Below are 1,153,433 nucleotides of genomic sequence, written 5' to 3' on the forward strand. Positions count from 1 at the left end.
TGGAGTACAAAGAGAAAGCACCTTGACTAATGGTAGTTAAAATTTCATTTTTACACTTTACAAACACAAATGACCTAGAAAGGGCCCATTTAAGTCAGGAACCCTGAGGCTTAACCTCCACTGGCTTCAGGTAAAGTTGCCTTTGGCTCCTTCCATGCTAAGCATTAGTTCAATTGATTTTTGTTTTAATTTTTTGTTAAGAATATTTTTCAACATACACAAAGTTGAGGAATGTGTAACAAATCCCATTCCTACCTCGTGTACCCATCACTTGGCTTCAATAATTATCAGTATTGGTTCATTATTTTAGTGTCCCCCATTGCCACCCCCAAGCTTATTACGCTCTAGAGGTAATGTCTCTGGCCCCTATCCTTCTTTCTCAGATCTCTGCAAGGTTCTTACCCTACCAGATTGCTTAAACAGGATAATATGTCTTTCCTAAAGTTCATATTTTTAAGTGTCCTTGGGGATAAACATGTACTTTTATTTTTGTTTTAGAGGCTGTGAATAAAAACAGATTTGACTACCTCAAACGAGGAACGCTGGATCCTTTTCTCTATTATATCCAGAAATATAGGAAATTAATAAAGCCTTATTTTAAATACACAAAAATTAGAAAACAGCTCTTGAAACCTATGAGTTAGTAATCTCATGAAGAAGCTCAACAAAACCACAGAAGTCCTGGTGAGAATGGGCATAGCTACGATTTCTTCAAGCAGAATCTGAAGGAAATTGAATCACCTCTTGTGGGAGGTCCTACTTTACTTAAAAGGCCACAAGGCCCGGGGCATTTTAATAAGGAGAACTACTCATATAGCAGTTCTTGGAATTATAATGAAGCTGGTGGAACATTTTCACATTATATGTATTAAATACATACTGGTTACAAGTCACTAACCCAGGTGCTGGGGGCACACAGCACTGACAAGATAACCAGGTCCCTGATCTCAAAGAGCTCACAGTCTATTCCTAAAGATGATGTTTTTTAAACTAGAGCACTAGAGGCTTTTCTAAGAGGGGACTTCCCACATGACCCTAGCACTGTTCCCTAAATAACAATAATACAAGCCCCCCTCCCTTTGATCAGTGGGCAGAAGTTCCCTCCCACCTTGAGAACCACTGAGGGAAAGGCAACAATAAGAAAGTAAATTCATGGAGAGCCTGGGGGCTTAGTTAAGCATCTGATTCTTGGTTTGGGCTCAGGTCATGGTCTCACAGTTTGTGGGACTGAGCCCAGAATAGGGCTCTGCGCTGACAGCATGGAGCCCGCTTGGGATTCTCTCCCTCTCTCTTTGCCCCTTCCCCACTTGCACTCTCTCTCTCCTCAAAATAGATGAACTTTAAAAAAATATTAAGAAAAAGAAAAGAATTCACAAACCCATAAAAATTGTGATATGGGCTGTGATGGAAACCGTCAGGTTGCTGTGCCAGTGGAATAGATTGGGAGGACACTCTAGTTTGGGCAGTCAGTGCAGGCCTCTTTGAGCAGGGGGCAAGTAGTCTAAATGTCCCAGAGGACAAGAAGGTGTAGCTGTGAGTGTTCTGGTAGGTAAGGAGCAACATGCATGGTAGGTAAGGGCCCTAAAGTGGGAAATGGCTTAGTGAACTTAAAAAAGTGGAAAGAAGAACATGGGGCTGAAGTAAGGTGGAGAGATAGGCAGAGGTCAGATCCTGTAAGGCCTTCAGAGTGTGATGAATTTGGGTTTTATTCTAAATGCTTCCTATTGGAAGCCACCAAAGAGTTTTAAGAAGAGAATTGATGTAATAACGGTAATAAGGAGAAGTAATTAATGCTACTGAACACCTGCTCTGGGCCAGCAAGGCTTTAAGCTCTTTATATATATTAACTCAATTTATCCTTATAACAGCCCTATGAGGTGAGTATATTTATATTCCCATCTTATAGAGGAGGAACTGAAGCACGGAGAACTTAAGTAACTTGCCTAAAGTCTAGTACAGTCTGGGAACCACTTGCTGAACCAAGTAAAGTGCTGAACTAGTAAAGTTTAGCACAGCTAGTAAAGCCTGTGTTAATACCTTAGTCCCCCAACTGTGAAGCGGCAGGAGTTGTATTTGCTGAAAGTAGTGCTATCTGGCAGGAAGGAGTTAGAGTGAAGAGTTGTGTTTGCTGCCCTACTTCAGAAGCATTTCTCTGACCCAGAAAGTTGCCCATATCTATTCTGATCCTATTGCAGGCATATGTATCCCATGATGGATTAACTGTTAATTAAGGCATGCACATGGTGAGGCTCACATATTAGCCACTTCTAACAACAAAAACAATGAATCCCTCGGAAAATTGGCCTGTTCTGGCTGGGAAAACGCAAAAGTCGCCTTAAAGACCCAGAAGCACGAAGAGAAGTAACTGGATGGAGTCACCAGAAAACCTCTGAAGAAGTGGCCATCCATTCCGTGCCTCTGCTCTGCCCGCCATGATAGCGGAAAAGAAGGTTCTGAGCTTTCAGACATCCCTGGTTAGGGGCGGGAACAGGTGCTCCAGGCAGCGGGGCGTGACTTGCGGGGACGAGGTGGGGCTGGGCTGGGCTTGTGGGGCGGGGCCACGTGGGGGCGTGCCCACGGGGCGTGGCGAGATGAGGAAGGACCTGTCTGAGGCGGGGCGCGCGCGTCAGGAAGATGGCGCTGCGTCTGCTGTGGAGAGCGCCACGCGGAACGGCGGCGGCGGCGCTGCCGAGGCTGTGAGTGCAGGTCCCTGGTCCCCCGCCACCCGGGCCGGCCTCCCCAGTTCCTGCCGGGAACCCCCGCCGGCTGGGAGCACCGTGCCCCTCTCGCGCGCCGGCTCGACCTCTGCCAAGGTCGCCGACGCCCAGCGAGGGTCGCCCGTCCTCCGCGTGCCTCCCTGTGGGAGGGTCATTGCTTGGGGGCCGGGAAAATGGGTACAAACATTCGATTAGCAGCCCCAGAACACAAAACCAGCCCCCCCCCCCCCCCCCCCCCACAAGTGGAAACCGCGAACGTGTGCTGTTTGATAAAAGGGGTTCTGGAATCAGCGTCCGCGAGGCGGCTCGCCTGCTGAGGGAGAACACCCTTCGCTCGTTGGTTCAGCACAGCGGTTCCCAAACTGGTCTCAGGACCCCTTTACGCGCCGAAAAACTATTGACCCCGACGAGCTCTTGCTTGTATCTAGTAATTTTTGCGGCGTGAGGAGTTAAAACAAGTTTAAAAAATCTTCATTTACGAATAACACACCCATTGCATTTTAACACACCCATATGTAGTGAAAGAGTGGTGTGGTTTTAGATTTTCGAAAGTCTCTTTGGTTTAATAGAGGACAGCTGGAGTCTCCTCTCCGCTGATTTGGAGGAGGTTTACAAAGCAGTTCCGGGCTCACGGAGGTGCTAGTTGGAAAAGGGAAGACCTCTCAGACCGTGTCGAAGCGGGTCGGGAACTCTCAGGTGTGCTGGGACCGCCCTTGGATAGCCGCTGGGCTAGCAGTTGCCAACTACATGCACACACGTTACCTTATCTGGCTCCCTGACCACCATGAGAAGAAGTCAGAACGAGGAAACTGAGGCCTGGAGAGGCTAAGTGACGCCAAGCAGAGAATGGCAGAGTTTGGTTTAGAAACCAAGCCTGTGGCTCTTGGTCTGGAACTTCTTCCATTTGCTTGCTCCCTGCTTCCTGACTCTCCAGTGTGTCCCGCGCCAGGCCCTACCCCGTCTTGTACATCCCGCCTTCCCCTTTCCCAGACCTGAGCCTGGTATGTGGCCCTGGGCTCAGGGGTTCACCCCTGGAACCAGAGATGGCTGCCAAGGCGGTAACACCCAGGCCCTTCCAGAAGGCCCCCTTTTCCTTCAGTAATGTGGTCCAGTGACCACATGCAGCCACCTATTTCTAAGGCACTTGGGGCTCATCTCAAAGTGCTCTTTGCCATCTTTAGCACCTGGGCTCATTCTCCACACACACATCCTGCGAAGGCCATGGCAGCAGGCTTTCGTGCTGGGTGCTTCAGGGAGCCTGCTTCCTGGGTTAAATCCTCTGTTTCCGCATCTTCAGAACACAGAATTGGGAGAAGTAAAGGTGCTAAACGTCAGCTTAGAAAGGTCTGCCTAGAGATGCCTTAATTTCTAGTTAGGTTGCATTTAAGCTTCAGGCCGGTAGACCTGCTTCTGGTGGCTTTTTCCTTCTCTTTTTAGAGTGTCAGGAGCATTGCTGCTAGGCGGGGACCATGCGAGTGCTGTCCTTGATGCCTCGTTTTCCACCCTGCCTCTGGCCCTGCTGCTTTCTGTAGCCACTGCTCAATTTATGTAAATACCTGCCCTCAGTCTCGGGGAGCATAACTCTCCACTCCTAGGGATGCTATTGGTTCAACTGTCTTTTAAGTCCTCCCTCCTGACAGAGAAAATTAAAAAAAAAAAAAAAGTGTGAATAGTAACCCATATATATATATATCTTCATCTATAAATATATATTTTTACAATAGGCTCTACACCCAAGGTGGGGCTAGAACTCACCAACCTGAGATCAAGAGTTACGTGCTCTACCGACTGAGCCAGATGCCCCCGGATACTTCTGTATAAAACCACTGTATCTATATTAACCTAAACCTGAGTTCATACTGCCTCCAATTGTAATTCATTACCACATGGATCATTCTAGCCTCCTCCCCTCTGCTTGATTAATAAATTTTCACTACAACAGTTAGAAACCTGGCTCCCATCATCCACCATCCACCATCCAGTTACTTAATTGTTCAGTTTTAGCATACCCATACAGCAGTATTTGAATTGTTAGGCCATACTCTGGGGAAAGAACTGTCAACGAAGTACAGTACTTGTGTGCAGTTCCTTTTCCTTTAGTCTTACAGGTGCCACTCATTTCCATAGTTACTTAGTTCAGGGCCTATTTCTCCCATCCCCTTCAGTGAGGTTGTTTCATACATTTGCAATACAGTTTGAGAGTCCCTTGTCATAATCTGCATTATTTCCTACCTCCCACATGAATTTTTTTAAATTGCATATATTAAGGTTCTTTTTGCTATAAAATTCTGTGGATTTTGACAAATGCATAATATCATGTATCTACCATAAGAGTATTATTACAGAATTGTTTTATTTCCCTGAAAATCCCCTGTGCTTCACCTGTTTGTCCATCCTGGCTTCTCCCAAACTCCTGATCATATTCCTGTCTCTATAGTTTTGCCTTTTCCAGAATGTCATAGAATTGGAATTACATAGTATGCAGTCTCATTAGACTGCATTCTTTCACTTGCAATGTTCATTAAGGTTCCTCCCATGTCTTTTTCATGGCTTCTTAACTCATTTTCTTTTACTGCTGAATATTCCATTGTAGAGATGTTTCACAGTCTGTTCACCTATTGAAGGACATTTTAGTTCTATAAAGGTTTAATAAAGCTACTATAAACATTCTCGTGCAGATTTTCTCTGGGTATAAGTTTTCAAATTAATTGGGTGAATACCTAGGAATATGATTGTATGGTAGCTTTGTAAGAAACTACAAACTATCTTCCAAAGTGCCTGTACCATTTTGCATTCCAATCATCAGTGGAAGGATGCTGTACATCCTTGCCAGCATTTAGTATTGTCAGTTGAAAAAACTTGTTTAGTCATGCTAACAGGTGGTATCTGTTGTTGGTCTAATGTTCGTTTGTTTTAACTTGAAATTCCCTGATGTCAGGTGATGTTGGACATCTTGTCATATGTTTATTTGCCATCTGTGTATCTTCTTTGGTAAGGTGTGTATTCTGATCTTCTGCCTACTTCTTAGATTGTTTTCTTATTGTTGAGTTTTAAGTATTTGTTGCATAGTTTAGATATAAGTCTTATAAAAGATATATGTTTGGCAAATATTTTCTCCCAGTCGTGACTTGTCTTTTCATTCTCTAATGGTATCTTTGACAGAGCAGAAGTTTTTTTATTTTAATGAAATCATGCTTACTTTTTTTTTCGTGGATCATGCTTTTGCTGTTATTTTTAAAAACTCATTGCCAAATCCAGAGTCACATAGATTTTCTCCTGTATTTCCTTCTAAAAGTTCTACAGTATTATGTTTTATACTTGGGCCTGTGATCCATTTTAAGTTAGTTTTTATAAGTAGAAGGTGTTTGTCTAATTTTTTTGGATGTTGATCCAATTGTTCCATCCCATTTGTTGAAAAAATTGTCCTTTCTCCATTAAATTGCTTTTGCTCCTTTGTCAAAGGTCAGTCGGCCCTATTTGTGTGGGTCTGTTTCTGGACTCTTAATTTTGTTATATTGACCTGTGTGTCTGTTCTTTTGCCAATATTATGCTGTCTTTATTACTGTAACTTCATAGTAAGTCTTGAAGTTGGGTAACATCAGTTCTCCAACTTCAGTTTTCTTTCATATTATGTTCACTGTTCTGAGTCTTTGCCTTTCTGTATAAACTTTAGAATCAGTTTGCTGATATCCACAAAATAGCTTGCTGAGATGCGATTGGAACTGCATTGAATCTATAGATTAAATTGGGAAGAATTGACATCTTAACAATATTGAGTCTTCCAATCCATGAATATGGACTATTTCCCCATTTATTTAAATGTTCTCGATTTCTTTCATCAGAGTTGTATAGTTCTCTGCATACAGGTCTTGTACATGTGTTGTTAGATTTATACCTAAATATTTCATTCTTTGGGTGCTGTTGCAAATGGTATCGTGTTTTAAATTTCAAATTCCAATTGTTCATTGCTAGTTTATAGGAAAGCAATTATCTTTTAAATAATTTTTGTATCCTGCAGCCTTGTCATAATCACTTATAATTTACATGAGTTATTTTTTGTGAGTTCTTTGGCATAGATGATCATGTAGTTCTCAAAAACTTTTTAAAAAATTAATTAATTTTAAGAGAGAGTGTGAGTGGGAGAAAGAGAGAATCCCAAGCAGGCTCCCTGTGCCAGGTGTGGAGCCTGATGCAGGGCTTGAAACCCACAAACTGTGAGATCATGACCTGAGCTGGAAACCAGAGTCAGACACTTAACCAACTGAGCCCCCCAGGCATCCCTCAAAGACATTTTTATTTCTTCTTTCTCAAGATGGTGCCTTTTTATTTCCTTTTCTTGTTTAATTGCACTAGCTAGTGGCTCTAATAAGATGTCAATAAGAGTGATGAGAGGTGTCATTCTTGCCTTGTTCCCAATCTTAGGGAAAGTGTCCAGTTTCCCATCATTAATTATGATATAAGCTGTATGTATTTTGTAGATGTCTTTATTCCCCATTGCTGATACTTTTTGTTTTTTATTGTGAAGGGGTGTTGGATTTTATCAGGTTCTTTTTCTGCATCAATTGAATATGGTTTTCCCTTGTTTAGCCTGTCAATGTGACAGATTACATTAATTGATTTTGGATGTTGACCAGCTTTGTATCCCTGGAATACATCCTCTTTGGTCATGGTGTATAATTCTTTTTATACAATTTTTGGATTTGATCTGCAGATATTTTGTTAGGGGTTTTCTATCTATGTTCATGAGAGATATTGGTCTGTATTTTCCTTTTTGTACTGTGTGTGTGTGTGTGTGTGTGTGGTGTGTGTGGGTGTGTGTGTGTTTTGGGGGGGTGGGGAGAGAATGCAGGTGTGAGTGGGGGAGAGGCAGAGGAAGAAAAGAGAGAGGAAATCTTTTTTTTTTTTTAATTTTTTTTTCAACGTTTATTTATTTTTGGGACAGAGAGAGACAGAGCTAGAACGGGGGAGGGGCAGAGAGAGAGGGAGACACAGAATCGAAACAGGCTCCAGGCTCTGAGCCATCAGCCCAGAGCCTGACGCGGGGCTCGAACTCACGTGACCGCGAGATCGTGACCTGGCTGAAGTCGGACGCTTAACCGACTGCGCCACCCAGGCGCCCCAAAAGAGAGAGGAAATCTTAAGCAGGCTCTATGCCCAGCATGGAGCCTGGCACAGAGCTTGATCTCACGACCTAGGCCAAAATCAAGAGTTGGTTGCTTAACCCAGTGAGCCACCCAGGCGCCCCTGTAGTGTGTTTATTGGTATTGGTTTCTGTGTATCTCATGACTTTTTGTTTCTCTATTCCTTCTTTACCTGCTTTCTTTTGCACTAAGTGAATACTTTGTAATGTTTTAATATTTTAAATTTCTTTATGATTTACTACTTTTTTACTTTTTAAATTGAGTATAGTTGGACACAGGTTGTTTTTTTTTTAATACTGTTTTAAAGAGATTTTTAGTGGTTACTCTAGGGCTTACCATGTCATTTTTGAAAAGAATTGTGGTAAAATAAAATACATGTAACATAAGCTTTGTCATTTTAACCATTCTAAGTATACAGTTTAGTGGCATTGCCACATTCACACTGTTGTGCAACCATTACCACTATCCACATTTTTTTCCTCACTCCAAACAGAAACTCTGTACTCATGAAGCAATAATTCCTTCTCTATCACCTGGTAGTCCCTAGTCTACTTTCTGTGTTTCTTTTTTTTTTTTTTTTTTAATTTTTTTTTTCAACGTTTTATTTATTTTGGGACAGAGAGAGACAGAGCATGAACGGGGGGAGGGGCAGAGAGAGAGGGAGACACAGAATCTGAAACAGGCTCCAGCTCTGAGCCATCAGCCCAGAGCCCGACGCGGGGCTCGAACTCACGGACCGCGAGATCGTGACCTGGCTGAAGTCGGACGCTTAACCGACTGCGCCACCCAGGCGCCCCTACTTTCTGTGTTTCTGAATTTGCTTATTTTAGATAGGTAAGTGGATCATATAATTACATTCTTTTGTTTCTGGCTTATCTCACTTTGCATAATGTTTTCAAGAATCATTCATGTTGTAGTATGTATGAGACTGCATTCCTTTTTATGGCTGGCTAATATCCATCGTAAGTATACACCATATACATATTAACTTATAAGAATCTACTTTTGATTTATACTAAATTCCAGAAGAGAATGTTACTTCTATATAGTTCTATTTCCTTTTCTTCTTTTTTGTGGTATTATAGTTATACATATTTATATTTATTTTTTCTTTTTTTTTTTTTTTAGTGTTTTTTATTTATTTTTGAGAGCGAGAGAGAGAGAGTGTGTGTGAGTGGAGGGGGGCAGAGAGAGAGGGAGACACAGAATCTGAAGCAGGTTCCAGGCTCTGAGCTATCTGCACAGAGCCTGATACGGGGCCATACTCACCAGACTGCAAGATCATGACCTGAGCCAAAGTTAGACGCTCAACCAACACCACCCAGGGGCCCCACATATTATGTTTATATGTTACAAACCCAGTATACATTGTTGGAGTTTTACTTATTTTATGTCTTTAATTGATTAAAAAAACTTTTTAAATGTTTTATGTTTGAGAGTGAGAGCGTGAGTAGGGGTGGGGCAGAGAGAGAGGGAGACACAGAATCTGAAGCAAGTTCCAGGCTCTGAGCTGTCAGTACAGAGCCCCACACAGGGCTCGAAACCCATGAACTGTGAGATCATGATCTGAGCCAAAATCGGATGCTCGACTGACTGAGCCACCCAGCCGTCCCTTAACTGATTAATTTTCAAAGAAACTCCATGCCCAATGTGGGCTTGAGCTCATGACCCTGAGGTAAAGGGTCGCATGCTCTACTGACTGAACCAGCCAAGCACCCCAATTTATGTCTTTCAAACTTAGAGAAGGAGACACAAATTCACAGACACAAGTTCACAGACACACACACACACACACACACACACACACACATTTTATAGTATTTGTTATACTTACTTTCTTATTTACTAGTTCTGGTTTTCATTTGTTCCTATAGAGTTGAGTCACCATCTGGTGCCATTTTTTAACACAGTACATCTTTGTTCTCACCTCCTTTGTGTTGTTATTGGTAAATATACTACATTTCTATATGTTACTGGCCTGACAACACATTATATAATATTCTTTTATATAGTTGCTTTTAAATTAGACAAGAGAAGAAAGGAGCAGGAATGTGCATTTATCCTTATTACTTTATTACTATTTGTGTATGTGTGTGTATGGATTTGATCTGTCTGGGATCACTTACTTTCAGCCTGAAGAACTCTCTTTAGTATGTCTTTAAAATTCTTTAAAAAAAATTTTTTTTAACATTTATTTATTTTTGAGACAGAGAGAGACAGAGCATGAACGGGGGAAGGTCAGAGAGAGGGAGACACAGAATCCGAAACAGGCTCCAGGCTCCGAGCTGTCAGCACAGAGCCCGACGCGGGGCTCGAACTCACAGACCGCGAGATCATGACCTGAGCCGAAGTCGGCCGCTCACCGACTGAGCCACCCAGGTGCCCCTAAAATTCTTTTAAGTTTATTTATTTATTTTGAGAGAGAGGAGCAAGTGGGGGTAGGGCAGAGAGACATCCCAAGCAGGCTCCGCACTGTCAGTGCAGAGCCCCATGCAGGGCTCAAACTCACAAACCGGGAGATCATGACCTGAGCCTAAATCAGGAGTCAGACTGACCACCCAGGTGCCCCTCTTTAATATTTCTTGTAAGGTGGGTCTGCTAGCAATAGCCCTACATGTGTGTGTGGCCTTTCAAACCCTCTCCTTTCTCCCTGTTTAGTTCAGTCCCTGCGGCTGTTTCCACTTTTCCACTTTCTCTCCAGCTGCTTTTGGGGGGGGGGGGGGGGCTTTTCCTCGTATTCTCCCCCCCCACCCTCATCCTGTCTCCCCACGCAAAAACAGCTCCCTGCCCTCCACAGCTTTTCTCTCCCCCAGTTCACCTCTCTGCCCTGCGTACCTGCTGAATTCTGTGGTTCTGGTTGTGCAGATTGTTGTGTTAATCCTGAGATCACTTGTCTAGGTGTGCAGGATGGTTTAGTGTTGGTCTGGCTGTATTTCATGGACGCAAGACACAAAGATAACTTCCATGCCATTCCACCATCTTGGCTCCTCCCTGTGTGTGGCCTTTCAGAAGCCCAGGGAAAAGGTCAGAGCTTTTCAAAGTTGATGGATATCTCATTTTCCAGCTTTTTCATTAAAGCTTTATTTAAGGTATACAAGTATACAGCTTTATTTAAGATTTTATTTTTAAGTCATCGCTACACCCAGCTTGGGGCTTGAACCCACAACCTCGAGATTAGAGTTGCGTGTTCTGCCGACTAAGCCAGCCAGGTGCCCAGGTGTACAGTTTTATAATTAACATCTGCGTACACTACAAAGTGATTACCACCACAAGTCTAGTTACCATCCTTCACCATACTGTTGACCCTCTTTACCCATTTTGCCCACCAGGCCCCAACCCTGTTAACCCTCTGGTAACCATTATTCTGTTCTCTGTATCTGAGATTATTTTTATTTTGTTTGTTCATTTCATTTTTTTTTTTTTAAGATTCTACATGTAACATCATATGGTATTTGTATGGTATTTGCTCTTCTCCATCTGACTTACTTTGCTTGAATACCCTCAAGATCCAAACATGTTGCAGATGGCAAGATTTCATTCTTTTTTGTGGCTGAGTAGTATTTCATTGTATAAATAATACCACATCTTTATCCATTCATCTGTTGATGGACATTTTGTTTCCGTATATTGGCTATTGTAAACAGTACTGCAGTGAACATAACATAAACAGGAGAGCATATATCTTTTAGTGAAGTTTTCCTATTACCTGGAGGTAGAAGAGTTGGGTCATAGGGTAGTTCTATTCTTAATTTTTTGAGGAAACTCCAAATTGTTTTACATAGTGGCTGCTCCAGTTTACAATCCCACGAACAGTGTGTGAGGGTTCCCTTTTCCTCTGCATCCTCTCCAACACTTGTTATTTTTGTCTTTTTGGTAATAGCCTTTTTACAGGGGTTAGGTAATATCTTATTTTGGTTTTTATTTGCATATCCCTAATAATTATTGATGTTGAGCATCTTTTTCATTTGCCTGTTGGCCATCTCTATGTATTCTTTGGAGAAATGTCTATTCAGATCTTCTCCCCATTTCATAATCAGGTTGTTGTTGAGTTGTATGAATTCCTTTGTATATTTTGGATATTCACCCCTTATTGGATATGTGGTTTGCAAATATTTTCTCCCATTCAGTGGGTTGACTTTTCATTTTCCTGTTAATTTCTTTAGCTGTGCAGAAGCTTTTAATTTTGATGAGGTCCCATTTGTTTATTCTTTACTTTTGTTTTTCTTGCCTTTGAAGTCAGATCCACAAAGACGTTGCTAAGACTGATGTCAAGGACTTTACTGCTTATGTTTCTTCTAGGAGTTTTATGGTTCAGGTCTTACATTCTAGTTTTTAATCATTTTGAGTTAATTTTTGTGTATGGTGTAATATAGTGGTCTGTATTCTTGTGCATGTAGCTATCCAGTTTCCCCAACACTATTTATTGAAGAGACTGTTCTTTCTCTCATTGTATATTCTTGGCTCCAGCTTTTCCTTTTAAGCTTTTGGTTAGCCTGTCGTTTGCCCTGTTATCCAGCATCTCAGGTAGCGATGATATTAATAATTGCTTCTGATTGTTTTGACAAACGCCCTCAGGGAGAATGCTGTTCCCACTGTTCAGGCTCTAAGCCAGGTGAGCCCTGCAAATGGAGTCTTCCAGGGAGCTACCAGGTGGCAGTTCTCTGTGTGTGGTGCTTTCAAAGACCTCCCACCCTAACCCTGTCCCCTCCAGTGGCTGCCAGGCTGCTGGTTTTCACAAGGATTATGACTGTTGGTTTTTAAGGCTACCACTGAACTGGGGAGAGGGCGTGGGTAAGTTAAAAAAACAACAACAACAAAACCCACATGGTTTGCTGTTCTTTTTTTTTTTTTTTTTAATTTTTTTTAACGTTATTTATTTTTGAGACAGAGAGAGACAGAGCATGAACGGGGGGAGGGGGCAGAGAGAGAGGGGAACACAGAATCAGAAACAGGCTCCAGGCTCTGAGCCATCAGCCCAGAGCCTGACGCGGGGCTCGAACTCACGGACCGCAAGATCGTGACCTGGCTGAAGTCGGACCGCTTAACCGACTGCGCCACCCAGGCGCCCCTGGTTTGCTGTTCTAACTGAGATTCATCCGTGTTTCTTGAATAAATGCTCCCAGATTGCTGCAGGCCTTTGGTTAATGTCTAGAATTCTAAAAAAGTTGATTCTGACTGCCAATATTCTCATTGTTACTGTAGAGGATTAGGTTTTGAAGTTCCTTTCTCTGCAATTTGCTGGTCACCCCTGCATAGAATTTTGATCAAGAATTTGAGTTGGGGTGCCCAGGTGGCTCAGTTAGTTGAGCATCTGGCTCTTGATTTCGGCTCAGGTCATGATCTCATGGTTATGGGATTGAGCCCCATGTTGAGCTCTGTGCTGACAGTGTGGAGCCTGCTTGGGATTCTCTGTATCCCTCTCTCTCTGCCCCTCCCCTGCATACACGCTCGCTCTCTCTCTCTCTCTCTCTCTCTCAAAATAAGTAAAATAAACTTAAAAAAAAAAAGAATGGATTTGAATTTATAAAATGTTTTTCAGTATCTGTTGTGATCATGTGGCTTTTCTTCTTAAGTATGTTAATATGATGAATCAGATTGATTAGTTAAAAAAATTTTTTTTAATGTTTATTTATTTTGAGAGAGAGAGACAGAGCATGAGTGGGGGAGGAGCAGACAGAGGGGAAACACAGAAGCTGAGGCAGGCTCCAGGCTCTGAGCCATCAGCCCAGAGCTGGATGTGGGGCTCAAACTCACAAACCATGAGATCATGATCTGAGCTGAAATAGAGTTGGACGCTTAACCAAATGAGCTCCCAGGTGCCCTGAAGTGTTATTTTGAAATATTTATTGGCATCATCAGAATTGACTTTACTTGCCCAGTGCATGGTGAGAAGCTAAAAGGAGATGCTGTAAACAAATATGTTTGGGTTGTAAGGCAGAAAGTAATGTTAAGTGGTCCGGAGGCAGGGGACCAACCATCTCAACTTTCCCAGGACATTCCTGGTTTTAGCACCAAAAGTCCCACATTCCAGGAAACCTGTTTCAGGCAAAGCAGGATAGTTATTCACTCTAGAGATAGAGAAGTGAAGGGCTGGGACACCTGTGTGTCTCAGTCGGTTGTGTCCGACTTTGGCTCAGGTCATGATCTCATGGTTCATGGGTTTGAACCCCACATTGGGCTCTGTGCTGACAGCTCAGGAGCCTGGGGCCTGCTTCAGATTCTGTGTCTCCATGTTTCTTTGCCCCTTCCCTGCTTGTGCTCTGTCTCTCTCTCTCTCTCTCTCAAAAATAAATAAACATAAAAAAAAGGGGGGGGTGAGGGAGAGAGAAGTGAAGGGCTGTAGGATGAAATGAAGATGACCTAAGATGGTAGACCAGGGTCTCTGTTAAGAGGCTGAAGAGAAGAGAAAGAGGGAGGAGACTCTGAGGATGTAGGAAATACCATGACGGGGTACATAGACCAGGAGTAGCCTGGGGGCAGGGAACATGTCCTCCGGCTGGACGGAGAAGTTGGTGGGAAATGAGGTATCCCAGAGAAAAACTAGTGGGCAACAGCCAAGCTGGTGGGTAAGAACTAAAAGTGGTAGCTGGGCCTGAATCGGAAGATGCACATGTCCATGGGTGGTACCTCCTGGAGAAGATACCCCTGCAAAGGGAAACTCCCAGCAAGGTACTGTTTGCCAAAACAAGGCTGTGCCACGTCTACTAAATAGCATAGCCTTTGCTTGTGGATCTGTCTATTCCAGCGTGTAGTGCTTCAGCTCTTATTGTACTGTTTCCCTGTCATAGAGTTTTGCTGTGAACTAGAACCATCTGTGTGGGTACAGGCCAGGAGGAAGAACATTGGGTAACCTAAATGGTTTCTGTGGGAAAGGCCAGCAGGTAGGTAGGAAAGGCCAGGACCTCAAGATGAATTCTGACTAAACAACCGTTACCCTATACCCCCATGGGCCCATAGCGGAGTTGAGGACAATTTTACCACATGTGCTTTTCTCTACTCCCCAGACTGTGGGCCACCAAAGTCTTTGCCCTCTCAAGGAACTGTTCTGAGTGCCCCTGTCCTTGCAGAATGTTTGAGTGACATATGCACTTTACTATTCTAGAAATACTCCATGTGGTGTGTTGAGGATAGAGTATTCTCTGAAGTTACTTACATATGAGACTTAGAAAGTGAACACATATGCTTGGTTGTGGATGAGCCTGGGGGAAGACATCATACATAGTGAAATCACATCCACAGAGTGGCTGACATGGCTCAGCATTGGTACTTCCTGAAGTGACTGTTTTTCTCCAGTTAGGGCTTTACAGCAGCCAATGTCTGATTGATGTAATTTCTGAGAACAGCCTTTGGTCAGTTTCCTTAACTGGGTGATGTGGTGGCTGCTCTATAGGAGCTGCTATTTTATGTGTGACTCCCTGTGAGGAAGTCCACTAAAATTTTAGGTACATGTGGCTAAAATTTTAGGAAGGCAGGGAGAAGAAAGCTGGGCTCCTTGGGGAGTGGTTATTGATGGGTTTGATGACTGTTCTTAAGATTGGAAAAGTTGTTAATTGTAAAAACAATATGCTTTCGTGCCCCTGAGTGCAACTGGAGCTGTGTTCCATTGATACATTTGGCTTCTTTATTCCTCTACACATTGCTCATGATGGCAACAGTTTCAGAATTTTATTAGTTAATAAAAAAATCAAAGAAATAACGTTTATGTTTTCATATAGGTCACTGGTATGAATTTAAATCCATTGCAATTCAAACAGGTTAATTTATTTCATGTTGTTAACTTGAATGTTTTATTGCATATCAATTAAATAACTCACTTGAATGATGTAGATAATAAATGGGCTCAAGAATTGAGATTTATTCCTTCCTTCCTTCTCTTCCCCTTTCTTTTCTTTCTCTCCTTTTCCACATCTTCCTTCCCTTCCTTCCATAAACCAAGTTTAAGGTGGCTTTTTATTTAGTTGCTTTGATTTTATATTTTGGTTAAGTTTTAGGATGTTAACTAATCTTGGAGCATTGATGTACGCTACTGTTCCATGACTCTGTCACATATATAGTTGGGTGTATATAATTCCAGCTATTCATTTAAACTATTTCCAAGTTTTCTGCCTCAGGAAATGCAGAGTAATGTCCCTATACCCGAATCTCTGTGGCAACTCTTACTCATGTACTTAGAGGTGAATTTCTGTATGTGAACTTGCTGGTTCAAAGACTATGGACATTTTAAGCTCTTTGATGCTTGTTTCAGGTCATCTCCAGAAAGGGTGAGATACCTGGATTGCAGTATGCCCTTTGGAGGCTCATCTTGCCCAATTTCCTCGGCATCTGCAGGCCTGGTGCACAGTAAAGTAAGCAAGGACTGTCACAGTCGTCAGCATCTGGCCTAGAAAGAACCCTATCCTCGGGTGTCATCAGGCCAGCTTTTCTCTCTGTGGCCTCAGCTGTCACACTGACCTTGCTTGTAGGTGGTTTCTGGAACAGCTATGGAATTTTACCCTTTTGCAAGTTCTCTTTGAACATATGTAATGGTTTTCCTCTTAGTTGGCCTTTTGAGATTGACAGAGGTGCCTGATTTATAATAAAGGATTCAAAGTAAATATCTGTGAGAAAGTAAAAATTCTGTTTTAATAGGATGCTAGTATGGGCATGTCTTACTTACCTGTTCCCCTTCACTGTGTTCTGGCCAAGAAGGTAGAGTGTTCTGTAGTATTTGCAGGACACTTTTCAAATATGAATATTCGGAACATGTAAATACTGGAAATTTTAGAAGACGCTTCCTAATTTATTGCCCTACTTGGCCACCTTCAGTAAAATTAGGGTCACAGTTCAGTGGTAGAATGTGTTCACTGTTTAACTGAGAGTTCTACATTGGTAAAAAATTGAATTAAAAAAGAGAGTCTGTGAACCTTTTGAAAGTTTATATGATTATTTAAAAATACCATTATACATGTATACATTGTACCACTTTACAAGTAGTGCAGGCTCATTTTAAGCACACTTGTATTCTTATTTAATGTCACAGTATTGTTTGTGAGAAAGATGATATGTCCTTAATATACATATCAAAGACAATATGTATTTATTTCTTGGCCAAATACAAAAGTTTAAGAAATAAAAAACAAAAAATCTGTGCCAAATGTGGTTTTCACACAGAGGCACTGGAGGGCGCTCTAGCAATGAGAGATATAATTGTCTCCTTACAAACATGCCTCTTTGGAAGAGATACGGAAGTTCGTTTTCCTGTCACTTTAAAAAACAATTGTTTTTATTTTTATTTTATTTACTTTAATATTTATTTGCTTTGAGCAAATAAGAGAAGACAGAGCGTGAGCCAGGGAGGGCAGAGAGTGAGACACAGAATCTGAAGCAGGCTCAAGGCTCCAAGCTGTCAGCACACAGGCCGACCAGGAGAGAACCATGAGATCGTGACCTGAGCCAAATTCGGACACTTAACCGACTGAGCCAGCAAGGCACCCCTTAATTAATTTTTTTTAATTAAGTAATCTCTGTGCCTAGCAAGGGACTCAAACTCCAACCCTGAGATCAAGAGTAATATGCTTTACCGCCTGAGTCAGCCAGGTCCTTTCTATCACTTTTTAAGTCAAATGAAAAACACATAGATGGCAGAGGAAATATTTCTATACTGACCTTTTCCCTTGAAAGGTTTATAAGGAACTTAAGAAGCGGATCTGTGCCCCGCGGCAACCTTATTACTTCCAGGCAGACTGGCCTCCTTACCACCTATACAACATAGCAACTTCTCCCCAACTATTTCCACGCTCTCATCCCTCTCACTCTACCTGATGTTTTTCCATTGCATTCATTTCCACTTGACATAATGTATGTTTGTCTGTTTATTGCCTGTCTTCACCCCTCCCCCATGCAGCTATTCATAAGAGCAGACACTTGTTCTGTTTATCCCATTGCTATGTACCCCAGCCCTAAAACAGTACTTAGCACATAGTAAGTGCCCAGTATAAGTTTGCCAAATAAAAAAAGAACATTTAGGAAGTGAAGTATTTGAGACAGTGTTTCTGGAAATTTGCGCCTTTTTTTTTTTTATTGTGGTAAAATATATAACATAAATTTATCATTTTAACCATTTTTAAGTTCATGGTTCAGTGGCATTAAGTTCACTCACATTTTTGTACAACCATCACTACTGTCTATCTCCGGAACTATATCATCATCTCGAACTGAAACTCGTACCCACTATAGAATAACTCTCCATTGTCTCCTGTCCCAAATCCCTATTCTCCATTTCTGGTTTCTATGAATTTGACTATTCTATATTCTCACATAAGTGGAGTCATGCAATATTTGTCTTTTGTGTCTGGCATATTTCACTTAGAATAATGTCAATATCCATGTTGTAGCATGTGTTAGAGTTTGCTTCCTTTTTCAGGCTGAATAATATTTTATTACATGTAAATACGACATTTCGTTTATTCATTCATCCATCAATGGACATTTGAATTGTTTTCATCCTTTAACTATTGCTAGTGCATATTTTATACAGAGCATAGAAATGTGATGTTTAGGTTTTGAGTCTTAAGTAGATTTCTTTGGAACAGTGATAGATTCTTTAGATTATACCAATGAGTCATAGTTCACCCTTGGATGATTTCTGCCTTCAGGAAAATACTCTTAGTTCAGATTAAAGTAGAAACTTATTTAAGACAAGCTCTGAAAGATCAGAAATGGTTTAATATCCCTACTGGTGCTACTCAAGTTTTTCTTACAAATGCCAAAAAAAAAAAAAAAAAAAGGTTCAAAACAAAATCAAATTACTAATTCTCTGGTATAAGCAAGAAGATCTTGGATAGATACTCTGGGGTTCTAGTCCAGTGCTGACCCTGCAGTTAGCCCTTGACCTTGTTCAAGGCTCTTGTCTAAATTGAGGCTTATTTTTCTCACAGTTAAAACAGGAGGTTGGACTAGATGCCTCTTATCGGTTGACATTCCATAATCTAGAAGGAATCTAGAAAGGAATTATTGACTTAAAGTAAGAGGACTTTAGAGAATTTAGAAATATAAAATATATGGCTTTTTGAGCTTTTAGTATTTTGGTCCATTTCAGCTCAATTTTTTTTTTAACGTTTATTTATTTTTGAGACAGAGAGAGACAGAGCATGAATGGGGAAGGGTGAGAGGGAGACACAGAATCTAAACAGGCTCCAGGCTCTGAGCTGTCAGCACAGAGCCTGACACGGGGCTTGAACTCACGGACCGTAAGATCATGACCTGAGCCGAAGTCGGATGCTTAACCAACTGAGCCACCCAGGTGTCCCTTTTTCAGCTCAGTTTGAACAGAGATTGAAGATAAAAGCTTTGCCTTCCCCAAATTTGTGGGTTCAGTAATTGATTGGAACTCTTCTTGCCACGTTGGGAGGTTGTTTTGTTCATGTATTGTCATTCTTATCCTTTAGAGCTCCCATACAGGAGGTGTCTTCGTTCTCTCTCTCTGCAGCAGGGACTGCTGCCAGCTGCTTGCTGTGTTTCAAGTCCTTAGTTTAAGTGGCTGCTGACTGCCACAGTACAGAGGGGCTCTGATTTCAAATAATTTGGCTGTACTGAAAATACAAAATCTAGAAGAGATCAGGAATAATTAGAGGTAGATACCCTAAATTTTAGTCTAATCTGCAAGATTGTCTCAGAGAAGTGGAGATGTGATTTTTGCCTGCATTTCCATCCTCTTCTAGTTATCTCCTGTGCTCCTAGAGCTTTCATACTGACCCACGAATGCTCCAGTGGGTGGAGCACAGAGCTCTTAGAGCCTGCCTATTCTAGCTCCCATAGTCCACGGTTCACCTAGAGATACCCAGTGACTATGAGAAAACCAGCTTGTGCTAATGTCATGTTTGTAATCCTCTCACATGCCTTACCTGCAAAGGAGGTGGGCCACTAAAGAGAATTTCTCTTCTACCAGGAAAGCAAGTATGGACATAGCTTGTGGGGCCCCTCCTATCCTCCAATCCCTGGACAAGGGTCCAGGCTGTGAATTTGGGTCATGAATGTCTCCCTGTGCTGTAGAAGAGCCAGGAATTTACCAGGTGACCTGGTAACATGCTTGAGACTGGGGAGAGGATTTACCCTTAGAAATCTCCCTGCTCCTCCCCACCCCCTACACTCACTTCTTACTGACCTTAAGCTTCAAAGTGGGCTCTGATCTCCCCCTTCCACAGCATAAATTCCATGATATCCTCTGTTGGCTGCATGAAGTCCAGACCCCTGAGTGTGGCATGCATGTGTCTCCTCACTTATCACCCACCTTTCCAACATTGCTCCCAGGGCTGCTTACCTTGCACCACTCAACCAGAAGGCTCACCATTCCACACACCACCCACCTCTCTCTCTGATTTGCTGACTCTCTTCCTCCCACCTCTCATCTTCAGGTTCTGCCTTTACTTATTAGCAGGCAGCCCTCTTCCACCAGCCCTTGGCAACTGTCAGCCTCCTTTCTGTCAATGCATCTACCTGTTCTGTATGTTTCATATAAATGGAGTCATACAATATATGGCCTTTTGTGACTGGCTTCTTTCACCTAGCATTTTTCGAGGTTCATCCATGTTATGGCATGTATCAGTCAGTATTTCATTACCTTTTGTGGCTGAATAGTACTCTCCTGTAGGTATATATTCTGTCTATCCATTCATCAGTTGATGGACATCTGGATTGTTCCACCTGTCGGTGATTGTGAATGGTGCTGTTACGAATATTTATGCATAACTATTTGAGCGCCCGTTTTCAGTTCTTTTGGGTATATACCTATCTATGGAATTGTTGGGTCATATGGCAATTCTGTGTTTAACTTTTTGAGTAGCCCACTGTTTCCCACAGAGGCTTCACCAGTTTACATTCCACTGGCGATACATAAGGGTTTCAGTTTGCATCCTTGCCAACTTTGGTTATTTTCTATTGTTTTTATGATAGCCATCCTAGTGGGTGTGAAGTGGTATCTCATTGTGGTTTCCTCCAAACAACTTTTAAATACACAGATCAGTTAAGTAACTGATTTTAAATAAGAATTTGAAAAGGAAAAAAAACACGCATCAATTCATTTCACTTCTCTGCTTAGCGTCCTTAGAGCTCCTTCTCTTGGCCCTTCAGGGCGAGTCTGGTCTTGTTCCTTCTACTCTTTGTAGCTCACCTGCTTCCACCCTTCTCACACATACTACCCCTTCCAGCATCATTGGCTGTCACTTACTTTTTTAAGCAAGGAAGGCAGACCATGGGCTTTGAGGCTTAGAGGAGTTCAGACACTTCCCCAAGGTCATACAGACCTGAGCCCGAGCCCTGGCCCTGCCACTTACTAGCCAGTTCCCTTTAGTTTTGTCATCTGTAAAAGCAGCTTGTGATCCTTAACCACAGAGAGCAGTTAGAATTAAATGAGCTCATGCACTGAATGCATGGTGCCTGGCTCATAAGGACATTGATAAACAATGGATATAAAAAGGAAACAAGATAATACATAAGCGCCACCTCCTTGGGGAAGGGGACGACCATCTGAATGAAGCATGTCCTCCCTCACATCCCCTTTTGCCTCCCTCAGAGCTTCCTGTTCTTCATTATGCTTACAGTTCAACATGATGTGAATGAATGGGTGCTTTCCTCTTGTTTGGTCTCACCACTCGACTGGAATCTCTGTTTACTCTTTATGCCTACACCCAGCATAGTGCCTGACACATAGTAGGCACTTATTAAATATTCCTGAATGAAAAAACCATCATAGGGTCACAGTAAACAGAATTTCTTACTCATTGTTCACTTGACATGAGAGGGTGGAAAGGCAAACTTTTTATGTGTGAGTGTGGGTGTATGTATGTTTTCCTAGATTATAGATTTGTCTAAACATTCCTGCTAATTTAATATGTCAAATCTGAAGGTTCTTTCTTGGCTTGAGTTTTTGAACACAGTCCAGGGCTGTTTTCAGATCCCTCAGTATTCTTCTTTTTGAAAGAGTTTTTGAAAACAAAGGGGTATCTTCTGTACATACTTTTCTACATTATTCATTTATGTAAATGAGTTGTGGATAGAGGGGCTATTTTAATGTCAAAATGTGGCTTTACCTTGGCATCGAGGTATCATTAGGAGAACCCAGTCTGTCTGAGTCTATGTGGTTGAAATATCCCTCCAGCCAGTGTTTCTGTCCCAGGTACATTCTGTTTATTTCAAAATTTCTCACTTGTGGAACACACTTCTTTCTTTCAACTTGGGATCAACTCAGCACCTGGAAGATGTGTTTAAACAAATAGTCACAGTCTTTCAGTTCATTGGAGAAATCTTAGGATCCAAAGCAATATTTACTTTTATTCTGCAATTTTCTTTTCTGCTTTTGTTTTTTCTTTCCCCATTCCACGCTGTTCTCCAACCCCCACCCCACATACCCTGGTTGATATTAGGGTGAGGTGTCCTAGAAGGCTTGGACTTCTGGCCTTGACTATAATCATGGATTAGTGACCACTGTTGGAGAAGAGCCCTGTATCCTTATGACTTCTCCATTGGGAATTAGTGAAATGAACCCACAGGCTGATAGGGGAAGAATTCTGTTGTTGATCTGATGCCTGGTGGGCTGGACGCTCCCTGAGGACAAGGCACCACATTCTTCATTTCTGTCTCTGTGCAGTGCCTGGGCAGGACTGCTCATCAGCAAGTGTCTGAAACCAACCAGATGGCTGTAAACATTCTGTTATGTGTGGGAACCTCTAAGTATTAGCAACTAGCCAGAGACCAGCAGTGATGAGCACTTTTTAGGCTCGACACACATTTGATTCCTAAAACGAGGACCCTAGGCATCAGCTGAAGAAATGACTTTTAAAGATAGAAACAGGACTGTTAACACATGTGCATTTTACTAATCAGTGTACTGTTTTTGAGGCATTAGTAAAAATATTAGTATTTCCAGCATTATTGTTAATGAGGGATAAGAAACTTACATTTATCTTCACAACCATATGGTTTACTGCTTGATGTGGTTTTCTTTTTTGATATTTTTAAATTTGACTTTTAGTAAGGACAAAACCATTTGCTTGTAGGAATTTATTCTGCAGGTAAATGAGAAAAGTATTTACTTCATAGAATATTTCTTTATAACAAGAAATTCTAGAACATATTGATGATTTTCTTAAGAGATACTTATATTTTATTATTCAGTCGTTCATTTATACATTCTCCCGAAAAGAATGAAAATTATGCCCCTACATAGTCCTAGGGAGCTCCTGAGAGCGAGGAAGGGAAGAAAATTTCTCATGGGTTTTTTTCCATGCCAGGCACCTGGACACACTTTAGTTGGCACATCTTTTGTAAGATACTGTGTAGTCTAAGGTGCTTGGGTCAGGAGATGAAACACTGAAAGGTAAGTCTGCCACTATCATATTTATTCCTTGAGTAGCCAGCATAGTGCTGTGGGCCATGGTAGTACTTAGTAAATGTTGACTAAACGGGATGTGTCATGGGAAGTGGTAAAGTAGAGGCAGGAGCGACTTGCAGAGGGCATGGTGACTATTCCCAGGGAAGCTGACCTCTGAGCAGGTTTGAGAGGATGAAAGGGGAGGGAACGGCATTCCTGGCTGAGGGAACTGCTTGTGCAAAGACACAGCAGGAGAATTAGGAGTGAGTGGTTGTGGAGTAGGGGTGCCTCGTGGCAGAGGGGCTGGGCATAGCTGAGCAGGTGGGTTGGGGCCGGCTGTTGGCAATGGGGAGGCAGTAGAGATGTTTACTGTCTCTCAGCCTCCATCAAGTGAGTGCTTCATTCTGCACTCTGGTTTAGGGGGTAGTCCCTCGTCATGTCAACCTCTTGCCTTTCTCTTTTCTTTTAATTACATTCAAAACGGGCTGGGAAACCTAATTGGAACAGAGAGAAAGTGATGAAACTGTAGCCTGGGGGGCAGGCCAGTTCATCCGTTCCTCCTAATGCACTTAACTATGTTTAAGCACTTCTAAGTTATTTGGACCCTTCAGATGACTTCATTTCTGTGACTACTGTACACTTAGCTTCCCACATCTGCAGTTAATTTCTTAAGCGACTTTAATGGGAAACTTCAAACAGTTTAAATGTCAATTACCAAAAAAGTGAGGTTTTCAATTCCAGTAATCTGTCCATATTGGTCAGTGGAACATAATCCCAGGTGGATGTATTTAAGACAGATGACATTCCAGAGCTTCCCTTACAAAGAGCTTATATACCTTTAGGACTAACAGGCAGGCCCTGTTGTTGCTACACTCACAGAGCTGCCTACAGTTCTGCACAGGCTCTGTGCTCAACGCTTTCAGTTCACGGCACTCATTCTGGCTGTGTTTTGGCTGGTGCTTTTGAAGCTGACAGACCCAAAACCTACTCTGTACATAAAATATGTTGAGAATATAGTAACTGTAATAATTCCCATTTTTAATCCTATACTTTTGAGAGGCATTAAGTATTTATGATGTACTTTATCATAGGTTTATTCTTTTTCTTCATAGATTTTTAAAAAAGATTTTAAGTAATCTCTACACCCAACATGGGGCTTGAACTCACAACCCTGAGACCAAGAGGTGCATACTCTGCTGTCTGAGCCAACTGGTTGCCCCTTCTTTTTTTTTTTTAATTTATTTTTTGATTTTACATCCAAGTTAGCATATAGTAGCTTCCAGTGATCCATCCCCTGTGTATAACACCCAGTGATCATCCCAACACGTGTCCTCCCTAATGCCTCTTACCCACTTAGCCCATCCCCACCCACAACCCCTCCAGCAACCTTAGTTCTCTGTATTTAAGAGTCTCTTATGTTTTGTCCCTCTCCTTGTTTTTATATTATTTTTGCTTCCCTTCCCTTATGTTCATCTGTTTTGTATCTTAAATTCCTCATAGGGGTAAAGTCACATGATATTTGTCTTTCTCTAACTTTGCTTCACATAATACCCTCTAGTTCTGTCCACATGGTTGCAAATGGCAAGATTTCATTCTTTTTGATTGCCAAGAAGTACTCCATTTTATGTATGTGTACACACACACCCCACATCTTCTTTACCCATTCATCCGTCGATGGACATTTGGGCTCTTTCCATACTTTGGCTATTGTCGATAGCGCTGTTATAAACATTGGGATGCATGTGCCCCTTTGAAACAGCACACCTGTAGCCCTTGGATAAATAGTAGTGCAGTTGCTTCCTTGTAGGGCCAGCTGCCCCTTCTCAACGCATGGGTTAATCTTACATTTCTGACCGAGAAATCCTGATTTGTTTGTTTCTTGCCACTCTCACCTTTTTTCCCCCTCCTGTGTTCCTTCCTTTGCCTTTATTTTTAAGATAAAATGCATGAAAAAAAAAGTTGAGTAGGGGATGAGTATTATTTTGACAGGAAGTAAAACCAAAAGCATGCAAAATAAATTAAGCTTGCATTTTCTCTGCAGGTCATTTAATGAATGTTATGTGCTACAGAGTAAACAGTTTTGGGCAGCTAGTTTAGTTTTTTCCACTTCTAAGCCTCTGACAAATGATTTTAGATGATCCTTTGGTCTGAAAAAGGAAAACTTTATATGTGTGACTTTTAAGTTGAGTTTTGTTATTCTTTGAAGACTTTTTTATGTAAGCCATTTTTGTGAAGTTGTTTTAGTTGAATTTGAAATTTAAAAAAAGCTTTAAAAGTAGAGTCTGCCGTATTGAACTGTTTTTCACATGTTTTACATTAAAAAGTTAATTTGCGGAGTGCCTGGGTGGCTCAGTCAGTTGAGTGACTTCGGCTCAGGTCATGATCTGGTGGTTCGTGAGTTCTAGCCCCATGTCAGGCTTTGTGCTTGCAGCCTGGAGCCTGCTTGGATTCTGTGTCCCCCTCTCTCTCTGCCCCTTCCCTGCTCATGCTCTGCTTCTCTCTCTCTCAAAAATAAACAACAACAACAAAAGTTAATTTGCCTTTTCTTTTTAATTTTTATTTACTTAAAACAATTTTTTAGTGTTTATTTATTTATTTTGGGAGAGAGAGAGAGTGAGCAGGGAAGGGAAGAGAGAGGGAGAGAGAGAATCCCAAGCAGTCTTCGTGCTGTCATCACAGAGCCCGATGTGAGACTCGATCTCACGAACCAGGAGGTCATGACTTGAGCTGATATCAAGAGTCGGATGCTTAATCAACTGAGCCACCCATGCATCCCTGATTTGCCTTTTCTATTTTTAAAAGATACCAAGAAAATAAAGTTCCCTCATTAAGCAGTCATTATTTGTCAGCTGCTTTTGAAAATTGAGAAATTATGTTTAGTGTGTATGGCTTTAGGTTATCTGACACCTCCTCCAGGAGAAATAATGTCCTACTAAGAAATATTCTTAGTCCTACTATCTGTCCATTTATCTATTTAGTCTGGCATAAATCACTTTCAAAGATAAGAAAATAGTCATACAAAGACATAGTGGAACATGTGAATTTTATGTATTTTCTGATAATGAGCCCTGTTTTAAAGGCTTCTAGAGTTCTTTCAAAAGCAGCTCACTGGTGCTGTGTTTGGCATGTTGTATGTTGTTAAAACTTCACAGAAATGTGGAGGTACTGAATTGTGCACTTTATAGAATCTGGTATGCTAACATGATCACTTTTCCATGTACCAGTAATCTTTGGATTGTGAGATACATATATCATGTTTACAAAACTTATGTCTGGCTTATCTGATTGGAATTGAAATGGACATTTTCCAGTAGTTACTTCTCAACATTCTAATTGAGTAATATCCACTAAATATCTATTTAAGTCAAAATGTAAAGGATCAGTGGCTTGCTTAATCAGCTTTAGAGGTATAAAGTTAGGATGTGAATTCACATCCCCTCTTTCTCCAGAGAGGTGACTTGATGACTTCTCTTTCTCTCAGTAATGTAGTAGAGCCTATTTGGCTTAATCAGCAGCCTTGGGAGTTGGAGCAATCATTTGAAATATTGAGTGGAAAAGTTCTTGCACTTGGAGAAGTCAGGAGGCCAGGAGTGAGAGACATATCCACATCCTTTCCCTGGTGGCCCCTCACCTGTGAATTCGCACCAGGGTGGTAATAAAATTGCAGGAGCTCATTTTATGTGAAACCATTAGCAGCCTGAGAATTTGGAGCTAGCTGCCTCTCATACTTTAAGACACTGGAAGGTGTCATTTATAAGCATGGAGAGCTTGAAGGAAGGCAGAACAGGCTTGTAAACCGTAGCTTTAGGCTCTGGACAGTAATCAGTTTGTAATATAGTTTAGTCTTAGGCTATCAGAATCACAAATGTGCCTTTAAGTGTTGCAGGCAAATCCCATGAAATACCTGACTATAAAAGGTAGAGACAATGGCTAGTTATTTCCCAGTTGTTATTGGGGATATGTTATTTTCTTTTTGTTCTTTCATGCATAAGGGTAGAGGGGAAGGGAGCCATGCTGCAAGTGGAACAAGTAAAACTGAATATTCGTGTAAGTTTTTGTTTTTTTTACATTGGCCATGATGAGAAGTCAAGTATCACAACTAATATGGAGGTTTTACTTTTTTTTTTAAGTTTTTATTTACTTATTTTGAGAGAGAGAGAGCTCAGAAAGGCAGAGAGAAAATTCCAAGTGGACTCTGCACTGTCATCACAGAGCCTGATGCAGGACTCAATCCCATGAACCTCAAGATCATGACCTGAACCTACATCAAGAGCCAGATGCTCAACTGACTAAGCCACCCAGGCACCCCTGGAGGTTTTACTTTGAAATAGCTACTCGTGCATGGTTCCTGCTTTTTTGTGTGGCTGACTCTGAGTTCCTAGGCTGGGGCAAGTGTGTGTGAGAGCCCTCGGGGCTGGGGAAATAGGGAAGCATTTCCAGCTTCTATTGGCTCATAAGGTGGAGGGTTCCCCAACATGAGGGCAGAATTCAGGTTCTTGGCCACCTGTGGAAATGACAAATGGCCCTCACTGTGGGCTAGCCCAGCTTCAGGATCTCTGCTGATGATCCCAAGAAATGATTCTTTAACTGAACCATGAAGAAAACCAGAAAATTAGGAGAGAATTCAAGAATGCAGTTTGCAGATCAAGAACAGTCTATAGAATCTACCTGGGCATAATGATGTGTATGTCAGGGTGCTCCAGGCTTTGCCTCCAGACCAGTACAAACGTGACTGTTCAAATCTCAGTACTCCAAGTCCCCACGGCTTGCCCTCTTCCAGGAGTTCGATAAGTTACCTGAAATGTCCCTGGTTGGCCCCTGTCTGAGCTGTCCCTGCTGCTTAGCGGTGGTCCTCCTGCTCCAGCCAGGATCCTGTGGCAGTGAGAGACCCAGGTTTATCTGCAGCCCTGTTGCTTGTCTCTTTATTTGGCCAGTAGAAAACAGCCTTTTCGATTCCCATGGGAGATCCAGAGGAATTTGTAGCCATTCAGTAATATTTCTGTCCTTCATATTAAAGTTCAGTTCTTTCCACAGGACCCAAATGGCATTGGGCAGGAGAGAGGTGGCCCTATGCCGAGAGATCAGTATTATCTTAGAGAAACCACTGCTCCCTCTAGATCCTAGGTTCCTGTTGCTCGGGATTCCTGTTTTTAGCCTGGTTCCTTTTTAAGACTTCTTTTTTTTCACAAGGAGATGTTACGCTAATTCTCTCTTAAGGATCTTCACTGTTTCAGTACATGTCTGTCGGCTCAGAGATGGTGTTTAAGCATTTGAAGGTAATCTCTGCTAACATACATGTTCAGAGTCACCAGGTAGAATTTTCTCTAGTGGTGTGGTCAGAAAGGCTCTGCTCATTCCCACAGGCTCTGAGAGGTGCTCAGAGTTGGGTCGGATATGGATTTTCTGCTAAGGCAGCCTTGCTTGCTGCCACTGTGTTCTGTACCCCTGCAAGTGTGGGACCTGGCTAGAAGTAGATTGTTGTCATCCAGCAGAAGTGTGCTTGGATACTGGCTGCCCATTCCCATCCTCTCCTGCAGAAGCAGCTCAGGGCATTCCTTGTTTAATGGTCATGTGGACTACATTAGCAATGCTTTTCTGAGAGGCAACATAGGGGATATTACCCTGATAAATTATGAATTGCTTCTTTCTGAGCCATCCTGTTCTTTTATGCTTCTTTGCTTTTCTTTACTCTGGAGCTCCTTGTAGTGCAGGTGTTAATGTTTTTATGAGGAGATCTTCCTGAGGTTGAGGGAGGCTTTGGGAAGGCTGCTGGCTAGTATAGTGTCCCCCCCCCCCCCCAAATTTTTAGTTATAACTCTGGCACCACACTGATAGGGCTCTAGAAGGTTCAGAGAAGTGCTAAAACTGCAAGACTTACGGGCAGGGACTTTGCCCATTTTACAAGTGTTGAGTAAAGTAGTTCTGAACAAGAAAAGCATTTGATGGAATCTTACCTTGTACAAAGACATACTATTTTTGGCCTCTTTCTCTCTCTTTTTTTTTTTTCCCCCTCTTTCACCTTTCCCTTGCAACCTTCTCCTCCATATCAGCTTTCTGATCCCCAGTTGCCCTGTACTATTCCTCTCAATCCCAGATCTGCCCTCTCCTGTATCTTGTTCTTATTCTCGGGGAGGATTACATTCTTTTGAGCCCTATGTGCCAAGCCCTGTGCTTGCGCATTTGTGTATTATCATGAGGAAATTCTTTGGCCCATTTTACATATGAGGCAAGTGAGATTCAGGGAAGTTATTGACTTATCCAAATTCATACACCTACTAAGGGATGGAGCAGAAGCCAACCCCCTGTTTCTGAAGACTCTTTACTGAATCACTACATTTTAGTCATCTAGTCTGGGAAAAGAGTATTCTTTTATTGTTACCCAAAGCGATGATAATATAAAACATCTGTAAATTGGAGGTTTGTTAAGTAAATTATGGTATAGTCATACCCTAGTAATGATGTAGGTGTTAAAAATAATAAGGTAGTTTCCATGAATGGTGAAGTAGCTTGATTGCACTAAACCTTCTGTAGATTACATTCTGTACTCTGTAAAAAAAATATTTTTAAAAACCACTATTTTAAGGCAGTGGAAAGCAAGCAAAGTCAGGCAAAAACTGAAACATATCTACCCTTGAAACAAACTACAATGGATAGTTTTTTGGTGGCTTTTTACCAGAAGGCACTTCAAATCAACCTTGTGTCTGTGGCAAAAAGCACAGCCGTACTGTACTGAGGTGTTAGAAGGAGAGGTAGAGACTGGCAAAGCAGCCAGAAAGTTAGGAGGGAAATCCCAGAGGGAAGGAGCTCAGAGGGAATAAACTTCAAAATTTACATATAAAATGGCATAAATCCTTGGCTAGCCACTAAGCTATGTGTGTGTGTGTGTGTGTGTGTGTGTGTGTGTGTGTGTGTGTAGAGAGAGCTTCCAGTGGAACTGATGGAAAAGCAGCAGCTGGAAGCTGAAAGACCTGAGTAGAGATCTTAGCTGCTGTTCACCACAGAGGAGACAGTGGTGTTTGTGTTCAGCCAAATTAACTGTCTGCTAGAACAAAAATCACTCTTCAGAGAAATATACAGAATCTAGAATCTTAATAACAATCATAATATCCAAAGTCCTATAAAAAATCACTATATCAAAGCATTATGATGAATACCCAAAATGAATTAAATGTTATATGTCAGTCATATCAATAAAATTGAGAAAAAAAAATAACTGTAGAGATGAAGAAACAAGGGGGAAAAAGCAGTTAATTGAGGCCAAACTCAAGATGATCTATACATACATTGCATTTAACAGACAAGGGCTTTAAAGCATCCATCATAAGTATGTTGAAGGACTTAATGGTAAATATATACACAATGAGCAGATAGAGAACATCTCCTTAGAAACAGACACACTAGGGACTCCTGGTTGGCTTAGTTGATTAACTATCTGATTTCGGCTCAGGTCATGATCACACAATTCATGGGTTCAAGCCCCACGTTGGGCTCTATGCAGCCTGGGACCTGCTTCAGATTCTGTGTCTCCCTCTCTGCCCCTCCCCCACTCATACTCTGTCTCCTCTCAAAATTAAAAGAAAAAATTAGACACACTATTAAAAAGAGATGAAAGATCAGTGATTGGCATTGGCTGGAGGAGAGGAGGGAGTGGGGAATGACCGATTAATGTGTATGGAGTTTCCTTTTGGGGTGATGAAAATGTTCTTGAACTAGATAATGGTGATGCTTTTACAACATTGTAAAAGTATAACTTTGTAAAAGTTATACTTTTACAACATTGTAAAAGTTAAAAGTATGCTTTTAACATGGTTAAAATTAATTTTATGAAAAGGGAACTTAAAAGTACATTCACTAAGTTTAAAAATATACTGGATCAGCTTAGTAGTGGATTGTAGACAGCACAAGAGTCAGTGAACTCAAAATAGATCAGTAGTAATTACTAATTTGATGAAGACAGGAAAAAGATTGAAGAGAAATGAATAGAGCCTCAGAGACCTGTGGGACAATATCAAGCAGTCTAATGTAGGTAATGAGAGTTCTAGAAGGAAAGAAAAAAGAGGCCCTAGAAATATTTGACAGAGTAAAGGATAGAAAGTTCCTCAACTTTTTTTCAGAAAGTTCCCAAATTTGATGAAATACACTAACCTGCAGATCACTCAGCAAACCCTCAGCAAGATAAATTTCTCTCTCTCTCTCTCTCTCTCTCTCTCTCTCTCTCACACACTCACACACACACACACACACACACGAAAGCCACACTGCTGAAATCCAAAAATAAAGTCTTGAAAGCATCCAGATGGAAAAAAGATAACATTACTTACAAGGGAACAGAGATGAATGGCAGCAGACTTCTCATCAGGAACAATGGAGAGTAGAAGGTAAATGCATTGATACCTTTCAAGTGCTAAAAGGAAAAAAATGTCATCTCAGAATTCTATGTTCAGCAAAACTATCCTTCAGAAATGAAGCTAAAATAAAGATGTTTACAGATAAGCAAAAACTGAGAGAATTTGTTACAAGGAAATCCACACTACAAGAAATGGTAAAGGAGGGGCACCTGGGTGGCTCAAGTCGTTTAAGTGTCTGACTCTTGATCTGACTCAGGTCATGATCTCACTGTGAGTTCAAGCCCTACACTGGACTCCATGCTGACAGTGCAGAGCCTGCTTGGGACTCTCTCTCTCCCTCTCTTTTTGCCCCTCCCCCACTCACTCTGTCTTTCTCTCAAATAAATAAACTTAAATTTTTTTTAAATAAAAAAATAAATTTAAAAAATGCTAAGGAAGTTCTTTAGGCTGAAGAGAAATAACCCCAGATAATTTGGATATATAAGAAGGAATGTAAATCACCAGAAATGATGAAGAAAAGAACGAGGTAGATCTCTATGTGTTCATATGAGCATGTCGTAATAACTAACAATAATAAATATTTGTATAGCAATTAGTGTTCCAAGTGTCTTAGATATGTTATTTAACCCTCACAGTAATCATATAAAATGGGTATTATTATTAACCTCATTTTACAGATGTGATAACTGAGGCACAGAGTAACTTGCCCAGTGCCACACAATGTGGCAGATGTAGGATTCAAATTCAGCATTCTGATTCTAGAAGCTATCTTCTCAACTGTTCAACTGAAGCCTCTTGATATATTATTACCTGAACCAAGCAGTGTGCATATAGTATGATCTTTGTGTAAATAAAAGTATGAAGATACTATTTTTAGGAAGAATATATAGCCTTTAATGGCGGTCACCTTTGGGGAAAGATTGAAGGCTTGGAGTATGGAAGGGGCGACTAAAGTTTTGAATGTTTTTTTTTAATGTACTTGTGTCACTTTTATTTTTGCGAAATAAAATTATAAGGTCACTAGCTGGGAAAAAATATAGGTACATAGTCTGGGGTGTGAGGATAATAATCTGTCTCTGCCTTATAAGGAATTTGACAGAAATGAAGAAAATGTGGACTGAGAATCAGGATTCTGGGTCAGCAAGATGCTGTCATTTGACAAAGGCTGTCATGGAGCTGTCAGGTAGTGTTCTTTGGTCTTTGACACTTTTATCCCTTTGCTGAATCTTCTCCATCCCCAGGCTTCCCCTGTCACTCAGGAGATGACTCTAGGGAAACACTTCTTGCTCTGAAGTTCTCTCCTCCACATTGCCATCTCAACATACAATCTGGCTTAGTTCTTACTCAGAGCTGCTGATGTTAGGGCCCCCTGGCTGGTTCTGTCCAAGGTTACTTAGCTACTAAGTGGTAGTGCCAGAATTTGAAGAGGGTGGTATGACTCATAGGCACCCTCTTAGTGCCTGTGAAGTGTGAAGTCATGTGCTGGTTAACATTACATCAGCTAACCTTATCCATTGCTAGATCAGGGAACCAAGGAGCAGAGGGGTGGGTACCTGCCCCAATATGAAACTAAGGCAGAGTTGGGATCCCAACCACCGGTTCTGTTCCAAAGCTGGGATTCTTTTGACAAGGCTGTGCTGGCCTAGTATCTTTTGTACACTCTTTCACCCAAGGCTGAATTTTAGGTCACAACCAATAGAATTTTGAAAAATCACCCACTTGAAGATCTTGAAGATGATAGAGATACATGCTGTTTCTAAACCAGCAATATACCAGTCTTCCCATTGATCAACAGTGTGGCCTTAGAATTTATCATCAAAATATGGCATTTTTGAGAGTGAAAGGGATGCTGTTAATATTGACACGGTGACGGGGGGGGCACCTGGGTGGCTCAGATGGTTAAGCATCCCACGTTTGATTTTGGCTCAGGTCATGATCTCACAGTTTGTGGGATTGAGCCCCATGTTGGGTTCTTCACTGATAGTGCAGAGACTGCTTGGTATTCTTTCTCCCTCTCTTTCTGTCCCTTTTCTGCTCACTCACACACACACACACACACACACACACTCTCTCTCTCTCTCTCTCTCTCTCTCTCTCTCTTTCTTTCTCTCCCAAAATAAATAGATGAACTTAAAAAAATAATTTTAATATTGACACTGGGACATTAGAAGTCAGCCAAGACTGTCCAGGCAAACCAGGGTTTGTGGTCACTCTATATAGACAACACGTTATTTAGTGCCCTCACATATTTATTGTTATTTGTGAATTCTATTACTTTTTGGAATGCAAGTTTCTGAAATGCAGAAATTAAAGCTACTAACCTTTAATCATACATTGTTTCATAAATATGGGCAACCATAACAGTAACTACTTGGCTAAATCCAATTCTAGAATATAAGCATTTGTAGTCATTCTTAAAGGAGTGAAGCAGTTATTTAAAATTTTTTTTAATGTTTTTATTTATTTTTGAGACAGGGAGAGACAGAACATGAGCAGAGGAGGGTCAGAGAGAGCGGGAGACACAGAATCCGAAGCAGGCTCCAGGCTCTGAGCTGTCAGCACAGAGCCTGACGTGGGGCTCAAACTCAAGCTGAAGTCAGATGCTCAACTGACTGAGCCACCCAGGCACCCCTTTAGTAGTTATTAAATGCATTTATATGTAACACATGAAAGCCAAAAACAAAAATTAAAATAAAGTATAAACCCATCCTTTTTGCCTATACAAGGTGACTATATTTTTAGAGCCACAGTTTGGTGTATGCACTGAGCACATGATTTGAGTACATTTGTGGAAATGGGTAATTGGACAAAATATTTGAGATTGAAATTATCTGGGAAAATGCCAGGCATGTGATTGCTCTACGTGTAGCTGAAAATGTATATTCTCTATGTAGTGTAGAGTTTAATTAAACAGAATGATCTGATTTTAATCTAACTTTTTATACTTATAAAATTAAGTTTTGGGGCACCTGACTGGCTCACTTGATAGAGCGTGTGACGCTTTTTTTTTTTAAGTTTATTTATTTTGAGAGACACAGCACAACCTGGGGAGGGGCAGAGAGAGAATCCTAAGCAGGCTGCACCCTGCCGGCATGAGCCTGATGCAGGGTTTGATCTCACCAACTGTGATATCATGATCTGAGCTGAGATCAAGAGCCAGATGCTTAACTGACTGAGCCACTCAGGCACCCTAAACTCTTGATCTCAGCTCAGGTCAATGATCTCATAGTTAGTGGGATTGAGCCCTGTATCAGGCTCTATGCTGAGTGTGGAACCTGCTTAGGATTCTTTCTTTCCCTCTCTCTCTGCCCTACCTGGCTAATGTGCATGCACACTCTCTCTCAAAATAAACTTTTAAAATAAAATTAAGTTTGATTCTTTTATTTTAGGTGTTTTTTAATCATGAAAACTGATGCTCAAAGTACCTATCAAAACAATTTTGTGTATTTTTCATATGAGGCAGTTTATTTATTTATTTTTTAGAGAGAGAGCATGAGCAGGGGAGGAGGCAGAGAGGGAGAGAGAATTTTTTTTGTAGTTTGAGAGAGAACAAGCACAAGTGGGGGAGGGGTAGAGAGCAAGGGAGACAGAGAATCCCAAGCAGGCTCCACACTGTCAGTGCAGAGCCCGATGTGGGGCTCAATCCCATGAACGGTGAGTTCATGACCTGAGCCGAGATCAAGAGCAGGACACTTAACTGACTGAGCCACCCAAGTGCCCTGAGAGAGAGAATCTTTTTTTTTTTTTTTCCAATATATGAAATTTATTGTCAAATGAGAGAGAATCTTAAGTAGGCTCCACACTCAGCACGGAGCCCAATGTGGGGCTCAATCCCATGACCCTGGGATTATGCCCTGAGCCAACGTGAAGAGTTGGATGCTCCACTGACTGAGCCACCCAGGTGCCTCTTTGTGAGGCAACTTAATAGACTGGACAGTTGCATACTTAACTATTTACTATGTTTGCTGATCTCATTATGGTTTTTAAAAATCATTTAGTTTGGAGCCAACTAAATGTCCCTATAGTTTTTGTATGTTAATTAACATAAAATGTCATCTTTAATGTTTCACCAACTTCACCATGTTAGGCTGAAGATATTTTTTTGTTGTATCAGATACCTTTTTGTATTTTACTTAAATCCATATATACTTGTTTTAAGTATTTGGAATTATTGCTAAGGCTAGTGGAAAATATTTAAGTGTAAAAATTTAGGGTTTTTTTCCACAGTGTTCTTTCAAGTAATTGATAGATGTGAAAAACATTTAGCAGGTTTTCTGCCTTTCTACCTTCTCTTAAGCTGTGCTTCTGAAGAAATATTCCTGCAGAACATACTTCAGTACTGCTGTATTATAGATGTAGCATCATCTAAAAGGAAAGGTTGAATGTGGGTTTGAAGTTGACAAGTGATGAAAAGTAGCCCTGAATTGTCAATTAGAAAGTGAAGGCCTGGAACCAATAACTTAATGGGCAATACCCCCTGCTATTTTACCTTAAGGACTGTAGGATTTTTCTGTTCTGGAAATATGTATGTGTGCACCCAGTTATAGACATCTGTATGTAAATACACACATGTATGAATATGAATATGAATATATGGGAGGAGGTGTAAATCTAAACTACTCACTGATACATCTCCTAAAAATACATTTCCTTTATGGGAGGACTTGCCAAAAAAATCAGTGCATAACGTTAACTTTGTTTCATGATTATTGCTTCTCTAACATAGAACTTTCATTGGTTTTATGAACCATATTGACAAATGACAAATGTGAAAAATATGTAATTTTTGTCCGTGGAGTTTTTTCTGAAAATTCTTGCCTTCAATCCTGTGGGAAGTCTTTTTTCCAGTCACCAATGCAAGCATATAATCCTGCGTTGTTTGCAGTTTATACAACCTCAGTTGATATATAGTATGCTTTTTGCTGATTTTAAAATATGAGAGGCACCTGGCTGGCTCAGTCAGTGGAGCGTACAAGTCTTGATATTAGGGTTGTAAGTTTGAGCCCCATGTAGGGCATAGAAATTACTTAAAAATAAAATCTTAAAAAATATATGAGTAGGGGTGCCTGGGTGGCTCAGTGGGTTAAGCATTGATGCTTGATTTCAGCTCAGGTCATGATCTCATGGTTTGTAGAATTGAGCCCCACATCTGGCTCCGTGATGACAGCATGGAGCCTACTTGAGATTCTCTCTCTCCTTCTTTCTCTGCCCCTCCCCTGCTCATGTGTGTGTGAACCCTCATTCCCTGCCCCTCTCTCTCTCAAAAACTTAAAAAAAATGAGTAATCATTTAAATGTTTATTTTGAGAGAGAGAGAGAGAGAGAGAGAGAGAGAGAGAGAGAGAATGAATGAATGAATGAATATCCCAAGCAGGCTCCACGCTCAGTGGAGAGCCCAACACAGGGCTTGATCCCATGATCTTGAGATCACAACCTGAGCCAATATCAGAAGTCACACACTTAACTGACTGAGCCACCCAGGCACCCCTGAGTAATTAATCATTTATAAACTAGGTTAAAATGAATTTTAAGTGGATAAGGTAGGAATCCAGATGAACCAAAGCTATTTATATTGCATTGGCACTATATACATCTTTCCATTATTTATTATGCCAATAAAAAATCACTTTATTAAAAATAGTCCTACAATAAAAGAAGGGATGAAAATACAGAAATAAAAAGTCCAAGATGAATTCAGTAGCGTTTGTTGTTTCTGAGATTGGTGTACGTCCTTTTCTTGAAATGTCAATTCAAATTAAACCTTTTAAAATTAAATCTGAGGAGTGCCTAGGTGGCTCAGTCAGTTAAGTATCTGACTTCAACCCAGGTCATGATCTCATGGTTCCTCGGTTTGAGCCTGGCGTTGGGCTCTGTGCTGACAGCTTGGAGCCTGGAGCATGCTTCAGATTCTCTGTCTCCCTCTCTCTCTGCCCCTCCCCTGCTCATACTCTCTCTCTCTCAAAAAATAAATGTTAAAATATTTTTTAAATTACATTTGAAAATAATGTTCCCCAATTTTTTGAATGGAATTTTAATTTTATTTATTTATTTTTAAGATTTTATTTTTAGGCGCACTTGCGTGGCTCAGTTGGTTTAGCAGTAGCTCTTTGTTTCAGCTCAGATCATGATCTTGCGGTTCATGAGTTTGAGCCCAGAGTTGGGCTCCGCAGCTGGCAGCACGAAGCCTTCTTGGGATTCTCTCTCTTTCTCTCCCTCTGTCTCTCTGCCCCATCCCCACTCACGCTGTCTCTCTCAAATAAGTAAATAAACTTAGAAAAGGGATATGTTAAAAAAATAGATGTCCAACGTGGGGCTCAAACTTATGACCCCAAGATCAAGAGTAAAATACTCTACTGACTGAGCCAGCCAGGTGACCCTGAATGGAATTTTTAAATACAATGTGACAGTATGCAAAAAAAATGCATACCTGTGCTGGTGAAAATCCTTAGGACACATATCAGAGATGACTCCCCCAGGAGGAACTTGTAGAAGGGTCCCAAGTTCTCAGACATAATGCAAGATTCTGAGAGATTGTTGGGAAAGATCCTCATTTCTGACCTCTGACTTTAGGTAGGTTTGGTTTAGAGGCGCACTCTCACTGGGGAGGGTAAGGGCCTCATCCTGTGGGCACTCTGACCCTTCAGTACTGCATCTTTGGCCAATGTGTACCTCCTGTGAGGATGGGAATATTCAGTCACTGTTAGCCAAAAGAGGCACGGGAGGGCTTGGCCAATGGTTGTAGGTGGATTGCTTGAATCTGCCAACAGCATGAAAACGAGAACATTGGCCCCTTTCTAATCTACTGAACTCAAGTGCTTATTGGGCATGATCTTCACGAGGACTTCACCCTGGGCTCATGAGGTTCCTGTCAGGCACTTACTTGTCTCTGGAGTCCCCAGAATCATCCATTCGTCCAGAGTCTTTGACTTTTGTCTGGAGAGAAAAAGCAGAAGGTCTGTATGAAGGGTCTACCAGGCTTGGGGTACTGTGCTTCTGCTTCCTGAGGCTGTGTGTGCCTAGTGGATAGCAATGACCTTGTGACTACTAGCTACCGTTTGCATGCTGCTCCAGTAGTGAAAGCCCAAACATTGATTAAATTATATCGATGTGTTCTGAATATCCAGGAACACTTTTTTTTAAAGCTTTACAGATGATCAGGCTTGTTGTCAGTATGATTTGTAGTCTCTGTTATATAGTGTCTGTAATTATCTAGATCCTCTCATGTTTTCTGCCCAAACCTATATCTTTGACCAAGTAGAGAAGGAAGAGAACCTACTGATAAAACAGGTTGGAGCCTGCACATGGATGCATGCATCTCTGACACATTTGCAGGAAATTGTCTCACTTTAATCTTTTTATTCATAATTACATCACAATTGAGGCATTTAGTATACAAGTTGAAGAAACACATGACCAGCTACTGCTTACTACCCTTTGCTCCTCAGTTTGGATTATCCAGGGCAATGGTGCTTTACACTGGGGATCCCAATAAATGAGCTGGAAACTAATTTATTAGATCATGAGAAGCATTTAAAAAGTGAATTGTAAGAAAAGTTATTCTAGTCAGAGTACATCACATGTTGAATTTCATTTTATAAAACTTTTGTTTCTTTTAATTTGTGAGGGGGGGTGTTTCTGGGCTCTCAGTATAAAATATGTTTCTTCCTATGAGTTGCAGTAAAAAAATTTTTTTTTTTTTTGGAAAATGCTGCATTGGAGGAATTTCTGATCCGGGGAGATGGCTTTCCTTCAGGGGGTATGGGGCACCCATAAGCTACTAGCAGTTTCCTGGTTATCTTTTTTTCCTGTAGCTGTGGAGTTCCCCAGTTTAAACTCAGCTTCTTTTCCCATGAACATGCTGTTATATAGTGTTTGGGAGATTGTGGAGTTAAATGGGTTTTTGTAGGCTCTCTTGGGGCCCTAACCGTCATTTGTAACATCTTTTCCATTGGGAAAAATTCATTTTCAGCTCCAAAGAAGCAAGTTCTTGGTGATTTTTTTTTAAAGCAGAACTCTGTCATTAATTGGGAACTATTTTTATACACTTTTCTGTATTATATAATAGTAAAATCTATTTGGACCTTAAGCATTCTGTCACACTCCTTTACCCCTTTTTCATTTCTGATGAAGAGTGATGTGTTTTAGGAGCTCTGGGTGGCCTGGGGTAAGTGGTGTCGCTGACAGCACTTCTGAAGAGGGAGGCTGACAAGCCCAAAGGTCAGAACATCTATGTGTCCGCACCCCTTAATGAGTCTCCGAAGAAAAGCATCTTCTTGCACGTGCAACAGTTGATAATCATCAGGTTCCTTTTACCATTGAAGCCAGTGTGGCCCTATGTTAATATAAGGTGCTCTTTACAAAGGCACACTCATACCAGATCTGCCTGGTGTTCATTCACTAGGCATTGATTGAGTGCCTTTTCTGTGCAAGGCACTCCTTAGGTCCTGGGATAAGGCAGTGGGTAATGTGGACAGGGACCCTACCCAGGAGCTTCCCCAACAGTGAGCCTGCTCTTGGTTGGTCTCACACTTTGGCCTTTTGTTCATTGGGCTTGTTGGAGACAAGCTGTACAACAGATTTATCCTTCCAAAGTAGTAGCTGGGCCCAAGGACTGCTCTGTCCTCACCTTAAGTGGGGCTAGGTGTCGAGCATGTTAAAGGCTTGTAAGAGAGAAGGGAGTTTGTTCTTGGGAAATGCTACAGATTCTTTGAAGAACAAAAACTTTAATAAGATTTTTGAGAGCTCAACAAAACAATAGGTGGGGCACAAGCTGTAGCCAGTAGTCAGAGAAGACAATGTGCATCAAATCAAGATTTATTGCTCTAGTCTCTGAAAAGCCTTCTTAGGGAAGCATCCCACCCCCATCTATAGCCTCCTGATTCCATAATATCTAACCCCTTACGAAATCTATCCACATTATTCTGCTACCCCCTCCCTACCAGCACAACTTCATGGTAGGAAGAACTTATTTCACTGCCTGTTTTTCCTGAGGTTTATAAAAACAAAACGTGTGAAGGGAATGTATGCTGATTCTCTTGGGACTAATTAAACAAACAGATTCAGGGAAAGAAAGCAGAGAAGATGTAGTATAGTTAAGATGTAAAAAATGTAATTTTCAGGATAACAGCCGTCAATTTTTCCACTCGAGTGTTTTTCCAAAGGGCAGAGGGCAAAAAGTGTCTTACGTCCTCTCAAAGCTGAGACACATTTCAACATGGAGATGTTAGAAGCAAATTTGGTGCCCAAGACAGGTGCCAGATTTTAATTACAGTTGGCATTTCTGAGCATGCTTTTGGCAGAGGTGGCCATCTTGTTGGAAAAGCCATAGATTTTGACACTAGCAGTATGGGTGCCCAGTTAAAAATGATTGAAAATAATTTCCCTCCTATTTTCATCATGTTGGTTGTGAGAGAAAACTTCAGTGGTTAATATTTAAACAAGATACTCTCTGTTCAGAGAAAACAGTTGTTCATTGGAATTGTCTTGGTGGTTTGGAGCGTTAGCTCTGGGGGTAATAATTTCTATCTCAGAGCCTTTGAAAAACCCCAGTTAAAACAATAAAATAGGATGTTTCATTATAAGAAATGAAGTTGGCATATACCAGGTTTTCCATTAAGTTCCAGGTCACAGACAAATAAAGTATGTTCGGGAGAAAAATCCTTTTTAAAAATAATTAGGGAGCTGTCTGTTTTGTTCACCAGATGGAAAATCCGTAGTTGTGGGTGGTCTGTGTTGGAGAGGGCATCTCACAATTGGCAGGACCATGCCTTTAACTTTTCAAGTCCTAGGACAAAAATCTAAATGCCACTGACTGTTCAGAAGGCTCCCAATATGTATTAGCCCTTGTAGGGCTCTGCTTCCTAAATTTTACCAGTTTTCTAAAAGAGTGTATAGGTAAAATGATTATGGAATGCCAAAATAAATGGCCTGTTGTTCTTCGAATTCTGAAATAGTTTTCCTGTCAGTCCTTGTTTTCTGTGACTTTTCTCGCTGTCAATACATTACGATGATAATGTGATTAGTGGAACCGCCTGCATTACTATTTAGAAGCCCCTTTTTATTACACTAATGTATTCCAGAGCAGATAGGATGGCCAAATGTGCCTGAAGCTTAAGAAATCATCCTAAGATTGTTGTTCATTGAAGAAAAATATCGTACCTTCATCAGTGTTTAAGGTCTTTTGTATTGTTTTGATAATCTGACGAAATTAATTCAGCAAAAAAATATGTATGCTTTTCTTACTGCTTGCTTGGACTGATAATAGAAAGTTAGCATCTAGCTTTGCTAGTAGTTTTTTTACATGTACCAAAATACCATTTTTTAGCCTGATTTTACATGTTACATGGCTTTCCATCTGCAAATCAGACTTTGAAATGAATGTTTTATGTTTGAACATAAGGTTGTGTATGTGTGTTTATGTTAATATAAAATTCATAAATTTAACCCTTCCCAAATCAAAAACTGTTCATGATTATAGGACAGTTAAATTGATAAAAATAATTTTGGATGCATAAATGCATAAACTCTCAAATTGAGTGAGGAAAAAAAGCCCTGGAGTGTAAATCATTTTTTTCGGACAGCAAATGTTTGGCTTTGGATGTACTATGATATTCTGCCTGTGTGTAGTAAAAATGGCAATGATTTATTAGTCCCATATCCCCCCAGCACAGATGCCGCACAGTCTGGCCCTTTTCTGGGCACTAAACACTGGGTTTTAAAAAACATAATTTCACTCAAGTTTTCTGCTTGTGTTCTGTGTTGTACTATTAATAGCAACCCTTTGTTGCTGGTGCCAGCTCTCTGCTAGCATAAGACAATGATGCGTAGGAACCAGTTTTAACTAAAATACTGTAATTGGCACCCACTTTTCATATATAGTCCAGGTGCAGTTCTGTGAAGACTACAAAGACCCTTAAAACTTATGTCATGAAGGTAGAGAAGCTAAACAAATGTAGCAGTTCAGTAGACTGCAGTGCACTTACCTTTGCAATGTCATCGTTGCTTTGGCAAATCTTACTCATTTGCTGTTAAAAGGGGATAAAGGGTGGGGAAAATTTGAAACATTGATGAAGAACTTAAATGGTCTGTGATTCTTCAGAAGAAAAACATTTTTTCTAGAGGGGAATTAATAAAGAACAATGTTGGAAACCTCAGGTTTTACCCTCTTTCCCCCTCACTGCTCAGGAATCAGAAACTGTATTGCTAATTCTCAGTCTGAGAGGAGGTTGAGTCTTGATTTGGTCAAAGGTAAATGTGTTTACTGAGGAGTAAGGCAAGCAGGGAAGCCTCTGTGTTTGGTGTGTTGTTCTGGTCATTGCACCACTCAAGGCAATGCCTCTGAGGCCACATTTCCGTATTTCATGGCTGAAATCTTTGGAGTTATTCTTGATTCCATCCAACTTCTCAGATTCTGTGTCTCTCTACCATGGCTCCTGGCCATCCCTTCCTCACTGCTATCCCAGCTCATCACTCTCTCCTCTTGCCTGGTCTCTCCTCCCTCCTGTCTTCCAGAAGGAGGTCTCTGAACACAAGTCTCATTGCTCTACTCTTTAAAAAGTTTCAGTAGTTCCCAACACTAAAGAATGAAGACCCTCCATGGCCATACAGTGATACAATGTCCTTTATTCCCTGACTCCAAATTACCTTTCCAGAATCGTCTTCCCATACCATGTACCTGAGTCACATTAAAATTGTTGCTTTTTTAAAAAAGTTTATTTATTTTGTTTTTTTTTTTTTTAATTTTTTTTTTCTTTTTTCAACGTTTATTTATTTTTGGGACAGAGAGAGACAGAGCATGAACGGGGGAGGGGCAGAGAGAGAGGGAGACACAGAATCGGAAACAGGCTCCAGGCTCCGGGCCATCAGCCCAGAGCCCGACGCGGGGCTCGAACTCACGGACCGCGAGATCGTGACCTGGCTGAAGTCGGACGCTTAACCAACTGCGCCACCCAGGCGCCCCAAAAGTTTATTTATTTTGAAAGAGAGAGGAGGGGAGGGGCAGAGAGAGAGAGCGCGAGCATCCCAAGCAGGTTCCACACTGGAGTGTGGAGCCTGATGCCAGGCTCAAACTCATTAACTGTGAGATCAGGACCTGAACTGAAATCAAGAGTTGGATGCTTAACCGACTGAGCCACCCAGGCACCCTTAAAATTCTTGCTTTTAATGAGCCCTCTGCTCCCCCAATCCCAGCTCTTGCCCATCTCCTTGCCATTGCTCATTCTGTTCCTACTCCTTATAGTGCCCTTCTTCCCATATTCTACTTGGTGAAATCCTGATCAAATATCACCTTCCTCTTATGGTATCTTATCAATCACCCACACTCACCCTGCTATCATGCACCCTTCCTCTGCATCTCTATAGTTTTGTTCATGTTTACTGTACTTTGTACCCTATTTTGTCTCCCATATTACATTAAATCCTCCTGAGGATAAGGCTAGTCCTTGTACCTGTTTGAAAGCCAGCACCTATCTTGGTGCTGAGTATGTGACAAGAAGAATAAATATATTTTTTTAATGTTTACTTATTTATTTTGAGAGAGAGAGTGTGGGCAGGGGAGGGATAGAGAAAGAGAGGGAGAGAGAGAATCCCAAGCAGGCTCCTTGCAGTCAGTGCAGAGTCTGACATGGGGCTTGATCTCACAAACCATAAGATCATGACCTGAGCTGAAATCAAGAGCCAGTTGCTTAACTGACTGAGCCACCCAGCCTCCCCAAGAATAAATGTTTTTTAATTTAATGGAATTCTAGGTTATGGCTTTCTATCAGTTAAGATTCTTGGTTAAGCAACAAATACTGAATCAGGCTCTTTTAAGGCAACAACTTTTTTTTTTTTTTTTTTTTTTTAAATAAGCTGTACACCCAGTTTGGGGCTTGAACTCATCATCCCGAGATCAAGAGTCACATGCTTTATGGACTGAGCCAAACAAATGAAGGCAACAAAGAAAGAATTTTTTTTTTTTTAAGAGACAGAGTAGGCACAGGAGAGGGGCAGAGGGAGAGAAAGAATCTTTTTAAATTTTTAAATTTATTTTTAGAGAGAGGGAGAAAAAGTACACACATGGGAGAGGTAGAGAGTGAAGGAGTGAGAGAATCCCAAGCAGGCTCTGCACTGTTAGTGTGGAGCCCAATGTGGGGCTCAAACTCACAAACCAGGAGGTCATGACCTGAGCTGAAATCAAGAGTCAGACACTTAACCAACTGAGCCAGCCAGGCATCCTGAGAGAGAGAATCTTGAGGCTCCATGCTCAGCAAGGAGCCCAACCGGGGGCTTGATTCCCCGACCCTGGGGTCATGACCTGAGCCAAAATCAAGAGTTGGATGCTCAATTGACTGAACCACCCATGTGCCCCAAAGGCAACAAAAATTCTTTTTTTTTTAATTTAATTTTTTATTTTTTAAAATTTGCATCCAAGTTAGTTAGCATATAGTGCAACAATGATTTCAGGAGTAGATTCCTTAGTGCCCCTTACCCATTTAGCCCATCCCGCCTCCCACAATCCCTCCAGTAACCCTCAGTTTGTTCTCCATATTTATGAATCTCTTCTGTTTTGTCCCTGTCCCTGTTTTTATATTATTTTTGTTTCCCTTCCCTTATGTTCATCTGTTTTGTCTCTTAAAGTCCTCATATGAGTGAAGTCATATGATTTTTTCTCTGATTAATTTCACTTTCTGATTAATTTCTCTGATTAATTTCACTTAGCATAATACCCTCCAGTTCCATCCACGTAGTTGCAAATGGCAAGATTTCATTCTTTTTGATGGCTGAGTAATACTCCATTGTGTGTGTGTGTGTATACACACACACACACACACCCCACATCCTCTTTATCCATTCATCCATTGATGGACATTTGGGCTCTTTCCATACTTTGGCTCTTGTTGATAGTGCTGCTATAAACATGGGGGTGCATGTGTCCTTTCGAAACAGCACACCTGTATCCTGTGGATAAATGCCTAGTAGTGCAATTGCTGGGTTGTAGTTCTGTTTTTAATTTTTTGAGGAACCTCCATGCTGTTTTCCAGAGTGGCTGCACCAGCTTGCATTCCCACCAGCAGTGCAAAAGAGATCTTTTTTTTCCACATCCTCACCAACATCTGTTGTTGCCTGAGTTGTTAACGTTAGCCATTCTGACAGGTATAAGGTGGTATCTCATGGTGGTTTTGATTTGTATTTCCCTGATGATGAGTGATGTTGAGCATTTTTTCATGTGTCTGTTGGCCATCTGGATGTAGGGCAACAAAAATTCTTAAGAGATACCAAATCTGGCTTTTTTAGGCAAAAAGGGATTTATTGGAAGGATGTGGGCACATTCACAAAATTGGTGGGAAGGCAGCCCCAGGCATCTTGGCATTAGCACCACTCCTTCGTGTTGTCCCAGCTCAGACAGCCAAATGGATGTACCGCCAGCATGTTCAATCTTTAACTCTGTTCAAGATGTTAACTGTTGGGGGCGGGGGCACCTTGGTGGCTCAGTCAGTTAAGCATCTGACTCTTGATTTGGCTCAGGTCTTGATCTCATGGTTCGTGAGATTGAACCCCTTGTCGGGCTCTGCGCTGACAGTGCAGAGCCTGCTTAGGATTCTCTCTCTCCCTTTCTCTCTCCTCCTCCCCTGCTTGTGCACACAAACACTTGCACTCTTTCTCTCTCAAATAAACGTTTAAAAAAGAAAAAAAAAAGATGTTAACTGTGGGGATGATGTGTTTGGTCTAAATTGGTCTACCCTTTGGCTCTGGGAGAACTATGCATCTTGATGATAATTTTGGAAGACCATAAGTTGTGGGTAGGATGAAGGAATTCCTTAAGAGGTGGGTGGACTTGGGGGCAGTCAGTAACCAATACGTGTTCACACAGGACTGAATATTCCGTTTCTAGCACTCAAGCACCCTGACTGGCCTGTCTGATGTGACTTGCTAGGGATTTGAGCAAGACTTTCTACCCAAATAAGAAGGAAGTGCTCTACACAAGTACAGATATCCCAGGGAAGAGATGATAACACAGCCCCTGCTGTTCACCAAAAGTGTGACCTGTGGCTGCAGGGTTCACAATAGGCACAGAGTAGGCTGAAGTGGGAAAGGTCGGTGTGCGTGCCAGCAGTACTAGTTACCCTGCTCAGTGGTGTCATGGCCCTGTACCACTTGTGGTGGAACCATGCAGAGGCCTCTGTGTGAGAATGGTTGGCTTCTTAGCTAGTCTCTGGGGGTGAGGGTGCCCCTGAAGGTTATTTCTCCTTATAAGTCAGATTGAAACAATGGATACCACTCTCCCAAGTGGAAAGGGCTGTGTCAGCCAAGTGTGGGAGGAGTTGCAGTGATGGGCTGGGAGAGACATGATGAATAAGTGGCAATAAAAGAATATTTCCACGATGAGTAGGCTTTGAACATGCATAGTAGAATGGGTGTGACACTGGGGAGGCAAGATGGTGCTCAGTGTGCTGAGAAGACAAGCCCAGTTGAAGGCAAGAGTTTGTGTTGGGGTGGCGGGAAATGAGATTGGAAAGTTGTGTTTGGATCAGATTGTGGAGAGCCTGGACTTCTAGGCTAAGGATTTTGGACCTCGCTTTCTAGGCAAGTAGGAGTGCCTATAGATTTCAGAATGGGAGTATGGTGATAGGTGTTTTTAAAAGAGTAGAGTTAAGGGGCGCCTGGGTGGCTCAGTCGGTTAAGCGGCGGACTTTGGCTCAGGTCATGATCTCGCGGTCCGTGGGTTCTAGTCCTGCGTCGGGCTCTGTGCTGACAGCTCAGAGCCTGGAGCCTGCTTCAGATTCTGTGTCTCCCTCTCTCTGACCCTCCTCCGTTCATGCTCTGTCTTTCCCTGTCTCAAAAATAAATAAAAGTTAAAAAAAAAAAATTAAGAAAAAAAAAGAGTAGAGTTAAGTAATTGGCCACAGAGGAGTCACGGTCATGAGGCTGATAACCTAGGGACAAAGATGGCTATCTGAAAAAAAAAAAAACCAAAAAACTTTGGGAGAGAGCATCTAGGATTCTAGACTTAAAGTTACTTGGTTGTACCTCCAGGGCAACTATCTGTGTCTCACTTTACGCATCTGGTGGTAATGGCACCATTATTGTTATGACCAAATGAAATAATGATGTTTCATTTTAAAATGTCTCCTTAATCACATACATCTGTTTGGAAATTTAAACTACTACACAAGAAGCTGTTATGATTATTTTCTCCTTGGCTTTCCATTTGTCCTCCAGTTTTTTTTTTCTTTTTTCCTCCTTGCTAGTTTTTTTTTTTTTTTTTAATGTTTACTTATTTATTTTGAGAATCTTAGAGCGTGAGCAGAGGAGGGGCAGAGAGAGCGAGAGGGAGAGAATCCCAAGTAGGCTCCACACTGCCAACACAGAGCCCAATGCTGGGGTCAGTCTCACAAACCATGAGATCATGACCTGAGCTGAAATCAAGAATCAGGTGCTTAACCAACTGAGCCACCCAAGTGTCCCCCTTGCTAGTTTTTCTTAACCTTCCCTTAGGAATTTCATAGTGGTCCATATGTCCTGGTGGACCAACTGTATAATTTTGGTTTATTTGTTCTTCTCAAAATTGGACTGATTCAAGTGCTATTATGCTAGGCACAGTGATCTAGGTACCCATTTCAAACACGTAGGGTAACTGAGATAAATGTTGGGTACAGGTTTGGATGTTGTAACAAAAAGGCCCCCAAATACAGTGCCATTATCAAAGACACTTTATCTCTCACTTTAAGTGTAGATTGGTGGCAGAGGGTGTATAGGATGGCTCTGGGAGGACCCAGGTTCCTTTCATCTTGTGGATCGTCCACCCTCAGCATCTTATCTAGGAAGGCTGCTCTGACCTGGCCTGTGACACAGGGAACCCGGAGGATGTGCTCTTCTTTTACGGACGTTTCATACTTCTGGTCACCCTGACCATACCCTGTCAACCAGAACTTTGTCTCATGAATACACCCAGACACAGGAGAGGCTGGGAAATGTCACTGTTAGCTGGGCATCCATGAATTTCACCCTGGGTCTGTCCTGGTGGGCAGACGGTACCACTGTAGCGGTTACACCCCAGACCTGAGGTGGTGGCTAAAGGGTGAGGTGTGCTGGGAAGTGAAACACTGAGCTTGGATGTGCAAGTTGGCATGTCCACACACATACAGGCCCGAACCAGGGCACAAAGAGGAAGGATTGGTTGGTGCTTGAGGCCTGGGGCCTCAGACCTTCACTTGAGCCCTGAGGCCCACATATGGAGGGGTGGGCCTGTTCAGCCAAATCTTCAGCTCTCCAGTCTTTTCTTGCCCACAGTATTATCGTGCTTCCATTGTCACCATAGTCTTGCTTTATATCAAGGTCTCCAAAACAATCACATCAGAACAGTGACTGAAAGTGGATAGAACACAGAGCCTCTGGCCTCAAAGCCGGGAGTGAGCCACATTGAGACAAGTCAGATTGTCTTAATTTTAAAATTAAGTAGTATTTTAACAAAACTTAGATGTCTGCCCAACTCCAGAACCTGTGTTCTTGAGCATTAAGCTGTGTGTTTTGCGTGCACAAGGGAAATGTGAACCGTGCTGTACACTCCTTACAGTGGAGTTCCCATGGTGATGCACACCGCCATCATCTCTTGGTGATCCCCCTCCTTTCTTTCTGTCATTCAATGAGTATACATTGAGCTCCCCTTCAAGGCTGGTGCAAAACTTTGTGACTACATCATTTCATTTAACTCTGGTTGGGACAGGTGTTGTGATCCTGTTTCATATTGGATGAGCACATGGGCCAGAGAGTTAAGAATCTTGCTAGGATCACATGGTGATGCTTGGCAGAACCAGGATTCAGGCCCAGACCCACTCTGAAGCCCATTCTTTCCATGCAGCGACTCAACTGTCTTAAGCACTCCTCTCCCTGCCAGACTGAAGTAGATAGATCTTAAATGTTCTCACTACACACACACACAAACACACACGGTAATTATGTGAACTGATGGATATGTTACCTAATGTTATTGTGGTAATTATTTTGCAATGTTATGTATATCAAATCATTACGTTGTATATCTTAAATTTTCACAATAATGTATGTCAATTATATCTCAGTAAAGCAGGGTTGGGGAAAGAATTCAGAGGAGTATGGCGGGTGCTGCAGTGCTGCATCTTGTTGCTGTCACTGTAGCTGTGCTCTGTCAGGTGTCTGCACACCAAGTGCAACTCAGAATGAAGCCGGGACAGTGGCTTCTAGTGGGTGGGACAGGCACGTGGGTCAGTCAGCTCTGGGCATCTGTCCTCCCTTATGGGCCACCACACTCACGTGAGTACTTCAGGATGCTGCCTCAGATGGCTGGAGAGGTGCTTCAAGGTATGCTTGAAATATTAACCACTGTGCTTGTTTTACTAGGATTAATAGCAGCATAATTATCTCTCATTATTATTCATAATTCACGGTTCCTAAATCCATTTTGCCTCTTGGGCCCTGGCATAATGTGGAGAGGGGAACGTCTTCTCATCCCAGTAATGACACACTGTGGGTCCCTGCTCCATGGAACTTACAATCAAAGTCAGTATTTGAAGAATGGAAACTGTCGGCCTCGCTTCTACCGTCTGTTGTCAGTTTGTTAGAGGCCCTCTGGATGTCGGGCAACAGGGATGGTCTCATGGGATGAAAATGAATACCACCTCTGTTTCATTGGACATGACTTTTTACAGAGCATATCCGCACAGATGATCTCATTGCATTTTCAGCAACCTATTCTGAGGTGGACAAGCAGATAACATAGCCCTATCTTACAGTCAGACAAACTGATGCTCTGACATGACATCCTTCCCCAAGGTCACATAGCTAGGGAACACTTACTACATGGCAGCCCTTGTCCTACATATCCAAGGACTGACCCTGTTAGCCCCAAACACCTTCTTTAACTGTTAAATGCTTTAAGTGTCCATGTTTTTTGTTTTTTTTTTTAATTTTTTTTTCAACGTTTATTTATTTTTGGGACAGAGAGAGACAGAGCATGAACGGGGGAGGGGCAGAGAGAGAGGGAGACACAGAATCGGAAACAGGCTCCAGGCTCTGAGCCATCAGGCCAGAGCCCGACGCGGGGCTCGAACTCCCGGACCGCGAGATCGTGACCTGGCTGAAGTCGGACGCTTAACCGACTGCGCCACCCAGGCGCCCCAAGTGTCCATGTTTTCATACAGAGGAGAAAGATGCTTTTGTGGAGGCAACCCAGGCTGGAGCCAGACTCCCACACTTGATCCCAGCACTGCCACTGTTGTGAGCTGGCTTTACCTCTGTAGCCTGGTTGCCCTATCTTTGAAATGTGGATGATAGTATCTACCTAAAGACTTTTTGTGAGGATTCGGTGAGATAAAATTGAAAGAGCTTAGAACAGTTGTGAGCTTAGAACAGTGTGATGTAACCATTTACTTTTGTTATTAAAGTGAAAAGGGAGGGGAGAAGGAGTGAGACAGGTAACAGGAAAATCAGTCTCCGTTACCACTGCGTAAGACACTAATGTGCCAGGGCTGGCTTTGACTAAGCTCTCTGAGTCGCCATGTACCCTGGCACAGGACTCTGCAGCACTGTCTATGGAGCATGTAGGTACCCCCCCCCCCCACATCCCCGCTCACTCTCAGAGCTGTTCACCCTCCTCTCAGTGACCCCTTCTCGGAGCAGGGGAAAATGATGAAATGAGTCCTCTTGTCTCCCCAGGTCACTGGGAACAAGCCTTCACCTTTCTGAGTCACTTCAGTTGGAAAGTGAGAGTTGGAGTAGGTACTTTTCAGGTGTAACAGACTACCTACCTCTTGTTTTCTACCTCTCAGTACCTACGGAGGAATATTGATGCCCAGTCACAGAGCTAATTATCTGCCCCCTAAAGCTTAACATCCTGACACGGGTGTAGATAGTAGGGCTCCCTATGTGTTTAGTCTGGTCCTTCAGGTGTGGTCATAACAACTTCTTATGTAGAAACTGCTTCTGCACATGGCTTGGAGGCAGCCCTCATTGAGAACACCTGTGATACACTTTGCTTCTGGGAGACCCACCCCAACCTTTGGGATCATCCCTCTTATCGTTTTGTTTTCGGAGGCATTTTGTATTTTTGGTTTATTTGGTAATTAGGACAGAAAAGCTACAATTATTGGATGGGAGCATTGGGAGTACTGAATGAGCCAAAATGGGGTGGAGATATGCAGTAAGGAGCCACAGGCCATAGCATAGAATGGAGTTTCCAGGTGTAGCTAGACCAGAGTGCAGTTCTAGGCAGACCACTAGATGGCACTCAGACATTAGCATTAGGACCAGTTCCTGACACTTTGCACTTTGGGTTTTTGTAGAATCTCTCTAGGGAGTAGCCAAAGCTTTGTATCTGTCATCTCCATCCATCCATTCATCCCTCTAACCTCTTTGGCTCTTCTACAGATAGGTAGATATGCCTGCCTCTCTCTCTCCCCCCCCCCCCCCCCCCGTCTGTCTGTCTGTCTCTCTCTCATCCCTTCAATTTAGTGACCTTAAAAACCTGCCAAAAATACCTTCAGAGGCTCCCACTTTTTCAGTGCTTTATTTTTACTGTTTTTCTAAGCAGATGTTTTCATGGCAGTAAATTCATTTTCAGAGTAGGGAGCAGGGAAACTTCTTTCTCTCTTCAGTCATTCTGAGGGTATCTTCAATAAAAGGAATAGAAATCAAAGGGAAAGATTATTTTAAAAAAATTGATAAATTTTAAAAAATATTTCCAGGGGCACCTGCATGGCTCAGTTGGTTGAGTGTCTGACTCCTTTTTTTTTTTTTTTAATGTTTTATTTATTTTTGAGAGAGAGAGAGCAAGAGCACAAGTGTGGGAGGGGCAGAGAGAAAAGGAGACAGGATCTAAAGCAGTCTCTGTGCTGACAGCAGCGAGTCTGATGTGGGGCTTGAACTCAGTAACTGTGAGATCATGAACTGAGCTGAAGTCAGATGCTCAATCAGCTGAGCCACCTAGGTATCCCTGAGTGTCTGACTTTTGATTTTGGCTCAGGTCATGGTCTCACAGTTTGTGGGATTGAGCCCCACATTAGGTTCTGTGATGGCAGCTTAGAGCCTGCTTAGGATTCTCTCCCTCCCCCCACTTCTCTGCCCCTCCCCCATTCTCTTTCTCAAAATAAATAAACTTTTTTTTAATTAAAAAATATTTCCATTCAAAATTATGGATTACTAACTTGTAATGAAATAAAAAATGACTTAAGATTAATGAGGTGTTTGTTTTTTTTATCAAATTATTTCCTATTAGAGGATTTTCCATAAAACAGAGTCAAATGCAGGATGTCTTATTACATACTACTGGGTATAGGAGGGAGAAGGGATAGGCAGGAAATCACAGTTGATATTATTATCTTTATCAGGATGCATGTTGTATAAAAGCAAAACCCCATCTTAAATTTATAATCTGATATTTCAGAGGAATTTAAAAATTAATTTTTCAGTATCAACTGAAATGGGTTCTGCTCCTGCCTGGTGCCGTTCTCTCTCAGCTGGGTGGGCATGTCGGGGAGCTGTTCAGAGCATACATGCAGACGTGCTTCATCTGCGCACTTCTTAGCGGAGATAACAGTGTGCCGAGCCCCACTGCTAAGGTTAACCTGTATGCTGCAGAAGGACAACAGATGGAAATTCTGGTTTGCAGCCACTGCAGAAAAATAAAAACATGTTCCAAAGGGAAAAGGATCTTGTATTTCTGCGTTTGAACCTTTGATCTGCATTCACATCTGAAGGGAAGCCTAGACCTTTTGGTGGAGACACATGGCTTTGCATCTGTGAAAACACAGCTGTATATAGCAAAACAAAACTAGTGGAAAATACAATGGTTTTGCTGTGTCAGGCTAGCTGCTAATGCTCAAATTCTATATAAATATTGTCTTTTGATAGTTCTTGCAAAAACCCTTCTTGACTTTCTATCTAATTGTTTAGGAAAGTTTTATTCTTTTAAATTCAGATTTTGAGCTCTTTAGGAATAAGGTACATGCATCTCTTTCGTCTTTTCTTTTAAAAAGGTAGCAAAATAAATGGCTTATAGTTAAATTGTAATAACATTACTTAAATTCTGACCTGATTGGGGGGTGATGGGAAAAAATTAAACCCTTAAAAAAAAGGAAAGATTAAGGTAAAGTTCTGAGTTGATTTTTGATCCTGAAAATCTTTTATTTTTCCAAGATAATATTGTGTGTGTTTTGTGCTGCAGGTTATATTCTGAAAGCCCTCTTAGGCATTCTTGAAATTTAGCTGCTTGGTTTTGAGCAATTAAGATTTGTTTTTGAGTGAATTAGTAGCTCTCCTCTCCTCCTTCTTTAAATAGTCCTCTTCAGCTAGTTTCTTTATCAGTGTTTCCCAGTAATGTAAGCCAAGTTTGTTTCATTGGGAGGCATTTGCCTTGAACCTCCATGTTTCCTCTCGATCCCAGACACAGAGCCCAAGTCTGTGTGCCTGCCTTATCCTGCCCCATTCGGTGGCTTCCTACTATTGAATTGGCGACCTTTTTCCGTCCCTCCCCTTCCTGATGGAGCTCTGGCCCCTATTCGCACTCCCCACTCCCAGCAGCAGGAGTCGGGTGCAGAGAGGACGAGAGTTTGGTGTGTTAGCAGAAGGCCGCCTGTGTGTCCCCACTCTGCAGAGGTGTGCCTTCCATTTTTCTGAAAGGAGCTGAGCTAATGCAAGGCCATTGTGCCTCCCCCCCACCTTCCAGAACACCAACATCTTCATCAGCAAGTGACTCAGGAGCTGTAAAGTGGTTTTCTTTAAGAGAGATGATTTTGTTTTTATCATTTAATAACAACCTTGGGTGCTAATCACGCTGATGGGAAGTGCAGAGCTAGCTAACAAGTCCTTCCAAGAAGTTTCCCCTTTGAAGTGTTGGTTCCCGCCTCACCCTTCCAGGAGCGAAGAGGGGGAAAGAAAACAAGTGCGAAGATCTGAGGCCACTGAGGAATGCTGAATTGATGTCTCTCCTCAGCATCCCTGCCCCTCTCACAGCTCTCCCCTCCTTTCAACTCCCTGCCCTTTGAAACTGCAGGGTTGGGGTGGCCAGGCCCTCCAGCCAGGCCCGGTGTAGCTACAGGCCTTCTCTGACAGGCGACAGGCGGTGGGGCAGTGGCAGTGGAGAGAGGAAAAAGAGAAAAGAAGCTGGAGGAAGTCCTCATGTAGATCCTCCAGTCGGGGCTGAAGGCTTTATCCATTGTGATGAAGGAAAAACAAACAACCCCCAAACAAACAAGCCCTCACCCAACCCCAATCCCTTCTTCACAGCTGCATTTTGTTCCTGAGACTGTGGGTGTCACTAGAACCTCTTTTTTTTGCGATTCTAGAAAATATTGTAAAGGACTTGTCAAGCCTATTAATTTTTCAGGCAGAACGGATCAAGCCTGCCTTTGATGCGGCTGCTTCCTAATTTAGTATTCAAAGGTAAAGAGTCCCACCTTCTCTTCGCTCTTTACATAATTAAAGATTTTTTTTCAGTAGCAAAAAACTAGTCATGTGTAGTATTTTTTGAAGTTAAAGGTCCAACTTTTTAAATAACATCTGCTCTTATCTCTTTCCTTAAATATAGCTAATATTTACTTTTTGCTGGTACTTAGATGCGTATCGTTTGCCCTGTATTTTAATTTTCGACAAATGGGGTTATAAACAGCATGTTCCCCCTCTACCTCATTCCCCTAATTTTAAATATATATATATATATATTTATATTTATATATGAATATATTGCTGTTCTAACAAAGTGATAGTGCACCTAAAGATAAAACTCTAGAATTGTCGATTGCCCTAATTTCTCCATTACTCTCAGATTTTATTTTATACTCCAGCATTCTAAATTCACTCAAGTGGACTTTCACATGTTTCCATCTGCTGTGTTTCATAGCAAATTGTGACCCTCAAAACCACTTTAGGGCCTTTTGTGTTCTTATCTGTGCATTTCAATACCTTCTGGGAGTGCCTTTGGTTTCACTACATATGCAAAAACCTCAGCTTGAATTTTTTTGACACCCGCTCTCCATTTGTTGGTGGAGTCCTGTTTTCCATTGTCTGGTTGTTGATGTTGGCAAAAGTCATTTGTTTAATGGTGCCAGGGTTACTGTGCCTTCTTTATTGGAATGAAATCCGAAAATATTGCTAAGTATTTAAAAAATTAATGTATGCTGTTGTAATATACTCGCATGGTTTTGTTTTCCTATCGTAAGGTGGATACTATTTTAAAGATACTAGTAATAATAGTCACTAGAAGCCAATTAAAACCACTAGGATTCTATCAAAAACCTGTTTGACAGTATAAATAATTGATATCTGGAAATAAAGCGGCTGCTCTGTGCACGGGGCCCTTCTGTACACGACTGGGCAGCGTTAGCAATCTCTGTACGTCATGAACCAGGGGACGATTCCTGGGCATTGTCGCCTAGGTTTTAAAAATTTGATGATAAGGCCACATGCAAACACATTTTTTAAAAACATCTTCTTTGCCTATAGAGAGGAATAGTGACATTATTTTCAGGTGTTTGAGCTTCTTAACGTAAGGGAACAAATACTCCAACTCCTCATGAGCCAGGTATGAACCAAATAAATTGGAGGCACTGTCCTGACCCATCCAGCTTTTTCAAAAAAAAAGGATGTGATTAAAAAGGACATCTGAGAACAAATTTATGAAGTTGTTATGGCAACTGAAACACTCAGGCTGAAATGTGTGTATCTGAAACATGAAAGATTGTAGGAAGCCGGAGAGATAAACCCGGCATCGTATTTGGGAAAGGCAATTGAACAGTGGTAGCCAAATGTTATTTCTTCGTCGGTCATCATTCAGAGTTCCTGCCTTGATTTCCACTTGTAAAAATGTGTGGTGATTGATGCTTTCCCAGAGTGTGTCACCCAAAGTCGTCATGCCTTGAACCCGCGTTTGCTCATTGGTCATTTGACCTGTTGAGAACTCACTCTTGTGTTGTGTTCAACGCGGAGATTGCATTTTGAGTTGTCTCAGCGTTTGCCCATGAGTTTACACTTCCGTGTTCTCACATTAATGTCCTGGTTCGTGAGTAGCCTCCACAGTGTTTTCATTCACCATCTCCCCTAACCCTAGGCCACCACCGGTCACCGATAAACAGCTGCACTCAAAGGAGTCAAAAGATTTAAATATCTCCTAGAATTCCCTGCTCTCTTCTGTAAGCTGTATATCCCTTCTACATAATTTGATTCCACCTTAATTTCTCATGCTTTTCATTTTTCACTCCAGTGCTAGCAAGAGCATTAAGTAACTGTTGTTTTAAATCACAGGCAAGGATGTTTAAAATTAACACCTACAAATTTGCATTATAGTGTGTTAGAAAATCAGTACTTTAAGCCATATCCCAAATGCTTCAAGTTTTTCCATTCGTTTCCGATATAGTGTCCAGAAAATTGTTTTTAAGCTGTTATTAAAAATTCTTTGTAATACATATTTTTGGTTTTACATGAAAATATAGTTAAGTGTCAATTATAGTAATTTTAGTAGATTATCCCATAAGAAATATGCTATTTTAATTGAAAAGAGTTTGACATCAAAAATACATTTACACCAAAAATTCAAATTCAAATTTCTTCTTTATAAACATTGTTGAATGTCAGTTATTGGTTATTTGGTCACCTTGATTTTAAGCATAGTACTTTTTACTTTGAATAATCTTAATTCTTAAAATTAAGCTAAGTAAAGCAAAGGAGAAAAAACAAAATAAAATTTAGAAAATTTTCTTTTTCTTAAGTCATGAATTGGAACTTTTTACTCTTGCTAAAATTACTTAGTAGTATTTTAGTTGGATGTGAGGGTATAATACAAAAACTTTCCTTATATAATGGAGTGTTTTCTTCTTTCTTTACAGACTGAGCTCAATATGTTATTCTATTGCAAAATTAAGTGCTGTTAATCTGCCAGACTAATTATTCATTTTAAATATTTAAACCTGTGCATTTGTTTTTAATCCCTTTTTGCATATGTACATGGAAGTAAAACTATTTTGATATGATTTCCTTATTTTGAAAATTCACAGGTCAAAGATGATGTCAAAATAAAAAAGAATGTTTCAAGAGTATTAAACGTAAGAATTTGGGGGTATTTGCACATGATTTACAGTAATAGATTTCCTTTTTCCTTTCTTTAGTCTTTCAGTTTTAAGGATTAAAAAAAGTATGATTTTGATGTTTCCAAAGTGGATACTATTTTATTTCAGGTGGATCGTTTAATAGTTTGTTGATGTTTTCAAGGTCTCTAAACAAAGTCTGATGTGTTAACAGTCTTATTAACGATGTTAAAATAGAATTAACAGCTTGTGGATGCCTCCAGAGCACAATAGCCTGTCAACCTTGCCTGCCCCCTTATAAATTGTACCCCTGCTGTCTTCCCTTTGTTTCATGCCCAATCAGCAAACTAAACTTTTGTGGAGAGAGAAGGCAGTTCAAGTGTTTCTCCTGCAGCTGAAGGGAGGAGCTAATGTGGAATTTACTGGGAGACCAATCAGTGCCGGAGGGAAGAATGACCCCAGATTGGGAAGAAGGACTTTGTTGACCTGCTTGGCTCCCTGACCTTTCCTTGCTATTTTGTCGCTTTAAAGAGGTTTACTCTGGTTGTCGAGTACTTTATGATGCTTTTGCTAAAGCCACAGAAGTTTTAGAAGTTTGAGATTATTTAAGATACATCTCAGCAGACATTTAATTGTACTGTGTGATCTTTAGTAATTTGACTATATGTTACACTCAAAATCATTTAAAAAGCTGACACAGAGATAATCACTTTTTTTTGGTTTTGTTTTTAAAGGGAGGAATAGAATTTTATCAATTATCTTGAGCCAAAGTAGATTTTCAGTCTTTTCTAGTGTCTCTTCCCCATGCTGCTTTTGTGGAGAGAGAATTGCATTAGCTACTGACATTAGACCATTGGTTCTATTTTGTTGAATTTATGCTTTGAAAAAATAGGTTTATATCTTCTTTTTGTTGTTGTTTGTTTTTTTTTTTTTTTTTTTTTTTTTTTTTTTTTTTTTTTTTTGTAATCTCTGCACCCATCTTGGGGCTTGAACACACGATCCCAAGATCAAGAGCCACATGCTTTTCTGACTGAGCCACCCAGGCGCCCCTATATCTTCTAAGTCCTTAAAAGATTTTTTCAGGTAATAGTTATGAGTTGAAAACTAAGATTTTTAGGAGAAGGTTTATTTTTTCATTAGTTTTGCTAACTTGACAAATTGTCACATATAAAGGTACAGATTTATGGGTTAACCTGACAAATGGGTGATACTGTCTTATACTTTGCCATTGTCCAGTTTAATAACTTATAAAGTTCAGAATATTTATAAATATATTTATAAAATATTTCCCAATTCTCACTGAGTTTTACACCAGTTTTGGTAAGGGATAATGAGACATTGAAGTTTTGGGGGGGGAAGGAGTTTCTTATTTACCTTTAAATGGGCCACTGTCCTGTGGCTCAAAATACAGTGCTGAGATCTGAGATGGTCACTGTTGGTACAAAGATAAAACATCTCATGCTAGATGCAGGATTGACAACGTTTTCTTTAAATCAATGTTTAATAAAATTACTCAAATGCATAAAGTCACAGGGAATGAGATATAGTTAAATGAACTATGGTTTCAAAGTATTATTTTGGCAAGGAATATACTGGAATGAAAATGGGGCAGTACAAGCTCATCACTTCTCTTAGCTCACATTGTGCTACTTAGGTGAAGCCCGCAGGGAAAATTTCTTCCTAACTTTATAAACCCTAGAGATAGGTATCCATTGATGGAATCATGTATGAAACTGGAGCAAACAGGACCTCGTTTGATAGTAGCCACATGCATGAGTATAAATAATAACATTTTCTGGTTGACAACTTTCTGCTTCAGTAGAGTCATTTTACCTAGCCAAGGGAAAATGCCTCCGTGGTAGCTCTCCCACAACTGTAACTACTTGTCATTTTTACCCAAGCACTCTTTGTTGCCCACCCATATCTCATGGTCTAGCATGTGTCTTCACATTCCACTGCTGGGCAGGAGAACCATCTTGCAGCCAAGTGCAACTGACCTCTTTTTTGGTGTGCATGCTGAACCAGTATTCAGGCTCTAGAGCTGGGGATATGCCTAAAGATGTGGGCATCATGCTGTTGTGGAGACCAAACATCAGTACTGTAGCCACCTGATGCAAGTGTCCCGTGCATGTCTGCACGAATTGGGGAGGATAAAAAGCCAAAGGGATTAACAACAAACAAAGAAACCTTGTTACCTTTGTGCAGAAGCCAGCTGGCATCTCACAGGGACAACTTGAGCTGCTCCATTGTCACTAAAGCTGGGTTCGGATGGATCTCATTTGCTACCGATATTCCAGGAGCATGCCACAGGCTTGGTCACCACAGGGAAAGGGGAAAGAATAAACTGGGAGCCTGAAGCTGGGACCTATTCCTTTTGTTTCAGGTGATGCTGAGAGGGATAAGACTGCAAATTTAATGAAATTTTAGTAGTGCAGTTTCTCTCCTTAAAGACTTTGTAAATAGTATTTATCCTTCAGAACTTCTCCCCCCCCTTTTTTTTTGCTCATTTATTTATACTCTTGAAGAAAAAAGAGAAGTTAGTGGTCCCAGTGTTTGCCTCAGCCGATGACCTAAATGGATTGTAACTCTTGACCACTGACATTTCCTGAGACGATCAGGGTCATAAACATAGAGGTATATCCTTATCCGCTCTGGGTAGACAGAAGTTTTCATGTGCTCTGAGAGCTCTGAATTGGCCACAGCAACTTTTAGGAAAGAAAAGGATCCAAGTAAAGTCTCTGGCAATTTGACTATTGGCTTCTGCATTTTAAAATTTGTCAAATGTAGAAATAATTTTTCTCTGAAATTTTGTAATTCCCTGAAGGGGATACTTTAAAACCAATTGTGAAATGCTGTTTAAGAAAGGATTCATATAAGTAAATGTGCGTCTTTATTTAATCATAAGGGAGATTGGGAGAAAGGGTATTTTATTTTTGGTAGTTTTTGTTCCATAAAGAATATGAAATTATTGTTATTAGGGTTAGTAATACCTTATATTTGCACAGTGCTTTAAAATTTTTAATGTACTTTTGCAAACATTGTTAAGTATAATCCTTGAAAGAATTTTACAGGAAGATATTATTATCCTGGTTTTATGGATGAGGAAATAATAAATACACATGCTCGTAACATGCTGCATAGGGCCAGCTTTGTATTTCCAGAGAATTCAGTTTTAGGAAATATATTTAGTATGTAAAATGGCTAGAAAACACAAATGTAGTACTGAAGAAGTTATTTTGGTTTCACATTAAGAGCTATAAAAGGCAACCAAAAAATGGAATAAACTCACGTGATAATGTGCAATCCCGCTTTTAATGCACAGTTACCTGAATGTTGGTTTTATGATTGCTTCGTTTTTATGTGTTTCATGTGTAAAATACTATAATATGCCTCATAATAACTAAATAGGATTATCTTCCACATTTTTAAAGATAGAAATTATAATCACAATATCATAGAATATTTTCCAGTTAAAAGATCATCTCATTTGTAGTTTATGATTTTTTAAAAATGAAATCTCAAAATATTTACTCTTAGAAATCATGTATTTTTTTCTCTTGCTTGTTAAAGACTAGGTAGCCAGGGTATTTGTTTTGGGGCAATTTAATGCTACTGTTCAGAAACAGAACTATATTATTGGGGACAGGAAAATCTGATTAGTGTTTCTAAGAATTATTATAGCACAGCAAGACAGGGAAGCAGTCCAAAGTACTAAAGGTTAAAAGCAATTTATAATAACTAGGAGAAGACTTGTTAAAAAAAAATGTTTCTTAAGAACCGTTAAAATTGTCTAAGTGAGATCTCTGACTGCTTTCCATTATAGTACTTTTATATTATTTTCATAAAAAATATTTTGTTGAGAGGACCAGAAGAGGAAGAATTAAAATGAGAAAGAAAACCAAAACAGTTTCCTGTTTTACAAGATCCAAAATCTTATCAATGTAGTTTTCAGTGAAAAAAATTATTAATATAAACTTTCATATGATAACCCTAAGAAAAGTCTCCACATATGGTCCCAAAGGTTTAAAAAAAATAAAACTGGGGAAATAATTATTTTATGAAAAGTCAATTTAGAATTCATCTAGGGCTGCTCTTAGCATCAAATCAAACTTCATTTCTATCTTTAATTCTTATAATCAAGCATATATTTTGTTTTCTAGAAGTTTAAAGAAGGAAAAACTATTGGTATTATATGTCCAGGGTTTTCTTTAAACAGCTCTAACATCAAAATGGCCAAACTGTTGGACTGATTCATGTTAGATAAAACAGATGGGATTCCCAGATCGTGCACCGTTCAGCCGTTTGATGGAATTCGCGCCACCCTGACCAGCGAGCCCAGATGGCGCTTAAATCTGTCACTCTTTAACGACCCTACTGTTTTTTAAAAATATTTTTATATTTGAGCCCATTCGGTTAATCTGAGAGATTAATCATTTCCAAGATATCAGTCTGGGGAGGGATTTACTGTGGGTTTCATTTGGAGAAGCTGAGGATAAGGAGAATGAAGAAGCCTCCCAGACACAGCTCTACCTGCTAGAAGGAACATGCAGAGGGAGGCCTGGTGGACTTGGGCTTTGGAACACTTTCTGGGCAGCAAGGCTGAAAAGGCCACACAGAGAGCAGTGGCACTGGGGGTTCAGGGAAGAGGAGAAGGACATTTGGGACGGTCTGGGGGTGGATGAGTGGGGATGCCTGAAGAAACTATTGCATTGCTGAGCTTAGACCCCAGCAAAGGGATCAAGTGCTAACTGATCAAGTGCGGTCTGACCCTCATTGCACTGGGATGACTCTGGTGGGTGTGCCACCTAAGCCAACCCCAGCGATCAAATCCAACATGATAAGCCTCTCTCAGATGGTTCTAGAAAGAACTTGTTCTGCAACAGAACATTGACAAAGTTCACTGGATTTTTCCCTGAAGGTTCCCCTCTCCCCCTCACCCTCCACCCCACTCTTCCTTACTATTTTAAGTCAGTCAGTCGTCTGAAGTGCTTCAGTGATTTGGGGCATGAGATGCTGGCTGGCTTCTCCCTCCAAAATCTCTAACCTTGGATACATTTGCAGAGTGGCTTGGAATTGCTTTCTGTTCCTGCTGGGATGGGAAAGGGAAAAATGAATGATTTTTCATTATGCAAACCCAATTTTTTATTTGCATTTGAATCAGATGTAGCAGGGTCAAAATGTGGTGCTGAATTTACACCATTAGTGTGAAAATTTGCACTGCCCCAAAAAGCCACCACAAATGGGCAAACCCACCTACATTAACAAAATTTAAAATGCTCTGCTCTCTCGTGGTGCCTGGGTGGCTCAGTCGGTTAAGCATCTGACTTTGGCTCTGGTCATGATCTCACAGTTCGTGAGTTTGAGCCCCATGTTGGACTCTGCACGAACAGTGCAGAGCCTGCTTTGGATCCTCTGTCTCCCTCTCTCTCTGCCCCTCCTCTGCTTGTGTGCTCTCTCTCTCTCCCGAAAGTAAATAAATATTAAAAAAATTTTTTTAAATGCCCCGCTCTCCTGAACGATGTTCTTGGTGGTATTCAGGTTTTCCTGTTTGTCACCTGATGCTGCCTATATAGGTAGATATCCCCTGCTTTTATGAAAGACCTATATTACTACCTGTTTTCACTAACTCAGAGAAATCCTTAGAGGACTTTTGCTTTTGTGAAAAAAGGCAAAAAGCAAAAATAGCATTCAGCATAGGTTTTATACCAAACCGTTATAGAGGCATTTTAAACCCACAGCAGCAAGAGTGGCCCCTCCAAACTCCTTCCCCGAGAACTACACTCAGCATCTCAGCATCAAGCCACCAGAGCTTTGAACTGTGTCTGTGAACATTTGTGCTTTATCTCCATTTATTTTGTGCATCTGTTAGCAAGATGTACTGTAAGGTATCAGAAAAGCCTAAGAGAGGGTATTTTTTGGATCTGGGAAGGCTAAAAAAATTTCCATATAAATTAATGATAATTACTTCTTCACTTTATGCCATTTCAGCTTACAGAAGGTTTCATAGGAATGCTTTACTTTCAGATAATGGGGAAAACCTGTACTTAGGGGTCTCATGGAAGGTATGCTGATGTGTCTTACTCTTGTGTGTGGCAGAGCACATGGGAAGGGAGGCCCGGTGTCCTGTGGCCCACCTGAGTATCTGCACACTGCTTGAGAGGGTTTCCAACAAAAGTTAAATAATCTTTATGTACACCCAAAAGTCAGCAGAGAAGCAAGTCGTGTGGGGAAGTTCTTTTTTTTTTTTTTTTTAATTTTTTTTTAACGTTTATTTATTTTTGAGACAGAGACAGAGCATGAACGGGGGAGGGTCAGAGAGAGGGGGACACAGAATCTGAAACAGGCTCCAGGCTCTGAGCTGTCAGCACAGAGCCCGACGTGGGGCTCGAACCCACGGACCGCGAGATCATGACCTGAGCCGAAGTCGGCCGCTCAACTGACTGAGCCACCCAGGCGCCCCGGGAAGTTCTTTTTGGAAGCTCTAGAGCTCTGGGGGGGTCTTGGACTCAGGGTCTGTTAGAAATCACTGCTGTACAGAATATGGTGGAAGCTGTCACTTGTAACTAACTACCCTTGTGTAAACATCCCATGGGGATGAAGCTAGGTGAGGTGTTTTTTTTTAATGTTTATTTATTTATTTTGAAAGCAAGAGGGAATATACATAAGTGGGAGAGGGGCAGAGAGTGAGGGAGAAAATCCCAAGCAGGCTCCATGCTTACTGCAGAGCCTGACTCAGAGCTCAATCCCATGATCGGGAGATCATGACCTGAGCCAATATCAAGAGTCAGACCCTGTACCTACTGAGCCACCCAGGCGCCCTGAAGCTAAGTCAGTTTTGAACAGAGTAGAAGAACTTCAAGCACAGAATATGTTTTTATATTAAATCTATAAGCATGCAACTTTCATGGTTCTTGTTTCCTCTCTTGTATGTGGGTGCTCGCTCACTCTCTGTCTCTCTGTCTCTCTCTCTCTCTCTCTCTCTCTCTCACACACACACACACACACACACACACACACACACACACAGCCAGATTATGGAAAGGATTGCCATATAGTCTTGCTTAAAGGATACTGCTTTTTACAGACAGTAAATAAACTGTCACTGGAAGAGTTGAGAGGCTGCCTTGCATCTAATTCTTTAACATACTTATGATTCAGTGATAATTAGTAAGACTCAATTTTGTGTGTATGTGTGTTGTGTGTTGCCTCAATTTCTTAGGTAGTCTTTGGGTATTTCTGGAATAAAATTGAACATTTTAATAGAAGCAACTAATACCCACATTAAAAATTGTTTTTATGAAGTCATATAATGTATTTGGTATTATTTAAACAACCAATTTCTTATCTTTTTAACTACAGTATATATTCCTAATAGTGCTAAGAAACATTTTCTCTTAAATTTTACTGGTCAACTCATTCCATATTCACCTGATTTCCTCTAAAGACCCTTAGAGATTTCTTCTAAAAATCTTTCAGGGCACTTGGCTAGCTCAGTCGGTAGAGCGTGTAACTCTTGATCTCAGAGCTGTAAGTGTGAAGCCTACATTGGGTGTAGAGATTACTTTAAAAATGAGGAACAAAAATAATACTTCACTATTAACAACCTGCTGGCCATTTGGACTAGATGACTGTTTTGCTAGATTAGAAGAAAGGAAAACTGCACTATCCATTACCTGTGTCTACACTCCTTGGCATGAGACTGGCACAGCAATCCCAGCCTGGCTTCTGAGGGTTGAACTGAGCATGGCCTGGCTGGATCCAAGGTGATGGAACCCAGCCAGGAAATAGGATTAATGGATAAACCCAAACCCAAAAGCCATGGTATGGTCAAATCAAGGTATTAATGTAGATGAAGAGTTACTGAGACAAGAGCCAGTTTCAAAGCACTCAGAGAGCGGGGCCAGCTGGTTCAGAGCAGAATGCAGGGTATGGAGCCCCCAGAGGTGTCCTCAGCTGTCAGAACCGCTGCTGCTCTTCTAGGGTCTTGGCTTTGAACAGGTAGTGAGGCATTAAGTACGCAAAGAACGTGTACATTGTCCATACTTTTCAAGAGCCTCTCCCATTGGCAAAAATTCCATAGGCTCTTTTCAAAGTATCTTTTAAGAATCAAAGGAAAAAATTCATAAGCCTTAAAAAAAGTTGGGTACGCCTAGGAACCCTAATTTTCCAAGTAGGAAATGTAAAGTTGGCTGATGGTTTCAAATTATTGTTTCATTCTCTTCATCTTTGAAAGATTTCCTAGTTCACTGAGAGCCTGCCTTCCACTGCATGGATATTATAAAGTTACTTTTTCATTCCCCATAAAGATCCCTATTTTTAGCTTTTAAGAGCTGTTACAACTGAGATATAAATGGTGTTCTGCACCCCACACAGTACATATCTCAGGATTACAGACAGAGTTCCTGAAACTACAAAACAAGTTTAGTCTTAGTCAATCAGTTAGGTTTCCTTATAGACATATTTTCTCATATTACTTAATTTTAGTGAAAGGCCTGTTGGAAATTTCCATGAATATAAGCAATGCTTATAAAGTTCTCCCTATCCAAATTATGTGGAATTTCTCATGGCAGTTTATGATTTCCTGAAACATAACTTGTTTGTAATTTCTAGACACATGCTCTCAAAACATCATCCATCAGACCCACCCTTAGCAAAGGATGGGATACTTAATGAAGGACTTTGGACTTAGTATGCCAAGAAATTGGAACTAAGCTGCGAGGAGCTTCTGAAAGTTTTCACACTGGGGAGGGACATGACTGTATTTTAGGCAGAGTAAATCCATAGCAGTGGGCAAGATAAATTCAAGGGCTCAGTGGGGACCAGGGAAAGACTGGAAGCCAAAAAACTAAAGTTAGGAAATGATTGCAAAAGTTCTATTAGGAGATGATAAGGACCCAAACTCATACATTGAAGACATGTGTGAGAGATTCCTCCCTTTAAAAAAAAAAAAAATTAACGTTTATTTACTATTGAGAGACAGACACAGAGCGTGAACAGGGGAGGGGTAGAGAGAGGGGGAGACACAGAATCAGAAGCAGGCTCCAGGCTCTGAGCTGTCAGCACAGAGCCTGACGTGGGGCTTGAAATCACCAACCGTGAGATCATGACCTGAGCCGAAGTCGGTTGCTTAACCAACTGAGCCACCCAGGCACCTGGAGAGATTCCCCTTTTATCTGGACTCCGGTAACAGACTTGTGTACCCCACTGCCAGCAGGCACTCCTGATCTCACCTCTCAATTCACCTGCAGTTCTCATCTCAGGCCCTCAGTCTCCCCAGTGCCCTTTGGGAGGCTCCCATATAGACCTGCAGCTTTGAGGCCAAGGACTGTGTCTTACTCTATTCTTGCTTTCAGTATCTAATAGAATAGATGTAGTAGGGGCTCAGTGAATTCTTCTGAATAAATGAATCAAATCTGAAAGGAACTCACTATGCAAACCTTTAATAAGTTGTGTTGTGACTTTGGAGCAGTTAATGCACATTCCTTTGCTTCCTGGTTTTAATTTGGTGGTAGGAGACAGTTACGGTTAAGAATGTAGGCCCTGAAAGTTAGAATACTGTCACCATATTTGTTGTGCTGACCCCAGGCAAGTTGGTTTTTCTGTCTCTGTTCTCTCCTTTGAAAACTGAGGATACTGTTTAAATGATGGAATCAGATCAAGTATCCAAACTTCTAAGATCATGGCCTGGCACAATGTTAGAACTCATCTAGTTATTAATTAAAATGTATTATAATTAGTATTGATAGCAATCATAATGGAAGCCATTTAATACATTTTGATTTGGGATTGAAAGTTTACTGCTAGTAAGAGGTGTTTTGAGATGATAAGCATGATTGTTTTATTCAGTCCTTCACAGTCTGTGGGGCTACTTTTTAAATGATATTTGTGTATAAATGAAACTTCTGGACAACCATTAACATTTACCGGAAAGTGTGTTATAAAGAATCACTTTGAATATATTAAGAGTTGTTTAGTGAGCTAGTACAGAACTCAAAAATATTTGTGTGTGTTTACACAGCATAAACTACAGTGGTTCCCAGGAAGCCTAATCAAATTCTGGTTCTCGTCTTGACTTAGTATTGGGACATGACATGGACTTGATGTAACAAAAGAAGAAAAAAAGATGGAAAAAAGAAAGAAAGATGCTAGACTCTAGTAATGCTGAAGCCCAGAGGTAAAGCTGTAATCTATCATTGATGTTTTTATTTTTAATTTTAACTCCAAGCACCACCTATGCTGGCTATAGTTGTGAATACGGGGATGGTGAGATTGCTTCCTGTTGGAAGCTGTCACCTCTGAAGCTGGCATTGCGGGCCTCCTGGGTGATGCTTGAGCACTGGATCTGTCTCATGTCTTTCAGAAGACAATATCGCTCTTCAATATAGACCTATATTATTAGCTGTTAGCTATTATTATTAATAACTATATTATTATTAGTGATTGTTAGCTATTTAAACTCTTCTCAGAGTGCCTGGGTGGCTCAGTCAGTTGAGTGTCCAACTCTTGATTTTGGCTCAGGTCATGATCCCAGGATCATGGGATCGAGCCCTGAGTCGGGCTCCACGCTGAGTGTGGAGCCTGCTTGAGATTCTCTCTCTCTCCCTCTGCACCTCTCCCCTCCTCACTCAGTCTCTCTCTCTCTCTCTAAATTTTTTTTTTAAAGGTCTTAAGTTATTCTCAATAAAAAGCAAATATATTGTAGGTGACTACTTTAGATATTTTTCTTTGGGAATTTCTTTAGTCTTAATCAGAAAATGCCATAAGAATACGTTTTTTAACATACAAAATTTTGACTTAGGATATGGTAATGCTTCCACAGTCTCATTGGAAAATGTGGTGCAACATTTCTAAAATTGCAAATTGTGGATAAGAGCAGTGTGTTCTCGTTTCTAAACTCAGCAATGCATTTTGCATACAAGAAGACCAGTGTTATATAAAGATAGGTCACTTTAACTCATCTTCTTTTGTAACACAAGATATTTTCAGACCTCTCCCTGTTTAAAGACCATCTCCACATGTCATTGCAGGGAGAAGCACCACCATAGAACTCTAAGCATCTCGAAGTTCACTTGAGTTAGATGGACATCTCTGCAATCTGCTCTTTCCTCTCTACTTCAAATGTTGGTACTGAGCTCTTGGGAAATCTAAAACACATTGTCCTCCTTTACCTGTGAATTTTCATTTGCCAGGAGAGTGTAAATTTCTCAACATCCATGGTTTTATTCTAAGACTCATGGAGTTGAATCTCCTCTGTGTCACCTAGAGTATTTCAAGGCCATAATAAATATTGAATAGCAGCAATAACCCTTTACATCAATTTTCAACACTGTTCATTTTTTTTAATGTTTATTTATTTTGAGAGAGAGAGGGTGAGCGGGGAAGGGGCAGAGAGAGAGAGAGAGAGAGAGAAGAGAGACTCCCAAGCAGGCTCCACACTGTCAGGACAGAGCCGGATGTGGGACTCAATCCCACAAACCATGAGATCACGACTTGAGCCAAAATACAGAGTTGGACACCCAAGTAACTGAGCCACCCAGATGCCCTTACACTGTTCATTTTGTGTAAAAATCTGTGTAGCAAAATTTTATACCCTTAGCTTGTAAAGTCACCATTACACAAATGTTGGCAGATGATGGGTCCAGTGGGATTTCAGTAGTCATTCATTTATCCAACCAATATATGTTGAGGAACTACCTTGTTCTAGGCACTTAAGATCCATCCGTGAACAAGAGCAAATACCTGCCCTTCTGGAGCTTAACATTTTAGCAGCCTGACAACAAACAGCAGAGATAATAAGTAGAGGATGCAGGGGTGCCTGGGTGGCTCAGTTAAGTGTCTGACTCTTGATTTTGGCTTGGGTCATGGTCTCACGGTTCGTGACTTCAAGCCCTGCATCGGGCTCTTTGCTGTCAGCATGGAGCCTGCTTTGAATCCTCTGTATTCCCCACTCTGCCCCTTCCCTGCTCTCTCTCTCTCTCTCAAAAATAAACATTAAAAATAATTTAAAAAAGTAAGTAGAGGATGCAGAATTTTAGAAGATGGTGAAAGAAGAGGTGCAGCAGGGCCAAGGAAATAGGTGGGGTGAGGAGAGGGAGGCAGATTCCTTCCCTCTGCCCCTCCCCTACTTGCACGCTTACACACTCTTTAAAAAATGTAATTTATATATCATACACTTTACCCATTAAAGTGTGCAATTCAGTGGTTTTTAGTCAATTTACAGGGCTGTGTAACCATCACCACAATTTTAAAACATTTTTATCACCCCAAAAAGAAATGTCATACTTATTAGCAGTCATTGCCCCTGAAACTCTCCAGCCCTAGGCATACACTAATCTATTTTCTTTTTCAATATATTTGCCTGTTCTGGATCTTTCATAAAAATGGAATCATAAAATGTGGTCTTTTGTGCCTGACTTCTTTCCCTTAGCAAATATTTTCAAGGTTCATCCATATTCTACCATACATCAATACTTTATTTCTTCTTATGGCTGAATAATATTTCATTTTATGGATACAACACACTTATCTGTTGAGCAGTTGATGGACATTTGGGTTTCTGCTTTTTAGATATTGTGAGTAATACTGTTATGAGCATTTGTATACAAGTTTTTTTGTGGGCATATATTTTCTGGGGTATATACTTAGGAGTGGAATTAGATTTCTACTTTCTTGTTAATATTACCAAATAGCCTATATCAATATTACCACAACTTCAGGCCTAGAGGTAAAAAATGAGACAAAGTTGAAAAGTGGGACCTAGAACACATGTTGTCCTTTTTTCTTTCCCAGGTCCCTATGTTTCTAGAGCTATTTTAGCCATAGTTACTGTTGAGTTACCACAGTACTAAGTGAATGGATATTTTTCTTTGTTCTGTTTTGGAGCATAATGCTGTATCATAAGCCGCATCAAAAAGGGCTGAGAGTGAGTGAGAGAATCCACCTGCATTGGCTTACTGAAAATACAAGGTTATTTCAAAACCTAGGTCATTGTTTACTTTTAGCTACATAAAAAATACTTTAAGTAGATTTTCTTACAGCATCTCCAAAATAAAGAAGCCAGGAAAGACAGCCAAAAACATTGACTTTGAGGGAAAAAAAACGACAACTTGTAATTGCCTATCAGTCTTTGGACTTACTTCTGGGGAGCACCAATTAAAAATCTTAAATGTAGCTTTTTCAGCATAATTTTATTAATATGAAAGAGTTTTATCAAATATGATCATGTGCGCATGCGTGTGTGTGTGTGTGTGATTTTAAACATTTTCATAATGAGTTCCCAAGTGCTTTTTTGGCCGTGGTTATTAAAGCTTGTGTGTTTGCAATTTATTTGGCAAAATGCCTTTAGTGAAGAAAGGATATAGTGTTCTCTTGGTTCATTGCCCAAAGTAATTTTGGAGAAGTCTGTGACTGTGTTTAGTTCATGTCATTCATTGGAGACAAGTCATTGTAATTACATCTGATCACAATCAGTTTACAGTTGTTTTATCATGTTTTCATGCTGAATATCTACTCAGACATCATAGCAAAACTTAATGGCTACTGTTTTATTTGTACATAAAATGTTTTATAGCTTTTTTTTTTTTTTTTTTTTTTAGTACACATCAGGTTTCAATCATCACTACTGCATAGTGTGAGGAAAGAGATGGATAAAGAACTATCAAAAATCCTTAACTATATAAAATTTTATTTCAGGTCACCTTGGCATAAAAGATACTGAATATATTCTGTGGCTTTTCCCCCCAACATGTTAACAGTTGTAGAAGAGTTACAATATTTGGAGCAAACCAGATGAAATGTGGAACTGAATTCACCCACAATGGATTACATTTGCCTTCCCTTTCCATTGGAAGTGGGTGTACCAGTATTTGGAATGGCTCTTAGGTAATGGTTAAAAGGCAGCATATTGTTTTTCTTGAGATTTAAAAGCAGGTTATCTTAACTGTAACGCTAAACAGTTTGTCATTGTTGTTTCAGAAAGCCTGCTCTAACATTCGCCCTATGTGGCAGAGTTACGGTACTGGGTGTTATTGACAGCTACCAAATGCTGGAGGCTCTCAAGGATGGGACAGTCCCCAATTTGCTAATTGTGGTAGCTTTGCTTCACCAGTGAATTTGGGTGAATTCACTAGTTATCTCTCAGGTGTCAATTCTCACCATTTCTTATTTTCCCCAAAAGGTTGGTCCGTAGCCCTTCTGAAAACTGCTTTTGTCTATATGTTTAATTCTCTGTGGTTGAAGAATCTCCTGTTAGAAAAGTGTAATTAATGGGAAACTTTGACGTCCAGCTGAGAAAATTAGTTTGCATCAAAAAAGGCAGGATAGAGGATTAAAGAAATTTTAGTCCTAATCTAATTAACACCAATTAAAAGATGCAGATGAATTTGCACCAAAAAATTGTTAATTATGCACCCATTTGCCTTTTCTGCGACAAAACCAAAATTAGGAAAGTATTGTTATCTTTTTTGTTTTAGGAGACTACCAGAGCGGGTTTGTTACAATCATCTTTTGTATAATTAGAGAAAAGGTAGGCGGTAGGAGTTAGTGTGAACTGTTTTACTCTCCTGATATTTTTATGTAGATTAACTCTTTAACAATGGAAAGTACAGGATAATTTCTTAGCATGTCTCTCTCAGACATCTGATGAGGACCTAGTACTTACAGGAATCCCTGTTCCATGCAGTGAAAGCCTGAGTATGTATACAGAGATTGCATTTTCTCATTCCGAATATTCTGGCTGTTTATATTGCTGATGTCTGTTCCTTAGAGAAAGCTTTGTGACCTAAATGGTACAGTTAATTGAACTCTGCCCTAGGTACATGTTAGAAAAGGAGAATTGAACTTTTTTTAGGCCTTAAGAAATGGTCTTACCGGGCACTTGGGTGGCTCAGTCGGTTAAGTCCCTGACTTTTTATTTTGGCTCAGATCATGATCTCACAGTTTGTGGGATCTGGCCCATGTCACAGTCTGCGCTGACAGTGTGGAGCCTGCTTGGTCTTCTCTCTCTGCCCCTCCTCTGCTCATGATCTCTCTCTCTCTAAGTAAATAAATAAATATTTTTTTAAAAAGAAAGAAAGAAAGAAATTGTCTTTTTGTCCCCATACTCCTGTTTAACACTGTGGTCTTGTAGGGAGTTCTGTGCATGCCTTCCTCACTTGGCAGATCTGCGCTTCTGTTTACAAGTGTCTACTGTGCTGGGACTTCGATTTTACCTTTTGAATCACTCTTATAGGTACTCAGATGGTGATCTGAATAATTATGTAGGGGGCAGTGACACATTATATCTGCAAATGACACATCTGTCCAAGTGTCATGTAATGAATAACTGCAACTCACTTTATAATAAACTGTATTTTTTCTTTTTCCAAAATGGAGGGGGAGAGAAGGGGAAATATCTGCTAGAAATGGGAAGAAAGTTATAACTATGGATTCCTCTGGCCATTATCCAGCAGCTACCCTTAGATTTCCAGGTGTTCATTGTTAAACTTCACTCAAAGAAAATGTTTGACCAACCAGGTCCTGGTATAAGAAACAGCATTTTGGGGCACCTGGGTGGCTCAGTCGGTTAAGCGGCCGACTTCGGCTCAGGTCATGATCTCGCGGTCTGTGGGTTCGTGCCCTGCGTCGGGCTCTGTGCTGATGGCTCAGAGCCTGGAGCCTGTTTCAGATTCTGTGTCTCCCTCTTTCTCTGACCCTCCCCTGTTCATGGTCTTTCTCTCTCTGTCTCAAAAATAAATAAATGTTAAAAAAAAAAAAATAAAAAAAAATAAAAAAGAAAGAAACAGCATTTTAAAGAGCAGTGTTATTGGGACGCCTGATTGGTTGAGCATTTGACTTCGGTTCAGGTCATGATCTCACAGTTTGTAGGTTCGAGCCCTGCGTCAGGCTCTGTGCTGACAGCTCGGAGCCTGGAGCCTGCTTTGGATTCTGTGCTTCCCTCTTTCTCTCTCCCCTCTTCAACTCCTGCTCTGTCTCTCTCTCTCAAAATTAAATAAACATTAAAAAAAAAAATTTAAAGAGCGGTGTTACTACTAACCAGTACGTGTGCTTAGAATTTAAATAACAATATCTAAATGGCCATGTTTTATTGATGCGGTGATAGTTAATATAAAAATTTAGGATGCCCGGTTTGTATTTTCAGGATTTGTGCTGGAAACTTTTGCATTCATGACTGGCTGAAAGCAGACTGCTATAAAGTAGTTTTTACTGGCTGGTGTTTTCATGGGTAATGGTGGTTTGATGTTGGCCTACTAATGGGAGAATTTCACTATGGCATCGCCTATGACGGCAAACGGAGGGGCATTCTGTAAAAACAGTGTCTTCCTCCACACTTTCACAAGAGAATATCTGATACCATTTTTGACTTCTAGAGCATCCATTGTACTTGTCTGCAAGTCTCTAAGGATGCAGTGCACCCTTCCATAAAAACATATTCCCATATCATAGATTCCATATGAAATATTTGGTGAATCAATTTAGAAGGTAAATAACATAGCCTGATGAAATGGCATTAGTGGGATTAGGATAGCAGTTGTTTGATATTCCTGTTGCACTAAAAATAAAAGAATGGTACCTAAGTTGACCAGGTCTTATAAAAGGCCATTTTGTATGAGGCCTCCAAAAATAATTGTCAAGGGCTAGTCAGCTAGCAGACCAAATCTCTCACCCTAATCCAACTTAGAGTTTGTTGTTATTAGTAGAAAAGCTTATTTGGTTTATATCTAAGTAAGATCTTGAATTATCCATTGTGTTTCCATCATTGGATGATGATGATCCCACCAGAGTAGAATAGGAGGTTGGAGTGTGTTTTCCGTTACTACTTACCATGCCTACAGAATGCCTTTGCCCCGTGCCTACCTAGTCTGTCCTCTGACCAGCAGCACAGATGTGATATGACCACTGAGATCAAGGGTCTGATCTGTGGCCTCATAACAGACTCCTTGTGTTTCTGTCCCTAGCCTGAAACCTTAGTTATACTAGCACCAGGCTTGAACCAAATAAACAGCACAGTTCTGAACATGCATCATGCTTTTCATGATGTTTTACTGTGCCCATTCTACATGCTCTTATCCCATTAAAGAAGGAAAAAAAATTACTTTTTTTAAACTAAATTTCAGTTTTTCCCTTGTGATTATTTTCGACCAGAGCCAGAACATCAGAAGATTATGAGAGGAGTCATTTGTGAACAATCTCTGTAAGAAATATGTAGTATTGGGTGTCCAACTGTCTCATGGCGGCTTGCGAGTTCGAGCCCCACATTGGGCTCTGTGAGAACAGCTCAGAGCCTAGAGCCTGCTTTGGATTCTGTGTCTCCCTCTCTCTCTGTTCCTACCCTGCTCGCACTCTCTCTTTCTCTTTCTCAAATATAAATAAAGATTTTTTTTAATTAAAAAAAAATATACAGAGGCATGAAAACTAAATGCAGTTAGTGATTTAGGATTGGGTCAAAGGCCAGAAAAAAAATGGACATAAATCACATTTATTGGCACAATTGATGAAATTTGAATAAGGTCTATAGAATAGACAACAGCATTGTATCAGTTCTATTTCCTGATTTTGATCATTGTAGTGCAGTTGTGTAGGAGAGTATCCTTGGTTTGGGGAAGTATTTAGGAGTAAAGGAGCACAATATAATTTACAAATGGTTCAGAAGAAAGAATATATACATAACTTATGAACATCAATCAGTCAATCAATAGAGGGCAGTAATGATAAAGCAAATGTGACAAAATGTTAACAATTGGCAAATCTGGGTAAGGGGTATTCAGGAATTTTTTGTGCTATCCTCTCAACTTTTCTGTTAGTTTGAAATTATTTAAAATTAAAAAAAATTAAAGTTGAAATTCTGGATTATTCCCACCCCACCCCAAATTAATAAACCTTTCTGTGCATGGTTCTAGAAAGAAATCAGAGGTTCTACTCTGACAGGGATTCTCAGACAAAGCCTGCCACTGGATCACCCACAGAGGGTCAGTAGTATTGACTCAGCTAGCCAAAATGGATTCTTGGGAAGAATATTCACCAGGGTGGATTGGTTATGTTCAACAGTTTAATGTATTTCTTCAAAATCTACCAGCCTGATGGAACAGAGAACTAAATGATCCCCTCTGAGTCTACAAATAACAAGATAAAATGTTCTCAAGTCCATTTATTTCTCACGTACACCTCCACTGTAAGATTGAGCCATGGCCTTCAGTGAACATTAGAACTGAAGTTCACTGTATTGTATGTTCCCTTTCAGACAGGACTTCACAAAGACCCTCTTTTATGAAGAAAACAACCAGCCAGTAAAACAGTATTAGAGTACATTATATATGTGACCAATCATTTTATAAAATCTGATGTAAGCCTTCAGGCATAATTGGAGTTCTTAGCAAAATACTTTGGTTTTTAATATTTCTATGACCCTCTAAGGGGGACTTAGCAATTACTCTTAAATTTTCAAAGTGGTGCATGGAGTTTTAGCTGTGTGACTTCCATTAAAGACCATAGGAGTCTTGTTGCTAAAACATCACACAACTCATGAAAATGTGCTCCTTCTTGTGAAATTGTTAGAAGTAATGGGTATGGAAGTGTAGCCTGGTATTTCTGGTACATTTACAGGCTTTCTGCACTTGTTTCAAATTTAATACTTTTATAAAAACTCAACAGTTCTATAGGAATTGGGGGGAAAAAAGCATATTATGTGTGTTTCAAAAGTGAAGGTGTAGAAAACTATAGAACCACTAAAAACTAAGTTCTAAAATGATTCCTTAAGAGAATCCAAATGTTTAAAAATATTTATCATCTTTATTTCAAAATTAATATATCAGCTCCCAGATTTTTAAAGTATGCCTTAAAGTAATACCATTAAAAAAAAAAAAAAGACTTACAAACTTTCAGTATAATCATATATAAGGATTTGGGTTTGCAACGACCCCTTCTGTTGAAACTTGTGTAACTTAAGCATCTTCTGAGCAAAACTTCCCTCCTTCAGATAGAAGGATCTTCCAGGGGATAAGCCTTAAGGTTTGCTGAGGTCCCCTCTCTGCTGTGAACTTTACACATATGCTCAGCTCACGAGCTGGCATGGCCTTGCTGGTGATCCAGCCAAGGATTCTCAGGGTATATACCCCAGTTCCCTCTTAGGGCAGAAACATCTCTGGAGTTCTGTTTCCTTGGTCCTTTGAGAGACCCGAGAGACCCGGGAGACCCGGAACTGGCCTCAGACATAGATACATTTGTTTCAACACGTTCAGAGGGGAGGGGGGTGAGAAGTAGAAGTAGAAGACTCAGTGACTACTTCTTGAGTTAATTATTGTTGGCTCCTCAGTTTCAGTGGTACTGTTTTGCTGTAGATCTTTTACTAAGCAGCATTGAATTATCATTTTTACTCATTATCTTGGGAAGATACTGTAGGCATTGTTTTTTCCTGCAATCTTTGCTATCTGAGTAGTAGGTTTTAGGGTAGATTTTAAAAATGGAGAACTTGACATAGAATCAATTTTTCAACATAGTATTGAACAAATAGCATCAGTTAGGTGTGAGCTATGCCATTGATTTGAAGTGTCCCAGCTGGGGTCAGAATTAGGGACTGTCTAAATCGGAATTTTCAGAAAGGCAGGGGAGAATATCAAGGTACAAATGGGAGGAAATAAGCCATTGTTCCTTTAAAAAGCATAGTAACCTCGATAATGAGAGGCTATGAAATCGTTCTTTTTATGACAGTAGCTTCTTAACTTCACAGCCCTAAGAACTCCTAGGGTCACTTGCAGAGAGCCCCAGGGCTACACCTGCCTTGCATAGATTAGGGCCTGCTGCAGCTGTCTTCATTTGCAAGACTAAGGTGTAGCTCGATGAGGCTGTGGGTCTCAGCAGGGAGCACTCCTTCCTGATCTCAATAGGCTGGCATTTCAGATTAAGATGGTCATTGCAAGTTAGGCTCAGAAATTGCAAGATGAAGCAGGTAACTATTTCCTGAGTTTTATGTATCAGACCTTATGAGGTATGAAGCAGGAACTCTTATATACGGCTGCCTTGAATTAGCCATGCCTTTTCCAATCAGCCCTACTGAAGGCAGCTGCCTAAATAAACCATCTAGCGTATTTAGGGGCCAAGCCTGCCTTTGGCTCACAAACATGTTTGTAAAGAGCGTGTGAATGTGTAGGATGATCTATTGACGAGGACAAAAGGGAATGCTCTTTGGAACCTATACCCGTCAGCATCGGTCTGTGGGTTGGATACGCTTTCTCTGTAATGTGCATTCATTTCACAGAAAATACAATTAGGATAATTCTTGTGTGTTCTCTACAGGAAGGAAGTAGTATACTGCTTGTGAATGGTAGGCTAAATGAGGGAATCATTAAAGGGTTTTTAATAGACTTTTGAACGAAAAGACATAAGGGATTACAGTTATGTTGCCTTAATTGAGAAATATTTTGCAGTGTAAGGAGACTTAATCAAATTTTCATTTCATACCTGGTCAGGGATTAGGCTGAATGTTTCTTTAAGCAATCTGATAAAATGCACATGGAAGACGTGGGTTATGTGAGAACGTGTATGAAGTGCTTAGCATCTCTCCTGTGGATGCCTGAGTATCAGATACTTGGTTTACTGTGTTGGGTTGAATGCTTCTGTTCTAATTTCTAATGAACTTTACCACCAGACTACTTGATCATGACTCAACCCAGGAACAATGCAAATGGAATTGCCCCCTGATGGGGAGGAATGGGCCCAGATGGCCCTTAAAAGGTGATAATTAGGAAATATAGCATATCTGAGTAGCTAGAAAGAGAGAAACTTGTTAAAGACAGTCAATCTGTTTGAAGCAATGGTCTTTCCCTTAATTATATGCATTTTCATTTAGAGTTGCTTTAAAGTACAATTTTCTCAGGAATTTTTTTTATTAGTAGTTGAAATCTAGAAACCATACACATTTTTTTTTTTTTTTTTGCTACTCTGTTTCGGATTATTTAAAGAATGCTTTCCTTCATACATTTTTTGTTTTCTAGATCTGTGTAACAGACTTGCTGTGTGTGTTTTAAGGGGCCGTTTTAGGTTATTTTAGCTCTTATGCTGAAACAGTGGGGGAGTGATTAAAAGTGAGAAAAATATTGGTATATATTTGTAAACTGAGCTTTTAAAATTAAAATAGTTACAGGATATGACAGTCTGTGATTTCATATACTTTGTAGGATTGCCTTAAATGTATCGCCGTCTTGGCAGCATAATCTCCAGATTCTTCTTGAATATGCCATTAATATAATTTTACATATGATATGACAAGTTGGACTTTTTAAGCATTATTTGTTTCTCTGAATTAGCATATTTGCATTCACTAATGATATCATCCCTTTGGCTTTTCTTTAGTCACAATTTTTTTTTTTTTTTTAGTGTACCAGTTTGGCATTGCTAGAAAAATAACACATGAGTGGAAGAAGATGAGAAGGTGGTGACTTAAAGAAGTGTGCTCAGTGTATCTCTTCCAGTTTCTACATGGCCATGAGTGTGGGGGAAATAGGAATTACAGCATAAAACAAAAGCTCTAATGGCCAGTAGTCAGCTGTTTCTTTATTTGTAAAATTAGAAAGTACACTTACATGAAATGCTAAATTAAATTATTCCAAATATCTTGGCCGTCCTATTTTGGTATATGAGTTGCTTTCCTGAAATTATCCAGCACCATTGTTCATCCTGACAAAAGCCAAGGGTATAGATGCACCTTTGGGACTATGGCCAAGGGAAGACCTGCATTTTCCTGGTCTGCCCATTCAGGTTTTGAAGAACTTTCCATAAAATAAGCCTCAAACCCCAGGTATTGCCCCTCCCATCCGTAGCAGTTACACTGTGGCTGAAATGTTGGGTTCCCAGGATCTAATCCTTGGGGCTTAATACACTTTGTAAAGTATCTTCTTCCACTCAAAAACCTCTTAGAGAGTCTTTGATATTTTAAGCGTAGTTGTTGAAAATGGATATAGCTCATAATCAATCAGTTTAGGATTCCAGAAGCACGTATGTCAAGACGGAATGGAGAAGCATCATGCTTCAGCAAGCTTCAGGGGGAAATAGGATGAAAATGAGCCTTGGGTCCGCTATTTGCAGGATCTTTTGAATTGTACCCTTGTAATCATTGACAGGTTGTCCCAGAGGAAATAATCTGGTTCAAACTTTTCTTGTTATCAGTGAAAAACAAAAATTATTTAGTGCAGGTAGGCTTAAGGGAAGAAAAAGTCAAGAGGAAAATTGGAGATAAAAATCACTACTATCTTTAATTCCATGACTCACAGCAAGGAAGGAGTATGTTTTACATCCCATGTGCCCAACTTTATCTGTAAATGAGAGTATGGTTTTTGAAGATTGTATTCAATTATTTCAACCTTAGTAATGGCAAAAAAGATCTAGCATTGTTTACTGAATAGTCGCATTTATTTATTCTTACTTTCTAGGTGTGACCTGACTTGAAATCTTTATAGTTGTTGACATTTTTTATCCATCACAGAACAAGCTCTGAGGAGAAAAGCAGATTCAACTTTTCAAGTGTTTTTAAAAGAGTCTTCAATTTGATAAAACCTAACTTCCCTTTTCTTGAGATTACTAAATCATAATTGCTATAACAATATTTGGAATTTTGTTTAGCACAACGTATAAAGAACAGAGTTGAAATAGACCAGTGGATGGATGGCAATTAACTCTGCATTCTTTTTTAGACTGTTTTATTAATTAGCTCTCTAGACTCAAATAGGTTACATCCTCTAAGCAGTAAATTGCATTTGTAAGCTCTGTGGATGAAATTTGCATGTGGCCTAAATGCTATTCACATTGTTGTGTTAAGTAGCATTTTATCTCTCTAGACCCTCCCCCTACACCCAGTGCAAAGTTTTATCCACTTTTCTTGCTGGAAGGGAAAGTCTCATGTAGTTTGGTCATTTGGCGCCATCTTCTTTTTTATTGTTAAATCCACTAAAGCCGGTCATGCCTGGCAGTACCAAGCAAGCTCTTTCCGGTGTTCTGGTCTGCTAAGCATTTGGAGTTCTTTGCTGTTTATTTACATGGAATGTTTTCAGCTTCTGTCTTTGCTTTAAGAGCCTATTAAAAGGAATCTTAAAAAAAAAAAAAAGAAAGAAAGAAAAAGAATGTATATTTTGGTGTAGGTTTTTCTTTCTGGAATCTTCCCTTACACCCCACCCCCCGCCCCCCGCCATCATCACCACCTTACCCTTATCCCCAACAGCATGTACTTTTTTTTTTTTTTTTTAATTTTAACACTATTTTAGGAAGCACATTAACACTGCACACAGCTTGGGGATGACTCCCCATCACCAGTTGGTCACATCATCAATGTTGCAATTCTATTCATCATTATGATTTAAGAATGTTACTGAACAGCTGCCTCTCAAGAGGATGTTGATACTTAGACCCTTCTGTCATTTATCTGACTCAAAAGCACAACTCCCTTGAAAGAATTAATATCAAACCTACATATGAAAATCTAATATTTAGTAGGGTGGGTTCCTTTTCAATACATACTTTTCAATTCAACAGGGAGGATCCATCTATTTTAAAAATCATTAATCACATGCTTCTGACATTTCCCTTTGACTTTCCTCAGGGGGAAAGTTATTTGAATAACAAACAAATAAACAAAAAACCCTGTCAGCCTCCCACTTCAACAAAAGCTTTCTGTCATACTGAGACCTACAGTGTCCTGTTTGGTTAGAGGCAGCAGGGTGGTATAGACACTATGCAGAAAATCTTGGGTTAATAAGTACTCTCTGGAGTTAGTGTTTTTCCTGACTAACTCTTGGATTACTGCTTTGAGTTTCTAACCCATTATCGCTGTCCCATGCAGAATTTCCAACATGGTAGCCACTTCTCTGAGCTGCCTCTCCTTGATGTCCTGATGGTCGATAGCATGAAAATTTGTGAGCAGTTTGGTTTTTGAATGAACTGGAAGTAAAACCTTGAGGCATTACTTGATTCTTTGGCCAAAGGACCATTTTCTTAATATCTAAGTTGATCTGGAGCTGAGAATAAGTCGTACAAATTTCTATTTATGTATGTATGTATGTATGTACATACATACATATATAATCTCTACGCGCAACGTGGGGCTCCAACTCATGACCCCAAGATCTAGAACTACCTCCTCTTCCATCCAAGACAGCAAGGCGGCAGCCCAGCCCAGTACAAACTAATTTTTACACACATGTCTTTGGGTCTTCAGTTCAAACCAACTCTTATATAGAAACTCTGACGTATTTTTTTTGGAGGACTTTGTTGCCTATCAGAAACCCTCCCCCTTGCCTTCCAAGTTGGTGGTCCCTGAAGATGTGGTCACAGCCCCAAGTTTAAAATGCACCTTGTGGGTCTCTTGACTGGCTCAGTCAGTGCAGCATGTGACTCTTGATATCAGGGTTGCGAGTTCAAGCCCCACGTTGGGTATAGAAATTACTTAAAAATATAAAATATTTAGGGGCGCCTGGGCAGCTCAGTCGGTTGAGTGTCCGACTTCGGCTCAGGTCATGATCTCACAGTTCATGAGTTCAAGTCCCGCATTGGGCTCTGTGCTGACAGCTCGGTGCCTGCTTCCGATTCTGTGTCTCCCTCTCTCTGTGCCCCTCTGCCACTCATGCTCTGTCTCTCTCTCTCTCTCAAAAATAAATAAACGTTAAAAAAAAATTAAAAAATATAAAATATTTTAAAAATAAATGCATCTTGTATAATGAAATAGGATCAAAATGATATTCTTTCTTGTGACTGTGTATTAGATTGAACCATTGGAAATTGCTACTGCTTGACCAGTTTTGACCTATAAAAGTGGCACTAGAGTACCAAAATTTTTTTAGTGTAATAACACCTTCTGATAAGAAAATTGAAGAAATAGGAAAGGGTAAAGAGGGTGCCTGTCTGGCTCAGTCGGTAGAGCATGTGACTCTTGATCTTGGGGTTGTGAGCTCAAGCACGTTGGGTGTACAGAAAAGTAAAGGAAGAAAGCAAGCAAGCAAGCAAGCTTGAAGAATTAGGCTATAAGCTCGTTATAAGCAAATAGTGACAAACTTCCTCCTTCCCTCTCTCCCTCCCCAGCTCCCTCTCTTCCTCCCTTCTTTCCTTCCACAGCCACCTGTTAAGTCCTTTCTGGGTGCTGCTGGTTCTTAGGGATATGGAGATAAAAGGTTTAGTCACTGCTCCCAAATTGTTTGAAGGATAAATAAATACAGGCACTTCAGGTGATGGTGAGAGAGGGCTCTGGGGGTTGGCGGCAACACAACAGGTGTTTCTAAAATTTTCAAAACCTGAAACCCACACGGCAAAGAGCTTTAAGCCCCTAAGTTTTCAGAATACTGTTTGTATGGACTGTATCAAAGTAGTCAGAAAGTAGGAACTTGGTGTCTTTCCTTCACGGCCAGGAGGTATTAAAGTGAGCAATGAATCCCATGATTTGTTTTCTTCATTCATTCTCTCGTTTTAAGAAAGTGCTTAGAGGGGCTCCTGGGTGGCCAGTCAGTTAAACGTCCAGATCTTGATTTTAGCTCAGGTCATGATCTTGTGGTTCGGGGGATCGAGCCCCACGTTGGGCTCTGCACTAACAGCGCAGAGCCTGCTTGGCATTCTCTCTCTCTGTCCCTCCCCGCCAAAATAAATAAAGAAACGTTTTTTTAAAAAGTGCTTAGAATCCTCAGCATGTAATACAAGTAGGGGTAACACAGATGACAGCCCTGTTCCTGAGTCACAGTTGCTCCCAACCCTATGCTCTCATGGCAGTTTTAAATAGTTTTATTGAGAGATCATTACGTTCAAATACTTTAACCTTCACCTTCTTAAAGTGTACGATTCACAGTTTTTGGTCTATTCATAAAGTTGTGCAATGATCACTACTGTCTAATTCCAGAACATTTTCCTTACGCCAGAAAAAAAAAAACCTACACTCATTAGCAGTTGCTACTCACGTTCCCCTCCTCCCTTCCCTTGACAACCCCAGTCTACTCTCTGAACCTATAGATTTGTCTGCTCTGGACATTTCATATAAATGCAGTTGTATAATTGTGCCCTTTTGTGTCTGGCTTCTTTCACTTAGCATGTTTTCAGGGTTTATCCCTGTTGTTGCATGGATCAGTGTTTCATTCCTATTTGTGACCAAATAATGACCTATTGCAGGAGTATACCACATTTTATTTATCCATTCATCCATCATGGACATTTGGGTTGTTTCTGGTTTTTGGGTATTGTGAATAATGCTATGAACTTTAGCATACATTGTGGATATGCGTTTTCATTTCTTTTGAGCATACCTGCGAGTGGAATTGCTGGGTCATAGGATAGCTGTGTGTTTCACATTACAAAGAACTGGGATAACACAGCGTTTCGTGCCTATGAAACTAATTATGAAGCCACTTATAGTCTGTTATCATTAGGCCTACTAGGTTTTAAGTTTCTTGAGACCAACGGTTGTCCTTTTTCATCTTTGAACCCCTTCCCCTCTCCAGCCCAGCACCCACCACAGCACATAGTATATTCTCAAAAAGTTGTTGAGAATGGAGCTGACCAATGCAATGTCCTATTGCGTATGAAATCCCCAACACGCCTAAGCCATACTTGCTCTGTCTCTCTCCCTCTTTTCCCGTAACAAGTGACAGCTTGTTAGGAATAGAAGCAGCTCCGTATTGTCCATCAAGCTTTCCAGCTGGTTGCTGACCTTCCTTATCTGCAACAGGGCCTTTACCCAGATCTTGGGATTTCTCCAAGCTGCCTCATCACCACAGCAGCAGTTAGGACCCATTCTGGTTTATGCAGATACTTTAAGAGAGATTATTTTAAGCACCACTAAAACCCAGGCAGAGGCAGGGCTGGTGGAAACCCCAGCATTTGGGGGCACACCCCCTGTTTGACATGGTTCACATACCTACTTTCAGGGGATTTGGACAAGGAGGCCCTAAAATGCCTATCTAGGCTTTGACTTAGGAGCATTGTGCAGGAGGTTTAAGAAAGCTTATTTTAAGACTTTCTCAGAAGGCTGGGAGCAGTATCTTTATGATTTATTCTGCTACCTTTCACTCAGAGCCTGTGATTTCTAATAACATCTATTTCAGGTTGGATTTAAGAGACAGATCGGCCTCTGCTGAATTGGCCACCTTTGATGTTACAGTACCGAGGAGGGGAGGGACAGATGGAACAAAAGTCGTAATTGCCCAAATTTACAATAGCTTCCCAGCAGCAGCCAGCACAAAAGAAATGTTAATGCAATAAACTGTAAATGGAAGGAAGTTAAGCAGGATTTATGGTTGGCGCAAACCTGCACCAAATCGCTGGAACCTCCTTCCTTCATCCGTGAGCATTTCCATACTCACAGTAGAATTGAACTCATTTGAAAGTCAGTGACTACTCCGCATTCTCTGTCCATTATAGGTCTTGAACCCCCTAAACAAACAGATTCCTGTAAGAACCTGGGATGTCCGGTAGAGCAGTCAGGGAGAAAAGATCAGTCATTGAGGGCTCAAACCTGAAATGCTGGCAGCATCAAGAACACACATCAGCTGGAAGCGTGTGCATTATAGCTGCAACCAAAGCAGGCATTTTTCTTCCCGCTCTGAGTTGGGATCTCTGCAGATACAACAGATGGCCAGAGTGTTTCCATGTTTCAGCCACGAAGTGAGAGGGCAGCGTGTCATTCGCCAGCCAGGCACTTACCCATCCGTCAGGGCCACTGCTATAAATGGCTACTTTTCACATTTGGGTTCCTGCAGCTTTCATTTCCATTTAGGCTCACACATACCTTTACCTGTGTTGTAACGTGTGGGGTGTTCATTGTCTCCTTGTCCAGATTGCTAGCCTGTTTGGTTTTTTAATTAGCTGAGGAGCACAGTCTAAATGGAAAATTGCTTTCTGAGATCCCTGTGCTCTGGCTCCATGCTGTGAGGGGCTCCCTGTAATTAAACACGTTTTAAGAGTTGTTCTCTTGCGTATGTGCTGTAGCCGTCAGTGCCCTTCCCACTAGCTGGAGAGTTCTGTTTCAGGCCTTGAGACTTCAATATCAATACTAGGTATAACTAAAAGGAAATTTATATATCAGTTAAGTATGGGGGATTTTTTTCCCCCTTTGGTAGTTGGGGAAAAGAACTCGGTGGGAAAGTAAATTTTACACTTTTTAGGTTCAGGAGGATGGCAGAGCATTATGGAGGCACTGAGAGGAACCTGGACAGGAAGTCAGGAGATGAGGGGCACGGATGTCAGCAAAATCCCGAAGTCATCAGTCTCAGGTCCTGGTCCCCATAGTGAGTATTCCCCAAGTCCCCTCAGAGATCTAGAATTCATTCTAGAATTCTAACTTTCAAAATAAAGTATCCATATTTAAAAGTTGCTGCTGCAGTTTTAGATGCTACACAGACAGCTCATTAGAGCTTGGACATGAAGGGTATGTCTTTGGGATCCCTGCCTTTGAGGGATCAGTTCACCAATAATTAACAAAGGAGAAAGGAAGCCTTTATGAAGTTTTTGCCTAGAGGCTAAAAATAAAAATTTAGAGTAATGGTCCCTAATGGTCCCTTTAGAGAAGGTCTGACATACTATGTAGAATGGTGTGCTCTTCTCTGTGTCTTTTCTGAAAAAGATTTGCAGTTCTTTTCTAATCAACATGTGGACAAAATCTGGGGGCATGTAGACGTCTGAGACCAAGACCATGTAATAGACATCATTCATTAGGAAAAACTAGTGGAATTAAAATCTACTGTTCAGGTCCTGTTATTACAAGACACACGGGCATGTGGTAAAGCTTGATTTAATCACTTCCTGCTAGGCTAGATCTGGCAGAGAAGGAAAAAGACTAGGATGAAAAGAAAGACAAGAAGAAAATCCCTATAGACAAAGAGCCACGCATACTCAGTCTCTATTTTTTGCACAAATGTCCATTCCTGTGTCCCATAACCTAGGTCTTCTTCTGACCCTGTCTTCTCTATGTTCTATAGGAGAGCTCATATTTTTTTTATGGATTTCTGCTGCCAGGACTCTCCCCAGACCTTGGGCCATCGCACTCTTAACGCCTTGCCCTGTTTGGCCAAGCTCTTGGAGCCACCCTCTTCTTTTAAGTCCTAATTTCTGTTTAGGGTGTGTGAGAATAGAAACCACATGGGATCTGGGCATAGCTTGGGAGAACTCCAGAGTTGCAGATGCGGTACTCTGGCTTCCTTCTCTGGACAGCGGGTACAACCAGAGTCTTGGAAGTCTGGCTGTAACGAGGTATGCGGACAGTGGGGCTGTTTGCAACAACCTTCACATGTTGTTTCCTCATAAGTTTGTAACTCACTGTCACCTGCATCCTGGTCTGTGCTGAGGTTACCTTTCCTTTATCCCACAGGCTTTTAAACCTTGAGGTCAGCAGGGCAGTGGGTCAGCAAGTGTATTTGGTAACATGCATTTGACTTCATGTGTAGTAGGAAATAGATTAATTAAAGATGTTGACGCCATCTAACACTAAATCTCATGAAGCCTCACAGGGCACCGAAGTACCAGTCCATACGGCATATAGACAGCCACGTGCTTCTGAGCATTTTGAAGGCAATTTGCTTGGCTATGTATTTTTAAATTGTTGTTATCAGAGCACCCAGGATTGTCATGCCTTCATGGAGTTTCTGCCAGAGGGATTAGTGTCATTTCTGGGCCCCCACCAGAATTCCGTTGAAGCTATAAGTAGTCATGCAAAGTCGTAGGTTAAATGATTTGGGAATAAAATGTCATTTGATGTGACAGAAATGAACCCTCGGAGGCCCACACTTCCTTTGGGACTCGCTCTCACAGTTCTTGTGTTAAGTAATTTTATTAACGGAGGCAAGGAGGGGCATGAGGTGACAAGAGAAATATTTTTTTGCTAACATTTTAATCCTAATCACAAAATTTATTGTGTGTGGCTTTATACGCATTTGTAGCTATGAAGCCATGCAAGAGGATGAAAGTAAAAATGAGAATGCCTTGTTTTTCTTCCCAGGTGTTATTTAAAGCATTGTATGAATTGTCAAAAAGATTAATTGTTGTTGCTTGCAGCTAAACAGATGATAAATTTTAAAATTATATTATTACTGTGTGTCAGCTTAAAAGCTCTGTGTCCCAAGTGTGTCACCTTTTTCTGTTGCTGTTGACAAGGTTCACATTTTATAGCACACCGCCAGAAGGTGTTGACATATATTCAGATCACTGATTAAATGTTTTTAAAACGTGCCACTCAGAAACTAACCCTGATGTTCTATGAAAGAGTCATTTTGGGGAGTAAGATTTTTTTTTCCCTCTTCTTCATTGATATGGAAGAGATTTTAAACATTGCCATTAAAAAAAAAAAAGCCTAATGTGGTTACATTTTCCTATTTTAAAGTGAAAAGAAAGAGAGAAAATGTTTTTCAGCATTCTCGTTTCTTCTCCTTCACAGGAGGGAAAGCAACAACAATGGTGTAAAACTACCTCGAGGAAGGTGCTAAATGGCTACTTGTAAACACTCCTTGTTGGGTTTGGGGACCCCTGATGTAGGAGAGTCAGGTTGGGTCTGAGATGGTGTGGGTGTGGTAAAGCCCAGTGTTGTGACTCCTTCGTGGTTCGATGCTGTGACAGTCCTAATGCTGCAAAGTCTACCTGCAGACGACTACTTACACAGCTGCTGAGCAGTGCCGAAGCCTGTCTGTTCCTTTCCATGCTGCAGTGCTGGAAGACACTGCTGGTCACTGCGTTTTGTGTTTTGTGGATGGAATGGGCTGCCCTTTGGACCAAAGGCTTCAGTGAATCCAAATGTATATTTGTTACAGTGATAAACATAAGTCCTCATGAATCAACATTTTAATGCTTTTTCTCTTCAGTGTTTGTGGGACACTGTCAGTAGGTGCTCTGGTTTCTGAGCACAGCACGAAAAACTTTAAAACAAATGATTTATTATTCATTATGGAAAAGTTGGATTTTTCCCCCTCCCTGATTGTCAAGGTTCCTTTGTCTAGGTCAGTTTTGGACTGTGACTTTTTCCCGCTCAGTACAGAGGAGGCTGACATTGCTTCAGTGATGTTGCAGAGGATGATGTAAGATGTAAAGCCCATGTCGATTGTCACTTCACCCCAGCATGGTGCAAGCTTAGAGATGTTTCTGTGACAGTTTTGGGTGCCCTCACGGGGACCAAATGATCCCTGTAACCAAAAGTATATAGGAGGTTGCAAATAGGGAACAGCTCATGGCTGTAAAGTTACACAGCTGCCAGTTACACAGCATCTAATGCATATCAGGGACCCTGACCACATCACACATATGGTGTCATTAAATTTCAACAACATAACAGCAGCTATGCGACGATGTATGTTTATCCCCATTTTAACAAAGGAGTAAAGCAAGACTCCATCATATTCCTGTAAGTGGCAGCCAGTGTCTGAACCCAGGTATGTCAGATCTTAGAGCCTCTTTCACATTCATCCAATAGCTGTTTACTGGTAATCTATTTAGTAGATACTGTTTTCATCACATCTGTCTTTTTAATCTTATTTATCTTAATTTACTTATTTTGGGCTTTAAAAAAAATTGGTTCATCATTAAAAAACAAAGCCTCATGCAGAATTCCCTGCAAGTTCAGGATAAAACAGTATTCTGAGAGAGGCACCTGGGTGGCTCATTGGTTGGTATCCAACTTCAACTCAGGTCATAATCTCATGGTTCATGGGTTCAAACCCCATGTCGGGCTTTGTGCTGACAGCACAGAGTCTGCTTCAGGTTCTCTGTCTCCCTCTCTCTCTGCCCTTCCCCCACTTTCATGCTCTCTCTCCCTCTCTCAAAAATAAACATTAAAAAATAAATAAATTAATTAAAAAACCCCACAGAAACAAAACAGAATTCTGAAAGCCTTAAGGCTTCCTACCTTAAAGAAGGGGTGAGGGGAAAAGATTGTAAGATGCTCCTGGAAAATAGCCCCTTGTGGCTCCATCTTGTTTACTTTGGGCACGTGGAGATGCCTCTAGAGCGTTTGAGTTTATGTGTAAAGACTTTGCTAGGTTACCCAAGTTGCTGATAATGTGGGTTGTCTTCTTAGAGGTGAAGTGAGGCCAGAGATGGAGGGTGGCTGAGAGGAATACTTTTCACCATTGAACTCTCTGGTACCTTTCTGGAACCTTGTGAATATACTATCTTTTCAAAAGAAAAGGACACTTTCTGTTAAGAAGCTATCTCAGGTAATTTAGTTGAAAATTTCACTGGACCTGCACTATCATTAAAATGTCACAAGTTCTAAATTTATTATCTTATTTTTGTGGGTTGCTGTAACACCCAGTTTCTGTTTGTACCCTCATCCTTCACTTCTCAGGGCACCGTCTCCATGGGGCATTCTCTTTAATTGACCATGGCCTCTTGGTATACAGTCAGGTGCTCTTTCATTTCTTCCCCTCACCTCTTGTTTTTTATTTACTGTGTGGATCTTTTTGGATGGCATTTGTTTCATGGGTTCTTTTCTCCATAAAGGAGATACGTTCACAAAGATATCTCTCTTGAGTGTGTGTGTGTGTGTGTGTGTGTGTGTGTGTGTGTGTATATACACATGTATATACATACACACATATATATGTGTATGTATATACATGCGTATATACGTATATATGTGTGTGTGTGTGTGTACACACACACACACGTATATATATATACACACATACTCTTTTATGTGAAGCATTTGTTTCTTCCTCAATAACTCATCTTCTGGGTTTAGAGTAGAATGGAGAATTTGGCATCCCACTGGTTGGGAACTTTCCTGCTTTTCCGTCAACAGGCATAAAACACTTGTGCATTTATGATAATGTGTAGCATGCATAAAGCTATGTGAAATAAAACCAAAGGTTATGTATGTAGAAATACTCCTGTGTTCATAATTATCAGTAACTTCCAGTGAAAGCAGTGGCTGTAAAGGATAAAAGCACCTGTGGACATTACTTATGTCAATACTCAAGCCATCACTAAGTAAGTAAGACATCTTTATGCTGTTGATGACATTCAGATCTTTTCTCTCCTTCTCTGGAAAATTCACAATGTGTCCCTGACAAATTATACCCAGAAAAGCAAAAATGTAAAAACCATTTCGGAACTTTGTGTAAATTCAGTGTACCATCCTCCAGGTCTCTTGCCTGGTCTGCATCTTGAGAGGCCCCTCATTGAATGGCTGCAGTGATTATGAGGTTGTGGGAGTTGAGTTATGACATAATTTTTGGATTCTGTAATTTTGGATTATCTGTGCCATGTTTTTCTGAGACAAAAACTTACCTATCAATGGAATTTCATTGTGTGGAGGGTGATGTGGAGGAACTGATTTTTCTTGGGCATTCAGCATAAAGACGGTTGACGAAGGCACAGTCTCATATAGTCAAGTTCAAATCTCTTATGATGTTATGTTAGATCAACACATCACTAAATTGATCACGGACTTATTTTCCCCTCCAGCACTGGAGAAGATAGATCTCCATTCCTTCATCTAAGTGTGAGAAGGAGAAGGTGGCTACATTTAGAGTCAGAGACTCCAGGAAAATGCATATTTTGAAATCTGGTTTTAAATACAGGCTTCGCACTAGCTCCCCACACAAGATGAGAGGCTCAGAAGACCTGAGAGACTTTTATAGACTGATTTACATCTTTCTTCTTAGGGAGTTAAGTGGCAGGCGGAGCCAAACATACTGTTTAAAGTGTTTCTGTTCCTCTTTAGATTTTTTTCTTCCAAGTGCACATAGTTGAATTTGAATTTGAGTACTTTAAAGTGCAAGCATGACATGATTTTTTTTTTTAATTTTTTTTATTTTCAACGTTTATTTATTTTTGGGACAGAGAGAGACAGAGCATGAACGGGGGAGGGGCAGAGAGAGAGGGAGACACAGAATCGGAAACAGGCTCCAGGCTCCGAGCCATCAGCCCAGAGCCCGACGCGGGGCTCGAACTCACGGACCGCGAGATTGTGACCTGGCTGAAGTCGGACGCTTAACCGACTGCGCCACCCAGGCGCCCCATGACATGATTTTTAAAGAGAGGTGTTGCCTTGATTTTTGGAGTAATGATTTTGAATACTCATTTACAGTGTTATATTTTATTTTTTTATTTTTTATTTATTTTGAGAGAGAAAGTACGAGCAGGGGAGGGGCAGAGAGAGGAAAGAGTGAGAATCCCACTACCAATGAGGAGCCCGATGCAGGGCTCAAACCCACAGACTGTGAGATCATGACCTGAGCCGAAGTCGGATGCTTAACTGACTGAGCCACCCAGGTACCCCTACAGTGATATGTTTTATAATAAGACCTTTAAATATTTAAACACTGGTTATTAAAAAACATTCCGTCTGTACTGGCAGTTTATCATGTTGCTGTTGAAGTAACAGTTGACCTTATATTAGGGAGTTGATAAAGCCTGATAATATGCATAGTTGCCCAAATTGTGTTTTTCCCAGGCTAGCTACTAAAATCTCATCTTTTCACTTACATTTGAAAATCATTTCGGAATTGTTTCGTTAGAATTGGACACACACAAATCATTAATGCATGTGTTTTCCGTTGCCAAACACATTCATTTGGACTCTGAAGCCTGCATTCTCTGTACAGGTTAAATTCACCCTAGATTTAAGGAAGCTCCTAGAAACCTGGGTGCTTTGGACAATAGCTCTACTTTACTATGGAGAAGTTCTCAACTACCACCAAGTTTGTTTATTCCCCATTCATGTACATTCATTCATTCATACATTCACTTGGCATTAATTTATTGCTATCTGAATAGGTGGGTAGAACCCTGTCTTTTTTTTTTTTTTTTTTTTTTTAATGCTCTACACCCAACGTGGGGTTTTAACTCAGGACCCTGAAGTCAAGAGTCACATACTCTACACACTGAATCTTCCTGGTGCCCCTAGAACGCTGTCTTTGTATATAAGGAGTAAAGGATAGTAGTCAGCATGTTGGTTTACCCTGCCTCAGTTTCAGATTTCTGGCCTCCAGAACTCCAGAACAACATTTTGTTGTTTCAGCCACTAAGTTTATGGTACCTTGTTAGGGCAGCCCTGGCAGATGAATACAGATGACAATATCATCCGTAGCCTTCTGTGTTTCTCATTGGCTTGAGAACCGACCTCTATTTCCTGGCCAATGGGAAATACATGTGCTCCTTTTCAGTTTGTGTTTCTTTTCCTTCTTTCCTTCTTTCTTCCTGAAATAGCATGGAAAAAAAAAAATTCCTAGCAAGAACAGGTATGCGGGAAAGTTTCCTGCCCTTTCATTCCTGTTTCTCTTCCTAAAAAGCTATAGTTGAAAAGTTTGTTTTCTGTCTTACCACGTTTCTTCTCACCTTCTTAGCTTGATTTTTCTTTCTTTATAAGATCATAACCCCTTGTAAATTGTTAACTCCTAGAGATTGCCTACCCCTCTCCTAAAGTCCTGACAAGAGGTGGGAGTTTATTTGGTAGGCTTATGTGTGACTTCTTTTGATAAAAAGGAAATGCAGCAGAGGCACGTGGAGGGGAAGTGCTGGGAGATATGATGGAGTGCGTGGTGGGCATGCTCAGAGTGTGATGAGGCACGTGAAGGGGACAGAGCGTGATGGGGCACGTGAGGGGCACACATAGGGTGTGATTGGGCACGTGGCAGGGACATACAGAACATAGGTGAACACGAGGGGGTGTGATGGGACACATGGGGAAGGTGCTCCAGTGGGCTGTGCAGGCGGTAAAGACTGGCATTGGGGCAGGTGATGGGATGCACCCAATGTGATGAGGCACATGGAAGGGTCGGGCCATGTGAGAGGCAGCAAGGGGTGGGGATGTGTGGAACGTGACGGGGCACATGGCCAGGAGGCCAGAGCATGGTGGAGCACATGACAATGACATGTGGAGCGTGCTGGGGCACCTAGACCACGTGAGTACATGATGAGGGTGTGTAGTAAGGCAGGTGGGGAAAGTGAAGGGAATGGGACAGGCAGGAATTGAGGATTGGCAGTGGGGCTCAGGATTAGGGGAAGGGCAGAAGCACCAGAGCATGTGTCTGGAGCAAACTGTTGAGGTCAAGTCCCCAGAAGCTGCCTGTTGCTGGAAGGGTCATGCCTGGCAGCAATGGGTTATTTCCACCGTCTTCTCCTTTTCCTTCCTGGGGAATTCACTATTATTTTTTTTAAGTAAGCTGTGCGCCCAAGGCAGGGCTTGAACTCAAGGCCCTGACATCAAGAGTCGTGTGCCCAACCGACTGAGCCAGCCAGGCACCCCTGCTCCTGAGAAATTTAGCCACAGAAAGACTTTGGGGTCAAACTGCCCAGTGTCTGAGAAAACAAGGTTGTGTCCTTCACTTTCCCGTCACCGAATCCAACATCTGCTGCCACGTTGTGCAGAGGCGAACGGCCTGGGATTCCACCCCCTTCTGCCGGTTCCCTGGGTCCTTACACTCTTTGCCCCCTCAAGGGCCTGACTCCTTTGAGAATATCCCGTCTCTTTGCATCGGTCTTGCTGTGACTACCGAATCCTTTCTTCAGCTTCTCTGTGTCCTAAAATTTCCCACCTAAAAACAAATATGCCTCCCTTTGTCCCACATCTTACTCCTGCTACAGGTAGTTCCATTACTACTCTCCACAGAAAAGCTCCTCAAAAGTTTTACAAACTGTAAACTCTTCAACTGTTCTGTTTCCAGCCCCTCACCCTCCATTTTCTCTTGAGCCCACTTCAATACCACTTTCTCCTTGCTCCATGCCACCAAGATTGCACTTGCTGCCAAACCCAGCAGACACCTTTGTCCTCAGATGACTGGATTCTTGTCAGCATTTGACAAATTTGGCTTCGGTGATCTTTAAACGCTTTCTTCTCTTGGCTTCTGTATCAGTTTCCTATCGTTGTGGTAATAGGTTCCCACAAAACTGGCTGTTTAGAGTTAACACCTATTTATTATCTCTCAGTTCTGTAGGTCAGAAGTCTGACCCCGGGCTCACTGGACTAAAATCGAGGCATCAGCCTTACTGGAGTCTCTGGGGAAGGATCCACTTCTAAGCTCATTAAGGTTGCTGGTAGTCCAAATCCTCACAGCTCTAGGCCCGAGGTCCCTATCCCCTTGCCACCTTAACCTTTAGAGACCTCTCTCCAGTCCTGGCACACAGGATCCCCACCTCTCAGAGTTAGCAACCTCGTGCTGAATCTGTCTCAGGCTGGGAATCTTCTTGTGTCCTTTGCTGCTGCTGTTTCTGTCTCTAGCCAGGGAAAGTTCTCTGCTATTAAGGGGTCATGTGATTAGGTTGGACCCATGGAGATAACTCAAATCCATGACCATAATTACACCTTCAAAGTCACTTTTGCCATGCAAAGTAACATTCACAGATTCTAGGAATTAGAGCATGGGAATCTCTGGGAAACCATTCTGCCTACCACATCTTCCTGGGCACCAATCTGATTTCCCTCTTACCTCACTGGCTGTCTCTCCTCAATCATCCTCCTCTTCCTGACTTCTACACAGGGCCCTGCCCTTCTCGGTTTTTAATCCCTAAAAGATCCCAACATTCCCACAGGTTTAAATATGTGGTGTACTTACACAGGTGGTATATTCCTGGCCAGCATAGATCCTCTCCAGGCTTCTGTGCCCAGTTGCCTTTAACAGCCCTTACCAAAGTGTAGTCCCTAGATACTAGAATCAGTATTGCCTGGGAATTTGTTAAAAATGAGAATTCTTAGGGCATCTGGGTGGCTCAGTTGGTTAAACGTCCTACTCTTGGTTTCGGCTCAGGTTATGATCTCATGATTTGCGAGTTCGAGCCCTGCATCTGTCTGCACTGACAGTGCAGAGCCTGCCTGGGATTCTCTCTCTCTGCCCCTCCCCGGCGCCCTCTCTCTCTCTCTCTCTCTCTCTCTGGTTTGCCCTCTCTTTCAAAATAAACTTTTTCTTTTTAGTTTGTTTTTTTTTTTTCTTAATGTGAGTTCTTGACCCCATCCCTGTACTCCTGAATCGGAAATTCTGGAAGCAGGGCCCAAAAGTCTGTGTTTTAACAAGCTCCCCAGGTGAATCTGTTGTTTGCTGAAGGCTCCGGATCACTGGCTACTCAGTCACTCCACCTGGATGTCAAGTACCTGACTTTGGATTCTCTCTCCTACCTTCTTTACCTTCTCTGTATCAGTCTTCACCATCCATCCACCCAGGTGCTGAAGCCACTGTGATCTGTTATCTGCACACTGGCCAGAGTGATGTTTTAAAAATATAAGTCAGGGGCGCCTGGGTGGCGCAGTCGGTTAAGCGTCCGACATCAGCCAGGTCACGATCTCGCGGTCCGTGAGTTCGAGCCCCGCGTCAGGCTCTGGGCTGATGGCTCGGAGCCTGGAGCCTGTTTCCGATTCTGTGTCTCCCTCTCTCTCTCTGCCCCTCCCCCGTTCATGCTCTGTCTCTCTCGGTCCCAAAAATAAATAAAAAACGTTGAAAAAAAAAATTTAAAAATATAAGTCAGATGACTCCCTTGCCTTAAAGCCCACTAATAGTGCCCACTGCCCTTGAAATTAAATCCAAACCTTTGCCCTGCTCTCCAGGGACCTCCCTGCCAACCCCTCTGGTTGCCTCTTCTGGTGTTCCCTCTCACTACCATCCAGGTATCCAGGTCTCCTCTATAGTGTATCTCATAAATACCGAGCTCTTTCCAGCCTTAGGGCCTTTGCACTTGGCTGTCCATTGCCATGTCTGCCCTCCCGCAGTCTTTCAGGTGCCTAGCTTTTTTGCATCCTTCAGGTCTCAATTCATCCATCCCTTCTCAAAGACATTGCCCTGCCCCTTTCCAATGTACCTTTCACACAGCCCACCGTTCCCATCCCTCTTTCTCCCACCATTCACTTTCTGCTTAGCATTTAATACTGTAATATTATCTTGTTTATTTATGGCCTTACTCTGCTCCTACCACCACTACACTATAAAGTGCAAAAGGACAGAAACTTGTCTGTCTTGTTCTCTAATGACTCCCTAATACCCAGCTGAGTGTTTGACACATCACAAGTGCTAGGTAAATATTTGTTGAATTAACAAATAAAATTAGCTTTCTACCTACCTTTGCCAGAACTTGGTCTTGTTTTCATAGGGTAGAGATGACCCCACTGGCAGACGTGAATGCCTAGGCCTGTGGGGGTCATGGCCTGCTGGTCTAGAGCTCCTTGTTTCTTAAAAAAAAATTTTTTTTTTTTAATGTTTGTTTCTGAGAGAGACAGAGAGAGACAGCGTGAGCAGGAGAGGGGCAGAGAGAGACACACAAAATCTGAAGCAGGCTCCAAGCTCTGAGCTGTCAGCACAGAGCCTGACACAGGGCTCGAACCCACAAACTATGAGATCATGACCTGAGCTGAAGTCGGATGCTTAACTGACTCAGCCACCCAGGCACACCAGCTTCTTGCTTCTTTTTTTTTTTTTTTTAATTTTTTTTAACGTTTATTTATTTTTGAGACAGAGAGAGACAGAGCATGAATGGGGGAAGGTCAGAGAGAGAGGGAGACACAGAATCCAAAACAGGCTCCAGACTCTGAGTTGTCAGCACAGAGCCCGACACGGGGCTCGAACTCACAGACCGTGAGATCATGACCTGAGCCGAAGTCAGACACCCAACCGACTGAGCCACCCAGGCACCCCGCTTCTTGCTTCTTAATACTCCTAGAGATCCTCTTCTACCTCTGTCTTTTCCAATCAGTAATTTTCACCACACTCCTGTGATGTGCATTGTATGTGACAACCATAATATTTATTAGCTGTATAACAAAATGTCATTGACCTTTGAAACATTTAAAAGACTTTATATTAAAAAGTTCATAATTTGGAGGCACCTGCATGGCTCAATCAGTTAAGCGTCTGACTCTTGGTTTTCTCTCAAGTCATGATCTCACAATTCATGAGATTGAGCCCTGAATAAGGCTCCAAGCTGACAGCATTGAGCCTGCTTGGGATTTTCTCTGCCTCTCTTTCTGCGCCTTTCCTGCTCATGCGCACGCATGCTGTCTCTCTCTCTCTCTCTCTCTCTCTCTCTCTCTCTCTCTCTTTCTTTCTCTCTCAAATAAATAAATAAAACTTAAAAAAAAAAAAAGAGTATTTTAAAAAAAGTTCAGGGGTGCCTGGGGGGCTCAGTCAGTTGAGTGTCAGACTTCAGTCTAGGTCATGATCTCACTATTCATGGGTTCAAGCCCTGCCCTCAGAGCCTGGAGCCTGCTTCAGATTCTGTGTCTCCCTTTCTTTCTGACCCTCCCCTGCTCATTCTCTCTTTCTCTCTCTCTTTCAAAAATAAGTAAACCTTAAAAAAAAAAAGTTCATAATTCAATAATACTGAGTAAAGGAAGTCAGACACAGAAGAGTACATACTATGTAATTCTGTTTATTTGAAATAAAAACTACACTTTATCAGATAATCTGTGATGGCATGAGTCAAGCTAGTGGCTGTTCCTGTTAGGGTGCTTTGGGGAGTACATGAGGGTGTCTTCTGGGTGCTGGAAATGTCCTGTATCTTTTTTTAAAGTTTATTTATTTAGAGAGAGAGAGAGCGAGAGCAAGCAGGGGAGGGGCAGAGAGGGAGGGAGAGAGAGAATCCCAAGCAGGCTCTGCACTGTCAGCATAGAGTCCAGCATGGGGCTCAAACTCACAAACTGTGAGATCATGACCTGAGCTGAAATCAGGAGTCGGATGCTCAACCGACTGCACCACCCAGGTGCCCCAAATGTTTTGTATCTTGATCTTGAGAGTATACATGTATAATGTGTACATCAAGTGTATGGTTAAGATTTGTGTTACCCTATGGATGTTTTACCTCAAAAAAATCTAAATAAGTAAATAAAAATACCTTCAAAAAAGGGCAGGGGGAGGAAGTGTAGATTGGCACTGTCTGAAGGAAGTGATGTGAAAGATCTGGGAGAGAGTCCCCTTACTGCACTGCAGTAGCTGACTTCACTCTGATCTACCTTTAAATTGGGAGCTTGGGTTTTTCTTTGTTTGTTTTTTAAAGAATCTGGAGATTGGACAGTGTTTCTCCTTCCCCTCCAGAGGCCCAGAGCAATGTGGCCGGGTGCATTCTGGACTGGGCAGCACTAACATTTGTTCTTCCTAGGGACCGTCTGCTACTTTTCTCTGCCCCAGTGGAGCTGGGGGAATAATAAAGCTGTTATTATTTATACTGCACAGCATTTTTGTCAGCGGTCTTTGTCATTGAGAGTTGTGAAGTTGGCGTAGGACATGAGGGAATTTGTGAGTTTTTAATCTGGGTAGAAGAGAGGTAAAGGGGGCTTATTTTCCAGGATGTTGCTTTTCCAAACACTTGCAGTTTTTCCCACCCCTTCTCTCGGCCCCTTCCTGAACTGTGTCCTTTCACATGCATTTTAGTGACCTCTGAACTCCCTGCCTCCAGCCCGTGTCTCCTGGCCACTGCTGCCACCCTTTTGATCTGCCTTTTCTTGTCAGTACTGTCACCGTGGCTCCCAACCAGTGTCCCTGCCACCGGGGAATATATGAAATCCTCCTGTTTACTTGTCACCTTTCTCTATGGTTAGTCTCTAATATCCCTCTGACTTAAACATCCTGTTGTTTGAGGAAAAAAGAGTAATTGTTGGTCTCCAGAAGTACAGGCCTTGACTCAGATATCACACCTGGCTCCATCTCTGACTGCTGCACTTGGAAAGGAACCTTCTTCCTGCCTCCCTAACTTCCTCAAATGAGGAGTTGTTCTTCCTCTCCAGTGTCGCTGCCTCCGCCTTCCTTCCTTCTCCTTGGGGACTCTTAGGACACCAGTTTAGCCCTTCTCTCTCCTGTTTTTTTTTTTTACTTCCTGCCCCAATGCCTACGAAGAGATTCTATACACATTTCTGTCAAAAATGAAGTGAAACATGGACTTTGCTTCATGTCCACTTCTTTAAGCCATTGGCATGTCTCTCAATTTCTCTTCATTCCTAATGTCTCTGAGGAGTTGTCTGTACTCACCTTCTCTATATCCCCGCTAAGTGGCATTGAATTCTCAGTCCATTAGAACATCTGTATCTCATCTAACGCTGCACCTGTCCCCTGGGGTTTTAAATGCTTTCAGAATTGCCAAATCCAAGGCCCCATTTTTATTAAAATTTTTTTTTATTTTTATAATTAAAAAAAATATTTATTTTTGAGAGAGAGAGCATGAGCAGGGGAAGGGAGGAGAGAGAGAGAGAGAGAGAGAGAGAGGGACAGAGAGGATCCAGGTGAGCTCCAGGCTGATAGCAGAGAGACCAGTGTGGGGCTTGAACTCAAGAACCATGAGATTATGACCTGAGCTGAAGTTGGATGCTCAACTGACTGAGCCACCCAGGCGCCCCAACCAAGACCCCATTTTTAATCCTAATACTCATTTTTTTTTAAATTTAAGTTTGTTTATTTTGAGAGAGAAACAGAGTCCATGAGCTGGGGAGGGGCAGAGAGAGAGAGGGAGAAAGAGAGGGTCCCAAGCAGGCTCTGTGCTATCAGCAAACTAAGATCATAACCTGAACCAAAGTCAAGAACCAGATGCTTAATTGACTGAGCCACCCAGGCACCCCAATCCTCAGTTGACTTGGATTCTTGATGTTGTAGATCGTGCCCACTTCTCTAAACTCTCTCCACCCTCTCCCCCATATTGAGGATGCTAATCTCTGTAGGTTTTTTTGTTTTCCAACATTCCTTCCTGGTTTTCTAAAAGGATTTGTTGTTCTTCATTGGACCCTAAAATCCTGATACTGCCCTTGATGATGACATTCTCTTCCTTTATGATGGTCTCAGAATCTTCTTTCAACCTGGATGTTTGTACAGCTCTTCAAATTTTGTATATACCAATCTGATTTCAGTATGTTTCTCAAAAAATCTCTTCCTAAATTTGGGTCTATAAAATGGTGCAGTTTTAGTGCTTACCATGTTGTGTTGTGATTTATCTCTTTGCATGTCTGTCAATCCAACTAAAATTTGAATGCCACAAAGGCGAGACTTACGTCTTTTTTACAAAATCTGTGCTTGATTGTTGCTAGTGTATGGGAATGCTGCTTGATTTTTTTTAATGTAAATTTGCATTTTCATGAAGTAATACAAGACTCAGAGTTTCTCTATTGAGTGCTCTGCCGGCTTGTTTTTGGTCTTTATCTTTCATGTTAGTGACTTCTCATCAAATGTCTAGTGATCTGTGGGTATTAGTCCATATTTAAGAATGAGGAACTTAAAAATTTATGGGGAGTTCTTTGTGGGTGCTAACGGATGGACTTCATGTAGAGTTATCAGATGGGGACCTGCCACCTTCACCAGGGGATTGCCTGTCATCAGTGTCTGTGAGGCCTCTGTTTCTCACAGAGGAATCTTCCAACCTCTGACTTGCAGGAGTAACCTGGCTGCCAGCATTGTGGGAGCCAAGGAGGAAGGGCCCTGAGGAATCCTCACCATTCCGTATGCTGACTTGCACTTGGTCCCAGTTTTTACCTCCATGACTGACTAACTCCTCATTGCTGGGTTTTACAGCCACAAGTTGGAAGCTGTTTTGGTTCAGTTTCTCCAGAGAGAGTTCCTTCCTCTCCTTTATTAGGATGGGAAAGTTAGTGGGGGCAGGGTCTTAGTGCTCTTATACAGATTTACAATCTGTTCAAGCTCACAACCCTGCCTCCAGAGGTTCCAGAAACCTCAGTTCCTAAGCATTTCCAGGGCTGTTATAGAAAGACACTTGATTTTTTTGGCCTGCCACCTACCCCTCTTTGGCCCTAGTACTTCAGGCAGTTGGTAGTTAGCTTTTCATCTGATGACTTACTTTCCATTTTCCACATTTGTTGACATCTCTTTTTTTTTTTTTTTAACATTTATTTATTGTTGAGAGATAGAGACAGAGTGCAAGCAGGGGAGGAGCAGAGAGAGGGAGACACAGAATCCGAAGCAGGCTCCAGGCTCTGAGCTGTCAGCATTGAGCCCGACATGGGGCTCGAACCCATGAACCGTGAGATCATGACCTGACCTGAAGTTGGACACTTAACCAACTGAGCTACCCACGTGCCCCTTGTTGACATCTTTTAAAAGTGGTTTCTTCCATTACATCTGGTCCTGTGGATTCATACTCCTCCCCTTCAGTGTGGGTTCTTGAAAGGAAGTAGAGATCTGGCATGTTTCTGCTTTTGATTTTAGTATTTTGATTTAGTAACCAGCCAACTTTATGAACATTTATTAGTTTTCAAAAAATTATGTTGTTTTATATTGTTGGATTTTAGGAGTTCTATATATATTCTGGATATTAATCCCTTATTAGATATATGATTTGCAAATATTTTCTCCCATTCTGTGGGTTGCCTTTTAACTGTTTATAGTATCTTTTCATGCACAAAACTCTTTACATTATTGAATTTGATAAATGATTTTCCTACATCTTTTGAGATGTTCAAAATATTTTTCTTTTCTAAATGAAGTGAGCTATACTAATATACTTGTTAATGTTAAGTCATTGTTGCATTACTGGTATGAAACAATTTTTTTTTTTAATTTTCTTGATTTGGTTTGCTAAAATTCAGGAATTTTGCATTTACGCTTTGAGACTGGTCTGTAATTTTCTTGTATTCACCTTCTTTGGTTTTTATACTCTCTTCAAATATGTTGGGAGGAATTATTGATGAACTTTCCCTTATTCTATTCTGTGAAATAGTTTATGTAAGATAAGAGTTTTCTGGGGATGCCTGGGTGGCTTAGTCGGTTGAGCACCCAACTCTTAGCTTTAGCTCAGGTCATGATCTCACAGTTTGTGAGTTCAAGCCTTATGTCAGTCTCTGTGCTGACAGTGCAGAGCCTACTTGTCCCTCCCCTGCTTGCTCTCTCTCTCTCTCTCTCTCAAATAACTTAAAACCTTAAAAATAAGATATGAATTTTCTGTTTCTTAAAGGCTTCTTAAAACTTGCTAGAAATTATCTGTACAACTTTTATATGTATCTTGACTATTAATTCAATATGTTTAATATGAATTTTTATTTAATTTTATTTATTTTTATTTATTATTAATTTTATTTAATTTATTTAATTCTATTTAATATGATTTTTTCAGGTTTTCCTAGTTCTTATTGAGTCCCTTTTGGTGCTTATATTTATCTAGGAAATTACTCATATTGTCTGTTTTCAAATTTACTGCCACAGAGTTGTTTCTAGCATACTCTTATTCTCTTCTGCACCTGTAGGTTTAGGTTTTGGTTTTTTTATTTCTAATATTATTTATGCCATCTTTTAAATAAATTTTTTTCTTTTTTTTAACGTTTATTTATTTTGAGAAAGACAGAGAGTGAGCATGAGCAGGAGAGGGACAGAGAGAGGAAGAGAGAGAATTCCAAGCAGGCTCCACACTGTGAGTGAGGAATCCGATGCGGGGCTCGATCCTACAAACCGTTGAGATCAGGACCTGAGGCAAAACCAAGAGTCAGATGCTTAACCAACTGAGCTCCCCTAGGCACCCTTGTGCCGTCTTTATTTTGATCTTGACAGAGGTTTGTTTATTTTATCTTTTCAAAGTATCAGTATTTTATTTTGGTGATCTTTGATTAATTTTCACTCTTATTTTTATTATCCTGTCTACTTTCTTTGAATTAAGTCTTTTGCTCTTTAAAAAAAAAAAAAAAAAAATTCCTGAATAGAAAAGCTAACTCATTGATATTTTACTCTTTCTTTTTTATTTATTTTGACTATTTACAAAAGTTTATTTAACAAAGAAGTTCAGTATGAAAATGCACATGATCTGATTTTTATATTGTAGTAAAACAGGTGCTATGCAGAGGGGACACGTGGAAACAGTTGATTTCTTCTGGTGAACACAGCTATTGTTTATACTCCATTCCAAGGCCAAGGTTTCTAACATGATGATAGTATTTCTTCGAATTATCACCATTCTGGTATTGTTCTGTTGCCCACTAGTTGCCATCTCCACACATTCATCTATCACAAGATTCATAAAGGGATTGAACTCCCACAGTATTTCCTGGACATGTTTGCCACCATTTAATTTCAATGATTATTTCTTGTCTATAAATTTTTTCAACTTGGGCGGGTGACTTTTTCTCATGGTGTCTACTCCACAAACTCAGAGGCACCTCCAAATGGAATTTGTGGCGTCCTTCACACTGCTACAGTGGGCCCCTATTCTCTCTCTCTCTTTTTTAAGTTTATTTATTCTGAGAGAAGGAGAGAGAGCATGAGCGCACACACACGATTGGTGGAGGGGCAGAGAGAGAGAAAGACAAAAATCCCAAGCAGGCTCTGTGCTGTCAGCGCAGAGCCCTCTGTGAGGCTCAATCTCACAAACTGTGAGATCATGACCTGAGCTGAGATCAAGAGTTGGATGCTTAAATGACTGAGCCACCCAGGCATCCCCTTTTTTACTTTCTTTCTTTTTTTCTTTTTCTTTCTTTCTTTCTTTCTTTCTTTCTTTCTTTCTTTCTTTCTTTCTTTCTTTCTTTCTTTCAGTTTATTTATTCTTGAGACAGAGCATGAACAGGGGAGGGGCAGAGAGAGAGAGGGAGACACACCATCTGAAACAGGCTCCAGGCTCTGAGTGGTCAGCAAAGAGCCCAACGTGGGGCTCGAACCCATGAACTGTGAGATCATGACCTGAGCTGAAGTGGATGCTTAACCGACTGAGCCACCCAGGCGCCCCTACTCTTTCTTTTTTAATACATTCATTTAAGCTTGTAAATTTCCCCCTAAGAACTACCTTAGGTGTGTTTTACAGGCTTAGTTATGTAATGTTTCATTTTTACTATATTTTAAATATTTCCCTTTAATTATAATTTTTCTGATTCATGGATTATTTAAAAGTATGTGTTTGAGTTTTCGGAATTACTGACTTCAGACTTCGTTGTACTGTGGTGAGAGAATTCAGTTTGTACAAGATTGGCTTGTATTTCCTGATACTTCTTTTCTGGCCTTGTAAGTCATCACATTTTGTAAATGTTCCATATGTACTTTAAAAGAATGTGTATTCTCTAATTATTGAGTGAAGAAATATTTGTATATTCATTAGTGCTTATTTCCTCTTCAAACACTCTCTATTCTTACTAAATTTTTGTCTTTTATTTTTTTCAAATATTTTATTTATTTATTTATTTTTATTAGAAGTAGGCTCCAAACCCACCATGGGACTTTGAACTCATGACCTTGAAATCAAGAGTCGCATGCTCCACTGACTGATCCCGCCAGGCGCCCTCTTTTACTATTTTTATGTACCATTCTGTTGGGTCTATTTTCCTTCATTTCCTGCTTTTAATTGGATTTACTAAGCTTTATTCCTTCAATTTTTGTTTTTTTGTTTCTTTATATTGATTTTCAAGTTGTATATTCTGGTTTTTTCTTTTGGTGATTACTTTTATAATTTTAATGTGTACGTATATATTTTAAAAAAAAAAAATATATATATATATATGTATTTTTTTTTTTTTTTGGGGGGGGGGTGCCTGGTTGGCTCAGTCGGTTAAGCATCTCACTTACGCTCGGGTCATGATCTCATGGTTTGTGAGTTCGGCCCCACATTGGGCTCTGTGCTGACAGCTCGGAGCCTGGAGCCTTCTTCGGATTCTGTGTCTCCCTCTCTCTCTGCCCCTCCCCTGCTCACGCTCTGTCTCTCTCTGTCTCTCAATAGTGAATAAACATTAAAAAAAATTTTTTTAATGTAAAAAATATATATGTATGTATATACTTTGTTTTGTTTGTTTTTTTTTTTTACATTTATTCACCTGAGAGAGAGAGAGACAGAGCATGAGCAGGGGAGGGACAGAGAGAGAGACACACACATACACACACACAGAATCCGAAGCAGGCTCCAGGCTCCCAGCTGTCAGCACAGAGCCGGATGCAGGGCTCGAACCCACAAACCACGAGATCATGACCCCAGCCAAAGTCGGACGTTTAACCGACTGAGCCACTCAGGCACCCCTAATGTGTATATTTGATTTAACAAAGTCTAAAGTTAACCGATAAATCTCTAATATCCTTCTGAACAAAGTGCTCTGATGTATTTTAGCCCTGATATAGTCTCCTAGTCTTTCATGTCCTCTGTCTATTCAGAGCCTGCTAATTGTCTTGTTTTTTAAGTCCTTTGTTTAAAATGAGAGGACATTATTATTGCTGCTGCTGTTCTTTTTATAGTAAAGGCCCTTTAAAAAAAATTTTTTTAATGGTTTTTATTTTTGAGAGAGACAAAGCACAAGTGAGCACAAGCATAAACAGTGAGCGGGGAGACACAGAATCTCAAGAAGGCTCCAAGCTGTCAGCACAGAGCCCAACATAGGGCTTGAACTCACGAACAGTGAGATCATGACCTGAGCCAAGGTCAGATGCTTAACTGATTGAGCCACCCAGGTGCCCCTATAGTGAGGGCTCTTTTAGATATAGTTACCTGTTTGCAACCTCTCGGCTCATCGTTGTTTCTTGGATCCCACTACCTTCTTCAGGATTCAGTCTCTTGTATTATGAAATATACCTTTGGTCACTTCAGTAAAAGTACAAGAGTAGCAACTTCTTTCAGACTTTGTCTGGAAAATGTATTTATTTTGTCCCAATTTTGAATGATAATAAATTCAAGACTAAATGTTATTTCTTTCAATACTTGGAAAACATTGTTCCTTTGTTTGGGGTTTATTTTGCTACTGGGGAACAGCAAAATTTTTCTTTCTTCATGAGTAATTATTTTTTCTGGGTTTTTGTTTTTGGTTTGTTGTTGTTGTTGTGTTTCTTAATGAGGTGTTCTGTAGGCTCACTGCCATATGTGTAGGTGTTGATCTGTGTTTATTTATCCAGCTCATGACTGTGCTTCTTCAATCTGAGAACTTAAATATTGCTTTCACTTCTGAAAATGTATAGTCATGAATCTTCATTCTTTCTGTTCTTAGACATTTATTGTAATGTCTCATTTTGCCCTTTTTGTTTCCTATCTTCATGACTTCTGTCACCTACTGTCTGTGCCGTGTTCTGTATGGTTTCCTTTCGTCCATCCTATAGTTTAGTAATTCTTTTGTCAGCTAATCTACTGTTTTACTTAGTTCCATAATTATATTTTTTTCTTTTTAAAAATGCTATTTGGGGGTGCCTGGGTGGCTCAGTTAAGCGTCCAACTCTTGATTTCAGCTCAGGTCATGCATGATCTTACTGTTTGTGAGATTAAGCCCCATTTTGGGCCTTGCACTGACAACACAGAGCCTGCTTGGGATTTTCTCTCTCCCCCTCTCTCTGTCCCTCCCCCGCTTGCACTTTCTCTCTTGTTCTCTCTAAATAAATAAACATTTTTAAAATGCTATTTGATTCTCTTTCAAATTAATTTTAATTTTTAATACTGTCCTTTTTTTTAATGCTTACTATTCCTTCTTGGGTCATGTTAATAACTTCAAATGTATACTTCAGACTCCTTCTTAGGTTTTCATTTATTTCTAGTTCCCAGGTAGCTGTTCACCCTTACATTGTACTTGCTCACTGTCCCACCTGCTGGTTTATTTCTTCACATGATTGGGACTCTTTATTGTAAGCTCCTCTTCAGCAGGGATTATTTTTGACTTTGGGAGTCCAAGTGCCCTGAATTGTGGATACATTTTTGCAGCACTACTTTGCATTTTTCTTCTACAAACCAAGACTCGGTTGTTTCAGGGTCTTGAACTCAAGTTAATTGTAATTTCTCTGTTTGTAACTTCCAACCCATCCAGGTGGTATTAACTTAATGCCTGCACTTGCTCTTAGCCTAGGTTCACAGTTTAGAGGACTCCTACACAAAGCTTTGTTTATTTTCACAGTGCCCACACAGTCTACTTTGCCATTTCTTTGGTGGGCAGAGTTCTTCTAGTTCCTTGTTCACGGATTAGATAGCTGTTTAAGGGGTCCCTCACCTTGCACAAGCCCAAGTTGGTGTCTTCTGTTCCAGCTGGGTGTTGATACTCCAGCCCCTAGCCCTTGTTCCAGGACCCTATCCCTCTGTGGATTCAGCATCAGCTCGAGGAGGTCCAACTCTGGAATTCCTGCTGTTTTAGCACTTAGAGATTTCCCTTTCCTTTTTCTTTCAATCTCACTTAACCTTCAAAAACTTTTTTTTTTTTTTTGCTTTAATTATCCAGTGCTTCTGTATATTTTAAGGAGTGGGGTCTGCATCAACTTAGGCTGCCATAAACCTATTCATCTTTGTCCTCCTCAGCCCAGAAGAGTAACTAGTCCATACCAGATGCTGGATGACTGACTGACTGACTGACTGAACAAATGACTCAGTGAATGAATGAATGAATTTTTCACCTCCAGAAGCAGGTGGAAGCAATGTGCCAGTGAATAACACCTCCTGTCTCTCCAGGGGCACTGGAACAAGCAGAATTTGCTTTTCTATGAGGATATGAGAGAGTTCCCAGTAAACAAAATGAAAAGAGAACAGGACTTCTTATGTGCTTTCACTGTAGTCCTGGAATAATGGAACATTTAACTGACTTCCAGTACTTGATATCCAAAGGCGGACAGAAGCGGACTGAGGAGTGAGTGCTGGTACCGTTTGCCGATGGCTCCATACAGCATGCTTACCAAGAGAAGAGATTGAAGAATTGCAGAGAACAGGACACTGGGCCTGTTTAGTTCTCCTTCTCTCCACTGTTTTTAAGAAAAGCGTGCCTTTGATGAGATATAGCTGTGGGGTCTTGTTTTCCATCTTATGTCAGCCACCTTTGTTAGAAGCTGGTTATTGATGCCATGCCCTGTTTTAATTCACACTTCTCTGCTAATCAATTACAGCGTTTATCCATTAATCAGGCATTCTGACAGAGTCAATAACTGCTTTTTTGGGTTTTGTCAGGGGCTGCATGTTATCAAGCAAGGAATAACATTCAGGAGCTCACTTTAAAACAGTGTGACTTTCCCAGGCCAGTGGACTTCCGGAGCAATAAACATCTAGTGGGGATTTTGCATGGTTTTTTAATATATTTGGTTGATGGGATTTTCTCACTGAACACTTCATTAGCAGGGCTCAACATTAGTGAAGTGTGGACAGGTGTACCTCTGTTTAAGAAAAACAGAAACATCAAAAGGTAATTATTCCCATCACATATAAATGACTGCATTCGCTTAAGAGTAGCCTTAAATCATGAACTTCTTTCATTCGTATTAAGTGTTTACAAACAATATCTTCTTGGCAGTGTGGTTTGAGAGCAAAGAAACTTAAAGCCACAATGTTTCCAGCTGCTACTAGTTGAAAGCCAATCAAAATTTAGAGCAAATATCTCTATAATTATAATGTGAGTCAAGAGGAAAATATTTTGTAAACAAAAGCTGAGTTGATACACACATTTCCTTAAGCCCATCTTTTACATTAGAGTGTTTTAAACCTTCATATCCATGTCCCCATACATGTGTTCACGCATTTAAGCACCCCTCAGGCTTTATAACTTGTTACAGCATATTCACCTATTATAAAGTGTCACAGAAATGAAAACTTTTCCTTTCAGAGACAGAGGTGGCAATGTTTAATTGGAGAGTTACAGTTTGGGTAGTTAAGTTTGCCGCACATAATGATGGTAACAGGTTTCAGTGATCTTTTTTTTTTATGACAGATGTACCAACATTTAATTGTTTTTCATCAAGGGTGGAGAGAAAAGACACTTCTGTAGATTTTTCAATTCTCCTACGTGTCACTTAGCTGTCCTCACCATTGTCTAAGCTCCTTTCTCTCATCCTTTTTGCTGCAATGCCTTGTGTCATTCCCTCATGATCAGCACTTTTGTTGTCTTTGTTTTTTGCTGTACCTCAGAAGTCCATCTTTTCTTTCATCTCCTTCCCATTCATGCATGAGGGAACAGTTGTGCCCTGTTGTGGGGATGTTCCGCTGGGTTTCAAACAGTAGGGTTTCTTTTTATTCTCTTCTAAGTAGTACAATGGGGCTGAATGTCTGTTGCAGAATGCACACACTAATATGCCAGGTTATTTGGTTTCTAAGAAGTCAATAAAAATACTACATTTAGGCTCAGTCCTTGGCTTGCTTTTTGCCTGTTTGCCTTTAATGTCTTCGGTTATAAATCTGTTTGTTTCTGATAGTAAAATATAATCTTCCATATTAGATTGAAGCGTGGAATCAACAAACAGAAAAATGTTCCTGGCGGTGGAGTATTTTCACACTAGCAGATTTGGCAGTCTGCACCCTCCCTCGATAAGAGCCTTGAAACAGCCGCCAGAGCTAATTAATGGCAGCTACAACTCAGAGAGGAGGGAAAAAGAGAGTGGATCCTAACTTGGTCTTGGCAAAACTTTCCAGTGTGAGAAAGTAGCACGTCTCTGCATTTAGAGGTGTGCGGCTTTGACTGTTTTCGCCCAGATCACCTTGCTTGATTGTTGTTTTGGGTGGGGAGGTAAGTGTGAGCATGAGTGTACCTAGTTATAGACACAGACCCAGAGGCCATCCCAGCAGTAAAAGGCTAAAGACATAAAAAGCCAGAGATGTCTTAAGACACTTTGTTCTCATATTCAGGAACAATCTTCAAAATCCTCCTTAATGAGGTCATAAAAGAAAAAATGGAACAAGTGTTCCTTGTGTATCTCACTAGGGCATGCAGTCAGGGTCACTTGCCACCAGTATCCTATTTAAAAAGGGATTGGGGTAGTTCAATCAAGCATTGCATTAAGAGAGAGACTTTGATTAATTCCTTCTCCTTTCTTTTGTGCCACAGATAATTTCAGTAAATTTGTGATACTTTCTGCTTAGCTATCACTGGGGCTTAAAGTTCTGGATGCGTCATGCTGAGTATTAGCATTTATCGGGCCTACTTGGTGATGGTGAAGAGGAGTGTATGCTACAGACAGCTGTCTAATCTTTGACAAGCAGGGCTGGTCTTTAAACATGACCATTATCTGAGATCTTAGCGTAGGGAAGTTTCTGCTCTCAGGTTAGTGGAAAGAAATCTTGGTGCAAAAGAAGGAAAGACTCAGCAGTAAGGAAGATGGCGATTTATCATGGCTAACTTTTTTAAAGGTACTGGATCTGCCTCTCAGCTTGGGTAAGTTTCAGGGATGGCTCTCAAAGGAAACAAAAGCAAGAAAGGGACAAGTGAGTGCTGGCAATGTGTGCTTTCACTGAGGCTGCAGCGGGGGAGTTGCAGATTGGCCCCCGGACGGTCAGGATCAGGTAGGAAATTGGATTCTATTGTCATTTGTTTTCTTTTATTTACCAGCTTTGTTTGTCGAGAGGCCCTCAGAGATATGAAGGGTCATTTTAGCACCATGCTGTAGAAACCTAGTGTCAAATGTCAAGTCTTCTGGTTGTTTAGACCTAGAAGCAAGTTAGGGTATATTTCAAGCACTTAGTTTTTAAAAACTCAGTCACATCCCTGTTGTATTTTATAAGCTGATTTTGAAAGGGTATATAATGTTTACTTTGTCAGCAATGCAAGGTCTGTTAGGTATCTGTACTTTTAGGTGTCACTGAAAAGTTGGATTTGGGTTCTGATGGACCAGAACAGCTCCCAGGGGGCATTGTGATGGTGTGTAAATCCCTTTCTGTTTGCGGTTTACTCACTGGATGCACTAAATCAGTTCTTCGGGCTGCTCCTTTCTGTTCAGTTAATTCAGCCACTGCACATGCGCATGAAGGCAACAGGTTAATACTCCTCACTTAAGATAGTTTTAGGTATGGATAGATAGAATCCCTTCTTTAACAGTTGAAGCATTTGTTTTTCTGTTGAAAGTGAGGTAGTTACGTTGGTTTTCGTGAATTTATACATCAGATATATTTATGTTAAGGCAACAAGTTAAAGCAGGATTTTAGAGTGAATTTTAAAGTATGTCTCATGAGGGGCGCCTGGGTGGCGCAGTCGGTTAAGCGTCCGACTTCAGCCAGGTCACGATCTCGCGGTCCGGGAGTTCGAGCCCCGCATCGGGCTCTGGGCTGATGGCTCAGAGCCTGGAGCCTGTTTCCGATTCTGTGTCTCCCTCTCTCTCTGCCCCTCCCCCGTTCATGCTCTGTCTCTCTCTGTCCCAAAAATAAATAAACGTTGAAAAAAAAAAAATTAAAAGTATGTCTCATGATAATTATTACTGTCCTGCTAAAGATTTAATAGCCAATCGTAAGGGTTTTTTAAATTATTAGTGTAAAATGAATAAGATGTTAGATTTCTCATAGATTCTGTTTGGGTGTATTTCCAGATTAAAGACCCAAAGATGAATTCATTCATTCAAATTATTTATTAAATTCCTACCTTATGCCAGGCTCATAGAATTATAGCACTATTGTTGTCGATGTAATTGGTTTTTAACTTGTATTTATAATGATTATTATAAATAGGGGAAACCTCTAAGTATGCTAGTTTTTGATAATCAGCTTTAATTGTGAGAGTGAACATGTTCTCTGTGAAGCATGTCTGTGAATAGATTACTCGAGCCTGACCATAGTTTTTGGAATGCTAACTGAAGTTGCATGATTGATCGATTTTTTTTTTTTTTTTCATATTTGAAACTGGAGAGAGCTATGGAGGCAGAGTAGTGTCATGAGAAGGATAAAGGCTTTCACTGACTTTTCCTCACCTGAAAGGGAAGAGCCCACAACTCAGGGCTTGGTATGAGAATCAAGTTCTGTGATTGTGGTGAAGGGAGCCAACACAGTGAGTCCTCCGTGAATGACCCTCCCCCCACTCCCTTGTTCTAAGAAATCGGTATCTACAGGGCATCAAGTATTTACATTCTGATTCCCGTCCTGCATGCTGAAGGCCAGGGAAGTTACCTGGTCACACTTTCTCTGTGCCACCAAAAAGTGTGTGAAGATGTGTATTCAGAACCTCACCACTGTGAAAAATACCTCAAAGATTTTTTAGGTCCAGGGATTGCCTGCTTCATTTGCTTATAGGAAACATAATCTCAGACATTTAAAAAAATTTTTTTTTATGTTTATTTGTTTTTGAGAGAGAGAGCACAAGCAGGGGAGGGGTAGAGAGAGAGGGAGACACAGGATCTGAAGCAGACTCCAGGCTCTGAGCTGTCAGCACAGAGCCTGACACGGGACTCAAACCCATGAACCATGAGATCATGACCTGAGCCAAAGTTGGACGCTCAACCAGCTGAGTCACCCAGGCGCCCCCATAATTGCAGACATTTTTAGTAGTTCCTACAGTGGAAATACTCCAAATGTTGCTTTTTTACACAAAATCAGCATGATGATTGCTGAGAAGAAAGAGGTCATGGCCTTTCTCAACAAAAATCCAGGGTTGCTGGTTCTTTTTTCAGATGAAGGTCTCAGAGAGCAGACAAGGTCTTCTCATAAAATCGGAGGACTGTGATCCTCTGGACACCTCACCTTCTGAAACCAAGTGGAAAAAAGGAATGAACATAAGCACATTTCAGCCTCCCCAAACCTCCTTATGGTCAGATATGGCATCCAGTAAGGCGCAAAAGTAGGCCACCAAGCAAACAAGTGATTTCCTTTGAAACATAGGTTAAGTAAGAGATCCGGCTTTTAAACATATACCTAGTTCTCTCTCCCATAGCAGATGTGTAATAATTGCTGGCTGAAGAAAATTGTCCTGTTTACCTTAGAATAGATATCATAGGAAATGACACCTTTGCCTTTATTTACAGAGGATATATTAGTATTAATTAATTACAGAGGATATATTAGTAATACAGATCCCATTATGCTACTTTTAATGTGTTTTATAATGAGAATTCCTCAAAATCCATTCAGTATAAATTGGGTCCTTCTCAATACTTAAACATAGTACTCTCTCTGTGTGTCTCAAAAATAAATAAATAGACTTAAAAAAAAAAGGAGGGGGACTCCTGTGGCTTAGTCGGTTAAGTGTCTGACTTTGGCTCAGGTCATGATTTCACAGTTCGTGAGTTTGAGCCCCGCATCAGGTTCCGTGCTGACAGTGCGGAGCCTGCTTGGGATTCTCTCTCTCTTCTTCTCTCTCTTCCCCTACCCTGTGCTCGTGCTCTGTCTCTCTCTTTCTAAAAAACAAACTTAAAAAAATAAATAAAAACAGCAGGTTTTTTTGAGATATCTAACACAGGTGTTGCTCCTGCTTTGGAATGCTGAAAATTTTCTGCATAATTCTGTTCTGGGAGTTCTGTGGGGACTTGCTGTTAGAGCTAGGGAAAAGCGTAATGGCAAGGACCATTTACTTGTCTTCTTGCAGATCAGGATGAAAGGCTCTGTTAAATGTTCTTGCTCATACTAAGTTGGAGGACAAGTAGCACTGGAAATAATGGTTTGTGCTGGGAGAAGGTGTCTTGTGTGCCGCACACATTGTGGGCAACCAGCAAATGCGCTCAGCCATTTCTGTGAGGATAATGTCTATGTGACCTTAGCCACAAGGTCCTCCACGTAGGTCGGTTACTAAACCTATCTTTAAATGGCCTTTTAAATTAAAAAAAATTTTTTTTTATTTTTTTTTTTGTTTATTTATTTTTTTGAGAGCAAGAGAGACAGAGTGCAAGTGGGGGAGGGCAGAGAGAGAGGGAGACACAGAATCTGAAGCAGGCTCCAGGTCCCGAGCTGTCAGCACTGAGCCTGATGAGGGGCTCGAACTCAAGGACCAAAGACCGTAAGATCATGACCTGAGCCGAAGTCGGATGCTTAACTGACTGAGCCACCCAGGTGCCAGGTGGCCTCTTAGATCGGACTCCTTTTTCAGCCATCTGCTTGAATACGAATTCTACTTAAGGAAAAGACTTAAGGGAGTGGTGGTTGGTGGAGATTGTTGTGTTTCTCTGAGGCACAGTTTCAAGCAGTGAGATGTGTGCTTTGGATACATGGCTCTGTTTGACACTGAATATCCTCAGAGTTTGATGAGTTCTGGCAATGTACATAAATGGGAGGATGGAAAAGAGATATCAGAAAGTACATCACCACCCCACCCCTCCCCTCCAGAGGGAACCGAAGAAAGTGCAGGTGGACATTGGCCCACTGGTGAGACACTCCAGAGTCATTGACGATTCTTTCTCTTTCTCTGTCAGTTAGCAAAGTGTGATTTTCTTCTGTTAATAAAGTTTAGGAAAAAGGAGAAAGAGGAGCAATGCATCCTTAACCACTTGTACTGGAGCATCTGGCATTTATGACTGTCCTGACTCCTAATTCCACCGCACCCCACCTCCCACCCCAATCAGTGCTTTGTTACTATTGTTAGTGTTGTTGCAAGACCAGCCTCTGTCTGGAGGGTGGGCAGGAGCTGGAGTGCTGTTGGGCCCCATCTTTCCAGGGGCTTGTCACCATAGCTGTGGACCTCAAGTAACACCACACTGAGGTGCTCAGGACACTGACCTCTTAGTCGGCAGTGAAGGTATCACATTCCTGCTTTATTGTATTGCATTCTGTATCTGTTGAAATTTGACTAGCAGATGTGGTAGAACTGGTCCATACCAGGCCTGCAAGTGCAAGGACAGTGTGGCAGGCCTGGTGGCAGGCAGGAGGCACAGCGAATGGGCCCTATGGGGGCAGCCCCAGTGCCAGCAAAGCCTGGGCAGAAAGCACTTGGCTGCATCGGTCTCTTTGTCAGTGAGGATTGAGGATTGCCACTTGAAGCTCTTGCCCTTCTGTCTTTCCTCAGGACAAGTGCTGTTAGGTCCAAGAGGAGAGGCAAGTGGTTCTCTACTCACTTGGAGATAGGGTGACACTGGGGACAGGGCAGCCTCTGAGCGGTGGCTTGCAGGGCGGGCTGGCCACACATGGCCTCAGAGCTGAGGGAGCAGCAAAGCAACCCAAGATGATTCTGTAGGGAAGCCAAGGTGCAGAGGCCACAGCCTGCAGTCCCCGTGTGAAAGACCACAACCTTCCCTGCACTGCACCAGCCTGAGAGGTGAGCCCCCAGGAGCCCCAGAGCAAGCTTCTCTGGGAGGTGTTCAGGGAGGAGGGGTGTGGCTATGCTGTGCTTTGTTAATATAGGCCAGATATTGGCAGGTTGCACTGCATTAAAAAATTAACACGGATGAAAAAGTTGTATGGATTAGTATAGTCAAAATAGGGCTGGCAAAGCCTGCTTTAAAAGTTGAGGATGACTTTAATTAAATAAAAGCCTAGCAGCAGAATAAATGTCTAGCTTGCTTTAAAAAAACAATAGGAGAGGGGTGCCTGGGTGGCTCAGTAGGTGGAGCATCTGACTTCGGCTCAGGTCATGATCTCACGGTTCATGAGTTTGAGGCCCCTTGTTGGGCTCTCTGCTGTCAGCACAGAGCCTTCTTCGGATCCTCTGTACTCCTCTTCCTCTGCTCCTCCGTGCTTGTACTCTCTGTGTCTCTCGAAATAAATAAATAAACTTAAAAAATGTTTTTAAATAAGAGAATACCTCAAAGCATTGAAATAATACTTAATGATGATTCCACCAGAAGAACAGGAACATTTGCTATTGATGAGGTTGTGATGGATGATGGAGAAGCCATACACTGGTTTCAGAAGTGTGAGAAGACAGAGGTTGTGGGCTGGGGGAGTGCTAGCAGGAGAGTGCTAGTGCACATGCTTTTTGTGTAGAGTGTGAGGCAAATGGACCGTGACAGCACCGGGTGATGGAGAGGGCACAGGGAGAAGGGAGCCTAGAAATCTCCTGACACAGAAAAGGTCTGTGCTGGCATGTCGCACTTCTTTGTTTTCTAGCTAAGAAGTAAACTGAATAACAAACTCCCCACCAACATGGTTTCACATTGCTTTAGCTTTTCAGGAACCAGTACTTCAGTTTTTTAGTGCGAACTGTCACTTACTTGCTTCTCCATTGGAGGCTATTGAGATGACATATATTCTTAAACATAAGAACTGTGGGTATACTTGCATGAATGGTACCAGAAGCTATGGATTTTTGCAGTATATTCTGCTGGGGCTTCATTTTTCTTGAGGATATTTCATTGTTTTCTTTCTTTCTGTCTCTCTTCCTCTTTTTTATCTCTCTCTCCCCCTCCTACTGCCTGCCTTCCTTCCTCCCTCCATCCCTCCCTCCTTTTCTCTGTATGCAATAATGTTATGTAAGGACTCTTGCATCGTTCAGACCACATTGTTTTAAGGATTTCAGCATTATATAGCAGCATTTTAAAGGTGTTTTCTTCTTTTTTTCTCTTTTCAGAGAGAAATCAGTTCCCGTGTCTCTTAAGCTATATCCACAGGAGGATTATGATAATGAGTCACTGTTTTGTCATTTTGCTATTTTAAGTGAGTTTTAAATAAAACCTGTAGCTGGTTCATGATCACTGGGAACATCTTCATAAACTTTAGCTGCTATAAATATCCTGAGAGCTTAAAATAGAGTTAAAATATGAAAATATAATGCTATAATAAAAAGTTTTCATTACTTTCACCCTACCTATCAACAGGACAACTATATATTTCACCCACAAATATTTAAAAATACAACGACTTCCTTAGAAATTTCTTGACTATGGGGCCCCTGGCTGGCTCAGTCATTGGAGTATGCCACTCTTGATCTTGGGGTTTTCAGTTCAAGCCCTGCATTGGGTGTAGAGATTACTTAAAAATGAAATCTTCGGGGTGCCTGGGTGGCTCGGTTGGGCGTCCGACTTCAGCTTAGGTCATGATCTCACAGTTTGTGGGTTTGGGCCCCGCATCGAGCTCTGTGCTGACAGCTCGGAGCCTGGAGCCTGCTTCAGATTCTGTATCTCTCTCTCTCTCTCTCTCTCCCCCCCCTCTGCCCCTACCCCACTCATGCTCGGTCTCTCACTCTCTCAGAAATAAATAAATATTTTTAAAAAACTTAAAAAAATAAAAATGAAATTTTTAAAGAAAAAGAAATTTCCTGACTCTCTGTCTCTCTGTCTCTGTCTCTGTCTCTCTACATATATCACTGTTTTCTATTTGAATGATTAACATATGCACATTAGTTAGTAGGTAAATAATGTAATTCTACTTGCTCTTCTAATTTGTCAAATCTTTACAGATAATTATTATCACTATCACGTGATTAAGGAGGGGACATTTATATAAAGCTAATTTAAGGTACTTGGTTTTTGCATGCATTAATTTCCTTATTTATATATTTAATTAGCATCTATTATATGCTAGGTACAGTGCCAGGGTCAGCAAAAAGAATGCCTCCTAGGGGCGCCTGGGTGGCACAGTCGGTTAAGCGTCTGACTTCAGCCAGGTCACGATCTCGCGGTCCGTGAGTTCGAGCCCCGCGTCAGGCTCTGGGGCTGACGGCTCGGAGCCTGGAGCCTGTTTCCGATTCTGTGTCTCCCTCTCTCTCTGCCCCTCCCCCATTCATGCTCTGTCTCTCTCTGTCCCAAAAATAAATAAACGTTGAAAAAAAAATTAAAAAAAAAAAAAAAAAAAGAATGCCTCCTAAAATCACAACCCCCTAAAATCATGGCTCTTAAAATCAGCTCTTTGTCTCTATTTTCCCCACTCAAATATTACCTTCTGTTCTGCCTTATCATTGTGATCAGAGCTTTGGATTAGTTTTTAAGATTTTGTAATCCCAGTGATGTGTAATACGCAGTAGGAATGCTCAGAGAAGAGAAATCTATAAGAAATTTTAATTACTGGGGAGCTGACTCTACCAGAAAAATCATCAGAGTTGTCCATGTAAGGATGGGGGACTGCTCAGACTGAACTGAACCCCTGTTATGATTGAAACTCTTTTCACTTTATTGTCCAAATTACTGCCTTAACTTCCTCCCACTCCTCATTTGCCTATTCCCCTTGCTTTTTATCTTCTGTATTACCAGTATTACAACATAGTGGTGTTTAACTACTTCCTGAAAGCATTAGTAGTCATCAGGAGCACCAGTTTGTTATAGATGTAGATAAAGGGGTGTCAACCCCTCAACTACGACTTGGACTAATTTGGAAAATACGGTGCCTTCCCTCAAAAGAAACTGCTCATGCATCTTTGGACGTTTCTATAAAATAGCTGTGTGCATTTCCTTATTCGTTATAAACAACTAGAATCGGTGTGTCCTGCTTTGATGCCAGAACTAGAATTTAATTCACAATGGCAAGGAAGCTTTACCTAGAATGTCTGTACACATGAAAGGCGAGGAAAAACCATACAAGTTCCGTCCCCCTTTCCGTTTTTGGTGAGCTTTCGACTTTTCTTCCCTGCAATTATTATTGAGTGGAATGTAACCCCCAAATCTTTCACCAGATGTTGCCTCACCATCTTAAAGGGAAGAAGAAAATTATAATGGATGTTTTGAATGTGCTCAACTTTTGTTTTGTTCAGAGCCAAACTGAATGAAGCAAAGAAGTTAAAATCTTTTCTTGTTCCATCTGAGTAAGCATGAAAACCTACAATCCTTAATCTTTTAAAAGAAAAATAACCCTCCTCTGTTTGTGGGATTTCTGATTCATTTCTTCCGCCCTGCTCCCCTGCTCTGCATTTTTGTAATCAAATTCTGTCTGGACTTTTGTGAGCCAATAACCTCCCTCTTCACCCCTCTCCCCTCTACCCCCCCCCCCACCTCTACCCTATGATGACACAAAGAGCAGAGAGTCCACAAAAGACTCAGTTTCTGGGTTTTGTATTGAAAAGGAGGATGAAATGCTGGATATACTTAGGAACACAAAACTGATCTGTTAAAACTTTATCAAAAAAGCAATTTATTAGCATCAGGATAGGGGGAATAAAAAGTGAGAGGAATAGAGATTTTTTAAAAATGCCATGAATAGAAGTGAATATAATGTACTTTTTTGTAATTCGCACTAAATTGACTTTTCTTTAGTGTCACACAAACTAGTTGGTGTGGCAGCTACTTCAACCGCCCTGCCCCCAAGTTAACAAGTAATGTAAAAACACAAGAGTCCCATGGGAGGGTAGTGGGGAGCCCTGGAAAGCTATTTGTTGATGTCCCTGAACAATAACCAGGGCTGGTATACTGGCCTGTAGTTTAGAGCTCAGGACCTGAGTCTTAACCATTTTTCCCTGTTGCCATGATTGTGATGACAGCACTTCTCTGTGAGGTGTGTCCTATGTCTGTGACTCTGGGTCTCCAGGGTGTCAAAGTTTGTGGCTAAACTCTTAAATAAATATTCTAAACCAAGGGTCCAAAGGCTAAATTCTGCTAACCACTTATTTTTATACAGCCTTTGAACTAATAATTTTTCCAGATGTGTGATTTGATGATAGGGAACATTACCTTTAACTCCAATTAAGCAAAATGCTAATCCCCCCACCAAAAAAAAAAAAAAAAAAAAAAAAAAAGAATGCCATTCTTCTCTCCATTAGAACTGTATTACCAAAAAGTTGTACTCAATTTTATTTTGAATTCCATCAGTAAAAAAAGGTGTGGAAAATTGTGTTTCTCTTGATGTATATAAGTCCCTGTATAATATCCCAGCATTTGTCTCCCAGCTCACAATCTGAAATAGTTACTATCTGTCCCTTTCAGACGTTTGGTGAGCCCTGTTTTAGACTGTCCATTATAGAGACAATTTTGAAGAGGGGAAAAGGCATTCTTGCTATCATTCCTTGTTTGAATCTTGTTTTGATTTTCTATTTTAATAGTGAAGCTTTTCTGATCAATATGGATATGAGTTACTATGCTTTGGCTTGTGCAGTGTCCTGAGAAAACTGGTGTCAGTTGTGAAGTGCAGCATAATATTGCCAGCAGCTGCCTCTTTGAAAATGTAAAGTCACTGAATAAAATATATCTGTGTTTCCTTATATAAAATAACTGGCAATAATAGTATCTATTTCATACAGTTGAGGGAATTATGACTAGAGTAAATTAAGGAATCAGTAGATGTTAAAAAGAACAGAGTCTACCATTGAGAACTTAAGTTTGTTTGCCTTAGAATGAGTACTGATACTTTGTGTTTTAACATTTTGAGTCTATGTACAGATACACTGTCGCCTGTACACTGGTAGGTACCTAAATAATGCTGCTGCTAAGCTTCAGGCAATACAAAATATAATCTCTTCCAACATGATTTTGTGGGAGATACTTGTTTAAAATAGAATTATTACTTAAGGCCTATATATTTCTTTTGTAGATTTTTTAAAAACATTTATTTATTCAAGGGTCGCTTGGGTGGCTCAGTCAGTTATGCATCCGTGATCTCACAGCTTATGGGTTCAAGCCCTGCATCAGGCTCTGTGCTGACGGCTCAGAGCCTGGAGCCCGCTTCAGATTCTGTGTCTCCCTCTCTCTCTGCCCCTCCCCTGCTCTCTCTCTCTCTCTCTCTCTTTCTCTCAAAAATAAACATTAAAAAATTTTTTAAAATTATTCATTTTGAGAGAGGGGGAGGGGCAGAGAGAGAGAGAGGGAGAGAATCCCAAGCAGGCCCCATGTTGTCAGTGCAGAGCCCGAGACAGGGCTCCATCCCACCAACCGTGAGCTCGTGACCCGAGCCAAAATCAAGAGCTGAAGTCCTGTGTATTTCTAAGATAATTTTAAAGCATAAATAAACCTTATCAAAGAGCAAAAAGAGGAGCTTTTCTGGTTCAGAAAATTTTAGGATATTGGGTTGTCATTGTTTTGCTCCCTGTCTGTGACAGACTACATGATTGGAAAAAGGATACCGGCTTGGTGTTTCACATAGCTAGTGTTTATGTCTGGGAACCCCTACATGCATGAAGGCAATGTATGACAGAGCTGGGCACAGCATTTGCAAAGAAAGAAAATCACTGGTGATAATTGAGATGAAAGCAATGAGGTCCCCTGTGCTCTTCCTCATTCTCCTGCACCCACGATGCACTTTTTGCCTCCAGGAGTTTGTCCTCCCCCTTCCAAGGTTGTCCCCACCTCTGAGAAACCTTCTGTGAATGTCCCCTCCCACTCCTGGGCTTCTGGCCTCTGTTTGCTTTAGAGACTCCTGTCTTGGGTCTGTCTCCCTAGCTGGACCTCAGCTTCCCAGATGGCTGATTCTCTCCTCATTAACATCCCCAGGGTTTGACTTAGGTGTCTGATATCTATTTGTGGAACTAATGAAAGAAAAATTTGTCTAACATTAAGAGAAAATGAATGGAAAAATCCTTCTGATTTTCCTTTAAAATTTTTTTTTAATGTTTACTTATTTATTTTGAGAGTGAGAGCATGAGCAGGGGAGGGGCAGAGAGAGGAGACAGAGGATCCAAAGCACACTCTGCACTGAGAACAGAGAGTCTGACGTGGGGCTCGAACTCACAAACCCTGAGATCATGACCTGAGCCGAAGTCAGACACTTAACCGACTAAGCCACCCAGGCTCTGCCTTGATTTTCTTCTTTTCAGATGAGATTAATGTGTGTAGATAATCATGAAACATTATTTTAGAGCTGATTAAAAATTCACAGAGAAGCCACAATTGATATCTAGTTTGTCCAGCTATTAAGTTCTGGAGACCTGGAGGGCATCAGAAGAGAAGATATAACCTAATGTTTCTATTTTCTGCACTGCTGACTCTTAGACTCTTAGCCTGGATGTGGGTTCCCATCCCCTTGGTAGGTGTGTTTCCCAGACGTGGCAGAGTGCCAATCACTGTGTGCGTGTGTGTGTGCACGCACGTGAGCACATGTGTACATGAACAGCACACCTGTGAAGTGTCCTAGGTGACAGTCTGTTTTAGACCCACATGTATAACTCACAGAGGTTAGAGAAGAGGAGGGGGAAGTGTCTCCTCTTTAATAATAGTAGCTATTATTGATTGGATTTTCTGCATGTGAAGCATTTTATCAGGTGTTACCTGCATCATTTCATTGATTTCTCACAGCAATCCTATTATATTGAACTCATAATAAACCTGAGATTTAGGGAGGCTAAGTAGCATGCTTTAGGTGCCACCAGAACCAGGCCTGCTGGATTCCGGAGCCCAATCCCTTAACTGCTCTGATTTCCTTATCACTCACCTGCTTTCCAGGGAAATGAGAGAGCAGCTCAGAGATGGCAGGTCTGGGGAATCATGACCATTTGTTTCTCCTCAAAGCATAGAACAGAGGAGTCATATGGACAAGTATATTATTTATCACTATCTTTCCTCCTTGGAGCTCAAGAAAAACTGAACTTTCAGAGTTAGGAATATGTCCTGGTTATTGTCCCCTTGTTCCTCTCATAACTCAGAGTAGAGCCATCACACACAGCTCTGGACTTAGTTGAGCTGCAAGTTGCAGGTGAAAAGTGAGGCAAACTGTACCACAAGTACAACCTCCAACTTTAAGGGAGGGCTAGTTCCCGTGGACTTCAAGTCTTGTAACTGTTTTTGATGGATTACGTGGAATTACATGTGAGTTAAATCCATTGAGTACCATGTGCTGAAATTCCAGGCAATGAGAAATGAGCTGCATGGTAATTGAGAATGAAGTTAAGGAAGAAAATTTTATTGTTAATCAAGGGCTTAATTGCCTCTGGGACATTTTAAATAAATGCCATGCCGTACTTAAGGAGCGATATTCTGTAAGTGAGATGCAAAAATTCTTTAATTAAACCATCATGGGTAGTCCCTGATTGAAATATCTGTCTTTATCTTCGTAGTTAAGCCTTCATGATTCATGTAACAACTCAATCAGGGATTGAGTAAATTAAGGGCCCCTTGAAAGAAGAGATCAATTGTATAAAATTGATTGAAATTATTTCTGGGACAGTCTTCATTGTCCTTATTTGTATTGACCAGAGCATATTTTTGGTGTATTTGCTATTTGCTGGTCTTGTAGAGAGTAAGCTGTTTTTCAGCCTGCAGGGGACAGATTGTGGCTATTGCATAGTATATAGCACAGACAGTTCTTAGAAGAATTCATCTGCAAAATGGAACAAATGTAAGGGTTTCTTGGCCGTGGAGAAACCCAATGATAATGACTTCGATGGTCCCTGTAATTTACAAGGAAGGAAGTTGGTAATGAAGTCAGTTAACAAACATGAGTGTGGCCACATGCAAGGACTTGTGCTAGATGCTGATAAACTGTGGCAGTATCCATGAACCGAAGGGCTGAGTTCTTGTTGCCAGCTGAACAGTTCCAAAGACTCCGATTCAGAAAGATGAAGGAGATTTGTTGACTCTCTCATTGTACATGGAAAAAAACAAAAAAAAAGAAAACTTAGGTATTCAAAAGTTTTGACTTATTGGATTGCTCACTTTGAGTGTCAGAAGCACTTGAAAGGAGCTTGGTAGAGTCTTGTGAAAAGAAGGGAGTGGGGGCCAGCACCTGCGATGGGTGTGGGAAATGTACCACCAGCACATCTGTCATTGTCCTACTCTGCATTCTCTTCTAATTGGACATCAGCTGTGATACTCATTGTGCCGTTAGCAGAAGTCTTTATGAAAACTAAGAAAGTACACAAGAGAATACATCAGGCCTTTTAAAAACTTTAGTAATGGTTTGTTTTGCCAAACTAAACACTATGATTTCATTTAATTCTTAAAAAGAGAAAAATTACCATCTGAAGTTACCAGTATCTTCAACATATGATCACTTGTATTTTTTTAAAGTTTTATTTATGTTGAGTAATCAGCAAATAACCTTAAATAAGTAATCAAATAAAGGTATTTTATAGCATAGGTTCATACTGAAATTATTACCTTCTTTTTTTAGGGTTCTTTTTAAAATTTATTTATTTTTAGAGAACGAGAACAGGTGAGGAGCAGAGAAGGAGGGAGAGAGAGAATCCCAAGCAGGATCTGTGCTATCAGCGCAGAGCTGATGCAGGGCTCACAGGACACTTAACCAGCTGAGCCTCCCAGGCCCCCTAGGGTTCTTGATACAAAACAACTGAGGCTTTTAAAAGTAATTTCAAGGGTGTCTGGGTGGCTCAGTCAGTTGGGCATCTGACTCTTGATTTCAGCTCAGGTCATGATCTCACGGTTGTAAGATGGAGCTCCCGGTCAGGTTCTGCACTGAGTGTGGATCCTGCTTAAGGTTCTCTCTCTGCCTCTTCCTCTGCCTCTTCCTTTCACTCTGCCCTTCCCCCCCCTCAAAAAAATAAAAAAAGAATAAAATAAAAGTGTTTTCATTTTCAAACAAACACATAGACACACTTTGTGAACTGAATACTTGAAAAAGAGGAGGAAAGAAAAATATTTGAGGTCATATTTTCATAAAGGCTCTGTGATGTTTGACATGTGTTGGCCAATTCTGGTCAGGTCAAAATGACAGGTCAGATTTTGCCTGCTGCCCTGGGACTACATTGGCCAGTGTGTCCCCCCTGAAGAGCTTCTCTTCCTCCAGAATCCTTGTAATGGGCACATAGAAGCCTATGTGGTATTCAACAGCTACAGAAGAGTCCTGTGATGGTTTAGATGTGAAATCACAACTTTTTGGCAGTGTCTGGAAACTTAGTGTTGTCATGTCACAGCAAGTATAGAAATTCCCGTAGGATTTTTACATGATGACTCAAAGGATTAATTCTGTTCTAAACAGTGTGCCCTGGGAAGAACTGTGTTTGTGTAACTTGGACAAAAACAAGCATATCTGCACATAGTCTGTGAAGAAAGGGAAATGAGCTGTGCACTCCAGAGCAAAACTAGCTGCCTTCACAAATAGCTAGAAATGCAGCTTGCTTGTCCCCTTCAACCTGTTCTCAAACGACTCAAACTTATTTTAAGAAATGTTTCTGAGCCCAGGAAAACAAAATGATCTCTTAAGCATTCCCTTGCATCAATATTTTTTTGATTTTTTTAATGTCCTATAAGATGCTTTTGTGAAATCACTTTTTCTGATTGCAGTATATCTACATTTGGGAGTGCTGTGGTAAATACACAGCTCACATGGATACTAAGGGGTTTGAAGTTCTCATGATAAATTTGCCCCTGCTATTTGCAGAGTGATGATGCCTATATAGGAGCATGTTTCTGTAAGTGCCCATTCACTCCCTGGTTGGGTTCAGAGGGTCTCAAGTCATCTCCAGAGAATTGCCATCTCAGCATGATATCACGTGGCCCTGGTATTTGTTAGTTGGGGGGCTGCATGGATTCTGTTTGATCATTTCCCTCATTGTCTTGTACATTCTAAATGTTGGGGCTGCCTTAGTTCATATGCTTCCAGAGAAGGTATCACGAACAACTTGATGCCTATATTATGACTTCACAAGCTGGAAAGTCGGTGTGTATAGATTCTTCATCTCTCAAACTGAGATTTTTGATTCAGAGACAGGTTGCCTGTGGACACTTCCCAGAGGCTTTGGCTGCTTGACACACAGATTGTAATCACAGTAATTAGCACTGAATTTTCAAGTCCTGCTCTCCAGCTTGACCTGGCAGCGTTTAGTCAGCATGCACACAGCTGGATCAATGGCAGGAACTGAAGGACCCAGTTGTGGTGGGCATCGTCCCTGGGGAGTTCCAGGGGAGCCACAGGGACAAGGGAGCAATGCTGAGACCTGAGACTCAAGAAGAAAAAAAATATATTGATAAAGGCACCTGTCAGTGGGAATTGTGTTAAAAATTATTGTAAGGGACGGATGACAGTACAGACTTTGCCAGAAATTCATTTTCAATGAATTTGTTTTTCTCCCTTTGGCTTAGTTCAGTTTTGGGTATTCCTAACATGTCCCCTGTTAAAAGTTTACACTTTCTTCCCCTAAGAGAAAGTACCTGCCTATCTTTTCTTTTTTTTAAAATATTTTTTATTTATTTATTTTTAATGTTTATTTTTGACAGAGACAGAGCATGAGTGGGGGAGGGGCAGACACACACACACACACACACACACACACACACACACACACACACACAGAATCTGAAGCAGGCTCCAGGCTCTGAGCTGTCAGCACAGAGCCCGATACGGGGCTCAAACTCACAAACTGCAAGATCATGACCTGAGCCAAGGTCAAATGCTTAACCGATGGAGCCACCCAGGCGAGTACCTACCTATCTTAATCCAAAAGCTAGTGAAAAAAAACTATAGGACATGAAATCGATGCTTTGGTGGATCAAAAATAAAGTTTTTTTTTTTTTTTTTTTTTTTTAGCACCCTGCCTTTAGGTAGCTTATCTTGAATAGCACAGTTGTGGCAAAGAAGCACCTATGCCTGATTTTGAAATAGATTATCTGAGAAGTTTGGTGGTAGAGGTACAGAGACAGGGATTCATGTTCAAATAAGCTTCAGGACACTTCTGTTATCTACTTGCTCATCTCAGTCCCACGGGGAGTGTGTTACCTAGAAGGTAAGGGTGATAAGAATATGGCAGCTGGAGGGGATTTCAGACCCTTGATTCTCACCCATTGAGGGTTAATGATTTTGAATGGACACTCGAAGACTGAACACCGAATAAAAATAAATAGGTTTAAACTTACAGAAAACGTTAAAAATAATTTTTAAAAAATGGAGGGCACCTGGGTGGCTCAGTCGGTTAAGCATCTGACTTTGGCTCAGGTCGTGATCTCACAGTTCATGGGTTCAAGCCCTGCGTTGGGCTCTGTGCTGACAGCTCAGAGCCTGGATCCTGCTTCCAATTGTGTATCTCCCTCTCGCTCCGCCCCCCTCCCACTCTCACCCTGTCTCTCTCTCTCTCTCTCTGTCAAAAATGAATAAACACTAACAAAAAGAAAATTTAACTTACAGAAAATACTTCACTCACAACACAAAACCATTTGAGTGTATACAGTATCTCTAATACTGTGATCATTATAGTTGGAAAGGCAAGGTAGGCAGATGTTTTTAAATGACAGGTTTTTAAAAGTTTGGTGCTTTTAGAGATGCAAACACAATTGGTTCCATTCTGCTGCTTTGCCCATCAGTACTTAATATAAAGTTAAGCTTTGAGGCACGACTTTTGCATTTTTCTGTTGTAAGCTTTTGCACTCACTTAAGTTGCTAAAATATTTGTGTGGAAAATGAGGGCAATTCTGTGTTTGAATGAACTGTTGTTGGATGTTGATAATCATTTTGTGATTTGAAAGTTAAATCCTATAACCCTCACATGCTCACATATAGTAGTTTTTAGGCCACAATTACATTTGCCACTAAGGTACCTTAGAAAGTATTTATAGATTCTGCTGTAAAATGCCCTGTTCAAGTGATGAGTGGAGCATTTCTACTCCTCATCCGCTTACAGAATGAAGTTTACCCTGAGAGTAACCTGGTGTCTTTTCTGAAAAGTTCCTTAATATCCAATAGCTCATTCAGGCATGAGCTTAGGATTTTTTCCAGAAATTCTTTCATAAATCAACAGGAAGCCTTCTTTTCCAGTTTTATTATAAAGGGGGAAATGATGGTAAAACTTAAACACACATTGTTATTTTAACATCTAGTCTTACATCTGTTGAGGAGTTGTGTTTTTACTTAAAAATAGTTTAGCCGAGAATCAAAACCAGAGAATTATGCCTGTTCCCAACCTTCTGTCAACGATGGCTCTTTGTTAAAAGCACACAGCAGAAAACACTATGTTAATACACTATGTTGGCTTAAAAAGCCAAATTAAGAAACTTGAAAGCTTCAACATTTAATTTTTTTTTAATGATTTAAGTAAATTGCGGTAGAAATCTGTGCCAGACTTTTAAAGGGCACTCACATCTTGCCTTTATAAGTAACTGTGGAATTAGACATACCATAAATTTACTTCATATTTTCTTAGTAAGTTTGAATTTCCAGATAGCCTCTACCTGTTATATTGTAGATTCTACAAAGCTATTCCGTTTCATGTTGAAGAGACCCAGTCAACATTAGTACACATTTTTCCCCCTTAAGTGCAAAAAGTAGATCGCAACAGGGACTATTGAATTCTGAATCCATCGCTTGTTTTCTCTTTTATCCTTCTTGCCCTTCTGTGTTGTTTATTTCATTTTGTTGCTGGGGACTGTGGGGCTTTTTCACCTCAGACTTTGGCTCTCCCTCTTCTTTTCTTTTGCTTTACAATTCACACAAGGACAGGGTGGTAGGCTTTTTTGTTCTTGTTTTGGGTTTTTGTTTTTGTGGGGTTTTTTTTGCATATTCCTCCCTTTCCTCCAGATCTTGTTGGTGACCAAATTTAAAACACTACAGTGTTTAGGATCCCTGCAGGGCCATTTTAAGTATTTGGACCCTCAGAGGGCCCCAAGCAATAACTACCTGAATTGCTTTTAATTACACAATATAGCTGCATCATTTTACTTCAGATTCTTTTTGATTGATGCTGCAAGGCAATTGTGACCGCGGATGATGGGATTAAGTGCCTCTTGAAGTGACTTTAGCTTCTTGTGGGAACAAAGGGAGAGAGGAGAACACTTAGTCCCTTTTTTCCTGAACTGCCTTTTTCTTCGCTTTCGTATAAAGAAATACAATTAACAAACATTATCCCCAGAGGTAAATTGAAATGTACATGCAGACAAGAACTGCTCTTGACTGCGATTAGACATATATGATCCGAGGTATTCTGACCATTCATTAGTGTTAATTATTTGAGAAACAAGCCTAGAACAAATGATTAAAATGTAGGCGCCATAACTGGGATTATTAGCATGTGTGATAAAATGTGTGCTCTGCAGCTGTACTAATAAAACGCTTTGGAAAGTGGCTTTGATTAGACAAATGCTTGGTTTAGCTCTGTGGTGAGCTCTTGGTGTTTGCTCAAGACCTGGTGGTGTTTATAACAAACAACTTATATCTTTCATTCTTAATTAGTGAGAATTACTATGCAAATGTTGGTATTTTGTAATTTAATATCCTATCGTTTTCCCTGCCCTTCGATTGTTGTTGCAGTCTACTCGTCTTGCTGGGAATGGGACAAACTGAGCTCTTAGGCTGTGCTGGATGCCAGGGAAAATGACTGCAAAGTTTGCTCTCTTATTTGGTTTATGAACTATTTAGTTGCTTAAATAGATCCTCTTGTATTCAGAACTTATATTACGGTCCCAGAGATCTGGCAGAGGTAACCTAATCAAACATAAACCAACCGGGAGCTGGTTGGCCCATGTGGGCAGTCAACATTCTGCTAAGTCCACCAGCCTAACCCAAGCTGAGTGAATGGAACCAGGGGGAAGGCAGAAATGGCCAGCAGAGTAAGGACCAATTCCCCTGGAAAATGAATCTAGGAGTTTGGGCTTAGCAAAGAAATGTGAGCTCAGCTAAATGTAGAGTTAGCAACAAAAACTTGAGGGGGCACAAGTGGGAGTGGAAAGAAGATATGAGAGGAAAGAATGGAACCACGGTGCCCAAGAGTTGTTGGGAAATATGCCAGGCAATCAGAAGCTGAACTCAGAGACTGGTCTAAGAGTGGGTGTTTTGTGTCTCCTGACTTGTAGCTTAAATGTTCCCCTGTACCTTGCTTGCATTTTTGAAACCAGAGTCAGAGGAAGAATCATTTGGAGATTGTCCATTTGGTGCCATGAAAACCTTCAACGGTTTGTCATTCTCAAGTGGTCTGTCCTTGTCATCCAATAGTCTTCTGAGTCACCTACTTCATAGCATATCATTAGCACTTTCCAAAGGAAGACAAATATCAGTGTTAGTCTAGATAGAATGTAAAATTAAATTAGCTTTTAAATTAGTTCATGCATTCCAAAGACAAACACAAAAAATTGTCTGGTTATCTTGCTCTCTGGCTAACCTATTTCATCTCTCTTGCTATTATCATAGAAAACTGTGAATCAAGTCACAAGTAAACCAAAATATAGCTTATGGAAAGATTCACCTCTTAATTTTTAATTTTATTCCCGTTGTATTTACACTAAAAATGTTACTGTCTGAATTTAATCTGCTCATTCCATCAAAAACGAAGTAACAATACGTATTCAATAAGAGTGGTTTTTTGCTTAACTATACTGGCATTAAAATTTAAAACTTAATAAAAAGAGTGGTATTGGGGGGAGAACTAAAAATAAGGAAAATAAAAGCTCTTTTGCACTTCAAGATGATACATGCTAAATGTGGCACTGAATTAAGAAAAACAAAAACAAAAACCTGAGCTCCCCTAAAATTAAAGCAATTTCTAGGAAGTCTTGCCTCAAATAGATATTTAAAGGAATTAATGCCTGTGGCACATTACACATACTTAAAAACAACAAAAAAAAACTATGTTAGAAAAGCTTCATGATCACATCCGTATGTTTAGTTTTAATTTTTATCACATTTAGCTCTGAATAATTAAGAAGAAAAAAAAAACAATCTTAATCTTATTGTGAGTCCGACACAATCAAAGCCACATACACGTGATTCGTGATCACAGCTTGTATTCACAGCTTTCGTGTGTGTGGTATGGGTCTGGCAATTAGACTCAGACTGTGTTTTTTTTCTAAAAATTATTCAGTGCTAGAGAGAAATCAATATTAAATCCTCCCAAAATCTACAAATCAGGATAATCAAAGGTCTATAGCTAACGAAATATCAAAATTCTAAGCTATGTAACATTTTGGCCTTATTTCATTGAGATTGACACTTGAAAGGAATTTTTGAGAGAATCTAGGAAGAAAATGGAGATTCCATTAACCCACATCATTTTCATGACAGTTACAAAAAAAATTTTAAGATATGGAAAGAACTATTTTCTCAAAATTGTAGAGCCATTTTCTGGAAGGAAAAAAATCTCCCATGATTACTTTCATATCAAAGAACCGGTCATGGGGGAAATGCATTAATTTGACACATTTAGCAGCCTTTGAGCTTTTGAAGAACTCTGTGAAAGAATCCATGGTTACATCTGTCAGGTTGACAGTCTTCTTTCGTGACCTTTAAAAAAAAAGTTAAGGAGAAATTGATCTTTCTAGTTCACAGTTGCTCAGTTACCTCTAAAGCTCTGTCGGGAAATAATCATCCCAGCTTTAAATTTATTATTTTTGAGGTAGAATAACCCAGTTACTAATGGAATCTCTAAATGGAGATATTTTGTGAATGGCCTTTTTTGTGAAATTTTCTGGTGGTCCTATGGGAATGTTTCCTAAACTATCCACGCTGGCTGTTTTAATACATTAACTACTCAATACTATCGTTTCTGCAACGTGTTTTAGAATCAGATCTTCTTAGGGATGCAAACAATGAACTATCTAAACAGAAGGCTGTTTGGTCAGGAATGGAACGAGTATGCACTTTATTGCTCACGCTCAGAGATTCATGATCCAGAATTCCAAATCGTCTCTACAGAGGCAAAGGGAAATCAGATGGTGTGCCCTTTAGGTTTTAATTACAATTCACCAAAACTCCCTGTTCTGTGCTTGACAGGTACTATCTATCTAGTTCCCGATGCTGGGATCACACATGGAAATTCATCTATCAAATCTCTGTGGGTCCTGAGTGTCATTCCTGGACCAAGTTCTCAGCAACATCAACAGTTAACTATTAATGGACAACATCCTTGGACTTCTTTGTGTTTCTAGGAGCCCTGGGTGGAAGCAGCCCAGAAACAGAAGAGATGCTAATCGCATTGTGTTCTTAAACGTGTTCAGTGAAGGAGTGCAGGTTTCCCTCTTGACCTCGGTGTCACTCCAAGAAAAAAATCCCTCCAGTTTTCTGTTCAGATAAAACTTCTGCTCCTCCTTCTCTCACCAAAAGTAGAGCAAGAAAGTGGGATTACTGCGAATGCCCAGTAACAGGCACATGCTCTATTGTCATCCCCTCCTCAACACAAAACAAGGAGCTTTGAGGAAAAACAAAGCTCTTCTCATCTTGCCTCCCCTCCCCCACTGTCCCTTTCTGCCCCTCACTTCCGCCTGCCTTCCTTCACTCCCACTTTTCTCATCCACCCCAACTTTCCCGCAGGTCCCAGCTTTCTCCACCTTCTTTTACTTTTCCTCATTCTCTTCCTCTCCCTCATCTCCTTTCAATAGCCTCCCCCCTCCTCTTCCTCCTTGTCTGCTGCTGGACTGGCTGGGCTTAGCCAGTACCGAGCTCTTATCTCCCCTCCTCTTCCTCTCAGAAAAATGGCAATGTTGGGGTACCTGGGTGGCTCAGTTGGTTAAGCATCCCATTTCGGCTCAGGTCATGATCTCCCGGTTTGTGGGTTCATGCCCTGCTTAGGACTCTGTGCTGACAGCTCGGAGCCTGGAGCCTGCTTCAGATTCTGTGTCTCCCTCTCTCTCTGCCCCTCCCCTGCTTGTGCTCTGTTTCTCTGTCTCTCTCTCTCACAAGGATAAACAAACATTAATTTTTTTTTTTTTTTTTTGAAAAATAGCAGTGTTTACCCTCGGAGGTACTGCCAGTTGCCTCAGCCTCACAGGCAGAGCAACTCTGCAAGGTGCCTGTGCCACAGTTAGAAATAAAGACTAATCCATAAGGCATGTAAAGGTGGGTCTCCATTCTCATGGAAAACTTGCCCTCTTCCTTGGGACCCATTTATGGTCACACCATTGTAGGTATTTCTCCTTGGGACTTTTCCCCATACAGGCTGTGAATGTGTGGAGAACCAGAGTTCTGCAGCCACGCCAGGCCCAAGATGCATGCGCAACTGAGGGTCTCCTGGACGCAGAGCTTCTTGTCCACATTTGCTCAGCCCACAACCCTTACCGAACAAGAGCCCACTGTGGTAGACTCGGTATTTATTGGATACATGATCAATACTGAATTTGATCAATGCATTTGTGTTTATGAAATGATAGCATGGATATGACAAGGAAAACAGATTTGGTAACTTTTGTTTTCATTGTGGTAAAATATACATAATATACAGTTCTCCATTTTAACTCCTTTAAAGTGGACTGTTCAGTTGCATTAAGGACATTCTCAGTGTTGTGCAGCCATCACCGTCATCTCCAGAACTTATCATCTTCCCAAACTGAAACTCTGTATCCATTAAAGAACTCCCCATCCCCCTTCCATCCCTATTCTACTTCCTGTCTCTGAATTTGACTACTCTAAGTACCTCTTATAGGTAGAATCATACAGTATTTGTGCTTTTGTGTCTGGCTTATGTCACTGAGCATAGTAAGAATCTTAAATTTTTGACATGGATGTTTGTTTTCTTGTTCTGTGTGAAAAAAGACACCTGTTGTAGGGGTCTCTTGCTTTGCCTTTTGGTTTTCTGATGGTCTGAGGAGGCAGAGATCTGCCCTGAAACAGCATGACACAAACTTTACCAAACTGGGCATAAATACAGACTTTTTCCTCCCTACCACTGCTTTAGGATAAAGTCTGCCCTTTATTCCATCTCCTCCCCTCTGTTTCTGGGGTTCCATAGCAAGGATAAGTTAAAAGGGAGTTCCCTCACTAGTCCCCCTCTTTGTACATGGCACCTCACAATGGCTGAAAGACTGGCCCACAGCCTCTGGGTTGCCCCATCAGTGCCCCCACAGTGGACCACAAACTGCTATCTTGTGTGTCTACTTTGGACACAAAAAACTATTTCTTCATTTCAGTACAAAATGGAGCACTTGATTCAGGTGCAATATAATTGCTTCATGAGAGTTTGCCCTGAAAATGTCTTCTCGGCTTTTCTGAAGTGGGCTGCACGCTTATTTGTATTAGCACCACATGCTAATCTCACGAATGGCCCTGTTCTGCCAATGGGAGAACAAATAGCTGTTCTTTTACTCTCGTGCCCGGGGAAAGCTCCCTCCTTCTCTGTACACTGTTGCCATAGTAACGGAAACAGTTCCTCAGAATAGGGAATCTTTCTGGGCAATTGGGAACTTAGCAAAGTAAGAACGTAAGTAGGCCTCAGTTATTATAGATGCTTGCATAAATACCTATTAAGTCATAAGTATAGTTGAAATTCATAGGTGAATTTTGCTGTCTTTTGTAGGGATGGGAAAATATCAGTTAATGGGCTCTTATCCTCATTCTAGTTGCAAGCATTCTTCCGTAAGCATCAGAATTGGCATGTGAGGTCAGACCCGTGGGCCATGCAACACGTAACTCAGTTTTTCCCAATGTATGAACTTAGAAGAGGAATGATATAGCTCAATTATACTCCTCCAACCCTTCATAGGATTGAAGATCCAGCCCCAAGTAGAAGAATCCATCAGGAATCTGTCATATACCTTGGATTTGTGCAGACTTTTCCGTAAGAATTTTTTATTTTACTTTTTTTTTTTTTTTTAAGTGAACTCTATGCCCAGTGTGGGGCTCAAACTCACAAGCCTGAGATCAAGAGTTGCATGCCCTGCTGACCAGCAAGACACCCAAGAAATTTTTATTTTTAGCCTTGGTCAGCTCTTAGAGTCAAAATCCCTTTATTTCTTGTTTTCTTTTTTAAAATATTCTATTTTTTAGTAATCTCTACACTAACATGGGGCTTGAACTTACAACCCTGAGATCAAGAGCCTCACAGTCTACTGACTGCGCCAGCCAGGTGTCCCGAGTCAAAAATCTCTTTAATTTTTTTTTTTGTGAATGTTTATTTATTTTTGAAGGAGAGAGGGAGCATGAGCGGGGGAGGAGCAGAGAGAAAGGGAGACACAGAATCTAAAGCAGGCTCCAGGTTTTGAGCTGTCAGCACAGAGCCCAATGCAGGGCCTGAACTCAATCCGTGAGATCATGACCTGAGCCGGAGTCGGACATTTAACTGACTGAGGCACCCAGGTGCCCCTCAAAATCTCTTTAAAAGAACTTAAAGGGCCATATCATTTCTGCACAATATCCTAAATAAGAATTTATTGATGTATAATTTTTAAATGATGCCTTGTTTTCTTATTATTTCTTATATTTATGAACAAATGAAAATTTACCATAACTTAAAATTTTTGGAAGGAAATTTCTAAAGGGCACATAAAAGTTCTTTTTCTGAACTGAAGTTATCCAAACTTCAGTAATTACTGGAATCAGTTGCAGCATAAAATGCTTTAAAGTAATATCTGAGTGGAGATGTAAAATTGGAAAGCAGTATGAGAGTTCCTTAAAAAAATTAAATATAGAATTAATATATGATCTAGCAATTCCACTTCTGGGTAAGTACCCAGAATCATTGAAGGCAGATACTCAAACAGATACTTGTGCACCAGTGTTCATAATAGCATTATTCACAGTAGTACAAAGGTAGAAATAACCCAAAGGTCCACCAACAGGTGAATAGATAAACAAAATGGTACCTCCATACAATGGACTATTATTCAGCCTTAAAAAGGAAGGAAATTCTGACACGTGCTACAACATGGATGACCCTTGAAGACATTATGCTCTGAAATAAGGCAGACACAAAAAGGCAAATGTATGATTACATTTCTAAGGAGGTACCCCGAGTAGTAAAATTCATGAAGACAGAACATAGAATGGTGGTCACCAGGGACTGGGGGAAGGGGAGTAGGGGAGTTAATGTCTAATGGGCATGGAGTTTCAGTTTGGAAAGATAAAATGTTCTGGAGATGGATGGTAGTGATGGCTGCACAATGTACTTCATGCCACTGAATTATATGGTTAAAAATGTTTAAAATGGTGACTCTGGTGTTTATATATTTTGCCTTAATAAAAAAAAATTGACATGGCAGGAGTATAAAATGTTAGAATATAGGTCAGCTCCAGGTGGGGAATGCCGATTTTAAAGGATTAATACAATCCATAGACTGTTTCATCATTGTTCAAATAAGGTCATTATAAACTTTCCCCCATGGCTTCACATATCCAGTACCCTTCTTTCTTTTCTTAAGATTTTATTTTTTTAAGTAATCTCTGCACCCACCATGGGGCTCAAACTCACAACCCTGAAATCAAGAGTCATATGCTCCACCAACTGAGCCAGTCAGGCGCCCCTCCAGTCCCTTTCCATGGCAGCCTTCACTCACAACATCACATCTCTTCTTGAATGTCCAAAACTGTGGTATAAAAAGTAAAAAGGGTTGTGCAGGAGCACATGGCAGGCTAGGCAGTCTGCTGCATTGCTGGTGGGAATAGAATTTAGTACCTTTTGGAAAGATAGTTTGGTGAAATCTGCAAAGAGCATTACAAGGGTCATGCCTGCTATCATTTTTAGCCTTCTGAGGACAGAAGCTAATGGAAATATGTGGCCTTTTCTCCTTGAACACTGGGTCCCCAGCCCACCACCCAGCTAGCCCTGAGCCTGTTCTTCCCTGCATTAGCTTACTTATCCTGAGTCCCTCTATATGCGACACACATTGCTGAGAGTACACATATAGGAGTGACACAGATCAGGTACCTGCTCCCCAGGATCCTATGCACTGGAGTGTAGAGTTGTATGTGCCCAACAGTAGCTGGGGCTGACTTTGGCAGAAAAAGAATTTCTGAGAGGGGTGTGGGCAGGCTGGAGAGCCGAGCTTAGAAAACAGGCAGTGACAAACACCTGAGAACACGGCCAAAGTCAGGCCAAGATACCCTCTCCTGCTGCCCTCAGCTCTGACATCTCTGGCCCCGCCATCCTTGGGCACTTGCTATGGCCACCTCCCTCCTTTGCCACTACCGGGATGGGAAAAGTCTTCCCTGTCCTCCATTTTGCCTCAGCCTCTCAAGGCTCCAGTGCCTGTCTGTAGCATCTCAGTGGCCACACTGTGCCATGCATCCTCACCCTTGCTTTTGAGCCCTTGGGTTGTCTACTCCTCATCCACCAAATAGGAAGGATGTTACTATATGGGATACCTGAAATGGAAAAATTCTGTTCTGTGGAAGAGACAATAAATAGGCAGTAAAAGAAAGACAATAAAAAGTCAACAGGCTGGGGCACCTGGGTGGCTCAGTCAGTTGAGCATCTGACTCTTGATTTCAGCTCAGGTCATGATCCCAGGGTTGTTGGAATTGAGCCCCGTGTTGAGTTCCACACTGAGCATGGAGCCTGCTTAAGATTCTCTCTCTCCCTCTCTTTCTGCCTCTCCTCTGCTCACCTGCTGTCTTGTGCTCTCTCTCTCAAAATAAATCTAAAAAAAAAAAAAAGTCAACAGGCCAATAATTCATTTCAAAAGGAGAAAGCCTGTGAAAGGAACAAACAGGAATATGGAGTTGAGAATCAGGAGTTTGATTTAGATAAAGGGGTTGGTGAAGCTTTTGCTGAGGAGGTAACATTTAGACTTGAAGGATGAGAAGGAAACATTCATGCTTGGATCCGGAAGAAGAACCTTCCAGAGAGGTGATAGCATGTGGGAAGGTTCTGAGACAGGCAGGAAAAGTATGGCTCAATCAGGGAACTGGGAACAGATCCCTGTGATGGATGGTAGTAGCAGAGGGGGATGGGTGGGCTGGCAGCCAGGGGCTTGTTGGCCAGGGTAAGGTATTTAGGTTTTAATGTGAGAACACCTGAAAGCCATTAAAGGATTTGGAGCAGAGGACTATCACAATCGTATTAACATTTGTAAAGGTCCACCCTGACTGTGGTGTGGGGGAGGAGGCTGGACAGGGGCAGAGAGGACCTGGGATGATGATGGGGTCTTGGGGCAAGATGGGGAGATACAGTGTGAAGGTGTGTGGAAGGCATGACTGGTTATGTAGGAATTGTTTTTGGGTTCTCCAGAGAAGCAGAGCCAATGGGATATATCTTTGATGTGTGTGTGTGTGTGTGTGTGTGTGTGTGTGTGTGTATAAGTTATACACGTATTATAAGGAATTGGCTCACACATTTATGAAGGCTGACAAGTCCCAAGATCTGCAGTCAGCAAGTGGGAGGCTCAGGACGGCCAATGTTATAGTTGCAGTCTGAAGGCCAGCAGGCTTGAGACCCACAAAGAATTGATGTCTCAGTCTGAGTCCAAAGGCAGGAAAAGAAATTCATGTCCCAGCTGGAAGACAGTCAGGTAGGAGGAATTCCTTGTATTTGGATTCAGTGCCAGCCTTTTTGTTCTTCAGACCGTTAACTGATTGGCTAGGGCTCACCCACCTTAGGGAAAGCAGTGTTGTTTTGCTCATTCTACCAATTCTGATGTTAATCTTGTGCAGAAACAATTTCACAGACACACCCAGAATGTTTGGCCAAATATCTGGGCACCCATAGGCCTGTTAAATTGACACGTAAAATTAACCATCTTAGTATTATTAAAGTCCTATTATAAAGGCACTGGTAAACAGCTTGAATACATCATTGAATGTATGGTCAATACTGAGGTTGATCAGTACACTAAAATTTTTTGTTTGATAAATTTACTTGAATTTAACAAAATGATTTAGAATTAATTATGTGACCTAAGTTATTATTATCTTTATAATAATTGCTTTTTAACTTGGTTTTGAATTTAAGAAGTGATGTAATGACTTTTAAAAGTCCTGAATCAAGTTCTTATCTTCACTTGGTCAAGTCTGGACTGCCATTTAGATGATTCAAAGAGAGTATTAGATTCTGAACTTAAGGGATCAAAACATTTGTGTTTATGAAATGACAGTAGGGATGTGACAAGGGAAACACTCAGAAGTCCTTGGCCTTCCATGTTTCCAGCTGAGCCTTCCAGCCTGTGGTGCTTGCTGAGGGTCACCCACGGGTAAGGCAAAGTCATCTTAGAGCCGTCTATCAGGGTCAAGGATAAGATGTGGAGTACTCAGAGAGGGTCTCTGGACCTTGGTCCCCATGTTTTGCCCAACATTGGCTTCAGAGAACTTCTGCTTGTGAAAAGAGATCTCTCCAGGCCTCATCCCTCTTCCTGCTCTGCCCACCCAACATGCTGGATTTGGACACTTGCCTGCTTTATCGTTGTGCTTTGTCCAGGGATCTGACCCCCTAGTGATAACTAGAAGCAGATCTTGGGTTGAAAGCAGCGTCCAGCCAACAGGCCCCAGTCCCTGACCTGTGTGTACTGACATAAACTCCTCCCTTCCCCAGGTCATCCATTTTCCCCAGGTCATCAACATTTTCTAACAAAATTTAAATATGATATAATAAAATCTAATTGCTATTTAAAAAACTCCAATTGCTCTATAAACACATTTCACATAAATAAAAATACATTTGTTAAATAGGCCAACAGTGAGTTGGCCCAGCGTTTGTAAAACTGTCTGATCTACAGGGCTCTTCCTGGAATATGAGTTCATTATAACTGCAGAAGCAAAACAGCATGAGTTTGGACGCTTTGTTAGAGCACTGGTGGGCTCTCAGGAAACGAGAGGCTGGGTGACTGGTATTTGTTAACTTGGGATTCTGTCTGTACTACGTTCAATTTAGTCCTTCTTTTTCAAGATTTGGGAGTTTCCCTTCAGATCTAGTTTGTTGAGTGTTTTTATCATAAAAAAATTGTCAATTGCTTTTTTCTGCATCTGTTGAGATGATCATGTGATTTTTATGAAAACTGTAAATTCGAGTTAAATTGGCTCCAAGTAAGGGGAAATGTGACTCCTTGGAAAATACAGAGTGGGTAAGATTCATCAGGATCCCCGGGGCGCCTGGGTGGCTCAATCAGTTAAGTGTCCGACTTGGGTTCAGGTCATGATCTTGCAGTTTGTGAGTTCGAGCCCTGTATCGGGCTCTGTGCTGACAGCTCAGAGCCTGGAGCCTGCCTCAGATTCTGTGTCTCCCTCTCTCTCTGGCCCTCCCCACTCCCTCTCAAAAATAAATAAACATTAAAAAAAAAAAAAAAAAGATTCAGCAGGATACCTGGGTCCAAGTCAGGGGCACTGTAGCAAAACTCAACTGATGCAACCGTTTGGTTGCCTCAGGGGTCATGGGTCATGAGAAACTACTAAGAGTACAGTGTCGCACGTCTTGGAGTACTCTTCCTCACTGCATTGCACTGAGGACGAGTAGAAGTTCCTAAAGAGTTGGAGGCCAGGCAGAATCTTCCCCCAGTTTCATCACTTGGACTCCCCCCATCAACTTCCCGGCCAGCAAACTGTGCTCAGCATCCAGAGTAGCTTTGAGTCCTATTGGTGGTGGAGATTTTGTTTACTTTAAACCCCCGTCCTCTCTCACTCCACTTCCTGGGAGCTCCAGATCCAGCCCCTCAAGCTATCGGAAATAAGAAAACTTCCTTCTCTGTTAACAAAGGCAAGCTTATCATTTCACTGCGGACTTGGTCCATACTTGGACTTCACACTTGGACTCTAATTTGAAGCTCCAAGTTGATCAGGGACTTCATGGCTGTTCACTTACCACCACCACCTTCAAGCCCCTTCAGGTGGTGGCCACTGATTTAGTGGGTGGGGGATGGTGTAGAACATCATGGTTTCCAAGCAAAGAAAACCACAATGCCTCTCAGCAGTATCATTCCCCAGTCACTTGGGTATTGGGAAATCACACAGTTGGTACTCAACTCGTGGCCTAAATATGGTAGGATTCAATTCTGGCAACCGTTGAAGTCCAACAACCTTCAGTCCTTTCTAGGATCAGTAAGACACTTTGGTTGTACTTGCAAACCCTGCTGCAGAGGTTCCCTCTCTTGACTGCACTTGGACTCTCCTTGGAAGCTTTCAAGAAACACTGATGCCTGAAACTCACTGTGAGGCTCTGATTTAATTGGGTTAGGGTGTGTGGACTGGGATTTTTTTCTTTTTCTAAGTTCCCCAGGTGATCATAATGTGCAGCCACAGTAGAGACCTCTGTACTAGCCATTAGCTACATAAAGAAACCACCAAGTTGGGTTCAGAAATAACATACCAAATTGTACATCTTAAAGTGGACATTGGCTTAGTTGATTATTACCATTATTTCAAATATTGTCAGCAGTTTGTGTGTTAATTTTCTTTTTAGAAACATTTTTCTTTAAATGTGGATTTTTTTTTCTGGTTTGATGGGTTTTCAGTTATGATCTTATTTTCATAGCATCTGCTTGTCTATAATGATAGCACATGACTCAAGAGAAATTTTTGTTGGAGCAAAATTTCCTGTATTAGGGCAGTGACTGCACGTTGGAATCATGTGGCGACGGTCGTCCTCCAACTGAGCTGCACGTCAGAATCACGTAGGGAGCTTTTAGAAGTCCAAGAGCCAGGCTTTATCTCAGACCAATGATGCCAAATTTTCTGTGGCTGGAGCTTTAATGTCAGCATATTTGAAAGTTCCCCAGATGATTTCAAGTAGTTACTACCATGAGGGACAGGAAATTCTCACATGAGGACGGGTAAGAGACCAGTAGTGCTGGTCTGTAGTCACACTCATGTAAGTGGCAAGGACTTAGCTCAAATATATGTATTTGAGAGACGCTGGCCATATTACCAGTGAATTGAATTTGATTACACTGGGTGAGGTCCAGAACTTGACCATTTTTAAAAGGTCCCTGAGTGATGGCTATATTGAATTCCAGGTGGAAAACCCCTGTAGCATTAGGGATACCTCTAGTTATATTAGTGGCTAATAAAAGTGTATCAGGTGGAGGAGGAAAGGGGGAAAACCAGAACAAGGCCAGGAGGACCCCCTTTCAGCCAGAAGAACCCCTGGACCTGCTGAAGGATATATTACCCCAAAAAAGGTCCTTCTGTAGAGAGAACTCACCATAAGGCTACCAGATTTTTTCAATTCATCTTAAGCCCCTATTTTGCATATTGTTTGAATACATTTACATGTTGACTATCAAGAGGCCCTAACTCCAAATATGTAAGATAAAATAAAAGAAGTTAGCTCTTGTCACCTACTGCAATTATATTCATACTCAGTAGTCAGTGCTGAGCACAACTCAAGTAGGGAACAGATTTTGAAACAGCCAGAGACGGGGAAGGAGAGGACATACCAGCAGTACGGGGAGGAAGGAGGCTTGGGGACAGATGCTGAGATGGGCTTTGGCCATCTTCCCAGTGCCAGCCCCCTCCTGGATCTGAGAGTCCATGATAGAACCTGAAGCCCAGACCCCCTCTACACCTTTATTCTTTTCATTATTCCAAACAGTTTTGCTGCCTTTGATCTTTTTCCCTTGAGCTTCATTATGTACAGCCTTTAGCCTTCCTGAGCTGCTTGCAGGCCATCCTGTGGGTGCTCTTCCCTGGACCTTCCGGGCATGTCCTTTTTCTTTTGTGGCACCTCCCCACAGTGCTCAGCACAATGTGAGTCAAGGCCACTGTGTACAGTTGTGTGGGGTATGCCCTGATCAGGGGCACTTACAGGGAGGCACGCATTGGGGCTGAGCTTCGACCTGTCTCCATGCACCGAAGCATGCTGCCTCGGGAGCAGAAGGCATCTTTTTACCCTTCCACCTGCTGGAAAGTGTGAGGAGGCACTTTTTTCATATTCGCACAAAGGAACCTGACGTGTGCTGGTGGAGGCCCAGTGCAGGTCCCTCAATGGGTGCTTACAAAGTGCTTACTGAAGGAGTGAGTGAATGAACAAACGAACAAATGAAGGAGCTCAGTCGAAGGCAGGATCGATAAGAGCCATCTAGGTCTAGGTTTATGAGGCCCTAAACTCAGATGTAAAAACTGTGTTTGTGGAAAGGATGGAATAAACACAGAGAAGCAGCAGCAGGCAGTGGGTTGGATTCAAGTTTCCAGGATGGCAAAGGAGAGAGGGAATAAAAATGACCTCCTACCTGTAATGACCACTAAAACGTGACTCTTCCACAAGAAGAATAAGGACAGTGTGTTTGCAAATCAGCCCTACATCCCCACCTCTAGATTGCCAACTGTTTTAGATGGTAAGGTAATGTGTGAGGCCCTTGCTGAGCAGGGTGGAGGAGACCTCATCCTGCCCTTCCCTCAGCTCAAGGTCTAGTTGAGGGTGCTGGAGACAAGACTCTCCTGGTGCACGGCTGTGCCGACCAGCATCACATATGGGTGACAAGCTTCAGATACTCGTAGTAGCTGTAAGTGCATGATGCTTTACTGCTTGTGGTGAGTTCTCCCCTGTACAAGGTAGCTTGTATATTGCTTCTTGCTGATGAGGAAATTAACACTCGGAGTGACATGGCAGCTTGCTTCTCATCCCATCTTCTGAATGCCAATCACAGCATTGGGTTGAACCATATAAAATTACCATTTTTGTAGGTCAAAAATGGCATTTAGTCCCCAAGTTGCATTTGGTCCATCTTAACACTTTTTTGAGACTTTTCGAATGGTTTTATTGATTTTTTTAAGCCAGTTATAAAAGGAATTTTTTTAAAAGGAGTGATGCTCTTTCTAGTAAATATGCAACATAGGAAAAAAGTGTGCAGAAGCAGAAAAATCTTAATCCCCAATTCTATAGTTCAGAGGCATCCCTAATAACACTTTAATGTATTTCCTTTCAGATATTTTTCTTGGCATTTTTTACAAAGTTGAGATGTTATTGCATATATAATGTTACATCTTCTGTTTAAAAATACAATAATTGGGGCACCTGGGTGGCTCAGCCAATTGAGCATCCAGCTTTAGCTCAGGTCGTGATCTCACAGTTCCTGGGTTGGAGCCCCGCTTTGGGTCCCCTGCTGTCAGTGTGGAGCCCACTTTGGATCCTCTGTCACCCTTTCTCTCTGCCCCTCCCCTGTTCATGCTCTTTCTCAAAAATAAACAAACATTAAACAAACCAATAGTTATTGTAACATTAAATATTTTTATAAACATAATTCTTAACAATAGCAGCATATTCCATTGAATATACATACTATAATTCATCCAACTTTTGGGCCTGAAGGTTTTCAGTTTCTTAATATTGTACATATCTAGTCTTATTTCTAGTTACTTTCTTAAGATAGATTCCTGTCTATTAGTTCGGTCGAGCAGCTACAGCAGGATATCATAGACTGGATGACATAAAAAACAGGACTTTATTTCTCACAGTTCTGGAGGCTAAGAAGTCCAAGATCAAAGCTCTGATAGATTTGGTGTCTGATGAGGACTCGCTTCCTTGTTGTTGGTTGTAGATGTCAGTCTTTTCGCCGTGTCCTCATGTGGCATCGGGGAAGGGAGCTCTCCGGGGCCTCTTTTCTAAGGGCAGAACCCTTAAGACTTAATCACCTCCCAAAGGCCCCACCTCCAAATACACTGGGGATTAGATTTCAGCATACGAATTTGGGGGAGACACATTCAATCTATAACAGTTCCCAAAAGGAATTTTGTCAAATAACTTGAAGTTACTGGCTCAAAAGGTAGGAAACTTTTAAAGTTTTTTGATTTGTATCATCAATTGCCTTTCCAGAAAGCTTTGTGCCACTTTGATTAACTTTGCCTTGATAGCAGAACCAGTCCTTTGCTGGTTCTGGTTTGGTTATGAGTGATAAATCCGATAAGAGTTTAAAGAAGAGAGAGTTTATGTTTATTTATTTATATTTGAGAGAGAGAGAGAGAGACAGAGTGAGCAGGGGAGGGGCAGAGAGAGAGGGAGAGAGAAAATCCCAGCAGGCTCCACACTGTCAGCATCGAGCCCAGTGCAGAGCTTGAATGCACAAACTGTGAGATCATGACCTGAGCCGAAACCAAGAGTTGGACGTTTAACTGACTGAGCCACTCAGGTGTCCCTTAAAGAAGAGAGAGTTTAAAGAATAGTTAAGAAAGGCTCAAGGTTGGAAGGGACCTTGAACTGAACGTGAAGGATCCTTAATGTTCAAATAAACTGAGAAGGAAGATTTTTCCATCAGAAGCACAGCAGAAGCAAAGGTATTCTGGAAACAATGATTGCAGCATGTTGTACAGTCAGTCATAATCTAAGTTTCCTAGGGTAGATACTTACTGAGTAGGAATAATGAGCTGTAAGTTGAGGAAAGGAATATCAGCTGAGAGTGAACTTAATCGTACAGGTAGTGAGGAGCTGTTGACAGTTTTTGAGCAGGGGAAGATATGAGCAAAACACTGTTTTAATGATTGTAAATACTATCCAAGAAACCAAAAACATCATTAACAGTGACAGGAGACTTTTTTTTAAGTTTATTTATTTTTGAGAGAGAGAGAGAGAGAGTACAAGCAGGGGAAGGACAGAGAGAGAGGGAGAGAGAGAATCCAAAGCAGGCTCCACACTGTCAGCACAGAGCCTGATGAGAGGCTCGAACCGACGAAGTATGAGATCATAACCTGAGCCAAAGTCTCACTTAACCAACTGAGCCACCCAGGTGCCCTGGCAGGAGATTTCTTAAGTGATCATTTGTTTTAAATTACACTTCAATGTGGTATACAATGGAATGTTAGCCATCAAAAAGAATAAAATCTTGCCATTTGCAATGATGTGGGTGGAGCTAGAGTGTGTTATGCTAAACGAAATCAGTCAGAGAAAGATAAATACCGTATGATTTCACCCATATGTGGAATTTAAGAAACAAAACGAGAACATATGGGAAGGTGGGGGGAAGAAGGAGGGGAGAGGGAAACAAATCATAAGAGACTCTTAATGATAGAGAAAAAAACAGGGTTGATGGAGGGAGGTGGGTGGGAGATGGGCTAGATGGGTGATGGGTACTAAGGAGGGCACTTGTGAGGAGCACTGGGTGTTGTATGTAAGTGATGATTCAATGAATTCTCCTGAAAAACCAATATTGCACCATTAACTAAAATATAAATAATTTTTTTAAATAAATCAGACTTCATATAAACATGTTAGGAATGATTTGCTCTAGAGCTAGCATATGATGATGGTATGATTTACAGCATGAGCTATGTCTGGGAGCTCAGTCTTGAGATTCAAATAGTGTAGCTTGGGGGCGCCTGGGTGGCTCAGTTGGTTAAGCATCCGACTTCAGCTCAGGTCATGATCTCACGGTTCTTGGTTCCAGTCCCACATCAGGCTCTGTGCTGACAGCTTGGAGCCTGGAGCCTGCCTCAGATTCTGGGTCTCCCTCTCTCTCTGCCTTTTCCCTACTCATGCTCTGTCTCTCTGTGTCACAAGAAAGAGAAAATGTTAAAAAAAAAAAAATTCAAATAGTGTAGCTTGGAGACCACAGTGGCTGAATCCAAAATGGCAGTCAGAAGCTATTTCCTATGAAGGAAATCTCAGTTTTCATGAAATGAAAGTCAGTTGCCAATGGGACAGAGAAGTCCAGATATTTACTCTGTCAGGTGAAGTGAGAGGTATAGGAAGGACCCATGAAGCTCTTTCCACTAGAGCCATTCTCATCCTCTTTTTGGGTTTTACACGTGTGGTTACAACAAATTATGGTGAAAAGTAATTTTTACTCCCCCCCCCCCAAGCATTTCCTGGTAAATAAAATTTCATCTCCTTTAATTGTGTTTTTACAAATTTTAAGGAAATGAATATGTTGCAATTTTTGGTTTCCAGTGTGAATAAGTAAAATGTGATTGTTACTGTTACATAGTTATATTTTCTCCCTTTTTAAAAGATAAACCAGGGGCCCTTGGGTGACTCAGTCAGTTGAGTGTCTGACTCTTGATTTCCACTCAGATCATGATTCCAGGGTCATGAAATTAAGCCCCACATCAGGCTCTTCACTGAGCCTGAAGCTTGCTTGAGATTCTCCCTCTCTACCTCTGCCCCTCTCCCCAACTTGCTCTCTCTCTCTCACTCTCTCTCAAAAAAAAAAAAAAAAAAGCTAGATATTTTCAGTCAATGCAAAATGATGACAGTTCAGTTGTTCTTCAGTTAACTGGCCATAATATATTTTTGTTCATTATATGTTTTATATTAAATAAAGTGTCTTGTAAGACATGTACACTTTTAAAATCCATCTGTATCTCACCATACCTCACATAGTATAGTGCTTTTGCTATGGAAAAATAAGACTAAGACTCAAGTTTTCTAGTGTATTAAGATTGGCTACAAGAAGGAATGGGGGGTCACACATAGAATTGGTTGGCCAAAGAGTGAATGATTTTTCTTGAGATTCATTGTCACAAGGCACAGTAATCATGACAGAATATTACAGCTTTGTAAAATACAGATGGCATTAACTTAGGATAAGTACTGCTGACACGTTTTCGGAAAGAATGATGCAGTTTACTCAGGGCAGAGTAAAACATAGGGCATTTCTGACTTGCTGTGGCTTTAACCTTAACTGGGTGCTTCATGACATATAGCTTGTCTATTATGGGGAGGACTGACTTCATGAATGTATGACCTGCACCATCACACATGGCTCTGTGCTTAGAAGGGTCTGGTGCTTGGTTTGAGGTTTTTCTGTCACCACCTAAAATTCTTAATAAATTTTGAACAAGGGTCTACATTCTCATTTTACTCTGGGACCAACAAGTTATATAGCTCGTCCTGAATGTGAAAACTGATTTCACCTTCCTTTACCACATATTATGGGCCAAACCATAGCACCTAATTATGGATCAGGTTAGGCGCGAGGGCTGCAGTGAGCCAAACAAGCTTCTGGCCAACAACTCTTATTTCCACAGGAGGCTAAACTGAATGCAGTAGGGAATGGAAGGAGAGAGAGAGCAGAGGTCAGAAGCAGGCAGGGGCTACTGATATCCAGACCTAGTTTTCTCATTAAGAACAACAGCATTCTCTATGCCCACCACCCACACCTGCCAGGCTCTCGCTAAGCACTTCATGTGCCTTATTTCCTTTCACTGAAGCCTCTCAATAGTCTGCAAAATTAGTATCGTTTTTATAGATGAAGCACCTGAAGTTTTCAGTGATGAAGTTGGCCACCATTCCAGAGCTAGTAATGATCTTTTCTCATTCGTTATCTATTCTGCTCACTTAAGAAGTGGCCAGCCATCCGTGTCTGTTGTTAACATTGAACTTGAATCACTTCTTTGCCTACTTTATACTCACTGGCAGAGAGAGGGCCATACACTAATGCTTAACATAGGTTGTTTATTTTCTGTTTTTAGTTTCATATAATTGAAGATAGTAATGTTATTTGGGACCTTCTGGATATAAATTTCCTTTCTTTTTGTCCATGGGCACTATCTAGATAATATACTAATATTGGAAGTGTTTTTCCAAGATGAAATTGGTACACACTTATTTTCTCTGAAGATCGTCTCAATAAACAGTGCTATATATTTTTTAAACTTCAGCCAAAATGACATTTTGTTTCTTGGTTATTTCTGTTGTTGTTCTCCTAGTTGTGCTGTGTGATTGTGATCTGCTGAAATTAGCTTATCATGTTTTCGGTTTTAATTTTGCATTAAAATAAGGTTTTGCAAAAATTCGTAAATAGATCCTATTTTAGACTAACACCAATTATGTCTCCTGCAGGAAACCACTTCTGGCAGCTGATGTGCCCAGGGTTGGATACAGTTCCTCCTCCAATCACAAGTACATTCCCCGGAGAGCAGTGCTCTATGTACCTGGAAATGATGAAAAGAAAATAAAGAAGATTCCCTCCTTGAATGTAGATTGTGCGGTGCTCGACTGTGAGGATGGTGTTGCTATGAACAAAAAGGTAATAGCATGATTTTTCCTTAAGATGGGAAAAAGCAATGGATTGCAATTTGGTGCTGTCTTGGTAGCATTGCTCATTAGTTGGAAAGATTCTACCATACTCACCTTTTGCTATTTACTAATATATTCTTGATCAAGCCCTCATAGGGGTTTTGAATGTGTCTCTTTTCTCCAAGACAAAGGAAGAACCCAACCAGTGTATACCTTCAGTATATGTGACTATGTGTATATATTGATAAAGAGATAGACACTGAATCCATTGTGGCTATGATATTTACCAGTTTGGGTAAATTATTTAATCTGAAATTTGTGTTGTAAATTTTTAGAGCAGTAAGACACAATGTGGAATTCATGTCTTTTTAATATTGAGTAATGGCCTTATGGCTTCTGGGATAAGTGCCAAGAAAATAAAAGATAGTCTTCTATGAATAAGTCACCATTTTCCCTACTTAATTTAAGGGAAGCTACACACAGAACCTTAGGGTTGCAGCTTTGGGCTGATTTCCTCATGGCCTGACCACAGAACTGAGCCTTAAAATATATCCAGTTGTAAACAGGTACAAAAGGTTCTTACTGGGTGGTAGCAGAGTGGGTGCTTTTTGCTTCATTTGGTTTACTTAACTTTATTTTCCAGCTTTTTATAACGAACATGGATTTATTCAGTAATTAGGTGAAATAATTAGGTGTAAATCATTATAACAATAATTTATGTTTGCATGGAACTTTTTAAGTTAAAAACATGTTTTTACTTGACCTTTGTCTGTCCCTAGACAGTGAGGCTGTCTGGGAATAGATTGTGGGGCTCGGGGACAGAGGGAGTTGGCCATCTGGATTCATGCCTATCTGGATACTTTCTTGTCTTAAATGATCTGAAATAGCATGGCCGTACTGTACAACTTTCTTGATTAATTGCTCTCCTTGGAGATTCTAGCAAATATTTGCCTTAATTAAAAAAAAAAAAGAAGTTAATTTCTAGCATCTTCCTAATGGTCAAAGCAAGACTTTCCAAGTATTTGGAAAAGGATTAGAATGAGCGTGTGGAATCTAAAGTCTCCTCAACATCTTTGGCATGCCCCAAGGAAAATACAATTAATCTTCTTTCTCCCAGAGATTAAGGTAAATAGGCCTTTTCTTGAAGGATATAATGTGCTTCCAGTATGCTCCCTTCCAAAACTCATGTAGTGCACTCTAAGATTAGATACTAAATTGTAATTTCAGTTCTGTGTGACCCAGGGCAATTCACTTTACTTCTTTGCCTCCATTTCTTATCTATACTGTGGGATGACAAAATCTTCTTTTGTCAGGGACAGGGATTATTATGAGGAAGAAGTTTGATAAAATGCCTGGGAGTAGCTTGATTTCCTTTAGGAAATAGATTAGATAAATCCTGTAGTAATCGTGATTAGAGGGGAATTTATTTTAGCATGTAGCACAGTGAGCCATTAGGTGCCCTGATAAACTTCTAATTATATTCTTCACAAATCTTGAGGCTATCTTCCCGTATCCACCAGAGGATGTTTCCTTCCACCCAGATAAGTTTGAAATATGGTCCATTATTGCCTCACATTTTCTTACTGTTCACTGGTGTTCTCAAGCTCATCCTTGTACCCAGAGCCACTTCTTAGGAGGAAACTAAGGGAAGGGGAGGGAAGAATTCATGATGGGTGAGATGTGCCCGCCATCTTTGTGTCTGTATCCAGACAGTGTCTTTATCAGGACGCTTCAGTTCTCTTAATGCAGTTAAACTTTCCATTAATTGCTACTGTTTTATGCATGCTGAGCTTGGGAGTCAGTTGAATTTCCCTTTCTTACCACAGAAAGTTCTGGCAAACCAGGCTAGTGCTTGTAAAAAATGTTTTCTTAAACTCTCTATCCAGGACTTAATTTTATCTCATATATGTTATTTCCTAGCCCTTGCCTATCAAGGTCTTTTTGGATTTCGATTTTATTATCCATCATTAATAGCATTTGAGAATTTGCCAGGCATTTAACAAGTTTCTGATGGAAATGTTGAAGAGGTTGGAGCCAAGTGTTGAACAAGCATGCAACTAGAAGCTTCTGATCATGTTTTATTTATTTATATAGTGCTGACTGATGTCCAGGCACTGTTCTAAGGGCTTTAGTTTCATAAACAACCCAGTGAGGTACTACTGTTATACTCCTTCTACAGATAAGGAAACTGAGGCATGGAGAGGTCAGTTTCATGGATCAATACTGTGAATATGGTCATTCGATCACCCAACTTTCCTAAAATCCAATCTTTTCATGAGGATATTATGAGAGATTTTTATCTAATGCTGTTTCAAAATGAAGATACCATCCCAATTTACCTGCCTAGAAATACCTTCTCCCCCTGAACCTTGCCAGAAAAATGAGGTTAAGTAGATGAGACTTGATCTTGAAGAACCTGTATCAGTACCTAGTTGTTACCATCTTCTTTTTGAAGTGCTGGAGATAGAAAAGTAGTTAATAGCCTGCTTAAGATTCTCTCTATCCCTCTCCCTCTGACCCTCCCTTACTCTCTTTCTCTTTCAAAAAAAATTCATTTCAGATATTTTTTTTTTTGTTCTAATTATAGTTTTGCTAAACTCAACTGTTACTGTCTAATCAATATTTTTCCAGTATTAGAACTTAGTTGCTTCATTTTATTTTATTTTATTTTATTATTTATTTATTTATTTATTTATTTAAATGTTTATTTATTTTTGAGACAGAGAGAGACAGAGCATGAGCAGGAAAGGGGCAGAGAGAGAGGGAGACACAGAATGTGAAACAGGCTCCAGGCTCTGAGCTGTCAGCACAGAGCCCGACGCGGGGCTCGAACTCACGAACTGCGAGATCATGACCTGAGCTGAAGTCGGACGCTTAACCGACTGAGCCACCCAGGCGCCCCAGTTGCTTCATTTTATATCTCAATTTATTTCTTTTTTATTAATAGGCTAATTCAATATTTCATTTGATTGACACTGTGGAGTATGGGCTTGTAATGAAAACAATAAGGGTTCTACAGAGCAGTTTATAAGTGTATAATACCTTCCAGCAGGCTCTAATCCTGTCCTGCTAATCCAATTTGTGTTTAAGTAGCTCCTTCATGTCAAGGATGGCACTACCAGCTCACCTTCCCAAGTATGGATGATGAAAAGACTGTCTCCACACCCCTCTTACCTTTTTCTTTTCATTGTTAAATGCATGAGGAGATATAGGACTGCATAAGCCACTGCTTGCTGGGACACAGTGAAAATAAGCCAAGTAAGGCACAAATTTCTGGTGAATCCCCATGACACTTGGGCAACACCAAGAAAGTAGGAGTGGAATAAAGAGAGACAGGATTCCAGGACTGCTATTTTAGTTGAGTAAATATTTAAGGAAATATTTAAATATATTTAATATGTAAGTTTAAATATGTAAATTTAGATACTCAATACTCAGGCACTGTGACAAGGAGAGGAACCAAGACGATTGCATGATCCCCAACATGGAGGACTCAAAGACTGGTGGTGAGACACGCAAAATGTAAATAATTATAATCTAACCAGATAGGTCTATAAGAACATATATTTTTTATTACCATTTGGTTCTAAGTATTTTTTTTAATGTTTATTTATTTTGAGAGAGAGAGACAAAGAGTACACACATGTGCAGTGGAGGGAGGGGCCGAGAGGGAGGCACAATCCTAAGTGGGTCCATGCTGTCAGCACAGAGGCCGACTTGGGGCTCAATCCCATGAACCCTGGGATCATGACTTGAGCCGAAACCAAGAGTTGGACACTTAAATGACTGAGCCCCAGGTTCTAAGTACTTTTTAATTTGCATTTTGATCTCTTGCTTGAGCCAGGAGATACTAAAGAGTGCTTCCCAAATTCCCTGTGGTGAAGAACCAATTTGGTTATTTTTATTTGTTGTTGTTACTTTATTTCATTTTTAAGCATTTGTAATCTATTGCAGATGGATACTTTTATAAAATACAAAAAAAATGAATTTCTAGAAAAATTAAATGTTGCTTGGGTGTCATAGCATTGTCAAGTACTATGGAAGTTTCTAAATTCGTACCCCCCCATTTCATACTTACCTCCTAGTGTCATGGTCATGATCAGAGTTTGTGGACCCAGAGTGGTCTGCAAACCACAGTTTGAGTAGCAGGGACTAAGAATTTTTAAATTTTCAAGCATATGAGAGATTTCTTATTTATTCTTCTATTGCTTACCTCTATTGCATGATGATTAGAGAAGGTGATTTGAATGGTGCTGATTTTTAAAAATTTGTTGAGTTCTGGGGTGCCTGGGTGGTTCACTTGGTTAAGCGTCTGACTCTTGGGTTTAGCTCAGGTCGTGATCTCATGATTCATGATTTCAAGCCCTGAGTCAGGCTCTGTGCTGACAGCACAGAGCCTACTTGCAATTCTCTCTCTCCCTCTTTCTTTCTGCCCCTCACCTGCTCACTCTCTCTGTCTCTCTAAAAAAGGAAGGAAGGAAGGAAGGAAGGAAGGAAGGAAGGAAGGAAGGAAGGAAGGAAGGAAGGAAGAAATTTGTTGAGTTCTGCTTTACATGAGCCATTTTTGTAACTGTTCCATGTGTGCTTAAGAAGAATGTGTTGTTTCTGTTTAGTAGACTAGAGTTCTATATATTTTTCCATTAGACCAAACTTGTTAATTATGTTGTTCAAATGTCCAAATCTTTACTGACTTTTATGTGCTTGATATATCAATAAGTGAGAAGCTAGTTGAAATTTAGCCTCCAGTAGAGAATTTACCAGTCTCCCCCTATAGTTCTATCAATTTTTGCTGCTGGTGGTTTGAGCCTATGTTATTGGGTATATAAAAATAAGAATTATTATATCTTCCCTTTATATTGAATCATTTATAATTATGCACTGACCTTCTTTATCCTCTAAAATGCTTTTGCTTCAAAGTTTCTGTGGTCTGGGGCACCTAGCCAGTTAAGCAACCCACTCTTGATTTTGGCCCAGGTCATGGCTCATGGTTGTGAGATTGAGCTCTGGGTCCACTTTGCACTGAGTATAGAGACTGCTCAGGATTCTCTCTCTCCCTTTCTCTCTGCCCCTCCCCCACTTGCACGTGCTTGTGTGCATATTCTCTCTCTCACTCTCTTTCTCTCAAAATAAATAAATAAACATTAAAAATAAATAACGTTTCTTGGTCTGATATGAATACACCATGTTTCTTTTGGTTAGCATCTGCCCAGTGTATTGTTTTTAGCCTTTTGCTTTCAACCTTTCCATATCGTTATGTTTTAAATATGTCTCCTATTGTTTTTAAAATTTTTATACCCATGTGGACAATCTGTGTCTTCTAACTGGAACATTAATCGACTTTTTTTTTTTTTTTTTTTTTTTTTTTTTTTAAGTAATCACTACACCCAACACAGGGCTCAAAGTCTCATGACCCCAAGATTAAGAGTCACATACTCTTCCAACTGAGCCAGCGATGCACCCCTTCACTTATGTTTAATGTAGTTACTGATAAATTTAGATTTTTTTTTTTTAACGTTTATTTATTTTTGAGGCAGAGACAGAGCATGAATGGGGGAGGGTCAGAGAGAGGGAGACACAGAATCTGAAACAGGCTCCAGGCTCTGAGCTGTCATCACAGAGCCCGACGTGGGGCTCAAACTCACAGACCACGAGATCATGACCTGAGCCAAAGTCGGCTGCCCAACCGACTGAGCCACCCAGGTGCCCCAATAAATTTAGATTTAAATATACCATTACTTTTTGCCCTATTTTTCTCATTTATTTTCTCATCTTCTCTGCCTTTTAAAGATAATTTGGGGCGCCTGGGTGGCACAGTCGGTTAAGCGTCCGACTTCAGCCAGGTCACGATCTCGCGGTCCGTGAGTTCGAGCCCCGCGTCGGGCTCTGGGCTGATGGCTCAGAGCCTGGAGCCTGTTTCCGATTCTGTGTCTCCCTCTCTCTCTGCTCCTCCCCCGTTCATGCTCTGTCTCTCTCTGTCCCAAAAATAAATAAACGTTGAAAAAAAAAAATTTAAAGATAATTTTACTTTTTTGGTTTGTTTTCTTACTCCATGTTCTTCTTTTCATTTAGAACTTATGACTATATTTCTAACTTTTATTGGTTACTCTTGAAATTTTACCAGGGTACTTAATGAAGCCTGAAATTTACCTGTTAATTCTTGTTCCTGGACAACACAAGAATTTTAGAAAGCTTTAAATTCAGTCATCTCCCTTACAATTGATGCTATTTTTGCTTAGTATTTCAATTATATCTTTTTAATCGCACAAATTTCATATTATTACTACCATTATTTTATATATACAATTTTTATTTAGATTAACCTATATGCATTTTTTTAATGTTTATTCATTTTTGAGAGAGAGAGTGTGCATACGCATGTGCACATGAGCAGGGGAGGGACAGAGAGGGGGGGACAGAGGATCTGAAGTGAGCTCTGCACTGACAGCAGAGAGTCCAATGTGGGGCTTGAACTCACCAACCAGGAAATCATGACCTGAGCAAAGTCAGATGCTTAATCGACTGAGCCACCCAGGCACCCTGAGATTAACCTGTGTGTATATATTATCACTTCTTTACCTCTCTCATTATTCCTTCTTTTACATCTCAGACCTTCTTTCCAGGTCATCTTTCTTTCTCCTGATGTGCCCCCTTCAGAATTTCCCTATAGCAAAGGTTTGTTGATGGTGAACTCACGGTTTTTATTTATTTTAAATGTCTTTGTTGTTTGGCTAAATAGAGAAATCTAGATTGACAGTTATTTTCTCTCAGAACTTTGAAGATATTATTTCATTATCTTCTCATTTCTCTTGTTGCTATTGGGAATGCCACTGCCAGTCTAAAAACGAGGTTACTTGCCTCTTCTTCTTTGGCTGCTTTTTTTTTTTTTTAATGTTTATTAATTTTTGAGAGGGAGACAGAGCACGAGCAGGAAGGGGCAGAGAGAGAGGGAGACCCAGAATCCGAAGCAGGCTCCAGGCTCTGAGCTGTCGGCACAGATCCCAACGCGGGGCTCAAACTCCCGAGCCGTGAGATCATGACCTGAGCTGAAGTCGGACACTCAACCGACTGAGTCACCCAGGTGCCCCTTCTTTGGCTGCTTTTAAGATCTTCTTGTCTTTGGTGTACTGAAGTTTACTAAAATAATGATGAGATGTTGGCTTATTCCTCCTTCCCTTCTTTCTCCTTTTCCTTCCTTTACTAAGTATAAGTTGTTTTTCCTATGTTTATGGATTCATGTCTTTTATCAGTTCTATAAAATTTCCACTGTTAACAATTCAGATGGTGCTTCTATTCCAGTCTTTCTATTCTTTCCTTCAGAGATGCCAAGTAGACCTATTTAAGAGCTTTTCATTCTATCCTCCTCGTTTCTTAGTGTCTTTTCACATTTTTGTCTTTGTATCTGTCTATGCTACACTGCTGGTTAGTTCTTCATATCTTACCAACACTACTAATTCTCTTCAGTGTGTTTTATCTATTTTACGTATCCTCTGAGTTTTTAATTTTAATTGTTATATTTTTCATATCTAGAAGTTCTATTTGATTTTTTTTCATACCTACTTGGTATATTCTGAATCTATTTCAATTATTTTGCCTTTAAATCATGTTTTGTTGTTCACTGATTCATACTCATGATATGAACCCATCCATATTGATAGGAATTATTCTTGGGAATCCTAACGGCCTAGAGTGGGAAGGTTTTCCTTCAAGGATAATTTGTGTTTGCTTTTGCTGGGAGTCAGGGATATTACTGATTTGAAGCCTCAGTTTGTTCTCCCCCACTTTACAGTGATTTCAGACTTAGTATCCTGATACTAGGTCTGATACAGGTATTTAGTTCCAAGCTTTCTTATTTTTCTGACGTTTCGTAAATCAGAAGTTAACTCCATTTTGTTGTTGTAGTTGTTTTACATTGGCCTCTGGAAAATTCCCTTAACGTTCTTATGAGCCCAGCAATGTATTAAAAAGTACTTTTATTGAAATGTATCCATTTTATGGTTGGATGGCTCTTTAGAGAATGTCGTTTGCCATATTACCAAAGTAAAGTACCCATCCTTTAAAAATTTTATCGGGGCCCTTGGGTGGCTCAGTCGGTTAGGCATCCAACTTCGGCTCAGGTTATGATCTCACAGTTTGTGAGTTTGAGCCCCACATCAGGCTCTGTGCTGACCACTCAGAGCCTGGAGCCTGCTCTGGATTCTGTGACTCCTTCTCTCTCTCCCCCTCCTCCACTTGTGCTCTGGCTGTCTCTCAAAACTAAATAAACATTTTTAAAAATTTAAAAAATGTTTAAATTATAAACTTGAAAAGAATCTAAGTCTAAACTTAAATTATAAACTTGAAAAGCCTAAAATTCATTTTTACACATAAAAAGTCAAATAGTTTTGAAATAAAGCAGCCCCTAAACATCATTCCATTTCTCCTCTCCAGAGGCAGTGCATTTTATCTCTTCTAGCTTATTCTTGTGGCATTTATTTCCCTATCTCTAAGTGATACACTTCTTGCCTTATTTTTTCAGTTTCAGGCATGATATTGACTCCTTGCTATAGGATTTACCCGCACCACCACCACCCTTACTACTATATGTGAATTTCCTCATCCCTCAATTATCCAATAAAATTATATATAACTTTGATAAGATTACTATCTAGTGTAAAAACTATTTGGAGTTTATGTAGCAGTAAGCTGATTACCTTTTTTCTCTGCCAACCTGTTGTTTACCCTGAAGTTTGTAATTATTTTTTTTTCCTCTGATTTTGTTTTGTATTCAGTTCTCACTAATTCAAAACTCACCTCTTCACTAATTATCTAAATTTTTTCTAAATATGTTCAGAAGCATTCAGTATTTTGTTTCATCTTTTTGGGGAAATGTCTCCTTGTGTCTTCTGATCCCTTATAGTTGTTCCTGAGAGAAAGTTCCCTTCTGAAGGACAAAAGCAACTTATATGAACATAATATCATTTTGTTTTTCTAATTTGATTTGTAAGTAGTGGAGATGTGTTAGGATTTTATGGTCATGTGGGGTCTTTACTTAGCCTTTAAGAAGCCAAAGAAGGCCTGAATTGTAATTTAAGGAAAGCCTTTCTGTGGGAACCTAAGGTAATAAAATCTGGGATGTCACTTGTGGGCGCCTTGATTTGATACCAGCAGCCCAGTTCAGTGGAAAGGGTAGGGGATTTGGCAACAGAAAACATATTGAAATGTCCTAATTTTAACACTATCTGACCAGGAAACTCGAGTCTCAAATTTCAAGAACCTCTGTGTCCTTATCTGGCCCATGAGATACGCGGTAATGAAACCTGCACCACATACCACAAGACCAGCTGTGAGGCTCAAATAGAAAAGCACTTTGTAAACTCTCGAGTGCTATATAAATATTTGTTTAAGTAGTGGTATCATTCTTAAAGGAATAAAATTTAGAAAATTTAGAATAGATAGCATATTCCTTAAGATGACTTTTTCACATAGAAGAATGTAATTTGACGGTTAAGAACACAGATATTAGAGTCATACTGCCTATATCTGGATTCTGGTAACATCTTGTCCTAATAGTGTGACCTTAAGCAAATTACTTCTCTGTGCCTCAATTTTCCCTCTGTAAGCACTGTATGAGTGTTTGGTAAATATCTAAAGAGCAATTGTCTTAACTATACTCCTGGCCAAGGGCCTGATGCATCAATTCAAGTTTCCTTATAATGCCAAGTTTCACTGATATTGATACACACCTTAGATTCCTGATTTTTGTAGGGTAATATAGGTCCCAGGTAGGTTTTTGCTCTAGATGTGATGGAGTTTGCTAATTTTGCTATTTTTTTAAACCTTCCTCTAAAAATGGTAGACAGGGCACCTGGGTGGCTCAGTCAGTTAAACAGCCAACTCTTGATTTTGGCTCAGGTTATGATCTCCCAGTTTGTGAAATTGAGCCCCACATGAGGCTCTGCAATGACCGTGTGGAGCCTGCTTGGAATTCTCTCTCTCTCCCTCCCTCTCTCTCTCTCCCTCTCTCTCTCTCCCTCTCCCTCTCTACTCCTCCCCTGCTCACCCTCACTTTCTCTCTGTCTTTTAAATAAATAAACATTTTAAAACGGCAGATAGTTAGGGGTGCCTGGGTGGCTCTGTTGGTTAAGCTTCCGACTCTTGATTTCAGCCCAGGTCATGATCTAGCATGAACTTGTGAGTTCGAGTCCCATGTCAGGCTGCTCACTGACAATGTGGAGCCTGCTTGGGATTCAAATCTTTCTTTTTCTCTCTGCCCCTTCTCTGCTCTCTCTCACGCTCTCAAAATAAATAAATAAACTTAAAAGAAATACAAAATAAATAAAAATGGTAGACAAAGAAAAGACTCTAGAGACAAAAATAACACGTTTTCTCTCTAGTTCCCTCACAGATTTCTTAACACTAGGTGGCTAGAGACAACTCTCCTAGGAATATCTCACTTATTTTTTTCTTAGGAAGCCAGAGAAGAGATTCTCTTTCTTGAGCAGCTAAGTAGTAAATTTTTACTTTGCATTTCTGTGCTGGGTACTTGAACAGTCTTTGGCAGCAAGGGAGTAGGAAAATGGTAAAGAAAGGTATCCGAATCTGCCTGTGAGGGCCTGGGCCCCGTGAGAATGGTTAGAGCAAGGGAGATCTAGGCTGTGGTCTGTGTCCAGAAAGACCCGTTTACAATGACATTCTCCATTATGGGAAACAGAAGGAGGAGGACTGTCACAGAGCCTCCCTCAGCAGACTGTCGAGGTGAGCCCCTGGTTGGGGATTGGAACAGAGGCCCCCTTCCCCACCACTTGCTCTGCTTGCCACAGGACCTAGGACTTACAGGAGGATCCTCCTGTCAAAGCTGCCCACCATCGCAAAAAGCAAGAGGAAGCCATTTGCCTTCTAAGCAATAGCCAGTGCCTCAGAAGCCCCATAGGATCATTCTATGAGGCCATCTTCTTTGAATGCTTCTGCTCTCTCTATCCACCTTGGGTATCAGGACACATGTGAGGCCTAAAGGAAGCTTAGTGGTTGTGATGGAGACAACAATTGGGGGCAACACTGCAAAGGCAAGAGGAGTGCAATTGTGTCCCCAGCAGCGAGCCACTTTCTAAGTTCTCTTCACAAGCAGTAATTTAAAAAGCACTCCTCATCACTTGTCAGACTGCAGAACCCGGGAGTCATTGCATTTGCCAGTATGAGTTGCTCATTAAGAAACCCCAAATATCAATCAAGGTCATTGGCTTATTATCATTTGAGAAATAGAAATGCGATTTCCTGACAGTCATTTAAAGCCAGTTAACTTTTGAGTTCCTCCGTAATGCCTTTAATTTTCATACGGATGGAAGATCCTTTTCTACCCCGAATGCACATATTCTGGCTAATTTGTGCTTTCTCATTTGGCTTCTTTTCGTGCACACATGTGTGTATGCACACGCACGCGCACGCGCACACACACACACACAAGTTCACAGACACCAAACTCCTATTTGTACTTACAGTAAGCACACACAAATCCACTTGGCTAAATTCTATACCTCCGTGCTGTTACTTCGGTTGAAATAAATTCGTAGAGTAGTGAGGTATATCCTCCCCACAGGGAGAAAGCTAACTGATGTGCAAAGAATGATTAAATGTATACAGGGGTGTGGGGAACTCACTCTTCTTCAATAGGGGTGGGAAATTGGGATGGAAGGCTCCTCTCCCAGGGGCTGTGCCTTTAGTAAAAGACTTGAGAGCTTGGGAGATTTCTTCAATAGGAATTGGGGTATCTGTGAGTCTTTTTGGAACAGTATGGAAAGCTGAACTGTGCTTAGGAACTCTGCAAGGTGTTTTTGATCCTTAAACGTTCTGATATAAAAACCTATCCAGGTTTTCATAAAAGTAGTAAAGTGTTTTCAGTCTTTTATCAATCCCTTCATGCCCTTAAATAACCTTTCCCCTTTTGTGGAGTAATTGCTCTAACCTCCCCCCAAAAAACCCTGACCTTCCCCCCCCACCCCTCATTGTTTATTCTTCAGAACAGGGTTCTTCATAATGCAAGGATTCAGATATCTCTATTAGGGTCATAATCATCAGCAATTTCCATTTAATGAACTCAACAAAATCTCTTTACAAAGAAATGTAGGCTTCAAATCACCAGTTACGTCTTTTCCTGCAATTCCTAGGAATCCAATTAAATAAGACAGTATCATCTATAATATGATATACCTGACTATGGAAAGCCCAAGCCTACAACAGATCTTTGAGCATAAAATTAAGATTGAAAGAAAGGAACCAAGTTTAAATGAGCTAAAACTTTATAAAAGTAGAAACTATAGTCATTTCCTCCAAAATGAAGTAAGATATAACTTGGAATCTATAGTGAAAATCATTAAACTTGCTTATTCCAAATTTAGCTACCAATTAAAATCTCTTCTTTTTTATCAAGGAACCACAGGTGATTTTCACAAAATAAACCCAGGAGGTTTCAGTTTGCTAAATCTCTGTGACTAAAGAACCAAGTACACATAGCTACCACCAAAATGAAGGGGATACAACATGAAATTTTGCAGCACAACATACTTGATATCAAAAAATCGTGTATTTTTCAAGTTTTCTTATTTCAGTGGCCACAATTTGTAAGTATTAAATACCACTATATATTTTTTTTAATTTTTAATATTTGTTTATTTTTGAGAGAGAGAGAGAGAGAGAGACAGATTGCAAGTGGGGAGAGGGGTGGAGAGAGAGGGAGACGCAGTATCTGAAGCAGGATCCATGCTCTGAACTGTCAGCACAGAACCTGATGCGGGGCTCAAACTCATGAACCGTGAGATCATGACCTGAGCTGAAGTCGATCAAGCCACCCAGGTGCCCCCCCCCCACCATATTTTCAATAATAAATTAGTGGGTATATTTTAAGGCATAATTTAACATTTTGATTTAGAGAGGTGATTAAGAATTAATATACTTTTGCCATGTATTTTTAAATGCACCAGAGCTTCTCAGGATGATGATAACTTAATTCTTATTCAATACCTGCTGTGTAGGTTCGGGAAGATGGTGTTTTAATGGGAAAAGAAAAGTAAAGTGTGGCTTGTCAGAGGCAAATGTCAAGTCAAAAATTAACCCAAGGCATTACCTGCCTCTCTAATAAAGATAGGCTGCCTGTTTCAAATATGTTTTTGCAACTTTTTCCCATTTGATGCAATTGTGCTAGCCATTCAGGGGTCATAAATTAACCTCCAAAAGTTAGCAGTTGTGCCCTGAATTTCCACCTAAATCTAGTCTAAAAAGCACATATTCTCGGGAAAAGTATTGATTAGCTCTAGATAACTACACTGAAAAGACCTTCCTAGACATGTGTCAGAAGAGCAAAAGCCTAGAGAGAAAGATGAGCCAGGGAGCTGGCCTAAGATGAAAGTAGGCTTTGCAAAGATGCCTCAAGTTTTTCCAGTAGAGGATGAATTCTTGGAGCCTCCCAGGATAGAAAAATGAAGCTAGGATTGAACCCCAGTAAGCTTTTCAACTAAGCCATTCATCCACATCATCTAATCACCTTTCCCTAGTAGCAGGGGAAGGCTGATGATCTGGCCCAACTGCTACAGGGTATGAGAATGTCAAGAGCTTCTCTTTCCTGGAGCTGTGGATGGCTAGATACATGGGGGGAAGGAACGTAGGAAAGTAGAGCCAATAAATGGAAGGAAGTTCCAAGTAGCCTGTCAAAGCAAAGGATCCTGAAGTGGGTATGAAGCACTCAAGTTTGGAGTCAAGATACGAGAGAACTCCCATTGGTCAGGAACTCCCACTGTCTAGGCTGGGAGCTATTCTCCACATTTCCCCTAGAGACATACTCCACATATCAGCCGTCAGTTCTGAGGGTCAGAGCAGGGATGGGAATTATCAGAAGTCCGTCCTGAGTTCTACTTGGATTCTGGATTTTGGCCCATTCCTGGGCCAAAGGCAGTTATCTACAATCATTCTTTCTGGTCTCTGCCCTAGGAGGAATGAGCCTTGGTGCTGGCCATGGTGCTGAAGGTGGTGTAGGAACAATACTAGAGAACATTTAGAACATTCCTGTGTGCCAACACTATTTCTAAGTCTTTGCATGGATTCCCTCATTTCAGGTTCACAGCACCTCTGTGGAAGTGGTGCTATTATTCGCATTGACAGATAAGGAGAGTGGAATACAGAGAGGTTAACAAACTTGCCCAATGTCACAAAGCCAGTAAGTGGGGAAGCCAGGTAGTCTACACCCTAGAGCTTCACTTGTGGCCACTACATTTGCTAATGAAAATTATTATCAGAGCCATGCAGAACTTACCAGATTTTCACTTGTCCAAGTCTTGTCCAAGCAGAAGCAAGCTATGGTTCCCTATCTCAAGTTGCCAGAGAGGCTGCTGTGGTTTGGCATCTTGGAGAGCCAGACACAGCAGTGAAGACTGGTTGGGTGCACAGAAAGAGTGGCTCACGTACTCCATCATAACGGTCATTACGCCTTAATGTAATGACTTGTTCCACACCTGCTTTCCTGGTAGACTCAACTATGTGCAGAGGGTGCCAGTGTATCCCAACAGCTTACCCCGGTGCTTGGTACATAGTAGGTACTCAGCAAACATTTGATGAATACATGCATTACATGTGATCAATATATATAATGATGACACATGCACCATTTCAACATTAATAGAAGCACCGTAAACTTGTTAAAATCTGAAAAAAAAAAAGATAGAAACACTGTGTTGTGGAAAATATAGTCTCTTTGTATTTTGTATTTGTCATGCTCCATCTTGGGAGTTATGTGAAGTTTGGAATGCGTCTTAATCTCTTATAGATGCATCTATACAGACAAATGAAACGAAGACCTAAGGTCATGATTTGGACAGTTTGAATGCTTAAACACATGTATGATTGAACTTTTGTTATATGTTAGATTTGGGATCTTGTGCTGTATTTGAGATTTGGGGTTTTATAGTATCTCAGGAAGGTAGTTCCTACTGACATGAAAATAACTCTGAAGTGTATGAGTGTTCTGTTGTAACAGTTTGTAGTGGCAGTTACAGCATATTCCAACCAAATTTCCCATTTTGAAGCCTGTTTGTTGTTTGATTTTTGTCAAACCATATTTTTGTCTTGTTGTATTAACATGCAGAAGATTTCCATATCTGTCATGGTAACTCTTTCCCAGCACGCGTGTGTTTTTAAACAACACTCCACAGCTGAGCTCTTGGAGGACCGGCCTATTTTGACAGCTCCCCTTAGTCCGTGTATCACCAAGCTCATTCTCTGCCAATATGTTTCACATGATTCTCTGGACATGTGTAGCGCACTTGTGCAACTTGCAAACACCCATACATTATTACAATAATAATTGGGTTTTGATGCAACTGGAACTCAGTACTACCAAGCTGCCAGCATTTCCTTTTGGCTACCAGTACTAGGCAGGAAAATTATAGTCTAACTGTCTTCCTGTTTATTGATAAACAAAGTGGCCAGCCCAGCAATGGAGCCTGATTAGCAGTTTGCACCCTTTGTGAAAGGATAAACAGAACCCTACTGTTTTCTGTGTTTGACTGCAATTTGCATCTTTAAAGAGGTTGGACTGCCCTGAGATTCATGTTCAACTTCCGAGTGCCTGAATATTCTTTGATATGTTACATGTCAGCCTCCTTGTTTTCTTCTCCTTCATCTTGAAACAATATTTGCCAGCATATCTTTGTTCCCATCTGGCCAACCATAAGCTTCCTGAGTCACCTGTCTGAAGGAGGAGGAAGGAGGGTGGTGGGAGAAATATGTCTCTGTTTCACCACACTTGAATTTTGCATTCCCAGAAGGTCCTTTAATGCCAACTCAACTCCATTTTTGAAGAGAGGATAATATAGGAATGAAGAGCCAAAGACAAAAGGAAATCTGATTACCACTCTTGCTGGCCCACAAGATCATTTTTTTTTTAATATATGAAATTTATTGTCAAATTAGTTTCCATACAACACCCAGTGCTCATCCCAAAAGATGCCCTCTTCAATACCCATTACCCACCCTCCCCTCCCCCCCACCCCCCATCAGCCCTCAGTTTCACAAGATCATTTTGAGGGTCCTTTGCCTTCCCTTATCTTCACCCACCCTCCAAAAAATGCCCTCCCCTTTGTAAAGTGAAATACGCTATTAGCCTCCACCTCAAATTTGGTGTAGTATACTATTCTGAAATTAATTTGAACCTAATTAGATTCTTTAAATATTAATAGAACAAATAGTTGGCTCCCCCATAACTATTTTCAAATGAAAGAAATGAAGATCATTTTAACTTGAATTTGCATGATGAAAAAGAGAGCATTAGTAAACATGGATTAATCTGTTTAAGTACATTTTTCCCATAGTCCTTACCATATATAAACATTTATTCTGCCTTAGAGATATTGCATGATTGGACCCATGAGACTGGTTCTCCACTGAACAGTTTCCTTTTAAAACTTCAAAAGAAATGTTATATATTTATTGGAGGTGTAGTATAGTTAGAAATGAATTGTACCTCAGCTATTTTGTTAATGCCAATAGGGATTAAATTCGATTTTATAGCTGTTGTAGAAGTCTATTTGGTAGCTAACAAGTGGGATTTTTAAATCCTGGAAAACATAATCCTATTATAAAACAGGCAGCTGAATTAACATTACCCAGGAAGGTTCTCTTCATGGATTAGCATTTTTTGACAATAACAAAGAAAATCATCAAATTCTATAGGGATATTACATGCTTTTCTCAAAAGTCAGAACAGCGAATTGGGGAAAAAGAGCAAGATAAATGACCAAACATGCTATTACTTAGATTGTTTCTTTTGAAGAAGAGCAGTGGATGCTGGGAAGTACAGCTGAGTGTGGCCTTGTCTGTAATAATGGCACATGCTCTGGAGTTGAAAACGTGGCCTTGCTGATTTATGTGTTGGTGCTGTACCTTCAGTTGTTCGTATTTACATCAGTAATTCTCTACTCCTGGTTTCCTTGTGTGGTCACCAAAGGGCAAAACAGTCACTATGAACCAGAGTCTGTGAATTAAAACACAAGTTGGTGATGGAATAAATACTACTTCCTGTGAAATTAAGAATACTCCTCCAGTTATTATTAGAGCCTAGAATCTGAGAATTCTAGAGCTGGAAATGACCTTGACATTTCTTTTCTTTCACTTTTATAGTTTTATTCTAAGTTTTAAACACCACAAAAAGATGAATCTCAATCTCTTTCATATACACTCGTACACACTGCATGCATACACATCTATACTTAGCGTGTATAGGTGGCCTTTTTTTCTGAAGAAGAACCTTTCTTCTTTGGTTTTGGCTTGTAGTGAGGCTTATTATTAGAGCTTACAGGACTTGCCAATTTTCATTTGCATGGCTATCATCTTAGCAGATAATCACATGGGTTTCAATCATGGCATATCATAGTGTTAGATAATTGCACAGGCATAGTCACATGTGGGTCTGGAGTAAGTCATCACATGCGCATCAATTCCATCTGTAGGGAGGAAGGTAAATTGCATTAGAAGCAGGAAAGGGCGTGCCTTCGTGGCAGATAATCGAACAGGTACCAATCACCTTACGTTTTGAGGTACATAATCCTGTGCATATCTACTGTCTGTACTAATGGTGATAATCACATGCATATCAATTACATTAACACCTTTGTCTTCTCATAAGGGTTTACACGTGAAGCAATCATGTCATGTGTTTGCTTATATTGGAGAAGAGGACTGGTGTCCGGGTGGCTTGGTGGGTTGAGGAAGCAGTGCCATCCACACCCAAACCCTGGAAAGTCCAGGATGAGAGCCATTTGAGACTCTTATTTTACGTCTTTATCTCCTGCAAGAGCAGAAATACTGGGAAGAATGTGAGTGGATATAGAGGACATTTGTGATTTGCTACTGAGCATCCATTTCTCCTTTTTCAGAGATTGGCTTCTGGTTTCTGTTCCCAGCCCATGTGGGCTGAGTGTGGCTTCAGCGCCCTCCCCGCCTCTTGGAGTCAGGGATTCAGGGATAACCAATCTGTGGGTTGCATTCTTCTTGCTGCAGAGATTGGTTCAGGCCAGGACACGTGATTTTTGCCAGTCAGAGTGAATCTAGGAACTTACGTGGAACAAAGGGGCAGGAGTTCTTTTTTGCTGGATATTACTGGGGCAGAGGCGAACCTGGTGCTGGAGCAGGCATCAGATCTGGGTAGCCCAGTGTGTCTAGGGTCCGCCACGTGGAGCCAGAAATGAAGCCTCTGTAGAGATATCAGGACTGAGAGGCGGAGAAGAACCCAGCCCTAAGGGCATTTTCTGATTCCAGAAATCCCTGACCTGAAAATACCTCTCTAAGCCGGTAAAGTCCCTCTGGGACTAAACCTGTGGGAGATGGTTTTCTGCCCCTTTTTTCAGAGATCCCTAACTGATAGAATAAATTTATCAGATCTTTTCCTGAGAACAAGTGTTCTTGGAGAAGAGCTGCTCGCAGGGAGCAAGTGAGGGCTGGGGAGGGGTTTGATTTAGCACCAGTCACTATGGCCTCAGCCTACATTGGAGGGCCACAGCCTGCTGGCCCTGAGCATCTGAGCTCAAGTTGTGAGGAAGGTTTATTAAAAACCTTTTAAATGCAGCCTGTTTCCACTTCTCCCCTTGCCCATTATTACTTTGATGTTTATCAAATACTCTTAAAATTTTTTTTTTTTTTCAACGTTTATTTATTTTTGGGACAGAGAGAGACAGAGCATGAACGGGGGAGGGGCAGAGAGAGAGGGAGACACAGAATCGGAAACAGGCTCCAGGCTCCGAGCCATCAGCCCAGAGCCTGACGCGGGGCTCGAACTCACGGACCGTGAGATCGTGACCTGGCTGAAGTCGGACGCCTAACCGACTGCGCCACCCAGGCGCCCCTATCAAATACTCTTAATGTGTGAGTTACACATCATGGTTGAAGTGCGGTTTCTACTACGAAAATAAATGAAAAAATATATATATAGGTGCCCTCATGGTAAGACCTGTACTGCTCTGAGCCATTCTTTTATTGACATTGACAGTTGGGTGTTTGTTTTGGTTTTTTTTTTTTTTTTTTTTTTTTTTTTTTTTAGTAGACTGAATGCTACATTGGCTGATTACTGATTGATTTAGGGAAAGCCAAAAGTTTTAGAAAAGAAGTAATAGAAAAAAATGTCCTTGAAGTACAATCTACTGCCATCCAGAATGAATGTTTCTTTTTTTTTAAACATTTTTTTAATGTTTATTTATTTTTGAGAGAGAGAGAGGGAGAGTGGTAGCAGGGCAGAGAGAGAGGGAGACACAGAATCTGAAGCAGGCTCCAGGTTCTGAGCTGTCAGCCCAGAGCCCAACATGGGGCTCAAACTATGATATCATGACCTGAGCTGAAGTCTGACGTGTATCTGACTGAGTCACCCAGGCCCCCCAGGAAAGAATGTTTCTTAGAAAAACTAAGTGGAATTTATATGCTTTGTTTACCAAATTCTGTGTGTCAGCCAGTTTGTTGTGCCTTTTTACCTTTGTTTGTTTTCTTATTGATACTATCATTTTCTGCATATGCTGAGATTTGAGATCAGCAGTGAATGGGCCTATCCACAGAAACATCTAATAAGAGAACACAAATAATTAATATTTACTGTAATCTTAAAACCTCATTTTAATAATTCCCAATTCTTTTTTAATGTTAATTTTTGCATGCATGCACCAGTGGGGGAGGGGCAGAGAGGCGGTGAGCAGACATAGGATGGGAAGCAGGCTCTGTCCTGACAGCAGAGAGCCCAAGCTCGAACTCTCAAACCATGAGATCATGTCCTGAGCGGAAGTCGGACACTCAACCGGCTGAGTGCTCCAAATTCTTTTTCTACAGGTGCTCCAAATTATTTTTCTTTTAATCAAACAAACATTAATGATAGCAGAATGTACCACCTGTGGTTTGAAATTCACCTTTTTGGGGTGGTTTAGACTGCAGTGGGAGTTCAAATATACAATAGGATGGCTAGCAAGAAAGAGAGATGAAGTGCAAGGCATGGCTCTTTCACAGACTAATCATCTCTTGAGCAGGTGTCTTTCACCAATGATGTGCACATGATCTCACCTGCTGCAGGTAGATATTTGTACAACAAGTGCATGCATGAATGAGTGACTAATCAGATGATTGGTCTCTGGCTGTTAGGTGTCCCAAGGAGTTAAGGTACAGTGTGAGAGTTCAATTCCTTCTCCACTCTAGTCTCCATGTACTCTTTCCTCTGCCCAGCATTGTCCAAGTCTCTCCAGGACCGTCATTCCTCTGGAGGCCTTCTAGAACCACAGAGACTCAGCGATTTTCCAGACTCTGTTCTATATGTGCTACATGTCCTTCCCTTCCCTAACACACATCACACCTCTAACAGTTGTGCAGTGCTTCCTGTCTTCCATACTAGATTAGAAGTCCCACTGGGGAAGGGATTGCCTCTGGATGCCCAGCACAGGCCTCCCCATGCCACTTTCTGTGGAGGTAGAGGTGACACAACTGTGGTGGACATACCCTTTTCTGACGTTGAACATCAGATGATGAGTTCCGGGAACCTAGTCTGACACAGGGCTATCTGACTAGGCCAATGCAGGGCAATTCCATTCTTATTGTCAGTGATCTCTTTTCACAGACAATGAGATGCAGAATGGCTTGCTGAGGGTTTCTAGTAAAGTTTTCCTTGCTTTTAAAAGAAAACCATGGCGGGGCGCCTGGGTGGCGCAGTCGGTTAAGCGTCCGACTTCAGCCAGGTCACGATCTCGCGGTCCGTGAGTTCGAGCCCCGCGTCAGGCTCTGGGCTGATGGCTCGGAGCCTGGAGCCTGTTTCCGATTCTGTGTCTCCCTCTCTCTCTGCCCCTCCCCCGTTCATGCTCTGTCTCTCTCTGTCCCAAAAATAAAAAAATAAACGTTGAAAAAAAAATTAAAAAAAAAAAAAATAAAAGAAAACCATGGCAACTCAGTTTTTCTTTCCTGCTAATAGTGACAAAGGGGCATATTTTACAGTTACTACAAAGGCAACATTGTGGGTGTAAAGTGGGTACAGAAGAAATGGGCATCCTTGACATTGCTGAGCTGAAAGGCTCCTCTACCACCGGACATTGTCACACAACTGTCCTTGGTGTTTAATTGAGCCAGTCTGAACTGAATTTTCTATTCTCTGCGGTCTAATGTATCCTAACTTATATGGAAAACAGAAGTGCTTTGGAGCCAGGTGCATTGACTTTGATTCTTCTTATAGGTGTGAACGTAGCCCTGATTTTCTTAACATAAGGTGGGGAAAGTAATACTTCTCACATGAGGGTTGATGTGTGACTTAAATTATGTCTGTAACACAGTGCTAAAACAGATTAAGTACTTGACAAATGTTCTTTCTTTTTCTTTTTTTAATTGAAGTGTATTTGACATACAGTGTTACATTAGTTTCAGGTGTACAACATAGTGATCTGACAATTTATATATTATGCAATGCTTACCATGCTAAGTGTAGTTACCATCTGTGACTACACTCAACAAATGTTACTTCTTCCATTTAGGAGATGTTTTACATGTTGATCTTGGGGGTCCAATAGGTTCAATTAATGAATAGTGAAACGAATAACCCCCAGGTCCTTTGCACGTGAAACGGCAAGTAGTTTCTAATCTAGCACAGCAGTCAGACATTCATAGTCATAATTACAGTGGGGTTCGACGGCAGTCCTAATTGGAGAACATGTCCTGCTAATGGAAGGTAAGAGTACCAGTCAGACCACATCTGATAGCTGGAGTTCAGGTCTTAAAGCCATAGACTAGAGTACGAGGACCAGTTGAAGATGCTGAGGATGTTGTTAAATCTGAATAAAGAAGATCCAAACCCAGAAAAGACTTCAAATAGAGGAGGGAATGAAATTGTTCTGTGCTGTTGCAGAGGGCAGAATAAGGACAGACTCCATCAGCAAATGACTCAGATACAGATTTTCCCTCAACGGGAGAGAGAACTGAGGAAGGATTGGCAGTGGATAAATGTGAGAGAGCAAGTGCCCATCAACAGGGCAGAGGCTTGCCTGGGTCCTCATCACAAGATGTCTCTGGCAGGAGCTTGGACCTCCTGGCCCACAAACGCTCTTGCAAAGATCTGGATTTGGTGTTCACCTGTTCAGTTAAACTCTTATTTGGACTCTGGCAGGTGGATTCAGAGGCCTTTTCTGTTGGTTTTGCAGTTAATATTGTTTAGCTGATTTCCCTCTAGCCTTTTTTAAAAATTTGCTCCTCTGCTGTCACCGTGACCACAACCCACTCCATTGTCCACACTGACATCTCACCTCTGATTGTTTTTTCCACACTCCCTTGATGACCAGGATCACTCTGTACCCACAGGCAGAGTGATGGGATTTGTGCAGCTGTAGTGCAGTTTGTGGGGAACTTAAAGGGCTACGTGCCCTATAGTCTTTCTGTCTTCCCAGCCACAATCCCTGAAATTTTCCCATTTTCTTTATCTTCACCTAAGGCATTACTTCTAGAAAGTACTTGGTAAATTATTAACACATAATCTGGGAGGTATACTAATGCCATATTCTTTTTTAGAATTATGGTAAAATATGCATAACGTAAAATTTACTGTTTTAGCCATTTTTTAGTACATTCAGTGGCATTGAACACATTCACAACATTAAGTGCAGCCATCACCACCATCAGTCTCTAGAACTTTGTCATCATCCCCAGAACTTTGTCATCATCCCCAGAACTTTGTCATCATCCCCAGAACTTTGTCATCATCCCCAACTGAAACTCTGTACTCATTAAACACTCTTTATTCTGTCTTCCCCCAGCCCTTGCTATCCACTGTTCTACTTTCTGTCTCCGTGAATTTGTCTAGTGTAGGTACCACATGTAAGTGGATTCATACAGTATCTGTCCTTTTATGACTGGCTTCAAGGTTCATCCATGTTGTATCATATCAGAATTTCCTGTTTTAAAAACTGAATAATATCCCATTGTGTGGATGTACCACATTTTGTTTATCTGTTGATGGACACGTGGATTGTTTCTCTATCTTTTGGCTATTGTGAATAATGCTTCTGGGAACATGGGTGTATGATATCTGTTCGAGTCCCTGCTTTCATTTTTGGATATTTACTCAGCAGGGGAATTGCTGGATCATATAATAGTAACTCTATGTTTAACTTGGGAACAAATTGGCAGACTGTTACTATTATATATTTTTCAAAAACCATATATTAACTAAGGAGAAAAGAACAAGTTCATTTGATGAGAGAATCAGAAAGTGTAAGTGCCCAGATCCTATTGAGCTCTGGAAGTCATAGATAAAAAAGAATAAAAAGTGCAGGAAACACTCTTACTGAGAAAGAGAGAGGTATGGAGGTACTCTGTGACCAGTGTTGATCCTTCAGCCGCTGGCGACTAAAGCTGGAAGGAAGGAGGGGTGAGGCAGAGGGGGCTGGGGGAGACACTGTAGAGTGCCTGCAGACTGTATATAGCTATTTTTGCATCCATTAACTTATTTAATCATCAAAGCAACCCAGCAAGTACCCTTATTTTTAATGGACAAGTTTTGTCAGCTACTTCAAATTGTAATTTTTATTGCTTTTACCAACAGCAAAGAATATTTTTTAAAGGGAAGAAATCATTTTGAATCCACCAATCTCTCACAAAATTCACTTTAGTACTTCCCTGTTCTTTTTCAGGCTTTGTCCATTTGCAGCCATAATTTTTACATGATTGCATAGTTATAATTTTATATTCTCCTTTTTTATTGCTACAGAATTTTTGTATTTATTATTTTAATGGATGTGTAATATGCTTCAAGTGGTTTCATTTCAGTTCAGTTAACCATTTCCCTATTGCTGAATATTTAGGTTGTCTCCAGTTTTTCACGACAGTTTTATAGCTATTATATAATTGTATTATATAATTAGTATATAACTTAAAATTTTATAACTTTAGCAGTAAAGAGCTTCATTTATATAAGTTTTTCCTCTGTAGATTATATTTCTTTAGAATACATTTTAGGACTAGGATTACCGGATCAATAGGTCGAAACATTTTTATGGCTTTGCTTATGCATTGTCAAAATATTTTACAGAAGGGATATACAAAAAATTATTTTTGAAAGATTGATAATACCTTTTCAGCAGCACTGTTGGAATGTACCAGTGTGTCTATGTTATTATTTATTTTAACTTTGTTTTACTCTTTGGTCCTGTAAAATTACACTTGGGTAGCATTAAGGTGTCTGTAAGAATTGGAACCCCGGGCACCCAGCAGCATTATTCACAAGAGCCAAAAAGTAAAAGTAACAATGTTCATGGGGGATAAATGAATTAAAAAAATGTAGTGTGTCCATACAATGAAACAGTGTTCAGCCTTTAAAAACGAAGGAAATTCTGACACATGCTACAACAGGTATGAATCTTAAAAGACATGCTAAGTGACGATGACCCAGTCACAAAAGGACAAATACTGTATGATCCCACCTAGAGTAGTCAAATTCGTAGAGACAGAAAGTAGAATGGTGGTTGCCAGGGCCCGCAGGGAAGGCGGAAGGGGAGTTACTGTTTAATGGGTATGAAGTGTCAATTTGAGAAAATAAAAAAAGCTCTGGGGATGGATGGTGGTGATGACTGCACAACTATGTGAATGTACTTAATGTACCACTAAAATGCATGCCAAAAAATAGCTGAAGTGGTAAATTTTATGTCAGGTATATTTTACCAAAATAAAATATTTTTTTAAAAATTGGGACCCAACCAAGAACATGAAGAACATGGAAAGAGATCAGTTTGAAAAACGTTAGCGGCAATGTGGGCAAGAAGGTTGCAACTCAAAGCAGAGGCAAGAATTAAGTTAGATTGTAATTTAGACTCAAGAAAACCAATTCTATCCAAAGGGCATGAACTTCAAGTTCCCTGTTGTCATGGCAACCATAAGAGGGCTCAGGATCCTCTTGGCAGAGGAAAAATCACCTGGGCCTGTGTACTTGAAGATCTTTGGCCTATAAGCAACCTCAGTTCCCAGAGTATCAGCAATTTATAGATTCACAAGCACTACTGAAGTATTTAGGGAGGTTTGGCTTGCTCAGTCAAGTATTTGAAGCACTTAAGAAAAAAAAGATATTAAATCGTAAATACAGTTTTCAAAGTTTAAGAGAATTTAATAAAGTTTTAAATGGCACCATTGCAATTTGAATTTATTTAAATCTATTCAATTTGAACTAATCCATTTTATTTATAAACAGGATAATAAGATTATAGGCTGAATTCAAAGGCCTAAGGAAAATAGATTTCTGAATTGATAATTTTTAAAACCAAAATAGCCGTCATGGTCTTTTCTGTGCACAAAAGCTGTCCTCAGACATTAGGGACACCTGATTGGCTCAGTCATAAGAGCATGCAATTCTTGATTTTGGAGTCGTGAGCTCGAGCCCCAGGTTGGGTGTAGAGATTACTTTAAAAAAAAAAAAAAGCTGCCCTCAGACATTAAAAGAAGCTCATATTGACACCTCCAATCCCATACTTCCTACTCCACAGCATAGTTACTGATTTATCTGTGGCTCTCTTTCATTAATGCATAAGCTCCTTGAGGCCACAACTGCATTTCTGTCCCAAGCACCTAGGACAGCTCCAGACACACAGAGGGCACTCTCCCAATGGTTGAAGGAGATGGGTTAGGGAGAAGAGATATGCTTGAATTTATCCAGGTGCTTGTTAATTTTGTAATCACACACCTCCCAGATACCTGCAACAACTTCTGTTTTGATATCTATGTGGAATTTTCTAGATGAAGCCATCCACTTATTTTAATAGATTACCATGACAATATAGTTAAAGAAAGAAATTATGAGAACGATTATTTATTTTATTTTACCCCTAGGAACCTTATGCAGTAGCGTCTACACAATGGGTGTCCAGTCCATATTTGCCCACATACTCTCCTAAAAGCAAAAGGTTACTTTTGTGATACATCCTTTTGCAAATGGCCAGTGTCACACAGAAGACCATCCTCTGCCATACTGGGCTTAAGATAACATCTCTGAAGTCCAGAGGCACTACATTTAGATAAAAGCGTCAAGATTTCAAGTTTGGTAACAAAGAGAGGCCTTCCAAAGCATCTTGTGCAAGTTGGAGAAGAAACACCCTTTTTCTGAGACAGGAGCCATGTCTTCACGCATGGCTTGCTCCTTTGGCACCTTTCCCCTCATGGTGGGACAGATCCTGAAGTGAAGAAAAGGACGGCTGTAGGCCCTTGGCTGTCATGCTGTTAGTGATTAGCTGTTTGCAGCAATTATGCCCTTCTATCCAGGGTGTGACGGCTGGCACCTCTGGTAATGAGATGGTTTCCAGGGCTTGCGTGTTTAAGGCTCTGCTGGCTTCCTCTTGGCCTTCGCTTGCTGCTCTCCTTGGCAGCTTCAGAGTTTACTGACATTATTACCAATGTGACATGTTCCTCTTGGCCAACAAGAAAACTCAGGAAAGACATGCCAGTCTGCTATCAGAGAGGGCTCTTGGAGCTTCAGGAGAGAAACGTCAAGCTGAATATAGCCTCCACAACCAACTCCAGGGAGTGGAGACACTGGCTCACTCTTCCAGACTCTCAAGAATACCCCATGCCTGAGTTTTTGCCAGCAAGTGGTATTTCTACACTGGAGTAACATAGGAGGTTTTTTTTCTTTTTCTTACATAGGAATAACAGTGAGGTTGTCATAGTAGCTACATAAGTGATTGAGTAACTCATCAATAATTATTGAGGAACTACTATCTGGGAATGCCAGGCTAGCACTGGAAATGATAACGGTGAGCAAACAGAAATTCAGCCCCTCCCCTCACAGAGCTAATGAGCCAATGAGATACAAGACATCAGCCCATCGGTTGCTGATGTAACAAGTTGTAGATTGTGATAGGTGATGAGAAGGCAAAATACAGAGCGCTGTGAGAATAGAAAACAGGACCCCAGGCTGGAGAAAAATGGTGTTTGAACTGGGATCTGAAGGGCTGAATGGGAGATAACTAGACTAAGGACAGAATCCAGGGGGAAATGGAGCAGAGAAAGAGCCTTTGGGGCAGGAAGAGAGAGGCCCAGGAGAAGCAGGAAGCCTCTGAGGTGGCCAGTGAGGCCAGAGTGCCCCAAGCCTGGGGGTTGTGCAGGATGAGGCTAGAAAGGGGACAGGGGCAGTTGATGCAGGACCAAGGGCCACGGTAAAGACTGTACATGTATTTTAAAAGTAATGGAAGGCCACCAGGGGTTCTAAACACAGAGATAGGTGTCTTATAAAATAGCATTCTGTTTGCAGTGGAGTGTATTGGAGCTGGGAAAGAGGGGATGGGGAGGCCATCCACTCGCTGTCACCATGGTTAGTGAGAAGAAATCAGGGTGCTGAGGAGCATAAAAGACATGGGAGACCAGCTTCTCTTTCCTTCCTTTCTTCCTTCCTCTCCAAACCTACCCACCCTGATTGCTCCAAAAGGCATAAATGGATTCTTTTTCTTAGAAGACCTTTATGGTTTTCTAAGTAAAATTCTATCCTCCTGTCCCTATGGGGAAATTCCTCAAAGAAACAGATGCATACAATTCTATGCCAGATGAAAAATTTTAGGAAAGCCATGTTCCAGTTCTAAAGGAGCAAAGGGCCTCCTCACAAACACAGCATACCTTCCTGTGTCACTCCAAAACTCCTCCATCCAGGCCCATTAGAACCCCCAAAGTGATCTGATTTCCATCAATCCCAAAGCCAGCCAAGCAAGGTCACGTTTATAGGACTCCCTCCCGGTGATAGTCCAGAAAACAATAAAAACAGATGCAAGCCCTGCTGTGGTACAGAAGCCCACTTTGGAAACCAGGGGGTCAAGTGCCCATTATCCAGGTAAGCAGGCTCTCCCTAGGAGACCAGAAGTGCACGTCGACATGCCAAGTGGAGAGGGGCTGGAAATCACAGGGGCCGCCTGGGAAAGGAGGCCTCAGCCAGGCAGTACTAATAAAACCGGACAATGCCACAGAGCTGGCGTGGCTAAGCCAGGAGTGAGGGAAGGATGGACTGGGGGAAGGGCCTCCCTTCCTCCAAAATCAATGTCCCTGTTAACTTGGGCAGAAGAAAATCTGACAGCCCTGGAAACCTGCCCATCCGATGAGAAGGAGGAAGCTGAGAAGCAGTTGGAGCCAGAGAAAGCCCAGAGATGCAGGCACGATCAGTTGCCCGTTGGGGACCTGGTGGCAAGCCCTCTCTGCTCAGCTTTTACTGAAGCCCAAGAGGACAGGTGCTGCTGCCAGTCCCCACCATGACCTCCCCAGCTGCCTCATAACGCACCTGCCCCTCCAGTGATCCCAGCGGGATCTGTTTCATAAAAAATCCAAGAAACAAACAGGGCAGCCAGCTTCTGAACTTAAGCTCCCTAAGGTCTGTCCAGTGTGGGACCATTCCATTTTGTTATCTGGGATGTAAGTGAGAGGCAGTGGGAATAACTAAAGTCTACCGAGAAAGTCTTGACAAGGAGAATCTAGTGAAAAACCAATCTTTTGCTGAGAAAGTGATTGATACTATCCAGCTGGTCCATGATATTTGTTTAAGGCTACCCACGTGAAAAGAGTAGTATGAGTCCACAGTCCTTTTTTCACGATTCCAAATCCAGAGAGCTCTGAAAACCAAAAGTTTTATCATAAATTTGCAACCAACGTACTCAGCAGCAAAACCTGACCTAAACTGATGTAACACAGTGTGTAGACTCCATCACCTTAACCTGACTAGCCCTACATTTTGCTCTAGGCTTTGGGGAGGAGCCAAATAGACTATCTGGATACTGTCCTACCTTTCTAAAGTCCAAAAAATGCTTCATTCCAAAATACCTCTATCTCCAAGATTTTCTAAGAAGGGATTATAAACTTGTATTGTTATGGGCTTGAGGCTCTGTGGTCCAGTAGACAAATGGGAAATCCAAGAGCAGACTCAGTCAAGACCTTTGCATTATAAATATTTCATATATAGATGTTTAGGTTGATGGAATTACAGAAATACCCTCTTGTGTAGCCTGAGTCCAGATTTCAGTAGAGACCGCATGAAGTGAAAAAAAGCAAGGATTTGGAAGTCAGAAGGAGTGTGGGTTATTGTTAATGATCCATGTGGCCTGGAAAAGAGTTTTCTCCTCCCTGTACCTCATCAATAAAATGAAGGAATTGGACAAGCTGATCCCTAAGGACGCTTTCTGTTTTTGGATTCCATAGCTCTATGAACTACCTGTGGAAGGGATAAGGTGCTGGGTAGCAAGAAGCTCAAAATAAGCTTCCAGGTGGGAAAAGCAAGAACACGGTTGCATGTTCCAGTACATCAAAAGGAATTGAAATAACACAAGCTGGTCAACTGGGGTTCAGCTAATCATGCCACCATTTATGGGACTATTCACATACCCTCGGTGACTGGGTGATCAATACACCCAGGACCCTGGATGGTAACAGGCCTGGCACTGAGTGAGGCTGAGAAGAATCCCTGTTGTGCCGAGGCTGTGACATTGCATTCTGCTGAAATCAATTTGGCTCCGTTTCATGCGTACCTAGCAGATTTACCAGATTGTGAAAATGAATGTTTTCTATGCGCGTGGCTGATTTTTGCATGCATCTGTTCACTCATCTAAACCTTAGTTACATGCTGCTAGGAGAATGAAAGGCTATAATTTCTTCTTTTTGAAGCAAGAGTGGTAAAGGCACCATGATTTCTGCTTTACAATTCTGAGCCAAAACGCTGAACCACTTTTCTTCTTTTTGTCTCAGGACAAAAAAAAAAAAAAAAAAAAGTGATATAGCTGTCTTTTCTTCTGGATTTGCAAATGATCCTGACCTTAATGGGAGTTCAGTGCCTGAGAACATGGTCTTCAGAATATAAATATCCAGTGGAATGCAAACATGAGTATTTAACTATATCATTTTCATGTGACATTAATAAGCCCTTGCTGGCTTGTCACGTTTCCATTTTAGATGACAGTGCTTCCTTCAGATGTCAGTGGTCAAGTGCAAGAACAGTAATACTAGTATTTACTTAGTACTTTGCATTTCTGGGATGCTTTTATCGCCCTTAATTAGTAAACCACAATAATTTCTGCTCCATAGCTTAGTACTATAGTCTTCAGTATTCATGAGGACAATATGCTCTAGCGACTAATGAATAGGATGGACTTTTCAATCAATCAGACTCAGATTTGGGCTCTCACTTACTGGGTGTCTGACCCTTGGCAAGCCTCTGTGTCCTCATCTGTAAAATCAGGATAGTCACAGGCTTATCACACAGAGTGGGTATGAGGATTAAATCAGAATGTGCATGTTAATTGCATAAGCTAGTGCCTGGCTTATAAGTGCTCAATATATCTCACCTGTAAATTAGACAATGGCCACTTTGCTGTCCCCATGTCCTCCAGCTTCTGGAAAGCACACCATAACACAATAAACTATTTAAAATAGAACAATCCATAGGCTACTGTCATCGACCAAAGTCCCACCACTTTTCTAACTCCCCACCCCCTCTCTTTCTCAAACTGGTAGAACCTCTTCATTCTTCTTACTTTATTTAGCAGAGAAGTTTGGTTTTCTTTGTTTCACTCCTAGTCCATCCCAGCCTCACCCTCAGGGCAGTCTTAACACTAGCAACTAACCCAAACAATTTATTTCTTTTTAACTGAACAGAAGTAGTTCTTTTTACCCTTAGTCTTTCTGTGCTAACTATATTGGTGGTTGTTAAAATAATACTTTTTAGAAAGATAATTTCCTTCCTGATAATTCTGACGCTGGCCTTTAAGTTGCCGGTTCCTCCCTCTTCATCATGTAGATATTATGGGTTACCGCAAGCCCTGATTCAAGGGCTACCAAAGCCCTGGCGAAAGTAAGGCAAAAGTCACAGAGTCAGAAACAGAGACTGAACTCAGAGAATATGAATTGAGCCTCCTAGATGTTTCTTTATCCCAAAGAATAAAGGTTTCCCCTTTCAAATGTTAAAATAAAAGGTAGCTAGCGAGAGAGTAAGCCAGGGTGGGCCTCCTGAGGCACAGGTTTCTCCAGTGGCCTCAGGGACAGCATCCTACCTGGATTAATCCACTCTGCCTTTTGGGGAGGCACTTCAGACCTGATTGCTTGCCAGATCATTTAGGGTTACCCCATGGAACAGCTGTGAGGAGCAGCATTCCCAAGAATAAAGATACAGCTCGTTTGTGTGTGCATGTATATGAATGTGTTGTGTGTGTGGATGGTGTGTGTGTGTGTGTGTGTGGATAGTGTGGATGTGTGGATGATATATGTGTGGGGGTGGGTTTATACGGGTGTGCGTGTGTGTGTGTGTGGTATGTGTATAGGTGTGTAGATGGCATGTGGGTTGGTGCATATAGGTGTGTGTGTGTGTGTGTGTGTGTGTGTGTATCTGTGTGTGTTGTGCATGTGAGGAAATGGGCAGGCCTATAAAAAGTTCAGAGCAGGCCTATAAACAGAGCAGCCTGACAGCATTTATTATAGGTACAGTTTTCCATACTTAATTCAATAGTTTCTGAATTATAGTCAAAGAACATAACATAATGATTAGCTCAGTATTGTTATACCAAGTGCCTAAATGTTCAAGGCATTATACTGGTAGTCTCGGCAGGGGACAAAGAAGTACAAAATAGCAATTTATTTTTCTCATTGTCCAATCTAAGCTCTGGCTATAACTTTGATATTTAGCATAAACAGCATTCACCAAGCCCCACCAAGGACCAATAAGATCTAATGATTTATTCTTATTTGAACTGATTTATTCATCAAGCAAGAACATTTGACATGAGAAATGCCAAATTTAGGACAGATAGTTGTTTTCCAGGATGCAACCCCCAAATAATATTTTAATGTGCTTTTAATGTCTTTTCTTGAAAATGGCTCTCAATGACTATATGCTTACTTTTGTTGGTCACAACCACAGTGGATTTGGGTCTGAAAAGTTGGGCGAGGGCCTAGTAAAACAGAAGATAAACATGCCAACTCTTTTCTAGTGCCTTCTGGCTGGGATTTCAGAAAAAGTGGTAGGGGGTCTTAATGTATACTACAGGTAGGATTCGATTTTCCTCCTACCCACTGATAATGGGACAGTGCCTAAGCAAAGATGTGAGTGATACCTGAAATATAAAGGCCATGGGATTATGTAGGCATTTGCTCATTCTTTTTCAGCTCTTAGCCAAATTCTCTTGTTCCAGAATCTGGATTTATCCCTGGTAAGTATTTCCTTCCCAGGGATGATGATTTTCATTGAGAATGTAATGAGTTTCCTAAAAAGAATCAGATTGTATTGGGAGTCCTTAGATATAGAACAACAGTCTTTTGTTTAGATTTCAACACATAAAGTCTTTATCTTTAGTGTGTGTGTGTGTGTGTGTGTGTGTGTGTGTGTGTGAGAGAGAGAGAGAGAGAGAGAGTGTGTGAGAGAGAGAGAGAGAAAGAGAAAGAGAAAAAGAATAAATGAATGAATGAGAAATGAAAATGTAAGTACAAAGCCAAGAAAGGAAGACTGGCTTCCAGTTCTTGCCCTATCTGGTTACATGTGAGAATTTGTGTAACAGATACCAGCCAGCTGTTCACCAAAACCCACTTCTACTTCTTCCTGGCACACAGATGATAATTCCCAGCCTCCTTTGCAGTTACATATTGCCATGTGATTAAGTTCTGACCCACAGAATGTGGGTGGGAGTGATGTTTACTACTTCCAGCCCTCACCCATAAAAACTTTTCACTATCCACCATGTTCTTTCTCCTTGTCAATTGTTAATAGCCAGAGAGACACCTTGAAAGTTGTGGGTTAAAGATGATAGGGCCACTGGGGCACCTGGGTGGCTCAGTCGGTTAAGCATCCGACTTCGGCTCAGGTCATGGAGTTTGAGCCCCAGTTTGTGAATTTGAGCCCTGCATCAGGCTCCATGCTGGCATTGTGGAGCCTGCTTGGGATTCTCAGCTCTCTCCTCTCTCTCTGCCCCTCCCCTGCTCACACTTTCTCTCTCTCTCTCTCTCTCTCTCTCTCTCTCTCTCAATTAATTAATTAATTAATTAATTTTTAAAAAAGATGATAGAGCTACTGGCAGCCTGGGTCCCTGAAGACTGGGTGGAGCAGAAGGCAACCCCTGCCCCCACTCACAGATTAGATTCAACATGAACAAGACAAGAGCTGCTACTGTGTTAAGCCTCTATGATTGTAGGTTTTCTGTTCTACCAGCTCATATCACTGTAGCTAAAATGTGAAGTCATTTACCCTCTTCGGTTTCTATAGCTGTAAGGTAGGATTTGCTTTGTGCAAAGCTCCACTTAATCCACTTGAAATGTGCCATGTGTAAAAATGCTTTCCTTACCCAGTGTTCTTTTCTAGTCATTCCCCATGCATATTTACTTCGTTGCAGTAATAGTTTGAATGTAATTTTGTAGTTAGATATTTTTTACTTAACACAGCACAAGAATTTTTCCACATCACCGCAGTCTTCATAATTATAAATGTTAATGACTTCTTAATATTCTACCAAGCTGATGCACAAAAATTGTCTAAAACAAGTATGAGATGCTACTGTTATACCCTGCTTTGAGACAATCCAACTTATCAAAACGCTTAAATCAGGATGGTGAATGGTAAAGTTAAAGCAATGTTTGCTCATCAAAAGAATTCTCTACCAGGGATTTTTAAATAGCAAGTTCTTCTTGTGTTTCTTTGGTATAATTTAAATTACAAAAATGTAATACATCCTCAGCTACCTACTATACAATGCATGGCATTTGTGTTTTATTTTTTAATGTTTATTTATTTATTTTGGGTGAGAGAGTCTGCAGGAAAGGGGCAGAGAGAAAGGAAGAGCGAGAATCCCAAGCAGGCTCTGCAACATCAGTGCAGAGCCCAATGTAGGACTCGATCCCACGAACCATGAGATCATGATCTGAGCTGAGATCAAGACACGCTTAACCAACTGAGCCACCCAGGTGCCCCAGCACTTGTATTTTATATATGTAAATTTTGATATGCGGGTTCGGTGGCTGCTGGTTGCAGAGAATGCCAGCTTCCATAAAGCAGACCTGATCCAGGTGATCTCTGCTGCACGTCCAGCCTTCTCCACTGGCAATGGTATAACCAGGCACTGAAGATCCTGCAGGGGTTGGGGTGGGAGGGTGTTGCATTCACACTTATATTTGCATCTATTGTTTTTGCACGTTTGTGTTTTAAATATCTTGTCTTAACTGCAGAAAAATAGAATAATAAAAATGGGGAAAAAATCACTCAGATACTTACCACAGTAACAGTAGACATGCTGTTTCAATATTCTTTGTTTACTTGCCCATATGCACACAGAATATATACCTGGTCATATTTGAATACACTTTTGTTTCCTCCTTCGGTCATGTAACTCTCTACAGAGATCATTGCCATGTTGCTTCATAGTCTCAATATTAGAAAAAAAAAAACCCTCTGCACTATCTAAACTCTCCCCATTGGAGTAATTACTATAATAACTTGAAGAAACTTTAAGCCCAGAATTCAACATTTAGATCAAAATACCAACACAGAGATGCATGTATGTGCTAGCAAAAACATTCAGGTTTCTCGTGTTATATTAAGTCTTCTAAGAAAGGTTCCTTAGCATGTTGTTCCATTGTTTATGTACATTACTATACATGTTAATATGGCATAGAAGGAGAACATGAGCTGTATTATCTGTTACTGTGCAGTATCATTTATTGTAAAAATATACCCATGAGTGCTCATTCACTGCTAAATAATTAGTGTTTTAAATCCTTGACATAATGTAGAAAATACTTGGTGAGTTGTTACATAGGCAATTAAACTTTAAGAAGAATTTTTGAAGTGGAGCACCTTGGTGACTCCGTCGGTTGAGTGTCCCACTCTTGGTTTCGGCTCAGGTCATGATCTCAGTTCATGAGTTTGAGCTCCACGTAGGGCTCTGTACTAGCAGTACAGAGCTTGCTTGGGAATCTTTCTCTCTCTCTCTCTCTTTCTCTCTCTCTGCCCCTACCCCGCTCTTGCTCTATCTCAAAATAAACAAACATTAAAAAAAATTTTTTTTGAGGGAATTGATCGGGGTTTTGAGGCTGGCTGGGAACACAATACTGTTGTTTCCATTTACAGTGAGGGAATGTAAGCTCTCACTATTCAAAAACTTTTTCAGTCCATTTTCATCCAGCCATTTTCACAAATTGACTAGGTTTGGATATCAAAGGATGTCTGTATTTATCTGTATCCCTTAATAGGTTCTGAGCAACTTAAAGACGGTAACTATGACACATCCATCTAACACAGTGCCTGGCACTTAGTTGGTTTAATTCACATTATTCTGTAAATAAATGAATGAACAGATAAGCATATCTCTAACTGTTATTAGATAAGCATATCTCTAACTTTCATTTGCTGTGGGAAATTAGGCTTATTGCTCTTTGTGAAAGGCATAGCCAAGGAATTCTGGTGTGTGTTGCAAGGCATCACCAAGGCACTGTATGTGTGTGGTCAAAAGTGCTGCTGCCTTCTCCCCAGGTCTCTTAGGTCTGGCCTAGCTCAGTGGTGTTGAGATCAGACTCAGGAGGACCTAGTTTCCCTCACAGAAAGCACACTGCCTTTTTTCTCTTTTATGAATGGGCAATAAAAGTGAAAAATAAATCCTCAGCGAGCTTATATTCTTCTTTGAGAGCAAAAATGGCACCTCCATTTCCTGGGAAGATATGTCTCCATTGAGGGTTGGTGCCCGGAAATCAAGCAGGGACCCACATCATAACCAGGGAAAGTGTCTGTGGTACACTCCAATGATTCATGCCTCCTATATCCACACCCTTGTGTAGTCCCCTCCCGCATTGATTCTGGTTTAGGCCAGGTGACTTGCATAGGCCTATAGATCACATTGGGGAATTGCCCTTCCGGAACTCTGCCATCTCATGCAGGATCCCTAGCTCTCCTGTTGGAGAGCCCACACTACAGTCCCACACTAACAGTGATACCCCACACTAACAGTCGGGTGAGTGGGGTCATCTTAGATCATTCAACCCCAGACAAGCTGCCAGATAACTGGGTGCACATAAGCAGCCCCCAGTGAGACCAGCAGAACCACCCAGGTGAGTCAGTGCAAATTCTGACCCATAGAACCATGAGCAAATAAAATGGTTATGGTTTTAAGCCACTAAGTTTTGTGGTAATATATCTCACTAATACAAGGTCCACACTGTCAAGTCCAAATGAGTAGATAAGAATGTAAACGGGGCGCCTGGGTGGCTCAGTTAAGTGTACCACTTTGGCTCAGGTCGTGATCTCACGGTTTGTGGGTTTGAGCCCCGTGTCAGGCTCTGTGCTGAGAGCTCAGAGCCTGAAGCCTGCTTTGGGTTCTGTGTCTCCCTCTCTCTCTGCCCCTCCCCCACTCATGCGCGCGCGCGCGCGCGCGCTCTCTCTCAAAAATAAACAAACATTAAAAACAATTTTTTTAAATAAACATTAAAAAAAGGTTTTTTAAAGAACGTAAACAGGAAGGCAAAGCAGCAGAACTAGTCCCTAGGTGGCTTAAAACTGGGACAGGATCAGGGGCATGAAAGAAGTCAAAGAAGTGGTTCAAAAGTAGGACTGAGACTTACTCATGACACCGGAAGATCCCTCCGGTTTGTGTTGGTCATTGGCAGGAGCAGGCATGGTGACTTAAGAGTCATGCTCAACAAGATCAAGTACAACACATCCACAAATGAGCCCAATGGGCCTTAGTAAGTGGTGATTGTGGCTTTGTGTTGATCGGCTCTATTTGCTGTAGTCCAGTTTCCATTCAGACAAATGGCACATGACTGCAGTGAAATGAGAAGTAAGGTACGGTCAGTGTGCTCAGAGAGCGAGGTCTTAGTTCTGACCTTATTAACATTATGCCCTGTGCCCTACCCACTACACAACTGTGGCCCAAAGTACTGAGGAGTCAGGAAAACATAGCTGATTTAGGGGTTTCCTTTCTGCTACAATAAAGCTCAGAAAGAAAATCCGCCATTCCTGCCCCTCCCCAGGCCTTACTCCCTAGAAAAAAATCACTTTCAAATTTTCTAACTTTCTTACTACTTCTAAATAGCATGTTTATACTGTGATTTCTTCATTTTTCAATTTTAAATATTATCAATTGACTTCTTTTTATGTAAGATGAGGATTGAGCTCTCTCACCTCTCTCTCTTATCCCCATCCTCCCAATATAAGTATATTTTAGGACTAGATCAATATTTAAGGTTTACCTAATATGGTTTACTGTGATTATATTTGCTTTCTTGTTCTTGAAATTAATAATTTCCTTGGTTCTACTTATTTATCAAAAAAATGTTTATTAACCCAAGTCCGTAGCTCACGTTAAGGATTCACTCTCAATCTTGTACAGTTTATGGGTTTTGACAACTGCTTAATGTCATATATCTACCATTACAGTATCATACAAAATAGTTTTATTACTCTAAAAATCCCCTCTGCTCTGCCTGTTTCAGTCTTTTCTAGTGATCCCCTGGGAACCACTGATCTTTTTACTGTCTCCATAATTTTGCCTTTTCCAGAATGTCAAATAGTCAGAATCATATAGTGTATAGACTTTTCAGACTGGCTTCTTTCACTTAGCGTTAATGCATTTAGGATTCCTTCATATCTTTTTTGTGGCTTGATCTTCTTTTTATTGCTGACTAGTATTCCATTGTATGAGTGCCACAGTTCATCTCTTCGCCTATTGAATTTGCTGTGTCTTCTAGATGTCTCTCGCTAATTCAGTCCCAAACTCCACCAGAGCCATCATCCCTTCTCCGATATGTGTTGGCTGCCTACTAACTTGTTATCTGGTAGCTGCCTTCCCTGTCATCCTGGGAAGTCCTTTGGCCTAATTTCTGAGTTGGATTTTATGTTTATTGGATCTCATGTCTTTTTTTTTTTTCTTGGTTTATTCCCTCATTTTAAGGGAGTACATCCTCTAGTAACTTCCTTAGGAAAGGATGCATGGGAGATAATTTACCAAAAAATGTTGACACGTCTGCAAGTGTTTATTATACTCTTATAGATCAGACTTTTCTAGACTTAAGTCCTAAGAGGAAAGCTAGTTGTTTTACTGATGGCTTAGTATAAGCATGCTATTAAGAGGTTCCTGAATAGTTAACATTTCAACTTTTATGTCTTTGGTCTAGGTTTTTTCTTTTCTTTTTTCTTTTTTCTTTTTTTTTTTTTTACTAGTTTGAAAACTATCTAATAGCCCCCACCTAATCCTGTTGTAAAATAGTTTACACTGGCCACACTTTGTTAATTGAACGTTAGAAATATTGACCTCTGTGAAGAGATCTATGTTCCATCATAAGAACGGTTATGTTCTCTTATTAATATTTCTCTCTCTGCTTTTGGATTGAAACAGTACAGAATAATTAGAGACTTTTTTGGCAAATAAAACAGTCAATAGTTGGAAAGGTATGTTTTAGTGAAGATTGTTTATAAACACACCTCTTACTGCCAAGAACTTAAAGTCTAATTAATGAGCATCGGCCTTTCCTCTTCTCTCACTTGCTTTCATTTTCTTTCATTTACACACACTTACACACTCCTTATTCTCTTGCTTTCCCTTTTCCTCTTTATCTCAGTCTGTACAAGTTTGTGTATAAAATTGGCTTCCCTTCTAGCTGTTTTGTCCCTGCGCTCCATCAAAAAATATTTTCTGCATCTCTAATTTCATCAAGATATGCCTGACTGAGAATGTCAAAACCACTGAGCAGAAGTGTTTAATCCAAAGTTGGCTCTGCCGGTGATGATCAGCTGAGGAAACAACCTCGAATTTTTTCTTAATTACTTGTTAGGACGTTAAGTTTTCACTTTATGGAATAGATCCACATCCTGCTTCTCATTCCCTGCTCTTTATTGTGCAGAGCCCTCCCACTGATTTCCAATAGAGAGAGCTCTCTGCACCCACGAAACACACATGGAAGGGAAAAGGGTACCTTGGCCATCTGTAGAAATAATAACTTCAATGGTTTTCCGTAAGCAGAGAGTCACTTGATTTGTTGGCCAGTCAGATTCTGGCCACCTTTATGTAATTCCATAAACTAGGGTTTGAGGTTGAACTGGTCACCAGCAAGCCCCAGAACAGCCCAGGGTGTAGCCAGGAGCAGAAGACTGCAGTTCCAGTCCCCGCTGAGCAGTCTGATGGCCATATCAGATCAGGAAGGGCTGCTAATCTTTCCAAGCCTTTTATGGCATCATCTGTAAAATGGGGGTGATGCCATCAACCTTTTAGTCTGAAGGATACAAAAATAAAATGAGTATATGTGAAAGCACTTTATAAATGATAAAGTGTCATGTGAATGTTACTTATCATCTGACCTCAGAGATAAGAATTAAAACGATATTATTTCTGTTGCAATTTTTTTTTCCTTTTGGTTTAGTCCTCTTTAGATGAAGGATGCTTCGTTGTTTAAACTATTTTATAAATATAAAATTTATGAAAAGAAGGATGCATAGTATAATTAGCAGGGAAGGAAGCTTATGTTTCTTTGGGATGAGAACCCCTGTGACTCACTGGTTGGCCCAATATAATACATTCATCATCACCTTTCATGTGGTTTACCCATGGGTTAGGAGCGCATCATGCTCAAAGGACACACTTAGTGGATATTTCAGAACAGCAGTCAGGGAAAGCATGTGCTAGGAACTGGTCAGGTGGGCAACACAGACAACCATTGCTATGTTGGCCATGGTTGGAACAACTGCTTTGGAGACACTGGTAGAACAGAACAGAAAGTATTAGAATAGGTGCTCTTCCTCCTCTCCATTTCAGCTTGTTTGCCATTCCCTTCTCTGTACGATATTTATACAAGGCTCAGAGTCTGCATCTTCTCCCAATGGATATCTGGTGAGGAAGACTTTAGAGCTGCAGATTGCTCGTGTATCATGCCTCATTTGATAAGGCGTGACTTGCAGGACCCTTCCAAAAGGAAGAAGGCAAATCTTTATGGGCTGAAGACATTGATTTTTTTTTTCACAGTTTAAAAGAAATCTGTGATGATCTGTTTTTTTGCATCAATTTGGTTAAGCTATAGTAAGTACCCAGTCATTTAATCAAACACAAATCTAGATGGTGCTGGGAAGATATTTTGTGGATATAGTTAACATCTCTAATCAGTTTACTTTATGTAAAGTAGATTACCCTGGGTAATGTAGATGGGTCCCATCCAATCAGTCGAAGGTCTCCTGGAGAAGAAATTCTGCCTTCAGGATTATAACATCAACTCTTGCCCAGGTTTCCAGTGTGCCAGCTTCCCTGGTGGATTTTGAATTTGTCAGTCCACAATCTTGTAAGCCAATTCCTTAAAATAAATCTGTCTGTCTATCTCTCTTCTGTTTCTCTGGAGATCCCTGACTGATACAGCTTTTCTCTATCCAGAGATTACCTTTCCTTTGACTCTGTTATAACCCAACTCTCAGCAATCCAGGATGTCAAATGTTTTATTTTCACTAGGAAAATCACTGCATTACTAGGACCACAAACCATGTAAATTAATTCCAAATTATAATCCAACTCTGATCTTAGAATCTACCGAACTTTGATATAGCTTAAGTACATACTTTTTCAATTCTTATTGATTTTACTTCATCAAAAGCCAGAAGTTCAAAACATCTGTATTCTAATCCCATATCTACTTTAGTTCTCATAACTCTACAGTCTCTGGTTATTCTCCAAATGGTCTCCCCAATGAACACATGCTCATCAGCAAAGACTCTCAACGTACTGGCAAGGTGGCAGCTGTGTCAGGGTGCCGAGGCAATAGATCTCAAGTTGTAAGCATTATGTTGCAAAGAAGTAGTCTTTCCTTTGACGCCAGACTTGAAAAGGTAGCGATCTCATAATTCAGGGTTTCAAGATCAGTCAGGAGTAAAAAATTCTTCCGTTTAAAGAGTTATTTTTATTTGCAGGGCCAGTCCCAGAATCCTTTACATACATTCTAGGCCCTTGATCTCCATGAATCACAAATGTTATGAACCTCACCTCTGGCCATTCCCAGGCAGACGAGTCGGGGTCTGGGTTCCGTGAGTCATTTATCACGGACTTCAGTTTTAAGCAGTTCCCAGTGGGATTACGTGTGAGCCTTTTCAATTGTCCGTGACTGTGTTCCGTATACACATATCGATCGCCCTCTCTAATTCCCAGACCTGGTGCCCTGCCCTTCTGTCTGGCTTGGGTGAAGCAGCATGGAGGCACCATGCTGGCCCCTGAGGGGTGGGGAAAGAACCTGGCGCCACTGAGCAGACGTCCCTTAATGGTAATCCTCCAGTGAGTCGGTGGCCTCCAAAGAGACCATGAGTGTGGCCTGTTGATGAGGAATGTAGTCATGGTCACACAAAAAAATCCCCAGTCTCTGCCTCAGGACCCCATGCATGGCCCATCATCCCTGCTGCAGAAAGAAACTGGACAGGACCTCCCCTTAGGAGCCTGTCAGCCCTCGTCACTAATCAGCCCAGGGGCTACTCAGAATGACTGGAGGCACTCACTTCCACCCCCCCGCCAATTGCACTGCCCGCTCTCAGCCCCTGCCACCTGGGGAGCCCCACACCAGGCCAGGGCAATCAAGCTTGGCTTCTGCATGGCCGTGCAAATCTCACCATCAGCCAGACTCCTAAAATATTTATATTTATACATGCAGGGCTCAGACTTTCTTTCTACCCTAACAGGTAAGGACTGAGTATGGTTTGGAAAAGTTTGTTCATACCATGCGAGCAGACCTATCAGCAGCGGCTCACCTGGCCAGAAGGGCAGGGATCTCACCTACCAAAAGAGCTGAAAAGTTGGTCATTGTCATAATCCAGGCACTGAGGAAAATCATGTTAGTCTCGCTTTCCCTTTTATTCAGAGATTTGATTTCATTCATGCACAGGCAAAAGTCAAAATGCCTCTCCTGATGGATGCCCCTCTAGGGACTCGTTGCTGGCACATTGAAGGGTAGGTGAGCACAATATATGTATTTATTTTCAAAGATAGCATGACATCTTACCATAGAGCTTTTGTGTCTACCCATTCTCTCGAAGGACTGTTAGAAAACTAGATGGTTGGCAAGAAAATCTAGAGAAAGGGAGGGAGGCAGGAAGGTCCATATTTTCAGCTAAGATGGATGGGTACATTCAAGCCTCAATTAGCAATTGTCCCCAAATATTCAGAAAATACCTTAGACTGGGGTTTTCTTTTCTTTTTTCTTTTCTATTCTTTTTTTTTTCTTTTTGACTGGAGTTTTCTGAGAGAAGATAGTGATAATTTGCCCATGTTAGTGATAGCTGTCCCCACAGAAAAAGTTCAGTTTATCTAAAAACTTAAGGTTTCACTAGCTTGTGCCTCTCATCAAATTGGCTTTGCATGCATGGGAATTATTTTAAGTACTCTTAAATGGTATCATTTCCTAGTTGCAAATTATTTGGGTGTATTTTGAAACTAATTAAAAGGGAAATGTCCTATTTTGTAAAGAGCAGCATTTCTACATTTAAAAAATCAGATGTTCTCAGTGGGGAGCAGGGTTTTATCTTTGTCTGTGTTGGCTATTGCTAAGTGCATCCCAGATTGAAAATCTAAATGAAATAACTACAAGGATTTACATGGGGGAAGTTTATATTGGAAAAGCAGGAGGGAGACACATATACATACATAATACATAGACGATTTATCTGTGATTTTAGAAAGCCTTTTCTTGTCACATTTTTTTTCTGTCTTGCTAGTTACTTGTTATTTCCCTGTGAGCATTACAAACATGGAGGGGTGCAGAGATGCCAGGCTCCATCATGGTGTCCAAAAATTGGCTTTGTACATATGCTAAATTAGAGACTGGCTGGCGGAAGCATTTCACAGATCCTGGATTGGCAGGGATTCCTCATGAAAGAAGACAGGGCCTCAAGCCCAAGGGACTCATTCTCCAGCCAGCAGTCATGCAACATGCTCCATCCAGCAATCCAAAACCCTTTTTAAAATAAATTCTGAATCTTCATCAGGAATCATGTCCAGCCCAGGTAACATAGCCCCCAAAAGTCTAGTCCCCTTTCCTGTTTCATGAGGAAGAGACTATATTGAATCTTGCATGGGCCAGAGCTGTGAGATTTATCACCAAAGGATCCAGATCATTTCAGTTGCCTCTAGCAGTGAATAGGCGCTACCCAGTGTTGAAGGAGGAAGGTAGGAATCTTATAGACAAACACCTTTCTGTTTTTGTCTTCCTTGGAAATAAACCGATGTGAAGGTTCTGATGGAGGAAGAGTTAACGCAGCGGAGAAATGTATTAGACAGCCGGAGCAGATAAGTCCATGCCAAAAGGCTCCACCATCTGGATCTTTCTCGCTTACTGTGTCAACCAGAAAATGCCTCTCTCACTTACAAGTAGCTGGTTGATAGTTTTAATGCTCCCAAGAGATATACTTTATTTTATGGACAACAATGAGTTTTAATTTAAAAAAACAGATTTTTTTTTTTTTATAGTTCTTGTCATGGACCTTGGGTTCCTGCTTAATATTAGAGCTGAGTACAGGAGAGGAAGTAAGGAGACTTATTTTCTAAGCCAAGAAGTGCTTCGGACTTAAATGATGACATGTGACAAGTTAAGGAACAGTTCTAAGTGGGGACATTAACTCCAGGTACTTTACCTTTCCTGTCAGGGTCCAGTGAAAAATTAAGAGTTGAACTCAGTGACCCTAGTCCCAATCAAGGCCCTAATGTGAAAGCTGGATCAGAGCCTTGCAGCCTTTTGGGTTCTGTCAATCCTTCACTGACCTGAGAGCAAGCTCTGTAAGCGCAAAGACCCTTGTCTGCCCATAGCACACTCAGTAAGCATCACTGAGTATATTCAGTGGGTTATATCTTAGTCAGTTCGAGCTGCTATAACAAGTACCATAGACTAGGTGGCTTGAACAGCAAACATTTATTTCTCATGGATCTGGGGACTCAGAAGTCCAAGATCAAGGGGTAAGACAGTTTGGTTCCTAGTAAGAGTCTATTTCCTAGTTCATAGATGTCTGTTTTCTTGACTTTTCCTCACATGACAGAGAGAAAGATAATCTCTCCTGGGTCTCTTCTTTTAAGGGCACGAATCCCATCCAAGGGATTCACCCTCATGACCTAATCACCTCCCAAAGGCTTTACCTCCAAATACCATCACATTGGAGGTTAGGGCTTCAATATACAGATTTGGGGGAGATACAAACATTCAGACCATAGGAGGTCGATTGTCTCATCAGATGGCACCAGTGAGGCCAACATCTCAAGAGGTGGAGCAAGCTTTGCATCACAACCTGTAGAGTGTGGGAAAGTGCTTAAATAGGCATCAGAAGACTTGGGCCGTAGTCCTAGCTCTGCCCCCATCATGTTGAGTGACCTCCAGTAATTTACTGATCACATTGTTTTATCTCATTTATTTCTATTTCTTTTATCTCATTATTTCTAAAGCAATTGGGTAATTGCTGAGCTTTCTTCAGCCCCAATATTGTATGATTTAAGCCTTAGCCAACTATCTAAAAAATACATTCTCTGGATGATGAAAGATATCTACTAGGCTTATGTGGAAAAAGCCAGCATTGTTGGTAGAAAGAATTTCTCCAGGCACACAGCCTAAAGACTGTGACTCAGAAGTACTATCTTGCTCTTTCCCTTAACCAGTGCTCTTTCAGTGGAGGTAGGCAGCAGAAAGGGAAAGAGTAGGCATGGATACACAGCATAAGTGGGGAGGCAGAATATGGCTCCAGACAGCACTATGGTCTACAATGTAGTATTTAGAGCTAGCCAAGGACAAAGAGATGGACTTTGAGGCATTCAAGCAGTTGTGGATGCCCCTCGGGCCAGAAATATTGCAGAGGGGAGTCGTAAGTGAGCTTAGAGTTGTCCCAGATCACCTCTGAGGTCTGTGCAACTCAACTACCCTGTGACTCTGACAGTACCAAGCCCTGTCCCCTGCCATACAATGGCACCCCAAGAGACCTTGCCAAGGACTTAAAGTAGTCCAGGCACTGTTCACCTCAACCGGGGTGGGGAGAGGAGGGAGGATGGAAAAGGGAGAAGTCACCTTTATTAACATATTTTCTAGTAGTACTTTTAAGGAATCATTCATTCTACTGTTCATGTTCATTTTCTTTGGTAGGTTTATTTTGGTTCAAAAAGTTGCTGTCTCAAGATATAAATAAATACACATCAGAAAACAGTATAATTAAGACAGTAGATTAGAGTAATATATCAAACATTTTTAGCTGATTGAAAACAAAGCTGTAAGAACTGACTTGACAAGGTACTGCTATCAAGAGTTTATCAACTTAGTTTTAACATCATATATCCAGTTCCCTCAGCAGTTCTAGTAAATGCAGTGGTGTGAAAAACAACACAGGCAATACTTGTGCACAGCATATCTGGTGTTGATGGCAAGTGTTAGACAAGTGTGGTTTCATTTGTTATTAACCGTGACTTAATAAAGTAATTGTACCGTGATCTCTTAGCTAACCTATAGTTCTTGGCTACCACAGCCCAATGCTTGTTGATTTCTGACTCTAAGAACTGGAAGTCTTTGGGGCATCTGACTGGCTCAGTCAGTAGAGCATGCAATTCTTGATCTCGGGGTTGTAGTTTCAAGCCCCATGATGGGTGTAGAGATTACTTAAAAACAAATAAATAAACTTAAAAATAAAGAACTGGAAGCCTTTTGGTGTTCACCCATCTGAAGATATTCATGCAAGTGTATTAAGGCATGTAATGATTAAAATAATATACCTCAGTTACCATAATGGAGTGAACTGTGCCTTCTCAAAAGCTACATCCATATCCTAATCCCCAGAACCCATAAATGGAACCTTATTTGGGAAAAGAGTCCTTAAGATGTAGTTAGGTTATTGAGATAAGATCCTCCTTGATCATCCAATGTCAAGAGTCCTTTCAAGTGACACACAGAGAAGGCCACATGGAGAGAGAGGCAGAGATGCAGCAACACACAGTGCAGCCAGCACAAGCTGGGAGCCGCCAGGAAGATTCTCCAGGGAGGGAAACTGTCCTGTTGACACCTCCAGTTCAAATATCTGCTTTCAGAACTGTGAGAGGGTAAACTCCTGTTGTTGGAAGCAACCAGAGTTTGTGGTAATTGGTTATGGCAGCCTTAGGAAACTAATACACCTCAGATGAGTATATTTCAAAGGATGGACATCATTAATTGGGAACTCTAATATCTCTTCTCCTATTAAATTCATAGTAGGTCTTACTGATAATAAAAAACAAAGAACACTGACTTACAACTTATTAGGGGCGCCTGGATGGCTCAGTTGGTTGAGCGTCCTGCTCTTGACTTTGGCTCAGGTCATGATCTCACAGTTGGTGGGTTTGAGCCCCACCTCAGGCTCTGCACTGACAGCATGGAGCCTGCTTGGGATTCTCTCACTCTCCTCTTTCTCTGCCTCTCCCCTGCTCATGATGTGCTCTCTCTCTCTCAAAATAAATAATTTGGTTCAAAAAGTTGCTGTCTCAAGACATAAATAAATACACATCAGAAAACAGTACAATTAAGACAGTAGATTAGGGTAATATATCAAACATTTTTAGCTGATTGAAAACAAAGCTGTAAGAACTGACTTGACAAAACCCTATTAATAATATTACTAATTAGGAATATTAGATCTCTTTTGAGATAAACATTTTTGCTCACGTAATAGCTGTCCATAAATTCCATCTTCTGAATGATCCACAGTTTTCTTAAGCTTTTTTAAAAATATTTTTAGTGGGGCGCCTGGGTGGCGCAGTCGGTTAAGCGTCCGACTTCAGCCAGGTCACGATCTCGCGGTCCGGGAGTTCGAGCCCCGCGTCGGGCTCTGGGCTGATGGCTCAGAGCCTGGAGCCTGTTTCCGATTCTGTGTCTCCCTCTCTCTCTCTGCCCCTCCCCCGTTCATGCTCTGTCTCTCTCTGTCCCAAAAATAAACGTTGAAAAAAAATTTTTTTAATAAAAAAAATATATACATATTTTTAGTGTTGGAGCACCTGGGTGGCTCAGTTGGTTAAGTGGCTGACTTTGACTCAGGGCCTGATCTTGCAGTTTGTGGGTTCGGAGCACCTGGGTGGCTCAGTTGGTTAAGTGGCTGACTTTGACTCAGGGCCTGATCTTGCAGTTTGTGGGTTCGAGCCCCACATTGGACTCTGTGCTGACAGCTCAGAGCCTGGAGCCTGCTTCAGATTCTGTATCTCCCCCTCTCTCTGCCCCTCCTTCACTCCTGCTCGCTCTCTCTCTCTCTCTCTCTCTCAAAAGTAAAAATATTTTTAATGTTTATTTATTTTTGAGAAAGTGTGAGTGGGGGAGGGGCAGAGAGACGGGTACAGAAGCTTTTAAACGGGCTCTGTGCTGACAACAGACTGCCCTATGCAGAGCTTGAACTCACAAGCTGTGAGATCATGACCTGAGCTAAAATCAAGAGTCAGACGCTTAACCAACTGAGCCACCCAGGCGCCCCTTAAGATTTTTTGTAGAAAGAAACACCCCATTATCAGACAAAGGGGCTTCATTTTGATATTCCTCCATCCTGGAGAAACCTGTTTCTGTGTCAGACACATACTCTTCAATAACCTCTCCATTTTAAACTGTTCCAGGCTCATAGAGTAATAGTACTAATAAAATTCTGCTGTTTTATTATACATTTATCAAATAGTCACCTATCTGGTCTTTTAGCCAGAATTCATTGGCCTTTTCTCAACAGCTATGTCTCAATACATCTTTTAACAACTATTCTCCAACATAAACTTCATTTCAAATTTAGAATATGATGTTAATCAGTTTACCAGTTCACAATTGAGGATGAACAATTTATAGTGTTTGTGACAATATTGGATTTATTAGCAAATGAGTGATTTTTTTAATAACAGCACATTGGTTTTTGCTTGCTTTTCACAATCCAGTTCAGTATCTGAGCAACTCTGCTTGATGATTCACTTCTGTTAGAAAAACTAGGAAAACATTCACCTTGTACTGGGTGTACTACCTATTTCTCCTTTCACATATTAAGATGATCTCTTGAAAGAACTTTAGACTCCACCGTTACCTTCAATTTCTTTTTCTTCTTATTTAAATACTTATTAAATACCTATACATGCTATCCAGGTAAAAGAAACCAACATTTGGAAGGGCCATTTCAGTAGATGGTAGTAAGGACTGACTTAGCTTAGGTGTGAGCCAGTATGTTCGGATTTATATAAAAACCAAGAGGGGCACCTGGGTGGCTCAGTCAGTTAAGTGTCTGACTTCAGCTCAGGTCATGATATCACATCTCATGAGTTCAAGTCCCACGTCAGGCTTTTGCTGACGGCTCAGAGCCTGGAGCCTGCTTCAGATTCTGTGTCTTTCCCTCTCTCTAGACCTCTCCCCCACTCACACCCTGTCTCTCTCTCTCCTCCAAAAACAAACATTAAAAAAAAAAAAAAACTGAAAAATATCCTGGAAAGGAAGTTTATTGTCAGACAGAATTCTCCAGTCCTGAAGTTACCTTCTAAGGGGAACCCAAGACTCATCCCTTAAGTGGATAGAGCAAGGTGGCTGTTTACTCCTTATCACAATGAAAATTAGGAGTGTAATTATAGAAAGAAAGCAGAATATCAGCAATGGCTCCATTTGATCACCAGTGGAGGTCAAGTAAATGTGAGATATGTCACCAAATCTATCAAAGAAAAGAGCTATGAGAGGGAAATTAAAAAATGAAAGAATTTCATTAAACAGTTTACATTTCTTTACTCCACCAGCTCCTATAGTTTAAAGGGAAAGGATTAAATAAGCCCCCAATGTTACATTGCATTAGAATCTTTGAGCTTCTGGGATGCCTGGGTGGCTCAGTCAGTTGAACATCTGACTTTGGCTCAGGTCATGATCTCATGGTTCATGGGTTCAAGCCCCATGTTAGGCTCTGTGCAGACAGCTCTAGAGCCTGGAGCCTGCTTGGGATTCTGTGTCTCCCTCTTCTGCCCCTCCCCTGCTCGTGTGCTCTCTCTCTCTCTCTCTCAAAAATAAACATTAATTTTTTAAAAATTTAGGCTCTTTGAGCTGCTACCGTAGCTACAAAATGGTCAGTCCAACTCCACAGTTCAGTATTAGAAAGTCAGTATGATCTTTCACTAAACTGTGTCCTCAGATCAGCATTTATCAAAAAAAAGGAAGTGTTTTTAATTTTCCTCGTGCTCTTTGTTCAGTTGTTTCAGAATTTTGATGGTCAAGAGGCATTATCTATTGAAATCCTAAACAAACACGTCTAAAATCAAATTAATCATCTATACTCTCTCTCTCTCTCTCTCTCTCTCTTTCTCTCTCTCCAAAATTCCACCTGTCGTTTCTGCTGGGTCTCCTCCCTCCATCTTTGGAACATGCCTCCCAACTCAACACACACACACACACAGCAATGAGAAAGGAATTTTCCAGTACCGGGAGAAGGACAGCCAGTCAATGCCCAGGGCTTAGAGGCTGGGAAGCCGGACTTTGTTGCAGAGCCTATCTTTATTGTTATGTCTTCCCAGACAGTCTGCCAGCTGCATGTGCAGGTGATTATTCTCCTGTGTAAACGTATAGGCTCAGCTACTGTAACAAAAAGACCCAAAGCTGCAGTGGCCCAAACCAAAAGAAGTTTATTTCTCTCTCACCTAACTGTTCAGAGGCAGGCAAGTGGTCCCGGTGGGTGGGCAGCCCTCTTCCTCCAGGCCATTGAGAGACCAAGTTGCTTCTGCCTTGTTGCTATGACACCTTAATCTATGAGGCTGAGACTCACTCCATACTGTGTTTGAGTTCCAGCCTATGAGATGGGAGAAGAGAAAGTAGAGGGCAGATGGCTTCCTTAAGGGATTAAACATTACACGCACCACTTCTGTTCCATTCACATTCTAGCTGTAAATGGGGCTGGGACATGTAGGATTTAAGACATAAAACTCAAAGGAAGAGGCAAGAATGGAAGCTGGGGCCAGGAGCAGTCTCTGCTACATCTGTACAGCCACCATGTGATGTCTGCCCTGTTGTATGTATGTGTCACCTTGTGTTGCAATTTTTCATATTCTGTTTTATTGCATTTTTTTTTTTTTTACTTAAGTCATGTCTATACCAGTGTGGGGCTCAGACTCATAATCCTGAGATCAAGAGTTGCATGCTCTTCCAGCTGAGCTAGTCAGGTACCCCAAGAAGGGTGCATTTTAAAATACTTTTAGTTGTGGTAAAAAAAAAAAATCACATAAAATATACCGTTGTAGCCATTTAAAGTGTACAGCTCAGTAGTTTTAAGTATATTCATATGGTTGTACAACCAATCTCCAGAATGTTTCATCTTGCAAAACTAGTTTTAAGTCCTCAAAATCCCAGTGCTTTAATATCCATTAATGCTTCTTTAATCTAGTTTATAGATGGTAGGCATTATCTGTTCTTTGATTATGCATAATTATATATTAGAAGTATGTGTAAAGGCTCATAATAAATTTCAGCTAACTTTTTAAAAACTTATCGTTCTGTACAAAATGACAAAGATTGAAATCTTACATATTTAAAACTACATAATACTTAAAATATTAGATATTTTTCATTTTTCTACCATAAAATACATACTAAGCTGAGACGTTAATCGAGCAGTATGTTTTTACTTCTACCCAAAAAGAAGTAATAAAGGTGTGTATTTCTATTATTTGAAAGAGGGGGTTCTCTTGAGGCAATTGACCAGAGGAGAGTTATGCAGAGAATGCTGAATGTCAAAGCCAGAAAGAAACTCAGAACCCATCTTGTCAGTTTAGAAACTGAGGCCCCGTACACCTCCCACTTTTATCTCAGGAATGCCTCCATCTGTGGTGTATTTTCCATGGCAGATAAAAATGAGTTGCCAAAAGAATAATTCTGAATATATATAATGTTATTTAGCTTTGGGAGAAAGTAAAGACTGACCTTTATGAGATGTGGTAATTTTTCCCATATTATTATAAGTTACTAAACATATAACATTTTTTTAATGTTTATTTTTTAGAGAGAGCATGTGTGTGTGCACAAGTGGGGGGAGGGGCAGAGAGCAAGAGAGACACAGAATCCAAAGCAGGCTCCAGGCTCTGAGCTGTCAGCATAGAGTCTGACATGGGGCTCGAACTCAAGAACAGTGAGATCATGCCCTGAGCTGAAGTCGGCCACTTAACCGACTGAGCCACCCGGGTGCCCTAAACATATAACATTCTTCAAACCCCTTTGAAAAACTGAAAAATTGGTATTCACAATGGCTGGATTTAAGAACACTATAATGTAAGCCATATTGTTAAGCAAATGGGTGAATATAAAGTTAGTGTAACATCCTAGCAAACCAACACTTTTTACCAACCTTCTTAGGAGTTAAATGTTTGGCCAGCCAGCCGGATGTCATACCCTCACAGGCTGGGCATATCATCCAGATGAAGAGCAGTGGGACCTCTATTTCGAGTTTAGAAAGAACGTTTGCCAAATCTGTCCAGAGGAGGGCAACTCAGCAGTGAGAGGAAGTTGAATCTGTATCATAGGCTTTCAGAGAGACAGCTATTAGAACTAGGAGTGTTAGAAGACCAAGCACTTAGGAAATACAGTAACCATCCTGAGACATTTATAGGACTGCCCCATGGCCATGCTTACACAAAAGCAGGGAAGTCACTTGCCAAGAGGATAGAAGGACATACTGCCCTGGACAGAGCTTCTTGGGGGTAACTTTGAAGACCCCTCCCAACTCTTTTTTTTTAACATTTTATTTATTTTTGAGAGACAGAGAGAGACAGTGTGAGCCAGGGAGGGGCACAGAGAGAGGGAGACAACTCTAAGACTGATTCTCTGTGATTCTTACTCTAGGACCTCAGTTACTGATCATGTTTACAAAATAGAAGAAAGAATCTGTCATACTTAAGAATGTGGCACCTGCTTCTTACTGCAAGAACCTAACAGACATGGAAAAAAAACAGCGTTGGTGTGTGTGCATGTGAGAGAGAGAGAGAGATAGATGGGGAGAGAGAGAGCATATGCAGGGCAAGCAGATTTCCCCATCTGACTCTCTAGGTAATCTTCCCAGATAGGGCAGCTGTTCTGTGCCCACCCTACCCTAGGAACTCTGAGGGCTTCAACTCATGGTTGGACTTGAATGAGTTTATCTCCTCTACCTGGTTATGGAGACAAGACTAATATGCCTAAGATGACAGAGAAACCAGGGGACATTCTGGAGCTCTTTTTCCTCACAGTCTTCCTTCTTTCATTTTCCTCCCTATCCCTTGCTCTCCTTTCTTTAAAATTAAAAAAAAAAATTAACTTACTATCTGTATGCCACTGCCTTAATCACAACCACTTCAAAAATGCACACAACCTGGTGTTCACTTCAGCAGCACATATACTAAAATTGGAATGATACAGAGAAGACTAGCAAGTCCCTGTATAAGGATGACACACAGATGTGTGAAGCACTCCCTATTTTTATGTCCTCAGTCCTGGCATGCCTCCGGAGCTGAAGGTCCACTCCAGTTCCTCCCATCAAGGCTGGGTGCCTCATGGCTACAAGGTTTCTCTTCCTCTATGGTACTCTCTATACTTTTCCCCTCCTCCCAATCAAAGCTCTGGCATGGGAACAAAAAATGCATACAACCCGAAAAAAGATCAAAACCTCTCGCTCCATCCTGCCTTCTTAGGCAAACAGCACCAAAGTAGCATTTGTTGCCAAAATACATTAAATGTGGCTTGAGAAATCAGCTTATACACAGTCCAAATTTAAATCTTTAAAATCATCCTCTTCCCTAGTCCAAAACAGCAACAGATGGGTAAAGGAAGAAACGGAATGTGGTCACATTTTATACCAGCAGTATAGACCTTTTCAGATTGCAGTAAGTCATTTGCCATCCACAACCTATGGTCTTCCATTCCTGCTGAGGCACGGATTCAAGATTCTGGGTTTGGGGTTTCTGAGTTGGAACAAAAACATTTAGCAGGTGGCTGTATATTTATTTTTTTTAAATCAGGCAGTGGTGAGTCTGGTACCCTGAAGACCACAGCACCCATAGGCAAGTAGACTCTAGATATTTAATATCTGATTTCATTCAAAATGAAAGTTCTAAGATTGGACAGGTGGACAGGCTGGCTCCCACTATCTGTGAGTAAATTTGGCCCCTTCGGGGATTCTCCTTAATGCCAGGAGACCAGCTCCCTGTGTTTTCTTTTCAGTTTGGCATTGTGGAACATAAGAACCACGAGACACGCTCCCTGTTACCATTTGGGTATAGTCCTGGTATGAGGACACTGGGTTATCGAAAACAGGTCAAGCTAGTATGAGCTCAGAACCAACCCCAAGTGAGTGGGCACCAGGAAATGGGAGTTTAAATTTGAATGGTCCTTTTTTAAAAAGTAGGTTTTGTATACACATTAAAATGAGCATATATTTTTTTTTAAATCTAACCTTTATTAACCATTTATATTACACCATTTTGAATCCTCACCAATCCCTGAGTCGGACATTATTATCATCCCCATTTTTCAGATGAGGAAACCGAGGCACAGTGAGGTTAAGGAACTGCCCGGTCTCTTACAGAGCCAGTTATTGGCACAGTTGGAACATAGACTTGCTGGATCCAGAGCTGGTTTAAAGGGAGACCATGAGAGTTGGAATTTCATGGCCAGTCCTTTGGAGCCTAAATGAGCGTGTAATTTGACCTAGCGTTTGCACTTCTAGGATGTATCCTAAGGGAATATTCAGACAAGTGCTCTGAAATGAATGTTCTGGGATATTCGTTACAGCTTTGTGTGTAATCTTTTCAGTATCAGGGCAAATGTCACCTCCTCAAAGAAGCTGTTTTGCTGCCCTACTCAAGTACCAATGCCCCCTAGCATGCTATCCTGGTACTAAATTCTGTCCTCTTGATAGCTCTTTCCACAGCCTGCAATTGTTTATTGGTTTACTCATTTATTAGTTGCTTTCCTAACTGGAATGTAAGTTCCATGTAGGCAGGGACCTGTTATCTCCATTACCTAAAATAGTACCTGGCACATAAACAGTATTCAGTAAATATGTGTTGGAAAAAATGAAAGAATTAATAGCAAAACATTGGGGAAATTTAAACTCTGAGCCATTAGGAGATTGATTAGGTAAATTATGGTATATCTATGCAATAGAATACTGTGCAGTCATAACAAATGATTGTGGAAATTTTCTCCTTCATAGAGATGTACTCTGCCTATTGTTGGGTGAAAAAAGCAGGGGAAGCATGTGTATTATGATCCCTGTACTGGTCAGGGCTCCTGGTAGCCAACCACAGAATCTACTCTATTAAGTTAGAGCAGAAAACAAAATAGTTTATTATGGGCTACTAGGTAAGTCACAGACCCTATGCGATGCAAGGAGGGATTCCACAGACAGGGCCCAGGATTGGGACCGTGACACTTGAGTTCTGCATCACCTCCACTGCTGACTCTCTGTGCAGTCTCTGAAAAAGTTAACTCTTGTAACCTCCATGTTCTTCAGGCAAACATGGATAATAAAACCTGCCCTGTCTACCCCTCAGGACTGCTGTGAGAGCAGATGAGATGCAGGCCCTTTGAAAAGTTAAAAAATGCACTCCATCAGGTGGAGCTGGCTGGCTCAGTTAAGAGCATGTGACTCTTGACTTCGGGGTCATGAGTTTGAGCCCCACATTGGGAATGGAGATTGTTTTTTTAAATAGATAAATGGAAAAAACCAATAGGGTATATAAAAAAAAAAGTTAAAAAAAAGAACTGTGTAACATTTACATCACTATTCCAAAAGACAAGAAATAACAAGTGTTGGCAAAGATGTGGAGAAAGAAACTCTTGTGCACTGTTGGTGGGAATGTAAATTGGTACAGCCACTGTGGAAACCAGTAAAGAGGGTCCTCAAAAAAATTAAAAATAGAAATACCATATAATCCAATAATTCCATTAATAAATTTGGGTATTTACCCAAAGAAAACAAAAACACTAATTTGAAAAGATACATACATTTCTGTTTATTGCAGCATTATTTACAATATAGAAACATGGAAACAACCTAAGTGTCCATTGATAGATGAATGGATAAAGAAGATAAGTGTGTGCATATGTGTGTGTATACACACACACACACACACACACACACACACACACACATACAATTGAATATTACACAGCCATAAAAAAGATGAGATCATGACATTTGTGACATGGATGGCCCCAGATGGTATTATGTGCTAAGTTAAATAAGTCAGACTGAGAAAGATAAATACCATATGACTTCACACATATGTGGAATCTGAGAAAAAATGAATAAACAAAAAGCAGAATCAGACCTGTAAATAGAACAAACTGATGGTTGCCAGAGGGAAGAGGAGTTGGGGATGGGCAAAATGGGTAAAGGGGAGTGGGAGATACAGGCTTCCAGTTCTGGAATGAATAAGTCACAGGAATAAAAGGCATAGCACAAGAAATACGGTCAATGATATTGTAATAGTGTTGTATGGGTGACAGGTGGCAGCCACACTGGTGGTGATAATGTATAGAGAAGCTGAATCACTATGTTGTACACCTGAAACTAATGTAGCATTACGTGTCAACTATGCTAAAATCTGAAGAAAAAAAGTTTACATCCTTGCTATCCAGTGATTCTGAATGTGTGAACATACATACTTCCTTCCAAAGCCATATTAGTCAGCACTGGGATGCCACTGGTCCTCTCCACTTACCAACGGCACATCACTCTAAGCATTAAATTGCACATGGCAGTGGTCTGGACAAGAAGTCTGGTAATTTTGGCAGTTTTTGCTAAGCTTGTCCTAAAACCACTTTCCACGTGCCTTCAGCCACTCTCCCCGTGGGCTGACCTCCGCTTCAGGCCTGTCCTTTTCTCAAGGCTCACTAAGCTTGCCATCTGCAGGGAGCATGCAGTTCTCATCTCTGAGATCTGCACTGTCTAGCATCAAAGCTCAGTCTTCCCTAAGCAGCATCCCAAGGGCTAACCTCTGGAGCACTGGTGTTCAAAGTCACTGTCAACCAACACTTCATGCATGATTTGGGCAACTGACTAAGTATATATTGAAGGCTGGATTCAATAAGTTTTTTAATTTCCTTATTCCATTGTTTGCATATTTTTATATTTTAAAAAATGGTTCTCATTGCCTCCCTATCATGTGGGAAAAACAGTATTGTGATATAACAGGGCATTTCAACAAGGTACTAACATTGTTAAGAAGGACTTTGATGTTCCTGAAACCAGGCATGTGTTGCAAGGTGGGACGATGTTCTCAGTTCCTGTATGTACGTCCAGAAGCTTTTCCTGGCAGAGCTTTTAGCCCCTGAGACTTTCATCTTCATCTAGCACGAAGGATACAATTTGATCCTGACGCATGGAGTATAGAAGCTGCAGAACGTCCACACAATCTGTTATGCTAAATCACACCTGGTGTCTGCACAGAGAAGGCTCTGGCAAGCTTCCTCGCCGCTGGGACCGAGGCCTCTGACTCTGACGCCAAAACATGGCAGTGTTGCAAGGAGCCTTCTGAGAGCCTGGCTCTCCGGCATGGTAAATTAACCTGCTTGTTCTCACGTTAAATACTTTATGAAAATTTACTGGGCGATAAAAGAGGGAAGAAAACCCAAGTGGCTCCACACTGAGCCTGCCTGGCAGGGGTGAAGGAATGAAGCTGCTGAGAAACTCCACGTGAAGAGCTGGCAAGAAGCAAGGTGGACAACACAATGAAAATGAAGTGTGGGCCGCTGCATTGTTTTAGTAGTATTTTCTCAAGGAAGACATTGAATCGTAGGAGAGCTGGTGTTGGTACGCTGGGTAAGAGGACCCTGGGCTCTGCCACTTTCTCCTTGGGACCCATTTTCAGAGGAATTATGGCATGCCCCCATAGACCGCAAAGAGAAACCTCCTCCTGTGTGGCTTGGTCCTTGAGAAGGGCCCTTTGCTGTAACCAAACCATGTTCTCAAAGGGCAGAATGTGCCTGTTTAAAAATAAAATGTTCTAATGGCCATTATCATCCTCCATTCCTCAATTTTCCACATTAGATTCTTCTTCTCTTTTCCTTGTTGATTTTAGAACAAAAATAAGATGATGAAGAGTAGAATGGAGAAGTTCTACTCCCTAAAATACCTAAAAATTTGGGGGCATGTGGCTGGCTCGGTTGGTGGAGCATATCACTCTTGAACTCGGGGTTGTGAGTTCGAGCCCTACATTGGGTGTAGAGATTACTTAAAAATAAATATAAGGGGTGGCTGGGTGGCTCAGTCAGTTAAGTGTCTGACTCTTGATTTTGGCTCAGGTCACCATCTTGTGGTTCTTGGGTTCAGGCCTCATGTTGGGCTCTGCACTGACACCATGGAGTCTGCTTCAGATCCTCTGTCTCCCTCTCTCCCTGCCCTCCCCCGCTCGTTCATTCTCTCCCTCTCTCTCAAAATAAATAACATTTAAATAAATAAATCTTAAAAATAATAATATTAAAATAAAATACCTGTAAATTTGCCACCTAAAAGAAACAAAGCCTTTTTAACTATCACTTTCTTTGAGAAACAATTAGGAAGCAAGACAAACAACAACAATGAACCATGAAAATGAAATGATTAGTTACTATAAAATGAAGTGTGACTGTGTATTTGAAGAACGGAAATCAAAATCCACAAAGATGGAACAAGCTGATAATACTAGGCAGGGGATTTTAAAATTCCTTTTCATTTTAAAGCCACACCGACATTAAAAGGAGTTTGTGAGAATAATGGTCCGGTTTAGCATACGGCAAGAAATATTTCCTTGTGTTTGATTTCTGCCATCACAGAGCTTATCTAGTTACCTGATTTCTTCATTCATGGCTGCCAGGAAGACTAATTAACACTACGGAAGCTAAAGAATCCTATTTGCTCTGCCACAGAGTAAAGCTTCTTCCCCCAAAATGTGAAGCCAAGGCCTTGCACCTGCTGAAATTCCCGTTAGTTTGGTTTGTTGAATTGCAAGGCTGTTTGTGCCTTATCATTAGACATTTATACTCTATCTGTAAGCTTTTATAACCTCCTACTTATGGAGACAAGATTCTTTGTGTCAGCACCTTAGAGAAGTGTTGCTGAAGCAGTTGGCACGCAGACAGGAATTTCCCAGCAGCACCGTCGGCATGGCGGAGCTCCTGTACAACCTACCTTAGTGCAGCCTCGCAGACAAGTGGGCCCCATTCACCTCCAAAATTGGTGACGGGTAGGAAAACACATGTTTTCCCACATAGAAGTGAAGCTTTCACTTTTTAAGAAAATTGATTCTTAATACTTAGAGGACAGTTTGGATTAGTTATACTAGAAGTGTATCTCAGGTGGGCTTGTAACCTGAAGGAAGTCATCAGCCAAAACAGTTGTGAGCATCACAGTAAAACTGCTCCGGCCTGGACAGGTGACATGGCTGTTACCTGATGTATCTGAAACCCTGGCAGGGCCGCCTCATTACATCATGAACCAATCACTCTCGACTTACCCTTAAAAAAGAATGAAAGGCCCGCAGACCCTGCCCCAGGTGGGTGGGTGGTCGGTCCATGGCACCTGTGGCAAATGGCAGTGTTTTCGTCCTTATAATGCAGAAAGGTAGGTGCAGAGTCCTTTGATGACACTGTTCCCTTTCGCTTGTTTGCTTTCATTCTCCCACGCAGACTGCAACCCAGCAGGAGGGCTTTTAAACCCAAACAGTTAATTACCTTCTCTAACCCAGAGAAGTGGGGAAACACAAATCCAGCGAGTTGAGAGGGAGAGGGCAGCTTTGCTTGGGGCTGTGTTTTACACCAGGTGGGAAGGGAGCCACCTTCGCCATCCACAGGGCAGAGGGAGACCAATTAGAAGGCAAAAGGGAGGGAGGCAGGCCTCATTCCCACTCCTTGTGTACTTTACATTTCCTTTTCAGACAAGAGAATGCACTGTACTGCACCTGCACTGCACTCTCCAGATCAGAGGCCTGTGTAAACACACCCACCCCAAAGACAAAATTGAGTAGCTTCAGGACTAGAGGCCCTCTGGAGATAAAAGCATGTGCTTCACGCTCAGGAGATGGAGACATAGCCCGTGGGCAGAGCAGGCTCGGGCAGGGAGCTTCTCCACGTAACACTCAAGGGGCGGCGGGGGTGGACCTTCCCTCAGTCCAGGCCTGAGCACTAGCAGCTTCCGCTATGGAGAGTGTTTTCTCAACTGAACTCCAAGTCTTGTCCCACCACCCCCAACACCCTTGCCTCCCTAAAAGGGGGACCAAATACAAGGACTTAGCCCTTGTATTCCTAAATTGGGGCTCACCCCTGCCCACCTGGGAATCTCTGGTCTTTCTGTCCATCTCCTGGTGCCAGCCCCTTCCCTACCTAACCTCATACGTACTGACCATCTGCCTCTGTATTTGCTCACTGTTCCTGCCTCTGCCTTCTGCCCTTTCCTGGCTCTCTGCTGGGTGCTGCCCTCTCTTCAGCACCTAATGAGATCCCCAACTCCCCTGCCCCCTGTCTGAGCCTGAAGCTCCCCCTCCTGCCTCTAATCCTTTCTAAGTCCTGTTGTCTGTTCCACTGACTTTAACTGTTTTACTTCTCATTCTGTGGGTCTTTCATTGCCACAACTAGATTACACATTCCTCTGTTGATTTATATATCAATATAAAGTTATTTATATACCTTTCCCTATCCCTCCACACCTGTTCCCAGCACCCAGCACAGTAGATAGCATTTGATTGATCCCTCTCCTACTAGTTAAAAAGTTTTAATGTACCAGACCAGAGACATCAGATAGAATCTGGGGATAGTATTCAGGAAATTTTCTTTTCAGAATCACAAACGATCTTAAAGAAGAGGACAAATCCTATCAGTTATCTAAATGTTTTCAAGTATCTAGATGTTTGGCCTTAAGTACATAAAACACCTAATGAGTGATGATGTCGTTCAGATTTCCTCTGGATCCTTTGCATCACGTAGACATGGGTAGTGGCCCCCTGAGGAGAAAGCATGTCGAAGCACCCTGTTCCTCCACTCACAGATTGTCCTGCCTAGAGCCAGTCTCATGGCTCCTGGTGCCTCTGCTGCCCTGCTAGAAAACAGAAATTATGACACTGCCCCTCTGAGGCTCTGAGACTAAGTGATGAGTGAGAACCAACGAAAGTAGTAAGAGTGGGAAGACTCCACAGCTCCACAGACAAATCTGAGCATGGCAGTTGTTATTCACAAGGAGAAAGGCAACACATGCCTTTAGTAGGTAAATTGTCTTTTTAAAAAGTTGTGTGCAGGGTTGCCTGGGGGGCTCAGTCAGTTGGGCATCCGACTTTGGCTCAGGTCATGATCTCACAGTTTCTGAGTTTGAGCCCCGCATTGGGCTCTGTGCTGACGGCTCAGAGCCTGGAGCCTGCCTCGGATTCTGGGTCTTCCTCTCTCTCTGCCCCTCCCCTGCTAGTGCTCTGTCTCTTGAAAATAAATAAATGTAAAAAAAATCTTTTTTTAAAGTTGTGTGCAAAGTGTACCTCAAAGCCACACTACCAGGGGTGCCTGGGTGGCATCCGACTCCTGATTTCTGCTCAGGTCATGATCTCACGGTTTGAGTTTGAGCCCCACATCAGGCTCTGTTCTGACAGCATGCTTGAGATTCTCTCTCTTCCTTCCTCTCTCTCTGCGCCTCTCCCACTCATGCTCTCTCTCTCAAAATAAATAAATAAACATTTTTTTGGAAAGATCATAGGGATGCCTGGGTGGCTTAGTTAAGCATCTGACTTCAGCTCAGGTCATGATCTCATGGTTTGTAGGTTCAAGCCCTACATCAGGCTTTCTGCTGTCAGCACAGAGCCCACTTTGGATGGGAGCTCTCTGTCCCTCCCCCGCTCACTGACTCTCTTTCTCAAAAAGAAATAAACATCTTTAATTAATTAATTTTTTAAAAGACCATAACAAGTGTTGGTAAGGATATAGAGCAATTGGAACCTTCATATACTTCTGATTGGAATGTAAATTGACACAGCCACTTTGGAAATAGTTACTAGTTCCTCAGAAGATTAGACATAGATAGAGTTGCCTTATAATCCAGTAGTTCTCCTATCTCCTAGGCATGTACCCAAGAGACATGAAAACAGATAACCACACAAAAACTTGTACATGAATGTTCATAGCAGCATTTCTCCTAATAGCCAAAAGCCAAAACCAAATGTTCATTAACTGATAATAGATACATTCTAAGTGGTATATCCATACAATGGAATATTATTTGGCAATAAGGAAGTACTGATACATGCTACAATATGATGAACCTTGAAACATTGTACTAGGCAAGGAAACTAGTCTCAAAAGATCACATATTGCATGATTCCATTCACATAAAATGCCCAGAATAAGCAAATCTACAGAGAAACAAGGTAGATTCATGGTTGCCTAGAGCTGGGAAGGTTGGGGGAATCTGGAAGTAACTGCTGAAGAGTATGGAGTTTCTTTTTGGGATGATAAAAAAAATTTTTTTTAGTTTATTTTTATTTATTTTGAGAGACAGCAAGCAGGGGAGGGACAGATAGAGAGGGAAAGACAATCTCAAGCAGGCTCCACACTGTCAGCACAGAGCCTGACTCAGGGCTCAGACTCACAAACCATGAGATCATGACCTGAGCTGAAGTTGGACGCTCAACCAAGTAAGCAACCCAGGCACCCCAATGATTCAGTTCTATACATTACATTACTCAGTGCTTATCAAAATGGACTCTTTCTTGATCCCCTTTATCTGGCTTCACCATCTACCTCCCTTCAGGCAACCACCAGTTTGTTCTCTGTATTTAAGAGTCTGCTTTTTCCAGCCGACACATGACAAAATGCTCAACATCACTCATCGTCAGGGAAATACAAATCAAAACCACACTGAGATACCACCTCACACCTGTCAGAATGGCTAACATTAACATAGACAACAACAGATGTTTACGAGGATGCGGAGAAAGAGGATCTCTTTTGCACTGCTGGTGGGAATGCAAACTGGTGCAACCACTCTGGGAAACAGTATGGAGGTTCCTCAAAAAATTAAATATAGAACTACCCTACGACCCAGCAATTGCACTACTAGGTATTTATCCAAGGGATACAGGTGTGCTGTTTCAAAGGGGCACATGCACCCCAATGTTTATAGCAGCACTACCGACAATAGCCAAAGTATGGAAAGAGCCCAAATGTCCATCGGTGGATGAATGGGTAAAGAAGATGTGGTATATATACACAATGGAGTACTACTTGGCAATCAAAAAAAAAAATAAAATCTGGCCATTTGCAACTATGTGGATGGAACTAGGGGGTATTATGCTAAGTGAAATTAGTCTGTCAGAGAAAGACAAATATCATGTGACTTCACTCAGGAGGACTGTAAGACGCAGAACAAATTAACACAAGGGAAGGGAAGCAAAAATAATATAAAGACAGGGAGAGGGACAAAACATAAGAGACCCTTAAATATGGAGAACAAACAGAGGGTACTGGAGGGGTTGTGGAAGGGGGGGTGGTCTAAATGGGTAAGGGGCATTAAGGAATCTACTGAAATCATTGTTGCACTATATGTTAACTAACTTGGATGTAAAATTTTAAAAATAATAAAATAATAAAAAATAAAGTAAAGTCTGCTTTTTGTCTCTCTTTTTGTTAATTTGTTTCTTAACTTCCACATAGGATCACTATACTATCATATAGTATAAATCATTAACTAGTTTTTAACATTTTATTGTGGAAATAGTCTAATACAGATGGTCTCCAACTTATGATGGTTTGATTTAGGATTTTTCTACTTTACAGTGGTGCAAAAGTGATACACCTTCAGTAGCAACTGCACTTTAAATTTTGAATTTGGATCTTCCCTGTGCCAGCAATAGGCAGTAAGATCCTCTGTCATGGGAGTGCCTGAGTGGCTCAGTCAGTTAATTGTCCGTCCAACTTTGGCTCAGGTCATGATCTCACGGTTGGTGAGTTTAAACCCTGCATCGGGCTGTCTGCTGTCAGCCAGGAGCCTGCTTCAGCTCCTCTGTCTCCCTCTCTCTCTACCTCTCCCCAGCTCATGCTCTCTCTCTCTCTCTCTCTCTCAAAGATAAACATTAAAAAAGAAAAAAGATCCTCTTTCATAATACTGGGCAGCAGCAGGGTGCCTCAGCTCCCAGTCAGCTACATGAGCCCAGGTAAACAACCAATAAATACACTGACCACCATTTGTACCATACAACCACTGTTAGGTGTTCCCTGGTGGTCTAGTGGTTAGGATTTGGCACTCTCTCCCACACAACCACTGTTTTTCACTTTCAGTACAATATTCAATAAATTACATGAGGGGCACCTAGGGGGTTCAGTCAGTTAAGTGTCCAACTCTTGGTTTCAGCTCAGGTCATGATCTCACGGTTCATGAGTTTGAGCCCTTCATCGGGCTCCATGCTGGCAGCACAAGCCTGCTTGGGATTCTCTGTCTCTCCCTCTCTCTCTGCCCCTCTCCCTCATGCACGCATGCATTCTCTCTTAAAGTAAATAAACTTAGTTCGTTCTTTGGATTTTGACAAACGTGTAGGCCTGTATGACTTAAAGCCATTGTTTTAATATTTTAAAAAATATTTTTAATTGTTCAGAGACCTTCAAAATAATGTGGGTCTCAAACTCATGACCCTGAAATGAAGAACTTCATATTCTACCAACTAAGCCAGTCAGGCGCCCCTCCTAAACTTGTGTTTTAATGCATCTTTCATAATTAACACATCAGAGACTTTGCTCTACGAAAATCTATATTTTCAGAATAAACAGAGTACCTACAATTGTAATAATCTGTGGGATAAGTCAATGAGTGAAAAATTTTTCACTTTTTTTTATTGTGGTAGTAGTATACATAACAAAATTTACCATCTTAACCATTTTTAAGTGTAGTATTCAGTTGTTACTGATGGATTCACATTGTTGTGCAGCCATTACCACCGTCCATCCCTATAACTGTTTTCATCTTGTAAAACTGAAACCCTGTACTCATTAAACACTAACTCCCATTCCCTCCTCCCCCCAGCACCTGGCAACCACTATTCTATTTTCTGACTAAGTACCTCATTTAAGTGGAATCACATAGTAGTTGTCTTTCTGTGACTGGCTTATTTCACTTACCCTAATGTCCTCAAGGTTCATCCATATTGTAGCATATGTCAGAATTTCCCCTGTTTTTAAAGTTGAATAATGTTCCATTGTGTGTGTATATGCACACCACATTTTGCTTATCCATTCTCTTGTCAATGGACATTTAGCTTGCTTCCACATTTTAGCAATTAAGAATGCTGCTGTACACATAGGTGTACAAATAATCTCTTTAAGACCCTGCCTTCAGTGCTTTGGGATATATACCCAGAAATGGAATTGTTGGATCATATGGTAATTCTATTTTTAATTTTTTGAGGAACGGCCATACTGTTTTCTATAGAGGCTGTACCATTTACATTCCCACCGAAAGCACACTAGGGTTCCAATTTATCCACATCCTCACCAACACTTGTTTTTTTCTGTTGTTGTTGTTTTTTTCTAGTAGCCATCCTAATGGGTATGAAGTGGTATTTCATTGTAGTTTTGATTTGCATTTCCCTAATTATCCATGGTGTTGAGCATTTTTTTCATGAGCTTATTGGCCATTTGTATATCTTCTTTGGAAAAATGTCTATTCAACTCCTTTGACCGCTTTTTGAATTGTGTTGATTTTTGTTGTTGTTGAGTTTTAGGAGATCTGTATATATTCTAGATATTGATCCTTTATCAGTTATATGATTTGCAAATATTTTCTCCCCTTCTGTGCATTGCCTTTTTTCTCTGTTTATATCAAGTGTCTCTATAATTTTCATGAAGTCAAATTTGCCTGGTTTTTTTTTTTTTTTGTTACCCCTGCCTTTGGCGTTGTCAGTGAATGAAATTTTAAACCAGTTATTTCGTGGTATATTCAATATTGTTGTAGATTTTCTTTTTTTCAAAAATAAGCAAACCAAGATTTCTTTTTCATGTGGAAAAAACAATGGGATAGAAAACACTATCACCTTCCTAAAGAAATGCTACCCAGGTTGTACTAATTAATGAGAATTTCTTTGCCTTTTGTCCAATGCAGTCACTACAACAGGCTCTGTGATCATAATAAATTTTTATGCATTTGTAAGAAAAATACAATACATAGTTTACTAATGACCTGTTTTAGTCAGAAGCACTTCCTTTTTAAAAGTATAAATGTATAGGGGCACCTGGGTGGCTCAGTTGGTTAAGCTTCTGACTTCGGCTCAGGTCATGGTCTCACGGTTTGTGTGTTCAAGCCCCATATCGGGCTCTGTGCTCACAGCTCAGAGCCCGGAGCCTGCTTCGGATTCTGTGTCTTCCTCTCTCTCTGCCCCTCCCTTGCTCACATGGTGTCTGTCTCTCTCTCTCTAAAAAATAAATAAACATTAAAAATATGTATATATAGGGGCGCATGGGTGGCGCAGTCGGTTGAGCGTCTGACTTCAGCCAGGTCACGATCTCACGGTCCGTGAGTTCGAGCCCTGCGTCAGGCTCTGGGCTGATGGCTCAGAGCCTGGAGCCTGTTTCCGATTCTGTGTCTCCCTCTCTCTCTGCCCCTACCCCGTTCATGCTCTGTCTCTCTCTGTCCCAAAAATAAATAAATAAAAACGTTGAAAAAAAAATTTTTTTTAAATATGTATATATAAATATATAATAGAAGTTATATGAAAAAGGAGATCCTTAAATGGAAAGTTCACTCTGAATTTGTATTTTAAACCAAACCTCAAAATTTTCAAAAAATTTTTCATGTACCTAGTGATATCAAGGCCCAAAGTTTGTTTCACTCCATGCCTGTGGCATCATTTTACAAATGAGATAAAATGGAAATCATATGGACAGATTCAGAAAAGATAGAATTCACTAGTGTTTTTGAATATGTGGCATGGCAGTGTGCCTTTTGTACAATTAAATAATGAAATATTAATTGCACATTTTTCAAAATCACAAAGGGTATATGTCTCCCTGGAATCTAGAAAGTATTTCTTTCTATTTCTTTATTTCTATTTCTTCGTATTTCTTAATTACCAAATCTGGGTTCGGCAGCACAGCTTTCTCACGGCTCCTGTTGCATCAAGGGTCATCTTTGTGATTTCCTCTGAAAACGACTATACATTAACATACAAGGTTTGAGTGGGGGATGGAAAAGGGAAAGGTGTTAATTCAGATGTTATGAAACTGTGATAATGCCATTATTTAAGGCACTTATTTGGGTATGTTTATACTTTGTAGTTTTATAAATAAACCCAAGGGGCTCCTCCTGGTTGTCACAATCCTCCTTGAATCTCGTATCCTGTCTGTCTCTTCCTATCCAACAGTAGAATTGATGCCGCTCTAATCCCTGGAAGTTTGGAACTAATGAACTGACTGCTGAGCTGCCGCCACGGAGCTTGGTCCCAAACTATACTGTACTTCACACTCGATTTATTCTCCAGATGGCGAGACTGTGCCGCCCTGCCGCGAGGGACCACCTCTTCCACTGGAGTGTAAAAGTGGACGGATGTTGTTTTCTTTGCAGATTTGATCATTCTGAGCTAGAAACTTGCGAGGATGATTAGTTATTAGCTTTAATGGGTGCCAATTGAACCAACTGCACGCATATTTTCTCCTTTAATTTTGGAGTCTGCAGGTCTTGGCGATGGTTGATTTATCCGCTTTCTTACGTCACTGGAGCGTGTCTCTTCCCCAGGTGATAAGAACCGAGTCTCTGAAATCATAGCACGCCTTGGTTCCTGGCCCAGACAGAGTCACATAATACGGTGGCTTATGTATAAGGACAAGTTTATTAGCCACTGGTCCACTGCACTGAGCAGCCCATGGCACGAAATATCGATTGAATGTGGGAAGTTTGGTGACACCACTTTTTATTTAGAACAGGGGCCGATGAAAATTCTGATCTGTGCCTACTTTCTTTGTGACCTCTGTGGAGTCCACCTCTGGAATCACATACTACAGAACACACTATGGTAATTAGTCTCTGCAAAGATCTGACGTAACTGTTGATAAAGGCTTTAATTCCATTCCTTATTCTGTTTTTTTTTTCCTCCAGGTTTTCAGATTTTAGAGGAACAAGTTCATCCTACATTAAGAAAAATCATACCAAGGCCATTCCGTACTGTTAACACTACTGCATTTAGAATGCAGTTCCTTCTCAACCTCATTTTGAACAACCCATTTTGCTACCAGAATGTAAGACACCCTTCCCCGCAAAAAAAAAGGTCTTTTTTGAGTGGCCTCTTTTTGCTTTAATTTCCTCTTCCTTCTTTTTTGCCAGGGAACATTACCTCCCAATCATGTCAGCAAATCACCTTCTGAGAAGGTGGTGTCTGCCAGGCCGTATCTTACTAATCCCCCGAATGAGATGGAAATTGGAAGGATGGTCAGGGCCAAATAGCAGGCAAAGAAAAAGAGAACCAAAGTGTGAGGGGAGTGAGGTGATGCAAAGGAGAGAGCTGTAACAGAAAGAGATTGGTATCAAGGGGAGAGAGAGAAGGAGGGAGAGAACAGAATGAACAAAATTTCTTTCTTTTCACAACTGGGTGGACTGTGGCTCTCTCTAACTGAGCACCCAGAACTAAACTTAATTGTTCTTAGAAACTGCCTTCCTCTCACCCAGCAGATGGCATGGGTGTGTTTGCTAGCACAGTAACATATTTCACCATTAAAGCACCAAAAAGAAAAAAAAAAATCAACATACTTGTTGGTTGGTATAAATTCAGTGAGGTTGTTGGATATTTTGGGATACATAGCAGAGGGATGCACACTCAGTTTATGTAAATTACAACAAGCAACAGCCTGTTAATAAGGATGTTGTGTGGCAATATACCTCCAAAGCCATCATCTTTTTCTGGAAAGGTACAGAATGATGAAGTGGAAAGCGCTTGTCTTAATTCTGAGCCAAAAAAAAAAAAAGTCTAATAAAATGCTGACTATTCACTATTCATTATTATAATGTGAAAAGTACTAATCAGATTATGCCTAAAATTGGAATTAGGTATTTCATTTGCAGCCAATTTCACAAGGGTTGAATTTTACTAAGTAAACCAGAATGTGCTGAAACCATGGCAATCTGACTTTAGATAAAAATCACGAACAGGTTTAGCACACGAGCTTTGAACAAACAGTCTCCTTCTAATCCAAATGAAACAACAAAACAGCTTAGAGGTCAGATTTTATTTGACACCTACATGAACAGTTTAGGAAGTTGATGTTGCCAGGCTTCCGTCACCTTGAGCACACATGCAGATTAAAGTAGAGAGTGTGGATGATGATTCAAGTAACTCACATTTTTAAATGCATTTCAGGCTAAATGATCTAGTTAGTTCCCTTCCATTTTCCATTCACTCGGTCCCAGTAGGCCCTTTAGAAGCCCAACCTGCTATTGAAAGAAACCCTGGAAATTGAAATATTTACAAGCTGCAGCAATCCTGAGTTTGTAGCTGTTCAGGCTACATGGAGCATAACACATTTTAGGTTCTCTGAGGCCATGGATCTAAACACACACACACTGCCAAAGAGCTGAAGGCATTTCTCCCGACAGCTCAAGATGTCCTTAGAACCATGATGCTGAGCTCACTTCCGCTCTTCACCTGCAGCATTTTCCTGTTTAATGAATAGGACTTCCTATTTAATGAATGGAACAAGGCATGGGGGGGGGGGGCAAGTGGATGAGTTTTATAGCTGTGGAACAGCCAAAGGCATGATGTGGAACCAGGCCACTGTTGGCTCCATCATCCCTCACTTTAGCTAGTGTGAGCTCTCTTGCTTTTGTCTAAGCTTGGCCTAATTATTAGCAGTCAGGGCTCTGTAAATCAGGGCTCCACAGAGCTGTCCTAAACTGGTCTCCGTACTCTGTTTCCAACTGACCTGACAACTCTAAGCCACTGTTTCCTCACACTGTTTAACTCAGACCACATTTGGAAGCCTTCCCTCCTCTTACTCGGTCATAGACCTACATCCGTCTGCTTTAAATCTACTGTCCTGGCTTGTCTTGTTGATTAGACTTAGACCCAATATTGACTCTAATAATTCTTTTTTTTTTTTTGTCTCCACTTTGGTTTGCTATTTTCCCAGATAAGTATTGCTGTTCAAATGGCTGTATATTGTTAAGACTTTTTTTTTTAACCACATTCATCAGCAGTGAGAAGCTTTAAAGTTTTATTAGTATCATAAAAACCCTTCCCAAATGAAACTACTTTTGATAAGTGTTCATTCTGACAATGAGAATTTGTTGAGGGCTGTTGGCAAGTTGGAGGAATTTGTTTTTGAAACTGAAATTGGCAGGAAGTAATGACCCCAAGTGCTTTCTTTCTCTTAACTCCAACCCCCAGCCCCTCAATGTGCTCCTTTCTCTCCCCACCCCCTTCCCCACCTTCAACACCCGAACTCAAAGGCAATAAATAACATGTTTGGTTTCGTACAGTTTTTCTAAGGACAATTCATACACTGAAACAGGCTTCAACCTTTCAGCTTTTCCTAACTATGGAGTATAGACTGTCAACTCAAAAAAATGTATTTGTCTTCCACTTCATGAGGGGATTTCTTGGTCATATTATTGCCTTACATCTGAGTAAGCTGGAGCTTTTTTGTACTGTGGAATGTCATTTTCCTATAAGTGCCTTCTTAATTGAATGTCAAAATTCAACTCAGTTGCAAAAAAATTTTGAGTTAAAAACATGATGCATATGGAAAGAGGAAAACAAATCCTTATTTTTTCCCTAATGTGACTATGCCAACAGATGAGACTACAGTTATCCAAATGTTATGTAGTTCCTTAATATTTATTAAACGAGAAAATGCAGGTAGAAAACTGAACCATGCCTAAGCTTAGTAAATGCTCAATAAATGTTATGTATTAATTATTTCACCTTTCAAGTTGGGGAGAAATGCTAATGAGAAAGAGGACAGTATTATTTAGAAGTGCACCAAGAGCACTTGGGTGGCTAGTCAGTTAAGCGTCCAACTTCAGCTCAGGTCATGATCTCACAGCTCATGGGTTCAAGCCCTGTGTCAAGCTTGCTGCTGTCAGTGCAGAGCCTGCTTTGGATCTTTTGTCCCCACACCCTTCTCTGCCCCTTTCCCGCTTGCACTCTCTCAAAAATAAATAAATCTTTAAAAAAAAAAAAAAAAAGAAGTGCACCAGTATGCATTACGGTGGCTGTCATCTCTGTTATAGTCATCTTGAATGAAGTCTGGAAATCAATCACTTGTCTGTCAGATCGGACAACTTGCTTCCAATACCATTTATGTGCTAGACAGGAAATGTGTAGATACAATCATGGTGCTCAGACTCTGAATCCATATAGCAGACCCACGGTCAGTAGGACTGTGTTTCCTCTCAGTGATAAACTTAAGAGATACATTTTATCGACACTTACAGAATGAAGCTCGATCGAGAATAGTAAAAACTCTTGAAGACTTTGATCTGGGCCCAACTGAAAAGTGTGTGAGGGTCAACTCGGTGTCCAGCGGTCTGGCCGAAGAAGACCTGGAGATCCTCCTGCAATCCCGGGTCCTTCCTTCTAGCCTGATGCTGCCAAAGGTCGAAGGTCCTGAAGAAATCCAGTGGGTGAGTAGCTAATGCTTTGCTTTAATTAAAGACTCAGGAGCAGCTATGAAGGAGTAGCAGAAAGGAAGGATTTGGGTGCTGCAGATTTTGAAAACACGTACACGGAACAGAGAAAAAGAGAGCTGAGGAAAAGAGGGGAGTGCAAGAGACTATTGCCTTCACACAAGGGGAGCCTGGCTTTACCCAGCGTGTTCAGAGGAACAACTCCGCTCTTAGGATGATGCACCCTACTCAGATTTGCGGCTTGGACAGGACAGCCTCCTCAGTCTTTGGAAACTAGCTTTTGCCTGAGAATTGGATCACACCTCACACCCTGCCAGGCCCTAACCTCCACCTGAAAGGGCAGGGAAATAAATGGCTGTTACCCAGGTTCATTTGAAGTCTTCATACACAGCGAAAGCACATTAGCCACGAATGAAAAAATGACCCTAGAGGAGGAGAGGGAAAGGTCACTCCTGAGGGCAACTAGAGGAATAAACAGGAAGCTTTTAACTAGTGGTTTTAATTAGCACAGATATTATTTCCTGAACAGCTCTCCAGTTCGTCCTTTTTTAAATTGCTGACAGGTGTGTTTGTGTTTCACGACAGACTTTTCAGCCAATAAAAACCTGGCATGTCAAATTACTTAAGAAAACTTTGAAATGGGCCTAATTATACTATGATTGTTTTAATTGTTAAAGTAGGGGGAGGCTAGATTTTATTTAGGAGTTGCTATGATTTTGCAGATCTCTGCTGAATAAAATAACTGTCCATTGTGCCCCTCCAGGGCAGACAGGCTGTGACTCATCAGTGCTGGAAGCTTGGTAAGGGCATGTGGACAGTGGTGATTTTAAAGCCACATCTGGGATTATCTCTAAGGCTGTGGTTGCAAATACAGCAATACAATGAATAGTTGTAACACCTGAGGAAACCATTCCCTTTTCTAATGCACGTAGATGCCTTGGATCTATACTTTCCAATGCTATAGCCACCTGCCACATGTGGCTACTGAGCGCTTGAAATGTGGCAAGTCCAAATTGAGATGTGCTATAAGTGTGAAATACACATGGGATTTTGAAGACTTAGGAGCCCTCTCCCCCCAAAAGACTGTAAATTATCTCAATAATTTTTATATTGATCACATGTTGAAATGACTGTATGTCAGATTGATTGGGTAATAAACATTATTTTCTTTAAGATTTTTTTTGTTTTACTCCTGAAACTCATATTACATTATATGTTAACTAACTAGAATTTAAATAAAAATTTGAAAAGAAAAAGAAAAGCAGGCTACAAAAAAAAATGAATAAATAAAAATAAAGAATAAAGTTTTTTTTTTAAGTATTCTCTACACCCATCATGGGGCTTGAACTCACAACCCTGAGATCAAGAGTTGCATGCTACACCAGACCAAGCCATCCAGGCGCCCCAGGTTGAATAGACATTATTAAAACCACATTCACCTGTTTCGTTTAACTCTTTTAATGTAGCTACTAGAAAATTTAGAATTACATGTGTAGCTGCCATTCGGTTTCTGTTGGACAGCTCCGTGTTGGAGTCTTCTTGAAGACCCACGTTCAAGGACCCTTATTTACTGTCTAAGCTGGAGTTCTTCTCTCCAAGGTCACCCCTCAGAAGCTGGGAGATACTGGTTATAGTAGGTTACACTCTCTGAGGCCTCCTACCCCATTTGAACATGTCTTAAATGGATTGAAACGGAATCTGAAGCCACTGTTCCCTTTTGGTTTCATAGTTAATGCCTGTTTATCACCGTTATTACCCTTCATTTAAGAGACGAGGACCCACCCCAGCCTTCAGCTACAGCTCCTGTTCGCTGTTTTAAATCCTTGGATAGAAATAGGATTTCTAGTTAATAGAAGTCTTTTGGGCTGTTTATTTTTTCCTCTCCGTTTGTATTTATGTGAAGCATAAAACCCAGAGCCTGATGCACAACTGAAAGATGGGCTTCCTTGTTTTCTTTTGTGTGAGAATCTCTTGCTGGTCTTTTGTCGCTAGTGTGGGTTCTTGTTTGACTGGCACGGCTTATTGGACTATAACAAGCGTGACTCTGCCTCCTTTGTCGCGGGACAATTCTCCCACAAATCCCGAACAGTGTGCATTCTTCCAACACACTATTGGGTGTGCACTGGAATTGAAAGAATTGCTGAGCCCTGCTACTTCATCTCCTCCCCAATCTCTTTGTGATTTTTTCCCCTTCTTTTCCTCCACCCCCCTCCCCCTTCCCCTCCACCTCACTGAAATGAACACTTTACCAGGCCGGAAACATTTAATCGTCTCCTTTTGAAAAAATTAATTGAAACTTCTCCACTAGTTACCTTTTGTGTCAGTACTTAATGCAATTTTTTAAGAAAGAAGGGGAGGAGGAGAAGGAGAATGGGCTAGAATATTTAATGTTCAAATGCCCCTATTGGCTTAAAAACAAAAAAGCATTAGAGATTTTTTTGTAAGAACAGGAAACATAAAGTATTTAACTAGTTTTAAACTTTATGATTTTTGTAGTTATAACTGTGATCACAAAGAATGGGGCAAGTAATGTTGCAAGTTTCTTCTTCTTCTTTTTTTTTTTTAATGAGGAAAAAAGTTCCTCCAGTGCATATATAACCCCAGAACCACTAATATTTCATTACCCATTTTCTAGCTTAAATGTGACATAAATTATGTTTTCTTTTCATTTACATGGAATATTATCCATTTTGTCTCCTTCAATTGTAGCCCTCTTTCTTGCTATTTTGGTTGAGTTATTCCTTCCCTTGAAAAGTTACTAAGGAGGTGACGATGATGGTGTCTGAGGAGGGGAGGAGCCGTGGAGCAACTGGGAATAATTCTTCATTACTGAAAGCTGTGATTTATTTTAGCCTAATTGTAAAGTTACTGCAAATTGCTCAAAAGCTTTTTAAAGATCCCAGTGATTAGATTTTTTAGAGGGGGGGGGGTGCTGCACAAGCAAGGAGGGGGCAGCTAAAAGGGGAAATAACACCTCTAATCCTGCTTCTGGTAAATAGGCTGCCAGCTTTTAAAATGAGTTTCCTTTCTATTAGTCAGAATATTATGCTAAGCCTTAAGCATTAGTTTTTTTATGTTGCCATAGCAGCCCTATTCCTGCAGGGTGGTGACCTCCGATGATTACAGTACAAAGCTTATAGGGTCTTGAAACCCCCTTTGAAGATGAAAAGTCTTTGATGGTTTATATTTATGCAAATCTCTTAGATATGATTTACCCAACTGAGACTGAATGGAGAGATGATTAAAATTCCCTTTTCCTTTGATATCCATTAATGGCTGAATATTCCTTAAATTTAAAATGGATATATATGTTTTCATCTTTATTTACAAAAATATCTTTGTCATACCTGTGTGTTTTTTTTTATCTCCCCACATCTTATTAGATCTAGATAGACATAATAGATTTACAATTTAGAGTGTGGTGGGTTTTTTTTTTTTTCCTTTTGAAAGGGGGGGGTGGTGGTGGTGGAGATCTGTGCAAGAGCTTTTGTATGTTTCCAGATGATAGATTTTGGAATTTGGGCTACCCCACTGGCAGCACAGAGCTAGCTGTGAACTGGTCTCATGGAAAAAATTGGCGAGCTTTGGTCTTCAAAGAATTAAACTTCCTTTTTAAGGTCTTCCTAGGTAAGCTAAAAAATTATGAAGAAAAACCTTCTGAACAAAGGATAATGGTGCTATAATGAATAATGTGGGTGCCACGCAGAAGGCTGCTGAACAGTTACACTGATGTCAGTGCCTGGTCCAAAACAAAAACAGAAAGGCAGGTAGAGCAACACTTTGCTGTTTTGGGGGCCTACCATTTGCATTTAACGAAGTGAAGGCTAGAGGTCTTAAGCAAATATGTTTTTAAGAAAAGCATTTAAACTCCAGAATCTCTCTTTCCACTTCTAACTCCTAGGCCTCAAATTACTCCTTTAGGGGGGAAAAAAATTAGAATGCTTGAAGTTTTACTATTCAGTTTGGTGGGAACTTTGTTACCTTTTTCCTTTGGTCTTTCCTCCTGTTTTTGTTTTGTTTTGTTCTGTTTTAATTCTTTTTTTGTGTACGAAATAAGCTGGGATATTACTTCCTTAGGCCAAAGACTTGAATACTACTTTTGTGACTAACATTTTAGTGATTGTACATTTTTTTCCCCTACTAATCACCTATGACACTTTTGGTTTTAGTTTTCAGACAAATTTTCATTCTACTTAAAAGGCCGAAAACTTGAACAACCTATGAATTTAATCCCTTTTGTGGAAACTGCAATGGGTTTGCTCAATTTTAAGGTAAGAAAACATAATGTGACTAATAAGTTAGTATTTTATTTACTACCTAAAGAGAACTTCTGTTCTCTTGACATCTACTTAAACTATTATTCTAGAAATATTTTTAAAGCAAAGTAAACCTTGAGCACCATTTATTGCCTATAATAATCCAAAATCAGGCTGTGAGCATCTTAGAAGACAAAGAGATTGGTCAAGTAGCAAGGGAAAACTTCCCAGACCTAAATATTTAAATGAAATGTCTATATATTCTTATTTTAATTAAATAAACATATATAAACATATGCTTTGAATTACTATATTTATACATAAAATGTACATGAAAATGTATTTTGTTGCCCTTATGAATTAACTTTCAATTATTCTTTTGTATACAATTGCCTTCTATTGGGAAATTTTCTGGCCTCTTTGTAGCAACGTTAGCCATAATGTCTAGCATATAAGATTGCTATTTGTAGGCTAGTATACACCAGTAAGTTGTAGTATATTATTTCAGTTTGCCACATTAGAACATAAAGAATTTCCCAGTACACATTCAGGAAGATTAGCTGAGCCAGGGGTTTTCCAGCATTGTTTAAGCTGCCTTAAACAATTTGCCTTAACAATTTCATGGCTACCTTGTTTCCTCCCTTTTATCACTGATCATTTAAACCGTTTTCCAAAATATGCCTCCCATTTCACCTGACTTGTTAACATCAATGTAGCACCCCGTTTCAGAGGGCAGGAGGGAAGAAGTCCCTAAAAACAAAGAAAAAAGATAGTTGAACTGCCTTAGATAATATGGGAGTAAACGCTCTGAGAGGAAACTTTGAGACCTACTGGACCTTGCAGGAGGGCCAAGGGGCACATGCTTGGGAGCCGCTTCCAGCCTCATGATCAGCGTGTTTACACCACTGACCACAGATTCTTCCAGCCTGCCCCACAGTTCTGAGATACAATCAAAGCATATCCCTTAGATGCAACTAGATTCATACAATGATTGAATTCTAAACTCTGTTGTACCATTATATGCCATAGTGTACTTAGAGCACTTACAGCCTCTGAAATTAATCAACAGTGTGCTCACCCCATTTTCATGTCTTCCCCACCCACATGCTGAATCTCCACCTTTGTTAATTCAGTTCCAGCTATGACAAATGTTATTAATCTTTATTTTCACATAGAAATATGGAAGTTGCTAATTAATACATCTTGGATGTCTTGTTGCATTTTTATTTTCCCCTTTGGAATTGTAGATTTTTGTATGTCTTTAGTCCTGAGGCCATTTACTAAGAAATCCTGATCCTAATGCAAATAATCCAGTGAATTTGATTTAAAAATTCTTGTTATGTTTTATGTTTATTGTTTGAGAGTCTCTTAAAGCAAGAATGAATTTTGGAAAAGCAGAAATAATTTATAGTACAATCAAAATGAGTTAATTCAAAGTTTCTCTAGAAATTAGATGAACTACGATTTGAATATTATATTAAAATACATTTATAACTATATTCCTACAGTCCATTAAGGAAAGCAAATCTATACAACATACTCATCTTGACAAATTAAATGCCTTTGAAAAGAAGTGAATTTGGACTACATTTTTAGGGCTGCTAGTTTGCTTTCAGCCAAACTGTGTGAAGAGTTGGATCTTTCTGTCACTTAAATACATCAGGCTGCTTCTCTCCAAACTGTTCACTTCTGTGAGATTTGGTTCTGTTATTTTCCTTCACAGACCGTGTGTGAAGAAGCACTAAAGACCGGACCTCAAGTGGGTCTTTTCCTAGATGCTGTTGTTTTTGGAGGAGAAGACTTTCGAGCCAGCATAGGTATCACATTTCTCTCTCTCTCTTTTTCAGTCTCTATATGTGCATGCATGTGTGCGTGCATGTGTGTGTGCGTGCGTGTGTGTATGGATGGATGTATTTTTTCTTTGCCCCTTCATGAATGGACATTTACATGACAATATATATTTACCAACCATGACAATGGTTGTTCAGCTGAATGGGCAATACTTTCTGATAATTTAGGGCCCCTCATAGCTGTCCTGCTTCCAGAACACTACATTATTACTTCTGTTCATGTATGAAATAATAAAAAGCCTGTTGCAACCTCAGATGTGGTTCAGGAACATATGACATCTACTTTGTACATAATAATATATGAACAACCTCTCCATTGCTTAAATATTTTATTTTCACATCAGTATGAGGGCTGTCTAGGCTTCTAACACAAATTTAAAGCAATTTCACATTTGCTTTAATGAATCATTTTCTACACTAAATGTAGTATGCAAATATTATTTAAAATAGATCCTAAATTCCTCCTAAAGTATATTTCGGAACTCTTCTTATTAAACATTTATTGAGATAGCATGCTAGTTTCCACTGATCTTCCCCATCCGTTGGGTAGTATGCCTCTGGTCTGGGTACAGGGATAACTAGAGACTGTGGACATACCTAGAAAAGAGGCCAAGGCCACAAAGCATTTGCAGAACCACAGTTCCAGTGGCCTCAATACTGGCGCTTTCCCTGAGCAGTGTCACGGTCCAAATAGAAACAGTGATACTCCATACACACCCGCTCCTAGGGTGAAAGAAAAGGAACTTATTTTAATACCAGCCTTTCCAGGAGACTTTTGTGTTTCCGACAGTTCAGCGGACACTTTCTGCCTCTTTCAAAATGAGTGCCCTTCCGTTTCCCCAAGTTCTTCGTCCAAACCCTGAAGCTGCTCTATTTGGCTCAGAACCTTAGTTATGGCAGGGCACTGCAACCACAGCACGCAAATTTCTGTGCTCGGTGAGAGAAGTTAACCATTTCCTTGCACAGCCACTCGGCCACCTTTTGTGGTGCGGTCTTTGGATTGATACTTTCCAAGCAATGGCAAGAAGGAAAAAATATATCAGAAGTAATTTGGGACCCATCATTTGTGATTCTATCTCCTGAGATACAAGAGGGGCCTTTTCTTACTCCACACACAAGTAATGACACTGAATGATGCCTTCCAAGAGAAATAGACACATATGAAATTTAATTCTGCATCCACATATCCCTTTCTTCGTCTATACTAGAATCATGGTTTTGCTGGGGAGCAATTCCCATGATGACATACATGCCTTTACAAAGGGAGTTTCTACAATAGATGGCTGGGTTTGGTTTCCAGAGTTAATGTCTCCCTTTGCTGTCAACATCCCATTTCAGGTGCAACAAGTGGTAAAGAAGCCCAAGATATTCTGTACGCCCGACAAAAGATTATTGTTATAGCGAAGGCCTTCAGTCTGCAGGCCATAGATCTGGTGTACATCGACTTTCGAGACGGAGAGGGGCTCCTCAGGCAGTCCAGGGAAGGAGCCGCAATGGGGTTTACCGGTATGACTCTTGATGACATCTTAGAAGCAGTATCTAAATTCACAAACACTCCATAAAGGTAGAACTATAACCAGAAAGTCATGTTTCTGTTGCAGCCACATGTCTCTTATACTTATTCTATCTGGCGTGTGAAAAAACCATCTAGGGCAAGATCCTGCTATATAAATGGTCATGGTTTCCTTTGGCTCCGCAAGTCAAAAAACAAAGCACTCGTTTTATTTTCTCTTTACATTAGTTACCACTTTTTCTCTTAAGTATTTTGTTTTTGCTGACCCTCAGGGAGGGATGAAGCTATTACAGAAGTGTTTTTAAGGGAATTGCCATAAGAACTTGGGTTGATGGATAGAAGAAAATTTTCCTCCAACGTTCAAAATATTAATTCATTTCTGAAAAACAACAGTGATATCTTCTTTGATTTTTTTTTTTTTTACTTTTATATTCTCCTGCCACTTCAAGCCCCTTCCTTCTGTCCCACCTCCCAGTACGTGTCTCTGCACCTGACGATACCTACAGGCATTGGCTGGCACTCAGATCAGTGGGTCCCCTGCAATCCCATCCTGGAGCGCAGGCAGATATCTCTTGATTGCTATGTCCGATCACTCAGATCCCCAGGAGTCTGGAGAGCAACCGAAAATTGTGTTTTTGCAATAGAAATCCATTTTTTTCAAAACCACAGTAGGATTCTACACACAAACACATGTCTGCAGTTGTGTTCACTCACACACACACACACACACGCAACTGCGGATAAGAAACACCGTAAGCTCTTTTATTCTTATTTCTTCTGCTGCTGCAAGTTATAAGACTATCATGATCTGAAATGAACCCAGATAAGAAGGAAAAGAGACAAACATCCTTACTATCCCTTTTGTAAATATTTTTGAAATGCAGCCAGTTAGGGATTATGGAGATAAATATTTCATACAGTGACCTTCAATGTAAAAGATCTCTTAATGGATGGTGGTTTAACCCCAAATAAAATTAAACAACTTAAGAAACAATGTTAATGTTACATTAGAATTAAATGAAGCTCTGACATTTGTTTTTGTTTTTAACATGAAGAGTCAAAATAAAATGTGATTCCACCACCAAATTTGTTTAATAAACGAATGTGATCTCTTCTAGAGAAATAGTTTCCAATCATCTGAACTATTAATAAATGAATTCTCCCTACATTTAATAGTGACTAAGAAAGAAAGAGTCCCTCTACCCCAGCCCTGAGGTTGTCCTTGTCTCTGTGGTGTGTTACACCTGCCTCTTTCCAATGACCAGTTAGGAATAGCCCAAATGGAAAAGTTGGAGAAACGCTCCATGAAATCTATCTAATAGACCTCGATGTTGTTGGTCTAAAATGTGTAGCACTGGCTGCCAAGCAGCCAGATGTTGCTGTGAAATGGGCACTAATTCAATAAAAAAAATTTTTTTTGAAAACACTGAATTGATGCTGGCCTGTGTTACCATCATTCCGTATAACCTGGGTGTCCTTAGCTACCTCTGGGGTAAATGTTTGCTCCAGAACTTGTAAAGGAGTTTGAGAATTTCTCCAAGAAACAGGACTGAATTAAATTGGTCCCTAATTCAATCGCAGAAGACAAGTTACTTCAAATCAGATTTAAATTTCTAGACTGTGCCCAACTCAGCGTGAGGAGCTTACGGGCTTGGCACTATTGTTTCTCAACAACAGGGAGTATTAAATCACACACACACACACAAATGGAAGCAGGGGGAGAATGGGGAGGCACAGAGGGTACAGTGCCCATTATATATGCAAGTGAACAAGTCAGTAAAGTGGGGAGCTACACTTCATAACCATTTTGCAATTTTTAGAAAGAAGGGCTTTGTTGTCCCAATTATATTTCTACATACCAATAAAAGGTAATTAGTCTGATTATAAGATATGAGATTACTTGTAGTATTTTTAAACAATAAGGGCTTTCTTTGAGTATTTTAGACCCAGTTCTGATCTGTTTGTCCTAATTATTTGTCATTTAATTGCCATAACTTGGGCTTTGCACAGCAAGGGAGGACAGTGAGGAAGGAAGGAGGGACAGAAGGAAGGGGAAATACTCTATCTGAAACAAGTGGCTGAAAGTTTTCAAATCAAGTGGAAGTATTGTGATATCTGTAACGCTGATAAGGGACAGTCTGTGCCATAAGGATTTTCTGTACTTTTCAAAATTATGTATTATTTTTAATGAGTTGTATTTTTTTAAAGTTAGCCACGCAGCAAACAGTAGGTTATAGTTTCTTTTCTGCAGTCATTATTTCACTGGGCCACAGTCCATGCAGATTGATTTTAAATCAATGCATTGGCTCTATAAGTGGCTATTACCATTAGGAATTATTTTTATAAAAAGAAGCCAAAAATAAATCTTGGAATAAAGCTTCAACAGCTGACTTAGTCATCACAGGTATTCCAGTCCTGCATGCTGAGAAGAAAGATTATAAATATGAAGCACGGTAGGTTTTCTTCTTTTTTGCAGTCTTTTGTAGAAGACAAAAATGACACCATCATACAGTCACCTAAAAGACTTGACAGGTATTGATTTAAAGCACGATATATCAAGTGGTACTGTAAAAAGGATTTCATGGTCATAAATTTTAATGTCTTCCAATTTTGCACCCTCAGTAACTTGCCAATAACAGCTCTTCTGTATAAAATATTTGCTTCACTCCCACATGACATTAAAGTCTGATGTCCTGTTGTTGGGATATGTAAGAATCGACAAAAGATAACTTCATACATGGATGTTCATAAATTTCTGAAACTTAACACATATCTGAAAATTACCCTCATTACCTAAAAGATGGATACTTGCAAGCCATCCATGGTTTCAGAGTATTTCTAGTTTGTTTTTCTCCTCAAGTCGTAGTGTCTGTACCAAGAAGTTCCCGTGAAATCTGGCTTTTAACACATCATTATAAATTATGTACATAAATTATAAAATTCAGGACTAACAATTAGTACAAAATGACTACCAGAACTGATATCCTTTATTAATAATATTGTAACAACAATTAGATTACTTAAATATAATTGCAATACCTACTATTAAAAAAAGCTCTCATTTATCATCACTGGTATTATTTGTTCCCTGAAATTATTCCTCAGTTTTAGTATATATGCTGCTGAAGCGAGCACAATTCCTCAAATAATTTAAAGCAGCTTTATTTGTATAGGGTTTTAATGTTGTATTAGTGTGCTGACAGATAAGAATGAAATAACAATGTGAAAGGGTTCTAATTCTGCTACTGTAAGAAAAGATACTGTTACATTTATTCATTTAAACTCTTTTCCTTGAAACACTAAGAAATTTTTTTTAAACAAATATTGGGTTTTTTCCTATTCAATAAAATAATGAGAGTAACAGGAATTGACCGTTTTTAAAAACATCAAGAGTATAATTTGTACTGCCTAAATGTTAAAACAACTATTTCAAAAGCAAAACAAATTGATATATGGACAAATAAATTTAGGAGAGCAAATTATCATTAAGTGCACATTCATTTTTAAAGAACCAAATATGTCCATAACTTTATAATGTATGTAATAAAATATAACCTTGTCATTATTATATCATTAAATTATGTTGTATTTTATTAATGACCTGATTCAATTGCATACTTCCCTGATTGTTGTTTCTTTTAATGACTTCATGATTTCATAGAACCCTGTGAGTCTTAGGTTTGTGTAATGTTTTTACTTAAGATCCTTAAACTTAAGAAAGAAGCAGAAAGCTTTTTTAAAGCTATCACTACAGAGATAAGATTTCTTCTGGGGTATCTAAATATTGATAAGGAAATATTGAGTCTTCATTCTATTAAAAAAAAAGGGAAAATCTGGTTATGTTTTTGGGTAGAGAAACTTTCTGTAACTTTTTTACTTAAACATTTTAAAACGGAGTAATCTAGAGACCGAACCACTGTTCAAATTTGCCTTCTGTGTCACTGTACTGAATAAAATATTTTCATTGACATCCAGTTTTCTGTTGGTGGTTAGAAATGGCACACTGTATTCATCTATAAGAAAGAAAATTAAATATGTTATTACAAGCCACTATTTGACATCTGCTTCTGGTAAGCTTTATGAAAACCAACAGACTGCTCCTAAAAGAAATCATGGCAGGTGGGATAAATGATACAAAATAAGCAAAAGACAACTTGTAAAATTTGAAAGAGTTATATCATTTTTTTATACTTTAACTCAAAATAATCACTCTAATTTGCAATTATTATCCTTTAAAGTTTCTGCCAAAGGATTAGCCAACGAGCTGCCAGTCTACCCACCTGTAACTAAAAATTAGAGATTATCTGCGCTAAGGTGGTATTTCTATAGGATAGGAAACACAATTATTCCCATTCTTCTAGGTTTCTTATGTGGTATTCTGGAAAAGCCTGCCAGATTGCAGTTCCTTTCTTTTTAAAAAGTTGTAAAATATTAGTTATTTTGCGTACAGTCTGTGAGGCATTAGGAGGCTTTCCTGGTTGAAACATTTTGTTTGAACATCTGTTTGTTGTTTTGTGTTTCTGGTGTTATTAATCTTCTTGTAGGTAAGCAGGTGATACACCCTAACCAAATTGCCGTGGTTCAGGAACAGTTTTCTCCTTCCCCTGAAAAGATTAAGTGGGCTGAAGAACTGATCGCTGCCTTTAAAGAACATCAACAATTAGGAAAGGTAAACGTTTTCTTAATACCTTGGGTGAAACTGGTGTTTAAAATACCGTGGGGAAAAATATAAAAAATATATTGTTTCATTTGTTTCAAAAACCATTGCATTGAGAGGGGTAAGTTATGGGGGCAGGGGGACAGCATTCACCAGTGAGAAATTCACTTCAGGTAAATTGGCCCTTCCATGTTTCTGAATATTTCACTAACTGGCCCTCAAGTCTCTCTATAGTTTATTCTGTTCATAAACTATATTGGCAGCCTTTGAGAAAATAGAAGTCTGTTTAGTTTTTCTCTACAGACTCAGATACAACCAACATTCATAGGAAAATAATTTTAGATCAAAGTGAGAGCAAGTTGTAATGAAATAAACACAGTTTGATCAAATGGTCCTTGTGGAGAGAAGAAATAAATTCCAAGTTATATTAATTTTGGGGCAAAAATGTACCAAAATCTCCTCCGGTTGAGTCATTTAAGAGTGGGAGGTTGTATATGTGCCTGTACCAATTTCTGGACCTGAGATTTGGATAGAATGGAGAGCAAATTAACGCCGGAGTACGGTTGTTCCTAATTTAGTGCATCATTGAGCCTCGCGTTTCCTGCTCTGTGGGTTTCTGCTATGTAAATATTGCAGTGGTGATGCGCAATCTGTCTCCACTTTGTGCCAGTAACACTTAAATTAGGTGTCGCCTGAAGGAAGATTTTATGCTACTCGCAGCATTGTCAGTTAATTATCTTAAAGGTTATTTGCAGTAATACCGTTTGACTCTTTTTAAGAGAATGGGGGGAAAGTTGCATTTATAAATCTATCCTAGAGGTAATATCTGAACTCGGCCTTGTTATTTACATAAGGAGTGGAGTTTTAATACCTATGATGCAAAAGTACTTAGGAGAGAAAGAATGTTGAAACATTACCAAGGTTCTAAATCTTAAACAGTCCCCTTTACAAAAAAAAAAAAAAAAAAAGACAAAACTGGCTCTGGGTGGTGAACTGGTGACATCAGTGTGAGAGGTACCACTTAACACTTTTCACTGGCAGTAAAAACACCTAAAAATCCCGGGACTTGGAAATGAGGGTAACAGTATTAAGTGGGTCACTCCCTCCGCTCATTATGGATACCTGCCTTCAGCTCTGACCTTGCACACACGTTCACCCTCACACACTCACAGGCTCATCTTTGCACAAACCTGCACTTAAAATCCAAAGGCAAAATATGTGATATTAGAAACATCCCATTTGGACTGACACCAATTTCAGGACAGTGTTCTTTGATTTCAAATCAGGAGTGGCTATTGGAAAAACACTGCAGTTTATAGAAAAATATTTTGAAGCTGACATTTGTGTTTTATGTTCATTTCTATATCTTGACTCCAAAACCCAGGTGCTCCATGAATACACATAAGTATTTACCTAAGAGAAGAGCCATGTACTTTTCCATTCATACATACCAATAACTCCATCCACTCCCCTCTCCTGCCTGTGCCTGTGCACACATTTACTAAATGTTCTACACCTCTCTGTGTGTACCTTCTGCCAGCTAAGAATATGCATGTGATAAATACTTCTTACTGAAATAATAAACTGAGGCAAGATATGGGTCATCAAAATGGCAGACCAAGCAGAGTTCCAGTCTGGGTCAACACTGTGTCCGTTAATGGTGTACCCTGGTTTTCACATTGGATTACATCAAAGGATGCCTCTTGGTATTGTAAGCAGCTAGGAGTATGGGAGAGGTTACCCTAAATTTCGGTAGCCAGCAAACAAAATTCAAACTAGAAACATACTCTTTTGCTGGCATTTCAGTTCTTGAATGAAAGCAAAAACACTTTTCCATCATATCTTAAAAGTATTGTTCCCAAACAAAATTGTCCCAAAGTGTCCTTGCCTTTTGATGATGGCAACTTAAATGTTAAATTCTGAACTGGCTTTTTTTTTTTTTTTAATAAGAAATGCTCTCTTGTTGGAGTATAAACTTCCACAACAGTGTGACAGGACAGCTTTTCTGAACACAGAACCTCAGAAATTAGAGCAGAAGGGAGACTTACTATTAGGTCATTTCCTCTCTGCCCCATTGCTGTTTGTTTCCTACAGCAAATTCTCCTGGTGCTTTGTCCAGCAAGGTTTAAATGATTCAAGTAATGGGGCTTCCAGTGGGGACATATGGTTATTTTATCCTGTTCGCATGTTTCTTTCACTTTGCCTATAAATTGGCTGGTCACAAAAATTGGGTCTGCAGGTAGGTGACTCTGGGTCTTGAAGGGTCTTGGGGTTTAAATAATGTGCGTTCTGTTTGTAAAGATTTAGTATAAATAGGTTGCTCAATTGTATAAAGTATTGCTTCCAACAAACATCTAATCTGTTTTATTTCAAATGTGAATCACTGGTGAAAACATCTACCCTCAGATATTTTGTCCAAAGCACAGGTGACTCTCTCAACTACAGGAAACTGATAGTTTGTGTCCTAGTGAGACAGTTACAAATTTCCAAAAGACCTTTTTTTCCCCACTCGGATGAAAATTTCATTCAAGTAATGTTTTTAAGTAGAAATGACCCAAGAAAGCAAAATTATATATTTTTGCCTTGCTTTACTTCTACTTAAATTGTATTTAAATTATATTCTGCCCTGAGACCAAAGCCATAGCTGAAGTCCACAGGTAATGCTGGTTCATTTGTGTTTTCTATAGTAATAATAATTATTCTTATTCCATAACTATAATAATTATTATCAAAAATAAAAGTTCTACCTTTTCTTCTGTCCCTTCCAAATAACAAAATTTGTGGGAATACTTAGATCACAAGTAGGTAACTTACTGGAGTTCAGTTTGGTGTCACAGAATTTTTTGTTGTTTTATTTTAATTAGAAGATGTCCCCTTAGTCTAATGTCAGGTAAAAAATACTTTACATTAGGGGCGCCTGGGTGGCGCAGTCGGTTAAGCGTCCGACTTCAGCCAGGTCACGATCTCGCGGTCCGTGAGTTCGAGCCCCGCGTCGGGCTCTGGGCTGATGGCTCAGAGCCTGGAGCCTGTTTCCGATTCTGTGTCCCCCTCTCTTTCTGCCCCTCGCCCGTTCATGCTCTGTCTCTCTCTGTCCCAAAAATAAATAAACGTTGAAAAAAAAAATACTTTACATTAAAAAAATAATAATCTGCTCATATAATCTGTCACCATTCAGCATAGTGGTACCATTTGGGATAATGATACTAGTGACTGCTTTGTTTCAGGAAACTATAGATATTTATAGGCTAAAGAATTTTGCCTGGCACAACAGTCCCCACGAATAGGAATTAGGCTATAGATTGACATTACAAGCTCAACTTTCTTGTAAAAATCTGTTGGAAAAGCTTAAAACATTTCACATACTCTATGCTCCTATTTTAATTCCCATAAGCTAAAATATGTCTAACTTGCAGACATGAGTCGTGAGATATATGTCCACAATATTAATCAAACTTGAGTCTTTCTCCAGTCCTTCCAGAAAAATATATTTTGAGATACAACCTTCATGTCATTAATTATTTTAGTTTCAAATTATTGGTAGAAACTTTAGCCAGGATAAATCACTTTCCATGTGATTTACTTTAAATTTATAAAGGATTTTCTTAAAGGCTGATTTTGTTTCTGTTATTTTTTCCATATTAGTGGCAATTCCACTATTTGAAAATTCTCTATTCAGAACTGAATTTAGAATTGCTTATTAAAAATATGATTTTGACAGTTCTTTTTTTATCAACTAAAAATTGTGCATAGTATGAATATTGGATAACTGAAATGAAAACATCTCAAGCAAGTATTTAGTTTATGTCATGATATGTAACTTACATGTTAAGTACATATAAATATTTATGCAATATGTATACATTCATATATTATGATATAGCATATTTTTTCATGTCTCTATTATAAACCCAGTGCTAAATGTTTTCTCTTTTCATATTCATTTCTTCTTGGGCAAAAAATGACAGCTAAAGGAAATGATTAATAGGTAATTCTAGATATCTTAATATAAGAATTTACCATTCGTTTATAAATGGAGACTCTAACAGAAAAAATGTGAAAGAATAGCAAAGTATATTACATGTGATAGATTTTAAAGATACTTTGCTAGAATATTCCTGTTTCTGCAGTATCCTACCACAAATACGGCTATGCGTCATTTTCAGTTTTACTCAGATCATTATTATAGGTGCTTCATTTGGTTTTGGAAGGATTTCGTCTAACTTTTTCGTTATTTTCATTTGTTACAGCTTCACAAGCTGGCTAAAAACCAAGGAAGAGGAAATGTTCCCCTTTAAAATCTAGGTTCAGTTAACAATTATAAAAGGTCAAAAATAAGGTCACTACTTGACATAATAACTGTAAACATCATCGAAACATTCTACTTTCACTCGCGAGAAAATAATGTAAATTAATAAGTTTACATTAATAAGCAAACCCTCTGCTGGAATATAAATTGGGAATTTATATCTTATTAAAGAAAGATTTTTTTTCCTCATGTGAGTCTTTTCATCTAGAGAATTACAAAGAATAATACCCACCCCCCTCCACATACTGAAAGCAAATTATTTTCGTAGGTATCTGATTGCAGCTTATACACCTTTCATTTGTGTTTCCAAATGCAGGGCTTTACAAAAGAAATACTGTTTGGGCCAGATGGCCTTCTAGAAGACTCCCTGAGAGAACTCAGAAGTCTCTCTAGCCAAAAATATTGTTTCCGCTTATTCAAGTGCCAGAAATCCCACTGCCACTCTTTCACGCAGATCAAATAAACCATCTAAAGATTTGGTTGTTGTCTTTGTCAGCTGAAAGGGTTGATTCCACTAATAGACAACAGTGTACCCTCCCACACCCATGCGTCCCACCACCCACAGCCTTTCCCCCTTTATTTGTAAGCAGGAATACGAAAATCAGAACCGAGTGATGTCTGGTGAAAATGAAAGATGAAGGAACATAACCTTACTTTTGAGATGCATAGTTATTACATTTCTCCCTTTATTTCCTTGTTCATTTAATATTTTTACAATTATATGCCATAGATTTGACTTTAAAAAGTCAAATTCTTTAAAAAGCTGATAGTCTACCAATGAGGACTTCAAGGCTGATATATGATTCACAACAAATTGCAGATCTAAACATGTATATCAAGGCAATACAGTTCTGGTGCTGATAGATCCTATTTCACAGTTTTAGTGGCAAATGGTTTAGTACTAGAGGATAAGAGATCGTATATGTAGGTTAAATCTGCTGATTTTTAAAGTTGTTTGCTTCGACCTTAATGTATAGCATGTTCTCAGGGATATTTTAATCAAAAATTTTCTATTCTGATTTATAGTCTCAAGAAATTTTTTTTGCTCAATTTCAATTAAAAATATAATTCTTTTAGTTGGATAAAATCTCAGAAATCTTCTAGTTAAATTATTTCAGTTTACAACTTAATACACTAAGACTCAACAAGGGTTTAGAAGCTACCCAAGGTCACTCACAGCCAAGGTGGTGATAGAGCCCCAACCAGAATTCAGGGCAAACTTTATAAATAAAGATATGAACATAGTTGGCATCATTGAGGTTTCACTTGGGTCCTGGTGACCCTAGGCTAATGACCAAAACCAGACAGAACCTTAAAAGTATTCAGTCACAAACAAAATGTGAATTTGGTTAGTTCACATTGGTATCTTTTTCTTAGTCATACGTTTTTTTTTTTTTTTTTTTTTTTTTTTTTGCCTGAGCAGAAACTGATGAGGAGGGAAAGAGCAAGAGTATCCGTGTGCCTTCCCAGCACTCCCTGCCATCATTCCCCACATGGTGCCCTCCTTCCCAATTCTGTCCTGCCCCAGAAAGACTTCTGCTCTGATCACCACACACCCCGTTCTGTTCTATTAGTCATCTTTCATTCTATCTCCCAGTGTAGATTGGAAACTCTCCGAGCTACACTGGGAGCCTTTGGCAAAGAGGCCGTATCTCGCCCTGAGCCTCGTTTCATCTCGCTCGAAGGACAGGTTCCCAATGTCCTGTTCTTACACCTGTGGTTGCACAAACACACCATGGCTTTCAGCGTCTTTAATTGCAAGATCCAAATACGGGCCATGAAAAGGATGGTTTTACTCCTTGGACATTTCTCTTTTTTTCCTCGTAGAGTATTTCTCTTTTTGTGTGTGTGGGTCCATATGTGTGTGATTCTATGTATGGCTTTCCTGTTCCTTCCTCGTTTTTCCTTTCCACGAATTCTTGCTTTTTTCTTCTTTTTCTTTATCTGTTTTTGATTCTCTCCCTTTTTTTCCTCTTTTTCTTTCTCTCTCTTTACCACATCATCTCCATACCCCACGACCATCTGTTGCCTTCTCTCCTTTACCTGATTATAGTAAAGAAGTTCAGAGCATTCTTTGAATTTTTTGTTGTACTTATTAAGGAATTTTATAAATCTTTTTATATTAAAAGCAGGGGAATTTTTATTTTATTAAAAAAAATCAAGAGTTTCTACAATTTTTTTTTCCATTTTAGGTTAGTGGACCTGAATGAAAAGAAAGTAGGGAACTTTCTCACCACCACCCTAGGGAGTAAGGAATTCTATTTGCTGAATCACATACCTCCCCACAGCATTTTGGACAGAAATAGGTATACAATATACATTTAGTAAATACTATTTAGCAAACTAGTTTCCAAGTTTCTGACAGTGCTAGAAAGAAATTATTCACTGTACTTTTAACAGTTTATATCATACTGACCTTTTGTTCACTTCTAGAATAATTGGAAGAAAATCTTTTCACCAGTTATTTCATCATTGTTCTTCAGTGATATTTTAATAAATCTTTGAAGTTTAAAGTGACTTTGAGTTAATGTTAGTTCATGTAGATGTGTTTTCCAAAGAAAGAATGAGCCCACAGGTTATAAAATAGAAGTGTAATATTACTGCTCTTAGATACAAGCTGCCTTAAAATGACTTCCACCCTCTGCTTTTCTCATAGGCAATACCAGCTTAAATATGGCATAAAATATTCTAAATTAAATAAAAATGTTTACATGTTTAACTCAGTGTTAAAAATAAAACTATTTTCAAGTAAGATTTCTGGTTTAAAAAAAATCTGAGAGGAAGATGATGGCTGCAGAGCTCTTCATAATTAACTAAAAATCAACCCATTATTCACTTAACAATGGGTGAATTTTATGGTATGCAAATTATACCTTGATAAAGCTATAAAAAAAAATCCAGAAAATTAAGTATGACCTCGAATGTGCTAGCAAATGTGGAAACTCCTTTAGATTGCAATATGCTTATAAATCCAACTTTCATTTCAGTAGGTAGCTTTCCATGTGGCATACCTGGCCAGGTTTTTCTAAATTTCCTTGTCAAAAGATAATTTAAAATAAAGACATGTCTGTCCCTATCTGATCATCCTGCCTGAATATTTTTAAAGATACATCTTGCAGCCTACATTTCGTGGGCTCTGAGAAGAATTTTCAAAACGAAGGCACCTTTGGTCTCCCCTTTCCGTTTGTGTAGTAAAAATGGCTCCAATCCACTGAGACCCTCCATCTGGGCAAATAGACAACTCGGGACCCGTGACATATTAAGATAATTGACCCAAACATTCACCTCTGCTCTCCTCCCTCCTGTCCAGTCACCTCTGTCTTCCCTGCCAAATTCATCTCGCAAGCCTTCCACTGTCTCTTCTTTTCTCCTCCAGCCTCCTAAAACTGTTGGTAAAGTCCCCAGATAACCTTACTGGAGTATAACACAAGTGTTTCCATTTTCCATGCAGGGCTAAAGCTAAGTGATTTCATGCTTCCTTTTTAAAAAGCAAAATGTTAATGATATCTATTCATTTTACATTCACTCAGTTTCCACATTCCGGGGAGTTTCCTCCTTTTTATATAAATGCATTGGGCCATTTGCCTTTGCCAGTATTCTTCCTTCTCCTGCTGTTGCTGGAAACCCTGTCCTGTTTTACCTCCTCCTCCAGTGTAAGTGATGCTCCCAATATCAGGTCACCTGCATTTCATTAGTATCTCCTCAGCTGATATTCTAAGCTTTTAAGTTCTTTTAAATGTACTTGTTTTCAAATACTGATGAGGTGTCAAATTCTGTCACACCCCTGAGTCTAGTTTCTTAAAGTGACAGTTCAGTCTCTGATTTATGTTTGGAGGGGGTGGGAAGCTTTAGGCATGAGTTGGCCTCTGCTCATTGCACCTTCCAGAATGTTGATGTCCCTCAGAATCCTCAAAGCTACTCTGAAGACGTAAAATCCTGTTATAATTCAAATACTGTACACTTCACTGAACCTGTGATAAATGGAATTAAATCATCTCCAGCCAACAATAGCAGTGGCAGGAGTAGCAGGGATTGTGGTGGTGGCAATAGCAATCAGGTAGAGGTGACAGCATTGGCTGTGGTAGTGGCAGCAGTCTCAGAGAGGACACAGTCACAGCAGCAGTGACAGGAATGGTAGTGGTGGCAGCAGTGGCAGCTCCCATGTACTGAGAGCCTGTTGCGTGACAGGCCATTGTATACATTATTTTATTTAATTCTCAAGACAATTTTCTAAGGGAGGTATTATCATCCCCATTTTACAGGTGAAGAAACTGAGGCTTAGAAAAGTAACAGTGTGTGCTGCAGATCACACACAGCTCGGAAAAGGCAAAGCTTGAGTTCAAGGTGTAGCTGATCCAAAAGCCCATATTCCTAACCTCTGCACCAAGGTGCCTTAAACAAGAGAAGCAAGACCCTTTCTCTGTATGTATCTGTGTGCACTTTTTGTTTCAGCTACAGAATACCACCGCAGAACACCCATCCTGGAGAGTTGTCTATTTCTGTTTGGTGGAAAGTCACAGAGGGGCTACCTGGACAGGTGATGCTTGGTGTCCTCTTGGGCCACTACTGACCTGGCCGGTAGAAGTGCCCTGGGGAGCACCAGGGGCACTGCCTTCCAGACCCCACTGATGGTTCTGTGCTCAGAGTTTGTACAGGTCGGAGAACTACAAGAGTTTGTACAAGTCGGGAAAAGATGGAGGAAAGGAGGCAGCTTCTCCAGGCTTTTTCACCTTTCAGAAATCGGAAAATAAATCTGATAGGCTGTCCAGCAGGCAGGATCCCCGACACCCCATGCCCCTTCTAAGGCCGTGTCTGAGACAGGAGCTGAGATGCCTTCCCAAGCAGTTGTTGCTGCATTCACCAGTTGGCTCAAAACTAACCCCTCTTCAGATATTCCAACTATTACATTCTTAGGAATCATTTAAAGGGCTTCCCCATCAAAGGCCATGGAATATCATCTGTCAGAATCTCAGCACTGGTAGTAATGACCCATCAGCCCAATGTGAATTGTCGACCGTGTTGAATGAATTCAGCTGAACTCTTAGAAATTCATGTAGACTATGTTAGCATCTAAAATTCTCTGGCTATTGCAGGAATTGGCTATTGAATTTTAATTCAAAATATTATTAAAATATCTACCAAATTATCACTACAATTTAGGTGTTAAAATAAGAAAAACATGTTCTCTATTTTCCAAGTCTTCAGAAATATTCTTTTACTACCTTAATGGCAACTTTAAAAGACGTGTTTCTATAAAGCAAAGGGTTACTGTTACTAAGAAGCACATACAAGGATCAAATGTCATCCCCTTTAATCTTTCTTACAAATGCTTTAGGTTTTTTGAGAACTTAAAATATCATTCACATATTTATTATTGAATTTTTTCTCACTGAAAATATTCTTCAGTATTTCTGATGTCATAATAATTATAGTAAAAACTGTCAAGTGGAAACTCAGGATGGAAGCATGTTATATTTCAGTTGTTCCTGAATTCAGTTATTAAATTTACATTTTCAGGGCACCTGGTGGCTCAGTTGGTTAAGCGTCTGTCTCTTGATTTCACCTCAGGTTTTGGTCTCATGGTTCTTGAATTGGAGCCCCGAGTTGGGTTCTGCACAGACAGCACAGAGACTGCTTGAGATTCTGTCTCTCCCTCTCTTTCTGCCCCTCCCCTGCTCATGTGTGCTCTCTCTCTCTCAAAATAAATAAACATTAAATACTTTTTTTAGCTTTTAATTACATTTTCACATATTTGCTTATTTGCACCTTACCTATATACCATTTTTTCAGCCTCATCCTGAGTAATAATATCTCTGAAATAAGCTTAGATATGATAGTTATTTTTTTATAAATCACATCAAAATAAAAAAATTAAATATATAATATATAAAACAAATATATATTAATTTTTTATATTTAAATATTTTTCTTTAATCATCTCAGGTACTGCTGTTACCAGTCATACTTTGGGGTACACCACTTAGAAGAGTTTGGGATTTCAGGTGGTAAGCCTTAGGCTCTAGTCCTATCCTTCCCATAAGTTTCTTTGAAAAGGTTAACTAAATCTGAACTGGCTTTTGCATCTCTAAAACAGAAAGTACCATGCCCTCCCTCCTGCAAGTGAGAAAATGTCTTTGAAATGTTTTGTAAAATCATAAAGTACTATTTGATGAAAATCTCTCTTTTTTTTTTGTAATGGGTCTTCCTGATAAGATTGCATGCCTCCAATTTTTAGTTTGGAAATGAATATTATAGGCTTTCTAAGGACTATGGTTAACTAGAGTATAGGCTACAGTTGCTGAAGGAATCTTCATATTTCCTCCTCAAGGGAGAATGAACATCCTTCCCCTAACTCCAGCACCCTCCTCTGGTGCCCAGGTCAATCCATCTACCATGGTCCCACTCAGAAACAAAGCTGGACCAGGCCAGCTCTTAGCTTTCCCATTGTTGGATCCCCAGATCACGCTTAGAGGGAAAATGCCCAGAATAAAGGAAAGGAACAGGTTGTTCAGCCTTTTCCCCTCAGAGTCCAAGAAGGAGCAAGTGTTGGGTCTACTAGGGCATGTGGCAAGAACAGAGGGATTCCAGTGGGTTCCAGTCCAGCTTCATCAAGCAGAGGCTGTCTTGTGCCTTGTCGTATGGAAAGTCAAGCAGCTAATGAGTAACAGAACCAGCAGTCATCCCTATTAATTTGGCTGGATTAGGCTTCCTTTTCCTAATGCTAGAGAATCCCATTCAGCCATAGACAGATGCAGTATCTCATACTGTGGTCCTCCATTTTGCTTGACTTGTTGAATCACTGGTGACCAGAAGCGTGCAAGGCTCTTGCAGAACAGAGAAAGCCAACCCCACTGGTTTGTCTCTACTTGCTATTCCCAGTCTCTCCTCGCGCCCCCCCCCCCCACACACACACACTCCTTGGTCCTTTGGCATACCTGACCTTCTAAACCTGACACTTTTTTTTCAGAGTGAGACAGGAAGTACATGTGCACAAACAGGACAGGGGCAGGGGGGTGGGAGAGAGAGAGGGAGAGAGAGAGAATCCCAAGCAGGCTCCATGCTGAGCATGGTCCCACTCGGGGCTCAATCCCACAACCCTGGGATCATGACTTGAGCCGAAATCAAGAGTTGGACACTCAACTGACTGAACCACCCAAGCACCCCAAAACCTCACTTTAAATGTACCTATTCCTTGAAGTCCTTTTCTGGCAAGACCACCTCCATTTTGATGGCTCCGTTTCTCTGTAGCCCCTCAGTCTTTAAGTGCTACAAATGTGACAGACTTACTTGCACTTTAACTGTTAAGACATATGCATGAGTTAACCTGACCCCAACCCAAGATCACATTTGTTGAGGTAAGTCACTGTGTCCTACTGGAGTCTAAGCAAGTGTTAGCCAACTTACCAGTGGTATTACCAGACCAGGAGAAGGTCATGTGGCATAGAAAGATGCTTGCAGATGAAGGAGAAGAAATGGTTAAGATAGATAGCATCTTCCCCTATCACCCTCCCCTCAGTCATCCAACTTGAGCCCCACCAAAGAGCCAAGCTCCACTTGAAACCATGTTTTGTGTACTGGGTTCTGGGGATTCAAAGATGTATGAGACATGGCCCCTTCCCTCAAGAGTCTCACAGCTTACTGAGAAAGATAGCAGTGTAAACAGATCATTACAATAGAGTGTGACAAGGGTTGTAATGAGAAGCTGTATAGAGAAAGGAAGGTGAGGGGTGTCTGGCTGGCTCAGTCAGTAGAGCATGTGACTCTTTTTGTTTTTTTTCTTTAAGTGAGCTCTATATCCAATATGGGGCTTGAGCTCATGACCCCAAGATCAAAAATTGCATGCTCTACTGACTGAGCCAGCCAGGTGCCTGGAGCCTTGAGTTTTGAACTCAGGTTGGTGGGTTTGAGCCCCAAGTTGGGTGTAGAGTTTATTTTAAAAAAAGGAAGGAGAGATCAGTCCTACCAGGGAAGTCTGGAAACGCTTCATAGACATGACATCTGACATTTTGAAAGATGAAGAGTGTACAGGACAGACAAGGAGAGGTGCTTCAGAGCAGAGAACAGAGCATATGGGAAAGGTACAGAAGAGTGTGAGTGTGTGGGTGGATAGGTGGGTAGACTGGCAGGAGACAAGGCTGAAAGCAGAGGTAGGGTCTAGTCTCCTCATGGGGAGCCCTGGTCAGGAGATTGCACTTGATTTTGTAAGTCCAAAGGGAACCACAGCCAGGTTTAAGCAAATGGATGATCCTGTCCAGTATTTTAGAAAGATAACAACATGATCCCAATTAGGAAGGTGCTCCTTCCCAGTAAGTATCCCAGCAGTCTCTCAGTAAGACCTCCCCATGGGGCTGTGGGTGCCTGGCAACCAAACTAACATCCTTAAAGGAATGTCATAACTGAGTCATGAGGAAACCAAGGCCATAATAGGGCCTGTCCAAGGACTCTCCAGGGTGATAGGTTGAAAAACTGGAAAGAAAGAAGAATGAAACAGTGTCCGTCAGAATACCTCAATGGAGCATCACCCTCTGCCTTTTTGAGGAGTAGGGAGGAGCAGCTGACTTTGTGAGGGAGGAAGAGCTAATCACAGGCCATGCTGGGCCTCCCAAGATTTAAGCAAATAGAGGGCACAACCAAGATCTTGAAGAAAAATTTCATAATGGCCAAGGCTGACAAAAGTTTTAGGAATTCACTGGAAACTGCCAAGGTAAGTGTTTCACTGGGCATTAGACTTAGAGTCATGCAGGAAGAAGGACTGTGACAGCTGTACTCAAATGTTCTCACTTGTGCCAGTGGAGCACCACCATCACTGGAATGTCAGAGGGAGCTCCCTGGATGCTCAGAGATGTGATTTGGAAATAAAGTCAGTAGGAAAAGAATTAGATCAATTTGTATTTCTAGTAAATTACCCTAGAGAAGATTCAATACTCTAGAGAAAACATTCTCGAGTGTTAAGTGCCAGAAATCAAAATGTCGGGGCGCCTGGGTGGCTCAGTCGGTTGGGCATCCGACTTCGGCTCAGGTCATGATCTCGCAGTCCGTGAGTTCAAGCCCCGCGTCAGGCTCTGTGCTGACAGCTCAGAGCCTGGAGCCTGTTTCAGATTCTGTGTCTCCCTCTCTCTCTGACCTTCCCCCCTTCATGCTCTGTCTCTCTCTGTCTCAAAAATGAATAAACGTTAAAAAAAATTTTTTTAATTAAAAAAAATCAAAATGGGGCGCCTGGGTGGCGCAGTCGGTTAAGCGTCCGACTTCAGCCAGGTCACGATCTCGCGGTCCGTGAGTTCGAGCCCCGCGTCAGGCTCTGGGCTGATGGCTCGGAGCCTGGAGCCTGTTTCCAATTCTGTGTCTCCCTCTCTCTCTGCCCCTCCCCGTTCATGCTCTGTCTCTCTCTGTCCCAAAATAAAAAAAAAACGTTGAAAAAAAAAAATCAAAATGAATATTTCCTATAAATGTGATCACTGTTGTCATCACACCACCATCATCATCAACACTTTTGCTTTCAAATTGTAAGTCAGATTCTCCCCCATGAAGAACTTCCAGGTCTGGTAAAGTTCATGTTATCTCAGTGCCTGCCTTACCAACAGGGAATGACTGAGTTGTTAGAAAAACTATAGCCCAGGGTGCCTGGGTATAGCAGTCAATTAGTTCAGCATCTGACTCTTGATCTCAGCTCAGGTCCTGATCTAATGGGTTCATGAGTTACAGCCCCGCACCGGTCTATGTGCTAACAGTGCAGACCCTGCTTGGGATTCCGTCTCTCCAACCCTCTCCCCCTCCCCCACTCATGCGTGTGCGCGTGCGCTCTCTCTGTCTCTCTCTGTCTCTCTCTCTCAAAATAAATAAGTAAAGTTAAAAAAAAAACAACTATAGCTAGCCCAATGGTTATTGTTTTCTGTGCTATGCAGATAACATGCATGCTAAGGTGATACTGTCCTTCACTTCCAGGAGCCTGAAACCCTAAACATGTGTATAGTAAAATGTGCCAAAGTGACTGACCAGTGATTTATTACAACAAATAATAGGTAATCGTTGACTAAAAGCCCACTGCATACAGCGCTCCATGGCAACTCTAACAGGAAATGCATGACGTGTGCTAGGTATACAATATCGTATCCGTGTGAATAGTGCAAACTGGCAAACATGATCCTGAATGGATAAGAAGGGCAGTCACTTCAGACCCAGAGATCTCTCTGTGCTCTTCACAGTGGCCTTTTCTCTAATTCTTGTTGCATTTTATGGCACCTGCTTCTTCTCTTTCCTGTCTCCCCCAGCACACTGCTCCTTGAGGGCACAGATCAGATCGTATCCATATCAAAGTGGGCCTGTTTCTTTTTTTATAACAATTTTTTTAAAGTTTATTTATTTATTTTTGAGAGAGAATCCCAAGCAGGCTCCACACTATCAGCACAGAGTCTGACTTGGGGCTCAAACCCACAACTGTGAATCATGACCTGAGCCAAAATCAAGAGTGGGACACTTAACTGAGCCACCCAGGTGTCTCAGCCTTGTTTCTTTTATATGTGTGTGTGTGTGTGTGTGACACACACACACACACACTTTTTTTTTAATTTTATTTTTGAGAGAGAAAACACAAGCGGGGGAAAGGCAGAGGGAGACAGAATCCAAAGTAGCCTCCAAGCTCTGAGCTGTTAGCGCAGAGCCCAACAGGGGGCTTGAACCCATGAACTGTGAGATCATGACCTGAGTGGAAGTTGGATGCTTAACTGACTGTGCCACCCAGGTGCCCCAGCCTGTTTTTAAGCAGGGGAACTAAAACACCGAACTTCTCTAACTTGAATGTGCGTCAGAACCATGAGAGGATTCCTGGCCAATCCTTCACCCACCAGCCTTCTGCATCAAACCATATAGGATCAGACCCTATATGCATTTTAACAAGCCACGTCCCCTACCATCCCTGTCAATGTATCTGATCCAGTTGGTCAGGAGAACTGGATAATTCTTTGCAATCGATAAGCTTAAGGTATAATCCTGGAGCACAGGCTTTGGACCAGCTACAGCTAGCTGTTATCCTAGTCCTATACTCACTGGCCACCGGGCAGGCATCTATAAGTTTTTTAAGTTCCTTGTGCCCCAGTTCCCTCAGTTATAAAATGAAGATAGATATGAAACTTAATAGAAATGAAATAGAACAGTGGCTGCTGGGGATGGGAGTAAGTTGTCAATGGGGACAGAGTTTCAGTTCTGCCGGATGGAAAATTTCTGGAGATCTGTTGCACAACAATGCAAATATACTTAACACTACTAAAGTGTATGTTTAAAAATGGTTAAGATGACAAATTTTATGTGTTTTTACCACAATTAAAAAGAGAAAGAAATTTTTAATGGGGTTGCATAATAGTATTCACTTCACACTGTTATGAGTGGTACCTGAATAAAGCATGTCAAGTCTCTGACATAGTCTCTGATCTAGCAACTGCTCAAAAAATTACAGCTATTATTATTGTTATAGTCGGTAAGGTAGTTCAAGTGGTTAACTATGAATAAGTTACTATTAAAGGCATTTTAAACCTAATGAGAGTCTGAATCTTCAAGCTGATGGAGGTTCTCTATACTTTTTGAAATAGTGTGCTAATTTCTCAGGAAAGCACCAGGCTGGGAAATGGAAATTTATCTATAATCACTCATTAAGGACTGTTTCAAACCCTCCCCACAGACCCAAGCAACTTTTGACAAACTGCATTTTTCCAAATCCTGACCAACAGACATTCACATTTCACATGTAGAGCCTTATGTTTTAAAAAAGCCAACCATATTATAGGTCAATATGTGAAAGCAGGACGGTATTCATTTTGGTAAACTAATTCTTAACACTAAAGTCCTCAATTTGCAGAGATAAAGAAAACAAAGCACAAAAATCTTGAACTTTGTTTTTCAGCTTAAGCTTAATGAAGTCAAGCAAAATCTGCCACTGTAAAAGAAAGGCTCTCCATGAAATACTTTGCGTCTTTGATGTGCATGTGGAACCCAAACAGATTTGGGAAACATGGCATAAGCCCAAGGCCGTCATTTTGATTCTGTGTGCATTGTTTTGATTTCATGTGCATCTATTCTAATTTCATCTCTCCAGCCTATTATTTAAACCTTAGCAGGACTGATGTGCTGTTTTACAGGGGCATAATCCACTTGGTGGTCAGATAACCAGGAGGCCTTCGGTCTTCATCACTTACTCCAATGAGAAAACTAGACTATTGCCTTGTAAAACAGCATGAGTCCCACACCCTGATTTCACATGCTATTCTAACCCACGGAACATCCCTGGAACTTCTAATTGAATTCATAAAATTCATCACGGTCACAGAGATGACCAAAATTAGCTCTAGGCTGAATGAAATTAGGCAAAAGTCAGTCTGGAGATATAAATAGTAAAAACGAGAGGGTTAGAAAATGACTTCAGATACAGGATTTTAGGCCAACACAGGTGTTCATAGGAATCAGATTCTAAGGCTGAGAAGGTTAGGTACTACTGGTTAAACCTCTAATCCCATTGGCTTTTAAATCTCTCTTGATTGAAAACTAAATTCCAAAGTCATTGCTAAGGATCCCCTGCCACTTTTTAAATCTCCATTCCGTGTATAACTCTTGTAATTATGGGAGATAAGGGTTTCCAGAGAGACCAGAAGAGCCATTCCAGAACTTCTGAATAATGACAACATTGACTGTTGAGAGGTGGTACTTGTGAAATCCAGCAATGGATGGCAGTATATGCAGATGGACCATCAGCAAGGATTATGACGGCTCCAGTCCACCAGCATCCTTGCCAACAGGTGGAAGGAAGGAGTCTTAAGAAGAGTTGTGATTGTAAATGGCAAAAAGAAGTGATTAAAAGAACACAAATAACCAGACATTAACTTCAGATTCTGGGCTTACTGCCTTCTGTCCATTTAATCTTTCTTTGGTGCAGTAAAGACACTTCCTCGTTACCTTAATATGGGGGTCTCTGATAAAGGCTTGAGGTTCTGATAACCCAGGTATTGGCTCCAGCTCTAACTTTTCCTAGTCACATGACCTTGGAAAATCACTTCCCTACTCTGGGCCTCAGTTTCCTCATGAGAACAGGACCAAGGACCTAGATCACATGACACATTCAATAAGTATTTGTAGAAGTTTAAAAGAAAATATATCTGAAAAATGGGGATAAATCAGGAGATCTCAGAGATTCTTTCCAGACTCACCATTCAACAGACCTGTGACTTCTTTGTTACAGGCTCATGTCCCTTGTCATTCTAGTCCTCCCCTACATGTGTGTACCAACAGAGGAGTCTCTTTTTATTCAGTGCAATCCTACCTTACATTTTCTCATCACATGATAGTGTTACCCCTCAATTATGTTACAAGAAGGAAGCATTTTGCCATTAACCTGATCATATAGTTATTTTTTCAAACAACGATTGGTTACCAGAGCATATTATTATTTTTAAAGTTCTAGGCAATATTTCAAAACTATATAAGGAAGTATTTGCATTTTCCTTCCATAGTTTTCTGCCTGATTTCAAGAGTTAAATGAACAGTTTCAAATACCTTGTGTGTGATGCTTTTCCCCTCCATTAAAATGCTGAAGGGCTTTTTCTCCCCCCTCTTTAGGAGGAAAAAAGAAATCTTTCCCCTGTAATTTACTTTGGCTTTCTCAAAAGTTGGGTGGGAAAGTCAATATAATTCAGGTGAAATCTAAAATGTTCTTGTTGTACAAGTGTGCACAGAAAGGAAGCCTATAATTTCTGAACATTCTTTTAGGAAGTTTGTATTCTCTGTTTTCCAGGGAGCCTTTACTTTCCAAGGGAGTATGATCGACATGCCATTACTGAAGCAAGCCCAGAACATTGTTACGCTTGCCACATCCATCAAGGAAAAATGATCTGTTAAATGAAGCTCTCATCAGGTGGGCTGAACATATACAGTGGGTTTCTTAAAGACAAACCATAATACTCAAGGCAACTTGTTAGTATGCCAGATTGGAACCTTTCTCCATTTACAGTTCATGGTAATCACAATTTTTTGTTGTTGTTATCTCACTGGCCAGTTGTTCCTCTAAAAATGAACTTTCTTCTTTTTGGTTCCAAGCTTATGATTTTATTGCTCATGAATGTGTTGCAAATATGCACTTACGATTTCACAGGGAGATAAAATCGTGGCGAGAGATGGGCTGAAGGGATGTTAGGTCTTTAATGAAACAGATCTTTTCCGAATACGTATGCTCCCTTCACATTTCTCACGTTAGATGTTTCCCCTGTCGTTCATTTGTTCACTCAACACTGTAAATAATTTTAAGGCCAGTCTTAAAAAAAAAATAGTAACTACCCAAAGGGGTTGCGTTTAGTCCTAGAAATCTGATAAAACAAGAGATGGCATAGAAAAGTTAAGTATCGTTTTTGTTCATACAGATACCTTGTAAAAATAAATCTTCAAAACCTTACTCTTAACCTCCACCTCCCCAAATGAAACACCCATACATATGGGCTCTAGGTAAGGACTATGAAAGCCTTCATCCTGGGTGAATGCTTTGGGTCAACAGTTACCAGCAATTAAAAAAAAATGTGCAGAAACACAAGACCATCTATTCTCTCCCTTAATTTCCCCATTTAACTGTTTGCCATTGAGGCCATTCCCCCCCTGCAAATGTATGGCTGGAACAGGCCCCCTCAGCAATAAACTTGTAGCCTCTAAGAAGACACAATGGGGCAGATCTGGTGCATATGGTCCCCTGCGAGATTTGCATCACATTAGAGATGCTGCTGCAGGTCATATGGGTGGTGTGGTTAACGGGCTTAGTAAAGCTGTTTTGAAGAGGTTAACCCAGCTTGTAGTAAGGGTAAATAAACATAACAACCAGCCATTCTTCCCTATTCAGCATGTGCTCTTATATTGAAGGCTAAAGGGTATTGAAGCTGGGAAGGATCAACTTGTGTTTGCCAGAGGACGCCAATGAAATTTGAAACACCAACAATCAGAGATTTTGTTTCTGCTCCTCATTAAATCATGCGCTTTTGTGTTGAGACTCTGGACGACCGTTCTTTAAGAAATTAACAGAATGGGAAGTTTTAAACTCTACACCAACCTTTTCATGACCTACACAGCAGCAAAGCTGCTACTCTTAGACAAACACCGCGGGGAAGGCTGTTCTGTTTATTTAAATTTGTAAATAGAAAACAGTTTTTGATTTTCATTTTTCACCTCCTCCTACCCCCTTGTTGTTTATTTCCTCCGTGGCCCCTACTGTATGCCCCAACCAGGGGTCTTCTTTGCCCCTGCCTCTTCCAGTTCCTACAGGAAGTCCGAGAGAGAAGTAGAGTTGAAGGATATATACAAGGAAGGGCACCGTGGAACCCAAGCAAAGCAAGAGAGGCCCACACACCATCTTGCATCACCCACCCACCCAGTGCATTGCAGGAAGGGGATGATTCGGTTCTGACAGGCATGCAGAAGGAACCTGACCCAGGCAGGACAGTTCTGGGGAAACACATTAAAACACCCAGCTAATAATCCCAAACTTGGGACCTGAGGAGAGAGCTCTTGAACTGAGTGAGATGGGATGTGTGTGCTAAGCTGGGGTTCTGACCTGCGATGGGCTGCGTGTCTCCTCTCCTTGGTGCACCCCTCCCCCCAGCCCCTCCTGGGAGCTTTGTTACCCTTCACCTTAGTCATTCTGTGCCGCCCCAGGGTTAGCTGGAAAGGAAGGGAGGCACAACCCCATCCTCACGTGGAGGAGCAGGAAGGAGGAAGGTGGCATCTCAGCCAAGGAGATGGGAGAGTGGGAGGTGGGAGATGACTGGCATGCAGCCAAACCAGGCTTCAGGCCTGCGGACAGAGGCAGTGGGCAGAGTGACCCCGGTGGCAGCACCCATCACCACCACCAGCGTTGCAGCTGTGCCGGCCTAGGCTGGTAGTCATGTGCGCACCGGGAGATCCGGGACCACCAGCCAGGTTCTGCCCCTCCCCTCAGAACACACAGACACAGGAGGACTGCTCAGAAGGCAGAAGGCAAGGGGAGACCTCCTCTCATCCTGACCTGTTGCACACACACACCTCCTCCTCCCGGTGTTAGAACTGCCTTAAACATAAGAGGGAAATAAAAGCCTTCCTTCAGACTTCCCTACAGGCAGCCCCCACTTCAACCCAATTGCCCTTCCCATCCTCCTGTGTTGGTGCAGATAACCAGTCCGGGCTTTGACAAGATGAAAGAGCAGACATTCTACTCTCCACCCCAGTTACACAGGCAACCCCCAAACCCTACAGGGGGGCCTCCTCAGGCGGGGGGCTCAGAGAGGCAAGCCCTCCCTCTCAGGGGACCTCAGATGCCATGGTGAAGGCATTCGGACCTTGGGAAAAGCAGTCCCCTCAGCAAGGTCTAGACGCGGCTAGGACTCCCCACCCCCATCACCAGCAGCCCCGTGGGTTCCTAGGTCCCCCAACCATGTTGGATTGACTGGTCACCACACCCTTTACCTGACACCCAAATGTCGCATTTATCATCTTACTCATAATCCCGTGGTCTGATTATGGTAGGATGGTGAGACTAGGACCCACTTGCGCCAGAAGTCTGGACCAAGGTCCTGCTCTGAGCAGAAACCCTAAGGAGAGCCCCGGAAGAGGCTCTAGTCAGGGTCAGGGACCTTGCGGGGGTTCCTCCAGCTAGGAATGGACTACAAGAGGACCTTGCAACCATCTGATTAATTAAAAACCATACCTGTTTATGTTTTGTATAGCTCATCACAGGCTGCTTTGCCATATCACCCCCTTGTTATTAATTCTTGGGGGCTAAATTATGGATAACACTATTAAAACATTATCAGAACTAATGAGAAACAATTACTTAGAAAATGAGCCAGGACAAGATTGAGTTGAGAACATCAGTGGTGATCACCGTAGATTAGTTTAATAAATCATCAGGTGCAAGGCAGGGCTGACTGTATGTATGCAAAGCCCTGTCACGGGAAAATGAAATTGAGATTTTTTTTTGCATAATTTTTTCATTAATCTCAATAGGACCCGTGTGGTGTAGATTGTTTTATTCCCCTAATACCTTGCCCGAGGGAGGGGGGTGCCCAATAATGTCTTCATTGTTTTACTGAGGTCTTAATGACAATCTGTGACAACCTCATTTTAATGTATAGAGGATTATATCAGTACAATCATGTTTTATTGAAATGGTGAGGGAGACTCCGGTGGGGTCAGGCACTGTCTGTTAGCACAGGATGGGAATTTCCTCGGGAATCTGGGTTCAGTTCCCTTAAAATTTCCAAGTATAGATCCGCTGGCTGCCCTTAGGTCCTCTCCTCCGGGGACAGGCTGGGAAAAGCTTCCTCAAGAAGACTTCACCGCCTCCTATTTGAATGTGAAAGTAGCTGCTTGCATGGCATATTTTGCGGGGTAAATGGAACACACCATGTAGGATTTTTTTTTCCTTTTCTAAAATATACCTGTTATTATTATCATTAACACATTAGCCCCTTAAGAGTTCTGCCCTAGTTCGGGAAAATGACCTTCACTGGAGACCTTAGATTTTCTAACGATGTCTTAAGAGGATAAAAAAGAATACATGCTTTTTTAACTTGAAGGATATTCTGGCCTTATGGTTTCCGTTAATCTTGAAAAGCTAAATGTCTTCCGTTTTTGTTTTTGTTTTGTTTTTTTTACTTCTAGTACTTGGAAGGCAATTGATGGTACAAAACAGGTTATAAGATTATCAGCAGGATGTTGTGCATATTAATACCGGCGAAGGGCACCGAACCGGTCTGTCACCGCAGAGTTTACGCCCCAGGCTCCGGGACACTGTCCTCCCAGCCCAGAGACCCTCCCCCCGCGAGGTTTCCACATTGCAGTTTAGGGGGAAAGTGGAGGAAAGTAATTAACAGAGCGCAACATTTCAATGTTAAAACTTCCATCTTCCTTTCTGCGCTTTATTTTAAATCGGGATAAGGGGTGGGGGGTGGGGGGAGGCGCTAACAGCGCACAAAATGGGAAATAAATTACATTAAAATACCTTAACTTAGTACCTGAAATCTTGCGCGGTGGTACCGGGCAGCTTTTTGCTGCCCTGTGACGGGGGATGGTGGCTGTTGTGGGTGGTAGTTTGTTTACATTCCAGCAATTATGCGGTAGCATATTTCCTTCCGAATCGATAAGAATTGCTAAACGACAAAAAGAAAGTGGTGTGTACGAAAGGAACCGAAATCGTCGTTGGCGCCTTTTATGGTCATTTGCTGCCGATCGGACCCCGTTCCAGCTAAGCAGACTGAAGCCTGCTGCATTTTTTTTATTCTAAAATTTTTTTTTCTTTTTTTACAAGTCTTGCAAAAGACCAGGGATTTGTCGCTCGCGCCCTTCTTTAATTTTTGTAAGTGAACGGCACGGTTTTAGTGTTTGCTTCTTCCGATGGGAAAGGCTCGGCGAGCCCGGGCAGCGCGCCCCGTCGGAAGGACGTGCGCCCGCAGGGCCGGGACACGCAGAGTCCGCGTCCCCCGCCGCCCGCGCTTCCCGAGGACCGAGGTCGGCGGGCGGCGAGCGAGGGCACCTGGACGCGGACACTGGCGGCCCCGGAGGCCCCTCGCGCGCCCTCGGGAGGCGCGCCGTCCCTTCCCCGCGGGGCGCAGCCTGGGCCAGGGGAGCCCAGTGGGCCGGGGCTGCGGGCCCCGCTCGTCCGCCCGCCCGCCGCGGGCTGCCCGGAGCCCGCGAGCCTGTCGCGCAGCCCCGCTGTAATGGTGGCAGATCAAAGGCTGCCCCGTGTCCCCGCGGAGCCCGGGACAATCCCGCGCCTTTGTGCGCTGTTGCTAGGAGCCGGAGAAACTAAGGGAAAGTGTCAGGAGCATGTTAATCAGACTCGTTACAGTGTAACAATAACGTCTCTCTCGGGTCTCTCAGGCCCCCAGCACCCCTGGCGCACCCCGCACGCAGGCCGGACACCTGCGCGGGGCCCTCGCGCCTGCCCTGGGGACCGGCCGGCCCCTGTGTCCCTCCAGCCCCGAAGTCCGCGGCTGAGCCGGGCGCGAGGACTAGTCCTAGGGGTCCTGCAAGCGCCTGGCACGTCTCCTGGGCCCGGATCCCCCTTGAGCAGAGCCCCTCGCCCTTAGTCTGTCAGGCTCAAATCCGATCCAAGGCCAGAGGGACCTGCGGAGAAATCGGGTCCTCCTGCTTTTCAGTCATTGAGTTGAATTTCCCAAGTTTGATTCAAACACGGTATAGAATCAAAAGGAAAATGAGCATTACATTTAGGTTGCTTTTTGGTTGAATTTCTTCAAAATACTCTAAAACCAACTTTGCTGATTTCCCTCTCAAACCCATAGAGGGTACTGTAAGCAATAATCCCGAATTTAACAAAACAAAACAAAACAAAAACCTTTCCTGAAAGTACAGATTTCTCTGAACTTTTTTGAGAGGATCACTTCATTCGTTTATTCATTCAACAAACATCTGTTGAGCCTGACTGGGTGCCAAACAGCCAGCTAGTGTATGAAAGTCCCAGGACTGGTTCCGGATGCACTTTTCTTTCAAAATTAAAACGCTCTTGTGTGAAGTCAAAGGAAGAGCAAAGGCGTAAAATAATGTCAAATGCCAAAACAGAAAGTGCTATTGACTACAGTAGTGATAGAAACAAGAGAGGTGCGGATTAAGAATTTAAAACATCTGAAAAACTACACACCCTGTGCTTGGAAAACCAGCCACTTTTTTCACCTGTTCCATCTCCTCCCCCTCTTTCAGTTTTTAGGAGCTCAGCCAGGCTGCGGTCCCGAAGCCTGGAGTCCTGCCTAACGTCTGAGGAGTGAAGTCACTTTGTAAACAGCCTGTCAGACTTGCTGAGGGAACACTCAATCTTGTCCCATTCTCCCCTTGCTGTCCGTGCCCAGGGAATTGGGAGGCTGTGCTCAGGCTTAGGACAGAATCTGGCCAACTGGAGGTGCCTTCCTCTGGTATCTGCTCTTGTGCAGGAACCAAGGAAGTTCCCTTGGTTTAACTGCTGAACCCTGAGTCAAAGACCAAAGCTTTCTATTTATCAGAAAGGGTAGAAAACTCACTCTCAAATCACCTGTGCCTATTGACCGAGGGGGAATCCTGTAACTATGTTAGACTTCTCCATTGGTCAAAATCAGTTTCTCACACTGTGTGTGTAACATGTAAGCATATAGAAAACTGGTCCCAGAGATTAGTCTAAGCCCTGGAAGGAAATTTCAAGATTCCCTTCATTACATATTATAAGAGAGTTGATATACTGAAAACTCCATCTTGTGAAAAACAAGGGAGACCAAACATCAACTATATTGTGATGTTAAAATATCTAGCTAAAGGGGGAGAAATTCAGTGACAAGAAACTGGATTTTTTGGACTACATAATGCCACATAACTGGTTTGGCTGGGTTCTGTTTTGTTTTTAAACAATGAATAAATTGCCTTAGTTATTCAGACACAATGAAAGAATCAAGAGAAAAATGAACGTTCCATTTCAGATAGTTTTGTGGTGGAGAGTTTCTTCAGAAGACTATATACTCTAGGCATCTGGCTTAATTTTTTGTTTTGTTTTGTTTTGTTTTGTTGTTGTTGTTAATGGGCTCTTTTGAGTTCCGTGGAAGGAAGAACATAAAAACCAACATGAATTTCTGGCTTAGATTCTCTGGAAAAACTGTGTTAATAACCTGAATTCCCAGATGCGGAGAAGAGCACATCCATTGCCTCAAGTGGATTTCTCGGGACTGGAATTCATGCAGCAACTTCCGGGGAGCTCTAGGATGCTTCTCCGGGTCTAGCTTGAGGGAGCTCCTGCCACCAGGAGCCCCAGGGGCACTTCAACACCAGTGACACATCACGTGTGTCCAGGGGCCCTGGCCATGTGCGGCAGGATACCACTGGCTGCAGCTCCTGACTTTGCAAAGTCTTTGCCTAAGCTGCAACCCCTCCCACTCCCCCACAACTCCTCACCATTCTTCAAGACACACCCGGAAGGTCTGTGAACTCTCCCCAACTCCCCACACACAACTTGCTGACGTGTCCCCCACACTGAGTGCTTCCAATGCATTGCATCAGATTTCTGCTGTAGTACTTATGCATGTGTGTCCCCCAGAGTGTGGATGCCCTGAATACTGGACATTCCATGCATCTCCACATCCCTGTCCTGCTCATCTGTTACCCCCAGCAAGAGTTCGATAAAAGTGTGTTTATTCGGATTGCGGACTGAGTGTTTCCTCCCTCCAATGTTTAGGTTCAAATCCTGCCTTTCCGATCACCAGGCTGTATTACATTCAGACAAGTCATTTATTCTCTCTGAGCCATCAGTTTCTTCGACTATAATAATAGCAGCTAACTCAAAGAGCTGCTATGAGGAGGCTGTGAGCATAGAAATGCACCACCAAAGTCCCCCTTCCAGCATCACTCATTCGGTGGGCCAGGGCTGGGGGGTCAGCAGACAGCCTCCAGCTGCCAGCTCCTCCTTCAACATCTGCCTCAGCTGCAGACTGCTGCCTTGCCCATGGTCTCAACCTTCTCAAGGCAGCCTGCATCCGGTAAATTTTATGTTGTGTATATATTAGCATGACTAAATAATCTTTAAAAATGAATGAATGTCAAGTAAATAAAAAAACAAACAAACAAAGTACTTTTTAAAAAGCTCTAAACAAATAAAAATAAAAAATAAAAAAGCTCTAGCATCATGCTTGATGCAAAGCAGGCGTTCAGGAAAGGTCAAATACTCTCCATCCCAGTGCTGAAACTGCGCTGTAGTCCAGGATGGAAGTCCCCCTGCAGCAAAACTGGCTGGAAAGTGAATTTCTATTAAGTGAACGCCATTTTCTCAATTACATGTGTTGGTAGGTGAAGGATAGGTCCTCCCAGGAGAACCTACTGGTGGGACCAATCCCTGGACATTTCTGGGTATGGCGGCAACTCCAATAGCCACGTGCATTCCAGGGGAGCTTTGTGGCTTTTGTTGTTGTTGTTCAGAATCTGCTAGTCCCATTCCTGAACTATGGAAATCTCTCACGACAGCGCTGTTCTGACTACAAATTCACGTTCTCATTCTGTCCAACCAACCTAATTTTGTAGAGGACCCTGAAGCTTGCTCAGGGGAGGATTATGCAGTACCGATTCCTGGCTGAAGAGGGCTCCATTCACATAGAAAAACTACAGTGTGAGTGTGCCTCTTGGAGTTGGGCAAATAATTGGCCCTTTTAGTGGACTTGCTCAAGGTCACACAGCTGGCAAAACTAGGACTACAACTAATGTCTCGAAATTAAACCACTAAACCACATGGCTGCACACCCAAGAAGTCCTCGGATTTCTGCTTTTACATTAAATTCCCCATTAAGGAAGCTGCAAGTTTTCTGAAACAATGAGAAAATAGCTGAAACCTATTTTTCAATAACTGCCTCCTTCAGACGCAGTGCCTGACCTGGCAAAGATCTTTGAACTCATCACAACTGAAACAGCTGGTCATCAAACGCAGTCAGGAAGCTCCACCACCAGGCAAACACTAGCTCGAAGTGGGCCTTCCTGGCTCATCTCCTAGACTGAATATTTGCATCACAGCCCACTGAGGACTGACTGGTCTAAGTGGCTGGAGAATGTCTGGAGTGGTGTAAAGAAAGGAGTCCCAGGGGCGCCTGGGTGGCTCGCTTGGTTGGGCGACTGACTTCGAATCAGGTCATGATCTCACAGTCCGTGAGTTCGAGCCCCGCATCGGGCTCTGTGCTGACAGCTCAGAGCCTGGAGCCTGTTTCGGATTCTGTGTCTCCCTCTCTCTCTGACCTTCCCCCATTCATGCTCAGTCTCTGTCTCTAAAATGAATAAACGTTAAAAAATTAAAAAAAAAAAAAAAAAAGAAAGGAGTCCCAGTGGAGGGATGAAGGAGCAGGGTGTAGACCTCAAGACTCACCAAGCTGTGTTAGCCTGGGTCCCCCCTTGGCTCTGGCCTCACTGCTTTGGCCCCTCCTCCATGGCCTTCATTCTGTCTCATCTTTCCTATCTAGTCTTTGTGTCCACTGTGGTTCTGCTTCCACGTCCCTCTTCCTTAGTTTTACCTTCCTTCCCCCGCTGGCAATTCCAAAAGCAAAATCAAGAAAATGAGGTAAAAAAAAAATTTTTTTTTTCCTCATTCTGTGTCCATATTTTGGAAGTAAATCTGGCGTCTTAAGTTGTGAGCTGCTTGCATGATGCTCCATAGTCCTTCATTTACTGTGAACTTGGCACAGGAAGTTTATTAGCCCATTTTACTGCAGGGAGCCCAAGTGCAGAGGACAGCTAATATTGTACTTTGGGAATCAAAGTAGAAATGCCAGTGAGGCTGCTAATTATTCAGTAAATTAAATATTGTTGCCAAAACTGCTATTCCTGATTTCCTGCATTTGATCGTGCTGTCTTACTGCAAAGGCAACATTCAGATTCTATTTAAACGACAAAGATGAGGGTCCTGCAAATTGGTTACTGGTTCCTTATGTTTTAGTAGAAATTATTTGAGTGTGCGGCCTGAAATTCATGATACTTACAAGTAACGAAGTCCAAGGGTATAAAATTTGATTTCCATCCTGTTTTTAATCTTATTCCTTTGGGGGTGGAGGGGTGAAGGGGACATTATCGGAAAGGTAGCAATAAGTGATTATGATTATTTATAAAAACAGATATTTGCAAATTATGGTAAACATTCCATTTTAGATAACTAAGGATGTGACCCCCCCCCCACCGAAATCATTTTTTACAACTCTGCTTTGTAAAAACCTTCTTAAAAAACAATTAGTCTTTGTGTTCACCTAAGGAATTTTAAATTGTGAGATATATTTATGAGAATATTTAAGGTAAATATTTCCAAAATAAGAAGCAAATGAAGGGACCATGAATTTGTACACACTGCCTCTGAAAATGAGCACATTTTTAAAATGGTTTGTTCAAACGGGGCCATTGGCCTTTTTCCTTCCTTCTCAAAGAGCATATGTGTTAGATTAGTACTCAGAAAAGAGTGTGTTTTCATAGCCTCCGGTGCTGCATTTATAAAAATCATGATGATTTTAGAACTGCACCTTCATTTTTTGAATTTTCAAAAACTTGTCCCTTTTTACTCTTTTATTTTCTTTCAACAAAACAAAGACCGAAGAACCCTTTAAGAAATTTTATACATTCCCACAGAGTCCCAGTTTGTTGACCTTCAGGCCACAGAGTAAAACCTTTCTTTTAAGTCAAGCATTCCCCATTGGGAAGCGCTCCAGCTTTTTCTTTTTATGAGGAATTTTAACTGCTGGACTTAATTTAATTATTGTATTTTGTACATACTCCCAGAAGCCCCAGGGCATGAGCTTTACTTTTTTCAAAACTTTCAAATGAATCTTTAGAAATGCACATCTCTGATGGTAATGTTACTTCTTTCACTTGTATTTCTAATCTAAATACCAAACTTGGATCTGTTTCTTGACTTATTCATGGAGAGGTTTCAGCTTGGCATTTCTTTGCCACAGATACACTTGTGAGACGACAAGCAAGGATGTGGTTATTTGAGCCCTTAGTGTGGGTGCCTAGGTTTTATAACAACAAAATAAAAACCATCTCCAGTTGAATTATGTTTTAAAACATAAGTATGTTTTTAAAATCTGATGGCTCTGGAAACATAGTCTCCAATAAGGACAGTTCCTACGTGGATATTGCCTTGACATCAGTAGCATGCTGGCCCCGTGGCTGCGGTCTGCCCCCATCTGCCTTTTAGTGTCTATGAGATCTCCCCCAACATCAGCTGCTCCTCCCTGATCCCAGCAGAGGTTCACGTGCGAACACACACTCACGCACAGGGACTTGTCAACTCAAGCTAACAGCAAAGATTCAATATCTTCATTTCTTCTCTACTTTATCCATAAACATTTCATTGGATCCCCCTTGATTTCCAAACCAAAAACTTCAACCACATCTTGACTCTCAAAGGTGGAAAAAAAAAAAAAAATATATATATATATATATATACACATATTTTGTAATTGCCTGAAAACTCATATACGACTGTGTAAGTGTAGGACAAACATAAATTTTCCAGATTCATAAGATATGCCCAAAATACCTCATGGGGTTGGGGTTGGGTCAGTTATGTGAAGTAAGTTTCATTGTAGGAATGCTGAGATCTTTGAATTTGGAAAGATGTTTTGTTTTTATTTTTAAATGTTTATTTTTGAGAGAGAGGGAGAGAGAACGAGTAGGGGAGGGGCAGAGAGCGAGGGAGACAGGATCTGAAGTGGGCTCTATGCTGACAGGAGAAAGCCCGACGTGGGGCTCAAACTCACAAACCGTGAGATCATGATCTCAGCAGAAGTCAGACAGACGCTTAACTGACTGAGACACCCAGGTGCCCCTGGGTGCCCCTGGAAAGATGTTTTTTAAGTAGAATTCTCTGTGAAGTGAATCTGATTTTCTTATTGACTTTGATTGAAAATTTAAAATTATAGAAATCACAGCCTTTAGGTGCCAGAGAAGGACTTGAGAGATCATCTAGGCCAATTGTTCTCAGCCTGGCTGCACATTAGGATTACCTGGTAGGTTTTTAATAAATACCTATGTCTGGCCCCCACCGAGACTCATTAAATCAGACTGTAGTCTGACCTGTCATTTTGCAGATTAAAAAGAAAAATAGCCAAGCGAAACCCTGAAAGATTAACTGTGGCTTTTACATTAAGGGTCTAAGTCTAATTATGCCGTAACATAGTTTGGGAACTCCTAGCCAGGCTAAACTTCAGAAGCAAAATTACTTATAAGTAAATAACAAGTAAGTTTCCATAATTCTGTTTGGGGCCACATTAATTATAAAATAGTTGACTGATTCCTCCCATGTGACATACTTTCTAACATTATATACATTCACATCCCTGGCTGATTCACAGAAGAGGTTGGTATAATCATAGTCTTAAAATGTCTTACACTTAATTTTTAAAATAAGGTACATTTACGTGGATGGCTGCCCTCCTGTACATTTTACTTAAAAGTTTGTCCTCTTCATACAGGGGTGCCTGGCTGGCTGGCTCGGTTTGATTAGGTGTAAATCTCTTGATTTCAGCCCAGGGCATTATCCCAGGATTTGTGGGATCGAGCCCCGAGTGGGGCTTTCCCTTGACACCACAGACCCTGCTTGGGAGTCTCTCTCTCTGCCCCTCCCCGGCTTGCACAAGTGTGTTCACTCTCTCTCTCAAAATAAATAAATAAACATTTTTAAAAAAGTTTGAGGGGTGCGTAGGTGGCTCAGTTGGTTAAGCATCTGACTCTTGGTTTGGGCTCAGGTCATGATCTCACGGTTTGTGAATTCAAGCCTCTGTGCTGACGGTGAGGAGCCTGCTTGGGATTCTGCTCACTCTCTCTCTGACCCTCCCCCTGCTCTCATTCACTCTCTCAAATAAAAATAAACTTTAAATAAATAAATAATTTTTTAAAAGTTTGACTTCACCATTGGCAGCGTCATACTTCATGACTAATATTCTGCAATTTTTTTTGACATTTAAAACTTACAGGCAAAAAGCAGTATTTGTCTGTGTCATCTGAAGACCTCAAACACCTAAATTTTACATTGTACAGTTTTTATAGAAATGGGGTCAGGGATGTCAAGTAATAGCTCATCTGAGTGAGTCCCACAGCCCCCCTGGAAAGGCAGGAGTGAGCTTAGCTATCACCCCTGATACCCCAAGAGAGCAGAAGAGACCATGCTGAGCAAGGGCTCCTTACAGGGAGAAGCCTCAGCTGGCCGGAGGGCTCCACAGGCCTGTGAGCCATCTTTGTAAACACTTGTCATCACCCAGCCTCCCCCAGGAACATCACCTCCCTCACCTTCCTCACTTCCCTAACCTGCCTCTTTTCCCACTTTTCCCATGAGGGATGGCATCAGGATTGGCAAGCTCACAGGTCACAAAGGGAAGAAGTCCTGGTCCTCTTCACAGGCAAGGACCTCCTGGGACAGATCCAAGAGGCTTTGATCTCAGTTCTTTGCCTTGGGCTAAAAGACCTCTGGTTGGCCACTCCTCTAGGATCCTAATAAGGCCAGGACCTGGGATCACAGATGCAAACCTTTTTTTTTTTTTTTTTTAAACCAAAGGGAGTGCTGACAGTGATTCAGGCTATAGAGTCGCTAGAGAGGGTAGGTTTGCGTATGGCAGACAGAAATAGAACAGTTCATTGATTCACTCCTCCAGCAGGCATTTATTGAGCTTCTATTACGTGCCTGTGGTGATGTCACTGTGTTCATGAAGGCTAAGAGGGTAATCCTAGAGTTGGCCCTAAGTCCTCTGTGGTCCAGGAGTTCTGTCAGGAGTGAAAGCAGGGTGGGCAGTTGAGACCTTTCTTATTCTGGTTCCCTCCACCCCCATTCTGTTCTAATTACTTTTTATTATCCCTTATAACAAACCCACAGATGAAGCAAGAACCTAGCTCCAGATCTGAGACCAAAAAAAAAAAAAAAAAAAAATAGGAAGAGACAGGAAGAAACTTACAAATACCTTACAGGTAAATTCTCACACAGCCGAGAAAACGAATGTTAAAAAAAGATTAAAAATTTTTCATGGCAAGGAAGAACTGCTGAAAACAATATGTTTTTGCCTATCAATCAATCAATCATTTTCTGTTCAGGTAACCTCCGGGGCCAGCACCCCCATGGCCAGTGTCTGTGTGACCAGATGCAGTCCTCTTGGAAAATATTGGGCAGCATGTCCCAACAAACTTATCGTCACTTTCTTGCAGCTTTTTAATCTAGATCTGGGAATTTATCCTCAGGAAATTTTGTGATCCTAAATGTGGAAAAAGCCTCATTCACAAAGACTTAATTCATGGTGGTATTATTTAGATTATTGAGGTGTGCTTAAGTAAATGATGGGACATTTATTTGATGGAATATTAGGCAGCCCCAAAAGCTGGTGTTTCTAAGGAAAATAAGAAAGTGCTTTTAATATAAAGTTAAGTTCAAAAACAGATACCAAGCTTCATATGCAGAGTCTGGAAATGGATGGCATGGTTCTACTGCTTATTATCTACTGCTGGTACTCACTTCCCTATGCCTCAGTTTTAATTTCTGTGAAATGGGAGTAAAAATAGTAGCTACCTCATAATTTGACAGGAAGCTTAAATGAGATAAGACATACAAAGAACAGTACCCAACACAGAGTAAGCCCTCAACAGATGTTAGCTGCTATTATTATTACAGTGTGATTCCAACTATATTAAAAAGCAATCAGAAGTAAGTACAGCAAAATGTTAGCAATTACTGTGCTTAAATGATGAGATTCTTCGTTTTACATTTTTATATTTTCAAATTTTTCATTAAATACATATCAAATTTTGGGGGAACCTGGCTGCCTCAGTCAGTGGAGCATGCAACTCTTGATCTCGGGGTTGTGAGTTCGGGCCCCACATCAGGTGGAGAGATTACTTAAAAATAAAATCTTAGGGGCACTTGGGTGGCTCCGTCGGTAAAGCATCTGACTCTTGATTTTGGGCTGGGTCATGATATCACGGTTCATGAGATAGAGTGTCGCTGTCAGAGCAGAGCCTGCTTGGGATTTTCTCTCTCCCTCTTTCTCTGTTCCTCCCCTACTCACGCGTGCGTGTGTGTGTGTGTGTGTGTGTGTGCATGCACACGCACAGACTGGCTCTCATAAATAAAACATTAAAAAGTATGTGAAATAAAATCTTAAAAATAAATACATATCGATTTTTTAAAAACTAAGTTTGGAGCTAATTACAAATAGGTCTATTGAAACACTGCTTTCGATCATTATATGGTCACACCCAGAAGACCCTGAAAAGAGAGGCCCCAGCAAGTAGTTTCCATATCATCTGAAACATCCTGCTGCCAAGACTGGCATGGGCTTCCAGGGGGACAGTGGGCTCAGCTGTATTCGGGAATGGAAAGCACCCAGGATTTGCAAGAAATCTGGCCCCCACTCCCTGTGGGTTCTTGGGAAGACCCTTTTCCTTCTCTATAAGGAAGGATCTCTGATGCACTTAATAGCCTCAGAGAATGGGAAAAGCAGTTTGAGGGAATTTTTGAGGTACTGCCTTGGGGGTAGAAGAAGGGACTCTGGAAACTGTAACGGTCCACGCCAGCTCTCCTTCCAGGGTGGAGCCCAACTGCACTGTTTCCACACCTTGACCTGGTGTGAAGGGCGGTTTAGGTGGCTCCCTGACCATTTGTGGAATCATTCCTGCTTCCAGGCAGCACGCTACAGGCCGGCCTTCAAAGAAATACCAGAAGCCAAGTATCCTGTCTGTCATCACTTAATAATGCTTGAAGCTTTTCCTATAACAAAAGGGGCAGAAACAACCCTACCTCGCATCGTGGGAGCCCGATAATTCTTCCACCAGCTCTACCTACACCAGAAGGGCTTTCTCTTAACTGTAAGTATTAGATCTGACTAATAGGGACGACCACTGCCTTTGGTAAGTAAAATTGGAATAAAGTGACTGTTTGCAACTTTACTTGGTCACACACGACAATAAGGAGGGACTCGATAGGTTGCAATGATATGTAACTTCCTGTTGTTTTTGGTAAAATAGACAAATGTGTCCCATTTCAAGAAAGTCAACATCATTTTTGTACACATTCTCTTGCGAGGTAGGAATCAAACCACAGAGACAGAAGGGCTGTCTACTTGTTCGTTCCTGGCATCCAGCATGGTGCTTGCCCTTAATACATTTTTGTTGAGTGAATCAATGAATCAGTTAATGAAGTAGGAAACAAAGGAAAGATGGTCTCCTCTCTATTGTGTTAGATGCTGGGGATATGAAGATATGTAACTCGGGTCCCCCCCCCCCGGGCAGCTCACCCTGGTGGTGGAGCCAGACCCACAAATAGAGAAAGACTCAAACACGATGTGACTGATTCCTACAGTCATCTTACTGATCGTCTGTTCTCATGTCTTAGTTCCTCCTGAAGTTCCTCCTGTTTCAGGTGCTTATACTCAGTAACACATAATCCCTTACTTTACAACTTCCCAATCTAGTCTGGAAAACCAGCATGAAGCACAGAAAGCACGATACCACATGGAAAGCAAAACAGAAATATGTACACTGCAGAGAGGCAACACCCTGTAATTTAATCACATAGACTCTGGCATTGGACTGCTTGAATTCACAAAGCTGTGTGACCTTGGACAAGATGCTTAGCCTCTCTGGGCTTTAATCATTCCATTTGTAAAATGAGGATAATACGGAGACCTATCTTATAGGCCTTTGATAAAGAATAATTGAGTTAATATCTGTAAAACACTTAGGAAAGTGCCAAGCTCATACTTCGTACCATCATAAACATATGCGAAATAAATCTTTCCTGTCTTCTTTGAATTTGACTCTCATTAAGAACTCTCTGACTTTCTCTGTGCATGCCTGAATATTCTCCCCAGATAAGATGCATGACCAAATGCAACTCCAAAGCTATGGGCTCAGGTTAATAGGGAAGGAGAGGTGAGATTCCTATCTGTGTATGGAAAATAATGAGCATTTGACAGAATGAAAAAAATCCTCAAAGCCAGGATACCTAAACCAGGATTGCAAATCCATTCTAAACAACCACTACTCCCTCCTCCCTGGTCGAGGGAGGACAGACGTTGCTAATCAACCTCAGTATCCTTTCCCACTGAGTCTAGATTCAGGCTCTACGTTATTTTCCAAACAGGGCCCCAGGCATTGACTACTAACCAGGGCCTATTGTATCTCTGGCCTAAAATTTATCTTAAGGTTAGCCTCGGGGTTAGTTTCCCCCTGGGAACACAGGACAGCCTTCCCTTCCAGGCACCCTGCTGAGGAGCCACAGTGGAACTGCCTGCTCCCAGGACTGAAGGCCAGCTCCTGAAATGCCCTGCCAGACCCCACTCCTGAGAGAACACTAATGGAGCTGGTCCTACTCTGCCCTCCCTTGTGTGTCCACGGCTCTCTGTGACCTCAGTTAAGCAAGTTACTTAACTTCTCTGAGTCTCAGAATCTGATTCTTCCTGGGAAAATGGGATATCTCTCTCTCTCTCTCTCTCTCTCTCTCTGCTGGTGTAACAGAGCAGCCTCCCAGTAAATGGCACATGCCATATTGCTAAGCCCAGCTCTGTCTTCCCACCAGCCCGTCACGGTGCCTTCATGACTTCATCCCCAGGTCCCAGCATAATATAAAACAGGGCTGGGATGCTCCTGTTTTTTTTTTTTTTTTTTTCAACGTTTATTTATTTTTGGGAGAGAGAGAGAGACAGAGCATGAACGGGGGAGGGGCAGAGAGAGAGGGAGACACAGAATCGGAAACAGGCTCCAGGCTCTGAGCCATCAGCCCAGAGCCTGACGCGGGGCTCGAACTCCCGAACCGCGAGATCGTGACCTGGCTGAAGTCGGACGCTTAACCGACTGCGCCACCCAGGCGCCCCTGGGATGCTCCTGTTTAAGCCACTGTTACCTCCCCCTCCCCCTAACACAGTCACTGTCTGTGAACTCAAGGTCACATAGGCTCCAACACTGGGGAAGAGGTGAAGACCAGTTTGGGGGATGGACAGTGAAGGGATTCCCCAAGGTGCATGCAAGGACTCCATCACAGACCCTATTAGGGAACAATGGAGGGGGCACTTTGCTCCCATAAGCGGAGAGGTGTCTTCTCCTGGCGGGGACCAGGGGTGAGACCAGGTGGATGGCATCCCACCCGTCCACCTTCTCCAGCTCCTCTTAATGAGGGGCTGACTTACCTAAGACTTTCCATTTCTGGAGCCACTCTCATTACCTCCTTCCACTGGACCTTGGTATGGAAGACTCAATTACTGCTTCCTGTCCCTTCCTCAAATGGGAGGGTTGTGCCCTGTAAAGCTTAGCCATGGCCTTCTCCCTCTGCCTGCCTCTCCCCTCCACCTCCTCTCTCTGACTCTTTGCCTGCTCTTACCAAGTATGTGAGTGATATCCCCCCACCCTCACAGAGAGGAGCAGGTCCTGCTGTCCTTCTAGAGAAAGCAGCCTGGCACCCTTTAGCCCCCGCTTCTGCTCAAGAACAGCAAATTAGTCAAGGGCTGGCATTTCTGGGTCATCTGCGGGACAGCGTGTGACCTTCCTCTCCTCCCTGTGTCCACTACTTCCTGGGCCAGGCCTGCGATTCAACTCCTCCAAATCCAGGGCCCTTCATGTAAAGGCCCTGTCAACATTATAGACTTCTCTTCTGAGAGTTTTACAAGTTAACTGGGAAAATGAAATGAGCCCGGGCGGAAAGTTGCCTTACAAGGGAGCAAATCTGGGCAGAGAGCGGACCGGGCGGTAGCAGTCTCACAGAGTCCGCGTTGAACCATCAGCCAATTTAATGTCTGCATTAAAAACGGATTTGTGTGGAATGTAGTGCTTCTTTTAATTGCTCCAAATAAATATCCTGGGTAATTTTAAGAAAGACTGCCGCAGTAGCTTCCTGAGCAGCAGCACGAGCCATATATTACCAGCAAGTGCTTTGGGGCATTGTTTGCTGAGAAAGGCGTTACATAAATTGAAACTCCTTTTGCTCAGAGCCGAGTCCCGAAAGTTCATGCAGTGAGAAACATTTCTCACCGTGCACAAACTGTGAATTGTATATAAAATTAAATTTTCTGATTAAAATCTGCATTGTTGGACCTCCCGCTGACTGCCACCATTTTGCTGAAATAAGATACTATTTGTGGTAATGGCAGCGCGGGAAACCTGTTATCATTGATTGTAAACTGGCCTCACTCCTACGGCTTAAAAAATCTGGAGAGCTTTATTGTGCAAACATTGCATTTTCCGTACAAATATTACCGAGCAAAGCTTTACCACCGATTCATCAGCTGGGGTGCACGCAGATTACAATCCGACCCATCAGCCCTAAATCTGCTGCACACCCAAGGCTGCAGGTAGGGTTCTGCGAGGTGCAGGATGCTGGCAGGAAAACGAGACAAGCATACACAACCATCTGCTGTTTTTTAATTTAAAAAATATTTTGCTTCACAAGGGCATTATTACTTGAGAGACTAAGGAAGATAAAAGGAAAAGCTGAGGCCTCAGAAGAGTTCAGATTCAACAGCCTGCCCCACCCCCCAACCGGTGCCCCAGGGAGCCGCCTAGCACCGCCCCATCCCCTCTCCCCAGACTGCCAACCTCCAAGCCCCCCCACCCCCGGGTCTGAGAATCAGCCTTAGGAAAGTCAGCTACGACTCCTCCCAGCAATGTTGACGGAAGACTCAAAGCTAACAACTCCGTCTGACAAATGCAGAATCTGAAACCAAAACAATGGAGATAATTTTTTTTCCTAAGAAAATCTGTGTTCAGAATTAGAACCCCAAAGGCTGCCTCTCCATCTTACATTTTCCCCCAGCTTTCGCTTTACAAGTGAACGCTCGCTCTCCAAAAGTCAACATCAGCCAGGCACACATAAATATTTTTTACTGCCTCTTAACCATTAGAATAGATTGTCCCTCTCTTTCATGCGTAAATCACTTTGTTGCTTGGGTGATACAAAATCGCTCTGACTTACAAAGAAAGATGGGGAGGGTGGGGGTGGGGTTGGAGAAAGGTTTCACAAAATGATTGCTCCATAGCGGCCTATCTCCTATTTTGACAAATAAAATGAGCCCAAACAAACCAACTTCTTAAGGAACAACCTAGTCTGAATGTAATAAAGCATCTTTTTCTAGAAGAGCGCACTAAGGTTACAGGCAAAGCCAGTGCTGGACGAATAAACTAAGCCACGACGTGCTCTGAGGGAGCAAATGCGAGGCAAGTGGTTTGAGGTGGATGGGTGCTCAAAGACCTGAAGTTCAAAAGCACATACTTCCTGGAAGGCACCTGTGTAAAATGGGTAGGATCACACACACACACACACACACACACACACACACACACACCACACCACATCACATCACATCACATCACATCACAGTGTCCTTTTGCACTTTCTTTGCCCTAAAAGCCAATCCCAGGTATTCATATGCATTAACTAAGCATTCTCACCTATGGGAAAGATATGTGGGGGTAGAAACAGGAAGTTCCCAGTGGGGTACCCGGCCCAATCCCCTGTGTATTGCCTTGCCTATAGAATTTGGGGAAATCACTATGCCGATTTGTGTTTCAATTGCATAATGACTAAATAAATTAAAATAATTTACACATTTATGAATTAGCTATTTTTGAAAATTATTCCACTGGTTTTCTTTTCTAGATTTCTCTTGTGATTTCCAGTCTTTCATAGTTTCTAAAACTCTTAACTAGCCTGAACCTGAGTTTCTTACTTGGATGTAGCTGGGGAGAGGGGGCGTAAGTAATCTGTTTTCCCTTTTTCTATTATTACCACCCATACACGTGCCTTCTGTTTGAAAACCAATAATAAAATCAGTCGCAGTATTACATTCATTCATTTCGATAATGTCTTGAATTTACCAGGTGCTAGGATCTAGAATTTTTTTTTTATGTTTATTTATTTTGAGAGAAAGAGAGCAAGACAGAGCTCTAGCAGGGGAGGGGCACAGAGAGGGAGACAGAATCTGAAGCAGGCTCCAGGCTCTGAGCTGTCAGCCCAGAGCTGGACATGGGGCTCGAACTAGCACTTAGGAGCCGTGAGATCCTGACTTGAGCCGAAGTCGGACACTCAACCGACAGAGCCACCCAGACGCCCCTAGCATCTAGATTTTTAATCCTCTTTCACTCAAGAGTTCTGCCAGCCTGAGGAATACATCAGAAGTCCCAACTTTACTGTCTTTTGAACTAAGATTTGAAGAAATCAAGAGAATCTACAATAAGAACTTGCACCTGATGGAGCCTTCTTCTCCCAACTTTACTTTTCTCCTTTGCCCTACCTCCTGCCTCTTTCCCGTTAACCAGACATCCTTGGTGTTCTCCTTTCCCCCACAGGGCTCTCTGCCCAAAGGATTCCTTTCCATGGCTCTGTTATCTCCTCTAGTCTTAACCAAAGATGGAATACTTGACCTTCCCATGCCTCTGCCCAAACTTTGCCCACATTTTTGCTCTAGGATTCCATTGATTCTTTTTCTTTTTTTTTTTTTTTTTTTTTAGATTTTATTTTTGAGTAATATCTACACCCAATGTGGGGCTCAAACTCACAACCCCAAGATCAAGAGTTGCATGCTCTACCACCTGAGCCAACCAGGCGCCCCCCTCATTAATTCTTTAAAGTCATTAATTGTTTGTTTCTGTAAAAAAAAAAAAGTCATTAATAATATTCCACTGACTTTCCACAGTTTGCAGCAAGAAGACATAATGCCTGCCCCTATACAGGACACCAAAAATCAGTGACAGGACAGACATCCAGAAATGACTCAAGATTAAATAGGTTGGACGAGCCAACCGTACTCTGTTCACGTGCTCTGGAAAGCACAGCCAAAGAGTGGACAAAGCTTGGTAATATGGCAAGAGGGGAAGGGCTGGGGTGAGGAGGAGCTCTAGGGGCCAGTGGTACAGCCACTACCCTTCTCCCCAAAAGACCCTCAAGCCCAGGCATATACTAAAGGGCTAGACAGTGAAGCCCTGCCTGCCTTGGGGATTACTGGTAGAATCCCTAAAAGGAATAGAAATCTAGGGTCGGTCTCCATCTCAAATAAGAGGTGGGTCAGGATAGGTATCTGCAATTCTGAAGGTTAGCCACCACCCGGTTCTCTTCCCCATTGGTTCCCCAAAGAGGAAAGGCCAAGTCCCATCCTTCCATGAACCTACTCTTCCTCATCACAGATCACAGAGACACCAGATTTATTCAATGAATAACCATGGTGGTATCATTCTCTTTCTCAGCCAAGGGGGAATTGAAATCCCATCATCCACCAGTGAGAAGAAGACCCAGGGGGAATGGATGCCATACTCATCTCCCATCTTCTCTCTCCATTTCCCTCCCTCTCCATGTCTCCATCTTTCTCCAGGTATGGAGTGTCTTCTTTTTATCTTCTGTCTACCTCTTATCCCCTTCCCGAGTTCTAGCTCTTTCTTTTGGGTTGGCTGACACCAGAGGGCAACATAATCTCACCTACTTGTCACTTTTTCATTTCACCAGTAGAGGGAAGAGTTTGAGAGCACCTATAGGAAGTAGGAAGTATGTGGAAATTATTTTGAAATATGGAATTAGCTAGCGCACTAGGACAGCTCTCTCAAAGGCATCTCGTGCCAAGGCATTCTGTTCCCGTTGGTAAATAATCTGTTATAAAACTGTTTAAATGCATATTAACTCACCAGAGCACGACACTGGCAAAATTTCCCTCCAGGCTGTATTTTGCAAAGAGACAACTTTCAAGTGATGTGAGACCTGAGAGTAAACTAGCAGAAGTCATACATTATTCAAGGTAACACTGCCGCTCTATCCCTTACTCACCATTTAGTCTTTTGAGATCTGGCTTTTTTGTTTCAGAAATAATTAGTAAGGCATTTAGCCCCAAATGTCTTGTTTTGAGTCCCCATCATCTCCCCACTCTAGGTGCTTTGAGGGTGCATATGGGCTTATTTGGGCAAGGACTGCTGAGTCCGTCAGAAAAACTGATTATGAACCAAGCAGTAGAGCCCTAGGGCCAAGGGCCCAAGCAGGCTCCATCAAGCTTGGAAGTCCGTGGAAGGGCTTTGCCACACCCTCCTGGTTCCACCACACATATTGAGGAATTAGAGAATGTTCCCTTTGAAAAATGTTGGGAAGGAAGAGATTCAGAAAGTAAACTGTACCAGTGAACTGACCATTTACCAAATAGTCATCCTGACCAAGTTAACATCAATGCCTTTAAAAAATAGGCAACGTGGAGCTCAGCGATCTGCTCAGCCACTGTGGTGCGGTCGGTTGTTTGGATCTAATTACCTGGATCTTTTCTGCTTGGTGTCCCCAGCCTTTGAACCATTTCCAAAGCCAGAGATTTATAGAAAGGGCCATGGAAAACCCCAAGAGTATGATTCTATCATTCTTTAGGTGGACTTTTGGTCCGAGTTGCTGAATTTATCCTTTGCCTTCATTTCTTCAGCAACACTCTTTCTCTGATCAATTATCTAAAGCAAGAGTTCTCGTTCTGAGGTCCCGAAGTGGACTTGAGTGATTTTATGAGTCTCTGGAAATTATGGGCAAAATTCTGTGTGTATGTACAATTGTGGTGTTTCTGGGGAGAGGAAATATAACTTGAATCAGATTCTCAGAGGGCTCTATGACCTCCATCTTGTCACTCTGTATATTCATGATGTTCACTAGATTAGGGTTTCCCCAATCAACATGCATGGATAGGGTGTGCCTGGGTCTCCGATCCCCTCAGCCCTCTGGTGGCTGGACAGGGCCAGGAATGGTTGGAACCTCTAAGCTGGTCATCTCCTGCCAAGAGCTTCCCAGTCACTGTAAAAACATTTTCTCGGTGTGCCACAGTGTATAACAAATTGGGAAGCACTGTATAAACTCTTCAATGTTTTGCTTTCTTTTGTTTTTTTAAGTAAGCTCCACGCCTAATGGGGGACTTGAACTCATGACCCCAAGATCAAGAGTCACATGCTCCACTGACTGAGCCAGCCAGACACCCCTAAATTCTTCACCTTTATCCCATTCTCCATCTTTGCTGTCTACATCTCTTTCCTCATCTCCATGGCCTTAAATTTCCAGAAAGAAGTGTGGCATTGATTTGGCCATCTGTGGTACAATCTGCACTTCAAGTACTCTGACAGGAAAGAAAGTGGTGTTGTAGTCGCCCCTTCCAGAAATGTGCCCTGGCTCCCATATCTGGGAATCTGCCTTGCTGGCCACATGGTAGTAAGTGAGACCAGCTCATATCCCCATTTTCCGGGAGATTCCCTTTGCTGATTCCCTGCATCTGCCCCTTTCCAGTAGTAGCTCTCTCTTGTCCAGAAGAAGCATCTAGAAGAATCTCTATGCCAGATAAATGGCTCCCAGCTTCATTTCAAGTACCCCTCCAAAGTGGTTTCATGCAGACATTCTTTCTTGCATTAAAATCTTACACAGAATCCATGGAGAACCAAATTCAAACTCAGACATAACAAACAGGAGGCAAATTCTCTTGACTCCTGGCTAACACAGAGCACCCTAAAAACAGTTACCTTCAAAGCCCTCCCCTGCTCCAACCCCAAAACACACAAAAGTCCTTATAGCCCATGACCAGATCGGTCATCTGAGATCAATCTCATTACCTAATGCTCAGATCACATCATTTTCCTAGCAACAACTTCATAATTTTGGTAAACTAAGAAGTATTCCATCCACTTAGTTCATTTATTTACTTATTTTTAATGATCTCTACACCCAACGTGGGACTCAAACCCACAACCCCAAGATCAAGAGTTGCATGCTCCCCTGACTGAGCCAGCCAGGTGCCCCAGTGTGCCATCCATTTCGAGTTAATATATGATTCAGATTTTTATATGAATGACTGCAACAAAATGTCGACAACTGTGCTTCAACTATCCATTTCAAAGTCTTGATCACCTAATTCTTAAATATTCTTCCAGCCCACACCATATTTCTATTAGAGAATAAAACTATTTTTCTCCACTTTACTAGTTCTCCGAGCTGACAGCCCAAGATGTCGACCACAGTTCTAACATCTTCAAAACTTTCTTTCTTCATCCTTACCTGAACCAGCTGATCCTAGGCACATCCCTGACCCATAACTTTCCAGTCAATAGACCATTTCAAAAATACCTTACTTCTGAGGGAAGGAAATTTCTGCTAAGCCATAAAGAACAAGAAGTACATGTTTCTTAAATATATAACTACAGTGCTACCAATTAGGTTTGGCATAAAATAAGGAATGTGAGGTCGAGAATATAGGTATTGTCTCCTTTCAGGGTGGCACTGAGAGTCTGCTAAACCTGTCACTGTCACAAAGCCCCCACCCAGCTCTACAGATTTCACTTTGCTATCCAAGAAAAAACACAGACACACAAAGAAGTCTTTTCTTAACACCTACCACTATTAACTCTAAAATAACAAATTAATTCATCTTAGACTATTTCCAGCTGTAGTTAGAAAGGTCCCCCGTCTGGGTGCTCCTAAAAAGCATGACTGTCAGCATCACAGGGCGTTGTTGAAGAATATTTATATGAGATGAGCTACTTCCTTCTTAATGAAACTGACAACCAAGCTGAATTCAGGATCACTTTACTTGAAGGGTATAATCTCTGGCAAATCCTTTAAGAAAGCCAACGTATCACTTTTCTGTGTATTTTAGAAATGGGATATATTTGAAAAAATGCCTGGAAACCACTAGCAGTCATCTTAAAACCTACTTTTTCAAGCCAACATCTGGAGTTAACAAAAAACTATGTGATGGAATCCCCAAAATATAGAAAACACTAGTTTTCTTTTTAGGATAAAATTATGTAGACTTGCAAGTTGCAAAAAAATATTAAATCTTGTTTTTATTTTAATTTTTTAAGTTCATTTATTTATTTTGAGAGAGAGAGGGAAAGAGAATCCTAAGCAGGTTTTGGACTGACAGCACAAAGCCCAACATGGGGCTCAAACTCACCACCAACACGATTATGATCTGAGCTGAAATCAAAATTCAGACACTTAACCAACTGAGCCACCCAGGTGCCCCTAAATCTTGTTTTAAAAATGTTTGCTGAGTTGACAGAAAATGAAATGCTACACTCCTATCTGCAGCCATTATAACAGAGGATTTGCTGGTTATTATTCACTAACTTGAAGTGTGCTCCAGCCTTCGAAGGGAGAAATGAATACAGTTGGGAGTGGGGACATACTGCAGGCATTTGCAGGGTGATTATAAATAAATGAAACATTAGGCACATCTCAAATTCAGCCTCTTACTCAAACCATATACAATGTAGATAGATCATGCTGATTTAACTTGATAGGGATATCCCGATATCCCAAGGACCTCAAATTTGTGCTCAAGGTGCTCAAAGACTTCAGAATTTGCGTGATACTGACGATGAACAGTATTCCTTATTTTGTCAATAGGAGCCACTTGAACTTCATTCATGGTGATGTTTGTTTCCATTTTCTCTTCCTCTTAGTCACTAAAGATGGAATGACAGTGAAACTTTCCTTTTGTATTTTTTCACATATTCAAGGGTTCAAAGTATGTTTTACTATCTTTTCATTTTCCTTTTGACCAATCTAAAAACTAAAGCTGCTTTCATATTTACTTCTTTTTTTTAAAAGATTTTGTTTTTTAAGGAATCTCTATACCCAGCGTGGGTCTCAAACTCACAACCCTGAGATCAAGAGTCACAAGCTCTACTGACTGAGCCAGCCAGGCATCCCTCATCTATACTTCTGTTGGGCCATCTCTAAGTAAACGCACACTTTCCACTTGATACTAACCTAATATGTTTATCAACACAGGGTTTTCTTTTTTTTTCTTTTTGGATTAATTTTTTTTAATGTTTATTTATTTTACGGAGACAGAGAGACAGAGTGGGGGAGGTGCAAAGAGAGAGGGAGACACAGAATCCGAAGCAGGCTGCAGGCTCTGACCTGTCAGCACAGAGCCCAACAGGGGCTTGAACCCACGAAGCATGGGATCATGACCTGGGCCAAAGTCGGACGCTCAACCAATTGAGCCATCCAGGCACCCCTTGACACAGGGTTTTCTTTAAGAAACAAAAAAGAAGTAAATATGAAAGCAGCTTTAGTTTTTAGATTGATCAAAAGGAAAATGAAAAGATAGTAAAACATACTTTGAACCCTTGAATATGTGAAAAAAAACAAAAGGAGAGCCTCAAGAACATCAATTTGCAAATCCCCAACAGTCTCATAGGGAAGAAGCGATAGGGAAACACATAATGTAACAGCTATAGCATGAGATCCAGCAATAATGGTCTGCCTGTAACCCTGGCTGATGGCCTTTCATTTTCTGATATGTCCTCTCTCTTAAAATATAAACGCACGGTAAGAAAAATATGTAGATAAACAATTCCATGTGTGTAATAGCACAGGGCGTTCTGGACGCAGGCATCTTGCAACCCCCAGTTATGTCATGCTGTACTAGTGTTGAGTGAGCTGTGTGTCACTTCCTCTTTGAAGCCTCCCTGACCCACACACCCCAAACTCCCCCCTCATACCCCCAATGGACCCTGTATGACCTTCATCATAGCAGCCATCACACTGAACCTGTCTACATCCATTGGCTTTTATATTCATGTCCCTGGAGGTATAACTGACTCAAGAGTGGAAGGAAGTGCCTCCATCACCTGTATCCCCATCAATGGCCACAGCCACTGTGACCGAGAATGTGCTCATAAATATGGAAAGAACAAACACTTGAGTTTTCTGGAATCCTTGCTGTATTCTCTAATTCCCACTTAGCACATTTAGCCTGGAGCTACTTGGCATCTAGAACAAGGATGAATCAAGCCTTTTCAATTTTCTAGTAAAGCCCCAGGTGGTGAGAAATACAGGTACTAATTCCCAAAGAAGTAGGAGGAAGCCAGAAGTAGAGATGTGTGCATGGGTGCATCCGGACAGAGAGAAGGTGAATGGGAGACAGAGACTCTGAAGAGGTCATGGAGTGAGTGGGAATCGGGCGACCAGGATGAACCACACAAGAATTCTGACACGAGTGGAGACACTTCCCCCTTCACATATATTTTACCACAACAAAATTTTAAAAAATCACCCCCCTTCCTGCCATCTCTAAAACCCAACCTCATCCATCCATGCACACCATAGAGAACTCATCCAGGACCCTAACCCCCCAACCCCCATTCTCCCCACCCCCACCCCCAGCCCAGCCCTGAACTTGCCTGCCTCACTTGGACCCTGCCCCTCCCTAGCAGCAAGCACAAGCTTGGGGTCAAGCTTGGAGTCTTCATCCCTGGCTCCCTAGTCCTGGTGGTATTCATCTCCCTAGTGTCCACACCTCGGATTTTAGTCACTGACCTCACAATGGCTCAGCCTTTGCCTGTCTGGGGCCCGTGCCTGTGCTCAAATGCCAGCGCCCCAAACCCCAGAAGTAAACTTTACACTCTCCCAAGAGGGATAAATGGACAAAGAGAAGCATTCAAAGACCATTTCCAGTCTTCATCTTTAGATACTACTCAAGTAATGTGTTAAATGTGTATTACGAGCCAGGTACTGTGCTGAGCATTTGATTATCTCATTTTAATTCACACCACAACCTAACAAGGGAGTTCTTGTTACCAGTAACCTCATTTTGTAGTGCGGAAGCTGCTTGAGGATGCTAAGTAATTTGCCCAACGTCCCAAAGCCAGAGAGGTACATGTTCAGGATATGAAGCCAGCACCGAGATCGACAGCCTGTGTTCAGCTACAAGGCCATGAGAAATCCTTTATAAGCGTCTGTCTTGGATGACCCCGTCTTGGTTCTCTCCCCCGTTAATATTAAATTTATTTATTTAGGGAAAGGAAAAATGGTTGCTACAATCTGACCGGTGCTCACAGCAAGCCAGGTGTCAGCTAAAGGTCCCACTGTATGTAAAAACAGCACAAAAAAAAAAAAAAAAAAAAAAAATCCCCATGTGACTGGATCATAATAGCCCAATCTAGGAAATTCTGAGGCCAGAGGTTCAAAACAGACTCTTCTGAGCTCCATTGGCCTGTTAGCTTTAAACCCCAGCATCTACTTCACAATCTTGGGAAAGCCTGTTAGGAGGGTTTCCATTAAAAAGCATCAAATACAATCAAATTCTGGTCTTTCCCAAATACAGATCCGTATGACCAGGCTGTTTCTCCAGCATGCCAGCAGCACCTAAGGTGTTTAATTTGGAATTTGATAGCTGCCTAAATTTCAACATTTCCCATAGGTGCTGCACACAAAGGGTCCTCAATGGCCACTGGCAGAAAGTCTTAGAAAAACAATCCTTCTGGTTGTTGGAATCACAACTACCACTTTTGCTCCCCGCCTCCCTGTCACTGAAGAGGCTGTTTTGACTTGAATTACAGGGGCCCATGCGGACTACCTGCGGTCCAAATGTGCATGTGACAATGGACACTCCTTTGCTGGCTGCCCGGTGTTATTTCAGACACTGTTGGACAGATGGGCTCTGTTCCGAGTGGGGAAGAACCACACCTCGCAGAGGAGATTTTTTATAAGGCTGTCTTCCCACTGCACACAAAATGTCTCATCAGTTTGCCAGGGTGGGGGCAGATCGCTTCTGTATGTCAGAACAGTGATTTCTCCCCCAGCATCTCTCTCTGGTCTCAGAGCTTGGACAGAATTTCAGGGATCCTAGTTGTCTGCTCCCACCACTGCCTGCCCAGCTCATTTCTGCCATGTGTGGGGCATGTGCTTGGAGCTGAGCAGCTGTTGGAACACAGTAAATCCATTCACATCCTGACATATCCCAATGACTAATATGGGCTTAGTGAGGAAACAGAAGCATTTGACAAGCAGAAACAACTGAATTACTTTTGGAGGGGTGAGGAAATGACACCCCCAATGGGCTTGATCTACCATTTGGTTTGGACTGGGGAGCTCACCATGGGAGGCCACCCAGATGTCATTGCAGTTATCCACCATCATTAATTCTGAGCAAAAGGGGAGCAGAGCTGGTGTTTGGGGAGCAGGAGTAAGAGAGATAAGGAGATGGTGGTCTTGGGACCATGTTGAACATGAAAATAAATCACTCAAACCCCAAAACTTGAAGTAAGAGGCAAGTCTCATTTGCAGGTGGGAATGGGGGCTTTGGAATCAGACACAACTGGATTCAAATCCTGCCTCTGCCACTTCTTCTGTGACCAAGCCATGTAACCTTAAGCCTGTTATCTCATTTGTAAAATGGGAATAATAATAGGATTCCTACCTGCTGGGTCTATTCCAGGAATGAATGAGACTACTGTATAAGGCGCTTAGCCTATGTATATATAAAGCCAGGCATACAGTAAGCACCTAAATAATGATAGCTATTAATCATAATAGTATATTTCCAACAGAAGATAATGAACTTGGTGTTTGTCCACATGTGCAGACAGGTAACCGAGAATTTGCCTTGCACTGACTAACCTAGCTCCTAAAAGACTGTGGAATAAAAATGAAACTCAACAATTCTTCAAAATAACACTTTCTCACCAAGATCCCTGCCACCTGCTTGCATCAGAACCATAAGGTGAGCTGGAGAACCATCTAAGGCTTGAAGATGTCAGGGCACCTCCAAACTTTGTATCCCCAACAGACCTCCACAAACTCTCTTGCTCAACGTGGAACACCATTAAGATCATGTTCCCACATCGTTCCATAAATTACGGGGCAGCAATATGCATGGATTGTCAGTCATGGTGTTTGGGATATTTCATCCTGTAGAACCTTCTAGACTGGATATTAACAAGTATTATACAAATAAAGTGTTATATGCTTCATCAAGTGCACACTATTTTATTCCCCTGCAATGGTGATTCCCATAATCTCCACTTATGAAGTGCACCCGCCGATGATGTTCCATTCCTCTTGGACATCTTTTTGTTGTTGTTGTTGTTGTTGTTGTTGTTGTTGTTGTTGTTGTTGTTTCAAGGTTTTATTGTTTTTTTCCCTTTTTTTTGTTGTTTGTTTATTTACTTTGAGAGAGAGAGAGAGAGAGCTATCAGCACAGAGCTGGATGCAGGGCTCAAACTCACAGACTGTGAGATCATGACCTGAGCAGAAATTAAGAGTAGGATGCCTAACCGACTGAACCACTCAAGTTCCCCCTAAAGATTTTATTGTTAAGCAAAGTCTACACCCACTGTGGCTCAAACCCACAACCCCGAGATCAAGAGTCACACGCTCCAAAGACTGAGCCAGCCAGGCACCCCCCCCCCCTTTTGGATATGTTAAATCTATCAATCAGAAACCACTGGAGCCTCCTCCCCAAGCCAGTAGAACAAGGGAGAATGAATGGCTTGTTCACACCTGCTATCTAACCCAGGAAGTGGGCTGGGAGGTCATGGATGTGTCCTTTTATAACAACGCTGATCAAATGAAAAGTGAATTACTGGACAAATCACAACTAATAACCTGGAGAGAATACGACAAGGAGAGAAACATGAATCTGATTTTGCAGAAGGGTGGAAGTGGAAAACTCTGGAAGAATTCAACTTCGTGGAGGACTTTCTACTGTGACCTACTGACCACAGCAGTGTGGGGCCATGACAAGCTGTCCACAGGTCCCCCACCACACCCCACTCCACCTCAGCTCCCACTGACTCTTCTTATCTTCTCCTGGCCTTCCCTTGGGCCTGTGGTTAGAGCATAATGTTGTTTTGGGTCTTTCTGCGAAGTTCATCACTAAAGAGCCTTCTCCCTCCCCATGCATATTTTACTGGTCTCCTCCATCCCATAATATCCCAGGAAACACTCGACCCTTGCTGTCTTTCCTGGGTCCCCATCTCCTCCTTCTCATTCTCCTCCACTGACATTCTTTATTTGCTCTGGCAGCTGTATACCCAGGGAACATTCGAGTCCTGCACTGACCCAGAGTAACTAGGAATATACTGAACCTGGTGTCTCCATATTTCCTCAAAGCCTTCCCCCTTCCCTCAGCTCCAGCCCCATCGACTATTTAAAGACACCAATCAACACCAAGCTGTTTGAAGACGCAGGACAGAAGAAATTCTGGGGGCCCTCCTTCATTATACCTCCCTCAGAGCTGTCTCCAAGAATTTAAAGCAAGAGACCTATTGAAACACATTTCATTGATTCATTTATTAAGTGTCCCTTAGGTGGGCACAGACAGTACCAAGCAGGGGAAGGGATGCATGACTTGTGGTCACTGAAAAACTTTTGAGTGTCTGCCCAGGTCCCGAAATTATGCCAACAACAGAGGAGCCAAAAGGAGGAAACAAAAGTTACAGAGACTGGACGGGAAGTAGAGAGGAAAAGGGAGGGGGGACCGGGAGCCTGATGATGACTGGGAACAAAACAGGGAAGCTTACTGGAGGGGGAGCTGAAGGAGGCTTTCCTGGAAGCGAAGCCAGAGTCAGGGTGTGGGATCCAGAAAACTCTAGCAGGTCAACGTGAGTGAGAGCCCACCAGCAGAAAGACAAACACCGCTCCTGGCCCCAGAAACACAGGCATGGATGGCCGAGGACGTCAGAACCGCCTCAAGTCATCTTGAGGACAAAGGCCCGGCGACCCACTAGCTCAGAAACATGTTATCGAGAAAGGGACACTGGAACAGCAAGAATGTTGTTACTGCCAGCTGAGCATCTCAGAAGCCCCCACCCATGGGAGAAAACAGGACACACACCTCACCATATGCACACATTCACACACACACAAACCATGAGGACACAAAATGGCACCACACTGCCTAACAAAGCCCAAGTAAGTCAGAGACTGTGACATACAACCAGATCCAAGAGGCGTCTTCCCTGAGACTCAACCGCTGTGGGCGGATTTCTATTTCCGGCAGTAATTTACGTGGGAAAAGGGGCCTTTTCTTGTTCATGTTTCTTGAATAGGCCAGAACCATACAGACAATAGTGAACAATAAAAACTTGATTTTGGAGAGTCTGAAAAACACCCCTTGGCTGTCACTCCTTAGGGTTCTCTCCTTCCTGCTTACCCAGAGTCGTTCTATCTTTTATTGATTAGCATAGCAGGCATGAGCCCCTTCTTAGGGCAAGGGACTCAGTCTAACAGAGATACCGTGTTGCTTTCATTCCCCAACGATTTCACGGGTATGCTTGGGAGGCATCAATCCCCCATGGTGTGCTGGGCAGGAGGTGTGACTCTTCACAAGGGTGGAAGACAGTCCAGATGCTCATGGTGTTCACTGATTCATACCCTTTCATCGCTGCATCATTCATTCATATTTTGCCTAATCAGTATGCCAAAGTCAGTAACGCACCTGTTGGGGAGCCTGTAAAACCGAGGGTCCTTTCAGATCACTGGGTGAACATGGGATAAATCAACTATTAGAATAAAAACAGTCTGGACGGTATGGGGCACCTGCCTGGCTCAGTCAGTAGAACATACAACTCTTGATCTTGGGGTCATGAGTTTCAGCCCCATGGTGGGAATAGAGCCTACTTTTAAAAAAAGATCTGGGGCACCTGGGTGGCTCAGTCGGTTGAGCATCCGACTTCAGCTCTGGTCATAATCTCATGGTCTGTAAGTTCGAGTCCCACGTAGGCTCTGTGCTGATAGCTCAGAGCCTGAAGTCTGCTTCAGATTCTGTGTCTCCCTCTCTCTCTGCCCCTCCCCTGATCATGCTCTGTCTCTCTCTCAAAAATAAGTAAACATTAAACACTGGAAAAAAAAAAAAAAAGATCTGGATGGCATGTGAAGTTTCTGTGTCTTCAAGTAGTTATCACCGGTCTTCATTGCCACTGAATACCAAATCTTTGTTAAAAGACACAGTAATTCTGACCAGACTGTAATGCCGGAGTGTTTAACCTCCTCATAATCCCAAAAGCAACCTGCTAGACTAGCAGGGCAGAATGTTTATCTTGCTAGGAAACTGAACTCTCTCCTGAAAAATTAAATGATGAAGGTGGTAATGTGAGTGTACTTAACACTAGTGAAATGTACACTTAAAAAATGGGGACAGTGGTGTCATAGTATATGTTTTTTTACTATAAAATAAATGCAGACATCTTTAAAATTAATGATGAAGATTACCACAGGGAAACAAATGTGGGGAAAAGTGGAAACTGCTGGAAGACAGCTCGGCTTGTTTCTTTTCATGGGCAGTTTTGACACCTGTGAACTTGTGCCAACAAAACTCAGGAGTACTTTCCTAAGAAGGGAGTTCTAAAGAAAGGGTGGTGTCACTAGCAATGTCCCTATAAATAAAGTGGCTTTCCTGGCAGATGGCTATTCCCTGGCTGTCCCCAAACCAGGGCCCTCCAGCATGGCATTGCTGTGATCCCCTCTGAGGAATATCCACACGGGAGGGACAGGAAGGAGGGACAGAGGCTGGCGTTTACTGAGGGGCAGCCCCAGCTACTTTATACAAACTCCTGCATTTAATACAGCAAATCTATGAGGTGCCTTTTCATCCTAGCTTTTTTAACCATAAGGAAACGGAGATGCAGGGCTAGCAAACACTTTGGCCAAGGTCACGTGACAAAGACCTGCTTTGTGTGTCTCTAGAGCCTATGCTTTTTTTCACAGTCCTTTTGCCCCATGGCCTACAAAACTGCAAAACAGAGGGGCGTCTGGGTGGCTCAGTCGGTTAAGAGTTCGACTTTGGCTCAGGTCATGATCTCACAGTTCATGAGTTCGAGCCCTGCGTCAGGCTCTGTGCTGACAGCTCAGAGCCTGGAGCCAGCCTCAGATTCTGGGTCTCTCTCTCTGCCCCTCCCCTGCTCGTGTGCTCTCTCTCTCTCTCTCTCAATCTCTCTCTCAACAATAAAATAAACATTAAAAAAAATTTAGGAGCACCTGGGTGGCTCAGTTGGTTGGGGTCTGACTTCGGCTCAGGTCATAATCTCACCATTTGTGGGTTCAAGCCCCGCATCAAGCTCTGTGCTGACAGCTTGGAGCCTGAAGCCTGCTTTGGATTCTGTGTCTCCCTCTCTCTCTCTGCTCCTCCCCTGCTTGTGCTCTTTATCTCTCTCAAAAATAAACAGTAAAAAAATATAGGGGCACCTGGGTGGCTCAGTTGGTTGGGTGTCCAATTTCAGCTCAGGTCATGATATCACCTTTTGTGGGTTCGAGCCCCAAGTTGGGTTCTGCACGGACCGTGCAGAGGCTGCTTCGGATTCCCTGTCTCCCTTTCTCGCTGCCCCTCCCCACTTGCACTCTCTCTCTCAAAAATAAATAAATAAACATTAAAAAAAAAATTTTTTTAAATAAAAAAAAAAAAAAAACCCAAACTACAAAACAAGAGAATCAACTCTCCAGGACCCTAAAGTAAGTAGGATTTTTTTCCTGCACCCCATTTGAGAGCTTAATTGTAATGTAACCAGAATTTAGCTGAAAAAGCGACTCCAAGCATATTCTCTAGAGCTGAGGTCCACCTGCCCCACAGGTGTGCTGTGGAAATGAGGCACAGGCGTGCCAAGACCCCGAGCACCCCCTCCGCCATCAGGGTGGCCAGGGTACAGCCTGGAACCCAGGAGTCCCTGGGCCGAGGCCCTTCAGATTGTGAGCAGCTGTGGCATTTACCCTAGTGTGTCATAAAAGGTCACTTCCTGTGAGTGCCATCTGTGACAAAGGTTGGGCTTGGAAGGCAAACTGCCTGGATAAATCCCAATCCCACCACTTCATAGCCATGCAGGCTAACCTCTGTGTGCTGCAGTTTCCTCATCTCAAGGGGAATGAAAACAGAATCTACCTCATGGAGTAGCTTAAGAATTAAATAACATAAAATACACAGTGCTGTGTACCTTCTAGAAGTAATCCTTCAACAACCACTAGCTGAGCCAGCAGATGCAGTCACGCAGGCCATGCATGCCATTACACCACGGCCCCATTCACTTAGGCTAGGCTGTGAACAGCGCCCCCCAGGGTTGTGCAACTGTGCATCCCTGACCTTAGTTTTGCAATTGAATCTGTAAGTGTCCTTCATAGTCGAGCTCCAATTTATTGCCTAGCCTCATTACCTCCACCAGCTCCCAACCTTCATCCCCACTAAACGTCCAACACAGCTGTCCACTTACGACCCCAAGGATTTTCATGGATGTTCCTACTGCCTGGAACATTCCCCCACTCCTGCCTGCTTCCACTCTTACTCATCCTTCAGGACCTAAGGTGCAGTCACCTCCTCCCTGACGCTGTCTCTGATGTCCTGCCTTCAGTGTTCCCAGAGCACTTTGCAAACACTGGGTTAGAAAAATCAGCTTGTTTTTGTGTGGTTCACCGTTCCTCTGCATACAGGCCTCCCCTCTGAACCTTCCTGTGATCAGAGTCCTACTTTTCTTGGCACGAACTTGAACTGTTTGCCCTGCTTGTGGGCCTGCCTCTCCACCCACCTCACTCATGTAGAAGACAAGTCTCGGTGGGACCTGAGGTTGTCAAAGAAAGTTGAGAATACCAGGCGCACAGACCAATTTCAGGGTACAGAAAATACCCTTGACCACATCTGAGTGAGGCTAAGTTCCCCTGACTAAGGGACTGAATACACCAAAAGGTAACGGGGCCTCCCACTGCCTCCTGGTGCCAGCGTGCACAGTCCCCTGGCAGAGCAGCACAGCAGACTGGCAGTGGTCTTCTAAGTTGGGCTTTGTTTGATATGTGAGAGTAAAACCCGGGCAATGTGGCCCACCTGCTCTTTTGAAATCCCTCCCTTTATTGTATTTGAATTTCATGTCTCTGTGCTTTGTTTCAAACTAAATATCAAAAGTCTCTCGTTTCTGTTATCTCCCTGACAGTTCTTCAATATACTGTATTAAAAACTCTCCAAGGACAAAAAAAAAAAAAAAAAGCACTTTTCAAGTGGTGTTCAGGAGCTTGCTACCCCCCACCTTTCTTCATTTCTGAATCTCTGGAATGCTTCATAAAACAAAAGAGAAGGTACCAAAATGTGCTTCTGTGCTATATGAAATACTTAGCGAGGTCTCCTCTGTCTTACAGAGAAAACAGTACAGACCCAGATATTTTGCAAGTCATATAATTCATCCCTAATGCTGCTGGACCACTAACCGGGTCCACACAAACTCTATCACACGTGGTACATGTATTCTGCATGCATGGTGATTAAAGAAAATGTCATTCTCCTTGTCAAAATGCCCTCTCCCTACCTTCCCACCCCACCAAACTGGGGAGCTACAGGACCTGAATTTTATTAGATGATGTTTTCTTTTGCTTTTTTTCTGTCTTATGTAAACTCAGGAGTAGTTCTCTCTGGTTTATTCAAATGCTTCTCTTGTAAATGTTCATTCATTTAATATTTATTGAGTATCTACTATGTACCCCCACAGAGTCATTGATCAAGGAAATTCAGGCTTGGCCTCTGCATCAGGATTTATCAACCTTGGTACCATTGACATTTTGAGCCAGGTAATTCTTTGTTATGGTGGCTATTCTGCCCCTTGTAGGACGTTTAGCAGCATCCCTGGCCTCTACCCATAAGATGCCAGTAGCATCCCAACCTCCCAGCTATGACAACCAAAACTGTCACCAGAAAATAGTGAAAAGAGTAGTGGTCACCAGGAGTTAGCGAGAATAGTGGGATGAAAAGGCAGGCACCAAGGATTTCTCAAACAGTGAAGCTATTCTGAATGATACCATAATGGTGGATACATGTCCTTATAGAATTGTCAAAGTCCACAGAATATACAACACCAAGAGTGAACCCTCTTATTTTTTTAAAGTAGGCTCTACACCCAAAGTGGGGCTCGAACTCACAACTCCAAGATCAAGAGTCACATGCTTTACTGACTGAGCCAGCCAGGTGTCCCTCTATTAATTTTTTTTAAGTGAAAAAAAAATGTTTCCATACATTGCCAAATGTCCCTAGAGAGCAAATTAATTTTCATACTGTCACAGACATTATTCTGCTCACAATAATACTTTAAAAAAAATTTTGTTTAACGTCTATTTATTTTTAAGACAGAGAGAGACAGAGCATGAACGCGGGAGGGGCAGAGAGAGAGGGAGACACAGAATCGGAAGCAGGCTCCAGGCTCTGAGCCATCAGCCCAGAGCCCGACACGGGGCTCGAACCCACGGACCGCGAGATCATGACCTGAGCTGACGTCAGACGATCAACCGACTGAGCCACCCAGGCGCCCCACAATAATACTTTTTTTAAAAAATTGTGGTAAAATATATATAATATAAAGTTTATCACTTTAAACCATTTATTTAATGTTTACTTACTTTTGAGAGAGACAAGACAGAGTGTGAGCGGGGGAAGGGCAGAGAGAGAGAGGGAGACACAGAATCCGAAGCAGGTTCCAGGCTGAGCTGTCAGCACAGAGCCCGACGTGGGGCTCAAACCCACAGACCATGAGATCGTGACCTGAGCTGAAGTCGGTCGCCCAACTAACTGAGCCACCCAGGCGCCCCCGTTTTAAACCATTTTCAAGTGTATGCTTCAGTGGCATTAAGTACATTGGCAATGCTGTACAACCATCACCACATCTATTTCCAGAACTGTCATCTCAAGCTGAAACTTTGTACCCATTAAACAATAACTCCCCTCTCCTTCCAGCCCCTGGTAACCACCATCCTTTCTGTCTCTATGAATTTGACCACTTTGATCCCTCATATACGTGGATTCAGACAATATTTGTCCTTTTGTGGCTGGTTTATTTCAGTCTGCGTATTGTCCTCAAGGTCCTTCCCCATTATGGCATTTACCAGAACTTCCTCCCTTGTAACGCCGGCATAATATCCCCTGGTATGGAGAGCCCCCACTGCGTTTGTCCGTTCATCTGCTGATGGTCATTTGGGCTGTTTGCACCTTTTGGCTGCTGTGAATAATGCTGCCGTGAACACGGGCAGGCAGACATCTGACTGAGTCCCTGCATTCAGCTCTGTGGGGATGGATCTAGCAGGGGAATTGTTAGGTGCTTTTAAATGTGATAGTTTGCAGATCACTTTTTACGAGAGAACGTGTGAGGTCATGGTGAAGTATTCAGCTGGTGGTGGCCAGGAGGCATCACCTGCATGTGGGGCCGGACGCTGGGCCACAGCAGCACATGGAGGGCTCACTCTGTCCTCTGCCACTCGCTGCCTTGGGCAAGTGACTCGGTGTCCTTACATTCGGTTTCCTGCTGTAAGAAAGAGGATGATGACAACGGGCACCCCCCTCCCTGGCCTGTAGGTAAGAAATGTGGCACAGGGTTCGCGTGGACCCTTTGCACAACTGCAGTGGCGGCTGTCCAATTAGCACAGGCCTGAAGCAGTCCCAACCACGGATGTTCACAGCCCGAGGGGTTTAGACCTGGCACACGGGCCGGTCTGGCAGACCCAGCATGCTGCCGCCCAAGGTCTTGTCCCCTCCCTTCTGCCTATTTTACTGACTGCTGCTTGGGCTCCAAAAGGCCACCTGCCCAGTAAAATACTCACCTCTTACACCCCCCGGTGTGGCCTTGCAACCCAAGTCTAACCAAGGCACCGAAAGAGAAAATGTCTAAGTGAGGCTTGTTTTTTCAAACACTTTTTTATGTTAGGTTTTGGAGACGCAAGCATTTACATGATTTGAAAGTCAAAAGTGTGAAACAAGGTACATTCAGAGCTGTCTCACCTCCTTCCCTGCCTCACCCTCTCTTTTCCCCTCTACTTCTCTAGTTGTTTCTTTTTTCTGTTTCCTTGCAAGTATAAGCGCCTGCGTGCGCCTGCGCGTGTTTGGGCGGCGGGGGGTCGGGGGGGGGGGGCGCGGAACGTGCGTGTATAAACAGATATATATCAGGACGCCTGCGTGGCTCAGCAGTTAAGCGCCAGACTGTTGATATCGGCTCAGGTCATGATCTCATGTTTTGTGAGAGCAAGTCCTGCATCAGGCTCTCCCAGTCGGGCTTGGGATTCTCTCTCTCTCCCTCACTCTCTGCCCCTTCTCTGCTCTCTCTTCTCTCTCTCAAAATAAATAAACTTAAAAAAAGGGTATATATCAACATATCTACATTGATATCTGCGCTATTCTCATTCTTTATTTCATATTCTGGAATCTTGGAGATCACCCCACATCTTCCTCTTTCTTTTTTACTGCACAGTATTTGATTGTGTGGCTATACTATGTCCGAACACTCCCCTACTGATGAACACCTGGGTGATTTCCAGGGTTGTTTTTTAATCACCAATAATTCCACAGTAAGTAATCTTATGCGTGAGTCCTTTTGTATTATGCCTTTTGTATGTATGGCTTGGGACAGAGTTCTAGAAGCGTGACTGCTGGTTGAAGGGCAACAACATGCATAATTGTGCTCAACTTGCAGCTTCTCTGCCCCAGGAGTTGTGCCATTTCGATTTGCAAAGCTTTTTGCTTGTCCTTTGCTCTTTTTCCATCTCCTTTCTTCCTGCCTAGGACCCAGAGCTGATTCTGGAAAGTACAACAGCCTTCTCAGAGGAGGACAGGCACACCCTAAGGGCAGCACAGCTGGAAGGCAAAAGAGCTCCCCAAGGCTGGTCCAACCCACCAGTGTGGCCCTCCACTGCCCACCACTGCCCTTCCTGCCATTCCTTCCTTCCTCACCTGTACAGACCTGGTTGTTCAGATTCCTATTACAGCCAAAGACGATCGTGATCACTTAGATACCGAGTAAATCTAATTAAAATAATGCTACGTTATTGGAAAAACTTGTAACTGGGGCACCTGGGTGGCTCAGTTGGTTGAGTGTCTGACTCTTTGATTTCAGCTCAGGTCATGATCCCAGAATCATGGGATCGAGCCCCGACTCAGGCTCTACATCTAGTGCGGAGCCTGCTTAAGATTCTCTCTCTCTCTCTCTCTCTCTCTCTCTCTCTCTCTCTCTCCCTCTCCCTCCCTCGTGCATGCTTGCTCTCTCTCAAATTTAAAAAAAAAAATGGGGGGGAGGGGTGGCGCCTGGGTGGCTCAGTTGGTTGAGCATCTAACTCTTGATTTCAGCTCAGGTCATGATCCCAGGGTCCTGGGATCAAGCCCCATGTCAGGCTCCACACCTAGTGCGGAGCCTGTTTAAGATTCTCTCTCCCTCTCTCCCTCTCTCTCACTGCCCCTCTCCTTCACTCATGCATGCGCTCTCTCTCTCTCTCTAAAATTAAAACAAATTTTGGGGGGCACCTGGGTGGCTCAGTCAGTTAAACGTCTGACTTAGGCTCAGGTCATGATCTCAAGGTTTCTGGGTTCGAGCCCTGTGTCAGGCTCTGTGCTGACAGCTCAGAGCCTGGAGCCTGCTTCAGATTCCATGTCTCCATCTCTCTCTCTCTCTGTCCATCCCTCACTCATGCTCTGTTTTTCTCTGTCTCTCAAAAATAAAAAATTAAAAAATAAGATTTAAAAAAATTTTTTAATTAAAAAAAAAGCTTGTAACTAATTAGTAAGTTAGTACTTACTACAAGCTCCACTGTCCAATATGGTAGCCATGTGGCCATTTAAATTCACATTAAATGAGATTTAAATGTCAGTGCCTCGGTTGCACTAGCCATGTTTCAAGAGTCCAGTAGGCACAGGACCCCAGTGGGTACCATACTGGACCAACATTGCTATCATCACAGAAAGTTCTGCATCCTTGATACGAAATTCAAGGTGGCACTGTGGGGTCACTCTGGTGCCATCCTGAAGCCCTCCTATGTCTTCTAAAACGTTCCTGAAAATACCATTCATGTGGGACTAGGTTTATCTATCAATGTCATGATATAAGGTGTGACCTCCTTCAGCTTCTCCCATATGTGGAAAAACCACCCCCTGTGTCTTTCTGCCTCCTCATCAAGGGCATCTGTGCTGTGGGAACAGCCCAGAACACTGTTCCCTTCTAAGATGTTGCCTTGTACACAGTGCAGTGCATCTTTCAGGAACAAAAGTTGGAGGCCAAATATATATATATATATATATATATATATATATATATATAGGCAAAATCAGAAAACTCATTGATCAGAAAGGATCATCGGTGTATTGCAAAGAAGAGATGATTTCATCAATGATGCAGAAAAGAGCCCAGGATGTGAAAAGCACCAAAGAGGTGAGGTCTGAGGGAGTCTCAGAGCAGAGAGTCCACAGCATCTGAGAAAGGGCCTTTCTACCTCCACTTCAGTCTTGAAGGGAGAAGCAAGGGCTGAGATAGATAAAAGCAAGGACGTTTGCAAGTTCCTGAAGCTTTGGGGGTTTTCACACCGTGTGGATGCCCATATTGTGTGATCAGATAAAGTGGAATCATCTGTCAGCCTGTCTGTTCACATAGCTATGCTATTCATAGAAAATGTACCTCTTTCCCCAAATAAACACCATATGCCTCTTCTCTTACCTAATTGGGTGCATGTATCCTAGGGACCTGTAGCATTTCGGGGGAGGGGGTAATGCCAGGTGCCTCAAGTGGCCACTGCGGGCTCTTGTGCAGAACATTCTTTAGGGATGTCAAGAGCAATAGGGAACCATATTAATTAATAAAGCCGAAATGAGGTTTGACTTATGCCATCCACGGCATCACAAGGGAGGAAAGGAGACAGCACCACCTTTTGGACTTCAAAGACAACAGTGGTCCCTCTTCTTGCCCTCCCATCCCCTGCTTGCCCTGCCTGAGTTACCTGGGCCACCGTCATGGCCTCTGCCTCACAAAATGCCTTTAACACCCTTGCTCCCCCTTCTGTCCTCCTCATCAGGCTGAGGTAACTCGGTTGTGTACCCAACCGTGTCTGTACCCCAACATGCTGGGTGAGAAGCACACCACCTATGGTTCCCAGGAGCTTTGGGGGATGGGGGGGGTTACCATTTATGGAGCAGAGCATCAGCTTGGGGTGATGGAAAGGTTCTGGAGAAGGACAGTGGTGAAAGTTGGAACAACATGAATGTGCTTAATGCCACCGAACTGCACACTTGAAAATGGCTAAAAGGGTAAATTTCATGTCATGTATATTTTACCACAATAACAAAAGAGTTTAAAAAAAAACTACTCAAGGCTGTTGGCTGGTGTCACTTTAATTCAAGGGAACAAACAGCAAGTGGACGTTTGACACAGGCCATCAACCCTAGAATACTCCCTGGTTTCACACTTTCCCCGCTCTTCACATGACTCTGCACACTTTCCCCCATCTCCTCCTACACTCTTACCCCCCTGCTCACTCTCAAGCCTCAGTGAGAAAATAGAGACTCCCTCCTCTTCCCGATGACAAAACCACCACCCCTACCCTGCGCTGTGCCTTCCCTCCTGTTATTAGGGATGAGTGTCCTGCTTTTACCAAAAAGTCTCTCACCGCCTGGCTCCCTGCATTTGAGAGAGCAAGATGGGTCACCAGCAGCTCTACTGGGGCCATCCGGGGACATCTGGCCAGGACTCTCGCTCTTGCCTCGTCTGCTGAATCCGCACAGGGTGATCCAGCAACATGGCCCCAATATGAGCCGCCAGTGTGTCCGTCAGGACAGAAGGATACAGGCTTGAGTGAGTTGGCTTAGGTCAACTTCCCTGCATGGGTCATTCAGGATACCCACCTCAACTGCAGATATCCAAGATACCTAGCTTAACGCTTTTTGTCAACAAAATAAAAATACTCCACTTAATAATAATAATAAAAACCCCACCTCTCTCTGGGGGAAGGGAGAATAGGGAATTAGTGCTTAATGGTTACAGTTTGGGGTGATGACAAAGTTTTGGAAATAGTACAATCTGGTTGAACAGTGTTATGAATCTAATAATATCACTGAATGGTACACTTAGAGGTAGAAAAAATAGCCAATGTTACAGACATTTTAACACAATAGTTTTGTTAAAAAATAACCCCGCTGGCCCCCACCCCGGCTTGGGTTCTGGATCCCACTCAAGGACTTTCTTCCTGCAGTATCCCTTCTTGCCCCTGCGTCCTTGGTCTTCCTCAGTCTCCCCCAACCCCCACTAGGCCAGTTGCACCAGCATGCAAGCACGTTGGGATGCCTCCTATCTTGAGAAAACTCCTGTGACCCTGGCCGCCACCTGCTACTGCCCCATACTCTGCTCCCTTCATGGCCATCCTCTTGGAAGGTTTCTGGATCACTCTATTCCTTCAGATCACCCGCCCAGTCAGCTGTCCTCCCTTACCTTCCCACACAGACTGTCCATATGAAAGTGATCAACGAGCCCCATGTCACCCATCAACCTTCTTGATAAACTTTTGACTTCCACGGCACCACCTTTGCCTCACTCACAAAGAGCTCTGTCTGGATCTTTCTCTGGCTCCTCCTCCACCTGCTAAAATGTCTTCAGGACTCCACTCTGGGCTCCCTTCTCTTGTCCATTCACACAGGACCCCTAGATGATCTCATTCAGTCACATAGTTTTAAATACCAATAAACATCAACGTGCCCCAGATTTCCAAACCCACAGCTGCAGCCTCTACGTTAATGACTTTCTGTCCCAAACCAGGTAAGGCCTTTCTAGTGGCACTGGTCCCCAGCCCGTTGCTGGACTGAAATCCTCGACGCTTCTCTCCCTCACCTCTTACTGTTGATTCAGCGAGTGCTGTCAGTTCGTCATCTGAGGCATACCCTGGAGACAGCCCTCTGTCTCCATTCCCATCACCTGGACCACCATGATAGCTTGCTCCCAGGACTTCCTGCTCTCCTCCTGCCCCCAGCATAACTACCTCCCCCAAAGTAAATTGTACCATTCCATGCCCCAGCTTAACCCCCTTCAATGAATCCCCAATAACATCTAAACTCCTCACATGATCTGAGCCCAGCCTCTCTCTTCAACTTCATCTTGAACCACAGCCACCTTACTCACTATATTCCAGACACTCCAGCCACTCCGGCCAGCTTCTAATTTAGTGGTTCTCAACTGGAGAGGACTTTGTCTTCCAGGGACATTTGGCAATAGTCTAGGAGACATTGTTTGATTTTAAACTTTAGAGGGGGAATGGATTCCTCCTGGCATCTAATGTTTAGAGGTGGTGAGGTGGGGAGCAGAGGGAACACTGCTAAATGTCCAATAAGGCAAAGGAGAGCCCCACCCCCACCCCAACAAAGCACTTATCTGGCCCAAATGCCAATAGTGGACTGAATATTTGCATGTCCCCAAATTCATAGGTTGAAGCCCTAATCCCCAAGGTGATATTTGGAGGTAGGGCCACTGGGAAATAATTAGATTTAAATGAGATCACAAAGGTGGGGCCCCCATGATGGAATTAATGCCCTTAAAAGAAAAGAAGGAGACTCTCTGCCGTGTGCAGACACAGCAAGAAGGCAACTATCTGCAAAATAGGAAGAGACTTTCACTCGACACCATCTCTGCTAGAGCCTTGATCTTAGACTTCTAAGCCTCCAGAACTGTGAGAAAGAAAGGTCTGTTGTTTAGGCCACCTAGTCCATACTAATTTGTTATAGTAGTTCAAGCTGACTAAGACAAGTACTGAGGTTGAGAAATCCTGCAAACTGCTAAAGGAATTGGTCAGCGATCTCCTTCCTGCCTCAGAGCCTTTGCACAAGCTATTCCCTTAGCCTCGAATGCTCTTTCTCTACTCTCTGCATGTCTCTTTCCTTCTAATCATTCACAGCCTGCCTTAGATCTTATTTACCCAGAGAAGTTCTTTCTGACCCCCTATTCTGAAGTAGTGCTTGCACCCTGTCACTCTCTATCATAGCCTATTTTAATTTTCCAAATGCACTACCTGGTAGTTCTCTTGTTTTATCTGTTCATCATGTTTCCCTCACTAAAATTAAGTTTCTTAACAGCAGAAATCTTATCTGACTAGCTCACCAGGGCCTAGTAAGTGCTTGTTGCATAGTTGGTACTCAAGGAATCCCTGGGAAACAAATGACTTTCAGTTGATTTAGCTCGATTCCAAAAATATGTGTGGGTACCTATTATTACATTGTATAAGCAATAGGTACCCAGAACATTTAAAGCTGATTACCACAGTCACCACTCTCAAGCAGCTTACAATTGCTTAAGAAGGATAAAACGTGTTTTTACACACTTTAGGCAGAACAGTCCACGTGCTGTAAGGAGATGGTGAGGCGTCATGTGGTGAAGGGCACTCTCTGAGTTGTGAGATAGTGTGTGTGAGATGCTCGGCAGGGTCAGGGCTGAAAGGCAGCATCGTGTAAGGGTGAGAGGCGTGGACTCCGGAGTCCAGACTAGCGGGACTCGAATCCCAGCTCAGCCACTTCTGGTTGTGTGACCTTGAACCAGCCTTTTCATCTCTCTGTGTTTCAGCTTCCTCATCTACAACATGGAGATAACAAAAGCATCTGCTCCGCAGCTTGCTGTGGATTTAAATGAGTTATATTATGGGAAGCGCACGGCCCTGGACGACACTACAGGTCTGGCCTCTGCTACCCAAAGGAAGGCGTGACCGCCCAGGACCAAATGGGGATGGTGGAAGGCTGACTTTTGAGATAAGGTGAAGTTCAATGAAAAGGACGATGAGGGCCTTCTCAATGGAAAGGTTATGTTATACGTCAAAGAAGATGCACTGTGGCCTGGAGTGCTGCTTAGGAGTAGGGTTGGACAAACATCCATTTTTTCCGGTTCACCCATCTGTGTAAAGAAAGATTTTTTTTTTTTTTTGAGAGCCGCTAATGGGGCCATGGTCATCTTCTCTGCTCAGCCTATTACATCAGAAAACATGAGAGGGGCGCCTGGGTGCCTCAGTCGGTTAAGCATCCGACTCTTGATTTTGGCTCAGACCATGATCTCATGGTTCGTGAGTTTGAGCCGCACATGGAGCCTGCTTAAGGTTCTCTCTCTCTCTCTCTCTCTCTCTCTCTCTCTCTCTCTCCCTCCCTCCCTCCCCTGCTCATGTGCACTCTCTCTCTCAAAAAAAAAAAAAAAAAAACTAAAGGAAAAAGAAAACTTGAGAGAGAGCTGGTCACCAAATCACAATATCACTTTCTGTCTAGTTGTTGTTATTTTTAATTCCTGTCCATTATGCTTTGGTTAGGGAAAAAAAAAAGGACTAGAACCCATCTGGTTCCACCCTTACTACGCTGTGAGTTCACCCCTGTCCCCTGGAAGGAGAGAACTAGAGCCTGCCCACTGTATTCTAGAGCGGTCTAACTAGGCTGAGTTAGAGCATGTGCAAGACTCCGGGGGTTAGGGACGTATCACAGAGATGTCAGATATCTCCATTACTGTGATTCTTTTCCTAAAAACACCATCCACTGTTCTAGTCACAGATATTACATGCAAAGCATTTTAATGTAGAGGAAAGGAAGTAAAGAACTTGAACTTTCTCTAGCTACATGTTTCAAAGCAGAGAGAAGGGAGACGCCTGGAGGCAGCCAGCACTGCTTCCCACCACGCTGGGAGTGTCCGTGTCCACTCTTTTCTACGGTGAAGCCGGACACAGGCTCTATCCCCAAAAGGAAATGCCAGCAAAACAGCCTCTCCTTGTTTCTTGAAAGGAAAAACTGATTTCCTTCTACTGTTTAGTCTAATAAGCAGGAACCTGGGAGCCTCCGGCTCCATCGTCTGCACTGTGATGCTGCTGAAAATTCTGCAGGACTTGCAAGCCATCGAAGTCAAACTTGAGAGGAGGCATGACTGAGCATTTCTTGAACTTGCAGACATTTCAAGACATGCCAATCCACATATTTTTAGCCTCCCTCTCCTTTCCTTTCTTTCACTCCAGTGACGGGACTGAACAGCAAGAACGATACTCTCCTAAAAGAATAGCTCCCTGGAGAACGAAGGAACTGAGCAGCTACCATAGGAAGAACTGCGTCCTAGCCCTGTAGTGCTCTAGGCCTTTGCTGTCCCCTCCCCACCAAAGGCTGCCAGAGCGTTTTGCAGGAGGAGGCAGGTTTCCAGCCCAAGCTTAGGCAGCTCCTTCCACCTGGGTGGGTTTGGGAGCCCCTTACACTCACTGACCTCTATTCCTGCCAGGTGTCGGGGACAGAGTTCCTAAGTAAAGGGCAGCCCCACAATGGCTGAGAGCAAAGGCCAAAGCCAGCCTTCTGGTGTCACAAGGAGACCAGAGCCAGTGGGAGAAGGTGGGCCCCAGGGTGGAATTAGTGACAGAGGCCAAAGCTTCTGGTATCTAATCGAGAACAAGATAAGAAAAAGGAAGAAGGTCCCATTGTCCCCACTCTAGGAGGTTGAGGGGAGTGGGAGATTGGAGGGGGGGGGGTCCTTTCAGGAAGCTCCTCAAAAAGATAGGGGGAGTTAGAAAAAGTGTTGCAAAACAAAAACAAAACCAAAAAAAAAAAAAATCCAAAAACCTAGAGCAGGGCCAAAGAGAAAAGCTGGGAGGGACGATTAGTGGGGGGCTGCAAATTGGGGGCAGGGGCTGGGGGACCAGCAGCTGGGCTGGTGGCTGGCCACAGCCCAGAAACCTTGACTCAAAGGACTCACTTGAGTTTAGTCCTCCCCCAGGACTGTGGAAGGGGGAAAAAGGAAGGGAGAAACAAGTCAAAAGTCTATGGAGGAAGGAGCTTTCTGTTGTAAAGGACTACCTCTTGGGTCTGTCCCCAATTTTCTGGGTTTTGTTCCTGGTTTAAAAGAAGTTTTATGTCACCCATGAGAGTCTGCATTTTTGTGGGATTCAAATATTCCTTAATTAGGTGTTGTCTCTTTACAGAAAGAAAAGACGCCTTTTATTTCATTTTACTTTGCCATTTTAATTTACTCCCTTTCGTGTTTAATAACTAGGTAGGGAAATGTTAAACAGCTGCTGTAAAATATTACAAACTCTGCTCCCTGGGAATGCTGAGAAGGAACTTTCTAGAGCTATCTCCCTCCCAAAGAAGAGCCCCATGGGAGGGGGCCCACAAATCCCAGCTTTGTGGTAAAGGTGGAAGGAGGGGAGATGTGCTCTTTCCCTCCAAGCCACTGTGGTCCCCTAGCACCCTGTCAACCTTCACTCCAGAATCTTCTTGGGTAGAGGTCTGAATGCAGAGGGAGTTTGAGGGAAGCTGAGAAACACATACTCAACCTGTTTGTTGCTCTCCTTAGGCACCACCTTCTGAGCCAGGCTGAGACTACCTTAACTACAACTAGGGAATCTGCCCTGTGAAGCTCTGGAAAATCAAGAAAGACCAAAAAAATCACAACAGAAAAGCAGAAGTGGCCAGGAAAATGTTTCTTTATGGCCTTGGTCTACTGGATACTGGCTCTCTTATTCCGTCTGAAGTTTGAGGGAAAGGACAGACAAGGGATGGAGCTATAGTTTTTTCTACAGCTAAAAAGTAAGGGGGGCACACTCCCCATCTAGATCGGGCCGACCGTCCAGCCAAAGGTCAATACTTGTCTGCACATTGCAGATGCTTCCCAAGGGATCTGGAACACAAATTCGCAGGGCAGCGCAGGGCACCAGTCTCCGTCTACTGAGCTGTGTATGATGCTTATACGCTCATTTTGCTGGTAAAAGAGCCTGTCATAAAATGTAATACTGACTATAAAACAAATCAGCGCTTTGAAACGACTGGCTTCAGATGTTTTCATAAATCCCTAATGGCTCAGGCACTGCCTGCTATTGATAATATTAATGTGTTAATAGTTCCTCTGAAGCAGCAGCGCTGGGTAGGGCTGGACACACACACACACACACACACACACACACACACACACACACACACACACGGGAATACCAGGGAATTGGAAAACAATGCTTTGGCTCTCCCTTGAATTCCGGCTACACTTGGTTGACCTCAGAAAGCCAGATCCAAGGGAGAAATCTGATATTTAAATTATTGGCTGGAACTCCCCTTTAAAGTGTTTTACGTTGGTTCATAAAAAGGTATATTATATAGGTATATGAACATATAAAAGCATGCAAGCATAGCGGTGCTCCCAGCAGCATTATTCACAGTAGCCAAGAGGCGAAACCAACCCACATGTCCACTGACAGAGGAACAGATAAACAAGATGTCATATGTGCACTCCCTGGAATATCACTCGGCCATAAAAAGGAACAGAGATCCTGACACCTGCTACAACACGGATGAAGCTTGAGGACATTATGTCAGTGAAATAAGCCAGCTACAGACCGACAAATACTGTAGGGTTCCACTTGCATGAGGCACGTAGAGCAGTTAGATTTCACAGAGACGGAAAGTAGAAGAGAGGCTATCGGCAGCTAGAGGAAGGGGGGGAAAGAGGAGTTAATGTTTTATGGGTATACAGTCTGTTGGGGAAGATGACAAAGTTCTGGAGATGGATGGTGATGGGTACACAACACTGTGAATGTACTTAATACCACAGAACGGTATACTTAAAAATGGCTCACATGGGGGCTCCTGGGTGGCTCTGTCAGTTGAGTGTCCAACTTTTATTTTACAAGAATTTTTTTAAATGGGAGCAGAAAAGCATGTGAATAATGGATAATGTCCCCAGAACTTGGAGCTCCCAACACTACCCACCCGAGGCTGAACCAGCCATGCTGGGCTTTCTCTACCCTTAAGAGAATGGAAAGTTTGGGGGCAGCCATCTGGCTCAGTCAATGGGGCTTATGACTCTTGATCTCTGGTTGTGAGTTTGAGCCACGTTGGGTGTGTAGAGATTACTTAAAAATACAATCTTTAAAGAAAAAGAAAATGGGAAGTTTTGTGTCTGCACTTCCCCAGACACCCAAGCAGCCCAGAGAAGCCTACCCATGAAAATCCCATTCCAACCTCAAAAGGGAACTTAAGGAACCAAGAATGACATTTTTCATGATGCAATTTCTCCACTCCTTCCTGGCCAGCATCATTCAAGTCGGAGGAACCTCAGAAAATCAACGTTCCAATCTCCCTGGCCACAGATACAAGTTTTTTTGAGGCGCATTTCTGTGGCTGGACCCGCCCCCCACCCCCCTGCCAGCCCTCTGATTCATGGGATGGAAAGAAAGGATCTAGAGAGTCAGAGTTACAAATAACAGAGGGAGTGGGGGGCGAGGGGGTGAGGGGTGGCTCTGGCTAGCTCACAATGTTTTTCCTGGACTCGCCTCTGTCTTTTGGGGTTCCTCTTTCCTGAGAACCACTTGCCTAGAATCTGTGATTTTGCCTCACACTGGTCCAAGAAAGAGAACCTGGGAACCACCAAAGCTGTTGCATCTGAAGGCAGAAAGAGGTGGCCCAGTCAGAGGCCAGCACCTACCCAGAAGCTTCTCTCAGTAACACAACAGACATTGGATGCATGCCACAGGTTTTGCTAATGCTTGTTCTTTGGGGTCAGTTTATTTAAGAAATGGCCAGAGCATGGGACACCTGGTTCACTCAGTTGGTAGGGCATGTGACTCTTGATCTCAGGGCTGCGAATTCGAGCCTAGAGTTGGGTGTAGAGATTACTTAAAAATAAAATCTTTTAAAAAAAAGTGGCCAGTGGGGCGCCTGGGTGGCGCAGTCGGTTAAGCGTCCGACTTCAGCCAGGTCACGATCTCACGGTCCGTGAGTTCGAGCCCCGCGTCGGGCTCTGGGCTGATGGCTCAGAGCCTGGAACCTGTTTCCGATTCTGTGTCTCCCTCTCTCTCTGCCCCTCCCCCGTTCATGCTCTGTCTCTCTCGGTCCCAAAAATAAATAAACGTTGAAAAAAAAAAAAAAAAAAGTGGCCAGAGCCTTCAAACCCCTGCCCTCTTCCCCTGCAAGGAGATAAACATTGGCATAATCTTTCCCATTCCAAGTCTCCCTGGGCCCTCCCCTCAATTTCCATTACACTTCATTACCCCAAGCCAGGCAGCCATGAGCTCCTGAGTCCCCTCACACAGACTTTGGCCCAGCTTTGCACCTACAACATGTCAGTGCCCATTCTTCTTCCTGCAGGTGGGGAAGATGAAACCCATAGCCAGTATGAGAAACCTGTTCGGATCCCTCCACAGAGAAAAGGACAGAAGAGAACATGGTGCCTATTAGCATGATGCCTAATAGTTTTCAGGCTGATGGGCCCAGTGGCAAAGACCCCAGGCAAAAGAGGGGAGCCAGCCAGGAGGATCCGACACAGCCTGTAAGGGGAGCCCCACTGGAAGAAGGTGGGGAGCACAGCACAAGGCTCACACTGCTGAGGTAAGGCCTTAGGTGGGATGACCCCAGGGTGCAGCCCAATAAAGGCAGTCAGAACAGAGCCTGAGATGTGAGCCAGTTAATGGGTTAAAAGCTGTTAGGCTGTTAAGACTTGGAGCAGGGAGAGAGATGCATAATCTGAATATCACTAAGAAAATTTTGCAGCCAGCATCCAGATTTTCTAAATCAACCACTTCACCAAATTCCCTGCCAGCTCATAAAATGCCTGTCTCCCTTTCCTTCCTTTTTCCAAATGATGCTATTTTATTAAATAGTGTTTAACCACCTGGGTGGTTCAGTTGGTTAAGAGTCCTACTTCAGCTCAGGTCATGATCTTGCAGTTCGTGGGTTCGAGCCCTGCATCAGGCTCTCTGCTGTCAGCATGGAGCCTGTTTCAGATTCTCTGCCCCTCCCTTGCTCTCGGGCTCTCTCTCTCTGTCTCTCAAAATAAATAAATAAATTTTAAAAAATAATAAAATAGGGGTGCCTGGGTGGTTCAGTTGGTTAAGCATCCAACTTTAGCTCGGGTCATGGTCTCATGGCTCATGGGTTCAAGCCCCGCATTGGGCTTTGTGCTGACAGCTCAGAGCCTGGAGACTGCTTTGGATTCTGTGTCTCCCTCTCTCTCTGCCCCTCCCCCGCTCACTCACTCTTTCTCTCTCAAAAATAAACACTAAAAAAATAATAATAAAACAAAAACAGTGTTGGAGGTTGGGGGGAGAAGTAGAGAACTGAGGGGAGAATTACATTTTAATTTTATTTTAAATGCAGTTTTGTTTCCTTCAAGGCTGTCCTAAATTTGGTTAGGACCAGAATGTGTAGGCCCTCATAATTTGCCAAGTTGGATTTAAATGTGCTATAATAGTGTGTGTGTGTGCGCGCGCGCATGTGTGTGTGTGTAGACTTATTCGATCAAATATACATTTAATATGCACAGGTATTCATTATATCACAGCAGAAACATGTTGACTCTGTGTTTACAGTCTTTGGAGATATATTTTTAAAAATCGTATTTTTGCTTTCTGTATACACATTTGCTGTTGCTTATAATTCTTCTGGAAGCCTGACCGGTTTAACTACTTCAGCTTGGACTCACTTGAGGGGCAGAGAGAGTATGCAAAGCTGCAGAGTGCTTTCATATTTAAAAGGGGCTTCTCCAGGATTGCAGACCTGTGGGTTGATGGTCTTTCTCTGGATCCATTTCCTGTTTTTCAGGCTGACCCAAGTTCTCAGACCACCCGGGCTGGGTCGGCTGCAGCTGGGGGTCTCAATGGGATCTCTGCAATTCAAGGGGGCCTATTCCAAAACAGGATTTGAGCTGCAAACTGCCTTTCTCATCCCTGTGTTTAGGGGGCACCGGGATGCATAGGACCCTGGGGTAGAGGGCCTAGTGACCAGTGAGTCAACTTTACAAAAAGGAGGCTGGAAAAAGGAACAGAATGAGTTTAGGATGGTGAGACCCTAGGACATAAGGAAGGAGGAAAATGGGGTAATGAGGAAGCTGGAGGCTTAAGACACCCTCCTGGGAAACCAAAGAACGAGTTGTCACTGGTTTTTGGTCAACAGACTGGAGGCCTCAGGAGAGCCCAGGTCTGGGTCTCTAGAAGCTAAGCTGCCACCCCCCAGGAGCACAACCACAACCAGCTGAATCCAGAGGCCTTGGGCCACTCCCCCAGGACAGACCCTGTCACCAAGCAGCCACCCACTGACGCACTCTTGGGGCCCACTAGAGCATAAACACTCCAAACACTGATTTAATCTGTTTGGAAACCACAGGTCAGAAGATACCAACAAGGCAAGAACCACGTTTAACACATTCAAGACTTCCAAACATTTAACTGAATCAAACACGCCTAGCCACAAAAACCAGTGGAGAAATTTAAGACCCTCTTGTCAAAAACACAGATACACAGGGCCCTCCCCAGGGACCACTCGCTTCTGGAAGCCCACGCGTGGTGTGTATCTCGTGGGCCTATTCCTAACCTCGCAGTTGTTCCCACTCGCCCGCTCCTAGGAGATCCGGATCCTCAGTGACCCTTCCTCTCCCCCCGCCCTCCCCGGCCTCGCCATTTCCTGAGCTGGGATCTCCCACAGAAGTCCAGCGTTTCCTGTGTTGCAGGGACTTCTCCAACTTGGAGCGGAAATCAGGTCCGGGCCAGGGACACAGGGGCCCGTCGCCCCGGTTTCTGGCCCGAGCCCCGAGACCCCTATGGTCCGCACAGTATTTGGCCGGTGCCGCGGCGTGTGGGGAAAGATGGTTACACCCGAAAGGAATCTCGACTCCTCGCGGAGCCACTGCTCGCGTCTCTCCGCACGCTCAGGTTCTGGCTCGGCTTTCAGCAACTCCCCCTCCTCTCTAACCACTCGCTCGTAATTCGTGGGCCGCCGCGGAGCTGCGCCCGGGGCTACAGTCCCCAAATTAAAGCGCTTTTGCAGCCTGGACTCCCAGCGAGCTGCCTTCGCGCGCCACGCCGGCACCTCCTGCCCGCGCTCGCCTCCCCGCCCCGCGTCCCGGCAGCTGAGATGGATGTGATTTCACGCACATCCTGCGCACACACACGTGCGCACACACGCAGTCGCCCTCAGCGCCGCCCGCACACACGTACGAGCCTGGACGCTTTCCTTTTGTGCTCGCTTTGCAGGACGTGCTTCTCTGCCCCTGGCTTCCGCTTTTCGCTCCTCGTCTCCTCCGCCTCGCCCCGGCGAGTCCCCCGGGCCTGGCTCACTCGTCCCGGCCCCTGTACCCCCGTGGGGTCCCTCTCCCGCTCCGCCCGGGAGGAGAGCGGCCGCGGAATCTCCAAGCGCGCCCAGCGACGGCCGGGGTCTGCGGGCAGCTGGGGCCGCAGGGCTGGCCTCGGGCCTGCGCCCTGTTTGTTTTCCCTTCGCCCCCTGAATGCTAGATTAAGATGTAAAGATTACCCGCGCCGAATAATGCCGGGAGTCAACACTCGAGCAAACAAAAGTGCTTGCACAACTCCGCCAACCCCGCTGGGACCCGGGCCTCGGGCTGGGGGAGAGAACGCGCTCCTCGCTGCTAATTACAAATAAATGATGATGTGCTCACTAAGTAATTGATTTAATGAAGTTCCTATGAAACTATTAAACCCGGGTGGAGGTCAGGCTGGAGGCGCCCCAGAGCGCCCATTGTGGGCTGTTTAACTCCACCAGGCTCCTCGCAAAGACATCGGGGCTAATAGGTGAAGTCACAGCTGTTCGCACTGACTTCTCGGAGCGCCCGGCCGGCCGCGGGCACCCTCGCGCCCTCCTCCTGTCGCGCCCTCGTGCCCCGCCGCCCGCGCCCCGCGCCGGCCAGCTTACCCACGCCACTCCCAGCCCCGCCGCCAGCTCCCGAGGGCCTCTCCAAAGGGATCCCGCGTCTCGTTAAGAGCGGGAAGTTGAGCGCTGAACTTGTGCGCACCGCCAGCAGTCGGCGGCGTCCACCGCCGCCCACCCCTCCCTCCTCACCCCACCCCCGCCACTTGGTGCAGGAACTGCAGCCAGTGTGCCACGCAGGGTGCTCGCGCGCTCTTGGCAAGGTGCCTGGAGCCCGAGCGTGTGCCCAGTGCACTGGCTAAGGCGGGGGCGGAGGGGGTTGAGTTGTACATAAGTGTGTGGGGGGGAGTGTGTGTGTTTGTGGTGTGTGTGTGTGTGTGTGTGTGTGAGCGCGTGCCGTACGTTTCCGGCCAAAAGGCCACGTTTTTACATGCCTTACCCTGGCCTGCGGCCTGTTCAGGCAAAAAAGTAATAAAGAAGGGGACCGAAGAACAAGGTGCAAAAAAGATCACCCAGGGGGACAGTGGGCATGGGAACCCTAGTCTTAGGTTTTGCAGACTTGCTGTGGGAGGAGGGAGTTGTACTGGCACAGCCCTCTCATCATCCCCACCTCCCACTTCTGCCAGCTCCCTGACCCGGCCAGGCGGTTCCGCCCCAGAGCGACACCTTCAGCTCCCAGTGGGGCGGATCCTGTAGGCCGCAGGCCCGGTCGCCCTGGCTGACAGATCCGAGCTACCTCCCTCCCCACCGTGCACAGAGCCTAGCCCCTGCAGGAAGGTGGGAACTGCTTCTCCTGCGGGATGGCTCTTGATGGGAAATGTAACCGCCTCTTATCCTGGAGGCTGGGGGACCCCTGAGGGGACACAGCCTTTAGATGGAGAAGCAATCATTGCAAACGGATCTGAAGTAAGGGATGCTAAACCCCTGCACTGGGCAGCAAGGGCAGGAGAGAGCGTTTGAGTGCATCTCCTCCTACCCTCTGGGAACTTTGTAATGAAAGAGAAGGCCCAAGTCCTTCTGGAACTCCACACCGGCAGACAGGGCCTCCCTTGGGGGTTCTGGCTGCAGAAGTCAATGGCCCAGGGTACCCTGCACCCCTATACCCCGCCAAGTCTTGTCTCTCCTTGTCAAGAACTGAGTTAACAAAGTTTCTTAAAGTACTCATTTCATCTATGCCAGTTTAATGTTAGTAATTTCCAGCTGCTGAAATCAACTTCCATTTGATTTTCAACCAAATGCTTGGAGTTGAGGAGGAGGGGATATTTTGCATGCTGTTGGCGCCCTTAAACAGAACTCCACTCTGTCTGGGTCTTAGGTCTTCCAATACCTGGAGGGAAAATTGACAAAAATCTTCCCTGAGTCTTGCTTGAGCCCTCAGTTTCACCGTCTGTAAAATTGGATCAGAGATCCTTGGCAAAACTCCTTTGGGCTTTGTGATCTTGGAAGGGGACCTTCAGGGGAAGGAGGAAGTCAGTAAAGACACCGGTTTGCACCAGGCTTTTGTCTTTCTTTGTACAAGCTAGCCCCTTTGTAAAATAACGCCTCACCAGACTGCCTAATGGATTTTTGCAGGGCTGGGGTTCTAATTTTCCCCACTCACAAGCAGATGAACGAGACTGAGTGTTCCATCCCAGCGAGTCCCGCGTGGCCCTTGTTTGCTAAACAGCACCTCTCCCAAATGTGCCCAAAGTGGTGCACGCCGCCGGCGCACTCTCCTCCCTGGCCGAGGGCAGATGTTCCCATTTTGTTCCCGCCTCTCCTCCCCTCACCCAGCTCCTCGTATTCCTTTAACGCCTGCTGAGGACTGCATCCCTGCTGCCCTTAATGTAGGATGGGCCCTTCTCTTCAGCCTCCAAATGAGAAGTGACATTTGCACTCGGCTCAGCCAACGCGTGAGCACACCGCAGGGACACAGGCCCATTGAGCGAGTGAGGCCGAGGGGCCGGCGGGCTCGGCGGCGTCCGAAGCTGCCTTAATTAATACCATCTTAAATAGTGCAGCAGCCACCGAAGACAAAGTTGAAGAAAGACTTTAAGGCTGAGTGCCCCTCGACAAGCTCTTTTTCCCCATGTCATTCAATATTTAATGCGCCCGCTTCTAATGCTACTACTGGTGTTCCTTTCTCAGCAAGGACATTATTTTTTCACGGTGCCCATAGCCAGGGAAAGCCCTTTAGGCAAAGAAAATCAAAATGTTTGTTGTTTTGGATGACTTATAACTCTTGTTTAACACAAGCACTTTCAGCAAAGTATAACAGGCGCAGCGTCCAAAGCAAACAACACAATCCTTGTGACAGAGTCGGACACAAAAAGCACATTGTCTTGCGGACTACCCCTTTTCTCTGGTGCTAGATGGGGGCCTGTCTCCGAGTGAACACCACGATGCCATTTCACTTTTGAACTATTGTTTTTGAGTTATGCCATGTGGTCAAAAGGAGCGAGAAGGGGGTTGTTTCCAGGCTCATAAGACAAACGAGTTGCCTTTTCATTGAAATCCCCCCGCGATCCTTGAAAACGGAGTTTAAATGTCACCTCCGCCTTTCTAATGGGCACAGGGCTGGAGGCGACCCTTCAAAGCGCCTGGGTGATAAACGACCCTTATTAAATATAGCCGGGACCGCTGGGAAAGTCCCGCGCCCGGCCAGCACGTGGAAGAGCGCCCCTCGCTGGAGGGCCCCGGAGAGGCCGGGCCTCCCCCTGCAGCCGACCGAGGCCTTGGCGGCCGGCCGCGGCCCGGCCCGGCCTCGGGGGTCGGGGTGGGGAGCCCGGGTGAGGGGGGCCAGTTGTAATACAACTTCTTATCTGCCGCCCCCAACACGCCCGTGCGCCCCCATCCCCAGAGTCTCGGCGTGAAAGCTTGGTGCATTTCCCCCTGACTTCTTTTTGTCCGTTGCCGAGTGGCGTCTGCAAGTCTGAGCTGCAAAGTTACTGATTTGCAGGCTGCATGTTAAGGCAGCCCATGTAAGTAATTTCTCCGGGCACCCCAGCAAAGGAGAACAAATCGCTGACAAAGGCGAGCGCTTTCGATTCAGCGGCGTCGTTAAGGCAACCCCGAAGTATTCCTCCTATAATAAGTTCCACTTCAAAGGGTTTCTCATTCAGCGGTGACTGCTTCGCACTTTTATTAAGTCCGGGCTTTTTCACTCGGAGGAATCATCTGTTTGGTTATTTTTCATCGTGTTTATTTTTCACCATTCACACAGTACTTGTATTAAATAAACAAAGAACAATCGCTCTGCAAATAAAAGTACTTAGGTGGGGAGAGAAGGAAGAGGCACTGGAGCTCCGGCGCCCCTGGCCCTGTCCCCTCCTCCAACTGCACCCACCCCACCCCCACCCGGCTTTCTCTCGTCCTCTCCTCGGTCCCCCTCTCTCCTTTCTGGAGAGCTAGGAGGTTGCATGGGAGATCGTAACAACAAGTGGGTGGAAAGACATACGTTATTATAGGTCGCGCATGTCATATTCTATGGGTAATACTATATGTAATACATATAGTTCCGATGAGGTGTAAATTGAGTGTGCTAAGTTGGCATGAAAGTACAGGTCACTGCAACTGTATCTTAATAGAGTGTCTCGAATCACTGTGGACCCTCTGCCAGCGACTCCCCTGGCCCAGCCCATTGCCATAGCAATCCTGACGCTTGGTGTGGGTGTACCATAAAAGCAGTAGTTTGAATTTCAAAGAACATGCCTTTGAACTTCTCCCTGCCTGATTAGGCACTTGTGCCCGCGTGTGAATGTGTGTGCCCCGGACTGTTTGGGCGTGGACGTGGCGGGGGGGGGGGGGGGTTGAATTTCTGTGAGTTTTTTATCACATAGGGAAAGTGTGCTGGCAACCCCAGGGCGGTTTGTCTGTGGGTCTCCTTAGCCATCCCTCCAGCCCTGGAACGGTGGGTTCCCCTGGCCATGTGTCTATTTTGGTAGATGATGGGGAGTGTGATCTGACAGGCTGAAAGTATTAGTAAGTGTCTGGATTCAGCTTTCCTTTCCTCTAACTTAGATGATCACTTGAGAAACCAGATTATCTCCCCCTCCAACGCCCCAGTCCTTTTTTCCAACCAAAGTGGGATAAAAAATACTTCTGGCGGGAACATCTCTCATTCCATTTCATAGAGAAAGAGATGATAGATAGATAGATAGATAGATAAGATGGTAGGTAGGTAGGTAGGTAGGTATGAATGGTAGGTAGGTAGGTAGAATGAACTACTATGGTCTCAAAAAACTTCCACAAAATGCAAGATGTAAATGACAAGAGTTTACAATGTAAACATGTAAATGACAAGACATGCAATACTAGCATGTCTACAGAGTTGGGCCTCGCTTTCAAGGACTTTGGGCCTCCTCCTTTCCTGTCCCCAGTGCTGTCCCTCTTGTGTGGCCATCTCCAACTCCTTAAAAGAATAGAATTCTCACCCTCGAGCTATTTCTCAGTGCTTTAGATTTTTGGAGCATTCTCTTTAGCAAAGAAAATCCTGAATGGGAAAAGATATACATAAAATACAAATAACCATGTGTTTGAAGATTCTCCTAGCCTGGAAAACAAAGGTAGATGATTTAAAATGTTTGCGAGGGCCACAAGGGCCACATTTTGCCTAGGAGAGATGAAGTCTTTGATGATAGCCAACTTAGTGTCAATAAGTGGCTTTCTTTGAGACATATTCAGATGGGAACGTCTTGCTTGCCAATTGCCATAGAAATCTTAACACACCATGAAGATTGTCCAAGCGCCAAGCCTTCCGTTCTGGACTAAATTACTTTGAAGTGGCGCAGGACGAGCAGTGGTCAATTTTAACTCTATAGACTGGACAGAGCTCTGGGAGCGGAGATTGTGCGTTTTAAAGCAGAAAATAAGAAGGGGAAACTTGTTTTATACACTCTATACAAGGTTCTGCTCATTGTCAGATATCTTTTATCTTTTATATTTCCCATGAATGATTCATGTCTTGGTGGCTTTGTGTCCTCCCTTTCACCAGAAACTTCATTAGAGAGCTATAAGTTTTCCCATTGATTGGGGCCCTTCGCTGAGTGTTTTTCTCCTTCGTGTGCTGGTTATTGTCATCTGACTTGAAACAAGTCTTTGCTTCGTGTTTCACCTTTAGTACATTTAACAAACCTGACTTTTCAAAACCACTGTAAGCTTATGGAGAACTGCTTATTGACGTTACTACCAATAATAATAATAATAATAAAACTATTTGCCTTTTATCAGTTTTGTATCGGCTAACATAAAAACAAGCAAATGTTCAGCCCTGTTCAAATGGATGGCCAATCACATTAGTTTAAGCCACTTGAACATTTTGTTGCCATGATTCTAATTTCTAACACCTGCCCTAAAATGCTGAGCTAGGTTACATAGATCAGCTCAACTTGTAAATAAACCACAAACTGGACGCTACCCGTCCCCTCCCCCCTCACCCCCCATTACCTGATGTGAGCAGTGTTTAATGTCCTATTCATTCAGCATGTAGTTAACTCAGTACCCATCTCAGCCCCTGATTTTACCCTTCTTTGTGCCTGGATGCCTCTCACTGTCCCTCCACCTTTTCCTCATACTTTTTACCCTTTTACTTTAGGGGGTAGGCACCAAAAAAATGCTAAAACTCACTTTTCAGATTTTCACTGATTAGGATCTCTAAGGACATTATTAACAAATGAGTGCAGTAACCCCTAAGATTTATGTTAGTGTTACATGCAACTTACAGGGCTTAGTCTTCATAAATATTGTATTTTCTAGATTAGATGGTAAGTTAAACCAAGCTGTAAAAATATTTTATTGCTAGGGAGAGGCAAAGAAATAAAGAGCTCAAGAAGACCCAATGTTCACCAGTCAGCAACCTGTTCTATTTGTAAAAGAATGGCAGAAATATGCCATTAGGCAAAACATGAGCAATACATAGGAAGAATACCTTTATTAAATTTTTTACTTCATAATCATTCTTGCTTTCTTTCTATTGGAGGTACACATTTTAAGTTTTTATTTTAGGTGTATCAGGAACCAATAAATCTGTGGCAGAGTAAACCTATGCATGGCAAAATACATAAAATACATATTCCTTTGTTTCAGAATAAATAAACCTGTAGCATAATAAAGAATAGTGCAAACTACCATTGAAAAAGTTGTATAAATAAAACAACTCATTATAAATCAGGAATATTTTGTTCTAATAAGTTTACGATACATAAATTATCCCCCCGAAGTTCATACCTTATTTTGTCTATTTGAAAGAGCTTTGAAAGTGAATAATACGAAAATCAAATAAACTTTAAAAATGTAGAATTATTTTATATTCAAGTTTTATGGTCTTTTTCTTTATAAAGGAGGGTCTGCATGTTTCATATTCACTGTAACAATCTGAAGACAACATTGAAAGGCTTTCAAAGTGACAGCACCATGCACTGTACTAGTAATAGAATATATCTATAAACTATATATAATCTCATCAACACAATGCAAAAAAAACATGCAGGAAGAGTCCTGGTTTTCACATTACGTTGTTCATTCAAGTAAGCTTAAAAATATATTCCCCCATTTTCTTTCCTTTTTTTTTTTTTTTAAATAAATCGTGGATCATAAACGACAATCTTTCACCAAAATGTATAATATAATTCTTTGGTGTGCTTTGAACTCTTCCAGGAAAACAAAGGATGATGTCTGAAAATAAATTAATTCAACTGTACAAATAATAGTGTTCACATACAAGTTATTAACAATGACAAGACTACATCAACCACTCACAGCACACAAAACAAATTTCTACAAACCCTGGGGAGGGGGTGTCTTCAGGGTCTCTGAGGATAAATTAGTGCTCTTTAGTATATTTGTATGATGTTTATGATGGACTATATTTTGCACAAGATGTGTTGCATGAAGTGAAAATAAATTGACTAAGAGTTATTGTCCTAGGTCCTTGACCTTTTTTATCCTAGCTTGACAGCTCTGGCAAAGGTCACACATTCATCAGTGTTTGGTGGTAACTAGAAACCTTTTAAAAATTTTAATATGTATAGCCACTCCCTCCCCTCTTTTCATGTAAATCATACACTTCGCACACTGTTTTCAAATGGGATAGAATTCAGTGTGCTTAGTGCTCAGGTGGGAAAAAATGCATGAAAATGCAGTTGCGGGCATTGAAAAATAAAGACTTTTTAAAAGGCTGATACAACAGTATAAAAGAGGGGTTGGCCTGTCTTAAAAACAACAGCTTTCCCAAAAAAGTAGGCATGTTGCCAACATCACACCTCCTTAGACTTGCCTGTTAATTTTGGCATCCCAAAAAACTTCTCTAAAACTTATCTTTTTATGACACAAGGAGTTTGGACACAGTAAAAAGGCAGCATCTGCGATTTCAGATTAAAAAAAAAAAACCGTAGAGAAAAAAGAAAGCACTTAAATTTCTTCTATTTTATAAAATATCACAGCTTCACAGTTGACTGTTGCAGCAGCGTGTTCTTGTCCCCACTTTTGCGGGAACAATCACAGTAGCACAATACGCGGAGACGTAATAAGGTTGCTGCATCTTTTTTCTTTTTAAATCCTACAAGCAGGGTACTGAAGAGATAATCCTGTATAAAAATACTGTGTTAAGATGAGAGCAGTAATAAAAGAGTGGAAAGTTAAAATCACAACTATTAGAACTCAAAGGATTTTTTTACAAATATTTTTGGACACAGGTACAGTCTAAGATCTGTTGGCAATGCAGCAAGTGTGTGGTTTACAATCAAGAGGCCTTTTCAGAAATAGGGCCCAAGGAGGAGGCAAAGAGGCTCCAGAGAAGCCCTCGTTATGGTGTTAAAGGCAATCTTGAGGCACTCCAGGAAATGCAGAGGGCCTTGGTGCTGTGTTGAGTTCCGACTTAATGCTTTTTCTTGCTCATTTCCAAATATACACATATTGAGTCAGCAGTGTGTATCTCCATTAACCCTTGGTACATTTTGCTCCTAGCCCTGTTCCCCTGTAACCTACAAGTCCAGCTTGGTTGGGTTTTGTTTGTTTGTTTGTTTGTTTTCTAAGGGGAAAAAAAAAAAGCCCAAATATCTTAATTAAATTAATTAAATGTACAAACACCATAGGGTTTCATACTGAATAAATAGGGCTAATTAGACCCGGTGGCAAGTCTGAGTCAAGGGTTTGTCTCAGGCTCGGCATTGTCTCAGGTTAGGATATGGTCCAAGGACTCCCACTTATTACTTATTATTATTACTAGTAAATTCTAAGGTATCGTCCGCGGGACTTCAGAGTTCCCATACATCTCTTCGTCTTCAGACTCCGAAGTGGTTCCGTTGCTGGAAGGTGTGTGAAGGTGGCTGGGGGCTCCACTGGCCTGGCAAACATACCACTCATTGAGGTTGGTCACCTGAGGAGACAGAGTGCTAGAACGACTCCTGGTTGGGTCCAGCACAGGGGACAAGGGGGCACCCACTGGAGTCCCCACTGAGGAGTAACCAAGGGCTCCTGGAGAAGGTGGTGGGGACTTGCAGTGAATCTTCATGTGCTTCCTCAGAGAGCTGGGGTGAGTGTAGGACTTGTCACAGCCTCGGATCTTGCAGTAGTAAGGCTTGTCGCTCGTGTGGACATGGGAATGTTTCTTCCGATCGCTGCTGTTGGCAAATTTCCTGTCACAGCCATCAAATTCACATTTGAAAGGCTTTTCCCCTGCAACAAAACAGAGGGCAGGTCAACAATTGCTTTTCAGAGACCCCTCACCTGAGAGAGAGAAATCTTGGAACAGAAATGAGGATGCATTTTCCCATTCTCTCGAAGACCAACCCCAGCCTGGTTTCTATTCCTAATTCCTACGTTCCAGAATGCAACAGGGAAGGGACACTGGGCCTGTGAGTGGCTAGATGTCAGTCCCTGCAGTACCAGAGGGTTCAGGGAGACGATGGCTAGAGCATGATCCAGGATGTAACACCAAAATCCAACAAGGACCCAGATACCCGTGTCCTCACTGCCCTCAAGGTCTGTACCTGCAAGGATACAAGCAGATCCCCTGTCAATATAAATGCTAATAAAATGATTCTTCCAAAGCCACAGCTTGGGGGAAGGATATAAAAAAAAAAGAGAAAAGTAAGCACATTACACTAAATTAAAAGTGAAGTGGGGGAGGTGCCATGCAATTATAATAACGGCATTTTGTTTCAGAGCGTCCCCAGGATTCCACCGATGGGAAAGGAAATAAGGCAAAACCCCGTTCTCTTTAGAAACAAAGGCACCTGTGAAACACACAGTCCCATCACTAGATTTCATATAAGCCTGGATGGGCAGAGGCGAGGCTGTTGGCCTCTTCTTTCTCCCAGCTTTCCTCACAACTTGCAGGGCAATTAGGAGCCTTTGGAACAGAACCTCGGAAACGTGAATAAAGACCACAAGCTGCAACCAGAACTTAGCTTGTACCTGATGCCCCACGGAAACGTATTCTGACAGCCTTCTACCCCACTTAATAGTCAGAAAAGGGACTGTTTACCACAGTCGTTGGCCCATCATCCCTTTCTTTAAGCTGCTCTAACCACCCCAGGAACACAATGCCTTTAAACACAAGGCCCCTAGTTCAGGGAGTGGACATGTTAATAACACAACTAGAAATTCAGCCACAACACCTCGGTATTAAAAAGCAAAAAAGGAAGACAGCAGGTAGCAGTAGGAATTTTCCTTCTCACCTAAGTATCTATGAACTTAATGTATTTGAGTCATAATTGAACCAGTTATCTCATACATACTATTGTTTAATAATATCTCCCTCATATTTAAATGATTTTTAAAAATTAAGTTGAGTTTCTCTACTGAATTTCAGCACCTACTCTGGTGGCTCACTAGGTACGGCTTTTTCCTTGGTTTTGGATATGTTTCTCAAAAAGCAACTATTTAAGACAGTTTAGTGTACATAAATTTTTGTAGTGAATTTTCATATACAACTATTTCAGTGTAGTTTTTTTTCTTTTTCTTTTTAATCTCACCAATGACAAAGGCTTGGATGCCAGAGTGTGTTAACACATCTGAAAGTATTCAGATGCCTGGACTATAACTTCCCCTACCTCTAAATACTGTTTAAAAATGAAATTAAATATTATTCAAATACACTTCCTACACTGATCTATAGAGGGGAAACACAACATAACACAACAACAAAAAAGTTAATCACTTTTCATAAAAATATCAGTTATCTATCCTGATCTGAGTTTTACTTTTAAGTTGGAGATAATTCTAATTTAATATGGCATTATTTAAAAATTTATAATGGGCCTTCCTTCCGTAGGGAGGCTTGAGTGGTTTTATTCACCCTATGCAAATGTGCAGTGTCGTTTGGAGTTGTTCCTGTCCTCGCTAAGAATCCCGGATTGTGAAGAATACAGTAGCTCTAAGCACTGTTGGTCCCACCACTGACCACGATGAAGAGAAACAATTACGCCCAGAGAAGGGAGATATGGAATGGGGTGGGGGGTGGGGGGAGTAGAAAAGTAGGGATTAAGGTAATATTAAGGACGAAAATAGAAGGAAAAAATAAGTAAAGGTGAAAGAATTGCTTGTTTTATTCAGGGGGCCTAGGCGGGGAACAGTGAGCAAATTCCAGCTAACTGGAAAGGGTGAGAAACCCCAGTGTTTACATTTCAGATTCCGACAGAGGAGTCTATCAGAATCTAACTACTTGCAGAATCTGAGAGAGTAAAGGAGGCTACGTGAGCTGCTCTCTGTTCTACCAGTTCCCTCTCCCAGAGAACTCGAGTCTGGCCCAAAGGAAGGTTATAAACCGAATGGGGGTGGGGATGGGAGGAACGTGGGTCAGGAAATGGGCCTTCGGGAGTGGCCGGGGGGATTATTCCCTTTGATCAATCTGTTCCGGGATTCCGAATAACCCCCAAAAGGGAGAGCGCCTTGGTAGGGAGGGGGTTCCGGAATGGTCCCTGTCCGCACCCAATCTCGACTGCTAAGCGGCCTAAGGACCGCCAAAACCCCCTGGGCACCGGTTTGAGCACTAACGTGAGGCGCCGGTACCCCTCCCTGAGGGCCTCGGCGAGAACCACTCCGCCACCCGCAGCCGGGCAGGAAACGCAACCCTGAGCACGCCGTGAAACTAGAAAACACTACTGCCCAGGGGCCCGCAGCGCTCGGGATCTCCGCCCCCGCCGTGCGCGCGCGCGCACGCCCCTCTCCCCCTGGACTGCCGTCGGAGGGAGCCGCGACCCGTGGCAGCTTCCGCGCCAGCAAGTTCCAGTTCCTTGCTCCACGGGGGAAGAAACTGTCCTCAGGTCCGGCGGCGGAGAAGGAAAGGTCCACTCTCTCTCCGAGGCCTGCAAAGGCGGGAAAGGCCCAAGGCCGCAGGTGCTGCTTTCAGGGTGCCCATAGGGGACGGGGTTGGGGGCGGCTTCACCTCCCGCGCCCCGCGAGCCCCCTTTACGGTTCCAGGCCCCTGTCCTGGCGGCAAGTGCCAGGCACAGGGGCAAACAGCTGGCTAAGCGGGCCAGGGAGTTTTTCCGAGAGCCTCGTGGGAAGTTTCCTTTTGGAAAATTCCTTAGGGTGGACCATCTCGATTAGAAAAGCAGGGGGCTGGCCAACGGAGTTCCCGGAAAGATGTGCTCCCAGCCCAGCATCGGTGCACAGGAGGCCTATCAGGTGATGGCCGGGAGGAGCCAGGCCCCGGGCCCAGCCCCAGGCCACCCTGACCCGGCTTGCACGCAGAACCCCCTGATGCCCCGGGCTCCGGCTGTTGGCCAGGCGTTGGGCCCACGCGCGGCGGCTGCCTCCTTGCCGCCCAGCGCCGATAAATCAGCCAAGTAATTACTAAATGTAAACTCCAGTTACTTAAGTGTCCTCCGAGGGGTAATATTGTCTATCCCTATAAATCCCGACTGCTCGCGCTCATCAGCGCTTCCGCCCAACGCGCTAGTACGTTCGATGGAGGCACACGACCCACAGGAAACACCCCACCGCCCCACGCCGCAGCCGCTTTTGGGATGGGAGGGGTCCCCACAGCGCTGGGGGCTTCCCCCAAGTTCTTACGGGGGGGCAGGTACCAAGGACCGCAGGAGACTGCAGCTCACCCTGCCCTCCTCCAAATAGAATCCTCTTTGAAAGGACAAAGCCAAGTTCTCTAGCACCTTGCAGGGTATGTGTGATAAAATGTGTGTGACAGCTGTATGATACTGTATGGGTATGTATGAAGGTGTGTAAATGGGGAAGTGTGCGTATGTGAGGGTGTATGTGGAAGATAAGCGTGTCAGGGCATATGGGTGTTCCAACTACCAGGAAGTGGGGGGGGGTAGTATGTGAGATACGGGTGTGTGAAGTTGTGTGCTGTGTGCACGTGAAGATGTATGTGTGGGAAACGTGAGTGTGTGTGTGTGTGTGTGTGTGTGTGTGTGTGTGTGTGTGGAGGGGGTCTTCAGGGCCCCAAGGGCGCATTTCTATGGCATTTTGCACCACGCCCCGGAGGGACAGGACCCCTCCCCTCCTGGAAGGGCCACATTGAGCTGGGCCTGGTCGCCTCAATATCGGAGTAAATCCCACGTGCCCCCTCGCACGCCCGCGCTTCGGAGCACGGTGCGGGCTTTGCCACCAGGTGGGGAGGGAAGAGCCACCAGGGCGGCTCCAGCTCCGGCCCCCCTTCCCCATCGCCCTCCCCAAGTTCCCGGGGCCGGGCGAATGGGGGCTGCCGACCGTCCTGGGCTCCTTCCTGCTCCGACTGCTGCTGCTTCTGTTCCGGGGCGGCGGCGGCGGCGGCGTCTGGAGCGCGTTGCCGGTCCCGGCGGAGGGGCTGCGAGCGCGCTGGAGACTCCACCGTGTGGGAACCCAGCGCGGGGCCTGTGTGTGCTATCGAATTACTTATTCATAGAAAAAAAGGGGGGGAGAGAAAAAAAAGAAGTCACATGTCCGGGTTATACGTATGCGAAGAGAAGCAGCAGAAGGAGGGAAAAATTAAGGCGAGCAGGAGGAGGAAGAGAAGCAGCGGCGGAAGCGGCGGCGGCGCGGGAGGCGGCGGCGGCGGCGCGGCCGGGGACAGACACCCACCTGTATGAGTGCGCTTGTGGATCTTGAGGTTTTCCGAGCGCGCGAAGACCTTGCCGCAGCCCGGGAACGGGCAGGGAAAGGGCTTCTCGCCCGTGTGCACGCGGATGTGGTTGATGAGCTTGTATTTGGCCTTGAAGGGCTTGCCCTCGCGCGGACAGTCCTCCCAGAAGCAGACGTGGTTGCTTTGCTCTGGGCCGCCCACGTGCTCCACCGTGACGTGGTTCACCAGCTCGTGCATGGTGCCGAAAGTTTTGGAGCAGGGCTTGGCGCCGCCGGCCGGGGGCGGTGGCGGTGGCGGTGGCGGCCCGGCCAGCTCCTCGGGGTCGATCCACTTGCAGATGAGCTCCTGCTTGATTGGCTGCCGCATGTAGCGCAGGAAGGCCCCGGCCGCCCCTGGGAGGTGGGGGTGGTGCTGGTGCGGGTGCTGCGCGGGCGCCGGCGGCGGCGGCGCCGGGGGCGGCGCGTGGTGCTGCAGGTGGGGCCCCGGTCCGGCTGCCGCGGCAGCAGCAGCCGCCGCCAGGTTCAGGTTTAAGTTCACGGCTCCGTAGCCGTGCAGGGCTGCGGCTGCAGCGGCCGCCACCGCCCCGTAGTGCGCATCCCCGGAGCGCGGCGCGAAGGGCGGCTCGGTACGTCCGTACAGCTCAGCCGCCGCGGCTGCCGCGGCCGCCGCCAGCCCCAAGCGCATCTGGCCGTTGAGCGGGTGCGGGTGGCCGCCGGGGGCTCCCGGAGCGTCGTGCAGCGCGGGGAAGAGCGCCGGGCCCCCGCCGCCGCTACCGTCCGGGCCCGCGTAGGTGCCGCTGGCCGAGATGAACATGCCAGCCGAGTGAGGAGGCGGGGCCGAGTGCTGGGGGGAGCCTGTGCCAGACCGCTGCTCCCCTCCAAGAGGGACCCCGTGCATGGCCGCCGCGGGGGCCGTGGCGGAAAGGTCCCTCCGGAGGACGAAGTCCCTGCTGTGGCCTTTGCCGCTGCTGCCGCCGCCGCCACTGTCGGTGGCGGTGTAGCCCGAGAGGGCAGGAGGAGGGGGAGGGGGAGGAGGAGGGGGTGAAGGGGAGGGAGGAAGAGGAGGGGCTGGGGGCGGGGGCGCGGAGGGCTGCGCGCGGCCGCTGCCCCCGCCACCGGGGTAGGTGCTGGCGCCGGGGTGCGCGACCGAGGCTGCAGCGCGGGCGGCGGCCGCCGGCGCCTCGGGATGTGCCGGGAGCGCCTTTGAGGGAGGGCTGAGGCCGAGCGCGCTCGCCTGGGCCATGTGCTCGGGTCCGAGCGGAGTGATGGCCACGCCGGGGTCAGAGCTCAGGTCCCGAGGGCGGAGGTGCGTGGCTGTGGCGCGGCGTTGGGAGTGGGCGGGCGGGCTGGCCAGCGCCGGGAAGCCTGTCATATTCTGAAGCGGCCTGGCCTGAGCCGTTGCCAAATCCGCTAATCTCAGCGCTGGCGGGTTCCTCTTGCTCAAAGGGGGCTCCATCAGAACTACACAATCAGACCCATAGACCCTCACTGGGGGGACTTTTTTTTTCCCTCTGCCCACCTTCAAAAACATGTATATATTAGGCTCTCTTTAACTTCTTTGTCCTGGCCTCCTAACTCTGCGTATTCCTGTTCCCACTCTGTCCTCCAGCGATTGGCAGAGAGAACACATTTCAGCTGCACAGTGGGACCGAGATTTTGGAAATGGCATGGGTGGGATTGGAGGGAACATCGTGATTGACAGCAGCCACGACTGCCGGATTGGCTCCCATTCAGGCCCTCGGCCCAGCGGGGATCCGCCCCCGTGCTCGCAGCATCCTTCGCTTTCGCTTCGCGCCCCCTCCTCCCCTGGAGCCCTACGTCCCCGCCTTCCAGGGGATGCCCAAGTTGCACTTGCAGAAAGTTTGTGCCGGGCCTGCGCGCGCAGCGCCCAGCGTTCCCATGACGCGCCTTTCGGAGAGCGTGCGCCGGCACGCGGCCGCAGGGCGCGGGGTGGGTAAGGGCTGAGGACCACCCCCCCCCCACCCCGGGACAAAGGGGGTTGGGGGATAGCCCCCAACTTCAAAAACCTCCGCCTCACCGCACGCAGCGACTCCCCCAGCAGCATCCAAACACTTTCTACCTCCTCCGTTGGAAGAGCCCTGGGCTGCTCTCCGGAAGAGGAAGGTGAACCGTGTGCCGGTCGTCATACTTGTAGAGGTGATGCTAGAAACTTCTTATTTGGGAAGGACATCCAGTCTGCCGGGCGCTCAAGTAGAGCGCAGAATGAGGGAAGATATTAAAGTCTTATTGGTTGCAAAACAACTTAAGTGATTTGGCTCCGCAAGACACCAGGTGAAGTCAAAATAAATCTTTCCCGAAAAGGAACCGTTTACCTCGACTTCTTAGCTCATGCAGTCCTTTTCAACGTGGTTCAAAGGAGTTGGCTTGAAGTGTAATCTCCCTGATCGTCAGTTCTAGATCTGCCAGTTCCAATTAGATGTACGGGGGTGGGGGTGAGGCAACACCCGGCAGCGATTCTAACTTTTGCCTTTCTGAGATACAGTGGCAGGGCAGGCCAAACAGCAGCTCTCCAGAGGGAAGCGGCTAAATAAACAACATCCTTCACGCAGAATTCCTCTTTTCGGCCCAGAGAGTACTCCTTATGTGCGCCTCAGTTTCTTTGAAAGGGCCATAAATTAAAACTGATCCAATAAAATGAATATTTTAAAATCAAGCAATACCTTTGCTATGTATTTACTATTAGAATAATCTCTTACCTTGTCATTGTTTTCTAATATACTGATCTAGGAGGCGAGATGTCTTATTTGAAAACTGTAAACTGGCCTTGGGGGGGGGGAGCGAGTCCCATCCTTTTCAAGGGATTTGTTGTCAAATCACTTGACAAAAGGAGATAGGTTCCTGCATCATTTTGGGGGGAGTAGAGAAATGTGGCATCCCCAAATTTCAGGGTTACTGCTGCCCAAAAGTGTCACTTCAGCTCTTAAAAAGAAAGCATCTTAAGATTTTGTGATGTTCCAAGATGTTCAAAAATTAAAGTCAGGGTTTTTAATTTTTATTTTGTTGCCTTGCATAAAATTATTCAAAAAAAAGTGTTATTGACTAAAATGTGAATTTTTTTCTTGGGGGGAGGTACAAAAAACAAGTTACCAGCTTGATTCATTTGCAGTCCAAGTAAAAATAGACTGCATAAAGACATCATCTTAATGGTCCCGAGAGATGGTCCGGGGAAGTTGTAAGAAATATTTTCAAAAGAACTGATTCGATGGCCCCATTTACATCGGTGTGAGCAATGTTTAACAGGCAACCTCACTGTAAGCCTTGGGAATGTCATTCCTCTTAGAAAACTGACAAGCAAACAAAGAAAACACTACAATCAAATTTCAAATAGTTTTTTTTCTTTCGGCTTCAATGAAGTTCAAATACGGGGAAATGAGAAAGGCATGAGTGCAAACACAATGAAAAAAATTAATAAACAACAGCGACAAAAATCCGCATCTGTGTTTGGAGAGGATGAGTCCTTTCACAATTTTCCTTTCAAAGACTCAAAACGTCTCAAGCCAACCAGGCAAAAGTGGAGAAAGGACTGCCATCTCTGTGGATGGGTAATGGGGAAAGCATCATATTTGGAATTGTCACTACTGTCTTCCCCCATTCTCAGGACATTTCAAATGAGTTTCCTTTATTTGAATTTCTTGGCAATGAGCATCACTACTTCCATAATGGCAGCATTGCATTCAGTCCTGCAGGTTATAAGTAAAAACAAACCAAAAAATGAACGAATAAAGAAAGAAGAAAATAAGCACAACCTACCTTTTAATATGGACTATTGAGCATTTTTATTGTGCAATAAAATGAGTACCTCCACCCCCTTCAAAATAGCTTTTCCTCAAAATTATAACTGCTTTGTTTTATTGAATTGCTGAAATTTAATGGTTTAATGGGTGAAGGCATGAAGGAAAGGCTGTAAAAATGTGAATAATGGTGCAGCAGAGCCGTGCGGAATCTGGAACCCGCCTCCTTGTACAACTCTTGTTAAACACAGCATGATATGTATCTGTCATCGATTTAATATGTCTTAATTCAAATATAGCTCCCTGATCAATTTCTTTTTATGGAAGCCTTAAAAAAGAAAAGACTTTCTTAGGAAATAATAGAGATTTGGATGATGATTAGAAAGAAAGATATTTAAGTACGCTTAATGAATATTTGCAAATTTATGGCCAAACCCAGAGTCTAAAAAGATAATTGACTCAGGTAAATCGACTTGAGATGCTAATTCTTAAAAGAAAGAACTGGGAGCAAAATTTCAATCAACACCAATAAGGCGCCAATAAACTGCCTGCCAATTAAACCTGAGAATAGGCCTAGCTAGATGGTCACCAGGAAGGCTCACAGTGGATTTCCCGGATTGCCTTTCTTTATAAAAGAGCTTTTTATTTTGTAGACGCGCTTTTTGTTATTGTGATGACCCGCCTGACCCCAGGTGCGCTGTTTCTTTTTCAAGCCGTTTGGGAGCCAAATCAACCCCCCTTAAACCTCCCGAGTTTCTAAGGACCCAATAACTGTGTAACACTTCCTAAATAAACACCAGCAATTTCTAGGGCGCTGAAGAAAATAATAATAATGGTGTTGTTGTGTTTTGTTTTAAACAGGGGGGTATAGAAGTCGTTATGCCAGTTTCCGTCGGTGGATTCAGCCCCATATTTCTGCGGTGGTGATGGTTGTCAGGGCCGACTCTAAAACTCATGCCCTTGTCTGCGCTTTTGCAGTGGAGATGCTTGTATGGAGACAGCAGCAACGTGGCCATCTATGGAAATGCCCTTTCTGGGGTCAACAGGTGCTCTTGGGGAGCATCGATTTTCAGAATTCCCCTGTTGCACCCCGAATCCCAACCTTCTCCCAGAGCCAAACAAAGGCATGAGGAGGCTGAGGAGGTACAGAAAATGCCGAGCTGGCCCGAACCCGGCGGCACCGCCGCGCTCAGCTGCCTTGAGGCAATAGGACCCGGTCGCGAAGATGCCTAGGCTGGCGCTTATGGCTACCCGCTGCGCAAAAGGGGGAGGGGGGCTGTGACTGAGGCTCCCCGGCGCCCTCCGTTCGTCACTGAGCACAGCCAAGTTTCCTTGTGATGGGTGTGGGCGATTAATAAACTTAAAGGAAGTGAATTGGACATTTCCTGGCTTTTGAGCCTTTGTTTGATTGTTTCTGCATGCGGGGGGAGGGGGAAAGCTAGGGACGGTGAGGTGGACAAGAAAGGATCTGGGGGACCCACCGAGCAGCCTTTCATTGCCCTTGCAATTGCTTTACCGCTCGCCAGCCCCGCGTGGTTTCAGCGAGGAAGTCCTCCTTGCTGAAGGACAGGGTGCCCGCCGGGTTTGGAGCGCCTAGTGCCATTTAGGCCGCACCAGAGCCAGGTTCAAGGGTGAACAGGGTGCCCCGAGTTACTCCGGGGTTCAGAACACTTTTGGAGCCCAGCCCAAGGGCGCCAGTAGGTGCTCAACCGGGAGGAGGAGGGTTACACCAGCAGATACTGGAGGAAGTGGAGAAGGAGTACACTCAGACCTCTCTAAAGCCCGCGCAAGGTGGGCAAAGGGACCCACAAAGGTTCCTTTTCATTGAGCTTTGTCATGCCCGAAGTGATGAGGACTTTGGGTTCAAGGCTTTTCTCAAATCAGGCTGGCTAGGCGTCTAGGCAGTGAGGTACCCTGCCACCTCTCTCGGCCCCAAGCCTGGCTTGCACTGGGCAGGTACCAGATCCCCACACTTCCGCCTTCACCACTCCAGATCTAACCCCGTGTGAGCTGCCAGCCAGCCCTGGGGGGTTGGGTGCTCCCAAGAGCTGGGCAATTTTCAGCCCTCTGAGCGTCCCTCCCAAGGTTGCCTCTCCTTCCTGCCCTTCTGAGCTCTCCCTGATTCCTCAGGCTTCACGGTTACCAGCCGGGCTAAGAGTAACCTAAAAATGTGCTTCTTGCTAAAGTTTATGATCCCTGTTCCATGTACATGGGCTTAATGAGAATTCTTTTTTTTTTTTTTTTTTTTTAGGGCACAAGATTGGGACTTTGTAGGCGTGACTGAAACGTTGGATTTGGGGGTTGTTTATTTTGGATAGTCAAGAATGGGACCCATCCCATGTCTACCTGACCTTGGTGCTTAAAAGCCCTTCAAAAATTATGGCTGTCTTTACTTCCCCATTACTAAAAAATAACTTGAGTAAAATTGGCCTGTCATCAAATATTCTCATTTGGTTATCAATCATTTTTACCCTCAGAGATGGGGGTTGTAGGAGAATGGCCTTTGACCCACATATGACCATTAGGATTGGTAATTTCTTGGGAAATGCCTAATTGTTGTGCTTTAAAATACACTTAGAAGGTCAAAGCAGGAACCACAAAACTCTCTTATGTGTTCACAGTCCATATAACCACCCAATATTTATTTATATTGGATCCCAGATGTGCTTCTCCTCCCCCCGCCCTTCATTCTTTATCTTTTAGGATGTTTTTGGATGAGAGGTAAAAGAGAGGCAGAGGTTGTGTGGGGTTTCTTTCTCAGATTTTGTGGGCACTTTCTGCCATTCCACACCCCTTCCAATACCTATACTTCAATATTTGAAGAAGCCATGGAGGCAAATCAAATACTGACACGTTGACGGATTTACTTGTGTAAGCAATATGGTTGACATATGGCATTGTTATTTATGAATGACAGCATAAATTGTATTACAAAGTCTATTGCAATAATACTGCAGTTTATTGGAAAACTGCTCTCCTGTCACCAGTATTCAGCCTCCCTGGATGTAGTTCATTTGGGAGCCCCAAGGATAACGGTCTTCAAAATAATTAAACACATTCATGTACGCTAATGCCTCCTGTTTGGGGTGTGTTTTTCTTTTGCTTTGTTTTGCAGTAGAAACACCTCCCATCAGGAAAGAGGGGACAAAGTCAGGACAATTAGTTCTCTTCCTTTTGCAAAACCACAACCACTGTCAGATAGAAATGGCGACTTTTTTTTTCTTTCTGAGTCCCTAATGACAAATAGACAAACATTTGCATCCCTATCACTAAACTGCCAGTGAGCATATATTTTATATAGAGAGTTTTTATAAGCCCAGTTACAGAACAGTAAATTTTAACTGTAGGAAGAAGTTCTTTTAGCAGACTGGAGAGGGCCTTATCCTATGGTACCTCCCCACCTCCACTCAACCTCCCCCTTCTTAAAAAATGGTATTTAAAAGTTACAACATTGGCTGAGATTTTCATGATTTCCCCTTCTTTCACATTGCAGATTCTCTCTCTCTCTCTCTCTCTCTCTCTCTTTTTACATTACACTTCTCTGAAGCTCTGACAAAGAACTTTTGTTCTAGGTGGGTTTCACAGAGGGAGCTCCCCCACCACACATGTGGTCCTTCATGGGTCAGGGGTCGCCCAGCCCAGGAGTGGCTGAGAGGGCTGAATCAAAGGTGCCCTGCAACTTAATATCCTGTTGATGATCTTGTTGAATTTATGAGTCTGTGATACTGAGGATGGTGCTAAAATCCTCTTTTTTTTTTTTTTTTGGCCTGGTGTATATAGACAGCTGATTCCACATTTGTTTCTCTCATCTTTACCCCTTCCCACCCCTTTCCTTAAGAGGAAATTAAAATTTTGAATAGTATGGACACGGAGTATTTATGTTTTCCAACTTAAAGGTCAGTTTTGTTTGCTTGTTTGTTTTGGCTTCTCCTGGCTGGCAAGATATACCTTTGTGTGTGTGTGAGAGTATGTTGTATTGTGTACATACACATTGTTTTTATGTATGTGTGCACACAAAATACTGGTCATGCTACAAAAGAAGTCAGTCAACCGTTCACAGAGGCCCACAAACCACAACGAGGTGCTCAGCGAATGAGTGCCTGGGTGTTTGATGGGATTTGCCGTTTTTGAAGACAAATTCTCTATGGCAGAGGAGAATGGACGCCAGACCCTGAGCCCATGGGCCGGCCGGCCGGGACCATCCACATGAAGCAAAGCCCCAACTCTGTCCAGCCCCAGGCACCCACCCCGCGGGGGGAACAATGAGATCGTCAAAGAACAATTTTGGAGAACTTACAAACGGGGAACATGTTTGCCCGATGGAAACAGTTGTGGATCCCGGGGGTCTGACACCGCCAAGGCGGGCCCTTCCTGAAACCTGTTGAAAAACTGATCACTTACAAGGTACAGAACGCAGCCTAGCCGCTTTTTTCCCTTCCGCCAAGGAACCCAAATCTACTTTTGAGGCAATGACTCTGAAAGCCTTTGCAGTTTTTTCCCCCTTGCTTTCTTGCTCTTCTTTTTCTTCCTTAAAAAAAAAAAAAAGTAATAATAATAAAAGAATAGTGTGTTATGAGGGAAAGGGGCTTTGCGGTTTGTAGAGAAATAAAGCACTTCTAAGAGGGTATGGCGACATGACTTTGAACTTGGCTCAGCTCCTCTGTGTCCTGCAGAGAGAGAACTGGAGCCGGGAAAGAATAGTCAGGAGGGCCCAGCCCGCGGGCTCTCCGGCGGGAATTAAGGAGTCTGCCCCACCACCCGGTTGCACGCGGCCCCTGGAATCTACCGTGAGCCAGCGCCCAGCCGCGCCAGCCCGAACCGCAGGCGCTGCAAAAAGGGAATCAAAGCGAAGGTAGAGAATGGGGAAATGAGGAGAGGGACAGAGGAGTGGGGAGGAGGCGAGAAAGTGGGAAAGGAGGAAAACTTGAAGTCTGATGGCTGGAGAAAAGGAGGGAAGGGAGGTTTTTAGATGTGCAGAACTGCAATTCTCATGCCCAATATCTAAGAAAATATTTTATTTTGTAAATATTTTTGGAGTAAGCTTTTCCAATATTCTCCCTCACTCCGACCCCCCATATAAATTGATGAATAGAGTAAACAAGTGTGCAAGGCTGTGCACTGGGCAATTTTTTTTATTGATTCAATGTAGCAAGGCAGCCTTTTCTCCCTGGAGATTTTCTCTCTCTCTCTCTCTCTCTCTCTCTCTCTCTCTCTCTTTCTGTCTCTCTCTATCTCTCTCTCAATGCCCTTTCTGCTTAGGGGGTTGGTATTTGCGGCCCATGCCCCCAACCCCCAACAGAGAGAGAGGTGTGTGGAAATGAGAAACATTTCCTCCTTTCAGGTAAGGCGAGAATCTCCAGCTTCCAGACAAAATCTCGGGCTTTCAGACAAGAAGACCCAGACTCCTTCCTTCTTGCCACCCTCCAACCGCAATGAGGGGTGGGCAGCGGGATGGCACAGGGCACCTTAAGCAAGGGGCTGCGGCCAGTTCTGACCTGCAGACACCCGCTTAAGCCAGGAGAGGCTGCCTGTGCCGGCGATAGAAAGCCCGGGTTCGTCCAGCAATAGCGAGCAAGAGTTGTCTTCCCGCGTTTTTGTTGATTCACTTCAACATGAACATTTTAAATGCGTATTGATTATTTTCTCTTACTTGAATTTTATTTCAACTCCCATAGACTTGTAAATAAAAGCAGTTCTCGGAGCCAGCTAGGCGAAGGAAGGCTCTGGCTTCAGGCCTTTCATTCACACCTCTGCAGCCTCCGGGCCCGCGGTAACCCTCTCCCGTTACCTCTGGGAGCACAAGCTTTCCGCAGCGGGATAGGGAAATGTCCCCAACGGCCAACCAGGAGCCGGGGTGGGAGGCCGGGAGAGGGGGGCGGTTGTAGCCCCAGAGCCGCGAGGAAGGCCTGGCGCAGCGAAGGGAGCAGCCACCCGGCCCCGCCACCGCCCGAAGGTGTGGAGGCATTCCCCGCTCCTGGAGAAGCAGTGATTAATATCTTCTAGCAGGTTTAAGCCCTACCGGTCTGGAGGTTTCTTCTCTGGAGGCCCTGAGCCTGACCCTCGGTCAAACTCCAGCCAGAGCCTTGCCTGGCCGCGCGCCTCCGCCGGCCCCATACTTCCCACCCCACGGTGGCAGCGGCTGGGGCATCTGGGCATCCACCCCGAGGATAACACTGTCTTTAAACGACTTCCAATCAACCCCCTCCCTCCCGGGGGCCGCTGCCCAGTGTTTACTGCTGTAATCGGAGCGGGACGCGAGCGGCGGGGGGAGCAGAGCGCGCCGAGCTGGGGGTGGGGGCCACAGCCTGGGAGGGGGGTGGTGGCTGGGTGAGTGTCCAGAGACCAGAAGGAATGGGCAAGTCTGGTTTTACCTGGGCCCACCATCCAGCACCTGTGTTTTCAATACCACTGAGTAAGTTTTTTTTAAAAAAAGGGGGGTGGGGGGAGAAGATAGAGAGCGTGCCAACCGGTCAGGGGACCGGTTCCCGGGACGCTCTCCACCGCGCGCTCCCGACGGGGCCCAGGGCCTGTAGAGTCCCGGCGCGTGGAAACCTCTCGCCCGGCGAACCCGGTTGCTAACCAAGTTCTCGAGCGACCACGACTGCCCGCTCTCGGTGCCCGTCAGGAGTGGCTCGGGTCCCCGGGGAGTCGGTGGCCTCTGCAGAAGGGCGCGAGTGCAGGGTGCTGTGTCCTCCGGACCCGGCCAAGGGCACAGTGACCCCGCGGTCCAGGCCAGCGCTACGCCGGCCTCCTGGCTCCGGGGAGCGCAGCGGCCAGCCGCGAACATGAGCCGCGGCGCCGGACGCTCAGGCGAGGAGCTGTAGGCTGGCAGGCCGGGCTGGCTGGGAAGATCCGCGGGATCCGCGGCTGCCGGGGCAGCGGGGAGCTTCGGGAGAGCGGGGGAGGAGTGTCGGATCAGCCGCGGGGCGGGGGCACCGGATTGACGGGGCCTCGGCGGCCAATGGCCGCGACGGAAGGGCGGGCGGGGCGGGAGCCGCCGTTAAAGGGGCGGTGTGACCGGGAGTCCCGGCCTGGAGCGGGAGGGAGAGAGGGAGAGAGGGGGAGAGGGAGGGAGGCCGGGAGGCCGGGGCGGGAGACGTGGGGGCGAGGCGGGGGAGAGGAGAGGAAAAGGAGGAGACAAAAAATTTAAAAAAAAAAAAAAAAAAAGGCTTGCGGCGGCGTCTGTAGCGCCCACCGAAATAAACAGAGGTAGAGGTGGTGGGGAACGAAGCCCACCGCAGCAGAAAAGGGGGGACCTGATTTGGCCTCTTCGCACTTGCTCGGGTCTCGGACACCGGTCGGTCCTCAGGAGTGCGGCTGCCGGCTCCGGGTCCAGCGCCCCGAACCGACCGGCGAGAGGGAGCGAGCGAGCTAGAGATCACTTTTTTATTGTTGTTATTGTTTTTCAGCCTAGCCTCCCCTCCTCCCCTCCCTCTGCTAGCCTTCTCCCCTCCCACAGCCCCAATCTCTCCTCCTCCCCCTCCTCCTCCTCCCGCACAACTTAAAGAAAGAGGGAGCGGCGCGGCCGCTTCCTTCATCTGGGGGAATTCGTGGCTGCTGCAAGTTTACTACGCGAGGCGCAGCCAATGCCAAGCGCGGAGGACGAGGAGGGCTAAACACCTCGGCCGCGGCTCCGAACAATACCCGCCGCGCACGGGGCGGCGCGAGTAGGGCCGCGGGGGAGGGAGCGGCCGACCGAGCGCGCTGCGGAGCGGGCGCCCGGCCTCCGCCCGCCGCCCTTGTGCCCCCGCCGCGGTCAGGTGGAGCCGCGGGCGCGCCGGGCCGGGGCGCGGAGCGCAGAGCTCGCCTCCGTCCCCTCCTCGCCCTCCTGCCTGGCCCGTTGCACAGCCGCCGCGCTCGGGCACCGTGGCCCCGCCGCTGCTGTGATTTCATTCTGCCGGCGCCGCTTGATGCTGCCGGGCCCCGGGTCCGCGGGGCTGGTGAGCGAGTGAGTGTGTGCGTGCGCGCGCGGGTGCGCGCAGGGGTGGGGGCCGCGGCGCTGCGCTCGCCCCCCGTTGGCCCCCCTCTCCGCTGAGCTCCCCACACCTCCCTCCCGCTCCCTCCTCCCGCCCGCCCTCCCCTGCCCTGCCCGCCCGCCCCCGCCGCAGCTCCTTTAATACACTTTGGTTCTCCGCCTGGCTTTGGACTCTTCTCCTCCTCCACCTCCTCCTCCTCCTCCTCCCGCGCCTCCTCCGCCGCCGCCTCCTCCTCCTCTTCCTCTCCGCGCCTTCGCTCCGCGCCCGGCCGCCGGAGGCAGATCCAGGCGGCGGCGGCGGCGGAGGCGGCGGGCGCAGGAGCGCGGCTCCCGGGGCTGAAGCCGCCACCACCACCGCCGCCTGCGCTCGGAGCCGGGCGGCCGCTGGACGCACAGCGCGCGGGGCGGGAGTGGGAGCGGAGGAGGCGCGGGGCTCGCCGGGGCCGGCGGGGCGGGTGGGCGCGCTGGCCATGCTCCTGGACGCGGGGCCGCAGTTCCCGGCCATCGGGGTGGGTAGCTTCGCGCGCCACCATCACCATTCGGCCGCGGCGGCGGCGGCGGCTGCTGCCGAGATGCAGGACCGCGAACTGAGCCTGGCCGCGGCGCAGAACGGCTTCGTGGACTCGGCGGCCGCGCACATGGGCGCCTTCAAGCTCAACCCAGGCGCGCACGAGCTGTCCCCCGGCCAGAGTTCGGCGTTCACGTCGCAGGGCCCCGGCGCCTACCCCGGCTCTGCCGCGGCTGCCGCCGCCGCCGCCGCGCTCGGGCCCCATGCAGCGCACGTCGGCTCCTACTCTGGGCCGCCTTTCAACTCCACCCGGGACTTCCTGTTCCGCAGCCGCGGCTTCGGGGACTCGGCGCCGGGCGGCGGACAGCATGGGCTGTTTGGGCCAGGAGCCGGCGGCCTGCACCATGCGCACTCGGACGCGCAGGGTCACCTCCTCTTCCCTGGCCTCCCGGAGCAGCACGGGCCGCACGGCTCTCAGAATGTGCTCAACGGGCAGATGCGCCTGGGGCTGCCGGGCGAGGTATTCGGGCGCTCGGAGCAGTACCGCCAGGTGGCCAGCCCGCGGACCGACCCCTACTCAGCGGCGCAGCTCCACAACCAGTACGGCCCCATGAATATGAACATGGGTATGAACATGGCAGCGGCCGCGGCCCATCACCACCACCACCACCACCACCCTGGTGCCTTTTTCCGCTACATGCGGCAGCAGTGCATCAAGCAGGAGCTCATCTGCAAGTGGATCGACCCGGAGCAGCTGAGCAACCCCAAGAAGAGCTGCAACAAAACTTTCAGCACCATGCACGAGCTGGTGACCCACGTTTCCGTGGAGCACGTCGGCGGCCCGGAACAGAGCAACCACGTCTGCTTCTGGGAGGAGTGTCCGCGCGAGGGCAAACCCTTCAAGGCCAAATACAAACTGGTCAACCACATCCGCGTGCACACAGGCGAGAAACCCTTCCCCTGCCCCTTCCCGGGCTGCGGCAAGGTCTTTGCGCGCTCCGAGAACCTCAAGATCCACAAAAGGACCCACACAGGTAACTGCGGGCCGGGACAGGGATGGGGCGCGGAGAGGAGAGAGGCTGTGGTTGGTTGGCTGGGGGAAACGCGCCGACCGCCAGCCCCTGCTCTCGGATGGGAGGTGTTTTTGTGTACCGGAGACAGCCAGCGGCTTGTTTTTGTTGGAATGAAAGAATAGTATCGGGCTGGGTTTTTCCATGTACGGAAACTGAGTTTTAAATGATCAGTGTAACATCAAATATATGTTTTGGGTGATGCAGTTGCTTCATTTGCTCAGCCTTGGTTAATAATTTCCGTTCTAGATAGAACGCACAAAATAAAACTGCTCTCCAACTCGGCGCCCGGGAATCGAGCCTAGAGAGGATTTTGCCAGCTTGTCTGGATGTGCTTTTCTGCTCCGGCTGTGTGTCTGTGTTGGGTGGCTTGTGTGTTTTCCCACTTCTTTTACTCCGGGTCCAAACGTCCTTCCCGGGACTGTTTTTCCATTAAATGAGTCTGATGCGAGCCGAAACTGTAGAGCATTTCTTGTTTAAAAAAAAAAAAAAAAGTGTTTTTAAAGCCTATTTAGGGGTAGGTCACGGGGCTTTACGGTGGATTCGCAATAGTTTGTGAAAGTCTCTGATGGGCACCAGAGGGTTTGCGATTCCAAACTTGGACCAACAACTCGGTCAGAGAAAACCCCGGGGCAGCGCGGCCCCGCGGGGCAATCGCGTGAGAAGAGGGAGCTGCAAAAGAACGCGCCTCTCGCCTCATAGATTATTCATCTCTGACCAGGTCCCAGCCAAAATCGTGCCAGACGATTTCCTAAAAGAAAGCCAAATGTTTTAGCAACTTCCCCCGTCAATATTTACTCCAAAGTGGGGATGCGCCAGCGGCCTATTGTTCTCTTCCGGGAAGGGAGGGAGCCGAGGTGCGAGACAAGCTTTTAACAAGGTTTAAAATTTGAGAAATTTATTTGCATGAAATGCTTTCGAGTCCTGTGTCTGAGCGGATGTCTTTAAAAAACAATTTAGGTGCTAATGGAATTTAACGTTAAATGGCCCCCTTTCCAAGAGGAACGATGTTTGAGTTCTCACACCTCTAAATGACTCCAAGCATTTGGAATTCTGGCAACAGGATGCAGGGACCGCCAGAAAATTAAACAGGGAGATTTTGAAAGCCTTTGCTGACGCCCCCACCCCCCACTGCCCAGCCTGTGCCTATGCAATCGCTAGATGTTGTCTTATCTCTAATATTTACCTTTTTTTCCCCCGGCTTATTTTTAAATGACTGGAAGTGAGACTAGAAGAATGGTTAATTTAATTTGAAGAATTTTGGATGAAAAATACTGGCTCAGTTATGATCCACAGTCCCATCCCCAAACAACATAGCAACTCCAAATGTAATTGCCTACTGGCCCCAGAGACAAACCGACAGCAGCCCAGCAGCCTGTGTGATTTTGATAATGCCCTAAATATTTTGTCATAATAACAGCTTCTCCATGGCGAGACCAATTTGTTAGAGGCTGCGAATCCAAGGAGCCCTATAGAAAGGTGGGCAGGACGGGGTGCTACCCCAAATTCATTATAAATCTCAGGAAATGGGTGTTAGTCTGGAAGACAATTAAAATATGACATAAATGAGCAGGACTGTCAGGTGGGAAGGCAGTTAGTTTCATCTTCAGCTACAGAGGCGATCCGACCTGGCTAAGGGACCCAGGCCCTTCCAGTTCCTCTTTCCTTCTCCCAGCGGCCTTGTTCCCTCCAGAGTGGGTGGGGGCTCCGGGAAGGTCTGGGTGTGGGCAGCAAGCGCCCCTGTTTCTATCCACAGGGGAGAAGCCGTTCCAGTGTGAGTTCGAGGGCTGCGACCGGCGCTTCGCCAACAGCAGCGACAGGAAGAAGCACATGCACGTCCACACCTCCGATAAGCCCTATCTGTGCAAGATGTGCGACAAGTCCTACACGCACCCCAGCTCGCTGCGGAAACACATGAAGGTACCACCGGGGAGGCCGGGAGGAGTGTGAGGCCGCTGGCCCGCGGCGCCGGCTCCCAACCGGCGCGGACAACCGCTGCCAGCCTGGGAAGGCCAGGGTTCCCCGGGGCCCCGGCGGGCGGGGAGGGCCTTTCTTGGAGGTGCTCTCCCCCGGGAGCCCGGCCCCACAGCAGCTGCACTCACACCCAGTCCCCTTTGGTCTCCCCTCCCGGCTTTTGTCTTGCAGGTCCATGAGTCCTCTCCGCAGGGCTCCGAGTCCTCCCCAGCCGCCAGCTCAGGCTACGAGTCGTCCACGCCCCCGGGGCTGGTGTCCCCCAGCGCCGAGCCCCAGAGCAGCTCTAACCTCTCCCCGGCGGCGGCGGCGGCGGCGGCAGCGGCGGCGGCGGCGGCGGCCGTGTCCGCGGTGCACCGGGGCGGAGGTTCGGGCGGCGGCGGCGCGAGCGGCGGCTCCGGCGGAGGCAGCGGCGGCGGGGGCGGCGGCGGGGCGGGCGGCGGGGGCGGCGGCGGCAGCGGCGGCGGGGGCAGCGGGACAGCCGGGGGCCACAGCGGCCTCTCCTCCAACTTCAATGAATGGTACGTGTGAGAGCCCGGGGCCTCTCTTCCTCTCCCGGTCCCCGCCCTGGCGCAGCCCTCCCGGTGGCGAGCGCTGAGGGCACCCTGTGATGTGTTGTTAAAATTATGAATCTGATTTTTATGATGATGAAAATGATTTTACCAGCAGAAGGATTTTTAAAAGTTTCTTTTTGTTTTTGTTTTTGTTTTTAAATAATCTAGGCATGAAAAGCAAAAATATCCCTTCCGGAGTCTCCGCTGAAAACATAAAATAAGAAATTTTAAAAAAAATAATAAAAAATAAAAAACCCATAAAAATCTTGAACCAAACCCTCCTTCCCTTCCCCCCATGCCCTCTTTTCCTTCTCACCCACTTCCCAGTCTTCTGACAAACTGTACATAGCGAACTCCTTCCTTCTCCAAGGTGGTTTTAATGGCTTCTTGGTGTATAGAAGTTTGTCCATTTGTAACTCTCCGGATTGCGTTCCTCCCTGCCTTTCTTCCCTTCTCTTCCCCAAGTGATGGGCTTTTTCTTTTCTCTTTTTAGTTCACCCGGTTTCTTTTTAAGTAATGTGGAAGAAAATGGTTTATTTTGTATCGTGGTATTGAATATTGTGTTCCTTTTTATGAGGCAACTTGATTGTAAACTTCATGCAACTATAGACTGGAAAAAACCGAGCCGTGCCAAAGTCTCCCTTCTGTTTCTTCAACACATTGATCCACAGCACACACACACCACCACCACCACCAACGCTTGTGAATGTATTTTTCTGTTAGCTGGGTTTACATGTGATGTTTTAGTGCTTTTGCAAGTTCAATTTGTTAGTTCCTGTATGAAAGATTGTGGGGGAAAATAAACGTTGTGCCGTTAGCTTTTCCGTAATAACACCCTTCCTTCTGTAAATACCCGTTACCATATTTATCCATTTGTAATTAAATTATGGTATTAACTTGCTACAGAGGAAACAATATTTATAAAGAATGTTTCTTAACTATAAATATGTACAATTGTGGGCATAAACTGTTTCAGATTTTTTATTTGAAGGTTTTAAGTGGTTTGATCATTTCTTGTGATATGTTTTGAGAGTAATGCATACAGAAATATAATAAAATGTGTTGAAACTGCATGAACATACTTTTTTTTTTTTTTTCTAGCAGAGTTCTTAAAAAGGGGAAGGGGGCAGCTGAGGGTTGACATGGGTATGGAACAGCTGCCTAAATGAAGGGGAGGAACCACCTTACCTTCTAGGGAGGAAGGTGTATGTATGCATAGGAACCAGGCCAAAATGCCCCTTTGGCAGAAAGTCTCAAAATTATTTTCTATGTCCTTTGTTTGTAGCTGAGAGTGAATTAAATTTTTGGAAGGGCCCTGTGAGGACTGGTGGCTGGAACCTTCAGAGTTTCTAATGGCTCCATTATCTGAGGGAGTGCCTTTCTTTCAGCTATTTGGACTGGATTTAAGAGCACTAAACATTTCCTTATTCTTTGTTTTCCCTCTTCCCTGCCCCCTTTCCTCTCCCTCCCTCTGAAAAGCTGAGGTACAGTTATTTTTAATTGCACATTTAAAACTGAGCTGAGTACTTTGTTTTTGAACTTGGCCCGGTGATTACAGTTTAAGGGCCCTTTTCTACCTAAAGTGTTTTCTTGGAATTTCAGAGAGCTTGCTCAAGAAAGTCTGCTTATCCTCAGAGCTGCTGCACACCAACAAGGAAGATGTTCAAGGGAAGAAGGTGACAGAGTACGCTTTAATTTAGGAGAATAACAAACCCTTGGCTCAAAACAAAAGAGAATCTCTTCAAGAATTCAGTAAAATAGAGTAAGATGTAAAGACTAAAATGGTCAGGTGTGAGTGAGGCAGAGCATTGAGGACCAGTTTGTCTATAAGGTTTGCAGCTTTAATCTTCTCCTGTGCAAGAATTTATCAGATTTCAAACTCAGTGCTCTAAGGAATAAGGCAAAAATAATTTTAACAATCAAAGGGTAGGAATGGGGTAGGAATAAGCAGGCATCAAAGGGTAGAAATAAAATTATTTTGAAATCCCTGAGCCATGAAAATGTCTCCATTTCTTCCTTACTATGCCCCCACACCCCCCCACACCCCCCCAGTACTGAGAAGATTCGGGCTTCAGTCCTCGACACCTACCTAGGATCGCCCAGCAGGTTCTGTCGGGGGAGACCCAGGTCTCCGCGGAAACCGCTATTTCTATCCTTCCCTTCCATGGTCGCCTGAGCTGCAGGGCCAGTCAGGCTAGGCCAGAGGGCTGTTTGGAGAGAAGGGCAACTCTGACCTCCTGGAGGCCACCTATTCAATGCGGAGGGAAAGACTCCAGCCTGGGCGTGTGTGTGTGTGTGTGTGTGTGTGTGTGTCCCAGAGGGTGACAGACACCAGGCTAGCCCTCCCCAGCGGACCTACGAACTGCCCAAGCACCAGCTCCTGAAGCAATCAACCCCCTATTAAAGTCAAATTTATAACCCCTAATAATATTAAGGAAAATTATTAAAATAATTGGCATATGTTACTGATCCTTGGGAGATTTCATTGAACACATTATAAGCTGTGAGGAAAAGCCTTTAGTTTTTCAACCCACCCCCCGGAGGAGGGGACGAAGGAATCAGATGAAATATTTATCATAACTTGGGCAAGAATGAAATGGTGTATCATAAATGTTTTAAACTTTTTTTCTTTTTTTGGTGGAAATTATTGGCTTTGGGACACCTCCCCAATCTAAAGAGAAGAGTGGCGTGGAGGTGTGTACTTTAGTATCAGCTCAAGGCTTGGGGCGTTTCTTCTCATTTGGGGGAAGAAGAGGGACAACGTCAAGAAGAGGCAGACGCTGTCGCAGCCTTGAGTGGGCTGGCTGGCTTTCCACGCTCAATGTCGAGAGCTACCGCTGGGCCCTTTAGGTCCAGGGGAGCTGATCCTAGTTTTCAGCAGGAAATAAAAATGAGAAGGCGCCTGGCGCGAGGAGGAGGAAGATCGCAGCCTGGGGGCGGTTTCCTAGTCCACGCTGGGGTATGAGGAGCGGACGCGAGCAGCTTTCCCGCAAAATGGCTCCCAGCTCTGCGGCCCCTGAAGCCCACCGCTTTGTCCAAACCGGTCACCCAGCCGGTGGTGTGGCCCATTCTCCGCCTTCCCCTAACACGCTTCGAATCCCGGAGACAGGGTGGGGGAGGGGAAGATGGCAAAGTGGTCAAAGGTGTCAGCATTGCTCAAGCTAGAAAGCGCGAGGGAGGCTGGCGGCCCAAGATTCTGCGCCGCAACCGGGCGCCTGGGCCTGGGGGGTGGGGGTTGCGTGCGTCTCTCCCACTGTTGCGTAAATGGAGCTGAATTCCAACCTGCCCTCGCGTGGACTCCGGAACTACAGAACTAGAGCCCATCTTCGCTTCCTTCAGGGAATCAGGGAACCAGAGCTGTGTCTCTGGTTCCCTGCTCGCGGGGAGGCTCGACTGCCTCCGCCTGAGGACGGTTTCTGCCGGTCACTGCCATCAACTTGAACTTCAGAGCGCCCAAGCTCGCTCCCTTTGCTCTCGGCTCCATCCACCACCAAATAACTTCCCTCACGCGGGAGTCGCTTTATCCGGAGGCAGCTGGAGCCCCCTCGGGAGGCCCATCATTATTATTATTAATTATCGTGATCCTCACTGCATTATTAATGACCACAATGATAACTGGCATCGGTATCAGCTTCTCCCTGTTCAATGAAGTCCCCCAAGTGTCAGGCGGGGAGGAGGTCACTCTTGGAGCAGAGGCCGGGTTGATTCTGTTCTGGGCGCAAGAGGAGGCTATACTAAGGCCGAGGCCCGGCTAGACGACGCGAGTAGAGGAAGCAGGTCCCAGGCCCAGCACACCCGGTCCCCGCGGTCCTGGCCCCTTTCCTTTCTGCTGGCACCTTCTCTTTTCCTCCTCCTCCCCACCCCCTGCCCCCTTTGTCTCTCTCTCTCTCTCTCTCTCTCTCTCTTTTTTCAGACGGATGTTTTCAGTATCAAGTGGTGTATTTTCCGCACAAAACTGTGAAATCTAGGGCAGATCACAGGCTGGACCGGAGTTTCGGGGTTCCCTGTACACCGCGCTGTTCTTTCTCATTCCAGGGTTGGCTAGGAAGGCCTGGGTTTTCCAAGTGATCGGTCGCCGTCCGGATAGGCAGGACTGACTGGGGGAGGTGTGTTCTAGTAGGATACGCGGGGGCCACCAAATACTCGAGCCTGGGATCCTACCCTCCCCTATATCACGCCCCCGAAATCACCCAAAGGGCGCGCTAGGCCTGTGTCCAAGAGCTAAGAAATAAAGAGCTCAAAATAATATCCCACCAAGACTTGGTTGAACCCTTGGTTGAACCCTTGGTTGAATGCGTTTTTACTTAAGCGGACACGTGCCCCGGAAAGCGACCCTCGGGATCCAAAATACACGTTCAATAAATACTGGAGGATTGATTGATTATATAGTCTGATACCCCTCTGGTTCCACGGAAACTTGGAGCTGCTGGGCCCACTGCTACCCCCAGCAGACCACAATGAACGGTTTCTATTTTTAACTGGCAGCTTAGAACAGGACTGGAGCCGTGTCGCCCTCCTTGCTAAACCCCCTCCCCAACCCTCAACAGATTGTTGCCAGGGTTCTATTTTAGGGAAGAACCTAGATCCAGAAGGGATCGAGTGATCGGGCATAAACCCTCGGGTCGTCCCGCTGGGCTCCTGAGAAAGAAAAGGCAGCCTTGGCAGTTTGAACAGGGTGTTACGAATGAGAACTTCTGTAAACCATAACCAGGGCAGCCGGAGGGTTCGAGTTCACGGTCAAGGCTGTGGGCGACTGGGGCCGCAGTGTCCACGCCCCGCTCCGCCCCTGCTCTGCCGCGGCCCAGATTGCGGGCAGGGCGCGCAGAGCTAGGGTCCTCCCACTCCCGCCCCGCCCCTCAGGCCCAGTCCGAGAATTGTCCGTGCTGGGGCCACCTCGTTGCCCTTGCACGTTTCCCTTTTGTTTTCAGGGCTCGACGAGCTTTTGAAGAGGTGACACTTCGCTTCGTCTGCAGACCTGCAACGTGCCCTTGTCCCGAATCGAATCCCGCATCCTGCCTCCCAGTCATTCGGGATAAGGCTCTGCGCAGCCACCAGGCCAGAGCTGCGGGCGCCGCGTTCACTAGCATGCGCGCACACAGACCCCCCACACACGCACACATTCTCTCTCACAATCTTTCCACGCCTTAACACACGCACACGCACACGCACTCACATATGCTTGCCTCCTTCGGCATCCCCCTAGGCACCCGCTCGCGTGCGTGGGATGGACCTGAGTCGCAAAGATTGGGGACGTGTGGACAGAAGACCCAGCAGGAGATGCTCCCCTCACCCGTCCATTTTTTTCCCAGATCCCCCCACCCCTATGGCCTCCCTCCAAAAGGGCCATGCCTGCCCAGAACTCTCTATCCAACTTGGTTTTTTGAGAGTCTGCTGTCTGGGCCTTATTTCCCAGGCTCGCACCTCGAGCCACCAGCCGGAGACAGTTTGGGTGGGGGATCCCCGCACACAGTGCGGATCGCTCAGCCCCATTTCCCTGGTAATGTGATAGGCCAGACTGTCCGGCAACCCCGAGAACCCACCGCCTCCCGGTGTGCTTTGGGAGGTTGCTCCCTTACCTCTCAGTTAAACCAGGAGGGAGGGAGTTTTCTAAACCCTCGCTCCCCTCCTCCAACCCCTGCCCTTAGCCTCTTTTCCTAACCTCCCGAAGCCAGTATTTTTCTGTCCCTGAGGCCAAACCTGGTGGCCTGGGGGACCTGAACAGGGCGCGACACCGCCAGAGAGGTTGGGGGTAGAAGTAATAATGTTAATAACGTCAAAGATAAGCATCCTAGTTAACGCTCTCGGACTGGGTAGCTCCCTAGAGACTGGGGGAGGCCTGGGGCGGCTACAGACCGCTCGGGGCTGGGAGTGGGCCTGGGTTCTTCTATGGGGGAGGGTGCGGAGGGTGTTCTTATGTTGTCCCCCCTCCCCCAAGTAAATCTCGGGTCTGGAACCAGGCCGAGCCAGCGACCGCCTGGCCAGTAGCCGCGCTGGGCCTCTGGCTGCAGACGCGCGCGGTTCCTTCTTTTTCTTTCTCCTGGGTCACCCGACACACAGTAGTTGGTGTGGCGGAGTATGGTTTCTCGAAACTCTTCGGAGTTGGTTGGGTCTGTTTGCCCGTTGCCCCCACCCCCCATCCCCCTAAACCAGGACTGTTCCCCCTCCCTCTCCCTGCCGGCAGATGAATGGTGGCTTTAATGATCCTGGGCACGGCGTTGGGCCGCCGGTTCTGAAGATGCTCTGACCTGTAGGGAGGGCGCGAGAGGTCAGGCGCACGCAGGGCCAGGCTTGGGCTCCTCCCAGGCCCACGCTGCTCCGATATTGATCTTGGGAGAAAGATAAACAGAAAAGCTGGACCTTCGGTCATGAATACTAATGAGCCAGGGTAGGAGTTTTAATTGCTATGGACTTCCTTTTTCCAGTTAATCTTTATTGCAGACTTCGGAATCAGTCTTTTTGAGCTTCGTTTTTGTCTCCTTCTTTCTCCGCCCTCCTTCTTATATTTTCATTTGAAATGCCCAGGCGAAAGAGACCTGTGTCAACTTGACTTTATCCCTTTCGCAGTGCCCGTGTGAGCGCGAGAGCCCACAGCCCGCGTTCCCAGCAGGGCGCTTCTTCTGCTCACTAATTCTGGAAATGTAGGGGATCCTATAAAATAAATTGTTTCAATGTGGCTTTGGCGAGTCTGCTTCTTGACTTCCTCACCCTTATTGTTTCAAAGACTTCGTGTGTCCTTGGCCTTTAAACTTCCTCTTGACAATTGCATCTTTTCTCCAGGCACTGAGATCCTTTCTACTCCAGACGCGTGTATTCCATCCCCAAACGTCCCCGTTTCTCAAGTCTCCAGGATTTGACACTGGCTTTGCCAACCGCGGTGTCTAAGTGTTTCAATCTAGTAGCGAATTCTTAGGCAAGCTAATTCGTCAGTTTACATAATTGCAGTGTTTTCTTTGGTACCTGTAAGCAATCGTGAAATCTGAGACAGGAACCTAAGGGAATTTCCAGAAACATTTCTGTCTCCATTCTTAATATGCATTTGATAAGTTAGTTTTACTGTTTTTCTGAAAATAAACCCATTCTTGAATTGAAATTTCTCTTGAAAATATATAAATCGACTGTAAATCCCATAAAGCAGTTTCGGCTGTGCGATCAGGAAGAGAGAGAGAGAGAGAGGAAAAAAAAAATGCAAGCCCATTTCTGCAACAGACTATGAAACTCCAGGCAAAACCAAACAAAACAAAAACAAAAACCAGCTGTATTAGAATAATCTCCAGTATTATTTTGATCTTCAAAGTTTGGGACAAAATAAACCCGCATTTCACATCCTTGTCAATAGGTCCCAGCACTGAAGTCTCCTGAGGATTCTGTTCCACTTACACTTTTCAGTCCAAACTTTTTTTCTTCACACAATGATTTATTATGTAGGTAATTTTAGGGGATACAGTTTACAGCTTGAATTATTAGACTGAACACCTCTGGCTGACACCACTGTGCCTTTTTTTTTCAGCCTGCAGCTGTGAGTCACAACCCCATTTTCATACCCAACCGCTGCACATTCCTCCACAATGTATATTTCCTTCTCGCAAAGATCAAACATGCTTTGGTCAAAGTGTTTATTTTAAAATACAGGAAAATTAAAACTAAACACAGCTCTACTGAAAAATCCCCCAATGTATCATATTTTTCCTCCTCCTGTGCCCACAAAAAAAGTAACAAGTTGTAGCACTTTCTGGAATAAAATTTCAAATCGAAGGGGAACACAGGCACATACAGACTCGATTTTCATTTTATTATTGAAACACATCAGGAAATCTCCCACTTCTCTTCATATTTGAATCCTGTTTGGACGTCTTTAGTTTTTACCACACAAAATCACAAGCAGCAGCAGCAACAATAGCAACGTATCTTTAAGACGTTGACAGGCATCTATTTTATTCACCAACCTATACACTCATCATTGCTAGTTCATTTTTCCATCTCAGTATTTTTTTTAACCATATCATCCACAAGATAACTTAAGGGGGAGAAGGATATTTTGAAGTATTTGCCAACAGGAAGGGGGGGGGGGAAGTAACTCAGAAACAACTTAATATTTCCCAAGCATCTGGGTAGGTTTTTGGTATGTACATGTGTTTCCTTTTCCCTTTCAAATTAAGGTGAAAAATTATAAGGTAAAATCACTTTTTTTTCCAGCACCTAAATCATGTGAAGTGGATTTGAACTGCAGATTTTGACGGACAAGTTGTCCTTCTGTAGCCTACTATCCACTGCTTTTTTCAAGCTTCTCTTGATTCCCATATGACAGGCATATAGACCTCAGCCACTCCTCTCCTGGGCAGTTTACTCAGCTTTTCAAGCCACACAGTTCTTTAACGGGGCAGAAACTGGTAGGCTGTTTTTAATCAAGTTTGGAAGCGGAATCTTTTCCCTCTGATGACTGTGCCCAGGGGTGGATCCGGCTGAATGTCTGGCGCTGCGGGCTGCAGGCTCGGCCACCCCTTTTTCAGACACAACACCAGAGAGGGGTATTGAAATAATTGCGTGTGGCAGAAATGTTAAAAAAAAAATTAACCCCTCTTACTTCCCATACTTCTGAACTAAAAGGCAAAAGAAGTCAAAAGGAAATCTGAAATAATATTCACTTACCTGCCTAAGGCAGACCAAGAAACTGGAAAACGACTTGAGGCTTTGAAAATGTACTCTACAGAATCTTTCAAATTAAATGCTGCTTAAGATCAACGGCAGTAAAAAAAAAAAAATGTTTAATGATTTGATTGGTTACAACCTTCCTAGATATTACTGATAAATGAATCGGGCTAGAAGTTTCTTTCTAGAAAGAATTTGGAGGGCATATAGAAAATAAGCCATATGTGATCCTCTTTCCTGTTCTTTAAGGGGAGATAAATTATAGTACATACTATTTGGATTTTTAAAAATTTCAAATAAATAAAAATATCTAGCCCTCAAATACTATTGAGAATTCTTTGCATGAGTGAAGAATTAAGGATTTTCAAGATGAAGAACAAAACAAGGAATCAGATTACAATCTTCCTCTAAATACATTTCTTCCTCTGCTGGGTTTTCAAATGATCTCTGTGGTGACTGTTTATCTGAACAATCCATTCAAATTAAAATGAATTGAATATTTTCCCCTTGATAGTTTAACTTCTGACACACAAAGCATTTCTAAAAGTTCTAAATAAAATCAAAGGCTTTTCATAAAGCCTTAGTAACAACATTACTTGTCATGGCTAAATCAATTTATTGTGAACTTCCTTTCATCTTTGGTAGATTATCTGATACATCAAAAATATCTCACCTTGAAAATATCAACTTTTCTGTTAATGGTATGAGAGGTTATTTTCATGATATGCAGTTTGTGATTTTTGATTCATTTTTTTTTTAATCCCAGAGAATTAATCCAAAAACTGATTTGGACTAAGGAGGAGAAATCTTAAACTATAAATCAAACATATCTCAACTACCTCCCAGTACATGCATATACACACCCTTCTTGTGAAAAGAAAATGTTTTAGCTAAAGAAAGCAGTCATATCAGCCATCTGACTTCAAATGCCTTCTAGAGAAGTCTATCACGGTTATTTTAAATTATGGGAAAACTGTCACCTAAAGTTTCAGGGTGACATTTTTCTAAATCTTCACATGATAATTTATTAATTCAGATAAGTAAAAAACAATTGATTTTATCTGGGAAAATATTGCTTCATCTATCTGTTAACATAGATATCTCTCATAGGGTGGTATTGTAATTTATGTAAGTTCTCTCTTTTTTTGACAACTGAGTTCACTTGTAGTCTACTATTCTCTTGTGTCCCCAACATTTTTGCAGTTGAAAGTTGAATGCTGGGCACCCTGAGGTTGGCAACCAAACCAATTGCTTTTTGTGGAAGCAAAAGGTGTCTCCCTCTGACAGATGCTACTTTAGGTGTATTTTCTTTGAAGCTCATCTCAGAATTCAATTGGCTTCATCATTTGCTACTGTTTTTCTAAGGTTTGTGGTCCAAGTGGCAGCCCTCTCTGAAACATACTGTAGGTTCTGTCTCATAGTGGCGAAGTCGCCCATTTCTTTGCTTCAAATTTCGTTTTGTGTTTAAAATACGATAACGTCAGTTTAAAAATCATTTTTAAGAGAGCACTTTCAAGAAGCACTTCCTCTCCTACTGCCAGACATCGCTGCTCCCCAACCTCTTGGCTGGAACCCTTGCTTTCGATTTGTTTGTTTCACGCATTTCCCTAAAGAACCCAGCTCTTTGCGCTATTTAATTCTGCTTCAAAAATGCATCGCTTGTGCCTTGAATCTCTGTCTGAAACAAATTACCATCGAAAGTGTATCAGATTCGTTCCAAGTATGGATTTTGAAGCAATATTCCCATGTTAGAATATTTCTAAATTTGAAGAATATTTTAAAAATTGTTTTTGTTATGAGTCCACATTTTTGCAATGTATTTTCAATTGAAGAAGGGTTGCCTGTATTTCTCATGATAAACAAAAAGTAACGATTACTTTCTGCTTAGACCTTTCTTTATTATTATTTTTAGCCCGTGTATCATTACCTAACTGGTATGTGTTATTCTGTCCAGCTCTTGATGATCTAGTTGAATTCTAGACATTGTGCCAAGAAGTGTATTTGAAGCAGATAAGTACGTATAATACAAATGCGTTTTGTTAGACCTGATGGATGCTATTTTTCTTTTAATAGGTTTGTAGCAAACTAACACAATAACACAATGTATTCCTTTTCAAGGTACATTGTTGAAACAGGTCTATTAAGAGCGCGTTGAGCTATTTCTCGCTTCTATTGAACAGTCTGTTGCTCAAACACAACAGCCAACAAACGCCAGCTGCCTCAACAAAAGTAGAAACCTAACCCTTTTATGTAATGTTTTAACAGAAAGGGTAGCTCTGTTTAATTAAAAACATTGATGATTCAGTGAAACAATGGAAACTCAAGTTCAAGTGGTGCTCTATTGATTTAAGATGATTTTTACTAGCAATGGGTATAATTCATTTTTTCCCCCTGGCTTTCTCTTCTGTAACGGGGTTCCTTCTTGTGGCATTATTTGGGTGAATAGGAAAAGACAGAGATGGCTATTGCCTTAGAAACCTGATTAACGCACGTCGCTTTGAGGGTAAGGTGTTTAATTTATAAGTGCACCCCATATTTTTTGTCAGTTTATTCGCGGTGGGGAAGCTTTGAAAGTAGCTCTTCTCAGCAGGTTAAAAAGTGAAGTCTGCGTCCTGGCATTTAAATGTCTTTGTTATTGTGTCAAGCAAGTTGTTGAAAACCGCATGCCCGGAATACTAAGGTTGGGTAGCTAGATGAGGCAAGTTGTGTGTGTGTGTGTGTGTGTGTGTGTGTGTACGCGCGCCCCTGGGCGCAGGGCTGTGTGTGCTAGGACAATTATTTTCATCAGCTGCTTGCCTGCCCGCGCCCGACCGCTTCTCTTTGCAGAACCGATGGCCTCCAGGCTTTCAACTCTGAAAGCGAAGCAGGAGGAATTCCTCCATGGAGACTCCCTCCTTGGGAGCGTCGAACTCTCTCGGCCCTGCGGAGCGGGCCTCGGTCATGGGTACCCGGGTCGCCCCCACCCCCCACTCCGTCCCCCGGCAGGGGAGCGAGCACTCGAAGGCCGCGAGGATCCAGGTTTCGCCCTCCAGAGACCTCCGTGAGGACAGCCCGGGAGGGGCGCCGGGAGCTCTGGGCGCCGGCCTCGGGGTCAAGGTGGGCGGAGGCAGGTGCTTCCCTCCGCCCGGAAGCCGGCGCCGCGGCGGCCGTGCTCGGCGGCCGCATTTCGCACTCCTTCCTCCCAGGCCGGCCCCGGAGACCGGTCTCCACTATTCCCGGACTCCCCGAGTGCGAGAAATTTGAGAAACGCAGCTCCCGTCGATCTCCCTCCCGCAAACCAACGGGCACGAGGGCCCGAAGCCCGCAAAGCCGGCCTACAGGCCGCCCCTCGGGCCTCTGCGCGGGGCCCTTCCCCGTAGGACGCCAGTCCGCCGCCTGGAGAGGGGGGCGGGGTGGGCCAAGGGCAGTGGCCTTCTGGATCCTTTCCAGCGGCCAAACAAGTCCCCGGGGTAAGGCCGGCGACAGAGCGCCTCGGACATCATTTGCTTTACACGGCTGCCACCCCGGTCCGGCGGCGGCGGCCTTGGAGCCGCTTCCTCCAGGCCAGGCCAGGCCGCGACAGGCCGCGACGGGCCTTGGTGCCGCACTTCCGCCCGCTCCCGGCGTCCCGCTCGCCTGGGGGTCAAAGGGCCCCGGGCCCCTTCCGGGGTTCTGCCTCAGCCGCGTGCCGACCGCCACTCGCACCCTGAAAGGCAGAGCACAGGCATGGCGATGAGGCCTCGAGGCCGCAGGTGGCAGCCCGTCAGGCCCACGTTCCCAGATGCAACCCGGGGAAAATGTCGCCCGGGAGGGAATGAGAGGGAACCGTCCACATGGGCCCCGCAGGCCTAGAGTGAATTATTTAAGCCGTTCCCGGTGTTTAAAGAGGTTTTTCAGTTTTTAAAGAATGTTGTAAAAAAATATCAGCCCTTGTTAACTCCCTCATTATATGCTTTTTTCTCTTCAGCCGAACAAGCCATATTTCCTGAAACTGAGGAGCTATGTAAGTGTTTAAACATGTGTCAAGTGTCTTATAAATAATACAAATTCATAAAGAAGAGGAGGAAATTTAACTGATACCTGAAGTACTTGGCATAGCTACGTTTCACTCTCGGGTTATTTTTGGCTGTGGAATCGTAGTAAGGAGACTACTCAGGGATTATGTGGCACCTCACAGAGCCCTTCCCTTTTCTTCGCCTGCTCACTCTGAGTCTGTACTGTTCTCATCTAGAAATGCCTTTGTCCAGTCCATGGAAGAAGTTCAAGTGGTCTGCTGAGTCTGTATAATATAGAGGTCATACTTAACTCAGAATTTGGGAGTGACCCTTCCTGTCTTTTCCTCTTCGCCACCCCCCCGCCAGCCAGTGTCTGCCACTATGACATTGCTATGACATCCTGCACCCACCTTGTTAGAATGAAGGTTAGTGCTGCTTCTGGCGAAAAAAAAAAAAAAAAAAAAAAAAAGAGAGAGAGACAGTAGGAGAGAAATGAGGTCTGGGCTTTAATTTGGGATCTGGGCTAGCAAATCATTTCAGTTTTTGTATTCATTGTCTTACCTAGAAAAGCTGAAAAGAAGATGCTGCCCTAACGTGATCTGAGGTCCTCTGAGAAGCGTAAGTACAAAATGTTATTTTACAGTAAAATGACATGTGTTGTTGTTTTGAAATTAGATTGAACTTTAGGGTTACCTCCACACTTCAGTTCCTTGGATGATATTTTTCATATTGATTGCCATTTTGGGAAAGATTTCTGTGGGTATTCTATTTCTAGCTGTTTTTAAAATGTCTAAATGCACGTCAGGCATCTCTTGTGTGTACCTTTTCGCTGCTGCTTCTGGGTATAGCTGGTGAGGAATGTAATGGTAATATGGAGTTGCTCGAGCTCTGCAGTGTTCATTGTTGATTATCTGTGACATATGTTGTCACAGTCTTCCTAAATGGTCTGCAATGTACTTTGTCAATTGTTTTAATATAAAGAGGCCTTTTCATTTTTATTTATAGCCCTCTCTCTCCTTAGAGCTTAGATTTGAATCTAAGGTGGTCTGAGCTAGGAATAATGCCTAATCTCAGGAACTATGAGACACTCAAAATTACTCCTCTCCTCTAAGCGCCAAGACTTTGTTTCAAGATCAAGCTACCTAATCTTTTCTTTGCTTAAGATAATAAGTTTACTCCAGGAGGTTTCTTAGTGTCTCACGTAGATTTCAGGTAGTTGTCTTCTTGTTCTTGCAGAATTGCTCAGACATGTATGAACCTCAGGGATGAAAACAGACTGTATAGTTGGGGTTATTCCTCCTCCTAACAAATTCATTCGGAGTCAGATCTATATACACACTGATAAATTCCCAGGTTGGCAGATGAAAACTTTGCTGAGCTTAACAAATACCTTTTTGATGTTTAAACAGTCCCTAACAAGAATGCCAACCATCTGTTGAAAGCCAAACAATAAATGGTGAACAGAGTAGTCAATGCATAGATGATTTACTCATTTGTTATTCTTAAACATTAGCCAGTTGTCAACAAATTGATATCCAGGCCCTCTTTGAGCTAAGCGTGTGTTGCTAAAATCAGATAGGACATTTTGATCTTTTTCTTTATGTGCCACTCCCCATTCCATGAGAGAACATGGTGCTTCTTTATAAGAAAAGGTGTACAGCATTTACTACGGTTATCAGTAAATTTACTACAGTTATCAGGTAGTTCGTTCCTTAATGGTGGAGTTAAGGCAATTACATAAAATGCCTAAATAATACAAAGTAAATAAGGCTAGAGTACAGGGAATGACTAAATAATACGAAGTGTAATGAGTATCTTGAAACGCATGTTTATAAATTTTTATAGAGTGTTCAGAGATGGATAAAATAATATCAGAAATTGTAGAAGATTATATACAGAGAACAATATTTAGGCTAGCAGCATTCTTCTCAACATCAACAAGGGATGTCTGAAGACAAAGGACTACTATCTCAAAAGGGCTGAGAGAAAGTAACTATAACCCAGAATGCCATACCCAGCTAAGTCGTTATTTAAAAGTGAGGGCTAAATAAATATGTCTTCAGACCAAAAAAGTGGGAATTTACCACTCACTTTTGATAATGACTGTAAGAGGTTATAGTAGGAACAGAGGGGGAAAGTCTGTTAAATCTGGAAGGGGAGAGTGGACTGCAAGAGGAAATGGTGTATAAAGAACTTGTTCACTGACGTGGGAAACTGAAAGAGGTATTGCATATATAAAATAATATAATGATTAGTGTAGGGTGTTTAAAACCATGATGGGAACACAACTTTCCCAACTGAGAAAATCTGGTATGGCAGTTCATGATATAAACTCTTAGCAAACTAAGGAATAGAAGACGTCTTCCTCAGCCAGATAAAGAGCGTATACAAAATCCACAACTAACATAATACTCAAAGGAAAAAACTGAATACTTTTCCCCCTAAGATTGGGAACAAGATAAGGATGTCAGCTCTCACCACTTCTATTCAACATTGTTTTAGAGGGCCTAGCCTCATAGCCAGTTGCAATAAGTTAAGAAAAAAGAAAGAAAAGGCATAAGGATTGGTAAAGAAGGTCATAAAATTTATTTGCAGAGGATATAGCTGTGTTGGTAGAAAATCTAAATGAATCTACAAACTATCAAAAGTAATAAGGGCATTTAGCAAGATTAACTAGATACAAGGTCAAAATACAAAAAAGTCCATTGTATTTCTGTATGTCAGAAAGACACAAATGGAAAAGCAAAATTTTAAGGTACCATTTGCAATAACATTAAAAAAGATAAGGGAAAAATCTAACACAGATATGAAGAGGGAAGTAAGTAACAATAATGAGCACAGAAATGAATGAACTAGGAATCAAAGAGGCAAATTGAGAAGCTCAAGAAAATGAAAGTTGGTTCTCTGAAAAAAAATTCATAAAGTAGACAGACTTTTAATTAATTAAAAAATTAATTAAAAAAAATTTTTTTTTTCAACGTTTTTTTTTTTATTTATTTTTGGGACAGAGAGAGACACAGCATGAACGGGGGAGGGGCAGAGAGAGAGGGAGACACAGAATCGGAAACAGGCTCCAGGCTCCGAGCCATCAGCCCAGAGCCTGACGCGGGGCTCGAACTCACGGACCGCGAGATCGTGACCTGGCTGAAGTCGGACGTTTAACCGACTGCGCCACCCAGGCGCCCCTAAAAAATTAATTTTAAAAGGCACAAATGTACAATGCTGGGAGTTTTTTTTTTAAATTTTTATTTAAATTCTACTTAGTTAACAGCCAGTGCAATATTGGTTTCAAGAGTAGAATTCAGTGATTCATCACTTACATACGACACCCAGTGCTCATCATAACAAGTGTCCTTAATACCCATCACCCATCTACGCCATCCCCCACCCATCTCCCTCCATCATCCCTCAGCTCTTTCACTATCATTAAGAGTCTCTTATGGTTTGTTTCCCCCCCTCATTTTTTCCCCCATATGTTCATCTGTTTCGTTTCTTGAATTTCACATACGATGAAATCATATGGTATTTTCTCTGATGTATTTCACTTAGCATAACACACTGTAGCTCCATCCATGTCACTGCAAATGGCAAGATTTCACTCTTTTTGATGGCTGAGTATTATTTCATTGTATGTATGTGTGTATATATATACACACCATATCTTCCTTATCCATTCATCAGTCAGTGGACATTTGGGCTCTCTCCATAGTTTGGCTATTGTTGATAGTGCTTCTTTAAACGTTGGGGTGCATATATCCCTTCAAATCTGTATTTTTGTATCCTTTGGGTAAATCCCTAGTAGTACAGTTGCTGGATTATGGGGTAGTTCTATTTTTTTTTAATGTTTATTTTTGAGAGAGAGAGAGAGAGAGAGAGAGAGAGAGCAGGAGACAGAGGATCTGAAGCAGGCTCCACACTGTCAGCACAGAGCCTGATGCAGGGCTCAAACTCACGATCCATGAGATCATGACTCAAGCCGAAGTTGGATGCTTAACCGACTGAGCCACCCAGGTGCCCTACGTAGTTCTGTTTTTAACTTTTTTGAGCAATCTCCATACTGTTCTCCAGAGTAGCTGCACCAGTTTGCATTCCCACCAACAGTACAAGAAGGTTCCTCTTTTTCTGCATCCTTGCCAGCACCTATTGTTTGTTGAGTTGTTAATGTTAGCCATTCTGACAGGTGTGAGGTGGTACCTCATCATGGTTTTGATTTGTATTTCCCTGATGATGAGTGATGTTGAGCATCTTTTCATGTGTCTGTTAGCCATCTGGATGTCTTCTTTGGAAAAATGTCTGTTTCATGTCTTCTGCCCATTTCTTCACTGGATTATTTGTTTTTTGGTGTTGAGTTTGTAAGTTCTTTATAGATTTTGGAAACTAACCCTTTATAAGTTATGTCATTTGCAAATACTCCCATTCTGTCAGTTACCTTTTAGTTTAGTTTTTTTTAATGTTTATTTTTGAGAGAGAGAGAGAAGAGAGAGAGAGTGCAGGAAAGGAGCAGAGAGAGAGGGAGACACAGAATCTGATGCAGTCTCCAGGCTTTGCACTGTCAGCACAGAGCCCGATGTGGGGCTTGAACTCACAAATGGTGAGATCATGACCAGAGCCAAAGTTGGACGCTTAACTGATTATGTTTAGGCCACCCAGGTGCCCCTAACTTTTAGTTTTGTTGATTGTTTCCTTGGTTTTGCAGGAGGTTTTTATCATGATGACATCCCAATAGTTCATTTTTGCTTTTGTTTCCCTTGCCTCTGGTGATGTGTCTAGTAAGAAGTTGCTCTGGTTGAGGTCAAAGAGGTTGCTGCCTGTGTTTTCCTCTAGGATTTTGATAGTTTCCCATCTCACATTTAGGTCTTTCATCCATTTTGAATTTGTTTTTGTATGTGGTATAAGAAAGTAATCCAGTTTCATTCTTTTGTATGTCGTTGTCCAGTTTTCCCAACACCATTTGCTGAAGAGACTGTCTTTCTTCTATCAGATATTCTTTCCAGCTTTGTTGAAGATTAGTTGACCATATAGTTGTGGGTCCATCTGGGTTTTCTATTCTATTCCATTGATCTATGTGTCTGTTTTTGTGCTAGTACCATACTATCTTGATGACTACAGCTTTGTAATATAGTTTAAGGTATGGAATCATGATACCTCCAGCTTTGCTTTTCCTTTTCAGGATTGCTTTGGCTATTTGGGGTCTTTTATGGTTCCATGCAAATTTTAGGATTTTTTGTTCTAACTCTGTAAAAATACTGGTGGTATTTGGTAAAAATTGCATTAAATGTGTAGATTGCTTTGGGTAGTATAGACATTTTAACAATGTTTGTTCTCCCAATCCATGAGCATGGAATGTTTTTCCATTTCTTTGTGTCCTCTTTGGTTTCTTTCATAAGTGTTCTATAGTTTTCAGAGTATAGATCTTGTGCCTTTTTGGTTAGGTTTATTGCTAGATATCTTATGGTTTTGGTGCAATTATAAATGGGATCGATTTCTTGATTTCTTTTTCTGCTGCTGCATTATTGGTGTATAGATATCAATGCTAGGAATTTTTAAAGGTGACAGAACTATAGACATAGCAGAGATTTTTCAAAATGATAAGAGAATTTAGGAACTTAGGTGGTATGGACAATTTCCTACAATAATATAACTTATCCAAAGTGAGTACAGCAGATACTGCCAGTTGACCATTCAAAATGCCGACTTCTTCCTCCTTTATTAACCTGATTTTCTTTGGACTAATTTGTCCAAATAAAAACACTTCCCTAAATTCCTCTGTGGCTAAATGAGCCATGTGATACAGTTTTGGACAATGAGATGAAAGCTTTTGATTTCCTGATATGGGTGTTACCTCTTTGTGCTTCAGTTTCTTTCTATGTAGAAAAAAGCAGCTATTTCAAGTCCAAAGTGTACCAAGTGTGAGGTGGAGGCCTCTAAGCTAAGCGTAGTGGAATGGAAAGTTAGAGCCTACTTTCCTGACAGCATTATTACAAAGCTGTGTCTTCTCTGGACATTTTTTATCTAGCCTTCTTGTTATGTGAGGAAAAAAAATAGGCTCCTTTTTTTTTTTTTTAATGCTTTATTTATTTTGCAAGAGAGAAACACACACAGAATGTGAGTGGGGGAGGGACAGAGAGAGACACACAGAATCCAAAACAGGCGCCAGGCTCTGACCTGTTAGCAGAGAGCCTGACTTGGGGGCCAGAACTCGGGAGCCAAGAGATCATGACTTGAGCTGAAGTCAGATGTTTAACTGACTGAGCCACCCAAGCACCCCAAGCATCTGATTCTTGATTTCGGCTTGGGTCATGATCTCATTGTTTGTGAGTTTGAGCCCCACGTTGGGCTCTGTGCTGACAGTGTGGAGCCTGCTTGGGATTTTCTCTCTCTCCCTCTTTATCTGCTCCTCCCCCACTTGCACTTTGTCTCTCAAAAATAAATAAATAAACATTAAAAGATAAAAAATAAAATTTTTCACAGTAAAACATACCATGGCTATAATGCTTTTATTTTTATTTATTTTTTAAATATTTTATTTTTTATTTTTTAAAATTTACATCCAAATTAGTTAGCATATAGTGCAACAATGATTTCAGGAGTAGATTCTTTAGTGCCCTTTACCCATTTAGCCCATACCCCCACAACCCCTCCAGTAATCCTCAGTTTGTTCTCCATATTTATGAGTCCCTTCTGTTTTGTCCCTTGCCCTGTTTTTATATTATTTTTGTTTCCCTTCCTTTATGTTCATCTGTTTTGTCTCTTAAAGTCCTCATATGAGTGAAGTCATACGATTTTTGTCTTTCTCTGACTGACTAATTTCATTTAGCATAATACCCTCCAATTCCATCCACGTAGTTGCAAATGGCAAGATTTCATTTTTTTGGATTGCCGAGTAATACTCCATTGTGTGTGTGCGTGTGTGTATATATATATATATATCACATCTTTTTTATCCATTCATCCATTGATGGACATTTGGGCTCTTTCCATACTTTGGCTATTGTTGATAGTGCTGCTATAAACATGGGGGTGCATGTGTCCCTTTGAAACAGCACACCTGTATCCCATGGATAAATGCCTAGTAGTGCAATTGCTGGGTTGTAGGGTAGTTCTATTTTTAGTTTTTTTGAGGAACCTCCGTATGTTTTCCAGAGTGGTTGCACGAGCTTGCATTCCCACCAACCATGCAAAAGAGATCCTCTTTCTCCACATCCTCGCCAACATGTGTTGTTGCCTGAGTTGTTAATGTTAGCCATTCTGACAGGTGTAAGGTGGTTTCTCATGGTGGTTTTGATTTGTATTTCCCTGATGATGAGTGATGTTGAGCATTTTTTCATGTGTCGGTTGGCCATCTAGATGTCTTCTTTGGAGAAGTGTCTACTCATGTCTTTTGCCCATTTCTTCACTGGAGATTTGTGTTTTGGGTGTTGAGTTTGATAAGTTCTTTATAGATTTTAGATACCAACCCTTTATCTGATGTCATTTGCAAATATCTTCTCCCATTCTGTTGGTTGCCTTTTAGTTTTGCTGATTGTTTCCTTTGCTGTGCAGAAGCTTTTTATTTTGATGAGGTCCCAGTAGTTAATTTTTGCTTTTGTTTCCCTTGCCTCTGGAGACGTGTTGAGTTAAAAGAAGTTGCTGTGGCCAAGATCAAAGAGGTTTTTGCCTGCTTTCTCCTTGAGGATTTTGATGGCTTCCTGTCTTACGTTGAGGTCTTTCATCCATTTTAAGTTTATTTTTGTGTATGGTGTAAGAAAGTGGTCCAGATATTCTTCTGCAGTTGCTGTCCAGTTTTCTCCAGCACACTTGCTGAAGAGACTGTCTTTATTCCATTGGATATCTCTTCCTGCTTTGTCAAAGATTAGTTGGCCATACATTTATGGGTCCATTTCTGGGTTCTCTATTCTGTTCCATTGCTCTGAGTGTCTGTTTTTGTGCCAGTACCATACTGTCTTGATGATACAGCTTTGTAGTATAGCTTGAAGTCTGGGATTGTGATGCCTCCTGCTTTGGTTTCCTTTTTCCAGATTGCTTTGGCTATTCGGGGTCTTTCTGGTTCCATACAGTTTTAGGATTATTTGTTCTCATTCTGTGAAGAATGCTGGTGTTATTTTGATAGGGATTGCATCGAATATGTAGATTGCTTTGGGTAGTATCAACATTTTAGCAATATTTGTTCTTCCTATCCAAGAGCATGGAACTCTTTTTCCATTTTTTTGTGTCTTCTTCTTCAATTTCTTTCATAAGCTTTCTACAGTTTTCAGTGTATATATTTTTCACCTCTTTGGTTAGACTTATTCCTAGGTATTTTATGGTTTTTGGTGCAACTGTAAATGGGGATCGATTCCTTGATTTCTCTTTCTGTCACTTCATGTTGGTGTGTAGGAATGCAACCGATTTCTGTGCGTTGTTTTTATATCCTGCAACTTTGCTGAATCCATGAATCCAATTCTAGCAGTTTTTTTGGTGGAATCTTTTGGGTTTTCCATATAGAATATCATGTCATCTGCGAAGAGTGAAAGTTTTGACCTCCTCCTGGCTGATTTTGGCTGCCTTTTATTTCTTTGTGTTGTCTGACTGCAGAGGCTAAGACTTCCAATACTATGTTGAATAACAGTGGCAAGAGTGGACATCCCTGTCTTGTTCCTGACCTTAAGGGGAAAGCTCTCAGTTTTTCCCCATTGAGGATGATATTAGTGTTGGGCCATTCATATATAGCTTTTATGATCTCGAGGTATGCTCCTTCTATCCCTACTTTCTTGAGGGTTTTTATGAAGAAACGATGCTGTATTTTGTTAAATGCTTTCTCTGCATCTATTGAGAGGATCATATGGTGCTTGTCCTTTATTTTATTGATGTGATGAATCACGTTAATTGTTTCGCGGATATCAAACCATCCCTGCATCCCAGGTATAAATCCCGCTTGGTCATGGTGAATAATTTTTTTAATGTATTGTTGGATCCAGTTGGCTAATATCTTGTTGAGGATTTTGCATCCATGTTCATCAGGGAAATTGGTCTATAGTTCTCCTTTTAGTGAGGTCTCTGTCTGGTTTGGAATCAAGGTAATGCTGGCTTCATAGAAAGAATTTGGAAGTTTTCCTTCCATTTCTATTTTTTGGAACAGCTTCAAGACAGTAGGTGTTAACTCTTCCTTAAATGTTTGGTAAAATTCCCTTGGAAAGCCATCTGGCCCTGGACTCTTGTTTTTTGGGAGATTTTTGATTACTAATTCGATTTCCTTACTGGTTATGGGTCTGTTCAAATTTTCTATTTCTTCCTGTTTCAGTTTTGGTAGTGTATATGTTTCTAGGAATTTGTCCATTTATTCTAAATTGCCCATTTTATTGGCATATAATTGCTCATAATATCTCTTATTATTGTTTTATTTCTGTTGTGTTGGTTGTGATCTGTCCTCTTTCACTCTTGATTTTATTTATTTGGCTCCTTTTCTTTTTCTTTTTGATCAAACTGGCTAGTGGTTTATCAATTTTGTTAATTCTTTCAAAGAACTAGCTCTGGTTCATTGATCTGTTCTACTGGTTTTTTTTTGTTTGTTTGTTTGTTTGTTTGATAGCATTAATTTCTGTTCTAATCTCTATTATTTCCTGTCTTCTGCTGGTTTGGGTTTTATTTGTTGTTCTTTTTTCCAGCTCCTTAAGGCGTAAGGTTAGGTTGTGTATCTGAGATCTTTCTTCCTTCTTTAGGAAGGCCTGGATTGCTATATACTTTCCTCTTATGACAGCCTTTGCTTGCATCCCAGAGGTTTTTGGGTTGTGATGTTATAATTTTCATTGACTTCCATATACTTTTTAATTTCCTCTTTAACTTCTTGGTTAGCCCATTCATTCTTCACTAGGATGTTCTTCAGTCTCCAAGTATTTGTTACCTTCCCAATTTTTTCTTGTGGTTGATTTCCAGTTTCATAGCATTGTGGTCTGAAAATATGCATGGTATGATCTCGATCTTTTTGTACTTACTTAGGGCTGATTTGTGTCCCAGTATATGGTCTATCGTGGAGAACGTTCCATGTGCACTGGAGAAGAATGTATATTCTGCTGCTTTAGGATGAAATGTTCTGAATATATCTGTTAAGTCCATCTGGTCCAGTGTGTCATTCAAAAGCCATTGTTTCCTTGTTGATTTTTTGATTAGATGATGTGTCCATTGCTGTGAGTGGGGTGTTGAAGTCTCCTACTATTATGGTATTACTATTGATGAGTTTCTTTATGTTTGTGATTAATTGATTTATATATTTGGGTGTCCCCCATTTGGCGCATAAATGTTTACAATTGTTAGGTCTTCTTGGTGGATAGACCCCTTGATTATGTTGTAATGACCTTCTGCATCTCTTTTTTTAAAAACTTTTTTTGATGTTTTTATTTATTTCTGAGACAGAGAGAGACAGAGCATGAGCAGGGGAGGGGCAGAGAGAGAGGGAGACACAGAATCTGAAGCAGGCTCCAGGCTCCGAGCCATTGGCACAGAGCCCGACGCGGGGCTGGAACTCACGAACCATGAGATCATGACCTGAGCTGAGTCAGATGCTTAACTGACTGCGCCACCCAGGCACCCCTTCAGTGTTTATTTTTGAGAGAGAGTGAGCAGGGGAGGGGCAGAGAAAGAGGGAGACATAGCATCTGAAGCACGCTCTAGGATCTGAGCTGTCAGCACAGAGCCTGACGTAGGGCTCAAACCCACGAACGATGAGATCGTGACCTGAGCCAAAGTCATGCTTAACCAACTGAGCCACCCAGGCAATCCTATAATATAAAAATTCTAAATAAAACATGAGCAGATTAAATGTGGCATGTATAAAAAACACAATTTTGGTTAAGGAGGAATTTATTCCAAGAGTTCAAGGATGGTCTAACAGTAGAAAACTTACTGATATAATCTACCTCATTTACAAATTAAAGAAAATGATAAGATCATCTCAAAAGATTCAGAAAAAGCTTTGGTAAGATTCAAAATTTATTTGTAATGCAAATGATATACATATCTATGTAGGGATGATAAAAGAATTTCTGTTAACATGATAAAGGGTATCCCATAAAACTCTGAGTAAGCATCAGAAAGTGTTCTCCTCCAAATCAGGAACAAGACAAAAATGCAAATTTCACGATTTCTGTTTCATATTTTACTGAAGATATTATCTAGGGCAATAAGAAAAGGAAGTGAAAAACAGAGGGACTAAAAAGGAAAATTTAAGTAGTTGTTTTTTTAAGGTTATTTATTTATTTTGAGGAAGAGATAGAAAGAAAATGTGTGTGTGTGCACACACCCGCACACATGCACTCATGAGGAGGGTGGCAGAGAGAGGGAGAGAGATTCCCAGGCAGGCTCTGCATTGTGAGTGCAGAGCCCAACTTGGGGTGCGGCTTAATCTCACGAACCACGATATCATGACCTGAGCGGAAATTAACCTTAACCTACTGAACCACCCAAGCTCTCCTAGGCTTATATAGAAAATCTAAGAAAACCAAACCATTAAAATTAGTAAGAGAATTCAGCAAAATTATAGATTACAGGATAAGTGTACTGAAGACCAATAATAAACAAGTTGTGCCAACAATAAATAAGTTGAAAATTCAGTTAAAAAAATACCATATGACGGCATGCCTGGCTGGCTCAGTCAGTAGAACATGCACTCTTGTCTTAAGATTGTGAGTTTGAGCCCCACATTAGGTATAGAGATTACTTTATTATTTTTAGTATTTTTAAATCTTTTTTTTAAGTTATGTATTTTGAGAGAGAGGGAGAGTGTGTGTGAGCAGAGAGGGACAGAAAGAGAGAGGGAGAGATAGAATACCAGTAAGGCTCCACGCCATCAATGCAGAGTCTGACATGGGGCTCAATCTCATGAACTGCAAGATTATGACCTGAGCATAGTTGTGCATATGTATGTGTATAATTTGATAGGTGGATGTTAAAATTTAAATGGCAGAGTAAAATGTCAAGAATTGCCAAGATAATTTTGAAAAATAATGAGGTATTTGTACTGCCAAATGTAAAGTTTGATGTAAAGTGTTAGTAATTATAGGGATGTGACATTGGGACAAACCTGTAAGCAATGGAACAGACCACAGTCATGTATCGGTAGTAATTTGGTGTATAACACAGGTGATACTATAAATCAGTGGGATGGTATATTCAATAAGTAGTACTGAAACAATCAGCTAACTCCATAGAAAAACTAAAGATCCTTACCCCAACTGTACATAAACCACATTCTAGTATTAAAATCTTAATTTTAAAAGCAAAACTTAAAACATTTTAGAAAAAAAATACAGGAGAATACCTTTATGATCTCAAGAGAGATTTTTTTATGCTAGACACAAAGAGCAATCACCCTAAAGTAATTACTATCTCTGTGTCATCTAAGAAATTGTCTTTAAACACACTTGGCATATTTGGTCAAGTTTCTATTAAAAAAAAAATACCCCAAGTGCGGTCACCTATTAGATAGAAATTTAATTCTTTTTCATGTACTACTTTAAGGTAGATAGATGGACTTTCGTCCATGAAGCCATGAAGCTTAGTTGCACAGCTTTCTTACCCTTAACATATAGCTTGCAAGGTACTGTAATTTTTAGCATTTAAGCAGACAGTGTGAAAGAAGGTGAAAAGACAGCGATTGAACACATATGTGCTTAATATTCGAAGGCTTATACCCAGAAGCAACACACATTATTTTCAGGCACATTCCGTTATTGGCAACTGAGTCACCAAGCTGCAAGGGAGGATGGGAAATGTAGCTTAGCTCAATAGACATATGTCTGGCTCCAGCTCTTATTGTGGGAGAAGGGGGAAATGACTGTTGACCTCACTGGAGTGGATGAAATGGTCACTACAGCTTGTTGTGCTCTGGACCATGCCCTTCCCTTTCTGGCCTGAGTGCCCAGTGGCCAGCACTCGGTAGAATCTAACTATTAAAAATAGGCCCCAATGCAAAGGCTAATGTAGGCTTACCCCCCAGAACAACAAAAAGAGCCTTTCTGCCCGTGGACACTACTACGTAAGCATCACTAAAGTCCCTCCACCCAGTGCCGTCATGTCTAAGTCAGAGTCTCTCAAAGAGTCTGAACAGCTACTGAAACTCTTCACCGGAGGTTTGAGCTTTGAAACAACCGACGAGAGTCTGAGAAGCCATTTTGAGCAATAGGGACCACTCATGGACTGTGTGGTGATGAGAGGTCCAAAAACCAACCGCTCCAGAGGCTTTGGGTTTGTTGTGTACACCACTGTGGAGGGGGTTGGATGCAGCCATGAATGCACAGCCACAAAGCAGATGGAGGAGTTGTGGAACCAAAGAGGTCTGTTTGAAGAGAAGATTCTCAAAGACTTGGGGCCCACTTAACTGTGACAAAGATTTGTGTTGGTGGAATTAAAGAAGACACTGAAGAATGTCACCTAAGAGATCATTTTGAACAGTATGGGAAAATTGAAGTGATTGAAATCATGATTGATAGAGGTAGTGGCAAAAAGAGAGGTTTTGCTTTTGTAACATTTGATAACTGTGACTCTGTAGACAAATTGTCATTCAAAAATACCATACTGTTGGGGCACTTGGGTAGCTCAGTTGGTTAAGCCTCTAACTCCTGATTTCAGCTCAGGTCATGATCTCATGGTTCATGGGTTTGAACCCCGTGTGGGGCTCTGGGCTGATGGCATGGAGCCAGCTTGGGATTCTCTCTCTCTCTCTCTCTCTCTCTCTCTCTCTCTCTCTGTGTGTGTGTCTGAGCCTCACCCCCGTCGAAATAAATAAGCTTAAAAAACAAACAAACCAACACACCAACCCCCCAAATACCATACTGTGAATGGCTACAACTGTGAAGTAAGGAAAGATCTATCTAAGCAATAGATTCATCCAGCTAAAGAGGTTGAAACGGCTCTGGAAACTTTGGTGATGGTCATAGAGGTGATTTAGGTGCGAATGACAACTTTGGTTGTGAAGGAAACTTCAGTAGACGAGGTGGGTTTGGTGACAGTTGAGGTGGTGGTGGATATGGTGGCAGTGAGGTGGCTATAATGGATTTAGTAATGAGCGAAGCAACTCTGGAGGTGGTGGAAGCTATCATGATTTTGGCAGTTACAGCAATCAGTCTTCAAATTTTGGACCCATGAAAGGAGGAAGTTTTGGAGACAGAAGCTCTGGACCCTATGGTGGTAGAAGCCAATACTTTGCCAAACCACAAAACCAAGGTGGCTGTGTAGGTTCCAACAGCAGCAGCAGCTATGGCAGTGGCAGAAGGTTTTAAATATGGCCAAGAAACAGAGCTTAGCAGGAGACGAGAGCCAGCGAAGTGACAGGGGAAGCTACAGATCTGTGGACTCTGCCAAACACAGTGGTGGCAGGGCCTAGCAGCTACAAAGAAGACATATTTTAGACAAGACTCAATGTGTATGGGCAAAAACCTTGAGGACTGTTATTTGTGAGTAATTGTATAACAGGTTATTGTAGTTTCTGTTCTGCGGAAAGTGTAAAACATTCCAACAAAGGGTTTTAATGTAGGTTTTTTTGTTTTTGTTTTTGTTTGCCCTCATGCTGTTGATTGCTAAATGTAATAGTCTGATCATGACACTAAGTAAATGTGTCTTTAAAAAAAGAGGGGGGCACCTGGGTGTCTCAGTCAGTTAAGTGTCTGACTCTTGGTTTTGGCTGAGGTCGTGATCTCACAGTTGTGAGTTTGAGCCCTGCATCAGGCTCTGTGCTGACACTGGGGAGTCTGCTTGGGATTCTCTCGCTGCCTCTCTCTCTGCCCTCTCTCCACCCCTCTCACACATGCTCTTTCTCCCTCAAAATAAAAAAACATTAAAAAAAATAAACTTAAAATAATTTTTGTGATGTCGCATTTTAGTGAAATTTTCTGAGTTCTACAACTTCCATTTTTTGAGTTGCTTAAATTTCTATCCTAATGAGTAGCAACTCAGTTAAATGTTTCTTTTTTTTTAAAGATTTTTCAAAAATATTTTATTTTATTATTTATTTTTATTTTTTTATTTTAGTCTGAGAGAGAGAGTGCATACGCTGGGGAGTGGGGCAGAAGGAGAGAGAGAAGAGACTCTTAAGCTGAGTGTAGAGGCCAACGTGGGGCTTGATCCCAAGACCCTGGGATCATGACCTGACTTGAAATCAAGAGTCAGACATTCAACCCACTGATCCACCCAGGTGCACCTAAGATTTTATTTTTCAGCAATCAAACTTAATCCAAAGACTAACAGTCACATGCTCTAACAACTGGGACAGCCAGGTACCCCTGTACATATTTCTTCTTTGTGATCCAAAATGGTCTGAGTTTATTTTAATTAAGAAAAAAAGTCTTGATTTTTTTCTTTTCTCTTCTCTTCTCTTCTCTTCTCTTCTCTTCTCTTCTCTTCTCTTCTCTTCTCTTCTCTTCTCTTTCTTTTAATTCCAGTATAGTTAACATACACAGTGTTGTATTAGTTTCAGGTGTAGAATATAGTGGTTCAGCACTTCCGTACATCACCCAGTGCTCATCACAAGAAGTGCACTCCTTAATCCCTGTCACTTATTCCACCCATCCACCTACCTTCCTCCCCTCTGGTAACCATCAGTTTGTTCTTTGTAGTTAAGAGTATGCTTCTTGGCTTGTCTCTCTTTTTCCTTTGCTCATTTGTTTTTTAAATTTTGCATATGAGTGAAATCATAGAGTATTTGTCTTTCTCTGACTGACTTTTTTTTACTTAGTATTACATACTCTCTAGCTCCATCCATGTTGTCGCAAATGGCAGGATTTTATTCTTTTTATGGCTGAATAATATTCCATTGTATAAATAAACCACATCTTAAAAAAATTTTAATGTTTATTTTTGAAGGAAGGGGGCAGAGAAAGAGGGAGACACAGAATCTGAAACAGACTCCAGGGTCTGAGCTGGCATCACAGAGCCCGACTCGAGGCTCAAACTCATGAACAGTGAGATCCTGACTTGAGCCGAAATCGAACACTTAACCGATTGAGCCACCCAGGCGCCCCGATATACCACATCTTCTTTATCCATTCATCTATCGATAGAACACTTGGGCTGCTTCCATCATTTGCTATCGTAAATAATGCTGCTGGTAGAATGTCTTGCTGTAGATAAACAAATGGGTTCTCAAAAATAAATTTCAAAAGGATGTATTTGTGTAAAAAACATACTCTTATAGTAAAACTTTAGAATTCTCTTAGCAAATTTATGGATTTTTTATTTTACCGAATTTAAATTTTTTTTCAACATTTATTTATTTTTGGGACAGAGAGAGACAGAGCATGAATGGGGGAGGGGCAGAGAGAGGGGGAGACACAGAATTGGAAACAGGCTCCAGGCTCTGAGCCATCAGCCCAGAGCCCGACGCGGGGCTCGAACTCACGGACCGCGAGATAGTGACCTGGCTGAAGTCGGACGCCCAACCGACTGCGCCACCCAGGCGCCCCTATTTTACCGAATTTAAATAAAGCAGTAGTTGCATTGCTAAAAGTTGTGTTAGGTTACTTGGAGTTTTCTTTTGCCATCTTCTGTGTATTTCTCATCTCACACTGGAATGTTCTTCCATTTGCAGTATCAATGCAGAGAAAGGGAAAGCAAGTCAACTATACTTGACCCTTGAGATTAGGGGGCAATCTTATTGAGTTGTTAATATACCAGAACAGGCCACAATAAAATGGTTTGGCTATGAAAAATATAGATGAGTACAACTTTAAAAAAACTTTTTTTTTCAACGTTTATTTATTTTTGGGACAGAGAGAGACAGAGCATGAACGGGGGAGGGGCAGAGAGAGAGGGAGACACAGAATCGGAAACAGGCTCCAGGCTCCGAGCCATCAGCCCAGAGCCCGACGCGGGGCTCGAACTCCCGGACCGCGAGATCGTGACCTGGCTGAAGTCGGACGCTTAACCGACTGCGCCACCCAGGCGCCCCTGATGAGTACAACTTTAAACATCAATTAAAAATATGTACAGGGACACCTGGGTGGCTCAGTCGGCTGAGCTTCTGACTTTGGCTCAGGTCATGATCTCCCGGTTGACTAGTTCGAGGGCCCCGCATCAGGCTCTGTGCTGACAGCTCGGAGCCTGGAGCCTGCTTCAGATTCTGTGTCTCCCTCTCTGCCCCTCCTCCGCTCATGCTGTGTTTTTCTCTCTCTCAAAAATAAATATAAACATTAAAAAAAAAAGTACAAATAATAAAAACTTACGTGTAGCAATAAATACAACAAGCAATGTGAAAAGACATATGACTAAGTGGGAAAAATATTTGCAATTCATATTTGCAAAGCAATAAGATTCCTAAAATATAAAGCGTTTTAGAAATAAATCAAGACCAGAGCAACAACCCAGTAGAAAAATGTAGAAAATATTTTAACAGATAGTTCAGAAAAAGAAACCTTTTAAATATGTGAAAAGATGTTCAGTTTCACACACAAATTAAAGCCATACTGAGATAAATCATTTTTTCACCTATGAAATGGGCAGAACTTCAAAAGTTTGGTAACATACTTTGTTAGAGAGATGGTGAGGAAATAGGCATGTTGCTGGTAGAAGTACAAAAAGGTACAAACTTTATGGGGGCAAACTTGTTAATATGTAGAAGGTTTACATTTGGTTTACTCTTGTGCTAGTTTCCTGTTGTTGCTGTAACACATTAGTACGAACTTAGTCACTTAACTGACACATTTATTATAGTCCTAGAGGTCAGAAGTCTGAGATGGCTCTATAGGGCTGCATTCCTTCTGGAGATTCTAGGAGAGTATTTCTTTGTCCTTTTTAGTTTCTAGAGACCATGTATATTCCTTGGTTCATGGCCCCTTCTCTGTCTTCAAAGGCAGTAGTATAGCATCTTTCCTCTCAGACCTGCCTTACTCTATGTGGACCTTCATGATTACATCAAGCCCACCCAGACAATTTGGGGTAGAAGTAAGGAGGTCCATAACTTAATCGTATTTGTAGAGTTTCTTTTTTATGTAAGGTAACATGTTCACAGGATCCTGGGATTAGGATGTCCACACCTTTAGAGGCCCTTTTTCTGTCTGCTACACCCTTTGACAAAATATTTCCACTTGTAGAAATCCATCTTGCAGATACATCTACATATGTGAGGATATCATTGCTTCTAATAGCCAAAGATTGGAAACAACATGTCCTGTGATAGGGGTCTGGTTAAATAAACAATGGTACACCCACTAAGTCAATAGAATGTAACCATAAAAGAGAATGAGGACAATCTAAATGCACCGATATAGAGAGATCTCAGATGTATTGAAAAGTGAAAAAGGCAAACAGCTGAAGACAGTATCTATTATGGTACCTTTTTTTATTTTTTTTATTTTTATTTTTTTATATGAAATTTATTGACAAATTGGTTTCCATACAACACCCAGTGCTCATCCCAAAAGTTGCCCTCCTCAATACCCATCACCCACCCTCCCCTCCCTCCCACCCCCCATCAACCCTCAGTTTGTTCTCAGTTTTTAACAGTCTCTTATGCTTTGGCTCTCTCCCACTCTAACCTCTTTTTTTTTTTTTTTTTTCCTTCCCCTCCCCCATGGGTTCCTGTTAAGTTTCTCAGGATCCACATAAGAGTGAAACCATATGGTATCTGTCTTTCTCTGTATGGCTTATTTCACTTAGCATCACACTCTCCAGTTCCATCCACGTTGCTACAAAAGGCCATATTTCATTTTTTCTCATTGCCACGTAGTATTCCATTGTGTATATATACCACAATTTCTTTATCCATTCATCAGTTGATGGACATTTAGGCTCTTTCCATAATTTGGCTATTGTTGAGAGTGCTGCTATGAACATTGGGGTACAAGTGCTCCTATGCATCAGTACTCCTGTATCCCTTGGATAAATTCCTAGCAGTGCTATTGCTGGGTCATAGGGTAGGTCTATTTTTAATTTTCTGAGGAACCTCCACACTGCTTTCCAGAGCGGCTGCACCAATTTGCATTCCCACCAACAGTGCAAGAGGGTTCCCGTTTCTCCACATCCTCTCCAGCATCTATAGTCTCCTGATTGGTTCATTTTGGCCACTCTGACTGGCGTGAGGTGATACCTGAATGTGGTTTTGATTTGTATTTCCCTGATAAGGAGCGACGCTGAACATCTTTTCATGTGCCTGTTGGCCATCTGGATGTCTTCTTTAGAGAAGTGTCTATTCATGTTTTCTGCCCATTTCTTCACTGGGTTATTTGTTTTTCGGGTGTGGAGTTTGGTGAGCTCTTTATAGATTTTAGATACTAGCCCTTTGTCCGATATGTCATTTGCAAATATCTTTTCCCATTCCGTTGGTTGCCTTTTAGTTTTGTTGGTTGTTTCCTTTGCTGTGCAGAAGCTTTTTATCTTCATAAGGTCCCAGTAATTCACTTTTGCTTTTAATTCCCTTGCCTTTGGGGATGTGTCGAGTAAGAGATTGCTACGGCTGAGGTCAGAGAGGTCTTTTCCTGCTTTCTCCTCTAAGGTTCTGATGGTTTCCTGTCTCACATTTAGGTCCTTTATCCATTTTGAGTTTATTTTTGTAAATGGTGTGAGAAAGTGGTCTAGTTTCAACCTTCTGCATGTTGCTGTCCAGTTCTCCCAGCACCATTTGTTAAAGAGGCTGTCTTTTTTCCATTGGATGTTCTTTCCTGCTTTGTCAAAGATGAGTTGGCCATACGTTTGTGGGTCTAGTTCTGGGGTTTCTATTCTATTCCATTGGTCTGTGTGTCTGTTTTTGTGCCAATACCATGCTGTCTTGATGATGACAGCTTTGTAGTAGAGGCTAAAGTCTGGGATTGTGATGCCTCCTGCTTTGGTCTTCTTCTTCAAAATTCCTTTGGCTATTCGGGGCCTTTTGTGGTTCCATATGAATTTTAGGATGGCTTGTTCTAATTTCGAGAAGAATGCTGGTGCAATTTTGATTGGGATTGCATTGAATGTGTAGATAGCTTTGGGTAGTATTGACATTTTGACAATATTTATTTTTCCAATCCATGAGCAGGGAATGTCTTTCCATTTCTTTAAATCTTCTTCAATTACCTTCATAAGCTTTCTATAGTTTTCAGCATACAGATCCTTTACATCTTTGGTTAGATTTATTCCTAGGTATTTTATGCTTCTTGGTGCAATTGTGAATGGGATCATTTTCTTTATTTGTCTTTCTGTTGCTTCATTGTTAGTGTATAAGAATGCAACTGATTTCTGTACATTGATTTTGTATCCTGCAACTTTGCTGAATTCATGTATCAGTTCTAGCAGACTTTTGGTGGAGTCTATCGGATTTTCCATGTATAATATCATGTCATCTGCAAAAAGCGAAAGCTTGACTTCATCTTTGCCAATTTTGATGCCTTTGATTTTCTTTTGTTGTCTGATTGCTGATGCTAGAACTTCCAGCACTATGTTAAACAACAGTGGTGAGAGTGGGCATCCCTGTCGTGTTCCTGATCTCAGGGAAAAAGCTCTCAGTTTTTCCCCGTTGAGGATGATGTTAGCTGTGGGCTTTTCATAAATGGCTTTTATGATGTTTAAGTATGTTCCTTCTATCCCGACTTTCTCAAGGGTTTTTATTAAGAAAGGGTGCTGGATTTTGTCAAAGGCCTTTTCTGCATCGATTGACAGGATCATATGGTTCTTCTCTTTTTTTTTGTTAATGTGATGTATCACGTTGATTGATTTGCAAATGTTGAACCAGCCCTGCATCCCAGGAATGAATCCCACTTGATCATGGTGAATAATTCTTTTTATATGCTGTTGAATTCGATTTGCTAGTATCTTATTGAGAATTTTTGCATCCATATTCATCAGGGATATTGGCCTGTAGTTCTCTTTTTTACTGGGTCTCTATCTGGTTTAGGAATCAAAGTAATACTGGCTTCATAGAATGAGTCTGGAAGTTTTCCTTCCCTTTCTATTTCTTGGAATAGCTTGAGAAGGATAGGTATTATCTCTGCTTTAAACGTCTGGTAGAACTCCCCTGGGAAGCCATCTGGTCCTGGACTCTTATTTGTTGGGAGATTTTTGATAACCGATTCAATTTCTTCGCTGGTTATGGGTCTGTTCAAGCTTTCTCTTTCCTCCTGATTGAGTTTTGGAAGAGTGTGGGTGTTCAGGAATTTGTCCATTTCTTCCAGGTTGTCCAATTTGTTGGCATATAATTTTTCATAGTATTCCCTGATAATTGTTTGTATCTCTGAGGGATTGGTTGTAATAATTCCATTTTCATTCATGATTTTATCTATTTGGGTCATCTCCCTTTTCTTTTTGAGAAGCCTGGCTAGAGGTTTGTCAATTTTGTTTATTTTTTCAAAAACCAACTCTTGGTTTCGTTGATCTGCTCTACAGTTTTTTTAGATTCTATATTGTTTATTTCTGCTCTGATCTTTATTATTTCTCTTCTTCTGCTGGGTTTAGGCTGCCTTTGCTGTTCTGCTTCTATTTCCTTTAGGTGTGCTGTTAGATTTTGTATTTGGGATTTTTCTTGTTTCTTGAGATAGGCCTGGATTGCAATGTATTTTCCTCTCAGGACTGCCTTCGCTGCGTCCCAAAGCGTTTGGATTGTTGTATTTTCATTTTCGTTTGTTTCCATATATTTTTTGATTTCTTCTCTAATTGCCTGGTTGACCCACTCATTCGTTAGTAGGGTGTTCTTTAACCTCCATGCTTTTGGAGGCTTTCCAGACTTTTTCCTGTGGTTGATTTCAAGCTTCACAGCATTGTGGTCTGAAAGTATGCATGGTATAATTTCAATTCTTGTAAACTTATGAAGGGCTGTTTTGTGACCCAGTATATGATCTATCTTGGAGAATGTTCCATGTGCACTCGAGAAGAAAGTATATTCTGTTGCTTTGGGATGCAGAGTTCTAAATATATCTGTCAAGTCCATCTGATCCAATGTCTCATTCAGGGCCCTTGTTTCTTTACTGACCGTGTGTCTAGATGATCTATCCTTTTCTGTAAGTGGGGTGTTAAAGTCCCCTGCAATTACCACATTCTTATCAATAAGGTTGCTTCTGTTTATGAGTAATTGTTTTATATATTTGGGGGCTCCGGTATTCGGCGCATAGACATTTATAATTGTTAGCTCTTCCTGATGGATAGACCCTGTAACTATTATATAATGTCCTTCTTCATCTCTTGTTACAGCCTTTGATTTAAAGTCTAGTTTGTCTGATATAAGTATGGCTACTCCAGCTTTCTTTTGGCTTCCAGTAGCATGATAAATAGTTCTCCATCCCCTCACTCTGAATCTAAAGGTGTCCTCAGGTCTAAAATGAGTCTCTTGTAGACAGCAAATAGATGGGTCTTGTTTTTTTATCCATTCTGATACCCTATGTCTTTTGGTTGGCGCATTTAATCCATTTACATTCAGTGTTATTATAGAAAGATACGGGTTTAGAGTCATTGTGATGTCTGTATGTTTTATGCTTGTAGTGATGTCTCTGGTACTTTGTCTCACAGGGTCCCCCTTAGGATCTCTTGTAGGGCTGGTTTAGTGGTGACAAATTCCTTCAGTTTTTGTTTGTTTGGGAAGACCTTTATCTCTCCTTCTATTCTAAATGACAGACTTGCTGGATAAAGGATTCTCGGCTGCATATTTTTGCTGTCTAGCACACTGAAAATCTCGTGCCAATTCTTTCTGGCCTGCCAAGTTTCAAAAGAGAGATCAGTCACGAGTCTTATAGGTCTCCCTTTATATGTGAGGGCACGTTTACCCCTTGCTGCTTTCAGAATTTTCTCTTTATCCTTGTATTTTGCCAGTTTCACTATGATATGTCGTGCAGAAGATCGATTCAAGTTACGTCTGAAGGGAGTTCTCTGTGCCTCTTGGATTTCAATGCCTTTTTCCTTCCCCAGTTCAGGGAAGTTCTCAGCTATTATTTCTTCAAGTACCCCTTCAGCACCTTTCCCTCTCTCTTCCTCCTCTGGGATACCAATTATGCGTATATTATTTCTTTTTAGTGTATCACTTAGTTCTCTAATTTTCCCCTCATACTCCTGGATTTTTTTATCTCTCTTTTTCTCAGCTTCCTCTTTTTCCATAACTTTATCTTCTAGTTCACCTATTCTCTCCTCTGCCTCTTCCATCCGAGCCGTGGTGGTTTGCATTTTGTTTTGCATTTCCTTTAAAGCGTTTTTCAGCTCCTCGTGACTGTTCCTTAGTCCCTTGATCTCTGTAGCAAGAGATTCTCTGCTGTCCTGTATACTGTTTTCCAGCCCAGCGATTAATTTTATGACTATTATTCTAAATTCACTTTCTGTTATATTATTTAAATCCTTTTTGATCAGCTCATTAGCTGTTGTTATTTCCTGGAGATTCTTCTGAGGGGAATTCTTCCGCTTGGTCATTTTGGATAGTCCCTAGTGTGGTGAGGACCTGCAGGGCACTTCCCCTGTGCTGTGGTGTATAACTGGAGTTGGTGGGCGGGGCCGCAGTCAGTCCTGATGTCTGCCCCCAGCCCACCGCTGGGGCCACAGTCAGACTGGTGTGTGCCTTCTCTTCCCCTCTCCTAGGGGCGGGATTCCCTGTGGGGTGGCGTGGCCCGTCTGGGCTACTTGCACACTGCCAGGCTTGTGGTGCTGGGGATCTGGCGTATTAGCTGGGGTGGGTAGGCAAGGTGCACGGCGGCAGGGGGGGCAGGCTTAGCTCGCTTCTCCTTAGGTGATCCACTTCAGGAGGGGCCCTGTGGCAGCCGGAGGGAGTCAGATCCGCTGCCGGAGGTTTCGCTCCGCAGAAGCACAGAGCTGGGTGTTTGCGCGGAGCGAGCAATTTCCCTGGCCGGAACCGGTTCCCTTTGGGATTTTGGCTGGGGGATGGGCGGGGGAGATGGCGCTGGCGAGCGCCTTTGTTCCCCGCCAAACTGAGCTCTGTCGTCTGGGGGCTCCGCAGCTCACCCTCCGTTTGTCCTCCAGCCTTCCCGCTTTCGGAGCAGAGCCGTTAACTTATGACCTCCCAGACGCTAAGTCGCGCTTGCTGTCGGAACACAGTCCGTCAGGCCCCTCCGCTTTTGCAAGCTGGACTCGGGGGCTCTGCTTGGCTGGCGAGCCGCCCCTCCGCCCCGGCTCCCTCCAGCCAGTCCGTGGAGCGCACACCGCCTCGCCGCCCTTCCTACCCTCTTCCGTGGGCCTCTCGTCTGCACTTGGGTCCGGTGACTCCGTTCTGCTAATCCTCTGGCGGTTTTCTGGGTTATTTAGGCAGGTGTAGGTGAAATCTAAGTGATCAGCAGGACGCGCGGTGAGCCCAGCGTCCTCCTACGCCGCCATCTTCCCAGAATCCCCCTATGCTACCTTTTTTTAAAGGGTAAAATATGTTTTGCTTGTGTTGCATAAATGCTGGATAATGACATGGGGCTTGAACCCACGGACCAGGAGATCATGACCTGAACCGAAGTTGGACACTTAACTGACTGAGCCACCCAGGCGCCCTATCAATTAAACATTTTTATCTTTTGTTTTTTCCTAATTTTTTGTTTTGAGACCTTCCTTCCTTCCTTCTTTTCTTTCTTTCTTTTTCTTTCTTTCTCTCTCTCTCCATTCCTTTCTCTCTCCCTCCCTTCCCTCCTTCTCTCTTAAGTAATTTCTACACCAAGTGTGGGGCTCAAACTCACAATCCTGAGATCAGGAGTTGCATTCTCTACTGGCTGAGCCAACCAGGTGCCCCTGTTTTGAGACTTTTCAAACATATTTACATGAGTAATTTGACATCATGAACTTTCGCCCCAGCGTGCACCTGCTAAGATTAAGGACATACTCCATTATAAATGTACTACCATTATCACAACTTAGTTACCGTCTAATATCCAGTTCATATTCAGATTTATCCAGTTGTTTCAACAAATGCTCTTTATAGCTTAATAAAGATACAAAGTTTCTACACTGTTATCTCTTTAGGCTTTTTTGGTCTAGAATAGTTCCTCACTTTTTATTTTCTTTTCATAACATTAATAGTAAATATTTTTGAAAGGTCCAGACTACTTTTCATTTAGTATGTCTAACATTCTGTGTTTGTTTCCTCATGACATCATTTAACCCGTTGTATCACTTCTTTTTTTTATGCTTATTTATTTATTTTGGGGGGGGAGGGGCAGAGAGGGAGGGAGAGAGAATTATAAGTAGTCTCCATGCTCAGTGTGGAGCCCCATGTAGGGCTCAACCTCACTGCGAGAACATGACCTGAGCCAAAATCAAGAGTCGGTCGCCCAACTGACTGAGGCACTCAGACGTCCCATCATTTCTCATTTGTATAAACTTGCTATAAATCTGGAGGTTTGATTAGACTCAGGTTAAGTACATAATGTCATTTTGTTCCGTTATTAGTGATGCTGCATTTGGTCATTTGGTTAAGGTGGTGATTGTCAGTTCTCTGTCTCATAAAGGTACCTTTTCTCCTTTGTAGTTGAAAGTAATCTATGGAGAGATCCCACTGTGGAAATATGCCTTCACCCAAAGAATAAACATACATTTAACTGTCTTATTTGGCTTGCCCTGATGTAGGGTTGATTCATTTTTATAGGCTCAAGATCAGAAGACACTTCCATTTAGAATAGTGGTTCTCAACGGGGGGTAATTTTGCCCCACAGGGAACATTTGGGGATGTCTAGAGACATTTTTGGTTGTCACAACTGAGAGGAGGTGCACGCTACTAGCATGTAGTGAGTAGAGGCCAGAGATGCTTTCTGTATCTTACATTGTACAGGAAAGCCCCATAGCAAAGAATTATTTGGCTCAAAATGTCAGTAGTTCTACTGTTGAGAAACCTTGACTGACCTAGATGTAGAATTAAGCTTCTTTCTCACACACATTTCATTTCGGAGACACTAGTAAAATTTTAGAGCCTATCTTCAGTGGTGGTAGAAACCAAGCAGATGTTAGAGGCCATCAAAATTTTACCATATTTTGAAAGCAGGCAGATTTTTACTTCCCACCTGTGATGTCTTTCCTTTTCCTTTTTTTTTTATAGGTATATTTTCAAGAAAGATTTAAATTCCTTTTCTCTACTTTTTTTTTTTAAAGATTTTATTTATAAGTAATCTCTGTACCCAGTGTGGGGCCTGAACCCACAACCCCAACAGCGAGAGTCACATGTTCCATTAACTGGGCCAGCCAGGTGCCCTGCTTTTCTCTACTCTTAATAAATTAATAACATAAGGACAAAAAGATGAAAACTCTAGAATTGACACATTGAAGCATTTTTGTCTGTTTTTTTGTTTCCTAGAAGATTTTGTAATGTCATTTTAAAAGCCCCAGTACCAGGAAAGAAAAATAGAGAAAGAGAAATATTAAGTTAAGAATTCACTGTTACAAAAATGGCCCAGAAAGAGTAACCGGAGTTCAAGAAGGGTCAGGGGAGTGCAGAGGGCATTTCCACTCTCACACCTGTAAGTTATTAATGACCTTTGAAGTGATTGTTGATGGAAGCACTTGTACATTTGAGCTGCTTCATATGTATACTTAGTGTGTTCAGAGAACTGCCTAGCTTCTGGAGCCCTGAAATATCTTCAAGCTGCATCAGAGATCAAACGGCAAAATCCATGACTTGGGAATATCACGTAGCCATGTGACATATGGAAGGATCCAGAGGATGGGAACCAATGCCTACATAACTACTCTGTATATTTTTAACTCTGAGAGATTTAGCATTGTTTCCATACCTTTTAAAATAGCAATCTCAGAAAATAATGTCCCAAAGTTTCAAGATAAAGTAGTAAGAGGTAAAGTTTTTATACATTTATTTTGGGTTCCTATTCTTAAAAGGTTAGAACATAAGTGCCTTATTTTCATTCAAGTTGTCATTGGATAGCTTGTACAGCATTTGTTTGTTTTAGGTTTTGAACTCCTGGGACAAGGACATTGCTTTTCCCTATTAAGAGCTGAGTCAACAATTTTGTTTGCACTTAGCAAATAGGGAATCACCCAAGTCTGACTTCTCTTTCCTGTGCCATGGAGTGAGCACATGAATGCATCCAGCAGCTGTAGTTACATTTTTGGAGAAGGCAGCAAAGTACCTAAGTCTGTGCTTTTATTTTATTTTTTTCACTATTAATATTTCTTAAAATTCTTTTTCATGCTTTTTTACAACCTGCTTTCCAACTAGAATAACATAGCAACTGTTGGCATGACATGGTATTAAGAAATAATCCTAAAGAATTCAGTGGAAAATTATAGAACATGATTTACTTCCCAAGTATAATTTCTACTTCCTATTATTAGGCAAGTGTTTCAGGCGACTAGTTGGATTAGAAAGTAAGAATTAAGGGGCACCTGGGTGGCTCAGTCGGTTGAGCATCTGACTTCGGCTCAGGTCATGATCTCACGGTTCGTGAGTTTGGGCCCCGCGTCGGGCTCTGTGCTGACAGCTCAGAGCCTGGAGCCTGCTTTCTATTCTGTATTTCCCTCTCTCTCTGCTCCTCCCCCCCACACGCTCTGTCTCTCTCTGCCTCTCAAAAATAAAGAAAACTAATTTAAAAAAATTAAAAAATAATTAAGAATTAAAAGTTAATCTAAATCCTTTGATCATTATTTACATATTTTTCTGTATTTGCTCAATTTCTACAAAATACACAAAATTGAAGAAGTAGATGACATAGTTTATGTAATGATTCTTTTATACTATTCTCTATAAATGGGAAGAGGAAATAAGGAAGGGGGGATAGGGGCACCAGCTGGCTCCATTGGCAGAGCATGTGACTCTTGATTTTGGGGTTGTGAGTTTGAGCCCCATGTTGAGCGTAGAGATTACTTACAAAAATAAAATCTTGGGGCACTTGACTGGCTCAGTCGGTGGAGCATGTGACTCTTGATCTCAGAGTTGTGAATTCAAGACCCGCAGTGGTGTAGAGATTACTTAAAAATAAAATCTTAAAGTAAAAAAAAAAAAAATGAAAGGGGGAATAGGAAGATGGTCAGAGTAATTATTCTAATATCTAGGGTATCATCTGTTGTCACTGTCAGTGCCATGTCTTTATCTTTGAAATTCTAATTATTCTCTATGAAAAAATTAATATACAGCAACACCAAAGTTAATAAGGATAGTACAAGAAAATAAATTATAGGCCTATCTCATTCATAAATCCTAAGTAAATCTAAGCACACTGAATCTGTTGATGAATAAAAATGATGAAATACATCATGACCGAATTGGATTCATTCCAGAAATGCAAGTTAGCTTAATGTTTGAAAATTGATTTTATTCGTATATATATATATATATATATATATATATATATATATATAGACCATATTATCATCTTAATAAATGCAGAAAAATAAAATGAGAACACTCTAAACAAGCTAGGAATATAAATGAACTCCCATAACCTGATAAAGCCCACCTCCAAAAAATTCATGGCAAATATACCATTGACCCTTGAACAACATGGGGGTTTTCACCACACAGTTGAAATCCTGCATATAACTTTTGATTCCTTAAAAACTTAACTACTAATAACTTACTGCTGACCAGGAGCCTTACCAATAATACAGTCGATTGACACATATTCTGTGTATTACATGTATTATATATTGTATTTTTATAATAAATAAACGAGAGAAAAGAAAATGTTATTAAGAAAGCCATAAGGAAGAAATAATATATTTATAGTGCTGTACTGTAAGAAAGCGGGATTAGGAATAAAAATCCACATAAAAATGGACCCATATATTTCAAACCGGCGTTGTTCAAGGGTCAACTGTACTTAATTGTGAAATGTTAACAACCTTTATTTTATATCAGGAAGAGTACAGAGATGCCCCAAACCACCATGTCTACTCAAATTGTTTCTTGAGGGTTAATCTCAAAGTAATGTGAAAAGAAAAAGAAGATATGAATTTGCAAAGAAAAAACTGACATTTTTATAGCTGATATGATTGTCGATGTAGAAAAGTTAAATCAACAGATGAACTATTACAATAAATAAGAATGTTTAGCAAGGTTGTTGGATACACAAGCACTATTAAAAACTCACTTACCTTAAGGGGCACCTGGGTGGCTCAGTCGGTCAAGCATCTGACTCTTGATCTCAGTTCAGGTCATGATCTCAAGGTTCATGGGACCGAGCCCTGTGTCAGGCTGCATGACCATGAAAAATCTGTTAGAAATATAATTTTTTTCAGGGCTTTCTTTTTTTATTAAAAAGTTTTTAATGTTTGTTTATTTTTGAGTGAGAAAGAGAGACAGAGCATGAGTGGAGGAAGGACAGAGAGACAGAGAGACACAGAGACACAGAATCTGAAGCAGGCTCCAGTTTCTGAGCTGTCAGCACAGAGCCCGACACGGGGCTTGAACTCATGAACTATGAGATCATGACCTAGGCTGAGATCCGACGCTTACTGACTGAGCCACCCATGTACCCCTTAAGGTTTTATTTTTAAGTAATCTCTGCACCCAACCTGGGGGTCAAACTCACAACCCTGAGATCAAGGCACATGTTCCACTGACTGAGCCAGCCAGGTGCCCCATTAGAAATATAGGTTTTTTTAGTTAAAAAAAAATTTTTTTTAATGTTTGTTTATTCTTGAAAGAGAGAGACAGAGTGAGTGGGGGAGGGGCAGAGAAAGGGAGACACAGAATCTGAAGCAGGTTCAGGCTCTGAGTCGTCAGCACAGAGCCCAATGCAGGACTCAAACTCATGAACCGTGAGATAATGACCTGAGCTGAAGTAAGGTGCTTAACTGACTGAGCCACACAGGCACCACAGAAATATAGTTTTTTTTTGATGTTTATTTATTTTTGAGAGAGAGAGAAAGAGAGTGAGTGCACAAGCGTGCATGTAACGGGGGTGGGGCAAAGAGAAAGGGGACAGAAGGTCCTAAGTGGGCTCCACATGCTGACAGCAAAGAACCTGATGTGGGGCTCAAACTTACGAACCGAGAGACATGACCTGAGCCGAAGTCAGATGCTCAACCAACTGAGCCACCTAGGCGCCCTGAAATACAGTTTTTAAAAATTCCATTCATTTGGGGCACTGGCTGGCTCAGTCGGTGGAGGATGTGACTCTTAATCTCAGGGTTGTGAGTTTGAGCACCATGTTGGGTGTAGAGATTACTTAAAAACAAAAATAAAATCTTAAAAAAATTCCATTTATTACAGTACCAAAAATTATGAAGTACTTTAGAAAAATGTAACAAAAAGTTTATTCAAGAGATCTAAGAAAATGCAGAGCCATTTTATGTACATGGGCAAGACTCAGTATGGTAAGAATACCAATTCTGCCCAAAGAGTCATTGGAATTCCAATGTCCCCCGCGGAATTTTTCTTTGAATTTAAGATGCTGAATCTTAAATTGATAGAATAATTGATATGAAAGAGCAAAGCTCCAAGAATATCCAAGACACTTCTAGTGAAAAATGGTAAGGTTGCTATAAGATCTTAAAATTTACTTTATAGGTATGTAATTGAGAGTGTTGAACTGACACAGGAATAGAGAAATAGACCAGTGGAACAGAAGAATCAGACCACATGTATGGACGTATATGGACAGTAAAGACACTGCAGATCAGTGGATGGAAAAGATGGTTATTCAAAAAATGGTCCAACTACAATCCAATTAGAAGCAAAACAAAGTCAGTACCCTACCTCAAACCATAAACAAAAACTAATTCTCTGTAAATTAAAGATTTAAATATGAAGGAGATCAAGAGTCACATGGTCCTGGGACTGAGCCAGCCAGGTGCCCAAGGCTATATATATATTTTTTTAAGATGTGAGAACACAGGAGCTGGGGAGAGGGGCAGAGGGGAAGAGAGAGAGAGAGAGAGAGAGAGAGAGAGAGAGAGAGAGAGAGAGAATATCTGCTTGATGCTTAGCATGGAGCCCAATGTGGGACTTGATCCCAAGACCCTGGGATCATGACCTGAGCCCAAATCAAGACTTAGATGTTCAACTGACTGAGCCATCCAGGTGCCCCAAAGGTAGTCTTATAAAAGTTTTGTCTTCATCTGGGGTGCCTGGGTGGCTCATTCAGGTGAGCATCCAAGTCTTGATTTCAGCTCAGGTCATGATCTCATGCTTGTGAAACCCAGCCCTGCATCTGTTGGGATCTGCGCTGGGTGTGGAGTCTGCTTAAGATTCTCTCTCTCCCTCTGCCCCACCCCTGCTCATGCATATACTCTCTTTCTAAAACAAAACAAAACAAAACAAAACAAAACAAAACAAAACAAAAACCCCAATAAATTAAACACAAAAGGACAGTATCTTTATCATCTCAGGATAAGAAAGGATTCTGTTAAAAACAACAACAACAAAAATACGAAGCCAAAAATGAAAGATTAATCAATTGGATTACATCAAAATGAAAAAGTTCTGTTTAAAAAGACATCAAAAAGAGTGAGAATATAAACTACAGACTAGAGAATATAATTGCAACATATTTAATTGAAAAAGGATTAACATTCAGAATGTATGAAAAAGTTTTACAGATCAATATGAAAAGGAAAACCCAAGAGGAAAAAAAATCAGAAGATATGAATAGGCATTTCATAAAAGAGAAAGACAAACAACCCATAAATACATGCAAAGAGATCAAGTTCAGTAGTATCAAGGGAAATGCAAATTAAACCATAATAAGATACCATCCATATTTACCAGAACAGAACGGTTTTAAAGTTGGATAGTACCAAATGTTGACAAGGGTTATGGGGTTGTGGAGCAGATGTTTCTCTCATACATAGCCGGTGGAAATGTAAATTGCAACAATCACCTTGAAAAACATTTTGGCATTGTGTAGTTGATGGTACCAGTTAGCAATAAAGTTGAACACTGGTGCGTACCACGAGTTGCGTTCCTAGGAATGTGTCCTAGAGAAGGCTCATGCATGTATTTATCAAGATACAAGTGCAGAAATGATAACAGCAACATTATTTAATAAAGACAAAAACATAGGAGCAGCACAAATGTTTGTCAATAGTAGCTGGATAAATAGATTGCAGTACTATAGTCATACACTGACCTATTTTATGGCAATGAAAATTAATGAACATTAGCTATATTCATAGTATGAATGAATAAAAAAAATGTAGTATTGAGGGGTGCCTGGGTGGCTCAGTTGGTTAAGTGACCAGCTCTTGATTTTGGCTCAGGTCATGATCTCATGGTTCGTGAATTTGAGCCCTGCACTGGGCTCTGTGCCGACAGCACAAAGTCTGCCTGGGATTCTCTCTCTCTCCCTCTCTCTCTGCCTGCCCCCCTCAATGAATAAACTTAAAAAAATTTTTTTTTAATGTAGTATTCAGCAAAAACAAAAACAAAAACAAAAACAAGGCATAGAAAAAGTAAACATTCTATCATTCTCAGTCCGTTCAGGCTGCTGTAACAGAATCCCATAAACTTGGTGGCTTAAAAACAGTGGAAATTTATTGCTCTCAGTTCTGGAGGCTGGAAGTACAAGATCAGGGTGCCAGGATGATCAGGCAAAAGCTCTGTTTCAGGTTGCATACTTCTTGTATCCTCACACGGCAGAAGGGTTTGGGGAGCTCTGTGGGGCCTCTTTTATAAGAGTACTAATCCCATTCATGAAGGCTCTATCCTCATGACCTAATCACCTCCCATATGCCCTCCTCCTAATGCCATCACGTTGGTGGTTAGGTTTCAACAAATGAATTTTGGGGGGACACAAACATTCATACTATAGCACATTCTATTTGTTTAAAATGTGAAAGACACATTTAAATTATATATTGTAAAGTTCTACATACATATATGAAAAAGACATGAAGAAGATTGAAAAATTACAAAAGTCAGGATGGTGATTGTCTAGGGTGGAGTAATGGGGGCATGATTGAGATCGTGCGGGCAGAGGCTTCTAAGATACTGATAGTGTTCTGTTTTATCAGCTATATCCTAGGTACACAGGTGTCCATGTAACTGTTTTTCAAACAGTGTTCATAATGTACACTTGCCCATTTGTGTGCTATTTTCTTTTATTTTTAAATAAGTTAATGTTTACTTATTTATAAGCGAGCAGGGAAGGGACAGAGAGAGAGGGAGAGAGAGCAAGAATCCCAAGCAGCCTCTGTACTACCAGTGCAGAGCTGAATGTGGGGTTCAAACCCCAAACTGTGAGATCATGACCTGAGTTGAAGTCAGACACTTAACTGAATGGGCCACCCAGGTACCCCTTTGTGCTATTTTCACATAAAAATAATTAAAAAGAAGAGGTATTTGTTAAAAAATCAGATATATGTCTCTTGGTCCCTGTTTTTAATTTTTATTTATTTTGAGAGAGAGAGGAGAGAGAGGCAGAGAGAGAGGGAGAGAGAATCCCAAGTAGGGTCTGTGCTGTCAGTGAGGAGCCTGACTTGAGGCTCAATCCCACAAACAGTGAGATCATGACCTGAGCCAAAATCAAGAGTCTGAAACTTAACCGACTGAGCCACCCAGCTGCCTCTTGGTCCCTTTATCTTTAGCAAGGATATAAATGAGTCATGTTCTTGGAGATTTAAAAGACAGCAGATTATTATTCATTTATTTATGTATTTATTTACTTATTTATTTATATATATTTTTAATACTTTATTATTTATTTTCAGTTTATTTATTTAGAGAGAGACAAAGCTTGCAAGCAAGGGAAGGGCAGAAAGAGAGGGGGACAGAGGATCCCAACTGAGCTCTTGTGCTGACAGCAGAGAGCCCGATGCCGGGACTGAACTCATGAACTATGAGATCATGACCAGAGCCGAAGTCTTATGCTTAACCGACTGAGCCACTCAGGCGCCCCAACACTTCATTTTGAAGTAATCTGTACACCCAACGTGGGGCTGTCTCAAACTTACAACCCAGAGACCAGAGTCACACGCTCCACAGACTTAACCAGGCATCCCTTAGAGAAGATTTTAATATAAAAAGCCTAGTATTTACTTGGAAATAATTTCAAAGTCACAAAAAAGTTTCAAGAATGGGGCAAAAAGTACCTGTTTAGCTTCCATACAGCTTCACTTACTGTTAACATTTTATCTTACTTGCTTTTTTTGTTGGAGTTTTATCCTTCTTTCTCTTTCTCTATTTTTTTCTAAATTATTTAAGAATAAGCCGCATACGTTACACTTGTCTCCAGATACTTTATTGTATATTTCCTAAGAAAAAGGACATTGTGTTATGTAACCACAGTACAGTTATCCGCTGCAGGAACTGTTAACCGTGAAACATTTCCTTTGAAGAACTTAAGTTTACATTCCAGTCGGTCAGCTGAATGGCGTCCTTCCCAGCTTTTGTTTTCCTCCTCTAGGTGTTGCAGTGTACCTGCTACATTCGGCTGTTCTCTGTAGTCTCTTTCATCTGGAACAGTTCCGGAGCCTTTCTTTGTCTTTTAGAACAATGGCAGTTTTGTAGAATACTGAAAAAAAATTTTTTAAAGGAACAATTCTTATTTTTACTTTGTTTGCTATTTTCTCATGATTATATTCAGTTTGTGACCCCGGTCAAAATGGTACATAAATGATGTATTTTTCTCAGAGTATCGCATCTTGGGGTGCATAATATCTATCTGCCTGTTATTGACTATACTAATTTTGATACTTTGTCCAAGGTGTTGCAATTTCTCCACTATAAGGGAGAGGAATTTTTTAGAGGATTCCTTTGGAGGACAGCTGTTGGTGGGTTTGAACATTGCTCCCCTCCCAATGAGAAGTAGATATGTGATTTCCTCCTCACTTCCAGTCAAAAGAGAGAGGCTTCAAGTTGCAAAGCCTAAAGTATGTCCTTTGAATTTATCAGGTCACCGTTTGCTGATGTCTGACTCCTTTTCGGGAAATCTAGAGATCAAGAGAAGAGCTGGCTTGCTGCTTGGAAGTAGAGCAGGGGAGAGTACCTAGTAAATTGGAATCAGCCTGTTCTTCCAGAGTTTGTTAGGCAATCAGTGCATGAGTGTTTCCCATGAACCAGATGCATAATCCTTGGGGTCATTGCATAATCTGGCTCAAAGGCCACGTAAACAAGGAGAAGCTGGAGGAGTCCCATGGAATTCCTAGTGTTTGGGAGTATAGAGCGTGTCCTTTCAGGTCGAGGGAACGGCAGCCGAGAGATCAACAGTGATTTGTAGGGGGCATCTCCTACAAACCCATGAAGAGCCCTGGAAGAGAAAGTTGGCTTTAAATATCTGCAAGCAGAGAAAGCATGCAACCATCCTATGAACTTACCTGTAAAAGTAAGAACATGTCTTTCCTCCTCTGGGTGGAGGGCAGTGGGTCAGAAAGGTAGAGTAGTAAAATCGCAGTAAGGAACAGTAGAAGCTTGGAGAGGGGAAAGAGGGCCCTGCTCCCCTCTGCCACTGACAGGAGTTAACCCACCGCAGAGCCCATCTGTAGGATAGGACAAGAGCTAGCCTTAAATTAACTTTGAAGCTTTTGTTATTTTATGGGATCAAACATTTCTGTTTAAAATGGAATCGAGACTGTATTTATGATTTAAAGTAACTACCTAACCTTTAATTATGTAAGAATGGTTTAAAAAGTATGTGACTGCTTTAGTCAGGGAAAAGCCATATCTGAGTGAATGTTATTTAGTTATTTGAAAAAATCTATTCATTTTTGAATAGGTAGTATATTACATGATTTAAATACAAATGGTATGAAAAGTGTACACAGAGAAGTTTCACATCTGTCCTTATCTACCTAATTATCGTTGTCTTACAGGTAAACATTTTAATATGTTTACTGTTATAGTATTTGTTTATGAAAATATAAGCAGATATGATGTTATGCCCCTATTTTACACAAAAGGTAGCATACCTTTCTTTTTTTTTTAATTTTCATGTTTATTTTATTTTTGAGAGAGAGATAGAGAGAGACAAAGTATGAGTGGGGAGGGGCAGAGAGAGAGGGAGACACAGAATCCAAAGCAGGCTCCAGGCTCTGAGCTGTCAGCACAGAGCCTGGCGTGGGGCTTGAACCCACAGACTGGGAGATCATGACCTGAGCTGAAGTCAGACACTTAACTGAGTCACCCAGGCGCCCCAGGTAGCATACCTTCAAAACTTTTCTTTCTTTTTAAAAAAAAAAAACGTTGTAAAATAGAGGTGCCTGGCTGCATCAGTCAGTGGAGCATGTGACTCTTGATCTCAGAGTTGTGAGTTTAAGCCCCATGTTGGGTATAGAGATTACTTAAAATAAAATCTTAAAAAAAAATTGTGGTAAAATATACATAAAATTTACGCTTTTGTTTTTTTAATGTTTATTCATTTTTGAGAGAGAGCTCGAGAGAGATTGCACATGCATGCGTGCACACACTGGGGGAGGGGCAGAGAGTGGGGAACAGAGGATCCAAAAAGGGCTCTGCACTGTCAGCACAGAGCCTGATGTGGGGCTCAATCCCAGGAACCATGAGATCGTGACCTGAGCCGAGACTCTGAATCTCAACTGACAGCCCCCCACCCCCAAGCGGCCCCCCACCCCCAGCTTTTTTTTTTTTTTACAGTGGCTTCACCATTTTACATTGCCACCAGCAGTGCTGGAAGATTTCAGTTTCTGTGTCCAATACTTGTTATTTTCTGTTTATTTGTTTGTTTTGATAATCAGTCATCCTAATGGTGTGAGATGTATCTCATTGTGGCTTTGATTTGCATTTCTCTAATGACTATTGATGTTAAGCATCTTTTCATGTCCCTATTGGGCATTTGTACATCTTTTTTTTCTACTGTGGTAAAATATACATAACATTTTACCATTTCGACCATTTTCTTTCTTTCTTTTTTTTTTAGGTAGGCTTCACACCCAGTAGAATCCAACACGGGGCTTGAGCTCATGACCCTGAGTTCAAGACCTGAACTGAGATAGGAGTCACATTCTTGGGGTGCCTGGGTGGCTCAGTCGGTTAAGCAAACTTTGGCTTAGGTCATGATCTCACAGTTTGTGAATTTGGGTCCCGTGTCAGGCTCTGTGCTGACAGCTCAGAGCCTGGAGCCTGCTTCGGATTCTGTGTCTCCCTCTCTCTCTTCCCTTACCCGGCTTGCACTCTGTCTCTCTCAAAACTAAATAAATGTTTAAAAAATTAAAAAAAAATCTGCTTGTTATGTCTCAAAATAAAAAAGAGGAAAAAATGTGTACTTTTTTTTTCTTATCTGGCTGATCCATAACATGATCAGAAATCAATTTTGTCATCATAGAAAGACATGCTGTAAGAGTGAAGAAGAAAGAGTACACCTAGTTCTGTAGATAAAAGCTTATTGTATGTTGCCTAATATAACATCTTAGATACACTCATTTATATTTGTTTATGGATCCTCAGAAACAGAGAGGCTTAGCTTTTTAAAAACCTTTCAATGAATAGTTTATAAATCTTATTTTTAAACTATAAACTATTTCATATATATATATATATATTTTTTTTTTTTTTTTAAGATACTATTTTTAAGTAATCTTTACTCCCAACATGGGGCTTGAAACCACAACCCTGAGATCAAGAGTTACAATCTCCACCTACTGAGCCGACCAGGTGCCCCTTTTATATATTTTTATTTGATTTGAAAACAATTAAAGTCACTTTCATGATGTTAAAAAAACTCTACATGTCAGTTATTAATATATTACTATACCAGCTTTACTTTAGCTAATGTTTGCATGCTTATCCTTTTTCATACTTTTACTTTCAGCGTTTATATGTTCTATAAACTGAGCAACATGTACATAGCATATGGCATATTTTTATCCAGTCTGAAACGTGTCTTTAAATTGGCCTATGCAGTCCTTTTACATATAACATAGTGACTATTATAATTGGGTTTAATATTGCTTGTCTGGCTATTAGTTTTCTGTTGGTCTCTGTTTTTTTTGTTCCTCTATTCCTGCTTTCTTGCCTTCCTTTATATTAATGAAATATTTATGTTAATCCATTTTTCTCCTCTATTCTCTTTTCATTCATGACTTTTTATAATTCTTTTAGTGGTCACACTAGAAATTACAATATACATCCTTGACTTATACTCTACTTAAGTTAGTACTTTGAAGAATACAAGAATCTTATTACAGTCAAGCTTCATTTACCACTTCCAGCTTTTTGTACTGTTATCATTTATTTTACATCTTCATGCATTTTAAGCTCCACAAGATTTTATTGTTTTAAGCAATCAAAACTTATTTATACTTACTTATATCATGAACCTTAACATATTTAAAGTATGTTTATGTTTCGAGAGAGATTGAGAGCGTGTGTGTGTGCTCACGTGAGTGGGTGGGGGAAGGGCAAAGAGAGAGAGGGAGATTCCCAAGCTGGCTCTTGCTGTCAGAGCTGTCAGCCTGCAGCAGGTCTTGATCCCATGAACTGTGAGATCATGGCTGAGCTGAAATCAAGAGTGTGATGCTTAACTGACTGAGCCACCCAGGTGCCCCTGTAGTCTATTTAAATTTAGCAATATGTTTTACATTTTTATCTTTTAGCAATTTTGTTCTTTCATCTGAGATTTTTCTTTCAGCCTGAAGAATTCTCTTCAGTCTTTCTTAAAAATCAATCTGCATATGATGTATTCCTTCAGATTTTGTTTTTTTGAAAACATTAAAAATTCTTTTGGGGGGCACTTGGGTGGCTCAGTCAGTTAAACATCTGACTCTTGATTTCAGCTCAGGTCATGATCTTACAGGTCGTGAGTTCAAGCCCTACATCAGGCTGTGTGCTGACAGCACGGAGCCTGCTTGGGATTCTCTCTCCCCTTCTATCTCTGCTCCTCCCCTGCTTACTCTCTCTCTAAAATAAACAAATAAACATTAAAATAAAACAAAATGCACAGCTTAAAAAATTTTTCTTTTAATTCTGGTAAAGAACACACAAAATTAAATTTCCCATTTCTACTGTATTCAAGTACACAGTTCAATAGTGTTAAGTATGTTCACGTTGTTATGTAATAGATCTCCAGAACTGAAACTGTATGCCCATTAAACAACTCCCCATTTCCCCCCACCCCCATCCTTCGTACAGTATTTGTCCTTTTTGTGACTGGCTTATTTCACTTAGAATAATGTCCCATGTTGGGGCACCTGGGTGGCTCAGTCGGTTGAGCGTCTGTCTGACTTACACTCAGGTTGTGATCTCATGGTTTGTGAGTTTGAGCTCCACATCGGTCTCTGCTGACAGCTCAGAGCCTGGAGCCTGCTCTGCCCCTCCCCCGCTCATGCCCTGTCTGTCTCTCTCTCTCTCTCAAAAATAAATAAAACCTTAAAAAAGAAAGAATAATGTCCCATGTAGCTTGAGGCAGAATTTCCTTTTTAAGACTGAATAATATACCATGTGTATATACCACATTTTGTTTATATATCCATCCATTTGTGGACATTTGGGTTACTTCCACAGCTACTGTGTCAAATGCTGCTGTGAACATGTGTAAAAATATCTCTTTGAGACTCTTAAATACAGAGAACAAACTGAGTGAGAGTGGATGGGGAAGTGGGGGAGAGGGGAAAATGACTGCTGGGCATTGAGGAGGGCACTTGTTGGGATGAGCACTGGGTGTTGTATGTAAGCCAATTTGATAATAAATTATATTCATTAAACAAAAACAAAATGTATTAAACATATCCATTCTTTAACCAAAACAAAATATCTTTTTGAGATTTTGCTTTCAGTTCTTTTGGGTATATATCAAGAAGTGGGGTTGCTGGGTCATATGGTGATTCTATTTTTAATTTTTTGAGGAACTGTCATACTGTTTTCCATAATGACTACACAATTTTACATTCCTACCAACAGCATACAAGGGTTCCAACTTCTCCTCATACTTGACAGTACGTATTTTCTGTGTTGTTTTGTTTTGTTTTGGTAATAACCATTCTAATGGCTGTGGGATTGTCTCATTAGTTTTAGTTTGCATTTCTCTAATGATTAGTGATACTGAACACCTCTTCATATGCGTGTTGGTAATTTGGACATTATCTTTGGAGAAGACAAACTGTTAGAAAGAACTATTAGAAGTATTCAAGTTCTTTGCCCACTTTTGAATTGGGTTATTTTTTGTTTTTGTTGAGTTGTAGGAATTCTTTATATATTCTAGGTATTAACCCCTTATCGATATATAATTGGCAAATATTTTCTCCCATTCTATAGGTGCCTTTTCACTCTACTGATTGTATCCTTTGATGCACAGAAGTTTTTAAGCTTGACTTAGTCCAGTTTTTCTAGTTTTGCTTTTGATGTTGTGCCCTTTGTGTTGTAAACAAGAAATCAGGTCAAATCCAGTGTCACAAATCATTTTTTGTATGTTTTTTTTCCTTAGGAGTATTATAGTTTTTTTTCCCCTAGGAGTTTTACAGTTTTGGATCTTGAATTTAGGTCTTTAGTCCATTTGAGTTGAAAACATCTTTATTTTGCCTTCGTTTTTGGTGATATAGAAGTCTGTTGTTTCTTTCAGCACTTTAAAAATGTTACTTCATTGTCTTCTGACTTCCATAATTTTTTTTTGATAAGTTAACTTTCAAACTTATTGTTGCCCCTTTTAATCTTTCTAAGATTTTCCCCTTTATATTTGTTTTTCCTCAGTTTGACTATCATATACCTAGATGTGGTTTTCTCTGTATCTCATTTGAGATTCATAGAGCATCTTGAATGTGTGGTTTAATAACTTTCATCAGGGATGAAATTTGGGAAATTTTGTCTACTATATCTTCACGTATTGCTTCTCTTTTTTTCTCTCCTCTGCTTCTTTGACACCAATTACATGGATATTAAACCTTTCTATCATGTTCTTTAAATCTCTTATACTCTTTCTTGTGTTCTTTTTTACTCTCTGTGCTTCAATTTAATACACTGACATGTTCTTTAATTGAGTAATCATCTCCTCTGTTTTGTTTAATCTGATATCAAACCCATCAATTGAATTACTAAATTCAGGTATAATCACTTTCTGTTATAGAATTTCTAATTGGCTTTAAAAATATATATATAGGTTCTTAAGAAACAACAGGTGTTGGCGAGGATGTGGAGGAAAGGAACTTTTGTGCACTGTTGAGAATGCAAACTGGTTCAGCCACTGTGGAAAACACTGTGGAAAAGTGTTCCTCAAAAAATGAAAAACAGAACTACCTTATGATCCAGTAATCATACCACTGAATATTTACCCAAAGAATACAAGAACACTAATTCAAAAGGATATATGCACCCCTATGTTTATTGCAACATTACTTATAATACCCAAATTATGGAAGCTGCCCAAGTGTCCACTGAAAGATGTATAAAGAAGATGTGGTATATATACACAATGGAATATTATTCAGCCATAAAAAAGAATGAAGTCTTGCTATTTGCAACAACATGGATGGAGCCAGAGAGTATAATGCTAAGCAAATTAAGTCAGAGAAGACAAATAGCATATGATATTACTCATGTGGAATTTAAGAAACAAGCAAACAAAGGGGGGAAAAAGAGACAACCCCAAAAACAGATACTTAACTATGAAGAACAAACTGGTGGTTACCAGAGGGGAGTTGAGTTGGGGGATGGGTGAAATAGGTGATGGGGATAAGGGTACACTCACCAGGATGAACACCGAGGAATGTATAGAATTGTTGAATCACTGTATTATACACCTGAAACTAATATAACACTGGATGTTAACTGTATTGGAATTAAAATAAAAAACTTAATAAAAATATATGTAGATTCTTGCTCTTTGGTGAAATTCTTCATCTTTTCTTCTCTTGGATATAAATCATAGATGTTTTAGTCCTTGTTTGATTAAATTCCAAAATCAAATTCACCGGGTAGCTCCTTTTTTCTATTACCTGGGTTTCTTCTCTTGTTTTTTGATAATTTGATCCTTTTCTTTTAGCATGTGTTGATGAATCAGGACATCGTGGATAACAAATTGTACTTATTCTACCTGACAGATAGAACAGCAGTATATCAGCTTGATTCTAATGTGCTTCCCCTCTCTAATTGTTCATAAACTTTAAGTCCTGCTTGTGTTTATTGCTTTGCAGTAGTTTCATATGGTTTGTCTTAGGTTGAATTCTTCCAGAGGTAGACCCTGAAGCAAGGATTTGGATAAAATGATTAATTAAGAAAGTGCTTCTTGGATAAACCATTAATGGAGTAGAAGAGGGGCGCCTGGGTGGCTCAATTGGTTAAGTGTCTGACTTCAGCTTAGGTCATGATCTCACCATTCGTGAGTTCTTGCCCCACATCGGGCCCTGTGCTGACAGCTCAGGGCCTGGTGCCTGCTTTGGATTCTGTGTCTCTTTGTCTGTCTGCCCCTCCCCTGCTCACACTTTGTCCCTCTCTCTCTCAAAAATAAATAAACATTAAGAAAATTTTTCTTAAAAAATTTTTAATGCTTATTTATTTTTGAGAGAGAGTGAGAATGAGCATTAAAACTGGGGTGGCGGGGGAGGTCAGCACAGAGCCTGACGCAGGGCTCGAACCCACAAACTGTGAGATCATGACCTGAGCCGAAGTCGGATGCTTAACCGACTGAGCCACCCAGGCACCCCAAGAAAACTTTCTTGAATTTGAAAAAGAAATGGAGTAGAAGAAACAAGATATGGAAAAAGAAGGCAAGGGAGGGTACCATGTAGGTAAAGACTCAGGCTCAGATTCATCTCCAGAACACTCTGGAACATCAGTCACCACCTTAGAACTTGTCTCACCCCAAGGCAAAGGAATTGGCTGTGGTCCATCCAGGGAATGCCATACTTTCAAGCATTTCTGGGTCTCCTTATAGCAAAGCAACTCCAGGGCCCATGTATGTTCCCCCAAAACATGGTTCTTCAAGTTTTTGCTCACGATAACACCCTTAGTTAAACTTCTTCGTTTACGAAACTAAACTGCTTCAGTAGTTTTTCCCCTAATCACTTTCTGTGAAATTTTATTGCTGTAACTATACCATATGTCTGGTTATGTACTATACTTATATCCGTATTTGCTTTTTTAAAAAATGTTTATTTATTTATTTTGAGAGAAAAAGAGGGAGACAATCCCAAGTAGGCTCCAAGCTGTCAGCACAGAGTCTGAAGTGGGGCTCAATCTCACAACCATGAGATCATGACCTGAGGTGAAATCAAGAGTCGGCTGCTTAACCGACTGAGCCACTTGGGCATCCCTTTTTATCTGTACTTTATACATAAAAAGAGTACAATTATTTTTCTCCCCAAGGACCAATTATTGCCCATAGTGAGAATGCATCCTCTAAAGCTTGCAGGGATGAATTGTTAACAACAAAGTGTTTAGTTGCTGGCCATTGAGTGCATAGGACTGGGAAAAGAGATCCCAAGGGATATGGATGGGTCACCAACAGTTTTGCCACACAATTGTTTTAAATATTTGTGTAGTTTATGGTTGTTATTTTGTGGGAAGGTTAGTCCAATACAAGCTATTTGATCATGGCCAGAGCCAGAAGGCCCTCCTTTCTCTTTATTTCTAATAGTAAAATGAAAAGTATTTCATAAGCATCAGCAAGCAAGTAAGGGAGGTACAATCTTCTTTTTTACTTTGCATTCTCAATATGTCAAAAATTATTGTGGCTAAGCACATCTTTTAATCTCTTAAGGGAGCCTGAGTTATGAAGGGCAATGATTATGCATTTGCTTATTTGAAGGGAAGCACTAGCTGAAATGTTAGCAGAGTAATGTTTGGTGGTGGAGGAATGTGACTCAGTGTCACTGCTTCTCTGAAGCTTTATCACTGAGACCTACAATGTTAATGGTTAAGAATTCTAATTTTACCCCTCACTGGTTGTGTGACTTGGGCACAGTAATGGATTTGAGTTAATGACTAAAGGAAGGTCACTCAGTGGATTTCATTCTATATTAAACAAAGGATTATATCCAGTTAGAATGTGGCCCTGATTGGTATATCCTGTCTAGCTTTTTAAATTAAAAAAAAATTTTTTAATGTTTTTATTTATTTTTGAAGGAGAGAGAGAGAGCATAAGCGGGGGAGGAGCAGAGAGGGAGGGAGACAGAATCCGAAGCAGGCTCCAGGCTCTTAGCTGTCAGCACAGAGCCTGATGCAGGCTCGAGCCCACGAACTGTGAGATCATGACCTGAGCCGAAGTCGGATGCTCAACTGACTGAGCCACGCAGGCGCCCCTTAAATTAAAAAAAATTTTTTTTTAAAATTTTGTCCAACTTTTATATTGTATTGGTGAAAGTGTATGTATCTTGTTTTGCAATGGGACAAGGCACAGTGTGTTCATTGGCGATGTATACAATTGTTCCTCAATGCCTTGAGGAACAAAGTTGTTGTATAGTATGTGTATGTATGTTCTAGTTAGACAAATTAGTCAAATATAGTATGTCAAACTGCTGCAGTGCTATTGATATACAAGAGTAGGCTTTGTGTACTTAGCACTGCTTGAGGCATTTCAGTGTGGAGTAGCATATCTATGTATATGTTATGTATGTACAGCAATCAGTTTGCCTACTTGTTAGATACTTTGGTGAGATTCATTCAGGAGGCCAAAAGTACTGGTTAAATTTATTTTCTTTCAGTATCTGGTTTTTGGTTATGTGCACTCTTGTTTTTATTAACAAAAAATTGAGTATATCATTAGGAAGAGAGAGAACCCAAGCTGTATCCAGTGATTAGTAGTAAAGAGTATCCACTGAAACTGGATATGCAAATAAGCTTTCTTAGACTGTGCAACTAAATGTTATTCATTTATTCATTTTAATTTGAATTTTACAAATAAAAGTATCTTTTAAGAAGTATGGCATTCATCCAGAGGACTTAAAAAAAAATAAGTGTACTGTTTGATTTTAACAAAGTAAACACACCTATGTAACCAATGCCCAGATTAAAAAGAGGATATTTTCAGAACGGCAGAAGCTCCTTAGCTCCCTCTCAGTTACTGTTATCCCAAGGGTAACCACTACCCTGACTTCTTTCTTAATTTTTTTTTAATGTTTATTTATTTTTGAGAGAGACAGAGCGTGAACGGGGGAGGGGCAGAGAGAGAGAGGGAAACACAGAATCTGAAGCAGGCTCCGGACTCTGAGCTGTCAGCGCAGAGCCCAACACGGGGTTTGAACTCATAAACCGTGAGATCATGACCTGAGCTGAAGTCAGCTGCTTAACTGACCGAGCCACCCAGGCACCTTTGACTTCTAACATCATAGAATTGTTTTGCCTGGTTTAATATAAATGGTATCACATTGTATGCTCACTTTGTGTCTGGCTTCTTTTGTTCAGCTCAATGTTTGTGAGATTTGTTGCCTATTGTGTATAGCAATAGTTCATTCATGCTCCATGAAAACCTTAAACATACACAAAAGCATACATAATAGTATGGTGAACCCTCATTTCCTAATCAGCTTCAACAGTTATCAACTCATGGTCAATCTTGTTTCAGTTTTCCTCCCACCTGCCGTCCCCAACTCCAGATTATTATGAAGTAAAACATATATGTGTGTGTGTGTGTGTGTGTGTGTACATATACATATATATGTACACACACACATGTATATATTTGTATTTATTTTTTAAAATTTGTTTTTACATTTTACTTATTTTTGAGAGAGAGAGAGAGAGAGAGAGAGACAGAGACAGAACACAAGTTGGGGAGGGACAGAGAGAGAGGGAGACACAGAATCCGAAGCAGGCTTCAAATTCTGAGCTGTCAGCACAGAACCTGATGCGGGGCTCAAACTCACAAACTGTGAGAGCATGACCTGAGCCGAAGTTGGATGCTTAACCGACTGAGCCACCCAGGCGCCCCACATGTATATATATTTTAATGTTTATTTATTTTGAGAGAGAGTGTGTGTGTGTGTGTGTGTGTGTGTGTGCGCGCGCGCGCGCGCGCGCGCGCGCGCATGTGAGTGGGGGAGGGGCAGAGAGAAAGGAAGAGAGAGAACCCAAACAGGCTCTGTGCTGTCAATGCAGAGTCTGATGCAGGACTCAGTCTCACAACCCTGGGGTCATGACCTGAGCCAAAATCAAGAGTCGAACGCTTAACCAAACTGAGCTACCCAGGCACCCCAAAAGAATGGCTTCTTAATGCCCTTTGAAAAATCACACACTGGAGTCTGTGTTTAAGGGACTCTGAGGCAGAGCTGAGAGATAGAATGTTTCTGGGGCAGAAAACAGGAAGTTTGTGGTGGGTCCCAAAAGGAAAAAGAATGAATGTACTCTAAGCCCCAAAGGAAGCAAGGCAGGAGGCAGCTACAGGAAAGGTGGCACCAGCCACTTGGCCACAGGGAGAATGTGATTGGAGGATGCACAGAGAAGCCAAATAGTTGAGGGGGGTTGCAACTCCAGAGTGGACCACAAAACAACACTTAATGGCAGAGGCACCTTTGGTCAGGATGAAGAGAGTGAGAGCCCACAGGAATCCCTGAGGCAGGGAACCTCCAGGGGCCGTGGAGATTCCCAGGTCCCTCCTGCTTCTCCAAGGGTGCCCAGCTCCCACTGGGCACCCAGCAGGGATGGAGAGAACAGCAGTCCTGAAGTGTCAGATCCCAGAAAGATTGGCTTCACTTTTTATTTGGACTTTTTTTGGCCTTTGTCCCTGTGTTCCTGTGCTAGTCAATTTGGATTCTATTCCCTATGGTTTTATCTTAGTGTGAGCCTTTATTCTGTCCTACTATTGATTTTAGCCATTTCATTTTCTCAAGTCCTTCTTGCTTCTATCTATGCCTTCCCTCACAAATGATGATATTATGTGGATCTTGTGGCTTCTCATGTTTTTTTTTTCCTATCCACTTCTATTTTGGCATTTTGGCAATGTATGTCACTATGTGATAAATGTCATAAAAGAGATCTAATCAGAGTGAAGAGGAAGTAACAATTATGGCTAGAGAAATCTAATACGATTTTACAGGGTAGGTAACATCTGAGACAGGTCTTGAAGAATAGACAGTAATTCAGTAGATGTGCTAAATAACTTATACAAAAAATAATCCAGTGAAGAAATGGGTAAAAGACATGAACAGACACTTTTCCAAAGAAGACATCCAGGTGGCTAACAGACACGTGAAAAGATACTCAACATCACTCATCATCAGGGAAATACAAATCAAAACAACGAGATACCACCTCATACCTGTCAGAATGGCTAAAATTAATAACTCAGGAAACAACAGATGTTGGTGAGGATGTGGAGAATGGGGAGCCCTTTTGCACTGCTGGTGGGAATGCAAACTGGTGCAGCCACTCTGGAAAACAGTATGGAGGTTCCTCAAAAAATTTAAAAAGAGCTACCCTATGACCCAGCAATTGCATCACTAGGTATGTATCCAAAGAATTCAAAAATGCTGATTTGAAGGTGCACATGCAACCCAATGTTTATGGTGGCACTATCAACAATAGCCAAAGTATAGAAAGAGCCCAAATGTCTATCAACTGACTAATGGATAAAGAAGATGTGAGACACACACACACACACACACACACACACACACACACACGTACATACAGTAGAATATTACTTGGCGATAAAAAAGAATGAAATCTTGCAATTTGCAATGATGTGGTTGGAACTAGAGTGTATTATGCTAAGCGAAATAAGTCAGAGAAAGACAAATATCGCATGATTTCACTCATGTGGAATTTAAAAAACAAAACAGATGAACATAGGGGAAGGGAAGGAAAAATAAGATAACAGAGTGGGAGGCAAACCATAAGAGAACAAACTGAGGTTGCTGGAGGAGAGGTGGGTGGGAGGATGGGCTAAGTGGGCATTAAGGAAGGCACTTGTTAGGTTGAGCACTAGGTGTTATATGTAAGTGATGAATCACTAAATCCTACTCCTGAAACCAATGCCACACTGTATGTTAACTAACTTGAATTTACTTTTTTAAGTTTATTTATTTAGGGGCGCCTGGGTGGCTCAGTTGGTTATGTGTCTGACTTTGGCTCAGGTCATGATGTCACGGTTTGTGAATTTGAGCCCTGCATCAGGCTCTCTGCTAGAAGCGCAGAGCCCACTTCAGATCCTCTGTCCCCCTCCCTCTCTACCCCTTCCCTGCTCACTTGTGCATGCTCTCTCTCTCTCAAAGAGAGCATGCATGCAAGCATGCGTAAGTAGGGGAGGGCAGAGAGAGAGAATCCCAAGCAGACTCAGGCTGTCAACACAGAGTCTGACTCTGGGCTCAAACTCACAAACTGTCAGATCATGACCTGAGTTGAAATCAAGAGCCAGATGCTTAACTGACTGAGCCATCCAGGTGCCCCAACCAATTTGAATTTAAATAAAAAAATAATGAGTCAGTGATCAACAATTTCAAATTATATATACAGGTTAAGCTGAAAGTACTCTAAAGCAAAACATTGGATTTAGCAGTTAGGAGGTCACTAAGGATTCTCAGTGATTTCATTTGCTTCATTTTCCTTCAGATACTTAGAGATTGTTACAATTTTTTTAAAAAATTTATTTATTTATTTTGAGAGAGAGAGGGAGAGAGAGAGCATGTGCACGAGTGGGGGGGAGGGGCAGAGAAAGAGGCGGGAGAGAATCCCAAGCAGGCTGCGCGCTGTCAGTACAGAGCCTGATGCAGGGCTCCATCTCACAAACCATGAGATCATGACCTGAGTTGAAATCAACAGTCGGATGCTTAACCATCTGAACCACCCAGGATCCCCAAGGTTGCTAAAATTTAATCCTGTTTCAGGGGCACCTGGGTGGTTCAGTAGGTTAAGTGTCCAACTTTGGCTCAGGTCATGATTTCATCATAGTTCCTGAATTGGAACCCCGTGTCAGGCTGTCTGCTATCAATGCAGAGCCTGCTTGACATTTTCTGCCCCCCTCTCTGTCGCCCCCCCCCAAAAATAAATAAAATATTAAAAAAATTTTAAAAATTTAACTCTTTTAGATCTGTGTAAAATATTTACATGGTTTCAAAGTCAAGTATACAAAACATACCTGGCTTCTATCTCTGTCTCTATCCTATTCCTCTTCTCACCCCATTAATAATGATTTCTATTTTTCTTTTTTTTTGTTTAGTTATTTATTTTGAGAGAGAGAGTGTGTGTGTGTGCATGTGGGGGGGGAGGGGCGGAGAGAGATAGAGAGAGAGAAGAGAGAGAGAGAAGAGAGAGAGAGAGAGAGAGAGGAGAGAGAGAAAGAGAGAGGGAAAGAGAGAGAAAGAGAGAAATAGAGAGAGAGAGAGAATCCCAAGCAGGCTCTGCTTGGTTAGCACAGAGCCTGACATGGGGCTCGATCTCACCGTGGGATCAGGACCTGAGCCAAAATCCAGAGTCGGTCACTTAACCAACCCAGGTGCCCCAGGAACGATTTCTTTTTAATTTTGTGATTTATTTTATGTTGTTTTTCTTTTTAGATTTGAGAGGGTTGTTTTTTCATGTCCAAGTACATATGGATGTTTGGTCCTACCAAACAATCCCACTACCCTTCACAAGAAAGAGGAACGTTTACTTTCAGTTTCTCTTTTAGAGAGTGCCTAACCTTTGGTAGCTGACTTGTAATGGGTCAGAGTGCAGGCAGAAGGGTAGTGGCATTGATCCAGTTGGGCATCCAGTAATCGGTCAGCCAGTCAGCCTGGCCTGGGTAGCAGCATTCAAATATTAATGGTAGTAATTGCCTTTGTAGGTTTGAGGAGTACTGAGGGAAATGTTTGTCTTGCAGTTACTGTCAGTGTATCATGAACCTAGTGTTCAATATGTTCCTGTAAAATCATAAACCAGAAACTATTAACTGAGCTTATACCATCATTGAAGGCTTCTATTGGTCACCAGATAATCTCTCTCTTTTTTTTTAAAGTTTACTTATTTTGAGAGAGAGAGTGTGTGAGCAGGATGGGGATCATAGAGAGGGAGAGAGAGAATCTTTTTTTCCTTTAAAAAAAATTTTTTTAACGTTTATTTATTTCTGAGACAGAGAGAGACAGAGCATGAGCGTGGGAGGGGCAGAGAGAGAGGGAGACACAGAATCTGAAGCAGACTCCAGGCTCTGAGCTGTCAGCACAGAGCCCGACGTGGGGCTGGAACTCACAAACTATGAGATCATGACGTGAGCTGAAGTCGGTTGCTCAACTGACTGAGCCACCCAGGCGCCCCAAGAGAGAGAGAATCTTAAGCAGGCTCTACTCTGTCAGCATAGAGCCCAACTGGGGGCTCAATCCCACAAACCATGAGATCATGACCTGAACTAAAATCAAGAGTCAGATGCTTAACCAACTGAGCCACCCAGGCACCCCACCAGATTCTCTCCAGATTGAAGACTAGAGTCTTCAAATACTCTCTCTCTTTCTCTCTCTCTCTATTCCATTCTTTGCTGGTACCAGAGACAAGTAATGGGAAGAAAATCAATGATCCAGGAATGGGACTCTCAGTTCAAGTCCATGGGCAGCAGTAGTTTGATCTGTGTGGAGAACATCAAACAAACAGAGTTCTTTCAGAAGTTTCTCTCTCTACCATTGGCTTTTTTAAAAGAAGTTTTCGTGAAAATATATGTAACCCTGTGGAAGTACATCAGAACCTTCTCCAGAGAAGATTACCATGCTGTGTTCTTCCAAATGTCCTTGGAAATTAAATACATATCTACTGGAGTGTTAACTGTTGTAAGGTCATAAGTTTCCAAGGAAAATATGACTTCATTCAATATCTGAATGCGTTCCTCACAGTTAAAAAGGACTTCATGATGTTCACTCCCAATGTGATCTGCTACCTTTCCAGCAGCCAGTAAATGGGGACTTTCTCCCTGCCAGTTGCAAATGTCTGAGAACATACTGTCCCAGAGCCTCTTTTAGCTGCTTCAATAGGGTGACAGCAACTCAGCTGGAATCCAAGCCTCCTGATAAAAGGCATCCAGTCCTTCTGTCATCCAGTGTTTCTTAATAGCACTGTTAAAAAGGATCCAAAAAAACAAAAAAAAAGTAGACATGTATATGAAGAGGAAAAAAGAACATGACTAAATCTGCTTCCCCAGGAAACATTACTTACTTTGTCACAATGGAATCACAACAGGTTTGCCTTGAGTTTCGGTTTTAAGGATTGTTCCCCTTGTCTCTTGCATCATCAGTTTTTCTCCTCTCTACTGGATCATTTATAGCATATGTACATCCACACACACTGTACTGTCTCTCATCTTCCACCTTTCCCTGTCCTTTATAGCAAAAGTCCTTGAAAGAGTGGCCTATACTTTCCGTCTCCAGTTCTCTTCACCTTCTCTTAGCAGTTTCTGTGTCAAGACCTGGGAATAGTTTCTCTACACTGTTAACAGAGGGCAAGCAGATGTTCATCTCTGCAGTGATGATAGTGAATCATTTCCACAGATGCAACTTTGTCACTTGGCTTTAAATCAAGAATTTGATAGTGTACCAGAAGAAAAGGCTCCACTTTTTTTTTTTTTAAGGTTCCATTTTGATAAAGGAGTTGTGATACGCTTCAAGTTAACAAGACCTTTAGCTTCTAAACAAATAGCCAAAAATCCGTCTTCTATCGTGACTTTAAACAAAGATCTGACTTCATAGGTGACCGTGCCCAGGAACACTTTCTTATTGGCAGTATCCTAAAAAATAAATACAAACACCTCATCCAACATACAAATTATTTGCTCAGTTTCTCCTTTATTATAATGATGTAGGATGACTCACCATCCATTTTGGTCTAATAATTAAATTCAAAATAAATTCAAAATAAGTCCAATAGGAGAATTAAAGTCTAATTAAATTAAAAAGGAAAATGTGTTTTGGGGTGCCTGGGTGGCTCAGTCAGTTAAGCGTCCGAATCTTGGCTTTGGCTCAGGTCATGATCTCTAAGTTTTGTGGGTTTGAGTCCTGCATCAGGCTCTGCACAGGCAGTGTGGAGCTTGCTTGGGATTCTCTCTGTCTCCCTCTCTCTCTAATCCTCCCCTACTTCCACTATCTCTGTCTCTCTCAAAATAAATAAATGAACTTAAAAAAAAAGGAAATGTATTTCGTCTCCTTGTGGTTATAGATTTTGCTTCGTAACAAAGCCACAGTAAAGATATTTCTTTGCTCAACTTGGTTGCAATCCAAACAACTGGTCAACCACTGCCAACCAGTGAAATCCAAAACAGCAATTTATGTATCTGTTGACATTCTGAAGATGAAGTGAATCTGGACCTCTGTGTGCAATCTTCATAGCACTCAGACACTGATCAGAGAAACCATCATCACTGCCAAAAAGGGCCCAAATGCCACAGATGGCACGGTGGAGTTACAGGCTCTCTCGGTGTGAGCAGGTCAGACTGTTAGCAGGAGTGGAGGCAAGAGCTATGGATTATCTCCATTTTTTTTTTTTTAAGTAGGCTTCACACCCAACATGGAGCCCAGTGCAGGGCTTGAGCTTATGACCCTGAAATCAAGACCTGAGCTGAGATCAAGAGTAGGACACTCAACCAACTGAGCCACCCAGGTACCCCTCCATTGTTCCTAATATAAGCATATCTATGTATCTATATCTAGTCCTCATTTCTTAGATAAATGTTAGTATACTATAGATACTTTTCTCTACATTGATTTTTTTTTTAAAGTAGGCTCCACACCCTAACATAGGGCTTAAACTCACAACTCTAGGATCAAGAGTTGTAGGCTGTACTGACTGAGCCAGCCATGCATCCCTACCTTGATTTCTTTCTCTCAACAATATATCCTGGCAGTCAGTCCACTGTTGTATGTAGATATTTTCCTTATTCCCTATTACAGGTACACAGTACCCTATTAGATGGATGTTCTGGTACACTTTAAGACTGAGGGTATTAGGAAAGGTTCAAAGCATGGGAAATCTTTTGGAAGAGAAGGCCTTTTATTTTGCTAATCTGTGGGTAACTCCAGGGTCCCTATTGAGGCTTAGATGATGGTGCCAATAGAGAGATGACTGAGTATTATTAACACAAAATTGCTGCTGGTCCTATATAATAAATCTCTTTGTTCTCTGAGCTAAAGAGCAGCTAGAAGGATTTGAAAGAAGAAATAGGCTTTTTCCTCTCCTCCTATACTTCCTTTTTGTAATATACTGTCTGTTACACCATTAGGTTTTAAAGCAAGCCTCGAGTTAACCTGGAGTACAGCTATCTCACAGCAGAGATATCTACCAGGGAAGTGCTGCTTTCACCTTTGTGAAACCACTTTCCTGATAATTGCTATTTCTCCTCTGATTCCTTCTGGAATCAATTCGTTGAGCAGACGAGGTCTCCTGTTACAAATCTCCGACTTGAGTAAAAAGTAGAATAGCTTCACTCCAAAGCCCATTATACACTAGATTCCCAAATTCAGTCTCTAGTCTGTCTCCCATACCACATTATGCTCAGCCATATTGTCCAGTAAAGCTCATGGAAGACAGCGTTTCAGTGAGTACTATATAGTAGCATAGCAGCATACATAGGCAAAACTCTCAGTGGGGCTAATAGAACAAAACTCAGGGAAAGTAGAACATAGAAGATATTTGCTCTTCTTTTCCCTCTGTCTCAGCCCACCTCCTCATCCCTCCTCAAAGAGAAGAGCTGCTACTATAATTGGCCATACTCGGTTGACCTAGTTATTAGAGGAGTGGGAAGCACTGTTTGAAGAGATTATGCATAAAGCCTATATGAGGAAGATTTTGAAACAGTTCTGAAAAATCACAAAAATATGATCAAAAATAGAAACACATTCCTTGTTCTTGGAGAGGACCAATCAACATCATAAATATTTCAAGTCTCTCCAAGTTAATATATAAATTTAATGTAATTCCCTAAAAAGATGCCAGCAAAATTTTCCTGGCGCTGGATCCTAAACTTCATATGGAAAAATAAATAAGCAGGAATACTCATGAACATCTTCAAAAGAAAGCAATTAGAGGGGTTGGCCTTACCACATATTAAAAATTACTATAAAGATCCTATAATTAAAACAGTGTGGTGTTGATACCTGGCTAACAGACAAACCAATGGAAATAATTTCAAGCACATGTGGAAATTTAGCATATGACAAAGGAAGCATCTTAAATCATTGAGGGGAAAGATTAACTTAAAAAAATGGGATTAGCACAACTGGAGAGTCATTTGAAAAAAATATATATTTGAATTTATGTCCCTTACTTTACATTAAAATATACTCTAAATAGATCAGTTATTTCAATGTAAAAAAATGAAACAACATATTCAAGGGTGAATCATATCCATTTCTTTATTACCTGGACATGAGGAAAGCCATTCTATTATAATTCAAATCCCAGAAGCCATGGAGAAAGATCAATACATTTAAATACATCTCTACCTATCTAATATTTGATATCTAACTTATCTATCTACATATACATACAGACAGACAGATACATATAAACTTGTGCTTGGCAAAATCATCATAAGCAAAGTCAAAAGACAAATGAAAAACTGGCAGAAAATATTTTCAACTGAAATTACACAAAATGATTAATTTCTATCAATACATAACAAAGAATAAAGAAGTGTATTGATTGATGCTACAGCATGGATGAACCTTGAAACCATGCCGAGCAAAAGAAGCCAGTCACAAAAGACCACATACGGTGTGATACCATTTACATGGAACATCTAGCATAGGCAAATCTACAGAGAAGGAGAGGAAGTTAGCAGTCACCTAGGGCTGGGTGGGGTGGGGTGGGGATGGGGTGTGGGAATGAGAATGACTGCTAATGGATAAGAGGTTTCTTTTGGAGGTATTAAAAATGTTCCAAAGTTATATTATGGTGATGGTGGCACAACTCTGTAAATATACTACTTACTGAATGGTACTCTTTAAATGGGTGAGCATGTCATTCTATGTAAATTATATCATAATGAAACTGTTTTAAAAAAAAAAAAGACAAAGACAAAAACCCAGGAGGAGAATAGCTAGAAATGTTGACAGTTCACAGGAGATGAAAGGCAAATGCCTATGAGACATTTGAAAAAGTAGTCGGTGACATTCTTCCTAAAAGAAATACACATGCAGGGGCGCCTGAGTGGCTTAGTCTGTTAAGCATCCGACTTCAGCTCAGGTCATGATCTCACCATTTGTGGGTTCCAGCCCCACGTCGGGCTCTCTGCTGTCAGCACAGAGCCTGCTTTGGATTCTCTGTCTGCCCCTCACCCCCCCCCGCCGCCTCTCCCCCAATCGTGCTTTCTCTCTGTCAAAAATAAACATTCAAAACAAAACAAAGAAATGCACATGCAACAGAGGGCAGATTTGTTTTCTGACTAGGATAATAAAGATAATATTTCCTTCGGAGTAAAGCTTAGGCAGGTTATATAGCAGCCCCATATAAGATTAGGGGTTTCCTAGGCTCGGTATTCCTCTACTGTGACACAAACCCACTTGGCCACAGCATTCACTCGGGCTGCTCCTCATCATCCCCATGGGACGTGGGAGGCAAGATGAATTGATGCCAACATGAAGCTCAGGCTTCTGCTGTACCATAACTAATAGATTCTCTTGTTTTTGACCTAAGAGTCTGAGGCCTTCTGGTAACACCAACTAAGGCTAACTTGTTAGCACTCAAGGAAGGTGACATCTCAAATCCTTCCCAGTTCCAGACTGGCAGAGGTCCAAAAGCTTGACATCACCCTATGTTGGTAATCCTGGAGAGAAACAGGTATTTTTTTTAAAAGACTTTATTCTGGGGCGCCTGGGTGGCTCAGTCGGTTAAGCGGCCGACTTCGGCTCAGGTCATGATCTCGTGGTCCGTGAGTTCGAGTCCCGTGTCGGCCTCTGTGCTGCCAGCTCAGAGCCTGGAGCCTGTTTTGGATTCTGTGTCTCCCTCTCTCTCTGACCCTCTCCTGTTCATGCTCTCTCTCTGTCTCAAAAATAAATAAACGTTAAAAAAATTAAAAAAAAAAAAGACTTTATTCTGAAGTAATCTCTACGCCCAACATGGGACTCAAACTCATAATCCTGAGATCAAGAGTCACATGCTCCACCAACTGATTCAGCCAGGCACCCCAGAAACTTTTTAAAGTTTATTTTACTTATTTTTGGAGAGAGAGAGAAAGAGAGAGAGTGAGCGAGCAGGGGAGAGGCAGAGGGAGAGGGAGAGAGAGAATCCCAAGCAGGATCTTTGTGGTCAATGCAGAGCCTGATGTGGGCTCAATCCCAGGAACTGTGATCATGAGCTGAGCTGAGATCGAGAGTCAGACACTTGGGGTGCCTGGGTGGCTCAGTCGGTTGAGCGGCCAACTTCAGGTACCAGGTACTCCCAGAAACAGGTATTCTTTTTTTTTTTTTTTTTAATTTTTTTTTTTCAACGTTTATTTATTTTTGGGACGGAGAGAGACAGAGCATGAACGGGGGAGGGGCAGAGAGAGAGGGAGACACAGAATCGGAAACAGGCTCCAGGCTCTGAGCCATCAGCCCAGAGCCCGACGCGGGGCTCGAACTCACAGACTGCGAGATCGTGACCTGGCTGAAGTCGGACGCTTAACCGACTGCGCCACCCAGGCGCCCCCAGAAACAGGTATTCTTAAACATCACCAGTGGGATTGCAAAATGGCAAAATCTTTCTGGAGGGAAAATTGGACAATATTCAACAAAATTATTACATGTGTGTTTACCCTTTGATTTGGTAATCTTTCTGGGAAACTAGCTGACAATAATCCCTTTACAAATGCAAAATATGGTATGCACTTTGCTCTGCATTGTGAAGTTATTTGTAATAAAAGCTTAAAAACAAATCCAAGTATCCATCAATAGAAGACTGATTGAATAAACTAGGGCATATCCACACATAAACATATTTGTATATACTTGTACATAGGTATATATATTTATTTGTATGAAAAAAAGAAGAATAAACAAGATATTTCTGAAAATGGAAAGGGTTCCTAATAAGGATGGGTAGAATGGGTATAAGGAATAAAGGTGGGTGCAAGAATTTAATTCTTTGGGTATCCTTTTTATGTAGTTTTGACTTCTGAATCATGTAAATGATTTATATATTCAAAAAATTAAACTAAGTTAAATAAGAAAAAAAAAAAACCCTAAAATTGAACACAAACAGAAACCAATGAGTGGAACTGAATATGAAACCCAATTGCACTGAGAACATAATTACTTTTTTTTTTAAGATTTTATTTATTTATTAAAAAAAATTTTTTTTAACATTTATTTATTTTTGAGACAGAGACAGAGCATGAACGGGGGAGGGTCAGAGAGAGAGAGAGGGAGGCACAGAATCTGAAACAGGCTCCAGGTTCTGAGCTGTCAGCACAGAGCCCGACGCAGGGCTTGAACTCATGAACTGCGAGATCATGACCCGAGCCGAAGTCGGACGCTTAACTGACTGAGCCACCCAGGCGCCCCTAAGATTTTATTTTTAAGTAGTGTCTACACCCAACATGGGTCTTGAACTTACAACCCCAAGATCAAGAGTCATATCTCTACTGACTGAGCTAGCCAGGCATCCCGAGAAGATAATTAAAGTTACTTTGGAACATAGACCACTATAACATTTTGCCCATATAAAGTCTAAGGACAAATAAAACTCCAAAGATACTTTGAACTGCATTCAATAAGTTTATTGTTAGCAATATTGTTGTTCTTGTGCTTTTGTGTATGATAAAATAAAACAAGTAAGGAAATATTAATGTTATTAGGAACCAAGATTTCCAAGTTATGAAGATAAAAAAAATCAGTATAATCCTAACTTTAAATTGGAACTATCAATATAAACCCATATATATACATATATATGTATATGTGTGTGTGTATGAGTGTGTGTGTGTGTGTACATATTTCAGAAACATTTATTGTGTGCCTAGTATATGTGTCAGGCATAGGAGAAACAACAATGAATGATAAAAGTATAAACTCTGCTACAATAGAATTTATGGGTGATACATATATTAAATATATAATTGCACAAATAATTAATGGAATTAAGCCTTGCATTTACCAAGAGTTTACACCATCACCATTTGACACATGAAGTTCCTCAGCCTGCAAAGCAGCCCAGCCTGAAATGCAGCCTTATTATTAAGACAAAATACTCAGTGTCTATTTTAAGAAAGATTAAGTGCTCAGAGGGCCACTTGTGCCAAAAATGAACAATTTGGATCTCTCTTTTTAAAAAAAAATGTTTAATGTTTATTTATTTTTGAGAAAGACAGAGTGCAAGTGGGGAGGGGCAGAAAGAGAGGGAGACACAGAATCTGAAGCAGGCTCCAGGCTTTGTGCTGACAGCTCAGGGGCTCTAATTCACAGACTGTGAGATCATGACCTGAGCTGAAGTCAGTTGCCGAACTGAGCTACCCAGGTGCCCCAAACAATTTGGATCTCTTAACGTGTGTGAGAAATTTTAGTTTTCTAGTGGCAGGAATGAAACACACAGGCCTGTGCTGAGTTGTCCAGGCTTAGACAGACAGGCAGTGGTGCCTGCCCTTCCCAGACAAGATTGAGAAATGTTCTGTGTCTTCTTATCTCTCTCTAATAAGAAACATCTTGCTTTGGAGCCAGAGTTGTGAAAGGAACTGGCAGCTAGCTTTCAGCTCAGCACACAATTTTTACAAGAAAAGGAGTCTTGTGGTAACTTCGGTGATGGTGTCACTCATCGAGATGAGTCCAGTGCCAGCAAGTGAATTTAGAGTAATCATGGGCTAGATCTAAAGTGAGAGCTCCATGTTGAGCATCCCTGGTGTGCTGCCTGGTAAGGTGTGTGAAGGTGACATAACCTCTGGATGTACACCATCTGTTTCCTGCTTTCTAAAGCTCTGTGACTGTGAACAGTTACTTCCAAAGTCTAGCACTCACGAAAGATTTACAAGCGGAGAGAGGAATCTCTCTTTTTTGTAGTTTATGATAAGGAGTTTCAGATCTCTGGTCACCTGGCTTATTGAGGTGTTTTCCATCTAAAAAGGTGCTTAGTGGTTGAGTCCAGTTACTTAGGGAACCACCTGATACCTAGGAACTGGTACCAAGTGAAGCTGGGTGGTCCCCAAAGGAAAGTGAATACAAATTTAACAGTTTAGTGGTATATTTTAGCCATATCATAAGCAAATTGTAGTCAGTTGGATGTATGCTTGGAAGTGACTAAGAATGCAAAGGGCAATATTAAGGATGGGTACTTTTTAGGTAGTGGTGTGCTGGTAAATGTTTAACAACAGATTCTTTCTCTTGGACAGTGGGAGTAGGGGAGGCCCTGATGTGTAGTTTTCTTGTTTCCACTGTGTAAAAGTTTCCACAGGCTGATTTCAAGCTTTGAAGAATTTAGTAAGATTCCCGACAATTCAACAATTCTCATCAGCTGATTCTATCTATAAGCGAACCATTGCTTATAGGTACCATAGTTAAGAGGTAACAAGCTGTCAACAATCCAGAACCTTAACCCAAAAAAGGTAAAGGAAAATATGTAGGAAAATTAAGAAAACGTGCATACAGATTGAAGTGTGACAATGTGCAGTGCTGGTTCCCTGATTTCCCATGTTCCATGGGGCTTGGGCTGTCTCCTGCCTGCAGTCGTTAGTTTGTTCTGATAGTCTTGAGTGGAAGCTCTTTCCTGTGGTTTTCTGCTTCTGGAGTACTCCTAAGAATTCTCAGGTTGAGGTCTGTAGCAGGAACAAACAGTCTTTCTGATCAAGAAGGATTTCTTTCTCCTTCATTAACAAGTCAGAAAGCAAGGATCAACACCCCAGAGTGGGACGACTGTGTTAGTCGTTCATAGTGCCTGTAAGGTCCTTTCCAGTGAGGTCAGGGCAGTCTTTTTCTCATGGTTCTTTAAAGAGATAACACCTCTCATTTTAAATAGTGAAAAGGGTTGTTTTGAAGGATGTTCTGAAAAAGCTACTCACATCTGTTGACAAAGTTGTGCATTGATTCCACTTATAGGAGATATCTAGAATAGTCAAACTCATAGAGACAGTAGAAAGGTGGTGGCTAGGGTCTGCGGGGAGCAGAAAATGGGCAGTTAGTGTTTAAGGAAAACAGTTTCAATTTCGCAAGGTGAGAAAAGTTCTGGAGATGGATGGTAGTGATGGTTTATACAACAATGTCAATGTATTTAATACCACCGAACTGTACCCTTAAAATGGTTATAATGGGTGGCTATATATATATATGTATATATATATGTATATATATGTGTATATATACATGTATATATATGTGTATATATATATGTATATATATGTATATGTATATATGTATATATATATATATATATATATATATATATACATAATGGGGTGGCTTAAAATGGTTATAATGAGCCTGGGTGGCTCAGTCAAACATCTGACTCTTGATTTCAGCTCAGGTCATGACCTCATGGTTGGTGGGATCCAGCCCGGCATTGGGCTCTGCACTGAGGGCATGGAGCCTGCTTGGGATTCTCTTTCTCCCTCTTGCTGCCCCTCCCCTGTTTGTGCTCTTGCTCTCTCTCAAAGTAAATGAATAAACTTAAATGGTTAAAATGGTAAATTTGATGTTAATTACAATTTACCATAACTTAAAAAAATTAAAAACAACTCAATGTATCACATGAGTCATTTGCAATATTTGGCTATTTCAGCCTGTAATAAGGAAAAGTCTATAACTGGGGACAGGCAGATAAGATGCCTGCCTATTAGTTAATAGATTGAGAGTCAATGGGCTGGCTATGGAGTCTGATTTCATTGTCATTAAGATAAAAGGCAACTGTTCAGGCCAAGTTCCAGAGTTTCTAAAAATTTAGCTAGAGTTGAGAATTCTATTTGTCTTTTCTGTACTACCTGAGGATTGAGGATGATATGGGCAATGAAGTACTGAGCTTTATAAAGCTCCTTAGTAAAAATTCCAGTGAAATGAATGTTTCCGCCCCCAAAGAGAAAGTTAAGACTCCTTAGGTAGGAAACTTTATGCTTCTGTACAAGTTGTGGCTTTCTGAAAAGAGAAAACTTAATTCTAATAAATACACAATTACCAGGGTGGCTGGGTGACTCCGTTGGTTAAGTGTCTGACTCCTGATTTTGGCTCAGGTCGTGATCTCTTGGTTTGTGGTTTGAGCCTCGTGTCATGCTCTGCTCTGACAGCGTGGGGCCTGCTTGAGATTCTCTCTCCCCCTGTCTCTCTGCCCCTTGCCTGCTTGTGCGCACTCTTTTTCTCTCTCTCTCAAATTAAATAAATATACTTAAAAAAATATGAACACACAATTACCAAAACACATTCATATCCCATTGTTAGGGCAATTTTATATAAAGCATTTGGAAGTGCTCAAAGAAACTTTGGTTCTGTTCTCTTTTCTAGCTTTAGTTTTGCCAGGATTTTATTATAGGCAGTAGGATATGCACTAGAAACATTCTTTTTTATTTTTTTTAGAAACATTCTTGACTATGCTTTAAGTGTTTCCAACTCCGTTGTTGGATTAAGATGGTCACCAAACTATCTTTGCTATGGTAACAAGACTGAAGAGCTTGCTTGCTATGTTAATCAGCACCCAGGGATGGAAGAGGGTGAGATCCTCTCCTGAAGTATGACACATAATTAATTTAGAAAGATATCATCAATTATTACCTTGGGAGAGAACATGTTATGGATTGTAAGGGCCTTTCAGGTCATAAAGTATACTATGATTGGCTTTGATTGGCAATGGTATTAAAACCTAGAAACAATCTATAGACAGTTACTATACCAGTTTTAGTGCTTAGCAATTGGGTATCTTAGCAGTTGTTAACCAGAAGGTGGGAGCGATACAGCAGAGCTGAGGAGGTCATTGGTAAGTGTGCAGAGGAGAGTTGACACAGCAAGCCTCATGTGACTATCTTTATTCATTTTTTTAAAGTTTGTTTTTACTTTGGGAGAGAGAGTATGAGTGGGGGAAGGGCAGATAGAGAGGAAGAAGAGAGAATCCCAAGGAGGCACTGCAGACAGCCCAACTTAGGGCTCAATCCTACAACTCTAGGGTCATGACCTGAGCCAAAATCAAGAGTCAGACGCTCAACCGAGTGAGCCACCCAGGCACCCCTGAGGTGACTTTCTTTAGAAGGGCCTGATTGCAAAGTTCGCCCTTGGCTGGATTTTGGAAACATTCCTACTGCCTTCCACTGATAAGGGTGGCCTACTGTACTCAGACTATGCAAATAATGTGGTTTATTGCTGAACACTTTCTTTTCTTCTGGGTATCTGGAGTTTTGGTAGGTGTTAAGCAAAGGGTGCTTACATGACTAGCCGCCAGTAGAAACATTGCTCACTGAGTCTCTGAAAGTCTTCCCTGGGCAAAAACATTGCACATATGCATTTTCATTGCTGGGTCAAGAGTGTGCTGTGTGTGTCCCTTCATGGGACAGTGTTATGGGCTGAATGTGTCTCCCCCTCCCCACTCCTTCCCCATTCATATGTTGAAGCCCTAACCTCATTGTGACTGTATTTGGAGATAAGGCCTTTATGGAAGTAATTAAAAGTTAAATGAGGTCATTGGGGTCAGACTCCGAACTGACAGGATTAGAGACTTTAGAAGAAAAGTTACTAGAGAGTTCTGTCACTCTCCTTGAACATAAGCAGGGAGGAAAGGCCATGTGAGGACACAATGAGAAGGTAGCTGTCCACAAGCTAGGGAGAGTTCTCACCAGAAACTGAATTGGCCAGCACCTTGATCTTGGATTTCTAGCCTCCAGAACTGTGGGAAAATAAAAATCTAAGCTACCCAGTTATGGCAGCCCTAGCCTCCCTCGGCAAGGGCAACCTGCCTCTCAAACTCAGTAACTAGTGTTCCCACACATTATTTCATCCCTTTATTACTTATGCATGTGTTCTTCAATAATATAAGACTGTTTCATGTTAAAACTTTCATTAAAATAGTATCAAACTGTATATATTCTTCAGCAATTTGTTATTTATTTACTTATTTATTTATTTATGCTGCATCTTATATTTGTGAGATTTATCCATGTGGATACTTTTGCACTAGTTCTAGAATAATGCAAAAAAATATTGTAAAATGCAAAGACAGTATCACTTCCTAGATTAAGATGCTTCAGGTTTTCCACCTTAAAAAACAGGGATGAAAAAAACACAAGCATCTAAAGACAATGAGTAAAGGACTGAGTGTGGCACATGGTGATGCCTTTGAATGTTTTTAGGTGGGGATCCCCACATTGTTAAATCTTTCACTATCTCAAGAAAAGAAAATTTGGATTTATACACGAAAGCTGCCATATTTTGAATATTAACTAATTCAATTTGAGAAACATACAACGTGCACAGGAGTGCACCGCGCGCGCGCGCGCACACACACACACACACACACACACACACACGGCTAAAGCCAAACATAGTCTTGTGCTGTGTGTGGCCCACATTCTGCCACATTGTGATTTCTGGCCTGGAAGATGAAAGCCCCAAACTCCATAGTATAATATTTACTTTCCTCAGGGTCTGGTCTTTCCTCTTCCTTCAGCTTTGTCTCCAAACACCGCTTTGCTGAGAACAGTCTCTGGCATAGAATAAGCGTTCAATAAATATTAATTATTATTATTTTATCTACTGTCTTTTTTTCATTTGGGTCAGAAATGGACTCTTTGTAGTTCTTTTGATCTTCCAGGATCCAGTCAAGTTTATCCTTAATCTACACATATCAAAAAGAGTAAGCAAGGAAGTTCCCTAAATAACAGTATTTACAAATGTTATTTGTTCTCTCAGGGCAGATATGAAAGGGTTTGGGGACGTTGGCATACGTTGCTTAAAGACAATAGTCATAAACTATTACTGATTTGTTTCTGTGAAAATAAAAATTGTTATGCATAGGTACCATGGTCCCAAACATATTTGAGAATTCTCCCACAATCTTCCATAAGAGTCGGGTTCAGTTCTTGTGTCCTTAACCCGTGGCCAAAATGAGGAGGCTGCTGGACACAAAGTTGGTTACCGAGAGCTTCAAGGATCTTCTGTGGTTGCTATGCTAGGAAAGAGCTCTGGGCCTGGCTGTACCTCATGAGCTGTTTAGAGATAGGCTTTTGTATCTTGGTGCACAATTTGGTGCTTATTTTTTGTTTTTGGTATGCTACTTTTCACTCTCTAGATAAATTTTGAAGTCCTTGAGGAAAGAGACCACATTTAAAAATTTTCTCTTACACTAATTGGAACAAACTCAATTTTTAAAATGATTTTTATTATTTATTATTATTTCTTACAAACTCCAAAGTTTTTTTTTTTTTTTAAATTTTTTTTTCAACGTTTATTTATTTTTGGGACAGCGAGAGACAGAGCATGAACGGGGGAGGGGCAGAGAGAGAGGGAGACACAGAATCGGAAACAGGCTCCAGGCTCTGAGCCATCAGCCCAGAGCCTGACGCGGGCCTCGAACTCCCGGACCGCGAGATCGTGACCTGGCTGAAGTCCGACGCTTAACCGACTGCGCCACCCAGGTGCCCCCCAAAGTTTTTTATTGAAGAAAAACAGCTCTGGTGTTAATGATAGGACCTGAACACTGTTTAATTTGGGATGGTGAATTAATTTCATTTATCAGTAAACATCTATATCAGTAAGTTCTTAGGTGCAATAGAAGAGTCTAGCTAGTCTAAACAGAAATGGAATCTATTAAGGGACATTAACTCACAAGATCTCCAAAGGGCTTGAGAGTAGAATTGGAGGATACATAGACAGGATAGAATACTCCAGTATTCCTACAAGACCCCAGCGAAGACCCCACATGGATCCTGTAGCTGGGAGCCTGTGCTGCTACCCTCACCAGCAAATGGATTCTGGGTAGCAACTGCTTATCACATAGCTGTCTTGAATCAACACCTTTCTAGGATGCAGCTACTGGTGCAGCTAGATCATCTGCCTGAATCTAACTGTAAAGGAGTAAGACAAAGCAAATATCTGGTTCTATCTTGGGGAGAACTCATCCTGTAAGAAACTCCCCAATGTTAGAAAGGTGTTCCAAGGATGGTGGATGTCCATAAAACATGACATGATTTTGATTGCAGTACCATACAAAATTTGGTCTGCAGGCCAGTGTCAATCCTCAGAACATTAGTTATAGGTTCCTACCAGGGACTGAATGTATCCTTCCAAAATTCATATGTTGAACCTAATCACCTGTATGATGGTATTTGGAGTTGGGGCCTTTTAGAAGTGATTGGGCAGTGAGAGTGGAGCCCTCATAAGGAAAGACATTAGACATTAGATATCTTTCTCTGTTCTCACTGTGTGAGGCTACAAGATGATGGCCACCTACAAACCGGGCAGCGGCCTCCAGCAGACACTGGGTCTGCTGGTACCTTGATCTTGAACTTCCCAGCTTCCAGCATTGTGAGAAATAGTTACTGCTTAAGCCACACAGTCTATAGTACATCTGCTAAAGCAACCTGAACAAATATACCATAGACTGTGTGTTGAGATAAATACATAAATTGTTAAAAGATCTTATGTGACAGCCTTGTCACATAACTCTCACGTTGGTGGCCAATGGGCAGTGGTTGCTGGAGTACACTTAGTATAGCACTACTCTAGAGCAGAGGTCTGCAGACTACACCCCAGGCCAAATCCAGCCTGCTTCTTGTTTTTATAGGCCTGCAAGCTAAAAGTTTAGTTTAAAACTTTTACATTTTAAAGGGTTGCTAAAGAAACAAAAAAGTATGCAACAGAGACTTATGTGCCTCTTACAGGCCTGAAATCTTCACTATTTCTTAAACAGAAAAAGTTTGCCAACTCCTTCTCTAGAGCCTACTCTAATACTGAATTCTTTGAGAAGAAATTCTTGCAAGGTGCCTCGGTGGCTCAGTTGGATAGGTGCCTAACTGGCTTAGGTCATGATCTCATGGTTGTGAGAGCCAGCCCTACACTGGGCTCCATGCTGGCATGGAGCCTGCTTAAAATTCTCTCTCCCTCTCCCTCTTCCCCTCTCTTGCTTGTGTTTTCTCTCTTGCAAAAAATAAATAAGTAAAACAAGGAGAAGAAATCCTTGCCATGTTTTTAGATACCTTCGGTGCTATTCATAGGATGGATACTATTCCTGATATTGTTAATGTATATTTTTATTCTGACAGTTTTTAAGCAGTGGTCTAATTCATTTATAGTAATAGTAAAAAATATTTTCAATACTTTGATTTTGAAGAGTTCTTGTCAAAATTTATCAATTCTATAATTTAGTGTTAAATATTCCTTCATTCTATTTTCAGAAAAAAAATCTACTTTCCTCTTAAATATCATCTTTTCCCTTCTGATGTGTACAAAAGTCCTTTTTAGTCTGTTTATTTTCCCTTTATTAATACTGTATTAGGCTGGGTAGATTAACTGCTTTTGCAGTCCCCAAATCTCAGTGGCTTAAGCAAATACAAAGTTTATTTCTTGCTCATGTCACAGTTTAGTGTGGGAAGGCAAGAAAGATCTTGGTCTACTTAGGCATTGAGATCCCAAGGCTCCTTCTATCTAGTGCCTTCCAGGAGTCTCAGCAGATGAGAGGAGAAAGAAAGGGTGTGAAGAAATGTATGGAGGGTTTTATGAACCTAGCCTCGAGGTTGGAGTATCTCACTTCCACTCACACTCCACTGACAGGAATGCAGGTGCCTCACTACATCTAGCTGTAAAGGAGGCTAGAAATGTTGCCTAGTATTGTGCTCAGGAAGAAGAATGAACATATTTGGAGAGCAGTTAGCTAGATCCTGCCATCTCCTCAGCTCTTTGGAATTTTCCTTATAATCTGTATGCCTCCATTCTGGCAAGCTGGGAAGAGAAGGGAAAGTGGAAGACGTGCCCCTTCCTTTGAAGGACACAACCCAAGAGCTGTCCACGTCCCTTCTGCTTACATCCCGTTGGGCAAAACTTAGTAACCTGGCCACTCTTGCTGCCATGGAAGTCCTTCCTTCCCCGAGGAAATGTAGTTCTTACCATACACCCACCTAAATTGTGAGAGTTCTTTTACCGAACTAATGAGAGCAAGATGGACATTAGAAGACAATGAGCAGTGTCTGCCATGGTCCACCCGTTCATCACTCAAATAGTTGTGCCACATTCTCTACTTTCAGTGGTGGGACACAATGGCATTTTGGGTCTCTAGGAATTACTAGCAGTTCAGAGCCAGTAATTCCTGAAAACTTGGGCTATTTTTCCTTCCCTGATGCATTCTCTCATTAGTCAATGGCTACAGGCTCCTTTCAGAGGACCAGAGAGAGAGAGATTAAAACAGTCTGCCTGATGCATTGCAACGTAGACAAGATGGAGTTTGACAGATAGCTGAGAAGCCATACATGTCTGGCTGCCAAATGGGAATGAGAAGGATCTCATGGAGGGGTCAATAAGGAGCAGTTACCTATGTATAGTTAACCCCTTTGTGGCTCTCCAGTCAAGCAGCCAGTGGTGGGTGTGGAGTTGCTGGTGGTCAGCAGGGGTAGCAGTTGGGAAAAACAACCTGGATGACAGCAAACTGAGACTTTGGAGGAAACTACGTTACTTATCTTACGGTAATAATCTTCAGAGAGTGTTTCACTCCTGCCTTCTAAATATCTTATCAGTTTTTCTTTTGATCAACTCTAACCAGGCACCATAAAGGGAAGAAGATTTAGGGAAACACAGTTTTCAATCCAGCATACCTAGTCTGCGCATACTCTCCCTCAAAGAGAGCCAGATATGTGTAGCTCAAAGGTCAAGATCTCTTGGTGGAGGGCAGGCTTGCTATTTGTTGTGCATATGGCTGGTCAGGATTCCCTAATTTACAACTCGGACTTCTCTCTGCTCCATACCCACTACACAACAGTATAGCAGCCAGGTAACTGTAATCAGATACATTGGATCACGAATAAGAGCAACTCTGGAAGCTAGAAGACGATGTAAAGATACTTGCAGAGTTTTGAGAAAAGACCTGCTTCTGGCCACAATGAAGTAACTGCTTCTCTGTCACTGTGGATAAAGTAGACAAAGTATATGGAACAACTGTTCACAGACATTTCAGACAGGAAGTGGGCTTTGGAGATCATAAACATCCTAAGTGTGTGGCACAGCTCAGACAAGGTAGAACTGTTTAACTTAAAATGCCGCTGCTGGTCTTTGAAAACATTGCATTAGAAGTATAGGTTGTATCAGTGATAGTGATAGCAAGACTGTCCAGAAGTTTGAAAGTAACCACTTTGCCAAAGAGGTACCATGGCAATAAGAGTTGTCAGCTTTCAGCTTCTGGTTTGCGATTTTGGGGTTGTCACTGTTATCACCATGCATTTCAGGTTTCATTATGTCAGCACCTCACTTCTGGATACTAGAGTATGAGTTGGTTAAGATACAGTTTTGGCTGCTATAGTAAAGGCAGAAATAACAATGACTTAAACAAGATAAAACTTTGTTTCTCTGTCCCAGAACATGCATTAAGCAGCAGCAGGCTGATAAGATGGCTCCACAGAGTCAGGGGGTTGGGCTCCTCCTGTCATTTGCTCTGCCATCTCCAACATGGGGCTCCTGTCTTGGAGTGAAGATGACTGCTCCAGCACCCACCCATGTCTAACTTCAGGAAGGAGAGTAGAGGAGATGGAGGGCATGCGTCTACTCTTTAAGGGCACAACCCTTACATTCCATGAGACTGCCCTTAGTCACATGGCCATACCCCTTGTAAGGGAGGCTGGATACTGCGGCCTTGAGCTGGGTGGCCTGTGTGCAGCTAAAACTTAGGAGCTCTCTTATTAAAGGAATGAGTGGAGAAAACAAGTAGTTTCTGCCACAAGTGCCTTTCATGAAAAGAACAAAACAGACAGGATGTAAGGAGAACAAATCCAAAGGTTAAAATGGGAAGAAGAAAAAGAAAGAAAAAAAAAAAAAAAGCAGGTTTCTCCGGTAGGAAATGATTCCAGCCTTAAATACATAGATGAAAAAACCTGTGAAACTTGATATTCCTTTTTATTTTGTCTGTCATGAAAGTTCCTACTTACATTTTACAGTTCCACGAAATGTCATCTCTCTGCTATCCCAAACACTTTGTTTGTACCTTTAGGCATTTGCTATGCTGTAACATACTCTAGGTCATTCCTAGTTTTGCAACTCTCTCAAGGTGACTCTGAAGGAGCAGGAAAATAGTTAAGAGCAGAACTGCTGATACTGGCCTGTTTGTTGGTGGTATGACCTGATGTCTGAGATTTGCTTAAAAATACTCCAGCATGGGGCAACTGGCTGGCTCAGTCTTTCAAGTGACCGTCTCTTGATTTGGACTCAGGTCATGATCTCACAGTTCGTGGGATCAAGCCCCATGTTGGGCTCTGTGCTGAACGCGCCAAGCCCGCTCAGGGTTCTCCCTCTCCCTCTCTCTCTGCCCCTCCTCTGCTCTCTTTCTCTCAACTTAAAAAACAAAAACAAAAACAAAACAATGTAAAATACTCCAGCAAAAGATGAAAAGGGGGACTAGATGAAATAAGACTGACAAAATGTTGATTTGTAACCATGTAATGGGGGCCTGGGTGATCATAATATTATTTCTCTGTGCTGCTTATGTTATAAAATTTGTAATACAGCAAAGCAAAAGCCCAGCCTCTGAAGACAGCCAGACCTGGGTTCAAACCCTGGTGTCACCATTTACTGGCTAAATGACTTTACCTCCCTATAAATTCAGTTTTTCAAAATGGGAATAATGTGTGGGCCTTTAGAATTCTTGTGAAGGTTAAATGAGATAGAATTTGGGATATCCAGCACAAGGTCTGGCCCTTAGTAGTTGCACTACTACTCGTAAGGGTGCCTACTAGGAAGCAACAGAAACTGACCTGGTTTTGGCTAATTCCTCGGACAAGCAGCTATTTCGAGCCTGAGCTCCGATCTCTGATTTCTAGACCTAGAGCATTATCTCTGCTATCTGTTCAAAATCTTATCTTGACTTGGTGCTTTGCAATTTATGCCTTCGAATAAAAGGAATATAGTTCGGGCTTATGTCTGGAACTTAGGGCACTCGGCCCTGCAGGGTGGCCATGGGGCTTAGGTCACTAACTGACGTGGAGTGAGTGGCCAGGCCACGGACTGTAGCTAGGTGGACGCTGGTACAGGACGGGGTTTACCCCAAGCAGGCGCGGACCAGCTGCCGCCAGAACTCACGCGCGTCCTCCCCGACTCGCTCACGCCGGGGTCCGGTCGGGGCCCCCTCCCTCGGGTCCGGGCACTCGGCCGTCCCGCGGCGGGTCTGCCAGTTTCCGCGGTTGGGCCAGTCGCCCCTACGTCCCCTCCTGAGCGGCAGGGGGCGGGGCCGCGGGTCTCGGCGCATGATTGGCCGAAGCTCTGGCGCTCCCCTTCTCCGCCCCCTTCGGCGGGGTGAGAGGTCAGCAGAGCGCCGGTCGGCAGGGGCGACAATGGCGGGGCTCTGGGTTGGGGCGGCGGCGCTGGTCGGGGCCGGACGGCGTGGGCGGCGGTTGCCGCAGCCGCTGATGCGGAGCTCAGCGGTGTGGACCCTGAAGGTGAGGAGCGAACGGGCTCCCCGCGGGCCTGGGCTTCGCTGGGCTTCGCTGGGCTTCGCTGGGCTCGCAGCCCCGCAGCGCCTGCCGGTGTCCGGTGTGGCGGAGAGCGCCCCGCGGTTCCTCGGCGACGCCGCGGCCCGTTCCGCAGCCGTCGGCGCCCCTCGTCCCTCTGCACCCGCGTTGGCGCTGGAGCGCAGCCCTTACCCGGAGGCTCGTGGAGTCGGAGGGGCCCTCCGAGCCGGCAGGCGTGCGCCCTCGGCTCGCTAGCCCCTGGGAGCGGCTGACAGCCGTGTGGCTGGCGCCTACGTGCTTTTTCCCTGCAGCCGTTCTTGTGCCTTACGGCTTCGGCCTCGGCTTCGGCTTGAGCTTCCCAGGGTGGATTCTTAAGGATCCTTACAGTTTGTTTTCTCTTGGCCTTTTCCCTAATTTTAGGGACACTGAATTGCTGCTGAAGTAGAATTAGGGTTGTGAGTTTATCTCAACTTCTAAAGTGTCTGCGATGCCAGGATTGCTACTACCTTTTACGTTTGAGTTGAGAGCCTATTTCAATGGAATTACATCGCAGTTTGCTGTGTGTGCATCCTGTGAGTTTAGTTTTCTTTTCTATGTAGTGGTTAGCCGGAGTTTTGTACAATTGTTCTAAACCCATTTTGCCTCTGTGCTGTGTGCTCCAGGGTTTCTTGATGACAGCCTTGGCTCATATGTTGGAGTGTCTGTGGGCCGCTGTTAAGACTTTCTCTTGAAAATGGAGTCTCTTGTAGTTTCTGAGCAAAGACGACTTGACTTTATTAATAGGTTTTATTAAGTCATTTCAGCGAATTCTTTAAAATGAGGGTCTCCCTGAAAACCACCTGTCATTTGGTTCGTCTGCTTGTTAAACTTCCTTAAAAGAAAAAAATCTTCTAAAAATTGTCACATAAATTGATTTATTGTCCTTGAACTCTAGAATTGGAAAACACTTTAGAGATGATCTGGCCCATCCCATTCTCTTAAAGAGGAGGGAACTGAGGCCCAGGTGAGCACTGTGGGAGCTCCAGCTCCAAGTGGAATTGAGCCTGCACCTGTGTTAGCTTAGCCTCAGCTTTGGATGCCACTCTCAAAGTACACAGTGTTCTTTGTGTGGCCACAAAATCTGTTTTTAAATGCTTTTGTTATCTTAGTCTTTGTTGGCTACATTAGTTGCAGTTGTCACATCTTATGCGTTTACATAGGAGGCGGCCTGGTGTAGTGGAAGGCTTGGGCTTTGGAGTCAGTCACACAGATGAAGTTTTGTATATTAGACAAGTCACTTTGCTGGGACTCAGCTTCGTCCTTTCAACTACTTTTTTATTCAACAAATCTTTATGGGATTATTTCCTGTATTCTACCAATGGGGAACAAATATAGTTTCTGCTCTCTTAGATATGGTAGTCTATTAGAGAGAGACAAGTAAGTGTAAAATGCTATTAGGGGAGAGGTCTTGGTGCTATAAGAAAATACAATGGAGGGATTTGACCAAGTCATGATATTGAGCTCTATGTCATAGATACCGTTCTGGTGCTTTACTTGAATTAATTTATTCAGTCCTCACGACAGCCATATAATCCCGATTTATAGATGAAGATATTGAGGCACAAAGTGTTATGTGACTTGCTCAGAGCTATGGAATTGGTAAGTGGCAGAGCTAGGATATAGGACTCCAGAACTGGTGCCCTTAATCATGCTATCCTGCTTAAGGGAAAGGACTGTTTTCCTTTGGAAGTGAAAATTGAAACAAGTTTTGAAGGATAAAGTGACTTGTAAAGATAGAAGAGATGACTGTGAAAGAATAGCATGTGCAAAGGCCCTGTGGCCAGAGGGAATGACAAGATATAAGCACTGACAAAAGCCTACTTAGGCTGTAGTGTGCAGAGATTAGACAGTGCTAGGGAGGTAGGTATGAATCAGGTTGTGCTTGCTTTGCAGATCAAGCTATTACTTTTGGTCTTTATGTTATAGTGATGGGAAGTCATTCATGTTGGAGGTAGGAAGGATTGCACTGACATTTTAGATTGGTGAGGCTGAGAGGAAAGTTGTTACAGTATTTATTGCTATATACTTTTTAGACGTTATTGGGGTATAATATATAACCTTTGATTTTTCTCCATACTCCCCCCCCTTTTTTTAAAGATTTTCTTTTTTCTTTTTTTTTTTGTAATTTTTTTATTTTTGAGAGACAGAGTGAGCAGGGGAGGGGTGGAGAGAGAAAGAGACTCAGAATCTGAGGCAGGCTCCAGGCCCTGAGCTGTCAGCACAGAGCCCAATGCAGGGCTTGAACCCACGAACCGTGAGATGATGACCTGAACCGAAGTCGGACGCTTAACCGACTGAGCCACCCAGGCGCCCCAAAAGATTTTATTTTTAAGTAATCTCTACATCCAACATGGGGCTCAAATTTACAACCCTGAGGTGAAGAGTCACCTGCTCCATCCACTGAGCCAGCCAAGCGCCCCATCTCCCGCTTTCTTTTAGTGTGTTGCCAGAGACTGCATCTTGTCTATTTCTGTGTTCTCAGCACAGTGTTTAACACAATAGGTGCTGGATGTGTGACAGTACTGACTGGAGTAGAGTGCCAATAAAGAATTCCTCCCAGAAGTGGGAAGAATCTCTGGAGTTCACTGTTACTTTAGGGGAAGAACTTGCACTGCTGCTTAGCTTCTTTATGTGATTTTTTTCTTTTTAAATTAAAAAAAAATTTTTTTTAACATTTATTCATTTTTGAGAGTGAGAGAGACAGAGCATGAGTGGGGTAGGGGCAGAGAGAGAGGGAGACACAGAATCCGAAGCAGGCTCCAGGCTCTGAGCTGTCAGCCCAGAGCCTGGCACGGGGCTCGAACTCATGGACTGCAAGATCATGACCTGAGCTGAAGTCGGATGCTCAACCGACTGAGCCACCCCGGGCGACCCTCTTTATGTGCTTCTTTTACATGAATTTGAAATGTGCTCCACTGAGTCCGCCTTTGAAGCAGAACCATTTAAAAATTTTATTCTTGCCATTCCTCTTTCCCATCCTGCAAGCCATTTGGTTGGTTGGAAAGCAGACTGGCAACTCTAGACCCTAGTGTCCCCATTCTTTTAGCCAGTTAGCAGAACTTGTTTGCTTTTAGGGTATATGTAGAGTTCACCTTTTAGTCTTGTTTTGTGTATCAGCACATTTTGTTTAAATACCCAGTTTTTTTTTTCTGTCTCCATTTTTCAGTGGCTCTAGGATGTTGGTTTTAGGGTGATTGTTACAGTGTATTGAACTTTTATATGCCTTACATGGTTTCATGTTTTATCTCTTATCTGTAGAGCAAGTAGGCAAAAAGTTGCAGTATTACAGACCAGGAAACAAATGTCAGCAGTGAAGTAACTTGCTTAAGGACACAATTGATTGAGGCAGAATTTCAACCTTGGGTGGTATGATTCCCAAACCTTGTTTTCACAGTTACAAATTGTCTCTCATTTAAGTGATGGTCTCATTATATGGTGCATTCACAGAACTTAAATGGTCAAGCTTTATGTTCCTTAAAATTCCAAGAATTTCTTTTCTAGTCTTGAAAAAGAATGTTTAAGCCTATCTGAATGCTTTAGAATTGCCTGGAGGTAAATCTTTCCAACATGCTGATAGATTTCTGACAATCATTTGGGAAGAAAATTTTCTAAGATTATTACAGGAACCAGTTCTGGCATGATAAAATGCTTATGGACATTTGTGTATTTATACATCCGCTTTTTGGGTTTTATTTTGTTAAGAGGTTCAGAACCGAGGAGTGATTGGTAAAATCCTTTCTAAATAAGAGGGAAAGATGGGGGACAGTTTAATCAAAAGAGTGAGGGAAAAGGCATTGTTTAAATGATTCCAAAAATTTTTAAAGATTTTATTTTTTTAAGTAATCTCTACATCCAATGTGGGGACTTGAATTTATAACCTCGAGATTAAGAGTCGTATGCTCTACTGACTGAGCCAACCCTTAAATGATTCCTATTTTTTTTTTTTTTTTAAATTTTTTTTTTTCAACGTTTATTTATTTTTGGGACAGAGAGAGACAGAGCATGAACGGGGGAGGGTCAGAGAGAGAGGGAGACACAGCATCGGAAACAGGCTCCAGGCTCTGAGCCATCAGCCCAGAGCCCGACGCGGGGCTCGAACTCACGGACCGCAAGATCGTGACCTGGCTGAAGTCGGACGCTTAACCGACTGCGCCACCCAGGCGCCCCATGATTCCTATTTTTTAAAAGATGTGGGTAAATGGGAGAATAGGGATGAAAAAGGAAATTTGAGAGGGAAACATATTTTGGGGGTAGAAACAATGTTTCCTTTTAGGTAACCTGAGTTAGATGATTACAAGAGTCATGTTGAGTTGGTGGGAAATCAGAGGGAAATTGGCGGCAGGTTTTTGGGTGATCTGAGGTAAAAGTTGGGTGTAAACTCTGCAGGATACAGTAAGTTAATACTTAACTGAATACTCCATCTTTTTAAATTTATTTATTTTTTTTGTTTTAGAGCATGAGCGGGGCAGAGGAAGAGAGAATCTTAAGCAGGCTCCACGCTCAGCAGGGCTCGATCCCACAACACTGGGGTCATGATCTGAGCCCAAATCAAGAGTTGGATGCTCAATCGGCTGAGCCACCCAGACGCCCCAAGAATACTCCCATCTTATTGCCCTAAATTCAGATTTGAAAAAAAGATGAAGAGACAGGAGGATTTAGAGGAATGGTTTGAGAGGAGTCAGTATAGTTCGTTCGTTCATCTAGAGATGTAGTTCTCTGTCCCTTCAAAGAATGTTTGTGGAGCATCTGTGAAGTGCCTGCTACTATGATATGTACTGAGGAGATCAAAAGAAACTAAAACATGTTCCCTCACCGTGTCCCTGGTGTAGAGAGGTCAAGGAATAAAAATAAAAGACTGAAGGAAGAATTTGATAAGGTCTTTAGTCTTTAATGATAGTGATTTCAGTAGTGTGGTATATTCTTATATATAGAAATATTGCTTTGTTTTGAAGATACCTTCCAGTAGTTGGAGCAAATATATACTGTTTTGAAAAATCAGGGTGTTGTATGATTTAAAAAAATTATTTATTTTAAATTCCTACTGACATTTTTATAAAAAAAAAAAAGACAAACTGTGATGGGGTCAGTATTAATAAGATAAAAATAAAAGTGAATTTCAAAAATGTTGGAAAATATAGTTTTCAGGCTTATAATTTTAGTCAGGAAAACTAATAGAGCATCCGTGGGACACAGCTGGTGGCTTAAAACCACACTTCTTTATTCCTTCACAGATATGGAGGCTAGAAGTTGGAAATCAAGATGTTGGCAAGGCCATGCTTGCTCTGAAGGCTCCAGTGAAGAATGCCTCCTTGTCTCTGGGCTTCTTGTAGCTCCAGGCATCCCTTACCTTGTGGCTGCAACTCTGCCTGTGTCCTCACATGGTCTTCCCTTCCTTCTCCCTGTGTGTCCTCTCCTCTTCTTTCTTTTCTAAGGGCACTTGTCTTTGGATTTAGGGCCGTGACCAGGATCCAAGATGATCCCATCTCGAAATATATCACCAAAGACCCTTTTTCCAGAAGAGGTCATAGCCACAAGTTCTAAGATATGGACACACAATTTTGGAGGCCACCATTCAATCTGCTACACCTGCTATGTGCCAGGTGTTGTTTAATGCTGGGGTATAACGGTGAACGTCTCTGCCTTCATTGTGGTTATATCCAGGTAGAGCACACTGACTGTGTTCACAGAAATAGATAAGTTCAGGGTTGCCTGCGTGGCTCAGCCAGTTAAGCATCTGACCTTGGCTCAGGTCATGATCTCACTGTTCGTGAGCTCGAGCCCCACTCCAGGCTCCATGCTCTCTCTCCCTTTCTCTGCCCCTTGCTCACCCACGCGCTCTCTCAAAAATAAAAAAAATAAAAATAAAAAAGAAATAAAAAAGAAATAGGTAAGTTCAAAGAGCAGTAAGTGCTCTGAAAGGAGAAAAATAGAGTGGCGGTGGTATTGAGAACTGCTAACCTAAAAAAAAACAGGGGGCACATTTCTGAGCATGTGGCATTTGAGCAGGAAAGTGACTCAGATTACCACGTGACAATCTAGGGGACTAGCAATCCAAAGGAAGGCCAAGCAAAAGCTCTGAGTTGCGATCGTATTTGGTATAGTCAAGGGATGGGTGTGGCCAGTGTGGCTGGAGTGAATGAATGACAGAGGAGTGCTAGGAGATGTGGTAGGTAGGCCAGTCATATAGGGGCTTGTATGTGCAATTTATCCTAATCGTGAGAGTCCCTTGGAAGATTTTGAGCAAACTGGATCCATGTTTTGGAAAGACCATTCTGAATGCTATGTGGAGAATGTCCTAGTGGAGACTGGGGTGGGAAGAGTGGCATCAGGGAGACCAGTTAGGAGGCCATTGTAGAAGTTCAACAAGAGAGGATGGTAGGGTGGTCGTGCTGGAGTTAGATCTGGTAAGACTTGGGATATATTTTAGAACTAGAGCCAGTAGTATTTACTGTTGGGTTCAAAGGGAGATGTAAGCAAAGAGTGGAATCAAAGATCCCTGAAAGGAAGGCACAAAAAGCTGCCGCATATTGTAGGATTCCATATATATGAAATGTCCAGAATAGGTAGATGCCTAGACAGACGGCAGACTAGCAGGTGCCAGGGGCTGGGGGTGGGGGCTGGTAGAAACTGCTAATAGCTAAGGGGTTTCTTTTTGAGGCAATGAAAAAATGTTCTGGAATCAGATTGGTGATGGTTCCACAACTTTGTGAATGTACTAAAATACATAGTTGTGTACTTTAAAAGAATGAGTTTTATGGTATGTGAATTAAATCTCAATTTACAGGGGGGAAAAAAAGAGTGACTCTTAGGTCTACCTGAACCCTTGGGTGGGATAGTCTTAGTGTTTTGGAACACTGCAGCTTGGGGTGGAAGATGAAGATAGCAGTTTCCATTGAAATAATTTGATGGAATTTACAAAACACAGAGGGATGGTTGATCTTATTTGTTGTTTGTGGGTGCTGGATGGCTGTGGAAAGTATTTTGAAACCACATCCTAGGGTTGATGATTCTAGGGTTGTTGCAAATGGCAAAGGAGGAAAAAAGGTGTATTCACATTTAATCATCAAACCACCTTCAGATGATTCTCGTTTCCACAGCTGGGGTTAACTAAGTTGCTCAAGGTCACACAAGAATTAAGTGGGAGATCCAGGATTCAAAGTCAAATCTACAGTGCTTTTATTATACGATATTAATAAACTTAGTAAAAAGAATAAAGGAGAAATTTATACATCTTGACATGAAAACTAGTTTGAACTCGCTAGTAGCCACAGAGAAGAGGGAAGCAGGCTATTGACTGCATAGAATATGTAAAGAGTATGTAAAAACAGGGGCACCTGGGTGGCTCAGTTGGTTGAGCGGTTGAGCGGCTGACTTCCGCTCAGGTCATGACCTCGAGGTCCGTGAGTTTGAGCTCCGCGTTGGGCTCTGTGCTGACAGCTCAGAGCTTGGAGCCTGCTTCAGATTCTGGGTCTCCCTCTCTGTCTCCCCTTCTCTGTTCACCCTTCTCTGTTCATGCTCTCTGTCTCAAAAAATAAATAAACATTAAAAAAAAATAAAAAAAAACCCAATTAGTCGAATAAATAAGTTTGATACTCATTTTACAAAAAAAATGCAGTCATCTTTCTTCCTAACTCATTGGTTGTCACTGATCTAGCACTTTGTGAAAGTTACAGTTGTGGAGAAACAGTTCTATTGGAGGTGGGATGGTTAGGTTTCCCAGAAGCCTGAAAGGCTGGTGGTCAACAGAAGAGTGAAGAAAGCAGGATAGAACGGGAAAAAAAGCTAAGCAAGGAAGGGGCCTCAGCTGGAGACTAGCTTTAGTCTCACCCTATAGGGGAGCTCTGAAGCAGTGATTCTTAAAGTGGGGACTCAGTCTGTAGCAGAAGTAGCAGTACCTGGGAACCTGTAGAAATGCAAAATTTTCAGTTGCCCCCCAGACTGGCCAATTAGAAGCTGGGGATGGAGCCCAGCAATGTTTTCACAAGCCCTCCAGGTGATGCTGATACACAAGAAAGTTAGAGAAGCACTGCTGTAAATTAGCCCTGTTCAATAGAATGTTATGTGAGCTGCAAATGTAGTTTTCTGGCACTCACATTAAGAAAATAAAACAAGATGAAATTAATATTAGTGTATTTTATTTAACTCAGTGTATTCAAAATATTTTAACATATAAATGTAAAAAAATTATTGAAGTCTTTTGCATTGTTTGGGTATTAAGTCTTCACATCTGGTGTGTATTTTATACTTGGAGTACATCAGAATTTGGACTGGTGCATTTCAAGTGCTCAGTATGTGGCTAGTGGCTGCCATATTGGACAGCCAGTTCTTAATAACCAGAGCACCCTACTGAATTGGTCACGCTTTGAGGTGAGTGGGGATGGCCTTTTGTACACCCTTGTTAGTCAGTCATTGGCTGTGGGCTGAGAGAGGGGCAGCTCCCCGTCTTGATGGAGAACTCCTGACTGGTTAAGGCAAGTGGGTCAGTCCAGGGAGCAGGTGTGAGTTGTGAGTGGTCAACACAGCAGCTGGAGAAGCCGTGCTGACTGCTGAAGAGGCTCTGGAGGGGCCCTGGCAACATCTGCTACAGGCGGCATGGGAAGAATGGCCTGAGAGGGGAGCTGGGTAGAATGATGACAAAGTTTAGAGTTGATGTATGCAGTTTCCTGGTGCTCTAACTCACTGTGGAGGCATAGCCAGAGAATCTTGAGGTTTGATCACCTCTCAAATACCAGGTATTCAGCCTCGCTTTTGACGGAAGGTCAGACTGTAGAAGATTGGGCTGGCTAGTGAGGTCCCAAAGACTAAATAGTTCATGTCTGTTTTGAAGAAAAAGCTGTGCTTAAGTGAAAAAGCCTGACTTACGTGTTTTTGGAGGTCGTTCCCAGGTCGTCCTGGGGCTGTTACAATGCTGCAGTTAAATACTAAGCGAGGCTGCTCAGCTCCTTGTGAAACATGGAGAGGAACTTCTCTTGAAGATTTTGAAGCTGAAGCATTAGCTAATGTTGACTTTCACCTTGGTAAGATCACTTTATGGCTCTGTTAATCCCTGGTCTTGAGGATAGCTGCTACTTTGAAGCAGAATGCATCCTAATCATGAATTAGCCTGTTAACAGATTTTAGTATTATCCATTTGAATGCTGCTGTGGATGTGTTAAGCATAATGGTAGTTTTGATTTTTACACTAGCGTTTGGTTTTAAACTAGTGTTTACGTTTCTTTTTCTTTCTTTCTTTTTTTTTTTTTTTTTTTGAGATAACTGCTAGTGGATTTACCAGTTTCGGCTGCCACATGAGGTCATGTCCAGAATGTGAAAGTAGGTGCTGTGTTGGAAACACATATTTGTTTCCCTGTTTGCAGCGGCTGGAAAGCTTGTATGCAGTTTGTTGAAAAGCTATAGCCTTTGTCGTCCCCCCCCCCCCGCACCCCCCCCTTTTTTTTTTCTTTTGGTTAACAATTATCATGTACTTTCTAGAACATGCAAATCTGAGTCTGGACCAGAGTGCCTGATTATTACTACCCTAATGGTAACTCCCAAAGGAAGGGTCTGGTACAATTTTAAGAAGGGAACAGCTGTATAATTGGATTTAGTTATTGTGTAATAATCTCTTACATTTTGTTGGTGCTTTACAGTTTGTAAAGGTTCGTGTGATCCTGTCAACAACTGTAGGGTATCTCTACATTTTACTAAAAGAAACAAAGTCCAGAGAGATGATTTGCTTGGTGGTGCATGACTACAAAGCGGTGGACCTAAGTGCTGACCCAGGTCTTGTGACCCTGAAGGTTCTGCTACTTGCCATGTGCCACACTGTTAGCAGATATTTCTTTTCCACATGTGCAAATCTTGTAGAAGAGAACCAATGGTAAGAGGTTGTTGGGAAATCATTTTTTTTTTTAAATTTTTTTTTTTCAACGTTTATTTATTTTTGGGACAGAGAGAGACAGAGCATGAACGGGCGAGGGGCAGAGAGAGAGAGGGAGACACAGAATCAGAAACAGGCTCCAGGCTCTGAGCCATCAGCCCAGAGCCCGACGCGGGGCTCGAACTCACGGACCGCGAGATCGTGACCTGGCTGAAGTCGGACGCTTAACCGACTGCGCCACCCAGGCGCCCCGGGAAATCATTTTGTATACACTGACCTTTCTCCTCTTGGCTGTGATAGGCTAAATAGTCTTTATAATTGGAGTTGATTCAGGTGTTTCCCTTGAACTTCTGTTTTTAGGAAGTACCTTAAAAAACTTTGGATGGGGCTTGTAGCCAGTTTGTTGTATGCTTAATAAAAGTAATGAATTAAAATTCTGTGTAGAGGTGCAAATTAAGCAGATTTCTACTAACTATTCTCTGTATTTAAAAAAAGAAATTTTAGGGGTGCCCAGATGGCTCAGTTGGTTAAGCGTCTGACTCTTGATTTTGGTTCAGGTCATGATCTCACGGTTGTGAGATAGAGCTGGGTGTTGGGCTCTGCGCTGGGCTTGGAGACTGCTTAGGGTTCTCTCTTGTCCTCTGACCCTCCCTCTCATGCTCTTGTTCTCTTTTTCTCTCTCAAAAAAATAATAAATTTTAGGGGCTCCTGGCTGGCTCAGTTGGTGGAGCATGTGACTCCTAACCTTGGGGTCATGAGTTCTAGCCCACGTTGGGTGTGGAGATTACTAGGGAACAAAATGATAAAAGAAATTTCATGTTGTATCTCTACAAAAATTATCTGATTTTTGACCTGTATTTTTTATAACTTTGATCTTCCATAAAGGTCTCCCAGGAGTGAACAGGAACAGAGAAAGGCCAACTATAAACCAGTTCAGACCCTGGTTTCTTCTTTATAGTTCTGCTCTTCTAGTTTTGCTTGGACCAGTTGTACTTCTAGTTACTTGGCTAACCAGGGGAATCCATGTTTTTTTGAAATTTTGGGACACATTATCACAAATTCAAATGTGTAAAAGCTATATGCTTTTTTTTTTTTTTTTTTTAAATACTGGTGGTAAAATAGTCCGAGGTCTTCAGAATCAGGTATTTTAAATAGTAATAAAAAGATTCCAAAACACCAGTTTGATCAATTAAGTATAGTGCTACAGCTTCTACATTTTGGCCAGATGTAAGTTGTAATAGAGTGGATTTAGTTTTAAGAAGTGTGTGGCATAGACTTTTTTTTTAAGGGTAGGCTTTTTTTTTTTTTTTTAAAGGTTCATTTTTGAGAGAGAGAGGGAGTGTGTGTGCTTGTGCAAGTGGAGGGGGGTGCAGAGAGAGGGGATAGAGGATCCGAAGTGAGTTTTGTGCTGACTGCAGAGTGCCTGATGCAGGGCTCGAACTATGAACCATGAGATCATGACCTGGGTCAAAATCAGTCACTTAACCGACTGAGCCACCCAGTGGGCACCCAGGTCCCCCTGGCATAGATGTTTTCTATTTTAGTTTTAGGTTACTGATAGTTTCACTGGAAGTAAATATAGCATAATTGAGTCAGCGCCCCCAAACAGTGGTCAGAGCCTGGCGACTTGAGATTTCTGAGCGGTTTGGGGATAGAAACTCTTACTTTTGGGGCAAGTTTAGCTTATTCCTCATGGGCTCATCTAATTAGGTAGAGTCTGGAGGTTTTTATTCCCAGAAGTAGGCTGGAAACTTAGTGCATTAATTCATACTGATTAAAATTTATGAAATCAGCTCGATTTACACCAAGTAGGTCTGCATGTTTGTTAGTTACTCTGAGAGTAGTAGTAGTTCAGCAGTGAGATCTGGGTCACCGCCTTGCGTGACCTCACTGGCTTACATGTTGACTTTGGATCAAGTGCATATCCTCCCATGATCATGAGAAGCTTGTAAACATTAGATACCCCTCTACTATGTAAGCTCTTGTTTTTTTTGATAACCGTGGTTTAGGTTTGTAAGGGACCTTAAAGAAAAGTCACCCAGACTTTCATTTCTTAGCAGATGGGTTAGAGTGGTTTGCTCAAGTCCTAGAGTTAGGGTTAGAATTCAGGTTTCTTGATTTTCTTTCCCATAGTTCTTTGCTGGGTGGTAGGGTGCTTTTTAAAGTATTCCCCTCCCCAGACATAAACATCGCTGTTGTTCTCACTCTTCATAAGTAATTAGAATACCTAAAATGTCCATCCCAGGTTGTGTTTTTTTTTTTGCAAGATGCACATTTGTCATCAGGAATCAGTTACAGCCTTTATTTGTTAGTGATTAAAGACACACGTATGATTTTGTCTTTTATAAAAAGATCATGTTGACCTGTTCATGCAGCAGACCACTATGTGCCTTACAATATTAGGGAGAATTTGTAAAAATGTCAACTATTTTGTTGTTATATTTTATAAAATGGATAGGAAGCTTGCATGTTATTTATTTTGTGTAAATATCCTAGTGCTGGTTTGCAGCAGAATGAGAAATTTCCAGGGAGCTTTTGTTTTTCTTTATTCTTGGAATTTGTTTTCTTAGTTTTCTGCATGGGCTGAGGCTGTAAACACAAGACCTGATTTTCTGGAGAAGTAGTATTACCTTTATCTTATTAAGTCTGATGTGGGACTAAAATTGCTAAATATAGCTGTTCTGCTGAAGGCAGTGGAAGACTGAATTTTTATTTGAATGCATAGAGTGGTGAGACCCTCCTGGTAAATTGTTGTTGTTTTTTCCCTCTTTTAATTGTATCTTTGCATAGACATTGGTGTTCACGTGGGAGGTGCCATTACTTTTTATTATCTCAAAATAAACTCCAGAATGCTTTGAATAGATCTGTGCTTAAATTTTGCAACCATTGCAACCTAGCCTAATGACTTTGGACAAATTAAAATTCTCAAGACTCTGTTCTCTCATTAAAATTGGGCCTAATACTCTTGAACTTACAGGGATGTCTGAAGGTATTTAAGAGTGAGTTTTGGTCTTTAAAAAAATTTTTTTTTAAATGTTTATTTTTGAAGGAGAGAGAGACAGAGTGTGAGTGGGGGAGGGGCAGAGAGAGAGGGAGACAGAGAATCCGAAGCAGGCTCCAGGCTCCAGGCTCCGAGCTGTCAGCACAGAGCCCGACGTGGGACTCGAACTCACAAACTGTGAGATCATGACCTGAGCATAAGTCGGACGCTCAGGTGCCCCAGTGTGTGCCTTTTAAAGACCAAAACTCAGGGGGCGCTTGGGTGGCTCAGCCGGTTAAGCGTCCGACTTGGGCTCAGGTCATGATCTCACAGTTTGTGAGTTCCAGCCCCACGTTGGGCTCTGTGCCGACAGCTTGGAGCCTGGAGCCTGCTACGGATTCTGTCTCCCTCTCTCTCTGCCCCCTTCCACTCATACTCACTCTCTCTCTCTCTCTCAAAAATAAATAAGTAAATGTAAAAAAATAAAAAGCACACAGTATGAAGTGTGTTTTCCCAGTTTCCAACCATTGTCTTCACTAGTCTTTTACTTTTTTTAAATTTGAGAGTGAGAGAGCACGAGTGAGTGTGTGCACAAGTTGGGGAGAGGGGCAAGGGGAGAGAGGGAGAATCCTAAGCAAGCTCCGTGTTCAGCTCAGCCCATTGTGGGGCTCAGTCCCATGACGCTGGGATCATGACCCGACTCAAAATCAAGAGTTGGATGCTCAATGGACTGAGCCACCCAGGCACCCTGATTCACGAGTCTTTTACTTGATAGTGTGAACTTCATTTTTGAAGTGTCTTTCTTATCTATTACCTTCACTTTTATATTAAGATTACATTTTGTAATTTAAGGCTTGGTGCTTTAAAAAAATTAGATCTTTGAGTTTAAGAATGTTGGTATAAAAACATTTGCCTCTTATTAATGTTGTCCTCTTAGAAAGTTCTGAGGGGTAGTACCATTTGCTTTTCACTAGCCCCACCTTTTTTTTTTTTTTTTTTTTTAATAGCTTTATCAATGACTACCGGGTAAATTGTTTTCTTAAACCTCAACTATACATTTTATTAGTGATGATTCTTAATGCTTTAAAGCCTTAAGAGAACATTTTTTTTCCACATTTATAGTAATGAATTAGAAGTCAACTTGATTATTAGTATTACCTTTTCATTGTACCTGTATGTTTTCCCTGTACCAGAAAAAGTAGACTAAGAAATCCCGTTCAAGACCTCAGCAAATAAAAAATTCTATTTGATTACTTTCTGGTCCTTGTGAAAATTGGAGCCCCTTGAAGGCCAAGACTCTTGGTTTATGTTTTATAAAGTTCTGTGTGGTATGTGACCTTATGATCCTGGCATGTCAGTGTGCATAATCAGACCTTTTTTTAAATTTTATTTGACTCATTGATCCTTTAAGTTTTTAATTCCAGTTAACATACAGTATTATATTAGTTTCAGGTATACAATATAGTGATTGAACAGTTCTGTGCATCACTGATGCTTATCACAAGTGTACTCCTTAGTCCCCATCACCTATTTAATTCCTCTCCTCCCTGGTAACATCAGCTCTCTATAATTAAGATTGACCCATCAGTCAGAGAAAGACAAATATCATATGACTTCACTCATGAGGACTTTAAGATACAACACAGATGAACATAAGGGAAGGGAAGCAAAAATAATATACAAACAGGGAGGGGGACAAAACAGAAGAGACTCTTAAACGTAGAGAACAGAGGGTTGCTGGAGGGGTTGTGGGAGGGGGGATGGGCTAAATGGGTAAGGGGCATTAAGGAATCTACTCCTGAAATCGTTGCACTATATGCTAACAAACTTGGATGTAAATTAAAAAAAAAAAGTTGACCCATTGACTCTTATTTTACTTTTCTGGAGATCATTCTGATGCCTTTGGTGTCTCTCGTGTGCCAAAGGGATCTGTCTGGTAGTTATGATTTACCTTCCAACCTTCCATAGTTACAGCATGTGGTTTAGCACTACATGTATTGATAAAATATTTTAGGTAGATGCATAGTGGAAGAATTACTCTGAAAAAATATTTTTAAAGCCCATTCAAGGATCTGTAATTTATTTCACCTTTTTTTTTTTTTTTTGGTAGCATGTCCCACACTACTCAAGAGAGCACTTAATGGTGTCCCGTAGTCTCTATACAGCAGGATATGATTCTAATGAAAAAGTAAGTATTTAAAAAATACTAGCAAAGTTATAATGGTTTTGCTTTCTTGTTTCCATGCTGTGTTCAGTGGACAGATTAAATATTAGCGCTGTATAATTACTACTCTAACATCATGGGTTTTATAGCTGCTCAATCTTTTTTTATTGTGGGCCACAACCTGAGTCTTAAATTTTGTGTTTGTACCTTTACCAGAAATTGAGTAAACTTTTAGTGTGTTTCCTTTATTATTCAGCAGAATAACTAACATAGCCTTCTTTCTTAAATTCTGGGTTGAGAGATTTTGATTGAACTGATTTATTTTTCCATTTAATATCTGTAGGGTTAATTTTGAAGGCACCTTTGTGTATTGTAAATTTTGGGGCAAGGGAATTCCAGTTAAAATCCTGATAGAGGATAATAGTTGAGGCTCGTAATAGGAGAAAGAAAGGGCCTATAAGTGGTGATTAGAAAATGTCATTTTTTCTAATGACAATGACCATGAAGACCTCAAACAGGGCAGGAGAGTTTTGGTTAAGAAGAAGTGATTCAAGTCGAGAGTCAGGAAGATAAAACTGATGAATGATTATTTGAGAACGAAATAGCTGAGGTATCTTCTAAATCATCTCTTGAAGTGTACAAAACTACTCAAAAGAATTTGGAGGCTTGGAGAAAGGGTCTGTATCATTGCAGTTTAATAACAATGTGGACACAATTTGCAGGGTATATATCATTTAAAATTTTCTAATAGCCACATTAAAAAAAACTGAAGAAGTTAACTTTAATAGTATGTTTTAATTCTATATCTAAAGTGTTATTTCAGTACATAATATAAAAAGTATCAATGAGATACTTTTTTTTTTTTTTTTTTGGTACCAGATCTTCTAAATCCAAGTGTATAATTTACACTTCTGGCATCTCAGTTTGATTAGCCACATTTGAAGAGCTTAGTGCCAGTGGTTACTTGATTGGACTGCACTGGTCCAGATGAATTAGCTATGATAAACTCCCTTTTATGAAATAAATCCATGGTTTAATATGAAAACTTTAGTATAGAAGTTGGGGTGCATGTATGTATATTTCTGCACATGTGTTGAGTTTCAATCTAGAGGTAGTGAGCTGTCCTAACTGGGAACACACTCTAGGGAGTGGTTAGCTAGTATTTGTTCAAGAGGCCACATTCCAGAGTGGGGGAGACAAGGAATACTACCAAGTGTTCAGCTATCTTTCTCCCTGTTAACTTTGGTAGCCTTCCTCATTAGCATAATAGATGTTAGAAGTGGGCTCTCATTGATGACATTAGTGGTATGCAAGATATGTGTTCTGGCTGCTACTTAATAGAAATTCTTAGCCCCTGAATTAGAATAAAACAATCTAGGGGCGCCTGGGTGGCGCAGTCGGTTAAGCGTCCGACTTCAGCCAGGTCACGATCTCGCGGTCCGGGAGTTCGAGCCCCGCGTCGGGCTCTGGGCTGATGGCTCAGAGCCTGGAGCCTGTTTCCGATTCTGTGTCTCCCTCTCTCTCTGCCCCTCCCCCGTTCATGCTCTGTCTCTCTCTGTCCCCAAAATAAATAAACGTTGAAAAAAAAAAATTAAAAAAAAAAAAAAAGAATAAAACAATCTAGTTGGCCTTTCATTCTTAATCTTTAAGGATAGAAACTAAGGTTGATCCCTAAATGAAGTGATCCTATGTGCAGCTCTTTCTTTGTCTGGAGGTTCTTGATAGATTGAGTCTGACAGTGTAGCTGGCCAAATCAGAATATTGATGTATTTACCTCAGGTGAACCTTTCATTCAGACTGTTGGAGCATTATACAATGAAGGAAGTTGAGACATCATTGAGCTTTATTTGGTAGATTTTAAGATCTTTTTTATGCCTGTTCATAAATGTATGTGTTGGTGGAGTTTGGTTTGAGGCTTCTTTTTGCCATAACCTCGTAATGAGCTTACAGTAATAGCTGACTCACCCCCCACATTGGTGGCCATTGATAATTACTAAAAATAAACAAATGCGTATAACCTGGTTTAGGGAATTTATAGAGCTCTTCCCCCCACCTTGGAGTCCACTAAAATACATATTTTGTTTTAAATGTCTGAAATCAGATCTGCTGCCTGCTCTCTTTGTCTTCTTTGCTGTACCTTTGCTTTTAGGTAATTGTGGTGAAACTATATAGTGTGTCAGTCATGTCATAACGTCCATGATGCTTGTTGACACTTAATGGTAGTATATAGGTTTTGTGTGTTAAGACCAAGTTGCAGGCTTGCCCTTCACTCCAGGGCTGCCTTTAATTGGGCCTTTCTACTTCTAAGGAATTCTTGCTGTTGTCATAGCTATTCATTAAATACTGCACTTTTTTGTTTTTTATTGTTCCTGTCCTAAGTGCAGATAGATCTGATTTTTTGGTAATACATATTTGCTAAATAAATTGATTCTCATCTGAACTTGTCATTGACTCCTTCATATTTTATCAGCAATTTCCATCAGGTTGAAATTAAACCAGGTAAAATTTAATCATTATTAAATGTACCATTTTTTTTTTTTGATTTGAATTTTAACACATCGACTTGTCTCTGATACGTTCATAACAATAGGGAAGATTTAGTAATAATCTGCTTAGAAAAAGACCAGGAGGCTACTAAAGTAGGCCTTAAATTAGCGTGTACCAGTGTAGTACTATATTGTGCCTGGCGTAACAAATGTGATCTTAGGTGTCACTGTTAATACAGTGTTTAAAGCTTGTACCATTATACTCCGATCATGTCACATTGTGGTATGTTTTGATATGAATACCTGGATGTGAGCTCTGGCTTTGCCCCTGTGAATTTTAAGTGATTTAGGCAAGTGATTTGGCTTCATCAAGCCTTAATTTTCTCATTTGTAAATTGGGGATGTTCTCAGCTGACCTCATAGGACTATTCTGAGCCTTAAATGAGACATAGTGGACAGAAGGGATTTGTCCTGGCATATAGAAAGCATGTGCCCTAAATGTTAGCTGCTTAATATTAGTCTTAACAACTAGGTTTTGTACATTTGGAAACAGCCTCAAAATCCACAGATAGTAAATAACTGGGGTGTAAACTCAAGCCTGGGCTTCTCTAGTGAGGTGGTAGATTTACCCACTGTTCTGTACCACTTCTCAGAAGTGTTGGTAAGTGACTAGTCAGTGTGTGGAGTTCTGTGGTCATTCCTTCAACAAGTACCCAGGGGAACGGGCCAGCTCAGCCCTTGTCTTGGGCTGTGAATGGAGTGAAGTGTCCTTGGTGGTTTTAGACCCTGGCTATGAAGATCTAAGTATGGGGAGGAGAAAGAAGGAAGGAGGGATAGAGGATAGAATAAAAGGAGGTAACTTAAAACAAAAAATCTTCAGGAATTTCCATTGTGTTTCTTACCCTGGATGACCTCATTAGTAGTTAGAGAACCGCTGCTGCAAAAGTCCGTCTCTCTCTCTCTCATGGTACTTGAAAGCCCCTCTGTCTTCAGGATATAGGTTCCTGATTTAAAGATTTTTGTTCGTTTCCCTTAGAATATCTTCAGAGTGCCTCCTTATATGTGGCTCTGCACCTATAGGATAAAGTCCAATTCCTTAAATGGCATATAAGTCCTTTTATCATCTGGCCTTTTTTACCCTAGCTTTGTTTGCTCCAGCTCCCCTGTACATATCTTGTGCTTGAGCTATATTAAAAATCCCTTGTTTTTCAGTGCTACCGTCTGCTTTCAATGTCACTGCCTTTGCCCTTGCTGTTCACTCTTCCTTCTCTGCACTGGCCACAGCCTCTTGGATGTAGCTGCGTTATGGCACTTACCACACTTTGTTGTCATACTGCCATATTGTACACAGAAGTTATCAAATGCACTTGATGTTTCCCTGTAATTTTTAATGCAGAGGGGAAGTTTTAAAGTCCGTGTAAATTTATTTGTATGTATTCTTTTACGTGCATAGCTTACCTGAAAGAATATATGTACAGGAAACTGGTAATAGCATTGCCTTTGGAGCAGAGACCTAGTTGTCTCTACAGTATATCACGTTTTGTACCTTTTAAACCCTGAACCATATACATACATTTATTCAAAAGAATATCTTCTGTATGGAAGGTTAATTGATATGATCAGCTTTATTTAGCTTGTGCACTAATTGGTATTAACAGACCTGTATTAGGGTTCTGCAGAGAAAGAGAACCAGTAGGAGATGTATGTGGGGATCCACTGGCTCACACAGCTATGGAGGCCGAGTCTCACGATCTGCCATCTGCAAGCTGGAGACACAGGAAAGCTGGTGATGTAATTCTAGTCTAGGTCCAGGGGCCTGAGAACCTGGGAGCCCATAGGTCGGTAAGCCCCAGGGTAGGCCAAGGCTGTGTCCCTCTTGAATCAGGAAAGCGGGACAAATCCTCACTTCTACTTTTTGTTCTCTCAGGCCCTCAACGAATGGGATGATGCTCACCCACACTGGGGAGGGCAGTGTACTGGGCTGAGTCCCCTGATTCACATGCTCCTGTCCTCTAGAAACACTCTCACAGACACACCCAGAAATCATGTTTCATCTGGTCACCCTGGGGCCCAGTCAAGTTGCATGTAAAAGTAAAATTAGCCATCACAAGCCCTGAATAGAGAAGATGTGTCAGGTGCAGATAGTTGTTTTAATGTAGATTTTTCCCTGTTAGATAGCTTCACACTCCTAGATTTGTCACAAACAGTGTGGTGTGTGGCCCAAAGGGGTGAATAACAATAGCTATAGCTAACACCTCTTGAGTATATATTATGCGCTAGGCACTGTTCTAAACACTTTAAGGGTGTTAATTCATACTCTCACAGCCTCTTGTGGCAGGTGCTATTATTACTCTCATTTTACATACCAGGAAATGAGGGTTGAGAAGGATGGCTTGCCCACATAAGAACACATGGTGGTGTTGGGCAATTTAGTTCCAGACTGGCTTTTAACTATTATTCTGCCACGCAGATAAAAATTAGAAGGAAGTTCTTAATCCCTATAATGTTATGATTGGTTATATTTCCTATAACAGTTGCTTATTGTGTAACTTCGTGTTTGTGTTGCTTTTATCAGATGTCATCTGTTTAATACTTATAAAAATGCACATTTTAAAATGCATTTCAAAGAGGTATAAAACATTTTTTTCTTTGTATATTGTCAGTGTTTAACAGGGATTTACCGTGACCACTTAGGTATAGAATGGCCTATGATTTTGTAGTCTCAGGCTTGACGTGACATGAGGGTATTTTAAGGACCCATCTGCTCAAGGCTCTGAATGACTCAGGATATTATCAGATTAAGAGTTTACCAATTTTTGAGGCAGAGGCTTGTCTCAGTTTGCTAGAATAAGTGATGTGTGACATAAAGTTTAAACCAAGACTTTGAAAACCTTTTCCAACTCGGAGATTCTGTGAGTCCCTGTCAGGTTAAAATATTGCTTTCAGTTATATGAGTACTTTAAAGATCATATATAGCTTTAACTTTCTTTTAGAAATATAACTAAGACTTTTTCTGTAGTTACATTCAACTTACAACAATTCACTAACCCAGAAATAATTGTGTACTAAAAGATCTCCATATTACTTGTGTGTTTCTTTCAAAGGATTAGCCTGTACAATTTTAGAGTAGGAAGAGAACCTTATTAAATAGTTTCCTCTAGAAATGCCATCAGTTTATATGTGAAAGTGAAGATCTACAGAGATTGATTTGCCTCAAGTCAAATAGGTTATTGTTAGTGGCAAAGCTGGGCTTAGAATTGAAGTATCTAGGCCTACCCAGAATGGAGCTACTCTTTTATGAGGCTTTAGCTGCTTCAAATATGGTGGTTACTCAAACTTAACATAAATTCCCTGAATTTAGAATATACGTTATGAAGTAAGTGGTCAAACAATTCTGTCTAAAGTTTTTTAGTATTCAGAAATGTTATCTGAAGATTACCTTTTGGCAAGAGAATTTATAAATATCCCCTTAGTCCATTTAAGTACACCAAATCAAATCAGTTGATGCTTTAACAGACTAATTATAGGGCTGCATCCTACCAGATGAATTTAGTAGCAATCGGGTTATAGATGAACATACATGTAATATTTAGTACTACTCTAGGAAGTAATTTTGTTTTTTTTTTTTTTTTTAAGAATCATGTCCAGTGTTGTGAGAAAACTTGTTTTCTGGTTCCAAAGTGAGAGTAACAATTTCTTATGTGTGTTTTTTTCTCTCTTCAGACTTTTGATAAAATTCTTATTGCTAATAGAGGAGAAATTGCATGTAGGGTGAGTGGATTTTAATCTTATTTTCCATTTTACTTTGTGAATTTTATTAAATCCCTTGAAATATGAATCTCTATTAATAGATAACATTGATATATTTTAAAATAGGTTATTAAAACTTGCAAGAAGATGGGCATTAAGACAGTTGCCATCCACAGTGATGTTGATGCTAGTTCTGTAAGTATATTTTGCTTTATCTGAATGAAGACCTTATTTGGGGTATATTTAAAAGAAAAAAAAAAAAGCCTGGGTGGCTCAGTCAGTTGAGCGTCTGACTTCAGATGGTCTTGCAGTTCGTGAGTTCGAGCCCTCCGTCGGGCTCTGTGCTAACAGCTCAGAGCCTGGAGTCTGCTTCAGATTCTGTATCTCTCTCTCTCTCTCCCTCCCCTGCTCATTCTCTGCCTCTCTCTTTCTCTCAAAAATAAATAAATGTTAAAGTAAATAAATAAATAAAGGTAAAAGATGTAGGTTTTCTTCATTCTTGGCCTGAAAAGGGTATACACAATTAAAAAACAAAACACCTAATTACTGACTCTTGTATTAAGCAAAATGGAAGTATCATAATGTCTTTAATATGTGTCTTAATTTTTTTTTCCCCAGGGTTTTAAAAACCTAGAGTAGGGTTTAAAAATTGCTTGACAGATTGCTGGTCACCAAGTAGATTTGGACAAAGCTTGAGAAAGATTCAAAGATTATTGTAATGTTTATATCATGCTGCATTAGGAGAGCATGTTTCCCACAGCTGAATTCCGGTATCACTAAGGGAATGCTATAATTGTTTAATTTTCCTAAATGCTGTATCGTGTCCGGCTGAAACGTTGATGAATGAAAGATACGCTAATACTAATTGGACATGAACAAAAGGAATAACATAAAGCCGTGAATGATTTTATTGGGGATTTTTACCACAGCAGGCATTTTTAGCAGTAATAAACTATGAAGGAATAGAAAAAAAACTCCTGAGAAAAGAATGTAAATTATTAGAACTTTAGGGGATGAAATTTAAGTAGTGGTACTTTACGTTACTGTTTTTCATTCTTTTACACTACTTTTGATAACGGGACCTATCGGTGATGTCAGTTTTTATTATACAGAAAGATAATACAGAGGATTTTCATTGTTTGTGATTTCTTACCTAGAAATGTGTTGTTCATTCTGCTTTATTGCGACTGACTTCCTTTAAAAAAAAAAAAAAGCAAAACAAAACAAAAAAAAGAGAAGCCATTACAAGCTATTCTAATTTCCTGAAAATAAAGGTTAAGTATCTTATCTAGTTTACTTGACAGATACATTTAAAATAGTCCTCTTCTACTTAAAAAATAAATTAAATAAATTTATTTTACATATGTGGTTTTTTTTTTTTTATTGGTTTCTGGCCTCTTTACTAATAATTTGTTTTAACTGATAGTTTCAATAATAGTTTATATTCCTTACAAGATATCTATGAAATAATGAGAAAACTATTACTTTAATCTGTTTCTTGGTTGGTAAACTAAGACATTTATCAGTAGCAAACTCTTTTAGAAAAAAGTTTGTGTTACCATCAGGCTAGTAATAGATTTAAAATTTTCTCTTGTCTTGTGTTCATTTTCAGTGTATTAGGTCAGGAGGTGTTTTTCACTCATGCATAAATTGGGAGAGAAAATGGACACTGTTTTTATATCAAGTCTTATAGTAAACTTTAACTTACTTTTCTCATATCAAGATATAGTTCCGTATCCTGTGTTCTCATGAAGGTGACTGTTGGCATGCATGGTCCAAAATTATTTGCATTTTGATTTTTTTCATATATGTTTGTATTTCAGTGTTGGTATTATAGTTCCCAACAGCACGACTGCTTTTTCCCATTCTTAATTTTCTAGCTTTGTGTTCTTGTTAGGTAGAAGCTTTGCAGGAGCAATTTGCATTGCGGGTACAGCCCCTGCCTTGGAGAAAGGCTGCTGTGATGATATGGTACAAACCTTGTAGGGTCAGAAACTCCTCCCAACCTGTGGGGGGAGTTTCCCAACTGACTGGAAGCAGCCTCCATTAGAGACCATCCCACACTGTCTGTCTCAGCTCTTCCCAGCCCAGAGAGAACCAATACTATCCAATCCCAAAACAACGTAGGAGCCAGCTCTCCCACCTTGGGAGTGTACTTCCGATTTAATAAACTGCTTTGCACTTGCTACTTTCCTTCTGGCTGTCTTTATTCGAGTGTGGATCCTCACGTAAATCTTCTCATGGGGAATCAAGAGACTGAGGCCTCCATTCACACAACCCAGACTCACCCATAACATTTTGATCTAGAGGTACACTGTCACTTTCCAGCCTTTGAAAAAAATGGTTTCAGAAGAGTTGGTCAGAGTTTTAAGATGGTCCTTCATATCCTTCTAAAGCAGAGATGGTAGTTTTACATTTTAAAGACTTTTAGTCACTTTTTGCTGAAAGTGGAAATGAGCCTACCAGAGATTATAATACATAATTTAGAATAAGATTTCTTAGGGCCCACAGTGGAGGCAATGCATGATCAGTCAAAACTTCCTCTTTGTGTGACCTACCTTAAGCCCTTTTCTAGAAAGATACTATTTAGGATAATAATGATAGTTAGAATGTTCAAAGTTTAGTTTAGGCCTTAGCACTAGAACCAAATCTATTTGATTTCTGCATCTCAAGAAAGCCAAAAGGGTGAATTCCTCTAACGGTTTTTTGCTTCCTTAACATGTGACCAAAAAGATGATCATTGTATCCAGTGAGCTTTACAATATGGGTAATATGAACAAGTCTTGCTACTTAGATGTATTGTTAACATTGCAATATTTATTTTCAACAGGTGAGCATTAAATTTTTTTTTAATGTTTATTTTTGAGCAAGAGAAAGAGAAGGAGACAGAGTGTGAGTGGGAAAGAGCAGAGAGAGAGGGAGGGAGACAGAATCCAAAGTATGCCCAGGCTCTGAGCCATTAGGGCAGACAGGACTCGAGCTCATGATCCATGAGATCATGACCTGAGCTGAAGTCGGACATTTAACTGATTGAGCCACCCAGGCACCCCAGGAGGTGAGCATTTTAAATGTAATTTGGAGTAAAAAATATCTTATATGCTTTATGTTAATTTCATAAATGGAAATGTAAATATTGCAGTAGGAAAATACAACAGTTGATTTTTTTTTTTAATGTTTATTTTTGAGAGAGAGACAGTGTGTGTGGGGGAGGGGCAGAGAGAGAGAGGCACACACAGAATCTGAAGCAGGCTTCAGGCTCTGAGCCGTCAGCACGGGGCCTGACATGGGGCTTGAACCCACAAACCGTGAGATCATGACCTGAGCCGAAGTTGGACGCTCAACTGACTGAGCCACCCAGGCACCCCAACAGTTGATTGTTTTTAAATGGCAAGTTAATATTTTTCACAACTAATTTTTGACACTTAAAGCAGGGAGAAAAGGCTAACGGTTTACTACAACTATTAAGTGATAAGTCCTATAAAGAAAACGACCTGCCTTATAAATGATGTGTAATGGAAAAAAATTGGCTTTTAAAGATGATTATGCAGTTTTTCCATTGATCTCCTTTCCCCCATCCTGTTCTTCAAAATTGTCTTCAATATTCTTGTCTTTTTGTTCTTCCATGTGAATTTTAGGATAAGCTTGCTTACCAAATTAGACACATCCACCCACCAGTTTTTAGCTATTGTGAACAAGACTTCTTTAATAATCTAGTACAAATCTTTATGTAAACATATACTTTGATTTGTCTAAATACCTAGGAGTGGAATTACTTGGTCATCAGGTAGATGAGAGGCAAAGCAACTTTTTCCTGTATGAATAGTAAATCTCTGTCTGGGGAGTAAATAAATATATTTTAGACTCTGCAGATCACATGTTCTGCTACTTTTATTTATATATACATACATATGACCCTTTAGAAATGTAAAAAGCATTTTTAACTTGCAGGCTATAAAATAACTGTCCTTAGATTGGATTTGGCCTGTGGGTGGGTGGTATTTTGTTGACTCCTGGCATTAATAGATGCATATTTAACTGTAAGAAGCTGCCACGGGTGCCTGGGTGGCTCAGTTGGTTAAGTCTGGTTCTTGATTTTGGCTCTGGTCATGATCTTGTGGTTTGTGAGATTGAGCCCCATGTTGAGCTCTGCACTGATAGCATACATCCTGCTTGGGATTCATTCATTCTCTCTCTCCCTCCCTCCCTCCCCTTCTCCCTGTCCCTTTCCCTCTCTCCCCCTTACCCCCTCTCAAAATAAACAAACTTAAAAAATAAGTGTTAGAAGCTGCCAAATAGTTGTTCTGTATGACTCTGCCACATTTTGCTCTCACCAGTAATGTACGAACGTTCATGTTGCTCTGCGTCCTTGCCTGGACTTGATCTCAGCAGTCCTTCTGATTTTGGCTATTCTGTTGGTGTTCACATGTTATCTTATTGTAGTTTTAATTTAAATTCTCTGATGAATATTGATGTTGAGTACCTTTTCATATTAGTGGCCATTTATATTCTTAAGTGTTCAGACATAAAATTGGAAGAGCAAGTACAGTGAGTGCTTATACCTTTTGCTTGGACTCACCAGTTAACATTTGGACACATTTGCTTATAACTGTGTCCATATGTATGAGTATAAATATATATTGTGTGTATATTTCTTCTTTTTTTATTTTGCGAAGGAAATTGGAAGTAAGTTACAGTCATGGCATTTCACCCCTAAATACTTAAGTTTTTATTTCCCAGGAAAAGGCTATTCTCTTACATATACCCTATCAAAGCTAGGAAAATTATTAGTAATTCTATAGTATAATCTAATACACAGACTGTATTCAAATTTTCCCATTTGTCTCCAAATGTCTTTACTTTTTTTTTTTTTAATGTAAGCTTTACACCCAACATGGGTCTTGAACTCATGACCCTGTAATGAAGATGCTCTACTTACAGAGCCAGCCAGGTGCCGCTCCCAATGTCTTTAGTATTTTTTTTTGACCCACAGTTCAGTCGCGGTTCATGAATTATATTCGGTTATTATGGCTCTTTAAAGAGTCTCTTAATCTAAAATAGTCCTCTTCCCTTCCCTCTTTGTTTGATTTTCATGATACCGACGTTTTGAGGAATCCAGGCCAATTGGCTTATAGATAGTCTGGGTTTGTTTCCTCACAAATAGATTCAGTGTAAATATTTTTTTTTGATACGAAAACTTCATAAGTGGGGCGCCTTCATAAGTGGGTGGCTCAGTCGGTTAAACGTCCTACTTCGGCTCAGGTCCCGATCTCGCTGTGAGTTTGAGCCCTGCGTTGGGCTCTGTGCTGACAGCTCAGTCTGCAGCCTGCTTTAGATTCTGCATTTCCCCCACTCTCACTCTGTTTTGTCTTGAAAGTAAATAAACGTTAAAAAAAATTTAAAAAATACTTAAGTGATCCTGTTGTATCAAGAAGTTCATAATGTTGGGTGGTTTTGGTTACACTGATTACTTGGTTGAGGTAATGGTGCGTTTTTCCCCGCTCTTTTGAAATTAATTTTTGGGGGTGAATCTTTGAATCCATGTGAATATTTGTCCCCCAACAACCTCTCATCTACTATTTTTCATCCACTGATAAAAAGCATCTGATGCAATAATTACTTTGGTTGCATTTGTCTTGTGCTATCTGTTGAGAGGTCTGTCAGGTCTACTCCATTTTGAATCTACCTTTTTTTCCCCCTTTATATATTTGAATCCCCTTTCATGTCTTATTCATTTTTAACTACTTACTTTTTTAGAACTTACTTTTCATTTGTGTGGATCTTGGCTTGTGACATCCTATCTGGTGTCTTTAATGTTGAATCCCAGCATGGTTTGGGTTGCAGATACGGCCTTGTTGGGTGGGTGCTATATTTGTTTCTGCCAGACTCTCTAGGGTACCCTTCTTCTGGTACTAATGTTTCTGTTAACTTATTGGCATGAAGGTTGCTAAATATCGAGGATAATGGAAAAAACAAAATGAAATGACATATATCCCTCCCTCTCTTGAATAGACCCATGGTTTCTAATTTACAGAGGAGACTTCTTACTTTGAACTACAACAGATAATTTTAAATATATGTCTTCCATGTACTTTTTAGATTGACATTTTTCTTCCTTTTCACTGAGGATGTAATCTTTGAGCAGCCTGACCGTATGTAGGGAGTTTTTCTTATAATTTTTAACTCCTTTCTCTGAGAATTAACTCAGTTCTTTAGATTCTCTCCCCACCCTGCCTTTTTTTTTTTTTTTTTTTACTAGATTACCAGTTTATTATAAATGAGTATAGCTCAGAAACAGTCAGTTGGAAGACCTGAGTAAGGGAAGGTATGGGGACAGGGCAGGAAGCTTGCCTACCCTCTCTAGGCACACCGGTTTCCCCCAATTTCCATGTGCTCACCAACCCTGATTCTTGAGATCCCCCTCCCTCTCTCCATGATTAGCTGGAATATTGGCTCTGGCAGATGCTGTCTGGCTTTTAGCTTCCTTTTTTGTTTTTGATCCCTGGGGATTGCCTGTAATTTCTTGTAAGCCAAGTTGTTCATTTAAAGGGTGTTTGTTAAATTTAATCTAGGATTTGAGGTGCTTGTAGAGGTGCTTGTAGGGAGGCTTTGCAGATTATTTAGTTGGTTCTTGGATAGTCTTTTTTTTTTTTTTATGTTTATTTATTTTTGAGAGAGAGCGCGCATGAGCAGGAGAGGGGCAGAGAGAGAAGGAGACACAGAATCAGAGGCAGGCTCCATGCTCTGAGCTGTCAGCACAGAGCCCTATGTGGGGCTAAAACTCACAAACCATGAGATCATCACCCGAGCCAAAGTCAGACGCTTAAGTGACTGAGCCACCGGGGTGTCCCGGTGGATAGTCTTAAAAAGAGGATGACATCCTGTCTGTTGAGGAAGTTGCCCTGCTCTTTTTGAAAAGTGAAGGCTGATATAGAGCAGTATCAAAATCGGACTTTACCCAGGATGGCAGTTCACATATGCTGATGGGATTTCTGCAGCTGCGTCCAGGGGATGAGTCCACAAGCAGTGGGAAATGGTCTGGGCAGGAGAGGCAAGTGGGAGTTAGGCCTCTTACCAAGTCATGAATTGTCTTTTATGTGTTCTCCAGGTCTTTATTAGTCTTTGGAAAGATGTTTAGAGAATGGTTTATGAAGGAAAAATTGTCCTGGTGGAAGACTGAATCCTGCTGGACTTTTGATAGGGATTGTGTTGTATCTGTACACTAATTTGGGAAGTAGTATTATCTCAACATTCTCAATTCCTCCTATCCATGGACGTGGATATTCCATTTGCTCTTGTTCTAGTTACTGTGGCTACTTTAATTTCAGCAGTGTTTTGTAGTTTTCAGAGTGTAAGTTTTGCACTTAACTTTGTTATATTTCGTAGTAAATATTTTACTATTTTTTATATTAGGATTGCAATGTTTTAAGTTTCAGCTTTTATTGCAAGTTTATAGAACTATAATCAACTTTTGTATGTGATCATTTGTCCTGCAACCTTGCTGAATTTGTTTATTCTTTTATATACACACACACGCGCGCACACACACACGTGTGTGTGTGTGTCTATATATGTAAGATCCTTAAGATTCTCTCTAGAAGACCATGTACAAATAGAGATAGACTAGAGATAGACTTCTTTTGTTTCAATCTGGGAGCTTTTTATTTCATATTAATTTTCTTGGCTTTAACGTTCAGAGTGATATTGAATAGAAGTAGTGAGAGCAAGCATCTTGTTTTGTTCCTCATCTTTGGCAGAAAGCGCTTAATATTTCACAATTAAGTTTGATTTAGGCTCTGGGATTTTCATAAATTCCCATTATCAGGTTGAGGAAGTGCCCTGGTATTTCTAGATTGTTGAGTGCTTTTTTGTGATTGGATATTGGATTATTTCAAATGCTTTTTCTGTGTCGACTGAGATGTCATAGCTTTTGTCTGTTATTCTATTGATATGGTATATTCCATTAATTTTTGGATATTACACACTTGGTCAAGGTGTATAGTTTTTTGTATATATTGCTGGATTCATCTTATTAGTGCTTTGTTGAGAATTTTTCATCTGTGGTTATAAGAGCTATTGGTCTGTAGTTTTCTTGTGATGGCTTTGTTTTGGTATCAGATCTTGGCCTCATATTATGAGTTAGGAACTGTTCCCTCATCTTCTCTTGTTTTGGAAGAGTCTGTGAAGAGTTGGCATTAATTATTCCTTAAATGTTTGGTAGAACTCACCAGTGAAGCCATCTCTGTGGCTTTTTTAATTTTAAATTTATTATTATTATTATTATTATTATTATTATTATTATTTTTGAGAGAGAGAGATCCCAGGCAGGCTCCATGCTAGGCATGGAGCCTGACACGGGGCTCGATCTCATAACTGTGACTTGAACTGAAATCAAAGAGTGGGGACACTTAACCAACTGAGCCACCCAGGTGTCCTAAAGACTTTATTTTTAAGTAATCTCTATACCCAATGTGGGGCTTGAACTCACAACCCTGAGATCCAGAGCTGTATGCTCTATCAAGTGAGCCAGCCAGGCACCTGTCTATGGGTGGTTTTTTGATTATTCAATCTCTTATTAAAGGTTTATTCAGATTTTTGATTTCTTTTTCTGTGTCTATAATTTTTTCTTTCTAGGAATTTGTCCATTTCACCTGATTTATCTAGTTTATTGATATATGATTATAGTATTTCCTTATTTTTATTTTTGTAAGTTTGGTAGTGATTTCTTTCATTCCTGATTTTAGGCTTTTAAGAGTCTTTTTTTCCTTGGTCACTTTAGCTAAAAGTTTTCAACTTTATTGATCTTTTCAAAGAGCCAACTTTGATTTCATTGATCTCTATGTCATTTGTGTTTAGTCTTTATCATTTCCTTTATCCTGCTTGTTCTGGGTTTATTTTGCTCTTTTTTTTTTTTTTTTTTTAAATAAGTAGGCTTCATGCCTAGCATGGAACCCAATGCAGAGCTTGAACTTAAGACCTGAGCAGAGATTAAGAGTTGGACGCTTAACCAACTAAGCCACCCAGGTGCCCCTAGTTTTCTCTTTTTAAAAATAGTTTAAGGTAGAAGATTAGGTTGTTGACTTAAAGTTTTTTTTTAGTCTAAGTGTTGAGCTGTATAACATTTTTCTCTGTTTAGCTGCACCCCATATGCTTTGGTATGTTTTTCATTTTCATTCCTGAAACTCTTTTCTGACTTCCCTTGTGATTTCTTTTTTGGTCTGCTTATCATTTAGGAGTGTGTTGTTTAGTTACGCATTATTTGTGAGCTTCCCAAGTTTATTTTTGTTACCTGTTTTTAGTTTCCTTACATTTTGGTTAGACAACATGCTTTTTATTTCTGTCTTTTAAAATTTGTTGGTGTTTGTTTTATGGCATACCATATGCTCTGTCCTTGAGTTCCATGTGAACCTAAGAATGTCTGTTTTGCTGTTTATGGTTCTCTCTAGATGCCTTTTAGGACTGGTTGGTTCATAGGGCTATTCAAGTCTTCTCTTTCCTTGTTGATCTTCTGTTCTATCCATTACTGAAAGTGGGGTTTAACATGTTTGTAAAAAGCTTCTTAAAATGTTCAGTATTTATTTTGTTTTGCTCAGAAGACAAAATCGGTGACAAGTAGTTATAGGCCTGTAACTCTGTGCATGAAAGAGCCTGAATAAGGTAAGAGATCATTGACTAAGGAACTCTAGGCTGTCATAGAAGTAATGAAGTAGGGTGCTTGGTGTAGAGATTCTCACAAGAATTCTTTGCAGTTTTCAGTAAACAAGAAATTTTGACATGAATTGTTATAGACTTAAGTAAAAATAGATTTCCTTTTTAAAAAATGTTTGTTTTTTTGGGGCGCATGGGTGGCTCAGTCGGTTAAGCGGCCAACTTCGGCTCAGGTCACGATCTCGCGGTCTGTGAGTTCGAGCCCCGCGTCAGGCTCTGGGCTGATGGCTCAGAGCCTGGAGCCTGCTTCCGATTCTGTGTCTCCCTCTCTCTCTGCCCCTCCCCCATTCATGCTCTGTCTCTCTCTGTCTCAAAAATAAAATAAAAAACATTAAAAAAAATAAATAAAAAATGTTTGTTTTTTAAAGGTTTCTTTTTTAAAATCTGGGCAAAGATGGTAAGCGAAAAATAAAACAATGACTGTCATATGTTGATAGAAAAATCCCAAGTAATAGGAAAATGGAATAAAATAATTTACTTAGATAATATGCTGCAGCCACATGGAGTGTATTCATGACATTTCAGTATGGTTCAAAATTAGAGAATATTAATATATTAATAAGTTAGTAGAGGAAAACTAGATGATTATTCTGATAAAAGCCTAGATGTCATTTAAAAGAAATTCACTGTCTTTGTAAAATCCTTAGTAAAACAGGATTAAATACATGCTGCCTTCCCATAATAAGGTTATACCTCATAGGAAGCATTCTCATGAAATTCAGGGTAAAGGCTGATAAATTTACTCTCACTACTGTTATTTAACAGCATTCTAAAAGTGCTAGGTAGTGTGTTAGGCAAATGTGAAATGGTGGACAGGAAAGGCAGAAATAGTAAGATTGTATTGAGTTTCTAGTTACGTAGTTAACTGAATAACTATTTAGAAACATAAAAAACCATCTCTATGGTTGTTAAAAAATAAATCTGTAGTTTTCCTATATGTATCATCAACAAAGTAGCAAATACAACTGGCATGCCTGGGTGGCTCAGTCAGGTAAGCGTCAGACTTCAACTCAGGTCATGCATGGTCTCACAGTTGGTGAGTTCAAGCCCTGCATCGGGCTCTCTGCTGTCAGAGAGACAGACTGCTTTCTCATCTCTCCTCTGTCTCCCTCTCTTTCTGCTTCTCGCCCGGACACATACGTGCTTTCTCTCTTTCAAAAATAAATGTAAAAAAATACAACTGAAAATGTATAGCTTCATAGAAACAGTGGAAAAGGTAAAGCACTTGATATGAAATCTGTAGGACTTATAGGAGGACTTATTTTTGTATAGGGAAATTGAATAGTGTAAATACTAGTTATTTGAAAGTTTATGTACATTTCTCTTAAATTCTAATGCAGTGTAATTGGGGGGGGGATGACAAAGGAGTAGTAAATTTGCAGAATGTCCTAGAAAAGTCGGTGGAAAATTGAAGAGGGGACCAACCTAACAGATACTAAAGTACATTTTAATACCTTTTCATGCAGAAATAACCAGGAGCACACCATAAAATTTTGGAGCAAGAAGAGACAGGTCTGTGGAGTAAATTCATTAGATTTTAGGCAGAGGGCTGATATGGGAGAATTTCTTGATTTGTTGAAGAGAGCCTTATTAATATGAATATTGACTTAGAAGGCAGGAGAGGTAGATTCTAGGGATTTATGCCACTAATTTGTAATTGTAGGTATTCCCAGAGAAGTTAAGAAATATAAAAGATGAGAAATGTTTGGATTTAGTGACTAGGACTTTTCTAAATGGGAAGGTGGATCCTACTTCGTTAGTTTGGTGAATAGTGGGAATAAAGAATTTGCAAACATAGAGGTTGTACTCAAAATGCATGTTAGATAACTATTTATTTTTATAACTTTGTTTTTAAGTAAAAAGATAGTATGCTTTCCCGTAAGAAATAGCAAAATCTTATTATATTTGTATCAAATCTCTGAAGTTAACATTTTGATTTTTCTTAAAATGGACTAAATGATTCTGTGCTATAACCTTTCGCTATATTTTCTATCTAGACTCCTAAATTGAATGTATCAATGTTTTGTTGCTTTGTGTTCAGTGATGTTGGATGTAAATGAGAAATGCCTAATATTTACTACTTCAGAACCCAAACTTAAAATCAGGGAAGTAGCCATTGTGACTCCCATCTTGGTCAGACAGCCTGCTGTTTGAAGTATGATTCCTGATGTGTATTGTAGTCTTACCCTTAGGATTCAGTAATGAGATTGAGCGGGGTTTCCTGTGAGCAGTCTGGGATGATTGACAGTAAGGTGAGGGGAATCATCACTTAGCATGCCTACCCTTGATAATATTTCCCTGCTGTCTGGGGAGGTACTAAGGACAAATAGGACTTCGTGATGTCTATGTAATTAGTGTACGTTGGTTCCAGCTGAACAAACTGGAGGGTAATGATCAGGTAAATGAAGAAGGAATACATTAATGTAGGCTAAGGTATAAAAGACCTTAGGGAAAACGTTATAAAAATTTTACGGGGTTGTTAGAATATATGTTTTATTTTTATGTATATCTTTATATATTTATTATTTTTGTTAGAATATCTTTAGTTTTAGCTGTATGAAAAGCAGTTTAAAGGTAAAAACCTCATGCATTAACTTTTTCTCACATGGTTTAGTTTTAAGGATATTTTCAACCTTTTATTATTTGGAAAGGAGTTATGAGTTCTTGAGTTAAAATACATTTCACAATCCGTTAAGGATTTCTTTACAATCAATGTAGTCATTGATCCTCAAATTGGAATAAAGAAGTAAAGGGCAGGTTTGTAAAACTTTTGGGTGATAACTTAATTCAGGTGACCATTTATTGTATGTGTGTGTAGTTGAGATGGTATATTTATTTATTTTTATTTTTTTATTTTTTATATTTTGAGATGGAATATTTAAATAACATTTTCTTAAATAGCTTTTACTAGTACAGAATACTTTAAGATGATGTTCGTGAGGATCCATGTTTCCCATTTGGTCTTATTTCATTCAGAAACATGGCCAGTTATTTAGATTGCATTTAGAAAATGCAAGATTTAGAAAATCTATAGGATTCTTCAATCATTTTTTTGAAAAAATACTGTCATTGTTCATCACGAAGTATTCTTATCAGCAGGATAAAGTTGCACAGTAAAGCCTCTGATAGTGATTGCAATACTGTATTTAATGGGAAGGGAGGAATTGGCTTCATTAATGTAATTTTTGGACCTTGGGGTTCTGGTGATTAGGTTTTTAAAGAGTTTTTAAATGGCATACCTGCTTTAAAACTTGTTATTGCTCACTTTTCTTTTTTTTTTTAATTTTTTTTATTTTTTTTTAATTTTTTTAATTTTTTTTTGGGACAGAGAGAGACAGAGCATGAACGGGGGAGGGGCAGAGAGAGAGGGAGACACAGAATCGGAAACAGGCTCCAGGCTCCGAGCCATCAGCCCAGAGCCTGATGCGGGGCTCGAACTCACGGACCGCGAGATCGTGACCTGGCTGAAGTCGGACGCTTAACCGACTGCGCCACCCAGGCGCCCCTCACTTTTCTCGTAAAACATAGTGCTTTCAGTAACCTTTTTGGATTTAGAATACAATGTATCAACCTTTGCAAATTTAAAACACTAGACTTGACCGTGAGAAACTAATCCGGAGAAGAAAGTATATGAGATGTTCAGACGTTTCTTCTCTTTGCTTTTATTGTCCTTGGAAAAACATATTTTGCAGAAACATTATACTATATCAATTTAAAATGTTTTGATTATCTTTGGCTTGGCTAAATTACTTTCTCTATATTTTTGGGTAAAATGGAATAGGTTAGGATTCCTGGTAGGGATTTGTTCACATTAATATGGCTCATCAGGGACATTATATTTAATTGGAGGTCCTGCAGAATAGTAGCAGGAGGCTGAAGAGAATGATTTAGCATTAGCAATGGCTCGTCTGGGAGTTGTGCACTAATCAAGGAGCTTGAGTGCTAGCAGTGGGGATGATGGGAATTATGACGATTATGACATGTAAGCATGTCTGTGTGCGAACTGGACGGGCAATGAGTTAATCAAGAAGTATATTAAATGGCTCCCATGCTGATTCATTATCATTTACCATAGTGCCTGTCAGGTTGTGTATTTAAAAAATACAATTATTGCTGAACTCAATATGTATAAATTCAGCCACTATTCTTCGCTTTTCAATAAAATACCCTCAAATTACCTAATACATATAAAAATGGAAAAATGAACCAACCCTGCTGACTGTGTGATTTGGGTATTATAGTATCTTTTTTTTTTTTTTAAACACTTTAGAGTTAACCCTTAATTTCAGATTCATTTAAAACCTTGTTTACTTTGGCCTTTCATATATTCGTTTAAATACCCTGGCTTATTTCTGCTGCATACAAAGTTTGGGTTCAAAAAAAATAATCTTTTCAAGATGAAAAATAATTCCAATATTTGAGAAATATATTAATATTTAAGGCATGAAGCTGCAGACAAATCAAGGCATTAATCTTTTCTACCATCAAAATGCTCCAAAATCAGGGGGGTGGGCGTGGTGGTGGTAGAAATTTCCTTTGCTCTAGTGGGTGGTCTCTTTGTGCCAGGTAGACCCATTCTGTGCCCAGCATGGTTAGAGCCATCTGTCATGAAACTATCAGTTAGAAATGCTAGAAATGTACATATTTTGGGGGAAATGGAACCAATAAATTGAATTCCTTTTAGAAAATAAATTGAAATACAGCATAAATCCATGAGCAAACTGGATTATATCTATGGGCAAATTTATAGAGTTACTGTACAGATGAACACACACAGTTTCTTTCTTTTACTGTAAGCACTGCCAAATGTAATAAAAGTTTCTACCAAACTGTGACCTTCATGTATTAACTTAATTAAAGCAATATTATGGGTACTACTCAAAGTGTTAACCTGTGGGTGGTTGTTACTGAAATCCATTATCTATGGAGTCAGTGTTAGTGGTCAGCTGCATCAAAAATAAAACTTGCAACCAAGACAGTCCCTTGGGTGCTGTGAGCTCAGCAGGTTAAATTGTCAAAATCTGTCAAAGCTGCTTAAAAGACTATTTTAAACCCCCTGGAGTTCAAGGTACACCAGCCATTACAGTCAAGAAGGACTATGACTTTATTTAGCAGCAATGTGAAAATTACATTTGGACAGGAAAAAAGGATTTATATCCATATCTTCATGTATGAATTACTTTATTGACATGTGTTTGGGTACTTGCTATTTAACTTAAACATTAAAAAAAAGTTGGACTTTGAAAATTTATTTTGAGAGAGAGCACACATGCAAGTGTGCAGGTAAATGCATGTGTGTTTGGCAGAGGGACAGAGGGGTGGGAGGGGGGGAGAGAGAATCCCAAGCAGGCTCCATGCTTGTCAGTGCAGAGCCCCAAGTGGGGCTCAATCTCCTGAACCATGAGGTCATTTTCTGAGCTGAAATTAAGAGTATGGCGCTTAACCAACTGAGTCACTCAGGTGCGCCTCCCAACTTTTAATCTATGGAAAGTAAGTTGTGAAGATTTTCCTTTGTAAATTGGAAAAGAGTATCCCAAGACCTTCTCAATTTTGTTAACAAGAACTTTGACCTTTCAATGATATTAAAATTTTTTTTTTAATTTTTTTTTTCAACGTTTATTTATTTTTGGGACAGAGAGAGACAGAGCATGAACGGGGGAGGGGCAGAGAGAGAGGGAGACACAGAATCGGAAACAGGCTCCAGGCTCTGAGCCATCAGCCCAGAGCCTGACGCGGGGCTCGAACTCACGGACCGCGAGATCGTGACCTGGCTGAAGTCGGACGCCCAACCGACTGCGCCACCCAGGCGCCCCTCAATAATATTAAAAATTTTAATTTAAGACCAAAACACACTGAAATATTGAGTATATATATATATTTGTATATTTTAATAATTCTGACAAATTTAAACAGCATAATTTGAAAAAGAACATTGTTTCAGTATAGTTAATGCCTGATGGTGGGAAAAAGTACTTAATTGTGGATTTTTCTTCAAGCATCTATTTATTTTTTTTATTTTTTTTTTCAACGTTTTTTATTTATTTTTGGGACAGAGAGAGACAGAGCATGAACAGGGGAGGGGCAGAGAGAGAGGGAGACACAGAATCGGAAACAGGCTCCAGGCTCGGAGCCATCAGCCCAGAGCCTGACGCGGGGCTTGAACTCACGGACCGCGAGATCGTGACCTGGCTGAAGTCGGACGCCCAACTGACTGCGCCACCCAGGCGCCCCTCAAGCATCTATTTAAATAGGCTTAGAAGTTCTGTAGTCTTACTGGAAAACATACATAAAAATATTTGAAAACCTAGCTTACCTTCATAAATGTAGTATTTATTATTTTTAAAGATTCCAGTATAATTAACATAGAGTTTATGTTTCAGGTGCATAATGTAGTGATTCAACAATTATATACACTACTCCGTGCTCACCAAGTTAAGCGTACTCTTAATTCCCTTGACCTGTTTCACCCATTGTCTCACCCACCTCCCCTCTAATAGCCATCAGTTCATTCTCTATATTTAAGATTAAGGCTGTTTGTGTGTGTGTGTACACATAACCACATCATCTTTACCCATGCATCTATCAATAGATACTTTGGCTGCTTCCATGATTTGGTTATCATAAATAATGCCGCAGTAAACATAGCTGTGAATATATCCTTTCAAATTAATGTTTTTGTATTTTGGGGGTAAATACCCAGTAGTGGAATTACTGTATCATATAGTAATTCTATTTTTAATATTTTGAGGAACCTCCATAATGTTCCACAGTGGCCGCACCAGTTTGCATTTCTATCAGCAGTGGGTGAGGGTTCCTTTTTCTCTATATCCTCCCTAAAACTTACTTCTTATCTTTTTTCTTCTTAAGATCTTATTTTAAGATTTATTTATTTATTAGAGAGAGAGAGAGAATGAGAGGGGGGAGGAAGAGAGAGAATCCCAAGTAGGTTCCACACTGGCAGCACAGAGCCCAACGTGGAGCCCAAACCCATGAACCGTGAGGTCATGACCTGAGCCGAAATCAAGAGCTGGATGATCAACTGGCTGAGCCACCCATGTGCCCCTCTTGAGATCTTATTTGTAAGTATTTTCTACACCTAATGTGGGGCTCAAACATATAACCCTGAGATCAAGAGTAGTGTGCTCTACTGGCTGAGCCAGCCACGCACCCCGTGACAACTTAATACTAGTCATTCTGACAGGAGGGAGGTAATTCTCATTGTTTTCATTTGCATATCCCTGCTGATGAGTGATGTTGAGCATCTTTCTTTTCATGTGTCTGTTGGCCATCTCTTTGTCGTCTTTAGAGAAAGTCTGTTCATGTCTTCAGCCCATTTTAATTGATTATGTGGGTTTTTTTTTGATAAATCTTAAGATCTTTATATATCTTTGGATACTAACCCTTTATTGGATATGTTATTTGCAAATATCTTCTCCCATTCAGTAGGGTTTTTGTTGTTGTCATTTGTTTCCTCTGCTGTGCAAAGCATTTTATTTTGATGTACTCTTGACAGTTTATTTTTGCATTTGTTTCCTTTGCCTCAGGGACCTATCTAGAAAAATGTTGCTACAGCTGATGTTAGAAAAATTACTCCCTGTGCTATCTCCTAGAATTTTTGTGTATGGTGTAAGAAAGTGGTCTAGTTTCATTCTTTTGCATGTAGCTGTTCAAGTGTTCCTAGCATAATTTATTGAAGAGACTGTCTTTTTCCCATGGCATATTCTTGTCTCCTTTGTTGAATATTAATTGGCCATATAATTATGGGTGTATTTCGGGATGGTTTGTTCCATTGATTTATGTATCTGTTTTTGTGCCAGTACCATACTGTTTGGATTACTACAGCTTTGTAGTATATATTGAAATCTGGGATTGTGATACCTCCAGTTTTGTACTTCTCTTTCAACATTACTTTGGCTATTCAGAATTTCTTGTGGCTCCGTACAAATTTTAGGATTATTTGTTCTGTTTCTGTGAAAGATGCTATTGGTATTTTGATAGAGATTGCTTTAAATCTGTAGATTGCTTTGAGTTGTATGGACATTAGTATTTGTTCTTCTAATCCTTGAGCAGGCATATATTTCCATTTGTTTGTGTCCTCTTCAGTTTCTTTCATCAGTGTTTTATTGTTTTCAGAGTATAGGTCTTTCACCTCCTTGGTTAAATTTATTCTTAGGTGTTTTATTATTTTTGCTGCAATTGTAAATAAGAGTATTTCCTTAATTTATCTCTTTCTGCTACTTCATTATTAGTGTATAGAAATGTAACGGATTTCTGTATACTGATTTTATGTCCTACGACCTTACTGAATTCATTTATCAGTTTTAGTAGTTTTTTGGTGGAGTTTTAGGGTTTCCTATCTTCTGCAAATAATGAAAGTTTTACTTCTTCCTTATCAATTTGGATGCCTTTTATTTCTTTTCCTTATTTGATTGAGGTGGCTAGGCCTTCCAGTACTATGTTGAATAAAAGTGGTGAGAAAGGATATCTTTGTATTGTTCCTGATCTTAAGGGAAAAGTTCTTAGTTTTCCATCATTAAATATGATTTTAGCTGTAAGCTTTTCCTATATGGCCTTCATTGTGTTCCCTCTAAACCTACTTTAAATGGATGTTGTATTTTGTCAAATACTTTTTCTGTATTTATTGAGCTGATCATCCAGTTTTTATCTTTTGTTGATGTATCATATTGGTTGATTTGTGAGTATTGAACCACCCTTGCATCTCAGGAATAAGTCCCATTTGAACGTGGTGAATGAGTTTTTAAAAATGTATTGTTCAATTCAATTTGCTAATGTTTTATTATTATATCTTAATTTTTTTAAATACTTTTAAGAGAGAGACAGAGATGAAGAATGAGCAGGGAGGGGCACAGAGAGAGGGAGACACAGAATGTGAAGCAGGGTCCAGGCTCTGAGCTGTCAGCACAGAGTTCAACATGGGGCTCTAATTCACGAACTGTGAGATCATGACCTGAGCTGAAGTTGGACGCTTAACCCACTGAGCCACTCAGGCACCCCTGATTTGCTAATATTTTATTGAGGCTGTTTTTATCCATGTTTCATGTTTTATCATGTTTCATGTTTTATCCATGTTTCATAATCTTTTGTATTTCTATGGTGTTGGTTGTTATTTCTCCTCTTGCACTGCTTATTTGAGTCATTGCTCTCTCTCTCTCTTTTTTAATGATTCTGGCTAAAGGTTTATTAATTTTGTTGGTCCTTTCAAAGAAACCAGCTCCTGGTTGGATTGATTTTTGTTCTTTTTCTTTTTTTTTAGTTTCTATTTTGTTTATTTCTGTCTAATCTTCATTATTTCCTTCCTTCTGTTTTGGGGTATTGTGTGTTCTTTTTCTAGCTCCTTTAGGTGCTTAGGATGTTTATATGAGATTTTTCTTGGGGCGTCTGGGTGGCTCAGTCGATTAAGCATCTGATTTTTGATTTCAGCTCAGGTCATGATCTCATGGTTTGTGGGATGGAGCCCCATATAGGGCTCTGTGCTGGCAGAGGGATTCTTTCTGTCTCTGTCCCTTCCCTGTTTGCTCGTGTGCTCTGTCTCTCTGTCTCTCAAAATAAACATTTAAAAATTTTTTTAAAAAATGAGATTTTTCTAGCTTCTTTTCTAGCTTCTTATAACAACTGTATTGTTATAAACTTCTGTCTTAGAGCAGCTTTTGCTGCATCCTGATGAATTTGGACCGTTAGGTTTTCATTTTCATTTGTCTCCATGTATTTTTTAATTTCTTGGTTGACCTGTTAGTGTTTAGTAGCATGTTATTTAACCTCCGTGTATTTGTGTTCTTAACAGAGTTTTTCTTGTGGTTGATTTCTAGTTTAATTGGAAAAGATGCATGGAATGACTTTGATCTTTTTGAATTTTTTGAGACTTGTTTTGTAGCCTAATATGTGATCTGTTGGAGAATGTTACATGTGCACTTGAAAAGAATGTGTTTCCTGTTGTTTTAGGATGGAATGTTCTGAATATATTGGTTGGATCTATCTGGTCCAGTGTATTATTCAAAGCCCCTGTTTCCTTTTTGATTTTCTGTTTGGATGATCTATCCATTGATGTTAGTGGGGTGTTGAAGTCCCCCACTATTACTGTATTACTATCTATTACTTCCTTTATGTTTATTACCTGCTTTATATATTTGAATGCTGCCATGTTGGGTGCATAAATATTTACAATTGTGTATCGTTTGTTGAATTGTTCCCTTTATGATTATATAGTGTCCTTCCTGTCTCTTGTTACAGTCTTTGTTTTAAGATCCTATTTTGTCCAATGTAATTATCACTGCCCCAGCTTTCTTTTTACTTCCATTTGTATTATAAATGCTTTTCCATCCCTTCTCTTTTAATCTGCATGTGCTTCTGGGCCTGAAATGAGTCTAATGTAAGAAGCACATAGATGGGTCTTAGTATTTTTTATCCATTCTGTCACCCTATGTCTTTTGGTTGGAGCATTTAGTCCATTTACATTCAGAGTAATTATTGATAGGTGTGTACCTACTTGCATTTTGTTACTTGTTTTATGGTTTTGTAGTTCTTCTCTGTTCCTTTCTTCTTTTGCTCTTCTCTTTCACAGTTTGCTAGCTTTCTTTCTCTAGGATTTCTTTCTCTTATTTTTTGCATTCTATTACCAGTTTTTGATTTGTAGTTACCATTCAGTTTATATATAACATTTTATGCATATAGCAGTATATATTAAGTTATTGGTGGCTTAAGTTTTTATCCATTCCCAAATCACTTAGTCCTTTCAGCCACATTTTAGGTATATGGTGTCATACTTGACATCCCTTTGTTTTGTGAATCCCTTGACAGATTTTTAAAAATCTACTTAATTTTCCTGCTTTTGTACTTCCTTTTCTTACTCCTATCTTTGGTTTTTCCTTTCTACTCAAAAAGTTCCCTGTAACATTTCTTCTAGGGCTGGTTTAGTGCTCATGAATTCCTTCAACTTTTGTTTTTGGGAAACTTTGTCTCTCCTTCTATTCTGAATGACAGCCTTGCGGATAGAGTGTTCTTGATTGTAGGGTGTATTGTTTTGTTTTGTTTTTTGTTAACGCTTGTGTTTATCATGCCATTTCCTTCTGGCCTGTAAAGTTTCTGCTGGTCAGTCAGCTGATAGCCTTATTGGGTTTTCTTTGTATGTAACTGTTTTCTTTTCTCTTGCTGCTTTTAAAATTCTTTATCACTACTTTTTGTTACATTAATTACTACACGTCCTGATGTGGACTTTCTTGAGTTGATTTTGTTGGGGGCTTTTTGTGCCTCCTAGATCTGGATGTCTCCTTCCTTCTCCAGATTCAGGAAGTTTTCAGTTATTATTTCTTCAAATAATTTTTTTGCCCCTGTTTCTCTCTCTCTTTCTTCTGGGATCCCTGTTATGCAAATGTTATTATGCTTAATGGTGTTGCTGAATTCTCTTAGTCTGTTTTCATTTTTAGTTATTTTTTTGATTTTCCTGTTAAGCCTGTTTGATTTCCATTACTCTTTCTCCAGGTTGCTGATCGATTCTTCTGCTTCCTCTAGTCTAGTATTTATTCCTTCTAGTGTAGTTTCAATTTCATTTACCGAGTTCTTCATCTCTGATTGGTTGTTTTTCTTTGTGTTTGTTGAGGGTCTGACTGAAGTCCTCTACTCAAGTCCAGTGAGTATCTTTATGACCATTACTTTAAGTCCTCTTTCAGGCATATTATTTCTATCTGTTCCATTTTGCTCTTTAGCTGTGATTTTTTTGTGTGTGTCCTGTTTTTCATTTGCCATACATTCCTCTGTTTCCTCATTTTGTCTAACTCTCTGTGTCTGTTTCTTTGTGTTAGGAAAATGAGCTATGTCTCCTGCTCTTGAAAGTAGTGGCCTTATGGAGAAGAGGTCCTATAGTACCCTGCAGGGCAATGTTCTCTGTTCACCAGAATCTGGCATTTCAGGAGTGTCTCCTGTGTGTGTTGTGTGCGCCTATTAGGACTGAACCACATTTGCCTTCAGTCCAGTCATCTTCAATGACTCTTTGCCTGTTGTACTTAGCATTTGGTCCTTGTGTTACCAGGACAGTCTGGGGTCAACTTGGGTTTGAGTTAAGGCAGAGTAGGCATTTGTCAGAACTGCAGTAACACTGAAGTGTAGGATGCTTTCTGTGCTGTCCCCTGAGGTACTTTTGTTAGTGGGAATGGCCTGCAGTCAGACCACATGTCTGCCCCTGTTCCACTGCTGGGGCCACAGCATGTGTCATTCTCTTCCCCTCTCTCTGGGTCTGGAATTACTTTGGAGTGGTGCTGGCACACTAGGGGCTGCTTGCACACTGCCACCTTTGTAGCACCACTTTGGATGGACTCCTGCCAAGGGTGTGTTAGATGGGTTGGTTCCTAAGAGAATTTGGGGCATGGTGTGGGGTGCCAGCAAGGTCTGTGCTGGTCTGCTGTAGGAGAGCCCCTTCAGTTGTCTGGGAAACTCCTTCCCAGGCTGATTGCATTGGAAGGGGTAGATCTGCAGAAGCTCGTGTGTCCGGGCATGGCATTAGCAAACTAGGTTTAGAGTGTTTACCCTGTGCTTCCTGCAGATGTCTGTGTATTGTTGCTGGGGAGCAGGGGAGGGAAATGGCACATGCCACCTCTTTTGTTCTTGGAGAAGGTTTCCAAAGATCCCTGCCCCTCCTGCACACACTGAGATTAGTCAGCAAATCTCCCTTGCATATCCCCTAACAGCTTTTCAAACTGCTGCTTCTATGTTGTATCTCATTGTGACTCTTTATTGTGCTGTGTCTTTAAGGGCAGGGACTTAGTTTCCTACTGCCCTCCCACCTTGCCCAGAGCCAGGCCCACTGATGTTTAAAGTTTCATTTCTGGTGGCTGTTGGTTACTGTCTGACTCTTGGTTTCTGCTCAGGTCATGATCCCAGGATCATGGGATTATTGAGCCTTGTGTCAGGCTCTGCACTGAGTATGGAGTCTGCTTGAGTTTTCTCTCTCTCCCTTTGCTCCTCTTGCCTGCTTGTATTCTCTTGGTCTAAAAAAATATTAAAATATTTAAATTAAAAATAAAAAGTTTCAGTTGTTAAGCCCCATTTACTGTAAGAATTAGCGAACGTTAGGTTCTTATGGCTCTCAAAGCCAAATGTTACAAGATTTGTCTTACCAGTGTGGGTCCCCTGTGTCTGGGGGTGCCTGGTGTGAGGTCTGTTCCTCTCCCCTCTCTGTGTCTGCAGCATCCTTGCCTCCTGCCGATAGTCCCTCAGGTCACAGGTCAGGTCACTGACCATGTCTCTGCCTTTCTTACCTTCTTTGTTGTGGCCTGTTCTCTACATTTAGCTGTGGAGAGTCTGTTTTGCCAGGCTTCTGGTTGTTTTCTGGTTACTTTCTAGTGATGTGGATGTTACCTATATGTGTGTATACATGGGATGAGGTGAACCTTGGATTCTCCTACTCCACCATCTTCACTGGAAATAAATACATTATTTTTGATATTGCAGTGTTTATTAGACCATGACTTAACCTTGTATCTGTTGCAGCCTCCCTCATTTAAGACTTCTTAGTGGAGGGAAAGATACAATCACTCCAGGTAATAACTATCACTTATTAAATATCTACAATATACGAATGAATTAGAATAACTATGTAAGGGAAGAATTATTGTCATTATTTTAAGTTGGGGAAAATGAGGGCTTTAAGATATAGTTTGCCTAGGAGTGTCTAGGTGGCTCAGTCGGTTAACCTCTGACTTTTGATTTTGGCTCAGGTCACAATCTCATTGTTTCCTGAGTTCAAGCCCTGCATCTGTAGTGCACTATAGTGCAGAGCCTGCTTGGGATTGTCTCATTCTGTCTTTCTCTGCCCCTCCCCTGCTTTCTCTTTCCTTCTCTTTCAAAATAAATAAGTAAACTTAAAAAAGAAAAAAGAAATTTATATATATATATATATATATACACACACACACATATATAAAGATATAGTTTATATATATATAAATATATATATATTTATATATATATATAAAGATATAGTTTGCCTAAGTTCATTTTGCTAGTTATGCATTGGAGCTGAACGTGGAGTTGTGTGACTCCCCAGTTGTGCTTTTTCCATTGTACCCTATTGCTTCCCACACCAACTTTGTGGAAAACTCCCCTTTCTCCCCCAGAGAAGTTAGTTTATTAATTTGAAGGCTGGGTATTTATTAGGGCCTGTTGTAGGCCAGATGCTATACTAGTTGCTTGAATTAGAATGGTGACCAGGAGCAACATGATTTCTGCTGTCATGGCACTTACAGTCCAATGGTAAAGCTAGATATAAAATAAGAAAACATATAAATAAGTATCTACAAATTGTGGTGTTATGAACCAACCAACCAGTTGTTGAAAGAGAATAATGGGGAACTCTTCATTAATAGTATGGTCATAGAATTTCTCTCTAAAGGGGTAAGATCTAGTGTGAGACCTGATGGGTGAGAGTCAGCTTTCAGTTGGGCAGTCAGCTAGTCTGCTAGGTAGATGGGACAGCATGTGCGAAGTCCCTTCGCCCATCCAGTAGATTGAAACGTAATCTGTGAATCAGCTCAGGTTTTCTAGGCACTCATTTACTGGGTCTTGAGCTCTAGCTATAGCCAATGCATTGACACTACTTGGAACAGCTGCTTTTGCTAATTGCTGCTGCTACTTCTCTGTGGTTACAATGGCAACTGCCAAGTGAGAGTAGCAAAGGGATGAGACCAGGAGGTATCTTTAGGAATATACAAAATTGTGTGATTAAGGAACATGGCACCAGTGGACTTATACCTGATGTGTTTATCTGAACTGGCACCTCTCTTCCTTAGGAGAGGCTTTAACTCCAGTGAATACATCAGACGTAAAGCTGCTGTTGCTGTCTCCAGTCACTTACGTATTCAATATGTTTACAGCAAAGGTCTGTCCAGATACTGGGAATGAGGAGTGGTCCATCCGATAGAGATTTTGTAGACTTGGGACAAAGCCACCAGGTGTCCATCATTTTTAAAAAATGATGTCTGTAGTTTTTTGAATAATTGTTCCCCTGTAGTTAATGTGTTGTTTTCCCTCTTTCTGCTTTCAGGATTTGTTTTCTTTGTCTTTAATTTTCACAGGTTTGATTAGATGTGTTTGATCCATGATTTCTTTTTGTTACCCTTTTTGGGATTTATTAAGATTCTTGAATCTAGTTTTATGTCTTTCACAAACTTGAGGCGTTTTCAGCATTTTTTCCCAAATATTTTCAAATGTTTTCCTTCTTGTTCTCTGATAACCTGTATATTGTACCTATTGTTTTTATTCCATAGTTACCTGAGGTTTTGTTTTTTTTTTATTTTTTTCTTTCTGAATAAGATTGTATAGTAGATTTTTGTTGATTTATCTTTAAGTTTATCGACTCTTTCCTTAGCTATTGAGCCCAACCATTAAGTTTTTAAAACTTATGGTTGTTATATATTTCATTAAAGTTTCCATGTGTTCTTTTTTTATAAATTCTGTGTCTTATACTTTATAGTTTTTCATTTGTTTCATGCGTGTATACTCTTCCTTGTTGGAGTATTTTTGTAATCCCTTACAGTCTTTGTCAGATAATTGTCACCAGTTTTGTCATCTTGGCTTTGGTGTCTATTGATTGTCTTTCTCTATAAGGGTTGGCATTTACCTGGTTCTTGGTGTGCTAAACAATTTTGGATTGTGCAGTGGACCCTTGAACAACATAGGGGTTAGGTGTACCAAACACCTGTGCATTCAAAAATGCACATAAAACTTTTGACTTCCCAAAATACAATAGACTACTCTTGACTGGAAGCTTTACCAGTAACAGTCGATTAACTCTCTCTCTCTCTCTCTCTCACTCTCTCATTGTCTCACTCTCTCACTCACACACACACACACACACTTATATGTGTATTACATATATATACGTATTATATGTATCTATTATATATATGTAATACACATATATATGCATTTTTTAAACTTTTATTAAAAAAAAGATTTTTATTTTTAATTAATTTCTATACCCAGTGTGGGGCTCCAACTCCCAACCCTGAGATCAAGAGTTGAATGCTTTACCGACTGAACCAGCCGGGCACCACTTTTTCAACTTTAAGAAACTTTCTTTTCTATCAACTTTATTTCCGTATTGTTTGGTTTTGTGGAAGAGCATCTTAAGACTGCTCAGTGGTTGTTCCTATCCATTTAGTGGCCTGAATAGTGGGAGCTGTAGACCAGTCTTCAGTGACAGGCTGAGCTTTCTTTTGTAGGGAACTGCTGAATAGACATAGACCCTCTGTAGGTCTTTAGACCAGAAGTCTGTGACTTCAGGTTGAGTTATCAGTGACCCAGGAGCTAGAGGAGTCCATGCACCCTGAAATTCCTCTGTGGTCACAGCTTTTTCCAGCAGCGGCCTGCTCTTCCTTTTCAACCTCCTGAGGATCTCTGTAGAAGTAGAGATCAGTCATGACCTCCCAGATTAACACATATTTTGTATCTTATAAGTGTTATATGCTGTATTCTTAAAATGGGCTAGAGAAAAGAAAATGACAAGGAAGAGAAAATACATTTACAGTACTGTAAAAAAGTCTATGTATAAGTGGACCTGTGCAGTTCAAACCTGGGTTGTTCAAGGATCCAACTGTATTTTGGATATTTTATGTATTATGAGATTGAATCTTAAAATCTTTGGAGAATCTTATTTTTGTTTTAGCGGCACTCAACATGGTTGACTTCAGAATGAATGTTCTCATCTTTTTTCTGTGCTCCGTAGGCCTTTGTAATGCTGTTTGTGTGTGTCACAGGTATATTACCATCTGGTCAGTCTGAGAAGTGTCTTCTCTCTGTTCAGTGTTTAAATTTTTTTGGTGTGCTTAATAGGGTCATATCTACATATGCCCAGCCTAGGGATGGACCTAGAAGTTGATAAACAATTTTATTGGGTCGCTTCTCTATGCTATCTTTTCAACTTTGTTATCTGTGCTTTCTTGTTCCTGAGGCCTTCCCTTTTCATTCCTCTTGTTGAGAAAGCTGGGATTTTGGTGACCTTGCATTGCTGCAGACTTCCATGTGTATGGCCAGCCACTGAGAGTGCAGGGGGAGACTAAGGAAAACTGTTACTTTACTCACAATACTTCTGATGCTATATGTGTGGGGTTTTTCCCTCCTACCAAAACCCAGTTCTTCAAGTCTGGAGACCAGAGGGATGTCCTACAATTTAATTCAGTTCTACCTGGAGTTAGCTCAGATTCCATGGTTAAGTCCTGTGGGACTTGCCCCCACTTCAGATGCTGGTCTCAAGTCCTGGGTTATCAGTTGTCCTTTTTACCAAGTGGCTATAAATCAGGGGTTTCCACGACCCTGTCTTCAGGTTTGAATATCTGCTATAATGACTCAGAGTTCAGGCAAACACTTTATTTAACATTTACTAGCTTATCACAAATGATATCATGAAAGATACAAATGGGTATGTAGGTGAAGAGGTACATAGTGCAAGGTCTGGAAGGGTCTTGAGCACAGGAGCTTCTGTTCATGGAATTAGGCTGTGCCACCTTTTCTAGCTTTGGGTGGGTTCACAAACTCAGAATCTCTCTGAATCCCATTGGTTAAGGGTTTTATGGAGGTTCCATTATGTAGGCATGATTGATCAAATTGTTGGCTATTTCTGATTAACTCGATCCCTAGTCCCTCTCTCCTCCCCTGGGGTTGGGGGATGGGGTTGAAAATTCCATCCCTCTGATTGTTAATCTGGTGACCAGCCCCCATCCTGGAGCTATCCCCCCCCCCCCCCCCCCCCCCCAGTCTCATCTTATTAGCATACAAAAAGACACTCTTATCACTCCGGAGATTCCAAGGATCTTAGAAGCTCTTGTGTCAGGAACTGGGGTCAAAGACCAAATATTAGAACAAAAGATGCTCTTAGCACCCCTATTTATCAGGAAATAACAAGAGTTTTAGAAGTTCTGTGTCAGGAACTGGGGGCAGAGACCAAATATCTATTTCTTATGTCAAAAGAAAAAAAGCAGTGGGGATTTACCCATCCTCATGGGACTGCAGTTTCATTGATGGGAGAAGAATGTTCCTTCTCTGTTTTGGCTCCTGTAGGCTCCCATTTTGCCACTCCTGTTGAAGCCATAACATTTCTTGGTGGCTGGGACACACACACACACACACACACACACACACACACACAAATCAAGTTTTAAACAAAAAACCCTGGGGCATTTCTGTAGCGTTCTAATCTTAGGAGCTCCTTTTTCTGTTTTTTGAGTCAGAAGTACAGGGCTTCTTCTGGAGCTCTCTGTTAGCACCCCAGTGCCTACTTCAGGCATCACATTTTGTTGATCAGGCAGGGGGATCTTGGAGGAAAAGAAAATGGGAAAACCCAGCACTGATTTATGGTAGTTTGAATTTTGTTCTTCCTCGATCTGTCTGCTACTATTTACTTTTCAGGGTTCACATATAGTTGATTCATATATGCAGACTTTTGAGCTGCATTCAGTGGGAGAGACAGAATGGACTACGTTTACTCCATTTAATCGGTAATTAGAATGGCCAGTGGCATTTCTTAGAAGTCTCCTAAAAACAAATGTGGGAAGGAATTCAGTGTAGCTGAATAGGTGTTTGTGTCCAATATTATTATGCTGTATATCCCAGATTATGGGAAAAGTATGGTTAGATAACGTTAGAGGAAAAGGGAAGAGGTTTTCGTTGTTAACAGCACTGCCTGTTAAGCTTTGTCTGAGGTTTGTGGGAGAGAAAGGAGTACATCTATAGCTAATTGCTGGGAACGTTCCAGCTGCAGCAACTTATAGTAGGCTGCTGTTAGTGATGGAGTAGAACATTTCCTTTTTGTAGGAGATCAACAGTGAGAGCCATCAACTTCCTCCTTAAAGCCTGAACCCTTGACTATGACATTAAAGATTGCTTTCAAGGAGGTTTCCCTTCTAGTCTTTCTCTTCCCCCCCTCCTCTCCCATAAGTACCTCCTTATATACCTTGCTTTCAAGCCATTTTGGGGATGTCTGGATAGGCTGGGGCCTTTCACATTTCCACGACTTGGAGCGCAGAACTTGCCCATTAGTCGTTCTCTTCACTTTTTTTCCATTTATTAGAAGTTCACCGTTTCACTTAAAGAAAGGATTCTTCATGAAATCATTTTCTGTATTAGCAACATGTACGTGCTGGTTAATTATTATTTTTTTTAGTGTTTATTTTTGAGAGAGAGAGGGAGAGAGAGACAGAGTGTGAGCGGAGGAGGGGCAGGGAGAGAGGGAGACACAGAAGTGAAGCAGGCTCCAGGCTATGAGCCATCAGCAAAGAGCCGGAGTCTGGGCTAGAACTCAGAGACCTCAAGATCATGACCTGAGCTGAAGTTGGACGCTTACCCGACTGAGCTACCCAGGCTCCCCTGATTAATTACTTCTGATTGTGTAGAAGTCTCTTTTGTATTAGACAGAACTCCTGGAAGGAAGGGGACTGATGTCCCATCTCCTTATACCCTGTCGTAGCAGAGTACCGATGAGAAATGTTGAGTGAGTCAGGGAAGGGAGAGGAGATGCATTCAGGGTCTATTTAATGGTAAAAAGATATGGTGAGTGGAGCATAAAATAGTTGAATTACAAGAGAGACTGAAAAGCAGAGACCGGTACTGTATAAGTGGAATTATGAGCTTATGTTTTTGGGGAAAATACTTTGTTACTTTGAGTTCTGGAAACAATAGTCCTTTTCCTTGTCTTTTTATTACATATGGTTTTTCTTTTGGAGGGGTGGCCCTTTCTCTTGTTCTTTCTGTCCATAGAGCCAGCTGCCACAGATTTTTCTACCTTGTGTTGTCCAGATGTTCACCTTAATTTGAATATGTTTATTTATTCTTTCATACAAAAGAGGCATGTGGACAGCTGCACAAGGTATTCTTTCCTAAACCAGCCAGACATTTGGATTGGAAAAAAGTAGGATTTTGAAATGAAAGACCAGTAGCTTGTGCCTGTTAAACCATTGATCTTTCCCTTGCCCATTGCTGCTGCCAAGTCAGGTACCACTTTACTTCCATCTCTCTAATGGATCCTGTCACAAATCTGTTTCCAAAATTAAAGAACTAATTCATCCTGAAATCTGAGATGCAGTACGCCTTTCTATGGACTAGAGTCTATACCCTGGGACTTTGGTTGCATTTGGGAAGCTTACTGAAGTTATTAAGCACACTTGGGCTTTTGTGTGGTGACATTCAGCCGTGACCTCGCAGAGTGGACTGTGCAACCTGTGAGAGGCAGTACCGTGGGAGGTGGGTCATGCTTCAGCCTAGCAGGTAGCTTGATCTCCTCTGACACACTTATGTGTTCTTCCTCCTTTTTGACTTGTAGTCTCTATCTTCTCTGGTGCTTCAATTCCAAGGAAGGTAGAAGATGGGAGCCCCAGATTTGCCTCAGTCCTGATTCCTGGGCTCTTTATCTGATTGTGTTTCTTGTGGTCTCCAGACTAAATCCCCAAAGAGGGACTTCTCAGCTTTTCTTCCATTCCTGGTAGCAAGGCCCAGTCACAGAGCCACAGGTAGATTCTGTGACTAGCAAAAATTGCTTTAGTTCTAACAAATTATTGAGGTTAATTACTAGGCTTAGAGCTCATTCAGAGTACCCATCCTATCCTATGGAGAAGAATTTTCTTGTTTGGGAGATGGAGAGAAAAAAAGATTATTTATTTTTAGAGAGAGAATAAAAACATTTCCCAGATGTTTTTGATGGTTTCACGTATCCTCTCTGCTCACTGAGAATGAGTGTGTTGACAAAACTTTTTGAGCTGCTTAGCTGCTTTTGATGATTGCTGCTTCAAGTAAGGGAGCTAACTGTAGAATGCCAAGAATTTTATGGAGAGGACCATTTACGTGGTCGATTTTTTGTTATTGTTAATAATCATCTAAAGCTCTTGGTGAGAAAGCAAGCAGTCACAGGCTATATAGAAGTCAAGGGCTTTCATATCCTTTGTGAACCCAGCAGCAGTTTTGGACGATTTAGGGAGTGGAATCTGAGGTTGGAAAGCCAGCTTTTGGAGCTCCTAGGAATGCCTTTTTATCTGGTAGAGGGGCTGCTCTGGAAAAGACACCTACCATCGAGCTGCACCAAGGGAGAAACGGTAACATGTGTTACCTAAAGCTAGGTTGCATTTGTGGCTGTGGTAATTTAGGAACTACATGATGATTTTCATATACCTATTTTAATGCCAGATTAGATTGGCAGTAAGGGTTTGTTGATATTTTTCATGGCCATCTTAAAAAGTTTTAGCTGTTTCATTTAGAGAATAATATTCACAATTTTTGCTTTTTAGCTTAAAATAAAAATACACATGCTCTATTTCCTGTGGTAAGAAATACAAAATTTTAAAGAGTCCTGACCTCTAATTTAGGCTGGTGGGATAAATCAGACTTCATCTTCCTGTCCCCAAATTCCCAGGAAAGAGAAACACTTAAAAAAAAAAAACTGAAAGAAAAATAACCAGAATTTTGGCGCAAAATGGTGGGAAGTATGGTCCTGAAATGATGAGGAATTTCTGTAAGATAGATGGTGGATGTGTTCATTTGATAGGACACCCCGGTCTAACACGGGAGAAAATGGCTCCAAAAGGTGGACCAGCTTCCGAGGAGAAAGGTCCAGAGCAGGAAGGAGGACCTGGGACAATTGACAGGAGGTCTGGCTTGGAAATCTCATGGTCATCCAGCTGGGTGATTCCTCCATGCTCAGTTTCTATCCGGGGAGTGGTTGGTAAACTGGTAGCACCGTATCTTAGAATTCTTTAGGAGTTAAGAAAGAATAAAGTAGATGTCTGCCTATGGAGAGAACATCTCTAAGACACATTAGAGATTGAAAAAGAACTTAGAAAATGGCACTGGAATAATACTGTTGATGATAAAACATTTTATAGTTTTATAGTTAGATACATTACATAAAAAGCATAGACCAGGGGTGCTCAGCAGTGTCACTTTCGACATTTTGGCTGTCGTGTGTTGTAGGGTATTTTGAATCCTTGGCCTTTACCCTCTAGACACCAGTAGCATCCTTCCATCCCACGGTTTTTTGTTGTTGTGTTGTTTGTTTTCATTTTTTTTTAGTTGATTTATTTTGAGAGAGCAGGGGAGGGGCAGAGAGAGAGAGAGACAGAGAGGGAGAGAATCCCAATCTGTCAGTGCAGAGCCTGATGCAGGGCTTGAACCCACGAACTGTGAGATCATGACCTGAGCCAAAACCGAGAGTCGGACACTCAACCAACTGAGCCACCTAGGCGCCCTCCTCCAACCCACAGTTTTGACAAGACTGCCTCTAGACATTGCCGACTGTGTCTTGTAAGACAAAATTGTTTCATTTCCCCTGGCATAGACAAAGGTCTAAGAATACATACTCACCTGAGAAGTGACTTTTGGAGAGAAAACATTATAATGGGGACAGAGGTATGGTTAGTGGAGTGGTTAGCTTTATTTTAAAAAGAATAACATTTAAGCATTATGTGTAATTAAAAAAAATAATGGGACGCCTGGGTGGCTAAGTGTTCTCTCAATTTTGGCTCAGGTCATGATCTCACAGTTGGTGAGATGGAGCCCCACTTCAGGTCTGTGCTGACAGTGGAGTCTGCTTGGGATTCTCTTTCTCTCCTTCTCTCCCTCTCCCCCTCTCAAAATAAATGAACTTAAAAATGTTTAAAAAGAAACCAAAATATACTTTTTCTTCTTTACAGGATCTCTCTCCTATTAAATTTAAAAATGGTTAATGGTCAAAAGGAGAAATACAGATAGCTCATGAGTGTGGAAAATATACCAAAAGTCATTGATAATTAGGGAATGCAGACTTAAAAAATTGAAGAATCATTATTTTTCTCCATTAGTTAATTAAAATCAGAAAGATCAGTTATTTAGTGGTGGTACAGGGAAATTCATCTCCAGTAGACATGTTAATTGATGTAAGCTTTTAAGTGTGTAGTTTGTAGCATTTAAACTTTCAAATATTTTGCTTACAGAAATACATACATGGCTACAGATTGGCTTGTTAAGGGAAAGCCTATTACAGTTTATAATCCCTGCAAATTGGTAACAGTATCCATTATTGGAAGAATGGTTAGATAAATTGTGGTTTACCCAGGTTCCTAGGACATCTGCAACAGTTAAGCTAGTTGCAAGAATAACCTATAGTGTGATACAATTTATGGGAGGCAAATATTAAGCACACGATAAAACCATGCATTTTCATGCCTATATGTGCATGTGAACATGTTTAGGTAAGACTAGAAGGACACACGTAAAACTGTTGGCAATTGCTTTTAAGGTAGGAAGTAGGAGTCCTTTAAGGCGGTGGTGAGCAGTGGTTATCTTTATTGCTTGAACTCTGTGTTTTCAAAATCATAGTAGTTAGAGGGCCTGGGTGGCTCAGTCAGTTAAACCTCCAATTCTTGATTTCAGCTCAGATCATGTTCTCTGTGTTCATGATATCAAGCCCCGTGTTAGACTGTGCACTGACAGTGTTGAACCTACTTGGGATTCTCTCCCTCCCTCTCGCCCCTCTCCTGCTTGTGCTCTGTCTCTCTCAAAATAAAGAAATAAACATTAAAAAAAATCAAAATACTGTATATTCATACATTCCTTGGGTGATTAAAAGAAAACAAACATTTGGGATGCCTGGGTGGCTCAGTCAGTTGAGTGTTTGACTTTAGCTCAGGTCATAATCTCATGGTTTGTGGGTTCAGGCCCTGCGTTGAGTCCTGTGCTGACAGTTCAGAGCCTGGAGCCTGCTTCAGATTTTTTGCTCCCTCTCTCTTGGCCCCTTCCTCTCTCTCTCTCTCTCTCTCCCTCAAAAATAAACATTAAAAAAATAAAACCCCCAAATTTAGGAACCTCTAGATGGTTCATTTTTTATGCATAGTGTCATCAATTTGTGGCACATACTGAGCAATGGTAAGTGATGGTTCCAGTAGTTTTTTGAGATCTCATGACTTTGTTGGCTATCTGTATTTTAAATTATTAGAATTGACATGTAGCTATTCATATGCTTTGGAAATACTTTTTAAAAACACCCTAATTACAATTGGAAGTAACTCCTTAAACGTATCTCTCAAATTTCACTCTGCCATTGTTTCAGAAATTTGTATTCAGAACTATGATATATGTAGGTTTGTCTTCATCATTAGAGTCCTGAATGCATGTGGGATAGCTTTTGTTTAGCAGGTAGAAAATGATTACAGTCTGGAGCTGAGCCCATACTCTTATTATTAATATTTTTCTTAACTCTTCCTTTGTTTTCCTCCCTTGGTGCAGTTTTTCTTAGGTGATAATATTTACATTGTCTATATAGCTAAGCTCTACAAATGTATTCTTTCATCATTGCTGTCAGTGATAGGCTGCAAATTGTGATTGAATCTTTATTTTGTGTGTGTGTGTATATATACATATATGTATATACGTGTGTGTGTGTGTGTGTGTATGTGTGTGTATTATATTCAGGTAATCTCTACACCCAGTATGGGGCTTAAACCCACAACCCTGAGATCAAGAGCCACATGCTCCACTGACTGAGCCAGCCAGGTGGCTCTGTGTAGTTTGTTTTTGTTTTTGTTTTTTTTTAATTGTAATATATATAGAATGTACAATTTAACACTTTATTAACTTTTAATTGTGTAATTCAGTACATTCACAGTGTTGTGCCACCATCACAACCATCTGTTTCCAGAACTTTGTGATTGAATCTGTAGATTTTATAAGATCTCTTTCTGGGTTGTCTTTTGTCTTTATGGCCATATGTTTGGCTACTGATAGTGGTTTTGTTCCCATCTTGGGGACTTCTAGTTAGGTTTGTGAGGTACACATGCACATATCTGTTAGCTGTTTCTCTGTGGTGGGATCTCTTTGAAAAGTAGTATTAGTCTGCAGTCAGAGAGTTGTTGTACATTGTGTGTGTACCGAGCTTTCCCAAATAGTTACAGGGAGAATAAAGTAAAATATCCTTGTGTGCTCAACCATTACATTAAAAAACTGACATGAAAGACTAGTCTCCTGTTTTTCTTTCTTTCTTTTTTTTTAAATATGAAATTTATTGTCAAATCGGTTCCCATACAACACCCAGTGCTCATCCCCACAGGTGCCCTCCTCAATACCCATCACCCACCCTCCTTCCCTCCCACCCCCCCATCAACCCTCAGTTTGTTCTCAGTTTTTAAGAGTCTCTTATGTTTTATTTCTTTTTTTAAAAAACATATTTAAGTTTATTTATTTATTTTGAGAGAGACAGAGACAGTGGGAGAGGGGCAGAGTGAGAGAGGGAGAGAGATAATCCCAAGCAAGGTCCCTGCTCTCAGTGCACAGCCCAATGCGGGGCTCGAACTCAAGAAACTGGGAGATCATGACTTGAGCCAAAACCAAGACTTGGTTGCTTTAACCAACTGAGCAACCCAGGTGCCTCACCTGTTTTTCTTTCTTGTTTTGCGTTTGTTGTTCAACCCAGAGAAGGCTGGCTTCTATTTGCTATTCTAGTGAGTTGGTCCCCACAATTGCCAGACATGTAATTTGTTAGATCCAGTAGCTACTACTCTGAATCCCCATCTTAGTCACTGTGTCTGTGGCATGCAGCCCTGATGACTGTCCCTGTGTTTCCATGGCTTTCTTCTCCCTTTACATCCTCTGGTATCTCAGGGCTCTGTGCATCTGATGCTCTCCACCCGCTGCTGGAGTGCCTCCTCGAGTGCCTTCTGTCTCCAGAGTCGTCTTTGTCAGGTTAATTCTAACTTTCTCTTCATTGGCTGCAGTTATTAATCAAACATTTATAGTCTAGGTCACTGCGCTATGGGCCAGAAGTTTCTCGCACAGCAGAGCTCACAGCATAGTGGATTAAAAAAATGAACATGAAACTTCCCAATTTTTGTGTAACAGCATTATTGAGGTACAATTTGCATATCATAAAATTTACCATTTTTAAGTGTACAGTTTAAAGAGTTACAGTAAATTAAAATTTTTTTTAATGTTTATTTTTGAGAGAGAGAGAGACAGACACAGTGTGAGTGGGGGAGGTGCAGAGAGAGAGGGAGACACAGAATCCGAAGCAGGCTCCAGGCTCTGAGCCATCAGCCCAGAGCCGACGCGGGGCTCGAACTCACGGACTGTGAGATCGTGACCTGAGCTGAAGTCGGAGGCTCAACCGACTGAGCCACCCAGGCACCCCCCCAAAATTTTTTTAATGTTTATTTTTGAGAGAGACACCGCATGAGTAGGGGAGGGACAGAGAGAAAGGGAGACACAGAATTTAAAGCAGGCTCTAGGCTCTCAGCTGTCGCACAGAGCCTGAAGCAGGGCTTGAACTTATGGACCGTGAGATCATGACCCGAGCTGAAGTCTGATGCTTAACTGACTGAGCCACCCAGGCGCTCACCACTGTCCAGTTTTTAGCATGTTGCCATCACCCAAATGGATCCCTCATGTCCATTTATAGTCCTTCCTTGCTCCACTTCCATCGAGGTAGCCACTCATCTGCTTTCTGTCTATAGTTTTGCATTCTCTAGAAACTTCAGCTAAATGGAATTTTATAATTGTTGGGGGTTTTTTTGTGTCTGTGTGCTTTTCACTTAGCATAATGCTTTTAAGATTCATTTGTGGTTGCATTGATCAGTTCCTCCTCCCTCTGCCTTTGGCTGAGTACTGTTCTATTGTATGAATATAACACATTTTATTCATTTACCAGTTGCTGTGCATTTGGATTGCTTCCAATTTTTAATTACTATGAATAATGCTGTTACGAACATGTGTATACACGTCTGTATGAACATATATTATCATTTCTCTTGTGTATATACTTAGGATTGGAATTGCTGGACCATTTGGTGACTATACTTACACTTTAGGTATTGCCAGACTGTTTTCCAAAGCAGCTGCACCAGTTTACATTCCCACTAGTAGCGTATGAGGGTTCAAATTACTTCTCTTTCTTGCCAGAGCTTGATATTATCTTTTTTATTATAGTCATTCTGGTCAGTGAGAATTGGTATTGCATTGTGAATAATGGTGTCTTGAGAAGAGCAAAAGTTTTAAATTTTGATGAATTCCAGTTTCTCAAATTTCTTCTTTTTTGGATCAATTGCAGGACACTGACATCTATGGAGCATATCACTTGAGCTTCCTTGTGCTTTGTTTCTGTTCAGCTATTTAAGATATCAAGCAGATCCCTTTATCCCCCTCCACATCCTTGCATTGTCTGTGTTTGGACAGTACTCGCGTTCTTTTAGGGTCGTAGTGACTGTTGAGCCCTCTGTTCCCCAGCTCTGCTTATGTTCTTCCTGCTCTGAGCCCCTTCAGGACTGGGGTGATCATGGTTTCCCACTCTTGCTAGTCCCTGGAAACCTCACCAACCTCGGGTGGTTTTTCTAACCCTGTTCACACATCTGTGTTATTTTCAGGTAAACATGTTTGATGGTGTCACTTTATTCCTAGAGAATCCTGACTGAACTAATGTAGACTGAAAAGCATTTCTGAGAGAGGGAGTGGAAAACAGTGGCCTATGAGCTAATTCTGGCCCATCACATGGTTTTGTAAATAAAGCTTTATTGAAACACAGCCATGAGCATTTGGTTTTGTACCGTGTGTGGCTGTTTTTGTGCTACAAAGGCAGAGTTGAGAGGTTTGATGGAGTCTGTGCTCTGCAAAACCTAAAATATTTATGGCCCTTTACAGAAAAAGTTTGCTGACCCTAGCTCTGTTGTATTTAAGGTAGCTCACAGAATCTCCAGGAGGGCCACAAGTCATAGATAGCCCCGTCAGGTGAAATGAATCTGTTCAAGAACAGTCCCCACTTCCACTCTTGACCATTCTTGGCAATTGTGATGTTCTGGGATAGACCCAAAAGTTCTTCTAGAGCTGTTCTGTGAGATCTGCCTGCAGGAGTACCACTTCACATTACTCTGACTTCTTGGGGTGTGCCTGATTGGTGGAACTGAGATCACACATATGCACGCTAATTACAAGGGAGTCTGGGAAGTATTCTTTGCTTTTTGTCCTTGATAGTAGAGGAAAGTAATTTAGAAAGGAATGTTGGAATGGTCATTTTGGTGAGTCTTCCTACAGCATGGGAAGTTAGTAACCACTATTAATTGTTTTTGTTTTTAACATCCCTTGTTATGAAATTTATTCTTATTCTCCCTCTCCTGCCCATAAATCAACCCAAAGAAAAAAACCCCTAAAATAGTTAAATGTTAAGGAAGTAACCCATGTCCTAGAAGATGGTAAGGATACATCTGCCACAGTGCCATCAGTGCCAAAAGGAGACAACAATCCATCAGAGCAAGAGAATTTACTCCTGTGAACACAGCAAATAGTAGGAGCGTCAGTGTGGTAGTGTTGGTCGTCAGCTCACAAGCCCCACGGCAGGGTGTGATCCTTCTGTGCTGTTGTGGCAAATGAAGTGGGTTGTGTCACAGCTAAGGGACACGGGCCTGTCAAGAACTGTGTGTTACTCTAGTCTTCACTGTGAGATTTTACTCTCCTTGCAAGCTGACGAGTTAGCTCTCATGGTTTCATGGTGCTCATAGTAGATAAAAGGCTGCTGGGTGACAGATGAATGGCTGTTTACTGCTCACAACCATGGCAATGGCCGCAGTATCAGCATTTTTGGTCTTGTTCCCCAAGTCCCAGTTCCCAGAAGGTGATATGAAGAGGAGGATACCTGCACCTGAATGGTTTGAGCTAGAGTTTTTCTCACATTAATGGACCATTAGCGTCTCTGCCCATCGCTCCCCAGTTCTTCTCTTCCAGGGCTGTTGGCTATTCAAACACTTGTGCAAACATAGTTTGAGACAAAGGCAGTTGGTGCCTTACTCATGTGATGCACAGAAATACAAAATACTGATGGAAAATTTTGCCAACGAGGGTCAAGGATTGCTACCTTTTGTAGCAAGCAGCAAACAAGTGTCCCTCCATCAGGAGGCAAGTAGTTCTGTGATAGTAAAACATGCACCCATAGTGACTTAGATGCCTGGCATATGTGACTGGTTACAGAAACTGCTCAGGATGAAGAGCTGGTTTAGACTTCCAGCGATTTGGAATACTGAGCAAACATGTTGGGGGTGCTCAGACCCATGGTGAACTCCGGGTGCCAGAAGTGTATCACCACCAGTTATTTTCCTCTTGGAGAACCTCTTAGACTGATCTGGCCATATTCTAATGAAATCACTACTTCCAGCTCACTAATCTGGTTCTTCTCATTAAGAAGAATTAAGTTGGGGACCCGTTGGTGACTCAGTTGATTAAGTGTCTGACTTCAGCTCAGGTCATGATCTCATAGTTTGTGGGTTTGAGCCTCATGTTGGGCTCTGTGCTGACAGTTCAGAGCCTAGAGCCTGCTTCTGAGTCTGTGTCTCTCTGTCTCTGTCTGCCCCCCGCCCCTCTGTCTCTTTCTCTCAAAAAGAAATATAAGAAAAAAAAAAAAAGAATGAAGTTGGTGCTTATGGCAGTGATTATACTTGAGATGTTATTACAAGTAATAGATATTGGTATTACAGAATACGGTAGTTTAAATAGGATGACATTCAAATATTCCCTCACATCTAACAATTTTAGGTTAGGGAGGTCAGTGTATTTCTGTGGATGTACAGGGGCTTTGGTTCTTGTACAAGAAGGGGCTGCCTTCTTGCTCTGTTATCCCTGAGGGCATGGATGGGTAAACTTTGCCTGGACAGACTCAGAGTAAATATTTCATGTCTCTGTCCCAAGTACTCAAATTTATAGTTCTAGCACAAAAGATGCCCTTAATAGGTATAGCTGTGCTCCTATAACACTTTTACCAAAGCAAGCATTGGGCTGATTTTGGCCCCCACTATAATTTGCTGTCCCTTGTCCTATGAAGTTGCCTTAGTTTGCATAGTTGAACTTGGTTCCCACAACATCTGTGTTCCAGGATAAAGGAAAGAACATGGCCAGAATTCAGAGAAATAAGATTGTGTTTAAGTTGTAGATAATTTGGAAGTTGTATGTTTCACATTCTGATCCCAGTGACTCAAACTTATTTTATTCACTGATGTGAGACTCTTAGTCTGAGAAATCTTATCTCTAGCTGAATAGTCATGTGCCATGAGAGTAGGGGAATGAAGGTTTTTGGGCACAATAGCGATCTGCCATAGTGGTATGATGTCTGTAATTTATTTTTAGTGTTTATTTTCAGAGAGAGAACATGAGCAGGGAGGGACAGAAAGAGTGGGAGAGAGAGAATCCCAAGTAGGCTCTACACAGAAATAGTCCTCAACTTTTTCCGAATGCCTCAATCTCTACGGTGTTGGCACTCATCCAATTTGCTGGGGTTGTAGATTTCATCTTCTGCATCTCTGCAGCCTTTTCTTTCAGCACAATATTTTACAAATTTTTTTTTTAAGTTTTTATTTTGAGAGAGAGGGACAGAGTGCAAGTGGGGGAAGGGCAGAGAGAGAGGGAGACACAGAATCTAAGAGAGAGGCAGGCTCCAGGCTCTGAGCTGTCCGCACAGAGTGGGACACAGGGCTCATACCCATGAGCTGTGAAATCATTACCTGAGCCGACGTCAGATGCTTAACTGACTGAGCCACCCAGGCACCCCCCACAAAATCTTTCTGAAAATTCTTTCTGATGTTGACAAAAGCACGTCCTCTCTTGTTCCAATGACAAACATCTGTTTCATACACTGCAGTTCAGGCCCCTTCTGCCTTGGAGTTGGCCAGTTCTTTACACATGGATGCGAGAGCAGATGTGAGGAATGTCACCGCCATCCTGCTTTCTGAGGACTCAGTGCAGAGCCTGACACAAGGCTAGATGTCCAGAATCCTGAGATCATGATCTGAGCCAAAATCAAGTGTCAGGTGCTTAGCCAACGGAGCCACCCAGACACCCCTATCTTATTTTATTTTTGGCAGTCCCTCTATTCAGTCAGATCATGAACTAAGCCAAAGTCAGGCCCTTAACTGACAGAGCCACCCAGGTGCCCCTTATTTTATTTATTTTTAAATGCTTATTTTTGAGCGAGAGAGCAGGGGAAAGGCAGAGAGAGAGAATGAATAAATGAATGAATGAATGAATGAATGATGAATCCTAAGCAGGCTCCTTGTTGTCAGTACAGAGCCAAACTTGGGGCTCGAACTCATGAACTGTGAGATCATGACCTGACTCAAAACCCAGAGTCGGTGCATAACCGGCTGAGCTACCCAGGCACTCCCAGGGATGGCTTTTTTTTTTTTTTTTTTTTAATTTTTTTTTTTTCAACGTTTATTTATTTTTGGGACAGAGAGAGACAGAGCATGAACGGGGGAGGGGCAGAGAGAGAGGGAGACACAGAATCGGAAACAGGCTCCAGGCTCTGAGCCATCAGCCCAGAGCCCGACGCGGGGCTCGAACTCACGGACCGCGAGATCGTGACCTGGCTGAAGTCGGACGCTTAACCGACTGCGCCACCCAGGCGCCCCTCAGGGATGGCTTTTAAAAGCATTTACAACTTGCCGTATCTCAGTCAAGACTAAATCTTTTTTTTTTTTTACTTCATTATTATTATTATTATTATTATTTTAGAGCATGTGGGGAGAGTGGAGCAGAGAGAGAATGTTGGGCTCCTTGCTGGGCATGGAGCCTGCTTGACTCGGAGCTTGATCTCATGACCATGAGATCATGACCTGAGTCAAAATCAAGAGTTGGACCTTAAACCACTAATGTCACCTCAAGACTAAATTTTTAAGTAAATGGATTTTTGTTGATGACATTAGTGGTTTAATATATAGCAGTATGGATATTAGAAATGGATGCTTCTTACTGAAATTAGTGCTATTCAGGATATTTGGATTGGCTGAAATATTTCAGAGACCTTTCACCCTGGCATGAACAAGATATAAAAATCTAGTAGGGCATTTACCTTTAGGGATTCTGCTCTGTTCTTGAATTCCATATTTTTGGTGTCCCACCATCAGAGAGGAGGATTTCTGGTAGTCTTATAGCAACTGTAAAGATAGGAAAATCTTGCCTTTGGAGTTTAATTATGCATCCCTTGGTGACCCTTTCATGCAAGATGGTAATCAGATAAGAATTAGGATTTTATTCAGCATGTGGAACAGGTTATATGCTGTCTTGCTGAGAAATGTTTGCTTAATAAATGTATCTGTTGCAGACTTTGGACTGAGAGTTGCTTTTATTATAAACTTTAGCAAGATGGGTTAAAGGAGTAGCTGATCCTCACCCAGCTCTTTCTGTTCAACTTTTTGGTGTTTACCATCCTCTCCAGTAAGAACCTAAGAGTTGTATATGACCGAATTGGCTGAAATTTGTTCGTTCATTTTTTTCTTTTAATTTTGTGCTAAGAATACTCAACATGAAATCTGGCCTCTTAACAGACTGTAAGTGTAAAATACATTTTTGTTGAATGTAATTACAATGTTGTACGTGGATCTCTAATGCTCATTCATCTGTATAGCTGGAACTATGCCTGTTGATAACTCCCCATTTCTTCCTCCTTTTGCAGCTGGTAACCACCATTCAGCAGTCTTTGATCTTATGAATTTGACTGTTTTAAATGTCTTCTGCAAGTGGAATCATGCAGTATTTTGTCTGTGTCTGGCTTATTTCATTTAGTATAATGTCCTCAAGTTCATTCATGTGGTCACACATTGCAGAATTTCCATTTTTAAAGAGACTTAATAGTATTCAATTGTGAGTGTATATCATACTTTCTTTATCCATTTAGTTGTAAATGGATATTCAGAATGTCTCTAAACACATTTTAGCTATTGTGGATAGTGCTGCAGTGAACCTGGAAGAATAGCTCTTTGAGATCCTGATGTCACTTTTTTTTTTTTTTTTTTTTGGATACATATCCAGAAGAGGAATTGCTAGATCATATGGTAGTTCTTTCTTTCCTTTTTAAAAAACATTTTTTTAACCTTTATTTATTATTGAGAGACAGACACAGAGCGTAAGCAGAGAGGGGGAGACAGAATCTGAAGTAGGCTCCAGGCTCTGAGCTGTCAGCACAGAGCTGACGCAGGGCTCAAACTCACAAACTGTGAGGTCATGACCTGAGCCAAAGTCGGTTGCCCAACCAACTGAGCCACCCAGGCGCCCCTCCTTTTTTTTTTTTTTTTTTTTTTTTTTAAATGTAAAGTCCCAACGTGGAGCTCAAACTCATGACCCTATGGTCAAGGGTCACATGCTTCGCCAGTTGAGCCAGTGATGTGCTCCATGGTAGTTCTTCTTCTTCTTTTTTTTTAATGTTTATTTTTGAAAGAGCGAGAGAGTGCTCATGCAAGCAGGGAGGAGCAGAAAGAGGCAGGGAGAGAGGATCTGAAGCGGGCTCTGCACTAACAGCAGAGAACCTGATGCGGGGCTTGAAGTCACGAGCCATGAGACTGTGACCTGAGCTTAACTGGACGCTTAACCAGAGCCACCCAGGCTCCCTCTTTTATGTTCTTCTTACACCACCAGTGACTCCTCCTTTGCTGCTTTTGTCAGAAGGTGATCTTGTCTCTTGCTTCACACACTACATAGGAACTGCCAAAGGTCAGAGCCTTTAATTTCTGCAACAAGTCTGTAAATTTACCTGTATTTATACCCATTCTTGGCATTTTCCTGCTATTTAGAAGGAAAGAAACATTCCTGATCTTATCCCTGCTGCATTCTCTGTACTGGTGGCTCGAGAATGTCTGTGGAGAGGAGCTTCTAGGCAGCACAGTGCCTGGGGAATGGGTGCTTGGGGGGCTTGTCTTGGACTGCACAACAAGCTGTTTGTTCTTCTGCCCCTCCTGCTTGTCTTTCCTGTCTTCTTTTCTTTTCCTTCATCTGTTTTTCTTTTTAAATCCTGGCATGCGTGTGTGTGTGTATGTGTGTGTGTGAGATGATCTCTATCCTCTATTTCCCCTTAACCTCCTAGCTCTGACACTCACTTGTCAAAAACCATTTACTGTGAATTTTTCATCTCTCAAGTGTTTTTTAGCTTCTTACTTTCTAGAAGAGTCCTTCTTTTTTTTTTTTTTAAATTTTTTTTTTCAACGTTTATTTATTTTTGGGACAGAGAGAGACAGAGCATGAACGGGGGAGGGGCAGAGAGAGAGGGAGACACAGAATCAGAAACAGGCTCCGGGCTCTGAGCCATCATCCCAGAGCCCGACGCGGGGCTCGAACTCACGGACCGTGAGATCGTGACCTGGCTGAAGTCGGACGCTTAACCGACTGCGCCACCCAGGCGCCCCTAGAAGAGTCCTTCTTAAGGGCATTTGTTCAAGCATTTCCTAAGCTAAAAAAAATGGACAAAACACTTCAAACCTTTTCTCGGCGATCACTCTGCTTCTCCCACCCTTTACAACCAACCATACTTAACTCTGCACTCCCGCCATTCCACAGTCCTTTTCACCTTTTCATTGTGGTCTTAGCACATTGATAATTGCTTTTGCTAAGCGTTTGTTTTCATACTTGGTGTCTCCTTCCCCCTCTTCCATCCTTCCCATCGCTCCTTGCTGCTTCTCCCAGGGGCCAAAGTAAGAAAATATGGTTCTAGTCCTTCTAGTTTCTTTTCATTCCTTTGTTTTTGACTGTATTCTCAGAAATGCAAATAAAGACTCAGCAAACCCTTTGATTCCGTGATTGATTCTGGGACAGTTCCCTTTACTGATAGGAAAATAGGATTTTAGGAAATTGAGAGTTTTGCAACTAGCAAAAACCTATTCTCTTTTCCCTGTAATTTTTAATTTTTGGCTTTGTCACTTTGCAAATTGTATAAGTTATGACAGAAGAAAAATAGTAAAGTCACTAATTCTACCATCCCCAAATAATCATGAATAAATGTGTCATGGTGTTACACATGTAGTTTTACAAAATGGAATCAAAGCAAATGTAATATTTACTGACTTAAATTCTCATGTTTTGTTTTCTGGGGATGAAGTGATGTGCAAGAATGCTAGTCTCTTGACATTTGTATGTCTTTTTGGACACATTGTATAGAATAGAAAGAAAGGTTCTTCTTCACGGCCCCCCCCCCCCCCATCGTTAGAGATAGGATTTTATCTAGTTTTTAAAAATGTTTTTTTCTGGGGCACCTGGCTGGCTCAGTCAGTGGAGTTTGAGCCCCATGTTGGGTGTAGAGATTACTTAAATAAAATCTTTTAAAAAAATGTTTTTCCCCCCTGGTTTTTCAAATTAAGATTGTTGCAGTTGGCATTCTTTTCATTGCCTTTTCAGTGTTTTTTTTTTTTCCCTAGAGTTTATTTACTTATTTTGAGAGAGAGAGAGTGTGAACAGGGGAAGGGCAGAGAGTGAAGAAGAGAACCCCAAGCAGGCTCCACACTGTGCGTGCAGAGCCCGATGTGGGGCTCGAACTCAAAACCTGTGAGATCATGACCTGAGCTGAAATCAAGTGTTGGATGCTTAAGTGACTGAGCCACCCAGGTGCCCCTGCCTTTTCAGTCTTTAAGGGTGACATTTGCTTGTTGGTAACGTTAAAGAATTGGGTTCGATTTGGGTGGGTACTGAAGTGTGGATAGATCGTATGAGGCATTGCCATTCTTCTCAAGGAGCACATCTAATGTACAGTCTGTCATCCTGGCAGTGTCCCACCTCATGTTGCGGTCACATTGGATGATATCCCAGGGAAAACTCAAGTATTCATGGACGTGGTGGGGAGTGCCCACCTGACTGCAAATCTTCTTGAGTGATAGGTTTCACAGACTCTCCCGGCATGACAAAACGTCTTCACACCTGCTTGTCTTCCCTATCTTTCTTAGTCTGTAGTAGTTGAGAATGTATTTAAAAGCTTTCATTCAGATCTGGTCTAGCGTACTGCTTAACACTAAGATGCAGTGTTTTTCAACGTTTATTTATTTTTGGGACAGAGAGAGACAGAGCATGAATGGGGGAGGGGCAGAGAGAGAGGGAGACACAGAATCGGAAACAGGCTCCAGGCTCTGAGCCATCAGCCCAGAGCCCGACGCGGGGCTCGAACTCACGGACCGCGAGATCGTGACCTGGCTGAAGTCGGACGCTTAACCGACTGCGCCACCCAGGCGCCCCTAAGATGCAGTGTTTTTAACCAAGGAGAGTATCTGGCATCTAATGGACTAACATGAAAATGTCCATTAACTCAGTTTTAAAATTCAGGCACAATTTCTAACCTATCTGGATCTAAGTGTTTAAAGTCATTAAAAAAAGTCAATGAGGAAGACGATTTTTTTCAGTTCTGTAATATGAAAAACACACTTTGTTCTGTTATATTATTATTTGGAAAATAAAAGGCCAGTTCATGTACTTTTCTCCTATTTAAATAAAAAAATTGAAAATATAAAACTAAATGTTGAGGAAATTAATAATTAAAAACCTGTTGGAAAAGTTTCTGAAGATTACTTTGTACTTAAAATCTTTTATTTTTGCCTTTGAAACTTGTAGCCAGCAGTAATCCTAGTTAATTGATTAACTTTTCCACAATTGTTACATGTTACTGAAGTATATAAAAAGGGATTTATATTTTTCAAGATACTGAAGTTCTTGAAACATAAATCCATCTAGTCATTGATAGGCAGTAATAAGTTGCTCTTATTACATGGCTTGAATGTACTTGGTTTTGTATTAGCAACCCAGTGAAATCACATCAGGCATTTAGTACAACAATGATGACAAAATTGAAATTGAGTTTCAGAACTTTTTTTTTAAAGCTTATTTTGACAGAGAGCACAAGTGGGGGAGGGGCAGAGAGAGAGGAAGAGAGAGAATCCCAAACAGGCTCTGTCTGCCAGCACAGAGCCTGCTGGCGGGGCTCGAACCCATGAACTGTGAGATCATGACCTGAGCCAAAGTCGGGTACCTAATAGACTGAGCCAGCCAGCTGCCCCGAATTTCAAAAGTTTTTAAAATTGAGGTGCCTGGGTAGCTTATTCGGTTAAAGGTCTGGCTCTTGATTTTGGCTCAGGTCATGATCTTGTGGTTCAGGCGATTAAGCCCTGTGTCAGGCTCTGTGCTGAGCATGGAGCCTGCTTAAGATTCTCTCTCTCTCTGTCTCTCTCTCTCTCACTCACTCACTCACTCACTCACTCCCCCCCACCCCATGCCCCACTGCTCAGGCGTGCTTGCTTGTTCTCTTAAAAAAAAAAAAAATGCTTCTTAAAAATTACTTCACGGCGAAGAATATAACTTAGCAGTATTGAAAAGTACTTTCTATCTTAGACTTTTGGGGGGGTGGGCTCATAAATGTCCAGGTAGATGCAAGTGCTCTAGTTTTTATGTCTGCTTTGTAAAATAAAGTTAAACTGATCGGAAATTCCTTAAACTGGAAGACCGTTAGGGAAATCCATTTCAAAGATACATGAATCCCATTATCATTTTAGAATAGGTTCTTTTTAGAAGTAAATAAGTTATTGTTTTCAGGAGTGAATGCCTACACTTAAAAATAGATTTAAAATGTTTTAAAATAAGTAGTCTTAAAAATGGACTATATATTCTGAAGTTTTGAGTAGACTGATGCACACATCTGCTCTTCTAGGAGAAAGGTAAAATGGATGAGGATCAAATGTGAGGGTATTTAAATGATCGTCAAGATTCTGTGGCTCATGTGTAGTGATAGTGAACTCTTTAGTGGTGAACTTTAATTTATGCTTAGTGCTGACCTGCTGCTGTGTAGGGACACTCACTATGTCCCTTCATTCAGTCCCTTTAATTATCCCCACTTCCTTGGGGAGCTTGCTTAGAACTGAGCATGAGTGCTTCTCGGGAAAATACGGGGCTACTCTGGCTACATGTAACAGGGTAGTTTTTGATACGGTATTTATGTATTGATGAACCAAGTAAGGGGCTAAAGTTGTTTGCAGGGGGTTTATTTAATCAAATTGGTAGGGAATATTCTGGAAGTTACCTGGTTAGAGAGTGATTAGGCTTCTAATAAATGACAGTCATGGTTAATATACCTCTTGAGCTTCTTTGTTCCACTCTTCTTTTTTAGTGCACTTTTTAAAAGAGATCTGACTACCTAAATGATATGTGAGACAATCAGATTTGGAATTTTGTGTATATTTGCAGGGGATGGGAGTTCTTTGTGCTGGGAGCATCTGTTAATGCAGAGATTTGTCTCTTCAGGTTCATGTGAAAATGGCGGACGAGGCTGTCTGTGTTGGCCCAGCTCCCACCAGTAAAAGCTACCTCAACATGGATGCCATCATGGAAGCCATTAAGAAAACCAGGGCCCAAGCTGTGAGTCTGAATGAATCTATCTACTGCAGCTGTTTCATATATAGTGAGCAGAAAGCTAGAGTTGGTATTCAGGAAAAAAAAAAAATAAGAAAGAATGATTGAAAATGCTGTTGCAGTTAGTTCATGTCATACGAGTTAAATGTGTCCGAATTCGCTACTGGAAATCAAAGGCTTTGTAGCATCTGGCAGTGTTGGTCGCTGATCCTGCAGGTGGCTGTTGGATTCAGCTTTCACACCAGGGAGCAGTTTCAGTTCATTTCCAAATTTGCTAGGGAAAAAAAAAATCCCAATTAGTTTTGAGTATTAACCCTTTCAGTGTAATAAGAAGATAAAGAAAAAAATCTGTATTACCAGTAGGATCCAAAAGATTCTTCTTTAAGTTCTCTTTTAATCATGTTAACCTTAGGACACCTGGTTACACTTCCAGAAATAAAAACTATGCAATTGGTAATTATTTCAGTTTGATAATGTCAGTGGAATACACTTGACTTGCACGGAGAAATAAATAATGCTTTCCATGTCTAATTCTGTTTGAATGGGTGGAATCCAGGGAAGGAACTGGTTTCTGACATCAGGAATAGTGTTTTGTTGTTGGGGGGCATATATGTTTCATATCAGAGAACTAATTATATATAATGTTGTAACTACTGGGAGTCATCTCTGAAATGGGATGGAAACAGCCAACACCAGCAATTAGCCTGGAGTGCTTCAGTTAGCGCTCACGTGTCTTTGAAAGAAATGTTTTAGTAAGATACAGGTTTAGATAAAAACTGAATTCATGAACCCATATTATAGATGTTTACAGTTTATTATCAGAGTTAATGAAGGTAAAGCTCTTAACCTTTTGACGACAGCTTGTCAGAGTGCAATCTTTCATGAAATGTTTCTGTGAAATGCAGTTGATGGAGTGAAACTTTTCCTGTGATGCAGTCATTTCAATTCTGTACCATGTTCCTAAAGCGTTTAAAAATCTCAGATGTGTAGCTACTTCTAGATTATGATATTGGCTCCTTCCAAAATTTGACTTTCCTTCTAGCAGACTTGTTTTCTTGGAAATACATTCAATGCTGATCAGTGATAGAGTGGCTACATTTGTTTGGCTGGTGTGGTAGAACAGGACGGTAGAACTTCAATTGTAGCAACGTGGCTTGTGAGAGAGGATTACATAAAGTGGTTGTGAGTGGCTAAATGGGTTGGGCCAGGGGAGAAAGAGTAGACGTCTAGTTAGCATAAAAAATTTCAGAATACAAAGAAAAAGTAAAACCAGACTTTGATTTTACCTAGATTTGATAGAAACTGCTCACTGGATAGTGGTTGAGTATATTCATGTTATTAGGAATAAAATGCACTTGTTGGCTTACCCAGGGTTTTAGAAAGCAGTAGTTCCTGAGACTGTAAAGGAAGGGGAATTAGGAGTTTTTCATCTATCCGTAAATGGTTTTGTTTAACCTTGTACTTCGACCCACCAGCCATTAGAAATTTCTCCACTCTTGTGGCCAAAGGCAGCCTCAGAAGAAGTAGGGAGAGTTTGGGTCGTGTTGAATAGCATAGTCAGATGTAGGTGGATAGGCAGAATTATGGTCCCGATTGTGGCTAGGAAAAAGGTAGTGTGCTGCAAGTGAATGCTGCATAGTCAGTCTCTTGGAATTTGGGTCTGTACTCAGGAATGTGAGTTGCGGCTGCCAGTATTGAGGAGAAGTAACCTTACTCAAGGCCCTTAAACTATAAGTACAATAATGCACTCTCTGTGTTGCTTACAAAAGGTTTTGTGAAATTTTTTGTAAAATTGAATGTGTGTTTTGTTTTCATTTCTAAGGTACATCCAGGTTATGGATTCCTTTCAGAAAACAAAGAATTTGCCAAATGTCTGGTAAGTTTGTAATGGATCAGAATCTGTTGACTTCTATCTCAGAAAGCAGCGTAATGGTATTGCTTTTGTAAATGTGGGTCATGATGCATTAAAGAATTTTAATTGACCCATCACTTCTTTGAAAATTACTTGTAAAAAGTGAAGAGTTTTTGTTCTGAAACCCAGGTCTTGGTTTAAAGAATAAAAGTGGAAGAGTTATGAGATCACCTTTATACCTAGCTAATGACACTGAGTTTGTCATATACTATATGGACTTTTTAAAAATTCGACTCTTCAGATTTGTAGCTAACTATGTCAAAGAGTCCAGTGATTTATTATTATAACACAAGCATGGACTGTGAAGCCAGAAGTAAGATTCTATCTATTTCCCTTTTCATTGCATATTGTCATATTTAAGATCAAATTTCTGTTTGGGGAAAAGACTTTTGTATTACCGAAGTCTTTTCCAGATATTACCACCTTGGTTAAATGAATTGAACTACATTCAAGATGGTACTGAAAACTTAGTGTTCAGGTGCTAAACTAGGATTTTGAATGTTTCAAAAAGCTCATTGGATCAGTAATCCCAGGAGGTATCTTAATTTACTATTCTAATATGTTATACTTTATTTCTGTGAAATGTTTATATTTTGTTGTTTCATGGATTCAGAATTACTTATGAATATAATTTTCTAGATGAAATTTTGACTTAAGATCCATAAATTTAATTTGGACAATTTTTGAGATCCTAGAGTTCTAGTTTAGAATGATTTATTTTAACCAATTGATAGGTTAAAAACTAGGGCCTAAAGATTAAAGTGAGGCCTGATGGAGTTGTGATGTAAGGTGACACAGATAGCTAATGGTAACAGGTGCCTGGAGAGGGCAGATGAGGTGGAAGCAACCAAAGGGCCACATTTACCACATTTACCATTTGTGCAGCATGTGCACACTTTCCCATTTCTATTCTTTTTTGCTAGCCTCTTGCCTGAAATTTTGACTGAGTTGTATCGTTATGTCAAAAGTGATTTGAATATAATACAGGTGAATGTGCTTGTACAATATAATGTATTAGACTTAAGTTTGTGTAGATGAGTCTCTAAACCATGGTCCATTGGCCAAATGCAGACTGCCGCCTGTTTTTGTAAATTAAATTTTATTGGCACACATCCATGCTCATTCATGTACATGATGTCTGTGGCTGCTTTGGCTTTATAACAGCAGAGTTGTGAAGCTATAGCAGAGACCAAATAACCTGCAATGCCTAAAATATTTACTGTATGGCCCTTTGTAGTAGAAATTTGCCAACCCTTGGTATAGAGTATCTGGGTCTCAGAGAAGTTAAATGACACAGCCTGTTGTGTGTTCATCCATGCATTCAATCGTTAAAAAAATGGTTGTTTGCTATGTTTATATTTGAGAAGGATATAAAAAGGCATCAGAAGTGTGTCCTGCTCATGAGGGGCTCACAGTCATGTTGTAGAAAATAAGTCAAGTCCACAAGTGACTTCAGTTCAGGGGAAAAATACTATGAGGAAGTTCACATTCTCCTTAAATGAAGGATATTTCCATCAGGGGCTTTGCATTAGAGAGAAGAGTATAGAATAGGTGAATGACCACCTTCCTTTCTGACTAATTTTCTTTCTAATTTCTCCTCCATTTCCCATTGTCAGTGCTATGTCTCAGCCAAGACAACAGTGCCATTCTCAAACATGGCTAGTTCTTTCCTGTTCCATCCTTTTCAGCACTCTTTACCCTGTGGGCACACCGGTCCTCTCCCACATTTCCAACTTCTGCCTGTCCTGAAAGGCATGGTTCACATGTTACTACTATCAGCATAGTTTCCATGCCCTTCAGGTGAGAAGTAATCTCTTTCTTCTATTTGCTAGAGCATTTTTTTTTGAGATTTCTTATTTGATATACCACTTTCCATATTAAAATTTTTCCTGTACTGTATTTTAATCTCCTCTTGAGATGAGAGACTTGGTCTCATTGGTCTTTGTTTCCCTTTTGTTTTATATTTTGATGATTTCTGCATAGTAGGCTCAATGAATGTTATGGAAAGATTAAATAATTACTAGATTAAAAATAATAAAACAATAACCTGCAAGAAAACTTTTTGTCTATCACAAAAGGGACTGCTTTATAGTTAGAAGGCAATGTTGCTGTGTTTTGGTTCACAACGAAAATATGCAGCTAGTGATAACTAACCCTGTCTTTTTTTGTGTGTATCGTGGCAAGATTCTTTTTGGGATATAGCTTTCCTAGCATTAAAATATTTTCCCATTGGAGTGTGCCATTTAAAATGCTCCTTTTGGGATATCTAGGTATAGTTGGTAAGTTCCATAAAAAATAATACAGCATTGAAATGAAATTGCCTACTGATTATGTTAGGCCATATAAACATTGTGTGATTGGTGACCAGCCATTGGATTCAGTAGTTACTCTCTCAAACTGAATATATTCTTAGAGATATGCTTTACGTTGTAGTGGTGATAGATTACCATGTTGGTGGTGGTGACTTTGGCAAGGAGAAGCTGAAAATTTTTTTTTAATGTTTATTCATTTTTGAGAGAGCATGAGTGGAGGGAGGGCAGAGGGAGAAGGGGACAGAGGATTCAAAGCAGGCTCTGTGCTGACAGCAGCGAGTCCAATGTGGGGCTTGAACTCATGAACTGTGAGATCATGACCTAAGCTGAAGTCAGATGCTCAACCAACTGAACCACCCAGGCACCCCTGGAATTTTCTTTTTTTTTGAAGTTGGATACTGTGGAGTTCCTTTTATTATAATACCATATCTTATGTTTGAGATTTAATCAAATATGGAGGTTCCCCCCCTTCTTTTTTTTTCTAGTTCTGTTTTTTTTACTGTCTTTTTAAAAAAATATTTGAGAGAGAAAGAGAAAATCCCACGGAGGCTCCACACTGTCAGTGCAGAACCCAGTGTGAGTCTAGATCTCACAAACCGTGAGATCACGACCTGAGTGGAAATCAAGAGTCAGATGCTCAACCAACTGAACCACCCAGGCACCCCTGGAATTTTCTTTTTTTTTGAAGTTGGATACTGTGGAGTTCCTTTTATTATAATACCATATCTTATGTTTGAGATTTAATCAAATATGGAGGTTTTTCCCCCCATTTTTTTCTAGTTCTGTTTTTTTACTGTCTTTTAAAAAAAATATTTATTTTGAGAGAGAAAGAGAAAATCCCATGGAGGCTCCACACTGTTAGTGCAGAGCCCAGTGTCAGGCTAGATCTCACAAACTGTGAGATCACGACCTGAGTGGAAATCAACAGTCAGATGCTCAACCGACTGAGCTCCCCAGGCACCCTTGATTCTGTTTTTTAAAATTGCTGTTCAAAGACCAGCATATTTATTTTGCTTATGGAAAAACGAGTTGTGCTTTATGTGATACATTGTTGTTTTTAGAAACATTAGAAAATATACAGTAAACCAAGTATAAAAGTATACTGAACATTATGGTTTTTTTTCCCCAAGACTAATTCTTTTTTTTTTTTTTTTGTAATAACAGCCTTCATTTGGGCCTCTGTGTGGGAGTATGTTTGTGGGTACCTGTGACCTTTACTCTTTATGCTTAATTTATATGCAGTGGGATCAGATTACCCAGAATCCCTACTGTACCTGATTTAAACCAAATCATACTTTGTTTTTGCTTAAATCATGGAAAAAAACAAAGCTACAAATCACCCTCATGAAGAAATTTCAGTATTTTTCAGTAATCTTAATGTGCCGAGCCAACAGATTTTATTTCCAAACTGTGTTTCATTCTGTATTTCCCTTCTGGGCTCCTTGTATTCTGAGTGGTAAAAACACAGTGATAGGAGGCTATGAGGAGAATTAAGAAAATAAATTCTTTAATTTATGAAAGAGCTTTGAGGGGCGCCTGGGTGGCTCAGTCAGTTAAGCGTCTGACTTCGGCTCAAGTCATGATCTCACAGTTCATGGGTTTGAACCCCACGTCGGGCTCTGTGCTGACAGCTAAGAGCCTGGAGCCTGCTTCGGTTTCTGTCTCCCTCTTTCTCTGTCCCTCCGCTGCTCATGCTCTTTCTCTCTAAAATAAACATTAAATTAAAAAAAAAAAAAAGTAGAACTACCTGCTCTTGAAAAAAGGAGGTATTGGTTTAAAGAGATTTTAGCGGCTTATGGGTGGCTCAGTTGGTTAAGTGTCCAACTTTGGCTCAGGTCATGATCTCTCGGTTTGTGGGATTGAGCCCTGCATCGAGCTTTGTGCTGACAGCTCAAAGCCTGGATCATGATTCTGATTCTGTGTCTCCCTCTCTCTCTCTGCCCCTCCCCTGCTCACACTCTGTGTCTCTGTCTGTCTCTGTCTCAAAAATAAGTAAACATTAAATAAATATTAAAAGAGATTTCATAGTGTTCCTAGTTAGTTTGCTAACATATGTATGCGTATAGATATAGTAAGTATATATATAAGTATAGTAAATATATATATATATATATTTATTTAGTAATTTATTTTACTAAAGCACAGCATTACAAATTATAGGGATTAGCTTTATGAGAAATTTGTACGTTAGATTTAATAGTTCGTGTTTCACGTTTGGGTCTTGCCCACGTATTTAAAAGATATGTGTGTACATGCATATCGACGGTGAGTTTTATCCACAGTGCTCAGCATGGAAGCTTATAGAAAACTGTAGCAAGCACTTCAGATTTGATGATCATATTCTTTTATCTCCTTCTGTTGGACAGCTTTTAACAGGATAAGGAATATAACTGTTCAAAAACAGTGATGAGATGTCATTTTTCTCTCCATTGGATTTACCAAAAATTTAAAAACTGGCTGTAATATCCAGTGTAGGCAAGTGGACAGGAAAATTGTTCTTGGGAATATAAAGTATTTTAGGCTTTTTTTTTTTTTTGCTAGAAATTTACTAGTATTTATTACAATTTAGTGTATATATTCTTTGACTTGACAAGGAACTTCACCTACAAAGACAAACCTTAAGAAATGTTCATTGTAAGGTTGTTTGTAACAGCAAAACTTGGAAATAAGTTAACATTGTTTCATCTGTAAAATGAAGAGAATGACCTCTACCTGCAAGGTTGTTGTAAAGATGGGAAACAACTTATATAAAGAACTTAGCACAGAGTCTGGCATTGCCAGGCAAATCATCTTAATCTTTATAATTGTTAATAATTACTTTAGTAGAGGAGAGAGCTGTTGAAGAGCATTTAGCGACAAGGATATAGTTGAAGTTAGTGCTTTTGGGAAATTAGTCTGATAGTTTTCATGTCTATTTTGTGAGTTTAGATTTTTTTTTTCCTGTTGAGGTTAATAGTTTGATAGAATTATACTGCTGTATATCTGTGCGTAATAATGTAGTTTACAAATTATTATGACCCATGATTTCTTTCATTCATGCAACCACCGAAGCTGGATATTATGAACTCTGTATAATGAAAGGAAAACAATGACTCAGGTACAGTGACCTCTAATAGTTACACTATGCTAGTAGTAACAGAGTCAGGACTTGGCCTACGTTGGTTGACTTTCAGGTACAGAGCACTTGAAATAAAAACCACTGTGCCCTCGTTGGCTAAGTTGGAAATAGAGCATTCACAGAGAACCCAAATAGTGAAGACCAAATAACTGTGGTCATCTTACCCAAAGCTCATAGAAGAAACCTTTCTCTCCATTTAACAGTAATACAGGTAGCGCATGGTCAGATTGTAGGAAAATGACTGTTGTGTAGGCAGAAACTTGGAAGACAGCATCTTGCTGGGTCCCTTGTCTCACTTGGGAGATTGTAATCCATAGTGCGTTATTAGAGTTAAGAAGTGTGTTTTAAGTGGTTTGTAACTGATACTAAAATTCTGAAGTTAGCAAGTTAGCCAATAGTTTCATTTAGCACTATTTTTGTTCTTAAAATAGTAGAGTAAATTTAAAGTGATTCATATGATACTCTATTCACTCATAGTTGTAAAAACTTTTTTTTTTAGATAGGAGGATAAAGGAGAGGCTTAAACCTTGCAAGTCCAGAATTGTATATAACTCTGATTTTATCTATATGTAGGCTGTGATCTGGGTAACTCACAGAAGTATGTTTTGTGCATGACTGTTGAAATTTATTTATATCATGGCTTAAGAAAGTTGAATAATGTTACTGCAGTGTATTTTGTAGATACCTAGTTTTAACTATATACGTTTTCTTAACATTAGTAGAAATTCCATATTGGACATAGATCTTTGATTTTTATTATGTTAAAATGAAACATTTTTGAGAATGTAAAATCTTAAATTTAAGTCACATGCATATTCTGGAAAAGAAGGTTTTCTCCATCTGTGAACCTCTGACCCTAGCCCCCAGTTTGGAAGCTACCACTGCAACTATACTTATATTCTTCTGGAGTGAGTGTGTGTGTTAGAATTTTGCTATAGATTTGTCTTATTTGCCAAAGTAGATTTTGTTTATGAGAAAAGAAGTGACACAGAATATTTCTTGCCTTCCCCCAGGCTTTTAAAAATAGGTATGGAATACAACCTACAGATACACTAGCACCATTCTTATTTAATCTTCCCGACAAGCTGTGTTGTATTATCATCATCCCTTGGTGTTAAGAAGAGAATAATCTCAGAAGTAAATGCCTTGCCCAGTGTCACATAGCTAATCAATGAGAGTATAGTTTGTAACAAAAGTTACAAATTCTATACTCAGTAAATGTTCCAAACTGCTTTGAAGATGGATTGAAACTAGACTGGGTTGTTAGTGTTTTGTTTGTTTCTTTTGTTTTTTTGTTTTATAAAAGATAGCTTTGGCTGGTGCCTATTTTTGCTGTTGATGGAGGCTCTTTCTTCTCCATTCTTCCTCCCCTCCGCTTGGTATGCCATTTTTAAGGTCTGAAAACAGCTATTTCTTTTGTTTTTCTGATCTTGTGATCTTGGATCCTAGTGAAAGTAACTGTCTTCACTTGGATTTGCTCACTTTTTGAAAGAGCTGGTGGAAATGTAAAATAGTCATTGATACCTTTTACCACTCTGTGATTTTATGTATATACATAAATGCTTTTTATTTATTTGAGAGAGAGAGCACAAGTGGGGGAGGGGTAGAGGGAGAAGGGGACGGATGATCTGAAGTGGGCTCCAGAATGACAGCAGTGAGCCTGATGTGGGGCTTGAACTGAAAAATTGTGAGATCATGACCCAAGCCGAAGTTGGACACTCAACCGACTGAGCCATCCAGTAGCCCCCCACTCCTTGATATTCTTAAATTGAATCAATCTGGTCTCCATGGATTTGGAGGGGAAAGTTTGGCAACTCTTCTGACAATTTAAAAAACAATTTTTTTTAATATTTATTTTTGACAGAGAGACAGAGCATGAGCGGGGGAGGGGCAGAGAGAGGGGGAGACACAGAATCTGAAGCAGGCTTCAGGCTCTAAACTGTCAGCACAGAGCCTGACGCGGGGCTCGAACTCACAGACCGCGAGATCATGACCTGAGCCAAAGTCGGACGCTCAACCGACTGAGCCATCCGGGCGCTCCCCTTCTGACAATTTTATAGTATATTTGTAATTGTGACTCTTGAATGTTATGTTCAGAATTTATGAAATAACTTCATAAAACCATTAGCATAACAGAATGTCTTCAGAAATGTTTGAGAAGTTTATTTTCCTGTGTGTTGGATTAGAGTTCAGCTTCTAGAGTATTTGTTGAAGAATTTGAAGATTTGAATAGAAATGCTCTGACATGGATAAATCCTCCTTTATTTTTAGGGAGATTTTTTAAGGGTGTAGACAAGGCAAATTCATATAGGTTTGTGGGGTTTGGGGATGCCTTCAATAGGAAGGTTAAGAATGTAGGATTTGAGGGGCACCTGGGTGGCTCAGTCGTTTGTAAGTGTCCAACTTTGGCACAGGTCATGATCTCACAGTTAGTGGGCTCAAGCCCCTTGTCAGGCTGTGTGCTGACCCCAGTTTGGATTGTCTCTCTCTCTCTCTCTCTCTCTTTCTCTCTCTTTGCCCCTTCCCCACTTGCACTCTGTCTCTCTCAAAAATAAACATAAAAAAAAAATGAATCTAGGATTTGATGAAGTTGGGATTTCCTGCTCTTGGCTTGGTTAAAATAGCTTGAATTTTATCCTATGAACTTTCCTTCTCCCCTAATTCCTTACTGTCCCCTTCAGTTATTAGCACAGTCTGGAATTAGTTAAAATTCTTCTTCTGCCACATTGTAGCTATGTGATCTCAGATAGGGTGCTTAATGTTTGAAGACTCAAGTGTCTTATGCTCACAGTTCACACAATATATATTTCCACATCTGACTCTTTATGTTGAAAACATGTCTCTTGTAGCAGTGTGTAGGTGGGTCATGCTTTTTAAATCATTCTAATAATCCATATCTTTTTCAAGTTGTGTTTAGACAATTAAGGTTTTTTGGTTTGCCTAATTCATTCTTTCTTCTTTCTTTCTTTCTTTCTTTCTTTCTTTCTTTCTTTCTCTCTCTCTCTCTCTCTCTCCCCCCCCCTTCTCTCTTTCTCTCTTTTTCTCTCTTTCTTTCTGGCATGAGTGGGTGATAGGGGTTGGGGGGGGGGGGAGTGGAGAGAGAGCCAGACAGAGCCAGACACGGGGCTCAACATGTGGCTCGATCTCACGAACTGTGAGATTGTGACCTGAGCCAAAAATCAAGAGTCAGATGCTTAACTGACTGAGCCACCCAGGCACTTTGCCTTATTTTCTTTACTAACAGCTTTACTGAGGTATAATTCTCATGTCCTAACATTCACCCTTTTGTCATAAACAATTCAGTGCTTTTTAGTATTGTCATGGAATTGTGTAACCATCTTCAATATGCAATTCCAGTAAAATTTACTAACATCTAATAAATTACTAGTGTGACTGCATTTATGGCTACCATTTTGTTTGCTTTCTGGTTGTCTCACTTTTTTTTTCCTTCTGTTTTCTTGTTTCTCTGGATTATATTAAATTTTGGAATTCCATTTAAAGTTACCTATTAGACCTTTTACATTTTTTAGTGGTTTTTCTAGGGATTACAATATACATCCTTAACTTTATATGGTCTACTTAGAGGTAATATTACACTATTTCATGTAAAATGTAGACATGTTACAGTTGTATAGGCACCTGGGTGGCTTAGTTGGTTGAGCATTCAGCTCTTGATTTTGTCTCAGGTCATGATCTCATGGTTTGTGGGATGGAGCCCCGTGTTGGGCTCCACGGTGAGCATGGAGCCTGCTTGGGATTCTCTGTCTCTGTCCTGCTCATGCGCTCTCTCTCTCTCTCTTTCTCAAAAAAGAATTTGCAATTGTACAGTCCCCCCCTCCCCCCCATTTTTCCATCAACATTCTCTGTGTTAATAGTTGTCATGAGTATTTCATGTGCATAGATTACAAATTCCATAGGAAAATGTCTATTTTTGCTGTAAACATGTTTGAGGTAAGTTAGGACATTTCCTTCATTAATGACACAAGTATAAGTTGAAATTAAGACTTATTTTCACTTTGGTCCATTTTTAGGAGAAATTCTTAGTTTTTTAGAAAATTTTTAATCACATATTTAATTATACATAATTATATAACATAGGATTACCCTTTTCACTATTTAAAAAATATACGTAATTCTTCATGAATTTGCATGTCATTTTTGCTTAGGGGCCATGCTAATAATCCTCTCTATCTTTCTAATTTTAGTACACGTGGGGCCCCTTTTCTCTATTTTTTGTAAATGTTTTTTTTTTTTTTTTTTGAGAGAATTTCAAGCAGGCTCTGCACTGTCAGCACAGACCTCGATGTGGGGTTCAAACCCACAAATGGTGAGACGATGATCTGAGCTGAAATCAAGAGTTGGATGCTTAACTGACTGAGCCACCCAGGCGCCTCCCCACTTCACCATTTTTAAGTGTACAATTCAGTGGCATTAAGTACATTTACAGTGTGCAACTCTCACTACCGTTTTATTTTTCATCATCCAAAACTGAAACCCTGTACTCATCAAACAGTAACTCTCGTCAGTTGAGCGTTCGACTTCAACTTGGGTATTGATCTCACGGCTTGTGAGTTTGAACCCACACTGGGCTCTCTGTTGTCAGCACAGAGCCTGCTTCGGATCTTCAGTTCCTCTTTTTCTCTGCCCCTCCCCTGCTCGTTCTCTCTCTCTCTCTCTCTCTCTCTCTCTCTCTCAAAAAGCAAAAACAAAACAACAACGAAAACAGTAACTCTCTACTACTCCCACCCCTACCCAGGATAAGGTCTGTTTTACTTTCTGTCTTTATGAATTTGCCTATACTAGGTAACTCTTATGAGTGGACTCATATAACTTTTGACCTTTTATGTGTGGCTTATTTCACTGAGCATAATGTCCTTGAGGTTCATCCATGTTGTAGTGTGTGTCAAAATTTCATTGCTTTCTAAGTCTGATAAGTCCATGGTATGGCTATACCACATTTTTTAAATGTTTATTTGTTTATTTTGAGAGAGAATGCATCAGCATGTGTGGGAGTGGGGCCAAGAGAGAAGGAGAGTGAGAATCCCAATCAGACTCTGAGATGTTAGTGCAGAGCCTGACGTGGGGCTCAATCCCAGGAACTGTGAGGGCATGACCTGAGCTGAAATCAAGAGTCAGGTGCTTAACTGACTGAGCCACCCAGGCGCCCTGGCTGTACACATTTTTATCTGTCATCTATTGATTGTCACTCAACTTGTAAATGAGTAGAAAGTTGAAATCATGCTTTTAATTCTGTTGTATTACCGAAACTTTCAGTAGGTGCTTGCTCACTATTTGATAGGTGAGAAAAGTTGCTGAATTAAAATTTGGAATTCTGGAAATATAGAAAGGGCACTTTGAGAAACCTCCCTGTATTTTTAGGTTGTGATGCTACTTTTAATTTATAGTAACTTTGTGATCTCTTAAAATTGAGTTTCATCTATTTATTTGTATATAATCCCTAAATTTAGAAGGAACTCAGTAGGAAACACTTTTTGTTGTTCTAGTGAAAGTAGTAGATTGAAGATTTTGTCAGATTAAATGAAGTAACATTAATTATCACTGTTATGTATAGTTAATGATTCTTATTGCCTCAAATACATTCTAAAATTAAACTTTTAAGTGCATGCTTTCCAACATGGGCAAAGAGGCAGAAATAATGAGGTGATTGCTGGGGTTTTGTTTTTGGACTGGACCTTATCTAAAGATACTGTTACAAAGTTCCTGAGACACCATATTGAATGAAGCACAGTGTGTGATAGGCTAATTTACTAGGAGTATTCTGTTCTTGTGTGTGCACACTTCCCAACATATGGCATATTTGTTTACATCCCTGTGTGGGCACATGTGTGTATTTTCTTAGCTTTTTATTCAGTTCTTCACATGCTCATTGGTTGTTGAATATAGGTGTTAAGAGAAATAAGAATCTGTTTGAGGGGTGCCTGGGTGGCTCAGTTGGTCAAGTGTCTGAGCTCAGGTCATGATCTCACAGCTCCTGGGTTTGAGTCCTGTGTCCGGCTCTGGGCTGACAGCTTGGAGCCTGGAGCCTGCTTCAGATTCTCAATCTCTCTCTCTCTCTCTCTCCCTCTTTCTCTCTCTCTCTCTCTCTGCCCCTCCCCTATTCATGCTCTGTCTCTCTCAAAAATAAATAAACATTAAAAAAAATTTAAAAAGAAACTATTTGAAAAAATGTGTTACATTTGTTAACCATTATATTTTACTTAAAAGGAAATGTTTTGATTAGTAATGATAGCCTTACGAATGCCATTGTTGATTAGAATGCTATAATTTCTATAAAATGTATTGAATGTATAAACAGAATTGGTTGTATATTAATATACATAAAATGCCATTTCACTAGGGTAGCATCCATTAGTTCAGTGTCTGATATTATTAATGGTATAAGGGCATACATAATATTGAGAAGGCTAACTTGGTTACACCATTGCTGAAATACAAATTTAAAATGAGTTTTAAAATAATTGTTGAATCTGGGTAATCAATAACTGGGGTTTTATGATACCGTTCTGTCTAATCTTCATTATGTTTGAAACTTTTCATTAAAATCAATAAAAGGAAGTACATGAGGCTCCAAGGAAGTATTTTTTTTTTAATGTTTATTTTTGAGAAAGAGTGAGAGAGCATGTGTGCACACGCCAGCAGGGGAGAGGCAGAGAAAAAGGGGTACAGAGGATATGAAGTGGGCTCTGTGCTGATAGCAGAGAGGCTGATGTGGGGCTTGAATACAAAAACTGGGAGATCATGACCTCATCTCAAGTCAGACATTCAACCAACTGACTGAGCCACCCAGGTGCTGCCCCCCAAAGAAGTATGTTTTTATATCCCATGTTGTTCTAGTAGGCTGGATTATCATAGAGTAAATAATAGGTTCAGTGTTAGTTGATTGTCTTGGAGAATTTACTAAACTTGGGAGAAATTAAAGCTCTCCTGTACATCCTGTGAGAGGATTTTAGCCTTGTCTTTGAAATGTTATCCTGTCATTAAAATGAAATGTGCCTTTACTCTTTAATACTTGCACTTGCACTTGATAGTTTCATCACAAGGGGAAAGAGAATGTTTTGTCCTTACCCTTTAGTTTGGTGTCTGTCGTTGATGTTAAAGTCAAAGTATGCTCTCTAAAAACTTAGCTTTTTCCAGCCCATCTTGACCTCTTGATTATAGCATGGCACCATAAATGGTAAAGAAGTGCCCTTCTCGTGTGTAAACTGTCTCGTGTGTAAACTGTTCATTAGACCAGAGGTAAGATGTAAAAGGAAGCTCCCTTCTATGTCAGGTTGGTCACTAAATAAATAAATAAATAAATAAATAAATAAATAAATAAAATTGTTAAAAGAGCTTAATCTAGGGTAGTAAGGAGGTGCCTATCTTTATTCCAGATATCACATTTAAGTATCTCTTTTTAATTAAAAAAACGAGGCTTGGGGGGCACCTGGATAGCTCAGTCAGTTAAGCGTCCGACTTTGGCTCAGGTCATGATCTCATGGTTCTGGAGTTCAAGCCCCGCACTGGGCTCTGTGCTGACAGCTCAGAGCCTGGAGACTGCTTCAGATTCTGTGTTTCCCTCTCTCTCTCTCTTTCTCTCTGCCCCTTCCCTGCTTTCACGCTGTGTGTGTCTCTCTCAAAAATAAATAAACTTTTTTTTTTGTTGTTTAATGTTAATTTTGAGAGAGAGAACGGGAGTGGGAAAGGGGCAGAGAGGGAGAGAGACAATCCCAAGCAGGCTCCATGTTGTCAGTTTGTCTGCAGAGCCTGATGCAGAGCTCAATTCTAGGAACCCTGAGATCATGACCTGAGCCGAAAGCAGGAGTTGGACGCTTAACCGATTGAGCCATTCAGGTACCCCTGAAGTATTTTTTATGTCTCATAAGCAACTTCTGCTAAGGTGATCTTTTACATAGGACTGCATTTCTCAAAGAGTTTTTACCGTGCTATGTTATTATGATGTGTGTTTAGATTAAAGTAGACATGATTGTCTCAAGGACACATTAATTGCCAAAAGAAATAATCATGTTTTGATTGTGTTTTTGTACTAGAATAAGAATTTGAGAATTCAAGTCTTTAGTTTGTCTTATTATTTTATTAGATCATTACTTACCTGCCCTCACAAGATATCCATTAACACTTGATACAGTTTGGAAAAATGACCTAGTATAATAGGATGAGCACCTTCCACTCTTGGTGTAGGTTTTTGTTTTGTTTTTGGTATAGGGGGGTTTTAGTCACAAGGAACCCACAGGATAAGCAAAGGGTAAGCATATATGTGGATTACTATCAGAAGGATGATGCAAATGGAAAACCATAGTTTTATTTTCATAAGAGATTTATCTCCTATCTTGTGGCAAGAGTGGGAAGGTGCCAGATAGTCTTTTAGATAACAGATATAGTCAAGATGAACAGGATAAAAATCTGAGTGTTCATGAGATTATATTCAAGTACAGAGAGGTAGGTGGTTAGAAGTGAATTCACAAAGTCAGATCATTTGAATGCTGTAAAGAGGAAGAAAAAGTGGGTGAGTGGCAGAGTATTGGCTGCCAGCATGTTCTGGGGGCACCTGGGGATCCTTGGGACCTTTTCAGAGACTCTGCCAAGTAAAAAATGTTTGAGTAATAGTTTTTCCCCACTCATTTCCTCACGACTCTGCAGTAGAGTTTTCGTGTGGCCACACGATGTATGTTGTAACAGATTAAGTCCAGAACAGATAGGATATTCCAGCTGTATTAAGCTTGATGTTAGAAGTCTGTGCAAATGTAAAACATTTACTAACTTATTTGTTATGAAAATGTTCATTCTAATTGTTAATTCTAAATGGGTTCATTCTTGGAGCGCCTGGGTGACTCGATCAGTTAAGCGTCTGACCTCGGCTCAGGTCATGGTCTCATGGTCTGTGGGTTTGAGCCCTGCATCGGTCTCTGTGCTGACAGCTCAGAGCCTGGAGCCTGCTTCAGATTCTGTGTCTCCTCTCTCCCTTCTCCTACCCACTCACCTTGTGTCCTCTCTATCAAAAATAAATCAACATTAAAAACAATTTAAAAAATGAATAAACGTTAAAAAAAGGGTTAATTCTCTTAAAATTCATAAATATTTTATTGTTTATTTTTTGATTTTATTTTTAAGTAATCTCTACAACCAGTGTGGGGCTTGAACTCACAACCCTTGAGATCAAGAGTCACACAAATAAATATTTAAAAAATTTGTTAATTTTAGCACTGTAAATATTGATTTAACATGAATAAGCAGAAGCTCTTTGAGGTCAATAGAGTTTTAAAATGAAAGAGGTTCTGAGGTCCCCAAATTGAGAAATGCTGTGCCATAAGTTAACTGGATGGCCTCTTTAGAGAAGGTGGGACCAAAGAATCTCTCAGAGAGGGTGACCATTAAGCTGAGATGTCATGGGAAAAGAACATTCTAGTCAGAGAGAGCAAGACTTCTCTGACTACTCCTTCCCTCTGCACTCTGGCATTCTTTTCTGGCCTTACAATTAATTATGTGTGAAATCAAGGACCTTTACTTACTCATCTTTGAATTCCTGTTATTTACGACTTTACTTACTAATCATAAATACTTCTTTGCCAATTTTAGTGGAATTGTTTATATATACTTCCAAACATGAGACAAACTTTGGGAAGTGGCCTAATCTCCTTGCTATTCACGCTATGCTCATTTGAAGTACATTTTTATTTTTAAAAGTAATTAACAAACATTTATTAGGATCTATTTCCTATTACTTTCTTTTACATGACAGAATCTTAATATTGGATGTCTGTGACTGTTAGTATAATATGGCTTTGTTTTCCATACCTATTTGTTAATGGTAAATTTGTTTTGCAATCTTTATGCTTTGGAGTTAAATTTGAGCCTATGTTTATTAGTGAAATATATAAAGGCTGTGGTTTTTATTGTCATTCCTGCCATTACCATCCTTCATCACACCATTTATTTTATTTTATTTTTTTAAAAAAAAATTTTTTTTTTTCAACGTTTATTTATTTTTGGGACAGAGAGAGACAGAGCATGAACGGGGGAGGGGCAGAGAGAGAGGGAGACACAGAATCAGAAACAGGCTCCAGGCTCTGAGCCATCAGCCCAGAGCCCGACGCGGGGCTCGAACTCACGCACCGCGAGATCGTGACCTGGCTGAAGTCGGACGCTTGACCGACTGCGCCACCCAGGCGCCCCTCATCACACCATTTATAAACAAAAGCAGTTTTTTTTTTGTTTATTTATTTTGAGAGAGAGAGAGAGCGCGTGCACGTGGGGGAGGGGCAGAGAGAGAGGATGAACTATGAGATCATGACCTGAGCTGAGACCGAGGTGCTCAACGGAATGAGCCACTCAGGCACCCCAAAAGTAAAAGAAGTTTTTAAAAAATGTTTATTTGTTTCTGACAGAGAGCAGGGTAGAAGGGCAGAGAGAGGGAGACAGAGAATCCCAAGCAGTCTCTGCATTGTCAGTGCAGAGCCTGACTCAGGGCTTGAACTCACAAACTGTGAGATCATGATCTGAGCTGAAATCAAGTGTTGGACGCTTAACCAACTGCACCACTCAGGCGCCCCACAAAAGCACTTTTAAAAGTGAGTAGTAATAGACGAGAAGGAAATAAGGAATCTAGATGAAGAGTATGAGTAATAAGGTTTATTGGACCATGATAACGAATGGATGAGATTTCTATCTTTAGCAGATTGTTAACTTGTTCTGAGTGATAATTATGTGCCGGACACGATTACACTCGACATTTAGTAACTCCATTTGCATTTCGCAACAACCCTACAGGTGGATACTAGGTTTTCAGTACTGTTTATAGATGGAAGAAGTAAAAAGAAGGAGAGTGTCAACAAGTTAGTTGCTCAAGGCCACACAGCTGTTAGTGCCAGGGCGATCAGAACGCAGGCCTATCTACAGCTTCTGTCGTGCTCTGACTCCTACTGGGCCATGCTCCCTCTGACGTGACGGAGAGATTCTACAACATGTTACAGAGCAAAACAAAATAAAGCCTTAAAATGTTTTCAACTTTTTTCCCTCCCCCATCATTATTTTTTTCTTTTTCTGTAAGACTATAATTTTATAGTTTGTTGTAAGCCTCTTGTTATCTTTAGCTGGTAGGACATTTCCAGACCTAAAGGGGCTCCATAAAGAGTGGGAGAGAGACAAAGCATAAGAGACTCTTAAAAACTGAGAACAAACTGAGGGTTGATGGGGGGTGGGAGGGAGGGGAGAGTAGGTGATGGGTATTGAAGAGGGCATCTTTTGGGATGAACACTGGGTGTTGTATGGAAACCAATTTGACAATAAATTTCATATGATAAAAAAAAAATAACACCAAAAAAAAAAAGACAAAAAAAAAAAGAGTTGCCTGTAGAAGTTGAGGTTTCCCCACTAAAAGCTAGAAGTGGGAAAGAGAAGCAGACGAAACAAGGAGAAGAGCATAGAGAAGAAAGAGAAGAGAGGAAAGTGGTGATGGTGGTCTGGAGGGGAGTCTATAGGGTGGTAGCTATCCTTGCAAGTGTGGGGCAGTCACAGCAGCACCAACAACACGCATGGTGAGGGCTTGCTTTCCAGGTGCCTTGGCTAGTATGGTTTTGGTGAGTGTGGCGAAGGGGTAGCAGTAGCCTTCACAGGATTTGGTAGAGGTGAAAAACAGCAATGGGGATGATTGACTACAGGTCTTAAAAGATACTGAGTTAGAAGAGCTGGAAGATAAAACAGTTTTCTCTGAGGTGCCACAAAAGTGACCAGTAATGCAGAAATACATCTCTTTTAGGAAGTAGACAGATGTTTTTATACTTGGAGCAAATTACCTGGATCACTGTACATTTTCTTTAAGATAAAAGACAAAGCTGCCGGACTCCCAACGCATAAGCAGGCGTACTCCTGAGTAAGAGAAGACCTTGCCAATCACCTTCTAGTCAGTGATCAGTTCTTTTGACTGAGGTCTATTCTTTCAAGCCCTGAGGGTTCTAAAAAACTGGGGTTTAACTGCGCACAATATATGGAAAACTTCAATTTTTTACTCAGAATTCATAAAGAGCAAGTAACCAGATTTTTAATGTGTTGTTTTGTGGTATTTAGTTATTGTGATTAATTTTTTGGTAGTGTGAAGCTTTAAGAATCTGGCAGGCTTGGAGCACCTGCGTGGTTCAGTTGGTTAGGCGTCCGACTTCAGCTCAGGTCATGATCTTGTAGTCCATGAGTTTGAGCCCTGTGTGGGGCTCTGTGTTGACAGCTCAGAGCCTGGAGCCTGCTTCAGATTCTGTGTCTCCCTCTTTCTGCCCCTCCCTCACTCGTGCTGTCTGTCTCTCTCTCTCACAAAGAAATAAAACATTAAAAAAAAAATCTGGCACGTTTTTAAGGTCATCAGAGAATGATAAATTAAAAAAAATTTTTTTAAATGTTTTTATTTATTTTTGAGACAGAGACAGAGCATGAGCAGGGGAGGGGCAGAGAGAGAGGGAGACACAGAATCCAAAGCAGGCTCCAGGCTCTGAGCTGTCAGCACAGAGCCTGATGCAAGGCTCGAACTCACGGACTGTGAGAACATGACCTGAGCTGAAGTAGGATGCTTAACTGATTGAGCCACCCAGGCGCCCCGAGAATGATAAAATTATATTCAAACATGTTAATAGTACAAGTGCTTACTTATATAATAGTATTCTTTAACAAATGTTACACAGTAAGTCAAAATAGCAAGTTAATATATTAATGGTATCTTCATTCTATTGCCACATTTATTTTGAAATTAAAAATGCTATTTTTAAATTACGAAAACCATAACTTATTTTTTTTAAAGCTGTACACCCAGCATGGGGCTTGAACTCATGACCCCAAAATCAAGAGCTGCATACTTTACCAACTGAGCCAGCCAGGAGTCCCTGAAAATCATAATTTATCTCAAAAGTTAGAAAGTAGATATCTGTTCACATTTCATTTTAGGTTTTTCTACTATAAATTGCAGATTATATATTATGGCAAATATTTTGTGGCCCAGCAAATGAGGCCCTGCTCATGTAAAGCAAATATTTTGTTTATCTTGAGATCTAAATCATTAGTTTATATGATAATTGTTTTCTTGACAAGCTTCTCAACTTTTCAGTCTTCCCGAGGCCCTGGTGAGCTTTAGATTGCCAAAGTCCAAATTTGTTGACTGACCAATGAAGAAACCAGTAGTTTAGTACATTGTGTTTTATTTCCTTTCTTTTCTTTTTAGACAACCAGAGATCTTATTTTCACTCCTAGGAAATTGTTTGAAGTCCTGATGGCTTTTAAACGGGTCTCACAAATCTTAACCAAAGCTGACCACGTTGACAATCCATGTTTTGCACAATATTTTTTGTCGAGGAAGTGTAGAAATTTCGTGTTTGTCTTAGCTTTTCAGTCTCTGAGGTATTACAAGTGGTGACAGGGGCTGCTCTGTTACTGTTTTGCAGCTAGCCCTTTTAATTGATGTTGAATTGTGGCTTTCTGTGCACACAGGGTTAAGTAAAAGGGCTGCAGTCATCCAGTGAGCATTTTCCTTTAATGTGCTCATTAGTGGTGGTAAGTCCACGTTTCAGCACATGTCAGTAATTTACATTTCCTTGCCGAGCGGCTGCCCTTGTTCAAGAGTTGTTCCTAAGCCTGATGAATATATATTGGGAATAAACAGAGTAGAAGAATTGAAAGCCAAATACCCTGCCAGGCCTTTCAGTTGGTTCTGAAGCTTCCAGTGGATCTCTGATTAGCAATGCATGAAGCAGGATGAAAATGCAAAGATGAGGCCTACAAAAGTGGTCCCAGGTAGGCCATCCCCTTAAATCCCCTTTTTGTGACCACCTTTCCATTTCATCTTCCCCAGATTCTTCTTTCAAGGCAGGCTTTCTGTTAAAGTGAAAATACTCTGTTAGACCTAGGAAGTGAACAAAAGAGGATCAACCTGGTTCCTTTACTCCTTCTAACTATTAAGCCAAGTTTGATTGTTAGGCAATGAGTCCACAGAAGCAAAGGGCTTGATCGGCTTTGCTGCTCCTAGGGACCCCATTATTGTGATTGGGATCTCTGTGGTGATTCCTTCTGGGATTCATTTTTCCCTCTTTGCCTGATTGGTACCAGCTTGTTCTGGCTTTTGATAGCTTGGGTAGATCATTAAAAGGTAATCTGTGGAAACTGTGGTCAGTGTTTCTGGACATAGGGACAGGACTCACGTTAATGTTGTCTTTGAAACTGGGTGTTGGGGAAAATCCAGAAGTTTTCTTTTTGTAGAAAAACTTCATAGATTATAATAAGCATTTTTAGAACTCAGAGTTTTATTCCAAGTTACTTTGTGCATAGATGGAATAGCATTAGGAAACACCAGCCTAGCTATCTTTAGAAGATTAAAAATGTCCTAATTCTTTTTACATTTTAAGTTTACTTTCGTGTGTTTGGAAATTTGCGTTGCAAGAATGTAGGTATTAATATTTCCTGTTGTCTGTGTATGTTTAATCTCTGGCATCTGTTTATTTTTGTGCTGCTTTCCAAAACATTGAATTTAAGAAGTTTTGTTCATACTTCATGGTTAGAACCAAAAGTGAATGAATTTGTGACTGATTATAGTATTAAAGGACATTGAAAAACATGAGAACTCAAGTCAGATTATTATTATTATTTTATGGTAAATTTCAGTTGGATGTGATTTAGCTTTTGGATCATTTAAGCATGAAGGTAGGTTAAATACAGTTTATTAAGTCTTTTAGCTTTTTTTTTATTAGCTAGAACTTTAGTAGAGGGGCAATATATTTTGGAATTTTTTTTTTATAGGTAAGAAGGTAAAGATAAGAATCTTGAGAATATTAATTTAGTAATGTTCTGATCAGCATGTGCAGCCTTTGCAAAAATGTAACAATAAATTTACCTTCTAGATGACTACTTGAAACTATTCTTTCTGGATGCTTGCCAGATAAAGCCCCATGGGATTAAGTTCTGGAAAATCACTTGCAAATTTGTGGGGGATATCAGTGACTTTGAATATTTAACTGTCTAAACTGTCATCTACATGCATTCTGTCTCTGAATTGGGTAAAAAAATTAGAAGTTTGTCAGCCAGTTAGAATTAAAGGTGACATCTGCTTTTAATTGGTGTTTTATTTTCTTCCAAGTCAGTAAAAATTCAGTAAGACATGAATTATCAAATTTTGCAATGCTAAGCAACTTGTCAAGTGACAGTAAGCACTACCTTGAGCACTTGTACAGATGGGAAGTGTTAAAATGTTGATTAATCGGCCCAGTTCTGATTATGGTTTTAGAAGGTGAAAGCTTGTACAACCATTGCCAGCTTTCTAGTGTCAGAATAGTATTCATTTGTTAATTTTGTAGGCTTTTTTCAATTATTGGCAAACTGCCTCTTCTGTAATGAGTGCATAAATAGTTTTAGAGATACTTTGTTAGTAGATTTAGGATCAGATAAGGAAATGTAGAATTCTTTGGTTTCTCAAGTCTATTATTTATTTAGTAAACACCTTAGTTCAATTGTTTTTTTTAGTAGAAAACAATTGAAAAAATCTAAAAGCGAGCTTAAGATGGTGTTCTTTTGTTCACACCCGTAATGTGTTGAGAAGGGTGTATCTGTTTGAAACCTTGCCTTGCTCCCCTGTTGAAAAAGAAAATTAGTTATTTCTGTTTTTACCATTTCCAAATGATATTAAGGTATATAACGTAAAGATAAATCCATTCCTTTAAGGTGAGCATGTAAAAATAGCTCAAGACTTCAGACATTCTCAGAGCTAAAAAAGACCAAAGAAAATATTCCCATCATGCTGATTACATTTTAATTTTCTTGTTGAGCATAGTACTAAGTGGTCTCCTTAAATAAAGTGTGTCTTTAAAAATTTCACTGTGAAGGAGATTTCTCCCCCCTACGTATTGTTAAATGGAGAGATTCTCTTCCCATTTGAATAGATTTATATGTTAGAGGTAGAATTCGGTCTTAAAAGTGATTAGGACTTGAAGTAACAGTTCTTAGATTAGTTTCTTAATATTACCAGACTTCAGTTGAATTCAGGTCTTCTATTTTGTTGTCTACTTCTGAATATCTGATAAATGTTTTATGTAGTACCATATTTTCCTATCAGGAAACCATCAGGTTATTTAATTTGATTCATAACATTTGTCCTGTTCAGTTACTTAGATCTTGGGTAGATTTTATTTCAACCTAAAAAGTAGACAAGATGCTTACATAAATTTACTTAATAGTTTTACATATAGTTGATAAGTAACATCTTAAACCCACGAGCCACGTTCAGCTGTTCTCACATGGTTTTAGAAAATAGTTGAAAAATAGGAAACATAGATTTTCTAGCTTAACTCTGCAAAACATTTTGATGCCTGGTAACTTCAGGATTCATTGCCTCTGTACATTTTTCAAGTTATTTGCCTCTCAATGCATAAGGCTTTAATTTACCACCTACTGACAACCACCAAATGGGTTTTTCAGAACTTTGCAAGTGGACTGCTAGAGTTGTGCTTCGGCCCTGGTTTTGATTGCTGGCACAGAATCTCCTAAGATGCCCCAAACCTAGCAGGACAGGAGGCTCTGGCAACATCTACTGGGAAAATGTTTTTACATTTTTTTCCAGATACAGAATTACTGTTTTCTACAAGATTTTTGCTTCTTTGAATCCTGTTTTAATGCCTGTTTATTTTAAGAAACAACTTAGACACAAGGTAAAACAGCATTTTTTTTTCAGTTTGTTAATTTTTGTTTATATGTTTTTTTACCTTGATCTTTACAGAATAAAGTTAAATATGTGTACTTTGAAGTAATAATTCTTCTGTAAATAACTGATTTATGAAGTATAATTGATAAGTTGATAAAAACTGCTGTTGAATAATAGCTCATGTGCATTCTCTTAGAGATACTCAAAGGGACTTTCATGTTCCTTCTTCTATGCTTGCTGTGTTTCTAAGGAATAAGAGAAATGTTGATAACTGTATTTTACTGAAAAGAAGGCTAAAACCTGAAGCTGGTATTTGAATTGGGTCAGTAATTTACTTTTTTGGCCCTAAATGCTCTCATGATCTTTTAGGAAACTGAGATCATGGTAGGTTTGGCTGGTTAATCATTTCTGTGTTTTCAGCTCAGTTTGGTCTCACTAATACTTTTTTTTTTTTTTTTTGAATTCTTGATTCTCTTTGCCTGTAGCATGTGGTTCCTGTTGCTTAAATTACCAAGCTTTCTTTATCATGTGATCCTGTCATTCTATTGATAATTGATTGGGTCAGGGATTAGTATCTGACCCAAAGGCAGTCATCTATAGAAGGGTCATAGCTTAGGGTGTGTGTGGGGTGAGGTGGGATAGGGGTGAGTGTGGATGTGGATATGTGTGTGGTGGGGTGCAGAGAAGGTTGTGACGTTTGAACTGAAATAGCTGAAAGATGAGAAGGAGTGGGCAGTGAGGGAAGCTCCACAGTAAGCCCTCTCCGGGCAGAGGGACTAGCAGGTGTAAATGTATTGAGGCAGGAATGAGATGAGCCTGCTGATGGAGAGAAAGAAGCTGGTGTGGTCAGAGAATAGTGCATGAGGAGGCACATGGTACAGTTTGGAAAGGTAGGCTCAGGGCAGATCAGTTGGACCTTTGTAATAAGCTGGGATTTTCACCTACATGGCACTGGGAAGCCACTAGGGGAATTAAAGCATGTGGTGACATAATGTGATGTACTTGTTTATTACTACAAGAAGAATGCACATCAGATTGAAGAATATGATGATATGAGTAGAAAGATTTAAGCTACACACTCCTTTAGAAGTAGGTAAAGTCTCATACCTGCCCACCTGCAGATGCCCTCCTTAATTCCGTCCTGTTCTCAGGACACAGCTCTCTGTGAAAACAAGGCTGTCTTCTAATTTATACTTGTCAGTAAGTCCCACCCTTACCTTCAAATGTGTATCTAATACCAGGAATCATTCCTCTTCCCATAATGGTTTATTTCCCCAAGACCGGATTATTTGGTCTTGACGCTCCAGTAAGAGAGCCCATAGGAACCTTTGGTCTTCAATCCCAAGAGCAGTTAAGAGGTAGGTGTGGATATAAAGGGAATACATGGCAGTCTAGGTCAAGGTGGCCACTTGAAGTTCTGTCTCCTTTGATAAATTCCCACCAGTGTTAATTACTGATATGCTTCTTTGACTTTTTGTCTGGCTAGCAGGTGATGGTTATACCACACATGCATGCTTAAATGACTGCTTGTATATGGCAGGTATGCACCTGCACACGTGTACACTCACGTTGTAGTGGACAACATCCCTTTTACTGTGGGTGAGTTATTTAAACCAGTTATGATCCCATTGTCTTCCCTGACAATTATTGATATAGGGATAGATCAATGAAGGCTTAAGCCAGTCTGGGTCAACGAAACATGATGAGAAGCTTTTCTGAGATTCCCAGGAGAGAATCTAGTGCTTAGGAGAGCATTGGTGTTAAAGCTTTTTGCCCCTCCCCTTTTCTCCTCCCACACCTTTTGTGAGTGAGAGGGCTTGGTGCTGCTCGCGGCCATATTGCAACTATGAGGATGTCCAGCTTAAGGACACAGTTGACTTACACAATGGTACAGATCCAAGAGAATGGCAGAGAGATCCAGAATTGTGTGATATGCTTTTAGAAAAATTTGTGTCTAAAAGTGTTGATGGAGTGTGTATTATTTTAAGACTAGTTTTGCATTGGATTTGGGGACTGATAAAACACTCATTTATTAATATTTAATGAAAATTATAGAAACCCAGAGGTTAAAGCATTAATCCTCACTTATTGGGGAACCTGTCTCAGGGCTGTGAGTTGCTTTAATGTTGTTGCTGCATATCATATGTGTGTGTGTTAAGGGATCCAAGAGGTGGAAGATAGGTAGGCTTGAGAAAAGTATTAGAAGCAGATTAGCAAGGTGTTAGCTCTTCTTTGTGGTTTTGCTTCTTCAAAATCTTTCTGCTTGCCTGTTTACTTTCACCTGCTGCTTCTCTGCTTTCGTGGCCCTGGTGGAACATGCAAATTCATAGCCCCTGAGCTTATGTATTTTAGGGCTGGCATCCTGAAAAGAGGAGAGCCCCTTTTTTCTTTCTGTCCTCATTCCTAGGAAAGGGACTATGCTAGATGTAGTTTGGGTTAGCTGCTTTTTGCTCTAATCATCTCTGTTCAGGGGGCAAGATCACATCATTCAAAAGGGCTGCAGTTGAGGGGTCTTTGGCTGTGGTTGGGAAAAGGGACAGTTCAGGAAAGTTGTGAGCTGGCTAACTCTGCCACAAAATGTCTGTTACACCCTCTTATCATAGGGCAGTGTGATCACTGCAGCAGAGTATATGTGGTGTAGGTATTGCATGAAAGTAGTGGTTAATTCTGGTAGGTTTGGGATTGGGTGTAGTTGGAGAGAAAATTGTCACACTTTATGTAAGAGGTAGGTGTGTGTGTGTTTGTGTGTTTGAAATGATTACTTAAGAGATTTTGTATTTGTGTAGTCAATTCCCTAGGAATTGATACCTATTCTAAAAGCTCTGTGCCCTTATAAAGCTGTGTTTCATCATTGTAGCTTTTTCAGAGTTATGAAGTACACATGGAGAAAAAAATCATGTACTTTTTGAGCCAGGAGAAATTTAGAGCTTAACTAATTTGATTCCTTGATGGGGCAGATGCTGGTGAATACAAAATTGAAGAAGGGGCGCCTGGGTGGCTCAGTCGGTTAAACGTCCTACTTCAGCTCAGGTCACGATCTTGCGGTCCGTGAGTTCGAGCCCCGCGTCGGGCTCTGGGCTGATGGCTCGGAGCCTGGAGCCTGCTTCCGATTCTGTGTCTCCCTCTCTCTCTGCCCCTCTCCCGTTCATGCTCTGTCTCTCTCTGTCTCAAAAATAAATAAAACGTTAAAAAAAAAATTAAAAAAAAAAAAGTTGAAAAAGGTTCACTGCCCTGAAGAGGTTGATTGGGGAGAGATGCGGCGGGGAGGAGAGTGTGGTAGATGGCCTCTTGGGAAAGTCAGATGATGCGATTACTTTTGATCGGGAATAGTGTCGTGGAAAGTCCCATGAAGAAGGTGGCTTTTGGACGAGGCCTTGGAGACAGGCAGTATTTAGATAAGATGGTAGAGGAGAAGCACAGACCTACAAAAGGGGGAAGGATGTTTCAGAAAGGGGGCTGGTTTTCCTGGCTCTCTCTTTGAAATAAGCTTGGAATCTGACCACTTCTCAGCACTCCCCACGCTGCCATCTAGTCTGGTCACCAGGGCCTCTCCTCTGCATCGTTGCTTTGGCTTCCTTCTTGCTCTCCAGGTTTCCATCCTTACCTCCCTCAAGAGTATTCACAAAACCCAGTCAGAGTGATCTGTCAACATGTAAGTCAGATATCAAAGCATTTCTTGGCTAAAAACCAAGCCACGAAATACCTTTAATAGCTTCCAGTTTCATTCAGAATCAGAGCCAAAGTCCTTTAAGACTCCCCCTGACCTCCCGGCACTGTTCTGACCTGATTATTTTACTCTTTCTTGCTTCCTTTGTTTTAGTTCTTCTTTGAGCTAACATATGCTTACAACCTCAGGGCATTTTCACTTGCTATTGTCTTTGCTTGGAACACTGTCCCTCCAGATAGATCTTTTTTTTTTTCTTTTTTAAGTTTTTATTTATATATTTTGAGAGAGAGAGAGAGAGAGTGAGTGAGCGAGCAAGTTTGGGAGAGGCAGAGAGAGAGGGAGAGAGAGAGAATCCCAAGCAGACTGCACTGTCAGCACAGAACCTGAGGCAGGGCTCAAATCACAAACCTTGAGATTGTAACCTGAGCTGAAATCAAGATTTGGATGCATAACCGACTGAGCCACCCAGGCACCCCCAAATAGATCTTCTTTAGGCCATTATCTAAAGTCATCTTCTCTAAGATGCCTACCCTAACTTTACTAATTAAAATTGTAGGTTACCATTCCCCACCTCACACTCTTAATTCCTGTTTCCCAATTTATTTTTCTCCAGAATATGTATTGGTGCCTGATAGATACTTAGTAACCTACACAACCACAGGAGTTTTGTTTTGATCATTACTATTCCCTCATGTACCTAGAACTGTATCTGGCTTATATATATTTGTTTGATGAGTAAGAGGTGGATTGTCTACCTTTGGGCCATTCATGGAAGAGATTTGATGCCCTAAATTCCCTTGTAAGTAGATAGATGTTTATAAATGCAGAAAGCACACGTAAGGCATCTCTGCAGGATGATTCAGCTGGTGCTCATAATTATAGTGACTGGACTTTTAAACCTTTTGTCATATAAGCTTGTGTTTGGTAAACTTCATCTGTAAAGGACTGATAACAAATGTTTTAGACTTTGCAGGCCATACTGTCACAGCTGATCAACTCGGTTGTCACCACACAACTCTGCAGTTGCAGTGTGAAAGTGGCCCTAGACCACAGGAAATGCATGGGTATGGTTGTATTCTAATAAAACTTTATTTATGGACACTACAATTAGAGTTTTATAGAATTTAACATGTCATGAAGTTTTTTGTCTCCAGTTACTTAAAAATTTCCCTTTTTAGTTGGACAGAAATGGACTACTCTGTGGTCTGTTTGAAACAGCTGTATATCTCTGCAAATATATTTAGTCTACTATGTACTTCACTCTCGTGCTGGTAAGCACTTATGTAGTTGTGGCCATTGGAAAGAGACTCTGGGCGGATCAAAAAGTATATGGTACAGTTATTTCTACTAAATGGATGCGGAGTGTAGAATAATAGGGAAAATAAAAAAGTAAGGATAATATAGAAGTAATCTTAGAATGTGTTGTTTAATTTGAATGTGTAGGGCCTAGTAATCATTTTCAGTAACATTCGATTTACATTCTCATCAGCTGAGAATGTGAACAATGAATTCAGAAATGCTGTGGAGGAATTATTTTCAGAACTAAAAATCTTCCGTGTATTGAGAATTAATTGCATTGATAAAATATATGTAAAATATAGTAGCTTATATAAATATTAATGTTAGATTTATAACACGTCTGGTCTTCCCAAAAGATTTGAATTATGCTCTCGAAGAGGCCAGGGATTTATGCTCCCAGCCCCAAATAGAGTTGTGCAGGATCTGGCTGCCTGATAGATGTGGAATTCGGACATCAGAAGCACCACTCTGTGGGTGCTTAATACATTCATACTGGTTGATTGTTAATGCTTAAATGTATGGATTAAGTATTTTCTGTGATGAAAAAATTGGAGAAAGTAGGTAAGCATGTAAGGAGGAACCAGAATTATGTCTTAGCACATTGCGGCTAATGTGGAGAAAAGGAATTCTTGGAAATAAAAGTCAAATGGTATGTGTGATAGAAATGAGGTTTTGGGGCAGATACAGGGATTAATGCTAATTTTAGTCTGTTTGTTTTCATGAAGCTGACCACAAGGTGGGGATATATTTTGTGTAGTCTCTGGCTGACCTGTGACATCATCCCAAGTTGTTACAATAGAAGACTTAACATTATTTTAAATAACTTCTTTCTATTTTATTTAGAAATTTACAGATGGGTCAGTTTGAAACAATTATTTTGAAGATATATCTTGAATATTTAGTAGTGTAAGCAATGATTATAATTTTTCCCTCCCAATAGTGTAAGTTCTTATTTTAAGCCCTTAAAGTTACACCTGTCCAACCTAAGGTAATTTCTGTGCTGTTTTCTCATTAAAAAAAAAAAAAAAAAAAAATCCTCCAAATCAATTTACACATGGTCAATTTGAAAATTCTTTAATTTCTTATGGATTGGATAGTCCTATTGGAAAAGGACTGGATTTCTTGAGGGCTCTATTAAAGGTAACCTAAAGAAGACAGGAGACTGTATTTAAAATTTTTTTGTTTTTTAACGTTTATTATTGAGAGACAGAGAGCGCGAGCAGGGGAGGGGCAGAGGGAGAGGGAGACACAGAATCTGAAGCAGGCTGCAGGCTCTGAGCTGTCAGCACAGAGCCTGATGTGGGGCTCGAACTCATGAACTGCGAGATCATGACCTGAGCTGAAGTCAGAGGTTTAACCGACTGAGCCACCCAGGTGCCCCAGGAGACTGTATTTTAAATTAGTTGCATTTCGTGAGCCGTTGGCCTTTATTTCTTGGTAGTTCTTAACTAGGGTCTAGCCTCTTATAATAGCTAAAAATTGCTGGTGGCTGATTACTCTTTTGTCTTCAGAGCACCATTTTCTGATTGGTGTGGTGGGTGGACTTTTAGGTTCTCTGGAAACGCCTCGGCATGCCATCCCACCTCGTGGATTTTATCTTTGATGGCAGTTTATATGTTCTGCTGACTTGTCTGTCACATTCTCTCTGTTCAGCTTCTTGTGCAGATATTGAAACCAAGAATTTAAAAGACTTTTGCAGTGTATTTATAATTACATAGTATTATTATTAAAAAAAAATTTTTAATGTTTGTTTATATTTGGAGAGAGGAGAGAGACCCAAGAGTGCAAGCAGCAGAGGGGCAGAGAGAGAGGGAGACAGGGTCCAAAACCGGCTCCAGGCTCTGAGCTGTCAGCACAAAGCCTGACGCAGGGCTTGAACTCCTGAACTGCAAGGTCGTAACCTGAGCCAAAGTCGAACGTTTCACCAACTGAGCCACCCAAGCACCCATAATTACATAGCATTATTAAACCAGAGTTGAAGTCTTTGGTCAAGTAGAGTAACTCCAGTGTCAAAATTGAGCTGCTAAAACAGAATAACTTCCTAAACCATATTGCTTTATAGCATGAACAGTAGTACTCCAAAAACACCTTTTCTGTTTTGGAAGTGAAATATTGAAGGTAATAATAACTGTTTAAGATCTGTCAGAAGTATTTCACAGTACATGACAGTAAAGATTATATAGGTAATGTGAGGTTTCAAATGCAGAGTAGTTTATCACAAGAAATTATATGATTGGTTTGGTATCTGATTTACTGAAGACATTTCCAGGCCCAGGTAAGAATATCCCCCCTGGAGTCTCCCCCTGGTTGTCCTACTAACAAGCCACTAATGGGCAGAATGAATCTCACTGTCCTTGTAACCAAACCTGCTTTTTGGTTCCGAATTTCAATTGAGTTTTATGATCTGAAAAGCCTTATAGTCATCTTTGGCTCTTCCCCTCCCTTACCCTTCTTAATGTATTCATTCCCCCTAAATCTGTGACCAGGCCTCCTGTTAGTATCACTGCAGCTTTTCTGACCTCTTTCCTCCTGCCAGATGCCACTGCTGTTCCAGTACCTCCTCACTTCCTCCTTTTCATCTGGGCCACTGATCTCTTCACCTCAGTCTTTCCTCCTTGGAGCCGTCTCAATACCGCTGCCATGCTCATCTTCCTGAAGTGTTTCAGAACTCTCCAGTGGCTCACCGTTGTCTGGAAGGCAACTACTGTTCCTCAAGCAGTAGTTCGCGATTCTTTTCTTTTAGTCTTCCAGCACCGTTTGTGCTTCCCTTCTCTGGCATTTCCGTTACCAAAGGCTACCTTACTGCTGTATTGTGACAGTCATTTCAAAGAAATTTTGTCTGTGTAACATCTTTTCCTCCTTGAGAATAGGGTCTTGCTCTTTTTTTGGAAGATTGCTTGCCTCTACTTGAGTCACATGTTGGGAGGGCAAGCAAGTACTCAAGCAAGCAGTGTTTTTGGCCAAGGGGAAGGAGCCAGTTGAGAGGAAGCAATGAAAGGTGTGGAGAAGAGGTAGGTTAGCCTCTTCAGGAAGGGTCTGAGTTAGTCAGGGCTAAGGGGCTAACAGCAGTATTCCTGTCTCAGGAACAAGGCTCCATGAATGCGTCAGACATGGGCACACAGGAAGGCAGGCGGAGTGTCCTCACCAGCCAACTGACTTCAGTCTTTCTTGCTTACATAGCAGCTTACTGTGGGTCCCCTCTGCTCTGTGTGCCTTACATATATCAATCCATTGAATCCTTACAGGTTCAGAAATAGGCACAGAGTGATTAAGTAACTTGTCAGTGGCCAACCAGGTAGTTTATGGTAGAATTGGAGTTGGGGCAGGCACCACAGTCCCTGCTTTTAACTATTATACTTTGCTGCTCCTAATTACTGCCTTTCTTTCAAGAAAATTATTTAAAACCCTGCTTGACCATTGTTTTGTCTGATCAAAGTGGCATGGGAGCTGAGGGGTGTACGGGTGGTGTCAGTTGTAACTTCAGAACTCCAAAAGCCTATGTCAGGGTGGTGATCACGTGTTTGAAGGGAGTCACGCTGGCTGGTAAAACATTTTAAGGATATCATTTTGCTGGGATTTATGCTTACTGGATGTTGATGTAAAATGAAGCTTAGCCTATTACATATGATGTCCGTTTTCTCCCTCAGTCAATTTACAGGCTTGACTTAAATGAGGGGAGAAGATTGCATTCTGAAATCTCATTTATCAGAAGTTAGGAAGGCCCTGATTGGATTTCTGAGAAAGACAGAAATATCAGGTGATCTGAGCGCATTAAAATTGTCACATATTTACTACAACTGGAGGTAGAAATTTTCTGAAGCAGAAGTCGGAATTTTTGAAATACTGCACTCATGTTTAATAAACTTCATTTGGCTCACAGTTTCCACCCATGTTTGCTTTATTCCAATTACCATTATTGGTTTCGCAGAGTATTCTAGACTCACACTATCACAGGACTCATGCTGTATTGTGATTTTAATTGCTTGGCATATTGCATCCTCTTAGTTGGTATGTCAACTAAGGGAGCAGTGATAACATCTCTGTCTTGTCTGTCATGGTATCCCTAGATTTAGCACAGTGCCCGACACAGCATGGCTCCTTGACAGGTACTTGTAGAATGAATGCATGACTAGCTGTTGAGTTGTATACCAAAGAAGTCTGTAATTGAGATCTGGTTGTTGTTGGACTTCAGAGAAAGAGGAGACGTGTCTGGATGAACACTGGTTGTGTATAACCTCATCATCATCCTCTGATGACCATATAACCCTTTACAGACTAGTGAGAGGTGTTTTTCTGTATACTTAAATGTTTGATTGCCCATGCTGCTTTTCCAAATCCTAGTTGTCTTTTTCCCTCAAATGCTTCCCTTTTTGTGTGAAGCCTTTGATTTCCCCATTGGACTCCTATTTATTTACTTTTAGCTTTTTTAGTGCATTTACTGTCTACCATGTATTATTTCTGTCGTTTGGTACGTATTGTTTGTTCTCCCAGACTGTAAACTCCTTGTGTGCAGAAATCAGATCTGTCCAAGCCAGCATGCTTCTAAGAGTAGAAAGGGATGCTAGTCAGGTGGATGCTAGGGTTGTAGTTATGTCCTAGGACTGTGCCAGGCATACCTGATGTATGCTCACTGTCAGTAGTCAGTGCATCGTCTTTGACTTGTTGAATAAGCACTGGCCACCTGAACCTGTTCACAAGCATGTGAGATGGCATGAGAAGGTGACAGGGTCTTAGTCTTGTCTTATTTCCATTACTTTACCCATTTAGTGACAGTGGGCAGTTGATTCCATCCCTTGGATCCTAATTTTACTGACCTGTCAGTAGGGATGATTATTTATGGCCAGCTGGTTTCTTAGCCTCTCCCTCTTTTTAAGCATAAGATACAAAAAACCTTTAAAAAATTTTTAAAAATGTTTATTTACCTTTGAGAGAGAGAGAGAGAGAACACGCATGCAACAGAGCGTGAGCAGGGGAGAGGCAGAGAGAGGGAGACACAGAATCCGAAGCAGGCTCCAGACTCTGAGCTGGCAGCACAGAGCCCACTGCGGGGCTTGAACTCATGAACTACAGGATCATGACCTGTGCCGAAGTCAGCTGCTTAACCAACTGAGCCACCCAGCCGCCCCCAAAAAACCTTTTAAAACTGAGATGTTCTACAACGTAAGACATTATTACTGTGGATTCTAGAATAAATTAAGGACTTTCTAACTTTGTGAACAAACTAGAAACCTGCGGACTGAAATGTTTATCTGTAAAGTGGTGTTTAGGATAAAGGAAGCCTGAAAATAGTGCCCTGTAGACAGTGTTAAATAAGTCAATAAAAAATATTAGTATTTATTTAACTTTAAAAAATTAAAAAAAATGTTTCCCACCTAGAGAAAAATTAACCTCTATTTGGGTCATTCCACTACATCTTCTTGTCACTTTCTCTTCATTGCATTCTAGTTAATAACTAAACCAAAGAGTGAAAGTTGCAGGTTGATGGGTTAGACTGTGCTGAATAGAGTGGGGAATTAGTCTATTGTTCTTGGCAATTAATTAAAAATCATGATCTCTGCTTTTTTAGCATTCCGTTCAGTATTTGAAATAAGCTTTATGCTGTTGGTTATCTTAGAGTATGGCAATTAAGTGTGCTAACAAAAAAGAATATCCCAACTTTCAGTAGAGTATGGTTTACTCACAAACCATGGTTCTTATTTCCATCTAGTAGTGGTATCGAAAACTTGATGTGTTCCAGAAAGCAGTAAATTAAGCAAGGAGTGTGGAAGGACTTCTGCTTGTAGTAAATTTTACAATAAATTCATAAATATTTTCAAAGGAAATAAGAAAAGTACGTAATTCAGATCATATCCCAGAGCAATTAAAAAATTTAAATTAAATTTAATATCTAATATTTGGACTAAACAAAAGTTCACTGGCCTTTCACCAGTTTACCACCTTACTATTCTTAGTCACTACTAGCAGTAAATATTAATGGACTGTGAGGAATGAACAGGAAGCTGAGTCTTGAGACATCTGTATTAACAGCCCCTCATGCTAATTCAAGTATTATTAAATCTTAAGTTATTTTTTTACTTACACTGTAAAATTGCTTATCTGATTTCATAGTTATTATATGGTATATTCCAAAGTTGTACTGGAAAAGTATTTGTTTTCAATCCAAAAGTACCAATTAATTTTAGTATTCATGAAACATTAAAAATAATTGGATCAGGGAGAAATGAAAGCACCTCATTTTTAATATCCAGAATGTGGGGATATAAAATATTTTATGTGAAGAGCATAGAAGGAAATTACAACTTCATAACTAATTTCTGTGTCCAGTTTACATAAGGAGAACCTTAGCACTACATAACAAATTTAAATGTGAAGCTTCTTACTTTGTCCTTTAAAAAACATACATTCTAAAAGAAAAACTTGAAAATTTGTACCTGCATCTTTAATGAAAGCATTATTGCCATTATAATATAAATTAACTTCTTGAAGATGCCAGGTCTCTGGGTGATAAATTTAGCAATTTCTTCTGAGAAAATTTAGTGTTACTGAACTCATTGCCAGTATTTTGCTAATGTATTTTTTTTAATGTTCTAAATATTAAAACTAGAGTTTCTTCACAGGAGGGGAGGCTAGGATTCATCCCAACATCTGACTTTTTACTTAACTCTAATTTTCTCAAAGCGATTGCTGAGGAAGTTATTGAATTTATTTTCTCTGGGTATCTTCTCTATTGCTTTTCTTTGATTCTTGTCATTGCAAGGAGTCTGAGAGTTTACATGATAAAGGAAATCTGTGGAACTAATCCTAGAAACCTCTTTCTGTTTTCTCACATAACACCTCCAGGCACAGAAAAGACAAAATACTTCATTTGCATTCTCAAACATTAGGAACTTAGAATGAGTCTTTCAGCTGGAAATGTTATTGCATCTACATTTCCCCTGAAGAAAAAAAAAAGGTTAACAGCCCACTCAGGTTTATGTGAACTCATCTCTTTTTAGTATCCTGATCTGCACAAAGAGTAGAGAACGGTGAAGCTTAAGTGCCCAGCGTCTTTCTTCTTTACAATCAGTTAGACTCTGGAAATAGATCTCAGTGCTGATTACAAGGAAATAAAAAGAAAAAACCAGATAGGCACAAAAGAGATGGCAAACACCGACAGACTTTAATCTTAATCTTCTGAAGTGGAAAGAACATTTCCAGTGTGAATATAGGATCTACTAACTAGAATTAAAAAAAAAACCAAAAACCAAAAACATTTTCCCTGTGAGCTTGAAAAGCTGACCCAGGAACTACAGAGATATTCAGCGATTTATAGTTTTTTAAAAAGGTTTTTATTAAATTAAAATGTACCAAATGTATCAAAAACCTCTTGTTTGCCCTAAGTACCTTTGTCAGAAACCCAACATTTAATAAAAGAAATTTAACCATTTTCTGACTTAGTAATAGTTGGAAAGTAGAAATGGAAATCCTTCCACTACCAAATATTAGAAGTAGAAAGTCTTCTTTTGCTGTAATGCTCACTTCCTGTGAATGAAAAACAAGGTTTTATGTGTAACTATATTCCTCACCTAGAAAACCTGACTTCTGCCAATTGTTACAGTGGGGAAAGTTACTACTAGTCTGTTTCTCTAACTAAATATTGTACATGGCAATCATCTGGAAGTAATAATATTACTTGAGTGCACTATGCCAAGTAGACACTTAATACAAAATATACACTAGACTGAATGAAATCCAGATACTGGTAATATTGAAAGAGACAGAGACAGATTCCTTTGGTTAAACTAAGTCACAGCATATACAGTGTACCATAAGCTAAATACAGTTTATAAGTATGTCATTAAGTTTCAGTTGATCTTGTGATTAAGATCCCAAACAAATGAAAAAATTGTGTTAGTTTATGTTTACATTTAGAATTTTAAAATAGAACCTTTGTCTCTCCTCTGTCACCCATCTCCCATATCAGTCAAATTCATTAATGTTCTGGGGTGCCTGGGTGGCTCAGTCGGTTAAGCGGCCGACTTCGGCTCAGGTCATGATCTCGCGGTCCGTGGGTTCGAGCCCTGCGTCTGTGCTGACAGCTCAGAGCCTGGAGACTGTTTCGGATTCTGTGTCTCCCTCTCTCTGACCCTCCCCTGTTCATGCTCTGTCTCTCCCTGCCTCAAAAATAAATAAAACGTTAAAAAAAATTAAAAAACATTTATTAATGTTCTTAATCCTAATTTTTTTAGTCACATAAATTGGGTTCTTAATGCATGGTGAGCTGACTAGCACATTAAAGAAAATGACTCTTGTAAATGTAGGGCATTGGAGGCTGATGACACCCTTTTCTAGGGTTGTTCTGCACCTCTCTTTATTGATACCCCACAGTCCACGTGGAGGAAAATGAATTAGGATTTGGACTCCAGTCTTCTTTAATCACACACAGATACACTGCACAGCCTGAGGCCTCTGGTAGAATATTGGATGGTGAGGGTGGGAGTGTTCACCCACCTACTTGTCTGCTCCTGGTCCAGCCATTGGTTTCACTCCTATAAGCTGATGGCTACTGTGAAATTGTTTTTGAAATTTTTATCATAAAACAAAAGATACAGGAAAAACTATGCAAGACAAATGTGTGGCTTGCCTAGGGTAAATTAATCTCGGAATCACTACATAGGTCTAGACATGAGACGTTTGCCCTGATTCTTGTCCATGTGACCCATGTCCATCTTAGCCTCCAGTCTTTCCCTATATGTGCTCACTACTTGACTTTTGTAGTAATCATTTTCTTGCATTTAAAAATAATTCTGTGGTCCAAACGTGCATCCCTAGACACTATGGTTTGTCTTGCCCATTTATTTTAAGCTTTCATGTCTTTTAAATTTCTCTTAATCCATAGGTTCTCTTTTCATACCTTTTCCTTACAATTTTCTGTTGAAGAACCCTGGGTTATTGACTTGTAGAATTTTTGTCAGACTTGACTTAGTTTATTGCAGACTCGAGTTGCAGGTCAGTGTTTTTCTTCATTCTTGGCATTTTCTACAAATTGGATTCCTACACCTGGATTCAGAGATGGGATCAGATTCAGGTTTTGATGCATTTGGCCAAGACTGTAGGAGCACATTAGTGTCTTGTTAGCACTTTTTAAGATCTAAGCAACTGTCAGTGCTTACTGTCAATATTTAGTATTTCACTGGATTGCAAAATGGTGATACTTTAACATCTTTTTCATTAATTAATTAGAATATATTTATAAAGAGACTCTTTGCCACATTTATTGTTTGGTTACCTAGTGGTACGACTCCTATAGAAAGAGCAAGATAAATGCCTAATTCTTTACTTTTATGTTATGTTTTTGAGGTAATGAATCGGTTCCTTATCATTCACAATTGACCCAGTTCTTATAAAAAGTGTCACTATGAAATCGTAGATTAAAACATATTTTGTAGGCTTAAATCTGTTGGGATTATTAGTGAAGCTTAAGTTGTTTCTCTTAGGCCAGTGGGTCCTAAGTTGGTTCATGCTCTTTTTGACTTGACCTCGTAATCTTTTATAGCTTCCTTGTTCTCTGGTCTAACAAGACATTCTAGGCTTATGTTTTACATTTCCTGCTCCAGGCCTTTAATCAGCCATCTTATCAAGATGCATTGGTTTTTTAAAAAATGGTATCGGAGGCCACAGCATGCCAGACATGGTCATTGCTACTCATGGTCACCGTTTGTAGGCCTTTTCAGTTTAGAGGGCCAGGAAGATATGTGTGTTAACAAGTTTATTTTTTAACATGTTTTATATTATATATGTGTATTACATATGATGTATGTGTTAACAATGTTCCATTAATAGAATATATAACATTCTAATACATTTAATATGTGTATTTATTAAAAAAAATTTTTTTTAACGTTTATTTATTTTTGAGAGAGACAGAGACAGAATGTGAGTGGGTTAGGGGCAGAGAGAGAGGGAGACACAGAATCTGAAGCAGGCTTCAGGCTCTGTGCTGACGCGGGGCTCGAACTCATGAACTGTGAGATCATGACCTGAGCTGAAGTTGGATGCTCAACCGACTGAGCCACCCAGGTGCCCCTAATATGTGTATTTGGATATAATGCTATCCCCAAGCCCAAATAGGGTACATAAAATCTAAATATATAATATAGATGTTGCATAATATATATACTATATTATAAATATGCAACAATTTTCTTGTATATATAACATGAAATAAAAGTATATAGACTGTGCTTTATGTGAGATAAATACCTCCTGTGTTTATAGTGATACTTTTAATTAAAATTCAGGATTGCAGAACTTTTACTTACCCTCTTCTTTGTCATTCTTTCATATTTAGAGTTCTGACTCTCAGGGACAGGGGAGATGATGAAATTAGAAGCCTTCATAATTACTTGTCAGTAGTACACACACAGCAACCTCACGATAGCAGTGTCAACACCGATATGATTACTGAAAACATTAAAGAAGTTTTACACATCATCTTTCTATTCTTCCCTCACTTTAAAAGTAGTTGTACTGTATCTGTACTGTCAGAAAATACAGCTAGTATAAAGTATACTCTCTCAGGTAGCTATAGACCATTTATGTTGACCTCTTTTTAGTCATTTTGGTTTTCTGAAGCTCATTCTGTAGTAAAGGAGTGGGCAAACTTTTTTGTAAAGGTCCAGGTGGCACTTATTTTTGGCCTTGCAGGCCATCCAGTGTGTTGCAAATAGTCTTATTGTGGTCATGAGAAAGGAGCCATACAACATGTAAACTAATGCTTTCAGCTTCATGTAATTTACATATGTCATGATACAGTATTCTAATTTTTTTTCCATAAATGTTTCCCCCCTAAAATCCATTTTTAGAGTGTGGACTGGACAGAAACAGGTAGCAGGCCATATATGGCTCACAAGCCTGTAGTTTGCAAACCCCTATTTTACTCCTCAGAAAAAGGCCTGGAGTTGTTGCTTATCATTATGTTTACTCTGCAATACTTGGACATCAGTTTTGTTGGATTTAAAATCCTTGGCTCATACTTTTTCTTGACCACCTTATTCAGTTTTCTTTTGGCATGGATTATTGTTGTCAGAGTCTGGTGATAATTTACTTAAAAAAAAATTTTTTTTTTTAACATTTATTGAGAGACAGACACTGAACATGAGCAGGAAAGGGGCAGAGAGAGAGAGAGAGGGGGAGACACAGAATCTGAAGCAGGCTCCAGGCTCTGAACTGTCAGCACGGAGCCCGACACGGGGCTCGAACTCACAGACCACGAGATCATGACCTGAGTCAAAGCCAGACGCTCAACCGACTGAGCCACCCAGGCGCCCCAGAGTCTGGTGATAATTTAAACTTCTCTTTTATATAAATGACATATTCTTTTTTTTCCTTGCATTTTTTCTTTTTCTTTTAAGCAGTATTGCTAGAATGTGTCATTCTGGGTTGAATTTCTCGGGTTTACTGTAGTATTTTTTTTGCTATGTATTTTCAATTTTAAGACGGTTTTCTTGAAATAGAGTTTTTAGTATTTGCTTTAATTTTCTTCAAAGACTCCTCTTATCCATATGTTGGATGTTCTTTATTTTGTCATTTTCTCTTACGTCTTTTAAAAATAGTTTTTTTTCTTGATGTTTGAATTTAGAATAATGTCTTTCTTTCACTTTCTATTTTTTGTAAGGCATTAGCTGTTTTCTTTATTCACTCTTGAGTTTCCTCTGGGCTCGTCTTCATTTCTAGAAAGATATTTTAATTTCTGATTGCATCTTGAGGTCAGTCCTTTCATTTCTGAACATTTCTAATACTGACTTATGTTATTTAATGTGTTCTATTACTTTAACATGTTTTTCAGCTTGTTTTGAAACAGCAGGTAACAGTTTTAATCTATTATGTGTTGGTATGTTTTTCTCGTTTTTTTTCCTTTCCTTCATATACAGTATTCTCGTCCATATTTTTTTTCCTTACAAAAACATTGTATGGGATTTTATCTTGACCTTTTTATTTCCTTAGTTTTATGTGTGAAGTTAGTTTTCTTCTATATTGCTTTTTTAAAAGAGCTGCATATTTTTTTTTTAAATGAGTGATACATGTCCAAGAAGTTTAAGTACTTGAACAGAGATAGCAGGAAAAGGTTTATTCTGAGGACTTGAAAACATGAATTAACCTTGTAATCTCCCTATTACTAATTTTTGTAAGTTTATTTATTTGAGAGCATGTGTGTGCCAGCAAGGGGAGGGGCAGAGAGAGAGGAGAGAAGGAATTCCAAGCTGACCCCACGCTGTCAGCACAGAGCCCAACATAGGTCTCAAACCCATAAATGGTGAGATCATGACCTGAGCCAACCTTAAGAGCCAGACGCTTAACTGACTGAACTGCCCAGGCGCTCCAATTCTTTTTGATGTTCATACTGTTATCATATTCAAGAGTTAGCCTTTCTATCTGCTACTATATGCTTTTGACATAATCATACTATTTTTGGAAGCTTTTTCACTGGCTCGCTTTTTTATCTCATGTACTAAGTTCCCTGCACCAATCCTGAACTGACCTTTTCTAACTGAAGTGTATTTTGTATTATTCCTTTCTTTTAGCAAGGAATACATTAAGGTCTGGAATCTGAGTCCATTGGGCAGTTCCGCAATTTTTTCATGGCTATGTCTCTTGTCTGACCCTGGTTTTACAATTATCGAAGTAGTAATTCTTGGTGAGCCTAATGTGTATGCATTCAAAAGAAATCTGAATTCATAGTAAAGCAGTTTAGTAACTGTTGTATTTCTGAGAATTTATTATGCATCAGACATTTTTTACAAGTGATGATTATTTCTGTTCTTCATTTACAACATAAAGCCTATTGTAAGTTAAATCTCATTATTCCCCTAAGATGCTGTTCAAAACCAACCCTTTTTCTTATTCTTCTATCAAAATTTGACCAGAATCATAAAATCACAGAATTTAGCAAGGGGAAGGAATCTTAGAGCAGTGATTTTGGCTTTTTGGATTTTGATTTTCAGCTTTTTGGATATTCCTATATATCACTCTTAAAATGTTTTCCAATGCCATTTAAAAAACACCTACTTTTTGGGACGCCTGGGAAGCTTAGTCAGTTAAGCATCTGACTTCAGCTCAGATCATGATCTCACGGCTTGTGAGTTTGATCCCTGCATCGGTCTCTGTGCTGACAGCTCAGAGCCTGGATCCTGCTTCGGATTCTGTCTCCCTCTCTCTCTGCCCCTCCTCCACTTGTGCTCTGTCTCTATCTGTCTAAAAAATAAATAATGAACATTAAAAAATATTAAAAAAACACTTTTTTTCCATGACTGTAAGACATCTATCTGCCTTCAGGTATTATATGTATCATTCATGGTAAATTTACAAAGTCCCTAAAAAGCATATTTTCAGAAGTAAATTGTATTGCTGTGGAATGTCAAAAAGACTTACTGTGATTGAAGGAAATTGACAATTAGATGGATAACAATAAGATACAGGGTTAACAGAAGATTATCAAGAGGGTGGATAAATTCTTGCCTTACCTTCTAAATCATGCAATGACTTTGGTCAAAATCTCAGAACTTTTAAAACCTGTTCCATCACTTTGCGGTTATCATACTGTCTTACCCTAACTGCATCCTTGCTCTATTGGTCAAGGAGTTGTGGGAGTCAGGAGCCAGGATTCTGCATTCTCATTTTGCTTTAATTACATTTAAAGGCTAACCCAGGGAATACTACCAAAATGTAGATAAAAAGGAAATTGGTTCATTGGAACATCTGTTTGAGTAGTTAGTTACCCAGCTTACTACTGACTAATTTTCTTTTCTGTTGAATGGGACGAAAAGAATAGTTACTAAATACTTGATGTGAGCTTTTTTTCTTGGTAGTTTTTGCATTTTGGGGTGAGTAATTTTTCTCAAATCAGAATGCATGAGAAAAATCTAGTTGATGAGTGGTTCCTAGTTGTTGGGCCCTTGTTAATCAGAACTTTTACTGTACAATCGTAATGTATTTTGGATGTTCTCATTTATATTATTTCTCGAACTGTCTGCATGGGTATTCTGACTACTTGGTTACTCTGTCTAGCATAGTGGTATTTTAAAACAGCATTTATAATAAAAATTCCTCCATCTTAGCAAGTAAAATGAGAATATGGAAAGACAGTTGATAGTTGAAATATGATTGTTTTCTTTTGACTTAGCATTTGTTGAGTTGCAGGTTTGGGATAAAGAGAAATGAATATGGTAGTTGCTGTGGTAGTTTATTGAGCTGGAGACCAACAGCATGTGGAGATGTGGGCCTGCAGTCACATTCCCCTCTTATAGAGAAGCTCCACTTTTCACGTGTTCTATCTACATTTTGGGGTTCCACAAAAGATTTCTTTTTTAATTAAGAAAAGTTTGTCCTATTACAACTAAATACAAACATTTGATGGAGAGGTACTTTATGAGCATCTGTTTTGGCTGAAAAGGTTTCTTACCTAGCATTATGCCATTTGTAACTGGTAATTGTAGGTATTTGGGTTCCTGTGATGTATTTTAGGGTCCCTGTGGACCTTGCTGTCATACTATTCTCATGTTCTCTTTTTATCAGGACTTCTGGTTAACAGATAACTGATAGTTGTGATATTCAGCTTGATGTTTTACATTATTTTATTTAATCCTTCAACCAGACTTGCAAGGTGGTGGCTATTCCTATTATCACACAAAGAAAAGGAGGCTTTATTATTTTAGAATCTAAAAATTCCCTTCTGTCTTGTTTTTGGGCATGAGGGAAAGTATACATTCTGAGTTTAAAAGCATCAGCTTTTCTATGCATTTTATCTGAGTGATTTCATCTGCAACTTTCAATTCTTTCCTTCATTTAATGCCTTTGAAACTCCGTATCTCAGCCTGGACTCATCTTAGAGCCTCTAGACCTCTCTGTCAGCTTTCTGAACACTATCTCATTGCCCTCTCAGTTTAGCATGTGCAAAATTTAAGTCTTCGTATGTCCTAATTATTTATCTCTTTGTACATTCCTTTTGTTGATTCCCTGTTCTCCTTCCACCTTCTGCTGTGGGTGTGTGTAATCTTCTTGGTTCATAATGACCGAGAGGCCAATCCAAGCAACACACTGCAGTAACCACTCTGGATAATACAGGGAGAATGAAGCTCCCCCAAGCCAAGTCTTTTTAGGTGCCAAGGCCAATAGATAGAATGTGAGACATAAAATACACGGTTTCTTCTTCTTTTTTTTTTTTAATTTTTTTTTCAACGTTTTATTTATTTTTGAGACAGAGAGAGACAGAGCATGAACGGGGGAGGGGCAGAGAGAGAGGGAGACACAGAATCGGAAACAGGCTCCAGGCTCTGAGCCATCCGCCCAGAGCCTGACGCGGGGCTCAAACTCACGGACCGCGAGATCGTGACCTGGCTGAAGTTGGATGCTTAACCGACTGCGCCACCCAGGCGCCCCCATGGTTTATTCTTTATACCGACCCAACCAAAGATCACTGGAGAATTGATAGGCACCTTACCCAGATGGTGCCCAGCATACAATCTGGTTTTCCTTTTTTTCATGTTTAATCTTCATTCTTTACCCAATAACCTCATTCTTTACTTCAGCAAGGCTCACCTTTACTTCTATAAATCATGCTCTGTAGTGGCACTAATAACTACATCATATTTTGTTCTGTCCCTAATTAGTTCATTAGCAAAATTCACTAGCATTTTGTTCATTATAATACCACAAACACAGAGGGGGTAGATCTATTGCTGGGGAACTAAATATGAGTTATACAGAACAGTTTTTGTTGAAACTGTAACTCTACCTGGTAAATTCCCACTGTATTCTTGACTCATTTCTTATAGTCAGAAAGATGTAAACATTCTCTACTTTCTTTTGTCTATTTCCCTGAGGTGTCAGTGATCTCGTTCCCTTGAGTTAGCGGATATCCTGTGGTTTTCATCCATGTTGTCCCCTGTGTTTAGCTCTAAGCCTAGCACAGAGTTGGTATTTAATAAAAGTGGATATTTGTGTTGAACTGGGCAGTGTGCTGCAGGGTTTAGAGAATACAAAGGTTTATAAGGTGTTTTAAAGGTGAACCTACTGTTTAGGTTAGGTGGCAGCATACTGTATATAAAAAATAACACCACAGCCGTGGCTGTTCCAGAGAACACTGTTAACATCAAGCAGGAACTCTTCTTTGTTATTTTTCTTTGACCCGACTTTGTTTTCTATATCTTTGTGTACTTTAACTATATATGACATTATATATTTTAATATATTGGCTCAAATGCTTGCTTTTATGTTGTTTTGGGTGGGTAAAGGATTAGTAAATATATGTATGGGTTTTTCTTTTTATAAGGTTGTGACTCTGTATCAAGCACTGTATTGTTTTTCTTATAAAATTTGACTTGTATTTCTTCACAGGCAGCAGAAGATGTCATTTTCATTGGACCTGACACACACGCCATTCAAGCCATGGGTGACAAGATTGAAAGCAAATTATTAGCTAAGAAAGCAAAGGTTAACACAATCCCTGGCTTTGATGGAGTAGTCAAGGTGAGAAACTGTTTTACTGAAATATACATGTCCTTGAGTCAAATATTTTGTCAAAAGTGTAAGGTAAAATGCACTTACTGCTTTTATAGAATATATATGTGTAGGTTAAAATAAATCAGTATTGTTGACCCTGGTTTATTTTATTTTTTAAAAATGTTTTATTTTTAAGTAATCTCTACATCCACCATGGGGCCCGAACTTAGAACCCCAAGATCAAGAGTCACCTTGCTCTACCAACTGAGTCATCCAGGCACCGCTGGATTGTTTTAAATGGCATAAGTTCGGGGTGCCTGGGTGGCTCAATCAGTTCAGTGTCCGACTTCGGCTCAGGTCATGATCTCGCTGTCCGTGGGTTCGAGCCCCGCGTCGGGCTCTGTGCTGACAGCTCAGAGCCTGGAGCCTGTTTCGGATTCTGTGTCTCCCTCTTTCTCTGACCCTCCCCTGTTCATGCTCTCTCTCTCTCTCTCTGTCTCAAAAATAAATAAATGTTAAAAAAAATAATAAATGGCATAAGTTAAAAGGAGCAAGAAGCCACTTATGCTGCATAAATTGTATTTCACGATCAATGTTTTTTAAACTGAAGTATTGTTGACACACAGTGTTACATTAGTTTCAGGTGTACAACATAGTGATTCCCCAACTCTATACATTATGCTGTGCTCACTACAGTGTAGCTACCACCTGTCACCATACAGTGCTATTACAGTACCATTGACTATATCCCCTGTGCTGTACCTTTTATCTCTGTGACTTATTCTATATGTGGAGGCCTGTACTTCCCATACCCCTTCAACCACTTACCCATATCTTAACCCCTTTCCCTTTTGGCCGCTATCAGTTTCTTCTTTGTGTTTATGGGTATGAATTTATTTTTTGTTTTTTTTCAGATTCCACATATAAATGAAATCATATGGTATATCTTTTTCTCTGATTTATTTCACTTAGCATCATAGGTCTATCCATGTTGTTGCAAATGGCAGGATCTAATTTTTTTTTTAAAGCTGAGTAATACTCCAGTATGTGTATATATATGTGTATATGTGTGTGTATGTGCACGCACGTCACCTCTTCTTTATCCATTCGCCTATCTACGGACACTTGGGCTGCTTCTATATCTTGGCTATTGTAAATAATGCTACAGTAAACATAAGGGTGCATATATCTTTTTGAATTCATGATTTTGTTTTGTTTGGGTAAATACCCAGTAGTGGAATCACTGTATCATAGGATATTTCACTTCTTTAAATTTTTATTTATTTATTTTGAGAGAGAGAGTGAGCATGAGCAAGGGTGGGGCAGAGGGAGAGAGGGAGGGAGAGAGATTCCCAAGTAGGCTCTGCATTGTCAGTGGGGCTCGAACTCATGAACTGTGAGATCATGACCTGAGCTGAAATCAAGAGCTGGACACTTAACTGACTGAGCCACCCAGGCACCCCTCCATTTTTAATATTTTAAGGAACTTCCATATTGTTTTTTTGCAGTGACTACACCAATTTACATTCCCACCAACAGTGCATGAGGGTTCTTTTTCCTTGATGTCCTCTCCAACACCTGTTACTGCTTTTTGAAACTTTAAGTTTACTTATTTATTTTGAGAGAGAGTGCACGTGTGCGCATGAGCTGGGGAGGGGTAGAGAGAGAGTGGGAGAGAGAATCCCAAGCAGGCTCTCTGCTGTCAGCATAGAGCTCAACTTAGGGCTTGCAGTCACAAACTAGAAGATCATGACCTGAGCTGAAATCAAGAATCAGATGCTTTACTGACTAAGCCACTATTTTCTTGTCTTTTTGAGTCTAGCTGTGCTGACAGGTGTGAGGTGATATCTTATTGTGGTTTTGATTTGCATTTCCCTGATCATTAGTGATGTTGGCCATCTTTTCATGTGTCTGTTGGCCATCTGTATTGTTTTTTTTGTTTTTGTTTTTTTTGAAAAGTGCCTATTCAGGTCTTCTGCCCATTTTTAATCAGATTATTTGTTTTTTGGTGTTGAGTTGTATAAGTTCTTTATATATTTTGGATATTAACCCCTTATTGGTTATGTCATTTGCAGATATCTTCTCCTGTTTAGTCATGAGCAGTATTGGCTTATAATTTAATAGGAAAAATCTTGGTGATTTAAAAATGTTCTCTTAGATCTCTGGATTTCATTTAATGATGATATGTGTTTAATGTTTGAAGGATTATCATGTTCTCTGTGTTTCTTTATGTTGAGTTTCTGTCCATATGCATAACACATAAATTATAAATGTGTTTCTGGTAGAAAGTGATACAGCTATGGATGATCATAGATCCTAAACATAGTTCCTCAGTAAGCAGCTTCAACAGCTGAAGGTTTCTAAGAAATGCAGAAATTGAAGTGAGTGGGTTTGTGTGTGTGTGTATGCATGTGTTTCCCGGGGAAAAGTTACTCTCTGTCTATATATAGTTTTTTTTTTTTTTTTTCCTCCCTGATTAGAGGAGTGTCCCTATGTAGGCTTTAATCTGTGATTTGAGTTAATCTATAAAAACTTAAAATTTCAGTGTTAACTATGGTTAGTTTTTGGGCTGGACAATTCTTTATTGTGCAGGAACCTTTCATGTGTTACAGGACAGTTAACAAGCTTGGCCCTTATTAATATCCTCCACTTCTTGCCCATGTTTACCTTAATCTGTATTCATCCTTTATTTGTTTGTTTTGTTTTTTTGTTATAAGGAAGAGGTATTGTTATCCTCAGTAGAGCCGGTTCTTCCTGTCAGGCTCTAGATGTATCCCTTATAGACTTCATGGGCTATAGTTTTTACTGATTATCTTTTCCCTCTTCCATATCTTAAAACTTGTCTTTCAGCAACTTCCTATTGCCCTTGCTGTTAAAAATCCTCAGTCAACAAATGTACTGATCCCAGGCTAACCGGGAAGCAGGTGGTGATAAACACAATACCCATGATCCCTCACCACTGCTTCCAGTTTAGTGGAAAGAAATGTGTTCCTCTGCCTCCTGGAGCACAGTAACCCTCTGCCCCTTCACAGCTGTCACCTTAGTTATCTCTACCCTTTCACAGCCACACATCTTAGAAGAATTGTCCTCACTTGCTTTCATTTCTACACTTTTCATTCAGTCTTTAATCTGCCATAGTTTGACTTCTTTCCTCATTCCAATTGAACTTTCTCTTGCCAAGGCTACCAGCAACCTCTCCTTTTCACTAAATTCAGTTTATAATTTGTAATCCTGATCTTCTCTCTGTCTTTTTGAAGCATTTGAGTCTCTTGATCATTTTCTCCTCAAAATATTCCCTTTTGACACACTACTCATTCTGGTTTTGTTTTTGTATTTTTTAGTGTATTTTGAATGCTTATTCTTAGTTTTCATGCTGATTGTTCTTCCTATGTTTGTTCTGTAAATGTTGGTTTTATTTTGGGTTCTGAGAAGGAAATTTTTTATTACTGTACACACTTGCCCTGGGGCAGTCTTACATCTGGAACCTGTCTGTATCTGTGCTAGCTCTCTCTGGAACTTCAGAACTACATTTGCAGGTGCTTCTGAAACAGTTCTGCTCGATGCCTCTGAGGTACCTTGATAGTAACAGGTTGAAAGCTCAGCTCAGAATTTTCTCTCTAACCAGTGATTGGCGAGCTGTGGCTCTGGCACACCTGATTATAAATAAAGTGTTATTGGAACACAGCCGTGCTCATTCCTTTACATATTGCCAATGGCTGCTTTTTCACTATAATGACTGAGTTCAGTAATTGTGACAGACTATGTCACCCACCAAATCTGAAATATTTACTGCCTAGCCCATTACGAAAATGTTTGCAGACTCTTGCTGTAAACTTCTTAACCTGATTCTTTTATGCCTGGGAAAGTGGTGGTGGTTTCCACATCTTTCCTCAAGCTAGACATGTAGAGTCATTCTTGATAAATACCACTACAGAGAATTCATCTATTGATCTTTCTGATCCATTTACTTCTTTCTTTGCTCATGCTAACCCCAAGTTCCAGTTACCATCATCTAATCTGGATTACTTTGTCAACATTCTAATTCGTCTCTTTGTAGCCAGTCTTGGTCCCATCTAATAAATTTTCAACACTGGGGGCTTGAGAGAGCGTGCAGAAATCCAAATTCAGCTATATGACTGTGTTTAAAAACTTGTGAATGGCTTCTCATTTAAATCCTTTTAATAGCTGGCCTTGGTTTCTCTCTTCAGACTGATAGCGTGCCAGTTCACCCTTTACATTGTGTAGACTAGCCATGTAAGACACCTTTCTGGTTCTTGAAACTTCTGTGCTAAATTCTGTCGTGTGTGTTGATTCTGCTTCTGTCTTCATTCTTGATGGTCTCCACATTGTTTAGGTGTTGGCTTAAACATACATTCCTCACAAAGACATCCCTTGACTATCTAGATTAGATTAAGGCCCCTGCTATCTTTTCTTAGTACCCCACACTTCTCCCATCACATTTTATTTTATTTTATTTACTTAAAAACATTCATGTATTTATTGATTTTGTGAGAGAGCACACACGTATGTGTGCATAAGTAGGGGAAGGGAGGAGAGAGAGATAGAGAAGGAGGGAGAGAATCCCAAGCAGGCTCTACATTGTCAGTGGAATGCAGGGTTTGATGTCATGAACTGTGAGATCGCGACCTGAGCTGAAACCAAGAGTCGGATGCTTAACTGGCTGAGTCACCCAGGTGCCCCTGCCCGTCACATTTTAAATCATGCATTCATTCATCTACTAAGTATTTAAGTGCACGCTGTTTGTCTAGCATTATTTGAAGTGCTATGGATATTGTCATGAACAACAGCAATAAAAAACTTCTGCCCTCATGGAGGTTATACTATAGAAGAAGTAGACAGACAATAAACAAATAATAAACAGTACATGCTGTGGTGAAACATAAGACAGGGAATGAGAAGAGGAAATGCTGGGGAGTGGGTGAATCTATTGACAATTTTAAATCGCTTTAGCAAGCCATCTAAAGAGGTGACAGGGCAAGTCATGTGGCTAGCAGCAGGAAGAGCAGAGCATACTAGGCAGAAAGAAGAAAAAAGATATAGGTATTGAGGTTGAAAGGTACTTGATGTTGAACAAACAGCAAGGAGTCATGTGGCTTCTGTGATCAAGGGAGAGAGAAGTCAGAGACGAGGTAATTGAAGTAAGGTATAGTGGGGAGTGCAGATTTTATGGGCCTTTTTGCCCATTTTAATGATGGGCTAAATGCCTACAGCCTGCACTGGATTGTAAACTCTTTGCTGAAAGGGATTGTATTCTTTTTATTACTGCATCACTTATAAGTGGTACCTGGTACACAGTCGGTGCTCACTAAATACTTGTTGGATGAATACTTTTCTAAGAGATAGATTTTTACACGTATAATCACTGTATACATTTTATTTGTCCTTTAGTACATATTTATTAGACACACCATAAGAAAGGAAAATGTAATGAAAAACCAAGAGAAAAAGTAAAATAGACAATAGATATAGATCCACGTATGCTGCAGATACTGGAATTAGGGATAAGAACTATAAAATAAATGTGATTGGTATGTTAAAAAAATTTGAAGAAAATGTGGAGAAAAATAGATTAACATGTAAAGATTTTCACCAGGGAATTTGAATCTCTAATAGAATTAAATGGAAATTACATAACTACAAATATATGGAAATAAGGACTTTAGATAAGTTTAATAATAAACTAAGAATATAGGACCCATGTGTAGCATATATCTGTATTTCATTCCTTTTTATGGCTGAATAATATTTCATAGTAGGAGTAAATCACTTAAAAAAAAACCTATTCATTAATTGATGGATGTCTGAGTTGTTTCCATCTTTTGGTGACTGTGAATAATATTAGTACAAACATTTGTGTGCAAATATTTATTTGAATATTGTTTTGAGTTCTTTGAGGTATTTACCCAGAAGTGGAATTGCAGGATCATATGGTAATTCCATGTTTACCTTTTTGAGGAACTGCAGGGCATCCAAGCCTTTGTGTAACCCTTTCCTCTTCCATTTGGGTAAAACCTGTGATTTGCTTCTCTGTTAGAATATGGCAAAGGGTGATAGTATGTCACTCGCTGAATTAGGTTATGTTATAGGGCAAAAGGGATGGGATATCACCGCATTCAGTTGCATTATGGGGCAAAGTAGTTGGGTATTACTGCTGTGATTATGTTCCATCTTAGTGGACTAGCGAACAGATTGTAGTTTTTGGCTTGAAGAAGTAAGCTGCCATATTGAGGACGTGCATGTGGCAGTAAACTATGGGCAGCTTCTAAGGATCTGAGTGAGGGCAATCTCTATCTGAAAGCCAACAAAAAGGTGGGGTGCTGAGTCATACAGCCACAAGGAAATAAATTCTGCCAACCCCCTGAATGAGTTTGGATTTGTCCCCAGTTGAACCTCTAAATGAAAATACAATATAGCCACACCTTGACTGCAGACTTAAAAAACTCTGAGCAGAGTATTGACAAGTGTTTTCTTTACTAGGCTGTCTTGAGTAGGGTTTTAGTTTTTCATTAGTCCTTCTTTACATTCTTGTTTCAGTGAATTGTGCAAGTTCAGGTAGTGGTTTAGGTGGCTTATTACGCACTGTGATCTATTTAGACCCAGTACTTCTATTGGTATAATTGTAGTTTGTTTTCTAACAAGAAATCTGGCCTTCTTGAAATCTTCAATTTGGACTTAATGAGAGTCCAAACTAATTCTGTCTTGAGGGTGAGTAGCAGAGTCCTTAGGAGTTGACATATGTGGTCATTAGGAGAGCATATGATCTGGAAATTCTGCTTGTATTGTATATGCTTTCTTATGAAATTAGTGAATGTAGTGTCTTGTAGGGAGAAGGAATGTTCCTTGAACCAAGGTCCCACGGTGACCGCTATGGGCTGGGACATGGTAAATTGAAGGTTATTAGAGATAGTCTTGATCTGAGTACTTTGTTGACTCTGAGAACGAGCTTGTGTAACAGTGGCTGGGCTTAAAGTTATGGTGTATTACTTGTATCACTAATAACTAGTTAGTGAAATTTCTCATAAGTTGAGGGGTAAAATGGGAAATAGGTACTTGATTTGCTGTTCAACATTGTCTATTATATATTTTTTTTCTTCATTTTCTTGGCTAATATAGAAAAATGGTTTATTCATTGTCACTTCTGTTTACAATACTGCAGATGTCTTTATCAAAAGATTGCTTTAATTTCTGGAGTGGGAACATCTAGTTTTATCTGTAAGTCCATCAGTTTATTCTGGGTCTTATTCTGCTTTTGTTTTCAGGCTCTTTCAAAATGTATAGTATGTCATTAAAGATCAGACTATCTGACTATATACATCCAGTTTTTGCTTGTTTATAAAATTTTCAGTTTCTGGCTTAAGGCTACTCACAACAAATGAGGAGGGAAATGGATGATAACTGCTTCACGGTCTACTCCTGAATGCTATCTAAAGGTACTGAAGAGTTCTCTCTGAAGAGCCCAATAAACATATCCTTTCTTTGCTAGCACAACTGGATTAGAGTCCAGCCTGTTTCCATAGGAAAGATTTCGGTAGTGGCTTCCCAAGCACCTTTCCCAGAATTTCCAGTTCGAAACTCCAGTATCGAAACCTCTCTGGTTTCCTGTGCAATTAGGAGTCTGAAGTCACTCTCAGGTCTTTCCATTTTTCCCTTTCCTCTAATAGTTTTTAATCTGAGGTTCTTAGAAGCAATATGAACCAACTGATACAAATATGAGGGCCCTAGATTATTTATACATTCCTCAATTTCTTTGTAAATATCTGTCTAATCTGTGTAAGCTTTGGAAAGTCTTTAATACTACTTAGTTCAGGAGAGACCAAAGTTTTAATGTAGCCCTCAAGGCTGGCCCTGTTCTGGCAGTAGCTTAATTTTATTTATAAATTTTTTAATGTTTTTTTATTTTTGAAAAGGGGGGGAGAGGCAGAGAGAGTATGGAGAGAGAAGATCTGAAGCAGGCTCTGTGTTGACAGCAGGGAGCCTGATGTGGGGCTCAAACTCATGAATTGTGAGATCATGCCCTGAGCCAAATTCAGACACTCAATCGACTGAGCCATCCAGGCACCCCGATAGTATCTTAATTTTAAAAGGTAATGTTGCTTTGAGGGTTTCTGGCCAACTAGAAGAATAAGGGAGCAGGTCAGTGGAAGAAAGAGCAGGGCAGGGGCAAATGGAGGAAAACAGGACGGAGGAAAAGGAATAGCAGGATGAAGACCAGGAGGTTTGAGAGAGATGTAAGTTTTTCACATTTTTCACTTGACTTTTCCTGTGCTTTTCCTCTTCCCTGTGAGCTTTGTCTTCCTTGCGAATTTTGTAAGGAAACAAATGTGGAATCTGAATTCCTTTTGGAGGTTTCCTCATTGTATTAAAAAAAATTGCAGAACACTAGGTGTTTGAGATTTTGAGTCTTCCCCTCACCTCACAGGTGACTCTCAAACCATATCAAAAGGTTACAAAAGAGGGGTGCCTGGGTGGCTCCGTTGGTTAAGTGCCTGACTCTTGATTTTGGCTCAGGTCATGCTCTCATGGTTTGTGGGTTCGAGCCCTGTGTTGGGCTCTGTGCTGACAGCATGGAGCCTGCTTGGGATTCTGTCTGCTGTTTCGCTGTGCATGCGCTCTCTCTCAAAAATAAATAAATTAAACTTAAGGGTTACAAAATAGTCTACTATAATTCTGAATTATCCTAGGTGAGAGTATGCTATTTAGAAGGATAAGAACATAAATATAACTTCTGAGTTTAGTACCTTTAAGGAGAAGTCTGCCTCACAGCATAGACTTGGCCTGTGACAAACCCATGTGAACCTCATAATAGCACATCTTGAGCTCCCAACCCAATGGTTGGCTATCTCCGATTGTAGACCTGATAATATGCAGTGCTGTGGTGGTTTAAGATTTGAAGGGGAGATCTCTCCCATGGACAAAACAAGGTAGAGAACATTGTCAAGGTTTTATTATAGGTTTCAAAGCAAATTTTATCCTATTTAGATACCAATGTGATGAAACCATCTGAATATATTGGCTTCTGGAGCTAGTACAATGATGAATTTATAGGTCCTATACTTGTCTTCTTCCATATGAACTCTTTCTATGGACTTAGAACAAGATATGCTGAGGATATTTTATTACTAATAAGGAAAGTTTTGTTAATAAAAAGGAGGGCTTCTTCCAATAATAAACATTTCAAATCTAATCATGATATCAACAGATTCCTGGTTTCTGAGATTCCTTAAAAGGAAATTGGGACTCTCCCCAAAGTGAGACTTTTCTCACCATTGTTTTTGGGGACACCCCTGGGTGGGGGGCTCAGCAGGCATCCGAAGATCACTACAGTTTCGGAATCTAGGGTCTTGAACAGAACTTAGTGGAACTTCCAAGATTGCCTCAAAGTGATGGTATCTTTAACTGTAGTAGGTAATAAAGTTGGTTTTGCTTGTGCATCCTAGTCTTTTCAGAGAGGCTGCATTTGACAACCTGCATTTGAATTTGCAACCTCTGTTAATTTGGAAAATAAGGAAAAGTAGCAAGTAGAAGAAAAAAAAACCCATTTATCTTTTCAGTTTTGTCTTCTTGTATGCTTTAGGTGATTTTTAAGATCCAATCATACTCTTAAATAATGTCAGATTCTTCCTACTGTGTTAACTTTATGGTACACAGTTCTTGGCACCTATGGTCTGAATTAGTTAAGCCACAAATGAACCTGCAGGTTATAGTTTTCTGATAAGCATTTGAAAATAATTTTGGCTGATAAATTTTTATGCTGGTATTATTTCTAGTTTGCTTTTAATTATTTGATATGAGAAGCTATACTTATTTTTTAAGTTTGGTTATTAATTTAGATTTCTTGTGTAGTGACTCTGTATTCATTTGGAACTACACTACTTTTCACATTTTATAGTTTAGACTTGTTGGGTAAAAGATTAGTTTTAAGGGTATCTATGCAGATGGAGCTTTGCTTATACAAATAAACAGTGTAAATTTTTGGAATATCTTGTGGTTTTAGCAATAGCATTAGCAGTACTTTACCATTGAAAGAATGTATGTGTTAATTATAGATAATTGTGTTTTTTAAAATCCATAGGTTTTTTTTTCTTTTTTTTCTTTTCCTTGTTATTTCTGTCTCTCTGTCTCTCTTTTTTTTACTTAGCTTCTGGTATCTTTAAAGATAAATTTCTTTTTTTCCTTGGCAATTGTATTATATTCTACTTTTTCCCCCCAAGTAATTTTCACATCTAACTTGAGTAAATTAATGTGATTTCAATTCATTATATTTCTTTTTAAAACTTTTGTTCCTTTCCCATTTGAATGTTTATGCTGTTGTATGGAGGGTATAGAGGGATGGTTTACTACATTCTTTTAAAATCTTAACACAATTTCTAAAAAAATGTTTATTTTTTTAGTTTTGAGAAAGAGAGAGAGTATGTATGCACATGGGGGTAGGGCGGGGGCGGGGGGAGGGGGAGCAGAGGAACCAAAGTGGCCTTTAACAAGTTCTGTTCTATTCAACATCTTATTAACTTGACCTCAGGAACTTGAGAGCAGTCAAGAGTGTGTATTTCAAGCTGGTAGAAGACAGGGTTTGGAACCCCAGCCCACTTGTTTAGCAAAGAATAACAACTGCACACCATGATTTCAAAGAGCTTCAAGTCCCCTTAGGAGGCTGTAGACAGGCAACATAATACATTTTAATAATTCAGAGCTCAGAGTGCAGGGGACCCACGTAGGAGGGGCACCAAACCTAGTTTGAGGGCATCCTGGCAGATCTACCAATGATTTCTAAAGTTTGAGCAGTAGTGAGTTAGCTAAAGAGTGAGGGTGGTGATGGAGACACAGCTCCAGGGTCAGTGAGAACATCTTATCGTGAAAGCTTAGAGCTCCGAGACGGTTGGAGCTTTAGAAAACTGCAGGTCTGCGGTGTATGGGTCTGTAGTAAGAGCAAGCTGGAGAGAAAACGAGGATCCAGGTATATGTGGCCTTGACTGCTATGTGTCTGGTTTTGGAGGTTAGCCTTAGAGCTTTGGGAGCCTCTGAAAGGTTTGATGTAGAAAAGTTAACATGATAGAATTCTAGAATTGGAAGACTTACTTTGGTTTGTGATGTGGAAAAAGGATTGAAGCAGTACAAAACTTGAGGTTGGTAGTGAATTAAAAGTGCTTTTCCTCAGTAAGAAATGATAGGGGCCTAAAATAAAGTATTAGGATGGAGCAGAGTGGCTGGTGTGGAGTGCCTGGTGGAAGCTGAATTTATAGCTTATATGATCTGGTACATGTCAGGAATGGGGCAGAGGGAGGAACCACCATTGATGAAATTGCTGCATTTGCTTGTGAATACCTATCAGCATTCCAATTTGGGGGTAAATTCATTAAACTTCTCTGAATTCTTATTGCCCTTTAAGAGAGAATAGTAGGATTATTACGTCTCAGAGCAGAGTGTGGTAATTTGAGGTTTGTGGATTATGCAGTGTAGGTTTAAAGTAGTCATTGTTTTTGTCACCCAGTTAGCCAGATTTTACAAACTGCACCCTTGCTTTAGCAGAAAGAGCCAAATAACAACAAAAACTAGCATGAAGGGAATCATTTAAAAAACCAAAAAACCAAAAAATTGAAAAGCTGTGTCCTATAATTACAAAGTACAGTATAGACATCAGTATCCTTTTCTCCTGCTAAACCAAGAAGAACTCTCTTGATGATGCCTCAAAGGCTCTATGTTTTTGAAAAAAGATTCAATTATGTTTGCTATGCTGACAGTAATAATAGAAATGTGTACTAAAATTTAGAAAGATTTGAAAGTATATTAGTCTATAGACTACGTATAGTCTGTAGACAACATAGTCGTCTGCTTGACTCGGAGTTGTCTGGAAAACACAGTCAGCTGGAAACTATTTTCCTGAACCCAGGACTGCTGAAAGTTTAGCTCTGCTTTATACACAAATGCAGAATAGTTTGAGGATGCTTTTTGTGTACAGATACGCTTTTACCCATATTATATTGAAGCAATGATTTCCTACCCCCCAAAACAGTTGCTGATTTGTTGTAGAACCAACCAAGGAAAGTAAACCGTAAGTAGCTTCTTATGTGAATTAGTAGCAGGACTGGCATCCATTGAGGGTAGAGTTCGGGGTTGAGTGGGTAGGCTATATGTATGTAGCAAGGAGATGTATGGTCTGAATCACTGTAGAAGTAAATAGGGTGTCAGTGTTGTTTTTTAGCACGCAAAACATAGCATCAGTGATAACGAATTGAATTTGCCTGTCTTTGTTATAGTTTTTGCTTCCCTTCCCTGCCCTTCTTCCCTTGCTCATTGGCAATAGTGAGTATACAGATCATCTGATCCTGTGGAGTGTTCTAGGGATGCAGGCGCACGTTTTTTGTGGTATTGTAATACCAATAATAGTTCTGTGTTGTACGGGTTCAGAGGCTGCATGATGACCACAAGATATACCAACCAAAGACAGGCAGGGAAGAAACAAACTTGGGACTCTTGGGTGGCAGACTGCCATTGCTAAGCATACTGTGTGCCACATATTGTTCCGTTGTACTTTAGCCTTAGCTAATTTCATCTTCTCAATGATCCTATGAAATAGGTATTGTTACTATCTCCATCTTAGAGATGAGGAGACCCAATTCCAGGGAGACACCCTGGGAGGTAACTGGTTTGCTGTCAGAGAGCCAGTGTCAGAGCTCATGCCTTCTGGCTCCAGCACCTGTGTTCTTAGCCATTGGACTTTGGATGCCCCCCAGGTAGGTGCCATGGAGTATTAACAAATAGGTTTGTAGAAAAACCACCCAATTTTTATTAACTCCTTTGGACATTTTTTTTTTTTTTTAGTGTTTATTATTGAGTGACAGAGACAGAGCATGAGTAGGGGAGCCTCTGAGCTGTCAGCACAGAGCCTGACGTGGGGCTTGAACTCACAAATCACCAGATCATGACCAGAGCCGAAGTCGGATGCTCAACCTACTGAACCACCCAGGCACCCCAACTCCTTTGGACATTTTTGTGATCTGCTTATTTAGATATAGCAACATCATCCACTTCTCCCATCGTATTCTTTTGTAAAACATAATTTTTGACTGTTTTGTTCTTCGGTTAGATGATAGAGCTCATTTAATGTAAATTATGCTCAAAGAGAGGAGTAAAAAATAGTACTGGTTCTGGTGGTGTCTTTACTCTTTCTGCATTTCTGGGACTGCTGTTTTGGAATTACACAGCTTAATATTTACCTCATCAGTGTCCCAAGTGCTCAGTAACTTCAGAACCTGAGTGTGGCTTCCTTCAAACTGGGTTTATAGGCTGGGATTAGAGAAAGAACCACAGGGATCATAATCATTTAGGAGAATAGAATCAAATGATATTGTTAGACCATTCCTTTGTCCTTCTTCCTGATTTGAAGCCATCAGGAATATTATTGCTAATGATTTGTTTCATTTAGTTTTATACTTTTCTGTGTTTTCTCAATTGTATTAACTTTTGATATAAAAACAGAAATATTCTAAGTTCTTAAAATTGTATAAGGGCATTAATAGCACCAAATTTGTTTTATTCCTTGTGTTGAAATTTTTGTATTTGACTTTTCTTTGATTTTCAGGGGATCATTGTCCCACCTGTGAGAAATTTTCTCTTAATAAATCATAGAATGTTATCGTATAGAACACTTCTTGAATGGAATCTGCTGTCTTAATCCCTGTAATATTTTCACATGTTGTATATCATATAATGCATAGATGTGGGAACTGTCTTAATGTTCTAGGGGTGCCTGGCTGCTTCAGTCAGTAGATCATGCGACTCTTAATGTTGGGGTTTTGAGTTCGTACGCCATGTTGGGTATAGAGATCACTTTAGAATCTTAAAAATAAAATCTTAAAAGGGGGCACCTGGGTGGCTCAGTTGGTTAAGTATGCAACTTCAGCTCAGGTCATGATCTCACAGCTCATGAGTTCTAGCCCTGCGTCTGGCTCTGTGCTGACCTGGAGCCTGCTTCAGATTCTGTGTCTGTTTCTCTCTGCCCCTCCCCCACTCGTGCTCTGTCTTTCTCTCTCAAAAATAAATAAACATTAAAAATTTTTTTAAAGAAAACAATATTCTAAAGCAAAGAGTAGAAGCAATTCTTTTTCTTCAAATATTGCCAAGTTGGATTTGTGAAGAAGTAATGATGTTTTGCTTAAAAGGGATTTGTTTTATATAAATAGTGAAGTGTATTTGGTAAAATCAAGTTTAATACTTATTTTACATTTTTATAAATCAGGTTGAATATCTGTTGTTTTCTCCTATATTTTGGTATAATGTGTGGCCCTTCAATCTGAAAAGTTACTGCCATGTAAAATTTGATCACTTATTTATTTAGAAAATTTATTTATTTATTTTGAAAGAATGAGAGAACAGGAAGGGCAGAGAGAGAGAATCCCAAGCAGGTTCGACACTGTCAGTGCAGAGCCTGATGTGGGCTTGAACTCATGAACTGTGAGATCATGACCTGAGTCAAAACCAAGGGTCAACGCTTACCTGACTGAGCCACCAGCGCGCCCTAAAGTCTGATCTTTTAAATTAATGAAACATTTGTTTAAAATTACAGCTTGGGTAGCACTATTTTTTAAGGTTTTTTTTTTTTTTTTTTTTTTTTAAAGTAGTTTTTGTGAAACCCAAGTTTCAAACATTTGAAGCTGCAGCATGCAGTAAGAAAAGTGCTTGTCTGGGGCGCCTGGGTGGCTCAGTCAGTTGGACGTCTGACTTCGGCTCAGGTCATGATCTCTCAGTTGGTGGGGTCGAGCCCTGTGTCGGGCTCTGTGCTGATAGCTCGGAGCCTGGAGCCTCCTTCAGATTCTGTGTCTCCCTCTCTCTCTGCTCCTCCCCCCACTTATGCTGTCTCTCTCTCTCAAAAATAAAATAAAACATGAAAAAAAAAGTGCTTGACTGAGGATAAAAAGACAAGGGCACATATTGGGCTTGGTTTTGCCCAGTGGCAGTGGTACTTCATTGAGTGTGCTTTGTGTTAAACTGAAGCAAAACCCTAGCCCATCTGGTTCTTGAGCTCCTGCTCTGAGCTACCAAGTGGTACTTCCCTTGCTGTATGTCACTTAGATGTGTCGATTTGAACAAGCCACTACATCTCCTTGGTTAGAAGTTTATTTGCTTCAAACACTGATGCTCTGGAGATGAGCCCTTCTGTTGGTGCTGGCACCTACTGCAACAGGCTGGTTTCTGTGGAAGCTGATGCATAGTTGTTTATTCATTCAACAAATAACGTGTGGATGTATTGACTTGCTGAGCTCTGGGGATTTCATAGAGAGCAAGCAGACCTAGTCATTGCTGTCAGGGAGATTAAGTGATAGGGGCTGTCATAATTGAAGGGCAGAGTGTAATGTTGCACAGCAATGGCACCTAACCTGGTGTAGAAGGGCTGGAGAGGCTTTCTAGAGAAGGTGAGGTTTAGGTGAGATGTGAAGCACGCACCCCTGTGTTTGAGAGAAAGTGGTAGTTTTTCTCTCATCTGGACTATAGCTTCCCAACTAAAGTCCTCACATCCCTCTTGCCTCTCTCTAAACTATTCATGTGTTCATAGTCTTTTTATTCAACAGCTGTTTATCGAATGACTACTATGTGTCAGGCAGTTGTAGGCATTTAAAATCTATCACTGCACCGGTTAGTGATTTCTGCTTTCCTGGAGGTTGTACTTTAATGTGGTAGGGAAATGAAGGGGGTAGACAATACTCAAAATAATGAGCAAATTATAAGCTCAGATTCTTCAGAATGCAGCCATAGTGGGGACTCGGTTTTCTTGCTCTTAGGCTGAAGTTCAGTGTCTTTATTGTGGCCTGTGGCAGCTCTGCTTCCTTGTACAGTTGGCTTACTCTTCAGGCCCCAGCCCCGCTGACTCTGTTCCACCCTTTCTTTCATTTGCAGGTCTCTCTTCATAGTTGCAGTATCTGAGAAGTTTCCAGGAACTCTGTTTTTAAATTAGAGATTCCCTGTTGTCACACGCCCTCTTCACTTCTGCGTAACATGCATCTCAATAATGATTTCTTAGCCACTGTGTGTCATGTAAGGGTCTGTCTTTTCCACTAGACTATAAATTACATGAAGGCTGGCATGGTGCCTTTCTTGTTCCCTCCTGTCGTCAGGGCCTGGTATGGGGCGTATAGTGTAAGAGTTGGATTGGTGGAAGGGGGTGGAAGAGTAGTGGGTTTCTGGATGAGCTGAGGAGGAGGTGTAAAGGCCAGGCAGCTGGAGGAATGCCTGTGTGGGCTTGGGGGTGGGAAGGAAAGCAGAGGTAGGGAGGGACTGGGGACAAGACTGGTGGCGCAGGCAGGCGGGATCAAGTACTGACACAAAGTAAAGGAATTAAAATTTGGTTCTAAGGCAGTGGGGAGTCATGAAAAGTTTAAGCACATTTTGGGAATACTAGTTTGTTGTGATAACATTTAATGTCCTGGAAATCATTAAGTAGATTGAATAACACCTTCAAGTGTGGCTGGTTTAATTTTTAAATTGTGAAAGAGGTATGAAGTATGAAATTTTGATCTTACTGGTAATAAAGTTAAACATCTACCTAAGGGTCTGTAGCCATAAGTCAAAGTTGCCTCTTCTCCAACTCTTAATCCTATTTTTGAGCAGTAACTCAAGCTGAGGTGGTTGAATATGTCCATACATGACCTTTGATGAGCATTCCAAGGTATTTTTCTATCTTAATGTGGATAAGGTCATATATATATATTATCCTACAACTTGCTTTCCCCCATGGCACACACTATATTTGGCATATTCTTGAAGTGGAAGAGTTACCTTCCTAAACCCTAGTCCTCATTCCCTGGCATAGAGCCAAGGCATTTGGAACTGTGTCCTGAGTCTCAAAAGGTCCTGCTGGAGAGGCCATGCCTTCCACCGGATTTTATACTGTCCTTTTCTGCCACTTGCTTTTTGTCTTCAGTTTTCACCTCACAGACCTGGTTTCTAGAACATAGGAAATGGCTTCCAAATTTGGGGTTTTGTTCATGTTGTTCCTTCTGTCTACACTTCTTTTTCCCTAATCTTCCCATGGCAGCGACTGTTTTCTTCAGGCTTTAGTTTATATTTCACTTCAGAAGGATTCTTTTTTTTCTTTTTAATTTATTAAGTAATCTCTGCCTCTGAGTTGGGGCTCGAACTCACAACCCCGAGATCAAGAGTCACACGTTCTACTGACTGAGCCAGCCAGGCACCCCCAGAAGACCCTTTCTGGGCAGTCTGTCTAAAACATGTTCTCCCTCCCTATCTCCCTCAGTACTGTTTGTTTCCATGTGCCATTTATTTCAGTTCTCGGTTGGTTTGTTTGCTCTCTTTCAGTTTCCCTTATTAAACAAGTCTGTTAAGTTCTTCTGTGGGTGCAAGAACTATTTCACATAGTATTACATATGGATCAACCTCATCTTTTAAAACTTTTAAAAGACTATGGCATATTCCATTTCATGTATGTATCCTTTTTGGTACCAGTCCCTTACTGAAAACCTTTAAAATTGTTTTTCTGATTTTCTTATCAAATCACAAGCAACAAATTAAAAATAATTTTATTTATTTAAAAAAAAATTTTTTTTTCAACGTTTATTTATTTTTGGGACAGAGAGAGACAGAGCATGAATGGGGGAGGGGCAGAGAGAGAGGGAGACACAGAATCGGAAACAAGCTCCAGGCTCTGAGCCATCAGCCCAGAGCCCGACGCGGGGCTCGAACTCACGGACCGCGAGATCGTGACCTGGCTGAAGTCGGACGCTTAACCGACTGCGCCACCCAGGCGCCCCAAAAATAATTTTATTTATATATCTCTCTGTGTGCATGCATGTGCCTATGTGTATAGGATAGCTTCCTAAAAATGAAATTGCTGGGTTGAGAGATTTAGGTCTTCAAGCTTTATAATATATATAATATGTCCTGAATAAAATATCTTGGGATAAATGAATGACAAGTGAAACATTTATTTTTAAGGCAGTTTGATTTTACTTGGAAGTGCATTTAGTAAAATTTGCTTGTCATAGTAGGAAAAAAAATTTGTTTTTAAGAGTTGTCAGATAAAAATACAGGTTGCCCAGTTAAACCTGAATCTTAGATAATGATTTTTTTTAAATGTTGGTTTATTGTTGAGAGAGACAGAGAAACAGCATGAGCAGGGGAGGGGCTGAGAGAGAGAAGGAGACAGAGAATCCCAAGCAGGCTCTGTGCCCTCAGCACAGAGTTGGATGTGGGGCTTGAACTCACAAGTTGTGAGATCATGACCTGTGCTGAAACCAAGAGTCAGACACTTAACCAACTGAGCCACTCAGGTGCCCTGATAATGATTTTTTTTTTAAGGTCCCAAATATTGCATAACACATCATGGTAAGGAAATGTAACACACTGATTAAGTTAAAAGACAGGATTGTTTTGTGGTTATTTATAGAAATGTTGGATTTGTGACAGTCAAAATTTTTATAAGTTGTGCTTTGTGTAAATAGATATCTCTTTATATACACACATCTACAGTGTGTACATAATAAATATCACTAATGAATTCTGTGCATTATCTTTTAACATTTGCCTGTTTGTCAGTTCTCTCAAGATAACAGACTTTTGAGACAGCAGTTTATCTTCTCTCAGAATATCTTTTGCAAATATACTACTACACATTTGAAAGAAAAGACATGTTAGAAGTTTCCTTCTAGGCTTCTTATAATCCAGTCTCCATCAGCCAGCACTCTTCCTGTATTTTGTTCGTGAGGCACTAATTGTCCGCATTTGGCAGCTTTAACACTTCCTGACAGAGAGGCTATTAAGGGGAAGTATTCTCCAATAACTGTCACTGACTTGAACAAAGAACCTCCAAACTCAATGTGTGGAAACCACTAACATTCTTAAATGACCCTTTTCATGGATTTTTATCCCTTTAAGCTAAAATTTGGAGAATGTAGGGTCAGTGAAAACAGCAAGGTGTAATAAAGCAGTAAACCTTGATTTTTTTGGGAGAGTAGAGTGGGAGGTATAGATTTATCTCTGACTTGCAAACAATTGTTATTTGGAAAATCTCATTAGCAGATGTGACTGCTTGGAGTAAAAAAAAAGAGAGAGAGAGACTTAAAACTGATGTTGCTTTCAGGACCGCTTTGAACTTAACAAGCACCTATTTGTGGAGCAGACTGGCTAATGAAAGGAAATTAAATTTTTCTGACAACTTCCCCTGCCAACCTCCTTATTCAGGGGATGTTATTAGGTACTGAAGACTTTTAAGGAAGATTTTTTTTTTTTATTAGACATAAATGAACCAGTTATAAACATCCCCCGCCCCTCCTTTTGGGGGAGAATTCTGACATGGTTACTCTACACCTTTAGATTACTAGCTTAAAAGCTTAAAAAATACCAGTCTTCACTTTAATATTTTAAAGTTATTTTTGAAAAATTCAGGCATTCTCACTACCTAATGGTTTCAAAACATTACTGTTATTCCTTGTGATTAGTTTACATCACTGTGATTAGTTTACATCACTGAATTGTAAAGAAAAGTCATATTTACTAGGGAGGCTTGGATGTAACACCTTCTTTTCAGCTGTCTTTTTATTTTTCCATGGGGAGATGTATCAGGAGTGTCCTGTGCTGGGCGTGTTAGGTGAAAGTTAATGATCAATGAAATGGTTTAGATTCAAGAGAAATTTTTTTCCTTTCAGTTGCATTGGTTGGTATTTGGCAATAATTCTTACATGCATCAACTCTTACCTTGTACTGTTTTGGGAGGCATTTGCTTTCCTTGGCTTTTTTGAAGTTTTCCCCCACAAGTTGGTTCATGGAATTTAAAGTTTTAAATTACTTGTCTTAATAAGATATAAAGATAAAATATGTACCTGACAAAATAATGAAATAAAAAAGAAAAAGTAATGGAAACTACTAAAGGAATTTTTGGGGAGACAATTGACAATTCCTGGAGATATTGGAAATTTACTTTTTTTATTTCTGGAAAATCTTGAGCCTCTCTGAAACAATAGAGAATCAACTCCCCCTGCTGACAGAATCCAGGAAAACATGACATGTAAATATCAGAGGACAGGAACAAGCTGGTTGTAGACAAGCTTTAATGATCTGATTTATGATTCAGTATTGATTGTAAACATCTAAATTCTGCTGTTAAATTCCAGCAACTGCACCAAATCATTTGGCAATTCTGGTAGTGCTTCCTGCCAGCTCATTTCAAACTGCTTTGAGTTTCTTAATATAATAATGATGAGGTAGAATTTACATTCCACTTATGGTATTAATTTTACATTTCTCTGAAAGAAAAGAGTTAGAAGGTTGTAAAATTGAACATTAAATGAATCAGAGGAGACAGTAGTGCAATATATGACTGCCCTAAAGACATTGTGCAATGGCTGATGGGATTAATGTTGGCTCTCATTTCCTGCTTTTACAGGATGCAGATGAAGCTGTCAGAATTGCAAGGGAAATTGGTAAGTTCTTAAATTAACTTTGCTAGAGTTTCTGTGTCTTTCAGCAGATACGGTTGAGTAAACATGTAATAAGTAACCCCATAGAGCAAATAATATTTTAATACATTTAGGATTCTGATTACTTGTCCCTTTGGAAGAATTTATCTGCTGAATTAGCATATTATTAAAGTGAACTTTAAAGAGTAATTTGACTTTTTAATTACAGCTCTTTTGTAAGTTGAAATCACTGGCTAATTAAAAGAAGGAATTGTCTTAACTCTTGAGATTGGATATAATGTAAATTTTATGTATTTAGCTGAATACAACCTATTAAAGTTAAAGACATAAATGATTAAAATGAAGATTTCACATTTGACAAGGCTCTTCAAGTTTTTACCTTGTCCTAAGATGTTTTAATAATCTTGCTAGGAAACAGAATTTGAGAAATCAGAACTGGATATTCTAAATTGGAGTAAACGGTAAACTGAAGGACATTTTCATGACTGTGTTACTTGATTGTTTTAGGTACAATTATACTTAGGGCAGGGCTTATCAACTTCTTATTTAAAAAAATATTCCTTTATTGCTCATGACAACTGTTATATTTTCAGTATCTGCCAATTAAAAAAATAGGTGAGGACAAATTGTTATCATGGATTAGTGGTGGTATCCAGTTACTTTACAGTTGTGTTAATCAAATTAGTATTTGTATACATTTGACAGAACTTTGTAGGTTTGTGAGAGAAATCTGACAATGCTCAGCAGTCAGGAAATCTCACCTTCTTAGCATTCCTACACAGATGAGGCCAAACTTTTCAGCATCCCGCATTAACATTTCTTTGGTCCTGTTTTGTCATTAAGATCCACTGTTTGGAATTGTTTTATCCACTGAGAGAACATTTGATTTGGCAACATTTACAGAGTTGTGATACATGGTGTATACATCTTATTTCTGAAAGTAATCGATTGCATTAGTAAATACATTCTTTACAATTGGCTCAGGCTAGCTGAACAGTTCTTTAGTGATCTGGAAAGTTGTTGGCTTGTTGTGTCCCTGTTTCTGGTTGGGTCTGGCTAAATTATTTTGGTTTGGCTCATGGTTAAGTGTGTTTCGTTGTTTATTTGTTTTGCAAACATAGCTGCTACTGATACAGATTTGGATTTAAGACCCAGTCTTAGAAAATCTTATTTTATCTGACTATAATATCTCTTCCTTAATCATTTCTTCTGACACATCAACATTTTCAAAAAAACATTTCAGTACTTCACAGGAAGATTTGCTGGATTGCTGAATAAGTTGGACTGCATGGAACTGATTCGTGGTTTATTTCTTTGAGAAAATCAAAAGTGTCTCTCTGAAGTTTGAAATCACTGTCATTCCTCACAGCCTAAGAGGCAGGTAGCATATACCTGCTGGCTTTTGAGGAGACTTTCTTCTAAAGTAATTTCACTTCATTCTACTGTATACGTGTAGATTTAAGAAGTCATCTTTCTAGTTTAGGTGGTATTTTATTAACTACAGAATAAGATAGACTAGTACTGTTAACACAATAGTATCTACATAAAAAGGACAGAATATTTGGATAAATTTAGAGAAATGAAAGGGATTGGAAGAAAATCTTGAATTATATTGGCATGCTTTATTTCGAATTATGAATCTTCACCTCTTAAGCATTTCCTTTGTGTAAATGGCAGGCTGCAAATGGCTTTGCTTGCTTTTTCATGTCTTGTCCTTTATGTTTTCTTTCTTTTTTTCCCCCAAATAATCTGTGACCTTTAAAATAATCAGTTAATCATAGTGGGACTCTGAACAGTTCTCATCACCTGGCTTTCCTCAGTATTTTAATGCTGTGCTTTGCTCCCCTTTGAGCTAAGGAGTTACCGAATTCCATCGCAGGCTCTTTTCTTTATATTTAGGCGCAACCTTTATGACTCCTTCCTCTTTCCTATCTTCTCATTCTTCTCCAGTTATACCTTCTCATTTGTGAAATAAATGATCGCAATCATGGCTGTGAAGTCTAACAGTGCTAGTGTTTTGCTTATGCTGAAAGAAAGGGAAGCCATAAAATTTGAGGTGAAATAAAACATAATAAAGAACCAGGGTCATCAGCCTATTATAAAGCTCTTGGAATTTCCCTGAAAACCCCCCTGAATCACCACAGAAACCTCCCATAAAACTGTTTCCCTGAAGTGCCAGCTTCTAAAATAAATGAAATTAAATTAAATATTATTCCACTCTCAGTATTTTGTATTTTTTGGTGATTCATCAGTTTTGTTTTCTACTCATTTTATTGAGATCTATCACACTTTAACTACATTATGATTTTGATGGGCTTTGGTGAATTCATTTAAGAGTTGAATTAAACATTGATTCCACAGGAAAATATGCTCCTAGTTCTAAACAACTGAATTATAATCAAACCTTTGAAACTGTCTATTTATGGGTAGCAGATTGACGATGTCATATATACCTATTGACATATTTTTCTGCTTTCCTTCTTTCTGTGTTACCTGGAGAAAATTAAATTGGGCTTTTCTGTGATTCCCTCCTCTCTTGAGTCTTCTCTCCTGGAAACAGGAATCTGTGAGGCCAAAGGAGGAAGCTAACTGCCTTGAGCATTGATGAATTAGGTGTCTTTTACATAATAGTAGCTCTTGTTTATGGAGCATTTTTTCCATGTTGCAGGCACTTTGTGAATGTTATTTCTAATGCTAATTCCTGGGTTAATTATTTTCATTTACATTTAAGAAACTGAGGATTAGAAATGGTAAGTAATTTGCTCAAGGTCACAGAGCTACTGAGTGGTGGGCCTGCTTTTAAATATAGGTTCATTTAGCTCCAAAGACTATCGATTTTTCATTATACTTTTCCTAAACTAATGGGATTAGAGGATGAGAGCTAACATTTCAGTCACCACTTGGTGTAAAATACTGTGAGTCACTTAAGCATGTTATATGTGGCATTAAAGAAACAGCTTCGTATCGTCGACAGGGTGAGAGACCATTAGGGCTTAATATGTTACCTCTGTGTACTTGATTTTTGGTCTGCCTTGTCTCCTTCATTCTCACTCCTGATTTTTTCCTTTGACCTCTCTAAGTTTACAGATACAGGGCTATTGATCCCTGGTTTATCTTCAACCCCAGAGATAGACAACAGTAATCAGTAAGACTGATTTGCATTAAAGTTTGATCTTTTTTTACTGGATCAAAGGTCCTTAATACAATCAAGCTGAATTGATTGGTGAAAGGAAAAGAAATTGTAAATCTGAAACCTGTCATTTAACCTGCCCTTTAACTTCCAGATTGTTCTGATTCTTTTCTTTGGCACGTCTTTCTCAACAATTGCAGATCATGTCCGATTTAAATAAATGTTTTCTGATCCCCAGATTCATCATCCTCTAAGCCTGCTTCGTCCACAGTTTCTGCATCTCAGTAAATGTCACTCCCATTTACTCAGTGGCTAAAGCTAAAACCCAAGATCTATCCTGGTGCCATTGCCCTGTCATCCTAATGTCAATATATCAATAGATACTGTCAGTCCTTCATTCAGAATACCTCCTGTGTTCACTACTCACTATCTGTACGACTAGTACCCTCTCCCAAACTACCATTGTCCTCTCGGGGACTGTGACAATAGTTTCTCTGCTTCTTTTCTTAAACACTTCAAAGCCATTCTTCACATAACAGTTAGTGTGATATTTGAAAACTCTAAATAATAAGGACACACCCCCATCTCATTCCACTCCGTATCTGCTTGAAGCCCTCTAATGGCATTTCCTTGCACTTACATAAAATCAAAATTCCTTAGCCTGATTACAAACCCCAAATGATTTGGCACCTGCTTTCTCTCCAATCACATTTTATACTACTCCCCGCCTTGCCTGCTATACTTTAGTTACACCGGCTTTCTTGAACACCTCAAACTTCAGCCAACATCTGTTGTTGCCTGAGTTGTTAATTTTAGCCATTCTGACAGGTGTGTGGAGTTCTCACCAGTAAAGTTGAACAATGTGCCTTCCAGTTAAAAAAAAAATCCTTGATTTGTAGAAAGTTTGCTGATTTCCATGATGTCACTACTTCTACCATAGCCAATTTCAAGTTACCAATGAGACGTTATTACTTATTTTGAGAGGAAGAGAGAGAACGTGCATGTGTGGAAAAGGGGCAGAGGGAGAGGAAAAATCCTAAGCAGACTCCGTATTGTCAGCGTAGAGCCCGACATGTGCCTTGACGTCATGAACCGTGAGATCGTGACCCGAGCCAAAATCAGGAGTTGGACACTTAACGGACTGAGCCACTCAGGTGCCCTACCAGTGAGACAGTATTGAACGTGGAACTTGGAGAAGTGCAGTAGCATGCCATTTTATAGTATTTCCACCATGCCAACACAACATCAAGAACATAGATATAGCCAGGTGTAGGAAAATAATTAGAAAGTGGTGCATTTTGAGTATTACCAAGTTTCCTGAAAATTTAGCAGTTGGCTCTTCTGAGCTAATAAAAGCCAATTCTAACACACGGCTGGTTCTAGCCAATTGCTAAAGACAGAATGTTGTGTCCTCTCAAAATTCATGTGTGGAAATCTAATCCTCAATGTGATGGTATTTAGAAGTGGGGTCTTTGGGAGGTGATCAGGTCATCAGGACAGAGCCATGTGCCCTGATGAATGGGATTAGCATCCTTATAAAAGAGACCCCAGAAAAAGATATTTGCAAATGACGTATCTGGATACAGGGTTAGTATCCCAAATCTATAAAGAACTTAACCAAACTCAACACCAGAAAAACAAATAATCCAGTGAAGAAATGGGCAGAAGATATGAATAGACAATTTTCCGAAGAAGACATCCGGATGGCCAACAGACACATGAAAAGATGCTCAGCATCACTCATCATCAGGGAAATACAAATCAGAGCCACACTGAGATATCACCTCACATGGGTCAGAGTGGCTAAAATGAACAAATCAGGAAACTACAGCTGCTGGCGAGGATGTGGAGAAACGGGAACCTTCCTGCACTGTTGGTGGGAATACAACTGGTGCAGCCACTCTGGAAAACAGTGTGGAGGTTTCACAAAAAATAGTACTACACTACGACCTAGCAATAGCACTACTAGGAGTTTACCCAGGGATTACAGGAGAACTGATGCATAGGGGCACATGTACCCCAGTGTTTATAGCAGCACTTTCTTTCAACAATAGCCAAATTATGGAAACAGCCTAAATGTCCATCAACTGATGAGTGGATAAAGAAGATGTGGTTTATATATACAATGGAATACTACTTGGCAGTGAGAAAGAAAAATCCTGCCATTTGCAGCAACGTGGATGGAACTGGAAGGTATTATGCTGAGAAAAATAAGTCATTCAGAGAAGGGCAGAATCTCATGTTTTCACTCATATGTGGATCTTGAGAAACTTAACAGAAGACCATGGGGGAAGGGAAAGGGAAAAAATAGTTACAGAGAGGGAGGGAGGGCAAACCACAAGAGACTCTTTTTTTTTTTTTTTTTTTAATTTTTTTTTTTTTCAACGTTTATTTATTTTTGGGACAGAGAGAGACAGAGCATGAACGGGGGAGGGGCAGAGAGAGAGGGAGACACAGAATCGGAAACAGGCTCCAGGCTCTGAGCCATCAGCCCAGAGCCCGACGCGGGGCTCGAACTCATGGACCGCGAGATCGTGACCTGGCTGAAGTCGGACGCTTAACCGACTGCGCCACCCAGGCGCCCCCACAAGAGACTCTTAAATACAGAGAGCAAACTGAGGGTGGATGGGGGAGTGGGGGAGAGGCAAAAGTGGGTTATGGGCATTGAGGAGGGCACTTGTTGGGATGAGCACTGGGTGTTGTATGTAAGCCAATTTGACAATAGATTATATTTTTAAAAATTCCATGAAAAAAAAAATAGACCCCAGAGAGCTCCCTTGCCTTTCTCACTATGTGAGGACTCTTGGCTGTTTATGAAACAAGAAGTAAGTTCTTACCAGACGCTGAATCTGCTAGCAACTTAATCTTCTATTTCTCAGCCTCCAAAACTATGAGAAATAAATGTTTGTTGTTTAAGTCAAAACAACAACGACAACAACAAAAAGAATATCTACAGAGGATCAGTAAGGAAATACAGATCTTGAATAACACTATAAACCAATTAGGCCTTATATATATAGAATACTTTGCATAACATTAGAAAAATACACATTTTTCTCAAATATTTATTAAAAGGCATGAAGGACTGAATGATTGGGTTATAAAGCATTTTTAAGGAAAGGATAAAATAATATCAAACCAAACAGTATCTCATAAAGTGTGTTCTTTGTCCTGCAATGTTCTCAGGACTTATTTCAATATGGAAATATCTCCTTGCCGCTTTTATTGAAGTATATTGATGGATTGCTTTTCTCTTAAAATAGCATGGGATTCCCTGCATTAAACAGATTCTATTTATCCTTGCAAATGGTTGTTTTATGTTCATTTAGTTACTGTTTTGTAATAAAGTTGACCATGTGAGTTAGTTTTCCTTGCATTTCTAGTACTTAAGACAATGCTTATCACATAGTAGATATTCAGCAAGTGGTTATTCAGTGAATGAATACAAATAGAAATGTGTATATCAGTATACAAATGAATTAAGTAGTCATACATTAAATTTTTTTTCACAATATTTATAGACCATAATTTGACAGAGATTTTCTCACTTCCTCCCCTCCTTTCCTAATCTTGAATTTTGTAATGGAGATACCTGGGAAGAACTGGAACATTAAGTAAACCATGATAAAGTCTCAGCAAGTAGATAATTAAAAAGTAATCTAAGATTATTCAAGTAAATTTAGTATGTGCTTGTTAACAACTATTCATCAATTCTCGAAGGTTGTCCTTGGATTCATTAGGCTGGGATAATGGCAGTTTTAGGAATCTAAGATTCAGATGTATGAGATTATGTGACTGATCCTTATTGCCTTCTCACTTCTCTCTGATGGTGACATCTTATGTTCTCAGCAAGATAGGCTCTCCCGTGTGTGTGTGTGCGTGCGTGTGTGTGTGGTTTTTCTTTAAGATTTTTATTCTAAGTAATTTCTACACCCAATGTGGGGCTTGAACTTACAACCCCTAGATGAAGAGCTGCACGTTCTACCAACAGAGCCAGCCAGGTGCCCCCTTCCATTGGTTTCTTTTTGATATTAGTCTTCAGACTGCCATGGCCTCTGGCTCTGGTTAGTGGGGAGGAGCTGTGGTCTTGCTTTCTTCTCTGTTCTGGCTCTTTTCCCCTGTCTGTACCTCCCATCTTCCTTTTGACATATCATTACATAAAAAGTTGCTTGTGGTTTTTTTTTTTTTTTTTTTTAACATAAGAACAAATTGTGTTAAGAGGGATAAAAATACTTGGCTAAGCCCCCAAATCTTTTATTTCCTCTATTTCATGCTGTTTATTTCACACATGGTATACGGCTGTGTGGTTGAAGATATATTGAAGAAACCTTTGAAGAACTATTACAGTTTGTATACCTTCTTCTCAATCTCACATTCTGTTAATTTATTTTCCAAATAGGTCCACAGTAGAAGATATGATTAATATGCTAAGGAGATTTAATAAGAAATGCCTAAGGAAAAAGTTAGGTTGAAGAGAATGGTGTTCTTTGTGAAATCCATTAAAAAGTGAGGATTTTTTACCTTGCTCTTTTCCCATCATTGAAGTAATGTGGTCATTCGAGGTCAGAATGATAATCCCTGGGAGATGGGGGAATGAGAGTCCTATGTCCCCTTTCTTCATTTCCCACCGTCACTTAGGGTACTTCTATTTTCTTTTATTACTCCAACATACACGTTTTGGTTTTAGCGTGATTTCACAAGTTCTCACTGTGTATTTTTTCCATATTCTTTCCCATTGCCTCTCTTTTGCTTTTCTCAGTTCTTCCTCATCTTTTGTTTTTCTTGCATACCTTTTCTTTTTTCTGTTCTTCTGTTACACAAGAGGCTGTGTATAATGTTCCAACAGTAATGTGAAAACATTGAGCCTTTGGTTTTTGTTTGGAAACTTGCTGTGTGTGAACCCCTTTTGCTCTAATCTATCAATACATTAAATGTGCTCTATTTTTGTTCCTAGAGCAGAGCTAGGGATCTAATTTTTTATTTGCCTGAGTAGAGGGAAATAGGTAGACAAGATCAGTTTTTCTAAAAAGGATAATTGCTTTTCCTTGCCAAATCAAAACAAGTCATGTTATGTTTTGGTTTACTTTAGCTTATAACACGTCTTGATTGTATTTTTATGTGTGCAGTATTGGTTCATTCTTATTTAAACTAAATATATTTCTGTAGTTATTTGTGTTGTGTGTGTATGGCCAACGTAGGAAGGGCAAACCATCCTGTGCTCTTTTCACACTTTTAAAAAATTTTCCATTGGGAAAAATAAAGTGATAATAACGATCACTTACAGTATCTTTTTAGAGAATATATATATTATATATCTGCAGTGGTAGTGGAGATATGAGTCATTCATAATTGGACTGCAATACATAACATGTTTACATTCCAGTTACTGGATGATGATAAATCCCAGATAGTATTCGATGCAAATATGTATCACCTCAGTCTAAATGTGTTAACCCAAAGTGTATGGCAAAACTAAGTTGATAATGCTAAAACTATTACTGATTTGGAAAGAAAAGACAGCAATAAGATCAGTAGAAAATGTTATGACCAAGTATACACAACATGAGTAATGCATTGATAATGGAATTCATTACCTCAAATTGCTTGAACTTAAACTACCTCTGTTTGTGTATACAATAGGAGCTTTTCAATGTAGCCAAGTGTTGTGTGACAGCCACATTTCCTAGCAGATTCTGAATTGTACTTTCTTGGAAAGCTCTAGTAATATGCTGGTTTTTATTCAAGTCCATATAGTTGTCATTAGTTCATAAGCCCTCTAGTATTCCACATATTTATTGTCTTCTCTTGTGATCTTAAGCAACAAAGACTATTTCTTTGTCCTGTGTGTTTGCTTCCCAGCAGTCATGTTGTGGGAGCCAGCCTTGTTCTGTGCCAGCCTTGTTCAGGGAATAAGAGGGCTCATGGAAGTTCTGCCATGTGCAGTGTCATGTATCACAGAGGCAGGAAGTGGAGAGGTTTCAGTTTCGATATCAGCAATGAGGCTTTTCCCATGATTCACTGTTCACTATTCTATTTCATTGTGTGGTTTTGCTCTTTGTGCATGATAGTCATTATCTCCCAAATCTTGAATTTATCAGCTTCTCTCCATTTCTCGGCTCCTTTTTCTGTTTCAGCTCCTGTCATCTCTTGCTCTGATCACTGTAATAGCCTTTCAAATGTATTCCTTTGTAATAGGTGGAATTCCTTTGGAAACAGATTCTGGAAGTTTATTGCAGAAATACACTTGGGACCAGTATATGTGAAGGAGTGAAAGACACCAGACTGAAAGAGGAGTTGAGTTGAGATGCAGACTCAACAAATGACTTAGCTGACCCTACAGAGAGTTCTGAATATTGAGTTGGTTTTTTATAACTGTTTCAATGACATTGGGACAATGACATTGAACCTTTGTACACTGGTGTCAGCTCACCATTGGGTGTGGGCTGTCCCTAAGATTGGGCAGAAAGCTGAGGACAAGTCAGCTGTTGGTTGCCAATAATATTTCCAGCAGCTGGCAGAATGGCCTAAAGTGGTGATCTGAATTGAAAACCCTATTTCACAGTTTTGATATGTATTTTTCGTAACTGTTCATATCTGGGTATTTTCAGATTTCTGTCTTTCTGGCTCTCTGTTTCTCTCTCTTCTCTCTCCTTTTGTCTTTTTTTCCCTTTTCTTGTCTTTTTCTTTTCTTTTTTTCTTTTTTCTTTTCTATTTCTATACCCAACATGGGGCTCAAACCCACAACCCTGAGATCAGGAATTGAATGCTCTACTGAGTGAGCCAGCCAGGCGCCCCAGATTTCTATTGTGGTTTTTGACTGTGTTTTTTAAGAATGCATTTTAAAATAACTGAAAATTTTCTACTTTTTGTATTATTGATTTCTTTTTTTTTTTTTAATGTTTACTTATTTTTGAGAGAGAGTGAGTGAGTGAACATGAACAGGGGAGAGGCTGAGAGAAAGGGAGAGAGAGAAAATCCTAAGGAGCCTCATGCAGAGGTAGATCCTGTGAACTGTGAGATTATGACCTGAGCCGAAATCAAGGAGTCGAACAGTTAACTGACTGAGCCACCCAGGCACTGCTTATTTTATTGATTTCTAACTTAATTGCTTTCTGTTAAATGAATATGATCTTTTTTATTTAGAATCTTATTTGATAAGAATTACCTTATGGCCAAGGCATGTCACTTTACATCTTACATCCGTGCCTGAAAATAATGTATATTCTCAAATTATGCTGTATTTTATAGATAACCAGTAGGTCAGCACTACCTGTTAGGATGTTCAAATATTCTAGTGATGTTTTGATTATATAATCAATTTGTAAAAGAGTGGATTTTTCAGTTTTTCCTTGCTTGTTAAGGTTTTGCCTCTGTATATTCTTAAGATAAGTTAATAAGTAATATAACAGCATAACATGTATCTTCTTGGCTAATTTTACTTCTTAGCAAAGTGTAGTGACTTTTTGGCTTTTAAATCTGGTTTTATGTGATGATAATATGTCTAAGCCACCTTATTTTGGTCTTTTCTTTGTGTGTTCCTCCAACTTTTCAGTCAACCAGTGAATCATTGTTTTAGGTGTATCTCTTGAAAGTATATAGACTGATGTTTGTTTTGTTTCTATTCAGATTAGCAGTGTCCTTTTTTTTAATGTTTGTTTATTTTTCAACGTTTATTTATTTTTGGGACAGAGAGAGACAGAGCATGAACGAGGGAGGGGCAGAGAGAGAGGGAGACACAGAATCGGAAACAGGCTCCAGGCTCTGAGCCATCAGCCCAGAGCCCGACGCGGGGCTTGAACTCACGGACCGCGAGATCGTGACCTGGCTGAAGTCGGACGCTTAACCGACTGCGCCACCCAGGCGCCCCAATGTTTGTTTATTTTTGAGAGAGAGAGAGAGAGAGAGAGAGAGCGAGCACACTTGTGCACAAGTTGGGGAGGGGCAGAGAGAGAGGGAGAGAGAGAATCCCAAGTAGGCCCTGTGCTTTTAGCATGGAGCCCAATGCAGGGCTCAGTCTCATGAACTGTAAGATGATGAACTAAGCTGAAATCAAGAGTTGAATGCCCAACCCACTGAACCACCAGGTGCCCCTGTTTTGTGTTCTTTCTTGAAAGATGTTTTGCCACATGTGCATATCTAGATTGATAGAGGTTTTCTGTCAGCATAGTGCTGAAATGGTTGTGCTGTGTTCTGTAGCTGTTGAAGAGATAGCTCTAATTTTTGTTACTTGATGGTGGTCTGTTCTTTTTGTCTGCTTCCTAAAATCGTTTTTATTGATGTATATTTTATGAAGAATAAAGCCTAGCTATTTTAAGTGTACACCTTAGTGAACTTTAATAAATGCAGCCAAAATTAAGATCTAGAACATTGTTATCCTTTTTGAAAATGTCCCTTCCTCCATTTTACATTTCCACAAAAGTGTTTGAGAGTTCCAGTTATTCCAGAAAAACTCTTAACATTGCCTGTCTTTTTAACTTTAGTTATTCTGATGGATGTGTAAGTTTTATTTCAGTGTGATTATAATTATATTTCCTTAATACCTAATACATAATATGAGTATATTTTCACATGCCTAATGCTTTCACATTCATTAATCTTCTTTTGTGAACTGTCTTTTCAAATGTTTGTCCCCCTTTAAATGATTAATAGACTTAATTATTTTTTAAGCACCATTTTAGATTTACAGAATAATTGAACACATCGTTAAGTACATGCGGTTCTATATACATCCCCACCCCCAGCACACTGCAGTTTCCCCAATTGTTAACACTTGGTGTTAGTGTGGTGCATTTGTTACAATTAACAAACCAACCTTGATACATTATTAACTACAGTCCACAGTTTACAGTAAGGTTCCCTGTTTGCATTGTGTAGTTCTATGTGTTTTGACAAATGCATAGTGACTCAATTCTACCATTATAGTTTCATACAAAATAGTTTCCCTTGTGCTTCATGTTTTCAATCCTCCTCTCCCTACCCCTGCAACCCTTGGGACACAGTGCTTACTACCTCTATGCTTTTGCCTTTTCCAGAGTGTCATATAGTTGGAATCATACAGTATGTAGCCTTTTCAGATGGGCTTTTTTTTCACTTAGCTGTATGTATGTAAAAGTTCCTCCATGTCTTTTTGTGGCTTGATAGCTCATTTCTTCTAATTATTGAATAATATTCTATTGTATGGATATACAACAGATTGTTTATCCATTCACATTTTGAAAGAGATCTTGGTTGTTTACAGTTTTTGGCAATTGTGGACAAAGTTTTTGTATGCAGGTTTTTGTGTGGATATGAATTTTCAACTTAGTTGGGTATATACTCAGGACTCTGACTACTGGGTTGTAGGGTAAGATTATTTTACATGCCCACCAGCAGTGAATATGCATTCCTGTTGCTCTCTTGTTGCTTTACATCCTTGATAGCTTTTGATATTGTGCATGTTTTTGTTATTAGCCATTCTAATAGGAATATAGTAGTATCTCGTTTTAATTTGCATTTCCCTGAATGCAAAGATGTGAGCATCTTTTTCTATGTTTGCTATCTTTGCATTCTTCTTTATAGAGGTGTGTCTTCAAATCTTTTACTGATTTTTTTTTTTTCTTAAGAGAGAAAGAGAGAGTGTGAGCTGGGGAGAGGGACAGAGTGGGGGAGAGAGAGAATCTCAAGCAGGCTGCATGCTCAGCACAGAGCCCAATGTGGGGCTTGATGCCATCACCCTGGGATCGTGACCTGAGCCGAAATCAAGAGTTGGACGCTCGACTGACTGAGCCACCCACGCACCTCTTTTGCTGATTTTACATTGAGTTTTCTTACTGTTGGATTTTAAGAACTCTATTTTAGATACAAGTTCTTTATCAGATACATGTTGTGAACATATTTATCAATGTTTTTCTCTTATGGATTGTGCTTTGGATGTTGTATCTCATTGTAACTCATGTAACTCATTGTCGGGGTGCCAGGGTGGCCCAGTCGGTTAAGTGTCTGACTTTGGTTCAGGTCATGATCTTGTGGTTTGTGAGTTTGAGCCCCGTGTTGGGCTCTGTGCTGACAGCTCAGAGCCTGGGGCCTGCTTTGGATTCTGTGTCTCCCTCTCTCAGTGCCCCTCCCTGCTCATGCTCTGTCTCTTTCTGTCTCTCAAAAATGAATAAACATTGAAAAAAAATTTGTTTATTTTAAAAACTCATTGTCAAACCCAGGGTCATCTAGAACATCTAGATCATTCATCTTCCAGAACTTTGGTTGTTTTTATATTCAGGTCTAAGATCCACTTTGAGTTACCTTTTAAGGATTGTGTCTAGATTAGTTTTTTGTGTGTGTATGGATGTCCAGTTCTAGCACTATTTGTTGAAGCGACTTTCCTTTGTTGAATTGCTATTGCTTTTGCTTCTTTGCCAGAGATCAGTTGACTCTGTTCATGTGTGTCTATTTTTGGTCTCTTTATTCTATTCCATTGATTAATTTGTTTGTTCTTTTACCAATACCATGCTGACTATAGCTTTATAATAAGTCTTGAAATTGGGTGGTGCCAATCTTTGTCTTTTAAATAACTTAAAAAAATTATTTTCAAGAGTACAAGCAGGGGACGGGGGGGGAGGGAGGGAGGGAGACAGAGAGAGAGAGAGAGAGAGAGAGAGAGAGAGAGAGAGAATGAATCTCAAGTAGGCTCCACAGTCTGTACAGAGCCTGATGCAGAGTTCAACCCCATGACGCTGGGATCATGAAATGGGCTGAAATCAAGAGTTGGATGCTCAACCAACTGGGCCACCTGGTTGGCCCTATATCAATATTTTGAAATTGTTATTTTCCTTTACTATTAGTGATTCTGGGCCTTTTGTTTTCTGTATAAATATTAAAATCAGTTTGTTGATATCCACAAAATAACTTGCTGGGATTTTGATTGGGATTTATTGCATCTGTAGATCAGGTTGAGGAGAATTGGTATCTTAACAATATTGTCTTCCTATTCATACACATGAATATTTCTCCATTTATTTAAATCTTCCTTAATTTTATTTGAACTTTGTAGCTTTCCTCATATAGGTACCATACATTTTTTTGTTAGATTTATGCCTAATTTTTTTTGGGGGGGGGTGCTAATGTAAATAGTACTGTGTTTTAAATTTCAAATTCCAAGTTTTCATTAGTGGTACATAGGAGTGTAATCAACTTTTTACATTGACCTTGTATCCTGCAACCTTGTTACAATTCATTTATTCTAGACATTTTTTGGTTGTTGTGTTGACTCTTCGAGATTTTCTTTATAGACATCCTATTACCTGCTAATGAGTTTTATTTCTTCCCAATGTGTTTACCTTTTTCTTGTCTTATTGCATAAAATAGAACTTGTATAGAATATTGAATAGGAGTGCTAAGAGGGGACATCCTTACCTTGTTCATGAACTTAAGGGGAAAGCATCTAGGTTCTCATCACTAACTTTAAGGTTAGATGTAGGTTTTTATAGATGTTCTTTATGAAGTTTAAGAACTTCAATTTGTAGCTTGCTGAGCTCAGTGGGTGCTAGATTCTGTCAAATACTTTTTGCATCTGCTCCTATAGTCCTGTCATATTTTTTCTTCTTTAGCCTGTTGATGTGATGGATTACATTAATTGATGTTTCGAGTGTTGGAATAACCTTGCTTACTAGGAATAAATCCCATGTGGTCATGGTATAATTCTTTTTTATACATTGTTGGATCTTTTCCTTTTAGTTGTTTTATTTTAATTCAAAAATTAATGTTTATTTATTTTTGAGAGAGAGAGGGAGAGAGACAGAGTGCAAATGGGGAGGGACAGAGAGAGAGGGAGACACAGAATCTGAAGCAGGCTCCAGGCTCTGAGCTATTAGCACAGACCCTGACATGGGGCTTGAATCCACAGACTGTGAGATCATGACCTGAGCTGAAGTCAGACACTCAACTGACTGAGCCACCCAGGAGCCCCATTTTAACTTTTTGTTTTAAAGTTTAGAGAGACAGAGAGAGAGAGAGAGAGACAGAGACAGTGTGAGTGGGGGAGGGGCAGAGAGAGAGGGAGACAGAGAATCCCAAGCAGGTTCCACACTGTCAACTCGGAGCCTGACTTAGGACTTGAACTCATGAAACTGTGAGTGCATGACCTGAGCTGAAACCAAGAGTCTGACGCTCAACTAACTGAGCCACCTAGGTGCTCCCCAAATTTTAATTTTTAATAATCTTTAAAAATTTCTCCCAACATGATTCTGTTTTCTTTTTAGAAAAAAAATTAATTGGAGTGTAGTTGATGACTTTTTCTTTAAATCCTTTTCCATACTTACAATGTTTCTAATAGCTATAATTTGCAATAGCTGTTGTATGTTTTTCAGTTTGGGGCTTCTTTTCTTTTGACTGTTTTCCTCATGAGGTGATTGCATTTTCTCTCTCTCTCTCTCTTTTTCTTTTGTTTTTTGTTTTTGTTTTTAAGTACTCTCTACACCCAGCACGGGGCTCAAACTCACAACCCCAAGATCAAGACAAGAGTCCCATGCTGTATGGGGCTGGGATAGTCAGGCATCCCTCTTCACGTGTCTCTTAAGTTTTGATTGGATTGTAAACATTGTGAATGTTATATTTTGTGTTTGGATTTTATCTTAGTGTAAAAGCGGTTAAAATTTATTTTGTTTGATAGGTCAGTTAATTGATGTTCATATTAATACCTTTTAGGTGCCTTTTTTTTTTTAAAGCTTCCTTAACTCAAGCATAGCTTTACCTGGTACTGTGATTCAACAAGTTTATGTTAAGCCATCTTGTACCTTCCACTCTTCCTTTCCTTGAGTTCATAATTTTAATTTCATTAAACATCTATGGTTTCTTGGTACAACATAAACTCTTAATGTTTTAGGCTGGGGAGAGAGGTGAGAAAAAAAAATAGAGAATTCCAGTGACCACTGTATAGTCTGAGGGGACCAACTATAGTAGCAGAGAGTTGTGTTGGGAGGCTACTACAGGCATCCTATAAAGAGGTAATGGTAGTTTGTATAAGTGTTGTGATCATGGAGATAAAGAATAGTGAAGAAACTGGATTTTTTAGTACTTTGTAACTGTTGCATACTATCCAACAGTTATAGTCCTAGACATATACCTCTTGCACAGGGTTCCAAGCTACAGATACAGAAATACTCATGGGAGCATTGTATGCATAGATCTGAATGTCTATTCACACTAGAATGAATAATGTGTGTTTATACAGTGAAATATAGTACTAAAAATAAAGGATTTGCAAGTACTGAAATTGTTAATTAAGACATTTTATTTAGTAAGTACATTTTGCATTCTCTTCTCCAGGCCCTCTTTTAGTCATTGGAGAAACAACAGTGAGAAGAGGCAAAAATTGTCAGCATTTTTAAAAACTCATTTTGCTATAAGCAGTGTAAAAATTATATAAAGCAAGACTCATTAAAGTTTATTATTACTATTGGGTGGAATATTGTTTGAGTATAGGATATTCACAGTTTCCAAAGGTTGATCTACAGATCGTCTGCTAATTATAAACTGAAAATGGCATATTTTTCATGAGGAAATTTAATGGTCACCATCTTAATCAAGCAATCAAACTTCTTCATCAGGAAATGGACAATTAGACTTTTTTTTTCTTTCTGATGTGATATAATAATTAGGGTACAATTTCAGTTATGTAGTATTAACAGATTTTTATTCTGAATCTAATAATGAGACAATCAGGTAAATTGAAATTGTAGGATATTGTATGCAACAGTAGTTTGGATTTTTCAAAATATCACTTTCATGTAGGATAGCCCCTCCCATAAATATACACACAAACTCCAAATCAAAAAGGTAATAAGTGAACTATTCAAGGAGAGAAAAGGAATCTAACCAATGCAGTGCATAATACTTGATTTCCCTGTAATTATAATATACAGCTGTTAGCTGGAGATTTCCTTCCTGGTTGTCTGAGAAACTCCCCGCCCCCCCCCTCCATTGTTTTGTTCTCTCTTCTGAGGTTCCATTATGAGATTCTATTCTGTCCGTCTGGAGGACTGTCCTATTCTCTGAAATAGCTTTCATTTTCTTTTAATTCTGAACCCTACTTTTAGGAAATAAAGGCCTAATTATAAATGTTTTCCAACTGTTTTTAAAAGAACACCCCTCCCCCCCCAATCATATGTTCTCTTTGATGCTGGAGAGATTTCTGATTTACACTATCAAATTAGGAATAGGACACTTTCCAAGAAATATTTCACTTTTTACTTTTTTTTCCCCATTTTTCATCTCCATCAGTCATTATATTCTACGAAATCTTAATTCAAGAAACTGAAGGTGAAGAACCACATAAAATTCTTTATTTTATGACTATTGCATCACTGAGGTATCATTTGCCAGCTTTAAGTTACCAAGTTGTTACACCGAGTATAGGGGCAGATTTTGCTTGAAGGGGGAGGTTATGTCTGTATTGTGTCTTATATGGGTCAACGTGGTGCTATCAGTTGTTCAAAAGAAAAAAAAAAAGTTCCTTTAGACCTGTAATCCATAACAAAATGGGAAAAGTGCCTAAACTCCCAGAATCTTCCTTCATTTCCTTATCGTCCATATCCACACTATCAGCAAGTCAAGCTGACTCTATCTCTAAAACAAACTGCAAGCCTTTGTTTCTTCCAGCCATGGAAGCCACAGTTGGCTCACCCTTAGAACATTGCAGAAGCTTCTTAATCAGTCTCCCTGTGCCCACCTTTGTCCTCAGACAGTTCATCCCTTGCGGAACAGCCAAAGCGATCTTCACAAACCCAACATTAGGTTGCTGCCCTCTCCTGTATTGTAGCCTTTCCACCTCGTTCTTTCTGTCACGAATGTTCCTCTCTCACCGGTTTTCAGAGGGCAGGCTCCAGCTCAGTCAAGTCTCAGTTTCAGTATGTTTTCTCGGAGAAGGCTTCAAGGAAAAGGAACCCTGATCACCCCCAGTCACATCCTTCTGTTGTCTTTATTGTACTCCCCGCCCCCTTATGTGTTGTGTGTATATTCATATTTATGCAAGAACTGCATCATAGTACTCAGAAGTGAGTACTCCAATGGATAATAAATTGGGGTAGAACATTAGTGGAAATTTTGGGTCTAGACCAGGTAAAGTGAGGGAGTGGTGACAGCCATCTACTTGACTATTTTGGATTTTTCTAGGAATTTTTACTTTTGGTTGAATCTTTTTACCTTTTCTTCCAGTTCCTGGTCCCTCATGACTTACCCCATTTAGAGTTTCAGAGACACAGTAAGAAAGTAGGGATGAGGGACTGGGCGCTTTGATACTATTTAACATCATCTGTGTGGAATATTGTTTCCCCTCCTCTTGAAATGGCTAGGTCTAGTTTCTGCATGGCATGGTGACAACATAAAAATATGTTCTGTCTGAAATTTAATGACTTATTTGGCATAGGAAGTGGAGTATAAAACCTTAGTTTTATATTATTTCCAATTATAGTTCAGAAATTAGATTGAGTTGGTGACTGTAATGTCACCACTAGCTTATGCCAGTTTCTTCTTCCCTCCCAATTGTGTTATATTTGACTTGTTAGTTTCATCAGAGAATCTTGTCTTCCTGGGTTATATGTATTGACAGGTCTCATGCTACATTGCCTCCTTTTGGGGGGACCATATGTAATTGCCTTATGTATTACCTTGTTGCCTAACAATGACTCATCTTTTCTGAGCATGTAATAATTTCTTGTTGACAAGTTACTTCTTCTGTTTTGTTTCCCCATCTAGTTCCTTCTGACCAAGGACACTTTCCCAGTCTTATTTTGAACTAGGGTCCATAGTAAATAAGATGAGATTAATACTGAAATCAGAATAACTGCAAATTTCCTAATCCTCAGAGGGAACTGAAAACAGAGATACGGGATATAGATAGATTACCTCTTGTGGTTTCCTGTTTCCTGTTTGTATGGATAAATAGTTTTGGATGGTGAAGTGATAACATGTTTTTTGGAGTATGGATCCATTTGTTTAAATTAAAAAAATTTTTTTTTAATCTTTATTTTTGAGAGAGAGGGAGGGAGGGAGGGAGGGACAGAGAGAGAGGGAGACACAGAATCTGAATCAGGCTCCAGGCTCTGAGCTATCAGTGCAGAGCCTGACACGGGCCTCGAACTCACAAACTGCAAGATCATGACCTGAGGTGAAGTCCCTTAACTGACGGAGCCACCGAGGCACCCCACCATTTGTTTAAATTTTTGATTTAAATTTTATTTAAATTTTAATGATTTCTTAAGCATGCCAATTTCTAATTTTTAGGTATTATTTCTTCACTACTCCAAAACAGGCTGATTCCTCATGAATGATTTCAATCTGATTCCTTTATGGGACATTCCTGTGAGGCCACAGCATGGAAAGAGACGAATACTCCTTTTTTTTCACTCTTGTGCAGGGTCTGTGGCATGCAAAAGTGTGAAGCATATTTTTCCCCTAATTTATGTTTCGGTTCTCTTTTTCTTCTGCCATCCTGCGGATACTCTACAGCTGGATTATTTTAGTCATTCCTTAAGCCAATCCCATGCTTCCCTGCCTGTTTTGTTCCTGCTATTCCTGCCTAAAGTGTTCAAATCCTGCTCATCCTTCACAGCCTCACGTAAATATTTGGTCCTTGCTGTAAGATGATTTCCTTAATCGCTTTCCTCTTACCTTGTTGTACTTTTCTCTTCTGAATTCCCAGTGATAGAATTATTTGGGTACTTTCCCTCTCTCTTCCTAGATTCTGACACTCCAGTGTAAAAACAGTATTGTTAATCTTTTTTCTCACTGCACTTAGCATTGCTTTTAAAATATTGTCCCACATAAATATAACCAACATGAGAATTTTAAAAATTGAATTAATTATGAAACACGTAGAAAGCAAGTACCATTTTAACTAAGTTGAAGTTAAGAGCTATGTTTTGTGGCTTAGGGGCTAAAGGTCTATGACATTTGGCCCTCTCTTCCTTTTCCTCTAAGATCCTATAGCTAGAGTGTAGTGCTGTTAGAGCATCACAGGCCAGGAAGAGTCTTCCTGGTGCTCACTGTTTTCTTTCTTCAGAAAAGATCATAAACAAGTGGTCTCAGACATAAGTGTATCTACCTTGTTTTCAGGAAACCTCTAAGCAAGGAGACTTTTATAACTTTTCTTGGTAACTCAAGCTGTCACAAATCTTATGTCATTTTCTCTTATCAAACTTTAGCTGGAGATGTCATTTGTTTGGGTCTTAGTTTGTGTTTTCATCACACTTGCTAGCATATGCATTCCTTGTTGAATCAGTGGGATAGTGCAGTAGCCTCTCCATTGATAACAGCGAGTCCTGGACCTTCTGCTTCCACCCATGATAGAATAATGTGACTTGATTTCTCCCCAAATCATTGTGTCAGTTTTTGCTGATAAAAGCTGCAGGGGTTCCCTGTGAATTTTCAGATGAAAATACCTCAAATACATGTAAATCATTACTTTTGAAAAAGGGAGTCTAATTTGTGATGCATGCAAACAGTACTTTGGAGGAATTGTGTGTGTGTGTGTAAATGTCATAAAAGTTGCTTCTTGTGTCTTTGGTTAGTTAATATAATATGTGCTTCTATTTTTGGAATCCTCTGTCAAATAACTTATTTATGTTTTCTTAGCTTTTTATCTCATTACTGGTAAAAATGTTATATTTATTGATACAAATAGTCTTTTTCTTTCGAAATGATCACCTCTCATTTTTAAAATATATATGAGATCATTACACTGGTGTTATTTTCCTGACTCTAAAGAAAGGAACTTTTAAATAAATTAGTTATTGTCTTCTGTGTTATTGAACATGTGGTCAGTTGTCATGTTCATGCATCCAGATGATCAAAGTCTGAACTTCTGTTTAATTCTTCCCTGCTGTTAGGCTACCCTGTCATGATCAAGGCCTCAGCAGGTGGTGGTGGGAAAGGCATGCGAATCGCCTGGGATGATGAAGAGACCAGGTGAGGTGCTGTCCAAAATCTACTTTTGATGAAAATTGCAGTTACTGGAGTTTTATTAAACTGACAAGTAAACAGATACCAAAAGTGTAATGGAATAATTACAATAACCAGATAATTTTTACTCTTTTAGATGGGAAAAAATGGAGATTATGCAGAAAACTTTCTTGTTTATATGTTGATGATGATTGTTCTGTTAGAGAAAGGTTTTTACTTTTTTATGCATTAACAAAGGAGGATTGTCTTTTTTGTTTTTATATTATATTTTAAAAATTATAGTCATGATTCTGTTTTTTAGGCAAAAGCTACTAACATTTGATGTATATTCTGAGTGTGGTCAGAAGATTTGAAGCAAATATATTTAAAGGCAGTTATGATTTCATTCGTGCATTAGTCAGTGTGTACTTTCTATAGCTTGTCTATAAAAATGGTGAACTACTTCAATAATTCTATACTGTGGAATATATTTCTTCTGAATTTGAAACTACTAAATGTCCTTTATATACAGTGCACTCTGTTGTAAATGTAGACCAGTTTCTTATTAGTAGTTTCAGAAATCAAAAGTAACTTTTAAAACCAAATTTTAAAAATCCAATGCATTGATGACATCATGGTGATTAAAAAATAACTTTTTGGGAAAACTGCATAGTACAAACAGGTTTTAGGCGCTTCTATGTAGGTTTGTGTTTTTATGGATTTTCGGATATGGCAGAAGAGATTTATGTCATTTTTTTTGGAGGGTTGGAGGGGATAAACAATGACTTAATTATTGTCTTATGTTGCTTTTTGGTGCCCTTTTTCTACCCAGAAGTAATGTGGTCTTCCAGATCGTTCTGCTTTCTTCAGTTCCTTTGCTTTTCCTTTCCTCCCCACTCCCCCATATCTCTCAAAAACAGAAGTCTGGAGCAGTTGTCGTGAAAGTTGTTCACTACCCTAATTCAGAAATTAGGTTCTAAAGTGTACAAGCAAGGTAAAAATTTTCTCAAGGCAATATATTATTACCCTTTAAAATCTTTTGGGAAAACACCAGGTTGCAGACTTGCACAGATGATTTTACCTCTAAAGGAAAATTATCTCAGAACACCATTGTTTCTTTGGTTGAGCATCAGAGAAAGTAATTAGTTGTGTTGTGGCGTTATAAGAGATAACATATACTGCTCTTTAAACCCCAGTCTTGGGGCGCCTGGGTGGCAGTTGGTTAAGCATCTGACTTTGGCTCAGATCATGATCTCGAGATTTATGGGTTCGGGCCCCGTGTCGGGCTCTGTGCTGACAGCTCAGAGCCTGACTGTAAGAATAAACTCATTGCATGGAGTGACAATATTGGTTGAGGATCTGTGTGATAGGCACTGTTTTAGTAGTGTTCCAGGAATACAGACAAAATAATCCTTTCCTCTATGCAGTTTATATACTAGATCTGGAGTTCTTAACCTTTGAGTTCCCAGCCCCAGGAAATTGAGGAGAGGTTTATGCATCTGAATGAGGGAAAAAAAGGACCTATTTCTTCACTAGCTTCTAGTTGGGATTTAGTGTTTCCTCCAATATAGGCAACCGACTTACAATAGTGGTAATATCTATGAAACTTTGTACCACTTTGGAAGTCACATGTTATCACATTACAGTTGTTGAAGATATCTCTGAGTAACAGTGATTATTATTAGATTTGTTGTTGGAGCTTATTATTATAAAGAACCCCATACATTGTATCCCAAATTTGTTCTTAAAAATATTTTGATGCCTGTAGTTCAATATAATTTGTTTCGTGTGCAGTCCTATGCATTTTCTTTCTTGCACTTTTGGCCTTGTTTTCACAAGAAGTTCATGTATTGCATGATTATGCAAAAGAGGTATATAGCATAAATCCAGACAGTAGGAGACACCACTGTGGCCATCTTTGGAAAAGACAATCTGCTGCAGCCTCTTGGTAGGAAAGAATGATGTAATAAAGATATAAAACACTCAACGGTTCTGTAAGAGATGTGTATTTTATAAACTAACTTTTTTCTCACTGTTTTGCCCTCTTGTATGGCACTTACATAGCAATTTCACTGAAAGCTTTAGCACTTACTTTTCATTATTCTTCTTGGGATCTCAGATTGCTTATCCATCATTTCTCCAGGGCTTCCTGGAGAACATATTAGTAGTAACATATTCTTTTATGGTGAAGACAACTCTTAAATTTCTAGGTATTGAGATTTGCTGTGCTATTAACCAATGGATTTTAATTTAGCATTCAGTATTTTCAGAAATCACTGTATCTATTCATATATTGGGCATCTTTTTGGGTAATAATTTAACCCATTAAATGACACATTGGTTCAAAATATGTTGATAAAATTAATAAAAATATGTGCACCCATACTTTTCTATCTAAAATATTGCTCTCACTTTGATAAATCATATCTGAAACTTTGTTGAGATTAATAAAAGTATGACACTATTTGATTTGATAATACATGCTCTTTATTTTAAAAAGTTCCTCTGTATCCCCTGTTACTTTGGAAGAATCTGAACTACAGAAAAATTGAGAGAACAGTCCAGAAAATATCCATGGGGTTTTCTTCTGTAGTCACCAGTTGTTAATAGGCCACACTGCACCTACTCCTTGCCTTCTCCCTTCTTAAGGCAGAAATATTTTTTGCATACTCGATAAAAATTTTAGCCTTCTTTGGAAGGAAAATCTGATAGCCATTAATTGCTTTATTATTTTATCCAGAGGAGTGTCTTCCTTTTGTAACATCTTTCCTACGTGGTTTTAGGGAAGTAGCATTTATGGCTTGTCTTAGAACATCTGAAAGATTAAAAAAAAAAATAGTGTTGTTATTGTATATTAAATTAGGGGGAGAATCATGAAGGCTGTTGAAAGTAGACTCAGATATTTTCATAATAACCTCTGGCTTTCTTTTCCCTATCCACGTTTCAATGAAATACGGCATGACTGGAAAATTGATCATGTCTGCATTGTGGAATACTCCCTGCTAGATTTCGAGGACTGTGAGGGCAGTTTCTGCTTTATTTTTGTATTCCTGTCACCTAAATATGCACCAGGCACATGGTTTCATGATTAGTAAAAATGTATTGAGTGAATGTGTAACTTAGGTATAACAAATGATGTTTTTAATGCAGTTTCCATGAGTTCCAAAATATCCCCGTGATGCTTTCAAATGTGACAATTTATTTGGGTGATTTTGATTTTCACCTTTAGTATTCTTGGTTTAAATGGAAAATGTAAGCTCTGAGTTGTTACAGCAAAGACAAACTGTAAAGTGCCTTGTTTTTCTTTCTGAATCCTCATGTCCCATCTAATAAAAAGTTGGTCATATGGTATTGAAAACAATAATTCATTGTGCTTTAGTTTCTTTGAGCTTTGCAGTCTCCTGAGATCTAAAAACTCCATTCCCCTAAATCAAAGAAGTAATAGAGGACTAAGAAAACCTGATACCTTTTCCCTCAGAACTCTGAGAAATAGGAATTGTTGCAATATGCTTTGAATTTATCTTCTAGTCATTGTTTACTTTCAATGTTGTATTTTTTTAAGCACAAAAACAAAAGTGGTATTTATTTCTAATATTGCCAGATGGAGTGTTTGCAAATTAAAAGATTGGAATAATTTTAATACTGTATTTAAGTACAGATACTTAATTTGAAGGTTAATAAGCTATTAATAATGTATAAAAAGAATTAAACTTTATATTCTGAATATATCAGTGAATGGAAAATAATATACTCATTTAGTTTTAGGTAAGCAAGTGTGAGTTTTTAATAGACCGAATGAGCCCAAGTGTATGAATTTAGTGAGCATATTTTAATTCTAATGATTTAAATGATTACAGTTTGGGAATAAAACATGTAAAGCGATAATCCTATCCATACTTTCTATTTTCAAAAATTGTACTTTCCTAAGTATTAATTTTGAACAAGTCCAGAAATGACTAAGCTGTCATGACCTGTATGGGTGTGTAGAGGGCAATTATATTTAAGTAAAGGTGTGCATTTAAACTATCATGAAATGTTCTTGAGGATCCTCCTGTTCTGGGTTCATTTTCACAGAGTACTTTGCTGTAGTTTTGCCCCAGTTGTGCCGTTGGTCAGTTTGACCCTTTGCATTTTTGTGTGTGTATTCTGACTCTTGAATCAAATGGACATGCATTTTTGTATTTTTTAGTAATAGAATTAAGGTACATTGGGTTGAGGAAATGGAATTTTATGTGATTTGTGTGGTTTATTAAAAATACCTGACTTTTCACAGTGAACTAGGTATTGGTATTCCTATTTCATTATAAAATCTAGGATCAGGGAAATTAAATCACTGACCGCACGTCACAGAGCTGGTGAGTGTAAGACTTGCAGGTCACTGCAAGTCAATTTAGATGCTTGTGCATTAAGTGAATTTTTCTTTGCTTTGTTCATAAGTAAGCCACGATAAATATTTAATTGCTTTGTTTTCTTTTAGATTGAGGGCTGTGTTTGTTTTGTTAGTTTGACTGTTCTTCCTTTTTAAAAATTTTTTCCAGGGATGGTTTTCGATTTTCATCTCAAGAAGCTGCTTCTAGTTTTGGTGATGATAGACTACTAATAGAAAAATTTATTGATAACCCTCGTCATATAGAAATCCAGGTTGGTACATTTTAAGATGTTTTCTAATTATTATGACTTCAAAATAACATCATTTATTCCTATTGGAAACACATCCTTTCTTCCATTTAGAATGATTGTGAATCGTTCTGGTATGTTTCCATAACTTCAAAATAGAGAATGTACATAAATTGATCACTTCCCTTTGGAATTGGGTATACTTTTTGTCAGAGTGCCAGAATGTTGGTCAACAGAGGGAATGATATAAAAATCCTATAGGAACAAGCAGTCCCAAGATGGACCAGGCTGAATACATTGTGCCCAGAGGCTCATTAGCCCTCTTCTGAGACTGGCCATTTCAGAGATGTTTTTGTTTTGTTTTGTTTTTTAAGTGCTTCATCTGGATTCCTATTATTTCAGTTCACCAAATGTCTGCGTGGCTGGCCCACTGAGACAAGCATTCTTCTAGGAGCTGGTAGTAGAGAGATGAGTAAATGATTTCCTCTACTCAGGTTAAGATTTTAATCCCAACTGCTAAAGTGGTTGTGGGGAGTATGGATTTCAGCAGGACAAACTGGGTTTTCTGAAATGGCACACAGAGGATGATGATGTGTCCTGAATTGCCATTTTTGTCAGAATTGTCTTCATTCTATTTTACACATTAGGGCTATGAATTGAATTCAAATTGATAAAACATAAATATCAAATTTGAAATCATACTGAAATTTAGGTTATTATTTTCCTCATTTCAGTGTGAATAGAGAACCAGAAAACTAATAGGTTATTTGCTGCCCTTGCCCCTTCTGATGGGGCATAGTAAAAGTCCTAGGTTTTGTCATTGTGGTTTTGTTAAGTTTAATTTTCATTTTACATAGATATTATTTATGAGTAGAAAATCTTCATCTAGATCCTCAAATTTTCCAGAATGGGAAAAATGTGCAAACATACATAGTTAGTAGTTAAACATTTTTTTTTTTTAATGTTTGTTTATTTTTGAGAGAGAGAGAGAGAGACAGAGCATGGGCAGGGGAGGGGCAGAGAGAGAGGAAGACACAGAATCTGAAGCAGGCTTCAGGCCCTGAGCTGTCGGCACAGAGCCCGATGCTGGGCTTGAACCAACGACCCACGAGATCATGACCTGAGCCAAAGTCGGGACGCTTAACCGACTGAGCCACCCATGCACCCCATCAGTTAGTAGTTTTAAAATGTTGAATATAGTGTATTTATTTCTGAAGTTAGCAGGATTTTTTGTTGTTGTTGGTTTTTTTGTTTTTAGATGTTATAAATTGAGATAACACAGCTCTTCAGTAAAGTCCACAAATCTTGTGTACGCTTCAATAAAATTCTTGTGCACACATGGAAACCTGTATAGCAACCATCCAGATAGATAGAGAGATGGATAGATAGATAGATAGACATAAGATGTATAGCACATTTCTGTGGCATTAGAAGATTTCTTCATACCATTTCCCAGCCAATCCCTGCATTTCGCTACCAAAGTACCTGCTGTTCTGACCTCTAACACCACAGATTATTTTTGTCCTTAAACTTCATATAAATGAAATTATACAATATATATTTGGTTATACGTACTTGGCTTCTTTCACACAATATCATATCTTTGAGATTCTTCCATGAGGCTGTATGTTATTTATTCATTCTAAGAAATTGTTCTGCAGGGGCACCTGAGTGGCCCAGTTGGCCAAGCGTCTGACTCGTGATTTCTGTTCAGGTCATGATCCCAGGGTCGTGGGATCAAGCCCTGCATCAGGCTCCATGCTGAGTGTGGAGCTTAAGATTCTCTCTCTGCCCCTCTCTCTCGCTTGTACTCTCTCTCTTTCTAAAATAAAAAATAAATAAATCAGAATAAAAAAATAAATTGCTCTGTGATATTTCATTGTTTGAATAACCTGTAATTTATCCATTTTCTTGTTGGTGGGTCTTCTGGTTGTTGTCAGCTTTTTAATGCTGAATAAATTGCTGTGTCTTTTCATGGACATATATATTCTTTCAGATATACTGAGGAGAAATATTACTGGATTACATGGTAATGTTATGTTTAGTTCTAGTAAATACTGTAGTTGTCATATATTTGTATATATTTTTTATTTTTATACAAGTTTTTTTAAATGTTAGAGAGACAGACAGACACAACAAGTGGGGCAGGGGCAGAGAGAGGAGGGCAGAGGATCTGAAGTGGGCTCTGCGCTGACAGCAGCAAGTCTGACTTGGGGCATGAACTTATGAGCCATGAAGTCATAACCCGAGCCGAAGTTAGACGCTCAACTGACTGAGTCTTCCAGGCGCCCATATATATTTTTAATATATTTTTAATAAGCTTCACTCCCAGTGGGGGGTTGGAACTCACAACCCTTACATCAAGAGTTGTGTGCTTCACCAGTTGAGTCAGCCAGGTGCCCCTGTCCTTTATATATTTTGGATATTAACCCCTTATTAGATATATCATTTGCAAGTATCTTCTCCCATCGGTAGGTTGTCTTTTTGTCTTGTTGATGGTTTCCTTTGCTGTGTGAAAGCTTTTTATTTTGTGGTAGCCCCAATAGTTTATTTTTGCTTTTGTTTCCCTTGCCTTAGGGAACATATCTAGAAAAATGTTGCTGTGGCCGATGTCAGAGAAATTACTAGAATTTTTATGGTTTCATGTCTCACATTTCGGTCTTTAATTCATTTGGAGTTTATTTTTGTGTATGGTGTTAAAAAGTGGTCCATTTTCAGGGAGCCTGGGTGGCTCAGTTTTCACCTCAGGTCATGATCTCGTGATTTGTGAGATTGAGCCCCACATCAGGCTCTGTGCTTATGGTGTGGAGCCTGCTTGGGATTCTCTCACTGCCCCTCCCTAGCTCACGTGCCCTTGCTCTCTCTCACTGTCTCTCAAAATAAAATTAAAAAAAAAAAAGTGATCTAGTTTCATTCTTTTACATATAGCTGTCCAGTTTTCACAACACCATTAACTGAAGACACTATCTTTTCCCCCTCGTATATTCTTGCCTCCTTTGTCATAGATTAACTGACATAAAATCATGGGTTTATTTCTGGGCACTCTGGTTAGTTCTGTTGATCTATGTGTTTGTTTTTGTGCCGGTACCACACTATTTTGATTACTATTTGTAGTATATCTTGAAATCTGGGGTGGTGATACCTTTAAGCTTTGTTGTTCTTAAAATTGCTTTGACTACAAATTTTGGGATTATTTGCTTTTAGTCTGTGAAGAATGTTGTTGGTATTTTGTTAGGATTACATTAAATTTGTAGATGGCTTTGGGTACTATGGATATCTTAACAATATTCTTCCAGTCCATGAGCATGGAATAGCTTTACATTTGTTTGCGACATCTTCAGTTTCTTTCATCAGTATTTCATAGTTTCCAGAGTAAAGATCTTTCATCTTCTTGGTTATTTTATTCCTAAGTATTGTATTCTTTTTAATGCAATTATAAATGGAATTGTTTTCTTTATTTCTCTTTCTGCTATTTCATTATTATCATATGGAAATGTGGCTGATTTCTCTATATTGATTTTGTATCCTGCACCTTTACTGAATACATTTATTACTCCTAGTAGTGTTTTTGGTGGAGTCTTTAGAGTTTTCTATGTATGGTATCATGTGTCTGCAAATAGTGACATTTTAACTTCTTCCTTACCAGTTTGGATGCCTTTCATTGCCTGACTGCTGTGGCTAGGACTTACAGTATTTTGTTGACTAAACGAGGCAAGAATGGGCATCCTTGTCTTGTTTTTGATTTTGAGAAAAGTTCTTACTTTTTCACCATTGAGTATGGTGTTAGCTGTGGATTTTTTGCATCTGGCCTTTATTATGCTGATGTACGTTCCCTCTAAACCCACCTGAAGAGTTTTTATCATGAATGGATGTTGAATTTTGTCATGCTTTTTCTGTATCTGCTGAGATGATCATATGATTTTTTTTTTCATTTTGTTAATGTGGTTATCACACTGATTAATTTGTGAATATTGAACCATCCTTGCATCCCTGGAATAAATTCCACTTGCTCATGGTGAATGGTTCTTTTAATATATTGTTGAATGTGAAGGCCATCTTTGGATATGAGCTACCACAACCCATTCTTCAGGCCCTAATGATCATGTCCTTCCATAAGTAGAATATAAACATCTTCCTTTCAAGACCAGAATCTCTTTTTCAAACTTGGCCCTGCTATGGATGAGACTTCTTGTGTACAGCTCATTAAAAGCTGTTTTCCTGATGCAGAGACCTCTGTATTTAAAGACAGTTTGACGCCTCCTTGTCAAACTTGCAATGATGGGAGGAAAGGCTATGACACTGCAATAAGTAGCCCCATTCAACAAGGTTAAAAAAAAAAAAAAAGCTAGGCACACAGTATTTATTGGCTGTTACTTTTTTTTTTTTTTTTTGAGAAAGATACAGAGACCAAGTGGGGGAGGGGTAGAGTGAGAAGGAGACAGAATCTCAAGCAGGCTCCATGCTGTCAGCACAGAACCCAATGCCGGACTCAAACTTACTAACCATGAGATCATTACCTGAGCTGAAACCAAGAGTCTGATTCTTTTTTTTTTTTTTTTAATTTTTTTTTTCAACGTTTATTTATTTTTTTTGGGACAGAGAGAGACAGAGCATGAACGGGGGAGGGGCAGAGAGAGAGGGAGACACAGAATCGGAAACAGGCTCCAGGCTCTGAGCCATCAGCCCAGAGCCTGACGTGGGGCTCGAACTCACGGACTGCGAGATCGTGACCTGGCTGAAGTCGGACGCTTAACCGACTGCGCCACCCAGGCGCCCCGAGTCTGATTCTTAACTAATTGAGCCACTCAGGTGCCCCAGCTCTTATTTAGTATTTGAAAACCAGCAGTTGAAGTAGAGAGCTCTCATAGGAGTTTTTTTGTTGTTGTAATTCTTGGTGAGAGATGATGGCAACTTGGGCCAGGGTGTTGGTATTGGAGGTGAGGAAATGTGATTGAATTCTGGATACTCTGTGAAGGTAGACTAGATTTTCTAAAAGATCAGATGTGATGTATAAGAAAAAGTGTAAGACATCACAGATGGCTTTAGGGTTTGGGCCTGAGGAATTGGAAGACTGGGACTATCTTTTACTGAGGAAGGAAAAACTATGAGAGATGCATGTTTTAGGGAGGAAATCAGGGTGTGATGTTGGATAAATCACAGTTGAGATATCAAAGTGTAGGTACTAAGTAGACTGTTGGATATTTAAGTTTGTAATTTAGGGGAGATACTTGGGCTGTCCTTCCTGTAAGATCTTACAGGCAAAATTAATTCCCCCTTCTTTGTATTCCTCATCTGTCACTTATTTGTACTATTAGAAGACCATTTATTTTATCTTTGTCTGACTTTTCCAATAGACCAAGAAGTCCTTGAAGGCAGTTAGTAGGTCTTATTCACGTTTGGTTCCAACAACCAGGCCGATGTCTTTCACATTACCAATACTCTATAAAGCTTCGTCAAGTTGTGTTAAGTAATTATATATCTACATCAGCCTTTATTTTCATTAGTCGTGGCATATAATCTAGGTGATAATTTTAAACACAGGTGAAAGTGTTTTAAATAGGTAACAGTAATTACTTAAATAGGTAACAGATGTTGCTCTATCTGATCTGTGCTTGGAAGTTTTTTATTTTCCTCAATTTGCATTTATATGAGGTGATTTGTGCACACTATAAGGGACATTCAATGAAAAGTGAGCATTCCTTTCACCCTTGTCTCCAAGTCCCCTGGTTTCTGTCCCTAGAAGCAGGCACTGTTACTGTTTTTTGAATATCCTGCCATGGACTGTGAAGTATAGATATGTATGTCACTTACATGCATATAGATATGTATGAAGCACTTTTCAGTAGGCAGTATTTCTGGGAGATTTTTCCACATTGAGTACCTGCACATTGGTAAAGGGCTATATTAAAAAGTTTTTTGTTTTTTTTTAAATCATGATGGGGGGCAACTGGCTGGCTCAGTCAGTGGAGCATGCAACTCTTGATCTCAGGGCCCTGAGTTCGAGCCCCACATTAGGTGTAGAGATTACATTTTAAAAAAAATTCATGATGGATTTAAGGATTAACTTCCCTTACAAGCACTTTTTATTTAGATTGTCGGGTCACTTAGTTTCTTCATTTATTTAGTGGAATAAATCCTTGTCAAATTATTTTTGTTGAATGCTTAGGAAATGGCAAGACTTTATAAAAAGAACCAGGAGACTACACAGACTTCAGGGAAAAATAGATGTGATTCTATATATGAATCTAATATGTTATAGTTAGAAATATTTCTGAGAATTCTTGGTTATGGCTTAATTTCTTGGACGCAAAGTCTGCTTTCACTCCCTTGTCAACTAGAATGAAAAGAAGTAGAATAAATTTAGTGTTAAACTATTTTTCAGGTATGCTTCATGCAGCCACCTTTGAGTCTTAAAAATCAAATTCCAAATTTTTTGACATTTAATTACTGCAGTGTTTTCCTTTGCTTGGATCATTCTTAAGGTTTAGATAGGTTTTATTCCTAAAAATTAAGTTTGCATTCATATGTTAACTACTCATTTCATAGTTTGTTATACTTGCTGTAACCATGATCTTTTTTGATTTTATATTTTCAGCAGCCATATAAAATATTAAGATGATGCTATCTGCTATTTATAATGCGTAAGGAAACAGAGTGACTTGCCCAGAGAAGTGAGTTAAAATTGTTGCCTAGCCTAAGCCTTCTAGAGTAGCTTTTACTTCTGTGACCTTAACATATGCATTCAATAATAGTTATCTACTTCTTAATCATGAAAATATATTAATCTGTTCCTAAAAGCAAGCATTCTGTCCAAAAATATTAACCAAGAGCATGTTTTAGGGTTACCAGATTTAGCTGATAAGATACATATTAAATTTGAATTTCAGATAAACTGGTTTTTGTTTTGAAGTGAAGGTACGTCCTAGTAAGTATTTGGGACCTATTTTCTTTAAGATTTTTGGTTGTTTATTTAAAATTCAAATTCAACTGGCTATCCTGTTATTTTATCTGGCAGTTCCAGCTCATTTTTCAGTATTACAAATGGGAAAAATCATAATGTGTTACATGGTAACCCCAGACTTTTTATCACTTTCTATAACAAAAAAAAGCACATAACAACATCCATATATAAATAACAGACTACATATTGGATGTAAATAAGATAGTATTTCTTGATCAACAGGTATTTAATGATGTTAAAAACAAACCGATGTTTGTGATAACAGTCATGGTTTTCCTAAAGCATCACTGATACCTAGAACATATATTCCCCTTTATTGAAACTCAGTTTCCTTCACAAAATTTGTACAATTGATGTGGTATTTCCCCTAGTACATTGGAAATGTAACATGAGAATTTTTTCCTCAAGTCTTTTAAAACATTTTAGTGAGTTTTTGGGGTTGTAAATAGTTTTCCTCTATTAACATCAACCAAAAGAGAAACATATTTGAGAGGTACATGTGTTTTGTGAGGTGTGCTTGGTAAAAACCAATGGTTGTTGCATGGTGAAAATGTTAATTGGGCACATACTCTATAGGTTTGGCAGTATAATTTTTCAAGCGGTGTACTCTGTCAGGTTTTAGGTGATAAACATGGGAATGCTTTGTGGCTCAATGAAAGAGAATGCTCAATTCAGCGAAGAAATCAGAAAGTGGTGGAGGAAGCACCCAGGTAAGAGTTTCTCTCAGTGAGCATTTATAACAGACTGATTTTGTTTCTTACATTCCTTTCCCATTTTACTGGCTAAAATTGCTTTAATTGCAGTTTGGTAGACATGGTATGATTCTATTGATGTGTATTTTTATAATTAAGAATTTGCCACTTCAGCTTCCTCAGTACTTAGTGCATGACACGTGAGAGAGTTCTTGGGAAAGAAAGGTGGGGTTTTGTTAGAGGAGAGAGTTGGGTGGATAGCCAGCTATGACTTCCACAGGCTTCTAGGGAATAGACCCTGCTAGTGTTTCCAGTCATGTGGAATGTCCATGATCTTCTGTTGGTGAAAGTTTCATAAAGTTGATCCTGAAGTTTTTAAATTTATCTTACCATGAAGAGGCTTCTGGAGCATAATTTTTAGAGATTTCTTGATTTATCAGCACTCTTTCATGCACTTCTCCAAGCCACCTTTAGATGTGTTGAATATAGCAATTTCATGGAACTTCATGTCTAATTTGATGCTAGGTTGGTATTTGTATATATCCAAGTTGTCTCTTAGTCCTTAAAAATCCCACTTGAGTGTACATTGTTATTTTTAATAACCAGGCGATAAGGAGTATAGCCAATTATAACTTTGTCATAGCCAGTGTGCCTTGATATATGTGTATAGTTTCTGTAAAAAGTAGATGTGGCTATGAGCAGATTTTTAGTCACAGGGTAATGGCAAAAAGCAAATCCTACTTCATTTATAATGGTTTTAATTTATTTACTTTTAACGTGTATTTATTTTTTAAGGAGAGAGACAGAACATGAGCAGGGGAGGGGCAGAGAAAGGAGGAGACACAGAATCCGAAGCAGGCTCCAGGCTCTGAGCTGTCATCATAGAGCCCGTCCTGGGGCTCAAATTCAAGAGCCATGAGCTAAAGTTGGGCGCTTAACTGACTGAGCCACCCAGGTGCCCCTGGTTTTTAAATATATGGTATAGTATAGTGGTTTTAAAACATGGTTCCCAAGTTTTTTGCCACTTCTCCTGTTGAGGAGTAGGGGTAGGGATCTGTGTACCTTCCCCCTGGTTTTGTGTTCTGTGACTGTTTGAGCAATAGTCTGTGTAGAAGTGATGCTGCCTGAAGGGGCCTTAGGAAACTGCCAGCTTCCACTTCTGTTTTCTTGGGACGCTTAGCTTGAAGAACAGCCCACTGCAGCCTGCACATGGCCTACCCCTGTCTCATGGCCCAGGATCAGGATGTAAGAGGGAAGGAAGAAGAAAAGGCAAAAGCAATGTTTATCTGTATCTTTAGGAAGGATCCCTAAATTTACCCGTGCTAACTTGGTGGTGATCTGGAGTTAGGCACTTTGCTGGGAAGTTGGGAAAAGTCTTTTTTTTTTTTTTTTAATTTTTAATGTTTATTTTTGAGAGAGAGACACAGAGAGAGAGAGAGAGAGAGAGAGAGAGAGAGAGAGAGCGCGCACACATGTGCAGGGAAAGGGCAGAGAGAGAGAATCGGAAGCAGGTTCCAGGAGCCTGATGTAGGGCTCAAACCCACGAGCCGTGAGATCATGACCTGAGCCGAAGTCGGATGCTTAACCGACTGAGCCACCCAGGCACCCCGGGAAAAGTCTTTTTTAAATTAAGTAACTGTGTGTCCTGCTAAAATTCTTCTAGTTGTGTAGAAGGGGACAAGGATTCCTGGTAGAATAATAGTAGTCTCTGACACACTGCTTTTATAATTTGGTGCTATCTTCTTATTGCTTCTAATATAACTAATTTTTTATTTAAAATTCACTCAGGTTTTACCTGGGGGAAAAAACCTTTCACAGACTAGGAACCTTGAATCATTATTTTTGTCTCATTTCTCTCTCTTTCTCTGGAAATGTAAGTTTTTGTTTGAACTCACCTATTCATTGAGAGAAAAAAAGGAACATTTAAAGCCATAGGAACCAAAAAGAAAACAAAAACAAACAAAAAAAAATGGGAACTGATCATTATGCTTGATAGGTATTTGTATATTATTATTTGTGAAATAGTAAAGTAAGTGTAATATGTAGGTTTCAGTTTCTAGATTTTGACTTTACTGCTGTGTTTTATTTGAGTGCAGTGATGAGGTTGCTTATCGCTCTGAGTATTTTTTACTTTACAGTTTATTGAAGACATTTCAGGTTTATTTGCCTGCTGGAGGGTTATTTTGGTATTGTGAAACAAAAGTTTTGAGGATTTATTAGATGTACAATGAGTTCTTGTTATATGTGGTAGTTATGTTTTATAGAGTCCTTGTGAACACTGAATTAGTGAATACTGAAGCGTTGTTCCTAGGGGAGACCCAGAATTACGTTCTGTGAGCCTCTAGTTGGGTCATTTTAATCCCTACATAACCTTGATGAAAATGTCCTGACATAACCTTGTTTTATGTGTGTTCCTGTTGAAAGACACCTTGCTAAATGCATGTTGTTGATTCATTGATACTGATCTCATAGCCCCAGTCGGCAGTGCTGTAACACATGCCGGAAGGTAGTTCATCCACCACATGTGTTCTTCCGAAGGCACATCTCATGCTCTGGTTTCTCTTCAAATCGCATAAATCTTTCGCCTTTTACTGAAGGCACATCTCCCAATTTTAGCTTGCGAAAATTTGAATATGTGTGTTTAAGTTTTACTAGTTGGAAACAACTACTTGTGCTAAAACTGATGGAAGTTGCAGCATAATGTGGAAAGTTCAAATACTAGTTTTATGAAAAATCTAAAGCTGACTTATTTAAACATGTTAGGCTTAATAACACAAAAAGCACATGTTATAAACACTTGTAAAGCATATAATATAAAATCTTAAATTGATAGAGATCATACCTGAGTAAACTCTAAGAAAATTTTTATACGGTGCACACAAAAGATTACTTTTGTTCAAAATGTTGATTAATCTTTCTGTATTGGCAGCATTTTTCTGGATTCTGAGACTCGAAGAGCGATGGGAGAACAAGCCGTAGCTCTCGCCAAAGCAGTAAAATATTCCTCTGCTGGAACCGTAGAATTCCTTGTGGACTCAAAGAAGAATTTTTATTTTTTGGAAATGAATACGAGACTCCAGGTAACTGTTTTTCATTCCTCACCATGCCTCTATACTTGACCCTCTTCTCCCACCTTTTTGTTTTCATGAAACTTACAAGTCAACTTCATAAAGTCCTAAAGATTTCATGTTTATGCTTGTGCTAAGACATGTGTTGGGAATGACAGATAACTAACAGGGTAATTTAATGGTCAGTGTCTAGGCCTTCTGCTTTGTTACCGTTAATACTCCATATTGGAAATTTCACTTGGGTTTTTTCCCCTAACCTCTCTTGATGACCTGTATTAGTCAGGGTTCATGTGCTGTTGAGAGAACTGCTGTGGGTGTGATAAACAGAAAGGGATTAAGTGCTTACAAATCTTTGGAAGAGATGGAGGGAGGAAAGGTCCCTAGAGTAACTTTCAGGAATGGCTCTCAGAACTAGACCAACCAGCCTGGCTTCTAGAGGAACTGCCACCATGATGAGGTTGAGAAGTCAGGCTGCCACCCTGGAACTCTTTTTTTTTTTTTTTTTCTTTTCTTTTTTTTCTTTTAACTTGTTTTATTTTTTATTTTTTAAAATTTACATCCAAATTAGTTAGCATATAGTGCAACAATGGTTTCAGGAGCAGATTCCTTAGTGCCCCTTACCCATTTAGCCCAGCCCCCCTCCTACAACCCCTCCTGTAACCCTCAGTTTGTTCTCCATGAGTCTCTTCTGTTTTGTCCCCCTCCCTGTTTTTATATTATTTTTGTTTCCCTTCCCTTATGTTCATCTGTTTTGTCTCTTAAAGTCCTCATATGAGTGAAGTCATATGATTTTTGTCTTTCTCTGATTGACTAATTTCACTTAGTATAATACTCTCCCAGTTCCATCCACATAGTTGCAAATGGCAAGATTTCATTCTTTTTGATTGCCGAGTAGTACTCCATTGTATATATATGTGTGTGTGTGTGTGTGTGTGTGTGTGTGTGTGTGTGTGTGTGTATACATACTGCATCTTCTTTATCCATTCATCCATCGATGGACATTTGGGCTCTTTCCATACTTTGGCTATTGTTGATAGTGCTGCTGTAAACATGGGGGTGCATGTGTCCCTTCGAAATGGCACACCTGTATCCCTTAGATAAATGCCTAGTAGTGCAATTGCTGGGTCGTAGGGTAGTTCTATTTTTAGTTTTTTAAGGAACCTTCATACTATTTTCCAGAGTGGCTGCACCAGCTTGCATTCCCGGTGGAATTCTTGACATTAGGGACATACTTCCTCTGTTCTAGTCAAGGTCTAGGAGGACTGGTGGCTTTTATTCCTTCTTCCCCTTTTTCTTTTATTTAAGCTGTAAACTAAAATACACATTCAGAAAAGTACATAAAACACAAATTTAAAGTTGAAAAATTACTATAGCAAAAACCCATGGAAGCATCAAGTGGATCTTGAAGAACCAAAATGCCAGCTTCTTACACCCCCTGCCCAACTTCTTCCCCTTCTAAGGATCCCCCATCCTTCTAGACCTATTTCCTATTCTGACTGAATCCCGACTGAATCAGCCAGGATCATGTGATATGTAACTTTTTATACCTTGCTTCTTTTTTCAACATGATAAGATTACACTGTGGGATTGGATTTCATTTATTATGGCAGAATTTATGGTATCTAGATGCGTTTCAGACCAATGTTGTAAATATTTGTTGAGTTTGTGTAAGTATTTACCTTAGCAGTTGTTGCTTAAAACTTAAGATACTTGTGTTTGAAATCACTTTTTTAGCCTGTAGTTTATTGGCGTGAATATCTTTAAGAGTGACAGAATTTTGCGTTTTGGAGATTAATTTGATTTTGATTAAAAATAATGTCTTTGTAACGAAGTATGTCTAATTAGATAATTAGCTGGGAAATCACGTTTTTTATTAAAATGGAGACTTTATCATATCATGATGAGAATACTAGTTTGTAATATGATTTCTGAAGGGAATTTAAAGTGACTACAAGACATTTGTATCTTATTCCAGACACAAGAGCTACTAGATTGTTTAGGGTAATTATCAGAATTTACAAAATTAATAACAAGTGTTGTCTTCAGGACACTTTATTCCTGTGTGTGTGTGTGTGTGTGTGTGTGTGCGCACGCGCGCATTTTATTTGTTCCTGGCTCATTTATCTCAATCTGAAAGTTTTTCCAAGTTGGCCCCCCCATGGTTGTTTTGGTATAAGACCTCTGAAAGTTGGTATTATGTCAAATGATGCTATGCAGTTGATCAAAGTCATTAACTACTTATGTTTAAAGTTTATGTCTTAGATAGCTTGTCAGCAAGTTCTGTTCTGTACTCCCAGAAAAAAATTATAAATGAATTTAAAAAATTAATTTTGTGACAAGCTTTACCTTATTATATCTGATAGTACCTAATTTTATGCTATTTAATATCACACTTTCATCCATTTGTGTTTCCCATTTAATGTTTTATTATTATTTTTTTATGTGTGTTGACTTCCAGTGACTGTAATCCTATCAGTTATCAGACAAATTAATTTTGATTTTCTAGAAGCATGTGTGTTGGGATATTTCTTGGTGGAAGCTGTAACTGAATGGGAACATGAAAAAAGAACCTTGAATTTCATCGTATTCAGAAAGCCATTCTTACATATTTCAGAGACTTCTTTCTGATATTTAAACAATTCAAATGTTCTTGTAATAGATTTTCTCTTTCAAATTTCTTTACTAACCTTAAATTATAGTACTTAAGGCACATTCACCAAATTCTTTATCTTCTAAGATACATGTTATCTCTAATTAGTGTTTCATTTTGAGCCTGGAGGGCTATAATTTTCTGTGTTCTTTTTTTTTGTTTGTTTTGTTTTCTTCCTTGAAATATCTTGATTGGGCTATCACTTTTTCCAGCTTCAGAACTTAACACGCTTTTTTCTGGTTAACAGAAATGTGAGTAGCATCACATTGCTTGATTGATTTATTTATTTATTTATTTATTTATTTATTTATTTATTTATTTTGGGGGGGAGCGAAATTTGAAATACAGATACAGTTTCTCCTTAAAGAGGTGCGACACTGAGAAAGTCACCAGTTTTGGTGCATGAATGCTTGGTTCAGTTGACTGGCTTTGTTCTCAGTCTGGTCAGAATTTGTATGTCAGAATTATCTATGCTGTCCTTGTATATGTTTGATTGTTTTCACAGTCATTAGTTTTCTGTTGCTTAATGAAAAAATTCAAATGCTTCCCCGTTACGGTTCCTTTTTTCTGTATCCTCCACCTTCCCTCAGAGTGCTCTTTCCTGCCACTGTTATTCTTGATATACTAGTTAGGAGAGAGTCCTTTCTTTCCCAAGTGTGCTATTCAGTGTGACCTCTGTGTACCTTTATCATGTCATTCCTTTTGCTTGAAATGCCTCATTTCCTGTAGTAGAAGCTCACATATACATCTACTCACACACACATACCTGTATAGATGTTTCCTTCTCTCCTTACGGAAGACCGAAAAAGGTGATTTTGTTAAAATGCCATTTTAATTAACGAAATTGTATGTAATTCTGCTTGAATAGTTTTAGTTTCGTATCTTAATGATAAAACTAAGAATTGGCAATATTTGGTTTAAAAAAATTCCAAATGGTTCAAAAGAGTATACATTGGAAAAATAACTCTCCATACCACATTTTTATCTCAACCATTTTATTTTCCTCTGGAGGCATCCTTTGTTTTACTTAACAATGCATCTTTGGTAGTGTTCCATATCTAACTTAAAGCATTATCTTCTTTTTTTATGATTTTTAACATTTAGTTGTAGCTGTACAGTCCTAGAATTTCACCAGTTTCCTGTTGGCAGTTTTTCCAGGATTTTGCTATCACAAATATTGCGATTATGAATGATCCTGTACATCATCATTTTGCACATGTGGAAGTAGAATTGCTGGGGAAATGTGAGCTTTAGTAATTTAATTAAGTATTATTGGTGTCTTTTATAGGAGAGCTTATTTCTTTATTCCCTGACCAAAAGGATCTTTGACTTTCTGCCTTTGTCTAATAGTGAAAAATAGCATCTCATTTTCATTTTCCTTCTTATGAGTGAGGTTGAATTTTTCTTCATAGACTGATTCACATTCCCTTTTCTTTGAATTGACTATTAGATCCTTAGCCTTTTGTTATTGTAGGTGTCCTTTATTTTTTTTAGGCAATAGGCATTTGTGATATTTAAAAAAAATTTTTTTTTTAATGTTTTATTTTATCTTTTTTGAGACACAGAGAGACAGAGCATGAACGGGGGAGGGTGAGAGAGAGAGGGAGACACAGAATCTGAAACAGGCTCCAGGCTCTGAGCTGTCAGCACAGAGCCTGACACGGGGCTCGAACTCACGGACTGCGAGATCATGACCTGAGCCGAGGTTGGCCGCTCAACCGACTGAGCCACCCAGGCGCCCCGGCATTTGTGATATTAAGAGGAAGCAATGCTCTGTGAATATTTTTCACCTTTCTATAGAGTGAGGGCTTGCCTTTTTTTTTTTTTTTTTTAAGTTTACTTATTTATTTTGTTAGAGAGGCATAGAGAGGGGGAGAGAGAGAATCCCAAGTAGGCTCCTCACTGTCAGCACAGAGCCGAATGCGGGGCTCAAACCCACAAACTGTAAGATCGTGACCTGAGCCAAAACCGAGTCAGACGCTCAACCGACTGAGCCACCCAGGAGCTCCCCTAGAGTGAGGGCTTTCTAGTCAAAGAAAGACCGTTCGTGCCTAGATTGAAGGATAGTGACTTTAAGACAGAACTGGAGAGAGTCTTATTTTTCCTCAGAGCCATTTGAATTTCCCCTTCCCTCAGAAAGATAGGTGTACATTAGAGCCAGGTTGGCTCGCTCTCCTCAGGGTCAAGGAAGGGCAGATATGGCAGCAACTCTTACATAAGCCCTGAGTTTAATAGTTTTGGGGTTCCTCTCCTGTGCTTCTTACTCTTCTGCATGCGTAGGGAAATAAGGCCTTTATCACATTGCCTTATATGGAATTGAGATGTGGGGAATAGTGCTAACATGTTCTATGAGTAAATAATTGGTTTCTTCTCCCATCTACAAACCATTTGTTTCTTGGCAAGATTACCAAATAAATGTGGATTAAAACAAAACAAAACAGGTGTGATTTGTTATTTTTCCTTCTTCACCTCTTGCCTCTTTGACTTGGTATATTGTTTTTTCTTCCTATGTAGATATTTTTTGTTTTAAGTCTTACACTTGCATTTTAAATCTCTTATTTTTGGTGTTACAACATACTTAGGCTTTTCCTACTCATCATAAATTAAATATTTTTCTTACATGTTTTCTTTTAGTACTTCATCTTTCCTGGTGAAGTTTTCACTTCATCTGGAATTTGATTTTATCTGTTTAAAAAATGGCTACCTGATTGTCACAACCATCTTGGAATAATTTTTCTTTAATGTAGTAATTGGAAGTTACCTTAATTTTATTTATTTATTTTTTTTTTTAAATTTTTTTTTTCAACGTTTATTTATTTTTGGGACAGAGAGAGACAGAGCATGAATGGGGGAGGGGCAGAGAGAGAGGGAGACACAGAACCGGAAACAGGCTCCAGGCTCTGAGCCATCAGCCCAGAGCCCGACGCGGGGCTCGAACTCCTGGACCGCGAGATCGTGACCTGGCTGAAGTCGGACGCTTAACCGACTGCGCCACCCAGGCGCCCCGGAAGTTACCTTAATTTTATCATGAATTCTCATATGTGTGTAGATCTGTTTTCTTTTTTAACCTTTCTGTTTAATCATGTGCTAGTACCACACTGTTTGGGATGTTGTATCTCTGTGTTATAACACAATATCCAGCAGGACTGTTCCTTTCTCATTACTCTTATTTTTTTATATGATGTTTTAGAATTCGCTTATTTCGTTTATATTTAACCAAAGAAAAAGATTAAAATGATGAAATTGCTGAACTATTAGATAAATGTTTCTAATTTTCCAGAGATATTAAGTCCTTAAAAGATGTTCTTAATAAGAAAAATGGTTATTAAAACCATTTATGTTTTTGTCATCATATTTCTTCATACTTTAATTTGAAAGAATATATTGTTTCCCTTTTACAAAAATGAATGGAAATTGGCATATTTATATTTAATTCTGCTGTCTTTTCCCCCTAACTCTTCATTTTTGCTATTTTTATTATTAGTTTTATATTACTGTAACATTTCTGTAGCAGAACTCTCCTAGTGTCTTCCCTTTTTGTATTTTAACTTGTTTTTATGGTCACCAGCAGCATCTTTCCATAGCCTCATGGTTAATCAGTTCTTCATTTTGATTCATCTTATGGTTATATGTTCTTCTTTTTCTTTCTTTTAAAAGAACTTATTTTTGAGAGGTATCCATGGTGTATTTTTTGAGTTCTTAGATGGGTGGTAAGGTTGTCTTTATAACTGAAAAATTTCCTTTCACCTGGGTATAAAATTCTGGGGTTTGAGATCGCTGAATTAGCATGTTACTGGACTTTTTAACTACCAAAATTCACTAAGAAAACAGAAAGAAAGAAAGGAAGAAAGAAAGAGGAAAAGGAAATAGAGAAAGGAGAGATGAGAAATCACTTGGAAGAGAGAAGGCTCTTTAAACTGATCTGTGTGGGGAACTACAGCTGTAGGGAGGGAACAGCCAGTGCTGCTAGGGAAAGAAGAGCAGGAGGAAAGCTCTTGCTTGTCCTTTGCTTTTGTTTAGGGACAGTTATTGCCCCTCCCTCACAAGGGAGCCTCGTATTGATGGCTCTGACCAATTTGAATTAATTTAGCTGATTCTTTTAATATTTTTTATATCTTTTTAATCACTACATGTACACAGGACTTTCTTGATTTTCCATTTTCTTCTGTCAGCATCTCACTTTGTCCACCCCCTCTGCACAAATGCACATTTCCCATCTTTCTAGTCTACTATGTCATGATTTGGGTTAGCTCAGTGTTTGGGATTTTATTATGACCACAGTGTGAACACTATTCACAGCAGTCCTGTTGTCACCTAAGATTACTTTCACTTTCCTGCACCAGTTTTTCCTTACTGTTAAAAATTGTCTTTGTTTGCTTAGTTTTCTGTGTGCCTATCACTTATTTATCCAAAAACTTGTCCCATGTTTAAGTATTTGCAAGCACGTTGAGTTTTCTGTCAGTTTTACTTTTTGGTAGAAATAGTTGTTTCCTTTTGACTTACTGTAGTCTGGAGTGGTTGCCTTCTACATTTGCATTTTGACTTTTTAGCTGAGATTTCCCTACTTTGTCCTGAAGATTCCTTACACTTCCCTTTTTTGGATCTCTTTTCTCTTGGATTTTTGTCGTAAACATTCGTTTATTCCCTTTTTTCCTGGAACACGTCTTTAAAAGGTAGCTTCCTAAGAACTAGTGCACAGGACCTAAATTATATGAGAATTTGCATGAGTGCAGATGACTCTGTATTAACTTATTGTGGGGAAAAAACCCAGTAGTTTTTATTGTGGTGTAATGTGCATATCATAACATTCATCCATTTTAAGTATACAAACTCAGTAGAGTGAATGTTTGTATCCCTCCAAAATTCGTATGTTAAAACATAACTCCCAAGGTGATGGTATTTGGAGGTGAGGCTTTTGGGAGGTGATTAGGTTACGAGGGTGGAGGCCTCACTAATGGAATTTGTGACCTCGTAAAAGAGACCCTAGAGAGCAACCTTCTCCCTTCTGTCATGTGAGGACAGAGTGAGAAAGAAGACTCCCATGTATGAATTGGAAAGTGACTCTCATCAGACATTGCATTGGCTGGCACCTTGATCTTGGACTTCCCAACCTCAGAACTGTGAAAAATAAATTTCTGTTTTTTATAAGCCACCCAGTCCATGTTATTCTGTTACAGCGTCCCAAATGGACTAAGACAAGTCAATAAAATTTAAATAAATATACAGAGTTGTGCTACTAACATCAGAATCATTCTATAGAACATTTCTATCACCCCATAAAGTTACCTGTGCACATTTGAAGCCATTTCGTTTCTTTTTTAAAAGATTTTATTTTTTTAAAGTAATCTCCACACCCAATGTGGGGCTCAGATTCACAACCCCAAGATCAAGAGTTGGATACTGTAATGACTGAGCTAGCCAGGTACCCCTGTAGTCATTCCTTTTTACATCCCCACTCCCAGACAACAGTTAATTTACTTTGTTTCTGTAGTTTCCATATTTTATATTTCTGGACACTTTGTATACGTGAGATCAAACAATATATGGTCTTTTGTGTCTGACGTCTTAGCATGTTTTTGAGGTTTATTTATGGTGTAGTGTGTTTCAGTAGTCTGTTTTAATTGCTGAATAGTATTCCATTGTGTGGATATCCTATATTTTACTTCCCTACTTATAAGTTTGTGGATATTTTAATTGCGCCCACTTTTTGGCTGTTGTGAATAATGCTGCTATGATGATTGAGGTATAAGAGTTTGGACAAATTATTTAATTACTCTTGGGTAGATACATAGAATGGAATTGTTTGTTGTGTGGTAAATTATCAAACTGTCCAGCTGTCTAAACAGCTGTAAAGTGGCTGCACCATTTTACATTTCCATAAATAATGTGTAAGAGTTTCAGTTTCTCTACATTTCCATATCCTTCTGAATAGGTACTTTTTAATTGTCTTTTTCATGATAGCCATTCTAGTGGATACAAAATGCTATCTCTTTGGGGTTTAATTTGCTATTCCCTAATGCTTAGTGATATCAAATCTCTGGGTGCTTATTGGTCAGTCATGTTATCTCCTTTAGTTAAAGTGTCTAATCATATCCTTTGCCTAATTTTAAATTGGTTTATCTTATTATTACTGAGCTGTGGAATTATTATTTTTTTTAAAGATTTTATTTAAGTTATCTCTACACCCAACGTGGGGCTCAAACTCACAACCTTGAGATCAAGAGTTGCACACTCCACTAACTGAGCCAGCCAGCTGCCCCTGTAAGAATTCTTTATACATTCTTGATACAGATATGCAATTTCTAGGTATTTTCTCCCAGTTTGTGGCTTGTCTTTCTATTTTCTTAATGGTGTCTTTTGAAACATAAGTTTTTTACCCATTAAAGCCCAGTTTACTATTTTTTCCTCATTTATGGATTGTGCTTTTGGTATCGTACCTGAGCATTCTTTGTCTAACCTGAGGTCACAAAGACTTTCTCCTGTGTTTTTTTCTAGAATTTTGAGTATAGAATTCTGGATTAGAATTAACTTTCTGTTAGCGTCTTGAAGACCTTTTTCGGCTTTCTTTTAGTTTCGACTTTTGATATTGAGATGTATTCTGATTCTTGACCATTTGTTTAAAAATTTTTCTCCCTCTTGGGGCGCCTGGGTGGATTAGTCAGTTAAGTGTCTGACTTTAGCTCAGGCCATGATGTCACAGCTCATGGGTTCGAGCCCCGCATCAGGCTCTGTGCTGACAACTTAGAGGCTGGAGCCTACTTCAGATTCTGTGTTTCCCACTCTCTTTGCCCCTCCCCTGCTCACACTCTGTCTCTCTCTCCTTCAAAAATAAATATTTAAAAAATTAAAAAAAAAAATTCTCCCTCTAGAAATTTGCAAGATCTTACCTTTGTCTCTAGTTGTGGCCAAAACTGTTAGTTGTCTACCAATTACTACTAATAAGGAAAAATAGCTTTTATCTTTTATTAGCGTTGTGAATTCTTTTGATACTTTTGCTTTATATTCCTATAATAAATTTTAATTAGACATAATGATTTTCCTTTTGGTGTTTTACTGGATTTTGTGAGCTAATTATAATGATTTTGAATTTTTACTTTTTAAAATACTGTCTTTACCAGACTTAATATTATATGTATTTTTTGAAACTGTGAGAATATTGTATAGGTAATAGGCATTATGTGTTCCTTAAATATTAAAACTCAGATGTGAATCCATTTGTATTGGTATCTTTCTCAGTGGTAGGTCTTTAAACAACTTTCTAATTCCTTTTGTGGTAGACTGTCCATACTTTATGAGGTAATATGATCTATTCATAATCAAGATTATTGAAGGTTAATGATTTATTCATGTTCTTCTAGATTTTTTTAACTACTTTTTAAGTGTATTTATTTATTTTGTGTGTGTGTGAGAGAGCATGAGCAGGGGAGAGGCAGAGAGAAAGGGAGACAATCTCTCAGCGCAGAGCCTGATGTGGAGCTCAAACTCATGAACCATGAGATCATGACCCGAGCTGAAGTTGGATGCTTAACCAACTGAGCCACTCAGGTGCCCGAGTTCTTTTTTTTTTTTATTGGATCTATTTGATTTAGAAAGAGATACATAGAATTTCTCATCATAATTAAAAAAAATAGGGATGCCTGGGTGGCTCAGTTGGTTAAGTGTTTGGCTCAGGTCATGACCTTCACGGTTTATGGGATTGAGCCCTGTATTGGTTTCCATGCTGACAGCCTTGAGCCTGCTAGGGATTCTTGCTCTCCCTCTTTTTCTGCCCCTCCCTCACCTTCTCTCTCAAAAATAAGTAAGTAAATAAATAAAAATATATTTTATCTTTTAGAGAAGTTTTAGGTTTACAGAAAGATGAGTAGGAAGTACAAAGAGTTCCTATATACCCTTTTACCCATCCAGCCTTAGTTCCCCCTATTATTAATGTTTTGTATTAGTGTGGTATATTTGTTACAATCGATGAACCAGTGTTGACACATTGTTATTAACCAGTAATTTACATTAGGGTTCATTCTTGGTGTTGTACATTCAGTGGGTTTTGACACATATTTGATGACATGTATCCACCATTACAGTGTCATGCAGAGTAGTTTCACTGCTCTAAAAATTCTTGCATTCAGGACCTTCTTGCATTTCTTCCCTTGGCTCTTTCCCTCTTTCTTATTTCTTTCCTTCCCCACCCGCCCCCATCCCTTCCTTCTTTTTCTTCCTCCATGTGTCAGTTTTTCTGTCTCTTTTATGCATGGTAATTGTCAAACATACAGAAGTCCTAAGAAGAGCAAGAGTGGTATGGTAAAGTCCCGTGAATCTGTAACCTAGCTTTGTGTTTACTTTGCTCATATTGTTTTATATAAGCCTTGCTTTTGTCCCTTTTAGTTGGAGTATTTTAACAAAAATCTCAGACATTATGTAATTTCATCTGTTACTACTTCAGTGTACATCTATATTCATTTTACAGCAAGTTGTCCTTGCATTTTAAGCAATGTTTACTTTGCATATTTATCTATATATCTATATCTATGTATGGTAGGTATATGTTTATGACATTTTACTTGCATTGTGTACCTTGTATCATTATATCATATCTTTGTCTTGTTTAAAGGGTTTAATTAAAAAAAATTTTTTTTAACATTTATTTTTGAGGGAGACAGTGTGAGAAGGGAAGGGGCAGAGAGACAGAGGGAGACACAGAATCTGAAGCAGGCTCCAGGCTCTGAGCTGTCAGCACAGAGCCCAACGTGGGGCTCGAACTCACGAGCCATGAGATTATTACCTGAGCCAAAGTTGGACACTTAACTGACTGAGCCAAACAGGTGCTCTTGTGTTCTGTTATTTGATATTTATGTTGCTCTTCCAGGCTTCTAATTCAAGTTCTAATGGCTACATCTTTTCCTTAAAGTATTCAACTAAGTTGCATAGTTGGGAAATTGTGTTATTTTATCCCAGAAATTCCCCTTGAGCATGGGGGTATGTGTGCATGTGTTACTACCCTTGAAGTTTCTAAATGCCCCATTGCTTTTTTTTTTTTTTCCTCCTGTTCCTCAGCTGCTCTGTTTCACTAGGTGTCTATAGTCATTATTCTGAATGATTGGCCTGTCCCTGATGGGTAAGCTGCCTCCCGTGGCTTTACTGTAGTTGATTTTGGGTTCAGTACTGAGTTCTGTTTGTTGTAATATTCAGAGTGGCAGCAGTCCTTCGAGTGGTTGAAGACACAGCCTTATCTACTCCTGAGGTCAGGAAGAGCATATATCTCTTCGTGTTCTCTTCGTCTCCAGGAGAATCCAGCTAATATTCATTCACTACTCAGACTTGTTAGCCGAGTGATCAGGGACTCTCCTGGAGCCTTTAGCAACTGTGTTTTCTGGCAGTATAGATCTCTGCAGGCCAAGCTGTCTCCCTGACCTCTTCTTTCATATCTTTTCCTGGGGATCTCTGAAGCTGGCCTCCAGGTGTCCCCCAGCCCACGGGAGACCACAGCCACCTGCTCTTCATCACTGTTTGCAGTATCCTGAACTGCTCACTGACTCTGGGGGAAATAGAGACCATGGGATTTGGAGTGGAGCGGTGCTGGTTTGGCCATCTTCCAAAGCAGAAATATTTAACCAGGGTTACCTGGATGTCGTTAAGCAGCTTTGGAGGAATCTGTGGACCCTCTGAAATTGGATACATGCTTTTCTAGAGAGAAATTTAGTGAGGTTCTAGACCCTAAAATGGTTCATAACAGCTATAGCTGACTAATGGGCAAGTCCTTTATTCATTGTTTTCATTAATTGCAAACATCCTCTATTCTGATTAGCGCAAGTAAATCCTAGCTCTACTCCTTCCTGGTTGTAGGACTATGAGGAAGTTCCTTAACTTTATTATGCTTCATTACCTGCGTCTATAAAGGGACAGTAACTGTAGCATGTGCTGTATAGGATTGTGGGCATTAAATGAGTTAATGCATTTAAAATGCTCAGAAAAGTGCCTGATTTGGACTAAACACTCCTTCTTCCTGAGAATTTCACCATGATATTCTGCATGCTATGTTTGTTAAATGTGGTTAACGTGTTTACTATTACTATTGTCATTATTAGGAAAGCTTGTCAGTAGTCATTTTTTTCAAATGGCAACTGAGCCACAAATTAATAACTTTTTAAATTATTCTTTTGTCTGTTAACTGCAGAAACATTGTTGCAAATGAACAAATATACTTGCAATAAACCACTTTGAAAGGTATCTTTTTATCATAAGGATATTTGTGCAAGAGACTAGGAGACTAGAAGAAGGCTTGGAAATCTAAAAATGAAGCTGATGCGTAAAAGTGTTTGTTACATTCATACGTTATTTTTGCTTAGACCTTTTTGCTAGAAGATTAATGTTAGGACCCTGAATATACCTTTGCAAATTCGTGTGTGTGTATAATTGCTAATTTCCAAGTGTAGGTTGTTTATAGATTTTAGTTCTTTGGGAAAACAGCCTTTATGTAGTCTACAAAGATTATAAGAACTGGAACACTGTCAAGTAGAAAGGAATAATATCTTACAGTAGTGAACGCCCAGGTGTGGTCAGCTGGCTGACCATTCCATATCCTTAAGAAAAGAGAGCTGAATTCTCCCACTTTTGTTAGATTTTAGTCAGTTCCTCATATGTGATTGCCACAGTGAAATCAGAATCTACTTTCACAATGGGATGGAAGAGAAAGTGAAGTGGAATTGATGAGATTCTATGGAGACGAGACACCCCCACCTCCCATCAGATAATTCTGCACCATGTGGTATCTTTATATTGCAGAAGGATTTTAGAAACTCTAAATTGATTTTTCCTCTTTGTTATTTCACTTATTTAAAAATTAAGAATTATTGCAATCCAAATTCTGATTTCTAAGAATTGACTATAACTGACAAATACCATATTCTAATTTCAGAGCAGTTTTGGATTTTAAAAATATTCAGGATTGTCCATACTAAAAGAGTTCGGTCTTCTTTGAAGTTAGAGTGTTGATTGAAAGAATAATCGATGCAATTAGGATAAATTAATATGGAAAATGGATTTGTGACTAATTTGTAAAATTACCTTTTTGCCAGAAGGGACATTTTAGATATGGGCAGAAGTTGACCTTTTTGATTATTTTTAAAGTAGGCCAAGGTTCACAGACTGGCTTAGAGTAAGCCAGAACTGGAGTGTTCTGGAATATTTGAAGCCAGTCTCATATGAAACTGAGAATACAGTGTAGGCTATGCTATATTTTCCCTTTATATTTATTGAGTCTTATTAGAAAGTTGAAGGAAAGAAGTTTCTATTACTCAGATGTGAATAGGTCAGATACCTTCACTTAGGTTTTTGTTTGAAAGCATACTGTGGTGTCTACTATTGAAAGACTATTTTGGTGTCTTTGAGTTCTGGACTCTTACCTAGATTTTAATTTTTCAAATTTGTTCCTGTGTTAGTTTCCTAGAGCTGCTGTAACAACGTGCCACAGACAGAGTGGCCTAACCAGAAGAAATTTTTTTTTTAATGTATAATTTATTGTCAAATTGGTTTTGACAACACCATACAACACCCAGTGCTTATCCCAACAGGTGCCCTCCTCAATGCCCATCACCCACTTCCCCTCTCCCCCACCCCCATCAACCCTCAGTTTGTTCTCAGTATTTAAGAGTGTCTTATGGTTTGCCTCCTTCCCTCTCTGTAACTTTTTTTTCCCCCTTCCCCTACCCCCTGGTCTTCTGTTAAGTTTCTCAGGATCCACATATGAGTGAAAACATATGGTATCTGTCTTTCTCTGCCTGACTTATTTCACTTAGCATAACCAGCAGAAATTTATTTTCTCATAGTTCTGGCTAGAAGTCTAAAATGAAGATGTTCACAGTGTTGGTTTCTTCTGGTGGCCTCTCTCTGTGGCCTGCAGATGGCCGTCTTGTCTCTGTGTCTTCACATGGTCTGTCTTCTGTGCTGTATGTTCGTGTCCTAATTTCTTCTTCTTCTTTTTTTCAAAAAAAGAACATTAAAAAAAATTTTTTTAATGTTTATTGTTGAGAGACAGAGACAGAGCGCAAGCATGGGAGGGGCAGAGAGTGAGGGAGACACAGAATCTGAAGCAGGCTCCAGGCTCTGAGCTGTCAGCACAGAGCCCGACGTGGGGCTTGAACCCACAGACAGCAAGATCATGACCTGAGCTGAAGTCGGACACTTAACCCACTGACTCACCCAGGCGCCCCCCTAATCTCTTCTTTTAAGGACATTAGTCATGTGGGATTAGGGCCCACCCTAATGACCTCATTTTAAGTTAATTGCCTCTTTGAAGACCCTGTCTCCAGATACAGTCATATTCTGAGGTACTAGGGGTTAGGGCTTAAACATATGAAATGGGGGAAGAGGGGGGACACAGTTCAGCCCATAACATAAAGCCGTTATCCTTTCTTCATCTAGCTATTTGTGTTGGGAAGCTCGGGGAAGCTCTATAATAGAATCTCTTCAGTTTTTACTGCCACACTTGAATATAGCCATTATTTTCAAGGTGAGTTTACAGGAATCCTATGTTGGGGCCCATTTCCCAATGTGCTTTTTATCTTTGAGTGCTGTGGATCAAAATATAATAACTTTAGATCTTTATTTTGAAATCCTGTATTCTCAGAAGGTAGAGCATCAGAATTTTAATAGATGTATGCTAGGTTCTGTTCTGGACAAAGAAGCTCTCTGAACCGAAAGAGCACAACCAAAAATAATGGCATCTGTTATACTTTCAGGCTGGAATAACAACAAACCGAACAGGGATCTGTTATGCCAAATACCATTATGAAACTCAGTTTTATATAACAGGGCAATTTCCTCATAATTCAACAGGTAGTTACCTAAACTACTCTGTTGAGTTGAATCAAACAGGTTCTGCTTACCAAAGAGAGCGTTCCCAAACCAAGTCTTGTAACATTTGTTGGGTTAGATTTGATGTATTTATTTATTTTTTCTTTTTCTTTTTTCTTTTTTTAATGTTTATATTAGAGAGAGAGAGAGACAGTCTGTGAGCAGGGGAGGGACAGAGAGAGCTGGAGACAGAGCCTGCACAGAGCCCGATGCAAGGCCAGAACCCATGAACTGCAAGATCATGACCTGAGCCTGTCAGGTGCTTAACTGACTGAGCCACCCAGGTGCCCCAAGACTTGATGCATTTAATAAAGATGTTTCGTAAAATCACGTTAATTTTGCAAAATTACAAAAAACATTATTTGAATATTATTCTTTTTTTAATTAAAATTTTATTTTTATTTTTTATTTGTTTTTTCCTGAGAGAGAGCGCATGATCAGGGGAAGGGCAGAGAGAGAGAGGGAGAGAGAGGGAGGGAGAGAGAGAGAGAGAGAGAGAGACAGACAGACAGACAGACAGACAGACAGACACAGGCTGAATCTGAAGCAGGCTCCAGGCTCTGAGCTGTCAGCACAGAGCCCGACACCAGACTCGAGCTCACAAGATTGTGAGATCATGGCCTGAGCTGAAGTCAGACACTTAACTGACTGAGTCACCCAGGCACCCCTGATTATTAGATACTCTTAATGTTCACTCACCAAATACCTCTTCTTTGTAACTCATATGCCTTCTATATAAAATGAGAGTGGAGTATTAAGGAACAGGTTCATGCATATGGTGGGATTTTGTAAATTTCAGTGCTATTACATGTTAGGTATGTTGGTTGGGTCATCTTTGGGGACACCTTCTGCCTTGACTAGGCAGTTGGACCACCATTTACCAGTTGACAATTACAACCAAATACTTCTTCATTTAAGGAATTTTGAATACTTTTCATAACCCTCCTTCTCTCTCATGGCCAAGTTAACACATACTTCTTTGTTCTGACTTCTCTATACTTTCTGTGACTTTTTTCTCTTTTGAACTTCCCTCAGTGTTAATTTTCATTTGAGGTTAACTTAAGTGTATAATTAGAATTGCCTGTATTTTGCTCTTCTTGAGGAAAACTTGCCTGTTACTTCATTACCTATTCTTTAAATCTTAGGAATTGTTAGGCAAATAACACAAAATATTTAAAAGTTTAAGTCAGAGAAAACCTATTGAACAAATTATCTACTATTGATTATTTAACACGGTGGATTTTGATTAAAGAGAAAATGTTGACTAAGGCAGATATCTTTATTATTATTTTAATGTTTATTTATTTGAGAGAGAACACAAGCAGGGGAGGGGCAGAGAGAGAGAGAGAGAATGAATGAATGAATGAATGAATGAATCCCAAGCAGGCTCTGCTCTGCCAGCACAGAGCCCGATGCGGAGCTTGAACCCACAAACTGTGAGATCATGACCTGAGCTGAGATCAAGAGTTGGATGCTTAACAAACTGAGCCACCCAAGATATCTTTATGTTTGATTGAAGATAAAATGTTGATCAAGTCAGATATCTTTATTTTAATAATATTTTATTATATAAAACAAACTTTAGTGATGTTGCTTTAATTTGTATTAATTTTATGTGAAATTCTTTCTGTACAGAAAAATTGCAAAATGTCACAAAGATGTTCTGAACACCTTTCACTAACATTTACATTTGCTTTATGTCTCTCTATGTCTTCTTTGCCTGGAACATTTAAGGGTAAATTGCAGGCCTGGTATCCCTTTTCTTCTAAATATGTCTGTATTTCCTAAAAACAAGAAGAAGATCTTTCTTTCTTCTTTCTTTTCTTTCTGTCTTTTCTTCTTTCTTTCTTTTTCTTCTTTCTTTTTCTTTCTTTCTGTCTTTCTTATCTTTCTTACTTGTTCGTCACCATTTCTGTTCTTTTCTTTCTCCTTATTGTATGATTTATTCTTTCTTTCTTTAGTGCTTTAGTTCTTTCTTTTTCTACCTCATAATCAGCCTTTTGATGATGGGGTGGAATGGGCGGGGGCGGAGGGAGGGAAGGAGAGAGAGAGAAAGAAAAAGGAGAAAGAGAATCTTAAACAGGCTCCATGCTCAGCTCAGAGCTCAATGCTGCACTTGATCCCATGACCCTGGGATCATGACCTGAGCCAAAGTCAAGAGTCAGATACCATCCAGGCACCCCAAGAAAATTATTTTACATTACCACAGTGCCATTTAAAAATCGGGATATTAACATTTACATATTATTTATCATCTAATGTACGGATCATATTCAGATTTTACTGGTTGTTCCACTAAAGTCTTTGAGGGTAAAAGAAACCCATTTTCTGGACCCTACATTACATTTACTTGTCATACCTCTTTTTCTCCATCTAGAACAGTTTGTTAGTCTTTTTTTTTTTTCAACTATGATCTTTACCTTTTTTCATGAGCACAGGCTCTTATTTTATAGACATCCCTCATGTTGCATCTGTCTGCTTTCTGATGATTATATTGAGGCTCTGTATCTTGTCAAGTATACAGAAAATGTACTGTCCTCCTCTGACCACCACGTAGGAGACCTGCGAGGTCTGTTTATCCCGTTACTGCTGAGGTTGACTTGGTTAACTGATGTCTCTTACATTTCTTTACTGTAGAGTTACTACTTTTCCCTTCGTCATCAGTAAGGTATTTTATTGGGAGTTACTTCAGTACTGGAAATGTTTCATGATACTTTCACTCACTAGTTTTAGATACTTCACTGTTTGTATTTAATGAGAAATGAGGTTAAAGATTGCGATGGCAGACCCAATGCTGGAAAGACTTGTTTTTCTAAGTTCGTTAGTGTTTAAGTTTGATGCATTAAGAACTCAGAGGTGAAGCAAAATCAGATTTATCTCACTGTTGGATTTGATAAGCTCAGTTATTTATTTTTTGGGGGGAAATACATTTAAAGGAACAAATACATTTGAAAACAGAGTGGCAAGAGGTCTATACACAAACACGGATATTAGTGACAGCTTGCTGGTGATCAAGAAGACAAAACTAAATGAAAATAGCAAATGGATTTATAAAAAGCTGGATGTTTGCAATCATCTGGTGTAGGCATATAGAACTATATAGACTCACTCTAGCACGATTGTGTGTTCCATAGTATGACATTTCATGATTGTAGCTGTTTGCACCTATTTGAACAAAACATTCATGGAGAGATAGGGGCATTGCCAGTACAAACTGATTTATCAGCTACTAACAGACCCTGCAGAGTGCACATTCTCTCACTAATCCCAATCACAAATTTGTCTTCAAGGATTCAGAAATTCTGACTTGTTTTGGGCTTTTTTTTTTTTTTTTTTTTTTTACTAATGTGTAATTTTTTTGTGGTGGGGGTAGTTTAGGTCTTTTGTTGACTAAACCATGAGATTTATATACTAGAATGTCAGTGTATTAATCTTCAAATGCAGAATCATACTATTTAGTGTATCCTTATTCATATACTTCTTGGAACTAGCACCCTTTCTACTGGGTAGAAAAATTATGTGTGAAGCCAGGTTCTCGAAAATTTTTTTGTCACAATAAGGGAATTCATTTTTGTATTTTGAATATTTAAGGCATGGTTTCTAAAAGTGTGTTCCATGGACTTCTCAACCCATGGGATATCGTCCAAAAGCAGGTGTGTGGGTGAATAAGTGCTGTATAATACCCTCCTCTTGAGAATCCCAAAGCATATTGACAGATTAATGAGTCTGAGGAGTCTTAAAAAAAAAAAAGAAGAAGAACATATTTAACTTAGGTGAAATCACTGTTTTCTGAATAGAAGTGACATAGAAACCTTGTGGGTTTTTTTCCCCCTTCCACATAATAGTCCTCTGAATATATGTTTATCGGCATTAAACTTATGTAGATTTTTCTTCTGGTGGGACAAGACAAAATTGTTGGCCTACCAGACACCAGTCTTTGAGTCTCTCTTTGAATAACCTTTCATTCCAGTTAGCTGCCTTCACTTTCCATTGATCCTCGCTCCCTGCCCTTTTTTCCCCCCTTTTAAAACATATTTTAAAACTTCTATTGAATTATATTTTGGCCTGGGAACTGTTTTGTCTCTTTGTATATCTCTGTTCTGATCTCTTAAGTATGGAGTTTGACTTGCAGAGGGGAACCTGTTTCCAAGTTCTCAGAAATGGGGCTATACATGGTTATTTAAGCAATGTTATGCCTACAAGATTCCTGGTGATACTAAGGCAGGCTCTAACGGAAATGTTTCACACATCCAGTTGAATAACTTCAGAGTTATATTCAAATGTATTTAGGAATATTTCTTTAACAATACTTGAACCTAAGTGGGTACGTTTTTTAAGTTCTGCACGTAATGATTTGCCTTTAGCAGCTAGTTGTTATTCTAGTTACCTACTTAATTATTTATTTTGATATGATTGTAGCTCACTGAGATTGAAAAATGTGTTGTTTCTGTTCTATAATTCTAAGTTAGTGTCAAGTGGGTCCACTTTTGGATTTCGTTTAATATGGGTCTTACATACTTTTCTCTTAGACAGTTACAGAAAATCTTCTAAGGTAAACAGAGCCTTATAATGAATTTGGGTCTTTAAACTTTAATAATACTGTGTTTTATAGAAGAGAACAGCACCTAATTATGCAGCTTTATGTTTACTACATTTTTTTAAGTTTTTTTTTTTAAGTAATCTCTACACCCAATGTGGGGCTTGAACTCACGACCCTGAGATTAAGAATCATATGCTCCCTGACTGAGCCAGCCAAGCGCCCCAGTTTACTACATGTTTTTATATGCATTTTTATATGAGGAGAATAGGAACGTCATACCATCTCTGGAGTGACCTGAATGCCAGTGCTGCCTCTACCATTTGCTGTAGATGTGTCTCTGGATTTGCTGCTCACTTATTCATTCAATATATATTGATTTGCCTAGTATATTTTCTGGGCACTAGCCAGAGGAAGAAATTAAGTCATTCACTTTTAAAATTGTTTTCTCACCTATGGAGGTGTATGAATAGTATTGACATAAAGCCCTTGGCACATAGTAGGCTCACTTTGAATAGAGTGATAAGATGCCTTCCCATTCAGATTTGTTTCTAGCAGTGATAGAGGGGCTTTACACTGTTCCTTTCTTGTTATATTTATCATATAGAATCTTGTTTCTCAAAAAACCATAATTTGCTTTGAAAAATTTAATTTTTGAACTATCTAATAAGATCTTTATTTAGTGTCACGTTCATTTTGCAAAGGGTAGATGCTTATTTTAGTGATGATTTGTCATTAAAATTATGTCAAAATGTCTTAAAATGTTGTTGAAACTGTAAACAAACTCATAACACACACAGAGCTAATTATGGATGCCATCTGTTTATTTTTACAAAGCTTTTTTTTTTTTTTTTTAAGACCATGGCATTGTCTGCTTATGATAAGCTTCGAGATTATTATAATGACTAAGTCCTGTCCTTCAATTAGTGTAGTTGAAGATGGGAAGACAATTCATTTGTTCATTGACCTTTTCCCGTGTCAGAGTTTATGAAATTGGACATGTCATGATAAAGAAACTATTAAGAGGTACATTTGGAACATGCTTTAGTTTTTATGAGAAAAGAAATTGGTATTTAAAGTAACAGATGTGGCTAAAGTTTTAAATTTTTAAAACTTCTTCAAGGTTTTTGATGAGAGACCTATCATTTGCTCCTTATCAGTGCCATAAGTGGCTTTTTTGTAGCTTCGTTAAATTTAGGAACTTGCGAGCAATCAAGCAAATTCATAATGATGTGTATCCCTGTTAGCATCCTTCTATGTCAGTGCATGTTTTTGTACATGTGTATCCCATGTGTGAGTGTGGAAGGCCAGGGATCCCCATGACAGCATCATCCAAAGTAGTTATCGGCAATTTGCTGAGAAAGCAGAGTGATTTCACTGGCTCAGTTTTGCTATTGTGCATGCTAAGCACTCCCCATGTAAGTCTGAAGGGAAAACAACCTGCAGGATCCATCTGCTCCTTTCTGCTACACTGCATTGATGTAAGAGTACGCTAATCTGGTTGCTTGTCAGGACAGGTTAGTGAAAGCATGAGAGTGAGTGAGACCAGGCTAGCTTAGTGCTTTGGAAAATCATAAGCTGCCTCTGTGGATGCCATGCTAAGTGTAGCAGAATAGTTGATTACCAGCCATACCGAGGATTGCAGCTAAATATGTAATTTTCAGATAAGAATTAGTTTCAGAATTGAAAGTGGGAAGCATTGCTGGACGACATCTAATTAAAAACTGAGACAAGTAATACAGATAGTTTACAAATACTTTTTAGGCATTGGGTTTTTTTCTTTTTTTAAATCATGCTTTGTATTAGATTGTGCTTGTTTAATTTTATTCTCCTGGTTTTTTAGTTAAAAATGATGACATGTTATGTATAATTTACCCCATTTTGTCCAGGAACTGCTGAAATTGTTCTTGCCTATTCTGTTTATTCCCCTTTTCCTGCACCTATTGACTGGCAGATATTGGCCTTGCAGGTGGAGCATCCTGTCACAGAATGCATTACTGGCCTGGACCTAGTCCAAGAAATGATCCGTGTTGCCAAGGGTTACCCTCTCAGGCACAAACAAGCTGATATTCCCATCAACGGCTGGGCAGTTGAATGTCGGGTGTATGCTGAGGTAAAATGAATGATGTTCACAGGAAGCATGGTGGTTGTGTCCCGAGACATGGGACCAGGGAAAACTAAACTTGCAAGAGCAAGTTAGGGCTTCATGACCCATGTGATGTGTTTGCTTATGTAATAGAGAATCAAACCAGGCAAAAGAAGGGGCAGTTTTGACGCAATGCAAAATAGTTTTAAAAGACTGAGTTTGTTTAAGTTCTGTGTATTTCTGTGCACGGGCAAGATAGCCACCAATCAGTTTAAGGGGCAACAAAGCATTCGTTAAATATTCTTGCTTTTGTTAAATATTCAGTATGTTTGCATGGACCAGGGTTTTTATTTTGTTTGTTTTCAGATCACATTTGAAACGAACAGAATCATTTATTTCTCTGTTGTTGTCTGTCTTTTGCTTTTTGTTTTTAAGAGCCTACCCTGCATACACATTAATTGTTAATATTAACTTAATTTTTTTTTGCAAGTTTATTTTCTGATAAACCTTATGATTACATGAAAGTAGTGATTGAAATTTAAATTGCAAAGCTTTCATTCATAATTTTGATTATGGAATTTACTCCTAAGCTTTCAGTCCAAAACTTTTGTATTATCTTATAACTATATTAATCAGATAATAAAGCAATCAACATCTGAAAATGCTTTTTTCAATGAGTGAAACAATTCAAGGAAGCATTTAATACTATCTTTTGCTTTTAGAATTCAAAGTCCTTTAAAAAAAATTAATTAATGGTACCTGTGTTTAAGAATACTTGAAGTTGTTTTGAAATGTTTTTCAAGGATCTTGAGAATATACTTGCCCGGGTTATTATTCTTGCTTTTTATCATATTTTAAATGGTATTCTTATGACACTGAACTCATTTAATTTTTATTCTGATGATCTAAGATATTTACAAGTGGGGCACATATCTAATAATAGCACATGCAAAGTTTTTTTTCAGGTCTTTACTTGAAGAACCAAAATTCTCCAATTTTGCCGTATGTGAACTGTTTTGAGAGCAAGAAAAACAGTTATCTTTAGTGCACTACAGTTGCTGTTCTGAACTTGGGGATGTTTTGATGTAACGCCTAGGTTATTTTATTTTTGCCCAAGGCATTTGAAGACAATTTATAAAATGTTGGAATTTTACCAATTTCAATAAAGTATGACTAAGGTCAGGCTCAATTCTGCTTACATTTCAGTTTAATTTTTAAATACTTCTCTAAGTAATCTAGAGTGAGTATAAGACAGTGATCTTAGGAAATCGTGATTTGGTAAATACTGTGTGTTGAAAATAGATCCATAAATGCTTCTTCATTGTATAAATATTTAACCTTACTTTGCTGATTTATATTTCAAAGACTGTGCTTCCTTTCCTTTGAACTTTCAGGACCCCTACAAGTCTTTTGGTTTACCGTCCGTTGGGAGATTGTCTCAGTACCAAGAACCAATACATCTACCTGGTGTAAGTCATTAAGCTGCAATGCCAAGTGAGGGGTTAAAATCTTGATTTATGTCATACTTTTATGTTAAAGCATGTCAACACCAAAGGGTGTAAATAGAAGGACAAGTGAAATTTGTGGATAAATCACAGTTTTTGTTATTTTTAAAAAAAATATTTTGTACTTGGTGATGTGTAAGGAAGTCAGAATTCCCTTCACAGGGAAGTCTAGAGACATCTGACTTCTGAATAAATGATAGTTTACAATGTTCCCAATTCTTTTTTTTTTTTTTTTTTTTTTAATTTTTTTTTTCAACGTTTATTTATTTTTGGGACAGAGAGAGACTGAGCATGAATGGGGGAGGGGCAGAGAGAGAGGGAGACACAGAATTGGAAACAGGCTCCAGGCTCTGAGCCATCAGCCCAGAGCCTGACGCGGGGCTCGAACTCCCGGACCGCGAGATCGTGACCTGGCTGAAGTCGGATGCTTAACCGACTGCGCCACCCAGGCGCCCCACAATGTTCCCAATTCTTTTGAAAATGGTAATGAAAAAGATCACAGGATCCTAAGAATGGGAAATGACTTTTCTGTATTACTTTAATATTTTTAATAAATCTAACCTAGCTTCCCTGTATAGTCAGATGTCACGAAATTCAGCCTCTTAATTGAAATGGATTAAGGAAAACAAAGTGTGCCTCATTCTATTAAGTGTCACGTACTTTAAGAAGTACATATTTCTACCAGTTAAAGAAAAGTGATCACTGTCCACTTAATTCATAGTTCTTCTATATTTAATAAGTGTTCTTTAAATAGTTTTTGTTGCATATAAAGAACAAGGGCATGCCCTTTTTCTTAATCAAGGTAATGTGTGTGTGTGTGTGTGTGTGTGTGTATATATATATATGTGTGTGTGTATATATATGTGTGTGTGTATATATATATACACACACACACACATATATACACACACACACACACACACACACATACCATTATGTTAACTAGTGGATGACAAGGCGGTACCATCTGTGAATATGATTATTCAGTCTGATTACTGACATGAAGATGGTGAAAGATTACAGGAAGGATTCTAAATTCGAAGATGTTATTGGATATATGATTTATTTCACTTTTTAAATTGTTTTTGCCCATATGCGTTCTGAAGAGACTTGACCCTTTCTAGGCTGGGAGACTCCATGCTGTGTTCAAAGCCTGAAGGCAGAAAAAAAATTGTAAAGATTTAACAGGCATTATGTGACGTTAAATAGCAGATGAGAAAACCAGTATCATAGGGACATATCTAAACATTTTTTTAATCAAACAAAAAAGTATTAAATAAGAATTCATAATGATTACTTTAGTTGTTAGAAGTTTTCACCATGTTGTAATAGCTAACAGGATGTCAAACATTTTGCCCTCGCAAGTTTTTGCAATTTGCAATTTTCAAACGTGAGACCTGTTGAAAGTACAAGTGATAATGGACAAACTATACCCCCTACAGTCTTTGTCCCACCAAATCTTTCTTCAATTAATGCTGCAGCAGGAGTTTTATGTAATAACATTTGCGGTTGTGAGCCATCCATAGAAAGAAAAAACAATTAAAATGCCTTAAATGTTCTGCTTACTGCTGTTATTTGCTTGTGTGAATGTTGCATGTCAGCTAAATGGACCAAGGAATAGATAAAGTGATTGGGTGCGGGAGAGTGCACACCAAGCTTTGTCTATCATTATTGCTGGGAGCAATCAAATTGATGTCAGCAGGACAGTAGATGCGTTGACAGCTGTAATTATGTATCTCCATGGTGATCACTTTTGGCCTGTCATGGAGGCCCACGAGTCCCCTCCCTTGGAAGCATTTAATCAGATTGGGCTGTCACTTGTCAGGTAGACATGGCGGGCTGGGAGTTGGACTGAGGGGGAGAGGTGAATGGAGCATGAAGGGTGGGAGACGGCTGGTAGTTTCACACGGTCCACCGTTGATACAGAAGAAAGACATTTAAATTACGCTAGATGTTTTCTGAGCAATGGCTTGAGACCCTCAATACACAGGTGCCTGGGTGTTGGTGTTTCCTCCTTGCCTCTTTAACTAGATCAGTTGGTTTTAATTTAGGAAACTTTTTGGTTATTACCCCTTTTTTTTTTTGGTCACAGGAATACATACTTGAACGTTAACTTACAGTTTGTAGTTTTCACTTGCTTTTTTAAGCCTACAGTTTACTCATTCTGGCTTTGATGAAGATTTTTTGTGTGTGTCTTTGATCACCACATTTTATAAATTTGGTAGTTTCTGTAATTTTGTTCTCAGAAATTTGGTTACAATTCCATTTGACTTATTCTTAAAGCTTTGTGTGCAAAAGCTAAGATATATATATGTTTTTGTGTGTAGCCTTTGTTTCCATCGGGGAATAGCAACTTAATTTGACTTTGAATTCATTGTTAGAAATAAAAAAAGCTGATGATTATTTGAAAACTACATAAGCAGGAAATTATAAGTCAGAGTCTTCATGCTTTGTTACAGTTTTAAATTGGAAATGTTGATTTGCTAATGAGACATGTGTTTGATTAGAGATGTGTGTTGATTATGTATAATACCTCTTGATTTTACCCTATGTATTTTTAAATTAAAATGACATACCTTCTGTGATCATAATTTTAGTAAATGAAATAGTTATATCTAAGAGCCCCTAGGTAACTTAACTTTCAGGATGGTGTTGTTCAAAGTGACTAAAATTTTAAATTATGAACCAGAGAAGAGTGTAACAAATAATCTTTATTGTCTATGTTATTTTACCAGTGGGTTGAACATTAAAGTTCTGCGCTAGGTTTGTAGCAGTTTACATAGCAAATAGGAGGATATATTTAAAGCCAAAGATCTTAGAATTTTCACCAATCTCAATTGGAAACACAGCTTTAGCAAGCGTGCTCTGGTTTTAAATAATACATGGTGAAAATGAGCTCTTTAACTTTTGCTACTAAAATTAAGAAAATGCAAGTTCAGAAGGCTCTTTTCTGCTATGTAAGTTGGATGCCAGCTGCCATTTGGGGGCTCTGTAAATGTGGGGAGAGGGTAGATTATGATTTATTGCTTTCACAGCTGCCCCATTAATTCTTTTCTAGTTTTTATCAACACTGTGTATTCATAGCACTGAAGTATGTTTTCAGAAAATAGAAAGCCAGGATATTTTTAAGTGTGCTGAGTGACTGTCATTTAAAATTGAGATTTTCATATATGAATGTGAATGTAAATACAAATAACCATACTTTCGTGTTTGCAAATGCAGAGATAAAAGCACTCTGAGTTTGTTATAGTGTTACCTTCTAAAACCTTACGAAGAGAATAATAGTAGTGTGATTGTTTTAAAGATTGAAACTATGCTTTATCTTTTGATGTCACTGTATAATAAAGCCATCATCATACCCTCATGTGGATATCCTAGACAAGAGGTTCTACATGTGGTCCCTTGATAATTGCCTAAATTAAAATATTAAAGGGCCTAACAGCCGCTGTGTTGACCTTTTCTGCCTTGCTGCAGACAGATGAGCTGCTGTTTATTAGGAAGGCTTCTTCCCACAGGTGAAGAGCTATGTGAGCTTCCGCTCTTCTCTTCCCACCCCTTTATGATGTTGGGCATCAAAGTCCTGCTGTTCTGGCAGCTTCGATTAAATTCCTCTATCTTCAAGACCCCTAGGACATGCTTGACAGTCTTAAGTATTTTGATTAGCTTTTAAATACCTCAGATTCCAAAACTTAGGCACAATAATTTAATAAATATTTCGTCCTCAGCAACTGCTCATTTTAAAAGTTTTACATGGCTAACCTCTGTGCCTTACTGCTGGTATCAAACTGGGAGATGAAAACAAGAATCAGCGATGTACTAACTAACTTGTTGGCTGGTTAACAGCAATCAGGCTCTTCAAAAGAATATTTTGAACTTGGGCTATTTTTTTTCCCCCATGAAAATTGCAAAATCAGAACTCTAATTGGGGCTGTGTCCTTACAAAGCAAAGCTATGAGAAAAGCTGTGTAAACATTAAAGTCTCAGGGGACTAACAGTAACAGAGAAAAAATGTACAGTTGAGAGGGTAAGGCAAAAAAGGAAAGTGTTACAGACATGAAAGTCACAGGACCAGCGTTCTTGTAGAGCTGATGAGCAGAACTCCCGAGTCCTGCTGCATGGCTTGACTGGGGTCCTCCCTGAAGCTCTCAGAAGGGTACAGTGGGGAGTGTGCCTAGAAGGGGCATCATTCATGCCATGCTTCAGTTGGAAGACACCATCAAATAGCTACAAATGCATCCCAGGATAGTGATGTATAAAGTTTTATTGTTGTTATTTTTTGCAGTTTCTTCGTTCCTTTGTTTAGAGTGAGAACAAAAAAATGCGTTATACTACATGGTATAACAGATCAAGATAATTTGGTCTCTATATGGTTTAGATTGTTTTTCTGTTTTCCAGAAGTTGAAATGTTACTTGAGATTAAATTATCCATCTGCTCCTTGGAAATTAAATTTGTTGTTAGAAAAATATCTGCACAATATGAAGTTACTTTCATTTCTTTCTTTCTCCCAGGTCCGGGTTGACAGCGGCATCCAACCAGGAAGTGACATTAGCATTTATTATGATCCAATGATTTCAAAAGTTAGTTCGATTTCCTAATGGCTTTGTACATTTTTCTCTTGAAAGACAGTGGAAGTATTAAAGTTAAAAAATCTTAAATTGATCCTTTCTCTGAATCATGTGCTGTGTAATTAAACAAGTAATTATGCATTGATGGAAAAGTGAAAGCAGAGCAGATTTTCTTTCTCTTGAGAAATTTCAACAGCATGTTACTTTGTAATACTCCCCAATCAAGTCAGTCATTTGCTCGTCCCCAGTCAAATCAAATGATGATCCCCTCCCCCAACAATAATAAAGTTATCTAACCAGTGGCTCCAATGCAGCCGATACAGTGAGCATGAATTACGTTATTTGGTCATCCCTAGAAATTACCTGAGGTGGAAGTATGGCTTGCCATGTCAAGGAGTTGAACTGATAGGTCATGTTTTTTGGCATACTTTTTACCATTTCTTTTCCATTTTTATGAATCACTAATTGTGGTGATTGCACATAATTAAGTTTTATGTTAGAGTACAAGATGTCTTTTTGCCCACCTGTCTTTTGAAATTTGACTTCCCAGAATAAATTAACAATGCTACTCAAATCTTTAGGTCTTTCAAAATCATTAGAATCTTAAGATCTCATAAAGTGTAGGATTCTGACTGCAGTAGTTGAAACTGGGGATTTCATGGGGCGCCTGGGTGGCTCAGTTGGTCAAGCATCCAACTTCGGCTCAGGTCATGATCTCTTGGTTCGTTAGTTCAAGCCCTGCATTGGGCTCTCTGCTGTCAGCACAGATCCCGTTTTGGATCCTCTGTTCCCTTTTCTCTCTGCCTCACCCCTGCTTGTGTTTGTTATCTCTCAAAAAATAAACGCTAAAAAAAACCCAAAAAACAAAAAAAACCAATAAAACCTGGGGATTTCATTTAGAAAATCCTGTTTTCCCTATCCCGAAGAACGATTTTATTATTTTTTTTTTTTTTTTTACTAAAAACCCTTTGTCAGATGGTTTTCTCCCCAAGTACTTTTATGTATTTGTAGCAAACTATTTTTTTATTTTTTTTCACTTAAGTTTTTATAGTAACATTATTAAAGTGAACTTTAGGTATTTCATTTGTTAGAGAAGTGCTATTTAATTTAAAAATAAAAAAACAAAAAAATTATAGATTGATTTTGATATATGTGGTTCCATTTTTTGATGAATACATTTCTGTTCAGAAAAGTGGCCTGCAAATAAATTTTCAACCTGGCTTGATACTGAGGAGCTGATGAAATGTACCAAAGTAATTGTAAACTATAGACTGACTAATGTAATAGAAAAATATTTATTAGGAGAGTAAAGTCTTATTTTAACAAGCAAATTAGCAATAAAATATTATTTATTGCTTGTATTTAATTGCTAATTTGTTTAAGATTCTTATAAATAGGCACAAAATCATATAGAACAGTAAGACCCTTCTGTTTTTGTAATACAAGAACAGTTTGCTTCTATGCTATGTTATGTGTAAAAGTTAGCTATGCAGGGTATCAGGCTTGGAAACGACATTTTCGTAGGGAGAGAAAAATCTTGCCTGATCCTTCACTATTCTAGATGTTTATATTCTATCCCAAATGTTCACATTTTGATATCTTTCCTTTTAAACTTTTTATGGTTATTTTTATTACGTTGTTGTTTATCTCAAATAGCTCTTTTTCTGTGATAGTGAATGTAGGAGAAAAGTCTGAAATATCTTGATTCTGATATTTATTGAGTTAAAAAAAAATCTTAATTGACATACTTTATATTAGAAATTGAGCTACTGTGAAATTTCAGAGGATGTTTTGGGAAACCTGTTACAAAGTATTTTGATTTTTATTAGGATGAATTGTTTGACTTTTAGATAGATTGGTATCTATCTATGTAAATTGTTTTTTGTTTATTTGCTTTTAGCTGATCACATATGGTTCTGATAGAACTGAAGCACTGAAGAGAATGGAAGATGCACTGGATAATTATGTTATTCGAGGTAAAAACAAGTATTTGAGGTCTTGGTATTATACATGGTGTCCTGTTCTAGAAAACAGCTTGAAGATGTGCTAACTAGAGAATACAGTAGAAAATGTGCTTACTATGTGTTTAAATAGAAATAAGAAAATTTTCCTTAGCAGCCCTATACTTTACATATATACCTTAAATTCTTTAATTAACCTTACGGTGCATAACCTTTCCTAGACAAATATTTAGTATTTTATAGGTATGTATTGTATGGGAAATGGTTCTTTTTTCTAAAGTCTTTTATAGGCCAGTGCAGCAAATTAACTACTTATTGTCTTTTATTGTTATTGATGGTGTTTTGAAGTATGAAGCTTAAGAATGTATGGAGCTATAAAATATAGTGACCTACGGTTGACTAATTTGAGAGTGAGGGAATAGCCTTTTGTGTCTATAAATTAGAGCAAATTATGGAATGTCTTCTAGCATATGTAACAGTGTCGCCTCATGTACATAGACGTCAGTTCTAATGTCTAACAAAGTGCAGTCCTATGGCCTGTAGAATGTGGAGTGGTAACTGAATCAGGAGTAGCCATTTTATTGATTTGTTTATTTTAAAGATTTTATTTTTAACTAATTTTTACACGTGTGGGCTTAAACTTACAACCCTGAGATCAAGAGTTGCATGCTCCACTGACTGAGCCCACCAGGTACCCCACAGCCATTTATTTAAATATTAAAGCAAAGTTATACTGATTCCCCTTAAGGAGTAAATTATGTTGTAAGTTGTATTAGCAACTTTTTATTAGCATTGAAAAGATCATTTCATTTTAGTCCGACATAAATTATCATCAACTTAAGAATAATGGAGTTTAACATCAAATTTAAAGTACAGTTCACTTTGAATTATGAGTGAATAGTGTGGGTCTACGAACATTCCCATAGGAAGGACTGGCTGTATAGTTTTGTTCTTTTCTCGTGGCTTACTAAAACAGTGGAGCTGGGAGGCTAGAATTGGAGGCTGAGGGGATAGAATGTTGGTGGAGTATGATTACTTAGCGCCTCTCAAGTCCATACAGAGCTTTTATGTAATTTCAAAAGGCTTCCCTTTGAGTGGGCACGACCTGTAGGTCAGAAGGCTTGGCAAGTGGACTACAACTTTGTGTGAATTAGGAAAAGTGCTCCATTTTCTGGGCGCATCCAGCCCTGAGACAGAGAGCCCAGCTTAGCAATGGAGCATATTAAACCCTTACTCTGCATCCTTGACCCAGTGCCTATATGCAGTGAACAGTTTGTACAACTGCACAGTAGTGACTCAGGACAATTTAGTGACTCCATTTTTACATATTTTCCTTTCCCTGATCATTAAAAATTTTTTTAAATGTTTATTTTTGAGAGAGAGAGAGAGAGGGAGGGAGGGAGAGAGATTGTGAGTGGGGGAGGGGTCAAGGGAGAGGGAAGCACAGGATCCGAAGCAGGCTCCAGACACTGAGCTGTCAGCACGGAGCCTGATGCGGGGCTCGAACTCACTAGCTGTGAGACTGAGCCGAAGTCAGACGCTTAACCAACTGAGCCACCTAGGCACCCCTCTTCTTGTTTTAATATATGGCAATTAAGTCATATAATCATTACTTTCAATCACTTTTCTCTTCTAGCTTTTCTTTTGTTATACCTGGAGAAACTTCTTCCCTCCCTTCCCTTTTACTGTCACTCTCTTTTCTTCCCATTTGTTGACTAACAAGTAATCAGTGATTGTATCTAATCTCATGTGCTAGTGATTCACCTCTGTCAATGAAAGGAAAACAGTTCTCAAGTGAACCTAAAAATAAAATCCATAACCTTAGTATCCAAAGCGTATACAAATTTGAAAAATCCCCTTCACGTTCTTTCTAGCTCATTCTCTAGTTCTTTTTTAGCCTTAATTGTGGAGTATTTACTGGTTTTTAAACTCTGCCATGTTCCATCATGAGCCATCATGAGCAGCAGCTACATATTTTCTCTGTACATTGGTTAAGTAGGCTTGGAGGGGTTTATTTTCCTTAGAAATAGTATTCCCCCAGAAATACTTCAGTGCATGTTTGGAACACACATCTAATTTGGGTGTATGTTGGTCTCTGTGTGTTTAACTACACACACATGCAGACATAAACAAGGTACTTGGGAATATTATCCCCAGAGGCCTTCAAAGTATTTGTAAGAGCTTTCTAGATTCCTCCCCCCATCAGTATCTTTGTAATTTTTATTATGGTTGTTGAATTGTTGGATATTGGTTAATTTCGGTTTTGTTCTAATGAGCTTGAGTGGTAAATTCATGAATTTGAGATAGTCCATTTGTGTAAGAATATTTTGTCAAATCACATCTCTATTAAGCTTTGATGTAATGTAGTGCCATGGCATATGGGCACTTGGTCAAAATATTAGCGTTGTATTCTCCTCTGTCTATTCTGAAAGGAATACTCTAACATAGTTATAGAGTACACTTTTCATCTTTTATTTTAAATGAATGTTTGCCACTGAATTTACTTACTTTACTTAATGTGTGTGTGTGTGTGTGTGTGTGTGTGTATATATATATATATATTATATATATATATATAATGTTCACCAGTTACCACATTTTTAAATTAAAGTGACTTAAATACAGAGTAGTAGGCTTGCTGTTATTCTCCTAACTTTGTATGTATTTTCCAGGCCTAGTTTGAAAAGGCCTTTGGTTCACTCTGATAAAATAGAAATCAGAGGGGCCTAGGTTCCTATCCTGTCATGACACCTTTTAGTAACTATGTGAGTTTTGTCAAGTTACTTTGTCTCCCTGCATCTCATACTCTACATTTAAAAGTGGAGCGTTAGCCTCTGCTCTATAAATTAGTAGCGAAGATGAACTGAAGTTAGGTACACAAAAGGGCTTGGCACAGTACCAGCTCAATAACTTGAGTTCCTATCTTCTTCTGTCCTTCTCTCATTACAGTGTAAAACCGCATATTTAAAGATCATATGCCATGAGTCATTATCAGTCAGTCAGTGACATGGGAAATTGATGAAGCCATAGATAAATAACATTGAAAAACCATTTGGGGTCATTCCTGGTACTGTGTGCTGGGTTACTTGTTTTCATTGCACACTGTTCTGCTTCTTCAAAGCATTTACCGTAACTATAATTAAAATATTAGTTGCCTGACTAATTGCTAAATGTTGGATTATCCCATAAGAATATTAGGTGCATGTGGGCAGTGATGGTGTTTATCTTGTTCACGTGTGTATTACTAGGGCTTGATATGGTCAGTGAGTAATAAGTATTTGTTGAATGAATTAATGAATGAGTGACAGTAGCCCTATTTCAAGGAGTTTCTGGTAAACTTGGCATGAAACATATAGAAAGGACATAAATTTATAGACGCCATAATACTGGAATGAAAAACTATGGTGGGAATTCAGATGGGGGAGGCATTTTTCTTTTCCCACCTTTGCTTTTGGTTCTTTCGAAGTAATGTGAGCATTGCCTTAGGTGACTCTCACAAGCGACTCTGTTGAGAGTATCTCACTTTGTGTTTCCTTCAAACAGCTCCCCAGAGTGGCAGCATTTTTTTTTAAAAAGACTGATAACTTACTGTGGAGGTGAAATATAGGAGAGAGCGCACTCAGGCCTGTTTGGAATATGACTGACTGTTGTCTTTTGGGAAGATAATCTGGTGTTGGATGTTAAAAGTGCATACTCTTTGACTGAGCTGTGCAATTTTCAGGAATCTATCCTTCAGAGTTAAAAGACCGAATTGTGAAGTGATATTTACAAGGACATTTGTGACAGCAGCATTTAAAGTAGCCAAAATTGTAATCAACCATCATGTCCACCAAATGGATGAACGACCGGATGAATTACTGTGCGTCTTCACTATAAGTTGCGGCACAGCCGGTACTTGGCCTGTCTGTGTGTATTGTTAATAGAAAGGCGGTTCGCAGAGTAGTGTGTGTGGTGCAGCCTCACATCAGTTAAGCCACCTTCCCATCCTAAAGTATCTTTACTGTGTTTGGATGAGCACAGAGAAAGATGTGGATGTATACACGTCAGATTGAGATCTCTCTCTCTCATAATACATACCTATATATGTTATATAATAATATAATATATATTGATATTGATACAATTGATACATTGCCCCCAGGCCTTTTATTTTAGGTATTTTCAAGCCTAGAGAAAAAGAACAAATAGTACGTTGCACACCTATATGCTCTTCAATTAGATTGTTAAGCTTTTCTACATCTTTCCCTCTATCTCTCCATTTATACCTTTCTTTGCTTTCTCCTTCCTCCTCCTCCTTGCTCTTCTTCCTTCTCCTCTCTCCCTTCTCTCCTTGTTCTTTTCCTCAACTATTTGAAAGAAAGTTGCAGATGTCATGACACATGACTCCTAAATATTTCAGCATGGATCTTAAAAGTAAGATCGTTTTCCAACAAAATCACAAAACCAGTATTACACCAAGGAAAATTGATAGGAATCTCATAATATCGCCCAACATACTGTCCGTATTTCAAGTTTCCTTAGTTTTGCTAAGTGTCTTTTTATATCTGTTTATCTGTTTGTTTGTTTTTTTTAACACCACCTATGGTCCACTTAGAGTTTACACGTTGCTTTTATTTATTTCTCTTTATTATCTTGCTCTTTTTGTATTTTGTATCATTAACTCTTCATGAGTGAAGGGCAGCTGACTTCCAGAATGTCTCATAGTCTAGATTGGAAGTTTCAGTATTGGTCCAGTCAAGTCTCTTGGGAAAGGAGGTGGAAAGATAGGGGTTGCAGTTGGAAAGCAATTTATTTTGAGTTGGTGATTTCGAATATGGTGCACTTAGTGAACACTAGATGATTTTAGGGTTTGACTCTGGGACTAGGTGGCTAAAGTGAAAGAATAGGTAATTTGAAATGAGATCCAAAGAGCTGAGTGGCGAGGATGTTACCTGGGTCATACTCATGGTGACATGAGTTAGGGGAAGGAAGGAAGGTTCTTCCTTCCAGGTGACATAAATTCTGCATCTTCCAGGTGACATAAATTCTGCAGCGAATATTGGGTTGTTAAAAGGGATGTCGATAGATGACAGAGAATTGGGGAAGACTTTTTTGGCCAGCTAAAATAAGCCTCAAGGAAATAGAAGTTTCTCCAAGGATTAGAAGAGGTAATGTTCTAGAAGTGACAGTGGATCTCAAGGAAGTATGTGAAGGTTGCTGGAGAAGTGAGGTCCTTGAGGTCACTGAGGTTTTCAGTGAGGCAAGGAGATAGATGGAATGTTCCATGAAAATACTGAACCCTCAGTAGACCTGAGTGGTAATCATGAAGCGGCAGTCTCAGAAAACATTGTGGAGTGGCCTAGAAAAGAGTTGGAAGAGGTGTTTTGGGGAAGTGAGAGTGGTTAGGTCAGCTGATGTTCCAAGGATGAGGGATGGCCAGAGAACCTAGGCCTTCTGGTGATGGATGCAAAATCCTTGAAGTACCTGGTAGGAAGGTGAACCCTTGGGCTCAGAAAAGTGGTTTCTGAGGCATTTTGAGGGGGCTTGATCTGTAACTTCATCTAAATAACCTCTATTTCCTTTCTTTGGCTGTGCTATCCCATACTCCAGCTATGTGTGTCATGGCTCAGGTAAGAGCTTTCTGAACAGGTTCTCTGTAAATACTCTTTGTCTGCACCAATCCATTCTTTGGTTTGAACAGCATAAAATTTAAAGTATAATCCCAACCCTGCTTAAAACCCTTTAATATTTCCCATTGCCCTCATGTGACTCTTTGGTCATTTACACAACTTTGTCTCATGCTCTTTTTTTTTTTTTTTTCCTTCCTTCCTGCTTCACTGTTGTTTTCATTTGCTGGAATGCTCAGTCCTCTTCCCACCCAAGGACCTTCATAGTTAGGCTGTAGTCTAAGCAGTTATAACAAAGAGAATGAAAAATACAGTGACCTGTGAAAGATAAAATTTAATATATTTACCATGTCATAGTCCCAAAAGGAAATATTGTCAAGGGCTGGTAGGGAGACTTGGATTCACAGCAGATGGTTTTCATTTGGGGGCTCCAGAGTGGCTGCTTTTATGCCCATCATCCAGCCTCAGCAGGAAGGTGGCAGGGGCAAGGGGAGTTCACACCCATTTTTTTTCAGGGCATAACCTAGAAAGCACCCTTTATTTCTGCTCCCATCCTATTGGCATTTAATCACATGGTCATACCTATCTGCTAGGAAGATGGACAATGTGGTTGATACCAAGGTGGCCATATACTAAGCTAAAAAGCAGCATTTCTCTTATTAAAGGAAAAATAGACTAGATATTGGTGGATGATTAAGGGGAATAAGAATGTATACATGTATCTGCTTATTTGTGGAAACACACACACATACACAAGAGCAGAGCTAATAAGATGGTGGACCTATAGGGTGTACCTCCCAGATCGTCATCTGGTAGAAATGATTGGGGGATGGGAAATGAAGTACCTGAGATAAAGGAGAGAGGCTTCTCCAGTTATACTTTTAGAATTCTGACATTAACATTTCCAAATAAAATTATTGACATTCTGGGGGAAAAGCTCTAAATGGAATACCAACAGTGGACAGAATTTTATGAGTAATATACTGATGGAGGGAGAGAGAGAGATAAAAAAAAACCACTAGCTTTAAATAACTTTTAAGCATATTTTGACTGCATATCCTCAGGCTTAAAAACAGTAGAAGCAAACATCGAACTGTAGTTAGTAGGTTTGTTTTTCCTAGTTCATGGGTTAGCAGTTCTGAAACCAGTTTATGTATATTCTGGGATTAAGGAAATAAATACATGGATTGTGGATAAGATGAGTGACATTTCTTCTTGTCAGAGAAAGAGGTTACAGATGGGGAAATGGATGAGGATTTCCATTCTAAATGAGTCCTATGTATTGAGTTGAAATTGGAGGTATCAGTGGAAACTCATGGTTTTTAACCTATATTGAAAAATAACTATATAAATGTGTTACTGCACATGTGTGTGTATATACACAAATTCTGTAGCTCAGGGTTTCTTTAGCAATATTGACATTTTTGGGTAGACATTTTTTTATTGTGTGTGCAGGAGGGTATCCTTTGCATTGTAGGATGTTTATCACCACTCTTGGTTGGCCTCTACCCACTAAAAGACAGTAGCATTTCCTCAGTTGTGACAACCCAGTATTTCCAGACACTGCCATATGTCATGAGGGAGGGGGGCAAATCACCCTCAACTGAGAACCACTGGCCTGCTGAAAGGTCATGGAAACATTGGCACCCATAGCAATGAGCATACCAGGAACCCAGATCTTATTTTTTAAATACCATTGTCTCATAAATGGAACCACTACTCCATGATAAAACGGCTGATTTCCGGAAGAGTGTAAGATGAGCCTGAAACATCTTGTATAAGAAAGTAATCAAGTGCTCAAAGATGATATGTCAAAAAGACACAGGAGCCAGCTCTGTGGGGTTTCCCACTGGCCAATCTGGGAAAACTTCAGCAACAAAATAAATAATGTTAGCGATGGATTAAAGCCCATGGAATAAGACAAGAGCCTGTGGGTCCATACTGATATAAATAGATAAGAAAGATAAAAGAGGCAAGAGGCACAGCTCTTCTCTACAGCAGATTTTTAACTTATAAATATAGAAGAATCCCCATGGGGTAAACACCAAATTGTTTAGGGTCAGAATCATCAATGACAGATGCTAAGATAAGCGGGTGAAAATATGATGAGAAACAGGTATTTGCATAGTTTCATAGTATATCCCCAGGTGATGCTAATTAATTACAATGGGAACTATAACACCTTTAAAATAGGCAAACCTAGCAATTTACCCAAATGATCACAGTTTGCATCACTGGTAATGGGACATATCAACATCTCATGCCTCTTGAGGTATGATGCACTGAAAATAGCACATCATTTCTGTGATGTCCTTCTCCAAAATGTATAACATGGATATAATCGTGAGGAAACAGCAGACAAACCAAATTGAAAGATAGTGTACAAAATAAATGGCTTGTACTCTTCAAAAGTGTCAAGGTCAAGAAACACAAAAGTGGATCAACTTATCTAGATCAAAGGAAACCAAGGATACGTGGCAACTAATGCAGGATAAGTTCCTGGACCAGAAAAAAAAATGTTTTTCTTTTGTCGTAAAGGTCATAAATGAGACAGTTGATGAAATTTGAACAAGGTTTGTAGATTAGATGATGATACTGTTAGCAATGTTGATTTCCAGATCTGGTCATTGTACTGTGATTACATGAGAGACTTACCTTGGTTTTAGGAAATACACCGAAGTGTGGAGAGGTAAAGACATCCTGTCTTTGGCTTACCCCCAGATGTTTAAGAAGAATTGTGTGTGTGTGTGTGTGTGTGTGTGTGTGTGTGTGTGTGTGTAAAGAGAAAAAAATATGATAAATAAATGATAAATGAATAATAAATATTTGGGGTAAAGGATATGCAATAATTCTTCCTACTATTTTATGAGTTTTTTTTATAATTCTGAAATTGTTCCAAAATAAAAAGTTTAAAAAATAGGTGAAGAGGAGCATGTGTCCCCTCTTCCCAAACCTGAGGAGTTTTATTTAAGGAATAAAAACAGATGTATTTGTGATGATATATTATTTATCTGATAAATTCTAAAGGATAGAGGGCTTAAAGAAATTGTTTTGTGAAGGACAATTTACTGTCTTGTTGGATAACTGCTTAGTTGTTCAAATAATTTTTTTCCTAAGCGGATTGTGAGCTTTTGTTAAAAAAAAATCTTGAGAGCAAAGATGTAATTTGGTTAAAGTTAATTTCTGAGTCCCCATGAAATAAGCGGTGACTTTTGGCCTCTGTTTGATCCTGGCAGTGTGTGCAGCTAACGTCTGGCCAGTGTTTTGGAAACAGCAGGTAGTCAGGAGAAAGCCGCTCCTAGGGGTCGTCTCTTCTGTGGCCTGGTGGTGATTTCCCATACAGATGGGACCTTGTGAACTTTGGTAGAGGTCATTTTCAATTCCCTGTCTAAAACTGAGAGCCATAATTTTTATGAGTATGTGATTAATAATATCGTTGAAGTTATTAACTATGTCTCAGAGTACCTCTGCTACCGACTTCTTGTTTGAACGATTGCTTTAAACAGCATTGTCTTTCCTGGGACATGGAAAAAAAGTAACTATGTACAAAATGGTAACTTTCAGATGTGTAGGATATCTCTTGAACAGTCCAGTGATTTGTCCCATTTATCTGTTCTTTTGTGCTTTTAGGGAGGAAAATAGTTCTTTGATTATTCCCCCATTTGGCTTTAGAATCAGTGAATGTACAGTAGTCTTTGGAGTCAGTTGAGGCACCTAGATTTTGGTTGTCTGCCATTAGCCATTGTTTCATCTTCTAGTCCTTCAGAAAGAAAAACATAATGATTTGATTTTGCATAGTAATATGTAATCTTTCATTCAGAGAACATTTAAGGAGAAAATGCTTTTGTGTAGTAATTTTATTCCTGAAACATCATTTAGCAAGATAAAAGTCTGTTTTCATGCTCTATTTACTATTCAAGTAGAAATAGTTTGGAAAGTCCGTGCTTCATTTGTGTGCTTGAGTGGCTCTGCTCTTTGATATCCACAAAGTAAATTAATGTTTGCTTATAATTCCTTTGACTTCTCTAAAATCACTTTTTACAACTTTGAATTTGTAATAAAAATACAACATATCATTTATCCTGTAAAATTGCATACATTTTATTTATTTATTTACTTTTTAAATGTTTATTTTTGAGGAAGAGAGTGCAAGTGAGGGAGGGGCAGAGAGAGAGAGAGAGGAAGACAGAGGGGTCAGAAGCAGGCTGTGAATTGAGAGAACAGAGCTCGATGTGGGGCTTGAACTCATGAACTACAAGACCATGTCCTGAGCCAAACGAAGTTGGATGTTTAACCAACTGAGCCACCTAGGCACCCCTTTATTTTTATTTTTATTTTTTTTTAAAGATTTATTTTATTTTTAGAGAGCACACATGAGTAGGGTAGAGGGGCCCAGGGAGAGATAATCTCAGGCAGGCCCTACTGTCAGCATGCAGGGACCAATGTAGAACTCGATCCCACAAACTGTGAGATCATGACCTATGCTAAAATCAAGAGGCAAACGTAACTGACTGAGACACTCAGGTGCCCGAAACTGCATACATTTTACTAAAAAAAGTTTTAAGTTTGTTTATTTTGAGGCAGATAGGGGCAGAGACAGAATCCGAAGCAGGCTCTGTGCTGCCAGCGCAGAGCCTGACCTGGAGCTCGAACCTATGAATCTTGAGATCATGACCTGAACTGAGATTGAGAGTCAGGTGTTCAACAAACAGCCACCCAGGCTCCCTGAAACTGCATGCATTGTAATTTTTTGATGTCCTCAATCACAAATTGATCACTATCAGAAAACAATCTTATTTTTGTTCAGATGATCATTATTTCTGAAGTTTTATGTTCGAGTTTCCTGAAGACAGTCTGATGCTGTTTTGACTTCAGCCTCACAGAGGAACAAGAAAATTTATACTATCACTAGGTTGTAACAGGAGAGCCAGTAAAGTTAAATACAAAATATGAAGTTTGTAAGTAAACACTATTATTTTTATTTAACTGGAGGGAGGAGGGAAGGACAGAAATTCTGAAAGTTAGATTGCCTTTCTTTATTACTTTTTTTTAAATGTATATTTATTTTGAGAGAGACTTGAGAGCATGAGCAGGCTTCCCACTGTCAGTGCAGAGCCTGACATGGGGCTTGATCGTGTGAACTGAGAGATCATGACCTTAGCCGAAATCAAGAGTCAGACACTCAATCAACTGAGCTATCCAGGTGCTCCTAGATTCTACATTATTTACAATTTATCCAGAAGCTTACAAATGGAAACATTTTGAAATACTAAATAACACCTAAGAACACTTTTTTTTTTTTTGGAAATGAAATTCCAGCTGCACCCTGATCTTCATATTTTCATCCTTTCTAGTCCCTCCTTTAGGATGTTTTCTTCTTCCAAACTTGAGTTATTGTATAGGGACAAGCTACATACTGCTGGCTTTGTCTTGCATTTCTGTTTCTGGATTTCTTCATGTGGGCATCTGCCCCCATGCGTTCTGTGTTGTGGGTGGCTCCGTTCTAACGGACCTGTTCTTCTGAACTCTAACCACAGGGATACCATCAGTCTACTCTCCCAGGCCTCTCCAGTTGAACTTGCCCAAAGTAAATCACATGTTTCCCTCTTAACCTGTTTCTTGTCTGTAAGTGGGGTCTTCAGTCATATAGCATGACAGAGCCAGAAGGGTGCATGTTGTGATTGACTCCTCTCCCCTATTCTTTTTTTTTTAAGTTTTTATTTTAATTTTTTCATTAAAGTGTTTATTTATTTAGAGAGCTCAAGCAGGGGAGGGACAGAGAAAGAGAGAGAGAGAGAATCCCAAGCAAGCTTCACGCCATTAGCACAGAGCCCAATGTGGGGCTCAAACCCATGAACCGTGAGATCATGACGAGCCCAAATCCAGAGCTGGACACTTAACCGACTGAGCCACCCAGGTGCCCCTAAAGATTTTACTTTTAAGTAATCTTTACCATGGGGCCTGAACTTACAACTGAACACTTAACTTACTGAGCCAGCCAGGTCCCCCTGTCTCCCCCATTGATGTCCACTAAATCATCATGCCCTCTCTGCCTGCTAAATGTCTCTCCAGTCCATCTGCTTTTCTCCGTCTGTAGTGGCCACACTCTTGCTGTGGTCTGATGCCTTGCAATTTTTCAACATGTCTCCTGCAATTGTCAGCTAATGGTTTTTCCCACTTACACCCTCACCCTTCCCCAGACCCCAATCCACTAACAGCCTGCATGGTTCCTGGAGCTCAAACGTAGTCGTTCCTGCCCTGCTTCAACTGTTCTGGTTGCTCTCAAAGAAAGGTAAAACGTTTGCATGACTGTCAGACCTGGACACCGCCCCCCCTTGGACTTCTTAGGCACACAGCTCTCTCCTTTGCTCATGCTCTTTGGCCACGGTGCCCATCTTCCAGTTCTCTCCACACAAATACCTGGTGGTATCCAAAACAACATGAGAATTCTTTGTTCCTCCCTTATATTACCCATCTTTGTGTCCTTCTGTGTCTTTCTCTATTTCTTTTCCCAGCTAGGACGATTTGCGTAAGTCACAGATACTTCTCTCTTCCTGGAATGCCACATCTGTTGTTGCCTATGCATAGAAATCTCTTCTGGCAAGCCATTCCCTTTCCTTCTTCAAAAGCGCTTTAGTTTTGTCTGTTTGTAAAACATGCAACAAAGGGATTCAGTTCCTTTCACAGCCTGACCTCTTTCAAGGAGTCTTTATTTTAAATTCTTGCCTACTGCGTTGGCTTCTAAGCACTCGTAGCATGTTGCTTTCAGTTGCTCTTCATTTTCATCTACCCGAATATCACCTGTAGTAGACGAAGATGTCACATTTTTTTTTTTAATTTTTTTTTTCCAACGTTTATTTATTTTTGGGACAGAGAGAGACAGAGCATGAATGGGGGAGGGGCAGAGAGAGAGGGAGACACAGAATCGGAAACAGGCTCCAGGCTCTGAGCCATCGCCCAGAGCCCGACGCGGGGCTCGAACTCACGGACCGCGAGATCGTGACCTGGCTGAAGTCGGACGCTTAACCGACTGCGCCACCCAGGCGCCCCAATGTCACATTTTGCAATGATTGTGAGGTAACTTGTGTCATCAGATGAAGTTTCTTACACCTTCCAATACTTTCCTCGTAGAAATACACATAATTACAACAGCCCTTCAACACATGAGTGGTTGAATATTGGCTAAGTCATTACCCACAGAGCAAGGTTGGGATAACTGCATTACCCACAGAGCAAGGTTGAGATAATTTGTTTGGGGCATGTGCTATGAAAGATACTTATTAGGTCATTGTCTGTATGTGATAACTTCTTCCTTGGAAATTTATGTAGCTAAAGGAATACCATTAATATTTTAATTGGGAACTTTCTCTAAATGTTTTGAAGCAGTTTGAATAGATTGAAAATTGGCTTTTATAAAGTTTTTAGGCACTTGGTATTTTCTGAGTGAGGAACAGATAATGCTCAGATTTTTGCACATGTTTGCTAACATCGTCTAGTATAAAGAGATGCATAGAGAAATGCCTAGTTGGTTGGCTCAGAAATAGGAAATCATATTGGAAAGTATGCCCTTCTCCCCATATGTATACATGAGAGTACAGGGTAACCTGCCTTAACAAAGATTCTTAAATACAGTAGTATAAATAAGATAGAATATTATTTACTTCTCATTTAACTGGCTGGCTGGTCTGTGCTGATGGGGCAAGTTTGTGTCCTGTGGTTCTGTGGTCATTCCAGGAGATCCTCCCTCCCCCCCCTGCCAACATGTTGCTCTGTTTCACCTTCATTTCCAGAGCTGAGTTCCTGCCTTATCAGGAAGCCCATAGGAAGAAGGAGGAAAGGAAGCCCAAGTAATTATTCTTTTCAAGTAAGCGAGGCTGGAATTGGGCGCATCACTCTAACTTCCAACCCCTTGTCTGGAAATCAGTTTGTCAGGTCCAGCTGTAGGACAGACAGGAAAATAGAGTCTGTGTCTGTGGAGTCTTTTGTTCTGCTAAGACTCTTGTTACTGTGTAAAAAATGGAAATCACATTTTCAGTGAAACCCGCAGGCTGTCATATTTTAAACATATATTACTATTACAATTTCTATTTTACTAAACTTTAGATATATGATTCATTCTCTCTAGATCACAATTTCTTAGTTTAAGTCTCTTTTCTTTGTAATTTTCTTATTCTGTGACTGGTTACTGAAAGTTCCCCCAAAGCAGGTACCATAGTGTTACAGTGTTTGCTCTCATATTTTTTCCTGTGTGTGATATCTAGCTGCCACATGGCTAGTAGGTTTAGAATAATGTTGATAGGTGTAGACTAATTTGCTCAGAATATCAACATTGTTAAAAACCTTATAGCGAATGTCCACAACCTTTCTCAGGGAAGGGCTAGAGTGTAAATAGCTTAGACTTTTGTGGGTCATATGGTCTCTATTACAACTGATTGACTCTTGGAGCACACACACTGAATGTAACACTGCTGTATTCCAAAGAAACTCGATATACAAAAATAGGGGGTGGTCTGATTTGTGTGCTGAGTTTGCTAAACGCCGCCTAATAGGATGGCTATGTTCTCTGGATAGAGAGGTGTAAACTTTTGAGGAACTGGATTCCTATAGGATATGAAACTGGAAGTTGGGGAGGGAGGTCAGTGCTGAGGCTTGAGATCCAGTGCATCTGCCGTCTGATGTGTTTTTTTTTTTTAAGTTTGTTTATTTTGGGGAGGGGGAGAGGGAGGGGCAGCAAGAGACGGGAGAGAGAGAGAATCCCAAGCAGGCTCCACACCTGCAGCACAAGCCCAGTGTGGGGCTCGAGCTCCCGAACTGTGACATTGTGACCTGAGCTGAAATCAAGAGTCAGATGCCTAACGGACTGAGCTGCTCGGGCTCCCATGTCTGATGTTGATTAACTACACCTTGTCTTCTGCTGTGTATCGGTTCTCATGTGAAAGGATAATAACGAGCACAACACTGATGCATGTTTCTGAGTGCCTGGCATTGCCTTAAGCATTACCTCATTTGTACCTCATGACAGTAATGCAAAATAGGTCCTGCTGTGATCACCACTTAACAAATGAGGAAACTAAACATTTGATAGGTGAAGTAGCTTACCCAAGGTAAGAGGTAGATCTGGTACTTGAGCCTGAGGTTCTGATTCTTTGCTTACTTTGGAATTATTATTTTTTAAAATTATTTATTTTTTTGGTAATGTTTATTTTTGAGAGAGGAGAGAGACGGACAGAGTGCAAGTTGGGGAGGGGCAGAGAGAGAAGGAGACACAGAATCTGAAGCAGGCTCTAGGCTTTGAGCTGTCAGCACAGAGCCTGATGCGGGACTCGAACCCACGTACTGTGAGGTCATGACCCAAGCTGAAGTCAGGCGTCCAGCCGACTGAGGCACCCAGGTACCCTACTTTGGAATTATTTTATAAAAATGAGCACTCTACAAGACTTGAATAACAGATCAGAATCAGGCTTTCTAGGTTTGTTATGCAGCAGATGGTATGATGAGGACTGTGCTGTCTGAAATGGTATAGACGAGTATGGAAGTGGGTGAAGAAACTGGAAGGAATTAGCAAACCTCTCATTACTTCAGCTCTATCATACTCCAGTCCCCTGCTCCTCTTGTGGAAGCCTGATCGAATCCTGCTCTCCCTGGATTTGACATGCCTCTCATCCTCCCTTTTATTCCTCTTTACATCTTTGTAATCTGCGTGACCAAGATCAAATACTCCGTTCATAAAGCCCTTCTATCTTACAGAACTCTCCTGATACCTTTCGAGTCCCTGTTGTGGCAGTTAGCTATTGTAACATAACTTTGTAGTGGTCCTTGTGTTCCAGACTCAGTGTTTCCTGCTGGATCACAAGCTGTTCTTTTCTTTTTTTTTCTTCTTTTTCTTTTTTTTCCCCCTCCTCCTTTCTTACTACTCATTGAAGTATACTTGACATGAATGAACTTCTCGTATTTATTCAGTTTGATGAGTTGGACATATGTATTCACCTGTGAAACCATCACCACAATCAAGATGCTGAACATTTCTATCACCTCCAAAAGTTTCTCATTGCCTTTGGAATCCTCGGTGTCTCTACCCCTGTCCCAGTGCAACTGGGTGATCTGCTTTTCTGTCACTGTAGGTTTTTTAGCCTTTTCTGAAATTTTATATTAATGGACTCCTACAGTAGTCTTTTTAAATTCAGCATAATTATTTTGAGATTCATTCTTGTGTTTTTAGTAACCCCTGTCTTTTTATTGCTAAATAGAATTTCATTGTATGGACAAACCACACTTTGCTAATTCATTCACCTGTTGATGGACATTTAGATTGTTTCCAGTTTTGACCATTGTAAATCAATTAATAACCTATGTGTATAAGTGTTTGGATAGGTTACCTAGGAGTGACTTGTCTGAATCGTATGTATGTATAACTCTTTAAGAAACTGCCATGCTGTTCCAAAGTATTTGTGCCATTTATAGCCTCACCACAGGGTGTGACAATTCTGTTTCACATCCACACTGATATGTGATATTTCGGTCTTCTAACCTTTAGCCACTTAAATTGGTTTTGGGGGGCATCTCTTTGTGTTCCTTTGATGATAGCAGTGTTGAACAACTTTTTTAAAGTTTTATTTATTTTTGAGAGTGCACAGGTCGGGGAGGGGCACAGAGAGGGGGCAGAGGATCCAAAGCGGGTTCTACGCTGACAGCAGTGAGCCCGATGTGGGGTTCGAACTCATGAACCCTGAGATCATCACGACCTCAGCTGAAGTCAGACATTCAACCGACTGAGCCAGCCAGGCGCTCCGAACGACTTTTCATTTGCATATTTTCTTTTGTGAAATGTGTTCAGATCCTTTGCCATTTTTTACATTGTCATCTTACTCTGCTGTAAGCATTCTTTATATATTCTAGATACAAGTTCTTTGTCTGATATGTGTGTCGTGCACGTTTTCTCTGTCTGTGGCTTACCATTTTGTTTACTTAACTGTATCCTTTGAAGCAGACTTTTAAATTTTGATGAAGTACAGTTTCTTTTTTTATGGCTCATGGTTTTTGTGTACTACCAAAGAATCTATTGGCCTACCTCAAGATAACAGATTTTTTCTCCTACATTTCCCATAAGTCTTGAAGTTTAGGGTTTACTGTTAGGTTTGTGATCCAATTTAGGTTAATTTTTGTGTATGGTGTGAGTTATAGGGCTGAAGTTCAATGTCCTTTTTCCCAAATGGACATGTTAGTACCATTTACTGAAAAGACATTTGTTTCCCTATTAAATTGACTTGGCGTCACAAGTTTCTCAGGCTTACATTTAGTATTTTATTGCTACCACAGATTCAGACCTTTTTGTTGTTATTTGAAGTTAAGGAGATGGATATCTTGCCTGGTTCTTGCTAGATCATAAGACACAGATGATAAATTTCTCTAGATAGTAAGACTTAGATTTTTAACTGACTCTTTGTTCTCTAATTCCATCTGATATCTTTTATTTTTAGGTGTTACACATATATTGCATTGCTCCGAGAGGTGATAATCAACTCACGTTTATAGAAGGAGACATCAACACTAAATTCCTTTCTGATGTGTATCCTGATGGCTTTTAAAGGTTTGTGTGCATTGAAGTATTTTACTGTATTAAAGTTATTTTATGCTTTATTATAATGTATAATTTTTCTGTTTTGAAATTAAGGCCTCTGGTCTATACTGTACTTGATTTATTAACAAGAGTATCCTAGACTATTGATATTCATGATTTTGAGTATTCATGAATGACTCATGAATGTGCAGTAATCCTAATTTTGTTGAGTGAGAAATTCAACTGTAATGAACATTTTGGCCTCTTTTCTCTCTGCCTTGCTATATATAGTTGAACCTCAAGCCCCATCAAGGGAAAAGATCAGAATTATGTTTTCAGGATTTCCATATGCTTTTATGTCTGCTTGGCTAATGCGTCTGTGATGGTGATGTGTCATGAAACAGTAGGCAGAAGCAGACAACAGGTGAAAACTTGAGGGAACTTTTAGAGCAAACATGCTTGCATACATACATTGTGTAAATGTCTATATGTGTACATAGATGGTGTTGGATCCCATTATGGGGAAGAAAATGGCATTTAAAATTTCTAATTTAAGTTGATTACTATGTGCTATACATTTAGCATCAGAAAATGTTACACATTCTCAAGGGAACTCAGAAATTTACCTAAAACTTAACATTGCCATTTTCCGTGATAAACTTACTATATTACATTTCTGTTTGATAGGGAATTATCAGCATGGACAATGTAATTCTATCCATGCTTATACAAGATAGGAACACAGTTTTAAAAATTGTTGGAAGTTGTTAGAAAGGACCATTAGCAATTATTTCATCTCATCCTTTATTTTTCCATGTGAGGAAACGAAAGCCCAGAGAGCTTGATGAGGTTAAATGACCAGTAGTATAATAAAGCCAGAAGCTGAACTTAGTTTCCACCTCCTGTTTCAGTACTCATTCAATTGTGCTAGGCTTCAAAATCACAGATCATACAAGTTTTCAGAGTATGCTGTATGTTGTTGTTGTAGAATGCCTGTAAGCACGTTAAAAGTACACACCTAGTTGGGGCGCCTGGGTGGCGCAGTCGGTTGGGCGTCCGACTTCAGCCAGGTCACGATCTCGCGGTCCGTGAGTTCGAGCCCCGCGTCAGGCTCTGGGCTGATGGCTCGGAGCCTGGAGCCTGTTTCCGATTCTGTGTCTCCCTCTCTCTCTGCCCCTCCCCCGTTCATGCTCTGTCTCTCTCTGTCCCAAAAATAAATAAACATAAAAAAAAAAAAAAAAAAAAAGTACACACCTAGCTTTGCCCTTCTTAATGTGGACCTCTCATTGTCTTCCCTCACATTATTCTCAGGTCAGTCCTTCTCTGAATGGCTGCTATCGCTTGTTTTTCAGATTACTCTATTTCCTCCTTCCTATTTTTCCCTACAGCAGGTATCTGATATTTTAAACTGTATCATCTCTGATTGTTTGATATATGTGCCTGAAAGAGACAGCAGGAAGTGGCCACTGAAGTTAATCCAGGATCTTCTCCATATGTTTGAGCCTGGGTCATTTTGTCCCTTTGGGATTACCCGTCTGCTTCCCATCTGTCCAGCTATCCTAGGCACTGTTCACAGGCGAGGACGTGTTTTTATGACTGCATTAAAATTTTCTATTATATATGTTTGTTATCCCAAATATATTTGTGGACTGGAACAGTGTTACTAAAGGTTCTGAGGTTGACCTTTGGAATGAATTACTGTGACTAAAACCAAAAAATAGGATGCACAGGAATGTATTCTTCATATCTGCTTATTAGAGTCTCAGGTTGAAAAGCTGCTGTGCATTTATTTGAAAAATAAATGAAACTGGGGAAGATGTTATTTTGACTCTGGAGTAAAGGAAAATGAGGAGAAGTTATTTTAGGAACTATAATTTCAGTTGGCCTGTAATGAACATTTTGGACTTTTTTCTCTTTTGCCTTGCTACAGTTTAACCTTTAGCCCTGTCAAAAGAAGAGATCAGAATTATTTTTCTCTCCTGGAAAGCTGCAGATTTTTAACAAAAATTGGATTCAACACAAGTAGAATACCACTAATTACACCTTTTTCTTTTCCATTTAATTTAGTCAAGTATTTCTATTCCTTTAAAAGCGGTGTAACCAAATCAGTATGAGTTGCTCCTTGGTGAGTCACAGGCAGACACCACACCATGGTTTCTGTTGCACAGATCTGTTGCAACAGGATAATAAAATAAAGGGAACTTAATTTGCAGCAAATGAGGAGATCGTGGGGAATAACTTCCAAAGCTGTGACTCTCTGGGCAAGGGTGAATGGGTTCCTTTTATTTAGGGTTAGGATGAATATTTAGATAGGGGGCTTTGTCATTGTATGTAAAGGCAGGCATAAGGTCTCATATGTGCCATAAGGAAATATACCTATGTATACATTGTTTGTTATGTAAATGAGGCTGTTCCTCCTTGGTGGAGATTTTAGTATAATGAGGTAAAGGTAACTGTCAGTCATTCCACTGCCCATCTGTGCAGGTGCAGGTTGGGGGCAGGGGGGTGGTGGCAATGGTTAGTTTTAAACTGGTCTGGTTGGTCTGGCTGGCTGGTACTCTGAGCAGTTGTTTTGGTTTCCATCACTGAATATTATCCCTATAGGGTCTTTTGTCTGAGTTAAGAGATACGCTGGAAAGAAGAGTGTAAGGAAAAATGGGGACAAAGGTTGGTGAGCACAGGCAAGTGGGGAGTAAAGGTCGTGTCTTGGGGTCTAGCTGGTGATAGTGATAAAATGAAATTTGGGCTGTAGCATTGCCTTTGAGAATTCAGTCATTAAAATCATCCAACAAATAATTGGTGCAGGCTCTAGAAGAAAATGGAAAGCAAATAATATATTTTCCCTGCACTTAAGGAACTTACATCACAAGGTAATAAATATGTAAAGAACTAACCGCTACAGGACAAAAGAAGGGCTAAATGAAGATATAAGCAAAGTGTCTTGAGCACAGAGAAAAACCACTTCCGATTCAGGGAATCAAGGATGGCTTCCAGGATGAGGTAGCATTTAGACCATTGCAGCACTTCCCCAAGAACTATTCTGGGGCACTGCTCATCTGTGCCCAATCTATCTTCTCTGATGTGATGCCGGTAGTTTGAAATCAGCCTTGGAGATAGTATTTACAGTGAGGAAACTGTCAAAACCTGCACTGGTGCATTTCTTCTTCCTTCACACCCGAGTTGATTGTTACCATTTACCGGCATACCAGCGTCTGGTCCTTTGACCTGACTTTACAAAGGAAAAGGTTTACCATGTAGGGAGGAAGACCTAGAAGAATCGCTGAGGACAGGCGGTGCTGTGTTAGAACTCCTGTGAGTCAAATGACAGAGTTTGCTGAAAAATGGTAAGAACATTTAAGGACATGAAATCAGAGGAGAGAGACTTTAATAAAGTATAAAAACTCTTGATTTTTAGAAGTGTTTCAGCAAAGCGAAAGGTGGGATGGTCACTTTTAAGAACTAAACTAGTGACCCTAAGGAATAAGGGTCCTATTCCCTTATTCCCTACACTTTTACTACAGGTAAAAATGTAGAAAGGATGAAATAATTTGTGAAATAAGAGATGTGGAGGGATGATCCAAGAGATTTTGTATGTATATAACAGTTTCATGAAGAAAAGATGGACAAGTAAAGGAAGGTTAATTTTAAAAGAAATAATAAGGGAGATTTTTGTTTCACTGTTCTTGAGAAAGCCTTGATGTGTTTTTGCAAAGATTCACTGAGTTTCAGACAAAATTAATGAAAAAAGTAACTCTTCTAGGAATATCAAGAACAAAAAGTCTTTAAAGCTTCTAGAAAGAAAAAAAAGCACCAAGTTATATGCAGAGAATGTAGAATGAGATCATCTTCAGATTCCATAAACTGGAAATTAGAAAATCTTAAAATATCTGATTCATTAGAAAGTACTTAACCCAGGAGGTACTATACCCAACTAACATATCTTTCATTTCTCAATTATGAAAAGAGATTTTATTTATTTAAAAATTTTTTGTTTATTTATTTTGAGAGAGAGAGAGAGAGAGAGAGAGAGAGGAGCAGGGAGAGGGAGACAGAGAACACCAAGCAGGCTCTGAACTGGTAGCTCAGGGCTTGAACCCATGAAACCATGCGATCATGACCTGAGCCAACACCAAGAGTTGGACGCTTAACTGACTGAGCCACCCAGGCGCCATGAAAAGAGATTTTAAAATAAAGATTCAGAAATATGTCATTATATATATTTTGAGGAAATTACTGAAGAAAGTGCTTTAACCAATATGAGGTAAAGATGACAGCTAAATTATACCCATTTTTCCCAACCAATGAATTGAAGTTTTTATTACTTTTATTTTTACTATTTATTTATTTTTAAGTAGGCTCCACACCCAATGTGGGGCTTGAGCTCATGACCCTGAGATCAAGAGTTGCATGCTCCACTGACTGAGCCAGCCAGGTGTCCTGAATTGAGGTGTTTTCTTTTTTTTTTTTTTTAAAGACACAAGCCCATAAGGAAAAAGAGAAGAGATAGTATTCTGGAAAATGAAGAGCCAAAAAATGATTCTTAACTGACTTAGCAACCTAAGAAAGTTGAATCCTAATCTGACAGTGTGAAAAACTGAGAAGTCGCTCATTACCACCATAGAACCCTTTAGTAGTCTTAGCTCCTATTTAAGTTTCAGGAAGCTTGGGAAATTTCTAAAGGTAGGACTATTGGTCTAAAAATCTCTGGAAAAATTTTCCATATCCCCTCCTTCACTCTTTAGAGGAGGGTGGCTCTCTCCTCCACTTTGGCAAAGACTTTGAAGTTCTTCTTTTTGGAGAATAAGATGCCCTCTGCTCCAGGGACACCAGGCACAGTTGGACAGAGGTTTGAGTGAATGTGGACATACTGAATGTGGTGACACCCTGTCTCTCAACCCGTCCATGAAGCCTACACACAAAGCAAATGGTCAGCAAAGCCACATCCCAGAAAGAGAGAACATGCATAGCTCAGGCTCAGGACATCTGTCAGCATCATTTAAGACAACACTAGTTTGAAAGGGAATCCCCAGATGACTGTTAAAAATAGACGATAGAACTAAAGCCACTTAGGAGAACACTGATCAGGCTTCTGAAAAACTGGGTCATGCACATGGAGTGATAATTGCATGAGGTTTACAGAGGTATATCACAGACCATGTGAGTGCTACTATGTGATTCGATTTGCACGTAGTAACTACCAACTTAATGAATAAGGATGGGAGAGCCTAAATGTTGTTTGAAGTTTGGGGTTTTTGTTGGAAATTCTCCCCCCACACTCCCCAACTCCCTCAAAGGCTAAGAAGGTGAGGGCTAATTGTGAAGAGGAAGTTTTTCTCCTTTCTTTCACAAATATTTACTGAACCCATTAGGTAAAAGGTAGTGTCTAGGGTCTGACGCTAATAAATACTGAAGAATATTTATTATTATTTTTTTAACGCTTATTTTTGAGAGAGAGAAAAAGCATGGGGGAAAGACAAAGGATTCGAAGCAGGCTCTGTACTGACAGCAGAGAGCCCGATGTAGGGCTCGAACTCACAAACTGTGAGATCATGATCTGAACCAAAGTCTGATGCTTAACCAACTGAGCCACCCAGGTGCCCCCTGGAAGGTATTTTAAAAAGCGTAAGGGTTTTTAGAGCTGCGCCTTTTTCCAACCATGTCTTCTGCAGAGAGTATGGTAGAGATTTCAAGCCTTAATGCTCTTGAAGGTTTCAAAAGATGGGTTTGAGAAACCCTTAGAACTCCTCCCAGGCTAGGGTTCTAACTTTTACGTGGAGGTGAGTTGCTGCTGTTGAAGATGGCTCTTGCTAGAGCTTGTGAGGCTGCATCTGTCCTTGCATGCCAGGCTGGAAGTTCTTGGTCTTTCTGCCTCACTGTTTGGACCCCACGGACTGCCAGGGTCATGCTTGTGAATCTTCTCAATCAGGGTTGGCAGAGGTGAAAAACAAGGGTCAAGTTGCAGTGCTCTCTTAGTTTACCTTCACACTTGAGAAAGGGATAGGAAGAATCTAAAAGAATTTAAATACACTTTGCGTCCCAAAGTTCTGGGTGCTTAAGATTAATCGGTAAGCAGAAACACTTGCTGCCCGCATGGGGTTTACAATGCCAGGAGTTAGCAGGCAGCATGGGTCCTCACCCCCCTCACCACAACTCTCTAGGTGTTTTCAGATGTGAACCCACTCACGGTCGTCAGTACAGTGCACTTGCCTTAGCTTGTTCACCTACAGCTGGGAATTGAATGCAGGCGTGTCTCATTTCAACACCAAACCAGCACACCAACCCCCCTTACCTGAGCTGCTATACTCTTGTCTGGATTTAGAACAGCCTTCTCATAGCCCTCCCTCCTGCCACCATTGCACTTTGTAATTCATCTTCGCCCAGCTGCCAGAGTTCACTTTTAGAACCAAATCATATCTTCCCCCTCCCTTACTTTGAAAGCCCTCAGTGAATGAATGGCTAAACAAATAGCAGTATATCCATGCTATAGAATACTACTGAGTGTGAGAATGAAAGAAACTGTGATTCACTCAAAAGCATGGATGAATCTCAAAAATATTAGGTGCAAAAGAAGCCAGACACAAAAGAGTACTTACTCTCTGGTTCCATTTAAATGAAACTAGAAAAGAGTTTAATTGCCTGAGGTCAGGGAGGGAAAGGAGGTCCAGAGGTGTTGATTGGAAAGAGATGCAAAGGAGCATTTTGGAGTAATGGAAAATTTGATATGGATTGTTGTGGTGCTTATATGGGCATACACATTTGTCAAAACTCAATTGCTTATTTAAAATGGACCCATATATTGTATGAAAATTGTACCTCAAAGTTAAAAAAAAAAGTACCTTTGTTAATGATACCCATTACAATTAGAATAAAATAAAAAGTGATGGCTTACAAAAAAAGTAGGTGCTAAAAAGGTGTTGGGTGGAAATTCAATAGCCTTTTTTTTTTGACAATGTATTTATTTATTTATTTATTTATTTATTTATTTATTTATTTATTCAATATATGAAATTTATTGTCAAATTGGTTTCCATACAACACCCAGTGCTCATCCCAAAAGGTGCCCTCCTCAATACCCATCACCCACCCTCCCCTCCCTCCCACCCCCAACAACTCTCAGTTTGTTCTCAGTTTTTAAGAGTCTCTTATGCTTTTCAATAGCCTTTTCTAATTAAAAATTCTTTGAAATAAAAAATTAAATTAAATTTGATTAAAAATGTACTTTATGAAAACTAAAAAAACCCTAGTTTAAAATTTCCCTTAAAATCAGGAACAAATGAATTCTGTAAAGTGACTGTTATTATCAATCATTTTTATTGCTTTGGAATATCAAAAAGACCAAAAAAAAGTTGGTTTAAATATTTTGAAAATAAGAAAATTTTCTTTTTCCATATATAATTGTGTCCCTAGAAAACCCAGAAGATACTACTAAAAATTTCTAGACTTAAAACATGTCTGTCAAGATGACTGAATGCAGCAAGATAAACATGCAAAGTTAGTATCTCTTCTCTGTGTTAGAAAGAGCCAGTTTGAAATGAACCCTGTTCATATTAATTGTAGTGTCTTGTAAAATAGTCAAGAGAAATTTAATAGGGAAGACATAGAACCTATAGGACTCTGTAAGCTGTAAAAATATTGTTGAGGAGAAATAAGATGTGAACAGATGGGAAAACATCAGTTATTTTTTGTCTTTCAAATTTTTATTTAAATTCAAGTTAGCTAACACATAGTATAGTATTGGTTTCAGGAGTAGAATTTAGTGATTCATTGAATACCCAGTGCTCGTCACTTAAGTGCCCTCCTTAATGCCCATCACCCATTTAGGCCATCTGCCCACCCAACTCCCCTCCAGCAACCCTCAGTTTGTTCTCTGTAGTTAAGAGTCTCTTATGGTTTGCTTCTCTTTCTGGTTTTATATTTTGTTTTTCATTCTCTTCTCCTGTGTTCATCAGTTTTGTTTCTTAAATTCCGTATATGAGTGAAATCATATGGTATTTTTCTCTGACTGATTTTGCTCAGCATAAAACACTCTAGCTCTACCCGTGTTGTTGCACATGACAAGATTTCATTCTTTTTGATGGCTGATCAGTTTTCCAGTGTGTGTGTGTGTGTGTGTGTGTGTGTGTGTGTGTGTGTACGTACACACACACACACTACATCTTCTTTATCCATTCATCAGTCCATGGACATTTGGGCTCTTTTCATAATTTGGCTATTGTTGATAGTGCCATTATAAACATTGGGCTGCATGTAACCCTTTGAATCACTATTTTTGTATCCTTTGGATAAATACCTAGTAGTGCAATTGCTGGGTCTTGTGTAGTTCTATTTTTTTACTTTTTGAGGAACCTCCAAACTATTTTCTAGAGTGGCTACCCCAGTTTGCATTCCCACCAACAGTGTAAGAGGGTTCCTCTTTCTCCGTATCTTTATCAACATCTGTTGTTTCCTGAGTTGTTAAATTTTAAACATATCAATTATTGTTTGGGGACTCAATAGTATAGGAGTGCCAATCTATCTCAGATTGATGCAGATTTTATGTCATTCCAGTTAGATTCACAAGGTCCACTACATTAAATGATTTAAAAGATTATATGTATTCATAAATTTCTGAAAATAGCAAATTATGAAGGATGATAGAGGAAAATTGGCCTTCCATGTTTTAAAATGTATTGCCAAGCCTCTGCATCTAAACAGCATGATATAAAGTAGAGGAATGGGGGTAGGATGCCTGGGTGGCTCAGACAGTTAAGTGTCTGACTCTTAAATTCTGCTCAGGTCATGATCTCATGGTTCGTGGGACGGAGCCCCATGCTGGGCTCTGCACTGACAGCAGAGCCCACTTGGGATTCTCTCTTTCCCCTCTCTCTCTACTTCTCCTCCCCCGGCTCATGCTTTCCCTCTCTGTAAATAAACATACATTTTAAAAAATAGTTTAAGAAAGGAAATACTTGAAAGAAAAAAAAATGGATAAGTATGTCAGTGTAATGGAATAGGGAGCTCATAAACAGAAATTAGTATATGTGGGAGTTTTTTCTCTTACTCTATATGAAATGTTAGAACTTTAATTTATGCCAAATTAAAAAAAAATGAGTCCCAGGCAAAGATTAAATGTAAAACATAAAAACAATTAGAATAAAACTGAGGAGTCTAGTTACTATCTAGACATTGGAGTGATCTTTTAAAAGAATAGTGCAAACATTTCTAATGAAAACTAATGATATGACTGTGTTCTGTAAAATTTTTCTGTACAGTGTTCTGTAAAATTTATTTCTGTTTGGCAAAATACTAAGTGCTAATTGAGCATATGTAAAGAATTCTAATTGGCCCATAAACTTGAAATTGAAAGCTGTTGTAAAAAAGTTTTCTTTTTAAATTATTATTGTATGGTCAGTGTCAATTAAATGGCTAAAACATAGATTATTTTTAGATTTCATATGTCAATCACAAATTACTTGATGAAATTTCAGACATTTTGTAATTAAAAAAATTACTATGTCTATATTATACCTTGGAAGTTATGAGGATAGTAAATACAACTACTTTTTAAAAGCTAAAATGAGTATTTTTATATATTATATATTGTATACTATATGGATCTATATTAGACTATAAACATACTCTAATATTAATGTCTTGTTTTGAGCCATAGTATGTTTTTTTTATTTTTTAATTTTTTAAAAATTTACATCCAAATTAGTTAGCATATAGTGCAACAATGATTTAAGGAGTAGATTCCTTAATGCCCCTTACCCATTTAGCCCATCCCGCTCCCACAACCCCTCCAGTAACCCTCTGTTCTCTATAAGAGTCTCTTATGTTTTGTCCCCCTCCCTGTTTTTATATCATTTTTTTTCCCTTCTCTTATCTGTTTCGTCTCTTAAAGTCCTCATATGAGTGAAGTCATGTGATATTTGTCTTTCTCTGACTAATTTCGCTTAGCATAATACCCCCTAGTTCCATCCACATAGTTGCAAATGGCCAGATTTCATTTTTTTTTATTGCTGAGTAATATTCCATTGTGTGTGTGTGTATATATATATATATATATATATATATATATATATACCACATCTTCTTTATCCATTCATCCATTGATGGACATTTGGGCTCTTTCCATACTTTGGCTCTTGTTGATAGTGCTGCTATAAACATTGGGGTGCATGTGTGTCCCTTCGAAACACCTCACTTGTATCCCTTAGGTAAATACCTAGTAGTGCAATTGCTGGGTCATAGGGTAGTTCTATTTTTAGCTTTTTGAGTAACCTCCATACTGTTTTCCAGAGTGGCTACACCAGCTTACATTCCCACCAGCAGTGCAAAAGAGATCCTCTTTCTCTGCATCCTCGCCAACATCCATTGTTGCCTGAGTTGTTAATGTTAGCCATTCTGACAGGTGTAAGGTGGTATCTCATGGTGGTTTTGATTTGTATTTCCCTGATGATGAGTGATGTTTAGAATTTTTTCATGTGTTGATTGGCCATCTGGATGTCTATTCATGTCTTTTGAAGTGTCTGTTCATGTCTTTTGCTCATTTCTTCACTGGATTATTTGTTTTTTGGGTGTTGAGTTTGATAAGTTCTTTATAGATTTTGGGTACTAACCCTTTATCTGATATATCATTTGCAAATACCTTCTCCCATTCTGTCAGTTGCCTCTTAGTTTTGCTGATTGTTTCCTTTGCTGTGCAGAAGCTTTTTATTTTGATGAGGTCCCAGTAGTTAATTTTTGCTTTTGTTTCCCTTGCCTCCGGAGACGTGTTGAGTTAAAAGAAGTTGCTGTGGCCAAGATCAAAGAGGTTTTTGCTTGCTTTCTTCTCGAGGATTTTGATGGCTTCCTGTCTTACATTTAGGTCTTTCATCCATTTTGAGTTTTCTTTTTTTGAATTTGTTTTTTTTTAATGTTTATTTTTGAGATGGAGAGAGAAACAGTGCGTGAACAGGGGAGGGGCAGAGAAAGAGGGAGACACAGAATCTGAAGCCCGCTCCAGGGTCTGAGCTGTCAGCACAAAGCCTGATGTGGGACTCAAACCCGTAAACCGCGAGACCATGACCTGAGCCGAAGTTGGATGCCTAACCGACTGAGCCACCCAGGCGCCCCTTTTTTTGAGTTTATTTTTTGTGTATGGTGTAAGAAAGTGGTCGAGGTTCATTCTTCTGCATGTTGCTGTCCAGTTTTCCCAGCACCACTTGCTGAAGAGACTGTCTTTATTCCATTGGATATTCTTTCCTGCTTTGTCAAAGATCAGTTGGCCATACATTTGTGGGTCCATTTCTGGGTTCTCTGTTCTGTTCCATTGATCTGAGTGTCTGTTCTTGTGCCAGTACCATACTGTCTTGATGATTACAGCCTTGTAGTATAGCTTGAAGTCTGGGATTGTGATGCCTCCTACTTTCTTTTCTTTTTCAAGATTGCTTTGGTCATTTGGGGTCTTTTCTGGTTCCACACAAATTTTAGGATTATTTGTTCTAGCTCTGTGAAGAATGCTGGTGTTATTTTGATAGGGAGAGCCATAGTATTATTATATAACCTCTAGTCAAAGACTATCTCAACATGGCTCTGATATTAGACCAAGTCCTTTACATTTTTATGTCTTTTATCTCACAATTTATAAAAGATACCATTTTAAGAAAAGAACTAAAAAAACTGTCCTTCAGTTTTTTTGGGGTGTGTGCAAAAGAAAGTGATTATGATAATGAAAATCATAACCTCTTATTAGAGATGGTATGATGACTTGTGGTTTGTGAGTTTGAGCCCTGTGTCAGGCTCTGTGCTGACAGCTCAGAGCCTGGAGCCTGCTTTGGATTTTGTCTTCTTCTCTCTTTGCCCCTCCCCTGCTCATTCTGTCTCTCTCTCTCTCTCTCTCTTTCTCTCAAAAATAAACATTTAGGGGTGCCTGGGTGGCTCAGTTCGTTGAGTGTCCGACTTTGACTCAGGTCATGATCTCATGGTTCATGAGTTCGAGCACTGCATCGGGCTTTGTGCTGACAGCTCAGACCCTGGAGCCTGCTTCAGATTCTGTGTCTCCCTCTCTCTCTGTCCCTCCCCCGCTCGCACTCTGTCTCTCTCTCTGTCTAAAATAAATAAACATTTAAAGAAATACACAAACATTTAAAAAATGTTAAAAAAAAAAAAAGATGGTATGAGATCCATCTCACATCAAGAACTTTGAAGGAACTATAGGTGGTTAGCCTGGAGAAGAGAGGACTCATTAATAGGGAATAATGCAGCTGTAATCAGCTTGACCCAGCAGTTGGCCCTGGCCACTGATCTGTGTCTATTTGTTGACTGTGTCTAATACAAAATGGGTCACTTTTGTAGTTGGTAGGGCATACTGTATTGATCACTCTGGTGAAAGAGTCAGGTGATGAACTAATCTTCATCTCAAACCTAAGATTCAGTCAGGGCCACTTTCTGCCTTGGATCAGCTTTGGTCCAGGTGGTTAGGCTGGATTTTAGTCTAATTTAGTTAGGAACAACATTTGGATCATGGATTGCAAGACACCAGGACCAGCTGCACCAGAGATTTCAGCAAGGAAAAACCTGAGGGCATAGTAATGAAGAACATTCAGAAGAAGTCCAGGGTCAGAGCCAGGGCAGACATGTTGTGGGTATCAGGCCATAAGAGAACAACAGGAGTCAAGGCCCCTCTGATCTGTGATCAAGAGTAGCCTTATGCTAGAACCATTATCATAAGAATAGTTATGATAGAATATCTTCTACGTTGCCACTTTGGACCTGAAAAGTATCTTTTCAATGTGGCTAGATACTCCAAGGATGGTCAAGATATAAAACCATTTTAATGAGTGGCAGAGTGTATAACTGCAGTCTCTATCCTTCAAGATGGGTAATGCACAAGTATAGGAAAGAATAGAATTAGAATAGACTTATTCAAAATTACTTCAGATTGGAAAAGTTGGGTGGAAGTCACAAAGAAACAGTTTGACTCAGGGCGCTTGGGTGCTTCAGTTAGTTGAGTATCCAACTCTTGATTTCAGCTCAGATCATGATCCCAGGGTCGTAGGATCGAGCCCTGCTTGGGACTCCGTGCTGAGTGTGGAGCCTGCTTGAGATTCTGTCTCTCCTTCTGCCCCTCTCCTATGCTTGCACCCTCTCCCTTTTTCTCTCAAATAAAATTTTTTAAAAAGTTTGGGGCCCCTGGGTGGCTCAGTCAGCTAAGAGTATGACTTCAGCTCAGGTCAGATCTTGTGGTTTGTGGGTTCAAGCCCCGCATTGGGCTCTAGGCTGGGCTGACAGCTCAGAGCCTGGAGCCTGCTTCGGATTCTGTGTCTCCCTTTTTCTCTCCCCCCCCTCCCCCCCCCCCACCACTTGCATTCTGTCTCTTCTCCCTGTCAAAAATAAACATTAAAAAAAAGTTTGTAGAAGCAGTCTGATTCAGTATGAGAAGTAACCATCTATTTAGAAATCTTTGAGTTTGTCACTTTCCAACTATTGGGGTTCTATCAATCCTAGATAACCATCTATCCAATAGTGCTGTAGAAGAGGCATTCGCACTGCATGGAGGATGAAATGGATCATCTCTGCAGCACTACTCTGTTAAAATTACCTGAGAGATTCTTAAGTTGTGGAAACAAATTTAAATTGTAGAAGTAAATAAGTTTTCAGCAGGCTTATATCAGATAGAAATTTATTGGGAATTAGTCCTTGGTAGAATTTGCAAATCTGTTCCGGTATCAATAAAAGGATTAAAATTGATATACATTGTATCAATTTCTCTGTGAGATGTGATGAATAATAGTGAGTTTTATTTGGGAATCTCCTTTCTCAATATTATCTTAGTGCAGCTAGCAATTAGACCAAATGAAACACTGAACCAGTGTCCTGCAGAGGAAAGGATTCTCATAATGTATTGCCTTTTTCCCTGCTGATGACATAATGTGCAAATGTGTCTAGAGGAGTGACTGTTTCAACCACTGTAAGAAATCTCTTCTGCATCTTGATTAGTGTACACACATCCACAAAAGATTCGGGGTGCAAAATGTTCACATAATTTGTCTTTATGGTCATGACCCACTAAACTGGTTTCATGAACTACTTGAGTGGTTTGTATTATGCAATTTGGTAAACGTGTCTAAAATAGTTCTATTCAAGCTGAGATCTGTAGACATGCAGCATCAGCACCACCCTGAAGCTTGTTTGAAATGCAAGTTCTTGGGCCGATGCACAGTGAAGTTGGAGATCATTTTACTGGTCCTCTTTATACTCCAAAGAGCTTTTGTGGTTATATCCGTTGATAGTTGCCATATTATAAATTAAAACTTAGGAGCTTCAGGGGCTCCTGGGTGGCTCAGTTGGTTAAGTGTCCAACTCTTGATTTTAGCTCAGGTCATGATCCCCCAGTTTGTGGGATTGAGCACCCCCACTGGGCTCTGTACCAGCAGTGCAGAGCCTGCTTGAGATTCTTTCTCTCCCTCTCTGCTCCCCTGCTTGCACACATGTTCCTTCTTTCCCTCAAAATAAATAAATAAACATTAACAAAAGAAGAAGAAGGGTGCCTGGGTGGTTCAGTCGGTAGAGCATCTGACTTTGGGTCAGGTCATTATCTCACATTTAGTGGATTCAAGTTCTACATCCAGCTCAGTGCTGACAGCGTGGAGCCTGCTTTGCTCTCTGTCGCTCCCTCTTTCTGCCTCTCCCTAGCTTGCTCTCTCTCTCTCTCTCTCTGTTTCTCTCGAAAATAAACAGACATTTAAAAAATATTTTAAAACAATTTGTAAAAAAGAAGAAAAAACTTAGGAGCTTTAAAAATGTTTATTTTTTTTATTTTTTCTTTTTAAAAAATTTTTTTTTAATTTTTTTTAATGTTTATTTATTTTTGAGACAGAGACAGAGCATGAACAGGGGAGGGTCAGAGAGAGAGGGAGACACAGAATCGGAAGCAGGCTCCAGGCTCTGAGCCATCAGCCCAGAGCCCGATGTGGGGCTTGAACTCACGGACCGCGAGATCATGATCTGAGCCGAAGTCGGACGCTTAACCAACTGAGCCACCCAGGCGCCCCTTAAATTTATTTTTATAGTACTAGTAATAAATCCATTATATGTTGACATCAGAGCAATGAAGTCACCACACATATATCTCTTGGATCAGGGAACCTCCACAGTATACACCTGAAAAAAATGATGGAGGAAAAGCAAATAAATCTTAGCATTATTGTGAAAGTAGTTTTGACCTTGCAGTCCCCAAAGGTTACTGGGGACTCCTGATAGCCCATAGGACACACTTTGAGAAGTGCTCTTGTAGACTGTTTTTGAGAAGACTAAGACCAAATTTTTGTAATCCTCATATAGGGTAAGTATGGGGTCATGTGAGTCGTTTTCATCAGGAACTTTTCAAAGCCTGGAAGAGTGCAGTTTATCCAGGCCATTGAGGGGTCTATTACCAAATTCCTAGAACTAATTGATAGACTCACTTGGGGGTTTTGGTCTTATTTGAATAATCTTGCTCTCTTCCCTCCCCAGTGCATGCCTCAGTGTCTGGTATAATACTAGCTCTATAATAGATATTTGATAAAATACTTATTTGAATGACTAATAATTCTATAAGTTAGAAGCACTAGATGTTAACAAGATGTATGTGATTGATTGATTTCCCTCAGGACACAAGTTAACAGAAATTGAGAGAAACCAATTATTGGCAATAGCATCATCATTGTTCGTGGCATTCCAATTAAGAGCACAACATTTTCAAGAACATGAAAATTCAAGGTATGTTAGATTATTTAAGACAGCATAAATGAACAAATACCGACAATCTAATCATAGAAAATAGCTAATAAAAGATATAACTGATCATAGTTCTGAATCTTGTGAGTGTTTGCAGACGTATAATAAAATCACACTGTTTAAAAATGGTATTGCTTCTATTTTGTTCAAATGATTTTTTTTAACTCAGAAAAAAGGATCTTGACCCTGCTAATTTGGACATTATTAGAGGTAAGAAGATACTCTGAAGCCCTGAGGAATATCTGTTTAAGTAATTTGTATTTTATTATTTCTGTTTTATAACTTCGTTTGTTAATCTTTGTTAACTTTGTTGACAAAGTTTTGAAAAGTGTTATACTACTAAAAATTAGGATTGAGTCTGAGCAGCTAAAATATACATATATATAAGAAATTCATTTATAAGATACAAGAAAGAGTTAACAGGTTGAGTTAGTTATTTGTGGTCCCTAAGGATACCTTTTAGCTTCCTAGAAATGTAAGTGAAAGAAAAAATATCCTTTGTATCAGGGCAAATAAAAACAAAGTCATCATGAAATTAATGGCTCTAAATGACAGAATTACTTAACATGAATTTCTATGTCCTTGCTAACATAATCCTACTTTAGCAAGTACAGTCTATGACTTGCTAGGGTGATGTTGTTGGTAAAACTGTGTCACTTCAACTTCTTTTCCATGTTTTTTGCTTTTCCACAAGAGGAAGAACAAAGAGAAAAAGAGAAAAGATGGCAGGTGACTGAGCAGCTCTGAAGAACATAGATCAGAAACTCAGATTACCCTCTGAGAATTAGGTAGAGGAGAAGTAGACTGGGTTTCGGCTGTATCTTAATGGCTGACTGGTTTTACTCAGAAAATCTTGGAGTAAATAGTACTCTTCATTTGTTCTTATTCTCAACAGAGAGTATAGGAAGCTTAGTTGATGATTTTTTTTCTCCACTTGTTTTTATTGAAGTATAGTCGACACACAGTGTTACATTAGTTTCAGGTGTACAGCATAGTGATTGAACAGTTCTATACTACATGCTGTGCACACTGTAAACACAGTAACCGTTTGTCATCCTACAACACTATTAATACCATTAACTGTATTCCATATGCTGTAGCTTTCATATGGACTTACCATTCCATAAATGGAAGCGTGTACCTTCTCCTCCCCTTCACCTGTTTTGCCCATGCCCCACCCCACCCCTGTGGCAACCATCAGTTCTCTGTATTCATGGGTCTGTTTCTGCATTGTTTTGTTTTTTAGATTCCACATATAAGTGAAATCATATGGTATTTGTCTTTCTCTGTCTGACTTATTTCACTTAACATTATACCCTCTAGGTCCATCCATGTTGTTTCCCATAGCAAGATCTCATTCTTTTTTATGGCTGAGTAATATTCTCTCTCTCTTTTTCTCTTTCTCTCTCTGTGAGTGTGTGTGTGTGTGTGTGTGTGTGTGTGTGTGTGTGTGTGTGTAGGAAATGGCTATTGTAAATAATGCTGCACTAAACATAGTATTCATATATCTTTTTGAATTAGTGTTTTCGTTTCCCTTGGGTAGATACCCGTTAGTAGATTAATGTATAATCTTTTTTTAAGTCATGATTTGATAGATGTCTAGGGAGAGTTGAGAGGTTACAGAATATCAGTAAATTACTGAATGATGGAAGGAGGAGGAAAGTGGGCAATAAAGCCATGAATCTGGTTGGTTTTTTTCCCTAAAGTTGCACTGGCCAATGTAGTAGCCATTGGCCATGTGTGCTTACTTGAACTGAAATCAAATTAAAAGTTCAGTTTCTCAGGTTTCAGTGCCACTATCTGTGTAGTCACCAACCGCATTTCATGTGCTCTGTAGCCACTGCTGTACTGTGGTTAGTGGCTACTGAACTGAGTGATAGAAAGAACCTTCTATCATTGCAGTTTGTTTCCATCAAGCTCTGTTGCAACAGGGATGTTTTGGAGGGATGTGTGTATCTAGCTTTTGTTTTAAATCCAGAATCATACCTTGTATAATTTTTTTATTATTCTTTTGATAAATATAGTTGTCATATCCTGATGCCCTTCAGATGTTATTTAGACCTTGATCGTTTCTGAAGCCCTGAGGGTCACTAATAATGAAGTGGTTTGATCTTTAAGATATGTATTCAAATTATTTTCAGAGAGTACTGACTTACCACTGGCAAAAATCTGAAAAAGGTTTAAAAAGGAAAAGAATAAAAATTACTTGTATCCCACAAACTTTTCGGGAAGTACTTTTTCACATTTTGATGTATTCCTTTCTAAGTGTATATGTGTGTGTATATTTATAGACATACATACATGTAGCATGCATATACCTCACATAGAGTCATACTGGGAATATAGTTTGACTTCTATTTTTTCATTGTAATATTATGTTGTGAATATTATTTTTATTCCCTAGTCTTTAGAAGCATATTTAAAAATTTTTATTACAGAATTAATAAAACATATGGAAACTTTTGCTCTTCAAAAGATACCATTGAGAAAACTATAAAATAATATATGTAGCAAATGGCAGAATGTATCCAGAGATATATAGATATATAGGTATATAGATAAGGAACTTGAGTTTATAATGTATAAATACTTCTTAAAACTCAAAAATAAGCCAGACACCCCAATTAAAAAAATAGAAATCTTTATTAAAGGAGTTATATGAATGGCAATAAGTTCATGAAAAGGTGTTCAGCATCATTAATCACTAGAGAAAGACAAAATCACATTGCTACACTAATACACACCAACTAGAATAATGTACATTAAGTGGTAAGTGGATAAATAGTTGTGGTATATTCATACAATGAAATACTATTTAGCAGTAAAGTAGACAAAAGTACTGGTATATGTATTACCATGTAAAAAAAAAAGAAAGTCCTGCTAAGAGAAACCAGATTAAAGAAGACTATATAGTCTGTAGTTTTATTTGAAATTTCTAGTAAAGGCAAAAATATAATGATGGGAAGATCAGTGGTTCCCTGGATGCAGGTGTTGATGTCACAGAATTACGTCTTCATACATTCTGTGCCCCAAACCATAAATTAATAATTCTTTTAAATGTATTAATTTCTTAAATTATGTAGAAAACAGAATATGGACTTTCAAAAAAAGTTATAATAATAACAGCTATTATTATTGTCCATAATAATATGGGCTTTACTGAGACATTTATTTATTCATGTGGCTTCCTGGCACTGTCTGGAGTCCTTCCATTTCAGCTTGCAAGACTGCCTTCTGCATTTATTGCAGGGCAGGTCTAGTGGTCACAAACTCACAAACTGCCTCAGTTTCTCTTTATCTGGGAATGTCTTAATTTCCAATTTTATTTCTTAATCCAGTTTTGCTGGATTTCGGATTCTTAGTTTTCAGGTTGTTTTGTTTTTTGGGTTTTTTTTCTTTTAGCACATTGAATATATAAGCTTACTGCCTCTGGCCTCTTCAATTTCTGTTGAAAATCGGGACAGTCTCATTGAATATCCTTTGGAGGTTGATTTGCCTGTCTCTTGCTACTTTCAAGATTTTCTCTTTGGCTTTTGAAAAGTTTGACTGTAATGTGTCTTCCTGGGGGTCTATGAGTTCATCTTACTTGGAGTCCATTGAGTTTCTTGAATATTTATATTCATGCCTGTCATCAAATTTGGGAAGTTTTCAGCCATTATTCACATATTTTCTCTACCCCGTTCTCTCTCTCTCTTTTTGGGGCTCCCATGATGAATACATTCGTCTGTTTGATGGTGTCCCACAGGACCCAGTCTTTCTGTTCTTCAAATTCGAGAATTTCTCTTACCTTATTCTCAAGTTGGCTGATTCTTCTGCCTGCTCAAATCTGCCTTTTAATCCTAGTGAGTTTTTCATTTCAGTTATTGTACTTTTTTAGCTCTAGAATTTTTAAATTTCCTTATAGGTTTTTAATTTTTTTATTAATATTTTCATTTTGTTTTCACATTGTTTGTTCACCTCTTCCTTTAGTTTTTTGAGCATCTTTAAGAGAGAGTTGTTTTAAAGTCTTGGTTTACTATATCTGCCATTAGCTCTTTTTCATGGTCATATTCTGCTAATTTTGTTCCTTGAGAAGACCATACTTCTCTGTTTCTGTATATGACTTGTGATTTTTTTGTTGTTGTTGAGCATAGGACATTTGAATCTGTTAATGTGTTAACTCTGGAAATCAGATTCTCCTCTTTCCTCAGGGTTTACTGGTTGTTGTTGTTGTTGTTGTTGTTGTTATCTGCATTTATTTGTAGGCTGTCTCTATGCCAGCAATCAGCTGATCAGCTTGAGGTGTAAATGTAAGGTCTTCTCAGGTCTTTTCTGAGCATTTCCCTGGGTGTGTACAGTCACTTTCCAGTTTCCCTTATAAATGCAGTTGTTTTGAATGTCTTAGTCTTTATTGTCTGGCTCCTGACAGGGGGAAAAGCAGAAAATGAAGGAGGCAAATGGGGGTACTGACCCTTTAAATCCCCTGGAAGTCCCTTCAGCCAGAGGGAGGGGCTTGCAACACTGGGAGGAGGTGCAGTAAGAATGGCTGTCTACCTTTTTGTCTGCACCTCTGTGATCACAAGCAGTAGTCAATCATCATAACACAGATGCCTAGTATTTGGAGGACAGGATCCTTTTTTTGCCCACCCTGGCTTCCACAAGCCGTGTGGACGCTGCTCCAGGAACACATGCCAAGCTGCCTGCCAGTTGCTGGGGATGTGCTGGGGGATGACTAGCTGTTACTCTGGTAAGACCTGAAATTGACCAAAATTGATTGCAATTTACCATCCCACTTTAACCTGGAAGTTGGCAAGCCTTTGACTGGGCTGGAGTTCTAAACTCAAAATATCAGAGAGATTCTGCCAGTATAATCGTCATTTAGGAGGGTAGACACATTCCTGATGTTTCCTAGTCCGCCATCATCCCAGAATGCTTCTCCTCTATATATTACTATTGAATTTATTACTCTTTAAAAGTTGGAAAAATTATATTAATAAAATATGTGGCCAAAAGTTATGTAAATAACTGTGCACATGTTACCTATATAACAATGATCTATTTTGGGTGAGTTTATTTTCTATGGAACTTACTCATTTAGTAAGCCAGTTTATTGTGAAACAGTATTACCCATGACAACAGAGACCTGTAATATCTAGCAAAATATATTGATTTTTTTGGCAGAGTATAATCTTACTTAAACGAAGTAAATCTAAGTTATTTTTGCTTGTTTGCCGAAAAGGTCCCTGACATCAAAGTTGATGTTAGGTGATTGAATCTTTACGTTTTGGTTCACGAAGCATGATTTCATTATTGGCTTGGGAATGGTGTCTAAGAGTCAGCCTCCAGGTGTGGCTGCACATTTCTCCATCATGGGTGTGCTCATGTAATGTTTATGCTTCCAGATCCAGTAGCCCTCAGCCCTTCCTTTGTGTGGCTTGTTTTGGCTGCTGATCTTATTTTCCCAATATCTCTATGGATTTTATTCTTTCATCATTTATGACTTGGAAAAAGACACTGATGATATGTACCCATAGTATTTGGATAGTAAGAAGATAGCAGTGCCTTTTAGAAGAAAAAAACCCAACAAAACATTAATGTCAGAACAATGGCAATTTTTCTCAGGATGACCACAAATAAATTTGGCAAACACAATTAAGTTTTTACAGAAGTACATGATAATTATTTTTAATTGTCATGTCAGTTATTCTTTTGACAGAAATGAATGCTTGAAAGTTGTGTTAAACAATCACTTCATGTTATTTGAAGTGAGAGTGATTTTGTTGCAGTGTGGTTTGGTTTAATAATTTGTTGCACTAACAGATAATGATTGCAGGAAAAAAGAGTAAAGGAAACAATTTAGTCCCTTATAGTAATCTTTCATTTAGTTTTGTTCAAGATATGCCTGTTTTCCTTGGATCTAAATGCTTGTTCACAGGTCAGGAATCACCTTTCTGAGCGAGGCCCTTTCCTTTCTTTATTCTTGTTCAAGTCCACCTCTGCCATCCCAAGCTTCTCAGGCGCTAGTGAGAACGCCACTGTGCTCTCTCTAAACTTCTGTACTTCTGTCCTTCCCACTGTTATTTCTACACCTGTTGCTTTCTTTGGTTAGGTCTGGTAGCTAAGTAAATAGTCAACTAGGCTTTCTTGAGCTTTATCACTTACATTTTCTAATTTCATGATTATTATCTTTCTGTTATGCTAATTTATCATGTAATGATTGTTAGTTCTTGGGAGAGCTGTACCAACTTCCCCGGTGGTGGAAGGCTGGTGACCAGGTCTCTCTTCCCTAGCAAAGTGCTGTTTTGCATTCACTTAACCTTGTGTGTTGTAAGAATTTGGCAGGGGGTATGGCTCAGGATAAGCCTTTGACTCCTTTTGGCATGTCAGTCCTCATAGTGTAGCTACACTGAGGTATATTGAAACTATTTTAAGGTGTTTCAAAGTAAATGTTGATTCCATGGGTTTTATAAAAATATTTTACTGCAGATTTATAGTAATTTCATCATATATATTTTTGTGGCTTGTGTTTGCTTGTTTGCTTCCTTTTCTTTCTTTCTTTGTACTTTTCCATTTCCCAGAGAATGTGTTCAGATTCCTAAACGTGAACTTCTGAGAAAATCAGCAACATCTAACTCTTGAATTCATTTGGGATTCACTTATATGTATGTTATAAAAGAGTTTCTTCATTGTGATTTGTAGTATCTCTTTGTATGTCCAAAGATAGCAAGACAGAAATACATATGAGTGTCTCAGTTTGGGCCACTCTCACAAATTACCATAGACGGGGTGGCTTAAATAACAAACATTGCTCACAGCTCTGGAGCTGGAAGTCTGAGATCAGGGGGCCGCCCTGGCTGGGTTCCGGTGAGGGTTCTCTTTTATGTTGCTGAAGGCCTGTTTCTTATATCCTCATATGGTGGGAAGGGGGCAAGTTAGCTCTCTGGCCTCCTCCTATAAGGGCATAATCCCTTTCATGAGTGCTCTACCTTCACAACCTGATTACCTTCCAAAGCTGCCGCCTCCAAATACCATCATATGAGGCATTAGATTTCAACATTGGAGTTTTTGGAGTGGGGACACAAACATTTAGTCACTAACAGTGAGTGTGTGCTTACTCATGCACTCCCTCTCTCTGCCTATCTCTCCCTTCCCTACTTCCGCTCTCCCTTCTCTTTTCCTGCTGCCCTCACATCCCTTCCCCTCCTCTTTCTTTCCTTCTCTTTCATTTGTGTGACTTGCGTGCATGTGTGCAGAGCCCCCCCCCACCACACCACACACGTCTAAGTAGATATGCATATGTTACATAAATACATTCTGTGGTTTAGTGGAAAAAAATAGAATTTAAAATTAGAAGTCTGGTTTCCAGTCATAACTGTACCACTTATTGTAATGTGACCTTAGATATATTACTTTAAACTTAAGTTTACCACTAAAATGGGAATAATGTTTTTCATCAGTTTTTGTGAGAATAATTGATGTTGTGTAATTATATTTCAATACCCAAATTCTTTTACCTGATTTGTTATGAAGAAATAAGGGGCGTCTAGGTGGCTCAGTCGGTTAAGTTGTTGGACTCTTGGTTTTGGCTTAGATCATGATTTTATGGGATCAAGCCCCACATTGGGCTCCTTGCTGACAGCATGGAGCCTGCTTGGGATTCCCTCCCTCCCTCCCTCTCTCTCTCTCAAAATAAATAAGTAAACTAAAAAAAAATAAAGAAATGAATTTTATATTGTACAAAACTAAGTAAATGTTTTATAGATAAGCAAAAATCATTAAGAATAAGAAATGGCCTTTTTTGTTTATTTATATCAGGTAGCTATGAATATGACAAGAAAGTAGAAATTGGGGTCTGATTATCTTTTTTTTTTTTTTTTTTTTTTTTTTTTTTTTTTTACGTTTATTTATTTTTGGGACAGAGAGAGACAGAGCATGAACGGGGGAGGGGCAGAGAGAGAGAGGGAGACACAGAACCGGAAACAGGCTCCAGGCTCTGAGCCATCAGCCCAGAGCCTGACGCGGGGCTCGAACTCCCGGACTGCGAGATCGTGACCTGGCTGAAGTCGGACGCTTAACCGACTGCGCCACCCAGGCGCCCCGGGGTCTGATTATCTTTAGTGAAAAAAAATGAGATGTCTTATCTTACAGTCCAGCAAATGAGACACCAGTAGGGTGTGTTTTCCATGTTAATTTAGTCAAATCAATCTTTTTTTTTTTTAAGGTTTTATTTTTAAGTAACCTCCACACCCAATGTGGGACTCAAAAACACAACCCTTAGATCAAGAGTGATACATTCCACTGACTGAGCCAGGCAGGTGACCCTATTTTGCTTTTTTTTTTCCTTAAAAAACCCTTATATCAAGTATTTACTTATATTCTATTTCCATTCTTTTATAGTTTTTCTTTATTACACTGGTGTTTCATATTTCAGGCTTATTTTGCAAAGTGATAGGAGGTTGAGATCTAATTTTGCTTGTTCGTATAGTTAACCAGTAGAATCAGTTCCATTTTTTAAAAAATGTAATTCCAGTATAGTTAACATACATTGTTATATTAGTTTCAGTTGTATAATACAGTGATTCAGACTTCTATACATTACTCAGTGCCTCTCACGACAAGTGCACTCTTAATCCCCATCTCCTATTTCACCCATCTCTCACCACGGCCCCCCCCCCATTTGTCCTCTATAGTTAGGAGTATGTCCTTTGGTTTGTCTCTTTTTTTCTTTGTTTTCTTAGAATTGGTCCCATTTATTCATTTGTTCTTTCCTCATTGTTATTAAATGTCACATTCATCCTATGCCAAATTCTTTAATTTACTTGAAAAAAATTATTTATTTATTTATTTTGTTTATTTATTTTATTTATTTTATTTTGAGAGAGAGAGACAGAGCACAAATGTTTATTTATTTTGAGAGAGAGAGACAGAGCACAAGCAGGGGAGGGGCACAGAGAGAGGGAGACACAGAATCTGAAGTAGACTCCAGGCTTTGAGCTGTCAGCACAGAGCTGGATGCAAGGCTTGAACTCATCAGCCATGAGACTGTGACCCACGTCAAAGTTTGGATGCTCAACCAACTGAGCCACCGAGGCACCCCAAATTCTTCTTTTTTTTTTTTTTTAATTTTTTTTTTTTTCAACGTTTATTTATTTTTGGGACAGAGAGAGACAGAGCATGAACGGGGGAGGGGCAGAGAGAGAGGGAGACACAGAATCGGAAACAGGCTCCAGGCTCTGAGCCATCAGCCCAGAGCCCGACGCGGGGCTCGAACTCACGGACCGCGAGATCGTGACCTGGCTGAAGTCGGACGCTTAACCGACTGCGCCACCCAGGCGCCCCAGTTTTTAAAGTTTATTTATTTTGAAGTTGAAGGAGAGACAAAGAGAGGGGGAGAGGGAATAAATCCCAAGCAGGCTGCATACTGTCAGCACAGAGCCCAATGCAGGGCTTGATCTCAGCCACGAGAACCATGAGATCATGGCCTGTGCCAAAATCAGGAGCTGGACTCAACCAACTGAGCCACCCAGGTGCCCCATCCTATGCCAAATTCTTAAATACATTAGGGTCTACTTCCAAATTTTTCTCTTCATTTGCACTTGTCATTCTACCCTTATATTAATAATTTATTATTTTCTTCCCAAAATTTATTGGTCATTCTTCTGGCTGAGCTTTGAAAGCACTTTGATATTAGAATTGCCTTAAAGCTACATAAATTTGGGTAGAATAGACATCAGATGTTGAGGTTTTTCAGAAAATGTGACTGTATTTATCAAAGTCTCTTTGATTCTCTCATTAAAGCTTTATAATTTTTTTTATTGTAAGAGTAGATTTCTTGTTATTCTTGGATAGTTTATGTTTTTGTATTATTATTCTTTGGTTGTTTATATATTGTATTATGGATGGGATCTTTTTCTCATTTTTAAAATGATTATTCATTTCATAAAGAGAAGCTAGTGATATTTGTATTTATTTTTTAATTGTAAAAAAAGTATCAGAATTTACCATCTTAACCATTTTTAAGTATATAGTACATTAGTGTTAGCTATATGTATAGTGTTGTGCAAACCGATCTTTAGAAGGTGTTCATCTTGTAGAACTGAAATTCCACCCTCTCGAATAACATCCTGTTTCTTCACCTGCCCACCCACCTCCTGCCCCAAGCCCTTGGCACCCACCATTCTTTCTATCACCAGGAGTTTGACCACTTTAGTATTTGTATTTCTTTTGTAATAATTCTTCCTAGTTGTAAAAAAATCCATTGTAATACCTTTTTAATTGATTTCAAGAGGGGCAATCATATAACCTTTTAAATCACTTGGGATCCTTTTGGATACAGGTAACAGAACCATTGATTCAGACTGATAGTCGTTCTTGCTTCACAGTGAACAAGAAGCTCGGAGAAGAGAAAAGATAAAGTTCAGTATGGTTATCTGCTGATGCTACTTTTCTGTAGTTCTCTTAGCCTCACTTTCTTCTCCGTGTGGCTTTTTCATAACGCTGTGATAGCAGGATGGCTGTAGGGAGTTTTGGAAGTCAAATCTAGATAGGATTCAAAGGATTATGTCTGAGCAAACTTTACCCAGATGATCCTCAAGCAGCTACTTCTCAGTTCCTATTGACCAAAAGTAAGTCTCCTGCCCATTCGTAAGCCAATAACTGCAAAGGGAATTGGATTATCATGATTGTCTTGGAATGATTTTCTGGTATGAGATAGATGTTGAGTAACCAAAGTGGCCTCCGCATTTTCTAATTACCCCATGCCTTCCTTTCTGCTAGAGCTTCTAGTACAGTTTCATGTTTAAGAGCAAAGCTTTTGTGCCAGAGACTTGGATTTCCCCTGGTTCTGCCAGTCCCCAGCTATTATCTTAGGATAAATTATTTAATCTCTTTTGGACTCTATTTCCTCATCTGCAATATGAAGATAATTAGTAGTTCTTAATGAGTTTTTGTCAATGTCAAATGAGATATAAAATACTTAACATACCCATTTAATTTTAGCTATCCTTGCCCAATTTTCTTTTTTAGAATTTCTAATGACAAAGATTCCATTTCAAGGGTAATGGTCATGATGCATGCTTGTTTTATTTTTAGCTAACAAATACCTTGAGCATTTCAATATTAACAGATACTTTGGCAGTTGGTAGGAAATATTTTTTTCTTGTGTTAAGGGTGTGTTCTTCCATTCCACTTTGAATAAAAGAATAGTATACAGATATTAAGTATAATCACATGTCTTTTAATATCATCTGTTGATCATTATAAGAGTTGAGTTAGAAAATTTAGATATTTTAGGGGCACCTGGATGGCTCAGTCAGTTAATAGTCCAACTCTTGATTTTAGCTCAGGTCATTATCTCACAGTTTGTGAAATTGAGCCCTGTGTTGGGCTCTGTGCTGACAGTGTGGATGGAGCCTGCTTGGTCTTCTCTCTGTTTCCTCTCTCTGCCCCTCCCACCCCTCAAAATAAATAAATAAACATTTCGAAAAGAAAATTTAGATAAATTAGCAGGGAACAAATGATTTCAAAAAATCCTACCCCCATTGAGCTTACATTTAATTAGCAGACGGTTGATAGACAAAACAGGTCAGTAAACTGTGTGATATGAGAATGATAATGATGATAAATATTTTGGTGATAAACAGGGATGGATTATCGATTATCCTGGAGGTGGAGTATAGGGTAGTTGGAGTTTTAATTTGGATCACAGGGAAGTGGATGGCAAGAAAGATTAGCAGGATGAGAAGATGAACTTTAGAGCAGACACCTAATGGTGGAAGGGAGCAAGTCACATGAATATCTCCAAGAAGAACCTTCCTGTCAGTGGAGACAGCAAATGCAAAGCCCCTGAGGTCAAAGTATGCCCCACCTGTTTGAAAAATAGCAAGGAGGCCAATGTAATGAGAAGAGTAAGCAAGCTCCCCTAGTAGGGCTAGAGTTGGTTTGGGTAGGCTGTTGTAAGGACTTCGGTTTTCACTGAGTGAAATGGGGAGGCATTGCAGAGTCTCGAGCAAAGAACTTGTACCATGTGTAGTAATGAGCATTGTGGTTGCAATATTGTAAACAACCATAAGGAGGAAAGAGTAGAAGCCAGGAAGCTGGTCAGGCATAGAGGTCCTAGGCCTGAGCCCTGGAACACTCCACAGTAACAGGTTGGGAAGAGAGGCAGATCCAGCAGGAAATTAGTCTGGGGTGGAGTTGAGAGAGCCAAGTGCAGAAAGGGTTCAAGGAGGAAGACGTGTTCAACTGACATACATGATTTGAAGAGTGACTGTTGACTGTTGAAGTTAGCAATGTGGAGGTCATGGGGACCTTGATGAGGGCAGTGTTCAGGAATGTTGTGTGGGAAGTGGTGGTTGAAGGTGGATTGAGGGGTGTTTGAGAACAGGTGGGGAGAGAGAAATGGCAGCTTGTAAGTTCTAGAAACTCTTAGGAGGATTTGCCTTTTTTCTATGTATGTACATGAAGTGTGTTATTTTGATTTTACAGAAAATGGGCCATTCTACTTGAAAGGATGTCTTTTTTTTTTAAAAAGCATGTTGTGTTGTCAACATTTCTCTGTATTAATAGTTTTTGAAAAATGGTTTTCAAAGACTGTACAATATTAGCAACTTGAAAAAATTAACATCTGTAGAAAACCTTGTTCTTATAAAATTGATAAGTCCTGAGAATTTTTTTTTAATGTTTATTTTTGAGAGCGAGCGTGAGGAGGGACGTGGCTGAGAGAGAAGGAGACACAGAATCTGAAGCAGGCTCCACCCTATGAGCTTTCAGCCCAGAGTCGGACACAGGGCTCAAACCCATGAACCGCGAGATCATGACCTGAGCCTTGACTCAGGTTGCTTAACCGACTGAGCCACTCAGGCACCTCTGTCTAGCTTATTTTGTTTATGGCAGTCCCCCTATTCAGTAATTGGGGTTAGGAAAATTATGTCATCTGTGGTTCTTTTGGCTCCTTCAGCTGGCACTGAAATGTCCGTTCTTGGTGTGGTCCAGTTGGCATCAGCCTGGAATGAGGTGGCAGGACTCAGAATTTTGGTGCCAGCACCACTTCCAAGTATACAGGTGGCCCAAGTCTCTGTACAAATGCTTCAACTTTTGACTCCGGTTTCGTCCTCTGAGAACAGCAGTGTTAGATCGGATGATTTCTGACTTTTTTTTTTTAAGTGCTTATCCTGAGTGATTTGCATGGGGCTGAACAAGACCGTTTGACTCTCTGGTTTCTACTTAAAGCTTCTAATGTCTCTCTTGAGATTTGAGCAGAGGCGAAAGACTCAGGAAAGGGAACTCCTTCACTGTGGCCAACGATAACACTGTTGAAAAGACTTTAGCCTGGAAGGTTTTAAAATACATAGGGTTCACTTTTGGAGAGATTGCTTTGGCTATGTGGAGTCAGTGTATCACCGCCTCTGGGAGTTGATCCTCCGTGGAATGTGTCGGGTATATGTATCAGGTATGTAGATGGGCTACAGAGTCTGCCGTGGGTTTCAGTGTCAGTCAGAGTGGCATAATGGAAAGTTACATTCACGTGACTCACACTCATATTGTAGTTTCTTTCCTCTTCTGGCTTCCTGATAAAACAGAGAATCAATTCTTTAGTGATTTTTACCTGACAGATGCAATTATCTCGGGTTTTTTTCCTTGCGTCTTTCCTTTTCTGGTTGTGGATTTATAATTCTCTTACCTGTTACTAAGTTTTCAATTAGATGATAAAGTTTGAGGTTTTAAAATATCACAATCATTGAAAGATAAGTAGGGAAAGAAACATAGAAAAAAGCAGCCACATGAAAATAGTTCCCAAGGAAAAGCTAGTATTGTTGCACAGATGCAATTGGTTCTTTTACTGAAATGTCTCTGAGTTTAAAAGGACACATTATTAATGGATTTATACCATCTGTGACAATAAAATACAACTTTTTATCATACTTGTCTCATATATGTTCTGAGGTAAACTACTTCATTATGAGAATGAAGTGGATGTTCTGATAACTGACTATATAATTAAAAAAATCATACTTTGGGTATATATTCACAAACATACATAGCCATGCTTTGCCTTTGGAAATGCCTACTTTGATTTGAGCAAATAAGTCTCCTAAAAGCAACAAAGGGGAGAAAATGTTATTCAGTCATTAACCTTTAAGCCTGCCTTACTTTTTACTATCTCTGTTATAGTATTTTTTGTTACTTAATATGACCACGTCCTGGGTGATTTAGAAATCTATGTGAGTTCAAGCACACACTATTAATGGCTAAGATGGCCTATTTATACTTTTTTTTTTTGCTAAGTATTACACTTTAAAATATTTTTTTCTTTGATTCCACCATACCAGCTGAACAGAAGACAGAATGGCCTCATTATTGTAGGAGAATTTCTCCATTCCCTGCAATGATTCCAGAAGCTCTTGCACACTTCATCAGTATTATTGTAATTCTTTGGCTGCAGGATATTTGGCAGCTGTTGCACCCCACTGGCAAATCCTATTCATACTTCTTTCCCATTCACTACTGCCATTGGAGAATTGATTTCTCTCTCCTCTACTCTAACCTTTCCCAATTCATTTTGGATTGTTCAATGTGAAACATTTTAATTTCATATCATACAGCTATTCAGCTCACAATCCCTTTTTTAACCTGTCACCAGGGTAACAGCATAGCATGCTTTCTTTAGGCAATCAAGTTTTTATTTCACATGCTTAATGTTGCATTAAATGTTTGCATTTTGTTTAACCCCCCTTAAATACTTTGAACTCTGAATATGTTTTATAGGATAATGAAATCCTTGATTTTTGAATTGAAACTAAGTCAACACCATCACTACATTCATAGTAAAATGTCAAACGATTAATTTACATAATTCAAAGATTATTATTAAAACTCCCAAGTTAGCCGATCTGTGTAAAGCAATTTTCTGTAGGTAATGGAGGAATATTTGTATATATTTATGTTTTTCCTGGTTCCAAAAAAAAGATTTAAAGGGGATTTAGAGAGATTTAAACAAGGAACATTTCAAAACAGCAATGGAATTAGTACAAATGGAAAAATATATCTTTTGAAGATAGTAATTCATTTTTCAGTATTATGTTCTTTTCTCTGTGTATGTACTTAAATATATATACTGTAGTAATTTATGTATTTGGTGATGGATGAGGTAATCTACCAGAATGAAATTAAAAGTCTCTTGTAGGTGATTGATTTGGGCATTGTGTTCATTAATAGCTATTTATCCATTTACTTCAGTACAGACGTTACCTCACAGATGTTGCGAGTTTGGTTTTAGCCTACCACAGTAAAGTAAATACTGCAGTAAAGCCAGTCAGATGAATTTTTTGGTTTCCCAATGTGAATAAAAGTTATGTTTACACTATACAGTAATCTGTTAAGTATGCAAAGCATTGTGTCTAAAAAAGCAATGTGCACACTTTAATTTTAATACTTTATTGCCAAATAAATGTTCACCATCATCTGAACTTTCAATGAGCTGTAACCACCAGAAATCACTGTAACAAATCTAAAAACTTTGAAATATTATGACAGTTACCAAAATGCAGCAGACACAAAGTGAGCAAATGGAAAAGTGGTGTTGATAGACTTGCTTGAGGCAGGGTTGCTACAAACCTTCAGTTTCTTTTTTTTTTTTTTTTTTAAGCAATATCTGCAAAGCCCAATAAAGCAGAGTGCAGTAAAATGAGTTGTCCCTGTGCTACTTTGTCTTTAAATAATCCAATAATAATGATAGATTAGTAAAGATGAAAATTAGTATGTTTAGATCTTGATTCTTTGAATTGAATAGACTTGAGCTGTCTTTATAGAGCTACTTTCCATCTTTATTTTTTTTTAATTTTTTTTTAATGTTTATTGATTTTTGAGACAGAGAGAGACAGAGCATGAACAGGGGTGGGTCAGAGAGAGGGAGGGAGACACAGAATATGAAACAAGCTCCAGGCTCTGAGTTGTCAGCACAGAGCCTGATGCGGGGCTCGAACCCACAAACTGCGAGATCATGACCTGAGCCGAAGTTGGACGCTTAACCGACTGAGCCACCCAGGCGCCCCTCCATCTTTATTCTAAATAATAGTTTTAATGAAATTTGTTCTGTGAATATTATGAAATTTGGAATATTCCAAGAAATATAAAGAAATGTGTATGGAAAGCAAGAACGTAGATTAGTTAATAACCCATGTTGTTTGAAAGCACTGTTAATTAAAAAAGTATATATTGACATAGTACCTCTTTAAGTATCCTAATACTCCCCTATACAATCACTAATGTTTTTGCATTAATCTATAGGATAAACTTCGAATTAACCTATTTTTTCTTTTATATTATCTTTTTATTTTACTTAAAAAAAACTTATGATTTAGTACTCTTTAGAATTTGTGGCCTCACACAGTGTGTCAGACTAATTTCTAATTTCATACCTTCAATGCCCATATGTCATAAGTGGCCCTGAATCTAGGTAATGTTGGTCTAGATGACCAGTATCTTGACCATCTACCTCACAAAGGTCACTTTGTTTTGGTAGAATAAATTCCTGAATATATATGTTAATGGTAATAACTTTTTACCTTCAGAATTAGAGTTATTAGATTATTCCAAAAATAACAAATAGCATGCCTTGTGGTAAGTTGCTTGGGCTTAGAGTAATAACAAAACAATTCCTTCCATTTAAGAAGCTTAAAATAGAATGGAACAGGTAGACATTAAACAGATGATTATCAGCCCTGAAAACTGCTAGAGAAAGAGTGCAGCGTGAGTGAAGTGTGAAGGAAGGGAATCTCATTTGCAGGTTAGCTGCACTATGTGAATATCCAGTTTTCAATAAAAAGTTACAAGACATGAAGAAATATGGAAGTATGTCCCTTTTACAGGTTAAAAAATCAATAGAAACTGTTCAGAAGGGTGGCTGAAATGTTGTGTTTTATTATGCCATAACCTTAAATAACCTGTTAAAAATATGTTCAAAGGACTAAAGGAAACCAGATACAAAGAAGTAACAGTATGGAAACCATGTCTCACTAAATAGAAAATATTGATAAAAATTCCAGAGATGAAAATACAATGCCTACAATGAAAAAGTATACTAGAGAGAACTCTACAATAGGTTTGACCTGGCAAAAGAAACCATCAGCAATTTTGAAAATACATTGAAATTATCTAGTGTGAGGAATAAAAAGAAAAATGAACAGAGCTTCAGAGACCCATGGGACACCATCACATGTACCAGCATACATGCTGAATCCCAGAAGGAGAGGAGAAAAAAGATAAAGGAATGGAAAGAATAAACCATAGCTGGGATGCCTGGCTGGCTCAGTCAGTAGAGCATGTGACTCTTGGGGTCATGAGTTCAAGCTCCACTTTGGGTATAGAGCTTACTGGAAAAAAAGAAAATGTAAAAGAAGTCATTGCAAAAAACATCACAAATTTCATGAAAAACATTAATCTGTACATTCAAGAAGTAGATAAATTAGAAGAAGCTCAAAAAGTTCTGTATCTACACACATTATTGTCAAACTGTCAAAACCAAACAGAATCTTAAAAGCGGCAAGAGAAAAATGACTCCTCCTGTGCAGTTAACATCTCATCAGAATCAATGGAGCCTTGATAATATAAATGAAGTGCTGAAGGAAAATAAAAACACAAAGAATGTCATCAAAGAATTCTATATCCAGCAAAACTATCCTTTAAAAAATGAAGGAGACATGAAGACATTCCCAGGTAAACAAAAACCAAGAGAATCCATTGCTAGTAGACCTATCCAACCAAAACTCAAATACACATGAAGTAATAAAGAGCACTGGTTAAAGATTAGTACATCTTTTTTCTTATTTAAAAGACAAATGCCCTTAAAGATAGGGGTGCCTGGGTGTCTCAGTCAGTTAAGCGTACAACTTTTGGTTTTGGTCCAGGTCATGATCTCAGGGTCATAAATCTAGTTCTGTGGTCAGGCTCCATGCTGGGTGTGAAGCCTGCTTAAGATTCTTTGCCTCTACTCTCCCCTGCTCAAGCATGTCTCTAAAAAGTGGGGTAGGGGGATGCCTGGGTGGCTCAGTTGGTTAAGCATCTGCCTTTTGACTTTGGCTCAGGTCATGATCACATGGTTCATGGGATCGAGCCCCATGTAGGCTTGGAATTCTCACTCTCCCTCTTTCTCTGCCCCTCTTCCCCTTGTATGCCCTCTCTCTCAAATAAATATTGTTTTTAAAAATTTAAAAAGTCAACTTAATGCAGTAGTTATAATTGTAAGTTGGTAGGTGCACAATATATACAGATGTAATTTCTATGACAATAAGATATGTAAGGATGGAGGAATTAAGATATATTGGAGCAGATTTTCTGTATGCTATTGCAATTGAGTTAGCATTAATCCAAGCTATAGTGTTTAAATGTAAGGTGCTAATTTGTAATCCCCAAGGTAACCACTAAGAAAACTGCTTTTAAAAATAGTAAATGAGGGGCGCCTGGGTGGCTCAGTCGGTTAAGTGTCCGACTTTGGCTCAGGTCATGATCTCACAGTTCATGAGTTCGAGCCCCGCATTGGGCTCTATGCTGACAGCTCAGAACCTGGAGCCTGCTTCAGATTCTGTGTCTCCCTCTCTCTCTGCCCCTCTCCTGCTCATGCTGTGTCTCTCTCTGTCTCAAAAATAAGTAAAAACATAAAAAAAATTAAAAATAGTAAATGAAACATTAAGGGAATTAAAATGGTACAACAGTTCAGTTCAGATTTCAGTTCAGGTCATGATCTCATTGTTCATGGGTTTGAGCCCCATGTCAATCTCTGTGCTAACAGCTCAGGGCCTGCTTGGGAATCTCTCTCCCTCTCTCTCTGCCCCTCCCCCATGTTCACTTGTTCTCTTTCTCTCTCAAAAAACAGAAACAAAAACAAAACAAAGATTGAACTGGATGCTTTTTGCAATAGGGTATTTCTATTATTATTTTTTAATATAATTTATTGTCAAGTTAGCTAATACATAGTCTATACAGTGTACTCTTGGCTTCAGGAGTAGATTCCCATGATTCATCATTTACATATAACACCCAGTGTTCATCCCAACAAGTGTCCTTCTCAGTGCCCATCACCTATTTTGCCCGACCCCCCCCCCCCACCCTCATCAACCCACAGTTTGTTCTTTGTATTTAAGAGTCTCTTATGGTTTGCCTTCCTCTTTGTTTGTAACTATTTTTTTTCCCTTCCCTTCCCCCATGGTCTTCTGTTAAGTTTCTCAAATTCCACATGAGTGAAAACATGAAATCTGTCTGTCTCTGACTTATTTCACTTAGCGTAATATCCTCCGGTTCCATTCACGTTGTTGCAAATGGCAAGATTTCATTCTTTTTTAATTGCCGAGTAGTATTCTTGTGTGTGTGTGTGTGTGTGTGTGTGTACACACCATGTCTTTTATCCATTCATCAGTCAATGGGCATTTGGGCTGTTTCCATATTTTGGCTATTATTGGGCTGGTATAAACATTGGGGTACATGTGCACCTATGAATCAGCACTCCTGTATCCTTTGCATAAATTCCTAGTAGTGCTATTGCTGGGTTGTAGGGTAATTCTATTTTTTTCAAGTTTGTTTATTTTCAGAGAGAGAGCACAAACAGGGTAGGGCCAGAGACACGGGGAGAGAGAGAATTCCAAGCAGCCTCTGCGCTGTCAGCACAGAGCCTGATGTGGGGCTTGAACTTATGAACCATGAGATCATGACCTGAGCCGAAATCAAGAGTTGGACACTAACTGACCTAGCCACCTAGGCATCCTGGGTAATTCTATTTTTAATTTTTTGAGGAATTTCCACACTGTTTTCAGAGTAGCTGCACCAGTTTGCATTCCCACCAACAGTGCAAGAGGATTCCCCTTAATAGAAATACTTTAGACTCAGAGACACAATAGGTTGAAAATAAAAGGAGAGAGTTATTAGACAAATATTATATTTATAATACTAATATTGTTATTACTAATACTAATATCAGACAAAATTTTAAGACAAAAATTGTTACTGGAGACAAAAAGGGATATTTTATAGGACTACATAACACAATTGTTAGAAACTATAATACCCCACTTTTAGTAATGGATAGAACAATTAGACAAGATAAACAAGGAAGTAGAAGACTTGAAAAATGCTATAAACCAAATAGATGTAATACAGATCTGTAGAACAATCCACCCAACAACACCAGAGTATGCAATTTCTCAAGTGCATGTGTGACATTTTCCAGAAAAGACCATATCATATGCTAAGCCATAGAACAAGACTCAGTAAATTCAATAGGATTAGAATTATACAAAGTATCTTCTCCAACCACAACTGAATGAAATTAGAAATATACACTAAAGGAAATGAGAAATTCACAAATATGTGGAAATTAAGGAACCCTAAAGAACCAGTGGGTTAAAGGAGAAATCACAAGAGAAATTAGAAAATATTTTGAAATGGATGTAAACAAAAACATGGTTCAAAAACTTATGGGATGCATTAAAGCAGTGGTTATTAGAGGGAAATTTAGAGCCAGAAACACAGATGTTACAAAAAGAAGAAAGATACCAATCACGTCATCTTCCACTTTAGGAAAATAGAAAAAGAAGAGCAAACTAAACCCAAAGTTAGCAGAGGGAAGAAAATACTAAAGATTAAAATGAAAATAAATGAAATAGAGAATAGAAAAACAATAAAGGAAATTAATAAAAGCAGTATTTGGGAAGATCAACAGAAATGCAAATCTTACAGAAGACTGTAAGAGAAAAAGACTTCCAACAGTTAAAAATGGTAATGAAAGAGGAGGTATGCATACAGACCTTAGAGAATTAAAAAGGATTATAAGGGAATAACTTGACCAGATATTTACCAACAAATTAGGTAACATAAAATGGAGACATTCCTGGAAAGATGCAAGCTACTGACATGGACTCAAGAAGAAACAGAAAGTCTGTATAGACCTGAAAGAGACTGAATTGATCATCACAAAACTTCCCAAAAGGAAGAGCCCAGGACCAGAAGTCTTCACTGATGAATTCAATCAAGTGTTCAGAAGGGAATTAACACCAATTCCTTACAGACTTTTCCACAAATAGAGAAGAGAAACATTTGCAACTCATTCTATGAGAGCAATATTACCATCATACTAAAATCAGATAAAGATGTTATGAGTAAAGGAAACCGGAGATGAAAATCCCTCATAAATGTTAATGCAATAATCCTCCACAAAATACTACCAAATGGAACCCAGAAATATATAACATAATTATACTCTGTAACCAAGTGAGATTTGTTTTAGGAATACATAATTGGCTTAATATCCAAAAATTGGTCAATGTGATAAACCCTATTAATAAGGGACAGAAATCACAGTATTATCTCAATAAATGCAGAAAAAAAAAAAAACATTTGATAAAATCCAGCAGCCTTTTGTGGTAAAAACCACAATAGAATAGAAGGGAATTTCCTCAGCCTGATGAAGGCCATTTCTGAAAAACCTACAGCTAACATTGTATTTAATAGTGTATGACTGAATGTTTTTCTCCTAAGATCAGGAATAAGACAAGGATATTTGTTAATTTTGTTGAGCATTGTACTGGAGTTCCTAGTACGCCACTTTGCCAAGAAAAATAAAAAGTGTCAAGTTGGGGAAGAATTAAAACTATATTTCCAAATGATATGATCTTATATGTAGGAAGTCTTAAGGAATTTACAAAATAAAATTGTTTTTTTTTTTTTCTTTTTCTTTTTCTTTTTTTTTTTTTTTTTTTTTTTTTTTTTTTTATATGAAGTTTATTGACAAATTGGTTTCCATACAACACCCAGTGCTCATCCCAAAAGGTGCCCTCCTCAATACCCATCACCCACCCGCCCCTCCCTCCCACCCCCCATCAACCCTCAGTTTGTTCTCAGTTTTTAACAGTCTCTTATGCTTTGGCTCTCTCCCACTCTAACGTCCTTTTTTTTTTTTTTTTTTTTTTTTTTTCCTTCCCCTCCCCCATGGGTTCCTGTTAAGTTTCTCAGGATCCACATAAGAGTGAAACCATATGGTATCTGTCTTTCTCTGTATGGCTTATTTCACTTAGCATCACACTCTCCAGTTCCATCCACGTTGCTACAAAAGGCCATATTTCATTTTTTCTCATTGCCACGTAGTATTCCATTGTGTATATAAACCACAATTTCTTTATCCATTCATCAGTTGATGGACATTTAGGCTCTTTCCATAATTTGGCTATTGTTGAGAGTGCTGCTATGAACATTGGGGTACAAGTGCCCCTATGCATCAGTACTCCTGTATCCCTTGGATAAATTCCTAGCAGTGCTATTGCTGGGTCATAGGGTAGGTCTATTTTTAATTTTCTGAGGAACCTCCACACTGCTTTCCAGAGCGGCTGCACCAATTTGCATTCCCACCAACAGTGCAAGAGGGTTCCCGTTTCTCCACATCCTCTCCAGCATCTATAGTCTCCTGATTTGTTCATTTTGGCCACTCTGACTGGCGTGAGGTGATACCTGAGTGTGGTTTTGATTTGTATTTCCCTGATAAGGAGCGACGCTGAACATCTTTTCATGTGCCAGTTGGCCATCTGGATGTCTTCTTTAGAGAAGTGTCTATTCATGTTTTCTGCCCATTTCTTCACTGGGTTATTTGTTTTTCGGGTGTGGAGTTTGGTGAGCTCTTTATAGATTTTAGATACTAGCCCTTTGTCCGATATGTCATTTGCAAATATCTTTTCCCATTCCGTTGGTTGCCTTTTAGTTTTGTTGGTTGTTTCCTTTGCTGTGCAGAAGCTTTTTATCTTCATAAGGTCCCAGTAATTCACTTTTGCTTTTAATTCCCTTGCCTTTGGGGATGTGTCGAGTAAGAGATTGCTACGGCTGAGGTCAGAGAGGTCTTTTCCTGCTTTCTCCTCTAAGGTTCTGATGGTTTCCTGTCTCACATTTAGGTCCTTTATCCATTTTGAGTTTATTTTTGTAAATGGTGTGAGAAAGTGGTCTAGTTTCAACCTTCTGCATGTTGCTGTCCAGTTCTCCCAGCACCATTTGTTAAAGAGGCTGTCTTTTTTCCATTGGATGTTCTTTCCTGCTTTGTCAAAGATGAGTTGGCCATATGTTTGTGGGTCTAGTTCTGGGGTTTCTATTCTATTCCATTGGTCTGTGTGTCTGTTTTTGTGCCAATACCATGCTGTCTTGATGATGACAGCTTTGTAGTAGAGGCTGAAGTCTGGGATTGTGATGCCTCCTGCTTTGGTCTTCTTCTTCAAAATTCCTTTGGCTATTCGGGGCCTTTTGTGGTTCCATATGAATTTTAGGATTGCTTGTTCTAGTTTCGAGAAGAATGCTGGTGCAATTTTGATTGGGATTGCATTGAATGTGTAGATAGCTTTGGGTAGTATTGACATTTTGACAATATTTATTTTTCCAATCCATGAGCAGGGAATGTCTTTCCATTTCTTTAAATCTTCTTCAATTGCCTTCATAAGCTTTCTATAGTTTTCAGCATACAGATCCTTTACATCTTTGGTTAGATTTATTCCTAGGTATTTTATGCTTCTTGGTGCAATTGTAAATGGGATCAGTTTCTTTATTTGTCTTTCTGTTGCTTCATTGTTAGTGTATAAGAATGCAACTGATTTCTGGACATTGATTTTGTATCCTGCAACTTTGCTGAATTCATGTATCAGTTCTAGCAGACTTTTGGTGGAGTCTATCGGATTTTCCATGTATAATATCATGTCATCTGCAAAAAGCGAAAGCTTGACTTCATCTTTGCCAATTTTGATGCCTTTGATTTCCTTTTGTTGTCTGATTGCTGATGCTAGAACTTCCAGCACTATGTTAAACAACAACGGTGAGAGTGGGCATCCCTGTCGTGTTCCTGATCTCAGGGAAAAAGCTCTCAGTTTTTCCCCGTTGAGGATGATGTTAGCTGTGGGCTTTTCATAAATGGCTTTTATGATGTTTAAGTATGTTCCTTCTATCCCGACTTTCTCAAGGGTTTTTATTAAGAAAGGGTGCTGGATTTTGTCAAAGGCCTTTTCTGCATCGATTGACAGGATCATATGGTTCTTCTCTTTTTTTTTGTTAATGTGATGTATCACGTTGATTGATTTGCGAATGTTGAACCAGCCCTGCATCCCAGGAATGAATCCCACTTGATCATGGTGAATAATTCTTTTTATATGCTGTTGAATTCGATTTGCTAGTATCTTATTGAGAATTTTTGCATCCATATTCATCAGGGATATTGGCCTGTAGTTCTCTTTTTTTACTGGGTCTCTGTCTGGTTTAGGAATCAAAGTAATACTGGCTTCATAGAATGAGTCTGGAAGTTTTCCTTCCCTTTCTATTTCTTGGAATAGCTTGAGAAGGATAGGTATTATCTCTGCTTTAAACGTCTGGTAGAACTCCCCTGGGAAGCCATCTGGTCCTGGACTCTTATTTGTTGGGAGATTTTTGATAACCGATTCAATTTCTTCGCTGGTTATGGGTCTGTTCAAGCTTTCTATTTCCTCCTGATTGAGTTTTGGAAGAGTGTGGGTGTTTAGGAATTTGTCCATTTCTTCCAGGTTGTCCAATTTGTTGGCATATAATTTTTCATAGTATTCCCTGATAATTGTTTGTATCTCTGAGGGATTGGTTGTAATAATTCCATTTTCATTCATGATTTTATCTATTTGGGTCATCTCCCTTTTCTTTTTGAGAAGCCTGGCTAGAGGTTTGTCAATTTTGTTTATTTTTTCAAAAAACCAACTCTTGGTTTCGTTGATCTGCTCTACAGTTTTTTTAGATTCTATATTGTTTATTTCTGCTCTGATCTTTATTATTTCTCTTCTTCTGCTGGGTTTAGGCTGCCTTTGCTGTTCTGCTTCTATTTCCTTTAGGTGTGCTGTTAGATTTTGTATTTGGGATTTTTCTTGTTTCTTGAGATAGGCCTGGATTGCAATGTATTTTCCTCTCAGGACTGCCTTCGCTGCGTCCCAAAGCGTTTGGATTGTTGTATTTTCATTTTCGTTTGTTTCCATATATTTTTTGATTTCTTCTCTAATTGCCTGGTTGACCCACTCATTCGTTAGTAGGGTGTTCTTTAACCTCCATGCTTTTGGAGGTTTTCCAGACTTTTTCCTGTGGTTGATTTCAAGCTTCATAGCATTGTGGTCTGAAAGTATGCATGGTATAATTTCAATTCTTGTAAACTTATGAAGGGCTGTTTTGTGACCCAGTATATGATCTATCTTGGAGAATGTTCCATGTGCACTCGAGAAGAAAGTATATTCTGTTGCTTTGGGATGCAGAGTTCTAAATATATCTGTCAAGTCCATCTGATCCAGTGTCTCATTCAGGGCCCTTGTTTCTTTATTGACTGTGTGTCTAGATGATCTATCCATTTCTGTAAGTGGGGTGTTAAAGTCCCCTGCAATTACCACATTCTTATCAATAAGGTTGCTTCTGTTTATGAGTAATTGTTTTATATATTTGGGGGCTCCGGTATTCGGCGCATAGACATTTATAATTGTTAGCTCTTCCTGATGGATAGACCCTGTAACTATTATATAATGTCCTTCTTCATCTCTTGTTACAGCCTTTAATTTAAAGTCTAGTTTGTCTGATATAAGTATGGCTACTCCAGCTTTCTTCTGGCTTCCAGTAGCATGATAAATAGTTCTCCATCCCCTCACTCTGAATCTAAAGGTGTCCTCAGGTCTAAAATGAGTCTCTTGTAGACAGCAAATAGATGGGTCTTGTTTTTTTATCCATTCTGATACCCTATGTCTTTTGGTTGGCGCATTTAATCCGTTTACATTCAGTGTTATTATAGAAAGATACGGGTTTAGAGTCATTGTGATGTCTGTATGTTTTATGCTTGTAGTGATGTCTCTGGTACTTTGTCTCACAGGGTCCCCCTTAGGATCTCTTGTAGGGCTGGTTTAGTGGTGACAAATTCCTTCAGTTTTTGTTTGTTTGGGAAGACCTTTATCTCTCCTTCTATTCTAAATGACAGACTTGCTGGATAAAGGATTCTGGGCTGCATATTTTTGCTATCTAGCACCCTGAAAATCTCGTGCCAATTCTTTCTGGCCTGCCAAGTTTCAAAAGAGAGATCAGTCACGAGTCTTATAGGTCTCCCTTTATATGTGAGGGCACGTTTACCCCTTGCTGCTTTCAGAATTTTCTCTTTATCCTTGTATTTTGCCAGTTTCACTATGATATGTCGTGCAGAAGATCGATTCAAGTTACGTCTGAAGGGAGTTCTCTGTGCCTCTTGGATTTCAATGCCTTTTTCCTTCCCCAGTTCAGGGAAGTTCTCAGCTATTATTTCTTCAAGTACCCCTTCAGCACCTTTCCCTCTCTCTTCCTCCTCTGGGATACCAATTATGCGTATATTATTTCTTTTTAGTGTATCACTTAGTTCTCTAATTTTCCCCTCATACTCCTGGATTTTTTTATCTCTCTTTTTCTCAGCTTCCTCTTTTTCCATAACTTTATCTTCTAGTTCACCTATTCTCTCCTCTGCCTCTTCCATCCGAGCCGTGGTGGTTTGCATTTTGTTTTCCATTTCCTTTAAAGCGTTTTTCAGCTCCTCGTGACTGTTCCTTAGTCCCCTGATGTCTGTAGCAAGAGATTCTCTGCTGTCCTGTATGCTGTTTTCCAGCCCAGCGATTAATTTTATGACTATTATTCTAAATTCACTTTCTGTTATATTATTTAAATCCTTTTTGATCAGCTCATTAGCTGTTGTTATTTCCTGGAGATTCTTCTGAGGGGAATTCTTCCGCTTGGTCATTTTGGATAGTCCCTGGTGTGGTGAGGGCCTGCAGGGCACTTCCCCTGTGCTGTGGTGTATAACTGGAGTTGGTGGGCGGGGCCGCAGTCCGACCTGATGTCTGCCCCCAGCCCACCGCTGGGGCCACAGTCAGACTGGTGTGTGCCTTCTCTTCCCCTCTCCTAGGGGCGGGATTCACTGTGGGGTGGCGTGGCCCGTCTGGGCTACTTGCACACTGCCAGGCTTGTGATGCTGGGGATCTGGCGTATTAGCTGGGGTGGGAAGGCAAGGTGCACGGCAGGAGGGGGGGCAGGCTTAGCTCGCTTCTCCTTAGGTGATCCACTTCAGGAGGGGCCCTGTGGCAGCCGGAGGGAGTCAAATCGCTGCCGGAGGTTTGGCTCCGCAGAAGCACAGAGTTGGGTGTTCGCGCGAAGCGAGCAATTTCCCTGGCCGGAACCGGTTCCCTTTGGGATTTTGGCTGGGGGATGGGCGGGGGAGATGGCGCTGGCTAGCGCCTTTGTTCCCGGCCAAACTGAGCTCTGTCGTCCGGGGGCTCCGCAGCTCACCCTCCCTTTGTCCTCCAGCCTTCCCGCTTTCCGAGCAGAGCTGTTAACTTATGACCTCCCAGACGCTAAGTCGCGCTTGCTGTCTGAACACAGTCCGTCAGGCCCCTCCGCTTTTGCAAGCCGGACTCGGGGGCTCTGCTTGGCTGGCGAGCCGCCCCTCCGCCCCGGCTCCCTCCCGCCAGTCCGTGGAGCGCGCACCGCCTCGCCGCCCTTCCTACCCTCTTCCGTGGGCCTCTCGTCTGCACTTGGGTCCGGTGACTCTGTTCTGCTAATCCTCTGGCGGTTTTCTGGGTTATTTAGGCAGGTGTAGGTGGAATCTAAGTGATCAGCAGGACGCGCGGTGAGCCCAGCGTCCTCCTACGCCGCCATCTTCCCAGAATCTGTTTTTTTTTTTTTTCATTTAAGACAGGGAATACTTTATTCACACCCATCAGAAATGGACAGCTTGGGTCTGTAACAAAGCATTGTGTTTTATTTTTTATTTTTTTTATTTTAAAAAAAAATTTAACATTTATTTATTATTGAGAGACAGACGTAGAGTGTGAGCGGGGGAGGGGTAGAGAGAGGGGGAGACACAGAATCTGAAGCGGGCTTCAGGCTCTGAGCTGTCAGCACCGAGCCCGACGCACGGCTTGAACTCAGGATCTATGAGATCATGACCTGAGCTGAAGTCAGTTGCCCAACCAACTGAGCCACCCAGGCGGCCCCAAAGCATTGTGTTTTAAAGCGTAGGTCTGTAATTGTATATGAGACCATACACTGGTACATACATACTAACTGATCAGAGCACAGCTTTTCAGTGTGCAAAATAGAATAAGCTTTCCTGTAAGAGCAGCACCTTTGTGAGATTTTTAACATTAGTATTCTTCACCCTCTCCTTCAACAGAATCCATTCCAACCTCCTCATAATCCTTTTCAAAGGCAGCCATGTCCTCACGGGCCTCAGAAAACTGTCCTCCATACTCTCACTCACATATCAGTGAACAAAGGCATGCTTGTCATACATTAGGTCAAATTTGTGGTTCAGGTGAGCTCAGGCCTCACCAGTGGCTGTGGTGTTACTCAGCATGCACACAGCTCACTGTTCTTTGGTGGGTCTTCACCATGTACTGCAGTGGGAGGATGGTAATTAATGCCAGCTTTAAGGCACTGGGGCACAAGTCAACAAACTAGATGGTATGCTTGGTCTTGATGGTGGCAGTAGCAGTATTGACATCTTTGGGAATGGTACGATAGGCAGCAAGCCTTGTATTTACCATGGCGAGGGTCACATTTCATCCTTTGGTTGGCTGGCTCAAAGCATACGTTGGTGATCTCTGCTACAGAAAGCTGTTCACGGTAGGCTTTCTCAGCAGAGATGACGGGTGTATGTGGCCAGAGGGAATTGGATACAGGGATAGGGCACCAGATTGGTTTGGAATTCTGCCAGATCAACATTCAGGGCTCCATCAAATCTGAGGGAAGCAGTGATGGAGGGCACAATTTCACCTATCACCCTATTTAGGTTAGTGTAGGTTGTGGACTCAATATCAAGGTTTCTGTGACCTTCATAGATGCCCTCATTGTCTACCATGAAGGCACAATTAGAGTGCTCCAGAGTGGTGTGGGCAGTGAGGATGGAGTTGTAGGGCTCAACTACAATTGTGGAAACCTGAGGTGCTGGGTAAATGAAGAACTCCAACTTAGACTTTTTGCTTTAACTGACAGACTTTCCAGTGAACCTGGAACAGTTTCTTCTCCAAAGCTATGGACAACCAAGAAGCCCTGAAGACCTGGGCACTGGTCAGCCAGTTTCTGAATTCAGTCCAAGACAATGTCAGTGATCTATTTGCCAATGGCCTGGTGGCTTCAGGCGTAGCATCTTCCTTGCCTTTGATGAGCTGCTCAGGGTGGAACAGCTGGTGGTAGGTGCCATTGTGAACTTCATCAATGACTCTGGGTTCCAGGTCTGCAAACACTGCCCTGGGCACATGCTTGCCAGCACCCACCTCACCATCTCATTCAAGAACTTGTCGGGGCGCCTGGGTGGCTCAGTCAGTTAAGCGTCCAACTTCAGCTCAGGTCACGATCTCACAGTCCGTGAGTTCGAGCCCCGTGTCGGGCTCTGGGCTGATGGCTCAGAGTCTGGAGCCTGCTTCCCATTCTGTGTCTCCCTCTCTCTCTGCCCCTTCCCCGTTCATGCTCTGTCTCTGTCTCAAAAGTAAATAAACGTTAAAAAAAAATTAAAAAAAAAAAAAAAAAAGAACTTGTTGAAGGAGTCATCTCTTTCCCCAGTGGTTTTGTCAGTTGGCATCTAGCCATCGGGCTGAATGCTGTGTTCCAGGCAGTAGGACTCCCAGCAGGCATTGCTGATCTGGACACCAGCTTGGCCACCATGGATGGAGATGCATTCACACATGGTTGCTGCTTTGTGGCTGCTGAACAGATGGCGGTGAGGAAGAGGAGAGGTTACTTTTACGGCATGACTGTTAAGTGGTTGATGTAAGAGAACTTCAGCAATTCATAAAATCGATTAGAACTAATGACTTTTGCAAGGTTGCAAGGTATAAGAATGATATACAAATACCAAATTTATTTTGATACAGTACCAGCATACAAACTGAAAAAGCAATTAACAAAACAATTTTATTTATGAAAGCACCAAAAAGAATGCAATACTTAAGCTTAAATTTTTCTACAAAGAAGTGCAAGACTTGTGTGGCAAAACAATTGTTGATAAATTAAAGACAACTTAATTGGATAAACTTCCCCTATTCATGGATCAGAAAACCTAATACTGAGATAGCAGTACTCACCAACACATTATACAGATTTTGTGCCATCTGTCTCTCGATCCCAGCTGTATTTTTTGCAAAAAAAAAAAAAAAAATTACAAAATTTGTATGAAAGTGCAAGGGACACAGCATAGCCAAAACAGTCTTGAAAAAGAACTGGGGACCTACACTTCCTAATTACAAAACTTGCTACAAAGCTACAGTAATCAAGACAGGGTTGTACTGGCATAAGGATAGATATGTTGATCAATGGAATAGAATTGAGGGTCCAAAAATAAATCGTTACACTATGATCAGTTGATTTCAAAAGTATATGAAGGCAATTTAGAGTATTTAAGTATAATTTTTTCAATAAATGCTGCTGGAGCAACTCTACTGGCTATCTTCATGCAAAAGATGAAAGCTAGTTCCCCCCATTACACCATACACAAAAATGAACTTAAAAAAAAAATCACAGTCTTAAAAGTAAGAGCTTTGGTTCACTTTTGGTTAGGGGATGATTTCTTAGGTAAGATGCCAAAGGCACAAGAAACAAAAGAAAAAAACTTAAGTGCTTTAAAGGCAACATCAAGAAAATAACACAACCTACGGAATATGAGAAAACACTTGCAAAACATATGTATGTTGCTAGGAAACTTTTTTTTAATGTTTATTTTTGAGAGAGAGAGAGAGAGAGAGAAAATGTGAGTAGGGAAGGGGCAGAGGGAAAGTGAGAGATAAAATCCCAAGAGACTCTACACTGAAAGTGCAGAGCCTGATGTGGTCTTGAACTCATGAACCCTGAGATCGTTACCTGAGCCGAAATCAAGAGTCAGATGCTTAACCAGCTGAGCCACCCAGGTGCCCTGCTAGGAGACTTTTCTCAGAATATGTAAATAATGCTTATATAACTCAATAATAGAAAGATAGCCCAATTTAAAAATGGGCAAAGGACATGAATATAAATTTTTCCAAAGAAGATATACAAATTACCAACAAGCCCATGAAAAGAGGCCCAGCACCATTAGTCATTAGGGAAATGCAAATCAAAACCAAAATGGGATACCATTTTATATCCACTAGAGTGGCTGTAATAAAAACGACAGACAGTATCAAAGTGTTGGTGAGGATGTGGAGAAGTTGAAAGTCTCATACATTCTTGGTAGGAATTTGAGTAAAATGGTGCAAACCTGGAAATAATTTGGCTGTTTCTCACAATGTATGACAATACCACATGACCTAGCCATTCTACTTCCAGGGTTATACCCAAGGGAAATGAAATCATATGTTCACAGAAGTGTTGTATATAAATGTTCATACATTTTCCATAGTAAATGAGCAGTAGAAACAACCCTAATGTTTCCAAAATGATGAATGGATAAATAATATTAAATGGGATGTATTTATAGAATGGAATATTATTCAGTGATAAAAAAAAAATAAATGAAGTATTGGCACTTCCTACACCATGGATGAAATTTGAAAACACTATGCTAAATGAAACAAGGCAGTCATAATAGGCCACAAATTCTTTGTTTCCATTTTTATGAAATGTCTAGAATGAGCAAAGCTATTGAAATAGAAGGGACTTCAGTAGTGTAGGGGGAGGTGAGTATGGAGTGACTGCTAATGGGTCCAGATTTTCCTTTTTGGGGTTATCAAAATGTTTCAAAATTGTCTGTGGTGATAGGTACACAACCCTGAATATACTAAGCATCATTGAATTGTGCAGTTCAGGTGGGTTAAATTTATGGTGTGTGAACTTTATGTCAATAAAACTGCTTACGATTTTTGAAACTTACATATTTTATATTTAAGAATTTATTTTCCTGTTGGCATAATAGAAGTTTAAAATTTAGGAATTAGCTGAGATGATGTATCTTCTCACATGATGGAATCTTCTTTAAGATTATTCTCATGATTATAAAATGTTTATGTGACTGCTCTCAATTTAGTTCCATGAATAAACGTGTACAGAAGTCAAGTGTTCTGGGCTACTACTTGGCTGGTGGAAGTGGTATATATATGTGATCCAGTATTCTCCTATTTTTATTTCCTCCTCTGCCTTTGAATGCAAGTGAAAGAAGGTTAAATCAACATAGAGAATTTCTACTTTCTGTAATGGTTATGTAGCTTATTTCCAATTAACCTTCCTCCAAATAACAATGGCAAGCTCTGGAGAAGATATACAACTATTATTAGAAGGCTCTGGATGACAACTAAAACCAGTCAGAATTTGAATGGATTTTGAGTGTTTGTCGAAGGAAAACACACTGGATGAGATCCACCTTTGTATGGCGGTCACCATTGCATGTGCGCATCTCCTGATGCAGGAGGTAGCCCCAATCTTATTGACTTGAGGTCTTGGAGAATGATGCTTAGAATTGTAAGAACTGCTGAAGATTGGGCAGGGATCTCATGGCAAAAAGAGAGCAACAGTGAAGATTTCTATCTCTGAATTTAGCTTCACTCAAATAGATGATTGATTCCTGATATGTGCATGCATGAAGACTTTGCAAATCCCAGTGTATGAATCCCTCTGGAAGGCTGAATGAACTGAGTTGAAGTTGTGTTGCTGCCTTTCAAACAGATGATAATGATTGGAATTTGAGCCTCATCAAATTTGAGGGGCTTGTAAACACTTCAAATTTTCCATTAAAACCCCAGAAGGATCATGTCTTAGGAGAAACACTGTTTCTGGAATAAGTGATTTGGAGTTTTAATTCAGTAAAAGCAAAACCAGAAAGACATCCTAGCACAACACAAAGGTGAGTCTTGATGACTTCACAGTGATCAGTCAGTAATTTAACTGCCTGTTGAAATAAAAATCAGAATTTTTCAGGGGAAGATAACAGGAAAACTACAGTCTCTGCAACATATCCACAATCTGATGTACAAAAAACGATTCACTTGGCACACAATTCAAGAATTAAGTTGACCCATGGTCAAGAGAAAAAGCAGTTAGTAGAAACCGACTATGATACTATAAGATATTGGGTTATGTATAAGACTTTAGCACAGTTATTAAAATTATTTTCAAATATTAAAGATCAAAATGAAGTAGTTAATAGGGAATATAAACATAGATCTGGAAACTAGGAAAGTACCAAGTAGAAATTCTAGATCGTAAAATCTTTTGTCCCTGCAATGGAAAACTTACTGGATAGGCTGAAAAGCATATTGGTTAGTGCTGGCAGAAGGCAGAATGGGTAAACTTAGAAGAATAGAGACTATACACTCTGAAGAGAAAAGGTATTTCACAACATTGAAGAGACCCTCATTGACCTAGGTTCATAAGATCAGGAAGTCTAACTTACGTGTATTTGGAGCTACAAAAGGAAATAGAAGACAGAAAATGGGGTAAAATATATCTGAAAATACGGAGTTTGTCTTCTTTAGATTGGGAAGAGGAAAGAATTCTGTGTGTGTCTTTTATTCAACTTTATACTAGTGATCCTACCCAGTAAGATAAGAAGTCATGGAGATCAGAAAGGGAGAAGTAAATCATTTCTATTCACCAAGGATACAATAGTTTGCATGGAAAACATTAAGGAATCTATAACACAATTACTGAAATAAATTTAGCAGAGTTGCAGGATAAAAAGTCAATCATATAAATTGTTTCAGTGAACTAACAACAATGAGAAAATAAAAATTAACAGTTTTGTTTAACAGCATAAAAATGTAGGCAAATAATTTAACAAAATAAATTCAAGACTGTCAGTTGTCAGAGTAGGTAAGGCATGAAAAACTAATAAAGCCTAAGGATTGGAAAGGAAGCTTTCCAGGACACCTTAATAGGTTACTTAAGAAAACTCTAAGGAATCTGTGATACAACTAATAAAACTAAGAAATAGGTATAATTTTCACAAAGGAGGTTCAAGACTGCCACACTTTGCTGAGAGAAATTCACAATATAAAATAAATTAGAGCTATTGTAGATAGGAGGATAAAATGTTAAGGTGTCTGCTCTCCCTCCATTAATGAAGAGATTCAGCGCAAGCCCAAACGTAACCCCATTAGGGGGGCTGCTTTAGGGAGGAAGGAGAAGAAATTGACCTGTTATGAAATTTTTGTGAAAATGCAAAGCGATCTAGAACAGCTAATACCATCTTAACCGATGGACAAAGCTGCAGAACTTGGTATGCAAGTCTTCTTGAAACAACTAGATGAAACTCCGTCTCTCTCCCATCACACAAGAAAATTAAGGATGAATCATAGGTCCACCTGTAAAACCTCTAAAGCAAAACATGAATATTTCTTCTGGGCCTTGCTGTAGTCAGAACACTTCTTAGCAAGGACATAAAAGCACTGAGCATAAAAGGGAAAATGCGTATGTTTTTATTCATATTAAAAATTTTCATTAAACAACAAAGAGATATTATATGTTTGTTAGAATAACTAAAATCCCAAACACTGACAATACCAAATTGTGGAACAACAGGAACTTTCATTCATTGCTCATGGGAATGCAAAATGGTGCAGCCACTTTGAAAGACAGTTTAGCAGGTATTTTTCCAAAATGAAACATCCTTTTACCATGTGATCCAGTATTTGTACTCCTTGGTATTTATTCAAATGAATTGAAAATGTTTCTACCCTACAAACTGAATGTCAATGTTTATAGCAGCTTCACTCATATTGCCAAAACTTAGAAGTAACCAAGATGTCCTTCAGTAGGTGAATGGATAAGTAAACTGTGGTACATCCAGACAATGGACTGTTATTCAGCAATAAAAAGGTATTCGCTGTCATCAAGCCACACAAAGACATGGAGAAACTTTAAATGCATAATGCTGAGTGAAAGAAGCCGATCTGAAAAGGTTACATTCTGTATGATTATAGCTATACAGCATTCTGGAAAAGGCAAAATGGTAGAGATAATAAAGATCAGTGGTTGCCAGTGATTCAGGGGGATGGAGGGAAAGTTAAATAGGTAGAGCACAGAGCAATTTTAAGGTGAAATTATTCTATATGAAACCTTAATAGTGGAGACCTGTCATTATACGTTTGTTCAGACCCGTAGAATGTATAGCCCAAAGAGTGAATCCTAGTGTAAACTATGGACTTTAGCTAATATCAATTTATCAACCTTGGCTCATCAATTTTAGCAAATGTACCACAGCAATGCGGAATGGTAATAACTGTAGCCAGGGTAGGGTGAGTGAGGGTATTTGTAGGAACTCTACTTCCTGCTCAATTTTTCTGGAAACCTAAAGCTGCTCTGAAAAATTAAGTCTGTTAATTTTTTAAAAACTGCTGAAGGTAAGACATTTTTAAGAGAATTTATAAGCCTCAGGGGTGGTGCAGAATATTCACAAGACCTAAATCTGATAGAGGCTTTCTAAAAAATAACTCCCACAAATCAGTAAGACCAACATCTTAATTAAAAAGATGGACAAAATTTTGAAACAAGTGGCCAATAAGCACTAATACTGAGGTGCCCAACATTATTTGTCATAAGGGGAATGCATGTTAACCTGTAATGAGAAGTTTCTAAGCCACTGGCCTGACTAGAAGTAGAAACACATCACCAAATGGTGGCAAGGCTATGGAGCAAGTGCCATTGCTGGGGGGAGTATAGATATGTTTTAATACCTTGTAAGACAGTTTTGACAGTTTTTATAAAATTAAACATGGTTGCCCTCACATTTCCACTCTCAGAGTTTTTACCCACAAGAAATCAAAACTTCTGTCTTCAAAAAAGGCTCACACAAAGAGTGTTTATAGCAGGTTTGTTCATAAGAGCCCCAAACTGGAAATAGCCCAAATGCCCATCAGCAGAAGGATGAACTAATTTTGGTATGCTGGTACCATAGAGTACTGCTCTGCAATAAATAATGAACTGTTAACGTGAATGAGCCTCAAAACATTGCATTGGGCAAGGAAGAAAAGAAAGCTACATGCAAGAGTGCATGTTTTTGGAGTCTGTTTATGTGAAGCTTTAATCTATAGTTGAACTACTGGGGAAAGGGACAGATTTATTGGAATGATAAATGATGGAACTTACAGTTTTGAATTTCACTGTATATAAATCATAAATTAATGTATTTTTTTTAAAAATAGGGTTGGGACACCGGGGTGGCCCAGTCGGTTGAGCTTCCTACTCTTGATTTCAGCTCAGGTCACAATGCCAGGGTCGTGGGATCGAGCCCCGTGTTGGGCTCCGTGGTGAGCATGGAGCCTGCTTGAGATTCTCTCTCTCTCTCTCTCTCTCTCTCTCTCTCTCTCAAATAAATAAAATGGGGTTGAAATAATAGAGGAGAGTTTCAGATATTTCACCATATTCTGAAAATGATGAGAATAACTCTTATTTTAGCATTCATGTGCCAAGCACGAATCTGAGTGTGTTACACCTTTTACCTTCTTTAATCAACTTGTGGGGAAAGTGTTCTTACTGTCTTGGGCTCGCTGACCAGGAAATTGAGACACAAGGAGGAAAAGTAACTTGGAAGGCCACATGGCTTTTGGGGTTGGTGGTCAGTCCATGACCAGGGCTTGCAGAGGCTAAACTCCATTGCCTTTCCTGACTGTTCATGCCCAGCATTTAAATTGAGAACCTGAAGCCTTTGATTGGTAGCACAAGAAATAGGGTTTGCATAATATTAAAATCTGTAAGATTATAAGTAACATTAGTATTCGGTTTCCTGATTCAGGTGTCATTTGTGTTATTTGTAATGCTAATGACTCGAAACTTGAGGGTGTTCTGTAACCCTTTCTGGGCACTGTTTTGTGATACACAGCCTCATCTATTTGAATGTACACATTTTAAATTGCATATAAGCAGGATTCTGTTCCTCTACTGTGACAATTTCTAGCTTTGAAGAGCTTCTCTGAAAATGCTGCTTTTATCTTTCTTCTGCAGTGATGAACTTTAATGTTGGAGTGTTGTAAGTTCTCACATAATAAGGCTTAGATTTTTGTTTGCTTTGGCAGTAGACTTCTGTTTAAAATTCCTTTAATCTGTTCATTCCATGCTTATATTCATTTTGATAGCTGATGGCTCTGTGAAGAATTTTATATGAATTTATTGCACTAATAAAACTTGTATTTGTAATTCTTTTTCCATCCCAACTTGCTAAGAGTGAGTTTTTCAGCAAATTGCTGAATTTTTGTCTTCTTTAGATTTTTTTTCCCTGGAGGAAATAAGAAACAATTCATATGCTAGATCTAAAGTTTCATTAAAATTGCTTATGCCCTGTCTCAGGCATTTTAAGTGGGCCATCTGTCTAAACATCTCTCTCTTTTTTTTTCTGATCATTTCCTCGACTTATTCATGAACCATGGGAGGGCTCCTTTGTAGTCGCCACATGTAGCTGGTTCCGTCTACCCCCACTGAATACATCTATGTGCTCGCATAACATATCTTTTCACCGTGCTGGAAATTCTCTGAACTTGGTTCAGATGAATGGCCCACTTTTCTGAAGGCCTTTTTCTTCCTGCAAAGATTTGTATGCAGAAGCTGACCTCTGTGGCTATGGAATGCAGCGTATTATTCTTGATCATTTTACAGACCACCCACTGTGAAAGTTATGATCAAGGATTGCTTAATGATTCTTTGACCACTAACATTGTTTTAACTCAGTGTTTCGCTCCTAAATAGGTAATGGCACAATTGAAAACCAGCTTTTCTGAGTGCCTCATAATATGGTTTTGAGATGTTTATAATCCTTGATAACTAAAGATGCTGTGAGTTACGTTTACATAAAATCTGCCTTAAAACATGAAATGTAATGGTATTTGGTTACCCAAATTTGGGTATTTGGGTTAGTATTATTTACACATTTTTGAGTAAAATATTCCAATAAGTTAAATGCATTAATTAGCATTAACATTTGTGATAATCAGCTGACTGTTTTTACTATAAAATACAGAAACATTCAGTTTTATTGAGCATATTCATTCTGGTTGGCTGATGATAATCAAAGTGGACAGGTCTGGGTAAGACCTATTATTTGATTTGCTTTGTGAGTCTCTGTTTATGTGAATTCCCTTTTCCTGGGTTTTGGGGGTTTTGTTTGTTTTTTGAAGTAGTAGTTTAAATGATAACAGCTTTTCAAGTAACTAACAACCTGCACAGATGAAATTTTTGATCAGATGTCAGCCTCTTTTACTAGGCACATAGTTCAATAAAGAAGCTGTTTTCTGTGTAACATTACTAAACTGAGTCGAGTGAAACTCTAGGACTTTTTCTCTCCCTTTCCAGAGAGTTGTTCATAAAAATATTTGAGACTATTGTGGATTTAATGGATAAAAGGAATTCCTTTCTAAAATTTAAAATATAACTGTAAAATGTAACTGCCACCATTATAAACACGTTTGTGCTGGTGGAATTGATATCAGTGTTTCAAAGTAATTATTAACATAGCCTCAATGATTTTGCAGAAATAGAACACATATACTTTTATACTTCCAGGCTGGTGCATGTTACTTTATTTGTAGTTTATTACAGTTTATTTCTGCTGCCGAGTTTATGGATCTTTACACTGGGCATGTATGCCCAACCCCATCCATTTTATTTAAAAACAAAACAAGACTACTTTCAAACTTACATAAAGCTGGAAGGAATCTTAGCAGATTTTGTTTTCAGAAGAGTGAACTCATGAAGAGATTCCACGGTGTGACCATCTTGTATCTCAAGGGCTTGCTGTCACAGTGAAGCCTCTTTCCTACCTCCTAGTAACACATCACCTTAAAAGAAATTGTTAGGAAAGGGCACTTCAGGAGTTGTGTGCTCAGAAGAAGCGGCAGCTCCCCCATCACCTGCCCAGCGCTGCACCAGCTGTATTTCACAGGTGTGGAAATTTTGGGGCCAAAGTACTGGAGTCCCTGGGACCTTGTTAGTAAGGGAATGGACTGAGATTAAACCCCAGCATTTTAGCTCAAAGGAGCCTGTGCTCTTTCTACAAGGTCCCTCTTGGGGCAGGTTCTAACATATATGAAACAGATGTGGGTCAAAATAAAACAATGGAAAAATAAATAGTAGTTAGGTTCTGAAGGGTGGCAACCGTATCTCGCCACCATCTGTAGGTTTGCTTTCTGTGGGAAAATTCAGTCTGGGTTCCAACCGGATGTCAGCATTAACTTCCCAGCTCCTCTGGAAACAGAGGCTTGTTGCATAACTGAAAAGAGTCTCCACATTTACTTGAAAGAATTACCTCCTTCAGGCTACTAAATTGTGAAAAATATTAAGCCTATAATGTAGGTTAAGTGGCAGGGAGCTCACTGAAGTTGTTTGTACTATGGTCAGTACCTATATGGTTAGGGAGCAGTTTATGAGAGAGATGATATTCTTCTTGAAAAATCTGTTGGTTTGTGGAGCAGAAGGAATCCAGGGTTTCCCTTAAAGGGATTTCAGTTATGGGGGTGGGTGGAAATGAATATATAGCCCTATGGTTGGGACTAATCAAATTAATAAAAGTTAACATTTACATGCACTGTTTGATTTAGTTCTCAGTACATCATCACTGTGATGCAGATACTATTATATATCTAGATTGATTCATAAGGAGATTGAGACTTAATAGTTTGCTCAAGAATGAATTAATGAAAGGGCTGGGTTTTTTTTTTTTTTTTATTTATGTTTTTTAAAGTTTATTTTTGAAGGAGAGAGAGAGACCGAGCATGAGCAGGGGAGGGGCAGAGAGAGGAGGACACACAGAATCCAAAGCAGGTCCAGGCTCTGAGCTGTCAGCACAGAGCCAGAGGTGGGGTTTGAACCCACAAACCGTGAGATCATGACCTGAGCCGAAGTTTGATGCTCAACCGACTGAGCCACCTAGGCGCCCCAGAAAGGGCTGGGTTTTTAACCCACTTGTGCGAGTTACCAGAGCCTGGGTTTGTGACCACTGTGCTTATTTCTCCTGCTTGGTTTGGTTTGGTTTGGTTTGGGAAGTAATTTAAGGTTTTGGCGCAACCAGATACGCAAGTCATGAATAATCAGAAATAAAACTGGATACAAAGAGAGGGACCTTATTTATAAGAAACTTGAATGGTAGGTAACTCAGTTAAGATTTCACCTGATATGAAGTAGAAAACCATGGAACAATCTTGAGCAGCAGAGGTACATAATTGTCAAGGATAGCAAAGACTTAAGAAAGTTAGGTTGCCAGTAATATAGCTGGGAGGTTATTTCTGTCATCACAAAACCCCTGAGAGGTTGTGGTGTTAGTCCCTTTGAAGGTAAACAGAGTGAAGTCTGGTGAGGTCCTTTATATAATGCAAAAAGAGCCAGGTAGTAAGCCAAGAGCTCAGGGGCCATGCTCTTTCTGGAGCATACTCTGTCCCTTGGGTGATGTGGCCTCTCCTATGCGGTGCTCGGCACATAGTAGGTGCTCCTCAGATTCCTTCCTACTGCCCCCATCATCCCTTTCTCCCCAAACTCTGCTGGGACCTGGGAAACAAAAATAAGGAATGATCTTGATCTTTATTTTTATAATTTTTTAAATGTTTGAGAGAGAGAGAAAGCACGCAAGAGCATGAGTGGGGGAGGGGCAGAGAGTGGGAGACCCAGAATCTGAAGCAGGCTCCAGGCTCTTGAGTTGTTAGCACAAAGCCTGACTGAGGGCTCCAACTCATGAACCGCGAGATCATGACCTGAGCTGAAGTTGGATGCTTAACTGACCAAGCCACCCAGGTGCCCCAGGAATGATCTTTATCTTTTAGGAGCTTACAGGCCAATGAAGGAGACAAACTTAGATGCCTGTGGAATAGAGTGACAAAATAGAGGGGGGTGGGGTGTTGGCATACTGGAGCACTCTGCCCTGTGACACTTGTATTCTCCCCCTCCTCCTCCCCCTTCCCCCCTTCCTCCTGCTCCCCCTCCCCCCGCCCCCTCCTCCTCCCCCTCATCTTCTTCCTCCTCTTCTTCCTCTTCCTCTTCCTCCTCCTCTTCCTCCTCCTCTTCCTCCTCCTCTTCCTCCTCCTCCTCCTCTTCCTCCTCTTCCTCCTCTTCCTCTTCCTCATCTTCCTCCTCCTCCTCTTCTTCCTCCCCCTCCTCCTTCTCCTCCTCTGTGTCCTGTATGCTCCCCTGTTGTTCTTTCAAGCTCTCATGTGTGAAGCTCTGTCCTCTGAAACAGCCCTATTTAAGTTGCCGAGAGAATCGTCCATGTCTGCCATGTTCATTAGTAATGATTTGTTGATACATTTTAAAACGGTAATTTTCACTTCTAGAGTATTTAAGACATTTCTTCTTTTTCAGAAAATAAATAGTGGGCCAAATACAAATGTTCTCCTAAGTTATCCATCATCCTCCATTAGACCTTGTGTCTAGAGATGATTTGATTATAATCATAGTTTTTGTGCCTGAATTTGTTTTCATTGAATACACAAAGAATCCTTTTGAAATTCATGGGAGGGGGTGTGACCTTGAAACATAACCTGCAACATTTTTTCGGAACTATAACTTAACACAAGAGTCTGGATAGTATCTGTGTAGTTGCTTCGTAAAATATTCCTTTATGACCATAAATAATGAAAACATGTAATATTTAAATTAGGCTAATTCACAAATGATTAAAATCTTGTTACTTTAAAAAATTGTGGGAAATATTTGTATTCTAAAAATGTTTTTGTCTCTGGTTGCTTTACCCAGTTTTTCTGGACCATGTAATATGGATCATAGGCAAGAAAAGACCTGTGTATTAAGATTGTATTCTTACCCAAACAAACAAAATACCAAAAAGGAATGAAGGGATATACAAGGGAACTTTTGGAGGTGATGGATATGTTTATTACCTTAATTATGGTGATGGAAACACAAATGAATAACTATGTTCAAATTCACTAAATTGTGTGTTAATTATATGCAGTTCTTATGCATACCACTCATAACTCAATAAACCCAGAAAAATAAAAGATTCACATTGTAAATTTTTGAAAACAGTCTGGAACAGTAGCAAAATACTGAAAAGATATTAATATTGCATAAAGTTAATTTTTGAAAGTCATAGTTAAGCAACTCAAATTCATAGAATGGATAATGGTATTTGAATGGATGGCACTAGGACATTTATCCCAGAATGATTACTGTTGTCCTTGGAATGTCTATGTGTTTTTTGTATGTTTGCTTTTAACTGCTCTAGTTTAAATCTGAAAGCTTTTTTCCAGGGGCAGAGCCTTTTAAAATAATGTTCTGAAATATAATCTGTGGCAATTTTACCCTGCACACTTAACGCCAAAGGAAAATCAGTTTACTAAGAGAATAATGTAAAATTACTAACTCCTTTTCTTTTTTTCTGCTTCAGAGTGCCTATTATTCAACCACAAGTGGCTAACTGGCAGCTCTCAGTAAAATTGCATGATGAAGTTCATACTGTCGTAGCATCAAACAGTGGGCCAACATTCTCTGTGAGTTTTATTTCTTTATTTTTATTTTGTTTTTGGCAGTCTTGAAAATTGATCTGTGCCTGTTTCAAACAATTTTTAACGTATTCAGCGACTCTCATCTTTTGAGTCTGTAACACAGCAATGTGCTTGTTTCACCTTCTTTAGGAAGCTGAATGTAAATGGGAGGTTTTGTTCTCTCATGTTAATTAGGAAATACATTCCTAGATTTAGCCACATTCTACACCCACTTCCTGACACCTGATTCATTTTCCTTTTGTTATTGAGAAGCAATACTTTTGTTTTTGTCCCAGAGAAGAGCATCTTTAAGTATAATTCCAAACATATGATAGCTGTGGTAGGTAATCACTCTTTTAAAACAAGTCATCTGAAGGCTATATAACATTTTCTTGAGACTTCATGTTGTGTGAGACATTCTTGAGGCTAAATTTACCTTGTGGTGACATTCCTTTTGTTTTGAAGGAATTTAAAACTTGAACTTAAACCCCTTGGATAATATCCATGATAGAACTGCTTTAGTTTAATTCGGGTCTGTACTAAGCAGCGTTACGTTAACATTTAGTGTTTACACTGTGTTATGAATGATATGTTTAAATTATATGATTTGAGAGTGAGTGCCAGAAAAATATCGTGATATTGTGAAATGTTTTTCCTGTTTTACTTTCAGCCTGAACACACAGAAGTTTCTAGGTGGTTAGTGCAATGAATATTTTATTAATCTACATTTCTCTTCTCATGGCTAAGTTGCAATGAAATGTCATTTTGTTGTTTGGAAAACATGACTTTTTTATCAAAAGATTTAAACAGGATATGAAAATAAAAATAATATGATTTCACGAAAAGAACTGGTGAAGCTGAGGTATAGGGTGGTAGTTTTTTCGCTCTTATGTGTATTTTTTTTTTTTAAGTAAACTCTGCCCCCAAGGTGGGGCTCGAATTCGTGACCCTGAGATCAAGAGTCACATGCTCTACCAACTGAGCCAGCGAGGTACCTCCTGGTGGCAGTTTCCTGATCCCAGCTAGAAAGTACCATCAGAGTTAGGAGAAGTCACTTATTCAACATATCCGTACTACATTCCTACCTTGTGCTAGGTAAGTGCTAGGCTGTTAAGACTGGAGAAGCTTACATTCTTATGTGGTAGTCAGAGTCACACGTAAATGAGATTCATTCATGAGTGAAGGGTCATCTCCTTGGTTGTCTTTAAGTGTTGGGATTCATTCTGTGTGCTAAAATTGCTGAGGCATTTGTTCCTGAAAGGTATTTCACTCCACTCTGTTAACGTGAAAACTGCAGTGGAGTTAAACAATTGTCTTATGATGTATTTTTTTGTGATGTACTTACGTGATTCCTTATGTTCCTCCTTTCTATATGATCATTTAAAAACGTAGCTCTATAAGTGGAGACTTAAGTGTATATCAGGTTGAGTAGCAAATTATGTGTATTGAATAGTAAAGAGTATTAATATTATAACATTTTCCTCAGGGAAGGTTAACTTTACAAAAATGTAGACTTAGCATAATTTTTAGTTCTGTACTGAGTCACCGCTGAAGTGTTACTGTTCATCTGATACTCCAATACACTGTTTTTCTAAGCAGTGCCTTGCCTTAATAAGAAAACTGCTCAGATTACATCTTAGAGCTGTTATTTCTTGGTGCTTGTTTCAGATTCCATGTTGAAAAACTAGAGACCATCAGCTCAAATGGTGTCTTTGAATTTTTCCAGTAGAATTACCTCTTGTTTTACTTTTTAGCTCATAAGAAAAGCAGGGCTGTTTAAAAAAAAAAAAACACATCAGAATTATTGCATTAAAAATTTCCCTGGAAAATATCCACCTTGATACATAGTATCAATAGCTACTTACCCCTATTTATTGGCTTTACAGTATCAAACCTAATGAAAAGCAGGTAATCCTGATAGTGTCTTTTTTTTCCTAAGTATATTTGGATTGAGTTTCATTTGACATCAGTGTTATTGAAGAGAGTCAAGATGAATAGCACAGACTAAGTAAAGACCCATTGATATGAAGTCTCAGATTTTAGGGTCTCGGGGGGAGAGCTGTGACTGTTGGTTTCCTAGATCATCCACTGCCACATCAAGAAAAAGTAACTGGCCTCAAGGTGACACTCTAGGGTCATGATCCCAAGAGTGGTACAAGCAAAGTCATATGCCTGAAGTAATGCTTCAGATACCCCACATTTTCAAAATTATTTTGATCTAAAAAATTTAAATTAAAAGATGTTTCAAATAAGGAAAGTATTGCAAATGCACAAATGTTCTATACAGATCTCTTACTGAAAAAGAAACAATTCATAGTTACAGCTAAATCCCTTCTTTATGGTATCTCATTCCACCCTTTCCCTCTCCAGAGGTGACAGCTATCCTGAAGATGCTATGTGTCCTCCTTGTGCATATTGTTCTACATTTAGTATGTATGCATGGACTATAATAATAGTAAAAAAGAAGACTGTGAAAATATAAGTACTTAATGATACCATTTATGTAACAGTTTGAAATATGCAAAGCAAAAACAATTCCATTTGCAACACTATCAAAAAGAGTAAGATGCTTAGGAATAAACTTAATCATGGAGGAGAAGGACTTGTACACTAGATACTACAAAATGTTGCTGGAAGAAATTAAAGAAAACACAAATATATGCAAAGCCATCTTGGGTTCATAGATTGGAAGACTTAATGTTGTTATAATGTCAATATTACCCATGATTTGGCTTCAGTATTACCCATGTTCAGCAGATTCAAAACAATCCCTATCAAAATCCCAACCTATTTTTTGCAGAGATAGAAAAGTCAGTCCTAAAATTCATATGGACTCTTAAGGGAGGGACCCCAAATAGCCAAAACAATTTTCAAAAGGAAGGACAAAGTTGGAAAGCTCAAACTTCCTGATTTTAATACTTATTACAAAACTGTGGTCAAAATGGTGTGGTACTCGCATAAGACAGACACATAGACCAAAAGAAGAAATTCTGGTACGTGCCACAGCATGGAGGAACCTGAGGGAATTGAGCTCAGTGAAATAAGCCAGACACAAAAGGACAAATACTGTATGATTCCAAATCATACAGTATGTAGAGTAGTTAAATTCATAGAAAATAGAATGGTGGTGCCAGAGGCTGGGAGAGTGGGAAACAGAGGGTTATTATTTAAAGGGCATAGAGTTTTAGTTTTACAAGATGAAAATAATTCTGAAGATGGCCATTGGTGATGCATATACAAAACTCTGCGTGTCTTTAATACCACTGAACTGTACGCTTCAAAATGGGTAAGATAGTAAATTATATGATTTGTAAAAAATTTTTAAGTGCAAAAATCAATACAGATTAGTATTTTTTGATAAAAAATTTAAAAGTAGTGAGGATGAAACTTTTGGGAAACAAAGGAAGCATGGTAGGGGGAAAAGTTAAGAAGCAGTAGGTGGGGGCACACGGGTGGCTCAGTCCATTGAGCATACGACTCTTAAATTTTGGTTCAGGTCATGATCTCATGGTTTGTGATTTTGAGCCCCCTGTCAGGCTCTCTGCTGGCAGCAGCATGGAGCCTGCTTGGGATTTTCTCTCTCTCTTTCTCTGTCTCTCTCTTTCTCTGTCTCTCTCTTTCTCTCCCTCTCTCGACGCCCCTCACCTGTTTGTGTGCTTGCTCTCTCAAAATAAATAAATAAACTTAAAAAAAAAGAAGTAGATAGGGTGAAATATTTTATGTTTTAGATTTTTGATTTTGAATATAAGGGTCAGAATGAATAGCAAAACTGAGTATAAAATCTGCTAACACCAAATTGAAATATTGTTTAGCATATTAAGATGAGAAACTTAAAAATATCAAAAACAAACTAATGTTTACTTACATTTAATTCATGATTATATTCTGGATTCCCAAGATGTTTTCCATTCTCTTTTATTCTGTGTAATGTGATACTGGTCAAAATAGTTCATGATAGTGCGTTTGTTATCTTAAAGATGATGGCCTAACTTCATACTGAAAACAGTTCACTTGGAAGAAAAATGTCAGAGTACTCTTGATGTGAAGAAAATTAGCTCAAGAATTCAGCCTTCCTAAAGATGAAAAAGTGTGCACTGTACATGCATTTAAAATTTTTTTGCCTAATATTTCTGTTAACTACTAGTAAGTAGAAATAATAAACAGAAGACAGTATATGATCCTAGATATTGATTTAGATATCCTTTGTGTTACAGTGAGCCATCAATAGAAATTTTTATAAAGATCCTGTAAACTACTTAAGAATATCCAGAATCCTCAAACCATGAATTTTGGCACAGCAATGTAATTTTTGTGCTAATAGTTGAAGAGAAAAATCTCAATGATGAAAAGAAACATTTAGTATAGTTAAGAAAAATGAAAATTGTTTTTATCTTTTTTAAAACTCTTTTCAGCTCATTTTCCTAAATGAGATTTTTTTTTTTTTTGGCTTCTTATGGAAAGGTCAAAACTTTCCTTTTTGATGGCCATAAAATTGTGCTGCAGTTTTATCTTTTATTATTATTATTTTTTTAATATAAAATTTATTGTCAAATTGGTTTCCATACAACACCCAGTGCTCATCCCAACAGGTGCCCTCCTCAATGCCCATCACCCACTTTCCCCTCTCCCCCAACCCCCATCAACCCTCAGTTTATTCTCAGTTTTTAAGAGTCTCTTATGGTTTGGCTCCCTTCCTCTCTAACTTTTTTTTTTTTTCCTTCCTTCCCCTCCCCCATGGGTTCCTGTTTAGTTTCTCAGGATCCACCTAAGAGTGAACACATGTGGTATCTGTCTTTCTCTGTATGGCTTATTTCACTTAGCATAACACTCTCCAGTTCCATCCACGTTGCTACAAAAGGCCGTATTTCATTCTTTCTCATTGCTAAGTAGTATTCCATTGTATATATAAACCACAACTTCTTTATCCATTCATTAGTTGATGGACAGTTAGGCTCTTTCCATAATTTGGCTATTGTTGAAAGTACTGCTATATAAACATTGGGGTACAAGTGCCCCTATGCATCAGCATTCCTGTATCCCTTGGGTAAATTCCTAGCAGTGCTATTGCTGGGTCATAGGGTAGATCTATTTTTAATTTTTTGAGGAACCTCCACACCGTTTTCCAGAGCGGCTGTACCAGTTTGCATTCCCACCAACAGTGCAAGAGGGTTCCCATTTCTCCACATCCTCTCCAGCATCTATAGTCTCCTGATTTGTTCATTTTAGCCACTCTGACTGGCGTGAGGTGATATCTCAGTGTGGTTTTGATTTGTATTTCCCTGATGAGGAGCGACATTGAGCATCTTTTTATGTGCCTGCCTATTGGCCATCTGGGGGTCTTCTTTAGAGAAGTGTCTATTCATGTCTTCTGCCCATTTCTTCACTGGATTATTTGTTTTTTGGGTGTGGAGTTTGGTGAGTTCTTTATAGATTTTGGATACTAGCCCTTTGTCTGATATGTCATTTGCAAATATCCTTTCCCATTCCATCGGTTGCCTTTTAGTTTTGTTGATTGTTTCCTTTGCAGTGCAGAAGCTTTTTATCTTGATGAAGTCTGAATAGTTCATTTTTGCTTTTAATTCCCTTGCCTTGGAGATGTGTCGAGTAAGAAATTGCTGAGGCTGAGGTCAGAGAGGTGTTTGTTTGTTTGTTTGTTTGTTTGTTTTGCTTTCTCCTCTAGGGTTTTGATGGCTTCCTGTCTCACATTCAGGTCCTTTATCCATTTTGAGTTTATTTTTGTGAGTGGTGTAAGAAAGTGGTCTAGTTTCATTCTTCTGCATGTTGCTGTCCAGTTCTCCCAGCACCATTTGTTAGAGAGACTTTTTTCCATTGGATATTCTTTCTTGCTTTGTCAAAGATTAGTTGGCCATACATTTGTGGGTCCAATTCTGGAATCTCTATTCTATTCCATTGGTCTATGTGTCTGTTTTTGTGCCAATACCATGCTGTCTTGATGATTACAGCTTTGTAGTGGAGGCTAAAGTCTGGGATTGTGATGCCTCCTGCTTTGGTCTTCTTCTTCAATATTACTTTGGCTATTCGGGGTCTTTTGTGGTTCCATACAAGTTTTAGGATTGCTTGTTCTAGCTTTAGAGGAATGCTGGTGCAATTTTGATTGGGATTGCATTGAATGTGTAGATTGCTTTGGGTAGTACTGACATTTTAACAATATTTATTCTTCCAATCCATGAGCATGGAATGTTTTCCCATTTCTTTGTATCTTCTTCAATTTCCTTCATAAGCTTTGTATAGTTTTCAGCATACAGATCTTTTACATCTTTGGTTAGGTTGATTCCTAGGTATTTTATGATTCTTGATGCAATTGTGAAAGGGATCAGTTTCTTTGTCTTTCTGTTGCTTCATTATTAGTGTATAAGAATGCAACTGATTTCTGTACATTAATTTTGTATCCTGAGACTTTGCTGAATTCATGTACCAGTTCTAGCAGACTTTTGGTGGAGTCTGTAGGGTTTTCCATGTATAATATCATGTCATCTGCAAAAAGTGAAAGCTTGACTTCATCTTTGCCAATTTTGATGCCTTTGATTTCCTTTTGTTGTCTGATTGCTGATGCTAGAACTTCCAACACTATGTTAAACAACAGCGGTGAGAATGGACATCCCTGTCATGTTCCTGATTGTGCTGCAGTTTTAAATTACAATCAGATTCCTTTCATTCTGCCAATTTCAAGTAAGTTGTATATTGATACAATTTATATTAAAAGTTAAATGGCAGAGATCCACTTCTGAAACAGCAGTTTTGTGCAACAAAGCAACTATTACTGGTGAAAGTTATAAAAATCTCTATTGTAGATGACATATTGTTGTATGTAGAAAATTCTGAAAAATCCATTAAGGAATTATTACAGAATAAGTTTAGCAAGGGTACAGGGTACAAAATAAATATATAAAAGTCAATTGCATTTTTACTTATTTGCAATGAACAATCCAAAAACAAAATTATGAAAAAGTTACCATTAAGAGCATCAAAAGAATAAAAGAACAAAAGAGGTATAAATTTATACTGTGAAAACTAAAAACTATTAAAAAAGATATTAATAGAAATCCAAATAAATAGCATCTCATATTCCTGAATTGAAAGACTTAATGTTGTTCAGATGGTAATATTTCCTAAATTGGTTTACACATTCAATGCAGTTCTTTCCAGAATCCAAAAAAAAAATTTTCCCCAGAAATTGACAAGCTGATACTAAAATTTATATGGAAACTTAAGGGACCCAGAATAGCAAAAGCAATCTTGAAAAAAAGAACAAAGTTGGAGAACTCAGTTTCCCTTTTCAAGACTTAACAACAGAATTGTCTCATAAAATATAGTACTTGCATAAAGGTAAACATATAGATCAATAGAACAGAATTGAAAATCCAGAACTAAATCCCTGATTTTTGACAAAGGTGCCAAAGTAATTCAGTGAAGGAAAGAATAATCTTGTCAACAAATGGTACTGGACCAAGTCGGTATCTATGTGTAAAAGAATAAAGTTGAATCCCTATCTCATATTGAGTTAATTATACCAAAATTAACCTAAAGTGGATAAAAGATCTAAATGTAAAAGATGAAACAATAAAACTCTTAGAAGAAAACATAAGGGTACATCTACATGACCTTGCTTGTGGCAGCAGTTGCTTAGATAGGACAGAAGCACAAGCAACAAAAGAAAAAATAAATCGGTCTTTGTCAAAATTAAAAACTGTGTTCAAAAGATACAGAACAAGAAACTGAAAAGACAGAACACAGAAGGGGGAAACATATTTGCAAATAATATATTCAGTAAAACACTTGTATTTAAAATACATAAATACATACAACTCGAAGGTAAATTAAATAGGAATATATAATATCCGTTTACCCTTTCTATAAAATAATTTGATAACATTCATCAAAGACCTTTAAAAAATGTTCATATTCTTTGGTTCACTGATACCTCTTCTCAAACCCCACCCAATGAGGGGTGCCTGGGTGGCTCAGTCGGTTGGGCGTCTGACTTCAGCTCAGGTCATGATGTTGCAGTTCCTGAGTTTGGGCCCTGTGTCGCGCTCTGTGCTGACAGCTCAGAGCTAGGAGCCTGCTTTGGATTCTGTGTCTCCCTCTCTCTCTCTGACTCTCCCCGGCTCATACTCTGTCTGTCTCTCTCTCAAAAGTAAATAAACATTAAAAAAAAAAAAACCCTACCCAATGAAAAATTGCGAATATGAACATGAAAAAAAGATGAATTAATGGTGGCTTGCCTTGGAGATATCCATGTAAACAATCTCTACATATGGTAATAAAGGGTCAGCAGGCTTGGAATTAAAATACATAAATGTCTTAACAGAAGTGTCTTCAACCACTTAAATCCTGAGAAAGATAGAAGAAAGAGCGCTCGACTGGCTGGGGGAAAGGAAGTATCTAGGTGAAAGTGAAGTTCTACTTGGCCAAGATGACTAATGAGTAACAGATTAGAATGTGATGACATATGTCATGACTTACCTCCAAATTGTGGTAAAATAGGTGAGGAAAAGCACTGGCACGTGGTAGCAAGGTAAGTTTTTTTGAAACATCAGAGACATTTTCTATAGATAACTTTGATTTCTTATTATGGAAGTGTATGCTTCCTTAGTTTTTCTATTATTTGTTTTCCACAAACAGTAGAGTGAGGAAGGGGTGTCCCTGTCTTGTTCTAGTTGCATTGTTGTTTTCTGGTACCTATTTTAGCCTATTTAAAGGTATTTCCATGAAGCAGTTGATTACTTTGGTCTGCAATTATCGAAGATGTACCCTGTCCCAGGCACTGTGGTAGGCACTACACATAATTTATCTCTAAATGAGATAGTAGGAAACTGGAACGCAGTTGTTACTAGCCCATGCACTAGTACCTCTCTATATCTCCTTTTTTAAAAAATTTTTTTTTTCAACGTTTATTTATTTTTTGGGACAGAGAGAGACAGAGCATGAACGGGGGAGGAGCAGAGAGAGAGGGAGACACAGAATCGGAAACAGGCTCCAGGCTCCGAGCCATCAGCCCAGAGCCAGACGCGGGGCTCGAACTCCCGGACCGCGAGATTGTGACCTGGCTGAAGTCGGACGCTTAACCGACTGTGCCACCCAGGCGCCCCTATATCTCCTTTTATAGGGTAGTTTTGCTAGACAAAATTCTGAGATACAGTAGCACTGTCAAGGAAAATTACAAAGAATAATGCATTTATTTCCAAACAATATTTTTGTCACATGATAAAGGGATTTTTCTTTGTGATAGGCAGAAAGTTAAGGCTGCAGTCATACTATTTAAAGGATCATGCAAGGTATCACAAAAATGTACACAATATTATATACACAATGTACCCAGTGTTGAAAAGTACACAATCAGAAATACTGGTTAAGAGTAGCTGTTAGAGGGGTGTCCGGGTGGCTCAGTTGGTTGGGCATCCGACTTCGAATTTCGGCTCAGGTCATGCATGGTCTCATAGTTCAGTTCGTGAGTTTAAGCCCCAACTTGGGCTCCACGCTGACGGTGCAGAGCCTGCTTGGGTTTCCCTTTCTCTCTCTCTCTCTCTCTCTCTCTTTCTCTCTCTCTGCCCCTCCCTTGCACTCTCTCTCTCAAATAAATAAGCTTAAAAAAAAAAGAGTAGCTGTTAGAAAGCATTTTTAGTATCTTATTACCTCTTGTAGAGGTTACCGTATTTTTCAAATGGGTATTAAAATTCAATATATTGAGTTTTAGCAGTGATCTTACAGTTTTATCCAAGTAAGTAATAATCTTTGAGAGCAATACATGATTTGAGATAAATAAGACTTTGGCATCTAAAAGAGCTTTCATTTCATTTTCTTAGTAATGTTTGTTTTGGTTGATATAAAATTGTCTCATCTTTAGATGCCTGTGGGAGGGAAATGTTTTGTAGTATTCATATCATTGAAATTACCACCCTATATTTTTCTTCTCAAACAGAGAAAATGATAATGAACATAAGAATAAAAAATAATAATTACATATGGATGCATAATAAATAATTACATATGCATCATCTGAAGGTTTCCTTCTCTAACATAGCTAACCCTTTCCCATTTGTTCTACCATTATAGATTTTGTTCTAGACTTCATTTGTAGGAAAACATTCCACCAGAGTTACTTTGAAAATGTGTGTGTGTGTGTGTGTTTTAGTTTATTTATTTATTTTGAGAGAGAGAGCACAAGGAGGGCAGGGACAGAGAGAAGGAGAGACAGTCCCAAGCAGGCTTTGTGCCATCAGTGCAGAACCCAGTACAGGGCTCGAACCCGTGAATCATGAGATCGTGGCCTGAGCCAAGATCAGGAGTCAGATACTTAACTGACTGAGCCACCCAGGCACCCCTGAAAATGTGGTTTTAAGTAGAACTAGTTAAGTATTTTTAAGTAATATTTTCATAAAGATTAAGAATTAAATGAAGTTAGCATTTGCCAAAAAATAATTTTGTGCACAAAATCATATTTTCTTTATGTTTTCAGTAAGAATTTATTCTTGCATTTTACATCACAGTCTCTGTTCCTTTTATCCCATTTGTAGGGAGTAATGCTAAATCATGTAGTTACTGGAATTTTTATAGGGACATGGTAAGAATCATGGTTCTTTTAAGGAAATAATTTTCCAGTGCCCTTCGTGAAATAAAATGCAATATTATTCTATCTGTCCTTTTGTCACTATGGTCAAGTTTTAGAGTAGACTCTTATTTTTGAACATGAAAAAGACATCAGCAAACAAGGTGAGTTTACTTTTACATTTATGCCTACTGTAGGCTTTTTATTTTTTCAACGTTTATTTTTATTTATTTTTGGGACAGAGAGAGACAGAGCATGAACGGGGGAGGGGCAGAGAGAGAGGGAGACACAGAATCGGAAACAGGCTCCAGGCTCTGAGCCATCAGCCCAGAGCCCGACGCGGGGCTCGAACTCACGGACCGCGAGATCGTGACCTGGCTGAAGTCGGACGCTTAACCGACTGCGCCACCCAGGCGCCCCTGTAGGCTTTTTATTAAAGAGTTAGCTATATAGCTTAAGGGCATGGTAGGCAGACAGAAAACCGAAAGAATATTTTTGTAGTAACTTATTTTACTTTTTATTTTGCTTTATTTTATTTAGTTTTTTATAGTAACATTTTAAAATGAATACCATAGTACTCTTAAGTGCTTGTAATGAAGGACTTTATTATTATTTTTAAAATTTTAATGTTCATTTATTTTTGAGAGAGAGAGACAGAACACGACTAGGGAAAGAACAGAGAGAGAGAGGGAGACACAGAATCTGAAACAGGCTCCAGGCTCTGAACTGGCAGCACAGAGCCCGATGCGGGCCTCAAACTCTGGAAAGGTGATATCGTGACCTGAGCCGAAGTTGGACATTGAACTGACTGGGGCGCCTGGGTGGCTCAGTCATGATCTCACGGTTTGTGGGTTCAAGGCTCCTGTTGGGCTCTGTGCTGACACCTGAGATCCTGGAGCCTGCTTGGATTCTGTGTCTCCCTCTCTGTGTGCCCCTCCCTTGCTTGCACTGGGTCTCTGTCTTTCAAAGAATAAACATCAAACAAAATTTTTTTAATTAAAAAAAAAAAAAAGAAAATTGACATATGGTACGTGATAAACGCCAAAAAGTTGAGGTTTTTGAATTTATGCAGTATTTTTTTTAACGTTTATTTATTTTTGAGAGAGATACAGAGTATGAGGGGGGGACAGAGGCAGGGAGGGGGGTAGGATCCAGAATCCAAAGCAGGTTCCAGGCTGTCAGCATAGAGCCTGATGTGGGGCTCGAACTCACAGTGAGATCATGACCTGAACTGAAGTCAGATGCTTAACTGACTGAGCCACCCAGGCACCCCAAGAAATTATGCACTATTTTATATTTAAAACTTAAAAATCTTTTTCTTTTGGCAGCAATTAATTCAATGTTATTATCATATAAGCTACTTTTTTTGTTAGGTGATTTTTTCACTTAGGCTTCCCAACCCCTCCACCCCCACTTTTAAAAAGAATGCTAGACAAAGTAGCAAAAATGTTACCCTATTTGAAGAAATGAATTTTTTTCCAGAAAACATAATATTGTGCAAACATGAAATTATTTCACTGTGGCAACATTTGTTTTCTTGATAAAGTTATTTTTCCATTTGAGAAAAATTGCTAGGAAAATAGGTTTGTGCTTAAAAATTTTAAATATTTTGGCAAAAATCATAAAACCATCATAATCATAAGTAAAGCCAATAGAGAAGCCAACAGACCAGAGGAGAAATTTGCCGCTCATTTCAGTGACAAAAGGGGAATAAATGTTCTTAATATATAAAGAACTATTGATCAGTGAAAAAGACCAGCCTTCCAGGTGAAAAATTCTCAGGTGGTTTATGGCAGAGGAAATATAAATGGTGCCTCCATCCATGACAAAATGTGCTAAACCACACAGAGAAAATAAGGTGAAAATTATGACGTACCATTTCCCACCTACATTTCAGCAAAGATAAAAAGTTGGATAATTCTCTAATTTTATAAGGTTATAGAGAAATAGGCCCATTTATGTGTAATTGGTGGGTGCGCAAATTGATACAGCCTCCATTTTTTGTCGAAAGTGAATTTATACTCTAGGATGTGTTCACATGCAGGAGACGTACAAGCATGTTCGTGGCAGTATCGTTTGCAAGAGCAGAGGACTACAGACAACTGGACTATGCCTATCAAAATGGGGTCATTAAATAAATAAAGCCCTGTCATTGAACTATAGGGATCCGAACTTTCTTTGTATATGCTGAGTGTATTAAGTGACATTCTGTGTATATGCTAATAATGACAAAAGCATTGTATTTTCATTTGCATAAAAAAACATTTGTTTGCTATGTGTATAGGTTATCTTTAGAAGGAGACACAAGAAATTGGTAACCATGGTTGCCTTTGAATTGGGGAGCTGGATGGCTGACCCCTTGACAGGGTGAGAAGGATACATACCTTATACTAGATGTCCCTTTAGTACTTTTTGAATTTTGAACCTATTTTGTATTACCTACGTCCCCACTCCCCCAAAGTAATGTTTCAAAATTATGCAGTGGACAGGTCTGCAAGGTATGGGACTATTGAAATAATGGAATTTTAATAACCTGTCAAGGATCTTACATTGCCTATCCCATCCAGGGAAGTAGTCACATGAGCAGTTGTCTCATTGAATAAAGAGCTCTGGTCTTATACCCACAACTACACAAAGTGCAATTACTGAAACTCCAGCTGGCACTCTGAACTTTAAGGCAGTTGGTGGAGATCACTGAATATACTAAGAGCTTGATCTAACGTGAAATAAGAAACTGGAAAGAAGCAAAGGAAGGATGGTAAGTAACATGGGTGAGAGAAAGGAAATTGAGTCGATAGATCTGGACAGCCCCTCCAACAGCTTCCTATTTTTTCCTTCTTTAGGTATGTAAACTGTGCAGAGAGATTACTGTTTGGAAAAGCCAGAGAGATGCCTGTGTTGCAAAAGGTAGTGAGAGCTCACTCCAGAAGCTTTGCTCAGGGTCTCAGAATTCACAGTAATTTCATTGGTTCTAAAATATCAGTGGTGGAATGGATTTATTTTCTGCTACTCTTGGCTTACAGAGGAAGGCACCAAAGTAACTTCCTTACCACTGTGACTCCGTTAGTCCAAACTAAAGAATATACTTTCAAAGAGAACTCCTCCAAATCAGCTTGGTGTCTGATAGGAGGGGGTTGGATAAATGAGGTTGTAGAGAAATTAAGTCTGAAGGGTAACCTTGCACAGCTTGACCTGTTTACTTTTCCAACGCACCCTTGTGCAGTGGGTATGTACCGTGCTTCTGAACCATAGGACTGAATTTTCATAAAAAGGTGAGGCTCCTGCCCATGTAATCTGGAAAATTGCTTGTCTAATTGGGGGCACAGTTGCACCTGTACCCTCTTGAATGATTCAGTCATGTTGTGCTCAAGAGTCCAGGAACTTGTTATGTGACTAAATGAAGGAAAAGTGCATTATAAAATCCAGTTACTTTGGAAATGGAAAACACTGAATGGTATTGGTTGTTACCAAATTAAAGTTGGCAAATGCTATAATTAAGATTTTAAGTGATTTTTAGTATTATCCCCTGGTTTCAGCCACTTTCTGAAGCATTTCATTTAGAAGAAAACTTTCAGTTTTATTTCAGACACCAGACATTCAGGTTGAGTCAGTTCAGCTTTATCAGCCCTTATAAATAATTCGTTGTAGTCTAGTAGCTCATAATGGCCACTGCTAAAACTTCTACCACAACAACTTACTATAAGTTATTTACTCATTTTATTATATTATTGGCTCCTTGTGAACAGTGAAGCAAACTGTTAAATGTGCCTTTGCTGAGCAATTCAACCATTTAATGAATTTTGATCTATTTATAGCCATTATACATTTATCATTTCAGTTGTAATATAGTTTAATAGCTGTTTATTGAGTACCTCCTACAACATATGTCCTGGAGAACCAACAGTCATCAAGGGAGATGATGTCTTACTCCTCAGAATTTGTCATCTGTTGAGGGTGGCAAGGACAAAGTCTGTGTCAGTCAAGTATAACAATTGAGATAGGAGAATACTTTGAATTTTGGACATGTTTACAGTGTCTGAAATAGACAAGTGGAGATGTTTACTAAGACTTGGTATTAAGATTCTGTGTTTTAAGAAAGTTTTGAGAAGGTGAAAAGGTCAATGATGCCAGTGAATATTAAGAGGTCACAAAAGAAGAAGAAAACTGAGGTGTGCCTATTGGATTTAGCAGAAATAATTGGTCATAGAGAGAACAGTGCCTGAAGCAGGGCTTGGAGAGGAGAGGGACAGGAAGTTAATGGTGAGCAAAATGGACATACACAGTTCCTGGAGGGCCTTTTAGACCATGAGTTTTGAATTTACTCTGAGGTTGTTCATTATCTCACCATCTCTTGTTGGAACAGTTTATAAAGTATGTTCTAGAGAAGACTCTTGATCAATCGAGATTTTTTGAAAGTCTAACTTGTGCTCAATCTGGTATCTTATGAATTAATGGACTCTACACTTTAGTCATGATTAGGAATGAACCAACTTGTCATATTTTTAGTAAACTCATATTTTATACCAATTTATTTTACTCACTAATTCTGGTATGTGAAGAGGTTTTTTGTTTTTCATTTTGTTTTGTCTTCATTGTTGTTTTTACATGGGGGAGCAGGAATAAACTGGAGGCCTCCTAAGTGAATCACATGGTTAGTTGCTGTCATATCACAGTGTTTATTTTCTTCATCGCACCTATTATAAATTTTAATTCTCGGGGCGCCTGGGTGGCGCAGTCGGTTAAGCGTCTGACTTCAGCCAGGTCACGATCTCGCAGTCCGTGAGTTCGAGCCCCGCGTCAGGCTCTGGGCTGATGGCTCAGAGCCTGGAGCCTGTTTCCGATTCTGTGTCTCCCTCTCTCTCTGCCCCTCCCCCGTTCATGCTCTGTCTCTCTCTGTCCCAAAAATAAATAAACGTTGAAAAAAAAAAAAAATTTAAATTTTAATTCTCTTTTTTTAACGTTTTATTTATTTTTGAGACAGGGAGAGACAGAACATGAACAGGGGAGGGTCAGAGAGAGGGAGACACAGAATCTGAAACAGGCTCCAGGCTCTGAGCTGTCAGCACAGAGCCCGACGCGGGGCTCAAACTCACGGACCGAGAGATCATGACCTGAGCTGAAGTCGGCCGCTCAACCGACTGAGCCACCCAGGCGCCCCTTAATTCTCTTTTTAATTTCTTTGTCCACTTATGTAAGTTCAGTCTCTTTACACTAAAATATAAGCTTTATATAAGAGGAGAACCTTGCCTTGTTTTCTAGTTGTACTTCTCAGGAAATGTTGAATGAGGGTATGGGAGCAGGGAAGGAAGGAAGGAAAGTGGGTAGAGAGTTGAAAAATCACTTCCTAATGACACGGTATGACGAGGCTTCAGCCAATAAATTAGAACATTACATCTGTTACATGCAGGGTCATCTGCATTGGCAGTTGCCTGTTGTACTCTCTCAACAAATTAGTTACATGATGGGATATGAAAATTCAGCCCAGTATGTTTGCCAGTTTAATTTGTTACGATTAAAGAAAACAATGATTTTATTTATTACAAATCCAGCACCTGGGAAATGTAATCCCAAATATCAAATTTAAGCTTTCTTCATTCATTTCAAAGTTGAGTTACTCAGACTGGATTTATGTATGTATGTAGGAGTGTAATTAAAACTATGCAATCATTGTATCATTAAAGGGGAGATAGTTCCTTTTATTCATTAAAACATAAGAGATTTTTGTCATCTGATATATTGTTTTAGTTAATAGGTCAAATGAAATGTTTTCTGGCTTTTCTTGTGGTAATGTGGCAAGCATGTAGTCCTGTGTTTGTAAGCAAAAAGGCACCTCAAACGGGATGGGCCTAGAATAAGTGATTGCTTTTACAAGGAAGTCTAATGAAGAGTATCAGCTCTTCGTTGGGTAAAAGAAAAGAAAAACACCCCAGAAAATCACTGTGGCTGCATACAGTTTGGCTGTGACATCTTTTGGTGAGACTCTTGTTTTGGTTCTCCCCAAGATTGGGCTGCACTTAACTAAGCCCACCTGGGCATGGCTCTCAGCTGCAGGCCAAGCTCAGGTTTTTCCCCGCGTAGGTCCCTGTCGTAGGTCCCTGTCTGGACCCAGGCTGGAGGAATATTGCTTACCACTCTGTGGAGCATGTTTGTTTTCATCAAACAAGGCAGGAGAACTGGAGGGCGAGTCATACCATGCAAACACATTTATAGCCTGATCTCAGACATGCAGTAAATGTGTCTGCACAAAGCAAAACATGTGACCTAAGCCCAACATCGGCGTGGAGAAGTATACGCCTGCTGCAGTGGGACAGATAGGAGAATGGGCTAGTGATAAACCAGCCTACCTTCAAGAGCTGGTTTGTAAAGAATAGGTTGTCCCTGCCCCCTGGAACTTGAAGAACACAGTGAAGAAATCTAGATTTGAACTTTTTAAAAAAATCCATTTTTTTTTGTAATTTATTGAACTCACCTGTAACAATAAATAGGCTGAATAATCTTTTCACTTCTTCAAATGTTATTAGAAATAAAATTGAATTTTTGTTTCACAAGCTAAGTTTTAACTGCCAAGCTTCAGTCTGCCTTTTAGGCTAGGAATGATTGAATGTTTTCTAAAAAATCATTTTAATGTTACTGATATGACAGATTCAAATGAGTCTTAACATACCATTAGGTGATTTTTGTTTGTTTTTGCTCACATAGGACATTGATGGAAAGCAAAAAAGAAAACTGCACATTAGTGATGTAACATCATAACTTTATCTGTTAGGATCAGCTGGACCATCCTACAGTAGCAGTCACCCTAAAATTGCAGGAACTTAGGTTTGTTTCTTACATGCATTAGATGTGCATTGTGTATCCGTTGGGGTGCATCCTTACTAGGAAGCTCAGGACCTGACAAAGGAAAGGAAAGAGAATGGAAATCATACACCAGTTCTCAGAGCTTCTGCCTGTGTCCATCTGTTCATTCCGTTGGAAAAAGCACATGATGTGACTATTCCCCCGCCTTTAGGGAATGGGAGATGTAGTCACACTATGTGTCCACATGGAGAAGAACGGGCCAAACCACTACCTCAGAAGATACCAGTTGGGAGGAAAAACATTTTTTTTTGTTAACAAAGAAAGTTGCTTACTATACCAGTAGTGTTCTTTTGAAGAAATGAAACACTTCTTTTTTTTTTTTTAAATTTTTTTTTCAATGTTTATTTATTTTTGGGACAGAGAGAGACAGAGCATGAACGGGGGAGGGGCAGAGAGAGAGGGAGACACAGAATCGGAAACAGGCTCCAGGCTCTGAGCCATCAGCCCAGAGCCTGACGCGGGGCTCGAACTCCCGGACCGCGAGATCGTGACCTGGCTGAAGTCGGACGCTTAACCGACTGCGCCACCCAGGCGCCCCGAAATGAAACACTTCTATGGGTAGGTTAGATGTAGGATAAATATCCATTGCATATTTTGGTTGAATGTTTTAAAAATCTTGTGTTATAAAAGTATCTGTCTTTGAATTTTATATTTTATTAAATTTTCAGTGATGTTATTAGCAAAGGTCATTGCAACTTAAGAGGTTAACTGTTCTGATAAGTGTTAAATTCTAACTTTACCAACGTGAAGTACATTTTTACAGAATGTTATCTAATTTTTTTGGACAAATAAAAAAATGATATATATATATATGTTTAGAAAATTGCTAAAATATTTTTAGGACACAAAATGAGTTTGATTAATATATTCTGATAATACTTCGCATTTCTTCAGGTTCTTAGGAAAAGCAGAGTAATATGAAGATTATTTTTTTTAAAGCAACAAAAGCAATTTAAGAAATATTTGCCGTTAACTAAGAGGAACATTATTCCAGTCTATCAAAAGGCAAATTTAGGGAACATTCAAGCTAATTAGTTTCAATTATGTGATTAGAAAAAGGTAACCATCAGGGCGCCTGGGTGGCTCAGTTAGTTGAGCGTCTAACTCTTGCTTTTGGTTCAGGTCATGATCCCAGGGTTGTGGGATCAAGCCTGGTGTCGGACTCTATGCTCTTAAGATTCTCTCTCTCTCTCTGTCTTCTCCCCCACTTGTACACACTCCCTCTCTCTAAAATAAATTAAAAAATGAAAAAAAAATATAACCATTAAAGCAAATTCAAATTAATATTCTATTTGGACATAGATAAAAACCAGCACCTTGAATGATACCAAGAGAGTAATCACGAGCACAGGTACAATGGCTGCACGTGAGAAAGACGGAATTGTGTCAAATGGCGTGTTATTGCAGTGGGAAGGCAGCTGGCCCACTCAGAAATGTCACTTGTCTACCTAAACTCTGTAGCCTGTTGAGTGGCAGTTCCAACTTCCAACAACTCTTATAACTGCACTTGTTTACACATTTTACATATCTCATTAATTTAATTATAAATGATGAATAACATTGATACTGAACTGAACACATTTAAAGCTGTGTAGTGCACATGTTAGTATGTTGTATCATGCTTTATTGTTTTGAATTTAATAAGGCATTTTAAATTTGGTTTTCATTCAGCTGGCCTAATTTTAGTACTTAATATTTCCAGCACTATAATTGGTACCATATGAATTAAATGTATACTTTCCCCTATAACTGACACTTTTTTTCAAGTTTTTATTTAAGTTCCAATTAATGTAAGGTGTAACATTAGTGTCAGGTGTAGAATTTAGTGACTCAACATTTACATACAACATGCAGTGCTCTCCGTAATCCCCATCACCTATTTCATTCATTCCCATCCCTTTCTGGTAACCATTAGTGTGTTCTCTATAGTTAAGAGTTTGTGTAACTGACATTTTTTAATGTAGGATCAGCTGCATTTGTAAGTAATACCTACTAGTGAATTCTTGAGTGTACAGTTCCAGGCAATATTTTATTTTATTTTATTTTATTTTATTTTATGTTTTAATATTTATTTTTGAGTGAGAGATTATGCATATGCAAGCAGGGGAGGGACAGAGAGAAAGGGGCACAGAGGATCTGAAGCAAGCTCTGTGCTGACAGCCGAGAGCCCGATGTGAGGCTCAGACTCGTGAACCATGAGATCATGACCTCAACCAAAGTTGGATGCTTAACTGATCGAGCCACACCAGTGCCCTGGCAGTATTTCAAATTAGATAATAAATTTAAAAATCTATTTTTCCTTTAAGTTTTTTCTCTTTCAGTAATAAAGCAGTGTGTTATTTATTTCTAGAAACTTATTCTCTGCTATGAAATTTTCTCTGACTTGAAATCTTTCGGTTGGAGTTAACTTGCTAAACTGTCATAGTATGCCCTGAATTTTCTTGGGACAAAAAAGATAGGGCAGAAGTGGGACATTCACATGTTGCTATTACATGAACAACTGTAAGTAGGATTCTAAACCATCTATGTAGTGTTTATGAGTTCGGGTTTGAAGGAAAAAAATCAGAATTTTAGAAGTTATAAGAATTTTTCGGCTTTTCTGAAATGTTATCATCCTGCTAGAGTCTTAAAGATCCTGTCTCCAACTGAGATTTCAGAGGTAAAACATAATCTAAAGTAACTGTGTAATATTTCGTAAAATTTCTTACTGTTTTTTAAGAAACCATCTTACATGGTATTTATTGTGATCATTCTTTTTTTTTTTTTTTTTTTAATTTTTTTTTTCAACGTTTATTTATTTTTGGGACAGAGAGAGACAGAGCATGAACGGGGGAGGGGCAGAGAGAGGGAGACACAGAATCGGAAACAGGCTCCAGGCTCTGAGCCATCAGTCCAGAGCCTGACGTGGGGCTCGAACTCACGGACCACGAGATCGTGACCTGGCTGAAGTTGGACGCTTAACCGACTGCGCCACCCAGGCGCCCCTATTGTGATCATTCTTAAAGTTCGGAGACTTGTAATAAACCAGCATGCTTATTCTTAGTGTGTACAGACTGCAATACAGTAAATCAGGGCATGGTATTGGCTGATTTCTCCCAGGCTGGCCGCAGAGGGCCACACGGCTCCGCAGGCTAGTTCTGCTCTGCTGGGTTCACTGCGATGATTGCCTTTCCCCCATTCTTACGGACAAAACTATTCTTTTCCCTCTGCTGACCTTTACTCCCTAACTTTATGCTGGATTGAGGATGTAATTTCTTTTGTTTTCATTACTCTTTTTAATTGAGATATAATTGACAAATTAGTTTCCAGGATGTAACATTATGATTCAGTATTTGTATATAGTATTGTGGAATGATCATCACAGTAAGTGTAGTTAGCATCCATCACCATACGTAGTCTTTTTTCTTGTGATAAGAATGCTTAAGATTTACTCTTAGAACCTTGAAATCTGTGATATAGTATTAACTATAGTCACTATGCTGTACATTACATCCCCATGGCTTACTTATTTTATAACTGGAAGTTTTTACCTTTTGACCCCCCTTCTCCCATTTCATCCACCCTTTACCCCCTGCCTCTGGCATCCACCAATCTCTTCTTTGTATCTGTGAGTTTGTGTATATGGGTTTTTGTCTTGTTTTGCTTTGTTTTGTAAGATTCTACACATAAGTGAGATCGTATGGTGTTTGCCTTTCTCTGATTTATTTCACTTAGGATAATGCCCTCAAGATCTATCCATGTCATCACAAATAGCAAGATTTACTTCTTTTTTATGGCTGAATAATATTGCTGTGTGTGTGTCTGCATGTGAGTGTGTGCATGCGTGCGCACATTTTCTTTATCCATTCATCCATTGGTGGACACTTACGTTGCTTATATATCTTGGTTACTGTAAACAATGCTATAATGAACACAGAGTTAGTGTTTTCATTTTCTTCAGATAAACACCCAGAAGTGGAGTTGCTGGATCATATGGTAGTTCTGTTTTTAATTTTTTGAAGAACCTCTATACTGTTTTCCAGAAGTTAAAAAGTATTTGACTCCCCTTAGGTCATCTCCTTGTTTAACAGTGGAGAACACATTAAGCCTGGACGATTGAGTGCCTCATCCAAGGTTATTAGGTGAGCAAAGCCAGAAGTCTCAGGTCTCCTCATGACTAGTCCTCTTTTTGTTGAGTTCTCTACAGGGAGAAGAGATTCCAGTTTAGTAAGTATGAGGGTGGTGTCATATATATGTGTGTGTGTGTGTGTGTGTGTGTGTGTGTGTGTGTATTTATATATATGTATACACACACAAATATACATATACACATGTATATACATATATATACTTGTATATATGTACATATATATATTACTTTTGAAGTCTTGAATTTCTCCTATTTAGAGTTTGTTGCATACCATCGTATCTAATAGTGTTCTTTAAGAAAAGGATGTGATTGCTCAATATGAGTATATGAGCCCACCATAACCAAGTACAGATAGTTAAAAAGGGTTGGTAGAGTAGACACCAAGACTACTTTATTCTACTGGGATAATATTTCTGATTCTGAATGTAACTTTCTTCTACCACTTCATAGTCCAAATCATGGCTGTTCAATGGAATATTTTGCCAAATCAAGAAGTTTTTAAAATTTTGAGCTCTTTCTGCTGGCTTTTATTAACTAAAGAGTTGTAACATCAGAGTCCTGGGGTTTTTTGTTGTTGTAAGGGAAGAAATTAACTGTGCAAACCATGGCTAATTTTTTTTATTAACTTTTTAACTACTTCCAGTGAACAAATATTTGAAACACTTGAATATTATTGATGTATCTCCTCTGTTTTTTGAGGTCCTGTAGAAGATGTGCAAAAATAGAGTTGGAGGCCAGAAAGAAATTTCAGATAGAAGTAAAAATGTTCTGCCTTAACTTTGATTTTTGTGTAAGGAAATCATGTAAACTTGTAACATTACTTTTATGGAGCTTTGTAGTCCATAAAAATAACATCGTCGTAGCGTCTCAATGTGCGTCATTCGTGACTGAGGGTTTTGATGTCTTTGCAGAAGGCAGCCTAGTGCCTGCCTTTGAAATGTGTGAGGCAGTTTTAGACGCGCTTCTCAGATGGATTTAATTAGCCCTTCCTGGGACTGGGTGTCCGCTGGTTACAACTGAATTCTCATTTCATTCACCCATAACTAGAAACACCTCGCTTCAAACGGGCTTCTTCAAAGAAAGAGAGCTTTAGGGTTCTATGTTTTACTGCTGTTTGATGTTGGTTTCCCTTTAACTGAGAAGACCTTCTGTTTATACAACTGTTATTATTAAGAAAACATAGCTTTCTTCACCGAGGTTCCTTTTGTATCAGTGCTGGTTATTGGGGGAAGTCCGAGATCTGTGGAATAGATCTAGCTCTGTCAGACTACTAGGGCAGCCGTTATGTTTGCATATTTTGCTTACGGGAGACGTGAACCAAAATTATGGCATAAACTTGTGGAATAATTCTGTAAACCCGAAATTTGAATGCCAGTATATAAGGTGAAAACCAGTAACTGAATATGTTAATAGGGCAGTTGGTTCAGAAGCTTATAATATGAACTGCAAAAATAGAGCAGATCAACCAACAAGGCTTGCCATAATTCAAATAGTAATTGCATCTTGATTTACTCTCCCTATCGTGCATGGCTCATGATATGCTTTCAATAAATACTTAAAAAAAAGTTAATTGAAATTAGTATGCTTCAATATCAGAACATATTCTCCATAGTAAGGTTATAGACTTTTAAAAACATATACTGCTAGTAATATTTGGAGTCTTTGAACAATTATCCCTCAATCTTTACATTTCATTAGAATAGCTACTTGGATTTGCCCTGAAAATAATGCTCTTTCTTCTCTTTTTTTCAGCTAGTGTGCCTAGGGTCTGGCATGCTTCATCATCAAGGCAGCTTTTATCTTCTGTGCCCACAGTTCTAATTACATTTCAGGGGTTTGTGATCCCTCCCAGAATCCTGGTCATTCATTGTATTTAGGATGAAATGCTTCAGGGGGTTTTTGGGCTGTTCACTCATAGGCACAGGTTTGCATCTCTAAAAGTTTTTCTTGCTGTAACATCCTGATTTGTTTAAAAAAAATCCTAAAAAAGTACTCTTTAACTTATTCTTTTTTACTTTTATGGAAAATTAATTTAGACTATTCAAGCTTAAAATTGTCCCATAGCCACAGATCACACTGAAAAATACATAGTAATATGTCCCACAAATTCTTTTGGTGTCTTGTTTCAGGATTCCATCCAAGAATCTGTAGATCTCAGGCTTGTATTTCTGCCTAGTTTCTTAGCCATAACTGATCTTTTCCATGTTATTCATCAGACGTAGTTGTATATAACTGCCAGTTTCTAACACTAAAGGTCAGAGATGTATCCACCACTGAAGATAATGAAAAAAAAAAAAAAAGATTGATGAAGGCTTATAAATGGTTTTTTTGTTTTATTTTGTTTTGTTTTAAATGTTTTGAGCAATGCTGGCGTAAGCCAGAAAGGGATTTCACTGAAAGGGCCAAAGTATTGTTGGGAATTGATCTCTGTGTTCTTTATTACACATTTTGTGACTTGTGACTATTTGGGGGAAATCCTGGTGTTAGGAGAATTATAGATGGACATGGCTCAGGAATATTTCATTTAATTTTGTAAATTTAATGTTTAAAATTTTTATCCATATGATTTATTTATGGTGTTCTTTGAATGGTTCTGCCCTTAGTACAGTGTTACATGGTTTCACAGTCTTTATGTCCTGCAAATGTTCTGACAATCCTGGTAGAGGGATGCCTGGATGGCTCAGTCAGTTGAGCGTTCAACTTCAGCTCAGGTCATGATCTCGTGGTTTGTCAGTTCAAGCCCCACATCATCTGATGTGACATCTGATGACAGCACAGAGCCCGCTTCAGATCCTCTGTCACCCCCCCGCCCCTCCCCCACTTGAGATCTCTCTCACACAAAACAAAATCTTGGTAGAAATATAAAATGTCAAATACAAAGGACAGAACATTATGAATTTTATATCAATTTGCAAGACAAGTTTTTAGGGAATCCTATTTCTAACATTTGGAGTTAATAAGTAACACATTACAGTTACCATGTTTTCTATTATGCAAACTGGGCCATCTTATAAAAAAGAAATGAGTCACATTGGATATAGGGACATAGACAATCATACTCTTCCTCCATTATCTTTATAAAACCTGCCAGCATTTACTAACAGGTTTAGTTTGGGGCTAGGTAAACAGGTGGTGGAGAATTATAGTGTAACATTGTATTTAAAACAACACTTTTTGAAAACTGATACACCTCTTTACCAGTCACTTAGCTGTTATGTAACCTTGAAAGAATTAATGGAGTATCTCTGAGCTGCTGCTGAGGTAGGAGCTAGTACTCAGGAAAACAGAAAGGCCAGAAGTCAGATGGACTCAGGTTTATGTATCAGTCCTGGAACTGCTGGCTGTAAAATCAGAAGTTATTCTCTTTTCTAAGCCTTCATTTTCCTCATGTATAACATAGGGTTAATGTTCTCCAGGGTTTTGTAAAAATCAAATGGGATAAGTGTACATAAAGTTGCTAGTATAGTGCCTGGCACGTAGTTGGCACTCGAGAGTGAGCCCCTTTAATGATCTCACCCCTAAATACAGACAAAGTGATTTTTAAAAGAACCTAAAGTAGCTTTTTTCAAAAAAGTTTATTTATTTTGAGAGAGAAAGAGAGCACGCAAGCACGAGCCCACTTGAGCAGGGAGGGGGCTGGGGGGGGGAGAGAGAATGAATGAATGAGTGAGTGAGTGAATGAATGAATGAATGAATGAATATCCCAAGCAGGCTCCAAGCTGTCAGTTCAGAGCCCAGTGAGGGACTTGAACTCATGAATCATGAGATCATGACCTGAGCTGAAATCAAGAGTTGGCCGCTTAACTGACTGAGTCCCCCAGGTGCCCCAGAATTCATTTGATTTATGAAACTCTCTTTGAGGCTGCCACATAATACCTGGGGAGTAGTTACAGAAGTAAACTTCACCTCTTGGTGTTTCATCTTGGGAAATTTTGTCAAGTGAGCCTGGTGAGCCAGTCAGTGGCTGCTGTCCCCATGACCCCTCAGGACCCTGTTGTGGTTTGAAAGCCCATGAAGCCTGCACTTCCCCCTTCCCCACTACAAGGCCCACCTATACTGTTACTAGGTGCAGGGCTGAGGGGATCAGTCTCTTTGGGGGAATCTGTCCCTTCTCTATGTAGAGCCTTTCCTTCTCCATGGACACTGTACTGATGTCTGTTTAAAATTCCAGGCATCGAGTCACCTGGGTGGCTCAATCAGTTAAGCGACTAATTTTGGCTCAGGTCATGGTTTCACAGTTTGTGTGTTTGAGCTCCATGCAGGGTTCTCCATGCAGTGTGGAGCCTGCTTCAGATCATTTGCTTCTCTCTCTCTCTGCCCCTCTCCTGCTCTCTCTCTCTCTCTCTCTCAAAAATAAACATTAAAAAAAAAAAAAAACAAAAAACAACGACTCCAGGCATCATGGAATTACCATACCAACTGTATACTGACCATTTTTGCAAAAAAAATAAAAAAAAAAAATAAACCCTTGCTGTTGGATTTTCCCTACAAATGAATTTATCTACAAATATCTAAGTTGGCTCAGTTGATGTGTAATCAGATCAGCCTGAGTTTGGATATGCTACTTTGCTAGTTGTGGAGCCTTGAGCAGTTATTTTAATTTCGCTGAGCCTCAGATTTGTCATTTCTAAAATGTGATTAAAAACCTCTCTGTTGTAGGAATGCTCTGAGAATTCAGTGAGTTTAGTGTTTATTAAAATATCTGATTGATGTTAGGCACTCAGTGCATGTTCCCTTTTGTTTAGACTAATTTTTGTGAACAAGTGATGAAAGTTAGTTAGCTACGAAGAAAACCAGGGGGCATTCATAATCGGGGTATTCTCACCATTGGAATGTCTGTTCTGCTTCATTGTTTTCTTTTTTTAACTTCATCTTATTTCTAAGAAGGAAATTATAAAATAAGCCATGTCTTTTGTTTCTCAGTGTTTGAATCTCAAAAAAAAAAATACAGATCTTGCTTGAAATTTTAAAATTTAGTGCAGTGACTTTGGGTAAGGCTCTGCATGGATATATTTTAGCTTAGCCATATCTATTATGCTGGTATGATGGTGGGTATATACTGCTGTTGCCCCATTTTGTTACCTGGCTTTTTACAAAAACCACTGACTGTGTTTACATGTGCGATGCATGGTTGTCATATGGAACAAGAGTAAGGAAATCAGCTGGCGATTAAACATAGCACATGCCCTGTTGTAAATAACCACGGACAAATTTGTGTACAGCTACCAAATTTACCCACTAGGACAAAAAGTGCTTATGTTTAGCTTTTAAAATCTAGTAATGGTCACTTAAGAGCTAGCTTGACTGTATCTCCAACATTATTAATAGAAGAGTTGTTGTTTATTGTTTTTATGATCAGATTTGAAACAGAGTTTAGAAGAATATATGATTTGGTTTATAGCCAGCTGCTAAAAACACAAAGGAAGTGTGAGAGCCGTTGGTGCTCGGCAAGATTGCTGGTAGTGGATGTGGTATTCCGTCAGTTTATCAAAGATTGGTAAATCTGTTCTGTTTAAGTCCATCCTGCTGGTTTAGGTGCATTAATGGAGCTCTTAACCAGAAGTTTAAGCCATGTCTTCTAGGTTTCATCTATTCCGTTGGGTTTTGAATTATCACATATCCATATCGCACCACACCTTGAGAATTTTACCCCTGTGGGGAGGTATTTTCTTTTTGTTGATTACAGCATACCAGCTTGGAATTAAGCCACAGTACAAGAAATACACTGACTTACGGGGAGGATATTCCTGCTAGCATTCTGTGTGTATCATTTGCTTATTCAAGCATGTGAACTTCAACAAGAAGAGGTAATTTTGCTTAGATTTCTTGATTTGAATTGTTCTACTGTTTGGCACTGGGTGGAAAAAGGAAAAAAATCATATTGAAAGCATTGTTCTGTTAATGAAGTTGCTTGTCCCTTTTTGTGCCAAATTTGGCAGGTAAAATTACCATTTATTCTACTTGCTAGAGCTGGAGAATAGATTGTCGAGGAAAAGTAGCAATTTAAGTAATGACACTAGATAGAATGTGCTACACTATATACATCTCCCATACTTTTAGATATTGACATGCAATTTTTATTTCTTTTTAGTAATGCACTTTGTCTTTAACCACTATATTGCTTCCAGTAGCTCTCATCAGCTACATGCAATTTGCTTCAGTTGTGAAATTAAAAAAAAATACTATGTTATTAATTATAACAAACCAAAGTGAAGCATTTTGATTTCAGGATAAAAGAACGATTGTATTTTGTTCTGGATATTTCAGAAGTACTGCATGAATTTTAATTATGAATAATTAAAATTTAAAAAGGAAAGATGAAATATACACCTTAATATGATGATATATAATACCAAATTTCAGATGTTCACGATTCCTTCCATGTTTAATTTTTTTTAATGTTTATTTATTTTTGAGAGGCAGAGTGTGAGTGGGGGAAGGGCAGAGAGCGAGGGAGACACAGAATCTGAAGCAGGCTCCAGGCTCTGAGCTATCAGCACCGAGCCCGACGCAGGGCTCGAACCCACGAGCTGTGAGATCATGACCTGAGTGGAAATCAGATGCTTAACTGACTCAGCCATCCAGGCACCCCTGATTCCTTCCATGTTAATTACACTTTGCTCTTTTGTATATATGTGCTTTAATATTTGGCAAATTCTAAAAGACGAATTTTAATCAAAAATCTTGGTCTAAAGTGAGAAACATCTCATTTAAAATATGAATAGGTGGGTTTTTTTTTAATAATGTGTTTAAATGAAATGCATAAATTTAGCATTTGTGAAACTTTGAAGTAAATATATAATCCACCAAATTTATTTTAGATTAGATTTTTCTCTAGTTATGAAACTTCAGGTTTTTAAAAAATTATTATTTTTGTTGTAGTTTAAAATATAATGGCTAAACCTGCCTTCCTTCCAAAAATTAAGAAAGCCTCTGTAGAAACTGATCTGCAAAATAAATTTAAAAAAAAAAGCACCAATTGGTGAATTTGTAGACTTGCCTAATGTTAATGAAGAAACAGAGTTTCAAGTTGCTGAAACTTGTAACCATCGGTTCCTTCTTTCTGCCCACTAAGCTAACTGGCAGGCAGGTGCGGATGCTATAAAATCTAACATCGCAATTGACACTAATTGGCATAGTTGTTGGCAGTCTTATCAGAAAGCAAAGGGCTGAATGGTTGAATGGGTTTAGAGAACTTGAATGATAATAAGCATTTTTATATGCATCTTGAATTACTTTTGTGACCCAGACTAACAGGAACACTTCATTCTGACCTCATCCTTCAATGAATAGAAATTATAGAAGGCACAATATGCAGTGTGTGTGATTACTGATTATTTTTCAGGTAACCTTTTACAGCTGCCTGCTCCACTGCCTCTTTCCACCTCCTCCCGCCCCTCTCAGGCTCAGAGAAACCAAAGTATATGTGCTGAAGAAAAAGGAGATAACTACTGTTACTGAATATTAATTTTTTGATTGATTTGTTGCCACAAGCTTGGTGCATGTCATAGCACTTTAGGCTTAAACTTAAGAAAAAATATTAATTGAATTTATGGATGAAAGAACAAGAAGTCTAAGATTTGCTTCTGCATAGTCACAGAGCTGGTTGGGGGAATCAATGGGGATATAGGTGAGACAAGATTGGCTTTAAGTGGTTAAGTTTTGAACTGGGGTGATGGAAATATAGAGGTTGTTAAACTATTCTTGCTGTTTATGTCGAACTTTCCCCAACAGAAGGGTTGTTGTTTTGTTTGTGTAATATGCTCCATGACCTTACCCCCTACTTTTTTTTTTAATGTTTGTTTATTTTTATGAGAGAGAGAGAGACAAAGTGCGAGTGGGGAAGGTGCAGAGAGACAGGGAGACACAGAATCCGAAGCAGGCTCCAGGCTCTGAGCTGTCAGCACAGAGCCCGACGGTGGGGCTCGAACTCACAGACCAGAGCGTGAGATCATGACCTGAGCCAAAGTCGGACACCCAACCAATGGAGCCACCCAGGGCAGGCACCTTCTCTCCCCCTACTTTTATAAGGTCTTTTATACTTACCAGTTCCTTCCTAGTGCCTGCACCGCCTCTCCTCCCCCCCCCCCTTTTTTTTTAAAGTTTATCCAGTTTGAGAGAGAGCACCAGCAGGGGAGGGGCAGAGAGAGAGGGAGAATCCCTAGCAGGCCCCATGCTGCCAGTGCAGAGCCAGATGCAGAATCTGAACCCATGAAACTGTGAGATTATGACCTGAGCCAAAACCAAGAGTCTGATGCTTAACAGATTGAGCCACCCAGGTCCCCACAAGTACCTGCTTTTTAAAAATTTTCCTAGTTCCTTTTATCAAAAATGACTCCTTTAAAGTGAGAGTTATATAACCTAGTGAGCTCATCTATGTGATCGTGTACAAATGAGTTAATTTCTAGGCAGTGTAGATTTTAATAGGAGCTTTTTAAAGACACTTTCTTAGTGTTTATTTTTGAGAGAGAGAGAGAGAGAGAGAGAGAGCGCGCATGAATGGGCAAGGGGCAGAGAGATGTAGACACAGAATCCGAAGCAGGCTCCAGGCTCTGAGCTGTCAGCACAGAGTTCGTGAACCCACGAACTGTGAGATCATGACCTGAGCCGAAGTCAGATGCTTAACCGACTAAACCACCCGGTGCCCCTGAAGACTCTTTCTTAACTGAAAGGAATGACTGGGTAGAATTTTTAGTCACTGAGCTGGATCTTTATGCCTGTTCTGAGTATCACCCCTCATAGAAGGGTTAACGATTTTAGGTATTGTGTAATGATTGATATTAGCTTTTTTGCTCTAGAGATAATAATGTTTTTCTTCAGTAGAAATATTTTCCATTAAGGTAACATTTTTTTTTAGCTGAGTTAGGAGAGGGTATGACTGTATTGTTTAGCTTATGTTTGTTCATGTGGGTATTTCTGTGTGTTTTTAGTCCACTCCCCATCCCCAAATAATTTAGAATTACCTGTGTTAAAAATAAAATCAAGTCTTCTTTAGTTCAAAAGGCCCTTTTGCAAAGGGGTATCTAGGGAGGAGGGATGGTTACTCAAGGCTCTTGCTGGAAAGTTCAGTGCTGCAAACAGTTACTGTATCCCTTCCTTCTGTCTGCTGGTTATTACATAGATGAGTAGTTGATGTAAATTTTTTACTCTGCTGTTGATCCAAGTCTATTTGGGATTTATTATGATCAGGTAATAGTAAAGTTTTTAGGTGTTTGTAATGTCAATCCTTGGCTAGTAAAACATGGAGAAACCAAGATCTTTTACACTATTGTGACTTTTTCCATGCTTCTTGTCTATTCTGGAAATTGATAGGAGTTGACCCTTATTTCAAAGTAGCATTTAAAAAAAAAAAAAAAACAACAAAAAAACAAAGTAGCATTGCCTGAAATAGTTCAGAATTTTTTATAGCTTTCTAAGAAATTAAAATGTGAAATTTTCACTATTTCTGTTTCAGTTTGTATCTGAAATAGGTCTTTAGGCATGAATGCAGTTTGCTCATTAATTCCTTATGCTATTCTTTGTTGGTGTCCACTCTTCGCTTTCCTTGTTAGCTTTCTCTTTGGCCATGATCGGTGTATTATCTCTGGTAACTGCTACCCAAACTGATATATTACATTAGCCATGACCCTTTCCAAGGCTCCTGGAAAAGTGCCAGTTTTCATCTCCTTTTGGTTTGGAAGCATAGTTTTAGAAATAATAGAATGGTCTTCCTTTGTTCGCAGCAATCAGAATGAAAAGGGTTTATCTAACAATTTGAATAGATAATTTTATTTGTGTGGACATGAAAGTGAAACCCTAGAAATGGGATAGAATTTTAAGTGGCATTTTAAATTTGTTTTGAAATTCTTTCTTTCTCTCTTTCTATAAATGAGCTATGTTAAATATGCGTGCATGTGTGTGTGTGGGGGGGTGTTCATCTTTGATATATTAGATCCTGTGTAGATTTTGTATCCTAAAAGGGCTTAATGGAGTTTTTTTATATAGTTGGAATAACTTTAATCTGCTACTCTAAGCACATGTGGATTTTTAAGTACACATATTACCAACAGTTCACAGGACATTATGACTAAAAATACTCTTACATAAAGTTACTTTATTAGTCTTACCAAAAGCTGCTGTGGGGAGTTTTAAATTAGAACTATATTTTCATTGGTCAACAATCTAAGATAAAAGCTACTTATTTGAATAACATGCATTAAGACTATGAGAGCACTTCATTATGCTTTTGTCTGCTTTATGTTGTGTCAATTGGAAACATAGCTTTGTTAGCTTTTTAGCTATGAAAAATGAACAGAAGTTATAATAAAAGTTATAAATAAATAAAGTTAGGTTTTCTCTCACTGAATTTGATAATTTTTATTTTTAATACAATAGATATTTATCAAAGATCCTTCAGTCTTCAACATCAAAGCACTGTGTTAAGCTCTTCATGAGGCACATGAAAGAATAAGGCACTAATCTGCACTCATGAGCTTCCGGTTTAGTTGGGAGGTTTTGAGATCAGTACTGATCTGTAATATAAGGCATAATTTGATAAGTGCATAGAGGTACAGAATGTTACAGAAATTCAAAGAAAGGGAAGATTCCATCCAATAGAGCAGAGGACTAGAGGTGGTACAGTTGGCTTGAGCGGGATAAGGCAGAAAGTCAAGAGCAAACTTGATGCAGTAAATAGCATATGGAGCAGGTAATGAAGAATGGATGGTAGAAGTCTGTTACGCTGCGTTCCTGGAATAGGGCCTGTGCACGTTTGTTAAATGGAAGAGAAAGAGGGAAGAAAAGTCAGAATGATAGGTTGCTGGATCAAGACCATTAGTATAGAGGACCTTGAGAGCCACTTTGAGAAGTTAACATTTTATTTGGTAAGCAGCCAGAGGCCAAGAAAGATTTTGAGCTGAGAAAACTTGTAAGATAAAAGCCACATCTTTAACTGGTCAGTGAAAGTAAATAGAATTGTTAAATGCTGATAGGGCCTTGGGAAGGTTTTCTATTTGAATGGGTTGCTAAGAGGAAAAGAGTTTGTATTTGACTTAGTGGCTGATAAGAGAATTTGGGCAGATAGACTGGAGAGAAATCAGCAATAGTGGGAGGAGAAAGGGTTAAAAAAGCAAAACTTAGTAAACGGAATATCTTTTAGAACGAGTCTGCTTCTGTCAAGGCCACTTGTGCTGTGACTCCGTCTGTAAACCATCTCTGCTTGTGACCACCTTGGCTTGATACTTAATCAAGAGTAGGGACTGGAATTCTTTGGTACCAAGTATGACTGTCCAAATAGTTGGCCTGACCTGATAGTCTGTGTTTTTAGACTTTTGACTGTGGAAAAACCTAAAGTATACATGAAACTGAAAGAAAAGTATAATGAATATCATGTGCTATCCTTGTTTTATCTCTGCTCACTTTTCAAAAATTTCTGGAGTATTTTAAAGCACATACGACACATGCTATCAATTCATCTTTATTTAAAAATTTTTTTTAGTTTGTTGAGTTGCACATCTTCCAGTGTCCCAATTCCCAAGCCCTTGTACACTGATCATCTAATTCACAGTTCATTTTTTTCTCCAAAAAGAAACCCATTTCTTTTGAAATTCACATTAGTGTCAAATCACTTGACCTTTTTTAATTAAAGCACTATCACATTCTTTTTCTAATATATTGTAAAATATATGTAAGGAAGATGATACATATATATGAATGTTGGGCAGAGAAAACAAGTAGCAGACTTGTTCTTTAGGTGGATAATGGAAGGCAGGTTTCTCACTGTCAGAGAGTGACAAATATAGGACAGAGGAAGGCTAGAATGTACCTGGTGGTATTGGATAGGAATTGGAGGGATCAGTGTGATCTCATGGTTTTTTATACATAGATACAGAAACAGATTTAGATGGAGTTACTTAGTATTTAATGTTACAGTGGGCAACACCTTGTTGTTGTGGGACACTTGACACCATGGTATGATGCTGAAGAAAGCACAGTATCACTGCTATATTGTTCCTGGTAAAAATGCATAATCATGAGGAAACCTTCTTCCAAATTCAGGGATACTGTACCAAGTAACTGGTCTATTTCTTCCAAAGGGTCAAGGTCATGAAAGATAAGGCAGAATTAAGAAACTGGTCCAGATGGACAGAGACCAAAGAGACATGACAGCTAAATGCAGGAGCATAAATTAAATCTTGGACATACCTTAAAGGTTAAAGGGCATTATTGGGTCAATTTCTGGATATTTGAGTAGGGCTTGTGGTTTCAATGGTAATATTGGGTCCATATTAAACTCCCTGATTTTGCTGGGTTGTACTGTACAGAGGGCATCCTTGTACTTGGGAACGCACTGCACTATTTTGTTTTTAATTTTTTTAATGTTTTATTCATTTTCCGAGAGAGATAGAGAGCAGGGGAGGGGCAGAGAGAGAGAGGGAGACACAGAATCCAAAGCAGGCTCCATGGTCTTGAGCCTGATGTGGGGCTTGAACTCATGAACCATGAGATCATGACCTGAGCTGTAGTCAGACTGAGCCACCCAGGCGCCCCATTGCAGTTGCACTATTAAGGGGGCTATAGGACGTCATAACTGGCAAAAAATATTAACTGTCAAAAGTTATTAACAAGTAGGGAATCTGAGCTTGATGTACAATTGCTGTAATTTTTATGTACATTTGAAATTACTTCACAAAAAAGGAACAGATCATTCATTAGAATGATGGAAATTGATTGTACTATGTATTTTTCTATTTCGTGTTAGAAGCAATGAAAAAATACTGGTAACTCCATAAACCCTAATTCTTACTAGTTGGGTTATATTAGTGGTTTATAGAGCTGAGAAGCTATCCTACTGACTCTTTCCAAGTGTTTTCTTAAAAATTGTGATCAAGTTGATAGATTTTTACTAGGGTTTTTCCTGAGATATAATTGGGACTTACAGAATAAAAGGCTGGTTGTTACTTTACTTTATTCACTGGATGGATTTGGTGAGTAATTTTTGGGCATCAATTCCTGTATCTCACTTCTCACCATGACCAAAAAAAAAAAAAAAAAAAAGGTTTTTTTTTTTGTTCATGCTTAGAAAACATTGTTAGTAGATTTGCAATTCATGAGAAGTTCTAAGAACATAAACTATTAGTAATTCTTTTGGCAGTAAATTTGCTACTACAGTTTTAATATTCAAATATAAAACTACCAAGTTTATGTTGTTGATATTGCAGTATAAGAGAGAGATAATAAATATCTTCATATATGTATTAGAAATCATATCACCGATGGCCACAGAAGCTGAGAAGAGAGTGCAGAACTGGGGGGGTAATTCTCGGTAGGTAGGAACATAGAAAATAGAATGTCAAATATATTTGTTGCTGGCCCAGAGAAATGAGCTATTAGGGCAAACTCGTGTCTAAGGGTAGAACTAGAATGCTAAACAGTCACAGGTAGATAAGATGGTTAGGAAATAGCATGTTGCAGATGCAGTGCATGGGAATTTAGGGGGAAGGAGGACTTAGACACTACTGTGCAAGTCCTGTAGCCCACATAGGTCCTGTGTGGGTGAGCCAGCAGCTAAGGTTTTGGTTGTGGGGGACAGGGGGACGTGGGAGTGAAATACACAGGAAAAGCAAAAGAGATGCTAATAGAAATCAGATAAAATTAAAAAAGATAAAAATGAGGGGTGGTTGAGCGTCTGACTCTTGATTTTTGGCTCAGGTCATGATTCCAAGGTCGTGTGGTCTATCCCCAAGTCAGGCTCTGCACTGAGCATGGAGCCTGCTTGAGATTCTCTCTCCCTCTGACCCTTTTCTCTGACTGCGTGCTCTCTCTTAAAAAAACAAAAACAAAAACAAAAACAAAAAAAAAGGAGGACTTGGAGGAGGAGGAGGTATTAATGGAAGAACAAACAAAAGTAGGTATGTTGAAAAATGGATCCAGAATAATCATTACTGTGGGAGGAGGACATAGTATCACTGCATTGAACTTCTGCCAACAGCCAGCATTTGCTGAGGGCTTATTACATGCCTGGTACTGTTCTAAGTGCTTGCCTTATTCCTCCAGCATAGAGTTAACATTTGAGGGCATGGAGACATGAATAATTAGGCAGCTTCTGAAACTGAGGTTCATTTACAGGCATATTGACTACTGATGACAATACCACATAGAAAACATAGGATTCCACCATGATTTGGTAGGTTTGGTGGGAGAAGTAAAGGCAGTTTCACTTGCTCCTTATGTTAAATTCATCTACCTTGAGTTATTCATTAAGCTGTGACATAATTTACAGTATTGCCTTCAGAGAATGACCTTATCACACCAATCGAAAAGAAACTACTACTATAATTAAAGTGTGGGCAAAATAATGTAGGATTTTTTTAAACCATACAACTGAAATTACAGTTGTTACTGATCAATTAATGAGGCGATAATTAAAGAGAAACTAGTCAACCTGGCTGATTGTAGACCAGTACCTAAAATTTGTTATTGCAATTCACATCCTTTGAGATATATTTAATTACATTTATAACACATGCATATTTAATATAATCCTTTGTGACAGATTAACAGATCTTCACCATCATTATGTTTAATCCTTTTTGATGTTTTTGTCATTATTACATATCTCTTTGGGACAGAAATAAAAGACTGTTTCCAAGGTGATAGTGATAAAGAAGAAACTTATGAAAAATGGTTGTCTCCTTTTGTTTTCAGAAAGCAAGCATCTCATCTCCTCCATGGAAGGGCAGTAGAGGTGTCACAACTATATTTTGGAATAATATTTTAGGAAATAGGAGAGCAGGATAAAGAATATCTACCCTTTTTTTAAGGCTAACTTAAAAAAATAACATTTTATTTATTTTGAGAGGAGAGCACAAGCAGGGGAGGGGCAGAGAGAGAGGGAGAGAGAGAATCCCAAACAGAGATGTCAGCAGACTGTCAGTGCAGAGTGCTATGTAAGGCCCAGTCTCACCAACCATGAGATCATGACCTGAGTTGAAATCAAGACTCAGATGCTTAACTGACTGAGCCGCCCAGGCACCCCATGAATACCTACATTTTTTGTGTCATTTTAAGATCTGTATTAAGATTTGCTATACTTTCTACTAAAATGTTAGGAATCGTTATTATAATTGAATAAAAATGTTTGAGTTATTTTTCATGTTTTACCTGAGAAGTTAACATTGAAGCAAGTAACTTAGCAAAGTTATGAGATCTAAATTTTAGGAGAATTAATATGCTTCCTATTGGCAACATATTCAGAATTTTTTTAGAAACCTTATTTGTGTTTCATATGTTCAGCAGCACTGTATGTAGGAGTCAGTGAACTATAATGATGGTAGATGGTGGTAATATCCCAGTGTAATTAACTGCATGGCCTACAGATTCCTTTGTTATTGGGGAGTGTTGGATATACTTCATTGATTTAATATACAGTGAATAACTGTATTTTTGTTAGCAGTAATTATGAGATAAGAACTAAAAAGAATCAGTAAGCATCTTTAGAATAGTCTTTGAAGGTACAAATAAGCAGTGAGTGTTTGCTACATGCAAGGATTGTACCTTAATATTTAGATTACATGTGTTACTTTTGCTTTTGACATGTGGATTTCAGTGAAATAACTCTGAGAATTGCAAGATAATGGCTTCTCTTGCCTACATAATTTATATGGTTCTTTAATTTCCTTATATGTGCAGGAACAGGAGGAGAGGGTTGAATTGGAATATATTTTTCTAGGATCTTTTCCAGCCTGATAGTTAAATCAGAAAACCACAGATCTTTTTCCACATTTTGTGCAGACTCGTAATTTTTAAGATATGCTATGAAAGCCTATTAACTAGGCAGACACTAGTCATTCCTTTCTGATAATTAGTTATAGTGTGATCAACAAATCTTTTTTATCCTTCATACTGCCTTCAGAAATAGAAACAAAATATATGATTGAAGTCTTTTTTTAAATAGTGGAATGAATACCTTGATTTTTATCTGACATCTAATTCTGCACAATGCTAATCTTCACATTTGATGACAAAAAAAAGCATTTAAAATTTGTGTATAACAGAATAGAAGAATTGTATGGTGAATCAGACACACTTTTTATAGCCTGTATCTTCCCCAATTTTTATCATTTTTGGAAAAAAATTTTGGCAAATATTTTGTTTTGTAAGTTTTACATTCCTACTATTGAAAAAAATGTGTTTAACAGGTGCCTACTGCAATAGAAGCTATAATATTTGTGTCATGAGGCACCTCTGAGGAAGTGCTTTTTTTTTGTTTTTTAATGGCAAAGGATGTAAGTAATCTCTCTCAAATGTCAAATTAATTTTGGGTGTGTACTTTCTTTTTTCCCCTATGATTACGTAGATAGGAAAACTGAATGTTCCAAACAACTCATGGAAAATATTCCACATCAACATTATTTGTACCATAAATGCAGTTAAATGTTTTTAATGGAATACAAAGTTGCCAGCAGATTGTTAAATATGAGAAAATACTTTCTTGAAATAGGAAGGAAATCATGTTTTGGAGTGATGTTTTAAACATCATAAATATTCTTATGAACAACTTAACTAATCCTCTGTAGGTGGGGGAAACTTTGCAGAAAGCAGTGTGTGTTAAAATGCATTTCATGAATTCTGTCTACCATAGCCTTGCTTTGTTTAATTTGATCTTAAAATATCAATATATTTTTAAAGCTTATTTATTTATTTTGAGAGAGAGCGTGAGCAGGGGAGGGGCAGAGAGAGCGGAGGTGGGGGTGGGGTAGGGACAGAGGATCCCAAGAAGGCTTCTTGCTGCCAGTGCAGAGCCAGACGCAGGGCTTGAACTCATGAAACTGTGAGATCATAACCTGAGCCGAAACCAAGAGTCGGATGCTTAACTGACTGAGCCATCCAGGTGCCGCAAACTATAGATACTTTAAATAGAATGTAATCTTTAAATGATTCCAGAACACTGAGACATATGATGTTCTCATACTCAAGATTGCAGTATTACACATCTTTTTTGAAGTTTGCACTTTTCAAAAGCTGGCAGGACCTTTTTTTGGCCATTCTCACTCTCTTTTTATTTCCCCTTTCTCTCTGATTTTGTACATGATCAGCTTTATGTTTACAAGAGACTGTTCTGCACTATAGTGAGGGAACCAGTCGGGGGGTGTGGAAGACTGACTAGTCTGTTGCAGGAGCCCAGGTGAGAGGCAGTGGCAGGTGCAGGTAAGGTGGTTGTGTGAGGATGGAGGGAAGTGGGGCTGTTTGAAAGCCTCTCCAGTCATCCATGCTTTTCGATATGATCTCTCCTCTTCCTCTCAACCCTTTCCATGGTAGCCTCTGTATCTCTTGCTTTGTTATCAACAAACTGCCCTGTATCTCCAGACATTCTTGGAACATTCTGCCACTTACTTGCCTTCACAGAAACCTGGTGGTTTTTCTTCCATACCACATGCACCTCTGAGGTGGGAAGCGAGACTGTTTTTTTCCCCTAGTACCATTCTAGACCACAGTCCCCTCCTTAGAAAATCCTTGTTCTTTGAAGTTCACATAACCTGGCTTCATCACTACCTCCCCTCTGTCTTGGCAACCTCTAAGTTCCTTTCCCTGCATTTGAAGGCTAGCAACCAGTTTATGGTCTCTGTGCCTCAATACAACCATTAGTCCTTTTAGTTTCTCTCCATCCATTGATCCTACCTCTGTTTTTCCATCCTTTATCCAGCTTAGATACCCTGGCCGTAGTAATTCGCTTGCAAATACCCTTAACTTCCTCAACCCCTTTAATTCTTCCATCATTCCTAAACTTGGATGAACCCATCCACCCACCTTCTTAATGCCTGCATCAGGCAAAGTACATGGGCGTTGCTGGGCAAAACCACATGCCAAGGGCAGATTCATATCATTCCATGTGCATAGTGCCCACTGTGGCTGAGCAGCCGACACCAGGTGGCAGTTGTGCTGTTTTTCTGATAAGCTCATCCCTTTCCTTTTTCTTTAGTGACCTCTGTATTTCATGACCTCTGTATTCATACTTTTCACTTTCCTTTTCCAGTTAATACTATTCCTGAGTATCCCACTTTACCCCACTGCCAAGAATCTAGTCCTGGTCACCATTTTCTTTTTTGCTTCATCTGATTCATTCTTCAAGCTGTAGCCAGACTGATCTTTTAAAAATAAAAATTGATGGTGTTACTGTCCCATTGGAATCCTTTAGTGCTTCCCACTGCTCCCCCTCTATCTGGGTGCTATGCTCACCTTTGTTTTCTGTGCTCCACACACTGATTTCATATGAACCAAGCTCTTTCTTGCCTCTGGGATTTTCTTTTTACGTGAGGTTCCCTCTGGGATATTTCCTCTGGATAGTCCCACCCACCTACACACCCACTCACTCACTGCTACCAACTGATTTCTACTCACTTTTCAGCTCTTAGCTTAAAGATCACCTCCTTTGAGTGCTCTTCCTTCCAGAAGAGTAATAAGAATTAAGAAGAGAGTATACAATTGCTGAAGATTTGTGGCCTTTCAGAATATAGTTTTAGCAGCCAGATTGTAGAAGGTTAATGGAAAAAGTTACATGGTAGGAAATTGGGAGCAGAGTACTTGCTCTAGAACCTGTCAGAGAAAAGGAGAGAAGAAGTTTGGTGGTTCAAGTGGGTCAAGTACACATCTGTGAAAATGTGGAAGTCCTGTACGTGCTTGAAGGTGGAGAGAAAGCAGCTGGTATGTGAGATCTCAGTAAAGGAAAGAAAATAGTTGATGATGCCAAAAAATAAGAGGACTTATGTCTTGTGGCTTCAATTTTGGTAAAGCAAAGAGGAGGTCATCTGCCAAAAGTGTGGGTCAGAATTAATATGATAATTAATGTAAATTTGGTGCACTTGAGTCCTAGGTCTGTTTACTCTAAAAACATGAAATCTTTATGTCTGAATTCGTGTTTCTAAACTGAGATTTCGCGTCTTTGGGTTGTTTTTTATTTTTATTTTTATTTATTTTTAATGTTTTTATTTATTTTTGAGAGAGAGAGAGACAGAGCATGAGCAGGCCAGGAGCAGAGAGAGAGGGAGACACAGAACCCGAAGCAGGCTCCAGGCTCTGAGCTGTCAGCACAGAGCCCGACGTGGGGCTCGAACTCACAGACTGTGAGATCATGACCTGAGCTGAAGTCGGACGCCCAACCGACTGAGCCACCCAGGCACCCCTTGGGTTGTTTTTTAAATAGAGTTTTAAAATAATTTAGAATATTCTAGTGTTTTCATAGTGCTAGAACATGTCCACAATATATCTGCCTTGAAAGGTGTGAAATTTTATTTGAGCCCCAGAGTATTATGTCATTTGTCATTTTACACTTGGTCTATTTGTTTTTTTAATACCCACACCGAATTTGACTTAATTTGTTAGCTTTTGTTTGTCAAGGGAAAGATCTTAAAACCTTCCAACCCCAAACGTAGGTACTCAAGCAAAACAAAATCCCTTTCTAATTATTAGAATTTGCCATGTCTGAAATTAACTGTCTAAATGTATCTTAAAAAAAGAACTTTGCAACCATAACCATAGAATTTTAGCCTCAAAGAGATCTTCAGCGTTGCTCCTTCAGGTCCCTCATTTTCAGATAAGGAAGAGTTGATACAGAGACAGTGTCCAAAATACACTGTACAATTGGGTTTGGTAGATGAAATCCATAAATTTATGACCAGAGAAATTAAAATGAGTATTGCTATGTTAACTAAAATGAAGTTTTATTTTTTTATTTTTTATTTAAAAAAAATTTTTTTTTTTCAACGTTTATTTATTTTTGGGACAGAGAGAGACAGAGCATGAACGGGGGAGGGGCAGAGAGAGAAGGAGACACAGAATGGGAAACAGGCTCCAGGCTCTGAGCCATCAGCCCAGAGCCCGACGCGGGGCTCGAACTCACGGACCGCGAGATCGTGACCTGGCTGAAGTCGGATGCTAAACCGACTGCGCCACCCAGGCGCCCCTAAAATGAAGTTTTAAAAGAGCAGCTACTATGTGTTACGTGCCTGTTAGTGAAAGGTATAAAGTAAATATTGACTTTATGGTGCTATGAGAGAGGAAAAATAGGCCCTTATACTTCTCCTCACTTTTAAAGTTTTTAGTATATAATATACATAAAGAGGAAAACTTAAGAATATGAATAGATTTGCAGTAAAAAGCAAGCCTCCCTTCTATCTCTGTCCTTCAACCCCTCCCACTCCTCTTATATATTTGTCTAGAGACATTCTTTACATTAAAAAAAATAATAAAACCACACATTTCGAAGGTTTTTTTTTTTTTCTTAACAAATGATAGCACACTGTATATGCTATTCTGTATTTTCTTGGGAAAATTTCATATCAATATATAGATACGCCCTTTTTTAAAGAAGGGGTTCTAAGTTCTCTTATAGGCTACAAGATGTGTTTCTGTGATATAAGGACATCTTGGCTGGGTATAAAATTGGGGGCAACATTTTCTTTTTTAGTACTTATACCAAACTGCTCTGTGGTCTTATATCTCAATTTTGCCCTCGAGCAATTAGGCTGACCTGATGTTTTTCCTTACTTGTGCGTGATTTCTTATTTTTGCCTAAGTAACACGTAAAACATTCTTTATCTTTAAAGTTCCATAAACAGAAGAATTCTACAAATTTAAGGTTTTATTTAGTTTGAAAAGTTTTACCCTATCATATCTTTGAATTTACATTTATTCGTTTTTCTTCGTAAGCCTTTCTGAAAAAGTATTTTGTATATTCTTTGGATCCCATTTCTCCCTCCTTCATATCTGTTGTCTTCTCTATAAATTGTTTTTATATTGCTAGTCTTTTCTGTTTTATATGATTTCTCCATGCCCTTATCTTTCTTTTTAGTCACATTGATTCTATTTTTGGTTGCTTCTTAAAGTAGCTTTTATCTCTAATGTTATTTTTCTCTTCATTTTTTTTCTGAGTTCTTCCAGCTTGATTTTCATTTCCTTCTGTTGTTGTATGATCTCTTCTTTGAACCTTTGTTTTTCTTCTTTGAGCTCATTTTTTAAAAGAGGAGTCAGGTTTCCTACAGTCGTCTTTGAGACTTTGCAGAATTATTTATCTGAACTCTTCCTGTGTTTCTTCAAGTGGTTCTTCTTGTGTTATAATGCTCTTAATTTACCTTTTCCTCTTGATAAAAGTATGTTCTGCAAACTGTATGCAAAGATGCAGTATTGGTTATTTTCTGATCATCATTTATGTGCAGTGGGGTAGGTGGTTGGGTCTAAGCATGGACAGCCCACAGCTTTTCCTTTAATTAGGCTTATAATACCCTCTCATCAAATCTGTTATTTCCATTGTCCTAGATTTCACTTCCCATTAGTTTTTGGCATAGGGTGGGTTCTTTATGTCAGCTTCTCGGTGTTGTAACAGTGAAATGCCACTTCCACCCCATATCTGCAGCTTTAGTCCCCCTTGGCTAAAGAATTACACATAAACTGTGTACATAGCACAGTAACAAGAATTCTTCAGTCTGTTCCTATATTTCTATGGTATTAAAATGTACAAATTTCCTGTTTCTCCTAGTAGCTTATAAGTATAAGCCATTGAGATTTCACTCATCTGATGATAGCATCAATAGAATCCTTGCATCTGCTGTTCCAAATTATGCTTCTTGGTGAAATCTGTTTGTGGCTGGAGGCCTGAGAAGGCTGGTGGTGGTTTTCAGCATGTTCTTTTCCCTCATTTAAAGTTTATAGATGTGTTTCATAGTTTATGATTTGGAGCTTTGACAGCTTCCTTGTTTCAGTTGTATAGTAACATTTCAAAATTATGCTCATTACTTCCCAGGTGTACAAGGAAATGTTGTTTCTGTATGTCTGTCGCATGTACTCTGTTTCATAAGCCCTCTACCTTTACTTAGTGGGGGAGAGGGAGGAAACACTTGGTAATAAATAAGATCTTGGGCTCCTTGGGTTTAAGCAGTATCTTTCAGAAACTGTGTATTTCAGGTTTCTTTTCCTTCCAGGTTCCACTGAGGTGTGGAGTTAGGTGCAGGTAAAAGGGGCCTTTGGGTATGTGGTTGGACTCACTCATAACTATTGAGGTAAGGAGGAGAGCTCAGACCCAGACTGTCTTTACTAGGCTTTGCTGTAAGGATCTGGACTGGGTACTGGCAGGCGATGATTCATCCTCTTTGGCATTGAAGAGGCCTTTGTACCCGTAGTCCTGGGTACTGTTTGCCTGCAGTCATGGAGTCCCTTGTACTATGTTGTCTTTATCTTGACCCAGACTTTGTTATCTCACTAAGATAGGTAGAAACTTCTGGATTCCTATCATGATGTGCTTGGGTCATCTTTCCAGGTTCTTCCTCAATCAGTGCTGTGCTGTTGCTTCATAAGCCACATTAGGATTGCTGTGACACCAAGTACTGGGCTTTAGTAGAAGCCTACAGCTTTCCCTAGACTATATCCCAAAAGTAGATCTCCAGCCCAGATATTTTCAGGGTACCTGATACCTGTCAGAATATTTTCATCCATCTGTCTCCATTGCTGTCCCCTACCTATTCCCAAGGATCCATGCAAAAGGAAATGGGGAGGTCTCTGATTTCTGATATCTGCGTCTTCCCTCTGTATCTTTCCTTCATGTAATCCACAGGGACTTGAAAAGGCCTCCCCCCCAGCCCCCCATGTTTCTATCTGGAAGGAACTTTCCTTCTATTCTTCTTCCCAAGTTAACATTCACATCCACTCATCCAATAGCAGAGGATGCAGGGAAAGAAATTAATTTATCAGTAAGGGAAGATAAAGGTAGTTCAGAAATACCACTTTCAGTTTTCTCCTTCTGCTTTTGTTTTTAGAAAGTCAGATTTATTGAGGTATAATTAATATAAAATTTAGTCTTTAATTGTATGGTTTTATTGAGTTTTGACAAATCTATGTACTTATATTATTACCACCAAAATCAAGATTTCTGTCACCCCAGAAAGTTCCCTCATGCCCTTTCCCAGTCAAACTCATCTTCATACCCATATCACCTAGCAACTGCTGACCTGATTTCTGCCTTTTCCAGAATGTTCTATAGATGGAATCATACTCATTACTTTTTTCTTTTTTTTTTAAGGGGGAATCTCACTCCTCCCCTTTATTTATTTATTTATTTATGTATGTATGTATTTTTTGAGGGAGAGAGAGCACGCGCACGCGTGCATGCGCAAGTGGGGGAGGGGCAGAGAAAGAGGGCGAGAAAGAATCCCACGCAGGCTCCAAGCTCAATTCGGAGCCTGATGCAGGGCTCAATCTCACAAACTATGAGATCGTGATCTGAGCCTAAATCAAGAGTTTGACAGTTAACTGACTGAGCCACCTGGGTGCCCCCATTCTCATGTTCTATTATATCCTTTTTTACCAGCCTCCTTTCACTTAGCATAATGCTTTTGAGATGCTTAGTGCTAATTTTCTGTTGTGTGGATATACCATATTTGTCCATGAATTAGTTCATTGGACTTGTGGGGGTTTTCCAGTTTGAGGCTGATGTAAACATTTTGCTGTATGTATTCTATCATAAACAAGCTTCTGTGAACATTCACGAACAGGTCCTTGTGTATGTATCATTACTTTTCTGGGGTTTTCTAAAGCAGACCTCCCATTTGGCATTCCCACCAGCAATGTATGAAAGTTCCGATTGCTTCAGAGGTTTGCCAGCACTTGGTATTATCAGTACTTTTCATTTTATCCATTCTAGTGGGTGTGTAGCCCTATTTCATATAGTTTTGGTTTTTTCCTAATGACCAACCTGTGATGTGCTTGTGTCACCCATCTGTCTTCCCTGACGAAGTCTCTGGTCAAATCTCTTGCCCATTTTTAAAGAAATTCAGTTGGTTTTCTTATTGAGTTGAAAAAGAGAATTCTTGGGGTGCCTGGGTGGCTTGGTTGGTTAAGCCTACGACTTTGGCTTAGGTCATGATCTCACAATTCATGAATTTGAGCCTCACATCAGGCACTCTGCTGTCAGTGCAGAACCCACTTGGGATCCTCTGTCTCTGCTGTCTCTGTCTCTGTCTCTCTCTCAAAACTAAGTAAACATGAAAAAAAAGAATTCTTTGTAGATTTTGAATTCAAGTGCTTTATCAGATATATTTTTTGCAAATATTTTCTCCCAACTTATGGCTCAGCTTTTCTTTTCTTAAGTGTCTTTCAAACAGAAATTTATAATTTTGGATGAAGTCTAATTCATCTATTTTTTCTTTCAAGATTTGTATTTTTTGTGTCCTAAGAAATCTTTGCCTGGACCAAGGTTATAAAGATTTTCTCTCTTTGTTATCTAGAAGTTTTGTAGTTTTAGGTTTTACCTTTAGTTTTCATTGTTTTGAGTTGATTTTTTTTTTTTTTAATGTTGTGTTATCGAGGTCGGGATTTATTTTTTTGAATGTGGATGTTTATTGTTTTAGGACTATTTATTCACAAATTATGCTTTCCCCATTTAATGTTTTGGCACTTTTTTTTAAAAAAATCAATTAATCATTTATGTATGGGTCTCTGAACTCTCATTTCATTCTATTCTTACACCAGATCTTGTTTACTGTAGGTTAATGGGAAGTCTTGAAGTCAAATGGCATGAGTTCTCCAAATTTGTTACTTTTCAAAATTATCTTTACTATTTTATATCCTTTGCTTTTCTCTCTGTGTATTTTGGAATCAGCTACCAAAACAAAAAAAGCCTGCTGGGATATTGATTGGAATTACATTGAATATATATATGAGTTTGGGAGAGAACTTCTATCTTGATAATACTGAAACTTTTCTAATTCATGAACATGGTGTGTGTATATATATATATATATCCATTTTTTAGGTCTAATTCTTTAATTTCTCACAGAATATTGCTTCTGACTTTTGAAAAAGTAAAACCTCTCCCTTCTGTTTTCATTTGTTACCTATTTTTCCACAGCTTTTTTGAGATATACTTCACTTTAGTCATTTAAATTGTACAGTTAAGTGGCTTGTAGTATATTCGCAGAGCTGTGTAACCATCACTACCGTCAATTTTAGAACATGTTCATCATGTCAAATAAGAAAGCCAATGCCCCACTGCTGTTACCCCTCAATCCTTCCATCCATCCCCACACCCCTAGCTCAAGGCAACCACTAATTTATTTTCTGTTGGTAGGGACTTTTCTGGACATTTCATTATAAATGGAACTATATAATTTGTGATCCTCTGTGACTGGCTTTTCAGTTAGCATGTTTTCAAGATTCATCCATGTAGTAGCATGTATCAGCATTTCATTCCTTTTTATTATCAAATGATATTCTGTTATATGGATGTGTCGCATTTTGTGTAACCAGTCATAAAATAGTTTACTTTAGGCTGTGGTAAAGTGGTTCCTCTTCTGCATGATTTGAGTATGTTAGGTTATTTTCTCTGAGAACCCCTAAAGATGACAATTACAGTTTCATTCTGTCACCCCTATTGACTTAAAATTAGTATCAAATACAAATTGTAAATGCCTGTCATTAAAAAAATCTTTCCTTACAGCCTCTAACTTTCCATTTTAACAAATAAAACTTTTATAATTGAACTCTGACCTTTTTTAACCTTTTAAATTTAGGAATCATGTCAAAGTAAATATTTTTCTCAGTTTTAAAAGGTATTTTTAGCACTTAATATTTGTAAAACTATCTTTTGGGAGCTTCTTTTGGAACTCTTCCATTACATAAGGAGATATTTAATTCAGGAAGAAGTGCTAAATAGATTATTTTATTTTTTTAATGTTTTATTTATTTTTGAGAAAGAGAGTGAGAGTGGGGGAGGGGCAGAGAGAGAGAGGGAGACCCAGAATCTGAAACAGGCTCCAGTCTCTGAGCTGTCAGCGCAGAGCTGGATGCAGGACTCGAACTTGGGAATGACGAGATCATGACCTAGGTCAAAGTCAGACGCTTAACCGACTGAGCCACCCAGGCAGTTAATGGCTAATTATCTAAATAGATAATTTTGAAATGTTGCTCTTCTCAAAACTATAGTCTTTCTGCTTCACAGATCTTTATCACCTACTTTTTAATAGTACATAATTTATGAGATAGCATGATATCTGACCTTATTTTTTTTTTTAATATTTTTTTTCAACGTTTATTTATTTTTGGGACAGAGGGAGACAGAGCATGAACGGGGGAGGGGCAGAGAGAGAGGGAGACACAGAATCGGAAACAGGCTCCAGGCTCCGAGCCATCAGCCCAGAGCCTGACGCGGGGCTCGAACTCACGGACTGCGAGATCGTGACCTGGCTGAAGTCGGACGCTTAACCGACTGCGCCACCCAGGCGCCCCAATCTGACCTTATTTTTAAAACCCATTTAAGGAAAGTGGAACCATTAGAAACAGGAAAAGGGAAAAAATGTTTAGGACCTACTATAGTAGGAATATCGGTAGAGACTGTTTTATGTTAATTTTTTAAATATTACAGCAACCTGACAGCTCAGATCCTGGAGCCTGCTTCAGATTCTCTGTCTCTCTCTCTGTCTCTCTCTGTCTCTCTCTGTCTCTCTCTGTCTCTCTCTCTCTCTCTCTCCTGCTTGCACTCTGTCTCTCTCTCTCAAAACTAAATAAACATTAAAAAATTAAAAAAAATATTACAGCACCCTTTCAGATAGAGTTTTACCATATTATAGTTTGGCAACTAAAGTTCAGACAGGTTAAATACTCCAGCGTGGTAAGCAGCTCTAACTTAGTCAAATAGTAATGTCAGGTGAGACCCAAGCCGTCGTTCCTTCTTCCCAGTTACTGAAATGTGCTGTATGGACCCGAAGGCCCCTGAACCCAGAAACAAGCAAGTGCATAATGTATGTCCAGCTGACATTTCATTATGTAGCCAATAGCATGTCTTTGCTTCTAGACTGTATGACCACACTATTGTGGAAATAGATAAACAGAAAGTCTGTATAGATGTATATGGATACAGTTATTCTTCTAAATAATATCTGTGCGTCTTTTATTATAATAAGTATCTTTTAAGAGAATTGAGAGAGAGAGAGGGAATTGTTAGGGATCTTGTGTCTTGACTTTGCTACAGTTTTATTTTGAAACTTAAATATCCCTTCCTTATGTGGTTTACTGTGGACGTAATACTGTTATTTTCTCTTAGCTCTCCCATACAAGACTTAGGGAATCAGTGAGTGAAAGAAAGAAAGAAACTAACGGTACTTTTTATTTTAGCTTTGCTTGTTTTCTCTCACTTTTATATTATTTATTTGGAAATTAGAATTTTTCTCTTAAAAGTATCTGTTTTAAAAGATATGGGTTTTTTTTTTTTTTTGCATCTTCATAAGTGATGACTTGGTGAAATTAGTCATTTAAGATTGACAAAAATATGACAACTTTTGCAAAGTTCAAATGGACTTTTAATATTCAACACCAAAGAATTTTGCCTAATTAAAGCTTCTGTTTAATTAAAATCACAATGCACAGTCCTTCATTAAAATTAACACAGAAAAAGTTCTTTCTTGGTCCTTGGAGAGGATATTATATGCAAGCCCTGATGTGTGGGTTGCAAAATGTCACTGGAATTTATATGCATTACTTGTCTAATTGCAGTAAATGTAGCATGTCCAGATAGGTTTAGAGTGAGAAGGCTGTTTGTTACTTACTGGAAATCACTGGAAACCTCAGTACCCAGAGGCAGCTGTGCCCAGGTCCTTCACCTCTCCCCAGAGACAGCTAAGAAGACTCCTGTTGGACCCTGTCTCTCATGGCGGGAGCAGTAAACATGACAGGCTGTTGGGAGCCATCTGTTTAAAGTGGCTGCTGCTTTGTATGCGGCAGTGAACTTGAGATCAGTTTTCTGTCTTTCTTCATGGTAACAGTCTTATTTGGTGTCACAACAGGTGGAAGTTGATGGGTCGAAACTAAATGTGACCAGCACGTGGAACCTGGCTTCACCCTTATTGTCTGTCAGCGTTGATGGCACTCCGAGGACGGTGCAGGTAAATGTTCTGATGATTTACTTTGAGGGGTCCGTCAAGTCCAAAATCCTTACCAGCACCTGGGTGGTTAACACTGACAGAAGTGGCTGGGAGAGGCTGCATTTTATCCTGTCTCATACATTCCATAGTTGAAAACATTGTTTCGTTCTTGAGGGGATCTTGAAGCAAGTCTTATTCTGAGGAATGGATGTTTTCTTTTTTTCAGGCAATCCAGGAGTGTCAGTGTATTATTGCTGCTGTACATAGAGCATCCTGCGTGTTTTTCTAAAAACATGGGAAGATAGCATTTTTGTTGCCATTGTGGGTTTTTAGTTCTAAAATATGACTTTGTTACCTTCCTTTTCTGTGTGACTGAGATTGTGTACTGTTCGACCAGCAGAAATGTGAGCTGCTCAGATGGACTTGTCAGAACACCTTGATGCCTTTTAAAAATTCAGTGATCTTAACATGTTAACCTTTCTTTTCCCTGCAAAATACAATCTCTTACATTGAGGAAATGACTTGAAATCCAGAGTTGACTGAATATTCTTTGCTATCGGTGGCTTCCGTATTGAAGTAGAAGCTACGAAGGGAGGTGCTGCCAGAGTTCCTGCAGCTCACCTCCTAGTTGAGGGGGAGGGTTCCAGGGAAAACAAAACAAAGAACTCCACGTAACATGTGACGATCACATGCAGATAAAAATCCAGACCCCCACCCCCACCCCACAGTATTAAATGCTCATTCTTTTTGTTGTTGTTTTTTACAAAAATATTTTTGTGTTCCCTTAACTTGATTTTACACAGGAAACTGATTTTTAAAACCTAGAGAAGTCAAGAGAATCACAGATCAAGACTTCTCTATACCAGATTCACATATATCTCTATTAGAGACAGAGGTAGTCTAGAAACTTCCTGGTAAATATTTAATGACTAAACTAATTTATAAGCCAGGCTTAATTGGTAGATTATCTTTATGGTTCTAAGAAACATTGAATGCTCAGGACCGAGTCGTATATTTTGGCTTTGGTTTTCTGGCTTCCCCCAGTATATTTATTCTCTCATATTTTCTTTCATATTCTCATTATGAGGTGAAATACTTTGAGACCCTTGGAAAAAATATCACTGCATAATTTCACACTACCTAGATCCATTCATTGTGTTTTCAAAAAACATGGTTTTGTGATATTTGTTTATGTTTAATAGAATGTGCTCTGCCCTGAATGTGCTGTGGCCAGGCAGCATTTTCTGGTCAGGTAACATAATATGACCTGCCAGTAGAGAGATACAAATTCCTACTACCCAAATTAGTGTATCATATTTTCAGCTTCCTTCTCAATGACTGTGCAGATAGGTAGCCTGATGGCACTTTTATATGTAGAGTTTCTAGCTAAATTAATACTGGATATGTATTTAGAATAATTCCCAGAAATATTTTCCCTATCATAGGGATACTGTTCAGTAAATCCTTGTCATTCTTGTAAGTTCTTTGCTTAAACAAAAAAAAAAAATTAGGGGCTTCTGGGTGGCTCAGTTGGTTAAACATCTGACTTCAGCTCAGGTCATGATCTCACTGTTAGTGAGTTCGAGCCCCGCGTTGGGCTCTGTGCTGACAGCTGAGAGCCTGGAGCCTGCTTCCGATTCTGTGTCTCCCTCTCTCTCTGCCCCTCCCCTACTCATGCTCTGTCTCTTTCTCTGTCTCAAAAATAAATATAAATTAAAAAAAATTAATGTGAAATAAATGACCCCTCACGCAGACCCCCCCTGTCTGTGGAGAAGGGTGTTGCATCTAGTTAAGTACCATTTCATCAGAAGGAAATAAATTCATTCAGAGAGGTAAATGGTAGACTGGATAAAAACCAAACAAACTCATTGACCTAAAAAATGCTGAGGAAAGTTTTCCTTTCCAGAATAGATGGATTGTATTCACTCTTTATGGACATTAACATTCACTGTTGACTCTCTTTATCTCTATAATGTGGTTCCCATGAAATTAATAACATAATGAGGGTAAGTAATACACAGTACTCACTGTGTATCAGGCACAGTTCTGAATGCATTTCATGTATTCATATCATCTTCACAGCAACTGTATGAAGTGGGTACTATTATTTATACTTTTGTATATGAGGCAGCTGAGGCTCAGAGAAAAGTAAGTGACCTCAAAGTCACGAGGCTGATAGGAGGTAGAGCCAGGCAGGCTTGCTGTAGGACCTGTGCTGTTAAGCATTACACTTTACTGAGGCAAGCTAAGCAACTTCTCTGTGGTTACAAAGCTAAGAAGACGCTAAGCAGAAATTTGAACCCTGGCGCTGGGACCCCAGAGTGTGAGCTTCTAACCTTCTAACCACTGTGCTATATAGTACTTTTTGATGGTCTCCATCAGAGTTCTTCAGATAATAATGTACCTTTCCTTCATGCTTTAAGCCAATATGTTCAAACCTAGGTGTGCTTCAGAATCACCTGGAAGGCTTGTTAAAACTCAGATGGTTGGACCCACCCCAGAGTTTACTCCCATTTAGTAGGCCTGGGCTAAGTGTGCATTTCTAGTAAGTTCCCAGGTAATGCTGATGCTGCTAGTCTGGGGAAAGCAGTCTGAGAACCATTGCTTTAAACCCTTGCAATCAGAGAATAAGCTGGGTGTGAGGAGCAAAAGTGAAGTGAGTAGGAACCAGGTCATTGGAAGCCTTGCTAATTACATAATGAGGCCACTGCTTCACCCTTGGCCGGTGGGACTCGTGGATGACTGTTCACAAACGAAGTGATGCTGTGGAGAGGATTGGGAGTTTAGGAAGAGCTTGGTTCAAGTTGCATTGTGGAGACAGGATGGGAGGAGAATGAGACTGGACACAAAGAGAGAAGTTAGGATGCATTTCAGAAACAGAGGAGAGAAATCATCTTGTCTCAGAATGTTAGCTGTTCAGAGCATTGTGTGGGGAAGGGATTTGAAATGACAGGAGGATGAATGATGGCTTCACAGTGTTCTTTGTGGATTTGTCCTCCACCTGCCTTAAGCCTGGGCAGACCTTCAGGATTTGTGCCCAACTCCCTTTTCTCTGTGCTGACTTCTTGGGCTGAGTTCCTCAAGACTTCAGTTCAATACCTTCAAATAGATAGCTATGAAAATGTGGCTATGAGTTTCAAAGAAGAACTAGGATGGATATTATCACAGGTGATTTTCAAGTGATTTTACAGTAATAATGGCTGGAGGTTTTCCCCCCCTAGATTTTTGTGCCTGCATTTAAACTTTTTTATTAAATATTTTATATAGACAAATATGTATTGATCTATATAAAATCTAAAGAAAAACACAACAAAAACATTACTTACCATCTAGATTAAAAAAAGGAAAAAAAAATTACCAATATTACTGACTTTCCTCTGCATTCCCCCTTACTTAAAATCCTTCCTCCTGCCCCAAGAGATAACCACAATCCCAGTTTTTAAATGTATCTCTCCCTTCCTTTTCTTTAAGGATGTTATATATACGTACAACTGTAAACAGTATATTGTGTAGCACCATATTTCTCTGTGCTTCTGTGAGTTGCTTTCTCCTCCGGTATTAGGTTTGTGAGATTGATCATCTGGATGTATGTAGTTTTATTTATTTCCATGCTATGTAAGTCCTATTAATATACCACAATTTATTCTTTCTCCCCTAAGTAGATATTTGTGTTACTTATTTTGTTTTTAGAACAAACACTGCTTCTCTGAACATTTCTATGTTTCCTCTTGAAATCGTTTCTCCAAGGAGTATGCCAGCCAATAGAACAGTTGGCTTGTAAGGACCATGCATTCTTAATCCTACACAGTAATGCCAAATGGTTTTTCCTGTATGGCTGTACCAATGTATATGTCTACCAACAGTGCTGCTGCTATCAATAACATGAATAATAATAAAACCTTATTGTATATTTACTATGTTAGGCACTGACTCTCCTAAAATACCTCATCTGTATCAAAGTATTTAATCCTCACACCAATCTAGTGTACTAGTATTACCCTGCATTTTGAGGTTAGGGAAACTTGAGGCCTATAGAAACTAAATTGCTCACCCAAGGCATTCTGCTAATAAATGGAGGAGCCAAGATTTGAACCCAGGAATCTGTTCCTTTAACAGCTTTTCTTCACATCCTAGGTAACCCTTGATATCCAGACTACTTAAGTTATCTTTTTGTGGTTTTAATGTATAATAGGTTGGTAATGACAATGAGCATTTTAAAAATATGTTTATTGTCAGTCCTGTTTTCCTTTCTGCAAACTGCCTGTTCATGGCTTTTGCCCATTTTTTCTTTTTATTGGAGCATTCATCTTTTACTTAATGATTCATAAAAGTTCATATTTTGTGAATCTCGATCCTCTGTTAGTGGCTCATATAGTAATTCTGTGTTTAACCTTTTTAAAGAACCACTGTGCTGTTTTCTACAGCAGCTGCACCATTTTACATTTCTACAGTAATGCACAAGGATTCCAATTTCTGCACTTTTCACCAGCACTTGTTCTTTTCTGGTGGTTTTATTGTTCTTTTATAAAGTTACACTAATGGGTATGAAGTGGTAGTACCTCATTGTAGAACAAAATTTATTTAGATAGTTATTGAGAAAACATTCTGAGTACTTCCTAATATTTGTCTTTCTTTTTATCTGTTTTACCGCATAACTGCTTTGCTGCACAAATGAAACTTTGTCAGGGCAAATAGAAGGAACTTTTTTTTTTTTTTTTTTTGGTTTATTTTTTGAGAGGGAGAGAGAACAAGCAGGGGAGGGGCAGAGAAAGAGGGAGAGTGAGAATCCCAAGTAGGCTCTGTACTGTCAGCACAAAACCCAATGTGGGGCTCAAATTCACAAACCGTGAGATCATGACCTGAGCTGAAATCAAGAGTTTGAGGCTTAACCTACTGAGCCGCTCAGGCGCTCCCAATAAAAGGAACTTTTTTACAACTCTTCCTTTAAACTCACTTTCTCAGCTTATTCTTTCCTCCCCTGCATAAAATCACATACAGTTCTCAGTTGTATAGTTGCTACCAGGGAATAGGCAAGCAGTATTCTGTTTGGGAGAGGAGGTGTTTAAAAGTCTAGTTCAGGGACACCTGGGTGGCTCATTTGGTTTAGTATCTGACTTCAGCTCAGGTCGTGATCTTGTGGTTTGTGAGTTTGAGCCCTGTGTCAGGCTCTCTCCTGTCAGTACAGAGCCTGCTTCAGATCCTCTGCCCCCTCTTTTTGTCCCTCCCCTGCTCATTCTCTCTCTCAAAAAAATAAACATTTAAAAAAATAAATAAAAATCTAGTTCATTGTAATGTCAAAACTGTTAAAACCTCTCCTCCTGAACTCATTTCCACCTCAGACAGAAATTTTATAGGGAAAATGAGAGTGTTGCTTTCTTCCCTCTTGCTTTATATCCTTTCTCACTTCTTGTTTGCCATCTGAGGTCTGTCCAAAGTTTCAGTCTGGGGTAAAGAAGAGAGGAACATGGCAGCAAGAACTAGGTTGACCTAGGCTAATGTAACCTGGCACTTGTTACTTTGGAGGCATGTCAAACATCCAAAGTTGGACACTTGGCTGGTGTCCTCAAGGACACTTTTGTGGATTTGGGGGAATTTCTCACCTGTAGAACCCTTAAAGTCTGCTCTGTCTTTTCCAGCTGTCTTTAGCCTCCTGATTCCTATCCCTCTAGATTTTTCTGTTGAGCAGGTTCTCTCATAACAACTCAGCCTTAGTCTTTTCTGTACAATCCACGTCTAGACCACAAGAAATAGTTACAAATCGTTGCCTCACCATACTCTTCTCTTCCTGTTTTGTCACTAAAACAATTGCTGATCTTACCTAGATACCCCTCAAAATCCAGGAGATACATGGAAAACCAAGGGATTCTCATAAAATCCCTTTCACATAGCTTAAAATGTTCAACCTTGAGTTCTTAGCTTAAGAATTTAACTTCAAACAATTTTTAAATTTCTTTCATATTCTCTTGAGGTGGGAGATGGGCAATTGTTGGTTTTGTGGTTTCCTAGCATGTTCTACTTGGTGTAGCCAGTCTAGTACACCAGTCTACTTGGTGTAGCCAGTCTTATTCAAGAATATGTGAGTACTTAGCACCTTTTTATTTTAATTTTATTTTATTTATTTTTGAGAGAGAGAGTGTGGGGGAGAGAATCCAAGGCAGGCTCCGTGCTGTTAGCACGGAGCCCAATGTGGGGCTTGAACCCACAAACCATGAGATCATGACCTAAGCTGAAGTCAGATGCTTAACTGACTGAGCCACCCAGGTGCCCCTCTGTTTAGTTTTATTATTGAATCCCTGTGACTACGTGAAAAGTAGCAGTTAACAACTTCATCTGATTAAATGACAAAGTAGTTGGGGAGGAAGCATACCTTTGCTTTAAGAGTTAGCTCCCTATTCATCCAATCAAATCTAATCATATCACATTATCTTTTGACTTTCCTGGCTTTCCTCGGTAAGCCTCAGGAACTTGATATTATCTATTAATTCCTTTAAAAAAATTGTATTTTGGCATGTACTCTCATTTGGAAAATGAATTTCATAGGTTACTAACTTCCTTTAATTGATCAGAATTTTCAGTTTTGATTTGACCTTCAGTTCCCACTGCCATACTGAATTCCTGGCACATGTGAAGAACGGCTCATTAGCTGGAGGAAAGGATGAGTGGATGAATGCATGGATAGTTATCTTGCATTTTATAATTTCAGAAATAAATCTGTCTTATCTATACTTTTAAGATTTAGATTTTATTTCTTCTAAGACTTTATCAAATTAAGCTATGTTCATAGGATAGCCTTCTTAGCTGTTTTATCAATTCTCTTTAGTTCTTTACTTTCCAATATTTGCAGAATCTGTACTCTATTAGATAACATGGCGGCTTGATCCCCACGGATATGGAATCACATAGTATTTGTGAGTTCAAAGGCAAACGAGGGCTCCCAAGGGTCTGCCCACAAAAGTATCATGCTTACCAAGTGAGTTTCTTTCCAATCAAGCAAACATCTTTCCTATTTTCCTAAGCTGTTTAAGGCCAACAGTACCACCTGTTGATAGGTATCTATAGGTATAGTAAAGGTTCACCTCAGACTGTTCCTGATTTCCCCTGTCTCTATGAGGGGAATGCGAACATTGGCACATTGCTTGAGCTGTATCTTACCCAGCATCACTAATGACCCATTGTTCAGTTAAGTCTGCTGCACAAGCTCTTCAGTTACCCACGCGGCTGCTTTTTCTCTTCTGATGTTTAGAAAATCCTATTTTTGGACAGAAGTTCTAATCATTATTAATAGCTTTAAGTATATAGCTAGTGATGCACGTATCCAAAAGGAGGAAGAGGAGGTCCTGTATTTTGAAATGAAGTAATTTATGCTGAAGAATCAAGGATATAAGCATTAAAAACTCTTGGAGATATTTATAGGTCCTCTAGAATTTTTATAGGTTTTTAATCTATTTCTTCATCTAATAAGTAAGCCAAGTTTTCCTCAAAGAACATCATTCAACGGAAATAAAATGATAGCATTTCGTAATTCTCTTTTTTCTTATGTTGGGTATGTACCAGTGTTTTCCTACTAGTTCCCCATTGTAGATGTAGAGTCCGTCAGTAATGTTTATAAAGTAGATCTTAATGGTATAATCTGAGGACCTACAATCATCTCTCATTTTGACTATGGGAAGATAAAGTCTCATTAGTATGAGAGCAATTCCAAATCTCTAGTAATTCCAAATTACTGATTTAAAAAATTATAGAGTGAAGCAGCATTGTCCAATAAAATCTGTTAAGCCATATATGCAATTTTAAATTTCTTAGTAGCCACATCAAGAAAGTAAAAACAAGGGGCGCCTGGGTGGCGCAGTCGGTTAAGCGTCCGACTTCAGCCAGGTCACGATCTCGCGGTCCGTGAGTTTGAGCCCCGCCTCAGGCTCTGGGCTGATGGCTCAGAGCCTGGAGCCTGTTTCCGATTCTGTGTCTCCCTCTCTCTCTGCCCCTCCCCCGTTCATGCTCTGTCTCTCTCTGTCCCAAAAATAAATAAACGTTGAAAAAAAAAAAAAAAAAGTAAAAACAAGTGAGATTCATTTCACTAATCCATTTTGTTTTAACTCCATATATCCAAAATGTTAGCGTTTCAACATGAAATAATCTAAAGAAAATTATTAATGTGATATCAGAAACAGCACCTATGCCTGAAATATGTATGCTAATATACCAATAATATCTTAAGCAACAGAATGATGAATGTGAAATGTGGCCCTACCAGAATGTTGTGTGTAAAGAAAAATAGGTTCCACAGCTTCTGTATTTAAATTACTTAATATTAATTAAAATGGAAAATGTAGTTTCTCACTTGCACTGGTCACATTCCAGGGCCCCAGTAGCCAAGTGTGGCTAGCAGTTACGGGTTAGATGGCTCACAAAACTTTTCCTAAACGAGAGTGCTCATAGAAGACAAAACGTACTGGTTTTTACGCACTCCCCTGTGTGTCCACCGCAGTTTTGGTTTTTATCATTTAAAATTAAGAGGAGATGAACTAACTTCATTTTTTAAACAGAAGACGAATTTCTTCTCTAGTTGACAAACTTTTCACCTTTTAACTTAGAAGTTTAGCAAAATTTAGGACTGTTTTTAATAAGCGGAATGATATCCTGCCTGCAGCATACAATTAAGTGTTGAAACAAAAGATACGCGGTGTTCTGCACATGTTGAACTCACTGTATTTTCTCCATACACCGTAGCATCTCATAGTGTGGAACATGCTGATCAAATAGAACTTTTTTTTTTTTTAATTTCTGTGAATATACTCTCTTCCTATAAAGCATTCTTTTTAACCTCCAAAGAGGCTCTTCAGTTTTACTTTGAACAACTCAAATAGTCTTCCATTTCTTACAGTGTAATTTGTCTGGGATTTAATGTGTTGTTTCTCGTTAGCATTTTACATACAAGATTTTCATTTTGCGTAGTCGCGTTGTTTGAACATTTGCGAGCAGAGCTGCCGACTAACTGGTATTGGCCTGTTTCTTTGTGTGGCATGATTTCTTCTCTCCACCTGCTCACAGCAGGTTGTCTACAGGCCTGAAGAGGAGCTAAATACTTTTGAAAATGTCTTGAGATCCCGCTAAGGTCTAACAATCTCTGCGTTTGTGTGATGTGAAGCTATTCATGATGTACCTTTGAAGGCTTTTTTTTTTTAAATTTCTCATATTCTTGCTTAAATATTTTCAAGAGAAGATAAATTTATGATAAAGAACAGGAGAAAGCTGACTGCAGCACTAGCACATTCTACATTGAATAGGTCATTGATACTCAACTAAGTGGAACTAATTTTCTATGTTAAAGCAGACACATTTGGAATAGTGTCACACGAATGTCATGTTATTTACTACAGAATGCCAGATTAAATGGATTATTTGTGAATTGATTGCAGTGTTAAATAGATTACATGACATGATAACTTAAAATGCTCAGTGGGCCTGTGTAATACAGAATATGATATAAGCACATGAACCTGAAGGAACGGCTCTAATTGTGTTCGCAGATTGAATAATTATCTGTGGTATGTGTGCTTGCAAATGCTTGTGCAGAGTTTGAATAGAATTTAAAATTTTAAACTTAACTTTCTTTTTTCAAAGAAAATGAATTGATCCTCGTACCTCTTTGAGTAAGGAAAGTTAAAAATAAGCTGTTTTCTTTTCTTGTTTTTTTTAGATGAAAGTAACAACCTCTGGGAAGAAACTTGGGTTACAATAAATGTGTAAATGTATACAGATGCTATATAAATGAATATAGATGCTAAAGTAAATATTTTAATGATATTTTAATTAGAAAATTAAGTGAAGGGGCTTCCTTGTTTGCTTATACTTTACCAGTACCAAAAAAAGTGGATTTGGAAGTGATCACCTTATGTTTTTAGTCCCAAAATAAATGTTTTCCATGGGTTTTAGATGTTTCTCCCCATCCCCTTAGAAGTAATTAGGTGTTATTTTGTACTATACACGTGATTACTCTAGAGTTACCAAATGTAATATGGAACCATCTATTTAGGATGTATAGAATATATAAATATATAACCTAGAATAAGTGGAGGTTGGTATTTTTTTTCCAAAGAAGTAGGAAATAAGAGAGTAATTATTAACCATCTCCTTTTCACACTCCTGAAAACATCAATTACAGTTACACATCTTAGAAACAAGCCTGCCAGGAGAACAGAAATAACTCCTTTCACTATGCTTCAAAAAATTTAATCACAATTTAACAGCTGGGATATATGTACAACTATAATTTAAAATATTAATTTTGACACATTTACCTGCTTTTGAAAGTCTTAGAAGCTTAGTGTTTTTTTGTTTCGTTTTGGTTTGTTTTGGGTTTTTTTGTTTGTTTTGTGTGGTTTTTTTTTTTGTCTCTAGTGGCATTATGATTTGGAGTTGCTTTTAAATATTTACTACAATGGGAAAATGTCGTTCTGAATCTTCCCCCACTCCCCTCACGTATTCTTTTTCTCCTCTAGTGTCTGTTTACTAGAAAATTATATTTTAGTAGCTGCCAGAAGAAGAGAATTTTCAATAGTATAAACACTGATTGTAGCAAATGTGGAAAATAATAGAGGCAGCCACACTGGAGACCGATAAGACAAATCCCCCAGTAATGGCCTTTACAACATATTATCATGTTGGAAATCAGTGAGGGGAAAAGAAAACTATTACTATTTCTTCCTCTTACCGTTCAGTGAGATTACTTTTAAAGGTGAAATTGCTTCTGATTTTATTATACCAGGGAGATATTTTTGGAACATTTATTATTTTGTGAATGTTTTGCCTTTTTTGAGTGAACAAACAGCCTTGCTAATTTGTATGAATTTGGTTCTCACAAATGTTGAAGTCATTTTGATAATCAGTCTTCTTAAATATTCTTTTCTTTAAAGAAACAAAAAGGTGTGTATTTTGTAAATGTTGGAGCAGAGTATCAATATAAGAACAGAAGGAAATTTTTATCTAGCTATGAAGTACCACTTAAAATAGGAGAAGGGATAAAATAAAAACTTGGAGAAAGTATTTTAATAGGGATGGAATATATTTCATGAAAATAAAAGTCTTAATTTTTATTTTATTCTACTTTTTGTCATTAGCTAATCAAATGGTCCGTTCCTATTTGTTTTGGCATGCCTCAGACTGTTTGTAAGGTCTGATACTTTGTTCTTGGTGAACTCTAAAACCTAATTGTCTTAATTGTAAACTGTGGGAAAATTCTATATTCCTGTTTTGTGTACAGAGATCAATCTCGGTGTGGATGAAATTTTTTTTCCCTGTGTTTCATTTCATCAGTCCTTATTGCTGAGCTGTATCAGATTTGGGCACTTCCTTTTTTCTCTCTCTTCCTCCTGTCATCGTCCCCCTCACAACATGTACAACATTTACTACAGGGGGATGTAGATACCAAACATGTAAACACATAAATAACGTAATTAGTGTACTAAGAAGGTCGATAAAGGCTCTGAAACAGGATCATTCACAGAAAGTATGTAGAGGAGGTAGGGTGGTTAGAAAGTCATTTCCTGGAGCACCTGGGTGGCTCAGTCAGTTAAGTCTGACTTTGCCTCAGGTCATGATCTCGGCAGTTTGTGAGTTCAAGCACCCTGTCAGGCTCTGTGCTGACAGCTCAGAGCCTAGAGCCTGATTCAGATTCTGTGTCTCCCTCTCTCTCTGCCCCTCCCCTGCACACTAGTCCTCTCTCAAAAATAAATAAACATTAAAAATTTTTTTAGAAAGGAAAAAAAGTAAGAAAGTTTCTGAATAGCTAACATTGAGTGAAGACCTTTGAGGGCAAGGGGGGCAACCATGCAAAAATGAAAAGTGTGAAAGTCCCAAGTAGCAGAAATGGGAAATGCAAAGGCCCTGAGACAGGAACAAACTTGGTCTTTGCAGAGGCCTGAGGGAAGACCAGCATCTTGAGTGTAGCTTAGGAGAGTGCAAGAAGGAAGCAGGAACTAGACCATATAGAGCCTTCGTAGGCCAAAGAGTTTGGGTTTTATTCAGTTCCAACTGTGAAGCTTTTGAAGGGTTTTGAGTAGAGGAATGATGTGATGTGATTTAAAATCACTGCTCTGGGGACGATGGACCACAGGGGACCAGTGACAGAGGTAGGACAACCATTTTTATGACATTGTAGTCATGGAGGTGAGAGGTGCTGATGGCTTAGACCAGGAGTCGGCCAAATCCAGCCCACTGCCTGGTTTTGTATGGCTCACAAGTTGTGTGGTTATTTCATTTTTAAATGTTTGGAAAAAATTAAAAGAATAATGCTTCATGACACATGGAAAGTATATGAGATTCAAATTTCAGCATCCACAAATACAGTTTTACCAGAATATAGCCACAATCACTTGTTTTTATTTGCTATGACTGCTTGTAGAATTTTTGTTAAGTAAAACCTTAATGTCCCAGTTTTCCAGCTATCTCACAGCAGTTCAATTGGCTTAGCAGTGGTAAAATTTATTGTGATTTTTTTTTTAGCGCAGAACCAAGATTTACATGTTCCTAAACAAGAAGAACCACTCTCAGCCACTGTTATCAAACATCGGATAGCTTTGAAAATTAGTTCATGCTGTAGATTTGATGTTTATTAATGAATTCAACCTAAAATTGTAAGACAAAACAGCACTTACATACAAAATTTATACTGTGGTAACATTATTTTGACAACAACTAACATTTGAATCACAATTAATGTCCAGCTGCTTTTTTTGTTTGTTTGTTTGTTTGTTTGTTTATTTATTTATTTATTTATTTATTTATTTATTTATTTATTTTGAGAGAGAAACAGAGCATGAGCAGGGGCGGGACAGAGAGAGAGGGAGACACAGAATCCGAAGCAGGTTCCAGGCTCTGAGCTGTCAGCATAGAGCCCGATGTGGGCCTCGAACTTGTGAACCTCGAGATCATGACCTGAGTCAAAGTCAGATGCTTAACTGACTGAACCACCCAGGCTCCCTTGTCTAGCTGCTTTTTACACTTCCCAGGCTGTCAGAAGATTAAAATAAGAAGTGAACTAGCTTCAGCAGCAGTTTTCAAACGTCAGTGCAAGAGCAAAGGAAATTTCCATATGTGAAAATCCATTTCACTGTACAATTGAGGATCTTCCACTCAGCCTAAAATTGGAAGTGATCAAACTGCAATGTAATGTTAGGCTAATGGCGAATATCAAGAGAGGAATGTAACAAAATTCTATAAATCCCTTCCAAGCAACGACTATGCTCAAGTAATATCCCTTACCCATGGATTATTGTTAGTATTTGGCAGTACCTGTCTCTGGGAAAAGAAAGGTATCGTCAAAGATGAAATCAGTAAAATCTCACTGTAGGTCAGCATTAAACAGTTGTATAATTGCCATTGACTTTGGTGATAGGGAACACTAACTTTGAGCCCCAATTAAACAGAATTTTATCTCTAAATAAGAGAAGTCCATTTTCCGTATTAGTATTATCAAAAACTGGTGCTTATTATATTTGGAATGTTGTCCCCCCAAAAGTTGTGAAAATCTGTTTTCTCTCTTGTTCTCTAACTAGCTACATAATACCTTCAATTTTGCCTCACAAAGCCTGAAAGGTTTACTGTATGACTCTTTACGGAAAGAGTTTGCCAGTCCTTGGATTAGATTAAGATGGTAGCAGTAGAGATGGTGAGAAGTGAACTGATTTGACATCTAATTGGGTAGGAAGGCAGCAAGGATCCACAGGTTCAGATACTTGAGTGTGAAGGAAGTTAAAGAATGAAGGGGTAAGCAACCGAGTGAACAATGGTCTTACTTAGGTCGGGCGGTGGGGGTGGGGGCGGTTAGGAGAGGAACAGGTTTGGAGAGGCAAATCAGTAATTCTTTTCGGACTTGGTAGGTTTAACATGTACATTACATATCCAAGTGTTGATGTCCAGTTAACTATTGACTGTATGAGCCTTGAACTCAGACGACAAATGGGAGTTGAAAACATAAATACTGTAGTCATATGCCTGTAGATTTTCTCTCAAAGCATGGATCTGCCACAAACGAAAGGATGAAATTGGATCTGTATCTTACACCATAAACAAAAATTAGCTTAAATGGATTAAAGACCTAAATGTAAGACTTAAAACCATGAAACTCCTGGAAGAAAATGGAGGCCAAAATCTTCATGACACTGGACTTGAGAATGATTTCTTGGATATAATTCCAAAGTCATAGGCAACAAAGACAAAGACAGATGGGACTACATCAAACTAAAAAACGTTTGTGCATCAAAGGACACAGCAGAGTGAAAAGGCATCCTACAGAATGGGAGAAAATATTTGCAAATCATAAATCTGATAAGGGGTTAATATCTAGAATATATAAAGAACTCCCACAACCTAAAAAAAAAAAACAAAACACCTGATTTAAAAATGGACAAAGGGCTTAAATAGACATTTCTCCATGATGATATACAAACAGGCAATAAGCATATGGAAATGTGCTCAATATCACTAACCATCCTAGAAGTGTAAATCAAAATGACAATGAGATATCATTTCATATCCATTAGGATGGCTACTACCAAAAACAACAACAACAACAACAACAACAACAACACACCCAGAAAAGAATAGGTGTTGGTGAGAACATGGAGAAATTAAAATACTTGTGCATTGTTGGTAGAAGTGTAAAATGGCACAACTTGAAAACAGTATGAGGGTTCCTCAGAATATTAAGAATAATACTACCATATGGTCCAGCAATCTCACTTCTAGATATATGTCTGAAAGAATTGAAAGCAGGGTCTTGAAGGGGTATTTGCATACCCCAGTTCATTGCAGCATTATTTAGGATAGCCAGGAGGTAGAAGCCACCAAGATGTTCATCGGCAGATGTATGGACAAATAAAATGTGGTATATACATACAGTGGAATAATTTACAGCCGTAAGAAGGAAAGAAATCCTGTCACATGCTGCAGCATGATTAAACCTTGAGAACATTATGCTGAATGAAATAAACCAGACAAGAAAAGACAAATACTGTATGATTCTGCTTAGATGGGGCACCTAAAGCAGTTGAATTCATCGAAACAGAACGTAGAATGGTGGTTACCAGGGACCACAGGGAAGGGAAAGGGAGCGTTGTTGTTTAGTGGGAATAGAATTTCAGATTTGCAAGATGAGAAAGTTCTGAAGATCTGTTTCACAACAGCGTAAATATACTTAACATTACTGAACTGTATACTTTCAAATTGGTTAAAAGGGTAAATTTTGTCATGTTTTTTTACTATAAAAAAAAAAGACCCTGTTCACTGAAAAATCATAGGAGCCAAGGCAATTTTTTTTTTAAATTTTTTCAACGTTTATTTATTTTTGGGACAGAGAGAGACAGAGCATGAACGGGGGAGGGGCAGAGAGAGAGGGAGACACAGAATGGGAAACAGGCTCCAGGCTCTGAGCCATCAGCCCAGAGCCCGACGCGGGGCTCGAACTCACGGAGCGCGAGATCATGACCTGGCTGAAGTCGGACGCTTAACCAACTGTGCCACCCAGGTGCCCCAGCAATTTTTAAAAAGAAATACGAAGTTGGGATAATTATGCAACCTGATTTCAAGACTAACTATGAAACAGCAGTGTCGAGACAGTGTGGCATTGGTAGTTAGATATGTAGAACAGAAGAAAGTATAGTAGATCCAGATATAGATGATCAATTAATTTTTGGCAAAAGTGCTAAGGACTTTTAATGTGAAATTCTCTTAAACGGTACTCAAACAGCTGTGTGTCCATTTTGGTGAATAAAATGATCTTGTGTATTAGACACCAGATCAATGGTGGCCTGGGGAGCAAGGACCAGGGTTGGAGTGTAAATGGGCAGGAAGAACATTTTGGAGGTGTTGGAAATGTTCTCTGTGTTGATTGTGGTGGTGATTTCTCAAAATTGTCAAAAGTCACTGAATTCTGTCCTTTAAATAGAGTGCAATCTTTTGTACCTAAATTATGCTTCAGTGAAATTGATTTGTTTTAAGATGGGCATCAGGATTGGGAGGAAGAGATGAGATTACACAGGGGAAGAGCATGATGGAAAAGAGAAGAGAGCTGAGGACTGGGCCCTGGGGGCACTCCTGCAGGTAGAAATTGAATGAAGAGGTGAAGCTAGCAAAGAAGGCTAAGAAACAGCTGCCAAGGAAGTAGGAGATAAACTAGGGGCATGGATATCCTTGAAGCCAGTGAAAGAATTGTGTTTGGGAAAGAGAATCATTGACTGTTTGTAGTGTTGCTGGGTAAGATGAGGACAAAACCGACTGATAGGTAAAGCAACATGGAAATCATAGGTGATCTTGATGAGAATGATTACAGATGAATAGTGGGGGGGAAACAAATGGAAATGAGTTCAAAGCAGAATGGAAAGTGACAAAGCAGAGACCAGGAAGAGAGACAACATTTTAAGGAGTCTGATTTTAAAGAGAAATGGGAAATGCTTGAGGGAAATGTCTGTAGAATTTTTTTTTTTTATTCTTTGCATTTTATTTCTTGAAGGAACTGGATGGTTTGTCCTATACAATTTTCCATGGTCAGAATTTAGCTGATTGCATTCCAGTGGTATGGGTTAACATGTCCTCTCTCCTTTGTTTTCTAGAAATTGATATTTGGATCTAGAGGAACAATCAGATTCAGGTGCCATTATCTTTGGCAAGACTGAGTCATAAATGCTGTGGTGTGCCTCTGGAAGAGGCACATACTGTCTGCTTACTTCTCTGTTGATGCTCAAGCTTCAATCAATAAATGCTTTAAGGTTTACAAAACGATGATATTCCAATGTTGTCATTTCTTTAAATTTATTACCAGGATTAATTCTTTAAAGAGAAGCTCTACCTCACCTACTTCTTGGGTTATCCAGCAGATCAGTTTTCACAGAAAAGGCAAGACAAATGCTGGATCCTTTCCTTTTACTTCCCAGTTCCCAAAGACTTGGTTCCCTATCGTTCTCCAAAAGTGACTCACTTAGGGTGTTATTTTGTTTTTGTTTCCGGTATCTGTTTTGAAGTCATGGGTTTAAACATACTTGGCTTTAATCTATTGCAGTTATAACCTTAGTGATGGTCAGATTTTGCCATCTTTGGCCAGGGACTTTTCTTCAGGTTGGCTTCTAAGTCCCTTTTGTGTGACTCCCCCCGTCTTTGATAGCCCCCTTGCTTTCTGAAATGACAAGATGTAGCAGCCTCATTTCTGCCTCAAACCAGGGCTAAGCTGTTCTGCCAAGAAGCCTTGATTTCTTGGAGTGGGAAACGGTATTTGTAGGCAACATTTGGGGTGCTAGGGACATTTGTTGCCACTGGGCCTCTTCAGTGTTTCTGGAGAGGACTCAGAAACCATGCCACCACTGCCATCTTCCCAGAGTATAAGGGCCATACTTTTCAATCAGAAAATTTCTCATTCTGAACAGCCATTATGATTGATACTGTTGCTGCCTTACAGTAATTAATTGTGCTGCTTCTGTCCTGGTAAATATGGACTGGATTCTGGATCTCTGCCTTGAGCTTCTGAGGAAGGAAGATTTAGCTACTGCGGGGATGAGTCCTGGGCTGATAGTAATGGCGACACTTGCACTGAGTGTTTTCCTCCCTACTCTTAAAATCTCAGCAGTGCGGAAGTCAGCGTATTATTGGACTGCCTATCCTCACTCTATCACACGCCTTTCCCTAATTTCTTGGCAGCTACACTTCTAACTCTTCCTAGCTAAAATTTCCACTAGACAGTTGAAGATTGAGAGATCTGTAGGTCACTGTTCTCTTTCATAGTATGAAAAAAATTCAGAATTCTTGATGAAGATTGATTTAAATCTTTTCCATTTCTGCGGCACTGACTTGCATGCTGTTGGGATTAAGGAGGAAATGCTAGAAATGGTCCTTGTCCTTAAAGGACCCACCATCTAAGTGATGATTTAGCCTGATGTTGTAGAGATATTCCATCCCACATAGTGGGGATATCCAAACCTTGCACAACTGCTTGGGTTGGAATTCTTATTTTCCTAGTGCAATATAGGCATCCCTGTACCTTTGATTTCCTCATAAGTAAAACAAGATGAAGATTTTGAGATCTGTTTGCTTTCCAAATTCTAAGTTTCTGTGAATGAAACAGGCTTAGTTCTACTGTTGGGTTTACCTCTAGCATTGGAGCCCTACTAACCTGGTGATTGCTGCCTGCTGCCTTTTCCTTGTGCTCCCAGCCCACCTCCTTCTCCATTCTGGTGTACCCTCAACCTCACATTAGACCATCAGTCTTTTTTTTTTTTTTAATTTTTTTTTCAACGTTTATTTATTTTTGGGACAGAGAGAGACAGAGCATGAACGGGGGAGGGGCAGAGAGAGAGGGAGACACAGAATCGGAAACAGGCTCCAGGCTCCGAGCCATCAGCCCAGAGCCTGACGCGGGGCTCGAACTCACGGACCGTGAGATCGTGACCTGGCTGAAGTCGGACGCTTAACCGACTGCGCCACCCAGGCGCCCCATAGACCATCAGTCTTTCTAAAACAAACATGTTACTCCTCAGTTTTTAAGTATAAGAACTTCGTAAAGTATGACTCTGTGCAGGATGGGACTTGGCTCCCTAATTTCTTCTTGGTTTCCTTTCTTGCCCCTTCCCTCCATCAACCAAACCTATCTCTGGTCATACTGGACTGTTCACCATGCCTTAAAATCACCGTGCTTCTTCTTAATCTGAAATTTGCATAAACAGTCCCATCTGACCAAAAGTGTTTCATTTATTACCCTTTTGGAGAATGCTTGCTCATTTTTGAGTACCCAACTCTAATGTGTATCTGCAAGTCTTCCTTAACCTTTCTGGGCATTTAGCTAGTCTGGCCTCTTATCCTATAATACTTTGTACATTTTGTACTATGGATTTATCATATTGAATTATAATTTATTTTATTTATTATTTTTTAATGTAATCTCTATCCCCAATGTGGGTCTCAAACTCATGACCCAGAGATCGACTCATGTGCTCTACCAACAGAGCCACCAGACGCCCCTATGATTTCTTTTCAAATTCTCTTCTTTCATTTGGTCTCCCAGAGGATGATTCTTAATTCAACTAGCAGTGCTCAACTCAATATAGTGGGTGGATGGATGGATGGATGGATGGGTGGGTGGATGGATGACCAAAGTGCAGGTGCCGGCGTCAGAACCCATGATTCAAGACTCAGTTTTTAATCCCTTAGGACATTGAGGGAAATAAATTACTTTATTTCATTCTGTATTATTTCTCTTTTTGCCTTTATTAAGTTATGTATGTCCATTTGGAAGAATAAGAATAATAAGTGAGCCAAAAAGAAAGGCCAACTAATATCTTCCACCCAGAAATAATAGTTGACTGTTTTATGTGCATTATTTGTGCTAGAATTTTATCTTGAACATATAGAAGCTTTTAACATGATGTATTCTGAACATACCATTTTGATTTTTTTGCACTTAGAAATATACTATAAACATTTTTCATGTCTCAAATTTTTTAATGGCTGCATGGATTATATCATAATTTATTTAACCAGTTTGTTTTATTTATCATTTAGATTGCTTGAAATTTTTAGATTCTGGAAACTGCACTACAGTGTCATTTTTGTAGCTGTGGGTTTTTTTGTGTGGGGTGTGTGTGTGTGTATATTTCCTATTCATGACTTTTTCCCTTAGGATAAATTCTTAGAAGTGAAATTAATGGATAAAAATATGGATTTTGAGTTTTCTCCACCTTGAGTGTGCTGGTCAGATAGCTTTTTTTTTTTTAATATTTCTGAGAGAGAGAGAGAGAGAGAGAGAGAGAGAGAGACAGCACGAGTGGGGAAGGGGCAGAATGATAGGGAAACACAGAATCTAAGGCAGGCTCCAGGCTCTGAGCTGTCAGCACAGACCCTGACATGGGGCTCAGACTTGGGTTCATGACCTGAGCCGAAGTCGGACGCTTAACTGACTGAGCCACCCAGGCACCGTCACATATTGTGTTGAGTCACTGGGGGCAATATTTACAGGTGGTGTAACCAGTTGTCATTGTACACTGAACTACTTTCTTTCTTATTGATCTAACTTCCCTCAATCAAGGACCCAAGGGCTCAGCTTGAATTCTGGAGATTTGCTCTGGTTTCTATGACTTGGGTGATCTTAAAGATTGGAACTTGTAGGGGGTCCCTGGGTGGCTTGGTCAGGTAAGCATCTGACTCCAGCTAGGGTCATGATCTCCTGATCTGTAACTTTGGGCCCCACGTTGGACTCTATGCTGACAGCTCAGAGCCTGGAGCCTGCTTCAGATTCTGTGTCTCCCTCTCTGCCCCTCCCCTGCTCATGCTCTGTCTCTCTCTTTCTGTCTCAAAAATAAATAAACATTAAAAATATTTTTAAAAAAAGATTGGAATTGGTAAACCTGCACTTGTTAAAAAGGAATACTATTAGGATATGTCTGTAATAGTTCACGGCATGGAGTTGATTGATGGCCACTACTCCCTCGAGGGCCACATCTGGGAACTTTAAAAAAAATGTATAGCTACGTAGTTAGAATTGCTTTATTTTTTTGTGTGGTCTTTGAAGCCACTGGGCCCTCTCTGAGTAGCACAGGGAAGAAAGAATTTTAGGAATAACACAGCAGTTTTATGGGTGAGAATTACCTGAAAAAAAAAAAGGTATAATTTACTTTTCGTGACCTATTTAGTCATCATTTCTACCAAACTAAAATTCAAACAAGATATGCATAAATAAATCATACTGTATTCATTTTGAACTTATTTTATTTACAAATAAATGCATAGCATAGAGGTGCTTTTTGACTACTCTCTGGCCATAGAAGAATTGTGTTGTCCCTCTTGTCATTTTAAACAAATGCTAACTTACTTTTTATAGCAAGTTTATTGAGATAGAATTCACATACCACACGGTTCACCTAGAGTGCACAAGTCAGTGTTTTTTATTTTCATCACAGAGTTGTGCAGTAGTCACCACAGGCAATTGTAGGACATTTCCACCAATGTGGAAAGAAACCCCATACTAATTAGCGGTCATTTCTTATTTCCTCCTAGCCCTCCTCCCTCCCTCTTTCCTTCTCTCCTTCCTTCCTTCCCTCTCTCCCTCCCACCCTCCCTCTCTCCTTCTTTCTTTCTTTCTTTCTTTCTTTCTTTCTTTCTTTCTTTCTTTCCTGGAATTTGATCTGTGCCTTATTCCTAATTTTTTTTTTTAAAGTTTGGTAAAAGCATGACCACTTCCAGAATTAGCGTTGCATAAAAATACTTAGACCAATCGATAAGTAAATTGTCATTTGACTAGAAACATAAGTTCTTTATGAAACCCCTTAACATATATTTACTTTTGTATATAGACTGTTATCCAAGAAAAAATGGTAAGTGAAGAGTTCAGATTTATTAGATAAGACTTGACTTGTGGGCTTTGGAAAGATGTGGAAACTCTTACTGAAGAGTTTTTTTCTTACTTTATTTCCCTAAACTTTTCTTCCTGGCTTTAACGTGGGCTTACTTCTTGAGTCTCAGTCTGTCAAAATGTCCCACATAAAGCATTGCAAAGAATAATTTGTTAGGTACAAATTTCACTTCTTGAACTTGTGACAGATGATTCTTCCAAAGATATCTGTCTGTCTGGCTCTCTTTTTTAATGTTTTATTTTTGAGAGAGGGAGAGAGAGTGCAGGTGGGGGAAGGGCAGAGAGAGGGGGACAGAGGATATGAAGCGGGTTCTGTGCTAACAGCAGAAAGCCCGACATGGGCTCAAACCCATGAACTGTGAGATCATGACCTGAGCTGAAATTGGACGTTTAAACAACTGAGCCACCCAGGTGCCCATCGAAGATGTCTCTTGTCCAAGCATGAGGTCTAGTTTTTTCTGGAGCAGTCTGAAGAAGCCTTAGGGGCATCTTCTCTTTCCTGGACAACTTTAATGCATCCGTGGAATCTGCCACCCTTTCTAACTCTTCCAGACTTGAACTTGGCAATCTCTGCCATTTGGCATTCTGGTCTAAAGTTATAAGCATGTCTCTTTTTTCAGTAGGACAACCAGAGTTTATGCATGTCTTCATTACTTTCATTCCTAATTGTTGACAGGTCCTTGAAGCCCCAAGTTTCACTTTTTTCCCCCTAATTTCTTGGGTCATCAAAAAATTCTTTGAGTCCTTTCCTTGACCAGTGGTGTAATTTACCCCAAAGAAAAGATGTGATATTTGGTGTATTCTTAGGCAACCTGTCGTAACCGAGGAAGTTGTGATGACCGGAAAGTCTCCGGGGTAGCTGCGGATCTTCTGCAAAGAACAGGCAAACTGCTCATCTGCTTCCTGTCTCTGTGGATTTGGTCGTTCTGGACATTCCATGTTAAATGGAATCGTAGAACATGTGGTCCTTTGTGACTGATTTCTGTTGTAGCATGTATCAGTACTGCATTCCTTTCTATTGCCGAATAATATTCCATTGTATGAAAATACCATGTTTTGTTTATCTGTGTACTGGTTGATGGACGTTGGGTTATTTGGCTATTCAGAACAATGCTGCTACAAACATTCATGTACACATTTTTGTGTGGATGCGAATTCATTTTATACTTCTTTTTTTCCAGTGTCTTTCTCGAGAAGCAGGTGGAAACATGAGCATTCAGTTTCTTGGCACAGTGGTAAGTATGAAAGAATTATTACTTTGTATAATCATTTAATTTACAGAGAAACAAAAGCGTTCAAATAGCTTTAGCCCATGTATTTGAACTTGCCTTCATCATGGTTTTATTTTACTATTAAATGAGGTATCTTTGTATAAGAAAATGCATTCTTTAATGTGTTCGTCACGTTTCCGTGATAGAATAGTTTTAGCTATTTCTTTTTAGAGAGAAAAAGGTGTTTTTTTTATTATTATTTGAACTTTGTTGAGTATTTCAAGTGCTTTTTTTCTACTGAATATTTTCTCTCTGTTTTTATTATAAAAATAAGAACATATTATTTAAGATGCTTTTGAAAATAGTGACCATGGCTTTTTTCTCTTCAGTTTTCCTTCTAGCTTTCTCTATCAGGTCCTTTCAAGTACACATTTCTAAGGGAACTGAGACATAATTTTGGATCTTGATTTTTTTCACTTAAGATCCTATTAATCATTTTCCATATTGCTAGAAAATATCAGCATCATTTTACTGGAGCTGTGTTTAACATTCTGATGAGTAGATGTGACATATTTTCTTATCCATGAATCCCAATTGTTAGGTATTTAAGTTACTCCTCGTTTTTGCCATTATGAATGGTGTTCTAATGAACAACTTAATGGGTTTTGCTTTTTTGACATTTTGAATTATTTTCAAGCATGTTCAGAAATGTATGAAATATATCTCATTCTAAATAAAATCATGGTGCGCCCGTGTGGCTCAGTTGGAAAAGCATCTGACTTTGGCTCAGGTCATGATCTCACGGTTTGTGAGTTTGAGCTCCACATTGGGCTCTGTGTTGTCCGTGCAGAGATTGCTTTGGATTCTCTCTTCCTCTCTGTGTCTCTCTGCCCCTCTCCCACTCATACTCTACCTCTCTCTCAAAAATAAATAAGCATTAAAAAAATTTTAAGTGAATAGAATCAAAACCATGAATAATTTTATGGCTTAGTACACATTATCAGTTACCTCATATCTCTTTAGAATGCCCTTCGTCATGTGTCAGCATACCACTTTGCACTCTCACTAGTAGTAGTTATGATTTTTAAAAGCATTGAGCTTTATCTATGGAAAGCAATTTACAGTTACTATTTTTACTTTTGTAAAAGTAACGAGCATAATAATCATATCATTAGTAGTATTAGTTATAATTTTCAAAATAATTTAACTGTTAAAAAAGGTAACTTATTTATTTTAATTAGCATTTCTGTTTACTCCTTATGTATTCGAATGTTTCTCCATGTATTCATTTGCTAGGTATCATTTATAATCTGTAAAATGTCTGTTCATAGTTTTGGGTACCTTGTTCAGGTTGTAAATTCACATTGGATAGTTCTGTTTGCTCTGTGAGTTTATTGAGAATATCAGAGGAGAGGCCTGTGGCGTGGATCAAAGGATAAGTGTTTTTGTAGTCATGGAGATAGGAAGGACATTACTAATAATGTGCATTTATAGTTTACATATAGAGACACAGTAAAGTTTACGTATCAAAGCATATGTAGTAATATATGCATAGGCACTTGACTTATGTTACATAAATTTTAAGTGTAGCACCTGCGATTTATAGTTATTTTTTCTGATAAGTTATTTCATGCTTTTTTTTAATTTAAAAATTTAAATATTATTTCAATGCATGTCCTAAGAAATTGTATTAGGGTTCTCCAAAGAAACAGAACCAGGAGTGTGTGTGTGTGTGTGTGTGTGTGTGTGTGTGTGTGTGTAGAGAGAGAGGAAAAGGGGTCAAGTCCAAAACCTTTACAGTAGGCCAGGAAATGGTTGGAGTTCAAGTACAAAGACCATGTGCTTGCAGGATTCCTTCTTGCTTGGGAGGCCAGTCCTTTTTCTTCAGTTGATTGAATGTTACCCAACCAGATTATGAGGTGTAATCTGCTTTACTCAAGATCTACTGATTTAAATGTTAATCTAAAAATAACTTCATAGAAACATCTAGAATAATGTTTAGCCAAAAATCTGGATACTGTGGCCTAGCCAAGCTGACACATAAAATTCACTATCACAGAAGTATACATCCCATCTCCTAGTGTATTTTCATTATTAACAGTAGATATGCAGGCATACCTTAAGGCTGTTGTGGGTTTGGTTCCATACTACAGCAAGAACGCTTATGTCACAATACAGCGAGTCAAATGAATTTTTTGGTTTCCCAGTATATATAAAAATTATGTTTATGCTATAGAATAGTCTCTTAAGTGTGCAAAGCATTATATTTAAAAAAAATGCACAGGGGCGCCTGGGTGGCTCAGTTGGTTAAGCTTCCAACTTTGGCTCAGGTCATAATCTCACGGTTTGTGGGTTCAAGCTCCACGTCAGGCTCTGTGCTGACAGCTTGGAGCCTGGAACCTGCTTTGGATTCTGTGTTTCCCTCTCTCTGTGTGTATTCCCCACCCATGCTCTGTCTCTCTCTTAAAAAGAAATAAACATTAAAAAAATTTTTTTAATAATAATTAAAACACAATGCACGTAACTTAATTTTCAAACACTGTATTCCTAGGGGTTCCTGGCTGGCTCAGACAGAAGAGCTCAGACATGTGACTCTTGATGTCAGGGTTGTAAGTTTGAGCCCCATGCTGGGTGTAGAGATTACTAAAAATAAATAAACTATTTAAAAATAAATAAAAATACTGTATTGCTATAAAATGCTAATCATAATCTGAGCTTTCAGTGAGTTGTAATCACTCACCGATCACAGGTTACAACAATACAGTAATAATGAAATACAGTCATAATGAAAAAGTTGAAATATTGTAAGACTTACCAAAATGTGACATGGAGACAGGAAGTGAGCAAGTGCTGTTGGAAGAATGGCACTGATAGACTCACTTGATGCGGGGTTGCTACAAACCTTCAGTTTGTAAAAAAAAGAAACAGTATCTGCAGCATGCAGTAAACCAAAGCACAATAGAATGAAATACGCCAATATACTTCCAGAAATAGAATTACACGTCTTCTCATGCAACAATAACTCATGGGCATCTTTCCTAGAATGTATTCTGTGGAGGTCTTTCTGTACCTCAGTGTTCATGCTGGAAAGGGCACTTTTTCTGTTGCTGCTACTGGATAACTCTCCTTGCATTCTAATCGATTTCTCAGCGCTCACACATGGAACACTGAGCTGTCAACAGGCAAGACCCACAAACAAAACCCAAACATTTCTCTTGCAATTTTTTCCTATCTCGAAAATGGCTACATGAGCTGCCCCAATCCTGACCAAACCTTTCATCATCTCCTGTCTGAATTACTGAGTCACCGGTCTTCCCACCTCTGCCTCTGGTCCTTAGGCTGTTTTTAATTTAACCATTAATGTGAGACGTGTGTGTGTGTGTGTGTGTGTGTGTGTGTGTGTGTTTTAGTTTATTTATTTATTTTGAGAGAGAGGGAGTGCGCACATGAGCTGGGGAGAGAGAGGCAGAGGGAGAAAGAGAGAATCCAAGCAGGCTCCACGCTGTCAGCCCAGAGCCTGATGCAGGACTGGATCCCACGGACCGTGAGGTCATGACCTGAGCCGAAACCAAGAGTGGGACACTTATCCAGTGGAGCCACCCAGGTGCCCCATTAATGTGATCTTTTGAAATATAAATCCAGTTAGTTGGTCTTGTCACTCTTCTTCAAACATGTTGGGCACACACCTCAGGGTCTCAGCTGCCTTTCCTCTGCCAGGACTGTCTGCCCCCACATACCTGCACAGGAGATTCCCTCACTTTCTTCGGGTCTTTTTACACAGCAGCCACCACCTCAGGGATGGCTTCCGGGTCACACTGTATAAAATTTTGACCACCTTTCCTCCACTTTGTTCTTTTTCTCTAGCAGTTATCACTATTTGACGTACTTTAATGTTTTACTTTTAAAAACTGCTTATGATAAGCCTCATGAGCAAAGGGCTCTGGTCTGTTCTGCTCCCCACTCTCCACCCAGCACTCAGAACAGCACCCTAGTGAACAGTGGGCACCCAGTAAATACTTGTCGAGCGAATTCATGAGATTGACAGGCATGAAACCTAAGAATTAGGCTTAAGAAAGAAATGGGAAGAAAGCAAATACAGAAACAAATGGAGAAATGGAAAAGTGTAGGGGACTTTGGGACCTTAGAGTGAATCCCCCTTCCTCAGATCAGGAACTTGCATCAGAAAAGACAGCTTGTTTTGCCCAAGGTTTCACAGCCAGTTGGTACGTAGAGCAGGCAAGCATGCTCGGGTTTTCTGCTGTGCCCAGTGCTCTTCCCATCAGCAAATGCCCTTTACCTCATTTAGTTTCATCCACTCCAGGCACCTAAAACATACGCACGTGCCCCTAAACAGCCACAACCTCCCCAAACATCTGTCCGCGTTGTTTATACAGCTTGTATGGAGAAGGAACGTCAATTTCTAGTGTAGTTTCTAAGCACTCTAAAATTCTGCATCGCCTGGGTTGGGATGGCCAGTGTAGTTTGTTTACAATGCATTTTTCTATTAGCAATAAGAGACCAGGATGGAAGAGGGAAAGAAAGGATTTAGAGATAGTGGGACTAATAGGACAGATACAGAGTACTTTCCAGGTGATTTCTAGCTAGGTTGTGCTGCTTCAGTCCTAATTTTCTAAAGCAGAAGCAGGTTCCAAAGCTTGCACTCCAGGAGCAAGAACATTAGCAGGTCACATGGTAAAGGGAGGACTTTCCCAATACACATTTGTCTTTGTTTTGCCTTTGTGAGAATACCTGTGGAATTTTCCATAGAAGTTGGCTTTTGAATATTGATAAACATGACCTTCAGAGTTTAATTTTATGAGTTTTTTAGAAAGAGCTTAATTTTATTTATTTTTTAATGTTTATTTTTGACAGAGAAAGGAGGAGGAAGGAGAGAGAGAGAGAGAAGAGAAGAGACGGGGAGAGAGGGAGAGACAGAAATTATGAGCAGGGGGTAAGGGCAGAGAGAGAGAGGGAGTCTGAAGGTCCAAAGTGGGCTCTCCACCGAGAGCAGAGAGCCTGATGTGGGGCTTGAACTCACTAATGGTGAGATCACGACCTGAGCGGAAGTCAGATGCTTCACTGACTGAGCCAGGAGGCGCCCAAGTAAGAGTTTAATTTTAGACTAAGAAGTACTTTGTTGCAATGATAAACTTCAAAAATGTTACTGTTTCAACTCAGGGAAGGTACAGACTTCAAAATAATTTATTTCATTCCTTTTTTTTATATACACTTTGAATTTTAAAAAATACCATTTTGTTATTTTCACGTCCAGCAAAATAAATCTCATTAAAATTAGATTTTGTTAGATATATAAATATTAAATATTATATAAACTATTATATATTTCAAATATTTGTAAGTATGTGTAAAAGGACATTTGTAAAATATTTGTTGGGGTATCTGGGTGGCTCAGTCAGTTAAGCGTGTGACTTTTGCTCAGGTCATGATCTCATGGTTAGTGAGTTCAAGCCCCGCATCAGGCTTTCTGCTGTCAGTACAGAGCCCGCTTTCAGTCCTCTGTCCCCTTCTCTCTCTGCCCCTCCCCTGCTCGCTCGCGCTCTCTCTCTCTCTCTCAAAAATAAATATTATAAAAAATATTTATAAGCTACAAAGCGTAAAGATAAAACAAATGTACACCCACCAGAGTTTTTCTGAAAACAACAAAAAATTTTTCATTATCTTGGAAGTTCACTGTGGGCTCCTTCTCAATCCTACTAGATACCCTTTCTCCCCCTTTACAGAGAACTTTTTGATTTTTATCACTCTTTTTTTTTAAAGTTTTCCACATATATGCACGCCTAAATATCATACAGCTTAGTTTTGCATGCTTTTAAGCTCAAAATGCATGGGATTATATTCTATAATCATCTATGGCATGGTTATTTGGTTCTGTGCTGTTTGTGAGGCCCACCTCGACTGTTGATGGACCCCCGGGTGGTCTCCAGTGTTTTTGCTGTAACTCAGTGCTGCTGTAAGCATTTATGTCCATGAGTGCATGTATCCTGCTTTGCACGTATGCAAGAGCTTTGTTAGGGTTGATGTGCATGGAGTATGCAGTGAATGAATTCACTCTGTTCCACGTATTCACTAGTACTTGATATTATCGGACTTCTTAATTTCTGCCAGTGTCTGTAGTGTCTTCATTGTGGTTTTAATTAACATCCTGATTATTAATGAAGTAGGACATATTTTTCTGGATATATTGCTCCTTTATGTTTATTGACCATTAAGTCTATTCCTCTGTAAAGTACCGCTTAAACCTTCTGCCCATCTTTCTGTGGAGTGAGACTGTATAAGTGCATGAATTTAGTCTATTTATGTCATTTGCATTTTCAGTAATAAGGCAGAAGGATTGGGTTGGACCACATGACTAGTTCTGACTATGAGCTATGAATGGAAGTGACTGTCAAGAACAATGGAGGGTCTGAGGTTTTACCCTATTTGAAGATTAACCCATTATAGTCATGTATGCTGGTGGAAGAGGCGAGACTCCAGGGTCTGAGATGGATGGTTTATTACAACAATAACAATAGCTAGAATATCATTATTTTTGCACCATTTCCTTGAGCTCCAGTTCCCACAGGGCAGTGTGATGAGGGCAGGGGGACACCTGCTTGCACAGTGGGTTGTGTGTTACAGCAGAGGAGCCTGAGTTTAGTTCAGAGAACCCCAAGTGTCTGTATGGGCAGGGAGCATGCCTTCCTTTGTTCTGAGGGAGACATTGCTATGCAAACAGCCTTGAAAAATAGTCCAGAACAAAAGACAGTCAGTGCCGTGCTCACAAGAAGTGGAGAAGCACGAGAGACCCATGGAGAATAGTCTCCTCACAGAGAGGTCCTCACTTCTGGTCAGGGAGTGACAAGAGCAAGTGTGAGCTTTCTGGGTTCTACCATGTCCACCAAGCTGTATGCTTGGTTGTTGAGTCCTAGCAGCACGCGTCCCTGAGGAAGATGGGAGCTGGGCACTGTCCCCTCAGCCTTCCACGGACTAAGATTTCCGTTATTTCTAAAGCCTAACCTAGCTTATCCTGACACACAGCCTTGGAACTTAAAGGACTCTCTTCTTGTTCATAGAGCCCCACTCCCACTTACATAGATTCAGATTCATATAAAAGGTAGAGATTGGAGATACGGTGGATTTAGTCCACTTTAAAGCCTTTGGCTCTTCAACTTTAAAGCTAAGAGTAAGGTCTCTCCTTTCTGTTACTGTTTGAACTTGATTTAAAAATTGTTAAGTAGTAGTATTTTTATGTAATGAAAGGCAAACTCTTCTGAATTAGTGAAGGGCGTTGAGAGATGAAATTTGTGCCTCTATGATTCAGAGACGCAGCCTCTTTGACTTGAATGTACATACAAATTCAGACCATCCACATTTTAACCTTTGGTATCTATTAGTTTCATTAACCATCCCCAAAAAGTAGGATATAAGACAGTTGTTAATTTCATAAGTTTGCGTGCAACAGGTTGCCACAAACGGGGTGGCTTAAAACAACAGAAATGTGTTCTCTAAGAGTTTGGGAGATGAGAAATGTGAAATCAAGGTGTAGGCAGGGCTGGCTCCTTCCGGAGGCTCTCCCAGGGAATCAGGTTCATGGCTCTTGCACAGCTTCTGGTAGTTGGGAAGCACTTGCTGTTTGGTGGCTTAGACCTGCATTGTTCCGGTCCCTGCTTCTGTCCTCACATGGCTCCCTACCTCGGGTCTGTGTATATTCGGTCACAGACATCTGACGGCACCAGTCATTGGATTTAGGACCCACCCTTACAGTAAGACCTCTTCTGAACTAATTACATTTGCAAAGACCCCCCTTACCACTGAGGTCACATTCTGAAATATCAGTTGGATGTGCTGTTTTGGATAGCAGTGTTCAACCCAGGATACACTCCACATAGACAGGCACGAAAGCGTATTTGATGTGTATGAAAAGTTGAAAACTAATTCAGGCAATGTGCCTAAAAATATATTTTATAAACAGAGCATTGTTCCTTAGGTCTAGATCTTACTAATAACTGACTTGAGTACTGCCATTTATTTTCCTGAGTATTTTCTTACCTATTATCATCACCTATATCTCACATTTAAACATGTGGGACGCTGATGAAGAGTATGCCTGATTTTCAGAAGACAACATGAGCACAGGCAGGTTAAATGACTATTCAGTGCTAATAACTGGTAGAAACAGGACACAAAACCAGGTGTCTCTAACTTTTAAGTTAAGCTGTTCACTATCAGAGTTCCTTAAAAACAAATTGCTTCACGGGACGTCTGGATGGCTCAGTCAGTTAAGCGTCCGACCTTTGATTTAGGCTCAGGTCATGATCTCACAGTTCATGGGGTTGAGCCTCGCATCAGGCTTCACACTGAGTGTGATCCTGCTTGAGATTCTCTCTCCCTCTCTCCCTGTCTCCCTCTCCCTCTCTCTCCCTCTCCCTCTCTCTCCCTCTCTCCCTCCCTCCCTCTCTTTCCTTCCCTCTCTCTCTCTGCCCCTCCCTCCTGCACTTGCTCTCTCTCAATAAACTTTAAAAAAAATTAAAAAAAAAAAGCAAATTACTCAACTGTATAATCCAGTTATGGCCATAACTGCTAAGTACAACTGTGACAAAATACCTTAGTCTGGGTGGTTTAAACAACACACATTTATTTTTCACAGTTCTGGAGGCTGGGAAGTTCAACATCAAGATGCTAGCAGATTCATTTCCTGGTGAGGGCCCTCTTCCTGACTTACAGGTGTCTGCCTTATTAGCTGTATTCTCACATGGCAGAGAGAGTGTTCTGGGCTTTCTTCTCTTTTATTTCACTTTTATTTTTTTAAAGTTTTTATTTTCATTCCAGTTAATTAATATACAGTGTTATATTCATTTCAGGTGTACAATACAGTGACTCATCTTTTTTCCCTTTTATAAGGGACTAATCCCATCATGAGGGCCTCACTCTCCTGATATCATCCAATCCTGACTGCCTCCCAGATGCCCCCGCATCCAAGTAACATTATATTGGGGGTTGTTAGGGCTTCAACGTATGGATTTGGGGTGGGACACAAATATATAATCCATAACATACACTTACTTGGTAAGCTACGTATCCTCGAATTTTTCCAAGATATATATGCCTATTTCAAATTGTAATCTGTCTGAGTTTTGTTTGTTTTGTTTGCATGTCTTTGGTGAAGCTGTGAGTTTGTATATACCAGACAGTATCAGCACACGAAGAAACAGAAGACGTCCAATGTTTCACTTAACCAGAATTCCTTACTTGACTGCTTTACAATAAGGATGAATATTTTGATACTGTTCTTAGGAATGCACAAATTACCATTTTATTCCACAGTTTTGTATTGTAATCATTGTTTATGTTTAATTTTTAAAGTGCTATTATTTTTTAAGTACTATAATAGGATGTCAAACGTATCTCACCAAGACTAATTTTTTTTTCTTGTGAAAATAATGCACATTGTCCAAAAGCGAAAACAAGCTCAGGGTACAATGAGCAGCTTCTTCAGGGTACAGTGTGCTACTGGCACTTACCCAAGGACTCTTCAGGAACTATCAGATTGTATGTCTTTGAAGCTTAGCCAGACATCTTAATGAAACCAAATCATGGTGAAGTTCTTAAAGCTAATTTAAATCTCAAATTGTGCATTTAAATTAAGTTTTTATTGATAATAAATATACTTTATTTCTTATTAGCCTTGAAAGCTTGAGTGATAACATCAGTAGAATAAACATGTTTTACAAAGATTTACCATTAAGAAGGCTATTAATATGACCCTTGATACACTAGCACAATTAGATTTCAAAGTAAGCGTTTACGAAGTAACAGCGATTAATGACAACCATCGAAAACAATTTTGAACTCCATCAGTTTAACTCAGGAGGGTAAACTTAATATGATAATTCATCTAGTTGAATTGTATCAGCTTAGCAGGAAAGTATGTAAATATGTGACCCTTACCTACTTTCTAAATGGATGCTGTGCTGGTAGATTTATCAGTTCCATTAAAGAACTTTGGGGAACTTTGGAATTTCAGCGATGTTCCCTTGGAGGCTGAAAACCCAACCTGATCTCATACTGGGACCATTCTGGTCTGCATATTTCTATAATTTGCCTTTGCTACTAATATGACAGCAAGACACAAATAACTGTTTCTAATAATATCAGATGGAGTTGTGGAGGACAGCATTTTAATGTAGTAAAAGACCTCCCCGTGGGGTTGTTATTGCTACTATAGAACAGCAGCTATGCGGTTGCAACTGTAGTCTCTTAATTGATTCGTTTAATTAGCAAGAGCTGAGGCTTAGGCTGTGTCTTGTCATCTGATATCATAGGATCCACAGTCTGCATTATTCATATTTATAGATGTATGAACATCATCAAAAAGTTCTACTTCTGAAAACTCACATATGGATATTGAATTTTGATAGAGTAAACTCCCATTTGTTTGAACTCCAAATAATCGGAAAATGAAAAAAACTATGTTATTGTTTTTCTTAGTACTCTGGAGAAGTGAATGATGTCATACGGTTTGGGTTATTATTGTCTTCCAAAAATAAACTTCCAGGGAACTCGTTCAGTATTGTATACCTTACAGATTCGTAGGCAGTTCCTCTATTTACATCATGCCTGACTCCTCTCTAACTCCATCTGCCTTTTCTCCCTTCTGTAGCCCATCCCCTTCTCTCTACTAGTGGGGTTTCGGGAGTGAACGATGGCTTACTGGGGGGTTTTGTGTGTGCTCGTCCATGCCTGCCTCTGCCGTCACACCAAGTGCTGCTGGCTTAGGCTTTCCACTTGTGCCCACCTCCTCTTACCTGAATTGCACCCCCTGAAGTTTGCTCACCTCACCCAGCTGCGCCCCTTCCGATTTCCTTGGATGGGGGAAACTGGGGGGGGAGCTGGGAAGTGTCTAGCCACAGAGACTTCACAGGGCCACTCCCGCCCCATCCAGACAGGGCTCCTTCCCCACTGGGTCACGTTCTCCTTTTTCCTTATCCTTAGCCTGTCCAGCCACAGAGATCAGACAGAGGCCGCAGAGCAGACATTTTATGGAGGGTTGATGAAGTCGTTCTGTTCTCTAGATGCATTTTACCATACTGTGAAAAAGTAATTCCATAGCATTCTGTCTTGCCATTCCCCCCATACGCAAAATCTCAGCCAAAATGTCACTAAAACAAGATTTTTTGAGATGGGCTTTCAATGCAATCTCATTCTTGAACGTTGTTTTTGTGGTAACATGCTATCTGGGTACTATGTAACCAACCATAAATAAACCTTTGAGGGGCGCCTGGGTGGCCCAGTTGGTTAAGCATCCAACTTTGGCTCAGGTCATGATCTCACGGTTTGTGGGTTCGAGCCCCATGTTGGGCTCTGTGCTGACAGCTCAGAGCCTGGAGCCTGCTTCGGATTCTGTGTCTCCCCGTCTCTCTGCCCCTGTCCTGCACGCACTCTGTCTGTCTCTCAAAAATAAATAATAACCATTAACCTCAGCCGTAGCAATCTCTTACTCGACACATCCCCAAAGGCAAGGGAATTAAAAGCAAAAGTGAATTACTGGGACCTTATGAAGATAAAAAGCTTCTGCACAGCAAAGGAAACAACCAACAAAACTAAAAGGCAACCAACGGAATGGGAAAAGATATTTGCAAATGACATATCAGACAAAGGGCTAGTATCTAAAATCTATAAAGAGCTCACCAAACTCCACACCCGAAAAACAAATAACCCAGTGAAGAAATGGGCAGAAAACATGAATAGACACTTCTCTAAAGAAGACATCCAGATGGCCAACAGGCACATGAAAAGATGTTCAGCGTCGCTCCTTATCAGGGAAATACAAATCAAAACCACACTCAGGTATCACCTCACGCCAGTCAGAGTGGCCAAAATGAACCAATCAGGAGACTATAGATGCTGGAGAGGATGTGGAGAAACGGGAACCCTCTTGCACTGTTGGTGGGAATGCAAATTGGTGCAGCCGCTCTGGAAAGCAGTGTGGAGGTTCCTCAGAAAATTAAAAATAGACCTACCCTATGACCCAGCAATAGCACTGCTAGGAATTTACCCAAGGGATACAGGAGTACTGATGCATAGGGGCACTTGTACCCCAATGTTCATAGCAGCGCTCTCAACAATAGCCAAATTATGGAAAGAGCCTAAATGTCCATCAACTGATGAATGGATAAAGAAATTGTGGTTTATATACACAATGGAATACTACGTGGCAATGAGAAAAAATGAAATATGGCCTTTTGTAGCAACGTGGATGGAACTGGAGAGTGTGATGCTAAGTGAAATAAGCCATACAGAGAAAGACAGATACCATATGGTTTCACTCTTATGTGGATCCTGAGAAACTTAACAGGAACCCATGGGGGAGGGAAAGGAAAAAAAAAAAAAAAAAAAAAAAAAGGACGTTAGAGTGGGAGAGAGCCAAAGCATAAGAGACTCTTAAAAACTGAGAACAAACTGAGGGTTGATGGGGGGTGGGAGGGAGGGGAGGGAGGGTGATGGGTATTGAGGAGGGCACCTTTTGGGATGAGCACTGGGTGTTGTATGGAAACCAATTTGTCAATAAATTTCATACATATATTAAAAAAAATAAATAAAATAAAATTTAAAATTAAAAAAAAAATAAATAATAACCATTAAAAAATAAAAACAAACCTTTGGGATGTAGCTAAGTTTACTTTTCTGGCCTTTTGAGATTGGCATGCTGTATATCATATGAAAGTGCAATTATTAATATCCCATGATGTGATGTCTTTTGCACAAAACTTTTAGAGAAATCATGGACTGCCTGCTGCACCATGTGCTAGGAAGTTTGCTGGATGATGTGATCTGGTTTCTGCCCTTACACTGTATGTTGGCTTCAGATAAAAACAGACACACTGGTATCATGAGTATGTGGTAAGTGCTGAGATGGGTTATGTACAGGCTGATATGGTAGCAGAAATTACATATCTGTTAGCTTTTCTTTTTTCTTTTCTTTTCTTTTCTTTTCTTTTCTTTTCTTTTCTTTTCTTTTCTCTTCTCTTCTCTTCTCTTCTCTTCTCTGCTCTTCTTTTCTTTTCTTTTCTTTTCTTTTTTCTATACAGAAAGCAAGATGGCATGTTCAGAAGCTGTGCTCTGTGATGATAGTAGAGAAAACAAATGGTGTAAAATAAATGAAGGTACAGAGGCTGAGGGTGTCCAGATGTTTAAGGAAGGGCAGGTTGGCTGGTGAGGGTGCCAGGCAGGGGGCAGAGGTCTGTATGGGAGGTGAAACTAGGCAGGAGCTTGATGATGCAGAGGCCTCCTAAGGCGGTTGGACTTTATTCTCTGGACTTCGAAGGATTTGAAAGAAGAGGTGTGGTTTGTTTTGTTCGGATTTAAAATTTTTTGTTAATGTTTATTTTTGAGAGGCGGGGGCAGTGGGGGAGAGGCAGAGAGGGAGGGAGACACAGAATCCGAAGCAGGCTCCAGGCTCTGAGCTGTCAGCACAGAGCCTGATGCAGTGCTCAAACCTGCGGACCACGAGATCATGACCTGAGCCGGAGTCAGATGCTTAACTAACTGAGCCACCCAGGTGCTCCAACTTTGTTCTGATTTTAGAGAGAACTTGGAGGAGCACATGAAGAAGAGGGTGGGTTTGAGAGCTTCCTCTGGAGGACCCAGTGTCCAGTTATGTGTATTAGACAGAGTTGAAGATGATTCTGAGGTTTCTGGATGTGAACAATGATACAGTTACCTGAGGGAGAAAAACAGGAAGAAGAGAGGAATTATATTAGAGAAAAGGTGGGAGAGATAATGAATTGGATTTTTGACTGTTTTAAGTTTGAAATGCCAGGGAAACATCTCTGATATCAGGGACATTTCTGGTCTGGAGATCAGGAAAAAGGTTAAGGGTGAGCATGTAAATTGGTGCTTGGTCAACATGCAGAGGTGAGATCTGAAGCCTCCAGTAGCTGAGATTGTCCAAGGGGACGATAGAGAAGTAGAGGAAAGGCCCAGAACGGACTCCTGGGAAATGCCCACATCTAGGGAGGAGGCTCGGAGCCTCTCTAATATCATTGTTAAAATGACATTATCTCTTGTCCAAATCATTTATATTATATGTGGCTATTAGAAGCCAATTTAGTGTAACCTCAGTCATGATTTCACAGTATCCTAGCATGTCACTAATTATTTCAGAGTATCTCAAAATCCTGCTGCCATCTGTCAGAGATCCTCAAAATAAAATTAATTTTAATGAATAATATAATGCCTTACATTTGTATGATGCTTTAGGGTTTTAGAATGCTTATTTGATTCCATTCCATTTCTGAGACAAATAAGCCATACAGCAGTTTAGACGTCGTTGTAAAAATAAGACACACAGCACTCTGAAATGTCAATTAAAAATATTTGCTATTACTGAGTTATATGTTCACAAGCAATTTCCACAAACCACTACCAGGATATTAGTGGATATTGGGATGGGCCGGGCTCATGAGTGGAGGAATGCTGCATAAACCTTGATTCCCTGAGTCTGAATCCCAGATCTCCCACTGACTAGCTTTGTGAATTTGATCAAGATACTTAACCTCTCTGGTCCTCGGTATTTTTCATCAGCAGAATATCTCCTTTGTGGAACTGGTGAGGGTTGAGTAAGGAAGTGTTTGTCAAATGCCCGAAAATAATAGGTGCTTGACATACAGTGGCTCAGCTATTACTCTAGCCCTCACCCCCAACATTTAATACACTTTCCCTTTGCTTCATTTTGCTTTGCATTTTTTTTTCCTTTTTCTTGCTTGCTTGGGGACATGTTCTCATCTGAATGTGTGATCTCCAGATGAGATTATATTTGGTGCTCAGTCCCAGAAAAATTCAGAAGAAAAATATTTCTCTTTAATTTGGAAAGTCTGGTTTTTGTTCATCTTATGGTTATGACCTCCTCTCACAGTTAATGTGTTGTAATTTAATGCCAAGTATAAAGCATGTATATGAACCTGTACCTTGTGGCAGCCAGACATTTAAGAACATCAACCTGAAGAGTAGTATGTTTTACCAAGAACAGTCTTGACTGGGTAAATCTTGAGTTTGCAAGACAAAATACTTCTGATACAGGGAATTTTATGATGGTGCTTATGAGCTTTCTTCTTTCTTTCTTTCTTTCTTTCTTTCTTTCTTTCTTTCTTTCTTTCTTCTTTCTTATGTTTGTTTATTTATTTTGAGGTAGAGCATGGGGGAGGGGCACAGAGAGAGAGGATCCCAAGTAGGTTCCATACTGTTGGCATAGAGCCCGACTTGGGGGTCTTACAAACCATGAGATCATGACCTGAGCGAGAAGTCAAGAGTCAGATATTCAACCAGGGCCTTCTTTCTTATACCAGACCCACTTTGAAGAGATATTATTTCAGGTAGCCCCTTTAAAGCCACTGTGGCATAGTGCAATATGTTGCTGATTCCGTATTTATAAATTATTTGATTGTTGCTATTTAACTTATGTAAGAATGATTTGGAAATGACATTTCTTTTCTCGTAGATGTGAAGTCAGTGGTTGTCAAACTTGAGCATGTATGAGAATCACTGGGAAACCTTGCTAAAAAATGCAAATTCCCCAGGCCGCTTTCTCAGCAACGCTCATTCTGTAGGTCTCAGGTAAGACTTAGAGATCTGCATTGATAGAAATCAGTGTAAAATACACCAGGATTAGGATTTAGAATCTATTTTGACACTTAATGGTGGAATTAGTCTCTAGTTGAGGAAATGGATACCCAACACACATTAAATTAGTGGTGTTATGAGTCAAGCATAAGAGCAGTATTCTGGATGTTTCTTATTATAATGAGAGTGTAGGATACACATTTGATAACTTGAATTGATTAGTGTATGTACTTATAACACATATATATTTTTTTAAGCAGGAAGGGACAATAGGAACCACAGTATAATTAAATCTATAGTATCAACTGTATCTCTTAAGTTTTATAGCCATTAGACAGTAATCATTTTTATTTTGGGCCTAGAGTGGGGTTTTTCAACCTTGGCAGTAATGACATTTTGGACAAGAGAATTCTTTGTTGTAGGAGATTGTGCTGTGCTATATAGGACCTTTAGCAGCATCCCAGGTCTCTATCCACTAGATGCCACAGCACCTCCCCCAGTATCACAACCAGAATTGTGTCCAGACATTGCCATGTGGTCCTGGGGGTGAGAAGGGGGCAAAATCTGCCCCACCCCCACCCCCCAGCTGAGAACCACTGGCTTTAAACTACAAGCAACAGTTGGAGTTTCAGAGTTTTCTTTCCCCTTTCACTAGTAAGTTTCATGTTGGAGACACGAAGTCTCTAAAGCAGATGTAATACTCCTCAGTGGCCTGAAGTTTACAATCTTACATACATCTTGACCTACTCAAATGCCTTAGGCACAGAAAATGACAACAAACTTTAGCTAGCCTCTTGTTTGATTTTTGCTTTAGTGGCATTTTTAACTGTTAGCTGTTGGAGGTGGGTATGAGGACTGCTCCTTCATAGTCTTCCTTGTATTGGATCATAATCTAGATCTAATGAGGACAGCTGTTCATGAAAGCTCTCGTCTGCATAACTGCATTCTATTTGTTTGGATTGTTTCTACCGTTTACCAAGAAGAGTTTACCAAAGATCCTCACATGCAGAGTCGACAGGGAGAGGGTACAGGTAATATTTTATCTCAGAAGCTGCTGCTCTTTGTTTGGCCTTCCATTTTGTAAAAGTCCTGTAAAACCTTCCTGGTAAGATGTGTCATATAGTGTGTTACAGCATCACCTCACAGTGGGCTCTGCAAAAATTTTTTGTTGTTGTTCTTTTTGGCTAGCATATAATTGCATAGCTCTTTAATGTTTTGTTGTACTTGCCCCCACGTGTGGGCGGTATATGGGCATGGTGCCCAGCAGGACATGTGAGAGGCAAATAATATAGTCAGTATCTCAGGTATGTGTTTCTGAGAGGGGGCTTTCCCAAGCTGGCGCGGGTGTGTGTATGGATGTAAATTCTCAAGCTTGTGGGGGACAGCTAAGGTAATTGCTAAGGTATCAGTGTTAATTACCCTAGGTAATTACCATGAGGTCAGGGGACACGGGAAACTGTGAAGTGCCCTTGTTTGAAATAGAACCCCTGCCTCATTGAAGCACAGGGAAATGATTAGTTGCCTAGGTTTTAACAGTCACCCTGAATGTACACCGTGTCCCAGACCTCACCCAACCCTTTCCTGTCTCAGTTGCTCATGAAACTAGACCAAGGAGACAGTGCTCCTTGAATGCCTACAGTGTGCCCAATGCTGTACATTTGTCACCTCAGTTCCCACAACTGTTTGAAATCATCAGCAGAAACCCCTTTTTACAGGTGAGGTCATATCCACTGAGCCATCCAGGTGCCCCAACCCTCCTTTTAAGTGTTTGAACTTAGGGACCAGCCACTTAATGGGATAGTGTATAAAAGCTTCAGGCTCCTCTGCTTCCTCACAAGTTACTTTGTATTCAGGGAAGGAATGTTCTTTTTACAAAAGGTAGTATTTATCCAAGTAATCATTCCAGATTTTAAAAATAGATTAAAATTTCAGTTTGATTTAAAGTCTTTTTTCTTGGGATGCCTATTGGTTAAGCATCCATATCTTGATTTCGGCTCAGGTCATGATCTCATAGTTGTAGGTTTGGGCCCTGAATCAGGTTCTGCTCTGGGAGTGCGGAAACTGCGTGAGATTATCTCCCTAGTGCCCCTACCCTGCTTGCACTTGCTCACTCAGTCTCTCTGAAAATACATCAATAGACTTAAAAAAAAATCTTTCAATTTGAAAGTGAGAAAAACTTTAGATGATATTGAAGGTAATTAGATTGTGGAATACATGTTAAAGTGTGTGGTAAAAAATTAATTGTCCTTATTTGAGTATTTAACCCTTCTTTTTCTACCTCCCACTGCTTTGTTCAACCAAACTATGAGCCCCCTCAAAGGATTTTAGGAATAACATGGGTAGTTTTTGAAATACAGGTGCCTGGCAGTATTTCGCAGTATTGCAAGTCTAGACTGGCAGTTCTGAGCCCTGGGCCATTTTGCTTCTGACAGGACACTTGGCAATGTCTGGAGACATTTTGGTTATTGCAAGTGGTGGGCTGCTACTGGAATCTAGTGGGTAGATTTCCTAAAAGTTATTGGAGGCATCACCAGGGATATTTCTAAATATCCTACAGTAAACAAGACAGCTCCTGTAAAGGAATTATCCAACCTGAAATATCAGCAGTGTCGAGGTTGAGCTGGAGTCTAGACAATAACTATGGAACAGCATGTAATTACCTGTGACCATCTCTCCAACTGTCCTCAAAGCTCTCTACTGTTCTGCAGACTTAAGTGTCCCCTGGACAGGTAGTCTGCAGCTGCCCCATCTTTTCAGTCTTATTTGTGAATCGATGGACTTGCTGACATCTTGATCGTATTAGCAAAGAACTGGGCCCCAGACACATATATGTCACATGTATTGTTTTGCTATTTTGTCCTAATTTGATGATCCTCTCTGCATTTTGTGTCTTCACAGACTTTTGACCAACATGTCATTCCTCTAAATGAAGTTTTCTCTTAACCAGTGTCTGCATTTATGATCCAAAGGACTTTGATATTGTTTTTTATATTGATTGTATCTAAATTTCATTTCAAAAAAAAACCAAACATCTTACATCTCAGGCTTGCCCATCAGTAGAGTTTTCTTGTTGAATCAGCTCTGTTAATGCCACAGCTGCTCAGAGTAAAAGATCAATTAGATGTTGTGGTATCAGTTTATCAATTTGTTGAAAATAAACCTATATAAATACATGCTGTGTGCTCCATGTGTGCACACAGCGTGTCTGAGCTTTCCACAAAGCCTGTATCTTCCCAACGGCGGCTCTTGTGGTTTGAAGGCAGGGTTGTGAGCGGGTGAGAGTGGGGCCCAGGTAGGAGCTTCCTGACCTCACACTTCGGCGCCCCTACACCCTGTGGCCTGCATTCTAGCCTTTGGTGGTTCTGCAGATTTGGTATTTACTTTGCGGGGTGTTCTGAAATGTACCTACAGGTTTTTAATTTATGGAGGTAATTGAGTGTTGCCGCAGAGGTTAATGCCATTGAAAGAATTTCTTAACATTTTCCATGAGAAGGGAGTGCCCCACACCACGCGGGGCCACTGCAGAAGCACCAGGGTTTGTCAGGAGGCAAAAAGGAGCCAAGGGGGAAACATGGACAGGAGGAGCCTTTATTGGGGTTTGCACAGGAAAGGCAAGGTAGGGCAGTCTAAGTGACTTAGGACTGCTAGTTGGCTTTTCATTGGGCTTTGGACTTTAACAAGTGGTCTCTGGTTGTCTGATACCTGGCCCTGGGATGATTTAGGGCATGGGAAATAATGGCTTGGGTGAGTGTAGTTAGCTTGCATAGGAAAGGCATGTTCCCAGGTAAGTTCCTCCCTATCTTCAGGAGTTAGCCAGCCCTGGGAAGGGCAGTCACTCCCCAGGTCTGTAGGGTCTCAAAGATATCAAAACAGTATAAGAAGTAGGAGGGAAAACCCTCACGATTAATACACATAGAACCCGGAAATAATCACATCCAACGGAACTCACAGCAACTAAACCACAGTATGTGGTTATTAATTTGAGGTAAGGAATATTTCTTCCTGTGACCAAATCTTTAAATCTGTTCTTCAGAACACCAGGTGAATGATGGTATCAGAATAATTAGGAAGGCTGGTTAGGCAGATTATTTCAAAACTAATGTGGGTTGTCAGAGCAGAGAGAGACCTAGTGTACTTATGCTATGCTGAAATCTCACAGAATCACTTCTTTTTTTCTTTTTATTTATTTATTTATTTTGAGATAGAGCAAGCGCGAGGGAGCACAAACAGGGGAGGGGCAGAGGGAGAGGGAGAAATAATCCCAAAGCAGGCCCCACACTGTCAGAACAGAGACTGATGAGGCACTTGAACCCACAAACTGTGAGATCATGACCTGAACCGAAACCAAGAGTCGACACTTAACCGACTGAGCCCCAGAGGCACCTCTGACAGAATCGCTTCTGACTTGCAGCAGGAACACCCTTTAATGCCCACCTCATCTTCTCTGGGCCTCAGAGAACATGCTCTTCATGTTCCCACGTGGCTCTTGCAGGTGACCAACCTGCAGCTACTGAAACTATTGTCATGGAGCCAGGCTGTGGAATGATAGTCCTGCTTCCTTAGGGTGACACACAGAGAACTTTGGTTGGAATTTTGAGTGCCCCCAAACTCTTTGGTGATGCACTTTCACCAACAGTTAGTTTTAGCACTTATGTGTGGAGTTTCACACATGCAGCTCTCGGAAGTTCCTAAGAATTTTCCATTTCTTAGGTACCCCCCCACCCGGTCCCCATAGTACATACACTCAGAAAAAATAGTTCATGGAAAGAGCCCTGAAAGATCTCATTTTAGCCCCATAAATGCTTTAAACTGATTGTGTGACCTTCCCAAACCTCTGTTTTCTTTGTTGTAAAATGAAAGGTTGGAGTTCGTGACCCCTGAGGTCTTCCCCAGCACCAGCCTGCCCTGAGAATGATTATATTTGTCACAATATGGGGTTTGCTTTGCTATGGTAGCAAAACATCACACATGCAACTTATTATCATCGTTTTTTGATTTTCTTGGGTTTCTCAGTCTCTTCTGGGGGAGACATCGCTGGCTTATCACACAATGATACTGTGTCCTGTCACTTAATTTGGGGGGACAGCACATTGTGCTGGCACAGTCTCAGCGCTAATAATCAAGATTATATGTTCTGCTTACTGTGACTTTTTTGTGGTTTCTGGGGAAAAATGCAGATGCTTTTCAATTATTCTAAGGGAATTTTGATTAACCCCCTGGGTAGACTTCTCTGTACCACCTGCCACGGAGAAGCGACTTTTATTGAACAGAAGGTATAGAATTGAATTGCTCATATTTGTTTTCTTTCTGGTGCCTATAGCATTATTTCAAACTAAAGCATTTTAATAAATATTTAATAAATATCTGTCTAAAATAGGTTGAAACTGTTAGAAACGAAACCTCTTTTGTTCTTCAATTTCAAATGCAAATAAGCTAATTTGACTTTTAAGTGGAATCTTCAAATTAAAGACTCACATCTTCCTTTTATGATGTAAAAAGTAGTTATTTTTGACTGGTATAGTCAGTGTCCTGCTTACAACATAATTCCAAGTATCAGCCCTTGGAAGCAATCTGTTTAATAGGTTTATTGCAATGTTGCTATTTTTGTTTTTCTTGTAGTATTTTGCGTGTTCACTACTTGTCTCTCTTGTATTGCTGTTTTTAACTTTTGCCTGTGGCCAGGAGATGCCAAGTTCTTGATTTATAGAGCATTTTCAAATGGCTGACTATAAGGCCTTTAGCGTGCAACTCTCAATCTCGGGGTTGTGAGTTTGAGCCCAACGGTGGGGGTAGAGTTTACTTAATAAAAAAAGTTTTATTGAAATGTAATTCACATTCCACACAAGTCACCCATTTAAAGCGTACAGTTCAGTGGTTTTTCGTCTGTTCACAGGGCTGTGCATCCTTTAGTTCATTTGAGAGCATTTTCATCATCCCAAAAAGAAACTCTTTTCCCATTAGCAGTTAACCCCCGTTCTTCTTCAGCCCTGCCAGCCCCTGGCAGCCACTAATCTTCCTATTTGTGTATGTTTGCTTATTCTGGACGTTGCATATAAACAAAACATATAGTATGTGATCTTTTGTGAGTGGCTTCTTTCACTTGGCATCAAGTTTTCAGAGGGTTCATCTCTGTTGTACCATCAGTAGTTCATTCGCTTTTTGCGGAATAATTTTCCAGTGGACGGATACACTACAGTTTATCCGTTCCTCAGGATGGATGTTGTGTTGTTTCTTTTTAGCTACTATAAATAATGCTGCTGTGAACATTCCTGTACGAGTTTTTGTGTGGACATATGTCTTCGTTTTTCTTGAGTGTGTATCTGCAAGAGAGGTTTCTGAGTCATATGGCAACTCTATGTTTAACTTTTTGAGGAATTGCCAGGATGTTTTCCAAAGCACCTGCACCATCTTACATTCCCACCAGCAATATGTGAGTCATTTATTTTCCCCACATCCTTGCCAGCATGTCATTATCTTTTTGTTATTGAAGTGTAATTGACATACAGCATTGTTAGTTTCAGGTACTCAGTATTTGTATGCACTGTGACATGATCACCACAATAGGTCTAGTTCATATCCGATGTCTGTCTTTATTTCTAGACACCTAGCAGGTGTAAAGATAGGACTCGTTTTCAAATGCTCTGTGTAGGATTCCTTCTTTTCACTAGAACACCTGATTCAGAAAAAACCCAAACAGTGTATTAGTTGTGTCTTGTTTTATTTTGTTTAAAAACAAACTTAACCCTAATGAAACAACAAAGCACATTGATTTTAATTATTATACATTTTCTATTGCACTGTTGTCTCTTCCTTCTGCATGTAGAATGTTTTTGATATTAAAGCAAGCAAATCCTTTCATTTCCCTAAGGTTTTTTTTTTTTTTTTTTTTTATGGTAGCACATACTGTGCAGGAAGGTCATTATATAGAGAGGAAGAAAGAGTAATCAGCATTGAAGAGAAAGTTAATGCTGCTTGTATAATTTTTTAATAGGTATCTTGTAACATTTTGAGATATAAGCCAACTGATATTTTTTGCACATTACTGGGCAGTTTCTTCTTGTTGCCTGTGAATTGATATTTTGCTTTGGAAACTAAGATAGTGGGAAAATATCAAGCTTCAAATACTTGATTCCTTAGTCATTTAGGTAGTAATTCTCTTCTGTAGACCACCTACATGTGTTTGTAAGGGATATAATAACTGACACTGTATTTAATTAGTGCTAATACTGTGCAGAAGGAAAAACATATTAAGTATCTTTACGAGTCACTAGTTCAAAGTTAGCAGATGCCAGGAAGAAAAAGTCCTTGTCTATGCACCACTGTTATTTTCATAGCTGTGGAAGTTTGTGATTCATTCATTCATTCATTCATTCAACAAATATTTGTTGGGTGCATATTACTTGCCATACAATGTTATAGGTCCTGGGGAAATGGACCAATTGATGTAAGACAGAGTATAAACCACAAATAAGTATCCAGAGGCAACCAGCTAATGTATACAATGAGCCGATGTAGTAAGTATGGATCTTCCTCCATTGGGGGTGGGGTTACATACTGATAAACCCATCCTCAGTTGAAAATATCATGCATGGAAAATGCATTTAATACACCTACCCTACTGAGCACTGTGGCTTAGCCTAGCATACCTTAAATGAGCCTAGAACACTTACTACATTTGGGCAAAACCATCGGACACGAAGCCTGTTCTATAATCAAGTGTTAATTTATTGAATGCTGTACCGAAAGGAAAAACAGAGTGGCCGTATGGGTGCAGAAGGGTTGTCATTGTATGGCTGCTTACCTTTGTGATCATTACCCAGCATGGCTGACTGGGAGACGTCACTGCCCCACATCACCAGAGACAATCGTGCCTCTGATTACTAGCCTGGGAAAGGTCCAAGTTCAGATCCAAAGTGTGGTTTCTCCTGAATGCATATCCACTTTCAAGGCATCATAAATTAGAAAAAATCCTATAGGGCCATCATAGGTCAGGGATCATCATATGCAACCCAAATTACCTTTCCTTAGCTTCTCATAGCAAAATGAAAGGCCTTTGAGGTCAGTTCTCAGAGTTCCCCTTTGAGTTTGGGGGCAGGGAAATTGAGTAAAGGGGATGATGAAGACTTTGGATTCTGAAGATTGTCACTTTATTCTCCCTTTTTGAAGTAAAAGCCATTTTTTAGTTTTGTGGTCTTAAGTCTCCTTCCACAAATGTAAAGATCTTGCTTCCTTTCTTGAATTTCCCTTGCATTTTATAATTACTACTTCAATTACATATTTTCCACCTGTTTGTATACAGAAAGCAATTTACTTGTTGATGGAGTTCCTGCATGTGAGGGGCAGGGAGTATATGGGAAACCTCTCTATTTTCCACTTTATTTTGCTTAAACCTAAAGAACTTCTGAAACATAAAGTCTGTTTTTTAAAAATGTAATTACAGAGTGGTGCCTGAGTGGCTCAGCCAGTTAAGCATCCAACTCTTGATCTCAGCTCAGATTATGATCTCAGCTCAGGTTATGATCTCACAGTTCATGGGATCATGCCCTGCATCAGGCTTTGCACTGGCATCACAGAGCCTGCTTGGGATTCTCTTTCCCTCTCTCTCTGCCTCTCCCCAGTTCTCTCTCTGAAAATAATAAATATTAAAAAAATTTTTTAAATGTAATTTACAGAGTAATGATTAAAGGTACCTGGTTTAAAGTCTGGCAGACACTTAATAGTATTTGATCTTAGCCTTATTTGCTCTCTCTAAGCCCAGTTTCCTGGTTTGTAAAATGAGAGTAATAATCCCATCTATTTTGAAAACTAAGAGAGAGAATGCATATGTGCCAGTTATTATAATTCTCAGTATAATTCACTCAATAAGTTTAACCAGCACTGTGGAAATATATTTTATACCAAGGACTAAACTTGTGTTCACCTTTATGAGACACCATCCTGGGAAATTTCTAGTTGCCATGGTGGCTTTATCCTAAGGACAACTAATTTAGATGCAGAGCCTCTAACTTGGTGTGACTTGCTGTGTTTCTTCATTCTATACATCTCTGTACCACTCTGTCTTTTCCCCTGAAATATCTAACATGTGGATGCCTCAGATAAGCTGTCCATGGGGTAGAGCGGCCTTCCTGCCACAGGCATGGTAGAGAATGGAGGTGGCCGTGGTGGAGACAGGAGGAGGACAGGGGGAGGTAAGGCGGAGGGTGGGGTGCGGGGCATGAAGGGGAAGGCAGAAACCAGATGGGATGCAGAGTCAAAGGAGAGTTTGTTTTCTTACTGGGAATGACTCAAGCTTGTTTTTCAGGCTGAACAGAAGGAGCCAATGGAGAGGAAAACGTGTAGTTGGTGAAGCAGGGTCATAGTTGATGAAGGAAGGAGTAAAGAACAGGCCAAGGATTCAAGTGCAATGTCTGATGGCAAATAGGAAGAGCACTCCCTCTCTCCCTTTCTCCCTAGACTAGGGGGACAGAGCTACAGATTGACAAGTCATGGAGAGTTAGTTGGGCAGTAGGCTGTCTAAGGAGCCCAGGGAACTTTTTTTCTTTGTGAGAGCATTCATCCATTCAGTAATAATTATTGTGTTGACATGACAAGCTTTTCTATTTCAAAAGACCAGAGTGAGCACAAATTTATTTTATCTTATACTCTTTAGGGTGAAAATTCATATTATTTTAAAGCTATCTACCATAGGTGCTATTATATATTTATCATCTAATGTTTCTAATAATGGAAATAACAAAAAAGTGACTAAAGTATCCACATTTGACCTTGTACTAACATCATTCTTGGCTTACTCAACGTCCCTGAAGGTCAGCAAGAGATGAATCTGCCCTAGACTGGTCTTTTCCTGCATTCATCACTTTAAAAAAAAAAAAAAAAGAAAGAAAGAAAGAACAGCGAGAACAAGCTATCTTTTACTTTTATAATTTTTAATCCATCATTAAAAGTACAACTTGCTTTATGATCTAAAGAAATATCTAAGTCTTTATATTAGGAACAAAAGTGAGCCTTTCAGGAAAAAGGGAGGAGAGCTTAATCTGCATTAGCCCTTTGATGTATTTCTAGATTTTAAAGAGCTTCCTGCCGTCCCCAGCCACACTGAGACAGACCCAGCCGTATGTCCAGCAATGGCCTTGTCCTTTCTCTTCTCAGCACACACTGAGCTAGAGAGCGGGCCTTTTGGGAGTGAGCTAGGCTCCTGCCATTAGTGACATACTGTTTCTTCTCCTTGTACTTCCGGGGGAAGACTCTTAAGTTAATGATCGGTTTAGAAAAATAAACTAGATCACCCTTTGCTCTTCTTTGGAACATTTCTTTAAAATGTGACTGTCACTGGTGGATTTCGGGGACTTTATTGAGTGAGAAGTGGAAGAATGCTAACTGAAATGAGGTCTGTCTGTCTATAGCGATGAAGTAGGGACTGCAATAGATAAATTTGAAATTAAATTAAAAATTGAAATCCTATTGTTTGAATTCTTGCCATTTTTACTCTTGGATTTCATTTCTTATAACCTAGCTTTCAACTTTAGAGACGTTGCCGAGCCTTATATGGCAGCTTCTTAGTACTCATGTCTCCTTACGTTGTGTGGTGGAAAGTGATGGGTTAGTGCGTGTTTTTAATGCTCTTCCTATTCATGGACATTTTTGCCAGGAGGGGTGCCTTGTGCCAGCTAGTTTCATAGATGGAGGAAAGCAATCTGGGTTTCAGTTTCACAAAAGGAAAAACAAAACCTAAGAGGAAAAGGAAACAATTCGTTAGCAGTGGGCCCCTGTGCAGGGGAGGATAACCTGCCTTCAAAGATTTTTGTGTTGGGCACTGTAATATAATGTTTAATAAATAGTTTACTTCAAAGGGCCTCACAACAAGAAAATAGGCAGCTTTCCTGCCATTCTTGTTCCCTGGTTCAGTTTTACTATAAGTAGCTCATATCCGGTCCTCTGTGGTCTCGGGTGGTCGTTTGTGTTTATGACCCTAACACTGAAACGGTAAGAACTGTGGCCCTATTTTAAGTCAGTAGCAAATCCACAGTGTTCTTCAGGAACTGAGCGAGGGGCCCTCCTGAAACCCTTGACCTTTGACCCGTCTTAAGGAAAGTGCCCAGATGCTGTAAGCCGTATGCGTGGGATTATGTCCTCCCAAAATAGAAAACTACTGAGGAATAGAAAAACTCATTGACATGCACCTAAAGTTTTTGATGTATTGTGACTACTCCTGTGCTCCCATTCTAAACTTCTAAACAGTATGTATGTTCAATATCCTTGAGATAAAAGCCTGAGGTTACAAAGATCACTGGAGATGTTTGAATTTTTCTTTTTCTTCCTGTAGATATATTTGGCATATGGAGACTTTGAGAGCCCGCTGTTAATATCAGTTGCTTCCAGATATGACCAGATATCAGGTAGCCAGATGGAACTCAGAAGAAACTGATGGAACTCATAAAGCAACCATTATATATGTTTTTTTCACTATGAATTTTAACCCAGCAGTGTATTGAGTCTGGGTGGGGCCTGGCCATCTCCATTGTGAAATGGCTTCCCCATGATTGTGGTGAATACCTCTGTAAAACCACCGTTGTAAACTCTTGTTAGGTATGGTTTCATTTGTGTATTTTTTGTTGCTAACTGTTTGGTGCAGGGCTGTTCTAAGAAACATGGACTTGAGATAATTTCCCACCGGCTTACACCTCCTTCCATTCCTGTTCCTCTCATTCTCCCTTTGTGTAGAAGCAAAGGGAAAGCATTGCGCTAAGACCCAGCAGTCAGAAAGCCTAAGGGGTGAAGAGGAGGAAACAGAGCAAGTGGGTGTAGAGAAGGGGGAAACTGTCCCACCCCATTGCTTTCATGGGTGTGGAAAGGGTTTATGGATTGGGCCTGCGTTTCTACATTAGCCACACTGTTCTCTAAAGCAGTGGTAGTAGAGCCATCTTTTTCTCCCACCCTTCATATTCTTGAGTATTTACCCAGAACCAACCCACTGTGGCAGCTCTGGTGGGAAGGGGAGGTGCACTGTCAGTTCTGGTTGTCGTTTCTGAGACCCATGTTGAACTTGAACACGGTTAACCATTGTAACAGCCAATGACAAATCCTCAATTCATGTGAACCAAGCATTTCTACAGTTTAGGTATCATGTGGTTGAATTTCTTTAGAGGAATCAGTTCACACCAGTGTCCAGTATGAATAACTTCTAATAGAAGTTTCTCCAAGACAATTATATATACTCCTCTTTGACATGGCCATCCCAACTCTAGAAATTTATCATAAGGAATTGTTTTGGTTAGGTTCTTTTGCTTGCAGGAGATTCACTCAAGTTTCCTAAACTTATCACCAGGATGTGTGTAGAGAGGCCTTTGGAAAAGGCCAGTTGTCTAGGCCCCAGGGCATCCATCCAATTGTCTGGACCCAGGATGGCTCAGATCATAATGATAAGACTGTAATTATGAGAGCTAACCTATATTGAGTGCTCGGTATGTAGGAGGCATTTCAGTTTATCTTCTCATTTAATCTTTCATGAGATAAATATTGTTACTATTCATGTTTTTGAGTTGAAGGACTTCAGATGTACAGACATTAAGTGATCTTCCCAGGGTCATGTAGCCAGAATCAGAAACAGGGGTTAACCTTGGGACTCTCTGATGGCAAAGCCCATCAAGAGTGGCTCCTGGACCCTCCTTACAGTGCACCCCCATTAACATGACTGAGTGCCTCTGCAGGGGTCTGCTTGCATCCATCTGTGGCTTTTACTTCTTCTGCAGGGTACAATTTCTGCCTGGTAACTGAGGACTACATATGGCAGATTGACGCATATCATGGCCTTGTCAGCCATTCTCCAAATCATGCTCTCCCTGGAAGCTGCCTCTCATCCTGAGAGACTAGCTCATGTCATCCTCTCTCACTTAGATGTGTAGTGGATCACTGGGTTATTGAGGTTTGTTGTCCTCTCATCCCATCAGCCAACACCATGGACAGAAGGTGGGGCATGCACTATGCTATATATACTGCCACCTAGCAGGACTTGGATGGGAAGAGAACCCAGCCTGAGGTCCACCAGGGGGACTAATTGGATGAGTTCCCAAAAGTCTATGTCTGTGATATTCATCACAGTGTTGTTTACGTTAGCAAAATAATTGGAAACTACCAGCCTGTCCATCAACAGGGGTTTGATTAAAGAAATCATGGCATTCCATATGGTAGAATATTAATATTCAGCCATAAAAAGTAGGAGTAGGTCAGTGTTTATTCACATGGAAAGATGCAATGTGAACTATGCTGACATGAAAAAATAAGGTTAAAGTGACGTATATAGGATCCTGTTTTGTTTGTTTTTTTTTTTAATTTTTTTTTAACATTTATTTATTTTTGAGACAGAGAGAGACAGAGCATGAAGTGGGGGAGGGCCAGAGAGAGAGGGAGACACAGAATCTGAAGCAGGCTCCAGGCTCTGAGCTGTCGGCACAGAGCCTGATGCGGGGCTCGAACTCACGGACCGTGAGATTGTGACCTGAGCGAAGTCGGACGCTCAACCGACTGAGCCACCCAGGCGCCCCGATCCTGTTTTGTTTTAAAAGCACAGACTTGGATGGTGGAATTCAGGAATATTAATAGTTGTGTAACTTGAACAGAATCTTCTTCATGCCTTTCTGTTAACATCTGTTTGTGTGATAATGAACACCTATCGCATATATATTCAGCAGCATATTTGCAGAACATATCAAGGTATAGAAGTTGTACTGATTAAAAGCTGAAATGAATAGTATTGATTATTGAGAAAGAAAATAAAGTAAGACCTGGGGCTACGAACTATAGTTACCTCTACCTGTATCACACAACAAATTAAGGGCATAAGGGGGAACGTAATAATAGAGCATCATTATTACCAAGGAGCTAAAATGAGAAAAGTGCATTTCTTTAATAGAGTAACACTCCAGATTTCTGGAACTGTCTTACCATGGAGATGTCTTTTGTTTGTTTGTTTTGTTTTTTGTTTTTTGTTTTTGTTTTTTTTTTTGACCTAGAATAACTGGAAAGAGACTTGAGAATCAATGAGAGGGTGTCATTAAGTTCATGACTTTAAGTTTATTGACTCTTAATTTACATAGAATTCTAAGAATTAGCTCATTCTAATCATTTACAGCTGATTCTAAGAATTAGTTGATCTCTATGTGCCTGGGTCTGTGTGTGTGTGTTTAGGCCAGTTTTGCCAAGCAGTGTGAATGGTAGTCCTTAAAAAAAAAATATATATATATAATTTGGGAAATGGTAGGTTAAATTAAACAATTTTGTAAGGGAACCTCGACTCCCAGCGTGGGGCTCGAACTCACTGACCCCAGGATCCAGAGTACACAAGGTGTACCAACAGAGCCAGCCAGGTGCCCCTAAACAATGTGGTTTTTATTTTTATTTTTTAACAATGTTTTTTACTTCAGGACTTCTTAGTCTTTATTAGATTTATATTCATTTTGAATCTCTGAGAGGGAATATGGAATGCAGTAGTATTTCTCAAACTTATTTTTATCACTGAATCCTTTTTTTCATTGAGTATGTGTTAACCTTTCCCAGAACTTGTTTTGTAGACTAACATAGGAGATGCTGCCTTGAGATCTTTTATTTTTTATTTTTTGTTTATTTTTATTTATTTATTTTTAAGTAATCTCTACCCTACAACATGGGGCTCAAACTCACAGCCCTGAGATTAAGAGTTTCATGCCCTTCCAACTGAGCCAGCCAGGTGCCCGATGCCTTGGGACCTTTTAAACTAGGAATTAGAAGATAGCAAGATGTGCAGAGGACTGAGAAACAGAAATAATACCTGAGTTGCCAATGACTTGGAAAAAGAACCCCCTCCAAAAAAAAAAATCCCCTACAAAACTATAATCTTACAGGAAGGATAGTAGCATGTGATTTATAGGGACCTGTCTCAATTAGAATAGGCTAAATTATGTTCTCTATTTTATCTCTATAAGTAGGAATTATATGGTACATTTTACAAAGGTGACCCCACCCAAGTGTTTCAAATACATAGGTACTTTCGAAATAGTTACTATTTTTTTAAAAAAACATATTGATTTACTTAATTTTATAGATTTAAAAAATATTTTTACAAAGCAATAACCTTCTGACTTGAGGTTTTGAAAAATATTCTGTAAGGGCTCTCCCTGGGAGATTCACAGTGCATACTGGCATTTTAAAGCTGTTGAGCAGTGCTGTAGTGAAGAAACCTGCTTCCCAATTTCCCCAGATCTGTTCCCCATCTTTTTTTTCCCCCATATTCCTTATTAACAAGCCCTAAAAGTAGTGCTCCTTCGAATACCTTTGGGAAGCACTGCCCCGGAGTGGTAAACTGCAGCCCACCATTCCCTTTTGTAAATAAAGTTTTATCCGAACACCGCCACACCCGTTTGATTCTGTATTTTCTGTGGCTGCTTTCATGGTGCCGAGGCAGAGCTGAGTAGTTGTGACAGACATATGACCTGCAAAGCCCAAAAGATTTACTATCTGCTCTTTGTAGGAAAAGTGTGTCCACCTCTGCCTGGACAATCAGTTGTAGGTAGTTGTGTGTGCACACTAATTTTATCTTCTGCTTTTTTGTTCTCTAGCACATGCATACAGGTATATGTATGTTGTGCATATAGGTGTGTACCCTAAAATATCATAAAATGTCAAGGGATTCAAGTAACATTGTTAACCAGAGTGGATAGAAATGCCACCCAAACTTGTTCGTTATATTTACTGTGTCAAGAACAAAATGCACTACAGAATTGAGAAGAAAGATACTTTTATTCAGGCTATTGCAAGAGGGAGAATGCTCATTAATGAGGAATGTCTTAAAAGGAAGGGTTCGGGTCCATCGAAGCAGGTACACTAGGGAGTCATCGTCAGTCTAATGGGGCTTATGGAGGAGGAGTGGACAGTAAGTCTTGTCTAAGTCATGGGGGGAGAGTGGCTCTCTGCCTTTAGCCACTTACCAGATGGAAGAGAGTGGAGGTTCTGTGACCGTTTCTGCACAGCACTCGGAAGATTCAACATTGTCAGTTGTCAGTAAGTCAGTATTGTTAAATACCTACTCATACATAGTTCTGGCACTAACGTGTGGTTGTTTTCTCAGGTTCTACCCAGGGCCACCCTCGAGCGCTTCCTGTATGTTGCCTTGCATTACTTCTCTTGCCCGTATCCTAATCCTAATATAGTTTATGATGAGTCATTGTTATTGAAAGAGATGGCAGTAATGAAGACTGCTACTCTGAATTAAAGTAAATCTACACGTTCACTGTATTTTATTTTATTTTATTTTATTTTATTTTATTTTATTTTAATGTTTATTTTTGAGAGAGAGAAAGGGAGAGGGAGAGAATGAGCAGGGTGAGGGGCACAGAGAAAGGGAGCCACAGAATCCAAAGCAGGCTCCAGGATCTGAGCTGTCAGCACAGAGCTCAACGTGGGGCTCGAACTCATGAATCACGACATCATGACCTGAGCCGAAGTCAGACTCCCAACTGAACACCCAACGTTCACCATATTTTAAAAGGAAAGTGAGTGATTATGGAGAAGTGTAACTGGATTGGTTACATGCCAGTTTGCTATTGATACATTACTCTGTGGGATATCGTTTTTTCCGTCTGTAAAATCTTCGTAATAGAAATGATTGCCATAGGCCTAATTTACTTTTCAAATCAATTACAGGTTACAACACAGATCCCATTCAAGACATCAAGGCAGAATGTGACCCTCATACTTTGAAGGGAGATTAGTTCCTTTTATGACATGTCCAATTTGATAAATCCTTTTTTTTTTTTTTAATTTTTTTTTCAACGTTTTTATTTATTTTTGGGACAGAGAGAGACAGAGCATGAACGGGGGAGGGGCAGAGAGAGAGGGAGACACAGAATCGGAAGCAGGCTCCAGGCTCCGAGCCATCAGCCCAGAGCCTGACGCGGGGCTCGAACTCCCGGACCGCGAGATCGTGACCTGGCTGAAGTCGGACGCTTAACCGACTGCGCCACCCAGGCGCCCCTGATAAATCCTTTTGAATGAAATGATAAGAGCCAACATCTGATACTATGAACTGGGTACTCTTCTAAACATTTTTAAGTTTTAAGTTTTATTTAAATTGAGGTATTCTTTACAGACCACAGTCGACCACGTAGGTTGCAATCCAGTGATTGGTAGCAAATGGACTCGTGCAGCCACCACTACAGTTCGCTGTTAGAACATTCCAGCACCCCAGAAGTTCCTTTCTGCCTGCATGCAGCCAATCCCTGTCTCCTCCGCCAGCCCCAGGCAACCACTAGAAACACTTTATGTGTGTTACTACTTTGCTCCTCACAGCATCCTTCAAGACAGGTTACTCTCATCATCTCTGTTTTCCTGGTGAATACAGTCTCCAGCATCGTGAGAAATACTCCCTTTTGTGATGGGTCTTCTGTGTGTGCTTGTTACGATCGTGCCAAGCATTTCTGACAATCAGATGTGGTGAAGTCTAGAGGAAAGAAATGTATAAGACTACATGGTAAACATGCCATTAGATGCCATCTGAGAGGTCATGTTTTCCAATCATCTTGAAGTGCCGTTGGTGCTGCTGTGTGTGTGCATGCACGCGCACGCCTTCTCCATCAGTTTGTGACTTTCATTAGAATGAATTAAGGTCACATGACTCTATATCCATTTCTGCTTTTGAAAAAGCAGACAGCTATTCACGGCAGCAAGACACAGACCCAAGCTTGGTTCTGATGCCCCTAGTCACAGGCAAAAATGTCAAGGGTAATTTACCCAAATAGGAGAAAAAATCAAGATGAAGAGAAAGTAGTGACTCACTGCAGACAGCTGCAGAATGTTGCCCTTGGGATAGAGGTTAACTCAGTTGTGAAATAATGGCCAAAGCTCACACTCCTAATAACTTTTTCTTAGCCCTCGAGAAAGCTCCTCCATTTAATGTGAGAACACTTGGCAGAAGGTCTGCAGTTGAGTGGCTGGCTCAGCAGGAGGCCTGGATTGAAAGCTCTCCGTTTGTACAAACTCATTTGCATTTGTAACGCTTTTATTTTAAATCTTCCCTAAATGTAAATATTTTGGTCTCCTTTTCTCTATTTTTTAAAATAGAGTTTAGGTAAGATGAACCTAAATAAGGGTGAGTCAAGTAGCTTCTCATACGCCCCAAAAGAACAAGTGGAAATGGTAGATAACTCTCAAGAGTGATGCTGAATTCTACTCCATAAAGAACCTGGTGAACGTCAATTGGAGGGCCCATTTCAGAAGTATATTGGAATACAGGGGAAGAGTTACTTAGGAAAGGTTCATTTGCACCTTTTGGAGGTGGTCCAATAGGTTTGATAGGTTTCTTGAAGAAGCCAGCAGCTTCCTGCCCCTCTGTGACTGCTCAGATAGACCATCCTTTTTCTGAACGGCAGGACAGAGGAGTCAGCAGAAGGGTGTTTGCTGTCTCCTGCAGTTGACTGCACGGATGTAGGGGCCCCAGGACCAGCCTACCTCAACTGCCAGTGGGCACTCCTGGCATTCTCAGACCTCCAGAGGTGTCATGGATGTGAGCTGTCCACCCTGCTGCACTGCCAACCAGTGCCTGTCCAGAGGAGGAACACTAGAAGTGTTCCCTTTAGTCTCCAAGATTGCAATAGATTCTCTGAACGTGAGCCCTTCCAGAGCCTTCCTGGGTGTATCTGAGCGCCATGCTGAGAGGAGAACCAGCCTAGTCTAAGGAAGCTCGGTTCTTCTTTTTTTTTTTTTTAAATGTTTATTTATTTACTTTGAGAGAGGGAGCATGTGAGTGGGTGGGAGAGGCAGAGAGAGAGAGAGAGGGAGAGAGAGAATCCCAAGCAGGCTCCATGCTGTCAGCACAGAGCCTGATGCGGGGCCTGATTTCACAACTCCTGAGATGATGACCTGAGCCGAAACCAAGAGTTGGACGCTTAACTAACTCAGCCGCCCAGGCACCCCAGGAAGCTTGATTCTTAAGGCTGGCGCTGGCCTTGATCAGACTCTGCCACATGCCCAGTTTTCTCACAACCACAGCGTGATTTGAGAAAACTCACTTGGGGTCAGTTTTGGATCTATAGAACCAAACGAAATAAAGACTGAAGTATTGGTCATCCATACACCTGCAGATTCCAACCTTCTTGGCATGTGAGCATTGCTTGAATATTGGAAAATGTTAACTAACATTCTGCCATCTTTCAGGAAATCTGATGCATTTCAGTCCAGCATCTGATGACTGTTATTCTCTTCCTCTCCCTACCCACCACTCACTTGCCATCTGCTTCTCTTCAATGTGGACTTTAAAATGAGAGTCAAATCTCTGTCATTCACATGTAGAGAGCAGTGGTAGATAAGAGAGCAAACATTTATATTTTTTGAAAATGGAGGAGTGGATAATATGGTGTGTTGCCTAACTGTCCAGCATGCCATCATTCTTCCAGAACATTGTCTCTGGATAGGACTGCGTTCACCTTTGGCTTTCCCATGACATGGGTAGGTCATGGATACTAACCTAAGCAGCCTTGACTTTGGATTGGAAATTCCTTCAACACATTACAACATTACAAATACTTCTAGCTTTATCTACTGTTGAACGCTTTTGCTTGGCCAGCTGACTTCCTAATAGTCCTGTTGCAGTCTTGTTCTTTCCTACCTCTTCTACATCTTGATTCCTAGCATACTTTTCCAAGGAAGCTCACTGCTTCCTCTGCCCTTCTTCAGAATTCTTTTACTCCAAGACTTCTCTCCAGTCTTACCTTCTCCACAAGTCCTCTGACTACCTTAGGCCCTCCCTCTGAAATTCTACAGTATTTCATTTTCTCAGCACGGACACTCAGAGAAATTTGCTTGTTTGGAGTCCCTCAGCTAGGGACAGTCTACCTCCGCCCACCACCAGCAGACATTTGGCAATGAATGGAGATATTTTCAGCTGTGACAACTGGAAAGGGGACTACAACATCTAGTGGCTAGAGGCCAGGGATGCTGCATTGAGAAACGTGACCTTCAGTGATTCAGCCTAGATGATGTAATAAGAATCCTTGGTTCTTGTAGGACTTGAAGAGTACATCCTGGATATACTTGAGTGTATTTGGTGGCGAGGCTTACTACTTCACAAGGCCACCTATTGTATTGTTGGAGAGCTCTGTTGGAAATTGTTTCCTTATGTTGGATTGAACTCTGCCTCCCTGTGCAGGTCTTCTGTGGCTGGGCAATAAATCGATTCCTTTCCCTACATGGAGGTGTTTATAGAGAGCTCCCTTGTGAGTCCTTGCAGCTCTCCCACCCCTCGCTGGTTTCCACATTATGCTTGGGCCCACGACTCACCTCTATACGTGTGTTCCTCACATGTCATGGTAAACTTCCTGACGGCAGACGCAGTGTCTTACTCTCTTTGTTTTGTAGCCCTGCCGCTAGTACAGTTAATTTAATCTTGTCCTAGAAAATGCTGCCTCGGAAACGACCAACCCCATAGAGATGATTCCCCTGCTGGCAGTGAGGATCAGTCGGCTGCAAACCCTAATCCTGGCACAACATTATTGTTCCTTATCTTTTGTGTAGGGTATTTGTAGGATCATTACCTTTAAGGTAGAGTTTGTTTGTTTGTTTGTTTTTGTTTTTTAGTTTGTAAAGGCGGTGAGAAAAATATTTATTTCTAAAGCAGGTAGAGAGCTCAGCATTATGGACAGTGTATTTGCTTCCCACTTACGACTATACAAGTAAAGAAAATTCCTCGTATTGCGACGCTGTCCAGTTTGTTGGGTTAATCTGGGAGAGTGTATCAGTGACCTGGAATCGTGCCAACTTCCAATTAGCACTCTGTGTAGCCACTGATGTCACTTTAAAAGTAATTACTGCACGGGGGGAAAAAAAGGTAATTACTGCAGATTTTCTCATCCACCCTGAACATAGCATATGCGTTTCTAATCCTGTACGTTATTATTCTCATCAAAAAGGAAAATTTTCTTTAGGTTTTTATAATTAAAAAAGTTTTAAACCTATCTTGATACAATTTAAGACTTCTAGAAAGAATGCAAAAATAGTACAATTATGAATGTCCATATAATTTCACTGATTCCCCAAATGTTAACGTTTTGTATAACATGTTACTATGTATAACATTTGTTGCGGTGGCTTTATTGTGTGTCATCCCACACCCCCATGATTGTTTTTCTGAACGATTTTAAGTTGCTAGGAACTTATTTTAAAGTCAGGACAGCATTCCCTTATATAACCACAGTGCAGGAAGTTAACATTGGCACAGTAATATTATCTAGTCTAAAAGCCTTTAAAGTTTTGCTGGTTTTCCTACTTATGTCTTTTATAGCAAAAGAAAATAATTTTTTTTTCTGGTTGGGGCTCTAATTCAGAAACACACATTGCATTTACTTTTCATGTCCTTTTACTTTGCTTCATTCGAAAAGAGTTCCTTGGTCTTTGTCTTATGTGACCTTTACATTTTTTTAAGATAGGTCTTTTATTTTGTCAGATGGATCTCAATTTAGGTTTGTCTGGTGTTTTCTCATAATCAGATGAATTTATACATTTTTGGAATGTATACCGAAGTGTGGCATACCACCGAAGTGTGTTGTGCCCTCAGTACATCCTAGGGAGAGAGGCACATGTCCCATCACTGGTGATATTACTTTGATTACTTGGTTAAGGTGGGATTTGTCCAGTTTCTCTGCATTAAACTTACTACTTTTCCTTTTTCTAGTTGTCTGGTAAAGGAAATTGACACTTAAACTGGTCATTTCGACACAGCATGGTAGGTATGACAGACAGCCAGGGTACCATGGGAGCCATGGAATCCCCTGACGTGATGACACCTCAGCAGTGACTTAGGGAATGATTGTTGAATCAGCCAGCCACAGGAATCTGGGGAGAATATTCTAGAAGGCTACAATACCATGAACACAGCCATAGAGCCATGAAATAGCATGGTATGTTTAGGAAACTGCAGTGGTTGGCATCTTGAGTTCTGAGATTGAGTTCTCCAATCATGGAATCCTCAGATGGAAATCTGAGTGCGTGAGGTCTCATGGGAAGCTGGAAGTGAAGGTCCTGCTCTCTCTCAGGAATTGTGGGGTCTTTTTTTGTCTCTGATTTCTACAGTCCTCTCTTCCCTAATTCACAGAGCCAAAAGTAGCAGAAATGTGGGCATTAGAGGGAAAATCACAGTATTTGATAGTTGTACAAGTTACATCATCAGTGGGATGCAATTTATTCTATTCCACTGGAAATTGATTTCTTTCTCAGAGAAGGTAATTATCTTTGCAAAAAGCTCATGTCACTTTTTTGTCTCATCTTTTCCAGCATAAAAATTATTGAAAATAAAAATGGGAAAAATGATGCAAATAAAACAAAAATCAACCTGAATCTGGCTTTGCAATATATAGCCGAGAAGCCTGCTACTCTTTGGCTTAAGAAGTTAAAATTGTGGAGTGGTGAATGGGTGTAGCCTCTCTATGCTCTTTGACACTCAGCCAATTTGAAATTTTTATTTTTGTGGCAAATGTTGCTAACTTACCCAAGTATGAGGTAGCAAATACATTTGGACCGCCCAGGACTTTTCCAGGCTCCTGTCAAGAAACTGCTATAATTCTCCAAGAGTCTCCAAATTAAATTCGTGTCAAGACATCTCCTTTGTTCTAGAAGTGAGGTCATCTTTGGAAAGTGGACATTAGCGATGCTGTGAGTGAGAAAAGGATTATGAACCTCTGTCTGAGCTTTAATGATGTCTGGGCAAAAATACATGTTCAGAAGAATTCCTTGAGGTTTTCAAGACCCTATAAATTTCTAAGAGAAATTACTAGTTCTGAGGCTCAGAGAATTTCATTCTTCAGCATTGGAACTTTTCATAACTATCTGCTTTTTGCCTCCTCTTGCTCGGGTAGAGGTATGCAGAGCTTGGCCAAAATGATCATAGATTCTTTTTACTTTTCATCCACAATTTTGACTATCTTCTGTGTACCAGACACTATGATCCCTAACTAATGGAGGTCATCACATCGATGTGTGTATCAGTGCCAGCCCCAAATCAGGTAGCATAATCCAGTATTTCTAACTAAAGAGCCTTAATGTGAATGCTTTACTACATTCATGTGGCCAACCGCATTCTTTTAATTGAGTCAAAATTTATGTAACATAAAATTTGCCATTAATTATTTTTAAATATACTGTTCTGTGGCATTTAGTACATTTGCAGGGCTGTGGCCTCTCTCTAGTTCCAACGCAAAAAGCAACTCTGTACCTCTTAGCCATCACTCGTACCCCTCTCTCCCCAGCCCTCAGCAGCCACTAGTCAGCTCTCTGCGCCTGGATTTTCCTGTTCTTATGTTTTGTATAATTGGAATCATAGATTATATAACTTTTTGTGATTGGCCTCCTTCACTTAGCATAATATTTTTTTGTGGTTCACCTGTTGTAGCAAGTGTCGGTTTCCTGTTTTTTGTTCCTTTTTATGGTTGAATAGTATTCTACTACCAAGTGTATTCTTTTAAAAAAATGTTTATTTTTGAGGCAGAGAGAGAACACAAAAGGGGAGAGAGGGAGGTGTGAGGGAGAGAGAGAATCCCAAGCAGACTCTGTGCTGTCAACACAGAGCCCAATGCAGGGCTCAATCCCATAAATCATGAGATCATGACCTGAGCTGAAGTCAATAGTTGGACACTTAACCAACTGAGCCACCCAGGCCCCTCTACCAAGTGTATTCTTTAAGTATGTTTAAAAATCAACTCCTCCCATTGAACTGTTTTGAAGTGATATTTCTAGAATACAAGCAGTTTAAAGACTCAGCAGTATTATGTTAGATTTTTTTATAGTAGAGAAAGATTTTGTATTCTGCCCTCAAACCTTGTCCAATTTTAAAAAATATTTCTTTATTTATTTTGACAGAGAAAGAATGTGAGTGGGAGAGGGGCAAAGATAGAGGGAGAGAGAGAATCCTAAGCAGGCTCCGTACTATCAGCACAAAGTCCAACACGGGACTCCATCCCACGAACCGTGAGATCATGACCTGAGCCAAAATCAAGAGTTGGATGCTTAACTGATGGAGCCACCTTGGCACCCCCTTTGCCCATTTTGTTTTTGAACAAGGTACTGACTCAGTTCTCTGGTTCTGAGAGCGTGGCAATGACAGCAGACAAGATTTGTATCAGCCTGGCGGGCAAAATCACTGCTGTCAGTTCATACTGTGGTGGAAAACTATGAGTTGGGTTGACAGGTGGAGGCCTTTCCGCCTGTTATAGGTAGAAATCACAGGTGTGCAATCCATGCCTAGGACACTGTTTCCTTCCATTGCTTAGCATGGAACTGCTTTACCTTTTCTAAAATACCAACAGCCTTTGCTGTTCCTAAAAATAGGCCTAGAAACTAAGATTTTTTCCTTTGTCAGCAACGGTGTTCCCATACTGGAGCTTATTGACCTGGGAGATAGTTTCATTCCACTGGAGTATTGGGCAGAGAGAATGGCATATCAGTCTGTTCCCCAGGAGATATTAGTGAAATATTTGTGATTCCGATATTGATGGCTTTTAATGTTTGAGAAACTCTTTCCACTTTTTTCCTCTGGACCAGGAGTCACTGTTTCTAGGCCACGTGGCTTCCTCCTCCCCTTCTGGTACCGTTTGACCTCTTTTATTTGGCAGGGTAACAGGCAAGCCTGTAGGGTGTCTCGAGACAGACGTTTATGTTGGGATGAATAATACTTTGGTAAAGTTAGTTTCAGCCTTTCATGTCATGCCTTCTCATGATAAAGAGCATGGGTTGCTGCTGTTTCCAAGATGGACTGATGCTCATTGCGACAAGCACTTCTCCACAGAGCACTTGGCCACAAAGGAGCATATCTGTCCCATCATCTTGAGTGGCAAAAATAAGACCAGGGCTCATGTGAACTTTGACAGACTTCCTTATAGAAATAAATCTTAAATATATTTGATATTAAAAATAAAACTTTTTCTCTCACAGAGGACAGTTTTCAAAATGACACAGAAGAAGCCAAGGAAAACAATATTTTATGTTTCTGGTTCATAGGCTATGTGAGACTTTCCTGGAGGTGCTAGTATTTAATTGTCCCTAACTTAAGAGTCTATAGAGTTTGAAGGAATAGTCAATTAAATCATGCTTCTGCCATTGGGGGAGAATGAATAACAGATTTTTTTTTTTTTTTTAAGATGGACAATATTTGAATCCCATCCTCAAATCCCTCTGGCTCTGAACTTAATTGAAGTAAGAAATTTGGCAAGAATGGAGTCCCACTGTCCAGGAAAAGAGCTAAAACAATTCTAGTTCAACTCCTTTTCTCCTGGGACCATCTTCAGATTGAGGCAATTAGTTTTAAAATGAATGGAGTTTCCAGATTCTCCACATTCTAACAAGATTGTAGAAAGGTTGAAAGTCACATAGAAGTCAAACTGGTTGAGTGTATAATTTCCTCTTGCAGATGCCAGACCAAAGTCAGTAGTGATCTAGTACTTATATTTGCTGTCATTTATTGAGACTAGAATTCTCCTTGGGATATATTATAATTTCTTTAATATTAAAGTTTCTTTTTGAGGGATTTGTACTTAATAAGTTTTGTGTAATAACATATGCATTCCATTTGAAGTTACCTTGCCAACTTTTCTAGGACTTTTTTTTAGCCTCCCCATAGTTTTTAATAAACCAAGAGATCAAATGAATACTCCCCCAGTTGCCCAGATATTGGGTGGTTATAGCTGGTTTCAGCCTATCTATAATCTGTAAACATTTAAAGAGAACCCCTTTTGAGAAGATACTTTGAGCCCAGAGGTATTCTCCAACCTCAGAAGGTCACTTACAGAACCAGAGAAACCTTCAGTCTGTATTAACATGTTTCTTTCTCTAATCTCACCCTTCAAATGATGTGTATGATCTCATTCAGGGGCAGCAACATTGGGGTCAAAGAAGAACTAACAAGAGAGTAACTGTTGACACCAGAAAACTCCCCAAACTTAGCAAAGCTGGAAAGTTTTGAGGTAGCTAGAAGGTTTTGAAAGCTATTTTTAAGTACACATAGCATAAAACATATTGTGAAGAAGTTCACCTAAAGACTCTTACCCACGTACATCTATGTAAATTCCAACATATGTTTACTCACAAAAACTTCTTGAGACAGTAGACAAAGTCAGCCATCATCCCAGACTGTTTTTCTTGCTGTTGAAATTTGCAAGAGGTATTAAACATATTTAGTAAGCCTGGGTAGAATAAAAGTATTCTATTGAATGTTGATAACTCTAAAGACATGTCTATGTTAATTAAACCAACAAACTTAAACTAGTTTTAATACTGAATAATTTCCCTGATTACCCATCCAGAGGTAGAAAAATATGACATCCTAGAGAAGACGGAGGTAGAAAATCCACATCACAAAGGTACAGAGTAAGTATCCAGCTTTTCTTCAAGGAGTTTTGGGGGTATATCTGCCTCCTATCAGAGGTCTAGAGTGATTACTTTCATTTTTTTCCCTTTCCTTAAGTGCAAGACAATCCTGTTTCTAATGTCCTGAATTGTATGCACCTAGAAGTATTTTGAGATGAATAGGGGAGGTTTGAATTGCTTCTCAAACCACATTTCTGGTATTGTAGAGATCACCAAGACAGTACACTTGTTTGTAATTCCCCAAAGAACTAGATTGCAGCTTGAATATCAAGGGACTGACCTGCTCATCTAATTAAATTTTCTTCAATTTGCTTCTTTATATCAGGGAGAAGACTTGCATTCCACCTAAAATTAGAATTAAAAGATTTCTGTGTTCTAGAACTTCAGGGTTTAATGCATTACATCTTTTAAAAGTCTATATAAAGTGTTTTAAAAAGGACTTTGGGTGCTCTCTCTCCTGAAAGCATAATTCAGTCTTGGCTTTTATCAGCCCCCAAGCATCAGTTTCCAGCTGATCATTTGTAGTAAGGCCTAGAAGAAATTTCGTCATCTGTTTCCTCTGTGAAGCGGGTTGTAAATGGCCACGAATCTTTCTAATTCCTTCCTAAGTTTGGGCAAGATCTTCTGAAAGTGGAGGTCAAAAGAGCTTTATAACTTAAAAAATTTGTTGCTGTCCAGAGGACATGAATTCTTTGCACTGGGGGTCCAGGATATATCTGCAGAGAACATTGTGTATGAAGGCCTGCGGCTGGCAGGGCCTGATCTCAGGGCTCTGGAAAGTAGAAGGAATTGTAAGAGAAAGATGAGCTAGTCTGCTGGCCATTCAGGTGCTTCTGCTGAATTCACTACCTGACTTTTAGTGTTTACTTGAGGAGCCTGTATAATACCCCCGGTGCTCTGGGGTGCCTGGGTGACTCAGTCAGTTGAGCCTCCAACTCTTGATTTCGGGTCAGGTCATGATCCCAGGGCTGTGGGATCAAGCCGTGTATTGGGCTCCACTCTGAGCACGGAGCCTACTTAAGATTCTCCCTCTCTCTCTCTCCCTCCCCACCCTGTCCCTCTCCCCCACATGCACACACGCTCTCTAAAATAAAAAATTGGGGCACCTGGGTGGCGCAGTCGGTTAAGCGTCCGACTTCAGCCAGGTCACGATCTCGCGGTCCGTGAGTTCGAGCCCCGCGTCGGGCTCTGGGCTGATGGCTCAGAGCCTGGAGCATGTTTCCGATTCTGTGTCTCCCTCTCTCTGCCCCTCCCCTGTTCATGCTCTGTCTCTCTCTGTCCCAAAAAATAAATAAACGTTGAAAAAAAAATAAATAAAAAAATTAAGTTAAAATTAAAAAAAACATTACAATATAGAAGGTTGTCCAATTCAAAGGATCCATCATCTGGCTGTTGAGTAGAATCTTATTTTAATCTCAATAACAACTCAAACCAATAAGCCTTTTTATAACTTAATCATGGACACCCCTCAGAGCTGTCCCCTCAGGAGAGTATAAGAAATGGAGCCCTCACAAGTCCAGAAGTTCACTCCCAGGGTTAGCCTTGGAAAGCAGACTTCATTGTCACAGGCGGTAGGAATAGTATAGCCTAAACAGTGTCCCTGGCTTCCCAAGAGAATGTGAGACACCTCAGTCACAGATCTGCTAAGCTGTCACACTGAGCAGGTACTACTGGATTGGGACTTTACCAGCTCTAACAAGACAACAAAGGCTGAGATGACAAAGGTCCCCTCTTATCCAGGACCCCTTATGACGAACTCCTCTGTGAGCTTGCACGGTTGGAGAAAGAGAATGCTGACACCAGTCGCAACTCCAAATTGTTACTTGTACTCTGACTGACAGGCTATAAATCAGAGGTTTCTGTGACCTCCTTTCTCTTTTTTTTTTTTTTAAGTTTATTTTTAAGAGAGAGGGGGTATGCACATGAGCAGGGGAGGGGCAGAAAGAGAGAGAGAGAGAGAGAGAGAGAGAGAATCCTGAGCAGGCTCTGTGCCATTAGCACAGAGCCTGACATGGGGCTCGATCCCACAAACTGTGAGATCATGACCTGAGCCAAAATCAAGAGTCAGGCACTTAACTGACTGAGCCACCCAGGCACCCCATACTCATAACTTCTTAGGTTTATCAGTGATTATCATATATGAAGAAAGACTATGTCACTCAGAAGATTTTTCTACCCAGAGCAAGAGTCAAAGAAGCATTCTTTAGGGGCTCCTGGATGGCTCAGTCAGTTAAGCGTCCGACTTTGGCTCAGGTCATGATCTCATAGTTTGTGAGTTCAAGCCCCGTATCAGGCTTCGTGCTGACAGCTCAGAGCCTGGAGCCTGTTTCGGATTCTGTGTCTCCCCCTCTCTCTGCCCCTCCCCTGCTTGTTCTCTCTCTATCTCTAAAGAAAAAAAATAAAAACCTCAAAAGGAAAATATGTGATTAAATATTTTTGTGATTTAATATATGTGATTAAAATATTTTTTAAAAAATAAAAGGGGCCCCAGAGATATCCCTTGCCCCTTCTACCATGTAGGACACAACAGAAAGATGGCTGTCTGTGAACCAGAGAGCAGGCTCTTACCAGACACAGAATTTGCCAGTGCCTTAATCTTGGACTTCCCAAACTTTGTAACTGTGGAAATAAATGTCTGTTATTTGTAAGCCACACATGCGTGCTTTCTGTTACAGCAGCCCTGAAGGTCTAAGATAGGCCCCCCTGAAAAGGCTGCTCCAATAGTGGAGTAGGGTGCCTTACATCCACACTTCTCCAAGGGTGGTCCCAGATCAGCCACCTCAGGGTCTCTTGGGAACTTATTAGAAATACAGTCCCCCACCCAGTCCTGAGTCAGCAACCCTGGAGGTGGGGCCCAGCAATCTTCTCTAACCAGCCCTCTGGGTGAGTTTTGAGTCTTCTGGGCGGAGAACCACTACTTGTGCTGTCTTAATGGAGAGCACTGCCCCTTGATGCCGCTTCTGCTGATTCCATGTGTATCAAACAACCATGGATGTAATTTGTGTACACACACTACACTTGCGGGATGTGCTACTTCCCTTTACAAATGTATTTCTGATTGTAAATTTACAGGATGGTTTTCACACATCAGTTGCTTGTGAGCTTGACAAGCAAACCCATCTAGCTGAGAATGACCCATTCTGTGCTATAAAGGAAGTCTGTAGCACAGTGTAAGTCTGAGGAAGTCTAAGGCTGTGAAACAGTGGCCCGGCCTGTGATCTAGGGTGGATTCACTAACGTAGGTGCCATGGGGTGAGTCAGCCCAGCAGCCACGGTCCCATCCCAGCCCTCCTGGGGCTCTCTCTTTCCTGACCTTATATTCCAGTGGAAGAACTAACTGATAGTCAGCCCTCCTGGTCTCTGGGTTCTGGACACAAGTGAAGTGTTTCCTAGACTTATTTTCGTGGACTGCTGTGTAACATTATTTAACTGTAATTGTAAAAGTGTTAGGTGTTTTTCAATTTGATTAGACAGCTTTCGCTTAGGAATAAGTCCACAGGGAAATGATCCTAAATTCTATGACTAAAGCTTCGGGTGATTTCTTTTGGCATTTCTGACCTTCTAGACTCAGAAAAATCACTGAGTGGTTAACAGTTTATAAAGTTAAGAGAACTTTATGTTGATTGATATGAATGTTAGTATTTGAGCGAAGGACAGCTTCCGGGACATTATTGTGGAGTCATTGCAACCAAGCTTGGTTATCTGCTCCGTACAGATAACAGGTCATGCTGTCGGGGACAATTAGAGAAAACGAGAATGAAGCTGAGTGAAGGACAGGGGGATAGAGCAGACAGCAGACATGGTTTGTCAGTGCAGCCTTGGGAGGAAGGGCCCGAGAAGCTGAGGGGCAGCATACCCAAGGCCTTCTTACATTTACAACTGTGCCTCATAGTCCTCAGGAATAAGAGAGCTGAGTCCTGGGGAAGAGGGGCCAGCCGGGCCAGTTGGGGCTATTTTTCTGCATTCTGGAGTTGTCATAGCAGAGTCTGTGTATTATGGAAGGGGGTTGAGAACAACACAGGGGTATATGGGAATTTTCCCTCTGCTTCAGATGAGCTAAGCATGCAAAAAGAAGTAACCTAACTTCCTTCCTGTGTTTAAAAACTGATAGTCAAGGATACTGACTGGCAAAATACCATGGATTTCCCCCTTTTTATTTATTTATTTTTATTAAAATGTTTTATTTATTTATTTAGAGAGGTGGGGGCGGGGGGAGGGGCAGGGAGAGGGAAACCCAAGCAGGCTCCACACCATCTGGCCATCTGCGCAGAGCCTGATGGGGGATTCGATCCCATGAACCATGAGATCATGACCTGAGTCAAAATCAAGAGTCAGATGCTTAACCTACTGAGCCACCCAGGTGCCCGAATTCTCCCCTTTTTAAATAAGACAGCTTCCTTGTTGTATTGTACCCAGTGTGGATGCATTTATAAAAATAGATATGTATGTTTGTGTTTTTATAGATTTACATGAGTAGATTTACAATCCAAATTATTTCATGACTTCAGGGGAGTGGGATTGGAGGGGGGATTATTAGCGTGTTTTATATACTTCTTTATTATAGGACTCTTACAAGTCTTTAACTCTTGCTCACTTCATAAAAGAAATCTTAAATTTTATAAGAGTTTTCCAAGTTCACTCACAAACTCAGTCCCCAGTTCTCTCTCTCACTTATAAATCTCTCAATTTCCTCAAATATGAATTCTCCTGCCCTGAGAATTTAGAACATAGACCCTAAGTCTGGGGCAAGATTATGATAGATTAGCATAGATACAGCAAAGTTTCCAGGTAGTATGCTCATGAGAATTGAATAGAAGGCCACATTATTAGGCTAAGAATATTATCAGAGGAAATTCCAAATGTAGGAGACTGAGGTGTGAAAAATAAGTTGTGTGTTTACATGTGCTTGAGAGAGAGAGACTTAGATCTATGTGTTTTGATGAATTCTGGAATACCCAGTACAGCCTCCAGTGTCTTCTCGGAGAATATGCCCAAGCATTCTGGTGTCTGAATTTTGACTTCATGAGATATTGTGATTTGTAATAAGAAATACACGTTTGGGGGTGCCTGGGTAGCTCAGTTGGTTAAGTGTCCAGCCTCGGCTCAGGTGATGATCTCATGGTTCATGGGTTTGAGCCCCACATTGGGCTCTGTGCTGACAGCTTGGAGCCTAGAGCCTGCTTCAGATTCTGTGTTTCTCTCTGTCTCTGCCCCTCCCCTGCTCATGCTCTGTCTCTCTTTCAAAACTAAATAAACATTTAAAAAATTAAAAAAAAATACATGTTTGTTCTTTGTCCCATTCCTGGCATAGAGCTCCTAAAGCCCTTGGAATTTCCTAAGTGAAATGAGTGATAAAGGTAAAGAGAGCATCTTTCATTATTTATAACAAGCCCCTTCCAGCTACACCTGAGCTTAGGTTAATGAGTGACTTTTGGAAAGCCTCTAAGGATGGGGGGGGGGTTGCTAGTTTCCAGGGAAACCAAGAAGGTGATTAGAGTTCTGGAACTTTCAGCCCCCCCCCCCCCCCCCCCGCCAAAAAAAGAAAAAAAGAAAAAAAAAAACAACTCTGGGGAGAGAATAGAGGCTGGAAGTTAAACTAACCACTAACAGCCAATGATTTAATGGATCATGATTCCATAAGGAAGCCTCTGTAAACTCTAACTGAAGAGGTTTGGAGAGGTTGTGGGTTGACGTGCCAGGAGGGTGGCACACCTGGTATGGTCATGGATGCTCTGCACCCTCCCTCATATTTTATCTGTGCATTTTTTCAATCTGGCTGTTCCTGAGGGGTTTTCTTTTGTAATAAGTGAGTAATCTAGTAAGCAAACTATTTTCCTGAGTTCTGTGAGCCATTCTAACAAAGTTTCAAATCCGAGGAGGGAGTTGTGGGAGCCTCCAATTTATTTATAGCAGGTCCATCAGAAGCACAGGTGACAGCCTGGACTTGTGATTGGCATCTGAGGTGGGGCCAGTCTGGTGGGACTGAGCCCTTAACCTGGGAGGTCTGACACTAACTGCAGGTAGACAGTGTCAGAACTGAATTGATTGGTGTGGGGAAAATGCCCACACGGTTAGTGGCCAGAGTATTCTGAGTATGAAAAAGTGTTTTGTTTTTCCTTTCACTTCATTTCAAGAGAGGGGCTAACATAAAAAAGCCCCCCTCACATTGATTACATGATTTATAGTCCTCATCTATATTTATATTTGTGTTATTTATGAATGTCTTTTCTCTCTGGCCAGATTCTGGTGTTTGAGGTCAGGAGCCAATTTTTCTTATTTATATTGTATTCTCATATTACCCATATGTGCATGATAAATAGTTTTTGAATGAATGAACCATACTCTTTCACTAATTGAGTATGACATTATCTAAGGAAAGGATGACCATAGAATCCTGCACTGCCCGATCTGGATGCCTTCTTAATATCAGAACCAACTTCTTTTCTTTGATCTTAGAGCCAGGTGTCATTTTGAAAAATTTAGTCTATTTCCTTAATGTGGAACCATAGAACTAGAATTGTAACAAATAGAATTTGCTATTCCATGATGCTTTACAATATACAATTAAAAAAAATCACAACTACCACTGTCTTTTCTTTGACAGTCAGAGGTACTTGGGAAGGAAAGAGGAAATCATATTTGGTGAGTGGTTACTGTCAGGCACTTGCTACTTAGTCTGCAAAACTTTTTTCAGTTTAATCTCTCAGTCATTTAATCCATGTTTTATCTTGATTTTAGAAATGAAGAGATTTGTTCTGAGAAGTTAGATCACTTGGCCAAAAGGTGAATCTATTGGGATATCACAATTCAGGCCATTTGGCTTCAAAGACTTGTGCTTTTTTTTCTTTGAACTCTCTTCTGCTTCCAGTATGGTGGCCACGTCTCCTTTTACCTCTGTTGTCCACATGGCTTTATAGGGCTTGTCTGTCTTCAATACTGTATCTTCTGTATAATGTGCAACATGTGACATGCCAGAAGTCCACTTAGTAGCATGGGTTAAACTTCTGAGATATGTAAGAATTCTAAACTATAAAATTGCTAAGCAGTCCCCTGATAGATTGCAGAGGCCAAGGGCAGGCCACAGCAAAATGGGCCCTTTGGTATGAAGATAATTTTGAGTTAAAAGCAATCAAAACCCAGCAGATTCAGGAAAAGCTCTTTATCTCCCGCACAACTGCCTAAAAAGAAGTTAGTTAGGGGGCCTGCTCCCGGAAGAGAGCTGTCACCACAGATGACTACATTACACCTTGAGCTAGGTACAGTAGATAGGGAGGAAGCCAGCAAGGCCTGTTTGATCCAAGTCCTCCATGTTCTGTTGTTTCTGAGTGGCCCAGCAAACACTTATTCTTTCTCATTCTTCCTAAAGGTTACATTCCTTCCCTTTGAGGTCCCAGACCCATACCCCCTTCTCCTCAGTGTTCAACATGACAGAGATGCCTTATTTTGCCTGTGTTTGCGATTTCGTGTCTGTGTGGATTTCTTGTAACTACAATTTTAAATTTGATCTTCTGTTCATCTTATGTCCACCTGATCCTTAAATCCAGCTAGAAGGACCTTGAATGGCAGAGTAAATTTCTTCCTCCCTGACAAGATCATTCCCAGTACTTTGGACCAGGGGTTGTTGGGTTGTGTAGGAGATGAAAACTTTTTCTTCTCTCCTCTTAGATTTCAGTGCCTGGAGCCTTGCAAATCAAACTGACAAAAGGCAGATTAACAAAAGAAAAAAATAGATTATGTTACGTACTTATATACATGGGAGTTCCCAAAAAAATGTAAAATAAGACATTTAGAATGTGGGGGGTTTATACTATCTTAACAAAGGACACTATAGTGTGGGGACAAAGGAAAGGAGGTTTGGGACTTCTGGGGGTGGGAGTAAGTTGTGGGAAGGTAACTAGGAAATGTAGGATAAATATGGTATTTTTAGTGTGGTTTCTCATGCCGACAAGAGCCTTCTCAGGCCATAAGAGTAGCTCTGGAGCAGTTCTCTTCCTTGTGTATGAGAGAAAGACACCTGCTTCTAGACCAGAAGGGGAGGGCAGAGAGCTCATTGCTTTCAGCTCAAAGCAATCCTTTCAGCGAAAGGGCATGTTTTGGGGTGGCTGGCATACTGTGCCCTTCTTTAGTTTTCTGCTTTCATCTTGGCCAACAGTTTACTCCACAATATTATCCTCTGTACTTTTGTTTGCTTTTGCCTTGATATATTTTAGTTTCAAATTTCTGACCAATATAAGCTAACATTTTGCCTTATTAGATTCTGAGTTTCTTTAGTGAATTCATACTAGTAAGAACATTATATCATTAAAAAAATCCATATAAAGCCCAGAGCACTGTTGAGCAGCCCCATGGCATCGGTACACTCCCCAGATCTCTGATGTTCCATCTCAGGACTAAAGAACTTTCCAGGGAAGGCCAAGAGCCCTATCTTTTTTCCCCAGAGTTCACTTATTCTGCGCCCTGTAGACAACATTACTTTAACTTGAGATGAGCACAGAACAATTCAAATAGAAGAGGAGGAAATGGAGGCGTAGGGACCATAGCGAAATGGTACACTTCCCTACCTATGTGCTTATTTACATAATTGTGTTTTTATAACACTTCCTGTACTTTTCTGTAAGCTGATGCTGCCCTAATTATAGATTTTCAAGAGAACACTTCATTGTACCCCAAATTATATAGTGCTTTAAAAAGGTACCTTCTTACTGGTTTACCAAATACCTCATAAATGCGTAATTACGTAAAACTGTTCAGGATACAGAATAGAAACAGCCTGTACTGTTCACAGATGTTGGTATTGTTACATAATTGAGCACAAGGCTTTCAAAGATCTATAATATTTTTCTTGTATGAAAAAGAAAGAAATGACTCATTATAGTCATAATGTGTCACAGAGACTCCTGATCAAACAGAATGCGTGTGTTCTGTTTTGTGAGTTCTGTACAGAACATTGTCAATGGACTTGCCTTTGTGGGTGGGAAAGTGCCACTTATTCCAGCAAATTACCTTTGTGGCATATGTACTTGCTTGTTAGACAGCTTGCGGGCACCTGGGTGAGGCAGAGGCTGGGCCCCTTTATCCTGGCACACCTGCACACTGCGTCCCCACAGCGCCGGGCACCAGGGAAGTTCCCCCATTCACTGACTCGCTCTTTCAGAAACCCGTTGAGGACCCGCAGCCAGCGCTGTCCTGCAAACTGGGAGCGGGCTGGCTTCCTGTACGGTAGCTCTGTGGCTTTTCCTTCAGTTTTGGCTCTATCTTGAGACACCAGTGATTCAAATTGCAACGAAGTTAACTCCGTGGAACACAGCTGAGGAAATAGGATTGGTTAAGTGCCAGGTTTAATGTTTAAGTTGCAATTTAATTTTCAGTGCTATGGTGACAAAAGATGCGTTGCTGATCTTAGGATATTAGAATTGGAAGGACTCGTGTTTCTGAGGAAAAAACAAAATTGGAAAAACAAATTAGGTTAGATTTTTACATGATTGACAGATGTCCCCATGTTTTTCTCTTCCGAGGAAATTGCCTTTTGGGAATGAGCCGGAGAAACACACGAACTTACTCATTCCTTCAAAGGCTTTGATATCAGCCTTAAGATTAGTTCTTTTCTCTAAGGATACTTGGTCTTTTTTAGCAAGAATTTGAAAGATGCGGTGCAGAAGTGGGCTTCACGTATTTTTCTTGTTTTGCTTTGTTGGAATTCACCTCCCACCTCTCCTTTTGTGACTCTTGCCTCAAAAACTGTCCTTCATGAGATCGTTGCGCCACTGTGGCTCCTTGTGGCACATTGATTGGTCCAGCAAAAGCCTGGAGTTTGAGAACCAACTTAGCAGCGAGAGAATAAAACCTGGAGCATAGGTTGATTCATAACCGTAAGTGGGCCAGTGTTGAAAGTGGCGTATTATGTCACTGCCACATATTGACATTATCAATTATGTGTCATTAAACAGCTCACCTCACTGAATGATTTACTTTGTGTGTAACTGCCTTTTTCAATTAAAGGGAGCAAACGCTGGGGAACGGGGTCACAGTATCAGAAACCATATATTTTCTCCTGTTAACACCAGCCTCGCAGCCTCGCAAGCGAGGGGTGTGTTGGTGTTTTGCTTCAGGCTGTACTGCTCTAGTTTAAATGGTCCAAACAAGTGATTAATGATTGGGGGCAGGCCCTTACACTGCTTTCCAGATCTCTTCTTCAGCGTACTTCCATTTATGTCACCTAGCCACACGCTTAGGAGGTGTTACTTCAGCACAGATCACACTATTTTGTCGGCATTGGTTTCCATTTTGGGGACCCTTGATGTTGCTCTATATACATGTACCTGCTCTCTGTGTATGTGTGTATTTACTGAAGAATTATATTAAGCGTACTGTAATGCATATATACTCACGTGTTATTTATTTATTAGCACAATGACCTAAACCTTAAACTCTTTGACATGGCGTTTGCAATGCAGGTGTTCCTGATATATAAAGACTATATGGTCCAGTGAAAGGTGGGCTTGCCCCCACCAAAGCAGCTCTGGATTTTTTTCTCCAGGTTTCAGTGGTGATAATTCGATCCAGACGATGCAGTTTCTTGGGACGTTCTTTTATTGTCTTACAAGTCGATGTGGTATTTGGATTTCGCAAGGCTAAACCATACACGGTGTTTCTCAAACGTGCGTTTCTCAAAAGTGCGTTTGTGAGAATCAGATATGTTAACTGTTACTCTGAAGTTGAGAATTTGAACTATTAGTCGACCCACTATATTTGCTCTCTGTGTAAAAGTTTGTTATAACAGTGCTAATTACTAAGCAGCTGGATTTGTGAAAAAGTGCACAGCAGTAATTTGCACCTGACTGTTGCTTTGCTAGGAAAAGAATTGTGATCACATACATGGGGTGCATGCGCTTGATCTATAAACTTCCAAAGAGCATGTTTATCTGTGGACCTTCAACAGTTTGACTTTTTGAGTATAGCATTTGGTTTCTGTATGTGTACTTCTGAGACACTCGTTTTTACCCTAATAGGAGCTGTTGAGCACTGATAGGACATTTTACAAAGAGAAGGGTAGCATTTTACAACAAGACTGAAGCTTTTAAATGACTATGTGCTTCTGCTTATTATGTTTTGCTAGTTTTAGGGGGCCAGACAAGAAACAAGATTTCCTTTCTAATTCCTTACTCTCATACAAAATCATGAACTGGCCTAGTCAGATGTCAGTAAAATCATTGTTTCAGTGGCAGATCAGAAGAATGGGCCTGTCCCATTGGACTCACATCCTGAATAATTCTTTCTACGCAAATGGAGTAGATAACACACCACACCGAAACCAGTGGATTTTTGTGTTTGGTTTTGGTCTATTAAGAACAACTCCAGGTCAGGTCTTGGGAAAGAATTTATTTTTGCCCTGTGGATGCGTCGGAAACATCTGCTTCAGGTAGTTGACAGGTGTTCCTTATTAACCCATGAGCCAAAGACCCAGATAGGGAGTTCTCACTATTTGAAAACTGCACATTCCTTGTGTTTGTAAGTGTATATTCAGATTAATTCCACATACCTCTTATTTGGATTGCTGACAGACAGGAACTTCGAAAAGAAACGGGTGCTTTTAAAGAGGAATGTGAAAAATGAAATTTGCTTTCTTAGTACAAGAGTTTTTCTGTACTTTTAAGAACTGGTGCTCTTGGGCAGAAAGGAAAGGTTTCAAAGGAACCTCATCTCCATATGGTTTTACTCGATAATCCTTTATCCAACATCTTCAGCTCTCATTCCTTTGCTTTCTTGCCTGTGGCTACATTTCTATCTCGGCATCAATTAGCACAGTGATTTATACAACAAGCAAGCAGTTTAGAGGTAATGGTACACAATTAACATCTCATTCCACCATAAAGGGTATGCTAAATACCCCAGTCATTGCTTTCTCTGCCTGGAATTGAAATAAGTGTTTGTCCTAATTCATATGCTATCTGATGTGAAGTGGGCCGGCTTTGTACTGCACTACACCATTAATCTAATTATAGCTAGCTGCAAATGAAGTGCTGTCTGAGCACGGAGAGTGAAGAAAATAGCCTTTTGTCATTTAGCCTGACTCTGCGAAGCAAGATCACACTTTACGGGGCAATACTGCGAACTGGAAATCTCCATAATATTGCTGCCTGTTGCATCTTTTCTAATTGCCACAGCATTGTAAACACAACCGGGCGCTGATATAAATAGAGCTGTAGATATGCTGTCATGTGGGTTGTCGGAGAAAGTCCTCCGAGTGCTGTTGGATTAAATGATGCGTCCTGATTGACAGCTACCTCGAGACTGTGCGGATGGAGTTGTCACAGCATTATGCTGAGGGGCTGCTCCGGTGGTTGCAGCTGTACCGACTCGGGGACAGCCGCCTGTTCGGTTCACCTTCTTGGCCCGGGGTGTGTGTTGTGGGGCGGGGGCAGGGCTGGTGGAGGGGGGGGAGCTCTCCCAGAGAAGGGCAGCCACAGGCTCTGATCCTCTCTGTTTGGGGTATTGTTTCTTGCAGATTTTTTTCTTGCAGATTCTTGCAGGGTCGGTTTGGTTTGGCTGGGCCCGATGCTGCTGTATTTTGCACGGCATTGACCCCTTGCTGTGGTTTTCCTCCAGTGTTCATAGTGATCCCACAAAGAACTCAGGAATGGGGAAAACAAAAAACAAAACAAAAACCGTTGAATTAAGACTCCAATGTATATTTAGTGAGGCTTTTTTTTTCTAGTTTTCTGAAACTCCAGTGTTTTTAAAGATGTCTTTTTTTTTTTTTTTTTTTTTTTTTTTTTTTTTTTTTTTTGCAGCTAGTCATTTCTGACACTTTAAGAACACTGACACTTGCTCTCCAGCTCAGAGTTAGGAAAGTAGATTTTTAGGGGCATGTTGGAGTGTTAGCTCTCACTGCCACACTGTGGAAATGAAAAGGCAGTTTAATGTTGGAGACCCTTGGGACCAGAAGGTGAAAACTTGGAAGAGGAGAACCTTATATCTGAAGAAATGCATCTGCTCCCTTACTTAGTGAGGGTTGATATACGGTATATGGCCGGTGCTTCAGGATGTTTTGGGAACTGATGTAACATAATTCCCAGCAAAGTGCACCATTTACCCTTGACTGAGATGGCCCACGGTTGCCGTATGAAAACACGAGCAGTTCATCAACTGCACATGTCCTGATCGTTTTGGAAGAATGGCATAGGAGTGGAAACCAGAGGTGGGCTACTTTAAGGTGAAATCACAACTGAGACAGTATGCAAAGCAGCTTGGAAGCATTCATCCTGCAGGGAGCCCATAGGCCTCCAAGGCCTGCAGGTGCGAGCACTCGGGGTGTGTGACTTGGTGAAGTCGCTGGTAAATCTCAGGGCAGTACAGAGAGGCGCACGGATTTAAACTCCCTAAGGAGGCGCAGACACCAGCGGCAAGGCATTTTGTGTGACCATCTAGCACAGTGTAGCCGTAGCAAGGGCTGCTTTACGCGGTGGTGTGCGTGTGCGTGTGCTGTGTGTGCGCCTGGCACGGGTGGGCTTGCCCATCTGCAGGATGTTTCTGTTAACCAACCTGACCAAAAAGCATATACCCCCCCCCCAAACTGTGACCACGCATGGCTTCTCCCCCAACTACCATGGCTCTCTGCCCCCACCTTTTCCCCCTTCGTTAGGTTCCATGCTGAGAGCCGTATGTTCATTGCAAAAACAATTCCATTGTGTTCCTTTTAAGCGTCCATCTCTTGTAGTTTTCTTCCTGACCCTTTATGTCTGGTGTGATTCCCTTCTCTTTCTTTCTTGTTGAACTTTTTGGGAGAAATTTTGTTAGACATGGTTTTACATTACAGACACCATAAAATTCATTCGCTTAGAGCCTCTGGCTGGGGTCATTAGAGAACACCTCCCATGAATGTTCCCTCCCATCACTGTCCTTCCTACACGGGTTGAGCTGACCAGGCCACCCCCCGGAGAGCACCTGTTCTCAGCGTTAAGTTCCTCCATGCGGAGCTTGATAATTTGTGGTTTATGAGCACCTCCCTAAAACCACAGTGAGGTTCCATCTACCGAAGAACCTAGAACGAATCCAGTTCAGGCCCCACAGATGTTTCTTGTGACCTTGCAGGGTGAGAACCTTCTGGGTTCTTCTAGGATTGTACTTCTCCGTCCTATCAAGTAACCTTTAAAATCTTGGACTCCCACCCCCAGAACCTCAAGTTTGTGGTTTATCTGCTTGAAAACAGTAACAACAACAACAACAACTTAAAAGCACAACTCTCCGGGGAGGTTTCACGGAACACTTTAGGAATATTTTAATGCCTAGCGTAAAAAACCAAACTCTTTGCGCGTCATAGGGCATTTTCCTGAATTCTTTTAGCTCGTTGGCTGGCTCTGCCTGAGCCCCGTAAGAATCAGAGAAACCAATAAATAGCAGTTTTGATCAGAAGCTTTGAAAGCCGTAGTGTACACTCTTAAACGACTTCTTTTCTGGGGGCAGCAAAAAGCTTTTATGGCTCTCACCAGGCACTTCATTCTGATGGGCCCATATGCTGCACCCGCTTAGATCCCATCCCGCCAGCGCGCCCCGCGTCCGCTGCACGGCCGAGCCAAGACGTTGTTTTAAGAGGCGTGTTTGTGTGGGCACGCTGAAGGGGTCAGGACACATCAAAGGTAATCTTAAAAAGAGAACCTCTTGCTGCCTCCTCTCTTTATATTCAGAAAGGTCGTTTCTTAGCCAACTATTTGCAAGGAGGCCTCTCCTGAGGCATTTACCCCGTTGTTATTTTTTACTTGTGATTACAATAAGTCGCTTATCCCCCAAACAGATTTAAGAACAATAAACAAATACAAGAGGAAAAGGAACATCTCATCAATAACAAAGACTGCATCTAAAGGCGCTGAGTTTTGTGACTCTTTTACATCTCTTTCCAAGCAAAGCAGGAGTCCTACAGAGAAAGGAATTCAAAAGATATGAAAATTATAAAAATAGTAAAAGGATCCAGTTTTAGTCAGGATCTTGTAATTTCTGGGGAGAAATGGAGCTCGGTACGATCTCAGCTCTTTATTTACATTAAGGCTTGTTTGTGATATAGCTAAAATTAGGTTTTAAGCCTGTCCACTGTGGTGAAATGTGATAAATCATATTGTTCACAGTGCAGAAAGAGCCTTTCCCTGAATTTAGACTTCACATTTTGTAGTCAAATGGTACAAAAAACAAGGGGAAAAAACTAGATCTGTGTGCTACACTGAACCTGGACAGCTGGGCCCAGTGCTGACCAGTCACGTGTTGGGAGCCGGGGAGGGCGCTGCCAGCTAGAAAAGTGACTTTGCTGTGGACTCTCCTGCTCCTAGGGGTGTTGGGTTTTCTTTTCTAAGGCAGACAGAGCACAGCTACGAAAACCATACAATTTGGTACAATTATGTTATCCCTTCTTTCTCCGTCCACCCCCCTACCCCCCCCACCCCCCCCGCCATGGTCTAATGAAAGACTTTGAGGTACAATTCATCGCTGATAAGTAGTCCCTCTGCCTGGAATGTTTATTAGACTGACAGCACAATGCACTCTCCTTGCCACTTAGGACTCAGATGAATTTTAATAGGAGCAAAAAGCTTTTATTTGCACTGTAATTTCACTTAAGGATCATATCCTTCAGAAACTGGCAGACACTTGTATGTCTTGATTGCAAAACACACACTCAGGAGTAAAGAAACATGCAAAAGATGTTATTATTCAACCTGTCACAATGGCAAATCTGAGCGGAACTTAGGCCACCGGTGCTCCTCCTGGGGGTCTCCCTTGCCCTTTTAGAACAAGTCCCACAAAGAGCACCCAGAAGGAATTCCGCCATGCCTGTACAGAACTAGAGGGGGAGTTCTATTTTGCCTTTGCATCCCTGCCATCATGATGCCCACAGGCGGCTTTGAGTTACAGCATCTTTTTTCGAACAAAATGGAGCTGCCTCCATGTTGCATCTCTCTTACCCAAGGGAGATGCAATTTGGAAGGAATTTAGAAATCTTCAGGTGCTGGTTTCAGCCTCACTGAGTAACCCCTCCTCAAACCAGCTGAGTTTGTTTCTTTTTGGGTAGACCAAACTGTGGCTCTTCTATTTGTTCATAGAGATCCAGGATATTTTCCCCTGCCAGGCAGAAACTCTATTAGAAATGTTCTGTTTGACTGAACTCCCCTTAACCTGCCCGATTGTTTGAGAACCATATACAAAAGGTTCCATTAAAAATACTTGCTTGTGCATAATGTTTCTCTTAATGGCTTAAAGTCTGATATTATTGTCTCTCTGTGTAGAAGATAGTCCTTCTATTTCATTTTTATCTACCCTAAGCGTCTTGGTACCTTGGAAAGACTACGCCATGTTGTGCCCAAAAAGAAGAGCTAACTTTTTCTGTAGTGAATATAACATACTGTGCCTCTAGAAAGAGATTGAATTTTAAATATTATTTTGCCCCAAACGAACACTGAAACCCTTTGTCTTAACTTGGTGGCGCGGCCGCTCTCGCGGGGAGCAGGAGCCTGAGACAGCGATCTGCTGCCATCTGCTGGCGGGTGCCCGCAGAGTCACCCCTCTCCCTCCTGCAGATCCAGCCAGCTCATAGAATCCGTGTTAATTGGGATAAGTTTGTAAGCAGTGAAGGGAATATAAGGAAAAATCCTCACTGTTTTCTTTACAAAGTTTTGAGATGTTTGTCTTCAGGGTGACTGCTATTTCTCACTAATTAATTACTCGAGTTGTTCTCGTTTCAAGAAATTTCTTAAATAACCAGCTCACAACATGTGCCAGAAACAAAATGACTATATTTTGTTTCTCTGTACAATAATTAAAAACCATTGAATTCAAAGATGTGATCATTTAAATTTCAGAGCTAAAAATCTGATTCTGAAAGAATGCTACCTTTGAGGAAAAGTTCATTTAGACTCACTTACGTTTTTTTACCCCCTTAAGTACAAGGTGCATATATTAACCAAACTGGCTGCAGAACTGAACAAATATATGCTGGAAAAAGCGGCTGAGGACACAAGCAGTATTCTGCGCTCCCCGATGCCTGGCGTGGTGGTGACCGTCTCTGTCAAGCCTGGAGACATGGTAAGGACCGAGCCTGTCTGTGGGATGAGGCGGACTGAAGCGCGATCACATTCCGTGCAGCTCTTTCTTGACTCCTGCCACCCCCACAAAACCGCTAAATAGCTTTTGCACATTCTCTGTCCAACTGCTTCACATTTGAATTGGGTTAGTAACAGTATCCCTGAGTGTCTCCCCTACCAAAGACCTGGGACTGGAATAGAAATAAGGCCAGAGTCATTCTGTTAATTGGCAAACGCAGTATTTTGGAAGTAGTTTATTTAACATTTCTATTTGCTTTCTAGTTCTCTGTGCTTTAAGTATCCTTGAAGAACTGACACCAAGCGATAGTCCTTTGATGGGGAACTCTCTATGATTTCTGGGGCTAAGGAAAGCTAATTCCATAAACTGTGCGGTACAGAGCACTTCCGTAACTTGATACATATAATTCAGGATCACAGTTTGAAGCTTTTCATCTCGACCTTGTGACATTAAGGCACAAATCAAAGCTATCTTAGTATTTCCTCACATGTTCAGAATCACCATAACATGTTATGGACAGATTGGTAGGATGCATTTTCATAGAGCATGGAGAGAGAGCTCTATTGATTCGCAGCAAAAATTTGTAAAAAGAAAACAAAGATGCAACCAGATTTCTAGGGGACAGTTAAATACTAGCATTTTTATTTATGTGCTGGAAAATCATGGCCCAACATGATAGTCTTTAATGGATGGTATGGTGGTGACTCCATTGCGTGTCTCAGTGAAATCACAGGAGTTTACATACTTTCCCGTAAAGAGTGCATTAAAACTTCCTCTGTATTTCTTTATTAATATACTTAGTAAAATCACATGGAGAAAAACTCATGTAGCTTGCATTGGCCTCTAGAGAAATATTTATAATAAAAGAATATTAAGAAAAAATGATCAGGGAAAAAAAGAAAACGATCAGCTTGTTCTTTAAATGATTAGCCCTGAAATTGATAAGTGAAGTCAGAAAACTGACTTAGCAGTTGCTCTTACCTGATGATATAGAAACAGAACTCTACCCACTCTTCTAGAAAGGCATAGGAGAGGCTCAGTAGCTATGAATTGTTATATTTACTTTAAAGACTTTGACATTCCTGGAAGAAAGCCCTCATTAAGACTGTCTTATTAAGGATTTAGGAGAAGTGATACATAAAATTACATTTATATGTTGAATATGGGGAGGGGTTTGCCTCGTTGGTCTTCATTCTAAAGGGTTAGGGTCCTAAGATGATAGCTCGTTGGCCTTGACATGAAGAATGCTTACACCAAGACGTCGAATCGCTAAGTTGTACACCTGAAACTAATGTAATCTTGTGTGTCAAATATACTATTTGGATTTTGTAAAAATGCCTCCACTCACTCACTGCATTATGAGAGCAGTCAGTGGAATCTTCCAGCAACTAGATGTGCAGGTTGGTAAACAGTGTGGTGGGTTCTTTCTTTTTTTCCGTTTTTCATCTTAAGCTTTTTCTAGAAGCTACATAGGCTGCCATCCTGAGCTTGTCCTAATTGTGTGGCTTTAATTATAAAATCACATTTGCACTTAAAAAAATAAGTGTAACTGAAATCCTTACTTTTCCAACACCTGAATCAAAACCAGAGGCAGGGTGGGGGGCAAGAGGGGCTCACACTGTGGTCGGTCTTGCTCCTCCCTTGGCACTGGCCTCCCCCGCACCACTCCTGGGGCAGAGAACCGGGGAGCATGTAGCCTCCTTGTTTCCAGCAACTGCTTTCTCCAAGTCTGGCTTCTCCAGACACCAGAAGGGTTTAGGCTTCATACTTTCCGTGTCCTGGCTAATAATCTAATGGGGGAAAGCAAAGCATTTAGTAAATTGGAACAACGTGGGGTTAGTCCTTGGTTCATTGGGATAGCTCAGATATTGAAAACCACCACCAGTCATTAAATGTGGGTATTCAAGAATGGTTTAATTTGAGAACCAACTGTTAAAAATGTTACTGTGGGGTCATGGGACCTCTACTTTATGTAGTCCTTTAAAGTCCAAGTCTGGGTGTGCACCCCTAGTGAATTGGCTTCTAGTCTCTGTGTGGTTCCCCTTACTTAGAAATGCTCTCTGCACGCATGTGCCTAGGCTGGTCAGGGAGAGTGCACACCTTCTTAAATTCTTCGCCCCAGCTTCCGGTGCCACTTTTGGTCCTTGCTGAACTTCCTTTCTTACTCTGTGCCGTCGTGTTTTGGTAAAACAGTATTTTCTCTTGAGTTAGTAGTTGTGAGAAGTGTCCCAAACCATTCCCTTCCCCAAATGCAGGGTGAGAAGCTTCATCTTGGGCTCTTAACAGCAGCTTCTATCATTAAATCTGCCTTGTGTAATTAAAACACAAGAAACTTTCCTTTGACCAAAGGCACACGCTTACTTGAGGCCATTATGAGAAAATAATACTTGTAACTTTTAAGTTTTGTGGTTTTAAATTATTTTAGTGCCACGGGCATGTTGTGTTGTTCTTAGCAATAACAATAGCTGAGCCAAAGTTCCACTTGTATCAGTAGAAAGATAATGGAATCAGTCATCCCGGTGTGTTTTCAAGGAAAACAAGGACGTAAGAAACAAATAGGGGCCTACAGCTCTTCTCGTTTTCTTTGAAGTGTTATTTTTTTATAGTTTGAATTCCAGTAATCTGAAATTTTTATATTCAGGTTAAGTAAAACTTGAGAAATCTTAGAATGGAGCTCCTGGCAATAATGTGTTCCACAAAAGCATCACATAAATAATAAATAATAAATCTGTTTTGTGAGGCAAACAATCTTAACAGAGTTAAAAAAAAAAAAACCTCAGGGCGAAATGATGTGGGGTGGCTGCTCAAAAGTAAGAAATGCACTCTGAGAGCTTCCTGTGGAAAGGTCTTTCCCCTCCTAAAGCACGGAAGCTGTGTTCTTTTGGGTTCACGCGGCAGAAGTTTCTAATATCCTTTCAGTGTCTGTTACATAGTATTTAACATTAAATGTGGCAGTAAAATCATTTTTCAAATGATTGTAGAGTAGCCTTTTTGAACAAGTGGGAGGGGGTTGTAGTCAACAGTCAAACACATACCAGCAAACAAACCACTAAGAAAGAAAGAAAGCGGATTGTGGAAAGTCAGGAGACACACATTTAATTCAGAAGACAGTTGGCAGAATGACTTTCATATGCTTTTGTCTGTTTTTGTTTTTGTTTTTGTTGTCTTGTTTTTTTTTGTTGTTTTTTTTTTGTTTTTTTTTTTGTTTTTTTTTTGGTAATCAGCCTTCTGAAAATAATTTTGCAACGGACTTTCATTTCAGTTGGAAGAAATCCCTATTTTCCTGTATATTTAGCACGATCATACACTGGTGGCATTTTAATCAAAGCCAGGATTTTTTATAACTTGTTTTAATTTTAAAATGTCTGTCTTTAGGATGTTGTCGAACAACAGTATTAAGTACACATATTCTCTCATAATAATGGCAGAGTGCACCTGCCAGCTTTAGACTGAGAGCTGCTGAAATGGCATAAAGTCAGTAAGGAGCAGAGTTGTTTTGTTAGTCCTTCGATACGAGAAACAAAGCAGAAAATGAGGCAACCCAAGGGGAGACTTTCCTGTCGCAATCAATCAAGATTTCTTCTGAGGTGGATTCCAGTTAAGCAGACATCTCAGATTTGCATCAGAAATATTCGTCTTCTTGATTACAGTAACAGTGGAGACCTGAACCAGAGGCAGGCTGTGTCCCCACTTAGGTAATTACCACTTTGTGACTTACTAGTTTGTGAGAACAGGTCCAGTAATAGATTGGCAGCAAGTACCTGTTGCTGCTTTTCTTGCCACTTAACCTGTTCAGTATTAGTGAGACAGGCTTGGCGGTATTTTTGTGGGGCCAAGACGAGGGAGATGTATTCGGTGAGGGCACTGACCTTTAGCAGCAGGGGAAGTAGGTGTTTGGGACTGTTGTTGTCATGCATGGGGTCTTGGGCACAAAACTATATACTCTAACGTGCACCAATGAAGACAAAATTTGTGATTAGTGGGAGTCTCCCCCCGCCCCCCCCCCACCACTGGCCCCAGAGTTAGCCCTGATTTTTTTCCTCCTTGCACGTGCTCCTGCAGGGGTTCCGGGGGAAGGTTCCCAAGCAGTTGGATGGCCACTGATCATGAGACTCAGGTGCGCCGTTTCAGAGTGTGGCATTCATACCCCCCTCTGCCCCCAGACCATCTGGAACTGAGCCCACAGCTGATCCTGGGGAAAGCGCATGTAAAATTTGGCAAGAGATCTTTAGTTTTCATTTCTTGAAGAAACAGATTTGGAGCCTCTTTTGCTCTTAGGCATTCTAGATGGCATTGGAATGGGCCCTCCTGACATGTTTATCTGGCAGTGACTTGTATGCCCCGTACAGCCCAGTATAATAATGATAATGGTGTCTTTCCCTGGCAGAGGCCCTGGCTCGACTGATGGATTTTCCAATTTCTGGATATCTTGATGGACACTCGTGAAATCACGACAATAATTACATTTTCATGTTTTATCGCAGTTTACTTGACAAGATGCCAGTTTTTCACCTAGACCTCAGATGGTATTTTAAAGCAGGTATAAATAAATTTCTGCATTCATTACTTAACATTTCTAAACTTTAAATTACAAAATATTACAAACATAAAGTTACAGAGAATAATACAAGTACTCATGCTCTCTGCGTACCTTTCCTGTATTTCCACTTGTACTTAACCATAAAACATTGCTCACACTGTGGACTTGCCCGTGGCCCCTCCCTACCCTCATCAGATTCCTGTCCTGTCTTCTTCAAGTGATGGCTACCCAGAATTTGGCCTTATCTTTTTCAGGTAACATTCGCTTTTCAGTGTTTAGGTAAATTTTTATTGGAGGTAACCACCTGAGAATTTTTACAGTGTAACTTAATGATAATTATAAGAGAAATATTTCACAGATCAATCAATAAATACTGTAGGTGAGTCTTCTGCAAGTTGGGCATTTGATTTTATTTTTCAAGAAATGATCCACTTGGGATTAGAGGCTATGTTATCTTCATTTTAACCATTTTTGAAGATGGCAGTTCTCGAGATCTTTTCTCACCCTTTTGCTTAAAAAAAAAAAAAAAAAAGAAAAAAGCCAAAAACACTGAATCACTGAGGGCTTTAAAACAGCATATTTCACAGAGGTAGAGGATCCGGACTGATACCTTAAAGATACTGTTAAGTTCTCTAACTCTGGGGGCTTTGGCTCCAGTTCCTGGCTACTTAGAGGGCAGTAAGGAGAAATGTTTTTCATTTTAAGGAAAACTAGACTTTTATCTTGGCCACGACTCTGTATTCTCTCCCGGAGCCTCTCTGCTCCCTCGTCCACTGTACAGACCCAGGGAGGCAGCTCTGGGCGGGGGCGGGGGGGGGGGGAGGGAAGCGGGGCCAGTGCTGCGCAGGCAGGGGCCTGGAGTCCCCCCAGCCGGCAGCCTTGGCTGAGGTGTCACCTCTCCTTGCTCCTGGGTGAGCAGGCGGCTAGAGCACAAACCCATTGCTGGAGGCCTTAGACTGGAGATAAGGGGTTTGGTGGCATTTCTTTCGCCCGCCTCCTCTTTCTTTGTAAATTTGATGACGGTTCCTTCCATCACTGCTTAAATACTAGACCATCTCCCCGGGTCTCCCTCCCTCCCTCTTTACATGAAGATGTTGGGATGTGAATGCACATTTCTTCTTCAGGAAATATCAGGGGATATTTACCAGCCTATCTTACCGGCTCAGAAAGAGGAAGTTATTATAATCAGATTCTAGCAGTGCCTTTTAACCAAATCTGAGAGGCCTTTTTCTTGTGGCTGTTAACTGCGTCTTTCTTCAGATCTAAGGGCCGTAAAATGCATTGCATTCAGGCACCTGTGTTCTAAGTAGAACAGCCTTTAAAAATGTAATTGAAGGATTTTCACTTTTGTGGAGTCGTCAGCAGGGTTGATATTGATCCGCGCTTTCGGGTGGCCCAGAAGGGGAGCCTGCAGCAGGCCGGTAAGCCCTCCGAGCCTTCTGTCTAATTTGGCAGAAAAACACAGAATGTAGGACAACAAAAGAAGGCTCCCTTTTCCATAAAAATTCGTCCTCCCACCCACCCCTCTTCCCCAAAAAGGGGACTTAATTTTTCAGCTGCACACAGTGATTTGGTGCTCACTCTTGCATTGAAACAGTTGCTGTCTGAACAGGCAGGAAACAGTTTTCTTTTAATTGCTGAAATCATTCGGAAGTGCTGCGTGCCCTGCTTCTATACAGCAGATGCTGTGCATTAATTGGCCTGCGTAGAAGTGACCCAGGGTTCCTTGCAGCGGGCCCAATTTTAGGCAGAGGGTTTAAATAGCTTATTTATTATTGTGTATAATCTGGCGTACATTATGTGCTCCTGCACGTGTCGTATTTCATGGTCTGCAGTTTCTAATGTCATGTGGGCTTCAAAACCTGTGTTTCTCTGGTAATGTACTAGCAGCAGGTAAGCTCAAAATACCATCCATCAGGAGCTAATTTTTTATCCAGATACCACAATGACTGATGAACCTGTCTTTTGTGTGAATGTTTAGCACAGTAGAAAGCCATATGCCACTGGCACCGTTTCCGGGGCCTTCTTTACAGTTGCCGGAGAGGAGGCTTACAGGGGGAAAACCCTCCGTGACATTATGTCCTCTCTCCTCCACTTAAAGGATAACACCTTTAAAACAGCCCTGGTTCTGGACGACAAAAGAGGGTAGGACCCATCTCAGAGGAAAGCCGACTCCCGTAATCATTTTCTTTATCAGAAATAGGACTGCACACTCTTAATAGGGAACCTTGTTTTGTTTCTCCCCGTCTGTTCCAAACAGACCTTCGCCCATTAGAAGGGCCTCCCCTGTGTGGGAAGAGCACAGCTGTTACTGTAAACCTCATCCCGGCACTGTATCACCCCCATTTTGTGGCTCTGAAGGATGAAATTGAGAAATGGGATACTGTGCAGTCAGCCTTTACATCTCCAATTTTAGGCCTTTGCCATCATTTTCATGCTTTTATTCCAAATCAAATAACATTAGTGAGCTACACCACCTTCTGATGAATGTCTGCCCTCGAGCACAGCTTTCAAGTCTGGACTTTTGGGGGCTCCCTTTTATGTTTGGTGGAGGTCTTTCTTCCCCCTCTCTCTGCTCGCGCTCTTCCTGCACTTTTCTTTGAGCCTTCTTCGTGCATTCGCAGTCAGCACGATACAAGTTGCCAGACGTGTCCCCGTCTTCGCGTGCTTTCCAAGAGGGACGTGTGCTGGAGAAGGGTCTGTGTCTTTTCATCTTTGGGGAAGGAGGGAAGCGAACTTGGGAGAAGGATATTGGGGGCTTTAATCAGAAATAAGAAGGGGTTTAAATCATTAGCACAACAAAGCATACTATAAGCTTGAAGATAAAAGTCTCTGGGGAAAGAGTCCTCTGAAAATAAATGGAACTTGATAGATTTCCATATCATTTATAACTTCCCTTAATTACACTTGGAAGACTTGCCAGTAAAACTGGAAAATTGGCAGCCTATATCCATTAGAGTCATTTTGCCGACCATGGCAAGCAGCTGGCTTTACTGGATTTTATTTCCCATCACTCACAATTAATCATCAGCTGGAGATGTCTGAAACTCTTCAGCGCAGAGCACTGCCGGGTGACATTCAGGCCTCCTAAACATGCTAAAATCTGCTGAGTAAATGGGCCGAGTTTTCTCTCCAGCTTACTCATTTTGGAGCGAGGCAGGCCCCCGCTTAATGAGCGCTGCGCTCTGATAATCGGATGCGAATGTGAACCTTGACCCCATGTCAAAGGAGAGGACGCAATAAGCCGGATGAAAGATACAGGACTCAGGCCTCCAAACTTTACACCAATTAGACAGGGAGCGGAGAAGGACATCAGGCTGACTAGGTTTATCGAAAAGACTTGCGAGGCTTGTGACCATTTTGTAAGCCCAACGTTGGAGACCTCCTGTCACAATCAGTGAGCCTTTATCAGATGATGCACAAAAGTGTTAGAGAAGTGTGTGCACGGAGCCTTCGGGAGCCGCGCGCTCACGTGGAGCCGTCGGGGCCAAGTTCCCCACGTCAGCGCTCCGGGCCCATGCCGCGCCTGCCTGGGCTTCGCAGGCACCTGGGGAAATGGAGGCGGCGTCACCGTGACCTCGTGAGCCCCGTGGGCAGGCCAGCCACCACCGCTGGACTGGAGGCTCCCAGATCACGGGGTGGGGGTGGGGGGCCCTGGGATGCCCTTGGGTGCGGCGGGCCAAGCCCGGGTGGGGCGCCCTGACAGCGTGGCCCACGGTCCCCGACCTTGGCATCCACCCCACGTAGCTCCTCTGGCTGGGGTTGTTGAGGGATGACATAATGTGAATTTAGAACACGTCCGCGTGTGCGTGTGACTCGATTCTGCTGACCAAGACGGACCTCTCTGTTTTGTGGGGTCTCAAGGGACAACTTCCAAGACTTCTTTCTCTTTCAGGGATGAATGAGTGAAAACAGACTAGAAAACCCATTGCTAAGTGAACAGAGAGGGAGAAGTGAGTACTTCACATTCCACCCGGACCGAAGTAGAGATGCAGACTGGCAGGTGGAGGGAAGGGACCAGGGGGGGAGCAGGAGGGAGAGGAACCGGATGTGGGTTCGGGGCAGTGCTGCCAGTGGCCCCTTGGAATCCGAGGCGCTTTCTTTGAAGTCCTTTTAATCAAACTGCCAGAGGGACTTAATAAGAGTATTTTCACTTTGGGACTTGCCCCCCTCTCCTGCTTCTCTGTGTCTAAATCCAAGGTTTTGTTTTTCTGAGTAGTGTGATTGGGGACCTCTGCTTGAGTCACCTGTATGGCACCTCTTTGCACATCACGCAGGCTCTGGGCGCCCGGGGCCAGCCAGGCAGGATGGCCAGGGGTGGCAAGAGCAGAATCCTGTGAACTTGCCCTGCGCTCCAGCGGGCCCTGGTCTAAGCACCAGTGTGACCAGCTCATGTCGGGTCGTGGCCTGGGTTCCGCTGCCCTTTAGCACAGGTTCTATGGTATCCTTGTCAGGTTGGTCTTGCCCCCTTGGTGTGACCGCTGGAAACTTCCGGAGTTCATTTCTTTTTCATATTTGCATTAATTGTGACTTCACTTGAAGATCCCGGAAAGAACGGTGAGGGGCGCTTGGTCTGGCCTGCAGACCTTGAGCCGGGCCGAGCAGCCGACAGGGAACAGACCTGCTACGGGGGGTGGGGGGTGGGGGGTGGGGTGTGCCCTCCCCCACGAAGCCCACAGGGCCCGGGGTCAGGGAGCCCTGGGCTCTCGGTGGGAGGCCAGGTGGGGGGCAAGCTCACACAGGTCCCTGCCATGGGCACTAGGCCAGCTGTGAAGGAGAGAGCTACCAGCACCTGGGGGGGGGGGGGGCGGGCGGAGGGGGGCTGGACAGGGGAGAGCTGGTTAGTTTGGATAGAATTTACATTCTGTTGTGTTGGGTGTCAGATCCATTTCCAGAAATCCCCCCTGGCATCTTTTGCCAGGATGCCCAGTCGTCAGGTGGGGACGCCGAGCAGAGAGGCCAGCTCTGGCCCCTCAGCCCCCAGGAGACCGTGGTGCAGGCCCACCAGGGGTTTGTGAGCGGGGCCCCTCCAAGGGAGTCGCCCTTCTCCCGTCTCGCTGGGCCCCGCCTGCCTCTGAAAAGAAAAACGGCCCCGGAACGACGACTGGAGGGGGCACGTGTGCCAACGCCCACCTGCTGCCCCCCTGCCCTGCGATGAGCGGCCCTCACGTGCGCATCCTTCGCTCTCCGCAGGATGCAGATGCCAGGAGAAAATGAAGCAAAACGGGCAGTGAGCACAGAGCTTCAAAGCCCAGCTCCCCAGCTCAGCGTCTCTCCTCCGTGCCAGCCCCGCAGCTTTGGCAGCCCCTGTCCTAGGTTTCTGTGCCAGGAGAAGGCAGCCCACCACCTGATCAGAGGAGGAAAGGAATGCACGGGGCGCAGGCAGCCCCGACTGCCAGCGAGACAGCTTGTGCCACACAGGGGGCCAGGGGCAAGGGTGGGGGGAGCTCGGAGATCATCTGGGGATTTCAGGAAAGAACATTCTCCAGGCGCTCCTGCCACACTGGGCCAGCGCCACCTTGGTGGTGTGAGTGCCCTGGGGCCCCACCCCAGGATGCCCACCAGCACCCCAGAAGAGCCAGCCAGTTGCCCTGGGAAACAACTTTACCATTTCAAAGACTGGGAGGAGGCCCTTTTTCAGAGGAGAAAAATCCAGCCCGCTCCTTGATCCTTCCCCATCAAGGGCAGCGAAGAGAATAAACAGAGCGGCCTTTGGTCACAGCTGCCTGCTGCTGGAAGCCCCAGGCTTAGCCCCGGGAGCTCATGCCAGCTCCGCCTGGACTGGCCCCGCCACGAAAGGCAGGTGAAGCTTCAGCCAGTGCCTGTGGGAGCTACCGGTCTCCTTGCAAGGACCGGGCAGAGCTTGAGAAATCCCTCCCTGTGTTGGAAGGCACTTTCCAGGAGCCACCTGGTTGTTACTTGGCGTGTCCTGCAGAAGTTGAGACTGTGGTCCCCATGGCTGGCTGCTGTTCCCGGCACACCCCCCCCCCCCCCCCCCCCCGCCCAAGGCGATAGACAGGAACACTATTTTTTGGTCACAGCTTTCCTGAGATAAAATTCACATCCAGTGCAGTTTGGCCCCTTACAGCATGAACTTGGTGGTTGTCATGGCTTCACAGTTAGGGGTGCAACCGTCACAGCATTTTCCTCACCCCTAAAAGAAATGCTGTGTCCACCAGCGGTCACTCCCCTCTGCCTCCCGGCCCCCAGAACCCCCAGATTTCTCTGTATGTAGAGATTTGCCAAATCTGGACATGTCACATTAAGTGGAAAACATCCCATTTTGCCACATCTCTGTAGCAAAGGCAGATTCAGAGACTGATTCCCAGGGGAGACCCCACAACTAGCCCCCCTAATCCTCCAACATCAGGGATTTTTTTCCAGTGAGGATTTGATGATGATAGAGAAAATTGTCCTTCTCTGTTGTCCCCCAAGAAGAACTTGGAACATGAAGTATTAGAGGTCGTTGCTGCTGTTTGGATAACATTTCAGAGCATTTGACAAAGAATCTCTTGATGGCTTCACTCTTGAGCATTGTTGCAAAATTACAACGATTTTAAAACGTGTGTCCTTTTTCTGTTTGCTCTTCCAGGTAGCAGAAGGCCAGGAAATTTGTGTGATTGAAGCCATGAAAATGCAGAACAGTATGACAGCTGGGAAAACTGGCAAGGTACGTCCCCAAGTTCCCAGTAGCCCTTGCCAGCTCTGTGACAGGAAGCAGAATTTCCACCCTTGGATCTTGGATGGGTAGGCCTGGAAGGGACCGTGGAGGTGACCCCTGCCAGCACACCAGGACATTAAGATTGGGAGCTCTTTTCACTTTGCATCCGTGTGTCCCTGCCTCGTGGAGAGTCTTTGCGATGTGCAGGTAGTCCAAGAACAATTGTTCTTCACCTTAATGTCTTTCAAATTAAGGACTCTTTAATTTTTAATGTTTACATCTGTCTTGGAGGCAGTTAGTTATCTGAGACTCAGGTGACACAGCAGGAAATGGTTTTAGAGATTGCAAAAATTAATGTAACTCTTCAAGATAATTTCTCCGCAAAGAGAACAATTCAATGTTAGATCAAGAGGAGCTGAAAGCCCCATGCACACATGTGGGATGGCATGATTTAGGAAGGAGAAAAGGTGCTATATTTGTCCTGAAACTTGTTAAGAGTAAAACTTCTTAAATGTGGTTTCTCCTTGAAGAAAAGAGAAGAAAAGTCCTTTTAATAATAACTTCATTATTCCCCCTGCTTCTAAAAAGATGCCACTCGTAGCAGAATGAGCCTTTTCTGAGGAGGGTTTGGTTTGGAAGTGTCCGGTGTCCTGGAGGAGGCGGGGTGGGGTGGGGAGGGGAAAGGACCATAGGCATCCTGCCCTGCGGCCACGCCTGGGAAGTGAGACCAAGCCTTGGGGACATAGGTGCCCTGGCAGGTGCTGTCAACTCACAGTGTCACTTGCAGAGAGATACAGCCTCTGTCACCCCAAAAAGAAATGAGGCTGATGTGCAGACAGTAGGCCTGGCTGGGGGGACAGAGGCCCAGTTTATGGTCATTGGGCCTGGAGCTGGCTGGTCAGGCTGGAAGAGGCTGTCGTGGGCTGTGCCCAGGCTCCGTGGTGTTTGGGAGAGGAGAATCGCATGATTTGGGAATTCTGCTCTCGACATCTGATTTCTTTTCTAAAAGCGGACCAACAATCGTTTCTGTTCCTGTAGAAATCGTTGCATTTGCTCCCTAGGGTTAATTTAACATTTATGCTGCATTAGTGTCAAGAAATTTCCAGGCATGATGAAGACGTGGCCTTATCTGGGGGGATCCAGAATATGTCTATGTCGTCGCGTGCCAAGGGCCCGTGTTGCTGGACCGAAGTACTAACACAAAAATGAACGCTGTCTTAGCTCCCAGAGGGAGCGTGGAGCCCTGGTCTGTCAGTGTGTTCTGTGCCCCGTGGCCTCACGGTGGCTTCTGGGTTTCATGTGGAACTTAGCTGATCCCTGGCCATCGGCGGCCCAGAGTTGCTTTCAGGGTGTCGATGGGCTCTGGGCGAACTTGTACTCTGGCCTGACCCCTTTCAGCTGGAGTCTTTCCTGCCCATCCCATTTCCTTCTGCCCCTCCCCAGCAGGGCGCCCAGGAGTGGCCAGAGGCCCCTGCACAGAGGAGCAGGCCCTGGCGAGCCTGGGGACTGGCAGCTCTTATCTGGAGGGCCATTTTTCCTCCCAGAGAAATGTTCACAATGGAAACCGGTCCTCATGTAGTAATCGCAGCATGAAAGATACACGCTATGCAAACATCGGAGGCTTCAGATCAGAAAGGGCGGCCGCTTCAGTGCCAATAGCACCTACCAGGCCTTTGAAGTGGCCACTGCACATGTTCACATCATGAAGGCCCCAGGGCTTGAATTCCAGGGAGAAAAGGTCCCTCTAGCCCTCCGCTTCCCAGTGGAGCAGTGGGGACGCAGGCCAGGGCCCCGAACCAGCCGTCCGGGACGTTCTTCCTGTTTGCCAGGTGCTCAGATGGCCAGGAAGCTCTAGCCCATCGTTTGTTTCCATGCCTGAGCAGAGCCTCCAAGAAATCAAAAGACTGCTTCATCTCCACTCCAGTATCTCCCTGCTCATCTTAAATCGGAACACAAATTCGGGAAAGCAAAACTTGATTAAAATTGAGAGGAATCAGTAGAATGTAAGGGCACAGTGGCACAGCTGTGGGAGCTCAGTGCCTGTTCCACATTAGGCCATACAGTACTATCCCTGCAGCCACATGTCTTTGGAGGATTTCATTTCCCGTCAGAAGGAAGTTTATGATCTCAGGCTAAGGAGTTTGTTTTGGCTCGTGTATAATTGTGTGGTATTTTTGGTTTTGGGTTTAACACTAAACCAAGTATATACCGTTAGCTCTGAGAGACCATTTCTAGCACCTGATGCTGTCGAAGAGACTGGGAGGGCTGGCTGTTGAGAGCTCATCCGGCATAAACACACTGAGCTTTTAGGACACTGCACAGACCCGCGGGTGCACCCAGCGCTGGGCCCAGGCAGACAGCAGCAGAGACCCCCTGCGCCAGCAGCTTTTAGGACAGCAGGGGACAGGCCGGGGCGGGGGAAGGTGGCGAGTCACAGCCCCCAGCAAGGATGTCCCTATGCTCACAGTTTCCTCTGCCGGCAGGAGAGGACTGTTGTACCTGTGCTCCGGAGCCTGCCAGGCTGCCTCCTCGTTTCCAGAAAAGGAAGATGAGATCTCCCTCGTGGTCTACTTAATAATTTTTACCCCCGCCTCCTTTTTTTTTTTTAATTCAAGGTGAAATCAGTGCGTTGTAAAGCTGGAGACACAGTTGGAGAAGGAGATCTGCTCGTGGAACTGGAATGAGTATTTATAGCCTTTCCGTCATCACCCAATTTAATTAGCCATTTGTATTATTATTCTTTCACACTCAATTTAGTCAAGCATTTTGCAGGAACACCCCTGTGCAGCAGATTTTACATGGTCATATTTATTCCACATATAGTCAAAACCAACATTTCTGCCAAAATATCACCAATGGAAATTTTTATTGATATAAATACTTGTACATATGATTTGTACTTCTGCTGTGAGATTTCCTAGTGTCAAAATTAAATCAATAAAACTGAGCATTTGTCTAAATATTAGCTTGCCCTTTTTTTGAATGAAGACAATGTACATAAGAGGCTACTGGCTGTGCCAGTAGACTTTAAATACTAGCGTTTCATTGTGATCCTTTAAAACATTTTATATAAACCCCAGTTCTTTACCTCGGTTTCATGAAATTATCATTTGCCACTGTATATACTCTGATTACCTACTTCTTCCTGGTTGAGGACCTAACTCCCATTTGTGGCAGTTCATGATTCTGGGAGCCCGCGCAGTACCCACAGGGGGTAGAGGTCTGGAGCTCCCTCCTGCGCTGCTCTTGGCTCTCATTGGGCAGGCGAATGAGCCAGCAGGGTTGGGGCGGGGGGGCACCTTAGTGACAGCCGCTCACCGGGTCCCTCTTGCCCGGCCCACATCCCCAGGGCTTTGCTGGGGCTCCCTCCCCTGGGAGTGGTGGGTGTGGCTGCCACAAGCCCATCAGCTGATACCCATCCTTGCCTTTTTGTGTTTTTGTGAAGCAAGTTTCCCGTCAAGAAAAAGGGGCTAAAAATAATGATGATGTTTTTGTGCCAGATGCAGTTAGCGATCACAGTGTACCATTAAGTTGAAGAGTGAGTGAGCTCTCCCAGCGGAGGACGAGGTCACTGAGGATCAGCAGCTGCGAATGCGGTTGCTTCTGCAATTCTTGGAATCCATTTCCTACTTCGCTGGTAAGGAGGCAGAGGCAGAGTCGTGCGCGGATTCGAAGCGCCGCTGACAGATTATCAGATGGAGGTGGGTAGTAATTGGTACTTCGTGCCTCACGAGAATTATTTTAAGTGCTGTTTGTATTTGGAAGCTAAGCTTCCGTCAGGCCTGAAGAACAAATTACTAATGTGTCGGTTCTTCCTTGAAAGGCCCGCCCCGCAATGCTGCTCCTCGGGGCCCCAGGCCCCCGGGTCACTTGAGCTCCGTCTGCAGTCACGGTGCTCAGCACCTGCCATCAAGTAGGTGCTCAGGACTTTGCTGGGTTCCAGTGAAAAGAACCTTCTGCCAAATAAGGAGATGCAAAGAAAAAAAAAAAAAAAAGGCCAATAACAGTACCAGCACTTTTAAATTTGGTTTCCTAAAATACCCGGTTTAATTTTACATGAACATCTTTAGTAAATCCTTCTTTAATAAGCTTGATCTGAAAACTCAATGATGTTTTATAGAGTCTAGAACTACCCCAAAACACAGTGTGTTTTTCTTGAGTTTCTTTTATTATACCAAGATAATCAAAATCGGTTTAAAAAATTACTTTTCTTGCTGCTACAAGTTAGAATCAATACAGCAGGGTTGCTAAAATCTAGCTGCAACACAAAGTCTACATTTTAAATGTTATCTTCAGATCAAAGCAAAGCAAAATATGACATATGAATTCTGGAAATGTCATTTAGGGGAATGAAAATCCTGAATTTCCTTATCCGATGTATTCGAGCCCATGGCCACCTTTAAGCAGCAAAAGCAACAAAGCGCTACCGGAGAGACAGACTTCAGGCGCAGGCTTGTGACCAGTGTGTCAGGAGACTGTGGAAAGCAGCTGTGACTGAAGAAGAGATCGTCCCCTTTCCCACACACTGAGTGTACAAACACTTGTTTCAAAGGGAATTATTATGCTTCCACCTTCAGCGAGTGCAGGCCAGGCTGGTGTCCCCGACTGATCACCAGGGCTCTGTCCACCTTGGCCCTTCTCACCTGTTTTCCCGCGGGTTGTAGGGAAGGCCATGCTCCCCCCGGGAGTCGTAACTGTCATGGTGTGGGAGGCGGACCCACTCAGGTGCGTAGGAGGCTGTGCTGTACACAAAGCACTGCAGGGTCCCGTCGGTGGCCGGCATCTCCTCCGGGGTGCCCTGCCTGCCCTCCCACTCGAGGACCGTGACCCTCACAGGGGTGCGCTGGTACATGTCGGGGCAACCCTCAAACTCATCCAGGAAGCTGAGCATCTGTTCGTCCACGACATAGATCTCCCCCGCCACGCGGCGCCCCTGCCCTGGGAGGTTAAGCAGCCACGGAATGTTATGTTCGCCGGCGATCACCAAGGGGTACGGCTCCACCGTGCGGCCCCGGCCTTGGAAGGCCGCTCGGCCATTGGCACCGTCCAGCAGGACCTTGTGGTTCGGCTGGCCTCTCTTCAGGGTCCCGTATACGAACACACGAGCCATGCGGGCCGCAGGAGCTGCAAGACAGAAGGGAAGCAGACCGGTACCTACTGAACGTGTCAGAGAGCCGGGGAAGGGCTTTCAGTCCTGCCTGGGGTCGGAGACTTTGGGAAGGTTCCAGGGTCTGCTGGGCGAGCGGGTGCTCGCAATCCCGCTTAGCCCCACAGCCCACTACTCTCGACCATCCTGTGCTGGGCTCCGAGGTGCCAGGAACACCCAACCACCTTTTATAGTCACCCTTCTGGGAAAAGGTACTCATTTAAGAACATACTTGTCAGAGGGAGACAGCCTGTCTCGGGATCAAGCCCTCAGAACCGCTGTTTCTTAGATCGGTTAGTTTTTAATCTTTTTAAAATGACTGCACAAATTATACAATAAATATTTTTTATAGAACAGTCAGAAATACTGGTTAGTGAATATAACTATGTATACGTACACGGTACCTGCATACATATAAGATAGGCCCATGGAATCCGCTACAAGAGGTCATTCAGGTTCTAGTACTAAATTTACACACCGGTCCTGGCAGCGTGACCCAGCAAAACTTCAACAATCACACCTTCCGTGTCCCTTTTCAAGGTCCTAGAGGGTAATGATGCTTCCCTGTGACTCACTGTGACTCAGCGCAGCAACCTTGGCTCTCGTGTGAAGGTAAATATTTACTGCTCACCTGGGTCTGGGCTACAGATTGTTACATAAATTGCTAGAAGTCATTTGTGTAAAAGTGACTCAAACAAAACTAGAAATGGAAGTTAGGCAAGTTGGGTCCCTCCCCAAAGCCTGCATTTCACTGCCCTCCTGGCCCAACGCTGTGTGATGACGGCAGGCTCTGGAAGGAAGACACCGTGCACAGGACAACAGAGGACGTGCCCGTCTGCTGGCAGCAGCCCACCACCAGCCACGAACAGCTGGAGGGTGATGCCCCTGGACACCCGTCAGGTGGTCCTTGGAAAAGTCCCACTTGGCTCACAGAACTTCCACTTCCTGGTATGGGGGTCTCGGCCTCACCCGACCTCTTCAGGGTATCTGCGGAGGATGCACAGCCCCCACAAACCAGCACGCCTGCTGACCTCTCCTCCTGTCCACTGCGTCCCTCTCGGTCATCAGTGGAACGTCAGGACATGCACAGGTTTTGGATGAACCTCAGGAAGGCTCGGCTGTGGGAGAAGCACCAGGTTGGCCGTGCATGTGCACCCTGAACACTTGGCAACATTGGGACACCTTGAACAGGACGGGGACGCACCCAGAGCTCTTGTTCTGGTGACCCTGGTGACAGGGAAGGACAGAGCAGAGCTATGGGGTGTGGAGGGAGTCATGCCAGGGAGGACAGCACGGAGGTGAATCAGGCGGGAGCTGGAGCACAGGTGCGGAGGGAAGAGGAAGGAGTAGACGCTGGAGCCGAGGGTGGCCGGGGCCGGGGGATGGCACAGCTGGGCACAGAGAGCATCAGCATGAACTGTGGGGACAGCGGGAGCGCACCGGACGGGTCTCTGCGGAGACCAGACACTTGGGAGCAGCCCCGACTCCCCCACGTGTGTATCCTGCCCTCCAGCAGGCTCTGTCCACCGCTCCACCCAGTGCAACCCCGGGTCCAGCCATTTCCCGCCCTCCTGCAGCCTCCGCCCAGAGGGTCTTCCTCCAAAACAGAGGCCTCGCCTCCCCCCCCCCCCACCCCAGGGGTCACCTACCCACCTCCAGGCCCCTTCACAGCGGCTTCCTCGGGCCGGCCCGGAGCAGCACCCACCCAGCCCTGCCTCGCCCCAACTTCTCTCCAAGGGGCCTGCTCCCTGAAGGGCTGCCTGTCCTGTTTCCCGCTGGAGTGTTCGGAGCTGGCAGCAAGTGTGGAAACCACGTCAGCTGGTAAGGATCGAAGAACGCGCAGGTGGACAAAGCCATTCAAAACTGGAGACTTGCTCTCGCCATCACTGGCGCCCCAGCTTTCTCCTCTTTGATTAAATGTTTTTTTTAAAAGTAATATGTGTGCATAATGTAACCGTGAACTAGTTCTACGGGAAAGATGAAAGTGCCTACCCTTTCCCACTCCCTGGAGGCCGCACTTTTAAGCCTTAGGCTGTGGCATCGGTATTTATCTGCGTACTGTTGATGACATGCATGGCTACTTCTGGATTTTTCCATTTTGTCTTACCTTCCTGAAGCAGGTGAGCTCAGTGGTTTACAGCACAGACTTTAGAACCCAATTGCCTGGGTGGTGACTTCAGGCAAACCACCTAACCTCTTGGGTCTCGACTGTAAAAAGAAGTAAGACAGCAGCCTGGCTGCTCTGTGAGGTCGTACCGCCGGTGGTCCCGCGTGCCCTGGCGGCTGTGGTCATCACTGCCACCGGTGCCCTGAGGACGCATGCCCACCTTGTCCCCGACCCTCCAGCGGACTCCCATCAGTGTTTGCTCAGACCCACACTCAGTTCAGCAGCAGAACTATGTAAACACTGTTCTCAGATAAGGCACACAGTGTACTATCATTAACTTCCTTTCTTGGACAACTTTTCTGTTTTCCTTGGAATTAAAAATTGCTTGCAGCTTCCTCCCCCCCACTTTGCTCAAGTTTCTCTGACACTAATTCAGCCTCACATTTTCAGAAAGTGCTGTAAGAATCCTTTCAGCCTTGACCACTGTTAAAGAACAAACACTGAACTCAGGAAGTGTGAAGATGGCATTGCCTTGATGTGTAGGTTGGGCGGCCCCCATCTGGCACATGGAGGGGCGCTCCAAGGACTTGTACCAGATGGAAGCTTTTCACAGGACTGCAGCGGTGGCGGCGGGGCAAGAAAGTTATTAGCAAAAGAACAGGATTGCTCCGGGCAAGGTCACCTTCCCTTAGAGGGGAGCCAGGCAGTCTCACCAGGTGGGTTACTTCCTGTTCTCTGGGCGACGGACAGGGCCCCCGTGACAGATCACTTCATTGGCGCTGATCAGGAAACTCCTGATCGACCACTTCAGACTACATTTCTGGGGAAGTCTGAAAGGACAGTTAGGTTGGGTGTAAAGTCTTGATTTAGTGCCTTGGCCTAAGTGCAGCCATTTTGGGCCTCTGCTTCTCTTTTTAACACCACCCACTGGGTTCTCCTCATTTTCCCCTGGAGCCTATCCTGTTGCAGTGTGGTACTGCTGCCATCTGGGATGTACCGCCATGCTGCCAAGGGCTCCCCTGAGCCAGTGCAGGAGCCTGGCCCCTGGGTCCCATGGCCCCTTCTTCATCGACTCCCTCATTGTGCTGAAGCTAATTTTCTCCCACCCTCAATGAACAGTGTGGCTTGTTAGAGAATTCTAGAAATAATTTTCTAAAGAACTTTAAAGTCATTTCTTTGTTTTCTGATTTCCCAAGTTCTTGTTGAGAAGTCCAGTGCCATTGGACTCCCCCATCCTCTGTTCAGGACTTGAGCTTTCCTCTCTGGAAACTCTCAAGGTTTTCCTTTTTCCCTTGGATTCTGAGGTAATGGTGTATCTTCTTGTGGGTTTCTTTCATTTATTGTGCCGGGAATTCCCATCTGAAAACTGACCACCTTGGATCGTGGGGAATTTTCTTCTCATTCCTACCTTATTGTTCTCTTTCTTGTCTTCTAATACTCAGGTATTGTGTTTCCTGGATTAATTTCCCAGTTTTCTTTTTTCCAGGTATTTTTCTTTTTTCAAAAATTTTTAAAAAGGTTTTTATTTTTGAGAGAGACAGAGCATGAGCAGGGGAGGGGCAGAGAGAGAGGGAGACGCAGAACCCAAAGCAGGCTTCAGGCTCTGAGCTGTCAGCACAGAGCCCGACTCGGGGCTGGAACTCACGGACTGCGAGACCATGACCTGAGCTGAAGTTGCCGCTTAACCAACTGAGTCACCCAGGTGCCCCCCAGGTATTTTTCTTTATAGACTAATTTCCAGGTCTTTTATGAATTTGTGTCTATTTCTTGCCATTGTATTTCTTTCCCAGCACAAAACCATCTCTCATCTTTGGGAAGGTATTATCATGCGTTTGGTTTGTTGTTTTCATCTTTGCCTGCTTTGCCTCTATTTTGGTGTGTTTCTTTAGATGTTTTCTTCAAATGCCAGTAATCCTTGGCTGTTGGCCTTTCATACTGAGAATCAAGACACCGTATAGGAAATTAAAGCTCTGTGTGCTAGGGAGGGAGCCTGATGGTCGACAGGCCTCATGTGGGGGATCTGGGTGCAGGTTTGGGGGGTGCCAGATAATGATCTACAGGTATGCAGATTTTCCCTTGATCCCCATTTTCAGGGTGCCACTCACCCCACCCTCAGCTGGACCTGACGTCCCCAATACCAAGCCTCTCTGGACAGTAACCCACCTGTTCTCTGCAGGAAGCAGGGAGACTGGTGTCTCTGCTCCCTATAAGGACGTTCACCCTCTCTTCCTGTTTCTACTCTGATCCTTGTCTTCGCACGCCCATGGGTCCAGAGTTCCTCTGCTGCTCTGCTCTACCAGGTGGCTAGCTGCTTGCTGGCTTCTTACTATGCAGGGTCTTAGGTTTCCGGTTTCTCCAGGCTGCTAAGTCATTTTCTGTCTACCATCTTGTCTTTCTGGGTCACTAGAGTGATTTTTAGGGAGAAAGCAGGCACAGAAGAGCCTGTTCCTCCTGTGTCTCCCTCACTGCACCACCCATCCAGCCACTTCACAGGGCCCTCAGCCCCTTCATCTTTCCAGAGGCTCAATGTGAACTGGGATGGAGGTGGGAGTTTGGAAACCACTTGCTTAGAGGGGCACTGAGGAGAGTTTATGGCACCACTGACTTGGGTGTGTTTAAGGTCGCCAAGAGAAAGCCAGTAAGGTAGCAATCATGGGCACAGAGAGGGCTGGTGATGGCTGGGGGGACAGAGAGAGGTCTGCTTATAGAGGGGGAATCCTGTCTGCTGAGGCAAGAGCAGGGGGGAGAATGGGAAGCAACCACAGGAAAAGGCCACCACAGCCCTCAGGGAGATGCAGGCTGTGTACCCAGAGGCCTCGTGTTGAGTGCAGGGGTGCACGCTGTAGGGAGCAGAGCTGGTCACCCCAAAATATGCCTCTTTGGCATGAGGATTATTTTAGGATGAATATTTTTAAGAAACACAGGAGAAACTCTGATAGAAGTTACCCTTTATATAAGAGTCATTTACATCTATAAGGGGTGTCTCCATACATTATCTTCCCAGCTCTACCAGCAAGCAGAAGATGCCTACATCTCTAGAAACTATCGATGCCAAAGGCAAAGACCAAGAGATACACATCCTTGCCCTTGTTCACTGTACTTTGCCTGAAGACCTCCCACAGCCGGCTTCCTGGCCCCAAGATCTTCTTTTGCCTTTTGCTGGAAATGGTATTTAAGGGGAGGGTTGTGGGTCATGTGCGGAGGTACTCCGTTCTCCGGGGTCTCCCCATGTATGCAGGAGGTATATGTGTTACAAAACTTGTGTGTTCCTCTCCTGTTAATCTTTTATTACAGGGAGTGTCTCAGTCAAGAGCCTATGAGGGTAGAGGGCATATTATTTTCCCTCCCCACATAAAGGAGGAGATATATTCGCCTCTCCTCCGCTTGCTGTGAAGGTCAAGGGAAAGACAGGTTGGTAAATGGGCAGCATCCAAAAAAAAAAAAAAGTGGAGCAAGGACAATAGGAAAGAGTGCACCCAGGGCGTGGTGAGGGGGACCCTGCCTTAGGACAGATGGGTGGCCACAGGGACGTTTGTGCCGGGTTGCCTGGCCTTTCCTTAAAATAGGTGATGCTGTCTGTCCAGGATGGGGCGGGTGCCACCAGGGCTGAGAACTTGCAGAATGGAAAGAGGTTTAGAACAGTCCTACTGGAGAAAGCCTGGGCTTTGGAATAAGAGCCATAAGATGCCAGAGCAGGTTCTGAGCAAAGAAAGTGTCATGCTTCCATTATTCAAGGGATTCAATTGCAAAGGAAGGAAAGAAATGCCTCATCCAGGAGAGGAGAGGGGAGGAAGGACAGAAACTGTGGTCAGAGGGCTGCAGAGGATGGCACTTCTGCAGGGGCTGATTACTTCCCTGCGATGACCGGCCCTGGGCCAAGTGCCACGTGCCATCCCAGCTTACCAGATCCCCAGCACCCCGTTAAAGACGGGTGGCGGTACCTCATTTGAGGGATGAGCAAATTAAAGTGGTCGAGGTGAGGCTCCCTGCACAGAGCCTGTGGGGGCAGCACCAGGAACTGGGCTACATCTACAGGACTCTGAATGCCTCCAGGGCTCTGCACTTCCAGATCCCAAGGGAACTGTGACCCTGTCACGTACAGCCCAGGACTCAGGCTCTGCAGTGACAGTGCCAAGGACATACTATACTCTTTTTCTCTCCCCTCCCTTTGTTTTGACTGAATTTTATTTAATAAATCAATTACTTCTCTGTATTTCTCTTATTTTCAAATTTTTAAAAATTGTGGTAGAATACACAAAACATAAAATTTACCATTCTAACCATTTTTAAGCGTACAGTTCGTGTTAGGTGCATTCACACTGTTGTGCACCCATCACCACCATCCATCTCCAAAACTCCATCTTACAAAACTGAAACTCTATACCCATTACATAAGAACTCCCCATTCCGTCTTCCCACCCCTGGCAACCCCATGCTGCTTTCTATGAGTTTGGCCTACTCTAGGTACCTCACATAAGTGAAATTATATAGTGTTTATCTCTTTGTGGCTGGATAATTTCACTGAGCATAATGTCCTCAAGGTTCATCCGTGTTGCAGCACATGTCAGAATTTCTTTCCTATTTAAGGCTGAATAATACTCCATCATATGCATACACCATATTTGTTCATTCATCCACCAAAAGACATTTGGGTTGCTTCCACTTCTTGGCTATTGTGAATAATGCAACCACGAACATAGGATTGCTAGATCATATGGTTATTCTATGTTTAATTTTCTGAAGAACCTCCATATAGTATTCTATTAGCAGCTGTACCATTTTGCATTCCTACCTGCAGTGCACAAGGCCTCCAATTTCTCCACAGCACTTGTTACATTGTTTTCTGATGCTTTTTTTTTGATAGTGGTCATCCTAACTGGTGTGAGGTGGTATCTCACTGTGGTTTTGATTTGCATTTCCATAATTAGTGATGTTTTAGCATCTTTTCATGTGCTTATTGGTCATTCATGAATCTTTTTTGGAGGAATGTCTATTCAAGTGCTTTGCCTACTTTTTTATCAGGTTGTTTTTCACTATTGAGTTCTAGTTCTCTGTATCTTCTGGGTATTAACCTTTCCTCAGATGCATGATTTACAAATATGTTCTCCCATTCCATAGGGGGTGCCTTTTCATTCTGTTGATTGCATCTTTGATGCACAGTTTTGAATTTTGGTGTTGTCCAATGTATTTTTACTTTTACCATTTTTGGTGTCCTATCCAAGAAATCACTACCACATCGAATGTCAAACTTTTGCCCAATGTTTTCTCCTAAGGGTTTTATAGCCTTAGCTCTTCTGTTAGGTTGTTGATCATTTTGAGTTAATTTTTGTATGTGATGTAAAGTAAGGGTCCAGCTTTATTCTCTTACATATGGATATCCAGTTTCCCAACTTTTGTAAAGACTGACCTTTCCCCATTGGTCTTGGCACCCTCATCAAAAATCACTTAACTATACATGCAAGGATTGATTTGTAGACTCTGCCGTCTTCCATACCATACTGTTTGGATTACTGTAGCTCTGCAGTAAGTTTTTTGTTTTTTTTTTTTAATTTTTTTTTTTTTCAACGTTTATTTATTTTTGGGACAGAGAGAGACAGAGCGTGAACGGGGGAGGGGCAGAGAGAGAGGGAGACACAGAATCGGAAACAGGCTCCAGGCTCTGAGCCATCAGCCCAGAGCCCGACGCGGGGCTCGAACTCACGGACCGCGAGATCGTGACCTGGCTGAAGTCGGACGCTTAACCGACTGCGCCACCCAGGCGCCCCTGCAGTAAGTTTTTTGAAGTCGGGAAGTATGAACCTCCAACTTTGTTATTGTTCACGATTACACTGCTTATTTGGGGTAGCCTGGTATTCTTCATGAATTTCAGAATGGATTTTTCTATTTCTGCAAAAAGTCACCTTTGGGAATTTTCATGACAGTTGCATTAAATCTATAGATTTGGTAGATCTGGGTAGTCTGAGCATCCTAACAATATTTAATCTTCCAATCCATGAACACGAGCTGTCTTTCCATTTATTTGTCTTTAATTACTTTCAGCAACATATTGTAGTTTTCAGTGTACAAGCCTTTTACCTCCTTGTTAAGCATTTTACTTGCCTGATTGTTTCAGGTAGGATTTTTTTTTCTTTTTAAGAGAGAATGAGAGAGTGTGTAAAAGTGGGGAGACGGGCAGAGAGAGAGAGAATCCAAAGCAGACTCCACGCTCAGCCCAACAAAGGGCTCAATCCTGGGATCGTAATCTGAGCTGAAACCAAGAGTCAGATGCTCAGCTGACTGAGCCACCCAAGCGCCCCTCAGGTAGGACTTATAATACTACACTGAAAGAAGTGGTGAACAAGACAAGGATGCTTGCTTTCTGATCTTAGAGGAAAAACCTTTCAGTCTTTCACCATTGAGTATGATGTTAGTTTGGGGATTTTTATATACAGCCTTTATTATGTTGAGGTAGTTGCCTTCTGTTTCTAGTTTAAGTGTTTTTACCACAAACTGGCATTGAATCTTGTCAACTTTTTCCCCTTCATTCTGTTAACGTGTATTACATTGGTTATTTTCTTATGTTGAACCACCCTTGCATTCCTGAGACAAACTCCACTTGGTGGTGGTATATAATCCATTTAATTCTGTTTGCTAATATTTTGTTTAGAATTTTTGCATCAATCTTCAGCAGGGATATTAATCTGGTTTTGGTATCAGATTAGAATGCTGCCCTCATTGAATGAGTTTCATTGAATGAGTTTGAAAGTGTCCCCTCCTCTTCAATTTTTGGGAAGATTTGGTAAAATTCACCAGTGAAGTCATCTGGTTCTGGTCTCTGTTAAGGGGTTTTTGATTAGTAATTCAATCTCTTTTTTGGTTACTCTGATTTTCTATTTCATCACAATTTATCCTGATAGGGTGTGTTTCTAGGCATGAGCCATTTCATCCAGGTTTCAATTTGTTGGCACACAGTTGTTCTCTTATAATCCTTTTTATCTCTACTAAATGGGTTGTACTTTTCCCTCTTTCATTTCTGACTTTATTTATATCTTTTTTTCTTCCTAGTAAATCTAGACACAAGTTTGTCAATTTTGTTGATTTTCTCTATTGTTCTTCTATTCTCTATTTTATCTCTGCTCTAATCTCTATTTTTTCCTTCCTTTTGCTAGCTTTGGGTTTAGTTTTCCTTTCTGTTCTTTGACGGGTTCATCCTGTCTCCAAGGGCTGCGATGAGGGTGACAGCCAATAGGACATGCAAAAAGTCTACTTACATGCACCAGATCCTCTCCGAACCCCAGCCAGAGCTAGCTGAGAATATGCGTGTGATTCATCCAGGCTGGGAGCGGGCAGCACTGCCACAGCAGAAGGGAATGCCACCTCCTGAGGCTCATACATTACTATGTTTCAGCCTGGTTAGAGTTTTGGATAAAATGCAAGAGTTTAGGAACAGCTCTAGGTGAACCATCTGGGCTTTTCCAGAGGAAACTGAAGAGTGACCTTTAGAAGTGGCTCTGTCTCTGCTTTACTGTGGCGTATCCCCCCCGGGTAGGCCTCTTCTAGGACACTGATGGCCTGGCCAGCCCTGTGGGCTCAGACAGCAGTATGGGCTGAACCCTTGTAGGGTGGCCTCAGTGTTCTACAGATGGACGTTTAAGAACACAGTGCATGGTAAGTGTAAGGAGATGCACTGTGGCACAATGACAGGCCTGAATCAAATCCCCACCTCTACCACTCAGCAGCTGTGGGTCTTTGGGAAAAGTTATTTTCAACCTGGGTTCATCCCATCTCTAGTGACTGCTAATTGTGTGTCCAGCCTCAGAACCCAATGAATGTTCTGAAGTTCTCCACCCTACCTCCTTCATTAAGGTCTTATAAAAATATCTACTGGCTTATATTCTTCTCAATGAAGCCTCTTAAAAAAATAAAAATGAATATTCTACATAATAAATGGGAGAGGGAATCACGCCATATCAATTACTGGTTGGGCGTTGATGAGTTTTCAGAGCCAAGAATCCCTGGGAAGGTGCTGTTACATAGAAATGATCATGGTTAGGCCACAGGTTGTTAACTTCGACTCTGTGGAAAATCAGTCCAGTAGCTTTCTTCTACAGAAGATAGCTTTTTCCCATAAAAGAAAACCTAGCAATAAAAATTAAACTTCTTTACTAGGAAAAAATGTAGCTAGCTAGAATGACCAAATTATAATAGTCTACATTTCATCTCTTGTATCTTTTACTACTTATGTAAGGGGGGGAAAAAAGAATTAACATTTTGCATTTCTGGCTCCTTTCATAAGAAAAACATCATTACCTTTCTGATTGTGTTTTGAACAAACACAGATCCTTCAGGAAGAAACTCATCCCTGTGGGGATTGAGAAAGGATCAGAGTTAAGCACTGAAACAAGCAATTAATTCCCATTAGAGGATTAAGGCACTCATGTTCACTTTGAATCAGAAAAACAAATTGTGAATAAAATCATGTACAACCAAGAGGTTACTTGTCAAAGTTAATAAATTAGAGAATTGAAGGGCCAACTGGAATGCACAGGGGAGGCTGAGCACCACAGGCAGGCACACTGGTGGGGTTTCATATTTGTGGGATAAGATCGGCCATCCTCTTTAAATGCCACAGAGCCATGGCAGGGACTGGGGCGGGGGGGTCACGGTTTGTTAAGATGCTGTCCTTCTGCTAACAGATGGGGTCTATGAGAGGACGTCTAAAAGTGTTTTTCAACCCTGTTATGTCACCATCCACCACACATGGATTACCCTACAATATCAACGAGAGAGACACATGAGATGCTAACATTATTCAGTGTGGCAGGAGCCGATTCTAAATGACCTGAAGCACCATCTCTGCCAACATTACCAGCGTATACAGGACTGAGTGGGAGGCCACTGCTGCACTAAGGTCTCAGGACCCTTCACTTGGGAGTCGAGGAGCCCAAAACTGAACCCCTGTCCCAAACCAACCGGTTGGGAATGACGTGGACAGTGAGGGGTCAGTAGGGAGGTGGGACAGGCACAGAAACTTTTACTTCAGCAAATTTTGGTTGCTTTAGCATTGTCAATATTTCAGAACACGAAACCACCCGTGGAAGTGCCCATCTGGCCTGGCGCTGCTGGAAACGCCTGCCCCTTGCTCAGCAGTTTTCAGTCTTCAAACACAGCCCGTCTATAGTTTCGTATTTCATGGCTGAAGCAGAAATTGAAAGTGATTACGAATCATTCCCATAATTGTTGGATTTTTCCTGCTTAATTTTTTCCTTAGCCACCTGGTGGTAAGAGTGTAAAAGGCAGGGTTGCAGTAAGAGTTTATTGTGCTAGTTTACAAACGGCAGCTATCGCAAAGGCTGAGACCACATTTAGAAACACACGTACCAGGTGAAGCAAAGGGCTAATGGTGAACTGTTCTCAAACTTACTGGCAAAGGGACTTCAATGGGCACCAGCTTCTAACATGAAAACAACCTTTAAGTAAAGGCACCTCCATAAAATATTCATCCCGCATGGATTAAAATGTAATGAAATGGGGAAACGTTAGTAAATCTGTATGTTTTCTTGGATAATTTATCGAGCCACTAACACTGTTCACTGCCTGGTGTCAAGTTAAGAGGGTTCGAGAAGGTGGGTGAAGTGGCGGGATTTGGGTGGCACAAAACTCAGCGCCTAGGAGCCGGCCCTGCCTCTTGGCACTGCACTGTTTCCAGAAACGCCTGCCCCAGAGAAGTGTGCGATTGTTGGGCCTGTCTTCTCCCATCTTCTCCTGCCGTATGAAGCCGCTGTCAGCATTGGCTCCTGCAGACCCCGGCCACCCTGTCACAACTGAGGACCCACTTCACCAAAGCCAGCTGCCACCCTAGTCCTTCCGTGGCCACCAGCCACCCTTAGCAGATGTCACCAAGTGTGGCCGGATCTCGGTAAGAAGCGCGTGTGCTGTGCGTGCCTGCTCTAAGGAGGGTTTTTATTTTATAGAAAACTCTGGCATCTCAGTCAAGTGGCTGCTTCTCCCCCGACTGTAACATTATTTTCCCTTGAGAAAACCCCTGAGTGTCTGATACAGTTACACATTAATTCTTCAGAAGTTTCTCAGAACTGTAGGAAACAGGTGAAAAAACAAAATGCCTTGAACTTTAAGCTGGAGCTCGGCCTGGAGCACCAAGCGCTGGAAGGTCACGTCACTCTCCCCCCTGAGCGGCTCGTGGGCGACGCGCCAGGGAGGGCTCTGGCCGCATCCTGTGGGTGCTTTGATGCTGTCACTCTCCTGCTTGCTAGTTTCTTTCCAGCAACGACAAGGGCTTCCTGCCCGGCCGACCCCGCGCCAACCCCACCGAATACCCCGGAAACGTTGATGGCAAAACACCTTTCTTACATTAACCGAGCAGCTCCGGTGAAACGGCGGTGCCTTTGAAATCAAGAAGCGAGGGTCTCCACTCACAGCTGTCCCCTCCAACTCTGACCCTTCATGGGTCCATGAAACAAACAGGCGCTTTATGGTCCCTGATGCCACACGGGTTCCTCTGAATGCTGCCTCAGCAACCATTCCATGCGTTTTCACTCTTTGGCCATACCAGACATTTTTACAAAGAAAATTTTGAATGCCATACCACTTTTAAGGCAATTATTTTACCATCTTTAAACACAGAGTGACCAACGAGGGGGACGTGACCATGCCCTCACATCCCTGGGCCCACTCAAAAGTCTGGGAAGAACAGCTGTAAAGTCCCCAAATGCCAAGTCAGGGAAAGGCCTCTCTGGAAACAGGCTGGACAGTGGCCCGGCCAGGGCTGCCAGGGCCACAGCCACAAACACCAGGCACAGCCAGGGCGGCGGTGCTGCTGCCTCCTGGCCGGAGGCACAGAAAGGTCTGGAAAGGCCTGGCCCCGCCAGCTGGAGGTGGTGGGGAGAGCACTGGGTACCATCAGCAGGTGAGATGCCCAGAAGAAGGTGCTGAGAGTCCTCACAAAGAGCCCACCTGTGGCTCAGAGGGGACAGTATGAATAATGTTGGCCATCAAGAGTTGACAGCATTTACTCCGTGCCTAGCCCTGTGCTAAATGCTTCATTTTGCATTCTCAAGTTAACATTCAATGGGAGAGCTCCTTACTCTCTAGCTTCTCCCCATTTTACAGATGGGGAAACCGAGGCAGAGTGACTTACACAAGGTGCCCAGTTATAGCCGACAGAGCAGCTGTGTCTGCCTTCACCTGTCCTGCCCTCCGAAGGCTCTCGCCCAACTCTGGGAGGAGGCATTTCTCTCACTGCCTCTGGCCTCCAGAGGGCCCAGGCAGCTGGTGGCTCCGGCCACTGCTCCACACTGGGCTCCCTTGATAGCCTCACCCAGAAGACAGCCACAGGTGTCTACGGAGACCTGGCGGGCTGCCAGGCACCATGGAATCAGCACCCAGAGGCTGCCACCATCCTGGAATTCCTAATAATTTTCTCTTTGAACTTAAGTCTGAGGGAGCGCTAGCAAACAGAGAAGATCCACGCAGCCCCAGTGGCACACAGCATTCTTGGTGCCCTAGGAGCACAGTCTCGGGGACAGGAGCATGGGACTCTGTGAGACTCAGTGGGCACAAGTAACATGGTATGTCTATGACCAGGTCAGCTGGGAGAAGCAAAACTCCATTCCAAGCAGAACTTGCTTTGAATGTAGGAAGGCAGGTATATGTTTGTCAGAATCATGCACCTACATACTTAATGTGTAAATTTTCTTGTGTATACATTATATCTCAAAGAAAACTGAAGTAAAGAAAAAGATGAAATGAGATCACAGAAGGAACACAGTTTGCCAGCCTCTCAGTCTATATTATTATCCGTTTATATTCTTACCTGAGTTCAACATGTTCCACAATCCCCAGTCAACAGCAAACACTTCCTGTCTTTTATTTAGGATTTATGGTGGCCTCCCTTAGTCACTTTCTGGAACCCAACATGCAGTACAAGGCCAGAAGACTTCTTCCCGGAAGGTGAAGCAGCCCTAGGAGTTGGGGCTGAGGGAGCAGTGAATCAGCTGCTGGGATTCAGACTCAGGCCCCACCAGCTATCCTTGCCCACCCAGGGCCCGTCCACTGTTGCTGACTGAGCGGAGGTTCCCACACTTGGCTACTAAGAAACACAGCAAATGATCTGCCTGTTAGAGTATATCTGCAAGCCTGCTAGAGAAGAGTGGAGCTCTTCCCCGACATGCCGGCAGCTGCTCAAGGTATGTTCATGCCGCCTGGCACAAGCCCTCGGGTCAAGAGAAAGAGCCAAGAATCTGCACCGTGTCCCAACCCAGTGTCTGTCTACAGGGCAGGCAGGGCAAAGGGGCCAGTGGGTCTGGTTAGAGGCAGGTAACTTGCATCTCGTATGCCCCCAAAGGTCTTTGTTTTTCCTCCATGACAACTCAGGCCCACAAGCAGCAGAGGGAAGGGGAAGGACTATCCTTTAGTGTACTACTGAAAGGTTTTTTCAGAAACATTTTAAGTCTGTAGTAACAAAATGGTTTTTATTCAACTGATCTGCTTTCCTAGGTGAGAATGGGAAGCTTGGAAGTGCAACTTACATGTGAGTCAGAAGCAACACAGAACTATTACAAAATGTCATACAAAGCCATGCTTTTTTAGGTAGTGTGCTAACAAACTATTCTAGAAAGAAGAGAACGTACACCTGTTTAAACAACTCTAAGATAATGCTTTAGAAGTCAGGCCTACCCAAAAGTGAATAAACTTGTTACGAATGCAGGTGAGGGTTCTTGGCTAGGTCTGAGCCCTCACTCCCTGTACTTAATATAGTATTTCATAGCTTTACAGAAACAAGCCTCCCAGAAGGAGCACTGGACAGAGAGCTGGGAAATCAGAGGTCAAAGCCAAGCCCCTGCTGACTGTCAGAGGGGCCTGTTTCACCCAGCCACATGAGGCAAGGCCACAGTGGGTGGCAGTGGGGGGTGTGGGCTCGGCTGCCCTGGGACCCGGGATCCATAGGGGGCAGATCACAGGCCTCTCCGAATGACATGGGACAGAACTGAATTAGTGAAAGGACTCTGGAAGATGACCAGCAGATACAACTGCAAAGCTCCAGAGCACGACCTAGACCGCCAAAGTGGCCCTGAGCATCACTTGGAAACCACCAGCACACGTGGCTCCCACCCACTGGTGTGTCCAGTGCTCCCGGCCCCATGCTCCCCTGCCAGTTGGCACTGCCAGCCCACAGTGAATCAGCAATGAGCCAAACTCCGTTCCCAGTGGGCTCTGGAATTCAGGACTTAATTCTTATGGTAACAAACAGATCTACCTTCAGAATTACCTTTGCTGAGAATATTGTTAAATCCTGTCTAAATTCTCTGCAAAGGTGCTGGCTACCCACAGGAAGTCAGGTAGGCGAGGGGGAGGAATGCAGACCTAGAGGGAAGGTAACTGCCTGCTGGAGCACCAGGAGGACCGCCCCCGGTGCACATGTGACACACGGATCTCCGTTTTTAAACAGTTCTTAAAAAGAAATAAGCTTTCTTAAAAATAAAAGCACAGAATATTAAGCCTAATGTGGGTTTTGATTAATTACCTGTCCCCAAAGCATTCAAATCCTTCTGGTGCTTTTCTCATTCCCTCAGTTCATCTCAATTAAAACAGTTGAGAGGGCAGCAAAAACTGAATTATAAGAAAGAAGTGGGGAGGAAATGAAGGCTATGTTACTGAACATGCTTTTAAATACTTCACGTAAAGTGGATCCATTTACTCACATTCCTGTGGGGCCTAAACACGCAGCTGGTCACTGTTTGCTGATGGCAGCCAGAACTCTTTGGGTCCAAAACTACTAGAAAAATATGTTGGGTTTCAAGGGAACTGAATGCACTGAACTGAATCCAATCCTTTCATGTACGAAATCCCCACCAATGTTTTTTTCAATCCCACTTTAAAAGCCACATTATCACTAGGACCAGCTGACAGAAGTCAGTAGCATTGAGGCTGAACACACCATTCTTCCTCAGGGTCCATGACACTTTGGCCTCTCTAGTGTTCGGGGATGGATCCCAGGACTCAAAATATTACTAAAAAGCCAATCTGGTCTAACTTGGCTTTTAAAAACCACTTAAAAGCCAACATAGAGTCTGTTCCTGGGAAGAGCAAAATCCAGTTAGAATGTAAAACTCTGTTGTTACTATTTTGTGGTTATCAAAGAACAGATACTGCTATATTTAGTTTAAACACTTTTTCAAACTTATTTCAAAACAACAGAACAATAGCTTTGTGTTTCCATTACTGGATATATTTTTTTAGGTTTATAAATATTCTTTCAATCATGATAAACAGAAGTACTCAGGGAAGCTACCATGGGTTTACTCAAACATTTTCCTAATCAAATAGCCCAAGGATTTTAGTTTTTTGTTTATAGGAGCTTTGTCATTTTCCTTGCCCAAAAGACTTTCTTACTAAAAAACAAACAAAAAGCCATGTTGTATGTATAAACACAAAGAGAAGAAAATAAGGTGTCTCTCCTCTCCACCCTCCTCTATCCTGGGACCAACCAGCCTGTGGTCAGCAGGAGGAAAAACCATCTCCCCACTCCAGCCAGAGCTGGTAGTAACAGATGTCATCTGGTATCTCAGGAGTTTCCCCCAAATGACAAAGCAATCTGCCCCCCCCCCCACCGAGGTGATGCTTCCCAAACTACAAACTAAAGGTTAAAGACAGTCCCACTTGAAGCCCCCTAGTTAAAGTAGCTGTGCAACTCTCTACCAGTCCTTTGAGTGGGTGCCCACAGCCAGGACCCCTGGGCTCTGCTGTCCAGTGTGACATAGTGCAGAGGCAGCAGGGGAGGGCGAGGAAGGGGAGCTCCAGAAAGAGCCGCCTCTCTCTGCATCATCCCCCAGCTTCCCAAGGAGGGAAGGACACCACCAGGCCACAGTTGCCCAAAGGAGCTGATCCTTCAAAATTCATGCAAATTTGGCATTCTATCACTATAACAAAGATTTCAACTATTTTTAAGTTGAGGAATTTCTCTCTCCCTCCTACTGTTCCAATCTTGGAATAAAGACAGCTCTTTAGAGAGCAGGTCCCTGTCTCATAGCGAGAGCAAGACCAATGCAGACCAGGTGGACTGTACCTCTTTCCCAGGTGCTAAACACCTGAGATATACATTAAAAGATGATTATAAGACACACTGTGGGGAGGCCAATGAGACATGCCTGGGGAAGCAGGGCATCACAGGTCCCGAAGGAGAATGACTATCTGAACAGCAGAGTCTTTGAAGAGAAACAGGAAAGAGGTGGACACAAGTCAGGGGACGGCTAGGGGACAAATGGGTGGTTTGAGCAGGAGGACAGCCTGGGCATGCCTGGGGGTCAGGGCATGAGTGTGAGGCCAGGACTATAGGGGAAGAGACAGAGGAGGGAGGCTGGGTCCGGGTCACTAGAGACCTAACTCTCAGCCCTATGTGATGGGGTAACTAAGGGTAGTAAGCCTGAGAGGTGACATGGTAAGATTTGTGTTTTAAAAAATTATCTAGTGCAACCCCAGTGGAAGACTGCTTGACATATTCTGATCAGCACTATTTATAATAACTCAAATGCAGATACTACCCAAATGTCCCTCAACAGTAATTAAAACAGGCTAATAAAGTGTGGTATACTGTGGAAAACTCCACAGCAGTGAGAACGAATGGACAACTACATGTAACAACATGGATGAATCTCACAAGCAATGCTGAGTGACAGAAGTCAGGCAGAAACAGCACATACTGTATGACTGTATTTATAAGAACATGAATAATAGCCAGACTGACCTCTGCTGCTGGATGTCAGGACAGTGGTTACTGCCAAGGAAAGACATGAGCACACTTGATTTGGGTGCTGTTTACACGGTGTGTTCCTATTATGATTCCTATCATGCTGTATGATTTCCACACTTTTCTGATGTGTTATACTTTCATAAAATTGCATTTTACATTTTTAAAACACATATAGTAACAGAGTAGAGGACAGACTTCCAGGAAGGAGGAAAAGAAGAATAAATTAAGCCTAAAGTTTGCAGAAGGAAGGAATAACAAAGAGCAGGGCAGAAATAAATAGAGGCCAGAAAAATAGAAAACATCAATGAAACTAAGAGCTGTTTTTTTTAAGATAAAATTGACACAACTTTAGCTAGACTAAGAAAAAAAGAGAGAAGACTCAAGTACATAAAATCAGAATAAAAAGAGACATTACAGTTGACACCACAGGAATACATAGGACCACAGGAGACCCCTATGAATGATTATCTGCCAACAAATTGGACAACTACAAAAAACTGATAGATTCCTAGAAACATACAACTTATTAAGATAGATCGGCGGAGAAACAGAATATATGAACGGACTATTAACAAGGAAGGAGACCAAGTCAGTGATCAAAAACCTCCCAACAAAGAAAATCCCAGGACCACATGGTTTCACTGAATTCCACCTTAATGCCAATCCTTCTCAAACTCAGCCAGAAACTTAAAGAGATGGGAATACTCCCAAACTTATTTTACAAGTCCAGCATTAACCTGATACCAAAGCCAAATAACAACACCACAAGAAGACTACAGACTCATATTCCGGATGAATACAGATGCAAAAATTCTTAACAAAATATCAGCAAACCAAACTCAACAGCACATTAAAAGGATCGTACACCATAATCAAGTGGGATTTATTCCTGGATGCAAAGATGGTTCAATACACACAAGTCAACAAATATGACAAATATGACATTAATAGAATGAAAGATAAAATCATACGATCATCTCGATAGATGCAGAAAAAGCATTTGACAAAAGCACAACATCCTTTCACGATAGAAACTCTCAACAAACTAGGTACAGAAGGAACATACCTCATCATAATAAAGTTTATATATGACAAACCCACAGCTGACAACATAATAGTGAAAACCTTAAAGCTTTTCCTCTAAGATTAGGAAAAAGACAAGGATGCCCACTCTCACCAGTCTTATTCAACATACTGCTAGAAGTCCTGGCCAGAGCAGTCAGGCTAGATGAAGACATAAAAGGCATCTATGCTGGAAAGGAAGAAGTAAAACTGTCTTTGTATGAAAACTATACATTCTTGTATATAGAAAATTCTAGAGAGTCTTCCAAAAAACTGTTAGAGCTAATTAACAAATTTAGTTAAGCTGCAGAATACAAAATCAACACAAAGAAATCAACTGTATTCTATACAATAATGACAAAATATCTGAAAAAGAACTAAGGAAACAATCCCAGTCACAAAAGCACCAAAAAGAAAATTCCTAGGAATAAATTCAACCAAGGAGGTGAGGGATCAGTGCACTGAAAACTGTAAGACTTTGATTAAAAATAATTGAAGACATGAACAAATGGGAAGATAGCCCATATTCATGGATTGGAAGAATTAATATTGTTAAAATGTCCATATTACCCAAAGTTATATATAGGTTCAATGCAATCTCTATCAAAATCTCAATGGCATTTTTCACAGAAATATAAAAGACAATCCTAAAACTTGTACAGGACCACAAAAGACCCTAAATAGACAAAGCAGTCCTGAGAAAGTAAAACAAAGCTGGAGACATCACACTTCATGATTTAAAACTGTACTACAAAGCTACAGTAATTAAAACAGTATGGTAGTGGCATAAACATAGACACATTGACAGTGGAAGAGAATTGACAGTCCAGAAATAAACCCCAGCATATACAGTCAACTAATATTATACATGGAACCAAGAATACAAAATGGGAAAAGGACAGTCTCTTCAATAAATAGAGTCAGGAAAACTGAACAGCCACATGCAGAAAAATACAATTGAATACTTACCTTACACCACTTCAAAAATTCACTTGAAATGGATTAGAGATTTAAATTAAGACCTGAAACTTAAATTCTCACAAGAAAATACAGGGGAAAAGCTCCTGGACATTGGTCTTGTCAACAAATTTTCAGATATGACACCAAAAGCAAAAGCAACAAAAACAAAAATCTGTGAGACTACATCAAACTAAAAAGCTTCTCTACAGCAAAAGAAACAATTAGCAATGAAAAGGCAACCTATGGAATGGGACACAATACTTGCAAACCATATATCTGATAAAGGGTTAATATCCAAAATATATTTAAAAAAAAATGCCTACAACTCAGTAACAACAACAACAAAACAAACAATCTGATTAAAAAAGGGGCAGAGGAACTGAATAGACATTTTCCCAAAGACATACAAAGGGCCAATAGGTACATAAAAAGGTGCTCAACATCGGGAAAATGCAAATAAAAACCACAGTGAGAGGGGCACCTGGGTGGCTCAGTTGGTTAAGCATCTGACTCTTGTGCTCTACATTGACAGTATGGAGCCTGCTTGGGATTTTCTCTCTCTTTCTCTGCCCCTTCCCAGCTCATGTGCTCTCTCTAAATAAATAAACATTAGAAAAAAACTACAATGAGGTATCACCTCATACCTGTCAGAATGACTATCATCAAAAAGATGAGGTAACAAAGGTTGGCAAGGGCTAGAAAAAAGGCAACCCTTCTGCACTGTTGGTGGGAATGTAAATTGGTACAGCCACTATGGAAAACAGTATGGTAGATCATATGAGGTCACAGAAAAATTAAAAACAGAACTACTATATGATCCAGTAATCCCACTCACAGGTATATATACAAAGAGATATCTGCACTCCCATGTCACTGCACTAATTGCAACAGCCAAGATACAGAAACAACCTAAATGTCTGTCAACAGATGAATGGATAAAAAAGATTGTATGTGCATGTAACATATGGAATACTACTCATCCATGAAAAAGAAGGAAACCCTGCTGTATGCAACAACATGGATCAACCTTGAGGGCATATTAAATGAAAGTCAGAGAAAGACATAAAGCCAAACTTGTAGAAACAGAGAGTAGAATGGCAATTACCAGGTGCTGGGGCTGGGTGAAATGGGGAGATGTTGATCAAAGGGTACAAACTTCCAGTTAGAAGATGAATACATTCTTGGGATCTAATGCACAGCACTGTGAATACAGTTAACAGTACTATAGTATATATTTGACAAGAGAGATCTTAAACGTCACCACAAAAAAGAAATAATAGGGATGCTTGGCTGGCTCAGTCAGTAGAGCATGCAACTCTTGATCTCGGGGTCATGGGTTTGAGCCCCTCATGGGTTAGAGATTACTTAAATAAAAATTAGCCTGGGTGGCTTAGTCGGTTAAGTGTCTGACTCTTGAATTCGGCTCAGGTCATGATCTTTCAGTTTGTGAGATCGAGCCCCACATAGGGCTCTGTGCTGACAGTGTGGAGCCTGCTTGGGATTCTCTCTCTCTCCTCTCTCTGCTTCTCTCCCCCATCATGTGCGCTTTCTCTCAAAATAAATAAACATGTAAAAATAAGTAAAACTTAAAAAAAAAAGAAATTAACAACATGTGACATGATAGAGATGTAAGCTGGTACTATGGTGGTAATCATATTGCAATATATAAATGTATCAGATTGGGGCACCAGGGTGGCTCAGTCAGTTGTTCAGCTTCGGCTCAGGTCATGATCTCATGGTTCGTAAGTTCAAGCCCCACATGGGGCTCTCTACTGTCAGTTCAGAGCCTGCTTCAGATCTGTCTCCCCCTCTCTTTACCCCTCCCCCTACTCGCATGTATGCATGCATGCTCTCTATCTCAATAATAAACATTAAAACAAATAAATGTATCAGATCAACACACTGTATGCTTAAACTTATATGCCAATTATATCTCAACAAAGCTGGAAAAAATATCAATGGAATTTCTTTCTGTAGTAATGGGAATGTTATAGAATTAGACAGTAGTGATGGTTGTACAACCTTGTTAATACACTAAAAACCACTGAATTATATGCACTTTGATATGGTGAATCAAATTTGATCAAATCAAATTTGATATGGTTGGTGAATACCATAAGGTATGTGAATTCTATCTCAATAAAAATAACTGGTTAAAAAAATCAGTTGAACAGAATACACAGTCTAGAAGTAGATAAAGGTACCAAGGTAATTCAAGAACGGACAGTCTTTAAAACAAAAGGTACTGGAAAACAGGATATCCATATTAAAAAAAAAAAAAAAAGAACAACTCATCTCATTCCATATACTTAACTCAAAATGTGTACAAACTGTAAGAGTTACAATTCTAGAATAAAAGCTTTTGATAGGACACAAAAAGTACAAATAATAAACAGAGAACATGGATAAGATGGACTTCATCAGAATCAAAACCTGCTCTCAAAAGGCTCTGATGATTAAATGGAAGGGCAAACTCAGACTGGGAAAAACATCTCCAAAACACACACAGATAGACCTTGGAGATACTGCGGGTACGGTTCCAGATGACTGCAATATAGCAAGCATTGCAATAAAGCAAGTCAAATGAATTTTCTGGTTTTCCAGTGCATATAAAAGTTATGTTTACACTATGCTTTATATTAAGTGTGCAACAGCATTATGTCTAAAAAACTGTACATACATTAATTTAAAAAATACTTTATTACTAAAAAAAAATGCTAACTGCCTGAGCTTTCAGCAAGTTGTAACCACTGATCACAGATAACAAATACAGTTCTCCCTTGAACACAGGTTTGAACTCTGTGGGTCCATTTATAATTGAATTCTTTTTGAGAAATACAGTACTGTAAATGCTTTTTCTCTTCTATATGATTTTCTTAATAACATTTTCTTTTCTTTAGCTTACTTTGTCGCAAGAAGACAGTATGTAATACATATAATATACAAAATATGTGTTAATCACCTGTTTGTTATCAATAAGTCTTCTGGTCAACAGTAAGCTATTAGTAGTTAAGTTTTTGGGGAGTCCAAGTTACATGCATACTTTGGGCTATTTGTAGGGGGGCTGGTGTCCCTAGCCCCCTCCATTGTTCAAGATTCAGCTGTTTAATATTAATAGAAAGGATTAAAATATTGCAATAATTACCAAAATGTGACACAGAGACATGAAGTGAGCAACTGCTATTGGAAAAATAGCAACTGTAGACTTGCTTGGAACAGGGTTGCCACGAACCTTCAATTTGTAAAAACAAACAAAAAACCACACAAAAAACAAAAAAACACCTAATTATCTGCAAAGTGCAATGAAGTGATGTGCAATAAAACAAGGTATGCCTGGATATATTTGATAAATTACTTATATCCAGAATATACAGAGAACTCTTAAAAATCAGGAAGAAGAAAAACAACCCAATTAAAACTGGGCAAAAGATTTAAACACTCTACTGATATATGAATCTCATAAGCACATGAAAAGATGCTTAATATCATTAATCATTAGAGAAATGCAAATAAAAACTATAGTAAGATACCATCATAGAATGGGTAAAATTGAAAAGACTACTGATACCAAGTGTTGACAAAGATGTAGGGCAACTGAAACTATACGTTGCTTTTGGAAAAGAGTGCAGCAACTTTGGAAAACAATCTTAAAAAATTAAAGATATGTTTATCATACAACCTAGCAATCTCACTCTTGGGAATATACTCAAGATGAGTAATTTCATATCCTGCATGAAGACCTATATATGAATGTCTACAGCAGTTCTATTCATAGTAGGCAATAGCTGGAAATAACCCAAATGTCCATCAACCTGAGAATGCATAGACAATTTGAGGAGTATAGATGTAATAATACAGATAAATCTCAAATGTATATGCCAAGTGAAAGAAGCCAGAAGCAAAAGGCTACGTGCCATATGATGAGTGTCCACTGACATTTTGGAAAACACAAATCAGAGGGGCAGAAAACAGCAGTGGCTGCTCCGGCTGGGAGAATAGAGAAATGGCCTGCACAGGGGCATGAGGCAACCTTCTGGGTTCATGAAAATATTCTGTATCTGCTTATAGTGGGGAGCACATGAGTATATACATTTGTAAAAATTCACTGAACTGAAAAAAAATTACTGAACTTCAAATATTAAATAGGTGAATTTCATCTCATATAAATCAATAAAGCCAACTTATTTTTTATTTTTTTTTTATTTTTTATTTTTTTTAAATTTTTTTTTTTTTCTCAACGTTTATTTATTTTTGGGACAGAGAGAGACAGAGCATGAACGGGGGAGGGGCAGAGAGAGAGAGGGAGACACAGAATCGGAAACAGGCTCCAGGCTCTGAGCCATCAGCCCAGAGCCCGACGCGGGGCTCGAACTCGCGAGATCGTGACCTGGCTGAAGTCGGACGCTTAACCGACTGCGCCACCCAGGCGCCCCTGCCAACTTATTTTTTAAAGGCCTGCCAAACATCAGTATTTGTACAAAGTCCCCTTTATCCACTCTGATTGTACTTGCTTTTTTTTTTTTAAAGATTTTTTTATTTTTAAGTAATCTCTACAACTCAGAACCCCGAGATGAAGAGTCACATGCTCCACTGATTGAGCCAGCCAGGCACCCCTGTACTTGCTTTTTTGCAGTATGTTAGGATTCCATAAATTTTAGGCCTTATCTTTGCCAAACTGATTTATCCATTCCTCTGCCTCAATTTCAATGAAGATCGCTGAGAAGTCTCTTTACATTCTCGTTTCTTAGCTTTTACCCAGGGGAGCTTAACTCAAGTCTCCATCTGGAAACAAGATGGAATTGCCCTGGGTTCAAGGTCTAGCCCCACCAGGACACCAGGATTACCCATTTCCTGGGTGAGTGAAAACCCTTCCTCAGCCAGGCCCGTAGGAAGATTTAATAAGGAAGTGGAGCACCAGGTTTGGCCTCAGACACAATGCCTGTTTCTACTATTTTCACCTAGTGATCCTCTCAGTTAAGGACCCATATCTCTGCCATCATCACCTGCCCTCATTAGATGCCTGTGACTTGCCTGGGTTTTTTGTTATAGATAGTTCCATTTCTTCACATAATCTATCTTTGTTCTCCCAGACTCTTGTATGAGTTCTGTGTGTATGTGTGTGTTCCTGGGACACAGTGTCCTAAAAAATATGGTGCAGTTCTTCTCTAAAGCATTAGGGCACGTGACCCAAAAAGACTGACGTACGTGTGGGAGAAATCTTTGCTGTCCAGAATGTCTCCGACAGCACATGCTGTACCCCCACCCCCACCTCCTCCAGGGCTGGTGATTGTGGGGGATCATTTCATCACATGCACATGCCCCCAGAGCACCCACCACTCACACACTGTCTCATCTACCCAGTCCCAAGAAACACCTCTTTTCTCCCTAACTTTTGACTCTGCACCCATAGGTAAGCTCTTGGCTGCACTCACCTGTCTCGTAAACATTAAAATTCCTGGAGGAACATTTTAAACTCTGTTTCAGTATTTCAAGTTACATTTCTTATTAACTCACCATTAATGATCTAAACCTCCTTGAGCTCACCATTAATTATCTCAACTTCCCTGAACTCTGTTTTATATTTCCTTTTGGTTCTCATTTTCTCATATGAGCAAAATTTCCATATTAGTTACCAACTGCCCAGGAGAGTTGCTTATTCCTGAGTGTTAGTGAGAGGTAAGACCCACCTTTTGCTCCATTACTTCCATTTCTGACCCATTTTAGAGGTTGTGTTAGCAATGAGGGCTCTCCTGAGACACGAGACCTATTTCAAAATGTGATTTTTAAAGGCCAAGCATTCTCCAAGTGGGTTCCCTTTTGCTACCTTTGAAACAAAAGCAAATCTGTGCAATAAATATTCCCTTAGAACTTAGCTATGCTGCTGCCCAGAGGTGCTTTTCACACTTGACCCCGGGCCTGAGAGGGCAGAAGTGCTGCGCTGTGGGGGGACTGGCTTCGGAACCAGACAAGCCTGGGCAGTGACACTGGCAAATGACCAAATCTGTGGCCCTCAGTTTCCTTCTCTGTCCAATCACACAGCAGCACTTCACAGAGGTATGGTGGGCATCCCCCAAGATAACCCAGGTAAAGCACCCAGCACAGAGCCTCAGGTGTGTGTGTACCCAACCAATTGGAGTCAGTCTGGGTTGCTGTAACAAAACTACCACGGACTGAGTGATTAAGAAACAACACACACTTGCTTCTCACAGTTCTGGAGGCTAAAAAATCTGAGATCAAGGCCCTTGGCAGATTCAGTGTCTGGTGAGGGCCCGCATTCTGGCTCAAGGATGGCATCTTCTCACTGAGGTCTCACACGACAGGAGGGCCAAGGGAGTTCTCTGGGGTCTCTTTGTAAGTACACTAATTCCATCAGGGGGCTCTACCTTCACAACCGAATCACCTCCAAAAAGCCCTACATCCAAATAGCATCACATTGGAGGTTTAGATTTCAACAGATGAATTTGGGGGGCACACAAACATTCAAACCATAGCAGTGTTATTTTGAATGAAATAAACAAATAGAAAAATATTAGTTCTGCCCAAGAGATCACTCTTCCATAGTCTCCCTGCTCTGAGAAAATACTGGAAACAGGCTTACTGCCTGGGGTCCTCTTCCAGGCTGTGTGACATAGTGGGACTCAAAAGGACTGGATTGGGGAAAGCCCCTGGGGGACCTCACTTAGCCTCACAGGGAGGAAACTCCCATCTTGCCCACCTCACTGGCTCTTCCATAATGTTCGAGTTACTGGATGCACACAGAAGCACTGTAAAATAACTTTTCCATAAAATGACAAGCCCTGCCCACCACCCGTGTGGTCCTCCAGTTGCACACACTTGACAGCAAATACTCTAGGTGTTCTATTCAACTAAGTTCAGGGGAGGTGACATCTTGATTTTTATTCTCACACATACACTTTAGTTTTGCAAGAAAAGCAACACTTCCTTGCATAATCATCATCCTCTCCAAATCTGGTGTGAATAATAATCACGGCAGGCACTTAACACAGAACTTACAAAGACTCAGGTATACTTTTAAGCACTTTACATATCTGAACTGATTTAATCATCACAGAAACCTATGAAGTAGGCACCTTTATTTCCATTTTACCCCTGAAGAAGTGGAGACAGAGAGTTTAAGTAAAAAGTGTTGACTTGACCAAAGTCAAATAGCTAGTAAGTAGCAGAGCTGGGATCTGGATCCAGCTGGTCTGACTCTGGAGTTCAGGCTCTTAACTACCTAGAAAAAAGTGCTCCTATTCCCTGCCCTGGCCCCATGACACACTGAAAGATAAAGCAGAAGTAAATGGTTATTTATCTTGAATTGCAAGGGTAGTTTACATAACCTTACTTGGATAAATCATATGTGCTATTACAGCCTGAACTGTGCCCCCCCACCCCCCCACCCAATTCATATGTTGAACTCCTAGTCCCCAGGACCTCAGAATGTGACTGTATTTGGAGACAGGCCCTTTAAAGAGGTGATTAAATTAAAATGAGGTCGTTAGGGGGGGGCCCTAATCCAGTCTGACTGGTGTCCTTGTAAGAAGAGATTTGGACATCAACACGTACGTACAGCCACAGAGGAGAGACCAAGTGAGGACACAGGGAGAAGTGTTTTGTTTTTTTCCAGTTACTTCATTTTTACTACTACACATTTTCAGCAAACAAATCAAGGTGTAAACAGGATTTACTTCACATTATTATCTGGATCTTTGTCAAATAAACAGGAAATTCTCTTTAAATAACCATCTCACTGCCCGCAAATGAGAGCAAACTTGCCTGCATATCACAAATGAGTCATAAGCCAAGGACAGAGGCCTCAGGAGAAGCCAACCCCACCACGCCTGGATCTTGGACTTTCGTCCTCCAGAACCATGAGGAAGAGACTTCTGCTGTCTAAGTCTGCGGTGCTTTGTCACAGCAGCCCACACAGACTCAGGCAGTGTGGATGTGATATCCACCTTCCCCTCTGGCCTCCACGTGATGAGCTCACTTCCCTCAGCCCCCACTGAGCCCACTGGGACAGGCACGCTGCCTGTGTGCCAGCCCCAGTATCCAGTCTAACTCAAACTGGACTCCCTGTTTTCCTCTCCAAGGTGGATCTTCTCCCAACTCTCTCCTTGACCGGCATCAATTCCAAGTCTGTCCCCTCAAAGCAGCCGCATGCCACCCTCCTGTCCACAGCCTCTGCCCTTACCCACCTTCAAACAGCTACAATGCAGATCATTACTCTCCTTTCAGGAGCCCTAGCCCCTGCCTTCACCCCTGAGCCGTACCGAGCTTCCTGAGGCCAAGCTCAAGGGCTGCAGGCTGTGTCCTGACAGGGTTCGGGGTCCAGACACCATGTGTCCCATCTAGCTGTTTGCACCCCTACCCTGTAACTCTAGCTTGCTGCCCTGCTGCTGCTCCCCAAAACCCTCCCCAGCTTAGCGTCCCCCGAATCCTAACCTTTTACTGCTACCTGGACCACACTTACACCTTCCTGCTCAAATCCAACCCAGCCCTAAAATCTCAGCCCAGACCCTGCATCTGTCCCAAAGCCTTCTCTGCTTGTATCTTAGTGCCCCAGTCACATTCTGCCCTACATTTCAGTTATTTTCGCTCTTACTAAATTTCTGAAGGACAGGTGACACATTTTAACTTGTTCCCCATAATGTGTGGAGAAAATTAATGAGTTATTTTTGCCTGGTCCTGGGAATTCTCAATTAGCCAATTTCTTCTGTCTGTTTTCATCAGAAAGAAAGAAATGACAACAGTTTCCAAGCAGATATTTAGTTTAAAGCTGCCTCCTCTGACAACAGGAGTTGCAAGGATCATTAGTTCACTAGACACACCAGTGTTGTGTACTTACTGCGGATAGAGAACGCAAAGAGGATACGGGCCCGAGAAGTGGCCACTTGCTGCGCTGGGTCTGGACAGTGGCACTGGGCATCCACCCAGGGCTGGCTGACACCGGCCGGCTGTGAGGACACAGATGTGAGCTATGCCCTCAAGCTCAAAGTCCAGAAGAAAGGTGGGGCATGTACTCAGAGAACTCTACAGTGGACAGTGGTGTGAAAACGAAGTAGTGAACAAGATCTACTGACTGTTACGGGCTGAATCTGTACCTGCCCCAACCCGCAGCCAAATTCATATGTTAAAACCCTAAACCCCCAGCACCTCAGAATGTGACCGTATTTGAAGACGGTGCTTTAACCAGGTCATTGAGTTAAAATGAGGTCTTCAGAGCCTTAATCCAGTGTGACTGGTGTCCCTATAAAAAGGGGAAAACTGGACACACAGACACCAGGGACACTTGAGCACAGAGGAAAGGCCATGTGAGTGCACTAGGAGAAGGCGGCCATCTGCCAGCCCAGGAGACACCCCTCAGGAGACACCAAGCCTGATCTGGACTTGTAGCCTCCATGCTCTCTGTTGTTTAAGCCCCCAGTCTGTGAAATGTTGTTACAGCCACCCTAGCAAACTCCTGTCAAACAACTCAAATGATAATGTGATCTACGATACAACGTGGATGAAGCCGGAAAACATCCTGAGTGATGGAAGCCAGACATGAGGTCACACGTTGTTTGATTCCATGATATGGAACACCAGGATGGGCAAATGCACAGACAAGGAAAGCAGATTGGTGGTTGCCAGGGGCTGAGGGCAGTGAGAAGTGACTGCCGAGCATACAAGGAGTTTTCAGGTTGATGAAAATGTTCTGGAACTACACAGAGGTGGTCGTACATTGTTATGATAGTGCTGAAATGTCCCTGAATTCTTCACTTTAAAAACAGTGAATTTTATATTATGTGAATTTCACCTCAATAAAAAACTCTTAAATTAAAAAAAAATCTTTAAAGAGAGACACAAAAAATACACTATTGGAATACAATGTGTTGAGTGACCAAGTGAAAGTGCTGGTACAGAGGGTAATGAAGAACAGAAAGGGACAGAGGAATTCTGCTTGTGATTTGGACCATGAACTGACCCTGAGAGGAGGGCAAAGGTCATCCTGAGAGTGACAGGAGGAGAGTGGGAGGGGAGGCATTCCCTGTGGGGGAGATGGGTGGGACCTGGGTCCCCAGGTAGGAAGGTGGGGCTGCCAGCAGCCCAGGACTGGGCCTGCTTTCAGAGGATGGACAAGAGGAGTCTGGGGTCTGCAAAGTGGACTCAGCTGAGCTCCCAAAACATGGGAAGTTTCAATGTATCTGTTCCTGGGCCCTTTCCCTGGAGAGTTTAATGTTGCATGTCTGAAGTCGGGAACAGGAACCTGTATTTATAATAAAATACAACATTTCTGAAAGCTCTCTAGTGATTAATCTTTAGGAAAACCATTTATTTCCCAGTGAGTCTTTCCCATTTAAGGGAAAGGTCTTTCAGGGTTTTTGCCCCCAGCTTTACTGAAGTATAATTGGCGAATTAAAATTGTGTATATTTGGGGCGCCTGGGTGGCGCAGTCGGTTAAGCGTCCGACTTCAGCCAGGTCACGATCTCGCGGTCCGGGAGTTCGAGCCCCGCGTCAGGCTCTGGGCTGATGGCTCAGAGCCTGGAGCCTGTTTCCGATTCTGTGTCTCCCTCTCTCTCTGCCCCTCCCCCATTCATGCTCTGTCTCTCTCTGTCCCAAAAATAAATAAACATTGAAAAAAAAATTTAAAAATAAATAAATAAATAAATAAATAAATAAAATTGTGTATATTTAAGGTGTACAATGTGATGATTTGATACATGTACTCATTGTGAAATGACTACCACCATCAAGCTAATTACCACATCTGTCACCTCAGAGTTATCGTATATGTGTGTGTGTGTGCGTGTGTGTGTGTGTGGTGAAAATATGATCTAGTCTCTTAGCAAATTTTAAGAATACAATACAGTATAATGATAGTCACCATGCTGCATGTTAGCTCCCTAGAGTGTATTGATATCACGGCTGGAATTCTGTGTCCTCTGACCACCACCTTCCATTCCCCTCTCCCCCCAGACCTTGGCAACCAGCATTCTACTCTCTGCTTCTATGAGTTCAACACTTTCAGAGTCCACATATAAGTGATACTATACAGTATTGATCATTCTGTGCTTGGCTTATTTCACTTAGCATAACATCCCTAGGTTCATCCATGTTGTTGCAAATATCAGGATTTCCTTCTTTTTTTTTTTTTATGGTTGAATAATATACATATGATATGAATATAGTATACATAATATGAATGATAGTACATACATAAAATTCCATTATGTTATATATATATATATATATATATATATATATATAAAATTCCATTTGTTTGTTTTTTTTAACGTTTATTTTTGAGACAGAGAGAGACAGAGCATGAACGGAGGAGGGTCAGAGAGAGAGGGAGACACAGAATCTGAAACAGGCTCCAGGCTCTGAGCTGTCAGCACAGAGCCCGACGCGGGGCTCGAACTCACAGACTGTGAGATCATGACCTGAGCCAAAGTCAGACACTCAACTGACTGAGCCACCCAGGCGCCCCTATATAATTCCATTTGTAATGGAATATTATACACACTTTATCATCTGTTGACAGACACTTAGGTTGTTTCCATATCTTGCCTACTGTAAGGTCCTTCAGTTTTATGCTGATGCTACTGTAGAATTACTAACTTTTGGGTTAAAGAGGCTTCATTATTTTTTGTACACTATAAAAACACTGATTCACAAGATTTTCTAGAAAAGATTTTTGCTTAACCTTCAGCTATACGGAAAGTTCAATTAACCAGAAAAACAAATTTTCCAAATATTAAAGATTTCACATGTATAGAAACCTGTATCTTTTAAAAAATAAAATGCTTCAAGTGTCCAAGTTACACAAAAAGGAAAACAAAATACATAAAAGTAAAGATGATATAAAAAGATCTCAAGATAAGTAAAAGGTGGTCTTTTCCAAGTTTAATACACATTAGCCATTTAAACTGCCCCATCATTTTATGTAACTATGAAACTGTTTCCTAAACACTATTACTGAATACAAATTTTCTAAGAGCATCATGTTTTCACTCACTTATGATTCAAGGTCAGCCTTAAGTGCAAGTATTAAGCAACAGGAATAACCATTTTAAACATGTGGAATAAATTCCATTTTTAACTTTCAACACCTGGTGTCAGCAGCATAACACAGTACAGGGCTATACAGGCCCTGTGCTGGGTGTGCCCCAGGGTGGTGGCAGCCAGCCCTTCATGGGGGAGGGAAGCAGGGTCCCAGTTCACACCTTCCAGAAGCATGACTTTACCACTCTCCCAGATGGCCGCATTCCCAGGAATCACTCGGGGTTAATGGATGGTCTCTATGCTTGTTTTTAACTTTGAACATAATGATGCTAGGAAAAGACTAGAGTGAAGTAAACCTGAAATACTTTTTCTCCACATATAGGGTTTCACAAGTGATGGCCTGTCTACCTCCCCCTCCCCAATCCTATGACCCTGTGCCCACTACTTATGCACATCTACTTCCCCAATGTGCAGGTAATCTTGTTTACGTTGGCTTGCTGATGACACACCTGAAATACAAAATCCAAAATCTCTGTGGAAACATCACTCTTTAAAGTAACTGGCTGGTGTTCAGGTCAAACTTCAAACAAAGGGGAGATGTCAGGAAGGAGAAGCCATCCTTCAGATGTCCTCAGTAAAGATCACAGCGTTGACCTCCAAGAGGGATCCGCTAGAACTGTAGAGCCTGGTACAGTTCAGCCTGCCCTCAGCCTGCCCTCAAACCCAAGCAACCTTCATGTGTCATTTCACTACCAAATAACAGTGTGGGTGGAGAACATGTGTGAGATAAAACTGAAGGGATTACAGCCGAGCTCCCACAGCCTGAGCATGTGCTTTAAAATGAGGTAATGGCCCAGCAGCTCCCACTTGTTTCCTGGCAGCAAAGGGATCCTGCAAAGTCCTCTCTGCAGAAGCTGGTTTCCACCCACTGAAGTCCATGAACCAATCTGCTTAACGGCAAGTAATAAGAAAGCATTGGTGTTTTTTCAAACAGCAGGCATCTCATCACAAGTTTCTGAAGATGATGCCTGCTGCGGCTGGGTGCACACACATAATCTGGAGGCATCGGCACCGCCTGGTGACCTAAGCCCTCTTTCCTCTCACTCCAACTGCTCCCAGCTACTGATGACAAGGCCTCTCCTTGCCCACATGGATGGCCACCTCCTAAATGGTCTCACTGCCCCAGGCTTGCCCTCACCACCCCCCACCTGCAACTGCATGCAAGACCGTGCCCCTCCCCGTTTCCCAGCCTGGGCTCTGAGGGGCCCCCTCAGATGACCCTAATGATCCTCTCCCCTACTGACAGTGTCCCTGTGTGATTCGTGCCCCTTGTGCAAAGGCTAGCTTTAGTGACTTGATTCAAATGAACACAATACAGAGGATGTGATGGGATGTTACTTCTGAGATTAGGTTTTAAATAGACTGTGCCTTCCGTCTGGAGGGCTCTCTGGTACACTCTTTCCCTCAGACCCCTCGCTGTCAGGGAAGCCAGCTGCCATGCTGTGAGACTCCCTAAGGAGACACCCATGTGGAGAGGAGCTGAGGTCTCTGCCGACAGCCAGAAAGGCCCCAAGGCCTGCTGGCTGTCACATGAGTGAGCTCAGATACTCCTCCAGTCAGCTAGGAGATGACCACAGCCCCAGCCCACACCCTGTCTGCAGCCTGCTGAAGACCCTGAGCTAGAGCCACGAGCCAAGCAGCTCCCAGATTCTCACCTGCAGAAAATGGGGGATAATGCATGTTGTCTACAGCCACTGATGTTAAGGATAATTTGTTATGCAGCTCTAGACAACAAATTCTAAAGGGTCAAGCCTAAGTTTCTGCACGTGGCTCACGCAGGACAATCAGTGTCCAGCTGCATCTTTCTCTTCGGCCATATCTAGGCCATGCCTTACACTGCTCTGTGGCAGGTATAATCTGACCCCCTCTTTGCTCATAAGGCTGCCATTGCCCCTAAGGAACTTCTTCCTTCCTCAACATGCTGCCTGGCAAAATCCTACTCATCCTTCAAGGTTCCCAGGTCACTTCAAACATCATCTCCCCTGTGTAATCCTCCCTTGTGGGCAGAACTGTTTCTGTCACTGAGTCCTAAGAATGCATTTCCTTGCTTTCTGGCACAAGATGTTCCACATTCATCTCGGACTTTCTCTGCCCCAGGCCTGGAACCAGCCATTTCTCCAAGGAGCCCTAGTTTCCACCTGTTAGTTGGTATTTAGAAGTCAAGATCTAGGTGTGAGCTGTGCTTATTGTTCTTGCAGTGTTATCTGCCCAAGAGGCTCCCTCAGTAGACTATGTACACATATATCTATATCTATATATCTATATCTATCTATACACACACACACACACACACACACATTTATATCCATACGTATTGAAAACCATGAGTTCACACTCACACACCTGACCCAATCCATACCACCACACGGTTCATCCTAGTTCTTGACATTTCTGTACTGACAACTCCCTTCAACAGTGGCATAGCTGGCTCATATGATCTTTGGTACAGTTAATTACATGATCAATCCTTCCATATGTAACTAATTTCCAATTTCAGTCACAACCACCTTCCCTGCACATAAACTCTCCTCTTGCCGCTCAGGCTCTGACAGCCCACATCGAGATAACCCTCTAAAAGGGCAGTCTACTCACCCCACTCAGCCTGGGACTCCCCGTGCTAGGTTTAGGGGTGGAGATGGTGACTTCTTCCCTTTATGGGAGGGGCTGCAAAGGTGCCCTGCACAGGTGCACACACAAGAGAATAGAAAGAATTTGTAGCCATTTGTGTAAGCCAGCACACCAGGCCCCTCGGTGTCACTGCTAACAGATGGCTTCCGTTCTTAAGGTCCTCTTAGGAGAAAAGATGGCTGCCATTACACTGGCCATAATATCTTCATGCGAAGTAATAGGAACTATGAAGGGCAGGGTGAGGAACAGGAGCAACCTCACTGACTCAGGTTTCTTTGCAAAACTTGCCAGAAGTCTCACACATTTCTCCTTCCTGTTTTTTACCATAACTTGAGGGACATGGTCACTCAGAATAAAACTGCAGATCAGGAACTAAGGAAGGAGACATTGGACATTTGGTGGTGACCACAATTTCTGCCACTCTCATTTTCTTTATTTACTGGATAACATCCTGCTTTCAGGAATTATCGAAGGCCCTGAATGAATCTTGGAAGCATTCCTGAGCCTCACCTATCACTAGGCTTGTAAATTACCAATGCAAGTCATCCTAAGTGCACAGGAACTCTTAGAGAAGCTTAAGTGGCTGCTCGGATGCTATACCACTACATCTCTGTTAGTCGAAAAATCCCATGTTGCAATGGGCCTTTCCAAGAACTTACTGACTCACCAAGAAAACCACTACCTATGAGGACATTTTATAACCCTTTACCTGTGAAAAAACACTATGCAAGGAGCAGATCAAAACTCCAAACCCAAGCAGCACAGCGTTCAAGAGAGGTGGGAGCAGAAAGTGGTGAAAACGATACTAGCTATCTGCCACATCAAAGGAAAGGGAGAAAGAAAAAGGGGAAAATAACACATGGAAGATAACCTCAGAAATGGGGGGACTGGCACAAGAGAACCACTCTTTTGGAAGTCCTAGGAAGGTTTATTTTGCAAAATGCCCCAGGAGGTAAGCCTTGATACATTTCAGATGAATTCATCTGAATCGATGCTGTTTCTCTGCAAGGAAAACCCAAAGACTGTTATTTAATGGAAAGGCACTACAGAAGTGTTTCTATTTATAAATTATTATAGCAGTGTAATCTTGATATTGTTCCAACATCTTTCAGATCATAGATGTAGTGTTATTTCTGAAAGCAGGAGAAAGTATGGTATATGTTGAACACATCTGAAACAGACATGTTTCACTTTGTACTCAGGTAAAACTCTGCTACCTTTTAGCTATGTGACCTTGTTCAAGGTGTTTCATATCTCTGAACCTCAGTTACATCAGGGATACTAAAGCACACCTCAAGGGTTAATGTATGAAGATTATATGAGATAATGTATATAAAAATTCTGGTACACAGTGATTTTAATAAGTATTAGTCCCCTCCCAAGAGAAGGGTAAATCACAGAATTACTGTAAGCACTAAACAACAGAATGGATCACAGATACAAAAGTGCCTGACATACAGTTTGTATGTTCGATAAATGTTAATTCCTTTTTTAACTTACTCATCCACACAAAAAGCTATATCCTAGTTATTTAGCATGGTTGAATGGTGTTTTTATAATGAAATTTAACCTTTTATGCATGTAAAAATTGTATAAACCCTCTCTGCATTAGTAAACACTGTATACTAAAAATGCAGCATATCCTTGGTTCATTGCAGCATTATTCACAATAGCAAAGAAGTGGAAGTAATCCAAGAGTCTGTCAATAGATGAATGGAGAAGTAAAATGTATCTACATACAAATATTCAGCCTTAAAGGAAAGAAATCCTGTCACGTGCTACAATTTGGATTCGCCTTAGGAACATCATGCTAAATGAAAGAAACTAGTCACAAAAAGACAAATACTGTATGATTCCACTTACATGAGGTACCTAGAATAGTCAAATTCATAGAGACAGAGAGTAGCATGGCGGTTGCTAGGGGCAGGGGGAGTGTAGGGGGTTGCTGTCTAATGGGTACACAGTTTCAGTTTTACAAGAAGTAACAGTTTTGGAGGTATGTTGTACAACACTGAATATACTTAACACTATTGAACTGTATACTTAAAAATGGTTAAGATGGTAAAGTTTATGTTATTTTTTTAACCACAATAAAAATTATTTTTTAAATGATGTAACTTGTGAGCTTTCATAATAATGCAAGATCGTCACACTGATTAATTATGGACTGTGCTACAGATAGCCTATGCAGTCTGCTGCCCAGAGCTGAATCTGTATCGTGCCTCAGGAGTTACTCTAGAGTATGCTTTCTTAAACAAATATATAGGATATATTAGGATTCAGCTGCTAATGGAAAAAGTGGAACTTCACATCTTTTAGTACATAATATGTGCTATTACCATCAGAGAATTGTAAGATGTGAAAGCTGGAAGAAACTTATAAAATAAAAGGTAATCAAACTAAATGATTTACCTAAGGTCATATGGATAGTAATTATGAACAGAGCTGGAAAGAGAAAACATCTCCTGATTCCCCCTATAATCCTCTTATACAACCAACTCAGCTCTCCAGAATTCCTCACCTCTGAACTTCACTATTTAATACGCTGCCACCAGGGGGCAGCAGGTGTATTAGTCTGGTATTCTAAAACCCCAATTTAAGACCCCAATACCCGTCTATTATCCCTTCCTCCACTTCCCCATATATATGCACATTTATAGGACCTTATTAATGTCAACAGGAATAAAGTTTAAAGAACATTTATAATAATTTTTTTAAACAAAATAAAGACTTGGGTCCAATGGAGGTAACAACCTTACTAATCCTTCATTATTTTTTATTTATTCCAATCCAAATTCCAATCCAACTACTACGTTAGTTTTAAACCAAAAATGACTTAGCTACAGAAACTCATCCCATTTCTATACATTTTGAACTACATTTCCCTAATATTTGGCCTCTTAGGTTTCATACCACAACAACCCCCGAAGCCCATCTGGCAACTTGTCCTCCATCTTTTTTCTTCACATCAGGCTCAGTTCTTCTTTCTAATGCCCCTGCATTACAAAGGAAGGTCTGTCAACAAGTCTAAGCAACTTTTCAGAAAGGAAACAGGGAGATTCTAGATGACAGTAATTTCCACTGTTCAAATGATACTACCAACCTGAAGCTCAAACTACGGCAGCTAATGGGTGAGACTTGATAGGGCTATCTCATAGCAATGACCTGTGCACCCTGAGACTTCCCACAGTTTCATCTAATTCAAGAAGTGAGGGACAACAACATCAGCAGTGACATTTAGGTACTTTAATCTAGGAAGCAACTGCACACTTTCAAGCAATAGAGACCAGTGACTATGGTCCCTAAGTCATCCAAAAAGAGGCATATGATCTTTATTTCACAAATTTCAAATGGTTTTCTTCCTTGAGCTTAATATGCTTAAATTAAAAAAAAAAGTATTTAAAGGCAAGTTTTCACTACTGCTTCAGATACATGGGAACAGTCCATTTTTATTTTATTATTTTTTATTTTTAAAATTTTTAAGTTTATTTATTTATTTTGAGAGATAGAGAGAGCACAAGTTGGGAAGAGACAGAGAGAAGGAGAGATGGAATCCCAAGCAGACTCTGCACCATCAGCGCAGAGCCCGATGTGGGGCTCAGACTCACAAACTGTGAGATCATGACCTGAGCTGAGATCAAGAGTCAGACGCTTAAGCGACTACACCACCCAGGCACCCCAGGAGCAGTCCATTTTTAAACTACAACAGTGTTCACTGTAGTTAAAAGGCATTCAAAGAAATTACTCTTTACTTATGTCCAGTTGTCTCATGTAACTTACTATTCACTGAACAATCTAATCTAGCATAAAATTGATGGCAAAAGCAGTCATGGCACTATCGGTTACTATTTGTAAAATAGGAATGAGACACACACAAGATGCATATAATGAAGGGATCACTGCAAAACGCATCCTGCATTCAGACACTATTCTGTTAATCTTTGCCAAATATGATGATTCAACTAGTGAGACTTAAGAAAGTCTCCTACCTAAATAACATTCTGGTTTTAATTATTTTCCATAGAGAATATTTACCACATTTAAATATGGAATATCACCAGAAAACCAGAAATAATTATTTTTATAACAGGTATATAAAATAAATTTAATTATTAAAATAATGGTCTATTGTGCTCAAAAATCTGAAATTAAATAATTAAAAAAAAACAACACACCTATTAGGTGGGCTCAAATAAAAAAAAAACTGATAGTATCAAGTGCTGACAAAAATATGGAGCAACTGGAACTCTCACACATAGGTGGCTGAGATGCAAAATGGTCGGGATGCAGCCACTCTAGAAAAGTTTAGCAGTTTCTTCAAAAGTTAAGTACACACTTACCATATTACCCAGCCATTTTGCTCCTGGGGATTTGCTCTAAAAAGATGAAAATTTCAACCACATAAAAACCTGTGTACAAATATTTATAGCAGCTTTACTCACAATCTCCCCAAACTGTAAAGAGTCCAACATCCTTCAACAGTGAATATACATAAACTGGGGTATGTCCGGAAGATGGAGTACACTACCCGGCAATAAAAAGAATACACACATGGAAGAACCTCAAAGACGTTGTCTGAGTGAAAGAAGGTAGTCTCAAAGGTTGCAAACTATTTAATTTCATTTATGTGACATTCTAGAAAAGGTAAAACTTATCAAGATGGAAACCAGATCAAAGTTTGCAGCAATTAGGGGAAGAGTGAGGGTTTGACTTACAATGGGCCAGAATGAGGGATGTTTTGGTCCTCTGGTAGTTTTTGGTTTTGTTTTCTGGCTTTTTTTTTTTTTTTTTTTTTTTTTTTTTTGGTGATGGAAATGCTCTGTAATGTAAAAGGACTGTGTTGATGGTTACATGAATTAATCAACTTTAAAACTCAGAATTATACAACAAAAAAGGCCAATTTTACTTTATATAAATTCTAATAATAGTGAATGAAAGTATGAGAGTATGTGACTACTCTAAAACAGAGTTAAAAATAAGAGGGAAAAGTAATAAGAGAACTCTGAATTAAGCTAATGCCTGGAATACATCAATTATTTATTAAGAGAGGCTTAGGAGATGTATAAATCAAATACAATGAGTGGGCTTTGTTTTGACCCTGGTTTGAATAAATCAACTGCACATACCTTTTTAGGCAAATGGGGTATTTGAATACAGTATTAGAATCTATAGCAATACCACCCTGAATGCGCCCAATCTCATCTAAATACATTATCGGAAGATATTAAGGATTTTTTGTTCATTGTTAGGAAGGACTGTAGTTTTTTAAACTAAACTTAAAAAAAAATCGTACTAAAATAGTGATAAAATGGCACAGTTTCTGGTATTGGCTTCAGAATTCTTCAGAAGTAAGCAAATAAACAAAAACTCAAAAAAAACGAAGGGAGAAGGGCTAATGGAACAAGTGTGGCAAAGCCAGGATGGTGCATGCATTTCTGATGCTGTGTTGCTTCATGAAGGTTTACTGTATTCTACTTTTGAGTATGGCTGGAAACATTCATAATAAAACACTGACAGAGAGGGGAAAAAAAACAAACAAAAAACCAGTGACTTCGTCTTTGTAAATACTCCCCAAAATGCCATTTAACTGTTTTTTATTCACTTATAAGATACACTACAGTTGACCTTTGAACAATGCCGGGGTTGGGGGAGTGCCAACACCCTGTATTTGAAATATTAGAGTATACCTTCTGACTCCCAAAACTTAACTACTAATAGCTTCATGTTGTCCAGAAACCTTAGTGATAGCATGTGTCAATTAGCACATATTTTGTATGCTGTATGTATTATATACTGTATTCTTACAATAAAGTAAGCTAGAAAAAAGAAAAGGTTATTTAGAAAATCTTGAGGAAGAAAAAATACATTTATAACACTGTATTTATTTTTTTAATAAGGCTGCATATAAGCGGACTTACACAGTTCAAACCCATGTTGTTCAAAAGTCAACTGTGATTTCTCCTTATAGTTTTTATTAGGCTTTTATAATCTGTATCTAACTTTATAGAAAACCAAATTGAGGCAGAAAGAGTAATTTAAAACAGGCAGTTGTGATTCTTCTCACAAATAAGGGCTCAATAATGGCATGAGAAATGGCTTAAAGAATGTTTTTCAAATCTCATTTAATACTCATAAATTAGTAAAACCAACCTAAGATGTAGAAATATTAATGATTTTCACGAACTTCTCTGCTGCATACTCCTAAGTGCAGGTGACAACAGCAGGAGGAGGTAATTAATACTCAAAAGTTTAAAAACAGATGCAGTAAATATGAACACAAGGAGAATCAGAATAGGAGAAGTTCTTATTTATTCTTTGTCACTCCAATTTATTCTGACATAACTCAAAATATCAGAGTCCCAAGAACACTGTCAACCGACTGGAAATTTCTTTCTTACTGGTGGCCTATTATGTGGAAGATACTATGGGGGAATTAAAAGGGGAAGGTGTGGTTCTCATCTAAACAGAGTTAATATATGAGAAAATACTAAATATTTTAGCATGAATTCTGTTTAAAATAGTCTGACAGTGTTTAAGGCTAGTGGGCAAAGACAATTACACAGGCAAAAATAGCAGAGAAAATAAAGGTTAAAGAGCTGCAGCGGGAAAAGGCTCCTGCACAGGCAGGAGTGACTCGTGGGAAGGGTGGGGCACAGGAGTGGATCAGGGTTCTGACAGCTGTTCAGTGGAGCTCCCAACGATGGGGGACATCTCGCATGCAGGCCTGTCTCCTGTCAACCAGAAGCCTCTCTCCCCAATGCTGAAGGAGAGGCCCCAAGAGTCTCAAGTCACCGCCTCAGCATGGAAGAGCAGAGGCACCACACCCTGGAAATTATTAGCGCCTGGTAGTAACTGACTGTCCCAAATGTCTGACCCTGAAGCGCCTACTGCAGCACAAGGTGAGGTGACTCAATAAAGGCCTCCCAAAGGTCCCCAGGGCCTGTGAACATGTTACCTTGCATGGCATAAGGGACTTGACTGATGTGATTAATGTTAAGGGCCTTAAGATGCAGAAATTATCCTGGATTATCCAAATGGGCCCAATCTAATGAACATGACTCCTCAAAACTGGAGGAGCTTTCCTGGCTGGGAGCAGAGGGAGAACTGTGACCATGGTGAAAGGGACAAAGGGACGAAATGCTATCTCTCAAGGTGGAGGGAGGGGGCCCGTGAACCAAGGAATGTGGGCAGCCTCTGGAAGTGGGAAAAGGCTAGAAAACAGATACTTCCCAGCATCTCCAAGAGGGGACACAGCCTCACTGATGCCCTGATTTTCAGCCCAGTGAGACCCGTGTTGACTTCTGACCTAAAGAACCATAAGACAAGTATCTGCGTTGTTTTAAGCCACGAAGTTGGTGACACCTTGTTCTGGTGGCACTAGAAAACACCTCTCCTAGTCTCTAGGCCTTGGCCTGTGACCCCACCACCCTCTCACTTCACCAATGAAGGGCACTTTCATTCGATTTGAAAGACAAGATATTCCTGGGGCACCTGGGTGACTCAGTCAGTTGAGTGTCAGACTTGATTTCATCTCAGGTCGTGATCCCAGGGTCATGGGATTGAGAACCTTGTCAGGTTCCATGCTGAGCAAGAATCTGCTTAAGATTCTCTCTGTCCCTCTCTCCCATTCGCATTCTCTCTCTCTCTCTCTCTCTCTCTCTCTTTAAAAAAAAAAAAAAAAAAAAAAAAAAAGACAAGATATTCCACATACCACATCTCTGCTCAAAGGTCTTTTCCTCTGAAAAGTGCTCCCAAACGTCCTTAACCAGCCCAGGGCAGGTCAGGACCCCCACTCCATACACTCATTCACTCCTACACCTCTCCACCTCAGTGTCTGCCTGACTACAGTTATTCTCCTCCTTCAGAGCTTACATTTACTGAGCAACTACTAAACGCTTAATGCCATGCGAAGGAATTTTCATGGGTTTTCTCATCCAATCCTTCCAACTACCCTATCAGGTAGACATAATTATTATCCCTCATTTTTTTAAATTAGAAAAGTCAAAATCACCCAACTAGTAAGGGCAGAGCTGGGATCTGAAGCCAGGTAGTCTGACACAGGAGTTGTTGCCCTTGACCGTAACATTAATATCTGTCTCCTATGTGAGAAATCTAAGTTCCAAGATCCTGTGTACTGATTAACACAACACACCCCAGTGTTCAACACAGAGAAACTTACTAGTTGCTGAATATGAACAAATGGGGACAAAGATGATTTTCCCCTACTATTCTTTTTTTTTTTTTAAAGAAAATTTCTTATTATCAGAAGTCAAATATATACAGAGGTAGAATAATGGTATAATGATCCCCCAAATACCCAAATCCCAATTTTAACACTTATCAATGTAGGGCCAATCTTAACACCAACATTTAATCAATTCAATGTTACATTATCTAGTAGAAAGAGCCCCCTTTATTACTCTTCTTTTACAGGATTCCATGTTCCTAGTTATCACATGTTCATTTACCTGTGTTAAGACTTTAAAAAAACAATCTTGAAATGGGCAAGTCTTTCTAAGCAAAACAAAAAGCAAGGGAACTATAAAGGAGAAATTGATAACTTTTTTCCTATATAATATTTAAATTTTCTGCAGAGCATAAATATTATAAACAAAATACAAAAAGTGAGGGAAACAGGGAGCACCAGGGGGATCAGTCAGTTAAGCATCCGACTCTTGATTTCGGCTCAGGTCATGATCTCAATCGGTTTGTGAGTTTGAGCCCCATGTCGGGCTCCACACTGACAATTTGGAGCCTGCTTGGGATATTCTCTTTCTCTTTCTTTCTCTCTCTCTCTCTCTCTCTCTCTCTCTCTCCCCCTCCCATGTGTGCACTTACTCTCTCTCTTAAAATAAATAAACATTAAAAAAAATTTTTTTAATGGGGGAAACAGCTGTAACATATATGACAAATGATTAGTATGTATTTCCAATGTATAAAGAATCCTTACAAATCATTAAGAAAAAGGCCAATACCACGTTATCTGGAAAAATGGGTACAGGGATGAACAGAGAGTTTCACCTACTAATCTTAAACATGAGAAAAGCAAGGACTTCCAAGTGACACTGTCAAGATACTTCCTCTGGTACTCTAGGATTTAGGAGTAAGACGCACTCCAGAACAAAGGAAAAAACAATTCTTACCCGTAAACTTGTTTCTTCAAAACCCGGTCACCTTGGAGTCCAGCACCATAGTAAGTGTGAGAGCCTACAAAGCTTTTGACTTCAGAATCCTTCCTAATGGGACGCCGGGATAAGTATCCCCACCTCACAGTGTGACCAGTAGCCCATGAACCAGGTGTCCTTCTCTCAGTCCTGCTGGGGGGATGAAGAGAAAGATGAGTGAAGAAAAGTTGAGTGTTTCAGAGACAAAGAGCTTAAAAACAAAAGCAAACCACCCAGCCCCTGCTAGATGGCATCTGAAACCCTGGGTCTGGGCCCAAGAAGGAAGGTATTTCCATTCAGTGGGAAAATGTGGTCCACATTTCCCAAGGGTCTTGAACAGAGGAGGGTGTCCACTGACCTGGCAGAAGGATTCAAAGTAGTCAACACCCTTGAGAAATAGCACCCATATCCTCTTCAAGTAAGGAAAATAAGATGAGAAAGAAAAAGGTGTATTCTCAGCCACCAGGCAAAGCCAATTTAGGAATATTGAGCCTCTTGGATGAGGGTTTATGAGTCTTTTGAAATCATAAATTTGTATTAAAAAACAACTCAGGGGCACCTGAGTGGCTTAGTTGGTTAAGTGTCCAACTCTTGATTTTGGCTCAGGTCTTGATCTCATGGTTCATGAGGCCAAGCTCCATGTTGGGCTCTGTGCTGACAGCTTAGAGCCTGCTTGGGATTCTCTCTCTCCCTCTCTCTCTGTCCCTCCCTGCTCACATGCACTCTCTCTCTAAATAAATAAATAAACTTAAAAAAAAATCAAACCACCTCTGAAGTTTACCTGCCAAAAATGGAGAAATGGAACCTAATTAACCTAAGCCTTTAGAACTAACTTCCAGTTTACAGGAAATACAGGGGATAGAGGAGCAAGCTAAACCACACCATACAAAAAGCCAAATAAATCCAGAATGTGAGGCATCTACAGGCAACCAAGGGCCACCAGTAAATCACTGGGGCTGTGATAGACCAGGGTCAACCCTGGTTTAAGACCAGCCTGCCAGTGAAGTTTCAAACAAAAAGTCATGAGGGGCGCCTGGGTGGCTCAGTCGGTTGGATATCTGACTTCAGCTCAGGTCATGATCTCACACTCCGTGAGTTCAAGCCCCGCATTGGGCTCTGTGCTGACAGCTCAGGGCCTGGAGCCTGCTTCTGATTCTGTGTCTCCCTCTCTCTCTGCCCCTCCCCCACTTGTGCTCTGTCTCTCTCTGTCTCAGAAATAAACATTAAAAAAAATTTTTTTTTTAAGTCATGAAAACAAAAGTATATTGGAATGCACCCATGCTCATTCATGTACACACATCATCTATAGCTACCTTTTGGGGATCACACAGTTGGGTAGTTGCAACTGAGACCACATGGCCCTCAAAGCCTAAAGGAGTTAGTATCTGCCCCCCCCCCTTTTTTTTTTTTTTACAAAGTCTGCTGAACCCCTGTCCTAAATTAAGACACAACAGATATTTGTGGATGTTGTATGGATTCCAATTCACACAAACTAACAGTAAAAGTAAGCACATTTTTGAGGCAATCAAGGAACTTTGTGGACTGGGTCTTAGAAACCATTGTGGAATTATTGCCAATATGATCAGGAGGTGACAACGGTGTTAAGGTTATACAGGAAAAAGCCCTTTTGTTGGAGGCGCATAATGCACTATTTAAGGGTGACCTGATACGTGTCTGGAATTGAAACTGCTTCCGACAACGAAGAAGATGAAGCAGATGTGGCCAAAGAAACTGCTTTAACAAACTGTCCAATCTATTTGATAGATATGTGGAAGTTCACTGTACTATCCCTCTGCTTTTGCATTTGCTTTAATAAAAAAGAAAAAAAGTAGAGTCTTCTCTTCAGGCACGTCCCCCCTCCCCCCTTCACCCCTTCTTACACGGAGTCCCTCTCTCTCTCTAGGTCTGGTGCTAACAGTTAAGACCCTGGTGAGCAAGGTCAATTAGTCCAAAATATCTCCGAACAAAAATCCACCAATTAAAAATTAATTTAACCTCACAAACTCGGCTTTTGAAATACAAATGCTCTCTACCAGGGTAGTCTGCTTATTCAGGAACTCCTAGCTTCTCTGGGGAGCCAGTTCAGGAAAACAAGGCATTTTGGGAAAATAAGGGCAAACTGCAGGAGCTCCCCATATTAGCATTTCAATAAAGTGAATGAGACCGGGGAGAACAGTCTTCAGTCATAGGAAAAAGTACAGACGGACTGACGGTGTGCGACCTACACCTCATATAGGTCAACCCAACAGATTTAGAGATGTCCTTTAGTTTTTAACACGTGATTTCTCCCTAGGACAGGTGGCAAAACGAAGTATCTGCTTTTCAAAAAGTGGCTGCAAGTCTCAGGAGTTTTCTGATCAGTTCAATATTAACAAAGCAAGCTTGGAGTCAAGAAGGTATGTTGTTTTTTGTTTTTTTTTTTTTTTAACCACGCGCCTATACAGGGTTTCAAGTGCAGTTACGGAGTTATTTCTGGCCAATACAGTGAAATAGCAATAAGCCAGACTTCGGAATCAAGGGAGCAGGAGAAATTCCTCCCTGAGATTCACATGTGTCACTAACAGCTCCAAAGAAACCTAAGGTCATAAACTGACAAATGCCAGAAGTTTTCAGATTGCTCTGGCAGCTTTCAGTTTCCTCACAAACAGGAACCTGTGAAATTAAAAGCAGCATTTTTGAACACGGCTACCTTCGTTCACCTGAGAGATCCTTTTCAAACGACCTCCGGGATAATCATCGCTCTTTGCTTATTAGGAACCGGCAGCGTCCACACCTGCAGGCAGTCCCTAACTTTTCCCGCCCTCGCCCACTCTGACGGGGGCACCCGCGTCACGCCGCGCGCAGCGGCTCTGGGAGCGCGTTTCGCGGCCCGATGTCCCCTCCTCGCCGGCTGGTCCCGCAGGCCGCCCGCGTCCCCTTCACGGCCACGCTCGGTCCCCGGCCTCCCCTCCCCGTCTCCGGCTGCCGCGGGCGCCGCACTCGGCCCGGACGCAACGCGCCCCGCAGGGAACGACGCCCGAGTCCCCAGAGCCCCCGCGCGGAGGGAGCGGGGACAGGAGCCCCGACTCGCCCCGCTTCCAGCGCCTCACCTGCCGCAGAGCGCGGCGCCGTCGGGGAGAGCGGACCAGGCAGCGAGCGGAAATCCCCGGCGAGACTGGCGCCGCCGCCCCAGGAGGCCGCCCCCGGCGGCGCCCCCTGGAGGCGGGACGCGGTACCCGCCCGCTCCTACCCCGCCCACACCTGGGCACGCGCCGGGAACCACGCCGCCGCCGCCGTGCACACCTGGGGCGCCCAGCCGCGGACGCTAATGTCCTAACGCGTCCCGCCCGGGACCTCGTATCCGGCTTGAGTCTGTGTGGGACCCAGATGCACTTGGGGACACACCACAGCTACACACACAGAAATGAGCCCACACCGGGGAATGCCTCCTGGAGGACGCATGGACACATCACCAAAGCCTCACACTGGAGCATCCACACTCGGCGCTGGTACCATACTGGATGCAGATAATCATATAGTCTTGATACCAATTCTCCCTTTTAAAATAAAACAGTGGGTGTAGGAGACAGTGAAAGAAATGACTTCCCTTCTGTCCTCTGGCTCCTAGAACTAAACTTGAGGCCCAGAAATTAGAAGAGTGAAGACCAAAAGCTGAAGGAGAATTTTTCTCTAGAGATTTTGTTCATTCTGGGTTGAAGCAATGCTACTTTGGGGACCCAGGTGACAAGAGCACAGAGATAGAGGGCCACTTCTGTCACCTCTCCCCAAAGACACAAATACATAAGTAGTTATTGGAATAGCAGTAACCCCCTTAATCATTTTCTCCCCCTTCCACTTTCTCATGTATGTGGACTAGTTGAAATCTTACTACAATTTGATTTTTATTTGAATGATTCCAATAGTATAGATGTGGTCGTGTTTTGAATGGATGTATATAGATTTCCAAAAGAAATCTTTAGGACCAGATTCATAAGCCATAATTTATTTCAAAGAGATTTCTTCCCAAGATTTGTTTTGGGAAGTTCATGATTAAATTAAAATATATTGAAAATCTTGTCTAGCATGTATTTTTAACATCATTTTAAAAGAGTAGCAGTAATCATCTTAATTTTTTTTTTAAATGAAGAATGATTCTTTTCCTTTTTGAGGGAGGATGATCATGTTGGCAAAGGAAAATGAGCCAAATGCATGAATACATAATTCCTCTGGTGAAGGAAAATTAAAGATGATTACAAGGTGAGTGTTCAATTGCATTTAATGGCAGGTAAGGCTGGAGAGTTTGATTCAACATAGAGTAGGCTCTGTGGGATGAACTCTTCAGCTAACTCTCAAAAAACGACTTATAGACAAACGGTTCAAAGTAGTAGTTTTCAAAATGTGACCTCAGCCCAGCAGTATCAGGAGCACCTAGGAATTTAGAAATGCAAAATCTTAGGTCACACCTGAGATCTTCTGAACCACCAATTCTAGGCGTGGGGCCTAGCATTTTAACTAGTGTTTATGATGCCTTTCAAGTTTGAAAACCATGATTTAGTGAAGAATTGCTCCAGTGTTTCTCAAACAGAATTGTGTATGTGAAACAACTGAAGATCTAGGTTAAAAATGCAGATTCTGGTTCGGGTAGACTGGAGTAGAATCTAGATTCCCAGGATTTACTTGTGTATGGACACACACAGGGACATTGTGTCTGTAAATACAACTGCCCAGCAAAGGGAAGGGTGTGGGCTGCCCTTAGAAAGGTGAAAGTCACCCAGTTTCTCAAGAAAACTGAGTGGTTGGTTACAAGTCCATGGCTTGTCAGTTTAGTATTGGTGAGTTACACAGGAGTGCTTTACAAGCCAACTGCTCTGGTGGGTTTAGGAACAGAGTGGACTCATTGAGGTTGTCAGGTTGCATCCAAATTGTAGGGTGAGTCACTCACCGAAAAGGGCTCAGCTTACCATCAGCTGTTTCTGTGTTCATTCTGGTCCATTACTTTGCCATCCATAATGTCCCATATCATCCAGGCTCAGGGTCAAGCCTGCAAATCATGTACGTAGGTTTAAAGCTCAGCAGATGTTTCCTTTATCACTCAAATGATTTAAACCAACAAATTATCTTTAATTGGAATTATACAATTTGGCCATTTTTGTTGTCTAAATCCAAGTAGGTGATTTCCAAGCTCTGTTTTCCAGACTTTAACAAGGGAGATAAGATAGATCCCTGCTTTATATTTATATTTGACTAAATGCACTGCTACTTAGTATTATGAGAAAGAGTCCAGCCTCAGTGTCCTTGTGACCCTTCCCGCAGGCCTCCAGCATTGCAAATTCCACACTACAGATAGGAAAGCATTTGCATCCCTTGAAACTGTAGGTATAATGTGAAATATATATACTGTAGGCATAACGTGAAATAAATAACAGAATGAGGAGACTATGTGAGGAGCTTGAAATCTAAATAACACTATAAAATCTACTGAAATATTATCAAATTATTCTAGTAAATTAAAAAAAAAATCCTCTTTGGCCCCAAATAACCTACAACCTAAATCCAACACTTGTTTTTGTATGGCCCATGACTAATGAGTTTTACATTTTTAAATGCTTGAAAAAAAAAAAGAAAAAAGAATACTTCATGACATATGAAAACTACATGATACAGTTCAATGTTTATAGTCATGATCATTCGTTCATGTAGTCTTTGGTTGCCACTGAGACTGTGTGGTCCACAAAACCTAACACCTACCATCTGCCTTTTTACAGAAAGAGTTTGTCTACCTTGCCCTATAGTTTTTTGTTCTGTTACAATACCTACTTCTCTTTCTTGTAATAATTTATATGACTGACTCCCTACTGGACTGAGTTTCATGAGAGCAGATTTGTATCCTTTGTCTGAGTTTCCAGCACTTGCCACCATGGTACACAAAATTAGGTATTCAGTAATATTTATTTAAGTGACGTTTACATTTTGGTCATTTTCCCTATGTAAATCTATATAAACTTACCAAAAAGCCTTTGTGGTTCAACACAGCATCCATTAATTAGGCTAATTTAGAAAATTTGTGTGCAAAAAAAAAATAGAAAAAATGCATTATGCAAATAATTGGATTCCTTTCTTCCATTTCTAAACCTGACTCTAAAAAAATTGTTGTTAAATTTGAAAGCAGCAGGGTTATTTTTTTGTCTTCTTTTCATTCTGTCAAGTTATTTTACTTGGTACAACAGATCTCACTGCTAAACAATTCCCATGGCAAAGAAATTAACGAACAGAGAAAACCAATCTCATGAAGCTATGTTAATTCACATTAAATTCAATCCTGGTATTTCTAGAATTAATGTTTTAAAGATGATGTGCATTGCTGTCAGATATTTAAAACTAAGGTGTTGACATTTTCTCCACAAAAGAAATGCAGTATATTTTCTAAAAAGTCTATGGACTTCTCAAGGCAATTGCAGTTGAAATGGTTTATGCTATTCTTGCCCATTTTCTGGACTTCTAAGAATAAAAAGCCAAGACTAAAGAGATTATATACATAAGATTATTTAGTTTTGGTGAATAAATCCCTATTCATGAATAGGAGAATAGTTGTAAGAACTCTCAGAAAAAGTAATATGGCCAATGAAATATGCCATCCACCATGATGGAAGCTAATTACATTGCAAAGAACCATTGTCAGGCCACAAACCAATATCTGACCATGTAATATCACTACCATTGTTCTTCCTAAAATCAGAATCAAGTAATTTGGTTCTGCTCTCCAAACAGTAATTGCATTTAATGGAAAGGAAATAATTGCATTTAAGGGAAATAATGCTTACCTGGTGCCTAGAAATGTAGACATTACAAAATAAAATGTAGCTTGATTCCCTTGAGCTGTCAATGTAGGAAATGAACACATTTTGAGTGCTGTTATGTGCCTCACACAGTATGACTCTTCTCTCGTTTTAGCCCTTGAGCAATAGTATGAAGCAGATATTATCATTTCCATTCTACATATGAAATGGCTCCAAGAGGCTAAACAGCCCACTTAAAGGCATGCTGCCAGAAAACCAGAGTGGCAAGATTTGAACCCATATCCAGGTGAGCCCCAGCCCGTGCTCTTTAACGGGAGGGCTAAAACAGGAAAGCTGTGTGGTATACACTGGAATGTATGTCATCTGGACTAATAGTTTCTTTTATATTTGAACCTTGTGGTTAGAATGACTGATTCTGATGACCAGCCCCATACATGTAGTTCTACCCATGGAGAGGTTTCATATACATTATATTTGAGGCTTACTCCTGTGCTGTATGGTAAAGACCTGGTAGAGAATTTCTTCCACTTTACAGATGAAATAGAGAGGTTACATTGCTTGCCCATTCTTACTGATGATTTCAAATAGCAGCTCTTTTTTTTTTTTTTTTTTTGAGTAGGCTTCAAGCCCAGCATGGAGACCAACACCAGGCTTGAAGTCACAACCCTGAGATCAAGACCTGAGCTGAGATCATGAGTCAGACGCTTAACACAGTGAACCACCCAGGCACCCCAAATAGCAACATTTTTTAATAGTCAGTGCTCTTCAGAACAAGATTTCTCAGTAAGAAAACAGCAGTCGGCCACTGAAGGGGAGTATTTGACATTGACTTCATTGTGTCCATGGGAGGAATGTGGTTTCCTGCTCACTTTGCAGCTAGCCTAATCTGTGCTATCTTGGCATGATGAGTGGCAGAGGAGAAGTTTCCTTTTTCAGTCCAAGATACTTTTTAATTTCAAAATATTTTGAAGGACTAGAAGCCTTGAAAACATTTTATTTCCACAAAGGTGTTGGCATTTCAAACACTGTTACATTTCACAGCAATTTTTTTAATGACCATTTATATCAGCACTCACAGCATCTCACTTTTATAACTTTTTAAAAAAGTATTTACGTTTATTTATTTATTTTTGAGAGAGTGAGAGAGAACAAGCAGGGGAGAGGCAGAGAGAAGGAGAGATAGAATCCCAAGCAGGCTTCGCACCATCAGCACAGAGCCCAACACGGGGCTCGAACTCCTGAACTGCGAGATTATGACCTGAGCTGAGATCAAGAGTCAGACGTTTAAGGGACTGAGTCACCCAGGCACCCCTCACTTTTATAACTTTTTATAATGGACCTCTGTCTAAGATTTAAGTTTTTTTAGAAAAAAGGGTTAAGCGTCTAGGGATGTTTGAAGTCCACTGGTGTAGCCCAACCCTCTTATCTTGTAGAGGAGAAATTAATGACAAAGTAGCAACCACCACCACCATGATTTTTATTAGAAGCACCGGAGACATGCAGTAGTTAAGTGGTTCACTCCAGGTTCATGCTAACTAATGGCAGGTTGGAAATGTTGGTAACTAACTAAATCCTTGAAGCTTAAAAAAAAAATGACTTATGCCTTGAAGTTGGCCCGAGGACAGTCTCACACTCGTGGGCTCTGTTCTTTCTACTTTATCACCTTGTTTGCTGATGTCTGTAGATGCCTAGACAAAAACTCTAAAAGCTATCATCCATTTACTTTATCAGAAAGTTCTAGAAATGAGTAGTTTTGTTTTCTCCAAGATAAATCTCAAGTCCAGCCATCAAAATTAATGTTATAGGAATGTAGCTGATGAGACAAATCTGTTTTTAAAAGATAGATGAAAGTGCAATTTGAATCTACAAGGAAAAACGTTTTCTCAAACACTTATCACCAAGTTGGAAGCAGAAAAGGATCACCAAGTTGGTCCGTGAAAAATGCCACATATTTAAAAATAAAATTATGTGGCACCTGGGTGGCTTGGTCGGTTAAGCATCTGATTCTTGATTTCAGCTCAGGTCATGATCTCAACGGTTCATGAGTTTGAGTCTGGTATTGGGCCCCACACTGATGCAAGGAGCCTGCTTGGGATTCTCTGTCTCCCTCTCTGCCCTTCCCCTGCTCTCTCTTTCTCTCTCTCTCAAAATAAAAAAATAAAAAAATAAAAATAAAATTATTAGACATGCAGGATGCTCAAGGCAGTTTTGATAAACAGTGTAACAGATTTAAAGTACTTGCTAAATGAGTCAGAACGTAGTGCTAAAAATATAAATCTGAGGGATGCTTGGGTGCCTCAGTTTGTTAAGTGTCTAACTTCAGCTCAGGTCATGATCTTACGGTTTGTGAGTTCGAGCCCCACTTCAGACTCTGTGCTGACAGCTCAGAGCCTGGAGCCTGCTTCAGATTGTGTCTCTCTCTCTCTCTGCCCCTCCCCTGCTCATGCTCTGTCTCTCTCTCTCAAAAATAAATATTTTTTAAAAAAAAAAACAGGGTTACTCAACTCTGGGATCCCTCTATTTGGGTCAATATGGTAGGTGCCTCCCCTTATCCATGTACAATATGACTGACCCTTCAATGGAGTTTCTGCCTCAATATACTCTTCCCTTCCTGTGGATGCCTGGTGAAGCTTTCACTATAAATATGGGGCTCAAAGGAGAAGGCAGAGGTAACCGAACCAATATCTGTTCCTGTGAAATAGAAAATTCATCTTGATTGTATATTTCATTGCCTCCAGGAAAAACAGATTCCCCAACTGATGGAGAATTTTGAACTTGGACAGCTACAAATGTAGAAGATGCAAATGCCTGACCAAGGGGCCTGTGGGCTGAGAGAAGTCCCCTGGAAAGGGGGCTGGGAACCATTCTTAAAGCAGACGTAACGTAAACTGAAGCTCCCCGGGGGCAGGGATCCCCCTTGTTTTCACTTTCGATGGTATCCCCAGCAGCAGGCACAGTTGGTGCTCAAGAAAATATTTGAGACAAATAGTAACATGAGAGTAGCACAAGAGATCCTTGTAGAGGGATTGTTCTATATCCTGACTGTGGTGACCACACAAATCTACACATGATAAAGTGTCATAGAGCTAAATATGCAAATGAGTGCATACAAAACTGGTGAAATCTGAATAAGGTTGGTAGATGTATCAATGCCAATTTCCTGCCTGTGATATTGTACTACAGTCATGCAAGATGTCACCATTGGAGGAAACTGGGTGTAGAGAGTATTGGGATCTCTATATTGTTTCTTACAGCTGCATGTGAATTGACCATGGCCTCCAAATAAAAAGTAGTAATGTGAGAGTAAAAACAATCTAAGATGGGTGACAGCAATTCAGAATGTAGTAGGATGGGAGTCAAGAGAGATGGGCTTTGAAAAGCTAGACCCTGTTTGAAAGAGAGAGGCCCTTAAGAGAGGAGGCACACTAGTCAAAAAGACAGACATGTGTGTGGAAATCTAGGGGTGGAAGCTCACCAGATGGGGATAAAGAGTATGGAGAGCTGTAAGTTTAGTGCTACTTGGTCAGGTTGGGGGAATGCATGATGGGCCCCAAAATACAAATCACAAAATTGGGACCAATGTGTTGTAGAGTGAAAGGGGCTCCAGTGACCCGAACATCTGCTGGACACCATATTTGGCAGGGCCTCTGTCAAGATTCTGGCTTGCCTTACTGATGATTTTCATTCCCAAACTGGGGTTTGGCCAAGCATACAAATGTACAAATGTGTCTACATCTGTCACTATGTGGAACTTGTTACATGCATGGACTTGATTTCCTCTTGTCTAGAGCTAAACTCCAACCAGTCTGAGGTCCTGACTGTTGGCTTCTATGTGTAACCGTATGGGAACACAGGCATTCCCTCACCCACTCTCCTTCTACCCATCACCAATTGATTCCTGAGCATTTCTTAGGTCAGTTCCCATGTCTCCAACTTCACTGCCACTTGGCTACAGCAAGCCCCCTCATCCCTCCCCTGGCCACATGGAGTGGTCTCTTCACTGGTTTGCCTCCTTACAATTTCGTCTCCACTGACAGCCCAAGTGATCTTTTCAAAATAGACATCTGGTCATGTTGCCCCCCGCCCCCCACCCTGCTTTGCAGTGTCCCATGGTTAAGGACCATCTGGTCCTGGTCACTTTTACCTGCTCCAGCAAGTGCCCCTCCCCCTTCCCCTTGGACTTTGTTCAGCAAGTACTTTAGCTTTCTCAAGGAAGGGCCTTTGCATGTGGGTTTTCTTATGTATGCAGTCCAGGTTTTCTCAACCTTGGCACTACTGACACTTTGGGCCAGATCATTTTCTTTGGTGGGGGCTGTCCTGTGTATTGTAGGATGTGTAATTGTAACATCCTCCCACTCACCGTCAGTTCTGACAACCAAAAACATCTCTGGGCATTGCCAACTGTCCCCTGTGAGTAAAATCTCCTGTGAGTGAGAACTACTGACCTAGAGTGATCTTATTCCCCTCTGCCTTTCAAATCTCAGTTCAAAAGCCACCTCAGGGAACCCCTTCCTGACTATTCAGGCAAGATCCGGTCTCCCTCTTCTATTATTAATTATATGACTACGTGATAATTATAGCTTCTCACTGTACTATCCCCTACATGAAGGCAAAGGGTCATATCCACTTCTGCTCACCACTGTATTCCCTCTGCCTAGGAGAGTATCTGGCACACAGCAGGCACTTAGATTTGTTGACTGAGGGAATGAATGTATTTAAGGTCAAATCTGTTTGCTGCAAAAATCTACACCCTTCTCCAAAATTCCAATCTGTCATTTTTTGAGGGTCTCCTGGGCCAAGTACTTCATTAGGGTGAGGGAGGCTGTATTATCTCCATTTTACAGATGAGAAACTGGGGCTTAAGCAATGCTAAATGGCTTGCCTATGGCATCACAGTGGGAGAACCAAGACCCAAGTCTAGGTTTTCTCACCCCAAAGTCTAAGCTGAAGGATGTGAATACAGACATAGATGTCCACTGCTGTGCTATGGGGCTCAACCTTTTATTCTGCATGATATTTTAAGTCGGTCATTTGAAATAGAATAAATGTAAAGACCATGCTTAATAAATAGGGTAGAATCAGAACCCCAGAGAGCCCCATCAAGGCAGTAGGCTAAGTCTAAGGATGAAACTTTTTAAATTTATTTATTTTTGAAGTTTATTTATTTTGAGAGAATCCCAAGAAGGTTCCACACCATCAGCACAGAGCCTGACATGGGGCTCAAACTCACCAACCGTGAGATCATGATCTATACCGAAACCAAGAGTTGGGCTCTTAACTGACTGAGCCACCTAGGTACCCCAAAACATTTTTTACAATTTTTAAAAATGTTTTTATTTATTTTTGAAGGAGAGAGAGAGAGAGAGAGACAGAGCATGAGCAGGGGAGGAGCAGAGACAGAGGGAGACACAGAATTCGAAGCAGGCTCCAGGCTCTAAGCTGTCAGCACAGAGCCCGATGCGGGGCTCGAACCCATGAACTTTGAGATCATGACTCGAGCCAAAGTCAGACGCTCAACCGACTGAGCCACCCAGGCGCCCTGTACCACAAAACTTTTTAAATGTTTACTTTTGAAAGAAAGAGAGAGAAATAGTGGGGCAGGGGCAGAGAGAGAGGGAGACAGAGGATTCGAAGTGAGCTCCATGTTGACAGCAGTGAGCACAATGGGAAGCTTGAACTCACGAACCTTGAGATCATACCCTGAGCCAAAGTTGGATGCTTAACTGACTGAGCTACTCAAGTGCCCCTAAGGATGAAACTTTTAAGGACTACCGGAAGGCTGAATATAAACAGGGAAGAAATGTAGCAAACAGAGGACAACCACAAACTGCCTTTTTGTGTGTGTGTGTGTATGTGTGTGTGTGATCTCACCATTAGGGAGCTATAGGATGATGGTCAGGCTCTCAGATTTCTCAACCTGGACACTCCTCCCATGTCTGTTTTGACAACCACCCCCCACCCCCTCACTCCACTTCCTACTGTGATTAGCACTGAAAACATTAAAATAAAATAAGAGGGGAAATGAGAGACAGACTCCCACTTCCCGCTTGTTGGGAAGGAAACCCAAGAAGCAGAGGGTGGCCACCTCAAGGTGGAGAGAAAAGGGCCAGCGTCAGCATGGTGCACTTCCAAGATCTGTGGAGACAGAAGACTGCCTGAAGTATCAATCAAATTAATGACTGTTTTCTCTGCAGAGAAGACAGCCATAATGGAAATCCTGAGAGATGGGGCAGTGGAAGCTAAGGGGATTCCTTCTGTAGGCAGGGGTCCCGGATGTGCATGTCTTGGTTTGACACTAAAGTTTTAGTATTGGTAGGAAAAAAACTCCTGAAGGAGCTTTTACAAGAAATATTTTTCTTTACTCTCAAAAGGCAAGTACTGTTATAAAGAAAGAAATTTGCTTTCAAAACAAAGATCGACAAGCATATAGTGCATCTATTATCTGTTGAGCTAAGCACTGTAGGAACATAAATAAGAATAAGACAGCTCCCGCCCCTAAGAGATCTATAAATTGTTACTGTTATTTTGGGACCATTTAAAAAATGTTTGAAACACAGCACTTCCTTTTCTGATGTATGTCACACACCAGTACTTTCTTTCCTGATGTACCTCAACCATCATAAGTCACAATTTCTAAATTACAATTCATTGCAGATCTGCTCCCCAAAATGTGAGTGTAGAGAATTAAATTCATCTCATTGTGGATCCGTTCATCCCATTCTCTAAACTTGGATAGAGGACAATTGTATTAAATGGTCTCTAACACCAAAGAGAAGCCACATATGAAAAAGGATGAATTGGTCACTTGGATTTCATTTTAAGGGAAAGGAAGACACAAAGTTCATGAACTTGAAAATCACCTATTAAGAAGGCAATACATTTTTATACCAGCCTGTGTAATAATTTTACTGCATAAGATATTATAGAGGTTGCATAAAGCATTAGGTCAACACCATATACAGAAGAATAAAGCAAAAAGGATTATCTTGATCAAATAAAATAGAAAAAAATTCAATTCTTAAAAATACCACAAATTCCCCAAATGTGGCTCTTTTTAAGACAAAATCTACCTCTTGCATTTCCTGAATATAGTAATGACTGTGGTTCCATTAAGCCAAACAGAACACTGCCTTATAGCTAAAAACTTAAAAAAAGCAACTTACAGAGATATGTAACCCTCTTAATACTGTATATAACAAAAACAAAAACATCAGGCTGACTGCCTGCTTTTGCCTAAAGCATGGCTTGAATTTACTATTAATACCAACAGCTTATATAGAATGTGAATACTACATAATTTCCTTTGTCATGAAGCTGCACAAATCGGAGAATCCAAAAATGATTGCAGGAGTGAGTCTTCCAATGACGGGAAAGTATATAAATATACTAGATGTTAAAATTTCCATTCTTCATTCAATTATTTGCCCTGTTTAAAACATAAAAATACAAATAAATATATTTCCTTACAAGGGAAATTCATAGTCTATTGTTAAAAAAAGATAAAGAAACAAAAATCTTAATTTACTTTTTCTTGTCATTAAATAAAAATTCTAATATACAGACATTCGATATTTATATAAACTGTGGGAGTCCATTTATGATTTCTTGTTCACAACTGACATTTAATAGTGTTAGTCTCTGTACAACGTGGCTCACACCCCATATGTAGCTTTAATTTTACATTCTGCTCCACCTAATTTTTTTTTCTCTTTTTTTCTTTTTAATTAAAAAAGATTTCATTTTTGGAATTTTAGGATTTACATTTGAGTCGTCTGAAAAAATACAATTTCAATGCAAAAACCACATCGAGCATTCAAGAAGAGTATACTGCTGGTGCTGTAATCTTTTTGCGTGTCTTTTTGCGTGTTTTCATAGAAAAAAAACCAGTCAAATAAACAACATGTAGGACTTTTAAATGGTTAAACACAACCATATCATATTAATGATACGCCTCATGCACACAAACAAAAAATGAAGGAAAAAGGATCAGACGTCTTTCTTTTGCTTTTGTTCTAGCTTTCTTCTTAATAGACCATAATTCTCCTTAGTTCCTGATGCAGTGGGGTCAAGCTGCAGAGAGATTTCATAGTGTTTTTTGGCCAAGTCTAGATGTCCCCAACGATGATAAAGCACAGCTGAAATAGCAAGAGAGGGATTTCATTGGAAATGCTTCTGAATACCTTACAGTATTCCCAACCACTTGTGCCAATACACACACACACACGCGCGCGCGCACACACACACACACACACACACAGTTTTCAAAAATCATTGTTTCAAATAATATTGTTTGTGCTGCAAACTTTATTTAATAACCACACTCCCTGGTGATTGTCTGTTTAACCACCTCCCGTTACTCCTGGGGTTCTGCAGATCACTAGATATGACCCATCTTCTTACAGCAACATTATTACATAAAGAAGGAAACTAAGATTACATCAAGGTTCTCAAAGTTGCCATGAAAGTTCCAGGAAGTCAGGCTGGATATGGCTGGGCTCTGGTATGTCTCAGGGCCCCGACCATGCGCCAAGTCCAGCATCTGAATAATGATTCCCCTACATCTTTTGTCAAAATACTAGCTTGTTTGTTGCTAGCTAGGAATAAGGGCACTCACATCAAGATCTGACCATAAAATGATAGTTAAAATCTATTAGAATGGTAAGTGTCTGATTATTATCATGATTTTGTAAGTGAAACTAATTTTTTACATGGGCGGAAGAGTAACTATTGCTGCTTTGTGACTTTCATGATGAGTAGCTACAGAGTCTGTAGGGAACTGATTTGGTGAAAACATAGTCACATGCTGAGCATTCTAAGCATTGACATGACACTCTAAAAATGGTAATTATTGAGATATAAAAATGGAAAAAGGAATTCTAGAGAATAAATAATTGTAAATGCACCTTAATTTTATTTTGTTTTTTTATAACCTTTTTAAAAAAAATCTTTCTTCATTTTGAGAGAGAGAGAGACAGAATGTGAGTGGGGAAGGGGCAGAGAGAGAGGGAGACACAGAATCTGAAGCAGGCTCCAGGCTCTGAGCTGTCAGCACAGAGCCTGATGTGTGGCTCGAACCCATGAACTGTGAGATCATGACCTGAGCCAAAGTCAGACGCTTAAAGGACTGAGCCACCTAGGCGCCCCTGTAAATGTACTTTTAGCAGAGACCTAAGAGAACATAAGAACACAGTGGAGACCAGGCTATAATGGAAGGTCCTCTATGGAATAAAGGAAAGGATGTAAGTTAGACCAGAAACTTCCAAAGTAATTCTGTGTTTAACATTCTAGGATCTTTCACACAAAGAAAGAAACTCGAAGTTTATCATAAGAAGGGGATAAACTGAGTGGGGAATTTTGGGTGTTGGTCTGGTCATACAGTTACAACTTATACATAGGACTACTATTTTGCTACCTTTTTAATGTAATAATTTCTTTAAAAAAAAAACACATCTTAGAGGGGCACCTGGGTGGCTCAGTCGGTTAAGCATCTGACTCTTGATCTCGACTCAGATCATGATCTCATGGTTTGTGGGATTGAGCCCCACATGGGGCTGACAGCATGAAGAATGCTTGGGATCCTGTCCCTCCCTCTTTGGTTGCACTCTCACTCTCTCTCTCTCTCTCTCTCTCAAAATAAATAAATAAACTTAAAAAAAAAAACCCACATCTTAGAACCAGATTATAAAGACCAATGCAGGCTAGATTTGTTAAAAACTACTTTCTCTACATTGATATTACAGAATGCACCCATTTCTTTAAACTTACACGGACTTTTGATATGATTCAAATTGAAAATTTTCCTTACCCAAATTGCCATGGTAACTTGCAGCATTTGGATGAGCTTTAATTGCTTTGAGGAATAAAGCTTCAGATTCCTGAAGAATGATATAAAAAATAAGGTATTGCACGATGCAAAAGCAACACACAGTTTTGCTGTGTACAGTTTTCAAACATTTAAAACTGTTCAAACGTTGTTTTGTGACACTGCATCCTTCTCCCAGAAACATTTGGGAAGGCCAGCGGGGCCATACCCCGTTAAGAGGTTCTGAAGGGCAATCAGGGAAGTGTGTGACAGGGCAAAGGGGACAGAACAATAGTGAGGGGAAGATGGGCAACGGAGAGCAATGGTGGCTGCAGAGAGAGCACGAATATGCTAATGAGCTTTGCCACCTGCCTCCCAAAAGTGGCTGAAAGTTTGCACCTTGAGGCAAGTAGCTCGATTCAGGGTGCAGTGGAGGATGAGCCAGAGTCAAATGACCAGGAAAGGGCTAGGCTGTTGAGGACACCCACAAAAGCGTCATTTTCCTTCAGCATCAATGAATTCATTTCTAGGATTCTCAAGGTAGAAGCTGGGGCCGATTTAATCCCCCCAAGACTCACAACCCCTCAGCAATCCAGAAGGGGCTCATTCAGCTGGAAAAAATAAGCAGGGAGAAGCAGGGAGAGACAACTACCTGTCACGTAAGCAGTCGCAGGATTGTATGTGACCATGACCAAATGCCCCTGGTGTGTGTGAACTGGTTCTTGTATAGACTTGCATTTCCTCCAAATAGTGCTCATTTCCAATTGGGCTGCAAAAAGGCACGGCCAAGTGTTTTTTTACCTGATCATCATGTGACCATGGCTGCCTGGATGGTCCCGTTCTACCATAATGCTGGGAGATAAAGATGCCGAACTGTTCTTTGCTGACATCTGCCGGGGGTAGCTACTCACACCCGTCTACATTTGTGCTACTGAAGGGCCACACATGCTTTAGTGAGTATCAAACAGTAAGCTTAAACAACTAAAGTTGGTGGATGGGGGACAGGTTTGCTCCTTCTAGCTGCACCTTCTGTGAATTTTCCAGGCGGGCTTCCTGGAAAATATCTAGGATCGTGCATTTTATAAAGTGTAGAAGGACCAATTTCCTTGCCCTGTGATGGCCCATGGTACTCCTGAGAAACAGGTCGGGCATTTGGGCAAACAGCTCTGAAGCCACAACCTTTTTAGAGAGAGCTGGCAGAGAAAATTTTATATTTTGGAGATGTTGTCCAAAAAGGACTGAATGAAGACATTGTTACAAGATGTCAGCAAACAGCACTTCCGGAGCTCAGAGTCAATGTCTACGTTCCAAGCTGTGGTCGCTGAAACTCGTTCAAGGAAGTGTAAGGTTTTCCTGACATATTAGGTATGCTGGTAAAAAAGAAACCAAATGGATTGCATACATTTGGAGTGGTTTCTAAGTACCTATGCTTTCTGATGACTTTCAAATATTACCATTTAATCTAAAATCTGAGAAATAGGAAGTCCAGGGAATCTAAATCTACTTTAAAATGCTTCTCTACTTGCAAAGGAAGCAGAGTTAATTAGAGACAACTGATGGAGAGAGAAAAAGCAAGTTAGGAGTTCTCGGGGGACTCTGGATTCGTTTAAGGAATTTTTGAAATGCCCATGAGTATGGACACCATTCAGGAGGACGTGGAGTCAGAGTCAGATTTGGAGGACACGGTGGTGTTCAGGATGGCAAGTGCAGAGAGAGGAGCAGGGCTTGTACCGTGTTGGGGGGCTGCCGCTCTTGGCAAGGCAGAGCCTGAACGTTGAGTGGGGGTGTGAGGAGGCTGAGTGAGGTAATGGGGGAGGAAAAACTAAGTCAAAGTTCCCGAGTTTAAAAATGGCACACTGACAGAAGGGGCATCGGGAGGAAAGAGAGGTTCTATGCTTCCATCTCGGTTATGTGACAGTGGGGTGGCCATGAAAGGATGCTTCAGGGGCTGCTGTTAGGTAACAGGGCTGCTCAGATGACAATCTGCCCCATAATCACAGGGGCACAAGGCATTGTGCACAGATACAGATCACTGTGCACATCAATGTCTTAAGAGGGAATCTGGAAGCCTGAATGTTTCAAGGCCAAATGTGGGAAGCATTCAGCCATTTCACAGCTGTAACCGGGCACTTAATAAATGCCCATTAGCACGCTGGATAGCAGAGGAGTTGTAAAAATGGGACTTGGGGCTCTGCCCTCGTGAAGTCTCCAGGCTCACTAATGAGATTTGTCAAGTTAATGATAATACAGAACAGCAAAGGCTTAGGCGAAGTGAGTTATATAGACAGCAGACACCTGTCCTGACTCTCCATCCCTAAGTCCCCACTACCTTGCCACCTCTGCAGAGAGTCCCCACCCAGTGCCCTTCAAGGACGGGCTAGAAGTAGCTGACCAACAGCAATGGGGGTCACTTCTGCAGCATCGTGAGAGGAAAATCTAAATTCCAAATCCTGACCTTAAAACAATATATGAAGCAAGCACCCGGTGGCTGACACCACAGCTCAGGGAGTAACATCATGTCCCTCCTTTTGGCAGAACTGTTGCAAGGTTCTTATTTTGGATTTCATCTTCTGTTTCCTCATCTTAGGTTTAGCACCCTGGCCTACACAATTAGGATGCAAAATGTGTAGAGAAATAGGAAACTCATTTCTCCATTCTGCTCTATGGAGTATTTTCTACTTTATCTGAGAAAAAAAAATGATATGAACTGGAAGCCAAATGAACCGTGGGTTCTATCACCTTAATAGAGTTCTAGTTTATAGGCTGTGGGGTGATAGAAAAATCAACACAATGGTTACATAGGCTGCATCTTGAAAATGACTGGCTGTAGCTGGTCACTGGACACTCCCAACCCGTCCCAGGCTGACGGGGATGCCTGGAGAGGTCGGTAGAAGGGAAAACCACAAAACTTGCCTTCTTTCCCTGGTTCTTTACAGGTAAGTCCATAAAAAATAAAAATTAACCCCCTCAAAAAGTCATCTCTGGAGCAAAATCTAGAAACATCAAAATATTAACCGGGGCCATCAAACTCTCTGATATTTAAAAATGAGACATGCATGAACTATCTTACTGTTGTTTTGGAAAACTGCCAGTAATGGTATGTGATGAGCAGAGGAGAAGTTAGGTAACATGGAACACACATGAATGAATCACTTCCTTTAGGCCCGGTGTGATCAACATTCGATACAGCTCCTGATTCTGAAAGAAAAAATTGCTGCCACAGAGGATGAAGGCACTGCATCTGAAAGTGTGTTTTCTGTAGCATCTGTGTTAGAAACCTAGGATGCTAGCTGCAAGTGCACAGTCCCGGACTCCACCCTGTCGACTGAGACAGCATCCTGTGGGGAGGAATCTGCGCATTTGTATCTAATACACTCCCTCACTGGTTCTGAGCCGCACGCTTGAAGTCTGAGATCACTGATGTTAGGAACACAGAGTCCCCTTCAGGCCACAGGGTGCCGTGCGCCTTCTGATTCGCAGTTGTCACTCCTGGCCAGTCCTGGGAGCCTAGATCTAGTATCTTTTGGTTCCACTGGTCAGACAATTCCAGGGCCTTGCAGATGACCTACAGCTTAACTCTAGATGAGGAAAAACTCTAAATGGGCAAGAACCAGTCCTGCATTCCCCACGGGCTGGAATTTTTTTGTGCAGAAGACCGCACCAACAAATCAGAGCTCCCACCTGCCTACGAGGGACAAAATCAAACAACTTCGTGCCAGGGTTGGGGCTGGGCATCACTGCCTCCTCTCTGGGCTTCTCCTCCCCACCCCACATTTGAGCAATGGTGATGAATTCTGATGAGAAAGGACACAAAGTCTGTGCAAATCCATCTTTTGGGCAAATCCATCTTTTTGACCAAGCCACACTGGTACGCTGCCACCACTGTTTTTGCCTAATTCTGAATTTAACTGGGCAGAAGTAACATTTATGGCTTCTGTCAGATGCTGGCATTAATTGCAAGAAATCACGGCCTGCAGTTTACACACCTTGTATTTCTGGGACTTCCCCAGCACATTTGCCAACGAGAACATCAGAGAGTGATCATTAGGTATTAATTCCAGCGCCTCTCTTCCAACTGCTTCAGCTTGGGCTAAATTACCTGCAAGGAAAACATAGAAAAATTAAAAAAAAAAACATGTTAACATTGTACTGGTATGACTTAAGAAAATCAATGAAGAATGCATAACACACATATACACATGCAATATACACACAACACACAAACACCACACACATACACACAACACAGAACACACATACACACAGATAACACATACATACACACAGCACACACAAACACACATACACACAACAGACACATACACACATGGCACATAACACACATATACACAGATGACACATACATACAGCACAGCACACACATATACATACACACAACATACACATACACACAACACATAACACACATACAGCACAACACACACACAACACGTAATACACATATGCACAGATAACACACATACACACAGCACAACACACATATACATACACACAATACACAAACATTACATATACACAGCACAACATACACATATACATATACACACACAACACATAACACATGTCTATAGATAACACACACACAGCACACACATATACAAACATACAATACACACATCACACACATATACACATAGCACACATGCACACAGATAACACACATACACATAGCACAACACACACGTATACATACTCACCACACACACACACACACACACACAAAACCCCATAAATTGCAAAGATACTGCAGTCTAGTGCAATTCTAACATAATATACAAACAGCTTTTGATTAAATTCTTTAAAAGCATATAAAACCTAGTTTTAATTTTTTCCCAGATACCAGTTATACCCACATCGGAGAAAACAAGTCTGCACCATAAGAGTATCCACAGTAACACTTTAATAACTGAGTATTTATCATATCGAAGTATACATTTTGTATTTTCATTAGAAGCACTGCTTAGATGGCTCACTAGCTTGAAATTCTGCCAAATTAAAACTATCATTTCTTATGGGCTGCTTGGATTTTCAAAACTAGGGGAGCAGGGTAACTCCTGGTTGACCGAGCTAAGATCTGGGTTGAGGAACCACATCATCAAGTCTGTTAGCATCCTATCTAAAAGAAGAACCCATGACTCTGTAGGTTTGAGGGCATCTCCTTTGACAACAGTCCATGAACTTTAGAGCATGGTCTTCACAGGTCGTAAACCCAGAAGCCATTTTTGCTCTTTTGGTGCCTCTAGCATGGGGACGGGCAATGCTAGATAACACACTTCAGACGAAACGAGATCTTAGCACCCATCTTCACCCCTGGCTCAGCACTAATTCAAAGTAAAGTGTCATTTTCCCACACATACCTGTTTCAATAGGTCAAAGGAAACTCTGTCTTCTAGAAGAACAGACATTTTTGTATTATTCCATATTATTTTTTTAAAACTAATACACACTAGACAAAGAAAAAGCACGCTAATCTGTTTCCTAAGTATTCAATGGCACCGCATCATGGCTCCATTTCCTCCAATGTATTTAATTCACCTCTCCGTACCTGTATTGTCAAGGAGTATGATCATGTTGTTCCAGGCCAAACTGTGCTCTGGTTTCAGCACAGTGGCGTTTCTCCACGCATTCAACGCATCGACATGACGATTCAGATCTGCGTACTGGAAACAAATCATGGCCCCCAAAAATCAGTATTCCAATGTTCTTGCTTCCTCTAGGACATAACCAAACCCAAAACCAAACCCTACCAAGCCTAACTTATAATTACAGAACTTCTAATTTTTCGTATTAACTCGCTGAATCTCAAAATACCTCACTGAAGTACATAACTATTCCCATTTTACAGATGAAACAACAGAGGTACAGAAAAATTAAGTAATTTGCCCAAAGTTACACATCTAGAAATGGCAGAGTTGGAATGAGAACCAGGTAGTCTAGTTCCCAAGCCTACAACCTCTTAACTATAATTCATAATTTAGTGATCCCAGGTGTCAAATCATATTTGAGACTACTAGAGAGACAAAAATTAAAAACCGAATCATTATTCTTTTTACAGAAAGACTTCACATAGTCTATCGTTGATAAGGTATTATTTAAAGGGGTAAATAAATATTTAATGTGATTAACAGCTACATATGACGAATTCGCCATGTGAAGAATGTTCTAGTAGGTGGTTTCTGCCTACATCTAAGCTACACAGAAAACGATGAGTGTGTTAGACATATTCAGTAAACTCCTTGGAAAAATCTTAAGTGGCAATGTGAAACACCTTGGCAATTTTTTTAAGATGTTATTTTTATGTAATCTCTATATCCAACGTGGGGCTCGAACTAACAACCCAGACATCAAGAGTCACAAGCTCTTAACTGATGGAGCCAGCCAGGCACCCCCATCTTGGCAATTTGAAGCCTGTTTGCCTCCTTTTGGAAGGAGAGAATGATCTGTTGCTTTCTTTTGATAGGGCCTGTTGTTTAACACTGACAACAGCACAGAAAGCCTGGGTCTCAATCTGCATAGTTAATAAAGGCATTCCGAGGCAGAAAATGATGGATTTTTTAGCAGGTGAACCTCTTGCCTTAACTCCGTTCAAATGCCTGTGTCTTATTTGAATGAACTTCCTTTCACTCTACAAAAACTACACACGGTAACAATTTATCCAAGGTCAAGGCAATTTCCTTCCTTACTGGCAAGTCTGTCTTTTCATTAGAGGACAGAAACGTTTTTATTTTCTCATGACCCACATGGTAAACAGGTGACATATGATGCAAGAAAAAGAAAGTTTTAATTATGGAAACCTTATAAATATCCATTTGCTAAAGATGTTGTCAGATTTCTCAGGAGGCTCAGAAACTCAGGTCACAATATTTCACCCTTAAACAAGGAAATGATGTGAAAAGTTCAAAAAGTAAAATAACTTAGGGTGCTAATTATATCAACATTTAATTGCCTGAATCTGAGTTTCCACTGATTTCTTGGTCAATTCTCTCTAGCAAGTGACATTCATTTGAGTTAATTGGGCAAAATCTGTGATGACATTCTTTCTAACACACAGGCAAACCAACATCATTAACACAACACCAAAATTCTTCACATAGGTTATTATTTCTTCTTCTTCTTATTACTATTTACTGAAGAATAACAACAAACTGAATCAGGCAAAATTTACTTTTATTTTGTCTCAATGTTTACCCTTCTTAGATTATCAATACAAAGTGAACAACACTTTAAGGGAAGCCGAGGAAAATGGTGACTTAGCCAGAACTACCATCCAGAAAGTAGACAGGCAATGAGCACATTATTTACCTCTTAGCTCTATGCCCATCCTTCTATACTCTGCAATATGCATTTCCCAGAGTCCTTTGCTACTTGGCCCCTTGTTAGGCTTCTGCCAACAGGAGTCGCAGGTGACATCAGATGGCTTGAAGAGGGGCCCTTTCCCCCACTCTCCCATTGCTGCTCCTGTTCCTTGGCGGTGCATCTGATGGGGCAATTCCTCCCACTCCCTACCCCCCACCCCCCACCTCCATGGTGCCAGGCTGGAAGCAGTGGTCCTTCTTCATGATCTTAGTTCTTGAGATTATGGTAGCTCCTGAGATGGTAGCCCCCTCTCTGAGCCCTTCTATTCTGGTGGCACCACTTCCTCTTGTTTGTTACCCCAATGCTACAGGGTTTCCTTACACTCTCACAGTTCATGTCATCTAACCAGTTCTATCTTCTAGCCTTCCAACAGTTGTCTAACCCATTCTCTGCACTGAATCTTCTCTATTTAAAATACTTAGCATAGGGGTGCCTGGCTGGCTTAGGAAGAGCATGTGACTCCTGATCTTGGGGTTGTAAGTTCGAGCCCATGTTGGGTGTAGAGATTACTAAAAAATAAAAATAAAAAAAATAGGGGCGCCTGGGTGGCGCAGTCGGTTAAGCGTCCGACTTCAGCCAGGTCATGATCTCGCGGTCCGTGAGTTCGAGCCCCGCGTCAGGCTCTGGGCTGATGGCTCAGAGCCTGGAGCCTGTTTCCGATTCTGTGTCTCCCTCTCTCTCTGCCCCTCCCCTGTTCATGCTCTGTCTCTCTCTGTCCCAAAAATAAATAAACGTTGAAAAAAAAAATAAAAAAATAAATAAAAAAATAAAAAAAAATAAATAAAATGAAATAAAATAAAGTAAAATAAAATAAAATAAAATAAAATAAAATAAAATAAAATCGCATAGCTTCTGTTTTCCTAAATGGCTCCTGACTGATACAATCAGTTCTTGCAGAATGAACTGTCTCTAGTAATGCCTCCAGTCACTATTACTGCAATTCTCTAATAGTAATGTATCCCAAATAATCCAGCGTTTCCTAATTTTCTATTTCACAAGAAAACTACATTATATTCCCTTCTTATATGGGTGCAGAAATCAAAACACATTTCTGTCATTACTAAAGAGTGACTAAAGAGGATTTTTAAAAAGAAATTTTGTTATTAAGTTCGTCTTATTCACCAATATATAAATGTGTTGGTTGAGCTGTTAAAGATTAAGCTCTTAATGCTTTTAAGCTGTCAAGCAGGCAAAAGCTGGATAATTAAACAACAATGGAGAGAAAAATCTTTAAATAAGCAAGAGCAGTTGGCAGAAGGGAACATAGGAAGATCATTTTATGGTAGCATAATTAGTAAACAATACACATAGAGAGTGGCACAAGGTCTCAACACACTTAATACAACAGATGATCTTCTATGTGAAAGTGGGAATGAATCCCAAGGACTGGTGTACATGGATAAAATCCCAAATCTTATATTCTATTTTCCTTTCTTTGGACATAACTCTTACAAAGGGTTCATTTAGGGGTGCCTGGGTGGCTCAGTCGGTTGGGTGGCCGACTTCGGCTCAGGTCATGATCTCGCGGTCCGTGAGTTCGAGCCCCACGTCAGGCTCTGTGCTGACAGCTCAGAGCCTGAAGCCTGTTTCGGATTCTGTGTCTCCCTCTCTCTGACCCTCCCCCGTTCATGATCTGTCTCTGTCTCAAAAATAAATAAACGTTAAAAAAAAAATTAAAAAAAACAACAACAAATGGTTCATTTAGCATAAATTCTCTATTTTCCAAACCCCAAGGAATTGCAGTGACAGGCAGTTACTAGGAGAAAGAAAAAGACTGCTAAGTTTTAGAGCCTGAAAGTATAACCTAGAAGACTATAGGCAGATACACTCAGTTTGCAAACAATAATCTAAAAAGCTACCTTCAACGCTGAAGAAAAAAAATGAAAGAAAAATTCATATGGATATCAAGCACAATGTCATGCAGGTATTAGTGTAATAGTCACAGTAAATAAAAACAGTAATCCCTGTAATAACTGCCCAGTGCAAGTACTCAGAAAATACCCAATTTGCTCCCATCCCCCATTCTCACTTCATTAACTTTGCAAGGATCCATCCTGCTTTGTATGTGCCTGAATTTTTTGGTCTCTACTTATATCATTATAGGTGAAGTTTTACTGTCTTCCCACCATCCTCCTCAGAGAGAACAATGTAGGGTATCAAAATGTGCTTCCCCAAATATACCACTTTGACATAAGGATTATTGCACTAACGACAATTGATATTCAACAGATGCAGAAAGAAGCCTTCCAGGAGCTTCCCTTATCTGACTCAAAGCAGAAACAGTGACGTAAGGACTGCCATAAACCCCCTATGGCCACGAAGGAGGACCCACACAAACCTTCATTAGTTTCTATATGCATTTACCCTCTGATAGTTTGCCACCCTTGGAAGTCTAAAACATCTTCCTTTCTTTTGTCACTTCTCTACAAATGTATTTTAATTACAAATGTATTTGTTAAGATGCTATGTAAGCCCAAGTTCTAACTGTCTCTTTGAGTTACTCATCACTGAATTTTTCCTATGTGTATGCATGATGCATGTGTTAATATACTCTGTTTCTTTTCTCTTGTTAATCTGTAGTCAGTCTGGTTTGCAGGGCCCCAAAGAAAGAACCTAAGAGGATACAGGAAACTTTTTTATCCCTCTTTGACAGCTTCTCATTAGAATAATAGCTCTCCTTGAATCTTCAGGCTTCACAGAGAAAGCTGCTTCAACATCAATGTATGTAACTAGATCAGAATTTTAAAATGTAGAAGGAAACAGAAATGTGGCCAAGGTCAAGTGGCTCTGGAGAAAGTTATGCGGGACAACAGGAATTGCCTGCTATCAATTTTCCTTGTTTAAACATCTTGCTGTTGCACGGATTTAGTCACATTACTGTCACTTTCCTCCACGCCCAGGGAGAAACAATTCCTCTTTTCCACACTAGAGTGGGTATATAGAAATGGAAGCTTCCTAGAATACATCATAGCTGAAACACATCTTCTATTCTTTGAAAAATAAACACAGGAGCCACTTCACTTTAAAATTTAGAACACCAGCGGTATCTGCCCATTTAAAGTGACCTATGCATAATTTGAAGTGACGTGTGCACAGTGGGAGAGGTGGAACGTCACCATCATTAGCCACACATTCCTGCCACCTTGTTTCCCCTGTTCATAAAATTCAGCCTCTGCAATGTGCACAATCATGACTACTCAGTCCAGACACAAAGCAGATTAGACCAAACATATTCCCACCAAGGTAATAACTGAAGACTGGATTTTCAATAATCTTAAAGCAACTCATGTTTTCTAGGTTGTTCTCCCCAAATAGTCTCTTCTGCTCTGAGCTGATCAGTCTGTCTGCTCAAAGCTCAGATAGATCTGCTTCCCAAATGCAGGGCCAACAACAGGGTATTGAAATGTCCGGGGAATTTTGTTGGTTTGTTTTGTAAATACAGATCTTTTATGGAGCCTCTGATTCCCTAAATCCAGGATGGGTGGAAAGACTTGGATGTTCAACCAGTTTTGGGACTGACTTGTTTTGATAACACAAGGACTCCATAAAAGCAAGTCTTCAGGACCCTTAAAGTGAGGATAAATAGGCATCTCTTTAAAACAACTTTGATGTAATCCTATCTGTGCACAAGGTTGGATAAAATCTGGAAAATTATATATAAAAACTTCTTTTATTTAAAAAAATTTTTTTTAATTTATTTATTTTGAGAGAGTGGGGGGGGGGGCGGTGGAGGGGCAGAAAGAGAGAGAATCCTAAGCAGGCTCCACACTGTCAGTGCAGAGCCCGATGTGGGGCTTGATCCCATGACTGTGAGATCGTGACCTGAGCCGAAATCAAGAGTTGGATGCTCAACTGACTGAGTCACACAGGTGCCCCAGTATACAGGGCAACCAACTTTGGCTCAGGTCATAATCTCACAGTTCATGAGTTCAAGCCCTGTGTTGGGCTCTCTGCTGTCAGTGTGGAACCTGCTTTGGATCCTCTGTACCCCCCCCCCCCCCCCCGCACCTCTCCCTCTCTCAAAAAAAAAAAAAGTCACATCACTATACATGTATTCCAGTTTGGCTAAAATGAGCAAAAAATTTTCCCTTCAATGTGTCATTTAATCAAACTGAATATATGACGAACATATGTAGTTTCTTGAAACCCAATTAAAAGCTTAACTGAAGGGAGAATATAATCTTTCTTGTTTAAAGAATTTTGCTCTTTGTAGGTAAGTCTTTTTCCTCCCAGCCTTATAGAGATGTAATTGGCATTTAACCTATGTAAATTTAAGGTGCACAAGATGATGATTTGATACAGGTGTATATCATGAAATGATCACCACAGTGAAGTTAGTTCTACCTCCATCAAATCACATCATTACGTGTGCAGTTCTTTTCCTTATTAGGAAAATCCAGAGCTTTAAGGATGAAGCTGTGTATCTTCACGGAGGGTTTTCAGAAGTGATGACTGATCTATTTCACCATCGTTTGTCAATACATGTTTTCAGATTTTAAGATTACTGAACTTCTTGTATTAGCTACTGTTGTAATATTTATTTGAATAAATAAATAAAGTATAAGAAAAGAAAATCAAGAGTCATCAGCTCTTTAGTCAGTAACTAAAAGAAGAAAGTCTCTATGGAACACATTCTTTCCTATTTCCATTGGACAATCTCAAAGCCCTTTCAAATAAATCCTCCCGAGCTCTCTTTTATGGGGAGAACAGTTAGTACAAATGCCTGGGGACCCAGGGAGCTGTCCTTGGAGGAAGGAGAAGTCGGAAGCTCAGAAACCACACTATGGGTTTGTTTTTTTAATCTCCGTTTTTATTCGTGTTTTAAAAACAGGGAAAACTGATGTTTATCAGGAAGTGACCTTTGGAGTACTGTTTTATAGGGCACAAGGGATTTAAAAAATTCTAATTTATTCCTTGGTTTAACCTGTTGCCTTTGAGATAACTTAAACTTGGGTAATTCAAGTTGAATTGTTCTTTAATTAGAGCTTAGAAAGTTACAGACAAGGAAATCCAACAGCTACCTTCCAGTGATAAGCGTATGTGAGAAAACTTTATAAGATGTAGGGTGCTAGCATGGGGGTTATTTCTGTCATTTTATTATAAAAAGGAAAAAAAAAAAACCCAAAACACAAGCTTTTCTTCTGCAGCCACAGCCAACTTCCGCTTACCAAACGTCCGAGGTTGTAGTAGCAATCCGGGTACTTCCGTCTGTGTTTGATCGCCGTCCGGTAGCTTTGCTCAGCGGCTTCGAACCGTTTCAGACTGTTCTGCACTATGCCCAAATTCATCCATGCGGCAGCAAAGTCTGGCCTGGAAGAGAATTTTTTTTTTTAAAGATGAACAAGGAAAAGAAAGGCTAAGACCCCAGAATGCAGGCGCTCATCACTTTGCATAATTATATGCAACTTAATTATATGCAGCATAATTGTAGAAAACAATGCTTACTGTATTTGTACAGCCAAAGACAGCAGCTCTTCCGCTTCCTGTAGCTCATTCCTTTCTTTTAAGATATTTCCAAGATTGTTCATGGCATGAACGTACTTGGGATTTAATCTGGAAGCAGAGAGAGAAACCAAGCTGTCTGTTAAAGCTTGATAGTCTTCACTAAACTGTCAGGAACTGGCAAAGATATCTGAAAGTCGGGGGTCTTTGTAAATCCTAGACATGTATATAAATGAGACAAGCTTGCAGTACCTCACAGCTTCCCGGTAATATCTGATGGCAGCTGTCTGATTGCCTTTATCGGCCAGGTTTTTGCCAACATTGTAGTGAACCTGAAAATACAGATAAAAACTTGGCCAACAGCTGATAGACCTCTTTGTTCAGAGCACGGGTACCTATCACAGATTCGAACCAAAAACAAAAGGTAAAGGTACAAAAAAAACCCCATCCCATCAGAACTTTGGCTAAAATCTTACAAAGGGCAGGCGAGGGTCATGCTTTAATCCCCCACCCTGTAAGATAAGATTCCAAGGACAGGCTGGCAATGAGCAGATGATATCACTCAGGTACAACAGAAGGATATTTAACTAAGGAGAACTCAAAAATTACAAAGTGGGACTGGTTTTATTGCTAAACCCTCAGTCCCCCTCTTCTCATCCACACATCCCCTGTTGGGGCTGAGATGCAAAATCCAACCACATGTGGCTGTGAGAGGGAGAAACAAGGATTCTGTATTTAAAAACAATGTTTTATGTTTATTTATTTTTGAGAGAGAGAGAACATGAGCAGGGGAGGGGCAGAGACAGAGAGAGAGAGAGAGAGAGAGAGACAGAGAGACAGACAGACGGAGACAGAATATGAAGCAGGCTCCAGGCTCCAAGCTGTCAGCAGAGAGCCCAATGTGGGGCTCAAACCCACATGCAAGATCATGACCTCAGCCAAAGTCGGACGCTCAACTGACTGGCTACCCAGGGCCCTGTATCTAAAAGAAATTCAGCCCTTTCTTGCAGGATACCTTCTACTGTAGTATTGCAAACATTCTAGTTCATACTAATGAAATTCTCCCTCTCTCATTCCTTCAGGTAATGACTGATGCTGACAGCCCAAGTGCTGCTGGCAGTTAGATACAGTCACGAGCAAACCTGTCAGACCCGAGTCCTGGAGCCCAGGCTGCGAGTCAAATGACCCTGTTGGAAAGTGTGTCACTAGAAGGCACCTGGGGCTGTGGAGGAAGGTGGGTCCCCAAGGTGGTGCCTGGTCTGGGCCTGGGGAGGGCTGTTCTGGGGAAAGGCCCTGCAGCCGAGATCTGAAGGGGGTTGCTAGGTAACGGGGCTCCCCTGGAGTAAGTGTGCCAGGCAGGGCAGGCAATAGCAGGCTCCAGTGCTGTGAGGAAGCCCAGTGTGTTTAGTTGAGCAACTACAAGAAGCCCAGTGTCGCTGGAGTGCAGAGGGCAAGGGAGACCAGGGAGGGCATGGGAGAGCAGGCTGCACAGGGAATCCCGAGCTGTGACAGGTCTGGTTTAGTCTCTGCCCAGAAGTAATAATAGGCCAGCACAAAGCTCATGTAAGTACATGAGCTTTCTAGGGCTGACAGAGTAAAACACCACAAACTAGGGGGGCCCAAGACCGCAGAAGTTTATTCCCTCCTAGTTCTGCAGGCAAAGAATAAGGGGCAGCAAGGTTGGTTTCCACTGGAGGTTCTGAGGGAGGAAGTCTTCTGTGCTTCTCTCCTGTCTTCTGACGGTTGCTGGCAAGGCCTTGGCGTTTCCTTGGCCTACAGCTGAGCGGTTCCAATCTCTGCCTCCGTCTTCACATGGACTTCTCCCTGTGTGTCTGTGTCTGTCTTTATAAGGACACCAGTCACACAGGATGAAGGGCCCACCCTTTACCACTTCATCTTTGTGACATCTGCAAAGCCACCAGTCACAGGTACCAAGGGGTAAGAATTTGAACATGTCTTTTGTGGGACACAATTCAACCCATAACAACAGCCAGGTGTATGAGGGTGGCAGAGGGTCACAATCAGGGCTATATTATAACAAATTAGTCACACTGTGGGAAACACATGAGCGGGGAAGAGACAGATGTCAGGGGTCCAGGGAGAGCCTGAGGTGGCAGTCCCGGGGAAGGAGGGCAGCAGATTGTACTAGGGTGGTGTGGAAGAAGCACAGGAATTCGAGGAATACCATGGAAGCAAAAGGCACAGAAATTGCTGTTGGATTGATAAGAGTGAGGAAGCGTGTCAAGAATGAACTCGAGGTTTCTAACTTCCAGAACTGAATGGAGATATGACTGGTGACTAAGCTTGCTTGGGGGGGATAGGAATCAAGCTGATTTCGAAGTCCTTGGAGAATCCAAGAAGAGAGACCAAGATGGCCACCTGAGCTCAGGAGAGGAGCAGGCTGGGGACAACAGTGTGGCAGGGAGACAGAGGCGGTACAGCCACGGGTCATGTGATCACATGGAGCAAGCCAGCCAGGGGAGGAAAAGATCCCATAAGACCTTCTTGTTTCCACGTCTCTAATCAAACTACAAGCTGGAGAAACCACCAGGGAATAATACAGCAACAGAAAGAGAATGAGGTGATGAAATATTCCACAACTAGAGACAGGTGCTGGTCCCACCACTCTGAATGCTCTAAATGTCACTGAATTGTGCACTTTAAAATGGTTAATTTAGAAGCACCTGGGTGGCTCAGTCGGTTAAGCGTCAGACTCTTGATTTTGGCTCAGGTCATGATCTCACGATTGTGAGATGAAGTTCCATGAGGATTCTCTCTCTCCCTTTGCCCCTCCCCCAACTCGTGCACTCTCTCTTTCTCTCTCTCTCTCAAAATACGTATATATTAAAAAATAAATAAAATGGGTAATTTAAAAAGGAATTTAATACTGATCATTTTATTCTGAAAAACACATGGGAGACTTTTCTTTAGTTTTTAATTGTAAATTAAACATAAAAGTTACCATCTTAACCATTAAAAATGGTTGTTAGTATTGTTGACAATGTTTAGTTGTCTTAGTATTGTTGACAATGTTTAATTACTTTTGAGTGATTAGCCATTTTTAAGTGTATAGTTCAGTAGGGTTGAGTATATTCACACTGTTGTGCAACCAACCTCCAGAACTCTCTTCATCTTGCATATCTGAAACTCTATACCCATTACACAGTAATTCTCCATCTTTCCCTCCCCCCAGCCCCTGGCGGCCACCATCCTGTTTCTCTGAGTTTCTGTTTCTATGAGTCTGACCATTCTAGATCCCTTACAGAAGTATAATTGTACAGTCTTTTCATGACTGGCTAATTTCACGTAGATAATGCCCTCGAGGGTCATCCACATTGTAGCACGTGTCAGAATTTCCTTCCTTTTCAAGGCTGAGGAATATTCCACTGCATGCATACACTACATTTTGCTCATCTATTGGTCTATCGATGGACAGACACTTGGATTGCTTCCACCTTCTGGCTACTGTGAACAGTGTTTCTATGAATGTGCATGTTCACACATGTCTTTGAGATTCCGCTTTCAATTCTTGTGGGCATCTACCCAGAAGTGGATTTGCTGGATCATATGGTAATTATATTTTTAATGTTTTTTGTAAGAACTAAAGTGGTTAACTTTGTTATGAGAATTTTGTCTCACTGTAAAACAAGAGAGGTAGAGAGGCTCAGGAGAGCATTTGTAACGATTGAGGAGGGTGGTAAGGGAGACCAGAAGAAACTGGACTCATAGTTGAAAAGCTACCAGAAATTCTCAAGTCAGCTGAATTGAAGGCACAGGGCATTTTCTCAACTGTACACGGGCTCAGGACAAGTTACAAGGAAAGGGGCCGGGACCCAAAATGACAGCAGGGCAGCAGAATGGCAGACCCACGGGACTATTATCAGAAGTATTTACTGATGCTCCTTTTAGAGGCTTCCAATGTACAGGCCAATAGCAATCTCAGAGGAGATGATGCCACAGAAGTTCGTTCAACAGCTCATGGTAACAGGGGTCCTGGCAGCCAGCACGTGCTGAAGGGTGCCATGAGCCCGTGCAGGGCTGGCACTGTGCACGCGTGTCTTCTCTGCACGCAGCCCTGCCAGGTTGAGGGGTTGCTACGGCATCATTAAGCATCTCACCCAAGGATGTGGTGCTAGATTTGAAGCCAGGCTCCGAAACCTGTGTTTTTCTCACCATATCACACCCATCCAAGAGGGTGCTGGGTGAGGACGGGGCCAACTGCTTGAGGTGATTTCTAGACCCACTCATTCATGCCATCTGTTCTTTTTCATAACGTAAATAATGTTTCTTGTTTCATGTTAACAGCTGAATTCTACCCCCCACCCCCAATTCATCTGTTGAAGACCTGACCCCCAGGACCTCAGAATATGACTATATTTGGGGACGGGACCTTTAAAGAGGAAATTAAGTGAAAATGAGGCTGTTGGGGTGGGGCCTTAATCCCATCTGACTGGAGTCCTTGTAGGAGGAGGAAATTTGAAGACAGAGACACTAAGGTTGTGCATTCACAACAACTGTACGTGCACAGAGGAGAGACCATGTGAGGACACCATGATCTTGGACTTCTGGTCTCCAGAACCGCGAGAAAATAAACGTCTCTTGTTTAAGCCCCTGGTCTGTGGTGCTTTGTTATGGCGGCCCTAGTTAATATATCATGAAACACAATAATGGTTTGAACACATTTCAAGTAGCATTACATTGGAACACTTCAAAAGCCCTTTGGAAAATATAACCATATCCTGTCTTATCAATCTTAACCTACAGTTAGAGCATGTCTTCAAAAATACTAATATTTCTGGAAGGGTATGGAACAGTGTGACATTCTTTGAGCACGTATGTATCAGAGATTTGTTTTTTAACTGCCAATTTTTAAGTCTATACGTTTATTTTTATCCTGTCTGACAAAAGGAATCGCAAGCAGAGAAATCACAGGTGACAGAAATATGTATTATTGTGCAGCACACGGTATAATTTAGACTTCCTGAGCCATACTATTGTCCATTCATTGGTATTAACATCTTCAAATTATAGCTAATGCTACGGCAGTAGCATGTGCTTTATAAAGTGTGCTCTAAATGGTTTCATTTTGTGCCTCTCCCAGCCCCAGCCTGGACGTGCTTACCTCTCCTCCCGTCCCCGCACAAAAGAATCGTATCACGAACCCACCAGTGAGCAATGTGCTTGTGGTCCCCAGAATACAAATTCAGCTTCTACTCAGACTTCAGCACAACTCCTGCCTCTTCCGCCCCTAAGCTCCTGCCGCTTTCCTTTGTTCTGGGCAAATTCTGTTTTCTCAATAAGAAGCTCAGACAAAGAGTTCAACTGCCCTCTGCAGTATACATGGGGTTCTGTTAGACACCCAGAATGCCAGGGAGAGCCACCCAGATCAGGGAAAAGGAGGGCTCCAGAAATGCAGACTGCAGTTATTTCCATGGAACTGGTTAAAAGTCTGATCCAGCCCAAGAAGGCAAGCTTTCCATAATTAAGAACTGATATGAACAGTCTCATCGGCCCAGCCTCATCCTATGGGTTGGTTATATGGAGGGAAGTCTCTGAAGAGAAAACAGGTCTCCAGATAACCCACTGGAAAACAAAAACAAACCCGGAAGAAGCCCTCCTAAACAGTTCACTTGAAACAGTGTTTAAAGAATAAGTTATTTTTGTTTCCACGCAATGTAAGAGACTGAAAAAGCCTGTTTGTTCTCGAACTTTCCCTCTAGCTTTTATGATTCATAGATGGAGGCAAAAAGCCAGCAAAGAGGGGCACCTGGGTGGCTCAGTCAGTTAAGCGTCCGACTTTGACTCACGTCATGATCTCACAGTCTGTGAGTTCGAGCCCGGTGGGGCTCTGTGCCGACAGCTCGGAGCCTGAAGCCTGCTTCGGATTCTGTGTCTCCCTCTCTCTCTGCCTCTCCCCCACTTGCACTCTGCCTCTCTCTCTCAAAAATGAAATAAAAACATAAAAAAAAAAAGCCAGCACAGAAACCACAGATGAAGATGTCCACTGTAGCCCCATGACCTGTAAATCAACAATGGAAGGGACTTTCCAGGGCTGAAACCAGTTTGTTTCAAGTTTTCTGCTAACATTCGATGCCAAAATGTTTTAAACACATAAAAATCCTATAGCCCATCCTGGCTCATCCTTAAGGAAATACCGCATTGTGGCAGAAGATCCTTTTCATGGTTAAAAAAGTTTAGAATTGTATCTCAGAGTTGATACAAAGTGGCACATCCTTTTAAGTCTTAACAACTAAAAATGACTGTAAATATAATTAAATACTTGGTATCTCATCCATTGTAGGGTAAAGAAATCTGATTTCCACAAGGCTCAATTCAATCACTAATTTTGAGTGCCTACCATATGCAAGGCAATGTGGATAATTCAACTGCAGACCGGGCATTGGCACTGCCTATGTGGATACTGCCATCTTTTGAAAAAGATTGAGTCTCAGTTTGTAATCCTGGGCCTAATCCAGAGCCAGATGCCAAATACTTACTTCATATACAGTGAATATAAAGTGGAAACCAATACAGAAAATGTATTTCCTGCAACAGAGTTGAAGGAAACTGGTATCTTCTTAAATGAGGTCTCTTCCCTGAAATCAGCCTAGCTTTTTTAAAAAAAAAAAAAAAAAAAAAAAAAAAAAAGGAAATAAAGATGATTTTTCTACACTGCAATTTAGAGCGGAAAGTAAAACAAACAAACGGACAAAAAACCAAAAATAAAACCCCAAACCTCCATCTTGCTCAGACTGAATGGTAATCCTAAAAAATGTTCTTAGAAAGGACGATCACCATCGGGCCCATTTTGAAGATGAGGTCCTATATGTATGTCTTAAATTTAAAAAAGAAAACTACATATGTGCGGTGTGTGCACATCTCGTACTTTCTTTCCTATAGCATATGAGATCACATCCTAGGGCAGAAGGTATAGGCGTGAACATCACCTAGGTTGTCCCTCCCCCTGATTTACTGGCATAACCTGGGTGGCACATCATACCAGGTCTCTATCTACCCCCTAAATTACTAATCTAGATAACATCAGTTCCATCCTTCTATGCCTCAGTTTCTTCCATTTGGAAAAATAAAGAAAATAAAACCTTTCTCTCTAAAAACCTTAGAGGGAGGATAATGGAGATTAATTATAGAGCCTCTACAAAGAAATCTGAGCTCCTTGTGGGGAAGAACTTTATAAATAGAAGCTATAATTACTGCTATTCAAACAGAAAAGCAAAAATAAAGCAGATCTATTAACATTTATGAAATTAAATCACAGGCAATTTATTTTTAGTAGCATGAAATAAATGGATAGGTCAGCAAATCAAATTAAGGATAAAAGCTTGAAGGAATGTATTCTTTTATCTAAGTCTCTTAACTATAAAAAATGAACAAGATTTCTTTTTTTAATCCAAGAAAAAGACAAAGAGTTAGCACCTTTTACATTATTCCTCACTTCAGGATCACAATAGGATGTCAACCGTTCATGAGATTTATTCATACAATTTTGCCTGAAATCACTGATTTCTCTTTTTAATTTTTTTAATGTTCATTTATTTTTGAGAGAGAGAAAGAGAGGGAGGGAGAGAGAGAGAGCAGAAGCAGGGAAGGGGCACAGAGAGAGGGAGACACAGAATCTGAAGCAGGCTCCAGGCTCCGAGCTGTCAGAACAGAGCCTGATGTGGGGCTTGAACTCACGAACGGCAAGATCATGACCTGAGCTGAAGTCAGACGCTTAACTGACTGAGCCACCCAGGTGCCCCTGCTTTCTCTTAAATATAGACTATGGAAATGAGACAGAACTCCAGAGAGCTCTCTTTCTCCCCCTACAGGATCACAGTTAAGCATGCTAGGAACTCATGTTCTGATGACCCGAGGCAGAATGTATCATTATTTACGAATACTCTATACCAAAAGAAGATTCTTCTAACCTAACTCCTTGGCCTCCCATTTTGACCAAGTAGCATTTTCTCATTTAAGGAGACAACCAAAACTAAAACGAGCCTCAAAAAGCTAACCTTTCTTGAGCACCCACCATGTTCTAACTACCATGTTAGAGCTCTTCAGATGCCATATTTCATTTAGGCCTCACAACAAATCCAGGAGACAGTCATGATCTCCCCTTGATGGAAAAGGGCATTGAGAATTAAAAGCAGTTTCGTTTTGCCCAAAAAGGCACAGCTGGTTAAATGAAGAGACTGGATTCATCAAGAATACAAGTGAAACACATTCCTACCAAACAGCTTCAACAAAAACACTGCCAATTTTCAAGCCTACACATTTATTTTTACCTAATCTGACAAAAGGGATCACAAGCAGAGAAGCCACAGGCAACACAAATGTGTAATACTGCACATCAGATGGTGTAATTTAAACTTCCTGAACCAAAGTGCTGCCTGTTCACTGGTGTAGTCATCTTCAAGTTACAGACCGGAGGAAGACTTGAGGCGGTGGCCCGGGCACGTGTTCTGAGGTTCAAACTCTGCCCCTCCCCCAACCACAGTCTGGATGTGCGCGGCCACCTCACTGCTACCATTTCAGTGGGTGACTGGACCAACTGGAAGATGGGCAAAACGTCATTTAAGTAACCTGCAGTTTCACTGACGCTGTCTGGTTTTAATGAGTTCTTTTGAATTATTTTGGCCAACTGGAAGTGTAATGAATTTATCAAAATCATTAACAAAACCAAAGAAAAACCCGAGTATTTGGTCATGGTCTTATGCTAGCTTCTGCGTGAAGGTAAAGGGACCTTCTTCTTATTCAGCTGTTCAACTTAAAGTATATGCTAGGAAGGTCTTTCTCAGGAAACATGGCAGTCAACATACCTTGGCGTTGAGAGGACACACAGACAGGGCGCTTCTAAAAAGCTGTTCTTCGTTTCGCCACTCGCCACTGCGAATCATGCACCTCAGCATGTTTATGAATAGAATTCCCAGTACGACAGTAGCAATCAATTTCTTAGGAACAGAGAGATACCATAAATGTCATTAGGAAGGTCTAGCCAGTCGTCTTGGGTATGAATGGCACACCACCCTGGGCCAATACCTTTTTCTTAGTGTGTTTACTGAGCGCTCCGAATCCGAAAGTCAGCAGCATGCAGTACCCAGCACTGGGGAGGTACAGGACTCTTTCTGCAACCACAAAGCCCACTCGGAAGAACAAGTTACTTGCAGGGAGAAATGGGATAATGAGAAATCCTAGGCCCAGCGTAAGGATCCTGGAAAGTGAGAAGTAATTAAAATAGCTATTTTCAGACTTCTCAAAAAAAAAAAAATCCTACTCAACATTAAATTAGTGATAAAGGCTGTGTTTTTTTTTTTTTTTAAGTCATCAATTGGGAAAAGGTACCAGCAGTAGCAGAGAAATGTCATCAGTAAAGAGGATTTAGCCTGGCAGTATTAGGATAAGTCATAAAATCTCACTAATGCACTTAGTTTAGCATCAAGCATATGGACAAGACTTGTAAGGTGCTCAATCCATACAAGTAAGGTTAGAATGATCACACTTTGTGAGCCCTTATTAATTCACTTACTCCTAACCCCCCTCAAACCATGTAGGCATTGAATAGATCAGTGGGTATTTTGGTCCCAATTAGTCCACTATAGTTTTCATGGGAAAAAAAAATCCCCTCTCCAACCTTAACAGGAATAATAATACTTTACTAGTTTAAGCTTTATAAAATCTGAAATAAACAAAATTGCAATCATTTTTGGGTGCTATGTCACCACATATTTCACTCAAGCAAAAAGAAAGCTGAGCAACAAAGAGCTTCCAGAACTAGGCAACATTTCCGATGTCCCATATGATGCAAGAGGATAAATTAAGAAGCTAGGTCAAATTTGGTGGCTCCTTCCTGGACCCTGTGCCTTCAGTACTTAAAAAAACAAAACAAAACAAAACAAAACAAGGCAAAATCATTATTGCATGTGTATAGGTGAACTGGGGCTAAAGTTAGTAGAATTATGAACCAATTTAACAGGTAAACTTAAAACTTATTTTGGGGGTGCCTGGGTGGCTCGGGAGGTTGAGCGACCAACTCCTGATTTCGGCTTAGGTCACGCATGATCTCATGGTTTGTGAGATTGAGCCTCGCATCAGGCTCTGCACTGTCAGAGCTTGGAATTCTCATTTCTCTTTCTCTCTCTCTCTCTCTCTCTCTCTCTCTCTCTCTCCCTCTCCCCCTCTCCCCTGCTCGTGCTCTCTCTCTCAAAATAAATAAATAAGCTTTAAAAACAAAACTTATTCTAAGAAATTACTAATCTAATTCCCTAAACACATATGCTTAAAGGGAATCAACTACCTTAAATAGTCTTCTTTCTCAGGAAACACATTTGTTTCCTCCACCTCCATTATTTTCTCAATAACCTTTTATTCTCTCTCTCTCACTCTCTCTCTTTGTGAGAAAGAATAGTCTCTTTGGAGCAGCGGTTTATTTTCTACTAAACAACAACAGAAGGAATCACTAGAACATCCACCAGAGTTTTTTGAAGGAGAATTGTGAAATGATGGGCACAGCACACATCAATTACACTCTCTGTTCTGACCATAAATTACTCTTTACCACCTACAGAGAAAAGGATCTCAAGATGCTACTTCAAGGGAAAGGTGGGAGGGGGAGACAGAGCAGTCATCCGTTCCCCTCCTCCAAGTTCACTCCCCACTAGTTGAAGCCAGCAATGGATTCCAAATGGATGGAACTCATCCTAGGCATAAATGCGTTTTGGAAATAAATGTCCTTAGATGTTACTTCCACAAAATTGTTAAAAATGATCAGTGCAAAATGGATTTAGCAAAATGCTCTGATCCAGCCCAGTGTGGAAGTTGAAATTCAGTGCTGCCTCTTACCTTCTTTTGTGGCTGTCTTCAGAGCACAGGGCTTGGCATATTAGGCCAATTAGACAGAACCACAGTGCTGCCAGTGCAATTACTCTCCAGTCACCGGCTGACTTAATGAGGGGGATGCAGCCCATTGACCAATCAAAACACAGCCACCAGGGGCACAGCAGCAGCCAGGCATTCAATGAATAGTAGTAATTATAGTTTATGGCCTGTCAGTCAAAAGGAAAACAAACACTCATTTGATACAGAACTTCTACATATATACGTATATGTATATATAACGCCCATTTATATGTATATGGGTGTGTATATATACACATACCTTGTAACTTCACTTTTGAGGCATCCATAGGCTTCTGTTCAAGGAGAGCAGTTGTATAAAATAAAATGTCAATTTCTACATTGGACGTGGGACTGTAGTTTGCAATCTATTAAATGTGTTCAGACTGTAATAGAGAAAAATACAGCAAAGCCACCAGACTCTGCTGTACATCTGTTATATTTCTGGTCAAAATGTGTCCCATTTACTTAGTGATGACCAAAGTCTGTGACCCAGGAAATCTGAGGCCCAGGGTTCACCTATGTGTCTGACAATTTAAGAAGAGGGTTTTTCCCCCTTTTGATTTCTATCTCTATGAAATGCACCACTAAGAATTTGTGGCTTGACACCTTGCCTTCAGAAAAAGCAAACCTTTACAAGAAATAGTGTTTGGATACTGTCAGACGTTTAAAGATATATTATCGATGCGGTTAGATTTTGTGTTAATCCCACTACATCAATTTCCTTTACCACAACAGTAATGGGGTCAGGGGACACTTTAGTGAGGCTGGCAGGAAAGCTGATATTTGAAAGAACCATTTCTCTTTAGTTTTGATTAGAATGGAAATACATGGGACTCACACCCTCTCGATCGATCCCTTAATCAAAATCTGGTTTCATCTGAGAATATCCTTAGTGAGTGCAAACAAATGTGGAGGTGTTCCACTGATTAGGGATTTTGTGGGCATGTTGGGAAGTCAGAAGAGGGGGACAAAGGTTCTGAAAGCTAGTGGGCAGAGAAGACAGAAGTGGAGGACAGGCTCAGCACTCACCCTGATCAGCATGCTGTCGGCGAAGGAGGCGGGATTGTCCACCTCGGTGAATGCCGGGGGGCCTGTGCCCATGATTTTCCAGCGCATGTAGAGCACCCCTGCTCCCCCCGAGGCCAGAAGGGTCATCCTGAAGAGGAGGCCCCCATTCCTGAGCGTGCCAAGGTTCTGAAAGGTCAACGCAAAGCCCCTGATGTCGTGGGTTTTCAAATAAAAGTGCAGACGAGCTCAGTGCACGTGTGCAGCACTTCTGCCCGAACTGCTCTGCTGCCATGCTGAAAAGGGCTAGCTATTTTCAAATTCAAAACGGCGAGAAATATTTTGAAAATGGCGTTTTAAATCAGCTGGTACTTGACATTTTCCATGTCTGGGCTGGAGACAAAAAGTATATACTCACCTCTAATGATTTGTCTTTATGTAGTACCTTCTGGACCATTTCCAGAACATTTAATTTGCCTATCACCAAGATGTCAAAGACTGCATTCAAACCCTGAGGAAGCAAAGCAAGGCAATCAGTGAGGGAGAGCCTGGCTCTGATTAGGTGGCAATTACACTTCACAATTTTATTACTGAATCTCGACAAGAATTGCAGTGGCTAAGATAATCACGGGAGACGTCTCCAGCTGTAAAACAGACACCCCACTATTGTTCTTATGAAATCGGCTCATGGTGATGTATCAGATTTCCTGCCTAGTAGATCCCTGTTGGTCATAATTTCATAGTCTGCACAGAAGAGTAGTCTAAGGATTCAGGATAGCTGGAAATTTGGGGTTCCCAGGAGAAGTTCTCCAGAGGTCCCTCTTGCCTATTTTTTTTTCTTTTACTATAAAATAGTCTCTTAGTGGCTTAACAGAGGGGTTACCTGCACAGTAATTATGCCTCAGAAGATAAAGGCAGCCGTCAACCTCGAAAACCGAGCCATGTAAGTAATTAGTCACACCTCAAGAACGCCAAGCGCTGACTGATTTCAGCACGAGTAGTAGTAGCAGGGGCACAACATAAGAAATCATCTCTGATGGGGCTCTGGATCTCTCAGGTGCAGACTCCTGGCTGTCCGCTGGTTTTCAGGTCTTGCTGGGCACACAGCCCAGCAGCACTTCCCAGCCAGCCCTGCAGCTACGTGTGGTCATGTGACTTGAGTTTCAGCCTCCAGAACGTGGCTCAAAGCGCTTATGCATTATTTTGGAGGTTTGCTTATAACCTGGGCACACTCCGTCACTTGGTTTCCCCTTCTGGCTGGCTGTGATGGACACCATCAGGGCAATGGTGGAAACTACACACTCCAGAGGGCAGAACCTGCACCAGCTAGTGTCCACTGTGTGGACAACAGCCACCTCCACCCACAGCTGTGAGGTGAACAACAAATAACTTCCATTACATGAAGCCAGTGTCTGGGATATGATGCAGCTCCACTTCTGCTGGTAGCTTCCAGTAGACCCAAAATAGTTTCTTTCCAGAAGGTGAGGGCTGCTTTTGCCAGGCTAGATGGGCCTTGGATTCCCTTCTCTGCCCTGCAATGGACTTTCTGTAGACGTCACCGCTGTAGGCAAGGTCAACTTGTGGAACTCCCTGACCAATCTAAAGTGGTCACAGTGCATATGGCATCTGTGGTTAAAGCTCCCCCTAAATGACTTTGGTCTTTTTGATGTGGGGCTTTGCGGTGAAGAAAATCATAAATCATCAGAAGCCAGTGGTAATTTGTGGCTTTTAGAGCAAGGATCCCTACTTAACCCTCTCCCATAAATGCTGGAAGCCATTAATTATCTAATACACAGGCCAGCACTGGGTTAATCATTTCAAAGAATTCTGATTTTATTCACTCATGCGATACAGGATTTTAGTGGGTCACAGAAGAACATTTCTCCCCGGGTGTAAACCATCTTCTAGAAGGCAGAAGCTTCCTGTTGAGCTGCCACTGTCTTATACCATTTGTTTTTCTCCCTATGAGTCACCAAGGGGTGAGGGGATCACATCATTACAAGGACTGAGCCAAAAAGAATTTTGGCACTCTCCAACTGCCCATTTAAATACATCATCAAAATGTCCACATTCTAATCAAATGTTTGAAAACAGCTAAATTTTAGCATATCTTTAGTATCTTTAGTCACATAAATTCAACCTTTAGTGCTTTTCAAACATTAATGGGAGCCACCTTGGACCTTGTTACATGGAGATTCTGATTCAGCAGGCCTGGGGTGGGGTTAGAGATCCTAAATTTCTAATAAGCTCCCAGATGGTATTGATACTACTGGTCTTTGCGAAGCAAAGGTTTAGAGCAGTGGATGATTCTGCCACCCGGGGGATGCTTGACAATGTCTAGAGACATTTTAAGTTGTCACAGTCAAGGCAGTCCTACTGGAATTTAGGGGTAGAGGCCAGGGATGTTGCTACACCTGCCACAGTGCACAAGACAACCCTCCCATAAAAAAGAATGACCTAGCCCAAAACATCAATAATGCTGAGATTGAAAAACATTGGCTTGGAACAAACTTAAAAAAAATAATAACCCGTGAAGTTCAAGTATCTTTGTGCAGTAATTCTTTCTGCGCCATTTCTTAGCTAGCTAACCTTCATCTTCTAGACTGAGCCTCATAAACTCTTTCATCTTTGCTTTGACTTACATCAAACCCCATATAGATTTATCTGCTCTTTCTTTCCCAGGTTATTCCTATCTGGGCCATGCAAATCCCATATCTTTGTTTCCGTTTCTCTACCCCTGATCATAGCCCTAATTTCTAAGTTTTCCTCTAATAACGTCAAGCATAAAACTGGCTACGATGGAAGAAAAGGAAAGTGAATTTCAATGCCTCTCCCTTCCTGGGGCTTCGATTCTGATCAGACATAGGAGGTGGAGGCCTCTACTCTTCAGGACCCCTCCTTTCCTCTTTGATATTTCCAGTCAAGGCCAAGCACAACATACACTCAGTACTTCTTTAATCAGGACCAGAAGCATTGATGGCGTCAGCCCACTGCTGTATCTCGAAGTGCGGCAATAGGACAGCACCCCGGAAAACTGAAACTGTTCTTTTCTCTTTTTCTATGGCACCCCTCCATGAGCGAGCTAATCACTGTCTGTAAGAACTTCCCACTTTCTGTTTCCCACCGGTTGCTAATGATAGTCAACTGAGACAGTCCATTTCCATGAAACACTACCTGTACTAAAAGCATAAGTAACTGATAGAAGGGTCCCTGACTGGCTGGTAATGGGGTTGAGAAGTGGAGGAAGTCACAGAGGCAAGGCTAGCCCGAGATGTCTCTACTGTGGCAGAGGGAGGGGCAGGCCCTGACTGCATCTCAGGTCTTACCAGCACAGTGATCCCTTGTTCTTTACACAGCATGGCCACCGCTCCCAGGAGGATACTCAGCAACACCCAGAACGTAGAATGTGTTCCCTCCTTGTTACCTGCTGATAGAGAAATGACAGACATAAACATCATGCAACACAGCTTAGCCCTGGTAGCACCAGGGACTAAAATCCTAAGCATGTGCTCTAAATAGCCACGATTTAAAAAGAGTTTGGTCTTAGCATTTCTCTGTGGGCAAGTGTATTACACTCTGCATTTCTGGTTAAACAGCACCGTCTAAATGATATACATACCCACTCTCAAGGCACATCCTAGCAGGTACCCACAGCCTGTTGGAGGCACCGCAATGAAGGCCTGGCCACCAAGATATCTCATTGCAGACTCCCTATGGGGCAAGTTCCTACTTCCTGACCTGCCAGCCACCTAACAGGCCACTCTGACAGGCTGTGTTGAGAAGTCCCACTGAGAGTATAAGCACTGCATCGGATTATGGGATGGCCCCAGCAGTGACTGCTGCTATCACCACAGTGGTGACGGCAATGCCTGAGCTGCCCTGAGAAAGCCTACAACTGTAGGCACAGAAGTCCAGGTAAAGGCCCAGGCCAGGCTGGGCTGGGCTGCCAACCTGCATGGGGCTTCAAGCCAGAACATCCTTAGAAATGGGAACTCTGTAGTAAGAAGCCTGGGGTGGGACTGACCTTGAGTTAAAACTGATGGTCCCTGAACGGCCTCCAGCCAAGGGAGGGTCTGGCTTTATTCTGTTTGGTGGGTGATATCTGCAATTTGGGGCCAGGGCTGAACTGCTGGAGAGGAGAGGCCACATGTCCTTTGTAAGGCCCTCACCCCCTCATCTACATAGATGGTACACATTTAAAAAAGACATAGGTTTGAAGTAGGGCAAAGCAAACCTGCTTGGAGGGCCAAACCATTAGCTTGCCTGGGGTTCCTACGAATCTTGGTTCAGTTCTGATCAAAACCAGAACTCTTGGTCCAAAATCTGGCTCTGCCATTTACTATGTGACCTTGAGCAAATTACTTCCACTCACAGTCTCAACAACTTCATCTATAAATTGGGAGCAACATTACCTACCTACTGATATTTGAGAGGAGAAAAACTATACAGAAATGCCTGGCCATTTGTGTTAAAAATTATAGAAACATGGTTGTAAATGCAAAACATATCTGTAAAACACACAAGAAACCAACCACAGTTGTTTCTGAACAGTTCTAAGAAGAAAATTTGGGCAGCAGAGGGATAAAGTCTATGCTTTCCCACTGCACAGCCCTTCACATATCCTTAATTTTTTTTTTTAACTATGTGCATGTTTGACAGCCTCGTTAGCTTCCACCCATTAGATGCCAGCAGCCCTCCCAGCCCTCAGATGTGACAACCAAGAATGCCACAGGCTTTGTCAAACACCCCTGGGAAGAGTGGGGCAGAAATCACCCACACTTGGGACCAGTGCCCTGAACCAGGGTAATGACAGTGTGTGGTCCGTGCACCTGCCCTTGGATCCTGTTAGAAATTCAGAGTCTCAGGCCCCACCCAGAGCTGTGCAATCAGAAACCTGATGGTGGAGCCCAGCAACTGCCCTTTTAACCAGCCTTCCAGGTGATTCTAATTTTTTTTTTAATGTTTGTTTATTTTTGATAGAGCGAGGGAGAGCACCAGCGGGGAAGGACAGAGAGAGGGAGCCACAGAATCCGAAGCAGGCTCCAGGGTCTGAGCTGTCAGCACAGAGCCCGACATGTGGCTGGAACCTATGAACTGTGAGATCATGATCTGAGCTGAAGCTGGATGCTTAACTGACTGAGCCACCCAGGTGTCCCTCGGTCAACTCCTTTTAAGTTATGATTTTAGGAAAGGCCTCACAAGTGTCAGCAGCTCAGCCCAGGGGTTCAGCTGGCAGAATGGAGGTGGTCACAGCTCACAAGGCACTGTAACCTTCTGCCATATGATGGAGATGGATGGCAGATAACACCCTTAAGGCTTGTCCTCTCCATGCCGTGGACATATGGTCCACTGAGCTTTTCTCCCATAACACATCCTCCTGAGTCTGCATCAAACCACTCTCAGGATTTTCTCATATTAGCAGTTGGTAGGTAATTAAATGTCTTTAATTATAAGAACTCATGTATTACCATGGGGTCTTCTCCACAGATAAAAGGGTAAATGACCCCCAGCCAGGCTCCTGTGCCCCTCAGGGCTCACAATGGGACGGGCACTACGGCAGCTCGGGAGATGTGCTGGGGTCCCTCGTCTCAGCATGCTGCTTCCACGTCCACTAAGCATTAGATTTGATGGTTCACTAGAAACCAAATGGACCTCTCCCCCACCGCCTGGACTGGCTTTTTCTAAGCTTCCTCATTCCCACAATCTGTATTTGTAACTTTTCTTTTTAAGTTCATTTATTTTGAGAGAGAGAAAGAGTGAGAGAGTGAGAGAGAGAGAGAGAGAGAGAGAGAGAGAGAGAGAGTGTGTGTGTGGGAGCAGGGGAGGACCAGAGAGAGAGAGAAAGGGAGAGAGAGAATCCCAAGCAGGCTCCATGCTGTCAGCACAGAGCCCAACGTGGGGCTTGATCTCCCGAGCTATGAATCATGACCTGAGCCGAAATCAAGAGTCTGATGGTTAATGACTGAGCCACCCAGGTGCCCCTATGCTTGTAACTCTTTGTGTGTGTGTGTGTGTGTGTGTGTGTGTGTGTGTGTGTGTGTTTCTAACTCTTAATAAAACATAATGACTTCCCAATGTGATGCTCCCTGTTCTTAACATTTAAAGAAGGTCCCTTGACCATTTTACATTCCTTCCTAAAAAACTGAATTAGCTTGTATTTTACTTGACTGTGTAACCTGGATGAATTTCCCCCTATCATGGACCAGTGGCTTGGATAGGAAAAAAATTCCCAGTTCCTCCATTAAAACACCCAAAGGACAGCTTCTGAAGCACTCCATTAACACAAAGTTAAATGAGTATGGAGATGTGAAAGTAATGGGCTCAGGTTCCACTTGTCTGGAATTTAAAATGGTTTTCTCCTTAGATGGCAAAATCAGAGATTTCACTGAATACAGAAAAATAACTTGCATAGAAAACACAGCTTTCACATTTACTGATAACCTTCTTCCTAATCTCACTCCATACTTTCACCACACTTCTCAAACCCCAAATTTCTGCAAGGGACCTGGACACCTCACACCTCTCAAATCCTCTATCACGATTCTTTTGGAAGATTTCCACTCTCTACTTACCTCTTATGATTTTGTGCAGACATGTCTGGTAAAAAGCATGCGAAAGACAACGTTTCTTTGCTGAAGAAATTTCTTAAGTTACAGTGATTTTTAAATATTATGCCACTTCTCAACAGTGGCAATTTCTGGTCAAAAGCAAAATTTCAGTTGTCAGTTACAAACCTAGGGATGGCTTTATATTCAGAAAATCAAATCTTAGACTACACTGTTCAGAAGAGTAGGCATTATAGCTAATGAGCACCTGAAATGTGTCTGGTCCCTAGTGAGATGCGTTGTTAAGTATAAAATACACACCCGATTTTGAAGACTCAGTATGAAAAAAGAAAATGTAAAATATTTCATAATTTTTATACTGATTTTTACATGTTGAAATTATAGTATTTTTTATACATCTGGCTAAAAACTGCAGTTAAAATTCATCCAACTGCATCTTTTTATAATGTGGCTACTAGACATTTAAAAATTACATGCATGGCTCATCCTGTGTTCCTACTGCACAGCACTGTCTATATCATATGCTCAGACACCCAGCTCACAGATGAAATGATCTGCTCATGGCTTTAATTGTATTCCAAGTCTGCCTTCTAAAACTCAGAAAATATGAAGTGAGCTTGTCTATTTAAATCTTTCTCTTGCAACCCCCTCCCAGATTGGCCACTTGACATGTTATCAGGAGTTACAGGACTATTCATGCACACACATTTCACTTTTTCCAGTATTCAAACTGGAAAGCTTAATTTAACTGATGTCTTAAAACGCCAAAGTACATACCATTGGCACTATTGCCAGTATGGGAGTGGTCAAGGAGGGCCTTATAAAAAGTAAATACTCACCTGGGAAACTGGTTCTGAGTCTGGGGACAGCCCAGCCTAGTGTACTTCTAGTAATATGGCCTGCTCTAGCATAGTTCTACCCATGTAATTCCTCAGACTCAAGACTCCTTTTTGAGTCTTGATTTGTCAAGGTGACCAATGCTAATAGTTGCCAAGATATAGCATCTCTAGATGAATTTGGGCTTTGCATTTTTTGGGGTATGCTCTTATTAACTAATGAAATTAACTTATTAACTAATGAAAGCCATTTTTTTATTTCCAAGTTTGAACATTTTAATAGGACAGCTGAAACAGATAATGATAGGCTACCCCCAACAGCTGGTGCTCAATAGGTATTTGGGGAATCAATAATTTCATTTATTTCTATGTCTACCAGAAGTCTTATATTACCACATTTGTTATGCAATTATGATATGCAATTTAATACAAAAAAGTTAACAATTCACTTTCAATGTGAACAAAAATACAGCCAGAAGTCACATCTTTTGACATTAATGTCTTGAAATTTCCTCACAATGGAAAAATCCCCACCATGTAAGAGACTCTTTAAAAAAAAAAGAAGTTAAAAAAATTACATAAGCCTAATATAACACTGTATGTCAACGATACTGGAATTAAACATTTAAAAAATTACACAAGGAATATTAAAAAGGCACAGCAAAAGTTGACCGTGTTAATTTTAAATTCATAGCTGTTACAAACAGTAACCATAAATTCTGAGAGCCAGATGTCGCCTCCAGTGTGGTTGTATTTATGAATATTTTTATTCAAAACAATCATCCCCAAATAGGGAAATCTAACTGGTATGTAGCTACATGCGAGCATCTCAGGATGTTGCGTTTACCCAGAGTCCTCTGTCTCATCTCCAGCCAGTCTGCTAAATTGCAACCACCAATGACCCAGGAGAAGGAGAAAAGGAACCATTCTTATACCATGTGACATCTCTCCTCATGTAGGAAGACACCTTGCTCTAGGATAATTATGCAGCTTTAGGAAACATCAACAGTTTATGATCCAGAGCTTCATAAACTGGCCTCGAAAATGTTTGTCTCAGTCTATGTCTGCATTATCAAAGATAATACAATCACTTAGATAAATGAGGCAAAGGCTAATAGAGTGGAGGAAGCACAGGCCAAAAAAGAAAAAAAGAAAAAAAACCCCAAAATGCACTAACAGAGAGACACTTGTCAGTGCTAACACCCACAAGTGCCAACAGATGTGATCAATTTAATGAAGCATGTGCTTCGGAACTGGTACTACTTTCTGGTGGGAAGATCTTCTTTCAGTGAAAGCATCGCATTGTATGAGCTCCCCTCTTCAGCACTCGATGCTTGGCATCTTTGCTGCCTTGAAGCTGGCACGTCATGTTGTGTGTGGGAACCACGCCACCCCGGCAGGTGGCTCCCACTCCCTCTGCCAGAGCGACACAATGAGCGTCAGATTCCCATTCCAAAAGTTGGAGCCAACCAGGCAGTGCTTCCACCCGCAGAATGAAAGAAGTCAGACGTTGCTATTCTAAAATACCAGCCCGTTCGGGGGACATCAAGTGATGTAGGAACCAAAGAAACATAAAAGCAGAGAAAAGAAAATGCACATGAATACCACAGTCAGAATTCAGTCAGCAATGACCCCAAATCTAAAAACAAGAGTCCTATAGTACATGAGATACACAGTCTCCCTATTGTTTTTTAGAGCTGCATGATTCTAAGTCAAAGGAAAACAGATGTCTTCAATCAGAATGAAAATATGAGGAAATGATACCCCAAGAGTAAGAGTTATCCTATTCTAGCTCCCCGAACTGTGGCAAGGACAGCAATAAGCAAACAACGTTTAAGAACTTACAACAACTAATATTTGGGATACTGTCTTTTGCAATAGTTTAGAATTTAAAATGGTTGGGGTGCCTGGGTAGCTCAGTCAGTTGAGCTTCTGACTTCGGCTCAGGTCATGACCTCACAGTTCGTGGGTTTGAGCCTCACATTGGGCTTGGTGCTGTCAGCCTGTCAGCTCTGTCCCCTTCTCTCTGACCCTCCCCCATTTGCACTCTTCTCAAATAAATATTTTTAAAAAAAGTATAGTTTCCCTTATAAGGACATTTCCTTTTTAATTTTTATTTATTTATTTTAAAAATGTCTATTTATTTATTTGGAGAGAGAGAGCATGTGAGTGAGCAGGGGAGGAGCAGAGAGAGAGGGAGAGAGAGAATCCCAAGCAGGCTCCACACTCAGTGGGGAGCCTGACTCGAGGCTCACTCTCACAACTGTGAGATCATGACTTAAGCTGATATCAAGACTCAGATGCTTAACTGACTGAGCCACCCCGGTGCCCCAGGACATTTCCTTTTTAAAAAAGGATTCTGTAACAAAAGATCTTGCATGGAAATATTCTATTTAAGCACCCCAACACCACTGCCACCACCACACACACAAAAAAAATCCAGACAGAAATGTTATGTGAGTAGATTTTTTTTCATTTTCTGAAAATGCTGGGGATTCTAGAGGTTAGCCCAAAATTGCTTGTTAATAAACTCAGGCAGTTAAAAATTGCCTAGAGCTTTATAATACATACATTGCATCTATAAAGAAAGCTAATGAGGTTATCAAAAAGAAATACATCCTTTGAAAGAGATTTTTTTGACTAGTTAAACCACTAATTTCAGAGTACTCAATGTTTTTTTCCCTTATAAAAAATATTAAAAACCTCTCTTGAACTACAAGTTTCTGTGTAACTGCTGCGAGACCTTTCTTTGAATTTATGTTCAGATCCAAAAAGAACAAAGACCAGGTCACGTTAAGCCTTGAGTATAAACAACAAACAGCATCATTATTTGTATCCAATAAATGCCGGACTGAACTTTTACCACAAAAGAGCTTTGATTCTCAGTGGGACACTTAAAATATGTGGCATAACACGAGCAACTGTCATCACCATCATGACAGTGTGTTTACCACGTGTGCTCACTAGTCAGCTTTTTGTAAAATGCACACTGACGAGGCAGGGAAAACAGAGGAGTGACTATTTCTTAACGTAGCTCAAAGTCCAAATGAAAATATATACACCTGGGTATATGAATGTCCATTAGTATCAACCTCTCTGCTCTGTTGGACTGAAGGAAATTTAATAGAGAGTAGATGAAAGAAATTAACAGCATAAGTAAAACTACCATGTGATCCAGAAATTCCAGTTCTGGTATTTATCCAATGGAAATGAACTCACTATCTTGAAAAGATATTGCACCCCACATTCACTGCATTATTTATAACAGCCAAGACATGGAACAATCTAAGTTCATGGGTGAATGAATAAAGAAAAACCGTATATATATACACACACACACACACACACACATATATATGCACATACACATTCTATATACATAAAATACTATATGTATTATATATATACTATAAAATATACATTATACATATACTATAATACTATGTAATACTATATATATTATATACACACCATATATTACATACTATGGTATATTACTAACACTATGTAATACCATGATATAGTATAGCATATTACACTATAGTATATAAAATACTATAAATATATAATATATATAAAACATATACTGTGTGTGTATATATGTACATATACACAGTATAAACAAAATGGAATATTACTCAGATGTAAAAAAAGAAGGAATTCCTTCCATTTGCAACATGTTTGGACCTTGAGGGCACTGTGCTAAGGAAAATAAGTCAGATAGAGAAAACAAATACAGCATGATCTCTCTTATGTGTAGAATTAAAAACCAAACAAACTCCAAAACAGAACAGATAGGTGGTTGCCAGAGGACAGTGGAGGTGGGCAAAGTGGACAAAGGTGGCCAAAAGGTAAAAATTTCTAGGTATAAATCCTGAGGATGTAATGTATACCATGATGACTATAGTTAACAATACTGTAATGCATATTTAAAAGTTGCTAAGACAGTAGATCTTAAAAGTTCTCATCATAAGAAAAAAAAATTGTAACTATATATGGTGATGAATGGGGAGCCTGGGTGGCTCAATTGGTTGAGCATCTAACTCTGAATCTCGGCTCAGGTCACGATCTCACAGTTTGTGAGTTCAAGCCCCACATCAGGCTCTGTGCTGACACTGCAGAGCCTGCTTAGAATTCTCTCTCCCCCCGCCCCCCTCTGCCTCTCCCCTGCTCTCAATCTCTCTCTCAAAAGTAAATAAATAGACATTAAAACAATATGGTGATGGATGCTCACTACACTTACTGTGGTGATAATTTCACAATATATACAAATATTGAGTCATTATTTTGTACACCTAAAACTAATAAAATGTTATATGTCAGTTATATCTCACTTAAAAAAAAAGAAGATGAACATTTCAAGGAAAATAAAGAAATTAATAGTACAAAGGCCACAGTCATCAATTCTGTATAAATGCACTATGATAAGAAGAGAATACTTATTGAGAGCCCACTGTGAGGTGTGCACAGGAAGGAAAAAGTTAACAAGGAAGTATGGAAAACTAGAACATTCCACTCCTTGAGTATTCTGAATGCCGAAACCTTTATTTTAATCAAAATATACTGGACCATAAGCCCTTCAAGGCATGGACTTTCTAGTTTTTGTATCCCCAACACAGGACACAGGGCCTGGTACAAAGGACACTCTTAAGGTTTGGTTAATTATTGGTGAAAGAATGGATGACAAAAATTGATAAGCCTGTGTGCTATTTTATGTTTTAGAACAGAATCAGAAAAGTCTTATCATGGATGCTTGACCAGAATCACTTTTGCATATAGGGTTCTTACTGCTTCTTTTCTATGATGGTATTATTAGTTTATGAAAGTCTTGCTCCTCTTTATTTATTTTTAAGAAGGAGAGAGAAAGAAAGAAAGAGAGAGAGAGAGAGAGAGAGAGAGAGAGAGAGATTCATACTTAAGCAGGCACCACGCTCAGTGCAGAGCCTGACACTCAGGGTTGATCCCATGACGCCAGGATCATGACCTGAGCCAAAACCAAGAGTCGGACGCCCAACCAACTGAGCCACCCGGGCACCCGTGAAAGTCTTGCTCCTCTTTAAATTTTTTTTTTTTCAACGTTTATTTATTTTTGGGACAGAGAGAGACAGAGCATGAACGGGGGAGGGGCAGAGAGAGAGGGAGACACAGAATCGGAAACAGGCTCCAGGCTCTGAGCCATCAGCCCAGAGCCCGACGCGGGGCTCGAACTCCCGGACCGCGAGATCGTGACCTGGCTGAAGTCGGACACTTAACCGACTGCGCCACCCAGGCGCCCCATCTTGCTCCTCTTTAAAAAGACTCTTATCCACCATAGGTATGAAGCTGAACATTACCATGCTGTGTAAGGATTATTCCAGAGAGTTCTCTATAAACGCAGATTCTATTCTTAGTATGTTTAAAAAGGAGTATGAAAAATCTGAAACATAGAAAAGTGGCCGAAAACACAGCAAAGACTAGGAAAGGCTCTACCAGACTTGGTGGGGATAATGAGACAAAGGGGGATTCGGGAGTGTGGAGGGGAGGAGTGGCTGGCAGAGCTGAGGGGGCTGTCCAATGTGAATGGAGCAAGTGGGCGACAGGGCTGGGCATCCGCTCACCAGCTCACCATGTCCTGCCCTGCTCTGCTTGCTCCTGAGATTACAGCAGGTGGAGCTCAGGGCGCAGAGCCTTGTAGGGGAGGAATCAGAGAACTGCCTTACGTTTTGGAAATGGGACTTTCCCCGGGGAAGCTAATAACTGAGTGTAAGTCCTTCTCTTTTGAATACAGGTTGCACTGCCTCCGGACCCGCAAGGAACTTGGGAGGCAGAATTCAATCATACCATCCATACTCCATGATGTGAAAACAGTGAGCGGGACTGAAAATAGCAGTGAAAACAGTGAGCGGGACCTGAAAACCAACTCAAAATGATGGAGAGTGCAGCTTGAGAGATGGGTGTTTTCAACCACCTACTTTAAACTCCCAAGGGGAAAAAAATGATTATGATCTGTAACGCAAAGCCTATGTGGGCAGGTGGATACAGTCAGAGGACAAAAAGGACACAAAAGACCACAGCCAAGAATAACTGGCAGGGTCAAGACACTGAGGCTGGATGTGTGGAGAGGGGCAACCTCATAGCTTTATATTTTCCAATGACTAAATAAGCTGACAGAGACTGTAGAAGGCCATTCACTTCAGTCTGGAAGCAGGGCCACAGGCCTCATTTTCATTTACCCTTGCCTTTTCCTGAAGGGGGTTCAAGTGAACAGGAAAACAGATCCTGGGAAGGTGGGGTGACCTGTAGACAAGAGGTCAACAGAAAACCTTTTTCCTAATTGATCCATCTGTCTTCTGTCCTAAGGAACTTCAACCTAATGAAAATCTACTCAGATTCTTAAAAGGCTCTCCACAGAAGCCACATTTACCACTGCTATCTGTGTGCAAACATGAAGTATTTCCAGGTTAACTTTCTTGAAAACATTTCCCATGTAACATTAAAGGCCCAACAATCTCTTTCCATTTTTAAAGCAAACACAACAAATGTCAAAGGAATGCTACTGAACCAAAAAAGAAAGATCATGTTGCTACTACTGTTAACACAGTTCCATCCAGACTGGAATATACTTCACCAATTTCTCAAGAATCAATGTATTAGTTGAAAAGCCATCACACGTTAAAACACTTTTACCTTTGGTATTAGTTTCCAAAGGCTTTATTAAAAAATTTATCTTCTGTAGAGATGGCTCTTGGAGATAATTTTGTAATTTACAAATGAGTTTAACACAGATGCATATGTCAGAATATGTACATTTGTGAAATGAAGGGGGGGGGGAAGGTAAATACTAAAGGAACCAGGGAAAGAATATAAGATGTCTTTAGTTTTTCACCATTCTCTGAGAATAGTCCACACTAAAGGAGGCTAATAAATGTATCAGTTCACACTTGATAGAAGAACTGTTAGTCTTCTGATAGTTTTTTCATTAATCCACCCGAGTAATCTTTAGAAATAGTGGACGTTTTATTCTATCTCCTAGATTATGTGTCCCACATGTTAAAATCTATCAACATTTAGTATTTTCTTCAAAAAAAAACTTCTGATGTCTTTGACAGGCATTCAGTATAGGGAATAGAGTCTTTAAGGGAGGGATGTGTTAAAATTAATAAAATGATTGATTCTTCATTACAACTTTAGAGTTGTCTTTGATAAAGGCCAACGGATTTAATTTTTAATTTTATTTAGGAGAAATATGATGAGTAAATTATCCTCTGTAATTACAAATGCAGATTTATTTGGCAACTTAAGAACGTGAAGTGCCACTGTCTATAATGAGCGTAAGAGTGAGTAGAAAATGGACTCTCTCCCCCTCTCCCACCTCCCCATTCCGATTGGGTCTTATGGAAAAGCCACAAAATGGTACTCAATGTGCTATGAGGCTGGGGCAGGTGCACTCTGTCATCCTACTGCTCCCCCTACCAGATCCCCGGGGCCATGTGTATCTTAGGAGTTTTATGATCACCATAGGTGGGGAGATACCGACCCCAGGAAGAGCTGGACATGCCTAATTGCTAAGTTAACTTTCAGTTTCAGGAAGAAAAGTGACCACCAGTATTCTCTGTACTTGAAGCTGTTCTGTTCAGCTGTCCCCAACCTCTGCTCTATCAGAAACATGGTGAGTCAGAAGAAAACTGGTGGTTTTATCTCAGTATGATAAAATAATGGTAACAAAGGGGGGTGCAGGGTGTTTGGGTGTAACCAAGTCCTCGGTAAGCATGGTGCAGTCTGGGGCCACTGGGGTCACCCTTCTGCTGTGTCTCAGCAGAGCTGCAGGTCTGAGGCAACTGATGCTCCAAGACATAATCTGCCCCATGTTCAGCCTGTACAGGATGGGATGGAGGAGGGGCAGTGAGTGAAAAATCTCACAGGCCAACTCCAGTCCACCCTTGGGAACTACGGGTAGTTTCTATATGGATGTTCTAGGTACAATGCGTAGAACATCAAAACAACACAGCTTGTGCTAGAAGAATTTACAACCCTGCCTAAATCTTTTTGTAGAAAAAAAAATAAGGTTTAAAAGAAGTCTATTGTTCATTTTTTGAAAAAGTCTATTGGGTACACCAATGTTCAAAGCAGTACTCACAGTAGCCAAAAAGTAGAAAGGACCCAAATGCCCACTGGCAGATAAATAAATCGTGATATATACATACAATGGAATTATTCAGCTTTGAAAAAAATTCGGACACCTGCTACTACATAGATGAATCTTGAGGGTGTTATGCTCAGTAAAATAAGCCAGACACAAAAGGACAAATATTGTATGAATCTACTTCTATGAGGTACCTAGAACAGTCAAACTCATGGACAGAAAGTAGAATGGTGTTCTCCAGGGGCTAAGGAAGGGGGAGCAGGGAGTTGCTGTTTAATGGGTACAGAGTTTCACTTTTGCAAGATGAAAAAGTTCTGGAGATGGACAATGGTGATGGTTGAACAGTGGGAATATATTTAATGCACTGAACTGGTACATTTAAAATGGTTAAAATGGTCAATTTGATGTTACGTATATTTTATCACAAGAAAAATAAGGGAGGAAAGTCTATGGGGATTTAAATAATATAACTAAGTCTTTGTTTTGCTAGGGAACTCCCACTAATATACAGGACATTAAAATATCACAAGAATCTGGTCCTTGGGTCATTTTCACCTTGGGATAGCACTTTTTGAAAGGCAAACTGTGTTAGAAACTCTTTCAGAATCCTGAAAGCAAATGTTAAGGTTAAGTAGCCCCGCTGACACTTACTGTGGGGATGGACACCACCTGGGAGTTGCGGGGAGGGAGAAAACGAAGGAGATGTTGTTCAACCTTCTAAATGGTTGTCTTCCAAACACACAGAGACCTCAGGAGAGGCAGAACCTCAGGCCTCAGGGATGGTCCCACATCATTAACTACTGATTTGTTTCGTGTAAGGTTGAAAGGAAAAAAATCCTTAGAAATGGATTGTCTAGATGTCTGAGATAAGCACAATGTTTTAAAGATTAAAAAAGCATGTCATTAAAATCTGTTGATGCTTAATCTGGTGACTCACCTGGCCTTTAAAAAGAAAACAACTATTTAAAAACAAAAACAAAAACAAAAAACATCCAAAGTGGAGGTATGGCAGTAGGGACCCTTATATCCCCCTAATTTAGCTCGAATAATGATTGACTTCTGGCCAGTCTGGCCACATGCTTCCTGCCTCCCCTCAGATTAATTTGATGCAAATCGCAGACATTATACCATTTCATCCACAAATATTTCACCATGAGTCTCTAACAGAACTGTTTTCAAAACATACCTGTGATGCCATTATCATGCCTAATAATTTACCAATTTGTTAGTAGAACTGAATGTACCTCCTGGCTATTTCTTTTTAAGTTTATTTATTTATTTCAGTAATATCCACACCCAATGTGGGGCTTGAACTCATGACCCTGAGATCAAGAGTCACACGCTCTTCTGACTGAGCCAGCCAGGTGTCCCCCTCCTGGCTATTTTTAATGATGGTTTTGATAAGCTTTGCCTCATTGGTCCAATGAGTACAGGGAAGCAGAGGAACACAAGGCAGCTGCCGTTGGCTTTGAAGTGAGTTAGACTCCAGTGTGAACCCAGTTCTGCCATAAGTAGCTGTGTGACCCTGAAAAAGTTACTTAAACTGTCAGTCCTACATCTGGAAAAATGGGGAAGTAACTCCACAAAGACTGTTACATACTTAAATGAGAAAGCGTGTATATATATATATATATACACACATACACACACACACACACATAACATACACACATATACATGTGCCACTAGATATAGCCAATAAATGGCAGCTATTATATTAACAGCAAAGTCATCTATGTTTATAAGTAAAAAAATTTCTTCTGGAAACCTGTATTAATCATTACTAAAAAAAATTTGGAACCACTCAGATGGTGACAACCCTGAAAATCATCTGTCTCAGACATTGGCAAACTTTGCAAAGGACTGGGCAGTAAGTGTCTTAGGCTTTCAGGCTAGGTGGCCTGTGTCGACATTATGGAACTGACGCTGTAGGGCAAAATCAGTCCCAGACAGAATGAAAATAAGTGGGTGTGCCTATGTCTCAATAAAACTTTATATGTGGGCACTGGAATCTGAATTTCATGTCATTTTTTATATGTCACAATAGGTTACTATTGGTTTTTATTTCCCAGCCACTTAAAAATGTAAAAATCAGAGAGCCGAGGAGGAGTCAAGCCCAGGCAGCAGTGTAAAGGCTGGAAGAAAAATACCTCAACAGTGCCAGCAAGCTGGGGCCAAATCCCTGGAGGTTCCAATCTTGCCTGTCCTCCAGACCTCTTTCCAACTCCCCCAGCAGCTGCTGGGGGATCCAGCTTTCCCCTTGGGTGCACCCCTCATCTTGTACCACAACCAGGGGATCCAGGGTACTCACCCCTAAGTCCCTACCCACCTCCTGTTCCTGGCATGCCTCCTGTGAATCCCTTGGCACATGGCATGGTAGGACCAGGTATGGTGATGGCCAAGAAGATGCGGAAGAAAATGAAGAAAAGCTCATAAAAAGACACACAAACACCACAAGCATGCCAAGCATTCTTCTTCTTTCTCTTCCCCTTCCTCCAGCAGGGACTCTGACTAAATACAGGGCCTGGACCCTTCCCTCAAGCCTCTCAAGTTCCCATCAAGATTCAGATGCAATCTTGTACTGGGGAAAATTAGCCCTCCTCCCTCACCCCCCAATCAAGCCTTACTCTGCTGTTCAGACCTGACTGGCTGGGGAAAATGGGACAAGAATGACCATTGGCTAGGGGTGCCTAGGTGGCTCAGTCAGTTGAGTGTCTGACTCCTGATTTTGGCTCAGGTCATGATCTCACAGTTTGTGAGTTTGAGACACCTGCATCAGGCTCTGTGCTGATAGTGTGGAGTGTGCTTGGGATTCTGTCTGCTCCCTCAGTCCCTATCCTGCTCCCACTCTCTCTCAAAATAAATAAATAAACTTAAAAAAAGAAATAAGAGAATGACCATGGGCTAGCAAAGACCGTCTTGTCACTACTTGGATGGAACTTTTAGCTCATGAGTTTAGCAGGAGAACAATTTTTTGAAGATGGTGAGACCTTTGAGCTAAATGCTGAAGACAAGTTTAGGATCTGTAAGATATGATTTTTTTTAACTTTCTTTTGTAATACTTGTGGTTGGAAGGTATGTAAATTTAATTATGGAAAAAAAAGAAACTACCATTTTTGAAATGGTAAAAAAAAAAAGTTATAAAAATCATTCTTGGGGCGCCTGGGTGGCGCAGTCGGTTAAGTGTCCGACTTCAGCCAGGTCACGATCTCGCGGCCCGTGAGTTCGAGCCCCACGTCAGGCTCTGGGCTGATGGCTCAGAGCCTGGAGCCTGTTTCCGATTCTGTGTCTCCCTCTCTCTCTGCCCCTCCCCCGTTCATGCTCTGTCTCTCTCTGTCCCAAAAATAAATAAACGTTGAAAAAAAAATTTAAAAATCATTCTTAAAATTTGCCTGAACACGTGATCATTAAATTAGGTAGCAATGGCTCAATGTGTATTTTGGAAAAAAAAAAAAAAAAAAAACAAATCATTCTTAGCTTGCAGGCCACATGAGAAGAGCTAACGGGCTTGATTTGGCCCATGGGACCACCCCGACTCCTGCCTGCCTGCCTGCCATTTACCAGCCCTGAGATTTCCATGTCACCAGCCCCAGCACGCACAACATTATGAATGAGTGGTTTGCTCTTTGTGATCAACAAGGGATTAATTCACAGAAGGTACCAAAGAACAAGCATTAGTATATGACAATAACAGGAAAGTCCTGGACCCCGGACCATACCTGAGCCTTGAGAAGTTGTGGAAAAACCTCAAGGAGGCCAAGGTACTGAGGATATTCCAGAGGAAATCATCCCTGGAGCCTTCCCTCTTTTCCCTTCACCCCAACCCCCGATATAAATCATTGATTGTGACACATAAGGAGAGTTCTACAGTCCATAAACTTCTAACTTCTTCAGATACAGAAACTGGACATGTAACTGTTGCTGGAGCTGGCAGGTATGACTACTACATAAGCCAAGTTCATCACACCCAATGTCTACGATCGAGCAACCTGGAAGGTATGACTTGACTTGGGGATGACTGGAGTCCATCTAATGAGCAGAGCCATACAGGGATTCTCTGCGTCTCAGTAAGTGCACCTGCTATGCTGTCCCAAGACATTCCTCCATGCCCCCACCCCGACACACATACCCAATGAGTCATTTCAATTCCAGCAACAATGACTTTCTTTGTAAGTACTAATAACACTCCAACGATTAAAGCAAGAATTTCATAATCCAGGTACCTATCCACAGCTAGTCATCTGTTCCAGCATTTTTTTTTCCACTGAGAGGTTTTAATAAAGAATAAACAAAAGTGCTTCCCCTACAATTTTACTGCCAATAAAATTACAAAAATCAACCACGACTGTGTTAGAGCAGAAGCTCTTGGTTTCACCACTCAATAGAATGGCCCCGTGTGAACGCTAATGTATGAAGTTTGTATTATTAAAAAAGCAATGGAGTAAACACATATCTAAAGAGAGACTTTGTGACCCACATCCTCGCAAAGTGATAAAATTATATAAATGGATTAATTTCCCATTTTAAACATAAGAAGGCAAATATCATGCTTACTTTCTCTAAATGCTTTACAGTAGCCAAGGAAAGATAACAGAAAGAACAGGGCACCCAGGAGGTCTGCACGGCCGACAACACCAGCAACCTTAAAAGAAGGAGGAGAAAAATAGATTTAGGTAAAAAAAAAAAATTTTTAAAATCCTAAATGTATAAAAAATTTCTTAGAAACGAAAGACAAAAACCTTACTAGATTCTTCCATCTATTAAAATAATCTGTGCTGACTACACAGCAGCCCTGTGGTCTTATCTTATGATTGGTTTTTCTTTTCCCTCTTTGGTCTAGGACTTGAGCTAGCTGCTCCCAAGAGAGCGGGACTGGCAGGGTCGTGCTGATGGCCATTCTGGGAGCAGGACACAGTCGGCGATGCACGTGGGCCATGAGAGCTCTGTCACAGCACACCGCACCCTAGAGCCCAGAGGCCTGTGCCGCTGATATCCCCAAAGTGGATTTATAATTGGAAAATGTTATCAGCTCAAAGGGCATAATATTTACTAAAGAAAATTTGATTGGAAACATGAAGGAAAGCTGGGAAATTAATGTTGCAGGTCACTGGGCAAATAGAGAAAGACACAGGAACAGTGGTTCAGTGCTACCTCTGCCCCTCCTCCTCCCTTCGAGACCAAAACTTGGGTTAACCCGGAAAGCAGAATGCTTCAAAAGGGATTGAGAAATAAGATGAAAACAGAATAAAATGTCAACCATCTCTTTCTCTCATGACTGCCCTTCCCTTTTTTACCTTAGTGATAACAAAGCAAATGTGAAATTCATGTCTCATGTCACATCCAGTAATTGTTCCCCAAACATCTCCTGGCAGAGAAAGACACACAACTCCACTCAGGAGTGTGGGTCTAGTTAATGTGGCACGCTCTGCTAACGAACTAGCACCTGGATGTGACACGTACCAAATTCTCTGGTATTCTCTGGATTCTCTAGGTGTCACCCCAATAGCTGGTAAGTTTATCTTTTCTTAAAGGACAGATACTACGATTATGTGGGACAGAATAAAGACTATGCTATAAACGGAGAGAAGAGACTATACAAAGAATATGAAAATGACTACAATTACATTCGATTCCCAAGTGTGTGGACAAGAGATGGCTATTTTAGCAGCATTCCCATGCTACCCTGCTAGATACGAAACGCTGACGGTGATTTTCCATGCTGATTGTTAACTCCTGACGGCAGTGCGTGTGGCATCCCAAGGAGTCACGCAATCACTAGGATTGAAGGGGCTGAGGAATCCAACCTGTGAATGCCACCCACGTGAAAAACACCTCCCAAGAAGGAAGCTAAGGACAAACAAAGCTTCAATGGATCTGGAACAAGTATGCCAATATGCCGGAGGGTTGAACAGTACAATTAACTTCAGGAACGAAGTGAGTACGCAATGAGAGTTCTTGAATACTCCAGCCTGCAACTCACTCAATCAGGGACACAGTAAAATCAGGGATGCAGGTAAACCAAACAGAGCTGGCACACAGTAGATGCTGCTCACGGTTAGCTCCCTGCATGACTCTTGATGTGTGCTTCCAGAAGCATGGGGAGCAGAAAGAAACAAAGGGCATAGGAGCCCAGGGTGAGGCAGGTTTTGGCTCCATAGCACTGTGGTGACAAAGAGAGCAGGGGACCACCCCTACCCCCCAGGACAATGAGAGGGAAAGGAGGGGCATCTTCCTTCTGAGACTACCTACAGGGGCTGAGGATGGACCTGAATCCCAAACCCTTACGGAACAGAAAATTATCCAAACCAATGCAGAGAAGCTTATCCAAAGTGGTCCCTAAGGCAAGGGACTCAGGGGAAGCAGGGAATGGGGTTGTGAGGGGTCAGAGAACAAAGTTTCTTCAAATGAATGAGGGAAGGGTAGTGTTCCTATAAATACCAGGGATGGGGTGAAAACACCCAGCCTAAACTACTTATTATCTAGGTAGCTAAGGTACATTTAAAGATCTACACTAAAATGAACTTTTAAACCTATATAAACTTAAAAAATGTTTTTAAAGTTTTATTTATTTTTGAGAAAGAGAGAGAGAGAGAGTGAATGAGCATATGAGCAGAGGAGGGGCAGAGAGAGGGGGAGAGAAAGAGAATCCCAAGCAGGCCCTGCACTGTCAGTGCAGAGTCCGATGCGGGGCTCAAGCTCATGAACAGAGAGATCGTGACTTGAGCCAAAATCAGGAGTCAGACACTTAACTGACTAAACTATCCAGGCATCCCATTACACAAATCTATTTAGAAAATAAACATTCGTTGGGTAACTGGTGAAAATACTCCCAAGTCTTTAAGCAATGTATGTACATGACATTGTCTGACATAAATAAAAACACATTTTAAAAAGAATGCCTGGTGTTTTAAAGCAAAAGAGTTTTTAGTCCTTACAAAGAATTTTTAACATTATAATTAAAGAGAGACTTCACAGAAAAAAAATTTAAGGCTATCCAAGGAGGGAGGCACTGTGTCCAATTGTTTGGGGAATTGACAACAGTATGGAAAGATATTATTTTCCTTCCCTGTTATCTGTGGTATGTATTTTCAGGCAAAAGTCTTTACAAAGGCTATTTTTTTTCTTACAAAGGAAAGGGAACAGACTCTTCCACCTTAGATATGCCACTTTGGCATATTGATTATCTTGAATTAAAGGTACTTGAGAAACAGCGAATACTAGATGGACGATCTGACCATCCTTTATCCCACTGAAAACAGGAAATAAATCTCCCCTGTGAAAAGTAGCCTCCTTCTATCAGGAGTGTAGAAGGTATCCCTATCACCAGAAGTAGGGAATTTAGGGCTGGAAAAATCTACGTAAACAGCCCCTGTTACTTCTTCACTAATTCACTACCCCAATCCCACATCCCTTTGTCTTACCAATTCTTCACAAATTTAGAAAAGGTTCCTGCTTTGGTCACTTCTTTGAATCTCATACTTTTATGGGGCTCCAGAAATTAAATTTGTTTTTCTCCTGTTGATCTGTCTTATGTCAATCTAATTATTAGGCCAGCCAAAGAACCTAGAAATGAGGAAGGGAAAATCTTCCACCTCTTCAGAGATAACCTGGAATACTCACATCAGGGTTTTCTAGAGAAATCATTGCAATTCCCTCAAATCCATAGAGCAGGTGGTGTATTTGCACAGGGATGGCAAGAAGGAATTAGAGGAAGGGAAAGGGGGAACGCTTCCCCACCTAATTCCTTCAGTATTAAACTTTGGCTTCATACATGGACAGAATTCCTAAGGAGGCCTGAGCTTCCCTCTTTGATACCAAATTCAGGCAACTTGAAATCCTTACCAATGCTCTGAGGAAAAGGAAAATCTATGGTGGCACTAGTGTCCCCTGGGGCTCCATCCTGCTGGCCACAGACAAGAGCAACCCTCCCTGATGACTGGTCTGTCGGAGGCCTTATACACCTACGAACACCCTGGAGTGATTTGGGGTGGCATATTGGAAAACGAGAGGCATTCAGTATTAGTTGAGGAGCAAATACCACTAATTACAATTATTTCATTACCAGTTGGGGAGCAATAGGTGGGAAGACTATAGGGTGACCAACTCATCCTGGTTTGCCTGGGACAGTCCCAGTTTCAGAATGGAAAGTCCCAGGCCGCAGAACTCCCTGAATATGGGGCAAACTGGATGGCTGGTCACCCTAGAAGACCGGGAAATTTAGGTTCTTATTTGCAGTGGACAAAAACATCCTCAAAGTTAATATCAAGAAGGCACAAAACACATAAATGTTAATACAAAGAAATTTATATTACTAAAACCTGGAGGGGCCACATTGCTGTTGCTTTCCCTTAGTAAATGAAAACAGAAGCACAATGACTCCTACCCCCGAGTCCTCATCCTAGATCACTGTTCAGCTGGGGGGCGCTGCGCCAAGGACAGTCATGCAGGACCCTGGCCCAGCCTGGAGCCCGAAGCCCAGGGCTACTCCCCCAGCACTGGCCTGGGGGCTTCGACAGGCTCTCTTTCCACCTAGCTCCTTGGGTCCTGCTTTTTGCTTATTTTTACAGCTGTGTTAAATGGAGAGTGGGGGATAATGGGTGGGTGTAGATAGGAGGAAACAATACTATTTGCCACGACAATGAAAGATGAACATACAAATAGTCTGTTTTAAGAATGCTAATTTTGGGGGTGTGTGGGTGGCTCAGTCGGTTAAGCGTCCGACTCTTGATTTCACTCAGGTTATGATCTCATGGTTGTGAGATCCAGTTCTGTGTCGGGCTCCATCCTGAGTGAGTGTGGAGCCTGCTTGGGATTCTCTGTCTTCCTCTCTCTCTATCCCTCTCCTGCTCTCTCTTTCAGAATAAATAAATAAACATTACCTAAAAAAAAAAAGAATGCTAATTTTTAATGATCCATAATTTTTTCTTGCAGTTTGAGTTTGAATGACTTTGATGGAATGGAGGGGTGGGGGAGATGAAGAGATTTTTCTCAAAAATTCCCTACTCTCCTATAGCTAGATCTCCCTTGGCTTCTTTTTAAATACTTCAAATGCAGAATTTTAGGGTTAATATGTTCCCAGATTGCGTTTACTGGTGTGTGTGTGTGTGTGTGTACATCCAGTTACACTCGCTGGCATTTCAAAATTTTCTATAAACTAACTTCTCAATATTTAAAATCAGAATTTTAGAAAAGTTTCTTTGGTTAATAACTCAAATATTTATTTTGCTTTAAGATCACACTAAATTAAATGAGGACCAAAACTGTAAATCAGTACTTCTGCCAGAAATTCCCTTTTTTCTGACCAACCCGTACACTATTTCTGGGTCCCAACAAACACTTAAGCCATAAGGAGAAATCACATGGAAGCAAATTCTAATTTGGTTACCGTTATATATAAATAGACGATAACGAATCTTTTACCACAGTTTCCAGATTGTCAGTCCTCTGAATTTGCTGAAGTAAAACATTATGATAATTTTTTTAAAAAAAGCTATGAAGTAATAAGATACTAGAAGGTTGTGATAACAACTCTACAATCCTCTTAATACCAAAGAACAAAGAATTTAACAAAAGCAGAACACTAAATTCTGCTCAATATTTTGAAACTCACTTCAAGACGCTCAATGTATTCAGTTAAGTGTGGGGGTTTAAATACACACGAAATGTAGAAATCTATTGCAGAGAAGTAATAAGGAACATGTAGTATTTTACACGCAGGTACTTCATTACACAGAATGAATGGCTAAAATCAAATCTTTTACCTCAAGCACACATGCAGACTTTTATTTTCAAAGGGATCTGTGGTGGGCGGGGGTAGGGTGGCTCCTGAAATCCCCATACATCTGGGTAAATCCCAACACAGTTTGTACCGAATATATCCAGCAGCAGCTCCACGGAATACAGGTGTGGCCCACAGGACAGCAGGTTACGGCCCTGTTAGGAGCTGCCCCGTCACCTGGGCCAAGCCCTTTAGTGGGAGAATAATCCAGGTAGTGAAGAGTGGGGGGTGGAGGGGGGTGCAAAGCAGGTGAGGAGAGCTCCTGACCAATCCCAGCAGAGATTTCCAGCACAACTCCAAGTGTGCCCTCATGCCCTCAGTGTGAGCCTGCGACACCAGGTTTCAAGTTCCACCCCGACATCTGCCAGCTATGTGATGGACCTGAGGAAGATGTGTTATTTGTCTTCCCAGGCCATTCCTCTGCTGTAAAGTGGCCCGTCCACTCTCCCAGCAGTTCCGTTACAATTACATTAAGCACGAGAAAGTATTTTGAAAATGAGACAGTTCTTGGTGAAAACAGGAATACTGCGTCTGACCCTTTGCTGAAGACGAGTTCTTAGCTTCTGACCTTCAGACCCCCAAACCAGGTGTCTATTCAATATTTAAATATTCAACACCTACATATGCAACATTTACCCTTTACAGTGTAGTCATATAGAGGAAACAGAAAGTATCACCAAAGATCACACCATGATTACGAAGTCTTTGCCCACCTGGGACTCTGCATCTTTCCTAAGAGAGAAAGACCTGTCGGACCTACAGAGTCATTTCAAGCATCTGGCAGCGTTTAGCACCATATGCTTTCTACAGCAATAAGACCATTCAAGGGCAGCCTACTTTAGGGAATGAGCCAACGTACGAAAGGCTCCTTGTCCTGACACAAGTACAGAGGCCACGGACGGACACTACTTACACACTCAGTGTGTACCGGATGTGCGGCGAACAGCAGAGCGGCCAACAGGGAGGATCTGGGGGCCAGGTTCAACCGCCGGCCTCTACTGCTGTACTGCAGGCCGCCAAACAGCACGGAGAAGACGTCCACCATGAGGACAGAGATGCCGCCGTGCAGGAGGATGTTGACCACGTGGAAACTCATGGGGTAGAAGCCTCCGGACAAATAGTAGTTAATCCTGTAGTGAGCGAAAGGGGTTCATACCAGGTGCGCAGAAGTGTGCAAAATAAAATGCAAAGCATCTGAAGGAAGAAGGCTGGTGACTGACAGTGTTAAAGGGAGGAGATATAGAAAGGGCAAGAACATAACTAACTACTGGGGGAAAAAGAGCAGATAAGAGCATGTCAGACAAGTGTGGCAGAAAACACGTGGAGAGGAAAAGCAGAAGGAAAGCTAAACAATTTCTTAAGCCCTAAAAAGGCAAGATTGCCTCCCAAGATGATATGACACAGCACACCTTACTCTTGGCTACCCCACAGGGACCTGGATTGAAGACAGTCACGTAACTTGCTTATCCAAAAAACAAAAAGTACTCCTTGGTAGTTCGTCCACCAGCTTTCCGTCCAACAAAACACATTCTCATCCGTCCAACAAAACACATTTCTGACTGCTTTTCAGTTACCAGCAGTTCTAATTCATCATTTCTGTGCTTCTGAGAGATCTGTACATAAGTACTGAATGCACCTGAAACAGCTATGAATGGGAACTTTGGGGAGGTGAACACATCTATTCAATGCAGATGGGGAGGTGGGGGAGGGTGCTTTTAGCTTTATTTTGTATTTGCATATTCACTTGGTAACAGCAGGAAGATTTTTACCTTGTTATTATCATTTTTACAGTGGAAAAAACCCCACAATTTCCTTAGACGCCACGTGTTGCCTTGACTCACATGGTTTCTCCAGTGGTAACCAGCAAAGGTCCAATCTCCAACAAACATGCAAAATGTGGAACGTTTCGCTAATTTGCACATCACCCTCGCACAGGGGCCACGTTCATCTTCCCTGCATCCTTCCACTTTTAGGATCTGTCCTGGACAAGCGAGCCCTGGAGTCGTGGTTCCTCAGGCTCGTTCTCCCCATGTTGCTGGGACCTACCCCTAACAGCTGGAATTAGCATGTACTCCTCGGAGACCCATATGAGTGAGTGGTCTGTTCTTCCCCAGGATCCACCGGCTCCACTCGCCCACACCAGGAGCCTTGTCACACAGAACCTGGCACAGCATCCTATGCAGCCCGCGCTGTCATACCTCACCTGAAAGTCAGGACGGTCAGAGGGCGGTAGGACTTGTGGCTGGTGTTGCTGCTCAGCCTACTGCCCCAGAAGTCATGATGCCACAGGTCCCCAAGGGGCGTTTCCGCTCGGAGGTCCTGAAGGGACACAGTAGAGGGCATTCAGGACAAAGGTGTCACAACTCCTCTCTCACCCTATGTTTAAGCCCTCAACAGGAGCTCTTCCTTAGAGCTGCTCATTCCCCTTTGGTCCATCTCTCCCATTAGCCCTGGGCCAAGCCACTGCCACCTCTCACCAAGGATACGGTCAGGCCGTCCTCCAGCACGTTCTCCCAGCTAATCTCTCCAACCTGCAAATTGGGTCACCCACCCCACCTTGCTTAAAACACCCAGATGGCTCCCCCCACCCCCAGGACAAAGCCGACGTCCTGATGTGGGTACCGCAGCCCAGGGTGCTCTGGCTCCTGTCAAGCTCTGCCTGCTCATCTCGTGGACTCTGACCTTTGTCCAGTCCCCACACAGCACCTGCTGCCACCCTTCCCCAAGGATTTGCACACGTAGGTGTCCACCAGACAGTTACCCCTCAGCTCCTCACAGCCCAGCATCTCCTGCCATTCACGTTCAGCCAGCAAGCTATGACCTTCCTCAGCTGATGCAATTCTCCTTCCATGGGCCTCAGGGCATCTCACACCTGTCCTCACAGTGCCTGGCACCCTGGTGGTTTATCATCTCTAACTACCATCTGTCTGCCTCACTGGACTGGGGGTGAGGCCCCAGGGCCACATCATGTAGGTGGGGAGTATACAGAAAGTGCTTAATCCATGTTGAATAAACTAATGCCTCTTTCATATTCAATACAGAGGGCAATTTTCTTAAAACATCTCAGTTAAAATTTGACTGGATAAGCATATATTGTCTATTTTTGAATCCTAGCTAAACAGAAGAAAAATGAAAGAAAAAACAACTTCCATCTAATTTTTAAAGATAAAAATCACTAATTATTAAAAAACGACATCTATTTTACTATTATGGTAATTTAATTTGGTCCTGTGCTACAGACGCTTAAAAATGCATATTTAAAAAATATACATTCATTTATTTTGGGGAGCACACAAGCAGGGAAGGGGCAGAGTGAGGAAGACAGAGGATCCAAAGCGGGCTCTGCACGGACAGGTTGACAGCAGCAAGCCCGACGTGGGGCTTGAACTCATGAACTGTGAGATCACGACCTGAGCCCAAATCAGACACTCAACCAACTGAGCCACCCAGGTGCCCTGAAAAATGCATCTTTTTAAAAATCATTTAAATGTAGAACTAGATTGTTTAAACTGTGTCTGACAAGAAGAGAGGCAGACAAGGCATTGCAGAATAAGCAATAAAAGCAAATACTAATTTTCTCTTCAAAGCATAACAAACAGGAATATTTTAGGGACTAGAAATTATGACATGCTAAGCACCACTAAGTGTATCAGTCCAGACTCTTCCCTGCAGTGACCAGATTAGCACTGATTAACATAAGCAAAAAAGAATGCTTTAAAGGAGACTGCAAGGCTCACGGACACCCAGGGGGGCTCCCAGGTTTGGGGCTCTGCAGCCAGAAGCACGCCCACAAATCACACCGCTAGACACTTTGAGGGGGCTGCCTGGCTGCCTCCAGACCTCGGCCTCTTGTGTGATTAGCTCCTGACTCCAGTAGGTGGGTGCACCTGAGAAGAGACCCTCTGCCCACGTCTGCATCCAACCTGGACAGTCCCTGCAGCTTCTAACAACCAAGGTGGGGAAAGTCTCAAGCAGAAATGTGTCAAATCATGGCTGGGACAAAGAAGCAAGCAGTGTCCATGGCACATGGGGACTTCAGTAAGTACTCACTACTTAAGTGCTTACTGATCAAAGGGAAAGGGCTTGAAGATGTGCGACAGAGGCAAAGTTGGTCACCTGATATCCACTTTGTGGGTGAATTTCACTTCATTGGGTATTGGCTTCAGAGACCTTGAGCATACTGACCCCTCTTCTAACAGTCAGTCCGGTATTTCATGAAGGTCTTGCAAACTACCCACAAGTCTGGTTTACTCAGTGACAAAATTGGAAGCCCATCTTCTTCTGCACTGTCCCAGAAGTATCTGCTCACTTGTGAAGGAGCTGGGCGGAGGATCTTTCCCTCCATTTGAGCAGAAAATGAACACCAACAAAGCTCTAAATATTTGATTAGGTGTAGCCTACACACAGCAGGGCACGCTGCAGGAAGAAAGGTCCATTTCTCTTCACAATGATTTATGGAAAAGACGTGTGTCTGAAATTCCTGCTAACTCCACTGTCTCAAAGAAAACCATCATCTCAATGAAAAAAGGCAACTCAACACTACAAGGAAGCATCTGGAAAACAGTCTTTAACACCAATAAAACCCAGGAACAGCCTGTTTCACATTACTGTGGGCACAGCGCCAATGAACAGAGTGGAGCCTTTCATTAAACAGGAAAGGAAAAAAGGAGGGCTAGCAAGTTAACAAAGGAGCACAGTGTGATGCTCTAGAAAACACTGCCAAGACAATGTGCAGCAGGGCCACAAAATGGCTTCATCGGCCTTACCCCACACGGAGGGAAGAATTATAACCGTGTCCCAGGCCATCCCGCATACAACAGGGCTTGCGCTTTCCCCTGCCTTGTTCATCAAAGTTCTTCCACGTAAGGTTTTTTTCTTTTTAATTTTTAAATGTTATTTACTTTTTAATTTTTTAATGTTTATTTATTTTTGAGACAGAGAGTGCGTGTGAGCAAGAGCGGGGGAGGGGCACAGAGAAGGAGACAGAGGATCCAAAGTGGGCTCTGCACTGACAGCAGGAAGCCCGATGTGGGGCTCGAACTCATGAACCATGAGATCATGTCCCGAGCTGAAGTCAGACATTTAACTGACAAGTCACCAAGGTGCCCCCTTCGATATAATGATCTAAGTGAATACTTTATGTATCTTCCACTTTGTAAAAGTGGAAGAGTGAAGAAACTCTTAATGAAATGAAGAATGGGCTTTAAAAATTAAGTCATGTTCTCCTTTCCTTGTTAGCAAAGCAATCCTGCAGCTATAAAACCACCGATGGGATGTAGTTGCTAGGAGCTACTACTTTTTTCTTTTAAGCGTGGTTTAAAAAGAAACAAACATCTACAGTAACTGCTGGGTGAACTTGAGGAAACTTATAAGTGAAGAACCTGAATTAAAAACAAACATCGGGGCACCAGGGTGGCTCAGTGGGTCTGGCATCTGACTCTTGATTTCAGCTCAGGTCATGATTTCACGGTTTGTGAGCTCAAGCCCCACGTTGGGCTCTGTGCTGACAGGGCAGAGCCTGCTTGGGGTTCTTTGTCCCCCCCTCTCTCTGCCCCTCCCCCACTCATGCTTGCTCATGTACATGCTCTCTCTCTCTCTCTCTCTCAAAATAAATAAAATTAAAAAAAACCTAAACATCAAGGTTGGTTGATAGTCTGCATCATAAAATAGAGAAAATCAGTACATACAAGATGTTACAAATAAAAAACTTACAAAAGTCACCCCCCCTTCCAACCTCACTGTCACCATCACACATACGTGTTGGTCACAGAGAATTTTTCTCAACATTTTCAATATGAAAATGAGGTTTTGCTCATTTGGGAGAATCCATGACTTCAAAATTTCAACAACAGTGTTACCGAGTTGCTACAACTGCACCGCCTGGAGAGAAATATATTAGGCTATTCCTTTGGGCTGTCTTCACTGGTGCAGACACACACACACGAAATAACTGCTGAGTAACTGAGAGGTCACAAATCTGTGCCATTTCCGCATTTCTTCTCCTGGGCTCTCCCTGCCTCCAAGGCTCTTGTCTGATTTTCTTTTAGTTCCCTTGAATCTTTTTCTTTCCTTTCTCCAAACCTATTTCTTTCTCCCTCTCTCTAGCTAGTGAAAGACAGGCATTTTCCCTGCACTGATATAGCACCCACTGGAGAGCAAAACTGGCTGGGATTTTGCAAACTCAGCAAATTTGAGTCTCCAAACACGAAATGGGCAGAAACTGCAGCTTCCACTGACAGCACACTCCTCATTCTCCAGCGCCTGCCAGCAGGCTGTCCTGATGCTATCAGCAAAGGACAAAGAAGAAGCCAACTCCCTGCCTGCTGCTGCAAACGGACGCAGACGGACGCACCTCTTGGCAGGTGATCAGACTCGTCCATCACTGCAGCAAGTGCATGTTGGGGTGGGGGGGAGGGGGAAAACAGCTGTGGCCTAGGATTCTAGAAATCTGTCATAAAACCTGAAATACTTAGTCTGCAATGCCCTTCCTTGCCTTGTAAACTGAGAGTAATGATCTCTCTGATGTGTGTGTAGACTGGGACCTCGGATGGGGTACGTGGTGAGGGTAAAGCCTGAGGTCAGGCAGGGGCTGGAGACCATAAACAATAAACAATAAAAGAGGCCCTAAATCACAAAGATGCTACCTAAAAGAGATGGGAAATCTACAACACAATTGGGGCCCAGGCAAATGCTTAACCAAGGTCGAATAGAGAATTATCCAACACGAACTTAGATTACTAATGAGAAACAGGCAAATGATTAACACAAGTTTACCAAAAAGGGGTTACCATACAAACCTTATTGTTAATGATAGCTTCAGAGTCATCAAAGACAAAATCTCCATCGTAGCTGCGTGCGAAACATACAAGGGAAACAAATCCCACTACTAACTTAGCCCAGAAAGGGGCAAGCACAGAAGAGGGGATGATGTGACCCAAATCAGCGTCCAACTCGGCCATTTTGAAAACTGCTGGCTGCCAGCCTCTTGCTCCAGCATCATGCTGGTTAGAAATCTATGAGAAAAATGACACAACACAAATATCCATCAACACACAGTTAGGAAAGTTTCTGCAGTGAGTAGGAACTAGACAGTCACCTACACTGTGAGTGTATAGGATCTGGTCATTACAAACTTTAAGATGTCGTTTTCAGAGTCTACTGGGCAGAAGGGTCACTGGGACACATGTAAATTCTCCTGGGCCTAACTGCAACCACCGAATCACAAGCCCTTGGGTTTCTGATACTGGATTATCTTGAGACATGCTGATTTAAGGAAATCCTATACCTATCAACCCCATAAGGCAAATTGTTTTTGTAGTCCTTGAACCAGTTTACACCAAAGTTAAAAAAAAAAAAAAAAAAAGTTACCAGGGTGCCTGAGTTGCTCAGTTGGTTAAGCATCCGACTTTGGCTCAGGTCATGATCTTGTGGTTCATAGGCTCAAGCCCCGCATCGGGCTCTGTGCTAACAGCTCAGAGCCTGGAACCTGCTTTGGATTCTGTATCTCCCTCTCTCTCTGTCCCTCCCCAACTCACACAGTGTCTCTCTCTCTCTCTCTCTTTTAAAAAATAAAACATTAAAAAAAAATTTTTTTTGAAGTTACCATGTTGCTTCATCCAATCCAGAGAAATCAATAAATATTCCTTGTTAAGTCTTAGCACATGGTGTGTGCATGTGTGGTAGGGTATAAAACATGGTCCTGATTCTGAGAGAGCTTAGAGTCTCTCTAGAACTCAGTCACTCATGCCAGTTAGCAGAAAATCTGGCAGAGAGAAGAGTTTTAACACAGATGATCAGGCAGGACACATGATCGATGGCCAGGTGAGGGGTTCACACACACACACGGACGAAGGAGAGAACACTATAGACTGACCAGTCTAGGACAATATCTTTGTCCAGAAAGAGCTGAGCCAAATCCTAAAGGAGAAGAGGGGGAAGCTATCCCAGGTAAGAATATGACCTTCAACGTTGGTGAAAGAGTCAAGTTAAAAATACCCTCTTATTTTTTAACTTTTCTTTCAAACAGGAAAAATGTTAAAGCCAGAACGGTTGGTCTCTCTGCCTTGCCATTTATTAGTTCTATGGCCTTGTCCTTTCAGAGTCTACTTCCTGTGACACTCAGCAAGGCGTAAGAGCTTTCCAGTGGTGACAGCTGCCTGAGAACCCCCTGCCTTGGAATTTGCCCAAATACAAAACTACACATTTTATCTGTCTCTATCTCCACTATACCTCCAACAGGTGCTTTCTTTGGATTGACCAGAATCATGTTTGGCTCAAAGTGTTCAGGTTCCAATCCTGGGTAACTATGGACAAGCTACTTAACCTCTCTGGCCTCAGTTTCCTTGCCTCTAAACTGGGGATAATTGTTGTACCTAACATGGTTGTCATTCCACAGGATAGCCACCTGAGGCGCTGAGAACTGCTGTCTGGCTTTAATGACTGCTGAGGGGAGGTTAACTATGGTTACAAGCACTTTCTTTAAGAAGGGTAAAAGCATGGACACAGAACTGTTTTTTAAATCCTAATATTAGTATTAATTTTTAAATACAAATATTTTGTTTATTATCTACATTAGTAAGGGCCCTGGCTCCAGTCCTTTTGGGCGAAGGTGGAGGAGAATCCCAAACCCCTTGATTGTGAAGGCAGTTTAGATGTATTTGTCTGTAGGCCTCCAAGGGACTACCCCAGACTATGGAATCAATGAGAAGTCAGCCAAATGAGAAGTCAGGCCATCTGAGGTCACAGGCATCTTTTCTCTGGCTTTTATCTGAGTGAATGTGGAAAAAGATCCAACAGTCAATGGGACACATCATCCTATGATAACACTATCCCTTTCCGGGTGCTGAAAAGAGGTCCAGATTTACAACCCAGAGAGGAAAGACTTTGTATCTCTCACTGCTGGTCCCTCAAGCTTCTCCACTTAATGTAATTCACTCTTAGCAAGTGCTGGTGGGAAATATCCCAGCTCCTATCTGCTGCCTTTGTCTTTTCCAATGAAAGGGTAAACCATTGGTTCAACCCAAATTATAGCTGCAAACACCATATAGGTCACCATGCAGGCCAACTGCTGCGTCTACATTTCAGCTAAAGAAACTGCTGCTAAAGAGGCACCTAGGGGGCTCAGTTGGTTAAGCGTCCAGCTCTTTGTTTTGGCTCAGGTCATGATCTCACGGTTCATGGGTCCAAGCCCTGCACTGGGCACTGCGCTGACAGTGCGGAGCTTGCTTGGGATTCTCTCTCTGTCCCTCTCTTTCTGCCCCTCCCCTGCTCTGTCTCTCTCTCAAAAATAAATAAATAAAAACTTCAAAATTTTTTTTAAAATAAGAAATTGCTACTAAAAAAGCAAAGCAAAACAAAAACAATGTGAAAAAGAAATCATAAAGACCATGTAGTTAGAAAGATGGCATGACTTCACATGAAGGGAATAAAAGTGTTCTTGGATTTGGAAAATTAATGTGGAGGAAAATGCGACAGTTTTAAATGCACAACAGAGCTGGTCTTGATGTTACCTGCTATGGGCCTAAACATCTGAATATTATGTCACAAAAGGTTGTCGTGAGGTTCCAATTCTTATAGGAAGAACACGGAAGCAAGACACATAATCTGTGCTCCTACATGAGCTGTCCTGCCCCACTTTTCATTTCAGATTATTTGTAATACAATGAATCTTTATTCATTGAATACAATGAATGTTTTTGGTACTCAGGCAATAGCAGAGATATATTGAAGGCAGACCATGGACTCAAACATCTGCAGCACCCTGGTGGGCCAGGCCGGGACTCCTGAAGCATCACCAGGATGGTTGGGTTAATCTCAGAACGATCTCCCCCTCTTCTACTGCAGGGACATCAGCAAGTCCTACATTGCAAGACTTCTATTGCGGCTTCCCTCCTGAGTCTCCAAGGTTCCCACTACTTTGCTGTCCCTGAAAATACTCCCAAATGCCCTTTTTTTATTTAAGGCATTATGGTTAATGTATACAGTGGAATGGTTCACAAAATACTGCAGATTAGCAAATGCCATAAAATCTACAATGTGTCAGGAACCCATGCAAAGTTCTCAGAGTGCAGCACTGGAGTTAAGAGGGTGGGCTCTCGAGGCAGGCGGAGGTGGACTCACTACCTTTGAGACCTTGAGCTTCTCAGTCTTTCTAAGACTCAAATCCTCACTGGCACAACAGGGTACCACCGCATAACTTTGGGAGGTTGCCAGAGGATTAAAGGAAAGAATGTATGGAAACAATTACTTCCCATTCTTGTTACCATTTTGGAGAATCTAGTTCCCAGTGCTTCATCCCTGATCTCCTGTCTTGGGAACAGAGATGTTGCTATCAATTCTTTATTCCTGCAGATGGTTTTACCAACCGAGACCAGCAGTAGCCCATCCAACTGTCCCAATGTAACTGAGAGAAGGGTGTCCTTCCTTGGATGGGCCCAGGGCACTGCCTCCTTGGCCGGTGTCTGAATGTCCTGCATAAATGGCACAGTCTAATACAGTGACCCTGCTCCAACCTCTCTTCCTCCAACAGGAAAGCAGCCTTTGTTCTGATGATCCCAGCCAGGCTTGGTGCTCAAGTTAAAGAAGCCCTCCCTGAGTGAGGTGGTACAGACAGGTTGACCTGCCCCTCCACCTCTTTTTTTGTACACAAGCCATGAAATAGGAAGGTGCACTTTCTGTTTTTCTCTTGCTAGGTCTCCAAGTACACGGTCTCATTTCTCCCCTCCAGGTGTCCTGCCTGGGAGCCCTGGCTCTGGGGTGGGATGGTAAGTTCACCATATGAAGTGCTAAGAAGGGAGTGTCACGGAGGTCTCAGGCTCAGTCCCAGTGGTGCTACAGCCAGTTTTTCAAGTGGTAAAACTGCTGCTCTGATCCCTATCTGACTCCTGTGCTGATTTCACACTGTTCAGAATTAACTGGCCCTAGAAGTAACTGAATTTTGGAATGAAGCAGAAGGCTCTTTATTCTCAATTTCTCAAAACTTCTAATATGAAGCCTCTATTTTCAGGGGGTTCAAATAAATTCATAAATCATCAATGGTCAAAAAAACAAGGACTCCACCTCCCAAAAGGAATGTCACTGAGCTGTGAACCCTAGGGACCCAGTGACAACTGACATAGCAGCCTCAGACTGCAGGAAATAGGGATGGTGAGACCAATCTAAAGGATTCGCCCTGGGACTATGAGCAGCAGTTACCTACTGCAGAATATTTTTCCACATGCATGGAAGGGCCTGCTGGCCTCTGGCCGACCTTTCTACCTCATCAGTAACAATCCATCCAAACGCAAACTGCCCTCTGCCAGGCTGCGATGAGACAGTGCTTCTGGAAATCAGACTAAAGAACACGATCATTTGTGACCCAGCATCTGGAGATGTTAGCTGGCTGCTCCTCTCTTGGGGGCTTCAAGTTTTGGGAGCCTGTGATCTCCACCGCCCCCCACAATGCAGCGCTGAAAAAATGCTACTCAAAGTATCTTCCTCTTGTGATCGCCTTTCTGCTTTTTAATTCAGTAAGAGGCGAGAGCCATGCCTGCCTACAGCAAGAAGGACTGTGTGTGGTTCGGCATTCACAGTTACACTGTCTCAGAAAGTTTCCAGCTTGCTAGCTTGTAGCCATTTCCCCCTCTAAGTCAGCCGGCACCACTTCACCCCACGTCGATTTGGGGTGTGCCAGGCAAGGTCAGGACTGCAGGGTGAGGGGACAGAGAAGGGATCCAGTCAGTCGTTACTGTAATTGTTCCTCAAGGAATTCTCCCCATCCATCTGCTCTCCCAGAGATAACTGTGTGGGATGATTCACAGCGCGCTGGCTAGATCTTTTTTCTAACTCCTCCCTCCTTTTGTGTGTGATTAAAAAAATAGAAAGAAAGAAACACACACACACACACACACACACACACAGCCCACAGTCAAAACATCAACACGACCAGAAGCCCCGCGGAGTTCGCAGGAGGTGAGGCGGCGGCTGCACCACCTGCTCGGCTTCCCTAAACTCCAAGCCCGCGCGGGGAAGTGGCAGCTCGTTGGCCCCGGGCGCCCGGGCCGGTGGCACGCGGTTCTCCCGTCGCTCCGCTCGGCAGCCAGCGCGGAGGAGCTGGCACTCGCGGCGCTGCAGGGGAGCCGCCTTTAACCTAGGGCAGGCGGCCAACAGGCCCGGCTGTGCCCAGCCATCGCCGGCGCCACGGCCAGCTGGCGGCCAGGCGCAGGGCTCCGCGGCCAGGTGGCCACTCCTGGGACGCACCGCAGACGCCTGGTACGCCCCGGGGGCGACGGAGCGCCCGTGCAGTTGGAGCAGGCAGGGGTGGCAGCGGTGACCACGGCCCCGGGCGGAGGGAGAGCAGGAGCCCGGGCGCGGGCAGGAGGAGCGCGTACCCTCCACGCCGCGTCCATTGTCCCGTGTGCAGCTTACACCGGGGCGCTTGGGGCTCGCGTCCCCCGTGACCCTGGCCCCGGTCGCAGCCCAGGTCCTGGAGCCAACTCCCAGCAGCACCACCGCCGGACCCGGGCCGGCCCGCGGGGCTCGGGGCGCGGCGACAGCGAGGACCCCGCGTCCGCTCCGCGCCCAACTATGCTCGTCTCGCAGCACACTCGGCCACTCGGCCCTGCAGGGGCCGCCCCACGCATTACCTGCAAGGAGCCCGAGCGGCGGCCGCATCTCCCTCCCGGGCGCGTAAACTCCGACCGCTCTCGGCGCCCGCCCGGAGCTGGGCAGGGGGAGGGGCCGTCCGCGCCGCGCCCCCGCCCCCTGCCGCGCCCCCCTTCCTGCGCCGCGCGCCGCCCGCACCGCCCGCAGCTCCCCCACGCGTGCGGGCGCTCACTCTCACACTCCCGCCTCGGCCCGCCCTCTCCTCGCGGCCATTGGCTGCTCCTGTGGTCACTTTCACGCCGCAGCTCGTTCCTCTTCAGCTCATTGGCGGAAGCGCCGGTGACGTCGGGCCAGAAGGCGCTACACGGCGGCGAAAGAGGCGCAGCGACAGAAGGCGTCGGCGGGAGAGCAGGAAGCGGAGTTCCAGGCGCGGAGGCCGGGCGGTGCCGGGGCGGGAAGGGGCGGCCCCAGCCTGGCCCCTGGAGGCGGGCCGCGTGGGCGGGGCCGCCTCCTCCAGTCCGCGGGCGCGGGAGCTTGCTCCCCGTGGGTCTCGCGCTTCTAGCACTGTGGGTGGCGCTCCGCGGTGGGACTGCAGAGTCCTTGCAGGAAAGGGAGCTGGAGGAGAACCGTCAGGGCTCTTCCTGGCAGGGAGGAGTTGTTCCAGATTTGCGTGTCTCCACATTCTGCCTGACTTCTTCCTGTCTGGGAGGAGTTGTTTCCAATTTGTAGGTTCACCAGAACTTCCTTCCAAGGCCCTGCCGCCTATTGTTTGTAACAGACCCTCTTTCTGGACTCAGGTCTTGATTCTTCACCTGGCCGGATGAGACATTCAGTCGTCCATCCATTCACCAGTAGTCACTTTGTTCTCAACTTTTAACTCCCAACCGGATTGCCACTCTGCCCTCCAGTAACTCCCATCTCAGTAGATTACTTTGTCTCTTGCCTCAAGAAAAAGGAACTTTTGGGGCGCCTGGGTGGCTCACTGGGTTAAGCGACTGACTTCATCTCAGGTCATGATCTCGCAGTTTGTGAGTTCAAGCCCTGCGTGGGGCTCTGTGCTGACAGCTCAGAGCCTGGAGCCTACTTCAGATTCCATGTCTCCCCCTCTCTCTACCCCTCCCCTGCTCACACTCTGTGTCTCTCTGTCTCTCAATAATAAGTAAATGTTAAAAAAAAAAAAAAACTTTTTGCATTTTTCACCCCCAAACCTACACACATCCTTAAAGCACGGATTCTGCCCTCCCCATTCCTCACTTCCACCTCCACCTCCACCCCCAGTATCAGAGTCCAGCCTGAGATCAATCTCTCCCTCTTGGCTGGATCCGTATCATCAGCATTTAATCAGTCCTAAGCCTTCCTTGCCCCCCACCCCCCACCTTACCCTGCCCTTCCAGCTGCCACCCTGCCCCCTCTCCTACTCTTCATAACTGAAGTTAAAAGAGCTGCCCGTCCCCCCCCCCCTCCGCCCTCCCCTTTTTAGTCTTCAACTGGCAGTGACTTCCTGGTTTCCACATTCTACTGTAACTGCATTTCCTATAGTCGTCCACAATCACTAAATCCAAAGGACACTCTCTTTTCTCATTTTACTTGGTCTCTCAGCAAAATTCTTTCTTCCTCAAAACACACTTCTTTTGGTGATAGTGGTGTGCTGCTCTCCTGTTTTCCCCCAGGCTCCTTACTTTGCTCATCTGCTGCTCGATGATCTCCAGAGGGCATATGGTTAAGGTCTCAGTCCTTCCATGCCACAATTTTTCTGTGTGATTTAATCCACCTCCAACGTTTCAACTGCAGACTTAACAACTCCAGCCCCTACTTATCTAGCTTCCACCTGGTTGTGTCACTAGCAGTTGGGATAGAAAGCATGCTTTCACTGCTTTCTCCTCCTCAGGTCTCCCTCTAATAGTGACGGTACCACCACCTGCCCAGTATTTCCTAAACTGTGCCTTCACCCTTGGCATATAGCAAATCACCAAGATTCTACCTGCTAAATGTCTATCAAGTCTGTCCACTTCTTTCCATCTCCAAGGCCACGTATGATGCCATGCTGCTGTGCATGTGTCTTCCTAACCCACTCAGCAATGTCACACAAGCAGACTGCAATCAGCCATGGTGAGGGTATTTACACTATAGAAAAATTGACAAACATTATGAATCAGCCTAATTTGTTGTTTTGCTGATTGTCTCTAGACTTAATAAAGTACAAAAATAAATGGTGAAAAAAATTTTTAAAAGAAAGTAATGGAAAAAATGTTAATATTGCAGATTAAGCTTTAAAATGGGTTGTGCTTGGGGTGCCAAGGTGGCTCAGCTGGGTAAGTGTCTGACTTCGGCTCAGGTCATGATTTCACAGTTTGTGGGTTTGAACCCGTGTGGGCTCTGTGCTGACAGCGTGGAGCCTGGAGCCTGTCTAAAAAAATAAAAAAATAAATAAATAAACTAAAATGGGTTGTGCTTAGTGCTAAAACTAAAAGATTTTAGTTTAATGGGTTTATTTGAACACGGTAAGAAATAGTTTAATAGATCACATATCAGATTTAATGACAATAAGTTCTTTGGGAAAAGAGCACATTGAGATACAATCCTTTTGTGAAACCATGGTTGAATTACAAGCATTGGTTGGATACAGATACAAGGCTAGAGCAAAAATCAACAAAGATGTTCTATGAGAATGCCCAAATGATGCTGCATGACCTGGACCATCTCCCCAAACACTCTTTTTTTTTTTTTTTTTTAATTTTTTTTTCAACCTTTATTTATTTTTTTGGGGACAGAGAGAGACAGAGCATGAACGGGGGAGGGGCAGAGAGAGAGGGAGACACAGAATCGGAAACAGGCTCCAGGCTCTGAGCCATCAGCCCAGAGCCTGACGCGGGGCTCGAACTCACAGACCGCGAGATCGTGACCTGGCTGAAGTCGGACGCTTAACCGACTACGCCACCCAGGCGCCCCCCCAAACACTCTTATGTCCCTCTCTATATGCTCTCATAATTCTTATCATAAGTGTAACTAACTATTCATGTGATCACTGTATAAAGTCTGTCTCCATTATTAGACTGTGAATTCCATGGAGGCAATGGCCATGTCTCTTGAACACTATACCCCCTGAAGCAGCTGTGCCCCTCACAGAGCAGGCACTCAACAATGTTTCTCGAAAAGAAGTACATTTCTGAGGGGTGCCCAAGTGGCTCAGTTGGTTGAGCATCTGATTCTTGAGTTCGGTTCAGTTCATGGTTTCACAGTTCATCAATTTGAGCCTCGCATCAGGCTGACAGCAGGAAGCCTGTTTGGGATTCTCTCTCTCTCTCTCTCTCTCTCTCTCTCCCTCTCTCTCTCTCTCTCTCTTTCTGTCCCCTGCTCATGCTCTCTCCCTCCCTCTCTCTCTCAAAATAAATAAATAAACTTAAAAAAAAAAAGAAGTACATTTCTGAAAGTCATACTGCATGTTATTAGAAACACTGGAGTTAAAATTGGAATCTCTGACTTAATCCAATGGTATTCAATTCCATAAATTGCTGTGCCAGCCATGATCAAAATGTCACCATACTATGTGCCAAGCAAGGGGCAGGCTTTGTGGAGAATATTAAGGTGAACATGGTGCTGATTCTACCTTTCATAATCTTATGGTTTATTAAGAAGTATGAGATGTGGGATGCCTGGGTGGTTCAGTTGGTTAAGCGTCCAACTCTTGGTTTCGGCTCAGGTCATGATCTCATGGTTCGTGCTCTCGAGCCCTACATCAGACTTCAAGCTAATAGTGCAGAGCCTTCTTGGGATTCTCTCTCTCCCTCTCTCTCTGCCCCTCTCCTGTTCACTCTCTGTCTCTATCTCTGTCTCTGTCTCTCTAAATAAATAAATAAATAAATAAATAAATAAATAAATAAATACTTAAAGAAGTATGAGATGCAGACGATACCTCCCTACTGCTAGTTCATACACAGACCCCCACCTCTTGACCCCAGTCCCTTGGACAAGAGCTCTGGGGTCATTGTCACACATAGAACACAGGTTGGTTGAGTGCTTAGTGTGTGCCAGGCACTGTGCTAAACCCTTTGCATATGTTATTTTTAAAAATTCTCACAAAAACTCTAACAAGTGAACATCATTATCCTTATCCTACAGATAAGGAAAAAGAGGAACAGAGGTCCAGAGTCAAACAGAGAGTGCATTTTTTTTTTTTTTTTTAGCCAGTTCATTTTTCAGTGGAACCAAGACTAGGTATACAACTGAGGGATGTAGCTGGAGATTTAAAGAACCCTCAAGGGGCACCTGGGTGGCTCAGTCGGTTAAACATTCCAACTTTGGCTCAGGTCATGATCTCTCGGTTGGTAGATTTGAGCCTGGCTTCGGGCTCTGTGCTGACAGCTCAGAGCCTGGAGCCTGCTTCGGATTCTGTGTGTGTCTGTCTCTGTCCCTTCCTTGCTCATACCCTGTCTCTCTCTTTTTCAAAAATGAACATCAAAAAATTTTTAAAAAATAAATAAAGAACCCTTGAAATGCCCAACAAGGTTGATATTTGGGGCTGGAAAGAACTAGAACTGAGAAGATGGTAAGTATTGCCTTCCTTTCCCCCAACCTCCCCATATGTTCTCCCTTTCTCTTTTCTCAGTAGCAGATGTCAATGTTGGAGGCAGATGAACAATTTGAGTCTTTTGGAGGGAAGCTACATAATTGGTTGTAGAGCCCCTTGCCCAGCTGCCACCCTTTTGCCTCTGATTGGTAATACTCTGAGGGTGGGTGCTGCTATTCAGTGCACCTGCTGTTTCTTGATGGCACTTCTAACTGGGGTGGCAAGCAGAAAAGGAACCTTGGAGTCCCTACACTTACACTCTTCCGAGGGTCAAGGTGGACAGAAGTTGTTTGCTCCAGGGTTGGCTCATTCATCAGGGACCCAGGTTCTTTCCATCTCCTTGCTCCTGCCATCCTTGTTGGGGGTGCCATTTCAGTTGCTCATGGTACCAAATGGCTCCTTCAGTTCCTGGCATCTTATTTGGAATGGCAAAATCTAAAAGCAAGACAGAACCTTCTCCTGTGATGTCTGACTCTTAGGAAGGAGGAAATCTTTCCTAGAAACGGCCTACCTGAGATCCTGGCCACGTGTCCACCCCTAAATCATCTACTAGCAAGGGAAGAGAACCAATGTAGGTAGGGCTTACGTGTAATGCAGTCTTCTTTCCCTAAATCACAGGGGGTGGGGGCAGTTGGTGGGCTGGCAATTTAGAGTTTCTGTTGGGAGGAATGGATGCTGGATAGGTAGATTAGCATGTCTTACCAAATGGCATTTGGAAGAGGATGAAGTGTTAAGGGGGAGGGGATTTTACTATTAACACATGAAAGATTTTGATTTGTATGTTGAGAAGAATCAGAAGGGAAGGAGGGGTTGAAGATAAAGGAGAAAACAAAGTGATATGGACCATGGTCTTTGAAGAGCTAAAATGAAAATCTAATCCAGGGTACAGATTGAAATACTTACCTTTTTTCCTCTTAAGCTAAAGAATATTTAATAATGCCAAAATATATAAACCTTCCATTCATGTGTTGTCTAATTTTGGGGAAACATTTCCACTTGTTTTCCCAAGTTCAAGTTAGCTATCTACTCTATCCTTAAATTAACTACCTACTTTCTTTCATTTCTTCTAAATTTTCCTCTTTTCAAGAGGCCTATGATCAAATCTGTTTTTGGAATTCCCAAATCTCACAAGAGTTGGTAAGAACTTGTGTAGGTCAATCAATATTTGCCAGGCATAGAGATTTTTTGGTACAAATATTAAAAATGCCTTGGAAAGAACTGCTAAGCGGTTTTATTTGCTAAATCTTAAAGCATCATATTTTACATAGTATTTCCATACACTTTCATTTTCATTTTTTAAAAATTTTTTAATGTTTATTTATTTTTGAGAGAGAGAGACAGAGCACGAACAGGGGAGGGGCAGAGAGAGAGGGAGACACAGAGTCTGAAGCAGGCTCCAGGTTCTGAGCTGTCAGCACAGAGCCCGATGTAGGGCTCGAACCCATGAACCATGAGATCATGAACTGATCCAAAGTTGGAACGTTTAACTGACTGAACCACCCAGGCGCCCCTACACTTTCATTTTTAATGTGTCTCTTCAACATTAGATTTGTAATAATAAATTAAGCAAACAAGCTTGTCTAGCCAATGTAGTTATATTTGAGTCTAAACTTTGAGGCCTATGATGTCAGAAGAGGGAATAAAAAAGTGCTTACTCTGTGTAGTACTAAGCATATAACGTATATTAATTCATTTGGTCCACACAACACCTTATAAAGTAGACGTATTATTGTCCCCTATTTTAAAATTTTTTTTTTCAACGTTTATTTATTTTTGGGACAGAGAGAGACAGAGCATGAACGGGGGAGGGGCAGAGAGAGAGGGAGACACAGAATCGGAAACAGGCTCCAGGCTCTGAGCCATCAGCCCAGAGCCCGACGCGGGGCTCGAACTCACGGACCGCAAGATCGTGACCTGGCTGAAGTCGGACGCTCAACCGACTGCGCCACCCAGGTGCCCCTGTCCCCTATTTTATAAATGTGGACACTGAGGTACAGAGAAGTTAAGTAACAGCTGTATGTGATAGAGCTAGGAATCAGGGCCAAGCAGCCTGGCCAGGAAAGGGTCAAGATTTAACCAGTTCATTCTTTCGTTCCTACACAGCCTGGGGTGTACATCAACTAAGAATTATGCAAATTCCTCAAAATCTGCATCTTTATCTCCTTAGCCTTTCTTCTTTTCAATCTTCCTTTGCCTAATCTTCAGTGTTTCTTTGCTTGGCATCTTGTTCTCTTTTCCTTCTCCCTATCTCCTTATCCTCAGCTGTCTCACGTTAAATCTCTACTTAAAATAAATATTAAAATCATGGAATAATTAACAACAATAATGGTTAATCTTCACTGATAGCTTAGTATGTGTCAGGCACATACATAAGATACATGTGTTCATGGATGATTTTATATAAACCTGATAACCCCTTGGAGTGTGCTAATTTTCCCTGTTTTACAGATGAGGAAGTTGATCTTAGAGACATTAGGTAGCCTATTAAAGGTCATGCAGAAAGCCAGGGGCAGAGCTGGGATTTGCACTGGGCAACATGACACCAGATCCCATTTTTTGAATCATTACACAAGATTGCCTCCTACTTGATTATAGTTTCTTCTGATTTTTGCTTCTCTCCTCCAGAATACTAGAATCTTTCCCATAAGCTCCCCTTTCTTTGAATTGACAAATTCTTGCTCTTCAGCTCAAGTTTTATGGTCTTTGTGCAGACCACCTGTCTACATTTTTAGCAATGAGCTACATTTCCATGGTTATAATTTATTTTTTATGAATTACATTTACATTGTTGCAGCTCTTATGGAATTTGAAGGGCACTCTAGTACCTTGTGACTATTTGAGCATTTTCTCTTGGCTTTTTTTTTAAATATTTTTTTAAATGTTTATTTATTTTTGAGAGAGACAGAGCGTGAATGGGGGAGGGGCAGAGAGAGAGGGAGACACAGAATCCGAAGAAGGTTCCAGGCTCTGAGCTGTCAGCACAGAGCCCAACATGGGGCTCGAACTCACGAACTGTGAGATCATGACATGACCCGAAGTCGAATGCTTAACCGACTGAGCCACTCAGGTGCCCCTCTCTCGGCTTTTTTGTTCATACTTTTTTTTAGCTTTGTCTAAGATATCCATCATACCTTGATCTTCCAGAGACTTCCCACTTACTTTTAGAACCTAGTCCAAGGAGCACTTTCTTTGGGAAGTCAGCCTTTCTCAAACCCTCAGGTAGAATTAATCATGCCCTCCCTTGGGTCTTCATTGGATCCCATAAACCTGTGAGGCTCTTTCCAACCTATTAATTGTTCTTGCAGAGATTTGTTTATAAATGTAGTGCTTTCTCCCTTTCTTTGCCTTCAGGACCTAACATGATAGTCAAAAGTTGTGTTTGTTGAATTTAACTTCCAAATTCAATAGGACTACCTAACAGAAATACTCTAGTGTGCATAGGACTCTAATCTATGTAATCTAATCTAAACTAATCTAATCTAAGGATTAGATTTGGCCTAGGAAAGAAAAATCCCATGGGGGATATGATCTCAAATGTTCCAAGGGCTGTCAGATTCTGTGCTCTGTTAAACACAGTTAAAACTAATGGGTATGAGTTGGAAGGGGAATGTATCTCAGTTTGAGAAATAACTTTCTAATAATAAATATCTAACAATGGAACAGGTTACCTTAAGAACAACCATGAGTTCCCCTTAAATTATGTCTTCAAGCACAGGCTGAACAAACCTATGGCAAATGTACTGAGGAAGTGATGAGGGACCAACTAACAACACCCCCCCCCCCCCCCACCAGGTGATTTATGTGTGTAATTTTCCTCAGGTACTCCTAGAGGCCCAAGGACAAAGGAAAGGGAAAGAAAACCAATGGTTAATTGGTAGAGGTCACACCCATGCAGCACAAGAGTTTCCAAATATCTTAGTAAATTATAAGAAAAAGGCTTATCAATAGCCTTTTTCTTATCAATAGCCTAATCTTCAGGAACTCCCTACTATCTTAATAAAAATGTTTTGCTAGAGGGAAAAACAACCTTAGCTTGACAATAGCCAACCTCCAGTAATCTGTGAAACTTCTTTAGCATATGGAAATTCCTTTAAGGAACTTCCTCTTGACTTTATCCTTCCCCTGACTCAGTATATAACCAGTCAGTCTTCACAACCTCAGTGCAGCTCTTTCTACCCACGGGTCCTGTCTCCGTGCTTTAATAAAATCACCTTTTTGCACCAAAGATGTCTTCAAGAATTCTTTCTTGGCTGTCAGGTCTGAATCTCCACCACTCCAAAACCTCATCAGAAGGAATTCTTTCCTGCATTCAGAGGGACATTGAATCAGATGACCTCAAAAGGATGTCTTGACCTTGATGATTCTGGTGCTATTAAGGTATAATTTTCAAAAAAGTTGACAACACAACTCCCACACATGTATAGAATGAAGAAATGTTAAAGATTTATTTCAACTTTCTAATGAAAGAACTAGAGAAAATGTGGCAAAATCAGTTCAATGAGAATCAGAGGAATAGAAATTACCTTCACCAGAAGACACATTCTGATATAACTTTGCTGAGTGTGAGATAAAACTGGTTAATGTCTACAGGGCATTAAAATTGTAACCTTTAGCATTATCCTTTTTCCTAGATAGAAATAATTTGCATCTCTAATGGACAAAGTTTACAGATTAATAGTAACTACATAGAGACAGCTCTTATCTAACAGTAAGTAGAAAAAGCAAATAAAGTGACAATCCCCTAAAAAAAGTTAATAATACTTGGATGAGCCTGTCAAACAACGTCCCAGTATATGAAGCTTCCTGGAACTGCTGCAAAAAATTACCGCAAACCGGGGAGCTCTCATTGTTCAAGAGGCTGGATGTCTGAGATCAAGGTACTGGTCCTTGATCAGTACTGGTTCCTTTTGGAGGCTGTGAGGGAGGATCCCTCCCATGCTCTTCTCTTAGCTTCTTGTGTTGCTGTAAGTCCTTGGGGATCCTTGGCTTGTAGACACATCCTAGCAATCTCTGCCTTTGCAATCACATGGCATTTCTTCCCCGTGTGTCTGACTGTTTCCTTGTCTTTCTTCTTGTCTAAGGACACTGGCCATATCGGATTGAGGGTGCACCCTACTCTGGGATGTCCTCATCTTACTAATTACATCTACAAAACCTCTATTTCCAAATAAGGTCACATTCTGAGGTTTTGGGAAGGACATGGATTTGCTCTGTGTGTGTGTGTGTGTGTGTGTGTGTGTGTGTGTGTGTGTAGTGGGTATTCAACCTAATATACCCAGTAAGAGAGTAAAGGGACATGCCACCTACTTTTTTTTTTTTTGCCTTATTTCCAAGTTTTAAACACTTTTTCTTAACAGCAGCAGTCACGTTCTCAGTCTCTCCACCGATATCACCTACATTTTAGCAAGTCATTCAGTTGAGGCTAGCTCTACATTTATTGATATGATACAAAGGGATACTAAGTATGGGTCTAATAAGAAATGTAAGGTCTGGGGCGCCTGGGTGGCTCAATCGGTTAAATGTCCGACTTCAGCTCAGGTCATGATCTCATGGTCTGTGAGTCTGAGCCCCACGTCGGGTTCTGTGCTGACAGCTCAGAGCCTGGAGCCTGTTTTGGATTCTGTGTCTCCCTCTCTCTCTGACCCTCCCCTGTTCATCCTCTGTCTCTCTCTGTCTCAAAAATAAATAAACACTAAAAAAAAAAAAAAGAAAGAAACGTAAGGTCTAAATCACATAGGAATGCTTGTATATAATCATCCAAAAGGCTTTAATAATTCCAGTGCTGGTCTCAGGTCACTTGGTTACCATTTTGGGACAAGTCCTTTTCATGAACTGTTTGGGTATGTAACCTGTCCTTGGAATTATGAAGTCTGATTCAGGAGAGTAGGTCTTGACAGACATTAAGAACAGAGGAGGGAATTTTAAGTTATACAGGCAGCTTCCCTGTTCTCTTTTTTTTTCATTTGTTTGTTTGTTTAAATGAAAGCTTTTTAATAGGATATCCAGTTAGGCAGAATTTAGGATTTTATAACAGAGAAGTCACCAGCACTTATCTAGGTTAGCCTCTGTAGGAAGTGTCTTAAGAGTGGATTTTTTAGGGGCTGGAGAAAGGCATCATTACAAGGGCCCCTCAGTCACACAAATGTTAGACAAACAGGGATCCATTATTGTGGTCATTTAACAGGAGCTTTTTTGGGGCTAGACTTTGTTCCAAAAACCCTGGCTGGTAGAGGCAGTTACTGGATTAGCAGGTGGGTAGATGTGAGTGGAAGGGGAGTGAGACTCATCTCCTACCCTTTCACTCCTGAGATTCCATGTTCTTGAGGCTTTTTCCGATGAAATGTTTATAGTGGCACTATCAATAATAGCCAAATCATGGAAAGAGCCCAAATGTCCATCAACTGATGAATGGATAAAGAAGATGTGGTGTATATATACAATGTAGTACTACTTGGCAATGAGAAAGAATGAAATCTTGCCATTTGCAACAATCTGGATGGAACTGGAGGGTATTATGCTAAGTGAAATAAGTTAGAGAAAGACAGATATCATATGTTTTCACTCATATGTGGAATTTGAGAAACTTAACAGAAGACCATGGGGGAAGGGAAGGGGAAAAAATAGTTACAGAGAGGGAAGCAAACCATAAGAGACTCTTAAATACAGAGAACAGACTGATGGTTGATGGCGGGGCAGGGGAAGGGGAAAATGGGTGATGGGTATTGAGGAGGACACTTGTTGGAATGAGCATTGGGTGTTGTATGTAAGCAATGAATCATGGCAATCTACTCCCAAAGGCAAGAGCACGCTGTATACACTGTATGTTGGCTAACTTGATAATAAACTATATTAAAAATAAAACAGCAATGATGGCTCTGATCCAGCTGAAGTCAGATGATGTGAAAGGTCACTTAGAACTCAAATGGGAACTCATTTATCTATCCATTCATTTATCCACTTACCTACCTACCTACCTACCTACCTACCTAATCTATCTATATGGGTGAAACTGGGCTCCACACAAGCCTTAAATATTTGTGGCCTTCCTAAATATGTTCTGGCAGAATGTCATGCTGGAAAAACTGGGTGAACATGTGGTTGAACTAAAGGTGATACAACCTTAAGTTCCAGGTGTAGAACATGACTGTGTCTGAAGCCAAGAAGCCATTACTACTAACTGGGCATCCATCAGGTATCGTGGTGGACCCAGAGAAATGGCTCTGGACTTGATCTTCAAAACTCAGGTTTTCCTCTGCCTGGGCTGAGGGAGTGGGTAAATGAACTTTGAATTCTTGGCACCGAGATGGTAGGTATAAGGAAGATTTCTGGAAGGAGATAATGAAATCTCTGATAAATAGAGCAGGTAAGGACTCAAGGAAGAAATTAGAAAAAATAAAAGCAATAATGACCTTGGTTCTCTCCCTGGTTGATAAGATGGCTCAACTAGTTACAAGACATTCAGTAACATATTGCCTGATTTTCTTCTTGCTGCAAGTTACCCCCCCAAGTAAGTCAATCTTTCTTTTTTCTCTCCTTGATATGAAAACTCTGGGTTTCTGCCTGGAATTGTGTTATTTTATTTCTGGAAAAACATTCAAAAGAATTGGGTAGAATGATTTCATTCAAAACAGATGATGGCATTCTGTTTGTTTGCTTATGGCATTTGCCAAAGTGTACTTTGTGTTACTCTTTATGATACTTGTTTTATCAAATGCTGTCATCTTTCCCAAGTAGTTGATATGCAAAAAGCCTAGGTATAATCTTGAGCTGTTGCAAATGCTGTTATTATTGTTTTATAGCTCTTTTCAAAGTTAGCTTTGTTTTAAAACGTTACTTACTGTAAAATATTTAAGTAAAGAAGAAAAATAGAGAATATACTAGAAATTCTATCTCAAATGAGGACTCTATTGGTGCATATAGATACATTTAAGTATATGTATACAGCTTTATATAAAGATGTATATGACATATATATGATGTTCTGCAACCAACATTATTACACGATAAATTGTCATGGACACCTTTCCATCTTCATAAATGTAGATCTAGAAGTCACTTATAGTGATTGGAGGTTATCACATTGTCTATACCATAATTTACTTACTTAGTTGCCTACTGAAGGACATTTAGGTTGCTTCCAACTTTCCATCATTATAAACAATGCTGAACATCTTTGTGCTTACATTTTTGACATTTTTTTGTAATTATCATCTTAAGGTAAACTCCTAGAAGTGGGATTGCTAATAATAATATGCAAAAATTTACAAAAACTTTGAAAAGATTATACAAATAAAATATTTAAAAATTTTAAATTCATGTTTTCTGTACCACCTCAGTGTCCATTTCTACTCTGTAAGATCCCCTATTTTAAATATTGCTACTTTTATTATTATTCATAATGGCTATTTCTGTAACTTAATACTGATATATCTATACATATTTATTTATCAATGTTAGAGAACATATTGACTTCCATTGAATTATCAAGGACATGTGTTCTCATGGTCCTTCTCTGTTTGTTTTTCTATATCTACCCTTGCTGTGTCTATATTATCTCTCATTAATCTAGAGGTAAAAGTCAACATTTGGATTTTCAAAAAACTCAAAATCCATGTATACAAAGCTTTTTATAAACAATATACATTTCCCAAAGAGATTAGAGATAAGTTTATATTGAAGCAAAGCAAATAATTTTATTTATTTATTTTATTTATTTTTTATTTTTGCAAAGCAAATCATTTTAATGGGCACAGAAGACATTCCCATTTTTAAAAAGCCCCTAATTAAAGATGGCAACCAATTCTTGGTCATTCTTCCCAATAGAAGATGGAGTTTATTTCCCCTCTCTTTGAATCAGGGCTGTCCTGGTGACCACTTAACCAATAGAATGCAGTAGAAATTAACCAGTGTTAGTTTATTTAAGGACTTGTGGCTTCTGCTTCCTCTCCTAGAATGTGTGTCCTTGTGATGTCCTCTTGAAGCCTGGCCACCATGACGTGAGATGCTCTGCACAACACATGCCTACCCAAGCTCCCAGCCAACTACCAGCATCCACTGCCAGCCATGTGGGTGAGCCATCTTGGACATTCCAGTCTAGTGGAGTCTCCAGATGTTTGCAGCTCCAGTTGCCTGTGATAATGTGGAAATGGACAGTGTGTCCTAATGAACTTACAGACTTGGCTAAGAAGATTTCACCTGAGTTCCCAGATGTCTTCAGACCCAGCTCACATAGTGTGGGGCAAATGAAACATGCAGGTGAGTCCAGATTTAGGGTAGACTGCTAGAGAGAAATGCATACCTGAGGCAGCTGCCCAACTACTGGCTCTATCCTTCATTTCACCCCAACATCACCCTCCTTTGTTGGCTCCTCCCCATCTCTTGTCCTGTGTGCCCTACTGTCACTTCTTTTCCTTTCGAGAGGCAAACAAGCCAAATTCTTCCTCTGGTGTCACTGAATATATCTTTCCCCACCCTGGATACTTTAGAACCTGCTGAGCCAGGTTCTCAGTGGGCAGGATCTTACAGAGACATTCTTCCATGTAAAGTCAGTTCTCTCTCAATAGAGAATTGTGGCAAATGAAACCTTCTCCAGGATGAACAAGGGATAAGTTAGACACACTGCTTCCCCGACATTCATAGCCAAACTTCTCTTCCTTCCCTTTTTTGTCGCCTCCCCTTCTCCTTCCATCTCTTCCTCTTCTCTTCCTCTTCTCCTTTGTCCCATCTCCTTGTTCTTGCCCTCATTCCTCTGCACACTGCGAAGCAACCCAGTTGCTTTTTCAGACTGATCACTGTTCCAATTCCAAAAAACAAATGACCTCACGGCAGAGCTGCATACCCAGAGTCCACGAATGAGTGTTAGAGGACAATGGAAATGAATTAATTGGTTATTCAATACATTTGTTAAGCACCTGTTTTCTGGAAGGCAGTGAGCTAGCCAATGGGGAAGAAATCAAAGATATATGATATTCACACTTTGTTTCTTCTCTCATTTTTGTTCTCAGTACCTTATGTACATGGCAGTGACTCTCATTCTAGCCTATTAAACATATTTACTGAGTTCTCCCAAAGTCTCAGGAACTATAGAAGTATGTACCTTTAGGGAAGTTCCTTTGGCTCTGTACACACTTTCCTTGTACCAATTTCCTATGGCTGTTGTAACAAAGTACCACAAACCCAATGGCTTAAAACAATAGAAATTTATTTTCGCACAGTTACGGAGACCAAAAAGTCTGAAATCAAAGTGTTGGCAGCATCATTTTCCTTCTGAAGACTCTAGGGGAGGAGCCTTCCTTTCCTTGTCTCTTCCAGCTTCCAGTGGCTCCAGGAGCTCCTTGTCTTGTGAGGGCATCGCTCCAGTCTCTGCCTCTGTCCTCACATGGCCATCTTCCCTCTGTGTACATCTGCATCCAAATGTTCCTCTTCTTATAAAGACACCAGTCATGTTGGATTAAGGCCCACTCTGTTCTAATATGGCGTCATCTTTTTTAAAAAAAATGTTTCTTTATTCAACTACTCGGCAATGAAAAAGAATGAAATCTTGCTATTTGCAACATGGATGGAACTGGAAGGTATTATGCTAAGTGAAATAAGTCAGTCAGAGAAAGATATCATATGATTTCACTCATGTGGAATTTGAGAAACTCAACAGATGCACATAAGGGAAAGGAAGGAAAAATAAGATAAAAACAGAGAGGGAGGCAAATCATAAGAGACTCTTAAGTACAGAGAACAAACAGGATTGCTGAGTGAGGGTGGGGGTGGGGGGGATGAGTTAAATGGATGACAGGCATTAAGGAGGGCACTTTTCAGGATGAGCACTGAGTGTCATATGTAAGAGATGAATCACTGGGTTCTACTCCTGAAGCTAAGACTACACTGTATGTTAACTAACTTGAAAAAAACTGTTTATTCATTATGAGAGAGAGAGTGAGAGAGAGAGAGCAGGGGAGGAGCAGAGAGAGGAGAGAGAGAGAATCCCAAACAGGCATCATGCTGTCAGTGCAGAGGCCAACACAGGGCTTGAACTCATGAACTGTGAGATCATGACCTGAGCCAAAATCAAGAGTCAAACATTCAGCCATCTGAACCAATCAGGCGCCCCTAATATGGCCTCATCTTAACTTGATTAATTCTGCAAAAACCTTATCGCCATAAAGGTCATATTCGCAACTATGGGAGTATAACTTCAACCTGCTTTTTGGCGGGGGAACAATGCAACCCTTAACACTCTTCTGTCTTTCTTTTTCTGATTAAGCTTCTCCTCCTACTCTCCATTCTTTAACTTTACTCTCTTTTCTCCACACATCTGTACCCTCCATTCTTACGTGCCTCCACCCCAGACCCACCTCCCTTTCATTTCCAGCTGTAGACCGAACCCTATGTCTCTCACAGTAGTGATGCTGCCTCTCATGGAGGTGGATCGCAGTAGCCCACAGGTGAAAAAAGGAGGGGAATATTTTTAGAGTGACAGAAGTCTCAGCAATTGCTTCCTCTCTCCCACTCTCTCAGTGTCCTGCCATCTTGAATATACCACCCACCAGTAAACACTCTGGAAGGAAAGAGCTGAAAAAAAAGAAGGGCGATAAGGATGAAGAAATTCTCTAGATAATTATAGCAGGCAATTAATCTAATTAAGTGAATATTATTCAACCACTTTCATAATACCTGCCAGAATGTTGTCAGATTTTGATAAAATGCAGCAGATTTTTAAATAAGTAGGAAAGGATTACAGCTCTTAACTTTGGCAATGAAACTTTTAATAAATCCATCAACTCCATTTCACCTGTTTTATATTTCCTCCTGTGGGTCCTGCCTTTATTAACAAGTGGGGTTTGCAATCGGCCAGCATGTCATTGGCGCCTAATACTTGAGCGATTTCAATCAGATCAGCCACAGCGCTGGCTCATGTAAATGCTGATGAATACATTTTATCAAGCTGAGCCAGCTTCTGGTATCGGGAAGTCAGTGCCTCTTGTGTCTGCTCTCTCCCCTCAATCACACGAGAGTGAAGGCTTGTGGTCAGATCTTAGTGGACACAAGTGTATTATCTCAATTGTTGATGGTCTGTTCTCCAATGTCTCTTTCCCACATAAAGGGACACTAGGGCCTTCACTGCCCTGATTTCTGGCATCCCAGGTGGGAAAATGAAGAGAGGCATATTGTGGTGACACATTTCAAACCAACTCCTACAGGCTGTGAGCCAGCTCTGAGACAGGTAAGAAGGGCTGGCTTATTAGTTTGCTAGGGCTGTCATGACAAAATACCACAGACTGTGTGGCTTGGACAACAGATACGTATTTTCTTATAATTCGGGAGGCTAGAAGTCTGAGATTGATGTGTCAGTTAATTTGGCTTCTTCTGAGACCTCTCCCATTGGCTTGCAGATGGCCACCTTCTCACTGCGTCCTCCTGTGATCTTTTCTCTGTGTTCACCCCTGGTGTCTCTTTTTGTGTCCAAATTTCTTTGTCTTATAAGAACACCAGTATGATGGGATTAGAGCCCATCCTAATGGCCTCATTTCCACTTAATCATCTCTTTGGAGACCCTATTTAAAGAACCAAATACAGTCACATTCTGAGGTACAGGGGGTGGGGTGGGAGTGGAGCAGAGGGGATGTCAGGGCTTGAACATATGAATTTGGAAGGGACACAATTCAGTCCATAGCTGAATTGCCAACACTGGTTGGTCTTAGCAGCAGCATATGATTCTTAATGTGGCGTTACTTCCCTCTTCCTGTCTTTACTCTCCCCATCCAGAGTCTTATAGGTATGAATCTCTCAGGGGTGGCACCTAGGAAGACCTGCCCAGGTCATTCTAAGGAACACTGAACTGTGGGGCCTCTGTGTCACTGTCAGTTGCTGATAACTGCCTTTCCAATACTAACAACTATTCTCTAATTTTTTTATATGCTGACAGGCTGTTCAACTAAAAGTCTCAGAGAGAGAGAGAGAGAGAGAGAGACAGAGAGAGAGGTCAAGCTGCTGTGGGTAAACTGTGCATAGCCCACACTATTTTATTGATGTTGTGATCAGTAGGGATGGACCGTTACTGAAGCATTTAATGAAGAGTTGTGTTGATTATAAATTATCATAGTCCAATGCAGGGAGTGCCACAAATGGCGTGTTGGGCCTGAGAATTTTATGCCTCATGCAATTCTTCATAAAAAAATCAAAGAGCATAATTGTTCTAGACATCCTTTCTAAAACCAGTGAGATTTTATATATTTATGTATGTAGATTCAACATTATACATGCATGTACATATGTATGGATCGGTATATCCTGGTGTGTATGTTATGTGCACACATATGTGTAAATACTTATGCACATATGTATATATGTGTGTGTATATGTATGTGTGTTTACTCATCTCATATATAATAAAGTATCAAGCACCCTACCTACAGACTTCTGAGGATTTCCTTGGAGTCTCTGGTCCTGCACTCATCCTTAGCTCCATATTCCAGTATTATTATCTCCATTTAAAGTTCTTTGCCCAAACTCAACACAGGGAATAGCTCACCTGCCAAGTTTTTCATAAAGGTTGACTTTCTACTATGTTTCCTGGCCTTCTCTCTTACTCTGTCTCTCTCCCTTAAATCACTTCCCATGCTTCTTTCCTGTGTTCTAACACCCACTCCAAACTTTTTCCTCCAACTCCATGCACAAAAAAACAAAACAAAACAAAACAAAACAAAACAAAACAAAACAAAACAAAACAAAACAAAACAAAACAAAACAAACTTATGTTACTGAGTTAGATACAGCAATTTAGCTCTCTATCCTGATCCCAGACTGGCTTCTGGGCCTTCCTTTGAATCAAGAAAAATCATTCCACACGTATTTATTGAACACTTACCAGGAGGTGCTATTTTAGGTGCCTGAGGGGCTCTTGAAGGTGTTCTTCTAAGTAAGGAGAACATCCACCTTCAGAAAAAGAATGGGTTGAAACAGAATTTTTTTTTTGAGATTTCTTTATGTTTGGATGAGGTAAAATTCTCTATTAGGAGTATTTCTTGAAGGTCTTGTACTTTAAAACAATTATTGTGAGGCACCTGGGTGGCTCAGTCAGTTAAGCGTCCGATTTTGGCTCAGGTCATGATCTCACAGTTCATGGGTTCAAGCCCCACATGGGGCTCTCTGCTGTCAGCGCAGAGCCCGCTTAGGATCCTGTCTCCCTCTCTCTCTGCTTTTCCCATGTGCACATATGATCTCTCTCTCTCTCTCTCTTTCTCACAAAAATAAACACTAAAAAATTATTGTGATCTGCAGAACCTTTTCATCATGCCCAACCAAAACCCTACCTATTAAACAGTAACTCCCCATCCCCTACACCCAGTCCCTGGCAGCCACCATTCTACGTTCTGTCTTTACAAATTTGCCTACTCTCCCCACCTCATGTAAGTGAAATCATATAATATTTTCTCTTCTGTGTCTGACTTACTTCAACTGAGCATGACATTTTGAGGTGTCATCCATGTAGGAACCTGTACCAGAATTTTGGGTTTTTTTTAGGGTCAAATAATATTCCATTGTATGGCTGTATCACCTTTTGCTTATTGATTCATCTGCTCACAGACATTTGGGGTGTGAGTGTGTGTGTGTGTGTGAGTGTGTGTGTGTGTGTGTGAGAGAGAGAGAGAGAGAGAGAGAGAGAAAGAGAGAGAGAGAGTGTGTGTGTGTTGGTTAGGGAAGACTTGGTGACATTTTTGAGCTGGGCTGTGAAACTGGTCAGGATTTGGGGAAGTGGAGATGAAAAGCTCTTTCCCAGTGACATCAGTAAGACATCAGATAGGTGTGGTAGATACTGTTACTTCTCCACCCGAATCCTCTAGTCCTTTTTACCTTTCTTCTTCCACCCCCTACACAAACTTTGGTGTGCTGGGCTTTTAAGAGCTCTGCACCTGTGACTCTTTGAGGGCTGTCCTTGGACGACTTAGACCAGTGTTGCCTCCTTGCACAGAGATCCAGAAGTGCCTGGTGTTATATCTCACATTCCCTGCCCCCGCCCACCTGGGCCCCTAGCCAAGGACTTGCTGGTGCAGGAGTGGGAAGGCCAGTAAACTTTGCCTCTGAGGCTTACTTGAAAACTGAAACTTCCCCGCTGGATCAGGCCCATGCTCCCATAGCTATATTACACCGCTTCTTGGCTTTTTCCCCTCCTGTCTAGCTTCCTCCATAAGTCACCTGCACACTAATCCTCATGTCAGGGACTCTGGGGAACCCCACCTAAGATAGTGGGCATGTGTACTGGGAATAGAAGTAGCTCACTTCAACTGTAGTGAAGAAAGGTAAGTGGGGGTCAGGTTACAGAGGGCTTTGAATGCTGGGAAAGTCATTAGTTCTTTATTATGGAGGGAATGGGCTGTCATCAGCAGTTTCTCAATGTGAATTAGCCTCCATGTGAGGGGGATTAATAAAGAAGTTAGAGTGTAGGGAATCTGGATGCTGTCAGCCGGCTAGAAGGCTATTTTGATTACCCAGTTACTGTTGGCTTAAAATGTGTGTTAAGATGTGGCAGCAGGGGGGCGCCTGGGTGGCTCAGTCGGTTAAGCGTCCGACTTCGGCTCAGGCCATGATCTCGCGGTCCTTGAGTTCGAGCCCCGCGTCAGGCTCTGTGCTGACAGCTCAGAGCCTGGAGCCTGTTTCAGATTCTGTATCTCCCTCTCTCTGACCCTCCCCCATTCATGCTCTGTCTCTCTCTGTCTCAAAAATAAATAAACGTTAAAAAATTAAAAGAAAAAAAAAAAGATGTGGCAGCAGGAGTTGAAGATGGGCCACATGTAAGGGGGACTTTGGAGGCTGTGTTGGCACATTGTGGAAGCAAATACCGAGGATGAGGGAGAAGTCACCTGATGCCACGTCCTGAGTCTCCACCTGTGAGGAGATGGGGGCGCCATATACACAGGAAGAAGGATGGGTTTAGAAGGAAACGTGAACTTGGTCTCCATGTATGGTCTGCCTCATAGAAACCACCTATTTTTAACTCAGAATTAATATTTCTTCCCCTCACATGCTTCACGATTTATCTCTCAGGAGCAGACATTCCTTTCCTAGTCATCATCTTGCATAATTCTTAGATCACTGTGGCTTAATTGGTGTTTGATCATTCTTAGCCTCAGCTCTCCAACATCAAGGGAGGGTTTATGGAGGTGTGAGGGTTGGGAAGGGAGGGAAGCTCCTCATTGCAATGACAGGGAGTTTCACAGAGCTGCGTGTTGTCTCCTTTTACAGGTTCTTGGATGGCATGCATTGCATTTAGATAACACCTAATGTCAACAGAGCAGCAAGCTGGGAGAACTGAGCTGTGAACCAGTTCCATTTAACAGTAGGGCTGAGTTTACTGCACACTTGAAAAATTAACTATGTCCTTCTTCACGATCTTCCAATATACTAATTATTCTGCAGAAGCAGAGTGGGTGAACTTGCAGGCCAAACATTCCAAACAATAAAAACACAAGATAATCAGTGTATCACTGAAATAATTTTTCTTACAGACACAACACTTAGCTTTATTGTCAGTATTATCTAAGATTGTATTTTGCTTAAGATAATGAGCACTGTGCTAAGAACTGAGAAATACTCAAAGGCGCCTCACTTTTAATTTAAACACCAGTTAAACGTACCATCCCAGAGCAGAGATGTCGCCATTGTTCTTAGTGCATCTGGGGTTTATTGCTTTCCAAATTTACATGTTCTTCATGTTAGATGATGGTGCTGTGCCCTATCAGCAGCTCTCTGCGGGGATCCCGAGGAAAAATTCTGTACTTAGTAAACAAGGACCAAAACACTGAAGGGTGATGCCTAAATTAGTTTAATCACTCATGAGTTAATTTAGACCCACCAACATTTTTGAACTCTTACTATGTGCTAGGCATAGTGTTAAACACAACACTGGAGATATACTGGATATGGATAAATGAGGTACAGCTCCTGTTGTACAAAGACTTGCAGGCTAGTCCGGGTTACTGACATTGGAAATGGACAATGTCAGTACTGTGTGATGTGGTACACAGAGGTCTTACCATGTGGCAGAGAGGAGGGGATTCTGTTGGAGTTTCGCCCATTCTGGGTCTCCATCCCTAACAGCATGTTTCAAATGGACTGAACACTCCTTACATCTGGCACTTTAAAAAGCGAGGAGACTCCTCAAAAAGTGAAAAAATAGAATTTTGATCCAGAAATTCCACTCCTAGGTAGACACCTGAGAGAAATGAAAACATGTCCACACAGAAACGTGTTGCAGGCTTCTTCACAATAGCCACAGGGTGGGAACAACTCAGATGTCCATCATTTGGTGAAAGGATAGGCAAAATGTGGTTCATCCATACAAGAGAATATTATTATTCAGCCATAAAAAATAATGAAATTCTGACACATGCTATAACATGGATGAATCTTGAAAACATTATGCTAAGAGAAAGAAGCCAGACATGAAAGGTCATGGTTGCATGGCTCCATTTCTATGAAATATCCCAAAGAGATAAATCCAGAGAAAACAGAAAACAGATTTGTGCCTGCCTTGGATTAGGGGAGCAGGAATGGGAATAGGCATGGAGAATCCTTGTAGGTTATGAAAATGTCTTGGAACTAGATAAAGGTGAAATTGCACAACATTGTGTGTATACTAAATGTCACTGAATTGTACACTTCAGAATGGTGGATTTTTTTGTATGTGAGTTTTACCTCCATTGGACACAGAGAAGAGAGAGAGGAGAGACTTAGTTATTTGTGTTCAGACCAAAGCTAAAGGGACACCAATTAGGCAGTCTGAATTCCCTAACTTGGGAAAGTCATTAGTAGGGATGAAAAGGACCTCTTCAAAGTTATCTTTGGTTCATGGTATGTTTTACATCAAAATATACTCAGTCTTTGAAATACAAACAAAAGTATTCTGATTCTTACTGTTCCTTTTGCAAGGGGAGAAATGTGTAACAGGCTAACCTCTTGCTCTCCATTCTTTACCCTCCCTTCAATTCTAGAAGAATCTCCGGGTTAATGGGATTTCAGAGGAAGCTTTCCAGAGGAGAAAGTCCCTGTCTGAACTGAGCATTTGAAGGATGAATTGGAGCCATTTAGATGAAGACTTTGGAAAGGAGGAGTGGGTAGAAGGAATTGCAGTTGGGGAGAGAGCATGAACAAAATAACATAGCATGAAGAAACATGGTATGTCTGGGGGAACTACAAGCAGGTCTTGATTACTGTACAGGAAGGTGAGGCAGGGACTTGAAGATGGGCCTGTAGAGCTGGGAAGAGAAGGCTTTCTGTGCGATGCTAAGTATTCTGGAGGCAGTGGTATTCTGGAGAAGGCTCACCTGTGCACAAGCTGACTGTGTACATCTCCCAACTTGGAATGCAGAGACATCAGACTGGCCAAAGTGAGGGCTCCTTGGGTGTGAAATCTGTGTCTTTGCACAAGAACTCATGTTTGGTTTAATGCTCTCTTGTCGCTATCTTGACGTTCTGAGTAATTCTTTAACAATCAACCCTACATGTTCATGTTGTGCCTGGCCCTATGAATTACGTAGCTGGTAATTCAGCTACGTGGGAGAGTTTACATGGCAGAAATTGGTGAGTGCTGCAAATTGGGGCTTTACCTCCAGGACAACCAGTTACCAAACATCGATCAGCACACCATTGTCTGGAGGAAAACCCCCCAAAGCTGTAGTTTCTGAGGTGTGACTAGGTAGGAAGCAGGACGTTGTGGGGGGTGGGGTGGGAGAGGAAAGATGTCTAATGAGTTCCTGCTTTAGGAGATGACCTGAGTGTAATGTAAATTGTGCATCTGTTGATTGTATCAAAGAAGTAGGCAGCACCTGCTCTGCCTCAGGTACTTTGTGAAGCTCTAGGAACGAACACCAAATAGAACTTAGTCTTGGGGAAAGAAGGTCAGGGAAGACTGACCACTAATCTGAATCATGAAGTAGAATGAAGTTATGTGCAAAAGCAAGAGAATCTGGGTCCTTTTAGAGACTGGCACTTGGTCCAGTGTGGCTGAAGTTGGGTGCTTCTGGGGAAGGGGGGATGGAGTCGAGACTGAAAAGTGGTCAGATGGCTGTTAGACCACCACCAACATGGTCACAATTTTGGCTTATTTGGCAGGTGGTGGGGAACCACCATAGGAATAAGTAGAGTAGTGATGTGCCTAAATCTTCATTGTGCAAAAATCCTCTTTGCAGTGTAGGCATTGACTGGAGTCAGGACAGCAGGCAGGATGGATTTGTAGCCATCCAGGATGGGAGTGAGGGGTGCCTGCATCACCAAGGTGGTGGCAGTGAGAAGAAAGAGGAAGGAGGTGTTTGAAATATTTCAGTAATAATGGCAATTTAATGCCTGGATGTGGGTAATGAGGGAGGAATGAGAGGCTAGGATTACACTCAGGTTTCTGGCATGAATATCTGTGTGTAAAAAGAAAAAAGAAAAAAAAATTTAAATCATTAAAACATCTCTTCTATCCCCGAAACCACGTACCTTATTTTTCTTAGTGAGGGTTATGTTAGTCCCATACAGGCAATAAAAGCCATAAAAATGTATACTTCGATGAAAACATGCTCCAGAAAGAACTTATACAAGGAAAACATTGGTTCAGTACAAATGCATCTTGTTTTTAAGCCAACTTGGGAAAGGTAGATACAGTTTAGTTTCATAACAAAACACAGTTTCATGAACGCTGTTAGATCGTATTCTGCATCTCATTGGTGATGTGTCATCTTAATTTCAACTGAATCCAGGTAAGGGGAGGTACAGAAAGATGGTGAGAGGTCAGAGATGTAACTGAGGTCAAATTAGCCACAAGTGGAGTCTGGAGAGTTGTTAGCACAGGGAGGGTGTCTTGCTCCAAATGGAGGACGGTACAGTTCTGTGCATTTAGAATTACGGGCTGAAGGGAAAAATAAAACCAATGACTAATAGGAAAAATGAAATATAGTCACTTTACTTCCACAAATGTGTATGTGAAATTTATTCAATTTAATTTTTAAATAATTGTCTTAGACTCTGGGCATTGGAAACACAGATAAAGAAAGATTTGATCTCTGTTCTCAAGGAGCTTATAAGCATGAACATAGCCAACTTTAACAGATGAGAGACTGAAATATAAAATAGACAATGACCAGTGCTATGGTAAAAAAAAAATGAACTTATAATAAAAATAGAATTCTGACCTCAAATCTGCAGCAACCAGCTCAGAAAACCAAATCCACTATCTACAGTAACCAGCTCAGGAAGCCAGACTACTATCTGTAAGTTAGACTTGTAAGAGGTCAGACCACTATTTCTGACAATCAGTTCAGGAAGCCAAACAATAACCCCTGTAATGATTGGCCCCATGTCGCCAGGATCTGACTCATATCTGACAGCTCCCTAATTTTGTCTTGTCTCTGCTTCCACCCTAGCACCTACCAGAGTAAGCCAAATATGCACCCCTGACCAATCACTCAGGATTCCCTCCTTCCAGGGAGCCCGTCTCCAGCTGCCCCAGGCAACAGCCTCCAGTCAGGACACCCCTGGAGACCTCCCTTCTTCCATTACAAAGTGCTTCCACACCAGTACCTCCTTGCAGCCTCTGAAATGCAAGTAGTGGTGCCCACTCCCTTGTCACAGCAAGCTCTACGTAAGTAGCCTTTGCCTGTTCTTACTTGGGTGGTTCATTTACTGCCACATAGACAAGGCAGAAAGAATAAAGTAAGTGCGAAAAATGCGTACAAATCTCACACTGTGTGGGAATAGAGGAGTGCTTCATTCTGTCAGAGAAGGTTGGGCATGCCAACTTGTAGCAACTGGCTGAAAAACACCCATGGTACTTCTCTGAATAATGTCTCTTTTAAGTTTTTGTATGCTAGTGCTAAAATAACTTGTAGACTTTTGACAAAGGGGGAGATGCTGTCTGACCTTTAAAGGGAAAGAGCAGTTTTGGCGGCTGAGTCTTTAGATCTTCCCTCCCAGCTCAGGACTCGAAGAAAAACTTGAATTACCGAAACTGGCAGGGGCTCAGCTAGACTTCAGGCATTTTCTATCAAACATGAGCATAAACCGTGTTTTGAGTGAGAAAGGCTGCATATTTTCATTACTCTTGGTGAAATAGCATTTCGTGATATTTGTATTTCAGCCGGGTTCTCTCCCTTTATTCCCCTTATTCAAACAGATAGTAGTCCCTGAGGTTCCTTGTTCAGAGAGGGTTTTGCACTGACTGGTTTGTTTCCAAGCTTAAACCATTGAAGAGATAAGACAGTGGGTCTCCGATAAGGAACCCTCACTAAGAGTGTCCTGCTTGGAGATCTGATGTCGTGGAGAAGCAGGAATGAAAGGCATGAAGGACCCTTCTCCTCTCCATCTGGGCTACTCTCCACCACAGATTAGAAAGAATTTAGGTAAAAGGAGAAGGAAGTCTGGGGGTCTTGGAGGAGGGGGTCTTAGCTATGGCTTCCTAGAAGTACTTGGACCCAAGGGAGAAGCAAGAGGGGCAACCCGGCTTATTTAGGCAGATGGGCTCCCACATGTAGATGGGAACAACAGAGAGCTGGGAGGCCAGCTGGGCTGTGCAGGGAGAAGTGATAACCTGATAACCCTTGTCCAGAAGACCTCTATAACCTCCCAAGCACTCCAGAGAACCTCGGGAAGCTCTGAAAGTGATCGAGATTACGTTTTCTTCCAGACTTGCATTATTGGAATTGAATCAGAAATCAGTCTGATTTATGTAAATGAAGGGATGGGGGGTGGGGTGGGGAGAGGTTGCACCAGAGTTTCTGCACTGTGAGTCATGGATACTTACATGAAATAAAAGGACCACAGAATAAATACAGATTATCTCACATTGTGTGTGTTTAAGTTCACAGGATGGACTGTGTATATGGAAACACTCATGGCTTGGGGGGATAGAAGACCCAAGTAGGAGCCATAGATCAGTTATCTAGCCACCACTTGCTGATGTCAAGGAGCATGTTTGTTTGCATTTGCATGCAGATTTTTTTGCCTTTCTTGTCCCTTCTTCTTATTATAGACTTTGTGGCTGTTGTGTCAGGATTTTGTTTGTGAATTGGGTAAGAAGTTAGACTCCCTTAGGGAAATGCATTGAGTAGGAGTTTAAAGCAGAGTAGAAATGAGGAGGAAGCTGGGAAATATTGAATCTTTTTTATATAAATTCTTGGTCTCTTTATATTATCTGGGTTTGGAGTAAAGAGAGCTAAAACATATTTCTTTTGGGGGAGAAGTGTTTCAAAAAAGCAAAGATTTAGGAGAACATATCACCTACATCTGTAGATTAAAAAATGTGGTTTCATTAAAAATATTGACTGGATTTCCAACAGAAAAACAAACTGGTCCTGATTTATGTTTTGTACAGGCAATCTATGGCTTTGCAGACTGTAATTATTCCTGCTTGTCTGCTGCCAGCTGTAGTGAGGAGGGTCTCTTTGGTGGCCATTGTAGGCAGAGAATGGAGGCTGATTCTGGCAATTGTTCATAGTGGATCCTGGGGGCAGCGCATGTTGGAGGCCAGTTCACCAGGATAAAATTTTGGGGATGTCACACCATTCTGTTCCTGGAGTGCTGTGCAATTGTAGCACAACACCAGCCTGAGGGCAAGCTCCTGGGGAGGGAGCCAACAAGTTGTCGCTTAGAGGACAGTTTCTCAAATGAATGCTCAGGTCATGTGGAGAAGACCTGAGTCCCTAGCAGGACAATGCATCAGATTGAGAAATCAAGGTGGTTGGTAAATTCCATGGCTTAGTGCAGCACACACAGTCTTTCCTGCATGTAGAGGGCTTGCTCTAGGCATAATGGATTCTGGATCTGTTTGACAGCAAAGGAAATTTGGGGGATGGTGGTAGACAGAACAGTCCCCCAAAGATGTCCACACTCTAATTCCTGGAGCCTGTGAATGTGTTACATTATATTGCAAAAAAGGGTTTTGCAGATGTAATAAAAATTTCTAATTAATAATCAGTTAACATGAAGATAGGGAGACTATCCTGGATCAAGTTGGGGAAAGAAAGGCAGGAAATCAATGTAGTCATGAGTCCTAAAAGCAGAACCCTTTCTCTGAATGAAGGCCAAGAGGAAGGGTGGAAAAAGTCAGAGAAACTCCAAGTGTGAGCAGGATCCCATGCTTCACTGCTGGCTGAAGACGGAGGGAGAAACTACAGGCAGCCTCAGGTAGTTCAGACAAGTTTCCAGAAGCAGACCTCGGTCCTAGAGCTGCAAGGCTGTGAAGTCTCCCAACATCAATGAGCTTGGAAGCAGATTTCCTCTCAGGGCCTCCAGCTGAGAGAGCCCGGGCAGGCCAGCACCTTGATTTTGCCTGAGACCCAGAGCAGAAACAGCTGAGCCCACCCAGAATCCCAGGAGCATTTTTGTTTTGCTTTAAGCTGCTAAGTGTGTAGTGATTTGTTATAGGAGCAATAGCAGGTGAATACAGAATGAGGGGATTGGGTGTCTTAGTAAATTCAGGCTGCTATAACAAAGACAACACAGACTATGGGACTTAAACAGGAGACACTTAATTTTTCGAATGCCCAGAGGCTGGCAGGCTGAGACCAAGGTGCCGGCATGCTTGGTTCTGGCAAGAATCCAATTCTGCTTTGCAGAAGGCTCTTGTTGCTATGTTCTCTTGTGGCAGAGAGGGCAAGCATGGGTCTCTTCATCTCCTCGTAAGGGCAGTAATTCCAACATAGGGCCCATCCTCAAGACCTAATTACCTCCCAAAGGACCCACCTCCAAATACTACCAATAGGGAGTTTAGCTTTCAACAGATGAACTTTGTGCGGGATGCCTTCAGTCCATAGCACAGGGTGATGGATCCAGTCTAGCTTGATAGTCGCGGTGGCTTGGGCAATTCTGGGGCATGGGACTGAATCTTTGGGTAGGGACTCTGTGAACCCAGTGCCAGAAGGCAGAGAGAGAACCCAAAAAAGAGTAGGAAAGGACAGCAACTCAGGATGGCAGAATTCTCTCCAAGTTCAGGGCCTTTTAACTCAGCTGACTTCATCTTGAAGTCTTGGTGGGTGGCAGGTTAATCATGTTTTCACATGGAAATAGCATTTGTACCCGATGGCATAGGAATCAGCTGTATTTTGGTTACTCTTCATTCTCAAGCCTAACTGTCCTGTGTCTAATTCTCTTGAAATCTGTTAAGGCTTTTCCAGGAAACCAGTGAGAAAAACAAAACACCAGGTTGAGAAGGGAAGGGTTTGCTCAGCTACCATTACTTTCCTTGATGCAGTATTTTAGAAAATAAGTGATGTCTCTTCTGTATCCTGTGTGAAAGCTGCTGGCAACTTTGGTCAGAAAAACAGAAGTATTAAGATTTATATTGTTTTTATCTGGAAGAAAGTTGTGACTAAAAAAAAAAAAAAAAAAAAAAAAGGTAAAGCCTAAAACCAACTTCCACTTATTTCTTGTGATGTCACTTTGAGATATATAGGACTCAAAGCTCTGTTTGTAATTGTAGTGGCTGCTTGATGGAAAGCCAGTGACAGGATTGCTGGTGGATGCAACCTACCAAATGCCTTAGCTTTGAATACAGCGACAATACCGTCCCCTCCTCTTCCCCAGGGACTGTACCCAGGCTTTGATGGCCACTTCTTCCATCTCAAAGGTTGAGGAAATCACTGTGTTCCCCCAGCATTGTTTGCAGCTTTTCATCAGTCACACCCACACAGAACGAAGGTTGTGACCTCTCAAGAGCTAATCTATTAATTAGAACAAGAAATTGCTCTGGAGTGCCCATCCTTAGAACAGCTTCTGAGAATCTCAGTTATCCCAAAGGAATATTTCTTCCTTTGCAAGTCTGAGCCATCTTTAGGATGTGAGATACCATGTTCAAGGTTTTACTGGCATTTTGAAGTCTACGTTGTCTACGGATGAATGGCAATTTCAAATATTACAAATAATATGGTTGATTGTGTGCTCTTCTCTATGTGTTTTAACACCGAACTGATTGTCCTATGCAATGTGCCAATTTAAACTGACTCCTCCCCTGCCTCTCACAGATTCCATCTGCAAATCCTGTTTGTCTTTGTCTTTAAAATTTCCCCCAAATGCTATGACTTGACATTACTTCCACAAACACCATCCTAATCTGAGCCCCCATCACATATTGCTTGGACTGATACAGTAGCCTCCAAGGTGACCAACTTACATCACTCTCCAGCCCTGTCCTCTGCTTTTTTCTTTTTTAAATACCATCTATATGTGGGATTATATTACCTACCAATCGGTTTGTGGCCTATTTCTTTACTGGAATGTAAGCTTCTGTTAATTGTTGTCTCCAGTGTCCATAATAATGGCAGTCATGAAGGATGCATGTGATAAACATGATGTTGAACTAAAAGTACCTGACTCATACGTATCAAATTCGTAGACTTGTTTGGATTTATTCCTGTTGTCTTATTTGCTTTTCTTTTACTATGCTTTCGAGTTGCTTTAACTGGGTTAATTGGTATTTTTGTTTGTTTTCCACTTTTCCCTTCTCTAAGTTTGGAAATGTATGCAACTTATATGGAAATTTCTAATGTTTACCCTTAAATGCTTAACGTTGTCTAGAATGAGTAATTATCTAGAAATAATCGGGAATTAGTAAACTTGTCTGGAATGAGTTTTATCTTCCACCTTCCACACTCCCAACAAAAAGGTAAGAACTTTATTGCCCTTCTAGTCCCCCTACCTAGTCACTATCTCACCTATCTCTGTGAAACTCCAGGTTGTATGGGATATCTTATTTAAAACTTAAATATTTAATATTCATTCTAAGGTCACAATTAATTTTACCACTGTGGTTGTAACCTTTTCCTATATAAATCTCCCCTCTTCATCCTGAAACTCCCTTCTCCCTATCCCCATAATTTTCATCGTGATGCTTCCAAGAAGGGTCACTGAATAGTAAACTTTATGAAAGTTTATGTCTGTAAGTGTATTTATGTTAAAACATATGTCAGGAAACTTTTTTTTAATGTAATCTCTATGCCCAATGTGGGGATGGAGACACTGAGGATAGGAGTTGCATGGCTCTACCAACTGAGTCAGCCAGGTGTCCCCAGGACACTTTTTTAAATGGTACAAATAATAAGTACTTTAGGCTTGCAGGCCATATGATCTCAGTTAGAGCTACTCAACTCTGCCACCGTGCAAAAGACTGCAGCCATAGAATGGGCATGCTGTGTTCTGAGAAATTTATATTTATAAAAACAGGTGTTTGGTCCACTGGCTATAGTTTGCTGACCTCTGTTTTAAAGAATGGTTTGTCTGGGTATAGAATTTTAGGTTCAAAGCTATTCTCCTTTAGATATTGAAGATAATTGCTCCAGTGTCTTTCTGTATCCACTGCTGTTCCCACGAGCTTGACGTTAACCAGATTCTCTTCCTTTGCAGATAACCAGTTTATCTGCAGAAGGTTTTAGGGTTTTCTTTTTATTGTAATGAAGTTTCTCCATAGATTCTCAACAGCCAACTCCAAAAAATGTCTATTGAAAGTTACTTTTTGATAAAGCAAAGCTGAGTTTATTAATCCTACTGTAGTAAGGGAGACCATCACCAGGCTCATAGCAATGTCTCAGAAGGAGAAAGTCAGGGGAAGATATTTATAGGGTTCTGGAGTCAGGGCTCATGTGACTTAAGGCAGGTATTCTGAGGCAGGGAACTTATTAGGATTGGGCAAAATTCCTAACTAATAGTTTAGGTTTGATGGACACAGTGAAGCTCAAAGCAAATATTGATATATAAACTGTCGTTGATAAATGAGCTGTTTGCTCAGGTGTAAACACTGTTGTTCAGAGAGGAAAACTGTTTGCCCAGATGCACATACCCTTTACCCAGACAAATTGGTTTTCAGCAGTTTCCTGAGGTAAACAGCAATTATTTATTGATTTATGGCCTTATCTTTCTGGGCAAGTATTTTCTGGAACAAGTAAGTCATGTTGAAACAGGTGGTCTTGGTTCTTGGTCCCATTAGCTAAGCTATATGGACACAACTGTTCTCTAATACCAGTTGTGTCTGAATAATTTTGTAAAAAATGATCCTGCTGGGTAATGAGCTCTTTCAGAGACCTCATATTTTACTTCAGTTCTGTAAATTTCTAATCGATGATTTCTTTAAATTTTGTTTTGATTTTCTCTAGGCTCTTTTGTAATTGCTATTTATAATGGATGCTGGAACTAGATTTATTCTATAAAGTCTCTTAATTTTATATCTTTTGAGCAAATTCTATGCCTTCATTTTCCAATTGATTTGCTCCTCAGCTGTGCCATTCTGTTTCTCTATGCATCATATTAAGTTTTCAATTTCAACAACTATAATTTTAATGCCAAACAGCTTTTATGAGTTCTATCTATTCTTTTGGTTGCATTATTTCCTTAAATCTTTGATATAGTTATGTGTCTTAAAGAGAAAACAAAAAACCCTTTTCTATGATTGCACTTCAATGTGCTTCTTGAGCTGTACGGTTTCCTCTCTCCATTCATCTCCGCCCCCCTCTATCTTATGGTGTACTCTCCTCGGATATTTGATTCTTGCTTCTACACCTTATGTTCAGATTCCCTGTTACAGATCTGCTGTAACAACTTATGTAGACTGCTTGAGGGGGTGTGGGAACTGCCATTCAGACTTGTCCTCACTGCTCTTAGTGTGGCAGAAGCTTCTGTGATGTGTCAGGATAGGCTATGTCACATCCAGTCCTTAAGGCATACCAGGACCCTGCCCTCCATGTCCTGCTCCCACAGTTCCTGTGCCTGCCGCTTTGTGGAAGGTCAGAGCCCACACCGTGGCCACCTGCTGCGCCCGCGGAGGAGGCTGGGGCTCTGGGGCTGCCTGCTGTCCTCACCTGGGGGCCCTCAGCCGCCACCTCCTTCTGGATGCCATCGCCCTGATCTGGTGTTCGTTCGAGGCTTTTAGTAGAAATCGCCCACCTTCATCCTGGGCCGCAGTTTTTCCTCTTTATTCCTGTCTGCTTTGTAATTTTAACAGATTCTTTACAGTTTCTTTTTTTTTTAATTAAAAAATGTTTATTTATTAACACTTTTTTTAATGTTTATTTATTCTTGGGAGATAGAGAAACACAGAGCACGAGCAGGGGAGGGGCAGAGAGAGACACAGAATCGGAAACAAGCTCTAGGCTCTGAGCTGTCAGCACAGAGCTCAACGCCGGACTGGAACCCACAGACTGTGAGATCATGACCTGAGCCCAAGTCGGACATCTAACTGATTGAGCCAACCAGGCGCCCCCAAAATATGTTTATTTATTTTTAATGTTTACTTATTTTTCATAGAGAAAGAGCGTGAGTAGGGGAGGGGCAGAGAAAGAGGGAGAAACAGAATCTGAAGCAGGCTCCAGGCTCTGAGCTGTCAGTACAGAGCCTGACATGGGGCTCAAATGCATGAACTGTGAGATTATGACCTGAGCCCAAGTTGGATGCTTAACCGACTGAGCCACCCAGGCACCCCTACAGTTTCTGGCTGACCTAGAGTTTTCTTTCTTTTCAGTCCCAACTCTGTATTCATTTGTTTACTTTTAAAAATGTCTATCTGATGATTTTTATGAATTTCATATAGGAGACACTAGCAATCTGTCATGGAGCATTTATTTCCTTTCTTTGTTTAAGTTTATTTATTTGTTTATTTACTTAAAATATGAAATTTATTGTCAAATTGGTTTCTATACAACACCCAGTGCTCATTCCAACAGGTGCCCACCTCAATACCCATCACCCACCCTCTCCTCCCTCCCACCCCCCATCAACTCTCAGTTTGTTCTTAGTTTTTAAGAGTCTCTTATGTTTTGGCTCCCTCCCTCTCTAACCTCTTTTTTTTTCCTTTCCCCTCCTCCATGGTCTTCTGTTAAATTTCTCAGGATCCATATAAGAGTGAAAACATATGGTATCTGTCTTTCTCGGTATGACTTACTTCACTTAGCATCACACTCTCAAGTTCCATCCATGTTTCATTCTTTCTCATTGCCATGTAGTACTCCATTGTGTATATAAACCATAATTTCTTTATCCATTCATCAGTTGATGGACATTTAGGCTTTTTCCATAATTTGGCTATTGTTGAAAGTGCTGCTAAAAACATTGGGGTACAAGTGCCCCTATGCATCAGCACTCCTGTATCCCTTGGGTAAATTCCTAGCAGTGCTATTGCTGGGTTATAGGGTAGATCTATTTTTAATTTTTTGAGGAACCTCCACACTCTTTTCCAGAGTGGCCGCACCAGTTTGCATTCCCACCAACAGTGCAAGAGGGTTCCCGTTTCTCCACATCCTCTCCAGCATCTATAGTCTCCTGATTTGTTCATTTTTGCCACTCTGACTGGTGTGAGGTGGTATCTGAGTGTGGTTTTGATTTGTATTTCCCTGATAAGGAGTGACATTGAGCATCTTTTCATGTGCCTGTTGGCCATCTGGATGTCTTCTTTTTTTTTTTAATTTTTTTTTCAACGTTTATTTATTTTTGGGACAGAGAGAGACAGAGCATGAACGGGGGAGGGGCAGAGAGAGAGGGAGACACAGAATCGGAAACAGGCTCCAGGCTCTGAGCCATCAGCCCAGAGCCTGACGCGGGGCTCGAACTCACGGACCGCGAGATCGTGACCTGGCTGAAGTCGGACGCTTAACCGACTGCGCCACCCAGGCGCCCCTGGATGTCTTCTTTAGAGAAGTGTCTATTCATGTTTTCTGCCCATTTCTTCACTGGATTATTTGTTTTTTGGGTGTGGAGTTTGGCGAGCTCTTTATAGATTTTGGATACTAGCCCTTTGTCTGATATGTCATTTGCAAATATCTTTTCCCATTCCGTTGGTTGCCTTTTAGTTTTGTTGATTGTTTCCTTTGCAGTGGAAAGCTTTTTATCTTCATGAGGTCCCAATAGTTCATTTTTGCTTTTAATTCCCTTGCCTTTGGGGATGTGTCAAGTAAGAAATTGCTACGGCTGAGGTCAGAGAGGTTTTTTCCTGCTTTCTCCTCTAGGTTTTTGATGCTTTCCTGTCTCACATTCAGGTCCTTTATCCATTTTGAGTTTATTTTTGTGAATGGTGTAAGAAAGTGGTCTAATTTCATCCTTCTGCATGTTGCTGTCCAGTTCTCCCAGCACGATTTGTTAAAGACACTGTCTTTTTTCCACTGGATATTCTTTCCTGCTTTGTCAAAGATTAGTTGGCCATACTTTTGTGGGTCTAATTCTGGGGTTTCTATTCTATTCCATTGGTGTATGTGTCTGTTTTTGTGCCAATACCATGCTGTCTTGATGATTACAGCTTTGTAGTGGAGGCTAAAGTCTGGGATTGTGATGCCTCCTGCTTTGGTCTTCTTCAAAATTACTTTGGTTATTCGGGGCCTTTTGTGGTTCCATACAAATTTTAGGATTGCTTGTTCTAGCTTCGAGAAGAATGCTGGTGCAATTTTGGTTAGGATTGCATTGAATGTGTAGATAGCTTTGGGTAGTATTGACATTTTAACAATATTTATTCTTCCAATCCATGGGCATGGAATGTTTTTCCATTTCTTTATATCTTCTTCAATAACCTTCATAAGCTTTCTATAGTTTTCAGCATACAGATCTTCTACATCTTTGGTTAGGTTTATTCCTAGGTATTTTATGGTGCAATGGTGCAATTGTGGTTTATTCCTAGGTATTTTATGCTTCTTGGTGCAATTGTGAAAGGGATCAGTTTCTCTATTTGTCTTTCGGTTGCTTCATTATTAGTATATAAGAATGCAACTGATTTCTATACATTGATTTTGTATCCTGCGACTTTGCTGAATTCATGTACCAGTTCTAGCAGACTTTTGGTGGAGTCTATCAGGTTTTCCATGTATAATATCATGTCATCTGCAAAAAGTGAAAGCTTGGCATCATCATTGCCAACTTTGATGCCTTTGATTTCCTTTTGTTGTCTGATTGCTGATGCTAGCACTTCCAACACTATGTTAAACAACAGCGGTGAGAGTGGACATCCCTGTCGTGTTCCTGATCTCAGGGGGAAAGCTCTCAGTTTTTCCCCATTGAGGATGATATTAGCTGTGGGCTTTTCATAAATGGCTTTTATGATGTTTAAGTGTGTTCCTTCTATCCCGACTTTCTCGAGGGTTTTTATTAAGAAAGGATGCTGAATTTTGTCACATGCTTTTTCTGCATCGATAGACAGGATCATATGGTTCTTATCTTTTCTTTTATTAATGTGATGTATCACATTGATTGATTTGTGAATGTTGAACCAGCCCTGCAGCCCAGGAATGAATCCCACTTGATCCTGGTGAATAATTCTTTTTCTATGCTGTTGAATTCGATTTGCTAGTATCTTACTGAGAATTTTTGCATCCATATTCATCAGGGATATTGGCCTGTAGTTCTCTTTTTTTTGCTGGGTCTCTTTCTGGTTTAGGAATCAAAGTAATGCTGGCTTCATAGAATGAGTCTGGAAGTTTTCCTTCCCTTTCTATTTTTTGGAATAGCTTGAGAAGGATAGGTATTATCTCTGCTTTAAATGTCTGGTAGAATTCCCCTGGGAAGCCATCTGGTCCTGGACTCTTATTTGTTGGGAGATTTTTGATAACTGATTCAATTTCTTCACTGGTTATGGGTCTGTTCAAGTTTTCTATTTCTTCCTGTTTGAGTTTTGGAAGTGTGTGGGTGCTTAGGAATTTGTCCCTTTCTTCCAGGTTGTCCAGTTTGTTGGCATATAATTTTTCATAGTATTCCCTGATAATTGCTTGTATGTCTGAGGGATTGGTTGTAATAATTCCATTTTCATTCATGATTGTATATATTTGGGTCATCTCTCTCTCTCTCTCTCTCTTTTTTTTTTTTTTGAGAAGCCTGGGTAGAGGTTTATCAATTTTGTTTATTTTTTCAAAAAAACAACTCTTGGTTTCATTGATCTGCTCTACAGTTTTTTTAGATTCTATATTGTTTATTTCTGCTCTGATCTTTATTATTTCTCTTCTTCTGCTGGGTTTGGGGTGTCTTTGCTATTCTCCTTCTATTTCCTTAAGTTTATTTATTTTGAAAGAAAGCAAGTGAAAGAGAGTGAGAGAGAGAGGAGTGAGCACCAGTGGGGAAGGGCGGAGAGAGAGAGAGAGAGAGAGAGAGAAAATCCCAAGCAGGCTCCACGTTGTCAGCCCAGAGCCCTACATAGGACTCGAACTTATGGAACCATGAGATCATGACCTGAATCGAAATCAAGAGTCATCACTTAACTGACTGAGCCACCCAGGTGCCCCACATTTATTTTGTTTATATCAAATCAAAGCCCGAGGCACCATCTTATCCAGCAAAAAAATTCATTCAGTCACTTTGGGGTGCCCTCATCAGAGAGCAGGGCCCTGGGATAGTTGGCACATAGCTATTCTGGGAGCTGATCTGCGGTCTGCCCTGGTTACCCTTCAGAATCCCATTGCCAAAGCTCATTGCTTGTTCTGCTACTTCTGTCCCATCATTGATACAGAAATCTTTGCCAATGCTGTGCCCTGTGCCTAGGGTCCAGTCTTTCTATGGTGACAATAGCCTTTCTCCCTGAGGTCAGGCTACCTTTTGTGACCATAATGAGGGACTTGGTGGTGAGCTGTAAGTTCCTGCTGCTGACCCCACTCTAGTTTACTAGTTTAGAGGACTCTCCCTTTTCTGTTTTTCTTTTTGTTTTCTGTTTTTTCCCCCCATTCCTTCTATATCCCCCTTCCACCCTTTCTTAGACACCCATTTCCCTCCTTTCCATCTTTGGGATATAATCTGCAGAAGAATGATAGGGTTCCAGAAAGGTCTCCTCTTAAGGAAAGGAAACACAAAGGCTTTCCTGGAACGGGCAAAGAAAAATCCAGCAAATAAAATACATAGTTTCCACTCTTACTTTTTCCATTACTATTGCCTCGTAAGCAACCACAGAATTCAGTAGTATAAAATAACCATTCTGTTATGTTCACAGATTTGGTGAATCATGAATTTGGACAGGAAAAACAGGGCTGACTTGTCTTTGTTTCATGACACCTAGATCCTCTGCTGGGAAGACTGGGAACTACAGGGTAACCTAAGGCTAGGGACTAGAATCATTTGGTAGCATCTTCAGTTACATGTTTGGTGTTTGGTGCTGGCCATCAGCTGAGTTCTCAGCTACGTTCTTCACTTAAACACCTGTATGTGTCCTTTCCACAGCATCTCTCCACATGGGCTAGTTTGGGCTTCCTCACAGCATTGTGGCTGAGTTCCAAGGAGCAGCTTCCCAAGGCAGGCATATGTGGCATTGTTAAGCCTTGGAAGTCACAAAGAGTTACTTTATACTGGTGAAACAGTCCAAGTTTTGGTGGCAATGTTTGGAAAACACAATCTGGCAGAAGACACCTTTTGGCCACAACAGTTCATATACCTTCCACATGTTGAGTTTATTCCCTCCCTTCTCTGAGAATGCTCATATTAGGTCTTGCACAGAATTATCCAGGGGTGGCTTGAGTAGGAGAGCTTTTGCCTAACACATAAGTCATAATCTTTCCTCCCAAAATCTGCCCAAAATAAGCATGCTAAGTAAAAATGGTAAGCACCTCTGCAGATATTAGAACAATCAGAAATGTCTTCAGGGCATTAGAAAAAAGACAAAGCTATCAGCAAGACCCCTAAATAAACATGTAATCTGATCAAAAGCAGGGTGATTATTATATGTATTTTACCATAATTAAAAAAAAATTTTTTAAATATGTGCTCCATTTCAAAACAAAAGTGGGAGTGGGTTCCATGGTTACATCATGTTTGGAAGAGTTAAGTATTATAGTTGTTTTGTTTTCAGATTTACTGCACACCAGAGAAATCTAGAGTAAAAGCCTTACTTTCTTCTGTATAAAAGCATTTTTTAGAATGAACTGACCAAGGAGAACATAGTTTTGAATGTAAGGGAAGCAGATCATCTCTAGGGTCCATTGTGGTGCTAAGTCCTATGATTGTTTTCTGAGTCTGAAAAGAGTAAACCCCAGATGGTATTAATTCTGACATTTATTTGCTGCCTTTTCCTGAACTCAGGGATTTTTTTTTTTTTTTTTTTTTTTTTTTTTTTTTTTTTTTTTTTGCCACAGATGTGTCTGGATAGTGACAGATGGGAAAGAATCTTCTTCAGTGACCAGAATCTGTGCCGACAGCCTTGGGAGCCCAAATTAAGCTGCATTTATTTCCTTGGGCTCTCTGAGTACTGGGTAAAAGGAGCCTCCTCAAAATATTTGAGGGTTGCTTGAATACAAGTATTTTGTGTGTGAGTGGTTTTCAATTGCTTTCTTTGTTAGTAATACTAACATGGATCAAAACCCAGGAAAATATAATCCTAAAAACGCTTCAAATTCCCTGTAGAATTTTATTGTATTTGTTGTATTTTGTTTGATTGTTGCATGAGCTAGAGAATTTTTACAAGGGATCTTTTCTTTGTAATTATGTTTATTGTATCAGAAATCTGATTTGTGATAATCTGATACAGACCGTCTTTAGTCAAATTGTACCTAAGCACTTAATCCTTTTAGACTTCCTTCAAAAGGTGAATTATTTGGTAATCAGGAAGAATCATCACATAATTTATTTTATTTTATTATTATTTTTTTTAACATTTATTTATTATTGAGAGACAGAGAGACACAGAGCATGAGCAGGGGAGGGGTAGAGAGAGAGGGAGACACAGAATCCAAAGCAGGCTCCAGGCTCTGAACTGCCAGCACAGAGCCCGACGCGGGGCTCGAACCCACGAACAGTGAGATCATGACCTGAACTGAAATCGGCTGCCCAACCGACTGAGCCACCCAGGTGCCCCAATCACATAATTTATTTTAAAACAATACTTTTAGGAGCTCACTAATGATAGAAAATTCCAGAGAAATGACTATACTTTATTAAGATGACACTTGAACCAAAAAAAATATATTTGTACTACTTAATTCCTAGCATTTAATTGGCCTGGTAGGAAACCAAGAAAATTATTTGATAGTGTGATTATGATACCTGACTTCCTCTTTCTTTACCTATTTCCCATTGCAGGGTCTAAAAAAGGGGGGGCACTGCTTTTTCAGCCTCCTTGCAACTGATCATCTTTGACCTACCCGAGAAAACAGGAAAGCACGTGAGGACACGTCTCTTCTAGGATGGTTATTATTGCTGCTTCCTCCTTTTGATGTTGTGCTATCGAGGGTATGAGTGGGGCTGTGGTAGCCACTTTGCCAGTCATAAGGAAAAGGCCAGAACCTCACAAAGTGGTTGACCCAGAGCGCTGGGTGGATCGGCTCTGGAACCACCTGCACCTAGATTTCTCACTGTGTGTGATAACTAAATGCCTCTGTTATTTCAACAAATTCAATTCAACAATATTTATTGAATATCTATAATGTGTTTGGGGCTGTTCTAGGTACTTTAGAAGATTTCAATAAACAAAGATCCTTGACCTCATGGAGTTAATTCTAGCCCTTTTTAGACAGATACTATTACTTGTCTTTTAAAGCATTCCCTAATGTTGGTGGTGTAATGTAGACTTTTGTGGGTCAGGTGCAGTGGTGTGCTGAGGCTGGCTCCTACCAGCTTGCAAGAATTTGTGGTTAAATTCAGAAATTTTGAGAACGGGGGCTCCTGGGTGGCTCAGTTGGTTGGACATCACACTTCAGCTCAGGTCATGATCTCGCGGCTCATGAGTTTGAGCCCCGTGTTGGGCTCTGTGCTGACAGCTCAAAGCCTGAAGCCTGCTTCAGATTCTATGATTCCCTCTCTCTCTGTCTGTCTGCCCCTCGCCTGTTCATGCTTTGTCTCTCTCTTTCTCAAAAATAAATAAACATTAAAAAAATAAAAAGAAAAAAGAAATTTTGAGAACTGGTTGTTAAATACAACCATTATTAAAAACTAAATTGTATACATTTATAATTAAATCAGTTGTATTAAAAAACAAACTCTTTACTTCCTGTTTAATTTAATATCTAACCTTTTGAGGTTTTTACATTTACTCTATTTAGATGATATAAATAGTATATAATGGTGTGCTACTGTGCATCTTTTCCCAAGTTCACATTCAATGTCACTTTGGTGGCTTGAAATCTGCAATAGTGGGAGTATTTATGCCATGGGAGTTGACAACTGCTACAAGTTAGGGCTTGATTTATTGGTTTAATGACTGTCTAGACATAAGAAGGGATGGAGGAAATATTAATAATGCAGATTAAACTTTAAGACTGTCATATCTGTAACCATTACATTGTGAACAGCATAAAACTTGGAGGAAATATTCTTTCTGCATTAGAAAATTATCTGATTCAGCAAGGGAGTCAATAATGTCAATGACGAGCAAGTGCAAGTTTGAATATGTTTTCATTGTTTCACCTTACTTGTTAATGTAAATAAACACATCAACTGACATTCTTGTCAAAACTACATTTGCTTATCAGTTGCAACCATGGGTTGACACAGACACAAGAGTTTGGCAAAAGATCAAGGAAAGTGTTCTGTGAGAATTGACTGACTAAATACAACTTACAAGGAAGAATATTGTATGCTTTATCACTTGTGAACTGTTATTTATTTTATTTAAAAATGTTTATTTACTTATTGAGAGAGAGAGAGAGAGAGAGAGAGAGAGAGAGAGAGAGAGAGAGAGAATCCCAGGCAGGCTCCACTGCCAGTGCAGAGCTTGATGTGGGGCTTGATCTCACAAACTGTGATATCATGACCTGAGCCAAAATCAAAAGTCAGATGCTTAACCCACTGAGCCACCCAGGTGCCCCTGTGATACATGTCTTTTAGAATAGATAAATGTTAAAAATGGCAATACATTTTTGTATGTATACACTTATATGTTTTGTTTTAGAGAGATCACTGGTTAGGTGGCATCAAGGGGGAAACAGAATAAGAAAATGAATAAGAACAAAGAGAATTGCCAGGCTATCCAACCCAAACCATTTTGTAGGACTACTCTGGAATCCCTGTTCTTAGAAGTCCACATATGAAGCCAGACTTTGAATCTAGCATTGTGAGCAATTATCTAATCTGACCAGAACAGTTAATTTCATCCCACTGAAACAGTTAGTTTCAGTTACTAAACCCAAATAGTCCTTCATCAGGAGAACTATAGAAACTATGAACCAGATGACTTTGATATAACATGTGTGATTTGGACTATAACTGTCCTGAGTATATGACCCCAGTCACTGTAAATTGTGAACATGTTACTAAGAGGCCCATCTAGCACCCAGTTTGTAATGTGCCTTCCTAACATGTCCCATTATGTGATGTAGTGGCCTGTGGCCCATTGAGGAACTAGCATGTTGAGGACATACAGTAAAGCAGAGCACAAAATGCAAACACATACCAACATGCAAAGGTGATATGGGACCTCCCTGGTCAGATTCTCCTTTATGAACTAGGGACTTTACCCACACATTCTACACATGTGATTATTTTCTTTCCCCTTGGGGAAAGAAATTGGAATGAACAAATTCTAATTATTAAACAAGTTACCAAAGGGTTCTGTATGCCCTTCTCAAAAGAGAAGTACCTCAACAAGGGAAGAACATGCAATATTTGCAAAATCCCTTAGATACATTTCTTATTTGCCTAACAAGTTTGGTGACTGCTGGTTAATGGTGCCATTGGAGAAAAAGTTCCCATTAAATCTTATCAAATGAGTTCAGAGAGATGACTGGATTCACCATGGCCCAGGTTACCACCATGGGAGCTATAAAGGGATCTCTTTGTGAAGTAGCTGTCGGAGAGTGCCATGGAGTGGAGCTGTGACTTGTCCACAAAAGCTTCTTTGTCCTTTACCAAGAAGACTCCAGGCCTACTTGGCTGTTTGGAAAAAAAAAAGAAGAAAAGTTCACCTCACTAGCAGAGGCCTGAAACCAGTGTGGATAATTTGTGAATATTGTTATCATTGTCTTAGATTGAGATTTTTTTTTAAAGCACAAAAATGGTTGACTGTTTTCAATATTTGGGCATATTGAAACTTTCATCTAAAAACCTTTGCCTCCCATCCATTTATTTATTTATTTTTTTAAGGTTTTTTTTTTTTCTTTTTAATTTATTTTGAGAAAGAGAGGGGGAGAGAGAGAGAGAGAGAGGGAACCAGCAGGGGAGGGGCAGACAGAGAGACAGAGAGAGAGAAAGAGAGGGAGAGAGAGGGAGAGAGAGGATCCCAAGCAGGCCCCACATTGTCAGTGCAGAGCCCGGTGCAGGGCTTGAGCTTACGAACCGTGAGATCATGACCTGATCCGAGATCAAGAGTCAGATGCTTAGCTGACTGAGCCACCCAGGCACCCCATTTCTTATTTATTTTTTAAAACTCCTTTGACTCTTATAGTTACCATGAATGTAGCATATTGACTGAACTTGAGTTCCTGTCTGTTAATATAATATTTACTTAATTGATACATACATGAGAACTTAAAATATTATTTCTTTATGATTTACATTAGAAGACATTACTTCAAAAATAATTTTAGCTCAAGAGGATTCTCATCAGTGAATGTGTAAAACTGAAGTGATATGGAGAGATCGACCTGATTACATGGCTATTTTACCTACCACTAAAGACAGGTGACTTTGTACAGCTTCATTCAGGACCCATTATTTTGTTAAGAATTTGGTAGGCAAACCCTAGCTCAGAGATGCAATCCCCCTTGATTTCAGCAAGACTTAAAATAAGTTAGGAAGTAAGGAAAGGAAAAAAAAATCATTTATGAGGACAGATAATGATGCCTTCTAAATGTAAACATTTACCCCTTGGAAATGAGCTCAGTTCACTCAGAAATCTCACTGGAATCAATGCTGCTTGCTTACAGTGCACTTATATCCCATTTCTACCCTTATGGAGAAAGGAATCACAGTAGGTGGAAAGAGAAGTTAGCTAGATCCAGGTCTATACTTTCCTTCTGCTACTTACTGAGTAAGCTTGGGCAAGTCCCTTGATCCCTATGAGCCTCTATACTTTCCTTCTGCTACTTACTGAGTAAGCGTGGGCAAGTCCCTTGATCCCTATGAGCCTCTATTTCCTCATCTGTGAAGTGGGGATAATAACAAGTAGCACATAGGTTATTGTGTTTATCACATGAGAAAATGTCGTCATGACCCCTTAGCAAATGTTGAGCCAGACTCAACGTGGAGTAAGAAATGACACATACCTTCAAGTAAGTTACAGTGTAGCAGGCCTTTGAAAACTGATTTATGATGATGATTTAGGCATAATATAGTGATTTCTTGCTAGCTACTGATGGATATTATTGCATTATTTCAGTGAGAGATAGTATGGTTGGAACCCTATAGGGAAAATAATGGGAAAATGTCATTTGGGACAGTGTGAGTGTGCTTACATCTGACCAAAAAAACATTTCAAGATGAAAAACCTAGTGATAACTTTTTCTCTCCTATTCTACCCCTATCTTGACCTCTATAAAAGATAAATCACAAGGGCAACATCAAAACTCAAAGTGGCTACTACCCAATTGAAAAAAACTGGGCAAAGGATTTAAATAGACATTTGTTATGGGCTGAATTGTGTCCCCTCCCCTCCAAATTAGTACGTTGACATGCTAACCCCTGGTACCTCAAAATTTACAGGGTCTTTAAAGAAGGTTAAATGAGGTCATTGGGGTGGTCCTTAATGCAGTAGGACTGGCGTCCTTATAAAAAGAGGAGATTAGGACACAGGCACAGAAAGACCACATGAAGACACAGGGAGCAGACAGCCATGTACAAACTATGGAGAGAGACCTCAGAAGAAACCAAATCTGCTGACACTTTGAACTCAGACTTCTAGCTTCCAGAACTGTGAGAAAGTAAATTTCTGTTGCTTAAGCCACCTAGTCTGTGGTACTTTGTTATGGCAGTCCTTGCAAACTACGACATTTCTCCAAAGATATACAAATAGCCAATGAGCGCATGAAAAGATGCTGAGTATCACTAGTCAGCAGGGAAATGCAAGTCAAAATCATGAGCCACCACATAACACCTACTACCGATGGCTACAATTAAAAAAAAACAAAGAAACCTAAAACAGAAAATAAGAAGTATATTGGAACCCTTATACATTGCTGGTGGGAATGGAAAATGGCACAGCTGGCTGTGCAAACAGTTTGGTGGTCCCTCAAAAAGCTAAGTTAGCATGTGATCCAGCAATCCCACTTTTAGGTATGTATGCAAAAGAACTGAAAAGAAACTCAGCTACTTGGGGGCCAGTGTTCATCGTGGTATTATTCACAGGAGCCAAATGAAAACAATTGAAATATCCATCGACACATGAATGGATAAACAAAGTGCAGTATATACATATTATGGAGTATTATTCAGCCATACAAAGGAATTAAATTTTAACACATGCTACAACATGGAGGAACCTTGAAGACATTATGCTGAGCCAAATAAGCCAAACACAAAAGGACAAATATTGTATGATTCCCCTCACATGAAATATCTAGAATAGGCAAATTCAGAGGGACAGAATATTGGTTAGAGGTTACCTAGGGCTGGGCGGAGGAGGGAAAGAAGGGGAAGTTATTGCTTACTGAAGAGAGTTTACGTTTGGGGTGATGAAGAGTTCTGGAGATGGATGGTGGTGATGGTTGCACAAAATGTGAATGTACATAGTGGCTCAGAACTGTGCACTTAAAAATGGTTAAAACAGCAAATTTTATGCCATGTATATTTTACCAAAATCAAGATTATCCCACCAGAAGTGTTAAAATGGAAGATTTTATGTTATATGTATTTCACAACTTCAAAAAATGAATAATGTAATATGCCCAAACCTACTGAATTATACACTTTAAATGAGTGAATTATGCGAATTATATGTCAGTAAGGCTGTTAAAAAAAACCTCCCCAAACCCACAGTGGTTGAGAAAAGGAAAGCAACGGAGAATGACAGGAGAAACTGAAGAGCCCACTGGGGTTTTTTCCAATTTTCCTCTGGCCTCTAACCCACTGACGCGGCTCTGGGACCAGGGAGTGAGCGGAGACTGACAGGCTCTCCTCTGTTGCACCCCTTCTTTCCTGAGCCTGAACAATCTCAGGATTAGAAGGCAATGTGTCCTGTGGCTCTTCCTGGGCTGACCGGCCCCCTGCCCCGGGCGGAGAAGGACTCCATTAGTGGGTCTGAATCAGCCTCACGTATGGTCAGGTGACATCTGCTTTTTGTCGCCGCTACATGCACTCCCTTAGACTCTATAAACATGGATTGAATGTCCATAAAGAGCCCAGCTTTGGGGCCTCTAAGCGGGATTGTTATTTACTGTTATGTAGTCTGATTTTGCCAACCTCCCATGCCCCCAGGGCTTGTAGGATAGTATTTGCTCTGGGGGCCTGAGTGAAAGGTAGTTCTTCACGATCATAAAAACAAGTTGAAATCCTCTCCTGCGATCCAGCCTGCTGATACCAGCTGCACTCTGTGCTTTTACATTATGCATGACTCTTGACTGCTCATACTGGAGGAAAAGATACACAATTCCATTAGTGCTTCCCAGCGTTATGTGAAGCGTTTCCAGGCTACTGCTGCTAATTAATGCTAATATAGAACTGCTTACATATTTATGTCTTAGCACATGCATCATGAAGGTGGCACAATGGTTGTCTTATTTAGGACTGATCAAGCCAATTTAGGCTGATTGGAAAGCTAGAGAGATAGGACTTTGCAGTAGATGGCTTTGGCATTGCCACTTCGTGATATTAAACAGGAGACACCCACGTAGGTGACTTTCTCTCTGGGGCTGCGCCTGCACACACATATGTGCTCCGGCTGTTCTGTACTCTCCCTTTTCTCTGCCCTTCCTGCCACATTTACAGCATTTGATAACCAGTGTGGGTCTGGTACCTGCGTTCATTCGTCTATGATCTGTCCACCCGTTCAGGTTACAAGCTCCGCCCTGAATCACATACATCATGCATGTAACTGCAGCAAACGATGATCTCCCTCTGCCTTTTGTCTTTCTGGCCTCCCTTCCTCTTTGCCTCCACTCTGCTTTTTGCTCAGAATGCACTCTCTTCTTTCCGTCTCCCTAATCATACTCATTTTTCAAAGTCAAACAAAGACTAGAAGCGAGGGCCAGGAAGAGTGAGAGAAGCAAGGCAGAAAAGCCAGTAGAAGGGAGGGTTGCTCGGCATGTCACTGCTGGAGGGGCAATGGGATCAGTCCCCCCAGCCCTTCTGGGCACCTGTAGCAGGGCTGTCCACTCAAGGATGGTCTTGGAGGAGCCTCCTATGCCTCCCAGTCTGGGTTGGCCTGAGGATAGTAATAAGCTCTGAATGGAAGTAGACAGAGTGGGCTCCCTCCCAGTTCTCTGAAAGGTGCAGGGTGAAGGTAAGTTCCCTGGGCAGGTAATAAATCAAGTGAAAGCTACGTGGGACTGCTGTCCACAGCTGCAGCAGGAATCCAAGGTGAGGTGGGCACAGAGGCACCTGCTATAGCATCTGGTGAAATGAAAGAAGCCCCATCTCAGCCATTCCAGCGAGCCCTCACCACCCAAGGGCGTCTGGGCGGCTCAATTTGAATTGGTGTCCCCTCCTCATTCTTTCCCCTTTCCTCATTTCCACCTGAATCCTTCCCTTGAGGGTCTCCCTGCAGTGTTAAACTCAATCACAGCTCTTCATTCATCCATTCGAGCATTTGTTAGTGCTGGAGCAGGCTCTTTGCTGGCACTGGGAATAAAAAGAGAATAAAGGAAGGGACTATGCTGGTCTCAGAACCAAGACATGGAGACATGGTCCCTGAAACAGACCGCAGTGCGATGCTGGTCCGCCAGGTAAAAAGGCTCACACACTTATCTCAGATATTTAGCTCCCTCCTCTTGCTCTCCCCCTCCCTTTCCCTTTCTCATGACGACACAGTGAGAAAGTGGCCATCTGTGAGCCAGGAAGAGGGCTGTCACCGGGAACCTAATCAGCTGGCACCCTGACCTGGACATACCAGCCTCAGAACTCTGAGCAATAAATGTGTGTCACTTAAGCTCCCAGTCTATGGTATTTTGTTATGGCAGCTGGAGCTGACTGAGACAGCACCTTTCATTCCCCTTACAGACTGGCATGAGGGGGTGGAGCCCAGAGACCTGAATGTTTGAAGTTCCCCAGGTGATTCCAGTGCAGGTAAGTCATGAACCTACCTGGGTGAATACAGACAGTTCAGCCCTCTCATCTGACAGCTGATGCCATTTGCTCAAATCTCCTGCCACCAGAACTGACTCGCCATGCTCCTGCTTCGAGCCATTTCCCACGCAGCAGTCAGAGAGATAGGTAAAGACCGAAGGTAGATCAAGATATTCCTTTGGTCAAAACCCATTAAGGGCTTGCCATTATACCTAGCATGAAATCTAAAACTTAAAGCACAAATAATTCCTATATGCTTTTCACCCAACTTCCCCATATGATAAAATCTTACAAAACTGCAGTCCAACTATCAAATTCAGAAAATGAACGTTGGTGCAGTATTGTTCTCCAATATGCAGACCCTGGCCAAATGTCACCAACTATCCCATTAACATCATTTTTTGGAACCGGGATCCCACGTTTGGTTGTCTTCTCTCAAGTCTCTTTTCATCTGGCAGAGTTCCTCAAACTTTCTTTTTCTTTCAAGACCTTAACATTTTTGAAAATTATGGGCTGCTTGTTTCATAAAATGCCCCTCATTTTCAGTTTGTCTGCTATCTTTTCGTGGTTAATTTAGGTTATGCATTTTGGGGCAAGAATACCAGAGAAACCACGTTACGTCCTTCTCAGTGCATCCTATCAGGAGGCATATTGTGATTACACTTTTCATTACACGTGTTAAGTTTGATTAGTTGGTTAAGGTGGTACCTGTCTGGTTGTTTTTCACTGGAAAGCTATTATTTTCAAAATATAGAACTGGTACCATGACAGAAAGACGGGATATGATCCGGCCTCTCTTTACTTCTATGTTTCTGTCTCCTTCCACTCCTCCTTTCTTTCAGTTCCTCAAATACACCGGTCTCTTTCCTACCTCATGGCCTTTGTTCATGCTGTGCCTTTTCCCAGGACCTTCCTTCCCACCCCCTTTGCCTGCTAGCTCCTTCTCATAATTTAGGCCTCAGCCTTTTGAGCTTCACAATCTAATCTAGGTCCTCCCCGGATTCTTTCTTGAAGTATTTTGCACTGTCTTATAACATTTATCTATATTTTGAATTATATATAATTTGTACAAAGTCTTTCTCCCCAGCTAGATTTCGGGCTACCTGAGGGGAAGGACTTTGTCACTTTTGTTTACTATTATTTGTCTAGAACCTAGCACAGTGCCTGACAGAATAGTCATTCCATCATTATTTTTTTTACTGAAAGGTGCATACCATAATTTTTAGACCTATTTATAAACTTCATTGAATATACTCTATATAAGGACCAGGAATTTGGGTTAATCAGCCCAACTTTTACAGCAGTTATGAATTCGCCTATGTTCTTTCTTAGGTTTTTTTCAAGCTTATTGCTCTTAACACAGTAATACCAGGGAGTGGGTGGATTGGGGTGGGTAGCAAGGTGCTGGTATTTCCCAATTATGAAAGCAAGAAAATCACTCAAATAGGAACGATTCCCTTCCACCCAGTCTCCTGCCTCCCTCCCACATACACGCACACACAGAGCACACAAACATACACACTTTCCCATATACAGCTGCCACAAAGATGACAATCATGGTGGTTTGATTTCAGATCAATGGATTCCTCATTCCCTGCCTTAGGCTCTTTGCTTTGAACAGAGACTTAGGAAACCTTTTTTTTTTTTTTTAAAGGCAATTCCTTTTTTCTGCTACCTTTTCAACTATAAATCGAAATGTCCCTACTGGGGCTTGATGCAAAGGAAGCAGGTCCACAGGCCTCCGTGAGCTTCTTGGCTGCTACCCAGCTAGAACTTGGGCAAAAACAAATGACGCGGATCATGTTCTCTTTTTCTCCCTTGGTTCCCCATAATCCTGCCCGTCACCCACTCCCCACCCACATTGAAAGAAATTCACCCACAGCCTGCCAAAAGGCTTCGAATGGTGCTGTGTTCCCTCCCTTCAGATTGTTGTTCTACTTTCCACTTTCACTCACCCCCTGGAGCCCTGATCTGTCACCCTGGTGCCTCCTGTAACTCCCATCCTCCTCCATGGGGCCTGGGGCTACAAGGAGAGAAAGACTTCTTCCGTGAATTTCTGAAGCAGACAGAGCACGTTTGGGTTCTGCCAGAGCTTCCTCTGAAGGCTCAAAGCTTGGAATTTCTCCAAGACGATTGACGGAGGGTTGGGCTAAGGTCAGTGAAACATCGTTTTTCATTTTTCTCGGTGGCGCTTAACGTCTGGGCTGTACCCTTTGCCCCCTCACTGGGTGTTCACCTCTTTGCTGCCTTTGCTGGTGGTCTCACGCGGGAGAGGTCGCTACACCTTTCACTGGGTGGTGTGGGGGGCAAGGAGATCTGCACCCACCACTACAGGGCGTTGCCAGGCATTCAGGCTGTTCCTGCTGCTGGAGAGCAGCTGTCAGAAGGCCAGGAGCAGCTGTGTAAGGTGAGGAATACATGTGTTCCTCTGCACTGGAGACCGAGGGAACCCCAAAGGTGGTCTGGCTTCTTCATTTAGCAAGATGACATACCCTCAAGTAAAACATGAATATCTGCAGAATCCCATCATCTAAACCCCAGCTGAGAGGACGGTGCTGGTGAAGACCCCTCCCCGGCCAGCCAGAACTGCCAGTGTGCCAGCCGGTGCTGGGGTAAATGGCATATCCCCAAATTTAGGGGCCTGAGGGAGATGCACTGCACTGAGAGCCATGAGCTGTTGGTGCTTCCATGACAGCTGCTGGCTGTTTTCCAGTACTGCGGGGCACCAGGCAGCAGCAGATGATATATTCATGAGGAATTTGGAGTTGATTCGTATGGGAAAGAAGACAGCCTTTACACCGCCAACATACTTAAAGCTTTCGTTAGTTCACACATTGCTGCCTGGATGGCACTGATAGAGTCAAAATGGAATCGAGAACTGAGGCAATTATCCACATTATTCAACTCACAGAAAACACTTTTGCACAATCAGCGGGATTTTTCTTTCTGGTGAAAGTAATTGGGAACCTTGACTTATAGGGCTAATCTCCTCAGTTAATTTGGCATTTGGAGATATGGCCCCTATTTCCAGAACAAAACAATTTCTAGAGGCACTTCCCCTGAAGGATATGACTTTAGCTGGTCTCCCACCTTCTCCAGTTCTTTCATACTTCTAGGTTCTGATATACCGTGTGCTAGAAATGTGGATTCATACAAGGCATTTGCTGTTCCACCCACCCCAAATTAAGTTGTGCTTTGCATTTGGTTTTTCTCAGTGTGAATTTTGAAAGCCCCATTTGTAAAGCTGTGGTGTCAGCCTTTGGTGTCTGGGTGGCAATGTAAGCCTCATCTGTAGCAGGTGTCTCAGTTTGTTCAGGCTGCTAGAACAGAAACCCACAGACAGTGGCTTTTAAACAACAAACATTTGTTTCTCACAGGTCTGGAGGCTGAAAAGTCCAAGATCAAGGCACCGGCATATTTGGCGTCTGTGAGAATCTACCTCCTAGACACTGTCTTTTCTCTGTAAACTTACATGGTGGAAGGGATGACAGAACTTTCCAGATTTTCTTTTTTAACGGCACTAATCCCCTCATGGGGGCTCCACCCTCATGACCTAATCACCTCTTAAAGGTTCCCACCTCCTAATACAATCACCTTGAGGATCAGAATTTCAATATATGAATTTTGGGGGGGAGGACACAAAATCCAGTCTATTGCAGGTGATGAATTACATATAAATAGGGCTTATGATCATATTATTAGGTTAGAAACTGAGTTGCTTGAAGTCTGCAGTCCTGTACACCATAATAGGGTCAGAATCATTACCCTCATTCTCCCGCTTCCCTGAGGTTGGGAGTCACAATCAAAGGATTTCTTTCTCTTTCCTCTGGCACCCCCGACAGGTAGATGGTGGTCCCAATTCTTCCACACCTCAATCCACCTGTTTTTCCTGTGCATGTGTTTCACAATTTCACATCCACTGTTAGAACCAGAAATATGTTTTTATTGCTGGCTTGAGTTTAAGCAATTCTGGGAATGCTATGGAAGAAAGGACAGTTTTGTCTATGGTAATATGCCAGGAATATTGTAAACCCTCAATAAATGTGTTGGATTTCATTGAACACAAACACACACCATGAGCCCTTATGTTCGCGCAGTGCATTCATTTTCCAAGTGGTTTCCTGATCTGTCACTGTACATGTTCTAGTCTACAGCACCTTTGGCCAACATGGTCAGGGGTCTATTCTTCCAGGACAAACGAGTTCATCTAAAGGAACTGTTGGATTTAATTATAAAAGACGCTAACCATGATAATCCATGGTACGAGTGGGAAGTTCTCTATACAGATGAGAAGGACAGCAATTGTGTCCATCCTTCCAAAGGACAAAGGATGCGTTCAATAATTACAGAGCAGCTGTCTTTACCTGCTGTGCCTGGAAGTGACTAGGATGTGTCACCCCACAATCAATTTGTAATCACTTAGAAAAGCAAAAGGTGATACAGAACAATCAGGCTGGCTTTGTGTAGAGTAGATCATGTCAGAGCAGATGAATTTTTTTCTACAAGAAAGAGAAAGGCTGAACAGAACAAGGTGTATAGAAAATATATCTGGGCTCCAGGAGCCTTTCTACACATTTTCATCCCCGGGCTGGTGGGATTTGGGTGAGTCCTGCTACTGTTAGGTAAAAGGTGATTTATTAGTAATTTCATGCCAACCCGGAGAGGGGCATGATGGCCTGGGACCTCACAGAGGTCAACCCTCTGGATTAATTTTGCACAATCATTGTTGGGAGACAAGCCATGTCCAGTAACAACTTTCACCTTAAGACACTCACATGACTGATTTCAGTGTCCTGACTCCTGCACTGGGTCTCTCTTAGAGTCAGTGAGCCAATGGTTGTGGTGGCCACGGCTTGTGCCCACATCTCTACCATTGGGAAGTGGCAGTTAATCAGATATTTTCTCTTTGCACATTCATGGGGGATGGTTTCCTGGATTTTTGCATAATTGGACACAGGCATATTCTGTTTGAAGGCAACCCTCCTTCATAAGTTGCATTAAGACTGCCAAAAATCACCCCTCACCAACAAATTGATTTTTTAATAACATCGCTTGGAAACTTGCAAGTTAATGACCCCAAGTAGGAGACTTTAGAAAGCCTAGGTACCACTTAAAACTTGCAGAATATGCATTTCAGGATATAGGTGACATTTAGAGAAGGGAACCTGGGGGACGCGCAGACACCCATTTCTTATTGCTACGAAAAGCACACTGGGAGGAAAAGGGAATCCTAGTTCTGACAGCCAGTGTTTCTTTACCACCAGGCATTTTAAATGCACTATGTGAATTAATTATCATAACCCCATTATGAAGACAGGTTTCGTAGGAATCCCAAGGTCACACAAGGAGGAGATGGTAGAGCTGGGACCCAAATTTTGCTTTGGCTGTCTCAAAGCCAATGATTAAAACTCTACTCTTCCCAACTTTCAACACTAACAACCTTGTTTATAACCTTTCACAACTAACTCCCTTTATGCTTGAACAACCTATATACACATATATAAGATTTAAATTTTTATTTACTTTTATAAAAATGGAACACAGTTGCATAGCTCTCTGAAATTCATATGAAGGTCATACTAAAGACGTCTTCCATTTTTTCTTAAGAGCTAGAAAAGGCTAAGAAGTAAGAATTTTCTCTACAAAAGTTTGAAAGCAGCAATAAAACCAAATGAGTCCGTGTGCTTTTTCATAAGTAGCTCTTTAATATTCCAATCTCTTCTCCTGGTATTGGTCTTTTGAGGTGTTGGGCTTCTTGGATTGTTTTTTTGTCATACAAATTTGCTTTTAGAAATTCAAATGTATTATTATAAATGCATTTAATATTTTCTGAAATTTAATATACTTCACACCTGAGTAATCTACTTATTCATTACTATGAATTTTACAATAAGTAAAATCTACTTATTCATTACTAAGAACTATATATTAGCTATCTCTTTCTTAAAAATTATGTTTTCTAAGGATTTTCTATTTTAGAAATCTTTTTAAATAACAAGTTTTAGTTTTTATCATTCTTCCCAGAATTTTTATCTTTTCTACTTAATTAATTTCAGCTTTTACCTTTTAAAATCAATTTTCTTCTTCTATTTTTGCCAAATTTTATTGTTTCCTTAAATTGAAAAACTTAGGGTAAATCTAATGTAGTTGATGAAGTCCATGAACTGAACATTAGCTACTTTGGTTCAAAGCCTGGCTTTGCTACTTACAAGCTGCATGACCTTGGGTAAGTTACTTAAACTCTCTTTGTCTAAGTTTTCTTACCTGTAAAATGATTGTTGTGAAGATTGAATGAGCTAATATACGTAAAGCTCTTAGGAAGCTGCCTGACACATAGTATCTGCTTGGTAAAAATATTTAGAAAGAAAACAAATGAACCCCTTTACATAATAAGAGCTAAGGCGATATTATTATTTTTATTCCAGTATAGTCAGCACACAGTGTTATGTTAGTTTCAGGGGTCTAATAACATGACTCAACAATTTTACACACTACTCAGTGTTTATCTTAATAAGTGTATTCTTAATCCCCTTCACCTATTTCATCCATCCCCCCACCCACCTCCTCTCTGATAACCATCATTTTGTTCTCTATATAAAGAGTCTGTTGTTTGGTTTGTCTCTTTTTTTTTAAAATTTTTTAAAATTATTTTAACATTTATTTATTTTTGAGACAGAGAGAGACAGAGCATGAACGGGGGAGGGTCAGAGAGAGAGGGAGACACAGAATCCGAAACAGGCTCCGGCCTCTGAGCGGTCAGCACAGAGCCCGATGCAGGGCTTGAACTCACGGACCACAAGATCATGACCTGAGCTGAAGTTGGACGCTCAACTGACTGAGCCACCCAGGCGCCCCAAGTTTGTCTCTTCTTTTAATTCCTTTGTTTTGTTTCTTAAATTCCAATATGAGTGAAATCATGTGGTATTTGTCTTTCTCTGGCTGACTTATTTCACTCAATATTATACTCTCTAAATCCATCCATACTGTTGCAAATGACAAGATTTCATTCTTTTTTATGGTTGAGTAACATTCCATTGTGTGTGTGTGTGTGTGTATGTGTGTACACACATACACACACACACATATATATATATACACACACACATATATATATGTGTGTGTATATATATATATGTATATATATATATATACACACACACACACAGACACACAGACACACACACACACACACACACACACACATATATACACACCACATCTTCCTTATCCATTCATCTATTGATGGACATGTGGGCTGCTTCCATAATTTGGCTATTATAAGTAATGCTGCAATACACATAGAGGTGCATATATATTTTTTTGAATTAGTGTTTTCTTATTCTTTGGGCAAATTATTGTTTACCAGTAGTGAAATTATTAAATTATATGGTAATTTTATTTTTAATTTCTGAAGAACCTCCATGCTGTTTTCCACATTGGCTGCACCAGTTTGCATTCCTACCAATAGTGCACAAGAGTTTCTTTTTCTCTACCTCCTCACCAACACTTGTTTCTTATGTTTTTATTTTAGTCATTCTGACAGGAGGTGTGAGGTGATATAGTGCTGTGGTTTTGATTTGCATTTCCCTGATGATTAGTGATGTTGAGAATCTTTCCGTGTGTCTGAGGGCTATCTGTGTGTCTTTGGCGAAATGCCTGTTTATGTCTTCTGCCCATTTTCAAGTTGGGTTGTTTTTTGGGGTATTGACTTGTATAAATTCTTTATTAGATACTAACCCTGTATTGAATATATCATTTGCAAATATCTTCTCCCATTCAGTAGGTTGTCCTTTAGTTTTGTTGATTGTTTTCTTCACTGTACAGAAGCTTTTTATTTTGATGTAGTCCCAATAGCTTATATTTTTGCTTTTACTTCCCTTGCCTCAGGAGACATATCTAGAAAAAATGTTGCTACAGCCGATGTCAGAGAAATTACTGCCTGTTCTCTCTTCTATGATTTTTATGGTTCCAGATCTCACATATTTGTGTATGGTGTTAAGAAAGTGGTCCAGTTTCATTCTTTTGCATGTAGCTATCCAGTTTTCCCAGCAACAGTTTGTTGAAGAGACTGTCTTTTTCCCATTGCATATTCTTGCTTCTGTTGTCAAAGATTAATTGACCATAGGCTTTCAGTGCAGAGCCCATTTTGGGGCTTGATCTCACAAACTGTGAGATCATGACCTGACCTGAAATCAAGAGTCAGATGCTTAGCTGACTGAGCCACCCAGGTACCCCAACATAATTTGCTCTTCCAGTCCATGAACATGGAATGTCTTTCCATTTGTTTGTGTCATCTTCAATTTCTTTCATCAGTGTTTAATAGTTTTCAGAGTATAGGTTTTTCACCTCCTTGGCTAAGTTTATTCCTAGGTATTTCATTATTTGGGGGGGGGGGTAATTATAAATGGGATTTGTTCTTAGTTTCTCTTTCTGCTACTTCATTATCAGGGTATAGAAATGCAGTGGATTTCTGTATATTGATTTTGTATTCTGCAACCTTATTAAATTCATTTATTAGTTCTAGCAGGGTTTTTTTGGTGCTGTATTTAGGGTTTTATATCTATAGTGTAATGTCATCTGCCAAAAGTGAAGGTTTTATTTCTTCCTTATTAATTTGGATGCCTTTTATTTCTCTTCCTTATCTGATTGAGGTGGCTAGGACTTCCAGTACTATATTGAATAAAAGTAGTGAGAGTGGACATCCTTGTCTCGTTCCTTGATCTTAGGGGTAAAGCTCTCAGTTTTTCACCATTGAGTATGATGTTCACTATGGGTTTTTCACATATGGCCTTTATTGTGTTGAGGAATGTTCCCTCTAAAACTCCTCTGTTAACGGTTTTTATCATGAATGGATGCTGTACTTTGTCAAATGCTTTTTCTGAATCAATTGAAATGATCATATGGTTTTTATCCTTTCTCTTGTTGATGTGATGTATCATGTTGATTGATTTGTGAATATTGAATCACTCTTGCATCCCAGGAATTAATCCCAGTTGATTGTGGTGAATAATTTTGTAATGTATTCTTGGATTTGGTTTGCTAATGTTTTGTTGAAGATTTTTGCATCTATGTCCATCAGAGATATTGGCCTGTAGTTCTCTTTTTTTGTAGTGACTTTATCTAGTTTTGGTATGAGGGTAATGCTGGCCTCATAGAATAAATTTGGAAGCTTTGCTTACTCTTCTGCTTCTTTGGAATAGTTTGAGAGGAATAGGTATTAAGTCTTTAAATGTTTGGTAGAATTTACCTATGAAACCATCTGATACTGGACTTCTGTTGGGAATTTTTTGATTACTGATTCAATTTCATTGCTGGTAACTGGTCTGTTCAAATTTTCTATTTCTCTCTGATTCAGTTTGGGTGGGTTATAGGTTTCTAGGAATTTATCCATTTCTTCTTGGTTGTCCCATTTGTTGGCATATCATTTTTCATAACATTCTTTTCTAATCCTTCGTATTTCTGTGGTGAGTGTTTGTTGTCATTTCTCCTCCTTTTTTCTGATTTGAGTTCTCTCTCTCTCTCTCTCCCTCTCTCATGAGTCTAGCTAAACTTTTATCAATTTTGCTGATCTTTTCAAAGAACCAGCTCCTGGTTTCATTGATCTGCTCTATTGTTTTTTTTTTTTTTTTAGTTCTATTTTGTTCATTTCTGCTCTAATCTTTATTGCTTCCTTCCTTCTACTGGCTTTGGGTTTTGTTTGTTCTTTTTTTTCTAGCTCCTTTAGGTGTAAGGTTAGGTTGTTTGAGATATATCTTGCTTTTGAGGTAGGCCTGTATTGCTTTCCTCTTAGGGCAGATTTGCTGCATCCCAAAGATTTTGTTCCATTATATTTTCATTTTAGTTTGTTTCTATGTACTTTTGATTTCCTCTTTGATTCCTTGGTTGACCCATTCATTGTTTAGTAGCATTATTTAGTTATTTAATCTCCATGTATTTGTGTTCTTTCCGGATTTTTTCTTTTGGTTGATTTCTAGTTTCGTAGTGTGTGGTCAAAAAAGATGCATGGTATGACTTCAATCTTTCTGAATTTGTTGAGACTAGTTTTGTAGCCTAATGTGTGATCTATTCAGGAGAATGTTCCATGTGCACTTGAAAAGATGTGTACTCTGCTGTTGTAGGATGGACTGTTGTGAGTATATCTGTTAGATCCATCTGGTCCAATGTGTCATTGAAAGTCACTGTTGCCTTACTGATTTTATGTTTAGATGATTTATCCATTGTTGTAAGTGGGATGCTAAAGTCCCCTACTTTTATTGTATTACTATTGATTATTTCCCCTGTGTTTGTTATTAGCTGCTTTATGCATTTGGGTGCTGCCATGTCAGGTGCATAAATATTTACAATTGTTATATCTTCTTGTTGGATTGTTCCCTTTATGATTATATAGTGTCCTTCTTTGTCTCTTGTTACAGTCTTTGTTTTAAAGTATATTTTGTCCTGGGGCGCCTGGGTGGCGCAGTCGGTTAAGCGTCCGACTTCAGCCAGGTCACGATCTCGCGGTCCGTGAGTTCGAGCCCCGCGTCGGGCTCTGGGCTGATGGCTCAGAGCCTGGAGCCTGTTTCCGATTCTGTGTCTCCCTCTCTCTCTGCCCCTCCCCCGTTCATGCTCTGCCTCTCTCTGTCCCAAAAATAAATAAACGTTGAAAAAAAAAATTAAAAAAAAAAATAAAGTATATTTTGTCCTATGTAAGTATTACTACCCAAGCTTTCTTTTCACTTCCATTTGATTGATAAATGTTTCTTCACCCCTCCACTTTAAATCTGCATATGTCTTTAGGTATGAAATTAGTCTTTTATAGGCAGCATATAGATGGGTCTTGCTTTTTTTTTTTTTAACCCATTCTGTCACCCTATGTCTTCTAATTGGAGCATTTAGTTCATTTACATTCAAAGTAATTATTGATAGGAATGTATTTATTGCCATTTTGTTATTGGTTTTATGGCTGTTTTCATACTGTTTCTCTATCCCTTTCTTCCTTTGCTCTCTTCTCTCACAATTTACATTAAGTTGATGGTCACTTAGTTTGAACCCATTTTTTATCCCCCCCCCCATTTTAGGTATATGGTGTCATACTCTACGTCCTTTTATTTTGTGAATACCCTTGAGTGATTTTTATAGATATACTTAATATTACTGCTTTTGTACTTCCTATTTATCTTACTCCTTTAGGGCCTTTTCTTCCCACTCAAAAAGTGCCCTTTAACATTTCTTATAAGGTTGGCTTAGTGGTCATGAATTCCATCAACCTTTGTTTAGGAAACTTTATCTTTCCTCCTATTTTGAATGATAGTCTTGCTGGATAGAGTATTCTTGGCTGCAGGTTTTTCAGTTTTAGCACTCTGAATATATCATGCCACTCTATCTGGCCTGCAAAATTTCTGCTAAAAAATCAGCCGATAGCCTTATGGGGTTTCCTCTTGTAAGTAACTGGTTTCTTTTCTCTTACTTCTTTTAAAATTCTCTCTTTATCACTATTTTTTGTCATTTTAATTACTATTGTCTTAGCGTGGACTTCATTGGTTGATTTTGTCAGGGCTCTCTGTGCCTCCTGGATCTGGGTTTCTGTTTCCTTCTCCAGATTCAAGAAGTTTTTAGCTATTGTTTCTTCAAATAAATTTTCTGCCCCCCTTTCTTTCTCTTCCTCTTCTGGAACCTCTATAATATGAATGTTAATATGGTGTTGCCAGGTCCCTTAAATCTATTTTCATTTATTATTATTATGTTTTCTCTCTTTTGTTCAGCTTGATTGCTTTCCATTATTCCTCCTCCAGGTTGCTGATTCATTCTGCTTCCTTTAGTTTACTATTTATTCCATCTAGTGTGTTTTTAATTTCAGTTACTGAATTCTTCATCTCTGATTTTGTTTTCTTTCTCTTTGCTGAGAGTGTCCCTGACATCCACCACTCTTTTCTCAAGTGTAGCGAGTATCTTTATGACCATTACTTTAAATTTCTATCATGTGTATTACTTATGTCCATTTCATTTAGCTCTCTTGCTAGGATTCTGTCCTGTTCTTTCATTTGGGACATATTTCCTCTGTCTCCTATTGTCTGGTTGCCTGTGTCTGTTTCTATGTGTTAGGAAAGTCAGCTCCATCTCCTGCTCTTGAAAGTGGTGGCCTTATGAAGAAGAGATTCTGTGTCCTGTAGTGCCCTGCAGTGCAATGCCCCCTGTTCACCAGCACCTAGCACTTCAGGGTGTCTCCTATGTATGTTTTGAGTGCCCTACTGTTGTGGCTGAGCCAGGTTTGCTCTCAGTTCATTCATCTGCAATGGCTCTTTGCCCTATTGTGGACAGGGTTTGGTCCCTGTGTTGTTAGTGGACCAGTCTGGTGCCACCTTGGGCTTGAGTTGGGTCAGACCAGGTGTTTGCCAGAATTGTGGTTGCACTGAACTGCAGGGTGTTTTCCTTGTGTTGTACCCTGAGAAGCTTTGGTTGGTGGGCAGTGCCTGCAGTGAGACCAGATATCTGCTCCCAGCCCCCTCCTGAAGCTGCAGTTGGACTTATGTGTGTGTCTATCTTCCTATCTCCCCAGGGCAGGAGTCACTTTGGGGTGATTCTGGCCCCTGTCAGGGCTATTTGCACACTGCCAGGCTTTTGGCACTTCTTTGATGGGGCTGTAGCCAAGGGCATACTGGGCAGGGCAGGTTTGCAAGAGAGCATGGGGGGCAGGGCATGTGGTGTTAGCAAGGTTTGCGCAGGTCCGTTGTGAGAGGGGACCTGCAGCCACTTTAGAAAATTCCTGCTGAAGACTGGTGGGATGAGTCTACAGGAGAGCTCAGTGGCAGGGCATGCTGTTGGCAAGCTGGGTGGAGAGTGTTGGTGCTGTGCTGCTAGGCTGGGGGGCAGGCGGGGGAGGTAAATGGCAGCCACCCGCTCCTTTATTCCTAGAGAAGTGAAGTCTCCTAAAGATCCCTGCCCCTCTAGCACGCACTCTGAGATTAGTAAATAAGTTTCTCTCCCATATACCCCAGATGTTTTTCAAACTGCTGCTCCTATGCTGTATCTCCATGAGGCTGTTTGTTGTGCTGTCTTTTTATGGGTGGGGACTCAGTTTCCTACTGCTCTCCCGGTTTTCCTAGAGTCAAGCTGATGATTTTTAAAGTTCTAGGTGTTAAGCCCCACTGGTTCTAAGAACTCTGGAAATTAGTCCCTTCTGATTTTCAAAGCCAAGTGTTATGGGGATTTATCTTTCCTATGCGGGTTCCCCACGCCTGAGGTGCTTGATGTGAGAATCTTGTTACTCTCCTCTTTCTGCACCTGTGGCATCCCTCCCTCCCATGGACAGTCCCTTGGGCCTGTCCAGCTCTCCCCCATGTCTCAGCCCTTCCTACCCTCTTCAATGTGGCCTCTTCTCTACATTTAGCTGTACAGAGTGCTCTGGCAGTCTTCAGGTCATTTTCTGGGTAATTCACATTGATGTGGGGGTTATCTAGTTGTATCCCTGCAATGAGGTGAGCTTAGGATCTTCTTCAACATCTTTCCTGGAAGTCCTGAAAATATGCTTTTTGAAAACATATTTAGCTATGGTTTTGGTATGAAACCTTCCTCTCTATATTTTTTAGATGATTATTTCAGATTTTGATGTATTTCTTTGAATATTTTTATAAAATATTTCAACAGAAAAGTTGACAGAATCATACACAACTACCGCCATCAAATTCTCCAATGAGCATTTTGCTGTGACCTACTCATCCCTCTGTTAAAAATTTTTTTTTAGGTTTATTTATTTCTGAGACAGAGAGAGACAGAGCATGAGTGGGGGAAGGGCAGAGAGAGAGGGAGACACAGAATCTGAAGCAGGCTCCAGGCTCTGAGCTGTCAGCACAGAACCCGATGTGGGCCTTGAACTCACAAACCGTGAGATCATGACCTGAGCGGAAGTTGGTCACTCAACCAACTGAGCCACCCAGGTGCCCCTCATCCCTCTGTTTATCCATCAATCCAGCTTGATTTTGAATGCATTTCAGGTAAGTTGTAAACAAATTTTGATATATTTTTGATAAAGGGGCCAATTAAGGCAGTGTTTCTTAATTCTAATAATGTGTTATGAGACCATTTTGTCATCAATCTTCTCATTTTATTAGAGTATGAACCAAGAATATGGCTTATATGATTTCTACTTTGGGGAGGTTTTCTTCATGATTTTTTGTAACATGGATATAAAAGTTGTATTCTCTGCTTGCAGAAAACATAGTTCTGTGTGCTTATTAAATTGTTTTTGTTGACTGTATTATTCAAATCCTCTATATTATTATTGATTTTTCTGTACTTGATTTGTAAACTTCTGAAAGATGTATATTACAATTTCTTGTTATAATTTTTAAAAAGTTGCCCTTGTATTTCCATTAAGTATATTTCTTCTATTTGAAGTATTTTTCTATACCATTCATATTCTAGATTCCCTAACACCCTATTATCCATTTAGTGTGGCTACTGATGGAAAGAATCATTGTATTCCCTCATCTTTTCTTCTCTTGAGGTGTCTGATCTCAGTCAATTGGCATTTCCTCAGCTAGGGGACATTGATAGATTTTTCCTGAATCTTTGCAGGTATTAAAAAATAAATCCTTCTGCCCTTATGGCTAAGGGATACATCAGCCTGATTGCTCTTCTAAACCTCTTATCTTTTTCCTTGGGATTTTCATCTCATTGTGTTTTTGCTTTGGGCTATGAGCTCTTGATCTTTTGGACCATTAAATTGGTTCTCAGCCATGATCATCTTTTTCAGTTCATACATTGGATATCTAAATTAAGATATCAAATGTCTTAGTCAGTCCAGCCTGCCATAACTAAATATCATAGATTAGGTGGCTCAAACAACAGGAATTTATTTTCTCTCTTTTCTGGATGCTAGAAGTCCAAGATTAAGGTGCCAGCATGGCCAGTTTCTGGTGAGAGTTCTCTTCCTGGCTTGTAGATGATGATTTCCTCTCTGTGTCTTTATGTGGTACACACACACGCACACACACACACACACACACACACACACACTGGGGGGCAGAGAGAGAGAGGGAGAAAGCAAGAGTATGTACATAAGCTCTCTGGTATCTATTATAAGGGCACTAATCACATTGACTAGGCTCCATCCTCATGATCTTATCTTAACCTAATTATCTCCCAAAGACATCATCTCCAAATATCATCACTTGGGGGTTAGGGCTTCAACATATGAATGGGGGGCGGGGAGGCAAGCAATTGAGTCCATAGCATCAACCTTTTTTCTTTCTCTATTCAACTTCTAGAACATGTTGTCAGTATTCTACTTAAATCTTCTTGGAGGTTCTTATTAATCATCTGTTAAAAGTTATTTTCTGGGTCTTCCCTGAGTTCCCCTCTAATGAAAGCCCCCATCCAGATATTCCATGACCTGGCCTTCCTCCCTATGTCTCTCTCTCCCTTTCCCATGTTACTGAGCCCTCTTAAATTCAAATTTATATATTTTTAACGTGATCACTTTGGTGTTCTGTCAGCCCTCACACTGGTCAGGATGTTGAGACATCCTGAGCAGTGTCAAGCTGGTGAGCCCACAGTGAACAAACTGGAACACTGCCAACTCTCTCTGAAAGTGAGTCCAGGTACAGTCCTTCCCAGCCAAGGTCTTCCTGGACTCTGACAAGAAGAGGGTCTATGCTGCTCTCTCTTTCAGAGATGGTGGGAGAAACCATGGCCTCAGTGCATCCTCCAGACTCTTCCAGCTTGATTGGTGTTTCTGCTCCAGAGTGGTAAGGTGGAGAGCTGATCAAATCACCACCTTCTTCCAGTTTTCTCATGCCCATGCTTTTAGCATAATAGGCACTGTGTTCTTAGGAGTAATTTCTGTGAGAATGTGTTTTGCATCACACCTTCTGTCAGGTGTGGAGATGGTGTGCTCTGCCTTCTGTCAATAGAGTTAGGAGAAGTACAGGATTAGGGTGAGACAGACATTCTCAAAGCTGTGTAAAGAATCAAGGTCACTTGCATTATTAAACCTCAAGGCATGCTGGGGGTACAGAGGGTCTCTGAACAAGGAGAAGGAATCTACTGAAAAAAAGTTTTAAATGTCAACAAAGATACCTTTCAGAAAACACCTGGGAAGCCAGGTACATTTTTGGACTAATGAGGAAGGGAATGTGGCAGCCATAAGCAGTTAGGGATTAGCTCAGCCTGTCTGGGGGTAGAGCCATCTGGAGGTAGAGTGGTCTGACATAGTATCAGTCCTGAGAGATAAAGGATAGAAAGGGAAGGCTTCTCCTGGGTACGGTAGGGCCAGGTCTGGACTAGTGGGTGACACTGGAAGGGAACCAACATTGCTGTGTAGTGTGAAGATAGCACAAGCTCAAAGGAGCCTGGTAGAGGGTGCAGGTGGGGGCTAAAATTCCAAGAAAGGGGTTGTTTTTATAATTTTATTCACCCACAAGGTGCCACTTTGTAATTTTCACAAATGTGAGATAATGGTAGCAATGACTCACTGCTGTGATCTATGGATAATTAGACTATAGAACTAAAAATTATTTTGCAGTATCAACTGTGGTGCTTAGGCAAAGTTATATAATGAGATTTATTATCTGTTGTGTGGTCTTGGACAAAGACAGTGGTGTTGGACTTTAAGAAAGTAACCTAACTTTGTGCCATGCATGTAAGGCTAATCTATGTAAAAAGGACAATGATAGCAGGTGCACAGTCAATATTAATGGAATGAACACGTGCACAAAGCCACAAATGAGTGCTGAAAACATAACAATCCTTTTCTTTGGAATATTAAATGTGCTGATGTCTTTATCTGCTCTGCTTACTTAATTTCAAATACTAAAGTAAAATTATAGTATCACTTTTTCCCAGTGTGGGAGATAGGTCCCTGTGGTAGGGGTGCAGGTAGTCCAGGAGGCAAAAGTTGTAACAAAAATTATGTTACAGCAAGGAGCCATATGGTTTTCAATGCTGGGTGCATCTTATAGATGGGAATGAAACATGTAAAATTCCCACTTTTCAGTTAGGAATTTATATCCTGAATTTTAGCTTAAAATAAATAAATAAAATTGTAATGTGAATAATGCCTTGTATATTTCTGCAGTTTCCAAATGTGTTGTAACTGAACTGGAGGAATTACTGAGAACAGATGCTAACCCATACACTATACATACCCGACAGCAAGATAAATGACAGACTTCGCTCTCCTTGCCCAAAATACATTTAAATTTTCAATAGCCTTAATTGTTGCATATTTTTTATACAATATAATGGAAGTTTACAGAAAGATCCAATGGAAAACACTAGGTTTTGTAAAAAGCTTCAGGGTTTTTGTGTGTGACAAACTAGCCACACCTATTGCAAGTAGCTATCCAACTGGGATGTGCTTTTCATCGCATTTCTTTTAATAGAAAAATGTTATCGCCTACATATCTCACCATTATTTACATTCTAATCACCCTCTAGTGATGAATTCAGATGGAAGCATTTTTCATTAGACGGTTTGCCATGGCAACTGGAGTTGGGGAAGGCCCTTCTGCTGGCTCTGTCACTGGGCTGGTAGTGGGCCTCTCTCTTCCTCAGCTATCATTGACCTCCCGCCAGGATATTCATCTTCTGATGTGCACTTGGTGGCAAATGGGACCAGAAAACCCCTACAAATTCTCATTTGGAAAGAAGAAAAGATAGTTTGTCTCCAATCGTTAGAAGTACAATTATCTGTTGATAGACAAATACAAGGCTGGAAAGGCAGGCGTTAAGAAAAAGCTGTAAAATCTTGTTTCATCCAGTCTGAGAAAGCTAAGTGGGATATGTCACTGTTGACCCCAACTGAGCTTCCATTAGCATGGCAATTCTTAAATCACCACATCTTTTGATCTTTTGAAAAGGGTCCTGGGTTTTCAACCAGTTGTCAGGAAATTGTTGGTAAGAAATTGTTGGTAAGAAAATCTGGCTTTGGTAACTTTGATGGCAGCTGCAGAGAAAGAAAAGGAGGTTTTCCAGGAATTACTGGAACCAGTAGAATTTAATACCTTTTATACATGTTTCAGAGAAAAATACAACTGCTGAAGAACAAATGAATGTTGAGGCAGGTTTTACATAGGTCCAAGGGCTAATATGATTCATTCGTTACTATGCTCACTCTTAATTATTCAAGAGTGTCTATCATGAGCTAAGTTCTAGGCAATATTAAAGTAGACATTTGTGTCTTTTGATTATAGATGGTCTTGCCTATTTGCAGATATAATACTTTAGTCTTACGGAGATTTTTAACACAAGGAAGAAGGACAATAACATATTGAAAAAAATAAAGAAGGAACATACATATAAAAGCACAAATCTTTACATATAAAAAGTGGACAAAATATCCAACTGTCAAAAGCATTATGGAAGTGATAGGAGTAAGTGGAGTTAAGAAAGAGTAATATGGTAAAACTTTATGGAAAAGGTACTCTTAGAATAATTGGTTTTTATTTTAAATATTACAGATGGGGTTGCCTGGGTGGCTCAGTGGACTAAGTGGCTGACTCTTGACTTCGGCTCAAGGTCATGATCTCACAGTTCATGAGTTCCAGCCCCATGTCAGGCTCTGCACTAACAGCAGGGAGCCTGCTTGTGCTCTCTCTCTCTGTCTCAAAATAAATAAACTTAAAATAAATGTAATAATATTAAAAAAAATAAGTATTACAGATGTATAATATATACAATGTTTAAATATCACAAATATATCACAGATGAAATTAAAAGTCTTCCATATTACCACCCCTTACAATACTGTAGATTCTGCAACTTTTTAATACATATCTGATTATATATTTTCAAAAAAAATTATAAAAATAGGACCATGGTACACATAATGCTCTTCAATTTGCTATTCACTAAACAAAAAAATAGTATTGTGAAATCCTAGGAGGATAACATGAGTCATTTGGAAGTGGACATATGATCAAATGGATGTGGGGCAAAGCTGGGTGAGGGAAGAGGTGCTACTGACAGGCTTGGAGTTGATTTTGCTAGAGTCAGAAGAAGGGCAGCAATCACCAGTCCTGCATGGCTAGAAGGGTTGGTTGCTCAGTGGGCAAGGCTTTATATTTATTGATTTGATCATATGTGTTAATGGTAAATTTGACTTGATTTTACATTTCAATTTGATTAAAAAGGCAAATTGGGGGGGCACCTGGGTGAATCAGTGGGTTGAGCATCTGACTTCGGCTCAGGTCATGATCTTATGGTTTGTGAGTTTCAGCCCTGCATTGGGCTCTGTGCTGACAGCTCAGAGCCTGGAGCCTGCTTCGGATTCTTTGTCTCCCTCTACTCCCCCCTCCCCAACTTGTGCTCGGTCTTTCTCTGCTCTCAAAAAAATAAATAAACGTTAAAAAAAAAGAGCAAATGGGAAGTATTACAGCCATGAGAAAATAGGAGTCTTTGAGGAATACTGGAGAATATGATTCTGTTTACAAACTGAATAAAGGAGAAGAATCAGAAGGCAAGGAAGCGGCAAGTTGGGCCACAGCATTCCAAAGAAAGCAGTGAAAAAAAGGAAGAAATACCTTGTTTTAACAAATTAAAATCCAGTGAAATTCTTTTTAAAAACATCATCTGCTTTTTGCTGTTTATTTTTTTCTTTCTTTTTTTTCTCCTTTTTTAGTTGAATCATGTTCTTCTGAATTCAGCTAAGATGACCCCTGACCCAGAAATGGCTCATCTCTTCTTTCCTTTCATTCTGACAGCAGTCTGGGCAGCAGCCTCTCATTTAGAGTTAGACAAAGTAACAGTACAGGTTTGTGCCTTCTTTGAAATTAATTCTTGATTTTCCTTTGAATGTTTTCTGTTGGATATGTGGTATGGAAATGGCATGAAGAAATGGCCTGATTGTTCACAGCAGTGCAATAATCTTCCTGTTTTGTTCTCAGCCTGATTCAAGATTCCGTTTTCTGTTTATCCTGATTGCAAATAAAAACATACAATCTACACATATAGGAGGATTCTGCCAAACAGTTCTGGGGAACACCAACAAAAATCCAAGTTGCTTTTAGTTTAATTACACAGGCTTTGTAACTGAGTTAGTGAGAGAAGCATTTACTGAGTGCATCCAGAATCAAGTAGGCACGTGAGAGGCACCTGGGTGACTCAGTCGGTGGAGCTTCCGACTGAGCTCATGGTTTGTGAGTTTGAGCCCCACGTTGGGTCTGCTGTCACCACAGAGCCTGCTTTGGATACTCTGTCCCCCTCTCTCTCTGCCCCTCCCCTGCTCATGTGCTCGCTCTCTCTCTCTCCCAAAAATAAATTAAAAAAAAATTTAAAAATAGGCACGCGAGGAGAGGTAATGTAAAATATACTTTGTACAAATTACTGTTGTGACATGCAATTGAATGTTCACTGTAACATTCTATTTCTCGTTTTCCATACAAGATAAATTTAAAAGTTTTTTTATGTTTTAAAAAGTTATACAATACAAAACACATGTACAAGATTTCTATTTATGCAAACAAAAACCCTTGCATTTTTATATTTTTTACTTTTTAAAACCTACTGAATCCAAAATTAACAAATCTAATTTTGAGGAAAGCAGTTTTCAGGTATATTATGCATTCTGGGAGAACCTAGGGAGAGAACTTTATTTTTTATCTCTGTCATCTGTGTTTCCGTATACCGTAACTCATTAACTGACCAGTTAGTACGCATCCACTGCTGAGCTAAGTGGTCCCTGAGCATCAACTCATTTAATCTTCATATCAAACTGTCTGGGACTGATATTGCTCTGATCCCCACTTTATAGTTTGTTTTATGCAAAGCTGTGGCTCCCACCAAAGAACAACCAAAAATGAAGAACTAAAAGTTTTACAAGCAATTTGGTTTTTCATGGAGCCTTCTGTTTTCCCTCTGCACAACTCTTTCCCCCATATGGCTTCCTTGGAAACAGGACTTTTGTTCTATGACCTCTGCTGGTCGCACTCTTGCTCACATCCCAGACAACCTCATTCATACTCATGGCTTCAGTTATGCTTTTGTAGATTTACATTCCCCAATTTATAGCTAGCTCCTCCCTCTCTTCCGAGTGCCAAATACACGTAGCCAACAGCTCATCCACTGCTGCATTAGATGTCTAAAGGGCATTGTCAACCAGCTGAACACTCTCCAAACTGAGTTGCTAAGACCCTCTCCAGAATCTGCTTTTCTAGTTGTCTTAGTCTGTTTGGGATGCTATAACAGAATACCATAGACAAGGTAGTTTAAGAACAACAGAAATTTATTTCTTAGTTTTGGAGGCTGGAAACCCAAAATCAAGGCACTAGCAAATGTGGTGTCTGGTGAGAGCCTGCTCTTGTTGCATGGACAGCTGTTTTCTCACTGTGTCCTCACATGTGGAAGGGGTGAGGAAGCTCTCGAGGGTCCTTTTTATAAGGGTACTTTTCCCATGTCTGAAGGTTCCACTTTCATGACCAAATTACCTCCTTGAGGCCACACCCCCTTTTGTTACCACATTGGGATGATATTCCACATATAAACTTTGGAGGGAAACATTTAGTCTTTAGCACTAGTGCCCCCGTATCAGTAAACACACCACATTCCACCAAATTCCTCCAGCAGAAACCCAAGTAGTCTTTACTTCTCCCTCTGCCATCTTTCACTTTCAATCAATTACCAAGTCCTATCAGTCCTGCCTCCAATATAGTCCAATATCTTCCAGTGTCTCCTTTTATTCCCACTGCCATCACTTTAGACCAGGCCTCCATCATCTTGTCCTGGATTATGGCCATTATTTCCTCTCAAAAATCTTTGAGGTTATAAATGACACTTACTTTAAAGTCTTCTGTTTGCTTTACTGGCTCTGTTTCTTTAGGATTATGTTCTTCCCTTTCACAGGCTTACGTCCCCTTTTTCACTGGTTTGGTTTTCCTCACATATCTATTGATTCCTGGCTATTTGTTACTCTTATTGAGACTGTTTTCCAGCCCACTCTGTTTATCTTAGCTAGATGCAGTGACTACAGTGGTGGTGGCAGGGTATTATTTAGATGATTTGTCCTTTGCTTCTGGGGATCCCTATTCACCCTTGGAGCTTGTAGCCACCTGGGAGTCCTGCCCTGCCCTTCCAGTCTGAGCCATGCTCATTCATTCATCTGTACTCAATGAGCAACAATGATTTGCCAGATCTTCTTCTAGACTGGAGGGATCCAGCAATTGAACAACATAAAATACACTGCTGCTGTCACCACCCCCCCCCCAAAGGTTGGAAGGGGCAGGAGTAGCTGCAATTCTGTAATTATCACCCTGCAAGGTACCCAGGGCCCCTCCTACTGTTCAGATACTTGCCTCAGAGCCTGAAGTTTCTCTTGATCTCTCTTGGGCTCTGATTTTCCCTGTGAAATGTATCCTATTTGCATTTCATCTTTTAGGAATTTATTTTAAAATTTCTTCTTAAATTAGGTGCTCAGTCACCCTTCTTGATCTAATCCTCTGAGACGGTCTTCCAGAATCCCCTCCGGTCCTCTTCTGCTTAATCCATTCATCATCTTCAAGTGATCTTTACAGAATGTTAGGTTGATTCTTTCACTCTGTTCCTTAAAACATTTCAAAAGTGTCCTGGTGCCCTTAGAACTAAGTGCAAAATTCTTAGCATGGTCTACAGAAGCCCAGATGATCACAGCCTCTGCTTGCCTCATCTAGTACTATTTCTGCCTCCATCTCTCCAGCTAACCTACTTTTCTTAATTTCTGAAATATGCCATTGTTCCTTATGAGGAAGCCTAGGACACATGGAGAAGCAGTGCATTGCTATTCCTGCTGACAATCTCAGCCAAGATCTCAGTCAGCATCATCCATAAGACCTGTAAGTGAATTAAGCCTTCAGGTGACTCCATCCTCCAGCCTTTGTGACATCCAGCTAAAGCCCCAGATATTGTGAGCCAAGATAAGCTGTCCCCACTTTGTCCTGTCTGAATTTATGACCAAAGAATCTGTGAGCATAATAGTGGTTATTTCACAGTACGAAGTTTTGGGGTCATTTGTTACACAGCCATAGCAAGTGAACACAAGAATACACAAAATGATTAGCGTAGGAGTTGCCTCATCGACCTCTTTGGCACACTGGGTCCTAGCCCTTCAGATACTGAAATGTACATTAGGTTAAAGAGACCTGGAAAAGCAATGTGGCTCAGGAAAGCAACTTGGGCTCAGGTGGCCTACCTTCTTTATGCTCACCTACCACTTATACTGCTCTTAAGAGAAGACGTTTATTGTTTTGTTGCATTCCTAGATGTACCCTTGTTAGGGGTTGAATTGTGTCCACAAAAAATGGTATGCTGAAGTCCTAACCCCCCAAGGTACCTTGTAATGTGACCTAATTAGGAAATGGGGTAGTTATAGATGTAATTAATTAAGATGAGGTCATATGGGAGTAAGTAGGGTGGGTCCCTAATCCAATATGACCAGCACTTTTATAAGAAGATGACATGTGATAACAGATATGAACAGAGAGAATATGATGTGAAGACACACAGGGAGGATTGGCATGTGGTTGGAGTGGCGTCTACAAGTGAAGGAATGTCAAAGATTGCTGGCAAACCCTGGGAGTTGGAAGAAGCAAAGAAAGATTCTTCCCTAAAATCATCATAGACAGCACAGCCCTGCTGTGGATTTCTAGGCTCCAGAACTCTATGACAATATATTTCTGTTTTTTTTACACCATAGGTTTGTGGTACTTTGTTAACAGCAGCCATAGGAAACTAACACAAACCTTAAGTTTGCACTGAGCTACCTCAAAGGCAGCTGGTCTCTCTTGTGCTTCTTACAAATGAGACTGTTTTTGCCTGATGGGTGACTTCACCTGACACACTAGGTAAAGTGTGTATGTGATGAACACTTGAGGCTTCATCAATTCAGCCTGCAGCCCAATGATTTTAGCAAAGCAAAACTGTTCTTTTATTTTCTTCTCTTTCACTTTCTTCCCTTGTGTTTTTTACCTGAAATTCCCTGCTAGCAATTTCTGATATCGGATAAGTCCTCAGTAAGTGTTATTTCATTAATCCATTAATCTATCTCTTAGTTTTTTCATTTTCCTTCTTTTGCTGATGTTTTTGAACCTTTATCTTCTATGATTTCAGAAACACTTGATTTTCATTTTTAAAAACAATCTTTACTTGAACCTTCTGCTTTGTATTTTCTCCTTGAACAGTCTTGATGACCTTGCCTCTTTCCTCACTCTCTTCTTTCTTGACTCCCTGACATTGATGCTTTTCTTTGTCATTCCCATGAGGCTAATCTCTCCAAGGTCACAATGCTTTCTTTGTATTTGAACTCATCTCCCTTGGCCTTTGTTTGGTCTTTGGCCAGACCTTTCTATTTATAATATGTCTACTTATGCTTAGCCATTTCTCCCTTTTTGTTTCTAAAGAATTTTTTTTTTTTTTTGATGAATAACATACCTATGAAAAGCGCACATATTATAAGTGTATAGCTTGGGGAAGTTTCACAAAGTGAACATACCCTTGTAACTACCACCAAAATCAAGAAATTGAACATTCTTGGTACCCTGGGGGTTCCCTTCTCTTCTACTCCCTTCCTCTTCTCTAAAGGTAAGTAAAATCTTCATTGTAATACCACAAATTAGTTTTGCTTGTTTAAAGACTTTACATAAATGGAATCACTTAATCATTTAATGATCATTAAATTAATCATTTAAATATTAATGATGGTTTTTTGGCTTACGATTATGTCTTTGAGATTCAATCATATTGTCATATGCAGTACACTCATTTTCATTGTTGTATAGTATCTCTGTGTATAAATATACCAAAATGTATTTCCCCATTCTACTGTTGGTAGACACTTGGGTGTTTTTGAGTTTTGGGCTCTTATGAACAGCCCTGCTACGAACCTTCTTGAACATGTCTGTGGTAATGTTATGTATCTATTTCCATAGGACTGATTTTAGGGGTGTAATTGTTGTGTCATAGGGAGAGGTTTGCCATTGATGAACGTTAACAATTTTCCAAAGAGATTGTACCAATTTACACTTTTACCAGCAACATATGAATCGTTCAAGTGGCTCCACGTTCTTGACAACTATTAAATTTCCGTTAAATTCTATTTAATTTCAGCTTTTCTGGCAGGTGTACTATGATATTGCATTACATTATCCCTGGGGACTAATGAAATTAAACTCCTTTTCATATGTTTATTGGTCATTTGAATATTCTCTTGTGAGAAGTCTATTCAACTCTTGGACAGTTTGTATTTGGCAACTTTTTTGTTAATTCCGCTTTTAAGGTTAGTACATTTTGTGTTCTGTTTAAGAAATTTTTTCATATATCAAGGCAATAAATATGATCTTCTACTTTCTTGTTTATAAACTACCATTTTACTTTTCACAGTTAGATTTACCTGGGAAAGAACTGTCTATGTGGTATGAAGTATAGGGAATAGATACGCTTTTTCCCCATGCGGCTGTCTAACTGACCTACACCCTTATGCTTCCACCACTACTGTTCTGCTGTGTTCTGTCATATAGCAAGTGTCCTTATACATTAGAACCCCAAAACTTCTGAATGACTGTATTATTGATACATCATCAACTAATCATCCTAAAAAACAAACCAACCAAACCAATAAACCTCTCACTAGATTTCACTAGATAATCTTTGACAGGGAGGCTTTCAAACAAGAGACACAGAAGAAAGAGCCTGGACTTTGGGTCAGGTCATTTGTCCCAATCTTAGCTTACTGTTTTACTCATCAACGGCTTTGTGTATGTTACTTTGCTCAGCTTTTCTCATCTATAAAACAAGAAAAATAATAATGACCTCATCCAATTATGGTGATGACTAATAGTATAGTTAACAAGTTCTGGCACAGAGCTGGCTCTCCAAAAGTTGTAGTAGTTACTAGTAACTGTGAAAAGTTCAGGAAGGGAGAATTTGAGAATTCATTTCTATTTCAGAAAGACCTTAGTTGTCTTTGGAACAAGGAAGCTGCTTTCATCTATTAGCTTTGTTTGGTGGTGGTGGTGGGGTCTGAACATACTCCAAGGACTATGAGTTTTTTGGCTCCTGACTGCCTTTGGCTTGAGAAAACCAACATGACTCAAAAGACAGCGTGTCTGAGACAACATATGAAAACCTTTGTTGCTACTTTCACGCCAACACCAAAGAAAACCCACACAAAGAACATACAAAAAACAAAACTATCACTTTGTGTTCACAGGATTTTTTTTCCTCTTGGAAGGACAAAAAGCATACTTAGATAATGTTTCTGTAATTAATTATTTATTATTAGTTTTTAATTTCCCCTAAAGAAAAGAAAGCATTGATTGATCTAAAAATAAAACAAAGCAAAATAACACTTAAAAAGCCATAGGTGAGGGCGTTTTTCTAATAGACCTTTAGCCTCTGGATTTCTATATCACTGTTTTTATAGCTCTCAATAGCTTTGACCCTTCCCAGGTGACTGGAAAGGCCTGCAACATACCATAGTGTACATATTTAAGAAATAAATTTTTTTTATACCAATTGCTGTCAGGATTATTGAAACTGTACCAATTATTATGTTAGAAATCTCCTTGGAAAGCTAGAGGAAAAAAAAGTTCTTTACAGCAGGATAGGAAAACATCTTTACAGAGGGATAGAAAAACAATGCATAATCATCTTGGTTTAGGATTCCCCTACCAAGTAACTATCTAAGTTAGCAGTAAGGATGGAAACGTACTGATTTTTGGACTCATTCTATTAAAAACTCAGAGTAAATTGATTGATTTCCCCCCTTTTTTCATAATAGGATCATCTTCTATCGCAAGATACAGCTTTTCTCCATAAAACTATGATATTATAATCATATCATCAATCAGCTTTGCAGAGACTTCTCTCTCGGGAGTATTTCTTTACTCCTCCGTACAAGTGCACAGCAATGCGGCCCTTGCTTTCTCTGTGGCTCAAGGCCCGCCCGGGTCTGCGTGCTCCTCCTCGGTTACCTGTTTGGTCCCCTTTCACTAACTCCTCCACACGGCGGGGACAGGCAGGGTCACGGAGGGAAGAAACAGGAGAGTGACAGGACCCCGCAGCGGCTGTGACTCCCGAAGTCCTGGCCGCCTGTCTCCGCATCACAGCCGGTAGGGGGGTGGGGGAGGGTCTGGACTGGGGCTCCCTCGCGCCACGTGGTCACGCAGGTGGACCCAGAGGTCTCCGCCCGCTGCGCCACAAGGGCCGAGTGGAGCACCGCCCCTGAGGGCGCCCGGAAGCAGTAGGAGCCGCTGCCAGGCACCCCCGTGAGGCAACTCGCCGCCGCTGGGAGGAAACTGAGGCCCTGAGCTCAGGTCGGGCATCCCAACTTGTAAGACCCGCACCTGAAGGAGGAGCCCCCAAACCTCTCGCTTTCAAACCCCAGCTCCCACCTCCAGACCCCAGCCCACGTGAGGACTCACCCTGCAGCGTTAGGCGGCCTCTGCGGGTGGAAGGGCAGCTGGGCTGACACACCGGTGTCTTGGCCTTGTCCCCGCTCCAGGGCCATTTTCCCCCACGCCTGGTTTGCATCTAGGCCAGGTTTTTACTCCCGAGGCCGTGGTTTTACCTGTGGACCACATGTGTGCCTGGGTCCCTGGCTTTACATCCGGGTCCTAGCTTTATAGCGCATGCGGTTTGGCCTCAGTTTTAGTTGGGGGGGGGGGGGGTCCTCTCCTCCCCATTTGCGTTGGAGTCCAGAGGCTGTGCGGTGGGCGCTGGCCATGGGTACCTGCAGGGCTGATCCTTGCAACCCCACAGGACTGTATGTTTTTGCACACTTTATTTTTTCTATTTTTATTTTTTATTATTTTTTAAAATGAATTAACTTTTAAATTTACATCCAAGTTAGTTAGCATATAGTGCAACAGTGATTTCAGGAGTAGATTCTTTAAAGCCCCTTACCAATTTAGCCCATCCCCCCCTCCCATAGCCTCTCCAGCAACCCTCTGTTTGTTCTCTATATTTAAGAATCTTTAATGTTTTGTCCCCCTCCCTGTTTTTATATGATTTTTGTTTCCCTTCCCTTATGTTCGTCTGTTCTGTGTCTTAAATTCCAAATCTGAGTGAAGTCATGATATTTGTCATTCTCTGACTAATTTTGCTTAGCATAATATCCTCTGGTTCCATCCACATAGTTGCAAATGACAAGATTTCATTCTTTTTGATTGCCAAGTAATACTCCATTGTATGTGTGTGTGTGTGTATATATATATATATATACACACACATATAGTACATGTATGTACATATATACATATATACATATTGTATGTATATATATATAGGTATATACATTATATATGTATTTGTATATATATATATATACACACACACCACATCTCCTTTATCCATTCATCCATCGATGGACATTTGGGCTCTTTCCATACTTTGGCTGTTGTCGATAGTGCTGCTATAAACATTGGGGTGCATGTGCCCCTTCGAAACAGCACATGTGTATCCTTGGATAAATACCTAGGGGTGCAGTTGCTGGGTCATAGGGTAGTTCTATATTTAATTTTTTGAGGAACCTCCATACTGTTTTCCAGAGTGGCTGCACCAGTTTGCATTCCCACCAGCAGTGTTTTGCACACTTTAAAAGGTGCTGCCTGAGGGGCTGGCTTCTGGCCAGCCTGAATCCAGGTGCTGACTGAGAAGGACCCTCTGGTTCACTGACGGGTCTTGGCTTGGCCTCAAATATTGGGAGCCATGAAAAATAAAATAGGCTGTGTGGACACGCACAGATCTTTGAGGACAACCGGGAGCAGAGGGAGGGTTGACTGGCAATGTTTATCTCCTAGAAGGGACTGCTCCTTCCAAACTGGGAAAGGGATTGCTTCATCTGATGCATAGAAACCAGCACAGAGAGTCCAGCAGGACGAAGAAAACACAACTGCATTGCCGTGCGGGAAACCAGCAACCCTGCATGTCCTGTGGTAAGTGCCAGACCTCGCAGCCCATGCTGTCTTCTCTGCCCAGTCGCACACACCTTCAGAATCTTGCAACTCTGGATGGGTTTAAAAGTAGAACCTCCTTTTGTGTTCTGCCCAGAGCCTTTGGCTTACTCAGCGCCTTTGGCAAAGTAGATCTGTACTCCAAGACAAGTCAAAGTTCGGCCCCCAGGACATTGACTGTCTAAATCCATTGTGCAAGGCAAGGCTTTTTTTTCCCCTGAGGACTGCTTCCTTTAGTGCTAATTATCTTGTGCTTGTCATTGAGTGTCAATGCTTTAACATGTCTAAAAAAAAATGAATTTGTCGCTTTTTGCTGCCACAGTGGTGGAAGCGGTTAACTCTGTTCCTCACCAGGCCTCCTTACGACTTTCATGACTCTGAATTCACGGTTTAGTATGAAAGGACATAACTCAGGAACAGCCAGATGGAAGAGGTGCACTGGGGGAGGCATGGGGAAAGGGTGTCTAGCTTCTGTGCCCTCTCAGGGCACCACTCTCCTTGAATCTCCATGTGTTTACCAACCTGGAAGCTCAGAGAGGTTTCTTATTATTGCTCAGTAAATATAAATGTGTCCACCCCTTGTCACTTCTGGGTGACATATAAGAGCCAATGGAGATTTTCCCTACATAAGTAGTGAACACTCCATAGGTGAGGGGGATGGAAAAATGATTTATCTCTGCTTATAAAGGGAAGCTTTTCTTAACCCTTTTGTTATGTAAATAAAATTCCTCCAGGAACCAGGTAGCCCTGTGTGACTTGATTTTATGTCCAGAATGATAATGCTCCAATCTCCCCAACACCTTTGGAACTTACTTGGGTGCCTCTTCCAGGATGTAATGGTTTGGCCTTTGGGGAGGTAAGACAAGATTTATTAGCTTTTCTGATCTGAGCAATTAAGTAGATAATATGGCTATAGGTCTAGCTCTCATGGTACATGGAGAATCTCTGGAGGTTGGGGCCTTTCCAGGACCCCTGGAATTGTTCCTTGTCTCTGTGATGCTTGCTTGTAGTAAAGGCATCAGAGGAGACGGGGGCTGCTTTCTCCAAGTGTAGCAGTGAACATGAAATCACTACTACCAGGATGAGCGAGAGATATCTGCTGGCTGCTAGTGGGGGTGGTGGTGGTGGAGGAGATTCCCCCTCCCTCTATTATAGCAGAAAAGCACTGTTTTATGTGCCATTTACCAACTGTCAATGTGCCAAGAACAAATAGAGTCAATGGCCAACAAATGATTATATATACCTCTCTCCTATTACTCCCTTCACCTGATGTGTTTAGGCAAATTTGTTCAATTTATCACTTGGAAATGTGAATGGCAACAACTGTATCTATAGCAGAGAGACTTTATTATATGACACTGTAGTTCAGGGGCTGGCAAAATGTTTCCCTGAAGGGCCAGATATTTTAGGCTTTGCTGTCTGTATGTAGCGTCTATGCCTCATCTTCTTTGTTTATCTTATAACTGGTTAAAAAGGTAGAAACCATTCTGTGCTTGCAGGCTCTACAAAAACAGACCGGTGGCAGGATTTGACGCTCCAGGTTTTACTTTGTCTAGAACCTCTTCTCACTATGGTTGGGTGATCATATTTAAAGGAAATGTTTCAATAAAATATTTTTTGGAGGATATGATTTCAATGCATATTTTGTGCCAGTGAGTGCTAATTTACAATGATGTAATTCTCAGAGGAGAGAACACAGATCCTCTATTCCTCCCTTGTTACTGGATCAGCAGAGTGATAGGATCTTTGTGAATATTTCTTTCCAAATTCCATCTGACTGATGGGAAATATTTAGTTTAGCTTTGCATGAAGCTGTGTCGAATAGGTAACTTGACACCAATAGTGCATCTTTTTTGGTCTGAACACTGAGGAATCAGGTAGTGTGATCATTATTTCAACTTCCTCAAGCTGGGAATGTGGAACATGGCAAATGGAGACAGACTGGGAAAGTGGATCTGGAGCAGGAACAGGAGCGTTCCCCCCCTCCCCCCCCCACCCCAGGAGGAGATAAACCTCAAAACAAACAATAACCTCACAATAATAATAACAACATGTGGCATTAAACACCATCTGATTAGGATGGGGCATGAAGGCAGGATACAAACTGGATGACTTCTGAGCTTTCCATGGCCATGACCCTGTGATAAGCCTGTTTTGTCCATACCATATCTATAGCTTCTTAACAATATGCAGCCCAATAACTGGGCTAACCAAGGTTATCAACAGCAGGCTGGGTATTGAAGATAACATTCTATTCACATTACAGCTTTTGATTTCCACCATTGAATTATAGTCTCCGTTCTTATTTGTTTTTAATTGGAAGGAGTTTTACTTATGTGACTTACTTGGTTAGCCAGTAATTTTGGGGAAAAGACGACCTCATTTTCCGGCTGACTTAGATATACAAACCTTATATTAGGAAGGCTATGGCAGTGCTGTTGGCCCATACAGGGTAAAGTCCTCTGACATGTGCACAGGGCATGGCCACTTAGAGGGAAAAAAATATTTCTGTTACTTAAAGAGACTGTTCCCCCAGTCTGTGGGACTTTGTTATGGCAACCCAGGGAGACTAATACAAAGATCACAGGCTGATACGCACCTGGCAGGAGAGGGGAGTAGGCAAGAGTGCTCTAAACTGTACCCTTTTGGGGATATCCTGGTGATAATTTACCCAGTAGGTGGGATAGGGAAGGATCTGAGATCTGGGGAGACTAAATGTGATAGAACAAGAGACCTGTACTTGGTAAACTGTGTGGGTCCCATGCCTCCTGAATTCTCTTTGACTGGCCCAGCCTGCCTCTGCTTGCAGAAAGTGGCAAAAGCAAGCTGAACCCTTGGTCAGGGAGCAGCCTGGCAGGGGAGCAGTGTGCTCCTGCTGGTGGTCAAGGCCATAGAGGAAGAGCACTCAGGGACTGGGATCAACCCTGTAGGTCAGTTATTCCTCCTCATGGTGAGTTTGATTTTTTTTTTTTTTTTTTCTGAGCACTAAGTTTGAAAGTTTGGCTTTTGTTTTAATAAGATAAGTACTTTCCTTAAAAAAGGAGAGAGGGAAAAATGCTGATTCTTTAGGAATCGGGACAAAAAGAAGGACTGAAAACCATCTTTCTCATGGGTTTGCGCCCTCTCTTCTGTCTTGTCTTGCTTCAAGTGCTGCTGATGCCACTTCAGATGAGTTCTCACTGTGCACACCTCCATCTTATCCTTATTCTTTTAAAGTTTGTTTATTTATTTTGAGAGAGGGTTGGGGAGGGGCAGAGAGAGAGAATCCCAAGCAGGCTCTGCGCTGTTAACACAGAGCCCAGTGCAGAACCGCATCCCATGAACCATGAGATCATGACCTGAGCTGAAATCAGGAGTTGGTTGCTCAACTGACTGAACCACCCAGGGGCCCCATTGTCCTTATTCTTAATGATCATCTCTCTCAATATTTGCTCAGATCCAACGGTGGTCTTCTTTTTCTTTTCTTTTTTTTTTTTAAATTTTTGTTTATTTTTGAGAGAGAGAGAGAAAGAGAGACAGAGTGCGAGGGGGGGAGGGGCAGAGAGAGAGAGGGAGACACAGAATCCAAAGCAGGCTCTAGGCTCTGAGCTGTCAGGACAGAGACTGACACAGGGCGACTTGAACTCATGAACCATGAGATCATGATCTGAGCTGAAGTCAGATGCTTTACCGACTGAGCCATCTAGGCGCCCCAGTGGTCTCCTTTTTCATTACACTTAGGGGCTGAAGCACCTCTCAGTCTTGATGCTAAACTAAGGATATGGACACCTCTGTACTGACCCAGAAGTGGGACATGTGACAAAGGGCCAGGCTTTTGTCATGGAAAGTTCTAGAACAGTTCTCTAAGACTCATTGGAAGATCCACAAAGGTTTCTGCATTGCCCTACCTGCCTTTAACTGAACTGTTTCCCCTCAAATACTAGTGGCCATGGCAATTCAAGGAGGGTTTCCCTTTCCATTTTGTTTACTTATATGTTTTATGATTGAACTTGCCACATGGGCTTTTAATTTTTCTATTCCATAAATATCCATAAACATAATAATTATATATTCCATAAATATCCATAAACATAATAATTATAAATATCCATAAACATAATAATTATATATTCCTTTTTATAAGGAATCTGAATGCTTAGCTTGCTGACTAGCGACCTGTTGTGTTGACAAGAAATCTATCACCTCTTAAAACAACTCATTCCCTGGGCAAAGAACTCTGAAGTTAGAAGATGCTTCTGTCCTCATAAACCTTCCATTTATAGGTTTATGTGAAATTGCTGTGAGGAATATCAAACAACTGATTCCCAAAGTTGGAGAACTCAATCTGTTTGACACTTCTCAAGTTGAAAATACCTACTGCTATCGTTTAAAAAAATATATGCTGGAAACCAAAAATTATTGTAATGAATGAAAAATACCTCTCACACAGTGTCTAGCAGAGAGGAATCTGCTTTTGCTCTGAATAGAGGCTGTCCTCGGGCTGTGACCTCAGTAAGACTGAGCTGCCAAGGAAGGAAGCTGAATGGTGTATTTGTTGGCACCCTGGCAGATGTCTAGGAATGGAGGAAAACGAATACCACATAACGCCCCCACGCCCAAGACCACAATAAACAACCCCTTTGATCTGGGAACAACCCCAGATCTGACTTCCTAGACCAGCTGGGGCAGGATGAATTGTGGAGAGGAAACAGTCTCCTTCCAGAAGGTACAGGAAGAGCAGTGAGCTTGCTCTTGAGTGGCTCTGGCTGTCTGCCAGCAGGCAGCCTCTGCTTCTTGGCTCCCAGGAGGTGGCTGCACGGTCTGTCCAGGGAGGAGAACATGAACACGATAATGTTGCATATTACATGTGAAGCATATGGGCCAGGAAAAGCCCCATGATAACATGAAAGAAGAAAAACCTAGGGAACACTCCCAGTACTGGGCATTTAGTGAGGAAAATCATTCTCTAGAGTTGCTTGCTTAGCACAGAATCAGTATGAATTGAGATGGAGAATTCTGTTGGCTGCTTGAAGCTTGTTCTATGTTATAGAGTAACCTACCTAATGACCATCAGGCACGGTGTTTTCCTTCCTGGGACTGTGCAGCATAAATACTGAAAAAGTCTAAGCCCCAATATTCCCTTTTATGGTAACATTTCTTTTTTTTTTTTTTTAATTTTTTTTTTTCAACGTTTATTTATTTTTGGGGCAGAGAGAGACAGAGCATGAATGGGGGAGGGGCAGAGAGAGAGGGAGACACAGAATCAGAAACAGGCTCCAGGCTCTGAGCCATCAGTCCAGAGCCTACGCGGGGCTCGAACTCACGGACCGCGAGATCGTGACCTGGCTGAAGTCGGACGCTTAACCGACTGCGCCACCCAGGCGCCCCTATGGTAACATTTCTTATGAGTTAGAGAAATTTGCCATTTCAGGGTCCTGTGCTTCCTATGTGTCATAGTTCTGATGACAGCTTAATTTATCTTAGTTGCATTTTATGATGGTTACTTCTGGACACTCCAAGCCATCAGTAAATTTTCTCCCCTTCACACCATAGGATGGCTTGTTTCTGGGAATGTTTTGGGAGATGGCTAATAGTAGCCGTCATTTGCTGCTCCTAGTAATTTCTCTCTCCATTCTGGAATAACAAGTTAGCTTCCCAGCTTGTAGCATCTAACAATGGCTTACAGACTTTCTCTTTTTGACTTGTGTGTGGGTGTGTTTGTGTATGTGTTTGTTCAGTGGAGAAGAAACATGGCAAGACTCTTGTTGGTAAGATCTGATTATTTTTTTTTCTCCGTACTGATTCTACAGATTGAAAATGCTTTTAATTTCGATGGTAATTCATTGCAAATGGTATTTATGGTATTTATGTCTTTAATATAAAGTGTGTTTATTATCATATACAAGTGACTTAAATAGTGAGCCTTTCAAAATAAGGAGTTTCTTTCATTTTTGTCATTTGAGAAAAATGTGCTTTCTGGGGAATAAATTCTACAATGAATATGGTTCATTTTAATTTTTGTAATAAACCATGCCTATAGTAGAGACCTCTGAGAGTAACAACAACAGCTAATTTATTTTTATCTGTTATTTGCAGAGAAGTGACATTTACAAATTACATGTGATTTTAATTGATATTTGAAAAAACCTAATAAGGCAAGATACCTTCATTTCTGCATTCTTTTATTCATTCAACAAATCACATTAATTGCTAGCAGGTGCGAGGCACACTACAAGGCACTGTTGAAACAATGGTGAACCCGGTGGATCTACTCTCAACCTCATAGAATTTATAGTCAAGTATGAGCAGATATAATTAACATTCCTCTTATCAGAGTTCAGGTAAATTTGTTTCAGGCTGTAACACAGAATCTCTGAAACCTCATTCATATTCAACTACCCCGTCTTGTAGAGGTGAGATGGCTGGACAGCAATTGTGAACGCAAGAATGCCTCCATAGGGCATTTTTACAAGGAGGAGCTCAGAAAGTGCTAGAAGGTATGTGCAGGCCATTGGAAAACACTCCCTTCTGAACATAGATTACTTTTGAAGGGGGTGCATAAGGGATAAGACTTTATAATTTGGATTTAGTGGCTTAAGAGTGTCATCCCTCTCTGGGTGTGGGACTTTCAAGGACCAGAGTTGAGGTTTTGTATCTGTATAGACCTCCAGCTGAGTTTCTTTGTAGCCAGCCTTGCTCAGAGGTTTGTATTTATTCCACTGAGACGAGTGGAGGTGTACTCAGTTCAGTGTCATTAATCAAGGGGGTTTTAGACAGCTGAGAGACTGCTGGTATTTACTTGGGCAGATGCCAACCTCCACCAGGTCAGGGAAGGATGGGTGTGACTGTCTAAGGATCTCCCTGTGGTATTGGTGATGATGGGGGTGACTGGCCATGGGGACAGGTTCATGTGAATTTTTAAATGCCCATGTCACTGAAATTGTATGGTCGAGGCATCCACTGTCTGGGTGCATAATCCTTTAGACGGTGGACTTGGCAGGGAGTTGCTCTTTACCCCTCCCCCACTTCCCAGGACAGCTCTTGAGAAAGGTGTGTAGGTATGGTCCATTCCCTTAGCCCCATCTTCCCGTGATGGTTCTGGGGTGTCCTGGTGCAGCTTAGTAGACAACCTGGGGAGAAAAAGCTCAGCCACAGCCTACTTAGTTTAAGATTTAAAAGAATAACAAAAGCATCAAGGGTTACAAAAAGACTCCATGAGATTAAGTGGGGTGGATTTACAGACTATACCCCCTCTCTACCTTTAGCCATTATATTCACCCCCAAACATGTGTTGAACATTATTGGGGGAGTGAGGTTAAAGAAAATATCCAATTTCCCCGTAGCGCCATCCACACCACATTTCTGATTATTTTCCTTTGGGTCACCAGAGTTTTAGAGATTTTACCAGCTGTGTGACTCTGGGAAAATTGCTTGAACTTTCAGAATCTGTTTTGCCTCTGCAAAACGGGGGAAATCAAAGCACTTTCTTCACATGGGATTTTAGCACAGTGCTCCCTACATGGTAAGCACCTACTAGATGCTCACGATTCCACATTTCTTACTCTCTGCTTTGTCTTTGCCAAATTTTGGTCAGAGCTCTGTCCTTCCTACAGTTAGAGCAGGGGGACTCTGTCCCCCTTATTAGTTTCTCCTGGCAATCAGCTGGCCACAGCCAGACCCTTTCCAGTCAGACCCCACTGGTCAGTTCTCCTTGCTTGCCCAGATTCCCCTCCAAAGATTTTGCTTACAGACCTTGTGCTCAGAGTGGTCCCCTCTTGCAGTGATTCCCCTTCCCCTATTTTGATAGCCCCTTTCCATCCCTCACAATAAGCCTTTGAACAGAAGTCTCACCTCACTGAGTCCTGATAAATTTTTCTTTTGATAGTGCTTGATAAACATTAGCCAGTAACTATGAATAGTCCTTGTTTATTTTTTATTTTAAAGCTTATTTATTTCGAGAGAGAGAAAACAAGTGGAGGAGGGGCAGAGAGGAGGACAGAGGATCTGGAGCTGGCTCCACACTAACAGCAGAGAGCCTGATGTGGGGCTCTAACTCACAAACTGTGAGATCATGACCTGAGCTGAAGTCAGACGCTTAACAGACTGAGCCACCCAGGCGCCCCTGGATAGTCCTTTTGATCAGTTTTCCGGTTTTACCCAGTATCAAGATTCAATGAGAGAAAGCCAGGCAGTCCAGGGCAGACCAGCTGCCATTTGATAGTATCCAATACACTCAGAAATGGCCAATGGTTAAGTCTTTAGGTCTGAGTACCTTTCCAAAATGCCTGTCCTTCAGTCACTGTATTTTGTTTTCCACACAATAGGAAAGGGATAATATGCACTGCTTCACTCTTTTGGTCTGAGCATTCATTGATGGGGAGTCACTGCAGGTTGGAGGCCAGCACGGAGGAGGCAGGCGGGCACAAGCCACCTGGCATATCTACCCCTTGCTAGCGTCAAGCAAGCTATTCATTTTTGTGCTGGCCAGCTGGCCATCAAGTCAACATAAGGTCAGGATGCAGTCTGTGGTTTGCCTTTCTGGCGTGTTCTTTCTCCCTGGAATTGTTTTGTTGAATTAGGAGAAGAAGGGGAATTCTGCTTGGAAAACTACCCCATAGAAGGTAGTCTTTGGAGTTTAAGGATCCCTTGAATTTGTTTTAATAGCAAAGAAGGTGAATGAGCAAGTGAGCACTGACAGACTCCCATCATCCCTCCTGACTGCTTAGCTCCCTGCCCCGTTTTCTCCTTTTCCTTTCTTTCTCTCCTGGTCTTGGCTCCCTCTTGGGTAAATAGCACCTTCTCTTGACTAAGTCTACCTGTTTACACCTGTCTACACTGCAGAACCAAAGGGAGGCACCATGAGTTACAGACTTCTTTATGGCCTTTCATGTTCAAAGCAGCAGAAATTTCCAAGTCGGGGGAGATTTTGTTGTCAGGGTAACTTGTGTGTAGACTATATAGCCTTGAGAGGATCACCAGCATGCTCCTTGACAAGTGACAGTCTCTCTCTCTTTTTTAAAAGTTTATTTATTTTTATTTTGAGAGAGACAGAGAGAGAGAGAATGTGAGTGGGAGTGGGGGAGGGGGAGGGGCAGAGAGAGAGGGGGAGAGAGAGAATCCCAAGCAGGACACTTAACCGACTGAGCCACCCAGGCACCCTGACAGTCTCTCATTGACCAAATTTTAGAAAGGCTTCTCTGAGCCCCTTTTCCACTCGACCTTGTCCTTGAGCCTTGTCCTGTAGAGCCCAGTTGTAGAAAGAATCTTGCTAAGTCAGCCTAGCGTGAAATCTACCCCCCCCCCCCCCACCCCGCTCCATATATGATCCACCTGGATATCTGATCAAATTTCCTCACCCTCTACCATTCCCTGGTAATCTCTGATCACCCAGGTCTGCCTTCAGCAAGAGTCCTCCCAGGTCTGTTTAACTAAATCCCTTCCAGTCCCTGATGTTTCCATCTAGTACTTTTCCCTTCACTGGCTCCACTCTGCCCCTTGGCTATAAATCCCGCTTGTCCATGCTCTATTTGGAACTGAGCCAGTTCTATACTGAGTTCTCTTTTCCCCTATGGATAGTTCCTGAATAAAATCTATTTACCACTTTACCAGCCCCCACACCTGGTTTTCTTTAACCACCACAATAAAGGCTCTACAAACCATGTTTGAGTGCTGATCATGATGGTTGGGAAGTTACCTTTTTAAAATTGTTTTTACTACTGCCAACTCAATTTGTCATTGTTTCTTTTTGAAAAAAATCTATCTTCCCTCTCCCCACTTAAAAAAGAAATCCCATTCAATATTTGATCACCTGGCTGAGTTTTGCATGCAAGTAAGATTTCAGAGCAACTGGGCTCCCAGAATAAAGAGGGTAGGCTGTATTTATAGTTCAAATTATTATATAGCGGTTGACAGTTCTGTTTTGATTTAAAGTCCTGTCTCTGATAATAGGAAACAGGATCACAGCTTATCTCTGGCTGTAAGGCTTTAGAATGGCCCTGTAATTCAAGGCTTATCTCTGGGAATGCATGGCTTTTAAAAGTGTAAATCTTTTTTGAGCTGTGATAGTTGCCATCTTCCTGTATGAGACAGAGCTAAGCTAAGGATAAGAATGTCAGTTTTATTTTTTGAGGTCTTGTGAGCAAATTCTACTCTGATGGCATGAATTTGACAAAATATATCTAATCTAGATTTTATGATTTAACATAATTAACTTGATGTTCTGTTCTATTTGGATGGTTTCATTGAAAAAAAATAGATACAAAAAGAAGTGATGATATTATGCAAACACCTGCTTGTCTTGAGCTTAGTCATAAGATGTTAGGGTTAAAGAGTGAACTTGTGTTTGTGACCCCCCTTACAAAGCCCCAGAGATCATATTTTTGATCACTTTCATTATGCCAGATATGTTCTAGATTGTCATTATTTATTCATCTATGTCCAGTCCAGGAACCAAGAATACTTACTGGGTTTCTTTTTGCAGTACCTGTATCTGTAAAGTTTTCTCCTTTCTCTAAGATTCCTCATTTGTTGTAGACTGTTCAGGCTGCCATAGTAAATCTCATGGACTTGGTAGCTTATAAACAGCAGAAATTTCTCATGGTCTACAGGCTAAGAATTTCAAGATCACCATTCCTGAAGACTGTTTGGTGAGAGCCTGCTTCCTGGTTTATATACACCCACCTTCTTGCATGGTCCTCACGTGGTGGAAGGGACAAGAGAGCTCTCTGGGTCTCAGTCCCATTTGTGAGGGCTCCACCCCATGACCTATAACTCCTCAAAGACCCCCACCTCCTAATACTGTCACATTGGAGTAAGGATTTCAGCATATGGACTTGGGAGGACACAAACAGCCCATTACAGCATATTTTTGTGTCCTAGCCTGCCAGGAAGTTCAAGTCTTGACCTTTTTAAAAATTATTATTAAGTTTATTTATTTATTTTGAGACAGAGAGAGAGAGTGTGTGCTTGTGTGCAAGCAAGTGCGGGGAGGGGCAGAGAAAGAGAGGGAGAGAGAGAATCCCAAGAAGGCTCCACACTGTCAGTGCAGAGCCCAATGTGGGGCTCAAACTCACAAACCAAGAGTTCATGACCTGAGCTGAAGTCAGACATTTAAGCAACTGAGCCACTCGGGTGCCCTTAGTCTTGACCTCTTTTAAGACTGGGACTCTGTAGGCTACAGATCAGGCATTAGGGCAGTTTCCCTGGAGGATTTTGTAGGCATCATTGTCATATAGGAAGTACAATCCTTGTTCCTTAATAATGGGATGCTCATCCTCAATTAAATGGGATTTAAATGAGACATTTCTGGAATGGTTGCAAATTTGGTTTATCCAATTATATCATTACAGATTCTTACTGAATCTATGCAGATAACCACATTACCATGAGAAGTAAAGGCACTCAGTGGAAGGCACCTTGATAGTTTGGATTAGTCTTGCAGGCAAAGCCAATCAATATCCAGCATTTCTACAGACTCATGACCTTAAATTCCCTTGTCAGTTCAGTAGCTTATAACTTATACTAAGATTTCTCATAAAGTATTCCCCCTGAGTTCTGAAGGGGGACTTGGAGCAAGACGCCATTCAATGGGTGTTTTCTTGCAGTTTGCACAAGATTTGCCTGCTAAATTCTAGAAAGAAAAGATAGATCAAAATGAAAGAAAAGATTTTGTTTTTTCTTCTATGACCAAAGGAAAAGGGCACTTACTACAATTAAATTACCCTTTTTGGTTCCATTTAGTCCTATGCAGTTGATTCCTGTTCTTCTGAATCTTGGGCCAGCAGGTGGCTTTCAAAAGTCACCTGCTTCTGGGTTATAGGAGTCCAGGGCATTCTATCTCAGTCCTCTGGGACAGTCTGACAGGACACGATGTTGTCTGACAGTGGCATCATGAGTAGCTGGAACAGAGCTCTCCTGAGGCTGTCATTCTTTTGAGATTTCTCCCAGAAAGTTCAATTCCTACTCTAGAACTTATAGCAAGGACGTAAGGGAAAAAAGGAGCCACCTTTGGTGATAGGAGTTAATGATTGCTGTTAATGATTGCAGTTATTTATTACAGTGATGTCAAAGAAGACATCAAGGACACTTGATAATGGCAGCAAGACAACTTTTATTCAGTTGCCTGCAATAGGTGACAGAGATTTCCGAATCAGCTGAGCTCATCCAACTAAGACAAAGGTGACTGAGGTCTTTAAAGGGAGAACAGAGAGGGAATGAAAGGAGGTTCTGGGGAAGGGAGGAAGGGGGAACGAGAAAGGGCCTAGGAAAGGAATGAGGGAATGGAAACTTACAGGAGAGTAAAAAGAGAATTACCGAAAATGTTCTGGCAGTGTGGGTGAGGACAATGTACATTTTGCAGTTGGGCAGCATTGTATTTTCTTGAGCAAAAACTCAGCCTGGAGTGCGGGAGTCACCTTTAGAGACATGGTGAAGTACAAGTAGAAGCCGGGATAAACTTTGGTCAGCACAGTGTTTTTGATGAGCTCCATGTGTCACATGGGAGTTCACAGTAACCAGCAATGAAAGAATGGAGTGGAGTCTTCTATTGGAGTATTTCATAGGGATTGATTATCCTGAGAGTAACAACATTTATATCATCAAGGGCACTGACAATTCTCCAGGACTTTCTAGTCTAACAGGTAAAGAATATTTTAAATATAAGGACATTTTAAATTGGGGGGGGGGATCTTAAAATTTAATTTGTGAATAGGCCATTTTTTACTTTTCAATATGTGATATCTCTGACTCATCCTGATAAGTCTACAGTGGTGAAAAAAATTCATGCTAATAACCTAGATATAATTTTACTTGTACCTAGTAATATGGTGAATTGAGTCTTTCTTTTTGACTTGATAGTATCCACACTGTTGACTTGGTAAACAAGCTACCTCTACAATAGTGCTGAGTTATTTGAAAATTTGGAGGATACCAACCCTGATTGTTTTGGTGTCCTTCTTCATTCCTAAGAGTGTTGGGTTCTGGTCCTCCACAAGATTCCCTGCCCTGCTGGCACTCTGTTCCTCATCCACACGCTCTGGCTCTTCCTGGGCCCTGCAGCATTCTCAGGATAGGGCTGAAGCATCTAGTTTCCAAAGATTCCAGACCATTCCTCCTTTTCCAACTCAACTTTTCACCCTCACCTTTTCCCTCGCGTCCTACCCTTCTGTTTTCAGGTCAGCCAACCAAACAGCTAATTCCTGGGGGCCCGTGAGGACAGGATTAGACATTTGTATTAATCATGTCTTTTTATTTTCTGTATTTTAATGCTTAGACATCTTGAGGACTTGCTAACCCTGGAGGGACTGCCTTTTCCAGGGTTGGTTAATTCCTAGAGATAGCAAATGACTCACCTGTGAATATGCCTTTCACGTGCAAACCAACCAATCCAGAGTCCAGAGCCACCTCTTTTACTGAGTGTTTATACTCCAGACCGCTATCTACCTGTCCCAGTCACCCTAGGGCCAGGTACCAGACAATTAGGGACAATCTCTACACCCCAGAGCCTGCTGAAATTATTCAAACTAGCCAATCCTCAACCTGCTTACCTTACCTCATGCATTGCTTCTGAAGGCTTCTGTTGGATGTATGAGGGCTGGGATCTCCTGTTCTGCCATCTTGCTGAAGAATAATGTTGTAAGTGCACCGAGAGGCCATGCTGTTCTGTGTCCATCTGGTTCTGTGAACTTTAATGAAACCCAGCTCCTCGGGGCCTTACATTTTGCCTCCATTTATAAGAATTTTGGATTATATTATCTAATTCTTCAGATTCTATTTTTGGGGGTTTTGAAAAATTTTATCAAAATCTCATGTTTTGAGGGACAATTAGAATGTTGCAATTGTAAACAGAAACCAAACAGATGCACTATGTATTTATCTTTGCTGATAGAAAGCAACTGGCCCTGGCTCTCCAGTTTGACTTCCAGAGCATTCTTAACTCAAGGGCTTACTCTGGCCAATTCCTATTTGAATATCTATTAAAGCAGAGGTCTTTCCTTGATGATTTAATGGGAGGAAATCCTCTTAGCAGATTATCTGTTTTCACTGCCCACAATCACCTTGGCCCAGAGCTTGGTGTTTCCCATCTTATAAGGGAACTGCCAAATACAAAAGCCTCCAAATAACGTTCTCGCTTCTGGCCTCGCTAAGTTACCCTGTGTATTAGTTTCCTAGAAATGCCCTAGAAATTGCCAATTTGGTGACTTAAAACAACAAAAATTTGTTCTCTCATAGTTCTGGAGGCTAAGAGTCTGCAATCAGGGTATCAGCAGGGCCCCGTTCTCCCTGAAACCTATAGGGAAGTGTCCTTTTCCAGCTTCTGGTGGCTCCATGTGTCCCTCAGGTGGAGGCAGCATTACTCCAATCTCTGCGTCTGTCTTCTCATGATCACCTTGCCATGTGTCTCTGTCTCCACGTGGCATTCTCTTCTTCTTCTTCTTTTTTTTTTTATAAGGACACCAATCATATTGGATCCAGGGTGCACCCTAATCCTTATTGATTTCATCTGAACTAATTGTACCTGCAAGGACCCTATTTCCAAATATGATCACATTCACAGGTACCAGGGGTTAGGGTTTCAAAATATTTTTTGGAGGGGGATATATAATTCAATTACTAATTCCCTGTTTACCATAAGGACATTAATCTTTCTGTGATACTGTTGTTTTTTTTTCCATATATGAAATTTATTGTCAAATTGGTTTCCATACAACATCCAGTGCTCATCCCAAAAGGTGCCCTCCTCAATACCCATCACCCACCCTTCCCTCCCTCCCACCCCCCATCAACCCTCAGCTACTATTGTTTTTTTTTTTTTTAAGTCACTATTATAGAGGACAATAAGGAACAATCCTGAGGAATTTCTAGCAAGAACATGAAGAAAAGGGGGGGAACATTGTCCTCTGATAGTTAAACTATACATAGTGGGTTAGTGCAGGGAGAACATCAACCTAAAGAAATAAGTCAGATTCTAACTTAAGACCCAGCTGCAACCAGATCAACATTGTGTTACCGTGTGTGTGTATGTGTGTGTGTGTGTTTGATGGTGGACGGTGGATTAGTTAGCTATAGAAGCTGAGGCAAAGGAGAGTACATTACAAATGCAGGTAAAGGAATTTTGTAAATACAGTGAAACCTTGGATTGTGAGTAACTTGTTGGGTGAGTGTTCTGCAAGACGAGCAAACATTTCTAATAAATTTTAACTTGATAAACAAGTGATGTCTTGCAATATAAGTAGTACGTGACGCCAAACATCACATGATAACAACTGAGCCAATGGTTCTTGAAATTCACTTTGATATACAAGTGCTTTGGGTTATAAGCATGCCTCCAGAACAAATTATGCTCACAAACCAAGATTTTACTATTAGAATGCAGACCCATGAAGGGGAGCGTCTTCTATATACTCCTGAGGTGTAGGTCCTGAGCCCCATGTCCTGGGAAGTGGTAACAGGGTAATTAAGATCCAGAGAGTCCCAGGTTTATGTCCTTGCTCCTTTTCTTCATAGTTGGATGACTTTAGACAATTTATTTAACCTCTTGAAGCCTCAGATAGCCTGTCTTTACAGTGGGCATGGTCAGACTTCCCTTTGGTTGATGGCGTAGATAGAGCATGTGGAGTGGCAGGTGTGTAGTAAGTGCTAGGTTATCAGAGTGCTAGCAGTTACCACAGTAATGATAATATAGCAAGTATGTGTTAGGACTCTGGGTGCAAAAGGCAGAACCAACTTAGTCAGAAGCTGGCAAGTATTGGTGACTACCATAGGGAATCAGGGTCAGGAAAGTCACCAGGACTCTGTGCCTCTGTGGATTATTTGGGACAAACTTTTATAAAATTTTATTGTCTGGGTAAATGAAACGAAATCTTTTTCCTCAGTCTTAGGCTGGGTCAGTGAGCTTTAATCCTTCTCTCTGCATCCAGCTACCTACCTCTCTAAGAAAAAAGGGTGAGGAAAATGAATATTGCTCTGTTCACAGAAGGTTTACAGCAAGGATAACTTTAATTATTGAGAAGTTAAAATGATCTCATGCAGCTCGTTTTCTCAGCACCACACAACCAAAGGATCTTTATTTATATACATGGTTCTCATTCATTATTTGCCTAGGTTTTGCTCTCAGTGTCCCAATTTATCACTATGTTCTGAAGCTTTCAGTCATAGTGCTTTAGATGTTCCCCTGGGCTCTGAAAATGGAATCGAGCGGTCTTCTCCTTTTGTTTCTCTGTTTACTTTACCACCCAAGGCTTTGTTTTGGACTATTAAACAGTGTATGCAATAGAACATTTCCACAGGAAAGATGAGGAAAGATAAACTACACTGGGATTTATCTGTTTTCAATTTTGCTGTGACTTCTTTTGTCTTTGCTCAATAGCATTTCTTGCTTTTGGTGAGAAATGGAGCTGGTAATAAATATAGTCTCATGGGAAAACGATATCACATTATCTAGCCCAAACCAGCAGATGCAGCTAACTTCCAAGTTACTATATGAAAAGCATTCTTAGTTTTGGTTTTCACTCCCTTTGGCTCTCACTTATGGCTATTTCTGGAGGAGATGGAATACTGTTCTGGAATTAGTAGACTGAGAAAATTATCTGATTAATATAGTTATTTTGTTTCCTGAGAATTCTTTTCTATATATTTGTGGGATATAAAAATATCATAAACACAAATGTGATTTATAGACATAGTCACAGATGCAGATGTGAATGCAGGTTTGGTAATCAGCACTTCAATAGGTGGACCTAAGAGCATAGTGAGATGATAGTGTTTGTAACCATCATTGTTCTTATACCTGTTTCGGAGGTTTGCCGTATTACTATACAAAACCCCATTGTGCCTGCTTTCCCCTTCTAACCATTCCGGGTTGATTATGACCCTGACAGGAGCTGTGGAGAGAGAGACATATTCACTCTTTTCTAGTCCTTTGTCCGGACTAGACCCAGGCCATTGTGAGTGGAAACTGGCTTGGGTGTAATTAGTTGGCTGCTATGTTTGCAGGCCAACAGAACAGTAAGTTTTTACTCTCAGTACCAAAAAAATCCTGTTGTCTGTAGTAATTTCTAGTAGCCTCAGTCCATTCTGGAATTTAGTACTCTTAATTCACATGGGATATAATGAGATATCTTAGCATAGATTTTGATAATGCTTAGAGCTTCTGCACTTAGACACCACTGGCCATTGATGGTATCAAATGAAAAAGCAAATCTATACTTAGCAAGGAGACACTTTCTTCTAAAGGTTTGCAAGAGTGGGAGAGAAAGCTATTAGCGTTGTTAAGTGTCTCAAGAGTCAGGCAGAAAAAAAAAAAAAAAGATTTTTCTTTTATAGGGATGAATAAATGAGGCTAGGACGACCGGGTAAGGGAAATGGTTGGATAACAGATCAGAGACTATTTGACCCTGAGGCCAGCCTGTTCTCAGAGGGGCTGTGTGCTGCTCAGGCAGAGGGTGGGCCAAAGTTCAGGGGCCTGGAGGAAGGACTTAACCAAAGTTTGGTTGAAAAGCATTTTGTTCCTGTTCATCATTGGGCGTAAGCAGTTCAGCTAATCTTTTATGAGGCCAACAGTGGGGATTGCAGGGTGTGGGTCTGGCCTTGTCATAGGTAAACAAGGGGAACATCCGTGAGTCTTATCTAAGTCACATGAGGAAGGGGAGGTTCTTTGTAGGAAGTCACAAAGAGTGAGGGCATTCCTTAACCTTCAGTTTTCCAGAATCACTGGGCTCAAGTAAAATCCAATATCATCAATGGTTGTGCTTATAAGTGACCTGGTATCTTTGTAAGGCCGGTTGCCAGGTTATGCTCCAACTCAACCTGGGAGAAGGTAAATGCCCACCGGCCATGGCAGAAAGACATCATGAGGGAAGTGAAGCCCAGTAGTGTTTCAACTTGGGAGAGGCTTCTGTTTAGGGAGAAAGATCGCTTTGGAAACAGAGTTTGTTTTTCCTTTCCAAAGCAATCTTTTTCCTGAAACTCGAGGAAGGAGCAGACTAAGACCTTCTGTTCTTTGCAAAAGAAGAACAAAATCATGTTAATAAGGCAATTTTATTTTTTATTTATTTTTTTATATATATGAAATTTATTGACAAATTGGTTTCCATACAACACCCAGTGCTCATCCCAAAAGGTGCCCTCCTCAATACCCATCACCCACCCTCCCCTCCCTCCCACCCCCCATCAACCCTCAGTTTGTTCTCAGTTTTTAATAGTCTCTTATGCTTTGGCTCTCTCCCACTCTAACCTCTTTTTTTTTTTTTTTTCCTTCCCCTCCCCCATGGGTTCCTGTTAAGTTTCTCAGGATCCACATAAGAGTGAAACCATATGGTATCTGTCTTTCTCTGTATGGCTTATTTCACTTAGCATCACACTCTCCAGTTCCATCCACGTTGCTACAAAGGGCCATATTTCGTTCTTTCTCATGGCCACGTAGTATTCCATTGTGTGTATAAACCACAATTTCTTTATCCATTCATCAGTTGATGGACATTTAGGCTTTTTCCATAATTTGGCTATTGTTGAGAGTGCTGCTGTGAACATTGGGGTACAAGTGCCCCTATGCATCAGTACTCCTGTATCCCTTGGATAAATTCCTAGCAGTGCTATTGCTGGATCATAGGGTAGGTCTATTTTTAATTTTCTGAGGAACCTCCACACTGCTTTCCAGAGCGGCTGCACCAATTTGCATTCCCACCAACAGTGCAAGAGGGTTTCCGTTTCTCCACATCCTCTCCAGCATCTATAGTCTCCTGATTTGTTCATTTTGGCCACTCTGACTGGCGTGAGGTGATACCTGAGTGTGGTTTTGATTTGTATTTCCCTGATAAGGAGCGACGCTGAACATCTTTTCATGTGCCTGTTGGCCATCTGGATGTCTTCTTTAGAGAAGTGTCCATTCATGTTTTCTGCCCATTTCTTCACTGGGTTATTTGTTTTTGGGTGTGGAGTTTGGTGAGCTCTTTATAGATTTTAGATACTAGCCCTTTGTCCGATATGTCATTTGCAAATATCTTTTCCCATTCCGTTGGTTGCAATAAGGCAATTTTAATAGAGAATTACAAGTGAGGCTTAGATGGGGAGTGGGTGGTGATTCCAAAGCTGAAATTGGGTATCATGGAAGGCAGGTTTTATTTTTGTTTTAATTTGGTCTATGTTTGCTATTGCTCATTTATGATGTCCGTTTCTGGTATGCATTTGCTTGCATTTACTCGATTTCTCGTATGTACAATAAATGTGGTGGTTCTGCATGTATTCTTAGTTGTTAAAACCTGCCCTGCCCTGGCTTTGATGTATTGTAGAAACCAGCAAGAATTCATCTCACAGCTAACAAAATCAGAGCATAGTCCAGAAGACAAAATCCCCTTCTTGGATTTGCCCCATCTCTCACCTGTGACAGGAATAGCAAACCAGGTTGAGGTCAGCTTCTATCATCTATCTTAGGATTTGTGCTTCCAACATCATAAACTTCAAGTGACACATACAAATTCTAAAGATGACCTGATACAGTCCTTTCAATATATGTGTATTTCATAGACTCTGTTTCATGCAATTAAATAAGAAAATTATTTTATAAGGAGGGCTTTTAAAGCTCCAGTGTATATGTTGATTACTAAGCAAAACTTGAAAGCAAACAATAAAATTGCAACCCATCTTTTATATTTACACGCATTGTAAGAGATTTTTATATGCAAGATTTTTGTAAAACTGGGTGGGACCTTTATTCTGGAGTCTCTCTGTATGTGGCTATCAAAGGCATCATTTTATCCTTTTTCCCTTTCTTTTTGTGTTTTGTGTTTTTTGCCTAGTACGTTTAATCTTCCATATCCCCTAGCTTCAGTATACATGAATTGATGATTGAATAAATTAAGGGTAAGCATACTGTTCTGTTCTTCTAAAACCTGTATTTATTGCTTTGATTTATCTAACAATTTACATAAAGTGCTAGTTAGTACAGCTGAAATTATTAATTCTTCAGAGAATGAGATGTTCAACTATTTCCACGGCTCCAGGCAGTTTTTCCACATTGAAATGCAGGAATTACACAGACCACAACTTGGTTTTTGAATTAAAATGCATCATTGATGCTAATTTTAAGGAAGTCTCTATATTGTACTCCTATTTAACCAAACATCACATTTCCTCATTAAAATATCAGCATCCATAATGAAGTACTTTGCTTTATAATTTAAAATGCCCCACTATGTTGAAGGCACATTTGAACATTTAAATGTAATTCTGCTAATGTACTGATTAATTTATGTTATTCTCTGCCACTCACGTGGCAGATTTTAATTGCAATTAGTTAGCTGCTGTTGGGTCTCAGCATGCTGAAGGCTAGGGGAAAGCCTGATCGCCTTGCAACAATTACTGGGACTTTTGAGCAGGGCTGGCATTGGTGGGGGGTGGGAGGGTGGGGTGGGGTGGTGGCGGGACAAGAAGAACCATCAAAGTTGTGAATCCTTATTCTCCTGGTAATAGCTATGCTTGGGGGGTCATAGTTTGCTCTGAGGAAAAAGCCAAATAAATGGGAATTATCTGAGCACCATAATACAATTAAGCTGTCACAACTTTGGGGACTGATCTTTTGTACACTTTCCACGTCCTTCCGGCTGCTTGGGGGTTGCTGTAGCAGGGAACGTGCTCTCACTAGCCTCCTGAGCTTTTGATGTGTGTAATGTACAGCTGTAACAAGGCATGGGGTACAACACCCGTCTTTCACTCAGTGTTGTTGAGCTACAAATTCATGTAATTAATTTTAAAAAGCCATTACTTGATCTTCATAAATATGCCCAGGATTCACATGGAAAACCTCAAGGGGAATTTTCTCAGGAGGATGATGATAGGTCCAAAATGCAGTTTCATTAGGGTCTACTACTTGTCTATAAATGAGGCTCCCCGCCCCCCGCACAACTTCATCCTTTATTTTAGTGGCTGCTATTATTACCAGCTGCACTGCCATATTATGCAGAATATCTGCTTGCTTACCCCACAAACAAACTGCCTTGGTTCAATGAGTTATTTGTAATGCTGTGCTAAGCTTTGCAATATATTGCTATAATTTAGTTTAAAGTACTTTTTGGTTCTTGTGCTGGTTATGTCTTAACTATAGGGCACTGATGTTTAGCAATAAGATGAAAACATAGGAGGGAGCTCTAGGCCCCTTGAACCTGGGTTCTAGTCCTGTATAGGACCCACGTTCAAGGTCTCTCTGGACTTCTGTGTGCTCAGCTTTTGGTTGGGGATAACAAGGAATGATTCCTAGCTCAAGATTGTTTTGTGGGGCACATTACACATACAAGGAAAGGAGTTTTGTAGAGATTAGATTGCAGTGTTTAAGGCTTGATGTTATTGTAGTGTTCTACTTTTGTGTGTGTTTTTTATTGTTGAAGTGATTTTAACTTATAACAAAAATGCTGTCAGAAAGAAATGAAATTAGAAACCCTTTCTTCTCATTCTTTAGTACATTGTTTCTAATAACTCTAATAAATGGGGTAAAGTTAAACAGGAAGAGTTTTAAGTGGTGAAATGGTAGGGTATTCAAAAGGGATTATGGAAACTGAATTTTCCCCTTGTTCAATAAAATGCAACAAGATTGCAAGCAATTCTCAAATTTCAATGGCTTGACAAAATGGCTTCAGTGGCTTGACAGGGACCCAGGCTAACGGAGACCCTATTTTTGTCGTTGCTTAAAAAAAATTGTGGCAAAATACACATAGAAGGAAATTTGTCATCTTAACCACTTTTAAGTGCACAGTTCAGTGGTATTAAGTCCATTCACATTGTTGTGTTGCTCAGGGACTGTATCTGGATGTGTTTCCAAGGACACCAAGACAGGAAAAAGGGATGTGGGGAAATGTGTGCAGGCCCTCTGGTGCTTCCCCCACAAAATGATGCAAGAAACCACTGCTCATATTTCATTGGCCCCATCAAGTAATGTGGTCATGCCTGACTTCAGAGGGGGCTGGGAAGTGCATCCTTGTGTCCCCTGAAAGGGAGGAGAATTAGAAATATTTGGTGAGCAGCGCTAATGTCTACTACACTCTTTCTCTGTTGAATTTAGTAAAATAGGTCTTCGGCCCCTGGGAAGCTGACTAGCTCCTTACAGCCTGGAGAGGGGTGTTAGGGCACAGCGAGGGTGGTTTTGAAGACAGGCACTGTCTTCCTAATTAAAGAGGTATCTTCATCACCACATACCTCTGCTATGCCCTTTGGTTACTTCCATTTCTCCTGCATCCTTGGCTACTCAAATTGAGCCTGACCTTAAGGTCTATTCCAGACTTTGTGTGTGTGTGAGAGGAAGTCCAGGCAACTCACTCTTTGGCTCAGAGGCTCATTCACTCACTCTCTCAAGACTTAGTGACCAAGCTGTCTGGCACTGTGCTGGGTGTTATGGTATAAGAAGAATATCATATTAAGGGGCCTTTAACCCTTGGTTTCTTCCCTGAACATTGTATAGTCTTCCTTTACTTGCCTTTTGTTCATTATCCCAGGCCTTAGTTTGCCTTATTTTGTTGTAACTGCTTCCTCCTTCTGCTTCCCCTCCTTCAGGAGTGGAAAGGAAGTTTGTTATTTGGACCCCAGCTTGGCTTCATATTTTCACATCCCAAGTTAGCCCCACTTGGCTTTGGTCCCCAGGATGCTGGGGTCTTAATGATGGTCTCTGAGAAGGGACTATGGGTTTTAGTCTTTTTTGATCCTCACTCTATTTTTATAGGCTCTGATATTCAGACTTGGTGGCAGAAAGGACTTTCCAAAAACAATAGTCCTCCATTCAGGGAGCATAGCTTAGATGAAGGTCCAGAGGCAAGTGAACATGCTGTGTTTGTGATATGAAAGAAATTTAAATGGTTGGTGCTGGGTGGTGTAGGGCCATTGTATATGATTGGGTGGGTTGTGCACTGAACAATCATGGGGGTGACTTTTGCACCATAGTCTTTGTGATTGCCCCTTGTACCCTGGAGTTGGGCAGTGACAGCCTGTTCAGCCGCACACTGGCCCCAGGGGCTTAGACAAAAAGAGAGAGAGAGAAACAGAGAGGGAGAGAGAAAAGGAGGTAAAAATGGTGGCTGAGAGAATCAGACTTGCCAGATAATGCAGAGACTTGCAGCCATGTTAAAGAGTTTGGAATTCCTCCAAAGGAAGGTCAAGCCAGTGGGAGGATGGAACTGAAGCAGGAACTGGGTGTATGAAGGCTGGATTGGAGAGGAGCCACCCTAGAAGTGGGGAAACTAGTTGGGAGAGATTATGTGGCCCACCAGTCTAGAGATTGTGTGGATCAGGGTCCTAATGACAATGTGGCTGGAGAGAATGAAAGACTTGAAAGACATACAGAAAGTGGTATCACTAGGACACCATAAGCCTGGCCTTGCTTGGACACATTCTCCTTTCTTTTTTTTTTTTTTTTTTTTTTTTTTTTTTATGAAATTTATTGACAAATTGGTTTCCATACAACACCCAGTGTTCATCCCAAAAGGTGCCCTCCTCAATACCCATCACCCACCCTCCCCTCCCTCCCACCCCCCATCATTCTCCTTTCTACAGACATTTTATTTAGTTGCTTTACATGCATGTTCTGTTTCACTAATTCCATTTCGATCATGATATAGACTGGGATTACATGTCTAGTTTCTTGGCATACTTGAATATTTGGACTTATAAAATATTCAATAAATGTTAACTGACTCATCATCAATTCACTTGTCATCGGATCTGAACTATCATGCCAGAAACCCAGTCTCCTGTGTTTGGTTGGAAGGGATGACCAAAGAGAGGTCCCAAGGGGACAGGTGCTTCCCTGAGAAGCATTTCCAAGAGGACTGATACACTGGCAGCATTTCCCTAGGCTACCAGACAGACAGTATTAAAATGATGCTTTTAGAGATTTATAGATACTGTCACTGGGGTTATTTATCTTGATGCATTTTACTCACTCACCCAAAGGGTCAGTTAATCAAACTCTGAGGACTCCTCCAAGAGAAAGGTTGTAAGGGATATAGAAATGCAAGCCATAGTCTTGCTCTGAACACTTTATATTCTGTCAAAGCAGATTTCCTAAGGAGCAAGACAGAAGCATATGGAAGAGGTAACCACATAATACCCTTATTTCTCTCACATATTGGTTTCCTGTTGCTGATGTAGCAAAGTGCCACAAACTTGGTGGCACAATACACATGTATTGTCTTCTGGTTCTATAGGTCAGAAGTCTGATATGACTTAAAATCAAAATGTCAGCAGGTCTGTGTTCCTTTCTGGAGACTCTTAGGCAGAATGGTTTCTTTTCCTTCTCCAGTTTCAAAGGCTGCATGCCTTCCTTTGCCTGTGGCTTTGTCCTCCATTCTAGTGCCGGCAACTTCACATCTGTCTCCAACCCCCATTTATCTTCACATCTTTCTCTCTTCTTCCTCCCTCTTCTGCTTTCAAGGATCCTTGTGATTACATCACTCCTATTTGGATAATCCAGGATAGTCTGGGTCCATGCCAAGGTCCCTAATATTTTATTTTATTTTATTTTATTTTATTTTATTTTATTTTATTTTTTTAAATATGAAATTTATTGTCAAATTTGTTTCCATACAACACCCAGTGCTCATCCCAACAGGTGCCTTCCTCAATACCCATCACCCACCCTCCCCTCCCTCCCACCCCCCATCAACCCTCAGTTTGTTCTCAGTTTTTTTTTTAATTTTTTTTTTCAACGTTTATTTTTTATTTTTGGGACAGAGAGAGACAGAGCATGAACGGGGGAGGGGCAGAGAGAGAGGGAGACACAGAATCGGAAACAAGCTCCGAGCCATCAGCCCAGAGCCCGACGCGGGGCTTGAACTCACGGACCGCGAGATCGTGACCTGGCTGAAGTCGGACGCTTAACCGACTGCGCCACCCAGGCGCCCCTGTTCTCAGTTTTTAAGAGTCTCTTACGTTTTGGCTTCCTCCCTCTCTAACCTCTTTTTTTTTTCCCTTCCCCCACCCCCCACCATGGTCTTCTGTTAAGTTTCTCAGGATCCACATAAGAGTGAAAACATATGGTATCTGTCTTTCTCTGTATGACTTATTTCACTTAGCATAACACTCTCCAGTTCCATCCACGTTGCTACAAAAGGCCATATTTCATTCTTTCTCATTGCCATGTAGTATTCCATTGTGTATATAAACCACAATTTCTTTATCCATTCGTCAGATGATGAACATTTAGGCTATTTCCATAATTTGGCTATTGTTGAAAGTGCTGCTATAAACATTGGGTTACAAGTACCCCTATGCATCAGCACTCCTGTATCTCTTGGGTAAATTCCTGGGTCATAGGGTAGATCTATTTTTAATTTTTTGAGGAACCTCCACACTGTTTTCCAGAGTGGCTGCACCAGTTTGCATTCTCACCAACAGTGAAAGAGGGTTCCCGTTTCTCCACATCCTCTCCAGCATCTATAGTCTCCTGATTTGTTCATTTTGGTCACTCTGACTGGCGTGAGGTGATATCTGAGTGTGGTTTTGATTTGTATTTCCCTGATAAGGAGCGACGTTGAGCATCTTTTCATGTGCCTGTTGGCCATCTGGATGTCTTCTTTAGAGAAGTGTCCATTCATGTTTTCTGCCCGTTTCTTCACTGGATTATTTGTTTTTTGGGTGTGGAGTTTGGTGAGCTCTTTATAGATTTTGGATACTAGCCCTTTATCCGATATGTCATTTGCAAATATCTTTTCCCATTCCATTGGTTGCCTTTTAGTTTTGTTGATTGTTTCCTTTGCAGTGGAAAGTTTTTTATCTTCATGAGGTCCCAATAGTTCATTTTTGCTTTTAATTCCCTTGCCTTTGGGGATGTGTCAAGTAAGAAATTGCTACGGCTGAGGTCAGAGAGGTCTTTTCCTGCTTTCTCCTTTAGGGTTTTGATGCTTTCCTGTCTCACATTTATGTCCTTTATCCATTTTGAGTTTATTTTTGTGAATGGTGTAAGAAAGTGGTCTAGTTTCATCCTTCTGCATGTTGCTGTCCAGTTCTCCCAGCACGATTTGTTAAAGACACTGTCTTTTTTCCACTGGATATTCTTTCCTGCTTTGTCAAAGATTAGTTGGCCATACTTTTGTGGGTCTAATTCTGGGGTTTCTATTCTATTCCATTGGTGTATGTGTCTGTTTTTGTGCCAATACCATGCTGTCTTGATGATTACAGCTTTGTAGTGGAGGCTAAAGTCTGGGATTGTGATGCCTCCTGCTTTGGTCTTCTTCAAAATTACTTTGGTTATTCGGGGCCTTTTGTGGTTCCATACAAATTTTAGGATTGCTTGTTCTAGCTTCGAGAAGAATGCTGGTGCAATTTTGGTTAGGATTGCATTGAATGTGTAGATAGCTTTGGGTAGTATTGACATTTTAACAATATTTATTCTTCCAATCCATGGGCATGGAATGTTTTTCCATTTCTTTATATCTTCTTCAATAACCTTCATAAGCTTTCTATAGTTTTCAGCATACAGATCTTCTACATCTTTGGTTAGGTTTATTCCTAGGTATTTTATGCTTCTTGGGGCAATTGTGAAAGGGATCAGTTTCTTTATTTGTCTTTCTGTTGCTTCATTATTAGTGTGTAAGAATGCAACTGATTTCTGTACATTGATTTTGTATCCTGCGACTTTGCTGAATTCATGTACCAGTTCTAGCAGACTTTTGGTGGAGTCTATCGGGTTTTCCATGTATAATATCATGTCATCTGCAAAAAGTGAAAGCTTGGCATCATCATTGCCAACTTTGATGCCTTTGATTTCCTTTTGTTGTCTGATTGCTGATGCTAGCACTTCCAACACTACGTTAAACAACAGCGGTGAGAGTGGACATCCCTGTCGTGTTCCTGATCTCAGGGGGAAAGCTCTCAGTTTTTCCCCATTGAGGATGATATTAGCTGTGGGCTTTTCATAAATGGCTTTTATGATGTTTAAGTGTGTTCCTTCTATCCCGACTTTCTCGAGGGTTTTTATTAAGAAAGGATGCTGAATTTTGTCACATGCTTTTTCTGCATCGATAGACAGGATCATATGGTTCTTCTCTTTTCTTTTATTAATGTGATGTATCACATTGATTGATTTGCGAATGTTGAACCAGCCATGCAGCCCAGGAATGAATCCCACTTGATCCTGGTGAATAATTCTTTTTCTATGCTGTTGAATTCGATTTGCTAGTATCTTACTGAGAATTTTTGCATCCATATTCATCAGGGATATTGGCCTGTAGTTCTCTTTTTTTTGCTGGGTCTCTTTCTGGTTTAGGAATCAAAGTAATGCTGGCTTCATAGAATGAGTCTGGAAGTTTTCCTTCCCTTTCTATTTTTTGGAATAGCTTGAGAAGGATAGGTATTATCTCTGCTTTAAATGTCTGGTAGAATTCCCCTGGGAAGCCATCTGGTCCTGGACTCTTATTTGTTGGGAGATTTTTGATAACTGATTCAATTTCTTCACTGGTTATGGGTCTGTTCAAGTTTTCTATTTCTTCCTGTTTGAGTTTTGGAAGTGTGTGGGTGCTTAGGAATTTGTCCCTTTCTTCCAGGTTGTCCAGTTTGTTGGCATATAATTTTTCATAGTATTCCCTGATAATTGCTTGTATGTCTGAGGGATTGGTTGTAATAATTCCATTTTCATTCATGATTGTATATATTTGGGTCATCTCTCTCTCTCTCTCTCTTTTTTTTTTTTTTTTGAGAAGCCTGGGTAGAGGTTTATCAATTTTGTTTATTTTTTCAAAAAAACAACTCTTGGTTTCATTGATCTGCTCTACAGTTTTTTTAGATTCTATATTGTTTATTTCTGCTCTGATCTTTATTATTTCTCTTCTTCTGCTGTGTTTGGAGTGTCTTTGCTATTCTGCTTCTATTTCCTTTAGGTATGCTGTTAGATATTGTCTTTGGGATTTTTCTTGTTTCTTGAGATAGGCCTGGATTGCAATGTATATTCCTCTCAGGACTGCCTTCGCTGCATCCCAAAGCAACAATCCAGGGTCCCTAATTTAACCACATCTGCAAAGTCCCTTTTGTCATGTAATCTAACACAAGCACAGGTTCGGGGGACTGGGGCCTTTGGGAGCCACTATTCTGCCTCTTATGTGGACTGACAGTGGGTCAGAGCACTTGCTCTGGACCAGAGGCTGCTCTGTGTTCTTTGTGTGCACTGTCGCACTCTGCCTGTCCAGTGCTGCGAGGCGGGACTGTGGTGTCCTTGTAAGCAGGTGAGGAAATCAAGGCTAAGAAAATGACTAGCAAGAAACTGTGGCAGGCTTTAAACATACATTTTGCAGTGGAAAGAACATAGGTTTTGGAACAGAAAAGGCAAAGGTGTGAATTCAGGTTCACATTCTGCTTACCTATGTAATACTTGGCTTTTCTGAACTTCAGTTTTCTTACACACACTATGTCTGCCACCGGGCATGTGGCTTTCATTAAGAGAACAGTGCCAATTAAACAAAATTGAGATATATTTCCAATTAAAAAAAAACTGGAAAAAAAAGCCAAACCCAAAACAAAAACCTGAATCTACCCTCCCCCCCCCCCCCCCCCCCCCAGTTCACTGGATGCTGTGCTGGAAAGAACACAGGATTTGGAGCAAGACAGACTTGGGGTTGAATCCTGGCTCTTAGCATGCAGCTGGCTCACTGCTCCTGGACTGATATGGTTTCATTAGCTAATAAATATAAGGGACCTTTTTCTTCTGTTCATTCATTAAACATGTTTACAGCAGCAAGCTGAGCCCTGGAAGGTAAAAAGATGGGCATGACTTTCATCCTCATTGTCTAAAGGAGTGGGCGCCTATATTTCCTGCCAAGTCTGCACCCCCTCACATTTTTAAAGGTTGGGACTATGGACCAGAAAAGGCCGCATCCTAGTTAGCTTCCATCATTTCCTTCTCCTCTCTTCAGGAGTTTTCCCTGGTGCTTGCTGTGCATGCCCCCTTTATCCTAGTTTGCAAGATCATTACTCTCCCCCTGCGCCTAGCATCTGGCCTGTGTCATTATTCCCTGTGGAGTCTACCTCGTAAATGTTTCTCCTCCTTCCCCTCCATGCCCACTGTCTTAGGTCGCCATCTTCTCTTAACTGGGTGTGAATCCTCCTATGGAGTTTCCTGCCTCTGGGCCTGTCCCCTGTAGTCCATGGTCATACTTTGAAGACTGCTGGGCTCTCTAAATGAAGTGACACCCCAGTCCACCTAGAAAATGATAACAGAGTTTCTTGGTGGGGGGGGATGGTGAGGAGGGTTATTTGGGTCTTATGCTCCCCTTCTTGTGTCCTAGAGATTTAGCCTCTCCATGGGATTGCTGTCAATCATGGCTGCTACCTTTCCTGGCTTTTATAACTCTAGTTTCTTATTGCCACTTTGGGACATGGACCCTTTGTTTAATTTTCTATCTCACAGCTGAGACCAGCATTGACATGGAAGCATTTAAAAAGCCTTTTCTGCCCGTGAGAGAAACAAGGAATGACAATACAAGGAGCCATTTTGTATTTGTTATTCGGGTTAACTAGTAGCCTCTTTGAGACCTGTAGTTGCTCTCTCTTGGCTTCTGCACTCCTGAACTAGGGCAGAGACCACATTTTCCCTTCAGGCAGGGAGTCCCTCCAAGCTTCCAGAATCTTCTTTCCCTTCCATCCCACAGCAAACAAACCTTTCAGACCTCAATTTTTGCTCTGGAATCTCAGTCTTCCCAAGAGAGCTGATACAGGGGCTCTACTCCCTCCAAGGCAACTGTACCCGTCGCCTAGAAGGGCATGGCCTGTCTCTGCAGTCTCAGCATGAAAACCACATGCAAAAACGATAGTCTAAGCCCATGACCAGAGCAACACGGAAAGTAGCAGGGACACTATTTTCTTAAATCCTCCTAAAATGCAAATCCAATCAAGTCAGTTACTATTAATGATCTGTCAGTATCTCTCCATTGCCTTCTGAATAAAGTCTCATCTCTTTGATGTGACTTTCATATCTTGCTAAGAGGCTTTCCAGCACTTAGCACATTCTCTATCCATATTGAAATGCTTGATGCTTCCCGAGGACATTCTGCTCTCTCACGCTCGCTGCTGTGCTTTGCATCTGCTGTTCCTTCTGCCTGAAATTCTTTCCACCTGGCAAACTCCTATATTATCTTCAAGACATAGCATGGGCATCCCCTCACTCCTCCACGAATCTGTCCCTGACCTTTCTCCCCTCTCCTTTCATAAAATAATCGCTTTCTTCTCTCTGTTCCTAATACCTATATACAGCTCTGTAGGAAAAAAAACAAAAACAAATTTGCTCTACTTTCTCAAGTTCAGTGACTGGGGACCTGTGAATTAAATTGAAAAAAGACAGATTAATAGGAGAAAAGGCATGTGTCTCTTTACTGATGTTAGTATTTTTACATGCATGGAGGCTTCACAGGAAAGAAGTGAAAACCTAAAGAAGCGGTTAGACTTGGAAGCTTTACATACCATTTTAACAAAGGGTAGTACCTTGGGGGAAAGTGACTGTACAAAGGAAAGCAGGGTGTGGGATGCTAGGATGGTAAATTATGGGAAGGTAAATACATGGGGAGACTAATGAAAGATAAGGGGTATCTTATTAAGGCTCGTGTATGCAGACTTACCTTGGTGCCGACTTTCCATCTTCTTCATGGCCGTAAAACTCCTCTGGGAGAGTTTTCTCAGAAGTTTCTGCTTTTAGTCAAGTAAGGAAAAGCTCTGAGAAAATTTGCATGTGTGGATTCTCAGGTAACTTCAGCTCAAAATAATCCATATGCCAAAGTGGCATATTTGGGGATGGCATTTTCCTTTTCAGCTTTCTAATATGGCCTAGGTCACACTGTTTGCTAGTCTGCTTATGTGTTTCCTCCTCTGGTTGGCCATCCAGAACTCATCCAGCACCAAGCCTGTGAATTATCTAGTTTGCATCCAAATACCTACTGATGCTTGAGTCTCACAATCCCAGATTCTGATGTAATTGATCTGGGATTCTGCTTGGGCACTGGGATATTTAAAAGCTCCCCAAATGATTCTAATCTGCAGGCAGGGTTGGGAACAACTGCCGCTGACTGTATTTTAGATCCTGCCATTTTCCTAGCATTCTCCCAAGCTCTTGGGGAACTTGCTCTCAAGGGGTGTCAGTGATGGAGAGGTGGATGCTGAAACCAACCTCTGGCTTTGGTTTTGTTGTAAAATCAGAGTATATGTGGGGGAGAAGGTGGGGATGCTAAGTAGAGACCTAAAATCATATGGGTGTCATAGTAGAACCACCATTGCATTTGAGGCCTCACGATGGAATGGATTTTATGGTGTTGTCTACGTCAGACTTCTGGCATTTTGGGGCTGAGATACTCAGGGGTGGGGGGAGACACTCCTACTGAAAAACAACTAGATTCTAAATAACCCCCCCCCTTTTTTTTTTGATGAATTGCTTAACTTGAAGCATGGAGGGGATTTTTCCACCTTGCTTTCTCCAAAGGAGGAAACTATGAGTGAGGCTGGGTAATAAGTGAGCAGGGGAAAAGGTTATCCTGGGAGCAAATGCCAACAGCAGCATCTTGATTGAATGAGTGGGTACTCAACTGAGGACCAGAAGCTGGAGGGCAACTAGCTTGGAGACTTGGCGTTGACTCATTGGAGCAGTGTTTACTGGCTAAAATGCACAGATTAAAGGTAGCACAGAGCTAGACATCACAAAGGGGACATTGACCATGGGCTGTGGAGCTGTAAGCTGCATGGTTCAGAAGGAAGCACAGTAGCAATATGATGTGGCAGAACTTTGGCTTCAGCGCTGTTCTGTCAACTCCGTGTTCATGGATGAGGAAGTGCAGACCATCCTGTGGTATGGTCAGAGGGCTACAGGCCAAGCTTTGAGGCTGACTAGGATTGATTACCATATGCATTGAGCCATGGCTGGTTTCCACATTGCTTTGTAGGAGGTCAAGTCCTCTTTGAGGAAGCCAACCTTCAGGGACTCTGTCTTGGACAAGTTAACTCTTGCCACTCAGAGAGAATGGAATCACAGAGATGAATGAGTAATAGGAGACATCAGGAATGACCACAAAGGTTCAGAAAAGAGCATAATAACACCTCTAAAATGAAAACTATAATTGTTGGAATAAAACAAAGAAAAACTGGGGCATCTGCATGGCTCAGTTGGTTGAGTCTGACTTTATCTCAGGTCATGATCTCATAGTTCATAAGTTTGAGCCCCATATTGGGCTCTCTGTTGTCAGCACATATCCTCTGTGCTGGAACCTTTGTCCCCCTCTCTCTGCCCCTCCCCCACTTGCTCTTTCTCTCTCTTTCTAAAATAAATAAGCAATGAATAAACATTAAAAAAACCTCAGTGGAGCTAAAGAAATAGTGAATTAGATACACTTAAAGAGTGAATTATTGAAATATGTATTTAAAATCATTACAGAGTACACAGAGACAAAGGAGATGGAAAGAAGATGGCAGAAAACTTAAGAGGAAGCATGAAATGAGAAGTTGTATGAAAAATCTAAGAGTTTCTAGAAAAAGAGAATGAAGTAAATCCAGTGAAGCAATGTTTAGAGAGACAATTGCTGAGAATTTTGCAGCATATTGAAAGAGATGAATATATAGATTCTATACCTAGACAAAGCATAGTGAAACTTCAGATACTAAGGACAAAGAGAAAAATTTAAAGTTGCCAGAGGAAAAAAAAGATCACAAATGAAGAAAGACAATTAGAGAATAGATTTCTTAATAGCCACAATAGAAGTTATAAGACAATAGAAAAATAGCTTCATGAGAGAAAAATAAATGTCTTAGAATTCAGTACATAGCAAAATTACCTTTTATTTATTTTATTTTGTTTTTAATTTTTTTAATTTTAGAGACAGAACATGGGCCAGGGGGGGAGGTGGGCAGAGGGGAGGAGAGAGAGAATCTTAAGCAGGTTCCATGTTCAGTGTGGAACCCAAAGCAGGGCACGATCCCACAACCCTGGGATCATGACCTGAGCTGAAATCAAGAGTTGGATGCTCAACTGACTGAGCCACCCACCTGTCCCCTAGCAAAAGTATCCTTTTAAAGTATGAGAGAAATAATGGTGTTTTCAGTTAAAAACGTGGATAGGATTTACCACTACCAAATTAGCATTAAACAATCCACCGACAAGTTTATTTCAGGAAGAAGAAAACTGATCAAGATGAAGGTATAAGAGGCAAAAAGGAATGATGAGCCAATCATATGGTAAACATATACATTTAAACAAAGAGTTTCTAGACAAGAGAATAATGACTAATTTTTGTTCTTAGAAAGACACAAAATGAAAGCACTTTAAAAATATGAGCTTGTAGGGGTGTCTTGTGGCTCAGTTGGTTAAGTGTCCAACTTTGGCTTAGTTAATGATTTTGCGGTTCGTGAGTTCAAGCCCTGCATTTGTCTCTGCACTGACAGTGTGGAGCCTGGAGCCTGCTTCAGATTCTCTGTCTTGCTCTCTCTCTGCCCCTCCCCTCTTACTCTCTCTCTCTCTCTCTCTCAAAAATAAATTTTTTTTTTTAATAAACAAAAAAAATATGAGCTTTTCAACTATATTAGGGAAAGGGTAGTAGCTATGTAAAAGTGCTCAATGTTTTTGTATTTTTGGTAAGAAATTTAAGATATAATCTATTATTTGACTTTGTTAAGTTAAATGTGCAATAAAAAATTGCAAAGGAATTACTAAAAGAACAGGTTTAGGATGCTTTAATTTTCCATCCAGTAAAGAGAATAAATGGAAAAATAATATGAAAACAGACAAACAAAAATCCTGTCAATTCAAAAAGAAGACCAAGAAAGAAAAAAGAGGAATAGAAAAGGAGAGACAAATAAAAATTATTTGGTAGAAGCAAGTTTAAGTGTTTCATTAATCTCAATGACAATAAATAAACTGGATTTACAATTTTAAAGAGATTACCAGAAGAAAACAATGAGAATGGGAGGAAAATAACAAAACTAATGCAGTGCTATTATATTTCCAAGAAACATACTTATGAGAACAGAAAGCTTGAAAGAGGATGGAAAAATATATACTGTCAAATACAATTAAAAAGAATACTGGAACAGCCAAATTATTATCAGACAAAAGTAGACTTTAGGAGAAAAAGCATTACTAAGGAATGAGAAGGTCACTTCTTAATGACAAAGATTCAATTCACCAAGAAGATTTAATATTTTAAATGTGTATGTACATAATAAAATATCTTCAAAATATATAAAGCAAAAATTGTTAGAACTAAATCGAAGAACTAATTGACAAATGCACCAGCACAGTGGGAGATTTTAACACATCTCTCTCAATTATTGATACGCAAGCAGACTAAAATACGGTAAAGATTTGCCTAACACAATCACCATGCTTGATTTATTGAACATACGTAGAATTCTGCTTCAAGGTGCATTCTTTACAAACACAAATGGAACATTTACAAAAATTGACCATATAACAGGTTTTAGGCAAGTATCAACCCCTTTCAAAGAACTGGTTATATTCAGACCACATTTTTCTTTTCATAGTGCAACTAAGTTAGACATGAATATTAAGATTAAATCATAATATATCCCCACACATTTAGAAATTAAACCACATGTCTGAATAGCCCAATGGATTAAAGAGATCATAATGCAAATAAAAAAAAAAGATGACCCATAGTTGGGAATCATCCAATCCAGTCTTTTCTTTTTTTTGTTTTTAAAACTTGTTTATAATGCTTATTTATTTTTGAGAGCGAGAGAGAGAGAGACAGAGTGTGAGCTGGGGAGAGGCAGAGAGAGGGAGAGACAGAATCCGAAGCCAGGCTCCAGGCTCTGAGCTGTCAGCACAGAGCTTGATGCGGGGCTCAAACTCATGAACCATGAGATCATGACCTGAGCCAAAGTTGGACACTCAACCAACTGAGCCACCCGGGCACCCTTCATCCAATCCAGTCTTATATGCCCTTGACCCATAAAACAAAGTGGGAGGGATGACAGTGGCTCTAGAGCAGGATAGATACTGAAGTAAGGCAAAAGCAACCAAATCTCTAACCCGTGGTGATTTAGTTCTCTTTATTGATTGGTCAAATGGTTAAAATTTCCTAGCTTGGGTTGCTTCTTCTCTAGTTGAGGAAAACAGTGTTTCTGTGTTGTATTGCATGATGCTGGGAAAACAGCCCATTGAGCAGACCATGCAGATGTTGGAAGGATGGTCTTACCTGGCTTTTGGGATGCCTGCTGGACTCTAAGCCCCAAGAAGGCATCCATTGTTTGGTACAAGGCTGCCAACATGTAGGCAAGGACTTCTGGGCACCACAGGAGAGGGCATTTGATGCTTGGAGGCAGCTGGCTGTAATTTAATTATCAAAAAGATCATCCTCCAGTCAAGTGTTCAGACTCACAGCTGAAATGCCTTTGGACTGGCAAGCTAAAGGAATTGACTGTACCCTAGGCTTTTCTTACTCTCCTTCCAAATTCCACTTTTAGTTCCTGGTTACGCTGGAGGAGGGCAGGGTAGAGAAGTCCACATTTGTTTTCCTGCCTTAACAGATTGCAAGGAATGAGGGGCATGTCTGTGCCAAGCACTGTGCAAACTAGCAAGTTCAGAGAGCACCTGTCATTTCAACTGTAATCTTTTCATATGTTGACTAGAGAAACTCAGTGCTGTTTCTGTGTTCTAACACTGACCCATTAGAATACTAGAGTAGTAGCCACCAATCTAAATTCTTTTTCAACTTGCTAATATTAGAATGCAAATCTGTAGATGATAGAGAATCTTTCATTTGCTCAGTTTTCTGACTCCAATTCCTTCATATTAATGAATTGACTAATCCTAAATGATTAATCCTAAAATTATAATGGAAATAAGGTCAAATCTCTCACTTCGCAAAGGCAGCAAACTGCCATATGAGCCAAAATGGTGAGTATTTCAATCATTTGTGGATGGTGCATAAATATGAACTCCTTAACCCAACGTTTTGTGCAGATGGGATTGGATCTAGTAAAATATCACAACTAGAAAGCCTTTTCTTGGCTTTCTTACCTGAATTTTGAAGTACAACTAAATTTCCTAGAAATGTAAACTGTGTTGTCTGCCTTTTCCAGGTGGTTAGTAGCTGGCATTTACTTCTCAATAATGTAATAAATTTACGAGCAAACAAATTACATCTCTAACCAAATCTTGCAACCAAATTAGGGCAAATATGCTCTTGCTGTACATTTCATTCGCAGTTCAAAAGAGGCAGAGAAAGAGGCATCTTCCTCTTCTAAAAGGCAATTTTAAAAAATGAATTGCTTTGAATAATAATGTCTGAATAATATCAATAAAAAGAATAGCCACAGGACACCCTATAAGTAAATGGAGACGTAAGATTACCATGTGTTGTTCAAGCAATAGCTGGGTCTAGAATGAGGGTGGGAAAACACACACGCATTTCTTGAGGCAAGAAAATGATGTGAACGGAGACTATTCTTTCCTACCCCTGACAAAATTGATATTATTTCCCTGTCTATTTTCCTGCTTGCTCCTGGCCAATACTATAATTAAAAGGCCTCCCTCCAAGGAGCTCAAAGTGCTTTGAAGACATGGTCTAATTAATCCTCCTGTAATGTCCACAAGCTCCAGACCCTACTCTGCTGGGAGAACCAGGCATCCCCATATAGGTTCATGCAGCAGCTCTTCTTGAGAGGCTTATGGAAAGTGACAGCAGCTGTCGAAACCAGCCTCTTTCCCAGATGCTGTGAACACAGCCCCTCTTCAGTGTGAGTGCCACTGTATCAGCTGAGTGGCTACAAAGCCTGCAGCCAGCCCCTATATGTGTAATCTGCACATTCATCCTTCCACGTAAATCTCCAGTTCCAGAATTCCTTCTACCTTATGCAGACCATCTGATCATAGCCCCAATCACATAGGACTGCATCAGTCCTTTAGATGTTGCCTCGATTGTGGCTGGAGCCAAACCTGTAAAAATGTAGTGGCGTGTTTTAGAGACTTTCAGCCAATTTGTCTTCCTAAATGATCCTTTTTTGACCCTAGATGTTGCTCTGCTCCTTATTATCACTTATCTGACTTTCTCTGCTTCTTTTCCAGTTTTATCTGTTGGGAGGTTGGAGACACCATTACTGCGTTGGCCGTGTTGATGATGATTAATGGTTCTGTTTTCTGTACAGTTCTAATCCTGATAGTGTTAAATATTCTCTTGGCCATTTCAACCCTAACAACATGTTGGGGTGATGTTTTCAGCAGCACTGTCAACTACAACTCTAGATTTGCTTTCTGTCCTGGGTTGGGTGACCATTGCAGAACCCTTAAAATGCGGTCTGTCTGGTAGTGAGTATGAATACTTAATGGGTGGATTTTTGATGAATCTCATCATTAGGTTGGTTAGTTTTCTCCTAAATACTTTTTATTTTCCCATCTGCCATTTTTTCCCTCTCTTCCATATCTTTGTCTGAGGTCTGTAAGAGTGATAAAATATTGGGACAGGCTTCTAATGAAGAGTTTCAGAGACAGTGCTTTCTAGAACCCCAAAGAATGTTTTTCATTTTATTATTTATTCTATCACCTGATAGATAGCACTTTGATACACTCAAAATGATGTTTTATTTTTTAAAGTTTTTTATCTGAGAGAGAGAGAAAGAGAGAATGTGAGTGGGGGAGGGGCAGAGAGAGAGGGAAGGGAGAATCCCAAGCAGGCTCCACACTGTCAGTACAGAGCCAGACATGGGGCTCGAACTCACAAAACTGCGAGATCATGACCTGAATCCAAATCAAGAGTCAGATGCTTAACTGACTGAGCCACCCAGGTACCCCTCAGGACGATATTTTAAAGAACACTGTGAAGAAGTACAATGGTAAGAAGCATTGGTCTCATGTCCCATAGTGAAACAAAACTCAGAGAGGTTAAATAAACTATTTTTAAGATCACAGAAATCAGATTCAGATTTGCTTCTTACAGTATCAATTTTCTTTCCACTCTCATCTGTCAATATTCACTCTCTCTCCATTACCACCCATTATTTATTCAATGATTGTTTATGTCATTTTTTGGTGGCAGACACTGTGCTAGAGCCTAGATATACCAAGATGGACAAGATATTGTTACCCTAAATAATCCCATCAAATGTGGGAGTCGTTTAGGGATTGATGCAGTCCTGTGTGACTGGGGCTGTGATCAGAGAGTCTGCACAAGGTAGAAGGAATTCTGGAACTGGAAATAGAGTAATAAGCATAAAAGGGAAGAGTATATGCAAAACAGAGATGTAAACCAAGATGCAGGGTCTGAGGAACTCTAAATAGTTCAGTTTCCAGGGCTGGGTTGGGAAGCAATGGAAGAGAAAGGTGGAGTGACCTTTAGGACCACATCATGGAAGGCCTTGTATGCCATTCTAAGGAATTTGGACTTTGGTCTTCAAGGCCATGAAAAGTCATTGAAATCTTGTATGCAGGAAAGTCACATGATCAAAAATGCTGATTTGATCAAACTGTGTTCTTCTTGGAGCCTCCCCACTGGCAAAGATGGAGGAAGTTGCCCATGTTTCATGTCAGCGATGGGGCATAGACGTGGAATTTCTGACAAAACGTTAGTAGAAGCATCTAGTGATGCATGATTACTGGAAAGAACTTTGGCAATATGCGCTAAAAACCTTAAAAAATTCATTCTGTTTGACTCAGTAGTTCTGCTTCTGCAAATACATTTTAGAGAAATTATCTAAAAAAATGAATATTTCAGGGCAAAGTTGTTTGGGAGACTATGTTTTCATAGCAAGACACTAGAATAACATAAAATGTCTAACAATGGGGTAGTAACTAAGAATATAATATAGGCCTCTATACTGAATCTGATGAAAAGTTTTAAATATAATGATGTAGTGGACAGCTGCCTGATGTTTTTGTTGCCCAACACCCATTCAAGCTTATTTTTATTTAATTTTAGTTTATTACTTTTTAAACTTTTATCTAACTTCCAGTTAGTTAACATACAGTGTAATATTAGTTTCAGGTATACAATATACATGCTTATTTTTATAAAAGAGTTTTGCTTTCTATCTGGCTCTAGGGGTAGATTATCAGGTTAAACCAGTCAGCACTCAGCACTTCATTTATGAATTAAATGAGTGAGCAGACAAAAGATTTATATGGGGGAGATTCTCCTCCTACCTTAAAACATGACTTTCCCATGTAATATACAACATTGAGAAGCTGGAACCAAATATTAAACAAGTTCCCAAAGATTCAACATTAATCCCATTGTCACACTCCAGAGTAACCTTTGTTAATTGAAATGGAAAAAAAGTCACTTTCCTTCGAGCCTGGCTAAGCTTCAGTAACCAAAGCTCCAGGATTGTGGAATATGAAATTTAGGCAGCAAAATGTGGTCTCAGAGTATGACTTTGCTGATTTCACTTGTGTGACCTCAAGCAAAGTCTCTTAAATTTACCTCTTACAAAAGCATAGGTTGATTTCCAAATCTTAGTCACTTCAGGCTTACCATATAATGAAGAACCAACATATGTGGCACAAAATTAAGGGAATAATGTAGAAAAAATGTATTTCCTGGGTGTGCATTTCAGCCTCTATTTGCTCAGGAATATTTCGTTTGGTCATTTGGGGATATTAAGGTTGAAGGTGACTGGCACTACTCAAGGTCAATGCTGTTCCTTGCAAAACACAATAAAAGCTTGCAGGAGGCTGAGGGCTGTGTGAGAAAATTAAGTATTGATTGAGGAGTAGATATGATGTTGTGCAATGTAGTTATTAGGCTCAATTCAGTGCTGTTAATTGGAGGTCTCTCACTTTCTCAGAAGATTACATCAGTTAACAATACATTATTGAAGTCTGGGGAGCTTTCGTTCTCTGATCATTGCATCCTCTTTTCTCAGCTGTGGAAGACTATTTTACCAATCGATATGCTTTTATTGAACATAGGTGCGTATAACCACTCAGCTAAAATATGATCACTTTCAGGAGTTTGTGACACTTGGCAAAGTCAACTTTTCTTTCAAACACTCTCTTCCTATCAAGAAACCGAGAATTCTGAACTTAATTGTTCTCATTTACAGTTCCCATGAATTATAAAGGGACCCCAGAAAAGCAGAAGAAAGAAAATTCATGCTTTTAGTGAACCTCCCTGCCCTGAGTCTATTTAGGTCAGTACCGTTTCCAACAAACCTGGACTGAACAAGGTCCCTGAACATGGGAGGGGGTTTGGAGTATCGGCTGCTCAGAACAGTGGATGGAAAAAATTCTCCATAAAATCTTAGAACTGGAAAGAGCCTTAGAAACCACCTAGTCAAGTTCTTTCATTTTACAGATGAGTACTCCATATCCTGAATGGCTGTGACATGTTTAAACTCTGTAGCTAGTTAGTGGCAAGCCTAGGAGAGTAACTCAAGTGTCTTGACTCTGCATCTGATTCTTTCCACTGTGTATTCTGTCTGTGCAATTGTCTTGATTATGGACAGGGAGGGGATCAGAGTCAACAATCCCTTTATGAACATTTACATTTATGAAAATTTAGATTTACATTAGATAACTTTCCCCCAACCCTTAAATGCCATATGCAACTGATATATAGACTTCTGATAGACTTGTGTATGGTTTTATTGCATTTTCTAATGATTCTGTTTAATAGTGAAGCTTAAACAAATTTTTTTAAATGTTTATTTTTTTAAGAGCGAGAGAGAGAGAGAGAGAGAGAGAGAGAGAGAGAGAGAGAGAGAGATAGTGCTAGTGGGGAAGGGTCAGAAAGAGAGGGACACAGAATCTGAAGCAGGATCCAGGCTCTGAGCTTTCAGCACAGAGCCTGATGTAGGGCTCGAACTCATGAACTGTGAGATCGTGACCTGGGCCATCTAGTCACCCCAAGAGTGAAGTTTTTAATTGTCCCCCACTCCTCTGAAGACAAAACTGAGGCCCAGAAAAGCTAAGTGGCTTATCTCGCATGGCGTAGCCATTTAGGATAGACAGGTAGATTCTTAAGCATGAATCTTTATACTCTGAATTCGGTGCTTCTTCTTCCATTCTAGGCTGCCTCCATTGCTTACTCTAAAAGGATGCAGGTACTTTACACTTCTGTGGTTATTCTTTCCCCAAGCTGTATGCTCTGGAAGAGGCTATGTGTGCTCAGTGTTTTAGCATATACTCTGACTTAATGCTCAAGGTTGGAATTGAGGAGAGAACTATAATATTATTTCTGGCTTCTCTGGGCATGGCATATATTGTGCTGATCACCTTACTTGGCATTTGCAATCGTTCTCATTATGCTTAATATGAGCATGACTTAACAGTATATGAGTCATTTCTTAACCTCTCTGAATTTACATTTGGTAATGTTCCTCGCAGCCTGTGCAGCAAATACATCCAACCTCACCTGTGATAGGAACCAGTCTCTTACAAACACTGTTCCTTCCTCTGCCATCGTCTGTGACCAGCTCTTTCCTTTCCAAGGAAAATCACTCTGGTTGACAAGGGCTTCCAATGTGGAGCTTCCTTTTGAAGTGATTGCAATTTATCTTTTCTGATCAAATGGGAACAATTTGTTCTTTCTTACAACTCCAGAGCTGCCATAAATTGGGGTAATAGATTTTTCAGTGCCTAGTAAGATAATTGCACTGGGGAGAAGATTAACGTGGAGGCTGGGAGCTGTGTGAATGCAGTGCCCCTCCATCCTGTTCCATGTGGCTTCCAGGACGACCTAGAAAACAAGGCTGGAGGAAGACAGCTTTACATTCCTCATGCTAAATTAGTTCTGAGCTGCTTCTGGGCAAAGACTGCCAACTGAACTCTGTTTTGACATTGGAAGTATTTATAATGAAACATGACGAAGTAAAATTTAAGTCCCAAATTGCCCCAACACGGCGGCACCGAAATTACAATTCTGGTTACAGTGACACCTCCAATTACTGAAATGTGAAGTAATTCTCTTTGGAAAATGACTTCACTTTGAGGAAATGAATACTGAGTAAGGGTTATGACACACACATCAGGGGCTTCAAATCCTCTCTCTGGTGCTACTGCCGACCTCAGACAAGCAAATCGGACTCGCCCTGTCTGTTTCTCCCTCTAGAGGCAAGAAAATTACCAACAAGCAGTGTTCTGGGGCTCATGTGATGGCTGTGAAGCACTGTCAAACAACTCTAGAAATGAAAGCACTGGGTACAGATGGGAGTTTTTGCAGCAATCCTAACAATTGATAGGATGTAATTTTCAAACCCCAATGCTATCTCTTCCTTTTGTAGGCAGTGCTCATTTTTGACAAAGATCCTCAGAGCATTGAGACTGATAGTCAAGAGCAAAGAATATTTCTGATGCAAGCTGATGGTTGCTTTATTTATTAGTGTATGAATTCATTTATCTCGTTATTCAACAAATATTTACTGCACACTTACCGGTACCTTGAGACTGAGGATGTAACAGTGAATATGGCTGATGTGGCAATTTCCCAACCAGATATTAAAGAAATACATAGTTGATTTTTGATATTCAGGGTAGTTATGTTCTGTAAAGTTACACTGAATTAGTGGATACTGAACCATTGCTCCTAGGGGAAATACAGCATTAGGTTCCTGTGAGCCTCTGGTCTCAACATTTTTGTCAACTTATCAATACATAACTTTGTTTTATGTGTGTTTCTGTTGAAAGATTGTCACTCAGGTCTGAATGAAGCTCACAAGTATTTTTTCGTAAGGCTCATTGCAACTTTCTTTCTCTTGGGAGCACTGGAGAAAAATAGCTGAGCAGAGCCAATCTGACCTCTGACAGATTTCTTTGGGAAACATAACTAACTCCCTGAGACTTGTAACATCTCAAGAAACTCCTTCCTGACACTGCTCACAGAATGACTGAGACTTGATGTCTATCCACTGTAGCAGCTTAGAGCCAAGTCGCAGTCTAATTTCCCCACTAAAAGAAAGATATCATTTCCTACGCTTTAATGTTGTAAAGCAAAATCATACTGGCTCTCCAGTGAATTGAGCAAGAATCTTGGTTTTATATATTCAGAGTTTTGTTTTTTTTATAATTATAGAATGTGTCTGCTACAGTATTTATGACATTGTATTTACTTATTTATGCTGGCATAAATGATCAGCCTTCAGCTTTTCTTACAAGCCTTCTGATTACCTTAAGAGGAAATTTCCAGTTTTCAGTGGTTTTATTTTATTACGGCAAAATACACATAATGTAAAACTTGTCATTTTAACCATTTTTAAAGTGTATGATTAAGTAGCATTAAGTACATCCACAATGGTGTGCAATCATTATCACTACCTATTTCCAAAACTTCTTCATCATCTTGAATGGAAACGCCACACCCATTAAACAGCAACTCACCATTTCCCCCGCCCCTCTACTACTTCTGTCTTTCTAAATTTGACTATTCTAATGGCCTCATATAGGTAGAGTTGTACACTATTTGCCCTTTTGTGTCTGGTTTATTTCACTTAGTGTAATGTTTTCAAGGTTCATTCATGTTGTAGTATACATCAGAACTTCATTCTTTTTAAGGCTAAATAAAATTTTGTTATATGGATATACCACATTTTCTTAAATGTTTATTTTTGAGAGAGAGAGAAAGAGCACAGGGGAGGGGCAGAGAAAGAGGGAGATAGACGATCCAAAGCTCGCTCTGTGCTGACAGCAGAGAGCTCAATCTGGGACTGGCTGAAACTCATGAACCACAAGATCATGACCTGTGCCAAAGTCGGATGCTTAACTGACTGAGCCACCCAGGGAACCCAGATATACCACATTTTTAATCCATTCATATTATATTGTATTTTTGTTCTAATCCCCTACCATACTCTGAGTCCCTAGAGGTCAGAGAAAATACATAGTATATCTTTGTACTCCTGGTACCTAGCAGAGTTGAAAAAAAGGACAGATGGTCTTTAGTGATAATTCAATGGTAGGCAACGAGTTATAGCTCCTTTATCACTTGGAGGCACTTGAACTTGTCAGTAGACCTAGATCTATAGTCCTGAAAGATGATGCTGTCAACTTCAGCCATGTCCTCATAAGATAGCCCTCTGGGGACCAAATGCTTACCCCACTTCAGTGTCTTGGAGGAAGAGGACAGAATACAATATATTTGTTTAGTCTGGGGCTTTGACTCACACAGAGGCAAACAGGAAGGAGTTGGGGGGGCAGACGGAATTCAGCTAGAGAAGCCTCTGACTCACTGCTTGACAGTGTTAGGCAAAATGTAAGTGCATACATAGCTTTTGAAGGAAAATTTAATTTTTTGCCTCATCCTCCATTTTGCAATACCTGTTTCAATCCAGGTAATCAAATGTGACCTTTGGAACTGATCCAGTATTGAATGGAATGAAATAAAAATTGATCCTGTCAACTTAGTCAAAGATGGCCTAGTCAATCATATGCCTCAGACTTTAAAAACAGCTTAGAGAATTTCTACAAATACAGAAATAGCTAAGCTGCTGTGCTGTATGACAGAAGATATTTGCTTCAGTGCTGTAGTTCACTTGTGCTTTTTATCCTTTCCTGCCTGGGACCTGCATGTACACTTATTTCAAGTTTGACAACAGTCACATATGGCTTTATTAATGCCCAAGAAAGAAAGTCCTGGTGAAGGGAATTGAATGTGTGGACAGCGAAATCAAGAAACTTGTGAGGGAGCAGAGGCCGTGGCCCCAGTATCTGGAGGCAGACAGACCTAGATTGGATTTTCAGCCTTCATTTTAGTAGCTGGGTAACCACGGGCAAGTTACTTTCTAAGACTGAATTCTTTCCTTGCAGGACCGATTGGGGGATTTACATATATGTAGGAATCACACATGAAAAGTGGTTGTCTTACAGTAGCTTTTAACATAACTGGTAATAATTCTTAATATAGTTTTGGGTCTGTATGATGTGGTTCTCTATTATACCAGGGAATGATGGACCTTGGAAATATGTCTGCCCTTTGGAGAGGAGGAATATGGAGCTGCCAAGATACTATAATTTAAAGAGGTTCTAGTACGTATAGTTGCAGACCGAGCTAATAAAAATGAAGGGTGCACAATTAAATATCAACTTTAGATAAGCAACAAATAATTTTTTTAGTTTAAGTATATTCCATTCAATATTTGGAACATACACTAAAAACAATTGTAGTTTATCTGAGATTCAAACTTAACTGGACATCCTCTATTTTTATCTTGGAACCCTACAGGTAAGGCACCTTTTCTAAAAGATCTATTTTAGATTCATTTCTGTGGTTCTTAGAGAGTTTTTAAATTTTTTTTCTAGAGCGTTCCTTTATTTTTTTAAAGTTTATTTATTTATTTTGAGAGAGACAGAGACAGCATGAGTGGGGGAGGGGCAGAGAGAGAGGGGAGAGAGAGAGAATCCCAAGCAGGCTCCATGTTGCCAACACAGAGCCTGATGCGGGGCTTGAACCCATGAAACCATGAGATCATGACCTGAGCAGAAACCAAGAGTCAGTTGCTTAACCTACTGAGCCACCCAGGCGCCCCTAGGGTGTGTCTTTATTAACGTGCCAGTTTAAACTTCAACAATAGTAATAGTTTGGTGACACTTAGTTGAGAGCAGGCATTGTGAGAATGAGGCCCTATCTTTAGAACCTGTTCTGTGGCAAAGAAGAATTAAGGTTGGTAGAATTGTTTGCTCATCAGCCTACTAGGGGGGTTATCCTAAATTGTCCAGGAGGCCTCCACAGAGCCACGAGGGTCCTTAAAAGGGAAAGAGAAAGGTAGCAGAGGATCAGAGAGATGACAGTGGGAGAAAAACTCAGCCTGCTGTTGCTGGCTTGGAGGAGCCAGGGAGGGTGAGCAGCTTATAGAAGCTGGAAAGGACAAGGAAATGCATCCTCTCTGAGAGCTTTCAGAAAGGAAAGCAGCTCTGTCAGTGTCTCAATTTCAACCCCGCGAGACCCACTTCAACTTCGGAACCACAGAACTGTGAGATAGGAAATGTGTGTTGTCTTAGAGTGCCACATGTGTGCCACAGAGTTTGTTACGGCAGCACTAGGGAACTAATACAGGGAGCAAAGTGAGAAAAGAAGGCCTATGAAGTGGCTCAAAGAATAACTAGAATTGGGAGCTGGGGGTATGCACAGGTGTCTTAAAAGAAAACCCTACTGGGGCACCTGTGTAGCTCAGTTGGTTGAGCATCAGACTTTGGCTCAGGTTATGATCTCACAGTGTGTGAGCTTGAGCCCTGCACTGGGATCTCTGCTGTCAGCACAGAGCCTGCTTCAGATCCTCTTCCCTGCTCCCCCTCCCCTCACCCTTCCCCACTTGCTCTCTCTCTCAAAAATAAATAAACATTAAAAAAATATTAAAAGAAAAGAAAACCCTAGTTGAGTGAATTGTGTACACCCAGAGAGTAATGGATTGAATACATATCCTGTCCACACAGAACCATCAAATAGAAGCCAAAGAGGGGTAGAGCCTGAGGGAATCCTAGAAATCCTCTAGTCTGGCCTCTTCGTTTCTCTGATGACACATCCAAGGCTCAAAGAGATAAAATTGCTGGAGTTCACAGAGTTAAGTAGGGAATGAGCCAGAATGACAATTCTGTTTTCCTGACCCTTTGGCCAACACTCCCTACACCACATCACACTCGCAACATTATTATTTTATAGATGAATGGATTATCTATTTAAACTTCAAAGAAATCTTTGAGAATATTTTTGAACCCTCCAGTGCTAATTAGTGAATTGACTCAGAGCAGGAGAGAGGTTCTGCCTCCTAGACTCCTTATGGCTGTGTCTCTGCCCGTAGGGCACTCTCCCTACTTCTTATTTGGACCCACAGCTGCGTGTGCTCAGGACTCTGCTCACCCAACTGTCACCTGCTCAAGGAAATAGAATATGGCATTAAGAGAGCATGTGTGGGCATTGGATTCAGATAGGCCTGAGTTCTCGTCTTGGTTTTGCCCCTGACATGGTATCGTGTATCCCTTAGAGTAATGTGGGTAATTTCTTGGAGACTCAGCGTCCTTATCTATAAAATGGAGATAATGATTGAATTTAATAGCATTAAATAAGATAACTTCTTATTGAATGGTATCTCACAGACCTTTAACTTACTTGAATTCCTCCCTGTTCTAGACCTGTGAGCAACAGAGGATCTATATTCATGGCTTCCTGTGTTTATATTTCCCAGTACCATGTACATACAGTACCTGACTTAAAATTTGACCAAAAAAAGTGCTCACATGTATTTTGTACTTATCACGTGCCACTGTTCTACATACTCCACATGTAAGAATTCATTTTATCCTCATGGTACATCTGAAATGTAGTACTGACATACCCATTTTATAGAAGGGGGAACAGATCTATCAGTTTTCCAGCCTTTTCTTTTATTCCCTCCTTCTGCATAGTCAAGCATTTGTCAAGTTGTCTTTCAGATCGATCACTTCATCTACAGTTTCTATAGAAAGAAGCATGACGGGGAGTGGCTGCTAAGGTTGGAGAGGCCAGTTTGCCAATACAAACTCCAGGGGGCTTATATGCAGGCACACAGAGGCTTGAAAAATGTCTGTTGTATGGATTAATAAATGAACAACATATACATTTGATGAAAACAAAACAAACCAATCAACTAAACAAACAAAAAACAAATAACCTGGGGCAGCTTCCTTTACTACTCTAAAAATAGCTCAGTCTTTAATGTGGCCTCATTTGAAAATAAAGTACCAGTGTGAAATCTCCTAGTGTTTCTGGTTGGTCTTTCAAGCATAGCAGACAGGTAATGACTACTAATTAGTTAGCTATTGATTTTTAGGATTTGCTTTCCCAGTATGGGTAAATGAAATTCTCAGCGTGGACAGGAAGGAGGTGATGCTTGCTTTGATTTCTATAAGTTCTCTTCCAATTCTAAGAGCTTGCATGGTTTGACATTTTTATATTATACTTGTGTTTAATTGGAAATTTGCTTTCTTGCTACTACTTATATTCTATGCAGGATTAGATATTTAGTGAGGAAATATTCCTACGAGTACATGACACTTGAGGGGGGTAACTGACAGTTCCCAGTAGACTCTGGAATGGTTATTGCTACTGAATTCCCTATCAGACACACACCATAGTCCTCCAAGTGGGATAGGTATTCACATACTGTAGTTTTATGGGGAAATTTGTTTTCAAATGAACTCTGAGACTTGGAGAATATACTGATCCTTCATGAGCTAGAGAGAGTGAGATCTTTATAGTTTTGGGCATTGCAGAGAACTCTGAAAAGAAGCACCCTCACTTCCAAGTATAAAAATTAGCTGATACCAACTAAATTCCCTTGAGTTTTCTTTTGTCTAAGATTTCTAAGTCTGAGATATGAGGGGAATTTCATTTCATCCTCAAAGTGGGAGGCTTGGGATGATTAAGCCATTGGACTTGGTTTCAGATGGAAATACAGTGAAATAACCTCGCCCTGCTCTCACTGTGTGGTTCTGGACCTCTGGTTCCAGGAGCTGCCTGGAAGGGTTTACCATCAGCTAAAAATAACTAACATGAGGGCTGTTTTAAAAACATTTGTCTACAAACTTATGAGTAGCTGGAAAGGGGTCAGAGAAGAATCACAAAAGGATTAAAATCTTGGAAAAGAAGATTTATTAGTAAGGATCTCTAATTACTCATAAGACAAGACCAAAGAGTTGAAATAATACTCCTAACGTATACTAAGAGTGGTTTGGCTCACCACAGTAGATAAATGGGCAAAGGACAGGAGACAATTTTTCTCAAAAGAACTGATGGTTACTCTACTTTATTAAAAGATAGCATAATGAGCACTAGAAGATGAAAATTAAAGAGCAAATGTGGAATCGTTTTTTACGAATCGCACTGGCAAAGATTGCAAAGATTTGCTCCCACCCAGGAGGTTAGGGTGAGGGAGGGGATTCCCTTATTTTCATACATTGTAGCAGTTCATGAGAGTTTGTCTTAGTCTTCTTGGGTTGCCATAACAAAATACCACATAGACCGAGTGGCTTAAACAACAGAACGTTACTTCTTACAGTCCTGGAAGCTGGGAAGTCCAAGATCAAGGTGCTGGCCAATTCAGTTCTGAGTGAGAGCTCCCTTCCTGGCTTGCAGACAGCCACCTTCTCCCTGTGTCCACACAAGCCAGAGATTCTCTCTCTCATTCTTCCTTTCTCCCTCCTTTTTTTAAATGTTTATATTTATTTTGAGAGAGAGAGAGAGAGAGAGAGAGAGAGCGAGCAGGGGAGGAGCAGAGAGGGGAAGAGAGAGAATCCCAAGCAGGCTCTGCACTGTCAGTGCAGAGTTGGAGGTGGGGCTTGATCTCTTGAACCGTGAGATCATCACCTGACTAAAACCAAGAATCAGATGCTTAACCGACTGAGCCACTCAGGTGCCCTGCTCCCTCTTCTTTTAAGGGCATCAGTCCCATCAGAGTAAGGCCATGTCTTATGATCTAATCACCTCCCAAAGGCTCCACATCTTATACTATCACTCTGGGGCTTGGGGCTTAAACAGGGCAATATATGTCAAAAATGTTAAGAAAGAGGCTACTTCGTTCCAGCAATTCCAGTAATAGGAATTTATCCTAAGGGAAATTTGGACCAGTGTTCAAAAATATATCTACAGGTTGTTCTCTGCAGTGGTGCTTATCTTAGATGTTGAAGATGCCAAACATATCCATTAATCTGAGATGAACCACGTGATTTATGATATACTTATACCGGAGGTCAGCACTTTTCTTAAAGTGCCAGATAAAAGTTTTAGGCTTTGGGGTCAAGAGGCAAAATTGAAGATATTATATAGGCACTAATATAATAATTTGAAATGTAACCATTTAAAAATATAAAAATTATCTTTAGCTTGCAGGCATATAAAACCAGACAGTGAGGGGCGCCTGGGTGGCACAGTCGGTTAAGCGTCCGACTTCAGCCAGGTCACGATCTCGCGTTCCGTGAGTTCGAGCCCCGCGTCGGGCTCTGGGCTGATGGCTCAGCGCCTGGAGCCTGTTTCCGATTCTGTATCTCCTTCTCTCTCTCTCTGCCCCTCCCCCATTCATGCTCTGTCTCTCTCTGTCCCAAAAATAAATAAACGTTGAAAAAAAAAAATTAAAAAAAAAAAAATAAATAAAACCAGACAGTGAACTAGATCTCTGGTCTATACACTGGAATACCTTTTACAGCTTTATAGTATTCCAATGTATAGACCAGAGCTGTTGAAAATAATGATGTAGCTCTAAATTTATTACCATGGAAAGATATGTACAATAAATTAAGGGAACTTAAGGGAAAAAAGCCTGTATAGAATGACTATGTACTATAACATGTATGTATACATACAAAATGGCACATTATTATAACTCTATTTTTGTGAAAATCAATTTTTGTGTACAAGTATATATGCATACAAAGTCTAAAAGGCCACAAACGAAAACATTCCTCTGTGGTTAGCTCTGGGTTGTGGATTGGGGTGATCTTTATTTCCTTCTTTAAAAATGTCTGTATTTTCTTATTTGGGATAACCAATGGGCATATCTTAATTCTAAAATTCTTTTTTTAATTTTTATTTATTTTTTTATCTTAGAGCACACACAAGCAGGGTTCAGGGGCAGAAGGACAGAGGAAGAGAATCTTTTATTTGCTAAGTTTACATTTATTTTGAGAGAGAGAGAGAGAGCACATACAGGGGAGGAGCGAGAGAGAGGGAAGGAGAGAGAATCTCAAGCAGGCTCCATGCTGTCAGCATGGAGCCTGACGCAGGTCTTAAACCCACAAACCCTGAGATCATGACCTGAGCTGAAAAGAGTCAGATGCTCAACCAACTGAGCCACCCAGTTGCCCCTAAAATTCTAAAATAATATAGAACTATTGTTATTATTATTATTATTTTAATGTTAATTTTTTGAGAAAGAGAGACAGAGTGTGAGTGGGGGAGGGGCAGAGAGAGAGAGGGAGACACAGAATCCAAAGCAGGCTCCAGGCTCTGAGCTGTCAGCCCAGAGCCTGACGTGGGGCTCGAACCCATGAACTGCAAGATCATGACCTGAGCCGAAGTCGGATGCCTAACCGACTGAGCCACTGAGGCGCCCCAACATAAAACTATTATTTATGAATAAAATTAAAAAATTCATAAGCACCTCCAAGAAACAAACATAAAGTAAGAAAACAAAATGCCATTATGCAGAATATTGCTAATTGCTAAGTATTTTGCCTGAATTTGGAGGCAGGAAATAAAAAGAACTCAATCTGTTTCTCAGATGATAGATTTAAGATAATGTTTGGACATTGAGAGGATTAGGACTTTCCCCCCTGCATTTCCTAGAAAGTTATAAGTGCAAATTTGAAGAAGGGAATGGTCTGATAAAACCCTCAATACTTTTTCCAAACATCTAATCATTGCTCTTGCTTATGTTAAACACAAGTTTTACAATCTACACCAAAATAAAAGTCTTGTAAGACAATCTTGGTGGGAATGGAAGACATGTTGATATTTTCTACCACAATGAAATTGGGAAAATTTTAATTTAACCATAGCTTTCAGTTTTAACATGAGAACATTGCAAAGTCAGTAAAAATACAGTTATCTAGCCAGAATGAGAATGTGGCTAGGGAACAGAAATTTCAGAAACATGACACTTAGCTATTTAGCTAAAACCAGTAAGTAACTTATTTTTCATCTTAAATGAATTAATTTCCCAGTGCTTGCAAAATATTTCTCTTGGATACACTCTTTAAAATTAGCTTTTCAAATTTTTCTTACCACCAGTGAAAAAAATCCCCTCTATGAGTGGATTCTTTGAATTGTCGATTATCCCTAATGATGGCAGCTCATCTTGTATGGGAAATGCAGGTGTGTATGTATGCCCAATAAAAATGTACTGAATGAGTGGTGGTCTGTAACTTTGATGAGCTTTTAGTTTGGCAAGGAAATAGATGTTTAAATGTTTTGAGCTAAATAGTTCTGATATATAGCAAAGCCAAATAATGATAACCATGATAATAGCAAAAGCTTTGATTTTTCAGATACTTAATAGGCCAGGCACAATATGAGATCACAAGTCTGCTGGGACACAGGTGTTATTCTATTCTTTTTAAGATGTGGGTTAATGTTCAGAGAGGCAAAATAACTCTTTGGAGGTCACACAGCTAGTAAGTGATAGGGATGTAATTCAAACACAAACCTGATTTAATTTTATCCACTTTCTGCTATGCCCATCTGCCCACCATATACTACAAATATAAACTGTAATTGTATTATTTATTAGTATGTTATTGTTATTCTTTAGCACACCTAATGCCTTAGTCAGTTTGGGCTACTATAAAACAATACCATAGACTGGGTATTATTTGACTCAAACAATAAACATTTGTTTCTCACACTCTGGAGTCTGGAAATCTGAGATTAATTGAGTTCTTAGTGAGGATCCTCTTCTTGCTTATGTCCTCACATGGCCTTTCTTTGGCGCATCCACTTTTTATAAGGGCATTAATTCCATCACGGGGCCTCCATCCTTATAACCTCATTTAAACCTAATTCCCTCCAAATACCATCATATTGGGAGTTAGGGATTCAACACCAGAATTTGAAAGAGACACAAAAATCAGTCCATAGAACATAATAATGAGTTAGTCACTTGTTTAAAACCATATCTGAGAGGAATATTATGAATCTTATGAAACCATTAAGAAACTGTTGAATGCAGAAGGGACCCAGTCTTGATTATTAAAAGACAGCAGCCACATGCATTGCCTCAGTGAACATGTGTAGTCATCAATCCCTTTTCCTTCTCACAGAAATATGCCCTTGCCATCCTGTAGTCCTTGCTAATGGATAGCTGTTCTCAGACCCTCAGTTCTCTTATAATATGTGCTGCAGACTCAGGTCTTAGGGAAGTCACATGCTTGTGTTTCACAGACTGTGGACTCTGCAGCAACCCCTACTGCTGCCTGATATATGGTTAATTGCTTCTTAGATAATCCTTTGTTCCAAAGATATAACATTTACAAAAAATGGACTAAAAAGAAATAGACATTTGAACATGCAGTTTCTTTTTTTTTTTTTAATTTTTAATTTGAGAGAGATTGGACATGGGAGTGGGGTAGAGGGGCAGAGGGAGAGACAGAATCCTAAGTAGGTTCCATCCATGCTCAGGGTGGGACCCAACGTGGGGCCCAATCTCATGATGCTGGGATTACAACCTGAGCTGAAATCAAGAGTTGGATGCTCAGTTGCTGGGCCACCCAGGCACCCTGAACATGCACGGTCAGAGGGAGGAAGAAGCCCAACAAACAAACAAACAGAACTCCTCTCCTTTACACATAAACTCTAAAATACACCCCAAATTTTGCCCTTGAGTTTTTAAAACCATTCATCTCTCATATTTCCTTGATTACTTTTCTTAGCCAGGGGCAGCATTCATTCATTTATTTGTACATTCCCTTACTTCTCTCTCATTCATTCATTCCACCATTATTTACTGAATGGCTGTTCTGGGCTAGGCATTGTCCTGGAAATAGGGACAAATGAAATGGAAGAAAGCCAAATGAAAGAGGGCCCTGCCCTCCAGGAACTTTTGTTTTGTGTTATACAGTCCTAACATTTATATTGTGACTAGAAGACACTGTAACATGGATGAAAAATGGAAATCTATATGATGGTTAGCTATTAATCATCACAGTGGTGCTGGGTAATATCCCACTCCCAAGCTCAATGGCTCCAAGCAATAATCATTTACTGTCACTCATGGGAGAGTGTTGGGTAGTGTGTATTAGTTTCCTAGGGCTGCCATAACAAAATACCAGAGACTGAGTGGCTTAAACAACACAAGTTTATTTTCTCACAGTTCTGATGGTGATATAAGTCCAAGATCAAGGTGTTGGCAGGTTTGGTTTCTTCTGACACCTCTCTGCTTAACTCATAGATGGCCACCTTGTATTAACTTGGTCTTCCTTCTATGCATTCACATGTCTGTGGCCTAATCTCTGATTATAAGGATATTAGTCAGATTGGAATAGGGCCCACCCATATGAACTCATTTGGCTTTACCTCTTTGAAGGTTCTATCTCAAGATGTAGTCACATTCTGAGGTACAAGGGGTTAGGAATTTAACAATAAATTTTGGGAGGACATAATCCAGCCTATGATCAGATGGGAGTTTTAGTTGATCTAAGCTGGGTTCCAGTGGTCTTGGCAGGTCTCATGTCCCTCAATCTCCTGGAGATGTGGGTTAGCTGGGGCACATTCTTCTAGTGGCACAAGATGGAAGCTTCTAGAAAGGTGAGCAGAAACTTGCAGTGTCTCTTGAGGCCTTGGCTCAGGACTTACACACGATCACTTCCACCCATATTCCATTAGCTGAAACAAATCCATAGTGAAATCTAACTTTAATGGGGTTGGGATTACACTTTGCCTCCAGTAGGAGGAACTGCAGAGTCACAAGACAGAGTGTGAGGACACAGGGAGAGCTGAAGAATGGGGAACAATAATGAAGTCTACCCCCAAAATGGAATGTATTAATTAATTCTGGAGTTTTCTCTATCTGACAAGAACTGAATATTTATTTTGCTTCTGAGTATTCAGCACTGAGTAGTTTCATTGAGATTTTAAAATGTGTGACAGTATGCTTGTACTGTTTGGGTAATTTGAAAATTATTTTCTGAAACAACTACATTAGCCTTCATCTTAGTTGAGTAAAAATGATTACAATCTAGTATCCAATTGTTTCCCTCAGTAGATAGAGCACCATCCATCCAGATACAAAGCAATGGGCTGGTGTCCCAGGTCTGATACACACATAACTGCTGGTTTACAGCTATAGATTGTGCTAGAAGGTTCTCCATCTGATGTATGGTGTGAGGAGAGACCAGCAGATGTTTGCTGTCATGATTGAAAACATTTCAAATTGGAGTTTCCTGATGAGGGGTCAGTAATATTTAGACAACATGAATTAGGTCATAATGTGGTATAAGTCATTCAAATACCCTGTAAGCAACCTAAGTGGAAGGAACAGTATGAAAAAAGCAGGTATCCTCAGGGCATTTGCTGAGGGAGAAAATTAGAATGGCTCCTCTTATAGTTACCTAGTGGGTAGCCTTGGCTTTTTACACTCCTCAGCTCAGCCTGAGCTCCACCAGAAATAAGCAGGGAGGGATGGATAGGTGGGAAATTAGTATCTGTGGGGTTTGCTATTAGGTAAGAGAGAAGGGAGTAAAACAGACTAGGCTGCTTTACAGAAGGAAAGTAAATTTATGGGAACAAAATAATTTCAGCAGCTGATGTTGAGAAAAGAAGGTAGAGAAATGAAAAAAAAAAGCTAGATTAAAAATGTCCCAAATGGTTTTCTGGCCCCTGGGGCTTATGGTTACATTCTCCAGGGTCCATGAGTTTTGTAAAACTGTACAATCTTTTTACTTGCATATATTTTTTGTTTAATAGCAAGCTAAAGAAAAATTAACTGAAGAATATCCTGAATGACCCGTATGATTATCTTTTAACTGAGTGCTGTTGGGAAGTTTCAGGCCAGCATTTTCTGTCTGTCACTATAGAGAACTGAATTATACTGTGAACTAGGTACAGTAGACAGGGAGGAGCCTAACAAGGCTTGTTTGATTGAAGTCCTCTATGTCCCATTGTTTCTTTTAAAAATTCAATAGGCGTACATATGGGGAATCCACAGACATGGAAATTCCAAAGACAGTCAGGCAAAATGAGGTATATATGTAAGAAAGGGGTAGGGATCTGGGATTTCAGAGGAAAGGAAAGCATTTTACAGGGTGATGACAAGAGCAGCTGTTTGGTAATTAAATGTTTGCCCTACTATGCCGATGGGTCGCTCAGATAAAATTCATCTCTACCCCTTATTCTGGGAAAGACCCCCAATTTCGATTCTTCTATGTAGTTAATGGAGGGGCAAAAGTTTGTCTTGAGCCCTTGGGGTCTCAAGGTGCCTTAAGTTCAAAATTACCCACATGCCAAAGTGGCATATTCTGGGAAGGGGGAAGAGGGACTGTCCTGAACCCCTTCATACTTTCATAGGGATAATTGCCTTCTTGGTTATTTTCACAAGGGAAAAATTTCACAACTTTACTTTTGGACATCTCCAACTACAAGAAAATTCTTACTCATTCTGAAATACAGAGAAGGCCTTGCACACAGGGATACTTATCATGGCATCATTTAAATATATGAAGTGTTTGAAACAGTCTCAATAGCTAAGGATTGTGGTGGTACATCTACCACACTGTTATATAGTTACATAAATTACATTTATGAAGATTTTAATAATGTAGAAAATTTTTTTTATAATGTAAGTTATAATACAAAATTATTTACTTAGACCATGTGAAAAGTGCAAAAGACTTGAAGGTTAATATGCTAAGATATTAATAGAGGTGATCTCAGGGTTAAGGGTAATTGTGTTTCTTCTTTGTGTTTTTCTGTGCTTACTGAATTTTCTACAATCACTGTAAATTATATTAATAATTTAAAAAGGTAGATGGAAAGTATGTCATGTTATCCAATAAATATTTATTGGACACCTACTATGTGCTAGCTACTGTTCTTGGCTCAGGTAGTGAATAAGACTGAGACCTTGCCCTCATTTAATTTGTGTTGTATAATTCTTATTTTAATAATTCTATTATATTTAATAATGTTATCATTACTTAGGCATCCATGCCAAGTCATAGACACTCTTGGATTTACAGGCAACCAAAACTTTAGTGTGTTTGTGTGTGTGTGTGTCTGTGTGTGTGTGTGTTTAATGAACTGTTAAGTCAATCATGTTCTTAGAAAGTTTTTTCATCAAATAAGCTCAGTCTCTTGAGTTGTTTTTACTTCAGGGGTTTTGATTCTGACAAAGAGTGTATCCCTTCTAGGATTGAGACATTTATATATTTTTCAAGCACATTTTCTCTGACTTTTGTAGGGGAGGAAAATCTGTCCTCTACCAATCTTAGGTTCTCTATCTGGGCCCCTTAAATTAGACCAATATAAGACAGATTATTATTAACTAGAGAAAAGCAAACAGGTTTATTATCATGCCCACCCCACCATGTAACACATAGGAGCAGCCAGAGATGTGTAACTCAAAGGGTTAGTTAGAACTTGAGTTTATATAACATCTTAGTAAGGGAACAGTAAGTTTTTAGAGAAGTGACAAGACAAAGAAAAAGGACCCAGTGTTGAAGGCAAACACATGGGAAACTAATGGATCAAGGCTAGTTGTAAAATTTGCTATGTGGATTCCTCTGGTGCCATCTCCAGGCTGATGAGGGTCCAAAGTTGTGTCTAGTGATTAACTTTTGTCCTTCCAGGTAGAGAGGGGAAGAGGGACACCTTTGTAAATTGATATCTTGCTTTTAGCAAATATGGGGAGGATGGGAAGCTTTTCTTGTATGTGCTGCTCCTTAATTGCCCTTAGCTCAGAGCAATCCTTCTGTCAAAGATACATATTTTGGGGGTGACATATTCTGGTTTCCTTCACTTTGTTCAGCACTAGAAATAATAAAGGGACAGTACCAAATATGGAGTCAGAGCTTCCCTCAAAGTCCCATCTTTGAGTCTCTGATAGTCCCATAAATTCTAGATGTGGCTATTCAAACAGCTGGCTCATCTGCTAAATATGTCTACTAGGAAGTCGTGAAAGATTTTTTCCAAAAATCTTTGAGATATATTTATGGAATGCTCCTGTTAAGCCAGTTTGGAATTCAAAGAAGGAAATGACGGCAGTCGGGCATATTTCATTCTTAGAGAGCCCACACCACTTCTTAGGGTCTGTGGCCTGTGTGCTAGGTATTTTCTGAATACCTACAAACCATCTGTTAAGTAATTCGTTATAGAATTTCTCAGTGAATAATATTAAATTCATCTGTCTACGGTTTGGGAATTTGCATTTTTGTAAATCAGAACAATATTTTCCCATAATAAAGTCCTTGATGGGCTGAATGGAGAATCACAAATACCTTGATAGGTGGTCCTTGAGATGGAAAATAGTCTCTAATCCTGATTAGCCAGAAGACCATAGAGTATCTTGGCCTCCCTTCTGTGGTCCTGAAGGTCCTCTGAGAGAGGTGAGCTCTGTTAATTAAACACTCTTCATCTAAAACAAAGCTTGCCGGCACAGGGAGATTTCAGAAGAACCATAAATGTGAATTTCATTTTGCATTTAAAAAGCCACGCTTTATGCCATTGACATGTTGGAGAAAAGATTGATAGGGGAACTTCTTAAGAACACGAGAGGGCCTGGCAATTTGCATATTAATTTATGTACCCAAAATGAATGCAGACAGCCATAAAATGCACTTGTAATAATTATACTACCATTGAACTGTGGGCTTTTAATTAAATGGAATGTTTTTATCTTGTGTTTTTCACGTTAGCCACGTTGCTATGGGTGTCAAGCTGTTCTTGCAAATCAAAGCATTGGAGATGCCTGATCCTGGGCTTTCATCGCTCTGGGCCCGCAGTGGCCTGCATTCCAGGACCGTGGCAGCTGGGTCTGGTGCTCTGGGCAAGCTCTGGGCACCTCTGCTTTATGCACACTTTAAAGAAGGGCGCTGGAGACCTAGCTCAGTCACACTGGCACAGGACAGGCATGACAAACCCTGGCTTTGGAAATGAGAAAGAAAGGAGGCTTGCAACCTGTGAGCCTTTTAAATAAATCAGAAAACGAAACCATGGGTGTTCTTCTTGAGACCCTTTTGCATTATTTGTTTGTCTGTGCTCGCTATTTTGATCTCCATCTACATTGTGGGCATATCAGCGTTCAAGGCAGAAGCTGTGTTATACAAATGATCATTTTCACACTTTTCAATGCCGCAACAAGAATGCTCTTTTCTCCTCTTTTTTTTTTTTTTTTTTCCTTCAAAAAGCCTGTTAAGTGGAGCCACTTGTGACTGATGTAAGTGATTACCATTGTGTTTTGATGTTCTGGGCTGGACTCTGCTGAGCCCCTTGGTGTTTTTTTTTTTTTTTTTTTTTTTTTTTTTTTTTTAATCTGAGTTGCACTGTCCCAATCCATTATCATAATGACAACAGAAGAGCCTGGGCCTATCCCAGCCAATGACAACCAGCCTTGTTTTCCAGGAGGGCCTCGAGGGCACTTGACTTGGGGCTGGAGAATGTCTGTTGATATACAATGAGTGGCACACAGGCATTGTTCGTATGTTACAAGGAAATTCACAGTGGGAGTGACATCGTATATATGCAAGACTTTAGTGTTTGTGTGACTTTTTGTTTAAAAAAGTTTGTTTAAAACTTTTTATTTATTTATTTTGAGAGGGGTAGAGGGAGAGAGAATCCCAAGTAGGCTCCGTGCTCATATGAGGCTTGAACTCTTGAACCTTGAGATCATGACCTGAGCTGAAATCAAGAGTTGGACACTTAACCAACTGAGTCACCCAGGTGCCTGGTTCATGTGACTTTTTGCTACAACTTACACACCTAGGACTTTTTACAACAGTTCTGTACTGTACTGGTTTCTTGGTTTCAAATAACAAAGCAACTTAACTTTAAAAGGGGGAATTAATCATAAGGGCACAGTGTTCAATTAATTAAATAGGGGGAGGGGCATTAGACTACAGTGACTCTAATGGCTTAGTAGCTACTTAAGCAAACAGAATCTAAGCCTGAAATGCCTAAATTGAAACTTAGGGACAACTGATGGCCAACGTGGCTTTAAGCTGTAGCCAATCAATCATTTCCTGGCTTTGCGGCTGCCTTTTCTCCACCGGCTCCTGTCAGTGGAAAGCTCCTAACCACTTCTGGTTTTCTGCTGCCTGATTCAAGATGATCTTTGCTTAAACAAACTTAAAAAATTTTAAATATGCCTCAGCTTATCTTTTAACAACCAGTAGATATGTTTAATAGAACTTAAGGGCAGGGATGGGGCTGAGATTCAGAAATGATCATTATAGGAGCCAGAAATTTGGCCAAAACCCAGGGAATGTTCTGCCCATCTCTTGTCTGTGTTTCTGTCTGTTGTTAGGTCTTCATTCTTTTCTCTTGCAAGACTGGGTCTTTCTGCTGCTCTGTCTACAGGGCAAGCCAAACCAGGGACCACTGAGACCACCCAAGTGATGATCCAGCCTCAAACATATTTCTGTCTATGTCATTCTTTGTCCAGAGGAGGGGCCCTGGCCCAACCTGCTTCTAGTCTAATCACTGGGGCCAGGGGTGGGGAGGCATGAGTGAGTGTGAGTGTGTGTGCATGTCTGCACACAGAAGCAGGCCAGGCTGACCAATATGATTGTGACTGGTGGAGTCACCAGGTGCCCTTGTCTCTCTGCCTCTGCCTTCTTTTAGTGTGACGTGCTCATTGATTCCATCTAAGGGTTTTCCTAACATGGCGGATAATGAAAAGCAGGAACCATGATGCTGAGGTTTTGGCAACTCATATCTTTTCAAAGCTAAGGGAGCTGTAAATATGTGTCTTCAAATGAATCACTTAGGGGAGCATTAGTATAACCACAGTGTGGTACCCAGAGTTGACAAGCTTAGAGGGAGCAGAAAAGGATTGTGACCTCTCAGGCTGAGTCCAAGATGCTTTTGATAGTAGACCAATGCCAACACACCATTTCTCCTACATAAAAGAAGGATTTGGTCAGAGAGCTCTCTGAAATTATGTGCATCATATACTGAGTGGTCCATATCAAGATAGTCCTTATCACAGTAATGATGAAAAGTTTGAAAGTAAGGCCACAGATTTTATCTGTGACTCCTGCCATCTTCTAAAGTTTAGTTTCTGCTTTGTCCTATTAGTATTTCAAGCTTTCTTCTTCCTCTTTTTCAGCATCCAAATTTGTGGTGACAAAGTTGCATATTCTATGGCTTCTGCACCATATTTTTCTCAAAAATAATTTTCAAAAGCTGTACACATCGTTTTTAGGCTGTGAAATTAAAAACTGGAGAAGAAAAAGCAGCAACTGTGAAGTTCTAATTATTGCTATTATGACATGAATTATCAGGGAATAATAAAAACATAAATTTCAGTCTAACTTAAGAAACAAGGTAAAATAAGAAACCACAATGGTGCCATGATTCATTAGGGAATTGGGAGTTATTTTGTCACCCCTGTCATTATAAATCCTGAGTGACATTGTCACAGAAGGTGCATAGACATTGTCAAGGAAGCACATGCCAAAAGGGGACTGGTCGTGTGGTTTGGTTTCTGTGTTGGTTACACATCTGACTTTCTGTCTCTGTCCCGTAACACTTTCTATCTCTATAGTACCACAGTCTGTTGTGTACTAAAATTATGTGTGCTTGTGTCCTATGTTACAACCTTAAAGATTGTAATGTCCTTGAAGGTAGGGAATGTGTCAAATTATATAGTTTGTGATTGCATAATTAGGTGTTGGCTTACCTTTTTTTCTTCTGTCTCTTCCGTTAAGACTCTGTGGGCATCTTTGAGGGAACCTATGATCCTTTCGTATGAGTCTCATATACCATCTTTTCAAGTAGTGCTAATTAGTTCATTGTTTTAAATTCAAACCTAGAATTTTGTGCAGGTACTGTGTTAGGTGGGTGGTGCCAACTGTTCTCCTGGCCATGAAAGAGTTGACTGGTTGAGGCAGGCCAATCACTCCTGAAATGGAGGCACTTTCTTTGCCCAGAAGAATCCCTCCAAAACTCAGGGTGTAGTTAACTTGTTTCCAGTCTCATCTTGGAATAACAAATAGAAAGGCATTAAATGCATCCCAGGCTCAGTTCAAGCTTACTGCAGTCTCAGAGGATGGTAAACAATTTTCCTATTTGCTTTTGGCACCTGCCATGTATGTGAGTTAGGAAAACTGAGGCCCGATGTGACTGTCCTATTTAGGGAAGCAGTTTTTCTCTCTTCCTCATTTTACTGAATATGTTTAAAATGAATTGTTGTGGGTTGAACTATGTCCCCCCAAAAGATATATTGAAGTCCTAATCTCAGAGGTGACAGAGGCAGAGATTGGAGTGATGTGGCTGTGAGCTGAGGAAAGTGAAGAATGGATGGCCTCCACCAGAAGCTGGAAGAAGCTAGGAAAGATACTACCCTTCAGAATTTCAGAGGGAACATGGCCTTGGCAACACCTTGATTCTGGATCTCTAGTCTCCAGAACTGTATGAGAATAAATTTCTGTTGTAAGCCACGAGTTTGTGGTACTTTGCTCGGGCAACTGTAGGAAATGAATCCATAAGTATTCATGCCTGTGAAGTGATTCCTATTGCTTGGTGCCTTGAGATTCTGAAGGTCTAAACCCTCCAGATCCTCTTAACAAATCCCATTTGCAAGTCAGGAAATTCGAGAGTCAGAGTCATTAGGTGTTCTTCTCCAGAAGGTTTGTCTGAGTGCAGAGCTTGTGTGCCATCCACTCTTCATGCCTGTGTGGCTTGACCATCTGTGCTGTAGGCTCTAGTTTGACACACTTGCGTGGTGGAGACAATCTGTGTAACTGCACTGGCTTCTCCTTTAATCATGTCTTTAGTGGGTGGTTGATGCCCACACACATGTGATGTCCTTCTTCTGAGTACCCCATAGGTGAGTTGTACCTTCAAGCTTGCTTTTGTAGCAGTAGTGATGTGTGATGTCAAGTTATTCACACCAGCCAGGAATGCCATGTGCCACCATCTGCAGTGGGACCACCAAGAGGTTGTAGGCAAACACCTCGGGCTCTAGGGCAACTAAGATTCTGCTTTTTGTTTCATAACTAAATTTTCTTAGTAAAGGACATTCTGTTCTCCAGAAGAATCCAAGGAGTAAGCCAGGTAGTTATCCAGTGCTTCTGATTTCCACCCACAAAGATAAAGGGGAGGGTTTGGTATGGTTAAGATAGCGAGCATTTCCTTGGAGCCTTTGGATGTTACACAGGACCCTCTAGTGTCATGAGGATGGACGACAGGAGGGAGAAGGCATAGTTCCTTATTCAGGCCTTTACAAACCTAGTTAGAGTGGGAATGGAAGTAAAGCCTGGCTGTTTCCCTGCATGTATTTGTAATGGCTGTTGTCACAAGGTATCACAGACTAAGCATAAGTGGCTCAAACAACAGAAATTTCTTTTCTTACCATCTTGGAGGCTAGAAGTTGAGATCAAGATGTCTTCAGGGTTAGTTTCCTGTGAGACCTCACCTGGTGTGTAGACGGTCCACTTCTCCTTCTGTCTTCACGTGGTCTTCCTTCTATGCATTTCCTTCTATGCATGTCTTCTGTGTATGCATTTTCTCTTCTTATAAGGACACTCATCATAGTGGATTAGGGTCCACCCTGATGACCTCATTTTATTTTTAAAATTTTTTTTTCCAACGTTTTTTTATTATTTTTTTTATTTTTGGGACAGAGAGAGACAGAGCATGAACAGGGGAGGGGCAGAGAGAGAGGGAGACACAGAATCGGAAACAGGCTCCAGGCTCCGAGCCATCAGCCCAGAGCCCGACGCGGGGCTCGAACTCACGGAACGCGAGATCGTGACCTGGCTGAAGTCGGACGCTTAACCGACTGCGCCACCCAGGCGCCCCCCTGATGACCTCATTTTAACTTAATTACCTTTTTAAATAAATACCTTATGTCTGAAAACATTTTTTTAATGTTTATTCATCTGTGTGTGTGTGTGTGTGTGTGTGTGTGTGTGTGTGTGAGAGAGAGAGAGAGAGAGAGAGAGAGAGAGAGGAGTGGGGAGGGGCAGAGAGAGAGAGGGCAACACAGAATCTGAAGCAGGGTCCACGCTCCAAGTTGTCAGCACAGAGCCCAACTCAGAGCTCTAATTTAACTATGAGATCATGACCTGAGCTGAAGTTGGATGCTTAACTGACTGAGTCTCTCAGGCACCCCATGTCTGAAAACATTTTGAGGTACTGAGGGTTAGAATTTCAACATGTGAATCTTAGGAGGGCAAAATTTAGCTCCTCACAGTCTCCTTGACCAGGTAGGACCCCTTGAGAGCATGGACTGGTCTTGACACATTTTGATACCTCTGGATCCTCACATCGAACCTGGCCCCAAGTCACTGCTTAACTCTTTTGCTAAGTGAAAGTGTTTTGATTCTTCAGGAAGAAACAAAAATGAAAACAAATCTGGTGTTTGCTTCTGTGCTTGCTCTACGTAGCCCCCAGTCCCGAACTGAATTCCACATTACTTGTTGAACATGTACATACGGGAAGAGGAAAGCAAGGAGGAAAAAGAGACAGACATGGCAGATGGGCAAGGTATGCCAGCGCATAACAATAATAATAATGGCATATGGCTTGTTGTTCTCAGTACAATGCTCTTAACTGGATGAGAGTTGCAAAATGAAAATATGCCCTTGGATATATTATGAGCTTTGTTTCGTAATCAAGATCATGAGGCGATAGAAAACAAAGAGAGAAGACATAGTCCACACCTGGGAGTTGTTGTTTTTCTCCACTATGTCCGAGCAGTGCCAGCTGGGCCCAATTGCTCAGTGTTTTAAAAGCATCTCTCTTTTCCACCCACTCACTTGCTGGTTGTTCTAGTCCAGCCAGCTCTACAGAGTTGGTGGGCCAATCTCTGGTTATCCTATTATTAGAATAGCAAACTGCTTACACATTTGATTTCTTCCCTCCACCAAGATAGATAGAAGTAGGTGCAGACATGTTTGATAACTTATGAAAATACAGGATACCTCCATGAAAGCAATGAATCCTTCATTCATTTGACTTCTTTCCTTCATTCATTCATTCATGCACACATGCATTTGACATATCAAGAGCCTACATTATGTGCCAAGTACAGAGCTAGGCACTATACATCTAGAAGATTTTTCCTTCTTCTAATGTACCCACTCTTCCCTTTACTTGGTTTCCTTTCTGTCCAGAAGCAGGTTATTGTAAACTGTAAGCCAATGCTTCTTATACTTTTCTGTGAATGAGATTCTCCTGGGGAGCTTAATAAAAATGCAGAGATTCTGTACAGGTTTCCAGTTTTGTAATGAATAAGTCATGGGGATGAAAGGTACAGTGTAGGGAATATAGTCAGTGGTACTGTACTAGCATGTATGGTGACAGATGGCAGCTGCATTTGTGGTGAGTACAGCATAACGTATAGAGGTGTGGACTCATTATGGTGTGCACCTGAAACCGATATGACATTGTGGGTCAACTATACTTTAATATTTTTAAAATACAGGGGTTTCCCAAATATTCTGATTCGAGGGGTCTGGTGTAGAGCCTAGGAATCTGAATTTTTAACAAATACTCCGGGCGATTCCCTTACAGGTGGTCCGTGGACAAAAGCCCTTTGAGAAACTCTGCTCCAGGACTGGAAGTATAGGTTGAGGGTGTGCAGGCCTGTAGCCACAGTAACTCCTTGCTGTCAGCACTGTAGGTGGCCCCCCCGTGGAAGAATGTGTGTTGGGATGACACACCTGTGGGGTGTGTCCAGGGGGATGGAGCATGTGTCTGTGGGCTGGAAAGGGGGCTGGGCAGGGAGAAATGAAAGGTGCCTCCCCCAGCTGAGACCCACCTTCCCCCGTCTCTGTTTCCTCCGAGAAGTCTCAGGTTCCAATGGTCGGGCCACACATTTCTTTCTTGGCTGCACTTTAGTCCATGCAGCTCACCAGAGTCCAGCATCAAATTGTTTTCTTTAGTAATGGAATTTAATTTTCAGCTTGTGAAAATATAATCAAGTTGCATGGCCCTTTGACTTGGGCCTTATAGCAGCTTCTCATCGGTTTATACTAACTTGTCAGTGAGAAGATTCGAGCTGTCTCTGGAATTTCCATGGAGAGTTTTCCTTGGCGGCCCTGAGAAGCGATCGTTTTCACACCCATTATTTCCAGCGTAATTTAAAATGTTTGTTGTGGAGGGAAATAGCCTTTGCTTAGTATGCTGGGAGGTCTTTTGCTGAGATCTGAGGCGTCTGTGTTTATAGAACGAATATTCCAGCTTGGATGAATAGTTATTTTTATCCCCTTCCTATGTTGAAAACTAATGGGAAATACACCCGTGAGAACTAATAGGGAACCGCACCACCTCTGGCAACTCATTTCAGCATATAAATTTGTTTTCTTTTACCTTCAACATAAAAATCCTTTGTAAGTCTCCCTTGGTAATATCCAAAATTGCATGCCTGATCTTTTATGCGCCAATCACTGCCGAAAATATCCCTGCAATTTCAATGCTATCTGGAGCAGTTACTGTCCATATTCTACGTAAAGGTCTAATGGAGGAAGAGGAATAAATATTATGGCAATTATTACTATGAGACTTTATTTTAAGAGGCAAAGCCCAAGATTTCTATGGAGATGCAAGTATATCAAACTATATTTTTTCATGGTCACATCTAAACTGGGCAATAATAGCATATCAATAAACTTCAATTACACTCAGGAAAATACCAAAAGTGAACCTTCAGTGATGCTCAATAAAGTGTACAGGCGCATTAGAGTTATATAGAGCAGTGACATCCATCTGGTATTTCCTGTGACTTCTAGTCAATTACTGCATTTCATCATGTGTAATCCTCTTTTATCTGCACTTCCTGCTGGTGCAGTAATTCTCACTCTGCTACATCTGTGGCTTTACTGTGAATTTTTATCGCCTACGAGGCAGTGCGTCCCTTCCCGCTCCTGGATGTTGTTGAACTGTATCTGTTGAAGATTTAATTGCAAGGTGGTATAAAATATGGATTTAGAGACACATAGGAAGGCTGGAAAGCAATTGGTAACATTAGAAAATGGGCATGCTTTGAAATACAAAAATGTATTACAGGCAGAGTATGGATTCCACTGGAACAATTGGACGTGGAGTTTGCAGTGTTGTTTTTAGAGGGTGAAAAGTAAGCACAAGAGAACAGAAATAAAGAAGCAAAATCAACCCTGCCCCATGGTGGTCTTCTGGAGAAGAGATTTTGTATACATGTTTCACATATGTATGTAAAGTGTTCTGTGTGTATATGGACACGTACATGCGTGCACGTGTTACATGCATATATTCTTTTGTATAATTGTTTAAGGCATATTATTTATATTTTGGAAAGTTGACTGTGTGTGTGTGTGTTTAGCAAACTTTAGTTTTCAGAGCAGTTTTTGGTTCACAACAAAACCAAGAGCAGGATCCAGACAGCTCTCACATACCCCCGACTTCATGCCCGTATCTTTCCTCACCGTCAACAGCTCCCCCCCCGGGTGGTATGTTTGTTACAATAAATGAATTTACTTGCCAGAGTGATCACCCTAAGGGTATAGTTTATTTTATCATTCACCTCTGGTGTTTTGTATTCGAAGTGTTTTGACAAATGTATAATGATGTGTTTCCACTACTATAGTATCTTATAGATACTATATAGATATAGATATATAGATATAGAGAGTTCTCAGGGCCCTAAAACTCCTCTGTCCTCCACCTGTTCATTACTCACTGCCCCAGTGGCAAAGTTTATTTTCCTCATCCTGTAATAGTTGCTCTATCATAATACATATCCATCTCTTCTTCCTTCCCTCTCCTCTTCTCCTTCTCCCCCCCATTTTCCTTTCTTCCCCCCCCCCCCTTCCAAAGCGATTCATTATGCATCACCTAGTGCCATGTTCTCTGCTGGGCATTGCAAATGCAAAGGAGAGCAAGCTAGACACGGTCTCCGTCCTCATGGAGCTTAGAGCATGTTCAAGGACACAGATTTGAAACGGTGCTTACCGAATAAGGGCATAGTGACATAACTGCTGGGAATGAGGAAAGGGTGTGAAGAGAGGTAACAAAGAAAAGACCCAATTTGGGGATTAGGAATAGCTTGGAGGAAGTCCCATCTCAGCTGAGATCTGAAGGAAGAATTAAGAGCTCACTAGGAACATAGTGTGCTCAGCAGAGGGGATCCATTCCCTCTGGATTGGGACCCACAGCCCCAAGATTTCCTTTTGTTTGCTTGCTTTGAAATAAACTTTTCAAGGGGCGCCTGGGTGGCGCAGTCGGTTGAGCGTCCGACTTCAGCCAGGTCACGATCTCGCGGTCCGTGAGTTCGAGCCCCGCGTCGGGCTCTGGGCTGATGGCTCGGAGCCTGGAGCCTGTTTCCGATTCTGTGTCTCCCTCTCTCTCTGCCCCTCCCCCATTCATGCTCTGTCTCTCTCTGTCCCAAAAATAAATAAACGTTGAAAAAAAATTAAAAAAAAAAATAAAGAAATAAACTTTTCAATTTAGAAATAGTTTCAGATAGTACGGATAGTTTAAAGATAGTACGGAGATAGATTTGTAAAGATAGTACAGAGAATTCCCGTGTACCCCTCATCCAGTTTCAGTAGGATGTTGTTATCGTGTGACATTACTACAGTTCATTTGTCACAGATAAGGAATCAACACTGGTACGTACTCTTAAGGAAACCTCAGACTCTATTTAGATTTCACAGCCTTCCCTTAATGTCTGTGTTCTGTTTTGGGTTCCAGTCTGGAGCACCACATTGCATTTAGTCATCCTGTCTCCTGAGCCTCCTCTGGTCTGTGACAGTTTGTGACTTCCCTTGCTTTTCAGGACGTTGGCAGTTTGAGGAGTGCTAGTCAGGTAGTTTGTCATATGTCGTTTGTAGAATGTAGGTAGTTTGTAGAATGTCCCTAATTTTGGCTTTTATGTTTTTATCTTGGTTAGATTAGGGTTATTGGTTTGGGGGAGAAAGACAACAGAAGTCAAGTGTCCTTCTCATCACATCCTACAACAGGACGTGTGTCATGCTACCCGCGTGACTTATCACTGATGACATCACCCTTCATCACCTGGCTCAGGTAGTTTTCATCAGGATTCTCCAATGTACTTTGCTCCCCTGCTTGCCATTTGCTGCTCACTGGAACCAAGTCCCTAAGTGCAGCCCACACTCAGCTTCCTTGAGGAGGGAGTATTTACATAAATTATTTGGAATTCTTCTGTATGGGAGATTTGTCTCTTTTTCCACATTTATTTATTTAGCCAATCATTTATATTAGTATGGATTCATGCATATTTATTTTATACATTGGGTTACAATCCAGTACTTCAGTATTTATTTTGTTGCTCAAATTCTTCCAGCTTTGGCCAGTGGGAGCTCTTTCAGGCTGGCTCCTGGATCCCTTTTACATACTTCCAATAGTTTATTTTTTTTGAGCACTTCCTGACTTTCTGGCACTACAGGATGCTTGTTCTGTGTAACCTGCCCCAGCCCTAGAATGAGACATTTCTCCAAGGAGCCCTGGTTCCTTTTATTGGAGAATGGTATTAGAAACTGATTTGTGACACACCTGCTGGAGTGTCATTGCTTCTAGATCTGAGAGAGCAAGGAAATATATGTGGGTATGCTAACCTGTGTATATACATGTATCTATAAATGTTTCCATATGTATCCACCTGTCTCTGTATTATACTGAACACGAGTTCATATTCGAGTCTCCAATTCTCATCTATCGCTACATGGATCATTTTAGCCTTCCTTTGCTTGTTTGTAACCTCCTTTCCTACCATGGAAAACCTGCTCCCACCATCTGCTATCCATTACTTACTTGTTCAATTCTAGGATATGGATCTTCTTTGACTTCGGATGGGGGTTACATCCCCATAAGCCCATTGTAAGATAAATATCATAAGTCAAAATGCATTTAATACACCTCATCTACTGAACACCAATAGCTTAGGCTACCCTACCCTAAATGTGCTCAGAGCACTTACATTAGCCTCCAATTGGGCCAAATCATGTAACACAAAGCCTGTTTTATAAGAAAATGTTTATTATCGTAGAATTATTGAATACTGTACTGAAAGCAACACACAGAAAGGTTTTATGGGGACAGAAGGGTTGTAGTGTATTAGTTGTTCACCCCTGTGATCATGTGGCTGCTGGGAGCTGCTTGCTGCTGATCAGCACCATGAGAGAGGGTCATACTGCATATCGCTAGCCCGGGAGAAGATCCCACTTGAGAATGTGACATGTGGCACTTAACATGCATTGCTTTCTTGTCAATGTAAAGTCAAAAAACTGTAAGCTGAAACATTGTAAATGGAGGACCATCTGCACACATATCACGGTTTCAAAACTGTTAGCCTGTTTTTCCCCTGGCAAAAGCTTCCCAGCTGAAGCACCACGCCCATGCGCAGTTCCTTCGCCTGTAGTCTTGTCCCAGCGGCAGCACCACGCCCATGTGCGGTTCCTTCCGCCTGTAGTCTTGCAGCCTCCACTCATTTCCAAAGTTAGAAGATCAGCACCTTTCCCCCTCCCACCCCTTTGGTGAAATCATTTCATACATTTGTGATAACGTTAGATTCTTTGGTCTCCATTCCATCCCAGGAAATCCTGACCTCCTAAGTAATTTTTAAATTTGTTTACGCTGAGTTTCCCTCTTTGTGCTGTAAGGTTTATGGGTTTGACAAACGCATAGATACACGATGTTTCTACCACTGCTGCTCCAGGCAGGTTAGTGGCATGACCTTAAAAAGTGTCCCGTTCTCCCACCAGTCAATCATTCCTGTGCAGACTCCTGGCAACCACTGATCTGTTTTCTGTCCTTAGATGTTCCCTCCTCCCCCAGAAGGTCATACATGTATATACATAGCTATTCAGAGTAGTTTTTTTCATTTCACAAAATGCATTAAAGATGCATTCATGTTGTGTGAATTAACAGCTTGTTCCTTATTATCACTGAATAATATTCCATTTTATGCATGTGCCACAGTTTGTTTATCCATATCGCATATTGACAGACATCTCGTCGCTTCCAGTTTTGGCAGTTATGAATATAAAGCTGCTACAAACAATCGTGTAAATCTTAGTTCAGGCTGCTGTGTAACAAAGTACCATAGGTGAGATGGTCTACAGCGATTTATATCTCACAGTCTGGAGACCGGAAGTCTGAGATCAGAGAGCCAGTATAAACAGGTTCTTGGTGAGAGCTCTCTTCTGGGGTATAGACTGACTTCTGTTGTGTCCTCAAACGGCAGAGTGCAGAGAGGAAAGCAAGCTTTCTTGGGACTGCTGTAAGGGCACTAATCCCATCTTGAGGATTCTACCCACCAGACCTCATCTAATCCTAATTACCTGCCAAAGCTCACACCTCCTAACAGTATCACACTGGAGAAGGGTTGTGTTTCAATGTATGGATTTTGAAGGGAAATGAAGAAACTGCCAAACTGTCTTCCAAAGTGGCTGCATCATTTTGAATTTCCACCAGGAATGAGTAAGAATTTCCGTTGCTCTGCATCTTTGTTAGCATTTAATTTTGTCAGGTTTGGGATGCTAGCCATTCTACTAGATGGTAATCATTTTTACAATCCCCGTGACCCACATAGGGCATGCATTGTTGGAATGAATCAACGAATAACTGAACAGAACAAGAAAATGTGATTTATAATTTCCATCCTAGAGATTCCTCTGTTATGAAAGGGGTGCATTTGGATAGGGATTATATTTGGGAACAGACTGCAAGCTCAAATGCTTTACAAAGTGAAACAGAATGAGTGTAAGGATGATACGGAGCATAGGGACTGTGGCATTGTGGAGACTCTAGGAGAATCCATGGATCTGGGTTTGCCAGATTTTCCAAATTTTTAGGTTCAGACAAAAAATCAAATGTATGAGAAATCTCACCATTTTTATATGTTGGTAAACAAGTAAATATCAGATTTGAACGTGAGCTATCAGTTTTAAACCTATGTGTGTGTGGTTTTTTTAGCCTATATAAAGGGATGTTTTTAGTCCCTTCTGGTGGGGCATCAAGATAAGTGTCCACAATGGCCTAGATTTCAGTCATTATCTGATCCGTCTTTATTATTTGCAAGTAATTTTATTTGAGATAATCAAAGGAGCTTGGGAATGTGGGCAATAGAACTGAGGAGGAGAAGAAAATCAATGTGAAGGTTTCACGGTTAGAAGGGGGGCTAGAAAATGTGACTTTATGCCCAGTTTACAATTACATGCTTATATTAAGGAGCACGATTTAATAGTTAATTATTTGAATCTTTGTGAGTATGAGAATTCTGTGTCTGGAAGTCACCTGGATCAATCACTTTTATCTTGGAATGTGAATATTTCACTTAAGCTCCTGCCTTCCAGAATTTTGAGAATCTCTTTCTTTCTCCACAATGGGGTTTTTGGTGGAGAAAAGAATCAGGCAGTCCCCGATGTGGGACGTCATTTTAACTACCTGTTTGTTCAGTGTCTTCCTACACTTCCCCACCTAGTGATGTATAAAATGTGAAGATATTTTATAATTTATGGGGAGAGAGAAATTATATGTCACATGCAGCAATCTGGTAAATATTTATGAATTTTCTGCTTCTCAATATAAGGATGTGAAAATAATTCCTGACTGCATATTAGCAGTTACCATAAGTCTGGAGAAGACAAGAAAACTCACAGTCCTAAACAGGGTCTCTGTGTTTATAAAGAAATGTTCCTGTTGAATAGTCTCTCCTTTTTGACATGCCTGACTCCCTTCTGTTCCATACTGTTCTTTCTAATAAACCCCGAAGCTGTGTTTCAATAGAACCAATACACTGTCTAATCAGATGATGTTTATACACAGTGAATGGTTTCTACATTCTACATGGAATGGACAACAAGCAAGTAAAATACCCCCTCTCTAATTTTAATTAGAATTAGAAGGCTCCCCAGGCTGGTTAGCTGAGTTAGTGAGAGCACCCTGCAGAGGCACGTTCTGACCCTCCATGGGCCAGTTAATTTTGCCTAGTTCAGTAGCCACAGCTTGTGGCTCTGACTGTGCAGTCATCTGGAGAACACGTCCCTTTAATCATTTAGGAAACAGAGTGTGCATGGAAGCATTGCCATTTCTGGCAAAACCACTTAAAGTGCAAGCCCTACTAATGTCTGTGGTCAGTACCATTATCTCGATAGCCAAAGAGGAGAATATTATATGGAGAGAAACCCACTTATTATCTGTGTGATAATAGCGTTTCTTCCTTGGCCTTTCAGAGCCTCTTCTTTCTTATCAGGAGGTTGGCAGTTAGGATTTAATGATATCTTGTCTGTGAACACCCTCAAAGAGCTCAATCCAAAACAGGATTGTTAACTATGGTTGCTCTCTATGGAAAAGAATCTCCACTCATGGCAGTAACTTTAAGTGGAAAATCTGCTATTTCAAGAAATAATATGTTGATCTCATCCCAGTTCAATGGTATGAACAAGTGGAGGTGTTTAAGAGCTCACTTTGAACAGAAATCCATGCTTATGTATTAATTCTCCCCACCAGAGTTGTTCAGACCCAAGGCCCCACAGTAATTGTGGTGCAGCACCCTGTTCTGGTAGGGTAGATAGGGTCACATGCGGCATTTTCCGGCTCTCCCCACCCTTCTTCACTCCGATAGGAAAGCCACACCTTCCTGTGATTTATCCACAGTGAATATTACTCACATAGTATTTTCTTTAAAAAGAATCATATTTAGAAACCACCAAGAAATTCTAAATTATACCACGGAAATGCAAAGAGCAACATCCGGACTGTGGGAAACTCTATGAGATGAGTGATCTGGTGTCTTCAATAAATATATCCCAAGGGGGAAAAAGGAGGGGTCCATATAGACTACCTTCTCTCCATCAATTCTTTTCTCTCTTCTGCAAAGTTGGCTTTGATCATTTCCTCTCAAACAGATTGTTCCCATCAATATACAGTCATGTTATTATTTTTCCCATCTTGAAAAAAAATTCTCCTGGCCTGATTGAGACCATCAGTGCAGTTCCTTTCTTTGCTTCCCTTTGCAGCAGCAAAACTCTGGAAGTATTGCCCATAATTGCTTCCAATCTTCTCTTTTCAATTCTTTCTAGAAAACACTCCAAACGGTTTTTTTCTTTCATTACAATTGCTCTTATCAATGTCACCAAAGTCCAGTTGACGTTACTGATTCCAGTGATCATATCTGGTCTCATTGCACTTGAACTATCAGCAGAATTTGACAGTCTTTCCTTCTGGAAACACTGTTTTTCACCTGGCTTCTGGGACATGCCCCCATGTGATTTCCCTCCTATCATTCTGTTTCCTCAATCTTTTTAAGTATTTTTCCTGGTTTCTCTTCTCTCCTGACCCCTAAATGTTCTCTGTCTCAAGGCTTAGTTTTTGGACCTCTTTCTGTTCTGCACTACTTGCTTCGATGAGTTCTTGTCTTTAATACTGTCTCTGTGCGGAGAACTCCTGAATGTTTATCTCTAGCCCTGATGCCTCCCATAGCTTGATGCATAGCAGATATCTCAAATTTCATCACACTTGGATGTATAGTGGATATTTCAAATTTAACATGTTTCTGGACTCAATTCCCAATATTTCTCAATAGGACTCGCAGTAACCAGTTTTTCCCACCATTAATGGTGATCCTTATCCTTAGTCCTTCGGATGAACCGTCTCAATGTTATCCTTGTTAAAGAAAAAAAAATTCTGGGGTGCACTGGGTGCTCAGTTGGTTGAACAGCCGACTCTTGATTTCGTCTCAGGTCAGGGTCTCATGATTTGTGAGTTCAAGCCCTACATCAGGCTCTATGCTGACATGTGGAGCCTGCTTGGATTCTCTCTCTTTCTCTCTCTCTCCCCATCTCTCTCTGCCCCTTCCTGCCCCTCTCTCTCCCTTTCAAATCATTGACTTCAATCATATGAGGCTTTAAGAGACAAAACAGATGAACATAAGGGAAGGGAAACAAAAATAATATAAAAAAACAGGAGGGGAACAAAACATAAGAGACTCATAAATATGGAGAACAAACTGAGGGTTACTGGAGGGGTTGTGGGAGGGGGATGGGCTAGTTGGGTAAGGGGCACTAAGGAATCTACTCCGAAAATCATGTTGCACTATATGCTAACTATTTGGATGTAAATTTTAAAAAATAAAAAATAAAATAAATAAGTAAACTTAAAAAATTTTTGGAAATAAAAAAATGAAAAATAAATTTAAAAATAGAAAAAAATTATTTAGACCCTTGTAAAGACAGTAAGGCTGACTTTATTCATGGGCTACTACAGCAGTGTTTGCAGTAGGGGAGAGAGGCCAGACCCAACTCTGAATACAACAAGGAAAGTGGGAATTTATATCTAAGGAGTAGGGTGGGAATCTGTGCGTGGAAATTGCTAAGAGGAAGCATCAAGGCTAAGAGGATTCGTATTCAAGCAGTTCAACAGGGAATCTTGCTAAGGAAAGCCAGGGTGATAAGATACTGTCTTAGCTCAGCTGCTATAACAAAGTGCCTTAGACTGGGTGGCTTGTGAACAACAGAAACTCATTTCTCACAATTCTGGAAGATGGATGGCTGAGATTAAGGCACCAGGATGGTTGGATTCTCATGAGAGCTCTCTTCCGGGTTGCAGATTGCCAACTTCTTCATCTTCACGTGGTGGAGAGACAGAGGAACAGAGAGAGAGAGAGAGAGAGAGAGAGAGAGAGAGAGGAAGTAAGCTCTCTCATGACTCTTATAAGGTCACAGACCCTCTTCCTGAGGGTTCCGCCTCATGTCTTAATCATGTCCCACCACAATGGAGATTAGATTTCAACATATGAATGTTTGGTTGTGGGGGAGGGACACAAACATTCAGTCCATACAGATGCCCAGGATGAGGTAGTTTCACTAAACAAACCCAGCAGAATTCTTGCTGAAACTGTCTAAAATGGGCCAAGGGCAGAGTCCAAGGGTGGGGCCTTGGGGCTGAGAGGAGCCTACTAGAGTCAGGTCAAGGAAAGCATCTTTGCCATCCCGTCTCTTCTCTTTCACTGATGCCACAATTCTGGTTTGCAGCAAACTTGATTTTTGGCCCTATCTTTAAAATATGTCCAGATTTGACCACTTTTCGTCACCCCTGCTACTCCTCTGATCCAAGCCACCATTATATTTCACCTGATTTTGCAAAAGCCTTCTGCTCTTCTGCCTTTGCTTTCCTTCCTTAGATTGTCAACTGCAGTCAGAATGACCCTGCTTAAACCCAAGTCAGAGTGCTTCTCTCCTCTGATCGAACCTTCCAATGGCTCAGAATTGACTTGGTGCAAAAGCTGAGGTCTTCACTCTGACCCACCTGGCCCCCATCACCTCCCACTGCCTTCCCTGTCTCTCAGCAGCCCCCTTGCTGGCATAATCACCCACTGTCTTTATTGTCACTGTTGGCCTTTCTCCTCCCACCAGAATGCAAATTCCATGAGATTATTAGTTCCTTCTCTGCAGAATCCCTGCTCTCAGGACAGTGCCTCATCCAGGGTAGGCAGGCATCGAATGTTTGCTGAATAAACAAATAAATTAATTTTTAGTTTTGGGAAAATATATTTAAAGATGCCTATTAAAAATTTAAAGGTAGTTATTTAAAGAATAGCACTAATACAGGTGATTTCCAAGTAATTAGAAAAGAAAAAGAGCATTTTGCCAATAAGAGATCAGAAAAAAAAAGAGGACTAAAAACTGGGCACAATAAACAGAAAAACCGAAAACAGGATAGCAGAAAGGGAAAAACACGTCAGGAATCACAATCTTATTTTAATGACACAGACTCTCAGATTGAATTTAAAAATCCAGTATGAACTGTTTACAAGAGGCAATATAAAACCAAATGATGCAGAAAGTTTGAAAATAAGGGGAAAGAAAATTATATGCCAGGCAAATGTTAATAAAAAGAAAACAGGAGTAAAAAATGTTAAAATGACAAAATATAACTCAAGGGTGAAGCACTGAGAAGGAAAAAGGAAGATGCATTATAGTAATAAATCACCTACCAAGAAAGAAGAATCATAAAGCAATTAACAATTTCATCATTGCTTTGAAATATAAATAAAGCAAAGAATAAATTGCAAATCTACATTCATAGTGAGAGATTTTAACATCCCTTTCTCAGAAACTGGCAGATCAAATAGACAAAAAATGAGGACATTTGTATAGTCCGTTACAGGTTTTCTTGAGAACTGGGTGAAAATATGGCACAAATATATGGGGTTTAAAAAACAAGGAGAGATATATGAGATGATGAAATAATCATATGTTGTATCTACATTGTCTAAACATAAAGAGTCATTTGAGAATCCCAGTCCGTTTTCTTAATCTTTTGACACATCTGGATCCTCACATGGCATGGAAAAGTGATTCTCAAAGCAGGATCCCTGGATTAGCAGCATCAGCATCATGTGGGAATTTGCTAGAAAGGCAGATCCCTGGGTCCCAGCTCCAGACCCTCTGAGTCAGCAACTCTGAAGATGAGCCCAAGTGTAACACACACTCTGGGGGGCTCCTGATGCCAGCTCGAGTGAGAACCTCACTCACAGATCTAACCTCACAGATCTAACCTCAGAAGCCTGCCTGCTTTCCTCGGTTTGGGTATGCTCAGGGCAATAGCAAAATAAATGCTTACACATCGTTTGCATTTCTATTCCATAATTTTACTGACGGTCTGTTTCATGGTAAAGCTCTGGTCTGGGACTTCAGGTCTTAGATCATCCTGACAGTTTCCTGGGTAATTATGGCTCAAATCTTTATATTTTATTTAAGTAAAAAGAGGCAAAAAAAAAAAAATAATAATAAGGAACTCTCGTGCCGTGAATATTAGAAGTGTAAAGATTTTAAAAAAAGAAATGGAGCAAAATCAACCTGTTATGATAATATGTCATGCCTGAATTTTGTGCATGGATTAGGGACATAGTTTTCACCCTTACCCATCACTGGCTTTCCAGTGGCTGTGTCTATACTCATGGAAATCTCTATGAGGGAGAACATCAAAAAAACAGGCAAAAGTGTGAATAGAGAGAAATTAATTCCCTTGGCCCCCTTCTCTTCTCCACCCCTGAGTGGCATCCCTTCTCTGCTACCCTTCAGGTACATGCTTTCCAATTAACATGGCGAAACTACTCACAGGGAGCATTTGTAGGAGTAAGAAGGGCATGTTCTTTGAGGAATGTTTTTGCAAAAACGGAACAGTATAACATATGCAAATTTAAATTTTGCACATGGCTATGGACTAGTTGTGTCCACCCTAACTCATATGTTGAAGCCCTAACTTCAGATGTGGTGGCATTTGGAGATGGGGCCTTTGAAAGGTCCTTAGGTTTAGATGACATCATGAGGGTGGTGCGTTCATGGTAGGATTAATGTCCTTATAAATGGAGATACCAAAGAGCTTTCTCTTTCTTTCTGCCATATGAGGACATTTTGAGGTGCTATTTACAAGACAGTAAAAGAGCTCTCAACCGAAACTGACCATTCTGGCTCCTTGATCTTAGACTTCCAGCTTCCAGAACTGTGAGAAAACAAATTTCCATTGTTTAAGCCACCCAGTCTATGGCATTTTATTATGGCAACCTGAGCTAAGACAATTTATCCAAGATACTACCCAAGATGCATATCAAACACATCACCCTGGCATCCTTGGAGGAGAAGAAGATAGGAATGAGGGTTGGGGATAACACAGAAAGAAAAAAGCCCAACAAAAACAAAAGAAAGCAAGAGAGGGTCCTTGAAGGAAATCACTGTTAAAATATGCTCTGAATAAAGAGGTATGATTAATTCAAGTCTATGTATCTATGTACTTAAGATCATAAAAGAATTAGTTAATGAATGGCCTCAAACAAGTCCCTCATCTGGTCCTTCAGAGACCCCACCTGAGACTTGATTTCACTGATGGGCCATCACTGTGCCTCCCCCACAGGAAGCCTACCCAGTCTTCTCTCGCTAACTATGCCCACCCTCAGTTCTCCTTATTGTTTCTGTGCTTCTGCTGGAGAATGTTGTAAAAGGTGAGGCTTTTCACCAGAATGGTCTATTTATGCTCTCAGATGATGCAAGCTAGTGTATGTTCACTGCTGGGATCACTGACCACTTATCTTTTAGATGCCACCCATATTATTTTTCCCACTGAAGACCCTGCATTTTCAGACATGCAATGATTCCTGTTCTCTCTTCCTTTTATACCCACCTTTCATGATAAAGTGGACTTCCAGAATTGATTTATTCACCAATTTTGAGGTTGATTCCTGGTAATTTAAAATTCTTATCAACCGTCACAGAAAGCTATTTAAGCACTCAAGTATGTAGGACATTTTTATGAGCTGGGGATTTGAAAGGTGTAATTGTTTACTCCTTATTAAAAACTTAGCTTATTGAAAACAGCTGAGAAAATGTGGGACAGGAAGTTTCTTTTAGAAATAACTTTAGCTTTTGAGAATGGAACGTATATAAACTTGGAGGCTAATTGTAAGTTGACTTAAGCTATGGCCTGATATGATTTTAGGATTAAAAACAAAGACGTAGCTCAGGGTTTGAGGTAGGCAGCCATGAATTTGAGTCTTCACTAAAGCACTAACTAGCTGTATTAGCACAGACTTGGTACTTAATTATTTCAATTCACTTTTCTTATATGAAAAACTGGGATCACTCCATTTACAGTTTTTTTTTTGCAAGAATTAAAGAGGATACCATATATAAAGAAACTAGCAGTGTGTTAGGTACAGAAAAGGTGCTATTGAGAAAGTCTGTTTCTTTCCTCTTGGTGGCGAGACTTTATTAGACAATAAGCATGGGATCTACACACATTAACTGGTTTTTCAGAATGTGATAATATTATTTACAAAGGAAAGTGTGGCTAGAAATGATAAAAATCATTGTGGATTGATTCATTTTATTGGAACCTAGCTTGCTCGGTTCTTTTCACATTGAAACTTTTTCAATGTTCTTAAAGTTGTGGAGCATGCTTCTTGTCTAGTACAGTTGTGCAGACATGAGAGACACAAAGCACCCTCCTCCTTCCTCCTCTCCACCCCCACCCAGCCCCAGCCCCTCTGTACTCCCCTTCATCACAGTGCACACACTTGTCTTGCTTTGCATCAATTGGGATCTGTGTTTTTGAGGCTGTTAAAAGGACTACCACTACTCTGTAATGTGACTGTGGGTGAGTCCCCTAAACATTCTTTTTCTTTCTTTCTTTCTTTCTTTCTGTTTTTCTTCTTTCTTTCTTCTTTCTTTCTTTCTTTCTTCTTTCTTTCTTCAGAGAGAAAGAGAGGGGCTGGGGGAGAGAGGGGAGAGAGGGGAGAGAGAGAGAGAGAGAGACAATCTTAAGCAGGCTTGATGCTCGGTGCAGAGCCCAATGCAGGGCTTGATCCCACGATTCTGGGAATATGACTTGAGCTGAAATCAAGATTCAGATGCTTAACTGACCCTCCCTTAAACATTCTTTAAACATGAAGCTTATTCTATGGGGTACCTGGGTGGCTTAGTTACTTAAGTGTCCGACTTTAAATTTTTTTTTTCAACGTTTTTTTATTTATTTTTGGGACAGAGAGAAACAGAGCATGAACGGGTGAGGGGCAGAGAGAGAGGGAGACACAGAATCGGAAACAGGCTCCAGGCTCCGAGCCATCAGCCCAGAGCCTGACGCGGGGCTCGAACTCACAGACCGCGAGATCGTGACCTGGCTGAAGTCGGACGCTTAACCGACTGCGCCACCCAGGCGCCCCAAGTGTCCGACTTTAGCTCAGGTCAGGATCTCAAGGCTTGTGAGTTCAAGTCCTGCATAGGGCTCTGTGCTGACAGCTCAGAGCCTGGAGCCTGCTTCAGATTCTGTGTCTCCCTCTCTCTCTGCTCCTCCCCCACCCCGCTTGTGTTCTGTCTCTGAAAAATAAATAAACATTAAAAAAATTAAAAAAAATTTTTTTAATGTTTTATTATTTATTTTTGAGAGAGAGAGACAGAGACAGAGTGTGAGCAGGGGAGGGGCAGAGAGAGGGGAGACACAGAATCCAAAGCAGCTCCAGGCTCTGAGCCGTCAGTTCAGAGCCAGACGTGGGGCTCGAACCCACAAGCCATGAGATCATGACCTGAGCGAAAGTTGGATGCTCAACTAACTGAGCAACCCAGGCGCCCTCCAAAAAAATTTTTTTTAAATGAAGCTTTTTCTAGATGATTTCGTAGGTCTCATCTCACTCTTACACTTTCCAATTCTGCATTTAACAAATATTATCCTCTATCAGTCTGAAGCCTAAAGATTATTCTTTGACTGTGGAGAATTAATGTGCTACTTAACTTTGCTACTGAAAAGGTGGTCCGTAGATAGGCACCATCACCATCACGTGGGAGCTGGTTAGAAATGCAGAATCCCAGGCCTCATCCAGAGTCAAAATTTTAACAGGGTCTCCAAGTGATGTGGTATCCCATTAAAGTTTGAGAAGCTCTGCTGTAGAGGGCCACAACTCACTTTTATTTGTTCACGTGAATTCACTGCTTTGATCTTCAAAGTATGTCTCCAGGAACCACATCAAATCCTATCCAATTCCCATGAGGAGGCTCACATTTTGACCATTTTTATGAAGAGAAATGGAGTTGGAGAATAAAGGGGGCTTGCTGAGGGACTGGGGATGATGCATGTCATATAGATGTGACTGCAATCACATTTAGACAGCTGTCATGGGCTCCCAGCTTGTTGGATGTAATATGGGGATTCCCGTTGGAGCCACATCAGCCTTTTGATACCTGAGTTAGTTAAACAAAATAGTGTGTGTCATTTGCACAACATGATCCCCTTTGGAAGTTGCCGAAGTTCCTTTGAAATGAAAGAGATGAATTTGTACACTGGTATTTTTAATACTTGATTAATGTCATTGTATTTATTTTGGCCACCCCTGCTCTTTAATTATAAAATTACATGGTTTGTAATGAGACTGTTGGCTCTCCACCTGTGCCAAGTTTAACTGAACACGTTTCTTTCTGGTCTCTTGTTGTGGCGTGGGCTTCAAAGTCAAAAGCAAACTGCCTCACTCTCAGACTCTTGATTCTCTTTGGCAGTCTTGGTTTTTTTAGAGGCAAACATTGATTGCTGCAGCTGTGGCCAGCTGCTTATGCAGACATTTCAAAAGCGCCTTGGAGGGAGACAAACTTCATTTGGCCACTAGGTGAGTAGATGAGCCTGAGCTGCTTCTGTCAGGCCATTGGTTCTGCACTTCTGTTTTCCTTGGAATGTGAATCCCCCCTCCGAAAAAGGAATTACCAGTGGGCCATAAGTAGTGTGTCCACTTAAACCACCAAGAAATGCACAGGGAAAATGGAAGCTTCTGCAAATCTGATGAAGAGGTGGGAAATGCTATTGTGCAATTTTCTCTTAAAGACCTTCGCCTTATTCTTCACGTCATGTGTACTTTCCCAAGCTGACTTGTCATCATCTGGAGACTCTTATGGCTCACAATTTTAAAGGGGTTGCCCCTGTCCCATCTTGTGTCCATCTCTGATCCCTAAGGAAACCACAATGATTTTTTTGAGGTAGAAGTAATGGGAAGTAATACTTGGACAAAGTCCTTTGAAATACTTCTGGAACCAGATGGTAGTTTTAATGATACATTTCCTGACATGGTTATGTCAGATATCTTTCTGTCCTATTTGTCTTCACTGCCCCCCACTCATCATTCCTGGGTTTATTTGAAACCAGGCCAACCCCATAATCTTTATTGTATAGATAGTTTTGGTTGTCCATTCCTAAATCTTCTAAATAAAATTTCAACATGCTTTTTAACGTTTTGTCTCTGGTGAAAATTAAATGTTGCTTAAAATCACACCATGGCAGTTTTTTGCAGAATATGAAGCTTTCACACTACTTGATCCTATTATAAATCATTCATTTTGAGTAAATGTCAAAAATGACTAGGATTTAGTAGCTTAGGTAATAATATGCTTTTTTCTCCCCACTCTTATCCAAAGAATTCTAATGTAGTTTGAAGATGTTGAGAGATGAGTTTAACTATTGTATGATGATGGAGATATTCTCTGTTTGGGAGGTCCAATATGGCAACCACTGGCTGCATATGGTCATTGAGGACTTGAAATGTGGCTAGCACAACTGAGGAACTGAATTTTAAATTTTATTTCATTTTAGTTAATTTAAATTTAAATAGCCTCATGTCACTAGTGGCTACAATATTGGTTTATATCTGAGGTTGAGCCAAATCCAGGCTGCTGCCTGTTTTTGTAAAGAAAGTTTTATTGAAACTTAACTACACCCATTCATTTACATGTTGTTTTTGGCTGCTTTTGAACAACAGCAGAGTTGTGTATTTACAACAGAGACTTCTCCACAAGGCCTAAAATACTTGTTATGGAGCCGTTTGCAGAAAAAGTTTGTCAACTCTGGTCAAGACCAATGTTGAATGGAGGAGAATCTGTAGGGCATTAAGAAAAGCAGTCGTGCCAATCCAGAGATCTCTAGATCTAGGCACCAACTGTAGTCTTGAAAATTTTGAGATTGGTGATTTCTTAATTAGTATTTTTTCTGTAAATGTAATTCATGGTTATGGTAAAATTTTAGGAAAAGAATGAAAAGAGAAGGTAAAAGTCATTTTCCATGCATAGATAAGTACATGTGTGTGCTATAGAACATATAATATCATTTTGAAAGGTAGTATCTTACAAATTTCATGTAAACCCCTTTTGACACTTTATCTTGACAGTTTAAAGACTTCAGACATTAATCTGTCCACTGATATGGCAAAAACTCACTTCAATGATTATTTCCTTTTTTTACTTTTTTACTGAGTGGGTTTTGTAGTATTTGTGTGCAAATATGAGAAAGGGAGTTTCAAGCTTTTGGCTATGTTTGAAGTCTCAAGTAAAGTTTTATACCTGGATGTTTGTGTATTCCAAATTTCAAAGGTAACAGTTTGATGATATTTCTTATTAGTAAAGGTTAAATGTGAGGAAAAATTTAAATTTACTATTCGCTCCTGCATCTAAGAACAATCAAAGTAAGAAAATTGACAAGTTTATGATGAGATTTTATTTGTACCTTTGGGAAAAAAATATGCAGTCTCATTTTTCACATAGTGGAAACTAGGCTCATTGTATAAGAAAGACACTGATTTCACCAAATTCTTTAAGCACCAACTCAGTGATGGCTAGTAGGGTTATAATATAAATGGAAGATGTGGTAGGGTCTTGGTTTATGGTATCTCTGAATATTCAATCATACAAGGGTAAAAAGCAAGACAATACATAATCAGAAGTCATTTGGGTAATATAGTAAATGTTAAGGAACATCTACTGTTGCTAATTTTAATCTGTGCTATGGCACATAAACCTGAACTGGGCACTTTTATGGGAAGTTCTAGAAGAAGAAATGAATCTTGCCTTCCAGGAGGTCAACATCGATTTGATGTATGGGAAAGATGTACAGTGGAGGATAATGTACAAGAGAAAAAAAGCAGCGTAAAAGACTATATGGTAGAAATGCCAGGGGGAGGTTCAAATGATAACTATAAACATACAGAGACCATATGTTGATGAGAATACTTCAAAATTTTCATTTTTCTCCATAGTCCTTTTTCATAGAACACACACTATTGAGTTAAACTATTGGGAGAAGAACCTTCTGAGGTTGTCTGAAATGCAACCTATTTAGGAGAGGCTAAAGAATCTGATTATGTCCAGGGTAGAGAGATGAGAAAATCTGGAGGAGGCAATTAGCAGCCTATATATACTTAATGGGCTGTTTTAAAGGGTACTGGTGACGATTAGCCTGGTACTTATACTGTGCCAGAAGGAAGTCATTTAAGTTAACACCAAAGTTGCTTTGTGCAGATTTGCTATAAATAATACTTTCCTTTGGCTGGAAATGACTCAGCAATGTCCTTCCTCAACCCCACTGTGTCATTAAGAGGTTGTGAAGGAAACTTATTCCAGGTTCCCTGGGGACAAGGTGAGCAGGTAATGAAGGCAGAGAATGCCTTTACTTGGGGACAGAAGAGCCTCATGAGCAAGATATGGCTGGCAATGTGAAGACATCAGTGTTCTGTGTTCTTGGGTTGAGTACCCACTGTGTGTTTTGGGGAAAGAATCAGAGAGGCTTGCTGAAAGGCCTAGACCCTGCTCCTGTGGCCTTGAGCAAGCTAGGCAAACTTTGTTTAGATCAGTTTCCATTTCATTTCACTGCCCCACCTACCTCACAGTCAATAAGAGGAGATGATGATAAAGAATACATTGGAAAAGTAAACAACAAAAACAAAAAACCTATACAGATAAGAAATCATCGTTATTCTACAAAAAGGTCTAAAAATGAAGGTCAGAATTGGATATGACCTTAGGGGAAGAAGGAGAGGGAGGTGTCACTTAAAACATGGATCTATTGTATTCCATGGCTCTATTGTATTGACCTACAGAGTGTTGACCATGAGTCTATAGAAGGTCCGCTGGAAAAGGCCCACCCTGGGCTAACTTAAAAAGGAGTCATCATCTCAGTGTGTCAGTATGAAGGTATATGCAGTGCTCTGTGAAGGATAAACATGAGTTGCTAGTTGTGGAAACAGACAAAGACCAACCTAATGAGAAAAGCGAAGGCTATTTATTCAGAGTGCTGTGATGGCAAGAGAGTCAGCCATTGCCACTTGTGTTTTGCAGAGGCTCAAGAGAGCTTCATAGAGGAAACAAGGGAGGGCTCCAGGTGTGCCCTGATTGGAGGCCCTTGGTCTGGGGAAGCTGTAGGTGGGCCAAGTACGAGTGGGGTCCTATGTGATAGGTTAGGGTGTGTATCTGGCTTTCAATGGTTGGCACTAAATTGGAAGCAAGGTCAAAAATTTGGAAAACTAAAAACAAGCAAACAAACCAAAAAACCAGTTAGGAAATTTGGCACTTATTAAGTCCTGGCCATTGGGGCCAATTTTTAGGGAAGTTACTGGTTAGCTTCCTGAACTGTCACTAAAGATAGCACTCTGGCTTCCTGCAAGTCTGGCTTACAGCAGGCTGGCTTCCTGGAATGTTTATTGCAGATAGGGGATTGGTTTCCTGGGCAGGCCGCTGCAGGTTTTGGGTCTAAGGTTCATTTTTCATATATGGTCTGGCCATTGTTTATTTATATTCAGTCTCTCATAGTTAAGCCCAAACACTGAAGAATGTCTTCCAGTTCATGTTTTGCTATGATTTGCATGACCTTGAGCAAGTCAATTAACTTCTCTTATATAAATGAGATCAGATTACCTGCCCCAGCATAGCTCACAGGTTTGCGTGGGGGTCAAATGTGATAAACTACGCAATATGGTAGCCTGTTTTCTAGGGTGCTGAATAAATTCTAATGATGACAATGATAGAGACCACTATGTGGTAATAGCTGTCCTCTTTCCCCTTCCCTGCTCTATGATACATGAAACATATTGTTATTGATTGGAAAAGGCTAATTCATATTAACTTAGCATTTTTTTTAAGATTGAAGTTTGTATTTATTTATTTTTTTATACATTATTTATTTTGAGAGAGACAGAGACAGCATGAGCAGGGAAAGGGCAGAGAGAGAGGGAGAGAGAATCCCAAGCAGGCTTCATTCATGTTGGCAAAGCAGAGCCTGATGCAGGGCTCAAACTGACGAAGCTGTGAGATCATGACCTGAGCTGAAACCAAGAGTCAGATGCTTAACCTTAGCACTCCTGGCACTCATTAAATTTTGAACTACTTCGCCCATGAGTCTCCCAGTTACTAAATAAGTAAGATGAATGCACTCTTTTTTATTTATTTGTTTTTTTTGAGAGAGAGGGCAAGTGAGGGAGAGGCAGAGAGAGAAAGGGAGAGAGAGAGAATCCCAAGCAGGCTCCACACTCAGGGCAGAGCCAGACACAGAGCTCAACATGGGGCTTGATTTCATGACTGTGACATCGTGACCTGAGTCAAAATTAAGAGTCAGATGCCTAACCGACTGAGCCACTCAGGTACTCCAAATGCATGGTCTCTTAACCTGGCCTATTATTAACCACTTTTAACATAGCAGATCTTTTTGAGAATTTGATGAAAGTTATGGGTCCTCTCCTAGGAAGATACCTATATGCACAGACACCCAATTTTACATAGAATTTCAGAGGGTCCATACATGAGGAATCCATTCATATAGATGTTTTGAGGCAGAGATTCTCAACTTGGGTTGCATATTAAAAACGTCTGGGTAATTTTTTAAAACCTTGGGAATTTTTAAGCAAACTACACTCCAAGCTAGTTAAATCAGAATCATGGTGGGTGTGGGGTGGTGGTGAGACCCAGACATCAGTCCTTTTGAAAACTCCTCAGGTTTAAACTCTTCATCAAAGTCAGTGGTTCTCAAGCTCTAATGGACATTCTAATAACCTGGAGGGCTTTTAAACTTGGTTGCCAGCCCTCACCTGTGGAGTTTCAGATTCTGTAGGTCTGGGGTGGGAAGTGGACATTTGTGGGTTAAAAAAAGCTCCCGCATGTGATTCTGATGCTAATCTCTGAGATTCACAGTCCTTGTGGAGGAAGTCCAGGTCCAACCTGGGACGTGGTATTAGAGTAGCTCAAAGGTCAAACTAATGCATCAACATACCATTCTTGGCCTCGAGGGGTCAAGGCGGCATCTTGGCTTCATACTCTTGGAGGAACAACTAGATGCTTGTGTCTCTCCAGGGCTCAACAGCTCAGAGGGGAGACCAGAGGATGGAAGCCACCTCCAGAGCTCAGTTTTTTTTTTTTTTTCAATATATGAAGTTTATTGTCAAATTGGTTTCCATACAATACCCAGTGCTCATCCCAAAAGATGCCCTCCTCAATACCCATCACCCCCTTTCCCCCCCTCCCACCCCCCATCAACCCTCAGTTTGTTCTCAGTTTTTAAGGGTCTCTTATGCTTTGGCTCTTTCCCACTCTAACCTCCTTTTTTTTTTTTTTTTTTTCAGAGCCCAGTTCTAATAGTGGTTTGCTAGGCCTGTTCCCTCCCTGAGCCCTTCCATTCCATGTGGCCTGTTGTCTCTCAGGCTCTGGACAGGGTGTCCATATTGCACTCTGATGGGGAAATAGAATTTAGAACAAAATCTCCCAATCCAGAAGTCCTCTCCACAAAGGTAGTAGAGAGAGAACCTGCTTTTATTATTAAGCATTAAATCAGAATGTGATGTGCATCAACGTGAATGTTAAAAATTTTTTTTTAATGTGTATTTATTTTTGAGAGAGAGAGAGAATGACAGAGAGAGAGACAGAGAGACAGAGAGAGAGAGAGAGAGCGCAAGTGGGGCAGGGGCAGAAAGAGAGGGAGACACAGAATCTGAAACAGGCTCCAGGCTCCAAGCTGTCAGCATAGAGCCTGACGTGGGTCTTGAGCTCATGGACCGTGAGATCATGACCTGAGCCGAAGTCAGACGCTTAACCACCTGAGCCGCCCAGACGTCCCCAAGGTGAACCTTTAATATTGTAAAGACAGAAAGCAATCTCACCCTTTTATAGCCAAGCAGATCCAACTTGTTACAGATTTGTTCTCAAGATAAACAGTAACTAGTTCTCAAGTAACAGTACTTTCACATCTTTAGGACTGGAGGTAGTTGTGTAGCTCAGAGCCAGGCACCCTCAGAAATTAGGTTTCCACTCCCACCGTCCCAGGAAATGGGAATAGGGATACTATCCATATATACATTTGCATTTCAAAGAGTTGACTCCCAGGTCTTTGAGAGAGACATTTCTAGGTTGTAAAACTGACAAAAGACCTATCTAGTTTTCAAGAGGATTTATCTACATTTTAAAGAGAGGAAGATTACTTATAGTTTTAGGTTTTTGAAAGTAAGTGCTCTAAGAAAAAGGAAGGAAGGGGGATATTTTCTATTTTCAAAAGGGAGAGGGGCGCCTGGGTGGCTCAGTCGGTTGAGTGTCTGACTTCGTGGGTTCGAGCCCCGTGTCGGGCTCTGGGCTGATGGCTCTGAGCCTGGAGCCGGCTTCCGACTCTGTGTCTCCCTCTCTCTCTGTCCCTCCCCCATTCATGCTCTGTCTCTCTCTGTCTCAAAAGTAAATAAATGTTAAAAAAAATTAAAAAAAGGGAGAAATATGGCTCTTATTTTAAATTAAATTAAATTAAATTAAATTAAATTAAATTAAATTAATTAGATTTTACAAGCTGTCTTAGTTGTGGGCTGTCATAACAAAATGCCATAGACTGGGTGGTTTAAACAACAAATATTTATTTCTCACAGTCCTGGAGGTTGGTGAGTCCAAGCTCAAGGTGCTGGCAAATTTGGTGATTGGTAAGAACCCACTTTCCAGCTTGTAGATGGCCACCTTCTCCCTGTCCTCACAGGATGGCAGGGAAAGAGAGAGAGAGACAGACAGACAGCAGAAACTCTGGTGTGTCTTGTTGTAAGGACACTAATCCTATGATTCAGGGCTCCACCCTTAGGACCCATTTACATTAATTACCTCCATATAGGCCCTATCTCCAAATACAGTCATGTTGGGGAATAAGATTTCAACATATGAATTTTGGGCGGACGCAATTCAGTCCATAGCACATGCACAGTCCAAGGGCTGTGTCCACCCCATTGTGGGAAACTTTTCAACGTACCTTTCTGTGGCATTAACACCACTGTCAGCTGGGCGAGCATCTGCCAGGCCAGATCAATCCACTGGAATTGTTCTCTCTTGCCTGTCATGTCCCTCCCTCTTCCTCCTCCTCCTCCTCCTCTTCCTCCTCCTCCTTGGATAGCAGTCTTTTCTGCCTTTCCTTCTCTTCATCACTTAAGGATTTTAAGGGCTTTGAGGGGACCTCAGCCAGACTTTATTTAACATCCCAGATGAATTTTGAGAGTTCTTTTTGGTCCCCACTGGAGCATCCAGTAAGAATTCACGTATGGTGCATCATGCAGCAGATTTACTTCTACAAGCCCTGCTCTTTGACATGGTACCTGGTCTCCCTGGATTAAGGGAGGGGACAGATAGGCAGTTTCTTGGGTTCTAGAACCTCGGTGGAAATGTAAGAAGGTTCAAAAACTGGTCCTTACTAGAACTTCCCTCAGGGCATTTAATACTTCCGTGGGAGTAAAATTGAGACCCCCTACAGTACATACTTTAGTTACAAAAAACAGGCTATAAACTTTCCTTAAAAGATGTGCTTGGTTAGCTGTAGGGAGAGTTGTTTTGCTAGTGAAAAGAACCCATCAGAGCCCCTATTCTCCTGCCTCTGAAAGCTAGTGCCCATTCTCTCTTCTGAGTAAGTGATGAACAAATATTTAAATATTTGGAGACTTCCACATTATGTGTCTTTCCCCCCCCTACCCACCCCCCCCCCCGCCCCCGCCAAGCTTACCCATATGTCTCAGTCTGGCCCTTTACCTCTCTCTCTCCCCCTCCAAGAAGTCATCTCTCTCTTCCCCTCCAAGAAGTCATCTTTCTCTCCCCCTCCAAGAAGTCATCTCTCTCTCCCCCTCCAAGAAGTCATCTTTCTCTCCCCCTTCCAAGAGGTCATCTTTTTCTTGAGTTGACTGAAATCCTGTACTTTTTTTTTTTTAATTTTTTTTTCAACGTTTATTTATTTTTGGGACAGAGAGAGACAGAGCATGAACGGGGGAGGGGCAGAGAGAGAGGGAGACACAGAATCGGAAACAGGCTCCAGGCTCTGAGCCATCAGCCCAGAGCCCGACGCGGGGCTCGAACTCACGGACCGCGAGATTGTGACCTGGCTGAAGTCGACGCTTAACGCTTAACCGCGCGCCACCCAGGCGCCCCAATCCTGTACTTTTTTAATATAAACTTTTACTATACTTATGTTAGTAATGTCTTTAAGACTACCAAAATCATGACATATGGCAACATTCTTCAAATTCTTATTCTTTGTGTTTCTTTAGCCAGAATCTCTCTATCTATACTTTTGTTAACCTCTTGGTCATCTAGCTCAGTCCACATTCCCATCCCAGTAGGACACCAGAACTTCCAAGTTCGGGCAAGACTGAGCCTTGCCCCATGTGTTCTTAACAATATTCCTCTTCCACACATTTAAAAATGTGTAAGATAGTTGTCTTGCTACTTGACAGGAGCAAGGGCAGAACCACCAGAATAGTATAAAATGGGGAAAAGAAGAAGGTTTTAGTATATTGTTTTTTCCAGAGGTAATAATAGAAACAGAAAAATGACTAAGAGACATGAGAGTTCACTATGGGACAGCACAATACTTCACATATGCAATCTCACTTAATCCTCACTGCAGCCCTGTGAGGGGCTTCCCAATGAAGGAAGCACAGTTATGACCTAGGTTTTACAGATAAGGAAGAAGAGGATTAGAAAGTTGAAGTACCACGTAAAGGCTGGGGAATGTAGAACACCAGGTGGAGGCAGTACCTTGTTGAAATCTCTTTACCCCAGAGCTTGGAGTAGAGGCTAAAACAGTGCCGTCTAATACAAATATAATGAGATCCCCACACATGTAATTAAAAATTTCCTAGTACCACATTTTTTATTTGAGAGAGAGAGAGAGAGAGGGTGTGCAAGTGAGTGAGAGGAAGGGACAGAAGGAGAGAAGAGGAGAAAGAGAGAAGCTGGGCTTACCCAAAGTGGGGCTTGTGTTCACCTGAAGCAGGGCTTGAGCTCACCCAATGCGGGGCTTGAAATCATGAACCATGAGATCATGACCTGAGCCAAAGTCAGATGCTTAACCAACTGAGCCACCCAGGTGCCTAGTACCACATTAAAAAAGGAAAAAGAAACATGTGAAATTAATTTTAATAATGTATTGAACCCAATATATAAACAATGTTACTACTTTAAGATGTCATCAATATAAAATTATACGGGAGATGTTTTTCATTTTTTTCATACTAAATTTTTGAAATCTGGTATGTATTTTATATTCACAGTACATCTCAATTTGGATCAGCCACAGGACAAAGCACCCAATAGCCATATGTGGCTAGTGGTTACCACCTTAGGTACCATATTACATACCATATTACAGTGCAGGTCTAGAATCCAGTAGGTGATTATAGAAGAGACAATAGTGCTCAGCAAATATTCCATGTGCTCCACTGCATTTCCCTCTTGCACATAGGAGAACACATTATTAGTTCTAGTCAATGGGCTGTGAGCAGTAGTTACATGTGCCATTTTTGGGTCAAAGCATTTAACTGTCCGTGACCCCTATCTCCTCTTAGGTTTTTCCTTTGGTGTAGCAACTGAGGAGGCCTGTGTTATGTTGGTGAAGGCACAAGTTGAGGTAGCCTGGATCTCTAAGTTGCCACATGGCAGTGGTTGCCCTAGATACACTGGACTTTGCAAGGGGGAAAAATAAACTTCAGTTGTGTTAAGATACGAAGATGTTGGAATCATTTGTTTTGACATCAGAGCCTAGCCTTATCTGACTAATGGAATGATCACAGATTTTGGTGAATTAATGAGTGAAGGGACATAATGAGAAGAAGAACCATATTCCTCCAGGGGCCAGAAGAACAGGGAGAGTTTGGACCAACCAGCTAAGGTGACCTTAACCCAGAAATACTGGTGTAATTATAGACTGTGCTAGACCTGGTGATGTCGTCTCTGCTGGATACAATGGAGCAATCCAGAAGAGGTCCAGAACACCAGGATCCTGGCAACTTAGCACTGATGATCTCACTTGAAGAAAGTTTGTGCCCTGACATTTCCTTTTCCTGTAGCAACATTTACTCCTTTCTTGAGTATCCTGTTTGCTCGAATGTACTGTGTAAAGTATAAAAAGACGGAAGCATCAAAAAAGCCATAATGTGAAGAAAAACTCTCAGACAAGAACTTCTCTCGTAGGTGAAAAAATTCTCCACTTTTGATAGAGGAAGCTGAAGAGAAATCTGATCTCATCCAGTAAACTATAAATAACAATCCAATAAGGTACAATGTCTAGGGTTCTAAGACCTAAATGGTTTTGCAATTAAAGTCTGCCCATCTCAGTTTTTAATATCTCTTGGAAAAGTTGTAAAAATTTATTGAATCCATTGGATCAATTTATTCCTGAAAGTATCATATTTAACTTATGAGGCTGTCAGCAGAACCATTCATAATTTATCCAAGATACCTTCAACTCATGATCACTGGTGTTTCCTTGATGTTGAGCTGCTTATAGACTACAAAGATTGATGTTTTCAGCATCCAGAGAGATTATTTTATTAATGTCATTGCTGTTTGTAGTCATGTCCTATCAAGGTCAAAGACTTGTGAAGCCATCAATCCCGAGTCACTGTTATTGAGCACTTACCGTGTGCCCAGCATTTCATGTGCATTATCTCCTTCAGTCCTCCAAAAACTCCATGACATAGGCATTATTATTCACATTTTACAGATGAAGAAATTGGGCCCAGAAATATGAAGTACCTTGTCCAAGATCACCCAGTGAGGAAGAAGTGGTACAACAATTCCAACCAAGCTTTGTCTGATTCCCAACACATACTTCTACCCAGGGAACCATGCTCCTCCCTAGTGTGGAAATGGGCATTGCATTAGCTTGCTGGGGCTGCTGTTATAAAGTACCACAGAATGGGTGGTTTAAACGACAGAAATTGATTGTCTCACTGTTCTGGAGGCCAGAAATCTGAAACCTAAGTGTCAACAGGGTTGGTTGCTTCTGAGGTCTTTGAGGAAAGTATGTGTCCCTGGCCTCTCTCCATGGCTTGTAGATGGCCATCTTCTCCCTGTGTCTTCACATTGTCTTTCCTCTATACGATGTCTGTGTTCCGATATTCTCTTCTCATAGGGATGACAGTCATATTGATTAGGGCCCACCTTAATGACCTCTACAAAGACCTTATCTCCAAACATAATCACATTCTGAGGTACAAGGGTTAGTATTTCAATATGTGGGTGCTAGAAGGGACATAATTCATTCCATAAAGATATGCAGTCAATTTGTTTTTCTAAGAAGTTATACTACTGTCTACTTTAGGGATGTGACCTTCATTTGAATCCTTATGGCTGGAATTTCAGTAGCCAAGTCAATTTGAGTTGTGTCTGATTTGTATTCATCCTTCTTAAGGCTGAACTTGGAAGTGCCACCTAGCAGTGACATCTGTGGCATGGAGGCATGACTGTCCTTTCTTCAGTGTGCAAAGGGATACATGGAAAAGATTGACTTAGGGTATTTTGGTTTATCGACTCTTTGAGTCACTGCTTCCTCCTGCTTCAAAGGACTATTTAGAGATTAATTGAATAAAAATTGCAACATGAGTGGGTAGCTGGGACTTGGAGGCAGTGACTCATATTCTTCTCAGGACCTGGTATAAATTATAAGCGGAGGCTGGTATGCTTACCCTTTGTGTCACTATCTATGTGGAGGGCACATTTGATTTTGAGTGAGTTTGAATGGAAAGAATAAAGGATTTGGAACAGATTTTGGGGTTTGTGTGTGAATGTGTGTGTATATACATGTGTGTGTGTGTTTGTGTATGTGTGTTTGCATGAAAGTGTTTGAGATGGGCAAGTCAAGAACACAGGTGTAATGAATGACCCAAGAGGAACAACAAGCTTGAGGTGGAGCAGGGGCGGGGAAGAGGACTCATTAAAGGAACACCAAAGACCATCTCTGTTGACCCTACTGACTTTTCCAGACAGAGGTCTAAATCTAAGTCTCAGAGCAGTTTTAGGTTTCCAGAAGACAGAGGTCCCAAGTTGGCTTCTTTCCTCCTTTTCCTAAAGATGGAACTTTGGAACATTCTGAGGCCTGTATTCTCTTCTGTCACTGCTTCTTTCTAGTCTGAGATTTTGCAAAACTGTAACAAGGGGCTCATCTATCTGTTTCAGAAATGGACAAGCATCCTAATGGTGGCTGTCTCAGCTCTGTGCTGGTCACTGGATAGGAGTTCTAGAAAAAGTCAAGCTGTGTTATGCAGCTTACTCAGTCACCTTTTGTGTCCTCAAAACATAAGCACGTTGTGTCTGACAAAGGTCATATAATAATCAGAGTTCTTTTGGGAGGACAGAGCTTCCTGAGTTATCCCATGGGGATGCAGTGCAAAGGAAGGAGAATTCTGTTTTATATCATTTTCAGAGTAGCCATCTTCTTGCTCTTGTTGATGGCTCACAGTGGCTCTGTGTCTGAACCATGCTTGCGGTATGGAATATGACAGAGTATGTAGAATTGTTTATTATTGTTAGGTAAAAGACATTCATTTCTCAAAAGGGAACCTTACTCTGTCTCTGTGTGATTCTGCTCTTGCATGAGAGTATCAAAGCTGTAGTCCTGTGCTCTCGTGAAGAGAAATCTTTGTTTTCTGATCTCTGGCTGAGTAGGCTGAGTTTAGCTGAGAGGAGATTCCAGCTTTTTCTTTTGTCATAGTCAAGCTTTTCAGAATGAAGCGTTAATAGATGCAGAAACACTTTTACATGGTTGGAGAATTGTTCTCATAGGAGGATGCGATGTAATGATCCCTGTAGAAGTCAGACTAGGCTTCAGGATGAAACCTGTCAACACCAAAGCTCCACACAGTGTAAACACCTACACCTTCCTCACTTGCACTCTTCCTGAGGTGCTGTCTCTTTGCAGTTCACTGTTTTCTCCTTGTTATGTATGCATGGGGGTTATTTCCTTTTCTTTTCTTTCTTTTCTTTTCTTTTCTTTTTTCTTTTCTTTTCTTTTCTTTCTTTTCTTTCTTTTTTTTTTTTTTCTTTTTTTTTTTTTTTTTTTTTTTTTTTTTAATTTTTATTTTTTTTTCTTTTTATTTTTTTTTTTTTTTTTTTTTTTCTTATTTCTTTTCTCTTTTCTTTTCTTTCCTTCCTTCCTTCCTTCCTTCCTTCCTTCCTTCCTTCCTTCCAGAACATGAACTCAATGAGTGAAACAATGGTATCTTTCTAACATACTTGTTTTGTGTTTACCATAGCACCATAGAAATGTACAAGCATGTTGACTGGTATTACCTTCATGAAAAAGTATCAGAAAGCTGCAGGGAATAGAATTTGAAACTGTAGACTGATCTGGCAAAACAATTAGCCATCCATCTGCTATCTGCCTTAGAAATGCTAAAAAGAACAGAAGATGGGTTTAAAATCTAATTCTGTATGAGTAAAATAGGAAAGAGAAGGACCCTAAAAATTGACCCAGGCACTGGCCACATGGTTCCACTATCCCTGGAGGCTGGACTAGCCCTGGAGTCTGGGAAGTGGCACCAGAATCTTGGTTCTGCAAGAAACAAGGAAGGGCATGGTCACTAGTCTGCTGTGCAATGGAAGTTTCCTTGGTCAACTCCAGTCTTTCTGAAGGACAGGATAGTACTGGGCTGCCTGCTGACTAGCCTATACTGACAGCTAGAATAAGGTCAGGGCTGGAACAGTGAGAAACCTGTGTTTTGGGTATAGAAAGAGACAAGGACCACATGTATTAGTCATCTATTGCTATGTAAAAAGTTACCCCAAAATGTAGTGTCTTAAAACAACAAAAGTTTACTATATCATAATTTATATGGATGAAGCCTAGTTGGGTGTGTCTTTCTCTAGGTCTCTCTAAAAGCTGCCATCTAGGTGTCCCTTGGGGCTGCCATCTCATGTGAAAGCTTGGCTGAGGGAGAATCTGCCTTCAGGATTGCTCTCACATGGGATTGCTGGCAGGATTTCAGAGTTTCTCATGGGCTGTTGAACCAAGGACCTAGGTTTCCTGCTGGCTGTTAGCCAAAGATCTCTCTCAGTTTCTTACCACATGGGCCTCTCCATGCAGCAGCTGGTTTCCTCAGAATGAAGAAATGAGAGAGCAGTAGAGGGTGCCCAAGATGGAAGCCAGTGTTTTTGCAAACTCATCTCACAAGTGGTATCTCATAACTTGTGCCATTTCTTTTCCTTATAAGTGAGTTGGTAAGTGTAGTCAGACTCAAGGGGAGGGGATTACACAAAGATTGGTGTACTAGGAGACAGCATCATCGGGTCTATCTTAGAGGATTCCCACCATATCAAGGCAGAGCAAGATAGGAATAGCAGAGTCACATGAGAAGAAATATGGAGAATTGAAAGCCTAATAATGAAAAAAAAAAAAACCCCAAAAACCTCACAGGAGTTTGGGCTTTGCACAAACAGCCAAAAAGGACAGACATGAAACAACGAGATCTTACAAGCTAGAATAAATTTTGCTAAACTCATAAAAAGGGCAAAGAACATAGTCTTACACATACTCAGATTTCACATAAGGCTAAAAAGAAAGTACAATGCCTTATAAATATTTGTTGAATGCATGAAGCAGAGAATTTTATATTTTTCCTTATAGTGCTTGATCTTTTTTGTTTCTTATAATGATTTGAAGAATTTGAGTCTCTTATAGATTAAACACAGATAGAATTAGCAGTTCTCTCATTAGTACAATGGCAAAATAATATGTTGCCCAAATATTTTGCCTACATTCACTTCTGAGAGTAAAAGGGGGTGCTATTAATGACTTGGCAAGGTCTGCTGTGTACATGTATGGCTTCCTGGAAACTAGGATATATAGTCCATTTAGATGTTATCTAAACTCCCTCAACAAAATATCCAGGGACTTGGGACAGCCTTGCAATGACTCAAGAATCCTCTGGTTTGGGGAAGATCAAGGAATACCGGGCCAAAGAAATTCTCAGGAGGACCCTCTTCCTCTGGTCTGGGCCATGGCCACCTTGTTTGTGGAATCAGAAAAGAGTGAGACACTGTCCCTTTTCCCTTGGGAGTTGACCCTATTATGTTCTCCCTTCCTCTGGAGATTAATACAACTTTGGGGATCTCCTGGGTAACTAGCGTATCAATCAACTAATGAAAGTGTGGGTGAGCATCTGCCCAGTCCAAGATCAAGTTCTGACTTTGAGACCACTTTACTCTGATGGCTCTTGCTTTTCCTTTCCCTGTAATATTTAAAGGAAATCTCCTTGTTTGGTAAATAAAAGTAAACAGCTTATGTCCTATGGTGATGGAAATAAAGACCCTAATTGTTTTAAAATATTTTGTAAATAAAGCATATGGTACAAATGACAATTTACCCTCACCATTTATCACAATATTTACAAAGAGACCTAGATTCTCATCTCAAAATCAATACCTTTTGATGATCAGTCATTAAAAGCTGTGGGGTTGCTTTTTCAGACTAAGGCTGTGTCTCGTGCCAGAACTGCCCCTGATAAGGCACAAACATCATGTGAGTAAAGCCCAGAACTAACTGAGATCTTGGCAGTTATAATCTTGAATGTAACATTGAGGAGAAACTACTCTCAGATGACATAAGGCTGATGCTCTGAACCATTTGATTTTCATTGGCCAGTGGCTTCTTGAATTTTCTGGAGATCTCTGAAGTTGAATCTGAATGTGTATCTTGTAAAGCATTGATCTTTTCTCCCATGTGGGGCCAACCAACCTTAACAGGAGGGGAAACACGGTCATGTACCCACCTTAGTCTTTTTCCTTAGACAGAAGTATGAAATTATGAATTGTGCTACTACTGATCTAACTCCATTGATATTTCTAGGAAGAAGTTCATCTTATTTATAAAGTTGGAAGGAGATGGAAACCATGGAGAAAGACAATAGATTTTTATGGTACAGTCATGGCAAAATGACAAATATTACAGTTAATTTCGTGTAATGGAAAGAGACTCTTGAACAGAGAATCTTGAATAGAGTAATTTCTTTTACTCCAAATTATGCACAGATAGATAAATGGTGCTTCTCTAACAAGTACAAGTAAAGTAACCATTTAACCCATACCATTATATTCAACACTGTTGATATGAAGGTGAGAACAATGGGCTGAAAAATGCAAAGCTTCCTTAGGAAGGAGCTCTGCTGGATTTGGCCAATTTCTTTTGACATGCATCAAGAGTCGTATTTCCATGGCAGGCTCAGAATTTCACAGCTTTTGTGGCTTGTGACATTCTGATTTATGTGGAGATTAAAGAGGAACAACACACCAGACCAGAAGAGCATGATCACAGAATGAATGTGGCACAATTGAAATAGAAGATGCTTCTTTCTTTCTGAGGCTCCACAGAAATCTCTGTGGCTTATACATCATATTTGTGTCTTACCCACACGATAGGGCCTTGTCAGTGTTTTCTTGATGGACCTCAAAAAAGTCCATCCCATCTTGGAGAGTAGGCTTGCAGTGGGTACAGAGCCTGGCCTCCATTTCTTTGGAAGAGAGATTCCTGAAGGTTGGAGGCAGTGCACTGTGGTGGAGAGGGGCAAGGCATAAGCTACAGAGTTTGGGAGAAATGGGATTTAGACCCAGCCTTGAACTTTCTGGTTGTGTGACCTTGGCCAAGTCAATTAATTCTGGAGATGGGTTTTCTTCTCTGTAAACAGGGAACAATAATTAAACCTATCCCAGACATGTGATGGAAAGTGAAAAGATTGCTTATAAACTGTGGTAATTACATGAAAGAACACATAAAAGCACAAGCACCATGGAGTCATCATTAGCTGTTATTATCAAAGCATTCAGGGGGCATCTTCCAGATGGTTTTGAGTTGGTCTTTTGAAGGATGAATATTTACAACGTAATAATAGTTATATCCTTGTTTCCAGACCTAAAACTTGTATCACATGAAAATGAGGGAAATTATTTTCATCAATACCTCTGATTTGTTGGGGGGCAGTCGTAGGTGGAGATGAGAAACATTGAGGGAGTCTCAATGTGGATTAAAATAATGCAGAGAGCTATTGCTTACTTTGGAATTGATGCCGTGTTCTCCCAATCTGTAGGCTTCTGGAGGCTGGGCTGGGGTTGGAGATCTTCATTACTTCCTGTACTTGGGAAGTGGGGAAGTTAGTGCTGCTTCCACTGCCTCTTATAATGCTTTCTTGGTGCACCATTTCAAAAACTTTCCTCCTCCAACATGTTAAGCAATAAAAGAATTGTCCCCTCCAAAGACTGATTACTGATCTTCCTCCCTCCTACTCAATTCTCAGATGTCCTTCATTTATCCCGTTAGTGCTGCCTACTTCCTGAGCTAGTTCTGACCAGCAGAATGGAGATGAAGCCTCAGTTCACCAACTACAGCCCACTGAGAGCTTCTTGCTGGACAGATCCATTCATAACACTAGGCTCTTTCATTTTTCCTGCTCATTCTCCAGTTTCTTGTGGGTACCCCTGGAGGTTGGCAGCCATGCTTCCTCTGCCCCTCAGCTGCTGGAGACCCCAAAGTTACCATCTGACATATCATATTGCATGCTGCTGGTCTGGTGAGGGTAACTACACATAGTGGCTCCTTGAGACTTGACTTAGTGATGCCTGCCTGTTCCCACTTGAGTTGGGTCTTTCCTCTTCATCCTCTGTGCCAGGCACTGAGCACTGGACAAGAGTAAGTCTTCTGTGCATCTGGTAGTTTGTTCACCTCCATCCAGCATGATCCTGGTTTCCTCTCCATTCTCTTTAAATCATAATTCCTAAGTTCTTGCATGCCTCATGCTTGAGAATGTCCTAATGACTGGTAAAAATTAAAAAAATGAAAATGGAGTCCTGTTTCTTTAGCCAGACAAAGGTTTAGTTACCAGCTGATCAACTGGAACATCAACATAGAAACCCGAGTATAGTGGAATGTATGTAAACTTTGGGTCAGACAGACTTGGGTCCAAATCCTGACTCAGCTTTGTGCCCTTGAGCAAGATACCCATTCTCTGTCAGCCAAAATTTCCTCACTTTCAGGTGACGATAAGCATACTATATTTTCAGGATTGCCATAAGGGTTAAGTGAGACAATGCAGGTATGTAAATTAGCTGGCACTTAGTAAATACACAGCAAATGTTAGATGTTATTGTCATTACCACATTAATAACTAATTACCATTGAAAAGAATTTAGATACATAACACCACTTTGTAATACAGTTTCTAAACTGGGTTTCTAAATAATCTCAGCCAGGGGGAAGGAACACATGGAAGGTTTTCATACAGAATCAAAACATTAAGACACTGAGTAAAATTTATTAATTCTTTCTTGAAGGAGAATAGCTCTTTATTTCGTTGGGGGGGGGCATTGGAAACCCTTGGAATTCTCTAGTTGCAACAGGTTAACAAGTTCTGATGAAAAAATGTAAGATTACAGACTATACTATGGCATCAAATGATAAATTCTGAGTAAAAGTTAACAGATGTTCAACAAATCAGTGATTCATTTAAAAGATTGTTCTATTGCTTTGTCACCATCACTCATCAAAACTCAAAGTAGTCACAGAAAAACAATCTAATGTGTGTAATTTATCTTTGAGACACTTTTGTGTCTAATAAGTACACAATGTCTGGGCCCTCAATGGTGCAGTTTGTTTTTCTTCTTACAAAGTAGACAGGTTGGTGTAATGACTACTAAAGGAATATGAGACATAAGGAGGGATGTGCACCCTACCAATCTGGTAGAAACATCTGGAAATACATAATGGAATAGGTGGGGACCATTTCCATAGCCTTATCACCTATTTCCTGAGGAGAGAACCCACCTGTTTGCAGATATTAGTATCCTTACAGCTGAACTGAATGGTTTCATTTGGCCGCTCACAGTCAGACTGTGTCAGCAAAGGAAGAGGTATTGCTTTTTGGGAAAGTCAGACATTCCATGAACTGAGAACAAAATATGAGATCATTAGAAGTTTGTGATATGTCACATACATTTGAATACCTACTTCAGAAATATGCTTATGCTAAACTTGACTTCACTTCTTCTAGCAAATAAAGATAACATAGTTTACTTACACATCAAATAAACATCAATGTGAATGTGATAAAAAATACATATGGTACAGATTAAAAATAATAATGACATGATACCTGTGTACCCATACCTTAGAAGCTTCTCTGTGAGACCTGTAGGTCTGACAAAATCAGGTTCATTTGGCCCCCTCCAATGAGGGAAACTACACACCAAGAATCATTAGGTGTCTCATGAAACAAGGGAAAAGGTCTCATGAGTAGAGTGTGGAAAATGAGCGGAGCTGGCTGGAAGGGATGGAAGTAGCTGGAGTAGTGTGGAGCCCATTGTGGTATATCAGCAGAGCGATAAAGATGACTTGGCCAAGGGTGATGCACTGTGCCAAATAAAACAAATTCAGATAATGGAAGGAGAGACTTGACTGGAAAGGATTGTTTCAACAGGGAGAAAAGGGACTGCTTGCAGTAGGGCAAGTTCTTTGGCTATGAGATCTCCAAGCATTTGCAAGGTCAGGCAGAAAAGGCTTCTCATATACAAGACGGGGTGCATAAGGCTGGGACCTACGACTGAGGTGGAACATCTATCCAGAACCAGGTCTGGGCCATGGAGTGAATGAGGAGGGTGGCCTGATAGGACAGTAATACAGAGAGTAATTCACCCTGAGGTTTGCCTATTTGGGGAAGGGGCCTGTACAAAAGGGCTATATGCTGACTTGGGCTGAGTCCAAGATCAGGGACCTGGAGGAAGGAGAGAAGCTTAACTAAAGTTTGATCAAATCATATCAGTGGGCATTTTATTCTGATTGATGAGTGGGGACAGACAGTTCATCTAATTGTTTATGAAGCAAAGAACGGGAACTTGGAGAGTTTGTGTCTGGTCTCGTCACAGGTGAACAAGGGGACATCCATGAGTCTTGTCTACGTCATATGGAGAAAAGGGAGTTCTTTGCAATAAACTGTGTCCTAGAAGACAAGAGGATGGGGGAGGTTGTTAATCATCAATAATACACATGAGCACAGGGTTCAAATTAAATTCAAGACTGTCAAGTGGGTTGGAAGAAGTAAGCATATCAAGAAATAATGAGCAGTTGATTTCTTAGGATTTGCTGATAGATTGAGTGTCAGTGTAAGGAAAAGAGAAGAATTAAGAATGTCTCCCAAATTTCTGGCTTGGGATTTGGAAGAGTTATAGTGTACGAATGCTGATAGTGACAGAGATAAAAGCAATTCAAAGTGATGGCAAGATGGAGACATTGCCCATGGGATATTTTCAATTTCTTTTCTAAGTATACCCTCTTGGTCATCAATTTCTTTAATATTAAGTCTTAAATACATCTTAAAGCCAACTCCTCTGCTGCTGCCTTAATTCAGATTTCCATCATATGTTGCCTGTACCATTAAATTAACTTTCTAAACAGGCTCCTTGCACCTGGGTTTTCTTCCACGGTCCCAAAAACGTGTTCCACGTTCCACTGGGATAATATATCCAAATAAATTATAGCATGCTACTCATGCTTTCAGTTTCCGAGTTGCACATGTCTTTGGTCCTGGAATAAACGTTCTTTCTTAGTCAATGGCAAACTTTCATTTATCATGCAAAACACTTCTTACCCTTTTGTGAAGCCCCATCTCACCATACTCCCAACTCAAGTGACTATCTCCCTGTTTAAAAATATATCTTCACATTCTCTTCTCTTAAATTATCTGTCTAGAAAAGCCCACAGCTAACATCATCCTCAGTGGGGAAAAACTGAGAGCTTTTTCCCTGAGATCAGGAACACGACAGGGATGCCCACTCTCACCGCAGTTGTTTAACATAGTGTTGGAAGTGCTAGCATCAGCAATCAGACAACAAAAGGAAATCAAAGGCATCAAAATTGGCAAAGATGAAGTCAAGCTTTCACTTTTTGCAGATGACATGATACTATACATGGAAAATCCGACAGACTCCACCAAAAGTCTGCTAGAACTGATACATGAATTTAGCAAAGTTGCAGGATACAAAATCAATATACAGAAATCAGTTGCATTCTTATACACTAACAATGAAGCAACAGAAAGACAAATAAAGAAACTGATCCCATTCACAATTGCACCAAGAAGCATAAAATACCTAGGAATAAATCTAACCAAAGATGTAAAAGATCTGTATGCTGAAAACTATAGAAAGCTTATAAAGGAAATTGAAGAAGATATAAAGAAATGGAAAGACATTCCCTGCTCATGGATTGGAAGAATATTGTCAAAATGTCAATACTACCCAAAGCTATCTACACATTCAATGCAATCCCAACCAAAATTGCACCAGCATTCTTCTCAAAACTAGAACAAGCAATCCTAAGATTCATATGGAACCACAAAAGGCCCCGAATAGCCAAAGTAATTTTGAAGAAGACCAAAGCAGGAGGCATCACAATCCCAGACTTTAGCCTCTACTACAAAGCTGTAATCATCAAGACAGCATGGTATTGGCACAAAAACAGACACACAGACCAATGGAATAGATTAGAAACCCCAGAACTAGACCCACAAATGTATGGCCAACTAATCTTTGACAAAGCAGGAAAGAACATCCAATGGAAAAAAGACAGTCTCTTTAACAAATGGTGCTGGGAGAACTGGACAGCAACATGCAGAAGGTTGAAACTAGACCACTTTCTCACACCATTCACAAAAATAAACTCAAAATGGATAAAGGACCTGAATGTGAGACAGGAAACCATCAAAACCCTAGAGGAGAAAGCAGGAAAAGACCTCTCTGACCTCAGCCGTAGCAATCTCTTACTGGACACATCCCCAAAGGCAAGGGAATTAAAAACAAAATGAACTATTGGTACCTGTATGAAGATAAAAAGCTTCTGCACAGCAAAGGAAACAACCAACAAAACTAAAAGGCAACCAATGGAATGGGAAAAGATATGTGCAAATGACATATCGGACAAAGGGCTAGTATCTAAAATCTATAAAGAGCTCACCAAACTCCACACCCGAAAAACAAATACCCAGTGAGAAATGTGCAGAAAACATGAATAGACACTTCTCTCTAAAGAAGACATCCGGATGGCCAACAGGCACATGAAAAGATGCTCAACGTCGCTCCTTATCAGGGAAATACAAATCAAAACCACACTCAGATATCACCTCACTGCCAGTCAGAGTGGCCAAAATGAACAAATCAGGAGGACTATAGATGCTGGAGAGGATGTGGAGAAACAGAACCCTCTTGCACTGTTGGTGGGAATGCAAATTGGTGCAGCCACTCTGGAAAACAGTGTGGAGGTTCCTCAGAAAATTAAAATAGACCTACCCTATGACCCAGCAATAGCACTGCTAGGAATTTACCAAGGGATACAGGAGTACTGATGCATAGGGGCACTTATACCCCAATGTTTTATAGCAGCACTCTCAACAATAGCCAAATTATGGAAAGAGCCTAATGTCCATCAACTGATGAAGGATAAAGAAATTGTGGTTTATATACACAATGGAGTACTACAGGGCAATGAGAAAGAATGAAATATGGCCCTTTGTAGCAACGTGGATGAAACTGGAGAGTGTGATGCTAAGTGAAATAAGCCATACAGAGAAAGACAGATACCATATGTTCTCACTCTTATGTGGATCCTGAGAAACTTAACAGAAACCCATGGGGGAGGGGAAGGAAAAAAAAAGAGGTTAGAGTGGAAGAGAGCCAAAGCATAAGAGACTATTAAAAACTGAGAACAAACTGAGGGTTGATGGGGATGGGAGGTAGGGGAGGGTGGGTGATGGGTATTGAGGGCACCTGTTGGGATGAGCACTGGGTGTTGTATGGAAACCATTTTGACAATAAATTTCATATATTTAAAAAAATTTTTGTCTATTTCATTGGAATTTTTGTTTTATTTAAGGAAGAGACCAGTATTCTTAATCTTTGTCTCCCCAGTGCTGATAGAAGTGCTTGACATATTGTAGATTCCTTAATAAATGTTTGGCTGAACTAGTGATTAAACTAAGTACTTGAATGGAGTCTCCTTGAAGCTGTTTCATTTGAGCTTCTTTTTTTAATGTTTATTTAATTTTGAGAAGGAGAGAGAAAGAGAGAGAGCAAGTGAGTGTGTGAGTGAGCAGGGGACCAGCAGAGAGGGGGGCACAGGGGATAGAAGATCTGAAGCAGGCGCTGTGCTAACAGCACAGAGCCTGATGTGGGTCTCAAACCTCATAAACTGTGGAGATCATGACCTGAGCTGAAGTCGATGCCTCAACTGACTGAGCCACCCAGGCATTCCTCATACCAGCTTATTAAATTCTACTTATCCAGTAAGTGAAGGCAGTCTCTCCTGTAGATTGTGATTTGTGGAGAGTTGTGAATTTCCTCACTACTTGGTATCTTCAGTGTCTCATTAGATGCTTTACTTGCTTGTTTTCATGTTTACCCTTTTCCTCTGGTCTTTCTAGAACTGTCCATGAAGGGGGTGAGCATGACTCTTCTGTACCTCACCAGAGTGGGTTCATCTGGTGCCCTTTCCTCCTCAGCAGCAGACATTACTCTGTGTTTGGGGAGTGGGTAAAGGAGCAGAAGAAGAGGTGGAGAGTGCTGAAGGCTGGCTTGATTGAGTCATGGTCTCTCTTGGATAGCCCTGCTTAGAAGCGTTCTTTCTTACTAGTAATTTAGTGCACTAATTATTATTATGGGCATCAGTGTTGACGGACCGGTGTCCAAATGTGTTCTGTGGAGCCTCAGCCTTCTGTAGAGGGGCTTCTGAGACTTCAACTCTTGTTGGGTGGGGACAGCACATGACCAGTGAGTAAGGTCGTAGGCCTCTTGCCCTCATTGAACCAGCACTCTGACCTGGATTCAAGCCTGGATTTGCACCTGTCCCATCTAAGCCAGTTATCCATCCATAACTGTTTTATTGTTATTATTTTTTAAATGTTCATCTCTTTCCTGGGAGAGACAGGTCCTCCTTTTCCCTTTAACTATTTTTGCCCATGGAGTTCACAACTTATTTCAGTTAAAATAAAATGGGAAATTTTCAGTCTTCATTCTCTTTGCTTAGTCTTCCCCATTAGGCTCCTGATTCTGAAGACTGACAGGAAAGGCCTGATTCTGTTTCCCGAGATGTATAAGGAATCAAAAGAGGCTCAAGAAATCTCAGAAGCCAACTAGAGAAATACTTCGCAAACCAGGCTCTTTTGAGATCTAGGGTATCGCAAAGGCACTTAGGGCCTCCCTGGAGGGCTGAGAGAATCCTTTGCATCTGTGTTTTGGCTGAGCAGCACTACTTTTAATCTTTTTTAATTACTGGGACTTTGTGGAATATTTCACTTGAAAACAGGGTTCTGCTGCTTAAAGGGAGTTTGAACACCACTGGTCTACAAGATTAACAAAAGCCTGTTTCAGCTAAAATATGTGCATGTTCTTTCCTATGAGGCAATGATGGAGGGGAAGTCATATTCTTTTTGTCATGTAGACCATAAACTATGGCTCACAAAGCACAGAGGTTGAGCTCTGATGGCTTTGACCCTGAACGGCAGATCCAAGTGTCTCGTACATGAAAGAGGAGAAAGAATCTTAGTTTCTGGGAATGCATGGTGCACTCTACCAGTGTGCATTTTAATGCCAGTGTCAGGGCAGACTTCCACCAGCTGTCTAAACATTTGCTGAACCAAATAATAGCATGCAAGATATGTGGGTTTCAGATATTTGCCATCTTAAGACAGCACTTAGTCATTAACTTAATCACAGCTGCTATATGCCAGCCAATGTATTTTGTTGGTAAACAATGCATTTGCTCCAGACAGCCATTGGGAGCTTTGTTATGGTAGGTATAGCAGGCTGGTTAATGCAGAGGTGAGCATTCAAACACCTGTTGGGAACAAACAGTCCCGTCTCCCAGACTGAGACCATTGGTTCCAGGAGGGAAACAAAAACTTGTGGTGTATTCCATGTCAGGTGCTGCTGTCACAGTTTTACTCTGAACAGAATTAGACGTTCAGTTTGGAGAACGCCCTGATGTCCATGATCATAGTTCATTTGAAATGGGACATATCCCTAAATAGTTCACTGTTTACCGTTTGTTATGGATGGAACGTTTGCGTCCCCTGTCCAAATTTGTATGTTGAAGCCATAACCCCCAATGTGATTGTATCTGGAGACAGGGACCATGAGGAGGTGGTAAAGGTTAAATGAGGTCGTAAGAGTGAGGCCCTCATCTGACTGGGCTCCTGCCCTTATAAGAAGAGAAAGAGAAGAGCTTGAGTGGCTCAGTCAGTTAAGTATCCAACTTGGGCTCAGGTCATGAGCTCACTGTTTGTGAGTTTGAGCCCGCGTCGGGCTCTGTGCTGACAGCTCAGAAACCTGGAGCCCGCTTCAGATTCTGTATCTCCCTCTCTGTGCCTCTCCCCCACTCATAGTCTGTCTCTCTCTGTCTCTAAAAATAAATAAACATCAAAAAATTAAAAAAAAAAAGAGGAAGAGACACCAGGGCTCCCTTTCTCTCTGCCATGTGAGGACACAGTGAGAAGGCAGCTGTCTACATGCCAGGAAGAGAGCCCTTACCAAGAATCCTGTTGGCTGGTACCTTAATTTTGGGCTCCCAGCCTCCAGAACTGTGACAAAAAATGCCCGTTGTTCAAGCCATTCAGTCTGTGGTATTTTGTGATGGTGGCTTGAGCCGACTAATGCACCTTTATGTTTCCTTCTTTAAATTCCTTCATCTAACTTGTTTCTTAATGTCGATGCACAGCTCTGGGGCTTCCAACATCTTGACCCTTGCTTCTCACCACTCATTCTCTTCCTTTGGTACAGAATGAATTTCTCAGTGTCTGCCTGAGAGAAAGTACCGTGACTTCTTGTGGGTCCTGCAACATGACTTAGGCCATTTGTTCTTGCTGTCTCTTCCCAGACTAGGCCCAAGGGAGTTAGATTAATTTGTTTCCACTTTGAAGTTGTGTAGCTGACACTGCTAGTTGTCTGTGAGGTATCCATCCCTCCTGTCTGGCTTGCTGAAAGAGCTCTGATTTTGCTCTGGGTGGTAATACATCGTTGCGCTAAAAGGAGAAATAAAAATTGGTCGAAATCAAGATTGATAATTCTCTTTTCTGGCTTTTATTGGGGTGGCTCTGTGAACTGGTTCTGGCAAAGCATAAGAAATCCAAAAAAGGGTTGTGAAGTGGAAGTCTGATGAGAAGTGGACAGATGGGACTGGTGTTGTCCTAACCCCTTTCTCTTGCCCTGGACATGAATGTGATGTCTGGAGCTGTAGCAGCCATCTTATGACCATAAGAATGAAAGTCAGGATGGTAAGGTCAGGATGGAACAGAAAGAGGGAAAGAGCCTGGGTCCCAGAGGCACCACTGAACTATTGAACAATATCAGAAACTGCCTGCTCTGGACTCCTTCTTCTCGACATAATATTTTGGAGACTTATCTACGTTGCGGGAGGGTTGATTTCCTTTTATTGTGTATATTCTATTATGTAGATATATCCCCACAATCCATTCTCCTGTTGATGAAAATTTGAGGGTTTTTTTTTCCCTCCAGTTTTTGGTTATTATTAATAAAGTTATCATAAATATTGGTGTACAAATCTTTTCTAGTCATCAGTTTTCAGTTTTGGTGTTGGTGGTGGCGGGGTAAATGCCTAGGAGTAGAGTAGCTGTGTTGCAAAAGAAAGTGTATATTTAATTTTATAAGAGATGGCCAAACTGGCTCTTCCATTTTCTGTTCCTATCAGCAGTGTATGAGGATTCCAGCTGCTTCACAACATCTGTCTACATTTGGTATCGTCAGGCTTAGTCATTTTAGCCTTTGTGTGGGTGCTCATTGGCATCTCATCTTCCTGTTAATTTGCATTTCCCTCATGCCTCATAATGTTAACCACTTTTTTCCCATGATCACTGGGTTTTTGTATATATATTGTGTGATGTGCCTGTTCAAGGCTTTGCCCTTCAAAATATGTTGGCTTGTTAGTCTTTCTCTTATTGAGTTGTAGGAGTTCATGATGCATTTGAGATACGAACTCTTTTGTTTGATGTAGGTGTTACAAATATTTCCTCCCACTCTATGGCTTGCTTATTCTTCTGCTCAAAAACTTTCTGCCATGCTCTAACGTCTGTGGAATTTTTTTTTTTTTGCCATTCTCCAACATCTCTCGCCCCCATCAAGTTGGTTTCCTCTTCAGCTTTCCAAAGTGCCATGCTCGTTCCATGGCTTCACTTCTTTGGATGCCTGGCTACCCCCACACCCCAGGGTCTCTCTCTTCCCTGAATGGCATCTGTACTTGTTGCTTATAGCACTTGTCTTTGCCTGCCGTCAGATACCTCATTTATATTCATGCTTTAAATGTGTATGTTTTGTCTTACCACTTGGATGTTAGCTCCCTGAGGGCTGGACATGCTTCTTATTTTTTCCTTACTACATATAGAACAGTGCTGTGCAAATATACTTGGAGTCCTCTATGTGCAAATATTTCAAGGTAGAAATCCTCTAAACAGGAGGCTTTGGAGAAGATCCTTGTTCAATTTCTTTGTTCAGTGCAGTTGGCTATTTGCCAATTTCTTCCTTCCATTTTAGATGAGATGTTGAGTCAGTTTTATACATCTGCAGAATTTTTCTACCAATTCATGATGCCTTTTTATTTTATTGCTCTAAATAGTTCATTAAGTATGTGCAAATTTGGAAGTACAGATTACCTTTTATGAGACATTATACCACTATATTCTGGCTTTAGGGAATTGAACAAATTGCATACTCTCAAAATCAGAGTTTCCAGAATATCACTATAATAAATTTTTAGGAAATAATGGGAAGGAAAAAAACCCCTTTACTCATCTTTTTGTTGTTAATTTAAGGTGTCTAAGGGTGCTAGGTTAGGTACTTACAGGCCATACTGACACCTTAATCAATTAACCAGGCAAGAACGTTTGGAGGAAATGTTACTGCTTTTTTTGGGAATGGAATATTTAAGAGTAATGTAAGATGCTCTCGCCTTCTTGGGAAACTTATAATCTACTTACTAGTCCAGAATTTTTTTCTCTCTTCCACAAAACAGTAATAACCAAAACCCTCTTATAAAGTGGTGTATTTCTTTGGTTCCTTGGGTTTCTTTTTTTTTTTTTTTAATTTTTTTTAACGTTTATTTATTATTGAGAGATAGAGGGACAGAGAGCAAGCAGGGGAGGAGCAAAGAGAGGAGGAGGCATAGAATCCGAAGCAGGCTCCAGACTCCGAGCTGTCAGCACAGAGCCTGACGCGGGGCTCAAACGTACAAACCACGAGATCATGACCTGAGCTGAAGTCGGACGCTCAACCGACTGAGCCATCCAGGTGCCCCTGGTTCCTTGGGTTTCTTATCCTACATAGCCACATTAGGAATTCTGGGCTATGAGTGATCATCCACTGGAAGAAAGAGTGAAAAAATTGTCAAGAATTTTTCAACTATCTATCCATTAATTTATTCAGCAAAAGTTACTCGATCATATACCATGACTGAAAAGATGAAAGCCAAAGAGAGTTATAGATTCATGCTATGGATGATCGGGAAGCATAGCCCTAAATGTTGGAGATCATTTCACGAAGAGCAGCTATGCTGTCCTACGAAATGTCTAAATGTTTCTTGCTTTCTCAGAAACAACTTGCTGAGATTAGTGGAGAGAATTTGTCCAACTAAGCACAGCATTTTCCTATGTTTTTTTCAAAGTGGTAAGATATGAACTGGGTTTGTATGTGCTCAGGGATGCAGAATATAGATGTGACAATTTGCTTTTAATTTCCATGATTACAGGTTCATAGAATCAGTAACCTCATTACAGGTTACTTTCCAAGTATACATTGAGAGCTTTATCTACTTCCAGGAGGTAAAATACCTACATGAGTGCATAATTTATACCTGTTCCTCTAGATCTGTTCTCCACTTAGCACATGTTCTCTGCCTTGGACAGTTGACCCATGGAAATAATATCATGGGCTTCCTTGTCATCTGGCTTCCACTTGAGTTTGACCAATGGAGATGCTGGCAGGTCATTGGAAGGAGCAGGATAAAGATGTCATTTAAGAAAAATTTTTTAAGTTTATTTATTTAATTAGAGAGAGAGAGAGAGAGAGAGAGAGAGAGAGAGTGATAGAGAGAGAGAGAAGGAGAGGGGCAGAGAGAGAGGGAGACAGAATCTCAAGCAGACTCCTCACTATTAGCACAGAGCCTGATGTAGGGCTCAAACTCACAAACCATGAAATCATGACCTGGGTGGAAGTCAGACACTTAACCCACTGAACCACCCAGGTGCCCCTAGGTCATTTTTTAAACCCATGGCTTTCTCCCTCTGAGATCATTCTAGGTTGGCTGTGTCCCTTGATTAAAGGTCATTGCTCAAATCAAAGTGGATTTGAGAATCAAAGTGGATTCTCAACACATCTCTCACCTTGTGAGTGCAGGTGTCTGCTTTCTCCACTCATGCCTTTGGTCTAGGTGTGGTAATAGCTCTGGGGATTAACACCATGTTACTGTACTATTCCTATGTTCCTGGCCCAGACCTTTTTTTGTAAACAGACTCCTCCTAAATAAATCTCCTCAGATTATCTTGCTATGAGTGTGCCATCTTGTTAGTATCATGGTCGATATGTCACAGTATAAAACTACATTCTATTTATAATTATTTACTTTCTTTTTTAAAAAGTTTATTTATTTTGAGAGAGAGAGAGTGAGTGCATAACAGTGGGGGAGAGGCAGAGAGAGAGAGAGAATCCCAAGCAGATTTGGTACTGTTGGTGTAGATCCCTTCCTGAGGCTTGATCTCATGAACTGTGAGATCATGACCTGAGCTGAAATTAAGAGTCAGATGCTTAACCACCCCGGTACCGCAATTACTTACTTTCTTCAACATGCAACTAAACTCATTGTGTTTAACTTCTGGCATCATTCATCCCCTTTGGCCCATCCTGTAGATCCTCTAAATGGCTTTTCAGAGTCTCTGAGGGAAGCGAGAGGTAATTAGTCGCTTAACCTATACTAGAGACCTTCACGTGAAGTGGTTTCTGTTATTTTAATTCAAGAGCTAAATGGGACCTTGTGGCCAGTAGGGAGGTCTGGCATAAAATAAAGGCCCCTCTTCCAACAACATATAAAGATGCTGCATAAACTAGGGCAATGGTTAAAAATATGTCCAACCATTTCACACTCATGATGGCAATTATCAAAACATGGGAAATAGATGTTAACAAGGATTCAGAATCCTTGTGCATTGCTGGTGGGAATGTAAAATGCTGCAGCTGCTATGGAAAACAGCTTGACCATTCTGTAGTGAAATGTAGAATTCCCATATGACCCAGCAATTTCACTTCTAGGTATACACCTCGAAGAATTGAAAGCGGGCACTCAAACACATACTTGTGCATCTGTGTTCATAGTAATATTACTCTTAATTGCCAATGATGGAAACAATCCAGTGTTCATCAACAAACAAATAAATACAATGTGGTATCCACTAATAATGGAATATTATTCAGCCATAAAAAAAGAAAGAAATTCTAATAAATACTATAGCATGGATGAACCTTGAAAACATTATGCTTAGTGAAATAAGCCAGACATAATAGAACAAATATAATTCCACCTGTATAAGGTCATTAGAATAGGCACACTTGCAGAGATAGAAAGTGGAGTAGAAATTATCAGGGGCTAGGAGGAGAGGGCAATGAGAAATTTTTGTTTAATGGGTACAGAATTTCTGTTTGTAATAATGAAAAAGTTATGAAAATGGATAGTGATAATGGTTATATATAGAATGAGAATATAGTCACTGAATATAGCCACTGAACTGTATGTTTAAAAATGGTTAAAATGGCAAATTTTGTGTTACGTATATCTTAACACACACACACACACACACACACACACACACACACACACAAATCTCTCCCACAATGTGTGCAGCCTGAAAACAAGAAAGAGAAATCTGCAGGTGCCAATTTTTCTTTAATGTTTATTTATTATTTTGGAAAGGGAGAGAAGGGGGAGGGAAGGGAGAGGGGAACAGAGGATCTGAAGCAGGTTCTGTACTGACAGCAGAGAGCCTGATGTGGGGCTCGAACTCACAAACTGTGAGATCATGACCTGAGGTGAAGTTGGACACTTAACTGAGTGAGCCACCCAGGTGCCCCTGCAGGTGCTAAAATTGAAGACAGATTAAGGAGCAGGGAGCCGGGGCTGAGTGCAAATGCCTTACGAAGGTCGTGAAGGCAAGATATCAGCTCATATTCACTGTAAGCAGTGGTGTCAACCTTGGCTGCACAGTGAAATCACCTACAGAGCTTAATAAAGTACTGATTCCTGGGTCCGGCCCCCAGAGACTCTGATTTAATTGTCTTGAGAGTAGCCTGGGCTGCCTCTTAACCAGGTGCTGGGCATTTCCATGGAAATGAATCTTCTCTGAATATGAATTCACAGCCCAAATTATGAATCATATGAAGAAAGGAGGGAGGGTCAGCAGACATAAAACAAAGGGAGTATTTTCCCATCCAAACAAAAGATTAAAGAACAATATAAAAGAGAATTTAAAATAAATGTACTTTAAGGGACCAAATATTTAAAGAAAGGAATAGAAATCACAGAGTAGAAACTTGATATCGTAATGGAGAACAAGTTAATTTGAAAAAGGAAACAAACAAAAATTCTAGAAAGTCAATGAGAGAGACCAAGAGATTGAAAATTTGAAAGAGAACCTATGAGGCTTGAAAGAGAACTTCCAGGTAACAAGCTCCAACATAGACCTGATAGATATTCCTGAATGACAGGATAAGAAGAATGGAGGAGTGGAGAACATTATATATTGAGGACAGATACACATTCTCAAAGTGAAGAAATACACAGTGTTAAGAGAATAATAATAATAATAATAATAATAATAATAATAGTTATAAATTTGCACCCCAGATGCATCAAAATTAAACTGTTAAAAAAACCAAAGACAAAGAGAACATCTTATACTCTCCCTGAGAAGGAGGACTGATGACTTGGAATGGACAGACTCTAGACTGAAAGATGCTTCCCACGGCAGGGGGAGGTGCCCGAAGATGGTCTTCAAGACTGAGAGAGTACATGCATCATGCCAGTCATTCAA

General features: G+C 40.9%; 6 protein-coding genes, 1 long non-coding RNA gene, 1 other non-coding gene and 5 pseudogenes across 19 annotated transcripts; 4 read left to right on the forward strand and 9 right to left on the reverse strand.

Moving 5' to 3' along the window:
• Window positions 1-2,617: 2,617 nt before the first annotated feature.
• On the forward strand, window positions 2,618-253,254 carry CLYBL (citramalyl-CoA lyase). 4 transcript variants are annotated; one of them, XM_030313425.1, is made up of 9 exons: window positions 2,618-2,696; window positions 148,090-148,276; window positions 218,594-218,782; window positions 222,955-223,056; window positions 224,765-224,858; window positions 226,230-226,397; window positions 230,949-231,073; window positions 249,142-249,261; window positions 253,023-253,254. In XM_030313425.1, exons 1-8 carry the CDS (start codon window positions 2,635-2,637, stop codon window positions 249,235-249,237), a joined length of 1,023 nt encoding a protein of 340 aa, XP_030169285.1. In that variant the 5' UTR covers window positions 2,618-2,634; the 3' UTR covers window positions 249,238-249,261; window positions 253,023-253,254. The 4 variants fall into 4 exon arrangements, with proteins under 4 accessions (XP_030169285.1, XP_030169266.1, XP_030169276.1 ...); XM_030313406.1 differs by lacking the exon at window positions 253,023-253,254 and adding an exon at window positions 250,231-250,395; XM_030313416.1 differs by lacking the exon at window positions 253,023-253,254 and adding an exon at window positions 250,251-250,395.
• LOC115511971 lies at window positions 103,191-103,553 on the reverse strand (annotated as a pseudogene).
• LOC115526227 lies at window positions 200,543-200,648 on the forward strand. Its single transcript, XR_003972575.1, has one exon. It is a non-coding gene; the product is annotated as a U6 spliceosomal RNA (small nuclear RNA).
• LOC115512418 lies at window positions 225,212-304,088 on the reverse strand. The gene is made up of 3 exons (XR_003968383.1): window positions 303,995-304,088; window positions 226,909-227,013; window positions 225,212-225,614 (listed from the first exon to the last, which is right to left on the reverse strand). It is a non-coding gene; the product is annotated as an uncharacterized LOC115512418 (long non-coding RNA).
• A 6,134-nt stretch (window positions 304,089-310,222) lies between these two features.
• On the reverse strand, window positions 310,223-318,482 carry ZIC5 (Zic family member 5). The gene is made up of 2 exons (XM_030313444.1): window positions 316,952-318,482; window positions 310,223-312,601 (listed from the first exon to the last, which is right to left on the reverse strand). Exons 1-2 carry the CDS (start codon window positions 318,480-318,482, stop codon window positions 312,159-312,161), a joined length of 1,974 nt encoding a protein of 657 aa, XP_030169304.1. The 3' UTR covers window positions 310,223-312,158.
• Window positions 318,483-329,148: 10,666 nt separating this feature from the next.
• ZIC2 (Zic family member 2) lies at window positions 329,149-332,890 on the forward strand. Its single transcript, XM_030336938.1, has 3 exons — window positions 329,149-330,220; window positions 332,013-332,176; window positions 332,402-332,890. Exons 1-3 carry the CDS (start codon window positions 329,149-329,151, stop codon window positions 332,756-332,758), a joined length of 1,593 nt encoding a protein of 530 aa, XP_030192798.1. The 3' UTR covers window positions 332,759-332,890.
• A 61,792-nt stretch (window positions 332,891-394,682) lies between these two features.
• Window positions 394,683-415,332, reverse strand: LOC115509450 (annotated as a pseudogene).
• A 72-nt stretch (window positions 415,333-415,404) lies between these two features.
• On the forward strand, window positions 415,405-837,660 carry PCCA (propionyl-CoA carboxylase subunit alpha). The gene is given in 26 exon segments (XM_030313554.1): window positions 415,405-415,522; window positions 430,523-430,600; window positions 436,786-436,833; window positions 436,939-437,007; window positions 484,549-484,662; window positions 486,479-486,532; window positions 530,020-530,151; window positions 550,538-550,574; window positions 571,557-571,635; window positions 576,147-576,249; window positions 583,802-583,896; window positions 586,808-586,958; window positions 608,949-609,092; window positions 610,460-610,534; window positions 615,080-615,148; window positions 617,037-617,112; window positions 634,181-634,189; window positions 634,192-634,224; window positions 634,227-634,284; window positions 649,870-649,983; window positions 692,288-692,390; window positions 741,745-741,843; window positions 764,392-764,445; window positions 823,339-823,479; window positions 834,630-834,707; window positions 837,314-837,660. Coding segments are annotated over 26 exon segments (2,187 nt in total). The 5' UTR covers window positions 415,405-415,417; the 3' UTR covers window positions 837,383-837,660.
• Window positions 496,120-496,218, reverse strand: LOC115526715 (annotated as a pseudogene).
• Window positions 678,147-679,687, reverse strand: LOC115512485 (annotated as a pseudogene).
• Window positions 837,604-886,729, reverse strand: GGACT (gamma-glutamylamine cyclotransferase). Of its 8 annotated transcripts, none has more exons than XM_030313478.1 (5): window positions 886,655-886,729; window positions 883,545-883,715; window positions 850,241-850,292; window positions 849,202-849,339; window positions 837,604-839,822 (listed from the first exon to the last, which is right to left on the reverse strand). In XM_030313478.1, exons 4-5 carry the CDS (start codon window positions 849,323-849,325, stop codon window positions 839,338-839,340), a joined length of 609 nt encoding a protein of 202 aa, XP_030169338.1. In that variant the 5' UTR covers window positions 849,326-849,339; window positions 850,241-850,292; window positions 883,545-883,715; window positions 886,655-886,729; the 3' UTR covers window positions 837,604-839,337. The 8 variants fall into 8 exon arrangements, with proteins under 8 accessions (XP_030169338.1, XP_030169330.1, XP_030169315.1 ...); XM_030313470.1 differs by having other exon boundaries at window positions 883,545-883,718; window positions 886,655-886,717; XM_030313455.1 differs by lacking the exon at window positions 886,655-886,729 and adding an exon at window positions 886,255-886,447.
• Window positions 886,730-897,134: 10,405 nt separating this feature from the next.
• Window positions 897,135-963,040, reverse strand: TMTC4 (transmembrane O-mannosyltransferase targeting cadherins 4). 2 transcript variants are annotated; one of them, XM_030313592.1, is made up of 18 exons: window positions 962,983-963,040; window positions 956,966-957,181; window positions 952,372-952,487; window positions 951,082-951,298; window positions 944,945-945,032; window positions 928,193-928,293; window positions 925,285-925,377; window positions 924,891-925,055; window positions 923,805-924,007; window positions 922,005-922,176; window positions 921,785-921,916; window positions 913,215-913,294; window positions 912,966-913,073; window positions 912,689-912,830; window positions 905,710-905,824; window positions 904,130-904,242; window positions 900,147-900,216; window positions 897,135-898,476 (listed from the first exon to the last, which is right to left on the reverse strand). In XM_030313592.1, exons 2-18 carry the CDS (start codon window positions 957,125-957,127, stop codon window positions 898,328-898,330), a joined length of 2,226 nt encoding a protein of 741 aa, XP_030169452.1. In that variant the 5' UTR covers window positions 957,128-957,181; window positions 962,983-963,040; the 3' UTR covers window positions 897,135-898,327. The 2 variants fall into 2 exon arrangements, with proteins under 2 accessions (XP_030169452.1, XP_030169444.1); XM_030313584.2 differs by lacking the exon at window positions 962,983-963,040 and adding an exon at window positions 962,792-962,881.
• On the reverse strand, window positions 952,059-952,155 carry LOC115526626 (annotated as a pseudogene).
• Window positions 963,041-1,153,433: the final 190,393 nt, after the last annotated feature.

The sequence above is a fragment of the Lynx canadensis genome, chromosome A1 (assembly GCF_007474595.2).
Source record: "Lynx canadensis isolate LIC74 chromosome A1, mLynCan4.pri.v2, whole genome shotgun sequence".
Lineage (NCBI taxonomy): Eukaryota > Metazoa > Chordata > Mammalia > Carnivora > Felidae > Lynx > Lynx canadensis.

What these genes read in the sequence shown, in the direction of transcription:
- CLYBL (XM_030313425.1), top strand. Translation starts at nt 2,635, where the DNA reads ATGGCGCTGCGTCTGCTGTGGAGAGCGCCACGCGGAACGGCGGCGGCG. An exon ending in GTGTTGCTATGAACAAAAAG is followed by an intron (nt 148,277 to 218,593) that starts GTAATAGCATGA and finishes CGACACTTACAG; the next exon opens with AATGAAGCTCGATCGAGAAT. An exon ending in TGGGTTTGCTCAATTTTAAG is followed by an intron (nt 223,057 to 224,764) that starts GTAAGAAAACAT and finishes TTTCCTTCACAG; the next exon opens with ACCGTGTGTGAAGAAGCACT.
- ZIC5 (XM_030313444.1), bottom strand. Translation starts at nt 318,482, where the DNA reads ATGTTTTTGAAGGTGGGCAGAGGGAAAAAAAAAGTCCCCCCAGTGAGG. An exon ending in CCACAAGCGCACTCATACAG is followed by an intron (nt 312,602 to 316,951) that starts GTGGGTGTCTGT and finishes GTTTTGTTGCAG; the next exon opens with GGGAAAAGCCTTTCAAATGT.
- ZIC2 (XM_030336938.1), top strand. Translation starts at nt 329,149, where the DNA reads ATGCTCCTGGACGCGGGGCCGCAGTTCCCGGCCATCGGGGTGGGTAGC. An exon ending in CCACAAAAGGACCCACACAG is followed by an intron (nt 330,221 to 332,012) that starts GTAACTGCGGGC and finishes TTCTATCCACAG; the next exon opens with GGGAGAAGCCGTTCCAGTGT. An exon ending in CGCTGCGGAAACACATGAAG is followed by an intron (nt 332,177 to 332,401) that starts GTACCACCGGGG and finishes TTTGTCTTGCAG; the next exon opens with GTCCATGAGTCCTCTCCGCA.
- GGACT (XM_030313478.1), bottom strand. Translation starts at nt 849,325, where the DNA reads ATGTATGAGCCTCAGGAGGTGGCATTCCCTTCTGCTGTGGCAGTGCTG. An exon ending in TCGGAGAGGATCTGGTGCAT is followed by an intron (nt 839,823 to 849,201) that starts GTAAGTAGACTT and finishes TCTGTCTTGCAG; the next exon opens with CTCCTGCGGCCCGCATGGCT.
- TMTC4 (XM_030313592.1), bottom strand. Translation starts at nt 957,127, where the DNA reads ATGGCCGAGTTGGACGCTGATTTGGGTCACATCATCCCCTCTTCTGTG. An exon ending in GTAAACACACTAAGAAAAAG is followed by an intron (nt 921,917 to 922,004) that starts GTATTGGCCCAG and finishes TCTGTTCCTAAG; the next exon opens with AAATTGATTGCTACTGTCGT. An exon ending in GGAAGTCCCAGAAATACAAG is followed by an intron (nt 900,217 to 904,129) that starts GTGTGTAAACTG and finishes ATCATTCTTCAG; the next exon opens with GAATCTGAAGCTTTATTCCT.